At 41.2% G+C, this 959548-nt stretch overlaps 4 protein-coding genes and 4 long non-coding RNA genes across 21 annotated transcripts; 6 read left to right on the forward strand and 2 right to left on the reverse strand.

The window, feature by feature from the left end:
• Nucleotides 1–68346: 68346 nt before the first annotated feature.
• LOC117593296 lies at nucleotides 68347–70526 on the forward strand. The gene is made up of 3 exons (XR_004574739.1): nucleotides 68347–68746; nucleotides 69458–70129; nucleotides 70379–70526. It is a non-coding gene; the product is annotated as an uncharacterized LOC117593296 (long non-coding RNA).
• A 13099-nt stretch (nucleotides 70527–83625) lies between these two features.
• Nucleotides 83626–90851, reverse strand: LOC109616133 (G2/M phase-specific E3 ubiquitin-protein ligase-like). 6 transcript variants are annotated; one of them, XM_034296330.1, is made up of 13 exons: nucleotides 90452–90851; nucleotides 89851–89963; nucleotides 89707–89754; nucleotides 89124–89274; nucleotides 88645–88718; nucleotides 88248–88303; nucleotides 88036–88130; nucleotides 87242–87610; nucleotides 86474–86727; nucleotides 85935–86063; nucleotides 85401–85541; nucleotides 85080–85191; nucleotides 83626–84794 (listed from the first exon to the last, which is right to left on the reverse strand). In XM_034296330.1, exons 5-13 carry the CDS (start codon nucleotides 88657–88659, stop codon nucleotides 84577–84579), a joined length of 1389 nt encoding a protein of 462 aa, XP_034152221.1. In that variant the 5' UTR covers nucleotides 88660–88718; nucleotides 89124–89274; nucleotides 89707–89754; nucleotides 89851–89963; nucleotides 90452–90851; the 3' UTR covers nucleotides 83626–84576. The 6 variants fall into 6 exon arrangements, with proteins under 6 accessions (XP_034152221.1, XP_034152226.1, XP_034152215.1 ...); XM_034296335.1 differs by having other exon boundaries at nucleotides 87242–87328; nucleotides 87413–87610; nucleotides 88222–88718; XM_034296324.1 differs by having other exon boundaries at nucleotides 88222–88303; nucleotides 90452–90848.
• Nucleotides 90852–116045: 25194 nt separating this feature from the next.
• Nucleotides 116046–897330, reverse strand: LOC105031116 (protein kinase C-binding protein NELL1). 6 transcript variants are annotated; one of them, XR_003782803.2, is made up of 21 exons: nucleotides 897205–897330; nucleotides 896379–896507; nucleotides 788399–788549; nucleotides 733165–733335; nucleotides 693686–693782; nucleotides 668043–668115; nucleotides 659235–659317; nucleotides 656901–657035; nucleotides 655729–655831; nucleotides 654605–654678; nucleotides 600380–600479; nucleotides 592271–592399; nucleotides 389512–389637; nucleotides 342749–342871; nucleotides 290209–290304; nucleotides 241802–241942; nucleotides 222549–222742; nucleotides 151447–151623; nucleotides 120193–120417; nucleotides 118906–119668; nucleotides 116046–118469 (listed from the first exon to the last, which is right to left on the reverse strand). XR_003782803.2 is itself a non-coding variant. In XM_029124711.2 (20 exons), exons 1-20 carry the CDS (start codon nucleotides 897251–897253, stop codon nucleotides 119618–119620), a joined length of 2427 nt encoding a protein of 808 aa, XP_028980544.1. In that variant the 5' UTR covers nucleotides 897254–897330; the 3' UTR covers nucleotides 118478–119617. The 6 variants fall into 6 exon arrangements, 4 of the variants coding, with proteins under 4 accessions (XP_028980544.1, XP_028980548.1, XP_028980550.1 ...); XR_004576720.1 differs by lacking the exon at nucleotides 116046–118469 and having other exon boundaries at nucleotides 118478–118989; nucleotides 119129–119668; XM_029124711.2 differs by lacking the exon at nucleotides 116046–118469 and having other exon boundaries at nucleotides 118478–119668.
• On the forward strand, nucleotides 175419–177308 carry LOC114840694. Of its 2 annotated transcripts, XM_034296588.1 has the most exons (6): nucleotides 175419–175441; nucleotides 175527–175678; nucleotides 175779–175972; nucleotides 176118–176265; nucleotides 176426–176630; nucleotides 176741–177308. In XM_034296588.1, exons 2-6 carry the CDS (start codon nucleotides 175595–175597, stop codon nucleotides 177043–177045), a joined length of 936 nt encoding a protein of 311 aa, XP_034152479.1. In that variant the 5' UTR covers nucleotides 175419–175441; nucleotides 175527–175594; the 3' UTR covers nucleotides 177046–177308. The 2 variants fall into 2 exon arrangements, with proteins under 2 accessions (XP_034152479.1, XP_028980558.1); XM_029124725.2 differs by lacking the exon at nucleotides 175419–175441 and having other exon boundaries at nucleotides 175455–175655.
• Nucleotides 230018–231090, forward strand: LOC117595436. Of its 2 annotated transcripts, XR_004576723.1 has the most exons (5): nucleotides 230018–230058; nucleotides 230142–230225; nucleotides 230376–230594; nucleotides 230757–230820; nucleotides 230989–231090. It is a non-coding gene; the product is annotated as an uncharacterized LOC117595436 (long non-coding RNA). The 2 variants fall into 2 exon arrangements; XR_004576722.1 differs by lacking the exon at nucleotides 230757–230820.
• LOC109615328 lies at nucleotides 378354–380930 on the forward strand. The gene is made up of 4 exons (XR_003782806.2): nucleotides 378354–378406; nucleotides 379202–379271; nucleotides 380508–380714; nucleotides 380822–380930. It is a non-coding gene; the product is annotated as an uncharacterized LOC109615328 (long non-coding RNA).
• On the forward strand, nucleotides 503812–504157 carry LOC114840695. The gene is made up of 3 exons (XR_003782805.2): nucleotides 503812–503895; nucleotides 503995–504046; nucleotides 504132–504157. It is a non-coding gene; the product is annotated as an uncharacterized LOC114840695 (long non-coding RNA).
• Nucleotides 551800–555882, forward strand: LOC114840693. Of its 2 annotated transcripts, XM_029124720.2 has the most exons (8): nucleotides 551800–552095; nucleotides 552340–552932; nucleotides 553124–553303; nucleotides 553679–553819; nucleotides 554087–554141; nucleotides 554313–554466; nucleotides 554956–555034; nucleotides 555499–555882. In XM_029124720.2, exons 1-8 carry the CDS (start codon nucleotides 551894–551896, stop codon nucleotides 555538–555540), a joined length of 1446 nt encoding a protein of 481 aa, XP_028980553.2. In that variant the 5' UTR covers nucleotides 551800–551893; the 3' UTR covers nucleotides 555541–555882. The 2 variants fall into 2 exon arrangements, with proteins under 2 accessions (XP_028980553.2, XP_028980554.2); XM_029124721.2 differs by lacking the exon at nucleotides 554956–555034.
• Nucleotides 897331–959548: the final 62218 nt, after the last annotated feature.

The following is a 959548-nucleotide window of genomic DNA, read 5'->3' on the forward strand; positions in this document are numbered from 1 at the left end:
GTGCTAGGGTTGTCACATCACCACATTGTTTCTGGTAGAGAAGTGTTTGAGTAGTGTATGTTAGATAGCCTCTTTCTTTCCTAGAACTGAAGCTACTTTTCTCATTGTGTGGTATAGCTCTGCGGACTACATTCATTATCTCCAATATCTCTTTATTCTTTACATGTTGCAATACATTTCAATATGTGGCTGCGTGCTATGTCCAATCAGAAACACTGAATTAAATATGGAATAGGGGTGTCATTTCAGAAGTGTTCTTTGACATTTTTATCCTTCTCTTTGTCTTCATGAAACAGGGTCTCATGTATACTCCATCTGCCTACTATTGTAAATATAGAATTAACAATAACATTTTAGGTGAGAAAGAAATGACAGTAGGCCCTTCACAAACTTTACCTCTTCACAAACTTTACCTTAATACGAAATTGATAAAAAAAAAGAAAAAAGGAGATTTAAGAAGCCTAAATCCTTCATAATGTGCCTCTTCTCCATTAAAATATCATGAGGAATTACAGTTCACTAGAGCATCAAATAATGTATTGGTCAAATAAGCACTGCTCTGACCAATATGTCTCTTTACTCGATGCACTGGAATTAAATAGTTGGCACACAATTTCCAACAATTTGTTACTTTTAACCAGGACACATACCATATGGAAGTTGGAAGCAGTGCACTATACAAACATTGTTGCCATTTGGGTTGCAGGCAGATTGTGCAGGGGTTCATGTAACAGTAACCTAACGCAGTGGAAAAATAAACCCCTAAACAGAGTCTCATGAAACGAGAAGCATCCGGTTGGAAGGCTTTGCCTCGGCACTACTTTCCAGCTGAAACCAAAATGCTTCCTCTGTCCACCACTGAGCGACAGCTCATGACATCCTGCCAGCCTGTATCTAAAGGGCCAGTATGCGATGTAAGTGTCTAAGTATATTGTTGTTCATAGTACACATCTGCTGTCCAGTTACCAACGTAAGTGGGATGCATTCTTTCAAACACAATTAAAAAGAGCAAAGTGTAATTTCCTTTCCATGTAAATAGGCCTTGATTAAAACAACCAGGTTTTGATGGCTTAGAGGTTTTAATGCTGCAGCAATGTGATTGTTGAGTGGGGTGTAGTGTAGTTCTTTGGAGACTGTAGATTTTAAGAATGTGGTATGAAAAATGTGGTATTGAGTGAGACAAGGCAGAGCCCATGCTCTTTTATTACTGTGAAATTAAAAGCAACATGCAAACATGGGCTGCTAATTGTCTACAAAGTAATGGTTCTCTAAAAAGGAGTTCAAGAGTTATACCACCAAAACAAATATTGCCGAAGTATCTTGCCGGTGATAGTCTAAATATTTTGCTTTGTTCTGAAAGTTCTCTCTCTCTGTGTGTGTGTGTGTGTGAGAGAGAGAAAGAGAGAGAGAGCTTGTTTGTCTGCTCATAGATGTACATTTTACTGACTATATACTATCACCTGTCTGCATGGTCATTTTCTAATCACAGTATGAATTTAATAATATAGGTTTATGTCATGCCAGGATGCTTCCTAAGCCTCTCGTCTCCGCTTAGTTATACCGTGGTTGTAAAAAAAAAAAAAGAATATATTTATATATACCAAAATTCTAAACATTTGTTTGACAGTTACTCGCTTGAGAACCAGGATGATTGAAGGAGCAAGTCAGCTTTTTAAATTATTTATGCAGCCAAGTCATCCTTGCTTTTATATGACCGCATGCTCCTGTATACACATGCTCCACATATTTACCAAGGACAGAGGGAGCGATAGAGTCAGAAAGAGAACAATTTTGGGATGTGATGGATAGTCTGTACTTGGCGATTCATGAAACACTTCGTATAAGTGTTAGTTGGAATAACAAAGTGTCCATCTGTTGTGTAGCCAATTTGAGCTTTTTCATTGAGGAAATGGGGCGTACCATTATGTTTTTTGACAGTTTTGATTGATTGAACATGAAACGAAACATTAGAAAGCTAGCATGTGCTGTTTGTGTTCCTGTGCTTTTGTGTCCATGTGTTCTCTCTCCCTCCTTCTTCCTCCTCTCCTCCCTTCACATCCTCATCCCCCTTGCATGTCTTCTTTAGCGTGCTTTATGTTCCTAAAAGGTCATAGTTTACCCTGGTATTATCCTTCACCAAGAATAACAAAAAATAAGAAATGTTCAGTTGCTATACCTGTGGCTCAACTTTGGGCCGTTGGTAACCAAAGAAGGACAAGACATTATTGTAGGGTTCTGATGAAGAAATAATCTAATTATCAAATATTTATAATAATCTAATTATCAAATATATGTATTATATATAATACATTTAAAAAAGATATTTTCATCTAGGAGATCGAGATACTGCCATTCATATCCCATCTAGTAATCCTTGATGTTTGCCAATATGTTACAAAACAATTTCAGGTAACCATTGGCCTTATATGTGTCCTCGAATGTTATAATATTGTATGTAATTAAAATAACCACTCACAAGTACAGTATTGTCTGTCTCATATCGTACTACCAATATATCCCTATGTATGTTGTGTCTTTTTGGCACTTTATTGTGGACCTATGAATGCATAGGTAAAATTTCCAATTACTTGGGTAATGTCATAATTCTGTGTGTTCTACGTGAGGTACTGCTGCCTATGGATATAGATTTGTGCCTCCTACAACCCATTACATCTTTTTTTGGGAAAATAGAGAATAGATATATAATAGAAATATATGTTTTGAATTCTGTGACAAATATAAAAAGAGATATCATATAAATAAAATATGTGAAATGCATTATTTATTTTGAATGTCATCAACCCTTGAGGCCCTACCTCAGATTTTGTATTTATGCATAGAAATGCCATTGGAAAATAATATCTTTGCCAATAATATTATATCGCTATTATAAGATGAAATGTATAACCTAAAAATAAATAAATGTAATTGTTTTGAACTTGAAGGTTTTTCACTTTTTTTTTATTGACCAACATCTAATATTCATCAATTGTGCAAATGTACATGCATGCCAAAACCTGTTTAAAATCCACAGACATGAACAGACCTGAGGTGTACCTATGAATGAAGATAACTATTGAAGCAGCAGGTGTCTGACCAGTAACTGAAAGTTTGCTAGGTTGAGCTGACAAGGTCAATTCCTCCCAATTCGCTGTTAAATATGGCAGATCCCCGGAGAGTGATATATGCAAAACACTTTTTTTGTCAAATTGACACTTAATTCATGATGTACATGTGTGATATAGAACAAATAGAAGAATTCAACTAATTTTTAAACATGTTGATTACAGTAGCTAGCTACCAACATTCACCTGCTATTTGTACTGATGGCCACATGGTGGCACTATAAACACGTACATTTATTTCTCCCCTTCCTTCTCTCCACCTGTCTTCTACATTCACGCTTAAAATGTTACATATTACATTTGTTTTTGGTTGTGTCAAGACCTGGCATGTATATTTAAAAAATAATATTGGTACAGTGCTCTGGGCCGTCAGCTCCTGCACTCATTCTGCTCCACCAGTATTTGAATCTGATCTACTGCCCTTTTGGCAGGGACTCTATCTATCCACCCTGTCTCTGTCAAATAAAGCCTAGAAATGCTGTTATTGGCTTGGGGTTTTGAATTAGGTTTGTATTTAGGTTTATGCTTAGAATCTGGGTTGAGGTTGAGGGGTTAGGGTTAGGTTAAGATTTTGGGGTTTTAGGGTTTATGATTCAATCAAATTTCAATCAATAAAATGTATTTATAAAGCCCTTTTTACAACAGCAAAGTCCAATTCGAATAATTAATACATTTCTCTGGGCTAAATCCAGAGTCTATTTAAATTTAGACTAGGTCAAAAGTATGACCAGATGGACAAGGACAGGGACAGCAACGGGCCCCCCAAACCAGGTACTCCACAGGTGTGGACCAGGACCTCATGTTTAAAACGGGAGGAGACTGGGAAGTCAGAAAGTGCATTCCTCATATCAACAATGATTTATAGTGGATAAGGAGAACTTAGTGGGGAAGAAGAACTGACCCAATCCCCCAGCACAATAGTATAGCAGCATAAGACCTTGAAACTGAGACGGGGGTGTCCGGCGACACTGTGGCCCTGCCCGGGGGAGGCCCCAGACAGGGCCCAACAGGCAGGAAATCAATCCACCCACATTGCCAGGCATCAACCAAAGGGACACCCACCAACCGCAACCACCCTGAATGAGGGTCAAGTATTGCCAGCAGAGTACAGCCCAATTGCACAAGTGCACAACAGAGAGACAACAACAAGCCAGTGACTCTTCCCCGAAAGGCATTGGAGGGAGGGCATCCCAGTGGCGACGAGAGCCCACCTGGCAAGACAGCAAGGGTGGACAGTATCAAGCCTACTGTTCACCTTCACGCCCCCGGGCCAGGCTACACCTAATTATAAACCGTGCTGTAGAGATGAGGTTTTAGTAGACACTTGAAAGTTTGCACTGAGTTTGCATTTCTAACCTTAATTGGCAGATCATTCCACAGTAGTGGAGCTCTATGAGAAAAGGCCCTGCCTCTGGCTGTTTGTTTAGAAATTCTAGGTACAATTAAAAGGCCTGCATCTTGCGATCTAAGGTTACGTGTAGGTATGTATGGCTGGATCATTTCAGCAAGGTAAGTCCATGTACTGATTTATAGGTTAACAGTAAAACCTTAAAATCAGCCCTAACCCTAACAGGCAGCCAGTGTAAGGACCCTAGCACAGGAGTAATGTGTTCAATTTCTTTTGTTCTAGTTAGGATTCTAGCAGCCGTGTGCAGCACTAATTGAAGTGTATTTAATAATTTGTCTGGGTAACCAGAAAGAAGAGCATTGCAGTAATCTAGTCTAGAAGTAACGAAAGCATGGATAAATTTTTCTGCAACAGTTTTTGATAGAACGTTTCTAATTTTTGCAAAGTTTCGAAGATGAAAATAAGCAACTCTTGAGACATAGTTTATATGTTCTTCAAAGGAGAGGTCAGGGTCAAGGGTAACGCCGAGGTTTTTTACAGTTTTTTGGGATACGACCATGCAGCCGTTGAGGTTCACAGTGAGATTTGCTTACAACGCTCTTTGTTTCTTGGGTCGTAAAACGAGCATTTCTGTTTTCCTTGAGTTTAAGAGCAAGAAATTCTCTGTCATCCACTTCCTAATATCTGAAACACATGCTTCCAAAGTAGCTAATTTTGGGGCTTCTCCATGCTTCATTGAAATATATACTCACCTAAAGGATTATTAGGAACACCATACTAATACTGTGTTTGACCCCCTTTTGCCTTCAGAACTGCCTTAATTCTACGTGGCATTGATTCAACAAGGTGCTGAAAGCATTCTTTAGAAATGTTGGCCCATATTGATAGGATAGCATCTTGCAGTTGATGGAGATTTGTGGGATGCACATGCAGGGCACGAAGCTCCCATTCCACCACATCCCAAAGATGCTCTATTGGGTTGAGATCTGTTGACTGTGGGGGCCATTTCAGTACAGTGAACTCATTGTCATGTTCAAGAAACCAATTTGAAATGATTCGAGCTTTGTGACATTGTGCATTATCCTGCTGGAAGTAGCCATCAGAGGATGGGTACATGGTGGTCATAAAGGGATGGACATGGTCAGAAACAATGCTCAGGTAGCCCGTGGCATTTAAACGATGCACAATTGGCACTAAGGGGCCTAAAGTGTGCCAAGAAAACATCCCCCACACCATTAAACCACCACCAGCCTGCACTGTGGTAACAAAGCATGATGTATCCATGTTCTCATTCTGTTTACGCCAAATTCTGACTCTACCATCTGAATTTCTCAACAGAAATCGAGACTCATCAGACCAGGCAACATTCTTCCAGTCTTCAACTGTTCAATTTTGGTGAGCTTGTGCAAATTGTAGCCTCTTTTTCCTGTTTGTAGTGGAGATGAGTGGTACCTGGTGGGGTCTTCTGCTGTTGTAGCCCATCCGCCTCAATGTTGTGCGTGTTGTGGCTTCACAAATGCTTTGCTGCATACCTCGGTTGTAACGAGTGGTTATTTCAGTCAAAGTTGCTATCAGCTTGAATCAGTCGGCCCATTCTCCTCTGACCTCTAGCATCAACAAGTCATTTTCGCCCACAGGACTGCCGCATACTGGATGTTTTTTCACACCATTCTTTGTAATCCCTAGAAATGGTTGTGCGTGAAAATCCCAGTAACTGAGCAGATTGTGAAATACTCAGACCGGCCCGTCTGGCACCAACAACCATGCCACACTCAAAATTGCTTAAATCACCTTTCTTTCCCATTCTGACATTCAGTTTGGAGTTCAGTAGATTGTCTTGACCAGGACCACACCCCTAAATGCATTGAAGCAACTGCCATGTGATTGGTTGATTAGATAATTGCATTAATGAGAAATTGAACAGGTGTTCCTAATAATCCTTTAGGTGAGTGTATAACTGTGTGTCATCAGCATAACAGTGAAAATTTACATTGTGATTTCGGATGACATCGCCCAGAGGGAGCATATATAGTGAGAACAATAATGGGCTTAAAGATGTCTTAAAGTTCTAGAGTGTTTGTTTACATTTTCTAAAACAGTGATTCAAATCCTGGTCCTCGGGACCCAAAGGGGTGCACGTTTTAGTTTTTGCCCTTGCACTCACACACCTGATCCAAATGAAAGACTTGATGATAGGTTGATTACATCAATCAAGTGTGTAAGCGGTAGGGCAACATTTGAAACAGGAGTGCTAGGGCAAAAACTAAAACATGCACCCCTTTGGGTCCCGGGGACCAGGATTGGGAAAAACTGGTGGAAATGAAAATGCAAAGATGGGCTGCTAATTGTCTGGAAAGACATTGTTCTCTAAAAAGGGATGGGGGGGATATACCACAAAAAAACGATATAATAAAAGGTAAAAAACATAGTTTATCTTAGCTCATGAGTTAATGTCTTTAATAATTCATGCTGAATATTAGTGATGGGTAAGGAGCCATTCATTTGGTTCCATCATTTCGTTATTTTTGCGTTAACACCAATTATTGTCTAATAATTTACAAAACGATTAAATAATGACTGCATATCCCCAATTGCAGAACTAATGAATACTGAGGAAAGCAAATGCATTTTTCTGGTAGAATTACATATATCAGGTAAAAAAAAAACAATTGCAACTGATTTAAAAATTAGGTCAGGTATAGAATTTAATCTATTTGAATGTGCATTTCACAATATAACATAATTCTAGCCAACATTTTTGCCTTTACACTCGTCATTTGCACTTTCTTCCATTGTTCTGGGCCACTTTAAAGATACAGCCCTTCAGGATCAATCATTATACCAATGCCAGTGTGTCCCTTTCATCTCTAAACTAATAAATAGAAGTGCAAAGGTTATACTCTGCGGGAGTGAGACACTGATAGCACAGCTGCACCACACTACATACAACACAGATTTGTTGGTACTTGTGCTCTCTGCCTTCAAATAACAGTCCCTTGAGATTCATACTATCTTCACACCAAACCGAGTGGATGGAATGAAACAAGATGTTGGGATATCTAATGTAGAAAGATCTGGACAGTTAAACCATTTAAGGCATTCATTCAAATGTGACATTTGTGTGCATTGTTCTTCTTATACATGTTCATTCCTGTGCCCACAGACTTCTAATTATGAGTTAAGGCATTAGTTTTAGGGGGCTTGTCCAGGCAGATGTTATGTCTGATATTTTGAACCACTTCTGTTTAACATGATGCTTTAAGACCTTTGAGTTGACAAGTTTAGGTGAAGTCATTGTTAGACACCTCTAAGGCTTCTGTTGTGTTATTCAAAGTTAGCAAGGCTTTATGTAAAGCCCATAATGACCATATGTATGTCATCCTGACTTTTCTTGACTGCCGATAAAAAATGCAATGGATCTTGACTGCCTCCTGTCACGAGACTAACCACCATGAAGTATCAGCTTACTTCCCCAATTAAACTGTCCCACTTTAGCCCCACTTTAGCGTAGCCTCTGCACTAATCACTGGTAATGCGTCTGGGTGGCACTCAGTGTTGTACTCTGTCAGGTGCATGATGGGGTTGAGTACCCTGATGCAATGTCTATTGATCACTGAACTGTGGCTTTTGATAGTTCTTCAAATCCTAAATATCTGCTGCTAAATCATTGGTGAGGTACGTTAAACAGTCGGGGTTGGCTGCACAACTGTCAACAACATTGCTGCAAATGGGAGACACTCGGTGCAGTACGGTGTACCTCACACTGACTTCTATACAGGCCATTTATCTCAAGCTCCTGAAAAGCTGGAGGCACGAGGGGAGAGCGCGCATTGAAAAAGTAGCACCGGACACTGGGCTTTTTGATAGACTTTCTGAAGCCGTTCTATGAAGCACAGCGGGAACTTGAGAACACTTAATAGTGTGTGTCTCTACTATGAGAAACTGAAACGCCACTGTCTGCCCAATCCCCTGGACTCCCCTCAGCAAGCCATCGTACGTAAACCGCACGGATACTGGCTCGCGTGTAAAGTGTGATTACAGGACCTCCACAAGATCGCAACATTCCTCTGGCCAAAATGTAACAAGCTGAGAATGTTGTCACACTCAGACAGGAATGCTGTACATGCTCATGCCCGCACTCATCTGCAAGCCATGGTGCACCAGATGTGGAGATTCGAGACCCAGAGCTCTCCGGAGTCGAAGCCAGTCCTCCGGCAAAAAGGGCAAATTTTGCGGAGTAGGAAAATGTAAAGCAAGCTGACGGGGATGATGAGGAGGTCACTTGCTACATTGAAACAGCTGTCATGGAAAATGAAATGGATGTTCTTGGCTGGTGGAAGACCAACAAACAATCCTACCCAAAACTTGCAAAACTAGCAAGATCAGTACTATGCATCCCAGCCAGTAGCAGCAGCAGCAGTGAAAGGGTGTTCAGTGCTGCTGGACGCACCATCAGTGAGTGCAGGACCGCACTGAAGCCATCAGTGGATTCAAAACTTTTTCTCCACAAAAACATGTTGCCTTATCTTGGTGAGTAAAGGTTTTTCGATTTATAACTAAATATTAATTGACTCTTAAATGCATAATGTAGGCTAATGTGGGCATTATTCTTTGTTTAAATTTCAGCTGTTGTTAACCGTCGCGTTGAGGCCGGATTGTGGAGAGAAGTGGCGAAGCAAATCCCGTTGAGACTTTATCTTAATTTCTTTATTAATACCCATTTTAATTAAGAATTTATGTTGATTTCATTTGTTAAGAAAGAATCCTTTTTATAGGCCCATAGGCCTATTTATAGGCTAAGTGAGTAATTAGTGTGATTGCCTAGGCCTATTTAGAGTACTGAGATGTTACAATGTTGAAGCACTTTTTTTATTTCTTTGTTCCAACTTCCAAGTGGCCTACAGCCTACGTTAATCATGAATAAATTATGTTAAAAATGTATAAATGACTCATTCTGTCACAGGTGTGTCGAGGTGCGTGAATAAGGGAACCAAACGCAGGGAGGTAGTTTCACTCTTTCTTTCTTTCTTATGGGACGCGTAACACAAACAAGAGCGCAAACAGCTTCGCAATTACAAACACCAAACATAGAACAATACCACACAAAGACAGCCGGAAACACAGGAACTTATATATGCGATCTAATGAGGGAATGGACACCAGGTGTGTGCAATAACAAGGCCCACCCCAAAAAATTTTTTTAGAAGCGGCATGTGGGACATGCCGAAATTCTAAATAAAGGCACTATTTGCCGTTGTGTCAGAAGTGAGTTTGGCACTGAAATCCTTGGCACACATCTTTATTACCTTCGCTGGCCACAGAAGAATGTGCCTCATCTAAGAGATTTCTACAAGATTGCAGGTAACATGAATTACAGATTACAAAAACGTGTTACATTACAATAGTCACAGGATATACTCAGACTATTTTGTGTTACAGCTTTCCCTAATGTCATTTGTGCGCTGGACTGCACACAGATCCACATTAAACGCCCCTAAGGGGCCCACGAGGGAGATTGTGTCAACAGAAAATCCTTCCACAGTATCAATATTTCATGTAAAAATTTGCCCAAATGTATTCTGTGCATGACATGTATACTGAATAGGAAACATTGCATTGTTTCAGATGATCTGTAATATTTAGACATGCTTTGGTAAAGATGCTGCCTGCATCTTTACCAATGTGGAGGCAAAGTGGCCTGGATCCGTCCATGACTCCCGAGTTTTAAGGTCCAGTACCATTTCCCAGCGACTATCACAAGGTAGGCCACACACATTTCACTGATAAACACAATTGCGTCAAAGGTTTTACTTGTGTAGTTGTAATGATTACATTTTGTATTCTCAGGTGAATTATCTGCCGTTCTGCCGCACGCGTCTTCTCCATTTCTGAATCTGTGATCGATACCGTGGTCTATTTAAGAACGCCGTGGACGTGCACTTATCTCGACTATCTACACCTGGCTTGACATAGCTTCACCTTCTCATTCTGGCTCGGCAAACGTGCAACCGATTAAGCCGCGATGAGCGGATCAAGCTAAGTCAAGCGACGCTTTTTCAGTTATCCTGGATTTCTTCATTCTACTTTTGTGCAACAGGCCCCAGGTGTGGCCACACAGGGAAAATAAATAGGGCCATAGTCAGGACAGGACGGAAGGTGGCACCTCTAGCCACCTCCGATCCTTTTGGTCTCCCCAATTGGAGGCAGGTGTAAAAGGATCGGAGGTGGCTAGAGGTGCCACCTTCCGTCCTGTCCTGACTATGGCCCTAGCCCAGTGCAGAGATGGCTAGGGGCATAGCCAGGACGTGACAGTACCCGCACCCAAAGGCGCGGGGTTGTTCCCGGTCTTGTGGTTGGGAGCACGAGCAGGACGACGACACCCGAACAGGTAGAAGCTCAGCACCCGGAGCCGCTGGTACAGGCCGGGGAGGCGGAGGGTCAGGAGCCGGCGGAGGGCCAGGAGCCGGCGGAGGGCCAGGAGACAGGAGAGCCGGCGGAGGGTCAGGAGCCGGCGGAGGGTCAAGTGCCATGAGAGCCGGCGGAGGGCCAGGAGAGCCGGCGGAGGGTCAGGAGCCGGGAGAGCCGGCGGAGGGTCAGGTGCCGGGAGAGCCGGCGGAGGGTCAGGTGCCGGGAGAGCCGGCGGAGGGTCAGGTGCCGGGAGAGCCGGCGGAGGGTCAGGGCTTACAACACTAGTAATTACAGAAACATGAATACATGGAGAATGAAACCATCAAGGATGTACAGTACCATTATGCAGTATGACAGGATGCAGCAACACAAACAGACATCAAATCAATGACATTACAGTTACCAAAGAAATAAAAACGTACTCACAACAACAACATTCCTTCAACGCTGTAAGCCAGGTGAAAGCACTGCATCTACTACATCCTTATCCTGAATGGTTGCTAGTTGGGGGTTTGGTCGACCCTTCCTCACAATTTCCATGTTTTCCCAAGCAAATCCGCCACCAAATGCATTTCTTCTCCTCCATTGTGCGTTAAAAAGACAACAGTGCTCAGTACAAATCTGAACAAAATATCTAAGGCATAATAAAGAAAGTTAAACTAATTCTTAGATGTTCCTACATTATTTCCTAACTAGTTTCATCTCAGTTAGGTAGCTGGCTCTCTGATCACACCACCTGAAAAGTTACACGTAGGCAAGCTAGAAGGCTGCTACATACCAAAGGACAGGCTTATTAAGGCAAACTCGAAATCGGATTGGTTGAAGAGTATGACAATCAACAACCTTCTCCGATTTTTGCTTCAACAGAAGATGGGATTAAATGAAAATTATATAGTTCTCAGGATAGCTTTTCACCCGGAGACTGCACATGTGGAAAATCTGATTGGATGAAAGCTCTGATTTATCTGAGCTGCCCTGGAAAAAGCACAGCAGAGGGAGAGAAAAGCAATGAAACTACTTCAGTCGACTGATGGGAACAAACTTTCTAAAATACATCTAGCGTTAGTGAAAATATATATTAAATTATATCACTGATATCACAAGGCCAGCAAAAAAGGCCTCTGGTCAGCAGCAGTTTTGAAAAATATCTTATTGTATACCAAATAATTACTTTATCAAGTCGTCAATTTTGTAATTATTAGTGACATAAATGTTAACTAGCGTGCCATTAATTACCGTCTCTGAAATTTCTGTCTACCTTACTATTTTGTTAAATTGATCAAAAGCATTATTAACACACAAACCATTGTCTGATAGCATATGTTTTATTGATACAAGTGGAGTGATAGTCAGGAAAAAACATCTTAGAAGGTTGCTCAATAAATATTCAAATAAATAGTTTCAAAATATTATTTTAACCAGTTGAAATAAGAATACTGCTTCATATCGAATAAGCATCATGGTGTTTACTAGGCTGCTGTGATGGCAATTTGTATTGTCATAGTATACAAATCTGGAATTGTCAGTGTATACTGGAATAATGGGCTTTAAGAAATAATGTTGAGGAGCCTTCAGTGATATTTTAAAACGTAGTTGTGTAAAGGTTTAAATCTGTCATTTGATGCTGTAGAAGTTACGTTTGAAGTGTTTTTCACAAAACCAGAATTGCTGAAAAATCATTACGCCCGACTTAATGGGTCCTAATTGCATATATGTTCCTTTGGAGGAGACAGATTTTATTTTAAACATGATGTTCTGTTGTTCTTGTTAGTGTATTTAGCTAGGTACATTAGGAGGTAGTTACTGTTAATGTCAATGGTTTTACCTATGGGACCAAGCACAATGTTGCTCTTAGATTACATTTCATAGTGTCTGGTGGCCACCAGATTTAACAAAAACACAGTATTTAGTAGTTATAGCAATGGGACCTCAATAGTATTATGTATTAATTGAGAATAAATCAGCTTTTCAGCGTTTGTGTATGGGATCACAGAAAGCATTACATTCAACTACTATGAGGCAGGTTATGTCCCTGACCCTTGCAGCAATAATGACACAATAGTTCTGGTTTCTGATAAATAAAATATATTGTCTTTAATAATATGTAAGACAGACACAAGTTGCAGGGTATTTAATGCTCACTTGTCTGGGACATAATTGTTTTACTTGGTAGAGACTAATGAGGTCTTGGTAAATTACCTGGTTGTTGTGATGGTACATTCAGTGTGGGACCAATGCTTACTGGTCGTCCTTGGCGGATGCGGATATGTCATGTGGTTGGGGTTGCCGGTTGTCAAAACGTCTTGAGGAATTGTTTGTGTGATTATACGCAAGTCCAGTTTCAGGTCTATTGTGGTGCCGTCGTCCTTCAGGACTGTTAATTGTCCAATGTAACGACTAATGAGCATCTTGGTTTATACTTCATTTTACAGTCTTTACCGAATGTAAACTGTGTTTCAGGGTTGATGTTATCCAGCTGGTGTTTGCTTAATGCAGGTTTTCTTTTTTTCATTGTTTGCTGCCATGACTTCACAACTGATTTCAGTGGCAATATCTGGGAGAGGTGAAGGTGTTTTGCCTTTGGATCGGGTTGGTGTAACTACTGTCTCAGTGGTTGTGTTGATTGAGCCTTCATTAAACGATGTGAAGGAAACAATGATGATGTGACTCCACATGCCTATGTTCACTGTTTGGTTTCCCCATAGCGTCAGGTGTATGCTAGCAGTGTGCTCTGCCGTGGAGTAGTGTGGTATAGTGTCACCTCCATTGGGGTTTTGTGTCTTCATCTGTTCTCGTAGCTCTTGAACAAAAACTGAATAATAACAGGTTATATTATATTAAGAAACACTGATTTTGACATTTATATTTGTCATACTTTTTAACTTTGTAATATAGAATGCTGAATATATGTTAAGAATGTGTATTAGTTGTTGTTGGCAATGCAAGTTTTTACACAGGCTATTAAAACAATGAGGTATGTCATATAGGTTTTACGAAGTATCAGTAAGCCTAGCTGGTAGAGTTAGTTTAAGAAATTATGAATAGTGTGTTGTCAGTAGATTTTAGGTGACTTCATTGTGTCATTTGTGGTTGAAATATATTCATTAGAAATAATGACAGAGGATGAGTGAATGCAAAGGAGGAAAAAATAGCTACTGATTTTACTGTGTTATTACAATAAGTAACTGAAAAAGTTATAGAGTTACAGTGCAGCAGCGAAAGATATGTATGACCTAGTAATGGTGCTACTAAGAATGATTGGTATGACCAATCTTGACAGTGGGAAAAGTGTGTTTGCAACCCTGTTGTAGTAAACCTGTTTTCATGAACCTATAATAAATTTCATGAAATGTTGGTTTGGTTTAGTGCTAATTACTTTCTTTCCTTGCCAGTTTTCTTCTTGGATTTGTTTCAAAGTTGTATAGAAGAAACATATCACTGATAATAATGTAATTTGGTCTGTTAAAATATCAAGTTCCAATAAAGGAATGTTTTAGATGAGAAGTGTACATGTTTTGGTATGCGACATTATAGGTAGTACCTGCAGTTTAACATATAGCTTGAACATATAGCCGCCAGCTCCTCCTGCTACCCAGTGCACCCTCAGTTCCCATCAGTCATGAACACATTCCGGACTTGTTTTGTGTCACATGTCTTTAATCATGCACAACAAGTCCCTATCACATCATTTGTAAGTGTTTAAATGTTTCCCCTCTGCTCCCCGCATTTGTGGATCATTGTTGTGTTTGCTGTCGTTGTGTGTGTTGCTGCTAAGTGTAAGTTTCTTTAGAGCCATTGTGTACAGTTGTTTTTGCTGCTTAAGTCAGCCCTTTTCTTTTCTTGTTCGGTCGTGCTTGATGTTTGTTAATTAAAACCAAAATCGACTGCATTCCGCCTGCACCTGGTTCCTTACTCCCGCAACCCATGACAGAAATGATCCATCAAAATGTAACCAGCAGGCAGTCCCTCCAGGAAGGAGTTATACCTGGAGGGGTGATTGGGGGTCTGACTCCCTCTCCTCGGATGATGAGGAGACGGTTTATGGGAGAGTGGAGGAAGACCCCCTGATGGAGCAAGGAGGGAGATCACCCCAAGAAGAGTTTGTGGGGCATGGGCCAATGGGGAGTGGTCAAGCCCCTCACTAAGGAGCAGGAGGAGCTGGTAAAAGGGCTCCTGCAGGATATGCAGGAGGCAGGGAGGACGGGACATAAGAGAGGAGGCTGAAAAAAGAGGAAGGCAGCACCGCAACGCAGGGCGAGGTGTCCAACGTCTCGTTCGCGGTTCCCTCCTGAACAGAGGCCTCCTTGGGTTACAGAGACCCAGAGGACCCCCCAGGAATTTTTAGGGGGGGGGGGCTGAGTGAGTGCCCAAGGGGGGCCTTGATGGCACCCCCTCTATGTCCAGTGCCTGCGCCACGGCGCCGGCTGTTCCCTGCTGCCTAGGAGTCGCAGCCAGCACCCCCTGCTGCCTTGGAGTCGCAGCCAGCAAGCCCCGCTGCCCAGTGGCTGACGCCGGCAGCTCCTCCCGCTGCCCAGCGGGCCGATGCCGCCAGCTCCTCCCGCTGCCCAGCGGACCGACGCCGCCAGCTCCTCCCGGTGTCCAGCGGACCGACGCCGCCAGCTCCTCCCGCTACCCAGCGGGCCGACGCCGCCAGCTCCTCCCGCTGCCCAGAGGCCGACGCCTCCAGCTCCTCCCGCTGCCCAGCAGACCGACGCCGCCAGCTTCTCCCGCTGCCCAGCGGACCAACGCCGCCAGCTCCTCCCTCTGTCCAGTGTGTTGCCGCTAAGTGTAAGTTTCTTTAGAGCCATTGTGTACAGTTGTTTTTGCTGTTTAAGTCAGCCCCTTTCTTTTGTTGTTCGGTCGTGCTTGATGTTTGTTTATTAAAACCAAAATCGACTGCATTGCGCCTGGTTCCTTACTCCCGCACCCTGTGACAACATGCAGGTGTCAGGAAATATTTATATAAAGAAGTAATTTATGTGAGTCCAGTAGTCTGATGTATGTAAGTTTTAGCTTACCGGTCTTTCTCCACAGTGGTGAAATAAGGGTGATATTTTGGGTTGAAAACCAAAACCTTTCGATTTTTTTGTCTTCCTGCAAAGTAGCTGTAAAGTAAGGAACGTTTTTGTGGCTTAATTTCACTGGAGACACTTTGTGAATATAGTCGGTAAGTTGCACATGGGATGTCTTGTTAGGAGATGCCATCTGTTGAGAAAGAAATTAAGATGTTGAGTTACATCTTATAACAGGGGCATAGAAGAATTGACCGTACTACACACGGGTCAATTTAACCCCCAGCAAAAGTGTGAAAACCCTGGGATAGATTGACCCTGACCCTCCCAATATGCAATAAAAACCAGGTGTCTTATTTCGATGCAAGTATATGTCATACAGATGTTAGACAGCATTTTCCAGTTACTTTTGGTGTTAGCATGATTTACAATGTTTAAATTGGTAAATGTTTGTTCCTGAGTGACTTTAAAGTGGTTGTTTGGGTGGAATAGCAAAGAATATATTTAGTAAATTGTTAGGTCAGCTAGATTTAACATTACGTTCAGAAGAACAACATTATGTTTTCATTCAGGTGTGATGTAATTAGGCCAGTATTCCCTATGGCATATTTTACTTAAAGGAAAAAAGTGAATAGAAAATGAATGTAAGGGAGGCTCTTGGTGATATTACATTTGAGACCATGGGCATAGATAATTATTTAAGGTTAGTTGTGGTAATGTTGTTTGTACTGCTATGAACAAGCCAGATCCAGAAGCAGAATTTTTGGCTAGTATTGCATAACTCATGTACATGTATGGTAGGGATGGGCACGGACAGCCAAAATGGATTTAGTATTCGAGTACTTTGTATTCAATGTGGCTCCCCATGTTGTACATATTTTGTTAGTTGAAAGAAATAGACCTGAATTATATTGTACAAGATAGCCTATTATTAAAAATCTAAATTATTTTATATGAAGATATACCATCCATCCATCCATCTTCTTCCGCTTATCCGGGGCCGGGTCGCGGGGGCAGCAGTCTAAGCAGGGATGCCCAGACTTCCCTCTCCCCAGACACTTCCTCTAGCTCTTCCGGGGGGACACCGAGGCGTTCCCAGGCCAGCCGGGAGACATAGTCCCTCCATCGTGTCCTAGGTCTTCCCCGGGGTCTCCTCCCGGTGGGACGGGACCGGAACACCTTCCCAGGAAGGCGTTCCGGAGGCATCCGAAAAAGATGCCCAAGCCACCTCAGCTGACCCCTCTCGATGTGGAGGAGCAGCGGCTCTACTCTGAGCTCCTCCCGGGTGACCGAGCTTCTCACCCTATCTCTAAGGGATCGCCCGGCCACCCTGCGGAGAAAGCTCATTTCAGCCGCCTGTATCCGGGATCTTGTCCTTTCGGTCATGACCCAAAGCTCATGACCATAGGTGAGAGTAGGAACGTAGATTGACTGGTAAATCGAGAGCTTCGCCTTGCGGCTCAGCTCTTTCTTCACCACGACAGACCGATACATCGACTGCATTACTGCAGAAGCTGCACCGATCCGTCTGTCAATCTCCCGTTCCATCCTTCCCTCACTCGTGAACAAGACCCCTAGATACTTAAACTCCTCCACTTGAGGCAGGCACTCTCCACCAACCTGAAGTGGGCAAGCCACCCTTTTCCGACTGAGGACCATGGCCTCGGATTTGGAGGTACTGATTTTCATCCCCACCGCTTCACATTCGGCTGCAAACCGTCCCAGTGCATGCTGAAGGTCCTGGTTAGAAGGGGCCAACACGACAACATCATCTGCAAAGAGCAGAGACGAAATCGTGTGGTCCCCAAACCTGACACCCTCCGGCCCCTGGCTGCACCTAGAAATTCTGTCCATAAAAATTACAAACAGAACCGGTGACAAAGGGCAGCCCTGCCGGAGTCCAACATGCACTGGGAACAAGTCTGACTTACTGCTGGCAATGCGGACCAAGCTCCTGCTTCGGTTGTATAGGGACCTGACAGCCCTTAGCAAAGGACCCAGGACCCCATATTCCCCAAGCACCCTCCACAAGATGCCGCGAGGGACACAGTCGAATGCCTTCTCCAAATCCACAAAACACATGTGGATTGGTTGGGCAAACTCCCATGAACCCTCCAACACCCCGTAGAGGGTATAGAGCTGGTCCAGTGTTCCACGAAAACCACACTGTTCCTCCTGAATCCGAGGTTCTACCATAATATAAAAAAGATATACCATAATATAAAAAATCACTGTGTTAATAAGATGCGCTTCTTCACACGTGTTGGTTTGTTTGTTGTTTACAATCGTGAATGAAAGCGGTATAGTGTGGAGTGGTGCAGCCAGTCAGAATGATGCAATATTTACCGCATAGCCTAATGTTAGCTAGTGGGTGAAAGTTAGCTAATTCAAGGGAAGATGCAATATACTTATTGAAATAATGTTACCTATGGGAAAATTATTTACCCACAAAAGACTTTTACAGGTCTTTTTGTTACAGGTTGGCTGTGGAATCTAAAGGTAGTTGAGAGTGCAGACAACGGTTACGCAAATTTCATATTTCTGGCTAGCTTAGCTACCTACTTCTCTGGACTCTTCCATTCATCAAACTGAGTGTTATGGGTTGTTAAATATTTTCTCCTAGTTCCGTAGAGTTTAGCGTGTCTACCACAGTTCCTCAATATGCGCGCTCACACTTTTCTCACACCAACAGTCATTGCGCCAATGTTGCGTGAGAACAACACCCTTTCCTGCGCGTGTAATGTATGCATGTTGTAGCTGTGGTTTTTAAAAACATATATTTCAAATAACCGAATCCCATTCGAATAACACATACTATTAGGTAGTAACATCTTGTTCAATTGATATCCCTGTAGTGTAAAGGGAGATTGTTCAATACAAATGAATTCCCAAATAGAAATTGTGTGAAGAACGTTGAAATCTCTAAGAATGTACAGTAAATCTGATCTAATGAGAAGTATTAGTGGAATGTTCATTACAACATAACAAAGTTTAAGAGTTACAGAATTACTATGAGGCTACATCAAGTCTAATAAAGGCCTATAAGCCACATCATTATTAAAACTGATTAAATAGCCTACTTTGAAAACATAACCACTGCTAAATCAAGTAGTAATAAACTCTAAAACTGATTGTAATCATAGCAAGCGATTTTGGGATGTCCAGTAGGACAACAGTGTAGAAGCGAAAATGTTGTGAATTACTTACTGAAGTAGTTGGTCTTCCTGATATGGTAAATTAAGCGAAAGAAGTTCAGTGTAAGAAATTCAGGAAATGTAGAAATTACACTGCAACAGTTTTGCAATGAGTATTACTGGAGAAAGAATCACTGCAGCGTACCAACGTTTTAGTAAATCAAAGAAGATATTTGAGCTAAGATCTAGATGTAGCAGAGACAAAAAAATTCTGTTAAATGGGAGGTAAACACAAGATGCCGCGAGGGGATTTGGAGAAGGCATTCGACTGTGTCCCTCGCGGCATCTTGTGGAGGGTGCTTGGGGAATATGGGGTCCTGGGTCCTTTGCTAAGGGCTGTCAGGTCCCTGTACAACCGAAGCAGGAGCTTGGTCCGCATTGCCGGCAGTAAGTCAGACTTGTTCCCAGTGCATGTTGGACTCCGGCAGGGCTGCCCTTTGTCACCGGTTCTGTTTGTAATTTTTATGGACAGAATTTCTAGGCGCAGCCAGGGGCCGGAGGGTGTCAGGTTTGGGGACCACACAATTTCGTCTCTGCTCTTTGCAGATGATGTTGTCGTGTTGGCCCCTTCTAACCAGGACCTTCAGCATGCGCTGGGACGGTTTGCAGCCGAGTGTGAAGTGGTGGGGATGAAAATCAGTACCTCCAAATCCGAGGCCATGGTCCTCAGTCGGAAAAGGGTGGCTTGCCCACTTCAGGTTGGTGGAGAGTGCCTGCCTCAAGTGGAGGAGTTTAAGTATCTAGGGGTCTTGTTCACGAGTGAGGGAAGGATGGAACGGGAGATTGACAGACGGATCGGTGCAGCTTCTGCAGTAATGCAGTCGATGTATCGGTCTGTCGTGGTGAAGAAAGAGCTGAGTCGCAAGGCGAAGCTCTCGATTTACCAGTCAATCTACGTTCCTACTCTCACCTATGGTCATGAGCTTTGGTTCATGACCGAAAGGACAAGATCCCAGATACAGGCGGCCGAAATGAGCTTTCTCCGCAGGGTGGCCGGGCGATCCCTTAGAGATAGGGTGAGAAGCTCGGTCACCCGGGAGGAGCTCAGAGTAGAGCCGCTGCTCCTCCACATCGAGAGGGGTCAGCTGAGGTGGCTTGGGCATCTTTTTCGGATGCCTCCGGAACGCCTTCCTGGGAAGGTGTTCCGGTCCCGTCCCACCGGGAGGAGACCCCGGGGAAAACCTAGGACACGCTGGAGGGACTATGTCTCCCGGCTGGCCTGGGAACGCCTCGGTGTCCCCCCGGAAGAGCTAGAGGAAGTGTCTGGGGAGAGGGAAGTCTGGGCATCCCTGCTTAGACTGCTGCCCCCGCGACCCGGCCCCGGATAAGCGGAAGAAGATGGTATGGTATGGTATGGTATGGGAGGTAAACACTGAGACCAGATTCTTATATTGCATAATGTGCTTGTGGGTGGGTGCTGCTAGAGTGCCACTCAGTGACGTTAATTTGATTCAGACGTCATGGGAATATTTACCTTCAAAGAGGTGTCAATTCATTCAACAAGTCTAGACTGAGGCATTGGCGGTTGTTCAGAAATCAGACGCCATTTAAATAGGTGCCTCTCTGTGTGTCTTTAGTGATTGTGTCAGACTGGCGATCACTGATGCGTGTTTGAAAATGTCTTACATTTGTTCTGTGGTTTAACCAAGGTGGAGTAATTCAAATATTTGCACCAGTCACAGCGCAGTGGCGAGACATCCGTCTGTGGTTTTTGCTAAGTGTATCGCAGGGTCTTTGTGACTAAATGTGGTCTGATTTGGCAGAATAACTGAAATGGAACCTAAATTGTAAATATTTGCAATAGTTTGCAATAGAAAGAAATATTATGTGAGCATAGTAAAAATATTGATTCTGGTATTGTTGTCTTATTTTAATCTAACATTTGAACCGTGACAAAATAGGCCTACAAAATATGTAATTTCTGGTTGGTAAGTTTGTAATGGAAACTTACCATTGAATGTACTGGGAATGCTTCAAAATCATCTAGGTGAACAGTAGAATTGCGAAAGTTGACCATAATTGGTGTTTGAGTTTCTATTGGAAAGAAATCTGTAATTTTGAATTTTAAAATCACAAGAGAAGCCAGTCTGCTGTTCATGGACAAGCATATTGAAAGATGGAAGAGCAATGACCTGTTTGATATGTACAGTATGTTATGTCAGTTGGGGCTTTCCAAATGACCGAAGTATAGGCGTGAATTATATGATCTACAATGTAACCAAATGAAACTAAATTATATGTTTGTCTAGAGCACTGTTAAAACAACAACATCCTTGAGGAACCTTTGGAGGTTCTTCATTTTTTTAACTGTGGAGGAACCTCTTATGGTGCTTTGAGGAACCTTCAAGAAAAGGTTCTTAGAAGAACCCCTTCATAAGGTTACTTGAGGAACCTTTTGAAGCTCTGTGAGGAACCTTTATAGAAGTTGTGTAGTAGTAGTATTAGTAACAATAATAATAATAACAATAATAATGGTGAAACAGCAGATGTTTTTAAGCATTTTTTTATTTATATATCAGACTTTTGAAAAGTATACAACAATAATGATTCTGGATTGATAATTTCTAATTTGCAAAAATAAATAAATACAAATCTCAATTAATATATTACATGTAATATTACATACATTTATGCCATTTTAATTACCCTTATTGGTACTTTATCATTTGACTTGATACCAGCCACACACTGCATAACAATTTGAATCTTCTTTACATTCTCTGCGTATTTAACTCCAAAGATGATATAGATCCACAGTAGGGCACCAACTCCCATTGAGATGTCCTCTACCTTCGCAATGTCCTTTCCATCTATGTGAAGACAAACTTCAAATTCAGCACTGAAAGGGTTCCCACTCATGAGCAGCACCGGGGTAGGAGCCTTTGCCATCTATTCATTCTCGTGACATGCATCTTGTTGAAGTCTAACACTTCCCCGAGTTGGTTTGTTGGAAAGGAGAATAAAACACCAGGAGTCAGGTCAATTATCATACCGCATATTCCTTTATTACAGAAGCTTCCGGAGACAAGTGACGCCGCACAATGTCTAAGGATCAACAATCAACACATCATTTTACACTTCCACTACGCCCAAAAGATAGAGGCGTTAAGTTACAAAGTGTGTGCCATTGGCCCAATCCCAGTTCTATTCCTTATGAGGATAAATGCAAATATCCCCTTGCCCCCCTTCTGGTTTCTGTGTTGTCTGTCCGACTATGTGTGTGTGTCTCTGACCTGTGACCTGTTTCTCAAAAGACAGACATACTAAATCTTTCTCTCCCCGGCAACCGCTTGAACAGGGTTTCCTATTCTCCTACTTGCTCCTTCAGTTTCAGCTCATATTACAAACAATTAATATTCTGCTTCATTGGTTACAACAGCTTATAACAGTTCACTAATTTATACAATCAATACATCTACAATCTCAACACTATAGCGCTCTTCAGTTCCCTGTAAAATGTACATGACTTATTTAATATAGAGGAAAAGGTAGGATTTGTTTAAAAACAAAAGGTGATTATACATAATTTGAAAACTTACATTGGAGTTGAAGGAGATAGCATCATGGCCAAGAGCATCTCCATCCTTGCCAGCAGGTGTCTATTCAGACAATCTGATCATTAAATTAGAACTAGGGATGTTAATAATGAACCGTTTCACCATCAATAAGAATTTTGACCGATTAATTCTATTAGTTAAAACATTTAGATATTTTTTCTGCCGGCCTATTGTCTATTTATAAGCCTGGTGGTCATGTATGCTTTTGATATACAGTACATTGACCTTAAATTGTTCAACATTTTTCTCAGCTGTAGTGCTAATCATTTTGCCATGGTGGCATCCCATGACTGAATGAATGTTTTTACAGTGGTTTTCTGTAAAATTACAGACATTATCTGTAGATTAACAACCCAACTGTTATTTTAAGTAATATGCCAATAATGACAGATTACATATATTCCGACTTTTTTTACTGAACAATTACTATATAATTTATACAGTATTTTTTCTGTTTTCTGAAATGACTGATAAATGCATGTTTAATGACAATAAATATCTGTAATTAAATATGTAGCACATTATACAAAGGTTTATGTCCATACTAACAATTTAACAATTTACTTTGTCATTTTAAGGTACATTTTATTAGTTTTCTATTTATGTGTAGCCTACTTATACTTTCAAACTCTGTAATTATAGGTATACATTTTGCTAACTTTTTTAATTACATCAAACAATGTATAGTTGTCAAGCCAGTGGTGGGGAAAAGAGTAAAGAATATTAATTATACTTTTGATATTTTGACTAAATGCAGTTAAGTCAAGTACATTTTTTTTATTTAGCACTTTAAACACAACACAGTTTATCCAAAGTGCTTTACAGAGAAAGTGGTAAAGAGAGATGAGAAACATGCACTCATAATTAACATAATTAAAGTATTTGTAATTATGTTATCTGACTAGAATGTGAATGATTTATGTATCTAGTAATATCATGTTCATATCAGTGCTGTCACTGTCTACACTGTCACTGTCTAGATTGAGATGTTCCACATTTTAATTTATATTGTCCCTTATCAGGGATGGCTAATGGCCTAACCACTGCGGTCAGCACCTTGGACCTGGCTAATTCATACACTGCAATGAAAAAACAAATAAAACTAAAACACGCTATTCTTTTCTATATTTTTCAATCGTTGAAAATATTTATATTGGTTGTCTCACTGTTTTACTTTGAGCACGATTGGTTAATCTGACTGTCATCCAAGAATCTGACCAATGACAACTGTGCGCGCCTCTCACCGGTCATTTTTGAAAATGCTTCTGTTCGAGTTTGTATGCTGCTGCTGGGCTAGTCGGTGCAGTAGACTTTGTGATGGCAATTTCTAAAGTCAAAACGATTTACAAAAATGGTGGGTAAGAGGAAAACTCAAATGCACAATAAAGAGTTTATTCTTGCAAGGAGAGAGTACACAGGTTACAAAGTAACAATTAATAATCTCTATAGCGTTGGGAAGTACATTCAATACATATAGAGGAATGGGTGGGGGCTAGGAATCTGCATGGTCGTGCCATAAAACAACATATGTTCCTTATTCATCCTACCCTGTTGTGTATCTTCCTCTATCCTGTACTAAAACCCATTGATCTGCATCTGCCCCCATCCTGCTAAAGATTTACATTTACCTTCGACACCTCATACTTCCTTTCCCACAGCACAACCAACATTCCTTTCCTCATCTAAACATGGGGGCTCAGTCATTTAATCAGTAAGAATACATCAGTTTAAGAAACTTCCATAACAACTTACACAATACAATTAATGGTAAATTAATCAGATGTAATGGGGTAAATTCATTAGAGATACACATTAACACAGTTTTCTAACAGCTGTTGTCATCATGTTATTGACCGATTCAATATGATTGTATCTAGCTTGTAACTAGCTAACTGGCCAGGCTAGCCTATCTTGAGTGGAAAAAATGTGGCTAGCTGATGAAAAGTAACTGTCATACTTTTCTTAAGTTAGTCACTCTGCCAGTAATAACTCCATGTTTTATGGCAGCTTAATAAAAAAAAAAAAACTTTTATCCTTAAACCGTCTGTAGAAAAAGAGATTGCTGCTGTAGCTGCTAGCTGGCCAATTCACTCATTTATCTTAGCTAGGCTATCTAGCTGACAGAAATATCTATTTCAAGTGAGTTAACTAGCTGGATGGCTTAATATTTTGTTGTACATGGAACTTGTTCTAATTACATACATTGTCATTTTGAAATATAGCTGTAGTTTTGATTTACCCTACTTACTTGCTAACGTTATCATGGAAGTCAACTTGCCATTATGAAATTACAGGGATAGGGAGATATTCACAGCTTCTTCACATAAAAAAGCCAAAATATGGTGGTTAATAGTGAGTGTGTATCATAGTTTAATGTTCTTCCTGCAGGACCTTGCCACTGCCTATCCCAACCTGGTCAAATATGATTTATTTTACATCAACACCTGTTCTTTCCATCCAAAATGTAAACCAAGCAACACACCTGTTATACGTTGTAATGAATCAAAATGTAAAGTTCCATGTACTTAAATACCGAATATATACATTAAGTGAAACAAATTCTAATTACAGGGACATGCTCATCAAGGCAAGGTGATGATTTTCAGAGGGGTACAAAAACCATACTCAGAGGATGAATGTGATTGTGAAGGAGACATTTTTAGGAAAAAAAAATGTTTTGTGTGTGTGTTTTCCCCTCATGATCCTGTCGTTTTGGGAATGAGAAGTCTTCAGCCACAAGATCTTCAAATGCAGTGAGTATTCATGTCATCCTGACATAAAGACAGTGAAAGGATACCATGTACACTAGTGGCCATATTATTGCCAGTTCGTCTGTACATGCTAATTTTATTTGTTTTCTCAAGAATTGACAATAACATTTTTGTGGGAGGAAATGTGATCACAGAGGCAGAACATGCACACTCTGCACAGAGGAACCAGTCTGGCTCAAACCCTTCAGACAATATTTTACTAATCTATGCTGTTCTTGAGATATTAGGATTTGTTCAGGATAGAACACTTAGCTGGCTACACAATACCAACTCTCGGTAGATGTGTAACTCCGTGGTGTAGTAGTTGAAGACACGGTTTCGTATGTGGGAACCCACCCGAGTTCAAATCCCGGGTGGGTTTTAAGAAACCTCTATGATTAACCAGTACAGTAGTTTAAATGTTCAATTAATTTAAGGTTTGTACTGTAATTCTACAACACCGGATTCATTATTGTATGTTAGATTGTGCATTTTTAACATTACGTCTAAAAACAATCAATGCAAGTTAAAGTTGGAGATTATTAGAATTTTGTCTTCCAAAACTATTTTACAATCTTCAGCATATGTTAACACTTTATTGAAGGTGTTTCTTGTAATGATTTAGGAAAAATCTGCTAAAATAAGTTTTTCTCATCAAAACCTTTTATGAAAATGTCTCTAAATGTATTGTTTTTGCCCTTTATTTGAATTAGGATATTTTACTTTAATTTTAGGGTATTTGTTTGGCAGCCATAGCTGCCAGTCATTTGACCGTTTTTTATAGTTTATTTTCTTTTTACAGTGTATTAATCTATTTTGTACAGTAGGTTTCTTTTCAAACAAAATTATTTTATCTTGAGCATATGTTAACACAGGTGTTTGTTCGTAATAATTATGAAAAAATCTGTCAAATAAAATTTTTCTCTGCAGAACTTTTAGTGCCGCCCCTTGATTGAAGGTGTTTGATTGTAATCTTTTTGGAAAAACTGTAATCTGTAAAATAACTTACATTTTAGGATATTGGTTTGGCAGCCGTAGCTGCCAGTCATTTGACCGTTTATATTTTTACAGTGTTGGTTTTAATGACATGGTCAAGTGTTACATTTTCCCCAAGTTTACACTGCAGAGCTCTGGCGAGGGACCATGGAAGGGCATGTATGGGTACATCTCAGGTATCTGCAGTGAGCATGAACTTTTTTCCTAAGCAGCTTCTGTTTGCCTGTTCCCAATACTGACGCATCTGATGTCTGCTGGCAAGTGTTTTGGCAATATTCTTACATTTGCAGCTCGCCCGTGCTATAGTTTTTAAATATTGATGCTTGGCCTCAAACCGTACAGCTCAGGGAATCCCATCACTGCTATTAAAAGTCATCCATCTTTTTGAAAATGACTGCAAAAGTTTTGCTTAAACATGCAGTTCTCAAGATCATGCACAGGTGGCTTGACCTGTGGCCTGTCTCAAGTTCTGAATTTTCCCAGTCTCCTCCCGTTTTAAACTTTAGGAGGACATGAGGTACTGGTCCACACCTGCAGAGTACCTGGTTTGGGGGGCCGTTGCTGTCCCTGTCCTTGTCCATCTGGTCATACTTCTGACCTAGTCTAAATTTAAATAGATTTAGCCCACAGGCATTTATTAATTATTCAATTTGGACTCTTAATATCTCACCCGGCACAGCCAGAAGAGGACTGGTCACCCCTCTGAGCCTGGGTCCTCTCTAGGTTTCTTCCTAAAATTCGGCCTTCTTAGGGAGTTTTTTCTAGCCACTGCTAAATTGGATTGATTGATTGATTGATTGAAGTTCACCAACTTTAATAGCACCCTCTATTAATCAGTTTCTATACTCATGGGAATGGCCATTTGTAGGCCACAAGTATCTCTTTTTTGAAAAGAGATGCTTGCAACAAAATTATAGCTGCTATAAACAGGGCATTTTTGCAAGAGGTGGGCCCCTATACATTTTTCAAAATATATTTTTATGTATACGGAATCTCATTTGTCCCACTCATTAATAAGACCTAACACTGAAACATAAAGAAGCACACAGTCCACAAAAATGATCAATTATAATACAAAAATCTGGTTATCTGGCCTGCATAATATTTTTAAGACATGAGAGCAAAGATTTAATTCAATTAGATAAATTCAAGAAATTCCTTCTTTTCTTTTTCTCCAGTTGTCATATATCAGTGAAATCATGTTTAATGAACAGCAATATAAATGTAAAATGTAATGTCTTGGTATGTTGGATATACAAATACAGTAGCCCAAAGATCCTTTAGGAAGCTTAATTCAAATGGGTTCTTTGAGGAACCAGTTTTCATACTGAGGAATTCCAAAAGTTCTTGCAGGCAACTCTAAGAGCATTGAGGAATGTTTGAGTTCTTAGAGGAGCCCCTAGGTTCTTGGAGTAACCAAGAGGTTCTTCAAGGAACTACACATTTTTTGCAGTGTAGGCCAATGAAAAGCAAAATAACTGAAACAGAACCTAAACTGAACATGTCAATATAGTCAATATAGCCTAGTCAAAATGTTGTCACAGGTATTTTTGTCCTAGACCTGTATTCATCTTCCATTGAAATAATGACAAAATACAAAATATTTATGTTATCAGTGGTACAATATAATGCCTGAGTACTGGGAGTGCATCAAAAATTATCTTTTTAGTTGTTGCTAAAACCCAAAAAGTGTATTCATATTCTACATACGCCCCAGTCCCTAGCTGTGTCATTGTTTAGTCAGTTGGCTAACAGTGGAACCGCTAAAAATGACTCCAAATAGCGTTTGGGTTTGCAATAGAAATAAATCTGTAATTTAGAAACTTCCATATTGTTTTCTAAATACAGCTCTGGAAAAAATTAAGAGACCACTGAACTTTTTTTTTCTTTTCTAAAAAGTTGAAAAGGAAGGTTTTGAGTGAGGAACAGAAGGGTTCAAATTAAGAGACCACTGGAAATTGAACGCTTCTGTTCCTCGCTCAAAACCTTCCTTTTCAACTTTTTGGGAAAGGAAAGAAAAAGGTGCAGTGGTCTCTTAATTTTTTCCAGAGCTGTATGTGTATTTCACATCGTTCAGTTTTCAGAACTCTAAAATGCGAAATGGAAAAGTATGCAGAGGCTGTTAATTTTTGTTTGTTACACTACTTCCTTCTTCTGCCAGACTCACAGATCCATTGGCGCATGTGCTCAGGAAGGCATTAATTTCCATGGAATTCCGGACAGTATAACAAACTGAGAGCAATAGTATAATGTCTGCGTTTAGTAAATGTATTATGAAAGGCAGGAAATTATAGAATCTCAACACCATGTGCAATTCAGATAGGCTTACTGTAAATTCAGGACGTGTATTTTTGAATAGCAAACCAAAGGCAACGAATGGAAGCGCTTTCACAAATGTAGATGGTTCAAAATCGTTTCTTAAATCATCTCAGAAATGACAAAAAGGACTTTATAGTCTGTGTCTGACAAGCTGAACTTTGTACATATATTGGTAGCTCATTTGGCTACATTCAGAACGATCATCATTAGCGTAATTGAAAAAAAAAAATCCAATAAAACTTTTATTTTGTTTTGGATCATGTCCTTATTTTAGAGCTTTTTAGGTTAGTAATATGATAGCACACTGTCTTATCTCATCTCTCATCTTCATCCGCTTATCCGAATCGGGTCGCGGGGGCAGCAGCTCCAACAGGGGACCCCAAACTTCCCTTTCCTGGGCCACATTTGCCAGCTCTGACTGGGGGATCCCGAGGCGTTCCCAGGCCAGTGTCGAAATATAATCTCTCCACCTGGTCCTGGGCCTACCCCGAGGTCTCCTCCCAGCTGGACGTGCCTGGAACACCTCCCTAGGGAGACGTACTGGGGGCATCCTTACCAGATGCCCGAACCACCTCAACTGGCTCATTTCGACGCAAAGGAGCAGCGGCTCTACTCCGAGTTCCTCACGGATGGCTGAGCTTCTCATCCTAAGGGAGAAGCCAGCCACCCTTCTGAGAAAACCCATTTCAGCCGCTTGTACTCGCGATCTTGTTCTTTCGGTCATGACCCAGCCTTCCTGACCATAGGTGAGGGTAGGAAGGAAAATTGACCGGTATATTGAGAGCTTTGCTTTTACGGCTCAGCTCTCTTTTCGTCACAACGGTGCGATCACCAACCCTGTCAATCCAATGGTAGTTTCTTGTTGGGTATGCCGTTGGAATCGAGCTGTCTGGGTCAGGGGTTCGGTAGAAGGCTTCAGCGTTGTCATCCCAGGCATCACACAGCCAGTCCTCAGCCTTGGGTTCTTCAATCACCGCTTGGTTGTAATCTTGAGACATGTTTCGTAAATTCTTCCGACTGCTTGAATGTCACCGGCGGTCTGTCGGTTTTTATGCTGTGCTGATGAAGGTGTTGGCTTAAGGCGGGGCTTCGGGGTCTTAGGTCAGTCGATCAGTCCGCAGTCACAAACTAACGCCGATATTTTCCGGAAATAACTCCAATCTGACAGAGTCATACTCTTTCAGCCCCTCGACAACTTTAAACAGTACATCTACTGTATTATGTGGGCCTTGTTTTGGCCCCAAATAAAACACTTTTCGAAAGGTGGCCCATAAACTGACATTAAAAACCATTTGATCAATCACACCAGCCTTAAACACTTGGCCTTCGGGTAATTCATAAAATGCAACCTCCGGTTGCTCTGGGTTGAAGATGTATACCCCGATCCGACCATCGTCCAATTTCCACTCCTGTGCCACCATATCTGGGTGTAATTGATGGATTCGGGTTAAACTCTGCATTGGTTTCTTCGGGGCTGGCATGTTGATTGCATCTCTGCGGTCCATTTGCAATTTCTTACCAAATCGCTGAGCTGCATTTAAGCTGTTAGCTTTCACCGGTGTTTCACCCAAAACATTGATAGCAGCACAATCCTCCATGTTATGTAATGTGTAGGTAAGTTCGCTCAGGCAAGACTGAATGACCAACCCCGATGTTGGCGTGGTTTAAATACACATACCCCCGCCAGTCAACCTATAAAACATGAAAGGTTAACAAACACCGTTTGTATGCCAGCTGTTGCAACACTTGTCAGAAGATAAAACACCAGGGTTTTATATTTGTCGAACACCATTTGCTGTACACCAAACAACTTACCGTTGACACAACACTTATTTACTGCCTGGGAATTTAACATTCCGGAACCCTAAGCCCCATTTGTTAATCATCAAACATAGCCCACCTGTTATAACACTAGTCTGGTTTGCTCATCAGGCGTTGTAAAACATCAAACACTGACACATCAATGTAATCATAAATCACAAAGTCACCGGACATGCATACGTCACTCCTGAAGTCCCACCCTAACATACGTCATACCGGAAGTCCCACCCTAACATACGTCATACCGGAAGTCCCACCCATGCAAACCGGATGTCCCGCCCACCTGTCACATCAATATGGAAGTCCCGCCCCCTAGGGCCATAAATCACCATTCTGACACAATATATACCCTACACTAACTACTGGCCTGGACATGCGCTGGCTTGAGCAGGGGGACCTTGCGTGCGCTGCAGGATTTTAATCCATGATGGCGTAGTGTGTTACTAATGGTTTTCTTTGAGACTGTGGTCCCAGCTCCCAGGTCCACATAGACCAGGTCCTGCCGTGTAGTTCTGGGCTGATCCCTCATCTTCCTCATGATCATTGATGCCCCACGAGGTGAGATCTTGCATGGAGACCCAGACCGAAGGAGATTGACCGTCATCTTGAACTTCTTCCATTTTCTAATAATTGCGCCAACAGTTGTTGCCTTCTCACCAAGCTGCTTGCCTATTGTCCTGTAGCCCATCCCAGCCTTGTGCAGGTCTCTCTGGTCTTGGCCATTGTGGAGAGGTTGGAGTCTGTTTGATTGTGTGTGTGGACAGGTGTCTTTTATAAAGGGAGGTAATGAGTGGAGTACAGGAGGGCTTCTTAAAGAAAAACTAACAGGTCTGTGAGAGCCGGAATTCTTACTGGTTGGTAGGTGATCAAATAGTTATGTCATGCAATAAAATTTAAATTAATTACAAAAAATCATACAATGTGATTTTCTGGATTTTTGTTTTAGATTTTGTCTCTCATATTTGAAGTGTACCTATGATAAAAATTACAGACCTCTACATGCTTTATAAGTAGGAAAACCTGCCAAATCGGCAGTGTATCAAATACTTGTTCTCCCCACAGTATATTGCACTTCCATATCTATTGTTGTATTGAAAATCATCACACATTTTACAATGTGGGTGAATGTTCCATGTATTCACACTGAAAGTGTATGTCAATTTTGTTATCATCGTGGTGATCAGTTGAGTGATATACTCGCTTCTTGTGGGGTCACAGCTGGGCTTCAAGGTAGAAAATCAGGTGATGAGGGGCTGCGTTTGTCTGTCCGTCGACAACGTCGTTTCTGTATACTTTAACGTCATTGGTTCTGCATTGAGCTGTTGGACTTGTGGTACACTATCTTGACATTGCATATTTAACATTTAACATGATTTTGGTCATCAACTTGATTGAGATACCTCGATCCGCTTGGTAGAAATGTTTCCGGTTTTGAGCGCCAAATGAAAGGAGACTGCCGAACTCAGGGTCACATGGCCTACCTTTTTATCTTATTTTTTTATCATTTCAAACGTCACAACTATTCATGAAACATGGAAAACATTTTTTTTATATAATATAGAAAAAGTTTTTTCATTATAATTTGTTTTTTACATCCAAAATATTTGAATACTAACTTAATTTAGAATATCAGGATACTCAATTAACCACGCCCATCCCTAGTGTGGAAAGGGTGTGTGGGGCCTATGGCCACCACATTATATCTATTATCTGTTGTCAAGTGTTAAGAATCAAGGGCCTGTTGTCCCATAAAGACCAAGAGAAGCTCATCCATGTTTTTATCTCTAGTAGGGTTGACTACTGTAATGGCCTCTTACATGGAGCCCCCAAAAAGACTGTAAAACGGCTGCAGCTCATTTAAAATGCTGCTTCTAGAAAGTTAACCAGGACCAAGAGAACAGAGCACAGCACTCCAGTTCTAAAATCATTACACTGGCTTCATGTCAATTACAGAATAGATTTTAAAGTGGTGCTTTTAGTCTATAAATCACTGAATGGTTTTGGCCCCATAATTCTGATATATTGGAAGTTTACAAACTGAGCAGGACTCATATATCCATGATTTCTGGTCAGTTAGTTGAGCCCAAAGACCTAAATAAACACAATGAAGCTGCATTTAGCAGCTGTGCTTCTCAAAACTGGAATAAACTACCAGAAGATCATAGATGTGTCCCAAACGTATACATTTTTAAATCCAGGTTAAAAACACTTCGCCTATGACTGAGCGCTTAAACTTAACAACACTGTTTAGCCTTACAGCTTTTATAGCTTCCTCAATATTTCTATTTTCTTATTTGATGTTTTATTGTTCTGATGTATTTTTATATTTCTCTCTTTCTTTGATTCAATGTTTTATTTCGTTGTTATTCTATTTCTATTTTGCTATTTTACCAATCGTTTTTCTGTAATGCAAGTTCTGGTCCTATCAGAAGAATAAGCTTTGTGTAAATTTAACAATCCGCTGATGACGGATAATGCAAGTTCTTGTGCTGCTGTTTATACATTGATGTAGGGTATTATCTCACAAAAGGACTGACAAGTTTATCCACGCACTGGAGCCCAAGGATTCAGACACCGGTGTGGTTCATTAAACAATAATGGGAACTGTAATTCACTAAGGATGATTATTAAATGCGTCCCCCTGGAGACAGCTGGGTAAGTCATCGATGCTGAGATTATCTCACAAAGGGACTGACGGGTTCATCCTAGCGCTGGAGTGTAAGGATTGAGATACCGGTGTGGAGAGTCCACCTTGAGGCTGGTTAGAGAATTGTAACAACCTGACTGTTTTTAATTCTATTGCATTTTTATTTTTTCTGTTAATTGTAAAGCACATTGAATTGCTTCTATGTATGAATTGTGCTATTTTAATAAACTTGCTCGCTTGAGATTCCTAGAGGCACCCCAGCCAGTACCTGACTATGGCCATAAACACAGGAGAGAGTGCATCAAAACAGTTTATTATAGCTTGTGAGTAGAGAAAGCACAACATCAGATCCTGAATAACCTAATTCATTACAAAACAGGGACAAAAGGGTCCCAAAACAGGGACAAGAAGGTTGAATAAGGAAAAGAGTGCATTATGAAAGAATGAGAGCAGGCCAGCAAATGGACAGGCATTGCTATTTACCTGCGGGGAATACATTGGAATTTTGATTGCCTGTGTTTCTGGAAGATCCAATGAAAATCCATATTCATGATGGCAGAAAATAAGAGCAAGGGGTTCTGGGCCAATGGGATGATTAACTACAGAAGAGAGACTGTAGTGTGGGTACATGCCAATGGGATCAGAAACTATATCGGTATCACCCCTTAATGATCGTGGAGCGCATTTCTTTCCCACACAAGCAATGACATTTAGGTAATTCCCAGGAGTGTAGCAACTGAGAAAGGGCGTATGATGTCAGGGGTTTCTGCTTGTTTTTTGGCGCAGGGATCTGCATCATTACAGAAGGACAGGTACACAATCAGCATTGTTTTCATTTCAGGACCTGGGAAGACCTCTCTTCTCGTCTTTCACTTTTCTTAGCATTCTTTAATGTTCTTTACACCTATTCTGTTCTCTTATCACTCACCCTTAATACACAGACAGACACATCCCTCCCCCCTAAACTTGGAACTAGAATAATTTGCCTGTTCCTCAGAGGTATATGGAGGGCAACTGTGGACCAAATATTATTTTAGCATAGTCAGTGCCATAAAGCGTTCTCACAACTTTTAAATTATTGGGTTAACCCACCCAGGTATGGTTTATTAAGGAGAGATCCCATAATTCCATCGACAACAGCATACGGGGTCAGCTCCTGACTGATCAAACATCCCATTAATGCAAGGTAGAAGGTAGTAAATCTGAATCAATATTATCGGAATTATTAGATTAGATTAGAATCAACTTTATTGTCACTGAACAAGTACATTACAAAGAAATGCAGTTTCCATCTAACCAGATATGAAAAATAGAAGAGGGCAGTATTTAGAAGGCAGTATTTAGAAGTATTCAGTATATGTATATTACAAGTGGGATGTATAGATGTGCAATGCAGTACAAATGGCAATACTAAATGTGCAATAAAGGGAAATGGCATAGTAGTTGTGCAGGTACAAATGGCAGTTCTACGTGGCATTCTATTACAATGGAGGCAAATTGAAGGAGTAAGGTAGCATGTGCAACTGGGATGCAGAGATAGCAGCAATGAGATCCCCTAGATAAAAATGCACGTACGATGGCAATTCTGATGTGCAAATAGGCAAATTGAATGTACATACAACTGAAAACGTCCATTATCAGACTTTGCAAGGCAGTGTCAGAGTAGTACAAAGGGAGTAGTGCAACAAAATCGCTGCGAGGCGGGGGAGGGGAGGGGGGTATGGTTAGTGATGGGTCACCAAGTTCAGTAGGGTTACAGAAGATGGGAAGAAATTGTTCCTGAGCCTGCTGGTGCGGGAATGAAGGAAAAGGCATTCTGCTCTCTTCATGGAAGACCCATGTGCCAAGCCATTACATTGACTATCCTAACTGTTAACCTTGAAAATGTTCTTGCAGAGGATTTAAATGAAAATTTCAGATGAGCTAAATGCCTAATTTGATGCCTTTGCAACTACATCAGCATCAAATGTTATTGCAGCTTGCCAACCTTTACCATGCGAGGGAGCAACTTGAAGCTAACAGTTAAATCCATGGACTGAAGAGGCCCAATCTCAGTGGGGAAGTATTTGCGCCAGTCGCCCAAACATTTGGACTGTGCACAGATGATCCTATCCATGAATAGGTTTCAGCTCACAAACCTTTTCTTTCATCATGAGATTCCCCTATTACCAGAACAAAATAAATGGTTCTCAGAGTTACTCCATCTGTGTCTATATAGACTTCTCCCAAAACCTGTCAGGAGAATGACATGAAAATTGCCAGTGAGCATCAATGAATGTTGTTCTTACCTTGCCAAGAAGGCCAGCCTTGAGCCTGAGGGCTAAAACTCTTTTCCTTCTCAATAAACATAATGCACGCATTGGGCCATTTTGGGGAGAGTTTGCAGGTCGCAGAATCCATCTGTAATTTTGTTTCTGCATATACTTTATTTCAATGAGTTGATCTTTAAATAATGTTAACATCTGCTTAGCCTCACAAGAAACCGTAGCATTGAGATTAAACCACCTGTTCAAGTACCATTCGTTGATTTAAATGTCTAACGATATGCACTTTAACCTATCAGAATAATAATCACTTTATAGGGACATGGAAAGGCTGATTACACAAAACAGGACTGGTAGTGGAGCTGTGTATGTGTCTATGCATTTTTGTATATGTGTGAAATCCTGTCTTTTCAGTAAAAATGGCACAGCCTGATTAAGCAGCTCTGATTGGGTAATGAGTTGGGGTAAGGTATCAGGGAGTGCTGTAGGAGACAAAGAGAGGCCTGTATTGTAATGAAGCATTGTGGAAGAATGAGCCTGAGCCGGGCTGATAACATCCTGTGCTGTCTGATGGAGGACAATGGGCTGTGCAAATGGAATCGCATCCCCTGCACAAGTTCCCCCTAACAGATGGATAGACCTTATTTGCTTCTTCCTGTGTCAGGAAGAAGCAAATAAGGAGGGGCCTCTCTTAAGGCTGATGTGATCGACTGTCTTGTGGTGGCAGTTTATATTTGGCTCTATTTTTCTTCACTTTTGAACCTCTTGATTGCCAAGTTTTCATACTGAGAATTCTACAGTACCTACTTTTTGGTGTGTGACACACCAGTTGGAACTAACCCACATTTGGGAAATATTTTGATAAAAGAATAAATTCCACAAGAGTTAAATTGCTGAGGCTTGGCAATGTTTTGTTCATTTGCACATCCAGTGCATATAATATCCTCTCCTGGATATTTTACTATGCTTCATCTCGGACATCTCTATAATAACAGAGTTATTGAAAGCAGTATGGTCAAACTCCTTGACAGCCTGAAGTCACATTCCCAGTTAACTGCTCTCTCCTGTCCAGTACATTTACATCAGTTATCACAGTGGAGGTAGGAGAGGAAAAACAGGATGCTGGCATTTGCATGTCCAAATAGACCAGGTCAGAAGCATGACAAGATGGACAAGGACAGGGACAACACGGGGGAGGGAGGAGGTGTCAGCACAGTGGAAGCTGAAATCGTCAGGTATCGTTTTGATCTGCAACACAACCAGGAGGACTTTGGACAGGGACAGCAACGGGCCCCCCAAACCAGGTACTCCGCAGGTGTGGACCAGGACCTCATGTCCTCCTAAAGTTTAAAACGGGAGGAGACTGGGAAAATCCAGAAAATGCATTCCTCATTTCAACAATGATTTATAGTGAAGAAGGAGAACTTAGTGGGGAAGGAGAACTGACACTACTCCCCCAGCACAATAATATGGCAGCGTAAGATCTTGGGATGTGCAATGGACCCACATTGCCAATCATCAATCAAATGGACACCCACCAAACACAGAGACTCCCATTACATTCCCACTTTGAGGTTCTGTTATGCAGCTTTTCTACACATATCCCTAATATTTAATAAAGTGATTGGAGACCCTAAGTGACAGGCCACAGAGATTAGGCGTCCTCATTCTGCTCCGCATCTCACTCAATCTGTCCCTCCAGCACCAAGCGCCACCCACGCCATACCTCAACCAAACTTCAATCCCCATAATCTGTGCACAAATTAGAGCCTAATCCTTAGTGTACAACTTTTGACCAATGCTCTGGTTAAAACTAGAGCACTTGATAGGGAAGAGCATCAAATGTAAGTGGAATGTAAAATTCATGACTCAAAGGTGCTCTGTCTATTTGGAGTTTTTTTTCATGCTGCTGAGTTCAGTTTACTACACTGTATTTTGCCCTTTCCTTTGTTATGCCTTTATAGTTGCCAGCAAAAGGACTCAAAGTGGAAAAAAACTGAGATTGGTACCACAATTTTATCCTTGTTCCTAAACTAAATTTGGAGATTCCTGTGAAAACTCAGTGCCACCATGTCAAAAAGGTTTTTGTTGTGATTTTACCCCTCAATTCTATGATTTCCAATTCATGATTAAGGCCATGAATTAAGGCCAGGCATCAACTTCCAGCGGAATCCCAATTCTCAATGTAGAGATATGGAGCCTTGCATAATTATTCTTACCAATTCTTAAATTTTATTGCATTACAAATGGTACACTGAAATTTCAAGTAAAAAGCACACTCAATATTGTTAGGAATATGTTAAGAAAAATGTAATATTGAAATATGTTCCTTGCATATGTTGCAGGATTTAAACAATGTACTGTGGAAGCTCCCAGTTTACACTGATGAAAGTAATTTCCTTAAGACAGAGTTAACTAGCTTGCCATTAACCTCCACCTTTGGGCAGGCTGTGAATCTGTAGGAAATGAAGAATAATGGTGTTACAGATTAAGCAACACATGAATAGATTAGGGAAAAGGTACAAAATATTATTCAAGTAATTTGATGACCTAATCAACAACCATGAAATCAAAGCTGTTTGAATTCATTTAGATCACAGTCTTTAAACATAGAAACGTGTGTAAGAAGTCAAAGAGGCCAACAATCCCTTTTATGGAGTCAGGTCAGTGGCCAGAAGTAATGGTGTAAAAAATCAATCATACAAATAATTCTACATGAGTGGCAAAAAAAAAGTAGTTACTCAAAAGGTCCCTGAAAGTATGTCTGGAGTTTGAGGAGTGAATCATGTGGATTCAAGTCAATATATAAAGAATGCAGACATGAGTAGTACATGTAGGGTATATTGTGTCACTATGGTGTGTTAGGGCGGAACTTCTGGAATGACGTATGCAGTCCCGGTGACTTGGTAATTTATGATTGCATGGTTGTGTCCATGTTTGATGTTTTACAACGACTGATAAGCACCTGGACGAGTGTTATAACGTGGGATATGTTTGATGTTTAACAATGGGGTCTTAGGGGTTCCGGAATGTTAAATTCCCAGGCAATAAATAAGTGTTATAATAGCGGCAAGATGTTTGGTGTTTAACAAAAGGGCACCAGAGTTCAGCAATGCTATAACCCCCAGCATTTTATATTCCGATAAGTGCTACAACAGATGTCCTACCGGTGGGTGTTAACCTTTCATGTTTTATGGGCTGATTGGCGTGGTCTGTGTATTTAAACCACGCAGACCCCAGTGATGGTCATTCAGTATTGCCTGAGTAAACCTACCTACACATTTACAAACCATGGAGAATTGTGCAGCAATCAGCGTTTTAGGTGAAACTCCATTGAAAGCTAACAGCTTAACCTCCATTGAAAGCTAACAGCTTAATCTCTATGAGTCGGCATAGAGATTACAAATGGACAGCAGAGACGCAATCAAGATGCCAGCCGCAAAGAAACCGATTCAGAGTTGAACCCGAATCCATCAACTAAACCAGGATATGTTGGCACGGGAATGGAAGTTGGACTGTTGGTTCGGTTGCAGATCAAGACGATACCTGTCGATTTCAGCTGCCACTGTGCTGACATCTTCCCCTCCCCCATGTTTTCCCTGTCCTTGTCCATCTGGTCATGCTTCCGACCTGGACTGTTTAAAAAGACTCTGTACTCAGCCCACATGCATTTATTATTACAATTTGTACTCTTAATATGTTCACCTGACACAGCCAGAAGAAGACTGGTCACCCCTCTGAGCCTGGGTTCTCTCCTAAATTAAACATCTCTCCTATGCTTCTTCCTAAATTTCGGCCTTCTTAGAAAGTTTTTCATAGCCCCTGAAATTCAACAGTACTGTTGTTTGCTCCTTGGGGTTTAAGACCTGTTTTTTGGTAAAATCACTTTGTGACAACTGCTGATGTAAAAAGGGCATTATAAATACATTTGATTGATTGATTGATTGCACGACGCTCGGATCGTTGATACAATTTCAACCCAGAGATACCGGAGGTTGCATATTATGAATTACACGAAGGCCAAGAGTTTAAGGCTGGTGTGACTGATCAAATGGTTTTTAATGCCAGTTTATGGAACACCTTTCGAAAAGTGTTTTATTTGGGGCCAAAACAGGGCACACATAATACGGTAGATGTACTTTTTAAAGTTGTCGAGGGAATGAAGCAGTATGACTCTGTTAGATTGGAACTATTTCTGGAAAATGTCAGCAGGTTAGATCGAGACTGTGGACTGTTCGACTGACGTAAGACTCTGAAGCACCGCCTTAAGCTAACACAGTCTTCAACACAGCATGAAAACAGACAGACCACCTGTGACTATCAAGCAGTCGGAAGAATTTATGAAACATGTCTCAAGATTACAAACAACCAGAGATTGAAGAACCCAAGGCTGAGGACTGTCTGTGTGACACCTGGGATGACAATGCTGTGAGAGATATTGAGCATTAAAAGTAATTGAATTGAGCTTGACACAATGTATGAGAGTACTAGCTATCTCTATACGAAGGACACTAGGTAGGAAATGTGATGCTCCATTATTGATGGGTCCCAAACACCCTGTCCATACCACCTGCTATGTATGTGGGAGTCATGTATGTGATTGTCATAGGAATCTCTGAATAGACCCTTGGGTCATAGGTTGGAATACGCCATAGAAGGGTATTTTGTAGGATAAACTATTTCTTATAATAGTGTAATGGTTGGCTATGAACACTGACCACCTCCTGTGTGTCCTGGTATAAAATACTGTGTTTACGTTGTAATCATTGGAGAGAAAATTAAAGAACTATGGAAGGTTATCATCATAAACCTCATGCTGAAAAAAGGCTCTCACCTGACTTCCGGTTGCATTAATTTTGTTCATGGATCAAAAATAGACAGCTCGATTCCACCGGCATACCCAAAAAGAAACTACCATTGGCTGGATCGGTTTGGTGATCAGCTAGGACCTCTTAATCTGGCTTACCTTTAAAATGCTAACAAGAGTTATCACAAAATGGACAAACACCTTGCAACAAAAGTTTTAAAGATCATTAAAGCAACATTATGATTCTAGAAAACTTTGTTGCAGCTATTCTCCACAAAGCATGTATCGGATGTGAAGTGGACCACCCGAGCCAGAGAAGACATTCTTGTCTCGATCCGCCTGATAATTCTTTTGACACCCATTATGATGACATCATGGAGACAGTTTTAACACTGTGACTGAAACATGTGCGGATCAAGTCTTTGAACGCATCAGGGTTTCATGCACCGCAGACCGATGGTCACGTAGCCACTGAGAACTTTCTGCATGAGCTCAGGTTGGAGCCGAACATCACTCAGAGTCTGAGAAAGAACAGGGATGAATACATGTATACATTTAATTAGGAAGCTGTATGTGACGCCGTAGCATCTTGGTGTGACAAAAGCAAAGAGTCTGCTGTCTAAGAATGGGTAAATTCAGTTGTTGTGTTCACATGTTTATAAACAAAGCCTATGTGGGTTTAGCAATTAAACAGTTGATGCACAAAGCAATCAAGAGGGGTATTGATGTTTGTAAACTTTTAATAACAAGAGCATGTCGGTATAAAACGTTTTAATAATCTGAACAAGCATATGGAAACGGTCAGGAACACATCTGATGATTGGCTGTAATTGTTGTCAAACGGTGTTGAATCAAAGGCTCTAAACAACTTCATGTATAAACTTCTAACATTTTCAAATGCTGATAAAATTGGGCATCTGTTATGTTTGTTTTTGTATGTAACAGATGTTTGTGTGGTAAAATTGTAGAGTAATGTGGATGTAGAATATATAAGTAGTTAGTGTAGGGTATATTGTGTCAGAATGGTGATTTATGGCCCTGGGGGGCGGGACTTCCATATTGATGTGACAGATGGGCGGGACATCCGGTTTGTAGGGTGGGACTTCCGGTATGACGTATGTTAGGGTGGGACTTCCTGTATGACGTATGTTAGGGTGGGACTTCAGGAGTGACGTATGCATGTCCGGTGACTTTGTGATTTATGATTACATTGATGTGTCAGTGTTTGATGTTTTACAACGCCTGATGAGCAAACCAGACTAGTGTTATAACAGGTGGGCTATGTTTGATGATTAAAAAATGGGGTTTAGGGTTCCAGAATGTTAAATTCCCAGGCAGTAAATAATTGTTGTGTCAGCGGTAAGGTGTTTGGTGTTAAACAAAAGGAGGCCAGGGTTCCAATGCCTTGTGGTACAGATGTAAACTTCCATGTTTTGCAATGTGGTTGTAACATGGTGTTTTTCCACAAACATGGAGTTACACGTGAGAGACATGTTTTTCTGTAAGATATAAAGAAGGGGATGGGACGGGACTTACGAGTTCGGATAGTTTTCAGCCCAATATTCATTTTAACAAGAGATGGGCTTCAAGGTTATATCTGCCCAGTAGTAATGGTCCCTAAATAACCACTAATTCAAACTGTAGTATATGCAGGTTAGAAACCATCCCGTGTCTCACGGTTTGTAGTCCAACACAGAATTACAGCAAATTAACATCGCATGAGCAATGCTTTTATTTTGCAGGAGCACTATGGCCCAGGGCCAACCACACATTTCGCAAAGGTAGATTGTGTCGTGGTTGGGGGTTTTTAAAATATTGTTATAAATAAAAACAAGTGTATGTATGAGCAATGTTGAGTTTTGTAATACAAATTGTTAAGTCAGCATTAACTTCTAAGTTGCATTATATGGCAAAACGTTACAAAGTTACCAGAAAGGTCGCGTATAAATTTGCATGAACAACGGGGAATCGTTGACAGGGAAGGATAGGTTATTTCAGGTAATTAAAACATTCGTAAAGGCGTCTTTTGAAATTGTACAACAGAGATCAACGCAAGATTGTTTTCTACACATTGGTAGAAATGTTTAATAATAGGCAAACGTTGGTTAAAAAAAAATACTATAGTATTTGTGTTAGTATGGGGTTATGCTGTCACTTCCGGGTGAAGATGTGCTGCATTCTCTTAATGAACAACTCGTGAAATCTGATTTTGTATTGCTGCATTATGGTCCTGTGTTTGTTAAATGTTGAACTGAATAATATCGATATGGTGACAATAGCAAGCGTTTATATGTAAGCAGGTGAGTTTATCGTTAATATATACAATTATATGACGTGTGTCACGGCTGAGCCACCAAAATTAACGAGAACGGCTGTTCTACCAGACGTGATATAGCAATATATTTGGTTGCCAAGTGGCTACAAAAATCAGAACTAAATAGTTAAGTTTTATCCTGAATTTGTATCATTGCAGCATGTATAGTTCTAACACAATTTGAATCTAACGTGAAGAACGATGACATGTAACCAATGACAAAGTTAAGAGGCGTGACTTGCTGGAGGAGCCCCGGCTGCGATGTGAAGACAGTAATTAAACCCCGCAGCATCCGCAAAAGACAGCTGGTGTTTCAAGCGTGGAGTATATCGTTTCTGTTGTAAGTACAAGTTATTTTATTTGAAGTAATTTATTTGAATTGTGATGCAACTTTTTAAGAATTTGTAAATCAATTTTACGATTGCGCAATCCATTCATTTTTAGCTGTCTTTCATGTTGCCTGTTTAAATCTCCGGTTTAGGTTGAGCGGATTTGAACACCGACCGTGTTTGGTAAACACATTTTTGGACCTCCAAATCTTGGTAAGTAGACTTTTGACATTATTGTTAATCAGCTTTAATTACCTGTATACACTTGTTAATCCTATTTGTATTTAGTTCAAGTGACCGGCATCTGCGTCAGTTGGACTGGGTGGTCAGACTGTGATCTTACACAACCTGAGCAGATACTTTGTGTAAGTTTAATTATTTACAGACATTTTTAGTCTTGTTCTAAAGTGTTATTAACAATTATGACTATGCATACTGACCCTTGGTACAACATTCTATATTCCAACAGATTGAGGACAGCCGGGTGATGATACAAAGTACATTACCACAATGGGGTCAGTTACGGACACCCTTCCTTGTGGCTGCACAGCGTGAGGGGATTTTTGTTTTCTCTCAGGCTTGAAAGCTGAAGGTAATACAGCCAACTCTTCAAAACTGCGCTGTATGTAAATGTATGTTTGAGTTAGAATATTTAAATCTGAAAAGTGGATTGTTATTTACACGTTAAACCAGAGAAATGGCGAAAGATAATGCTAACGACAGTCCAGACACGGAACAGCCAACAACCTTTACAAATAATCAATCGACCATACCCCAAAATACAAATGAACCAACCGCTACTTTGTTACACAGCGATGCGCACAATAATCCTCAGATACAAGGCTTGTTAACCGAGCTTAGTAGCCCCCATTTTTCACACGATCTAGTTGACACTCCTTCGAGCTCTCTGATGCAAACTCAGTGCAGTGATGGCGATGTTAGAGTTATACAGCGTAATGCGTTTGACAATGTTGAATTACGACAGTTTATAAATTTACAAAATACTGGTGAAGTTGGTGATTTTGGCACATTCTACACAAGTATTATGGCAGGCTTGGATACTTTGATTGTTAGAGCCTCAGACTTTGTACAAGGGCCCGGTGATCGTCTGCAGATTGAGTTGATTGGTGAATCTCTGATAGATCCCGTACATGTGACCATGAGAGCAGATGAATATAATGAACGCACGTTTGGTAATTTACTTGAAAGTGTTATGCAGAGTAATACGGAGCTTATGATTGATGAATCACTAGAACTGGTGGTACAAATTGTCAAAAACCGTGAGGGTGGTGCCCCACGACGTAAAGCTTAAACATTGTTGATAGATCAGATTATCAATAAAAAAAGAAGACATTTATATGTGGCTGAGAATAATGATTCTACGTGTTTTTCTGTTTGTTTGATGGGTATGTTGAACCCGCAGTACACATATCCTGAGGCCCTGGTTAGTGGTCGTGAGCTACATAAGGGGGCTGGTTAGCGTTAGATGAATGTGTGTCATTCACAGATATTGTTCGGTTTGAAGAAATGACAGGGTGTAAAATTGTTGTCTTTCACCGAACACGGGATGGTCACTTTACCAAGTTTCAAAACAGCAAGGAAACCCACCCTAGAACTGTCTTTATGTACTTACACGATAACCATTTCTACGGTATCATGAATCTGAAGGGTTTTCTGGGTGTGTCTTATGTTTGTGACTGGTGCTATACCGGTTTCAACACACGTGGTGATCATGGTTGTAAACATAGCTGTAGTGTCTGTCTTCATGAAGATTGTCATACCCAACCCTGTAACACAAAGCAGTGCCCTGACTGTAAAAGGATATGTTATTCAGATTTTTGTTATAGCCTGCATAAACGTTTGAAGCACCACAAAAGTATGGATCGTTGGGTTAGCAGGTGTGACCAGAAGAAATACTGTGTCGATTGTGGTCGCTATTACAATGTCAGTAATACCAACTATAAAGCACACCGGTGCATTGCTAACATGTGCCCCAATTGTAATGTGGATCTGGCTTTTGAAATGAATCATCAGTGTTTTATAAAACCCTCCAAGCCCGAGGACCCCAGTGAGCGCTACATATTTTATGATTTTGAGACTATTGCCAATCCGGTGAATGGTGTACACACTGCAAATTTTGTGTGTGCAATAAGCTTTGATAACAAGACGTGGTGTTCAGCCGGAGATGGTTGTGTCACTGCTTTTTTTCAAAAGTTTAGGCAACCGAAATATAATGACTACACATTTATAGCACACAACTCTAAAGGTTTCGATGGTTACATCTTGATGCAGTACCTTGCTAACAATGGTATTGGCACGACACTTATTGCTAATGGTAGCAAGCTCATGATTTTTACAGACAGCACATTCAATCAGAGATACATTGATAGTCATTGCTTTCTACCTATGAAGCTGTCAGCCTTGCCACGTGCTATGGGTTTTAAGGATTCGAAAAAAGGCTACTTTCCTTACAAATTTAACATCAAGGAGAATGAGAACTATGTTGGCCCCCATCCGGAACTGCATTACTATGGCGTGAATACCATGATGGCTAAAGAAAAAGATGAGTTTTTGCAATGGTATGCAACTGTTTCCGCAGACCCCTTTGTCATGCAGGATGAAATAAAGGCTTACTGCGTGAATGATGTGGTCATCTTGAGAGAGGGTTGTATGCGCTACAGACTCGAGTTCCTGGAGTGTGGTGGTGTTGACCCATTCCGGTCAATTAGGATTGCTTCGGCTTGCATGAAAGTCTTTTGCAACAGATTCCTCACCAAGGACACCATTGCATTGGTCCCCTCAGACAACTACAACCGTTGTCAGAAGACATTCTCAAACAGCTCAATCCAGTGGCTTGAATATGTGGCCTCCGATAAGAATATATCAATACAGCACGCCCTGAACAGGGGTGAAGTGAAAATCGGTCCCTACTACGTTGATGGTTATGCTGAACGTGATGGTTTTAGCACGGTCTATGAATTTCTAGGTTGTTTCTGGCACGGTCACCCAAAGTGTCATTGTTCAACCAGCATCAATCCAATGACAAAGATTCAGTATGGGTTGATGCACCAGCAATGGTTGACAAAGCTAGAGGCTTTGAAAGAACAACACAACGTACATGTTCAATACATATGGGAGTGTGAGTGGAACCGGCTTAAAAACACATTCGCAGATGTCAAAGCTTTCTTGAAGACCTTTGGTTCTCCAGAGTGCCTTGACCCTCGGGATGCTCTTTTTGGTGGTCGTACTAATGCGATTCATCTGAAGTTTACGGCTCGAGAAGGGGAGACTATTCAGTATAACGATGTCTGTAGTCTTTACCCATTCTGCAACAAGACAAAGACTTATCCGATTGGGCATCCAGACATAATCTTTCGAGATTTCAAACCCCTAGACACTTACTTTGGTATTGTTAAGGCTACAGTGTGTCCACCGTAAGGCCTTTATCACCCCGTTTTACCACACAGGGTTGGCGGTAAGCTGTTCTTTCCATTGTGTAGATTATTTGCAGAGTCTGAAAACCAGGTAACTGATTGTTCACATACTGATTCAGAAAGATATTTAACCGGTACCTGGGTTTCTATTGAGCTGGTTAAAGCTGTTGAGAAAGGTTATCGCATTGTGGAAATATTTGAAATCTGGGATTTCACCAGGACATCAGATGATCTTTTTGCAGATTACATGAGAACATTCCAAAAGCACAAGCAGGAAGCTAGTGGCTTCCCACCATCTGTGGTTGACGATGAGGCTAAAGACCGGTATATCCGTGAATATCATGAAAAGGAGGGTGTGCAGCTTGACAAGGAAAACACTGTTGTAAACAGTGATCTTTAGCTAAATTGGCAATGAATAGTCTTTGGGGTAAGATAGGTGAGTGGACTAACCTTATGAACACAATGTTAATTACAGATCCGGAGGAGTTTAGCCACTACCTTTTTTCCAGTGAAATAGATGTTGGTCATTTCTCGTTCATCTCAGACACTGTTGCGATGGTATACAAAACAGACACCAATCAAATCATGTAACGGCAACATATTTATTGCCGCGTTCACAACCGCTTATGCTAGACTCGAGTTGTATTCACTCTTGGAAAAGTTGGATAGACGTGTACTCTACACAGACACTGATTCCGTGATCTTTGTCACACGTCATGGGGATTGGGTCCCCCCACTGGGCCCGTTCTTGGGTGACTTGACCGATGAGTTACCGGATGGTGACAGCATAGCTCAATTTGTTAGTGGTGGGCCAAAGACATATGGTTACAAAACCGTTAAAGGTCTGACCTGTCTCAAAGCAAAAGGCATTACGCTCAACAGCTACAACACAACCATTGTTAATTTGGAGACGCTGACACGACTGGTTGACAACTTTGTACGGGGTGAGGGCGGTGATGATGATCATGTCCTTGCTAATGCAGACACAATTGCTAGAGATAAAAGAACATTCACGTTGAAAAACCGAGTAGTGTCTAAGCGTTTCAGAGTTGTGTACAACAAGCGTGTACTGCTCCCTGATTACAGCACAATGCCTTATGGGTACTAAACCACAGTCTAGGATGGATAGCGGTTTTGACCCGCGACTACAACACCCGTTCAGCTGTGTCATTAGTGGCCCCAGTAACTCTGGTAAAACATATTTTGTAAAGATGTTGTTGGATAATGCCGAGGTTGTATTCTCCAAAGAAATTCAAAATATCGTCTGGGTTTATTCATGTTGGCAACCGCTGTATGACGAACTGTTGAAAGTAAGAGAGATACATTTTATAGAAGGTCTACCAACATTGCTGTGTGATGACAATCTGCTACCGATTCAGAAAAACAACCTTTTAATTATTGACGATTTAATGAAAAGTGCATCAGAGAGTTTGGAGATGGAGAGAGTTTTCACACAATATTCACACCACCGTAACCTGAGTGCAATTTACCTCGTCCAAAACATGTTTGTTAAAGGCAAATCTAGTAGAACTATTAACTTGAACACAAACTACCTCATCTTGTTTAAAAACCCCCGCGACAATCAGCAGATTAGTATTTTAGGCAGACAGATATACCCTGGTCTTTCTCGATTCTTCATGGAGAGTTTTAAAGATGCAACACATCCGCCTTTTGGTTATTTACTTATTGACTTTAAAGCTACAACACCAGAAGACTACCGTCTGAGAACAGGGTTATTTTCAGGGGATTGGCCTGTCGTGTACATTCCTAAGGAAGTTTGATCATGTCTAAACGCATTCGTAGAAATTTACCACTTTTGAAAATGATATTTAAGGCACCAGCAAGTCAACGAAAAGTTATTTTAGAATCAGCATCCACCGACCTCATTCTATCACTCTGTGAAATAGCGCTTAATCTAAGGCGCGGTAATATACCCTTAACCGAGTCGCAGCTCCGAAAAGTAAAGAGACAAAAAGCCAAAATTATATACATGTCTAGAAAGAACACTTCAGTTGCAAGGAAAAGAAAAACCATCAACCAATCTGGAGGTTTTCTACTGCCGTTACTAAGCGTTGCAGTTCCATTCTTGACCAGTCTAATTGCATCGAGACAGGGTTAAACAACATGGAGCATGCTCAGAAAATGTTTCTGGTGCCACAACATCAGTTAGAAAAACTGCGGGAATCCAAAACGACTAGCACCGATGTAAGACAATCTGTGGAGAATGATTTGGACTCATCGATTCGCAATATACTGTTGAAGCCTGATATGGATTTACATGAGAAAGCTAAAAGATACTCTGCCATTTTACAAAGATTTTTGACTGTTGTGCGCCAGGGGGAGCTTGATACAAACACCCTGACTTTAAGTCTACCCGGGTCTGAGACCGGGTCTGCTGTAGTAAACGTGACTGAGAATAAGCAAACTGTTGACCGAAATGTTGACCTTGTTGATGAAATTTTGGATAATGTGCCTGTAAAGAATAGAAAGAATGTTGAATATATTCTTAATAGAATGCACAGGTCTAAAGATTTGACTTCATGGAATTCAAATGGTGAATTCGTTTTCAAAGGAGAGATATTCAAGGGCTCGCACCTATTGGATCTTGTTAAAAGTGTGACAACTACCAATAAAATTGCTGACGATAGAAGACCGTTGGGGTGGGGTGTGTTTTTAGAGGCCATGGCATGTCTCAACATGCCTTTTACAACTATTCCAAATGCGCATGTAAGACGTAAAATCTATTTGTATAAACAAAAGTCTGGTGACACAATGGATGATTTAGCCACACCACCAGCAACTGGTTTTCAAACATCCAAAGCTTTCTTTGAACCTCATACCACGGACCCCGCAAAATGGCTTCCATTTTAATGTTTTTATTTGATTTGTGATACATTGTATGTTTGTTTTATCTTGAATAAATGTTGTATGAAAAATAATATGTAAACATTGATGTGGTTTTACAAATGTTTTTATTTTTTAATAATAAAGTTGACATACACGTGATTGGCTTTTCTATTTCTTCAACAACCATGGCACAAATTAAACGTTTCACAAGATTGAGCATGTTGTATGCAATTAAACATTTGCTTATCACGCTTACTCTGGTACATCTTAGCTACAAACTTTGAGACTAGGGCATCATTTTCTCGTAAATCATCAGCATAAAAAGACATAAAATCTTTATAACTCAGACCTTTTGTCATTAGAAAGAGAAAGAACAAACAATGCTGTCCACACGTGGTTGAAACCAGGTCCTGTACTTGTTTTGAACTGTATTCCACATTCTCACAGGTTTTCAGAAAGGCCTTGATTGACTTGGGAAAATATGTAAAATCCGGGGGGTTTCCAAAACTGTCATAAAACCTTCCAATGCCATCATCCGTTATGTAAACAGCCAGCCAGTGCTCCCCAGGTTGATTGCTTGGGTGTGTATTAACAATCATCATTGATGCAACATCTCGGACAGGCACCCTAGGTAGTTGGTCACTTGCCAGCACACCATAGAAATGGGTCCTAGATGAAAATTGGTTCACCACACTGGTCAACTCTGCGGTATTCATTTCCACACCGTTCTCCTAATAGTAGTCAACCATGACTTGTCGCCGGTTTGACACTTCGATAATGGAGTCAAAGATTGAATAAACAACTAAATTAATTGTGTGGGGTAGTGGTTGTCTGAACCTCATCTCAAGTCGTACATTCCCTGACTTGATCAAGGATATGTGCTGACCACATTCCTCGTCTGGCGCGCAGTTGAATGCATAAAGGGCATAGCCGTGTAAGAAGTCCGACCTGTCAATAGCCAAGGCTTGGTCCTTTAGGTGTTTTCCTGAAGCTAAGGCCAATTGGTAAAATTCACGCACTGCTGACCCTGTTGTGTAATTTGGTTGGAATGGTTTGCTAGGAAATTGCTGACCATCTACATACATAGCCATAAACTCCAAATTATAATGTTTGAAATTAAATGGATTCTTTGTGTAACTTCCGGTAAAACTGTCATTATCCACCAATCCGATTACAATACATTTTGGCAGAGGTCCTAAAAATAGGTTTTCCTGGTTACAAACACGACCCCCAGCCGGTAAACTAAATGTCTTCATACTCACTCTTTCAATTGGGTACTTGGCATTGGTTGAGAGTAGCGCTTGAGCGTGTCCAAGTTTCACGGCTGGCGAAACAGACACTTTCTTGACAAATAGTGATGCTGATAGTATATGCAAACGATAACGCACATCCCCAACCCCCATAAGGCAAAACTCATCTTTACCGCGCACCATCCTAACCTTTATGTCAACGCCGTTTAACATAAGTTTCTCTTGAAAGAAGATATCGCTATGAACAGGGCCGATCATTTCAAATGTTGTGCTATCCGCCGAATAGGCTGCCCTTTTCGTAAGTCCATCGTTCTCGCCTGCAGGGTCCGTAACATCCATGTGACCTGCGGCATCCTTGTAAAACAACCCTGCTGAAAACTGTGTCTTTAATGTATCACATCCATAATTCAGAATGCTCTCTATAACGGCTCTGCAGGGGTTTTGCAATCATCTTCCCCACTACAAATGAAACCAGTTGGTTTTGATCAGATTTTACTTCAATACAGATCTCATCAAATTGTCTCTTACTAAGAGGTACGTAGTGTGGCTTGTCGTACATCACTGTGACAACTTCATTCTTTCTCCCTGTAATATGTACAGTTCGCAGCAGTGGGACATGACTGTCACCAACACATTGATAATCAATTATATCTGTGTAGATGTATAGGGTGTTAAGCCCCACCAGAATATCTGTGGGGTATGTTCCGTACCATGTGGCGTTTTCGCCCCATGTAAAAGTTTTCCACGTATGCGGGTATTGGAACTCTATCAAATATACTCCCAATCGCCTTTCAAATCTATACCTTTGGCAAATTTAGTGGTATAGCACGAACTCGTGTTGCTTGGATAGACATGTCTCGATGAGTTACTGGGCAGCGTTATGTAGAAGCCACCGTCACCCATGCTGATCGCAGTCAATGTAAATGACGTGATCCTGTAAATCCTGGAGTTTTATCCAGTTTCTAGGTCAACCACTTGTTCCGATGGTATCCAGCTGTTGAATTTCTCATGCCAACCAAGCCACTTCACAAGACACATTTTCCTCCCCTTCTGTACTTTCTCATTCAAAACTGCTTCCACTTTAAAAGTTTTATCCTTGGCCACGATTATTTTCAGCAATTCCTGTTCATAAAAGGTCCCAACTATCACATCACCATCGTAATCTTTTATTCTATATACAGGAGGTACCCGAGGAATGCATTCTGTTATTGTAAAATATTCATCTGTGTACCCTTTTTCATAGCCTTTTGTAAACGCACCTCTCAGCTTTGAGAGTCTCACAGTATCCCCAACCTGGAACTTGTAGCTTTGATTACCATTTCTCGTTAATGTTGTACCATACAGGTTCTTGAGAACTAATCTAACATTTTCTTCACAAACGTCAGCAGGCTTCATCTTAATAGACCGATGGTAGCTATGGTTGTACCCACGAACTAAATCTTGAATAACCTCAACATAGCAGTGAGTGTTGGCTGCTGTCAGATACCTCCACATTCGTGATTTAATTGTTTTATTAAACCTCTCAACGATACTCGCTTTGACATCATTTCCTGTAGCAAAATGTTTTATGTTGTACTTCTTCATCAACTTTTCAAAATGTGAATTAAAAAACTCCTTCCCCTTGTCCGTTTGGACTTTTTGTGGTGTTCTTCCTTCTTTTAATATGTCTTCAAATGCTCGCTTTACCTCTATAGCGCTTTTATTTCTCAGCACGCGAATCCATGCGTATTTGCTTAATACATCTATGCATGTTAACATAAATTTCATGTTATCGTTTTCCACACTGTAAGCACTCATGTCAACCAAATCCAGCTGAAATTGTGAATTTATATCATGAACAATAACTCTATTTCTTTTCAAATGTATAGCTACAGGCCTGTGTAGCGTGTATGTATCCTGGGCAAGCAGCCAGTCATCGGCCTTACCATTTTTGAGGATCTCCCCGGTTTTTTCCAAGTATGCTCTTTTCAAACCCTCTCTACCCACATAAGCACCAGGGTTTGCCGGGTCATAGTAAATACTTTTCATAACCTGTTCAGACATCGTAGAGTGTTCGAGCAATAATGAGAATTAATACATGTTTAACAATGTTTTATTTGAGTTTTCGAAATTACACAACCAATATATTCAGAAAAGTTACACAAACATTCAGATTTCTCATAGTCTTTCTTTATATACATGTTAACATGAGAACTGAAGCTACCCTGGCCTTAGACTACAGACTCTTTGCTTTCATCAAACCATGACCCGCTGCGTCGCATACAACATCCTCCTTAAATTTATCCATGTACTCATCCCTGTTCTCACTCAGTCTCTGTGTGATGTTCGGCTCCAACTTGAGCTCGTGCAGAAAGTTCTCAGCGGCCTCGTGAACAGTCATCGGTGTGTGAAAACCAGATGCATTCAAAGCCTTGACCAACACATGTTTCAGTCGCGGTGTTAAAACTGTCGCCACAATGTCATCATAATGGGCCTCAAAAAAATACTCAGGCGGTTCGAGACATGAATGTCTTGTCTGGCTCGGGTGGTCCACTTCGCATTCTGGAAAACGTTGCTTTGTGTAGAATAGCCCCAACAACGTTTTCCAGAATCATACCCATTGTTGCTTTGATGATCTTTAAAATTTTTGGTGCAAGTTGTTTGTCCATTTTGTGATAACTCTTGTTAGCATTTGAAAGGTATGACAGGTTAAGAGGACCTAGTTGATCACCAACCCTGTCAATCCAATGGTAGTTTTTTGTTGGGTATGCCGGTGGAATTGAGCTGTCTGGGTCGGCGGTTCTGTAGAAGGCTTCAGTGTTGTCATCCCAGGCGTCACACAGCCAGTTCTCAGCCTTGGGTTCTTCAATCACCGCTTGGTTGTAATCTTGAGACATGTTTCGTGAATTCTTCCGACTGCTTGAATGTCACCGGCGGTCTGTCGGTTTTTATGCTGTGCTGATGAAGGTGTTAGCTTAAGGCGGCGCTTCGGGGGTCTTAGGTCAGTCGATCAGTCCGCAGTCACAAACTAACGCCGATATTTTCCGGAAATAACTCCAATCTGACCGAGTCATACTCTTTCAGCCCCTCAACAACTTTAAACAGTACATCTACTGTATTATGTGGGCCTTGTTTTGGCCCCAAATAAAACACTTTTCGAAAGGTGGCCCATAAACTGGCATTAAAAACCATTTGATCAGTCACACCAGCCTTAAACACTTGGCCTTCGGGTAATTCATAAAATGCAACCTCCGGTTGCTCTGGGTTGAAGATGTATCCCCCGATCCAACCATCGTCCAATTTCCACTCCTGTGCCGGGTCATTCTACGAAAATGGTGGCTTTCCTGTCCCGGCCTCAATCAGCAGGAAAAACACTTAAAAGTGTCAGATAATGACACAAAATATATGTTTTTTGTTTTAATTGAAGTGTTTTATTGTTAATAAAACATATGTAAGACAGTTATATTGCAAACTATTTTTTATATATATTGTAGAACACGGTCAGCACCATGAAATTGGTTTGTCCCTCGGGTCAGGAGTCGTGGTTTAGTGACATATTTTGAGTTAAATAATATATTTTGCTCCCCCTTTAAATGTCATAATACAAAGGGAAGTAGTATAGTTATTTAGTGGACTACTTAAAAAACTTAAATATAAACTAAATATTATAAATAATTTACAGGGAATACCTGTCCCTCAATTTCATGTCACTGGTGTTACAATTAAAAAAAAAACACCACTTTGAAAAAAATCAACATCTTTGCCAACTTCTTCCTGGGTCAAAGGCTCATTGTAGGCGTGGCTGTTTTGAAAAGCACATGGTGAGTGTGAACTCTCTCTTCACTTCTTAGCAATTTGATAAATAATTTGATAATTTCATGCGAGGACTTAAGATGTGTCACTGGTGTTCTACAGTTTATAGTAAGGGGAAAGGAAATTGTATAAATATAATTTTTCAAATTGCATGATTAAGTTATTCATTTACAATTTAAGAAGTGTGGTTTGAGCTACTGTGGCCGCCATCTTAGATATGCCATTTTGTCTGCAGATTTGTCACTGGTGTTATCGTCACTGGTGTAACTGTTGCTGCAGGTAACACCAGTGACATGATACCATACCATACCATCTTCTTCCGCTTATCCGGGGCCGGGTCGCGGGGGCAGCAGTCTAAGCAGGGATGCCCAGACTTCCCTCTCCCCAGACACTTCCTCCAGCTCTTCCGGGGGGACACCGAGGCGTTCCCAGGCCAGCCGGGAGACATAGTCCCTCCAGCGTGTCCTAGGTCTTCCCCGGGTTCTCCTCCCGGTGGGACGGGACCGGAACACCTTCCCAGGAAGGCGTTCCGGAGGCATCCGAAAAAGATGCCCAAGCCACCTCAGCTGACCCCTCTCGATGTGGAGGAGCAGCGGCTCTACTCTGAGCTCCTCCCGGGTGACCGAGCTTCTCACCCTATCTCTAAGGGATCGCCCGGCCACCCTGCGGAGAAAGCTCATTTCGGCCGCCTGTATCCGGGATCTTGTCCTTTCGGTCATGACCCAAAGCTCATGACCATAGGTGAGAGTAGGAACGTAGATTGACTGGTAAATCGAGAGCTTCGCCTTGCGGCTCAGCTCTTTCTTCACCACGACAGACCGATACATCGACTGCATTACTGCAGAAGCTGCACCGATCCGTCTGTCAATCTCCCGTTCCATCCTTCCCTCACTCGTGAACAAGACCCCTAGATACTTAAACTCCTCCACTTGAGTGACATGATGATTCATATTAAATTTACAAATTTTATGGAATACGAAATTATTTGTAATGTAAAATATTACTAATAAAGTATCAAATTGTTTGAAATAATCGTATGTTTTGTCATTGGTTTCACTTTGCGTCACTGGTGTTACATTGCGTCACTGGTGTTACCACATGGCATATTGGTTTTCTGGCGTCAGAGTTGCCCAGTTTCATAGAATGTTTTTTGTATCTACCTAACTGTTGCTGCATTCATTAGTAAGCATTTTAAGGATATGATCATTCAATTTTGATCACTCAACCTCAATTATTTTTAATGTTACAACAAAAAACACAATGGTAGAAATAGAAAAATGTCACACAATAGAACTTTACACATGCCTGATTAAAGTAAATTATTAATAATTAAGACAATTTCTTAATATTACATTAACTTTTTCTTTATTTGATTATGTATGCAAATTAAATAGTCAAATTACATTCCGGGAAGCCTGAATTGTCATCTAAAATATAGGTAACACCAGTGACAAAAAAGCAGCACAAGCATTTTTGAATGTAATGTAGTAAAAATATAAAAATACATTAAGCTGTCATTTAAGTTGATTTATAATGTTAAGAGGTTGACTATTATCTGACTATAGGTTTTGGTATAAAAAAAAGAATTACATTTTTAAAAAGTTGTCTGTTCAAAAAGCCACCATTTTCATAGAATGACCCTGCCACCATATCCGGGTGTAATTGATGGATTCGGGTTAAACTCTGCATCGGTTTCTTCGGGGCTGGCATGTTGATTGCATCTCTGCGGTCCATTTGCAATTTCTTACCAAATCACTGAGCTGCGTTTAAGCTGTTAGCTTTCACCGGTGTTTCACCCAAAACATTGATAGCAGCACAATCCTCCATGTTATGTAATGTGTAGGTAAGTTCGCTCAGGCAAGACTGAATGACCAACCCCGATGTTGGCGTGGTTTAAATACACATACCACGCCAGTCAACCCATAAAACATGAAAGGTTAACAAACACCGTTTGTATGCCAGCTGTTGCAACACTTGTCAGAAGATAAAACACCAGGGTTTTATATTTGTCGAACACCATTTGCTGTACACCAAACAACTTACCGCTGACACAACACTTATTTACTGCCTGGGAATTTAACATTCCAGAACCCTAAGCCCCATTTGTTAATCATCAAACATAGCCCACCTGTTATAACACTAGTCTGGTTTGCTCATCAGGCGTTGTAAAACATCAAACACTGACACATCAATGTAATCATAAATCACAAAGTCACCGGACATGCATACGTCACTCCTGAAGTCCCACCCTAACATACGTCATACCGGAAGTCCCACCCTACAAACCGGATGTCCCGCCCACCTGTCACATCAATATGGAAGTCCCGCCCCCCAGGGCCATAAATCACCATTCTGACACAATATACCCTACACTAACTACTACCCTACACTAACTACTACCCTACACTAACTACTAGTATTTCCAAGCTATTATTAATAGAATAACAGTTAAGCACACTGATGAAATGAAAGTAGAATTTTGGTACTAGTTAATGTGCAATATCAAGTAACAGGTATGAAATAGGATTTACAAACTATAATTGAATCATTAAGACGGAATGAAATAAGCCAATACTAAAGTTAAAATACAAAAAAAAACAGGGTGGATTTGGTGAGTGTAGTCTGGCACTTCTGGCTTCTTGATGTTACTGACTGCAGGATAAAGAAAGTGTTCCAGTTCAGTGATGCTGGGGTGTCAGTAGTCAGCCTAGGTTTAAGGGGTCAGCTGTGGGTCCTTCTCAGCTGTGCGGCGCCTTTTTCTGCCTTCACGGTCAGATGCTCCTTTCAGGTAACGCACCTACAGGGGTTCCCAGAATAAAAGAATAAAGTAGTCAGTCCTGGTCCCTCAAATACTAAACTACGACATTTATATCTAGGTCTACTACATGTACAGGTATTAAACTAACATCCACAGGTGTTGTTTGCAAGTTGTATCTGATTGCCCAGTGAGAGCAAACGTCTACAACATTGTCCCTACTTGCCTGCTACAAAATCAAAGGCATATGGTAATTCTGAACCTACATTGCACACAAAAAAGTAAAATTTAAGAAAGAGTGCACATTCTCACCTGCTTGTGCATTGCATTCCCTCAGGGCTTGGTTCTCCTCCCTCAGAGCTTGGATTTCATTCTGGAGTCTCTGGAAATCTACATAAAAAAAACAAAAAAAACCTACTAAAGGCAATATTTTCAATACTGTTAAAACACTGGACAATAAGACATAGGCGTAGAATATACCTTCATAGCTGAAAACTTTGTGCTGTACACGAGATGCCAGGGGCGTCCAAGGGCCAATAACAAAGCAATTACTTTCTACTATTGATAATCATTGATGTAAAAATATGTTTGAAGTAATTGCATACATTTAATGAATTGGACTTAGATGTAAAACTTAGTTTAGCGCAACGTATTACATACCTCCAGCGTTTTCACCCATATGCTGCCAGGGTAAATTTGCTGCTGGTGGTGTAAAGCTTAGTACTTGACAAGCTGGGGGAACAAACATAACAGCTTTAATTTCACTGCAGAGATTGCATATTCAGTAATGAAACAATAATTGAACTGTGCAAAGCTAATGATATGTACAACACACCTCGACACCTTTTATCCAGAAAGTCAAGTGCCCTAATGAAAAACAGATTATGGATAAAATAATTCCTAATCTTAAATAGAAGCAATAGTTTCCAAGACAAAAAACATCACAAATAACATCACTTACTTGTACTCAAACTCTTGGCTCTGTGAAGTCTGGATTACTGGGGAGAAACTGGGGAGAAACCTGGTTCTGAGAAACAGGGAACAGAAATTTTAAAATCTAACAAAGTATATAGTTTAGTTAAATGATCACAAATTAAGCATCACAGCAATACATTTTACATACCAGTTCAGAAGTCTACAGATGGCTCAACATTTTCCTGGTTTTCTGGAATCGATGCAACTTCTGTAGCATGTAGTGATTCAAGTGAATGTCCTGTTTGTCCCTCTCAACTCTTTTCAATATTATTTTCCTTTTGGCCCAGTAACTAGACATTGTGACTAACAATGCATTTACCTTTAAAGCCAAAACGATTGACCAACAGTAGGTCTCTTGGGTGAAGATAACCGGTTATGCTCTGGCCAAGGTATCTGCCAGAAAACGTGAACAAAACCGGATTGTTAACGTTAGGAATATACAGTAGCTATGCTGTGGGGGGGAAACATTATCAGCCAAATGTGGAACAGTGAAATTGTTAAAAATAAAATGTATTCACCGAGTGTTGTGATTCAAGTGAACACAGAATTTTCATCAAACATAAAAAGTACCGCAGTTCAGAGAATTAGAAATCATAATCGCCTTAAATCCTGTACAGTTGCAACACAGCACAAAACTTGTTAGCCACAGTGTGTACTGTAACAAAGGCAAAACAGCATGTACTAGCTAACACTTACTAGCCACTCTAGCTACTGGACTAGCAGCATACTTGTTCAGGCAAACAAAATAATTTAAACAACATATATACATCGTTATTTTTTTAAGAAAACACTAAAAGTTAAACTTAGTCTTTCTAGATGTAAAGCTTTTGCTACCTATTATAGTTCGTTAAAATTCTACATGTACTAGCAACATTGCGTAAACAAGTTTACTTTAGCTAGTTAGGCAAGAACAAAGATGACTACACATTTTAAATATATAAACTAAAAACAATGTAAACATAATATTGCGTTACACAAAAAGTAAACCTGTACTTACTTAAACATTGGTAGTCGATGAATTTGCTAGCTAGCAAACTGCAGGCTGTAACTCGCGATTGAGCGACGAACTGATGCAAATGTGTGTCCAAACCAACATGGCCGGTCGATTTTGAGTGTAGCCTTGTATTTAAAAGCGTCTTGTCGCCTGACGCCCGCGGTCCATTAGACCGAGGCAACCATAGACATCATATATAAAGGCTAGATACCTTGTCCGCGCTAAAGGCTAATGGAGGTTGACGTCCGCACATGGCGGCCATCTTGCCACAGGCCGCTCGCTCACTCGTAACATTGTGTTTTATGGTGCATGTACTTTTAAATAACCATAACTTGCAAATTTTTCTACCGATTTTCAAACGGTTTGGTTTGTTATAAACGTCAGAGATAAAGTTATGACACTGCATACATATGAACCATTAAAACCATGGACTTGCATATGAAAATATCCTTGAACAGAACTAGATAGGTGTAATGAATATACAAACAAGGTATGTATGTTAAATCAATAAATAGGCTACAGAATGGCAACAAGACATATACACTTTTGTACTATTATAATAGAATTACTATTATAAAATAATTTTAATTACATGTTTTTTCTTTATGCCGGATAACAAGCATCTCTGGACTGACCACATTTCAGCCCTCTAGGTCACTTGATATGACTTTAGAAACAACTGAGCCTTAGCACCAGGTCTTGTGAAGCTGTGTGCAAAAGCAGATCAATATGGAATGAAATGTAGTACTTTAGACCATTATTTGCCAAGGTATGGTCATGCGTATTGTAAAATGCCCAATGGAAACTCCCCATAGGACTTTGTCAGACAAAATGCTGACAATAAAATGCTCAAATCAAATCAAATGAAAGGTAACACTGATGTTACTTGTAGACTATTTGGATTCTATGTCAGGGGTTCTGATATAGAATGACTACAAAAAATATGGAATAATTACACAAGTCTCTATTTTTAAACTATTATAAGAGTGACATTTATTTGCACACAAAAAATAGGTACATGATTCCCCTTTACAAATATAAATAAATCATTTATATATACAAATAAATAAATGCTGTAGAGGGCACTACACCACTGTTGAAGTAAAAGAGGACAGTACCTTGAAAACACATACCTTGGGCTAATGCCCTTTGAAAAGGACAGTTTTATTAAGTTTCTGTTGCATGTTGTTGCTCTGTAAGCTGAGGATTGTAATTCTGGCGATGTGGTGCAGCCTTAACTTAAAAAACAGGGACAGAATTATTTTTAACAGCCTATGGTGGTGGATGTCTATCCCATACTGTCTATCCCAACACAAACATCCTCTGAACCGATCCTTTTTCAGACAATATAAACAACCTCAAGCAGTTTGATGGGCTGTGATCGTCTGGTACTGCCTGATGACTGCCGAATGACCCACTCTGCTGCCCTGACGACACTCACGGTTCCCTCTGATGGAATCACCAGACCTCCATTGTTTTTTGTTGTTTGTTTGTTGTTTTTTTAATTCAGCAGGTGGTAGCTCTGGTCCTTGATGGCAGATGCAGCATGTCACCAGGCTGGCACGGCAGACGTCACACGACAGCTTCTTCAGAGCCTGTCGCACAACAAATCCTGAAATTTTAGTTAGTAATATCATAACTAATAATAATCATTAATAAGCATGGGGAAATTAAGGGAACACTTCCCTTTTTGGACAATCGTGAGATTGTTTTTCCCCAGATTGTGACTATTGGCACTTTTGGTTATAGGGAAAATCGACTTTCAGTTAGCCTTCACCTGAAATGTACATGAGAGCGTTGTCCACAAGACCATCGAAGTGGACGGGAAGGTAGCTGTGATCATGTACTAGGGCAGGAATGTCAGCAAACGGGGATGGAAGATCTTCTCCTCCTGCTGCAGAGGACACATCTACAGCTGACAGGCTTGTTGAGGTGTCGATGACAGCTGGTAGGGACTCTGTGTCATCCTGTGCCGTCACATTGCCTCTGCATGGTTTAACAACCCCACACTGGGCCATCAGCTTTACATCCTAAAGATGTACTTGAACTGGCTGGCATTAGGGTTGTTATTCGTTTAAGGAAAAAAAAAGATATACAAGAATAGTAGACAGATATTCAATACATGCTTTAAAATGTTTTATGCTTAAAACATTTTTACAAAAAAAGACTAATTAGAACTAGCCACCCCTGAATGATCTTTCCACATAACATAGGTTGAATGACATTATCATACAATTCAGACTGTATCAGTGATGATAAGTTCTGCAAACAAATAGTCAAACACAGGCATTTTTCTAAATACTCAAAATGGTTTGTGACACTTCCAGGTATTGTGTATGTCTTAGGGTTAGGGTGTATGTCTGCAGAAAACACATGTTACCAAAAGTAAAAAAACATATGGACCGACAAACTGAAAACAATACAAGTCACTTAGTGTTGCGGCTGGTAAATATAAATTATGAACCCTACCAGATGCTCTGATGGAGTTGAAGAGAAGCTCCAAGTGGTCCTGGCTGAACCTGTAGGTCAGGACATATTGCTGTCCTTCAAGCAACAAAGGAACCAACCGGATTGAAAAGCATGTGCAACTTTGCTGGTTAGCAGTTAAACTGTAACGTTTGCTGCCATAGGTCTCACTCAAAGCTTATTGTTATTAGCCAGCAAATAACTACAACCACATCCACAAATATTGTAATTTAGACAAAAGATTAGTTGTCATAAAATCGTTATTGGTGTCAGTAAAACCTCTATAATCGAACAGCTCGTTTGTGATGTCTGCCTTGATAACTTGCGCAAGTAGCCGTGATCCAACTATGCTGCACGATTTAGACGTTTTTAGAATAGAAAAGCTGCAATTTCAACATTTTCAAGCATTCAGAATTATAGCCACGTTAATAACGTTTGTAAGAAACCAAACTGTTTGTAAATCCGTCAAGGTTTCAGCGAGATAAGAGTATTTGTGTTAGTGCTGATCACTCACCTTATATTAGGTACCACAGAGCCCGACAGGAAGCCTGCCTGTGACAAGATGGCCACCGGTGATGCCGGAAGTGAGTGCGCCTTGAGACGTCTAGCCTTTTTAAATTCTATGGAGGCAACCGCCAGAGAAAATGAAGCAGAAAATCTCGCAAGAAATGGGAGTGATGTATTCGGCGGCAAACGTTTCATCCCCGCCAGCAGGACGCACCTATAGCCGACAGCTTAGGGCCGGTGGCAAAAAGAAGCTGTGCGGATATTTTTTGCTATCTGGGTTCCTGTGTTTACCAGCCAGTTTTGTTCTCAATTGCATCAATCCACGTGTTCGTTCGGGAAGAATAAGTGGATACACCACAGCCAACAATAGTTAGTATTCGCTAGATTGAAAGCAAGTTACCAATTTCGTCTTTGATATTTACCTCGGACAGTCAAACTTTATTTTCTTGAGAGAGAAAGGAAAATACATATATATTATGTCTGACTCAGAATACGAGCAGGAAGCAAGCAAGTTTATTCATATAACACAATTCATACATAGAAGCAGTTCAATGTGCTTTACAAAGAAAAAGAGAAATAAAGAAAATCTTTAGGGGGATAGAGCCTTTTTCTAACCGTAACACACAGATGATGAATTGACTGGATAGAAGCTTGGACAGCAGCTAAATAGGGGTGATGTTGAACACGTTAATCCCCAAACCTTGCCCAGAATATCCGGAGGCAATGTGTACTTTGTGTATTATAACATAGCAATCAGAAGTATTCAGAGGTGTAAAAAGTACAAAGTAAAAGTACTCAACTGGGTTCGGCTGTGTTCACCACTTTTGGGAAGTTCCTAAAGAAGGGTTAAATGAACATGTAAACAGAGTTCATAACTCATCAGTGTCCTTAATTGATAATTTACACTCTTCCTTTTTATTTAATTGATCACTAGTTAGTTTTGAACTCCCTTTACCTGGTTATTTAGATCTTAATTAGATACTTCCCAAAAGTGGTGAACACAGCCGAACCCAGTTGAGTACTTTTACTTTGTACTTTTTACACCACTGAATACTTCTGATTGCTATGTGATTCTTCCACAGTATGACTCGGGAGAGAAAGAGGTATTGCCCAATTGGAAAATCGGTAGAATTTCAAATCAAGACCCACAAGCAGTCAAACGAGCAGGCAGAAGTCAACATTGATACAACAAAGGAAACCCGGGAGTTCAAAGTTTTTTATTACATGCACCGAATAACCCAGCATCATCCTGAACAATGAAATGATTGTGACATGGCACACGACATCTACATAATATACGAATTAAGAAATATTTAAAACCTAAACAGAGCAAAACATTTAGCAATAATATAATTAAGTGTAACCTAGCAGCAATTTTTAAAAGTATTATGGGGAATATGAACAATATAGGTAGAAGTATTGAATATTATAGATATAGCAAGTACAGCAATAATATACATAACTATGTATATTAGCAGGCAAAATCCCAAATACAAGTGCATATGTCAAAAAGGCTCTGACGAAGATACAGGCTAGGATAAGCTACATTTTAAACACGGAAGGCATGCTTGGATCAAAGAACGTTAGAAAGCTATCACAAATTCTTGAATGGGCTTTGTATTTCGATAATTAAGAGCTGGGAGGAGTGCTGCGTTTGTTGTGATTGGGATCAGGAGGATCTTGGGATCTGGAGGCTGTATGTTGTCCTGGTGATGAGGTTCAGAGATGGAACTGTGAACAGACCTTTCAGATATGTGTTATGGAAATGTTGAATTAAGGTACATTTGAGAAATATCTGTCTTTCCATTTGGCTGGTATGTAAATATTTACTTTGATTGTGACACACGTCTGTATAATATCAGAGGATTAACAGGTATTTGGGCTATGTCCTCCTGCCTAGACAAAGAAGGGTGTCAGTCTTTTGTTCCTCAAGAATGTGGTCCTTGGGAGGAAGTAAGATCAATTGGATCTTTAGGTAAACTTTATGGCAGGAAGGATAAGGTGGGGGAGGACAGCATTTGACTTGTGTGATAGAACAAAGGGAATGTGTTTTATTGACAGGACAGATGGCAGCATCTTACCACACCCCTTTTTCTATGTAATAAATACGGATTGTGCATGTTTTGAGTCAGAGACTCCTCGGATGATTATGTATGTAAGCGTTTGACGCGTCTCTCATATTTGCAAATATTAATAAAACTGTTAATTGTGCCCAGAGAATTTCGTCTCTGTACTTCCTTCTAAAAAAAGTTCTGATCGATAGAATTACCATCACAATTTGGGGTACAGTCAGCGCTTAAGGAAAAACTGTTAACAGTACGGTGGTTGGACCACTGTGTTAAACACTAGTGTAAGGTATATCTCGCTAAAGGGCTGACGAGCTTATCAACGCATGCTGGGCACGTTGATCGAGGTACTGGTGACTGGTGGCGGTTTGACGACCTCACCATTGTGTTCGCTCTGGATCCGGCGTTTTCGCCATGCTTGGGGTTTGCTGGGTTTAATTATGGGTAATGTGTTCGCGTTTACGCTGGACCGGCAAAAATTATGTCTGACGTTTATGGTGTTTGGACATGTGAACAACTGTATCTTTGGGAACTTTTGGGCTTTCCGTCGAATGGCTGTTTTAGTCAGAGACGGCTGCATGGTTTAAGAATAAACTTGGATGCCTACGAGCGGGGGTCTTTTCAGAAGTTGCTGGCCGGGAGACGGAAGGTGGATTGGAAGGCTTTTGGTATGTGGATGGAAGAGACTGATAGGAGGTGTAGGCAGTGTGTTGGGTTTACTGACGCCTGTTTACTAGCTCTCCCTTCTCAGGTTGTTTCTGGCTGTCCCTCTGACCCGCTTCCACCCTTCAGCGGTGTTCCACCTCGAGCTGTTGCGGCCTTCCCTGCGGCCCTGCCAGCCATGTGGCTTCGGAACTGCTCCCTGCCTCGGCAGTCGGCCTCCGTGGCTCTCCGCCAGTTGCTGTGGGTCCTCGGAGTGCTGCACCGTTCTGTCCTGCGAGGACCGGGACGAAGACATGCCGAAATGGGGTGTGGAGGGGTTGCGGCAGCAACGTCCGTGGCGGACTACCGGCCCGGGGTAAAGGGGGAGGCACTGCTCGGCTCCGCCGTAATAACGCCTGCCTCCGTTGTGGGTCGCCTGGACATTGGGTTCGTGACTGTCCTGTTGTGGACTCGAGGAGGGTTGGCCAGACGGATTGAGGTGGGACCGGACCGCTAGCCGCTTGCGGGAAGGGTGCTGTTGGTCGGAGGTGACGGTTCCGGGGCTTCTGCTGGTGAGCTCTTTCCTTTTTGTTTTCTGACGTGTTTGGAGGATACAGGTGTTACAGCTTTCTTCTGTTTTAGTAACCTATGTGGTTGGGTTCTGTGTTTTGTATGGATTTGTGAAAGTATGGTAACTAGAAGTTATTTTTTTGGTGTATTTTAGTTATAGCACCTGTAGTTAGGGAAATGTCGTTTTTGTTCCGTGTCCTGACACCCATTCCTGTGCAGTTAACCTATTGCGATGCGATTAGTGCTGGATCATAGGCAGTTGTACTGCGTGATGTATAGCGTGCTCCTGTATATAATGGTTTTGGATGTTGAATAGTGAATATTTCTAGTTGTGGTCGACATCTAGTAAAGGCATTTGTCCATTTTGGTATTCCCTGTGCACGAGGGATCCGATTGGCTGCATTGTATATCCCTTGATAGATTATTTGATCTTGTTTACCGAGGTTGGTGTTAACTTGGAAGTTTTGTTATCGCAATGTTTTGTCTTGTTTGGTGTACATTTGGGTGAACGCATTAATTGCGTCGTTGTTGTGGTTCTTTGGGGAGGCCTACTCTTTCGGCTTTTGCCTTTGTGCTGAAATTGTGAAATTGAATTTGCCTTCTAGTGTTGTGCTGGTGGCTGGCACACGTGAAGGTGTTCGCCTGCTACCTTAGGATTGTATACGATAATATTGTCCTAAATTTAATTAGAGGGATAGCTTGGATATTGGTATAATGATGCTTCTCTAATTTGGTAGACTATGGTCTTGTGGTTTCGTAATGAGGGGTTAAAATAGTGTTTTCTCTCTCCCTGTATGGAGTGGGATGCAGACCATAGCGAAAGTTTTTAATATTAAGATAACACGCTGTTTTTCATGAAGACTGGATTCAGCCAATATAGTCATAGCCTGCAAAAGAGGGTAAAATTAACACGGCCTGTTTATTCCCCAAATAAATAACCCATAGGATTAGATGTCCAATTTTAAATGTTCAATTGGATTTGGTTAATTAATGATTTATTTTCACATCGTTTGTATTTACAGTGATACCTGGGGTAAGAGGACTTGCGTTTTCAGACCTGCGCCTTTTGCTCGTTACTGGTGTTTAAATTGTAGCCTGGTGAACTGACCAGTGTTTAGTTTCCTTTGGATTACTTATTGTACCTTGATTTTAGTGACTTCATACACCTGTTTTCTGTCTGGATTGCCATTCTTAAGAGTTTCTTAATTTCCACCCTAATGTTGAGTTTTTGTATAGATAATGATAAGCACATTTTTACAAACTGCGAAAATATTAGATTAAATCTAAAATCTCCAGTTAACAAAGGATGTCGGCTAAATTGATAGGATAGTCTAAGGACCATAAACAAACATTTGGCCTTTTTAATGGCTTACCATAAATGGGTGGAGCTCAGAGTAGCAACCTTTCCCATTACATCAGAGTAGCCTATTACTAAGGGTTAAATTCGAGTGTTTAGACTGTTCTCACCCGTGGTAATTTCCCCTACATTAGTATGTTCAGTTTTGGGATAATCAATCATTAAGTGAAAGCTAAATAAGTTTTCCTCTCAATAGCTTTAATGTTTAACTTTATGATTTCGAAACCTACTTGTAGTAAGGGTGGAGACCTTAAGTCATCCAACATTGTTAATTGCTAGAACAAATTTGATGACTGCCACTATTTGAATGACATGGACTTACATCTAAAGTTGAGTAAATTCTCTAGACTTTAGGAGGTAAATTGAGTCATGATGTTTGTTTGCTCTCAACTTAGTTTGGCCGTTGCCTGTGGAAATGCAAATTTTGATATGCAAATTTGGGAGTTCCTTCACACGAGCGACCGTGTGGTACAATAGTTTTTTTGATTTCCTTTGTGGATGTTTTTATCATTTTCATTTGTTTTGGTTGCATATTCAGTTGGGGACTTTTTCTTGAATGCATGTTAGAATTTTATTTTTCATTTCGGTCCTGTAATGGTTCTGCTTTCACTTTGAGTCATTTTCATTTGACTCTGTCGTGAAAGCAGGGGGGGATTGTATGAAATGATGAAAAAGAGTTTCTATGATGAAAAAGTGTTTAACTTAGAGTTCAAAGCGAATTAAATAGGTATTTAGAGAATTACATGAAGAATTTTAGTTTTTCTGTTTCCATAATTATAGAATTGGAACATCCCTTAAAGTGTCCGTTCACAGTGGTTGTCTAATCCGGTTTTTGAAATGTTTGTTTCATACAGATTCTAACATGGCTATGGTTGAGTGGAATACATCTTACCATTTTGACTTGGTTTGGATAAGAAATAACTAATTTGATGGGAGTGTTACTGTTCAGTTTGTTTAATATTTGATTAGAAGTCATTTTAATCTCATGCATTATGGAATAAGTGGGTAAAAACGTGCAGGGAGCACATTTAGTTATTTCTTACATGTTTACTAAATTTTGCCATGTTTTAATTGATACTGAGAAAGTAATTCTGAGAGGTACAGACCCCCTGGAGCACTCCACTCACTGACACGAAAACCAGTTTTAGATGGGTTTTAACTTGTTTGGACTATGTTTAGAAGAGAAACAGACATTATCAAAATTGGGTATTCTAATTTAATTTCTGTCCTAATAGGCAATCAGTGGAATGTTAATGGTTAACAGATGCTTCTGAGGTGTAAGGTTGCTTGCTATTGTCTGGACTCAAGATAACACCACTCTGTCCTATGAGATTGGATCTGTTCTTAGGTTAATAGACCACCCCCCACTCCAGGGAGAGCCCTGAGGTGATAAGACAAAAAAGGGGGGGGCATGATTTATGACTTTTATGTGCTAGGATTATAAGAAGAGACTTGGAGACATTCACACTGAGTTTCATCTTGTAGAGAAGTTAGGCTAAATGACAGTTATGTTAGCTGACCTTCAAGATGGTCTGAAATGTTTGATTTGAAATAAGGTATTTGATCATTTATGTGAAACAATGGTGAATTTGATTGTAGTTCCGATACAACACAATCAGATGTAAAGTATACAGCAACTGTGATCTGGTTAGATGAAGAACTGAGAATTTATGGAAGTAAATCTGTGCCATCGGATTTTGAATTAGAATTTGTAGCACAGAATTTTCTTACATCGAAATTTGAACACTGAATTTTATTTTACATCTAAATCAGACTTTGAATTTTAAAAGCCATCGAATTTCTAGCACTGAATCTTTTTTGCCTATGACAATGTTTACAAAATGTCAATGTAAAAATAATTTGATGTCTGAAAAAATTCAGTGTAAAAAAATCTACATCTCAAAAGATTCACTGTAAAAAAATTCAGTGTCTCAACAAATTCGGAGTAAAAAAATTCGACATCTCAAAAGATTCAGTGTAAAAAAATTCAATGTCTCAAAAAATTCAGTGTAAAAATAGTCACAGGCAACATCCGGGTAACCAAGGAGAATCAATCGATCCCTGTATCAAATCATCCAACATCTAGCCAATCAAGTTTACGTTCCATTGTTCATGTGACGCCGAAACAGGAAGGCGGTGAAGTTCAGGTGAGCTCTGGTCAGAGCTCGGCATGGCTCAGAACACACATGATGGTGCTTCGGTGAGTGTACACTTTATTTACCTTTTTGTTCGTAAAAGTCATTAATATTTACCGGACACGTTGCACATTAACATAATTTGATTAACAATGTCTACGGGGAACTTTTAATTATGTGGCGTTGGTTCAAAATGTGTTAGCTATTAGTCAGGGTTATGTTAGCTAGCTAGCTAGCTAGCGTTATCTTAGCTATTAGCTAACTTTATATTAGCATGGTTTATGATGTGGCTGGTAAGAAATATCTGACTGACAGTTTGTTTAACAGCTGCCTATTAAGTTACTAGCTATTTCACTTTACCCAAAACATTAAAAGAAGGCGCAAATTATTTCATTAGTGTTAACTGGTAACAGCTTGGGACGTGGTTGCTCGTAAGTTAGTAGCCCCATTCACACTGTCTTTGCAAAGTTACGTTTTTCGCGCTAAATTACATAATCGCCGTCATGAAACTGGACGCTGTCTGACTCCCTCACTCGCGGGACAGAGGCTGTTTTCCGAGGGAAAGTAAGAATCCTGACGTCCACAACAGAAGACATTTATAAATTAGCAATTTTAATATGAAAATAAATGAACTCAGCTCTGAAAACCCACTCAGATATTCATGAGATGTTAACTTACTTGAAACAATAATATTTTTTTTGTATACTTTAAGAATATCATGCTTATCTTTATTTTATCCATAAAATGTGCTCACTATGATTTTGTTTTTCCCCTAGGAACTCCTGCTTAATCAACTTTTAGAAAGACTTCGCTCGATTGGAGCATATCCTGGGACGCATGCCTCTGGATCTGGACTTCTTAGAGTTCACTTGCACACAAGAACTTGTGTTTTTAAATGCTGTATCCAGTCAAGTTACTGTTTGTCCAGCTATTTTAGATTCACTGACACAGCTACACAGTCTTATCAATTTGGAAAAAGACAAAAGGGAGCAACACATTGCAGTTGTGCAGTTTGAGCAAGGACCAGCTGGGCGACAAAGAATGGTCATATCCCCAGAGTACCTTAACAAACTTCTGGAACTTAATTTGTCTGTTCCATGTATAGCTAAACTTTTGGGGATGTCCAGGCGCACAGTATACCGACGCATGGCTGAGTCTGATCTCTCAGTTAAGGCATTATACAGCACTATGACAGATGAAGAGTTAGATCAGTGTGTGAGAGATATTAAGTCGAGGCAGCCTCACTCTGGATATCGAATGATGAAGGCCCTTCTGCAAGCCAGAGGACTGAGGGTGCAGTATAATCGTGTCAGAGCCTCCATGCACCGTGTTGACACCACTGGTGTCATAAGTAGGATGGTTCACGTAGGATGTATTGCTCGACGGACCTACTCGGTTCCAGGACCCCAGTCTTTGATGCACATAGATACAAACCATAAATTGATTCGGTAAATTCTTAAGCAATCTTTTTGACAAAATGCATACATTCAGTGTGTTTGTAAAGTATGTGGTAGTTATCAGTATGCACCATAAGACATTTTTTATACTGCTTTCATGTTACTGTATATGCACCATCACAGTTAACCTCTTAAAATGGTATACATCTAGTCTATTACATTTAGCAACTGTCTGTAGAACACTTTTTCTTACTTGCAGTATGTTATATACAGCTGACAAATTGTTTTTTTCTCTTTCAGCTACAACATTGTTGTCTTTGGTGGTATTGACGGTTTTTCCCGTAAGGTAAGCACAGTTGTTTGGACTAAGAGTACACATTTGTGTAATCATAAAATACTTGAGTGTCTCATAGACGTGTAATTGCATTTGTGCTGCAGATAATGTATCTTGGTGCAGCCACTGTTGTGGAAATTTCTTATACAATGTATTCTGATTGTATAAAGGATGGAGTCCCACTGTTAAGATAGGTACAGGAATGTGTGGGATCTGGTATTTGCATAGGGGACATCTATTGTCTGTCCAGATGGAGATCAATGGGTTTTAGGACAGGATAGGAGAAGATACAGCAAGGGGGCAGTAAGGTCAGTTGGCCCCTTTGGGTAAACACTACAGTATGGCAGGAAGGATAAGGTGGGGGAAGATAGCATTTGATAGAACAAAGGGAAGGTGTTTGATTGACATGAAACAGATGGCAGCATCTTACCACACCCCTTTTTCCTATGTAATAAATACTGTCGAAATGATGTTTTTATTTAGAAACTATCCACCGTTACTTTGTAACCTGTATACTTTCTCCTTGCAAGCAAGATTAAAACCGTTTATTGCGCAATTGATTTCTCCTGTCTTACCTACCATTTTCATAGAACTATTTGGATTTTAGAAATTGCCATCACAATTTGGGGGCACGTCCGGGAGCCTAATCCTGATCGGTTTGAGTCCCTTTCCTAACAGGTTAACCGTGCACGGCCAGAGAAAGCTCTGGAATTCTAGTATCGTCCAGAAAAGGCTTATCCTTTGACGGGCTGAGAAAGAGTGCCTGACGGGAGTTGTGACTCGTGCTTGATCAGTACAGGTTTCCTGCGGAAATTGAATTTGGAGGCAAGAACGCAATACGGTCTAAAGACTTAAAGTTGGACTTTATAGTTTAAAATCTGCAGTAAAAGGTTGGACCTTTTTAAAATCTCATTTGTGGGCTGACGAGCTTGACTTCGCTTTCTGGTTGGTTGAGTATAAATTAGATTTACTGGGTAAATCTGAAACATGGGGACGTGCGACAGTAAATCTTTGGCGGTCTCTCGTGTTTACGCTGGACCGGCAAAAATTATCACTGACGTATATGGTGTTTGGACATGTGAACAATGTTTCTTTGAGTGTGATTAGGTTTTCCGGCGACTGGCGTTTTCATTCGGTGATGGATGCGCGGCCTGTCGGGCTGATTGGAGGTAGATGGCCGTGGTAACGTATGAAAAGTTGTTTGGAAAGCGTAGGCTACGGTGTGTAGACAGTGTGGAGTATATTGATCTGTGTTGTAGTTTTTTTTTTTGCTCAGGTTAGATGGCTCGTTCTCCTCTGATCGCCCGTCACCCCACCCCGCGGAGTTCAGCTGGACCGATAGGTGGGTCTCTTTGGAGGCCCGATCGGGACACTGCATCGTTGGAGTCATAAGCTCTGTGGACCTTTTCGTTGTGAACGTGGAAATGCTGTGGGCCGCTGGAGGCCGTTTTCTGCTCCGCTTTGGAAGTGTTGAGCATGTCTACGAGTTTCAAGAAAAGTTCCAAAAGTGGGGAATTGTACACACCAGGTGTACACACCCGTAATCTCTTTGGCCTTGCCGCGAGTGATTCAACGGGAACACGCAGGAACGCTGAACCGCCTGAGGGAGGGGTGCGGACGGTCAGACAGGGGACCAGAGGGAGCATCAACCGGTGAGATTGTTCCTTAATACAGTTTTCATATGCTTTAGTAAACAATGTGGTTGTTTTTGTAAGTCAGATTTGATGGTTTTGTAGAAATTGATAGATGGATTTGAGTAAGTATGGTGACTAGAAGTTTTTTTGAGTATTGCAGTCAGGGCGGCTGTAGTTAGAAACATGTCGTTTTTGTTCCATGTCCTGACACCAATTCCCGTGCAGCAGTTGGACTGCGTGATGGAGTATAGCGTGCTCCTGTATGTTTGGATGTTGAAGTGTGGTGTTTTGGTTAATAGCGACTGTAGTTAGGCCTGACAACCATTCCTATGCTGCTAACCTATTGCGTTGCGATTAGTGCTGGATTATAAGCGGTTGGACTGCTTGAACATCTGCAATTTAGGTTGGACTTAAATATGCAATTGAGATTGGATCTCATACTTTCAGTGCCTGTAGAAGGCTCCTGTAAATTGCCGCAATTGTTGGTCAGCTTATGGTTTGGATCAGTATGCTACAGAAGTTGTATATGCACGCGCCACTTGTGTTTGTTCTGAATGTGGTTATGGCCCGAGTCAAGGGCATTTGTCATTGTCTGGTTGTGGTCGGTCTAGTAAATGCATTTGTCCATTTTGGTATTCCCTGTGCACGAGGGATCCGATTGGCTGCATTGAGTATTCCTTGATAGAATATTGGATCTCGTTTACCGAGGTTGGTGTTAACTTGGAAGTTTTGTAATAGCAATGTTTCGTCTTGTTTGGAGTGCGTTTGGGCGAACGCTTACATTGCGTTGTTAACATGGTTATTATGCGAGGCCTACTCTTTTGGCCTTTGCCTTTGTGTTGAAATTGAATTTGCCTGATGGCTTGCACACGTGGGAGTGTTAGCCTGCTAACTTAGGAGTTTAAGAAAATAATGGCATAAATATAATTAGAGGGATAGCTTAGAAATTGGTATAATGATGATTCTGTGATTTGGTAAAATGTGGTTTCGTAATGAGGGGTTAAAATAGTGTTTTCTCTCTCCTTGTATGGAGTGGGAAGCAGACGATAGCAAAAGTTTTTAGTATTAAGATAACATGCTGTTTTCCATGAAGACTGGATTCAGCAAATATAGTCATAGCCTGCAAAAGAGGGTAAAATGACTACGGCCCGTTTATTCCCCAAATAGCCAAAGCCAGTTTGTTCCCCGTTTAAATAAACCCGTAAAATTAGACGTCCTATTTTAAATGCTAAATTGAGTTTGGTTAAATAAAAGTGTTTTCTAACGATAACTGGGACAATACTTGTGTTTTTAGAACCAGCGCCTGCTACTTGTTCATGGAATGTATATTCTGGAATGGTACATTAGTGAACAAATAGGGTATTGATGTAAAGGTGTTTAAGGCTACATTGAGTTTCCTTTGGATTTCTCATTGTACCTTGATTATAGTGACGTCATAAATCTGTTTTCTGCCTGGATTGCCATTCTTAAGAGTTTCTTAATTTCCACCATAATGTTGAGTTGTTGTATAGATACTGATAAGCACATTTTTACAAACTGCGAAAATATTAGATAGGTTGGACACTAAATCTAAAATCTTCAGTTAACGAACGATGTAGGCTAAGTTGAGAGGATGGTCTGGGGACCATAAACGAACATTTGGCCTTGCTAATGGCTCACCATATATGTGTGGAGCTCAGAGCTTCAGGAAGGGTGGGCAGGTCCACTGGGATGGCTTCCGCCACCCTTAACATTATATCAAGGTAGCATATTACTAAGGGTTAAATTCGAGTGTTCAGCCTGTTCTCACACGTGGTAATTTTACCAACACAAGCATGTTTAGTTTTGGGATGATAAAACATTATGTGAAAGCTGAATAAGTTTTCCTTTTGGTTGCTTTAATGTTTACATTTATGATTTCGAATCAAATTGTAGTAAGGGTGGAGACCTTAAGTTATCCAACATTGTTCATTGCTGAGAACAAATTTGATGTCTTTGCATGACTTATACATGGAAGTAGTAATTTTGGCAGTCCGCCACTATTTTGAATGACATAGACTTACATCTAAAATTGAGTAAATTCCCTAGAGTTTAGGAGGTAAATTGAGTCATGATGTTTGTTGGTCTCAAATTAGTTTGGCCGTTGCCTGTGGAAATGCAAATTTTGATTAGCTACTTTGGGAGTTCCTTCACACGAGCGACCGTGTATGTGGTACAGTTTTTATTTACTTTGTTTTTCTTATTTTCGGTTGGTTTGGTTGGATATTCAGTTTGCGACATTTACTGGATGTATGTTAGATTCCTCCTAACTATCGATTTTCTTTTTAATTTCGGTCCTGTAATGGTTCTGCTTTCAAGCTTGAAGTCATTTTCTGTCTTGAAAGCAGGGGGGGATTGTATGAAATTATTATCTATAGTGGAAAAGAGTTGAACTTAGAGTTCAAATGAAAAAGAGTTGAACTTAGAGTTCAAAGCAAATTAAATAGGTACTTAAAGAAGTTACGTGAATAATCTAGTTTGTCAAATTGGGTTTTTGAAATGTATGTTTTATGTGAAATCTAACATGGTTATGGTTGAGTGGAATACATCTTGCCATTTTTGAAATGGTTTAGCTAAGCAATACCTAATTTGATGGGTGTGTTACTGTTTAGTTAGTTTAATATTTGATTAGAAGTAATCATATTAATCTCATGCATTATGGAATAAGTGGGTAAAAACGTGCAGGGAGCACATTTTGTTATTCCTTACATGTTTACAAAATGTTGCCATGTTTTAATTGATATTGAGAAAATAATTCTGCATTAAGTTATATTTCTGGAAAACCAAGTTGAGAAGTCTTACATGGTCTAAATTGCATAAAAGGAGGTACAGACCCACTGGAGCACTCCACTCACTGACACAAAAAACAGTTTGAGATGGATTTTTACTTGTTTGGACTCTTTAGAAGAGAAACAGACATTATCAAAATTGGGTATTCTAATTCTAATTTAAGTTCTGTCCTAGTAAACAATCATTGGAATGTTAATGGTTAACAGAGGTTTCTTTGAGGTGAATGATGAGGAAAAAGTTTGTTTTACTATTGTCAATGCCTGGGGTGTTTCAAGATAACAACAGTGTCCCTTAGTGATAAGGTGACAATCCTTCAAGACCAGGGTCCGTTATCCTTAGGTTAGTAAACCACCCCCCACTCCAGGGAGAGCCCTGTGGTGGTAAAGGAGTAAAAAGGGGGGGTCATGATTTATGACAGGATTTCAGAGTGTCTTTGATGTGCTAGGATAATAAGAAGAGATTGAGAAGTTCACACTAAGTTTCATCTTGTAGAGAAATTAGGCTAAATAACAGTTATGTTAGCTGACCTTCAAGATGGTGTGAAATGTTTGATTTGAAATAAGGTATTTGGTCCTTTATGTGAAACAGTGGGTAAATTTGATTGTAGTTCCAATACAACACAATCAGATGTAAATTATATAGGTGAACTGAGAATTGTTCATGAACTGCTCTTAGAGAGTGGAACTTCAATGTAAGCAAACTATCTTAACTGATGAGTTTTTGGAACAGTAATAAGAAATGTGAAATTGTGTTCTTCTGTTCTTTGTGTTGGTTGTTACACCAACTATAGAAAAGAGTGGAATTGTTAGTTTGCTACACTAGCAGAACAGAAGCACCAGAGATGTTAATGTTTTAACGATACTGTTATTGATTTCAACCGTTCTAATCTATTTGGAGAGAAGAAGTAGAGAGATATTGGAAATATAGGGTTTGAGTGTTTGGTAGTGTGTGGTTCAAATGTATCAGCGAGATGCAACAAGCTAACGTGATGGACATATGTGATGATGTACTGTGCAGTTGGAACTAATCTTCTCAAGGATAATTCACACATTCAGATACAGAACACTTGAAAGCGATTCGGCAACAGAGGACTTGCTGGAGCCCAGAGAGAGACTGAGCTTGGCTTAAAAGGACAACTGTGAGGTGGCACACAGACAAACTGTCCTACAGCTGAGAGAGGAGTCGACTCTGGAGCGCTGCACGTCTAGGTGCTGCACGTCTACAGGATGCTGAGTTCCTGTGAGCTGGACTGACTCGAGTCCTGCTGATTCTGCAATGTGATGGAGAAGGCAACCTCCGACCGAGAGGATGGAGGCGTAGGAAAGATCTACTGCACAACATCATGCAACGCTGATTGGGTCCATACCAGGTACATCTCATCTGCTGTCCAGGTAGCTGAGAGAGGAACCTGGGATCGACGACACGCTACAGGAGGATTTCAGTGTTGAAAGGTTAGACACAGTGAATTGAAGTCACTGAGGGAAAAGTGAATTTTCGGGTGCTAGTAACCAGTCACTTTCTACATGGCCTTTAGCTCTAGAACCTTTGGCTAAAACTGGTCATCTTGGAATTCACAAAGGAGAACACACAGTTTCTCCTGGCCTGGCTGAGAAAGCAGCTAGAATGGAGACAACAAGAGCTGTGTCTGCATTTGAGCTGTGAAGGACAACACCTTGGAATATACGTCTGACTTTTTTGTTCTGTTACATCGACCTGTCAAAGAAATGGTTCATAACTGACTGTCTGACGTTTGGAAGAGCAGAACATTTGAGATGACTTTGGAAGAACATCCAAATGGAACCATGGAGAGGACATTTCAGTGAATTGAGCAATTGGCATGAGAGAACATTGTAACAGTGATAAATTGAAGGATGCATTCAGTGATAGGTGTTTATGATGATTTTAACAAAAAAGTTTTGCTGTACTATGTTATAATTCTGTATGATGACAATGTGTGATCTTGGAGTTTATACGGAAGGTAATGATCTAGAAGAATGTAAAGGAGGATCCAGACATTTCAGATTTGCACAGTTCTCTAATCACTAAGGATAATAATATTGACTGGGTCATGTTGTTAAAGAGTACTGTTTTGTTGCAGTCTACATCCTAATGGGTGAACTGTTTAAGGTTTGATACCAAGGTTTGACATGGTATCAAGAGGATGGATTGTTGTGGAAATTTCTTATACAATGTATTCTGATTGTATAAAGGATGGAGTCCCACTGTTAAGATAGGTACAGGAATGTGTGGGATCTGGTATTTGCATAGGGGACATCTATTGTCTGTCCAGATGGAGATCAATGGGTTTTAGGACAGGATAGGAGAAGATACAGCAAGGGGGCAGTAAGGTCAGTTGGCCCCTTTGGGTAAACACTACAGTATGGCAGGAAGGATAAGGTGGGGGAAGATAGCATTTGATAGAACAAAGGGAAGGTGTTTGATTGACATGAAACAGATGGCAGCATCTTACCACACCCCTTTTTCCTATGTAATAAATACTGTCGAAATGATGTTTTTATTTAGAAACTATCCACCGTTACTTTGTAACCTGTATACTTTCTCCTTGCAAGCAAGATTAAAACCGTTTATTGCGCAATTGATTTCTCCTGTCTTACCTACCATTTTCATAGAACTTTGGAATTTTAGAAATTGCCATCACACCACCAACAACCTTGCATCAACCACCCTGGCTTTCTTCCTAGAATCTGTTGAGAAGTTTGGTTTTCCTCTCAGGTAAATGCATGTTTTAAACTGGGAGTTTTTACTCTACAACAGTACAAGCAGTGGCGGAAAGTAACTAAGAACATTTACTCAAGTAATGTACTTAAAGATCACCTTCAGACAGGTTTTAATAAGTATATAACATACTTTACTTTAAATAATATTAATTAAAATGAGATTTTCAACAAACTCATGAACTTTCCACTGTCAGCAGATAAATGTGAAAACAGCCCTTTAGGGTCAAACTCTGAACACGTATCGAATTCTGCACTGTGAAACTCTAACTGGCAACAAGAAGAAACACTATTGTTTGAGTCGAGGGGGACTTTTAAGTACAAATTTGAGGCACTTGTACTGTACAGTAGTTGAGTACTTCCATTCCACTACATCTCAGAGGAAATATTGTTCTTTCTACTCCACTACATTTATCTGACAGCTTTAGTTCCTTTTCAGAAGAAAATTTGACACAATGGATAATATAACAAGCTTTTAAAATACAACACATTGTTAAAAATGAAACCAGTGGTTTCCAACCTTTTTGTTCATCTAATCTTAGATTTTTTTCTGAAATACTGGATAATTTGAACATTTATTGAAATCAAACCATGTGAGAAGTTTGGATAAAAAAATCTAAAAACTGAAAACACATGTGTATTTCTCTGCTGACCCTTTGGGGGTGGGGGCAGCACCAGGTTGGGAACCACTGGACTAAACTAGCTTACTCTTTATAAAGTAGTGTAAAGTAGCTACTGGAGGTGGAGCTAGAACAGTTAACATCCATCCATCCATCTTCTACCGCTTATCCGGGGCCGGGTCGCGGGGGCAGCAGTCTAAGCAGGGATGCCCAGACTTCCCTCTCCCCAGACACTTCCTCTAGCTCTTCCGGGGGGACACCGAGGCGTTCCCAGGCCAGCCGGGAGACATAGTCCCTCCAGCGTGTCCTAGGTCTTCCCCGGGGTCTCCTCCCGGTGGGATGGGACCGGAACACCTTCCCAGGAAGGCGTTCCGGAGGCATCCGAAAAAGATGCCCAAGCCACCTCAGCTGACCCCTCTCGATGTGGAGGAGCAACGGCTCTACTCTGAGCTCCTCCCGGGTGACCGAGCTTCTCACCCTATCTCTAAGGGATCGCCCAGCCACCCTGCGGAGAAAACTCATTTCGGCCGCCTGTATCCGGGATCTTGTCCTTTCGGTCATGACCCAAAGCTCATGACCATAGGTGAGAGTAGGAACGTAGATTGACTGGTAAATCGAGAGCTTCGCCTTGCGGCTCAGCTCTTTCTTCACCACGACAGACCGATACATCGACTGCATTACTGCAGAAGCTGCACCGATCCGTCTGTCAATCTCCCGTTCCATCCTTCCCTCACTCGTGAACAAGACCCCTAGATACTTAAACTCCTCCACTTGAGGCAGGCACTCTCCACCAACCTGAAGTGGGCAAGCCACCCTTTTCCGACTGAGGACCATGGCCTCGGATTTGGAGGTACTGATTTTCATCCCCACCGCTTCACACTCGGCTGCAAACCGTCCCAGTGCATGCTGAAGGTCCTGGTTAGAAGGGGCCAACACGACAACATCATCTGCAAAGAGCAGAGACGAAATCGTGTGGTCCCCAAACCTGACACCCTCCGGCCCCTGGCTGCGCCTAGAAATTCTGTCCATAAAAATTACAAACAGAACCGGTGACAAAGGGCAGCCCTGCCGGAGTCCAACATGCACTGGGAACAAGTCTGACTTACTGCCGGCAATGCGGACCAAGCTCCTGCTTCGGTTGTATAGGGACCTGACAGCCCTTAGCAAAGGACCCAGGACCCCATATTCCCCAAGCACCCTCCACAAGATGCCGCGAGGGACACAGTCGAATGCCTTCTCCAAATCCACAAAACACATGTGGATTGGTTGGGCAAACTCCCATGAACCCTCCAACACCCCGTAGAGGGTATAGAGCTGGTCCAGTGTTCCACGGCCCGGACGAAAACCACACTGTTCCTCCTGAATCCGAGGTTCTACTATCGGCCGTATTCTCCTCTCCAGAACCCTGGCATAGACTTTCCCGGGGAGGCTGAGAAGTGTGATCCCCCTATAGTTGGAACACACCCTCCGGTCCCCCTTCTTAAAAAGAGGGACCACCACCCCGGTCTGCCATCCCAGAGGCACTGTCCCCGACCGCCACGCGATGTTGCACAGGCGTGTCAACCAAGACAGCCCCACAACATCCAGAGACTTGAGGTACTCAGGGCGGATCTCATCCACCCCCGGTGCCTTGCCACCGAGGAGTTTCTTGACCACCTCTGTGACTTCAGCCCGGGTGATGGACGAGTCCACCACTGAGCCCTCATCCTCTGCTTCCTCAATGGAAGACATGTCAGCGGGATTGAGGAGATCCTCGAAGTACTCCTTCCACCGCCCGACGACATCCTCAGTTGAGGTCAACAGCTGCCCACCTCTACTGTAAACAGCGTTGGTAGGGCACTGTTTCCCTCTCCTGAGGCGCCGGATGGTTTGCCAGAATCTCTTCGAGGCCAGCCGATAGTCCTTCTCCATGGCCTCACCGAACTCCTCCCAGGCCCGAGTTTTTGCCTCCACAACCACCCGGGCTGCAGCCCGCTTGGCCTGTCGGTACCCGTCAGCTGCCTCAGGAGTCCCACAAGCCAACCAGGCCTGATAGGACTCCTTCTTCAGCTTGACGGCATCCCTTACTTCCGGTGTCCACCACCGGGTTCGGGGATTGCCGCCTCGACAGGCACCGGAGACCTTACGGCCACAGCTCCGAGCGGCCGCTTCGACAATGGCGGTGGAGAACATGGTCCACTCGGACTCAATATCTCCAACCTCCCTCGGGATCCAGTCGAAGCTCTGCCGGAGGTGGGAGTTAAAGATCTCTCTGACAGGAAACTCGGCCAGACGTTCCCAGCAGACCCTTACAGTACGCTTGGGCCTGCCGAGTCTGTCCAGCTTCCTCCCCCACCATCGGATCCAACTCACCACCAGGTGGTGATCAGTTGACAGCTCCGCCCCTCTCTTCACCCGAGTGTCCAAGACATACGGCCGCAGGTCAGATGAGACGACAACAAAGTCGATCATCGACCTGCGGCCTAGGGTGTCCTGGTGCCACGTGCACTGATGGACACCCTTATGCTTGAACATGGTGTTCGTTATGGACAAACTGTGACTAGCACAGAAGTCCAATAACTGAACACCACTCGGGTTCAGATCAGGGGGGCCGTTCCTCCCAATCACGCCCCTCCAGGTGTCACTGTCGTTGCCCACGTGGGCGTTGAAGTCCCCCAGTAGAACAATAGAGTCCCCAGTCGGAGCACTTTCCAGCACCCCTCCCAGAGACTCCAAGAAGGTCGGGTACTCTGCACTGCGGTTCGGCCCGTAGGCACAAACAACAGTGAGAGACCTATCCCCGACCCGTAGGCGCAGGGAAACGACCCTCTCGTTCACCGGGGTAAACTCCAACACATGGCGGCAGAGCTGGGGAGCTATGAGCAAACCCACACCAGCCCGCCGCCTCTCACCATGGGCAACTCCAGAGTGGTGAAGAGTCCATCCTCTCTCAAGGAGTGTGGTTCCAGAGCCCAAGCCGTGCGTAGAGGTGATCCCGACTACCTCTAATCGGAACCTCTCAACCTCACGCACTAACTCAGGCTCCTTCCCCGCCAGCGAGGTGACATTCCACGTCCCTAGAGCCAGTTTCTGTGTCCAGAGATCGGGTTGTCTAGGCCCCTGCCTTCGACTGCCGCCCGATCCTCTTTGCACCGGCCCCTTATGGTCCCTCCTGTGGGTGGTGAGCCCACGGGAGGGCGGCCCCACGTCACCCGTTCGGGCTGAGCCTGGCCGGGCCCCATGGGGGAAGGCCCGGCCACCAGGCGCTCGCATTCGAGCCCCAACCCCGGGCCTGGCTCCGGGGTGGGGCCCCGGCTGCGCCATACCGGGCGACGTCACGGTAATACCGAGCTAGAACAGTTAACATGCTGCTCTAACACTGATGTTTCACTACTAAAAATCTAATGATGTCATTTATAATATATCATTCAAAGGGAGCAAACTACTACTTTCACTGCAATACTTAACTACATCAATATCACATTAATTGAATAGTACTTCCACCTCTGAGTACAATACAGTGCCCAAAACCATACCACCCCACACAAGTATAATCAGCAAAACTAAAATCTACATATACATTTTAAGAATTTAACCAATTCCTTTGCACTGTGTAAATAAGCAACCAATAAACTTTACCAAAATGATATATATGTGATCTTTGAAAGTGTTGTGTCTACTTTAGGGTTCGTGCTGATCAGGGAGTGGAAAATGTCGACGTTGCACACTTCATGTTTACAGTCCGTGGCACTGGAAAGAGCAGCTTTATATCCGGGAAGAGTGTTCACAACCAAAGGTTTGTTCAATGGAATAGATACTGCTAATTAAAGCTGCCACCTCACTGATGCCATGTAGTGGTAGTATGTTAACACACAACTGCTAGCAGGAATACTTTAATTTGCAACAGGGTAATGACATGCAGTTTAGTACATAACAAGATCTAATTCTAATCTATTTCTAATTTTGTGTTTATGCATAAACACAAAATAAAGAAAAAAATTCAAAGACTTGGTTTTAACAATGAAATCCGTTGGGCATCTTTAAAAAAAGTGCATTTGTGGATAAAAATCTTTTTCATAAATCTTTTCAATTAAACTTTTACAGGATTGAGCGGCTGTGGAGAGACCTGTGGGTAGCTGTAACATGCATCTACTATGATGTTCTCCACTACTTGGAAGAAGAGGGCTTCCTCAGCATAGCCAATGAAACACACCTCTTCTGCTGTCACTTCGTGTTTCTCCCACGCCTGCAGGATGACCTAGATACTTTTCGCAATGGTTGGGACAATCATCCGCTGAGAACAGAAAGCCACATGACCCCTAACCAGCTGTGGGAGCTGGGTCGTACACATTACCCAATTCCAGGACCAGATAATACAGAGGTACATAGAAATATAATGTGATTTGAATGAATAGTGTGGTTCATGTACTTGGAAATTTAATTAGAAGCCAAGATCACATTCTGTAGTATTTGAAAGTGTGCCTACTTTTACTTTATACAACTCAAAATGCTCCATTTGTAGGGCATGGATATTCTTGACATTGAGTGGGAAAACAGCGGACTTCCATTTGATGACCAGTCAAGCATCATTGTTCCAGACACAGCATGCCCCCTGACCGATGGACAAATGACAGCTTTCAGAGATGCAGTTAACCCAAGAGCTGCATCCCAGTCCTTTGGTTGCGATACTTACATTGCTGCTGTTCAATTTTGTGAGCAGTTTCTTGGTTTGTGAAAGAACTGATCAGAATGACTTAAGTTTTGAGTTGAGAGAGACAATGAATAATTTTTTGCATAATTTGAATTATTATTATTATTATTATTGCTTTGGCAAGAGAAATAAAAAGAGGAAGGTGCAGCATAGTAATATTACAAAAATGAAACCAGTCCAGTTCATTTCACTTTAAACACCTTTGGTTTACTTAATGTAACACAAGGAACGTTACAAAAAGAGCTTTCACCCTCTTATAGTTCACGTAACGCCTGCTTCAATGTTATCAATCTATTTATAAAGCACTTTTTACAACAGCAGTTGTCACAAAGTGCTTTACAGAGACACCCGGCCATAAACCCCAAGGAGCAAACAACAGTAGTGTTGAAATTCAGGGGCTAGGAAAAACTCCCTATGAAGGTCGAATTTTAGGAAGAAACCTAGAGAGGACCCAGGCTCAGAGGGGTGACCAGTCCTCTTCTGGCAGTGCCGGGTGAGATTAAGAGTCCAATTGGAATAATAAATTTCTCTGGGCTAAATCCAGAGTATATTTGATTTTAGACTAGGTCAGAAGTATGACCAGGTGGACAAGGACAGGAACAGCAACGGTCCCCCCAAACCAGGTACTCCGCAGGTGTGGACCAGGACCTCATCTCCTTCTAAAATTTAAAACTGGAGGAAACTGAGAAAAGTTAGTAGTACATCCCTCATGTCCCCCAGCACAATAATATAGCAGCGTAACACCTTGGAAACTGAGACGGGGGGGTCCGGTGACACTTATCAGTGCAGAGATGGTTTACAAAGAACATGTTAAACTGCAAAACTTAAGATATATACCAAATTTTACTGGGAAAGCTGACCCTAATTATTACTATTTTCTCAGTAACACTTAAGGGCCCCCTATTTCTCGTATAATCAGCATATAAACAATTTATTACGGATGCAGTTGTAAGGACATTGTGTATTAATGCATTGGTCAACAATTATAACTTCTATAAAGACATTTTATTCTACATGAACACAATTTTGGTTATCACATTTTTCTTCTCACTGGTTTAAGTAGGGTGGTCTGTTTCAAAAAGACCTATGCCTAAATCACAAAATAATTCCATTTATGACAAGTTACGTAAACCTATTAAAATAACATGAATGAAAAGGTATATCAACTGCTTAACAGTCTAGCCATTTTATGATTGATTACTTAACTCAAACAGGTTTTAAGTCTGAAGTTTATAGTGTACTAAATTGTCAAAGAAAAATAAATGGCTGCTCATTTTTATTGCACTTCTCTTTCGCTGTCCGTCCCCCTTACACCGTGTGAAAGCATCATGAACCAGGAAAAAGCAATGCATTATTTTGAACATTGAGGTTTATTCCCAAACCTGAGATGGAAATTGGGGGGGGAAAATATAGCATTTCAGTGGTTATACGAGGGCTTCACAGGAGTTCAGAGTCAAAAGTTTACCTCAATGAACTGACCTTTTATTGCCAAAGGTTACTGCAAAGTACTCTCAGTAACAGTGTGAAAATATATTCAGTATACATTAACAACTTCCTGATTGTTTTCTTTGAGTGTGAGAGTTTACAACAGGTCTTTTAACAGAACTAACAAGCTTAAAAACAAACATTTTAACATCAAATATTGTCTTACAAGGGTAAATACAAGCCAAATGTCACTCACACAAGACCAAATCCTGTATGGCAACTGTCAATACAGGCCAGGATGTCACATTTAAAAGATGTGTAATCCTTGTAATGCCCTGGGATGCGCAAGGTCTCAAAGCAAGTGGAGGCTGTGGGGTATCTGCCCTCGACCACTTCTACAGAGAGACTCGGTGGTATAATCTCCCATCCGGTCCAGAATTTGACCAGTTCGGTCAGTTCAGTTGGTGTTGCTATGTATGGAGTAGATTAAAAGGAATAAAAAATATGTTTTGACTTTAGTCATCAAGATAAATGGCCAACTATGAATGAGACTGGTTGGACTCGTCTCTTGAGTTGAAAACAGCAACATGACTTTCTTGAATTTCTTGAATAAATTAATGTAATGTTGCTGTTTCCAGCTCAATAATGTGTAAAGTTCATGCTGAATATTTAAATAGCTATACAGCTTTTATACTACTTTAACAGGTAACCAAATAATATTTAAATAGCACTTCCAAGTGTCTCTGTACACCTACCATTAGCAATGAACTGTCGAAGATAGCCTGATATGCGGCATTTGGTGTCAACTGAACAATCGTCGTCATCGTCACTATCCTCATGAGGCCATGTGAGTCGCTGAAGTAGTACCTGCGTTGAAAAAAAATAGAAAAATGACTAAAGTCTTTTCCATGCCATCTTAAAATCGCATATAATTTTTTTATCAAATATCAATTGTGGGTTATGTATGTAGGAAAACAAATAAGATTGAAAACAGACAGCTCTACATGCTGACCAGGTATGAACCATAATATTTCCTAGGAAAATTACACCACAAGATCAGAGTAATTAAAATTAACCTCAGGGCTGAAATTTCCTGCTCCCTCTTTCGGAAAAAGCAAGGCCACTGTGTCAGGTCTTTGGGTCACCAGTGTCCACATTGGGGTTTCTTTAAGACCTCGTCTCAGCTGCTTAATTTGCCTTGTGACACGTCCGATTACCTGTTAATAGTAATAAGACAGAGAGGATAGAACACGTAACATTCCTTAGTTAAAAGCTTGAAGAGTAAGATAGAAAGACAATCATTCTATTTGAATACATTTATTATACTTCAATCCACTGGTGAATGAAGAAATACTGTTCTCCTGCATACTGATAAAATTCCTTGCATTTGCAGTATTAAAAGACCACCCACCATCTTCTGTTTCTAGGAAATTAACTTGGTACATAAGTGATGCATTTTAACATTAGGTTTTTTTTTTACCTTGAGAATAAAATAATCAGAAAAAAGTGCAACAATTTAATTTTGTCAGACACTTTGAAGAAACTTAGCAATGTGCATTTATAACCAAAACTTCACTCACAGGATAAAAAAAGAATTGACTTTCACTCACAGCATGGATCAATAGCTTCTCAAAAAGCCATCTCCTGTTTTTCTCAGTTAGGCAAGGGAGGTCCCAGGCATGGGCCAGGTCCTGGACACGCTGTTTATCCTTATCTGACAGTATGGATCCCCCATCAAGCTTCAAGACAGAGGGAAACTGATTAGGAGATTTGTAATGCCAGATACTACAGATGGGGGACAAATTAAAAGAAAAAACAGAAATACTTAATTCGTCCACTGTATGTGCACTTGCAAAAAGTAATAAATATGAATATTAAATAGTGGATCCAAATAAGCACCACCCTCTATTTTATTTACAGATTACTGGCATTTTAGCAGCTCTAATATCAAGATTTTTATATACTACTACATTTACAGTATTACAAAACTAAGTATTACAAATCTCGTTCACTCCCTCATGATTTAAAAAGCTTAAGTAAGCCATATATTAACCTCACTCAATAAGGATAATGGATGCACAATAAAAGGGTGCCCCATTGTACATAATATCTTAGTGAAAGAAAAAACCCTTTTTCAAATCATACATACAAGATCGATTGTTTCTCTGATGTCCAGGTCTGGACAGTCCTGTAGTGTAACAGTTGCAGTTTCAGGACTCCCACCAAGCAGGACATGAACAACAGCAGGGCTGAGCCCCAACAGGCATGGTCCTCCATGAAGAAAGGAGTGGCCTACCATTCTCCCCGCTACCATGAACATATCACTTTCCACAAGAAAGTGAGAGGCTGAGGGGACTAAATGACCAGGCTCTCCTTCAAAAAGCCGTGTAACATTTGAGTTTGCTGTTGAAGACATTAAAAACATGAAATAAGTATTACAATAAAGAGTAATAGGCTTCCGTCCACAGTACAAAGACATGCAGGTTAATATTGCTCCTACAGTCTGTTAGTACTGTCATAGACTGGAAACCGTAGTTCTCAATACAGGCATTATACATTTTGTAGAATCCTCTGAACTTTCATGGTAAAGCAAACCAATTAAAATACGATACATTTCCTATAGACACATATATACATATATACACATACATATACATATATATACATACACATACATATACATACATACATACATACACATACATATACATACATACATACACATACATACACATACATACACATACATACACATACATACACATACATACACATACATACACATACATACACACACATACATACACATACATATACATACATACACATACATACATATACATATATATATATAAAACATAAACAACTTTGAATAAACATAGCATTTAGAAGAATACCATACACATAACATACATACCAAAATTGATGCAAAACCCTGACTTCAGTTTTTCCATGCATTTTGAGAAAAAGAAGCGAGTTACACCCTGTCCAATAGCACAATCTCCTGTAACACAATGTACGGTTTGACAGAATAAAGACAAAGGAAATACTTTATTTTTGGACCACTGTAACTTGTAATTGGAGCTACCTTCAAGTTTGCAATTCAGAGGCCGTCCCCATTCCACATTAGTTCGCTTGTAGAAGGAGATTAAGGCCATGTCCTGTTCAGCAGGACTTTTTCTGATGTCCATGCTGAGAAGTAAGGGGCTCTTCGTTTCATGAATACGGAGAAAACTGTCAGCACACTGAGATATGGCCTTGGTGGGGTCACTGATAGTTAACCAGCCTAATAAGAAAAAAACAAAAATGTAGTTTCATTATTTATGCTTGACTGTCAAGATAACAAAAAACTTTAACATTCAATATTCAAATCACAAGTAAAAGCCATCAAGCCTTCCTCAAACATAAACAAAGCAACTTAATAATCATTGAATGAATATAACATTAATGGGAGAACTGCTCTGAAGATTTAAAAGTATTATACTTCAAAAAAGATTATATCAAATGGCAAAGTACACAGCATAAACACCATTACTTGAGTCAAAATAGAGATATTCCTGGTCAAAGTAATAATATCATTAATGGCAAGGTAATCAATTAATGGTTTACACCTAGAGTAGGCCATGCTTTATAAATGCCAACTTTCCTTCACTATGACAGTTTATCTTCCTTAACTTTCCTATGCCACTGCTAACCCTGAACAGCACCTACCATCTGTAGCAGTTGCACAAGTTCCGGATGGTCCAGGCATTGCTGCTTGCTCTTCCTCAATTACAATGCTTTCATGCATCACCTCTTTTCCTGCCCTACCCAAATACAAATATTTCTGTGTTTAACTGATAGTGTAGGAATTCCTGACAAGAGAAAAAACATTAACAATACAAAGTAAATGGATACCTTTCCACACATGAAGAAGCGTGTACCTCAATAAAGTCAGTAGGAAACATTTTTGTGCAGACAGGACATTCCTGCATATGTGCTGTTGAAGTTACAACCAAGAACAGTGTTAATTTCAAAATAGTTTTTCTGCTGTTTAATAATATACAATATGCTCACAAAAGCTTAAAATTAAGAATTCTTAAATTTTCTGTCTTCAGGCTCACTGCTTTCCACATTAGCCAGGTTATCATCACTGCCAACATACATGACATCACAAGACTTGAGGTGTTCTGTCAGGAGTGGAAGAGGAACTGCAACTCCACACTTCTGACATGTGGCTTTTGGCATGCTACTGAATGCTTCATCAGTTAGTGGTAGGGGATTTGTGCTGAGTTCCTCTTGAATTGGGGCTATGAATAGATTTTTACCCCCACGACTTACAGACTTCAATACCATGCCTGTATAGCCAGTCTCATCAGGAGCCACAAGAGAGAGTTTTCGGCTACCCCATCCACCTATAGTAAAGAGAGGAAAATTAGAACTTTCAACAGTATATTAGATATAGATTATAGCTAGGAGTTAAGTCAAAGCCACTACACTTCTTGTCTGACAACAGACCAGGCTGAAGAAGTCACCTAAAACAAAAGTCCAGCTTTTTTTAATTTATTTTTTTACTTAACTTTTACAAATATAGAAATTACAATCAAGCAATTAGTTGCTGATTTGCAGTTAGGCATGACCTAATAAAGGTTAACAAAATGTCTTAAATTGAACAGGCTTAGTAATAAAAGTTTTATTTAGGTACCATCTGTTCAATTATAAAGTAACAGTGTTGTGCATTGCATAATGTGAAGTTAGCTTCTGCAAATGTACTTCTTTATGATTGAGCAACACTAATACACAAACCTGTGTTGGCCTACCTGCAGATTTGTATAGCAGCCACCCACCAGTCACGGCCCCCAATTTTGGAAATAAAACTTTGAGGGCATCACATAACTCTTGGCAGGAACAAGATTTGCTGCAGGAAAGCACCTCTTCCCTCTGCCCTTGATAAAAACACCTGGAAAGGACCTATAGAAAATAAGAGTGTAAAAACATTAACTACCACATCATCTGTAAAAAAAAATCTAATTAAAGGAGGACGTTATTGCAAAAGGCGTATTTGAACACCGTCTTTCATGACACAGATAAAAATAGAAAACCATGGCACTGTATTGCATACCCTCACCAGTTTCCAATCAAGTGCAATAGGCAATCATTTAGACCTTCAAATCCCATTTTATATTTTTTTCTTTTCATAAACAAATTTCCCATTAGCCTTAATTGAAACAGGCCTTTATATATTTTACTGAAGTCACAAAAAATCTGATTTTTCTTCCAGAGTTTAATAACTTAGATTTGAACGTCTAAGCGGAATTTTGACTGTACAAATCAGCAGGATGTCAAAGTGTGTATAAATAGGGCTTGCATTTAAAATAGCAAACATCTCTCTTAAGTCTTTACCTGGTCATTTCCATTTGAAGTGATGGTCTCTCTGTATGCCTCTGTTCTCTGTAGGATTGTATCCAAAAATATGTATTAATCATCAATATATCTGCAATATATAGGTAACATAAGCCATATGTACATTAAAGTTTAATACTAAACCTCAGAACTTGATTTGTTACTCCACCACTGGCTGCACACCGTTGTCTTTCAGACGAACTGATTAAATGCAGTAAGCGCCTGGCTGACTGCATAATTTCATCAGCCTGACTATCCTATCATCACAAATACAGGACAAAGGACATTACAAACCAGCAGCACAAAAATGATATTTTAAACAGCCAAACGTTACTAGAATTTAATAAGCATTATAGGAGTTTGGTGACACTTATATTATCGGCTGTCCATTTGTACCATTTTTAAAACTGTTTTGAGTAAAGTGAAGCAGCTCGTAACTGACCAGCTGTTAAATGTACTGTAGTCAGACATTTCTTGTCAGTCAGATCATGCTCGCTGCCACAGAACTATGAGTAACGTTACCAACAGTAAACCATGCTAATATAAAGTTAGCTAATAGCTAAGATAACGCTAGCTAGCTAGCTAGCTAACATAACCCTGACTAATAGCTAACACATTTTGAACCAACGCCACATAATTAAAAGTTCCCCGTAGACATTGTTAATCAAATTATGTTAATGTGCAACGTGTCCGGTAAATATTAATGACTTTTACGAACAAAAAGGTAAATAAAGTGTACACTCACCGAAGCACCATCATGTGTGTTCTGAGCCATGCCGAGCTCTGACCAGAGCTCACCTGAACTTCACCGCCTTCCTGTTTCGGCGTCACATGAACAATGGAACGTAAACTTGATTGGCTAGATGTTGGATGATTTGATACAGGGATCGATTGATTCTCCTTGGTTACCCGGATGTTGCCTGTGACTATTTTTACACTGAATTTTTTGAGACATTGAATTTTTTTACACTGAATCTTTTGAGATGTCGAATTTTTTTACTCCGAATTTGTTGAGACACTGAATTTTTTTACAGTGAATCTTTTGAGATGTAGATTTTTTTACACTGAATTTTTTCAGACATCAAATTATTTTTACATTGACATTTTGTAAACATTGTCATAGGCAAAAAAGATTCAGTGCTAGAAATTCGATGGCTTTTAAAATTCAAAGTCTGATTTAGATGTAAAATAAAATTCAGTGTTCAAATTTCGATGTAAGAAAATTCTGTGCTACAAATTCTAATTCAAAATCCGATGGCACAGATTTACTTCCATAGAATTGTTCATGAACTACTCTTAGAGAGTGGTACTTCAATGTAAGCAAACTATCTTAACTGATGAGTTATTGGAACAGTAATGAGAAATGTGAAATTGTGCTCTTCTGTTCTTTGTGTTGGTTGTTACACTAGCAGAACAGAAGCACCAGAAATGTTAATGTTTTAACGATACTGTTACTGATTACAACCGTTCTAATCTATTTGGACAAAAGAAATAGGGAAAGAAATATAGGGTTTGAGTGTTTGATAGTGTGTGATTCTAATGTATCAGCGAGATGCAACAAGCTAATGTAATGGACATATTTGAGATGGTGTACTGTGCAGTTGCAATTAATCTTCTCAAGGATAATTCACACTTCAGATACAGGACACTTGAAAGCGATTTGGCAATAGAGGATTTGTTGGAGCCCAGAGAGAGACTGAGCTTGGCTTAAAAGGACAACTGTGAGGTGGCTGAGATGAGATGGATCTCACAGACTGCCCTACAGCTGAGAGAGGAGTCTACTCTGGGGCGCTGCACATCTTGGTGCCGCACGTCTACAGGATGCTGGGTTCCTGTGAGCTGGATTTATTCGAGTCCTGACGATTCTGAAATGTGATGGAGAAGGCAACCTCCGGCCGAGAGGATGGAGGGGAAGGAAAGCTCCGGTTCGGGACAACGTTTCCGGGGCCGCGAAAGATCTACCGCATGACATAAGGCTACGCTGATTGTGTCCATACCAGGTAACATCTCATCTGCTGTCCAGGTAGCTGAGAGAGGAACCTGGGGTCGACGACCTGGGGAAGGCTCCAGCATTAGAAGATACGGCGAAATAATAGGTAAATTGAAGTTACCTAAGGGCGGCGTGGGTTGTGGTGCTAGTAACTAACAACTCCAACACATCCTGCGACCATGGAGCCAGAGAGACAAGGACCATGGAACTCCTTCAGGAGGTCTGGAGGAATGAGATGCACCATCGGGTGCCTGCTGATTTTTAAGTATTATCATCGTTATACCGATAGTGTGGATTTCTAAACCGAACTGTGATGATCATGGACAGATTGTAAATATGACACCTAATGAAGCAAGGAAAGAGACATTTGTACACCATGAGAAGAGGCCCGAACCACAGATACAGACAGGGTCTGATTTCGAACAGTGACATGATGAGCTGTCCCCCGGATGGGGATTGCTATGTGCTGACAAGCCCAGTGTTGAAAGATAATGAGTGGTATTGGACTCACCTGAATACAGGAGGGAACACTATGTTCCCCTCACACCATTTCCCCAACCATGTGAATAGGTGGAGATGTTATGATAATGTTTATTGTACTGTTAACATTTCCAAACCTCTAGGAGTAATCCAGGATTACTGGTGTTTCAGTACCAATGAGGGTACCAACCCTTGCAGATCACCCGACTTCCCTAAAGGTAGACCCGCTATGATATGTCCCTTAACAGTTGCACATACTACTGTAGCTCCTACTCCTGCACCACGTCGTTCTGAACCATGTAGAGTAAGGAGAGCACTGTTAGAGCCAGACAACATAGCCCTTAGGATAATGGTTGACTATGCAAAACACAAGAACATGACTAATTGTTGGATTTGCCAACACATACCAACATCTTCACTTTCTCCTGTGTTAACCCCTATCCCATTTTCAGTAGCAGACTGGCAGGCATATGGTTGGGAGGATGTGGCAGCACAAATGATGCCGCCAGATAAGGACTGTTATTCCCCGTCAGCCATTCCTGAGCGGCAGAGTGGGGCTAACATGGATTTGGTCTATATGGTAATAGTAGAATTTAATAACCACCGTCGTCCTATGCGGATAAACATCTCCAAATCATTTAGGTTAACCTACACTGAGCAAATAGGAAACGGTGGCTTAATTGTAAGGATACAAATGACCCTGGTGCAGACAGACTGTCGCACTAAGGAGGATAGAATCAGAACAGGTAGGACCTGTACTCCCTTACCCTCAGGTTTCTCGATTCGTATTGATGCAGTGGTTAACTCTATCCCATGGGAAACATACATCAACATAGATTCAATGACCATCAATTTGCATGATTGTTCTACTCCCTTGATACCTGAGAAGCTCAGTTTGCGTGATTGTGCCCAGCCTTGGCCACCAATACCTGTTTATGCATTGCATAATGTCTCGCTCTGTATTACAGATGCTCCAGGAGCCACACAGAGTTTAGTACAAAATGATTGTCCCACCACGACTCAAGCCAACTTCACGGCTCTAGGAGCTTTGCCGGAGCCGATCTATATAGTCTGTGGTGGGAATACATACAGTTGCATCCCTAGAGACGCAGGTGGAGTATGCTACATGGCATACTTGGTCCCTTTGATTAGGCAGGCTGACCACAGGGAAATGACTGCCTTACATCAATCCCAATCTCACCATAAGCGAACACTTACAAGAACTCAACGTATATTCAGTGTGTTGATCCCAGGATATGGCACATACACCTCACAGGAAGAGATAATGGCCCTGTCCAAAGTGTTGGAGAAACACTGAGTGAAACCCGTTCAGTTGCTTTACACAATAGAATGGCACTAGATTTGATTTTGGCTTCCCAGGGCAGTGTCTGTAAGGTGGTGGGATCCGAGTGTTGTACATACATTTCAGATGCATCACAAAAGGTAACTAATTTAGTCCAAAAAACTAATAAAGGAATAGAGGAACTTAATACAGTTCATGGGTGGGACCCATTCTCAGGGTTATCTTCTATGATTGGTCCCTGGGGGATGACAATATACAAGTTATTGACTACTGCCTTAGCCGCTATTGTCCTATTGTCTGTTTGTGGTATATTTTTGTCTTGTTTATTCAAACTATGTGTTTCTAAATTTACTACACAGGTAATGATCCAGGAGCGTGTAAATGAGGAGTCAGACATTTCAGATTTGTTCCGTTCTCTACTTGTTAAGGGTAATAATATTGACTGGGTCATGTTGTTAAAGAGTACTGTTTTGTTGCAGTCTACATCCTAATGAGTGAACTGTTTAAGGATTGATACCAAGGTTTGATTTGGGATCAAGAGGATGGATTGTTATGGAAATGTTGAATTAATGTACATTTGAGAAATGTCTGTCTTTCCATTTGGCTGGTATGTAAATATTTACTTTGATTGTGACACACATGTCTGTATAATTTCAGAGGATTAACAGGTATTTGGGCCATGTCCTCCTGCTTAGACAAAATCAGTCTTTTGTTCCTCAGGAATGTGGTCCTTGGGAGGAAGTAAGATCAATTGGATCTTTAGGTAAACACAGTAAACATTATGGCAGGAAGGATAAGGTGGGGGAGGACAGCATTTGACTTGTGTGATATAACAAAGGGAATGTGTTTTATTGACAGGACAGATGGCAGCATCTTACCACACCCCTTTTTCTATGTTATAAATACTGATTGTGCATGTTTTGAGTCAGAGACTCCTCGGATGATTATAAGCGATTGTAAGCGTTTGACGCGTCTCTCATATTTGCAAATATTAATAAAACTGTTAATTGTGCCCAGAGAATTTCGAACTTAGTAGTTAGTGTAGGGTATAATGTGTCAGAATGGTGATTTATGGCCCTGGAGGGCGGAGCTTCCATATTGATGTGACAGGTGGGCGGGACATCCGGTTTGTAGGGTGGGTACTTCCGGTATGACGTATGTTAGGGTGGGACTTCCTCTATGACGTGTGTACGGGCGGGACTTCAGGAATGACGTATGCATGTCCGGTGACTTTGTGATTAATGATTACATTGATGTGTCCGTGTTTGATGTTTTACAACGACTGATGAGCAAAACAGACTAGTGTTATAACAGGTGGTTATGTTTGATGATTAACAAATGGCCCTCAGGGTTTCGGAATGTTAAATTCCCAGGCAATAAATAATTGTTGTGTCAGCGGTAAGTTGTTTGATTGCAACAAATGGTGTTCGTCAGATCTAAAACCCCCGGTGTTTAATCTTATGACAAATGGTGCAACAGATGGCCTACAACCGGTGGTTGTTAACCTTTCATGTTTTATGGGTTGATGGGCATGGTCTGCGTATTTAAATCACGCAGACATCGGTGATGGTCCTTCAGTCTTGCCTGAGCAAACTTAACTACACAATACAAAACATGGAGGATTGTGCTGCGATCAATGTTTTGAACGCAGCTCAGCGATTTGGTAAGAAATTACAGATGGACGGCAGAGATGCAATCAACATGCCAGCCCCGAAGAAACCGATGCAGAGTTTAACCCGAATCCATCAACTACACCAGGATATGTTGGCACAGGAAAGGGGATTGGATGATGGTTGGGTCGGTGGATACATTTTCAACCCAGAGCTTCCGGAGGTGGCATTTTATGAATTACCCAAAGGCCATGTGTTTGAGGCTGGTGTGACCGATCAAATGGTTTTTAATGCCGGATTATGGGCCACCTTTTGAAAAGTGTTTTATTTGGGGCCAAAACAAGGCCCACATAATACAGTAGATGTACTGTTTAAAGTTGTCGAGGGGCTGAAAGAGTATGACTCTGTTAGATTGGAGTTATTTCCGGAAAATGTCAGCGGGGTAGATTGTGACTGCGGGCGGATCGACTGACGTAAGACCCTGAAGCCCCGCCTTAAGCTAACACCGACCTCAACACAGCATAAAAAAACAGACAGACCGTCTGAGACTATCAAGCAGTCAGAAGAATTTATGAAACATGTCTCAAGAATAATACCAAGCGGTGATTGAAGAACCCAAGGCCAAGGACTGGCTGTGTGACACCTGGGATGACAACGTTTAAGCCTTCTACGGAACCCCTGACGCAGACAGCTCGATTCCACCAGCATACCCTGAAAGAAACTACCACTGGATTGACCGGATTGGTGATCAGCTAGGTCCTCTTAATCTGTCATACATTTAAAATGCTAACAAGAGTTATCACAAAATGGACAAACACCTTGTACCAAAAGTTTTACAGATCATCAAAGCAACAATGGGTATGATTCTGGAAAACGTTGTTGGGGCTATTCTACACAAAGCATGCATCGGATGTGAAGTGGACCACCCGAGCCAGACAAGACATACTCAGGCGGTTTGAGACATGAATGTCTTGTGCATGCATCGGATGTGAAGTGGACCACCCGAGCCAGACAAGACATTCATGTCTCGAACCGCCTGAGTATTTTTTTGAGGCCCATTATGATGACATTGTGACAGTTTTAACAGTTTTAACACCGCGACATTTGTTGGTCAAGGCTTTGAACGCATCTGGTTTTCACACACCGATGACTGATGTTCACGAGGCCGCTGAGAACTTTCTGCACAAGCTCAAGTTGGAGCCGAACATCACACAGAGACTGAGTGAGAACAGGGATGAGTACATGGACAAATTTAATGAGGATGTTGTATGCGACGCAGCGGGGTCATGGTATGATGAAAGCAAAGAGTCTGTTGTCTAAGGCCAGGGTAGCTTCAGTTCTCATGTTAACATGTATATAAACAAAGACTATGAGAAATCTGAATGTTTGTGTAACTTTTCTGAATATATTGGTTGTGTAATTTCGAAAACTCAAATAAAACATTGTTAAACATGTATTAATTCTCATTATTGCTCGAACACTCTACGATGTCTGAACAGGTTATGAAAAGTATTTACTATGACCCGGCAAACCCTGGTGCTTATGTGGGTAGAGAGGGTTTGAAAAGAGCATACTTGGAAAAAACCGGGGAGATCCTCAAAAATGGTGAGGCCGATGACTGGCTGCTCGCCCAGGATGCATACACGCTACACAGGCCTGTAGCTATACATTTGAAAAGAAATAGAGTTATTGTTCATGATATAAATTCACAATTTCAGCTGGATTTGGTTGACATGAGTGCTTACAGCGTGGAAAACAATAACATGAAATTTATGTTAACATGCATAGATGTATTAAGCAAATACGCATGGATTCGCGTGCTGAGAAATAAAAGCGCTATAGAGGTAAAGCGAGCATTTGAAGACATATTAAAAGAAGGAAGAACACCACAAAAAGTCCAAACGGACAAGGGGAAGGAGTTTTTTAATTCACATTTTGAAATGTTGATGAAGAAGTACAACATAAAACATTTTGCTACAGGAAATTATGTCAAAGCGAGTATCGTTGAGAGGTTTAATAAAACAATTAAATCACGAATGTGGAGGTATCTGACAGCAGCCAACACCCACCGCTATGTTGAGGTTATTCAAGATTTAGTTTGTGGGTACAACCATAGCTACCATCGGTCTATTAAGATGAAGCCTGCTGACGTTTGTGAAGAAAATGTTAGATTAGTTCTCAAGAACCTGTATGGCACAACATTAACGAGAAATGGTAATCAAAGCTACAAGTTCCAGGTTGGGGATACTGTGAGACTCTCAAAGCTGAGAGGTGCGTTTAGAAAAGGCTATGAAAAAGGGTACACAGATGAATATTTTACAATAATAGAATGCATTCCTCGGGTACCTCCTGTATATAGAATAAAAGATTACGATGGTGATGTGATAGTTGGGACCTTTTATGAAGAGGAATTGCTGAAAATAATCGTGGCCAAGGATAAAACTTTTGAAGTGGAAGCAGTTTTGAATGAGAAAGTACAGAAAGGGAGGAAAATGTGTCTTGTGAAGTGGCTTGGTTGGCCTGAGAAATTCAACAGATGGATACCATCGGAACAGGTGGTTGACCTAGAAACTGGATAAAACTCCAGGGTTTACAGGATCACGTCATTTACATTGACTGCGATCAGCATGGGTGACGGTGGCTTCTACATAACGCTGCCCAGTAACTCATCGAGACATGTCTATCCAAGCAACACGAGTTCGTGCTATACCACTAAATTTGCCAAAGGTATAGATTTGAAAGGCGATTGGGAGTATATTTGATAGAGTTCCAATACCCGCATACGTGGAAAACTTTTACACATTCTGGTGGGGCTTAACACCCTATACATCTACACAGATATAATTGATTATCAATGTGTTGGTGACAGTCATGTCCCACTGCTGCGAACTGTACATATTACAGGGAGAAAGAATGAAGTTGTCACAGTGATGTACGACAAGCCACACTACGTACCTCTTAGTAAGAGACAATTTGATGAGATCTGTATTGAAGTAAAATCTGATCAAAACCAACTGGTTTCATTTGTAGTGGGGAAGATGATTGCAAAACCCCTGCAGAGCCGTTATAGAGAGCATTCTGAATTATGGATGTGATACATTAAAGACACAGTTTTCAGCAGGGTTGTTTTACAAGGATGCCGCAGGTCACATGGATGTTACGGACCCTGCAGGCGAGAACGATGGACTTACGAAAAGGGCAGCCTATTCGGCGGATAGCACAACATTTGAAATGATCGGCCCTGTTCATAGCGATATCTTCTTTCAAGAGAAACTTATGTTAAACGGCGTTGACATAAAGGTTAGGATGGTGCGCGGTAAAGATGAGTTCTGCCTTATGGGGGTCGGGGATGTGCGTTATCGTTTGCATATACTATCAGCATCACTTTTTGTCAAGAAAGTGTCTGTTTCGCCAGCCGTGAAACTTGGACACGCTCAAGCGCTACTCTCAACCAATGCCAAGTACCCAATTGAAAGAGTGAGTATGAAGACATTTAGTTTACCGGCTGGGGGTCGTGTTTGTAACCAGGAAAACCTATTTTTAGGACCTCTGCCAAAATGTATTGTAATCGGATTGGTGGACAATGACAGTTTTACCGGAAGTTACACAAAGAATCCATTTAATTTCAAACATTATAATTTGGAGTTTATGGCTATGTATGTAGATGGTCAGCAATTTCCTAGCAAACCATTCCAACCAAATTACACAACAGGGTCAGCAGTGCGTGAATTTTACCAATTGGCCTTAGCTTCAGGAAAACACCTAAAGGACCAAGCCTTGGCTATTGACCGGTCGGACTTCTTACACGGCTATGCCCTTTATGCATTCAACTGCGCGCCAGACGAGGAATGTGGTCAGCACATATCCTTGATCAAGTCAGGGAATGTACGACTTGAGATGAGGTTCAGACAACCACTACCCCACACAATTAATTTAGTTGTTTATTCAATCTTTGACTCCATTATCGAAGTGTCAAACCGGCGACAAGTCATGGTTGACTACTATTAGGAGAACGGTGTGGAAATGAATACCGCAGAGTTGACCAGTGTGGTGAACCAATTTTCATCTAGGACCCATTTCTATGGTGTGCTGGCAAGTGACCAACTACCTAGGGTGCCTGTCCGAGATGTTGCATCAATGATGATTGTTAATACACACCCAAGCAATCAACCTGGGGAGCACTGGCTGGCTGTTTACATAACGGATGATGGCATTGGAAGGTTTTATGACAGTTTTGGAAACCCCCCGGATTTTACATATTTTCCCAAGTCAATCAAGGCCTTTCTGAAAACCTGTGAGAATGTGGAATACAGTTCAAAACAAGTACAGGACCTGGTTTCAACCACGTGTGGACAGCATTGTTTGTTCTTTCTCTTTCTAATGACAAAAGGTCTGAGTTATAAAGATTTTATGTCTTTTTATGCTGATGATTTACGAGAAAATGATGCCCTAGTCTCAAAGTTTGTAGCTAAGATGTACCAGAGTAAGCGTGATAAGCAAATGTTTAATTGCATACAACATGCTCAATCTTGTGAAACGTTTAATTTGTGCCATGGTTGTTGAAGAAATAGAAAAGCCAATCACGTGTATGTCTTTATTATTCAAAAATAAAAACATTTGTAAAACCACATCAATGTTTACATATTATTTTTCATACAACATTTATTCAAGATAAAACAAACATACAATGGATCACAAATAAAATAAAAACACATTAAAATGGAAGCCATTTTGCGGGGTCCGTGGTATGAGGTTCAAAGAAAGATTTGGTTGTTTGAAAACCATTTGCTGGTGGTATGGCTAAATCATCCATTGTGTCACCAGACTTTTGTTTATACAAATTGATCTTCTATCGTCAGCAATTTTATTGGTAGCTGTCACACTTTTAACAAGATCCAATAGGTGCGAGCCCTTGATTATCTCTCCTTTGAAAACGAATTCACCATTTGAATTCCATGAAGTCAAATCTTTAGACCTGTGCATTCTATTAAGAATATATTCAACATTCTTTCTATGCTTTACAGGCACATTATCCAAAATTTCATCAACAAGGTCAACATTTCGGTCAACAGTTTGCTTATTCTCAGTCACGTTTACTACAGCAGACCCGGTCTCAGACCCGGGTAGACTTAAAGTCAGGGTGTTTGTATCAAGCTCCCCCTGGCGCACAACAGTCAAAAATCTTTGTAAAATGGCAGAGTATCTTTTAGCTTTCTCATGTAAATCCATATCAGGCTTCAACAGTATATTGCGAATCGATGAGTCCAAATCATTCTCCACAGATTGTCTTACATCGGTGCTAGTCGTTTTGGATTCCCGCAGTTTTTCTAACTGATGTTGTGGCACCAGAAACATTTTCTGAGCATGCTCCATGTTGTTTAACCCTGTCTCGATGCAATTAGACTGGTCAAGAATGGAACTGCAACGCTTAGTAACGGCAGTAGAAAACCTCCAGATTGGTTGATGGTTTTTCTTTTCCTTGCAACTGAAGTGTTCTTTCTAGACATGTATATAATTTTGGCTTTTTGTCTCTTTACTTTTCGGAGCTGCGACTCGGTTAAGGGTATATTACCGCGCCTTAGATTAAGCGCTATTTCACAGAGTGATAGAATGAGGTCGGTGGATGCTGATTCTAAAATAACTTTTCGTTGACTTGCTGGTGCCTTAAATATCATTTTCAAAAGTGGTAAATTTCTACGAATGCGTTTAGACATGATCAAACTTCCTTAGGAATGTACACGACAGGCCAATCCCCTGAAAATAACCCTGTTCTCAGACGGTAGTCTTCTGGTGTTGTAGCTTTAAAGTCAATAAGTAAATAACCAAAAGGCGGATGTGTTGCATCTTTAAAACTCCATGAAGAATCGAGAAAGACCGGGGTATATCTGTCTGCCTAAAATACTAATCTGCTGATTGTCGCGGGGGTTTTTAAACAAGATGAAGTAGTTTGTGTTCAAGTTAATAGTTCTACTAGATTTGCCTTTAACAAACATGTTTTGGACGAGGTAAATTGCACTCAGGTTACGGTGGTGTGAATATTGTGTGAAAACTCTGTCCATCTCCAAACTCTCTGATGCACTTTTCATTCAATCGTCAATAATTAAAAGGTTGTTTTTCTGAATCGGTAGCAGATTGTCATCACACAGCAATGTTGGTAGACCTTCTATAAAATGTATCTCTCTTACTTTCAACAGTTCGTCATACAGCGGTTGCCAACATGAATAAACCCAGACGATATTTTGAATTTCTTTGGAGATTACAACCTCGGCATTATCCAACAACATCTTTACAAAATATGTTTTACCAGAGTTACTGGGGCCACTAATGACACAGCTGAACGGGTGTTGTAGTCGCGGGTCAAAACCGCTATCCATCCTAGACTGTGGCTTAGTACCCATAAGGCCTTGTGCTGTAATCAGGGAGCAGTACACGCTTGTTGTACACAACTCTGAAACGCTTAGACACTACTCGGTTTTTCAACGTGAATGTTCTTTTATCTCTAGCAATTGTGTCTGCATTAGCAAGGACATGATCATCATCACCGCCCTCACCCCGTACAAAGTTGTCAACCAGTCGTGTCAGCGTCTCCAAATTAACAATGGTTGTGTTGTAGCTGTTGAGCGTAATGCCTTTTGCTTTGAGACAGGTCAGACCTTTAACGTTTTTGTAACCATATGTCTTTGGCCCACCACTAACAAATTGAGCTATGCTGTCACCATCCGGTAACTCATCGGTCAAGTCACCCAAGAACGGGCCCAGTGGGGGGACCCAATCCCCATGGCGTGTGACAAAGATCACGGAATCAGTGTCTGTGTAGAGTACACGTCTATCCAACTTCTCCAAGAGTGAATACAACTCGAGTCTAGCATAAGCGGTTGTGAACGCGGCAATAAAAATGTTGCCGTTACATGGTTTGATTGGTGTCTGTTTTGTGTAACGCCACTGTACCATCGCAACAGTGTCTGAGATGGACGAGAAATAACCAACATCTATTTCACTGGAAAAAAGGTTGTGGCTAAACTCCTCCGGATCTGTAATTAACATTGTGTTCATAAGGTTAGTCCGCTCACCCATCTTACCCCAAAGACAATTCATTGCCAATTTAGCTAAAGATCGCCTAGCACTGTTTACAACAATGTTTTCCTTGTTAAGCTGCACACCCTCCTTTTCATGATATTCACGGATATACCGGTCTTTAGCCTCATCGTCAACCACAGATTGTGGGAAGCCACTAGCTTCCTGCTTGTGCTTCAGGAATGTTCTCATGTAATCTGCAAAAAGATCATCTGATGTCCTGGTGAAATCCCAGACTTCAAATATTTCCACAATGCGATAACCTTTCTCAACAGCCTTGACCAGCTCAATAGAAACCCAGGTACCGGTTAAAGATCTTTCTGAATCAGTATGTGAACAATCAGTTACCTGGTTTTCAGACTCTGCACATAATCTACACAATGGAAAGAACAGCTTACCGCCAACCCTGTGTGGTAAAACGGGGTGATAAAGGCCTTTCGGTGGACACACTGTAGCCTTAACAATACCAAAGTAGTTGTCTAGTGGTTTGAAATCTCGAAAGATTATGTCTGGATGCCCAATCGGATAAGTCTTTGTCTTGTTGCAGAATGGGTAAAGACTACAGACATCGTTATACTGAATAGTCTCCCCTTCTCGAGCCGTAAACTTCAGATGAATCGCATTAGTATGACCACCAAAAAGAGCATCCCGAGGGTCAAGGCGCTCTGGAGCACCAAAGGTCTTCAAGAAAGCTTTGACATCTGCGGATGTGTTTTTAAGCCGATTCCACTCACACTCCCATATGTATTGAATATGTACGTTGTGTTGTTCTAGCTTTGTCAACCATTGCTGGTGCATCAACCCATACTGAATCTTTGTCATTGGATTGATGCTGGTTGAACAATGACACTTTGGGTGACCGTGCCAGAAACAACATAGAAATTCATAGACCGTGCTAAAACCATCGCGTTCAGCATATCCATCAACGTAGTAGGCACCGATTTTCACTTCACCCCTGTTCAGGGCGTGCTGTATTGATATATTCTTATCAGAGGCCACATATTCAAGCCACTGGATTGAGCTGTTTGAGAATGTCTTCTGACAACGGTTGTAGTTGTCTGAGGGGACCAATGCAATGGTGTCCTTGGTGAGGAATCTGTTGCAAAAGACTTTCATGCAAGCCGAAGCAATCCTAATTGACCGGAATGGGTCAACACCACCACACTCCAGGAACTCGAGTCTGTAGCGCATACAACCCTCTCTCAAGATGACCACATCATTCACGCAGTAAGCCTTTATTTCATCCTGCATGACAAAGGGGTCTGCGGAAACAGTTGCATACCATTGCAGAAACTCATCTTTTTCTTTAGCCATCATGGTATTCACACCATAGTAATGCGGTTCCAGATGGGGGCCAACATAGTTCTCATTCTCCTTGATGTTAAACTTGTAAGGAAAGTAGCCTTTTTTCGAATCCTTAAAACCCATAGCACGTGGCAAGGCCGACAGCTTCATAGGTAGGAAGCAATGACTATCGATGTATCTCTGATTGAATGTGCTGTCTGTAAAAATCATGAGCTTGCTACCATTAGCAATAAGTGTCGTGCCAATACCATTGTTAGCAAGGTACTGCATCAAGATGTAACCATCGAAACCTTTAGAGTTGTGTGCTATAAATGTGTAGTCATTATATTTCGGTTGCCTAAACTTTTGAAAAAAAGCAGTGACAACCATCTCCGGCTGAACACCACGTCTTGTTATCAAAGCTTATTGCACACACAAAATTTGCATTGTGTACACCATTCACCGGATTGGCAATTGTCTCAAAATCATAAAATATGTAGCGCTCACTGGGGTCCTCGGGCTTGGCTGGTTTTATAAAACACTGATGATTCATTTCAAAAGCCAGATCCACATTACAATTGGGGCACATGTTAGCTCTGCACCTGTGTGCTTTATAGTTGGTAATACTGACATTGTAATAGCGACCACAATCGAAACAGTATTTCTTCTGGTCACACCTGCTAACCCAACGATCCACACTTTTGTGGTGCTTCAAACGTTTATGCTGGCTATAACAAAAATCTGAATAACATATCCGTTTACAGTCAGGGCACTGCTTTGTGTTACGGGGTTGGGTATGACAATCTTCATGAAGACAGACACTACAGCTATGTTTACAACCATGATCACCACGTGTGTTGAAACCGGTATAGCACCAGTCACAAACATAAGACACACCCAGAAAACCCTTCAGATTCATGATACCGTAGAAATGGTTATCGTGTAAGTACATAAAGACAGTTCTAGGGTGGGTTTCCTTGCTGTTTTGAAACTTGGTAAAGTGTCCATCCCGTGTTCAGTGAAAGACAACAATTTTACACCCTGTCATTTCTTCAAACCGAACAATATCTGTGAATGACACACATTCATCTAACGCTAAACCAGCCCCCTTATGTAGCTCACGACCACTAACCAGGGCCTCAGGATGTGTGTACTGTGATGGTAATTCCATGCATCGACACTCGGAGTAAGGGACACAGAGACAAAGTTCTCTTTGTACATCATAACCGTTTTATTAATTATTATGCACAGAGACTATTATGAGAGACGCGTCAACCGCTTAAGCAAACATAATCGTCTGAGGAGCCTCTAACTAATGTAGCTCATTCAACCGTATATATCACATAGGAAAAAGGGGTGTGGTAAGATGCTGCCATCTGTCTAAACACCTTTCCCTTTGTTCTATCACACAAGTCATATGCTATCTTCCCCCACCTTATCCTTCCTGCCATAATGTTTACTGTAGTGTTTACCCAAAGGGACCAACTGACCTTACTGCCCCCTGTTGTATCTTCTCCTATCCTGTCCTAAAACCCATTGATCTGCATCTGGACAGACAAGAGATGCCCCCTATGCAAATACCAGATCCCAAACATTCTCTACCTATCTGAACCATGGGACTCAGTCCTTTACTCAGTTAGAATACAGTGTATATAGAAATTTCCACAACAGTACTGCGGGTTCAACATACCCATCAAACAAACAGAAAAACACGTAGAATCATTATTCACAGCCACATATAAATGTCTTCTTTTTTTATAGATAATCTGATCTATCAACAATGTTTGAGCTTTACGTCGCGGGGCACCACCCTCACAGTTTTTGACAATTTGTACCACCAGTTCTAGTGATTCATCAATCATAATCTCGGCATTACTCTGCATAACACTTTCAAGTAAATTACCAAACGTGTGTTCATTATATTCATCCGCTCTCATGGTCACATGTACGGGGTCTATCAGAGATTCATCAATCAACTCAATCTGCAGACGATCACCAGGCCCGTGTACAAAGTCTGAGGCTCTAACAATCAAAGTATCCAAGCCTGCCATAATACTTGCGTAGAATGTGCCAAAATCACCAACTTCACCAGTATTTTGTAAATGTATCAACTGTCGTATATCAACATTGTCAAACGCATTACGCTGTATAACTCTAACATCGCCATCACTGCACTGAGTTTGCATCAGAGAGCTCGAAGGAGTGTCAACTAGATCGTGTGAAAAATGGGGGCTACTAAGCTCGGTTAACAAGCCTTGTATCTGAGGATTATTGTGCGCATCGTTGTGTAACAAAGTAGCGGTTGGTTCATTTGTATTTTGGGGTGTGGTCGATTGATTATGTGTAGAGGTTGTTGGCTGTTCTGTGTCTGGTCTGTTGTTAGCATTATCTTTCGCAATTTCTCTGGTTTAACGTGTAAATAACAATCCACTTTTCAGATTTAAATATTCTAACTCAAACATACATTCACATACAGCACAGTTTTGAAGAGTTGGCTGTATTACCTTCAGCTTTCAAGCCTGAAAGAAAACAAAAACCCCCTCACGCTGTGCAGCCATAAGGAAGGGTGTCCGTAACTGACCCCATTGTGGTAATGTACTTTGTATCATCACCCGGCTGTCCTCAATCTGTTGGAATATAGAATGTTGTACCAAGGGTCAGTGTGCATAGTCATAATTGTTAATAACACTTTAGAACAAGACTAAAAATGTCTGTAAATAATTAAACTTACACAAAGTATCTGCTCAGTTTGTGTAAGATCACAGTCTGACCACCCAGTCCAACTGAAGCAGATGCCGGTCACTTGAACTAAATACAAATAGGATTAACAAGCGTATACAGGTAATTAAAGCTGATTAACAATAATGTCAAAAGTCTACTTACCAAGATTTGGAGGTCCAAAAATGTGTTTACCAAACACGGTCGGTGTTCAAATCCGCTCAGCCTAAACCGGAGATTTAAACAGGCAATATGAAAGACAGCTAAAAATGAATGGATTGCGCAATCGTAAAATTGATTTACAAATTCTTAAAAAGATGCATCACAATTCAAATAAATTACTTCAAATAAAATAACTTGTACTTACAACAGAAACGATATACTCCACGCTTGAAACAACCGCTGTCTTTTGTGGATGCTGCGGGGTTTAATTACTGTCTTCACATCGCAGCCGGGGCTCCTCCAGCAAGTCACGCCTCTTAACTTTGTCATTGGTTACATGTCATCGTTCTTCACGTTAGATTCAAATTGTGTTAGAATTATACATGCTGCAATGATACAAATTCAGGATAAAACTTAACTATTTAGTTCTGATATTTGTAGCCATTTGGCAACCAAATATATTGCTATATCCTGTCTGGTAGAACAGCCGTTCTCGTTAATTTTCGCGGCTCAGCCGTGACATCACGTCATAGAATTGTATATATTAACGATAAACTCATCTGCTTACATATAAACGCTTGCTATTGTCACCATATCGCCATTAATCAGTTCAACATTTAACAAACACAGGACCATAATACAGCAATACAAAATCAGATTTCACGAGTTGGTCATTAAGAGAATGCAGCACATCTTCACCCGGAAGTGACAGCATAAGCCCATACTAACACAAATACTATAGTTCTTTTTTAACCAATGTTGCCTATTATTAAACATTTCTACCAATGTGTGGTAAAACAATCTTGCGTTGATCTCTGTTGTACAATTTCAAAAGACGGCTTTACGAATGTTTTAATTACCTGAAATAACGTATCCTTACCTGTCAACGATTCGCCGTTGTTCATGCAAATTTATACGAGCCCTTGCTGGTAACTTTGTAATGTTTTGCCATATAATGCAACTTAGAGGTTAATGCTGACTTAACCATTTTTATAACAAAACTCACCATTGCTCATACATACACTTGTTTTTATTTATAACAATATTTTAAAACCCCAACCGCTACACAATCCACCTTTGCGAAATGTGTGGTTGGCCCTGGGCCATGGATGCTCCTTCAAAATAATAGCATTGCTCATGCGATGTTAGTTTGCTGTAATGCTGCGTTGGACTACAAACTGTGAGACACGGGATGGTTTCTAACCTGCATATACTACAGTTTGTATTAGTGGTTATTTAGGGACCATTACTACTGGGCAGATATAACCTTGAAGCCCATCTCTTGTTAAAATGAATGTTGGGCTGAAAACTATCCAAACTCGTAAGTCCCGCCCCATCCCCTTCTTTTTATCTTACAGAAAAACACGTCTCTCACGTGTAACTCCATGTTTGTGGAAAAACACCATGTTACAACCACATTGCAAAACATGCAAGTTTACATCGGTACCACAAGGCATTGGAACCCTGGCCCCCTTTTGTTTAACACCAAACACCTTACCGCTGACACTTATTTACTGCCTGGGAATTTAACATTCCGGAATCCTAAGCCCCATTTGTTAATCATCAAACATAACCCACCTGTTATAACACTAGTCTGGTTTGCTCATCAGGCGTTGTAAAACATCAAACACTGACACATCAATGTAATCATGAATCACAAAATCACCGGACATGCATACGTCACTCCTTAAGTCCCACCCTAACATACGTCATACAGGAAGTCCCACCCTAACATACGTCATACCGGAAGTCCCACCCTAACATACGTCATACCGTGACATACGTCATACATACGTCATACCGTCATACTGCGTGTGGAAACTAAAAAGCACTGTGCTTACACCATAACAGTTAACTTTACTGCATGAAAGGCTAACATGGAGGTGATTACTAGCACCTAAACATTTCCAAGAGTTTTTTTTTTTACTCATACAGACAAGAATAATTACAGCGTAATTACATATTAGGCAGTTTTTCAGTCACAATAATTAGTTTATAAGGTTGTTATTATTAGCCCTTATTACATGGATTGGCTGAATTCCAGTGCAGAATGCGTGTTATTTCTTGATAACAGACCGTTGCCATGAAAAACAGCGCTTTGCTATGGACGCAGGATTCTAACCAGAGACAGAACGGACTATTTTCTTTAGAGGAAGCAATACAATCGTTTTTAAATCAATACATTCCTTTTGAAATCAATATTTTGTGTCAAATCATAGATTTATTTGGTAGGTAGCCATGTAATACGCGGATAAGGTATAGCGAGGCGGTTGTTATAGCGAATACAACCCCTTCAGGCTGATTCGTCCCCCCAAAAAAATTGTACCGCGGAGGAGAAAAATATTTGATTTTGAAATCGAGCTTCTCCATGAACTGCCACCTTAACGTGGTGGAGGGGTTTGAGTACCCGAGTGACCCTAGGAGCTATGTTGTCTGGGGCTATATGCCCCTGGTAGGGTCTCCCAAGGCAAACAGGTCTTAGGCGACGGGTCAGACTAAGAGCGGTTCAAAAACCCCTTAATGATGATTAAAATTATGTGTACCGTGACGTCGCCCGGTATGGCGCAGCCGGGGCCCCACCCTGGAGCCAGGCCCGGGGTTGGGGCTCGTATGCGAGCGCCTGGTGGCCGGGCCTTCCCCCATGGGGCCCGGCCGGGCTCAGCCCGAACGGGCGACGTGGGGCCGCCCTCCCGTGGGCTCACCACCCACAGGAGGGACCATAAGGGGCCGGTGCGAAGAGGATCGGGCGGCAGTCGAAGGCAGGGGCCTAGACAACCCGATCTCTGGACACGGAAACTAGCTCTAGGGACGTGGAATGTCACCTCGCTGGCGGGGAAGGAGCCTGAGTTAGTGCGTGAGGTTGAGAGGTTCCGATTAGAGGTAGTCGGGATCACCTCTACACACGGCTTGGGCTCTGGAACCACACTCCTTGAGAGAGGATGGACTCTTCACCACTCTGGAGTTGCCCATGGTGAGAGGCGGCGGGCTGGTGTGGGTTTGCTTATAGCTCCCCAGCTCTGCCGCCATGTGTTGGAGTTTACCCCGGTGAACGAGAGGGTCGTTTCCCTGCGCCTACGGGTCGGGGATAGGTCTCTCACTGTTGTTTGTGCCTACGGGCCGAACCGCAGTGCAGAGTACCCGACCTTCTTGGAGTCTCTGGGAGGGGTGCTGGAAAGTGCTCCGACTGGGGACTCTATTGTTCTACTGGGGGACTTCAACGCCCACGTGGGCAACGACAGTGACACCTGGAGGGGCGTGATTGGGAGGAACGGCCCCCCTGATCTGAACCCGAGTGGTGTTCAGTTATTGGACTTCTGTGCTAGTCACAGTTTGTCCATAACGAACACCATGTTCAAGCATAAGGGTGTCCATCAGTGCACGTGGCACCAGGACACCCTAGGCCGCAGGTCGATGATCGACTTTGTTGTCGTCTCATCTGGCCTGCGGTCGTATGTCTTGGACACTCGGGTGAAGAGAGGGGCGGAGCTGTCAACTGATCACCACCTGGTGGTGAGTTGGATCCGATGGCGGGGGAAGAAGCTGGACAGACTCGGCAGGCCCAAGCGTACTGTAAGGGTCTGCTGGGAACGTCTGGCCGAGTCTCCTGTCAGAGAGATCTTCAACTCCCACCTCCGGCAGAGCTTCGACTGGATCCCGAGGGAGGCTGGAGATATTGAGCCCGAGTGGACCATGTTCTCCACCGCCATTGTCGAAGCGGCCGCTCGGAGCTGTGGCCGTAAGGTCTCCGGTGCCTGTCGAGGCGGCAATCCCCGAACCCGGTGGTGGACACCGGAAGTAAGGGATGCCGTCAAGCTGAAGAAGGAATCCTATCAGGCCTGGTTGGCTTGTGGGACTCCTGACGCAGCTGACGGGTACCGACAGGCCAAGCGGGCTGCAGCCCGGGTGGTTGTGGAGGCAAAAACTCGGGCCTGGGAGGAGTTCGGTGAGGCCATGGAGAAGGACTATCGGCTGGCCTCGAAGAGATTCTGGCAAACCATCCGGCGCCTCAGGAGAGGGAAACAGTGCCCTACCAACGCTGTTTACAGTAGAGGTGGGCAGCTGTTGACCTCAACTGAGGATGTCGTCGGGCGGTGGAAGGAGTACTTCGAGGATCTCCTCAATCCCGCTGTCACTTCTTCCATTGAGGAAGCAGAGGATGAGGTATCAGAGGTGGACTCGTCCATCACCTGGGCTGAAGTCACTGAGGTGGTCAAGAAACTCCTCGGTGGCAAGGCACCGGGGGTGGATGAGATCCGCCCTGAGTACCTCAAGTCTCTGGATGTTGTGGGGCTGTCTTGGTTGACACGCCTGTGCAACATCGCGTGGTGGTCGGGGACAGTGCCTCTGGGATGGCAGACCGGGGTGGTGGTCCCTCTTTTTAAGAAGGGGGACCGGAGGGTGTGTTCCAACTATAGGGGGATCACACTTCTCAGCCTCCCCGGGAAAGTCTATGCCAGGGTTCTGGAGAGGAGAATACGGCCGATAGTAGAACCTCGGATTCAGGAGGAACAGTGTGGTTTTCGTCCGGGCCGTGGAACACTGGACCAGCTCTATACCCTCTACAGGGTGTTGGAGGGTTCATGGGAGTTTGCCCAACCAATCCACATGTGTTTTGTGGATTTGGAGAAGGCATTCGACTGTGTCCCTCGCGGCATCTTGTGGAGGGTGCTTGGGGAATATGGGGTCCTGGGTCCTTTGCTAAGGGCTGTCAGGTCCCTGTACAACCGAAGCAGGAGCTTGGTCCGCATTGCCGGCAGTAAGTCAGACTTGTTCCCAGTGCATGTTGGACTCCGGCAGGGCTGCCCTTTGTCACCGGTTCTGTTCGTAATTTTTATGGACAGAATTTCTAGGCGCAGCCAGGGGCCGGAGGGTGTCAGGTTTGGGGACCACACGATTTCGTCTCTGCTCTTTGCGGATGATGTTGTTGTGTTGGCCCCTTCAAGCCAGGACCTTCAGCATGCACTTGGACGGTTTGCAGCCGAGTGTGAAGATGTGGGGATGAAAATCAGTACCTCCAAATCCGAGGCCATGGTCCTCAGTCGGAAAAGGGTGGCTTGCCCACTTCAGGTTGGTGGAGAGTGCCTGCCTCAAGTGGAGGAGTTTAAGTATCTAGGGGTCCTGTTCACGAGTGAGGGAAGGATGGAACGGGAGATTGACAGACGGATCGGTGCAGCTTCTTCAGTAATGCAGTCGATGTATCGGTCTGTCATGGTGAAGAAAGAGCTGAGCCGCAAGGCGAAGCTCTCGATTTACCAGTCAATCTACGTTCCTACTCTCACCTATGGTCATGAGCTTTGGGTCATGACTGAAAGGACAAGATCCCGGATACAGGCGGCCGAAATGAGCTTTCTCCGCAGGGTGGCCGGGCGATCCCTTAGAGATAGGGTGAGAAGCTCGGTCACCCGGGAGGAGCTCAGAGTAGAGCCGCTGCTCCTCCACATCGAGAGGGGTCAGCTGAGGTGGCTTGGGCATCTTTTTCGGATGCCTCCGGAACGCCTTCCTGGGAAGGTGTTCCGGTCCCGTCCCACCGGGAGGAGACCCCGGGGAAGACCTAGGACACGCTGGAGGGACTATGTCTCCTGGCTGGCCTGGGAACGCCTCGGTGTCCCCCCGGAAGAGCTGGAGGAAGTGTCTGGGGAGAGGGAAGTCTGGGCATCCCTGCTTAGACTGCTGCCCCCGCGACCCGGCCCCGGATAAGCGGAAGAAGATGGTATGGTATGGTATGGAAATCGAGCTTCACACCGATCGCTCGTCAGAAACAGAGGACACTGTGTTTGTGTGTTCATCTCTTTAGTACTGTGACTTGACTTGAAACTTATAAGGACTCGACTTGACTTGTTTAGGGTGAACCCTTGACTTGACTTGCTTGATTTATCTGAACTGTGACTTGAGACTTGACTCGAGACTTGATGGTTGAGACTTGCTTGGACTTGACCATGTGTGACTTGTCCCCATCTCTGGATCTTAGACACAGAGCTTTACTCTAAATTATTACCACTTTTCCTATTGTTAGAAATGGCTTGAAAATGTGATGTTATACCTCGATTTATTTGGTATCCTGCACATTCTTTGGTACCAAATATCCTCATTACTTGTTATGTTTACTGGTAATTATTTTCATCCCAGAGCTGACCTCTTTATATTATTAACAATTATTGTGTTTGTCTTATAATTTGCTTGTATGGCTGTTTTTTTTTAACCAAAATTTAATTGGAAACCTGCATGTTCTGTAGTGTGTATTTATATGTATATTTATTTTCTGTTATTTATTTCAGTGATCTGACACATCTTGTTTGAATGACAGTTACTGTACTTTGAAATGTGGGATTAAAACACCAAATGGAAATTTGTCTGGTTTGATCAATCATTATTCTCGATAAACTGCATGCTACAAATATTAAATATATATATAAAAGCGGCAGATCGCTCGAAAATAGCGTTTGCTGCAGAAGGTCCGCCTTCTGTGGAACGGCGGTTGGCCCACGGGCCGGCCGCAGAACACAGGCAGTAGGAAGGCGGCTGCTGCTTTTAAAAAGCGGCTGCCGCCGGTGGTGAGCCGGCAAACGTGTTTGCGATTAAGACATTCTGACGCTTCTACTGTCTCTGGAGGACCGCCTCCGGTCCGCCGACTCATTGCTATCTGGGAAGTACCTGTTTATTTGAATTAGAATTTTAGTTATATTGCGAAATTTAAAACTTTATTTATTGAGCACAAAACATTGACACCAGTCAAAGTAAACAACTTAAATATTTATTAACTGAGGAATTTACAGAAAACGCTGGTCACAACACAGTCTTCAAGTCAAAGGACACTCAACCCTTTGTGTACAATTAAATTGGTGAGTTTGGATCAGAAAAGTAACAATGGACAGATCTAGAATATTCTGATGATCCTCTAATAAAAAAGAACAAGCACATTTATGGTCCAAAATGTTATCTTTTTTAAAAGTGAGACATTAAAGGAGAATATATGGGGTTTGTTTCTGTATATATATATATATACACACACACAGTTGCACTCAAAAGTTTGCATACCCAATAATTGGTAATATACAGCTCTGAGGAGACCACTGCAAAATTATCAGTTTCTCTGGTTTTACTATTGACAACATTACTCCCAAATTCCAAATATAAAGATTGTCATTTAGAGTATTTATTTGTAGAAAACAACAACTAGTCAAAATAACTAAAAAAAGATGCATTGTTTTCAGACCTCAAATAATTCTAAGAAAACAAATTCATATTCATTTTTCAACAACAAATTACTTATGTTTTAACTTAGGAAGAGTTCAGAAATCAATATTTCTGCATGCTCTCCGCCAGTCTGTCACATTGCTGTTGGGTGACTTTATGCAACTTCTGACACAAAAATTAAAGTAGCTCAGCTTTGTTTGATGGCTTGTGACCATCCATCTTGGCTTTGTTTTATGGCTTGTGACCATCCATGTTCCTCTTGATCAAATTCCAGAGGTTTTCAATGAGGTTCAAGTCTGGAGATTGGGCTGGCCATGACAGGGTCTTGATCTGGTGGTCCTCCATCCACAAATTGATTGACCTGGCTGTGTGGTATGTCCTGCTGGAAAAAACAATTCTCAGAGTTGGGGAACAGTTGGGAAGGATGTGTTCTTCCAGGATAACCTTGTACAAATCTGCAAGATTCCAGCCTTGCTGAAGCATCCACAGACCATTACCAAATTTCATAGTGAGTGCGAGACACTGTGGCTTGTAGGCCTCTCTAGGTCTCCGTCTAACCATTAGACGACCAGGTGTTGGGAAAAGATGAAAATTTGACTCGTCAGAGAAGATGTCCTTACTCCATTCCTCTACGGTCCAATCATTATGGTCTTTTGCAAAAATTAGCCTGGCTCTTCTTTGCTTCTCATTGATGAAGGGCTTTTTTATAGCTTTGCATGACTTCTGCCCTGCACCTAGTAGCCTGTTTCGAACCGTCCTCACCGTGCACTTCACCACAGCTGCTGTTTGCCATTCTTTTTGTAGGTCACTTGATTTCATCCTACGGTTGTTGAGTGACATTCAAGTCGTTTTGACCTCTGCCAGTCTGTAGCTTTGTTGTCCCCAATGTCTGTTGCTTGACTTTGTTCTTATGAAACGCTGTCTTTCAAATTTTCAGGATGGAAGCAACCTGACGCTCACTGTATCCTTCTGCCAGTAAAGCCAGTATTGAACCCTTCTTTTCCTCACTCAAAGCTTTTCTTTTCAACTCTTTTGTCATGCTGAAGTAATTCTTTAATTCAAATTACCTTTGAGGTACTACTTGCACTGTTTTTGCCATCCAGCTGGTCCTATTGCAAGAAGATAGTGATGACTAAAGTAGTGGTTTTTATACTTTTCCTCGTTAAATTAGAATTGGTTCAGGTAATCACCTAATCAGTACCTCATTAAGTAAAACAAAGTGTGCCTGTGTTGGAATTTAACAGACACTGGAATGTAATCGCTACCATACATGCAGAGATGCTGATTTAAGAAAAAAATATTAGTGGTCTCTTAAATGTTACATACAAATGGTACACACAGAGCTGTATGTACCATTTGAAAAGAAAACATGAGTGAGCAGGCAAAACACATTTTATTTCTTATGGGATTCATATTCAACTGTAGGTCATAACAGAATGGCACAATCATAAAACAAAACATGGCAACAAAGTAAAAAATTAACTGACCCATGTTCAAAAGTCTGCATACCCTTAGTTCTTTACTTCCCCCTTTAGCATCAATGACAGTGTGCAGTCTTTTGTAATAGTTGTCAATGAGGCCCCGAATTCTTGCAGGTGGTATAGCTGCCCATTCGTCTTGGCAAATGCCCCCAGGTCATGCAAAGTCTTTGGTCGTCTTCCATGAACCGCATGTTTGAGATCTCCCCAGATTGGCTCAATGATATTAAGGTCTGGAGACTGTGATGGTCACTGCAGAACCTTCACCTTTTTCTGCTGTAACCATTGGAGGGTCAACTTGCCCTTGTGCTTAGGGTTATTGTCGTGCTGGAAAGTCCAAGAGAGTCCCGTGCGCAGCTTTTGTGAGGAAGAATGCAAATTGTCTGTCAGTATTTTCTTATAACATGCTGCATTCATCTTGCCATCAATTTTCACAAGACTCCCCGTGCCTTTAGAGCTCAAACCCCTCCAAAACATCAGTGAACCTCCACCTTGCATCACAGTGGGCAAGGTATTCTGTTCTGTTCAGGGGCCTTGTTGACTCCTCTCCAAACATAGCGCTTGGTCTCATCAGTGTGCCAGAAGCTGTGAGTCGTGTCAAGGTGTTATTGTAACTACGCTTTTTTGTAGCATTGGCGCAGTAAAGGCTTCTTCCTGGTAATTCGACCATGCAGCTGATTTTTGTTAAAGTATCGTCATATTGTGCTCCTTGAAACAACCACACCGTGGCCTAGCCTGCTCAGTGCATCCACGTGAGACCTAAAAAACTCACTGACTATTTATACACAGACACTAATTGCAATTTTAAAAGCCACAAATGTAGGAAATGTACCTTTATTTGCCATTTTCACTTGTGTGTGTCACCTTGTGTGTCTGTAACAAGGCCAAACATTCAAGGGTATGTAACCTTTTGATCAGGGCCATTTGGGTGATTTCTGCTATCATTATGATTTAAAAAGGAGCCAAACAACTAAATGATAATAAATGGTTTCATATGATCACTATCCTTAGGTTTTTTTGCATGATCAGTCATATTTTCAAAATCAATGCCAAAATGTCACAACTTCTGCCAGGGTATGCAAACTTATGAGCACAACTGTATATATTAGGGATGTGTTTTCATACCGTTCAGTACAGGATGTTCGGTTTGGTACGCATTGTAATCCGAATGAATATAGTCTAGTTATAATCACAGGCGTTACATTTTTGTGTATGAAACTCAGAGTTTTACCCTGGAGACCTTGGAGACATTACTTAGCAACTGAAGTAGCCTGGAACATGTAATGCCGTCTCGTAAATAAATATGGCAAACACAAACGACAAGCCAGACCTTGAGGACCCCCCTGTAGGATTCCAGGTTTTTCAGTAAAAAAAAATCTAGTTTTGTTCCCTATAAACATGTTGTGTAAGCTGATGAAGCCCTCTAAGCATATGTCAATTTCAAATTTATGGAGCCTGTCGCTACTTTCCAGACAATTCCTTTTCACCAATTTTGTTCCATCTCCTTCTCCATTATGGGCTTTCCTTCTTGGTTTATTTTGTGAACACGCATTTTACCGGGATGATATATATAACATAAGTAGGGGAGCAAAGTTTGCTTGCTGTACTGTATAAACTACAATGGCAGCTTGAGACCAGGATGACAAACTGCCAATTCCTCCTTTGTCTACTATAGCATATGCTGTGAAAACTGAAAAGAAGCTAAAGAAAACCATGATACAGTTCTCCGTAGCTAGCAACCAGGAACCCTAAGCTAACGTTATAAAGGTTAACAATAACATGGAACTCTAAGTTAGCACTTTTTTTTGGAACAGGTCATTTTATTTTTTATATTATTATTTGGGCATTGGGGCAGAACCGCTTCCTGACCGGTGAGTAATTGCAAAATGCTGTAATTGTTTATTTTAATTGAAAGAATCCTACTTAGTTCAGCTTTAACTACAAAGGCAATGGGCAAAGTTTTTTTTTTTATGTTTGCCATGTTTTTTTCCGCTGTACTGAACTCGTATCGAACTGTGACTTAACATTTTTGTGACTTTTGCATACCGTTACACCCCTAATATATATATATATATATAGACAGATAAATAGATGGGCGACAAATTTAATGAAAAACCTGAATACAACTAGGAACATAAAGAACTTCCAAACAGGTGTACTCAGCACTTGACTTGGGATTAAATAAGTGCAGGAACTGACAAATCACAAATTAGACCATGTTCATGAAAATGTATGTATTAATAAGGCCTGCCTAAAATTCGAAGTACCGAAACACTGTTCCGGACCATTCCAGCCAAAGTCAAGCACTGAGTATACTACATGATACATATAAGCAATCAAGATCCTATCATGCAATGTGGCATCTATGCTGAGCAAGCTCAGTTGACCTTGATTTTGGATCAAGGTGGAACGAAGAAAGGATCTAAGAGACTTTGAAAGAGGGTTTATTGTTGGGTCTCGTCCAGGATGTCCCATCCACAGGGCATGAGGGGTCACTGAATTGTGGTTTTCCTCAGATCAATGAAAACATTGCGTAGATATGAACATCCCATTTGCATGTTGGTTTAGCATAGTGACTGCTGAGCCGAGAGGAATTTTCATCCTATCGCTGATCTCTGTACAGGTTTCCACTTCCATTGGTTAAGATCAGGTAAGTAAGCTAATCCTAAATCTGTGCCTTTGTACAACTTCTATTTAATGCAAGTTTCCTTGCTGTTAAGGTGATGGGACTTGTACAGACTATGAAATCTACTGAAAAGGGTTAAGGCAATACAAAAACAAAGTTAAAAAACAATATAAATAATCTATAGCTTTCTCACACAGTTGTCTGAAAATGCTCAGGTCCTAAGAAAGTGCAGAGGTGATTTTTCAGCCTTCCTCTTTTTACAGAATCCTGCTTTACATAATATGTACAGCTAAAATTACAGAACAAAATAAATAATAGTAGTCACAAAAACATGGCTGAAGAAGACTATAATGATGGTAGAAAAAAACACTATAATCCTATCATGATATGTAATACCATTTACATACAGACTTGGAAATATGTATAACATTATTCAACAATCCAATGAATCTGAAAATCTTGATTGACATGGATGATGTTGGTATAATTTCTTAGCATATTTCATTGTGTATTCCTTGATGTTCATTTGTACAGCAGTGGATTGATCTGGATTTGTAAGGTGGTCAATACAATTCACAAAGAACCAAATGAAAAAACATTGAAGTCATGTCTGGGTACCATTATGGGAATGCAGAAAAAGAAGATCAACATTAAAAGTTATCACATTACAGTGTGATAGTGATTCCTCCATTGTCATCAAATTCATTTTCAAGTTCTTTCTAAACATCTTTGTTCTGCAACGTTTTTGGCAATTGTTCATTTGTCATGCATTTCCGCTCCCATCTTCTCTGATGCGGGTGCAGGTTTGACATTTTGACAACAACACTCAGGGCTTATCTCAGATCTGAGGTAAAAAACAGAATGTGCTCAATTACGATTATTATTTTAAATCAGTACTGATTTAGAAAAAAGGTTTTTGCAATAAAACATGATAATGACAATAATGATAATTCAATAGTTTGCACTCATGATAGATGAACAGAAATGTAAAAAAAGAGGATGGTTCAATTTATCCACAACAGTCATTTTAATTAAAAAGCAAACAGTAGGAAATTACCGGAAACGCAAAAGGACTACTCAGATTTGCCCAATAAGAAACCATCTTTAATTGCAAATGATGTTTTACAGTGTGTAGTAATGAATACGACCCTGGTAAGGGTGAAAGTTGACCACTTAACAGTAATGTCAGTGATCCTGCCTTACTAATAACATACAGCTCCTGGAGCTATATGTCAAATTCAAACTGGTTGTTTGGTATGCTAATCTGCTCTGTAGCTTACCAGTTTGCAGTACACCAACTGTTCCTACTGATCCTTGTACTGTTTCTTAAGAATATGCCATCTGGGTTCGTGTTCCTAAGGCATCTAACGGAAAAAGCAAACTGAAACTGAAAGGGGCATGACATGTCAAATGAGAAAATTTGATTTTATATTAATATAATGACGATACATGAGGTTGTAACTGGTGAAGTCTCACTGTTTTAATACAACATATCTCACAAACCCCCTTTTCTTTACACAATATGATAAGACAACAGACAACACTGTTGGGTTCGATTCTCATAGTGCCATGTGATGGTAATTCCATTGCTTTGGGTTGAAGCATCTGCTGAATAACCTAGTGAGCGATAGAAAGACAAACAGACGCAGAGAGATTGACACACAAAAACACACACACTGACAAGGTTGCAAGTAGGGGGTGAGTAAGGAAACAGTTGTTTCTGGGTGGCTGTAGTTGTGGGGCAGACACAAACTCAGTCTCTCCATCAGTCAGGACGTAAAGAACCAGTGTGGACAAAACTTCAACCATTGCCCTAATACCCTGGCATAGTGTGTGTGTGTGTGTGTGTGTGTGTGTGTGAGAGAGAGAGAGAGAGAGAGATTGTGTGCATGTGTAGTAACCGGTAGAAAGACTGTGTGAGCATGCCATTTCAGGATTGGAGGAAAGGAGAAACTGGCATGGAGGTGCGGAGGTCTTCCACAAGAGGATTGTTTAGTTGTTCTGAAGGCAATCCAGGTCCACTGAGCAGCACACATTTCCATTCTGAACACAGCAATAATAAGAAAGGAATACAGAAAAGGAAAAAGGCAGTTATGCTCCATTATGGTTGGGCATGTTCCAATACATATGTGATCCTAGGTGAGGTTAGGGCATCATTTAAAATTAATGGTTTTTCTGCTAACCTCTGGAAAAATGCTTTTAAAAGGTACATAATAGTATGCTAGATATTACACAATAATGATAGTAATAATACTAATAATTATTTATTTGTCAAGAACGTTGCAACATTACACAATCATCTGAAAGTGCATAAAACAAATTATTACAAAACAAGTAAACAAATCAGAGAATATAAAAATATAAGTGGAACTTGTTCAGTTCGTTGCACTTGCAGGAAGTTCTTGACATTGACTGGGTGTGCTTGTGTGGGAATGAGTCTGTTTGCATGCTCCTGTGTGTAGCCTTGTCAGTGTGTGTGTTTGTGTATGTTTTGTGTTCTCCTTTGTGTCTTTGTGTTTCTGTATGTTTATGGTGGGTGAAAGATGACAAGGTGTTGTTGTTGTTACCTTGCATTTGCAAGTGGTGCAGGGTGACCCTGGCAGAGGCCATGTGGCACTGCTGAGGCGGGTGATGCCAGCAGGGTCCTGACACGTCTGCCTGATGTCATAGGCAATATTGTCTGCCACACACGGGTCAGCGACGCAGCGCGGGCAGCATTCACCCTTTGCCACTGCAGAGTACTTGCATGTCAACACTGGACATGCCAGGGGCCAGCAGTCCACTTCCCCTTCCTACAGAATGAAAAAATGAAAGAGTAACAGACAGAAAAAGAATTAGAAAGAGAGATGAGAAAAAAAAGGGAAGGGGAGATATTGTGAGTGGAAGAAAAATAAATTAAGAACCATCGTTGGATCAGTTAAATCTAGTTACAAAAAAACAGGTAACTGTTAGACATTGAATGGATGAAGCTAGAAGTTCATAGACAATTGTCTAAGGAGTTCTCTGATCTGAATCAGCAGAAGGCAAAGTGCAATCAGTAATGTGGCTTGGTCTCTGACATGCATACTATCAGTTTGAAATCACAGGCTCATACTCTAGATATTGTTTCTGCCTTGGTTTGAGTCACTTGAAGGTAAGGCCACAGGCTACAGTACACTTTAGGAAAAAGATGCCAGGTAGAAACCCATTTGTCCCTGTAACACATTATGTAATAACCTGACAAAATGTAATAAATTCCCACTTCATTATGTAATAACATCTGCATTTTGTAATAGTCTGCCACATTTTGTTATAAACAGTTTGAACACAAAATGTAATACATTTCCCCACATTTTGTAATAAATTATTACATAATTCGGTGATTAATACAAAAATAAGTAACAAATCACACACCTGAAAATAAATAACCTGGTGCGAGAAAAAATATCAAACGAAATAGAAAAATAATAATCTTGCACATTGAAACTGCTTACAAAAGTAATATTTTAATAGAAAACAGCACCGTTTCGGAAAAACCTTCATCAGATATAAAAAACATGGTGAACAGCAGGTGTTAGTATAGGATCAATTAGCCAATCAAAATGTAAACAGTCATGACATCAAAATGATATAATTACCCTAATCAGATCAAAACAACATTATTCAGATTATTCAACAATTGAATTAACAGATAAACAATATCCAATCAACCAGGACCAATCATGATATAAAGTTACATTAATAAAGCAACAACTAGAAAAGTTTGTGGGCCAATGCTATTATCATAATTCACCACCAGAAATTACTTTTATAGATACCAAAAGTAAAAAAGAGGAAACTTCTACAAAAAGACAAAAGATATACCCTATACCGTCTTTGACTGAAATGTTGCTGTTTTCTATTAAATATAACTTTTGTAAGCAGTTTCAGTGTGTGATTATAATTTTTCGATTACATTTATGTAATAACCAACCAAAATTTATGTTTTCTTCTGTAAAGCTACAATTTTAACAATCAAGCTACAGTTGTGCTCAAAAGTTTGCATACCCTTGGAGAATTGATAATATATGTACCATTTGTAAAGACAACATGAGTGAGCAGGCAAAACACGTCTTTTATTTCTTGTGGGATTCATGTTAAACTGTAGATCATAACAGAATGGCATAATCATAAAACAAAACATGGCAACAAAGAAATGAACTAACCCCTGTTCAAAAGTCTGCATACCCTTAGTTCTTAATATTGTGTATTGGCCCCTTTAGCAATGAAACCATGCAGTCTTTTGTAATAGCTGTCTATGAGGCCCCTAATTCTTGCAAGTGGTGTAGCTGCCCATTCGTCTTGGCAAAATGCCTCCAGATATTAAGGTCAGGGGACTGTGATGGCCACTCCTGAACCTTCACCTTTTTCTGCTGTAACCACTTGGTCAACTTGGCCTTTTGCTTAGAGTCATATTCGTGTTGGATCCATGCACAGCTTTCGTGCAGAAGAATGCAAATTGTCTGCCAGTATTTTCTGATAACATGCCGCATTCATCTTGAATCGTTTGTATGTGTATATATGTTTCCCCTCTGCTCCCCACATTGTGGCTCATTGTTCTTGTCGTGTTTGGATGTCGTGTGTGTTGCCGGTATTTGTAAGTACTTGTTTCATTGTGTATTGTCGTTTTTGCTGCTTTAGTCAGCCCTTTGTTTTTGTGTGTTTTGTGCTCGGTGTTTGTTTATTTCTTATATATTAAAGACTCAACACCGACTACACCTGCCTGCACCTGGTTCCTTGCTCTCGCAACACCGCACTGCACCACCTTTTGTGACAAAACTTATGAGCACAATTGTAAATTAAACTTCCCAAATATGAAATAAGACCTCTATGACCTCTGTGTCCCCTTGGCGTTCACATAGCCACATAAAAGCTTTTTATTTCTAGCAGTGTTGACGAAAGCTTTTGATAAGGCTCCCCAAAAAGACCATCAAAAAGTTCAGCTTATTCAAAATGCAGCTTCTAGATTTCTTACAGGGACCAAAAGGTCAGATCACATCACCCCGAATCTTAAGTCACTACACTGGGTACCTGTCAGCCATAGAGTTGAATACAAAGCAACACTGCGTATGGCGAAACTTGGTGAGTGCCAGGGCTAAACTGGGTGAAGCAACCCATGCTGCCCATCTCTGGACCAGACACCCTGTCTATTTTAAAAAGTTTGAGATCATGACTCAAACCATCACTGTTCATGGATGCTTTAAGTGAGTAAACACTTATAAGCTTATTTTCAATCAAGTTTTTAACTGCACCACTATATATATATTTATTCATTGTTCTTATAAATCAATTACATTTTCTTACAAATAGTCTATTAATGTACAATCCTGTTTCCCAAACATTTGGGACACTGCGTAAAATGCAAACAAAAACAGGATACAATAATGTGCATATAAAGTATCCCTATATCCCCCCGCCAGGGCTACGCTTTGTCACCAATCCTGTTTGTAACTTTTATAGACAGGATATCGAGGCATAGTCGGGGTGGGGAGGGGTTGCAGTTCGGTGGGCTGGGGATCTCATCGCTGCTTTTTGCGGATGATGTGGTCCTGATGGCATCATCGGTCTGTGACCTTCAGCACTCACTGGACCGGTTTGCAGCCGAGTGCGAAGCGGTTGGGATGAGGATTAGCACCTCTAAATCTGAGGCCATGGTTCTCAGCAGGAAACCGATGGAGTGCCTCCTCCGGGTAATTTTCGTTCCTACCCTCACCTATGGTCATGAAGGCTGGGTCATGACCGAAAGAACAAGATTGCGAGTACAAGCGGCTGAAATGGGTTTTCTCAGAAGGGTGGCTGGCTTCTCCCTTAGGGATAGGGTGAGAAGCTCAGCCATCCGTGAGGAACTCAGAGTAGAGCCGCTGCTCCTTTGCGTCGAAAGGAGCCACTTGTGGTGGTTCGGGCATCTGGTAAGGATGCCCTCAGGACGTCTCCCTAGGGAGGTGTTCAAGGCACGTCCAGCTGGGAGGAGACCTCAGGGTAGGCCCAGGACTAGGTGGAGAGATTATATTTCGACACTGACCTGGGTACGCCTCAGGATCCCCCAGTCAGAGCTGGCAAATGTGGCTCGGGAAAGGAAAGTTTGGGGTCCCCTGCTGGAGCTGCTGCCCCCGCAACCCGATACCGGATAAGTGGATGAAGATGAGATGAACTGAGAATTTTAATTGTTTATGGAAAAATACATGCCCATTTTAAATTTGATGCCAGCAACATGTGTCAAAAAATTTGGGACAGGGCCATTGTTACTCTTCTTTTCTTTTAACAACACTCTGTAAGCGTTTGGGAACTTTTCAAAACTGAATGTTTTGAAAGTGGAATGTTGTTCCATTCTTGCTTGATTTAGGATTGCAGCAGATCGGGGTCTCCTTTGCAATATTTGTTATTTCATGATGCGCCAAATGTTTACAATAGGGGACAGATCTGGACAGCAGCCAGGCCAGTTTACCTCCTGGACTCTTTTACTACAGAGCCATGCTTTTGTGGTATGTGAAGAATGCGGTGCATTGTCCTGCTGAAATAAGCAAGGCCTTCCCTGGAAATGACGACATATGCTGGATGGCAGCATACAGTGGGGGGTACAAGTATTTGATACACTGTTGATTTTGCAGGTTTTCCCACTTACAAAGCATGTAGTTTTAATCATAGGTACTCTTCAACTGTGAGTGACAAAATCTAAAACAAAAATCCAGAAAATCGCATTGTATGATATTTAAGTAATTAACCTGAACCCAATAGAAAATCTTTGGAGGAAGCTGAAAGTCCGTATTGCCCAGCGACAGCCCCGAAACCTGAAGGATCTGGAGAAGGTCTGTATGGAGGAGTGGGCCAAAATCCCTGCTGCAGTGTGTGCAAACCTGGTCAAGAACTACAGGAAACGTATGATCTCTGTAATTGCAAACAAAGGTTTCTGTACCAAATATTATATAAGTTCTGCTGTTCTGATGTACCAAATACTTGTGTCATGCAATAAAATGTAAACTTAAAAATCATACAATGTGATTTTCTGGATTTTTGTTTTAAATTCCGTCACTCACAGTTGAAGAGTATCTATGATAAAAATGACAGACTTCTACATGCTTTGTAAGTGGGAAAACCTGCAAAATTGGCAGTGTATCAAAAACTTTCCTTACATTTTCAACAGGGTACTGGCTGCAGACTTGGCCGATGTCTGTTTGAAAGGAGGAAGCACCCTGGTACAGTATGTTGCTGACCTTCTACTTGCCTCACCTTCTGAAGAAGCCTGTATCTAAAATATCATTACCCTTCTGCAAGCATTAGAAAGAAAGGGTTCAAGGTCTCAAGGACGATGGCAAAGTTGGTTTACCAGCAGGCAATGTATTTGGGTTATGTGTTAAGAGGAGGTGAAAAACATCTCTCTAAAAACTGTATATATCTGCCATTTCTGCCTGCCCACAGCCAAGAACACAGATAGAGCTGGCAACGTTCCTGGGCATGACGGGGTACCGTGGGATGTGGATCCCGGAGTACGCCAAGCTGTCTCACACACTTCGAGATCTGGAAGTAGCAGACGCCTCATCTGGCAAGACGACACTCTGAGCGCCTTCACTGAACTGAAACTGGCTCTACAGCAGGCTCCAGCATTGGGTCTGCCCGACTAAACCAAACCCTTTGATCTCTACGCAGCAGAAAAAAAGGGGTTTGCAAACGTAGTCTTGATCCAGAAACACAATGGAGCCAACCGTCCTGGTACAGCCACAGGCTCTGTCCTGTGGAAGGAGGAATGCCCAGTTGTGACCAGGACCTTGCTGCAGCAGGGTTCGCACTGAAAACTTCAGCAGGACTAAACCAGGGGGGTCAAATCACCCACAATGTTGCAGCCTTACTCGAACCAAGAACCCAACACATGACAGCACAAAAACTGTCTGGATAGGAGATTCTCTTAACAGCTCCAAACGTCACTACCAAACGCTGTAGCACGGTCAACCCAGCTGCCTATTTGGCCACCGAAGAAGATGGACAAGAACATTACTCTTGCCTCGACTATGTCGCTAGAGAAACCAAACCCAGGTCTGACCTAAAGGACACTCCTATTCCAGATCCCGAGCTAGAGTTCTTTGTAGATGGCTTGTCCACAAGAATGGCTGACGGGTCTGGACTAGAGATTGCCTGTCGATTTATCTGCTTAGAAAGCTGAACTTGTTGCACTAACTAGAGCATGACCTCTTGCTTCCCAGAAATCAGTGAACATCTATATTGATTCCAGGTATCCCACTGGTGTGGCCAGTGACTTTGGCATCCTCTGGATGCATCAAGGGTTTTTAATTTCCACTGGTGCATATATCAATAACTCCATACAGGTCAGCGATTTGTTACATGTTATTTTGCGGCCCTCCCAGCTTGACATAATCAAATGCCCCGCACACACACGTGCTAACGACAGGGTGTCTGTATGTAACTCAATGGCAGACAAACCAGTGAAGGAGGCTGCACAAATCCCTTTAATTGCTGCTGTGACTCACACACAGTGTGCCACACGGGAAAAGGGGGAGTGATAGCTAACCTAGGTAGGCTCGAGGGCTTTGGAAAGCATGTGAGAAAATTTGAAGGGAACACAACATAGAGAAAACTGGCCCTGTGAAACAAGGTAAAGCCCCCCCACCACATGGTCCATTTGTACACTTATAAATGGAATTCATTGACATGACAGAGAGAGGTGGTGACAAACGCTATTGCTTGGTAATAGTTGACAAGTAGGGTAGAAGCTTTTCCTACATGAAGCAAGAATGCAAAGTCTGTTGTGAAAAGTTTAATGACGGAGGTTGTACCAAAGTTTTGGGTACTAGAAATTCTCTCATCTGACCAAGGGACACATTTAAAAATGTGACTAAAGAACTGTGCCACACACTAGGCATTCAGCAAAAGTACTTGTGTCCATGGCATCCACAAATGGTCGAGAGAACGAACCAATCCCTGAAAAACAAACTGTCTAAATGCTGTGCACAAACAGAAATGAACTGGGTGGAATGTCTACCTCTGGCACTAATGGCACTGCGCTCCTCTACTAGTCAGAAGGCTGGTTTTACTCCACATTAAATAACTGGCAGACCAATGAGGACTCTTTTGGAGCATCCTCCAAACATTGACTTGCATCAAGCATATGCATTCACAGGTCAAGGAGGCACAAGGACCACCTTCCCCGACGCAACCGTGCCACATATACCAGCCTGGGAACTGGGTCTACTTCAAGATCTACAGGAGAACATGGAAGGATCCACGATGGATCAGCCCACACAGGTATTCCTGACAAATCACACAGCACTGCGATTTTCAGGGAAAGATAACTGGGTCCACGCCAGCCACTACCGAACAGACCACAATCCTCCAGCACAGGAGGACATACATCAGGAGTCCAGCCTGGGCTCAAAGAAGGACAAAGCCGGCAGATAAACACAAGAGCAGGAAAGTCAGGTGACCTCCTCCTCTGCTGCCTGGGTATGATAGCTGCAATCCTGGTCAGCCTACTGGTGGGATTTCTGTGGAGTCCAGAATCCACAGGGACCACCAAGGGTGGGCCTGGAAAATATACTCTGACAGCCGAACCAAACGATAAAAAAACATGTCACCACAAGTAAACGCACTTACACTGCACCTCAACACTTCCACCACTCACCAACACACTCCTACAACACATTTTGGGGAAAGCAAATAGGGGAAGACCTAGCAGGGAACTTAGAGCCCATATCAGCAATGTGCAGAGACAGAAATACAACTGAATTACAGTAAGATCCCAGGCAAGAAGGCAGAATATCTAGCCCTGGTTATACAAGGGTTCCCAGAAGGGGCATTGAATTTAGCAGAAACACTTAAAATTACAGCCTGTTACTTGCAGCGTAGTTGCCATGTAACTACGTAGTAACAAGAATTTAAGTATGTGATAAGAATGGATAGTTATGTAGGAACAATGTACAGGTGCTGGTAATAAAATTAGAATATCATCAAAAAGTTTATTTATTTCAGTAATTCCATTCAAAAAGTGAAACATGTATAATGTATACATTAATTCCACAGAGTGATATATTTCAAGTGTTTATTTCTTTTAATTTTGATGATTATAACTGGCAACTAATGAAAACCCCAAATTCATTATCTCAGAAAATTTGAATATTGTGAAAAGGTTCAATATTGAAGACACCATACTCTAATCAGCTAATTAACCCAGAACACCTGCAAAGGCCTTTAAATGGTCTCTCAGTCTAGTTCTTTAGGCAACACAATCATGGGGAAGACTGCTGACTTGACAGCTGTCCAAAAGATGACCATTGACACCTTGCACAAGGAGGGCAAGACACAAAAGGTTGGCTGTTCACAGAGCTCTGTGGAAGGGAAGGAAAAGATGTGGTAGAAAAAGGTGTACAAGCAACAGGGATAACCGCACCCTGGAGAGGATTGTGAAACAAAACCCATTCAAAAATGTGGGGGAGATTCACAAAGAGTGGACTGCAGCTGGAGTCAGTGCTTCAAGAACCACCACGCACAGACGTATGCAAGACATGGGTTTCAGCTGTCGCATTCCTTGTGTCAAGCCACTCTTGAAAAAGACACAGCGTCAGAAGCGGCTCGCCTGGGCTAAAGACAAAAAGTACTGGACTGCTGCTGAGTTATGTTCTCTGATTAAAGTAAATTTTGCATTTCCTTTGGAAATCAAGGTCCCAGAGTCAGGAGGAAGAGAGGAGAGGCACAGAATCCACGTTGCTTGAAGTCCAGTGTAAAGTTTCCACAGTCGGTAATGGTTTGGGGTGCCATGTCATCTGCTGGTGTTGGTCCACTGTGTTTTCTGAGGTCCAAGGTCAACGCAGCCGTCTACCAGGACGTTTTAGAGCACTTCATGCTTCCTGCTGCTGACCAACTTTATGGAGATGCAGATTTCATTTTCCAACAGGACTTGGCATCTGCACACAGAGCTAAAGCTACCAGTACCTGGTTTTTAGGACCATGGTATCCCTGTTCTTAATTGGCCAGCAAACTCGCCTGACCTTAACCCTATAGAAAATCTATGGGGTATTGTGAAGCGGAAGATGCAATACGCCAGACCCAACAATGCAGAAGAGCTGAAGGCCACTATCAGAGCAACCTGGGCTCTCATTACACCTGAGCAGTGCCACAGACAGATCGACTCCATGCCACGCCGCATTGCTGCAGTAATTCAGGCAAAAGGAGCCCCAACTAAGTCTTGAGTGCTGTACATGCTCATACTTTTCATGTTAATACTTTTCAGTTGGCCAACATTTAAAAAAAAAAAAGTTTTCTATTGGTCTTAAGTAATATTCAAATTTTTCCAGATACTGAATTTGGGATTTTCATTAGTTGTCAGTTATAATCACCCTTATTAAAATAAATAAACATTTGAAATATATCAGTCTGTCTGTAATGAATGAATATAATATACAAGTTTCACTTTTTGAATGGAATTACTGAAATAATTAAACTTTTTGATGATATTCAAATTTTATGACCAGCACCTGTAGGTGTTACATGTATTTTATGAACAAAGAACGATACTACTCCAAAACAACTTAGTAAACAGACATGTGATAAAAAAGCCATTTTGAAAGTATATAAGTGTCAGTCTTATTCGTGCTTATGAGTTTACCATTTAAATGTGACTTTACTAATTATTATATTGCAAGTTCGCTTGTGGAATAACGGATTTAAGAGAAAAGAAAGATGATGCACATTTTTCTGCTTTGCGCAACTTTTCACCTAGCCAACACACACTTCGGGAATTTGGTTCTTGCCAAACCAAAAGCCGCGTTGACATCAATCACAAATGTATGAATTGATTATAGATGCATCTTAGGAATCAAGCCACAGAAAACACTTATCTGTTGGGTGTCCTACAGTCCCCACATGAACGTTCATTTCTCCAATATGCCGGATCAAAAGTGCTCCAATGTAGGTTATTATTTTGTTGCGTTAAAAGCAAGAAGCAAATGAAATGGATAGGCTTAACAAATACGAGTTTGTCAAATTTTACTTTTGTTGAAGACAATTAAACTTTAATATTAGAAGGCATACTTTAAAATGTGGATATCCAAAGGTACCTGGCTCACTATGCAAATCTCACAAAATGTTGTGTTGTTTCCAAATGTAGTTACAAATAAGATCCATTCGATTGTGGTGGAAATTGTTATGGAAATCTTGAACTAAGGTATATTTGAGAAATGTTTGTCTTTCCATTGGCAAATCTTTACTTTGATTGTGACACACAGAATCTGTATAATAGCAGAGGATTATTAGGTACTTTTGACCATGTTCTCCTGCCTAGACAAAGAAGGGTGTCAGTCCTTTTGTTCCTCAGGAATGTGGTCCTTGAGGGGGAAGTAGGAGCAATTGGCTTGTTTAGGTAAATGCAACAGTAAACATTATGGCAGGAAGGAAGGTGGGGGGACAGCCCGCCCTTCGGGTAAAACCTATGTGACACGAGACAGATGGGCAACAACTTACCACACCCCTTTTAACTGTAATAAATAAGGACTGTTCATGTATTAAGTTAGAGACTCCTCGGACGATTATGTTTGTAAGCGTTTGACGCATCTCTCTTATTTGCAAATTATAATAAATGGTTAAATTGTGCCAAGATAATTTTGTCTCTGTTCTTACTCCTTCTGAGTTCTGATCAATAAAATTGCCACCACAGAAATATACATTAAAACTAGTCCATTTCGTAATAACACCTGATAAAAATACAATAAATATGTGGTAAATTATCATTTGTTTTCAGTTAATATTCCATTCATCATCGTCGTGTTGTAGCATATTCTTTCCCATAACTTGTGTTCTTTACCTTTACTTACAATGTAATTTCCTAGTATGTCCATCATCTTGTTCTTATACGGTACCAACAACACAGTGTAAGTACTGGGAAAGAGGGCTGTAATTTGAAGTGGTGTCTGTTCTCACATAGTAACGGTATAGTTACAAGGAAAGAGGGCTGTTATTTGAAAAGGAGTCTGTTCTCATGTAGTTACAGTGTAGTTACAAGGAAAGAGGGCTGTTATTTGAGGTGTTGTCTGTTCCCATTTAGTTACACTTTAGTTACAAGGAAAGAGGGCATTAATTTGAACCAGTGTCTGTTCCCACAGAGTTACAGTGTAGTTACAAGGAATGAGGACTGTAATTTGAAGTGGGGTCTTTTTTGCTGGTCCGGTGTGCTGTCCATTTACGGCATTTGCATTTGCAATTCTGTACAACCACACAGCCTCTATCCAGCTTGGTAGAGTGGGAGTCCCAAAGTCTTCCCCCTTGGAAGTGATCTCAACCTGTATAGAGAATTTCAGTAAAAATCGTTGTTGAGTACACAATTACTGGACTTGTCCCTGACAATAATTTGTTCAGTAACAAAAACAACTGTGATCATTACATTTTTTATAATTTACCATTCTTTGTTCAAATTTTACTGAAATCCTATTTTACACATCCCATTATGATGACACCAGTGTGTACAAACAATATTAAAAACTCTTTGTTGAATACATAACAGAAAGGTCTGCTATTAACCCATGTCTTACAGATGTTACTTTACTTGTCTTGAAAAGTTTGTTATCACCCAGAAGAAAAATAATGTGTATAATGTGTTTTGTAGTGTACAAATCTGCAGTAATAATGTTGTTATTAGTATTAACTGACTGAAGGCAGCATACATTATTCATGAATTAAACATTGAATAATAATTGCAAAATTGGGGAGATAAAAACAAACACATAATTCAAGTTAGATTGTTTGCATGGTTTCCAACTTACAGTGGATTTAAAAAGTCTATAGACCCCTGTTAAAATGCTAGGTTCTTGTGATGTAAAAGAATGACATAGATAAATCTTGTCAGAACTTACTCCACCTTTAATGTGACCTATAAAGTGAATAATTCAATTGAAAAACAAACTGAAATTATCCAAACCAATAACCTGGTTGCATAAGTGTGCAAACCCTTAAACTTGTATTTTGTTAAAGCACCTTTTGATTTTATTACAGCACTCATGTGCACAGCCCTTTTCAGATCACCCCACAGATGTTCAATTGGATTCTGGTCTGGCCTCTGGCTGGACCATTCCAAAATATTAACCTTTTTCTGGTGAAGCTGTGGTTTTGTGCCACAATTGCCTGGTATTTGGAACTTTTTGTGCCAAAATTGCCTGGTATTTGGAACTTTTTGTGCCAAAATTGCCTGGTATTTGGAACTTTTCATAATTCCCTCCACCCTGACTAAGGCCCCGGTTCCAGCTGAAGAAAAACCGCCCCAAAGCATGATGCTGCAACCACCATGCTTCACTGTGGCTATGTTGTTTTTTGGGTGATGTGCAGTGTTGTTTTTGTGACAAACATACCTTTTGGAATTATGGCCAAAAAGTTCAACCTTGGTTTCATCAGAGCTTTTGGGGGACTTGATGTTTGTTTTTGTAAACTTCAGCCGGGCTTGGATGTTTTTCTTTGTAAGGAAAAGCTTACGTCTTGCCACCCTACCCCATAACCCATTCATATAAAGAATACGGGAGATTGTTGTCACATGTAGCACACAGCCAGTACTTGCCAGAAATTCCTGCGGTTCCTTTAATGTTGCTGTAGGCCTTTTGGAATCCTCCCTCACCAGTTTTCTTCTCATCTTTTCATACATTTTGGAGGGACGTCCAATTCTTGGTAATGTCTCTGTTGTGCCATATTTTCTCCACTTGATGACTGTCTTCACTGTGTTCCATGATATATCTAATGCTTTGGAAATTCTTTTGTAGACTGATATCTTTCAACAATGAGTTTGTTTTTCAATGCTTTGGAAGCTCTCTGCGGACAATGGCTTTTGCTCTGAGATGCAATTAAGAAAATGTCAGGAAAATCCTACTAGAACAGCTTAACTTTATTTGTGATTAATCAGAGTCTCTTTAAATGTTGGAAGGTGTGTAATGACTTCTATTTAACAAGAGTTTGAATGTGATTGGTCAATTCTGAACACAGCAAAATCCCCAGTTAAAAGAGGGTGTGCCCACTAATGCAACCAAGTTATTGTAAGGTTTTTATTTTCAATTTTTCCCCCTCGAGTTTTTCAATTCAATTGTTCACATTATAGGTCAAAAGTGGAAAATGTTCTGACATGATTTATCTTTGTCTCATTCTTTTACATCACAAGAACCTGCCGTTTTAACAGGGGAGTGTAGACTTTTCATATCCACTGTAACTGTACATACCTCTGCTTTAATGGCAGTAAGGGCAATGGTGGTTTGGTCCACATTGTCCCTCCTGCAGCATTTATTTATGCTCCTGGTTTCCTTGAAGTCTTTCAGAAATTTCTTGGAATTGTGTAATACTTCCTCAGGATTTCTTACTATAACACAGCAAAAGATATGCGTTAGGACATATTATTCATCGGTTAAACATCTACTGAGCATAATGTACCTAATCTATAGCATGTATTTAATCTCCAGTCCTGCAGTATCCTTGGTAATACATAACAGTTGTGTAGCCCAGGAAAAATACAACTATTAAATGGCTTAGTTAGCAGTTCACAAGAATCAATTGTTCTATAATGGTAAGGTCAACAAAAATATTCCAAGTCTGAATCTTAATCAGTATTCAAACAGAAATGGTGTGTGCCTTTGTAAAATACAAATCAGCTTCACGTTAATTGCCTTGAATGCTTATTTAGAGGAATCTTTCACCACAATATCCAATAATATATTTTTGGTGTGTGTGTTTGTCCAGAACTTTTATTCACTCATTTTCTTTTGGATTAAATGTTGGGCGAACAAGCAAACTATTTAATAAAGTTACATGTGAAAACCCTGTGAAATATACCAACCCAAAGTTGTAATATATTACAAACTTGCAAAGCCTTTTAGCAATATGGTTTTGAAAAATATTTTCATGGACTAATCTTGGAATATTGTTTTTGCAACATTTGGACAGCCCTAGTCACTAGCTAGCATCCTTGCAAGCTTCAGTAGCGTGCTTGCTAAAAAAAAAAATATTGGAAAGCTTGGTTCAACATGAATTGCTTGCTTTAAGTACAATTTGGGATCATAATTATGGTACAAAAGGTGTTGGATAGTGAATGCTGTCAGGCCTGCAGTCATCAGTGCAGTCCTAAAACAATGTTAGAGGTGCCTACCGCCACCTACTGTATGCGTGTAGCACGATGTCCCAATTTTTTTTTAAAGAAATTCCCTAAATCCTAACTTAATCACCTGTTATTATAATAATATTTATTATTTTTATATGAATAAACATTGTTTAAAATTAGGATGTATGTTATTTCTATAAAAACTTTATGCCCAACGCATACACCCAGCAACACGCCAGTGGCCCACCAGCTTTTTGATGCTGGGGCCGCCGAACGTTTCTACAAAGCGCCCGGCCAGCCATTTTTTTTATAGCACGCGTCACAGTTGGGCCGCTGGTGGGCCGCTTTCATGACAATGCCTTCTAACAATACCCTGATCAGCAGCTCACCAGTGGCCCGACGGCGGCTAGCCGCTTTTATGCACTAAACCCAGCGGGATGCCTCACGCCCCAATATTAGGTTTTATTTATAATAATCCTTTATAATAATTTTGGTCATATCACAAATGACAATGAACTGAATAAAAACAATTTATTTCATATAGTGCAAGATGCATACAAAATAAACATGCATTATACAGCAAGCATACAAAATAAACATGTGCAAATGAATTTAAATAAAAAATGTACAACATCAAATAGTTCAAGAAAACGTGTCGTTTTGTAAATTTTTTATTTCAATTTTTATTTCAGCAACAGAGAGTAAAATTACAGTATTTGAATGTGAAAGTACAAAATAAACATAATACAATACTAAATAAACATGGGCTAGAATGGCAGTAATATACATAAATATGACCTAGCAGCAATCAATAGTTATTGAATATCATAGATAAATCAGTGCAATAAGCTTATGAATGGTGGCATAACACTAAAACTACAGTCAGAATTAAGAACATTCACACAGAGCTATAAATATATTAAGAGGATAATGCAATCATATATATAACACTGTACAAAGCAGCAGTTAAAAAAAAAAGAAATACAGTACTGCAGCTTAGCAGCAATATTGGTTGTGCTGGAGATGTTATTCATATTCACGGCAGGTCCCTTGTACCGCCGCAACATCTCCCACCTGCACGGTCAGCTGCCCCTTTCTGGTACCTGGGGACCTGGTTCTGGACAGCATCATCAGTGGCATCCCAGTTGGAAAGATTCTTCCTTATGGCTCCTGTAATACAGTAATCAGATATTGTACTTAAATGGTCTGAAATGATTTTGAGAATTGCATGACATTCAAGAAAAATGAAATGTTTCATGAAGACAACATGCTAGCGCAACTATAGTCTTGTTTTTACCTGATTGTAGAGCCAGCTGTGCCCTCGGCTTGATATTATTTTCAGTCAGACGTTTATAAGAAGCTAAAAAGCACAATGACATGTCAATAGCTTAATAGTGAAATAAACAAAATTGCCATATATATGTAATTTCAGAAAGGCTGTACAGTATTGCATTTCAGTAAAGGGCACACATTCAGACAAATGCAGTTTCATTAAGACAAGATGCTAGCTAACTATAGTCTTGTTTTTACCTGATTGTAGAGCCAGCTGTGCCATCAGCTCAACCTTCTCTTCAGTCAGCCACTTGATCTTCTCAGTTAATTATTCAGTCCTAAATATCTGGTTATTTTACAATCAGAACTCAAATCGCAGTGTCTGGCAAAATGATAATTCTTACGTTCATGTGCAGAACTAAAACTTCCCCCTACCTCTGCCTTCTTGCCCTTAAAAAATACATTGAATTGACAAATACAATTGGAAGCAACATGCTTTAATAACAAGTTAAGCATCTGAGTTAAGTGAATGAACCCACACTTACCTATGTAGCCATCCTCTACATGGTGGCGTGGAGTACCTCTCTGGTGCCTTGGAGTATGTGCTTGCGCCATCCTAAAAATAAACATAAAAGTTGGTGAACAGGTAAACATGGTGAAACCAAGTAAACATTGCAGAAATTACAAGATCAACATGTAATTCACATACCTGGCATGGAACTGCTGCCACACAGTCATCTTCCTCCGGGAACAAAACTACAGAAAACAAAATTGCAACAGTAACGGAATTGCAACAGTTTCAGGTTTAGCTAGTCTATCTAAATATAATGCCAAGAGTAACGTTATCCACATGATGGATTTAGCCAACGTCATGTATCAGTTGATAAAAGTTACAAGGAGTAAGAACATATTATAAAATTCTAACTTGTTGATACCCTAAGAAACACGATTTAGACAAGTTAGCTAACAATGTTACTATATCTGTTCAACTGTTGATATGCGAAGAAGCACAAAACATCCGAACTTGAGGATAAACGAAGAAACAAAAAATAGTAAGCAACCAAACTTGTGGACACACGAAGAAACAAGGGTTACTGTAGGTATTTCATCTCAGGCCTACGTTGTTTTTTTCAAGCTCAGTTTCTCTAAACTGCCAATGGTTTAGAACTTGCGTTCAGCTACCAGTAACTTGACTTTTAAGAATTTTTATGTTAATAGAATATTGCAAACAGTCATTGTTTAATACAAAACAGTCATTACGTTCTTACTCAGTAACCTAACAACTCTTAACGCTAGTTATTTATAATAGAACAGAACTCACCATAGATAGAAGTTTTTGCGTTCAACAATTTATTTTGGTCCAAAAAATCCTTGATCTTCGTTTGTTTCGGGAGTTCATCAAATTGTAGTAAAACAATTGTAGTAAACACATATTGTATTGTCCAATTCAGAGCATATAGATTATACCTTATACACTTTGACGAGAGAACCAAGTCGCTAAAATTAACGTTCCTTCTAGTTTTCACGGTACAACAGTATGGGATCCAAATGGCGACTGTCTTGCCTTACACATGTGCAATTCGCTATAGCGCCATTTACTGACACGGCAGTGTTTAAACACAGTTAAGAACTGTCCCTCATGAAGCATTAAAGTCGAGGCTATAGACGAGTTGAGCCGGTACCATGCAGTGGAAAATGCCCATTAGTTTGGGAAAATATTATGGTAAGCAATGGCGAGATGTGTTTACTGTAGATGTCTACACAAATGTCCTTTACACAAGCAATAGTGCAATAGTTAACCCTATTTTAGACCTACTGTTGGTCAATCGTTTTGGCTTTAAAGGTAAATGCATTGTTAGTCACAATGTCTAGTTACTGGGCCAAAAGGAAAATAATATTGAAAAGAGTTGAGAGGGACAAACAGGACATTCACTTGAATCACTACATGCTACAGAAGTTGCATCGATTCCAGAAAACCAGGAAAATGTTGAGCCATCTGTAGACTTCAGAGCTGGTATGTAAAATGTATTGCTGTGATGCTTAATTTGTGATCCTGTAACTAAACTATATACTTTGTTAGATTTTAAAATTTCTGTTCCCTCTTTCTCAGAACCAGGTTTCTCCCCAGTTTCTCCCCAGTAATCCAGACTTCACAGAGCCAAGAGTTTGAGTACAAGTAAGTGATGTTATTTGTGACGTTTTTTGTCTTGGAAACTATTGCTTCTATTTAAGATTAGGAATTATTTTATCCATAATCTGTTTTTCATTAGGGCACTTGACTTTCTGGATAAAAGGTGTCGAGGTGTGTTGTACATATCATTAGCTTTGCACAGTTCAATTATTGTTTCATTACTGAATATGCAATCTCTGCAGTGAAATTAAAGCTGTTATGTTTGTTCCCCCAGCTTGTCAAGAACTAAGCTTTACACCACCAGCAGCAAATTTACCCTGGCAGCATATGGGTGAAAACGCTGGAGGTATGTAATACGTTGCGCTAAACTAAGTTTTACATCTAAGTCCAATTCATTAAATGTATGCAATTACTTCAAACATATTTTTACATCAATGATTATCAATAGGAGAAAGTAATTGCTTTGTTATTGGCCCTTGGACGCCCCTGGCATCTCGTGTACAGCACAAAGTTTTCAGCTATGAAGGTATATTCTAGGCCTATGTCTTATTGTCCAGTGTTTTAACAGTATTGAAAATATTGCCTTTAGTAGTTTTTTTTTGTTTTTTTTATGTAGATTTCCAGAGACTCCAGAATGAAAACCAAGCTCTGAGGGGGGAGAACCAAGCCCTGAGGGAATGCAATGCACAAGCAGGTGAGAATGTGCACTCTTTTTTAAATTTTACTTTTTTGTGTGCAATGTAGGTTCAGAATTACCATATGCCTTTGATTTTGTAGCTTCGGATGACACCGGCTAACTTGAAGAGCAGGCAAGTAGGGACAATGTTGTAGACGTTTGCTCTCACTGGGCAATCAGATACAACTTGCAAACAACACCTGTGGTTGTTAGTTTAATACCTGTACCATGTAGTAGACCTAGATATAAATGTCGTAGTTTAGTATTTGAGGGACCAGGACTGACTACTTTATTCTTTTATTCTGGGAACCCCTGTAGGTGCGTTACCTGAAAGGAGCATCTGACCGTGAAGGCAGAAAAAGGCGCCACACAGCTGAGAAGGACCCACAGCCGACCCCTTAAACCTAGGCTGACTACTGACACCCCAGCATCACTGAACTGGAACACTTTCTTTATCCTGCAGTCAGTAACATCAAGAAGCCAGAAGTGCCAGACTACTCTCACCAAATCCACCCTGTTTGTTTTTGTATTTTAACTTTAGTATTGGCTTATTTCATTCCGTCTTAACGATTCTATTATAGTTTGTAAATCCTATTTCATACCTGTTACTTGATATTGCACATTAACTAGTACCAAAATTCTACTTTCTTTTCATCCATCCATCCATCTTCTCCCGCTTTATCCGGGGCCGGGTCGCGGGGGCAGCAGTCTAAGCAGGGATGCCCAGACTTCCCTCTCCCCAGACACTTCCTCTAGCTCTTCCGGGGGGACACCGAGGCGTTCCCAGGCCAGCCGGGAGACATAGTCCCTCCAGCGTGTCCTAGGTCTTCCCCGGGGTCTCTTCCCGGTGGGACGGGACCGGAACACCTTCCCAGGAAGGCGTTCCGGAGGCATCCGAAAAAGATGCCCAAGCCACCTCAGCTGACCCCTCTCGATGTGGAGGAGCAGCGGCTCTACTCTGAGCTCCTCCCGGGTGACCGAGCTTCTCACCCTATCTCTAAGGGATCGCCCGGCCACCCTGCGGAGAAAGCTCATTTCGGCCGCCTGTATCCGGGATCTTGTCCTTTCGGTCATGACCCAAAGCTCATGACCATAGGTGAGAGTAGGAACGTAGATTGACTGGTAAATCGAGAGCTTCGCCTTGCGGCTCAGCTCTTTCTTCACCACGACAGACCGATACATCGACTGCATTACTGCAGAAGCTGCACCGATCCGTCTGTCAATCTCCCGTTCCATCCTTCCCTCACTCGTGAACAAGACCCCTAGATACTTAAACTCCTCCACTTGAGGCAGGCACTCTCCACCAACCTGAAGTGGGCAAGCCACCCTTTTCCGACTGAGGACCATGGCCTCAGATTTGGAGGTACTGATTTTCATCCCCACCGCTTCACACTCGGCTGCAAACCGTCCCAGTGCATGCTGAAGGTCCTGGTTAGAAGGGGCCAACACGACAACATCATCTGCAAAGAGCAGAGACGAAATTGTGTGGTCCCCAAACCTGACACCCTCCGGCCCCTGGCTGCGCCTAGAAATTCTGTCCATAAAAATTACGAACAGAACCGGTGACAAAGGGCAGCCCTGCCGGAGTCCAACATGCACTGGGAACAAGTCTGACTTACTGCCGGCAATGCGGACCAAGCTCCTGCTTCGGTTGTACAGGGACCTGACAGCCCTTAGCAAAGGACCCAGGACCCCATATTCCCCAAGCACCCTCCACAAGATGCCGCGAGGGACACAGTCGAATGCTTTCTCCAAATCCACAAAACACATGTGGATTGGTTGGGCAAACTCCCATGAACCCTCCAACACCCCGTAGAGGGTATAGAGCTGGTCCAGTGTTCCACGGCCCGGACGAAAACCACACTGTTCCTCCTGAATCCGAGGTTCTACTATCGGCCGTATTCTCCTCTCCAGAACCCTGGCATAGACTTTCCCGGGGAGGCTGAGAAGTGTGATCCCCCTATAGTTGGAACACACCCTCCGGTCCCCCTTCTTATAAAGAGGGACCACCACCCCGGTCTGCCATCCCAGAGGCACTGTCCCCGACCGCCACGCGATGTTGCACAGGCGTGTCAACCAAGACAGCGTTGGTAGGGCACTGTTTCCCTCTCCTGAGGCGCCGGATGGTTTGCCAGAATCTCTTCGAGGCCAGCCGATAGTCCTTCTCCATGGCCTCACCGAACTCCTCCCAGGCCCGAGTTTTTGCCTCCACAACCACCCGGGCTGCAGCCCGCTTGGCCTGTCGGTACCCGTCAGCTGCCTCAGGAGTCCCACAAGCCAACCAGGCCTGATAGGACTCCTTCTTCAGCTTGACGGCATCCCTTACTTCCGGTGTCCACCACCGGGTTCGGGGATTGCCGCCTCGACAGGCACCGGAGACCTTACGGCCACAGCTCCGAGCGGCCGCTTCGACAATGGCGGTGGAGAACATGGTCCACTCGGACTCAATATCTCCAACCTCCCTCGGGATCCAGTCGAAACTCTGCCGGAGGTGGGAGTTAAAGATCTCTCTGACAGGAGACTCGGCCAGACGTTCCCAGCAGACCCTTACAGTACGCTTGGGCCTGCCGAGTCTGTCCAGCTTCCTCCCCCGCCATCGGATCCAACTCACCACCAGGTGGTGATCAGTTGACAGCTCCGCCCCTCTCTTCACCCGAGTGTCCAAGACATACGGCCGCAGGTCAGATGAGACGACAACAAAGTCGATCATCGACCTGCGGCCTAGGGTGTCCTGGTGCCACGTGCACTGATGGACACCCTTATGCTTGAACACGGTGTTCGTTATGGACAAACTGTGACTAGCACAGAAGTCCAATAATTGAACACCACTCGGGTTCAGATCCGGGGGGCCGTTCCTCCCAATCACGCCCCTCCAGGTGTCACTGTCGTTGCCCACGTGGGCGTTGAAGTCCCCCAGTAGAACAATAGAGTCCCCAGTCGGAGCACTTTCCAGCACCCCTCCCAGAGACTCCAAGAAGGTCGGGTACTCTGCACTGCCGTTCGGCCCGTAGGCACAAACAACAGTGAGAGACCTATCCCCGACCCGTAGGCGCAGGGAAACGACCCTCTCGTTCACCGGGGTAAACTCCAACACATGGCGGCAGAGCTGGGGAGCTATGAGCAAACCCACACCAGCCCGCCGCCTCTCACCATGGGCAACTCCAGAGTGGTGAAGAGTCCATCCTCTCTCAAGGAGTGTGGTTCCAGAGCCCAAGCCGTGTGTAGAGGTGATCCCGATTACCTCTAATCGGAACCTCTCAACCTCACGCACCAACTCAGGCTCCTTCCCCGCCAGCGAGGTGACATTCCACGTCCCTAGAGCCAGTTTCCGTGTCCAGAGATCGGGTTGTCTAGGCCCCTGCCTTCGACTGCCGCCCGATCCTCTTCGCACCGGCCCCTTATGGTCCCTCCTGTGGGTGGTGAGCCCACGGGAGGGCGGCCCCACGTCGCCCGTTCGGGCTGAGCCCGGCCGGGCCCCATGGGGGAAGGCCCGGCCACCAGGCGCTCGCATACGAGCCCCAACCCCGGGCCTGGCTCCAGGGTGGGGCCCCGGCTGCGCCATACCGGGCGACGTCACGGTACTCAAAATGTTTTTCTTCATTAAGGGGGTTTTGAACCGCTCTTAGTCTGACCCGTCGCCTAAGACCTGTTTGCCTTGGGAGACCCTACCAGGGGCATATAGCCCCAGACAACATAGCTCCTAGGGTCACTCGGGTACTCAAACCCCTCCACCACGTTAAGGTGGCAGTTCTTGGAGGAGTGTACACTTTCTTTTCATCAGTGTGCTTAACTGTTATTCTATTAATAATAGCTTGGAAATACTATTTCATACCTCTGATACTTGATATTGCACATTGCGCATTTTTCATTCCATCACAGTGCTTAACTGTTATTCTATTGTTAAATATAGCTTGTAAATCCTTGTGCCACAGGTCAGCATTGCAGTTATAATGGTCTGTTCTACTACTGTTTTTACCTCCGTATTTTTATATAAATAGATATGTCAAGTTTTGTTTATCACAGATACAAGAGACACAGATTTTATTGCAGCACGGTGTAAATCTTGTGCTCCAGGTCAGGAATGCCATTATAATGGTCTATTCTACTTTAGAGCTTTACTCTAAATTATTACCACTTTTCCTATTGTTAGAAATGGCTAGAAAATGTGATGTTATACCTCGATTTATTTGGTATCCTGCACATTCTTTGGTACCAAATATCCTCATTACTTGTTATGTTTACTGGTAATTATTTTCATCCCAGAGCTGACCTCTTTATTTTATTAACAATTATTGTGTTTGTGTTATAATTTGCTTTTATGGCTGTTTTTTTTTTAACCAAAATTTAATTGGAAACCTGCATGTTCTGTAGTGTGAATTTATATGTATATTTTTTCTGCCTGTTATTTATTTCAGTGATCTGACACATCTTGTTTGAATGACAGTTACTGTACTTTGAAATGTGGGATTAAAACACCAAATGGAAATTTGTCTGGTTTGATCAATCATTATTCTCGATAAACTGCATGCTACAAATATTAAATATATATATAAAAGCGGCAGATCGCTCGAAAATAGCGTTTGCCGCAGAAGGTCAGCCTTCTGTATAACGGTGGTTGGCCCACGGGCCGGCCGCAGAACACAGGCGGTAGGAAGGCGGCTGCTGCTTTTAAAAAGCGGCTGCCGCCGGCGGTGAGCCGGCAAACGTGTTTGCGATTAAGACATTCTTATGCTTCTACTGTTTTGGAGGACCGCCTCCGGTCTGCCGACTCATTGCTATCTGGGAGTATTTATAAAAGAAAAGTTTAGTTGAAACCTTCATTACAAATTGAGTTGCGTTGCTGTGCATCAATACGTTAGTCAGACTGAAACTTAAACAGGGTACGATAATTATGACTACTGAACTTATTACACAATTCACGTAACACATCAATTAATAATAATGGCATCTGAAAAATTACCTATGCCTGAAACCCAATGGTGCGATCAAACTCTTGCTACCAATGGTAATGTATTGGGTTACACTGACAAGGACTCCATAGTCTTGAGTAGGTCAATTGGTTGAGCACTGTGCCAACAACGCAAATGTTGTGGTTGGGATTCACTTGTGGAAACAGGAGGAGGAGAATTACTAAAATGTAGACAGTTTCAAATTACGTTACTTGTGAATGTCCTTTCAGAACCACAATGCCAAAAGGGTACCATGGTTTTGCAAGATCACTTGGGGTTGTAATAGGATTGCTTAGTATATTTCAGGTGTTCAAATGCAATTTTATTATACAGTTTGCTTGTTCACCCAACATTTCATCCAAAAGAAAATTAGTGAGAAAAAGTTCTGGGCAAACACAAACAACAAGAATACAGTATTAAATGCTGTTTCACATATCCAATACTTGGATATGTGAAAGATTCCTGTAAATACCTATTCAAGGCAATTAACGTGAAGCTAATTTGTAATTTACAAAGGCAGACACCATTTCTGTTTGAATACTGAGAAAGATTCAGACTTAGAATATGTTGTTGACCTTACCATTACAGAACAATTGATTCTTGTGAACTGCTAATTAAGCCTTTTAATAGTTGAGTAAGTTGTATTTTTCCTGGGCTACACAACTGTTATGTACTGCTGGGGATACTGCAGGACTGGAGATGAAATACATGCTATAGATTAGGTACATTATGCACAGTAGATGTTTAACCAATGAATAATATGACCTCACACATATCTTTTGTTGTGTTGTAGTAAGAAATCCTGAAGATGTATTACACAGTTACAAAAAACTTCTGAAAGACTTCAAGAATACAAGGAGCATAAAAGCACAAGTTGGACAACCTCCATTGCCCTTACTGCCATTCGAGCAAAGGTATGCACAGTTAAGTGGAAAACCATGCAAACAATCTAACTTGAATTTGGTATTTGTTTTTGTCTCCCCAAGTGTGCAAATGCACTGCTCAAACAATATACGGGAACACTTAATTATCACATTATAACACCATGTCAATTAAACTTCAGGGATATCTGTTCAGTTAGGAAGCATAAGCAATTGTGAAACAATGTCACATGTTTTGGTGGAAATGAAAGTGACAACAGGTGCACTGGTGAGGCAACAGCAAGACAACCCCCAAAAAGGAAATGGTTTTGCAGGTGGCGGCCACAGACAATTCCTCTCTCATTATCCTTCCTGACTGATTCTTCTCTAGTTTTGCTAGTGTCCTTGATACTAATAGTTGTATGAGGCAGTACCTGCAACCCATTCAAGTTGCACAGGCAGTCCAGCTCCGCCAGGATGGCACATCTACACTCACCTAAAGGATTATTAGGAACACCATACTAATACTGTGTTTGACCCCCTTTCGAATTCAGAACTGCCGTAATTATACGTGGCATTGATTCAACAAGGTGCTGAAAGCATTCTTTAGAAATGTTGGCCCATATTGATAGGATAGCATCTTGCAGTTGATGAAGATTTGTGGGATGCACATCCAGGGCACGAAGCTCCCGTTCCACCAAATCCCAAAGATGCTCTATTGGGTTGAGATCTGGTGACTGTGGGGGCCATTTCAGTACAGTGATCTCATCATAGGCGCATAAATCGTTATGTTTTCCTCCGTGGGTGCTCATAGGCGCACGCCATTTATATATATATATATATATATATATACACACACACCTATATATACACCTATATATACACACCTATATATACCTATATATACATATATAAACGCACTACGCACACCTATTAATTTACTTATTAATAAAGCCGTAAAGTAAATCTTTCAAAATTTACCACTTATCACAAATACAGGATTGGAGATGAAAAGTTTATCTGACACGTAGGCCTAACCGCGATCAGTTCGTGGGAAATTAATGTTTTGCGCTATTATCTAAATATCAATTAAAAAAAACTACACATAGTTTCTGGGAGTTTCTCCCTAATTTCTGCTACAAGTTTTTGATAGTGGCATTTTTTCATCTGAGAAACGCTGTGATTGGTGGATAGGGAGCACCCGGAGCAGGCGACTGGTTATGTCGCTGTCACTAATATCGACATAACCAATCACAGTGTGACAGACGCTTTACATATCACCAACGGCAAGTTTAATTTTAAATGAATGTAGCCTACTGGTGGTCTGGCACACGTGGGTGCTCGTGCTCGGTATTTTCGTGGGTGCTCGCTATTTTCCGTGGGTGCTCGCTATTTTCCGTGGGTGCTCGGGCCCCGGAGCACCCACGGTATCGGCGCCTATGGATCTCATTGTCATGTTCAAGAAACCAATTTTAAATGATTTGAGCTTTGTGACATGGTGCATTATCCTGCTGGAAGTAGCCATCAGAGGATGGATACATGGTGGTCATAAAGGGATGGACATGGTCAGAAACAATGCTCAGGTAGGCCGTGGCATTTAAACGATGCCCAATTGGCACTAAGGGGCCTAAAGTGTGCCAAGAAAACATCCCCCACATCATTACACCACCACCACCAGCCTGCACAGTGGTAACAAGGCATGATGGATCCATGTTCTCATTCTGTTTACGCCAAATTCTGACTCTACCATCTGAATGTCTCAACAGATATTGAGTCTCATCAGACCAGGCAACATTCTCCCAGTCTTCAACTGTCCAATTTTGGTGAGCTGGTGCAAATTGTAGCCTCTTTTTCCTATTTGTAGTGGAGATGAGTGGTACCTGGTGGGGTCTTCTGATGTTGTAGCACATCCGCCTCAAGGTTGTGCATGTTGTGGCTTCACAAATGCTTTGCTGCATACCTCGGTTGTAACGAGTGGTTATTTCAGTCAAAGTTGCTCTTCTATCAGCTTGAATCAGTCGGCCCATTCTCCTCTGACCTCTAGCATCAACAAGGCATTTTCGCCCACAGGACTGCCGCATACTGTAAGTTTTTCCCTTTTCACACCATTCTTTGTAAACCCTAGAAATGGTTGTGTGTGAAAATCCCAGTAACTGAGCAGATTGTGAAATACTCAGACCGGCCTGTCTGGCACCAACACCCATGCCACGCACAAAATTGCTTAAATCACCTTTCTTTCCCATTCTGACATTCAGTTTGGAGTTCAGGAGATTGTCTTGACCAGGACCACACCCATAAATGCATTGAAGCAACTGCCATGTGATTGGTTGATTAGATAATTGCATTAATGAGAAATTTAACAGTTGTTCTTAATAATCCTTTAGGTGAGTGTATACGTGCCTTAGCAAGAGGGTTTGCTGTGTCTCCCAGTACAGTCTCAAGAGCATGGAGGAGATACCAGGCCGTTAAACGAGTAGAGCTGGAGAGGACCGTAGAAGGGCAACATCCTAGCAGCAGGACTGGTATCTGCTCCTTTGTGCGAATAGGTATAGGAAGAGCACTGCCACTGCCATACAAAATGACCGCCAGCAGGCTGATACTGTGCATGTTTCTGACCAAACTGACAGAAACGGACTCCATGAGGGTGGCATGAGGGCACGATGTCCTCAAGTGGGACCTGTGCTCACAGCCCAGCACCGTGCAGCTCGATTGGCATTCATCAGAGAACACCAGAATTGGTAACTCGTCATTGGTGACCTGTTCTCTGCACAGATGAGAGCAGGTTCACACTGAGCACATGTGACAGACATGAAAGAGTCTGGAGACGGCGTGTTGAATGTTATGCAACCTGCAACATCATCCAGCATGACTGGTTTGGTGGGTCAGTGATGGTGGCGAGGCACATGTTCTTGGAGGGTCGCACAGACCTCCACGTGCTAGCCAATGGTACCCTGACTGAAATCCTCAGACCCATCGTCAAACCTCACACTGGTCCAATGGGCCTTGGGTTCCTCCTGGTGCAGGACAATACCCAGCCCCATGTGACCAGAGTATGTAGGCAATTCCTCAATGAAGAAGGCATTGATGCCATTGACTGGCCCTGATGTTCCCCAGACCTGTATCCAATTGTGAAACTTTGAGATGTTTTATATCTGTGCATTTGACACCACCAAGTAGCACCACAGACTATCCAGGAGCTCACTGAAGCCCTGATCCAGGTCTGGGAGGAGATCCCCAGGACACCTTCCGCTGTCTCATCAGGAGCATGCCTAGGCGTTGTCAGGAGAGCATACAGGCACGTGGGGGCCATACATACTCAAGTCACATTCTAAGTTGCAGTGATGAAATTTTTTAAGATATTTTTTCTTCTGCGATATAATGAACTTTTCAGGACAAGGAAAGTACTAAGCTTATCTGTAAGACCAGCACAACATGAGACATTTACAGATTTTTTTGACATTTATTCAACAAGATGTAAAAAGTGTTGAATACATTATATGTACATTATATGTGCTTATACTGGTGTATACAAATTTTTATGCTCACAGTTGTTTTTGTTACTGAATATGCTATTGTCAGTGACAAGTCCAGTAATTGTGTACTAACCTACACTTTTTACTGAAATTCTCTATACAGGGCGAGATCTCTTCCAAGAGGGAAGACTTTGGGAATCCCCTTCTTTACCAAGCTGGATAGAGGCTGTGTGGTTACACAGAATTTCAAATGGCATACATGGACAGCACAACGGTCCTGCAAAACAACCTTTTGGAAATACAAATTAATTTACATACGCTTGTGACACGCATCGTTACCAAGAGCTCCGTCTATTTTGGTCCTTTCACTCTGCAAAATGTTGTCATTTCATTATACCTGCTAAATCTTAGCGAAGTAGTTATTGCAGCTTGCTTTGGATGTAAATCCAGCAAATATGTGGAAAGAATGAAGGTTAACTAATGTTTTTCTCTTTCTTTCCTTATAACTGCCAGAGCCTAACACCATTTGGCGTCATTAGCATACGAATGAGTTTTTGTGTATAATTATTTAGCCTAATAGATTTGTAGAATATTCTTCTTCAGTAAAATAAGCAGAGAGAATTAAAAGAGTGTGAGATCTCCCGTTTTTCCCAGATTCCAGTTATTCACAAACTCACCCCGGACTCATTCATTGTCTTGTCCCCAATCATCACACACACCAGGGTCCCAATCATTCCATTATTATGTGTTTAAATGTTTCTCCTCTGTTCCCCTCACTTGTCGATTATTGTTCCCTGTCTCTGTATGTACACTCAGTGGTGAGTGTTTCGTATTTTACTTTCAAAATAAAGGTCTGTGGTGTGTTTACAATTTGTATTGTGTAGGCTACATGTTCAAAGGCAAAACTATGTGAGGGAAATTATAAATGAAACAAAAGGTCAATGTCAATAATACTTTACATAAGTTGAAGAATCTTATCAGGTGGATTACACTGAGAAATGGTTAGATCTTAAATTAACGTGTAGAACATTATCTAATAAAAAAAAAAATTGTTGTTAATTTGCCTGTGCTCATTAGCTTAGGTGAGGGATTGTTTAATACATCCTACAACATTATATTTTCCATCCCCCCCACTGTAATGTGCAAGGGATACTTTTTGAGGAAAAGCTCTTCAGTATTGCAGTGAATGTATTGTACGAAATACCCAAGAGAGTTTGTTATATTACAAATATAATGTGAAATCATGGGGCACTGTGCTACATCCAGCAAAACAAAATTTTCTAGATCTGCTTTAACCCCCAATGCAACACATTCTACTGTACATGGAATTCATATTGCCTCATTAGTTAGTATCTAGTGGCTTTTATTAGGAGTCTGGTAGGTGATTCATAAACAGTTATAGATAATGGTTAATTGAGAGTGAGCATCACAAAGAAATTGATATCAGTGGAAAGAACTCTCACTGAACCTCACTAAAAAACTTTTGCTTATCTTACAACAAGCAATACCTGAATTTATTAATATACTGTGCACTAAACTTCCATTTAGTTATATTTACCATACAATTCGGCTCTGAGGGGGGTAAATGGGTTTATTACATTCGGACATTTTTTTCACTTCCTAGTTATATTGTATGGGGCTTAAGGTGTTGTACCGCTCTAATAGTGTCAGACCTTTGAAATAGCCATATTTATGTGATGCAGATTCAGTTTCAGCTATTACACAATATATTTTGTTTTTTTTCACTCCGTGATATTACATTTGGTACACATGATCAGGTTTGTGATTTTACTTTGTGTGAATTATGTTTCAAGTTGGCCATACTATAGGAAAGGAAAAACCATAGATGCCGTGTTGCTTGCAACAATGGATATAAGTAAAAAATATTGCATTCTGGATAGTAGTAGCTTCAATGCTGAAACCCGCTAAATGCTGCTTATAGCTTTAATTCTTATTGGAATTGCATTTTGAATGCAACCAGCATTCAGAATCACTGTCAGTGTGGATTTTTTTTTATGGTAAGACTAATTCAATCATCTTAACTGGTACAAACATTTCAGAAACCGGTGCAATAAATCTTGCTACTAACGGATTGATTTTTTCACAAATTGGAACGGATACAATTTATCAAGCAATGTATTTTCTATACATATGGTTCCCTTTTACCAAATAATCCTTCTTACTTTTTCCAAAGAATCATAAAAGAACAATATCTTTCAACAGAAGTTTAAGTTTCTAGGTAGTGCCTTGCCTTAAAAAAAATCATTGTCTTCCAGAAAGGTTCTCAGATCAAAACTGATATTGTAGAATCCCATCATAAAATAAGAAGTATTTTTCAAATGTTTTTTCTACAAATGTATTGACACCTGTGTCCAAGGCCTTTCATTTATGATGTCAGTTACAATATCTCACAAAAGTGAGTACACCCCTCACAGTTTAGCAAATATTTGATTTTATCTTTTCATGTGACAACACTGAAGAAATGACCATTTACTAAAATGTAAAGTAGTGAGTGTACAACTTGTACAATTTGTGTAAATTTGTTGTCCCCTCAAAATAACGTAACACACAGCCATTAATGTCCAAACCCCTGGCAATAAAGTGAGTTCACCCCTAAGTGAACAATTCCTAATTGGACCCAAAGTGTCAATATTTTGTGTTGCCACCATTATTTTCCAGCACTGCCTTAAAACCCTCTTGGGCATGGCTTTCACCAAAGCTTCACTGGTTGCCACTGGAGTCCTCTTCCACTCCTCTATGACGACATCACGGAGCTGGTGGATGTTTGAGACCTTGCGCTCCTCCACCTTCCATTTGAGGATGCCCCACAGATGCTCAATAGGGTTTAGGTCTGAAACATTGCTTGGCCAATCCATCACCTTTACCCTCCGCATCTTTAGCAAGGCAGTGATCGTCTTGGAGGTGTGTTTGGGGTCATTATCATGTTGGAATACTGCCCTGCGGCCCAGTCTCCGAAAGGAGGGGATCTTGCTCTGCCTCAGTATGTCACAGTACATGTTGGCATTCATGGTTCCCTCAATGAACTGTAGCTCCCCAGTGCCGGCAGCACTCATGCAGACCATGACACTCCCACCACCCTGCTTGACTGTAGGCAAGACACACTTGTCTTTGTACTCCTCACTTGGTTGCTGCCACACATGCTTGACACCATCTGAACCAAATTAATGAATCTTGGTCTCATCAGACCACGGGACATGGGTCCAGTAATCCATGTCCTTAGTTGTCTTCAGCAAACTTCATCTTTAGAAGAGGCTTCCTTCTGGGACGACAGCAATGCAGACCAATTTGATGCAGTGTGCGATATATGGTCTGAGCACTGACAGGCTGACCCCCACCCCTTCAACCTTGGCAGTAATGCTGGTAGCACTCATACGTCTACTTCCCAAAGTCAACCTCTGGATATGACGCTGAGCATGTGCACTCAACTTCTTATGTCGACCATGGCGAGGCCTGTTCTGAGTGGAACCTGTCCTGTTAAACCACTGTATGGTCTTGGCCACCGTGCTGCAGCTCAGTTTCAGGGTCTTGGCAATCTTCTTATAACCTAGGCCATCTTTAAGTAGAGCAATAATTATTTTTTTCAGATCTTCAGCGAGTTCTTTGCCATGAGGTGCCATGTTGAACTTCTAGTGACCAGTATGAGGGAGTGTGAGAGTGATAACACCAAATTTAACACAACTGCTCCCCATTCACACCTGAGACCTTGTAACACTAATGAGTCACATGACACAGAGGAGGGAAAATGGCTAATGGGCCCAATTTAGACATTTTCACTTAGGGGTGTACTCACTTTTGTTGCCAGCGGGTTAGACATTAATGGCTATGTCTTGTGTTATTTTGAGGGGACAGCAAATGTACTCTGTTATACAAGCTGTACACCAACTACTTTACATTGTAGCAAAGTGTCATTTCTTCAGTGTTGTCACATGAAAGATATAATCAAATATTTGCAAAAATGTGAGGGGTGTACTCACTTTTGTGAGATACTGTACCTGAATGCTCGCTGGGCCATTTAGAGCTCTTGTTGATGCCATGCTGGCCCTGTTTTTTTGTTTTTGTTTCCACTGCTTGACTAATTGCGCAGCTGTCAGAGCATACTAATGATCAAGTCCATCAGAGAAAGGTGATGCATCTTGCATATTCACACAAACACACGCCACTCATGCAGGTGCACAGACATACACAAACATGTCCGATTTGCATTAATAATTACCTGGGTGCTTCTCATAAAAGAAATGCAATTATGATCAGAGAAGAAACACCATATTCTCTCATGCTGAAAGTGAGAAACAGTGTGTGTGTATTGTAAGCATTTATATGTGCCTGCAAGCATCTGTGTGTGTGTGTATACGCACCAGGCAGTGGCACTGCTGGCAGCTGTATATCCAAGAGTTTCCGCTGCGGTACAGTGTGTGTCCACTCTGATGCAGACACTGGCTGGACTGCCTGGAGTCACACTCGGGACAGCAGAACAGGTCTACGTCATGGCCTGCACAGTCACACTCTCTCCTCTTGCAGAAGATGCGGCCATCCTGAGCACAAGGTAAATACATAGCTAAACAACGGAATGTCTAGGCACTTGAAGGTATGGTCACCTGTACCTCACCTGGTAAGAGCATAGCAACAGGATTGACTGTTTGATTCCCACTGGGAGCCAGTGTGACAAAGTGCATGTATGCATGCACTAACAAGTCACTCTGGATAAAAGCACCTTGTGAAAATACCATCTTTCTCCTACATTCCTCCTTCAGAAAGGCCACAGTTTGTTAAATGAACAGTACAGTACAGTACATATATGGATGCAAATGCAGATAAGCATACATTTTTTAAGACATGCGTTTAGAAAAGAGCATGGCAGAATAAACCTCTGAGGGGGTAAATGGGTTATGGTTTGGTATATGGTAAATGTATGGTCCATGCCATTAGTGTATCTCTTTATTCAGAGGACCCAGTCTCAAAAGCAGTGAAAATGTTAATGTCCATTTTACTGCCAAAACTGAGCCCTTGCTAGCTTGGCAATGGGCTACATATTAGAGGTATAAAAAACCTTCATAAAAAGGCAGTTGCAGAACGTATAGTGGGGCTGTAACGCCGTGCAATAGCACTTCCCATACATGAATTATAACAACACTTTGGATATCAAGCAGTTAACAGCAAGTGCTACAAATGTCAAGTTTGTCATGTACATTTTTTGCATTGCAAACAACCTCAAATTCAATACAGGTTAATACATTGATTTAACCTCCTTAATTCAATTCAAATCTTAATCTGAGTTTTTACCGGTTGGGTTTCGACTGTGTTTCTAGGTTTTTATGCTCATGCCAGCTAATCTGCTAAATGTTTACCCATTTCCCATTAATATTGATAACAAGGAGGTAGAAATATATGCTATGGCAGGTCTACGAAATTGTGGCTAGCCTCCTGAAGTGTCCGTCCAGGGGCAGACTGGGACAAAAATTCAGCCCTGGCACTGTAGCCACACCAGCCCACATTACCACACCTGCACATCCCCACCCATTGACACACACATTTGCTACTTACGTTTGTGTACATATGGTAGAGCTACTAAAAGAATATATAAGCAGTACAGTATATCACAGTTATTTAAACGTTTCATCTGTAAGTGACTTGCAGATGATGCTCGCTACATTTTAAAGAGCACATCTTTATAACAAATGCACACTATGTAAAATAAACAATGGCTATGTATCTGAGTCTGTTGTACCACTGTTGTGTGCAGTCTGTCTATACATTTTGTCTGCTGTCACTGTCCTTACTGTTATTCTACAGTATGTTGTTCTTTGTTGTCACTGCCCGTTTGTTTGGTTCTACTTTTTCAGCTCTGTTGTCATTCTCTATTATCATTGTCTGTCTGATTCTCCTTGTTATGATGTATGGCTAAGTATAAATGTATCTACAAGTAGATATCATTAGGATTATTGTCATGTGTTCCCCGCTACTCTAGACTTAAATACAAACCCAAAGTACATTTGTGTATCACTGATATATATATATATATATCCTGCATCTACCACACTCCTCTGTCTCTACTAGGCCTACATTAGCGTCCTTCCTCACCGCACTGGTACTAGAAGACTCTGGCTGTACTGATTCCCTCAACATTCCAGTTAATGAACACACAAACAATTTTTATATGTAATATGTCTGGTTCATTAGGGTTTCAGCAATTCACTGGTGTTCACTGGTGTTATCAGCCACCCTATTTACGCAAGTGGAGGTCTCCTTGGGTGATTTAATTAGTAAGAGTAGCAACACATACCCCTACAGAGCCGTTATACAGAGCATTCTGAATTATGGATGTGATACATTAAAGACAGATTTCAGCTGGTTTGTTTTACAAGGATGCTGCAGGTCACATGGATGTTACAGACCCGGCAGGCGAGAATGATAGACTATCCTCTGAATAGGGCTGCCTATTCAGAGGATAGTACAACATTTGAAATGATTGGCCTTGTTCATAGCGATATCTTCTTTCAAGAGAAACTCATGTTAAACGGTCCGTGGTAAAGACGAGTTCTTTCTTATGGGGGCAGGGAATGTGCGTTATCGTTTGCATATATTATCTGTGTCACTATGTGTCAAGAAAGTGTCTGTTTCATCAGCCGCTCAAGGGTTACTCTCAACCACTGCCAAGTACCCAATTTAGTTTACCAGCCGGGGGTCATGTTTGCAACCAGGAAAACCTATTTTTAGGACATCTGCCAAAATGTATTGTCGTTGGATTGTTGGACAATGACAATTTTACAGGAAGTGACACAAAAAATCTATTTAATTACAAACATTATAATTTGTAGTTTATGGCGGTGTATGTAGACGGTCAGCAATGTCCTAGCAAACCATTCCAACCAAATTACACAACAGGGTCAGCGGTGCATTCATTTTACTAATTGGCCTTAGCTTCAGGAAAACACCTAAAGGACCAAGCCTTTGCTATTGACAGGTCTGACGTCTTACACGGCTATGCCATTTATGCATTCAACTGCACACCGGATGAGGAATATGGTCAGCACCTATCCTTGATCAAGTCAGGGAATGTACGACTTGAGATGGGGTTCAGACAATCACTACCCCACACAATGAATTTGGTTGTTTATCCATTATTGAAGTGTCAAACCGGCGACAAGTCATGGTTGACTACTATTAAGAAAACGGTGTGGAAATGAATACGGCCGAGTTGACCGTTGTGGTGAACCAATTTTCATCTGGGACTCATTTCTATGTTGTGCTGGCAAGTGACCAACTACCTAGTAGACCAGTCCGAGATGTTGCATCAATGATTATTGTTAATACAAACCCGAGCAATCACCCCAGGGAGTACTGGCTGGCTATTTACATAACAGACAATGGCATTGGAAGGTTTTATGACAGTTTTGAAAACCCCCCAGAATTTACAAATGTTCCCAATTCAAGCCTTTCTGCAAACCTGTGAGAATGTGGAATACAGTTCAAAACAAGTACAGGACATGATTTCCACCACTTGAGGACAACATTGTGGGTTCTTTATCTAATGACAAGAGGTCTGAGTTATAAAGATGCTATGTCTTTTTATATTAGATGATTTAAGAGAAAATGATGCGCTAGTCAAAGTTTGTAACGAAGATGTACCAGAGTAAACGTGATAAGCAAATGTTTAATTGCATACAACATGCACAATCTTGTGAATCTTTTAATGTGTCATGGTTTTTGAAGAAATAGAAAAGTAAATCATGTGTAAATCAGCTTTATTATTCAAAAATAAAAGCATTTGTAAAACCACATCAATGTTTACATAGTATTTTTCATAAAACAATGATTTAAGGTAAAACATACACTTTGACATAAATCACAACAGATAAAAAGATTATTAAATAAAAAAACATTAAAATGGAAGCCGTTGTAGGGGGTACAATGAAATCTTTGGTTGTTTGATAACCAGTTGCTGGGTGAGTGGCTAAATCATTCATTGTGTCCCCAGACGTTTGTTTATACAAATTGATTTTACGCCTTACAAGTTAATTTGGAATAGTTGTAAAATGTATGTTGAGACATGGCCTCTAAAAACACACCCCACTCTAATGGCCTTCTATCGTCAGCAATTTTATTGGTTGCTGTCACACTTTATCCAGATCCAACAGGTGCGACACCATTTGAAGACCATTTGAAGACCAAGACCAAGTCAAATCTTTAGACCTGCTCATTCTGTTCAGAATGTATTCAACATTCTCCCTACAATTAGCAGGCACATTATCCAAAATTTCATCAACAAGGTTAACATTTCAGTCAGCAGTTTGCTTAGTCTCAGTCATGTTTACTACATTAGCCCCAGTCTCAGACCCGGGTAGACTTAAAGTCAGTGTATTTGTATCGAGCTCCCTCTGTCTCACAACAGTCAAAAGTATCTTTAAGCTTTCTCATGTAAATCCATATCAGCCTTCAACAGTATATTACGAATCAATGAGTCCAAATCATTTTCAACAGATTGTCTTACATCGGTGCTAGTCATTTTGGATTCTCGCAGTTTTTCAAACTGATGTTGTGGCACAAGAAAAATGTTTTGAGCATGATCCATGTTGTTTAACCGTATCTCGATACAATTAGACTGGTTTGGAATGGAAATGCATCGCTTAGTAACGGTAGTAGAAAACCTCCAGATTGGTAGATGGTTTTTCTTTTCTTTGTGACTGAAGTGTTCTTTCTAGACATGTATATCATTTTGGCTTTTTATCCCTTTACTTTTCGGAGCTACGATTCTGTTAAGGGTATATTTCCACGCCGTAGATTTAGCGCTATTTCACAGAGTGATAGAATGAGGTTGGTGGAAGTTGATTCTAGAATAACTTTTTGTTGAATTGCCGGTGCCATAAATAACATCTTCAAAAGTGGTAAATGTCTACGAATGCGTTTAGACATGATCAGACTTTCTTAGGAACGTACACGACAGGCCAGTCCCCTGAAAATAAGCCCATTCTCAGACGGTAGTCTTCTGGTGTTGTAGCTTTAAAGTCAATAAGTAAATAACCAAAATGCAGATATGTTGCATCTTTAAAACTCTCCATGAAGAATTGAGAAAGACCGGGGTATATCTGTCTGCCTAAAATACTAATCTGCTGATTGTCACAGGTTTTTTTTTAACAAGATGAGGTAGTTTGTGTTCAAGTTAATATTTCTAATAGATTTGCCTTTAACAAACATGTTTTGGACAAGAAAAATCACACTGAGGTTACTGTGGTGTAAATATTGTGTGAAAACTCTGTCCATCTCCAAACTCTCTGATGCATTTTTCATTAAATAGTTTTTTCTGAATCGGTAGCAGATTGTCATCACACAGCAATGTTGGTAGACCTGCTATAAAAGTAATCTCCCTCACCTGCAACATTTCGTCATACAGCGGTTGCCAACATGAATAAACCCAGACGATATTTTTAATTTCTTTGGAGAAAACAACGTCAGCATTATCCAAAAACAACTTCACAAAATATGTTTTACCTGAGTTACTAATGACACAGCTGAATGGGTGTTGAAGTCGCAGGTCAAAACCACTATCCATCCTAGAATGCGATTTAGTAGGCCTTTTACTGTAATCAGTGAGAAGTACATGCTTGTTGTATACAACTCTGAAACGCTTAGACACTACTCAAAACAGTCATAGCATTTTGGTTTTCACGAACTGCATTGTGGGATTGTTGAGATTGCGGATTGTTGACATGCTGTACGCTGCTTGCTGTTACCTACCTGGCTACCTGCCAAACTTTTTCGAATTTACTCTATATAAACTAATTGGTCAAAATTATATTTTAAGAGTTTTACCAACGCAATATTTTTCTGTTGACCTCTTACCCAACTTTACTACACGGGACTCTTTTTGGACATAATTAACGGAACTACTCACCCCTGAACACCTGAAGCTAAGTATCATTAAAATGGCTTATCACTGTAATTGATGGAGCTACAACACGGAGGAGAACTATCGTCTTCAGTTAAAGATAGCAGAGTTAGAGGCTCGGCTTCTGACGCAAATGTCAGGCAAGGATTATGCTAGTGTAGAAATAGAAAAAACTGCGTCAGTGCCACCAGGAAGAAACAATAGTTTTGTTAGCCCCTCGGCACAGCTCCTGCAGCCGGGCAAGAACTTTCTCTTGGTCACTGGGAAGAAATGCCGTCGACCAGTTAAACCTGAATCGTTGCTAAATCCAACTGAGACTTTCAACAGGTTTTCCCCACTGGAGTCGGAGTCAAGGCCCGAGCCATCTTTGGAGGGGAATGATCGGCAGGCATTTTCAACCAGTGGCCTTGAAAAACTGAAAACTTTAGTCATTGGCGATTCCATTACCTGCAGTATTAGACTAAAGAATCAGCCGGCGATCGTACACTGTTTACCGGGGGTCAGAGCCACCGACGTAGCCGCAAATCTGGGGTTGGTGCTAGCGAAGTCTAAAACTGGCAAGTATAGAGAGTACAGAGATATTGCCTTAACATGAGATAGGGTGCAGGTCAGGCCGCAGGCTGTTAGCCAGCCTGCTAGCATAGTGGAGTCTGTCAATAGCATAGCCAGAGTAGTTAGTACAGCTTTACCTATTGCCACTGTGACTCGTTCCAGGCTGAGAAAAGTTAAACAAGGTAGTTCTAACAAAAACAACCTTATTAAGATAAAGCCTTCCTCCGCCTCGGTTACAAATAAAATAAAAATGACTATCACCTCACATCTCAAAATGGGACGTCTAAATGTTAGATCCCTTACACCAAAGGCAGTTGCCGTAAATGAATTAATCTCTGACCATAAACTAGATGTTATTGGTTTATGTGAAACGTGGCTAAAGCCTAATTAATTCACTGCCTTAAATGAGGCCTCTCCTCCTGGTTATACTAGTGATCATATCTCTCGTGCAATATAAATTTACTCTCAAACATATCACTGAGTTTCATTCTTCTGAAGTTATACTAATGAAAGTTAACCAGGCCGATAAATCGTTTTACATAACTACTATTTATAGGCCCCCCGGGCCATACACAATGTACCTCACTGAGTTTCCAGAATTCTTGTCTAACCTTGTAGTCATGGCAGATGGAATTCAAATTTTTGGCGATTTCAATATTCATATGGAAAAGTCCAATGATCCTCTTCAAAAAGCCTTTGAAGCCATAATTGACTCAATGGGTTTCATCCAACATGTCTCAGGTCCAACACATTGCCAAAATCATTCCTTAGATTTAGTCCTGTCACGAGAAATAGATATTGTAGATCTAATAATTTACCCCTAAAATCCTGGATTATCGGATCACTGTCTTATTACATTTACCATTAAAACAAGAAATCCACTTACCCCCCAAACAATGAGTTTCAAAAGCCGTACTATAAATTCTCGGACTACAAATAAATTCCTTGATATTCTTACAAGTTCGCTCATTAACGACAGAGTAAATAAATCTGTAAACGATCAAATCGAGGATCTAAACTAAACACTGCGAAATACATTAGACATAGTTGCACCACTAAAAACTAAAGAAATACGCAACAAGAAACTTGCTCCCTGGTACACAGACAATACTAGAGCACTTAAGCAAGCTTCCAGAAAATTGCAGTAAAAGTGGCGCTCCACCAAGTTGGAAGTATTGTAGATGTAGTGATTGTATGAGTTAGTGAACTGTTGTAAAGCTGTTGTAACCAATGTAGATGTATTGATTGTATAAGTTTGGGCGTAGTAGAAGTATAAAATGATCTGTTGAATGTTGATCCTTAGACATTGTGCGGCGACACTTGTCTCCAGAAGCTTCTGTAATAAATGGATATACGATATGGTAATTGACCTGACTCCTGGTGTTTTATTGTCCTTTCCAACAAACCAATTCGGGGAAGTGTTAGACTTCAACAATTTTGGGGACTCGTCCGGGATTGGAAAGAGGAGAAGGAATTCGATCTGGTCCAGACAACCTACGCGAGATTCACAGGTTCCGAGCCGGCTCATGATAAAGGTAAGCAGAGCCTGTTATATCTAAATCTGCATATTGGCTGTGAACTAAATTGTGGACCTGTGAAAAACGTAGTGGGACTGGTTTAAATTCAGGGGGTCAGAGGAACGGTCTGTGAGTTAGAGTCTCACTATAAGTCGGGTTAGAGGCCCATTAATAGTGTGTGAGTTAGAGTCTCACTATAAGTCGGGTTAGAGGCCCATTAACAGTGTGTGAGTTAGAGTCTAACTGTAAGTCGGGTTAGAGGCCTGTTAACGGTGTGTGAGTTAGAGTCTCACTGTAAGTCGGGTTAGAGGCCTGTTAATTGTTCTGGGGTTGACTACCCTACGCCACTTGCGAGTTAGAGTCTTGGCAACCAGTCGGGTTAGAGGCCCGAGGAATTAGGGGCACCTCGAAATACTTATTGTGTGTAAAGGTTCAGCTGGGTTAGAGGCCCAGGGAGTTCGGAACTCCCCGAATTTTTATAAGAGAACTGGGTTTAAGTCCCAAAAAGTGTTGGGTCAGGGACCCGTTAATAATTTGGTAATCATTCTGGGACTCACAGTAACGTAAGTCAGGTTGAAATGGATGGGGAGTTTGAGAGAGAAGTTGATGACGATGGGTGGGGTCCAGGCACGGGAAAGTGGAAACAATAGGGGATACAGGTGGCAAATGTAATGACTGTTGTAGGCAGGATGGACCCAATTCAGAAAGAAAAAGAAGGGATAGAAGAGAAATTGCGACAAGTGGTGAGTGAGGCAGGATTAAGGATGGAGGAAAGGAGACCATTACATGTTATTTTGGGGAATAAGGAGAAGGATTGTTCCAAAAATCGAGATAGAGTTAGAGACAAGAAGGAAACAGCAAATTTGGTCAAGAGAGGGAGATATAGAGAAAAGGAGAAGGAATGGGAAAAGCACAGAAAAGAATGGTGTAAATTAGCAGTGTGGTGTCAGGGCGTAGACCATTTGTACAAAGAGAAAAAGGGACAGAAAATTGAGGAGAAAAAGGGAGGAGAGATAGAACCCCCAGCATATGAAGATGACCCGGCGGTGCTTGGTACAGACCGGGCACCATTATATCCAGTGTTACGTTTAGAGAGTGGTATATTGTCTTTGGACACACAAAACAGCAAGCCCATAACTCAAGTCACAGGAAAGCAAGATAAGAGAAAGTTGAGTAGGAAGGCTGAGTCAGAGAGCGAAACAGACACTGAGGGGGAGGTGAAACCGTTCAAGGCAAGGGCAGTGAGAGAGTACGGGATATACGATGAGAGGAGCGAGAAGGGGATACGACTAGGAAAGAATAAACAGGATGAGATTACAGGGGCCATAAAGAGAAGGTCAGGCCGTACTAAAGGCAGGTTAGGTGAGGACTCAAAGTTGGGGTCGGACGATAGTGACACAGTGAGAAGGACCAGAACTAGGCAGAACAAAGGAAATTCACATAGAGGACGGGTGGTACTCACGGGCAATGCAGTAGGGAGATGGACTGACTCAGACGAAGACCCCAACGCAGACAGTAGTGGAGATTGGACCAAGGGAGACGCAGATGTATACCCTCTGCCGCGTACGCCCCCACCAGAACATAAACTACAACATGACGCAGTAGAATCAATTCAAAAGACTCAAAATAAAATGTATACTCGGTCACAAGCAGGGGAAGCTGGTTGTGCTGGGTTTCAGCTGCCTCTCTTTAGAGTGGGAGGCGGCGAACCGCGATATAAACCATTGGGGCTGGGAGACGTACAGGCACTGGTAGGTAAATGACCCCCGATGGGAGAGGGAGGTGGACTGTGGTTGTCACAATTTGATAAACTCACAGCTGGTCAAATGTTGGCACTGGGGGACTGGAGGGCAGTAGCCGCCCGAGCCGTGTCCACCCAGGCTATGACTGAGATAGAAAAAGGGGCCGCCACTAGGCGGAGCCCTGATAACACCCCTTTCAGTCAGGTGGTCGGGCGCATAGCCACGGCCCTGAGGGAACGATTTCCCTTGCCCGCTGGGGCCCCGATGCCCAAGTTACCTTGGGAAAAAGAGCAACACCCTAGACAGTATCTAGAAGTATGTAAAGAAACATGGGCCAGACACACAGGGCACCACCCGGGGAAGGGGGGTCTGCAGCAGGAGTGGTTTAGAAGGGCAGTCTTAGAGGGACTTCCAGAGAAAATAAAAGAGGCAATGATGGCAAATCCTGACTTGCCGGGTAGTGAATCACATGTATGGGAAAGACACATAGTGCATCATTTACAGAGGGCTAAAGATGAGGAGACAGAGAAAGACAAACAGATACAGGGACTGAAAGAGAACCTGTTGCGCTTACAGCTGGGTGAAGCCAAAGGGAGGTTCAATGAAGGGAAAAAGAAACACAGACAGATGGCAGCCCTAGGCTCAGGAGAACCTGACACACCCGATTTATACCCTGTTCCCACATGGGCACCCCAACCTCACAGTGGCCGGGGGTCATTCACCGTGCCCTATTGATCAGGGAGGGGAGGTTATGGTAGGGGGAGGGGTAGAGGCAGAGGGGCTCCAGGAGCCCAAGTCCCATATGGAGTCTGCTTTACGTGTGGTGACCCGAACCACTGGTCCAGAGAGTGCCCACAGAACACTGCAAGGGGCAGAGGATACCCAAACGAAAGGGCAGCTCCAGTTCCCAACCCACACGCCGTCCCACCACCTAGTGCACCTGGACAATACCCACTCTCTTATGAGGGAGGGTGGGACCAGGCATGACGGTCTACAGGGAGGGGAGGGGACAGCAGGGGAAGGAGATACCCTATGCTGTCCCTGAATGTCGACGGGAAGGACTTCCCCTTTCTGGTTGACACAGGTGCCACTTTTTCCACCATCACCGCCCCTCCCGTCACAGGACTACTATCCTCCAAGACAGTGGAAGTTGTGGGGTTTGAAGGAGTGGGACAGACTTTGCCAGTGACATTTCCTCTTAAAACGATACTGGGTAAACAGGCCCTCAGCCATCCGTATGTGGTGTCGACAAACACACCAGTGAACTTATTGGGGAGAGACTTGTTGATAAAACTGGGGGCTAATATCTTATGTTCTCCAGATGGACTAACTGTCACGTTACCAGACGGGACATCGGCGGTGTGCGGACTTGAAACCACACGCAAAGGGCAGTACCTGTTACAACTGGTGAAGGGTGAAATAGCAGAGATATACTGGGGACTATTGACACCGGAAAAGCCGGACAAACAGGGTATTTTGTCCCAGTACTTCAAATGGAGGCCGTGGATCTCCCTCCTCGAGCCGTACTTTCCTCCGCCAGACCCCCACATGTAACCCTATTTTATGATCGGCAGGGCGATGAGGCGTATAGAGAGGGGTTTGGGGATGTAGTGTGTGGGGACACGTGGCAGGTCAGGTCTAAATTCATATATGTAGGCCCTGAAGGGGTAGCGGCAGATGTACAGTTGACAGAGGAGCAGGATCGGTGGTACATGATGGCGGAGGAGTCCGTCCCACATGTGTCACTGGCCCTGCATCCTAAACACCAAGCAAAAGACCTGGGGTCCATGGTTAAAAGGGAGGTCGAATGCACTGATTGGACACTCACTCAGGCGCCAAACGTATGGTACTCACCCAGCTGTAAGACGTATCGGTTAGAGGCACCAGGGACAGATTGGGTATATTTAGAGCGAAGGGAGATAACTCGGGATCATGGGAGGGAAAAGATGGATCACCCTGTAGCCACAGCCAGACTTAATGAGTTACCGGACTCACTGCTGCCCCAATACCCACACAAACCAGAGGCAGAGGAAGGGTTGGATGTGACATTGAATGGTTTGTGGCCCACAGGGGTGCTGGAGGAGTCAGGTTCCGCGTGGAACACGCCTATCCTTCCGGTAGAAAAGAAAGGGACAGGGAAATACCGTATGGCCCATGATCTCAGAGCTATTAACAACATTTTACTCACACCCACTATACCGGTACCTAACCCGTATGTAGCACTCACTAATTTGACCCCGGATCAAAAATGGTTCACCTGCATTGACCTGGCTAACGCTTTTTTCTGTCTCCCACTAGCAGAGGAACTTCAGGATATTTTTTCTTTCACAAATAGGGGTCGGCAATGGCGGTACACGAGACTACCACAGGGGTTCGCGCTTTCCCCTGGTATATTCAACCAGGTACTGAGAGAAGCGCTGCAGGGATGCTGCCTGCCGACAGGGGTAACTTTGGTCCAGTACGTAGACGACCTGCTGCTGGCGGCCCCGACGGTGGCCGCCTGCATCCAAGCTACAATGACGGTCCTCACCAGACTGGCAGAGAAAGGGTTCAAGGTATCAAAAGAAAAGCTACAGCTGGTAAGGACGCAGGTCTCCTTTCTGGGCAGAGTAATCTCGCAGAAGGGAGCAGGGCTTTCCCCAGCTCACCGCACAACCATCCTCCACCATCCTAAACCCACTACTGTACAGGAAATGCTATCATTCCTGGAGCTCACGGGGTACAGCCGCAATTACATCCCTAACTATTCAGGGCTCACAGAGCCACTTAGAGCGCTAGTTAAGGAGCAGGGAATGCGTAAACTTAAAGCCACTCTCAATTGGACTTGCCCGGCCGACCAGGCCTTCATTTTGCTGAAACAACAACTAGCCACTGCAGCTGATCTGGCCATACCTGACTACACAAAACCCTTTTTTCTAGATGTTTCTGAAACAGGACAAGTCATGAACGGGGTCCTGTTTCAGAAAAAAGGGGGAGATAGGAACATCCTTATGTACATAAGCGTAGGATTTGACAAAACCGAAAAAAGGCACCCCACCTGCACACAGCATGCAGCGGGGGTAGCGAGACTCATTCAAAAATGCGCACACAGTGATGGGGCATCACCTTCAGATACTCACAACACACAGTGTAGTGGCGTATGTAAATTCACAGATGTTCACTATGACTTCCCTCAGGCAACAACATCTAAGCAAAATTCTCGGGGCTCCAAATTTGATTTTCACACATGAAGGGATAAATATTGCAGACCGAATGGGGACGGGGCTACCACATGAGTGCGCGCAAGAGGTAGTGAGGGAGAGTAAGACCCAAACCGATCTGGAGGCAGAACCCCTCCCAGGGGCAGAGGACCTCTTCACTGATGGGTGCTGTTTCAGACACGAACAAGACGGGCTGAGGGCGGCCTTTGCGGTAGTGAAACTAACACCAGAGGGTTTAGTCACGCTGAAAGCAGAGAGTAGAAGTGAGAGCACTGATAGAGGCCCTCAGACTGGCCCAGGGAAGGGGAGTAAATATTTACACAGATTCGGCATACGCAGTAGGCGCAGCGCACGTGGAGCTAGGACAGTGGTTAAAAGCGGGGTTTAGAACAGCAGGAGACAAACCGATTAAACACGAGGCAGAGATGAGAGAACTAGCTGAGGCCCTAGACCTGCCCGAAAAGGTAGCCATCATAAAATGCAAAGGACACGATAATTCAAATAGTGTAGTAGCTCAGGGAAATCAAGCGGCAGACACAGCAGCAAAACAGGAAGCAGGGTACACTCCGCGAGTGATGGTGGTAAGAGCAGAAGAGGAAGTGGGGTGGGGAGAAGGCCCTGAGAGAGACGGGCTAGTGAGACATCAAAAGGGGGCTTCCCCACAAGAGAAAACAATTTGGCAACAGAGAGGAGCAACAGAGACGAGCGGGCTCTGGAGAGGGCCAGACGGTAGAGTAATACTTCCACCAGCCATGCGGGGAGATACATTTGCAGAAGCCCACGGGTTGGGCCATGTAGGGCCAGCACAGATGTTGAGGAACTTGTGCCATTGGTGGCACCCATTTATGGTAGACATGGTACGTAACTACACTAGGACATGCACCATCTGCACACACCACAACCCAAAACCGACGATCAAACCTGAGATGGGGGCGTTCCCCATGACGACGAGACCTGGACAAGAGATAGTGATAGACTACACGGACATGGGGGAAACAGTACGTGGGTGCCGCTACATGTTAGTGTGTGTGGACATGTTCACAGGGTGGCCAGAAGCCGGCAAGAAGGGAGGACAGTCAGACAGTGATCAAGTGTTTAATGAACCAGTACATTCCCAGACACGGCTTCCCAGAGAAAATCAGGTCAGACAATGGGACTCACTTTAAGAACAGTGATTTACAGAAGGTAGAGAGCTTATTGGGCCTAAAACATGCTTTTGGCACTGTGTACCATCCACAGTCCCAGGGAAAGGTAGAAAGGATGAACCAAAACTTAAAAAACAAGTTGGCTAAGATATGTGCACAGACTAAATTGAACTGGGTAGATGCACTGCCACTGGCACTCATGACGATTCGATGCTCGTTAAATCAGACCACTGGGTTCAACCCATACGAGCTGTTGACGGGGGGGCAGTTTCCAGGACCAGCCGCGGGGCCTGCGGTCCCGGAAGGGGAAAAGTGGCCCAAAGACCATAAAGTGTATTTTGATGAATTGCGAGCTCTCGTTTCAGAATTCACCAATAGGAGGGACCTGCACCCGCTGGACCAGAACCTGCCCCAGGCGGAGTGGGTGTTGCTGAAGGTCATCAAGCGAAAGTGGTCGGAGCCAAGGTGGACGGGTCCTCATCAGGTGGTGGAAAGAACGAGTCCTGCGGTCCGCCTGAGGGACAAAGGAGAGACGTGGTACCATTGGAGCCAGTGTACACCAGCGCAGGAGCCAGGAAGGTCGTTAACGGACCTCATCCAAACCGGGAAGGAGGAGCTTTCCCCAGCGTGGACGGAAGAAGGACCAACACCAGCCGGACCGGTGCCAGGAGCGGATCCCAGGACACGGCGGGACCATGAGCGAGTGAAGGAGACAGAGGACGGCGTCAGGGGAATAGACTCTTAGGGGAAGGAACTGAAGAATACTGTAACAAAAGGGGGTATAGGACACCGAGTGGCTACCACTCGTACCAAGATGACAGGGTTACAGAGAAAGGTCTGGGGAGATGATAGTAGAATTAAATGGTATATGGGAATTGGTGGAATAATGATATGTGTGTTCTGTGTTGTTACAGGTTTCCCAGGTTGGCATCGGGTCTTCATTCCTTGGCGAATAGGGGTGATCTCCCTGGGGAGAGATCAAAAGGGGGAATTGTAGATGTAGTGATTGTATGAGTTAGTGAACTGTTGTAAGCTGTTGTAACCAATGTAGATGTATTGATTGTATAAGTTAGTGAACTGTTATAAGCTGTTGTAACCAATGAAACAAAATATTAAACGTTTGTAGTATGAGCCGAAACTGAAGGAGCAAGTAGGAGAATAGGAAACCCTGTTCAAGCGGTTGCCGGGGAGAGAAAGATTTAGTATGTCTGTCTTTTGAGAAACAGGACACAGGTTAGAGACACACACACATAGTCTGACAGGCGAGACAGAAACCAGAAGGGGACAAGAAGATGTTTGCGTTTATCCTTATAAGGAATAGAACTGGAACTGGACCAATAGCACACTTGCTTTGTGAATTTAACGACTCTATCTTTTGGGCGTAGTAGAAGTATAAAATGATCTGTTGAATGTTGATCCTTAGACATTGTGCGGCGACACGTGTCTCCAGAAGCTTCTGTAATAAATGGATATACGATACGGTAATTGACCTGACTCCTGGTGTTTTATTCTCCTTTCCAACAAACCAACTCGGGGAAGTGTTAGACTTCAACAGTATTTAGACTAGCCTGGATAGACAGTACACTACAATACAGAAAATTACTATAACGAACCTCCCGTTCCTCTCATAAATCTTAGAAAAATGTGTTTCCTAACAACTGAATGCCTTCCTAAAGACAAATAACATTTATGAAATACTCCAGTCCGGTTTCAGATTCCATCATAGTACTGAGACTGCACACGTGAAGGTAACAAATTACCTTCTAATGGACTCGGACAAAGGTTTCCGCATCCGTGCTGTTGCTTCTTGATCTTAGTGCGGCTTTTGACACTATTGATCACTCCCTTCTCTTAGAGAGACTGGAAACCCATATTGGGCTATGTGGACATGTTCTAGACTGGTTTAAATCTTATTTATCTGAAAGATATCAGTTTGTTAGTGTGGATGGCATATCCTCTGACAAGTCAAAGGTATGCTTTGGTGTTCCTCAAGGCTCGGTTCTGGGCCCATTATTGTTCTCACTATATATGCTCCCTCTGGGCGATATAATCCGAAATCACAATGTAAACTTTCACTGTTACGCTGATTACACACAGTTATATATTTCAATGAAGCATGGAGAAGCCCTTAAATTAGCTACTTTGGAAGCATGCGTTTCAGATATTAGGAAGTTGCCATCCGAGGCCATGGTCCTCAGTCGGAAAAGGGTGGCTTGCCCACTTCAGGTTGGTGGAGAGTGCCTGCCTCAAGTGGAGGAGTTTAAGTATCTAGCGGTCTTGTTCACGAGTGAGGGAAGGATGGAACCGGAGATTGACAGACGGATCGGTGCAGCTTCTGCAGTAATGCAGTCTATGTATCGGTCTGTCGTGGTGAAGAAAGAGCTGAGCCGCAAGGCGAAGCTCTCGATTTACCAGTCAATCTATGTTCCTACTCTCACCTATGGTCATGAGCTTTGGGTCATGACCGAAAGGACAAGATCCCGGATACAGGCGGCCGAAATCAGCTTTCTCCGCAGGGTGGCCAGGCGATCCCTTAGAGATAGGGTGAGAAGCTCGGTCACCCTGGAGGAGCTCAGAGTACAGCCGCTGCTCCTCCACATCTAAGGGGTCAGCTGAGGTAGCTTGGGCATCTGTTTCCCTTCCTGGGAAGGTGTTCCGGTCCCGTCCCACCGGGAGGAGACCCCGGGGAAGACCTAGGACACGCTGGAGGGACTATGTCTCCCGGCTGGCCTGGGAACGCCTCGGTGTCCCCCCGGAAGAGCTAGAGGAAGTGTCTGGGGAGAGGGAAGTCTGGGCATCCCTGCTTAGACTGCTGCCCCCGCGACCCGGCCCCGGATAAGCGGAAGATGATGGATGGATGGATGGATGACAGAGAATTTCTTGCTCTTAAACTCAAGGAAAACAAACATGTTCGTTTTAGAACCCAAGAAACAAAGAGTGTTGTTAGCAGATCTCACTGTGAACCCCGACGGGTGCATGGTCGTATCCCAAAAAACGGTAAAAAACCTTGGCGTTACCCTTGACCCTGACCTCTCCTTTGAAGAACATATAAAATCTGTCTCAAGAGTTGCTTATTTCCATCTTCGAAACATTGCAAAAATGTTAAACTTTCTATCAAAAACTGATGCAGAAAAATGAATCCATGCTTTTGTTACTTCTAGACTAGATTACTCTTCTCTCTGGTTATCCAGACAAATTAATAAATAAACTTCAATTAGTGCTGCACACAGCTGCTAGAATCCTAACTAGATTTTTTTTTAACACATTACTCCTGTCCTAGCGTTCTTACACTGGCTGCCTGTTAGGGTTAGGGCTGATTTTAAGGTTTTACTCTTAACCTATAAATCAATACATGGACTTGCTCCTACTTACCTTGCTGAAATGATCCAGCCATACATACCTACACTTAACCTAAGATCGCAAGATGCAGGCCTTTTAATTGTACCTAGAATTTCTAAACAGCTGGCAGCAGGGCCTTTTCTCATAGAGCTCCACTACTGTGGAATGATCTGCCAATTAAGGATAGAAATGCAAACTCAATGCAAACTTTCAAGTGTCTACTAAAAACTCATCTCTACAGCACCGTTTATAATTAGGTGTAGCCTGGCCCGGGGGTGTGTAGGTGACCAGTAGGCTTGATACTGTCCACCCTTGCTGTCTTGCCAGGTGGGCTCTCATCACCACTGGGATGCCCTCCCTCCAATGCCTTTCGGGGGAAGAGTCACTGGCTTGTTGTTGTCTCTCTGTTGTGCACTTGTGCAATTGGGCTGTACGCTGCTGGCAAAACTCTGCCCTCTTTCAGGGGGGTTGCGGTGGGTTGATGCCTGGCAATGTGGGTCGATTGATTTCCTGCCTGTTGGGCCCTGTGGCCTACCCCGGGTAGGGCCAGAGTGTCGCCGGACCCCCCCGTCTCAGTTCCAAGGTGTTATGCTGCTATATTATTGTGCTGGGGGATATGAGGAATGCACTTTCTAACTTTTCTCAGTCACCTCCAATTTTAAATTTTAGGAGGAGATGTGGTCCTGGTCCAAACCTGCGGAGTACCTGGTTTGGGGGGCCCGTTGCTGTCCCTGTCCACCTGGTCATACTTTTGACCTAGTCTAGAATCAAATAGACTCTGGATTTAGCGCAGAGAAATGTATTTATCATTCTAATTGGACTCTTAATATCTCACCTGGCACAGCCAGAAGAGGACTGGTCACCCCTCTGAGCCTGGGTCCTCTCTAGGTTTCTTCCTAAAATTCGTTCTTCTTAGGGAGTTTTTCCTAGCCACTGAAATCCAACACTACTGTTGTTTGCTCCTTGGGATTTAAGGCCAGATGCCTCTGTAAAGCACTTTGTGACAACTGCTGTTGTAAAAAGGTCTTTATAAAAAAATTTGATTGATTGATTGATACTCGGTTTTTCAATTATTTTTCTCTCTCGCAGTTGTGTCTGAATTAGCAAGGACTTGATCATCATCACCACCCTCGCCCCGTACAAAGTTATCAACCAGTCGTGTTAGCGTCTCCAAGCGTCTCACTCCAATAACTCTGGAAATGGCGGTTCATGCTTTCATCACGTGTCGGCTGGACTATTGCAACTCACTATATTGCGGTATATCAGATTCTCAAATTTCCCATCTTCAGTTAGTCCAAAATGCTGAGGCCAGACTTATCCTTAATTGTCGCAAATATGATCATATCTCTCCTATCCTCAGATCTTTACCCTGGCTACCAGTTCGGCAGAGAATAGATTTTAAAATCCTCCTCTTTGTCTACAAATCTTTACACAACATAGCTCCGGTTTATCTCTCTGAACTTATTCATCCGTACATTCCGTCCAGAACTCTCAGATCCCACGACCAGGCGCTGCTGGTAGTCCCTCGTGTCAGACTAAAGCGTAGAGGGGAGCATGCTTTTGCGGTGGCAGGGCCTCGTCTGTGGAACACCCTCCCTCTAGAGATCAGAACAGCTCCAAACCTCTCTGCTTTTAAGTCTTTGGTTAAAACATACCTGTTCTCTTTAGCATATTGATGATTTTTCTTGGGCTGTTTTTACTATTTTACATTTGTGTTTTTGTTTTAAAGTTAATCTTAGTCTAGATGTTCTCTATATGTTTATGGGTTGTTTTGCTGCTTTTATTTTTTATATGCTTGTTCTGTAAAGCACTTTGGTCTGTCTAGCAGCTGTTTAAATGTGCTATATAAATAAATGAACTTGAACTTGAAGTTAACAATGGTTGTGTTGTAGCTGTTGAGTGTAATGCTTTTTGCTTTGGAACAGGTCAGACTTTTAACGGTTTTGTAACCGTATGTCTTTGGCCCACCACTAGAAAATTGAATGATGCTGTCACCATCTGGCAACTCCTTGGTCAAGTCACCCAAGAATGGCCCCAGTGGGGATACCCAATCCCTGTGGCGTGTGACAAAGATCACTGAATCAGTGTCTGTGTAGAGTACATGTCTATCCAACTTCTCAAAGATTGAATACAACTCAAGTCTAGCATAAGCGGTTGTGAATGCCGCAATAAAAATGCAACTGTGTCTGAGATGAAAGAGAAATAGCCAACCTCTATTTCACTGGAAAAAAGGTAGTGGCTAAACTCCTCCGGATCTGTAATTAGCATTGTGTTCATAAGGTTAGACCGCTCACCCATCTTACCCCAAAGACTATTCATGGCCAGTTTAGCCAAAGATCGCCTAGCACTGTTTACAACAATGTTTTTCTTGTCAAGCTGCACACTCTCCTTTTCATGATATTCACGGATATACCGGTCTTTAGCATCATCGTGAACCACAGATGGTGGGAAGCCGCCAGCTTTCTGCTTATGCTCACGGAATGTTCTCATGTAATCTGCAAAAGGATTATCTGATGTCCCGGTGAAATCCCAGATTTCAAATATTTTAACAATGCGATAACTTTTCTCAACAGCCTTAACCAGCTCAATAGAAACCCAGGTACCAGTTAAAGATCTTTCTGAATCGGTATTTCAACAATCAGTTACCTGGTTTTCAGACTCTGCATATAATGCACACAAGGGAAAGAACAGCTAACCGCCAACCCTGTGCGGCAAAACATGGTGATAAAGGCCTTTCAGTGGACACACCGTAGCCCTAACAATACCAAAGTAGGTATCTAGCGGTTTGAAATCTTGAAAGATTATGTCTGGATGCCTAATCGGATAAGTCTTTGTCTTGTTGCAGAATGGGTAAAGACTATCGACATGTTGTGTTGTTCTTTTAAAGCCTCAAGCTTTGTCAGCCATTGTTGGTGCATCAACCAGTACTGATACTTCGTCACCGGATTGGTGCTTGCTGAAAAATGACACTTTGGGTAACCGTGCCAGAAACAGATAGAAATTCATAGAATGTGCACACCCCAACGCTTTCAGCATATCCATCAACATAGTAGGGACAGATTTTTCACTTCACCCCTGTTCAGGGCGTGCTGTATTGATATATTCTCATCAGAGGCCACATATTCAAGCCATTGGATTGAGCTCTTTGAGAATGTTTTCTGATAACGATGGTGTCCTTGGTGAGGAATCTGTTACAAAAGACTGCAAGCCGAAGCAATCCTAATTGACCGGAATGGGTCAACACCACCACACTCCAGGAACTCGAGTCTGTAGCGCATACAACCCTCTCTCAAGATGACCACATCATTCACGCAGTAAGCCTTAATTTCATCCTGCATGACAAAGGGGTCTGCGGAAACAGTTGCATACCATTGCAAATACTCATCTTTTTGTTTAGTCATCATGGTATTCACACCATAATAATGTGGTTCCAGTTGGGGACCAGCATGTCATTCTCCTTGATGTTAAAATTGTAAGGAAAGTAGCCTTTTTTAAATCCTTAAAACCCATAGCACAAGGCAAGGCTGCCAGCTTCATCGGTAGGAAGCAGTGACTATCAATGTATCTTTGATTGAATGTGCTGTCTGTAAATATCATGAGCTTGCTACCACTAGCAATAAGTGTTGTGCCAATACCATTAACCGTTAACAAGATACTGCATCAAGATGTAACCATCAAAACCTTTAGAATTGTGTGCTATAAATGTGTATTCATTATATTTCGGTTGCCTAAACCTTTGGAAAAAAACAACCACACAACCATCTCCGGCTGAACACCATGTCTTATTGCGCACACAAAGTTTGCTCTGTGTACACCATTTACCGGATTGGCAATCGTCTCAAAATCATGAGAAATGTAACACTCACTTGGGTCCTCGGGCTTAGAGGGTTTTATGAAACACTGATGATTCATTTCAACCACCAGATCCACGTTACAATTGGGACACATGTTAGCCGTGCACTTGTGTGCTTTATAGTTGGTAATACTAACGTTGTAATGACGGCCGCAATCGAGGCAGTATTTCTTCTGGTCACACCTGCTAACTCACCGACCCACACTTCTGTGGTGCCTCAAGCGTTTATGCTGTTTATAACAAAAGTCAGAATAACCTATCCGCTTACAGTCCGGGCACTGCTTTGTGTTATGGGGTTGGGTATGACATGTTCATGACAGACACTATCAGCTATGTTTACAGCCATGATCGCCATGGGTGTTAAAACCTGTATAACACCACTAACAAACATATGACACACCAAGAAAACCCTCCAATTAAAAAATTAAAGCTGTTATTTTTGTTCCCCCAGCTTGTCAAGTACTAAGCTTTACACCACCAGCAGCAAATTTACCCTGGCAGCATATGGGTGAAAACGCTGGAGGTATGTAATACATTGCGCTAAACTAAGTTTTACATTTAAGTCCAATTCATTAAATGTATGCAATTACTTCAAACATATTTTTACATCAATGATTATCAATAGGAGAAAGTCATTGCTTTGTTATTGGCCCTTGGACTCCCCTGGCATCTCGTGTACAGCTTTTTTTCAGCTATGAAGGAATATTCTAGGCCTATGTCTTAATGTGTTTTAACAATATTGAAAATAGTGCCTTTAGTTGTTGTTTTTTTAATTAATTTTATTTTTTAATGTAGATTTCCAGAGACTCCAGAATGAAAACCAAGCTCTTGAGGGAGGAGAAGCAAGCCCTGAGGGAAGGCAATGCATGAGCAGGTGAGAACATGCACTCTTTCTTAAGTTGTAATTTTTGTGTGTAATGTAGTTTCAGAATTACCATATGCCTTTCATTTTGTAGCTTCGGATGACACCGGCTCACCACAAGAGCAGGTGAAGCAAGTTGAGACAATGTTGAAGATGTTTGCTCACACTGGGCAATCAGGTACAACTTGCAAACACCTGTGGTTGTTAGTTAAATTCCCACGGGGGCCACCTGTGCATGTAGTAGACCTAGATATAAATGTCATAGTTTAGTATTTGAGGGACCAGGACTGACTACTTTATTATTTTATTCTGGGATCCCCTGAAGGTGCGTTACGCGTTACCTGAAAGGAGTATCTGATCGTGAAAGCGGAAAAAGGCGCTGCACAGCTGTGAGGGACCCACAGCAGACCACTTAAACCTAGGCTGACTACTGACACCTCAGCATCACTGACAACTGGAACACTTTCTTTATCCTGCAGTCAGTAACATCAAGAAGCCAGAAGTGCCAGACTACACTCACCAAATCCACCCTGTATTTTTTGTATTTTAACTTTAGTATTTGCTTATTTCATTCCGTCAGTGCTTAATGATTCTATTATAGTTTGTAAATCCAATTTCATACCTGTTACTTGATATTGCACATTAACTGGTACCAAATATTCTAATTACTCTGTTTTTAACATGAGATTTTTTCATTCAGTCACAGTGCTTAACTGTTATTCTATTGTTAAATATAGCTTGTAAATCCTTGTGCCTCAGGTCAGCATTACAGTTATAATGGTCTGTTCTACTACAGTATTTACCTCAGTATTTTTATATATATGTCAAGTTTTGTTTATCACAGATACAAGAGACACAGTTCTTATTGCAGCACAGTGTAAATCTTGTGCTCCAGGTCAGCAGTACCAATATAATGGTCTATTCTCCTCCAGAGCTTTACTCTAAACTATTACCAAAATGTAATTGGAAACCTGCATGTTCTGTAGTGTGTGTATTTAAATATTTTTTTCTGACTGTTATTTATATTTCAGTGATCTGACACATCTTGTTTCAATGTTACTGTACTTTAAAATGTGGAATGAATACGCCAAATGGAAATTTGTCTGGTTTGCTCAATCATTATTCTTGATAAACTGCATGCTATAAATATTAAATATATATATATATATATATATATAAAAGCGGCAGATCGCTCGAAAATAGCGTTTGCCACGGAAGGTGAACGAAGGCGGTAGGAAGGCGGCTGCCGCTTTTAAAAAGCGGCTGCAGCTGGCGGTGAGCCGGCAAACGTGTTTGCGATTATGACATTCTGACGCTTCTACTGTCTCTGCAGGACCGCCTCCGGTCCGCCGACTCATTGCTGTCTGGGTACACATTCTTAAACAGTACAAATGTGTTGTTTGTTTGCGTTTGTAATTGCAACACAATTCAAACCAATTACTTCAAATAAAATAACTTGTACTTACAACGCTAACTCCACGCTGGAAACAACAGCTGACTTCTGTGGAAGCCGCGGATTTAATATTGTCTTTACATCGCAGACGGGGCGCCTCCAGCAGGTCAAGCCTCTTAAATTTGTCTTTGGTTACATTTAATCGTTCTTCACCTTGATTCAAATTGGGTATAAAGCATAATCCGTGTATCATTCGTTCTTTTCATATTCAATTGAGATTTCAAAATCGGAAAATGAAAAAATGGTTCCTTATTTCGTTATTCGTTTACGAATCTGATACCAAAAAACGAATAACGAGTCATTTCTCGTACTTTCGATTTAATGCTCAGATCAAAAATAGGAAATTAGGAAACGGGCCACAGGACCGATTTTGATATTTAATTTGTTCGATTTGTGTGAACCGGAAGTTACGGTCTTCTTCGTGTGTTGCACTTGGAAGTTTCCAAGTTTTTTTTATATACTGTCTATGGACGTTTCCCGCAATTTGGAAAACAGTTAGACGAGGCCTGGAAAACATCAATTATGCAGTGATTGTAAGTTAATGACTCAGTATTTCTTAAGTAATTTCGTATTGACACCATGGCCGCACTGGAACCATATGCTGATTTAATTAAAGATTAAAGACTATTTTCGAGCGAAACTGGCAAGACACATGTAGAGATTTCCACAACGCTGCAGCAGATGGGTGTCCAGCGATGTTCTGAAATAAGTGTGAGAAGATTCTGTGTTCAGCACAACCTTAAGCGAAAAAGACATGTATCGGACACAGAACTGGAGAAGGCTGTGGTTGGATCAATATATGAAGTAAGTTTTTTTTTTTAGGTTTTCACATTTTATATCCTGCCCGTCTTTCAAATGTTGTAGCGAATAACTGTATTTTTCTTAACAGACGGGCCCATCTTATGGCCGCAAGTTCATGACTGGATATCTGTCTTCAATGGGAGTGCATGCAGGAGAATGTCGAGTTGGGAAAATCCTCAGAGAGATTCATCAGCCATACCACGAATTCCGACGTCAGGCAAGTTATATGCTAAGAATGAAGTAGGCCTACAGTACATGATGTTGCATGCATATAAGAATTTCTTTGATGTAGAAATGGTTCGTGAATATTCTGGGCTCAAAATATAAAACATGTCTTCAGGGTGCTCGTAATCTAAATCCCATCCCGTATCATGCGGAATATATGGGCCATAAAATTCACATGGACCAAAACGAGAAGCTTGTGATGTTTGGAGTGACACACGTCGTGGCAGTTGATGGCTACAGCGGCAAAATTGTTGCCAATGCCACCATGCCAGTGAAAAACAACCTTGTGATTTATGAGGAAGTTTACAGGTACAGTAAATACATTTAGAACCAATGTTTTTGTCATAATATTTTCTGTGCAATATATATTCTCTTTTCATTGGATGTAATTTTCTTATTGGATCAGTTAAGTTCAGTGCAGCCCTTTGCACATGTACACATTGTTTTATCTCAGATCTGCAGTGGTTAACCATGGGATGTGGGACCAACTCAGGGTCGACCATGGCAGGGAGTTTTACATGTGCTTGTACATGCAAGAGATGCTGTCAAGACATAGACACAACCCTAGCAGGCCACCATACCTTCAAACAACATCAACAAGGGTGAGGTTTTTGTAATACGGACTAACAGTACAACTAATATAATCAAATGCTTTTTTTATTCTAACAAATAAGGAGTGAAAGCATTTAAAATTGGAATTAATTTCCCAAACTAATCTATTACATTTTCATTCCATCTGAAATCGTGTTTTGTGTTCAACAGAATCTTCGAGTGGAAAGGATTTGGCCCGAGGTGAACAATCGCGTTAACTACCCATTGAAACAGGCCCTGGTACACCTGCTGGACCAAGAAGTCCTCAACATGGAGGACAATATGACTAAATTCTGCATTTCAAACCTGACATGTCAATTAAGCCAAATTGGACTAGGCAGAGTGGTGCAATCGTGGAATGCACACAGGATCCCAGGTATGCTAAACTGAATATGTACAACCCTTTGAAGCAGTTATTTTTTCACACGCCAACCACATACAGCATAAATGGCATTGCTTTGTTAGTTATTTGTTTCCTTGTTTTAGGACGTGGGATACCCAATGAACTTGCAGCAGGTGGCTGTCCAGCTAAAATCTCTGAAGAGCTGCTGCCCAATGCCTCTGTTGTGGCAAACATGTATGAGCAAGAGTTTGGATCCTCGCTAACTTGGGTGTCAGTTTTTGGAACTGACCCATTTTCATCTGAGGAGGATAGATGTCATGCAGAACAAGACTTTGCAGAAAACTACCCTGACATCTCTCTTCTTTTTAATCATGTGGTAAATAATGACTATACACCTTTCCAAGATGCCTTGTTGTACCTCATAAATGTCACCCAAAGATATGTCTGAAAACAGTAACTGAAATGCAGTGGTGTTGTTAAGTAGCTAGGAAAACAGACTGTGTATTGCTACAGTGCTGATTCAAAGTTAGTCAGCCCTTTATGCAGTTATAGTTTTTATATAAAATCTTAATTGGCCTCCACACTGTTGGAATCAATTATGGATCGGTCTCAGTGTGCTTTGTTCTTTACTTCATCAAACTAATCAGTCTGCATAGAGCCTCAATTGATACCCTCTTAATTGTTGCACGTTTTACCATATGTTGGATGAGAGCACCCTGGTTAACTCTGCTCTTAAAGAAAAAAAAAAACCTAGGCATACAGATTTATTTAAAAATATTATGTAGCTGCCACTGTACCCACAACTTGTCAGTTGAATAATTTGACAAATAAACCTTTGCTTTCAACTCCGTTGTATTGAACTTTTTGAGGTGAAATAAAATCTTGCATACAATGACAAAGTATTGCACCAGTATTGCCAGAAGGGCAGACTTTTTATGCTTAATTAAACTATGATAACTTCAAAATTCTGAAAAATATAAAACATAAAATAGTGCAAATTTGAGATTGCAACTTAGCGTTCACATTATTGAAATATGGTTATGAAAACTAAAATGACCTTATTATGTACATGCATGAAAGTGCTTTAACTGTAGACTCAACATGTTATTCAGTGAATGAAACTCTCCATGATGGTTTTGAAGGCAATAACTTCCGGTTCACACAAATCGGACAAATTAAATATCCATCCATCCATCTTCTTCCGCTTATCCGGGGCCGGGTCGCGGGGGCAGCAGTCTAAGCAGGGATGCCCAGACCTCCCTCTCCCCAGACACTTCCTCTAGCTCTTCCGGGGGGACACCGAGGCGTTCCCAGGCCAGCCGGGAGACATAGTCCCTCCAGCGTGTCCTAGGTCTTCCCCGGGGTCTCTTCCCGGTGGGACGGGACCGGAACACCTTCCCAGGAAGGCGTTCCAGAGGCATCCGAAACAGATGCCCAAGCCACCTCAGCTGACCCCTCTCGATGTGGAAAATTAAATATCAAAATCTAAATCGGTCCCGTGGCCCGTTATTTCATTCCCTATTTTTGATCTGAGCATTAAATCGAAAGTACGAAAAATGACCCGTTATTCGTTTTTTGGTATCAGATTCGTAAACGAATAACGAAATAACGAACCATTTTTTCGTTTTCCGTTTTGGAATCTCAATTGAATATGAAAAGAACGAATGATACACGGATTTACATGGATTAAGCATAACTAGCTAGTTCAGATAGTTGTTGACGTTTGACAACCCAATATATTGATACTTCCTGTCCCATAGAAACGACGTTCTCATTACTTATCGCAGCTCAGCCATATCACATCATTTAATTTAACGACAAACTCATCCGCTTACATATAAACGCTGGCTATTGTCACTATATCGCCATTACTCTCTTCAACATTTAACAAACAAGACCACGATACAGCAATCAAAAATCGGATTTCACAAGTTGCTTCAAGTCATTATGAGAATGCAGCACATCTTACGGATGTCAGTATCCACCCACACTAACACAGCCCGGTATTCTCAAACTCACAAATACTACAGTTTGTAACCAACGTTGCCTGTTAAACATTTGTACCAATGTGAAGAAATTAAACAATCTCGCGTTGATCCCTGTTGTACAGTTTCATAAGACGCGTTTACAAATGTTTTGTTTAACTGAAATAACATCTTGACCTGTCAACGATTCACTGTTGTTTATGCAAAATATATACGCTACCTTCCGGGTAACGTTTTGCCATATAATGCAAGTTATAAGTTAATGCTGACTTAAAACAAAAAATTTTATTACATAAATCACCATTGCTCACACATACATACATACATACATACATACATACATACATACATATTGTTTTCATTTTTAACAATATTTTAACCCAACCACGACACAATCAACCTAGTCATAGTGTGTGGTTGGTCCAGGGATTGATTGTTCATTCAAAATAATAGTATTGCTCATGTGATGTTTGTTTAATGTAGTGCTTTGTTGGACTACAAACCCTGTGTGAAACGGGATGTTTTTCAACCTGCATACACTCATCTAAAGGATTATTAGGAACACCCAGAGGTGGGGGACTCGAGTCACATGACTTGACTCGAGTCTGACTCGAGTCACAATTTTCAGGACTTGTGACTTGCTTGATTAAAGTATGAAAATGACTTGACTTGACTTTGACTTGAGAACAAGTTACTTGAGACTTGACTTGAAGTGGAAGACTCGACAATGACTTGAACTTATAATAAACAAACAGCAATACAATTATTTTATATGTTGTGACATCAGCACCACTAATCAGCGTATGTGCCTTTAACGCTGCACAATTCAAACCGCGCCAAACATGGCAGACAGTAACGTTAGTCGAGCTCCACAAATAGTATCGTTTGGATACAAGGACTTTGAACTGGACCGTGTGAATAAAAAATTATTTGCCAGATGCAAAATATGCAACAACGTCAAATTTCATTCGTCATTTTAAGAACCACAAGGAAAGGTAAGAAAGTAATCTCTTTATATTCAGTTTCACTAAGATCTATAATGATTAAGTAATGGATTAATCTTTTGTTTGTCATAATTTGGTTGCATATTTTATTTTATTTTTTCTTGTTAGAAATGTGTATCATTACAGAATACATCTGGTAAATAGATGTAAGGGAATTTGACTATAACAGTGGCATAGCCTGAATTTTAATGTTGATGGGCATCTTAAAATGAGCGGGCATGTATATTATTATACGTAGGCCATAATGTCTGTATTAAATGTGCGCATTTTCAAGTGTTTGTGGACTGCGTGTGGAAACTAAAAAGCATTGTGCTTACACCATAACAGTTAACTTTACTGCATGAAAGGCTAACATGGAGGCGCCGATGTGATTACTAGCACCTAAACATTTCGAAGAGTTTATTTTTTTTACTCATACAGACAAGAATAATTACAGCGTAATTACATATTAGGCAGTTTTTCAGTCATAATAATTAGTTTATAAGTTTGTTATTATTAGCCCTTATTACATGGATTGGCTGAATTCCAGTGCAGAATGCGTGTTATTTCTTGATAACAGACCGTTGCCATTAAAAACAGCGCGTTGCTATGGACGCAGCAGGATTCTAACCAGAGACGGAACGGACTATTTTCTTTAGAGGAAGCAATACAATCGTTTTTAAATCAATAAATTCCTTTTGAAATCAATATTTTGTGTCAAATTATAGATTAATTTGGTAGGTAGCCATGTAATAAGCGGGATAAGGTATAGCGAGGCGGTTGTTATAGCAAATACAACCCCTTCAGGCTGATTCAAGATCCCTCCGCTTCGTCCCCCCCAAAAATTGTACCGCGGAGGAGAAAAATATTTGATTTTGAAATCGAGCTTCGCCGTCAGAAACAGAGGACAGTGTGTGTGTGTTCATCTCTTTAGTAACTTGACTTGAAACTTATAAGGACTCGACTTGACTTGCTTAGGGTGAACCCTTGACCTGACTTGACTTGCTTGATTAATCTGAACTGTGACTTGAGACTTGACCAGAGACTTGATGGTTAAGACTTGAGACTTGCTTGGACTTGACCATGTGTGACTTGTCCCCATCTCTGGGAACACCTGTTCAATTTCTCATTAATGCAATTATCTAATCAACCAATCACATGGCAGTTGGGGGTGTGGTCCTGGTCAAGAGAATCTCCTGAACTCCAAACTGAATGTCAGAATGGGAAAGAAAGGTGATTTAAGCAATTTTGAGCGTGGCATGGTTGTTTGTGCCAGACAGGCCGGGCTGAGTATTTCACAATCTGCTCAGTTGCTGGGTTTTTCACGCACAACCATTTCTAGGGTTTACAAAGAATGATGTGAAAAGGGAAAAACATCCAGTATGCGGCAGTCCTGTGGGGGGCGAAAATGCCTTGTTGATGCTAGAGGTCAGAGGAGAATGGGCCGACTGATTCATGCTGTTAGAAGAGCAACTTTGACTGAGATAACCACTCGTTACAACCAAGGTATGCAGCAAAGCATTTGTGAAGCCACAACACGCACAACCTTGAGGCGGATGGGCTACAACAGCAGAAGACCCCACCGGGTACCACTCATCTCCACTACAAATAAGAAAGAGAGGCTACAATTTGCACCAGCTCACCAAAATTGGACAGTTGAAGACTGGGAGAATGTTGCCTGGTCTGATGAGACTCAATTTCTGTTGAGACATTCAGATGGTAGAGTCAGGATTTGGCGTAAACAGAATGAAAACATGGATTCATCATGCCTTGTTACCACTGTGCAGGCTGGTGGTGGTGGTGTAATGGTGTGGGGGATGTTTTCTTGGCACACTTTAGACCCCTTAGTGCCAATTGGGCATCGTTTAAATGCCACGGCCTACCTGAGCATTGTTTCTGACCATGTCCATCCCTTTATGACCACCATGTACCCATCCTCTGATGGCTACTTCCAGCAGGAAAATGCACCATGTTACAAAGCTCGAATCATTTCAAATTGGTTTCTTGAACATGACAATGAGTTCACTGTACTGAAATGGCCCCCACAGTCATAAGATCTCAACCCAATAGAGCATCTTTGGGATGTGGTGGAATGGGAGCTTCGTGCCCTGGATGTTCATCCCACAAATCTCCCATCAACTGCAAGATGCTATCCTATCAATATGGGCCAACATTTCTAAAGAATGCTTTCAGCACCTTGTTGAATCAATGCCACGTAGAATTAAGTCAGTTCTGAAGGCGAAAGGGGGTCAAACACAGTATTAGTATGGTGTTCCTAATAATCCTTTAGGTGAGTGTATACTACAGTTTGTACCGGTAGTTATTTAGGGACTATTATTATGGGCAGATCTGAGCTTAAGGCCCATCTCTTGTTAAAATGAAAAATGGTCTGAAACCCTCCAAATCATAAGTCCCGACCCTTTCTTTATATCTTATAGGAAACTTGCTTTTTTTGTGTAAGAAATAGACTCTGTGCACCAGCGTAGTGACGAACTTCCGCTTTTGTCTAGAAGTCGGTATTGCAGTTTCCGGTTTACTTACTAATACACATTTGTAAACACCTAAACTCACAACAAGATGAGTGATGCTGTTGTACAGAAAAAAAAGAAATATAATGTACGTGACTCATTTAAGTTTCAAGGTACAAGTGGGGCATCATTTTAATCAGGAGAATGTCCTTTTTAATAAAATATGGCTTGCGCTATTCAATGACTTAAAACGCTAGACTAGAAATAGTCATAAAAGGCGATTTTTTTAATATACTTCCACGTAACGCAGGTTTAAGAGCAATTAATACCATATAGGAACAGATGTTTTACTTCCTATGCCAGTTGTTATTTTTAGTTTCGTTGTGAAATGAGGATACAGCAGTAAAATAAAAGAGGAGACCTGTTTTGGTGCTTTTTTGAGGCTATGGAATTTTAAGCTTCATTCAGGTTAGAAGAGGCTGAATGAAGGTTCGTTTCAATTCACTTGCTATGGGGACGCGCTAGCGTTCCAGCTCAGCCAGCGTTCTTTTGCCGTTTTTGAGCATAGGGTGAATTTTTATGTGTTTTATTGTCCTGCCTAATACTACACTACAAAGGAACACGTCGCTAACTAGCTTAGCCGATAGCCGGCCGGGACAACACAGTAAACTACTTACCCTCGTAGTTGTGCAGATAACTCGATACGTAGAGTTTGAATCCCTTGTTCCGCTTGCTTGTTGGAGCAGGGGACCAGGCATCAACAATTTGATGGACATCACTAATGCTTATTTTAGGCAGGTCTTATGGAGGCATCTACTAAAAACTGAAATTTTGGGCGAAGCGGGTGATCGTCTTAAGTAAACCGGAAAATGATATGCCGACATCTGGCTAAAGCGGAAGTTCGTCCATACGCTGATGCACAGAGCCTATTTTGTGCTTGTGGAAAAACTTCAAGCAACTTCCTGGTTACATTGTTTGGTGCTTAAGGTGTTGTACTCTTCTTATAGTGTCAGACTTTTGAAGTATCCATAATTATCTGGTGTAGAACATTTAATAATAATTCCTGAAAACTATTGCAATGTAAAATGCAAGTCAATTCAGTTTGGTCGAACAGTGGCGCCTAAATAACCATAACACAGAATCTGTTGTTCTTTTTCACTCAGTGAGATTGCATTTGGTACACATGATCAGGGTTGTGATTTTACTTTGTGTTATTTATGTTACAAGTTAGCCACATGGGGGCACAATAGGAAAGGAAAAACCATAAATGTCATATTGCTTGCAACTAGGGATATAAGTTGAAGAAAAATTGCAATCTGGCTAGTAGTAGCTTTAAAAAAAAATGTCTTAAAGGTGCCCAGATTTTTATGGTAGTAAATAAAGGGCCAAGGGCTGCAACTTCTGGTGCAGTGGCATGCATGTCGGCCTCATGGTAGCGCTGTCACCAGCCTCCGAAGTCGCACTTTTTGCAAGCTCACCCCACCCACCCCTTGTGACCTGGAGTCTTGGAAATTGGTACATAGGAGTAGCTCCTTGTGATGAACACTTTTGCTATTCGGACCCATAAAGTCAGCTATGATGGATTTTCCCCCATTTTGGAAAATGTTTTTATCAAAAAAATTTACTCCTCTGACACCAAATGTTCGATCTTCACGTAAATTCATATTTGGCATCTAAGGATGCAAACATTTTATGGACTTCAAAATGTATATCAGCCAGACCATTATGTAAAAAAACATGGATGCTATTGACCAATGAACATGTGAGGGGACTTGGTTTTGCACATTGATGTGCACATTCCCTACCTGGATAATGGTATAATAATTCTACTTGGTATATATGTTAACAAGGACGATACGGAAAACAAATATTATTTTATCAACAACATGGTGGCGCTATTGAGGTTTTTCACATTAGCAAGGTCACCATACTTACCCCATTTGAGATATTGCCTTGAAAAGAGGTAGATAAGTCTACCTTATAAGGAGCATATTTGCCATTGGGACTCATCAACTCTGCTTTAAGGGTTTGTTGGCTATTTTGAATTTGTGAAAAACACTTTAAAATAATCTCCTCTGGCAACTAAGGACTGATCTTCATGTACATTCATTTTTTGCATCTATGAACAATGTTCTTCAAAAGTTATATCAATCAGGCCAGTATCTTAAAAAACATGGGCAACATTGACAGATGAACATGGGAAAAGTCCATCTCCTTCAACGAACCTATTTGCAATTGGGAACTATTAAGTCGTGCAAAATATTTTTTCAGCAGTTATGAATTTGTGAGAAATGCTCCAAACGCTACATCTGTGGCATCAATTGACTGATGTTAAGTGTGAGTACATTTGGTACACATGATCAGGGTTGTGAGTTTCCATACCATACCATACCATCTTCTTCCGCTTATCCGGGGCCGGGTCGCGGGGGCAGCAGTCTAAGCAGGGATGCCCAGACTTCCCTCTCCCCAGACACTTCCTCCAGCTCTTCCGGGGGGACACAGAAGCGTTCCCAGGCCAGCCGGGAGACATAGTCCCTCCAGCGTGTCCTAGGTCTTCCCCGGGATCTCCTCCCGGTGGGACGGGACCGGAACACCTTCCCAGGAAGGCGTTCCGGAGTCATCCAAAACAGATGCCCAAGCCACCTCAGCTGACCCCTCTCGATGTGGAGGAGCAGCGGCTCTACTCTGAGCTCCTCCCGGTTGTGAGTTTCGTTTATATAAAATATGTTTCCATTTGGCTACATGGGCACACCAGTTAAAAGAAAAAACATGTGTAATATTGTTTACAGCTATTGACATGAGTTGGATATGTGTCCTATTGGGAAACAATGCAATCTGGCTACTAACAAATTAATGCTGAAACCCGCTAAATGCTGCTTGCAGTTTAATTATTATTATTAGGGTTTCAGCAGTTCACTGGTGAAACCCTTTTGTGTTTGTTCTTGTTCATAAGGGTTTCAGCAGTTCACTGGTGAAATCCTATTGTGTTTGTTTTTCCGGTATAAATTCCTGTGAGATTAAATGACTCTTCTCCTCATGGTGAACACCCATAAAGTCCACCATGATGGATTTTGGATTTAAAAAAAATACTCTTTTGGAATCAAATGTCTGATCTTCATGTACATTCATATTTGGCATCTATGGACGATGGTCTTCAAAAGTTATATAAATCAGGCCAGTATCTTAAAAAACATGTCCGACATTGACAGATGAACATGTGCAGGGCGGGGTTTTTTGTAAAAGCACTTTGTGACAACTGCTGATGTAAAAAGGGCTTCATGAATACATTTGATTGATTGATTAATTTATTTATTTTGCACATATCTCCTACAAGGATAATGGGATAATAATTCTACTAGGTGAATATGTTAACAAGGATGATACAACAATAATGACTGCAAATTTGTTTATCAACCACACGTTGGCGCTATCGAGTTTCCCCACATTTGCAAGCTCACCACGTTCACCATGGTTAGTTGGTTGGTTGGTAGGTAGGTAGGTAGGCAGGCAGACGGACCGCTCTGGTCTGCCATTTGCAACATCAATAAAAATGATGCATACAATGAACCACAAAATAGAAGGCAAACCAGGGTAACCTAAAGAGGATCCACAATCAGAGGCAATAAGAAGCAGCTGTCTCTGATTGGGGATGCTTAAACAGAAGTGCATATAGAGATACCAAGAGGCACCTCTGCAGTCAGGCCCTGACTGTGGCCTCCCTGCACATAGAGATGCCTAGTGTTTCAGAGAATTTGGCAGTACATCCCACCGGCCTCATAACCGCAGACCACGTGTAACCACACCAGCCAGGACCTCCACATCCAGCATCTTCACCTCCAAGCTCGTCTGAGACCAGCCACCTGGACAACTGCTGCAACAATCGGTTTGCAGGACCAAAGAATTTCTGCACAAACTGTCAGAAAACGTCTCAGGGAAGCTCATCTGCATGCTCGTCGTCCTCATCGGGGTCTCAACCTGACTGCAGTTTGTCGTCGTAACCGACTTGAGTGGGCAAATGCTCACATTCGATGGCGTCTGGCACTTTGGAGAGGTGTTCTCTTCACGGATGCATCCCGGTTTTCACTGTACATGGCAGATGGCAGACAGTGTGTATGGCATCGTGTGGGTGAGTGGTTTGCTGATGTCAACGTTGTGGATCGAGTGGCCCATGGTGGCGGTTGGGTTATGGTATGGTTAGGCGTGTGTTATGGACAACGAACACAGGTGCATTTCATTGGTGGCATTTTGAATGCACAGAGATACCGTGATGAGATCCTGAGGCCCATTGTTGTGCCATTCATCCACGACCATCACCTCATGTTGCAGCATGATAATGCACAGCCCCATGTTGCAAGGATCTGTACACAATTCCTGGAAGCTGAAAACATCCCAGTTCTTGCATGGCCAGAATACTCACCAGACATGTCACCCATTGAGCATGTTTGGGATACTCTGGATTGGCTTATACGGCAGCGTGTTCCAGGTCCTGCCAATACCCAGCAACTTCACACAGCCATTGAAGAGGAGTGGACCCTGTGCAATAATCATGCTGTCTAATCAGCATCTTGATATGCCACACCTGTGAGGTGGATGGATTATCTCGGCAAAGGGAAAGTGCTCACTAACACAGATTTAGACAGATTTGTAAACAATATTTGAGATAAATAGGCCTTTTGTGTACATAGAGAAAGTCTTAGATCTTTGAGTTCAGCTCATGATAAATGGGGCAAAAACCAAAGTGTTGCGTTTATAGTTTATAGAAATAGAGTAAAAACAAAATAAAAACATATGAAGCTATAAAAGTTGTCCGGCTAAACAGTTATGTTACGTTTAAGCGCTCGTTCATAAAAAAAGAGGTTATTCCTCTGATAGCACCAGAACTTGCATTAGAGAGAAACGAATGGTAAAACAAAATAAGATATTGCCTAAGAAAATAGAGATATTCCACGAGGAGGCTTTAAAAGCAGTAAGGCAAAATTTTAAGCACTCAGTCATAGGCACGTGAAATGTTTGAAGTGTATTTAACCTGGTTTTTAAAAACTGATACGTTTGGGGCACGTCTAAGATCTGGTAGTTTATTCCATTTTTGAGCAACATAGCTGCTAAACGCAGTTTTGCCATATTTAGTTTGGACTCTGGGCTCTACTAGCTGACCTGAGTTTATGGATCTAAGATATACCCCCGCAGGCGGACAAAATGTGTGCACTGGAAGACCTATATGGAGTAATAAATAGATTAGAGGACGCCCACCTGGAGGCAGATGTCGTCCTGAGGGTCAGTGTAAGGACTTTCCCCAACCAAAAGCCCTGGGTAAATGGTATTGTCCATGCTAATCTCAGAGCACAGTCCTCCGCCTATAGCTCTGGGGACCTGGGGGCTTTGAGGATATCCAGATATGACCTACAGATGGCTATCAGGGATGGAAAAAGAGAATACAGGGATAAGCTGAAGTCTAACTACCACAGCTCTGACCCCAGACGCATGTTGGGAGGACTGCGACACATCACAGAATATGAAGGGAGAAATATCAATGATGCTCGTCCCACCAACTCCCTCCCTGACGAGCTCAACACCTTCTATGCACAGTTTGAGGTGACCAACACAATTCCTTCAGTGAGGCTTGCTGAGGACCACGACGAATACACTCTGTCCCTAACCACAACTGACATTAAAAAGGGAACCCTTGGAAGTCACCAGGGCCAGATGGCATTCCAGGCTGTGTCCTCAGGGGGTGCGCTGAGCAACTAGCAGAGGTTTTTACCCCCATTGTCAACCTCTTCCTGTCTTTGTCTGTAGCCCCCTCCTGCTTCAGAGTACCATCGTCCCTGTACCGAAGAAACCTTCCATCACCTGCCTGAATGACTACCGCCCTGTAGCACTGACCTGCACCATCATGAAGTGCTTCATGTGGCTGGTCAGAACTCACATCTGCTCCACCCTTCCTTGGACCCCTTTCAATTTGCATACCGCCCCAATAGATCTATGGATGATGCCATTGCCCTAACGACATACACCTGGAAAAAGGCAACACATACGCGAGGATGCTGTTTACGGACTACAGCACTGCATTCAACACTATTGTGCCCACCAAGCTTGTTCCTCAGCTCAGGACAGAAGGACTTAACACCTCTCTCTGCAATTGGATCCTGGACTTACTGATGGGCAGACCCCAGGTGGTGAGAAATGAGCACTGGAGCCCCACAGGGCTGTGTATTCAAACCCTTCCTGTACTCCATGATCACACTGATCACACACAAACTTTCCATGTCCTTTCAGGTACTTTTAATGGCCATTAGAGTATTCCTTTGCATGTACCATTCAGAAGCATATTACACTCATATGTATCTATAACACTCAATACTTCTACCATACTGTTCATACTCCCCATCCTAATCTTTCAAAAACTTTCAAAAGCTGGTTTACATTTCTATGTATATTACTGCCCTACTTGCCGTATCTATAATATTCAATACTACTACCAATATTGCCACTAGTTTACAGTACTCTTTTATGTAAAGGGTTATGTATATTATTGCTTTATCTTCCTGCTATATTTTTGCTATGTAGAAATGTTTATTCTTAAATTAAGTAGGCAAACAGATTTGAAAATCATATACAAATACGAATATTATATCGCACCAATGACAATTATTAATTTGATTGAGCATAATAATAAAATAAAAAGCCTAAATTGCAGCTTTCTTGCCGTTTTTAGAAATTCAAATGTTCAAATTGCGAATCCCGATTATTAGAAAAAAGGTTGGAGTCTGGCAAGCGAATGGCACGATCGTGTCAGTCTACACATAGCCTACTTTCAAGCGCTCTTACAACACATTTTCCCCTACCTTTTGCTGTTATAAGACAATAAAGGTTTACAATTCAAATGTCTAGCAGGTGAGGGAAGGAACGGGAGATTGACAGACGGATCGGTGCAGCTTCTGCAGTAATGCGGTCGATGTATCGGTCTGTCGTGGTGAAGAAAGAGCTGAGCCGCAAGGCGAAGCTCTCGATTTACCGGTCAATCTACGTTCCTACTCTCACCTATGGTCATGAGCTTTGGGTCATGACCGAAAGGACAAGATCCCGGATACAGGCGGCCGAAATGAGCTTTCTCCGCAGGGTGGCTGGGCAATCCCTTAGAGATAGGGTGAGATGCTCGGTCACCCGGGAGGAGCTCAGAGTAGAGCTGCTGCTCCTCCACATCGAGAGGGGTCAGCTGAGGTGGCTTGGGCATCTGTTCCGGGGAAGGTGTTCCGGTCCCGTCCCACCGGGAGGAGACCCCGGGGACGACCTAGGACACGCTGGAGGGACTATGTCTCCCGGCTGGCCTAGGAACGCCTCTGTGTCCCCCCGGAAGAGCTGGAGGAAGTGTCTGGGGAGAGGGAAGTCTGGGCATCTCTGCTTAGACTGCTGCCCCCGCGACCCGGCCCCGGATAAGCGGAAGATGATGGATGGATGTCTAGCAGGATGTCTCAAATCAATCGAAAGTAATAGCCACAACCCAATAAACGTAACAACATGTGCAAGTCTGGGAAACGATACCAGTTTTGCTGGTATGCTGTATTGGATTTTCGGCAGACATATCGTTTGGCGTTGAGGCCAAATAATTCAGATTCCTTAGAATCTTCCAGGTGCGTTTTGGCAAAGCTCAGTCGTGACTGCATGTGGCACTCTTGAGGAGTGTCTTTTTTCATGCAACCCTCCCATACAAGCCACATTTGTGGATAATTTGTGATATTGTTGTCACATGCACTGTGACCACTCTTTGTCATGAATTCCTGCAACTGCTTTAGAGTCGCTGTAGGCCTCTTGGTAGCCTCTCTGACCAGTTTCCTCCTGGCTCTTTCATCCAGTTTTGAGCGACGTCCTGAACCTGGGAGGGTCTGTGTTGTAGCAAATACCTTCCACTTCTTAATAATATACTTCACTGTGCTTCTAGGCACTGATAAAGCCTTTGAGATTTTTATCCATCTTCTGACTTGTGCCTGTCCACAACTTTATCCCGGAAATCTTTTGACAATGCCTTGCCACCCATAGTTGATTGTTTTCTTCAGTTGCAATACCAAGGACTGAAATGCCTCAGGAAAAGCTTGTTTCATGCTGAGCTAATCGAAATGACCACAGCTGATCACAGTTGAAAGTCAATTGGCTTTGTGTGCTATTGAGAAGGTGATTAACTACACCTGGTTTGGTTTACAAGTCATTTTTAGGAGGGGGGTGATTATTTTTCCAACTCAGTGATTCTGTTTTTTAATTTGTAATTTATTTTTTGGTAGTTGGTATTATATCTTTCACTTGGATGTTATAAGTTGTAAATACAGCTGAACAAAAACAAAAAATATCCGTTTTCATTTCAGGCTGCAAAGCAACAAAATTTGTATTTTAAAGGGGGGTGATTCTTTTCTATACCCACTTTACATGTGCTGGTCATATAATTAGAATATCATCAAAAAGTTGATTTGTGTCTGTAATTACATTCAAAAAATGAAACTTGTATATTATATTAATTCATTAAACACACACAGACTGATATATTTCAAATGTTTTATTATTTTAATTGTGATGATTATAACTGACAACTAATGAAAATCCCAAATGTAGTATCTCTCCGAAAATTTGAATATTACTTAAGACCAATACAAAAAAAGGATTTTTAGAAATGTTGGCCAACTGAAAAGTATGAACAAGAAAAGTATGAGCATGTACAGCACTCAATATTTAGTTGGGGCTCCTTTTGCCTGAATTACTGCAGCAATGTGGCGTGGCATGGAGTCAATCAGTCTGTTGCACTGTTTAGGTGTTATGAGAGCCCAGGTTGCTCTGATAGTGGCCTTCAGCTCTTCTGCATTGTTGGGTCTGGCGTATCATATCTTCCTCTTCACAATACCCCATAGATTTTCTATAGGATTAAGGTCAGGCGAGTTTGCTTGCCCATTAAGAACAGGGATACCATGGTCCTTAAACCAGGTACTGGTAGCTTTGGCACTGTGTACAGGTGCCAAGTCCTGTTGGAAAATGAAATCTGCATCTCCATAAAGTTGGTCAGGATCAGGAAGCATGAAGTGCTCTAAAACTTCCTGGTAGATGGCTGTGTTGACCTTGGACCTCAGAAAACACAGTGGACCAACACCAGCAGATGACATGGCACCCAAAACCATCACTGACTGTGGAAACTTTACACTGGACTTCAAGCAATGTGGATTCTGTGCCTCTCCTCTCTTCCTCCAGACTCTGGGACCTTGATTTCCAAAGGAAATGCAAAATTTACTTTCATCAGAGAACATAACTTTGGACCACTCAGCAGCAGTCCAGTCCTTTTTGTCTTTAGCCCAGGCGAGATGCTTCTGATGCTGTCTTGTTCAAGAGTGGCGTGACACAAGGAATAGCTGAAACCCATGTCTTGCATATGTCTGTGCGTGGTGGTTCTTGAAGCACTGACTCCAGCTGCAGTCCACTCTTTGTGAATCTCCCCCACATTTTTGAATGGGTTTTGTTTCACAATCCTCTCCAGGGCGCGGTTATCCCTATTGCTTGTACACTTTTTTCTACCATATATTTTCCTTCCCTTTACCTCTCTATTAATGTGCTTTGTGTCTTGCCCTCCTTGTGCAAGGTGTCAATGGTCGTCTTTTGGACAGCTGTCAAGTCAGCAGTCTTCCCCATGATGGTGTAGCCTACAGAACTAGACTGAGAGACCATTTAAAGGCCTTTGCAGGTGTTTTGAGTTAATTAGCTGATTAGAGTGTGGCACCAGGTGTCTTCAATATTGAACCTTTTCACAATTTTCAAATTTTCTGAGATACTGAAATTGGGGTTTTCATTAGTTTTCAGTTATAATCATCACAACTAAAAGAAATAAACACTTGAAATATATCAGTCTGTGTGGAATGAATGTATACATTATACAAGTTTCACTTTTTGAATGGAATTACTGAAATAAATCAACTTTTTGATGATATAAAAATTTTATGACCAGCACCTGTATATTAAAAACAGGTAAGACGGTGGTTATAACCGTTGTTCGAACAACACACAGAATCATAACAAATCCATGAAAAATGTGTGGCAAAGATGTCCCCCCTGGGGGTTGGGTGGGTGCTAAGCCCGGAATGTATTGTTATCCTGGCAAAGCCTCTGGTCAAGGATATCGTTGTAATTTTGTTTATTATTTTGTTAATTAATTATTGTGATACCTTTGATGAATTACAACATTTTCATGGTTCTATAAAATAATTAGCAACATTTCTTATTCAGACAGATTATGTTTCATATTTAGTTCATCTCCTAAAAAATGAATTTAATGAACAAAACGGATTTTGTTGCGCTGCATGTGATCAACTATGTCATCTACATTACACATCATTCTCATTGTTAAGTTAATTCATAGGGAGTGTCATCCTTTATCTACTCTCTGGCCTTCGCAATTCTTACATTGTCTAATCGAAATAATTTGAGCCACATCGCAATTATTTTTATAGAAAATGATTTATTTGCACAATGTTTTGATTTTAAAATCATGTTTCCTATTATAATAACTGATTTTATATTGACTGTACACCTCCATTCATTAATGAAGGTGGTTAAAACGTTTTTCTCATGTGTCTAATAGTTCATTTTAATAATATACATAATATACAGTGTCCCACTTTACCTAACAAAATGTCCCACTCAAAAAAAGAATAGCCTACATAGAAGGATTACTTCTAAGAACACAGGCAATAATACTTCCATAATTTTTTTAGGCCCTAAAAAAATTACTAAATGAAAATTACACAACACAATTATTCAAAATAATAAAATGTAGAATCTTGTTTTAATTTCCATTTCATTTTGATAAGGTAAAATAAGAGACACACTGTCAACCAGTTTGCTACGATCAAAGGATATCAGCATGCATAGCCTAACGAAGGCCTAAAGCAAGGTTGCTTGATAAACAAAATAAATTTGTTAAATAAATAAAGGAAATGATGATTAACAGTAGCCTACACTGTCACAGTGCCACTGGTGATCAAGCCAGCCTCCAGCTGCTGGCACCGCATTCACGGTGCCGCATTCATGGTCACCACTATTAAGCACACCTCTTCCTGATCACATAACCCAGGGCTTCCCATCATTATGCACACCAAATCCTCATTACTAGGCCTACAGCTAAGGAAAACTTTGCACCAGGGTTTATGTTAGCCGGCAAAGGCTTTTCGCCTGTATCAGGTGTGTTCTGCCAGATGAAAATATCAACCGCCAAAATGTCCAGTGGGAAATATGCAAAATGAATAAGTAAACAGATTAATAGCATATTAAATAGCCTAATATTGTGTGACCGGTATGATCTGTTGCCAAGAAAACAGCAAGCCTCCACTCACTCTCACAATAAGACATTAATGAGTCATGTGAGTAAGCTCGGTGCCAGAATCAAAAGCAGCACACTCTGGCACCAGCTCCAGCATGCAACTCCGAAATGGCGAAGGTGAAGCAGACATAACCGGGCCGGTTTGAAAAAAATCTAATGATGGTGCAATTGAGGCCAGCAAACAATGTTCAGTAAATTATCTGAATCAGTAGTATAACTTTCCGCAGAGCCTGTCAAACGTTCTTTTGTACGCGGTTTCCTATGGAAACCGACATCATTTGTGTGGTAGACTATTTTCTGAGACGTTTAAAACATTGTCCTCAAAATCCCTTAGTCAGATTGGAAACATGACTTTGGAATCAAGATATTGTGCAAAAAGATTGGTGTCTACAAACATAATTGCAATCTGGCTCAAATTATTTAGATAAGGCAATTATGTAGTTAATAATTGCGACAGCCCTACAGTTGCTACACAGTATTTAAACTGAGTATATGCTCAGCTCACAAAGATTGTGTACTGCTCATTCTGCTGAATCATTTAGATTAAAAACATTTGTTGGATCACAGAGTTTGTTTTTTATTGCTTTTTAAGTGTATGCTATTATACAGTACGACTATTTAAAACATACACTCACCTAAAGGATTATTAGGAACACCTGTTCAATTTCTCATTAATGCAATTATCTAATCAACCAATCACATGGTTGTAGAAAATATGAATAGGATATACATTATCATACATATCCTTTTCTAATTATAATTTTGTTTATATCCTATGCTAATTGTTAAAGCTTTCCTACTGAAAATGACAAAATAACATTGTTGATCTGCACAATACATGATGCGCACAACATAACGGGGAGCTGTTATAATGAATTATAGATTTATTATAAAGAATGGACACATCTAATAAGCCTATCCTTAGCTAATAAGGCACATTTAATGTGCCCGGAAGTGCATGCACCCACAGGTCAGTAACGGTAAAAAATGAAATCTATTTTCACCCCTGATCCTCAGATAAGTGACTTGAAAAATCTCTTGCCAGTCACCGAAGTGTTCCTGACTACTTGTTTTATTTAACTGGTGGAGTGCATATCTCAATATATATACACTCACCTAAAGGATTATTAGGAACACCTGTTCAATTTCTCATTAATGCAATTATCTAATCAACCAATCACATGGCAGTTGCTTCAATGCATTTAGGGGTGTGGTCCTGGTCAAGACAATCTCCTGAACTCCAAACTGAATGTCAGAATGGGAAAGAAAGGTGATTTAAGCAATTCTGAGCGTGGCATGGTTGTTGGTGCCAGACGGGCCAGTCTGAGTATTTCACCATGTGCTCAGTTACTGGGATTTTCACGCACAACCATTTCTAGGGTTTACAAAGAATGGTGTGAAAAGGAAAAAAACATCCAGTATGCAGCAGTCCTGTGGGCGAAAATGCCTTGTTGATGCTAGAGGTCAGAGGAGAATGGGCCGACTGATTCAAGCTGATAGAAGAGCTATGTTGGTTGAAATAACCACTCGTTACAACCGAGGTATGCAGCAAAGCATTTGTGAAGCCACAACACGCACAACCTTGAGGCAGAAGACCCCTACCGGGTACCACTCATCTCCACTACAAATAGGAAAGAGAGGCTACAATTTGCACCAGCTCACCAAAATTGGACAGTTGAAGAATGGAAGAATGTTGCCTGGTCTGATGAGTCTCGATTTCTGTTGAGACATTCAGATGGTAGAGTCAGAATTTGGTGTAAACAGAATGAGATCATGGATCCAACATGCCTTGTTACCACTGTGCAGGCTGGTGGTGGTGGTGTAATGGTGTGGCGGATGTTTTCTTGGCACACTTTAGGCCCCTTAGTGCCAATTGGGCATCGTTTAAATGCCACAGCCTACCTGTGAATTAAAGAGCAACAACAACATTATCCAAATATTTATTTTATATTACAAATTAGGCCTAGCCTATGTAAGAAGGAATATACACAAAAAGTCCTGTAAAATTAAACGAATCAATGGGCCTAATTATATTAATAAAAATATACAGTAAATTAAGTATTAGGCCAAAATTGGAAACCTGCATGTTCTGTAGTGTGTGTATTTATATATTTTTTTCTGCCTGTTATTTATATTTCAGTGATCTGACACATCTTGTTTCAATGACAGTGGAATTAATACGCCAAATGGAAATTTGTCTGGTTTGCTCAATCATTATTCTTGATAAACTGCATGCTATAAATGTTAAATATATATATATATATAAAAGCGGCAGATCGCTCGAAAATAGCGTTTGCCGCAGGAGGTGAATGAAGGTGGTAGGAAGGCGGCTGCTGCTTTTAAAAAGCGGCTGCGGCTGGCGGTGAGCCGGCAAACGTGTTTGCGATTACGACATTCTGACGCTTCTACTGTCTCTGCAGGACCGCCTCCGGTCCGCCGACTCATTGCTATCTGGGTACAAATTGTATATAAAGCATAAATAACTAGTTCAGATAGTTGTTGACATTTGACAACCAATTTTGTACTGTGGGGGCCATTTCAGTACAGTGAACTCATTGTCATGTTCAAGAAACCAATTTGAAATTATTCGAGCTTTGTGACAGGTGCATTATCCTGCTGGAAGTAGCCATCAGAGGATGGGTACATGGTGGTCATAAAGGGATGGACATGGTCAGAAACAATGCTCAGGTAGGCCGTGGCATTTAAACGATGCCCAATTGGCACTAAGGGGCCTAAAGTGTGCCAAGAAAACATCCCCCACACCATTACACCACCAACCACCACCAGCCTATTGTGTCAGAATGGTGATTTATGGCCCTAGGGGGCGGGACTTCCATATTGATGTGACAGGTGGGCGGGACATCCGGTTTGTAGGGTGGGACTTCCTGTATGATGTATGATGGGGTGGGACTTCCTGTATGACGTATGTTAGGGTGGGACTTCCGGTATGACGTATGTTAGGGTGGGACTTCCGGTATGATGTATGTTAGGGTGGGACTTCAGGAGTGACGTATGCATGTCCGGTGACTTTGTGATTTATGATTACATTGATGTGTCAGTGTTTGATGTTTTACAACGCTTGATGAGTAAACCAGACTAGTGTTATAACAGGTGGGTTATGTTTGATGATTAACAAATGGGGCTTAGGGTTCTGGAATGTTAAATTCCCAGCCAGTAAATAAGTGTTGTGTCAGCGGTAAGGTGTTTGGTGTTAAACAAAAGGGGGCCAGGGTTCCAATGCCTTGTGGTACAGATGTAAACTTCCATGTTTTGCAATGTGGTTGTAACATGGTGTTTTTCCACAAACACAGAGTTACACGTGAGAGACATGTTTTTCTGTAAGATATAAAGAAGGGGGTGGGACGGGACTTACGAGTTTGGATAGTTTTCAGCCCAACATTGATTTTAACAAGAGATGGGCTTCAAGGTTATATCTGCCCAGTAGTAATGGTCCCTAAATAACCACTAATACAAACTGTAGTATATGCAGGTCAGAAACCATCCCGTGTCTCACGGTTTGTAGTCCAACACAGCATTACAGCAAACTAACATCGCATGAGCAATGCTATTATTTTGAAGGAGCAGCCATGGCCCAGGGCCAACCACACACTTCGCAAAGGTGGACTGTGTAGCGGTTGGGTTTTAAAATATTGTTATAAATAAAAACAAGTGTATGTATGAGCAATGGTGAGTTTTGTAATACAAATGGTTAAGTCAGCATTAACTTCTAAGTTGCATTATAAGGCAAAACGTTACAAAGTTACCAGCAAGGTCGCGTATAAATTTGCATGAACAACGGCAAATAGTTGACAGGTAAGGATAGGTTATTTCAGGTAATTAAAACATTCGTAAAGCCGTCTTTTGAAATTGTACAACAGAGATCAACGCAAGATTGTTTTCCACACATTGGTAGAAATGTTTAATAATAGGCAACGTTGGTTAAAAAATACTATAGTATTTGTGTTAGTATGGGGTTATGCTGTCACTTCCGGGTGAAGATGTGCTGCATTCTCTTAATGAACAACTCGTGAAATCTGATTTTGTATTGCTGCATTATGGTCCTGTGTTTGTTAAATGTTGAACTGAATAATATCGATATGGTGACAATAGCAAGCGTTTATATGTAAGCAGATGAGTTTATCGTTAATATATACAATTATATGACGTGATGTCACGGCTGAGCCGCGAAAATTAACGAGAACGGCTTTTCTACCCGTGAGGATATAGCAATATATTTGGTTGCCAAATGGCTACAAAAATCAGAACTAAAAACTGAATCTAACGTGAAGAACGATGATATGTAACCAATGACAAAGTTAAGAGGCGTGACTTGCTGGAGGAGCCCCGGCTGCGATGTGAAGACTGTAATTAAACACAGCAGCATCCACAAAAGACAGCGGTTGTTTCAAGCGTGGAGTATATCATTTCTGTTGTAAGTACAAGTTATTTTATTTTGAAGTAATTTATTTGAATTGTGATGCAACTTTTTAAGAATTTGTAAATCAATTTTACGATTGCGCAATCCATTCATTTTTAGCTGTCTTTCATATTGCCTGTTTAAATCTCCGGTTTAGGTTGAGCGGATTTGAACACCGACCGTGTTTGGTAAACACATTTTTGGACCTCCAAATCTTGGTAAGTAGACTTTTGACATTATTGTTAATCAGCTTTAATTACCTGTATACACTTGTTAATCCTATTTGTATTTAGTTCAAGTGACCGGCATCTGCGTCAGTTGGACCGGGTGGTCAGACTGTGATCTTACACAACCTGAGCAGATACTTTGTGTAAGTTTAATTATTTACAGACATTTTTAGTCCTGTTCTAAAGTGTTATTAACAATTATGACTATGCATACTGACCCTTGGTATAACATTCTATATTCCAACAGATTGAGGACAGCCGGGTGATGATACAAAGTACATTACCACAATGGGGTCAGTTACGGACACCCTTCCTTGTGGCTGCACAGCGTGAGGGGATTTTTGTTTTCTTTCAGGCTGGAAAGCTGAAGGTAATACAGCCAACTCTTCAAAACTGCGCTGTATGTAAATGTATGTTTGAGTTAGAATATTTAAATCTGAAAAGTGGATTGTTATTTACACGTTAAACCAGAGAAATGGCGAAAGATAATGCTAACGACAGTCCAGACACGGAACAGCCAACAACCTCTACAAATAATCAATCGACCATACCCCAAAATACAAATGAACCAACCGCTACTTTGTTACACAGCGATGCGCACAATAATCCTCAGATACATGGCTTGTTAACCGAGCTTAGTAGCCCCCATTTTTCACACGATCTAGTTGACACACCTTCGAGCTCTCTGATGCAAACTCAGTGCAGTGATGGCGATGTTAGAGTTATACAGCGTAATGCGTTTGACAATGTTGAATTACGACAGTTGATAAATTTACAAAATACTGGTGAAGTTGGTGATTTTGGCACATTCTACACAAGTATTATGGCAGGCTTGGATACTTTGATTGTTAGAGCCTCAGACTTTGTACAAGGGCCCGGTGATCGTCTGCAGATTGAGTTGATTGGTGAATCTCTGATAGATCCCGTACATGTGACCATGAGAGCGGATGAATATAATGAACGCACGTTTGGTAATTTACTTGAAAGTGTTATGCAGAGTTATACGGAGCTTATGATTGATGAATCACTAGAACTGGTGGTACAAATTGTCAAAAACCGTGAGGGTGGTGCCCCACGACGTAAAGCTCAAACATTGTTGATAGATCAGATTATCAATAAAAAAAGAAGACATTTATATGTGGCTGTGAATAATGATTCTACGTGTTTTTCTGTTTGTTTGATGGGTATGTTGAACCCGCAGTACACATATCCCGAGGCCCTGGTTAGTGGTCGTGAGCTACATAAGGGGGCTGGTTTAGCGTTAGATGAATGTGTGTCATTCACAGATATTGTTCGGTTTGAAGAAATGACAGGGTGTAAAATTGTTGTCTTTCACCGAACACGGGATGGTCACTTTACCAAGTTTTAAAACAGCAAGGAAACCCACCCTAGAACTGTCTTTATGTACTTACACGATAACCATTTCTACGGTATCATAAATCTGAAGGGTTTTCTGGGTGTGTCTTATGTTTGTGACTGGTGCTATACCGGTTTCAACACACGTGGTGATCATGGTTGTAAACATAGCTGTAGTGTCTGTCTTCATGAAGATTGTCATACCCAACCCCGTAACACAAAGCAGTGCCCTGACTGTAAAAGGATATGTTATTCAGATTTTTGTTATAGCCAGCATAAATGTTTGAAGCACCACAAAAGTGTGGATCGTTGGGTTAGCAGGTGTGACCAGAAGAAATACTGTGACGATTGTGGTCGCTATTACAATGTCAGTATTACCAACTATAAAGCACACCGGTGCATTGCTAACATGTGCCCCAATTGTAATGTGGATCTGGCTTTTGAAATGAATCATCAGTGTTTAATAAAACCCTCCAAGCCCGAGGACCCCAGTGAGCGCTACATATTTTATGATTTTGAGACTATTGCCAATCCGGTGAATGGTGTACACACTGCAAATTTTGTGTGTGCAATAAGCTTTGATAACAAGACGTGGTGTTCAGCCGGAGATGGTTGTGTCACTGCTTTTTTTCAAAAGTTTAGGCAACCGAAATATAATGACCACACATTTATAGCACACAACTCTAAAGGTTTCGATGGTTACATCTTGATGCAGTACCTTGCTAACAATGGTATTGGCACGACACTTATTGCTAATGGTAGCAAGCTCATGATTTTTCCAGACAGCACATTCAATCAGAGATACATTGATAGTCATTGCTTTCTACCTATGAAGCTGTCAGCCTTGCCACATGCTATGGGTTTTAAGGATTCGAAAAAAGGCTACTTTCCTTACAAATTTAACATCAAGGAGTATGAGAACTATGTTGGCCCCCATCCGGAACCGCATTACTATGGTGTGAATACCATGATGGTTAAAGAAAAAGATGAGTTTTTGCAATGGTATGCAACTGTTTCCGCAGACCCCTTACTGCGTGAATGATGTGGTCATATTGAGAGAGGGTTGTATGCACTACAGACTCGAGTTCCTGGAGTGTGGTGGTGTTGACCCATTCCGGTCAATTACGATTGCTTCGGCTTGCATGAAAGTCTTTTGCAACAGATTCCTCACCAAGGACACCATTGCATTGGTCCCCTCAGACAACTACAACCGTTGTCAGAAGACATTCTCAAACAGCTCAATCCAGTGGCTTGAATATGTGGCCTCCGATGAGAATATATCAACACAGCACGCCCTGAACAGGGGTGAAGTGAAAATCGGTGCCTACTATGTTGATGGATATGCTGAACGCGATGGGTTTAGCACGGTCTATGAATTTCTATGTTGTTTCTGGCACGGTCACCCAAAGTGTCATTGTTCAACAAGCATCAATCCAATGACAAAGATTCAGAATGGGTTGATGCACCAGCAATGGTTGCCTAAGCTAGAGTCTTTGAAAGAACAACACAACGTACATGTTCAATACATATGGGAGTGTGAGTGGAACCGGCTTAAAAACACATCCGGAGATGTCAAAGCTTTCTTGAAGACCTTTGGTGCTCCAGAGCGCCTTGACCCTCGGGATGCTCTTTTTGGCGGTCGTACTAATGCGATTCATCTGAAGTTTACGGCTCGAGAAGGGGAGACTATTCAGTATAACGATGTCTGTAGTCTTTACCCATTCTGCAAAAAGACAAAGACTTATCCGATTGGGCATCCAGACATAATCTTTCGAGATTTCAAACAGTGTGTCCACCGAAAGGCCTTTATCACCCCGTTTTACCACACAGGGTTGGCGGTAAGCTGTTCTTTCCATTGTGTAGATTATGTGCAGAGTCTGAAAACCAGGTAACTGATTGTTCACATACTGATTCATAAAAATCTTTAACAGGTACCTGGGTTTCTATTGAGCTGGTTAAGGCTGTTGAGAAAGGTTATCGCATTGTGGAAATATTTGAAGTCTGGGATTTCACCAGGATATCAGATGATCTTTTTGCAGATTACATGAGAACATTCCTGAAGCACAAGCAGGAAGCTAGTGGATTCCCACCATCTGTGGTTGACGATGAGGCTAAAGACCGGTATATCCGTGAATATCATGAAAAGGAGGGTGTGCAGCTTGACAAGGAAAACATTGTTGTAAACAGTGCTAGGCGATCTTTAGCTAAATTGGCAATGAATAGTCTTTGGGGTAAGATGGGTGAGCGGACTAACCTTATGAACACAGTGTTAATTACAGATCCGGAGGAGTTTAGCCACTACCTTTTTTCCAGTGAAATAGATGTATGTTATTTCTCGTTCATCTCAGAAACTGTTGCGATGGTACAGTGGGGTTACACAAAACAGACACCAATCAAACCACGTAACGGCAACATTTTTATTGCCGCGTTCACAACCGCTTATGCTAGACTCGAGTTGTATTCACTCTTGGAGAAGTTGGATAGACGTGTACTCTACACAGACACTGATTCCGTGATCTTTGTCACACGCCATGGGGATTGGGTCCCCCCACTGGGCCAGTTCTTGGGTGACTTGACCGATGAGTTACCGGATGGTGACAGCATAGCACAATTTGTTAGTGGTGGGCCAAAGACATATGGTTACAAAACCGTTAAAGGTCTGACCTGTCTCAATGCAAAAGGCATTACGCTCAACAGCTACAACACAACCATTGTTAATTTGGAGACGCTGACACGACTGGTTGACAACTTTGTACGGGGTGAGGGCGGTGATGATGATCATGTCCTTGCTAATGCAGACACAATTGCTAGAGATAAAAGAACATTCACGTTGAAAAACCGAGTAGTGTCTAAGCGTTTCAGAGTTGTGTACAACAAGCGTGTACTGCTCCCTGATTACAGCACAAGGCCTCATGGGTACTAAACCACAGTCTAGGATGGATAGCGGTTTTGACCCGCGACTACAACACCCGTTCAGCTGTGTCATTAGTGGCCCCAGTAACTCTGGTAAAACATATTTTGTAAAGATGTTGTTGGATAATGCAGATGTTGTATTCTCCAAAGAAATTCAAAATATCGTCTGCGTTTATTCATGTTGGCAACCGCTGTATGACGAACTGTTGAAAGTAAGATGAAAATTGGTTTACCACACTGGTCAACTCTGCGGTATTCATTTCCACACAGTTCTCTTAATAGTAGTCAACCATGACTTGTCGCCGGTTTGACACTTCGATAATGGAGTCAAAGATTGAATAAACAACTAAATTAATTGTGTGGGGTAGTGGTTGTCTGAACCTCATCTCAAGTCGTACATTCCCTGACTTGATCAAGGATATGTGCTGACCACATTCCTCGTCTGGCGCGCAGTTGAATGCATAAAGGGCATAGCCGTGTAAGAAGTCCGACCGGTCAATAGCCAAGGCTTGGTCCTTTAGGTGTTTTCCTGAAGCTAAGGCCAATTGGTAAAATTCACGCACTGCTGACCCTGTTGTGTAATTTGGTTGGAATGGTTTGCTAGGAAATTGCTGACCATCTACATACATAGCCATAAACTCCAAATTATAATGTTTGAAATTAAATGGATTCTTTGTGTAACCGGTAAAACTGTCATTGTCCACCAATCCGATTACAATACATTTTGGCAGAGGTCCTAAAAATAGGTTTTCCTGGTTACAAACACGACCCCCAGCCGGTAAACTAAATGTCTTCATACACACTCTTTCAATTGGGTACTTGGCATTGGTTGAGAGTAGCGCTTGAGCGTGTCCAAGTTTCACGGCTGGCGAAACAGACACTTTCTTGACAAAAAGTGATGCTGATAGTATATGCAAACGATAACGCACATCCCCGACCCCCATAAGGCAGAACTCATCTTTACCGCGCACCATCCTAACCTTTATGTCAACGCCGTTTAACATAAGTTTCTCTTGAAAGAAGATATCGCTATGAACAGGGCCGATCATTTCAAATGTTGTGCTATCCGCCGAATAGGCTGCCCTTTTCGTAAGTCCATCGTTCTCGCCTGCAGGGTCCGTAACATCCATGTGACCTGCGGCATCCTTGTAAAACAAACCAGCTGAAAACTGTGTCTTTAATGTATCACATCCATAATTCAGAATGCTCTCTATAACGGCTCTGTAGGGGTATGTGTTGCTACTCTGGCTAATTAAACGATCACCCAAGGAGACATCCACTTGTGAAAATAGGGTGGCTATCGGATAGTTGATAACCCCAACACGTGCTCCGGCATCAATATTAGTTCCGTCCGGTTTAGTGACTTTTACACGTAGGTACAGCAAAGTATTGTTTAGATCAACGTAGTCTTCGCCATTCCCGGCAATAAAGAACTCCAGAGGGGCTGCGTCAGATATTGCTGATAGGGTCGGTATTTCAATGTATGTATTTTTCTCAATAGATGTCTGTGTGAATGGAACTGTGAATAAATCCAACTCTGTCTTCATACATTCGCCAGACATACGGTGTAGGAGTGCCATCTCTCTAAAATATATTCTTAATCAGATTTGTCGTGTTCCCTTTGAGTGTCCTCCGGGGTGTATGTCCTCTTTTAACCCTGGCTCTTGTTTTTGTCTCATTCTTGCGTTTTTTACTCTTGGGTAGGCTCCGCCTACCAGGTGGTCTCTTTCTAACACCTCGAGACATAACCATTAATCCAGAACCATCCTGCTGTTTTGTTTGTCGTGACATAACACTGTTGACAACATCGCCGACTATATTCCTAGCCGCACTCTTCAGATGTGGTTTTGCTATGGAGAACCCGCGCTTCAACAAAGGTATTGCCATCCGGAAAAGCCCTCGGAAAAGGCCCCCTAGACCTGCCCCATACATTGCTGAGCTACCTTGATACCCTGGTAAACCGTTACCGGCCTGTGTTGTGTAGTATTCAACATACCTTTGAGGATCATCATAGAGCTTCTGCGGCTGCATCTTAAACTCTAAAAGATTGTTTGACGGGTTTGAAGTGTTATTTTGCAATCACCTTCCCCACTACAAATGAAACAAGCTGGTTTTGATCAGATTTTACTTCAATACAGATCTCATCAAATTGTCTCTTACTAAGAGGTACGTAGTGTGGCTTGTCGTACGTCACTGTGACAACTTCATTCTTTCTCCCTGTAATATGTACAGTTCGCAGCAGTGGGACATGACTGTCACCAACACATTGATAATCAATTATATCTGTGTAGATGTATAGGGTGTTAAACCCCGCCAGAATATCTGTGGGGTATGTTCCGTACCATGTGGCGGACCACCACTCGCCTGGTTTTAACCCCAATATCTGTTCCAGTTTTGCGCTAAATTTCAAACTAAACTGGGGCTCACCTTTTAGAAACACTCTATTTTTAAATTAATCGTACCCCACCGATAAACCATGTGTTTTTATATGACTGTTGAGCTCTATCACTAGTTTTAATATGCTGCTGTAATAACCGGTGTCGAGTTCATATTTCCAAGTTTTGTCGTTTTTCAAGTCAAGTAGTTCAAATGCGTTTTCGCCCCGTGTAAAAGTTTTCCACGTATGCGGGTATTGGAACTCTATCAAAGATACTTCCCAATCGCCTTTCAAATTTATACCTTTGGCAAATTTAGTGGTATAGCACGAACTTGTGTTGCTTGGATAGACATGTCTCGATGAGTTACTGGGCAGCGTTATGTAGAAGCCACCGTCACCCATGCTGATAGCAGTCAATGTAAATCCTGGAGTTTTATCCAGTTTCTAGGTCAACCACTTGTTCCGATGGTATCCAGCTGTTGAATTTCTCAGGCCAACCAAGCCACTTCACAAGACACATTTTCCTCCCTTTCTGTACTTTCTCATTCAAAACTGCTTCCACTTTGAAAGTTTTATCCTTAGCCACGATTATTTTCAGCAATTCCTGTTCATAAAAGGTCCCAACTATCACATCACCATCGTAATCTTTTATTCTATATACAGGAGGTACCCGAGGAATGCATTCTGTTATTGTAAAATATTCATCTGTGTACCCTTTTTCATAGCCTTTTCTAAACGCACCTCTCAGCTTTGAGAGTCTCACAGTATCCCCAACCTGGAACGTGTAGCTTTGATTACCATTTCTCGTTAATGTTGTACCATACAGGTTCTTGAGAACTAATCTAACATTTTCTTCACAAACGTCAGCAGGCTTCATCTTAATAGACCGATGGTAGCTATGGTTGTACCCACGAACTTGAATAACCTCAACATAGCGGTGGGTGTTGGCTGCTGTCAGATACCTCCACATTCGTGATTTCATTGTTTTATTAAACCTCTCAACGATACTCGCTTTGACATCATTTCCTGTAGCAAAATGTTTTATGTTGTACTTCTTCATCAACATTTCAAAATGTGAATTAAAAAACTCCTTCCCCTTGTCCGTTTGGACTTTTTGTGGTGTTCTTCCTTCTTTTAATATGTCTTCAAATGCTCGCTTTACCTCTATAGCGCTTTTATTTCTCAGCACGCGAATCCATGCGTATTTGCTTAATACATCTATGCATGTTAACATAAATTTCATGTTATCGTTTTCCACACTGTAAGCACTCATGTCAACCAAATCCAGCTGAAATTGTGAATTTATATCATGAACAATAACTCTATTTCTTTTAAAATGTATAGCTACAGGCCTGTGTAGCGTGTATGCATCCTGGGCGAGCAGCCAGTCATTGGCCTCACCATTTTTGAGGATCTCCCCGGTTTTTTCCAAGTATGCTCTTTTCAAACCCTCTCTACCCACATAAGCACCAGGGTTTGCCGGGTCATAGTAAATACTTTTCATAACCTGTTCAGACATCGTAGAGTGTTCGAGCAATAATGAGAATTAATACATGTTTAACAATGTTTTATTTGAGTTTTCGAAATTACACAACCAATATATTCAGAAAAGTTACACAAACATTCAGATTTCTCATAGTCTTTGTTTATATACATGTTAACATGAGAACTGAAGCTACCCTGGCCTTAGACAACAGACTCTTTGCTTTCATCACACCATGACCCCGCTGCGTCGCATACAACATCCTCATTAAATTTGTCCATGTACTCATCCCTGTTCTCACTCAGTCTCTGTGTGATGTTCGGCTCCAACTTGAGCTCGTGCAGAAAGTTCTCAGCGGCCTCGTGAACATCAGTCATCGGTGTATGAAAACCAGATGCGTTCAAAGCCTTGACCAACACATGTTTCAGTCGCGGTGTTAAAACTGTCACCACAATGTCATCATAATGGGCCTCAAAAAAATACTCAGGCGGTTCGAGACATGAATGTCTTGTCTGGCTCGGGTGGTCCACTTCGCATCCGATGCATGCTTTGTGTAGAATAGCCCCAACAACGTTTTCCAGAATCATACCCATTGTTGCTTTGATGATCTTTAAAATTTTTGGTGCAAGTTGTTTGTCCATTTTGTGATAACTCTTGTTAGCATTTGAAAGGTATGACAGGTTAAGAGGACCTAGTTGATCACCAACCCTGTCAATCCAATGGTAGTTTCTTGTTGGGTATGCCGGTGGAATCGAGCTGTCTGGGTCAGGGGTTCCGTAGAAGGCTTCAGCGTTGTCATCCCAGGCGTCACACAGCCAGTCCTCAGCCTTGGGTTCTTCAATCACCGCTTGGTTGTAATCTTGAGACATGTTTCGTAAAATCTTCCGACTGCTTGAATGTCACCGGCGGTCTGTCGGTTTTTATGCTGTGCTGATGAAGGTGTTGGCTTAAGGCAGGGCTTCGGGGTCTTAGGTCAGTCGATCAGTCCACAGTCACAAACTAACCCGCTGATATTTTACGGAAATAACTCCAATCTGACAGAGTCATACTCTTTCAGCCCCTCGACAACTTTAAACAGTACATCTACTGTGTTATGTGGGCCGTGTTTTGGCCCCAAATAAAACACTTTTCGAAAGGTGGCCCATAAACTGGCATTAAAAACCATTTGATCAGTCACACCAGCCTTAAACACTTGGCCTTCGGGTAATTCATAAAATGCAACCTCCGGTTGCTCTGGGTTGAAGATGTATCCCCCGATCCGACCATCGTCCAATTTCCACTCCTGTGCCACCATATCCGGGTGTAATTGATGGATTCGGGTTAAACTCTGCATCGGTTTCTTCAGGGCTGGCATGTTGATTGCATCTCTGCGGTCCATTTGAAATTTCTTACCAAATCGCTGAGCTGCGTTTAAGCTGTTAGCTTTCACCGGTGTTTCACCCAAAACATTGATAGCAGCACAATCCTCCATGTTATATAATGTGTAGGTAAGTTCGCTCAGGCAAGACTGAATGACCAACCCCGATGTCGGCGTGGTTTAAATACACATACCATGCCAGTCAACCCATAAAACATGAAAGGTTAACAAACACTGTTTGTATGCCAGCTGTTGCAACACTTGTCAGAAGATAAAACACCAGGGTTTTATATTTGTCGAACACCATTTGCTGTTCACCAAACAACTTGCCGCTGACACAACACTTATTTACTGCCTGGGAATTTAACATTCCGGAACCCTAAGCCCCATTTGTTAATCATCAAACATAACCCACCTGTTATAACACCAGTCTGGTTTGCTCATCAAGCGTTGTAAAACATCAAACACTGACACATCAATGTAATCATAAATAACAAAGTCACCGGACATGCATACGTCACTCCTGAAGTCCCACCCTAACATACGTCATACCGGAAGTCCCACCCTAACATACGTCATACCGGAAGTCCCACCCTAACATACGTCATACCGGAAGTCCCACCCATGCAAACCGGATGTCCCGCCCACCTGTCACATCAATATGGAAGTCCCGCCCCCCAGGGCCATAAATCACCATTCTGACACAATATACCCTACACTAACTACTCAGGTGTTCCTAATAATTCTTTAGGTGAGTGTATATCTTGTGGACCCTGGCTTCATGACGGTGGGTGCCTGAATGTAGTGCAGCATCTTGGAATGAGATGGAGACCAGACTTGCCCATTTTTCGCTGTCCACTTACTGCTGGGATGGGCAGGATCCTCAGTGTCCTCTCCACTATCAGAGGAAGGGTCTGAGGCACACACAGAAGTGAAGGACTCCAGTGACCATTCCATGTCAGACTCCTCCTCGAAGTTTGTCTCTTCTTCAAATGAGTCTTGCAGCTCGCTGGCAGATAAAGGCTGCATGACCATCTCTAAAGTATTTTCTGCACTGTAACACCTCTTCAATTTTGCTCCAGGTCTTTCTCCTTCTCTGCTCACTGATGAAATGACCCTTCAGCCAAGGTGCATTTTTATCTTGGCTGTGAAAGCAGCCAGGTGCATACACACACAGTTTTTGTCTACAAAGGCAGGAGGCCATCTTTTTACTCACGCACCTCTTCAAAAACACATGAAAACCATCCCCCAAAACACTGAAATAATCAGTGCATGCTTAGAGATTCTCACACATTTTCTCTCTCTCTCGCCGTGCCACAAGCACATGCATGTGTGCGCACACACACACACAAAAAAACTCTTGAGGCCCCTTGGTAGTCACATGGCTCCATAATATAACTGGCAAAAATACAAGAATTTCATCCTTCGGCCTACAATGGGAAAATTGTTGAATCTCGGTAGAATACAGTAAATATGTCAAATATCAGTACTTTTCTTACAAATGAAATGCTTACATTACAGAATTAATGGTTTTATAATATATTTTTTTTTATGGAAGTCAATGAGACATTTTTGTCCATGAAGGTGTCCAGAGGGAGTATCTGGCACTACATAAAAAATATGAATGCAATCAAATAAATTTGTTTGCTAATCTTTGACATATCCAAGACTCCTCAGAACTCCTTAGAGAAGAAACCGATTTGCAGTTGACATTATCAAAATTGGGTTTTCTAATTTGGCTACACTGAATACTTTATGTTAATTATTCTGGTTAAGATTGGTTACGAACATCAGTTATCTCTCAAACAGCAAATAGGTCGAAAGACAAATTGACACTGGGTTGATACTTTCTTTAAAGTCGAGATTTTTAAGAGAAAATTGTAACTATTACTTTGAGTTTATCTAGTACGGACGAGATTTGAAGAGTACAAAAAGATAGACATTTTATCTGGATTCTTTGTTTCCCTGTGTATAAGTGTAACATATTTATGGATCAAGATTGGGTCACTCATTTTTAATCAAGAACCTCACACCCTGTTTCAGGACAAGGTCTGGGGAGACAGGATCAAAGTGTGGGGGGGTATGATTTATGACAGGATTACTGAGTGTCTTTGAATTGCTAGGATAAATAAGAAGAGACTTGGAGAACATCGCACTGGGTTACATCTTGTAGAGAAATTAGGTTAAATAGCACTCAAATAAAGTTATTTGAGCTTGAAGATGGTAAGAAATGTTTTGATTTGCAATAAGGTTTTTAATAATTTGATTGTAGTTCAGAGAATAAAACAATCAGATGTAATTATATATCAACTGAGATCTGGTTAGATGATGAACTGAGAATTGTTTATGAACTACTCTTTGAGAGTGATACTTCAACATAAGCAAACTATGTTAACTGATGATGAGTAATTGGAACAGTAATAGGAAATTGTTTTCTTCTGTTCTTGTAGGTATGGTTGGTGTTGTGGAAATTCTTGAACTGATGTATACTTGGTCTATACATGTACAAATGGGTTACTAGTTAAAGATGCCGAGCCCCCATGTTTGGAGGAGAAAGGGAATGTAGTTAGAGAAGGATCTGGTGTTTACCTGGGGTGCATCCTTGACCGGCACCAACGGATTAGAGGTTTACTCGTAAATCAGTAAATCTGTACAACCCTTTAGTGTCTATCAGTTGTTTGTCCAGACATTGTGACTCCTCAGGAGTTGGGAAGGTTACCCGTGTGAGGGAGGACAGCCTGTCCCATTGTTTGAAGCCCAGGACATGTGATGGAACAGGGGAAATGTGTTTTATTGACAAGACAGATGGGCAGCAACTTACCACAGCCCTATTTCAACTATAAATACGAATATGAATTAAGTTAGAGAATTATTATGTTTGTAAGCGTTTGAAGCATCTCTCTAATTTGCAAATAAATAAACATAATTGTGCCAAGAGAATTTTGTCTCTGTACTTCCTCCTTTAAGAGCTTTGATCGATAAAATTGCCATCACACTTTGGGAGCTCGTCCAGGATACTTGTAATCAAATCATAGCGGGTAATCCGTGCGCGGCCGGTGACTGGGTCCCGGAGCCCAAATCCTCCCCCGCTCGTGGACTGGTTGCGAAAACGGTGAGCGTCAGGACGTTCTGCTTAAATAATTTTTGGGACTCATCAGTACAGGTACCCGGGCTTACATTTTGAACTCAGGAGGTACGTGCACATTATGGTCGAGCCTTTGGTTAAAACTGTTAACAGTATGGTGGGTGGACCACGGTAAAAGACACCAGTGTAAGCAATATCTCACGAAAGGGCTGATGTGCTTATTAACACATGCTGGGGCATGTTAATCGAGGTACCAGGGTGAAAGGTGGCGGCTTGGTAGCCCCATTTGGGTTCACCCTGGATCTGGCATTTTCGTCTCGCTTAGGTTTAATGGGTAAGTGCGGCAGTAAATCTTTACTGGTCTTTCATCTTTACATTGGACCGGCAAAAATGATGTCTGAAGTTTATGGTGCATGGACGTGTGAACAATTGTGTCTTTGGGAATTTTTAAATTTTCCCTGAATGGCAGTTTTTGCCTAGAACGGTTGTATGATTTGAAAGAGAAGTTTTTATATTGGTATAGTTGGTATTTTCATGGGTTGCATAAGGAGAGACAGAAGGTTGATTGGAAAGCTTATGTTATGTGGCATAAGGAGGCTGATGAAAGATTTCGGCAGTGTGGTGTTGGGTTTACTGATGTCTATGTTTTAGCTTCCCCTTCTCAGGTTGTTTTCGACCTGGGCCATTCCTCTGACCGATCCCCACCCTTCCGCAGTGTTTCTCCTGGAGCAGCCACGGCTTTCCCAGCGGACTTGTGAGCTTGGGCTGGGGTCCTGAAACCCCCCCACTTGACAGCCAGCCTCGGTGGCGCTTCGACGTTGACTTGGGGCCCACGGGGTGTTGCTTCGTCTCCTCTGGCTCGTCGGGACAACTTCGGTGGGGAACGTTTCCTCACAGTTGGCGTAGTCGACCCCGCATGTTGGCTGGATCTCCCTCGGCCCGTTTCTTATTTTTTAAAGGAAAATAGTATTCCAGTTTTGGTAACTGTACTGAATAAAAGGCTGTTGTAGTTCTGAGTCCTGTTAGCACTGGTAACGCCCTCATGCTGTCTTTGCGGGGCGATTCGTGCAGGATTTTAAGCAGCTCTCTGTTGGTGGAATTGGTTTCTGTGCAAATGTCTGTGTGAAATGCGAGTAGGAGGTCTTGTTTGTTTTTCAACAGTAGGGGAATGGTGCCCCAATGTCTCCTCGTATGGCCTGTATGGTAGGTAGGGGAGATTCGGTCCCTGTGGGTTCGCAGTGCGATGTCCTCGGATTGAATTCCAGCAACACGGGGGGAGCGAACTTGTTGCCGACAGCTACCCGGTGCTGTGAGGTTAACCGTTACGTATCCGTGTTGTGGAGCACGACCACTTGTTACACTCAGGGGCCCTCACAGATCTTGTCAAGTTCTATGTCCACCAATTTAAGAGACTGTAGGATGGAGTAGGGATTGCTCCTGTAAAATGCCGAAGTTGTTGGTCAGCTTGTGGTTTAAATTAGTAATTGTACTAATGAAGTTGTATATGCGCACGCGCCTATTGTGCTTGTTCTGTATGAGATTGTGGTCCGAGTCCGGGCATTTGTCATTATCTGGTTTTGGTCGACCTAGTAAATGCATTTGTCCATTTTGGTATTCCCTGTGCACGAGGGTTCCGATTGGCTGCATTGTGTATTCCTTGGTGGAATATTTGATTTCGTTTACCGAGGTTGTTGTTCACTTGGAAGTTTTGTAATCGCAAGGTTGCGTCGTTCTTTTGTGGGGCCCACTCTTTCGGCTTTTGCCTTAGTGCTGAATCCGCAAAATAGAAATTTGCTTTCTAGTGTTGTGCTGGTGGCTGGCACACGTGGAGGTGTTCGCCTGCTACCTTTGGATTATATACGTGAATAATGTCCTATATTTAATTTGAGGGATATATTGGAAATTGGTACAATGCTGCTCCTCTAATTTGGTGAAATATGATCTTGTGGTTATGTTATGAGGGGTTAAAATAGTGTGTTTCTCTCTCCTTGTATGGAGTAGAATGCAGAACATGGCGATAGTCTTTAACATTAAGATAACACGCTGTTTTCCAGGAAGACTGGATTCTCGGCCAATATAGTCATAGCCTGCAAAAGGGTAACATTAGCCAAAACCCGTAAAATTAGACGTCCTATTTTAAATGTTCAATTGGGTTTGGTTAAGTACTGTAGTCTCGCTTTGTTTGTATTTACAATGATAACTGGGATAATACTTGTGTTTTCAGACCTACGCCTGATGCTCATTATTGGCGTTTAAATTCTAGCCTGGTAAACTGACAAATGGGGTAGATCGATGTGACTGTATTTAGAGGTCTAGGATGGACTATCCTGGGGATCACTCCCTGATTGTTCCTTGATTTTAGTGACTTCATGCATCTGTTCTCTGTTAACTTGGCCTTTCTTGAGAGTTTTTTCCCCTACTGTTGCTGTGTTGATAAGATAAGCGTTTTTTTTTTTTGCAAACAGCAACTATATTAGATGGGTAGAGCAATAAATCAGAACTTTTAGCTAACATGGGATATTTGCTTGATGTTGTTGCATGACATATGCATGAAAGTAGCAATTTTGGCTGACTGTTTTGAATAACAGACATGCATCTAAGTTGACAAAAAATCCCTAGACTTCAGGAGGTTAATTGAGTCATGATGTTTGTGTGGTCTCAACTTAGTTTGGCCAGTGCCTGTGGAAATACAAATTTTGATATGCTTACCCAGTTTCACTGGGTAAGACACCTTGGTCTACTATAGGTTTTACGGGTTTTAATTCATTCACACAAGCGACCATGTGGCACAGTATTTTCTATTATTTTTTGGATGTTTTTATAATTTTCATAAATTTTTTGGGGTATTCAGTTTGCGACTTTTTACTGGATGAATGTTAGATTCCTCCCAACTATCGATTTTCTTTTAATGTCTGTCCTGTAATGGTTCTGCTTTCACGCTTGGAGTTATTCTCTGTTGACTCTGTCGTGAAAGCAGGGGGAGAGTTACATGAAGAATTGAATTTTTCCTGTTTCTATAGTTATAGCAGAAAATTGGCATCTGTTAAAATCATCATCCCTTAGTGTTCGTTCACATTATTTGTCTAACTGGGTTTTTGAAAAGTTTTTATACCAATCCTAACATGACTATGGTTGAGTAGAATACATCTTACCATTTTGACTTGTTTGGACTCTTTAGAATGTCACAGAGTTACGGGTGACAATATCAAAATTGGGTATTCTAATTCGCCTACATTGAATACTTGGAACCTGAAGTGTCAATTCCATGTTTATTCACATATTCAATGACTCTTCATTATTTTTATAGACATGTATAACAATGTACTGAATTTCTGTCCTAGTAGGCAATCATTGGAATGATAACAGATGTTTCTTTGAGGTGAATGATGAGACAAAAAGGTTTGTCCCTAATTGATAAGGGGACCATTCTTCAAGACTAGGGTCTGTTATCCTTAGGTTAGTAGACCATCCCCCACTCCAGGGTGAGCCCTGGGGAGATAGGGCATAAAGGGGGGAATCATGATTTATGAAAGGATTACACAGTGTCTTTGATGTACTAGGATAATAAGAAGCGACTTAGAGAAATTCACACTGAGTTTCATCTTGTAGAAAAATTTGGCTAAATAACAGTTATGTTAGCTGACCTTCGAGATGGTGTGACATGTCTTGATTTGCAATAAGGGTATTTGATCATTTATGTGAAACAATGTATACCAACTGATATCTGGTTAGGTGAACTGAGAATTGTTCATGAACTACTCTTTGAGAGTGATACTTCAATATAAGCAAACTATCTTAACTGATGATGAGAAAGTGGAATAGTAATAGGAAATGGAAACTTTTGTTCTTCTGTTCTTTGTGTTTTTTTGTTATTTGTTGTTGTTAAACCAACTATAGAAAAGAGTGGAATTGTTATTTTGCTACACTAGCAGAACAGAAGCACCAGAAATGTTAATGTTTTAACTATACTGTTACTGTTACTGTTTATAACTGTTCTAATCTATTTAGACAAAGGAAGCAGAAAGACATTGGAAATATTGGTTTGAGTGTTTGTTAGGACTGGGTTCTAATGCATTAGCAAGATGCAACAAGCTAATGTAATGGATATATTTGTGATGGTGTACTGTGCAGTTGCAACTAAACTTCTCAAGGAAAATTCACTGACAGGTACAGGACGATTCAGCGATAGAGGACTGGTTGGAGCCCAGAGAGAGGTAGCTGAGAGAAGAACATGGGGTCTACGACAAACGCTACAGGAGGGCCTCTGTGTTTAAAGATTAGGCACAGTGAATTGAAGTTACTGAGGGAAAAATGAATTTTCTGGTGCTAGTAACCATCACTTCTGACCCGGCCTGCAGCTATAGAGCCCTGAGCTAAAAACGGGTCATTTTGGCATTCACAAAGGAGAGCACACAGATTCTCCTGACCTGGCTGATAAAGCAGATAGAATGGAGACAACTAGAGATTTGTTATTGTAACCTGCATTTGCACTATTGGAGGACAACATCTTGGAATATACATCTAACTTTTATGTTCTGTTACATCGGTCTGCCAAAAAATGGTTCATATCTGACTGTCATACATTTGGAGGAGCAGAACATTTGAGATGACTTTGGAAGTACATCTTATTGGAACCATGAGTGGACTTTTCAGTTAATTAAGCAATTGGCATGAGAGGATTTTGTACCAGTAACAAATTGAAGGACGTATTCAGTGATTGGTGTTTACACACCCACATGTCAATGCTACTTACCCCATACTGTCAGTATATATGTGTCACCTGAAATTACTTCCTTTGACCAGTGATTTTAACATAAACGCTTTTGCTGTACTATGTTATAGTTCTGTGGAATGAAAATGTGTGGTCTTGGAGTTGCGACACAGGTAATGGTCTAGAGGCATGTAAATGAGGATCCAAACATTTCAGATTTGATCCATTCTCTAATCATTAGGTTAATGATATCAACAAGGTTATGTTGTTAAAGAGTACTGTTTTGTTGCAGTCTAATATCCCAATGAGTAAATTGTTTGAGGTTTGATACCAAGCGTTGATTTGGTATCAAGAGGATGGATTTTTATGGACATTCTTGAACTAATGTACATTTGAGAAATGTCTGCCTTTCTTTTACCTGGTATGTAACTCTGATCTTTGGTTTTGACACACATGTCTGTATAATATCAGAGCATCACTAGGTACTCTGACCATCTATTCATCTGCGTAGACCAATAAGGGAATCTATCCTTTGTTCCTTAGGAATGTAGGCGAGGGGGATCTGGTATTTGCCTAGGGGGCATCATTGACTGGTATCGGCAGATTATAGGGTTACTCGTAAATCTGGCCATCTGTATAACTCATCAGAGCATCTATTGTCTGTCTTCTTCAGAGTTGAAGAGGTTACTCATGTGGGGAAGGACAGCCTGCCTCTTGTGTGAAGTCTAGGTAGTAATAAAACAAGGGGAATTTGTTCTGTTGAGTTACGTCAGCTGGGCAGCATCTTACCACACCCCTTTTAACTGTAATTAATCCTGACTGTTCATTTATCTACCTCAGAGGATTATTGTGTAAGCTTTTGATGTATCTCTCTATTTGCAAATAAATTGTTAATTGTGCCAAGAGAATTTTGTCTCTGTAGTTACTCCTTTAAGAGTGTCTATTGATGGAATTACCATCACACCTTCTAATTGTACCTATAATTTCTAAACAAACAGCCAGAGCCAGGGCTTTCTCTCATAGAGCTCCACTAATGTGGAATGAACTGCTCAGTACAAACTTTCAAGTGTCAACTGAAGACTCATCTCTTCAGCATGGTCTATGATTAAGTGCAGTATGGCCCGAGGTTGTGACGGTGAATGGAAAGGCTTGATACTGTCCCCCCTTGCTGTCTTGCCAGGTGAGCTTTCACCGCCACTGGGATACCCTCGCTCCAGTGCCATTCGTCACTGGCTTTCCGTTGCAGAGTGAACTCTGCTGGCAATACTCAGCCCTTATTTCAGGGTGGTTGCTGTTGGTTGGTGTCCCTTTGGTTGATGCTTGGCCATGTGGGTGGATTGACTTCCTGCCCTATCCCCTGGATAGGGCCACAGTGTCAAAGGACCCCCGTCTCAGCCCCAAGGTTTTACGTTGCTATATTATTGTGACACGGGAGTAGGGCCAGTTCTTCTCCACTGCAAATCCTTTTAAATCTAAGGAATGCAATCTCTAAATCTTGTCTCCTGCTCCATTTAAACTGAGACATGAGGTCTTGACCCACACCTCCGGAGTACACGGCTCGAAAGACTTGTTGCTATCCCTGTCCAAAGTCCTCCTGGTTGTGTTGCAGATCAAGATGATACCTGAGGATTCCAGCTGCCACTCTGCAGACAATTCCCGCCCGGGTTGTCCCTGTCCGTCTGGTCCTGCTTCTGACCTGGATTAGGTTTTATAGACTCTGGACACAGCCTGCACACATTTATTCATTATTACAACTTGTACTCTTATAATGTTCACCCGGCACAGCCAGAAGAGGACTTGTCACCCCTCTGAGCCTGGTTCCTCTCTAGGTTTCTTCCTAAATTTCGGCCCCTTTTAGGGAGTGTTCCTTTCCACTGTGCTTCAAAACTGTTTTTGCTTGCTCCTAAGGGTTTCAGGCTGGGTGTTTTATAAAAGCACTTTGTGACAACTGCTGATGTAAAAAGGGCTTTATAAATACATTTGATTGATTGACACACATAATGCATGTATTGTACACTATAGCTAGGTGGTCTACAGAAACAACCAACAAGTAATGTTTAGAGTTGCACTATTTAGAATTTGTTTCATTGAAAATAAAATGTTTTGTCTATGTAAACATCGTGTCTAAGTTAAATGAGGCTCTGTGAGAGACGGTTAGCACCACAGAAAGCTCCCCAAACCTGAAATCCCACACCCGGAATCCAGCCAATCTTTAGCCAATCCCCTTTGGCGAGGCAGGGCTTGGCTCTCTTTGTGAATGTATGTGAGTACTGCCTGGTGGTAGAATAAGTCTGGGATTAGAAAATGTTCAGACAGAAGCTACAATGACAGCTAGAGATAACAACAACAACAACAACAACAACATGCCAATTCCTCCATTGCCTACAACAATATACACTTTGAAAACTGCAGACTGAAGAAAGATTTCAGAGAGTAACGCTATTTGTAAAATTAGCTGGATAAAGCAAGGGTTAAAATAAGAATAAATATTGGTTCAGCAGCATTTCCAAGGTGGAAAGTACTAATGGCATTAAAAGTGATCTCCGATTCAGTCCTTATTCACATTTTGCAGATCATCTACAAAGCTCTGTGTGAATTGTAGGCTTGTTATCACCTCCTGGACACCCTTTATTACTCCAAGTCTTTTGTTAGTTCCAACAAAAAGTTGGAGGAATGACATAAAGTTATCGTACTGTTGAAATAGAAGCTTCTTGTAAAAATCCTTCTGCTGCTTTTGCAGAAATTATCGCAAACTCGCGGTAACATCACTCGCGGTGTTTGTTTCCTTTGGAGACATGATGCTGTCTAGTCATCATCATAATTTTCTTCCGCTTATCCGGGGCCGGGTCGAGGGGGCTGCAGTCTAAGCAGAGATTCCCAGACTTCCCTCTCCCTAGACATTTCCTCCAGCTCTTTCGGGGGGACGCCGAGGCGTTCCCAGGCCAGCCGGGAGACATAGTCCCTCCAGCGTGTCCTAGGTATCCGGGATCTTGTCCATTCGGTCATGACCCAAAGCTCATGACCATAGGTGAGAGTAGGAACGTAGATTGACCGGTAAATCGAGAGCTTCGCCTTGCGGCTCAGCTCTTTCTTCACCACGACAGGCCAATACATCGACCGCATTACTGCAGAAGCTGCACCGATCCGTCTGTCAATCTCCCGTTCCATCCTTCCCTCACTCGTGAACAAGACCCCTAGATACTTAAACACCTCCACTTGAGGCAGGCACTCTCCACCAACCTGAAGTGGGCAAGCCACCCTTTTCCAACTGAGGACCATGGCCTCGGATTTGGAGGTACTGATTCTCATCCCCACCACTTCACACTCAGCTGCAAACCGTCCCAGTGCATGCTGAAGGTCCTGGCTTGAAGGGGCTGACTTACTGCCGGCAATGCAGACCAAGCTCCTGCTTCGGTCGTACAGGGACCTGACAGCCCTTAGCAAAGGACCCAGGACCCCATATTCCCGAAGCACTCTCCACAGGATGCTGCGAGGGACACAGTCAAATGCCTTCTCCAAATCCACAAAACACATGTGGATTGGTTGGGCAAACTCCCATGAACCCTCCAGCACCCCGTAGAGGGTATAGAGTTGGTCCAGTGTTCCACGGCCTGGACGAAAACCACATTGTTCCTCCTGAATCCGAGGTTCTACTATTGGCCGTATTCTCCTCTCCAGTACCCTGGCATAGACTTTCCCGGGGAGGCTGAGAAGTGTGATCCCCCTATAGTTGGAACACACCCTCCGGTCCCCCTTCTTAAAAAGAGGGACCACCAACCCGGTCTGCCATCCCAGAGGCACTGTACCCGACCGCCACGCGATGTTGCACAGGCGTGTCAACCAAGACAGCCCCACAACATCCAGAGACTTGAGGTACTCAGGGCGGATCTCATCCACCCCCGGTGCCTTGCCACCGAGGAGTTTCTTGACTACCTCTGTGACTTCAGCCCGGGTGATGGACGCTGTCTAGTCAATATATGTATTCATTCAAACAAGACAAAAAGTAAACAACCAAGTATATTTATGGCTATTGCCTGGGAAGTATAATGGGTTTCATTAGCTTTAACCGCTAATAAAAGAAAGATATGGAAGTGCGCCTGTCTGGAGAAAGGTCTATCATGGCAGGTAACTTCCGCCCAGGGAACCTCCGCCCAGGGAAGCTCCGCCCAGGGAAGATCTGCCCCAAGTAAAACACCCTACCCCTCTTCCAATTGGTTCCTCAAATCTTGCTTTCCAATGGCACCTTGTTTCTCATTATGCTCTGAATTGTTTATTTCCTTGACGATGAAAAACTATTCATGAATATAGCAATATCCCAACTGAAATAGTGAATATCCCATCATGAATGCTTTTTCTTACTGTAAAAACATGGATATAGATTGAGGCTGATTTGATGAAATATGTAAAGAAAAATAGAAAAAACAATAGATAATAAATTGAGTAATCTTTCTCAGTTTTAGAATTCAAACTGGTATGACGCCTTGCAGCAAATGTATATACGTTTTAGTTTTTTGCAATTCAAGTACAGCAAAGTTGATATGATGAAATGTCCTTTGTATTTATAAATGTTTCTCTTGTCTTCTGAAGTTTTTTAGTTGGAGAAGGTAAAATTGGAAAGGTGCACGGTACGGGAAGTGTGAGAGTAACTGTTAATGTAATGACGTTGGGTTACGCTGTTTGCCTAAAATTAGAAGTATCGGTACACTGTTCCAGGCCGTTCTGGCCCAAGTCAAGGCCCAAGGAGATCTGAGAGACCATGTAGTAAGGCACAAATAATGCAATAAATACCAAATCGAAAATTTGATACAAAAAATGGATAACCATTGTATATAGAGCTCCCTAACCATGCAAAGGAAAGCAAATAGTTCAGTAGTATACAGTAGTACTTCATTAGGAAAAATCACTTATATAGGCCAATATAACCCATAGGATATGCAATCTGTGCTGTTGATATACTGTCTAAGCTGACAATGTAAATAAGCAACCCGTACAACTAGAAAGTAGTCCATAGACAATAGAAAGATAAGTGCTGAGGAATCCTAAGGAATGAAGTGGATGAGGGAAAGTGCATATATATGGGCGGAGCTTCCCTGCTACGGGCCACAAGGGAACGAATTGGAAGAGGGCGAGGGTGTTCTATATGGGCGGAGCGTCCCTGGGTGGAGTTTTCTTGCTGCGGGGCGCATATAGACCTTATTGCCTGTCCGGGGAGCCGAATAATTCCTACATTATTGTACGTTTTGTGTAAATGTGCAATATATGGTAAGTTTTAGTAGCCTTCATAACATATCTGACATTTTAGTACTGTTCATAACTTAAAATATGTTTTAGGTCATTTGTAATGTATTATAAGTTATGGTAGCACATTGTAATTTAAGCTAATGTAACATATCACACAAAATCTGGTGTCACAGATTTACATATGTCTCATATTTCCCTGAGACCACATTGAAAATCCTTAATAGGTGCTCAACGTATAACCTTTTCAGACATACAGAATGTGGAGTCTTAAAGGGGTTTCTGATAAGACCGATGTTTTTCCGTAAGTGTATGTAACACCTTTTAATATGCAAACATCAAGTCATCTCTAGAGATTGTTTCAAATCAATGAATAGGCATTTACCATTTCCTAGGTCTGTGAAGAAATTCTCCCTATAAAGCAGGAAAAATCACCTTGTGCTGCATTCATGCACTCTAGCTTGCTTTCTAGCCTGTTTCTTTTTGGAGATACAGTATTTTACATTTACCCCTTCTAACATATGCCTCTACTTTCACTTACTGCTGTCCAAACTTGTAGGATAGATGTCTATTTTTGGTTCAGAACTAAAATCTATGGACATTGGCAAGAAGGGGACAGGAAAAATAAAACAAATATAAAATTCTAACATCCATGAATTGGTGTTTGACAGTACTCACTGGGAAAGCTAGCTAGTAAGTAATATAACGCTAGCATATAAAATAGTTTGTCACAGACTGATATAACATCTTTGCGTTGGAGAATATGTTCATGTAAAGGGCTGGAAAAAGCCAGGTTTTGTTGTCATGTAGGAAGCTGGATTTGGCTACTATTCCTACTTCAAGCAGAGCTCAGATCAGGTGTTGTGGTCATGCAGTAAGCTGGATTTTGGCTACTATAACTACTGTACTACAAGCTGAACTAAAATCAGGTGTTAGTCGGGTAGAGAGCTAAACATATGGCAGTGTCACAGAACCCAGTGAAAACATCAATACAGACACCTGAGCCAGGACAGCAAAAGGAGCCAGGTTACATTTGTAATCATCCCTTTCTTTGGTGTACCTCTCTCTTTTTTCGGTTGTCATACTGTGTGATGTGTACCAGTCTGTCTACTGTTCTTTTGTATTTTTCAGTGTAATGCCATTTTCTACCTCTCCCTCTTTCTCTCTGTCTCTTTGTCAGTTAACTGCCGTCTCATGCTCAGTTGTCACTCTTACTCTTTTCTCTCTCTTTAGTACTGGACAGTTGACAATGCAACCTTTAAAGGGAATTTACTAAAATAAGCAGCATTTTCAATTATAGATCTCCCCAAACTGGAAATTACCATGTGTACTGTCGGTTGTCTAGTGTGCTGCTATATAATACACCTCAAATATATTCAATGTCAGTACATGTAATAACCTTGATATTATTGCCACCATTAGCGCACATATGGCTATATCTAGCCAACTATTCCACATCAGCAATCCAAGGATTAGCTTTTACACCAGGCATCTGCAAACAGTCATCTGACACAATGGATGAAATGTTACATTTGCTAATTGCCTTCATTCTGTACAGGGGAACAAAAGGTTTGTACTATATTTTCTAAAATGTTACTAGTACTTTCAAAAAATATTTTACCTGTATTTAACATGGTTGAACATCACTGATGATTAAAATCCATTTTCCATAAGGGACCTTGCCAAAAATAGTGTTACAGCACGCAGAAGATAATGGTCCAAATATTTGCAGCCCCCCATATCCACCATTTATTCATAGACTTATTATCATTCAATGTCCATGTGATGAGCTTTTTAATATGCTTTGATGGAATCAGATTTTCTGAATTTTTTGAATGTCAGAAATGATATATCTTGTTTTTGTACCTGAATGCATGTCTGTACTATGTGAAAACCTGGGAATGTGAAAAAAATATTGTATGAGCATTGGCAAAAGTAAATATTGTACATTGCAGGATCAGAGGTAGCAGGGTGTGTATCTGTGTTTGTATATATTAGCCCTACCTTGCAGGAGCAAACGGAACAACGGTCCAGGTTGAGGTTCCACTCTTGTCCGTTGTGTTTGAGGCCCTCCTCGTGAGGACAGTCTCCACTGCAGGCTGGTCCAGATGTGCATATACAGTCAAAACTACCTGGAAGGTTCACACACACGCTGTCATTCCAGCAGGTGTGTGTCTGTGTGGCACACTCATCAACATCTGAAACAGAAATGTGTTATCTATTAAACATGTTTGACTTTCCTTGCTAGGCCATTTGCCATTTGCAGTTATTCAAGTGGTTACGCTCATAGTTGGTATTAGGATCCATACAATCTAATAACTTTTTTCATGCAACAGCATTAAATACACAAGAACATAAATATTGTTCTTGTGCATTTAAAAAGTAATTACAATAAAATAATATCAAAGAAGGATTTTAATAATTAACTAATACTCTAATAACATGTAAATCTCTAAATGTATATGGTTGCCAGCTTCATTGACAACACACTGCAGAGGATTTTTAAGGGTATTTAGAATTGCCATTTGTACTGCACTTGCCCTCATTGCACATCTATACATTGCACATCTGTATGTCACATCTGTAACATAGATTATACTTAATACAAGTACATTTTCTGCCCTCTTCTATTCATACGTCTTGTAAGATGCTAACTACATTTTGTTGTACTGTACTTGTACTTGTTCAATGACAAAGTTGAATCTAATCTAAAAAATATATACTCACCTAAAGGATTATTAGGAACACCATACTAATACTGTGTTTGACCCCCTTTTGCCTTCAGAACTGCCTTAATTCTACGTGGCATTGATTCAACAAGGTGCTGAAAGTTGTCATTTCTTTAGAAATGTTGGCCCATATTGATAGGATAGCATCTTGCAGTTGATGGAGATTTGTGGGATGCACATCCAGGGCACGAAGCTCCCGTTCCACCACATCCCAAAGATGCTCTATTGGGTTGAGATCTGGTGACTGTGGGGGCCATTTCAGTACAGTGAACTCATTGTCATTTTCAAGAAACCAATTTGAAATGATTCAAGCTTTGTGACATGGTGCATTATCCTGCTGGAAGTAGCCATCAGAGGATGGGTACATGGTGATCATAAAGGGATGGACATGGTCAGAAACAATGCTCAGGTAGGCCGTGGCATTTAAACGATGCCCATTTGGCACTAAGGGGCCTAAAGTGTGCCAAGAAAACATCCCCCACACCATTACACCACCACCACCAGCCTGCACAGTGGTAACAAGGCATGATGAATCCATGTTTTCATTCTGTTTACGCCAAATCCTGACTCTACCATCTGAATGTCTCAACAGAAATCGAGACTCATCAGACCAGGCAACATTCTTCCAGTCTTTAACTGTCCAATTTTGGTGAGCTCATGCAAATTGTAGCCTCTTTTTCCTATTTGTAGTGGAGATGAGTGGTACCCGGTGGGGTCTTCTGCTGTTGTAGCCCATCCGCCTCAAGGTTATGTGTGTTGTGGCTTCACAAATGCTTTGCTGCATACCTCGGTTGTAAAGAGAGGTTATTTCAGTCAAAGTTGCTCTTCTATCAGCTTGAATCAGTCGGCCCATTCTCCTCTGACCTTTAGCATCAACAAGGTATTTTCGCCCACAGGACTGCCGCATACTGGATGTTTTTCCCTTTTCACACCATTCTTTATAAACCCTAAAAATGGTTGTGCATGAAAATCCCAGTAACTGAGCAGATTGTGAAATACTCAGACCGGCCTGTCTGGCACCAACAACCATGTCACGCTCAAAATTGCTTAAATCACCTTTCTTTCCCATTCTGACATTCAGTTTGGAGTTCAGGAGATTGTCTTGACCAGGACCACACCCCTAAATACATTGAAGCAACTGCCATGTGATTGGTTGATTAGATAATTGCATTAATGAGAAATTGAACAGGTGTTCCTAATAATCCTTTAGGTGAGTGTATACATATGAGCATAAAAAGCTTATGAATGTTAGCATAGCACACTACGGCTGGGTTGCACCAACATGGTATAACTTTTAAACTGGATTAAATCAAGGTTTATCTACTAATCCTGTTGCACCAAACTTTAAACTTAGTTTAAATGTAGTTTACAATGGTTAAATCTAAACCTTTGGCAATCACAGTTTAATTTCCACTTAAACCTAGATTAAATTCAGTTGCACCAGTAATTTCAAACCTAGTTTAACGATGGATTGGCAGTTATATGTAAACCACCCCTGGAGGACTTTTATGTCTGGTTAATTTCAGGCATGACAACATATCTTCGCTGGATTGGAATAGAAGAAAGAGTTCCTCGCAGGAAAATTAGAGACCGATTAATCCCAATAGAATATTATAACAATAGTGAGTTTTCCCATCGGTATAGATTTTACAAAAGAGTCTGTCTTATACCCCAATGGTAAGGTTGAACCAGCTATCAATCATGGAAGTGAGAGGAACTCTGCTGTGCCACCTCTTCTCCAGCTCCTAGTAGCTTTGCGTTTTTATGCTACAGGGTCTTTTCAAATGGTTGATGGGATCTTTTTGGTCCACAGTCTGCAGAATTGTCAGCAGAGTGTCAAAAGCAGTTGGATGTTTAAAAGGTCAGTATATTCGATTTGAACCAAGGAGGGAGAGAACAGCTGGATTCCAATTACTAACCCAGGTGGGGAGAATGGGGAACTTTTTCATAATCGAAAGGGATACTGCTCAATTAATGTCCAAGTTGTGAGTGATGACCAGGCCAAGATCACACACATTGTTGCAAGATGGCCAGGATCCACACATGACAGTCGAAACAGTCAACTTAGTGCACTGCTGGAAGGAGGGGACATCAGTGGATACCTAGTGGGTGACAATGGCTATGCATGTCACTCATACCTAATTACTCCTCTTTTCAACCCTTAGACCCACGCAGAGAAAAATTACAACTACTCTAAAATTAAAACAAGAGGGCTAATTGAGAGAGTGTTTGGGGTGTGGAAGCTGAGATTTTCATGTTTACAGTTGGGACTCTGCACCAAGTTGGACATTACTCTGACCATCATTGTAGCATTAGCTGTGTTATACAACTTTGGGAAGAGAGTAGGAGATGAGCTACCAGAGGAGGATGAGGATCTGGAAGATGCTCAAATATATAATGTTGTAAATGCTGATGGCAACGCTGTCAGGAGAACACTGATTGAAAACCACTTTGCAGCTTAATTAAAGTAATTATTGGCTGAATATATTATATTTTGATTGATATGTATGTGCACTTGTATAACTTAAACCACACTTAATAACTAATATGTTTCTTATTTTCCCATCCATACAGAGAGAAACTCATCTGAAGAGACTTCCATTTTGATTGAAATAAACATTTTACTTGTCACAAATAAATACAATGATATGATTAAGTAATGATTTTCAATAAAGCTTCAAGTGGATCCTGTGGTTGTAGCTTGTTCAAATTCAGTAGCTTTTGCTTTTGATGAATCAGGACCTCTTTTTTTTGTAATAGGACCTCTTTTTGTAGCTTAGCATTTTCAATGTCCAGAATGCATCTTTCCTTCTCAAGTTCAATGATTTCCTGGTGAGAGGAAAGCTTTGCAAGCTTTTCAGAAGGAAGCATGTTGTGCTGCTGCTTCAATGCTATATATAGGCTTAGCTGTCTTGCCAGGTGGGCTCTCGTCGCCACTGGGATGCCCACCCTCCAATGCCTTTCGGGGGAGGAGTCACTGGCTTGTTGTTGACTCTCTGTTGCGCACTTGTGCAATTGGGCTGTACGCCGCTAGCACTACTCGGCCCTCATTCAGGGGGGTTGCGGTTGGTGGGTGTCCCTTTGGTTGATGCCTGGCAATGTGGTTGGATTGATTTCCTGCCTGTTGGGCCCTGTCCGGGGCCCTGTCCGGGGCCTCCCCCGGGAAGGGCCACAGTGTCACCGGACCCCCCTGTCTCAGTTCCAAGGTGTTACGCTGCTATATTATTGTGCTGGGGGATATGAGGGATGTACTACTAACTTTTCTCAGTCTCCGCCAGTTTTACATTTTAGGAGGAGATGAGGTCCTGGTCCACACCTGCGGATTACCTGGTTTGGGGGGCCCGTTGCTGTCCTTGTCCTTGTCCACCTGGTCATACTTTTGACCTAGTCTAAATTCAAATAGACTCTGGATTTAGCCCAGAGAAATGTATTTATTATTCCAATTGGACTCTTTTTTTCCTACTGTTGTTTGCTCCTTGGGGTTTAAAGCCGGGTGTCTCTGTAAAGCACTTTGTGACAACTGCTGTTGTAAAAAGGGCTTTATAAATACATTTGATTGATGGGCTAATATACAGAACATTTTATTTTAATATAAGATACCTTAATTTTAAGTGTATAAAAAAAACTACAAAATACAGTATTTTATTTTGATATATGGTGTTGCTGCTGTAGTTTGTAGTTTAAAAATACTAAAAATACTTTTACAAGGGAGCATGAAATCACTTTGCAAACCTTCCACCTATCGGCCTATTTGATCCATCCCTTCACCAGTACACTGACTCAGTTGATTAAGTAGACAATGTTTGATATCAACAGTCTTGTGATAATTCTGACATATGCAACCAGTTGTATCATATGCAACCAATTGTATCCTAATTTAGTTTGGTGTTTGGTAATTGCATCAGCAACACTGACACAATGACAAACAAGCAATTAATAAGAAGACAACTGATGGCACCTTTATTCATAGCAACTAGTTTCTATGTAATTAATCATTTGATTGTTAATCATAAATATATAAAAAATATATAGTTGCAGTGGATGGTGTGGAAGATTAATTTATTATGTATATATAAATTCCATATTAATGATGCATAAATATTTTGCATAAATTAGCTTTTATTGAATCTGTTAAATATGTAGGTATAGTGAGAAGCAGATATTTATTAAACAATAAAAAAATTAAAACAACAGGAAGTAGGACACCATAAAAACTGTAAAAGAGTACAAATTTGTATGAAACAGAATAAAACACCATGAGGTAGAACACAGTACAAACTGTATGAAAAAGACAAAATCTATGGATGAAACAAAATAAAAACAAAGCAATAAAAATATAGTACATACAATAGAGAAGGTGTTCAAAAAACAAACAGGGAATAGTGTAAGGACTGAATTGGTTTAAACATTTTTTTAAAAACAACAGGAAGTATAAACAGAGCATCTGCAGAGTAACACCCACATTTTAAGTGGATTGCTAACTAGTATATGTAAAATCAATGAACATTTCATAATTTGAACTGGGGAAAGCCTAAACATGTGAACCAAAGTGGGTTCATGTCTGTAGCTTGAACCGTTTCAAAGATATAACATAATAGTTAATAGTTAATTAATGCTAATTATGCAAAATTGCATACGTAAAATCAATAAACATTTCATAATTTGAAGTGGGGATAGTTAAACTGGTGAAAGAAAGTTGGTTTTGTGTAATCAGTTCAAAAGATACAGCCAAATTGTGAATTAACAATAATTACGATAATTAGCATACGTAAAATCAATAAAGGTTTCATTATATGAACTGGGGATAGCCTAAACTGGTGAAACAAGCTCAAACAGTTCAAAAGATACCGCCTACCCAGATAGCAAAAAATATCCGCAAGGCTTCTTTTTGCCGCCGGCCCTCAGCTGTCGGCTATAGGTGCGTCCTGCTGGCGGGGATGAAACGTTTGCCGCCGAATACGTCACTCCCATTTCTTGCGAGATTTTTTGACTGCTTCATTTTCTCTGGCGGTTGCCTGGGTCTAAAAGCCGCGGTCCTTCGGCGGCAAGACGCTTTTAAATAGGCTACTCTCAAAATCGACCGGCCATGTTGGTTTGGACACATTCGCATCAGTTCGTCGCTCAATCGCGAGTTACAGTCTGCTAGCTGGCAAAGTCATCGACTACCATCGTTTAAGTAAGTACATGTTTCCTTTTTGTGTAACGCAATATTATGTTGACATTGTTTTTAGTTTATATATTTAAAATGTGTAGTCATCTTTGTTCTGGCCTAACTAGCTAAAGTAGCCTTGTTAACGCAATGTTGTTAGTACATGTTGAATTTTAACGAGCTATAATAGGTAGCAAAAGCTTTACATCTAGAAAACACTAAAATTTAAACTTAGTCTTTCTTACAAAAATAACGATGTATATATGTTGTTTAAATTATTTTGTTTGCCTGAACAAGTATGCTGCTAGTCCAGTAGCTAGAGTAAGTGTTAGCTAGCACATGCTGTTTTGCCTTTGTTACAGTACACACTGTGGCTAGCATGTTTTGTGCTGTGTTGCTACTGTATTGGATTTAAGGCGATTGTGATTTCACTTGAATCACAACACCCAATGAATACATTTTATTTTTAACAATTTCACTGTTCCACATTTGGCTGATAACGTTTCCCCCCCACAGCATAGCTACTGTATATTCCTAACGTTAACAATCCGGTTTTGTTGCAGATACCTTGGCCAGAGCATAACCGATTATCTTCACCCAAGAGACCTACTGTTGGTCAATCGTTTTGGTTTTAAAGGTAAATACATTGTTAGTCACAATGTTTAGTTACTGGGCCAAAAGGAAAATAATAATGAAAAGAGTTGAGAGGGACAAACAGGACATTCACTTGAATCACTACATTCTACAGAAGTTGCATTGATTCCAGAAAACCAGGAAAATGTTGAGCCATCTGTAGACTTCTGAACTGGTATGTAAAATGTATTGCTGTGATGCTTAATTTGTGATCCTGTAACTAAACTGTACACTTTGTTAGATTTTCAAATTTCTGTTCCCTCTTTCTCAGAACCAGGTTTCTCCCCAGTAATCCAGACTCCACTTCAGAGCCAAGAGTTTGAGTACAAGTAAGTGATGTTATTTGTGATGTTTTTTGTCTTGGAAACTATTCTTCTATTTAAGATTAGGAATCCTTTTATCCATAATCTGTTTTTCTTTAGGGCACTTGACTTTCTGGATAAAAGGTGTGGAGGTGTGTTGTACATATCATTAGCTTTGCACAGTTCAATTATTGTTTCATTACTGAATATGCAATCTCTGCAGTGAAATTAAAGCTGTTATGTTTTTTCCCCCAGTTCGTCAAGTACTAAACTTTACACCCCCAGCAGAAAATGTACCCTGGCAGCAAATGGGTGAAAAGGCTGGAGGTATGTAATACGTTGCGCTAAACTGTTACATTTAAGTCCAATTCATTACATGTATGCAATAACTTCAAACATATTTTTACGTCAATGATTATCAATAGGAGAAAGTCATCGCTACGTTATTGGCCCTTGGACTCCCCTGGCGTCGCATGTACAGCATGAAGTTTTCAGCAATGAAGGTATATTCTAGGCCTATGTCCTAATGTCCAGTTTTTTAACAGTTTTGAAAATAGTGCCTTTAGTTTTCCAGAACGAGAACCAAGCCCTGAGGGAGGAGAACCAAGCCCTGAGGGAGGAGAACCAAGCACTGAGGGAGGAGAACCAAGCCCTGCGGGAGGGGAGCCATGCCCTGAGGGAGGGGAGCCATGCACGAGCAGGTGAGAACATGCACTCTTTCTTTAATTTTACTTTTTTGTGTGTAATGTAGGTTCAGAATGACCATATGCCTTTCATTTTGTAGCTTCGGGTGACAGCAGCTCACTTCAAGAGCAGGTGAAGCTATTTGGGACAATGCTGAAGATGTTTGCTCGCACTGGGCAATCAGGTACAACTTGCAAACAACACCTGTGGTTGTTGATTTAATTCCCACTGGGTCCACATGTACGTGTATTAGACCTAGGTATAAATGTCATTGTTTAGTAATTGAGGGACCAGGACTGACTACTTTATTCTTTTATTCTGGGAACCCCTGTAGGTGCAGATCAGACCCTAGTGCTGCGACGTCTTGGAGAGTTTGGCGATGTTGTGCGTAGCATGGAAAACAAAATGGACACTATGCTGCAACATTTCAGTGCCAATGTGTCTGTTGGAGAGCTATCCCTGCCAGGGGATGTTACTCCCCCTAGACACCCAGGAAGATTTGGTGTTTCTTGACAGCATTTTGAGGGAGGATAAAGAGCTCCAGGAACAATTTGTAAGTGTGTTGCTTTCGTTTATAAGGCCGTAGGGTAATCTAAAGTCAAATTAAGTTTGTACACTGTATATTCTACAGTCTAAATCCACAGCCTGTCACATTTTATATTTATGTATGAGAAGCTTGCGAGAAATGTAATTTAACACATTTTTGGATTTTCAGCTTCGGTTTTTGGCTATCAAATGTGGGAGGGACCTGAAGACAACAGTGTGGAGAATGCTTCAGAGTATTTTCTCTAATAACCTTGCCGTTAATACAACCTGGACTGGCATAGGGGATAAAACCTGTTTTAGAGACCTGTTCCTGAAGACCATTGTTCAAAGTATTTTTTTTAAGTAGATGCCCTTATGCCTTATGCCATTCAAATGTAATGACAGATCTGTATTTTCTACAGGGGCCCTCCGGAAGAACCCGGCAACCCAGGATGCCACTGATGAGGCGGTCCAGGTTAACGTTACACGTTACCTGAAAGGAGCATCAGACTGTGAAGGAGGAAAAAGCCGCCCAGCTGAGAAGGACCCACAGCCAACCCCTTAAACCTAGGCTGACTACTGACACCCCAGCATCCCTGAACTGGAACACTTTCTTTATCCTGCAGTCAGTAACATCAAGAAGCCAGAAGTGCCAGACTACACTCACCAAACCCACCCTGTTTTTTTTGTATTAACTTTAGTATTGGCTTATTTCATTCCATCTTAACGATTCTATTTTAGTTTGTAAATCCTATTTCATACCTGTTACTTGATATTGCGCATTAACTAGTACCAACATTCTACTTTCATTTCATCACTATGCTTAACTGTTATTCAATTAATAATAGCTTGGAAATACTATTTCGTACCTCTGATACTTGATATTGCACAGTACCTGGTACCAAATATTCTACTTACTCTGTTTTTAACATCAGCATTTTTCATTCCATCACAGTGCTTAACTGTTATTCTATTGTTAAATATAGCTTGTAAATCCTTGTGCCACAGGTCAGCATTGCAGTTATAATGGTCTGTTCTACTACTGTTTTTACCTCTGTATTTTTATATATGTATATCAAGTTTTGTTTATCACAGATACAAGAGACACATCTTAATGCAGCATGGTGTAAATATTGTGCTCCAGGTCAGCAATGCCATTATAATGGAATATTCTACTCTAGAGCTTTACTCAATGGCTTGAAAATGTGATGTTCTACCTCGTTTTATTTGGTATCCTGCACATTCTTTGGTACCAAATATCCTCATTACTTGTTATGTTTACTGGTAATTATTTTCATCCCAGAGCTGACCTCTATATTATTAACAATGATTGTGTTTGTGTCATAATTTGCTTGTATGGCTGTTCTTTTTTTTTAACCAACATTTTATTGGAAACCTGCATGTTCTGTGTGTATTTATGCCTATTATTTATTTCAGTGATCTGACACATCTTGTTTGAATGACAGTTACTGTACTTTGAAATGTGGAATTAAAACACCAAATGGAAATTTGTCTGGTTTGATCAATCATTATTCTCGATAAACTGCATGCTATAAATATTAAATATATATATATAAAAGCGGCAGATCGCTCGAAAACCTTTTGTATAACGGCGGTGGAAAGGCTGTTGGACCACGGGCCGGCCGCAGAACACAGGCGGTAGGAGTGCGACTGCCGCTTTTAAAAAGCGTCTGCCGCCGGCGGAAAGCTGGCAAACGTGTTTGCGATTTAGACATTCTGACGCTTCTACTGTCTTTGGAGGACCGCCTCCGGTCCGCCGACTCATTGCTATCTGGGTAGTAGCTAATTAACACTAATTAGCATACGGAAAATGGATTGCTGTTTCATAATTTGCAGTGGGGATAGCTTAAGCATGTGAAACAAAGTTGGTTTCTTGACTGTAACACGAAAGGTTCAAAATATACAGCCTAGTAGTTATTTAACACTAGTTACACTAATTAGCATACGTAAAATAAAAAAAACGTGTCATTACATGAACAGGGAATAGCCTAAACTGGTGAAACAAAGTTGGATTTGTATCTGTAGGTCGAACAGTCCAAAAGATACAGCCTAATGGTTAATTAACTGCAATTACGCTAATTAGCATACGTAAAATCAATAAACGTGTCAATATATGAACAGTGAATAGTCTAAAGTTTTGAAAGAGAGTCAGTTACGTGTCTGTAGCTCGAACGGTTCAAAATATACATCCTAGTAGTTAAGTAACGGTAATGACACTAATTAGCAAAGGTAAAATCGATAACGTTTTCATAATTTACAGTGGTGATTGTCAAAACGAGTGAAACAAAGTTGGTTTTGTGTTTGTAGCATGAACAGTTCATAAGATAACTGTCACTTATTACGTTAATTAGCATACGTAAAATCAATAAAGATTTCCTAATTTCTAGTAGGGATGTCCTAAACTTGCAAAACAAATTCAGTTTCGTGTCTGTAGTTCAAACAGTTCAAAAGATACAGCCTAATAGTTCATTAACGTAATTATGCTAATTAGCATACGTAAAATCAATAAAAATAATCAACGATGTAACTGCCTTTGTCCAGTTTATTTTGTATTAGCACTTTTACTATTTGTTTTTCTTTCTAAATTGAATGTTAATAGTAAGCCGGAATTATTGGTTCCGCCCGGAGGTTTCCGGCCGGGCGCCTTTGAGCGACGCACTGAAGAAAACTTTACCGCGAAAGAGACTGATTATTCCGCTGTTGTCATGTTTAAGTAAACAAGTTGGCAGGAAAATATACAGAAGAAGATTCAGGAGATTTGAAAGGATGTTTAGCACCTCTTTGTGATAATCAGCAATGAGGTTTGTTGACAGCTTTATTTTGCTGTATATGTTTCTGTTTACATATGTTTTTCATGTGCCATGTTTACTGATGTATAACATATAAAGTGGCTAGCTGTATATGGATTTGATTGTAAACAATATATGTGAGACATGCATATAGCATTATTTTGTTAATTTATTTTTCTTTCTTCAAACCAGTTCTCACGGGTTGACCAATATTAAAGCCCTGTGTTCTAACCAAGACCTTTTGCTTCATGCCTGTCACTGGGGGAGCTACAAACGTCTTTCCCACCCGCAACAATTTGCGTAAATATTATTATTTATTTTTTTAGATACATTCCAAATGGATCTGAAGAAAAACAGATCCGTTCTGAAAAGTACCGTAGAAAAAAAAGATCAGAAAGGTCCGTTCAGTACTGACAGTAGAAATAGAAAGAAGCCTCAAAATGGTGCAGCAACCAGCACAGGTAATATTGGCAAAATAAGCTTACAGTTTTAAATGTAAAAAAAAATAACCTACAAGAACACAAAACATTTTTACATTTATTCAATCGCCTAAAACAATGAGTCCAATTATGCTCAGTTGTGTGTATGTGGCATTACATGCTTTGCGGTCCTGACTGCATGCAATCCATATGTAATATACTGTAGGTCTAAGCCTAAACATTCACTCATGCTGCGTTTCCACTGGTGCTTTACCCCAGTACCAGGGCTACACTGGTGATTTATGCTAATGTTGGCTCCAGACTTTTCTGTTTCCACTATACATTTGGTACAAAGGACTTAAGGATGGGCTCACGTGGGGAGGGAGGAGTAAACTATCAACGCAAGTTGGTTTTCCGGTTACAAAAAATGTAAGTTGATATTTTGCTGGTAGAAAAATAAACAATAACGCCATGCTCAGTTTGTTTACAATACAGCATTTTAACTTAAGTAATAAAGTCATTTAAATTAAGTAAAAGTAATTTCTTCCTCAAACTCCTGCGACCATTTCCTTCTCCACCTACACTCGTTACACTGCAACTAAACCAGTTTAATAAGTATTTCATCAAAACAATCTACCTATAATAGGGAGTATTCTGAGGTAATTTTGTGTTGTTAGGTTCTGCAACCTCAGTCTGTCTCAGCACTCAGTTTTTCTATTGAGTCAAAGTCATCGTATCACCTTTGGTCATTCCAACTCTTTCCGAGTCTTTGCTTCCCTGTACTGTTGATCATTTTCTTTATTTCATCAGGGATATGTTTGTTAGATCTGATGAAAACCATTACGAGAAGCCTAAAGCAATCGATACACATCACTATACGAATAGAACAACATGCACCATTTTCAAACCATGTCACGCGTCAATCCGCAAACCCTGCTCTAAGTCCGGGGCTTGACACCAATTGATAGCCGGGCTACTCGGCCATGGACTTTAGGGTAAAACACCAGTGTTTGGCACCAGTGGAAACACGGCATCACTGTATGCAAATCTATAAATACTTACAAAATAAAAATGTAAATGACAAAGAGGAGTGTGGGCCTATAGAGACACATCCTGTCTGCATTTTCCTATATTCAAAACGGATATTAATTTCGATATTCTTGTTGGCATGACAGTTTATACCTACATATTGGCCATGGCCTAAAGGAAGACAACTCGTTCAAAAATAAGTATATTATTTTAGCCTGCAGCCATGGGGAGACGTTTTGATCCGTGGGTGCTGATTGCAGAACAATATCTTAATAGCAATCTGAGCTTGGTTCCCGCAGTCACGAACAAATGCAAGCAGCCGAGAATACAATACCCAAACAGACCATACCTCACTTTCCGCGGCTATATAGGCTACCTGCTGGACCCATACCAGACCGATGGTTCTGTTGGAGATTTGGGGTTAAATGCATTCATACAGTATATGCCTATAGCATAGGTATTTTTACAAATAGATATAAAGAACTTGAACTTGCATATTATGCTGGTGGAATGTTCCCAGGCTATAACGACACTTCTTATTTAGCCTATCCTCATCGGCTACAAGGGCAATAGGCTATATGACATAGGACAGCAGTAAAAGGCTATAATATGTATTATTTTAATAAAGAAGCATTATATTGTTAGATTACAGGTCAACTCTAAGTCATTCTCAAATTAATCAGACTAAGTCTGAGAGGAGTCAGTGTGCAATCAATCAATCAAATTTATTTATAAAGCCCTTTTTACAACAGCAGTTGTCACAAAGTGCTTTACAGAGACACCCGGCCTTAAACCCCAAGGAGCAAACAACAGTAGTGTTAAATTTCAGTGGCTAGGAAAAACTCTAATGTCGAATTTTAGGAAGTAACCTAGAGAGGCTACACCTAATTATAAACCGTGCTGTAGAGATGAGTTTTTAGTAGACACTTGAAAGTTTGCACTGAGTTTGCATTTCTAACCTTAATTGGCAGATCATTCCACAGGAGTGGAGCTCTATGAGAAAAGGCCCTGCCGCCAACTGTTTGTTTAGAAATTCTAGGTACAATTAAAAGGCCTGCATCTTGCGAGCTAAGGTTACGTGTAGGTATGTATGGCTGGATCATTTCAGCCAGGTAAGTAGGAGCAAGTCCATGTATTGATTTATAGGTTAAGAGTAAAACCTTAAAATCAGCCCTAACCCTAACAGGCAGCCATTGTAAGGACGCCAGGACAGGAGTAATGTGTTCAAATTTTTTTGTTTTAGTTAGGATTCTAGCAGCCGTGTGCAGCACTAATTGAAGTTTATTTATTAATTTGTCTGGATAACCAGAGAGAAGAGCATTGCAGTAATCTAATCTAGAAGTAACGAAAGCATGGATACATTTTTCTGCATCAGTTTTTGATAGAAAGTTTCTAATTTTTGCGATGTTTCGAAGATTAAAATAAGCAACTCTTGAGACATATTTTATATGTTCTTCAAAGAAGAGGTCAGGGTCAAGGGTAACGCCAAGGTTTTTTACAGTTTTTTGGGATACGACCATGCAGCCGTCGAGGTTCACAGTGAGATCTGCTAACAACGCTCTTTGTTTTTTGGGTCCTAAAAGGAGCATTTCTGTTTTATTTGAGTTTAAGAGCAAGAAATTCTCTGTCATCCACTTCCTAATATCTGAAACGCATGCTTCCAAAATAGTTAATTTAGGGGCTTCTCCATGCTTCATTGAAATATATAACTGTGTGTCATCAGCATAACAGTGAAAGTTAATATTGTGATTTCGGATTACATCGCCCAGAGGGAGCATGTATAGTGAGAACAATAATGGGCCCAGAACCGAGCCTTGAGGAACTCCAAAGCATACCTTTGACTTGTCAGAGGATATGCCATCCACACTAACAAACTGATATCTTTCAGATAAACAAGATTTAAACCAGGCTAGAACATGTCCACGTAGCCCAATATTGGTTTCCAGTCTCTCTAAGAGAAGGGAGTGATCAATAGTGTCAAAAGCAGCACTAAGATCAAGAAGCAACAGGACGGATGCGGAACCTTTGTCTGAGGCCATTAGAAGGTCATTTGTTACCTTCACGAGTGCAGTCTCAGTACTATGATGGGATCTAAAACCGGACTGGAATATATCATAAATGTTTTTTGTCTTTAGGAAGGCATTCAGTTGTTGGGAAACACATTTTTCTAAGATTTTTGAGAGGAACGGGAGGTTCGATATTGGCCTATAATTGTTTAATATGTCGGGATCTTGATTAGATTTTTTTAGAAGAGGCTTAATTTCCGCAATTTTTAGTGAGTTTGGTACGCATCCGGAGGAAAGGGAGCAATTTATTATGTTCAGCATTGGCTGACCTAGCACAGGAAATAACTCCTTAAGTAATTTTGTAGGAATCGGGTCTAGCTGAGAGTTTGTGGGTTTAGAACTCATTACAAATTTTGTAAATGTGTCGAGCTATACGGTATCAAAAAATTCAAGTGTCCCCATTGACACCTGGTCAGGGAGGTTCAGGAAATATTTTGGACAACTGAGATTTTGAGGACCATAACTATTTAAGGAGTCAGTTATTTGTTTTCTAATGGTGACGATCTTTTCATCAAAGTAGTTCATGTATTCATTACCACTAAAGTGAAGACCCACTTCACTTGCTAAGCTCTGTTTTTTTGTTAACTTTGCAACTGTATCAAAGAGAAATTTTGGATTGTTTTTGTTCGCCTCAATCGGGTTGGAGAAATAAGCTGATCGAGCAGACGTGAGTGATTTTCGGTATTGTAGTGTACTGTCTATCCAGGCTAGTCTAAATACTTCCAACTTGGTGGAGCGCCACTTTCGCTCCAATCTTCTGGAGGCTTGCTTAAGTGCTCTAGTATTGTCGGTGTACCAGGGAGCAAGTTTCTTGTTGCGTATTTCTTTAGTTTTTAGTGGTTCAACTATGTCTAATGTGTTTCGCAGTATTGAGTTTAGATCCTCGATTTGATCGTTTACAGATTTATTTACTCTGTCGTTAATGAGCGAACTTGTAAGAATATCAAGGAATTTATTTGTAGTCCGAGAATTTATAGTACGGCTTTTGAAACTCATTGTTTGGGGGGTAAGTGGATTTCTTGTTTTAACGGTAAATGTAATAAGACAGTGATCCGATAATCCAGGATTTTGGGGGTAAATTATTAGATCTACAATATCTATTTCTCGTGACAGGACTAAATCTAAGGTATGATTTTGGTAATGTGTTGGACCTGAGACATGTTGGATGAAACCCATTGAGTCAATTATGGCTTCAAAGGCTTTTTGAAGAGGATCATTGGAGTTTTCCATATGAATATTGAAATCGCCAAAAATTAGAATACTATCTGCCATGACTACAAGGTTAGACAAGAATTCTGGAAACTCATTGAGGAACAATGTGTATGGCCCGGGGGGCCTATAAATAGTAGCTATGTAAAACGATTTATCGGCCTGGTTAACTTTAATGAGTAAAACTTTGAAAGAATGAAACTCTGTGATATGTTTGAGAGTAAGCTTATATTTACTGTCATAAATATTAGCGACACCCCCTCCTTTTCGGGACGCACGAGGGATATGATCACTAGTATAGCCAGGAGGAGAGGCCTCATTTAAGGCAGTGAATTCATTAGGCTTTAGCCACGTTTCACACAAACCAATAGCATCTAGTTTATGATCAGAGATTAATTCATTTACTGCAACTGCCTTTGGAGCAAGAGATCTAATATTTAGGAGTCCCATTTTGAGATGCGACTACAATTATTTTTATTTTTGACCGAGGTGGAGGAAGGCTTTATCTTAATAAGGTTGTTTTTGTTAGCACTACCTTGTTTAACTTTTCTCAGCCTGGAACGAGTCACAGTGGCAATTGGTAAAGTTGTACTAACTACTCTGGCTATGCTATTGACAGACTCCACTATGCTAGCAGGCTGGCTAACAGCCTGCAGCCTGACCTGCACCCTATCTCATGTTAAAGCTATAGGAGTGAGACTCCTGTCAATGTTCCTAGATAAAAGAAGAGCACCACTCCAGCTAGGATGGAAACCGTCGCTCCTCAGCAGATCAGGCCTGGCCCTATTTCTGGGAGAGTCCCGAAAAGAAGGCCAGTTATCTACAAACTCTACCTCCTGCGACGGGCAGAACTCCGTTTTCAGCCAGCGATTGAGTTGCGCAAGTCTGCTGTAGAGCTCGTCACCACCCCTAGCTGGGAGGGGGCCAGAGACAATTACTCGATGCCGACACATCTTTCTAGCTAATTTACACGCTGATGCTATGTTCTGCTTCGTAACCTCTGACTGTTTCATCCTAACATCGTTGGTGCCAACGTGGGTAACAATATCTCTGTACTCTCTATACTTGCCAGTTTTAGATTTGCGGCTACGTCGGTGGCTCTGCCCCCCGGTAAACAATGTACGATCGCCGGCTGATTCTTTAGTCTAATACTGCGTGTAATGGAATCGCCAATGACTAAAGTTTTCAGTTTTTCAAGGCCACCGGTAGAACATGCCTGCCGATCATTCCCCTCCGAAGACGGCTCGGGCCTTGACTCCGACTCCAGTGGGGAAAACCTGTTCAAAGTCTCAGTTGGTTTTAGCAACGATTCAGGTTTAACTGGTCAACGGCATTTCTTCCCAGTGACCAAGAGAAAGTTATTGCCCGGCTGCAGGAGCCGTGCCGGGGGGCTAACAAAACTATCGTTTCTACCTGGTGGCACTGACGCAGATTTTTCTATTTCTACACTAGCATAATCCTTGCCTGGCATTTGCGTCAGATGCCGAGCCTCTAACTCTGCTATCTTTAACTTAAGACGAACATTCTCCTCCGTGTTGTTGCTACAACAATTACAGTAATAAGGCATTGTAATGATACTTAGCCTCGGGTGTTCAGGGGTGAGTAGTTATGTTAATTATGTCCAAAAAGAGTCCCGGTGTATAAAAGTTGGGTAAGAGGTCAACAGATAAATATTGCGTTGGTAAAACTCTAAAATAGAATTTTGACCAATTAGTTTATGTCGAGTAAATTCGAAAAAGTTTGGCAGGTAGCCATGTAGGTAACAGCAAGCAGAGCACAGCACGTCAACTATCCCACAATGTGTGCACCGCTGCAGTTGACTAATAGGAATATTGCCACACATTTTCAGACATTTGTAAACTTTATTTATGATAAATAATAAGTAAAAAAATCGAATTAACTGGCCTACTGTAGTAATGAATCATTGTAAAACAAAAGGAAAGTGAAAAATTTTCAAAAATACAGGCTTCATATTTTCCAAGAAACTAACTGTTGGCCTGGCTTAATTAGCCAAGGTCCTACTAGAGGGAAAATACGTAACACGATAAGGAAACAAAACAGTGTACTCTTTCTCTTCACAAATGTGAAAAAGCCCTTGCCCTCCATACTACATCAATCAAGAATAGATTATACCGATATATGGCCTCCTTCTCCCTCCAAGAGCATCCTGTCGCACAGAGGTGATCATGTGCTTACGATTTTAGTTTCAGTTGATTGAAAGATTAAAGATAAACTTGCTGTTATCTTACTTAAGGTAACAGCTGCCTTTACATTAGAAATGTGTTATTTAAATGTATTACATAATGGACAGATCCAAATGGTCCAGTCAGTAAATGTTATATTATTGCACATACCCAAGACTCGTCGCAATTACATTACATCTGACCCAGATCCGAGAAATAGGTAAAAATGTTGGACCCAGACCTGCTCAGGTCCCGGGGCCGATCTCAGAATTTCAGGTCTGGTGGACCCGTGAGAAGATCTACAATGAGCACTCTAAAGTTAGCAATACATGAATAGGAATGCATAAATTGTGTTTGCATATCCTTGTGAGCATCACACCACCCAAGCACTGCCAGGAAATGTCTTGGTCAGAACTCAGCGCTCAAACAAGGACACATACGAGACATGCCAGAGAAAAGCCAATAATCATTAGAAGAAGCTACAGAGTTTAGTGACTCAGAGTGGAGTAATGGTGCACCAATCAATAATATTGACAGCTCACCATAAAACTGGCCTGTATTGGAGGGTGGTGAAAAGAATTATACTCAAAAGTATCATCTCATAGCATGAGACTGACACAGCTGCAATATGGGAACAGGTTTTGTGGTCAGATGGGACCAAGACAGAGCATTTAGAGCCAAAACCCAAAGAGCTATATGTGGAGCAAGCATAGCAATGCATATGCCAACACACTATCCATACAGTGTAGTACGGTGGTGGCAGAAGCATCATGCTGTGTGGAGCTTCTCATAAGCAGAGAACTTTAAAAAAGGAGAATGTACGGCTGTTGCCCAGCCAAAGTCTTTATAGAATATCAATTTCATTGAGAATCTGTGGCATTGTTTGAAAATTGCACAAATGTCCACAAATGTGATCCAACCAACCTGAAAAACCTGGAGCAAATCTGACAAGAAGAAATCATTCCGACACTGTGTGCAAAGCTAGTAAATCTTCATGTTAAAAAGGGAATATATATGTGAGAGGAAGGGGTTTGTATGACAACTAGAGTGAAAGAATGACACAAAAAATAATAATAATATGAGTAATGAGTTTTTGGGAAAATTAAGGAGGATTGACCAGAATTAGGTTGCGTTTACAGTTGTGAATCTGTACCATATAATGAAAAATGCAAATATGCAGTTTATATAAAATTCTACACACCCCTGTTAGAATACCATGTTTATGTGATGTAAAAGAATGAGAAAAAGATAAATAATGTCAGAACTTTTTCCACTTATAGGGTAGGGTGGCAAGAAGGAAGCCTTTTCCTGCAAAGAAAAACATCCAAGCCAAAAGCACATTGGAAAATGTGTTATGGTCGGATGAAACCAAGGTTGACCTTTTTGGGCCATAATAAGTCGATTTAGACAGAAGCAGTATATTTTCCAGAACTCATAATGACTGCATTCAACTCAAAATAGTTATGCCAGCAGTAGAAATGGAGAGGACCAAGAGGGGGCCTATAATGACAGAACTAACCGATGCAGGAGCTCCCATCAATCAGGTAGGAGCCATTGTCATGGAAACCGCTCCTGCACTCACAGTGGTACCAGCCGGGCAGGTTGACACAGTGGGAGTGATTGTGGCACAGGATCAGGTGTTCCGCACACTCGTCAATGTCTAGGGCAAACAAAGAAGATCAGAGTACATCATTTCTAACATTTCATGTCCCTTGTTCTGTTGGTGTTTCTCAAATGATGTCACAAAGATCCTATTAATTACTTCACAACACTGAATGCAATACCATCTGTCTCCTGTTTGTTACAATAGATGTGTAATGGATAATCAGTTAATATACTGTGTATACCACCAACAATAGGTTGTTTTATTTTTCGGTAGTCACAATTTTATTTTTTATTACACAAAAGTTGTTGTAGGACTCATATAGTGGTTATGCTAGCTAGACTAAGCTCTGCTTTAAGAGTGTTTGGGGCAGAGACATTCAGACACAAACACACACACCAAGAAACATCTCTGATTCTTGAAGTGTAAGCTCCTTCATCCATTATGTATGGGGCAGACTCTGTTCTCGATCTTTGCTTCTCTTCATTCTAGCTTAAGAGTCGACCTGCACCGACACATACACACATGCTGACACGTCAAACATGGCTTCTGCAAATCAAAGAATGTTCATTCTAATACTAAATACAAAAATGTATAGAATGCCAAATCAAGCGCTTGAACACAGACAGGTGAACACACACGGACGGACAGACAAACTTTAAACGACACTTTTTATGGATATCTTTAAGAAATGGCTTTCTTCTTGCCACTCTTCCATAAAGGCCATATTTGTGCATTATACGACTGATTGTTGTCCTATGGACAGAGTCTCCCACCTCAGCGGTAGATCTCTGCAGTTCATCCAGAGTGATCATGGGCCTCTTGGCTGCATCTCTGATCAGTCTTCTCCTTGTATGAGCTGAAAGTTTAGAGGGACGGCCGGGTCTTCGTAGATTTGCAGTGGTCTGATACTCCTTCCATTTCAATATTATCGCTTGCACAGTGCTCCTTGGGATGTTTAAGGCTTGGGAAATATTTTTGTATCCAAATCCGGCTTTAAACTTCTCGACAACAGTATCTCGGACCTGCCTGGTGTGTTCCCTGTTCTTCATGATGCTCTCTGCGCTTTAAACGGACCTCTGAGACTATCACAGAGCAGGTGCATTTATACGGAGACTTGATTACACACAGGTGGATTCTATTTATCATCATTAGTCATTTAGGTCAACATTGGATCATTCAGAGATCCTCACTGAACTTCTGGAGAGAGTTTGCTGCACTGAAAGTAAAGGGGCTGAATAATTTTGCACGCCCAATCTTTCAGTTTTTTATTTGTTAAAAAGGTTTGAAATATCCAATGAATTTCGTTCCACTTCATAATTGTGTCCCACTTGTTGTTGATACTTCACAGAAAATTACAGTTTTATATCTTTATGTTTGAGGCCTGAAATGTGGCAAAAGGTCGAAAAGTTCAAGGGGGCCGAATACTTTCGCAAGGCACTGTATAATTAAGAATAATAATGACATTGCTAAGCTGGACCACCATTTATCTGAATTCAGATGTGTATTTCCTTCAACAATGTCATATGATTAGGATGTGGGAGAGTATGCTGATTCTGGAAATGTCACTGTTTTAACACTATTGGTAAATTGCATGGCTCTTTATAAAGAGTGGGATTGTTTAAAAGACCATCTATCACAACCCTACTAAAAGCAATTTATTTGCACCCAGAATCAACTCCTTCCAGGCCTCACACAGTCAATAGCGCCCACAGAGCTGGGTTTTGTGAAACTATTTATCCCCTAGTGCATGTGTGTGTGTGAGGTCAACTGGTCCCCTCCACTTCCCCATCTGTCTTTCTCTCTGCATCCATCCCCCCTTTCCCACTCCCCCTCTGCACTCCCTTTCTTCCATATCTCTGTCCTTCCCTGCACACCCTTCTCTTTACATCCCATTCACCCCCTCTGACTCTCTCTCCCGCTAACCTCCATGTCAACCACTTTCTCCTGCTCCCTCTGTAGCCTGTGAGGAAAGCATCAGGTGACCTTCCCCCCGGGCTACTGGCAAGGACACACCCAGCAGCAAACAGACTTTATCACTCACTGTTACTGCTCATTTAGGTATGAGGAAGGAGCCTGATTTCCATTCCTCCTCCATTATATAACCGAGCCGTCCAACAGCGCCACATCCCAATCGGTACCATGTAATGCACAATACGGACCAGAACCTTATGGGCACTGTTAAGGGAAAAGCATGTCTTTTTGAAGGGAGACTCAGAGATCATCATGTCCCATTTGAAAGGACTTCACTTCAAAACTGAGTAATGATATTTCCATTGGGGTTATGATGAGGATAAATGTTCCTGTATTCAGATGAAGACTTGAGTTCACAGTGAAGTTTTTGGGGACAAATATATAAGGGAATGGAATTAGTTGATAGTGGTCTTTATGATTCCTCAGTTCAGGTGTACAATGCAACACAGATTCACTGCTAGCTGGATGAAATAAGACATTCGACCAAACATACTTCAGTCAGTTTGGAAGTAGAGCCGAAAGATAAATCACCCACACAGCTGTTAGCCTACTGGAAAACAACTAATTCCAAATCCCACATAAACACCCGTATCACAATTTAATTCTGTAAGGCTTAAATAACAATAATAATAAGCATCATTATTATTGCAATAATAAATGGAAACATCAGCCCACAACAGCATGCCCTGAACAACTTTGGCATGTAGGTTCATGCAAGCAAAACTGAACACTGCCAGGTGTACAGGTGCTGGTCATAAAATTAGAATATCATCAAAAAGTTGATTTATTTCAGTAATTCCATCCAAAAAGTGAAACTTATATAATGTTCACATTCATTCCACACAGACTGATATATTTCAATTGTTTATTTCTTTTAATTTTGATGATTATAACTGACAACTAATGAAAACCCCAAATTCTGTATCTCAGAAAATTTGAATATTGAAGACACTTGGTGCCACACTCTAATCAGCTAATTTACTCAAAACACCTGCAAAAGCCTTTAAATGGTCTCACAGTCTAGTTCTGTAGGCAACACAATCATGGGGAAGACCGCTGACTTGACAGCTATCCAAAAGACGACCATTGACACTTTGCACAAGGAAGGCAAGACACAAAAGGTAATAGCTAAAGAGGCTGGCTGTTCACAGAGCTCTGTGTCCAAGCACATTAATAGAGAGGTGAGGGGAAGGAAAAGATTTGTGAAACAAAACCCATTTAAAAATGTGGGGGAGATTCACAAAGAGTGGACTGCAGCTGGAGTCAGTGCTTCAAGAACAACCACGCACAGACGTATGCAAGACATGGGTTTCAGGTGTTGCATTCCTTGTGTCACGCCACTCTTGAACAAGACCCAGCGTCAGAAGTGTCTAGCATGGGCTAAAGACTATAAGGACTGGACTGCTGCTGAGTTATGTTCTCTGATGAAAGTACATTTTGTATTTCCTTTGGAAATCAAGGTCCCAGAGTCTGGAGGAAGAGAGGAGAGGCACAGAATCCATGTTGCTTGAAGTCCAGTGTAAAGTTTCCACAGTCAGTGATGGTTTGGGGTGCCATGTCATCTGCTGGTGTTGGTCCACTGTGTTTTCTGAGGTCCAAGGTCAACGCAGCCATCTACCAGGAAGTTTTAGAGCACTTCATGCTTCCTGTTGCTGACTAACTTTATGGAGATGCAGATTTCATTTTCCAACAGTACCAAAGCTATCAGTACCTGGTTTAAGGACCATGGTTTCCCTGTTCTTAATTGGCCAGCAAACTCGCCTGACCTTTGAATGGAATTACTGAAATAAATAAACTTTTTGATGATATTCTAATTATATGACCAGTACCTGTAAGGTAATATTCACAAGAAATCCACCTATCCCAAACCATCACCAGATCAATTGGCAGGAGCTCAAAGTGTGTGATTGTTTGAATATTTGAATGGTAATACTATAGAAGGACAGGCAGGTTTAGCAAGGGGGCCAGCTTGCTAAAAGAGTCCTAGAAAAAAAGCCTTAAAAGTTCTATGAACAATAGCAAGACCTGGTAAGCATTTATACTGGCTAACATAGTATGCAGTATGTGTATAATGTACTGTGGAGAAGAAGTATCCTGCCAAGTACATCTCAATGACCCAGGCAGTCTGATTACCTGAAGTGTATTCAGAGAAGAACATGCCACATCATCCTATACTTCATTTATACTGAGGTAATTTATACCACGTCTCTAACGCGGCTTCATGAAAGACAGAGAGAACTATGCAGTGACTTCACATTCAGGCTCCTTAATTCAGAGAATGGTACCCCATACTGAAAAACGGTGACAAGCAAACAGAGCCAAAATGTACTATATCAATATCTAGAACTGAACAGCACATATAATCACTTCAATCTATATTTTTTCATGTTGTTAACAAGAAACCAGGCAAGCGTAGTTCAGCTGGCCTGCAATAAAAAGCATTGATTGTTGTTGCCCTCCCGAGATTCAAACCCCGGATCTCCCACATGAAAGGCTGTGTCTTTAAGCACTACACCACCAAGCATGTCAGTATAGCTTCTTGACATCATATAATTATGTTACACATTAAAATCACGTCAAGTTTGAATATTTCTTTAGATACCATTAACCATTGTGTTAACTTAATATGAAATGTTACTCAGTTTTTCCTCCACCACAAAAATGCATCTATGAACTGTATGGCTTTTGCCAATGGCTGTTTTAACAGCTTATTAGCCATTCGTGAATTACATTGATACAGTATAAATCAATACAGGTGACGATAACTGACTTTTTCAACAAGTGAAATGATGAGACAATCGTAGAATCCACCAGAAATAGTCGTAATACTGTATAAATGTAAAAAATATTGTTGAGGCTTACTATTGCTACTGAATGTTGTAGCCAGCTATGTTTTTGTGTACCTGACCCAAAAGGCATGCCCGGATGCGTACTTTGAAAATCCACAAGAAATTGTTGCACTCTAACCGTAAACAGTTTTATTGCGGCCCGCAATTACAATTATTAAATGTCATCCTCACTGGATTCAAACTCAGGTCTCTCATGTGAATGGCACTGTAAGGTATTTCATGGCACACAACTTTCATTTTTTCTTTAATTTGTGAATTACATTGATACATAACTATCAATATAGGTGACGATAACATACATTTTCTTCAAGTGAAAAGGCTAGAGAATCGTGGAAACCCCTACTCTTTTACTGCCCAAGGTTTATCTAGCCTATATTACCCCAAAAATCTTGTATGGATGCATACTTTGAAAATCCACCAGAAACAGTTTTATTTTAGACTTACTATAACGTAGCTACTGAAGGTTGTAGCCAGAAACGTTTTTATCCATCCGGAACAAATCCTAATGCATAATTTGCTCTGACTGTAACAAGATTCGCACACGGGACCTATTGGTTGCAGGTCTGCGTCTCTAACCACTACGTTATTTAACAAGGGTCAGTCACTCAGAGACATTCGCTTTTCTTAGCAAAGATTTTCTTAACAAAACGACTGGAACAGGCAACAGCAACAATAACCAACAAGAAACACAGGGGCAACAAGAAATTAAATAGGGACAAACAATGTTTGCCCTTTAAATAGGGGCTACAGAGGGCAAGCTACATTCGAAATCAAAGGACAAAAACCAAATAGAACCGGCCACGTTCAAAACAAAAGCAAAATCTAAACAGAACATAAACAGAACCTAACACCCTGTTCTTGAATTAAACATACATCCTAAATCTCTATCCACTAGATATGTATTGTTGTACACTACAAAACATTAAGATAGGGAAATCTGTTAATGGTTGGCAGAAAGACAAATTGAGAGGGCATACTGTACATTATTTTTAAAATTGCACTCCCGGAATGCCATACATGTATATATCTGAAACTGCAGTGTAGGGAACATAGTAATTATAGTGCTACTGTCAAACCACAGTGGATGCCACATGGATGCCATGTGATCATTTATCATCTCATTATTAATATATCCTTCTAAACATTTACACAATTTCGCAGACACTCAAAACCATAACCATGGCAAAGCAAGGACCATTTCTTCATGTTTGAGCAGTTGATAATATACATTTTTTAAATCATGATTTTTCACAATTTCTCACCATTAAAAGAACCCAATGAAGAGTAAGGCATTAATATTGGCATTATGTTCTTAAATTGCCATTTTGATATTATGTGATCAGTTTACAGTTGGATTTCAATATCAGTGATTTGAGAAGGATGTAACTATTAGTGGAAAAAGTAATTGTTTAGCCTGGTTATTGCCATTGAAGACCTGCAATTTAGGTGGGATTTCCTACTTTATCCTTCCTGTTGGAAGGATAAAGTCCCAGACAGTTCTGATACATTTCTGCATTGTTGACCAACTTGGGAGAGTGTGAGGTGGGTGATGAAAATAATGTTTTTTTTAATTACACACATTTTCTTGATTGTTTGTAAATGTTATATACTTTTTACTACATTTCATATGGGACTCTTCTATATGATGTCATGTACTTTGTTAGGAGAAAATATCTGGACTGATGATCTAACAGCATTGATATAATTATATCTGGAATGAATAAATGTACACAAAATACCTCACATGCTCACTGTAAAACTAAAGTCTTTTTAGAGCCCTGCTGAATTGTGTTGTGCACCTTTAGTTTTAGAGAAGTATCATGTGAGATATGTTGACTGGACAGAAATTAATTTAACTGTACCTACTCTACCTGTAGGTATGAATATACTAATATTTGAGTGCAAAAAATTGTAATGGCATATTAAAATACCTGGTACAAAATATTGTTTCACAAATTACAAATGGGTTACTTTAAATAAATTGCATTTCAGGTTGTATTAATGTAAGATCACTATCTAACAGGTTCCAAATGTAAGTTACCTTGTCAGTACGCCGTCTTAATTAAAAAATAGAACCACCATGTTAATGGGATATGGTTGATGCTGCAAACGACCAGGAGTAAAAGGTTACAGGGAGGCTAGCTACAGTAGCTGTACCTAGGCCAAATGGATTTTGCTTGTGCAAAAATAAGCATTGCATAACCAAATACTGCAAACCTGCCAATGGTCAGCAAATGACGAATAGGCAACCTTAATTACATAACGTTGTCACAACGTACAGGTGACGAAATGATTAAATGTATTTATTAATCAAAATAGGAACTATTTTGTACAAGGAAGCTACATTTATCTACTACCTTGCTTGTTAAAATGAACTATTAGCTGGTTACAGTCCTATCCTGCTTACCAGACAAGTAGATATAGGTCAGTAACCAAAACAAATGTGTTGGACAGGCATTTGATTTCCAAAGTGGGGCAATTTAATGTAACTTCAGCACGATGGATGGAAAGCTAATAATTCGAGCATGTATGGACCGAAGAAAAGTTGGTTTTATATTCAGACATTCAACAGACATTCAGCAGAGATTCAACAGAGATTCGAAGCAAACATTTAAACGTTAAAAACTACTTTCATTCTTCACTGATAACTATGACTTATATAAAGTATTTTATATTAGGTTGGATAACTTTCACAAGCTTTTATTCGATCAAACATAGATTTTATGCACATTCTCAAAAATTCTAAAACGCTATTTTATCGCAATATTTTTTTCTAAAAGTATCACAGAAACTTCATTCCATGTTCTAAATATTCTCCAGTAGGCTGGACAACTATTACAACCTTTAATTTGATCCAAATCTTACACATACATTTTATACAAATTTTCTCACTTTGAAAATTACAGTTTAATCGCAATAACTTTTTAAAGTATTATCATAGAAACCTCTTTCCAATTTCTAAATATTCTAAAGATGGCTGCACATCTTTTACAACCTTTAATTTCATACAAACCTATAAAAAATACAGTTTGATCGCAATAACTTTACAGAAGGGGTTTCATAGAAACTTTATTCCAAGTTCAATATATTGTACAGAAGGCTGCACACATTTTGATGGAAATACTACACTTCAATAAACGCTTTTATATCACAATAACCTTTTTCTAAAAGTATCAGAGAAACTTCTATTCAAGGTCAGAAGATTGTAGTTGTGATTTCTGGATCAAATCAATAGTTGTAAAAGTTATGCAAACGAATAAAGAATATTTAGAATTTGGAATGAAGTATCTATGTAACATTGAAGTTAAGTTATTGCAATAAAACTGAGTTTTTCAGGATTCTAATATTTCTGGATCAAATCAAATATTGTAAAAGTTATGCAGCCGACTGTAGAATATTCTTAACTTGGAAAGAAGTTTATATGATGACAAAGTTATTGCGATTAAACTGTATTTTTCAAAGTTTGAAAATGTGTATAAAATCTAAGTGTACTATTTCCATCAAATTAAAGGTTGTGAAAGTTGTGCAGCCTAACGTAGAATATTTTCAACTTGGAATGTAGTTTCTATGATACTTTGTTAAAACATTTTCAAAGTTAAATTGTTTTGACATTTTCACTTAGTGGTGTACTCCCTTTTGTGGGCAGCGGTTTAGACATTAATGGCTGTTTGTTGAGCTATTTTGAGGAGACAGCAAATTTACACTGTTATACAAGCTGTACACTCACTACTTTACATTGTTAGCAAAGCGTCATTTCTTCAGTGCTGTCACATGAAAAGATATAATCAAATATTTTCAGAAATATGAGGGGTGTACTAGTTTTTCAAGGTTAGAGAATGTGCAGCAAATCTTGGTTTTATTGTTTGACCAAATAAAGGCTTAGTTATTAGTGAAGAATACAAGTAGTTCTATATCGTGAAGCTTTGCCCATAGGGGCTTCACTCCTATTGGTTTACCCATCTGCCAATAAGCAGTCAGCATAGCATAGCATAGCATCATCTTCCGCTTATCCGGGGCCGGGTCGCGGGGGCAGCAGTCTAAGCAGGGATGCCCAGACTTCCCTCTCCCCAGACACTTCCTCAAGCTCTTCCGGGGGGACACCGAGGCGTTCCCAGGCCAGCCGGGAGACATAGTCCCTCCAGTGTGTCCTAGGTCTTCCCCGGGGTCTCTTCCCGGTGGGACGGGACCGGAACACCTTCCCAGGAAGGCGTTCCGGAGGCATCCGAAACAGATGCCCAAGGCACCTCAGCTGACCCCTCTCGATGTGGAGGAGCAGCGGCTCTACTCTGAGCTCCTCCCGGGTGACCGAGCTTCTCACCCTATCTCTAAGGGATCGCCCAGCCACCCTGCGGAGAAAGCTCATTTCGGCCGCCTGTATCCGGGATCTTGTCCTTTCGGTCATGACCCAAAGCTCATGACCATAGGTGAGAGTAGGAACGTAGATTGACCGGTAAATCGAGAGCTTCGCCTTGCGGCTCAGCTCTTTCTTCACCACGACAGACCGATACATCGACCGCATTACTGCAGAAGCTGCACCGATCCGTCTGTCAATCTCCCGTTCCATCCTTCCCTCACTCGTGAACAGGACCCCTAGATACTTAAACTCCTCCACTTGAGGCAGGCACTCTCCACCAACCTGAAGTGGGCAAGCCACCCTTTTCCGACTGAGGACCATGGCCTCGGATTTGGAGGTACTGATTTTCATCCCCACCGCTTCACACTCGGCTGCAAACCGTCCAAGTGCATGCTGAAGGTCCTGGCTTGAAGGGGCCAACACGACAACATCATCCGCAAAGAGCAGAGACGAAATCGTGTGGTCCCCAAACCTGACACCCTCCGGCCCCTGGCTGCGCCTAGAAATTCTGTCCATAAAAATTACGAACAGAACCGGTGACAAAGGGCAGCCCTGCCGGAGTCCAACATGCACAGGGAACAAGTCTGACTTACTGCCGGCAATGCGGACCAAGCTCCTGCTTCGGTCATACAGGGACCTGATAGCCCTTAGCAAAGGTCCCAGGACCCCATATTCCCGAAGCACTCTCCACAGGATGCCGCGAGGGACACAGTCGAATGCCTTCTCCAAATCCACAAAACACATGTGGACTGGTTGGGCAAACTCCCATGAACCCTCCATCACCCTGTAGAGGGTATAGAGCTGGTCCAGTGTTCCACGGCCTGGACGAAAACCACACTGTTCCTCCTGAATCCGAGGTTCTACTATCGGCCGTATTCTCCTCTCCAGAACCCTGGCATAGACTTTCCCGGGGATGCTGAGAAGTGTGATCCCCCTACAGTTTGAACACACCCTCCGGTCCCCCTTCTTATAAAGAGGGACCACCACCCCGGTCTGCCATCCCAGAGGCACTGTCCCCGACTGCCACGCGATGTTGCACAGGCGTGTCAGCCAAGACAGCCCCACAACATCCAGAGACTTGAGGTACTCAGGGCGGATCTCATCCACCCCCGGTGCCTTGCCACCGAGGAGTTTCTTAACCACCTCGGTGACTTCAGCCCGGGTGATGGACGAGTCCACCTCTGAGCCCTCATCCTCTGCTTCCTCAATGGAAGACGTGACGGCGGGATTGAGGAGATCCTCGAAGTACTCCTTCCACCGCCCGACGACATCCCCAGTTGAGGTCAACAGCTGCCCACCTCTACTGTAAACAGCGTTGGTAGGGCACTGTTTCCCTCTCCTGAGGCGCCGGATGGTTTGCCAGAATCTCTTCGAGGCCAGCCGCTCTTAGTCTGACCCGTCGCCTAGGAACTGTTTGCCTTGGGAGACCCTACCAGGGGCATATAGCCCCAGACAACATAGCTCCTAGGGTCACTCGGGTATAAGCAGTCAGTGAAAATGTAAATATGCAAATCACACCTCACATGGCCATCTGCCCCATGGCTATAAAAGTTGTTCAGACTCTTCCTCTTCGAAGGATGAGGTCGCCCCCCTGAAGGACAAGAGCCTCGATCCCCTGACGGTGAAAGATTACTTATTCGCTGCCATCTCCGCTGCTGCCCGGTGCCTGCGCATTCCGATGCCAGTACCTACGCCGGGGGAGGATCTCTTTGAGGCCGCCCGCTGGATGCGGGTTTGCCACCTGACGCCGACTGCGGCGCCGGAGGTCCCTTCTCTGTGCAAGTATGCAGAGGCGTGGGGCGCCCCCTTCATGACCCGGGGCATGGTTAAGTCCCACCTTGCCTTCACCACGGTGGAGGGAAGGCTGGAGACTTTGAGTATAGGCAGCTTGACTTTGAGAAGCAGTACGCCCTGTCGGTTCAGTCCCTGGCAGCCTGCAACAACATGGGCATCTTGGCAGCGGCCGTGACCATGATGACCGAGGGTCGCACCTCGTTGTCTCTGGCTGAGGTGAGTGAGGTGGCGATGGCTTCGGCGGCCATCCTCAGGTCACCCAGGCAAACTCCCTCTCAGCCGGTTGGTGATGGCCAAGTCAGTGGTGCAGGTCAGGCAGCTGAGGCTGGCGCTAACCTCCCTGAAGGAGCCAGAGAAGATGCCGTTCCTCAACACTCCGCTGCAGGAGGAATGCGCTCTTTGGCACTGCGGTCACAGAGGCCCTGGTGCGTCAGAAAAAGGACAGGGAGGAGCGAATCGGATCCACTGCCCACCTCCCCGAGTAGTTAGTGTAGGGTATAATGTGTCAGAAAGGTGATTTATGGCCCTGGGGGGCGGGACTTCCATATTGATGTGACAGGTGGGCGGGACATCCGGTTTGTAGGGTGGGACTTCCGTTATGACGTATTTTAGGGTGGGACTTCCGTTATGACGTATGTTAGGGTGGGACTTCCGTTATGATGTATGTTAGGGTGGAACTTCCTTTATGACGTGTGTTAGGGCGAGACTTCAGGAGTGACGTATGCATGTCCGGTGACTTTGTGATTTATGATTACATTAATGTGTCAGTGTTTGATGTTTTACAACGCCTGATGAGCAAACCAGACTAGTGTTATAACAGGTGGGTTATGTTTGATGATTAACAAATGGGGCTTAGGGTTCCGGAATGTTAATTAACAAATGGGCCTTAGGGTTCCGGGGTGTAAAATTCCCAGGCAATAAATAAGTGTTGTGTCAGCGGTAAGTTGTTTGGTGTTCAACAAAAGGGTGCCAGGGTTCCAATGCCATGTGGTACATATGTAAACTTCCATGTTTTACAATGTGGTTCTAACATGGTGTTTTTCCATAAGCACGGAGTTACACGTTAGAGACATTTTTTTTCTGTAAGATATAAAGAAGGGGGGGTAGGGACTTTGGATTTTGGATAGTTTCAGCCCATCTTTCATTTTAACAAGAGATGGGCCTTAAGGTGATATCCGCCCTGTAATAATGGTCCCTTAATAACCACTAATACAACGCGTAGTATATGCAGGTTAGAAATCATCCTGTGTCTCACAGTTTGTAGTCCAACACAGCACTACAGCAAACTAACATCGCATGAGCAAAGCCATTATTTTTGAAGGAGCATCCATGGCCCGGGCCAACCACACATTACGCATGAGTTGCATTATAGGGCAAAACGTTACAAAGTTACCCGCAAGGTAGCGTATAAATTTGCATGAACAACGGCGAATCGTTGACAGGTAAGGATATGTTATTTCAGGTAATTAAAACATTCGTAAAGGCGTCTTTTGAAATTGTACAACAGAGATCAACGCAAGATTGTTTTCCACACATTGGTAGAAATGTTTAATAATAGGCAACGTTGGTTAAAAAATAAATACTGTAGTATTTGTGTTAGTATGGGCGTATGGTGTCACTTCCGGGTGAAGATGTGCTGCATTCTCTTAATGACCAACTCGTGAAATCTGATTTTTTTATTGCTGTATTATGGTCCTGTGTTTGTTAAATGTTGAACTGATTAATGGCGATATGGTGACAATAGCCAGCGTTTATATGTAAGCAGATGAGTTTATCGTTAATATATACAATTATATGATGTGATGTCACGGCTGAGCCGTGAAAATTAACGAGAACGGCAGTTCTACCAGACAGGATGTATCAATATATTTGGTTGTCAAACAGCAACATAATCAGAACTAAATAGTTAAGTTTTATCCTGAATTTTTATCATTGCAGCCTGTATAGCAATTTGAATCTAACGTGAAGAACATGTAACCAATGACAAAGTTAAGAGGCGTGACTTGCTGGAGGCGCCTCGGCTGCGATGTGAAGACAGTAATTAAACCCCGCAGCATCCACAAAAGACATCTGTTGTTTCAAGCGTGGAGTATATTGTTTCTTTTGTAAGTACAAGTTATTTTATTTGAAGTAATTTATTTGAATTGTGATGAAAATACAAACGAGACATTTGAACTTTTTAAGAATGTTTAAATAAATTTAATTGCGCAATCCATTCATTTTTAGCTGTCTTTCATATTGCCTGTTTAAATCTCCGGTTTAGGTTGAGCGGAATTAAACACAGACCGTGTTTGGTAAACACATTTTTGGACCTCCGCCAACTCTTAAAAACTGCGCTGTATGTAAATGTATGTTTGAGTTAGAATATTTAAACCTGAAAAGTGGATTGTTATTTACACGTTAAACCAGAGAAATGGCGAAAGATAATGCTAACAACAGACCAGACACGGAACAGCCAACAACCTCTACACATAATCAATCAACCACACCCCAAAATACAAATGAACCAACCGTTACTTTGTTACACAGCGATGCACACAATAATCCTCAGGTACAAGGCTTGTTAACCGAGCTTATTAGCCCCCATTTTTCACACAATCTAGTTGACACTCCTTCGAGCTCTCTGATGCAAAGTCAGTGCAGTGATGGTGATGTTAGAGTTATACAACGTAATGCGTTTGACAATGTTGAATTACGACAGTTGATAAATTTACAAAATACTGGTGAAATTGGTGATTTTGGCACATTCTACACAAGTATTATGGCAGGCTTGGATACTTTGATTATTAGCGCTTCAGACTTTGTACACGGGCCTGGTGATCATCTGCAGATTGAGTTGATTGGTGAATCTCTGATAGACCCCGTACATGTGACCATGAGAGCGGATGAACATAATGAACACACGTTTGGTAATTTACTTAAGTGTTATGCAGAGTAATGCCGAGATTATGATTGAGGAATCACAAGAACTGGTGGTACAAATTGTCAAAAACGTGAGGGTGGTGCCCCGCGACGTAAAGCTCAAACATTGTTGATAGATCAGATTATCAATAAAAAAAGAAGACATTTATATGTGGCTGTGAATAATGATTCTACGTGCTTTTCTGTTTGTTTGATGGGTATGTTGAACCCGCAGTACACATATCCTGAGGCCCTGGTTAGTGGTCGTGAGTTACATAAGGGCGCTGGTTTAGCATTAGCTGATTGTGTGGCATTCACAGATATTGTTCGGTTTGAAGAAATGACAGGGTGTAAAATTATTGTCTTTCACCGAACACGGGATGATCACTTTAACAAGTTTCAAAACAGCGAGGACACCCACCCTAGAACTGTCTTTATATACTTACACAATAACCATTTCTATGGCATCATGAATCTGAAGGGTTTTCTGGGTGTGTCTTATGTCTGTGACTGGTGCTATACCGGTTTCAACACAAGTGGTGATTATGGTTGTAAACATAGCTGTAGTGTCTGTCTTCATGAAGATTGTCATACCCAACCCCGTAACCCTGTGTGGATCGTTGGGTTAGCAGGTGTGACCAGAAGAAATACTGTGTCGATTGCGGCCGTTACAATGTTACAATGTTAGTATAACCAACTATAAAGAGCACAGGTGCATGGCTAACATATGTCACAATTGTAACATGGATCTGGCGGTTGAAATGAATCATCAGTATTTTATAAAACCCTCCAAGCCCGAGGACCCCAGTGAGCGCTACATATTTTATGATTTTGAGACAATTGCCAATCCGGTGAATGGTGTACACACTGCAAATTTTGTGTGCGCAATAAGCTTTGATAACAAGATGTGGTGTTCAGCCGGAGATGGTTGTGCCACTGCTTTTTTTCAAAAGTTTAGGCAACCGAAATATAATGACTAAACATTTATAGCACACAACTCTAAAGGTTTCGATGGTTACATCTTGATGCAGTACCTTGCTAACAATGGTATTGGCACGACACTTATTGCTAATGGTAGCAAGCTCATGATTTTTACAGACAGCACATTCAATCAGAGATACATTGATGGTCATTGCTTTCTACTTATGAAGCTGTCAGCCTTGCCACGTGCTATGGGTTTTAAGGATTTGAAAAAAGGCTACTTTCCTTACAAGTTTAACATCAAGGAGAATTAGACCTATGTTGGCCCCCATCCGGAACCGCATTACTATGGTGTGAATACCAGAGATGGGGACAAGTCACACATGGTCAAGTCCAAGCAAGTCTCAAGTCTTAACCATCAAGTCTCGAGTCAAGTCTCAAGTCACAGTTCAGATAAATCAAGCAAGTCAAGTCAAGTCAAGGGTTCACCCTAAGCAGGTCAAGTCGAGTCCTTATAAGTTTCAAGTCAAGTCAAGTCACAGTACTAAAGAGATGAACACACACACACACACTGTCCTCTGTTTCTGACGTGCGCTCGGTGAGAAGCTCGATTTCAAAATCAAATATTTTTCTCCTCCGCGGTACAATTTTTTGGGGGGACGAAGCGGAGGGATCTTGAATCAGCCTGAAGGGGTTGTATTCGCTACAACAACCGCCTCGCTATACCTTATCCCGCTTATTACATGGCTACCTACCAAATAAATCTATGATTTGACACAAAATATTGATTTCAAAAGGAATGTATTGATTTAAAAACGATTGTATTGCTTCCTCTAAAGAAAATAGTCCGTTCCGTCTCTGGTTAGAATCCTGCTGCGTCCATAGCAACGCGCTGTTTTTCATGGCAACGGTCTGTTATCAAGAAATAACACGCATTCTGCACTGGAATTCAGCCAATCCATGTAATAAGGGCTAATAATAACAACCTTATAAACTAATTATTGTGACTGAAAAACTGCCTAATATGTAATTACGCTGTAATTATTCTTGTCTGTATGAATAAAAAAAACTATTCGAAATGTTTAGGTGCTAGTAATCACATCGGCGCCTCCATGTTAGCCTTTCATGCAGTACAGTTAACTGTTATGGTGTAAGCACAATGCTTTTTAGTTTCCACACGCAGTCCACAAACACTTGAAAATGTGCACATTTAATACAGACATTATAGCCTACGTGTAATAATATACATGCCCGCTCATTTTAAGATGCCCATCAACATTAAAATTCAGGCTATGCCACTGTTATAGTCAAATGCCCTTACATCTATTTACCAGACATATTCAGTAATGATAATGGTCACATTTCTAACAAGAAAAAAAATAAAACATAATATGCAACCAAGGCCAAATTATGACAACCAAAAGATTAATTCATTACATTAGTAACTTAATCGTTATAGATCTTAGTGAAACTGAATATAAAGAGATTACTTTCTTACCTTTCCTTGTGGTTCTTAAAATGACGAATGAAATTTGACGTTGCATATTTTGCATCTGGCAAATCTTTTTTTATTCACACGGTCCAGTTCAAAGTCCTTGTATCCAAACGATACTATTTGTGGAGCTCGACTAACTTTACTGTCTGCCATGTTTGGCGCGGTTTGAATTGTGCAGCGTCAGGCATATACGCTGATTAGTGGAGCTGATGTCATAACATAAAATATTTGTATCACTGTTTGTTTATTATAAGTTCAAGTCATTGTCGAGTCTTCCACTTCAAGTCAAGTCAAGTCTCAAGTAACTTGTTCTCAAGTCAAAGTCAAGTCAAGTCATTTTCATACTTTAATCAAGCAAGTCACAAGTCCTGAAAATTGTGACTCGAGTCAAGTCATGTGACTCGAGTCCCCCACCTCTGGTGAATACCATGATGGCTAAAGAAAAAGATGAGTGTTTGCAATGGTATGCAACTGTTTCCGCAGACCCCTTTGTCATGCAGGATGAAATAAAGGCTTACTGCGTGAATGATGTGGTCCTCTTGAGAGAGGGTTGTATGTGCTACAGACTCGAGTTCCTGGAGTGTGGTGGTGTTGACCCATTCCGGTCAATTAGGATTGCTTCGGCTTGCAGTCTTTTACAACAGATTCCTCACCAAGGACACCATTGCATTGGTCCCCTCAGACAACTACAACCGTTGTCAGAAGACATTCTCAAACAGCTCAATCCAGTGGCTTGAATATGTGGCCTCCGATGAGAATATATCAACACAGCACGCCCTGAACAGGGGTGAAGTGAAAATCGGTGCCTACTATGTTGATGGATATGCTGAACGCGATGGGTTTAGCACGGTCTATGAATTTCTATGTTGTTTCTGGCACGGTCACCCAAAGTGTCATTGTTCAACAAGCATCAATCCAATGACAAAGATTCAGAATGGGTTGATGCACCAGCAATGGTTGCCTAAGCTAGAGTCTTTGAAAGAACAACACAACGTACATGTTCAATACATATGGGAGTGTGAGTGGAACCGGCTTAAAAACACATCCGCAGATGTCAAAGCTTTCTTGAAGACCTTTGGTGCTCCAGAGCGCCTTGACCCTCGGGATGCTCTTTTTGGCGGTCGTACTAATGCGATTCATCTGAAGTTTACGGCTCGAGAAGGGGAGACTATTCAGTATAACGATGTCTGTAGTCTTTACCCATTCTGCAAAAAGACAAAGACTTATCCGATTGGGCATCCAGACATAATCTTTCGAGATTTCAAACAGTGTGTCCACCGAAAGGCCTTTATCACCCCGTTTTACCACACAGGGTTGGCGGTAAGCTGTTCTTTCCATTGTGTAGATTATGTGCAGAGTCTGAAAACCAGGTAACTGATTGTTCACATACTGATTCATAAAAATCTTTAACAGGTACCTGGGTTTCTATTGAGCTGGTTAAGGCTGTTGAGAAAGGTTATCGCATTGTGGAAATATTTGAAGTCTGGGATTTCACCAGGACATCAGATGATCTTTTTGCAGATTACATGAGAACGTTCCTTAAGCACAAGCAAGAAGCTAGCGGTTTCCCACCATCTGTGGTTGGCGATGAGGCTAAAGACCAGTATATCCATGAATATCATGAAAAGGAGGGTGTGCAGGTTGACAAGGAAAACATTGTTGTAAACAGTGCTAGGCGATCTTTAGCTAAATTGGCAATGAATAGTCTTTGGGGTAAGAAGGGTGAGCGGACTAACCTTATGAATACAATGTTAATTACAGATCCGGAGGAGTTTAGCCACTACCTTTTTTCCAGTGAAATAGATGTTGGTTATTTCTCGTTCATCTCAGACACTGTTGCGATGGTACAGTGGCGTTACACAAAACAGACACCAATCAAACTACGTAACGGCAAAATCTTTATTGCCGCGTTCACAACCGCTTATGCTAGACTCGAGATGTATTCACTCTTGGAGAAGTTGGATAGACGTGTACTCTACACAGACACTGATTCCGTGATCTTTGTCACATGCCATGGGGATTGGGTGCCCCCACTGGGCCCGTTCTTTGGTGACTTGACCAATGAGTTACCGGATGGTGACAGCATAGCTCAATTTGTTAGTGGTGGGCCAAAGACATACGGTTACAAAACCGTTAAAGGTCTGACCTGTCTCAAAGCAAAAGGCATTACGCTCAACAGCTACAGCACAAGCGTTGTTAATTGGGAGACGCTGACACGACTGGTTGATAACTTTGTACGGGGTGAGGGCGGTGATGATGATCATGTCCTTGCTAATGCAGACACAATTGCTAGAGATAAAAGAACATTCACGTTGAAAAACCGGGTAGTGTCTAAGCGTTTCAGAGTTGTGTACAACAAGCGTGTACTGCTCCCTGATTACAGCACCAGGCCTTACGAGTACTAAACCACAGTCTAGGATGGATAACGGTTTTGACCCACGACTACAACACCCGTTCAGCTGTGTCATTAGTGGCCCCAGTAACTCGGGTAAAACATATTTTGTGAAGATGTTGTTGGATAATGCTGAGGTTGTTTTCTCCAAAGAAATTCAAAATGTCGTCTGGGTTTATTCATGTTGGCAACCACTGTATGACGAAATGTTGAAGGTAAGGGAGATTAATTTTATAGAAGGTCTACCAACATCGCTGTGTGATGGCAATCTGCTACCGATTCAGAAAAACAACCTTTGAATTATTGACGATTTAATAAAAAGTGCATCAGAGTGCTTGGAGATGGAGAGAGTTTTCACACAATATTCACACCACCGTAACCTGAGTGCAATTTACCTTGTCCAAAACATGTTTGTTAAAGGCAAATCTAGTAGAACTATTAACTTGAACACAAATTACCTCATCTTGTTTAAAACCCCCCGCGACAATCAGCAGATTAGCATTTTAGGCAGACAGATATACCCCGGTCTTTCTCGATTCTTCATGGAGTTTTAAAGATGCAACACATCCGCCTTTTGGTTATTTACTTATTGACTTTAAAGCTACAACACCAGAAGACTACCGTCTGAGAACAGGGTTATTTTCAGGGGATTGGCCTGTCGTGTACGTTCCTAAGAAAGTTTGATCATTCGTAGAAATTTACCACTTTTGAAGGGTTATTTTAGAATCAGCATCCACCGACCTCATTCTATCACTCTGTGAAATAGCGGTTAATCTAAGGCGCGGAAATATACCCTTAACCGAGTCGCAGCTCCGAAAAGTAAAGAGACAATAAGCCAAAATGATATACATGTCTAGAAAGAAAACTTCAGTCGCAAGGAAAAGAAAAACCATCAACCAATCTGGAGGTTTTCTACTGCCGTTACTAAGCGTTGCCGTTCTATTCCTAACCAGTCTAATTGCATTGAGACACGGTTAAACAACATGGATCATGCTCAAAAAATTTTTCTGGTGCCACAACATCAGTTAGAAAAACTGCGAGATTTCAAAACGACTAGCACCGACGTAAAACAATCTGTTGAAAATTATTTGGACTCATCGATTCGCAATATACTGTGGAAGCCTGATATGGATTTACATGAGAAAGCTAAAAGATACTCTGCCATTTTACAAAGATTTTTGGCTGTTGTGCGACAGGGGGAGCTTGATACAAACACACTGACTTTATGTCTACCCGGGTCTGAGACAGGGTCTGATGTAGTAAACATGACTGAGACTAAGCAAACTGTTGACCGAAATGTTGACCTTGCTGATGAAATTTTGGATAATGTGCCTGCGAGGCGTAGAATTTTTTTTGAATATATTCTTAATAGAACGCAACGGTCTAAAGATTTGACTTCATGGAATTCAAATGGTGAATTCGTTTTCAAAGGAGAGCTAATTAAGGGCTCGCACCTGTTGGAGTGTGACAGCAACCAATAAAATGGCTGACGATAGAAGACCGTTGGGGTGGGGGGTGTTTTTAGAGGCCATGGCATGTCTCATCATGCCTTTCACAACTATTCCAAATGCGCATGTAAGACGTAAAATCAATTTGTATAAACAAACATCTGGTGACACAATGGATGATTCAGCTTTCTTTGAACCCCCTACCACGGACCCCACAAAATGGCTTCCATTTGAATGTGTTTTTATTTTATGATTTTTGTTTTACCTTGAATAAATGTTGAATGAAAAATACTATGAAACATTGATGTGGTTTTACAAATGGTTTTATTTTTGAATAATAAAGTTGACATACACGTGATTGGCTTTTCTATTTCTTCAACAACCATGAAACAAATTAAACGTTTCACAAGACTGAGCATGTTGTATGCAATTAAACTTTTGCTTATCACGCTTACTCTGGTACATCTTAGCTACAAACTTTGAGACTAGGGCATCATTTTCTCGTAAATCATCAACATAAAAAGACATACAATCTTTATAACTCAAGACCTTTTGTCATTAGAAAGAGAAAGAACACACAATGCTGTCCACACGTGGTTGAAACCATGTCCTGTACTTGTTTTGAACTGTATTCCACATTCTCACAGGGTTTCAGAAAGGCATTGATTGACTTGGGAAAATATGTAAAATCCGGGGGGTTTCCAAAACTGTCATAAAACCTTCCAATGCCATCATCAGTTATGTAAATAGCCAGCCAGTGCTCCCCAGGGTGATTGCTTGGGTGTGTATTAACGATCATCATTGATGCAACATCTCGGACAGGCACCCTAGGTAGTTGGTCTCTTGCCAGCACACCATAGAAATGGGTCCTAGATGAAAATTGGTTCACCACACTGGTCAACTCTGCGGTATTCATTTCCACACAGTTCTCCTAATAGTAGTCAACCATGACTTGTCGCCGGTTTGACACTTCGATAATGGAGTCAAAGATTGAATAAACAACTAAATTAATTGTGTGGGGTAGTGGTTGTCTGAACATCATCTCAAGTCGTACATTCCCTGACTCGATCAAGGATAGGTGCTAACCACATTCCTCGTCTGGCGCGCAGTTCAATGCATAAAGGGCATAGCCGTGTAAGAAGTCCGACCTGTCAATAGCCAAAGCTTGGTCCTTTAGGTGTTTTCTTGACGCTAAGGCCAATTAGTAAAATTCACACACTGCTGACCCTGTTGCGTAATTCGGTTGGAATGGTTTGCTAGGAAATTGCTGACCATCTACATACATAGCCATAAACTCCAAATTATAATGTTTGAAATTAAATTGATTTTTTGTGTAACTTCCAGTAAAACTGTCATTGTCCACCAATCCGATTACAATACATTTTGGCAGAGGTCCTAAAAATAGGTTTTCCTGGTTGCAAACACGACCCCCAGCCGGTAAACTAAATGTCTTCATACACACTCTTTCAATTGGGTACTTGGCATTGGTTGAGAGTAGCGCTTGAGCGTGTCCAAGTTTCACGGCTGGCGAAACAGACACTTTCTTGACAAATAGTGACGCTGATAATATATGCAAACGTTAACGCACATCCCCGACCCCCATAAGGCAGAACTCATCTTTACCGCGCACCATCCTAACCTTTATGTCAACGCCGTTTAACATAAGTTTCTCTTGAAAGAAGATATCGCTATGAAGAGGGCCAATCATTTCAAATGTTGTGCTATCCGCTGAATAGGCTGCCCTTTTCGTAAGTCCATCGTTCTCGCCTGCAGGGTCCGTAACATCCATGTGACCTGCGGCATCCTTGTAAAACAAACCAGCTGAACACGGTCTTTAATGTATCACATCCATAATTCAGAATGCTCCCTATAACGGCCCTGTAGGGGTATGTGTTGTTACTCTGGCTAATTAAACAATCGCCCAAGGAGACATCCACTTGTGAAAATAGGGTGGCTATCGGATAGTTGATAACCCCAACACGTGCTCCGGCATCAATATTAGTTCCGTCCGGTTTAGTGACTTTTACACGTAGGTACAACAAAGTATTGTTTTGATCAACGTAGTCTTCGCCATTCCCGGCAATAAAGAACTCCAGAGGGGCTGCGTCTGATATTGCTGATAGGGTCGGTATTTCAATGTATGTATTTTTCTCAATAGATGTCTGTGTGAAGGGGACTGTGAATAAATCCAACTCTGTCTTCATACATTCGCCAGACATACGGTGTAGGAGTGCCATCTTTCTAAAATATATTCTTAATCAGCTTTGCCGTGTTCCCTTTGAGTGTCCTCAGTGGTGTATGTCCTCTTTTAACCTTGGCTCTTGTTTTTGTCTCATTCTTGCGTTTTTTACTCCTGGGTAGGCTCCGCCTACCAGGTGGTCTCTTTCTAACACCTCGAGGCATAACCATCAATCCAGAACCGTCCTGCTGTTTTGTTTGTCGTGACATAACACTGTTGACAACATCGCCAACTATATTCCTAGTCGCACTCTTCAGATGTGGTTTTGCTATGGAGAACCCGCGCTTCAACAAAGGTATTGCCATCCGGAAAAGCCCTCGGAAAAGGCCCCCTGGACCGGCCCCATACATTGCTGAGCTACCATGATACCCCGGTAAACCGTTACCGGCCTGTGTTGTGTAGTATTCAACATACCTTCGAGGATCATCATAGAGCTTCTGCGGCTGCATCTTAAATTCTAAAAGATTGTTTGACGGGTCTGAAGTGTAATTTTGCAATCACCTTCCCCACTACAAATGAAACCAGCTGGTTTTGATCAGATTTTACTTCAATACAGATCTCATCCAATTGACTCTTACTAAGAGGTATGTAGTGTGGCTTGTCGTACATCACTGTGACAACTTTGTTCTTTCTCCCTGCAAAATGTACAGTTCTCAGCAGTGGGACATGACTGTCACCAACACATTGATAATCAATTATATCTGTGTAAATGTATAGAATATCTGTGGGGTATGTTCCGTACCATGGGGCGTACCACCGCTCGCCTGGTTTTAACCCCAATATCTGTTCCAGTTTTGCACAAAATTTCAAACTAAACTGGGCCTCACCTTTTAGAAACCTTCTATTTTTAAATTCATCGTACCCCACTGATATACCATGTGTTTTTATATAACTGTTGAGCTCTATCACTAGTTTTAATATGCTGTTGTAATAACCATTGTTGAGTTCATATTTCCAAGTTTTGTCGTTATTCAAGTCATGTAGTTCAAATGCGTTTTCACCCCATGTAAAAGTCTTCCACGTATGCGGGTATTGGTAATCTATCAAAGATACTTCCCAATCGCCTTTCAAATCTATACCTTTGGCAAATTTTGTGGTATAGCATGAACTCGTGTTGCTTCGATAGACATGTCTCGATGAGTTACTGGGGAGCGTTATGTAGAAACCACTGTCACCCATGCTGATCGCAGTCAATGTAAATGACGTGATCCTGTAAATCCTGGAGTTTTATCCATTTTCTATATCAACCACTTGTTCCGATTGTATCCAGCTGTTGAAATCCTCAGGCCAACCAAGCCATTTCACAAGACACATTTTCCTCCCTTTCTGTACTTTCTCATTCAAAACTGCTTCCACTTTAAAAGTTTTATCCTTAGCCACGATTATTTTCAGCAATTCCTGTTCATAAATGGTTCCAACTATCACATCACCATCGTAATCTTTTATTCTATATACAGGAGGTACCCGAGGAATACATTCTGTTATTGTAAAATATTCATCTGTGTACCCTTTTTTATAGCCTTTTGTAAACGCACCTCTCAACTTTGAGAGTCTCACAGTATCCCCAACCTGGAACTTGTAGCTTTGATTACCATTTCTCGTTAATGTTGTGCCATACAGGTTCTTGAGAACTAATCTAACATTTTCTTCACAAACGTCAGCAGGCTTCATCTTAATAGACCGATGGTAGCTATGGTTATACCCACGAACTAAAGCTTCTCAGCACGCGAATCCATGCGTATTTGCTTAATACATCTATGCATGTTAACATACATTTCATGTTATCGTTTTCCACACTGTAAGCACTCATGTCAACCAAATCCAGCTGAAATTGCGAATTTATATCATGAACAATAACTCTATTTCTTTTAAAATGTATAGCTACAGGGCTGTGTAGCGTGTATGTATCCTGGGCGAGCAGCCAGTCATTGGCCTCACCATTTTTGAGGATCTCCCCGGTTTTTTCCAAGTATGCTCTTTTCAAACCCTCTCTACCCACATAAGCACCAGGGTTTGCCGGGTCGTAGTAAATACTTTTCATAACCTGTTCAGACATCATGGAGTGTTTGAGCAATAATGAGTATTAATACATGTTTAACAATGTTTTATTTGTGTTTTTGAAATTACACAACCAAGATATTCAGAATAGTTACACAAACATTCAGATTTCTCATAGTCTTTGTGAGAACTGAAGCTACCCTGGCCTTAGATAACAGACTCTTTGCTTTCATCACACCATGACGCCACTGCGTCGCATATAACATCCTCATTAAATTTGTCCATGTATTCATCCCTGTTCTCACTCAGTCTCTGTGTGATGTTCGGCTCCAACTTGAGCTCATGCAGAAAGTTCTCAGCAGCCTCGTGAACATCAGTCATCGGTGCGTGAAAACCAGATGCGTTCAAAGCCTTGACCAACACATGTTTCATGTCATCATAATGGGCCTAAAAAAAATACTCAGGCGGTTCGAGAATGTCTTGTCTGGCTGGGGTGTTCCACTTCACATCCGATGCATGTTTTGTGTAGAATAGCCCCAACAATGTTTTCCACAATCATACCCATTGTTGCTTTGATGATCTTTAACATTTTTGGTGCAAGGTGTTTGTCCATTTTGTGATAACTCTTGTTAGCATTTGAAAGGTATGACAGGTTAAGAGGACCTAGCTGATCACCAACCCTGTCAATCCAGTGGTAGTTTCTTGCGGGGTATGCCGGTGGAATCGAGCTGTCTGGGTCAGGGGTTCCGTAGAAGGCTTCAGCGTTGTCATCCCAGGCATCACACAGCCAGTCCTCAGCCTTGGGTTCTTCAATCACCGCTTGGTTGTAATCTTGAGACATGTTTAGTAAATTCTTCCGACTGCTTGATAGTCACAGGCGGTCTGTCGGTTTTTATGCTGTGCTGAGGACGGTGTTAGCTTAAGGCAGGGCTTCAGGGTCTTAGGTCAGTCGATCCGTCCGCAGTCGCAATCTAACCCGCTGACATTTTCCGGAAATAACTCCAATCTAACAGAGTCATACTCTTTCAGCCCCTCGACAACTTTAAACAGTACATCTACTGTATTATGTGGGCCTTGTTTTGGCCCCAAATAAAACACTTTTCGAAAGGTGACCCATAAACTGGCATTAAAAAACATTTGATCAGTCACACCAGCCTTAAACACATGGCCTTCGGGTAATTCATAAAATGCCACCTCCGGTAGCTCTGGGTTGAAGATGTATCCACCGATCCGACCATCGTCCAATTTCCACTCCTGTGTCAACATATCCTGGTGTAGTTGATGGATTCGTGTTAAACTCTACATCGGTTTCTTCGGGGCGGGTATGTTGATTGCATATCTGCGGTCCATTTGTAATTTCTTACCAAATCGCTGAGCTGCGTTTAAGCTGTTAGCCTTCACCGGTGTTTCACCCAAAACATTGATCGCAGAACAATCCTCCATGTTTTGTAATGTGTAGGTAGGTTCGCTCAGGCAAGACTGAATGACCATCACCGATGTCTGCGTGATTTAAATACACAGAACACACCAATCACCCCATAAAACATGAATGGTTAACAACCACCGGTTGTATGCCAGCTGTTGCACAACTTGTCAGAAGATAAAACACCTGGGTTTTAGATTTGCCAAACACCATTTGTTGATCATCTTACCCCAGACACAACACTTATTTATTGCCTGGGAATTTAACATTCCGGAACCCTAAGCCCCATTTGTTAATCATCAATCATAACCCACCTGTTATAACACTAGTCTGTTTTGCTCATCAGGCGTTGTAAAACATCAAACACTGACACATCAATGTAATCATAAATTACAAAGTCACCGGACATGCATACGTCACTCCTGAAGTCCCACCCTAACATACGTCATAACGGAAGTCCCACCCTACAAACCGAATGCCCCGCCCACCTGTCACATCAATATGGAAGTCCCGCCCCCCAGGGCCATAAATCACCATTCTGACACATTATACCCTACACTAACTACTCCCCCGTTCTCAGGGGTCGCAAAAACTATAATGGTGTCTCCAGTGAAGGTTGCTGCCCCTCCATCTGTTGGCGGTGCAGGTATGGGAATGAGCACAGGTGTACCTGAAGGCTCTGAGGGCCATTCACATTCCCGGAGAGCTCAATGTGGGTGCGGACTTCCTGTCTTGGGGAGGTCCTCGGGACGACGAGTGGAGTCTTCATCCCGACATTGTAGCCGAGGTCTGGCACAGGTGGAAGGCACAGGTGGATCTGTTTGCGTCCCGGGAGGATGCGCTTTGCCCCCTGTGGTTTTCACTTTGTGTGCAAGACAGGCCACAGTTGGGTGTGCACGCGTTGGCTCACTGGCCGTGGCTGTACGCGTTTCCCGCTCTCCAGTGGATTCTCCCTGTCATGTCTTGGGTGTGAAAGGAGGGGCTGTCGCTCATCCTGATCGCCCCTTTTTGCCCAGGTGCCCTGTGGTTTGCGGAGGCGGCCCAGATGGCAGTGGAGATGCCATGGCGATCCCTTTAACTGTTTGACGCGTACGATCACACCAGTGTGATCAGGCTAGAGTGGTCCCTGAAGCGTACGATCACACCAGTGTGATTAGAACGTCATGTTTAGAACGCACCATTAGCATGCCTAGCTACAAGTAACGTAACAATGGCTGGTCAGACCGCGCTGTTATTTACTCACATTTAGCTCAAACAGTGTTTATAACTTTATTTCCTGATTGTAATTGTTTCAAGACCACACTATGATTATAACCAGGTAGAAAGCATTCAAATCGGGACAGGAAGTGTTACTTACGTACCAACAGACAGCCAACACTAGTACACAAAAATCTAATTATATTAGCAACTACTACCGATCAAAACCATTGCAAAAACTTTCTAGAAGTTATGCTACCCGTTGTATGCATTTTATATAGTTTATTAATTTTCACTGCACTGAATAACTGGTCACGATTTGTTAGCTAGCGGGCAGCTGACGTTTGCTAGCGGTTAGCTGACGTTTTCTAGCTAGCTACAGTTATAAATCAACCAACTTTTGCAACTCTTAGAATTGTTTGCAATGCAATGCATGTAGTGTTCCTAACCTAGCAAGGTGACTGTTCAAATGCTGGCGTGAGTTCAAATGCGGGAGAGTACTGAAGTCACGTGCAAAAAAACTCACACTGGGGGGTCGGTAAGGAATATTTGAAACTCACACGTGAAAAGGTTAAGCCACGGGGCATTGATACAGGCGAACGGCTCAATTGGGGCATTCCCTGTGCTGGGCCAGCCACTACGGGCCGGGCTCCTGAGAGGGCCAGTCTGCTGTGGCGAGGACTGCTTGAGGAGGTAATCGCGACCATTCAGGGTGCTAGCCGTTGGAGGATGTTTGCCCACTGGTCAATCAATCAATCAAATGTATTTATAAAGCCCTTTTTACAACAGCAGTTGTCACAAAATGCTTTACAGAGACACCCGGCCTTAAACCCCAAGGAGCAAACAACTGTAGTGTTGAATTTCAGTGGCTAGGAAAAACTCCCTAAGGTCGAATTTTAGGAAGAAACCTAGAGAGGACCCAGGCTCAGAGGGGTGACCAGTTATCTTCTGGCTGTGCCGGGTGAGATATTAAGAGTCCAATTGGAATAATAAATACATTTCTCTGGGCTAAATCCAGAGTCTATTTGATTTTAGACTAGGTCAGAAGTATGACCAGGTGGACAAGGACAGGGACAGCAACGGGCCCCCCAAACCAGGTAATCTGCAGGTGTGGACCAGGACCTCACCTCATCAATGTAAAACTGGAGGAAACTGAGAAAAGTTAGTAGTACATCCCTCATATCCCCCATCACAATAATATAGCAGCGTAACACCTTGGAACTGAGACGGGGGGGTCCGGTGACACTGTGGCCCTACCCGGGGGAGGCCCCGGACAGGGCCCAACAGGCAGGAAATCAATCCAACCACATTGCCAGGCATCAACCAAAGGGACACCCACCAACCGCAACCCCCCTGAATGAGGGCCGAGTATTGCTAGCGGCGTACAGCCCAATTGCACAAGTGCGCAACAAAGAGTCAACAACAAGCCAGTGACTCTTCCCCCGAAAGGCATTGGAGGGAGGGCATCCCAGTGGCGACGAGAGCCCACCTGGCAAGACAGCAAGGGTGGACAGTATCAAGCCTACTGGTCACCTTCACGTCCCCGGGCCAGGCTACACCTAATTATAAACCGTGCTGTAGAGATGAGTTTTTAGTAGACACTTGAAAGTTTGCACTGAGTTTGCATTTCTAACCTTAATTGGCAGATCATTCCACAGGAGTGGAGCTCTATGAGAAAAGGCCCTGCCGCCAACTGTTTGTTTAGAAATTCTAGGTACAATTAAAAGGCCTGCATCTTGCGAGCTAAGGTTACGTGTAGGTATGTATGGCTGGATCATTTCAGCCAGGTAAGTAGGAGCAAGTCCATGTATTGATTTATAGGTTAAGAGTAAAACCTTAAAATCAGCCCTAACCCTAACAGGCAGCCATTGTAAGGACGCCAGGACAGGAGTAATGTGTTCAAATTTTTTTGTTTTAGTTAGGATTCTAGCAGCCGTGTGCAGCACTAATTGAAGTTTATTTATTAATTTGTCTGGATAACCAGAGAGAAGAGCATTGCAGTAATCTAATCTAGAAGTAACGAAAGCATGGATACATTTTTCTGCATCAGTTTTTGATAGAAAGTTTCTAATTTTTGCGATGTTTCGAAGATGAAAATAAGCAACTCTTGAGACATATTTTATATGTTCTTCAAAGGAGAGGTCAGGGTCAAGGGTAACACCAAGGTTTTTTACAGTTTTTTGGGATACGACCATGCAGCCGTCGAAGTTCACAGTGAGATCTGCTAGCAACGCTCTTTGTTTTTTGGGTCTAAAAGGAGCATTTCTGTTTTATTTGAGTTTAAGAGCAAGAAATTCTCTGTCATCCACTTCCTAATATCTGAAACGCATGCTTCCAAAATAGCTAATTTAGGGGCTTCTCCATGCTTCATTGAAATATATAACTGTGTCATCAGCATAACAGTGAAAGTTAATATTGTGATTTCGGATTACATCGCCCAGAGGGAGCATGTATAGTGAGAACAATAATGGGCCCAGAACCGAGCCTTGAGGAACTCCAAAGCATACCTTTGACTTGTCAGAGGATATGCCATCCACACTAACAAACTGATATCTTTCAGATAAATAAGATTTAAACCAGGCTAGAACATGTCCACGTAGCCCAATATTGGTTTCCAGTCTCTCTAAGAGAAGGGAGTGATCAATAGTGTCAAAAGCAGCACTAAGATCAAGAAGCAACAGGACGGATGCGGAACCTTTGTCTGAGGCCATTAGAAGGTCATTTGTTACCTTCACGAGTGCAGTCTCAGTACTATGATGGGATCTAAAACCGGACTGGAATATTTCATAAATGTTTTTTGTCTTTAGGAAGGCATTCAGTTGTTGGGAAACACATTTTTCTAAGATTTTTGAGAGGAACTGGAGGTTCGATATTGGCCTATAATTGTTTAATATGTCGGGATCTAGATTAGATTTTTTCAGAAGATTTTTTCTTAATTTCCGCAATTTTTAGTGAGTTTGGTACGCATCCGGAGGAAAGGGAGCAATTTATTATGTTCAGCATTGGCTGACCTAGCACAGGAAATAACTCCTTAAGTAATTTTGTAGGAATCGGGTCTAGCTGAGAGTTTGTGGGTTTAGAACTCATTACAAATTTTGTAAATGTGTCGAGCGATACGGTATCAAAAAATTCAAGTGTCCGCATTGACACCTGGTCAGGGAGGTTCAGGAAATTTTGGGTCATGAAGGGTTCAAGGGAGTGTCTGTGATCAAGCCTAAGGTGATCAAGTCGTTGTTTCGTTCCATTAAGAAGGTATTGTTGTTGTTTTCTCCCCCTCCCCATGCGGGAGAAAGGGAGGAGAGGTTGCATCGTCTGTGTCCGGTGCATGCTTTGTCACAGTATGTGCAGCGCACATGGTTGACATAGTTCCGTCCGCTGCTCCGGTTGCCTGTGCATGTTGAGTTTTTCGGGCTGGCATCGGACGCTCCAATTCATTTTTTACTGATTGAGGAGGTGCTGGATGGGTTGGTGCCATGTGTGCATTCGTTTGGGGCTGGTTGTCAGAGCACAAATGTATGTGCCTATGGTTGAGCGGGATGGAAGCGGCTCAGCAGCATGGTTTGTGTTCCATTCTTGAGACGTCCTGATGGGCACTTGTCTCGTGGTGAGGTACAGTGGGGCAAAAAAGTATTTTTGTCAGCCACCAATTGTGCAAATTCTCCCACTTAAAAAGATGAGAAAGGCCTGTAATTTTCATCATAGGTACACTTGAACTACGAGAGACAAAATGAGAAAAAATCCAGAAAATCACATTGTACGATTTTTTATGAATTTATTGGTAAATTATGGTGGAAAATAAGTATTTGATCAATAACAAAAGTTAATTTCAATACTTAGTTATATACCCTTTGTTGGCAATGACAGAGGTCAATCGTTTTATGTAAGGCTTCACAAGGTTTTCACACACTGTTACTGGTATTTTGGCCCATTCCTCAATGCAGATCTCCTCTAGAGCAGTGATGTTTTGGGGCTGTCGCTGGGCAACACAGACTTTCAACTCCCTCCAAAGATTTTCTATGGGGTTGAGATCTGGTGACTGGCTAAGCCACTCCAGGACCTTGAAATGCTTCTTACGAAGCCACTCCTTCGTTGCCCGGGCGGTGTGTTTGGGATCATTGTCATGCTGAAAGACCCAGCCACATTTCAACTTCAATGCCCTTGCTGATGGAAGGAGGTTTTCACTCAAAATCTCACGATACATGGCCCCATTCATTCTTTCCTTACACAGGATCAGTTGTCCTGGTCCCTTTGCAGAAAAACAGCCCCAAAGCATGATGTTTCCACCCCCATGCTTCACAGTAGGTATGGTGTTCTTTGGATGCAACTCAGCATTCTTTCTCCTCCAAACATGACGAGTTGAGTTTTTACCAAAAAGTTATATTTTGGTTTCATCTGACCATATGACATTCTCCCAATCCTCTTCTGGACCATCCAAATGCTCTCTAGCAAACCTCAGATGGGCCTGGACATGTACTGGCTTAAGCAGGGGGACACGACTGGCACTGCAAGATTTGAGTCCCTGGCGGCGTAGTGTGTTACTGATGGTAACCTTTGTTACTTTGGTCCCAGCTCTCTGCAGGTCATTCACTAGGTCCCCCTGTGTGGTTCTGGGATTTTTGCTCACCGTTCTTGTGATCATTTTAACCCCATGGGGTGAGATATTGCGTGGAAACCCGGTTCCAGGGAGATTATCAGTGGTCTTGTATGTCTTCCATTTTCTTATAATTGCTCCCACAGTTGATTTCTTCACACCAAGCTGCTTAACTATTGCAGATTCAGTCTTCCCACCCTGGTGCAGGTCTACAATTTGGTTTCTGGTGTCCTTTGACAGCTCTTTGGTCTTGGCTTTAGTGGAGTTTGGAGTGTGACTGTTTGAGGTTGTGGACAGGTGTCTTTTATACTGATAATTAATACAAGTAATGAGTGGAGGACAGAGGAGCCTCTTAAAGAAGAAGTTAAAGGTCTGTGAGAGCCATAAATCTTGCTTGTTTATAGGTGACCAAATACTTATTTTATCAAGGAATTTACCAAGATTCATAAAAATCTTACAATGTGATTTTCTGGATTTTTTTTTCTCATTTTGTCTCTCATAGTTGAAGTGTTCCTATGATGAAAATTACAGGCCTCTCTCGTCTTTTTAAGTGGAAGAACTTGAACAATTGGTGGCTGACTAAATAATTTTTTGCCCCACTGTAGGTGACCGGCAGGGAGTACATCTTGGGCTCGCTTGCTTTGCCCTAAACCAATAAGAGCTAAGCTCTACGGTATTGCACGATTGTTACTTTCGTAACTCCAGTTCTATGAGTGAGCGTTGTCCATAGGGTTCATGCACTGACTGGTTTTCTAACTGCTTTTCTCGTAAAGAAAGGTATGTCGGGAGACTGGGCAGAGTTTGACAATCTCTTTTATAGCCTTGAGGGAGATGGCCAGGTATGATTTGCATATTTACATTTTCAGTGACTGCCTATTGGCAAAGAGTTAAACCAATAGGAGCAAAGCCCCTATGGGCGACGCTCCACTCACAGAACTGGAGTTACGAAAGTAACTATCGTTTTTACGGTCTGTTGAATCTCTAAATATAAAACCACCTTTACCTGGGTTATGTATGGCTGCCTAATCCTATGGACTATTAGGCTATTGTCATTTTACGTAACAATCCAATATTCACAGTGACAGTGGAATAAAGTGATTTACCAAGAGGCTTGCAACACTAACTACAGAAAAATTAATACATGGCAAATGAAACCATCAAGGATGTATGACAGGACCCAGCAACACAAATAGACATCGCAAAGCAAAAATCAATAACATTACAGGTACCAAAGAAATAAGAACGTACTCACAACAACAATGTTACTTCGATGCTGTAAGCCAGGGTTACTTTTCGTATTTTATCGATGTGCCACACAAATCCTTTCCCTGACTGCTAGGTGGGGAGTTGGTTCCTCACAATGTCCAGCTTTTCTTGAAAAAGGCTTTGCCAGTAAATTTGCCACCAAATCCATTTCTTCTTCCCCATTGTGTGGTAAAAAAACAACAGGGCTCAGTACAAATCTGAACAAAAAATCTAAAGTAAAGCACTACATCTAAAAATCTAAACCTCATGAAATTAAGTAAAAATGAATCTTAGATGTTCCTACATTATGTCCTAACTAGATCTACCTCAGTTAGGTAGCTGGCACTATGATCCAGAGATGGGGACAAGTCACACATGGTCAAGTCCTAGCAAGTCTCAAGTCATAACCATCAAGTCTCGAGTCAAGTCTCAAGTCACAGTTCAGATAAATCAAGCAAGTCAAGTCAAGTCAAGGGTTCACCCTAAGCAAGTCAAGTCGAGTCCTTATAAGTTTCAAGTCAAGTCACTAAAGAGAGGAACACACACACTGTCCTCTGTTTCTGATGTGCGCTCGGTGCGAAGCTCGATTTCAAAATCAAATATTTTTCTCCTCCGCGGTACAATTTTTGGGGGGGGGACGAAGCGGAGGGATCTTGAATCAGCCTGAAGGGGTTGTATTCGCTATAACAACCGCCTCGCTATACCTTATCCCGCTTATTACATGGCTACCTACCAAATAAATCTATAATTTGACACAAAATATTGATTTCAAAAGGAATTTATTGATTTAAAAACGATTGTATTGCTTCCTCTAAAGAAAATAGTCCGTTCCGTCTCTGGTTAGAATCCTGCTGCGTCCATAGCAACGCGCGGTTTTTAATGGCAACGGTCTGTTATCAAGAAATAACACGCATTCTGCACTGGAATTCAGCCAATCCATGTAATATGGGCTAATAATAACAACCTTATGAACTAATTATTGTGACTGAAAAACTGCCTAATATGTAATTACGCTGTAATTATTCTTGTCTGTATGAGTAAAAAAAAAAACCTCTTCAAAATGTTTAGGTGCTAGTAATCACATCGGCGCCTCCATGTTAGCCTTTCATGCAGTAAAGTTAACTGTTATGGTGTAAGCACAATGCTTTTTAGTTTCCACACGCAGTCCACAAACACTTGAAAATGCGCACATTTAATACATTATGGCCTATGTGTAATAATATACATGCCCGCTCATTTTAAGATGCCCATCAACATTAAAATGTAGGCTATGCCACTGTTGTAGTCAAATTCCCTTACATCTATTTACCAGATGTATTCTGTAATGATACACATTTCTAACAAGAAAAAATAAAATAAAATATGCAACCAAGGCCAAATTATGACAAACAAAAGATTAATCCATGACTTAATCATTATAGATCTTAGTGAAACATAACATATAAAATAATTTTATTGCTGTTTGTTTATTATAAGTTCAAGTCATTGTCGAGTCTTCCACTTCAAGTCAAGTCTCAAGTAACTTGTTCTCAAGTCAAAGTCAAGTCATTTTCATACTTTAATCAAGCAAGTCACAAGTCCTGAAAATTGTGACTCCAGTCAGACTCGAGTCAAGTCATGTGACTCGAGTCCCCCACCTCTGCTATGATCACACCACTTGAAAAACACACTTGTAAGTGTGGATACATTGGCCCTCATTTATCAAAAGTGCGTACACCAAATTTCCAGCGTACACCTGGCGTACACCCAAAACCACGGTGACTTCGAGATTTATCAATATGGACGTTGGCGTACGGCACTCTCAAATCCTACGCCAGCTCAGGAGGTGGTGTACGCACGTTTTGAGTTAGTGCGGAAATGCGCATGTTGAGTTATATGTTCTCATCATTTATGTTATATTATGTTGTTTAATTATGATACTGACTGTTGTATACCCAAAATTGTGCAAGAGTTAATTGTGCGCATGTGTGAAGAGACAGGACTTTTATTTTGACCTGTCTCAAGTAAAAAATGTGTAGCCGTATACTCAGCCCCTGCTGCAGTTCCCTCGTGCACTGATGTTATGCCAGTGCAGAGATGTAAACTGAAAATAAAACAGTATTAATAGTTATATTTGGAGTGATCTTTGGTGGATGGATGACAACAAAATATTGCACATGGACATGGCGGAGAGAAATGAAACCTTAACAGCGCAGAATAGAAAATCCTAACGCACTGACAAACTAAAAGATGTGATATATTATGACCTACAGTAAAAAAAACAACAACATAATTACAAACTTCAGTGTTTATTTTTGTGCAACATGGACTTCAAGGTTTCATTTGTGTGACTTTACCAAAGCATTTGATTTATATGTATTCCTTCAGATATGAGCCTGTGCGCTTTACATGACGTTTCAGGGTTAGGCCCGGCAGTTGCGCACGGACTTGGTTCAGTAATGAAAGGCTTTTAATGACCAAAATATAATTCAGATTGACAAAATAATAAAAATCACATTCTTCTTCTTTTAAATAATAATAATAATAATAATAATAACGACATTCTTCTTCTAAATAACAATAAACGTCATTAATAATAAATATCATAAAATAATAAGACGAATATTACAAATTGTCATGCAATTATTAATGCTAATGAATGGTACTCCACATCATATCATCATCTTTTATTCCTCTTTTTAAACTGCCAAATAAAACAATTTTATTTCTTTCTACCTCCTTGGTGATCGTCTCAATCTCCACGTGAGAGAAGTTTCTCTTTTTTGCCGTCTTCCGTGTGTCCATGGCGTAAAATGAGGGCATGGGGGAAGCGGAGACTTGAATATATAGGGGCGTGTTATTCTAATGACGATCGTTTTCAGCCGCGGCATTTATCAAGGACAGGTATTGCGTACACCTGGATTTTAAAGGTACGCACAGCTTCATAAATCAGGCGGTGAGAGGAGTGTAAGCAAAATCTTACGCCAACATATACGCCCGTTTCTACGCAAGAATGATAAATGAGGGCCATTGAGTGTATAAGCTGTCAAACTGTTGTCAGCATTGAAGCAAAATATTAAATGTCTGTAGCATATGCTGAAACTGAAAGTTGCAAGTAGAAGAACAGGAAATCTTATTTAGGCTGTTGCTGGGGAGAGAGCCGATTTAGCTTGTGTGTCTCAGAAGAACAGGAAACAGATTAATAACGCACACACATATTCTGGACAGGGCTGAATTAAGAATAGACAAGACAGAAACCACAAAGTGCAAAGATGACGCTTGTACTGCATTTACACATATAAGGTATAGAACATAAACTGGACCAATGGCACACGTGCTTGGCATATTCAACCCCCACTTTTAGGCGTGTTTGAAGTATAAATAATGCAAGTCATGTGACTCGAGTCCCCCACCTCTGCTGACTGCTGACTGAAAACCAAACCAGTAAAGATTTAATGTATCTATGTATTTCTGGATAAGACAGGCGAATGAGTAAATGTACATTAAAGATTTTATCAACATGCTTTAACTGCTTGTTCTAAATCTGGTTGATTTAGGCTTAAATTTCTCAGTGTCAATGGTGTAAAATAATCTGTTTTGCTCTTTGTTTTTATCTGATTTAAAGACATTGAGATGCACATTCTTCCTCTGTGGAGATTGTATTCCTATAAAACTACACCCATCATTACCATGTTTTTAGTATGCAATACTGCACTTCATTTAAGCATACTGTTTATTTAACATTGAGAAATATGGATCCATTTACACACCACCCCAACGTCAGTTGATTCACACAGAAGAAATAGCTGTGCGGTAAATTGAAAACAGTGAAACATACTTTAATTAATGGAGATGCAAGGTAAACAGTTATTGCTTCCAATCCTAACCTATTCTCCTGTATGCTAATTAAAACAAGGTTAATTATTTCATGTAAAGTGTCAGCTTTGCCCAAGAGTGATTCTGATCATAGATTATATACATATATAAATAATTAAATATGATAATATCTGTGACTGAATATAAGCCGATCAAAGTGGATTTAGTTGCACAACACACAGCATTTTAATTAAAATGGAATGGTTGCACTCCTTAGGTTTCACTCTGTCATACAAAATATAAACTAAATCAAAAGGCTGTCTTGTTTTAAGATTTTTAAGTAGTTATTTGAAAGGAATTATGAGTATCTGGGATTCAAATGATTAAATGCTGTTTCTATTCAATACCGTTTCTATCCACAAGTTAAAATACATTTCATATGCACATCTTGTAAATTGTAATATCCTTTCGATTTTAAGGGTATTAATGCTTAATGTGCGCCAAACAGCATACATTCATAGAATAAATTAGCTGATTCATTTTATTGAATGGCTCTGACGTCTTCTACTAAACGTTGGCATTGGTTCAATCAGATGCATTACCTGCATTGTTTTTTTTTGTGTCAACAAAAACAACAAATCTTCGTAATGGCTTTACAAAGTGTAGACTTTATGCATGATAACAATCCTGACAGGCAAATACAGGTGCTGGTCATAAAATTTGAATATCATCAAAAAGTTGATTTATTTCAGTAATTCCATTCAAAAAGTGAAACTTATTTAATGTATACATTCATTACACAAAGACTGATATATTTCAAGTGTTTATTTCTTATAATTTTGATGATTATAACTGACAACTAATGAAAACCCCAAATTCAGTATCTCAGAAAATTTGAATATTGTGAAAAGGTTCAATATTGAAGACACCTGGTGCCACACTCTAATCAGCTAATTAACCCAAAACACCTGCAAAGGCCTTTAAATGGTCTCTCACTCTAGTTCTGTGAGCAACACAATCATGGGGAAGACTGCTGACTTGTGAGCTGTCCAAAAGATGACCATTGACACCTTGCACAAGGAGGGCAAGACACAAAAGGTCATAGCTGTCATAGTGTCCAAGCACTTTAATTGAGAGGCGAAGGGAAGGAAAATATGTGGTAGAAAAAAAGTGTACAAGCAATAGGGATAACCGCATCCTGGACAGGATTGTGAAACAAAACCCATTCAAAAATGTGGGGGAGATTCACAAAGAGTAGACTGCAGCTGGAGTCAGTGCTTCAAGAAATCGAGGTCCCAGAGTCTGGAGGAAGAGATGAGAGGCAAAGAATCCATGTTGCTTGAAGTCCAGTGTAGTTTCCGCAGTCAGTGATGGTTTGTGGTGCCATTTCATCTGCTGGTGTTGGTCCACTGTGTTTTCTGACGTCCAAGGTCAACGCAGCCGTCTGCCAGGAAGTTTTAGAGCACTTCATGCTTCCTGCTGCTGACCAACTTTATGGAGATGCAGATTTCATTTTCCAACAGGACTTGGCATCTGCACACAGTGCCAAAGATACCAGTACCTGGTTTAAGGACCATGGAGAGCTGAAGGCCACTATCAGAGAAACCTGGGCTCTCATAACACCTGAGCAGTGCCACAGACTGATCGACTCCATGCCAACGCCGCATTGCTGCAGTAATTCAGGCAAAAGGAGCCTCAACTAAGTATTGAGTGCTGTACATGCTCATACTTTTCATGTTCATACTTTTCAGTTGGCCAACATTTCTAAAAATCCTTTTTTTATATTGGTCTTAAGTAATATTCAAATTTCTGGAGATACTGAATTTGGGATTTTCATTAGTTGTCAGTTATAATCATCACAATTAAAATAAATAAACATTTGAAATATATCAGTCTGTGTGTATTGAATGAATATAAGATACAAGTTTCACTTTTTTAATGGAATTACTGAAATAAACAACTTTTTGATGATATTCTAATTATACAACCAGCAACTGTACAGTGGGGAGAACAAGTATTTGATACACTGTCGATTTTGCAGGTTTTCCCACTTAAAAAGCATGTAGAAGTCTGTCATTTTTATCATAGGTACTCTTCAACTGTGAGTGACGGAATCTAAAACAAAAATCCAGAAAATCACATTGTATGATTTTTAAGTAATTCATTTGCATTTTATTGCATGACATAAGTATTTCATACATCAGAAAAGCAGAACTTAATATTTGGTACAGAGACCTTTGTTTGCAATTACAAAGATCATACATTTCCTGTAGTTCTTGACCAGGTTTGCACACACTGCAGCAGGGATTTTGGCCCACTCCTCCATACAGACCTTCTCCAGATCCTTCAGGTTTCGGGGCTGTTGCTGGGCAATACAAACTTTCATCTCCCTCCAAAGATTTTCTATTGGGTTCAGGTCTGGAGACTGGCTAAGCCACTCCAGGACCGTGAGATGCTTCTCACGGAGCCACTCCTTAGTTGCCCTGGCTGTGTGTTTCGGGTTGTAGACATGCTGGAAGACCCAGCCACGACCCATCTTCAATGCTCTTACTGAGGGAAGGAGGTTGTTGGCCAAGATCTTGCGATACATGGCCCATTCCATTCCCCCCTCAATATGATGCAGTCGTTCTGTCCCCTTTGCATAAAAGCATCCCCAAAGAATGATGTTTCCACCTCCATGCTTCACGGTTGGGATGGTGTTCTTGGGGTTGTACTCATTCTTCTTCTTCCTCCAAACACGGCGAGTGGAGTTTAGACCAAAAAGCTCAATTTTGGTCTCATCAGACCACATGACCTTCTCCCATTCCTCCTCTGGATCATCCAGATGGTCATTGGCAAACTCCAGACGGGCCTGGACATGCACTGGCTTGAGCAGGGGGATCTTGCGTGCGCTGCAGGATTTTGACGGCGTAGTGTGTTACTAATGGTTTTCTTTGAGACTGTGGTCCCAGCTCTCTTCAGGTCATTGACCAGGTCCTGCCGTGTAGTTCTGGGCTGATCCCTCACCTTTCTCATGATCATTGATACCCCACGAGGTGAGATCTTGCATGGAGCCCCAGACTGAGGGAGATTGACCGTCATCTTGAACTTTTTCAATTTTCTAATAATTGTGCCAACAGTTGTTCCCTTCTCACCAAGCTGCTTGCCTATTGTCCTGTAGCCCAACCCAGCCTTGTGCAGGTCTACAATTTTATCCCTGATGTCCTTACACAGCTCTCTGGTCTTGGTCATTGTGGAGAGGTTGGAGTCTGTTTGATTGAGTGTGTGGACAGGTGTCTTTTTTACAGGTAACGAGTTCAAACAGGTGCATTTAATACAGGTAATGAGTGGAGAACAGGAGGGCTTCCTAAAGAAAAACTAACTGGTCTGTGAGAGCCGGAATTCTTACTGGTTGGTAGGTGATCAAATACTTATTTCATGCAATAAAATGCTAATTAATTATAAAAAAATCATACAATGTTATGTATGAAATCATACAATGTGACCTCTACATTATTTGTAAGTAGGAATACCTGCAAAATATGCAGTGTATCAAATACTTGTTCTCCCCACTGTACTTTTGATAGGGGATGTGGAATCTGAGCATTAACAATTACAATATGAATGTACGTTTCATTAGAAGTTAATGTGTCTAAATAATGAGAACAACAGAAACATCTCTGTTTAGATTATCTCTCTGTAGGTTGTGCTCTAATGACCGTAGACATTTTTATGATGGCCATATGGCATGGGGGCTACTGTCTTGGAAACCTGATCTTTGCTATGTAGAAACACCCTTAATGTATAGGCTAGCTGGTAACCAACATTACAGTGAGAAGAGACTGACTGCGATGAGATTGAGGTTGTGTAAGGAAGACCAGGTCCATAACCTCATGAACAAGACTTTCTAATGCTGCAATAAATAATATAATTTCTCTCTCCCTTGACAAACGGGTATGCTAATTATTACAACCACTATACGAAATGGCCGATTTCTAACAGGGAGTAGAACATAATTCCTTTCCAACTAGTACACATGCCTGTGGCAGACGTCTACAGTATCCTAGATGGGTTATGGCTAAAAGGAATACAGCTAATTTCAAAGTGACATCATACTCTTGCTCAAGACTTTTCACCCAATAGCTAAGCTATTGTTACAATTATTGTTGTAGTATGTTTTCCTGGCTGTTAACCCTGAGTTAGTGGTAAAAATGCCTTTTAACTAACATTAATGCCCCTGGAATGTTAACTTTAATGCCCCAACTGTTTTGCATCAAGGTGCTAAATGACAATGAGTAGCTCCTCACTGCCAAAAACTATTCATGACAGATGTATGACACTGATTGTAACTAACATGGGGAACAAAACTATTCTAAGCTTATTTTGAGTAAGATAGCACCATACAGGAAAAATTACTTTGTACTATCATATACATTATTGGAGTGATCACTTTGCTGCAGCAAGCGACAAAAGTAGGTGACTACAAAGTATCTAATATCAGGGTTACTGCTAAATGACTTGACATTATTCACTGAAACTAAGTTACTATCTAGGCTACATGCTCTGGGGCAAAGCAAAAAATTGATTAAGTCAAAACTGAATGATTCAGAAAATGTTCTTCACTCGCATGTGTGTGATGTCCCTTCTAACTATGACTCGTGAGATGGGGAGACGTTACATGTAGAACATCAAGATGAGGTTGGCTGTGCATGTAGAAGTTTGAATGGAATGTTCACTAGACTGTCATGTGTCGTATGGTGGCACAGCAGTGTCACTGGGTCAGCCATTAATCATGTGCACCTCAAATTAGATAATGTTTCTCTCTAGCGAAGCAGATCTGAATGCAATATAAGAGGAATCTTCACCGACCTGCAGACATTCTATACAGCTCAACCAATTGAACACCTATGGACATTTTTTAATAGACATGTTTGACTGTGCTTTCCAACACCATCACCAAATTGGAGAAAATCTGACGTTACATCTCTCCATTGTTCCAGAGACTCGTATAATCTATTGCCATGGCACACTGATGCTGTTTAGGCGGCTTGCGCTGGCAAACACCTTCCTGAGATACTTTGTTTTTTTCTTCTTTAATTTAGCAAAAGATGGCAGTAGGAAAATAACAGGTTTAGATCATCAGAAAGCATTAAAGGTATTTCAAGCCAATAAAAAGGTCCTGATTGAGTAATGCAAATATGTGAATACTACAGAAATCTTACATTTAGGAACATACCAGTCCTGATCAACTCTCTCACCCTGTTGTGCACACCAACAATATAGAGCTAGCCATAGTGAGATACAGTAATCTAAAATATTTAGCTTGTTGTTGGCTGCTAACATTACACTCCCACTGCAGCCTAGCAACTAACTACTGGCCTGAAGTGAAAACCATTTCCGCTGAAAATCAGGTGAATACTACAGTACACAGACTCTAGCTAGGATTCAATTTAGTTTGCTTATTTTCTTATTACATTTAGTTGTTACTTAGCTGTGTAATTGAACTAGCTATGTACCGCTAGCCTAGTTGAAGTTGCTTTAGTCACAAAAGTAATAATACATTGTTTTTTAAATTTGAACAGTAAAATGTTAAATTGTGACTATGAAAATTGTACTGTCACATTATGATCTGTATTGTAGTATAGCATTCTGTAGCATTGGAGCATTCTTGACATTTTTTTATGTGTTAACACAATGTGCTCTGTTGAAGTATAGGAATGTATGCTTGTTTATGTTAAGATAAACAGATGTTCTTTTGCTCTCTGTACACAGGAAGTCACGTTCATTCAAAGCGTGACAGTAAGTACCCAATGGGATTACAGTAATTCTGTCATTTATGTCTATAAATCTGAGGTACGAACGGAAGTTCTTTGAGATTGCCTTTACGAAGGCACCGTGTATGAAGACCGGGTCTGTAACCTCACGAACAAGACTATCAAATGCTGCAATAAATAATTGAATTACTATCCCTTGACGACCGGATACGCAATCATTATTTCAACCACTTTACGAAACGGCAGATTTCTAATAGCATGCTACCGCGACCTTATGGATAAGTTTTAACGATTCTACTGAAAATAACTGAAAAGTGAGTCGTAAAATTACACCATATAACGAACTGTCAAGTTTGCATGAGCATTTGGTAGTTGAAGAAGACCTGGTTACTCCCTGACTAGGCCACAAATAAAATGGTGCAAAAATCTCCAGGGGTGGATAAATTGGAGAGAAGCGCTAAACGGTATTTTGGTGACAATGCTTATTGTTTTAGGCGATTATACAGTGACTTGTACAAGTAAAATATATTGGCGTCCACTTGTACAAATACGACGGGAGGAGGAGTGCAACCTCTGACGCGCATGGTGCGTTCATGTTTAAATTTAATGGCGTAAATAGGACACCATCGAGAACGAAAAGGATTATTAACAATGATGTCTGGAATCGAAATGGACCGAAAGCTAAACAAGATAGATTCTGAAGAAGGCATGAATGGGTACAGACGAAAAGTAAAGTCAAGATGGCCGAGAAAGGACAACAATCGCAAAGATGGAAAGGAGACATTCAAAACGGACACATTTCTATTTTATTTGACCACCTGGCTGACCGACAGTAGTCACAAGATAGTCTCTTTCATGGGACCCAGCAATCTGGATGATACAAGGAACTGACGTGAACTTTCATAATCATTGAATCAGAGTTCTTAAATGTTTATTTCCTAAAATGTATCGTACCTAACTATTAAATGAAGCTGGAACTTATCAAGGAAATCCGATTACCACGTTAATATTACATGGAGTTTGAAAAGCACTTTGATGATATATAGCATGTTTTAATAGGCATCCGAGAGCCTGTTTTGTTCTGTCATGCTTGAACATGTTTTAATAGGTATTCAAGAAATAGCCTGTTTGTTGTGCTTTGTCCTTTTCACTATGTAATTTGAGACAATGCATTGATTGGTTTGATAATGTTTCAATCCGTAAGGCCTCAAGGGGGGTTTCAGGACAATGTGGTTAGGCCTTTACCAGGCCCACCACATGGTAATTTGCATCCACGTGCTGAGCTGTTTGCTAGCACACATGGGTACATCTAAACCTAGTGAATTAGAAATTGGTACAATGACGACTTTCTAATATGGTAAAATAGCCTCAGGGTTTTCTTACAAAAGGTTAAAATATAGTTTTCTCTCTCCTTGTATATTATATAAGTGATAGAATGAAGAATCCACATGGTGATCATTTTTTAAGTTAAGAAAGACACTGTCCCATGAGGACTGAATTTGAATCCAAAATAGTCATAGCCTATGAAAAGGGTAATACCAGCCAAAGCGAGTTTACTCCCCACAATAAAATTTGATATTGTATCTTAAATACGGAATTGAGTTTGTTGAAATAATATAGTTTCTCTTTTATTTGTATTTACAATGATAACTGGGATAATACTTGTATTTTAAAACTAACGCCTGATACTTGTTAATGGAGTTTAAATTCTAAAATAGTCTTTTTAATGGCTAACTATAAATGGGTGAAGCTAAGGGCTCCAGGAAGGGGGTCAGACCCCATAGGATGGCCCAAACCATTGTTTTCCATTAAATCAGGGCAGCAAGGGTTACATTTGGGTTCAGACTGGTCTCACCTGTGGTAATTTATTCATGAGCTTATTCAGTTTTGGGATAATCAAACATTAAATGAAAGCTAAATATCTTTTTCTCTCAATAGCTTTAATGTTGATATTTATGATTTTTAAATCAAAGTAGAGACCTAAAGTCATCCCCCATTGTTGATGACAAAACAATCTTAATGTCAGTAGAACCACAGATGTGGTGAAAAAAATGCATAAAAGTTATGATTTAGGGTTTGGCTAATCGCCAATATTGGACTAAAAATGAATCAAAGTTTGTGAATTCCGTAAATATAGGAGGTTAATCAAGACAATGTTTGTGTTCGTCATGAGGTAGTTTGGCCATGCCTGTAAAAATGCTACATTTGTGTGCTGTAGATGTGCTAATACAATCGCCCTGGTGGTTACAGCAGGTAAACCACTGCAACATGGGCTGGAGTTGTTCACTCCTACAATTTAGTTGCGCAGCTTATCTCTTAGTAGGCAAACCATTTTGTTGTTGGGCATGTGCCACGGAACTACAGGATTTTATAGATGCATTATAGCCAATTTCCCAGACCTGTGTGATTGTACTGTGGTAAAGTCAAATTGGAGAGCTGTTTAGCTATGAAAGACAATTGTGTCAATGGGTTATATGGTTTATAATTCCTTCGCACAAGTGACTGTGTTGCACACTGATGTCTTTGATGGCCAGTGTGGGTTCAGGATGGCGCCTCTTGTGGCCGTATTTGTCGTCCTGTTTCACTCATGGTGTCACTTTCCATTTACTTAATGACGCAGGAGCAGGAGGGATGTATGTTATGATAATTGATTATGTTCGGACAGAGTTGAGCTTAGGGCTCAAAGCAAATTAAATGGGTACTTATGAGGAGTTACATGAAAGAAATTTTTTTTTTGCAAAGGTACGATTGGCCTCTGTTATTTTTCACATTTTACATTCACAGGATTTGTTTTAATTGGTTAATTTGGAAATGGTTTTGTTTGACGTAAGGTCTAATTGACGTAACATTTTAATGGCTGAATAGAATAGATCTAACTTTTTTTTGGCTAAGCAAAGTCAAATCTAAGATTTTATTCCATTGTTAGTTGCTATCGGGCATAAATATAGCACAAGGAATCAAACATCAACCAACCAGTTCTGGATGGAAAAGGAAATTCGACACAGACTATTATAAAAACTTAACTTGATAGGGTGTAAGCTTCATTCTAATGATGGAACTTCTGAGATCCACAAGTTTTCAGGACTAATCTATTGTCTTCATTGTTGGGAGTTGACGGAACCATACCCAGTGATGAAAGTCCGATGGACTGTTGAACTACTCTAATCATCATTTTGGAGTTATACTTTCAACACATCAGGACATCACAACCCCTTTTCTGATGACACATCACGTCACTGACTGGACACAGACAACTGAGAGTATGAGTACCAGCAACATGTTCAAGAAGGATTTCTACAACCACTGTGGTTGAATCTGTTCCAAATCTTCTACATACATGGCAGAACGATGCCAGGGTCAGATCACTTGGCTTCACGCTCCATTTCTAGATTAATCATCGAAAGCAAGATGAGAGGAGAATCCACCACACTCCTGAAGGACTCCACATGTTATGGGTCAGATTACCACGGGCCAGTTGACTGGAAAGGTCATATGGTCTCAACACAGTGGAAGACTGTTGTGTTAATCTTGAATTGGTGAAGTGTTGGAAACTCACTATTCCACTACAAAACCTGGGTCCACATCACACTGACTGGAATAACTGATATTGGAATTTTACATCACTGATACAAGACAAAGAAAACTGAAAACAAGAACTACAGGACACTTGATTGGAAACCAACTTAATTCCTTACAATCTAAGATTTTCCTAAATTAATTGATATGGTGATATGGTGAAGGTTTGTTTCTCACAAGTCAGGTGGGAAACTGTACGATGACAATCCTGATATTGGACTTTGTATTTTCCTCAATATCCTTAATGATCAACATTATGATGGTATGTTTGTATAGGGAATTGTTCCCTGTTAAAGCTAGACGTTTTACCTATTTAAAGGTAGAATCTTTCACAGTACAACAGGATATGCAAGTCTTTTGTATTATATTGTTGCATGGTTCATGATAACATAAGTGTATGGGCCTTTTCTTTTCATTCCGAATTTAATTGTACTTGTAATGTTTTATCAAACCTAATGTTTTTCTATAAATGTTTGATAGGCGGAGTGTTGAGGTATATGAATGTATGGTTGTTTATGTTTAGATAACAAAAGAACATCTGTTTATCTGTACCCAGGGAGTCAAGTTCATTCAAAGCGTGACAATAAGTCACCAATGGGCTTACAGTCATTCTGACCTCTGTCTATAAAGTTGAGGTATGACTGGAATTTCTTTGAGATTGAGTGAGATGAGATTGAGTTTGTAAGGTATTGTGTATGAAGACCAGGTCTGTAACCTCATGAACAAGACTATCAAATGGTGCATTAAATAATTGAATTACTCTCTCCCTTGACGACCGGGTACGCAATCATTATTTCAACCACTATACGAAACGGCTGATTTCTAACAGCTCTAACAAATTTCCTGTTATTTTTGACCAAATTAAACTTGTTTAGACTATCAAATTGTAACTTTCTCATAATTGAACAATTGCATTGTTTTTGTCAATGCTATTTAATGTGATCTGCACTTTGTAACTAACTACATTTACAGTCAGTTACCTAGTGCACTATGTTAATAATTAGTATAGTAATAAACTAGCTAAGCTAAAGTTGGTTTATTCACTATCTAATTATATTTATTTCTTATCTATCTCATCTACATGGAAAACATAGAAAATTATGTTGTTTTGGGGATTTTTAGGTTTTAAACATTTTGCCTATAGTAGACATTTGGTTAGACTATCAAACTGACTATCAAACCTGGAAAAACATACATTTCAGTCTCCATTTTTCTGTGATGTTTTATTACTATCTCGTTCTCTGTGCTTGTGTAATTTTAAGAACTTGATGGCAAGGTATCCAATAGCCTAATGAGCTTGATAATAACTTGTTCTTAATCTCTTTTGTCTTTTAATTTTACCCACAGACAACAGCAGTTAGATCCAAAAGGCTTAGCTGTTTTCTGTTATTGCTGTTATGAAAAAATATATTACCCATTCAAACCAAATTCAATGTAACATTTATTTTGTAACCTAATGTTAATGTGAAAACACAACCCATACTACATTTTCCTGATGTACAGTATCATGTATACAATACAGCATGAATGTCTAAAAACAGGTAATTTGTGAATTTGACAGCTCTAATGCAGTTCCACCTGCAAGACCAAAAATAAAAATATTTTGCAGATGTGAGCTAGCCCAGATCCAAATTGCAAGTTTTTGACCTGGCTCGTTCCTGAAGTTGCATGCTATCATATAAGGCCAAAACTGCACACAGAGATCATCAAAATATTATGGACAATATTAAGCCTTATGATCACTGGGCCACACTGCCTCCTGTCCCTGTCCCATGTTCCTTACATGCAGTATTTCTGATCAAATTAGTATGAACAAATATATCCTAGTGTCCTCACACACATAACACAAAAAACACACATAACACTTCCACGTCTGTGTCATTAAATGTTATTTGTATGTGTGTAATCATTCCAAACTGGTTAATCGTGCATGTGGGTATGTGGCCAGTTCATTGTCTTTTGATTTGGCCAGAGCAAAGTATGTAAAGCCATGGCAACAGGGCTATGAAAGTGTGCTCTCCATGCCTTGACTTTGGAGGATCACCTCCATCTCAAAGAGGACCCGAGAGAGACCTTGGCTATATTAACACAGCAGTGGAGTACCCAGTGAGTTGTCCCCCTTAAACTCCTTCCCTGGGCTTTGTCTTAGCACCTTTAAAAGAAATGCAAGGAAATTGATGATACCTTGCTTTGATACATAAGGGACACTACTCCAAGAGTAAAAAGCTGTGTGTCTTATAAGAGTCTGAGGACAATTGAAATAATGGTGTATCACAATAGCATTGTGCTGCTTGCCCTTGCCACAGTCATATAGTGTGGAGTTGGTATTGCAAACAGCGGTGTTTTGTAGTTCTGAGTAGTCATACAGTCAGTTGTACCTGTCTCACAGTGGCGTCCTGTAAAGCCTGAGGGGCAGACACAGATGTTGGGTGACACACAGGTACCTCCGCTTCTACAACCCTCCTCACAGAATGCTGGAGAGAGAATAGAAAAAAAATATGTACATAAGAATACAGAGAAACAGAAGCACATAGAACATATACAGCTGTGAATACTGTTCTGCTCTCCTTTTCTTTTTTATAACCTGATAAAAAGGGTGATAAATAGAACTATAGTTTTTTTTAGATAGTCCCCAAAGGCAAACTTTATTTGGTGATAAGAACTCAGTGACAACTGCTGATGTAAAAAGGGCTTCATAAAACAAATTTGATTCATTCGGTTTACAAAGTGTTCTGCTTAGGATCCTGCCTTGTACAATATATGGAAAAGGATTAAAGGAATAACAAATAGATGTACTCCTAAGTATTCCCAAAGTTCACATCTACCTTTTTGTGTTTGGAGATTTTCTTTTTAAAACCAAAAAACACTCACAGGGCAGTCTAGGAATTATAAACAAAAATAAACAGTGTTTGGTTTCTGTTCATAAAAAAAAGAAAAAGTTAAAAGAGATCCCTGACTACCTCTTTCTCCCAGGCACTCCAACCTACCACCACCCTCCCAATTACACTGCCCCTCTCTTGTGATCCACAGTTGGTAAAAGCATGATGCTTGTAACTCCAGGATTATGGGTTTGATTCCCGTGGCGGGCACTAGGAAAAAGTACATACATATTTGCACTCAGTACTAAGTTGCTCGGAATAAGAGTTTCTGCTAAATGACATAAATGTAAATGTATTGCTTAGATGAAGGGGCCACTGTGTTGGTCCCAGCTGGACGGAACTGTTCCGCTCCATGTTTTCTGTGTGTCTTTGGTTTGTCATGTCCTTGTTTGGTCTTTCCTGTTCTCGTTTCAGTTAATTGGTTTATTCCTTTCACCTGTGTTTAGCCCCCACCTGTTTCTGTTCACCTTTAGTCCGTGTATTTAGTTCAGTCATTTTCTTCCTGTCGGTCATTGTTGTATTGTGATGTTCCAGTGTTCCAGTCTGTCTTTTGTTTTCATTTTTTGTTCTCGTTAAAAGCTCCTTCTTTCAACCCTGTGCTTGCCTCTGTCCCTGTGAAAACGTTACAGCCACAAAGCCAAAGGTACATACAAAAAGCTGAGCAAATCAAAGGCACATTCTGAAATATGACAGTGACTTCATTATACCCATATGTCATTTGGTTTTAATCTGCGCAAAACCTTGAACTGTATAAGATTGTCTTAAGTTAATTGAACATGTTTTCATGTACAGCTATCCTCCCAGTCTGTTATTGAAATTTCCGTGCATAGCTGCTACTCCCATTTTGCACTGAGGGTGGACTTGCAGATTTAAATATGTCAAACAAAAGGGATGTTTTGTTGAGGCAGGGCACATTTTCAAGCATCCATTTAACATAGAAGGATGTATTGTTTTTTTGGTAAAGTATACAGGAGCCACACTCAAGTGTGACCAATGTAGTATGTCATTATGGGAACATTTTTACTCCCAAGTTTTCACACTGATGTTTGGCATTAATTACAAGAAAGAAAACAAGAAAGAATCAAAGACAATGAATGTCTTAGATTCAGAAGAGTTCCACATAACATTTCTTGCCTTGTTGGCTCCTGTTTCCCAAAATTATTCTTTAGTTAAAATCCATTTTGAAATAATTTTGCTAAGAACCAGCTTGGAACCATTTCCCTCAACAAATGGTCGCTGTGCATTACCACCTATTTACAGTAAAGCCATTGTCATTTTTATTATCCCTCAATTTCTAATGAACACCATTATCATAGGGAGAAAATATTTGTTTTCATCCATTCTCAGTAGAGGGTGAGGTGAGCTCACAAGGGATATTTTGCATCCTATGGCAAACTAGTGTGATAGTGTAAAGTCTGCTGACCACTGTGCCTCTTTTCTTCTGGGCTGATGTTACACTGAACAGTCACTTACATTCCAACTCTGAGGTTTAAACTTAAAAAGGTGGGATTTGCATTTCAAACTGGTAAATGACACCTACTCGTAGATCAGCTATAGTGCTGGAGGGCTGAAACACTTCAGGGGTTGTTTGCACCTGGAAGATAACCAGGTTAGAATAAGTGTTAGGTTTGAAGATTAGAAACCCAGAATGATTTTGGCCCTCCAGAACAATAGTTGAATAGCCTTGACGTAGACCATGGGTTTCAAATATAAACCAAACAGTTTCACCATTTATCAATCGCTGGTGGTCAAGTTGATTAAGTATAACAAATAACTGGTTTCAAATACCTGGCAAATCTAAGGGATACTGTGACCAGTGCTTTGAATGTACAGGATGTAATTCATCAATTAAAGTGACAGAGAGAAGGTGCGAGTGAGAGAGTGGAAGACAAAGGACTTGTTTATATTATGGGTGGGAGAATAAAATGCTTAATACACTTATCTTGGTCTGCATAATCATTTCCATAGCGTTTGAATTAACACCGGCATGTTTGACACACCACCCGGATAGAGATCGACAATCGCAATAACCAAGCGATATCTGTGCAAACTGCACAGAAACCTGATACATTTCCGTTAGAATTGTTTACACAGTTGCAAAGCTCCAGGGGAGCCCTGTCGAAAATTTGGCACACGCTACCGTGGAAGGTGGCATCTCGAGCTATCAATATATTTAAGTTAACACAAAATAATATACCGTCTCAAGTCTTGCTCAATACGTCTTGGATGTAGCATGTAGCATAACGTGAATGAGCCCAAAGATTGTTAGGAAAGAAGGCAATCTGCAGGAAGGGTGGGGAGGTGAAAGGTAATGGAATTAAGACAGCGAGAAGGAAAGTAAGGAAGGATTCAACCTAAAAAGAGAGTTAATTGAGGACATGTTCATTAACTTTAAATTTAGTATTTCTAGGCTTAATTAATGACAGACATTTAAATGTCTACATGTGTAACAAATACACACACACACTCACACACACACACACATGCACTACCTTTCAAAGGTTTGGGGTCAAATTTCCTTTATTTTTAATTTTTTCTACATAAAATAACATCAAATTGAACAGAATTGCAGTATAGACATTTTTAATGATGTAAATGATCATTGTAGCTGGAAATGGCAGATTTCATAAGGAATATCTAAATAGACATACAAAGGCCCATTATCAGCAACAATCAGTCCTGTGATTCAATGGCACGTTATGTTTGCTAATCCAAGTTTATCACTTTAAAAGGTTAATTGATCATTAGAAAACCTTTTTGCAATTATGTTAGCACAGCTGAAAACTGTTGTGCTGATTAAAGAAGCAATAAAACTCGCCTTCTTTAAACTAGTTGTGTATCTGGAGCATCAGCAATTTTGGGTTTGATTACAGGTGCAAAATGTTCAGAAACAATGAGCTTTCTTCTGAAACTTGTCGGTCTATTCTTGTTCTGAGAAATATGCTATTCCATGCAAGTAATTGCCAAGAAACTGAAGATCTCCTTCAACGCTGTGTACTACTCCATTCACAGAGCAGCACAAAATGGGAGGCCCCGATGCACAACTGAGAGGGAGGACAAATACATTAGAGTTTCTAATTTGAAAAAGAGACGCCTCACAGGTCCTCAAATGGCAGCTTCATTAAGTTGAGCTTCATGTCTAAACATCAACAGTAATGAGGCAACTCCGGGAAACTGGTAATCTAGGCAGAGTTGCCAAGAAAAACAAAAGGGTCTGGCTGCGTGGGGCACTGTCAGGCAGGGCACTGTGGGCTCAATTGAGTTAACTTGTTACAGACACATTACAGTATTAGCTAGTTGCGCTTTGCAGTATTAGCTTTGGGAACCTGTAATAACGTAAAATAAAACAGACGAAAGAATAAAGTACTTAAAAATACAAAGATTCTTCAATTATGTTAGGTAAATAATTAGAATAGAATGAATCATGTTATGGAATTAATTACTATGTTAGCTAAAGTAGACAAAGTCAAAAAGAAGAAAAAGCGGTGGTATTAATCAAATCAATCAATCAAATGTATTTATAAAGCCCTTTTTACAACAGCAGTTTTCACAAAGTGCGTTACAGAGACACCCGACCTTAAACCCCAAGGAGCAAACAGTTGTGTTGGATTTCATGGTAGCCTATATAGCGTAGGCTACAAGTAATTGGGTTGTGTTCATTCTGTTTTAAAGTTTGCTACAAAAAACATGAATGTGTATAAGCTAAGCATTTTGTAACATCTGCTGATGTAAAAAGGGCTCTTTAAAATATTTGACATTTGCAGGTACGCGTTTGCCCATGCCGTTTTAAGTTGCTGTAGCAGTTCAGCAGTAATTATTTTGGTCCAGCAGAGTTTGTAAATTAGTGTCTCGATAGTTGTAGTTAAACAAAGATAATTCTCTAGTGTTTGGTGATGTTGCTGGATGTGTACAATGAAAATCTTGTCACAGACCCATACAATGAGGATAAAACAATACATATATTCAGGCATATGAAAGTACTGAGCAAACATTGTATGTAATTCTATATATAAAATTGGTAACTTTTCAATTAAAAGTACATTTATACATCATAAGACAGTTTATGGTTCTGTGATGATGACCAAGCTGGAAAGTGAATTGTCTATTATGTTTATGTACAGCAAGATAGTGAATTTGGGAGATGGAAAACCCTTTGGGACATGACAAGTTTTTTCATCTCCTAAGATTGTTTAAAACCAGGCCTCACAGTGCCCAACCAGGCCTCACAGAGTCATTGTCATTACTGGTTTTCAATCTCCAAAAGATGAACAATCTTATCTATATACATTGAACTATAAACTAAGCTAGTATGCTGGATAAAGACTTGCAGCTAAATTCATAGCATAGGATTTAATTAAACTACAGAACACCAAAAAGCAGATGGAAGAAGAATGTATGGATATTAAACAATTCTTGATTGTGCTTTATCAACACCAATATACAGTATCTCACAAAGGTGAGTACACCACATTTTTGTAAATATTTGATTATATCTTTTCATGTCACAACACTGAATAAATTACACTTTGCTACGATGTAAGTGTACAGCTTGTATAACAGTGTAAATTAGCTGTCCCCTCAAAATAACACAACACACAGCCATGTCTACACACAGCAAAAGTGAGTACACCCCTAAGTGAAAATGTCCAAATTGGGCCCAGCGTCATATCCAGAGGTTGTCTTTGGGAAATAGACATATGAGCATTGCTGCAGAGGTTGAAGGGGTGGGGGGTCAGCCTGTCAGTGCTCAGACCATACGCCGCACCCTGCATCAAATTGGTCTGCATGGCTGTCGTCCCAGAAAGAAGCCTCTTCTAAAGATGATGCACAAGAAAGCCCACAAACAGTTTCCTGAAAACAAACAGACTAAGGACATGGATTACTGGAACCATGTTCTGTGATCTGATGACACCAAGATAAACTTATTTGGTTTAGATGGTGTCAAGCGTGTGTGGCGGCAACCAGGTGAGGAGTACAAAGACAAGTGTGTCTAGCCTACAGTCAAGCATGATGGTGGGAGTGTCACGGTCTGGGGCTGCATGAGTGCTGCCAGCAGTGGGGAGCTACAGTTCATTGAGGAAACCATGAATGCCAACATGTACTGTGACATACTGAAGCATGATTCCCTCCCTTTGGAGACAGGGCCACAGGGCAATATTCCATCATGATAACGAACCCAAACCACTGCCTTGCTAAAGAAGCTGAGGGTAAATGTGATGGACTGGCAAAGCATGTCTGCAGACCTAAACCCTATTGAGCATCTTTGGGGCATCCTCAAATGGAAGGTGGAGGAGCACAAGGTCTATAACATCAACCAGCTCTGTGATGTCGTCATGGAGGAATGGAAGAGGACTCAAGTGGCAACCTGTGAAGCTCTGGTGAAATCCATGCCCAAGAGGGTTAAGGCAGTGCTGGAAGATAATGGTGGCCACACAAAATATTGATACTTTGGGCCCAATTTGGAAATTTACACTTAGGGGTGTGCTCACTTTTGTTGCCAGCAGTTTAGACATTAATGGCTGTGTGTTGAGTTAAGTGTCATTTCTTCAGTGTTTTCACATGAAAAGATATAATCAAATATTTCCAAAATTGTTTGGTGTGTCCTCACTTTTGTGAGATACTGTATGTGTTATTTTGTCAGAGACCAAAAGTCATTAATAACTTTTATATATACCATTTGCTAAAACAAATATGGTTATTGTTTATAAAAGTAGTAACTTGAAAACACTGAAATAGTTAATTAAAACAGTAGTTGAAGTCCCATTCAAATGATCCACAGAGCCATAGTCCCACCAACCAGCCCACAGTGCCCCTGCTGACTGTGCCCATATGCAAACAGACCCATCTTAAGAAAATGCCATATCTCAGACTGGCCAACAAAAAGAAAAGATTAAGATGGGTGAAAGAACACAGACACTGGATAGAGGAAGATTGTAAAAGTTTTATGGACAGACAAATCTAAGTTTTAGATGTTCCGTTCAGAAAATAAGAACATTTGTGTGACACAGACCAAATGAAAAGATGCTGGAGGAGTGCATGACGCCATCTGATCTGGAGGTGCTTTGGTAGTAGTAAAGTGGGAGATTTGTACAGGGTAAAAGGGAACTTGAACAATGAAGGGTGTCACTCCATTTTGCAATGCCATGCCATACTGTGTGGAGAGCGCTTGATTGGAGCAAATTTCATCATACAACAGGACAAAGACCCAAAGCAGAGCTCTATATTATGCAAGAACTATTTAAGTAAGAAGTAGTCAGCTGGTATTCTGTCTACAGTACAGGTGCTGGTCATAAAATTTGAATATCATCAAAAGGTTGATTTATTTCAGTAATTCCATTCAAAAAGTGAAACTTGTATATTATATTCATTCATTACACACAGACAGATATATTTCAAATGTTTATTTTTTTTTAATTGTGATGATTATAACTGACAACTAATGAAAATCCCAAATTCAGTATCTCTGAAAATTAGAATATTACTTAAGACCAATACAAAAAAATTATTTTTTGAAATGTTGGCCAACTGAAAAGTATGAACATGAAAAGTATGAGCATGTACAGCACTCAATACTTAGTTGGGGCTCCTTTTGCCTGAATTACTGCAGCAATGCGGCATGGCATGGAGTCAATCAGTCTGTGGCACTGCTCAGGTGTTATGAGAGCCCAGGTTGCTCTGATAGTGGCCTTCAGCTCTTCTGCATTGTTGGGTCTGGCGTATCGCATCTTCCTCTTCACAATACCCCATAGATTTTCTATAGGGTTAGGGTCAGGAGAGTTTGCGGGCCGATTAAGAACAAGGATACCATGGTCCTTAAACCAGGTACTGGTAGCTTTGGCACTGTGTGCAGGTGCCAAGTCCTGTTGGAAAATGAAATCTACATCTCCATAAAGTTGGTCAGCAGCAGGAAGCATGAAGTACTCTAAAACTTCCTGGTAGACGGCTGCGTTGACCTTGGACATTGGACCTCAGAAAACACAGTGGACCAACACCAGCAGATGACATGGCACCCCAAACCATCACTGACTGGACTTCAAGCAATGTGGAATCTGTGCCTCTCCTCTCTTCCTCTGGCACCTTGATTTCCAAAGGAAATGCAAAATTTACTTTCATCAGAGAACATAACTCAGCAGCAGTCTTTAGCCCAGACGAGACGCTTCTGACTTGTCTTGTTCAAGAGTGGCTTGACACAAGGAATGCAACAGCTGAAACCCATGTCTTGCATACGTCTGTGCATGGTGGTTCTTGAAGCACTGACTCCAGCTGCAGTCCACTCTTTGTGAATCTCCCCCACATTTTTGAATGGGTTTTGTTTCACAATCCTCTCCAGGGTGCGGTTATCCCTATTGCTTGTACACTTTTTTTCACTTTTTTTCCTTCCCTTCACCTCTCTATTAATGTGCTTGGACAAAGAGCTCTGTGAACAGCCAGCCTCTTTAGCTATGACCCTCCTTGTGCAAGGTGTCAGTGGTCGTCTTTTGGACACCTGTCAAGTCAGCAGTCTTCCCCATGATTGTGTTGCCTACAGAACTAAACTGAGAGACCATTTAAAGGCCTTTGCAGGTGTTTTGAGTTAATTAGCTGATTAGAGTGTGGCACCAGGTGTCTTCAATATTGAACCTTTTCACAATATTCTAATTTTCTGAGATACTGAATTTGGGGTTTTCATTAGTTGTCAGTTATAATCATCAAAATTAAATAAACACTTGAAATATATCAGTCGGTGTGGAATGAATGTATACATTATACAAGTTTCACTTTTTGAATGGAATTACTGAAATAAATCAACTTTTTGTGAAATTAACGTAAGAATGTGCATTCTTCCACGTAAACTTCAGGCCTGGCGTACGTACATTTTTGTGATTTTTGTCCGTTGGCGGCTCATAGAGGCAATAAAGTGAAGTGGCAAACATTACACTACGAACTGTTCTATCGCACCTGTCAGATATTGCTTATAATTTGTAATTGATAAATTATTTGCCATATTATTGTCACACTAGTCTTATTAAAATATTCTATTAATTATGCAATTAAGTAAGAACATATATAAAGGATGTGAAAATTGATACAACCCGTCTAGCAATGGCAGCTTTGGCTTTATTAGAAGACATTTTCAATGGACAAATCCGGAGAGAACGAGTTTTTAGGGACCACAGTGATTTTCTGGCCCACGATGATGACTGGCTTATCAGCCGTTTCAGATTTCCAAGGGCTATACTCTTGGAGCTCTGCGCTGAGTTGGGTCCGAATTTGGAAAGAGAGACAGTGAGGAGCCACGCATTACCCGTTCCTTTACAGGTGCTTACTACACTTGGTTTCCTAGCAACCGGTTCTTTCCAAAGAGAACTGGCAGACCGCTCAGGAATAAGCCAGTCGTGTTTGAGCCGTGCAATGCCACCTGTATGGGACGGCATCATCCGCTTGTCTACCAGGTATATAACGTTCCCATACGATGCAGGTGACCAGCCTGCATCGCTGCGCAATTTGCAGTGATAGCCGGTTTTCCTAATGTAATCGGAACGATCGACTGCACACATATTGCTATAAAGGCGCCATCTGAAGAAGAATTCGCATATGTGAATCAGAAACATTTTCATTCAATAAATGTGCAGATTATATGTGATGCACAAATGCGCCTAACAAATATTGTGGCAAGGTGCCCTGGGTCAACCCATGATTCATATATCCTTACAAACAGCATGGTTGGGATGAGACTCCAAGCTGGCAGGGTGCGCGATGGGTGGCTACTTGGTAAGTTATGCATTTAAATGTATGGTTCTATCTAAAAGTAAAATTTTTGTGTCTGTAATTATTATTACTGCCCATCAGTAGACAGTGGTTATCCACTAAAGACGTGGCTGTTAACCCCCCTCACCAACCCACAAACTGACCGAGAGCGCAGATAAAATTATGCCCATTCTCGCACTCGGTCAGTTGTGGAGCGGGCGATTGGGCAGCTGAAATGTCGGTGGCGCTGCCTTGACAGGACCGGGGGGATGCTGTTATACCACCCTGACAAGGTTTGCCGCATCATACTGGCCTGTGGAGTGCTGCACAATGTCGCGCACAGGCATGGCATACCCCTTGGTGAGGTGGGGGCACCGCCAGATGACCCTGACCCAGGACCAGTAAAAATGTGCAGCACAATCAACAAGCCATTCAGGCCCGTCAACGTGTAATTGCGACAATATAAATGGTACTCAGACACAAACTTCATTTCTTGACCAATTCTTTTAATGAATTGCTTATTTCTGTGAGTGCGTCAGTGACATTTTTAAGGTGACTGTTCATTTCTTCAATGGCCCTAACAATTTGCTGTTGTGACTCCAGAACAGCATGCGTCAAGACACGGCCAGATGGACGGGCTTCAGCACTGGGGGGAACATTAGAGACACGGGAGACGCTGGACTGAATGGGATCTGGCTGCTCAGGTGGTGCGGACTCTGAGTGCGTGCCAGTAGACGTTCCTGCGGTTCCTAAGTCCAAATAAACACAGGCACATCTTAACAGTCATTTGAGTCTGTTCCTTATTAATGGGTACACGCATTTGCAATAAAAGCAGTGGATACGTAAAATCTCTGGTGTACTTTTTGCTATATTGCATGCATTTTAAAATTAAACGGTGGCAGGCTATATATATCAAAGTTAAGGAAATAAATTTGAGTCACCTTGCTGGCAGTCCTGTAGTATATCCAAGTCTCCTAGATCAGCGGATACGATTCCAGAGATTAACGTGTCTCCCACAATAGAGGCAACTCTCTGATCAAAGGGTGCAAGTTCATCGGTCCCTGTACCATCGCCTGTTCTGCCCACACTTTGTCGGTGCGCAGCAGTTCTCCGCTTAACTTCCACCTTTATGTCTGACCATTTCTTCTTCAGTTCATTTACGGTGCGACTCTCAGATCCCACCGCGTTGACGGCATCAGACAAACTCGCCCACTCTTTTTTCTTTCTTTTATTATTAATTCCAGAGGACAGATTTCCTCCACATCGAGAGGGGTCAGCTGAGTTGGCTTGGGCATCTTTTTCGGATGCCTCCGGAACGCCTTCCTGGGAAGGTGTTCCGGTCCCGTCCCACCGGGAGGAGACCCCGGGGAAGACATAGGACACGCTGGAGGGACTATGTCTCCTGGCTGGCCTGGGAACGCCTCGGTGTCCCCCCGGAAGAGCTAGAGGAAGTGTCTGGGGAGAGGGAAGTCTGGGCATCCCTGCTTAGACTGCTGCCCCCGCGACCCGGCCCCGGATAAGCGGAAGAAGATGGATGGAGATTTCCAAATAAAATATTATTTCTTTTTTCTACCTCTGATAGTAGCACCTCTATGTCGTTTTCAGTGAAATGTCATTTCTTGCTTGCTTTAGCCAAGTTCTTGCAGGTTTCTTTTGCCAAATTGGACTAATTACCATATTTAAATTAATTTAATTGAGGGAGGAAACAGGGAGTGGTGTGGTGCTCGTGCATGTGCGCTCAATTTTGCTTTAATTGGGATGTACAAAGAGAATGTATGTGGAATGCTGCGTACGCAGAGATTCATACATCCGATTTTTCTGGTGCGTACGCACATTTATTGCTTTGTCCGTACGCAATGTTTTAGTATGAATTCAACGCAAGTCTTTGTACATGAGGCCCCAGGTCTCTACACTATTGAGCTGTTGTGGGAGCAGCTTGATCATATGCAGGGCCGGCCCTAACATTTGGGGGCCCTCTCTTCTCTATTGGTCCGGGGCTTAATAGCGGACTGGAGCCCCCTAGATGTTGGGGGCCCTAGGCGAGCACCTAGGCCGGCCCTGACAAGTGCCCATCAAGCCAATCCAACTTATGGGAGATGCTTCAGGAAGCATGAGGAGAAAATCTTCAGATTACCTCAACAATATAAATTAAATTCCAAAGTTTTTTTTTTTTACAAAACCAATTAGAAATTTGAAAGACTAAATCATTATTCCTAACCTTGTCAATGAGTATATTTCCCTTATATTTTGCTATATTTCCTTTTCAAACAAATGTTTTTATGAAAAACAAGGACATTCCTTAGTGACTCCAAACTTTTGAATGATGTGAATTTTGTCCCTCAGACCACTCTTGGGAGGTACGCATCACTTCTGACCGGGAGCACCCCACAAACCTTGTCATTTCCGAGATGCTCTGACCCAGTCGTCTGGCCTTCACAATTTGGCCCTTGTCAAAGTCACTCAGGTCTTTTATCCTGCCCATTTCTCTTGCATCCAGCATGTTGAGTTGAGAACTGATTGTTCGCTTAACATCTAATCAACCCAGACCTTGCTCTTGTTAGGAGATGATCATTGTCGAGTGGTCATAATGTTTTGGCTCATCAGTGTATATATACAGTGGGGAGAACAAGTATTTGATACACTGCCGATTTTGCAGGTTTTCCCACTTATGAAGCATGTAGAAGTCTGTAATTTTTATCATAGGTACTTTTCAACTGTGAGCGACAGAGCATTGTTGTCTTAGGTTTTCAAAGCATGTATTATTATACAGTTTTGTATTAAATATGCTTTTTGCAAGCAAGCACATGTAAAAAGGATTCGTTCTGGTGAAAAGCCTGTCCTTTCAGCTTTTATCAAAAGAGTTTTTGTGGTATGAGTATCCCTGTTCAGATTTGTTAACATGCTATGTGAATAACCATCATCTTAGCAAAACGTTGTGATTCGTACACCCCAGTATGTGTCCTACTCCAGGACCGCAAAGTGACATCCCGTAGAGGATAATGTGTAAGAAATGTGGCTGCTGGTTTACTCCTAAGCCAGAGCAAATAAATTCTTATTGTTATATTTTACATAATTTACTTCAATTTGAATTTGAATGAAGAAAAAAATCATGTGTTCTGTGACGTCGCCCGGCATGGCGCAGCCGGGGCCCCACCCTGGAGCCAGGCCCGGGGTTGGGGCTCGTTCGCGAGCGCCTGGTGGCCGGGCCTTTCCCCATGGGGCCCGGCCGGGCCCAGCCCGAACGAGCGACATGGGGCCGCCCTCCCGTGGGCTCACCACCCACAGGAGGGACCATAAGGGGCCGGTGCAGAGAGGATCGGGCGGCAGTCGAAGGCGGGGGCCTAGACAACCCGATCCCCGGACACGGAAACTAGCTCTAGGGACGTGGAATGTCACCTCGCTGGCGGGGAAGGAGCCTGAGTTAGTGCGTGAGGTTGAGAGGTTCCGACTAGAGGTAGTCGGGATCACCTCTATGCACGGCTTGGGCTCTGGAACCACACTCCTTGAGAGAGGATGGACTCTTCACCACTCTGGAGTTGCCCATGGTGAGAGGCGGCGGGCTGGTGTGGGTTTGCTTATAGCTCCCCAGCTCTGCCGCCATGTGTTGGAGTTTACCCCGGTGAACGAGAGGGTCGTTTCCCTGCGCCTACGGGTCGGGGATAGGTCTCTCACTGTTGTTTGTGCCTACGGGCCGAACGGCAGTGCAGAGTACCCGACCTTCTTGGAGTCTCTGGGAGGGGTGCTGGAAAGTGCTCTGACTGGGGACTCTATCGTTCTACTGGGGGACTTCAACGCCCACGTGGGCAACGACAGTGACACCTGGAGGGGCGTGATTGGGAGGAACGGCCCCCCTGATCTGAACCCGAGCGGTGTTCAGTTATTGGACTTCTGTGCTAGTCACAGTTTGTCCATTACGAACACCATGTTCAAGCATAAGGGTGTCCATCAGTGCACGTGGCACCAGGACACCCTAGGCCGCAGGTCGATGATCGACTTTGTTGTCGTTTCATCTGACCTGCGGCCACATGTCTTGGACACTCGGGTGAAGAGAGGGGCGGAGCTGTCAACTGATCACCACCTGGTTGTGAGTTGGATCCGATGGCGGGGGAGGAAGCTGGACAGACTCGGCAGGCCGAAGCGTACTGTAAGGGTCTGCTGGGAACGTCTGGCCGAGTCTCCTGTCAGAGAGATCTTTAACTCCCACCTCCGGCAGAGCTTTGACTGGATCCCGAGGGAGGCTGGAGATATTGAGTCCGAGTGGACCATGTTCTCCACCGCCATTGTCGAAGCGGCCGCTCGGAGCTGTGGCCGTAAGGTCTCCGGTGCCTGTCGAGGCGGCAATCCCCGAACCCGGTGGTGGACACCGGAAGTAAGGGATGCTGTCAAGCTGAAGAAGGAGTCCTATCAGGCCTGGTTGGCTTGTGGGACTCCAGAGGCAGCTGACGGGTACCGACAGGCCAAGCAGACTGCAGCCCGGGTGGTTGTGGAGGCAAAAACTCAGGCCTGGGAGGAGTTCGGTGAGGCCATGGAGAAGGACTATCGGCTGGCCTCGAAGAGATTCTGGCAAACCATCCGGCGCCTCAGGAGAGGGAAACAGTGCCCTACCAACGCTGTTTACAGTAGAGGTGGGCAGCTGTTGACCTCAACTGGGGATGTCGTCGGGCGGTGGAAGGAGTACTTCGAGGATCTCCTCAATCCCGCCGTCACGTCTTCCATTGAGGAAGCAGAGGATGAGGGCTCAGAGGTGGACTCGTCCATCACCCGGGCTGAAGTCAACGAGGTGGTTAAGAAACTCCTCGGTGGCAAGGCACCGGGGGTGGATGAGATCCGCCCTGAGTACCTCAAGTCTCTGGATGTTGTGGGGCTGTCTTGGTTGACACGCCTGTGCAACATCGCGTGGCAGTCGGGGACAGTGCCTCTGGGATGGCAGACCGGGGTGGTGGTCCCTCTTTTTAAGAAGGGGGACCGGAGGGTGTGTTCCAACTATAGGGGGATCACACTTCTCAGCCTCCCCGGGAAAGTCTATGCCAGGGTTCTGGAGAGCAAAATACGGCCGATAGTAGAACCTCGGATTCAGGAGAAACAGTGTGGTTTTCGTCCAGGCCGTGGAACACTGGACCAGCTCTATACCCTCTACAGGGTGATGGAGGGTTCATGGGAGTTTGCCCAACCAGTCCACATGTGTTTTGTGGATTTGGAGAAGGCATTCGACTGCTTCCCATGCGGCATCCTGTGGAGAGTGCTTCGGGAATATGGGGTCCTGGGTCCTTTGCTAAGGGCTGTCAGGTCCCTGTATGACCGAAGCAGGAGCTTGGTCCGCATTGCCGGCAGTAAGTCAGACTTGTTCCCTGTGCATGTTGGACTCCGGCAGGGCTGCCCTTTGTCACCGGTTCTGTTCGTAATTTTTATGGACAGAATTTCTAGGCGCAGCCAGGGGCCGGAGGGTGTCAGGTTTGGGGACCACACGATTTCGTCTCTGCTCTTTGTGGATGATGTTGTCGTGTTGGCCCCTTCAAGCCAGGACCTTCAGCATGCACTTGGACGGTTTGCAGCCGAGTGTGAAGCGGTGGGGATGAAAATCAGTACCTCCAAATCCGAGGCCATGGTCCTCAGTCGGAAAAGGGTGGCTTGCCCACTTCAGGTTGGTGGAGAGTGCCTGCCTCAAGTGGAGGAGTTTAAGTATCTAGGGGTCCTGTTCACGAGTGAGGGAAGGATGGAACGGGAGATTGACAGACGGATCGGTGCAGCTTCTGCAGTAATGCGGTCGATGTATCGGTCTGTCGTGGTGAAGAAAGAGCTGAGCCGCAAGGCGAAGCTCTCGATTTACCGGTCAATCTACGTTCCTACTCTCACCTATGGTCATGAGCTTTGGGTCATGACCGAAAGGACAAGATCCCGGATACAGGCGGCCGAAATGAGCTTTCTCCGCAGGGTGGCTGGGCGATCCCTTAGAGATAGGGTGAGAAGCTCGGTCACCCGGGAGGAGCTCATAGTAGAGCCGCTGCTCCTCCACATCGAGAGGGGTCAGCTGAGGTGGCTTGGGCATCTGTTTCGGATGCCTCCGGAACGCCTTCCTGGGAAGGTGTTCCGGTCCCGTCCCACCGGGAAGAGACCCCGGGGAAGACCTAGGACACGCTGGAGGGACTATGTCTCCCGGCTGGCCTGGGAACGCCTCGGTGTCCCCCCGGAAGAGCTGGAGGAAGTGTCTGGGGAGAGGGAAGTCTGGGCATCCCTGCTTAGACTGCTGCCCCCGCGACCCGGCCCCGGATAAGCGGAAGATGATGCTATGCTATGCTATGCTATGCTACTTCAATTTGGCAGCGTTTAGGCTTGGTCTGAAAGGAGCTATAGAGATGTTTATCTCCTTCACTTCAAATATAGTTGTTGGCTTTAATTTAAACTATAGACCTTAATCTCCCCTGGACAAATAACATAATGCAGTAAAACTGTGTGATCTTATAGTTGGGAGTATTTGATACAGTGCCGATGTCTCGCCGAGTTTTCCCACTTAGAAAGCATGTACTCTTCAACTGTGAGTGACGGAATCTAAAACAAAAATCCAGAAAATCACATTGTATGATTTTTAAATAATGAATTAGCATTTTATTGCATGACATAAGTATTTGATACATCAGAAAAGCAGAACTTAATATTTGGTACAGAAAACTTTGTTTGCAATTACAGAGATCATATGTTTAGTTTAGACCAAAAAGCTCTATTTTTGTCTCATCAGACCACATGACCTTCTCCCATTCCTCCTCTGGATAATCCAGATGGTCATTGGCAAACTTCAGACGGGCCTGGACATGTGCTGGCTTGAGCAGGGGGACCTTGCGTGCGCTGAAGGATTTTAATCCATGATGGCATAGTGTGTTACTAATGGTTTTCTTTGAGACTGTGGTCCCAGCTCTCTTCAGGTCATTGAGCAGTTCCTGCTGTGTAGTTCTGGGCTGATCCCTCACTTCCCTCATGATCATTGATGCCCCACGAGGTGAATTATTGCATGGAGCCCCAGACCGAGGGAGATTGACCGCCATTTTGAACTTCTTCCATTTTCTAATAATTGCTTCATCAGTTGTTGCGTTCTCACCAAGCTGCTTGCCTATTGTCCTGTAGCCCATCCCAGCCTTGTGCAGGTCTACAATTTAATCCCTGATGTCCTTACACAGCTCCCTGGTCTTGGCCATTGTGGAGAGGTTGGAGTCTATTTGATTGAGTGTGTGGACAGGTGTCTTTTATACAGGGAACGAGTTCAAACAGGTGCAGTTAATAGAGGGAATGAGTGGAGAACAGGAGGGCTTCTTAAAGAAAAACTAACAGGTCTGTGAGAGCCAGAAGTTTTACTGGTTGGTAGGTGATCAAATACTTATGTAATGCAATAAAATGCAAGTTAATTATTTAACAATCATACAATGTGATTTTCTGGATTTTTGTTTTAGATTCCGTCTCTCACAGTTGAAATGTTCCTATGATAAAAAAGACCTCTACAATGCTTTTTAAGTAGGAAAACCTGCAAAATCGGCAGTGTATCAAATACTTGTTCTCCCCACTGTATACACTCACCTAAAGGATTATTAGGAACACCATACTAATACTGTGTTTGACCCCCTTTCGCATTCTGAACTGCCTTAATTCTACGTGGCATTGATTCAACAAGGTGCTGAAAGCATTCTTTAGAAATGTTGGCCCATATTGATAGGATAGCATCTTGCAGTTGATGGAGATCCAGGGCACGAAGCTCCCGTTCCACCACATCCCAAAGACGCTCTATTGGGTTGAGATCTGGTGACTGTGGGGGCCATTTCAGTACAGTGAACTCATTGTCATGTTCAAGAAACCAATTTGAAATTATTCGAGCTTTGTGACATGCTGCATTATCCTGCTGGAAGTAACCATCAGAGGATGGGTACATGGTGGTCATAAAGGGATGGACATGTTCAGAAACAATGCTCAGGTAGGCTGTGGCATTTAAACAATGCCCAATTGGCACTAAGGGGCCTAAAGTGTGCCAAGAAAACATCCCCCACACCATTACACCACCACCACCAGCCTGCACAGTGGTAACAAGGCATGATGGATCCATGTTCTCATTCTGTTTACACCAAATTCTGACTCTACCATCTGAAAGTCTCAACAGAAATCGAGACTCATCAGACCAGGCAACATTCTTCCAGTCTTCAACAGTCGGCCCATTCTCCTCTGACTTCTAGCATCAACAAGGCATTTTCGCCCACAGGACTGCTGCATACTGGATGTTTTTCCCTTTTCACACCATTCTTTGTAAACCCTAGAAATCGCTGTGCGCCTGGCACCAATAACCATGCCACGCTCAAAATTGCTTAAATTACCTTTCTTTCCCATTCTGACATTCAGTTTGGAGTTCAGGAGATTGTCTTGACCAGGACCACACCCCTGAATGCATTGAAGCAACTGCCATGTGATTGGTTGATTAGATAATTGCATTAATGAGAAATTGAACAGGTGTTCCTAATAATCCTTTAGGTGAGTGTATATACATACACCGATCAGCCATAACATTATGACCACTGACAGGTGAAGTGAATAACACTCCTTATCATGCCACCTGTCAGTGGGTGGGATATATTAGGCAGCAAGTGAACATTCTGTCCTCAAAGTTGATGTGTTAGAAGCAGGAAAAATGGGCAAGTGTAAGTATCTGAGCGACTTTGACAAGGGCCAAATTGTGATGATTAGACGACTGGTCAGAGCATTTTCAAAACTGCAGCCCTCTGAGGTGTTCCCAGTCTACATTGGTCAGTACTTATCAAAAGTTGGTCCAAGGAAAGAAAAGCGGTGAACCAGTGACAGGGTCACGGGCGGCCAAGGCTCACTGATGCACATGGGGAGCGAAGGCTGGCCCTTGTGGTCCAATCCAACAGAAGAGCTCCTGAAGCTCAAATTGCTGAAAACGTTAATGCTGTTACTGATAGAAAGGTGTCAGACCACAGTGCATCGCAGTTTTTTTGCGTATTGAGATCTGCTGCTAATGTCTTGGTGCCAGAAACCACAGCATACCTTCAGAGGTCTAGTGGAGTCCATGCCTCGATGGGTCAGTGCTGTTTTGACGGCAAAAGGGGGACCTACACAATATTAGGCAGGTGGTCATAATGTTATGGTGGATCAGTGTATATATGAAAATAGAGATCAAAACAGAGGCATGTTTGTGTTAGTCTCTCTGTTTCCTGTGTGTGTGAGAGAGAGACAGAGTTTCCCTGCATGTGTCATGTCTCTGGTCTTTGTGCTGCACTGTAGGATAACACAAACAAAACACAAATAATTCTCATCACTTTGGTTCATGAATCCAATGAACACAAATTTGCTTGCATAAATGATCACCCCAAAAGCATGCTAAATATACAAACCGATACATAAGTGCAATAAATAACCATTAACCACTGGGCCAAAAGCCATTAGTGCTATTCATTTCACTAGATCCCCTTTATATTAGACCACTAATTAAGAGCCTGATTGCCTCTGTACTAATAAACCCTACCCCTAAAGAATTAATTACACTTATATTGACTAAATCTATCTACTTCTCTAATTAGCATTTTACTCCCATCAGCATAAAGCACCAGCCTATCAAGTTAATAGGCTTCCGGAGTGAGTTTGGGTTTTTTGTAGGGGATGAAGTGAAGGGTTGTGTGGTGAGAGAGGGAGAGTGGCTCTAAACCTGTGGATGGATTCACTGACTCCCCCCCACGTGATTTAGGACTGAAACCTTTTCTCAAGGAGGAGGTAGAACTAGAGGCTTGAATGATCATCCCTTCCTTTATTTCCACATCAGCCTCCCAATCTCCTGCGGTGTACTCTGATTGTTCGTGTCAGAATGAGAAATCAACTTCACTTGTGAAATTTCCTCAGGAGAATCCTCAAAAAGCCCAAATAAGGCAAAGCCTCCCATTCCAAAGTCTTCTGTGATTGTCATGCATGACATATGAAGTACTTATTGCTATAACCTCAACCAGTGTTTCTACTTCGCTGCAAATCTACATGACATGTGCATTTGTCAAACAACAGGATCACTTCCTTGGTGCCATGGTTGCTACATTTCTGTGACAAACTAAGGAAACCTGTTCCAATTCCTGCCAGTAGCAAGCTTAACATCAATCAAGCATTAACTTACATCTGAGTCTGTAAATCAATTAAACAAGGGAAGGGGATTAGCTCTTATTTGGATAATGAGAATTCAATCCTTGTCCAAAACATACCCAGCGAAGACTGGGATTACGGGTGAGATTCCTTCCACAGGAGTTCCGATTACCTCTATCTCACTACCTAACCGAGCCTGCTGCTGATTCCCTACTTTTGGAGAGATTTTTATTTCCATAGATTAGCTATTTGACTTTCAATTAGAGTCCCAGATTGCTTTTCAGCACCGGGAAGCATGGAAACCGACTGAATCATTATGGGTCCTTGTTAACTAGCCCATAGCCCATTCATGGTAGCTGAGCATCCATAGAACCATTCAAAATGTGGGAACATTAAAGAAGTAGCAAATTATTGTATTTGCTGTATTTCTGTTTGTTCCTATACCCACCAAAGGAATAATAGTATTAGGATTCCATGGTAAGAAATGTAATTAACTTAATTACAGCCAGGATGACTGTAGCACATCTCCTTAATGTGCAGTATTAAAAGATCGTCAGCCCTCTTCATAACAATCCTCATCGCTAATTGGGAGCGTAAATCTCATTAGGAGGATGGATGGAGAGAGAAAAGCCAAGAAGCACCAGTTCTCTCTGTTCAAACGCAAATGAATGTCACAGAGGAGAACGAAGAGAGCACAGTAGCATGTTATAGAGTGTTCTCCGACACATTATCATAAATACAGTCATTCTAAGTAATGGAGGCGTGTCGTTAGGTCATTTAGATAATAAAAGTTAAGCTCTCTTTTCTCCTGCCTACAAGTCACGACAACTGGCACTCCTCAGTGGTTGTGGAAGACAATCCTCCCCTCAATTTAAGTAATTAAATGTTGACTTTTTGACTTTTTCAAATAAGTAAGTTACATTTACATACAGGATTATTTACCTTTGTCTAAGAAAAACCCTTCACCTGGGCTACATTGTCCAAAGTTAGTGCTCTTCTTGTTTCTGCAAGGACATTGTGACAAGAAGAAGCCAAGCTAGCTGGTATTGTAGCTAGCCTGCTAGCCGAATGATAGAAACAATGCAATATCTTTAACATGGAAATATTTGCATTACTGTGAATCCATCAAAGAAACATTTACATATTTTACCCAAAGAATATTCACAGAAATTACTTGCAGGACTCACGCAAAACACAATTTCTTTGAAAACGTCAGCATACTTGGGTGATTAGTTGATAAAATCTGTCATTTCACCAGCTCTGCCTTCGCCATTAATATGTACACTATTATGGTGTAGTAGTCTCTGCCCAGTTTGTTGTGTGTATTGAACTTAAACATTTTACTTAAAGATCATTTATTTAAAGTATTAGGATCAAACCATAGCATCTGCCTGCCATTTGAAGGTACCCTACATCTACTAAGCTGAAGGACAATAGTCTTCAGTGAAAATCTTTTCCAAGTGTGTAATTTTGTAAAACCACATGTTACTTTCAAACATCAAAGAATCAGAATGTGGACAAAAAAAGAGGTCTTTTGTTTTAGGTTCTTTACTTAATTTTTTTTATGCCCATAATCTGTCTTTCTTTGTTTTATTTACAAATAGCACTCACCTGATTTGCCCTGTTAGTTTTTTAATGTGTCTAGAAGACAATACATCTGAAGCAAGGAAAGGGGGAAATAATTACCACTCAGCTGCCTATCCTTACAGTATCAATTGACACATTAAAGAAACATTACAATAATGCTCAGAATGCTTCCATCCAAATGGACCCACAATCATGTATTCACCGATTCATTCATCTTCTTCCGCTTCATTCGGGACCGGGTCGTGGGGGCAGCAGAGATGCCCAGACTTCCCTCTCCCCAGACACTTCCTCCAGCTCTTCCGGGGGGACACCGAGGCGTTCCCAGGCCAGCCGGGAGACATAGTCCCTCCAGCGTGTCCTAGGTCTTCCCCGGGGTCTCCTCCCGGTGGGACGGGACCGGAACACCTTCCCAGGAAGGCGTTCCGGAGGCATCCAAAACAGATGCCCAAGCCACCTCAGCTGATCCCTCTCGATGTGGAGGAGCAGCGGCTCTACTCTGAGCTCCTCCCGGGTGACCAAGCTTCTCACCCTAACTCTAAGGGATCGCCCAGCCACCCTGGGCGATCTACGTAGGAACGTAGATTGACCGGTAAATCGAGAGCTTCGCCTTGCGGCTCAGCTCTTTCTTCACCACGACAGACCGATACATCGACCGCATTACTGCAGAAGCTGCACCCATCCGTCTGTCAATCTCCCGTTCCATCCTTCCCTCACTCGTGAACAAGACCCCTAGATACTTAAACTCCTCCACTTGAGGCAAGCACTCTCCACCAACCTGAAGTGGGCAAGCCACCCTTTTCCGACTGAGGACCATGGCCCCGGATTTGGAGGTACTGATTCTCATCCCCACCGCTTCACACTCGGCTGCAAACCGTCCCAGCGCATGCTGAAGGTCCTGGTTTGAAGGGGCCAACACGACAACATCATCCGCAAAGAGCAGAGACTAAATCGTGTGGTCCCCAAACCTGACACCCTCCGGCCCCTGGCTGCGCCTAGAAATTCTGTCCATAAAAATTATGACCAGAACCGGCGACAAAGGGCAGCCCTGCCGGAGTCCAACATGCACTGGGAACAAGTCTGACTTACTGCCGGCAATGCGGACCAAGCTCCTGCTTCGGTCGTATAGGGACCTGACAGCCCTTAGCAAAGGACCCAGGACCCCATATTCCCGAAGCACTCTCCACAGGATGCCGCGAGGGACACAGTCGAATGCCTTCTCCAAATCCACAAAACACATGTGGATTGGTTGGGCAAACTCCCATGAACCCTCCAACACCCCGTAGATGGTATAGAGCTGGTCCAGTGTTCCACGGCCCAGACGAAAACCACACTGTTCCTCCTGAATCCGAGGTTCTACTATCGGCCGTATTTTCCTCTCCAGAACCCTGGCATAGACTTTCCCGGGGAGGCTGAGAAGTGTGATCCCCCTATAGTTGGAACACACCCTCTGGTCCCCCTTCTTAAAAAGAGGGACCACCACCCCGGTCTGCCATCCCAAAGGCACTGTCCCCTTTGGTATTCACAGATTCCATATATTTAAATTTCAGTCATTATACACTTATTCAGAGAAACTTACTTTAATGAATGCATATACATTTCCTAATACTGCACAAGAATAAACAATTCCCTTTGCAAATATTGCTTTACAAGTTCATTGAACACCTATTGCCAATACCTTTTAAATACAGTTCCGGAAAGAATTAAGAGACCACTGCAACCTTTTCTTTCCTTTCCAAAAAAGTTGAAAAGGAAAGTTGGGTGAGGAACAGAAGCATTACATTTGCAGTGGTCTCTTAATTTTAACCCTTCTGTTCATCACTCAAAACCTTTTCAACTTTTTAAGAAAGGAAAGAAAAATGTGCAGTTTGGGGTCCCTTAGAAATTTCCTTATTTTTTGTCCATTATAAGAAATACAGTGTAGACATTGTACTGTAAAAGTTGTGAATAACCACTGTAGCTGAAAAAGTTCAAATTTCAATGGGATACAGTAGGCAACTCTGGGATGTTGACCTTCTAGGCAGATTTTCTAGGCACTTTTCTTTTAATTGGCCAGTCTGAGATGGCTTTTTCTTTGCAACTCTGCCTAGATGGCCAGCATCCCGGGGTCACCTCTTCACTGTTGATTTTGGGACTGGTGTTTTGCGTGTACCATTTAATGAAGCTGCCAGTTGAGGACCCATGAGGTGTCTGTTTTTCCAACTTGACACTAATGTATTTCCCCTTTCCTCTTGCTCAGTTGCACATCGGGGCCTCCCACTCCTCTTTCTATTCTGGTTAGAGACAGTTTGCGCTGTTGTGAAGTGAGTAGTACTCATCAGTGCATGACATTTTTAGTTTCTTGGCTATTTCTTGCATGGCATAGCCTTCATTTCTCAGAACAAGAATAGACTGATGTTTCAGAAGAAAGTTATTTGTTTCTGCCCATTTAAAGCCTGTAATTGAACCCACAAACGTTGATGCTTCAGATACTGAATTGGTCTAAAGAAGGCCAGTTTTATTGATTCTTTAATCAGCACAACAGTTTTCAGCTGCACATGATTGCAAAATGATTTTCTAATGATCAATAAGCCTTTTAGATTAGCAAAACAACATGCCATTGGCACGTTAGCAAAACAAACGTAATAATTTGGATTAGCAGAACAACGTACCATTGGAACACAGGACTGATCGTTGCTGATAATGGGCCTTTGTTGGCCTATGCAGATATTCCATAAAAAAATCACCCGTTTCCAGCTAATATAGTCATTTACAACATTAACAATGTCTACCTTTTATTTCTGATCGATATTATGTTATTTTAATGGAAAACAAAATAGCAAAACAAAAATGTCATAAATAAGAACATTTCTAAGTGACCCCAAACTTTTAAACGATAGTGTATGCTAATAGAAAAATACACTTCGTACAAGATTTTCAGTTGTTGGAAAAAGAAAACACGGTTAGAATATATTTCAACTTGTGTTACATTTTGTTACATGTTGAAAGTTTTTTGCCTCATACCCAGCAAATTCTCTAGTACAACATCAAAACTGATATTAGGACTGTATCCACACTGAACCCATTGTTAATTGTAAAAACGAAATGTTTAAATAATGTTTAACTAAGCAAAGTACATGTTTTTAAAATATCTTCAACATACAACAATACTTTGCGTATTTAACTTTATTTTCAAGCATTCAAGTACAGTGCTGGGTCACAGTGTTCAGCAGGGTTACAGTAGCTGGAAATAAACTGTTCCTGAGCCTGCTAGTGTGATAATGCCTTATTTTGAAGGCCTTGTTTCAGCTTAATATTTTAGCAAACTATTTTCTGTCCTTCACTATGTGAGATCCTAGGTTGGTAATATGGTATATACAATGTATACAATGGCCCAAAGCTCACAGTTTACAGGCAGCATCCAGCCTGAAATTCTAATATTACGTTGAATTGGAATGTAACTAGAGTAGGGATATCCCACATTCTAAATTGTATTCAATCATAACCAACAATCAGAATGACCATCATTGTTGGGAATCCAAAATTGGTAAGAATACATTATTTTTTGCCCAGCCAAACTGAGCAATCGATGGAAAAGAATCCAATGGTCACTTTGATAGAGCTCCCGAGTTCCTGAGTGCCTGGAGAACCTACCTGACAACAATCTCTGCAGCTCTCCACAAATAAGGTCTTTATGGTAGAGTGGCCAGAAGGAAGCCACTCCTCAGTAAAAGGCGCATGACGCTTGGAATTTGCCAAAAGGCTCCTTATGGACTCTCTCACTATAAGAAACAAAATTCTCTGGCCTGATGAAACAGAAATTGAACTCTTTTGACAGAATGCCAAGCGTTATGTCTGGAGGAAACCATGCACCACTAATCACCTGCCCAATACATCCTTATGGTGAAGCATGGTGTTAACAGCATAATGCTGTGACACCAAGCATTTATTTTGGTTTAAAGTGCATCCTTCCCAGAAACTGACAGCTTCATAGGTTTAATAGTTTTAACCGGGGCCTGCTCCAGGCATAAGCAACTTAACGGTCGCACAGGACCCCCAACTGCTAGGGGGCATCCAACTGCTAGGCAGCCCCTGACCAATAGAGGAGAAGGGAGCCCAACTTACATTTTGCTTAAGGACCCCAAAAGGCTAGAGCCAAGATAAAGTATTACCATTAGTAGTAAATGTTTTGCCTGAAATAAATTCTCTGTTTATGATAACCAGCCTAATAGGCAAGTCCGCCCGACACTGTTCCCAGGTTGGATTAGAACCTGTGCATACGTAATTTTAACATTCCAAAACTCTTTCTTTGTCTTAGTCGAGTCTGAGGGGTGAAAATAATGCATTATTTTACCGGACATGCCACATCACCAAACTGTCTCTTAAACAGCACCCTACTCCTTATATCAGGGGTGTCAAACCGGTTCCACAGAGGGCCGAGTGTCTGCAGGTTTTTGGTTTTTCCCATAAATTGGTTCCCAGTTCAGACCTACACAACCAGGTGAGTGTAGAAACTAACCAATCAGTGACCTAATTAACCAATCAAGTACAAGGTGAGAGCAAAAACCTGCAGACACTCGGCCCTCCGTGGAACCGGTTTGACACCTGTGCCTTATATAGCACACCACTTTTGACTAAGGCTTGTTGGGTCACATTTAGAGTATCTAACCCTCTGTAGAGGGCCACAAATAAGGCATCAATCATCCACCAGCATTGTGAAGAGAGGATGAGAATGGAGGAGATGCCCTTGGCAGCTGGCTGTGAGGAGCTTTCATCACTGAGGGCAGCGTAGCATGAGCAGAACAACCCCTTCTCTCCAAATCCTTTACTGAGATATTGAGACAGTTATTTATTGTTGTGCAGCAGGAGTGAATAACATGCATTCCCCACTGGATGCGCGCAAGCGTCTGGGTGCGCCATCGTACGCAAGCAATTTTTTCCTCTCCCCACTAGATACGATCAATTTAAATATAAATTATTCTGTGGGCAGGACAATGGGTTTTGCGCCTTTTTCCACCATCGTGCAAGATGAAACTGATTCTGATTTCAACTTCATTTGGGATTATTAACATGGGTAAAACCTACATAAATGTATGTTATACAGTATTAATATTGTTACCAGCAGTAACAATAACAATAATCATTTACACTGAACATTAATTATAAACACAAAACTTTTGATTTTGCCCCAATTTATCATGAGCTGAACTCAAAGATCTAAGACTTTCTTTATGTACACAAAAGGCCTATTTGGATATATGCTCTGGATTGGCATATACAACAGCGTGTTCCAGGTTCTGCTAATGTCCAGCAACTTTGCACAGCCATTGAAGAGGAGTGGACCAGCATTCTACAGGCCACAATCAACAACCTGATCAACTCTATGCGAAGGAGATGTGTTGCACTGCGTGAGGCAAATGGTGGTCACACCAGATACTGACTGGTTTTCGGACCCCCCTGGACCCCCCAATACAGTGAAACTGCACATTTTAGAGTGCCTTTTTATTGTGGCCAGCCTAAGGCACACCTGTGCAATAATCATGCTGTGTAATCAGCATCTTGATATGCCACACCTGTGAGGTGGATGGCTTATCTCGGCAAAGGAGAAGTGCTCACTAACACAGATTTAGACAGATTTGTGAACAATATTTGAGAGAAATAGGCTTTTTGTGTACATAGAGAAAGTCTTAGATCTTTGAGTTCAGCTCATGATACACTCACCTAAAGGATTATTAGGAACACCTGTTCAATTTCTCATTAATGCAATTATCTAATCAACCAATCACATGGCAGTTGCTTCAATGCATTTAGGGGTGTGGTCGTGGTCAAGACAATCTCCTGAACTCCAAACTGAATGTCAGAATGGGAAAGAAAGGTGATTTAAGCAATTTTGAGCGTGGCATGGTTGTTGGGGCCAGACGGGCCGGTCTGAGTATTTCACAATCTGCTCAGTTACTGGGATTTTCACGCACAACCATTTCTGGGGTTTACAAAGTGTAACGACTCGTCGTGGTGTAGTGTTGGAGGAACCAGGCGCAGGCAGTACTCTCGTTCGTGGGTTTTTATTAAAACAACAAACAAACCAAACACGAACGGAAAACGAAACTAACTACTGACTGAATGAAAATAAAGTGCGCGACAACGCGTCTTAACAATCAACATTCAACAGTACATTAACAACACTCACCGGTATACTAACAGACAGCAACAATGATCCACAATGTGGGGAGCAGAGGGGAAACATATATACACATACAAACGAGCTAGATTGGGACCTGGTGTGGAAGATTGGAAACATGTGACAGTCCGGGATGTGTTCGTGAGATATGGGAACTTGTGAAAACATGGCACGGTGGCGCTGCTGCTCACCGCACCATGACACAAAGAATGGTGTGAAAAGGGAAAAACATCCAGTATGCGGCAGTCCTGTGGGTGAAAATGCCTTGTTGATGCTAGAGGTCAGAGGAGAATGGGCCGACTGATTCAAGAGGAGGAAGAGCAACTTTGAGTGAAATAACCACTCATTACAACTGAGGTATGCAGCAAAGCATTTGTGAAGCCACAACACGCACAACTTTGAGGCAGATGTATAGTCAGAATTTGCCGTAAACAGAATGAGAACATGGATCCATCATGCCTTGTTACCACTGTGCAGGCTGGTGGTGGTGGTGTAATGGTGTGGGGGATGTTTTCTTGGCACACTAGGCCCCATAGTGCCAATTGGGCATAGTTTAAATGCCACGGCCTACCTGAGCATTGTTTCTGACCATGTCCATCCCTTTATGACCACCATGTACCCATCCTCTGATGGCGTAAGAGGAGTATGCCACTGACCGCTCTGATGATCCAGCAGGATAATGCAGCATGTCACAAAGCTCAAATCATTTCAAACTGGTTTCTTGAACATGACAATGAGTTCACTGTACTGAAATGGCCCCCACAGTCACCAGATCTCAACCCAATAGAGCATCTTTGGGATGTGGTGGAACGGGAGCTTTATGCCCTGGATGCGCATCCCACAAATCTCCATCAACTGCAAGATGCTATCCTATCAATATTCTAAAGAATGCTTTCAGAACCTTGTTGAATCAATGCCACGTAGAATTAAGGCAGTTCTGAAGGCGAAAGGGGGTCAAGGGGGTCAAACACAGTATTAGTATGGTGTTCCTAATAATGCTTTAGGTGAGTGTATATGGGGGCACAAACAAAAGTGTTGCGTTTATATTTTTGTTCAGTGTACTATGTGCCTGTCATTTCTATGTGCCTAAAGGCCACAGTCATGGCCTGACTGCAGATGTGCCTCTTGGCACCTCTATGTTCATTACTGTTTAATCATCCCCAATCAGAGGCAGCTGCTCCCTATTGGCTCTGATTGGGGATCCTATGTAAGTTGCCCTGTGTGTCCCTTTGCTGTGCTGTGCTGTGCTGTGCTGTGCTGTGCTGTGCTGTGCTGTGCTGTGCTGTGCTGTGCTGTGCTGTGCTGTGCTGTGCTGTGCTGTGCTGTGCTGTGCTGTGCTGTGCTGTGCTGTGCTGTGCTGTGCTGTGCTGTGCTGTGCTGTGCTGTGCTGTGCTGTGCTGTGCTGTGCTGTGCGCCGCTTCTTTGTTTTCTTGTGGAAGTTTGGAAGAAACATTAAAGGTCAAGGATGTTCATTAGCTCTGCGCCTTGTGTCCTGCCTCATCTCAACCATGGCACCTGTGTGAATATACAGCTCTGGAAAAAAATTGGACACCACTGCAAAATTATTAGTTTCTCTGGTTTTACTATTCATAGGTATGTGTTTGAGTAAAATGAACTGTTTTATTCTTTAAACTACTGACAACATTACTCCCAAATTCCAAATAAAAATACTGATAGAGGGTATTATTATATAGAGTATTTTATTCGTAGAAAATAACAACTGGTCAAAATAATGTAAAAAAGATGCATTGTTCTCAGACATTAAATAATGCAAAGAAAAATTAATATTAAAAAAACTCATGCTTTAACTTAGGAAGAGTTCAGAAATCAATATTTGGTGGAATATCCCAGATTTTTTTATCAAAGCTTTCATATGTCTTGTTATGCTCTCCAACAGTCTGTCACATCGCTGTTGGGTGACTTATGCCACTCCTGGCAACAAAATTTCAAGTTGCTCGACTTTGTTTGATGGCTTGTGACCATCCATCTTCCTCTTGATAATATATAATGGTGTATTTCTCAATTTCCAAAATTAAACTTGTCTCGTCCATCTTCAGCACTCAAATTATTATAAAAGAATGTGTTTCTGTACTACAATGATTAAAACACAGATGAAAAGAGAAACCAATATTGTTTCATTGTAAATAACTTTAGCTAATTCCTATTATTTCTTTTAGTGTCCCATGTGGGGTCAACCAATGAGAGTGGGAGTTGCAGTGTGCTGAGCGTCACAAGAACCATTGTAAATATCACTATTTGAGCACCGGACATTGCTGATACGCGCGAGCTGTGTAGATACAATAACTGAAAAACATGGATGTTTATATTTATTTTGCAATGCCCACGCACGCAACGAGCCCTGTGGGGAATGCATGTAAGGAGTTTCAAGAACTGTTGTCTCCCTTTACCATTTTCCAGAATCCGCTCTGTTAGCTCAACTTTATTTTAAATGCAGAAAAGACAGTGTTGATGTTTTTCTTCTTACATAAAACATATTCCTTATAGCTACTATGCAGGAAAATAAAGAAGGCACCCAATGTTTGCTTTAAAGCCCTTACTCGCTTTACTCTATATATATAAGCATGCGTTGGTCATCAGATCCCATTGTACTTTTGTAAGTACGTAGTGGAACAGAGCTGGAAATGATCGCCTGTGCAGACATGACATACTGTGCACAAAGTTTCCTGCCCTTTCGGCTTGGAAGAAGCTTCAAAGTGTCCTGAAAATATACAAGCATGTGCCTTTAAATGATTTCAAGGCTAGGTTAAATAATATGATGGTAAATTAAGTATAGTGCTACCAATATGTTGACCTTGTACAGCATTTTACAAAACCAAATTGATGCTCAATGTGTACTTCAACTTGTAGTGATATGTTTTCTACATTTTAATTATTACCAGAACTTTGTATGCTGGTATTTTTTCGGGGGCAGGTCTCACTTTAAGAGATTGTTCATCTCAATGTGAGCATTCATTCATTCATTCATCTTCTTCCACTTCATCCGGGGCCGGGTCGCGGGGGCAGCAGTCTAAGCAGAGATGCCCAGACTTCCCTCTCCCCAGACACTTCCTCCAGCTCTTCCGGGGGGACACCGAGGCGTTCCCAGGCCAGCCGGGAGACATAGTCCCTCCATCGTGTCCTAGGTCTTCCCCGGGGTCTCCCCCAGTGGGACAGGACCGGAACACCTTCCCAGGAAGGCGTTCCGGAGGCATCCGAAACAGATGCCCAAGCCACCTCAGCTGACCCCTCTCGATGTGGAGGAGCAGCGGCTCTACTCTGAGCTCCTCCCGGGTGACCGAATTTCTCACCCTATCTCTAAGGGATCGCCCAGCCACCCTGCGGAGAAAGCTCATTTCGGCCACCTGTATCCGGGATCTTGTCCTTTCGGTCATGACCCAAAGCTCATGACCATAGGTGAGAGTAGGAACGTAGATTGACCAGTAAATCGAGAGCAATAAGATTAAATAAATGTTGCATTAAATAAATAAAAAGAGGAGTATGCCACTGACCGCCCCACTGTCTTCCACCAATGTTATTTACAGATAAGATTAAGTTCACCACCCAAGCCGCATATGATATTGGCTGAATTATACATCAACTGCCGTCCTGCAGCAATCTATAGAGCAGAGATGGAAGTGAGTGGCAGTGATGGATTTTTTTGCGAGCTCCTATGTGCCTGTAGGTAATGTGGAGCTCCTAAAATGTCATATTCAACTTGAGTTGAAGTTGTTTCAGTTTATAGTGTTACTACAGTATCAGCAATTACAGCTTGTGTTGTGTTTTTTGTTCTGTTGCACATACTCATAAAAGAGCTACATGTACGGTTCCTGTCTTGTAAAGCACAGAAAACTTATTTTAAACAACTTCTTCATACTTCAAAAAACATTGTTTGTGTTTTATGATAACACTGAAGACAGCACATCACAGCATAGTATTCTCAAGGCCTGTTTCCCATACCCCAATTAAGTCTATTCAGTTAGCAAACCGCACTCCCACACTTTTTAATAAAGGTTATCCATTTAGCATGCTTTTAAACATAGACAGGAAGCTCTATTTCATACCAGAAACTGGTTTTCTAAGTCAAATGTCCGCAGCCAAATCAAACACCAGACCTGTGTGTTTTGGTAGAAAATTTGTAATGGGTTTGGAGAAATGTAGCTACTTTCAAATTCACAGACTTGGTTCTCCATTGACTTGATGATGAAAGTCCTAAAAACTGCATAGTTTGAAGCTTTACAGTGATTACATTCACATTGAGTACAAATGTTTGAGTAAAACAACCTTATATTTAAGGTTTTCATAGGGCAATGAGGTAGTAGTTGAGTCCCGGATGTCATGATTTAGACTTCTTATGAGATCATAATGGCCAGGGTAATGATATTAGTGGCACTAACTGCTTACAGCAGTTTAGCAGTGGAATATAAAATCTGCTGGTGAGCAATGAGGAAGTGTGGGTAGAAAGATTCTGCCTTCAATCTTTACACAATGTGCAGGCAAATCTCTTGCTTCCCTGTAACTAACAAGCTACTTGCCTTCTAGTTTGCTACCCTGATTAAGAAAAACAAAATGCTTTACTAAATTAAAACCAATTGCTTTTACTTTAATTGTAGGCCACTGGCGGGACACATTTTACATTCATAAAGCTTATCGTACAGGTAGTTCTAAGATTGTAAAAAATATACATTTCATCAAACAAAACAATATTGGCAAAATAATGTGTATTAATCATATGCAGGTTTGATCGGTGTTTTGCATTGTTGGACTAAATCGTAGACAGGTTAATGTGGAAAATGTATTTTTCAAAATGTGTGAACCACATTTTCTGAATATGTATTAAATATTTTTTTTGTTTCATTGTTTCTCCATTGCACCTTTTAATGCAAATTTTCCTAACAGGCTATGATATTTAATATATTTTGAACACACCAGAATAGTTTATAATTGTCTCATCTGGTAAAGCATTGACGAGATCCGTCCCGAAATGTTGAAAGCTTTGGGTGTGGAGGGGATGTCTTGGATGACATGCCTCTTCAACATTGCGTGGAAGTCGGGGAAAGTGCCTAAGGAGTGGCGGACCGGGGTGGTAGTTCCCCTGTTCAAAAAGGGGGACCAGAGAGTGTGTACCAATTACAGTCAATTACCCACCAGCTCTTTACTCTTGCAAGGATCCTGGAGGGAGCCTGGGAATATGCCCATCCTGTCTACATGTGTTTTGTGTATCTGGAGAAGGCGTATGACCGGGACCCCTGGGAGATACTGTGGGAGGTGCTGCGGGAGTATGGGGTGAGGAGGTACCTTCTGAGGGCTATCCAATCCCTGTATGTCCAAAGTGAGAGCTGTGTTCGGGTTCTCGGTAGTAAGTCGGACTCGTTCCAGGTGGGGGTTGGCCTCCGCCAGGGCTGCGCTTTGTCACCAATCCTGTTTGTAACTTTTATGGACAGGATATCGAGGCGTTGTCGGGGTGGGGAGGAGTTGCAGTTCGGTGGGCTGGGGATCTCATCACTGCTTTTTGCGGATGATGTGGTCCTGATGGCATCAACGGTCTGTGACCTTCAGCACTCACTGGACCGGTTCACAGGCGACTGCGACTAGCACCTCTAAATCTGAGGCCATGGTTCTCAGCAGGAAACCGATGGAGTGCCTTCTCAGGGTAGGGAATGAGGCGTTACCCCAAGTTAAGGAGTTCAAGTATCTCGGGGTCTTGTTCACGAGTGAGGGGACAATGGAGCGGGAGATTGGCCAGAGAATCTGAGCAGCAGGGGCGGTATTGCATTCGCTTTACTGCACCGTTGTGACGAAAAGAGAGCTGAGCCGGAAGGCAAAGCTCTTGATATACTGGTCAATTTTCCTTCCTATCCTCACCCATGGTCATGAAGGCTGAGTTATGACCGAAAGAACAAGATTGCGAGTACAAGTGGCTGAAATGCGTTTTCTCAGAAAGGTGGCTGGCTTCTCCCTTAGGGATAGGGTGAGAAACTCAGCCATCCATCAGGAACTCGGAGTAGAGCCACTGCTCCTTTGCGTCGAAATAAGCCAGTTGAGGTGGTTCTGGCATCTGGTAAGGATGCCCCCAGGACGTCTCACTAGGGAGGTGTTCCAGGCACATCCAGCTGGGAGGAGACCTCGGGTTAAGCCCAGGACCAGGTGGAGAGATTATATTTCGACACTGGCCTGGGAACGCCTCGGGATCCCCCAGTCAGAGCTGGCAAATGTGGCTCGGGAAAGGGATGTTTGTGGTCCCCTGCTGGAGCTGCTGCCCCTGTGACCCGATACGGATAAGGGGATGAAGATGAGATGAGACATCTGGCAAGCTTGCTGTGTTCCTGATCAATGTCCCTATTTAAGTTTTTCCTTTCCTATTGTACTTTGTCGGTATTTGGTATGTTTCGTCCTATGTAAGGTTGTTCTGTTTTTGTCATTTAGTTTCTGTTTCGTTCAATCTTTTTATTACAAGTCCTTCGTTCTCCCTGTGCCTGAGTCCGGCCTCATCCCTGCAACATTACAGTAATCATGATCCATATAATGTAATAATTTGCTAAATTATACTTGCCTTGCTTATAACAGACTGAGAAAATAGGAAATCAAATGGGAAGCGGATTCTCCAATGATTTACCATACACTGCTTTTCAGAGAGTCCATTGATGGGACGTATTTACAAAAAGCAGTGTCTTGGTAGATATAATTTTGCTGTGTTCTTTTTTAAAACAGATTTTAGTGCAACAGACACCTTTGAAAGACTTTCATCTCACTCGGGATGAGCCACCAATAACTGCACACAAAACAGTTTCATACACTTTTCATGCATTGTTGCACTACAGATTGGAGACGAGATGATTTGCCATTCATGGGTTTCTAAAATAATTGGAAAAATAGGCGGCACCCAGGTCAACATTAATGCACTATCAGAAGAATAATATATGAACAGAACATCCTTCCGCACAGTTTGGCGATAATATGCATAAATAGGCTACTGTATGCATGGATTGGTGATTGTGCTAATTTCGTAACAGCATATTTCCCAAGACACATACATGTATTTCATTCTATGGCCTTGTGTTTCCCACATGCTTTAAAGAATGATTTTGAACATATATGGGAAATAATGGGCCTTTTGACATACAAATAACCATCATCGTGCATGTGCACTGAGACTAAGAAGTGCTATTTACAATTATGATTTCCAACAGGAGTGCATAAAACAGCCGTAGGATGATCGTTTTATTTAATCTTTTTTTTTTTCATATGCAACAAAAAATTTAGGATTGTTTCTATACAATAAGGTATACAGAGATAAATACAGCATAGTGAGTACATTTCGAAAACCAGTAAGAGTGCACAACATCTCAGTTTTTATCCCTAAAAATCTGTGCACATACACAGATACTTTGTGTGACTGAATGAAGTGTTGCACCTTGCTCATCTTAATATCTGTGTTGCTGCTCATGGCAACATCATTTTGCTCAGTCTACCTTTAAAAAAAGTAATTATATGGGAGTTGAAAAATCCTCTCTGTGTTTGTCTAATCTCCACTTTGTATCTCTAGACTGAATCACAAAAAGAGATAGCATCAGAAGCCCAGGAGGCAGTAGAATAGGACTGTTTAAATCAGCTCAGCACCCCACCAGCAAAGAAAATGCAACAATCTCTGTTTGTTCCCGCAGTATGCAGCTAACTTTGGTTAGTTCCCCAATGTGCACAGAGAGGTTCTCCTCTCTCTGCTTCTCCCTCACTTGGCAGGGCTCAACTCTAAATGCTCAAGGCCTAAGCAGTGACAGCAGTGCACACCACTAATGATGCATTTCTAATTCACTAAGTGTAATGTCATTCAGCATCTCCACAAAGTACTCATCATTTGACATCAAACCAATCTAAACCAATCAATATGTGAACTGAGCACAAAACCTTTATTCAGTTAGGCTACCTAGATTTAAGCAATGTATTACTTGCTAAAGCAATCATTGATACCAAACGCAGAATTCTGATACAGGAGCTACAGGAGGCAATGGGTGAAATGTCCAACATTGTGAGGATTGTCAAATAATTTGACAAAAGCAAAGTTTGAAGGACACAATCATTATATCCATTATTTATAACCTTGTCAATTACAATATTTCCTATTCATTTTTTTTTTAAATTCAAAATCAATTCATGTATGTTTTCATAGAAAACAAAGATTTTTAACAGCTCATTCCAGATACATAAATTATTCCGCAGAAAAAAATGCCATAGATTAGGTGTAAGTGGTCAATATTGGTCAATAATGTGGTGATAGAAACAAACTTGGCCAAAAATAAATGGAACAGCTAATCCTTCCTATAGTTTGGATTACATAGCTACATACAAATTACTTCAGAGCCGCAGATGTCTGATTTCCATTGAGATTGCTTTTTTACTTAAAGTTTGCCCTTTAAAGTACATACAGCTCTGGAAAAAATTAAGAGACCACTGCAACTTTTTCTTTCCTTTCCAAAAAAGTTGAAAAGGAAGGTTTTGAGTAAGGAACAGAAGGGTTAAAATAAAGAGACCACTGCAAATTGAACACTTCTTTTCCTCACTCAAAACCTTCCTTTTCAACTTTTTTGGAAAGGAAAGAAATAGGTGCAGTGGTCTCTTAATTTTTTCCGGAGATACATATACGTTTTCAAGGTACAATGACATTCGCAAAGACATTTGTTCCCTTTTATGTGGCCAATATCCACATTATATATTTAGGAACTTACATGTACATACAGAACCTCTCCAACATGTTACAAATAAATATATAAAAAGTCCCGATAGACCGTATTGGGACTTTTCACATTTGGATTGCAGTTATCACCTATTATTGTATTTGTTATTGACACAGATATATTGTTTAATTCAGGGTATTTACATGTTAGTTCCAAGGCAAATTATCATTAAAATAGTAGTCTATTACATTTTTATTGTGACAGACATATTGGGTTGCAAATTGAGTCTCAAATAAGGTCACATTTACATTACAGCAATGTAACACTTTAAAAATGATTTAAATCAGACAATGAATGGTCTTGGTGACCTTGTCTATCCATTTGTGTGGTTTTTGGATGGATTACCCATTTAAAGTGTGGGAAATAAAACAAAAACCAACACACAACCATTAGAGCTGGATTTGGTGGCTCAAACTTGATCTCCATTCCCAACGCCAAAGTATGCAGCAAGTAAACCATGTTGCCTGTAGTGGACCATATAGTATCCCCTTTTCATAAAATGTATGCTAGCACCTGCAGAAATGACGCATATTTTTTTTTTACATTTAATTTTATTTAACCTTTAACCAGGTAAAGTAAGCCAATTGAGTACAAATTCTTATTTGGAACGCCGACCTGGCCAAGATAAAGCATAAAACGTGCTGGACAACATACAGTTACGTTGGATACATAAAGTATAAACATAAAAAAATACAATAAAGAGACAATCTATACCAATAATGGTAGGGGGGATAACACTTGAGTATTTGAGCATACCTGAGTAAATGGAATTGCGCAAAAGGGCATAAAACAAATATGACAGCAGTGCAGGTACAGAGAAAACAGAGTAATGGTGTGCAAAACATTGCAGGAATGATGGAATAGAGTTAGTACTTACAGTGATCGGATAATAGCTCAGACAGATGTATTTTGAAGGCAGTGAGGGGAAGGAGAGTTTCAAGTTTGAGGGTTTTTGTAAATCGTTCCAGTCGTTGGCAGCTGAGTGTGGGCTTTTGGGGTGACCAGAGAGATGTATTTCCTTGAGTGCAGGCTGTGTGTAGGTAGAGCTATGGTGATTAATGAGCTTAGATACCTCGGGACTTTGCCTAGCAAGGACTTATAAATGAGTTGGTACCAGTGAGTTAAGTGTCGAATATGAAATGAGGGCCAGCCAACTAAAGCGTAGAGGTTGCAGTGGTGGGTGTTGTATGGGGCTCTAGTAACGGAACGTATGGCAATGTGGTAGACCGCATCCAGTTTTTTAAGGAGAGAGTTTGAGGCAGTTCTGTGGATGACATCACTGAAATCTAGAATTGGTACGATAGTCATTTTCACCATCGCAAATTTGGCAGCGTGAGTGAAAGAGGCCCTGTTGTGGAATAGGAAGCAGAGCCTACACTTAATTTTAGATTGGAAGTGGTTTATGTGGAGCTGAAAAGAGAGAGAACTGTCTAACAGAGGTGGGGGACTCCAGTCACATGACTTGACTCAAGTCTGACTCGAGTCACAATTTTCAGGACTTGTGACTTGCATGATTAAAGTATGAAAATGACTTGACTTGACTTTGACTTGAGAATAAGTTACTTGAGACTTGACTTGACTTGAAGTGGAAGACTCGAAAATGACTTGAACTTATAATAAACAAACAGCAATACAATTATTTCAAATGTTGTGACATCAGCACCACTAATCAGCGTATGTGCCTTTAACGCTGCACAATTCAAACCGCGCCAAACATGGCAGACAGTAACGTTAGTCGAGCTCCACAAATAGTATCGTTTGGATACAAGGACTTTGAACTGGACCGTGTGAATAAAAAAATATTTGCCAGATGCAAAATATGCAACAACGTCAAATTTCATTCGTCATTTTAAGAACCACAAGGAAAGGTAAGAAAATAATATCTTTATATTTAGTTTCACTAAGATCTATAACGATTAAGTAATGGATTCATCTTTTGTTTGTCATAATTTGGCCTTGGTTGCATATTATTTTATTTTTTTTCTTGTTAGAAATGTGTATCATTACAGAATACATCTGGTAAATAGATGTAAGGGAATTTGGCTATAACAGTGGCATAGCCTGAATTTTAATGTTGATGGGCATCTTAAAATGAGCGGGCTTGTATATTATTACACGTAGGCTATAATGTCTGTATTAAATGTGCGCATTTTCAAGTGTTTGTGGACTGCGTGTGGAAACTAAAAAGCATTGTGCTTACACCATAACAGTTAACTTTACTGCATGAAAGGCTAACATGGAGGCGCCGATGTGATTACTAGCACCTAAACATTTCGAAGAGTTTTTTTTTTTTTACTCATACAGACAAGAATAATTACAGCGTAATTACATATTAGGCAGTTTTTCAGTTCCAATAATTAGTTTATAAGGTTGTTATTATTAGCCCTTATTACATGTATTGGCTGAATTCCAGTGCAGAATGCGTGTTATTTCTTGATAAGACCGTTGCCATGAAAAACAGCGCGTTGCTATGGACGCAGCAGGATTCTAACCAGAGACGGAACGGACTATTTTATTTAGAGGAAGCAATACAATCGTTTTTAAATCAATAAATTCCTTTTGAAATCTATATTTTGATCAAATTTTTTGATTTATTTGGTAGGTAGCCATGTAATAAGCGGGATAAGGTATAGCGAGGCGGTTGTTATAGCGAATACAACCCCTTCAGGCTGGTTAGGGTTAGGGTTAGGGGTTTGTGTTAGATCCCTCGGAGGATAAAAATATTTGAATTTGAAATGGAGCTTCGCACCAAGCGCACATCAGAAACAGAGGACAGTGTGTGTGTTCATCTCTTTAGTACTGAGACTTGACTTGACTTGAAACTTATAAGGACTCGACTTGACTTGCTTAGGGTGAACCCTTTACTTGACTTGACTTGCTTGATTTATCTGAACTGTGACTTGAGACTTGACTCGAGACTTGATGGTTAAGACTTGAGACTTGCTTGGACTTGACCATGTGTGACTTGTCCCCATCTCTGCTGTCTAACCAGACACCTAAGTATTTGTATTTGTATGTTTCCAGAGTTTAGGTGTAGTTGAAGGTTCCGGAAAGAGTGCTGAATGGCATCAAACTCTTCTGGGTGTTTGATAGCACAGTATCCAAGGGCCAGATGCGTACAGAATGGTGTCATCTCATAGAGGTGGATCTGGGAGACCCCAGCGGCAAGAGCAACATCATTGATATACGGAGAGAACAGAGTCAGCCCTAGAATCGAACCCTGTGGCACCCCCATAGAAACAGCCAGTGGTCCAGACTGCAGGCTCCCCGATTTAACAAGTTGGACCCTATCAGAAAAATTATTAGTGAACAAGGCGAGGCAGACATCTGAGAAACCAAGGCTGTTGAGTCTGCCGATAAGAATGCAATGATTGACAGAGTGAAAAGCCTTGGACAGATCAATGTAGACGGATGCACAGTAGTGTTTTTATCAGTGGCGGCTATGATGTCATTTAAGACCTAGAGTGTGGCCGTGGAGCAGCCATGACCAGCACAGAAGCCAGATTGCATAGCATAAAGGGTACAGTGGGATTCGAAGATGGTTGGTAATCTGTTTGTTTACCAGGCTTTTTGGAAATTTTGAAAGACAGATGGTTATAGGTCTGTAACAGTTTAGATCAAGGGTATCACCCCCTTTGAAGAGGGGAATGACCGCAGCGGCTTTCCAATCTCTAGGGATTTCTGATGATGAGAGATAAAAGGCTGGTGATGATTTGTACGGATCCAGAATTTACAACTCTTCCAAGACATCAGCTGTCTGGATTGGGGTGAAGGAGAAGCTCGGGGGGCATGTTTACTTAACTATGGGGGTTGTAGAGCAGTTGGCTGGGGGTCGGGTAGCCAGGTGGAAAGCATGACCAGCTTCAGTGTAGTGCTTATTGAAGTTCTCTAGTATCGTAAACTTATCGGTAGTGATAGTTTCCTAATTGTAGAGCAATGGGCGGTTGGGAGGAGGTACTCTTGTTCTCCACAGATTTTACAGTGTCCCAGAACATTTTAGAGTTGGTGCTAAATGATGCAAATTTCTGTTTGGCCTACTGAGTATACCAGTTCCTAGCTTCTTTAAAGAGTTGCATGTTATGGGGGTTGTTTGAGGCTAATGCAGTACGCCACAGGATGTTTTTATGCTGGTCTTGGTTCTAATCTTTTTAAAAGGGGCATGCTGATTTAGGACAGAGAGAAAGTCACTATTGGAAAAAAAACAGGCATCTTATACTGTCGGAATAAGGTTAATATACTCCCAAGTTATCAGGTTCAGGTTATTTAAAAAAGACTGTTCACTGAAGTGGACAGAAATGAGGGGTGGTCGTTTGACCCATTACAGATGCAGGCAATCAGGCAGTGATCGCTGAGATCCTGGTTGAAGACAGCGGAGGTGTATTTAAAGGGAAAGTTGGTCAGGATGACATCTATGAGGATGCCCTTGTTTACAGAATAAAGATTGTACATAGTAGGTTACTTTATAATTTGTGTAAGGTTAAGTGCATCAAGCTTGGAAAGAAGAGTGGCTGGGGTGTTAAGCATATCCCAGTTTAAGTCTCCTAGCAGTAAGAACTCTGAGGAGTTAGCGCGCTGCGTCGGCACCAGACAGAAAGTTGGCCTTGGTCAAAGCTAAATGGTGCTACCTGCACAATAGTGGTACTTAACCACAGTCATCAAATAGGTTACAGCTAGCTGATTGTGGTGTTCCAGTGATGGTATGGATCACAGTAGTCCAGAAAAGTCAGATGGTGTAGAAAAGAAAAACCAGTAACCGCTGAGTCAGTGAAGCGCTACGTAGACTAGGCACGTTATCCAGGGTATATGCTATACTATCCGCCTGGACGTACGAAGGAAGCAACCGTTAGAGGTGTATAGTTAGCTGGTTGGCTGTTAGAGAGTCCAGGGATGTATATAAAAAAGCAGATTGCTGCAATTAAGTTGTGAGGTTCCGGTAAATTGTGAGAGTGACCATAAACCCAAGAAGACAGTCGGTAGTGCAATGAAGAAATCCAGTATGCGCTGAGATGGTGGTATGCTGCATAGGCAGGACGGTTTTGTCCTGCTAGCCGTCTCATAAACAATGGAACTAGCTGCTAGCAGTAGCTAGATAGGTAGCTGTCGGTCGGAGGAGCCTGGAATGTGCAATGGAGCCAAAAATATGTTCCACAGTGGATGGGAAAAGTTTCACAAAGAATGCATAGCACATAAAGAACAGATTAGAAAAATAAAGATGAGCATAGATGAGAGGAACAGAACAAAACAAAAACTATGTAACGAGGACTCGTGTGGGAGATGAACGCCCTCCCCCCTGGCGTGATGTTCGGCGTGCGTCATCACCGGCCTTCTAGTCACGCCGCTCCTCCTCCCACGGCACTGTCATGTCTTGTTATTGCACACACCTGGTGTCCATTCCCTCATTAGGTTGCCTATATTCGTTTCTGGGCGTCTTTGTGAGGTATTGTTCTATGTTTGGTGTTGTCCTGGAGAAAACTTATGCACGCTTGTTTTGCGCTTGTGCGCTTTTGTTTATTGTGTGCCATTTAAAAAGTATAATACAAAGCTACATTTACCACCTCCATGCGTTTGGCTATTTTTATTCATCACACACCACCACGACACCGTTGTGAGAAACGAATTACACCGGACAGTACAAAATCACGTCAGCAAGTTTACGCTTCTGTAATCTTTTTATTATGATTATCCCCTCTTTTTTTTTCCCCAATTTTTTTTATATACATATCGTAAGTATGGCCTTGCTTCACAACAACAGATGCCAAAAATGGACTGAGGAAAGTTAAAGATAGGGACTTGCCCACCAAAGCATATCCAGTCAAAGCTGTACTGCTGTTCATCATACTTCTCACTCAACCAGTAAGTCAGTTGGATTCTAAGCAGTTGGAGGAAATTATTGATCCCGCTATGAACCACAATTAGCATACAGGTGTCTGACTCACCCTAATGAGTTGCTACTACCTTGTGGATTTTCATCTTTTGTAATGTGGGGACAAATAATGTAGCATTATTCTTATATATAAGAGCATAACAACCAGTTGTGTGTGTGTGTGTGTGTGCATGCTTGCAAATAGAACTCTGGATAAACGCATCTGCTAGAACCTCTTGGATGTAACTACCCCATATATGGGATAGTTACATCCAAGGTATTTATTAAATTGATTAAAACTTCCGAACGTTTTCACTTATCCTTTTTTCCATGGTAGTATCTAAACGCTGCAAATCTCCCGTTTCTGGCAGAGCACAAAATCTCTGGTCTAGGTCTTACTACCTTATATGGGCATAAAAAGGTTTATGACCCACCCAGGGGGTGACCACAAGATGGCTGCAACCAGTGCCAGTGCTGAACAATTGAGCTTTCCAACGAGTCAAATGTTTGATTCACAATGAAGCCAGATACTTCACTGATCATAAGGACATATATTTTGACTGCCTGTGGCCTACCTTTATCGATGCAGACATTTAAGAGGCAACATCTTTATTGGAAAATATATTTTCGTTTAATACCGTTCCTCTTACAAGGTAAGCTCTGGTTTGTTCCGTGCTTGAGATAAAACCTCAAGTTTGATACCAAATTAATTGTTTGGTTCTTAGGACCTTAACCAGCCTATTGGCAATGTTATCCAATCATGCACGACTGATAAAACATTAAATGTCCGCAGAGTGAGTGTGTACTCTGTTTGCTCATGAATCCGTTCCCAGTGGGTTGGATTGACGTGTATAGCCAATTATATTTGCCTTTCCATGGTATGCAGATTTCCTAGGCAGGGGAAAGCCTCTCTATGGAACATCATTGTGCAATTCTAACCAAGGTCGAAGGTCCCCTGGATAGCCAATGGGACCCGAATGTTTGTGTTTTTATTGTAGAAATTGTTTTTCTATACAAAAACAAATAGTATTAAAACATTACAGATTATACATCAAACAGTGGAATGATGTAATTTACTGACTTGAGGTTGAGGGACACTTGGAAATGGCTCTTGACACCACTTAATAAAACATCTTCCAAGGTCTAACTCCTATATCTATCAGTCCTGAATTATTTTCTGATAATGGTGATGTATTTGGAAAACCATATGATGTGTTTCTATCACTAAATATTAATATATTAGTTTCAGCATGTCCATGAAAAAATTGAAAAAGTAAAAATGTTTTTCTTTTGGTGGGTGTTTTTACTTTTCTTCCGATCTATATTCTGATTAATTCCTCATAATCTCCCAGGTATATTTTATACAGAATACCTTCACAGTGCATGTCCTGACAACATAAGTGCACATACATTCAGTTGTAATGGGGAATGGCAGTACAGAATGGCAGAAATCTCAAGTTCTTCAGTTAGTCAACTACATAACTAAATCTAAATGTAGCACAATGGCTTTTTGTGATTTGGTTTTGCTAATTATTTTATCTCTGTTCTTTGTGCCCTGTGACCTATTTTGAAAAAGTTGAAAGGTAACTGGAGAGAATAGGCAAATAGATTGATGTTCATGTTGTTTAAATGGTGTTCTCCACTAGCTCGTTATCAAGCAAATTATGTTTATCAATGTGAATCCTAAGACAAATGTGGAAAAATATTCACCCCAAAAATGTGTTAGCTGTTCAAAACATTTTATTAATAAAAACATATGTTTCTCAAAGTGGGTGTGGCAAATTTCTAAACATTCCATATTAGGACACACATAAGTATCCTTGATGAAAATGTACTATCGGGAAAGGGAGGAAACTCTTCCACTAGTCTAATAACAAAATGACAACTTCTTGAGCACTCAACCAATCCCACATCAGTTTGCAGTAGAAAGGTCAGAGGACTGAGGATTACCTTTCATAAAATGAGGAAATTCAAATGTAAAAAGTCTAGGCTGACCCTTTTGGGTTTTTCTTTCAGCTAACTGTTGCCTGAGATTAGTTTGTGGTTCAGAACAGCAGCAAAAATAACTTTGGTCATTGACCTATTTCATTATACTTTTGTATAAAATGATTTTTTGTTTTATGATGGTTCACAGTATGACGGTTGACAGTGTGCTTGGCAATTATTTTTACATTTACATTTTATATATTATGTAGTCACATAACCAGTGTTACCTTTACTGTGAAAGTTGTTTGATGTCTTGCAAATGTATTTAGAATACTTTTTTTTAAAACTATCATCAGTTTGTAATTAAAAATGTTTTTAGCATGTTTGAATGCATAGTGTAATTTATCAAATAATCATACTCACTCTGGTTGGAGATCACCATTGGTAAATAAAAATAATTTGGGCATGTAATTATGTTATCTGATTCCCTTTGTGTCTATCTATGAATAATCCATATTCATAGATAGTACCTTATTATAAACTGTTACCAGGTTTGTACAAACCATTATCTTTCATACATCATTGTTGATTGGGATCGCTTGTTCATCATATAGACCATCAGATTGGTTAATGTTTGTTTAAAAGACCGTTCCGAGATTGCCTCAGAAGTCCTCAACTGTCAGCTTCATTAATTAGCTACAAAACACCAGACTCAATGTCAACAGTGAATAGGCGACTCCAGGATGCTGGCCCTCTACATAGAGTTGCAAAGAAAATGCCATGTCTCAGATTGGCCAAGAAAGAGAAAGGATTAAGATGGGCAACATAACACAGACACTGCAGACAAATCTAAGTTTGAGGTGTTCAGATCACAAAGAACATTTGTGACATGCACACCAAATGAAAATTTGCTGGAGGCAATGTGATGGTCTGAGGGTGCTTTGGTGGTGCTAAAGTGGGAGATTTGTACAGATTAAAAAGGGTTTGTGAAGAAGGATGGCTATCACACCATTTTGCAATGTCATGCCATACCCAGAGATGGCACTTGATTGGAGACAATTTCCTCTTACAACAAGACAATGACCCAAAGCAAAGCTTTAAACTATGCAAGAAATATTTAGGGGAGTCAGTTAGTACTCTGTCGATACTGGAGTGGACAGCACAAGCACCGGATCTCAACCCTGTTGAGCTGTTGTTGGAGAAGCTTGACTGTAAGAAGTACTCATGAAGCCAATCCAATTTGTAGGAGCATTTCGGTTGGCTTTACATGCATATATGCCGGGGTGGGTGCGCAATGATTAGACATGCCCCTCATTTATACAAAATGCACCCTCAGTCATGTCATCCTGGTGCCGGCCCTGCAATGCCAAACCCCATTCTGCACATTTTACAACAGCATGGCTCTGTAGTAAAAGTGTCTGGGTGCTAAACTGGCCTGCTGGCAGTCCAGACCAGTCACCCATTGAAAACATGTTACATTATGAAATAAAATATATGACGAAGGAGACCCCAAAATGTTGGGAAGCTGAAATCCTATATCAAGCAAGAACGGGAAAACATTTCACTCTCAAAACTACAGTACTTGGTCTTAACAATTGTCAAGTGCTTACAGCGTATTGTTAAAAGAACAGGTGATGCAACATAGTGGTTAACATGCCCCTGTCCCAAATATCTTTAAACATGTTGCTGGCATCAAATTCGAAATGGGCATTTATTTTTCCAAAAACAATAACATTTCTCAGTTTCAACATTTAACGTTGTCGTTATACTTATTTCAATTAAACACAGAGATTAATGATTTGCACATCACTGCACACTGTTTTATTTGAATTTTAGAACTTTTTTGGAAACAGAGTTTCACTATATATTTTGGAAACGGTGTACACTATTGTTCAAAGGTTTGGGATCGCTTAGAAATCTCCTTGTTTTTTAAATAACATCAAATTGATCAGAAATACAGTGTAGACATTGTTAAATTTATAAATGACTATTGTATCTGAAAACGGCTGATTACAGCAACTCATGAGTATGCTATATAATCTTTTTTCAAATAATAAATGTTTTACTATATAGTAACAAATCATTTATTCTCAAGACACACATTTTTCTGTGGTAAAAGATCTATAGTACAGTACTACTTGAAAAAATACTTGCTAGCTAAAATTGCATTTCTTCGCAAGCTTGCATCTTCAACTCAAACCAACATTGAAAAACCTTGAAGGATGTGATTTAATCAATAGAAATAGCCAAGAAACATGAAATCTATGACATAGCTAACAGTATTTTCAGGCACAAATTGCCTCCCATCGGGCAATCTGCTGATGTTCTACAAAACTGTAAGCAAAGGTGCGAAGCCTGTGACTCCCACTGTGCACATTGTTTAATAAAATTTGAAGAAGTTGGGAGTCAAGTTAGGAAGCTAAAGTAATACCTTTAAAAAAAAATGTATAGGCATACTTGACTTTTTATTTTTACATCAAATCCAAATACATAGCCACTTTGGACAAATTTAATACATTTTTTGAGATGGTATTACGGCGACACACAAGGACATCAACAGCCATGGCCATGAATATCCATCCCTGTTGTTCACAAATCATAGTTTTAAGTTTGTGCCAATTTTGGCAAATAAAAATCTTGTTCTCATCTGACCACGTAATCTTTTTCCATATTGTACTGTAGCTGGGCCACTCATGTTTAAAGATGGTTCTTTCTGAGTAATTGCCTATTACTTTCCACCCTCCAATACAGACATGTTTTCTGCATTGCTTTCTAACAGAATGCAACATATTTTATTTCCTAAAAATATTTCCAATGTAAGCTTAAATAAATCAGTGTAAATGTTTTAATTCAGGAAAATAAGAGTGTTGGTCAAAATTATAAATTGTTTGCAGGGCATTGTTTTTAAAGAGTATATTAATAGTGTTAGGTGTATTATTTTTTTTTGGTTACATAACCTGACCAGTGACCAACATTTTTTGTAAGACAGTTTAAAAAAGTTATCTACTGTTAAACAATGCCATTGATGAATACATGGTCATCTGGAAAGTGCAACTTCTCATTTTCAGTTTTTATAAAGTAAGCTAACTATTAACTATTAGGCTGTACACTCACCTAAATGATTATCAGGAACACCATACTAATACTGTGTTTGACCCCCTTTCGCCTTCAGAACTGCCTTAATTCTACGTGGCATTGATTCAACAAGGTGCTGAAAGCATTCTTTAGAAATGTTGGCCCATATTGATAGGTTAGCATCTTGCAGTTGATGGAGATTTGTGGGATGCACATCCAGGGCACGAAGCTCCCATTCCACCACATCCCAAAGATGCTCTATTGGGTTGAGATCTGGTGACTGTGGGGGCCATTTCAGTACAGTGAACTCATTGTCATGTTCAAGAAACCAATTTGAAATGATTCGAGCTTTGTGACATGATGCATTATCCTGCTGGAAGTAGCCATCAGAGGATGGGTACATGGTGGTCATAAAGGGATGGACATGCTCAGAAACAATGCTCAGGTAGGCCGTGGCATTTAAACTATGCCCAATTGGCACTATGGGGCCTAGTGTGCCAAGAAAACATCCCCCACACCATTACACCACCACCAGCAGCCTGCACAGTGGTAACAAGGCATGATGGATCCATGTTCTCATTCTGTTTACGGCAAATTCTGACTCTACCAACTGAATGACTCATCAGAAATCGAGACTCATCAGACCAGGCAACATTCTTCCAGTCTTCAACTGTCCAATTTTGGTGAGCTCGTGCAAATTGTAGCTTCTTTTTCCTGTTTGTAGTGGAGATGAGTGGTACCCGGTGGGGTCTTCTGCTGTTGTAGCCCATCCACCTCAAGGTTGTGCGTGTTGTGGCTTCACAAATGCTTTGCTGCATACCTCGGTTGTAACGAGTGGTTATTTCAGTCAAAGTTGCTCTTCTATCCGCTTGAATCAGTCGGCCCATTCTCCTCTGACCTCTAGCACCAACAAAGCATTTTCGCCCACAGGACTGCTGCATACTGGATGTTTTTCCCTTTTCACACCATTCTTTGTAAACCCTAGAAATGGTTGTGCGTGAAAATCCCAGTAACTGAGCAGATTGTGAAATACTCAGACTGGCCCGTCTGGCACCAACAACCATGCCACGCTCAAAATTGACTTTCTTTCCCATTCTGACATTCAGTTTGGAGTTCAGGAGATTGTCTTGACCACGACCTCACCCCTAAATGCATTGAAGCAACTGCCATGTGATTGGTTGATTAGATAATTGCATTAATGAGAAATTGAACAGGTGTTCCCAATAATCCTTTAGGTGAGTGTATATATATATGTTAATTTTTTATTTTTTATTAAATCATCCTCTTAAAACTTCTGTCTCAAACGATAAATATTTGAAAAATATTAAGCTCACTCCACAAAGGACAACACAACACACACCAATATAAGCGCAGTGTATTAAAGCTCCCCAGTTAGTCAAAACCATGGATAGCAACATTCATTAACCATTTATCGCCAGAAGTGCCTAAAGCATCTGTTAAGCACACAAATAGGCCTAGATTCATAGACAAAGCAGTCTACCACTGCAAAACAGGCACAGCATAAGAAACAGTTTAAACGCAATACAAAACATAGGCAACACGATCTGCAATACATGCTGAGAGGTCATGATCAAGAGGTCCTGTAATAATATAAACTTTTTTTCTTATTTAATTGGCTTTGTCAATGTCATGCTAAACAAAGCAAAGTGAGGTTGGATAGTTAGGCCTCATCTATGCATGCACGTAAATAGCTCTTCATGGGTTGCAAGCAGCTGAAACGTTGCTCAGCACTGGCAATGCTGATGGGGATGGTTTCATATATTCTATGTAGAATCGTAAGTAAAAAAAGTCGTAATACAATTACACTTCCTTCGTTCCTTACGTTTCAGGTCGCGTGATATGTATTTTCTATCCACTGTTTTACAAATAAAACTTAACTATAGTTAGTTAGCTAGTTACTATAGTCAAAACCAGACATACAGCTTGCCAACTGATAGGCTAGACTACATGTCAATCAAATATTAAAACAGCCCCGGTCATAATTTTATTGAAAAAAGAAAGAAGACAAGAATTGTTTTATGCTGTTTTGGTACAATATGATGTAACCAAAAGTATTTACCAAAAGTATTTTTAATCAAATTACTAAATAAATGTATAATGAATTTGAAGATCATGGTCCCGCCCCACTAGCAGCACAGGTGCACGTACCAGGCCAATGGGCCCCACAAGGGGGTACAAAGAAAGACTCTAGATTTCTTTATATAATACTTCATACAATATGCAGTAATAACAGCTCAGATCAATACCAGGATCTACTGAAACCAAACAGTATAGCTTATGATATTGCATACACATTTTGACATAGTATAAATAATATTTAGTCTTTGGTTTATAATTGTAAAAAAATAAATATGCGGTGGAAAGTGAATCCCATTGCTGCTGCCTATGCCCCATCGCCCCTGTGCTATTTCCGCTTCTTGGGTTGAGTGAAGCATGAACACGCATGTTATACATGGCCTCTGAACAAACATGGGTTGTGATTAGGTCAAGATATTGTAGTTAGTGTTAGTTATTAAGGCTGGGGGTTAAGGTTAGGGTTACACGTATACCAAATTGGACACATTGTGTGCATAAGCATTTCAAAATAACTGTACTTCAGGATGTTCAATAATTTTAACTGAACAGTGTCAAGAAGCATACGCATTGCCAGGCACACAAATATACGTTTTTGGAGTTGGGGTTACTGCTCTTCGCCATGCAAGTCCCACCTCCCTTCTTTTCCTTGGTCTGAACAAGCATTTAAAATCATGCAGGTCATTTAAAAATTAACAAGGAGGGATTCAAAATATAATCTTTTATAACAAGTTTGTTATTCCTTTCAACTGTTGATTGGCCTCAGAGTGGAAGACATAAATCATTTTGTAATGACTCCCAGGACTATTTGCATTGAGTATGAAACTACAATTCAATATATAGTTTCAGGTAAAATATCAATGAATGTCTTGTGCATGTTTCTACCTGTCCCTCAAAGTAAATATTTGTTTATATTTGTTTTTGGTATTCTAACTGCATGTTATGGTTGCATCTGGTGGAGATAGAGAAAATAAATGTGCACATGACATTTCTGGACGATTTAGTCACAGTGTTAGGGTAACGTATTACTTCGTAGTGTTGAGGGTAAGGTTTAGGAGAGGCTAAAAGGACAAAATGTACAGTACTATGTACAGTCTGAAACTTTCAGCATTTTTAAAGATTGTTGTATAACGTTAATCTGGTGTTATCACCCTGGCTGGATGGGTTTGCTACCATTTTATGCCAAGAGTTAATACATTTCTATCTTTACAAACATTCACAGGGACACTGTGCTAGCTACAAGCCTTACAGCAAACTATGTCTACAATAGAATTAGCCTGCTTACAATGTCTACATTAGGATCTGTCTCTGTTCAATTCTGGGCTTGATCCAGGAACCCACTTAAAACATACATGAATAAGCATAAAGTCATGAAATAAAAGCTGTGGCTCTTGCAGAACAAAAATAGGAAGCTACAAGCACACTGTTGAAAGGAAAATAATAAAAATAATGTTACTATTACAACGTTAACTAGCAAACCATTTCACATGTGCTATGCAGACTAAAGCAAAGACTGGGGACCTGGCCCAGTTCTCTGACTAATCTCTTCATATCTAAGTTCAGTAAAGATATATGGTTGGATGCCATCACACATTAATAATCTCCCGAAGGCAATAGAGAAAATGGGGAATAAATCTACCAACTCAGAATACAAATTGGCGGTGGAATTAATTAAAATGTTGTGATAATATCATTATGTACAACACAGTGCCATTTGAAACATATTTCACATGGTTTAGTGTAAATATAAACCCAGATTTGATCAGTTAATGGGATACTGAGGTTGGAACACGTTTGCTGAGCTCATGGGAGGGCATTCCATATTCAAGTCATTGTTTGATGCATTTATTCTGCAGCAACAAACCATATTCCCCCAGTTGGATCATTTGCATATTACCTATGACTTCCAGAATGAAAAATGTGGAGATGGCAGTAAATTTGTCTGAAGGCTCTTTTTTCGCTTTTTTCCAGAGGCTGCCATGCGCCTGGTGTTGGTGGGGTTGGAGACAATCCACCTCAGAAATTGTCTGGAAGGCACTTCGCAAATTGCATTGATCTCTTCCTAGACCTCCTTTCTACCTGCCTTCCATTCTAATGCCTCTCTATTAAAGGGGAGGTGGTGTTGAGATAAAAGCAGTGATTCATGCATGCGCACAAACACTCACATTCACGTGCCTGTCAGACTACCAAATAAACAGAGTTCGGCCATTTCTGCAGCTCTAATTATAAACTAATTTGTCGACACAGGGGACAGACAGCGAGACAGAACTAGAGCAATAGAGCGAGCGATGAGAGGAAATGGAGAATGTTTGCATTTCTTTTCCTGAGAGACAGAACAAGACCATTGAAATGAGGAGAGAAGTGTTAGGAAAAAAGTTGTAAAGGACACTGATGAGAGCACAGTGGCAATGTTTTCCTTGGCAGAGACTGGTGGTGGACAGTCTATAAAAAAACATGAATGCACTAAGCTGTGCAATTTCGGCTCTACATCAACTTGAGCCCTGGGCTTGTACCACAGGGCCCAGGGCTTGTTCCACAGTAGGCATGGGTCCCTGTGGGGAAGAAGTGGCCCGGCACTATCCTCTATCAGTCTGGCTGTCTCCTAATGAGTCTCCCCAGAGTGGGCCTGACAAAATTATTAGGACTACATGCAGTTATTGACTGTTAATAACTGGTTTACTTCCTGTCTTCTGAACTACAAATGACCGTTGCACTGCTGCAACCACCATTCACTGTGGTCTTTTGAATACCCTGAACACATAAGGGAGAGTTGGTGTGGGAGTGTGGAAAATAGCTCCTGAGGAGTGACGATTTCCTCCAAAATCAATTCTCATCATCTTTCTAGCAGCTGGTGCCACGGGTGAGGAGATACAAATTGGTAGGGAAAGGGGGGTTGACTAGGGAAGGAGGGTCACGAGGAGGCTAATCTTTACCTTGACAGCTGGTGAGAAGGAAGGTAAAGGGGGAGACAAACAAGGGGAGAGGGTGAGAGAAATGCAAAGGGATATATTTAGATTGTATGTTTGCTCTAAATATTTAGCTGTGTTTAGACCTTAATGTAAAATAAATCGATATATATATATATACATATTTATTCTGATTGGAAAGTGAAATTAAAAAAAACAGGAGTGGGTGAGAGACACACTACCCATCCTAAGTAGGCACTAGGATGGGTAGGGTTAATGTCAGATTAGGCTGCCTAGACTTGTCTCTCTGGTGACTCCTTGTTGTGGGTCAGGGCACCTGTAAGCTCAGCCATGGTCAAAGGGTAAAGTGAATAGGTTTTGGTAAAATACTTCTGGTTGAACAAGCATTGTAATAATAAACAGAATGGCTGGGCGACATCAGAGGGACACGTCTCAATCGCCTCTGCAGAACCAATTAGAATTTGCTGTGATGAGATAAGGGAATAAGGGGCTGAGGAAAAAAATGGTATGCAGGTAACCATCCATTCAACAAGTGAAAACTCACATGAAAGTGATTATGGACCTACATAGTTGCTCACTCCATCCATCTAGCCAACAGCTATCTAAAACAAAAGCTACATAATCAAGGGAGCATAATCATTCCAAAATCAATGGATGGATAACAAAATCTTAGCTCCTTTTTTGGTTGATGAAATATGATACATTTTAAATGCAACCTGACAGACCTTAGTGAAGACTTAGGGTAAAGGGTTAAAGTGTCAGGGTTTTCGTAAAGCAATTGTGTATTCAATAAAAATATTTGAACGCAAAGGTAAAGAGGGTAAAGAGGAGTGAAAGGTCTTACCTCTGCAGATTGTGCCGTTCCCCACGTAGCCAGGTTTACAGGTGCACAGGTGGCCTCTGATTGTATTAGTGCAGATGGCACTGTCATCACAGGAGCTCTGCCCATTGGCACACTGGTCATGTTCTGAAAGACGGAAACAGAAGGGTCAGTCTTTGTGTGTGTGTGTGTGAGAGACAGAGAGAGTGTGCGTAGACAGCTCAGCCGTTCAAGTGTATGGCAGGTGAAAAGGGACTTTAATAAGTTATTTATACGACCTAAAGTCTATACCACAGCGTATGCTATGAAACGCCCAAGGGGTTCACTTCGTCTTATTCTGAACGGGCGTTTTGCTTTTATGCCTTTGAAAATGAGTGTTTGGGTGTCATTTACAAGCTGTATTTAAGCCTGTTTTTCCTCTAAACAGGCGTTGAAAATTTTAATATTGCCACTGAAAACGTCTATAGTGCATTTTCTGGTGAAGAAAACGCTTGTTATGGCCGTTTTTCATGCGCTTTTTACATGCGTAAAGTATACCACCAAACATGCATTCAGAATGCTTGTAATTACACATCAAACATGTGTCCAGAACGCCTGTAATGACACATCAAACACGCTTTAAGAACACCTGTAATGGACACCCAAACGCACATCCTTTAATTGTGGCAAAATACAGCGACTTGAAAGTATTGTTTCAACTCCCTATATTTCATTCAATTACGCTCATTGGTGTCAATAAGGATTGCATTTATGAATGTGCATTTCATTTTTTAAATGTACATTGCATAATAAGGATTTAGATTTCTATAAAATGTAAATTGGTTAGACTGGCCCATGCAATGCATTGATCCTATTTTGAGTGAATTTGGAGCATGTTGGGGGCTGAGTGTTCTCAGAATGATTTAGAAAATATTATTTAATATAAAAAAATGACAGCAGCAAAAACAAACTTTTATACGGCACAAATCATCACAAACAGAGCACAAACTTTTGAGGCTGTTTTGCCTAAGTTTTGCGTTGTGTAGGGGGGCAACTTCAAGCAAGTAGAGCATCTTGTTGTTGTGGCTTTCAACTGACTTCAAGGATCGAACATTTCCTTTAAGCAAAATGTCAATATACAGATTGGATGTCAGTGCCGTTTTCTTGTACCATATGAGGGGAAATTATAGTTCAATCTATCAGCACTGTTTTCCCGGGTCTGTGAAGGAGTTACTCAGTGTGTCAGTGTCATTTTGGTAATTAGCGTTGTAGGCCAATCAAAAGATATTACAATGATTTTAGTTTTGTAAAAATACAGATAAATGCAGATATAATTGTAGAAAATTACATGAATATACCAGCCACGTTCGGTTCTCCAGGGCAGTGCGTTTTATGTTTGCTATTTCGAGTTTGCTCGTCATTACTGTACCTCTTAAACAAAACTTATTTTGAAGACGACTGTGGTGTGTGTGTGTGTGTATAAACACATGGCATCCTCCATTTCGTTCGGGTTAACAAAAATCGATGAGATGTAACTTAACTGAACGCAGTTGAAGCTATGGGACCATCTACAAGTGCAATCGGCAGAACTTAAACTTTAGAGATATTTTTCTTCATAATTATACCATGATACATCTTTTGTGCCAACTTGTATTTTTACACCAAATTTGAAATCTGAAATCTTTATATAATTTCTAAGTACAAATATGAGTTTAGAAATTATTTTACAGGTCCAAATGACAATTATTATACAGATCCAAATTGTACATAATCCAAATGACATGTACCTCTACAACTAGACATTTGTCACTTCCTTGTCCAGAGATCATCAGTTAAATTTGCAATTTAAAATGTAATCATCAGTTTAATTTCCAGGATTTTATAATAATCTACCCTTTTATAAAGCTATTTCTTAACTTCTCACTATCCAATGAGCTATAAATCTACAGACAAATGTGGTGGGTTCCTTAACCTTTCTTTTACAGGTTCATCTGAATATTTAATTTTTTTTACTAACTCACTTTCATTTTTGTGTAATTTCACAAATTTTATATGAATGTTTGATTAGTCACATACAACCAACCGCAGAAAATGTCACTAGTCAAACTACCGGGACTGGACTACAAGATGCAAAAATACAAGTTAGCATAAAAAACTACTTAAAAAGTTCTTAAGAGACTGGATTATTCTGGAGAGAGGTATTGTAGACTGACGATAGATTTTAATTTGTAACAGAATTATGAAAAGAGGAAAAAAAAGAACTACCATACCGCTGTCTTTTTTTGACTTGATTGACTTGTTCATTTTGTGAAATATGGTGGAGGAGAGGTGTTATGTTTCAGGCATGTATGGCTATACTGGAGCTGGCTCACTTGTCTTTATTGATGCTGTAAGTCAAGAACCTTTCAAATGTTGGCCCTGAAGAACTCCTGGGTAGCTATGGGTGGGTGTTGGGGTCATTGTCCTAGCTGCATTATGTACCATCCAATGCGTTTAGAGGATTTTTTTTGTCTGATCTGAAAAGTTCATTTCCGAATTCATTACATTGCTAAACTCAGCAGTTACATCATCAGTAAAGACAACTAAGCAAGTTCCAGTATGCCAATAAATGCCTGAAACATAACCCCCCCTTCTCCAACATATTTCACAAGATGCACAAGTCAATCACCCAATCTGAATCCAATTAATCATGCACTTCATATGCTATATAGAAACCCCTGAAGAAATATGGTGTTCTTTCATATTATTGTTATTAGGATATTACAACAGTATTAAAAAGTCTAAACAAATTATTGCAATAAAATATGGAAATACTAATATATGTTCTCTGGACCAAGAACGTCAGTAATCAAAGTACAAGTGGTTGTAATATTAAACATAATCTGGATAGGATAGTTAATTGGATACTAAACTATTGTAAAACAGTCCTTGACAGCTGAAGTTAAATACAAATATGTCAAATAAAAACAGTATTCCCAAAAACAGGTATTTTTAGGTAAACTGCTTGGCATCTAGTGTTCCACAAACACAAATATATTAAGTTCAAACAATTTGCCACATGCCAAATGTTACTTTATTTGAGTGTAAAGACTTATGGTGGATGTTCTCATCACTGACTGTAAATGTTTCCAATGTTTTTAAAGCCTGTTCATCATGAACCAATATGTACATTATTGCACACCAAGACGTGTAATATTACAACACAGTTTGGGACAATAACATGTACATATAAACAGAATGCAATGATGTGCATTCTTACATTCAATAGAAAATAGTACAAAGTCAACATATCAAATGTTGAAACTGAGAAATGTTATTATTCCTTGAAAAATACATGGCCACTTTGAAATTGAAGCCAGCAACACATTTCAAAAAAGCTGGGACAGGGGAAACAAAAGACTGGAAAAGTTGTGTAATGCTAAAAAATAAAATTGTGGTACCTCTTACAACTAATTAGGTTGGTTAATTGGCAACAGGTCAGTAACATGATTGGGTATAAATACAGAATCCCAGAGAGGATGAGTCTTTCAGAAGTAAAGATGGAGAGGGATTCACCATTCTGTGAAGTACTGCACAGGCAAATAATGCAATAATTTAAGAATAACGCTTTTCAATGTAAAATTGCAAAGAGTTTGGGGATCTCATTATCTACGGTACATAATACCATTAAAATACTCAGATAATCTGGAGAAATCTCTGTACGCAAGGGACAAGGCCGAAAACCAACATTGGATAGCCGTGATCTTTGGGCCCTCAGGTGGCACTGCATTAAAAACAGAAACGTTTCTGTAGTGGAAATCACTGCATGGGCTCAGGAACACTTCCAAAAACCATTGTCACTGTATCCACAAATGCAAGTAAAAACTGTACCATGCTAAGAAACTATATATTTACAAGATCGATAAATGCCAACACCTTCTCTTGGCCCATGCTCATTTAAGATGGGCTGAGATGAAGAGGAAAACTGTCCGGTGATCGGATGAATCAAAATTGGAAATAATTTTTGGAAATCATGGATGCTGCGTCCTCCAGGCTAAAGAGAAGAGCGACCATCTGGTTTGTTATCAGCGCACAGTTCAAAAGCCAGCAACCGTGATGGTATGGGGGTGCATTAGTGCACATGGCATGGGTGCCTTGCACTTCTGTGAAGGAACCATTAATGCTGAACAACATATACAGGATTTGGAGCAAGAAATGCTGCAATCCAGATTATGTCTTTTTCAGGGAAGACCTTGATTATTTCAGCAGTACAATGGCAAACCACATTCTATATGTATACAACAGCATGGCTCTGTAGTAAAAGAGTCCGGGTGAAAAACTGGCCTGCCTGCCATCCAGACCTGTCACCCATTGAAACTAAGAATAAGACAAGGAGACCCCGAACAGTTGAACAGCTGAAATCCTATAACAAGCAAGAATTGGAAAACATTTTATTTTCAAAACAGAAATTGGCCTCCTCAGTTCCCGAATGCTTAGAGTGTTGTTAAAAGAAGATGAGATGCAACATAGTGATAAACATTCCCCTGTCCCAACTTTTTTGAAACGTGTGGCATCAAATTCTAAATAGGCATATATTTTTCCAAAAACAATAGAGTTTCTCAGTTTCAACATTTGATGTGTTGTCTTTGTACTATTATCAATTAAAAATAAGGAGTAAATGATTTGCACATCATTATATTCTGTTTTTTTTTTACATTTTAGGCAGCATTCCAAATTTTTTGGAAAAAGATTGTAATATGTGTCCTTTTCTTTCAAACAAACACATATATTACCTTATGTAAAATTATTTCAAATTCTACAAATATTGAGGTACCCACATTCATCTGAAAACAAAGCCACGCAGCAAGTTAGAGAGAACTTTCATTTAATTTTCAATTTCATGCATATATTACATATGTAGCATGTAACTAATCTTTTTAAGTGTTTGGCTATATTTATAAATTATTGTTCATAACTACCAGCCCATAAGTAGATATTTGTTGTTACATGAGAAACTTTTTGAACACAAATGAGGTAAGACGTTAAAATATTTAAACCAGTTTTTTTGGACAGAAATGCTTTTTTTGTTGGGGTAATACAGGGACCAAAAGTACAAGTTATTTTAGAGATGTGTGTCATGTGGATAGGAATCTATTGAAAATACCTTCTTCAGGTGAATTAAGTGGCCAAGCTATAATAGGAAAATATTTGTATAAATATAACAAAAGAATAGGTTTGTAGATCTCTAGCTCATATGGACAGTGAGATATTAAAACATGATTCATAAAAGGGTACATTCACTTGAAATCAGTGGGATTTTTGTTTTCTAATGGATCTACTTTGGCCAATGTTGGTCAGCCAACAATTAAATAACTGTATTGGAATCAATTGAAAAAAAATATATATATATTGAGACATCAGATTAAAAAACAATTAACAGCTTTAACACATCTAAAAGATTATATTTGTTTCATAAAATTAACTGTCTGTACACCTGTCCACCTCATTTGCAGGGAAAGGTATTCACTGTTTGAACATTTTCGCTCATGCAATCATCTGAATTCCACATTTCCGACGGTCCCCGAACTATGGATGCGTTAATAGCGCCTTTTGGCCTCCACTGAAGTAAATGTTAAATTGTCAATTGCTGAAAATTTTACGTTAATCTACATTTATTACGGTTTCAAAGACATGTCCTGGTGATGTACAATACCTTATGTAAAATCACATCCAGTTGTTTAAAAAAAGAAAAAACGCAGTCACAATTAAATTGTTAAACCTTTTTTTGTATTCATTTCTGATCGTAGGATTTACACAAATTTCCCGCAAAAATCCTGCACTACCACCAAATAAACAAATGCAATGAAATAAGGAGACCAGTATTCATAATATTAATGATCTCCTTTTTTTTTTTTAAGTATACACCTAATTAAATAATTTTTCTGGCCTTATCCGAAATCGGGAAGAAGAAGTAATTTCAAGTAGGCCCAGTTAAATAATTTAAATAAAGTTTTTTAGTGTTGACATGACATTCATTCATTATTAGAGAAATATTTGACTTAATTTTAACATGCAACCACACATAGACTTAATGTTAATGTTAGCACGTGACCAAACATTGAAAACCTTTGGGTTACAGCACTAAAACAAATGACTAAGGTGCCATTAAAGAAAACTGCATAGAATTGGAGAAATAATAAGATAAAATACACAGAGGTAACAGTATGCAGAGGTGTCTGTGTATCCACATTGTTCTTAACTAGCCTATGTGTGTCTTATGCTGCCATTTTTTAAAACTTATCTTCTAAACATTGCTTTCAGCTGATGACGTTTTCTGTAGTTTTGTTCCCGGAGGAGGATGACTGTGTGGCAGCAGTTCCACACCAGGTATGTGAATTGATCTCGTAATTTCTGCAATGTTTACTTGGTTTCACCATATTTACCTGTTCACCAATTTTTGTTTATTTTTAGGATTGAGCAAGCACAGTACTCCAAGGCACCAGAGAGGTACTCCACGCCACCATGTAGAGGATGGTTACATAGGTAAGTGTGGGTTCATTCACTTAACCCAGATGCTTAACTTGTTATTAAAGCATCCCACTGGGTTTATTGCATAAAAGCGGCTAGCCGCAGTCAGGCCGCTGGTGAGCCGCTGATCATGGTATTGTTAGAAGGCATTGTCATGAAAGCGGCCCACCGGCGGCCCGACTGCGACGAGCTATAAAAAAAGCGGCTCTGGGCCACTGGCGTGTTGCTTGCTGGGTAGTAGCATAGTAGTACTGATTGAGGGAGAAACGTTTGGACATGGCTGAACAGTTTTATTACGTAGGTGACCCTGACTTTTAAAAGTGAGTGAAGTTCCATAGATGTGTTAGAAAAAATATCTAACAATATTCAAAAGCAACATAACCTGAACACCTTCTGGGTTAAGCAACTACATAATATTCCATAGAAAAATACATCCTGCATGAAGTTGGCCCAACACCCAAAGCAAAATAGGCTCAATCGTTTGTTCTTCGTTTATGCTGTTAAAATTTTTGTTTGTGCTGCCATCATTTTATAGATATAAAATATGTCACTCAATCCCCCAACATGCTCTAAATTCAACCAAAATGGTCCCGTCTGTTGGTGCTCGGTTTCTGCCGGTTTGTGCTATTAAACATTTCATGTGTGCTGCATCAGTGTTTTTAATATTAGAAATGTAATTATAGGTGATGACATCACTCATCCCCAAAACATGCTCCAAACTGACTCAAAATAGGCTTAATCATTTGTCCCGCTAAAAGTTTTGTTTGGGCAGCTACAGTGTTTGATATATATTTCCTACCGGATATCTCACTGGCTTTACACGTTCCACTATTGCTCTGTCATTATTGGTAATAAAGGCAGTTGCAAAAACAAACCTTTATCGACACAAAGGGAGCACAAATGATTGGCCCTATTTTGAGTGAATGTGACATAAAATATTCTTTAAAATCTAAAAGAAATACCAATAAGCGTAATTGAATGAAATATAGGGAGTTGAAACAATATTCGTTCAAGTCGCTGTATTGTGCCACAATTAAAGAACGTGCGGTTGGGTGGCCATTACAGGCGTTCAGAACGCGTGTTTGATGTGCCATTACAGGCGTTCTGAACGTTTGGTGGTATACTTTACGCATGTAAAAAGCATGTGAAAAACAGCCATAACAAGCGTTTTCTTTGCCAGAGAATGCACTATAGACGTTTTCAGTGACAATTTACAGGTTTTCAACACCTGTTTAGAGGCTTGTAAATGACACCCAAACACTTGTTTTCAAAGGCATAAAAGCAAAATGCCCGTTCAGAATAAGACGATGTGAACCCTTTGGCATTCCATAGCATACGCGGTGGTATACACGTTTGGTCATTTATATAGCTTATTAAAGTCCCTTTTCACCTGTCATAGCAAGTGAGTATTTGCAATCACAAATGCATGTGTGTGTTTGTGTGCCACACATGCGTCCCTGTAAGGTCAAGATAAGATGTTTTTACATCCCTCTCGGATCTGAGCTGCTGTACTGAGTAGAAGGTCTGGGACACTTCAGTCTCAGGGAAAAGGGAGTGGGTTAACACCACAGGCAGTGTATGATCAAACGCCATCTGTAGCTGCTCATTACTGCAAAAAAACAGCATCTCATTTACTCTGCTACTTCTGGTAATTCATGACAGATTGTGCAATGCAAACACTGCCAAGTGTTATCAAAATGAAGTTGACGATTCAAAATGCTCCACACACTCGCTCTTAGGCCATGCGCAAATTAACTCTGGTAAACTGTACGCCATCGGGTGGAAGTGTATTATTTTAATGGTAGGCAAATCCATACCACTGTGACTTATTTGCTGGACTAGGCAGTGTTGCATCAATTAGATTTTATTTTACAACGTGTGTACCTTGTGGTCCAGGATTTAGAAGTAGATAAAACATTAAAAACGTTGCACATATTTCACAGCATTCAACTTTGTTAATAGGATAGCAAGAATAAAGGACACTTCTTAATAAATAAAACATTTTACACAATTCTTCTTGTTTACCAATTTCAGGGAGTCAAATACATGGAGCAACTCTCAACAGGCTGAGGAGAATTGTAAATCGAGAAGTTTCCTTTAAAACACATCTTGCTATGCTGTTATTCTAATTTTTTACTGTCACTCTTAGCTAGGCACCAACATGATTTGAGGAGACTCCATTCCAAAAACTACAGCTGGACTAGCAGGAACCCAACCCTCCACAAGAGTGCAAATTCAGAGTGTGGAAAGGCTATTTGTTTTATGTCATCATGATGGGTGGTTCTCCTCTGTCTCTCACTCCACCATCCACACTGATAACAACACACAGCCTCTAGACATTACTGAAATGAATAGAGCAGGGAAGAACCAAGCAAAACTGAACTGTTTTGGTTACACATCCAACACATTTGCGGTACAACTGAAGACAAAGTTCAGATTAGAGATACAAGCCATATAAAGTCAGATACGTAACATACTGTTTATAAGAGCATCACGCACAAACAGAATAAGCGTTGACCAAAGTGCAACACTGAAAAGGTGTGCACTGAGAGGGCAAATTGATAGTGTTGTACCTGTATTAAAGCAAAAGTGCTACCACACTATGCTTGAGGTGTTACTGTACATGTTCTCCCAAAAGGCCAAATATCCCTTCTGGGAATAAAAATAAAATTGAGTCTGTGATCTAATTTGCTGCTGGTTAAGAATAATGAAAAAAGAGGAAATTAGTAGCATTAATATTTCATACAATATAAAAAAATCATCCCACGTCCTTCTGCGGATGAAACAAATATGCAGTATTAATGATCTCTTACAGTTCTTATAGTGAGGTCTAAAGGTATCTGTATAATGACAGGTTGTTGTCTTGTCTAAGGGAAAACCTAGTAAGCTACCTATCTATTAGTCTGTCCAGTGCCACCAGTCTCAGACATGTATAGAAAACATGTTTGTTTGCTTGGTTACAGTTATAAAATAGGATAAGCTATAAACATGTGAATTCCAAACCACACATATAACATAAAATACAACATACAATGTTAGCTAGATCTAGATTCCTAAACACATGGTTTCTCTTATTGACCTTGTATACACTTTCCTTTAATTCAAAAAGATTGTCACACACCTTACCTCACAGGAAAATCTGTCAATGTCAAATCAAATAAGTGATGAGTATTTTTCTAATAAATGTGTAATTGGGGCCTGACTCTGCTAATGCAGTATATTCACATCTTCGAGGACCTCTCCTGGGGTCTCACGTATCAATTGTGCGTACGCACAAATAAGTGCGTAAACCATGAGTACACCAGTTTTGACACAAATGTTGACATTGATCAATGTTGAACTTGATGGGAAAGTGTGTGTATCCCTATGCAAATGTAAACCCATGTGTATGCACAGCCTAGCGGTTGAATTGTAAAACATAGCCCTTTCAATGGGGATATCCATACAGTTTGAAATCAAGACAAACAATAGCCCCATGTGCATGTGTTTAAAGCAACACATTCAACATTGCATATTTTACCACACACTACAATATGCCGATTTATTTAAAGATGCTCACTTTTACGACCTACAGTAGAGGTTCTTTGTGTTTTTCAATGAGCCACAGCGTTATCACACGTGTTGGCTTACAATTTGTAATTTGACTAAATTGAAAATACATTTCAGCAATAAAAATACAAATAAAATTCTCATGGAAATTAATAGAACATAAAATACATCTGCTTATTCACCATAAATCGAATAAAACAGCCAATAGGCTTACTCAAAATAAAACTTATATATACAGTTGTGCTCATAAGTTTGCATACCCTGGCAGAAATTGTGATATTTTGGCATTGATATTGAAAATTTGACTGATCAAGCCAACATTTTTTATTTCATTTAAGGATAGTCATCATATGAAGCCATTTATTATCACAGAGTTGTTTGGCTCTTTTTTAAATCATAATGAAAATGAAAACGGTTAGGGAAAGCTGCCTATTAGAAGCCTATTACGAGCACAGCCCCTGTGATCACCATGATATGGCAAGAAACATGGGTGGAGAACAAATAGTTTGTGGCCTGGATGTGAAGGGTCCCTGTTGATGCTGCATGTCCTGCACAGACACCGCTTGCGCTAAAGGTCTATGATAGCTAGTAGCTGGGTACCTGTGATGTGCTGGGTGGTTTTCACCATCCATTGCAGTGCCTTTCGGTCGCCTATGGAGCAACCGCCAAACCACACTGTGGTGCAGTTAGAATGATCTTGATTGGGCCGCTGTAAAAGTTCACAAGGATCTTGGAAGACAGGCGGGCCTTCTTCAGCCTCTTCAAGAAGTACAGGTGCTGCCGTGCTTTTTTGACCAGGGCTGAGGTGTTGAGGGACCCTGGGCCTCATTTATCAATCTTGTGTATGTTTCTAACTAAATTCTGGCATACAGTTGTGCTCAACAATTTGGTAATATATGTACCATTTGTAAAGAAATTCACATTCAACTGTAGGTCATAACAGAATGGCACAATCATAAAACAAAACATGGCAACAAAGAAAAAAATTAAATGACTCCTGTTCAAAAGTCTGCATACCCCTAGTTCTTAATACAAATTGTCTGCCAGTATCTTCTGATAACATGCTGCATTCATCTTGCCATCAATTTCACAAGATTCCCTGTGCCTTTAGAGTTAACACCCCTGCAAAACATCAGTGAGCCACCACCAAGCCTCACAGTGGGGATGGTATTCTGTTCACTATAGGCCTTGTTGACCCCTCTCCAAACATAGCACTTATGGTTCTGACCATAATGCTCTATTTTGGTCTTGTCAGTGTGCCAGAAGCTGTGAGGCGTGTCATGGTGTTGCCGGGCATATTGTAACCAGACTTTTTTGGGCATTTGTGCAGTAAAGGCTTCATTCTGGCAACTCGACCATGCAACTGATTTCTGTTCGAGTATCGTCGTATTGTGCTCCTTGGAACAACCACACTGTCTTTTTCTAGAGCAGCCTGTATTTCTCCTGAGGTTACCTGTGAGTTTTTCTTTCTATCCTGAACAATTCTTCTGGCAGTTTTGGCTGAAATCTTTCTTGGTCTACCTGACCTTGGCTTGGTATCAAGAGATGCCCGAATGTAGCACTTCCTAATAAGTGATTGAACAGTTCTGACTGGCATTTGCTTTGGATATCTTTTTATATCCTTTTCCATCTTTATAAAGTTCCATTACCTTGTTACGCAGGTCTTTTGACAGTTCTTTTCCACATGGCTCAGTATCTAGCCTGCTCAGTGCCTCCATGTGAGAGCTAACAAACTCATTGACTATTTGTACACAGACACTAATTGCAATTTAAAAAGCCACAGGAGGGAGAAATTCACCTTTAATTGCCATTTTCACCTGTGTGTGTCACCTTCTGTGTCTGTAACAAGGCCAAACATTCAAGGGTATGAAAACTTTTGATCAGGGCCATTTGGGTGATTTCTGTTATCATTATGATTTAAAAAGTAGCCAAACAACTATAAATGGCTTCATATGATCACGATCCTTAAATAAAATATGATTTTGTGCATATTTTCAAAATCACTGCCAAAATGTTTTTTATGGACAGAATTTCTAGGCGCAGCCAGGGGCCGGAGGGTGTCAGGTTTGGGGACCACACAATTTCGTCTCTGCTCTTTGCAGATGATGTTGTCGTGTTGGCCCCTTCTAACCAGGACCTTCAGCATGCGCTGGGACGGTTTGCAGCCGAGTGTGAAGCGGTGGGGATGAAAATCAGTACCTCCAAATCCGAGGCCATGGTCCTCAGTCGGAAAAGGGTGGCTTGCCCACTTCAGGTTGGTGGAGAGTGCCTGCCTCAAGTGGAGGAGTTTAAGTATCTAGGGGTCTTGTTCACGAGTGAGGGAAGGATGGAATGGGAGATTGACAGACGGATCGGTGCAGCTTCTGCAGTAATGCAGTCGATGTATCGGTCTGTCGTGGTGAAGAAAGAGCTGAGCCGCAAGGCGAAGCTCTCGATTTACCAGTCAATCTACGTTCCTACTCTCACCTATGGTCATGAGCTTTGGGTCATGACCGAAAGGACAAGATCCCGGATACAGGCGGCTGAAATGAGCTTTCTCCGCAGGGTGGCCGGGCGATCCCTTAGAGATAGGGTGAGAAGCTCGGTCACCCGGGAGGAGCTCAGAGTAGAGCCGCTGCTCCTCCACATCGAGAGGGGTCAGCTGAGGTGGCTTGGGCATCTTTTTCGGATGCCTCCGGAACGCCTTCCTGGGAAGGTGTTCCGGTCCCGTCCCACCGGGAGGAGACCCCGGGGAAGACCTAGGACACGATGGAGGGACTATGTCTCCCGGCTGGCCTGGGAACGCCTCGGTGTCCCCCCGGAAGAGCTAGAGGAAGTGTCTGGGGAGAGGGAAGTCTGGGCATCCCTGCTTAGACTGCTGCCCCCGCGACCCGGCCCCGGATAAGCGGAAGAAGATGGTATGGTATGGTACTGCCAAAATGTCACAATTTCTGCTGGGGTATGCAAACTTATGAGCACAAGTGTATGAAGAAATACTAATATATAATAATATATTATTTATGTCATATATTGTATATTAAATGTCTGTTAGAATACCTGATACTTTTTGAGCCATATCCCGAACGGTATTTTGAACATTTAGGTTAGAATTATTTGCTAAGAGTAATATATTCATTTTGCATCAGTCATGTCCTTGACTAAACCAATAAAATGCAATTTAATTACTTAAAAATCATACAATGTGATTTTCTGGATTTTTGTTTTAGATTCCGCCACTCACAGTTGAAGAGTACCTATGATAAAAATGACAGACCTCTACATGCTTTGTAAGTGGGAAAACCTGCAAAATCGGCAGTGTATCAAATACTTCTTCTGCCCACTGTACATACATTTTTATTACCGCAATCTGATTCATACATTATTTCCGCCTGCATGACTCTGTTCATTGTATTTTCATGCATGTACAATAGTCCTAAGAAAGTATTCTCTATCAGGAATAGACTAGAGAATAATGAGAGCTTTGTGTTTTCAGCTTGTAAATCAAATGCCTTTTATGATCACCTTTTGATCATAAAAGGCATTTGGTTTGCCTAGCCTATTGGGTCACAGTCACTGGCATTTTTTTTCCTTTCTGCCTCTGTCCTATCCAGTAAAAAATATGCATTTCTTGTATCTGGACGATATAAAGCACTACATTTGACCAGATTCCATAGGGATTTGCTAAAAACTTTTGCACTAGATTGAGACTAAGGGTGCCATTTGGGATGACGCCCCAGTGAAAAATGTAGCTAATTTACCATCCAATGAAAAGCATAGGCACAGGCAGTTTGGGAAGATGTGCTTGGAAGGCTGTTCGCATTAATGAAAGCACAATCATTAATCGTGCCTGTCAGTTTACAGCATGGCCACAATGCACATTTGTTTTCTCTATGTATTAAGGCAGAGTGAGAGAGAGGCTATGCATCAAAAAGCAGCATATACTGTACTGTAGCAGCAACAAGTACTCAAACACACACATGCTCATATAGACACAACGGAAATAACACATACATGCATATGTACACACACAAACATGCATAAAGCCGAATATCTTTAGGATAAGCAGTATAATACCAGGATAGGCATCACTTCTGGTGGAAGTATGCCTCAGTGGTGATAAAATGCCAGACACTATGGAGATGATTCATACATGACATTTTTATAATTAAGCTAAATATAAACTATATTCTCAAAGCCAATTACAGATGGATGAGATCTGCGCTGCGCTAGCTCAGAGAGAAACTCAGAGCGTCTACTGAACTTTCTATCTCATATTGTGTTTAATAGGTCTTTCTAAATTGGTTTGTAACGATACAGCCAGACGGTGTGACCCCCATTTTCAAGAGTTAATGTATACAGGTGGGGTTTGCCAAGATTCTCACTCTCGTCACACCTGAGCTCTACATTCATTAATTGGAATTAGATTTGATAACATTTTCATTATACATATAATGTATCTGGGGGACAAATACTGTTTTCCATCTCTAGACATTCTGAAAAATAAACGCACCAACTGTTGCATGAAATTAATCTTGCGGTGGATTCTACAAGTAGCATATTGTCAAGCTACCATTGAGCGATACCAGCATATTGCAAATCAATAACTAAATAAGAAAATAACCCCCCAAGCAGTTGGACATAGTGGATTGGTTTTGTGAGTAGTAGTTTGGGCCCGACATGTGCATCAGTAAATCATCCCAGGTGAAATGTGAGAGACCAATCTGTAAGCCAGTTACGGGAGTACCCATTCATACACAATTAAATAGTTAACAAATCGATTTAATAGTCAATAGAGGTAAGGTTGTAGTATAATTTGTAGGCAATTGTGTGAGATGTTAGGACTAAGACTACAAGATACTATAGAAATACTACTAGTATTCAGCACAGAATTACCGAACTGGAATGGCCACAGGACCATTTGTGAAAAAAAAAAATTCTCTAGAAAATGACCAGTAATTGCCTTAAAATGAGTACCTTGAGGGAATGAATTGGCCTTGTGGGGGGGGGCTCAATCAGAAAACATTTGACCGGTCCCAGTCCTTTCCTACAGCTGTCCAGTACATCTTAACCATACACCATCCCCCATTCTACTGTATACAGCTTCAACATAGGTGAATGAAATCGGTCTCATACCGTTTTAAAATCCGATTAAAGATAAAGTATTTATCGACTTTACTAGAAAGATTCTGTGCTTTTGAGTAAAAAAGGAAATGGCTGTCCTATAATTACTTGAATAATTCAATATAATTTGTAATTGGAGATCGCCTAGTCCTATTTTGAACAGGAGCTGAAACCATTATGTGGGCATAAAAACAGAATAAAAAAGACATTACAATGATTATGAGAAACAATAAATGACAAATTTCATAAACTTTTTAATAGCTGGATATGTTTGGATCCCATGTTTGTGCTTTGTTTTTTATGTTTGCATTTCATGTATTGTGTTATGGATGTGTATAAAGATCCAGCTGATAAACAATTATTCAATTAAAATCAATACAACTCTGCTCACTAAAAAGTTGGACGTAACACCTTAAACATTCTTAAACGGAAGATGGAATCTGGAATCACCAACACTCTTCCTAGAGGTGGCTGCCCAGCCAAACTGAGCAATCATGAGAGAAGGGCTTTGGTCAGGGAGGTGACCTCTGATAGAGCTCTAGATTGCTTAATGTGGCTAAATGTGGAGATGGGAAAACCTGCCAGAAGGACATGCATCTCTACAGCGCGCCACCTAAACAAAACAGACCTTGTAAAAGCAAATAATGTAAAACACCTGCTAATAATATAACTTCTAGTATTTATTATGTAATAACAACTAATTGTGTAATAACCTTCCAATAATGTCATAAAATTGCTTAACGAGTAGTGTAACAACTTTTGAAAATCATTTAATACATTGTCACTTTATTCACTGGTTATTTCATTATTAACTGGGTAAAGAAAGAATCTAAATGGTTAATAACTTGTAATAATAACTACAAACAATGTAATAATATACTCAGATCACTGCATTTATGTTTTATATATTGGCAATTAAGTGTCATAGTTCTAAAACACTTCCCCTTACTGTCGGTTTATCAATTGAAAAGATCTGACTCCTGAGTCTTGGAAAATTTGACAATTTCTTTCTTGCATTTTTTGGTGGTGAGACTTTTCACCAAGTCAACATACCTGCCTTACATGCTATCAAAGTTTTGGCAGTTTGAATACCTAATGTGTAATGACAAATAGTATGTGTTTCAACATGTTGTGTTCTCTGATTCATATGGATAAATACCAGCATTTCTTTAATGAAGCATATTTAAAAAAAACTAAAAACTAAACTGGCAGTATTACATGGGTGTGGGTGGTTGTGTGAGCAGTGTGCCATGAAGAGTAGCTGGGAGCAAAATAGTGACTGTGGCTGCTTCAATGTCTTCCTTTTCTTTAGCTTCCTTGGCTTTGGCTCTGTCTTTTCCGGTGAGTTGCTATGCAGGGGGCTTCATATACCTACCGTAACAAGGTCCTGGTGGGAGCGAGCTGTGCAGGAGTGGGACTGGCCCTGCTGGGTGCTCCCAGAAAGTTCTGGAAATTGACAGCTTTCTCCCCTTGGGGCATTGGTGCGATGCTAATACAAGGGGGTGTTCTCACACTACAAAACTTATAGCAACTGTGGTGTCTATATACTATGTAAAACATGTATCCCCCTGATTATCAGGATCAATTCATAATCATGGCCATGTTTCATTGTGGGCTTGGAAGAGTAAAGAATCATGACATGTGTACTCTGAAGAACATCCACCAGGCTGTTTTGCAAAAAGAAATTACTGTGCGATGAATTACTAAAGTATTGAGCAGGGCTCAACATTAAAAAACAGTGGGTTTGAAATTTACTGGCCTGTAATTATAAAAATTAATAAAAAGATGAGTCAAAAAGCATTTCACTTTCAAACAAAACATAGACTTTCAAATAAAACACTAACTCATTCACCCCAAGGAACAAGGCGACTGGCTGGTCCCGTGAGTTAATATATGGGGTTATGTCGTGCAATCACCCAATCGGCATCTGCATTTAAATTAAACCAAGGGCCCTGAAGATGGATTGTCAGTCACCCGATTGCCTGTCATGCTGACCAGGTGCTGTTTGCTATTGGCATGGCTGGTGTGATGGTAGTTCCATCGATAGACACTCTTAAAGGAGTCAGTACAGAGACAAAATTATCTTGGCACAATTAGCAGTTTATTTGCAAATAGAGAGATATGTCAAAAGTTTACAGAATAATTCTATTGACGTCGAATCAGGTAAATTATATTTTGCGCTGTAAAAATGTAAAGATTTTAGCTTTCGATTGAGCTCGTAGTTATCCTTGCAAGGCAGTTTTGTGCGTGTGCCAGATTATGAAACTGGAGGATGTTGAGTTTAATGCGATTATTATTTTACAATCTCAAATATTTTTGCGGTGGCCCAATTGAGTGTGCACGAATTGGTACATTTTGACATAATAAATACTTTTCAGATATCCTTTTTGTTTCGACAGCACCATTTTTACAAACAGTGTCAAAAAACGTCTGTGAATCTTTAAAAACTAAATGTTTATCAGCATGACTCATGATGACGTACCAGTGCAGTTAAAAACACGATTTTCCTTTTATTGGACTTCAACTATATGAGAGTAACATGACACTGAAATTGATCATACTGTATATAGACTGGTTTCCTAACATCCCCAAGCTGAGACCAAGCATTTCAAGTGACAACAGAGGGAAATAAATGACAAAACATTTTGGGAAATAAATGACAAAAATATTTAGTTATTCAAGTTAAATACAAACACAAAGTGAATTATTAGAGCTACAGTGATTTTTTAAAATAATAAAAAATACAGCATTGGGGCTTTTAATGCTCCGTTCAGAGGACTTAGCAGTTCTGGACCAGTTCCAACCAACTATTTTCATTCGTCTGTGAACAGTGCAACATCCATTCCTTTTACAACCCAAGGACACTCTTTTTGTCCCAATACAGGTCACCATCATTAGCTGCTATGCAGTATGTGAAATCTGACACATCATTTGCTTACACGGTGGTGCATCACCTTTTCTTCATAGCCAGACAATGGATTGATTTCTGCAGTGGACCACAGAGCCTGCTGGAAATAGCATATGGAGGAGAGGTGAAACTGCTAAAGAAATCTTACTGCTATCATATGGAAAGCATCTTACAACAACGAACTGGAAGGCTAATTATGTCATTTAGAAAATGTAATCTATTAGAAAAAGGTTGGAATCATAAAAAGTTAATTTAATGCATTTTAATATCTGTTATGTTGAATTATTTGTAATTTTTTGGAGTTCATTTAAAAAAGAAAATGAATACACATAACATAAAACATTCCCTCTCAACTGATTCAAACACAAATGTTTATGGGTGGAGAGGGGAATAGGTTGGAAACATTTTCTCATTGTTTTGGCCTCTGTGTCTGTGTTCAATTTGAAATTTTACAAAGGCTGGGTTTTAAGTGTAAGACATTCAGCTTGAAATATATGCTACAGAATGACTACCTATCTCTGATTATATCCATCCAATTCCTTCAGATCTACTCAATGTATCTGGATAGAGGGGTACCAACCCACAAACACACTCACACTGATCAGTAGTCTCAACTGCAATCCACTGCATACAGCACAGGGCAATGAGGATTTACAGCAAACTAAAAAGCCTTGGACTACCCACTCCCAGTTCTCTGTCGGTCTCACACCTTCACCTCTAACAAAGCAGTAAACCCTTATCTGCAACTGCTAAACACTGAAGCATTTCACAAACCCAAAGATGATGAGATAACAGTCTAATAGCTATTCCCCAATGGCCCTGGCACCAATTACCCATGACAAGTAGTACAGCTGATATTCACCCAAATACAATGGCAAGAACTTAATGAACTTGCTCGAATAAAACATGCCCTTATTTGATAGTTTGTACAGTAATGGTTCCATGTGCCAAATGGCATCCTATTCTAATATAGTGCACAACTTTGGATCTGGACACAGGTCTCTGCTAAAAAGCACTATGTAGGGGATATAATGGCATTTGCAAAACCACTTCTGAAATTCTCGGTGTGTTTGGTTGTAATAGTTCTAGAATCTCTTTGTTTAATTGGCAATTAAAATAGTAAACGTTCTGAAACACACCACCAACTGGCATTGAATTATTGACATTATGTGGATGTCATAATGACAACCATATGAGGTGATAATAATCATCCTTATGCTTATGATATCAACAGGAACCAATTCAAACAATGAGCTAGAATTAAAAACATCATGGTAGGCAAGTGGAAACATCATGCTTCCTGTTACTCCATTCAATCCCTCCCTCCATCCCTTGTTTCCTCTGAACAGACTACATTTGAGAGGAAATCAAGCAGAACTGCAATTGCAGCAGCCTCCAATTGTTAACAGGGAGAATGGTAGTCAGGAGAAGCTATGACCCAAATTGCACCACATTCTCTATTTTTTGCACTATATTTAGAGCCATGTCAAAACTACTGCACAGAGTAGGGAATAGGGTGCCATTTGGGATACCTTAGGATTGGCAGAGAAGGATAAAAACACATTAGTGGCAGACTCATCTGTGGTAGGCTGTGAGGTCTGTCCAATAAAATTCACCCTCTGTAGTATTTTGTAGATTACTAACAGAAGGGCAAAGATACATCTTACAACTGTCATACTTGCGTACATCTTAAGGTATCCTTAGTCGACATTGATAAGATCTCAGAACCAAGCACACAGAATTTTCAAACACAGCATTTTTCATAATTCTCCATTTAATGTAATGCAGATTAATTAATAAGCACTGTGGGTGCTAATAAGCACTGTGGGTGCTCTGGCATGTTTATTTTCTGCACACAGCCATTTCCTCATATTGTTTGATACTGCACCTAATGTTTTAAATACAAAAAATGACCTGAATGAAATTGCAGTTAACTTGGCCTTTAAATGCAATTAATTGAATTTGGGCTAATAACTGCATGAACAATAATGATAAAGTTGGAGAGGCAGTTTGTTGGTTCCAGACACAGAGTTTCTTGAGGAGGGTATATCTGCAGACCGCAACTTAACTTAATATGGGGGTTTATATATGGCCATTGACGGTTTCCTTTGGTGTGGTGTTTTTGATTTAGAGCATGCATTTATGAAGGAAGAATTACAGGGTCAAGTGCTTCCACATGACAACCTCATGCTATATATTTAGGGATAGTTAACGTGTTTACTAAGATCCCTTATCTACTACATTCTTTGAATCTGAGATTTGAATAGCTTGCCAATGACAGAACACAGAAAACACGACTACCCTTATAGCTACGCTTAAAGATAGCTAGCTACACGATGAGGTTAGGCACCTGTCACTATATGCAAAAAAAGGTTTGCTTCATATACACAATGTTGTCAAAGAAGAAATGTAAACAAAATAATAATTTGTCCTGGCCATCTAATTAGTCATGGCCATCACTATGCAGTGATGTTTGGCTGTGTTCATCAGTTTGGGAAGTTGCTAAGGATGAGTTAAACTAACCAATTACCTTAATTGATAATTTACACTCTTCCTTTTTATTTTATTGATCCCTGGTTAGTTTTGAATTCCCTTTACGTGGTTACTTAGATCTTAATTAGATACTTCCCCTAAAGTGGTGAACACAGCTGAACCTAGTTGAGTACTTTTACTTTGTACTTTGTACACCTCTACTTCTATTTGATTGTTTTTATCTTTCATTTCAATTTCCAAGATGCGTTGTTGACCTGGGGGATGCTGTTGCCAGGGTAAATGCCATCACGGGCATCTTCTGAGACCGGGTACAAGTCCTCAACTCTGAATGATGAGGAAATACAGGGTGTTGTTTAGATGCTCAGATAGGCATCAACTCTAGATGAAGAACAAGAAGCTCTCTCCCCATTCATATTTTTGTTTTATAATTTTGAAGACACTGAAACATTCTTGAATGAAATAGACAAAAGAGGACTTAGTGATCATTTTGAGTTTCTCTGTTCATAATTTTTGTTGATGAGGATGCCAATTAGCTGTCTTTAAACCATCAGCTAATGCTGGTTTCCACACAACAAAAATTACAAGATCCAGAAAACACAATATAGTTTGATGAGACAAAGAGACAAGAAACATCAGTGTTTTAGCAAGAGTAAACTGGACAGTGTTTTGGAAGTGTTCACCTGGCCACATGATATAATGAAACCAAAGCCTACCAAATTTTGGCAAAGCTGAATACCGTATATAAAGAAACAGTTTAGTTTTGTAAGTGTTGGAATGTAATGTTTTGAATATTTGATTAAATGTTTAATTGTCTAACTGGCATATAATTTATGCTCTTTTGGACCTGTTCTACTTTATGCTATTGAATCAACCTTTAGGATAAGGGTTAAATTGGACCTCAGATAATCAATACCAAGACATGTAACACTTACAGTGAGGGAACAAAAATATTTGATCCCCTGTTGATTTTGTAGGTTTGCCCACTGACAAAGAAATTATCAGTCTATAATTTTAATGGACAGAACAAAAAAATACAGAAAAGGCATGTCAAAAATGTTATAAATTGATTTGCATTTTAATGAGGGAAATAAGTATTTCATCCCCTCTCACTCAGAAAGATTTCTGGCTCCCAGGTGTCTTTTATTCACGTAACAAACTGAGATTAGGAGCACACTCTTAAAGGGAGTGCTCCTAATCTCAGCTTGTTAGCTGTATTAAAGACACCTGTCCACAGATGCAATCAATCAATCAGATTCCAAACTCTCCACCATGGCCAAGACCAAAGAGCTGTCCAAGGATGTCAGGGACAAGATTTTTTCTCTCACTGTATATTCCTCCCAACAATGTTTAAGTCCATAACCACATCATTACACTAGAATAAAAAAATGTTCTTGTTCCCGGGCACCCCTGGAAAAAAATATATTATATGTTGACCTGACCTCTAATGATGCAAATTGAAACTTGCCACCTTTCTGCAACAGGCTATAGAAAATTCAACACTTCCAGTTACCAACTTTCTAGAACAATGCTGTTAAGTTGAAGAGTGCAAGTCAAAGGAAAGAGAAACCATTACAATGATTTGTATGAAAACTGGTCAGATCTACACAGCAGAACCCACAGGTCTCGGCAAAGGACCTTTAGAACAGTTTAGCTGACACTGAAGTTATTGCTCACAGGTCCACCACACAATGTACCTTACACAGAATGTTCACATTTGTGTAATATGTTGAATCTATGGAAAATGCATAAATGGTAATACTGTATAAACTTGTGCAAAAGAGAGGCCTGTTTCACTTTGTAACATATAGAGCTCAGATCAACTATATTGTAAATGCAATAAGCAGCATTCTCAACCATCAACCTCGTAATGATGGCCCTCTACTGTATCACATATAACCAAGCAATGGCTATTCAAAGAAAAACTGACCATGGCATGCAGAGTATGACTGTGCATGTGTATGTATGCATGTGTCTGTATTATAACTGCACTAAGCAGCTTTCTAAACCACCAGTGTCTCATTCTTGACTGTAACCAAAACATTTTAAATGTCAGTCTTCAAATTAATATATTTCAGTTGTATGTTATCAAATAATTTTAATCCTGAAACAAAATACAATTAAATGGTATTGGAAAATAATGCTCTCTATGGTTGCTCCATAGCCGACCAGAAGGCCCTGCAACGGGCGGTGAAAACCACCAAGAACATCACTTGTACCCAGCTTCCTGTCATCTCATACCACCAGCGCAAGCAATGTCTGCGCAGGGTGCACGGGATCATCAGGGACCCTTCACACCAATCTTGGAGGACAGGCGGGCTTTCATCAGCCTCCTTAAAAAGTAGAGGCACAGCTGAGCTGAAGCAGAAGTTTATGAATAGCATCCTCGCATAGGTGTTGGTTTAATCCAGGTGGGTCAGGGCAGAGCGTAAAGTCGTGGAAATGGCGTCCTCTGTAGACCTGTTTGACCAGTAGGCAAATTGGTAGGGACTTAAGGTGGGCCAGAACTAGTCTTTCAAAGCACTTCATGACTGTGGGGGTGAGTGCAACAGGTCGAAAGTCATTCAGGCTAGATACAGTCGTATGCTTCGGCACTGGCACAAAGGTTGTGGTGTTGAAGCATGTTGGGACAACCGCCTGGGCCAGTGAAAGGTTGAAAATGTCAGTTAAGACCTCGGTCAGCAGGACCAGCAGCCTTGTGTGCATTCACCCTAATCATTGCAGACACCACTTCTACGGAGGACAGTCGGATGGGAGGGGATGTCTCTTTGTTGTCCCTGCCAAAGCGTGCGTAGAACCTGTTTAACTCATCTGTGAAGGAGACGTTGCTCGCTGTGGGGATAGGATTCTTTGGTCGGTAGTCTGAGTTGTAGGCCTCCACATTGCCAGATCTGAAAGCAGCGTTGCATGCCTTTAGCAGTTGTCAGACCTCTCTGTAAATACACAGATTCTGGTTTACCTTCACCATGCATGGTGAAGGTAATGTGATGATCTGGTGATGCTTTGCTGGTGGTTAAGTGGGAGATTTGTACAGGGTAAAAGGGATCTCTCTCCATTTTGCAATCCCTTCCCATACCGTGCAGTCGCCGCTTGCTTGGACCCAGTTTCTTCTGCAACAGGACAATGACCCAAAGACCCAACACCAAACTATGCAAGAACTATTTAGGGAAGAAGCACTCAGCTGGTATTCTGTCTATAATAGAGTGGCCAGCACAGTCACAGGATCTCAACCCTACTGAGATGTTGTGGGAGATTGTTGTGGTGACCCCATACTTTTGAACGGTAGTGTACATGCAGAGCATAAAGAAAAAGAAGCACTATTCCACATTCAAAATAATCTTAAATATAGATGCACTCTACATCCACACTGTTTCAAAATCCCCCACAATTACCCACAAGGCTCTAATCAAAAGTAATTCCTTAGGTAAATAGTAGGTAATTTGGGATGGATTCCCAAATGACCTACTGGATCCAGCTTGGCTCTGGATCCATAGCTTAATCAGGTGGAAAGAAATCAGAGGTGAGATGCAAGGGGTAAAATGACCGAAGAGGAACAATGACAAGTTAGAGAGTGAATTATTGAAAATAGAACAAAAAGGCAAAGGAATGAGGTAGGTTAATGGAAATAGTGGGAGAGGGGAGCTAGAGCTGCTGCACCAGAGAATAATCACAACATTCATAAGATATTTTTTATGCTGTTTGCAACTTCAATATAACACAGGTAAGATTAGTCAAACAGTAAATTAAATTAACTTGCTTCCAATCACATTAAGTAACATTTGGAATAATTTAGGACATGTTTTATTAAACACTGAAACATTTAAAATGGTGTTTGTTTTTATTTTGGACCTATGCGATTGTGCATGAAACACCTTGACATATACAGGGTCATATTTCCAAACTTGTTTTTCTAATATGTGAATTAACTGATGTTTAAGCAATCAGGCACACAACAAGGTGCTTGCTTATCTAACAGGGCAGCCTGTACTGGCAAAAAGCTCTTAACAACGAAGTGGCACAAAATTGCACCATGGACTGTGTCCAGTAAACTTACATGATAGTAAACAGGCTACCAAGAGGCCTACAGCAACTCTGAAGCAGTTGCAGCATTTCATGACAAAGAGTGGTCATTGTGTGCATGTGACAACAATCTCCACAAATATGACTTGTATGGGAGGGTTGCAAGAAAAAAGCCACTCCTCAAGAAAGGCCACATGCATTCACGACTGAGCTTTGCCAAAATGTACCTGGAAGATTCTAAGGCCACGTGGAAAAAGGTGTTATGGTCAGATGAGACTAAAATTTAATTATTTGGCCTCAACGCCAAACGATATGTCTGGCGAAAATACAATGCAGCTCACCAAATAACACCATTCCTACAGTAAAGCATGGAGGTGGTAATATCATGTTATGGGGTTGTTTCTCTGCAGCAGGGACTGGAGCACTTGTCAGGATAGAAGAAATTGATGGGGCAAAATACTGTCAAATTCTTGAGGAAAATCTGCTGTTCCCTGCCAGAAAGTAGTCAATGGGAAGAAGATTTACCTTCCAACATGACAATGACCCAAAGCACACAGCAAAACTGACCACACTGTGGTTGAAGGAGAAAAAGGTGAATGTCCTTGCATGGCCTAGTCAGAGCCCGGACTTAAACCCCATTGAAAATGTGTGGAATGACTTGAAGACAGAAGTCCACAAACGGTCACCATCAAATTTAACTGAACTTGAGCAGTTCTGCACAGAAGAGTGGTCAAATATTGCAACGTCTAAATGTGCAAAGTAAGTAGAAACATATACCAACAGACTAAAGGCTGTAATTAAAGCTAAAGGTGGTTCAACAAAATACTGACACAAGGGGGTGATCCTTTTTCCAACTCAGTGATTGTTTTTTTATTTTTTATTTTTTTCTGACATGTTGGTGTTGTATCTTTCACTTGGATGTTATAAGTTGCACTGAGAAAATACAGCTGAATGAAACAAAAACTGTATCTGTCTTCATTTCAGGCTGCAAAGCAACAAAATGTGATTATTTTAAAGGGGGGTGAGTCTTGTCTATACCCACTGTAGGTTTCTATGCAAACCAGCACTTACCAAAATCACAAAATTAAGAAAAAAAATGTAATAAATAAAGCCATGCCAGCATAGTAGTACATCCCCATTTCCAAAGGCCTTTGTACAGTTCAATTACAGAACAACATGAAAAGCTATATGCTACCAAGAAAACAATATCCACAGAATCATGTAACATTTAGCTTGGAGCTTGGATAACAAGAAACCAGGCAAGCCTAGTTCAGCCGGCGTGCAATAGGAAGGGTTGGTTGTGGCTACCCTCTCCCGATTCGACCCTGGGTGACCCACATGAAAAGCTGTGTCATTAACCACTACGTCACAGAGCTGACCATTTACCATTTATTTATCAGTATAGCCTCTTGACATTATATAATTTTGTCATGCATTAACATCACATCAAGTTTGAAAATTTTGTTAGACACCATTAACCATTGTGTTAAACTGAGTAACGTTTCCTAAGTATAGTATCTATGAACTGTAGGACATTTACCACTGGCCGTTTTAAAAGCTTATTAGCCAGTAATGTGTCACTAGACACAAACAATCCTAAAAGGGCTTCTGCCGGCAATCCACCTCATAATCAAGAAACATTTATTGATATTGAGCTTTAGGCAAGGTGTTGCTTTAATCGCGACAGTTTTATGACCATAGTAGAGCTAGTCAAGGTTGCTGTCACTTCACCACAAACAGAAACAACTCAAAATAACATTGGTGATCAAGGTTGTGACAACTCTATGCTACGTGGCCACAGGGAAAATATAGCTATGCAGCACAAATTAACTACATACAGGTGTTGGTCATATAATTAGAATATCATCAAAAAGTTGATTTATGTCAGTAATTCCATTCAAAAAGTGAAACTTGCATAATGTATACATTCATTCCACACAGACTGATATATTTCAAGTGTTTATTTAATTTTGATGATTATAACTGACAACTAATGAAAACCCCAAATTCAGTATCTCAGAAAATTAGAATATTGTGAAAAGGTTCAATATTGAAGACACCTGGTGCCACACTCTAACCAGCTAATTAACTCAAAACACCTGCAAAGGCCTTTAAATGGTCTCTCAGTTTAGTTCTGTAGGCAACACAATCATGGGGAAGACTGCTGACTTGACAGGTGTCCAAAAGACGACCATTGACACCTTGCACAAGGAGGGTCATAGCTAAAGAGGCTGGCTGTTCACAGAGCTCTTTGTCCAAGCACATTAATAGAGAGGTGAAGGGAAGGAAAAGATGTGGTAGAAAAAAGTGTTCAAGCAATAGGGATAACCGCACCCTGGAGAGGATTGTGAAACAAAACCCATTCAAAAACGTGGGGGAGATTCACAAAGAGTGGACTGCAGCTGGAGTCATTGCTTCAAGAACCACGCACAGACGTATGCAAGACATGGGTTTCAGCTGTCGCATTCCTTGTGCCAAGCCACTCTTGAACAAGACACCGTGTCAGAAGCGTCTCGCCTGGGCTAAAGACAAAAAGGACTGGACTGCTACTGAGTTATGTTCTCTGATGAAAGTACATTTGGCATTTCCTTTGGAAATCAAGGTGCCAGAGTCTGGAGGAAGAGAGGAGAGGCACAGAATCCACGTTGCTTGAAGTCCAGTGTAAAGTTTCCACAGTCAGTGATGGTTTGGGGTGCCATGTCATCTGCTGGTGTTGGTCCACTGTGTTTTCTGATGTCCAAGGTCAACGCAGCCGTCTACCAGGAAGTTTTAAAGTGCTTCCTGATGCTGACCAACTTTATGGAGATGCAGATTTTATTTTCCAACAAGGACTTGGCACCTGCACACAGTGCCAAAGCTACCAGTACCTGGTTTTAAGTATCTCTGTTCTTAATTGGCCAGCAAACTCACATGACCTTAACCCTATGGGGGTATTGTGAAGAGGAAGATGCGATACGCCACACCCACCAATGCAGAAGAGCAGAAGGCCACTATCAGAGCAACCTGGGCCCTCATAACACCTGAGCAGTGCCACAGACTGTTCGACTTCGCCACGCCGCATTGCTGCAATAATTCAGGCAAAAGGAGCCCCTACTAAGTATTGACTGCTGTACATGCTCATACTTTTCATGTTCATACTTTTCAGTTGGCCAACATTTCTAAAAATCCTTTTTTTGTATTGGTCTTAAGTAATATTCTAATTTTCTGAGATTTTGAATTTGGGATTTTCATTAGTTGTCAGTAATAATCATCAAAATTAAAACAAAAAAACACTTGAAATATATCACTGTGTGGAATGAATGTATACATTATACAAGTTTCACTTTTTTAATGGAATTACTGAAATGAATCAACTTTCTGATGATATTCTAATTTTATGAACAGCACCTGTGTATATATATGGCTCTCGAACCGTATGACAACAGCTCAATAGACTCTATGTGTCACTGTATAGAGCACATAAATACCTGGATGACCCAAAATTGTCTACAATTAATCCAAGATAAAACTGAGATTATTGTGTTTGGCAACAAAAATAAGTATTAGTAAAGAGCTGGATTCTCTGGCTCTTAAAACCAGGGATCAAGTGCGTAATCTTGGTGTTCTGATAGACTCAGTCATATTAAAGCGGTCACCAGCATTCTATCATCTAAAATATATAGACAGAATAAAAGGCTTGGTGTCCCAAAAAGACCAAGAGAAGTTCATCCATGCTTATATTTCTAGTAGGGTTGACTACTGTAATGGCCTCTTAACTGGATTCTTGTAAAAATACTGTAAAACAACTGCAGCTCATTCAGAATGCTGCTGCTAGAATGTTAACCACATCACTCTGGTTATTAAATCTCTGCATTGGATTCCAGTCAGTTACAGAATAGATTTCAAAGTGGTGCTTTTAATTTATAAATCTCTGAATTTTATGTTTGAAGAATATAAACCGAGCAGGGCTCTTAGATCCATGAACACAGGTCAGCTAATAGATTCCAAACTAAACATGGAGAAGCTGCATTTAGCAGTTATGCTGTACACAACTGGAATAAACTACCAGAAGTTCTTAGACGTGCCCCAAACGTATAATTTTTTTAATCCAGGTTTAAAACACTTCTCATGTCAGATGCCTATGACTGAGCACTTAAATGAGCACTGTTTAGCCTTATAACTTCCTATGTTTTTATCCCATTTTTTATCTATATATGTTTTCTTATTGTATTTTTTATTATTATGATGTATTAATTTGTTTTTATGTTATTGTACTTTCATATATTTTTCTTTGCAAAGCACATTGAATTGCTTCGATGTATGAATTGTGCTATATAAATAAACTTGCTTGCTAAAACAGGACACTTTGATTTTATTCAACTAGCTAACCTGCAGATCCAGGAATGTCTATCTCGAACCTTAAAGCAATGCCTTTGTGTGCATAAAAGTTTGCCCGACTGGAACATTAATCTATTTCATAGCTAGAATGAGTGGAAGTTTATAAGATTGTGTAAAACATTGATTGAAGTCTATCATTTGAGATTATATCTCAAAATAATTGTATTTGCTGGCTATAATAGTTCTGGCTTGGTTTCTTTAGGCATGCAGTGGATGGGGCGGATTTTCAATGGAGCCATGGCGAGTGGAATTCTACCTAGGCAGAGATGTCAGTGACCGTGAACCCTGCTCGCCAAACTGGAAAAATAGGTCAATGTTCTGAAGGAGAAAAATTATGGACAAGCTAATCGGTAAAAACAATATCACAAATTATAATGAATTAAATGAAATACACATTTCTACTTATACTTGTGCATTTGTGGTGAACTTCCTTCCACAGCGAACAGTTAAGACAAAATGCAAATAGAACCACATCAGCTGGTTTGCTTTGTTTACTGTGTTTAGCTGCTGATGCTTGTAGCCAGTTTAATCTTGAGACTAATCTTTCCTCAGTTAGTCTCAACCCAGATTTTAATACCCATTCTCCTGATGGGCAGTCTATCTGTAGCCACTACACTTTTCAAGAATATTTAGTCAGTCATAGGCATTTGTTGTTCCTTGTGCGGCCCAGAAAAAAGAAAGTGAAGGCAACTGTTAACACAGTCATGGGTGGTCATTTAAAGTGTGTCTAATCTTTAGGCATCCTCAGATATATGCAAATACATACCAATATTTGCAAACATCCCAGTGTGTCTTTAGTCTGAACATTATAATTGTCTAAAGGGATAAAAATGTCTAAAGGGAAAAAAAAAATAAGTTTGTTGTGGAACACAATTTATTAACAATACAACTAGTACGTTTATGTTTTATATATATATATATATATATATATATATATATATTAATTTTTTTACAAAACAACAACAAAAGTGGGTGTGGCTATTGGAGAGAGGAGGACACTTTTCCACTAACTGAAATGATATCTCCTATACCACTCAATCAATTATTGGTATCTGAGCCTGAGGACAAAGGAGAGTATTCAGGATGATGCTTTATGAACTGAGAAAATACCATCATCACCAAACACCTGAATGGAACATAATCTTCTTGTAATCTGCCTGTATACCATGCATAACAAAATGGGATATGCGTGCAAGGGGCTGTATGCCTTTAGGCAGTTCAATTGTTCACTGGCCACTACTCTAGTTGGCCTAAGGATGCAGCCAAAACAGTTTACAAGCAACATAAAGAACTGATTGTTCATAGACACCTATTCCTGCTCTGCTGCCATCTTGCAGCTAATTAAACAGTTCTTATTCCCATGTGTGACCTCAATGACCCAATGCAATTCCAGACCCAAGACATCCTGTATGGAATTATATGTATATGAGACCGTATGCCACTGGTACTTTTTACCACCTTAAGTGCATTATTAACTGGTTTATAATAGAAAAAAAAAGCCTTGAGGGGTTTTGTTGTGTACTGCCAATATATCACAGCTAAGCAATGAGATGCCCTAGAACAGCTTTTAGCTGTGGTATGTTCAGTACATACACCATATACATGAGATATTTCAGACCTTTATATCTAATAAATTGGCACAAATGTCTAAAAAGTAGTTTTTTCTTTGTCATTATAGGGGAAATTGTGTAAATTGATGGCCAAAAAAGAGTGATCTAACCAATTATAAATTAAGTCTATAACAAAACACTGACGTTTCTGTTTCCCAGTCTGCAATCTCTGTATGCTGCTGAAGCTTAAGATGTTAATCTAGTAAAATAAAAATAAACAGCCAATGAATTGGATAAACACAGCTAGCTATTCATTTGGAAACTTTGCAAACAGAACATTAGAGCTACTGTATCCAGCATCCACATAACTGTTTAGGGCATAAAAGATCTATTAAGATAAGAACAAGATCTTCAGTTTCTTGGCAATTCCTCTTATGCAATAGCCTTCATTCCTCCGAACAAGAATAGACTGACTTCAGAAGAAAGTTGTTTCTGGCCAGTTTGAGCCTGTTATCAAACCCACAATTGCTGATGATACTGAATTAAAGGAGGAAAGTTTTATTGTTTCTTTAATTAGCGCTACAGTTTTCCGCTGTGATAGCAATTCAAAAGGATTTTCTAATAATCAGTTAGCCTTTTAAAATGATGAATTTTGATTAGCAAACACAATATGCCATTGGAACACAGGACTGATCGCTGCCAATAATGGGCCTCTGTACGCCTATGTAAATACAGTTGTGCTCAAAAGTTTGCATACCCTTGGAGAATTGATAATATATGTACCATTTGTAAAGAAAACATGACTGAGCAGAAAAAACACATCTTTTATTTCTTATGGGATTCACATTCAACTGTAGGTCATAACAGAAAGGCACAATCATAAAACAAAACATGTCAACAAAGAAAATAATGAACTGACCCCTGTTCAAAAGTCTGCATACCCTTAGTTCTTAATACTGTGTATTGCCCCCTTTAGCATCAATGACAGTGTGCAGTAATAGTTGTCTTTGAGGCACCAGATTCTTGCAGTTGGTATAGATGCCCATTCGTCTTGGCAAAATGCCTCCAGGTCATGCACAGTCTTTGGTCGTCTTGCATGAATCGCACATTTTAGATCTCCTCAGAGTGGCTCAATGATATTAAGGTCAGGAGACTGTGATGGCCACTCCAGAACCTTCACCTTTTTCTGCTGTAACCACTGGAGGGTCAACTTGGCCTTGTGCTTAAGGTCATTGTCATGCAGGAAAGTCCAAAAGCGTCCCACCCGCAGATTTCATGCAGAAGATTGCCAATTGTCTGCCAATATTTTCTGATAACATGCTGCATTCATCTGGCCATCAATTTTCACAAGATTCCCTGTGCCTTTAGAGCTCACACACATAGATCTATTTTTGTCTCGTCACTCCAAATAACAGTGTGCCAGAAGCTGTAAGGCGTGTCAAGGTGTTGTCGGGCATATTGTAACCAGGCTTTTTTTGTGGCATTGAAACAACCACACTGTCTTTTTGCAGAGCAGCCTGTAATTCTCCAGAGGTTTACCTGTGGGTTTTTCTTTGTATCCCAAACAATTATTCGTGCAATTTTGGCTGAAATCTTCCTTGGTCTACCTGACCTTGGCTTGGTATCAAGAGATCTCAGAATTTTCCACTTCTTAATAAGGGATTGAACAGTACTGACTGGCATTTGCAAAGCTTTGTATATCTTTTTTAAATCCTTTTACATCTTCACAAAGTTCCATTACCTTGTTACGTAGGTCTTTTGACAGTTTCTTTTCTGCACCCCATGGCTCAGTATCTAGCCTTCTCAGTGGATCCATGTGAGAGCTAACAAACTCATTGACTATTTATACACAAACACTAATTGAAATTCACATTTAATTGCCATTTTTATCTGTTTGTGTCACCTTGTGTGTCTGTGACAGGGCCAAACATTCAAGGGTATGTAAACTTTTGAACAGGGCCATTTGGGTGTTTTCTGTTATCATTATGATTTAAAAAGGAGCCACACAATTATGTGATAATAAATGGCGTCATATGATCACTATCCTTAAATAAAATTACAAGTCATATTTTCAAAATCAATGCCAACATTTTACAATTTCTGCCATGGTATGCAAACTTATGAGCACAACTGTATTCTACTTAAAAACGTCCACTTCCCGCTACAATAGTGAATTATAACATTAACAATGTCTACACTTTTTTAAATATTTTCCCTCTTCCCAAAAAATTATGATTAAAAATAATGAAAACCCGGGTCCATCTGCAGATACACCTACCATCCAAAACCTCGGACCCTCACATTTATACAGTAACATATTACATGACTTATCTGACCATCCTTTTATGTTAATACCTTGGGCGTGTGACACCTTTGTTTCTCAACTTTCTGTGATCCACCCTTCAACCCAACTTCATTAAACATTGGTGGTGCAAGTTCTTGACATTTTACAAAGAAATTAGGGCCCTTAACTTTAAGGCACATGATGGTACTTGGCTTATACATTCATGATTAATTCAGTAGAAGACTTATAAATTGTATATTGATGAATATACTGTTTACCATACTGATTGTCTGTGTATGTGATTAACATACAGATACATTAAGTGTGAGAATATAATGGATTCTTATGACAATCCCTCTAACACATTAAAGATCAATTTGATGTTATTTTAATGGACAATTTTTTTTCAAATTGTTTATTTTATTTCTGTGTGACCCCATACTTTTGCACGGTAGTGTATATAGCTGTTTACAGACTATTACAAAATATTAGTATCTATGGCAGCATTATAAAGCAACTTTACGTTAATGCTTGGTTGGCTGTTAATAACAAACATTATACCTGTTCACTAAGTAACTCTTTTAAGTTTCTTGATGTAGATGGAGAAAATATATCTTAGCCATTGTTTACTTCAATTAATCTTAATTAACATTTTTGTTATCATTGGATGATGGGGTAAAAACACAGGTTTTCGACAGTTTACTCCTCTCTCCTACTTGTGCCAGCCTACACATCTCTGGAGCTGACATTTGCATAAAATACTGGTGTCACACTACCGGGGGTAAGGAACCTGTGCAAATGCGGCATTAGGAAGTTTTCCTAGCCACTTACTTTATATGTTACTTTATGGTATCCTAGCTATTTACTTTATAATGGTTAGTTTATGCCAGCAGAGGGCGCTCTGATGTTGTGTAAATGACAAAACGCTTAGTGTTGCAAGTCATGAAAATATAATCTCAGATTTAGAAAATAGTAATTAAACATGGTGAATGTTATACTGTTGTGTGAGTAAATCATTTGATATACAACAATTTCAAATCCACACATTTGATTAGCAATTAAAATAAAGTTTACATTTTTGGAAAGGACACAGTTCCATAATGCAGGTTTTAACTGAATTCAGTTGGGCTTCTCTTGTGTGTCAGCAGCCCCTTTATGGAATTCCCTGTGTAGTCCACTATGTAGTGAAATGGATGCCAATTGGGACTCAGCAATGTTAAACCTTAAACATGAGATGAAAACTACACTGTTAAAAATTGCTGTTGTTTTTACAGTAAAAATTTACACTAAACTACTGTGTTTTAAAATTTACAGCATTACTGTATTTTGCCATGTGGGAGCATGCATAATTGCTGTGAATTTTAGAGGTCCAATAAGATACTGTCTTTTTTAAAAAGGTCTACACTGATCTACACTGTTGCATGTTCCTATAACATCTGGAAACATGATTATGCAGTAAATAGCCTAATACTGGATACCATTTTAATAATTTTTTTAATATATTTTTTTAAGAAGAATAAAAAACAGTTGCAAAACTTTTCGTCATCTTCAGTGGACATCTTGGGAGTTGGGACTTTCCATTGCTTGATTTTTATGTTTATTTATATTTGTATAAATTATAAAGGCAAACAACTTGATCCTTATTCCATTCCAGTTGGTGGCGGTAATGCACCAATAAGCTAGGTTGCCAACCGCCAATGAACACCAAAAATAAGAATTCGGGACTTTCGCGGTCTTTCCACGAGGGTCATCATCACCAGCACTCAATTTTCTTGCTCACCTCGTGCTCTACGGTTACCGGAGGAAGAGGACATCTAATAAGAGCGAGTCGAGGTGTGTTACATCTACAATATGGAATCCTTTTACATCCACGTTGCAAAATAGATAATCTAGATTATTTGTCCAATTTTATGATAAATCGTCACAGATTAACGATTAGCTGTCTATATTTTCTTCATCATTAAAGTGTGCCCGGGCTGTCATATTACTATTTATTTTTTGATAACGGCTCGGTATAAAATTATTTTACATTGTTGTTTGGTAGTAGACATGTAAGTTTTTAAAAGTTTTAAGCTTTTAACTTGATTGTGTAGGTTTTATGAAGTTAAATAGTGTTTCACTTGACTACCAAGCCATTAACGTTAACTAATGGCACGTTTTTGTTCGATTTAAGATGGTATAACGTTAATTAAATATTTTTTGCTGATAACTGTTTGGTATGAAATTGATTTACATTGTTTTTGGTAGTAGATGTAAGCTTTTAAACGTTTTAAGCTTTTAACTTGATTGTGTAGGTTTTAAAATTGTTTTATGCAGTAAAATAGTGTTTAACCTTGACTGCCAAGCCAACGTTAATAGCACGTTTTTGTTCAATTTAAGATGATGTAACGTTAATGAAGTTTTTTTTGTCTTAGTTTTATGGTAATATTACTTGTAAGGGTGCTTAGTTTTCATATTTGTAATTTAGTTAAATAGAAAGTACATTTTCAGTGCACATGCTTTTTTGCTGTGCATTTATTAGCTTGTGAAGTTTAGATTTTTTTTTAAAGTTTAACATGTTTATCTGTCACTTTTGTAATAATGAGAGCAGTACAATCCTGAGTTTTGTGCAGCATGTGAAATTGCATAGAAATGTGCCTAAATCAGGTTTTAAATGTGCTGTACCTGATTGCCCACATATTTTCACCCAGTTTTCTTCATTGAAGTCCCACATATACAGAAATCACAGAGAACATCACCAGTCTGCTGCTAAAGAGCATCAGGCACAGATGTGTGATAATGATAAAACATTTAAATGCCATGTAGACTTTTGTGATGTTCAATGTGGGACCCTAACACAGCTTTTGTCTCATTTAAAGAGCCATATTCAGTCCGGGCTGGAGATCCGGTGCCCATTTGGTTGCAACAGGACATTTAAGGTGAGATCTACATTTGCATCACATGTATCACAGACACATAAAATGTCCTCTGTAAACCATCTGATAGAGCCTGCTATGACCATGGAAATCCCAGTTTCAGATGTCGTGTCTGAGAGCGAGAGATCAGAAGTTGCAGAGCAAAATTTGTCTGAAGTTGTGGATGAATCTCTTTTTTTTTTTTATTTAACCCTCTTCTATCTGAAACTGCAAGCTAAATTGTTATTGCCTGAGTCTACCATTCAAGGCATTGTTGAATAATTTCAAAACATCCATGACATTGGGCAGTCCCTATTTTATTAGGAGTCAGTGAAAGAAATGGGAAAGAGTGCTTTGCTCAATATGTCCCAGTTAAACAGACCATCAGTGCTCTGTTTAAGTGCCAGTCTGTGAAGGACCAATATGAACAGATGCACTCACAAACAGCTGAAAATGATCTGTTTCGGGATGTAAAGGATGGTAAGAATTTTTCTGAAAATTCTCTCTTTCAAACTGATCCATCATCTCTGGGTTTGATCATTTACCAGGATTCGTTTGAAGTGGTAAATCCTTTAGGCTCAGCTAGAAAAAAACACAAATTACTGGCAGTTTATCTTACCTTGTCTGATATTTTACCTCACAACAGGTCAAACATAGACCACATGCAACTTGTTCTTTTGTGTAATGAGCAAGATTTTAAGCACTTTGGACCAGCTCATGTTTTTAGATCACTAATTGAAGATCTCAAAGATCTTGAGGAGAATGGTGTTGTGGTGAATGATGGCAAAACTTTGAAAGCTTCTTTGTGTTCCATCGTAGGTGACAACCTGGGATCCCACATGATTGGTGGTTTTGTCGAGAATTTTAGCCGAAGCCTACATTTCTGCAGGTATTGCATCATTTAGAGAGACTCATTCCATGCCACACCTTTAGAACCTGCTATGAAGCGAACTGTGGAGTCTTACGAAAGAAACATTCAGAAACTTGCTACCTTAGGGGATAATGTAGTTGATGGAGTTAAATTTAACTCCTTTTAATCAGCTGAATTCCTTTCATGTTTGTCAGCCTGGCTTGCCACCCTGCCTTGGACATGACCTCTTTGAGGGTGTTGTGGCATCTGATCTTAAGTTGTACATTGATTACTTGGTAAATCAAGAGATAATATTTACTTTCACGGAGCTTAATTGCTATATTAAACAGTTTAAGTACACAGGAAATGATGCTGCCAATAAACCAGCTGAGGTTAACTCGGGGAGTGAGAAGCTTTGTGGTCACGCTGTTCAGAACTGGTGTCTTCTTAGACTTTTACCAGTTATTGTTGGACACCGAATTAAGGATCCAGAATCAAAAGTGTGGCAGCTTGTTCTTCTACTCAGACAAATTGTAGATCTAATTTGTGCCCCAGCAATACTGGCAGATCAGGTTGCTTATCTGAAAGGGCTCATTGAGGAGTACATTCATTTTAGGTATGTGACTTTCCCTTCTAAGCCTCTCAAGCCTAAACATCACTACTTGTGCCATTACCCGGAGCTTATAAAACAATTTGGGCCACTCATTCGCTTATGGACTATGCGGTTTGAGAGCAAACATACCAATTTTAAACAATGTGCAAGAAAATTGCACAACTTCAAAAATTTATGTGCAACACTTGCAGAAAGGCACCAGCTTCTCCAAGCCTATTTAAGTGCTGGAAACCTCTTTCAGCTTTCTGTGCAAGTTGAAAAAGGTTCTGAATTTTATTCTTGTGATTTTAACGAAGCATTCAGGGAATCAGTTGATCATTTTGATTTTCAGCCAGGCAATACATTAGTAGCTACTGAAATCACTTTGAAAGGAACAAAGTACAGGAAAGGCATGGTCGTTCTTTTGGCCAGTAATGATACGGGTTTGGAGGTTGGCAGAATTAAACTAATTCTTGTTCACCAGAATTCATTGGTTTACTTTGTATCTGAGAAACGGTGTGCTGTGCGGTTGGTGGATTTGGGTGTATACTGCATAACAGATTAGGACCCAAGACATGTCTGTGTACTTCAAGAGAAGCTATTAGATTATTACCCTCTCCAGGAGTATAACACATCTGGCTTGTCTGTGATTGTGTTACACCACTCTTTTCCATCTTTTTAAGGTATGTCCAACTTAGAGGAAATAAAACTTGCCATCTCCTCTTCGTTACCTGGTCTCTCTGATGAAACGCTTAAAAAATTTATCCATGGACTTTCTGCTATTGGTGTTGAGACAAAAGATGACCTCCAGTATGTCAAAGAAGAAGACCTCATGGAGGTCCTCAGGCCTATACAATGCCGCAAACTACTGAATGCATGGAAAAATGAAGGTATGTTTTATTTGATTGATGTAAAATGTCTAATCTCCATTTGTCTAATATTGTAAAATGTTTCATGTTCAAATTTCTTTTTTTAATTTTTTTTTTATTTGTGTTAGAACAATCCAGCTGCACAAGTCCCCAACGCTCATTGCGTCATGTTCTTTCGGATATATCAAGCCCAGGATCAGAGAGTTCAAGTTCTACAACATCTAGTTCTACTGCTTGCTTTTCAGCAGAAAATTTCAGAAGAAAGTTATTTGTTTCTGGCCAATTTGAGCCTATAATCAAACCCACAATGGCTGATGCTCCAGATACTCAACTATTCTAAAGAAGGAAAGTTGTATTGCTTCTTTAATTAGCACAACACATTTCAGCTATGCTCACATAATTGCGAAAGGGTTTTCTAGTGATCAATTAGCCTTTTAAAATTATAATCTTGGATTAGCAAACACAACGTGCCAATGGAACACAAGACTGATGGTTGCTGATAATGGGCCTCTGTTTCCAGCTACAATAGTCATTTACAATATTAAATTGTATTATTGATCAATTTGATGTTAATTTCATGGACAAGAAATGTGCTTTTCTTTCGATAAGGACATTTCTAAGTGAACCCAAAACTATTCAGCGGTAGTGTATCTAACAAGTTAATTTACACATCAGCAGAATGTATTAAAACTCCAGTGATATACACTTACCTAAAGAATTATTAGGAACACCATACTAATACTGTGTTTGACCCCCTTTCGCCATCAGAACTGCCTTAATTCTACATGGCATTGATTCAACAAGGTGCTGAAAGCATTCTTTAGAAATGTTAGCCCATATTGATAGGACAGCATCTTGCAATTGATGGAGATTTGTGGGATGCACATCCAGGGCACGAAGCTCCCGTTCCACCACATCCCAAAGATGCTCTATTGGGTTGAGATCTGGTGACTGTGGGGGCCATTTCAGTACAGTGAACTCATTGTCATGTTCAAGAAACCATTTGAAATGATTCGAGCTTTGTGACATTGTGCATTATCCTGCTGGAAGTAGCCATCAGAGGATGGGTACATGGTGGTCATAAAGGGATGGACCTGGTCAGAAACTGCTCAAGCCACCCTGAAACAATGCTCAGGTAGGCCGTGGAATTTAAACAATGCCCAATTGTCACTAAGGGCCCTAAAGTGTGCCAAGAAAACATCCCCCACACCATTACACCACCACCACCACCAGCCTGCACAGTGGTAACAAGGCATGAAGGATCCATGTTCTCATTCTGTTTACGCCAAATTCTGACTCTACCATCTGAATGTCTCAACAGAAATCGAGACTCATCAGACCAGGCAACATTCTTCCAGTCTTCAACTGTCCAATTTTGGTGAGCTCGTTCAAATTGTAGCCTCTTTTCCTATTTGTAGTGGAGATGAGTGGTACTCTGTGGGGTCTTCTGCTATTGTAGCCCATCTGCCTCAAGGTTGTGCGTGTTGTGGCTTCACAAATGCTTTGCTGCATACCTCGGTTGTAACGAGTGGTTATTTCACGAGTTGCTCTTCTATCCGCTTGAATCAGTCGGCCCATTCTCCTCTGACCTCTAGCATCAACAAGGCATTTTCGCCCACAGGACTGCCGCATACTGGATGTTTTTTCCCTTTTCACACCATTCTTTGTAAACCCTAGAAATGGTTGTGCGTGAAATCCCAGTAACTGAGCAGATTGTGAAATACTCAGACCGGCCCGTCTGGCACCAACAACCATGCCACGCTCAAAATTGCCTTTCTTTCCCATTCTGACATTCAGTTTGGAGTTCAGGAGATTGTCTTGACCACACCCCTAAATGCATTGAAGCAACTGCCATGTGATTGGTTGATTAGATAATTGCATTAAAGAGAAATTGAACAGGTGTTCCTAATAATCCTTTAGGTGAGTGTATGATTGGCATCTGTGGCAAAAGGGTTGCAAGTTACCTTTGAATGTTTTAAGGAACAATTTCGATTTTTAGGTTATTAAAAGTATGTTTTTAAAACAAATATTGCAGAGGTTCATCTTGTAAAAATAATGGTTAATCTTAATTAAACTCTCCCCAAGTGGTGTGCTGGCTTTGATTTTTTGTTTTGTTATCAGGACTGGCATTAATATATTTGTTTATTAATCTGATGTAAGGCTAGCATCAACAATAAGCAGCATTTGGAAAAATGTCATGCTCTGTTCCCTTCCACCAACCTTTGTAAACAATCTCTTGACCTGACACCCCAGCTTGACTGCCATTCAGTCTGACTACCGTGTACCCTTTCCAGCTGGATGACAGTGTGTGTGGCCCCAGAATATACTCTGGGTTAAATGTCTCTTTCAACCACTCATAGTACTCTAAGAGACAGAGAGAAAAAACTGCTCATGCCACCCTGAGCTACAATGTGTCGCTCCTCTCAAACCGCAAAAGTATGTATCAAGCTTCATGTAAGATCAGTTTCCCCCGTGTACACACAATGAAGGGTCATTCTAATGTATCTTAAATTTAATATGTTTTATGCCATTATACTGTATGACATCAAGTTACAGTTGACAAACTCATTCAGTGGTCCCCAATTCTCTCCTCAGGGACCCCCAGCTGTTTAATCTCTGTGTTTACCAAGACACAATGATAAATAATCTTCAAGAAATTTTACACAATGGTGTGGAAAAATAGGACGTGTGTATGTGTGTGCATGTTGGCCTACCTGTATGTTCAATATGTAGGTGTGTGTTTGTATCTGTGTGCAGAGATGGATATATTAATTTACCAAGATGCAATGTTGGCAGTATTGTCTAAACATGCATTTCAAAAAACACAAGTTCATTATTATTACTGTAAATTGCGCTAGGTATGAGCATGCCCTAAATTACAACAATTGACAGTAAACATCCCAGTGTGCTTTGCACATGCCTAAGCTATTTGGTCTAGGAACCTTATCAATTACAATGTTGTTGTTTTTTCATACACTACATTTTTTCAGAGACTTGTTTGGTTGTGTAAACTTGCTGATATCAAAATCTCAAAATGGCACTTTCAGTGCTGTGTGTGCAACATTTTTAATAAAGCCAGAGTTTTGTAACAAAAAAGTTATGACAATTCTGTTGGAATTGTATCAAGTTTTTGTGCTGTCCTCACAGATATCATTTAATCTTGCTCGCAGTTGATGGCAAGAATCTAGGGTGGTATGTCACGAAAATGCTGGTGTAAATTGAAGTGCTATGGAAATTATTATACAAACCAAGATAAGTCTATGTAGCATTTTATACTTTCTTTTGTAATGTAAACAAGCCTTTAGATGCTTTAACTGTTATGCTATCTGCCTCCCTCCGAGGAGCATTTCTAAATAAGCCTTTAACAGTGTATGTACTCGAACTAGCTGACCTGTTGTTATTGTTTGCTTTGTAACTCTAAATATTTGGTCCTTGTATGCACACAGATGGTTATTTTTTCCTGTATGTAACCCCAACTTTTCAACTGTTGAAATGCAATTATGGAGCAATGTTAAAATATTCCCCATTTAATGTAAATTATGTGCAAACATGGCTGCTATGGAAATTGCTTTTGTTGTGAATCTATGGGCCAACCTTTTTACTGAACCTGGCTCTGGTCAACGCAATCAGAAATTGGGACAGCGTTTATTTTCCATTTTGAAAGCTTTTCATCAGATCTAAGTGTGTTTGTGTGTGCATTTGTGTTTCACTATCTTAGTGAGGTCAGAAAATATATAGCAAAACAAGTAAAACCATGGAAAGTTAGTACATTTGGCCGGTCCTCTTTTCATCAAGAAGCTTCATTTGACTTGGGTTTAAGTTTTGCATTAGAATTAGGGGTTACATTTAGGCATTTAGGAAGGTAAGACAGAGATCAAAATGCTCTTAAACACAATTACAGTTCATTATATAATATTTGTAAATTTTGACAGAAAGACACTAACACAAGATCAGTGAGAGTCTGTCTGAAGAACATGTAAGGTAAGAAAGTGTTACAACATGACATTTCATCAATACATGTTAATCTGGTCTAAACCAGTTTGGTTTATTCCACCGCTCTCCACACAAGGTTTCACCCAAATGCAGGTTGCCCACCTGCATTTTACAAATACAATGAGGGAAAAAGTTATTTGATCCCCTACTGATTTTGTATATTTGCCCACTGACAAAGGAATGATAAGTCTATAATTTTAATGGTAGGTTTATTTGAACAGTGCCAACAAAAACGCATGTCAAACATTTTATAAATTGATTTGCATTTTAATGACAGAAATAAGTATTCGACCCCTCTGCAAAACTTGACTTGGTGGCAAAACCCTTGTTGGCAATCACAGAGGTCAGATGTTTCTTGTAGTTGTCCACCAGGTTTGCACACATCCCAGGAGGGATTTTGTCCCACTCCTCTTTGCAGATCTTCTCCAAGTCATTAAGGTTTTGAGGCTGACGTTTGGCATTTCGAACCTTCAGCTCCCTCTACAGGTTTTCTATGGGATTAAGGTCTGTAAACTGGCTAGGCCACTCCAGGACCTTAATGTGCTTCTTCTTGAGCCACTTTTGGGTCATTGTCATACCCATCCACAATCCATTTTCAATATCCTGGCTGAGGGATGGAGGTTCTCACCCAAGATTTGACAGTACATGGCCCTTAGCAGAAAAACATCCCAAAGGTATTATGTTTCCACCTCCATGTTTGATGGTGGGGATGGTGTTTTTGGGGTCATAGGTAGCAATTCCTCCTCCTCCAAACACGACAAGTTGAGTTGATGCCAAAGAGCTTGATTTTGGTCTCATCTGACCACAAAACTTTCACCCAGTTCTCCTCTGAATCATTCAGATGTTCATTGGCAAACTTCAGACGGGCCTGTACATTTAATCCTTCACGGCATAGTGTGTTACCAATTGTTTTTTTGGTGACTATTGTCTCAGCTGCCTTGAGATCATTGACAAGATCCTCCCGTGTAGTTCTGGGCTGATTCCTCACAGTTCTCATAATCATTGCAACTCCACAAAGTGAGATCTAGCATGGTGCCCCAGACCGAGGGAGATTGACAGTTATTTTGTGTTTCTTCCATTTGTGTATGATCACACCAACTGTTGTCACCTTCTCACAAAGCTGCTTGGCGATGGTCTTGTAGCCCATTCCAGCCTTGTGTAGGTCTACAATCTTTTCCCTGACATCCTCGGACAGCTCTTTGGTCTTGGCCATGGTGGAGAGTTTGGAATCTGATTTATTGATTGCTTATGTGGACAGGTGTCTTTTATACAGGTAAACTGAGATAATGAGCACTTCCTTTAGGAATGTGCTCCTAATCTCAGCTCATTACCTGTATAAGACACCTGGGAGCTAGAAATCTTTCTGTTTGTGTGACAACTGCGCCCTCTGCTGCTTTACCTCCCCCTGCAGCGGACGGGCTCCGGCGTTCGACGTCACCGGCCTTCTGACACCATCGCCCATCTCATCATGCTTGTCACCTGTGTCCTGTTTAGCGCACCTGTTCCTCATCCTCATCATTTCCCCCCAGTATATATTTCCCTCTGCTCCCCCTGTCTTTGTGTGTAATTGTCTCTGTATGAAATAAGAGCAGTGTACGCTTTGGTTCGAATGCATTTTTGAGTTCTCGTTATAGCATTAAAAACTAATCTATCACGCCATTCTCCTGCTCCTCCTTTATCCGCCCCCCGAAGACGTGACAGAATTACACACCGGCAAATTCTCTAAAGGAAATGGTGCCACAAGGAGCCACAGGCGAGGCCGGTGTTGCGGAGGCGGTGAAGATACATTCTACAATGCTGGCCAGCCTAGGCGCCGCAATGGACAATGTGTTAAAAGCGGTACAGCGCCTAGAGCTGAGCCAGCAGAACCCCGCAGCACTGGCCGTCTCTCCGCCTCCCCAAGCTGCGCTGCCCAACATAGGGCCGATGCACCTTCCCCTACCCCGGGACTACGTCGGGCGGGGGACCGCTGCCAGGGTTTCCTGTTACAGCTGGACATCGCGCTCCAGGTGATGCACCCTGCGCCGACCGTGGCCCAGAAGATCACCTCGCTCGTCTCCTGCCTGTCGGGAAAAGCCCTGGAGTGGGCAACCGCCGTCTGGAAGAGGCCCGCCTGTTCCACCCTGCCAACCAGACACCGCCGTCCCCATGGACCTGGGGGCGGCTGCACTGCCGGGCAGACGTCGGGGAGGACAGGTGCGGAGTGCCTCCAAGAGGAGGCGAGGCCGTACAACCGCACCACACCGCACCTCCCTCCCCGAGTCGAGAGGCGACAGGCATGGCACTTCCGCGTCACCCCAGGTAGCACATAGTCCGGCCACTATGAGTATTTAGTGATGCCGTACAGGTTGATGAATGCTCCTTCAGTCTTTCAGTCCTTCATCAACAACGTATTTCGGGACATGTTGTGCGAGGGCGTGGTGGTGTATATCGATGACATCTTGATTTACACTGCCACCCGCACCGAACATGTCTCGTTAGTGCGCAGGGTGCTTGTTAGACTGCTGGAGCATGACCTATACGTGAAAGCCGAGAAGTGTCTGTTTTTCCAGTCGTCTGTGTCCTTCCTGGGATATTGCTTTTCCAGCACAGGTGTGGCTATGGAGGAGCCTCACATTGACGCCGTGCGTAATTGGCCGACCCCAACCACGGTAAAGGACGTGCAACGTTTCTTAGGCTTCTCAAATTAGTACAGGAGGTTTATCCGGGGCTTCAGCCAGGTCGCGGCTCCGATCCCCTCCCTTCTGAAGGGGGGGGCGACCCGGAGGCGGAGCAGGCGTTTGTGGAACTGAAACACTGTTTCACCGCCGCTCCGGTCCTGGCCCATCCCGACCCGTCGCTCCAGTTCATTGTAGAGGTGGACGCGTCCGACTGTGGGCTCGGTGCCATCCTCTCCCAACGGACGGGGAGTCGTAACACGCTCCGTCCCTGTGCCTTCTTCTCCCAGAAGCTCAGTGCGGCGGAGCGGAACTACGACATAGGTGATCGTGAGCTGCTGGCCGTAGTTCGAGCCTTGTCGGCGTGGCGGCACTGGTTAGAGGGGGCTAAACACCCTTTCCTCGTCTGGACGGACCACCGGAACCTGGAGTACATGCGGGCAGCGAGGAGGCTGACCCCTCGTCAGGCAAGGTGGGCTATGTTCTTCACCCGGTTTGTTTTTTCTCTTACTTACAGGCCGGGGAGTAAGAACGTCGGGGCCGACGCACTGTCCCGCCAGCATGACACGGAGGAGAGGCCAGTGGATGACGCTCCCGTGCTCCCGGAGTCGTGCATCGTGGTACCGGTGGTATGGGAACTGGACGCGGACATCGCTAGAGCGCAGCGTGACGAGCCCTCTCTGCCCACATGCCCTGAGGGCCGTACGTATGTGCCGGTGTCTGTATGCGACCGCCTCATCTACTGGGCGCATACATCTCCCTCTTCCAGTCATCCTGGCATCGGGCCAACGGTGCGTGCCCTGGCCGGTAAGTACTGGTGGCCCACTTTAGCTAAGGATGTGAGGGTGTACGTCTCTTCCTGCTCGGTGTGCGCCCAGAGTAAGGCACCCCGGCACCTACCTGTGGGCAAGTTGCACCCCTTGCCCATTCCACAACGACCATGGTCCCACCTGTCTGTTGATTTCTTAACTGATCTCCCCCCTTCCCAGGGCCAAACCACCATCCTGGTCGTTGTGGATCGGTTCTCCAAGTCCTGCCGCCTCTTGCCTCTGCCCGGCCTTCCTACTGCCCTACAGACTGCGGAGGCCCTATTTACACACGTCTTCCGGCACTATGGGGTGCCCGAGGACATTGTGTCTGACCGGGGTCCCCAGTTCACGTCCAGGGTATGGAAAGCTTTCATGCAGCACCTGGGGATCTCGGTCAGCCTGACCTCGGGCTACCATCCCCAGTCCAACAGGCAGGTGGAACGGGTAAACCAGGAAGTGGGTAGGGTCCTCCGGTCCTACTGCCAGGACCGGCCGGGGGAGTGGGCAGAGTTTCTGCCTTGGGCTGAGTATGCGCTCAATTTTTTGCACCACTCCTCCACAGGCGTGTCACCGTTCCAGTGTGTACTGGGTTACCAGCCGGTCCTGGTGCCCTGGACGCCGAGCCAGACCGGTACCCCTGCAGTGGATGACTGGTTCCGGCGGGCAGCGGGCACATGGGAGGCGGTGCAAGCCCGCCTCCGGCTCGCTGTCTGCCGCCAAAAGGTCTCTGCGGAACGCCACCGCGGGGAGGCCCCGGTGTATCGGCCGGGCGACCGGGTCTGGCTCTCGTCCAGGGACCTGCCCCTGTCTTTGTGTGTAATTGTCTCTGTATGAAATAAGAGCAGGGTACGCTTCGGTTCGAATGCATTTTTGAGTTCTCGTTATAGCATTAAAACTAATCTATCACGCCATTCTCCTGCTCCTCCTTTATCCGCCCCCCGAAGACGTGACAGTTTGAGTGGGGATTAAATACTTAATTCCCTCATTAAAATGCAAATCAATTTATAAAATTTTTGACATGCATTTTTCTGGATATAATTGTTATTCTTTCACTGTTCAAATAAACCTACCATTGAAATTATAGACCGATAATTTCTTTGTCAGTGGGCAAACGTACAAAATCAGCAGCATAATCAGCATAATTTTTTCCTTCACTGTACTTCTTGACTTCAAATGTCCACCCATGTCTTGTCCCCCTTACTTATGACACCATTAACATACCTTGCATTTTTCCTACTTGGCAAAATACAGGATTGGTGCCTTTCTAATTAACCCAATATATACTCCGCTAAACATCTGTAAAAGGCACAAACACATTAGTTCAACAACTTTCTGTATCAGTCTTCATATTTTTCCTACCTGTGCATGAGTAGTCGTCCACTCTGATGAAACCAAGTAGACAGTCACAGCGGTGGGTGCCGGGTAGATTTACACACACTGTGTTGGCCTGGCAGTAGTGCATCTGTGTGGCACATTCATCGATATCTGAAGAAAGAAAAGAAGCACACAGATATATTATATACAGGGGCAGACTAGGACATTAATTCAGCCCGGTCACTTTAATCACATCAGCCCACATCGTTGCAACCACTCATCTACAACTCCCCGTCCCCCACAAGCACACGCATGCTTGCGATTTACACACAACTGATTTATTGCCAGAAGCATTTCTAGAGTTAAAGACACTTGGAGTTAAGACTTGTTAAGGTTGTGATATTAGACCAATGAGAGATTTTTGATCTTATTTACTTATATTATTTTTCCATTAATTTACATTACCGGTCAAAAGTTTGGGGTCACTTAGAAATGTCCTTGTAATCAGAAGAAAAGCAAAACATTTTCTCAGTTAATATACAGTGGAGAGAACAAGTATTTCATACACTGCCGATTTTGCAGGTTTTCCTACTTACAAAGCATTTAGAGGTCTGTAATGTTTATCATAGGTACATTTCAACTGTGGGAGACTGAATCTAAAACAAAAATCCAATAATTAATTTGCATTTTATTGCATGACATAAGTATTTGATCACCTACCAACCAAGAAGTATTCCGGCTCTCACAGACCTGTTAGTTTTTCTTTAAGAAGCCCTCCTGTTCTCCACTCATTACCTGTATTAACTACACTTGTTTGAACTTTTCACCTGCATAAAAGACACCTGTCCACACATTCAATCAAACAGACTCCAACCTCTCCACAATAGCCAAGACCAGAGAGCTGTGTAAGGACATCAGGGATGGGCTAGGATGGGCTACAGGACAATACGCAAGCAGCTTGGTGAGAAGGCAACAACTGTTGGCGCAATTATTAGAAAATGGAAGAAGTTCAAGATTATGGTCAATCTCCCTCAGTCTGGGGATCCATGCAAGATCTCACCCTGTGGGGCATCAATGATCACGAGGAAGGTGAAGGATCAACCCAGAACTACATGGCAGGACCTGGTCAATGACCTGAAGAGAGCTGGGACCACAGTCTCAAAGAAAACCATTAGTAACACACTACGCCGTCATGGATTAAAATCCTGCAGCGCACCCAAGGTCCCTCTGCTCAAGCCAGCGCATGTCCAGGCCCGTCTGAAGTTTGCCAATGACCATCTGGATGATCCAGAGGAAGAATGGGAGAAGGTCATGTGGTCTGATGAGACAAAAATTGAGCTTTTTGGTCTAAACTCCACTCGCCGTGTTTGGAGGAAGAAGAAGGAGTACAACCCCAAGAACACCATCCCAACCGTGAAGCATGGAGGTGGAAACATCATTCTTTGGGGATGCTTTTCTGCAAAGGGGACAGGACGACTGCACCATATTGAGGGGAGGATGGATGGGGCGTTACACGTTACCTGAAAGGAGCATCAGACTGTGAAGGAGGAAAAAGCCGCCCAGCTGAGAAGGACCCACAGCCAACCCCTTAAACCTAGGCTGACTACTGACACCCCAGCATCCCTGAACTGGAACACTTTCTTTATCCTGCAGTCAGTAACATCAAGTAGCCAGAAGTGCCAGACTACACTCACCAAACCCACCCTGTTTTTTTTGTATTAACTTTAGTATTGGCTTATTTCATTCCATCTTAACGATTCTATTTTAGTTTGTAAATCCTATTTCATACCTGTTACTTGATATTGCGCATTAACTAGTACCAACATTCTACTTTCATTTCATCACTATGCTTAACTGTTATTCAATTAATAATAGCTTGGAAATACTATTTCGTACCTCTGATACTTGATATTGCACAGTACCTGGTACCAAATATTCTACTTACTCTGTTTTTAACATCAGCATTTTTCATTCCATCACAGTGCTTAACTGTTATTCTATTGTTAAATATAGCTTGTAAATCCTTGTGCCACAGGTCAGCATTGCAGTTATAATGGTCTGTTCTACTACTGTTTTTACCTCTGTATTTTTATATATGTATATCAAGTTTTGTTTATCACAGATACAAGAGACACATCTTAATGCAGCATGGTGTAAATATTGTGCTCCAGGTCAGCAATGCCATTATAATGGAATATTCTACTCTAGAGCTTTACTCAATGGCTTGAAAATGTGATGTTCTACCTCGTTTTATTTGGTATCCTGCACATTCTTTGGTACCAAATATCCTCATTACTTGTTATGTTTACTGGTAATTATTTTCATCCCAGAGCTGACCTCTATATTATTAACAATGATTGTGTTTTTGTCATAATTTGCTTGTATGGCTGTTCTTTTTTTTTAACCAACATTTTATTGGAAACCTGCATGTTCTGTGTGTATTTATGCCTATTATTTATTTCAGTGATCTGACACATCTTGTTTGAATGACAGTTACTGTACTTTGAAATGTGGAATTAAAACACCAAATGGAAATTTGTCTGGTTTGATCAATCATTATTCTCGATAAACTGCATGCTATAAATATTAAATATATATATATATATATAAAAGCGGCAGATCGCTCGAAAACCTTTTGTATAACGGCGGTGGAAAGGCTGTTGGACCACGGGCCGGCCGCAGAACACAGGCGGTAGGAGTGCGACTGCCGCTTTTAAAAAGCGTCTGCCGCCGGCGGAAAGCTGGCAAACGTGTTTGCGATTTAGACATTCTGACGCTTCTACTGTCCGCCGACTCATTGCTATCTGGGTTGTGACTTGCTTGATTAAAGTATGAAAATGACTTGACTTGACTTTGACTTGGGAACAAGTTACTTGAGACTTGACTTGAAGTGGAAGACTCGACAATGACTTGAACTTATAATAAACTTACAGCAATAAAATTATTTTATATGTTGTGACATCAGCACCACTAATCAGCGTATGTGCCTTTAACGCTGCACAATTCAAACCGCGCCAAACATGGCAGACAGTAACGTTAGTCGAGCTCCACAAATAGTATCGTTTGGATACAAGGACTCTGAACTGGACCGTGTGAATAAAAAAAGATTTGCCAGATGCAAAATATGCAACAACGTCAAATTTCATTCGTCATTTTAAGAACCACAAGGGAAGGTAAAAAAGTAATCTCTTTATATTCAGTTTCACTAAGATCTATAACGATTAAGTTACTAATGTAATGAAATAATCTTTTGTTTGTCAGAATTTGGCCTTGGTTGCATTTTATGTTGTTTTTTTTTCTTGTTAGAAATGTGACCATTATCATTACTGAATACGTCTGGTAAATAGATGTAAGGGAATTTGACTATAACAGTGGCATAGCCTGAATTTTAATGTTGATGGGCATCTTAAAATGAGCGGGCATGTATATTATTAGGCTATAATGTCTGTATTAAATGTGCGCATTTTCAAGTGTTTGTGGACTGCGCGTGGAAACTAAAAAGCATTGTGCATACGCCATAACAGTTAACTTTACTGCATGAAAGTCTAACATGGAGGCGCCGATGTGATTACTAGCACCTAAACATTTCGAAGAGGTTTTTTTTTTTACTCATACAGACAAGAATAATTACAGCGTAATTACATATTAGGCAGTTTTTCAGTCACAATAATTAGTTTATAAGGTTGTTATTATTAGCCCTTATTACATGGATTGGCTGAATTCCAGTGCAGAATGCGTGTTATTTCTTGATAACAGACCGTTGCCATGAAAAACAGCGCGTTGCTATGGACGCAGCAGGATTCTAACCAGAGACGGAACAGACTATTTTCTTTAGAGGAAGCAATACAATCGTTTTTAAATCAATACATTCCTTTTGAAATCAATATTTTGTGTCAAATTATTGAATTATTTGGTAGGTAGCCATGTAATAAGCAGGATAAGGTATAGCGAGGCGGTTGTTATAGCAAATACAACCCCTTCAGGCTGATTCAAGATCCCTCCGCTTCGTCCCCCCCAAAAATTGTACCGCGGATGAGAGAAATATTTGATTTTGAAATCGAGCTTCGCACCGAGCGCACGTCAGAAACAGAGGACAGTGTGTGTGTGTGTTCATCTCTTTAGTACTGTGACTTGACTTGACTTGAAACTTATAAGGACTCGACTTGACTTGCTTAGGGTGAACCCTTGACTTGACTTGCTTGATTTATCTGAACTGTGACTCGAGACTTGATGGTTAAGACTTGAGACTTGCTTGGACTTGTGACTTGTCCCCACTTGTGTTACTTGTCCCCATCTCTGGTTTCTGTACCAAATATTAAGTTCTGCTTTTCTGATTAAAAGCATAAAATGCAAATTAATTACTTAAAAATCATACAATGTGATTTTCTGGATTTTTGTTTTAGATTACGTCACTCACAGTTGAAGAGTACCTATGATAAAAATGACAGACTTCTACATGCTTTGTAAGTGGGAAAACCTGCAAAATCGGCAGTGTATCAAATACTTGTTTTCCCAACAGTATATATTTGGGTAATGTTCCCATTAAATGAATAAATGTATGCATTGACAGATTAATAGATTGATAATGATGATGATTGATTACTCCATTTTGTTAAAAGCGATAAAAACCATGTGAATTGCAATCTCCACTCATGCATGCCTCTTATCTGATGACGTGACCATATACACCTGACCCACCAGCAGACCAGTAAACCCATTGAAACTGCCTTCCACCCTATGAGAAGTTACAGCCCAAACAAACATAAACAAACATTCAAGAACATAAATTATATCAATATAGCTCCAGCAAACAGTTTGGAGCATAGAGAGGGGAACAAATAACTATAAAGTCACTGGATTAATTCCTTGCGCCAAGAAGGTGACAAATCTGTTCTGCAGCACTCAATCAAATTTAATTCAATCAATCAATCAAATGTATTTATAAAGCCCTTTTTACAACAGCAGTTGTCAGAAAGTGCTTTTACAGAATCACCCGGCCTTAAACCCCAAGGAGCAAACAACAGTAGTGTTGAATTTCAGTGGCTTTGAAAAACTCCCTAAAAAGGCCGAAATTTAGGAAGAAACCTAGAGAGGACCTAGGCTCAGAGGGGCCATTATCAGCCACAATAATGTCTGATAATGGCTTCACCCCATTTTCCAAGATCTTTCAATTTCCTTTTCACACAATCATATAATAATACACCTTGTGCATCTAATAATGAGGGGAACTACAAGCAAATGTATTGTTAGTAACAATTTTGACATTTATCAGACAGACACTCCTATCCAGAGCGACAGACACAAATAGGGTTAAGTGATTTATTTAATGGGGACATTGACAAGAGTTTATTTTACCTGGTCAGCCTGGAAATTCTAAACATCTTTGTTAACTGGCCCAAAAATTGTAACCCACTATACAATCATCCATGCTTAGATACAAAGGGGGACAGAGTATGAACTGAGGAAGAATTCAAAGGTCTGTCACCAGCATTTGTGGTTTAAAGTCTGCAGTGCTACTGTAGAGTATTGACTACACATTCATGTCAGACATCAATAACATTGTCCAGACACCCTTTTTGCTGTCTAGATGCGATAGGAAGTGTCAGCATGAATCACGCTTCCCCAATCTCTTCTTCCATCTACTTCAGAAAAGTGTCTGGCTTGAACCAAATGGCACCAGATGGCACATTATAGACTGAGAGCCAGCATGATTCTGATGAAGACTGAGGATGACTCAAGGAGCATCTCCTTTAGAAAAACATCAGATTGCCCATCAAGTGCCTCAAAAATGTCAAAAAATATAATGGAAACAGACCAAAAGTGACATGGTTACATTTGTAGAATGAGTGTATAATAAAACATGAAGTTAACATGCCTTCCACTCACTTGACTGGTACCCTTGCAAACACACAATCTTCATAGAAGTTGTGGCACTTTGTGATAGCGCAGACCACACCCTCTCTTAGGTGTGGACAACTGATTAGGCTGCAATGGTCACAGAACAACAGCAGGCAAGAAATGGGTGACGTAAGCCCCAAGAACCCTTCTTTTACCTGAGCAAATCACAGCTCCCCTGATACATTCTTGTTCCAGGACTATACAACTCTGGAAAAAAGTATTATTTTCAAACTTGACAGGAAACACAATATCCTGTTATGACCATCAGGCTGTAATATTAAAAAGCTTAGACATGCAGTTACACAGGATTGAAACATGTCAAGATGGGACAATTAGGTGCTTACCAATAACCCTGCACCTGACGATCACCACAAACCTGTGACAGGGATTCTCCCTAGAGACGTAGCGAGGTAGTAAGTCATCACTACAGACATTAAATGCTGTCTGCTTTCAAGAGACAATAAGAGTTGGCAGAGGTGGGGGACTCGAGTCACATGACTTGACTCAAGTCTGACTCGAGTCACAATTTTCAGGACTTGTGACTTGCTTGATTAAAGTATGAAAATGACTTGACTTGACTTTGACTTGGGAACAAGTTGCTTGAGACTTGACTTGACTTGAAGTGGAAGACTCGACAATGACTTGAACTTATAATAAACAAACAGCAATAAAATAATTCTATATGTTGTGACATCAGCACTACTAATCAGCGTATGTGCCTTTAACGCTGCACAATTCAAACCGCGCCAAACATGGCAGACAGTAACGTTAGTCGAGCTCCACAAATAGTACCATTTGGATACAAGGACTTTAAACTGGACCGTGTGAATAAAAAAATATTTGCCAGATGCAAAATATGCAACAACGTCAAATTTCATTCGTCATTTTAAGAACCACAAGGAAAGGTAAAAAAGTAATCTCTTTATATTCAGTTTCACTAAGATCTATAACGATTAAGTTACTAATGTAATGAATTAATCTTTTGTTTGTCAGAATTTGGCCTGGGTTGCATTTTATGTTGTTTTTTTTTTCTTGTTAGAAATGTGACCATTATCATTACTGAATACGTCTGGTAAATAGATGTAAGGGAATTTGACTATAACAGTGGCATAGCCTGAATTTTAATGTTGATGGGCATCTTAAAATGAGCGGGCATGTATATTATTACACGTAGGCTATAATGTCTGTATTAAATGTGCGCATTTTCAAGTGTTTGTGGACTGCGTGTGGAAACTTAAAAGCATTGTGCTTACACCATAACAGTTAACTTTACTGCATGAAAGGCTAACATGGAGGCGCCGATGTGATACTAGCACCTAAACATTTCGAAGAGTTTTTTTTTTTACTCATACAGACAAGAATAATTACAGCGTAATTACATATTAGGCAGTTTTTCAATCACAATAATTAGTTTATAAGGTTGTTATTATTAGTCCTTATTACATGGATTGGCTGAATTCCAGTGCAGAATGCGTGTTATTTCTTGATAACAGACCGTTGCCATGAAAAACAGCGCGTTGCTATGGACGCAGCAGGATTCTAATATTTTGTGCTAATTATTGATTTATTTGGTAGGTAGCCATGTAATAAGCAGGATAAGGTATAGCGAGGTGGTTGTTATAGCGAATACAACCCCTTCAGGCTGATTCAAGATCCCTCCGCTTCGTCCACCCAAAAAATTGTACAGCGGAAGAGAAAAATATTTGATTTTGAAATCGAGGTTCGCACCGAGCGCACGTCAGAAACAGAGTACAGTGTGTGTGTTCATCTCTTTAGTACTGTGACTTGACTTGATTTGAAACTTATAAGGACTCGACTTGACTTGCTTAGGGTGAACCCTTGACTTGACTTGACTTGCTTGATTTATCTGGACTGTGACTTGAGACTTGACTCGAGACTCGATGGTTAAGACTTGAGACTTGCTTGGACTTGACCATGTGTGACTTGTCCCCATCTCTGAGAGTTGGAAAGGAGTTGGTAAGAATGTGGTTGTAGGAGTTGGAAAGAATGTATGTTGGGTGTGGCCCCATATAGTTATGGTAAAAATATTTACTATTTAAATAATAATTTCCCATTTTATCAGAATTGAGTAGAATCATTATGTTTATTGTTCTTACTGAACCTTAAATGTTTTATTTTACTTTGGAAAAGAAATATGATATTTGGTTACATATTCTTTTGTAGTCCAATATGCAGTTAATTAGTTCTTCTTAAGACATTCCTGAGTGTTTTTATAGAGTTTTTGGGGCAGATGTTCTCCTGGAATACCAAGAACCTTTGATGGGAGCCCAGTATCTGGAAAATAGGTTGAACATTGCGATCCAAAGAACCTTAATAATCAGCCGAGTTCATGATGCTTTTCACATATTCAAGTGGACCAGTACCATATGCAGCAATCCCACAGCAATATCAAACGTTGTTTCATTTGGTTGTTTGCCAAGGTGCTAGTCCACAGGACATTTTTGGATTCACGCTTGTTGGATGCGTCTTTGGAAAATTTCTGGTGTCAACACTTTCTGGTGTCTTGTTTCAGCAGGGGGGTCTTCCTAGGCTTCCAAGCATAAAAAACTCTGGTGTCTTCAGTTTTGCAAAGGATGGTGTGAGCTGTAACTTTTCTTTAAGTATTTCATAAACTAATAACACATAGCTTTTCCCCCTTTAATAATTATTTTATGAAATGGGAAAATATTGAAATCTAGAGCAAGATTGTGAATATTCTTGTCCCCAACTGCATGTATAAATGTACATTAATGTCTTAAAGTAGCTAAAGGTGAATTTATTCAATATACGCACAAGGGGTGTGGTATATGGCCAATATACTGTGCCACTACTAAGGGCTGTTCCTAGTCACAACACAATGTGGAGTGCCTGTATACAGCTTATCACAACCCTTGAGCTGCCTTATTGATATCATACATGTTTCCAATATAATAAGGACTTCTGTGTTATTTGTCATACCCATGTAATACTGTCTGATATATCAAGACTTTCAGCCAATCAGCATCTAAAAGGGGCCAAGCTATCCAGATCCAAAAAACACTTGAGGTGCTATCTTACACTGCTATCTTACCAAAGGTTTTTTCAAGAGTAAAAATGTATTATTTCTTCATACGAATGACATTCAGGGCTCGAACCATCCGGTTTATAATGTGCGATATATCCTACATAGGGACCAGATACAGTACTGAATGAGTAGTGTAATTATTTTAAACAATGAGGGCCATTCCACTGAATCGGTGCCATTTGCATGTTGTAAATTTCCAAAACGTAAATCTTTTTTCATGTTTGACTATTTAAAATGTGTTAAGGTCAATCTCATGAAATTGAAAAGGTTTCTTAATGGAAGATGGTTGCATTTTTCTCAGTCCTGTTACCAAAACTGAAATACAGGCTGCTTTGGAAAAAGACGGTGTGGTTGTTTCAAGTAGCATAATGTGACAATACTTGAACAAAAATGAGCTGCAGGGTCAGGTTGCCAGAAAGAAGGCTTTACTGTGCCAATGCCACAAAAAAGCCTAGTTACAATATGCCCGACAACACCTTGACACGCCTCACAGCCTCTGGAACACCGTAATTTGGAGTGACGAGACCAAGATAGAGCTTTATGGTCAGAACCATAAGCGCTATGTTTGGAGAGGGGTCAACAAGGCCTAAAATGAACAGAATACCATCCCCACTGTGAAGCATGGTGGTGGCTCACTGATGTTTTGGGGGTGTGTGAGCTCTAAAGGCACGGGGAATCTTGTGAAAATTGATGGCAAGATGAATGTAGCATGTTATCAGAAAATACTTGCAGACAATTTGCATTCTTCTGCGTGAAAGCTGCGCATGGGACACTTTTGGACTGACAAGCATGACAATGACCCTAAGCACAAGGCCAAGTTGACCCTCCAGTGGTTACAGCAGAAAAACTTGAAGGTTCTGGAGTGGACATCACAGTCTCCTGACCTTAATATCATCGAGCCACTCTGGGGAGATCTCAAAGGTCTGGTTCATACAAGACGACCAAGACTTTGCATGACCTGGAGGCATTTTGCCAAGACGAAACTGCAGCTATTCCACCTGCAAGAATTCGGGGCCTCATAGACAAATATTACAAAAGACTGCCTGCTGTCATTGATGCTAAAGGGGGCAATACACAGTATTGAGAACTAAGAGTATGCAGACTTATGAACAGGGTTCAGTTCATTATTTTCTTTGTTGACATGTTTTTAATTGTGCCATTCTGTTATGACTTACACTCACCTAAAGGATTATTAGGAACACCATACTAATACTGTGGTTGACCCCCTTTCGCCTTCAGAACTGCCTTAATTCTACGTGGCATTGATTCAACAAGGTGCTGAAAGCATTCTTTAGAAATGTTGGCCCATATTGATAGGATAGCATCTTGCAGTTGATGGAGATTTGTGGGATGCACATCCAGGGCACGAAGCTCCCGTTCCACCACATCCCAAAGATGCTCTATTGGGTTGAGATCTGGTGACTATGGGGGCCATTTCAGTACAGTGAACTCATTGTCATGTTCAAGAAACCAAATCGAAATGATTCGAGCTTTGTGACATGGTGCATTATCCTGCTGGAATTAGCCATCAGAGGATGGGTACATGGTGGTCATAAAGGGATGGACATGGTCAGAAACAATGCTCAGGTAGGCCGTGGCATTTAAACGATGCCCAATTGGCACTAAGGGGCCTAAAGTGTGCCAAGAAAACATCCCCCACACCATTACAGCACCACCACCAGCCTGCACAGTGGTAACAAGGCATGATGGATCCATGTTCTCATTCTGTTTACGCCAAATTCTGACTCTACCATCTGAATGTCTCAACAGAAATCGAGACTCATCAGACCAGGCAACATTCTTCCATTCTTCAACTGTCCAATTTTGGTGAGCTCGTGCAAATTGTAGCCTCTTTTTCCTATTTGTGGAGATGAGTGGTACCCGGTGGGGTCTTCTGCTGTTGTAGCCCATCCGCCTCAAGGTTGTGCGTGTTGTGGCTTCACAAATGCTTTGCTGCATACCTCGGTTGTAACGAGTGGTTATTTCAGTCAAAGTTGCTATCAGCTTGAATCAGTCGGCCCATTCTCCTCTGACCTCTAGCATCAACAAGGCATTTTCGCCCACAGGACTGCCGCATACTGGATGTTTTTCCCTTTTCACACCATTCTTTGTAAACCCTAGAAATGGTTGTGCGTGAAACTCCCAGTAACTGAGCGGGTTGTGAAATAGTCAGACCGGCCCGTCTGGCACCAACAACCATGCCACGCACAAAATTGCTTAAATAACCTTTCTTTCCCATTCTGACATTCAGTTTGGAGTTCAGGAGATTGTCTTACCACGACCACACCCTTAAATGCATTGAAACAACTTTAATCCATGACGGCGTAGTGTGTTACTAATGATTTTCTTTGAGACTGCGATCCCAGCTCTCTTCAGGTCATTGACCAGGTCCTGCTGTGTAGTTCTGGGCTGATCCCTCACCTTCTTCATGATCATTGAGACACCACGAGGTGAAATCTTGCATGGAGCCTCAGACCGAAGGAAATTGACCGTCATCTTGAACTTCTTCCATTCTAATAATTGCGCCAATAATTGCGCCAACTGTTGTTGCCTTCTCACCAAGCTGCTTGCTTATTGTCCTGTAGCCCATCCCAGCCTTGTGCAGGTCTACAATTTTATCCCTGATGTTCTTACACAGCTCTCTGGTCTTGGCCATTGTGGAGAGGTTGGAGTCTGTTTGATTGAGTGTGTGGACAGGTGTCTTTGATACAGGTAATGAGTTCAAACAGGTGCAGTTAATACAGGTAATGAGTGGAGAACAGGAGGGCTTCTTAAAGAAAAACTAACAAGTCTGTGTGAGATGGAATTCTTACTGGTTGGTAGGTGATCAAATACTTATGTTATGCAATAAAATGCAAATTAATTATTTAAATATCATACAATGTGATTTTCTTCATTTTTGTATTAAATTCCGTCTTTCACAGTTGAATTGTACCTATGATAAAAATGACAGACCTCTACATGATTTGTAAGTAGGAAAACTTGCTAAATCAGCAGTGTATCAAATACCTGTTCTCCCCACTGTATGTCTACCTGGGGGACCTCATCCCTGCCATCTCTGCATCCCACAATTTCCCTCGATGGCACATTTAGAATGCCATTTAGAATTGCCATTTCTACCCGCACAACTATTTATTCCACTTGTAACAACACTTTACTTAATACTTCTCTCATATATGCCTTAATTGCACATTTATTATTGCTATTTGTATTGCATTAGCTTCATTGCACATCTATACATTCCACTTGTAATATACATATATTTAATAATTGTACATTTTCTGCCCTCTTCTATTTGCACTTCTGGTTAGAGGGTAATTTTGTTGTACTGTAGTTGTACTTCAATGACAATAAAACTGAATCTAATCTAACATCACAACGGGGCATGTGCTCTGCACAGGTTGAGCCTTCCCTCTCCACGTGGCTGGTTTGTAACATAGCTTATGTTTTAGTAGCGCTCGTACAGATGTTATTCATCAAATTACAGCGTTTTCTTACCACGGTAAGATCAGATATATTGCGTCAGCATGCGGTAGATTGCGTCAAACTGTGATTAAACTGTGAATGCTGAAAATGAAATTAGTTCTCGAAAATCATTTTCTGAAGTTAGTTGCAGACAATATTTACAATGTTCGTAACATTACAGCTCCTAACCGAGCAGGTTTAATTTAAAAGCAAAATGTTTCCAGTTGCCTCTTCATCGCTGCAATAATTATGCTTCAATTATCTTAATAAATAATATAATAAAATGCACAGCCATTTGCTCAGATCATGGTTTTGAAGTAGAGTATGGTAGAAGAACACATCCTTTGACAATTTGCTAAGTGACTTTAAAACCGGCAGTAGGCTATACTGTATACTCTCCTAATTGTTGAGACGAACATTCAATTTCACTTCCTGTTTTTTTGTTTTACAAGCCTAAATAAAGCTTAGAAATGAGAGTTCAGTTGTTTGAGAAACAAAATGATTATATCATTATTATGACTGGCTTTTCTCTGTTGACTTTGGCAAACTATAAAACCAAGCACAAAGTATAAAACCAAAAATATGATACTGTATTATCTGCATCAAAACAAACTATATTTTACAAAAAATTATTTTAACATATAACCAAATATAGGATTTACACTATAATTCTCCCTTAGGGATAGGGTGAGAAGCTCAGCCATCCGTGAGGAACTCGGAGCCGCTGCTCCTTTGCGTCGAAAGGAGCCAGTTGAGGTGGTTCGGGCATCTGGTAAGGATGCCCCCAGGACGTCTCCCTAGGGAGGTGTTCCAGGCACGTCCAGCTGGGAGGAGACCTCGGGGTAGGCCCAGGACTAGGTGGAGAGATTATATTTCGACACTGGCCTGGGAACGCCTCGGGATCCCCCAGTCAGAGCTGGCAAATGTGGCTCGGGAAGGGAAGTTTGGGGCCCTCTGCTGGATCTGCTGCCCCCCCGGTTCTTCATACCATACAAAAACAATTTCGCTCTCTCCCATTTTCTCTCCTCCTCTCCACCATCTCAACCACTCCTTAAATCCTCCGTAAGTCCCGCATGACACGGTCAACGACTCGGCGCAACAGCTGCGGCAGATCACGGTTGATTACCCCGCGGAACATAAGTCAACAGGCGGAGTAAGAAAAAAAAGAAACACCTACAGCCGCCACACGTTCAACACGAAAAATAATATTATGAAACAAAAGAAGCTACTGGGACACGTAACACGCCCCCCCCAAAAAGAAAACAACACAACAAGTGTTTGTTTTTCATAAATGAAACAAAGTATAACGTGGACCTCAGATTCTCAAAGCTCCTCCCATGATCGGGATAGGGCATCAGCTACCACATTGTCACTTCCTTTGACGCGACAGATCTGGATGTTGTAGCTCTGCACCAACAATGCCCACCTCATGAGTCGGCGATTTTTGTTGTACATCCTGTGAAGGAAAACTAACGGGTTGTGGTCCGTATATACAGAAACTGGCAGCGTACTGGAACCGACATAGACCTCAAAGAACTGAAGTGCCAATAACAAAGCAAGAGTCTCCTGCTCTATGGTGGAGTACCGTGCCTGGCACGCGGTGAACTTCCGAGAAAAATAACACACTGGGCGGTCAATTCCCGCCGCATCCTCTTGTAAAAGGACCGCACCGGCACCCATAAGACTTGCGTCTGTTTCCATTTTAAAAGGTTTACTAAAATCGGGAGCCGCAAGCACCGGAGCAGAACATAACAAAAGCTTCGCGGACTCGAACGCTTGTTGGCACTCAGGACTCCATGTGAAGGTCACCTTGGGGCTCACCAACGCGGTGAGGGGTGCCAACACTGTCGAAAGATTTCGACAAAAGGATCTATAATATCCTACCATCCCCAAAAACCGCCGTAACTGACGACGAGTAAGAGGCACAGGGTACTCAGTGATAGCCTCTACCTTCTTCTGTATGGGACGCACCTGTCCTCGTCCAACTTCTTTACCCAAGTAAGTAACGGTCGCTTTACCAAATTCACATTTGGCCAAGTTCAATGTGAGAGACGCGGCCTGCAACCTCTCGAACACCACCTTTAAAGTGGCCATATGTTCAACCCAAGTAGGTGAATAAACGACCAAATCGTCTAAATATGCCGTGCAATTTCTGACACCAACCAGCACCTTATTAATAAGTCTCTGAAATGTAGCCGGCGCATTTCGCATTCCAAAAGCCATAACAGTATACTCCAAGAATTCATCTGGTGTAACAAACGCCGAAACGGTAGCAGCACGATCTGTCAAGGGTACTTGCCAGTAACCTTTCAGCATGTCTAACTTGCTCACGTATTTTGCAGCACCAATAGTGTCAACACAATCATCCATACGTGGCATAGGATAAGCGTCAGGGACCGTAACCGTATTAATCTTTCGGTAGTCTGTGCACAACCGAACGGTGCCATCTGGTTTTGGTACCAAAATGCACGGGGAACTCCACGGGCTACAACTAGGTTTTGCCATACCGTGCTCAGTTAAATACTCTGTTTCCTTTCGTAGGAGTTCCCGTTTCGTGGCGTTCACGCGATAAGGATGCTGGCGGATAGGATTACTGCTACCAATATCAATGTCATGCTCCAAAACGGTTGTTCGCCCCGGTACGTCCTGAAAAACAGTAGGAAACGTCCTAATTAGGGTGGTGACATCCTCCTGTTTTTTATCATTAAGGTGTGGCATCAGTGTCTGTAATCTTGTTAACAATACTGAATTGCATAACCTTTCTCCGTTTAGGTGGTTAACCCGAAACGCCAACCCATCATCTGTGTCAGGGTGATGATCATCGTTTCCTACAGAGACAACCATGGAGACTGGTATTACTGTTGTCGATGTATCTTCAGTTAGATCGGACTTCATAGAAACATTGGTTCGCTCGTGGTACTTTTTCAGCATGTTAACATGACACAGACGAGACGAACGTCTACGCTTGGGTGTTTTCACAATGTAATCTGTGTTACTGACCTTTTCCTTGATTACGTATGGACCAGAATAACGGGCAGACAATGATGAACCCTGCACGGGCAACAGAACAAGAACGAGATCTCCCTTCTGGAACTGACGGCTTTCAGACTTTGTATCATACTGTTGCTTCATCCTTTTCTGTGCTCTGGACAGACTTTTCTGGGATAACCTCCACGCTTCCTGCATACGAGTACGCATTTGTCCAACATAAACACTAACCGTACGGGGTAATGTTTTAGGGAATTCCGCGCACAGAACATTTTCCTGTACAAGTGCTAATGGACCTCGAGGTGTGCGACCGAACACCAACTCGGCCGGACTATAGCCCAGTGACTCCTGCACTACCTCTCTAATAGCAAATAACACGTAAGGTACACCTTCATCCCAGTCATTCTCCTCACTAAAACAATACTTTTTGAGCATTGACTTAAGCGTTTGATGCCATCGCTCTAACGCACCTTGACTCTCCGGGTGGTATGGACTAGATACCCGGTGTCGAATAGAAAAAGACTGTAAAACCTGTGCTAGGAGAGCTTGGACATAAAATTACTGCCCTGGTCCGTCTGAATCTCCTTTGGAAGCCCGAATGTCGTAAAAAACTTTATTAAGGATTTCATAACGGTTCTGGCAGTGATGTTCCGTAGAGGCACGCCCTCGGGATACCGAGACGCACAGCACATAATTGTTAAAAGGTATTGGTTACCAGCACACGTTCGGGGTAGAGGACCCACACAATCTATAACCACTCGTTCAAAAGGTTCCCCCATCACCGGAATCGGCTGAAGAGGAGCACGGGGTATTGTCTGATTCGGTTTCCCAACAACCTGACATACATGACAGGTATTACAGTAGTCCACTACATCCTTTTTCAACCCAGGCCAAAAGAAGTACTGCAACACCCTATGGTAGGTTTTATTCACGCCCAAATGTCCAGCCCATTCATGATCGTGGGCGATCGACAACACTTTAGGACGAAACTTAACAGGTAACACAATCTGTGTCACAACCGCCCAGGCTGCATCCGGAGCATACGCGGACCATTTACGCATTAATATACCTTTTTCCATTTCTTCTTACCTGCAGCTTCTTTACTCGACACTACCTCTTCAAAACTCCTAGCAAGACTATCATCCACTTCCTGTGCTTTTCGCACCTTCATCGTCATCTCGTCGTCATCTCAGACAGTACTTCGCTCAAGTCCGATGTCTTCCTTTTTTCCTTATCATTTACAACAGGTACTTTCTTCATTGTCGGCTCACTGTGTTTTTCAATTATTGAGTCAGCCAGGTTAATCACGTCACCCAACCTCTTTCTTTCTGCACGGGTTGCCACACAGGCTGGGAACACAACGACATCTTTGGCAATTTCCTTTTCGGTGCTTTGTGGGAACACGGGACTGTCTACGACCTCCAGTACAGGCCTGACTGCACCTCCTGCAATGTCATTCCCTAAGATGAGAGACACCCCATCTATCGGTAAACTATTTACAACTCCCACTCGGAAATATCCGTTCGCAAATTCGGAGTTTACATACACTCTGTGTAACGGAACTGACATGATTCCCATTTCGATTCCACGTAACAGCACTTGGGATCCTTCGGAAGTTTCCTCCGACCACGGTAAAACACTGGCTAAAATCAGCGACTGTGCAGCCCCCGTGTCACGTAAGATGTCAACTGTACATTTCATGCCGGGGTCGTTAGGCAACGACACCCAACCAACAGACACAAAAGGAGCGTAGCAGGGGTCAGGAGATTCATTCACTTGGTCCTTCTTCCTTACTGGATCCACTAACCCTACCCCTGTAGGATTTCTAGGCGGGGAGTATTGTTTATTCGGTCTATTCTTTAGTTTAGGACAATCCGCAGCTATGTGTCCAAGTCGGTGACAAAAATAACATTCTCTATTTCTATGAAGCTGTGCAGGGTCCTCTGATGGAACTGTTTGGTTTCTCTTAAAGTCTTGCCTCTCCTCCTGACGTCGAACAGAGAAAACTGTCTTGTGGGTGAGGGCATATTTATCTGCTAAAACGGCCGCTTGGGCAACTGATGACACTCTCTGTTCATTTAAATGAACCACAATCTGATCAGGTAAGTGGTTTTTAAACTCCTCCAACAAGAGTAGTTCTCTTACTTCTGCTAAGGTTTTGGCCTTACTGGCAGTACACCACTTATCAAAAAGGTACTCCTTATCTCTCGCAAACTCGACAAACGTTTTGTTCATGCCCTTAGTGTGTTGCCTGAAATGTTGTCGGTATGCTTCGGGTACTAGTTCGTAAGCACGTAGTACGGTTTGCTTCATTGTTTCGTAATTCAAACTGTCTTCTAATGACAAGGCAGCCACTACCTCTTGTGCTTTCCCAGATAACCGGCACTGTACTAACAAAGGCCACACATCCTCTGGCCACTTCAGTGCAGCTGCCACTCTTTCAAAGGCGAGGAAGTAACTGTCAATCTCGGCTTCACGGAACGGGGGTACCATAGCGACGTGTTTACTGACGTCGAAATAACTCGAGGTACTGCTGGGTGAGGTAGGTCTTTGAAATCCGGCTTCTAACTCCAGTTTTCGGATCCGGACCTGTGTGTCCACTTCTATTTGTTTTGATTTCAACTCAAACTCATATTTGCGCTCTATTTCTTTATCTCTCAGGTCAGCCTCTAATCGTGAAACTTTCATCCTCATCCTATATATCCCCTCCGGCTCGGCAGACGCCGGCGACAGCGGAGTATATTTGGGAAGCGTCTGAGGAAGAGGACTCCTCACTTCGCCTACCAACGTGGGCGACCGAGCAGAAACGGGAGCATCTGCTACGACTTCGTCCTCCTCATCACTGTCATTTTTTAAAGTGTAGACACCAGCAGCTGAGAGCAACAATAAATGTTCCTTTACCGCTCTAAAAATGTCTGCTTTACGTGCTTGTTTACTAATCAACACGTTATAATCACCCGCTACAGTAATCAAATCAGGCTTACGTAGTTTCATCAATAAACATAGAGACGGATCCTTATGAAACTGCTCAATAGCTGACTCTGCCATCTTAACAAGCTACCATGCGCAAAAACGCACACAACAAAATACATAGGTCAGGAGTACAGTAATACTGGCAAGATTCACACAATCTACTTACGTAACCTCACAGGCCACTAGGGGCGCCAGATCCCGGACGAGCCCCCATGTTACGGCTTGTGATACCTAGAGGTGGCGCCCCAGGTGCCGAAGCACCTTTGGTGAGTCTGTGAGGTCGTAAGTGCAGAAGATACCGAACCAACACAGATCACGAGTACGTGTCAGCGGATTTTATTCGTTCCCGATGACAATGAGCAAATAATAAATGATAACAGAAACATAGCCTATAAAAAAAAACCACCAACCTGTCTCCAACCGACCCGCATGGAAAAAAAAAGGGGAAAAGGGGTCCGACCATAACCAAAACAAAGAACTAAGCAAAAGATGTATTCTTCCTGACTAACAAAAGGTTCCCTAACTGGCACTCTAATAAGGCGCCCTTTACAAAACATACAGTGGTTGGTTCGTTCGATACTTCCTAGTGTGTTTAGACATATAGTTACCTACGGACAAGTATACCCGCGGGCAGCTCTGACTATACACCTTCCCCTCCTCCCCTACGGAGAGACAGGTGGTTAACACAAATTCCAAAATAAACCAAACACTTAAACTACAATTATAACACGGTTCTTCATACCATACAAAAACAATTTCGCTCTCTCCCATTTTCTCTCCTCCTCTCCACCATCTCAACCACTCCTTAAATCCTCCGTAAGTCCCGCATGACACGGTCAACGACTCGGCGCAACAGCTGCGGCAGATCACGGTTGATTACCCCGCGGAACATAAGTCAACAGGCGGAGTAAGAAAAAAAAGAAACACCTACAGCCGCCTCAGTTCAACACGAAAAATAATATTATGAAACAAAAGAAGCTACTGGGACACGTAACAGACAGGACAAGGAAAGAAAAAGGACAGAAAAATATACAAATCTGACAACTGTATTTACCTTTGATTTGTAAATATGGTGAAAATACAAACATCTTAAACACATCTAAAGTAGATCAAAAATGCTGGCCAGATATTATCCAGGCAGACGTCTATCATACTTAACGAGCGATACCCCCAGATAAAGGGCAATGCTCCTTGTGGTTGAATGCAAATTCACATAACAATGAGAATTAAGTGTAATGTTGATGACAAAGTTGATCAATGTTGATCACATGTAGCGGGACAAAATCAGTTTTACCTCTAAACTTAGTATTGCAATCTTCCTTTTTTATTAGGACAGAAACAAAATGTGAAACATATACAGGTGCTGGTCATAAAATTAGAATATCATCAAAAAGTTAATTTATTTCAGTATTTCCATTCAAAAAGTGAAACTTGTATAATGTATACATTCATTCCACACAGACTGATATATTTCAATTGTTTATTTCTTTTAATTTTGATGATTATAACTGACAACTAATGAAAACCCCAAATTCTGTATCTCAGATAATTTTAATATTGTGAAAAGGTTCAATATTGAAGACACCTGGTGCCTGTCAGGGAAATTTCTTTAATAATGTATTCTAACTGATTAAACGACTGAGCAACTGTTAAGTTGAGAAAAGGAATGTTGGTTGTGCTGTGGGAAAGGAAGTATGAGGTGTTGAGGTAAACATATAGCTCCAGCAGGACGGGGGTAGATACAGATCAATGGGTTTTAGGACAGGATAGGGGAAGATACACAACAGGGGGTAGGAAGGATAAGGAACATAGGTGGTTTTATGGTGCGACCATATGGATTCCTAACCCCACCCATTTCTCTATAAGTATTGAATGTATTTCCCAATGCTTTAGAGACTCCTCGGACGATTATGTTGGTAAGTCTCTCATATTTTCAAATATTAATAAAACTGTTATTAATAAAACTGTTAATTGTGCCAAGAGTATTTCGTCTCTGTACTTCCTTTTTAAAGAGTTCTGATCGATAAAATTACCATCACATGCCACACTCTAATCAGCTAATTAACCCCAAACACCTGCAAAGGCCTTTAAAAGGTCTCTCGGTCTAGTTCTGTAGGCAACACAATCATGGGAAAGACTGCTGACTTGACAGCTGTCCAAAAGACGACCATTGACACCTTGCACAAGGAGGTCAAGACACAAAAGTTAATTGCTAAAGAGGCTGGCTGTTCACAGAGCTCTGTGTCCAAGCACATTAAAAGAGAGGCAAAGGGAAGGAAAATATGTGGTAGAAAAAAGTGTACAATCAATAGGGATAACTGCACCCTGGAGAGGATTGTGAAACCAAACCCATTCAAAAATGTGGGGAAGATTCACAAAGAGTGGACTGCAGCTGGAGTCAGTGCTTCAAGAACCACAACGCACAGATGTATGTAAGACATGGGTTTCAGCTGTCGCATTCCTTGTGTCAAGCCACTCTTGAACAAGACACCGCGTCAGAAGCGTCTCGCCTGGGCTAAAGACAAAAAGGACTGGACTGCTGCTGAGTTATGTTCTCTGATGAAAGTAAATTTAGCATTTCCTTTGGAAATCAAGGTCCCAGAGTCTGGAGGAAGAGAGGAGAGGCACAGAATCCATGTTGCTTGAAGTCCAGTGTAAAGTTTCCACAGTCAGTGATGGTTTGGGGTGCCATGTCATCTGCTGGTGTTGGTCCACTGTGTTTTCTGAGGTCCAAGGTCTACGCAGCCGTCTACCAGGAGGTTTTAGAGCACTTCATGATTCCTGCGGCTGACCAACTTTATGGAGATGCAGATTTCATTTTCCAACAGGACTTGGCACCTGCACACAGTGCCAAAACTACCAGTACCTTGTTTAAGGACCATGGTATCCCTCTTCTTAATTGACCAGCAAACTCGCCTGACCTTAACCCTATAGAAAATCTATGAGGTATTGTGAAGAGGAAGATGCGATACGCCAAATCCAACAATGCATAAGAACTGAAGGCCACTATCAGAGTTCTTATAACACCTGAGCAGTGCCACAGACTGATCGACTCCATGCCAAGCCGCATTGCTGCAGTAATTCAGGCAAAAGGAGCCCCAACTAAGTATTGAGTGCTGTACATGCTCATACTTTTCATGTTCATACTTTTCAGTTGGCCAACATTTCTAAAAATATTTTTTTTGTATTGGTCTTAAGTAATATTCTAATTTTCATTAGTCGTCAGTTATAATCATCACAATTAAAAGAAATAAACATTTGAAATATATCGGTCTGTGTGTAATGAATGAATATAATATACAAGTTTCACTTTTTGAATGGAATTACTGAAATAAATAAACTTTTTGATGATATTAAAATTTTATGACCAGCACCTGTAATGTCTGAATAGGCAGATTATATGAAAATTAACTTATTATTTTATAGAACAATAAAGATGATCCAGCTTCCTATGTAATTCATCAAAGGTATCACTAATTAAAATAAAAACGATATCTTTTGATATTAGGTTAGCTTCATGCAAATCGTTTTACCTGTATGGGCCTAGTAATCCCAAATTCTAATGGATTTTTCAATCAAGAATTTAAATATCATGGACTTTCATTTTATAGATGTTTAGAGCCTTATTAACAAACAAAAATACCTGCGTTCTATGAAATAGTCATTTTTTTCTTATTCTTATGTTTCATAAGACCTCCAACTGTTGTGGAAATTCTTGAACTGATGTATTCTTGGTCATCCTATACATGTATGAATGAGTTACTAGTTAAAGATCCCGAGAGGGGTCTGGTGTTTGCCTGGGGAGGCATCCTTGACCAGCATCCTTGACCGGCACCAGTGGATTAGATGGTTACTCGTAAATCAGTAAATCTGTATAAGCCTTTATTGTCTCTGTTGATTATCCAGACATTGTGTCTCCTCAGGAGTTGAGAAGGATAAGGTGGGTGGACAGCCCGCTCTTTGGGTAAATGTTACACAAGACAGATGGGCAACAACTTACCACACCCTTTTCTGTATGTGATATATACTGTTGACAGAGCTGTATTGAGTTAGAGACTCCTTGGACGATTATGTTTGTAAGTGGTTGACGCGTCTCTCTTAGTTGCAAATAAATAATTAATAAACTGTTAATTCTGCCGAGAGTATTTCGTCTCTGTACTTCCTTCTTAAAGAGTTCTGATCGATAAAATTACCATCACACAACAAAAACAAACAAATTTCTTCATATAATTCACCTTATATGAAGCCTCGCAACAGGCGCTTTGTCTCACCTGGCTCTTCTTTGGTTGATGTGTAGTAATTAACAGTAATTCGTCGACTTCAGTCCATCGTAAATAAACAGATTACATGTTTTGTTCAAACAGGAAAAAAATATAACTATATTTAGATATCTATAGAACTATATTTTAGTTTGGTCTACTGTGGCATATTGTACTTTATCAAAGACATGTGGTGGGAACAAACATTCTACTATGCTACTTTACAAAAAATCCAACATCTAAATTATAATGTGTTCATGTCCGAGGTTGCGGTTGCGTGCCAGTTGGCAGTTTATGGAATCAAACACAGTAATATAGCAATATATGAATAGGATTATAGTAGACAATATTCCGCCAATTTGAATGTTTTATTATGGCCATATAACAACTGACACAGTCTTGAATTAAACACAGTAAACACTTCAATAACAGCAGTTTCATGAGCGACATCTGTAAAATACAATACATTTTAGGTCATTCGTATTATTATAGGTTTGGTAGCGCATTGTAATGTAAGCTTATGTAACGTAACATATAATACGAAATCACATATAATACGAAATCACAGATTTACATATAATGTTTCATATTCCCCTGAGACCACACTGAGAAAACAGAGGGTAACAAGATAAGTCCGATTAATTTTGTCAGTTGTGAAATATATTGATATGTCCATTATTAGAAGTCAATACAACAGACTTTGATAGTGTTTGATACACTAGTATTTTGTAGACCAAATACTAAATAACTAAATACAATCTTTCAGGTACAAAGAAATCTATAACAATGTTCTGGAAGACATCTGTTGACTCCCTGAAGTGTCAGAACTATCAACAACTGAACAGCTGCAGGCTCAAGACTATGGAGGAGAGGTAGGTTTCAAATAAACTAATGTTGTAAAGCATCTAATGTCAATATGGATTCAAAAACTGCAAGAACACTGCTGGCTCTAATCATCGGTTAGAGTATTATTAAGGACATGGCCTAAAATACAGCTTCAAGGAGACAACATCACACAACACTGGATGCCCATCTGGCAGTTAACAAGCCTCTGAAAGCAGGTGGATTTGAGCTCTCCATTCAGATTTGGGGACAGTTGTTAAGATGAGGGACTACAACCAAATATGTGAATCACAAGAAAATAAATCACAAGGCAGCTAAAGTTTGTTTTTAGTTTTCATATTTGCCATATAGACATAATGATTGTACTGTTTTTATAACAGCCAAGAGGAACCCTATGTCACTAAGACCAATCACAAATGATCCTAAAATGACTGCTGCTGGCAATCCGCCTCATAATCAGGTCAACATTTTTAGAAACATTTAATGATACTGAGCTTTAAAAAGGTAGCGCCTTAATCGCAAGAGTATTATGATCATAGAAGAGCTAGTCAGGGGTGCAGTCACTTCACCAAGAAACAACCCAATAACACCGGAGATCAAGTTTATGACAACTTTACACCACTTGCAGCTACAGTTAGGAATGCTGACGAATTACGTATATCTCAGTCATCTGTCAATAGAATATTACATCAAGCAATAAATGCTCTCTCCAGACCCCACATCATCCGACAATTAATTTGGTTTCCTCTTGATGTTCGCCAGCTACAAAGAAACAAAGCTGACTTCATGGCCATAGCTGGACCACCCAGTGTAGTTGGTGCTATAGATGGGATACATTACTGCCCAATTTATTGCACCATCAGAAGATGAACACGCATTTGTTTACATGCTGCCAGACATGTAACAGGCTGACAATTAGTTCAACTCAATACTTAGACTAGTCAGTATATCATTATTTGTTTCATGTTTAATCAGTGACACCTACATTTGTATTTGAATATCTTTATTTCAATATGGCAACATGACACATCCTTCTTCAGTATTGCTATGATTAATTTACTAACATTCACCTATCAGGCAACCACTCTTCAAAACATGGAATTTTACAGGGGAAAAAAATGAAAATAGAAAAGTTTGGAATATACGGAATTGTACATTTTGCATGTATAAGGTTCTGCATAAAGATGAATATCACACGTCTATACTCAATAAGCTATACAATATCTTGACAATGTTATTAGCAAATTAAGCACAGTTTTTAATAAGAAATTAAATGCAGTATTTTTTGACATAACAATGTAATGTGTTGTGTATGATTAGAGTAGCTTACATCAAATTGCTATTTTACTACCCCTCATCTATCTACTTTATATTAGGGATCTCTGTTTTTAAGGCACTTGACCATCTCAAGAAGGTACCTATACTTGCACATATTACACAAAACATGGTTTAAAATAGTTACCTGGCAGTTCTTATCAATCTAGCTAGTCTAACTTGGCCCATCATACCAAAAAGAAGCAGTTTTAAAAAGAAACGTCAGAATTAATTGTCTTACTCTTTTTCTGCAAGCAGCCATCAACCAAGTTAGGTTGTTCAATACTGGCAATGCTATGCTATGTAATGTTACCACGAGGAGAACATCACAGAAATTATTGTTGCTAGCTGAACTTATAAATATAATATAGCCTAATGTTAGCCTAATGCAATTCAAACGTTCTGGCTAATAATACACAAACAACATATGAAAATGGAAATGGTTAACAATCTTTCAAATGTACCTGTTCTCAAGACATTGTAAATTCGAGTCAATATATCCGTTACTCAAACTTCAACAAAGCTAGCTAGAAGTTCCACTGATTTCAGGCAGCACCCTCAAAGTGGATCTAGCGATTCACATCATTCCCAACCGACCACCTATGAGTCCGGAGACTGGAAAATTGTGGTCAACTTTAGAAAAACACGTTCTAGACAAACAGGTCTCTCTTTTTAAGTTAAACAGTGCTGTTTTATGGGTTAAAATAGAAGGAAGAGGCCAATGAATAGGGAAGGAAAGGAAAAAGGTAAAAAAAAAAAAAAAAAAGTGGAAAGGCTTACAGCATGCCCTGAAGTGCTTTTAGACACACACAAGTAATATCATGGAGTCAACCAGTACATGGAGAGAATTGTTCCTCTGCTAACATACTTTTATAATTCATCTTAATAAACATTAAAACATGGATTGAGTGAAGGGAGAGCAGAGGAGTTGGATGACTAGTGATTAAATGTGATTGGACAGTCATGGCGGACAGGTGTCATACAGCTGTGTTTGTGTGTGTCTTACCGCCGTTTATGAGCACTAGTACTTTCCATTTCAGGATGACAGCCTTCATACTATATTGAAGGGACTCCATAATCCTCAAGTCTATTTCCATATCTTATTCCCCACTCTAAAGAATACATTGTGATTTCAGGTTGCGTCTCGCACCATTCTCAAGACTATCACTGCAAATTGTTTCCCCCAAAAGTAGGAATTTCCCCAAAAATGCCTAGAGGTTTCAAACGGTGCATCTTCTTTTTTCCCCGGTAGTTAATATGTGCATTATGCGCAGGTTGAAACATTTAAAAAATGAATGATGGGAGGCGGGGTTGTACATTCAAACATATAGGATGCAATGAGGTAATAGCAATTAGATCAAAACACAATTTCCCTCCCACCTCTGAGGCCACAAGCCAAAGGAACCTGCATCCAATTCTTATTTACTACCTGGTGCCATACTCATTGCTGTCATCCTAAATGGCCCACTTTTCCTCTATACAGCACACTACTTTTGACCAAAGGCTGTAGTGCTTTTGTCATAAGTACTGCATGTCCAATAAGGGTGATATTTAGGACACAGAAAGTACTCCCTCCACCCTGGAAGGCAGCTGTCTGATGATGCTTGGTATGTGGTGGGGAAGTGCTCCCAGCGAAGCACTGCGCTCAGCAGGGTTTGATTATGGCTATCCAGTCCGGCCGGGCTATGATGTGTCTGAGACATGCTGTGAATAATTCACATGGCTGCAAATATGCCCCCCGATCCCTCTGTTCTGTCAGGTTCTGTCAGGAGTCAAAGAGGCATCTCTTCTGTCTAAACTATGCCTCTAAAGGCTATAATGTCTTTCTGTCTCTTTTTTGCTTTCACACTATTTCCCTTCAACTCCCCTTACTCCCCAAAATGCTCCTAAACTCCCTTCACTTCCTTGACCATTTCTCTTTTATTCTCTCTAACCATACCCATTTTCTCCATCTTGGTGTTTCTCTTTTTCACCAAGTTACTGTTACTTGTGTTATTTTTGCATTTATTCCTTATTCCTTGTTATTGCTATTAATATTCCTGTGTATATACAGTATTCCCTTTGTCACTGTTTTATGTCTTTCCTTTTTTTCTATCTGCTTTTTTAGTGCACAAACGTAAGCTTTTCACTGTGTGTCTAGGGATGTGCATTTGACCATATTTTACTATATAATGCGCAAAGGACAGGGTGTTGTTCTCATGTAACATCGGCTCAATGACCGTTCGTGTGACAAAAACAAGACTGCGTGTATGGAGGAAGCTGTGTGGTGACACGCAAAACTACCGAACTAGAAGACAATATTAATCAACACACAACATTGAGACTATTGGACGGAAGAGTCTAGAGAAGCTATTAGCTAAGCTAGCCAGCTATATGCTATTTAACTCACCGTTTTCTGCACTCTCAAACGCCTTTCAATTCCACAGCTGAACTTTACGTAGCGTTTTGTGGCCAAATACTTTTTCCGGAGGTAACATTATTTCAGTAAACATATTCAATTTCCCTTGAATTAGTTGACTTTCATCCACCTGCTAACAGTAGGCTAAGAAGTATATATTGCGTCATTCTGACTGACTGGGCCCGACCCACACCACTGTCGCTTTGATTGAGGAACGTAAGCAACAAACACGTGTTAAGAAGCGCATGTTATAAAAACGACTTAAAACGTTATACTGTTTTTTAAATGTCATCGTACGACACGTTGCATGCTTGATTTCGTTTTTAAATGTTTTAAAAACATTGTTATTTAAATCAAAATAAGAATTGCGCGCATCAGTTGCGCCCATAACCAGATTAGTTACGATGAAGCGCTAGTTTAATTTTCTCCGGTTTTGTTTGGTTGGATGGCTGATTAAAAACAGAGTACATTATATCTACGATAATATTAGCCGATCCATATAAAATGTGATTTAGTTATCTATTATCAAACATTTCTGAGAACAATGATGGGTGACAAGTTTTTTTCAAGGTTTATTTGACAAATGCTCCGAACAACACAGCCAGAAAGAGTAGCACTGAACAACTCAGACAGGAATTGTTTAGAAGATTGGGCAACTATTTTTAGATACCTGTAACATGACGCTGCCTTCAAGATAAAACATTATATGGAATTTAACACTGTATTTGAAGAGAAAAGGTGTGTTGGGAACCCGGTGGTGGACACCGGAAGTAAGGGATGCCGTCAAGCTGAAGAAGGAGTCCTATCAGGCCTGGTTGGCTTGTGGGACTCCTGAGGCAGCTGACGGGTACCGACAGGCCAAGCGGACTGCAGCCCGGGTGGTTGTGGAGGCAAAAACTCGGGCCTGGGAGGAGTTCGGTGAGGCCATGGAAAAGGACTATCGGCTGGCCTCGAAGAGATTCTGGCAAACCATCCGGCGCCTCAGGAGAGGGAAACAGTGCCCTACCAACGCTGTTTACAGTAGAGGTGGGCAGCTGTTGACCTCAACTGGGGATGTCGTCGGGCGGTGGAAGGAGTACTTCGAGGATCTCCTCAATTCTGCCGTCACGTCTTCCATTGAGGAAGCAGAGGATGAGGGCTCAGAGGTGGACTCGTCCATCACCCGGGCTGAAGTCACAGAGGTGGTTAAGAAACTCCTCGGTGGCAAGGCACCGGGGGTGGATGAGATCCGCCCTGAGTACCTCAAGTCTCTGGATGTGGTGGGGCTGTCTTGGCTGACACGCCTGTGCAACATCGCGTGGCAGTCGGGGACAGTGCCCCTGGGATGGCAGACCGGGGTGGTGGTCCCTCTTTTTAAGAAGGGGGACCGGAGGGTGTGTTCCAACTATAGGGGGATCACACTTCTCAGCCTACCCGGGAAAGTCTATGCCAGGGTTCTGGAGAGGAGAATACGGCGGATAGTAGAACCTCGGATTCAGGAGGAACAGTGTGGTTTTCGTCCCGGCCGTGGAACACTGGACCAGCTCTATACCCTCTACAGGGTGATGGAGGGTTCATGGGAGTTTTCCCAACCAATCCACATGTGTTTTGTGGATTTGGAGAAGGCATTCGACTGTGTCCCTCGCGGCATCCTGTGGAGGGTGCTTCGGGAATATGGGGTCCTGGGTCCCTTGCTAAGGGCTGTCAGGTCCCTGTACGACCGAAGCAGGAGCTTGGTCCGCATTGCCGGCAGTAAGTCAGACTTGTTCCCTGTGCATGTTGGACTCCGGCAGGGCTGCCCTTTGTCACCGGTTCTGTTCGTAATTTTTATGGACAGAATTTCTAGGCGCAGCCAGGGGCCGGAGGGTGTCAGGTTTGGGGACCACACGATTTCGTCTCTGCTCTTTGCGGATGATGTTGTTGTGTTGGCCCCTTCAAGCCAGGACCTTCAGCATGCACTTGGACGGTTTGCAGCCGAGTGTGAAGATGTGGGGATGAAAATCAGTACCTCCAAATCCGAGGCCATGGTCCTCAGTCGGAAAAGGGTGGCTTGCCCACTTCAGGTTGGTGGAGAGTGCCTGCCTCAAGTGGAGGAGTTTAAGTATCTAGGGGTCCTGTTCATGAGTGAGGGAAGGAAGGAACGGGAGATTGACAGACGGATCGGTGCAGCTTCTGCAGTAATGCGGTTGATGTATCGGTCTGTCGTGGTGAAGAAAGAGCTGAGCCGCAAGGCGAAGCTCTCGATTTACCGGTCAATCTACGTTCCTACTCTCACCTATGGTCATGAGCTTTGGGTCATGACCGAAAGGACAAGATCCCGGATACAGGCGGCCGAAATGAGCTTTCTCCGCAGGGTGGCTGGGCGATCCCTTAGAGATAGGGTGAGAAGCTCGGTCACCCGGGAGGAGCTCAGAGTAGAGCCGCTGCTCCTCCACATCGAGAGGGGTCAGCTGAGGTGGCTTGGGCATCTGTTTCGGATGCCTCCGGAACGCCTTCCTGGGAAGGTGTTTCGGTCCCTGCCCTCCGGGAGGAGACCCCGGGGAAGACCTAGGACACGCTGGAGGGACTATGTCTCCCGGCTGGCCTGGGAACGCCTCGGTGTCCCCCCGGAAGAGCTGGAGGAAGTGTCTGGGGAGAGGGAAGTCTGGGCATCCCTGCTTAGACTGCTGCCCCCGCGACCCGGCCCCGGATAAGCGGAAGAAGATGGTATGGTATGGTATGGTACGTTCGTGCGAGTAAAACGTATGTGTGCGGGTGTTCATAATTCCAAATGTGGGTTTCTGCAATGTTTTGACAATTTTGGTGATTGTGGAGCAAAACATTGTACTGTAGATTTAGTGTCTGCGCGAAAAGTTACGGATATCTTGATTTTCCTATACAATAATGTCTAACTGTCTCTGAGATCCTGAAAAAGGATGTTTCTATGCTACTGGAGAAAATAAGCAACTTTCAACTACAACATGTTTTCATCTCAGGCCCCATTCCAACCGTGGGGAAAGAAATGTAATCTTTTAACAGACTCCTTGGGCTGAATACGTGGCTGACATCGGCATGCCTCACCCACAAGATTTAGTTTATTGACAATTTCAGTATATTTTGGAACTATAAAGATCGCTTTAGACCTGATAGGGTTCATCATGGGATGCCGGCTGCTTGGTGCCAACATATGTCACGCCCTTGGAATGCTTTTTCCAAACAAGATAAGCATGAAGGACAGTACTCATAGGCAGAGTGTTTAACCCCCTCACCTGACCCTCTGATTAAAATCACCCAATATTTCCAGAAGTTGTCCTTGTCCCAAGTGGGGGTGCAACAACCCCACCCCCCCTTCACCAAACTCTCCCTCTCCCTCTCACCGGCATCTCTATTCCTGTCTTGATTAGAAATAGAAGGAATCGAGTGCATGCAACTTATCAAGTAAACCTGTCTAATCTGTTAACTGTAATACATTAACCTACTAGTTCAGGAACCCCTATAATATCTATTTAAGCTGGCTTTACTTAATATCAGATCTCTTGCCAACAAATCATTCTTGGTAAATGACATTATAATATCCTACAACCTAGATTTAATGTTTCTCACTGAAACGTGGCTAACCAAAGATTGTAGTGCTACTGTTGATACAACTTTTAAATGATATACAGCTGAATACTGATTCCAATAAAATAACAGTTCTGGTTCTATTAGATCTCAGTGTAGCATTTGACACTGTAGATCATAGAACACTTCTAGATAGGCTGTAGGACTCTCCGGGACAGTCCTTAATTGGTTCAGATCTAGTTGGCCGGAGTTACTTTGTCACCATTGGTAATCATGAGTCTGATAGGGTGGCTATGACATGCAGAGTTCCCCAGGAATAATTTCTGGGACCGCTTCTATTAAATCTCTTTATGCTACCTCTTGGCCAAATTTTACAGAACAACAACATTGAATACTATACCTATGCAGATGATACTTAAATATATATATGGCTCTCGAACCGTATGACAACAGCTCAATAGACTCACTGTGTCTCTGTATAGAGCACATAAATACCTGGATTAAACAAAATTGTCTACAATTAAACCAAGATAAAACAGAGATTATTGTGTTTGGCAGCAAGAATTAAATAAGTATTAGTAAAGAGCTTTTACCTCTGGCCCTCAAAACCAGGAACCAAGTGCGTAATCTTGGTGTTCTGATAGACTCAGACCTCACATTTAAGTCATATCACCAAAACAGCATTCTATCTTCTTAATAATATAACCAGAATCAAGGGCTTAGTGTCCAAAAAGAAACTCATCCATGCTTTCATCTCTAGTAGGGTTGACTACTGTAATGGACTCTCAACTGGACTCCCCAAAAAGAGTGTAAAACAGCTGCAGCTCATTCAGAATGATGCTGCTATAATGTTAACCAGGACCAAGAGAATAGAGCACATCATTATTTGCACTGGCTTCCAGTCAGTTACAGAATAGATTTTAAAATAGTACTTTTAGTTTTAAATCTCTGAATGGTTTAGGACCCCAAATACATTTCTGATATGTTTGAAGAATATAAACCGCAGGGCTCTTAGATCCATGAACACAGGTCAGCAAATAGAGGCCAGAGCTCAAACTAAACATGGCCAAGCTGCATTTAGCACACAACTGGAATAAACTACCAGAAGATCTTGGACGTGCCCCGAACGTTTACATGTTTAAATCCAGGTTAAAAACACATGCCTTGTCATGCAACTATGACTGAGCGCTTAAACATAACTTAACCGCACTGTTTAGCCTTACTTTTAAAGCTATGTTTTTATCCCATCTTTATTCTATTTATATTTTCTTTCTATGTTATATTATTATCACGTTTTTTTGATGTTTTCATTTGAGTTTTTGGTTTTATGCTATTGTATTTTTATATTTTTCCTTTTTCTTTTGCGAAGCACATTGAATTACTTCTATGTATAAATTGTGCTATATAAATAAACTTGCTTGCTTGCTAAAATATTCAGAGAATCCAGAGAAATCTCTGTATGCAAGGAACAAGTCCGAAAACCTAAATTGGATGGCTGTGATATTTGAACCCTCAGTCAGCACTGCATTAAAAACTTCTGTTTTCTATAGTGGAAATCACTGCATGGGCTCAGGAACTCTTCTGAAAACCATAGAATGTTGCTGCATCCACAAATGCAAGTTAAAACCATGCAAAGAAGAAACCATATACCTTCTCTGGGTCCAAGCTCATTTAAGATGGACTGAGGTGAAGTGGAAAACTGTTCTGTGGTCTGATGAATAAACTTTAGAAATTATTTTGGGGAAACATGGACACTGCGTCCTCGGGACTTAAAAGTTCAAAAGTCAGCATCTGTGATGGTATGGGGGTGCATTTGTGCACATGGCATGGTTAACATCTGTGAAGGTACCATTAATGCTGAACAATTTATACAGGTTTTGGAACAACATATGCTGCCATCCAGACAACATATTTTTCAGGGAAGGCCTTGCTTATTTCAGCAGGACAATGCCAAACCTCATTCTGCACATATTACAGCATGGCTCCATAGTAAAATAATCTGGGTGCTAAACTGTCCTGCCTGGAGTCCAGACCAATCACCCTTTGAAAAAAATTTTTGCATAATGAACTGAAAAATACAACAAAGGAGACCCCGACCTGTGGAGCAGCTGAAATCCTATATCAAGCAAGAATGGGAAAACATTTCAGTTTCAAAACTACAGCAATATCGGTCTCCTCAGTTCCCAAACACAGAGTATTGTTAAAAGAAGAGGTAATGCAACACAGTGCCACCAACACAGTGCCCCTTTACCAACTTTTTAAAAACCATGGATTAGTTCCCTTTGACACAAAAACATATTTTAGGGTATGGACTATCTAACATTAAATTGAAAAATAGTGAAATACTGAGGTGAAACAACTTCATAGTGAAAGTGGAAATTACGTTTGAATGTTAGCATTTGCACAGGCACATTGATTTGATCGATATCCATTATTAAGAAATAAATGCATTGAAACACTGAAAATGTCTTGCTGCAAACAGTGTGTTTGTTTAGTGTACTATCAATTCACCCTGACTACATTCACCCTGACTATATGGCAGAGTAGTGTTTGATTTGTTAGAAGGCCTTTAGGGTTATGTGAGGAAAGGATTATGATGCTGAGTGATATGCAGAACCTGAAACTTGAGTATGACAAGCTGCAGCCCAGATGAATTCAACCCCAGGTCTTTAATCTGAGATGTTTGTTTCTGTGCGTTTCATCTTGAGGGTGTTGTGGAGATGACTGAATGCTGTGACTAAATCCACTCACTTATCTAATAATATTCCAGACGCGCACGCACACTCATCCACCACAGCAGCTCTTGTTTGATGCTCCAGCTTTCCCTTTCACAGTCCTGTACAAACGATGAATAACAGAATAAGCAAAAACCAGTGGGGCATTTAGTTATGAGGATTTAGACAGCATTCCCCCCCTCTTATCTCCTTCTTCCTCCTCTGAGGGAAAGCCACAGGGCTGCAAATGTCCTCCGTGTTGAGATTAGGGGACTTTGAAAGGGAATGCAGGCTATTTTCTCTGAAATGACTAACAGGACTGAGTCCCAAATGACAACCTACTCCCTATATAGTGCCCTACAGGAAATATATAGTGCCCTACATTTGGGATATAGCCCATGACTAGAGAGAATAATAGAGAGCCATTCTACAATTATTTGTCAGAAACAAACAGCAGAGCTGTCATGGCCAAACAACATTGAAAGTGTTTGAAGCGCATTGCATGGAATTCCAATCTACCTGGTGCTAAGCTAAGAGTACTTTGTCCTATTTTCTATGCACAGACTGATGAGCAGTGGAAGATGTAAACCTGACAGATGTGCAAAAAAAAGGTCCCCATGAGTCAAATGTCAATGGTATAGAAAGAGTTAAAGCGCGCGCGCACCCGCACACCCCCGCACACACCCGCACACCCCCGCACACACACACACATACAGTAGTACTTTCCTGGGTACATAAAACATGTTTCCCTTTTTATGATCCAGGTATTTTTCAGTACTCACAAGCACAGTCAAATAAGAACACACATCGAGACATTTACTTCTTTAATACTCGTATTCAGCACAAGTCAGCATGATGCATGTCTATCAACACAATCCATAGGATTACCTTGCTGTCTCGAGCCAAACTGTTGAAACATCTTCTTAGTAAAAGTCTCAATGCAAATTGAATTCACTCAATCAAAGGTGGCTTGATGCAAATCACACGGGCAGGACACAACACAATCCACTGCGACAGACAGTAACATTAAATTATATCTCACGGACAAAGTCCACCTGCAAAATGACTCTACAGGGAGGCAAAGAAACAGAAAAAGAAACAAAAATTTATTTTCAAAACCCTGTTAATCGATTTATATCATATTGGCTACATGATTTTCTGAGACCTCTACATTTTCAAGCAATCATCTGTGAAAACGTTTGCCCAGGAAATGTAAACCTGTGTATTAACCGCTGTGGATGAAAATATATATATTTTACCTTGAAGGTCAAGTACTATATGCGTCCTTCGTTAATCCCCCAATAATAAATTAATCATCAATTCAACGTACATAGCAAGAAATTCAAAGAAGATGCTCTGACTAGATCCTATTTGTGTCACCTTGCAGTGGAAATCGGCACAGACACAAGCTAGCATTTATACTTAAAACCAGAACGTCCCAATGTTACTCAATCCACAGAAGGTTGTTTGTTAAATGTATTTTTTGCACATCCCACTTTCCCTAAAACAACGTCAGAGAGTGGGGTCACGGCCAGGGATCAGCCATTATTGACACCTACGATGGAGTATCAAAAGGTATAACAGTTCCCCTTTTGGGATATACATACATCATTAAGGAACTAGCACTCCTTTATTTGCCAATGAAGCTACAAAATCTCTACCATAACAAAACACAGAAGACATTAACATGAGTTACATTCACTCTAAAGTGTGGACAAATAAGATCTGAAGTCCTTACATTGACACGCCTCCAATCCAGGGTTCCTTCAATCCATTTTTACATTAAGAGTTTGTGATGGATGGTTGGGTGCCCTGAGTGAGCATATTTTGAACATTTCAGATCATTCCAATGAGCCTTAATGTAAGTCTCCACTCATCTGGTGCACCAGGGACATGCAAAACAAACTGGCTAATTAACACATGACAGGTTATTGCAAAACCCCTTGAACTAACATAAATAGTTCCAATAAAATCCCCAGGGGTTCCTTCAGGGTCTCAAGGGTTCAAGTTATTACTTATTCTAAAAATGAACAGAGTATGTGAAATCACACAATTTAGATTGTAAACTCAAACCGCATTGAATGAATTCAACAATGTTATTCCATGGCCACTACTAAACCTGTAATGAAATATAAATAATACAATATAATTCTCCTTTATTGTCTGAATTGGAGGAGTAGAAACTAAATGTTCTCTTATGCTTCTGTACACCCTACAGTACAAACTAATGAAGTCTTTATGTACATTATGGAAAAGTATCATATACAGTGGCTCTCAAGTATTCATACTCATTTGACTTTTCCACATTTAATTGTTTCAGCATGAGATCAAAATTTATTTAATTATGTATTAATTATGTTTTAATACATAATTAAACACAAACAATTACATCCTGTCAAACACAAACCGTTCCATCCGGTCAAAGTGAAAATTGTTGTAAATTAATTAAATGAAAAACTGAAAATGACTGATTAGTATTCAACCCCTTTGCTACGACAACCTGAATGAGCTGTGGTGCAAACATTGTCTTTACAAAGACTGATAATGGAAGTTTTCAGTAGTAAAAGTTTGCCTCAATTGCCTACATTTTTAGAATGCCATTTAGAATTTGCAGTTGTACCCGCACAACTATTTATATCACTTGGTGGTACTGGATTTGCCTTCATTGCACATCTATACATTCCAATTTTAATATACAGTGGGGAGAACAAATATTTGATACACCGCCGATTTTGCAGGTTTTCCCACATACAAAGCATGTAGAGGTCTGTGAATTTTATCATAGGTACATTTCAACTGTCAGAGACGGAATCTAAAACAAAAATCCAGAAAATCACATTGTATGATTTTTAAATAATTAATTAGCATTTTATTGCATGACATAAGTATTTGATCACCTACCATCCAGTAAGAATTCCGGCTCTCACAGACCTCCTTCCTGAAAATGGAAGAAGTTCAAGATGACGTCAATCTCCCTCGGTCTGGGGCTCCATACAAGATCTCACCTCGTGGGGCATCAATGATCATGAGGAAGGTGAGGGATCAGCCCAGAACTACATGGCAGGACCTGGTCAATGACCTGAAGAGAGCTGGGACCACAGTCTCCAGACCTGAACCCAATAGAACTGCAGACCTGACCTGGACTGCAGTGTGTGCAAACCTGGTCAAGAATTACAGGAAACGTTTGATCTCTGTAATTGCAAACAAAGGTTTCTGTACCAGATATTAAGTTCTGCTTTTCTGATGTATCAAAAACTTATGTCATGCAATAAAATGCAAATGAATTACTTATAAATCATACAATGTGATTTTCTGGATTTTTGTTTTAGACTGCCGATTTTGCAGTTTTTCCCCCCTTACAAAGCATGTAGAAGTCTGTCATTTTTATCATAGGTATCTAAAACCAAATGTAAAACCAAAATCCAGAAAATCACATTGTATGATTTATTTTTTTGTAATTAATTTGCATTTTATTGCATGACATAAGTATTTGATACATCAAATACAGGTTTGCACACACTACAGCAGGGATTTTGGCCCACTCCTCCATACAGACTCCAGATCCTTCAGGTTTCGGGGCAGTCGCTGGGCAATACAGACTTTCAGCTCCCTCCAAAGATTTTCTATTGGGTTCTGATCTGGAGACTGACTAGGCCACTCTAGGACCTTGAGATGTTTCTTACGGAGCCACTCCTTAGTTGCCCTGGCTGTGTGTTTCGGGTCGTTGTCATGCTGGAAGACCCAGCCACGACCCATCTTCAATGCTCTTACTGAGGGAAGGAGGTTGTTGGCCAAGATCTCACGATACATCCTCCCCTCAATACGGTGCAGTCGTCCTGTCCCCTTTGCAGAAAAGCATCCCCAAAGAATGATGTTTCCACCTCCATGCTCCACGGTTGGGATGGTGTTCTTGGGGTTGTACTCATCCTTCTTCTTCCACCAAACACGGCGAGTGGAGTTTAGACCAAAAAGCTCATCAGACCACATGACCTTCTCCCATTCCTCCTCTGGATCATCCAGATGGTCATTGGCAAACTTCAGACGGGCCTGGACATGCGCTGGCTTGAGCAGGGGGACCTTGCGTGCGCTGCAGGATTTTAATCCATGATGGTGTAGTGAGTTACTAAGGGTTTCTTTGAGATTGTGGTCCCTGCTCTCTTCAGGTCATTGACCTGGTCCTGCTGTGTAGTTCTGGGCTGATCCCTCACCTTCCTCATGATCATTGATGCCCCACGAGGTGAGATCTTGCATGGAGCCCCAGACCGAGAGAGATTGACAATCATCTTGAATCATCCATTTTCTAATAATTGCCCCAACAGTTGTTGCCTTCTCACCAAGCTGCTTGCTTATTGTCCTGTAGCCCATCCCAGCCTTGTGTAGGTCTACAATTTCATCCCTGATGTCCTTACACAGCTCTCTGGTCTTGGCCATTGTGGAGAGGTTGGAGACTGTTTGATTGAGTGTGTGGACAGGTGTCTTTTATACAGATAACGAGTTCAAACAGGTGCAGTTAATACAGGTAATGAGTGGAGAACAGGAGGGCTTCTTAAAGAAAAACTAACATGTCTGTGAGAGCCGGAATTCTCACTGGTTGGTAGGTGATCAAATACTTTTGTCATGCAATAAAATGCAAATAAATTATTTAAAAATCTTACAATGTGATTTTCTGGATTTTTTTAGATTCTGTCTCTCGCAGTTGAAGTGTACCTATGATAAAAATGACAGACCTCTACAAGCTTTGTAAGTAGGAAAACCTGCAAAATCGGCAGGGTATCAAAAACTTGTTCTCCCCACTCTCTCTCTCTATATATATATACATATTATATTTAAGATTTTCATACTGTCCATATATCCATTTCTACATTCTCTGGAATTGCTGCTAGTCTCTACTGTTATGTAATTTTCTTTTGCCGGACCGCTTAAGCAGAGCCGGCCAAGAAGAGTAAATGTTTCTTAATGAGTCCATCCCTGATTGACCAACACTTGTTAAATAGTGTAGTGGTTAGAGATGCGGGCTCTGAAACAACAGGTCCCACATTCGCTTCCCATAACAGTCTACAGCATTATGCCTGAGGTTCAGGACAGAAAAAACTTCGCTGGCTACAACTTTATGTAGCTACGTAATAGGAAGCCTAAAATAAAACAGTTCTGGTGGATATTGGGATATGTTCAGGATAGACAAACACTTCGCAGGCTTCACAATTCTCTTGTCTTTTCACTTGAAAAAAAGTCAGTTATCGTTAGTGATGCCCATTCGAGGCTTCATTACCGTTCTTCTAGCAGCAGGATATTATGCTAGCAGTGCTAAATCAGATTTTCTTTTTCAAAATAAAAGCCATCATTGAACTATTTAAGTTTATATAGTTAACAATCTTGTTAATATAGTTAACAACATAATGTCCTGCTGCTAAAATAACGCTAATGAAGCCTCAAAATGCCATCACTAGTTATCGTCACCTAAATTGATACTGTATCTATGTCATTCACAAATGGCTATTCAGCTGTTAAAATGGCCAGTGGCAAAAGAGGATTTGTTCAGGATAGACAAAAACCTTTCTGGCTGCAACTTTGAGTACGTTATGGGAAGCCTAAAATGAAACTGTTTACTATATTGCAACTATTTCTGGTGGATTTTCGAATTATGTCTCATAATTGTTCAGGATAGACAAACACTTTGCTGGCTACACGATTCTCTCGTCTTTTCACTTGACGAACAAGTCCTTTATCGTCACCTATATTGATACAGTAGTTATTGTATCAATGTCATTCACGAATGGCTAATAAGTTGTTAAGACGGCCAGTGGCAAAAGCCATAAAGTTCATGCTATTTGTGGTGGAGGTAAACTTAATAAGAAACGTTACAAAGTTTAACACAATATAATAGAGTCTAGCAACATTTTACTTGCTAATAAGCTTTTAAAACGGCCAGTGACAAAAGTAATTCAGTTCATAGATACTATTTGTGGTGGAGGTAAACTTAATAAGAAACATTACTCAGTTTAACGCTAGTTAATAGTATCTAACAAAATATTCAATTTTGGCGTGATGTTAATGAGTGAAAATAATATAATGGAAAGAGGCTATACTAAAGCCCAGCATGGGTGCAGTTTGGTGGCGTAGTGATTAACGACAATGCCTTTCATGTGGGCGACCTGGGTTTGATTCTTGAGAGGGCAGCTGTGATTAACACATTTTATTGCGGGCCGGCTGAACTAGGCTTGCCTGGTTTTTAGCCATTTTAGCTTTTTATATTACTTAATGCCTACTGTGTAGATATTGCTTGCCATGTCACAATAATTTCATTGTTCAGAATGACACTATGTTATTCGGTGCATTTGATAAATAAATGACTTTCCCTTGACTTTGACAATGACCCTAAACATACTGCCAAAACAAAAAGGTTAATGTTCTGGAGTGGCCCAATCAAAGCCCAGCCCTCAATCCAATTGAGAATATCTGGAAAGAGTTGCCATGTGCAGGGATTTTTAAGTAGGTATGTTCATGTGTCCGTCTGGTTTTTCATGATAAAGCCTATTATGAGTAACCTTAAGAATTCATGGCATGTGTGTATGTCACAAATACATTGTTTGCTTATATTAGTTCAAACAAACACCTACACACACTCTGAAAACAAACAAGTATGTACACATGCTCGCATGCTATATATATATATATATATATATATATATATATATATATATATACATACAGTTGTATAAACTACAAACTATATCTGGTACATCACACATACAAAGCTTTCTGTCAATGTGAGGAAGACATGGCCTGGGAAGCAGTGTTGATTATCAGGCTGCATATAGAGTTGTGACAGCATAAAAAGACAATTGTGACAGCTACAATGTCATCTGATCACACAAACATTCACATACACACACACAGTTATGACAATGTCACTTTGCCCATGGAACACCTGCTACTGTTTAAATGCAGATGTACTCCATAAACAGATTGCTGTAAAACTTGTCTTAAACATAAAGTAAAAAACATACAAATCAATTACAACTGTTCAGCACCACAGAAAATCAAATCAACATTAGCAATTTACAATATTAATTCAAATGTGCTTTTGATCTTCTGAGTAATGAGATGTCTTGCATATTCAATTAACAATGGGCAACACACAAATAACAACATTCCTGAAGGGTTATTCTCTGTTTACATTTGACTTCATTTTGTTAGGTGTCGTATTTACTGAAGCCAAAATGTGTCCAAACGACATACACTGTTTTTCTTTGGTACAAGTTGCTCAGTTGACTCAGCGTTTGAGTTCTCCTCCATGTTGGTTACATGCCGCTGACAGGATGGAGTAGAGTCACGTCACTACACACGCGGTAGTGGGTTTTTAAGGGGAAAATATTAACAGGAAAAACACGAAATAACTGACATGAGAAAATTCCGTCGGTTAGAGGATCTCATTAACCTTCGGTTTACGTTCTGGTTTTGGATCAGTCAAGATGATGTTATGTTGATGCTAATATTATCAAATTAGCTGATGCTAATATTATCTGAATATAGCCAGTCAGACATCCAGCTTGCTAATAAATATAGGCCTATACTATGTGTGAGTGATAATTGTAGGCAAGGTTGGTAAACCAAGGAGTGCAGTGTAGCAAGTTGCCTTCCATATGTTTTAAACTTCAGTCTAAAGTAGGAATGGACTCATCAACTGAATGTTCTTATTTAATCTCCATCTCATCTTCATCTGCTTATCCGTATCGGGTCGCGGGGCCAGCAGCTCCAGCAGGCGACCCCAAACTTCCCTTTCCTGAGCCACATTTGCCAGCTCTGACTGGGGGATCCCGAGGCGTTCCCAGGCCAGTGTCGAAATATAATCTCTCCACCTAGTCCTGGGCCTACCTCGAGGTCTCCCTCCCAGCTGGACGTGCCTGGGACACCTCCCTAGGGAGACGTCCTGGGGGCATCCTTACCAGATGCCCGAACCACCTCAACTGGCTCCTTTCGACGCAAAGGAGCAGCGGCTCCGAGTTCCTCACGGATGGCTGAGCTTCTCACCCTGTTCTTATTTCATATTTAACACAAAATGTAAAAAATCTTTACCATTGAAATCTACAAAAAGCCAGTACCTGTAAAGATTTATTTCAGGACAATCTGGATTCATTTTTCTTTACCGGCAGTTTGACAGAAAAATTGCTGCAGTGAGTGAGGGAGAGCATTACAGGCAGAGACAAGTGAATATTTCTGAGGAAAAGTAGCTTGCATGTTAAATTCATACTCAGCTCAGAAAATGCTTCAGTTATTTTAACTGAATTGACTTCCAGAACTTTCTCCAATAAGTGGTGATTTTCTAGGTGTTCCAGAACTGAAATATGAGTACTTTGAGTACTTCAAGGACCTAGTGGGAACCCTGCTATCACAGTGACTCAGGGTACTCATTCAGTCTGCTGGTCGCCTTAGCATGCATTTGCTAGACTTAGGAATTGTCTTGAGATTATCGTTTCTTGTCCATGTTCTGGAACCTATTCTGAATCATTAGGCCAGGGTTGCTATCACTGGCGTTTTCATAATTTTTATTTGATATTAGCCAATGTCAAGGATTTTGGAAGTTACATGCGTGGGGAGTCTCCGGTGTTTGCGGAGACTGAGACCAAAGAAGATTACCCGGGGTTGAGAGACGGCTACACGGGAACACGCAGGAACGCTGAACCGCCTGAGGGAGGGGTGCGGACGGTCAGACAGGAGACGGATCAGAGGGAGCAGATTTGATGGGATTGTGGAAGTTGATAGATGGATTTGAGAAAGTATGTTAAATGGAAGTTATTTTTGAGGTGTTTTGGTTATAGCGCCTGTAGTTAGGAAAATGTTGTTCTGTTCCATGTCCTGACAACCATTCCCATACAGCTAACCTATTGCTGGGTGATTCATACAGGATTTTAAATAGCTCTCTGTTGGTGGAATTGGTTTCTGTGCAACTGTCTGTGCGGAATGTGAGAAGGGTGTCTCGTTTGTTTTTCGACTATAGGGGAATTGTGCTCCTATGTCTCCCCGTGCAACCTGTGTTGTGGGTAGGGGAGACTCGATCCTATGGGCTAGCAGTGAGCAGGCCTCGGGTTGGTTTCCAACCACGTAGCTAGGGCACTGATGGCTTAGGGGCTATATCTGTTGCGCGTCTATGTGCCAAGAGAAATTTGTCTCTGTTTCTTACTCCTTTAAGCGTGTCGATCGATGGAATTACCATGACACATCCCTAATAACCTGTAGTTTAGGCATTTTTTTAGAAGGCAGATGTGCAATGATAGGGTGGGCCTTTGTTTTTGTGATGTTATTGTGGGTTCTTCCACCACTCTGGAGTTACACAGAGCTCTCTGCTGGTTTGGGGCCGGTTTACAAGTAGTGGTTTTCTGGTATTTTATGGTCTACGGAATTGCTATCTTCTCAGGTTGTTTACTGTTTCTTCTTTTCCAAATGTCTCAGCAGGATGAAGTGTATTGAATATATCTTCTAAAGGGAATGCACCTTCCAGGTTTGTGTAATGCACACTTTAATTTCTGGAGTTCAGTTTGCCCAGGATTGGAATAGATTCTACCTAAAAAACATTGGATTCAGCTTGCAGTACATGAGAAGTGATTGCTAAATCAGCATTATACTATAATTTACTGGTCTGTTTTCTTCTGCATGCCATTCTATTATTCTGCATTTCCTGTTTGTTATTGCTTGAAATAATAATGCTTTGTTCTTTTAACTGCATGACTCTAAAATTAACTACAATCACGACCGAGGGCCACACCTGGCTATGATCTTGCTCGGTAAGATGTTGGGCACTTATTATATAATTTGCCTTAATGAATTTGTCTAAAGGCTAAAAACATTGTAACAAGTACTTACAGCAAAGAAATTTAGTTACTTTAAAAATAAGTAGTATATTTCTCTAAGGGTACCTGAATGTTGTTAGACACAATAATTTAGAAGAGAGGAAATGAATGTACGGTATGAATTACATTACAGCATTTATTGTAGGTTATACACAACAAACAATATGAGTAGTTAGTGTAGGGTATAATGTGTCTGAATTGTGATTTATGGCCCAGGAGGGCGGGGCTTCCATATTGATATGACAGATGGGCGGGACATCCGGTTTGTAGGGTGGGACTTCCTATATGACGTATGTTAGGGTGGGACTTCCTGTATGACGTGTGTACGGGCGGGACTTCAGGAGTGACGTATGCATGTCCAGTGACTTTGTAATTTATGATTAGATTGATGTATCAGTGTTTGATGTTTTACAACACCTGATAAGCAAAACAGACTAGTTTTATAACAGGTGGGTTATGTTTGATGATTAACAAATGGGCCTTAGGGTTCCGGAATGTTAATTAACAAATGGGCCTTAGGGTTCCGTTTTTTGTGTAAGATATAAAGAAGGGGGGTAGGGATTTGGAGAGTTTCAGCCCATTTTTCATTTTAAAAAGAGATGGGCCTTAAGATGATATCTACCCTGTAGTAATGGTCCCTTAATAACCACTATTACGAACTGTGGTATACGCAGGTTGAAAATCATCCCGTGTTCCACGGTTTGTAGTCCAACACAATACTACAGCAAAATAACATCGCATGAGCAATGCTATTATTTTGAAGGAAGAGTCATGGCCAGGGCCAACCACACATTATGCAAAGGTCGATTGTGTCGCAGTATGGGTTTTAAAATATTGTTACAAATAAAAACATGGATTTAGGCACGTGTGTATGTATGAGCAATGCTGAGTTTTGTAATAAAAATTGTTGTTTTAAATAAGCATTAACTTTTAAGGTGCATTATATGGCAAAACGTTACAAAGTTACCCCCCAGGTAGCGTATACATTTGCATGAACAACGGCGAATCGTTGACAGGTAAGGATATGTTATTTCAGGTAATTAAAACATTCGTAAAGGCGTCTTTTGAAATTGTACAACGGGGATCAACACAAGATTGTTTTCCACACATTGGTAGAAATGTTTAATAATAGGCAACGTTGGTTAAAAAAAATAGTCTGTAGTATCTGCATTCTCGTAATGACCAACTCTTGAAATCTGGTTTTTGATTGCTGTATTACGGTCTTGTGTTTGTTAAATGTTGAACAGATTAATGGCGATATGGTGACAATCGCCAGCGTTTATACATAAGATTAGTACATGCAGATTAGTTTATCGTTAATATATACGTGATGTCACGGCTGAGCCACAAAAAACTAACGAGAACGGCGATTCTACCAGACAGGAAGTATCAATATATTTGGTTGTCAAACTCAACAAGCATCAGAACTAAATAGTTAAGTTGGACTGGGCGGTTGTGTTCTTACACAACCTGAGCAGATACTTTTTGTGTAAGTTTAATTATTTAAAGACATTTTTAGTCTTCTTCTAAAGTGTTATTAACAATTATGACAATATGCATACTGAACCTTGGTACAACATTCTTTATTCCAACAGATTCAGGACAGCCCGGTAATGATGCAAAGTACATTACCACAATGGATTCAGTTATGGACACTAAAAGGCCTACCTTGTGGCTGCACGGCGTGAGGGTTTTTTTGTTTCATTGTTTTCTTTCATGCTTGAAAGCTGAAGGTAATACAGCCAACTCTTCGAAACTGCGCTGTATGTAAATGTATGTTTGAGTTAGAATATTTAAACCTGAAAAGTGGATTTACATGTTACGTCAGAGAAATGGTGAAAGATAATGCTAACAACAGACCAGACAGGGAACAGCCAACAACCTCTACACAATCAATCGACCACACCCCAAAATACAAATGAACCAACCATTACTTTGTTACACAGCGACGCACGCAATAACCCCCAAGGCTTGTTAACCGAGCCCCCATTAGTAGCCCCCATTTCTTACACGATCTTCGACTCTCCTTCGAACTCTCTGATGCCATCTCAGTGCAGTGATGGCGATGTTAGAGTTATACAACGTAATGCTTTTGACAATGTTGAATTACGACAGTTGATACATTTACAAAATACTGGTGAAGTTGGTGATTTTGGCACATTCAATGCAAGTATTATGGCAGGCTTGGATACTTTGATTGTTAGAGCTTCAGACTTTGTACACGGGCCTGGTGATCGTCTGCAGATTGAGTTGATTGGTGAATCTCTGATAGACCCCGTACATGTGACGATGAGAGCGGATGTATATAATGAACGCACATTTGGTAATTTACTTGAAAGTGTTATGCAGAGTAATGCTGAGATTATGATTGAGGAATCACTAGAACTGGTGGTACAAATTGTCAAAAACCGTGAGGTTGGTGCCCCGTGACGTAAAGCTCAAACACTGTTGATAGATCAGATTATCAATAAAAAAAGAAGACATTTACACTCACCTAAAGGATTATTAGGAACACCTGTTCAATTTCTCATTAATGCAATTATCTAATCAACCAATCACATGGCAGTTGCTTCAATGCATTTAGGGGTGTGGTCCTGGTCAAAACAATCTCCTGAACTCCAAACTGAATGTAAGAATGGGAAAGAAAGGTGATTTAAGCAATTTTCAGCATGGCATGGTTGTTGGTGCCAGACGGGCCGGTCTTAGTATTTCACAACCCGCTCAGTTACTGGGATTTTCACGCACAACCATTTCTAGGGTTTACAAAGAATGGTGTGAAAAGAGAAAAACATCCAGAAAATGCCTTGTTGATGCTAGAGGTCAGAGGAGAATGGGCCGACTGATTCAAGCTGATAGAAGAGCAACTTTGACTGAAATAACCACTCGTTACAACCGAGGTATGCAGCAAAGCATTTGTGAAGCCACAACAAGTACAGCCTTGAGGCGGATGGGCTACAACAGCAGAAGACCCCACCGGGTACCACTCATCTCCACTACAAATAGGAAAAAGGGGTTACAATTTGCACGAGCTCACCAAAATTGGACAGTTGAAGACTGAAAGAATGTTGCCTGGTCTGATGAGTCTCGATTTCTGTTGAGACATTCAGATGGTAGAGTCAGAATTTGGCGTAAACAGAATGAGAACATGGATCCATCATGCCTTGTTACCACTGTGCAGGCTGGTGGTGTTGGTGTAATGGTGTGGGGGATGTTTTCTTGGCACACTCTAGGCCCCTTAGTGCCAATTGGGCATAGTTTAAATGCCACGGCCTACCTGAGCATTGTTTCTGACCATGTCCATCCCTTTATGACCACCATGTACCCATCCTCTGATGGCTACTTCCAGCAGGATAATGCCCCATGTCAAGCTCGAATCATTTCAAATTGGTTTCTTGAACATGACAATGAGTTCACTGTACTGAAATGGCCCCCACAGTCACCAGATCTCAACCCAATAGAGCATCTTTGGGATGTGGTGGAACGGGAGCTTCGTGCCCTGGATGTGCATCCCACAAATCTCCATCAACTGCAAGATGCTAACCTATCAATATGGGCCAACATTTCTAAAGAATGCTTTCAGCACCTTGTTGAATCGATGCCACGTAGAATTAAGGCAGTTCTGAAGGCGAAAGGGGGTCAAACACAGTATTAGTATGGTGTTCCTAATAATCCTTTAGGTGAGTATATAAGTGGCTGTGAATAATGATTCTACATGTTTTTCTGTTTGTTTGATGGGTATGTTGAACCCGCAGTACACATATCCTGAGGCCCTGGTTAGTGGTCGTGAGTTACATATGGGCGCTGGTTTACCATTTGCTGATTGTGTGGCATTCACAGATATTGTTCGGTTTGAAGAAATGACAGGGTGTAAAATTGTTGTCTTTCACCGAACACGGGATGGTCACTTTACCAAGTTTCAACCGGAGGTGTTCAGCCAGAGATGGTTGTGTAGCTGCTTTTTTCCAAAAGTTTAGGCAACCGAAATATAATGGCCGCATTTATAGCACACAACTCTAAAGGTTTCGATGGTTACATCTTGATGCAATTCCTTGCTAACAATGGTATTGTCACGACACTTATGGTAGCAAGCTCATGATATTTACAGACAGCACATTCAATCAGAGATTGATAGCCATTGCATTGATAGCCATTGCTTCCTACCTATGAAGCTGTCGGCCTTGCCACGTGCTATGGGTTTTAAGGATTCGAAAAAAGGCTACTTTCCTTACAAGTTTAACATCAAGGAGAATGAGAACTATGTTGGCCCCCATCCGGAACCGCATTACTATGGTGTGAATATCATTATGGCTGAAGAAAAAGATGAGTTTTTGCAATGGTATGCAACTAGTTCCGCAGACCCCTTTGTCATGCACGATGAAATAAAGGCTTACTGCGTGAATGATGTGGTCATCTTGAGAGAGGGTTGTATGCGCTACAGACTTGAGTTCCTGGAGTGTGGTGGTGTTGACCCATTCCGGTCAATTAGGATTGCTTCGGCTTGCAGTCTTTTGCAACAGATTCCTCACCAAGGACACCATTGCATTGGTCCCCTCAGACAACTACAACCATTGTCAGAAGACATTCTCAAATACCTCAATCCAGTGGCTTGAATATGTGGCCTCCGATGAGAATATATCAATACAGCACACTCTGAACAAGGGTCAAGTGAAAATTGGTGCCTACTGTGTTGATGGATATGCTGACCGCGATGGGTTGAGCACGGTCTATGAATTTCTATGTTGTTTCTGGCATGGTCACCCAAAGTGTCATTGTTCAACAAGCATCAATCCAGTGACAAAGATTCAGTACAGGATGATGCACCAGCAATGGTTGACAAAGCTAGAGGCTTTGAAAGAACAACAAAACGTATGTTCAATTCATATGGGAGTGTGAGTGGAATCAGCTTAAAAACACATCCGCATATGTCAAAGCTTTCTTGAAGACCTTTGATGCTCCAGATCGCCTTGACCCTCGAGATGCTCATTTTGGCGGTCGTACTAATGCGATTCATCTGAAGTTTACGGCTCAAGAAGGGGAGACTATTCAGTATAATGATGTCTGTAGTCTTTACCCATTCTGCAACAAGACAAAGATGTATCCGATTGAGCATCCAGACATAATCTTTTGAGATTTCAAACCACTAGACACCTACTTTGGTATTGTTAAGGCTATTGTGTGTCCACCGAAAGGCCTTTATCACCCCGTTTTACCGCACAGGATCGGCGGTAAGCTGTTCTTTCCCTTTTGTAGATTATGTGAAGAGTCTGAAAATCAGGTAACTGTTCACATACTGATTCAGAAAGATCTTTAACTGGTACCTGGGTTTCTATTGAGCTGGTTAACAGAGATGGGGACAAGTCACACATGGTCAAGTCCAAGCAAGTCTCAAGTCTTAACCATCAAGTCTCGAGTCAAGTCTCAAGTCACAGTTCAGATAAATCAAGAAAGTCAAGTCAAGGGTTCACCCTAAGCAAGTCAAGTCGAGTCCTTATAAGTTTCAAGTCAAGTCACTAAAGAGATGAACACACACACACACTGTCCTCTGTTTCTGACATGCGCTCGGTGCGAAGCTCGATTTCAAAATCAAATATTTTTCTCCTCCGCGGTACAATTTTTTGGGGGGACGAAGCGGAGGGATCTTGAATCAGCCTGAAGGGGTTGTATTCGCTATAACAACCGCCTCGCTATACCTTATCCTGCTTATTACATGGCTACCTACCAAATAAATCTATAATTTGACACAAAATATTGATTTCAAAAGGAATTTATTGATTTAAAAACGATTGTATTGCTTCCTCTAAAGAAAATAGTCTGTTCCGTCTCTGGTTAGAATCCTGCTGCGTCCATAGCAACACGTTGTTTTTCATGGCAACGGTCTGTTACCAAGAAATAACACACATTCTGCACTGGAATTCAGCCAATCCATGTAATAAGGGCTAATAATAACAACCTTATAAACTAATTATTGTGACTGAAAAACCTAAACCTAACCTAATATGTAATTACGCTGTAATTATTCTTGTCTGTATGAGTAAAAAAAAATACCTCTTCGAAATGTTTAGGTGCTAGTAATCACATCGGCGCCTCCATGTTAGCCTTTCATGCAGTAAAGTTATTTGTTATGGTGTAAGCACAATGCTTTTTAGTTTCCACGCGCAGTCCACAAACACTTGTAAATGCGCACATTTAATACAGACATTATAGCCTACGTGTAATAATATACATGCCCGCTCATTTTAAGATGCCCATCAACATTAAAATTCAGGCTATGCCACTGTTATAGTCAAATTCCCTTACATCTATTTACCAGACATATTCAGTAATGATAATGGTCATATTTCTAACAAGAAAAAAAAAAAACATAATATGCAACCAAGGCCAAATTATGACAAACAAAAGATTAATTAATTACATTTGTAACTTAATCGTTATAGATCTTAGTGAAACTGAATATAAAGAGATTACTTTCTTACCTTTCCTTGTGGTTCTTAAAATAACGAATTAAATTTGACGTTGTTGCATATTTTGCCTCTCCTTGAACTGCCACCTTAACGTGGTGGAGGGGTTTGAGTACCCGAGTGACCCTAGGAGCTATGTTGTCTGGGGCTATATGCCCCTGGTAGGGTCTCCCAAGGCAAACAGGTCCTAGGCGATGGGTCAGACTAAGAGCGGTTCAAAAACCCCTTAATGAAGAAGAAAATTGTGTGTCCTGTGACGTCGCCCGGCATGGCGCAGCCGGGGCCCCACCCTGGAGCCAGGCCCGGGGTTGGGGCTCGTTCGCGAGCGCCTGGTGGCCGGGCCTTTCCCCATGGGGCCCGGCCGGGCCAAGCCCGAACGAGCGACATGGGGCCGCCCTCCCGTGGGCTCACCACCCACAGGAGGGACCATAAGGGGCCGGTGCAGAGAGGATCGGGCGGCAGTCGAAGGCGGGGGCCTAGACAACCCGATCCCCGGACACGGAAACTAGCTCTAGGGACGTGGAATGTCACCTCGCTGGCGGGGAAGGAGCCTGAGATGGTGCGTGAGGTTGAGAGGTTCCGACTAGAGGTAGTCGGGATCACCTCTACGCACGGCTTGGGCTCTGGAACCACACTCCTTGAGAGAGGATGGACTCTTCACCACTCTGGAGTTGCCCATGGTGAGAGGCGGCGGGCTGGTGTGGGTTTGCTTATTGCTCCCCAGCTCTGCCACCATGTGTTGGAGTTTACCCCGGTGAACGAGAGGGTCGTTTCCCTGCGCCTACGGGTCGGGGATAGGTCTCTCACTGTTGTTTGTGCCTACGGGCCGAACGGCAGTGCAGAGTACCCGACCTTCTTGGAGTCTCTGGGAGGGGTGCTGGAAAGTGCTCCGACTGGAGACTCTATCGTTCTACTGGGGGACTTCAACGCCCACGTGGGCAACGACAGTGACACCTGGAGGGGCGTGATTGGGAGGAACGGCCCCCCTGATCTGAACCCGAGCGGTGTTCAGTTATTGGACTTCTGTGCTAGTCACAGTTTGTCCATAACGAACACCATGTTCAAGCATAAGGGTGTCCATCAGTGCACGTGGCACCAGGACACCCTAGGCCGCAGGTCGATGATCGACTTTGTTGTCGTTTCATCTGACCTGCGGCCATATGTCTTGGACACTCGGGTGAAGAGAGGGGCGGAGCTGTCAACTGATCACCACCTGGTTGTGAGTTGGATCCGATGGCGGGGGAGGAAGCTGGACAGACTCGGCAGGCCCAAGCGTACTGTAAGGGTCTGCTGGGAACGTCTGGCCGAGTCTCCTGTCAGAGAGATCTTTAACTCCCACCTCCGGCAGAGCTTTGACTGGATCCCGAGGGAGGTTGGAGATATTGAGTCCGAGTGGACCATGTTCTCCACCGCCATTGTTGAAGCGGCCGCTCGGAGCTGTGGCCGTAAGGTCTCCGGTGCCTGTCGAGGCGGCAATCCCCGAACCCGGTGGTGGACACCGGAAGTAAGGGATGCTGTCAAGCTGAAGAAGGAGTCCTATCAGGCCTGGTTGGCATGTGGGACTCCAGAGGCAGCTGACGGGTACCGACAGGCCAAGCGGACTGCAGCCCGGGTGGTTGTGGAGGCAAAAACTCGGGCCTGGGAGGAGTTCGGTGAGGCCATGGAGAAGGACTATCGGCTGGCCTCGAAGAGATTCTGGCAAACCATCCGGCGCCTCAGGAGAGGGAAACAGTGCCCTACCAACGCTGTTTACAGTAGAGGTGGGCAGCTGTTGACCTCAACTGGGGATGTCGTCGGGCGGTGGAAGGAGTACTTCGAGGATCTCCTCAATCCCGCCGTCACGTCTTCCATTGAGGAAGCAGAGGATGAGGGCTCAGAGGTGGACTCGTCCATCACCCGGGCTGAAGTCACCGAGGTGGTTAAGAAACTCCTCGGTGGCAAGGCACCGGGGGTGGATGAGATCCGCCCTGAGTACCTCAAGTCTCTGGATGTTGTGGGGCTGTCTTGGCTGACACGCCTGTGCAACATCGCGTGGCAGTCGGGGACAGTGCCTCTGGGATGGCAGACCGGGGTGGTGGTCCCTCTTTATAAGAAGGGGGACCGGAGGGTGTGTTCCAACTATAGGGGGATCACACTTCTCAGCCTCCCCGGGAAAGTCTATGCCAGGGTTCTGGAGAGGAGAATACGGCCGATAGTAGAACCTCGGATTCAGGAGGAACAGTGTGGTTTTCGTCCAGGCAGCTCTATACCCTCTACAGGGTGATGGAGGGTTCATGGGAGTTTGCCCAACCAGTCCACATGTGTTTTGTGGATTTGGAGAAGGCATTCGACTGTGTCCCTCGCGGCATCCTGTGGAGAGTGCTTCGGGAATATGGGGTCCTGGGTCCTTTGCTAAGGGCTGTCAGGTCCCTGTACGACCGAAGCAGGAGCTTGGTCCGCATTGCCGGCAGTAAGTCAGACTTGTTCCCTGTGCATGTTGGACTCCGGCAGGGCTGCCCTTTGTCACCGGTTCTGTTCGTAATTTTTATGGACAGAATTTCTAGGCGCAGCCAGGGGCCGGAGGGTGTCAGGTTTGGGGACCACACGATTTCGTCTCTGCTCTTTGCGGATGATGTTGTCGTGTTGGCCCCTTCAAGCCAGGACCTTCAGCATGCACTTGGACGGTTTGCAGCCGAGTGTGAAGCGGTGGGGATGAAAATCAGTACCTCCAAATCCGAGGCCATGGTCCTCAGTCGGAAAAGGGTGGCTTGCCCACTTCAGGTTGGTGGAGAGTGCCTGCCTCAAGTGGAGGAGTTTAAGTATCTAGGGGTCCTGTTCACGAGTGAGGGAAGGATGGAACGGGAGATTGACAGACGGATCGGTGCAGCTTCTGCAGTAATGCGGTCGATGTATCGGTCTGTCGTGGTGAAGAAAGAGCTGAGCCGCAAGGCGAAGCTCTCGATTTACCGGTCAATCTACGTTCCTACTCTCACCTATGGTCATGAGCTTTGGGTCATGACCGAAAGGACAAGATCCCGGATACAGGCGGCCGAAATGAGCTTTCTCCGCAGGGTGGCTGGGCGATCCCTTAGAGATAGGGTGAGAAGCTCGGTCACCCGGGAGGAGCTCAGAGTAGAGCCGCTGCTCCTCCACATCGAGAGGGGTCAGCTGAGGTGGCTTGGGCATCTGTTTCGGATGCCTCCGGAACGCCTTCCTGGGAAGGTGTTCCGGTCCCGTCCCACCGGGAAGAGACCCTGGGGAAGACCTAGGACACGCTGGAGGGACTATGTCTCCCGGCTGGCCTGGGAACGCCTCGGTGCCCCCTCGGAAGAGCTGGAGGAAGTGTCTGGGGAGAGGGAAGTCTGGGCATCCCTGCTTAGACTGCTGCCCCCGCGACCCGGCCCCGGATAAGCGGAAGATGATGCAATGCAATATTTTGCATCTGGCAAATCTTTTTTTATTCACACGGTCCAGTTCAAAGTCCTTGTTTCCAAACGATACTATTTGTGGAGCTCGACTAACGTTACTTTCTTCCATGTTTGGCGCGGTCTGAATTGTGCAGCGTTAAAGGCACTTACGCTGATTAGTGGTGCTGATGTTACAACATATAAAATAATTTTATTGCTGTTTGTTTATTATAAGTTCAAGTCATTTTCGAGTCTTCCACTTCAAGTCAAGTCAAGTTTCAAGTAACTTGTTCTCAAGTCAAAGTCAAGTCAAGTCATTTTCATACTTTAATCATGCAAGTCACAAGTCCTGAAAATTGTGACTCCAGTCAGACTCGAGTCAAGTCATGTGACTCGAGTCCCCCCCCACCTCTGCTGGTTAAGGCTGTTGAGAAAGGTTATCGCATTGTGGAAATATTTGAAGTCTGGGATTTCACCAGGATATCAGATGATCTTTTTGCAGATTACATGAGAACGTTCCTGAAGCACAAGCAGGAAGCTAGCGGCTTACCGCCATCTGTGGTTGACGATGAGGCTAAAGACCAGTATATCCGTGAATATAAAGAAAAGGAGGGTGTGCAGCTTGACAAGGAAAACGTTGTTGTAAACCATGCAAGGCGATCTTTAGCTAAATTGGCAATGAATAGTCTTTAGGGTAAGATGGGTGAGCGGACTAACCTTATGAACACAATGTTAATGCCAATCTGGAAAAGCCCTCGGAAAAGGCCCCCTAGACCAGCCCCATACATTGCAGCGCTACCATGATACCCCGGTAAACCGTTACCGGCCTGTGTTGTGTAGTATTCAACATACCTTCGAGGATCATGTAGAATCTCTGAGGCTGCATCTTAAATTCTAAAAGATTGTCTGACGGGTCTGAATTGTAATTTTGCTATCACCTTTCCCACTACAAATGAAACCAGCTGGTTTTGATCAGAATTTATTTCAATACAGATCTCATCAAATTGACTCTTACTAAGAGGTACGTAGTGTGGCTTGTCGTACGTCACTGTGACAACTTCGTTCTTTTTCCCAGCAATATGTACAGTTCGCAGCAGTGGGACATGACTGTCACCAACACGTTGATAATCAATTATATCTGTGTAGATGTATAGGTTGTTAAACACAGCCAGAATATCTGTGGGGAATGGTCCGTACCCTGGGGCTTACCACCGCTCGCCTGGTTTTAAACCCAATATCTGTTCCAGTTTTGCACTAAATTTCAAACTAAATTGGGGCTCACCTTTTAGAAACATTCTATTTTTAAATTAATCGTACCCCGCCCATACACCATGTGGTTTTATATAACACTTGATCTCTGTCACTAGTTTTAATATGCTGCTTTAATAACCAGTGTTGAGTTCATATTTCCAAGTTTTGTCGTTATTCAAGTCATGTAGTTCAAATGCGTTTTCACCCCATGTAAAAGTCTTCCACGTATGCAGGTATTGGTAATCTATCAAAGATACTTCCCAATCACCTTTCAAATCTATACCAAATTTAGTGGTATAGCACAAACTCGTATTGCTTGGATAGGCATGTCTTGATGAGTTACTGGGCAGCGTTATGTAGAAGCCACCGTCACCCATGCTGATCGCAGTCAATGTAAATGACGTGATCCTGAAAATCCTGGAGTTTTATCCAGTTTCTAGGTCAACCACTTGTTCTGATGGTATCCAGCTGTTGGACTTCTCAGGCCAACCAAGCCATTTCACAAGACACATTTTCTTCCCTTTCTGTACTTTCTCGTTCAAAACTGCTTCCACAGTTCCACTTTAAAAGTTTTGTCCTTAGCCACGATTATTTTCAGCAATTCCTGTTCATAAATGGTCCCAACTATCACCTCACCATCATAATCTTTTATTCTATATACAGGAGATACCCATGGGATGCATTCTATTATTGTAAAATATTAATCTGTGTACCCATAGCTTTTTGTAAACGCACCTCTCAGCTTTGAGAGTCTCACAGTATCCCCAACCTGGAACTTGTAGCTTTGATTACCATTTCTTGTTAATGTTGTACCATACAGGTTCTTGAGAACTAATCTAACATTTACTTTACAAACGTCAGCAGGCTTCATCTTAATAGACCGATGGTAACTATGGTTGTATCCATGAACTAAATCTTGAATAACTTCAACATAGCGATGAGTGTTGGCAGCTGTCAGATACCTCCACATTCGTGATTTAATTGTTTTATAAAATCTCTCAACGATACTCGCTTTGACATCATTTCCTGTAGCAAAATGTTTTATGTTGTACTTCTTCATCAACATTTCAAAATATTAATTACAAAACTCCTTCCCCTTGTTTGCATTTGGACTTTTTGCGGTGTTCTTCCTTCTTTTAATATGTCTTCAAATGCTTGCGTTACCTCAATAGCACTTTTATTTCTCAGCACGCGAATCCATGCGTATTTGCTTAATACATCTATGCATGTTAACATAAATTTCATGTTTTCGTTTTCCACACTGTAAGCACCCATGTCAACCAAATCCAGCTGAAATTGTGAATTAATATCATGAACAATAACTCTTTCTTTTAAAATGTATAGCTACAGGCCTGTGTAGCATGTACGCATCCTGGGCGAACAGCCAGTCATCGGCCTCACAATTTTTGAGGATCTCCCTGTTTTTTTCCAAGTATGCTCTTTTCAAACACTCTCTACCCACATAAGCACCAGGGTTTGCCGAGTCGTAGTAAATACTTTTCATAACCTGTTCAGACATTGTAGAGTGTTCGAGCAATAATGAGAATTAATACGTTTAACACCGTTTTATTTGAGTTTTCGAAATTACACAACCAAGATATTCAGAAAAGTTACACAGACATTCAGATTTCTCATAGTCTTTGTTTATATACATGTTAGCATGAGAACTGAAGTTACCCTGGCCTTAGACAACAGACTCTTTGCTGTTGTCTAGGGCCACTCCATCGCATACAGCATCCTCATTAAATTTGTCCATGTATTCATCCCTGTTCTCACTCAGTCTCTGTGTGATGTTCGGCTCCAACTTGAGCTCATGCATAACGTTCTCAACAGCCATGTGAACATCAGTCATCGGTGCGTGAAAACCTGATGCGTTCAAAGCCTTGACCAACACAAGTTTCAGTCGCCACAATGTCATCATAATGGGCCTCAAAAAAATACTCAGGCGGTTCGAGACATGAATGTCTTGTCTGGCTTGGGTGGTCCACTTCACATCCGATGCATGCTTTAAGTAGAATAGCCCCAACAACGTTTTCCAGAGTCATACCCATTGTTGCTTTGATGATCTTTAAAACTTTTGGTTTGTCCATTTTGTGATAACTCTTGTTAGCATTTGAAATGTATGACAGATTAAGAGGACCTAGCTGATCACCAATCCGGTCAATCCAGTGGTAGTTTCTTGCTGGGTATGCTGGTGGAATCGAGCTGTCTGGGTCAGGGGTTCCCGTAGAAGGCTTCAGCGTTGTCATCCCAGGTGTCACACAGCCAGTCCTCGGCCTTGGGTTCTTCAATCACCGCTTGATTGTAATCTTGAGACATGTTTAGTAAATTCTTCCGACTGCTTAATAGTCTCAGGCCGTCTGTCTGTTTTTATGCTGTGTTGAGGTCGGTGTTAGCTTAAGGTGGGGCTTCAGGGTCTTACGTTTGTAACCCCGCATTTTCCGGAAATAGCTCCAATCTAACAGAGTCATACTCTTTCAGCCCCTCGACAACTTTAAACAATATATCTACTGTATTATATGGGCCTTGTTTTGGTCCCAAATAAAATACTTTTCGAAAGGTGGCCCATAATCCAGCATTAAAAACCATTTGATCGGTCACACCAGCCTTAAACACATGGCCTTCGGGTAATTCATAAAATGCCACCTCCAGTAGCTCTGGGTTGAAAATGTATCCATCGATCCGACCATCATCCAATCCCCATTCCTGTGCCAACATATCCTGGTGTAGTTGATGTATTCGGGTTAAACTCTGCATCGGTTTCTTCGGGGCTGGCATATTGATTGCATCTCTGCGGTCCATTCTTACCAAATCGCTGAGCTGTGTTTAAGATGTTAGCTTTTACCGGTGTTTCACCCAAAACATTGATCGCCGCACAATCCTCTACGTTTTGTGTAGGTAAGTTTGCTCAGGCAAGGCTGAATGACCATCACCGATGTCTGTGTGATTTAAATACGCAGACCATGCCAATCAACCCATAAAACATGAAAGGTTAACAACCACCGGTTGTAGGCCATTTGTTGCACCACTTGTCAGAAGATTAAACACTGGGGGTTTTAGATCTGATGAACACCATTTGTTGAACATCAAACAGCTTACCGCTGACACAACACCTATTTATTGCCTGGGAATTTAACATTCCGGAACCCTAAGCCCCATTTGTTAATCATCAAACATAACCCACCTGTTATAACACCAGTCTGTTTTGCTCATCAGGCGTTGTAAAACATCAAACACTGACACAAGTCACTGGACATTCATAAGTCACTCCTGAAGTCCCGCCCGTTCACATGTCATACAGGAAGTCCCACTCTAACATGCGTCATACAGGATGTTCCACCCTACAAACCGGATGTCCCGCCCACCTGTCACATCAATATGGAAGCCCCACCCTCCAGGTCCATAAATCACCATTCTGACACATTATACCCTACACTAACTACTAATATGTGTTATTTCAAATTCATAAACTGCTCACCAGATGTTCCCAATGTCATGAAAAACTATTTTGCCAAATCATATTTTACTCGTGATACAACACCAGGGGGTGTATTAAATTTTTTTTTATCTTACCACTAAGAGGCCTCCCAAACAGCAGTAAAAGTATCTAGCTACGTTTCCTCTAAAAACCTATTCACAAAGCTGCTGAGACCAACTTTTACTAAGGAATGGGGAGAAATCCTAAGCTAAGATAAAGGATGGGGTTGACCCCATTGCTATGGATGATATCATGTTCCATGAACAAGCTAAGTCACTATGCCCACGGTAACTGGCTGATAGTGGAGTGGTCTGTCAGTGAATTCATCATATCAATACTGTAATAGGATGTGTCATGTTGCCTTATTAAAACAAAAATATTCAAATAAAAATTGTCAATAATTAAACCAACAATGACATACTGATTAGTCAAGTATGAGTTCAGCTAATTGTTAGCCTCTTACATGTCTGGCAGCTCGTAAACAAATGTGTGTTCCTCTTTTGATGGTGGAATAATTCGGACAATAATGTGTCCCATTTATAGCACCAACTACACTGGGTTATCCAGCTATGCCCATGAAGTCGGCTTTGTTTCTTTGTAGTTGGCAAAAATCGAGAAGAAACCAAATGAATTGTGGGACAATGTTGGGTCTATAGAGACCATTTATTGTTTGATGTAATGTTCTACTGACTGAGAAATACGTAGTTCATCTGTCCCACATAGCTGCATTTTCCCTGTGGCCAAATAGCGTAGAGTTGTCACAACCTTGATCTCTAAGGTAATTGGGTTGTTTCTGTTTGGTGGTGAAGTGACAGCATCCCTGACTATGATCATAATACCCTTGCAATTAAGGTGGTACCTTGTTAAAAGCTCAGTATCAATAAATGTTTCTAAAACATCTACCTGATTATGAGGCGGATTTCCAGCAGCAGACAATTTAGGATCATTTTGTGATTTGGTCTTAGTGACTTAGGAGTCCTCCTGACTATCCCTAGGAGCTGGTTTTAGCACTAAAACGATTAGTGAAATACTCTTAGACCAACAATGTAGGAGTCCTAATAATTAGGACCGACACGCCCATTGTTTTTAAGAGTTTCTCCTAAATCAAGTTGGGGGCTACACTCAACCTTAAGATGTTTTGTGAATGCATCACAAGGCCAAACATCATGATAACGAGTAGCATTAGGATACTACAGGGAATATGTCCGCTGCGCTTTATGGTGCAAGCATTATTTTCATGCTTTTTTTTGTTTACCACCCCAAAACACTGGTGTGGTGGTAAACAACAATGATTGCCATGTCATTGTGGCAGTAAGTAGAAAAAGATCTATATAAATGTGACAGTTTTTTTGTGGAGCAAGTCAAAAATGTGCAACACATGCTCAAACACACCCTCTCCTAGTTGGTCTTTTTGCCGAACCGCGTAAGCGGAGCCTGCCAAAAGAGTGATTGTCTCTTACTGACTGACTGACTGAGTGAGTGACAAACTGACTGACTACCCCTTGTTAAATAGCATAGTGGTTGGAGATGGGAACCTGCAACTAATAGGTCTCGCGTTCGAATCTCGTCACAGTCAAAGCAAATGATGCATTAGGCTTTGTTCCGGATAGATATAACTTGGCTGGCTACAACCTTCAGTAGCTGCGTTATAGTAAGCCTAAAATAAAACTGTTCACGGTTATGTTGTGCCTATTTCTGGTGGAAGTATTTGGGGTAATATAGGTTAGATAAAAACCCCTTGGGCAGTAAAAGAGTAGGGGTTTCCACAATTCTCACTTGACGAAAGTCAGTTATCGTCACCTATATTTATAGACAATAGCACCAACTTTGGCTGTACAATAACTTTACTATACTGTAGCTATACTTTGTAGCTAACTTTAAACTATAACTAGCTATCTCCATTCTCTTCAGTAAAGTTGACAGGTCGGGGTGGTTCTTCAGCAAGTGCTTCATTAAATTACTTCTGTTTTTCCCCTTGGGTAGCATACATTTCCTGCATTTCTTACAGATTGGTCTTTCATCATGATTTGCTTTTCCATCTTTTTCTAGTATTCCCAGACCTGAATTTTTGAGTTGGGCTTCTTCAAGACAAGTAACATTAAAGTAAGCAGCAGAGGGCTGAGCTTCTTCTGAACTTCTTCTGCCCCACTAGCTATCACAGCACATTTGCTTGCTAGCTAATGTCCCTGCAGATGGTTGACTTGACAGGTGGGGCCTAGGGGACGTTGTCATAATGATGTGGCTGGCTGTCTGATGTCAGGGAAATTTCTTTAATAATGTATTCTAACTGATTAAACGACTGAGCAACTGTCGTTTGAAGTCCAGTGTAAAGTTTCCACAGTCAGTGATGGTTTGGGGTGCCATGTCATCTGCTGGTGTTGGTCCACTGTGTTTTCTGAGGTCCAAGGTCCAAGGTCAACGCAGCCGTCTACCAGGAAGTTTTAGAGTACTTCATGCTTCCTGCTGCTGACCAACTTTATGGAGATGCAGATTTCATTTTCCAACAGGACTTCCCCTATCCCTTAGGACAGGATAGGGGAAGATACACAACAGGGGGTAGGAAGGATAAGGAACATAGGTGGTTTTGTGGTGCGACCATGTGGATTCCTAACCCCACCCATTTCTCTATAAGTATTGAATGTATTTCCCAATGCTTTAGAGACTCCTCGGACGATTATGTTGGTAAGCATTTGACGCGTCTGTCATATTTGCAAATATTAATAAATAAACTGTTAATTTGTGCCAAGAGTATTTCGTCTCTGTACTTCCTTCTTAAAGAGTTCTGATCGATAAAATTACCATCACACTGATCACAGCATAAAGAGATCACTGGGTAGCTTCTGGATTATTTTTTATTTTACCAGTAGGGTGGAACAAAACAGTATTCTAAAATGTTGGTATCATCAGTATCATAAAGTTTTGGTGCCGTGATATGACTTCGGTACCATACATGATATACCATGCAACGCTGATTTAATGTGCAGGCTATGTCGGGTTGGTACTCTGTAACGGAAGATTTTCAAAAAAGTAGGTAAGTATAACATGCAGTTAATATTTAAAATGTTTTTTTCTACATAATTGCAAGTGCCTGAGATATTTCTCCTTTTAAAATGTCTCACTGGTCCCTCTACCAGTAAAGTTAGTACTATACCGGTCTCATTCAGCAAAGAAAGAAGGAGGAGACAAGTCACATGAGGCAGGATTATTGTTTAGAGGCAGTATTCTACCCAGTGCCCCTTTAAGTAAAAGTAGAATTATACAAATTGACTTAAAATATACTCTAAAATGTAGACGTTCACAGAAAATCAGTAACAAGAGTATTGTTATTTGTTACTTCCACCCCTGGAATCTAATATATTCTGAAGAAGCATTTATTAGGCTATACAAAAAAACTGCCTGGTTTGAAATGTTGCCAAATTAAAAATATTTATTTTCTCTCCCTCTACTCATACAGGGTATTCCAACCAAATTCAAGAGGTCAGAAGAGCAGGAGCAAGAGAAATACCAAATGCAATATCAGTGTTTTTGCGCCACCATGTGATGGCAAGAAGAAAGTGTGAAGAAAAATAGATTCTCAGCATACCACCTCATATGTAAAATCCGGTGGAGATGATGTCATGGCTTGGGCATATACAGTATGCTGCCAACTATCCTGTTTAACTTTCTCTTCATTGATAATGTAAATACAGACAGAAACATGCAGCAGCTGAAGTTTACAGAAACATATGTTATTTGCTAAAGTGAAAATAAAATGCCTCCAAATTAATTTAGATGGTGCTCAATTACACTGCCATAGCAGCTAGGAGCAAATGTGACTGGCCAAGTTAATCTCCAGATTGATATCCTATTGTAAATGCTGACAAGGGAATTTAAGCAAAAACCAAACAAAACATATAACTGGTGTACAAGCAAATCATCAACCAGCATAGGATTGGATGAAGCCAATTTGTGATGGCCAGACGACTGAGTCAGAGCGTCTCCAAAACTGCAGCCCTTGTGGGGTGTTCCCAGTCTGCAGTGGTCAGTACCTATGAAAAGTGGTCCAAGGAAGGAAAAGCAGTGAACCGTGGACAGGATCATGGGCGGCCAAGGCTCATTGATGCATGTGGGGAGCGAATGCTAGCCCGTGTGGACCGATACAACAGACGAGCTATTGTAGCTCAGATTGCTGAAAAAGTTAATGCTGGTACTGATAAAAAAAGGTGTCCAAACACACAGTGCAGCACAGTTTGTTGCGAATGGGGCTGCATAACCGCAGACCAGTCAGGGTGCCCATGCTGACCCCTGTCCACCGCCGAAAGCACATACAATGGGTAAATGTGCATCAGAACTGGACCACAGAGCAATGGAAGACGGTGGCCTGGTCTGATGAATCACTTTTTTTCTAGTTCACATAGATGGCCGGGTGCATGTGTGTAATTTACCTGGAGAACACATGGCACCAGGATGCACTATGGGAAGAAGGCAAGCCGGCGAATGTAGTGTGATGCTTTGGGCAATGTTTCTGCTGGGATACTTTGGGTCCTGCCATTCATTTGGATGTTACTTTGACATGTACCACCTACCTGAGCATTGATGCAGACCATGTGTACCCTTTCATGGCAACAGTATTCCCTTTCCTCTCAGCAGGATAATGCGCCCTGCCACAAAGCAAAAATGGTTCAGAAATGTTTTGAGGAACACAACAATTTCAAGGTGTTGACTTGGCCTCCAAATTCCCCAGATCTCAATTTAATCAAGGATCTGTTGCTAACACATTAAATGATCTGCTGCTAACATCTTGGTGCCAGATACCACAGAACACCTTCAGAGGTCTAGTGGAGTCCAGGCCTTGATGTGTCAGGACTGTTTTGGCGGCAAAAGGGGGACCTGCACAATATTAGGGTCATAATGTTATTGTGGATCAATGTGCAGTATATGAAAGTGTTGTAATTTCTTAATGTTGCCAATTCACAGTTTATATTACACCTAGGATTAATTTGAAACCAGTGGGTTTGCAGAAACAAAGGATTTCTGAGCAAACTGTCAGAAACCGTTTCAGGGATGCTCATCTGTGTTCTCATCATACTCACCAGGGTGACATCAGTATGTAAACTATCACATTCAACAGCCATAGGCAAGCTGAATTAATCCCATTTTCAGCAGTACCGGACAGATGTCAGACAGTGTGTATGGCCTTGTGTAGGCTAGCGGCAAGGTTATGACAGGCATAAGCTATGGACAACAGACACTATTGCATTTCATAATTGGTAATTTAAAGCACAGAGATACTCTGACAAGATCCTGAGGCTTATATGATTCATCCACCACCATCACCTACTATGATACGACAGCATGTTCCAGTTCGCGCCAATATCCATTACATTTGCACAGACAAGAGTAGTGGGACCACATTCCATCATCAACAGCCTGATCAATTCTAAGCATAGATGTCAAACTGAATAAGGCCAATAGTGGTCACACCAAAAAGTGACTTGTTTGCTGATCCACACACCAAATGTATTTCAGTTGACTGATGTCTTCATATGATCTGTAACTCAGTGAATATAGCATAATTTTTTTCTTCAATGTATAATGAGGATAAAAATCACTGAGTTCCTCTGCACTGGGGTAGCTCCTCTGCATTAGGGTGAATTATCCTTTCTGTGCTATTATGACTGCACATGGCATGATGTGGTTGGATGTCAAATATCCAACAGGTACCTTGGCACTATTTGTTTACAGCCCACTGTTCCATTTGTTTTCACAAATCGGTTAACAGCAACTGTATCTGTCTGAAAACTGTTTCTTCACAAACACAGTCTATAGGTGCTGGTCATAACATTTGAATATCATCAAAAAGTTTATTTATTTCAGTAATTCCTTTCAAAAGGTGAAATTTGTATAATATATACATTCATTCAACACAGACTGATATATTTCAAGTGTTTATTTCTTTTAATTTAATTTAAATATAACTGACAACTAATGAAAACTCCAAAATCAGTATCTCTGAAAATTTGAATAATGTGAAAAGGTTCAATATTGAAGACACCTGGTGCCACACTCTAATCAGTTAATTAACCCAAAACACCTGCAAAGGCCTTTAAATGATCTCTCAGTCTAGTTCTGTAGGCAACACAATCATGGGGAAGACTGCTGACTTGACAGGTGTCCAAAAGACGACCATTGACACCTTGCACAAGGAGGGTCATAGCTAAAGAGGCTGGCTGTTCACAGAGCTCTGTGTCCAAGCACATTAATAGAGAGGTGACTTGACAGCTATCCAAAAGACGACCATTGACACCTTACACAAAAGGTCATAGCTAAAGAGGCTGGCTGTTCACAGAGCTCTGTGTCCAAGCACATTAATAGAGAGGCGAAGGGAAGAAAAGGATGTGGTAGAAAAAAGTGTACAAGCAATAGGGATAACCGCACCCTGGAGAGGATTGTGAAAACCCAAAACCCATTCAAAAATGTGGGGGAGATTCACAAAGAGTGGACTGCAGCTGGAGTCAATGCTTCAAGAACCACCATGCACAGACGTATGCAAGACATGGGTTTCAGCTGTCGCATTCCTTGTGTCAAGCCACTTTTGAACAAGATACAGCATCAGAAGCGTCTCGTCTGGGCTAAAGACAAAAAGAACTGGACTGCTGCTGAGTTATGTTCTCTGATGAAAGTAAATTTTGCATTTCCTTTGGAAATCAAGGTCCCAGAGTCTGGAGGAAGAGAGGAGAGGCACAGAATCCACGTTGCTTGAAGTCCAGTGTAAAGTTTCCACAGTCAGTGATGGTTTGGGGTGCCATGTCATCTGCTGGTGTTGGTCCACTGTGTTTTCTGAGGTCCAAGGTCCAAGGTCAACGCAGCCGTCTACCAGGAAGTTTTAGAGTACTTCATGCTTCCTGCTGCTGACCAACTTTATGGAGATGCAGATTTCATTTTCCAACAGGACTTGGCACCTGCACACAGTGCCAAAGCTACCAGTACCTGGTTTAAGGACCATGGTATCCCTGTTCTTAATTGGCCCGCAAACTCGCCTGACCCTAACCCTATAGAAAATCTATGGGGTATTGTGAAGAGGAAGATGCGATAAGCCAGACCCAACAATGCAGAAGAGCTGAAGGCCACTATCAGAGCAACCTGGGCTCTCATAACACCTGAGCAGTGCCACAGACTGATCGACTCCATGCCACGCCGCATTGCTGCAGTAATTCAGGCAAAAGGATCCCCAACTAAGTATTGAGTGCTGTACATGCTCATACTTTTCATGTTCATACTTTTCAGTTGGCCAACATTTCTAAAAATACTTTTTTTGTATTGGTCTTAAGTAATATTCAAATTTTCTGTGATACTGAATTTGGGATTTTCATTAGTTGTCATTATTAATCATCACAATTAAAATAAATAAACATTTGAAATACATCAGTCTGTGTGTAAGGAATGAATATAATATACAAGTTTCACTTTTTGAATGGAATTACTGAAATAAATCAACTTTTTGATGATATTCAAATTTTATGACCAGCACCTGTACTGTATCATCAAAGCACATCTGGTGTCCCACAGTTAACAGTTGACAAACCTGTTCCAGTTATTGCATTTCTTCATTTCCTTTGTCAGTTTTTTTGTGAAGATACTGTAGGATATATATTTAATATATCCTCAATTTGAAAATTACATAAAAACTATGTCAATCATATTACTCCTCACCTCTGGACCTACAACAAATTCTCTTAGGTTTCTTACTTGCTACATCCTATTATAGGGCACAAATAATATAAATCATGATCTGTCCCTCATGCCATATACCACATTTATCTCTGTCTCTCTGAAACTCTTTCCTGAAAGGCCAGAACATGTAAACTGACCCACCCTGTGCAAATCCCTACACTTAATCATAGCAGCTAGTTGACTCATAGAGGAATAATTCTTGTTCAGTTTACAGTGCGTCCTGTAGACAGTTCTGTCGGTTTTTGACATTGTTGTTCTCTGTGCGGTTTGGATAAATACCTTATATATTTTACATGGAAGTTGCAACCATAAATTAGTCACGACAAAATAAATTCAAATAAAATTCAAATTCTGCTTTTTGTGGCCAATTACATTTTTTCAAAACTCAACTTAGAAATGACCTCAACACTGCTAATCAGCACTGGTTTTAATGAACATGGCATCCTTGCCATGCCGGCCCAGTCCAACTTCCCTAGTCATGCCGCGGAGGCAGATTGCTCCTCGGCACTTATGTCCTGCTCTGTTCCGAGGCAGGAATTTCTGTTTGCCATCACACCCTGTCCTGCTCCATATGCGGAGCCGCTGCCTACATCGGTGCCCTCCCTCCCCTTTGGACTTTTGCTGTGCGTCTGTGTGTCCGCACCTTGGAATATACTGTGCGTCTGTGTGTCCGCACCTTGGAATATACTGTAAGGTTCTGTTTTGTTCTGTTTGGTTTGTGCCTTTTGTTTCTGAATGTATCCTGTCCTTTTTGCTCTGATTGCTTTCTCCTGTTTGTAATGTGCCCTTATTAGCTCCCTATTTAGTCTGCCCAGTTCTGTTCAGCCTTTGTCGAGTTATTGTGTGTCTTGCCTGTTGTCGTCTGTGTTTTTGTGGTCCTGTTGTTTTTTGCCTATCCAAGTTTTTTTATTAAATCCGCAATTGTCCTATAGCTTTGCATGTGGCATCCTGTCCCAAAATCATTACAGGAAGGCCTCAATTAAATGTCCATGCAAAAACATGTTGCATTTAATTTTAGTCCTTTTGAGTAATGCTTACTTTTTTTTACTGGTTATCCAAGGGGGTGCTACAGAGTACGCGTTGTGCTGTTACCGTTTTCTGTAACAAGCTCTAACTCTGTCACTCTCAACGTACAACAAGACACTCAAACAGAACAGCAACTGTCCCCTGCTCAATTATATATTAAAAAGTATATATTTTAGTTATTAATCTTCTCCTGTCTCCGTTTGGACGATTAATTTCGCCAGGTAACCGTGATGATGCCTCGCAGACAACCACCTTCAGGGTCTGATTGACACTCAGTAAGTCATTGCTCACCCACCCCAAAACAGGGATTTTCTGGAGGTTGACGCAATGCTGCAATCAACCTGACAAAGTCAAATTGGCTCCCAGCAGCTTAATTACAGAAAACAACACCAAAACTGTAGCGAGGGTTTAGCCCTTCTAGACCATTGCACTAAGATAAAAGCCAATGGGTCCGGAAGGGAGACAGAGACGGAGAGAGATACAGAAGAAGACCATGACAGACAGGGAGGAAGAAAGAGAGAAGAGACCTACTCATTGAGGAGTAGCATTACAGGAGAATCCCCCCAGAATGTCCATTATTGAAAGTCATTTTGCACTGTATGTTTTTCCAAACTGCCCTTATATTTATTTTGCCTGAACTTTAAGTCGGAAGACTGAATTTTTTTTATTTTTGGCACAAATATGCGGACTCCAAAGTATATGTTGTTCTTTTGGCTATATATTCCAATATTAATATAATTAGTATTGTGATAAATTATACATCCACAGTCTATATTTGAGGATATTTTTGTATTGTTTTTACCATTAAAAGATGTAAACAAAAGGACCGTCATGTTACATAGTCCCCTTATTTAATTGGGCCAAAATATTGGGAAAATTGTATTGGCAGATATTTCAGATTAGACAGGTGCATTCCTTTGCATAATTTGTGCAGACATTAGAGTGGTCAATTTGTATTCTTGATTCAATAATTTGCACTTGCCTTTGCAGTCTGCTATTGCAGTCTAAGACCAAAGATGTGTTAATTAAAATATGTTGATAAAAAGTACTTCAATAAGTCGGTTGAACTCGATACTACTAAGTTGTGTGGTTTTTCCAACTAGCTAATTTTCACACATAAAAATGTGAAAAAAATCACAGCCAAAATATCCAGCTTAACAAATCTGGTTGGGACACATTAAAATGAAGGAAAGCACAGGTGAACCTGCAATCGCAAAGTGTCTGGTTTTGCAAGGAATATCAGATACAGTTGAGGACAAAAGAATGCTCACCATAATGATGAAAAAAAAAAATATATATATATGGGTGTTTATGGCTTGGTGATATATTGCTGCCGCTGGAACTGGCTCATCTGTCTTTACTATTGTCGAAATTACTAATGGCACAAGCAGAATAAATGTGAATATGTGTACATAAACCCTTGTCGTCTCAGGTACAGGCAAATAGACCCAAATCCCTACTTATTGGACAGTAAGTCAGCATACAGGAAGAAAATGACCACAAACATTTCAGGGCAAAAGGTGGAATGTCGATAGTTAATTTTTCTTTAATTTGCTGAAGATAAAACAAAAAGACCACTAAAGAAACAAACATCTGAAGATGGATGCATTACAGGCCTTGCAGAGAATCACCAAAGAAACCCAATATCTGGTTGGGTCTATGGAAACAAATACTAAAACAGAAATGTTTAAAACATCATTAATCTGTTCCAAACATTTGATGAACTGAAATAGGGTTACTGTGTATAACATTTATTGTAATTTCTAAATCTATATGTACACGAATATTCTAAAATAAAAGCTAGGAATCTATGCTTTTACTTCATAGTAATTGTCTATAGAGCAAAAAAAGGAGGAAATGCTTCACTGCTCTAACATTCACGAAAGGTTATAAAGTTATAATAATATTTTGAACAAAAGTTTAGCAAGAGCGCGTCAGATATTCCAGACATAAGAAACTACCACAGGTGCACTTGGAGTGGAGATGATAGACGAAAAGCAAGGATAAATGTACACTCACCTAAAGGATTATTAGGAACACCATACTAATACTGTGTTTGCCCCCCTTTCACCTTCAGAACTGCCTTAATTCTACGTGGCATTGATTCAACAAGGTGCTGAAAGCATTCTTTAGAAATGTTGGCCCATATTGATAGGATAGCATCTTGCAGTTGATGAGATTTGTGGGATGCACATCCAGGGCACGAAGCTCCCGTTCCACCACATCCCAAAGATGCTCTATTGGGTTGAGATCTGGTGACTGTGGGGGCCATTTCAGTACAGTGAACTCATTGTCATGTTCAAGAAACCTATTTGAAATGATTTGAGCTTTGTGACATTATCCTGCTGGAAGTAGCCATCAGAGGATGGGTACATGGTGGTCATAAAGGGATGGACATGGTCAGAAACAATGCTCAGGTAGGCCGTGGCATTTAAAGGATGCCCAATTGGCACTAAGGGGCCTAAAGTGTGCCAAGAAAACATCCCCCACACCATTACACCAACACCACCAGCCTGCACAGTGGTAACAAGGCATGATGGATCCATGTTCTCATTCTGTTTACACCAAATTCTGACTCTACCATCTGAATGTCTCAACAGAAATCGAGACTCATCAGACCAGGCCACATTCTTCCAGTCTTCAACTGTCCAATTTTGGTGAGCTTGTGCAAATTGTAGCCTCTTTTTCATGTTTGTAGTGGAGATGAGTGGTACCCGGTGGGGTCTTCTGATGTTGTAGCCCTTCAGCCTCAAGGTTGTGCATGTTGTGGCTTCACAAATGCTTTGCAGCATACCTCGGTTGTAACGAGTGGTTATTTCAGTCAAAGTTGCTCTTCTATCAGCTTGAATCAGTCGGCCCATTCTCCTCTGACCTCCAGCATCAACAAGGCACTTTCGCCCACAGGACTGCCGCATACTGGATGTTTTTCCCTTTTCACACCATTCTTTGTAAACCCTAGAAAATCCCAGTAACTGAGCAGATTGTGAAATACTCAGACCAGCCCGTCTGGCACCAACAACCATGCCACGCTCAAAATTGCTTAAATCACCTTTCTTTCCCATTCTGACATTCAGTTTGGAGTTCAGGAGATTGGAAATGTTTATTTTAACAACACCTGATTTGTGGAGGCACTTGTTGCCGGGCGCTTGTCAGTCTCTTTCTTTTTTGAGCTATGCTCTGTTCATATTCGGTAATGTGGATTGTGCTCCAAATGTTGAAATAGATTGGTGGTATTACCTTTGGTCGCTGAAAGTGTTTTTCTGTGTTTACATTTGAATTATTTTGTCAGGTGTCATCTTTACTGAAGCCAAAATATGTCCAAACAATGTACACAGCGTTTTTCTTTTGTAGAAGTTGCTTAGTTGACTCAGTGTTTGAGTTCCCCATGTTGCTTCCATGCCGCTGACTGGACAGGGCGGAGTCATGTGACTACACACGCGGTAGTGGGTTTTTAAGGGGAAAGTATTAACAGGACAAAAAAGAATTACGTTGGTTAGAGGATCTCATTAACCTTTGGTTTATGTTCTACTTGTTCAACAGTTGTTTGATAAATTGATATTAAACACATTCGGAGAAGATTTAATTAAAATGGTATTTTAAAAATGTAATTCTTATAATTTTAGCCCTGGTGATTTTCTTTTGGCACTCGCTAAAACCTCTTTTTGGGGCGCCAAAAATTATTATATGCAGGAAAAACCCTGCACTAGGGTATAAAGAATCCATATAAATACTTAGTGCCACAATGCCTGACCATGTCTGACCTTTCCAGCTTGTAACTGGCAAACTATTTCATTCTCCTTGCTGTATAGGAGAACTCCGTCCCATTGTCACTTGCAACTATATTTATATAAATGTTTCCCCTTGAAACTGCTGAATAACTCAAAAAGTCCCTGGTAGAAATTGTTTTAGACGTCGGATTCACATGCCTTTTGGCGTACAGGTGTCTCATACATGCGTCCTTAGAATTATTTTGGGAATAAGAGATATCTTGCAAGATAATGGATAAAATGGCTGATTACTGTCCAAAATACAGCTCTGGAAAAAGCTTAAGAGACCACTTCTATTTTTTCTTAAATCAAATGTATGGCTGCCATTCCATTCCGGTGTCGGTTAATTTTCCAACACCGGTACACCTCATTTTACTTAATAAGGTACTAATAAGGTGATTACCTGAACCAAATCTAATTAAAGCTGCAAGCAGCGTTTCAGGGAGCCAAGCAGGGCACAGGAAGCATCTCACTGTATGCTCTCACTAGAGAAATGTTTTGCTATTTAAAAATGCCCAATGCCGCTAGTAGTCAGGATGTCCAATCGAAGAAGAGAAAATCAAAACAAAACAAAAAGACCTTGAAACCAGAAAAGGAACCAGGCAATCCTAGTTCAGCCGATTAGGAGGGATGAATATTGTTGTCGCTGGCAGGTTTCAATCCCTGGTTTTCTATGTGTCAGACTTTCTTTAATCATTATGCTATTTAAAAAGCAGAATGCTACTTTTATTTTTGCTCAAATAACGTGAACAAAATAACAAACGGAACTAAAGAGTAGTCTTGCACAAAGACTATATAGCTAATAGCTATACATCCTACTTATAATGAAAACAATGACTCCAATCACTCCATGGCTGATTTGTGTCTTTGGAAAACAATAACAGTATAAAAGGGTCACATAAAACAATTCTTCACCTAAACATATGAGAAGCATGATATTACAGAGGGTATATATAGTGTTGTGTGAAGGGTGAAAAGTACAGAGTGGATATACTTTTCTGAAATGCAATTTGGAACAGCTCAGAGGGGAATTGAACCAGGGTCAGAATATTGAAGAACAGGGATGTCCCCACTACACCACAGGGACTACTGGTTGTCCCTTCAACCCCTTTATCTTCTCCAAATGTAAATTTTACCCCATCCATTACAATTTTGCTGACATAAAGTGGGCAACAAATGTTTGTTAACGGAACTAAAGTGTACTGTTGTACAAAGACTAATATAGATGACTAGCTAATAGCTATAGAGCCTACTTATAACGAAATCAATGACTCCAATCACTCCATGGCTGGTTCCTTTCTTTGGAAAGCAATAACAGTATAAAAGGGTCACGTAATACAATTATTCTCTCAAATACAATGAACAAAATTATAAACGCAACGCTTTTGTTTTTGCCCCCATTTATTATGAGCTGAACAAAGATCTAAGACTTTCTCTATGTACACAAAAGGCCTATTTCTCTCAAATATTGTTCACAAATCTGTGTTAGTGAGCACTTCTTCTTGGCCGAGATAATCCATCCACCTCACAGGTGTGGCAAATCAAGATGTTGATTAGACAGCATGATTTTTGCACAGGTGTGCCTTAGGCTGGCCACAATAAAAGGCCACTCTAAAATGTGCAGTTTCACTGTATTGGGGGGTCCGGGGGGGGTCCATAAACCAGTCAGTATCTGGTGTGACCACTATTTGTCTCACGCAGTGCAACACATCTATTTCACTAACGAAATCAATGACTCCAATCACTCCATGGCTGGTTCCTTTCTTTGGAAAACAATAACAGTATAAAAGGAAAATCATGGTATTTCAGATATGTATTGTTGTGTGAAGGCTGAAAAGCACCTAGTGGATAAACATTTATGAGATACAGAATGTCTGAGAAGGGAATCGAACTGGGGTCACAATATTGAAGGACCGGGATGTTCCCATTACATCACAGGGCCTGCTGGCAGTCTGAATAGTCTCAACGGATTGTGATCTATAATACCCTAAATAGCACACAGATGCATATTTTGAAAATACACCAGAAACATTCACAATATAACCGTAAACCGTTTTGTTTTAGGCATACTATAATACAGCTACTGAAGGTTGCAGCCAGCAAAGTTTTTGTCTATTCTGAACAAATCCTAATATGTAATTTGTTTTGTCTGCAGTGAGCCTGGAATAGTACGCTTTTTAACAAGGGATAGCATATCACTCCCTCACTTACTCAGTAAGAGACAATTCACTCTTCTTGGCCAGCTTTGCTTACGCGGTCTGGCAAAAACCATGTGTGTATAGAGTGGAGAATGTGTGTATGTGTTATGTGTAGAGATATGGGACATTGTGCTTGTGGGGGAGGAGTCGGGTTTCTTGGATGAAAATAGGAATGTCTGTATGCTAAGTGACAGGAGAATGTGTGTGTCATTTTATGTGGACATATAACAGTGTGTGTAAAGAGAGACGAGAGAAAATGTATTTGGAGGAAGGGAGTAGAGGGTAGGATAGGAATATGTGTGTGGAGCAAAGAATGTGTCTTGGTGAGGAGTGGGGGGAGGAGAGTGTGGATTGTGTGTGAAGAGAGAATATAATGTGTGTGTGATAGTGTGGAGGGAGGAGTGTATATATTAGCCATCTTGTGTTAGCCACCCTGCGTTAGCCACACAGCTGAGTGACAGATAAAATCCTTTTCCTCTAACGTCACATGCACATGCAGTGGCCAAAATGATATGTCACCCTGGTTGAATTCCTAATACCATTGACTTTGAATGGGAAAGGGTTTTGCTTGTTAAGCTGAGGAATGTTTGGCTAAGTTACCTCATTTAGTGATTAACATCTCCAGAAAGTTATGCCTCTGACATATTTGGCAGATATTTGATGAATTTCTTAAAATCAGTGAGGTTTGTTGCACCACCATGAGAGCTAGCTATTCATACCTTTCAGGGTTTATTCCTGGCCTTGGTGTTTTTCTTGTATAATCGTTTTAGGATTTATAGCCTTATATAAAATTTGCGGCCACATTGTTTTAGTTATCAACTTTTTCGTTTGGTAGCTGTCGGATATTCCCATGTGGATTTATGGCCTTATATAGTCATAGACCCGCCCACATCAATTTCAGTTGCTGATTTCAGCCATATTGTTTGAGATATCAACTTTCCTTATATAACTTGAAAAGATAATGGTTCAAAGGTCCATCACACACAATAGCATGCAAATCTGTTCAACAGTCTCAGAGGAGATGTCATTAATCACAGATGTCAAAATGGAGGCCATATTGTTTGAGATATCAACTTTTCTTATAACTTTCAAAGACAATGGTCCAGTGGTCCTTCACATCAATTGTTATCCAAATCCATTCAGCTGTTTCGGAGGAGATGCCGTTTAAGTGTGTTTATATCAACGGCAAAATCGTGAGAAACACCTGTGATGTTTATAGCAGAGGTGGGGGACTCGAGTCACATGACTTGACTCGAGTCTGACTGGAGTCACAATTTTCAGGACTTGTGACTTGCTTGATTAAAGTATGAAAATGACTTGACTTGACTTTTAATTGAGAACAAGTTACTTGAGACTTGACTTGACTTGAAGTGGAAGACTCGACAATGACTTGAACTTATAATAAACAAACAGCAATACAATTATTTTATATGTTGTGACATCAGCACCAATAATCAGCGTATTTGCCTTTAACGCTGCACAATTCAAACCGCGCCAAACATGGCAGACAGTAACGTTAGTCGAGCTCCACAAATAGTATCGTTTGATACAAGGACTTTGAACTGGACCGTGTGAATAAAAAAAGATTTGCCAGATGCAAAATATGCAACAACCTCAAATTTAATTCGTTATTTTAAGAACCACAAGGAAAGGTAAGAAAGTAATCTCTTTATATTCAGTTTCACTAAGATCTATAACGATTAAGTTACTAATGTAAAGTTTGGAGCGTTTTGAACCAGAGGGGACCGAGCTATGGACCTCTGAAAATGGCCCTGGAGAATAATAATAAAACGTACAAACAAAAGAGGGTTCCAGCAACTTTATTTAACAACGAAAAGTATAAAAACCACTGCTGTGGTCATCACTATCCTCTTGCAATAGGACCAGCGGAATGGCAGAAACAGTAGGACCACAAAGGTAATTAAAATAAATATATACAGTGGGGAGAACATGTATTTGATACACTGCTGATTTTGCCGGTTTTCCCACTTACAAAGCATGTAGAAGTCTGTCATTTTATCATAGGTACTCTTCAACTGTGAGTGACAGAATCTAAAACAAAAATCCAGAAAATCACATTGTATGATTTTTAAGTAATTCATTTGCATTTTATTGCATGACATAAGTATTTGACACATCAGAAAAGCAGAACTTAATATTTGGTACCGAAACTTTTGTTTGCAATTACAGAGATCATACGTTTCCTGTTGTTCTTGACCAGGTTTGCACACACTACAGCAGGGATTTTGGCCCACTCCTCCATACAGAACGTCTCCAGATCCTTCAGGTTTCAGGGCTGTCGCTGGGCAATACAGACTTTCAGCTCCCTCAAAAGATTTTCTATTGGGTTCAGGTCTGGAGACTGGCTAGGCCACTCCAGGACCTTGAGATGTTTCTTACGAAGCCCCTCCTTAGTTGCCCTGGCTGTGTGTTTTGGGTCATTATTATTCTGGAAGACCCAGCCATGACCCATCTTCACTGCTCTTACTGAGGGAAGGAGGTTGTTGGCCAAAATCTTGCTATACAGGGCCCCATCCATCCTCCCCTCAATACGGTGCAGTCGTCCTGTCCTCTTTACAGAAAAGCATCCCCAAAGAATGATGTTTCCACCTCCATGCTTCACGGTTGGAATGGTGTTCTTGGGGTTGTTCTCATCCTTCTTCTTCCACCAAACACGGCTAGTGGAGTTTAGGACCAAAAAGCTCATTAGACAAGATGACCTTCTACCATTCCTCCTATGGATCATTCAGATGGTCATTGGCAAACTTCAGATGGGCCTGGACATGCGCTGGCTTGAGCAGGGGGACTTTGCGTGTGCTGCAGGATTTTATTCCATGACGGCGTAGTGTGTTACTAATGGTTTTCTTTGAGACTGTGGTCCCAGCTCTCTTCGGGTCATTGACCAGGTCCTGCCGTGTAGTTCTGGGCTGATCCCTCACCTTCCGTCATCTTGAACTTCTTCCATTTTCTTATAATTGCGTCCACAGTTGTTGCCTTCTCACCAAGCTGCTTGCCTATTGTCCTGTAGCCCATCCCAGCCTTGTGCAGGTCTACAATTCTATCCCTGATGTCCTTACACAGCTCTCTGGTCTTGGCCATTGTGGAGAGGTTGGAGTCTGTTTGATTGAGTGTGTGGACATGTGTCTTTTATACAGGTAAGGAGTTCAAACAGGTGCAGTTAATACAGGGAATGAGTGGAGAACAGGAGGGCTTCTTAAAGAAAAACGAACAGGTCTGTGAGAGCCGGAATTCTTACTGGTTGGTAGGTGAACATATACTTATGTCATGCACTAAAATGCAAATTAATTATTTAAAAATCATACAATGAGATTTTCTGGATTTTTGTTTTAGATTCCATCACAGTTGAAGTGTACCTATGATCAAAATTACAGACCTCTACATGCTTTTTAAGTAGGAAAACCAGCAAAATCGGCAGTGTATCAAATACTTGTTCTCCCCACTGTATATATATATATATATTCAGCATGCAAAAAAAAGTTTAAAGAAAAGCTTTGAGTGAGGAAAAGAAGGGTTCGATTAAGTTTTTTTAATATTTTGACCAGTTGTTGTTTTCTACAAAAATATGTTTATTTAGAATTTGGGAGTAATATTGTCAGTAGTTTATAGAATGTAACAAAAAAATTCATTTTACTCAAACATATACTTATGAAAAGTAAAACCAGAGAAATTGATAATTTTTCTGTGGTCTCTTAATTTTTTCCTGAGCTGTAGACCATGAGTACCTATCACACAGACACCTGCCCCGATTCCTCCACCAGGAGGAACATGACTCAATTTGCTAATTTCAAAATGATAGCATTTCCACCCCGTTTGACCAATCCGGCATAGACATGGCTATGGAGGGTTCAATCAATCAATGTATTTGATTGTAAGAGTGAAATGTTTTGGAACGCTTTTGATGGGCTTGCCACATGGTGTCATGAAGGCTCAATTTGTAATGTCTTATTTGTATGTTGTTCATCTTTATGTTTAGTAATACAATTTGAGGTGACATAGTGAATGCAACACAACATCTGTTTTATTACTGTAAGTTTTTGCATAAAAATGTATCGTCAGTTTTGAAAGGCCTCTGTATAATATAAACATCATGGCTACAGGTATGTAACACCTTAATATGTGAATATTGCTGTATAAACCGTTTGGCAAATACCATTTACCAGATGTCTGTTGTATTTAGAATTTTTTTTTTTAAACAAGCTGACTTTAAGTGGTGAAACAAGGTAACTATATCGTTTTATAACACAAACACCTTAAAGTTCAACATTCACTATTAATGTTGGAATACTGGCTACAACATAAGGCATATAATAAGATGGACCGTGAATTTCGACTTTACAGAACACTCAGGCCCTAACGATGTGCTTGGTGGCGTTCCTGTACGCACACAGATACCTACTGATCGAACCAGCACTCCTGTGAAAAAGAGTAGATTTGATTTCATGCGAGTATGATTTATGTAAAGTTGTTTGAGATTAGATTAAATATGTCATCTGACTTAGTGTAAATGTTTTACTAAAATGTGTAAAAATTATTACTTTCAGCTGATTCTTTGGACGATCTCTATTAACCACCCCGATCACCTCCATTGAGACAGCGGAGCCCGTCACCCATTAGACAAGTGGCTATTGTGTACCCCTGTGTCGACCCAGACCGACCCAAGGGTTTTAACCCTGTTACGGATCAGATCAACAATGTGCAACCTCAATACATTTGCAAGACTACAACGGTCTGGTAAACGATGATGTTAACGATGATGTTGATTTAAACCATCTGTACGACGTGCTTAACAATCACGTTAGAGATTAACCAAATGGTTAGAATCAAAGATGTTGTTCAGAACAGGTTTGATGGTGTGGAATTAATTGTTAATGGTTTTAGATACAAAGTAGATACATATTTACAAGGGCTGAGATATGAAGGTTTCTACAATCACACGTGAAAATAGTGAACCAAACACTTATTTTAAGACGTGAATTAGCTGAGATCGCTAGGTCTGGGTGTTGATGCTGTTGAAATTATCAACACGGTGGTTAGTAAACGCTTTTATCATCATTGTGTGTGTGTGTGTGTGTTTACAATGTTGTTTTTACATACGGTTGTGCACAAGTTTCAGATGTGATGTAATAGATTTACGTGTTATTTTGTAAGTAATTGGGCGCTTTTATCTAAACATAAGCGCTGCACTTGCTATTCGGTACTATATTTTAATCGAAAACATGGATCCTATAAAGTCGAATAGGCTTTCTTTGACCAAAAAACATAGAGCCAGAGAAATGGCAAGAAATAATGCTAATAACCTATAAGCTGCGGAACAGCCATCAACTACTAAACATATTCAACAGACTACGCATAACACAACACCGATACACACTCATATTATATATGTTACAGTGACACATCCAACGACAAAAGTGATGTCTAACACAGCAAGTTCAAACCATATACCCCCGATATTATATGTTACAAACAGTGGCACATCCAACCACAATAGTAATGTTACACTGAAAAGACCCGGTGTGTCAACACCGACAAGATCACACCCTAAAAAACCCAATAGACTTTCTTTAAACAAAAAATGTAGGGCTAGAGAATTGGCTAGAAATATCGCTAACAACAGACCAGACACTGAATAACCAATAACCATATGGGGGATGTTGATGATTTTGGTGCATTTTATACACACATTATTGAAGGTTTGGATACTTTGATTGTTAGAGCTTCAGACTTTGTACAAGGAACCACTGATCATCTACAGATAGAGTTGTTTGGTGAATCTCTGATCTCCGTATATGGGACCATGAGAGCTGATTAATATAATGAACACACGTTTGGGGGATTACTCGAAAGTGTTATGCAGAGTATTGCAGAGTTTTTGGTCAATGAATCCCTAGAGCTAGTTGTGCAAATTGTCAACAACCGTGAGGAGAGGGGGGGGTGGTTGCCAGACGTAAGGCTCAAACGCTATTGCTAGATTAGATTATCACCAAAAAAAAGAACAATATGTTGTGTTGAATAAAGATTCTACGTGTTTTTCAATTTGTTTGATGGGTATGTTGAACCCACAGTACATGTATTATGAGGCAGTGGCTAGTGGTTGTGAGGTACATACAAATGTTGGTTTAGCCTTAGATGATTGTGTGGCATTCACAGATAACGTCCGGTTTGAACAAATTACAGGGTGTAACATTTTTGTCTTTCACACAATTGCATTGGTCCCCTCAGACAACTACAATCGTTGTCAGAAGACATTCTCAAACAGCTCAATCCAATGGCTTGAATATCTGGCCTCTGAACGGCACGCCCTGAACCGAGGAGAAATTAAAATCAGGGCATACTATGTTGATGGATATGCGGAACGCAATGGTGGGCGCACAGCCTATGAATTTCTAGGTAGTTTCTGGCACGGACCCCCAAAGTGTCTATTGTTCAACAATTACCAACCCGGTGACAAAGATTCAGTATGGGTTGATGCACCAGCAATGGCTGACAAAGCTTGAAGCTTTAAAAGAACCACACAACGTACATGTTCAATACATGTGGGAGTGCGAATGGAATCAGCTTAAAAACACATTCAAAGATGTCAAAGCTTTCTGAAGACCTTTGATGCTCCAGAGCGCCTGGACCCACGGGATACCAATGCAATTCATTTGAGGTTTAAGGCTCAAGAGGAGATTAATCAATGTAACAATGTCTGTAGTCTTTACCCATTCTGCAACAAAACCTATCTGATCAGGCATCCAGACATTATCTTTCAAGATTTCAAACCGATAGACACCTAGTTTGGTATTGTTAAGGCTACTGTGTGTCCGCAGAAATGCCTTTATTGACAAGGTACAACGGCGGACTCAAATGCACGACTCAGAGGGGTGTCACAAGTAACAGTCTTTATTGTTCCAAGAACAAAATGCAGGCAGAGGTACAAAAACGGCAGGCAAAAAATCGTAGTAGAGAACCGAAGCAAGAGGTCTAGAAACACGGGAAACCAAACACTGGAGGAAAACGCAGGCGAGAGTGACATAAGTACAACTACAATCTGGCACTGGGAAGTGGGACGGGTGAGTATTTATGAATGGGGAAGCTGAAAACAAACAGGTGAAACACATTAGGGGCGGGGACAGTAATCAAACAGGCGGGAAAGCAAACGAGGGGAGGAAGACAAGTGACCTGGGATAAGAGCGACTAATGATGTCAAAATAAAACAGGAAGTGCAAATTAACAAAACAACACACAAAAAGCAGGAACATGACATTTGTCACCCCATTTTTACTGCACAGGGTTGGTGGAAAGCAGTTTTCCCCTTGTTTCTCCCCTCATGTGCAGAGTCTGAAAAGCAGGTGACTGATGGTTCACACACTGATTCAGAAAGAGCTTTAACTGGCACATGGGTTTCTATTGAGGTGGTTAAGGCTGATCGCATTGTGAAAATGTTCTAGGTCTGGTTGAGGCTGTTGAGAAATGTTGAAGTCTGGGATTTCACCAGGACATCAGATAATCTTTTTGCAGATTACATGAAAACATTCCTGAAGCACAAGCAGGAAGCTAGTGGCTTCCCGCCATCAGTGGTTGATGATGATGCTAAAGAGCAATATATTCGTGAATATCACGAAAAGGAGGGTGTGCAGCTAGACAAGGAGAACATTGTTGTAAATAGTGCAAGCAATCTTTTTTTTTTAACAATTTGTTTATTGTTTTGATAATATAAGACAGGTAAAAGAAAAACACTTTTCCATTTCGTCAGTCATTTCCCACCCCAATAAGAGAACACATCACTCTCCTCTCCTATATAGAAATACTCAAATGTCTCAGAAGAGAATCAATCTAGATACAAAACGGATATTGCAAGGTACCCAAAGTTATGATAGATTAAGAGGCCCTAGCTGAGCACCAAGCCGGTCGAGCCAATGGTAGTTTCTTGGTGGGTGTAATGGTGGAATCGAGGTGTCAGGGTCTGGGATACCATAGCAGGTTTCAGCCTTGTCATCCAAGACATCACACAGCCAGTCGTCAGCCTTGGGTTCTTCAATACCCGTTGGTTGCATTCTTGAGACATATTTCATAAAATCTGCCGGCTGCTTGATAGTAAAAGGCGGTCTGGCGGTTTTTATGCTGTGTTACGGAATGTGTTAGCTTATGGCTGGTCTTCAGGGTTTTACGTCACTCGTACAGTGCGCAGTCGCAGTCACACTGTAACAAGCTGACATTTCCCAGGAAATAGCTCCAATCTAACAGTGTCAAACTGCTTCATATCTTCGATGACTTTAAACAACACATCCATCATATTATGTGTGCCCTGTTTTGGTCCCAAGTAAAACATCTTTCGAAAGGTGTTCCATAAACTAGCACTAAAGGTCATTTGATCAGTCAAACCCTGGCTTCGGACAATTCATAAAATGCGACTTCTGGTATCTTGGGGGTTGAAAATGTATCCACCTGTCTTCCAACTCCCACTCCTGTGTAAACCTTCACCGGTGTTTCAAACCCAATATTGATCGCTGTGGAATCCGCCATGTTTTGTAATGCACACATAGGTTTCCTCAGGCTGGTCTGAATGACCAACACCTGGGGTCTGTGTGGTTAAATACACTGACCATGCCAGCCACCTATGATGTTGGAAAAACATGGAAAAGGTACCACCCACTGGTTATAGATCATTTGTTGTACAAACTTGTCCGACTGCCTGTGGGATTAAACATTCCAGAACCCTGGCGCCCTGTTGTTGAACAGCAAACATCACACTACATATCGTAACATCTTATGCCTTGCGAGTTTAACATTCCCAAACCCTGGCGCCCTATTGTTAAACATCGGACTCATTGTAACATTGAATGTCTGGTGAATTTAACATCCCCAGAACCCTGCAGCCCTTTTGTTAAACATCAAAGCCACCATAAATTACATACCACACACACCATATACCATATTTCACCCCGGACATGCATACATCATACAGGAAGTTACAACCCCTAACATACTCACACAGGATGTAACACCCCGGAACATAGGTCACACTGGAAGTCCCACCCCGGAACATAGGTCACACCGGAAGTCCCACCCCGAACATACGTCACACCGGAAGTCCCACCTTCCAAACCGGAAGTCCCGCCCCCAAACTGGAAGTCCTGCCTACTGTCAATCAAATCATCCAAAAGTGACAGAAGCCATTCTATATTAACTACTAACATCTATACCTTCGACATATACACCCGATCCGTGACAGGGGGTGCCACTTGCCACACCTTAATGCATTTCCTCCACAATGAAGACATTTCCACCCCAATTGACCTATAATCCTGATTCTTTGTGAACATGCCGAGGTACAAAATTGACTCAACAACCTATCATGTCTGCCATCTTGGATTGTTGGGTGTTAAAAGATAAGTGAAAAATACAAGGTGGCGTAGAAGGTGCTGTATGCATTACACTATGGCACAATGAAAAAATAGACCATGTATACCTTCCACATAGACACTGGACCCGATTCCTCTAACGGGGGCACCAAGGGCCGTGCCCTAATATAATTTTTTTACAATGACATTATTTCCACCCCGATTGACCTAGAATTATGATTTTCTTTGTGTACATGCCTCATTGCCGAGGATGTAACTAATTGCATCAAGGATCAATCACGAATGCCATTTTGGGTATTTAGTACAGCGAAAATTTCATGAAACATTAATATCTACATAAAATCAACAATATTTCTGTTTGACCTGGCAATCGGCATACCTGTCTCTTATACAAGTCTCCCTATAGGGAGGTAAAGGTTAAGAATATTACAGGATGGCGGATAAAATGACCAGTGTAAAACTTTTGGATGTATACATTTCATGTGTGCATTACATTATGGCATTACAATGAAAATGCAGGCTAAGTATATTATTCATACAATCCGATTTCTCCACGAGGGGTGCCACAGGCCAATTCTTTATTGGAACCATAACCCATACACTTCATATTCATTGTTGCTCCAGATACCACCCCCATATAAGACCATGTGCATTTGTTTGACCATGTGCATCTCAAAAGATGGCAAAATGGCAGCTGACAGAATTCTGTCAATTTTGAACACAATCCAATGCTAATGCAAATCAATGCCTTTAAAACTCTTTCTCCTGAACCGTACATCGGATTTACTCGCCAGTATATTTCCAGACTCTAGGCCATACTTCAGAACAGAGCTTACAATGAAACTAGTTGCTAAGTCAATGTATGTTTAGAACCATTTGAGCTACAGACAGGAAACCAACTTTGTTTCACCCGTTTAGTTATCCCCAGTTCATATGATGAAACTTTTATTGATTTTACATATGCTTCTTAGCGTAAATAGTGTTGATTAACTATTAGACTGCATCTTTTGAACCGTTTGTGCCACATACACGAAACCAACTTTGTTTCACACGTTTATGCTATCCCCACTATGGCAATACTTTTACATATTCAATATGCTTCTATGCTGTCTTTCTCTTTGACACATACACAGGCAGACACACATCTTAGACAGTGGACAGTTGAGTCAGAGGTCTATATGACTATAAAAAGATATACAGTGTGAGTGTACCCTACCAGACCATTTTCCTATACTCACCATATTGGAGGACCTCAACCATTGTTGCTATGCAACTATATTTTAAACACGTTCTCTCTATTACCATATTATATGTGAATTCTTAGTTGTTGGATTTTTTTTTCCTTCAGGGTATTCTTTTAGAATCAAGTTGTAATGTCTGACAGAATAGATTAACTACAATTGAATGTAGTCCAGGTTTGATTCTTTGTTGTCTATTGTCAATATTGCGTGACTGGTACTTTGCCGTACCGTACTGGACAAATGTTATAGCTAGTAATTGTTAGACAGATGTTTCAATGCTATATAATTGCTTCTTCTCGACTTTGCAATTGACACCCTGATGAAGGCATAAGCCAAAACACATTGTGATTTTTTTTATGATCATCTAGCTAGCACATTTAGGCTTTTTAACTTTAAATCCACATGAGTGCCTGGAATTGAATTGTTTATACTACACTTTATATATTTTTCTTTGCTTTTTATAATACTATTTATTTAAGTGTTCTGAATGCCCAACCCGCTGATATGAGTAAAAATATTTGGCACACAACTTATGGACAAACATGTTCACTTTGAAAATGTAAAGTTGTAAGCCCTTAATGTATACTTGCATCGTACTTGCATTTATCAGCTGTTACATTTATATGTCTGCCTCAGAACCTCATTGCTGATATCTCTGCACAAGCTACCTTACACCTTCAATTTGCTTCAATTGCATTTAGAATGCCATTTAGAATTGCCATTTGTACCCGCACAGCTATTTATACCACTTGGTACATAAACTATACTTAATACATTTTCTGCCCTCCTCAATTTGCCTTAACTGCACATTCAGTATTGCCGTTTTTACTGCATTTGCGTTCTTTGCATATCTATACATCCCACTTGTAATACACTATACTTGCACTTTTTCTGCCCTCTTCTATTTGGACTTCTGGTTAGAGGCTAACGCCATCTCATTGTACTTGTTCAATGACAATAAAGTTGAATCTAATTAAATCTAATCTAATGTATACAGTATACTAGGCTATGAGCAGCATTTCAAATACCTGTTTTCAAATTAATACAGTTTTCTGTGTAAACTCAAAACACAGTGGTGTTAATGTGACGACTGCGCCCTCTGCTGCCTCTCCTCCCCCTGCAGCGGGCAGGCTCCAGCAGTCGATGTCACCAGCCTTCTGACACCACTGCCCATCTCATCAGTTCATCTCACCTATTGTCTTGTTTAGCGCACCTGGTTCTCATTTAAGCATGTAGATGTCTGTAATTTTTATATCTAAAACAAAAACCCAGAAAATCACATTGTATGATTTTTAAATAATTAATTTGCATTTTAGTGCATGACATAAGTATTTGATCACCTACCAACCAGTAAGAATTCCGTCTTTCACAGATCTGTTAGTTTTTCTTTAAGAAGCCCTCGTGTTCTCCACTTATTACCTGTATTAAGTGCACCAGTTTGAACTTGTTACCTGTATAAAAGACACATGTCCACACACTCAATCAAACAGACTCCAACCTCTCCACAATGGCCAAGACCAGAGAGCTGTGTAAGGACATCAGGGATAGAATTGTAGACCTGCACAAGGCTGGGATGGGCTACAGGACAATAGGCAAGCAGCTTGGTGAGAAGGCAACAACTGTGGACGCAATTATAAGAAAATGGAAGAAGTTCAAGATGATGGTCAATCTCTCTCAGTCTGGGGCTCCATGCAAGATCTCACCTCGTGGGGCATCAATGATTATGAGGAAGTCTCAAAGAAAACCATTAGTAACATACTACGTCGTCATGGACAAAAATTCTGGAGCGCACGCAAGGTCCCCCTGCTCAAGCCAGCGTGATCAAATACTTATGTCATGCAATAAAATGCAAATGAATTACTTAAAAATCATACAATGTGATTTTCAGGATTTTTGTTTTAGATTCCACCAAGCACAGTTGAAGAGTACCTATGATAAAAATGACAGACTTCTACATGCTTTGTAAGTGGGAAAACCTGAAAAATCGTTCTCCCCACTGTATATGTTCCCTCTACTCACCTGGTCTTCATGTGTTATTGTCTTGCCTTTGGGAGCATTGTTGGTCTACGCCGTTTTGGAAGTTTATTAAAGAACAGTTACCTGCGCGACTCCACGTTCTCTGCTCCTCATTTCCTTCGAAGCCTGACAGTTAATTACAATCGCAGAAGATCTATGTGTTATAATTACATAACTCTTTTTATTTTAACCATATAAACGAATCCCATCTGAATAGGGATAAAAAGGGGGTCATTGCAATTTATATGCATGGTGAAAACAACAAACTGAAGAGACCCGATTCATTTCAATTAGTTGACCATTTTGCTCATAGTATTTCCATACCCTTAGGAGTGTTGTGCTATTTTGGCAATTTTTGAGTACTTATGATTTTGCCTTTATATACTACATTAAAAAAAAATCACCATACCAATGTTTGGAATCTTATTTTGTCTGCAGAGCATCACCTATATGACCTGACAATCAGTTTTTCACTTTGAAATACTGTAAAAACTTACTTGACCCCAAAACACCCCAAAACACCAAATCTGATTTGAAAAATGATTAACTTTTCAGCCATTTTTCTCAGTTTCATTTTATGACAAAAAAGATTAATATTTTAAAATATGTTCCATCCCATCTTGCATTAATTTACGCATGCGTAAATAAGATTTTTATATAAAATGTAAATTATCCTATCTCCGTCTATCTTGTCTATCAACATAAAACAAAAACTAGAATGGAGTTTCAAGCCAGCGCTTTTCACAGAAGTGGATGGCAGTGCTCAAAGTGACTTCGTATATATGCTTCCAACATTTTAAACTGGTCATGTGATTTGACTCCTAAGGGCTAAACCTATCTAATATTTAAAATCCAGTTAAACAACATTTTGTTGAATCTGGCCTCATAGGACCAAAATAAGACAATGCCATGAGGAAAAGTAAAATGCCTGAGAATGTCTTCAAAAGCACATGAAAAGGTTCACAGTATCATTCTAGGAATGTACTGGCAACAACATAAATGTCCTTCAGAGAACGTTCCTTTTGGACATCCCATCTCATTGAATGTTCCATGGATAACATCTTGTCCTTTAAGGGGAAATTTTGTAATGTCTTTGGACTTTTCCGTATTTGTGTGGTAGTAATAGAGCTGAGCCATGTGTAAGACTATTTATTTTATTTTTTTACACATTTGCACATACACACAAACACCTTGTACATTTGTGTGTATGTGTATTTGTGTGTGGGTGTGGGGGAGATAGGGAACAAGCAGCAGATGGTTGGCCTGGCTAAAGGACTCAGGTTGCTTTAAAGTAGGAGTGCACCATGTCGTTTCCAACCCTACACAAGGGTCCTTCTGGGGGAGGTGAGTGTACATTCTGTCCATATTCGTTTGTCAATGAAGTAGTAATTTTAAACTGTAGAAAATGTATGTATTATTATATCCTTACTTTTTCTCATTTCTGTTAGAAAGCCTTTGTATTCTTTATGCTTGAAACATTACCTATGCTCATCAAACTTGTCAGCAATTCATGATGTCTGTGTTCAGGGGCAGTAATGAAAAGAAGTCTCCCTTTTGGGGGTGTCATAATGGTTGCAGTAGGGCCCCTGCTCCTTGTATTATAGAGGTGAACAGGACTCTATTCCTTATGGGGAGAGATGAGTTAGTAAAACCACCAATAGTAACATGCCCCTGCTTTCATGTGTGAGCTTTCACCAAGTTGTCTGGGCAACCGACATTCTATGATTACCTATGTTTCCTGGATCTGTGTTTGTATGCAACATCATGGCAACAACAATTCTTTGTATATACATTTGTGCAAGTGCTGATGTCGACAACTCTACTGTTAGAAGAGAATATAAGCTTAAACCTGAAATGCCATAATGAGAACAAAAATACTCTGTGTTGGTCTCTGTACTTGTACTCTTCCTTTCATGATGTTTGTTCCCGTATATACGATTAAACCTGAAAAAATTAACTGTTATGGTAATGACTGAAGGAGTCTTTACTTGATAAATTGCGAAAATTTTCTATCTTCCACAAAACCAATGCCTGCCATTATTGTGACAAACCCACTGTAATATTTTGGCTTTTCTGCTAAAATGAATCTTATCAGATATCTGAGGTAAATGGGACATACACCAAGGATCTCTTACTCACATTTCACATTTAAATACAGTGCGAGGACAAACAAATCAAATAAACCTACACTGCACACACAATTCCTAAGACAGCCATTTTTATTTCTGTCTACAACTAAACAAAATCAAGCTTGTATCATTTATAGCACCAAATAATCAGTTTAGCTTAACATGACACAAGTTAAATTGACACCACGTAGTGACTGCCAGTACGTCTGTCACCAGGAATACAGAAAACATTTGTACATAAAAAATAAGCCTTATTTTTTTGATGAGCAAAGGAACATCTCCTGCTATCAAAATGTCCCTGTTGTTATTTGTGTCTGTTTTAGACCATTTCCAGATAAGATGGTGACAGATATGGAGACAAATATTCTGTCATCTCACATCAGTTAGTCAGAGGAAAGCTATAAGTCTGGGTCCTGAGTTCTAATGATGTATTTGGATAGCCGTCTTTTGCTAGCTGGTATTTACTCAAAAAAAAACACTTCCTAGAAATTACAGGCTTTCATAATCCTTATCATCATTGGTTCCAAGCTGGTACATCCACTTTTCCAGGAGACCTGGGGTGTGAATCAAGTTTGGTTTAGGTCTAGATGGAAAGGTTGGATTTATCTACATTTGAAAATAGGGGCTACAGTGAGGAGTTTGTGGTGTATATGAATGTTTCTACCACACTTATTTGACATCAAAGTTATTGGCAACCATGATTTTTTAAGTCATTAGGAGCTCTTGAGTGGTCACCCATGACTTCCTGTTTCATTAGTGTACAAACATCAGGTGACACACATCGTAAACTCTGTTAGTCGTCTATCAACATGAAAAGGTCAGAGAACAAACAAATTAAATGAGACAAAAGTTGTTGAAATTGATAATGCTATGGGTGTAAAAATAAATTGTGAAATGCCTGAAAATACCCATCTCCACTATTACACAAATAATTAAGATCTGTAAAACAACTGGAACTGCATAGCAAGGATAGTTGGACAGGTACAACTGCTATTTGTATCACTAGTGAAATGGTTGAGCGCCTGGAGTTAGCCTATTATTTCTTCGATTTATCTCATATTTTCAAGCTGTTGAACAACAATTATTATTAGGGAGCCAGTAAATCTGGAGGACACTATGTTCTGTTTCATGTGGCCTTTTTGAAGGGCGAGTTACACCCCGAAAATGTGTCGTTATGAAATTGAGTTTACAGGCCACATTCGGTCTGCAAGTCACATTATCTATTGATACCGTATCGCTCAACACATTTACAAAATTTGTAATGAGTTCTAAACCCACAAACTCTCTGCTAGATCCGATTCTAACAAAATTACTTAAGGAGCTATTTCCTGTACTAGGTCAGCCAATGCTGAACATAATCAATTGCTCCCTTTCCTCCGGAGGCGTACCAAACTCACTAAAAATAGCGGAAATTAAGCCTCTTCTAAAAAAATCAAATCTGGATCCTGACATATTAAACAATTATAGGCCAATATCGAACCTCCCGTTCCTCTCAAAAATCGTAGAAAAATTTGTTTCCCAACAACTGAATGCCTTCCTAAAGACAAATAGCATTTATGAAATACTCCAGTCCGGTTTCAGATCCCATCATAGTACTGAGACTGCACTCGTGAAGGTAACAAATGACCTTCTAATGGCCTCAGACAAAGGTTCCGCATCCGTCCTGTTGCTTCTTGATCTTAGCGCTGCTTTTGACACTATTGATCACTCCCTTCTCTTAGAGAGACTGGAAACCCATATTGGGCTACATGGACATGTTCTACCCTGGTTTAAATCATATTCATCTGAAAGATATCAGTTTGTTAGTGTGGATGGCATATCCTCTGACAAGAAAATGGTATGCTTTGGAGTTCCTCAAGGCTCGGTTCTGGGCCCATTATTGTTCTCACTATATATGCTCCCTCCGGGCGATGTAATCCGAAATCACAATATTAACTGTTATGCTGATGACACACAGTTTTATATTTCAATGAAGCATGGAGAAGCCCCTAAATTAGTTACTTTGGAAGCATGCGTTTTAGATATTAGGAAGTGGATGACAGAGAATTTCTTGCTCTTAAACTCAAAGAAAACAGAAATGCTTGTTTTAGGACCCAAAAAACAAAGAGCGTTGTTAGCAGATCTCACTGTGAACTTCGACGGCTGCATGGTCGTATCCGCAAAAACTGTAAAAAACCTTGGCGTTACCCTTGACCCTGACCTCTCCTTTGAAGAACATATATAAATATGTCTCAAGAGTTGCTTATTTTCATCTTCGAAACATGGCAAAAATTAGAAACTTTCTGTCAAAAACTGATGCAGAAAAATTAATCCATGCTTTTGTTACTTCTAGACTAGATTACTGCAATGCTCTTCTCTCTGGTTATCCAGACAAATTAATAAATAAACTTCAATTAGTGCTGCACACGGCTGCTAGAATCCTAACTAGAACAACAAATTTTGAACACATTACTCCTGTCCTAGCGTCCTTACACTGGCTGCCTGTTAGGGTTAGGGCAGATTTTAAGGTTTTCCTCTTAACCTATAAATCAATACATGGACTTGCTCCTGTGGAATGATCTGCCAATTAAGGTTAGAAATGCAAACTCAGTGCAAACTTTCAAGTGTCTACTAAAAACTACGGGTGTAACGATTCATTTTAACCACGATTCGATTCGTATCACGATTCGTGGTTGTCGATACGATTCAAGGCCGATAATGGTTCATTTAGAACGATACGATCCAAAACGATTCAGTGACTTGAAATCGATTCAGTATCTTTTCAGCCAAAAATTCAACCCGTTTGACTGAAATAAATACCTGGATACTCTACAGTGCAGGTGACGTTTCCTAGATTCCTGTTGTTTATTGTAAGGGAATCAGGTATCAATTAATTATGGATATAAACAAACAAGTAAACAACAATTAATGGCAAATGCATTCACATTTTATTTGAATAAAGTGCAACCAACACTTTAGGTTGAATTAACAGGAAGTTAAAATGTTCTGCTCTCAATATTCAATACATTTTCAATAAAAGTACAGTAGGTTTACCTGCTACTTGTGCTTTTGTTTTTCAACATAAAAATACTACTATATTACCATCAAAAATAAAGTGCAACCAACATCTCTTCAGGTTGAATTAACAGTAGGTTTACGTGCTACTTTTGCTGTTGTTTTTCAACATAGAAATAATACAAATACAGTATTAATATCAAAAATGAAATGCAACCAGCACTTTCCACACACTGGACCGCAATGGTGGCTTGATAATTTCTTGCTCGTCGGCTTCTCCTCTGCCATCTGCCATGCTATGTTTTGTTGTCTTTGCGCTGCTGCTGGCCCGGGGCGATGACGTCACGGATAGGCAGACTGAATCGAGTAACGTTTATCGCCTTTATCATTAAAAGTGCTAAGAAAAAACATTCCTATAAAGTCTGACATGCTTAAATTCAATGGGTTATTTCCTAGTATTGATACAATCAATTGATTACATTTTAAAACGATTTTAGATCGATATATGTCGCCCGGAAGGTCAACTTGCTGAGCACAGATCGATGTAGTTGGATCATAGGAATATAAATCGATACATCGATGTAGTAGATGGATCGTTACACCCTTACTAAAAACACATCTCTACAGCACGGTTTATAATTAGGTGTAGCCTGGCCCGGGGGCATGAAGGTGACCAGTAGGCTTGATACTGTCCACCCTTGCTGTCTTGGCAGGTGGGCTCTCGTCGCCACTGGGATGCCCTCCCTCCAATGCCTTTCGGGGGATGAGTCACTGGCTTGTTGTTGACTCTCTGTTGCGCACTTGTGCAATTGGGATGTACGCTGCTAGCAATATTCGGCCATCATTCAGGGGGGTTGCGGTTGGTGGGTGTCCCTTTGGTTGATGCCTGGCAATGTGGGTGGATTGATTTCCTGCCTGTTGGGCCCTGTCCGGGGCCTCCCCCGGGTAGGGCCACAGTGTCACCGAACCCCCACCCATCTCAGTTCCAAGGTGTTACGCTGCTATATTATTGTGATGGGGGATATGAGGAATGTACTACTAACTTTTTTTCAGTCTCCTCCAGTTTTAAATTTCAGGAGGAGATGAGGTCCTGGTCCACAACTGCGGATTACCTGGTTTGGGGGGCCCATTGCTGTCCCTGTCCTTGTCCACCTGGTCATACTTCTGACCTAGTCTAAAATCAAATAGACTCTGGATTTAGCCCAGAGAAATGTATTTATTATTCCAATAGGACTCTTAATATCTCACCCGGCACAGCCAGAAGAGGACTGGTCACCCCTCTGAGCCTGGGTCCTCTCTAGGTTTCTTCCTAAAATTCGACCTTCTTAGGGAGTTTTTCCTAGCCACTGAAATTCAACACTACTGTTGTTTGCTCCTTGGGGTTTAAGGCCAGGTGTCTCTGTAAAGCATTTTGTGACAACTGCTGTTGTAAAAAGGACTTTATAAATAAATTTGATTGATTATAGCTGCTTGCAAAGAGATTTCTATTTGCAAACTATCTAAATTTAGAATATCCAACTAGATTTTCTATTGTTTATGTTCTCAGTGAAACTGGAATAAAGCTCTAGAGACAATTTAAATATATTGATCACTTTCAAGCAATGAGGTGATATGGTCCTTAAAATTGGGTTTTTGACTATATTTCTTCTCCAGGTAAGCTTTGCATGAGTTGCCAGCTAGCTATCTAGTATTAGTAATTTACCCATAATATATATCTGTCTGGCACCTTACCACCCTGGGAAAAGTATACACAAAAGCATTTGTTTCCTTGGTTGTAACATGGGCAGGAAAGTAGGAACTCTGAACCACACGTTGTAGCTACATAGTTGTTATATAGTTCACTGCTAAGAATACTTAGAGTTGTGTTGGAGCCAATTGGTGGATTAGTGTTTTATAATGTTTTATTATTATGTTCAACATTATTGTATTAATAATAATATATTGGATAATGGGTTGATTAATATGTTGGATAATGGTTCTTCCCTTCGCCGTGCCCCAGCCACTCCCTGTACACCTGGCACTACTAATTTAGTTCCGTTCACCACTGGTTTTAAATCGGAAAAAAGGCCATACAGTTTTTTGACCGCTCTTTTCACTTTAAACTGAATTTTTACACCATTTTAGTTTCTTTGGTATTACAATCATGTATGCAATTTGACCAAATATTTTTTTATACCTTTTTTCCCCCAATATCTGGTGCTATAATTTTTTTCTACAATTACACAATGTCAAGTTAAGGAGCACGTCAAAACAATCCACCAAAATAAAGATAAAAAGCCCATACAAGTTGTAAATATAATGTCCTTCTAGTCTCAACCTCTCTGCCTTCATACTCCAACCCTATCCACATAGATACCAACAGCCCCTGATAAACTGTGACAGGGTGAACCATACTTATAATTGATACAAAGTCCTTATGCTGCAAGCATCTGACATTGAGAGCAGTTTGAAGGACAGCTAGGGAAATGAGAAGGATATAATGGAATGTGCCGGAAGCCAAAACAGGAGGCACTCTTGTAATGTGATCAGCTCGTATGCTTCAATATTAAGAGCAATTAAATAAGAGTGGCAGTGACCGTGTAACACACCACATGCCTGATGACAACACAACCTGCACAAATGGAGAGATCAGATCTACCAGGTCTTGGCTGGTAGCAATCTGGAGACCACACAACAAGAATTCCCAGTTCTCAGTCATAACAGCTCCAGCATCTATCCCCAGCCCTGATCCTTCCTTGTGCCATTCACCCCTCACCCAAACCTTGCTCCAGTAATTCATGATCCATATTATAATAAACAAGTAGAGAAGTATACAAGCAGTCCTGATACACCCAACCATAGCAACAGTAGTCTTGTGCCCCAGCCTGCCTCCTTAAAACAGAGGTGAGCCGAAGGTGTCCCTTGTGAGACAGCTGCCTGTGGGAATGGCTTGGGGGTGAGGTGGGGGAGACAATCATCTCATCTTTTTTCATGGTCTACTTGGTGCACTCTCCACTGCAGGATAGAGAGTGTACGCTGGATCCATTCTGAGCAGGTGTGAATGTAAAGCAGGTGTTACAGTAAGAAACAGGGAGGGAGGGAGGATGTGCCACTGCTTTGTACCTTGGTGTACCTCAGTACAAGGACATAGAGCTCAGTAGAACTGATAGATTGATGAGAGCGACGACAACTCACAATTACTACAGGGGAAGGGAGAGACAGAGATACAGAGAGAGGGAGAACAAATTGAAAAAGAAGAAGAGCAAGACAATGGAGAAAGAGAATGGAGAGAAAGACAGAGGAAAGCAAGGCCATGCACAGACCTTTCAGAGGCAGGTGCTCAAAATGCTTGCTTACAAGCAGTTTAATTGACCCATTCTTTGTCCTTAACAGAAACATGTAAGATCCAACTTAAAAGCAAAATCCCGTAATGAATAGGGTTAGTTCGTAACTGATTTCATGTGGTTGCATGTAATAATTTACATGTCATCTATGAATTGTTTTTAACTGTAATCAGTTACATTACCAGCTAAGATATTTTCATCAGATTACAATGTCGACAACTTAGTTTACATTGAAATGCAAAAAGGCTGCATAAAACACAGGTGGTGTTCTACATTGTAATTTTCAAACATGGAATATATATAACTTCATTAATGATTCATGGGAATATAAAAACTACAGATTGCTCAAATTCTAAATGTATTTCCCCCTCCCAAAACCAAATTATTGGCAGCCTTGTTTTCGTCACTTTTCGATTCAAACCTCAGTTTTTTTATGTGATTCAATCCAGACACTGCATAATGGACAAAGCATAATGTAGATTTTTTTGGGCGATCAATGAACTATTTTCTTAGCAGGTTTGCAGATTTGTTTAGAGTCATTGTCTTACTGGAAAATCTATTTGTAGCCAAGTTTCAGCTTCCTGGCAGAGGAACTAGTATTTGGCAAAATGTCCTATTACTTGGTAGGATTTATGGTGCTGTTCACCTTAACACAGGACTAGTGGCAGCTAAACAGCCACCATGTTTAATCCCCAAATCACAACTTGCGTTTGTGATAAGGGAGAGAAATTTTTATTTCATGTGACCATACCACCCATTTCCAATGCAAGTGCCAATGACACATTTTTGTAAACTTCAGTAGGGTTGTATAGCACCCACCCTATCCAAGCTAAGCAACAGAAAAGTGAAAACAGGCTACTAAAATAATTTCAGTCTCAATTAAAATGCAGAAGCAGTTCAGCAACATGAAAGGGCTGGCTTTGCGACCAAGTGGGCAGATACAGTGGGGAGAACAAGTATTTGATACACTGCCGATTTTGCAGGTTTTCCTACTTACAAAGTATGTAGAGGTCACATTGTATGATTTTTTTATAATTAATTTGCATTTTATTGCATGACATAAGTATTTGATCACCTACCAACCAGTAAGAATTCCGGCTCTCACAGACCTGTTAGTTTTTCTTTAAGATGCCCTCCTGTTCTCCACTCATTACCTGTATTCACTGCACCTGTTTTAACTTGTTACCTGTATAAAAGACAACTGTCCACACACTCAATCAAACAGACCCCAACCTCTCCTCAATGGCCAAGACCAGAGAGCTGTGTAAGGACATCAGGGATAAAATTGTAGACCTGCACAAGGCTGGTGATGGGCTACAGGACAATAGGAAAGCAGCTTGGTGAGAAGGCAACAACTGTTGGCGCAATTATTAGAAAATGGAAGAAGTTCAAGTTGACGATTAATCTCCCTCGGTCTGGGGCTCCATGCAAGATCTCACCTCGTGGGGCATCAGTGATCATGAGGAAGGTGAGGGATCAGCCTAAAACTACACGGCAGGACCTGGTCAATGACCTGAAGAGAGCTGGGACCACAGTTTCAAAGAAAACCAATAGTAACATACTACGCCGTCATGGATTAAAATCCTGCAGCGCAAGCAAGGTCCCCCTGCTCAAGCCAGCGCATGTCCAGGCCCGTCTGAAGTTTGCCAATGACCATCTGGATGATCCAGAGGAGAAATGGGAGAAGGTCATGTGGTCTGATGAGAGCTTTTTGGTCTAGACTCCACTCGCCGTGTTTGGAGGAAGAAGGATGAGCACAACCCCAAGAACACCATTCCAACCGTGAAGGATGGAGGTGGAAACATAATTCTTTGGGGAGGCTTTTCTGCAAAGGGGACAGGACGACTGCACCGTATTGCGGGGAGGATGGATGGGGCCATGTATTGCGAGATCTTGTCCAACAACCTCCTTCTCTCAGTAAGGGCACTGAAGATGGGTCATGGGTGGGTCTTCCAGCATGACAACGACCCGAAACACACAGCCAGGGCAACTAAGGAGTGGCTCCGTAAGAAGCATCTCAAGGTCCTGGAGTGGCCTAGCGAGTCTCCAGACCTGAACCCAATAGAAAATCTTTGGAGGGAACCGAAAGACCGTATTGCCCAGCGAAAACCCCGAAACCTGAAGGATCTGGAGAAGGTCTGTATGGAGGAGTGGGCCAAAATCCCTGCTGCAGTGTGTGCAAACCTGGTCAAGAACTACAGGAAACATGATCTCTGTAATTGCAAACCAAGGTTTCTGTATTAAGTTGCTTTTCTGATCAAATACTTGTCATGCAATTAAATCCAAATTCATTACTTAAAAATCATACAATGTGATTTTCTGGATTTTTGTTTTAGATTCCGTCACTCACATTTGAAGAGTACCTATGATAAAATGCTTTGTAAGTGGGAAAACCTGCAAAATCGGCAGTGTATCAAATACTTGTTCTCCCCATTGTACATAACGGAATTGAAGACTATGGAGATAATTGACGATATTAGGTATTGTCAATTATGAAGTCAAGTGTGGCAAGAGGGGGTGAACCTTTAGATATATAATCAAATTGCTAGTTAAGTTGTCACAAAGAATCCAGCTTTTTATATACAGATTGTGTAATAATTGTCATCATAATTGATTGTAAAGAAAGGTCCCCTTATTTCTTTATGACAGCTAGACTAGAAAGTGGGAGATGTAAGAAGGTATAGGGATCATGCTGCCAATAAAATTTTTGAGAAAATAAATATACATATCAACAGTGCCCGGGTCCCCCGGGAGATACTGTGGGAGGTGTTGCGGGAGTATGGGGTGAGGAGGTCCCTTCTGAGGGCTATCCAATCCCCATACGTCTAAACTGAGAGCTGTATTCGGGTTCTCTGTAGTAAGTGGGACTCGTTCCAGGTGGGGGTTGGCTTCCGCCAGGGCTGCACTTTGTCACCAATCCTGTTTGTAACTTTTATGGACAGGATATCGAGTCGTAGTCGGGGTGGGGAGGGGTTGCAGTTCGGTGGGCTGGGGATCTCGTCACTGCTTTTTGCGGATGATGTGGTCCTGATGGCATCATCGGTCTGTGACCTTCAGCACTCACTGGACCTGTTCACAGCCGAGTGCAAAGCGGTTGGAATGAGGATTAGCACCTATAAATCTGAGGCCATGGTTCTCAGCAGGAAACCGATGGAGTGCCTCCTCCGGGTAGGGAATGAGGCATTACCCTAAATAAAGGAGTTCAAGTATATCGAGGTCTTGTTTGCGAGTGAGGGGACAATGGAGCGGGAGATTGGCCGGAGAAACGGAGCAGTGGGGGTGGTATTGCATTCACTTTACCGCACCGTTGTGACGAAAAGAGAGCTGAGCCGGAAGGCAAAGCTCTTGATATACCGGTCAATTTTCGTTCCTACCCTCACCTATGGTCATGAAGGCTGGGTCATGACTGAAAGAACTAGATCGCGAGTACAAGCGGCTGAAATGGGTTTTCTCAGAAGGGTGGCTGGCTTCTCCCTTAGGGATAGGTTGAGAAGCTCGGCCATTCGTGATGATCTAGGAGTAGAGCCGCTGCTCCTTTGCATCGAAAGGAACCAGTTGAGGTGATTCAGGCATCTGGTAAGGTGCCCCCAGGATTACCTTTCTACCTGTGAAAAATTTAAATCTTGTTATGGGCCCCTCATTCCAGAATACTGATTCTAAATTGTGCATAAAGCTGGCTTCACTTGCTGCTATTTTCTGCTTCCAATCCCTCCTGTCTGCGCTCGGAAATATTTCCAAGGAAGAGAGAGCAACTTAAGAATCATCATTATCTCCCTTTCCCAACAACAGCAGAGCGATAGAGAGAAGTAGAAAAAAAACACCTTCGGTTAAAAACGTTGATTATCCAATTGGGCAAATTACCCACAATGCACTGACAACTGCATGGATAGCTGGGGGGGTCTTCTTTAATCCTTACTGACATCTCTCTTGATAAACTGCATTTTATCAGAGAGATAAAAAGCTCATGACCATAGGTGAGAGTAGGAACGTAGATTGACCGGTAAATCGAGAGCTTCGCCTTGCGGCTCAGCTCTTTCTTCACCACGACAGACCGATACATCAACCGCATTACTGCAGAAGCTGCACCGATCCGTCTGTCAATCTCCCGTTCCATCCTTCCCTCACTCGTGAACAGGACCCCTAGATACTTAAACTCCTCCACTTGAGGCAGGCACTCTCCACCAACCTCAAGTGGGCAAGCCACCCTTTTCCGACTGAGGACCATAGCCTCGGATTTGGAGGTACTGATTTTCATCCCCACCGCTTCACACTCGGCTGTGTGAAGCGGTCAATTATAATGACTTATGGGATAATTGCTCTATTGCAAAGAGGCTATCTTTGTTACACTTGTGGGTGGAGAATTCTGAACCAACTACTACTAAGTGATTTAAGAGCCCCATCACTTTAAGTAAAGGGGACAGATTGGAGTGGCATCAAGAGAAACTAGAAGAACTCACTCAGCAGCATTACTTGTGTTCTTGGTGACTCATTGAGCAATTGGGCACACCTCAATGCTAGGGTTGCTTTGGAGTTTGTTTGTTGATGAAACTGTATTGAAGTACTCAGGTCCAGGACTGGGTGTTCAGAAACATGTTGTAAACAAGTTCTCATAAGCTTTCTGGTTAGCTACCCTTTGCCTGGTTGAGTAATGCTTTACAAAATTAAAACCATTGACATTGAGTTAAAACAACAGGCTACAACAAAGGTCACTCCAAAATTGCCTTTTCCACAATCTCATTGCCAAGTATCACCAAAAACATCTTGATTCTAACCCTTAGTGTTCAAAAATATGTTTTATCACTGCTATGTTTTTTCTTTCCGGCGGGCATTGTCGGGCAACTAAATACATCAGTTTTGTTTAGTTTAACCAAGTGTTATGCAACAGAAACATTTTGTTTGGTGGAATGAGTAACTTCACCAATGCCAATATAAAAAAATGAATTGGTGAATTGGTTAAGATGGTTGAGGAAGAGCAGTTACATCTTATGATACAAAAGAGAGAATACCAACAGTTTAAGCCCAATGTGGGGCATTTGAACAGTGAAGGTTGAGGATCCGTTAAATATGCATCAATCATGAAATTACAGTAAAATACTTTGTAATTCAAACTTCATCTCTCAATGAATTGGGTTAATTCATCTATCCATAATTTTTTTTACACTGTAATATGGCATTGTACACATTACAGGAGGTGTTTTTAAGTTACAATCAACGTAACCCCCTTAAGGTTTGGCAATGGTTTGTTAAAAATGTCCAGGGTACCGAGTCTAACACCAAGTGTAAGGGTGTAAACAGACACAAACAATCCTCAGCTTCAGCACGCACTCATGTGTTGTGTTCAATGTCAGGAGAGTGAAAGTCCTTCACTGGGTGGTTGGAAGCTTACTGTGATGACAAACACATTATATATGATTAATAATTTAGCCTAATCCAGAATGAGAGAAATCTCATGGCTCCCTGTTCCCTATGTAATAAATGACTTTCAACCTGGGGCACAGCATGTAGAATAGAATGCAATTTAAGACACTGTAACCTGCCAGGGCATGAGAATAGCTTGGAGGATAGTATGAAAGCCATGGAAGTCATTTCACGGTAATATGACATGACAACATTCACCTCGGATGATAGAGAGTGGAAGAAAAACTATCAAAATGCTTATAAATATATTATGAAGCCACCAACATGGCTAGGAGTAGGGGAATAGGGGAAGGAATAATGAGGGCAGGATGTGTGTACTGTATATTGTGAGTATGTTGTTAACGGTTGAATGCCGTTAAGTGATTACAGTTCTGTTGAAGGGGCTAATATCATGCCACTCATATGTACTATTTTTTGGTTTGTTTGTGTGCATGTCTGTGTGGAAAACATTTTATAACTAGGGCTGTATCAGTACACACCTTTGAACGGAACTCTTCGGTGTGACCCCTCTCAGTTCAATACATGGTACGGCATGAAATGAACCAAATTTATATTTGTGTTAGGGCAAAAGGTGACATATTTTGAAATAAAAAGGTTGTATATAAAGCACCGGAACAAATTAAGAGACCACTGCACCATTTTCTTTCCTTTCCAAAAAAGTTGAAAAGTAAAGTTTTGAGTGAGGAACAGAAGCGTTACATTTTCATCCATACATCCATCTTCTTCCGCTTATCTGGGGCCGGGTCGCGGGGGCAGCAGTCTAAGCAGAGATGCCCAGACTTCCCTCTCCCTAGACACTTTCTCCAGCTCTTCCGGGGGGACACTGAGGCGTTCCCAGGCCAGCCGGAAGTCCCTCCAGCATGTCCTAGGTCTTCCCGGGGTCTCCTCCCGGTGGGATGGGCCCGGAACACCTTCCCGGGAAGGCGTTCAGGAGGCATCCGGAACAGTTGCCCAAGCCACCTCAGCTGACCCCTCTCGATGTGGAGGAGCAGCGGCTCTACTCTGAGCTCCTCCCGGGTGACCGAGCTTTTCAACCTCTCTAAGGGATCGCCCAGCCACCCTGCGGAGAAAACTCATTTCGGCCGCCTGTATCCGGGATCTTGTCCTTTCGGTCATGACCCAAAGCTCATGACCATAGGTGAGAGTAGGAACGTAGATTGACCGGTGAATAGAGAGCTTCGCCTTGTGGCTCAGCTCTTTCTTCACCACGACAGACCGATACATCGACCGCATTACTGCAGAAGCTGCACAGATCGGTCTGTCAATCTCCCGTTCCATCCTTCCCTCACTCGTGAAACAAGACCCCTAGATACTTAAACTCCTCCACTTGAGGCAGGCACTCTCCACCAACCTGAAGTGGGCAAGCCACACTTTTCCGACTGAGGACCATGGCCTCGGATTTGGAGGTACTGATTTTCATCCCCACCGCTTCACACTCGGCTGCAAACTGTCCCAGTGCATGCTGAAGGTCCTGGTTAGAAGGGGCCAACACGACAACATCATCTGCAAAGAGCAGAGACGAAATCGTGTGGTCCCCAAACCTGACACCCTCTAGCCCTTGGCTGCGCCTAGAAATTCTATCCATAAAAAATACCAACAGAACCGGCAACAAAGGGCAGCCCTGGAGTCCAACATGCACTGGGAACAAGTCTGACTTACTGCCGGCAATGCGGACCACGCTACTGCTTCGGTCGTACAGGGACCTGACAGCCCTTAGCAACGGACCCAGGACCCCATATTCCCGAAGCACCCTCCACAGGATGCCGTGAGGGACACAGTCGAATGCCTTCTCCAAAAAACCACAAAGCACATGTGGATTGGTTGGGCAAACTCCCATGAACCCTCCAACACCCCGTAGAGGGTATAGAGCTGGTCCAGTGTTCCACGGCCCAGATGAAAACCACACTGTTCCTCCTGAATCCGAGGTCCTACTATCAGCCATATTCTCCTCTCCAGTACCCTGGCATAGACTTTCCCGGAGAGGCTGAGAAGTGTGATCCCCCTGTAGTTGGAACACACCCTCCGGTCACCCTTCTTAAAAAGAGGAACCACCACCCCGGTCTGCCATCCCAGAGGCACTGTCCCCGACCGCCACGCGATGTTGCACAGGCGTGTCAACCAAGACAGCCCCACAACATCCAGAGACTTGAGGTACTCAGAGCGGATCTCATCCACCCCCGGTGCCTTGCCACCGAGGAGTTTCTTGACTACCTCTGTGACTTCAGCCCGGGTGATGGATGAGTCCACCTCTGAGCCCTCATCCTCTGCTTCCTCAATGGAAGACGTGACGGCGGGATTGAGCGAAGGACTCCTTCCACACCCCGACGACATCTCTAGTTGAGGTCAACAGCTGCCCACCTCTACTGTAAACAGCTTTGGTAGGGCACTGTTTCCCTCTCCTGAGGCGCCGGACGGTTTGCCAGAATCTCTTCGAGGTCAGCTGATAGTCCTTCTCCATGGCCTCACCATTTTCAGTGGTTTCTTAATTTTAACCCTTCTGTTCCTCACTCAAAACTTTCCTTTTTGACTTTTTTGGAAAGGAAAGAAAAAGGTGCCGTTTTTTTCCAGAGCTGTATATTGTAGCATATTAGTGATTTTTTGTAAGGCATGGGCACATTTTACATTGAAAATCAATTCAAAATACAACCGCATCGTCAACTAAAGCTAGTACATGTTGAAGCAGAAAGCAATTGCAAAATGGGAAATGTGTGGAAAGATTTTGGCTGGGACAAATATAAAACAAGTGATAGGTGTAATCCTGGTTTTGGATATGCGCCTGTTTTCAATGGTGTCAATATAAACACTTAATATGCATGAAGAAATCCGAACTAGCCATGCTGGCACAGCGATACCTGTCCTTACCAATGATCTCTGTTCCAAGTGAGAGTGTTCTCAACAGCAGGGGAAATTGTGACAGCAAACAGATCTGCCCTAACACATAGAAATTTAGACAAATCAATCTAATAGTGAGGGGAGTGCTGTTACTGTTTGTTTTGCTGCTACTGTTCATAATGAGCAAATGGGATTGCACTGTTTTCATTTTTTTGTAAGCGACTTGAGAGCCAGTGAAAAATGCTTGTTTATCTAAGAAGAACATTTTAATGATTTTGATTAAAAACAACAATAATAAAATGTTTACATTTTTGTTTGATTTGTCATCTTTCATTATGCTGTTCCCGAAAAACTAAAATACTAACCTTGAATGCAGGTATGTACCGAACCATTAATTTACTGTACGGTACACCCCTAGTATTAACCCATAGCAAGGCTGTTTTAGGGATAAAACTAGGGTTAGAGGTTAAAGGTTAAGGCTTAAGTTTTTGGGTTTAAAGTTAGTTTTAGGGTTAGGGAAAATGTTTTTTATGTAAACACATTTTAGTCTCAGGAAAGTCTTCATAAGCATGGTAAAACACGTGACTGTGTGTGTGTGTGTGTGTACATCCATCCTCAGATTCACAGAGAGATGATGATGACAGTGGTGGTCTCAGACCACTGACCTGGACAAAACTGTTGGCTGCTGGTTGGCAGCTGCTGCCATATGAGATAAGAAGGAGCACTAAGCGAGGGTATCAGACACCAGCTTTGTGTGGTTGTGTGGGCTGTGTGTGCATGTGTCACTGTGTAAGTGGGTAGTTTGTGACTGTGTGCTGGTCTCTGTATACTGTATGTGTGTGTGTGTGTGCGCGCATATGCATCTGTGTTTGTGTGCTGCAACAGCTGAGTGACATTGTGACTGAGAAAGAGGACTTGGTGACTAAGCAGGCTACAACACTGAGCAGCAGTATCAATGAGCAAAGACAAATGCAGACTTCCCAGGCTGTGAGGGGCAGGGGGAATGAAAAGCAATGCATTACACAACTGTTTTGTTATTAAAGGTTCCATGACATGCTACTTTTTGTAGGCTTTAATATAGGCCATAGTGGTCCCTAGTACTGTATCTGAAATCTTTTTTCAAAAATTCAGCCTTGCTGCAGAATTATAGCCACTACAATACAGTCACAGAATGAGCTTCCTTCAAACGGCCCGTATTGGTGTCTGTGACTTTAAATTTTAATGAGGATGAAAAAGGCGGGGCAAGGTGGTGGGTGGGCGGGGCATGGTGGTGGGTGGGCGTGGCCTTTACTATCTTGCAACGTGCATGTTTACCGGTATGTCTGGATCATATTGCAATGGCACGAAGACACATTGAAGCATTTCAGTTTGACCCAGAATCCGATCCAGATGGAGAAGCAACGGATGAAGAAGTTGCAACTTCTTCATCCGTTGCAAGTTTCCGAATGGTTAGTTAAAAATATTATGTCTATATGATACTTTGTTAGGATGTCTGATTATCATGTAAGTTAAAGCTAAAGCTAATCTGCTTTTGCCTTTTCATGTTTCTCTGATTTGTGATGATTTTAAAGCTGTGTTAGCATCTATATCAGTAAATATTCTAGTTTAGAGAAGAGGGTTTTTTTAAATGTAAAAATTCTCCCTTCATATCATGAAGTCACGTTACACAAGATATATAAAGCCTATATATTTATGTGCGCGCAGGAGTAAATAATTTTGTTGTGTAACATTATGTACATAGTCGTCAGTGAAATGTTTGCCACAGACATGCAAAACTTTGGGAAGCTGTGTCGGCGCTTTTCCGGAGAAAATGAAATCATTCCACTGGTTCTTCTGTGGCATGTACGAAGGAAGTAAAAAAAGGCTTCGTTGCTCATCTCTACATCCTATTACTGAGCAATTATTGTGTTTCCTTCGCTCAAAAGCCATGATGCCCCTCCTCGTCGCGTAGACAAATTGAAGTCACGCTCACACACATGTGTGCCTCACACCTGGCTCTATTTAAATTCTTTCTCTGGGCGGGCAAAGCAGAAAAAGGGGAGTTACCATGGGAGTTAACAATTTCTCCTTGCGACGTCACAAAGAGACGGGTCCAGATCAGCCTGTTTGATTCTCCGTTTTCTCCAAATCAGAGAAAGATGCTCAATTTACACCGAAAGGAATTTTTAGAAAATTTGGGACCATATATAGGCTAGGTGAACTCATATTAATGTTAAAAAACCTCACAAAATGAAAATTTCATGTCAGGGGACCTTTAACATGATTGCTACAATGATTATTACGGAACACTGTAGAACGTCATTCCGAGTTGGTAGGAATTTAGGAGGACACCAATTGTAATATATTAATTTTGCTTTTGGAAGGCAAAGTCTCTGTTTGCCAGATGGTGGGGTTGATCCACAGTTCTCTGCTTCTATGTGGTTCTGGATATGGGGTTCTAGCAATGTTAATCTAACTAAGAGGGTTCTCTGTTTCTATGTAGTTCTGATTAGACCAAGATAAACGTATTTGGTTCAGATGGTGTCAAGCGTGTGTGGCGGCAACCAGATGAGGAGTGCAAAGACAAGGGTGTCTTGTCTACAGTCAAGGATGGTGGTGGGAGTGTCATGGTCTGGGGCTGCATCAGTGCTGCTGGCACTGGGGAGCTACAGTTCAATGAGTGAACCATGATGCCAGCATGTACTGTGACTTACTGAAGCAGAGCATGATCCCCCCCCCAGGAGTGGAAGAGGACTCCAGTGGGAACCTGTAAAGCTCTGGTGAACTCCATGCCCAAGAGGGTTCTCTGTTTCTATGTAGTTCTGGATATGGGGTTCTAGCAATGTTAATCTAACTATGTGTATCCAGCTGTATGGCCCAGGGACAGAGTCTGGAGATTGGTTGAGCACAAGAGAACTGTGGATCAGCCCAACCATCTGGCAAACAGAGACTCTAGGCCTCCTTCTTGCCAGCCACTCCAGGGTGCCAGCCTTACCCCTCTCTCACTGCCCGAACACTGTACACTGAAGAGACTCTGGAAGAGGATCTGGGTACAGTCTGACACAAAGAGGCCATGGAGGGACTCTGCACTAGGAGAGCCATGTGATGGCAATGGGAGGATTACGATTCAGACTGCTGCACCTGGAATGGTTCATATGCTCTCCAGACAACAAGCTGACAGTGTAATGTCAATGTCAATTTTGATAATATTTTACAAAAGTAAATTCCACTTAGAAATTAAACCAACCATTCTAAATTATGGTATGTACAGTATCTCACAAAAGTGAGTACACCCCTCACATATATGCAATTATTTGATTATATCTTTTCATGTGACAACATTGAAGAAATGTCCCTTTGCTACAATGTAAAGTAGTGACTGTACAGCTTGTATAACAGTGTACATTTGCTGTCCCCTCAAAATAACTCAACACAGCCATTAATTTCTAAACTGCTGTCAACAAAAGTGAGTAGACCCCTATGTGAAAATATTCATATTGGGCCCAATTAGCAAGTTTTCCTCCCCGGTGTCATGTGACTCGTTAGTGTTACGAGGTCTCAGGTGTGAATGGGGAGCAGGTGTGTTAGATTTGGTGTTATCGCTCTCACACTCCCTCATGCTGGTCACTGGAAGTTCAACATGGCACCTCATGGCAATGAACTCTCTGAAGATCTGAAAAAAAGAATTGTTGCTCTACATATAAATGGCCCAGGCTATAAGAAGATTGCCAAGACCCTGAAACTGAGCTGCAGCATGGTGGCCAAGACCATACAGCGGTTTAACAGGAACAGGCATCGCAATGGTCAACCAAAGAAGTTGAGTGCAAATGCTCAGCGTGATATCCAGAGGTTGTCTTTGGGAAATAGACGTATGAGCCTTGCTGCAGAGGTTGAAGGGGTGGGGGGTCAGCCTGTCAGTGCTCAGACCATACGCCGCACCCTCCATCAAATTGGTCTGCATGGCTGTTGTCCCAGAAGGAAGCCTCTTCTAAAGATGATGCACAAGAAAGCCCGCAAACAGTTTGCTGAAGACAAGCAGACTAAGGACATGGATTACTAGAACCATGTCCTGTGGTCTGATTAGACCAAGATAAACGTATTTGGTTCAGATGGTGTCAAGCGTGTGTGGCGGCAACCAGATGAGGAGTGCAAAGACAAGTGTGTCTTGTCTACAGTCAAGGATGGTGGTGGGAGTGTCATGGTCTGGGGCTGCATCAGTGCTGCTGGCACTGGGGAGCTACAGTTCAATGAGTGAACCATGAATGCCAGCATGTACTGTGACTTACTGAAGCAGAGCATGATCCCCCCCCCAGGAGTGGAAGAGGACTCCAGTGGGAACCTGTAATGCTCTGGTGAACTCCATGCCCAAGAGGGTTAAGGCGGTGCTGGAAAATAATGGTGGCCACACCAAATATTGACACTTTGTGCCCAATTTGGACATTTTCACTTAGGGGTGTACTCACTTTTGTTGCCAGCGGTTTAGACATTGATGGCTGCGTGTTGTGTTATTTTGTGGGGACAGCAAATTTACACTGTTATACAAGCTGTACATTCAGTACTTTACATTGTAGCAAAGTGTCATTTCTTCAGTGTTCTCATATGAAAAGATATAATCAAATATTTACCAAAATGTGAGGGGTGTACTCACTTTTGTGAGATACTGTATGTGTCATTTTTGTTTTTCAAATCAAGATTCCTTGGATGTTGTCCACAGATACCAGTCATAGAAAATCGTATCATTACACAGTATAATCCCAAATATATTTAGCCAATGACAAATGATCTTCCGATAAATTTTCATGAGAGCTGTCATTGTATAATCTTGATTCTAGGCTTCACATTTTCATTTGGTGTTTGTTGCTGATGTTTGACAAGAAGAGGATGGTTGGACATTTTCACTAAAATATGTTTGTGCCTGTATAACATGGGATCTCCACATCTAGATTTGAAGCAGAAAGGAAGCTAGGTTGAAGATAATGTATCAAAGTTGATAGACAAATGAAGATAGTTTACTCAGGCCATTTACCACAAAAACAAATAAAATAATAAAAACTGCTATGGTCTATTTAACAGGGGTGTCACTCCATTAGACACCAGTGTAATGGTAGCAAGGTTTGGACTCTCTATCAAGTTGCCATGTTCAGTCAGCATTAATCCTGGTGATTTCTGCTAGTAGTCTCCTGGATTAATAGCCTTTCTTTCAGCTATAGAACATTCCACAGATTAAATGTCTCTCAGGGGACTTCAGCTCCTGTGCATAAAAATCATTCCCATAACAGGGGCCAAGATGTCTGGGCAAATTATTGATCCCAGGAGGATCTCACCTCGGCTTGCTTCGTTATTCAGACCCCTTCCAATGTTTGTAGATTAAACGCATAACCGCAATCTCCCATGGATTGAAGCTGGGGAAAACAGATGTTCTACTGACTCTACCGACTACACACAAGCTCAGAAACACAGGCATGCAGACTGGCAAGCAGACCTGTTTTGTCCATGTTCACCAGCATGAAACATAGCTATAGCTTAACCAATAATGTAAGATGACCGATCACTTCAAGAAAAGCAATGAAGAAGGCTATATTTATGAATTATTTTTTTAATGGTTTGATAGGGATAGTGGAGATAAAATTTTTTCTGAAAGAACATTTGAACCTATATGCTGCAGAAATACATGTAAGGTGGAGGCAGAGGCTTAGACTGCTGGACCAACCTAGGCCACAGAAGGCTATATTTCTAAAGTACGTGAACAGGTCCCTTTTCTGTTTGAATTCTTCTCATCTTACTGTGAAATAAAAAAAATCTTCAAAGCAAGTGTGCCACAATTATTGGCACCCCTAAAATATTGTTAACAATTCTTATCAGGAAACGGCAATATAAAATTGTTCAATGGTTGAAAAACCCCATTTCCTCTATCATGGCAACAATTAAGAAGTTTAAAGCAACAGGAGATGTTAACAATCAGCCTGGAGGAGGACGTTTGGTGTACATTGATCCAACACAAAGTAAGGAGGATGATTCAAGTGGCCAAAGAATCAGACAACACCTGCATTACAAAGTCAAAGCCTTCATTTGTCAAGTGTACCAAATAACATGTGTTATTCTAAATGATTTCATTATTGTGACATGGCATGTGACATCTACGTAGTAATTAAGAAATATATCAAGTAAAAATAATAACAGAATATACAAAATATACATAACAGTAGTGATCTAGAAGCCATTGAACACAGAAGGTGACTAGAGCATAAGTGTACATGTGATCAATAGATCAGTGTTGCTGGTTGAGGAGCTTTATGGTCTGGGGGTATAAACTGTTTGTGAGCCTGGAAGTGTGTGTCCTGTTGCTCCAGCCCAGTAAAATCTACCATACGGTATCAGTGTGAACAGACCATAACCTGGGTGGCTGTAGTCTTTTATGATGTTCCTTGCTTTCCTAAGGCGCTGTGTATGGTAGATGCCTTGCACAGAAGAAGGATGGCAGCCAATGATGCACTCCGTTGACTTCACCACACTCTGGAGGGCCGTGTGGTTAGCAGCGGTAATGCAGCCTAAGAGGATGCTCTCAATGGTGCACCTGTAAAGGTTTGCAGAGTTTTATGGAATTTGAGAGTTTTGCACACATGCCAAACTTCTTGATTCTCCTCAGGCAGTACAGGCGCTTTTGTGCAGTTTTTACCACCAAGTCTACTTGCCTGGACCAGGTGAGGTCATCTTTGATGAACACTCAGAGAAACTTGAATTTAGATACTCTCTCTACTTCAGCTCCATCGATGTGTATGGGGTGTGATCCCCCCTCTGTCACTTCCTGATATCCATGATCATCTCCTTAGTCTTGCAGATGTTGCGAGAGAGGTTGTTGTCCTAAGTCACTTACTTCCTCTCTGTATTCAGAATAATCGTTGTTGGAGATGAGACCCCTGATGGTGGTGTCATCCGCAAACTTAAGTATGACATTGGAGCTGTGTGTGGCCACACAGTCATGTGTGAACAGGGAGTACATTACGGGACTGAGTATGCAGCCCTGAGGTGTGTACAGTCAGGACAATGGCATCGTCCGTAGTTCTGTTGGGGTGGTATGCAAACTGAAGGAGTTCCAAGGTGTCAGGAAGTGTGGAGCAGATGTAGGTTCTGACCAGCTGCTCGAAGCACTTCATGAAGATGGAGGTCAGTGCTCCAGGGCGGAAGTCATTCAGGCAGGAGATGGAAGGTTTCTTCAATACAGGGACAATGTTGGTCAGCTTGAAGCAGGTGGGGACTGCTGACTGAGTCAGGGAGAGGTTGAATATAGGGGTGAAAACCTCTGCTAGCTGGTCAGTGCACCCACTGGGTACACGGCCTGGAATGCCATCTGGCCCTGGTGACTTCCAAAGGTTCATTCTTTTAAAAGTTATCATGTCAGCCATGGCTAGGGACAAAGTGCAGTCCAGAGGTGGGACCAAGTCATTGTTTTTCAAGTCACATTTGGCTGCAACAATAAGACTTTCCATGTTGCCTTCAAAATAAAGGTCTGCAGATTGTCTATAGTTTTAGTTTGTATTGTGTAGGCTACATTTTCAAAGGTGAAAACTATGTGGGGGAAATTATGAGGAAAATGTTCTATTTCAATAATACTTTATATAAGTAAAAAAATATTATAAGGTGGAGCACATTGAGAAATGGTTAGAGCTTGAGGTAATGTAGAAAACATTACCTAATATCAAAAATCCTATTTTGATGTTATTGTTGTTAATTTCCTTGTGCTCATTATCTTTGGAGAAGGATTATGTAATACATCCAACCACACTACATTTTCCATCCCCCCACTGTAATGTAACGTAAGAGATACTTTTTGTGGAAAAACACTTTTGTGGAAACCCCTAGATGGGTGTCCAGATAGCCCCCCCAATGGGTTTGAATGTCGAATGAATGGTTTTGTTCATGTCTTGCAGGCTCGTCAGTGACAGTGATGAGGTTTCCACAAAAGTGTTTTTCCACAAAAAGATTAAAGTTGCTGTCATGTTTTTTGGAGGAAAAACCCACCGTTAAATGATCATTGGTCAGGCTGAAAACCTGAAGGAAAATGATGCCCCAACAGCATTCTACAGATGTTAGAGATGAAGTAATACAAATCCAAAGATAAGTGGCATGTACACAATAATCCAGTGTTTAATTCAAGTGTTTGCATTTTCCAGTGAGCATATTCATATCAATAATAGGGAAGTGGATGCTGCATAACACCAGCCAGGCATTGCCAAGAAAAGACTGTGTCTCAAAATTCTGTGCTAGAATAAGGAGACTTTTGGGAGAACCCACAAAGAGCCCAACAATCCCTTTGGAGGAGCTACAGAGTTCAGTGTCTGGGAGTAGGGTTACAGTGCACTAAAGAATCACATGAAGAGCTCTGCATAAAACTGGCCTGTATTGGAGGGTGGCGAGAAAGAAGTCGTTACTCGAATAGTACCATCTGAAAGCATGATGACCCAGCTGCAATGTGGAAACGGGTTTTGTGGGCAGATGAGACCAAACCTGACATTGCCTATGTTTCAACACACATCATGAATAACACAGTGTCTCATGAATAAAAAGGTAAATGTCCTTAAAATATCAAACAGAACGAAATGTCAATGAATGATTTGTAGTTAAGTGATATTGGAGAATTTGTCACTGTATGAACTGTGATTTTGTAGTGTAATGAGAGAAGTCTGTTGAGGAAGAGTGGAAGGGTATTCGATGAAGAGGTGCATCTGGCCCCACCAAGTCTCTAACATACACTTAGTGATATTATTCAGGGGTCCTGCATAACACGTTGTGTTGTAGTCATATTCAGGAGTCTATCATTGACAGAAGCTCCTAGCATACCTTCTTGTTATAGTGTCTTAAATACTGATTAGTAGACTTTTAGGCTCTGTAGTTGAATTTTGTTGGTATGTAACTATGTTTTGTATAGTAACTTTATGACATGATTGGAATAAATTGTTACTTTGGAATATATATTACTACGGCATTCCTCGTTCATCTCCATACTCAAGCTCGTAGGGCTACTGGTAATTACACACACCTAAGTCTAAGCGACCAGATTTGGAGTCCCTGAGACCTGGAATTCTCAAAGCAGTTTGGTTAGGCCCAGGAACATATGATCTTCGAGTCATCTCTGAGTCATTGGGCATAATTAACTTTCTGTTAGACCCAGGAACACGGGTCTAACAGAAAGTATGTTTACAAACAATATAGAGTCAGATTATTAGACATACATTTATCACGTAGGTCAGAGATTCTCATTTTCTGCAATAATCTTCCTTGCCAGTCCACTCAGTAGCATTAGAAGGGTTTTACTTTATTACCTCATGCCACAGTTTTGCTGAACCTGCTAGCAGGATTGGTCAAGGTTATGCTACCCGGTGGCTGGTTAGTGCAGCCCCTGAATATGGAACAAGACTGAGTTAGCTAAAACATTTTTTGTGATTAAATGGAGAGGGCTAACCCTGATGGTAGAATGAGGTTGGTAGCTGGCCTCCCAGCAGGATCAGCCCTGTGGAATCTGAGCATTAACAATTACCATATGAATGTACGTTTCATTGAAAGTGCATGTGCCTAGATAATGAGAACAACAGAAACCTCTCTGTTTAGATTATCTCTCTGTAACAGAAACCTCTCTGTTTATCTCTGTAGGAATGTTTACGATGGTCATATGGCATGGGGGGTTGACTTCTAAAGACATGGTCTTAGTTAGAAAAGGCCTTAATGTATATGGTAGCTGGTAACCAACATTACAGTGAGAAGGAAATGGAACATTCACCGAATGACATCTGTGCTACAATTTTCCAATAAACGTGAGCGAACTTCTCCCTCGATTTGATACGGGTTCTACATTATTTGACCACTATACGAAACCGCCGATTTCTAACAGCCCCCATTCATGAATTGAGATTGCACTAAGCCTGATGTAGGTTAAATACTATGTAGGATATGCAGTTGGATCCAGATGAGTGAGGCCAATTTGTGGTTAAATAAAGTTTGACTTATGTAGCTTTATGACCACTTGCTAATGGCTACATTTTAAAATACAGTGGGGCTCGAAAGTTTGGGCACCCCAGATAATTGTTTTTATTAATGTGCATAAAGAAGCCAAGACAAGATGGAAAACCTACGGGACAGTGGCTCTCCAGGAACAGGGTTGGCCAGCCCCGGCATAGAGGGATATGTGGAATGGGAGGAGGGAAAGAGGGCTGAGGATAATGATAATGAGGCAGTTGGGGAGAGAGGGATGGGCGTGAAGGAGGAAAGAGAAATATAAAAAAAAGAGGGAGAAGCGAGAGAGACTTAAGAGAGGGAATGAGAGTGAGGGATGCGGGAGGAAAATGCATGATAGAGAGGGACTGCAGAGAGATGGAAATGTGGCAGGGAAGAACAATGAGAGGGATGTGGCATCCACCTCACTCAAACAGAGATATGTTTCTCACTATCATATTTAGAGGAGAGTGGAGTGCATGTAAGAAAAGGTACATTTTGGGCCCTGGAGTTGAAGTCAGGTGTTAGAATTGTGGTTGTGCTATAACGACAAGTCTAGCAATCCAGCAGAGCGCAGCACAAATAGTCACAATGTTGTCCGGGGTGCACGGGTGAATGTCATAGCACTCCAGCGACTCCACAGGGCAGTTGTTTACCTGGGTGATCAATTGTGGTTCTTTGCCAGAAAATGCTTTTACTTGCAGAGCACGTGTACTGGGGAAATGTTCCTGGCTTAGTGTGCAGAGTGATAAAAAGTAGAATGGCTTACAGAGTTGCATTGGAGGACAAATTTACGTTTGATTTATTTTCTGAATGGAGAGGGGGAAAATTGGGAGAAAATGTTATTAAAGGTACAGTACAAGTCAAACGTTTGGATACCAACTCATTCAAAGGAATTTCTTTATTGCTAAAGTGTTAACCAAATAAAAATACATCACACATGGTAGATTCTATAAAGTAGCCACCCTTTGCCTTGATGACAGCTTTACACACTCCGCCATTTCTCAACCAGCTTCATGATGTAGTCATTTCAATTAACAGGTGTACCTTGTTAAAAGTTAATTTGTGGAATTTCTTTCCTTCGTCATGCGTTTTAGCTAATCCGTTGTGGTGTGACAAGGTAAGGTTGGGATACAGAAGATAATCATTATGACTGTACTGTAGTGGTCGATGTTAGACCCGCAAAAGTAACAACATCCCACAAACGTAATAAACCACCAATGTAATACAAATCTGTAGCTTTTATTGTAATCAGTGTATGCAACCAATAAAATCCAATCATATTTATTCTAGATTTCTTCATGTTTTACTAGAAAGACAAGTGCAAAAATACACAGCATGGGCAAAAACATTGTTATGTCACTTTTGTACTGAAGGGTTTACAACCAATCGTAGTAAAACTATACTAAAGCTTCAGTAAGAATTTGTATAACAATTAAAGGATTTAAAAGTAAACAATGCAAAGAATGCAAAAAATAACAAAGAGGTCAGTAACAACTCGATATTTTTCATCCTCACTAAACACAAATATTTCAAAGAATGAAAGACTACACTGTAAAAAATGAATCATGGGTCTTGTAATTTTCATTAAAAAAAATAACGTGATAATTAAATATAATGGGTACATTTCATTATTGAAATTGTGGTTTTGTGTTTGATAGAATATATTAAGAAGATTTCACTAATAAAACCAAGAGATACGTTTTCCTCTTTTATTTAAGAAAATGTGTGCAATTTTTAGGCTTAATTTGAGCAAAATAAACTAATAAAATTAAGAAAATTTTTACCGATTTATTTTAAGAGAATTGGTTCAATTATGCGGTTAGAGACACCATTTGAAAGTGAACGGCAGTGATCAGAAGAAATTTTTGGCGGAGGGGTCGAACGTCAATCACATAAGAGGTAAGCTTAGTTATAACTATGCTTTTCATTATTTCTTAAAGCTCTTTCATAGACCAGTTATGTTCACTCTTGTTCAGTAGCATCGCTGAGTTCGCATATTTCAGTTGTCTCATGCCGATGCCTATAAGGCAAAATAGATGAGATGAGTTGTCTTAAATCAACGAAAACAAATTATATGACTTGCGAAACTGTGAACGATTGTCTTATCTCCAGTGTGTACAACACCACCACATGCTTGTGCTGTGGCTAGAATATTGATTGCTAAAATAAAATCGTCGTCAATGTGCTAACGTTATATTCTCCATAGACCATCGGTAAGCTTGATATTGGGAAGATTAATAGATGTAACTTTTTAAAACTTCAAATTACGTCTTTCGAAATATACTAATGTATGACAATTTAAAATTAATCTTCTAGAAAAGAGTAATAATAATTAAAAAAAATATAATAATACAAATGGCACGATGTAATATTGCGTTCATACTCGAAGCCAGATGGTGCCCTCTCTTGCAGTAGCCTGTACGCGATGTCCCAACTCGTTCATAGAAGTAGACTCTCCCGCAAATATCCTCAACCTCGTGTAGAGATTCTCTGGCTAAAACGCTAAAACCATGACTAAAACATGCAGCAGTCGTGACCATGATCGTGAAGATATTATCTTGTTCTGCAAACCATCTCGGGTATGTTTATAAGAATATAGTGTATTTTTAATGTAATGTTAAATTATGTAGTATATCATACCAGATTACTCCTAAACTTTTGGCCATATTCACTTGCAGAGGAGGACTACTAGGCCGGACTTTAAAGGAGAAAATTGAACCCATGATGCAGGTACTTTCATAACATCAATTATTATTATTATTAAAAAAAAGAAAAAAATTGGGTGACGCTAATTTACAAACCTTTGTCACATCAGAATCCTGATAAAAACATCGACATGATAAGAGACGTTGTCCTCCGTTGCTTGAATTGTTATCTGGGTGAAAAAGCGGATGACCTAATCCAAGAGTACAATGTAAGTGACTACAATTATTCTATATATTTATGGTGTTTTGAGAAATGTATTTGTACATTGTTTTTATTTAAAAAAAAAAATAGAAATGCAACTTAAACAATCTTTTTTTTTTTTCAATTAAATTATATAAAGCTAATGTGAAAATATTTAACACAAAATAGATTTTTTGTCAGCCACTATATGAAAAAGGTAACACTTTATTTTGATGGTCCACTTTAGACATTCTACTGACTATAAGTAACTGCAACTACATGTTAACTAATCTATTAACCCTAACCTAGCTGTCTACTAATACTCTGAGTTAGTTGACATGTAGTTACTTACAGGTAGTAGAATGTCTATAGTGGACCATCAAAATGTAACCCTCCCCCTACAATAGTGTCACCAAATGTAATTTTTATTAATTTTTTTCTTCCTGAATACACCCTCTGTCATTGCTGAAACTGTACTTATGTTATTGTGACAGTCTTTGTGGTCCACTGAAACACAATATTTTTATGTGTCAGTGATTACAAAGAAAATAAACTATAATGGTTTGCTTGTAGTTGTCTTTTTAAGCTGTTATAAGATTTTTTTATTTTTTGAAAGTGTTTGTTTTACAACGTACACAAATCAACTTTATAATTATGGACAGACTTATAATGAGATGGACAAGATAAGAATACTTATTTAATGTTTATTTTACAGTGTGACAATGGAGATACCACAATGGAGAACTGCCACCTTAACGTGGTGGAGGGGTTTGAGTACCCGAGTGACCCTAGGAGCTATGTTGTCTGGGGCTATATGCCCCTGGTAGGGTCTCCCAAGGCAAACAGGTCTTAGGCGACGGGTCAGACTAAGAGCGGTTCAAAACCCCTTAATGAAGAATAAAATGTTGAGTACCGTGACGTCGCCCGGTATGGCGCAGCCGGGGCCCCACCCCGGAGCCAGGCCCGGGGTTGGGGCTCGAATGCGAGCGCCTGGTGGCCGGGCCTTCCCCCATGGGGCCCGGCCAGGCTCAGCCCGAACGGGTGACGTGGGGCCGCCCTCCCGTGGGCTCACCACCCACAGGAGGGACCATAAGGGGCCGGTGCAAAGAGGATCGGGCGGCAGTCGAAGGCAGGGGCCTAGACAACCCGATCTCTGGACACGGAAACTGGCTCTAGGGACGTGGAATGTCACCTCGCTGGCGGGGAAGGAGCCTGAGTTAGTGCGTGAGGTTGAGAGGTTCCGATTAGAGGTAGTCGGGATCACCTCTACGCACGGCTTGGGCTCTGGAACCACACTCCTTGAGAGAGGATGGACTCTTCACCACTCTGGAGTTGCCCATGGTGAGAGGCGGCGGGCTGGTGTGGGTTTGCTCATAGCTCCCCAGCTCTGCCGCCATGTGTTAGAGTTTACCCCGGTGAACGAGAGGGTCGTTTCCCTGCGCCTACGGGTCGGGGATAGGTCTCTCACTGTTGTTTGTGCCTACGGGCCGAACGGCAGTGCAGAGTACCCGACCTTCTTGGAGTCTCTGGGAGGGGTGCTGGAAAGTGCTCCGACTGGGGACTCTATTGTTCTACTGGGGGACTTCAACGCCCACGTGGGCAACGACAGTGACACCTGGAGGGGCGTGATTGGGAGGAACGGCCCCCCTGATCTGAACCTGAGTGGTGTTCAGTTATTGGACTTCTGTGCTAGTCACAGTTTGTCCATAACGAACACCATGTTCAAGCTTAAGGGTGTCCATCAGTGCACGTGGCACCAGGACACCCTAGGCCGTAGGTCGATGATTGACTTTGTTGTCGTCTCATCTGACCTGCGGCCGTATGTCTTGGACACTCGGGTGAAGAGAGGGGTGGAGCTGTCAACTGATCACCACCTGGTGGTGAGTTGGATCCGATGGCGGGGGAGGAAGCTGGACAGACTCGGCAGGCCCAAGCGTACTGTAAGGGTCTGCTGGGAACGTCTGGCCGAGTCTCCTGTCAGAGAGATCTTTAACTCCCACCTCCGGCAGAGCTTCGACTGGATCCCGAGGGAGGTTGGACATATTGAGTCCGAGTGGACCATGTTCTCCACCGCCATTGTCGAAGCGGCCGCTCGGAGCTGTGGCTGTAAGGTCTCCGGTGCCTGTCGAGGCGGCAATCCCCGAACCCGGTGGTGGACACCGGAAGTAAGGGATGCCGTCAAGCTGAAGAAGGAGTCCTATCAGGCCTGGTTGGCTTGTGGGACTCCTGAGGCAGCTGACGGGTACCGACAGGCCAAGCGGGCTGCAGCCCGGGTGGTTGTGGAGGCAAAAACTCGGGCCTGGGAGGAGTTCGGTGAGGCCATGGAGAAGGACTATCGGCTGGCCTCGAAGAGATTCTGGCAAACCATCCGGCGCCTCAGGAGAGGGAAACAGTGCCCTACCAACGCTGTTTACAGTAGAGGTGGGTAGCTGTTGACCTCAACTGAGGATGTCGTTGGGCGGTGGAAGGAGTACTTCGAGGATCTCCTCAATCCCGCTGACATGTCTTCCATTGAGGAAGCAGAGGATGAGGGCTCAGAGGTGGACTCGTCCATCACCCGGGCTGAAGTCACAGAGGTGGTCAAGAAACTCCTCGGTGGCAAGGCACCGGGGGTGGATGAGATCCGCCCTGAGTACCTCAAGTCTCTGGATGTTGTGGGGCTGTCTTGGTTGACACGCCTGTGCAACATCGCGTGGCGGTCGGGGACAGTGCCTCTGGGATGGCAGACCGGGGTGGTGGTCCCTCTTTTTAAGAAGGGGGACCGGAGGGTGTGTTCCAACTATAGGGGGATCACACTTCTCAGCCTGCCCGGGAAAGTCTATGCCAGGGTTCTGGAGAGGAGAATACGGCCGATAGTAGAACCTCGGATTCAGGAGGAACAGTGTGGTTTTCGTCCGGGCCGTGGAACACTGGACCAGCTCTATACCCTCTACAGGGTGTTGGAGGGTTCATGGGAGTTTGCCCAACCAATCCACATGTGTTTTGTGGATTTGGAGAAGGCATTCGACTGTGTACCTCGCGGCATCTTGTGGAGGGTGCTTGGGGAATATGGGGTCCTGGGTCCTTTGCTAAGGGCTGTCAGGTCCCTATACAACCGAAGCAGGAGCTTGGTCCGCATTGCCGGCAGTAAGTCAGACTTGTTCCCAGTGCATGTTGGACTCCGGCAGGGCTGCCCTTTGTCACCGGTTCTGTTTGTAATTTTTATGGACAGAATTTCTAGGCGCAGCCAGGGGCCGGAGGGTGTCAGGTTTGGGGACCACACGATTTCGTCTCTGCTCTTTGCAGATGATGTTGTCGTGTTGGTCCCTTCTAACCAGGACCTTCAGCATGCACTGGAACGGTTTGCAGCCGAGTGTGAAGCGGTGGGGATGAAAATCAGTACCTCCAAATCCAAGGCCATGGTCCTCAGTCGGAAAAGGGTGGCTTGCCCACTTCAGGTTGGTGGAGAGTGCCTGCCTCAAGTGGAGGAGTTTAAGTATCTAGGGGTCTTGTTCACGAGTGAGGGAAGGATGGAACGGGAGATTGACAGACGGATCGGTGCAGCTTCTGCAGTAATGCAGTCGATGTATCGGTCTGTCGTGGTGAAGAAAGAGCTGAGCCGTAAGGCGAAGCTCTCGATTTACCGGTCAATCTACGTTCCTACTCTCACCTATGGTCATGAGCTTTGGGTCATGACCGAAAGGACAAGATCCCGGATACAGGCGGCCGAAATGAGTTTTCTCCGCAGGGTGGCTGGGCGATCCCTTAGAGATAGGGTGAGAAGCTCGGTCACCCGGGAGGAGCTCAGAGTAGAGCCACTGCTCCTCCACATTGAGAGGGGTCAGCTGAGGTGGCTTGGGCATCTTTTTCGGATGCCTCCGGAACGCCTTCCTGGGAAGGTGTTCCGGTCCCGTCCCACCGGGAGGAGACCCCGGGGAAGACCTAGGACACGCTGGAGGGACTATGTCTCCCGGCTGGCCTGGGAACGCCTCAGTGTCCCCCCGGAAGAGCTAGAGGAAGTGTCTGGGGAGAGGGAAGTCTGGGCATCCCTGCTTAGACTGCTGCCCCCGCGACCCGGCCCCGGATAAGCGGAAGAAGATGGATGGATGGACAATGGAGATATCCTGCAGCACATAATGAAAATTGCCATCTGCAAGAGGGATTATCAGGAGGATTTCAGCATCATCTTGGAGAAGGTGCAAGTCATGGCTGGCTTGGAAAATCTGGCAAGAGCCTGTGCTGTTCTTCTTGGACTCACATATGCACTAAACCTCACCTACCCGAAAGAACTGAGGCACACTTTTGAGGCCTTTCAGAAGCTCTTCTTGGAACTGGATGTTTGCAAGTTTTCACCCAAAATACTAACACTTAAAAACAAACTCATGACTTAGATTGAGACAATGCATTATTACCAAGTTCTGGTGAAAAGTAAACTGCATTGATTGATGAACGTTTAATATTGTTCTACATACAAGCTTTCAGCAAGTACAAATGTTTTACAAAGTCTTGCTACAAGTTATTCTCAAGTTTTAGTCCATAATGTGACTTTTCTAACAGAAATATGTTGCATACAAATTTGTATGCACAAGTTGTTTAACAAAATGATCTTTCTCATGGAAAATGTTGGCATTTTTAAATTTTATTTTCATATCTTAAACCTGCTGACTTACATTTTATACAGATTTGTTTTATTTGTGCAAAAAAAAAAGAGATTAAAAGCATGTTTGATAACAAAAAGTGCATTATGTATTCATTATTATCTTAACCTGAAAAAAGCAGTAAATGTTATAATTAAGTAAATTTCATTCATACAAATGAGTAAATTCTGCTTGATTTATTTGTGAGACAACTTAAATTAAAAAAGCACATTCCACTAATAATATTAAATTCATCATGTGCCATAGACTAAATAATTTAGGAATTTTTACTTAATTTATTTGGGTAAATTTCACAAAAAAAAACAACCTTAAAATCTACTCAAATATAATACGTGTAATATTGTTACCATCATTTTTTTAAGCAGATAGCATGTAATATTTTTTACAGTGTACTCTTTTGGACCCATTAAACTCATCCAGTTTTTAGAATCTAAATATTATAGATAATTATTAGCAAAAAGTTAGGATGTATCTTTATAAAGAAAAAATAAGATTTTCAAAAACTGTCTCCAAACAGGAATGAGTATCCTGTTAAAGAGGATAAATAACAACCAGCTGTTACTGAAAATCAATACTTCACATTATTTACTTGCGCATAGTTTAATTAAATCTTTAATTGCTAGTGTGACATGATACTGTCTTTGCCACTCCTGAGATTTTTTACTTGGCTTTGAAAAGCAACCTGGAATGAATCTGGAATAAATATGATGGGGTTGTACTACAACAACACTTGATCAGTCTAAACAGGCAAGAACCTACAGGACAAGAATATGTGGGGAAAAAATGTATTGGGTGTTGAAGACATTTAGAATTAGCAACTTGAATAAAATGCAGATTTTGATTATATTAGTGATTTATTACATTTGTGGGATGTTATTACAATTTTGAACGCAGAAGATTTTCACCTTCCCACCAACGTAACAAATCCCTGCAAATGTATTAGTTATGAAGTATTACATCTGTGGTAGGCAACTGCTATTACGTTTGTGGGAAACCTATTAAATGAGTGGGAATATTACATGAAGAGCTACAGATTTGTATTACGTTCGTGGTTTAATACTTTTGTGGGATGTTGTTACATTTGCGAGTGTAACAGTCCATATTATGGACTGTTATACTCAAGAGTAACATCTATCACTAATTTAAAACATGAAGGTCAGTAAATAGAGAACACTTCAAGAACTTAGCAGTCACAAAAAACATCCTGCACGATGATGAAACTGGCATTCATGAGGACTGCCACAGGAAAGGAACACCCACAGTTACCTCTGCTGCAAAGTTAATTACAGTTACCAGCCCTAAAAATCGGTAGGGAACATCACCTTGGATTGCAGCCCAAATAAGTGCTTCACAAACGTCAAGTAACCAACACATCATGTACACCAATCAGCCATAACATTATGACCACTGACAGGTGAAGTGAATAACACTGATAATCTCGTTATCATGGCACCTGTCAGTGGGTGGGATATATTAGGCAGCAAGTGAACATTCTGTCCTCAAAGTTGATGTGTTAGAAAAATGCGCAAGCTTAAATGCCACACCGCATTGCTGCAGTAATTCAGGCAAAATAAGCCCCAGCTAAGTATTGAGTGCTGTACATGTTCATACTTTTCAGTTGGCCAACATTTTAAAAAATCCGAATTTTTTTGTATTGGTCTTAAGTAATATTCTAATTTTCTGAGATACTGAATTTGGGGTTTTCATTAGTTGTCAGTTATAATCATCAAAATTAAAAGAAATAAACACTTGAAATATATCAGTCTGTGTGGAATGAATGTGTAACTTTCTGAATGGAATTACTGAAATAAATCAACTTTTTGATGATATTCTAATTATATGACCAGCACCTGTATAGGGGAGTCCATGCCTCGACAGGTCAGGGCTGTTTTGGCAACAGAAGTGGGACCTACACAATATTAGTCAGGTGGTTATGGCTGATCTGTGTATATATATTGTTCAAAAAAATTAAGGGAACAATTAAATTACACATTGGATCTCGATTAACCAAATATATTAAAGATCAAAATCACCAACCAACTCAGGGCTGGATTCAAACACCGAAAATCTAAGTAAACAATTGAAATCACAGGCTGTTTCATCACAGCAACGCATAATGTGACTCAGTAGTGTGTATGGCCCCCACGTGCCTGTATGCACCTCTGACAACATTTGGGCATGCTCTTGATAAGACGACAGCTGGTGTCCTGGGGGATCGCATCCAAGACCTGGATCAGGGCATCAGTGAGCTCCTGAACACTCTGTGGCGCTACCTGGCGTCGTTGGATGCACCGATACATAACATCCCAGAGGTTCTCAATTGGATTCAGGTCTGGGGAACGTGAAGACCAGTCAATGGCATCAATGCCTTCTTCATCCAAGAACTGCCATGTGGAAGTCTGTGCAACCCTGCAAGGATATGCATACCTAGACCATCACTGACCCACCGCCAAACCAGTCATGCTGGATGATGTTGCAGGCATATCATTCACCATGGCGTTCAGACTCTTTCAGGTCTGTCACATGTGCTCAGTGTGAACCTGCTCTCATCTGTGAAGAGAACAGGCACCAATGGTGGACCTGCCAATTCTGCTGTTCTCAAATCGAGCTGCATGGTGCTGGGCTGAAAGCACATGTTCCACTAGAGGACATCGGGCCCTCATGTCACCCCCATGGAGTCACAGTTTGGTCAGAAACATGCACAAAGTAGCCCGCTGGAGGGCATTTTGTAGGGCTCTTGCAGTGCTCCTCCTGTTCCTCCTCGCACAAAGGAGCATGGTGCTGGGTTGATGCCCTTCTATGGCCCTGTCCAGTTCTCTTTGTGTAACGGCCCATTTCCTGGTATCTTCTTCATCCTCTTGAGACTGTACTGGGAGACACAGCAAACCTTTTTGTGCTGGCACGTATGGATGTGCCATCCTGGAGGAGCTGGATTATCTGTGCAACATGATTGGGCTGCTGGTACTGCCTCATGCTAGTAGTTCAAGACCAATAGCAAAACACAAAACTAGCAAAGAACCAGTCATCAGTTCAAGAATTTCCACAACAAAGCATTAGGAGAGAGCAATAATCTGTGGCCACCACCTTCAAAACCCTTCCCTTTTTGGGGTTGTCTTGCTGTTGCCTCTCCAATGCACCTGCTGTCACTATCATTTGTACCAAAACAGATAGTGCTTCCTGACTGTAAAGATTGATATCTGTGAATGTTATTTGACTTGGTGTTATACTGTGATGATTTTTTGAGCAGTGTAGAATGCAAAAGGTCTGCAAGGCTGTAATTGCTGCAAATGGAGGATTCTTTAACGAAAGCTAAGTTTGAAGGACACAATTATTATTTTAATAGACTGTATTGTCAACGACTGTATTTCCTATTCATTTGGATATATTTGATATTCAAACTTATTTCATATATGTTTTCATGGAAAGCAAAGTATTCCTATTTAACCCCATACTTTTGAAAAGTATTTTATATTATATATATATATATATATATATATATATATAAATAATCCTGAAAGAGAGACAGAGAGGAGAGGTGAGACTGGGTGACTAGAATAAGCATCCATTCCAACAGAGATAGACCGAGCTGAGTGTGAAGAACGTAAGAGAGAGAGAGGGAGCAACGAAGTGATGAGACGAGCAACAAGATGGCAGGGAAACTGAGAGATGAACAGTTTGACTGTCTGAAAGACCAAATGAAAAAAAAAACGAAGGGAATGATAAAAGATGAATGTGAAATAGCAGAACACCATAATGAGAGGAAAGGAAAAGCAAAAAAAGAGACTGAGAGAGTAGAAAACCGACAGATTGAGATCGTTCTTGTTCAGGAGTGAAGCAGATTGAAAGAGCAAAAAGAAGAGAGAAGCCTGGGAACAGTAGCAGTATAGTTTTTGCTGCTGCAACTGTGAGTGAATAATTCATTTTTTTTAAATTTAATAGCCTCTGTAACCAAGTAACCGTTTGCCGGGTGTGCTAATGCCAGTACTGTGTCAGAGGCCTGTTACAACTGACTGTGGATGGCACTGAGGGCATGCACATACATGCAGAAACACATGCTCACTAGACATTGAAAGACATCAATCACATATGCAGGCACAGAGATACACAGACACACGTGCACACAGCTCCAGACCTGAACGTCTGAGAGCATTTTCAGAAGCCTGGTAGGAAGTGCACACTACCATAAATAAGGTTAAAGATTTCCTTTCAGATGATTACAAAGCAGTTGAAAACCATAGAGGCAAAGCATCCCATACGATGCAACACCATACAGGATTTCCATTTTTCATCTAAGGAAAATGAATAAAATTCAAAAGCGTAAAATTTCTGTGGCATGGTTCAGATCTTCTCTGTGGGGCTCAAATCATTATCCAAGGCTCGACAATAATGATGGCCCTGACCAAAAAGAAGTAAAGTTGGGACTAATCAAACTTTTTTGGCTTCTTTTTATAAATTTTTATCATTAGAAATGTTATGAAAGAAATAAAAAAATATTTGGTTTTATAAATCCAGAATGCATTTCATAAATGATGAATCATGTTAAGTAACAAAGTATTTGGTTCTTTGTTGTAACACTGATCATTTATCAGTGGGACAGTAAAAATGTTTTTTGGGCTAGTAAGTTTCATATCCAAATATTTTTACTGTAGAGCCCTGCTATCACATTATTTTGCAGTACATTTCTCTCTGTGCCTTCTACTGATATTTAATTTGCTCTCATTCTCTCTCTCCCTCCTTTCCCTCTCTACTAGGCTGTTCTCATTTGTACTGAATTTGATGTCTTGTTATATAACCGAAGGCTCCACGGCACTTCAATGTGTATATATGTTTAATTAAATGAAGTCCTGGAAATAGAATGATTTGCCTGCACAACAAATTAGTAATATTGATCAAAAGATTGTGTATAACATATATGGAGCTCCGGAAAAAATTAAGAGGCCACTCCACCTTTTTCTTTCCTTTCCAAAAAAGTCAAAAAGGAAGGTTTTGAGTGAGGAACAGAAGCGTTCAATTTGCAGTGGTCTCCTTCTGTTCCTCACACAAAACAACTTTTTTGGAAAGGAAAAAAAAGGTGCAGTGCTATCTTAATTTTTTCTGGAGCTGTAAGTAGTTCATGTAGGGTATAATGTGTCAGAATGGTGATTTATTGCCCTGGAGGGCGGGGCTTCCATATTGATGTGACAGGTGGGTGGGACATCCGGTTTGTAGGGTGGAACTTCCTGTAAGACATATGTTAGGGTGGGACTTCCTGTATGACGTGTTTACAGGCGGGACTTCAGGAGTGACGTATGCATGTCCGGTGACTTTGTGATTTATGATTACATTGATGTGTCCATGTTTGATGTTTTACAACCTTCCGGAATGTTAATTAACAAATGGGCCTTAGGGTTCCGGAATGTTAAATTCCCAGGCAATAAATAAGTGTTGTGTCAGCGGTAAGTTGTTTGGTGTCCAACAAAAGGGCGCCAGGGTTCCACTGCCATGTGGTACAACAGATGTAAACTTCCATGTTTTACAATGTGCATGTAACATGGTATTTTTCCACAAGCACAGAGTTACACATGAGAGACATGCATTTTGTGTAAGATATAAAGAAGGGTGGGTAGGGACTTACAATTTGGAGAGTTTCAGCCCATTATTCATTTTAACAAGAGATGGGCCTTAAGATGATATCTGCCCTGTAGTAATGGTCCCTAAATAACCACTATTACAAACTGTAGTATATGCAGGTCGAAAATCATCCCGTGTTTCACGGTTTATAGTCCAACACAGCACTACAGCAAACTAACATCGCATGAGCAATGCTATTATTTTGAAGGAATAGTCATGGCCAGGGCCAACCAAGGTTATAAATAAAAACATGGATTTAGGCACATGTGTATGTATGAGCAATGCTGAGTTTTGTAATAAAAATTTTGTTTTAAGTAAGCATTAACTTTTAAGTTGCATTATATGGCAAAACGTTACAAAGTTACCCCCCAGGTAGCATATAAATTTGCATGAACAACGGCGAATCGTTGACAGGTCAGAATATGTTATTTCAGGTAATTAAAACATTCGTAAAGGCGTCTTTTGAAATTGTACAATGGGGATCAACGCGAGATTGTTTTCCACACATTGGTAGAAATTTTTAATAATAGGCAACGTTGGTTAAAAAAAAATACTGTAGTATCTGCATTCTCGTAATGACCAACTCTTGAAATCTGATTTTTGATTGCTGTATTACGATGGCGATATGGTGACAATCGCCAGCGTTTATATATAAGCGGATTAGTTTATCGTTCATATATAAAACTATGTGACGCGATGTCATGGCTGAGCCGCGAAAATTTACGAGAATGGTGTTTCCACCAGACAGGAAGTATCAACATATTTGGTTGTCAAACGTCAACAATCAACAGAAATAGTTACGTTTTATCCAGAATTTGTATCATTGCAGCCTGTATAGTTCTAACACAATTTTTATCTAACGTGTAGAACGATGACATGTAACCAATGACAAAGTTAAGAGGCGTGACTTGCTGGAGGCGTCCTGGCTGCGATGTAAAGACAGTAATTAAACCTGCAGCATCCACAGAAGTCAGCTGTTGTTTCATGCGCGGAGTATATCGTTTCTGTTGTAAGTGCAAGTTATTTTATATGAAGTAATTTATTTGATCTGTGCTGCAATTACAAACGCTAACAAACGAGACGTTTGAACTTTTTAAGAATGTGTAAATCAATTTTACGATTGCGCATCCATGCATTTTTAGCTGCCTTTCATATTGCCTGTTTAAATCTCCGTTTTAGGTTGAGTGGAATTAAACACCAGCAGTGTTTGGTAAACACATTTTTGGGCCTTCAAATCTTGGTAAGTAGACTTTTGACATTCATTTTAATCAGCTTTAATTACCTGTATATGCTTGTTAATCCTATTTGTATTTAGACCAAGTGAACAGCATCTGTGTCAGTTGGGACTGTGCAGTTGGGATCTTACACAACCTGAGCAGATACTTTTTGTGTATTTGTGTAATATTTACAGAAATGTTTAGGCTTGTTCTAAAGTGTTATTAACAATTCTGACTATGCATACAGCTGAACCTTGGTACAACATTCTTTATTCCAACAGACGGAGGACAGCCCGGTGATGATACAAAGTACATTACCACAATGCAGTGGTTCCCAACTACGGTCCCAACAGTACACATTTTCATTGTAGCCCCAGCCAAGCACAGCTGATTCAACTTGTCAACTAATTATCAGGCTCTCATTGAGTTGAATTGGGTGTGCTTGTCCAAGGCTACAACAAAAATGTGTACTGTTGGGGGTACTCGAGGACCGGCGTTGGGAACCATTGCCACAATGGATTCAGTTATGGACACCCTACCTTGTGGCTGCACAGCGTGAGGGGGTTTTTGTTTCATTGTTTTCTTTCATGCTTGAACGCTGAAGGTAATACCGTCAACTGTGATGGCAATTTCTAAAATCCAAATAGTTGTATGAAAATGGTAGGTGATGAATTGAAGGATGCATTCAGTGATAGGTGTTTATGATGATTTTAACATAAAGGTTGTTGTACTATGTTATGATTCTGTATGATGACAATGTGTGATCTTGGTGTTTATACGGAAGGTAATGATCTAGAAGAATGTAAAGGAGGATCCATGTAAAGGGTAATAATATTGAATGGGTCATGTTGTTAAAGAGTACTGTTTTGTTGCAGTCTACATCCTAATGAGTGTACTGTTTGAGGTTTGATACCAAGGTTTGACATGGTATCAAGAGGATGGATTGTTGTGGAAATTTCTTTATACAATGTATTCTCACTGAGTAAAGGACTGAGTCCCACTGTTAAGATAGGTAGAGAATGTGGGGGATCTGGTATTTGCATAGGGGGCATCTATTGTCTGTCCAGATGCAGATCAATGGGTTTTAGGACAGGATATGAGAAGATACACAACAGGGGGAGTAAGGTCAGTTGGCCCCTTTGGGTAAACACTACAGTAAACATTATGGCAGGAAGGATAAGGTGGGGGAAGATAGCATTTGACTTGTGTGATAGAACAAAGGGAATGTGTTTGATTGACAGAGACAGATGGCAGCATCTTACCACACCCCTTTTTCCTATGTGATATATACAGTTGAATTAGCTATGTTGAGTTAGAAACTATTCACTGTTACCTTGTAACCTGCATACTTTCTCCTTGCAAGCAAGATGTATCTTCTCCTATCCTGTCCTAAAACCCATTGATCTGCATCTGGACAGACAATAGATGCCCCCTATGCAAATACCAGATCCCACACATTCTCTACCTATCTTAACAGTGGGACTCAGTCCTTTACTCAGTGAGAATACATTGTATAAAGAAATTTCCACAACACAACCCATCAAAAACTGCGCTGTATGTAAATTTATGTTTGAGTTAGAATATTTTAATCTGGATAGTGTATAGTTGTTTACACGATAAGCTAGAGAAATGGCGAAAGATAATGCTAACAACAGACCAGACATGGCACAGCCCACAACCTCTACACATAATCAATCGATCACACCCCAAAACACAAATGAACCAACCATTACTTTGTTTCACAGCGATGCACACAATAATCCTCAAATACAAGGCTTGTTAACCGAGCTTAGTAGCCCCCATTTTTCACAAGATCTAGTTGACGCTCCTTCGAGCTCTCTGATGCAAACTCAATGTAATGATGGTGATGTTAGAGTTATACAACGTAATGCGTTTGACAATGTTGAATTACGACAGTTGATACATTTACAAAACACTGGTGAAGTTGGTGATTTTGGCACATTCTATGCAAGTATTATGGCAGGCTTGGATACTTTGATTGTTAGAGCTTCAGACTTTGTACACGGGCCTGGTGATCGTCTGCAGATTGAGTTGATTGGTGAATCTCTGATAGACCCCGTACATGTGACCATGAGAGCGGATGAACATAATGAACACACGTTTGGTAATTTACTTAAGTGTTATGCAGAGTAATGCCGAGATTATGATTGAGGAATCACAAGAACTGGTGGTACAAATTGTCAAAAACCGTGAGGGTGGTGCCCCGCGACGTAAAGCTCAAACACTGTTGACAGAGCAGATTATCAATAAAAAAAAAGGCATTTATATGTGGCTGTGAATAATGATTCTACATGTTTTTCTGCTTTTTTGATGGGTATATTGAACCCGCAGTACACATATCCCGAGGCCCTGGTTAGTGGTCGTGAGTTACATACGGGCGCTGGTTTAGCTTTAAATGATTGTGTGGCATTCGCAGATATTGTTCGGTTTCAAGAAATGACAGGGTGTAAAATTGTCTTTCACCGAACACGGGATGGTCACTTTACCAAGTTTCAAAACAGCGAGGACACCCACCCTAGAACCGTCTTTATGTACTTACACGATAGCCACTTCTATGGCATCATGAATCTGAAGGGTTTTCTGGGTGTGTCTTATGTCTGTGATTGGTGCTATACCAGTTTCAACACCCGTGGTGTAGTGTCTGTCTTCATGAAGATTGTCATACCCAACCCTGTAACACAAAGCAGTGCCCTGACTGTAAACAGATATGTTATTCAGATTTTTGTTATAGCCAGCATAAACGCTTGAAGCACCACAAAAGTGTGGATCGTTGGGTTAGCAGGTGTGACCAGAAGAAATATTGTGTCGATTGCAGCCGTTATTACAATGTTAGTATTACCAACTATAAAGCGCACAGGTGCATGGCTAACATGTGCCCCAATTGTAACGTGGATCTGACGGTTGAAATGAATCATCTGTGTTTTATAAAACCCTCCAAGACCGAGGACCCCAGTGAGTGCTACATATTTTATGATTTTGAGACAATTGCCAATCCAGTGAATGGTGTACACACTGCAAATTTTGTGTGTGCAATAAGCTTTGATAACGAGACGTGGTGTTCAGTCGGAGATCGTTGTGTCGCTGCTTTTTTCCAAAAGTTTAGGCAACCGAAATATAATGACTACACATTTATAGCACACAAGTCTAAAGGTTTTGATGGTTACATCTTGATACAATACTTTGCTAACAATGGTATTGGCACGACACTTATTGCTAATGGTAGCAAGCTCATGATTTTTACAGACAGCACATTCAATCAGAGATACACTGATAGTCATTGCTTCCTACCTATGAAGCTGTCAGCCTTGCCACGTGCTATGGGTTTTAAGGATTTGACAAAAGGAGAATGAGAACGATGTTGGCCCCCATCTTGAGAGAGGGTTGTATGCGCTACAGACTCGAGTTCCTGGAGTGTGGTGGTGTTGTTTTCTCCAAATAAATCCAAAATATCGTCTGGGTTTATTCCTGTTGGCAACCGCTGTATGACGAAATGTTGAAGGTGAGGGAGATTACTTTTATAGGTCTACCAACATCACTGTGTGATGACAATCTGCTACCGATTCAGAAAAACAACCTTTTAATTATTAACGATTTAATGAAAAGTGCATCAGAGAGTTTGGAGATGTTGAGAGTTTTCACACAATATTCACACCACCGTAACCTGAGTGCAATTTACCTTGTCCAAATCATGTTTGTTAAAGGCAAATCTAGTAGAACTATTAATTTGAACCCAAACTACCTCATCTTGTTTAAAAACCCCTGCGACAATCAGCAGATTAGCATTTTAGGCAGACAGATATACCCTGGTCTTTCTCGATTCTTGATGGAGAGTTTTAAAGATGCAACACATCCGCCTTTTGGTTATTTACTTATTGACTTTAAAGCTACAACACCAGAAGACTGTCTGAGAACAGGGTTATTTTCAGGGGATTGGCCTGTCGTGTACGTTCCTAAGAAAGTTTGAACACGTATAAATGCATTCGTAGAAATGTACCACTTTTGAAGATGATATTTTAGGCACCGGCAAGTCAACGAATAGTTAATTTAGAATCAGCATCCACCGACCTCATTCTATCACTCTGTGAAATAGCGCTTAATCTAAGGCGCGGAAATATACCCTTAATAGAATCGCAGCTCCGAAAAGTAAAGAGACAAGAAGACAAAATTATATACATATCTAAAAAGAACACTTCAGTCGCAAGGAAAAGAAAAACCCATCAACCAATCGATTCGCAATATTCTGTTGAAGCCTGATATGGATTTACATGAGAAAGCTAAAAGATACTCTGACATTTTACAAAGATTTTTGACTGTTGTGCGACAGGGGGAGCTTGATACAAAAACACTGACTTTAAGTCTACCCGGGTCTGAGACTGGGTCTGATGTATTAAACATGACTGAGACTAAGCAAACTGTTGACCGAAATGTTGACCTTGTTGATGAAATTTTGGATAATGTGCCTGCGAGGCATAGAAAGAATGTTGAATATATTCTTAATAGAATGCATCGGTCTAAAGATTTGACTTCATGGAATTCAAATGGTGAATTTGTTTTCAAAGGAGAGATTATCAGGGGCTCCCATCTGGGGCTCTTGTTAAAAGAATGACAGCAACCAATAAAATTGCTGACGATAGAAGACCTTTGGGGTGGGGGTGTTTTTAGAGGCCATGGCATGTCTCAACATGCCTTTTACAACTATTCCAAATGCGCTTGTAAGACAAAATCAATTTGTATAAACAAACGTCTGGTGACACAATGGATGGTTTAGCCACACACCCAGCAACTGTTTTTCAACCAACCAAAGCATTCTTTGAATCCCCTACCCCGGACCCCACAAAATGGTTTCCTTTTTAATGTGTTTTTATATCATGCTTTTTTATCATTTGTGATCCATTGTCAAAATGTATGTTTTACCCTGAATAAATGTTTTATCAAAAATACTATGTAAACATTGATGTGGTTTTACAAATGGTTTTATTTTTGAATAATAAAGTTGACAAATACGTGATATGCTTTTCTATTTCTTCAACAACCATGGCACAAATTAAACGATTCACAAGATTGTGCATGTTGTATGAAATTAAACATTTGCTTATCACGCTTACTCTGGTACATCTTAGCTAAAAACTTTGTGATTAGGGCATCATTTTCTCGTAAATCATCAACATAAAAAGAAATAACATCTTTATAACTCAGACCTTTTGTCATTAGATAGAGAAAGAACACACAATGTTGTCCACACGTGGTTGATACCAGGTCCTGTACTTGTTTTGAACTGTATTCCACATTCTCACAGGTTTTCAGAAAGGTATTAATTGACTTGGGAAAATATGTAAAATCCGGGGGGTTTCCAAAACAGTCATAAAACCTTCCAATGCCATCATCCGTTATGTAAATAGCCAGCCAGTGCTCCCCGGGTGATTGCTTGGGTGTGTATTAACAATCCTCATTGATGCAACATCTTGGACTGGCCCCCTAGGTAGTTGTTCGCTTGCCAGCACACCATAGAAATGGGTCCTAGATGAAAATTGGTTCACCACACTAGTCAACTCAGCGGTGTTCATTTTCCACACAGTTTTCCTAATAGTAGTCAACCATGACTTGTCGCCGGTTTGACACTTCGATAATGGAGTCAAAGATTGAATAAACAACCAAATTAATTGTGTGGGGTAGTGGTTGTCTGAACCTCATCTCAAGTCGTACATTCCCTGACTTGATCAAGGATAGGTGCTGACCATAAAGGGCATAGCCGTGTAAGAAATCCGAACCTGTCAATAGCCTGGAATGGTTTGCTAGGAAATTGCTGACCATCCACATACATAGCCATAAACTCCAAATTATAATGTTTGAAATTAAATGGATTTTTTGTGTACTTTCGGTAAAACTGTCATTGTCCACCAATCTGATTACAATACATTTTGGTAGGGGTCCTAAAAATAGGTTTTCCTGGTTGCAAACTGGTAAACTGGTAAACTAAATGTCTTCATACACACTCTTTCAATTGGGTACTTGGCATTGGTTGAGAGTAACGCTTGAGCATGTCCAAGTTTCACGGCTGGCGAAACAGACACTTTCTTGACAAATAGTGACGCTGATAATATATGCAAACGATAACGCACATCCCCGACCCCCATAAGGCAGAACTCATCTTTACCACGTACCATTCTAACCTTTATATCAACGCCATTTAACATGAGTTTCTCTTGAAAGAAGATATCAATAAGAACAGGGCGAAGCATTTCAAATGTTGTACTATCCGCTGAATAGGCAGCCCTTTTCGTAAGTCCATCGTTCTCGCCTGCAGGGTCCGTAACATCCATGTGACCTGCGGCATCCTTGTAAAACAAACCAGCTGAAAACTGTGTCTTCAATGTATCACATCCATAATTCAGAATGCTGTCTGTAACTGCCCTGTAGGGGTATGTGTTGCTACTCTGACTAATTAAACTATCACCCAAGGAGACATCCACTTGTGAAAATAGGGTGGCTATCGGATAGTTGATAACCCCAACACGTGCTCCGGCATCAATATTAGTTCCTTCCGGTTTAGTGACTTTTACACGTAGGTACAACAAAGTATTGTTAAGATCAACGTAGTCTTCGCCCATTCCCGGCAATAAAGAACTCCAGAGGGGCTGTGTCTGATATTGCTGATAGGGTCTGTATTTCAATGTATGTTTTTTTCTCAATAGATGTCTGTGTGAAGGGAACTGTGAATAAATCCAACTCTGTTTTCATACATTCACCAGACATACGGTGTAGGAGTGCCATCTTTCTAAAATATATTCTTAATCAGCTTTGCCGTGTTCCCTTTGAGTGTCCTCCAGGGTGTATGTCCTGCGTTTTTTACTCTTGGGTAGGCTCCTCCTACCAGGTGGTCTCTTTCTAACACCTCGAGTCATAACCATCAATCCAGAACCATCCTGCGGTTTTGTTTGTCGTGACATAACACTGTTGACAACATCGCCAACTATATTCCTAGCCACATTCTTCAGATGTGGTTTTGCTTTTGAGAACCCTCGCTTCAACAAAGGTATCGCCATCCGGAAAAGCCCTCGGAAGAGGCCCCCTAGACCAGCCCCTTACATAGCAGCGCTACCATGATACCCCGGTAAACCGTTACCGGCCTGTGTTGTGTAGTATTCAACATACCTTCGAGGATCATCGTAGAGTTTCTGAGGCTGCATCTTAAATTCTAAAAATTGTCTGACGGGTCTGAAGTGTAATTTTGCAATCACCTTTCCCACTCAAAATGAAACCAGCTTGTTTTGATCAGATTTTACTTCAATACAGATCTCATCAAATTGACTCATACTAAGAGGTACGTAGTGTGGCTTGTTGTACGTCACTGTTACAACTTCGTTCTTTTTCCCAGCAATATGTACAGTTCGCAGCAGTGGGACATGACTGTCACCAACACGTTGATAATCAATTATATCTGTGTATAGGGTGTAAAACCCAGCCAGAATATCTGTGGGGAATGTCCCGTACCATGGGGCGTACCACCGCTCGCCTGGTTTTAAGCCCAATATCTGTTCCAGTTTTACACAAAATGTCAAACTAAACTGGGACTCACCTTTTAGAAACATTCTATTTTTAAATTAATCGTACCCCACCCATACACCATGTGGTTTTATATAACTGTTGATCTCTGTCACTAGTTTTAATATGCTGCTGTAATAACCGGTGTTGAGTTCATATTTCCAAGTTTTGTTGTTATTTGAGTCATGTATTTCAAATGCGTTTTCAACCCATGTAAAAGTCTTCCACGTATGTGGGTTTTGGAATTCTATCAAAGATATTTCACAGTGACCTTTCAAATCTATACCTTTGGCAAATTTTGTGGTATAGCACGAACTTGGGCAGCGTTATGTAGAAGCCACCGTCACCCATGCTGATCGCAATCAATGTAAATGACGTGATCCTGAAAATCCTGGAGTTTTATCCAGTTTCTAGGTCAACCACTTGCTCCGATGGTATCCAGCTGTTGAATTTCTCAGGCTAACCAAGCCATTTCACAAGACACATTTTCTTCCCTTTCTGTACTTCCTCGTTCAAAACTGCTTCCACTTTAAAAGTTTTATCCTTAGCCACGATTATTTTCAGCAATTCCTGTTTATGAAAGGTCCCAACTATCACATCACCATTGTAATCTTTTATTCTATATACAGGAGGTACCCGTGGAATGCATTCTGTTATTGTAAAATATTCATCTGTGTACCCTTTTTCATAGCCTTTTGTAAACGCACCTCTCAGCTGTGAAAGTCTCACAGTATCCCCAACCTGGAACTTGTAGTTTTGATTACCATTTCTCATTAATGTTGTACCATACAGGTTCTTGAGAACTAATCTAACATTTTCTTCACAAACGTCAGCAGGCTTCATCTTAATAGACCGATGGTAGCTATGGTTGTATCCGTGAACTAAATCTTGAATAACTTCAACATAGCAATGAGTGTTGGCAGCTGTGAGATACCCCCACATTCGTGATTTAATTGTATTATTAAATCTCTCAACGATACTTGCTTTGACATCATTTTCTGTAGCAAAATGTTTTATGTTGTACTTCTTCATCAACATTTAAAAAACTCCTTCCCCTTGTCCATGTTCTTCCTTGTTTTAATGTCTTCAAATGCTTGCGTTACCTCGATAGCACTTTTATTTCTCAGCACGCGAATCCATGCATATTTGCTTAATACATCTATGCATGTTAACATACATGTCATGTTTTCGTTTTCCACACTGTAAGCACTTATGTCAACCAAATCAAGCTGAAATTGTGAATTTATATCATGAACAATAACTCTATTTCTTTTAAAATGTATAGCTACAGGCCTGTGTAGCGTGTATGCATCCTGGTCATCGGCCTCACCATTTTTTAGGATCTCCCCGGTTTTTTCCAAGTATGCTCTTTTCAAACCTGGGTCGTAGTAAATACTTTTCATAACCTGTTGAGACATCGTAGAGTGTTTGAGCAATAATGGGAATTAATATATGTTTAACATTGTTTTATTTGAGTTTTCGAAATTACACAACCAAGATATTCAGAAAGGTTACACAAACATTCTGATTTCTCATAGTCTTTGTTTATATACATGTTAACATGAGAACTGAAGCTACCCTGGCCTTAGACAACAGACTCTTTGCTTTCATCACACCATGACGCCGTTGCGTCGCATACAACATCCTCATTACATTTTTCCATGTATTCATGCCTGTTCTCATTCAGTCTCTGTGTGATGTTCGGCTCCAACTTGAGCTCATGCAGAAAGTTCTTAGCGGCCTCGTAAACATCAGTCATGGATGCGTGAAAACCCGATGCGTTCAAAGCCTTGACCAACACAAGTTTCAGTCGCCACAATGTCATCATAATGAAATTTTCCGGAAATAGCTCCAATCTAACAGAGTCATACTCTTTCAGCCCCTCGACTTTAAACTTTAAACAGTACATCTACTGTATTATGTGGGCCTTGTTATGGCCCCAAATAAAATATTTTTCGAAAGGTGGCCCATAATCCGGCATTAAAAACCATTTGATCGATCACACCAGCCTTAAACACATGGCCTTCGGGTAATTCATAAAATGCCACCTCCGGTAGCTCTGGGTTGAAAATGTATCCACTGATCCGACCATCATCCAATCCCCATTCCTGTGCCAACATATCCTGGTGTAGTTGATGGATTTGGGTTAAACTCTGCATCGGTTTCTTCGGGGCTGGCATGTTCATTGCATCTCTGCGGGTCCATCTGTAATTTCTTACCAAATCGCTGAGCTGTGTTTAAGATGTTAGCTTTCACCAGTGTTTCACCCAAAACAGTGATCGCCGCACAATCCTCCATGTTTTGTATTGTGTAGGTAAGTTTGCTCAGGCAGGACTGAATGACCATCACCGATGTCTGCGTGATTTAAATACGCAGACCACGCCAATCAACCCATAAAACATGAAAAGTTAACAACCACCGGTTGAAGGCCATCTGTTGCACCACTTGTCAGAAGATTAAACACCGGGGGTTTTAGATCTGACGAACACCATTTGTTGAACATCAAACAGCTTAACGCTGACACTTGTTTATTGCCTGTGAATTTAACATTCCGGAACACTATGACCCATTTGTTAATCATCAAACATAACCCTCCTGTTATAACACCAGTCTGTTTTGCTCATCAGGTGTTGTAAAACATCAAACACTGACACGTCAATGTAATCATAAATTACAGTCACCGGTCATGCGCATGTCACTCCTGAAGCCCGCCCGTACACACGTCATACAGGAAGTTTCACCCTAACATACGTCATACCGGAAGTCCCACCCTACAAACCGGATGTCCCGCCCACCTGTCACATCAAAATGGAAGCCCCGCCCTCCAGGGCCATAAATCACCATTCTGACACATTATACCCTACATTAACTACTCATGTTACTGACCTGTAGTCAATAAACCTAATTAGTTGTGAAATGTTCCACAAGTTTGTTTTTGCATTATTCAACTTTTCCAGTCTGTTGTTGCCCCTGTCCCAGTTTTTCTGAAGCGTGTTGCTGGTATTAAATTCAAAATGGGCAAATAAAGCTTTTGAAATGTTGTCTTGTTACTATTTTGTATTGAATATAGGGTTTAAATGTTTTGCAGATCATTGCATTCTGTTTTTCTTAACATTTACACAGTGTCACAACCTTTTTTGAAAAGTGGTTGTAATTAAATGGGGTGGGGTAACCGTTTTAAATGGTTCAGTGTTATAACCAGCCCTATTTTACATTATATTCACATTAGTTATACCCAGCCCTATTGTACATTAGATTCACATTAGTTGCACCCACCCTTATTTAACATTAGATGCACTCCTCTCTCAGAGAAACAAAAACAAATCCCTCAAACCCAGCAATGAACATTCAGTGTGTTAAATTTGATCAGATTTATTACAAGAAATACTCTTAACACATCTATATATATTTTTCGCTTAAAAGTATTGTTTGCCTATTCTTTTGTACATAGAGACTTGATTGACGCTACGGAGTACTGTGTTGAAACTTTTTCAATACGAAATGGTTCTCATTTGAATTAAAGAAAGAAAAAAAAATGTCAACATTTGTCTCTCTTTTTTCTGTCTCTGCCCACTGTCAACAAGCATGCTGTGTGCCATTTCTATAAATTGCAAATTAATTACTTAAAAATCATACAATGTGATTTTTTATTTTAGATTCCGTCTCTCACAGTTGAAGTGTACCTATGATAAAATGACAGACCTCTACATGCTTTGTAAGTAGGAAAACCTGCAGTGTATCAAATACTTGTTCTCCCCACTGTACGTCTTGCCGATGTTGGTATAAGATCGGAAGATCAAATTTACAGTTACTCTCCCACTGTGTTGAGGAGAGGCAAAGTAGTGGTATTCCGATGGTCTTGCATGGTGGCCCCCTTATGTTGACTAAGCCAGAATTTTAAACACATGATGGAAGCAATACCCAGCACGAGTACTCTTTGAAACAGGTAATATTCTGTGTACAGCCATATTTATTTTTCGAATGTATGTATTTGTAATACTATACATATTCTTATTACCTTCATTAACCTGTGCATGGTCATTGTCATCTGTTACAGAATATTTTCACAAGATTGCAGAGCGGTGGGAGAAGTCATGTGTGACCTCAGACCTCAACACTGACTAGGAACAAGAATTTCAAAGAGGCCGACAACATATCAAGTGAAAAAATATTAGTTTTTTATAACTTTAGCCTGATGTAGAAAAGTAGGTCTGGAACTTGGATGGCATTGTAAATAAAATTACTGGATGATTACTTTAGTCAATATATTTTACTAGCGTAATTGTCTATTTGGATATATTATTCTCACTTGATACTTTGCAATTGTATCATTCAAAGCGTGTGCATAGAGAGCCCCAAGAAATTCTGTCACTGTCCAAATACTTGAGAAGTTGTAATTGTTGTGACTGAAAATGTTATTGTAAAAATAAAAAAAACGTTTGATGCTGATATGCTATGGCTTCTTTCTTAAAATATGCCAGAGCAACCGTTTGGTGACACAGCATAGGTGTGTTTACAACTTTACTGGTCTGGGGACATAACTCACCAACACAACGAGTATAATACACTGCAGGAAAGAGTTGTGAACATCCTTTGTGGATTTTCACATCTACACACACAGACAAACAAACAAAAATCTTCAACCCGGTGCACTTTTGAAATCACAAATGTATGTGTAATATGAAAAAGAACAGAATGGAGTGAGAATTTCATAATTGTTTAGAAGTGACAATTCACTTCTAGTGAATGAAGTAAAGATGATCTTTCTGGTCTGTGTTTTATAGTACAACAGGGTCAGGTTGTTAGGTTGTTTTTACTACATAATAAAATTAATGATACTAATAGAACTTTTCTTTTCAACAAGTTGTACTGGACAGAATGTCCTCAGAACTATTGAGGTTTGGAGGAGGCTTTGCAAAGAGAATTCTGGTATCCCAGTTTGACGAGAGAGGAGAAAAGAGAGAGACAAAGGTTCAGACACCAAACATATCTCGGTATAATCTTGTTAATGTATTTTAGATGAGGTGTTAATGCATGTAGTGCTCTCAGAATTAAGAGACAGTTTGGCAGTCATCTAGTCCTCTCTCTCAGCACTAAAAGGCTTGCAAAAGGATTAAAACACATCAGCCATGTTTATGTATATCATGCATTCACTGGAATCAGACTGTTTTTCACCTTCCAATGCTGTTTGAGAAAAAACTACCAGTAACAAAGATGGCTTTTCCCGAAAAGCCGGATCAGTTAGTCAACTATCCTACATATTATAAAATAAATGTAGGTTGTTAAAGAAATAGTGGGGTTGAAATGGACACAGTAAATTGGATAGACAGTATTTCAATACACATTTATTTCTTAATCAAAGAGTTAATCTGTCAAAAATATTAGGATTGTTAAACATTGTGAGCAAGAAATACTTAGTAGCACAAATAATGAACTCAAGAAAGTATAACATTGTATATACTAATACTGATGTAATGAAAAATAAAAGTATTTGTTTATTTTGATCCCAATTAGCTGACACCGTGGCAACAGCTACCTTTCTTCGGGTCAGAGAGAAATAAAAATTATTTCACAATCAAGACAACCTACATTCAAAGGGATGTAGGGATGTGTTGGTGTTAGTTATCTAGATTTTGGTAGATGGTGTTTATATCCTGGTTGTGTCATACCAACAGTACCAAGGGTACAGCAGGGGGTTGTGTAAATTGGCTCAGCAGCACCAGGGGTAGATGGTTGGATGTCAGACAGGGCTGACTTATCTGGTTGCACTCTGGTGACTCTTTATTGAAGGTTGGCAGTCAATGAACTGGATCATGGTAAGTGCTAGGGAATGCGTTCTCCCCAAACATGTATGTGTCAACAAATAATTTAAGGATGAGCAAGCATGTTGATAAAAAGAACGAGCCACAATGTCTCCATTTCTGACTAGAAAAACCATTCTGTGGAGTTGTTCCAAACGGGGAAACAGCCATTATCATGGATTAGACATCATTAAATCTATGTTACAATGTAATCTGACTCTCTGGAGAAGGCAGTTTCTAAGTGCATGCAAAGGATATCAAGAATCTCATGCAAAAAATATCAAGAGATTTTGTATGGCCGATTGAGTTCAATTCCTTTCAATATATGCAACTAAAATAAACATTTTAGAATAGTATCTCAGGTGGGGCAGCAGTTTAACATAAGCAGTTAATCTAGGCTGATTTCGGTTACTTTTGTGGTTCATGGCCCTGGTGGGCGTGTCGCATTAGATGATTAGTCACAAAGGTGGAACTTCCGGTATGGTAGGGTTGGTTTTCCTGTGAAATGTACAGTGAGGGAAAAAAGTATTTGATCCCCTACTGATTTTGTATGTTTGCTCACTGACAAAGAACAGTGAGAGACAGAATAACAACAACAAAAAATTGTAGAAAAACGCATAAAAATTTGTATACATTTATTTGCATTTTAAGTGAGTGAAACACATATTCGTACTTGGAGGCAAAACCCTTGTTGGCAATCACAAGGGTCAGTTCTTGCAGTTGGCCTCCAGGTTTACACACATCTCAGGAGGAGATCTTCTCCAAGTCATTAAGGTTTTGAGGTGGACGTTTGGCAACTCAAACCTTCATCTCCCTCCACAGATTTCCTATGGGATTAAGGTCCTGGAGACTGGCTAGGCCACTCCAGGACTTTAATGTGCTTCTTCGTGAGCCAATCCTTTGTAGCCTTTGCCATGTGTTTTGGGTCATTGTCATGCTGGAATACCCATCCACGACCCATTTTCAATGCCCTGGGTGAGGGAAGGAGGTTCTCACCCAAGATTTGACGGTACATGGCCCGTCCATCGTCCCTTTGATGCAGTGAAGTTGTCCTGTCCCTTTAGCAGAAAAACACCCCCAAAACATAATGTTTCCACCTCCATGTTTGACGGTGGGGATGGTGTTCTTGGGGTCATAAGCAACATTCTTCTTCCTCCAAACACGGCGAGTTAAGTTCAGGCCAAAGAACTCGATTTTGGTTTCATCTGACCACAACACTTTCACCCAGTTCTCTGAATCATTCAGATGTTCATTGGCAAACTTCAGACGGGCCTGTTGTGCTGTCTTGCTGTCTTGAGCAGGGGGACCTTGCGGGCACTGCAGGATTTGTCTTTCACGGCGTAGTGTGTTACCATTTGTTTTCTTGGTGACTATGGTCCCAGCTGTTTGAGATAATTGAGAAGATCTTCCCATGTAGTTCTGGGCTTATTCCTTACTGTTCTCATGATCATTGCAACTCCACGAAGTGAGATCTAGCATGGTGCCCCAAACCAAGGGAGATGGACAGTTCTTTTGTGTTTCTTCCATTTGCGAATGATCGTTGGTTGGCGATGGTCTTGTAGCCCATTCCAGCCTTGTGTAGGTCTACAATCTTGTCCCTGACATCCTTGAACAGCTCTTTGGTCTTGGCCATGGTGGAGAGTTTGGATCTGATTGATTGCTTCTGTGGACAGGTGTCTTTTATACAGCTAACAAGCTGTGATTAGGAGCACTCACTTTAAGAGTGTGCTCCTAATCTCAGCTCATTACCTGTATAAAAGACACCTGGAAGCCAGACATCTTTCTGATTGTGAGTGGTCGAATACTTATTTCACTCAATAAAATGCAAATCAATTTATAACATTTTTGACATGCGTTTTTCTGGATATTTTTGTTGTTATTCTGTCTCTCAGTGTTCAAATGAACCTACCATTACAATTATAGACTGATAATTTCTTTGTCAGTGGGCAAACGTGCAAAATCAGCAGGGGATCAAATAATTAAAATAAAAAGGCACCCAAAAAGAAAAAAAATCCCAAAATGTACATTAAGAGCAACCTTAGTTCAATCTGAGATTTAGTGACAGCACAATACGTGCCTCACACATACACAATGATACCGCAAGCTAAGGAAAAATATTATGATAATTACTGTATATTACATTGAATGTTGTGGCGCATTAGTAATCACTTCATCTGTCTATGCATACAAAATTGGTGCCACCCTACAGGTGTTAAATTATGGAGGAAAAATTGTCCCACAAACAGCAATTTGCATTTAAGCCATTTATCAGACACTGTTTTGCAGAGTGACAAAGTAGTGAATGGATACACACAGTTTGACCATAGTTTGTGTGTTGACCCCTGATTGCACCAAATTAAGATGTAAAGATGTATGTACGACCACATCACAGACACATAACATTTTCCAGAGATCACCACAAAGAATTACCATATCTGTTAGGCAGGATACAGCAATGTGTAATCTCAGTAGCAAGATGGGTGATGCATTGCTGTGACAATATTTACTAACATTTGCACATCAGTAAAACAACACACCTAGCGGATATTATAACAATGGAAATTATTTTAGCCTTAGAAACTAGTTTGTGAATTTTTTACTCAAAATATATTATAATTTAGTGGATATGCCAGAAGTGTTCAAATTACCAAAGTGAATTTGATAAGAAACTATTTAACCTTTTGCCAGAGACTGACACCCTTATTTGGTATTCGACTGAACCTAAAATTAGAGGGAATTCAGGAAAGAGAGTTGTTCTAAATGGAATATTCTTCTTCATAATGCCAAGGTTTCAGTGAATCAGCAAGGTGCACTTCGGTTCAATATGACATGGAATTAATATGCGGTGGCTAAGTGCCAACAAGACTGTCGGAGACAGATTTAATTACTAAAGAATGCTGTCGATAGTGTTGATACTACATTTCTTATCCAGTCTTGTTCTTGGAGATGAAGTAGAATGTAGAATTGGATTTTTAATTGTTTTCCTATCTTGTATAATATGACTCTGAAAGAAAATAATTTTGACATTAAGCAAATGGAAAATGTTGTAATACCAATGTGTTGCTGTATTTGCACAGGGATTTGCACTTGATTGCATAAAAATGTATCTCACACATATGATCACTGCTAGTAGATATAAAACAATGTAATTCATACATTTTGAGAATCCTGCTTAACATGGTACTGTAAACACCTTTTGAAAATGATTTCTCACATACTTTCCTGAAGAAATTGTAAAATAATCTGACAACCAGCACTGATGTTATTATCCAAGCAAAAGAGATATAGACATGACATAAAACATTTATAACTTGATCATCCATAATGTTCTTACCATAAAACAGAGAAAATAAATATACAGAAACGAATTATCTTCTCCTGTTTTTCTCTTCTGAAAGACGCTTTTACCTGGTGTAATGCAAACCTATAACAAAATTGAGGATTCTATACAATGACCTACAACTACACAGTTGGACAAAACATATTTACTGAATGTACAGTTGTGCTCATAAGTTTGCATACCCTGGCAGAAATTGCAAAATTATGGCATTGATTTTGAAAATATGACTGATCATGCAAATATGAAAGGATAGTGATCATATGAAGCCATTTATTATCACATAGTTGTTTGGCTCCTTTTTTGCTGAGCGCCATTTGGGTGATTTCTGTTATCATTATGTAAATCATAATGATAACATAATGATAACAGAAATCACCCAAATGGCGCTCAGCAAAAGTTTACATACCCTGGAATGTTTGGCCTTGTTACAGACACACAACGTGACACACAGATTATAATTGGTAATTAAAGGTTAATTTTCCACACCTGTGGCTTTTTAAAATACAATTAGTGTCTGTGTATAAATAGTCAAAGAGTTTGTTAGCGCTCACGTGGATGCACTCAGCAGGCTACAAACTGAGCGTTGGGGAGCAGAAAAGAGCTGTCAAAAGACCTGCGTAACAGTAAGTAATGGAACTTTTTAAAGATGGAAAAGGATATAAAAAGATATCCAAAGCCTTGCAAATGCCAGTCAGTACTATTCATCACTTATTAAGAAGTGGAAAATTTGGGGATCTCTTGACAACGATCCAAAGCCAAAACTGCCAGAACAATTGTTCGGGATACAAAGAAAAACCCACAGGTATCCTCAGGAGAAATACAGGCTGCTCTGGAAAAAGACGGTGTGGTTGTTTCAAGGAGCAGTGGTCCTCCAGTGGTCCTGACCTCTCTGGGGAGATCTCAAATGTGCGGTTCATCCAAGATGACCAAAGACTTTGAATAACCTGGAGACATTTTGCAAAGTCGAATGGACAGCTATACCACCTGCAAGAATTCGGGGCCTCATAGACAACAATTACAAAAGACTGCACACTGTCATTGATGCTAAAGGGGGCAATACACAGTATTAAGAACTAAAGGTGTGCAGACTTTTGAACAGGGGTCAGTTCATCTTTTTCTTCGTTGCCATTTTTTGTTTTATGATTGTGCCATTCTGTTATGACCTACAGTTGAATATGAATCCCAAAAGAAATAAAAGACATATTTCTCCTGCTCACTCATATTTTCCTTGCAAATGGTACATATATTACCAATTGTCCAAGGGTATGCAAACTTTTGAGTACAACTGAATACTTTCCCTAAATCCTTAAATTATGAATGATAACAGTGCTTCTGTCACTGCTTTGATAATATAAACCAAGGATAAATCGATGGGCTCCTGCATGAGAGCGTGTGCTAGGAGGCTGGATGCTGCTGCTTTGACAGATCTGAAGTGTACTGTAATTCTCCATGCAGTCTAGAGGCTGGAAATTTGGCTGGGTTTGGCATTGTGAATCTGAGGCTGGGTCCATAGGTATGAGGCTGTGAGTTAATGCAATGCAAGTTTGTTGTGACAGCGAGCACCTGGTCAGAAAGCACACATCAGTTGAGATGTGCACTAAGTCTCGCTGCAATGCCATTGAATGGGTATGTAAGATAATAAAAGTGAGAAGCCTTGCTCATCTATGAAGGAATGTCTTTATAATGTGGAACTTCAGTTGCCATATGCATTTTTCCCCTCTTTCCAGTACCTGGCTCAGGATTGTGAAACCTGGTAAACTACAGGTCCAATTCTGTGGGTTTGAGGCTGGCAGTACTGGGTTGGGGCTGAGGTTAAGGGCCTTGTAGTCTCAATCAGTAAACTTTTCACTCACCCACAGATATATCATGCACACAATTCTCAAGTGCAACTCTCAGACTGTTTTCAAGGATCTTTGCTAAGCTAAGCATTCAATCATAAGTTGATTCACACACACATGCGCACACACACACACACGTGTTTACACACACTAGGCTTCAGTTCAGAACACAGCCTTTGGCAAATATAGACAAGTCTGCACAACCTTCTACTTCTGAGACAAGTATGCATTTCAAACTGAGTCCTACCGCTCCAGTCTGTCATCCACTTACACACAGTGCTCTTCTCTCTGAACTATGCATCTGCATCTCTTGCTCTCTCTTTCTCTCTATCTCTTTCAGTGAATGTGTGTGTGTTTGTGTGAATCAGAATGAGAGGCTGTATGTGTGAGCGGTTTCACATGTGTGTGCAGGGCTCAAAGTTATTTTCTTTTGCCACTGGTCTGGTGAGACCAGTGGGTTTGAAACTTACTGGCCCAAATTTTTTTTTACGGCCCCTCCTTCCAAAAGTAGTAATTTATCAGTGTTACAACATAGAACTAAATAATTTTGTTACTTAACATGATTCATCATTTATGAAATGCATTCTGGATATATAAAAAAATATATATTTCTTTCATAAAATTTCAAAAAGATTAGTCAAAAAAGCATTTGACTTTCAAACAAAACACTGACTTTCAAACAAAACACTGACTTTCAAACAAAACACTAACTCATTTACCCCAGGGAACAAGGAGACCGGGTGGTTCGTCAGTTACTAGGTATGTGGTTGTTATGTCGTGCAATCACCCAATGGGCATCTGCATTTCAATTCCTGATACAACCAAGGGCCCTGAAGTCAGCCACCCGCTTGGCTGTCATGCGGACCAGGTGTTGTTTGCTATTGGCATGGCTGGTCAGGGATTGTTTGCGTTGTCAATGCCTTTGTAAAAATACCCACATTTGTTTCAAATACAGCTATGCGTCATGTCACTGCTCAACTCTTGACAGGTCAACAACGCGTGAAAGGAGCTGCAAGGTAGTTTTGTGTGTGTGCCAGATTACGAAACAGTTGGAGGATGTCAAGTTAATAGTGCGATTATTATTTTACAATCTCTAATTTATTTGGGATGGCCCGATCGGGACAGTGACTTGCTAGTTTGATTAGTCCTGATTTTTTACTGGCCATTGGACCATCGTTATTTTTGAGCCCTGGTGTGTGTTTTGTGTGTATGCAGGGGTGTGTGTATGTGGAATGTTCTGTTGGGCTGCTCCCCTGTCCTGTTCAGTTAATCCACAGCCAGACTGTCACTGGACAGAATCTTAAGACACTCCTGGACCTCAACCAATAACAAATGTATTTTATGACTGTAAATTTAAATGCACATACGCACACACACACACACACACACATTGAACACACACAGAAATAGTATATAACATTGCTATCAAAATATTATTATATTAATTATAATACAAACCCTAACCAAACTTCAACCGAACTTTAATACTAAAGCTAACTACTAATCCTACAGTATACTTCACACATAATGCTTAATCCTAATTCTAAACTCAACCCCAATTGGACCTTTTCCCTAAAACACTTAAGACAAAACATTTACTTGTCAATGTACTTATCAAAATGGGGATAGGAAAAAACTTCTTATAAGTTGATTTATTGTGATATAACCACAGTTTAGGGGCACTTTGCCCCAGTTTATATTGTAAAACATGTTTACACATGCGTAACTACACGCACATTAAAGTTAATGTTCACTTTAAATTGAAAGGTGTATTGGCACGGTGGGCACTGTGATTTACAGTAACATGGCCATGCATTATTGTAACGCCAACATTTTTCTTGGTTTACGCACATTAAATTAAGCCTACACTAGTCAAAATGAAAGGTTATTGGCAGGTTTAATTGTCAACAGTAAAATATGGCATTAATATAAGACAGCAATTAATCATAAAGCATTCTGTTCTTTCTGGCCTTTATGGAGGATCTTACTGGGATAAGACGAGGCATCACAAATCAATGCCTAGTAAGCAGAACAATCTAGGATAATAGTAGGTATCGACACCGGAATTACACATCAGTTGTTCAACCAGACAGATTGGGGGTTGGATATTGCAGTTCAGACAGGGGAGTCAAACATTTTGCCCTCCACCTTATGTCATTTAGATGGAATGGTGAATAATAGTTTTACTCAATACATCAATCTTCCTCCAACTATGCAAATTCCATATTTTCCCCCAAAATGCCTCCCTTTTCTTCACTTCTGTAACTTTCTTTGATGGAGTCATTTGGTTTAATAAAGCTGTCTTTGCAGACTGTTATTACCTTTGCAATGCTGCTGCTGTGTGTGTGTGTGTGTATCATGTGTCTATGTAAGTGTCATTATGTCTGCCTGCGCATGTGCCCGTACGGGCCAAGCCAAGGGCAGTGGATGGCTATGTGGAAATGACGGATGTCCCCAATGGCTCTCTCATTACCCACCCAGTGGAACAAGATCATTATTCCATGAAATCGTTTGAGTAATTAACAGTTTGCAGAGAGCGCAAGTAGTGTACTACACAGGAAATATCTTGCCATTTGGGATAAGAATAAGATTTCCTTGGAAGGCTTGTGTGATCTTGTCTGGTGTTCAGCTTGTTCAGGATCAAAATAATATTTTCATTATGTCAGCATGGGATGTTGCTTTGGTTTCTGATCATATTCTGTAATTTCTAGAGTACATGATGCCCCAAAGAACCCCATGATAATCAAATTAAAATATAGCATGTAGAAATCAACACAAGAACATTTACACAGCTTCCTGCCGGTAATCAGGTTCACTACCACCCAAAATCTTTTTTTCCACTTCACTGGTCCCGCTCTAATTGATACCTTCAATTAAAGCCTTGTAAATAAAAAATAAAAAAGGTAAATATGCTGTCTGTCCACTTAAAAGAAGAAAGAAATTATGGATGCAAAAGGACACATGTACATTAAGACATTATAAGTCATGAAAAGGATCTGGCACACACATAAGGAAGCAATGTAAAAGGAAATAAAGGATTCAGTACAGGAACACAGTACCTAAACAAGTGGGAACCAGTGCTGAAGGAAGCAGTGGGACATGACACTGAAAGCAGCTCTTCTTAGCAGCATTCCATTCTCTGATCTTTAAATCAGCAGAGAATGGATAATCAGTTCTCGCAAAAGTATGAGTATCAGAGATACATTCCAAAAGGCACCCTAGTCCCCAAATAGGCCAAAATTGAGACTGTGTACAATGGCTTTTGTTAGCATCGGTCCAATTTTGATCCATGAAGAGAATCTTTAAACAAACAAGTCTGGGGAGAATCTTTCTTTATTTTCAAGAGTCAAAAATGTTGATCTTCCATAGATCTTACATGTTATACAATGATTACAAAGTTAACAGTCTTTTATGCCAGGACACATAGAAGGAGGTCAGTGGTCATAGACAACATATAGACAGACTTTTATAAGAAAGGTATATCCTACAAAATAACATGGTATGATATATTCCAACCTATCACCCAAGGGTCTATTCAGAGAGTCCTATGAGAGTCACATACACAGTTCCTAGCAGGTGGTATGGGCAGGATGTTTGGGACACACCAGTAATATGGCATCACATTTCCTATCTAGTGTCCTTCGTACAGAGATAGTTAGTACTCTCATACAGTGTGTCAAGCTCAATTCAATTACTTTTCATGCCCATTATCTCTCATTATCCCTAAAAAGGTCCTGGTCAATACAGTGGGGAGAACAAGTATTTGATACACTGTCGATTTTGCAGGTTTTCCCACTTACAAAGCATGTAGAAGTCTGTCATTTTATCATAGGTATTCTTCAACTGTGAGTGACGGAATCTAAAACAAAAATCCAGAAAATCACATTGTATGATTTTTAAGTAATTAATTTGCATTTTATTGCATGACATAAGTATTTGATACATCAGAAAAGCAGAACTTAATATTTGGTACAGAAACCTTTGTTTGCAATTACAGAGATCATACATTTCCTGTAGTTCTTGACCAGGTTTGCACACACTGCAGCAGGGATTTTGGCCCACTCCTCCATACAGACCTTCCCCAGATCCTTCAGGTTTCAGGGCTGTTATGGACTTTCAGCTCCCTCCAAAGATGTTTTATTGGGTTCAGGTCTGGAGACTGGCTAGGCCACTCCAGGACCTTGAGATGCTTCTTACGGAGCCACTCCTTAGTTTCCCTGCCCTGGCAAAAGAATGCTTCACGGTTTGGATGGTGTTCTTGGGGTTGTACTCAATCTTCTTCTTCCTCCAAAAAGTGGTGGCGAGTGGAGTTTAGACCAAAACGCTCTATTTTTGTCTCATTAGACCACATGACCTTCTCACATTCCTCCTCTGGATCATCCAGATGGTCATTGGCAAACTTCAGACGGGCCTGGACATGTGCTGGCTTGCATTATTTTAATGCCGGCGTAGTGTGTTACTAATGGTTTTCTTTGAGACTGTGGTCCCAGCTCTCTTCAGGTCATTGACCAGGTCCTGCCATGTACTTCTGGGCTGATCCCTCACCTTCCTCATGATCATTGATGCCCCACGAGGTGAGATCTTGCATGGAGCCCAAGACTGAGGGAGACTGACCGTCATCTTGAATTTCTTCCATTTTCTAATATTCTAATTGAGTGTGTGGACAGGTCTTTGATACAGGTAACACGTTCAAACAGGTGCAGTTAATACAGGTAATGAGTGGAGAAGAGGAGGGCTTCTTAAAGAAAAATGAACAGGTCTGTGAGAGCCGGAATTCGTACTGGTTGGTAGGTGATCAAATACTTATGTCATGCAATAAAATGCAAATTATTTATTTAAAAATCATAATGTGATTTTCTGGATTTTTTTTTTAGATTCCGTCTCTCACAGTTGAAGTGATAAAAATTACAGACTTCTACATGCTTTGTAAGTAGGAAAACCTGCAAAATCGGCAGTGTATCAAATACTTGTTCTCCCCACTGTATTAGCGCACAACATAGGTAACAGTACCATTTTGGACTCAGAGAGGTATTGTCCCTCCACCACTGTCAACAGCCCCTGTGGGAGAGAATGAGGGGGCCAAATATCTGCAGGAGATACAGAGGCATTTAGCATCCAGCCCACATCATTACTTAATGCCCACCCCTACTTTTCTTTCTCCCGCTCTCTTGCTTAAAGTCTGCTGCTCTCTTCCCCATTCATGCAACAAATAGATGCACATGAACACACACATACACACTAGAAATGCCTAAAGCATTCAAACAAATCACAGATCTACAGTACACATTACCTACTCAGAAAAATTTCTAGCACATATTTGTTAAATCCCCAATGTTGTACAATGTACAGGCTGCCTGATACCTTTAAACCAACAACAAGCAAATATGTTACACTTGTTTTATCTACTACCCTATGTTGTACAGGGCCTGCGGCTGCAGCAGTAGGCTTATCCAAAAGCTCATTGATTCATAGTGCAAACACAACCAATTACACTTAATGCCTGGAAGTGAGAGCCAAATTACCCAACTGTCTTCTCTCCTGTGTCCCACCAGAAGTAAACAACAACACTCTACTGAACATCATCGCAGCATGTGGAAGAGGGAATTAGCTATGTGGGCCCCTTGTCAACACTTCATCAGATGAAAACAGGCTAACTACATACTAATACTCAATAAAGCCTGTTGCAGATGAACAGTGCTGAAATGAAATGTATTGAAAAGGACTAGAAACAGACCAAAACAATTTAAAATGATTATTAGACTAAAACGATTGTCTGTGAATGGGTAATTGACCATAATCCAACTACTCACTAGTTGCCTTCACTTTACCTTTTGCATGTGCATGTCATTATCAAACGTGTTGTGAATAGGAGAATCCCCTATTCAATAGGAGTTTTTCTCAGTTTATTTTTTACAGGAATTTGATCCATGTGAGCAAACTGTTGGCAGATCAAATTTGTTTTGATTCCAGATCAGTGTGTCAGTTCTCTGAGGAAACAAATGAAATCCTTGCCCTATACCAGATGGACTGCAAGGGTTTGCTGTTGAGATTGTGTCCCTCAGCATTCTGGTCTCTTGATTAGCCAGGAGACTCCCGCTGAGACTGCATCTATCTAACCACACGTGGGCAGGAGCGTGGACTAGCTTCTTTTTTTTTATAGCTGCTATATACTTGCTATGTGTGTTTCAGCTTAATATGCATCACCATCGCCGCGCTTGCTCCTTTCTTGACTTTATGTCACCTCAAGTGCTTCTCCTACACAATGGTCGTAATGTCATCAGCTGATTATGTTTTATTATACTTAGCCCAACACTATTGTGTGTGTGTGTGTCGATTAAAATGCATATACAGAACATATTAAGGTTTACGACTTAATGTAGCTGTGACAACTGCGACCTCTGCTGGTTCACCTCCCCCTGCAGCGGGCGGGCTCCAGCGGTCAACGTCACCGGCCTTCTGATACCACCGTCTCATCATCCATTTCACCTGTGTCCTGTTTAGTGCACCTGTTCCTCATCATCGCTATTACCCCCGGTATATATGTTCCCTCTGCTCCCCCTGTCTTTGTGTGTGATTGTCTCAAACTGTTGAAAGAGCTGTGCTACGCTTCGTGAAGCATATACTGTATATTTCGTTTGGATACTATTAAATATCCTTCCACCACACCTTCTCTTGCTCCTCTAACCCCGAAGCCGTGACAGTAGCACCTAAAGATGAAACCTGCAGCTCCTGGAGTTCAGCATTAAAACAATATTTCCATAGATCTTTATACATTATCATACGGCACCACTCAGCAATGTTTTTTAACGATTATCGCTTTTGTTGCCTCATTCAAAGTTCAAATGACGTATGAACCATGATATCAAACACAATTTGGTTATATCTCAGTGTTTTGTGTGAGCCTGTGCATACAAACGTGTGTGTGTGTGTGTGTGTGGACATGTTTGTTTCACTATACTTGGCCTTTTCCATCAAACAAAACACAAGAGGTTATGGTTAGGCTAAGAGTTAGAGTTGAGGTTAGTTGTTAGGTTTAGGGTTAGGATTAAAGGTTACGTTTAGATTTAGAGATTAGGAAATAAGGAACATTTATATTTTGTTTATTGTAATCAATCGTTGGTCTTCACAATTTTAACATGTGTATGTATAGATCTAAACCTGAGTGGGGTAGATTGCTTCTGCGTTGTTTACAGGGCACAGATGACCCAAGGATCAAGGTTGGTCTTATTGTGTTTAGAAGAAAATAAACTATTCACATCCATGAAATGGTTCCTAATTATGCAAACTTCTCTCTTCCACATGAATAGTTAATATAGGACATATTGTGTCACTTTTGGATAACTGATTGACAGTATGTGGGAATTGCAGTTTGTGGGCGGGACTTCCGGTTTGGTAGGTGGGACTTCCTGTATGACGTATTCATGGGTGGGACTTCCGATGTGATGTATGTTCTGGGTTGTGTTCTGGGGTGGGAATTCCGGCGTGACGTGTGTTCCGGGTTGTAACTTCCTGTACGACATATGCATGTCCGGGGGATAAAATATGGTATGGGGGTGTGTGGTATGTAATTTATGGTAGCTTTGATGTTTAACACTAGGGCTTCAGAGTTCTGGGGATGTTAAATTCATCAGACATAAGATGTTACGATATGTAGTGTCATGTTTGCTGTTCAACAAAAGGGCACCAGGGTTCAATATTTTTATTGCTGCTTTCCAGGGGCAACTGGTCATTAGAGGCAGGTGGGGCACAGCCCCAAAGAACTGCAACAAAATTGTTATTTTTATTTCTCTAAGATTACTTTCTATAATTTATTATCTATGAATATAGCATCTTCCTAAATTGCATATCATTTGTGTTAGGATTTATTTCATGTTCATTGGTCCCTGCCTTGCTGCTTCAGACTGCGTTCTGCCGATTCGAGTTCACAGTAGCATGCCATAGGATAAGCGTGAATGTGGGGCTAACCCCTCTCTCACAATGCAATGTACATTGTATGTATGAAAATATTAATAGCAATGCTCAGAATTTTAGTGTGATCAATGTAGATCACACAAATTTGATGCCAAGTGGGGCTGACAGCCGGTAGCCCAACTACAGCGTAATTTCGTATTTCAGACCTGATTGGCTGTCTGTCTGTCTGTCTTGGCGCCAACATTAGTCAGCAAGAAGAGCGAGGAGGATAGATTGTCTAAACTAGCTTGTTAGCATCACAAACGCCAGATGACTTGAGAAAATGAATAAAGTGTATTTCATACTCGAGCACCGGTTTGAAACCCTAAACTTTGGAGGAGAAACTTGAAGTAAAGGGACTTGGTGCCCATCAGCCACGGGATATTGTCATCACTCAAACTGCTGGTAAAAGTAAACCTTCACTCGCAATACCATGGGACAGCCGCGACTCAACGCATTGGCCATGTTGTCCATCAAAAGCCAGCTGATTCAGCAGCTACATGACTTCATTCCCAAAGTCATCGAAAAGTTTGCCCAGAGGAAGAACAGCCGTGCCACCTTTCTCTTCAAGTGAGCCCTCAGCCTTGGTGAGTGAAAGCATATTTTATCCTGCCTTTGTGGTGGTGGTCTGTGCATTGGTCATACAGGTGCTGGTCATAAAATTAGACTATCATAAAAAATTTGATTTATTTCAGTAATTCCATTCAGAAAGTTAAACTTGTATATTATATTCATTCATTACACACAGACTGATATATTTCAAATGTTTATTTATTTTAATTGTCATGATTTTAACTGAAAACTAATGAAAATCCCAAATTAAGACCAATACAAAAAAAATATTTTTAGAAATGTTGGCCAACTGAAAAGTATGAACATGAAAAGTATGAGCATGTACAGCAAACCTTTTGCCTGAATTACTGCAGCAATGCGGCGTGGCATGGAATCGATCAGTCTGTGGCACTGTTCAGGTGTTATGAGAGCCCAGGTTGTTCTTATAGTGGGCTTCAGCTCTTCTACATTGTTGGGTCTGGCGTATCGCATCTTCCTCTTCACAATACCCCATAGATTTTCTATAGGTATAAGGTCAGGCGAGTTTGCTGGCCAATTAAGAACAGGGATACCATGGTCCTTAAACCAGGTACTGGTAGCTTTGGCACTGTGTGCAGGTGTCAAGTCCTGTTGGAAAATGAAATCTGCATCTCCATAAAGTTGGTCAGCAGCAGGAAGCATGAAGTGCTCTAAAACTTCCTGGTAGATGACTGCATTGACCTTGGACCTCAGAAAATACAGTGGACCAACACCAGCAGATGACATGGCACCCCAAACCATCACTGACTGTGGAAACTTTACACTGGACTTCAAGCAATGTGGATTCTGTGCCTCTCCTCTCTTCTTCCAGACTCTGGGACCTTGATTTCCAAAGGAAATGCAAAATTTACATAACTCAGAAGCAGTCCAGTCCTTTTTGTCTTTAGCCCAGGCGAGACGCTTCTGACGCTGTGTCTTGTTCAAGAGTGGCTTGACATAAGGAATGCGACAGCTGAAACCCATGTCTTGCATATGTCTGTGCGTGGTGGTTCTTGAAGCACTGACTCCAGCTGCAGTCCACTCTTTGTGAATCTCCCCCACATTTTGAATGGGTTTTGTTTCACAATCCTCTCCAGGGTGCGGTTATCCCTATTGCTTGTACACCTTTTTCTACCACATCTTTTCCTTTCCTTCGCCTCTCTATTAATGTGCTTGGACACAGAGCTCTGTGAACAGCCAGCCTCTTTAGCTATGACCTTTTGTGTTTTGCCCTTCTTGTGCAAGGTGTCAATGGTCGTCTTTTGGACAGCTGTCAAGTCAGCAGTGTTCCCCATGATTGTGTAGCTTACAGAACTAGACTGAGAGACCATTTAAAGGCCTTTGCAGGTGTTTTGGGTTAATTAGCTGATTAGAGTGTGGCACCAGGTGTCTTCAATATTGAACATTTTCACAATATTCAAATTTTCTGAGATACAGAATTTGGGGTTTTCATTAGTTGTCAGTTATAATCATCAAAATTAAAAGAAATAAACAATTGAAATATATCAGTCTGAGTGGAATGAATGTGTACATTATATAAGTTTCACTTTTTGAATGGAATTACTGAAATTTCAACTTTTTGATGATATTCTAATTATATGACCAGCTTGTGTCAATGAAATAATGGGATTTACAGAACCAATAGAAAATATAGACTATAGTCTTAGACTAACCAATTTTCCCACTCGCAGCCAGGCATCATGTAAGGTGACATACACTTGCAAACGGTCATAATACATTTCAACATCACTTATCCTTACATGAAATATTGTCCTTTCCTAATTATGCAAACTATTCTGTAAAATATGGATGTGAATAATCAGGCTAACCCAATGATGACATGTGAAGTAGGTTGTATAGTCGCTAGCAATCATGTACAGAAATATGACTAATTTAAACTTGTATGTTAATATAATTGTGTGAAACCATGGTATTGCATTTAAACCTAATATAAATGTATTAAGATTTATGATTGATAGGGAATTTCACGGCACAATATCTTAATAACTGCCTACCTTTTCCTCAAGGAGATTAGAAAGGGAAGAGCTAAGGGGGGCAGGGGATATTTATGAGGGGGGAAAACAAGAAAAATTACTGTGCAACATTATAAGGGACATGATTCAGTGATGAAATGCGCACTGAAATGAACCACGGGAACCAATACAATATTGTGTAATTATAAACAATGAATTGTAACACTTGTCACACACTTTTTGCCCTCCACTTCATAGCTCCCATTGTTCCCATGGTTCCGTTGCCTGAATTCAGTCAAAATGCATGCTTCACTTGCTCCGATGGGCACACGTTGTCAGCCGGTGGGATAGGCATTGCACAAGCTGTTCTTTTCGCTGTATAAAATAAATTCCAGGGTGGACCTCTTCTTAATTTTAGGCACATTCCCAACAGAATGTCTGTGCATGGCTTTGTGTGTGAGTAACGTTCATGTGTTGTGCCTAAAATTAGCTCTGTTGTTCAGATGCCCAGTGATTGCTACTATTATGTAAGCAAAGTATCCTTGTTGAATTGTTGGGAGTGAGTCAGTGATCATTAATCAGAGACTGAGACAATCTTTATCCCTTCATCTCTCTCCTTCTCTGTCTCTGTCTGTCCCTTCCCCTCTTTCCCTTGGGTAGTCGCAAAACAAGGATCATCATCTTCCCATTGATTCCCCTGAGGGCCACCTCTCAGCTTACATGCTAATAAGGATATATTCTGCTAACCTTGCAACCTGCTAACCTTACATTTCATATCGTCTTTTGATATTTTGATCATCACATTTGAATCGTCAGTGTACACACATTGCGCTTCCCTGTGAGAGTATTACATTTATGACTTGAGTGTTTACTGTTGATCTACTCCCGCAGGCTGCCTGTTTTGGCGGGTGCTGGAAACATATTCCACATGGTATGTGCCCTTGTGGCGTCGGTCCTGTTTGCCAAGATTTCTACAGCTAATAATAGTGCACAACTAATAGTGACCCATATCCAACACACTGGGAAGATGAATTAGGTTGTCTGGCAATAATTTGATGAATGTTTTTCATCTGCTTCGTACACTCCATGGCTCGCTGGGGTTACAAACTGTTATCATGGGTTTGCAGATGAGGTTGGTTGTGTTGCATTAGGCCATGTGGCATTTCGGTTGGATAGGCAGTTGGTTCTCTGTGAGTTTGAGGCTTGGGTCTCCAGCTGAGTTGAGATTGAAAATAACCAATCAGGGTCACTGTGTGTTTGTGTGTGTGTGTTTTTGTGGGTCTGTTTGTGTGGGTCTCTGCTACTGCAGTCAAATGTTTTTGGTAGAGTGGTCTGCAAGACTTTCCTCTAAGCAGCCAGTGGTTTTTGAGATAATATACATGATGTACAACCCTGTTTCCAAAAAAGTTGGGAGGCTATGTAAAATGTAAAGAAAAACAGAATGCAATGATGTGCAAATCATTCAAACCCTATATTCAATAGAAATACAGGTTTTGGAGCAACACATGCTGCCATCCAGGGTACATATTTTTCAGGGAAGGCCTTGCTTATTTAAGCCAGACAATGCAAAACCACATTCTGCACATATTACAACAGCATGGCTCCATAGTAAAATAGTCAGAGTGCTTAAGTGGCCTGCCTGCAATCGACACCTGTCACCAATTGAAAACATCTGGCACATTATGAAACAAAAAATACAACAAAGGAGACCCTGAACTGTTGAGCAGCTGAAATCCTATATCAAGCAAGAATGGGAAAACAATTCACTTTCAAAACTACAGCAACTGGTCTTCTCAGAACCCAAACAATTAAAGAATATTGGCAAAGGAATAAGTGATGCAACACAATGGTAAACATGCCCCTGTCCCAACTTTGTTGCTGGCATCAAATTCAAAATTTTCCAAAAACAATAACATTTCTCAGTTTCAACATTGGATAAGTTGTCTTTGTATTATCAATTAACTATAGGGATATATTATTTGCACATCGTTGCATTCTGTATTTAGGCTCAGAGGGGTGACCAGTCCTCTTCTGGCTGTGCCGGGTGAACATATTAAGATTGCAATTGTAATAATTTATAAATGCATGTGGGCTGAGTCTAGAGTCTATTTAAACTTAGTCCAGGCCGGAAGCATGACCAGCAATGGGTCTTTCAAGCCAGGTACTCCACAGGTGTGGGCCAGGACCTCATGTCCTCCTAAGTTCAAAACGTGAGGAAACTGGGAAAATTCAGAAAATGCATTCCTCATATCAACAAGGATTTATAGTGGAGAATGAGAACTCAGTGGAGAATCTGTCACACCCTGATGTGTTTCACCTGTTGTCTTCTCCCGCCCCTCACCAGGTGTTCCCGGTTCCCTATTAGCCCTGTGTATTTAAACCCTGTTCTCTGTTCGGCAGTTGCCAGATCGTCTTGTCTTGTACAGTCGTTTCCAGCATTCTATGTGTGCATCCTCCATTCTACCTGTCCTTCCATTCCCTGGATTACGACCCTTGCCTGTTTTTCGGATTACGAGCCTGCCTGCCCTCTCCTGTACCTTCAACCATCTGACTGCCCGACAACGAACACTGCCTGTCCCCCACTACGAGCCTGCCGGCCCTCCCCTGTACCGTCGACCATCGGATCTTCCAATAACGACCCCTGCCTGTCCACCACTACGAGCCTGCCCACTCCCTGTTTGTTCATTAAACACTTCGGACTGCCCTCCTCTGCCTCTGTGTCCGCATTTGGGTCCCCACTCGTTCATCGTCGTGTCAAAATCAGCCCTAACCCTAAAAGGTAGCAAGTGTAAAGAAGCTAGTACAGGAGTAGTAGTTGGGATTCTAGCAGCTGTGTGCAGTACTAATTGAAGATTATTTACAGTGGGGAGAAGTATTTGATACACTGCCGATTTTGCAGGTTTTCCAACTTACAAAGCATGTAGAGGTCTGTAATTTTTATCATAGGTACACTTCAACTGTGAGAGACGGAATCAAAAATCCCGAAAATCACATTGTATGATTTTTTAAAAATTAATTTGCATTTTATTACAAGACATAAGTATTTGATCACCTACCAACCAGTAAGAATTCCGGCTCTCACAGACCTGTTCGTTTTTCTTTAAGAAGCCCTCCTGTTCTCCACTCATTACTTGTTCTGTTTGACTGCATCTTTTTGAACTCGTTACCTGTATAAAAGACACCTGTCCACACACTCAATCAAACAGACTCCAACCTCTCCACAATGGCCAAGACCAGAGAGCTGTGTAAAGACATCAGGGATAAAATTGTAGCCCTGTACAAGGCTGGGATGGGCTACAGGACAATAGGCAAGCAGCTTGGTGAGAAGGCAACAACGGCAATTATTAGAAAATGGAAGAAGTTCTAGATGACGATCAATCTCCCTCGGTCTGGGTCTCCATGCAAGATCTCACCTCGCGGGTCATCAATGATCATGAGGAAGGTAAGGGATCCGCACAGAATTACACAGCAGGACCTGGTCAATGACCTGAAGAGAGCTGGGACCACACTGTTAAAAAAATCCGTAAATTTAGGGGTCCCTTTACCGTGAATTTGCTACGGATTCTCTCCGTTTTGCAAAATACGGAAAGTTTGCTGTTGCGCAAGGCAGTATGGGTAGAATTTTCTCCCTCAGCCAGAATTTTCCGACGCCATTACACTCAGTGCGGGCAGTGCCAGCCTGAAGTTCTGCGAGTCACATGGAAAGTTGGAAACAGGTTGGTTGTGTGTAATGAGAATAGGAATGGAGTACCACCTCTCAAACAATATATATTGAGTTAAACATGTTAAGCACGTTTTCTGTTCATTTACGTCTGCATGGCGGGCGTTCTGTTCTGGCACCCCTCGTCAGACAGTCGCCTTTCCCCAATGAAATGTAGGACAAATTATTAGTTGGTTAATTTTGTCTCGAAGGTTTCTAGGTTTTTAGCAGCATTCCAACCGGAGCTATATAGGGTAGTGTGGCTCGCAGCTGAGCACGGGACCTTTGCTGCTAGCTGCGTTAGCATTGGCATGTCGGCTGCGCTTCCTAAGTACCGGTACGTCAAAAGCCCATTTTTTGTTCCCCCTCATACATTAAATTGGTCTCGATAGGCAGTTGGTAGTCGTGTGTGTTTCATGTCGATATCTGAATGTGTGCGTTTCGCGTAATTTTAAAGCGTGAGTGGACGTTTGCTGCTAGCTGCGCTAGCATTAGCCCGCCGCCTGCGCTCCATAAGTACGTCAAAAGCCATTTTTTTGCTGCGTGTGTGTGTAAATTAGCCACGTGTGTGTATTGTTATAGCTCGCTGTGTTACGTTACCATACAACTGAAAATTGCAATAATTAAAAGGGGTGATGATTAAGTAGAATCAGATTTCCCCTGTGCATTATACGACTTTCCATTCCCTAAAGTGAAAACATTGCAGCCCAAAGAGTGGCCCATGCAGCCCAAAGCAGATTGCTTATTTGAAGGTATCTGAAAAGTGAATGTGCTTCACTGTGCTGATCTGAATTTGAAGAGTTCAGATGCAAAAGCCTCTAAGTGCAAATTCAATCTCTTAAACATGTTGACTTGTAACATTTGTGGCTTTAACGCCCGGTCTTCGACTAATTACTTGAAACACTGCCGAACACACAGAAATAATAATAATGTATTTTTTTTATGTGGCCATAGGGATTGCAGAAGCTTAACACATACAGTAGCCTTGCTGTGCATATGTCACGAGCACATGTAGACAGTAGGAGCACACAAACATGGAACCGCAATGTGTCTGTACAGTTAAAGTGCTCGTTTAATTTTTGCAGCAGTGAGTATGCTGATCTTAAAAAGTTAAAGTGTCATTTGAGTGGTCACATAGATGAGGGTTTGACTGTAACATGTCCCTTTGATGGATGTTCTAAGACATTCAATGTAAAGTCATCATTTTTAACGCATATTTCCAGATACCATAAAGGGTGGGATGTTACCAAGATAGCCCCAGTTCATATATGTGAACTAACAGAACGGTCTTTCCAAGGTGAAGGATCACATGTAGAACCTGTAGAACTTGAAGAACCTGAAAGTTTTAACATTGATGCAGAACAAAGTGATAATTTCTGCAGTGATCAAGTGAAAGACAACTTCACAGAGAGTCTTGCTCAGTTTTACTTGGGTTTACAGGCAAAATATTTGGTCCCAGCCTCCACAATAACAGATATAGCAAATGAAATGAGAACTATAAGTGATATTCAACAGGAATATACTGTGGATGCACTAGCCCGTGAACTGGGGCAGTATGGTGTTCCAAAGGAGACTGTAACATCTCTTGGGAATAGTGTATATGAGCAGAGCCCTATGCACAAGGCATTACATGAAAAGGGTCATTTAACTACGCAACACAAGAGGCTGAAATATTACAAGTCACACTATGACTATGTTGAACCTGTTGAAGTCTTTCTTGGACGCAATCGCAGTGGCCAGAAGAGGCACTATCATTACATCCCAATACTGGAAACCCTCAAAGTAATTCTGAAACAGCAAGGTTTAGATCAGCACAGTCCTAGTTCAAATTCTGAAGATGATGTACTCTGTGATGTCACTGATGGGTGGGCCATCAAATCCAATGCCATGTTTTCCTCAGACCCAGACAGTTTAAAGGTAATGCTCTTTCAGGATGCTTTTGAGGTGGCTAATCCACTCGGATCTGCCAAGACAAAGCATAAAGTGTTGGCTGTCTACTTCACACTTGGAAATTTTCATCCACACCAACGATCAACTGTTGATCAGATACAGTTGGCATTACTCTTTGTAGAGAAAGATTGCAAATACTTTGGAATGGATAAGATTTTCAATAAGCTAGTGTCAGACTTGTGTGAGCTGGAGGAAAGGGGCATATCTTTCAATGGAAAGATATATAAAGGCACTGTTGCGTGCATAATGGGAGATAATCTGGGCTCCCACATGATTGGTGGCTTTACAGAAAATTTCAGCACAGCTCAATATTTCTGCAGATACTGTTTGGCAACAAAAAGTGAATTTCAGTCGAACCCTCTCACAGTTTTCACTCATAGAAATCCAGCTGATCATAATGAGACTGTGCGGTTTCTGGAAAGTAACGATGAAGTACACACTCATCACGGTGTGAAATGTGACAGTGTTTTCAACAAACTGTCCAACTTTCATGTTTGTCAGCCAGGCTTACCAGCTTGTTTAGCTCATGATCTGTTTGAGGGGGTAGTAGATTATGATTTGGCATTGTTTTTGCAGTTCTTAATCAGAACACAAAAGTGGTTCAGTTATGAGGTTCTTAATGAAAGAATCAAATCATTTCCTGGTGAAAGCAGCGACAAGCTAAACACTATTCCCACTACAGGAGCAAGGCTTGGAGGGCAGGCAGCCCAAAATAGGTGGCTTTTGAGATTTTTGCCTGTTTTGGTGCATGACGCAATTGAAGATGCTGATAATGAAGTATGGGGACTGGTACTACTTCTTAGGGAGCTTGTTGAATTTGTCTGTGCACCTCGGCTCTCAGAGTCGCAGATTGCTTTCATGAAGGGACTGATTGAACTGTATGTGGAATTGAGGCAAGAGTTATTTCCAAGAGTTCAACTTAGACCGAAACACCACTATCTGCTTCACTATGCACACCTGACTTTACAATTTGGCCCACTCATATATACTTGGACAATGCGCTTTGAATCAAAACATTCTTATTTTAAAAGGTGCATTAGGGCAAGTAAGAACTTCATAAATGTAACCAAGTCTCTGGCTGAACGGCACCAGTTGCTTCAGGCTTATCAGTCTTGTGGTACCTTGTTTAGTCCCCAGGTTCATGTCTCAGACTCAACACGGTTCTATCCAGAGCTCTATGACCAGAACATAAAGACAGTGGTTGAAGAATTTGATTTGAACTCAAGTAACTCAGTTGTCACAGAGAGAGTGCAGGTTAAAGGCACTACATATGCAAATGGAATGCTAGTCTTACTGAGCTATGCCAAAGGCCAACTGCAGTTAGGACAAATAGCAAGCATTTTTGTAAAAAATGAAAGTACTGTCCTACTTTTGCTTCGGGGGAAAACTGCCAGCTGGGTACCTGAGCTTGGACTCTGAAATTGATGAAAATGCTTCTGACCTGTTCAGTTGCCATGATTTGAACAAAATTGATGATTATCATCCACTTTATTCTTACCAGAGAGGTACTCGGTGGCTCATTCCTCTTAAACACACACCAACATGGAACTTGTGAAAAACTATGTCAAGAAAGCAATGCCATCGCTCAGTAGCGATCAGATGGATACACTAATGGCTAAACTGGAGGAATTAGGAGTTCTCTCTGTAGATGACCTGAGCCTTGTGGACCCGGAGGACATTAAAGACACTCTGCCATTCATTCAGTGCAAAAGATTCGTCAGAGCTGTCAAAGCATTGGAAGCAGGTGAGTTTTTTCCCCTCTTTTTTAATGCAAGTTTTCTGAGACTAAAAAGGTTTATTCAAAAAATGCAAAAAAAAGTTTGCCATCAGCTGTACATGGCAATAACTACCCTATAATTGGTTTTCGTAATTAGGTCCATTTGTATTCCTGGTGGACCCAAACTGGACATTGAGGACCAATGTATTAATTGATTCGTAACAATCGTGATGTGTTTAATTTATGGAGATGTGTGTCATGTCATCCATAGATTCACAAGCTCCACCGCAGTTTACCAGGCCTGGCCCCTCATCAACACCTGAGCCACAGAGGTTACAGCTGCCCTCAACACCACCTGAGACAGCCGACTCCCCATCCCAAGACACATATTCTGTTCCATGGCACAAATTTGCCTCAAAAGTCATGGATGACTTGCGTGAAAAGAAGTACATGACTTGCGGGAAAGACAGACGAGAGATGGTTCGGATCGTCGCTGAAGATTACCTCCACAAACACCCAGGAAGACCTGGTAGACAAAAGCTGAGGGAACTCGCCAGTATGATTGTAGGACAATATCCTGCCTCCTTCAAGCTGACAGAGCCATTTGGAAACGAACCTTTTGCAAAAGATGGTTCTGAAACTGTCTTTCGTCAGCTGGAACACAGAATTGAAAATATGAAGAGGCCACAAAGCTCACTGAGGAGGCGAGCAGGGGGTGAAAATTCAACAAAGAAAAGGCCCAGGAATTCAGATCTGTATGGATGTGTGGCGTGGGATCCAATCATTGAGGGGACTGTGTGTAGAGAAGACCTGCTGTCTAAACGAGATGACTTGAAACGTGCCTTTCAAACCCGGGATCTTCAGGTGGGTCTGCAATCATCCATTATTTTCTTGTGTTGTAAGGACACGTGAAATTGTAGGACACATTGTGAAATTGTAGATCGTGGGACATCACTACGCCCATAGTCTATGGAAATTGATACCCTGTTTTATTATTTTAATTGGTTAGTTTGACTAACTGTTCGACTGTTTGACTAACTGCCTCATATCTTTAGGAGTCATCTGTTCGAAAATTGATGACTGAAACATATCCCATTCAGCGTGAAATCCTCAACGATGCTGATACCCCTATTGGCGTTGTAAAGGACGAGTGGCCGTTCCTGTTTGAAGTTCCTCACCTGTTTGATCATGCATCTAAACTTCTTGGCTTCTCTGTACAAAACAAGCTGGCACAGGTGTGTTGTTACTGTTATTATTATGATTGTGCTGTGCTGCTCCATATGGAGAGAATTTTGTCTTTATTAATCAATAAAAAAAAGATTTGCAACCAAAAAGAGTTGAGACTAAAAAAGATAAACTGGCAACCAATCAAATAGAATAAATTTGATGAACAATCAAATAAAATAGATTTGAGACCAAAAATCAGGAAGTGGCAACCAAAAAAGCAGAACATTTGAGATCAAAACAGAACAGGTTGCAAATGAAAATGAAATAATTAAAATTTTGTTTTTTTCAAAATTCTCTCCATAGCTGCATTTTTTGGAGGCCAAACGAAAATGAGTGTTCGTCTTATGTACCTGTACAAAATTAACACCTTGAACCTTGAACAGGAACTTTCCAAAAAAGAAAAGGGGATCAATGACTTCCTTGACTCCAAAGGGATGAAGATGGGCGAAGGTCCAATACAGCTCATCTGTGGCATTGCAAAATACTTCAAGGAAGACTCTTATAAACTCTTCGACAAAAAAGAGGTAGATGTTTTAAATTTTAAACTGTGTGCAAGATACTTATTTGCATCCAGTGGTGAACCAAGTAACCAATCATAGTATGAAGTATAGATTCCCCTAATTGTGCTGCTGATATTCTCTATAAACTCTCTCTCTATAAACTATTTACATTAATGTCTGTGCTTAATGGCTACCTCTGTCTGATGAAGACACTAGCAGATAGTCAATTTAACAGCAGGTTTGTGTGCACTGGAAACATTAATTAATTTGTCATGTCTGTCACCAAAACAGATCTCTGCAGATCCTGAAGTCGAACTCCCAGTGACCCCATGCATCCTAGTCAGAGGTTTGTAGTTAAATATTTTTTGTATCTCAGCGAGCTGTTTTATAAGCTGTTGTTTTGTCGTATTTATTAAAGAAATGTTTTGCATGCCTTAAAATATAGGATTTTTTTTTGTACATGGTGCTCAGAATTGTTTTTTTTTTTCTTTATCTTTTTTTTTTATATGTGTTTAAGGTGACCAGCAATTCAAGATTGCTCTTGATGGGTTACTTGTCAATGACCACATCACCTCTCCCATTGTGGCCTTGAGCTACGTCTTCTCCATGTTTTATGTCTGCAACATCCAATACCCACCGGAGATGGCTTTTACTCTCGAATTCATGCAGAGGTAAGCACTCATTGTTTGGAAATACTTTGAATGTCACAGTTGCTCCACTCCATGTTTGAGTAACCCCCAGGACAGTCCGTGTTGAAATGTGCTGTTACACCTTTTGATAGGACGATGTCAACTGTGTTTTTTATCCCCTTCTGTGTTCTGTGCATTTATAATATCCCTGCACACATGTTGAGGATGCATGCTGTCATGTGTTGATGATAAGCAGACTTCTCGCCCTTGCAAACATTTCTGTATATGCGCAGTGTGAATGCATGTGTCTTGAAAAGACAAAGGAATAGATAAGCTTAGCCACTGGCACCAGCACCACAACAACATTGGGTACTAGACAGATGGTCAACTAGAATGATAGAGAGGTTCACACACAGGGGCATATTGAAGAAAACAAATGTATGATTTTATTGAACTGCTCCACTCCTGTCAAGCCACACTACATGTGCAAACTTTGTCTGCATCTCACAATTATTATTATTTTTTTCTCAGAGTTTTCTTTGGGATCAATCCTGAGCGAGGCTCCAAGGCAGAGAAGAAGGGGAAGAAACGGCACTTCATTCCTCCACAGGTGTGCAAGCTGGTTTCTCAGCTGAAGGAATTTGAATGCAAGCAGAAGGAATCTGAGTGGGCCATTTGAGCTGTTCTCAAAGCTCAGAAAATACCTTTTTGGACTGAATGTACACACACACACACACACACACACACACACACACACATACACACACAGGCAAATCCAGTATTATGTGAGTTCAGATGTTTTAACTAAATGCCCACAACACACATGCTGCAGTTTCAAATCCCCCATGTTAAGGGAGAGGGAAAGTGGGCGATATTTGTCATTCCAAGTAGAGCTTTGCCTGTCAATGTGGAGTTGGAGGTGTAAGTTTTAAGTTTTATTTTTTTTGCAGAAATCTCTTTATGGCATGTTGCACAGAGTCATCCTTCTAATGCCATGGTTGTTATTGCTGCACTGATGTTTTATAGAAAAATTGTATAATGTAATACTTCTAATGTTCTATTTGGTTTTTGTAGAAAGGTCAGACACTGGTTGCAGAGCTCTGCCTGTCGGTGTGATATGTGGAGTTGGAGGTGTAGGTTTCTGCATCCTCCTGGAGGGGGCTCCTCATTTTGCACTGACAGGTGAGACAGCAACAGCAATGCTGGCAGTTTTATTGTCTTATTTTGTCAATGTCTTTAACAAATACAATTGTTATTAATGCCTGTCAGCCTGTGGGTGCTAAAAAGTTGCTAGATTTGGCAGCTCCCTGTTAAAGGACATGGCTGTAGTTCTTTGAGAGAACAGCTGGTTTATGTATGTAAAATTGCTCTGAATGTGAAGGTGATGTTCTGAATGTTTTAATGGTTGTAATGTAAATATTGCAATTCATTCACCACAAAAAGTGCAATCACTTTAAAGCACTGGCAGCTGTTAAAGGAAATAAATAATTATTGTGATTCTACATTTGTGCTTTATTGATGATAAATGGTATAGAGAACTGTACGGAATTTACCTTTTTGGGATGACTGAAGTGTCCGTAAATGGTACGGATTGAGTACTTTAATAATACGAAATATTCCATTTTAGGTTTGATGGAAGTGTCCGTAATTGGTAAAGGAAAAAGTCAGGTAAATCTACGTAAATATCTGTTATAGGGTTTACGGAATTGTCCGTACAATAACGCAAACATTTACGGAAAATACAGAATTTTCCATTTTAGGTTTGACGGAAGTGTCCGTCAATGGTACAGAAAAACTCAGGTAAATCTACGGAAATATCCGTTTTAAGGTTTACGGAAGTGCCCGTACAATAACGCTTTTTCCGTTTTTTAACTGAACTTTTTTTAACAGTGCACAGTCTCAAAAAAACCATTAGTAACACACAACACCGTCATGGATTAAAATCCTGCAGCGCATGCAAGGTCCCCCTGCTCAAGCCAGTTCATGTCCAGGCCTGTCTGAAGTTTGCCAATGACCATCTGGATGATCCAGAGGAGGAATGGGAAAAGGTCATGTGGTCTGATGAGACAAAAATAGAGCTTTTTGGTCTAAACTCCACTCGCCGTGTTTGGTGGAAGAAGGATGAGTACAACCCCAAGAACACCATCCCAACCATGAAGCATGGAAGTGTAAACATTAGGGGTGTAACGATCCATCTACTACATCGATGTATCGATTTATATTCCTATGATCCAACTACATCGATCTGCGCTCAGCAAGTTGGCCTTCCGGACGACATATATCGATCTAACATCGTTTTAAAATGTAATCAATCGATTGTATCAATACTAGGAAATAACCCATTGGATTTAAGCACGTCAGACTTTATAGGAATTTTTTTTCTTAGCACTTTTAATGATAAAGGCGATAAACGTAACTCGATTCAGTCTGCCTATCCGTGACGTCATCGCCCCGGGCCAGCAGCAGCGCAAAGACAATAAAACATAAAATGGCAGATGGCAGAGGAGAAGCCGACGAGCGAGAAATTATCAAGCCACCATTGCGGTCCAGTGTGTGGAAAGTGTTGGTTGCACTTCATTTTTGATATCAATACTGTATTTGTATTATTTCTATGTTGAAAAACAACAGCAAAAGTATCGGCCTTGAGTCGTATCGACAACCACGAATCGTGATGCGAATCGAATCGTGGTTAAAATGAATCGTTACACCCCTAGTAAACATGATTCTTTGGGGATGCTTTTCTGCAAAGGGGACAGGATGACTGCACCGTATTGAGGGGAGGATGGATGGGGCCATGTATCACAAGATATTGGCCAACAACCTCCTTCCCTCAGTAAGAGCATTGAAGATGGGTCGTGGCTGGGTCTTTCAGCATGAAAACGACCCGAAACACACAGCCAGGGCAACTGAGGAGTGGCTCCGTAAGAAGCATCTCAAGGTCCTGGAGTGGCCTAGCCAGTCTCCAGACCTGAACCCAATAGAAAATCTTTGGAGGGAGCTGAAAGTCCATAACAGCCCCGAAACCTGAAGGATCTGGGGAAGGCCTGTACGGAGGAGTGGGCCAAAATCCCTGCTGCAGTGTGTGCAAACCTGGTCAAGACTTACAGGAAATGTATGATCTCTGTAATTGCAAACAAAGGTTTTTGTACCAAATATTAAGTTCTGCTTTTCTGATGTATCAAATACTTATGTCATGCAATAAAATGCAAATTAATTACTTAAAATCATACAATGTGATTTTCTGGATTTGTGTTATAGATTCTGTCACTCACAGTTGAAGAGAACCTATGATAAAAATTACAGACTTCTACAAGCTTTATAAGTGGAAAAACCTGCAAAATCGGCACTGTATCAAATACTTGTTCTCCCCACTGTATTAATTTGTCAGGGTAACCAGAAAGAAGAGCATTGCAGGGATCCAGTCTAGTAGTAACAAAAGCATGGATTCGTTTTTCTGCATTAGTTTTGATAGAAAGTTTCAGATTTTTGCAATGCCTCGAAGATGAAAATAAGCAACTCTTGAGACATATTTTATATGTTCAACAAAGGAGAGGTAAGGGTCAAGGGTAAGACCGAGGTTTCCTACAGTTGTTTGTGATACGACCATGCAGCCGTCGAGGTTCACAGTGAGATCTGCTAAGAAGTTCTCTGTCATCCACTTTCTAATATCTGAAACGCATGCTTCCAAAATAGTTAATTTTGGGGATTCTCAATGCTTCATTTAAATATATAACTGTGTGTCATCAGCATAACAGTGAAAGTTGACATTGTGATTCCGGATTACATAACCCAGAGGCAGCATATATAGTGAGAACAATAATGGGCCCAGAACCAATCCTTGAGGAACACCAAAACATACCTTTGACTTGTCAGAGGATATGCCATCCACACTAACAAACTGATATCTTTCAGATAAATAAGATTTAAACCAGGCTAGAACATGTCCACGTAGCCCAATATGGGTTTCCAGTGTCTCTAAGAGAAGGGAGTGTTCAATATTGTCAAAAGCAGCACTAAGATCAAGAAGCAACAGAACGGATGCGGAACCTTTGTCTGAGGCCAGTAGAATGTAATTTGTTACCTTCACGAGTGCAGTCTCAGTACTATGATGGGGTCTGAAACCGGACTGGAGCATTTCATAAATGTTATTTGTCTTCAGGAAGGCATTCAGTGGTTGGGAAACACATTTTTCAAAGATTTTTGAGAGGAATGGGAGGTTTGATTTTGGCCTCTAATTGTTTAATATGTCAGGAAGCAGATTAGATTTTTTTGGAAGAGGCTTCATTTCCTCTATTTATAGTGAGTTTGATACACATCCGGAGGAAAGTGAGCAATTTATTACGTACATTTTGTTGGAATCGGGTCTCGCTGACAATTTGTGGGTTTAGAATTAATTGCAAATTTAGTGAACGTGTAGAGAGATACAGTATCAAAAAATTCAAGTGTCCCCACTGACTCCTGGTCAGGGAGGTTCAGGACATTCTCAGGACAACTGAGATTCTGGGGACTAACTATTTAAGGAGGAATCGTTATTTGTTTTATAATGGTGATGATCTTTTCATCAAAGTAGTTCATGTACCCACACCTCCCGTGGGCTCACCACCCATAGAGGGACCATAAGGGGCCGGTGCGAAGAGGATCGGGCGGCAGTCGAAGGCAGGGGCCTAGACAACCCGATCTCTGGACACGGAAACTAGCTCTAGGGACGTGGAATGTCACCTCGCTGGCGGGGAAGGAGCCTGAGTTAGTGCGTGAGGTTGAGAGGTTCCGATTAGAGGTAGTCGGGATCACCTCTACGCACGGCTTGGGCTCTGGAACCACACTCCTTGAGAGAGGATGGACTCTTCACCACTCTGGAGTTGCCCATGGTGAGAGGCGGCGGGCTGGTGTGGGTTTGCTTATAGCTCCCCAGCTCTGCCGCCATGTGTTGGAGTTTACCCCGGTGAACGAGAGGGTCGTTTCCCTGCGCCTACGGGTCAGGGATAGGTCTCTCACTGTTGTTTGTGCCTACGGGCCGAACGGCAGTGCAGAGTACCCGACCTTCTTGGAGTCTCTGGGAGGGGTGCTGGAAAGTGCTCCGACTGGGGACTCTATTGTTCTACTGGGGGACTTCAACGCCCACGTGGGCAACGACAGTGACACCTGGAGGGGCGTGATTGGGAGGAACGGCCCCCCTGATCTGAACCAGAGTGGTGTTCAGTTATTGGACTTCTGTGCTAGTCACAGTTTGTCCATAACGAACACCATGTTCAAGCATAAGGGTGTCCATCAGTGCACGTGGCACCAGGACACCCTAGGCCGCAGGTCGATGATCGACTTTGTTGTCGTCTCATCTGACCTGCGGCCACATGTCTTGGACACTCGGGTGAAGAGAGGGGCGGAGCTGTCAACTGATCACCACCTGGTGGTGAGTTGGATCCGATGGCGGGGGAAGAAGCTGGACAGACTCGGCAGGCCCAAGCGTACTGTAAGGGTCTGCTGGGAACGTCTGGCCGAGTCTCCTGTCAGAGAGATCTTCAACTCCCACCTCCGGCAGAGCTTCGACTGGATCCCGAGGGAGGCTGGAGATATTGAGTCCGAGTGGACCATGTTCTCCACCGCCATTGTCGAAGCGGCCGCTCGGAGCTGTGGCCGTAAGGTCTCCGGTGCCTGTCGAGGCGGCAATCCCCGAACCCGGTGGTGGACACCGGAAGTAAGGGATGCCGTCAAGCTGAAGAAGGAATCCTATCAGGCCTGGTTGGCTTGTGGGACTCCTGACGCAGCTGACGGGTACCGACAGGCCAAGCGGGCTGCAGCCCGGGTGGTTGTGGAGGCAAAAACTCGGGCCTGGGAGGAGTTCGGTGAGGCCATGGAGAAGGACTATCGGCTGGCCTCGAAGAGGGAAACAGTGCCCTACCAACGCTGTTTACAGTAGAGGTGGGCAGCTGTTGACCTCAACTGAGGATGTCGTCGGGCATTGGAAGGAGTACTTCGAGGATCTCCTCAATCCCGTTGTCACTTCTTCCATTGAGGAAGCAGAGGATGAGGTATCAGAGGTGGACTCGTCCATCACCCGGGCTGAAGTCACTGAGGTGGTCAAGAAACTCCTCGGTGGCAAGGCACCGGGGGTGGATGAGATCCGCCCTGAGTACCTCAAGTCTCTGGATGTTGTGGGGCTGTCTTGGTTGACACGCCTGTGCAACATCGCGTGGCGGTCGGGGACAGTGCCTCTGGGATGGCAGACCGGGGTGGTGGTCCCTCTTTTTAAGAAGGGGGACCGGAGGGTGTGTTCCAACTATAGGGGGAACACACTTCTCAGCCTCCCCGGGAAAGTCTATGCCAGGGTTCTGGAGAGGAGAATACGGCCGATAGTAGAACCTCGGATTCAGGAGGAACAGTGTGGTTTTCGTCCGGGCCGTGGAACACTGGACCAGCTCTATACCCTCTACAGGGTGTTGGAGGGTTCATGGGAGTTTGCCCAACCAATCCACATGTGTTTTGTGGATTTGGAGAAGGCATTCGACTGTGTCCCTCGCGGCATCTTGTGGAGGGTGCTTGGGGAATATGGGGTCCTGGGTCCTTTGCTAAGGGCTGTCAGGTCCCTGTACAACCAAAGCAGGAGCTTGGTCCGCATTGCCGGCAGTAAGTCAGACTTGTTCCCAGTGCATGTTGGACTCCGGCAGGGCTGCCCTTTGTCACCGGTTCTGTTCGTAATTTTTATGGACAGAATTTCTAGGCGCAGCCAGGGGCCGGAGGGTGTCAGGTTTGGGGACCACACAATTTCGTCTCTGCTCTTTGCAGATGATGTTGTCGTGTTGGCCCCTTCTAACCAGGACCTTCAGCATGCGCTGGGACGGTTTGCAGCCGAGTGTGAAGCGGTGGGGATGAAAATCAGTACCTCCAAATCCGAGGCCATGGTCCTCAGTCGGAAAAGGGTGGCTTGCCCACTTCAGGTTGGTGGAGAGTGCCTGCCTCAAGTGGAGGAGTTTAAGTATCTAGGGGTCTTGTTCACAAGTGAGGGAAGGATGGAACGGGAGATTGACAGACGGATCGGTGCAGCTTCTGCAGTAATGCAGTCGATGTATCGGTCTGTCGTGGTGAAGAAAGAGCTGAGCCGCAAGGCAAAGCTCTCGATTTACCAGTCAATCTACGTTCCTACTCTCACCTATGGTCATGAGCTTTGGGTCATGACCGAAAGGACAAGATCCCGGATACAGGCGGCCGAAATGAGCTTTCTCCGCAGGGTGGCCGGGCGATCCCTTAGAGATAGGGTGAGAAGCTCGGTCACCCGGGAGGAGCTCAGAGTAGAGCCGCTGCTCCTCCACATCGAGAGGGGTCAGCTGAGGTGGCTTGGGCATCTTTTTCGGATGCCTCCGGAATGCCTTCCTGGGAAGGTGTTCCGGTCCCGTCCCACCGGGAGGAGACCCCGGGGAAGACCTAGGACACGCTGGAGGGACTATGTCTCCCGGCTGGCCTGGGAACGCCTCGGTGTCCCCCCGGAAGAGCTAGAGGAAGTGTCTGGGGAGAGGGAAGTCTGGGCATCCCTGCTTAGACTGCTGCCCCCGCGACCCGGCCCCGGATAAGCGGAAGAAGATGGTATGGTATGGTAGTTCATGTATTCATTACAGCTAAAGTGAAGACCCACTTCACTTGTTGAGCATTGCTTTTTTGTTAACTTTGCAACTGTATCGAAGATAAATTTTGGATTGTTTTTGTTCACCTCAATCAGGTCGCAAGTTTCTTGTTGCGTATTTCTTTTGTTTTCAGTGGTGCAACCGTATCTCACGTATGTCACTGTGTTGAGTTTAGATCCTCGATTTGGTTGTTTTCGGATTTATTTACTCTCTCATTGATGAGCGAACTTGTAAGAATATCAAGGAATATATTTGTAGTCTGGGAATTTATAGTATGGCTTTTGAAACTCATTGTTTGCAGAGCAAGTGGATTTCTTGTTTTAACGGTAAATGTAATAAGACAGTGATCCGATAATCCAGGTTTTTGGAGGGAAAATATTAGATCTACAATATCTATTTCTCATGACAGGACTAAATCTAAGGTGTGATTGTGGCAGTTTGTTGGACCTGAGACATGTTGGATTAAACCCATTAAGTCAATTATGGCTTCAAAGGCTTTTTGAGAAGGATCATAGGACTTTTCCATATCCATCCATCTTCTACCGCTTATCCGGGGCCGGGTCGCGGGGGCAGCAGTCTAAGCAGGGATGCCCAGACTTCCCTCTCCCCAGACACTTCCTCTAGCTCTTCCGGGGGGACACCGAGGCGTTCCCAGGCCAGCCGGGAGACATAGTCCCTCCAGCGTGTCCTAGGTCTTCCCCGGGGTCTCCTCCCGGTGGGATGGGACCGGAACACCTTCCCAGGAAGGCGTTCCGGAGGCATCCGAAAAAGATGCCCAAGCCACCTCAGCTGACCCCTCTCGATGTGGAGGAGCAACGGCTCTACTCTGAGCTCCTCCCGGGTGACCGAGCTTCTCACCCTATCTCTAAGGGATCGCCCAGCCACCCTGCGGAGAAAACTCATTTCGGCCGCCTGTATCCGGGATCTTGTCCTTTCGGTCATGACCCAAAGCTCATGACCATAGGTGAGAGTAGGAACGTAGATTGACTGGTAAATCGAGAGCTTCGCCTTGCGGCTCAGCTCTTTCTTCACCACGACAGACCGATACATCGACTGCATTACTGCAGAAGCTGCACCGATCCGTCTGTCAATCTCCCGTTCCATCCTTCCCTCACTCGTGAACAAGACCCCTAGATACTTAAACTCCTCCACTTGAGGCAGGCACTCTCCACCAACCTGAAGTGGGCAAGCCACCCTTTTCCGACTGAGGACCATGGCCTCGGATTTGGAGGTACTGATTTTCATCCCCACCGCTTCACACTCGGCTGCAAACCGTCCCAGTGCATGCTGAAGGTCCTGGTTAGAAGGGGCCAACACGACAACATCATCTGCAAAGAGCAGAGACGAAATCGTGTGGTCCCCAAACCTGACACCCTCCGGCCCCTGGCTGCGCCTAGAAATTCTGTCCATAAAAATTACAAACAGAACCGGTGACAAAGGGCAGCCCTGCCGGAGTCCAACATGCACTGGGAACAAGTCTGACTTACTGCCGGCAATGCGGACCAAGCTCCTGCTTTGGTCGTATAGGGACCTGACAGCCCTTAGCAAAGGACCCAGGACCCCATATTCCCCAAGCACCCTCCACAAGATGCCGCGAGGGACACAGTCGAATGCCTTCTCCAAATCCACAAAACACATGTGGATTGGTTGGGCAAACTCCCATGAACCCTCCAACACCCCGTAGAGGGTATAGAGCTGGTCCAGTGTTCCACGGCCCGGACGAAAACCACACTGTTCCTCCTGAATCCGAGGTTCTACTATCGGCCGTATTCTCCTCTCCAGAACCCTGGCATAGACTTTCCCGGGGAGGCTGAGAAGTGTGATCCCCCTATAGTTGGAACACACCCTCCGGTCCCCCTTCTTAAAAAGAGGGACCACCACCCCGGTCTGCCATCCCAGAGGCACTGTCCCCGACCGCCACGCGATGTTGCACAGGCGTGTCAACCAAGACAGCCCCACAACATCCAGAGACTTGAGGTACTCAGGGCGGATCTCATCCACCCCCGGTGCCTTGCCACCGAGGAGTTTCTTGACCACCTCTGTGACTTCAGCCCGGGTGATGGACGAGTCCACCACTGAGCCCTCATCCTCTGCTTCCTCAATGGAAGACATGTCAGCGGGATTGAGGAGATCCTCGAAGTACTCCTTCCACCGCCCGACGACATCCTCAGTTGAGGTCAACAGCTGCCCACCTCTACTGTAAACAGCGTTGGTAGGGCACTGTTTCCCTCTCCTGAGGCGCCGGATGGTTTGCCAGAATCTCTTCGAGGCCAGCCGATAGTCCTTCTCCATGGCCTCACCGAACTCCTCCCAGGCCCGAGTTTTTGCCTCCACAACCACCCGGGCTGCAGCCCGCTTGGCCTGTCGGTACCCGTCAGCTGCCTCAGGAGTCCCACAAGCCAACCAGGCCTGATAGGACTCCTTCTTCAGCTTGACGGCATCCCTTACTTCCGGTGTCCACCACCGGGTTCGGGGATTGCCGCCTCGACAGGCACCGGAGACCTTACGGCCACAGCTCCGAGCGGCCGCTTCGACAATGGCGGTGGAGAACATGGTCCACTCGGACTCAATATCTCCAACCTCCCTCGGGATCCAGTCGAAGCTCTGCCGGAGGTGGGAGTTAAAGATCTCTCTGACAGGAGACTCGGCCAGACGTTCCCAGCAGACCCTTACAGTACGCTTGGGCCTGCCGAGTCTGTCCAGCTTCCTCCCCCACCATCGGATCCAACTCACCACCAGGTGGTGATCAGTTGACAGCTCCGCCCCTCTCTTCACCCGAGTGTCCAAGACATACGGCCGCAGGTCAGATGAGACGACAACAAAGTCGATCATCGACCTGCGGCCTAGGGTGTCCTGGTGCCACGTGCACTGATGGACACCCTTATGCTTGAACATGGTGTTCGTTATGGACAAACTGTGACTAGCACAGAAGTCCAATAACTGAACACCACTCGGGTTCAGATCAGGGGGGCCGTTCCTCCCAATCACGCCCCTCCAGGTGTCACTGTCGTTGCCCACGTGGGCGTTGAAGTCCCCCAGTAGAACAATAGAGTCCCCAGTCGGAGCACTTTCCAGCACCCCTCCCAGAGACTCCAAGAAGGTCGGGTACTCTGCACTGCGGTTCGGCCCGTAGGCACAAACAACAGTGAGAGACCTATCCCCGACCCGTAGGCGCAGGGAAACGACCCTCTCGTTCACCGGGGTAAACTCCAACACATGGCGGCAGAGCTGGGGAGCTATGAGCAAACCCACACCAGCCCGCCGCCTCTCACCATGGGCAACTCCAGAGTGGTGAAGAGTCCATCCTCTCTCAAGGAGTGTGGTTCCAGAGCCCAAGCCGTGCGTAGAGGTGATCCCGACTACCTCTAATCGGAACCTCTCAACCTCACGCACTAACTCAGGCTCCTTCCCCGCCAGCGAGGTGACATTCCACGTCCCTAGAGCCAGTTTCTGTGTCCAGAGATCGGGTTGTCTAGGCCCCTGCCTTCGACTGCCGCCCGATCCTCTTTGCACCGGCCCCTTATGGTCCCTCCTGTGGGTGGTGAGCCCACGGGAGGGCGGCCCCACGTCACCCGTTCGGGCTGAGCCCGGCCGGGCCCCATGGGGGAAGGCCCGGCCACCAGGCGCTCGCATTCGAGCCCCAACCCCGGGCCTGGCTCCGGGGTGGGGCCCCGGCTGCGCCATACCGGGCGACGTCACGGTACTCAAAATGTTATTCTTCATTAAGGGGTTTTGAACCGCTCTTAGTCTGACCCGTCGCCTAAGACCTGTTTGCCTTGGGAGACCCTACCAGGGGCATATAGCCCCAGACAACATAGCTCCTAGGGTCACTCGGGTACTCAAACCCCTCCACCACGTTAAGGTGGCAGTTCTTTTCCATATGAATATTGAAATCGCCAAGAATTAGAATACTATGTGCCATGACTACAAGGTTAGATAAGAATTTGGGAAACTCATTGAAGAAACTTGTGTATGGCCCAGGGGGCCTGTAAATAGTAGCTATGTAAAACGATTAATCAGCCTGGTTAATTTTAATGAGTAAAACATCAAAAGAATGAAAATCAGTGATGTGTTTGAGAGTACATTCATATTTACTGTCATAAATATTAGCAACACCCCCTCCTTTTCGGGATGCACGGGGGATATGATCACTAATGTGGCCAGGAGGAGAGGCCTCATTTAGGGCAGTGAATTCTTCAGGCTTTACCCGCTTTTCACACAAGCCAATAACATCTAGTTTATGATCAGAGATTAATTCATTCACTGCAACTGCCTTTGGAGCAAGGGATCTAACATTTAGGAATCCCATTTTGAGAAGCGAGGTGATACAGTCATTTATAATTGTGACCGAGGTGGAGGAAGGCTTTATCTTAATAAGGTTGCTATTGTTAGCACTGCCTTGTTTAACTTTTATCAGCCTGGAACAAGTCACAGTGGCAATAGGTAAGACTTGTCAGGGAAATTTCTTACACTGATGTGTTCTTACTGATTAAAGGACTGAGTCCCCATGTTTGGATAAGTAAAGGAATGTAGGTAGAGTGGGGTCTGGTGTTTGTCTCAGGGAGACATCCTTGAACATCATCCTTGACCGGCACTAGTGGATTAGTTACTCGTAAATGAGTTAATCTGTATAACACTTTTAGGGTCTATCCTTGGGTGTCCAGACATTGTGACTCCTAAAAGGTTGAAAAGGATTACCATGTGAATATGTTTTATTGACATACATATTACCACTCCCCTTTTTACCCTCCTTTAAATGATGATGCTTGTCCTGTTTTACTTTAGAGATTATTCATTGTTACTTTGTAACCTGTGTATTCTCTTCTTGCAAGAATAAACTGATTATTGTGAAAATGGAGTTTTCCTCTGTCTTACCTACCATTTTCGTAAATAGTTTGGACTTTAGAAATTGCCATCACAATTTGGGGTGCTCGTCCGGGATCCTAATCCTGCTCGGTTTGAGTCCTTTTTCCAAACAGGTTAACCGTGCACGGCCAGAAAGAGATTTTCTGGAACTTCCATTATCCCCCTAAAAAGGCTATCCTTTGTGGGGTTGAGAAGGAGTGCCTGGCTGGAACTGAGACTCGTGCATGATCAGTACAGGTTGCCCATGGAAACTGAATTTGGAGGTAAGAGCACAATACAGTCGGGAAAAGGCCATTGGATATGTGTTAGGGCACATTTTAAATCTGCAGTTATATTATCTCACTTACGGGCCGACGGGTCTATTAACAGGTGTTAGGAACACGTTAATTGAGATAAGAGTGTTAGGGCACTTCAGCGTTAGGGCGCGAGTATACTAAGAGTTAGGACTCCTTTTTTGCGCTAGGACGCAAGTATATGTGTTAGAGCACACTATTTAGACTAAAATAGATCTTGCATTTCGCCACGTTAATTTGCCAGGTTTTCTGAACATGGGTAAGTCCGGCAGTAAACCATTAAACGTCCCTCGTAGTTACGTTGGGCCAGCAGAGATAATGAAAGAGAAGTATGGTGTTTGGACTTGTGAACAATTGAATCTCTGGGAAGTTTTGGGTTTTCCCGAAAAATGGCAGCTTTAGCCAAAGACAGTTGCATGGATTGAAAGAGAAGTTGGAGGAATACGAGCAGGGGAAAATTAAAAAAATACAGACAGGGAAACGAAAAGTTGATTGGAAAGCTTATGGTATGTGGAAAGAAGAGACTGATAAAAGATTTAGACAGAGTAGTGTAGGGACTACTGATTAATGTGTTCTGGCTTCTCCTACTAGAGTGGATGTGGACCTGGACTGCCCTCCCCGACGACCTCCTCCTTATAACACTGTGCAAAGTCTGCAGCTGTTCCTGAATCAACGGCGGAAAAGCCACCGAAGCTGTCTCAAAACAGTCCCCCTCCTGCCCGGAAGTTTTATCCTTAGCTCGTGGCCGACCTTGGTGCGACATCCCCAATTACAGATGGCCCAACTAGGTTTTTACAGCGGTTACGACCAAAGAGGCTGAGGACGGGGCAGAGCGGGAGGACGAACACAGACTAGAGGCAGAGGACGAGGGTCTGCTAACCGAAACAACTATGAAAAAGGTTGCCATCGGTGTGGCTCGTTTGAACATTGGGTACGCGATTGTCCTGAAAAAGACACAAGGGAAGATGGACAAAACAATAGAGACAATTTTAATTCCAGTGGATTTACAGTGAACAATCCAAGGGGAACTCGGAGAAACGAAGGCTACCAGGAGGAGGGGTTTTGACGCTCGGAGGGGGCAGGACAGGACCCATCTACCGGTGAGATCAATCCATTACATGACCCCGCATATATTGATGTTATGCAGACACTTAATGTACAAGCATTTAGAGAACACGTAGAGTACCAAGTTAAACCCACAATGTTTCTTACAATTAATGGTAAAGTGATTGAATTTTTGGTTGATTCTGGAGCTGGATATTCTGTCCTTAGAGCCCAGGAATGGGATCCGCTTCCGAAATTGAGTGGTAGAACTATAATTACGGTAGGGGCTAGTGGAGGACAGACTACGGAGCGATTTACAACCCCTCTGTCGGTTGTAGACGACGAGGGCCAGCGTTATCCGAGACATTCATTTTTGTTTTCCAATTGTTGTCCAGTTAATTTGTTAGCTAGGGACTTGATGACACAGTTAGGGATCACATTAGAATGTTCAGACAAAGGCATGCGAATTAAACGTACTGTTTTGCAAGCAGTTCAAAATGGTGCGCATTCTGTTGATTATTGTTATTCGTGGGATTTAGAAAGTACCGGTCCTAGAGCTGTTTCACATGAGTTGGTAAATAAGGCGATGAATAGAGTAGAGATGGGTTCAGCTCTGTTTATGGAAATGGGCGACTTGCGTTGCTCAGCGAAAGTTTCAGAAAGTCAGGATGTTGGTTTTGAGGATGTGTGGTTTGGTGATGGTAAATGTGATTTTTTGACGGGTGAATATGTATACTGGTCTTCGGAAGGGTTTTGTGCATGGTCTGTGCGGAATGTGAGAGAGGTGTCTCGCTTTTTTGATGTGGAGGGTTCAGACCCCCATGTCCCGCTTGCTAAACCTGTGTTTGGCACGTGGGCAAGCTTGGGTCCTTGGGTGAAGGGGTGCAAGGAAGTGTTGGACTGGGTCCCTTGTCACATGGTGGGAGTGGAATTTTCCGTGGCAGCCCAGGCCTATAGAGAGAGGTTTGGGTGCACCGTTTTGGGTAAACGGGAAGTACATCTTGTGCCGCATGACGACTGGGTCCGTCAGGTCTGTGCAGTCCAGGTGGCTGCTACAGATCCTAGGTTAGCGGAAGTTCCACCCTCCTTGTGGTCACAGCATAAATATGACGTTGGGTTGATTAACAATGCACAGCCTCTTGTAGTTACACCTAGAGGACCCCATAGACCATGCCAGGCTCAATACCCATTGAAAGCGGAGGCTATTGAAGGGATAGCTCCCGTGTTTAAAGCATTGTTAGAAAAAGGTATAATTGTTCCATGTCCAAACAGCCCCTGTCGCACTCCTATTTTCCCAGTAAAGAAAGCCAAAGTGATTGGACAACCTGTGTCTTGGCGATTTGTACAAGATCTTAAAAAAGTTAATGAGGCTGTATATGCGCATGCACCGATTGTACCTGATCCATATACAATCATGACTCAAGTTCCAAGTAATAGTCAATTTTTCTCAGTGGTCGATTTAGCCAACGCATTTTTTCAGCATTCCTGTGCACAAGGACTCGCAATTTTGGTTTGCATTTGAATTTTCCAGCCAATTGTACACATGGACAAGATTGCCTCAAGGCTATTGTGAATCTCCTGCCGTGTTTGCATCCGCGCTAAAAGATAACTTGGAAGGGTTCCAATTTCAACATGGCAGCACCCTTATTCAGTACGTGGATGATCTTCTTGTCTGTTCTCCAGATAAAGATGCATGTGAAAAGGACACTGTACTGTTGCTACAGTACTTGGCCTCGCAAGGTCATAAAGCCAGTTTACATAAGCTACAGCTAGTCCAGAAAGACGTTATTTTTCTGGGCCATAAACTAACACCAGAGGGTAAAAGTCTCAGTGCAGACAGAATAGAAGCCATTGTTGGCATCCCAAAACCTCACACTAAAACTCAACTTCTGTCTTTTCTGGGCATGACAGGTTTCTGTAGACAATGGGTTCCTGAGTATGCTCGTTTGGTATGGCCCTTACAGGACATGGCCCATGGCCAGAAGCTCGCGTCACATGATAGGGTAGTGTGGACCCCTGAGGGAGATGCTTCTTTTAGGTCCTTAAAACAGGCCTTGGCTACTTCTCCCACTTTAGGGCTCCCTGATCCTAAGAAGAAGTTTGTTCAAGCAGTTTGTGAAAAGAATGGTTATATGTCCTCAGTCTTAATGCAGAAACATGGTGATAAGTTGAGGCCAATTGCATACTTTTCTTCTAGACTGGATGCTGTAGCACAAGGCCTTCCCTACTGTCTGAAGGCTGTGGCAGCGGCAGCAGATGCTGTTTTGCGGTCTCGGCCTCTGGTGTGTTATCACCCACTTGAGCTACAAGTTCCTCACTCTGTTGCCTCTATTTTGTTGGAACACAAGACTAGTCATTTGTCAGGTGCTAGGTTTCTGCATTATCATAACGTTTTACTGTCTTTACCCCACGTCACTATTGTAAGGAGTCCTGTTTTGAACCCGGCCACTTTCCTCCCCACAGAGGTGGATGGTGAGCCGCATGACTGCTTCTCTGTTATTAACCAACAGTGTACTCCTCGTGATGATTTGTCTGATGAACCTCTACCGAATTGTGATCTTGTTTTTTATGTTGATGGTTCTGCTAGTAAATCTCCTATTTCTGCTGTCAATAATGTGGGTTATGCCATTGTCACTGATCATGATGTGATTGAGGGTCACAGACTGCCACACCATCTCTCCGCTCAGGCTGCGGAGCTGTTTGCTCTCACTCGAGCTTGCATCCTTGCTGAGGGTCAAAGTGTTACCATTTACACTGACAGTAGATATGCTTTTGGTGTTGTACATGACTTTGGTACATTGTGGAAAATGAGGGGGTTTATTACTTCTTCTGGTACACGGATTCAACATGGCCACCTTATTCGTAACCTTTTGGAAGCTGTTTTGTTACCTAAGGAAGTAGCCATTTGTAAATGTGAGGTCCATACTACAGGCAGAGATGTTGTTTCTCTTGGGAATCGCAGGGCAGATGCAGCTGCTAAAGCCGCTGCTCAGACCCCCCCTCATTCTGCTTTGCAGATGACCCATCTGACCCCCACAGTTTCCCTCTCTGATCTTGTTGAAGCGCAATCTCAGGCTTCGCCTAAAGAGAGAACCGCTTGGAAGAAAGCTGGGGCATCCTATGTGAATACTGTTTGGATAGGTCCTAATGGCAACCCCTGCTTACCAAAATGTCTGTTTCATTTCTATGCGGTGCTCTCTCATGGTAAAGATCACGCTTCAAAAGGGGGGATGGTGAATATTGTAAATAAGTATTGGTACACACAGGGCTTTACGAATTATGCTCAACATTTTTGTTCAAAATGCCTGGTGTGTTTGAGGTTTAATATAGGGTGGGGACAAGCAGTCCCCCAGTCCAGCCATCCTACTCCTGATGGTCCTTTTGACCATGTAATGATGGATTTTATTGAGTTAAACCCCTGCGAGGGAAAGAAATACTGTGTTGTGTTTGTTGATATGTTTTCCAAATGGGTTGAGGCTTTCCCGGCTGGGAAGGCTGATGCAACGGCGGTTGCTAAGGCATTATTGACTGAAATCATACCCAGATGGGGTATTCCTAAGAAACTGTCAAGTGACAATGGATCACATTTTGTGAACGGAGCTATTCAGAAGATGTCTGAGTACCTAGGAGTTGATCTAAAGACTCACTGTGCCTACCACCCGCAGAGTGGAGGGGCAGTGGAAAGAGAAAATGGGACAATTAAAATGAAACTCTCAAAGTTGGGTGAGGAGACAGGGTTGACCTGGGTTAAAGCACTCCCCCTTGTGCTTACATACATGAGAGGGAGGCCCAGGGTGAAAACAGGCCTCTCCCCTCATGAGGTCATCACTGGAAGGCCAATGAACACAGGCCTAGGCGCCCCTACTCACACAGACCTCACCACAGAACATGTGAATGATACAATGTTAACTTACTGCACTAATCTGTCAAAGGTTCTGAACAACATCCACAGGAGTTTAAAAGCTGCTCTACCAACTCCCATTGACGGCCCGCTGCACGACATCGAGCCTGGGGATTGGGTAGTCATCAAGGACTGCAAGAGAAAGCACTGGAGCAAGCCACGCTGGTTGGGTCCATACCAAGTTCAACTGGTCACTCAGTCTGCTGTCAAGGTTGCTGAACGAGGAACCTGGGTCCACGCCACGCACTGTAAGAAGGCTCCAGTGTTAGAAGATACGGCGAAAGAATAGGTAAATTGAAGTTACCTAAGGGCGGCGTGGGTTGTGGTGCTAGTAACCATCAACTCCAACACATCCTTCGACCATGGAGCCAGAGAGACAAGGACCATGGAACCCCTTCAGGAGATCTGGAGGAATGAGATGCACCATCGGGTGCCTGCTGATTTTGAGTATTATCATCACCATACCGATAGTGTGGATTTCCAAACCGCACTGTGATGATTCTGGACAGATTGTAAATATGACACCTAATGAAGCAAGGAAAGAGACATTTGTACTCCATAAGAAAAGGTCAGAACGAGAGATAGGGCCTGATTTTGAACGGACTAGGTTAATCTCTTGTGACATGATGAACTGCCCCCCGGATGGGGATTGCTATGTACTGACAAGCCCAGTGTTGAAGGATAATAAGTGGTATTGGACTCACCTATATACAGGAGGGAACACTATGTTCCCCTCATACTATTTGCCCAACCACGTGAATAGGTGGAGATGTTATGATGATGATTATTGTACTGTTAACATTTCCAAACCTCTAGGAGTAATCCAGGATTACTGGTGTTTCAGTACCGATGAGGATGACACCCCTTGCAGATCACCTGACTTCCCTAAAGGTAGACCCGCTATGATATGTCCCTTAACAGTTGCACGTACTACTGTAGTTCCTACTCCTGCACCACGACGTCCTGAACCAAGTAGAGTAAGGAGAGCACTGTTAGAGCCAGACAACATAGCCCTTAGGATAATAGTTGACTATGCAAAGCACAAGAACATGACTGATTGTTGGATCTGTCAACACATACCTACATCTTCACGTTCACCTATGTTAACTCCTATCCCATTTTCAGTAGCAGACTGGCAGGCACACGGTTGGACCGAGGTGGCAGCACAAATGACACCAACAGATAAGGACTGTTATACCCAGTCTGCCATTCCTGACCACCCGGGTGGGGCTAACTTAGATTTGGTCTATATGGTTATAGTAGAATTTAACAATCACCGTCGTCCTGTGGGAGTGAATATATCCAAATTATTTAGACTAACCTACACCGAGCGAGTAGGAGCACGTGGCTTCATTGTAAGGATGCAAATGATCCTGGTGCAGACAGACTGTCGCACTGAGGAGGATAAAGTCAGATCAGGTATGACCTGTAATCCCTTACCCTCAGGTTTCTCAATTCGTATTGATGCGGTGGTTAACTATATCCCATGGGAGAGAGATATGAATTTAGATTCAATGACCATCAATTTACATAATTGTTCTATTCCAGCTATACCTGAGAAACTCAGGTTGCGTGATTGTGCCCAGATTTGGTCACCAATACCTGTTTATGAATTGCATAATGTCTCACTCTGTATTACAGATGCTTCAGGAGCCACACAGAGTTTAGGACAAAGTGATTGCTCCACCACAACTCAAACCAACTTCACGACTCTAGGGGCTTTGCCAGAGCAGGTCTATATAGTCTGTGGAGGGAAAGCATACAGTTGCATTCCTAGAGACGCAGGTGGAGTATGCTATATGGCGTACTTGGTCCCTTTGATTAGGCGAGCAGATCACAGGGAAATGGCAGCCTTATATCAGTCCCAATTTCGCCATAAGCGAACACTTACCAGAACTCAGCGTATATTTAGTGTTCTGATCCCAGGATATGGCACATATACCTCACAGGAAGAGATAATGGCTCTGTCCAAAGTGTTGGAGAGAAACATGAATTTGACAACTGACACAATTGCGGCAATAGGCACGGAGCTGAGTGAAACCCGTTCAGTTGCTCTGCAGAACAGAATGGCCCTAGATATGATTTTGGCTTCTCAGGGCGGTGTCTGTAAGGTGGTGGGATCTGAATGTTGTACATACATTTCAGATGCATCACAAAAGATAATTAATTTAGTCCAAGAAACTAATAAAGGAATAGAAGAGCTTCATACAGTTCATGGGTGGGACCCATTCTCAGGACTTTCCTCTATGGTTGGTCCCTGGGGGATGACAATATACAAGTTATTGACTACTGCTTTAGCCGCCATTGCCTTTTTGTTTGTTTGTGGTATATTTTTGTCTTGTTTAATAAAAGTGTGTGTTTCTAAGTTTGCAACTCAGGTAATGGTCCAGCAGCATGTAAATGAGGATTCCGATGTTTCAGAGATGTTCCAGTTCCCAAATTACTGGGATGATGATGATATCATAAAAGATCATGTTGTTCAGGAGCATTGTTTGTAGTAGTCTGAAGCTTAATGAATAGATGTAAATGGTCTGATTGGTTAAACGTTGCATGTTTGTATTACATGACATTTTATGATATAGGGCGGATTGTCAGGGAAATTTCTTACACTGATGTGTTCTTACTGATTAAAGGACTGAGTCCCCATGTTTGGATAAGTAAAGGAATGTAGGTAGAGTGGGGTCTGGTGTTTGTCTCAGGGAGACATCCTTGAACATCATCCTTGACCGGCACTAGTGGATTAGTTACTCGTAAATGAGTTAATCTGTATAACACTTTTAGGGTCTATCCTTGGGTGTCCAGACATTGTGACTCCTAAAAGGTTGAAAAGGATTACCATGTGAATATGTTTTATTGACATACATATTACCACTCCCCTTTTTACCCTCCTTTAAATGATGATGCTTGTCCTGTTTTACTTTAGAGATTATTCATTGTTACTTTGTAACCTGTGTATTCTCTCCTTGCAAGAATAAACTGATTATTGTGCAAATTGAGTTTTCCTCTGTCTTACCTACCATTTTCGTAAATAGTTTGGACTTTAGAAATTGCCATCACAGACTGTAGTAACTACTCTGGCTATGCTATCGACAGACTCCATTATGCTAGCAGGCTGGCTAAGCCTGACCTCCACCCTATCTCATAGTGAGGCTATAGGAGTGAGACTCCTTTCAAAGAAGAGTACCACTCCAGCTAGGATGGAGTCCGTCGCTCCTCAGGAGATCAGGCCTGGCCCTATTTCTGGGGGAGTCCCAAAAAGAGAGCCAGTTATCTACAAACTCTACCTCCTGCGACGGGTAGAACTCCGTTTTCAGTCAGCAATTGAGGTGCGCAAGTCTGCTGTAGAGCTCGTCACTACCCCTAGCTGGGAGGGGGTCAGACACAATTACTCGATGCCGACACATCTTTCTAGGTAGTTTACACGCTGATGCTATGTTCTGCTTTGTTACCTCTGACACTTTCATCCTAATGTCGTTGGTGCCAACGTGAATAACGATATCTCTGTACTCTCTATACTTGCCAGTTTTTTCTCTAGCACCAACCCCAGATTTGCGGCAATGTCGGTGGCTCTGCCCCCCGGTAAACAATGTACGATCGCCAGCTGATTCTTTAGTCTAATACTGCGAGTAATGGAATCGCAAATGACTAAAGTTTTCTGTTTTTCCAGGCAGAATATGCCTGCTGATCATTCCCCTCCGAAGATGACTCGGGCCTTGACTCCAACTCCAGTGGGGAAAACCTGTTGAAAATTTAATTTGGCCCTAGCAACGACACAGGTTTAACTGGTCGACAGCATTTCTTCCCAGTAACCAAGGGGAAAGTTCGTGCCCGGCTGCAGGAGCTGTGCCAGGGGGGCTAACAACACTATTGTTTCTTCCTCGTGGCACAGACGCAGTTTTTCTCATTTCTACACTAAAATAATCCTTGCCTGACATTTGCGTCTGACTCTGCTATCTTTACCTGAAGACAATAGTTGTCCTCCGTGTTGTAGCTACAACAAGTACAGTGATATGGCATTTTAATTATACTTAGCGTCAGGTGTTCAGGGGTGAGTAGTTCCATCAATTATGTCCAAAAAGAGTGTAGAAAAGTTGGGTAAAAGGTCAATAAATAAAACATATTGCGTTTGTAAAACTCATGAAGTAGAACTTGACCAATTTGTTTATATAGAGTACATTCGAAAAAGTGTGGAAGGTAGCCAGGTAGGTAACAGCAGGCAGCGTACAGCACGTCAACAATCCCACAATGCAATGCAAATCTACCATACACCCTTGCAAACTACAACTACACAGTGTCCCAACTTTTTGGAAACCAGTGTTGTACATAGAGATGGAGACAGATCCTTAGTCCTCTTTCCACCAACATCGAGGGGGATTAAACTATGTAGATGGTGTTTTTGTCCAAAGTAGTGGTAAAGCATGTACCAACTCAGCTATGTATACTGTCGCAGCTAAGTTAACCATGACAGGCTGAATTAAGGAAGTAACAGCCAGTAAAAGACACTGTTAAGAGTTAACACTTAACAATACTGCACAAAAGTCTGAAGCCAAATGAAAAAAGTATTTAAAGCCATTTATCTCAGCGGTATTTGTTTGAAAAACTGCATTACTATGAAGTGTATTCTATACATTCACCTTTGGTGATGAATACCCCATCAGATTATGTAATGTAGATTAAGATTTGAAATACTGGTCCCATGTGGTTGTTTAAGACCTTAATTAAATACTTCCTCACAGAGGAGTATAAGCTTTCCCTCTTTCGCATTATTTGTTTGATTTTGTATTTACTATATAATGTGTTCTGGGCACAGTTAGGAAAAAAAAAAACATCTGTACAGTATCTCTATGACATTTTAACTTGCATGAGTATTTTCAGGTTAAGTATCACCACTTATCCCAGGATGCAACATCTTTAGATACACCCATTCAAAGCTGCAATAACACATTAACTCAACAGCATTATATTTCAGTGATTCTGCCTGACATGATTTTCTAAGCTAAGAAAGCAGAATGGGAAACTACAGGATTCTGGTCTCAGACACAGGCTTGTGTGTTGCTCTTGTCCATGTTGTTTTTCTGGAGGATGGAACTGTTTAAGGGATAAGGATGGGGGATTGCTTGGAAAAAGACATGAGCCCCTCTCTTATCGATGAATACTGTGATCTAGGGGAAAAGGTACAATAGTGGTCATGACTTGTCTGCCTTAATACACCTTTACAGGCTTTTGGCAAGGTTTAGCTGTCTAGCCTTGTCCTAGCCTATGCCTTGTCAGGAGCCTTTGAAGTGCTGGGAATGTGAAGTGTTGACAAACAACAACCAATCAGGTGCTGCTGCAGCGATCTCCTAGGCTTTTCCCTGGGATTAGGATGTGGCTCAGAGGACGCCGTGAAGACAGCACTCCTCTCTACTCTAATAATGAGTTGCTAGAAGGGGTGCTTCCGACTGGGCCTCTTTTCATAAAATAGCTAATACACCCAGGAACCCCAGCCTTATATCAATACTGCACACTACTGTAGTAAATAAACACAGAGGCCTTGTTAGGTCGGATGGAGATTTAAGGCTGTGAACCAACTAGCACGAGCTGTACCTCATTAATGTGTGTGTGTGTGTGTGTGTGTGTGAGAGAGAGAGCCTGCATATGTGTATGTGTGTGCTTCTCAGTTAAACATGCCTGTCTTTCTGCAAACACACAATTTCCTGTGTCTGCATTTTTCTGGATTAGGCAGATTGGTATGAACATTAATAGCTAAACTGCAGACTCGGTTTCTTTAAGATTTCACTTGCTAAAACCAGAAATACTTGCTCAGAATAGCATATCATATTAATGGCCAAACAACTTGTATGTTTAAATATTATACGCAAAGTATTCAAATTCATAAGCAAAATATTCAATTTGTCACAACATTGTTTGTCAACACTGATTTATCCATTGTATATTAATCGGTCAATAAAATGACTCCCAACGTTTTGCATCCGGCACAGGGATCGTACAAGCAGGGTTAGTCCCTGGAAGGGTACATTACCTTGCACAGGGGGCCGTCTTTCAGATGATATGTTGAATGTTAATCTAAATGACTAAAACATAATAGTGATCCACATATCCCTCTGCTTGATAGAACCCTCGCCTTCACAAAATTGCAAATAACCAATTCGCAACCGTCTAACTACACAAACCAAAGAATCAGAGGCCTCCACCTTCCTATATGTAGCTTATTTTATGCCATAACTAGTTGCCCTAGAAGATTACATTAAAAACCTGATCACCAAATCCATAGAAAGAATGCGTCAATGTAGTTGACCATTTTCTCTTTCAACTGCTATACTTGCAAACATCTACAATGCAATTACAAAAAACCCAGGATAAGATTGTCCATGCAAAATATGTAGTTTCAACTGTGTTATAAATCTCAAGATATATAGTTGTGCCAAGTACACTTCCTTTCAAAAGTTTGGGGTCGCATTTTTTGTCCATTAAACTAACATCTGAAAGATCAGAAATGTAGTGTAGACATTGTTAATGTTGTAAATTGTAGCAGGAAATTGATGATTTTAATGGAATATCTACATAGGCATAAAGAGGCATGTAGAGAGGTTTATCATTTTAAAAGGCTAAATTATCATTAGAAAACCCTTTTGCAATTATTTAGCACAGCTGAAAACTGTTGCGCTGATAGAAAAAGCAATAAAACTGTCATTCTTCAAACTTTTTCAGTATCTGGAGCATTAGCGATTATGCATTTGATTACAGGCTCAAAATGGCCAGAAACAAAGAACCTTCTTTTGAAACAACATTTTTGAGAAGGAAAGGCTATTCCATGAGAGAAATTGCCAAGAAACTAAAGATCTGATATAACCCTGTGCACTACTCCCTTCACAGAACAGCGCGACCAGAATAGAAAGAGGAGTGGGACTTCTCGGAGCACAACTGAGCAAGAAGACAAAGGTATTAGCGTTTCTAGCTTGAGGAAAATAGACCTCACTGGTCCTCCACTGGCAGCACAAATAGCACCTGCAAAATACCAGTCTCAATATCAACAGTGAAGAGATGACTCCCTGATGCTGGCCTTCTAGGCAGAGTTGCAAAAAATCTCAGACTAGCCAATAAAAAAGAAAAGATTAAGATAGGCAAAAGAACAAAGACACTGGGCAGAGGAAGATTGGAAAAAGGTGTTATTAACAGACAAATCAAACTGTTCGATTCACAAAGACAACATTGATGAGACACATACCAAATGAAAAGATGCTGGAGGAGTGGTTGACACCATCTGACAAGCATGGGGGAGGCAATGTTATGGTATGGGAGTGCTTTGGTGGTGGTAAAGTGAAAGAATTTCACAGGATTAAAGGGATCTTGAAATGTTGCAGTGCCATTCCGTACCCTATGGACAGCGCTTGATTGGAATCAATTTCCTCCAGCAACAGGACAAGGCCTCAAAGCACAGCTCCAAACTATGCAAGAAATATGCCCATCAAGCCAATCCTACTTGTGAGAGGTTCTTCAGAATACCTCAACAAATTGACAACTAGAATGCCCAAGTTCTGTAAGGCTGCAATTTCTGAAGGAAAATTTGAAGGACATAATCTCATCTCATCTTTATACGCTTATCCGGTATCGGGTCGCGGGGGCAGCAGCTCTAGCAGGGGTCCCCAAACGTCCCTTTCCCAAGCCACATTTGCCAGCTCTGACTGGGGGATCCCGAGGCATTCCCAGGCCAGTGTCGAAATATAATCTCTCCACCTAGTCCTGGGCCTACCCCGAGGTCTCCTCCCAGCTGGACGTGCCTGGAACACCTCCCTAGGGAGACGTCCTGGGGGCATCCTTACCAGATGCCCGAACCACCTCAACTGAGTCCGACATACTACCGAGAACCCGAACACAGCTCTCACTTTGGACGTACAGGGATTGGATAGCCCCCAAAAGGGACCTCCTCACCCCATACTCCCGCAACACCTCCCACAGTATCTCCCGGGGGACCCGGTCATACGCCTTCTCCAAATCCACAAAACACATGTAGACAGGATAGGCATATTCCCAGGCCCCCTCCAGGATCCTTGCAAGAGTAAAGAGCTGGACGGAATCCGCTTTGTTCCTCTTCAATCTGATGTTCGACTATCTGCTGAACCCTCCTTTCCAGTACCTTTGAGTAGACTTTCCCAGGGAGGCTGAGAAGTGTGATACCCCTGTAATTGGCACACACCCTCTGGTCCCCCTCTTTGAACAGGAGAACCACCACCCCGGTCCGCCACACCTTAGGCACTTTCCCCGACTTCCACGCAATGTTGAAGAGGCGTGTCATCCAAGACATCCCCTCCACACCCAAAGCTTTCAACATTTCTGGACGGATCTCGTCAATCCCCGGAGCTTTGCCACTGTGGAGTTGTTTGACTACCTCAGTGACTTCTGCCATGGAGATTGACGATGCTTCCCCATCAGCCTCCAGCTCTGCCTCCACTATAGAGGGTGTGTTAGTGGGATTTAGGAGTTCCTCAAAGTGTTCCTTCCATCGCCCAATTAGTGGGATTTAGGAGTTCCTCAAAGTGTTCCTTCCATCGCCTGGCTCCAGACGGGAGCCCCGGGCTTCCTCCGGGCAGGGTAACTCCTCCCCTTCCTCGTTTGTGCATAGGTTTTTTTAAATCATTATTTCAATAAAAAATCATTATTTCTAAACTTGTTAATTACTAGATTTCCTATTCCTATTGCTACATTTCCTATTCAAACAAATGTATTGTATTTTTTCATGGAAAACAGGGACAGTGACCCCAAACTTCTGGATGGTAGTGTACATGTAGTATATCATATATATATTATAGCTTAAGCTCAGTTATTAACAGTGCACATTTTGTCTTTCAATAATGCTTAATATCATCATGCTTTAGAATAAAGCTTTAGGTAGTTAGAACACCTTAGCTTGCTTCCTTGACTAGCTAGCTACTGTACCTTAAATCACTGTACTCTAGAGAGTCAGACATTTGCTTATTTCAACAGGTTTTACTGATATTGTACTGATTTATTAGTGCACATTTCAAGAGATTTTGTTCTGGCTTGGAGGCATTTCATTGGTTGACATATTATAAGCTTTTATTATGTATATAAAATATTACATCACACCTACACATTATCTCAAGATAACAACTGGTAGATATTTGGTTTTATATGTATAGATAGGCCTAGAGTATGGACATATGCACTTAGGCATATACATGAATAAAAAAATAAAAAAGCATGTAGCCTACAGAATTATACATTTATGGATCTGTTAATTGATTTTTTTTCTTGACTGCTGACCATCTATTTGTCACGATTTCACAGGGATGGAGGCAAGCACAGGGTTGAAGGAACTTTTAATAAAATCAAGTGCCGTGCACACATAAGAAATTGACTTAACATAGGTGAAAGGAATAAACCGATTAAGTGAAACAACAACATGAGAAACCAAGGACAAACAGAAAACACGGAGCGGAGCAGTCCTGTCCGGCTGGGACCGTCTCATTATTGTTCATTTTTTCTGACGGCTGACCATCTATTCTTCCACACAATATGCCGACCCACTATCTTTCCACACAATACGTCTTGATCCTAATCCTGCCCATATCCACAGTCTGCAGGTTGAGAGTCGACCCATGCAACTAGTGCTGAAAGTCTAACACACAAAGTATTTTTCAAGCCACAAGGGACTGTAAGCAACCACTGCCACAATATACATTTCTCCAGCACCCTTTTATCTATACCCTCTACATTCTGAACTGTCAAAATGAAGAAATAAATACAGAAGGCAAATCTTTGTTTTCCGTGTTTATCAATACAACTCCAAAGCTTTGGATTTATCTAGTTCTATGTACTATGCTGCATATGTTCAGACTTGTTTACAGGCGTCCCTAATGATGCAATGCCATGTACACCTGGAGAAGAACGTTAGAAAACATTAGATGAACCAGTAATGTAGTGGAAGGAAGGGTGAGCACTTACTATGTCAACTCAGAGGTGCTTCATTCTGCACTCAACCAAATTAAAAACATATTAAAATGACTAAGTGGAAGCATATACGCTACCCCAAAGGCACGATTTATTTTCATAAGCAATTACTTCGAGATTTTTTTTTCTATTTCTCAGAGCATTAGCCGAGCCTAGGAGGGACGGATGTCTGGAAAAGAGTTTCTCTTTAACAATTGATTAGGAAAGAAGATCTAGGAGAAAGCGAGAATAAAATTAGAAGGAAGACTGCAAAGGTGGGAAAATCTGTTAGTCTTTAAAGCACTTTGTGACAAATGTAGATATAAAAAGGTAAATATAACTTGGGAGTAGTTACACATCCTTACTTTTAAACCTATATTACACTGTCCTTTACAGTATTCATAAATAAATTAATAAATAGTGAAATACAACAATCACAGTAAAAACAAGCACACATTTAAAAGATTATCTAAAAAAACATCTTCTGTCAGGTGGGCATCAGAGGCCACCTTGTGTGAAGAAGTCAATAATCCCATCTCTAATCAGTCATCGTTGCATCAAAACATTATGTGATGGATGTTAGTTTACAATTTCCCACCCTCAGGTATTAGCAGTGGTTTTTTTTTTTTTTTGGTGAGCTCGTGCAAATTGTAGCCTCTTTTTCCTATTTGTAGTGGAGATGAGTGGTACCCGGTGGGGTCTTCTGCTGTTGTAGACCATCAGCCTCAAGGTTGTGCGTGTTGTGGCTTCACAAATGTTTTGCTGCATACCTCGGTTGTAACGAGTGGTTATTTCAGTCAAAGTTGCTCTTCTATCAGCTTGAATCAGTCGGCCCATTCTACTCTGACCTCTAGCATCAACAAGGCATTTTCGCCCACAGGACTGCCACAGACTGGATGTTTTTCCCTTTTCACACCATTCTTTGAAAACCCTAGAAATGGTTGTGAGTGAAAATCCCAGTAACTGAGCAGATGTAAAATACTCAGACCGGCCCGTCTGGCACCAACAACCATGCCACGCTCAAAATTGCTTAAATCACCTTTCTTTCCCATTCTGACATTCAGTTTGGAGTTCAGGAGATTGTCTTGACCAGGACCGCACCCCTAAATGCATTGAAGCAACTGCCATGTGTTTGGTTGATTAGATAATTGCATTAATGAGAAATTGAACAGGTGTTCCTAATAATCCTTTAGGTGAGTGTATATAAATTCCATATTAATGATGCATAAATATATTCTATTTTGCATAAATTAGGGTAAATTAAATATGTGTTAAATATGTAGGTTTATGTATAGGTTATACAGTACATACTGGATGCTCTGTCTAGGAGTTGGGGTTAGGACATACCTTGTTCCCCTCTCCGTCAGAACTCTTGCCAGCAATACCTTGTTCTCCATTTGGCCCCAGGCCCATATAAGGTTGTTGTTTAGCTTATGTCTCCTGTGTTCCTAGGACCTGCTGCATTAAGATTAAGGGGCCTCTCAAAAATGTGTTCTGTGTCATACAAGGAACGTGCTCGAGTGTACTTTGTATGTGTATCACCTACAAGCTTGTAATAAACTATTTATAATTAAAGTATTGGTTTCCTGAAGTACTTATATTTAAGAAATTTGAATCAAGTGAACTCAACCCTCAAACCTGAGAAGTGGAGAATAATTATTTGCAACAGTATGTACATTTCTGAACCACTGGAATTGTGAAATAGTGATAAATAATCATCACAAACAAAATGCTTCATTTTGTTGGGATTGTATTTATTTTCAATAAATTAGCCTGATAATGAATGAATTACTATATTGTTTTAAATGTATATCTTGCCAACTTAGATGAGCAAAGAGCAGGGCCACCCTATTTTATTCCTGTACTGTGTAGATGTCATGAAAAATGACAGAAACTACAGAAAAAGTCAAACCGGACAAAATCTCAGCTAATCCTTCACTGAGGTTTGCAGCTGTATCCTCACATTGCTGTAGTTTTGTAGTCAGCCTCTCTCTCAATCTTATGATTGTTGGTTTTGGATATTTTTGATAGGAAAGGTGATTTGTGCAGATCTGACAAAACCAGAGATATAAAAAGGAGTGGGAAGTAGGGAATGTAAAAAAGAGGGAAAGTGATATGGAAAAATAAAGAAAGAAGAGAGAGCCAAAAACAGAGAGACAGAGAGAGCATGAAAAAGGTGAGGTGGTTCAGAGGGACAGACAGAAGAGGCATAACGATTACACAGCTCTTTGTGTGCTGGGATGGCTGTGGCTCTGACCCAAAGAAACACGTCTGCAGCACTAAGCAGTACCAGGGCCAACCACAATTCCCAGGTCCAGCCAAGCAGCGTCTATAAGCCCCTCAATCAAATGAGGCCATTAACGCTTGTGGCCACTGAGGGACCCAGAGGCCATGGCACTCCAGCAAGCCATAAACACACTATGTTGCCCATAATTTTCTAGCCATGAGCCGACTGAATAGGCACCAAGCTCTAGCTTCTACCCCATAAAACTACTTAAAAAGGCCATCATTGTCCAAGGCTCCACACCAACAGGCTCATTCTAAGGGCACTCTTTCTGTAGCCATAGGTCCATAGAATCAATCCAGTATCATATAATAATCATAGCCATCTGATAATAATCAAAAGCCTTATGTCTGCTATGCCAACCAGCCCCTCAGTGTTCAACCCAATAAGCCCAACAAAAGGCCAAGGGTCTCATACCCCATTATCCATGAAAACAAAGACAGCCCAGAAACGCCATTACTCAAAAGCCCACTCAACTGGCCCTCGATGGTGTACAGTGTCCTCACAGACACAGTGAACCTATTGTTGAGACTTAACCCACAAGCCCTACAACTATTGTAGTCATTAAGCCAGAGGAGGCTGGTAGATGGAGATACAGTAAGTGGGGTTCATGATAATAGTTGGAGTGGAATAGATACCATGTGGTGGATGTGTCTGATTCCCAGAACCCCAGGGTTTTATATTTATTTTATTGAAGATTTATTTAAATAGGGGGATCAAGCTTAGACTCTTTTACAGTTGATCCCTGTATTACAGAAAGTACATAAAAAATAAAACAATGTATCATATGGATAGGAAGCAGACACATTAACAAAAGCAATCACAGTTCACAGTGAAAAGGTCTTTTTTCAGACTTTTGCATTAACCAAAACTCAACCTTTATCATAACTTTAACCCTTAACCAAAACCTAATTCTAAACCTAACCCTAATCTTACCAAGCAGTTGTATATTTACAGACAGTTTGTTGAAAGTGTTTTGATAGTATTACTATCTATATAACATATACAGATGGAAATTAGAACTCTCAAAATGAAGTGTAACCAAATTGCTTTAACTCACATTTACTACGGGGCATGGAAGTTGAAAGCAGTTTTACCTAACACAGACTAAGCCCTCTGTATCTATAATACTAGCAAGTCTTGTGATTGCATCTATGTCAACTGCTGTTTATTAGGGGACCAAGTACCGTAGGTACGGTCCCCTATTGTTTTTGTTGGTTTTATTACTATTATTATTAATAGGAGGCCAAGCAACGAAGTTGCTGGAACCCTTTTATGTTTGTACTTTTTATTATTATTATTCTTCTCCATGGCCATTTTCAGAGGTCCATAGCTCGGTCCCCTCTGGTTCAAAACGCTCCAAACTTTGCCTGATTGTAGACAGCCCGAAGGACCTTGGCCATCATGGTACCCATACTCCTCATGGTGGCGCTGTAGCACTCACAGATGTTTCTCACGATTTTGCCGTCAATGTAAACACACTTAAACGACATCTCCTCCGAAACTACTCAACAGATTTGGTTGACAATTGGTGTAAAGGACCACTGGATCATTGTCTTTAAAAGTTGTATAAGAAAAGTTGATATCTCAAACATTATGGCCTCCATTTTGACTTCTGTGAAAAACTCGTTAACAACATCTCCTCCGAGACTGCGGAACAGATTTGCATGCCGTTTGGTGTGAAGGACCTTTGAACCATTATCTTTAAAAGTTATATAAAGAAAGTTGATATCTCAAATAGTATGGCCGAAATCAGCGAATGAAATTGAGCTGGGTTTGTCTATGACTTTAGACGTCCATTAATCCCAAATGGAACATAAAACAGCTACGAAACAAAACATTCTAGTACATGTGTCTCTCAAGAATGGAAAGAAAAAGTCCCATACAGAAATACCTCTTGGGGGCGCTATAAACATCACCGATGTTATTGTTTATGTTGGTTTTATTACTATTATTATTATTAGGGGGCCAAGCAACACCGTTCGCTGAGATGGACCCTGGGGCAAGTATCTTCAATTTGATGCACGCGTATTAGGCAAATTACTTTTACATGGGTGTGGCACTTTGTCAGGCTATATATCCTGTCAGGAATATCCGAGACTTACCCCCTTTAATATAGCACTAAACATCAAGTCCATGGATGGACCTGTGCAGTCTTGACCAAATTGACCTTAAGGGGATGCTACAACAACACTGACAACTTTGAGCATTTATGAATTATAAAATACACACTCTAAGGACATCTCTTCGGAGACCACTGAACGGATTTGCATGCTGTTCGCTGAGAAGGACCCTGGGACCAGTAACTTTAATTAAATTATTTGGAATTTTGATATCTCAATCGATTTGACCGCAATAAGTGAATGAAGTTAAATCACCTAAACACCACATACTCTGATATCATTGAACGGATTGGCATGCTGTTTGCTTGTGAAGGTTCTTTGGACAATGATATTTAAATGTTTTGTATGAAAAATGTATATCTCAAACAATATGGCAGCATTCAGTACCCAAAGTTTTGTGTTATTCTCTTTCTCTATTTTGGACTATTATTTTGAAGGAACTCTGATTTTGAAGGAAGAGCTGATGTAATGAGTGTGTGAATCCGCTAGAAGAGTTGGAGTTGGTGGTTCTATCAGCAGTTACGGAGGGATATTTCTGAAGCTATGGGAGGAGCCATGGCAGTGCCTGTGAGTCAATGCGGAATGGGTGGGGCATGGCAGCATTCAGTTAACTTTTATAACGTTTATATTGGACTATTTTGAAGGAACTCTTATTTTAGGAAAAGCAAATGTTAATTGTTTGTAAATCTCCTTGAACAGTAATTTGGTCTTGGCAGTTGAAATTGCTGCTGCCATAAGCTAGATTCCAGTGTAAACCATCTTCAGGTTTAGGCTATGGATGATAAATGTCTGTAAATTCTAACCCTATTGAAATTATTATTCAAAATAAGTACATTTTTACATTTTATTTTCCCCTTGTAAAGAAGACCTTTATTTTAATATTCGTCCAATTTTTGTTAAAAAAATTATAATAATATTTGAGGGTATTCCGGGTAATATGTTTGACTAAAAGCATTTGTTTCTGTTTAAAAAAAAAGTCTGTGTCCAGTGAGGTTAGTTTCTTGTTAAATGTTACACAAATTATATATTATTGTACACATAGAAATATGTTTTTAGCAGATATTTTTTCTAATTTCCCTTGGTAAGACTTCGCTTTTGCAGCCAGTCAGGTTTTTTGCAATGTGACTTCCTGTCAATGATAATCAATGACCTTGTCACGTCCAATCCCATTGACAGCTTAAATTGTTCGTTAGGTCACACCTGCTCCCTTTTACAAGGTGGTAGTATTTCGTAAGATTATGAGCTTTCCAAGAGTACAGAACACTGTGTATTCAAATCGTAAGTAGGCCTGTTGGATTTGTAGGTAAGTTTAAAATGAAGCTTGTAATGGGGATATTAGCTTATTTGGTAAATTGTTATATATTTTGGAAACGTTTATAAATATAATAGACTAAATTGTTCCAATATTTCCTGTCAAAAGTGATATAATGTAGCCTGTACACTGGAAATGGAAGCTGTTAAACAAGCTATTGGAAAGCAACATTTTTGAAAATGGTATCTTACGAAGGCGGACATTTCACTAGGGACTTGTCCCCTCCACATTTTGATATTGCATTATTGTCCGCCTCTTCCAAATTAGGACGACGTGCTTCAGCACCTGGCAGTCATTTCAGAGTGGCAGGCAGGCCAAGACAACAAAAAAAATACTCAAAGCCATAGGGTATTAAACTCTGACATCTAGCATCTTTGTTTCATAATCGTTTCTGGTACTGGTATATGCAGCTAGACTTCTTTGCAACAGAAGCTGCTTGCGTGTGAGTTTTTCCTGAAGCGAAGGATTATATTGCATAGTAAGGTGAGTTTGATTGAGCAAGTTAGCAACCTAATTTCTCACAATGTTGTGCATAAGCAGGTAAAGCATACATTGCCCGCTCTCTCAATGATATAGCGAGCTCGTTCCCTTTTCAAACAAGGTTGAGGGCAGATAACGACCAAATATCTTACAACTATTTTGTATGAATTATTGTAGCTAGCTAATTTACTAATTGAGCTACATGAAGTTCGCTAGCTAGTTGATTAGTGCTGTGCTGGAGAGCTACGCTATAGACATCTAACAAAGCTGTTTTAAGACCGGCTATAGATCACTCATCTAGCATCAGTAAAGATGAAATAAGAGATTTACGACCGATATTAGGGGAGTTATCTACCAAATTCTTTAATATTAAAACATTCTGTCACGCTGTAATGACGTTCTACATGTTTAACTGTCATGGTAATTCAGCCTATATTACTTGGTGCACCATGTCTCAGCAGGGTATTCAGTTGTGTACAATTTTAGAATTCAGGAGCTTTACAAAAATGTTTCACCCTCACTTAAAAAAAAAAAAAAAAGTTCCAATCCTGTATTTTACTAACTTTAATGTAAAAGTTGATTGGCTAGATTTAAAATATTTTTTAACATTATCTATGCAATAGTGTTTTCCTTTTTCAGTGTGTACATTTGCTAGGTGAATTCTGAAACACACTTATGGATGTTTTTATAACACCTCATCCTTAAATAATTCTAAAATGCTTGTTTGGTATTATCATTTCTTTTTTCATTATATTAAACCAGCTGTAAACTGTTTGATTTATATCAATTAAACTTAACGTTATCTGTTATTGAGTTGTCACAGTATGTAATGCACTGGCATGTGTTAAGGTAGGTATTAGGTTACAAATGGCAGTAAAGAATTAAATGAAGCTGAGGACGTGAGGCGTCTATTTCTGAAATCAGACATTCTGATGTACTTAGTCTTTTGTTTAGTTGTACATTTGCTCCTTCCACATCTTTCATTCCTCTAAACATTGATTGACTGGCTGGTTTCTACAGTGAGCAATTTATTTTTTGCACTTTTTGACCTTATATTGACCTCAACACATACCAGTCTACTGCAGACTTTGGCAACACACAAACACAAAGACCATATAAAGCTTTAGTTTATCAAAGAAAATAGCTTTTAGCTGTTTGATATAATTAAGTGATGTTCTAGTGCCACATTAGCAATTTGGCATGATCACTCAAGAATAAGGTGTTGGAGTAATGGTTGTTGGAAATGAGGCCTGTGTAGATTTAATCAAAAATACTTAAATAGTCATGTTTTTTGCATCATTAATATCCCGACTATACTTTGATCAGTTGAATACCACATTGGTGAAGAGAAGTAAAAATGTCCTTTCAAAACAGCAACATTTGTAAATTATTTCAAACTTTTGGCCCGCAGTCTATAACTTCTATTGTCCTGTTAGATTTTAGATCAGTTCCATGGCTAAAATAAAGGTTTCCATAAAATGTATTTCAAATTGACTATTTGTTTTATAGATGCCACGCAAACCTGGATTTATGCTGAGTGTTTTGTGCATGTCTTTGGGTGTGGAGCCTGTCCTTGTTTGTGTTTCAAGTGGCTCTATAGTTTGAGTGAAGTTTGTAATTAAGTTCTGTTTGATTCCCAATTGAGCCAAATGTTGTGTCCTAGGGCAAGGTACTCCCCCTTAATTTATTCCAGCAAAATGTGCCTGTACTTATTGTAAGTTGCTCTGGATAAGAGCATCTACTGAATGACTGAAATGTATACTTGTGCATATTTTTTATATTAATGCATTTGATTTGTGTGTAAACACTATCTACAATCTTCAAAGTGGAGTAAAACAAAAATGGAAATTGATTCTCTATAAGAAACTTGCCAAATTGTACATAACTACTCAATTCTGGTAATGGTGATTGTTATCAATGTACAGAAGTAACATCTCTAAATTATTACCTATATTATCTAGCTCGGCTAGTTTTAATATTATTTTTAACTTTACTTTTCAAATGGTAATTTCTATTTTCAGTGTGTAGCTTAGAAAAAATAAGCTTTCACTATGTTAGATTTGAGTGTGACATTCATTTACTATCTTTTATTACACTGATGCTGAGAATGTTTTGTTGTAATAATCTAAGCTATTCCGCAATCAAAGTCAATTGACAATGTGTGTCATTAGGGTTTCAACAGTATGCCAAAATCCATATTATGTTTGTTCCAGTTCACTATTATTCCTCTGGCAAAAAACTGAGTTAAAATGGTGTAAAGGTACCCAAATTAATATAGTATAGCGTCAAGAAACACAACTTCTGGTGCAGTGGACATGCCAATCAGCCTCATGGTGGCACAAGCCTGTGTAGTTGGACTTTTTGAAAGTTCACCACACCCATCCCTTGTGACTTGGTCTTGGAAATCAGTCCATAGGTGTATCTTCTCACTATGAAATGTTTTGCCCCTGAGACCCAAAAATCACCATCATGGATTTTCAGCCATCTTAGTTATTTTGAAAAACACTTAAAACACTACTCATATGGCAGCAAATTACCAATCTTGATGTAGTTTGACATTTGGTATCTATGTACGAAGATCTTCAAGGGTTGTATAAACCAGACCAGTATGTAAAAAACTACATGGGGTCACCATTGGACAGGAAAAAACATCCAACATTGGGTTAATGTTTGTACGTGTGCAGTTTCTTTTACATACCATATTGCATCATTTTCATGCTAACTAAATGCTAAAACCCACTAAATGCTGCTTGCAGCTTTAATTGAAGTTGCAAATGTAAAGACAATTGCTTAGTTACAGTAACATATACATTCCAAGGGTCTTCAAAGTTTCCTTTTGTCATTACTTGGTCCCCTTAATCGCTGCTTACAGCTATATTTCAATTAATGTTTGTGATGAGATTGTTAGGACTAAAAGTCAGGGAGTCGCAGACAATTGAAGTATATAAGAGACAATGAAGTGTGCAAAGGCTTGCACCAGTAATAAAGCGCAAAGTTGCATGATAGACTGAATCTTGAGGTTTCAATACTGATGCATAAGCATGCATATATAACATAGGTCTTCAACCCTCTCCTGTGGACCCCCCAGCCATCTGTTTAGGTTTTGCCCTGGAATAGCTCACCTGATTCAACAGGTAAGGGCTTGTTAACTAGTTAAAAAGTTGATTCAGGTGTGCTAGCTCTAGGATGCATCTAATAAATGGAATGGCTGTGGGTATAGAGCATATGATATATAGCATATCACCATAAACAAACACTGACACGTCTTGCACAACTTCATTTTGACAGACGTGATTTGTTTCTATTAAAGAAAACAATTCCAACCTTTAACTTCTTTACCAGTTCTGAAATGCATTTTAAAACGACTAATCAGATTCCAATGTATTTGTAAAATGGAAATGTTCTATAACCTAAGTCATTTCTTTGTGGGTCAAAAGTTTTGATTTTGCAGTGACAACTCTGGCAGTTTGCACAAAGAAAATACAATTTGTCAAAACAAATGAGTGGGGAATATTTTGTTGACATGTTACTTGATAGAACCAGTTTTTGTGATGCCATTTCAAGTGCAGTGATTGGTCCAGTTTTAAAGCCATTGCATAATATGTGCCAATTGTTGATTTTGCAAACCCAGTCCTCCTATTTAGGAGGTACTTAAGAATCTCTTCAATCTAATATAGCTCCCATAGATATCTACTGCATCTCATATAGCCACATGCCCATGTATCCATTGAGATCCCATAATTCAGAAATCTAGGTAAAGATCTAGAAACAGCTTCTCCTGCCCCAATCTTATAACCCACAGTGTGGGACATATAAAGCAGATCAGTGTCCTAGACCAACTTTTTCTGTGCCCTCATAAACAATTAGGAAAAACTATTTACACATACAAACAAACAAGCTTTAAGTCAGCCTATCATATACCCAGCCATATCAGCGTGATCTACTCAAAGACTCAACCAAATAGTTCACAGCCTCCTACCTTCACAGTATGTGGAGTCCCCATGGATGGAGGCAAATCCGCTCTTGCACTCGCACTCTGCTCTGGTATTCCGGTTTTTACACTCCGAGTTTTCCCCACAAATGAGTCCCTCTGCACAAAAGTCATAGCCTGAGAGAAAAGGGAACAAAGTTCTGACTCAACTTAGAACACACAGGGTGCTGACAGTGGCGCTGGATTAAGGTAGAAAATGTGCAAGCATTCAGGAAAAGCCTTGTATCCCATCCATCATCTTCCGCTTATCCGGGGCCGGGTTGCGGGGGCAGCAGTCTAAGCAGGGATGCCCAGACTTCCCTCTCCCCAGACACTTCCTCCAGCTCTTCCGGGGGGACACCGAGGCGTTCCCAGGCCAGCCGGGAGACATAGTCCCTCCAGCGTGTCCTAGGTCTTCCCCGGGGTCTCCTCCCGGTGGGACGGGACCGGAACACCTTCCCAGGAAGGCGTTCCGGAGGCATCCGAAACAGATGCCCAAGCCACCTCAGCTGACCCCTCTCGATGTGGAGGAGCAGCGGCTCTACTCTGAGCTCCTCCCGGGTGACCGAGCTTCTCATCCTATCTCTAAGGGATCTCCCAGCCACCCTGCGGAGAAAGCTCATTTCGGCCGCCTGTAACCGGGATCTTGTCCTTTCGGTCATGACCCAAAGCTCATGACCATAGGTGAGAGTAGGAACGTAGATTGACGGGTAAATCGAGAGCTTCGCCTTGCGGCTCAGCTCTTTCTTCACCACGACAGACCAATACATCGACCGCATTACTGCAGAAGCTGCACCGATCCGTCTGTCAATCTCCCGTTCCATCCTTCCCTCACTCGTGAACAGGACCCCTAGATACTTAAACTCCTCCACTTGAGGCAGGCACTCTCCACCAACCTGAAGTGGGCAAGCCACCCTTTTCCGACTGAGGACCATGGCCTCAGATTTGGAGGTACTGATTTTCATTCCCAACGCTTCACACTCGGCTGCAAACCGTCCCAGTGCATGCTGAAGGTCCTGGCTTGAAGGGGCCAACACGACAACATCTGCAAAGAGCAGAGACAAAATCGTGTGGTCCCCAAACCTGACACCCTCCGGCCCCTGGCTGCGCCTAGAAATTCTGTCCATAAAAATTACGAACAGAACCGGTGACAAAGGGCAGCCCTGCCGGAGTCCAACATGCACTGGGAACAAGTCTGACTTACTGCCGGCAATGCGGACCAAGCTCCTGCTTTGGTCGTACAGGGACCTGACAGCCCTTAGCAAAGGACCCAGGACCCCATATTCCTGAAGCACTCTCCACAAGATGCCGCGAGGGACACAGTCGAATGCCTTCTCCAAATCCACAAAACACATGTGGATTGGTTGGGCAAACTCCCATGAACCCTCCAACACCCTGTAGAGGGTATAGAGCTGGTCCAGTGTTCCACGCCCCGGACGAAAACCACACTGTTCCTCCTGAATCCGAGGTTCTACTATCGGCCGTATTCTCCTCTCCAGAACCCTGGCATAGACTTTCCCGGGGAGGCTGAGAAGTGTGATCCCCCTATAGTTGGAACACACCCTCTGGTCCCCCTTCTTAAAAAGAGGGACCACCACCCGACGACATCCCCAGTTGAGGTCAACAGCTGCCCACCTCTACTGTAAACAGCGTTGTTAGGGCACTGTTTCCCTCTCCTGAGGCGCCGGATGGTTTGCCAGAATCTCTTCGAGGCCAGCCGATAGTCCTTCTCCATGGCCTCACTGAACTCCTCCCAGGCCCAAGTTTTTGCCTCCTTAACCACCGGGCTGCAGTCCGCTTGGCCTGTCGGTACCTGTCAGCTGCCTCAGGAGTCCCACAAGCCAACCAGGCCTGATAGGACTCCTTCAGCTTGACGGCATCCCTTACTTCCGGTAACCACCACCGGGTTCGGGGATTGCCACCTTGACAGTCACCGGAGACCTTACGGCCACAGCTCCGAGCGGCCGCTTCGACAATGGCGGTGGAGAACATGGTCCACTCGGACTCAGTATCTCCAGCCTCCCTCGGGATCCAGTCGAAGCTCTGCCGGAGGTGGGAGTTGAAGATCTCTCTGACAGGAGACTCGGCCAGACATTCCCAGCAGCCCCTTACAGTACTCTTGGGCCTGCCGAGTCTGTCCAGCTTCCTCTCCTGCCATCGGATCCAACTCACCCGAGTGTCCAAGACATACGGCCGCAGGTCAGATGAAACGACAACAAAGTCGATCATCGACCTGCGGCCTAGGGAGTCCTGGTGCCACGTGCACTGATGGACACCCTTATGCTTGAACATGGTGTTCGTTATGGACAAACTGTGACTAGCACAGAAGTCCAATAACTGAACACCGCTTGGGTTCAGATCAGGGGTCCGTTCCTCCCAATCACACCCCTCCAGGTGTCACTGTCGTTGCCCACGTGGGCGTTGAAGTCCCCCAGTAGAACGATAGAGTCCCCAGTCGGAGCACTTTCCAGCACCCCTCCCAGAGACTCCAAGAAGGTCGGGTACTCTGCACTACCGTTCGGCCCGTAGGCACAGACAACAGTGAGAGACCTATCCCCAACCCGTAGGCGCAGGGAAACGACCCTCTCGTTCACCGGGGTAAACTCCAACACATGGCGGCAGAGCTGGGGAGCTATAAGCAAACCCACACCAGCCCGCCGCCTCTCACCATGGGCAACTCCAGAGTGGTGAAGAATCCATCCTCTCTCAAGGATTGTGGTTCCAGAGCCCAAGCCGTGCATAGAGGTGATCCCGACTCCCTCTAGTCGGAACCTCTCAACCTCACGCACGATCTCAGGCTCCTTCCCCGCCAGCGAGGTGACGTTCCACGTCCCTAGAGCTAGTTTCCGTGTCCAGGGATCGGGTTGTCTAGGCCCCCGCCTTCGACTGCCGCCCGATCCTCTCCGCACCGGCCCCTTATGGTCCCTCCTGTGGGTGGTGAGCCCACGGGAAGGCTGCCCCATGTCGCTCCTTCGGGCTGAGCCCGGCCGGGGCGCTCGCGTACGAGCCCCAACCCCGGGGCCTTGTATCCCCAAAACCTACATTTTACAGAAATATGAAGATTTGTTGTTGTTGATCTACTGTCATACTAATCGAAATGTGCAATGTGTTTTTTGTGGGACACATTTGGTTATGAAAGTTATACAGAGAAAGGAATTACTGCTTTCAGTTTGTGAGAAAAAAATGTGAGGTACAAGGTTAATCTTGGATGGTGGCAAGGTTATTATAGTTTTGCTTTTTTTTATTAGTTTTTATTTCATTTAGACTTTTTGTTTTCAAATTCAGTTTAGTTTTAATTTGTTTTTAAAGTGGGTTTGCTAGTTCAGTTTTTGATTTTTTTTTTTAAATGTTTAGTTTTTATTTCTTTTTATTGTTCGTTTTAGTCTTTTGTAATATGGGCTATTTGCCAGGGGCAAGAAAAATTTGACGGTCAGAAAAAGTGTAATAATAACTCAACAAAAACTGTTGTTTAGGGGCAAAGTGTTATGATATGTATATTTGGAGCAAGGAACAGATTCACAGATGTTAGCACTCAAAACCTGTGATAACCATGAATCATCATACATTTATATGTCTAGCAATAATTTTGTTATGACCTTTGCCAAGAGCATAAATAGATAATCTGCATTTTGAGTTAAGTTTTTAGCCATCTGATCGCTATTTAGTAGATTTGCTTTAATGTTTTGAAAAAAGTATCTGAAAGGGATAGTTAAAATAATTCCTTCGTTAATAATGTTACACAGAACTTTATTATATTAAATATACGGTTCACGCCTTCAGAAAATATACACATTTAACACCCTAGAGGCCTACCAAATTCACACCCCATGGAAAATCCTTTAACGTTAACGTTACCTCTTACAAAATCCACACGCTGTACCAAAAATCTAATGTTACACATATTCTAAACAGAATTCACACTCTATACAAATACCACAGCTGTACAATTTTCACACCCTATTCTAAATTTATACAATAGCCTTCTGCCTACTCATCTGGATTGAAGCCACAAACATTCAGTGTAAAAGTAACAATGACATAACATTATTTAATATTTGAATCACAGCTTCTAGTGTTTTGACATCGACAACCCAAGTGCATTTTACCTCAAACTTGGGACTAGTTAACTTTCTAAAGAAGGCACAATCACTTTTCGGGTAGAGTTTAACACACTGACAAAATTATATTCAGAATTTTAAATATTTTATACCACTTTTAAATGTGTGATTGTGTAAAGGTGTTCACGAGATGCGAACTTGCTTCAACGTCGAACACTCGTTCTCGTGTGTGTGTGTGTGTGTGTGCATATTTCTCAATGTCAAGGAAGGATCCTTCGAAGCCATAATTTGGAGGATGCTACATCATCGACGTTCGTTGAAGGACCGTTCCAATGTCGAGGATCCTCCGAATCCCACCAAGGACTGAGTCCTTCGTTCTGAGAATTTCCCATAGACTGCAAAGGATGCATATGTGTATCCTTCGCGCTCCTATATTACCCACAATCCTATGCACACGGCTTTGCCAGCTCATTAAAAGAAATGGCGGACCTAAGCGGAGTGACGGGGCAATATGCTTTTAAATGTAAGTATCTTTAGTTTAGTGTTTAACGTTACCGTACCTTTGTTAAAATGGTAGTACATAAAAATAAAGTTTAACGTTTAAATGCTAGTACAAATTGCTATTGATAATTAGCTAGATACCTCACGAGCTAACGGTAGGTTAGCTAACTGAACCGAACCGGACCGGTCATATTAGCTAACAGTTGTTAGCTTGGTTGCCGTCACCGGCATTTCTTTTATAAATGACTAGATAAGTTTTACAGACGGGACAAAGGCGGGACGAAGGCGGGCCTTTTCACTGACGTAATGACGCAATGACGTGCACTTGGTAGCCTGTTCCATTGTACGTGTTCTTCGAATGCTAAGGAGGAGCCTGGCTTAGCCTCTGAAGGATCCTTTCTTGGAAGGACTAGTCCTACCAAGGAAGGATCCTTGACATTGAGAAACAGTGTAGGGAGAGCAGAGAGCGAATACTCTGCGTGTTTTAAAAAATCGTTAAAGGAAAGACAAACTAAGAACATTTACTCTATAATTATATTTTAGTTGAGTTAGTTTTGTCAACCACACATTACAGTTTTAGTTAGTTATCGTTTTTTTGTAATGCCTTGTTTTTATTTTTATTTCAGTTAACAACTTTTTTTTTCCCACCTAGTTTTCGTTTTTTCGTTCGTTTTCGTTAACGATTATAAACTTGGATGGTGGTCATGTCAATAACGTGTGTGGACATCCACACAAACACACACAGTCTGCAAATATATCATACCAAGGAATGGGGAATGGAAAGTTTTAAGATTACTGTACATTTGGTGAAATATTCGTTTTTAGCGTGCCCCCAAAAAACACACTCACACAAATAATAAATATTTTTTAGGTAAAATGCCTACCAAAAAGAGCCAGACAGGCAGTGAGACAGAGGCCTGCATGTACAATTGAGGACTCAGTCGTCTCCTCTCTGGATTTGAACCCATTCTCAGTAATAAGTACCACCATCCCACTCTCTTCACCACAATGTATTACTGCAGAGAACAGTTTCTGCGTATTCTTTCTCTGAAGTGTTTTTCTTTACGTCCTCCCTTCTTTGTCAATATTCTCTTTCTTCTTTCCTTCCATTTCCTCTATCTTACAAGAGGTCTTACAAGTACAAAGACAGAAAACAAGAGAGCTGAAGGTGGGTGCGTCTGTCTGTTGCATTCATCAGACACCAGGAGGGAAAGAAAAGGGAAGTGCAGTTGAATGCAATTGACCTACAGCATCCACACTCATACACACATCCCCCAATCCCTTTGCAGATAACTTAAAACTTTCATTTCAGCACAATGGAAAAGGAAGAATATGCAGATTTAATGACTAGTGGGAAATAACCAATTTAACAGGCCTCAGCCAGCCCACAAGGAGATAATGGCATTTTATGAACAACATGTAGGAATTTCTGAAAGCGAAAGAGTTGGAGGGGGCAGGCGAATAGGTAAATGCTCTGAAAGTAATGAAAGACCCTTTGTGAGCGTGTGTATGTGAGTTCACATTTGCAGGCATGTGCCAGGAGAAGATTACCATAAGGCTAATTACAGTTGCAGTCTTCAGCCCTCTCCCAAATACTGATTTGTGTAAATGGCCACGTACATAGTCCAAATAAGAAAGGCGTGCATTAACAAATCTGTTTGAGTTAAATGGACCACATTTATATTCAAGGTTAAAATATTCTACATGTATGATATATTGTTTTCCACATGCATTTTCCCAGTAGTTACAGTTGCCCGACTAATGTTTTATGTACACTCACCTAAAGGATTATTAGGAACACCATACTAAAACTGTGTTTGACCGCCTTGAGAACTGCCTTAATTCTATGTGGCATTGATTCAACGAGGTGCTGAAAGCATTCTTAAGAAATGTTGGCCCATATTGATAGGATAGCATCTTGCAGTTGATGGAGATTTGTGGGATGCACATCCAGGGCACGAAGCTCCCGTTCCACCACATCCCAAAGATGCTCTATTGGGTTGAGATCTGGTGACTGTGGGGGCCATTTCAATACAGTGAACTCTCTGTCATGTTCAAGAAACCAATTTGAAATGATTCGAGCTTTGTGACATGGTGCATTATCCTGCTGGAAGTAGCCATCAGAGGAGGGGTACATGGTGGTCATAAAGGGATGGACATGGTCAGAAACAATGCTCAGGTAGGCCGTGGCATTTAAACGATGCCCAATTGGCACTAAGGGGCCTAAAGTGTGCCAAGAAAACATCCCCCACACCATTACAGCACCACCACCAGCCTGCACAGTGGTAACAAGGCATGATGGATCCATGTTCTCATTCTGTTTACGCCAAATTCTGACTCTACCATCTGAATGTCTCAACAGAAATTGAGACTCATCAGACCAGGCAACATTCTTCCAGTCTTCAACTGTCCAATTTTGGTGAGCTGGTGCAAATTGTAGCCTCTTTTTCCTATTTGTAGTGGAGATGAGTGGTACCCGGTGGGGTCTTCTGCTGTTGTAGCCCATCCGCCTCAAGGTTGTGCGTGTTGTGGCTTCACAAATGCTTTGCTGCATACCTCTGTTGTAACAAGTGGTTATTTCAGTCAAAGTTGCTCTTCTATCCGCTTGAATCAGTCGGCCCATTCTCCTCTGACCTCTAGCATCAACAAGGCATTTTCGCCCCCCACAAGACTGCCGCATACTTGATGTTTTTCCCTTTTCACACCATTCTTTTTAAACCCTAGAAAAGGTTGTGCGTGAAAATCCCAGTAACTGAGTAGATTGTGAAATACTCAGACCGGCCCGTCTGGCACCAACAACCATGTCACGCTCAAAATTGCTTAAATCACCTTTCTTTCCCATTCTGACATTCAGTTTGGAGTTGAGGAGATTGTCCTGAGCAGGACCACACCCCTAAATGCATTGAAGCAACTGCCATTTGATTGGTTGATTAGATAATTGCATTAATGAGAAATTGAACAGGTGTTCCTAATAATCCTGAGTGTATATTTAATCTATTAAGACATTTAAGCCAATACATACCTGCCAAAATGTTATGAATGATGCAAATTAGCATAGCGACAGCATCTCTGAAGCCGGCAGACCAATCTGCTCTGAACTTCAGCCAACAATGGATGAAACATTCATGCAGGATTTAAAAAGGAAAAATAGAGCCATTTCAAAAATCTGGGTCCCAAATGCCACCTTGTTCCATACAACCACAGTGCACAGATATAGTCCACTTGACCAAAGCCTGTTTGATTTGGTGGAAAGTAGTGCACAAACTAGAGAACAGAACATTTGGGATGCTGGCTCCAATAAAATGAGCAGCAGGCAGTGATTGGGTCTTTTAGCTCCTTGCTGCTCACACAATTGGCTCTGGGATCGGTTGATCACTAGCCTGGTCCAACAGAGAAAAGCAGTTTGTAAGGCTGGGACTAAGGATTGACGAAGATGGGGGAAAATGAAGACTCTGTGAATGTGAGGCAACTAAAGATAATGGCTCTGACAAAAAGAGAAGGCAGGGGCGAGGGACTGAGAGCTGAGCCAAGAGCAAGAGACGTTACTGGTGGTACCCACCTTTGCAAACGTTGCAACATCTGTTGTCAGGTAAGATCTGTTCCCTTAGGGTGCAGTTGAGAGCTGAACAGTTCTCTGTTACTTTCACCATCACTCCATTCTGGAAGCATAGCCCAAACACAAACATTGTGTTAATTCAATACAACTTTAAATATTCCTTAAAGGGCACAAAAACATTGGATTAGTATTAGCACAATAGCGATAGGTTTCTCCAAGGTTGTTTCCAGTCATTACAAAAACCCTAACCATAAAAATGATTGACCATTTCAAAAAAGAGAATCACATTACATAACTTAGCCACACTACTGACACCTGAAACAAGAAAATGGGATATACATAGAATCTAAAATAAAGAGCGAGAACTCAGGCTCTCCTCTGTATAAAACAATTGATCTCCCTTGATCTTTTGAAAAACAAATACCCACACGTACAATTACATGTGTCAACCTGTCTCAGCTTAAGCTCTCAGTGCACCACTCAAGGTCTGAGCCTCAAACCCCTAAGACCCCTCTCTCTTCTTCAAAGTCACCCCCTTTCCAAGCTTGGTTTGCATCTCAAATAAAAAAAACCTGGGCACTATGTAAGGAAATAAGGTGCCATTTGGGAAGCATTAACACTTCAGTCATTTAGCAGACTATTATCCACTAGGACTGTATGGAAGCAAACTAGCTCTTTGTCATCATTAAATAATATACATCATAGTGTATCCGCAGCTTCCACTAAACCAGCAGGGTTGTATAGCCCAATGGTTGCCAGCCTTTTTCAGTCACCATACAACCCCGGCCAGACTACTCCTGTAGTACCTTGAGATGTGCATTTCACCAGTCCGCTATTCTTGAGTCTTCTGAAACACCCTTGTGGACGGTCCAAGTACCCCCCGGGGATCTGAGTCCCTCTGATTGGAAAAATATCTGTTTCTCAGTTTATACTATTCATAGGTATCTGTTTGAGTAAAAATAAGTTTTGTTTTATTCTATAAACCACTGACAAATTCCAAATAAAAATATTGTAATTTAGATTATTTTGTTGGTCACTGGTCAATATAACCCAAAAAATATGAATTGTTTTCAGACCTCCAAAGAAAACTAATTAATATACATTTTTCAACAACAAAATATTAATGTTTTAACTTAGGAAGAGAAATCAATATTTGATGGAATTACCCAGATTTTTTATCACAGCTTCCATGCATGCATCTTGGCCTGCTCTCCACCAGTCTGTCACATTATTGTTGGGTGACCAAAATTCACATAGCTCGGCTTTGTTTGATGGCTTGATCAAATTCCAGAGGTTTTCAATGGGGCTTAGGTCTGGATATTGGGCTGGCCATGACAGGGTCTTGATCTGGTGGTCCTCCATCCACACATTGATTGAACTGGCTGTGTGGCAAGGAGCATTGTCCTGCTGGAAAAACCAATCCTCAGAGTTGGGAAACATTGTCAGAGCAGAAGGAAGCAGGTATTCTTCCAGGATAACCTTGTACATGGCTTGATTCATGTGTCTTTCACAAATCCAAATCTGCCCGATTCCAGCCTTGCTGAAGCAAACCAAGATCATCACCAATCCTCCACCAAATTTCACAGTAGGTGTTGTTATGGTAATTTTGAACTAAGGTACATTTGAGAAATGTCTGTCTTTACATTTGGCTGATATGTAGATCTTTACTTTGATTGTGACACACATTAACAGGTATTTGGGCCATGTCCTCCTGCCTAGAAAACTGCAATTTAGGTTGGACTTAAATATGCAGTTGAGATTGAATCTCATACTTTCAGTGCCTGTAGAAGGGAGTAGGGATTGCTCCTGTAAATTGCCGCAATTGTTGGTCAGCTTATGGTTTGGATCAGTAGTTATGCTACAGAAGATGTATATGCACATGTGGGAGTGTTAGCCTGCTAACTTAGGTGTTTAAGCAAATAATGGCCTAAGTTTACTTAGAGGGATAGCTTGGAAATTGGTACATTGATGATTCTCTGGTTTGGTAAAATATGGTTACGTAATGATAGGTTAAAATAGTGTTTTCTCTCTCCGTGTATGGAGTAGAATGGCTGAAGTAGTTAGTGTAAAGATAACATGCTGTTTTCCATGAAGACTGGATTCAGCCAATATAGTCATAGCCTGCAAAAGAGGGTAAGATGACCACGGCCTGTTTATTCCCCGTTTAAAAAAAACCCGTAAAATTATACGTGCTATTTTAAATGTTCAATTGGATTTGGTTAATTAATTATTTACTTTCCCTTCGTTTGTATTTACGATTATATTTTCTTTTCATTTCGGTCCTGTAATGGTTTGGCTTTCAAGCTTGGAGTCATTTTCTGTTGACTCTGTCGTGAAAGCAGGGGGGGATTGTATGAAATGATTATCTATAGTGGAAAAGAGTTAAACTTAGAGTTCAAATGAAAAAGAGTTGAACTTAGAGTTCAAAGCAAGTTAAATTGGTACATAAAGAAATTACGTGAATAATCTAGTTTGTCTAATTGGGTTTTTGAAAAGTATGTTTTATGCGAAATCTAACATGGTTATGTTTGAGTGGAATACATCTTAACATTTTGAAATGGTTTCGCTAAGCAATAACTAATCTGATGGGTGTGTTTGTTTGATATTTGATTAGAAGTAATCATTTTAATCTCATGCATTATGGAATAAGTGGGAAAAAAACGTGCAGGGAGCACATTTTGTTATTCCTTACGTGTTTACTAAATTTTGCCATGTTTTAATTGATACTGAGAAAGTTATTCTGAGAGGTACAGACCCCCTGGAGCACTGACACAAAAAAACAGTTTGAGATGCGTTTTAACTTGTTTGGACTCTTTAGAAGAGATCAAAATTGGGTATTCTAATTCTAATTTCTGTCCTAGTAGGCAATCCTTGGAATGTTAATGGTTAACAGATGCTTCTGAGGTGTAAGGTTGCTTGCTATTGTCTGGTTTCAAGATAACACCACTCTGTTCTTAGGTTATTAGACCACCCCCCACTCCAGTGTGAGCCCTGGGGGACAGGGAGTAAAAAGGGGGGGTCATGATTTATGACAGGATTTCAGAGTGTCTTTGATGTGCTAGGATAATAAGAAGAGACTTGGAGAATTCACACTGAGTTTCATCTTGTAGAGAAATTTGGCTAAATAACAGTTATGTTAGCTGATCTTCAAGATGGTGTGAAATGTTTTGATTTGAAATAAGGTATTTGATCCTTTATGTGAAACAAGGGTGAATTTGATTGTATTTCCGATACAACACAATCAGATGTAAATTATATAGGTGAACTGAGAATTGTTCATGAACTACTCTTAGAGAGTGGTACTTCAATGTAAGCAAACTATCTTAACTGATGAGTTTTTGCACTCAAAAAAATAAATCAAGGGATTTGTAAATGTAAGAGTTAAAAAAAGATATTCTTGCTTAAAAAAAATACTGACCTTCATTATGATGAGCATTTGGGTTAACTGTATCAAAATCCATGAGTTTATCCCAAACAGCAATCTTTGTGTAAAATATACATGTAGTAAGTAAGTTTATTTAATAAAAAGAAATTATGACTTGACTCACAGATTGTTTGGATATTTGTAATAATTAACAACAATGTTTTAACAACATTTTTAAGAATACACTATGAATAGCAATCAGTTTTAAAAACTACAATTATTAGACAACTCAACTTAATATATTTGGAAACTTTACTAAACAACTTAAAAGAACGAGTAAGCGGGTAGGAAGTGACGTCATTAACGGTTCTGGCTCAGAGAGACAACACCACCAGGGATGTAACGTGGCGGGCACAGCTACTCTACGGTCTGACTGGATTCCACCGACAAGACCACAAGTAATTAACATTTAACACAATAATAAGTTACATATATCTCAGTTACAGAAGCAGCACCTGAGCATGAAATATCAGTCGACCAACATTACTGTCACGTCGAAGTCATTCCTTGCCAAAGCTAATTTGACTTATTAGCACACTTTAGCTAGCTAGCTAGTTTAGTCTGCACGTGCTATGCGTTTTCTTCAGAAGGCTACAACTAAGCTCACATTAGCCACATTGATATTACTTACAGTTTAACATTACGTCTCTAACTTGTATAACTACAACACTTTTGCAACTTGTAGGCCTACGTTAAGTTGGAGGCAGGTCTGAAAATAAAATATTTTTAACTTGCTCAAGTAAGTTATGTTAACGTTACAATATGTGACGTTAGGCCCTAGCTAATTAACAAAAATATTCAGGTATTTAAGGTTAATGTTTATTTTTCTTTTACTTTAATATATACCACAAAGGCAGTGAAAATGTGTTAGTTAAGTCTGCGTTCAGCCACGGGGGAGGGGAGCTCACAGGGGAGGTCACTCCCTGGCGGTCGAAAGATTAGCGGGGAGTGGGGCGCGATAATTGCCGGCGTGGCTACTGCCGAACGGCAAATGTGGCCGCGGACTATGACGGTTCGGGCAGCATCGGTAGTTAAGGTGGGAGGCTTCACTGCTGGAAATCCTGACGTAAATGTAGTGTTAATGAATTACATCGATGGTGGCGGAGTCGGGCGATTGTCACTCATACATTTTTTTCGTCTCCATGCACAATAAAAGCGCAACCTATTAAGCTCTACCATGAAGCTCCGTGTCACAGGCTGCTGCGCACCGACCCCCCACTCCTAAACCGCCGCAACTGCTCTCTCTGTCTCCCACTTCTTCTCAATTTTTAATTAAATATGCTTTATTGCTATGGATGTCAGGTTAACTTTTCCAAAGTTTCAAGAATACAATAAAAAAGTTAAACAAAATAATAATAATAATAATAATAATAGAAGAGCAAGAAGAAAAAGAAGAAACATTTGAATTTCAATAGGGCCTTCTTTGGCCCTAAAAAGAACAGAACAGTTATGTTTTTGCATTTTTGGGGTCTTTCTGAAGGTCAGGCTGGGCTCTGTCCTAATTAACATGCCATGTTGATCTTTTAATCTCATGCATTGCTCTAGCAGAACGGAGCATATTCATTAATTGCAATTCATGACTTGTGTGGAAGGTTGTTCTTAAAGTTCATATCCTAAGTTCAAGAGTTGTTTTAATTCTTGCTAAATATTTTTAAAAATATATATTTTTCAGATGGAAAACAGTTGATCAAGAAAATTTGAGGTAAGTTACTATTTGTTAATTTTTTTTTGTGGAAAAATTGTCTTTAGTCTATCAACTTTTATGGCAATAAAGCCGCCGGACATGACATGGAGGCGTGGCAGTATCGATGATTACATGTTTTTATTCGATATTCAAGATTGTGACTTAATTTTGATCGTAACACCCTTACGACTTACTATACAATCTTTGTACGACTGATTGATTTAGTTGTTTTGGTAATTGATTTTATTCTATTTTGGTGACATCCTGCCTGCCTGTTCTAACCAGTTGCCTTTTACAATGTCTGCAGAATGTTGATTCAGCTGTCAATGTGGAAGAGCTGGCAGCACAGGTGATGGCTGTGTACCTGGTCCGGAATGAAAGTGGACAGGTCGATGATGTTGGGATCGTCATTGAAGGTTCCACTGTACTCAACCATCTTGGGGATCTCAGCAGAGTCTGTTGCTACCTGCTAGGACTGACCTATGCTTTAGATCTGAAATACCCCAAAACTCTTAAATACATTTTTGAGGTCTTTCAAAAGATGCTTGTGGAAGTGGATTCCGGAAACCTTTCAGCAAAGGTGCAAAGACTGAGAAACAATATAGTCATGTAGTTGATGAGAGGCAGCTATTCAGATGAGAAAATATGTGACTCGTACCCAATTGAGCCATGTGTGGAATGCCAGAAATTACTGTTATTATTGAGGTTCTGGACGGAAACTTGGACAATCTAAAGCTCCATTTAATCAGATGATCTCCAGGTGTGGTCAGGCTCACAGTATTGGACATATTTCAATTTGTTTAGATTCTACATTTACATCTTGTATTAATAAGCCTTTTCTCTTTTTAATTTTTTTGTTTTCATTTATAAGCCATTAAGCATCTGATTTTGCATTATTTCATGGATTGTGATTTTTAAGCAGTAATCTTAATTTTAATGTAATGTTACTCAAAAGGGTAATAATTCCAGAATTTTGGAACCTTGTCTTTATTTTTTCATGTCTTTGGGTGCAAACACATTTACAACACAAGTTCCATATCACTTAGCCATTTAGTTGTTTATCCATTTTAAAAGATTGCTTTGGGTTGTCCTTTTATCATATTTTATTCAAAGTAGATGTCTATACAAATCAGTTTCACCCTGTCTGCAGACGGTGCCCTGTTGTGTAACGGTAAAAAAACAGTATTTTTTGAGTGTAAATGATTGAAATGGCTGGAGTGATGTTTTTGCATTTAACAGGTTCAGATTATTTTAAGTGTCTAGCAACATTGTGAATACCTTAAATGGTAAGACATTTGTTAACAGGTTAAATGACGATGGTTGTTGATGGTTCAAGATAAAAAAGCGCAATTGGTTGAATGGTTCAGTTGGCTCCAGTTCTTAAAAGTGGCCGATTTCTCAGGTATTGCAAAAATGTCTTGTTGTAATGAATTGTTCGCTTATTTGCACTATACTGTCAGTGATGTTGCTGCTGTTTCACATGTGCATGAGGAGCTTAAAAAAGCCAAAAAATGTATTTCTGGCAAATGCAGTCAAATAAAATGTTCACGTTTTGTGAGATCTTGGTCATACTTAATTTTTTTTAGGTTAACATTTATTGACATCAAGTACAAAACACATAATACAATGTAATAAATTGAGTAAAAGAAATAAATCCGTACAACACATATTTAAAATAAATCATAGGGAAGTAGTCACATCATACTAATGTTTTCAGTTTTATCCACTCATTTTCTTCTGTGCCTTGTGCTAATGTTTTCTATATGGTTTACACAGTCTTTCAATTACATTTACTTAATTATATTTGGTAATTATACTAAATCAATTCATTCAGAAATGATTACAAATATTACTAAAATCTACAAATTATTTATGGTTTGTTTTACTTGATTTCCAAGCTTTGTAATATACTCAATATTTTTGAGTGTAAAAATGTTTCACTAATTAAATTAAGTAAAGTGCAGTATTTGTTTTTAGAGTGTGGAACAGTAATGGAAAATGTGAAATTGTGTTCTTCTATTCTTTGTGTTGGTTGTTAAACCAACTATAGAAAAGAGTGGAATTATTTTGCTACACTAACAGAACAGTAGCACCAGAGATGTTAATTTTTTAACGATACTGTTACTGATTACAACTGTTCTAATCTATTTGGACAAAAGAAGTAGAGGGATATTGGAACTATAGGGTTGGAGTGTTTGATTGTGTGTGGTTCTAATGTATCAACGATATGCAACAAGCTAATGTACTGGACATATTCGTGATGGTGTACTGTGCAGTTGCAATTAATCTTCTCAAGGATAATTCACACTTCAGATACAGGACACTTGGAAGCGTTTCAACAAGAGAGGACTTGTTGGAGCCCAGAGAGAGACTGAGCTTGGCTTAAAAGGACAACTGTGAGGTGGCTGAGGTGAGATGGATCTCACAGACACACAGACAGACTATCGTACAGCTGAGAGAGGAGTCGACTCTGGCTCGCTGCACGTCTAGGTGCCGCACGTCTACAGGATGCTGGGTTCCTGTGAGCTGGACTGACTCGAGTCCTGATGATTCTGCAATGTGATGGAGAAGGCAACCTCCAACCGAGAGGATGGAGGAAAAGGGAAGCTCTGGACAACGTTTACTGGGGCGGAAAGATCTACTGCACAACATCATGCTACGCTGATTGTGTCCATACTGGGTACACTCATCTGCTGTCCAGGTAGCTGAGAGAGAGCCTGGGGTCGACGACACACGCTACAGGAGGGCTTCATTGTTTAAAGGTTAGACACAGTGAATTGAAGTCACTGAGGGAAAAGTTAATTTTCTGGTGCTAGTAACCAGTCACTTTCTACATGGCCTTTTGCTCTACAGCCTTTAGCTAAAACTGGTCATCTTGGCGTTCGCAAGGGAGAACACAGATTCTCCTGGCCTGGCTGATAAAGCAGCTAGAATGAAGGACAACACCTTGGAATATACATCTGACTTTTTCGTTCTGTTGCACCGACCTGTCAAAGAAATGGTTCATAACTGACTGTCTGACGTTTGGAGGAGGAGAACATTTGTGATGACTTTGGAAGTACATCTAATTGGGATGAGAGGACTTTGTAACAGTGATGAATTGAAGGATGCATTCAGTGATAGGTGTTTATGATGATTTTAACATAAAAGTTTGCTGTACTATGTTATTATTCTGTATGATGACAATGTGTGATCTTGGAGTTTATACGTAGGTAATGATCTAGAAGAATGTAAAGGAGGATCCAGACATTTCAGATTTGTTCCGTTCTCTAATCATTAAGGGTAATAATATTGACTGCGTCATGTTAAAGAGTACTGTTTTGTTGCAGTCTACATCCTAATGAGTGAACTGTTTAAGGATTGATACCAAGGTTTAACATGGTATCAAGAGGATGGAGTGTTATGGTAATTTTGAACTAAGGTACATTTGAGAAATGTCTGTCTTTCCATTTGGCTGATATGTAGATCTTTACTTTGATTGTGACACACATTAACAGATTAACAGGTATTTGGGCCATGTCCTCCTGCCTAGAAGAAGGGTATCAGTCTTTTGTTCCTCAGGAATGTGGGGGAGCTGGTATTTATCTATTGTCTGTCCGGATGCTTTAAGAACTCTTAGAATTGAAGAAGTTACTTATGGCGGGAAGGAGAGCTGTCCTTTGTGTGAAGCTTAGGTAAACACAACAGTAAACATTATGGCAGGAAGGATAAGGTGGGGGAAGATAGCATTTGACTTGTGTGATAGAACAAAGGGAATGTGTTTGATTGACATGAGACAGATGGCAGCATCTTACCACACCCCTTTTTCTATCTGATATATACGGTTGAATGAGCTATATTGAGTCAGAAAACTCCTCAGACGATTATGTGTGTGTAAGCGGTTGACGCGTCTCTCATATGTGCATAATAGTTAATAAAGTGCCAAGAGAACTTTGTCTCTGTGTCCCTAACTCAGAGTGTCGATACATGGAATTTCCATCACAGTATGAGACACTGTGGCTTGTAGGCCTCTCCAGGTCTCAGTCTAACCATTAGACAACAGGCAAAGCTGAAAATTTAACTCGTCAGAGAAGATGAACTTACTCCATTCCTCTACGGTCAAAATCGTATGGTCTTTTGCAAACTTTAGCCTGGCTCTTCTTTGCTTCTCATTGATGAAGGGCTTTTTTCTAGCTTTGCACGACTTCAGCCCTGCCCCTAGGAGCCTGTTTCGAACTATCCTCATCGTGCACTTGACCCCAGCTGCTGTTTACCATTATTTCTGTAAGTCACTTGATGTCATCCTACAGTTGTTGAGTGACATTTGAATGAGTTGACTTCCTCTGAGTTGACGCCCTCTGCCAGTCTGTAGCTTTGTTGTCCCCAATGTCTGCTGCTTGACATTGTTCTATGAACCCCCATCTTTGAAATGTTCAGGATGGAAGTAACCTGATGGTCACTGTATCCCGCTGCCAGTATCGTCATTATTTAACCCTTTTTTTCCTCACTCAAAGCTTTTCTTTTCCACTTTTTTGTCATGCTGAATAATTATTTTTTCATTCAAATTACCTTTGAGGTACTACTTGCACTGTTTTTGCCAACCAGATGGCCTTATTGCAAGAGGATAGTGATGACCACAGCAGTGATTTTTATACTTTTCCTTGTTAAATTAGATTGGTTCAGGTAATCACCTAATCAGTACCTCATTAAGTAAAATGAGGTGTGCCTGTGTTGGAATTTAACAGAAACTGGAATGGAATGGCTGCCATACATGTAGAGATGCTGATTTTTAAAAAATAGGAGTGGTCTCTTAATTTTTTTCTGGAGCTATATATATATTTAAAGGAAACGCCCTCTGTCTGACCTTTATCATACACAATTTCCACCCAGGGCTCTAGAGACTGTTTCATTTGCAGCAAATCTCCAAGTGGCACTTCCATAGAGACACATGTATGTGCGTTAACACAAAGACACACTCCGACACAAACTTCTGTCTCCTCTCCTGCCCCATACGTTCATGCATACATTGAATTGTAGCTCTGTGATGCATACACTAAGGTCTAGGTGGTGTTTTATTGAAGATTAAAGCTGTCCCTTTGCTCTGATTCAATCCTGCCTTTCAGCTGGAATAGTTGAGAGGAGAGCGAAAGGATTGCAAACGGCATCCTATGTCCCCTAGTCCAAAGTAGACCACTATAAGGGGACTAGGCTGCCATTTGTGAAACAGCCATAAGCTCTGAGGAGAGAGGGAAGGTCGGAACAGTAATCAGCAGTCAGGAGACAGATCCCACTTCCCTGACACAAGCACACATGAACAGACACACACACACACACACACACACACACACACATGCAGGATAAAGTGATCCGGGTGCTGTTATCCTCAAAAACCTTACAGTACAAAAACAACAAACTGCTGCCAAGTGAAACTATAATCCACGGTTTACAGCCACTGCAGACTTCAGCCAACTTAAGCAACCACCAAATATTGAGGAAAGTGATAAATCTGAGCAATTTTCTAAATGTCATGTCCAAAGTTCTCCTTTAAGAGCGCTGATTGCTGTCATTTCTAGAAAGGGAAATCTGTCTCTCCCAATATATACACTGAACAAAATTATAAATGCAACACTTTTGCTTTTGCCTCCATTTATCATGAGCTGAACTCAAAGATCTAAGACTCTCTATGTACACAAAAGGCCTATTTCTCTCAAATATTGTTCACAAATCTGTCTAAATCTGTGTTATTGAGAACTTCAGTACTTCAGCCCTGCCACAAGGAGTCTGTTTTGAACCGTCCTCGCCATGCACTTCACTCCAGCTGCTGTCACTTGATGTCATCCTATGGTTGTTGAGTGACATTCGAATGAGTTGACGGTCATTGCGGTCAGTGGACAGTCGTTTTCGCCCTCTGCCAGTCTGTAGCTTTGTTGTCCGCAATGTCTGTTGCTTGACCTTGTTCTTATGAACCGCCGTCTTTGAAATTTTCAGGATGGAAGCAATCTGAGGTTGACTTTATCCCTCTGCCAGGATAGCCAGAATCGATCCCTTCTTTTCCTCACTCAAATCTTTTCTTTTAAACTCTTTTGTCATGCTGAATAGTATTTTTTTAATTCAAATTACCTGTTTCTGCAATCCAGCTGTTCCTATTGCAAGAGGATAGTGATGACCACAGCAGTGATTTTTAAACTTAAATTAGATTTGGTTCATATATATATTAGGGATGGGCACGGATAGTCAAATATTCGAATACCTGAAAATAATTTGGTATTCGAGGACTTGTGTGTGTAATTCAATTAAACCCACCATATTATTTTACTTATGTATTTTTTGGGTTGAAATAAATTGACCTGAATATTATTTTTCAAAATACTATTAAAAATAAAATCAACAATATTTACCTTGACATTTATAAAAGTCATTTTAATGACATGCGCAAAGGCACACGTATTTGTTGTTTACAAACATCAGCAAGAGCGATTGTACTGTAGTGTGGTTGGGTCTAGAATGACGCAAATGTTAGCAAGTGGATGAAAGTTAACTAATCCAAGGGAAGAATATATTTACTGAATGAATGTTACCTACGGGAGAAAAAAAAACGCTACGTAAAGCTCGGCTGTGGAATCGAAAGGCGTTTTAAGAGTGCAGAAAATGGTGAGTTAAGCAAATAGCATAAACCTTGCTAGCTTAGCTAAATAGCTTCTCTACAATTCCATCCAATTAACTCAATGTTATGTGTTGATAAATATTGTCGGTAACATTTTACTTGAAGTGTAATGTCATAACTCTGTCAATCATGTCATAAGATATCATGTCAGCTGACAATAACATATCATACCCTGTCATAACATGGTCACGACACTGTAATGACACATATTTTGAAATAATATGACATATATTGTGTTTTTTCATAACTGGTTGTGACACCTACACAAGTCTATCAAAACATAACAAACCATTCTGTAACACCAGTCTTTTTATAAACAGTATTTGTATATTACATTTCATTAAAAATGCTATATATCAATACAATTATGCATGAAGTGATATCAGATATGTACCTTCCCCAATGCAACGTTTCTCATGACTATGATGCCAGCAGTAGATTTCAGGAGCAGGACTTGACATTTTCTTTGAGACTAACATAATGACCAACATAATGGCATGTACAGCTAGGGGATAGGCCTATCTGTTTCCAACGATTATGGTCGTAATGCTTCTTTTGTATTGTCATAAACTGTATTTTATCAGTTCAAGTAAAGTGACACAGGATGTTCATAATGCAATTATGACATTATCAAAAACTATAGAGGGTGGGGGCGAAAATGACTGTCCACTGATCGAGATGACCGTCAACTCATTTGAATGTCACTCAAGAAACTTAGGAGGACTTTAAGTGATCTACAAAAAGAATGGCAAACAGCAGCTGGGGTCAAGTGCACGGCGAGGAAGAAGGCTCAAAACAGGCTGCTAGGGGCAGGGCTGAAGTCATGCAAAGATAGAAAAAAGCCCTTCATCAATGAGAATCAAAGAAGAGCCAGGCTGAAGTTTGCAAAAGACCATAAGGATTGGACCGTAGAGGAATGGAGTAAGGTCATCTTCTCTGTGAAATTTGGTACAGGATCGGTGATAATATGGGGATGCTTCAGCAAGGCTGGAATCTGGCAGATTTGTTTTTGTGAAGGACGCATGAATCAAGCCAAGTACAAGGAAGAACTGGAAGAACACCAGCTTTATTCTGCTGTGACAATGTTCCCCAACTCTGAGAATAGTTTTTCCAACAGGACAATGCTCCATGACACACAGCATGGAGCACAGCCAGGTGTGGATGGAGGACCACCAGGTCAAGACCCTGTCATGGCCAGCCCAATCTCCAGACCTGAACCCCATTGAAAACCTATGGAATTTGATCAAGAGGAAGATGGATGGTCACAAGCCATCAAACAAAGCTGAGCTACTTAAATTATTGAGCCAGGAGTGGCATAAAGTCACCCAACAGCAATTTGACAGACTGGTGGAGAGCATGTGTTGTGGAAATTTCTATGCACAATGTATTCTAACTGATTAAAGAACTAAGTCCTACTGTTAAGATAGGTACAGGAATGTGTGGGACCTGGTATTTGCATAGGGGACATCTATTGTCTGTCCAGATGGAGATCAATGGGTTTTAGGACAAGATAGGAGAAGATACAACAGGGGGCAGTAAGGTCAGTTGGCCCCTTTGGGTAAACACTACAGAAAACATTATGGCAGGAAGGATAAGGTGGGGGAAGATAGCATTTGACGTGTGTGATAGAACAAAGGGAAAGGTGTTTGATTGACATGAAACAGATGGCAACATCTTACCACACCCCTTTTTCCTATGTGATATATACGGTTGAATGAGCTATATTAGTTAGAGGCTCCTCAGACGATTATGTTTGCGTAAGCGGTTGACGCGTCTCTCATAATAGTCTCTGTGCATAATAATTAATAAAACGGTTATGATGTACAAAGAGAACTTTGTCTCTGTGTCCCTTACTCCGAGTGTCGATACATGGAATTACCATCACAATTTGGGGGCTCGTCCTCGGTTACTGATCCTGTGGTCTCCTACTTTTTGGGATTCCTCAGTACAGGTACCCGGACTTAAATTTCGAACTCGGGAGGTAAGGACACTTTCTTTTTGCGTTAGGGCGCGTGTATACTTGGGGTTAGGGCTCCTTTTTGCGTTAGGGCGCGAGTATACTTGGGGTTAGGGCTCCTTTTTGCGTTAGGGCGCGTGTATACTTGGGGTTAGGGCTCCTTTTTGCGTTAGGGCGCGAGTATACTTGGGGTTAGGGCTCCTTTTTGCGTTAGGGCGCAAGTGTATGTGTTAGGGCACATTTGAATTCTGCAGACAAGGTTAGGGCCTTGAACATCTCACTTATGGGCCGACGGGTCTATCGACGATGTTAGGGCACGTTGATTGAGATGACAGCGTTAGGGCGCTGGTATTTGTGTTGGACACATTAGGTTTGGATGGTTATGGGATTTGTTATTAGAATAGAGTTTGTTTCACAGCGTTTGTTTTTTTTGCTGCTTTTGATGTTGGGTAAGTGTTGTGGTAAGTTTTCGGCAACGGTGTTTCTGTTTATGGTATTTGGACATGTGGACAATTGTTCTTTCAGTGTTATTAGGTTTTTCGCGACTGGCTTTTTCGTTCGGTGATGGATGCGCGGCCTGTCGGGCTGCTTGGAGGTGGATGGACGTGGTAACGTATGGGAGTTGCAGGTGGAAGGCGTAGGCTGCGGTGTGTAGACAGTGTGGAGTGATGGAAAGCTTTGGGAAAGTTTGTGTGGAGTTTATTGATCTGTGTTGTAGTTTTTTTTTTGCTCAGGTTCGATGGCTCGATCCCCGCTGATCGCCTGTCACCCCCCCCGCTAGGCCTCCTTGGAGGTTTGCGTAGTCCCGCCGTTTCCCTGCAATCGTAGCCAACCCCGCTGGAGGCTATGCTCTATGGCCCTTTTCGTTGTTTGAGTCAAGAAAAGTTCCATAAGTGGGGAGTTGTACACACCCGGTGTACATACCCGTAATCTCCGGTGTTTGCGGCTGAGACCAAAGAAGACTACAGACCCGGGGTTGAGGAAGAAACTTTGCTAACCGCTACGTTTAAAGTTATGAAGCTACCACTGGACATTCGACTGGACATTGGATTTGGGAAGATGCCTGTGCGAATCAAGACAACGGCTCTACAGATGTATTGTTCCCTCAAGAATTGAGACAGTTTCGGTTTCTCTTTGGCCTCGCCATGAGCGATCCAACGGGAACACGCAGGTACGCTGAACCGCCTGAGGGAGGGGTGCGGACGGTCAGACAGGGGACCAGAGGGAGCATCAACCGGTGAGATTGTTCCTTAATACAGTTTTCATATGCTTTAGTAAACAATGTGATTGGGTTTTGTAAGTCAGATTTGATGGTTTTGTGGAAGTTGATAGATGGATTTGAGTAAGTATGGTGACTAGAAGTTTTTTTTGAGTATTGCAGTCAGGGCGGCTGTAGTTAGAAACATGTCGTTTTTGTTCCGTGTCCTGACACCCATTCCCGTGCAGCAGTTGGACTGCGTGATGGAGTATAGCGTGCTCCTGTATATAATGGTTTTTGGATGTTGAAGTGTGGTGTTTTGGTTATTAGCGACTGTAGTTAGGCCTGACAACCATTCCTATGCAGCTAACCTATTGCGTTGCGATTAGTGCTGGATTATAAGCGGTTGGACTGCTTGAACATCTGCAATTTAGGTTGGACTTAAATATGCAATTGAGATTGGATCTCATACTTTCAGTGCCTGTAGAAGGCTCCTGTAAATTGCCGCAATTGTTGGTCAGCTTATGGTTTGGATCAGTATGCTACAGAAGTTGTATATGCACGCGCCACTTGTGTTTGTTGTGTATGTGGTTGTGGCCCGAGTCACGGTCATTTGTCATTATCTGTTTGTGGTCATCATCTAGTAAATGCATTTGTCCATTTTGGAAATCCCTGTGCACGGGGGTTCCGATTGGCTGCATTGTATGTTCCTTGGTGGGATATGTGTATTTGTTCAAGGTTGTTGTTACCTTGGAAGTTTTGAAATCGCAAGGTTTTGCTTTGTTTGGTGTCCACTGGGGTGTATGCGAAAGTACTGTCTTAAATTTAATAAATGGGATAGATTGGTAATTGGTATAATGCTGCTTCTCTAATTTGGTCCACTATGGGAACGACAGTAGTCTCAAGATGGGGTCTCTGGAATCATGGACGATACTAGACAGTGAGGTGTGCTTTCATAATCATTGATTTTCTTAAATGTTTATTTCCTAAAATGTATCGTGCCTAACCATTAAATGAAGCTGGAACTTATCAAGGAAACCTGATCACCTTCCTCGGTAATAGCCAAGCTTATTTAATTGAATATTACATGTAGTTTGTGAAGCACTTGAATGTTATATAGCATGTTTTAATAGGCATTCGAAATAGCCTGGTTTGTTCTGTCATGCTTGACCATGTTTTAATAGGTATTCAGGAAATAACCTGTTTTGTTGTGCTTTGTCAAGTGTACGTATGTAATTTTGAGTCAAACGTATTTCTTGCGTTGATGATAATGTTTAAAGCCATAAGGCCTCAAGGGGGGTCTGACGACGATGTAGGTAGGCCTTAAGGAAGGCTCACCGTGTGGTAGCCGACTGTTGTGTGCTGAGCTGTTCGCTAGCACGAGTGGGTAGTCTGAAACCTAGTGATGAATTAGAATTGGGTACAGTGATTTTCTAATCTGGTAAAATAGTTTCATGGTTGTCTTACGAAAGGTTATCATATTGTGTTTTCGCTCTCCTTATATATTGTATAAGTGGTAGAATGAAGAATCCACCTGGTGATAGACTTGAACGTTAAGGAGACACGCTGTGTTCCATGAGGGCCGCATATGAATCCAATATAGTCATGGCCTATGGAGAGGGTTACACAGCCAAAGCAAGTTTACTCCCCACAAAATTAGATGACCTATTTTTTAAATGCTAAATTGAGTTTGGTTAAATAATGGAGTTCTCTTAAGTGTTTTCTAACGATAACTGGGATAATTCTTGTGTTTTTAAAACCAACGCATGATACTCGTTCATGGAATTTGAATTCTGGAATGGTACATTAGTGAACAAATAGGGTATTGATGTAAAGGTGTTTAAGGCTACATTGAATTTCCTTTGGATTACTTATTGTACCTTGATTATAGTGACGTCATAAATCTGTTTTCTGCCTGGATCGCCATTCTTAATTTCCACCATAATGTTGAGTTTCTGTATAGATAATGATAAGCACATTTTTACAAACTGCGAAAATATTAGATAGGTTGGACACTAAATCTAAAATCTTCAGTTAACGAACGATGTAGGCTAAGTTGAGAGGATGGTCTGGGGACCATAAACGAACATTTGGCCTTGCTAATGGCTCACCATATATGTGTGGAGCTCAGAGCTTCAGGAAGGGTGGGCAGGTCCACTGGGATGGCTTCCGCCACCCTTAACATTATATCAAGGTAGCATATTACTAAGGGTTAAATTCGAGTGTTCAGCCTGTTCTCACACGTGGTAATTTTACCAACATAAGCATATTCAGTTTTGGGTTAATCAAACATTAAGTGAAAGCTGAATAAGTTTTCCTTTTGGTTGCTTTAATGTTTACATTTATGATTTCGAATCAAATTGTAGTAAGGGTGGAGACCTTGAGTCATCCAACATTGTTAATTGCTAGAACAAATTCGATGTCTTTGCATGAGATATGCATGGAAGTAGCGATTTTGGCTGACCGCCACTATTTTGAATGACGTAGACTTACATCTAAAATTGAGAAAATTCCCTAGAGTTTAGGAGGTAAATTGAGTCATGATGTTTGTTGGTCTCAAATTAGTTTGGCCATTGCCTGTGTAGATGCACATTTTGATGTGCTAATTTGGGAGTTCCTTCACACGAGCGACCGTGTGTGTGTGGTACAGTTTTTATTTCCTTTGTTTTTCTTATTTTCGGTTGTTTTGGTTGGATATTCAGTTTGCGACGTTTACTGGATGTATGTTAGATTCCTCCCAACTATCGATTTTCTTTTTAATTTCGGTCCTGTAATGGTTCTGCTTTCAAGCTTGAAGTCATTTTCTGTCTTGAAAGCAGGGGGGGATTGTATGAAATGATTATCTAGAGTTCAAATGAAAAAGAGTTGAACTTAGAGTTCAAAGCAAATTAAATAGGTACTTAAAGAAGTTGTGTGAATAATCTAGTTTGTCAAATTGGGTTTTTGAAATGTATGTTTTATGTGAAATCTAACATGGTTATGGTTGAGTGGAATACATCTTGCCATTTTTGAAATGGTTTGGCTAAGCAATAACTAATTTGATGGGTGTGTTACTTTTCAGTTAGTTTAATATTTGATTAGAAGTAATCCTATTAATCTTATGCATTATGGAATAAGTGGGTAAAAACGTGCAGGGAGCACATTGTGTTATTCCTTACATGTTTACAAAATGTTGCCATGTTTTAATTTGATATTGAGAAAATAATTCTGCATCAATTTATATTTCGGGAAAACCAAGTTGAGAAGTCTTACATAGTCAAAATTGTAAAGAGAGGTACAGACCCACTGGAGCACTCCACTCACTGACACAAAAAACAGTTTGAGATGGATTTTAACTTGTTTGGACTCTTTAGAAGAGAACCAGACGTTATCAAAATTGGGTATTCTGATTCTAATTTAAGTTCTGTCCTAGTAAGCAATCATTGTAAAGTTAATGGTTAACAGAGGTTTCTTTGAGGTGAATGATGAGGAAAAAAGGTTGTTTTACTATTGTCAATGCCTGGGTTGTTTCTCAAGATAACATTGATATTATTGATAAGGTGACCCTTCTTCAAGACCAGGGTCTGGTCTTAGGTTAATAGACCAACCCCCCACTCCAGGGAGAGCCCTGTGGTGGTAAAGGAGTAAAAAGGGGGGGTCATGATTTATGACAGGATTTCAGAGTGTTTTTGATGTGCTAGGATAATAAGAAGAAACTTGGAGAATTCACACTGAGTTCATCTTGTAGAGAAATTAGGCTAAATAACAGTTATGTTAGCTGACCTTCAAGATGGTGTGAAATGTTTGATTTGAAATAAGGTATTTGGTCCTTTATGTGAAACAATGGGTGAATTTGATTGTAGTTCCAATACAACACAATCAGATGTAAATTATATAGGTGAACTGAGAATTGTTCATGAACTGCTCTTAAGAGAGTGGTACTTCAATGTAAGTTAACTATCTTAACTGATGAGTTTTTGGAACAGTAATGAGATATGTGAAATTGTGTTCTTCTGTTCTTTGTGTTGGTTGTTACACCAACTATAGAAAAGAGTGGAATTGTTATTTTGCTACACTAGCAGAACAGAAGCACCAGAGATGTTAATGTTTAACGATACTGTTATTAATTTCAACTGTTCTAATCTATTTGGAGAAAAGAAGTAGAGAGATATTGGAAATTTAGGGTTTGAGTGTTTGATAGTATGTGGTTCTAATGTATCAGCGAGATGCAACAAGCTAACGTAATGGACATATGTGATGATGTACTGTGCAGTTGGAACTAATCTTCTCAAGGATAATTCACACATTCAGATACAGAACACTTGAAAGCGATTCAACAATAGAGGACTTGCTGGAGCCCAGAGAGAGACTGAGCTTGGCTTAAAAGGACAACTGTGAGGTGGCTGAGGTGAGATGGATCTCACAGACACACAGACAGACTGTCCTACTACTCTGGAGCGCTGCACGTCTAGGTGCCGCACGTCTACAGGATGCTGAGTTCCTGTGAGCTGAACTGATTTGAGTCCTGCTGGTTCTGCAATGTGATGGAAAAGGCAACCTCCGACCGAGAGGATGGAGGCGTAGGAAAGATCTACTGCACAACATCATGCAACGCTGATTGGGTCCATATCAGGTACATCTCATCTGCTGTCCAGGTAGCTGAGAGAGGAACCTGGGGTCGATGACACGCTACAGGAGAATGTCAGTGTTTAAAGGGTTAGACGCAGTGAATTGAAGTCACTGAGGGAAAAGTTAATTTTCTGGTGCTCGTAACCAGTCACTTTCTACATGGCCTTTAGCTCTAGAACCTTTGGCTAAAACTGGTCATCTTGGAATTCACAAAGGAGAACACACAGATTCTCCTGGCCTGGCTGATAAAGCAGCTAGAATGGAGACAACAAGTGCTGTGTCTGCATTTGAGCTGTGAAGGACAACACCTTGGAATATACGTCTGACTTTTTCGTTCTGTTACACCGACCTGCCAAAGAAATGGTTGGAACCATGGAGAGGACTTTTCAGTGAATCGAGCAGTTGGCATGAGAGGACTTTGTAACAGTGATGAATTGAAGGATGCATTCAGTGATAGGTGTTTATGATGATTTTAACAAAAGGTTTGCTGTACTATGTTATGATTTTGTATGATGACAATGTGTGATCTTGGATTTTGTACGGAAGGTAATGATCTAGAAGAATGTAAATGAGGATTCAGACATTTCAGATTTGTTCCGTTCTCTAATCACTAAGGGTAATAATATTGACTGGGTCATGTTGTTAAAGAGTACTGTTTTGTTGCAGTCTACATCCTAATGAGTGAACTGTTTAAGGTTTGATACCAAGGTTTGACATGGTATCAAGAGGATGGATTGTTGTGGAAATTTCTATGCACAATGTATTCTAACTGATTAAAGAACTAAGTCCCACTGTTAAGATAGGTACAGGAATGTGTGGGACCTGGTATTTGCATAGGGGACATCTATTGTCTGTCCAGATGGAGATCAATGGGTTTTAGGACAAGATAGGAGAAGATACAACAGGGGGCAGTAAGGTCAGTTGGCCCCTTTGGGTAAACACTACAGAAAACATTATGGCAGGAAGGATAAGGTGGGGGAAGATAGCATTTGACGTGTGTGATAGAACAAAGGGAAAGGTGTTTGATTGACATGAAACAGATGGCAACATCTTACCACACCCCTTTTTCCTATGTGATATATACGGTTGAATGAGCTATATTAGTTAGAGGCTCCTCAGACGATTATGTTTGCGTAAGCGGTTGACGCGTCTCTCATAATAGTCTCTGTGCATAATAATTAATAAAACGGTTATGATGTACAAAGAGAACTTTGTCTCTGTGTCCCTTACTCCGAGTGTCGATACATGGAATTACCATCACACATGCCAAGACACAAGAAAGCTGTGATTACAAATCTGTTACGACCCCTCCTCCATGAGGTGTGTTTTTTCTGTGAGTCTCGTTTGTGAGTGTTTCTGTCTTGTGCATTGGCGTGCTTGTGTGTCCTCTTGTCTTCTCTATGTTTCTGTCTCCCGGGCTACAGGGAACAGGGCATGATGTCAGAACGGAGCTGGTTCCTGTGCCCAGCTGATCCCTCTCACTCATCACACACCTGAACCCGCCGTGCCAATCACCAGCAGCATTTAGGAGCAGCCCTGATGTCTCTCCCCTGCTGGATTGTTAGTCACGTTTGGATGTGTCAAACTTGCCAGCTACCTACCTAGATTATTTTCGTTCACATGTACCAGTGTGTGTTTTCGTCCCCCTTTCCCATCCAATAACTCAGCTCTGCATCTCATGTTAGGAACACCCTCACGATACAGACTAGAGCCCAAACAATAAGGAATTTTTAAGGCCGATATCGATATAAATATTTGGTGATTTAAAAATCTGATATGTTTGCCGATATATATTTAAAAAATCCAGAAACGCCTAACAAAACATAAACAGATTTCCCTAACATTAGTTATTTGTAGTTATTTATGAGTCCTCACTAAAATATTATGATAAAGCAGTTTAAAAATAAACTTGTTTGTTTTATTAACACAACAGAACAGAGGAACATCAAAATATATTAAAGTTCTGATAAATAGAATTTATGAAAATACAAATTAAGATATGAAATTTAAAGTGCTTTGAACAAAAACACAACAACACAAAAAAATCTAAGACACCAGTATTATTGTGTTATGTTCTATAAGTTATGATAAATAACAACAACAGCAAAATATAAACTATATACAGTATATGAGGTAGTGTACTGAATCAGTCAGTCCTCAATAACTCCAGTCCAGCAGAGGTAGGTTGTAGTACAAGAAGCAAAGTTTCTCTGCATTCTCTCCTTTCAAAGAGCTTTGCCTATCCTTATAAATATTCCCTATGGTGCTGAACACTCGGTTGGTGTTGTGTTTCCACCAATCATATGGATTTCCACTCTTTCTGTCAATGACAGGTTCTCTGAAGTACCGTTCGAGCTCTTTGATGATCCACTCTGGTTCCACTGCCTCACTGGTGGATGGAAGGAACACAGTGTCATAAAGCGAATCTAAGAGACTGGGTACTTGGTCCTCTGTTCTCTGCCTTTTGGAATCGCTCCCCTCAGATGGAATTTCAGTGGCAGAATCTGGTGGATTGGTCTCCATAGCCTCTTTCAGCCAGGTTTTCACTTTTGTTAGAATTTCTGGTACCAAAGGACGCACTTTGTGTCGTGGGGCAAGCACCACCTCTTTACAGTCCTTAACTTTTGCAAACCATTTTTGCAAGCTATCCAGCATGATTTTTCTCATGGTTTGAATACCCCTGGTGGATGGTCCCTCTGACTCAAGTAAACGACGTAACACTGCTGTGCATGGTAAAATGCCGGATGTGGATGAGTCTGCTCTACTGAATTCCAGTGTCACCTCCTCCAGTGGTCCAAGGGTCTATGTCAGGTTCGACACAATGGACCATTCTGCTGCTGACAGATATGAGAAATGTCCATGGTCGCTAGCATATGCAGTGATGGCTCTTTTTTGTTCGATCATCCTCACCAACATATGTAGTGTATAATTCCACCTCGTCTGTACTGCTTGTATGATAGAATGCTGTGGGACACCTAGCTCCTCCTGAATTTTAGACAGGCGTTGCAGTGCCGTAACAGAGTGGTTGAAGAGTGTAGCAATTTTCTTGAGCTTTGCCAGAATGTCCACCACCAGTCTCTGGGAACTAAGGCCATCATTTACAGTGGGGATAATAAGTATTTGATACACTGCTGATTTTGCAAGTTTTCCCACTTACAAAGCATGTAGAAGTCTGTTTATTTTTATTTAATTTTTATCATAGGTACTCTTCAACTGTGAGTGACGGAATCTAAAAAATAATTCCAGAAAATCACATTGTATGATTTTTAAGTATTTCACTTCTGGGACATTTTGGGTCCTAGATTCATTTCTGTAACAGATACAACCTATTATGATGTATCCTGGTAATACCAACCCCTCTGGCTACAATAAAAACACATAAAAACAGACTTCTGGGTCACTATTTATAAAACTCATCTGTTTGAAAGGCAAAAAAATTGTTTTCGGAAAACATTTCTGCCATTCAGCATCAAGAATTTTTTTTTAAAGCATTATGAGATTTTGTGTCAATGGTATTTCCTCATACTTTCATGCCTTTACTATCAAATTACACTGTAATTGGGTTGAAAATAATGAAATAATTATATAATAGAAGGTAAAAAATATAGGCACCCCCAAAAAATGTGGTTCTTCAACCTAGAAATGAAACACTATAACATGAAAGATAATAACCCAATATAACGGTTCCTTTAGGTTTAATGACACAAAACGGCCAGCAGGTGGCAGCACTAGATCGCTAGTTACGTTTGGACTTATATATTTTATAAACTCAGAAAAATTACCAACTTCTTCCCAAAAACTCAAGAACATCCCCATACTATTTTGACTAAATATTAATTTTTATATCTTATATATAATACAAACGATGTATTATGGTTCAAAACATCATATATAGTGATGTACACCCTTGTAATATCTATCCTTGTCTACAGATGAGCCTTTCTAAGATGCATTGGCAATGTCGTTGCCTGGTGAAAAGTTCTCATAGCAACCCAAACTATACAACTATACAACCCATATTATACACGGACAACCCCAATTATACACGGAACGCTTCACGAAAGTGGCTACAAATAATATACCATTGGAATCGGACGATTATGGCGAATCTATTTTTCGAAATATTTATGCAAATGAGCACTGTCCGCGATATCGCGGATGTCGACTTAGAAGCGACACCCAAGGCAGGATGTCAGTGGCTATCATTTGTTTGTACATTTCTTCTGTTCTTGGATCATTTAGCGTCCATTTTGTGGTTTTCTCTAGCACTTGTTTTAGGGTTAGCTGTGTCAGTGATATGGTTGGAACTTGAGGCTGCGCATCTTTTTGCGCCTTCTCGTAGATGTCTTTGTGTTTTGATTTAAGGTGTGCCCACGAGTTGGATGTATTTTTAAATTTGAGGCTGCCAGATCACTGGCTCACAGAGGCTGCACTGATGTTGCATGTGACGGTACCTGATGGGACTTTTGTGAACTTCCCATACTTGACTTCTTCCACCATTTGCCATCTGTCAAAATATAAAGTAAACAAGCCAGGTGAGTGTTGTGGGAATTCTGAAACCTGATGCATTCTTACTTTTTAAAGGACTGAGTCCCATTGTTTGGATGTGAATATGAGTGTGTTAGAGAGGGATCTGGTGTTTGTCCTTGGGGGGCATTCTTGATTGGTAACAGTAGATTATAGGGTTAATCCTAAACCTACTGTCTGTAGGTTGTCCAGATGAAGTCCCCCTCAAGGGAGGAGAAAGTTAACCAGATGGGGGAGGACAACATGTGACTTGTTTGAAACCTAGGACATGTGATAGAACAGAGGGAATGTGTTTTATTGACATAGGACAGATGGGCAGCATCTTACCACACTCCTTTTTCTATGTAATATATACGGATTGTGCATGTATTCAGTTAGAGACTCCTCGGACGATAATGTTGGTAAGCGTTTGACGCGTCTCTCTTATTTGCAAATAATTAATAAACTGTTAATTGTGCCAAGAGTATTTCGTCTCTGTACTTCCTTTTTAAAGAGTTCTGATCAATAAAATTGCCATCACAGTGCGACATAAAAAATGACTGCTGCTACAGCCACAACTATTACTACTACTATTATTATTGACAGTAATATTTAAAAAGAAAATCAATGATAATGATACTATTATTATTATCATCATTATTTATATTATTAAACAAGACAAAGGTCACTCCTAATGGTTTTTTTTGTGTGTAATAGTTCCTATTGCCTTATAAGCTACCTTATAATTACAATGTCAATGCTTATTCCTTTACCTGCACTCTTAATTCTATCCATCAAACTACAACAATCATCATTTGCTGCCTGCCTTCTAAAATCTACTACTTAGTGATGCACTAAATCCATTATGTGACTTGTTAATGCTGCGGCTGAACGACAGTCAGCAACTCACACTTGTGTCATTGGATTTCACACACGTGTAAAAAAAAAAAGTGAACTTGTATGCACAAGCTATGTTTGATACTTTTTCTCTAAAACTAAATGTTCAATCCTCACATGCCTAACTTAGGTTTTAAATTCCAGGGACTGTAACTACAGATATGCTAGTTATAAATACAGTAATAATTACTTTATTTAGGCAGAATAGGTTTGTTGTGGTTTCCAAGCTCATTAATGTTAGCGGTCTTCCACTGATAGTCATGTCATTAGCTAGCTTTGTGGTTAGCTAAAGTCTATGATAAGCCATCATTTAGAAATGGATAACGTCACATTGCAAATTATTGTAAAACATTCTTTTCAAAATAACGGGCCGGGCAGAGATGATACATCTCATTGCTTCTGTCACTCTACTAAAGAAATACATCATCAGTCACATTGTCAAGAGTTAAACCGACAGTCAGTCAACTATACTGTAACACGTAACATAATTACTAGCTAATACCATTTCACTCTCGGATGGTAATCACAAATTTTGTCATGCTTATTTGAGTTAAGAGAACTGATGGGGATGTTCTTTTAATTGTTCCTCAAGCAATGTATGTCTCGTGACAGTTACCAACTTACCATGAACACACTTCACTGATGATCTCAGTCGTGGATAACTCGTTCACTCTGCCTGAATCTGGCTGGATCAACTGGTTGTAGGGTTTGTGGCGTTCTAAACACAAGTGTTGGGTTACTCGTGTTTAATCTGGGTTACTCCACAAAATATTGATTCCTGAGCTCATCCGAAGTTAAGACATTTGTATTTGGTTGTTTATATTGTGCACTGGGACCAGTATCTTCAATGAATTTTGATATCTCAAACTTGCGTAATAGGTGAATTACTTTTACATGGGTGTGGCACTATGATGGACCTGTGCAGTATCAACCAAATAGACCGTAAGGGGGCGCTACAATGACACTGACAACTTGCATTTATGAACTGTAAAATAAACTCTTTAAGAACTTCTCTTCAGAGACCACTGAACGGATTTGCACGCTGTTTGCTGAGAAGGACCCTGAGACCAGTATCTTCAATTGAATTATTTGGAATTTTTATACCTGAAACGATTTGACCCGCAATAAGTGAATTAAGTAAAATCACCTAAACGCCATCTACTCTGATATCATTGAACGGATTGGCATGCTTGTGAAGTATCTTTGGACCATGATATTTAAATGTTCTATATGAAAAAATTTATATCTAAAAAAATATGGTAGTATTTAGCCCCCAAAGCTTTGTGTTATTCTATTTCTCTATTTAGGACTATAATTTGGAAGGAACTCTTATTCTGAAGGAAGAGCTGATGTAACGAGTGAGTGAATTTGCTAGAATGTTGAGTTGGATTTGGTGGTTCTATCAGCAGTTACGGAGGGCTATGGGAGGAGCCATGGCAGTGCCTGTGAGTCAACGGGGAATGGGTGGGGTGTTGTGAGCATGGCAGAATTCAGTCCTCGATGTTTTGCGTTATTCTTTTTATTTATATTATATAACCCTATAGAAATTATTATTCAAAATAAGTCAAATTTATCGTTTTATTTTCCCCTTGTAAAGAAGACCTTTATTTTAATATTCGTCACATTTCTTGTAAAAAAACACTAACATTTGAGGGTATTCCGGGTAATATATGTTTGACTGAAGTATGTGTCCGGTGAGGTTAGTTTCTTGTTAAATGTTACACAAATCATATATTGTTGTACACATAGATATATGTTTTTAGCAGATATTTTTTCTAATATCTCTTGGTAAGACTTTACTTTTGCAGCTGGTGAGGGTTTTTGCCATGTGATTTACTGTCAGTTAATAATCAATGACTTTGTCACGTTCAATCCCATCGACAGATTAAATTGTTCGTTAGATGACACCTGCTCCCTTTTACAAGGTGGTAGTATTTTGTTTTTAAGACCGGCTATAGAGCACTCTTCTAGCATCAGTCTAGATGAAATAATGTAAGAGATTGACAACCGATATTAAAACATTTAAGGGTCTATAAGTTTTCTACCAAATTCTTTATTAAAACATTCTGTCACGCTGTAATGACGTTCTACATGTTTCACTATCATGGTATTTCAGCCTACATGACTTGGTGCACCATGTCTCAGCAGGATATTCAGTTGTGTACAATTTGAGAATTCAGGAGCTTTACAAAAATGTTTCACCCCCACTTAAAAAAACCAAAGTTCCAATACTGTATTTTACTAACTTTAATGTCAAAGTTGCTTGGCTAGTTTTAAAATAATTTTTAACTATCTTTGCAGTAGTGTTTTCCATTTTCAGTGAGTACATTTGCTAGGTGAATTCTGAAAGACACTAAGGGAAGTTTTTACAACACCTCATCCTTAAATAATTCTAACATGCTTGTTTGGAACTAGAAAATAATTTTCCATTATATTAAACCCAGCTGAAACATGTTTGGTTTATTTAAATTAAACTTAACATTGTCTGTGTTATTGAGTTGCCACAGTATGTAATGCACTGGCATGTGTTAAGGTTGGTATTAGGTTACAAATGGCAGAATGGAATGAAATGAAGTGGAGGACGTGAAGTGTCCATTTCTGAAATTTGACACAAAGACCATATAAAGCTTAATTTATCAAACCAAATAGCTTTTAGCTGTTTTTGAGATAATTAAGTGATGTTGAAGTACCACATTAGCTATTTGGCATGATCACTTAAGGATAAGGTGTTGGAGTAATGGTTGTTGGAAATGAGGCCTGTTGAGATTTAATTAAAAACACCTAAATAGTAATGTTTTTACATCATTGATGTCCTGACTATACTTTGATCAGTTGAATACCACGTTGGTAAATAAGAGTAAATTGTTTTTCAAAACAGCAACATTTGTAAATCATTCCAAACTTTTGGCCCACAGTATATAACTTTTATTGTCCTGTTAGATTTCAGATCAATTCCATGGCTAAAACAAAGGTCTCCATGAAATAAATGTCAAATTGACTAACAATATTATTTGTTTTGTATATGCCACACCAACCTGGATTTATGCTGAGTGTTTTGTGTGTGTCTGTGCGTGTGTTCAAGTGACTCTATAGTTAAGAGTGAAATTTGTATAGTTCTGTTTGATTCCCTATTGAGCCAAATGTTTTTGTGTCCTAGGTCAAGGCACTCTACCTTAATTTACTCCAGGAAAATGTACCTGTACTTATTGTAAGTCGCTCTGGATAAGAGCATCGGCTAAATGACTAAAATGTATACATATTTTTTATATTAATATATTTGATTTGTGTGTAAACACTATTTACAATCTTCAAAGTGGAGTAAAACAAAAATGGAAATGTATTCCTTTATTATAAACATCCTAAATTAGCAATAAAAATTATTTGACATAATTCTGGTAATGGTGTGATTGTTATTAATGTACAGAAGTAACTTCTCTAATTTATAAAAAATAATAATGAATTCCGATTCTTGCATATTTATTATTGGACAAATATGATGAGTGAAAAACACCTTAATGAAGGTTATGTTGAGCTTGTTTGGCTAATTACTGTTCACCTGCGGAGCCATTTTTGCTTTCATTCCACAGAATTCTGGGACCAATGGTCTCTGCGATCAAAGATGGTTGAACAAGACGATTCACCAATCTGACCGGAAGTTTAAATCTTGATTACGTTCCTGTCTCTGAGTCACTCATCTTGTCACCTGTATCTGACTTTGTTTGATAAACAATCTTTAGCAGACAAGTTGCAAAACGTGAAATACCACATGTGCGACAGACCAGACATCATGTAATGTTAAGTTGATCAGTCTTTTACTTTTACCGGAAGGCAAGTAAGGTTGGTAAAACTCTCTATTTTGTAATTTGCAACATCAATAAAAACGAAATATAATGCAATTGTACAAAATAGTAAGGTAGATGATAATTGGGAACGCAGTTGTATTTTTTAACTATGTCGGAAATTTCTGAAATGGTAATTAACGACATGCTATTTAACATTTTATGTCGCTAATAATTACAAAACATTGATGACTTCATAAAGTTATTTGGTATACAAGAAGATATTTTGACCAGGGGCCTTTTACTGGCCTAGTAATGACATAATCCGAAAATTATATTTTTATAATTTAATATGTATTTTCATTAACGCTAGATGTATTTTACAAAGTTCGTTCTCATCGGTTTACTGACATTGTTTCATTATTTTTCTCTCCCTCGGTTGTGCTGTTTCCAGTGCTGCTCAGATAAATCAGAGCTTTTATCCAATCAGATTTTCCACATGTTGTCTCCACATGAAAATATATCCTGAGACCTATAGAATTTCGAGTGAATCCCATCTTCTGTTGAAGCAAATGGGGAGGAGGTTGCTGATTGTCATATTCTTCAACCAATCCGATTTCGAGTTGGCCATAATGAGCCTGTTCTTTGGCACATAGCAGCTTTCTAGCAAAGCCTATTTTGAGAAAAGCTGGAAATTGCGAGGAACCAACCCCCAACCTAGCAGCACTATCCCAAGACAAGGAAAGGATTTGTGTGGCACTTTCAATCTATCAAGTACAAAAAGTACACCTGGCTTACAACGTCGAGGGAACATAGTTTTTGTGAGTACGTTCTTGTTTCTTTGGTACCTGTAATGTCATTCATTTGGGCTTTGCAATGTATATTTGTGTTGCTGCTTCCTGTCATACTGCATAATGGTACTGTACATCCTTGATGGTTTCATTTACCATGTTTCTGTAATTTGTGTTGTAAGCCTCTTGTTAAATCGCTTTATTCCACTGTGACTATGAATGTGGGATGGTTACGTTGAATGTCAATAGCCTAATAGCCCATAGCATTAGGCAACCATACATGCTAGAATCATTAGCTTTCCAACCATCGTGCTGAAGTTACTAATCATTATTGGTACGTAGAAAAAAGTGCCCCACTTTGGAAATTAAATTGCCCGTCCAACACGTTTGTTTTGGTTACTGACCTGTACCTACTTGAAAGGTAAGAAGGTTAGGACTGTAACCAGGTAATAGTTTTTAACCAGCAAGGTAGTAGATAAATGTAGCTACCATTTAGATGTACAGAAGTTGGTCAGGGGCTAATGACTTTCAAGAGGGGATGAATACTTTGTCATTTAATCTACAATATATGGACTTAGAAAATACACTATCTAGTTAAAATAGGATATAGTGGTGTACCAATTTTGATTCTAGTTCAAAAGTGTGTAAGTTAGATTTGGAACTGTGAAATTTAAAAGGAGTTTGCGATTCTGTGATTAAGTAACTGCACGTCATTGTGGCCAGCGATTACCACCTCCACATTATCCATGCAACTGAATGTGTACGGTTCATGTAAAGCGTTTGGAATTAAATGAATTGCACTCACAAAACAGTTAAAAACAACTATACTGCTCTATACTTGCAGGCTTTTTTTAAATGTAACTTATTTAACAAAAAGACATATATTTTTATTTCAAAATAAAAGTCTGCTGTGAAACTTTATATACATTTGGCACCAACAATAAGACTTCAGATTTTCATATGTTGTCTTCAAAATAAAGGTCTGCAGTGTGTCTATATTTGGATTGTGTAGGCTACATTTTCAAAGGGAAAACTATGTGGGGGATATTATAAACAAAACAAAATTACTATTTCAATAATACTTTACATAAGTTTGAAAATATTATAAAGTGGAGCACTCTGAGAAATTGTTAGAGCTTAAAAGAATGTAGAAAACATTATCTAATGTAAAGAAATCCTATTTTGATGTTTGTGTTGTTAATTTGCTTGTGCTCATTAGCTTTGGAGAGGGATTGAGTAATACATCCAACCACACTATATTTTCCATCTCCCCACTGTAATGTACAAAGGATATTTTTTGAAGAAAATCTCTTCAGTACCGCAGTGAATTTATTATACAAAATACTAAGGAGACTTTGTAAAATTACAAGTATACTGAGACTGCACTCGTGAAGGTAACAAATGACCTTCTAATGGCCTCAGACAAAGGTTCCGCATCCGTCCTGTTGCTTCTTGATCTTAGTGCTGCTTTTGAAACTATTGATCACTCCGTTCTCTTAAAGAGACTGGAAACCCATATTGGGCTACGTGGACATGTTCTAGCCTGGTTTAAATCTTATTTATCTGAAAGATATCAGTTCGTTAGTGTGGATGGCATATCCTCTGACAAGTCAAAGGTATGCTTTGGAGTTCCTCAAGGCTCGGTTCTGGGCCCATTATTGTTCTCACTATATATGCTCCCTCTGGGCGATGTAATCCGAAATCACAATATTAACTTTCACTGTTATGCTGATGACACAGTTATATATTTCAATGAAGCATGGAGAAGCCCCTAAATTAGCTATTTTGGAAGCATGCGTTTCAGATATTAGGAAGTGGATGACAGAGAATTTCTTGCTCTTAAACTCAAATAAAACAGAAATGCTCGTTTTAGGACCCAAAAAACAAAGAGCGTTGTTAGCAGATCTCACTGTGAACCTCGACGGCTGCATGGTCGTATCCCAAAAAACCTTGGTGTTACCCTTGACCCTGACCTCCCCTTTGAAGAATCCATGCTTTCGTTACTTCTAGACTAGATTACTGCAATGCTCTTCTCTCTGTTTATCCAGACAAATTAATAAATAAACTTCAATTAGTGCTGCACACGGCTGCTAGAATCCTAACTAGAACAAATAAATTTGAACACATTACTCCTGTCCTGGCGTCCTTACACTGGCTGCCTGTTAGGGTTAGGGCTGATTTTAAGGTTTTACTCTTAACCTATAAATCAATGAATGGACTTGCTCCTACTTACCTTGCTGAAATGATTCAGCCATACATACCTACATGCAACCTACCTTTTAATTGTACCTAGAATTTCTAAACAAACAGCTGGCGGCAGGGCCTTTTCTCATAGAGCTCCACTCCTATGGAATGATCTGCCAATTAAGGTTAGAAATGCAAACTCAGTGCAAACTTTCAAGTGTCTACTAAAAACTCATCTCTACAGCACAGTTTATAATTAGGTGTATCCTGGCCCGGGGGCGTGAAGGTGACCAGTAGACTTGATACTGTCCACCCTTGCTGTCTTGCCAGGTGGGCTCTCGTCGCCACTGGGATGCCCTCCCTCCAATGCCTTTCGGGGGAAGATTCACTGGCTTGTTGTTGACTCTCTGTTGCGCACTTGTACAATTGGGCTGTACGCTGCTAGCAATACTCGGCCCTCATTCAGGGGGGTTGTGGTTGGTGGGTGTCCCTTTGGTTGATGCCTGGCAATGTGGGTGGATTGATTTCCTGCCACTTGTCCATCTGGTCATATTTCTGACCTAGTCTAAAATCAAATACACTCTGGATTTAGCCCAGAGAAATGTATTTATTATTCCAATTGGACTCTTAATATCTCACCTGGCACAGCGAGAAGAGGACTGGTCACCCCTCTGAGCCTAGGTCCTCTCTAGGTTTCTTCCTAAAATTCGACCTTAGGGAGTTTTTCCTAGCCACTGAAATTCAACACTATTGTTGTTTGCTCCTTGGGGTTTAGGGCCGGGTGTCTCTGTTAGGCACTTTGTGACAACTGCTGTTGTAAAAAGGGCTTTATTAATACATTTGATTGATTGATTGAAATCATGGGGTACTATATTTTCTGCTCCCTCTTTAACCACAAATGCAACACACTACTCTGCATGGAATTAATATTGCCTCATTAGTTAGTAGCTAGTGGTTTTTATTAGGGGTCTGGTAAGTGATTCATGAACAGTTTTAGATAATGGTTGAGAGTGAGCATCACAAAAATATTGATTTAAGTGGAAAGAAAACAATCACTCAACCAACTATCCCAGCTACATTTATAGCCAAACTACCAATAAACTCAACTTGTGCCAAAGAAATAACAAATGCAATAGCAAAGTTTATGGCAATGGATCTGTAGCCTTGCCAAGTGTAAATAGTTATATTACCAATTGTTCTTTACATTATTATTGTTGTAAGTGTTCTTTTTGTTAGTGGTTCAAGTAAATGTACATGTTCTATATTTTTGTTATTTTTACATTGTATTTAAATAAGCTAGCTAGTTACTCCATCTGATATTATTGTGACGACATGAACAATATAACAAACAATTATACTATTAATAATTTGCCTTTTACATATGGTGTCATGTTTTCCTGCCTCAGTAACAGTAATATCTCTTGTTTTCATTTGTTTCTACAGTTCCACCTCTGAGGGCTAAACTTCTCATGTTTTACCTTTAAATTGTAGACATGGAGTTAGATTAATATGAAATCTGAGTTGTAATTCAACAGTAACACATGGGTACATAGGCTATGTCCCCATGCCCTACCAAAGTCAACATATTTTTACAGTAAGAACAGGGAGGGTATTTTCCAAAAAGAAAGAAAATCTGGAAAGGTATTGGCATTATGGTTGCCACCTGTAATAATCTTTTGATCATCAAAATTAGACAATTCTAAGAGAAATAGTTTCCAGTGTTAATTCACATACTGAATTAAACATACCTTTTGAAAATGATAATGACTATCTCTTCTGACCCCATCGTTATCTTACAACAAGCTGATAGTTGAATTCATTAATATGCTCTGTGCTTGGGAAGACTAATTACAATTGTAGTATGATACCATTGGAGGTAAATGTTACATTGCAATAGTTTTCAGGACATGCAGGTACATAAAGTTTGGACAAACAGTGGTGGTATAATAGCTATAACACTATTAATTAATCTTTGTCACTCAGTGAGATTACATTTGGTATACATGATCAGGGTTGTGATTTTACTTTGTGATAATGATGTTTCAAGTTGGCCACACTATAGGAAAGGAAAAAACATAAATGTCATATTGCTTGCAACTATGGATATAAATTGAAAGAAATTTGCAATCTGGCTAGTAGTAGCTTAAATGCTGCTTGCAGCTAAATATAATTATTATTAATTTGCGGTTTTAAGGTGTTTTTTGCAGATTCCCAAGAGATATAATGGCGCAAATAATCCCAAATTTGCACAGTAGTACAGACCCATGACCCACAACTTCTGATGCAATGCCATGCAAATCGGCCTCATGGTGGCGCTGTCATAAGCCTCCAAAGTTGCACTTTTTGCAAGCTCACCATGCCCACTCCATGTGAGCTAGAGTCTTGAAAATTGAAATCTCCTCACTATGAAAATATTTTCCAATGTGACCCATGAAGTCCGCCATGATGGATTTTCTGCCATTTTGGATTTTGAGAAAAACACATAAAACGTTACTCCTATGGCACGAAATTATCGATCTTCACGTAAATTAATATTTGGCATCTATGGACAAAGGCCGTCAAACGCTATATAAGCCAGGCCATTAGGTTAAAAAACATGGCTGCTATTGACCAATAAACATGTGCTAGCTCACCACACTCCTCTTATGGAACATACTTGCAATTGGGATCCATTAACTTTTCTGTTATGTTCTTTCTGCCATTTTGAATTTGTGAAAAATACTTTAAATGATTCTCCTATGGCACCAAATGAGCGATATTCATGCAATTTTGTATATGGCATCTATGAACTAAGGTCTATAAAATCTATAGTAAGCAGACTAGTTTGTCAAAAAAAAACATGGCCGCTATTAACCAATGAACTTGACCAATAGGCTTGGTTTTGCATATATAGGTACAAAACTCCAACAGTTATAATGGTATTATAATGGTTGCGATTTTGGGATTTTTACATTTGCCAGCTCACCACCCTCACCTCATTTGAGTTACAGCCCTGAATAGAGGATGTTAAGTCCATCACCAAAAGAAAGGGAACATATGTGCAATTGGGATCCATTAACCTTTCCCTTAAGGTTTTTTGGCCATTTTGAATTTGTGGAAAACACTTAAAACAGTTCTCCTATTGCACCAAATGACCGATATTCACTTGAATTAATATGTGGCATCTATGGTCAAAGGTCTTCAAAATGTATATATACCAGGTGAGTAAGACAAAAAACATGGCCGCTGTTGACCTATGAACTTGTATAGATGTATGGTTCTGCACATATAGGCACAGAATTCCTACAAGCTTAATCAGAATTTATTTTTACTTCACAATCTTTAGACAATGTGTTTAATTCTTGTCTAATTGTTGTGCCAGTGTGGCTCTATTGATTTTTTTTGACATATGCAACTTTACGACGCTCACCCCGCTTGAATTAGAGGCCTGAATAGGCTCTGTGCACCAGCGTAGTGTTTCCGGTTTACTTACTAATACTCATCCACATTAGTAAACACCTAAACTCATAACACGATGAGTGATGCTGTTGTACAGAAAAAAAAGAAATATAATGTACGTGACTCATTTAAGTTTCAAGGTACAAGTGGGGCATACTTTTAATCAGGAGAATGTCCTCTTTTTAATCAAATATGGCTTGCGCCATTCAATTACTTCAAACGCTAGACTAGAAATAGTCAGAAACAGCGATTTATTTTTATATACTTCCACATAACGCAGGTTTAAGTGCAATTAATACCATATAGGACCAGATGTTTACTTCCTATGCCAGTTGTTATTTTTCAGTTTCATGTGAAATTAGGTTACATTAGTAAAATAAAAGAGGAGACTTGTTTTGGTGCTTTTTTGAGGCTATGGAATTTTAAGCTTCATTTAGGTTAGAAGAGGCTGAACAAAGATTTGTTTCAATTCACTTGCTATGGGGATGCGCTAGCGTTCCAGCTCAACCAGCATTCTTTTGCTGTTTTTGAGGCTATGGTGAATTTTTATGCGTTATATTGTCCTGCCTAATACTACACTAAAAAGGAATACGTCGCTAACTAGCTTAGCCGATAGCCGGCCGGCATACCACAGTAAACTACTTACCCTCGTAGTTGTGCAGATAACTCGATACATAGAGTTTTAATCCCTTGTTCCGCTTGCTTGTTGGAGCAGGGGACCAGGCATCAACAATTCGATGGACATCACTAATGCTTATTTTAGGCAGGTCTTGGAAACATCTACTAAAAACTGAAATTTTGGGCGACGTGAGTGATTGCCTTAAGTAAACTGGAAACTGATATGCCGACATCTGGCAAAAAGCGGAAGTTCGTCCATACGCTTGTGCACAGAGCCTATAGAGGTTGTCCTTACATAGACCGTATTTGCCAATGGAACCCATCAACTCCATCATTTTTAATATGTAAAAATGCTCGAACTCAATTCCTCTAGCCCCAAATGATCGATCTTAATTTTACTTCATATTTTGCTTGTACCTATGAATATCTTTACATTTACATTAATTAAATCTGTTTGTTAAAGAACCTCGTCACTGTTGATCAACGAACATGTGCAGCGCCTTGTTGTTCACATATTAGCAAACAACTTGTACCCCCAAAATAATATTATAATCCAACTTGGTAGGTTTGTTTACAATCATGAAACGATCAAATGGGACCAAGCAATTTCCAATTAACCACAAGGTGGCGCTATTCAGTTGGCCACATTTGCAAGCTCACATTGCTCACTGTGTGAGTAAAAGTCTGAAAAGTGGTATGTAAGGTAATCTCACAAATAAAATGTTTGCCATTGGAGGCCTTAAAGTTCACCATGATGGACAGTTTGAACAAATAATCCATAACACCGGCCTACCCGGTGTTACCAAAACATTTTTTTTTTTTCATAAACCATAAAACAACTTGATATTTCGATTTTTCTCACATGGGTGGAGCTAACGTGGAATGTCTGTCATTGGCCAAAATCAAAGCTAGCACTTCCTTGCCTTTGAAAATAGCAGCACACCTTACTAAGTTACATTCATTTCAGGGTTATAAACTGGCCATCCCAATTCCATGTTTACAAACTGGAAATCAACAGATGAATAGTTTGGTAAATTATATATGCTAGCTACTTGGGTAAGCAATAGCAAGCTAATTTAATGAAGGCATACAACCAAAACAACAGAAGTTGTAGCCTATTAATTATGGTTGCCCATTTAATGCTTTAAAGAAATACTTTGATGATACCATTTTTTTTTTATCAAAGTATTCACAACACTCCAAACCACCAAGCAAGCCTTGTTACAGAAACTTATTAGATTGCGTATCTCCATTTAAATCGTTGTAAATGGGCTACTCGAACCTTGAAAAACTGCCAATTCAGTCAATGTTCAGTTCAGTAGGAGCTGCAACAGGACATGCGGAAAAGAGAGATGAAAGCCAATATACGCCTAGAACGCAAATCGTAGCAAATGTTAATCATATGATAGTTATTATTATTATCATTATCACAATCTTTTTTTCTTGTAATATTAATTCGGATAGTGTCGGTATTTCACATATCACACCAATCCGAGATTTGTGGCCGTCATGCTTAATGCGATTCGGGTCTATTACAGATTTGTATAAAAGCCTGTTAGATTTCAGTTAATAATCCAACGAAACTTAATAACATTTCAAATTATTGATCTGACTGTATTTTATTTTGGAGACTGGGGAGAACAGGTTTTTACGTACCCTTGCCGAAGTGTTTCCATGGTAACCAAATGTAAACCGAAAGTTAGCTGTTTCTCATTGTCAAGGATCCTTCCTTGGTAGGACTAGTCCTTCCAAGGAAGGATCCTTCAGAGGCTAGGCCAGGCTCCTCCTTAGCATTCGAAGAACACGTACAATGGAACAGGCTACCAAGTGCACGTCATTACGTCAGTGAAAAGGCCCGCCTTCGTCTGGTAGTGATTTATAAAAGAAATGCCGGTTACGGCAACCAAGCTAACAACTGTTAGCTAATATGACCGGTCCGGTTCGGTTCAGTTAGCTAACCTACCGTTAGCTTGTGAGGTCCATCCATCCATCTTCTTCCGCTTATCCGGGGCCGGGTCGCGGGGGCAGCAGTCTAAGCAGGGATGCCCAGACTTCCCTCTCCCCAGACACTTCCTCTAGCTCTTCCGGGGGGACACCGAGGCGTTCCCAGGCCAGCCGGGAGACATAGTCCCTCCAGCGTGTCCTAGGTCTTCCCCGGGGTCTCCTCCCGGTGGGACGGGACCGGAACACCTTCCCAGGAAGGCGTTCCGGAGGCATCCGGAAAAGATGCCCAAGCCACCTCAGCTGACCCCTCTCGATGTGGAGGAGCAGCGGCTCTACTCTGAGCTCCTCACGGGTGACCGAGCTTCTCACCCTATCTCTAAGGGATCGCCCGGCCACCCTGCGGAGAAAGCTCATTTCGGCCGCCTGTATCCGGGATCTTGTCCTTTCGGTCATGACCCAAAGCTCATGACCATAGGTGAGAGTAGGAACGTAGATTGACTGGTAAATCAAGAGCTTCGCCTTGCGGCTCAGCTCTTTCTTCACCACGACAGACCGATACATCGACTGCATTACTGCAGAAGCTGCACCGATCCGTCTGTCAATCTCCCGTTCCATCCTTCCCTCACTCGTGAACAAGACCCCTAGATACTTAAACTCCTCCACTTGAGGCAGGCACTCTCCACCAACCTGAAGTGGGCAAGCCACCCTTTTCCGACTGAGGACCATGGCCTTGGATTTGGAGGTACTGATTTTCATCCCCACCGCTTCACACTCGGCTGCAAACCGTCCCAGTGCATGCTGAAGGTCCTGGTTAGAAGGGGCCAACACAACAACATCATCTGCAAAGAGCAGAGACGAAATTGTGTGGTCCCCAAACCTGACACCCTCCGGCCCCTGGCTGCGCCTAGAAATTCTGTCCATAAAAATTACGAACAAAACCGGTGACAAAGGGCAGCCCTGCCGGAGTCCAACATGCACAGGGAACAAGTCTGACTTACTGCCGGCAATGCGGACCAAGCTCCTGCTTCGGTCGTACAGGGACCTGACAGCCCTTAACAAAGGACCCAGGACCCCATATTCCCGAAGCACACTCCACTGGATGCCGCGAGGGACACAGTCGAATGCTTTCACCAAATCCACAAAACACATGTGGATTGGTTGGGCAAACTCCCATGAACCCTCCAACACCCTGTAGAGGGTATAGAGCTGGTCCAGTGTTCCACGGCCCGGACGAAAACCACACTGTTCCTCCTGAATCCGAGGTTCTACTATCGGCCGTATTCTCCTCTCCAGAACCCTGGCATAGACTTTCCCGGGGAGGCTGAGAAGTGTGATCCCCCTATAGTTGGAACACACCCTCCGGTCCCCCTTCTTAAAAAGAGGGACCACCACCCCGGTCTGCCATCCCAGAGGCACTGTCCCCGACCGCCACGCGATGTTGCACAGGCGTGTCAACCAAGACAGCCCCACAACATCCAGAGACTTGAGGTACTCAGGGCGGATCTCATCCACCCCCGGTGCCTTGCCACCGAGGAGTTTCTTGACCACCTCTGTGACTTCAGCCCGGGTGATGGACGAGTCCACCTCTGAGCCCTCATCCTCTGCTTCCTCAATGGAAGACGTGTCAGCGGGATTGAGGAGATCCTCGAAGTACTCCTTCCACCGCCCGACGACATCCTCAGTTGAGGTCAACAGCTGCCCACCTCTACTGTAAACAGCGTTGGTAGGGCACCGTTTCCCTCTCCTGAGGCGCCGGATGGTTTGCCAGAATCTCTTCGAGGCCAGCCGATAGTCCTTCTCCATGGCCTCACCGAACTCCTCCCAGGCCCGAGTTTTTGCCTCCACAACCACCCGGGCTGCAGCCCGCTTGGCCTGTCGGTACCCGTCAGCTGCCTCAGGAGTCCCACAAGCCAACCAGGCCTGATAGGACTCCTTCTTCAGCTTGACGGCATCCCTTACTTCCGGTGTCCACCACCGGGTTCGGGGATTGCCGCCTTGACAGGCACCGGAGACCTTACGGCCACAGCTCCGAGCGGCCGCTTCGACAATGGCGGTGGAGAACATGGTCCACTCGGACTCAATATCTCCAACCTCCCTCGGGATCCAGTCGAAACTCTGCCGGAGGTGGGAGTTAAAGATCTCTCTGACAGGAGACTCGGCCAGACGTTCCCAGCAGACCCTTACAGTACGCTTGGGCCTGCCGAGTCTGTCCAGCTTCCTCCCCCGCCATCGGATCCAACTCACCACCAGGTGGTGATCAGTTGACAGCTCCGCCCCTCTCTTCACCCGAGTGTCCAAGACATACGGCCGCAGGTCAGATGAGACGACAACAGAGTCCCCAGTCTGAGCACTTTCCAGCACCCCTCCCAGAGACTCCAAGAAGGTCGGGTACTCTGCACTGCCGTTCGGCCCGTAGGCACAAACAACAGTGAGAGACCTATCCCCGACCCGTAGGCGCAGGGAAACGACCCTCTCGTTCACCGGGGTAAACTCCAACACATGGCGGCAGAGCTGGGGAGCTATAAGCAAACCCACACCAGCCCGCCGCCTCTCACCATGGGCATCTCCAGAGTGGTGAAGAGTCCATCCTCTCTCAAGGAGTGTGGTTCCAGAGCCCAAGCCATGCGTAGAGGTGATCCCGATTACCTCTAATCGGAACCTCTCAACCTCACGCACCAACTCAGGCTCCTTCCCCGCCAGCGAGGTGACATTCCACGTCCCTAGAGCCAGTTTCCGTGTCCAGAGATCGGGTTGTCTAGGCCCCTGCCTTCGACTGCCGCCCGATCCTCTTCGCACCGGCCCCTTATGGTCCCTCCTGTGGGTGGTGAGCCCACGGGAGGGCGGCCCCACGTCGCCCGTTCGGGCTGAGCCCGGCCGGGCCCCATGGGGGAAGGCCCAGCTACCAGGCGCTCGCATACGAGCCCCAACCCCGGGCCTGGCTCCAGGGTGGGGCCCCGGCTGCGCCATACCGGGCGACGTCACGGTACTCAAAATGTTTTTCTTCATTAAGGGGGTTTTGAACCGCTCTTAGTCTGACCCGTCGCCTAAGACCTGTTTGCCTTGGGAGACCCTACCAGGGGCATATAGCCACAGACAACATAGCTCCTAGGGTCACTCGGGTACTCAAACCCCTCCACCACGTTAAGGTGGCAGTTCTTGGAGGGGAGCTTGTGAGGTATCTAGCTAATTATCAATAGCAATTTATACCAGTATTTAAACGTTAAACTTTATTTTTATGTACTACCGTTTTAACAAAGTTACGGTAACGTTAAACACTAAACTAAAGATACTTACATTTAAAAGCATATTGCCCTGTCACACTTTTTTTTTTACGAGCTGGCAAAGCCATGCGCATAGGATTGTGGGTAATATAGGAGTGCGAAGGATACACATATGCATCCTTTGCAGTCTATGGGAAATTCTCAGAACGAAGGACTCAGTCCTTGGTGGGATTCGGAGGATCCTCGACATTGGAACGGTCCTTCAACGGACGTCGATGACGTAGCATCCTCCAAATTCTGGCTTCGAAGGATCCTTCCTTGACATTGAGAAACAGCTACGGTTGTAAGTTCTCAGCTGGCTGCAAGATTCCCTTGCATGGATACGTGCGGTTTAGCTTGAGAATATTTCTGGCATTACTATAATATGTAGCAACTTATTGAGAAAAAAATTAAAACTATAAAAATGCATATTGTCAGCTTTCTTCCTTACCATTTGCCTTATGTGAATGCTAGTATGTGATTGCTGAGAAGGATTTTGCCATTTCATTATGTTGTTATTATTTTACACTGCATTATTATAGAGATTTCAGGCATTTCTACTACTTTAGGACTTCACCCTCGCAATATTTAATTTATATTTCTTTATGTAAGATTATTAACAGTTGCTTTGAATTCTGAATGCTGATTGGCTGATAATCATGGTATATGATCCTGTTGTGTTGATACATAATAGTAATAAGGTCTCTCAATGATTTGTGGAATATTGCCAGTATACCACAGCTAAGCCCTGTATCCAGGCATTTCGGACTGGTAGATCTCAAATCTGGTTGAGATGGTTCGTTTTCCACAGACTAATGTGCTCTCACTACACTCTTGCTGATGGCCTCTCAGCATGGTGTATTTTACATTGAACTGTAAGAATAACAACAAAACCGACCATGTGTCTCTGAGTACTGTCTAAACTCTTTCCTACAGATCCCTCCTTTGATTGGTTCATATGGTACCCAATTATTTACCCACCTGATATACTTACAGACTTGATTTAATCAATGCAAATTGGGGTTCACTCATTTTTGAACCTGCACTAATTCCTTTTTAAAAATGTATTTTTCTACTACATGCATGATTTCCTGTAAACCAAAATATGGAATAACTGTAAACTTTGTCAGATTAAAATGACTGGTCCTGATTAAATATCTATATCATGGTGAATATGTAATTGTACAAGGGGTTAACATACTTTGAAGCAGAACTGTATGTCCAGTGAATCAACTGGACTTGATCGTAGTGAAAATGTTGTTCGATGGTGATTAAAGCTGACCTACCAACTTGCAAAATAATCACGTTGAACATGTATGATTTTTGGAAGTCAGTTAAATTCTGTTTTGCTATATACCGTTTAAATTTGAAAACTCTTTAAAATTCCAGTAGTGAAATACACCAGAATTATTTATGTCACACACACCACAATGTAATCAATGAGTTTGGGCATGCACTGTACATACACTGCTCAAAAAAGAATAATAATAAGGGAAAAACTTAAATCTCACATTGGGTCTTGATGAAGGAAATTTATTAAAGATCAAAATCTTTACTGTACTTTGTGTAATTCATTGAGAATAAAATTATGTAACAACGATCAATGAAAACCAACATCACCAACCAATTGACGGCTGGATTCAAAAACACACCGAAAATCAATTGAAATCACAGGAAGTTCCAGCTTGAATTTCATCATGGCAACTCATAAGTAGTGGAGGCCTGTGTGACCCTCCAAGGATATGCCTCCCCAGAACATCACTGACCCATCGCCAAACCGGTCACGGTGGATGGCAGCATAACGTACACCACGGTGTCTCCCGACTCTATCACGTCTGTCACATGTGACCAGTGTGAACATCCTCCCATCTGTGAAGAGAATGGGGCGCCAATGGCGGACCTGTCAGTTCTGGTGTTCTCTGGCGAATGCCAATCAGCCTGCACGGGGCTATGAGCACAGGTCCCACAAGAAGACTTCGGGCCCTCATGCATCCCTCATTGAGTCTGTTTCTGATACCTTGGTCAGAAACATGCACACAAGTAGCCTGCTGGAGGTCATTTTGTAGGGCTCTGGCAGTGCTCCTCCTGTTCCTCCCCACACAAAGGAGCAGATAACGGTCCTGCTGCTGGGTTGATGCCCTTCTACAGCCCTGTCCAGCTCTCCTTGTGTAACGGCCCATCTCCTAGTATCTCCTCCATGCTCCTGACACTGTACTGTGAGACACAGCAAACCTTCTTGTGACAGCACATAGGTATGTGCCATCCTGGTGAAGCTGGACTGCCTGTGCAACCTGAATGGGCTGTAGGTACCACATCATGCGACCAGTAGTGACAAGTACACTAACAAAACACAAAACTAGAGAATAATTTTTCAGAAAGGATAAAGAGAGAGCAATTGTCTGTGGCCAGCATCTGCAAAACCATTCCCTTTTTTGGGGTTGTTTTGCTGTTGCCTTTCCAGTGCACCTGTTGTCACTTTTGTTTGCACTATAACAGGTGACACTGATTCACAATCGCTTATGCTTCCTAATTGGACAGATTGATATCCCTGCCGTTTAAATGACTTGGTGTTATACTATGATGATAACATGTTCCCTTAAATTTTTTTGTGCAGTGTATTTGAAAAAGATTCTAAGAAACAAGCATTGTTTCCCAAACTTCCCAAAGGAAACAAAAAATTACAGCTTCAAGTGTTTGTGTGTGCTAGTTAGTTGTGCAACCACTCACTAACTGCAGCTAAGGCCATATGGAGTGAAACCTACACAAAGGGAGCTCTCCAGGAAAAGGATTGGTGACCACTGGGACTCAAAGGAATAAAAAGGTAAATATCCTTGAATGGTCCTGTAAGAGCCTCAACCTAAATCCAATTGAATATGTGTGGAATTACTTGAAGACTGCTCTACTTTGACACTACCCATTGAACTTGACAGAGATATTATATATTTAATGTAATGTTTATTGTTTTTTTCCACTTAAAAGTTCCCCTTAAATGTGTGGGCGATGGTGTGTAGGTGAGTGGGAAAAACATATTTTGATACATGCAATTCTGTGGTACTGACACAGCATGATGTGAAAGAATTTCAAGGGGGTGTTGAATCTATAAGCCCTATCAGTTAGCTAACCATTTACAGCAACACCACTACACCAACAGGACATCTTATAATATTACTAATACTAATATAAATTGAAAAACATTACAGCATTTTTGCATTAACATATTCAAAGATATCAGTAGATCAATTATTAAAAAGTAGATTAATGAAGTTAGAAGGGTGAACTCCTAACTTCACCCTTTTCTTGATAGGTCAATAAAATGTAATTGATAGATAATATTTTAATCAAATTAAGAAGGGGGAAACTGCTACTTTGAAAGAACAGTTAGTGCTGACTATACATTTGGCCAGTGACAGGCATTTTACATTTCACTCCACCCACTTGAGAAAAACATCAAGTCGTTTTATGGTTTATGTGTAAAAAAGAAGATAATAAAATAAGTCAAAACACAAACGTGTTTCTTGATTCTGCTTGTTTCTTTTTGACGGGACAAAGGGGGGGGTTTACCACAAGCTTATTTGCTTTCCTTCAATTACTTACTGCCAGTCAGGAGCAAAAAAATATATTAATTGACTGGACAAGCTATTTATGGTAAATACAAATTGACATAGGCTACAGGTCTACACAAACTCTGAGCTTATGATTGGTCAATAAACATGTCCTTCAATTGGCAGTTGAAATGAAATTGAGTTAACCCTAAAATACCTGGAAAAGTTTAATTTGTTTAGGACTGGTCAATAAAACAGCTTTGAAAATAACCCAACTGCATTTATTCCCACAAGTGCTAGTCAGACATTTCTGTTTCTATAGGGGTGCACGTTTAAATGTTTGCCCTAGCAATTTAAAACCTGATTAAAATTGTACCATACACACTTGATTAACGTAAAAAACTGATAATCAGAAACAGAAAACCAAGACCAGGATTGGGAAACACTGTGCTAGGCCAAGTGCATTGTTACTAAAAAGAAAGTTAGTATAACCATATAGGGTTCCTCTATTTGTTCTCTAAATGGAACCTTGTTTAAATAACTCTTTGCAGAGGTTTCAATATAGACTTCTTAAAATAAATCCCTATATATGGTTCTAACTAGAACACTATGTAAAGAGTTCTACCAAGAACCATTTTTTAATTTAAAGTTGCATCAATCTGCATTAACCTTTTAGATCAGGAGCATGGTCATTGCACTGTACCCACTTGAACCAAATCATACAGTTTTCCTTACCAAGTAAGCCAAGGTCCCTGTTCTGGTTCACACAAAAAAGGAAAGCCTACGTTATATAAAAAGTACATAATTATATAAAAATAGGAAATATATTAATGAGATTATATAATATAATTGTATTTTTTAAATTGAAAGTAAATTCATTTTTATTAAAAAAAAACGACATCAACTTTCATATCCAGAAATCTAGAACCGTGAAAGGTGTTCACTGTTGTGCTGATTGATCCCGGTAATTGATGGGTACAGATCAGATGTATCAAATAAAGCTGTCTGAATTTTGGCCGTGTAGGGTTCATCTTAGCTATTTGTCACAGGAGAAGCATCATTACTATAATCATACAAACCAGATAGGCCTATCACCTGGCTGTACATGGCCTTATGTTGGTAATTTTTCACAAAGAGGATGTCATGTCCTGCTCCTAAAATCTACTAGTGCAGGCATCCTATTAATGAGAAACAAAGCATTATGGAAGGTGACAAACCACAGTTTATGAAAATGTCATGACAGCATTATGACCATCCTGTATGTAATATAGTAGAACATAATGAACCAAAACTGAATCGTAGGAGTTTAACTACAAGCTATGTAGAAATTGGACGTAAGAAACCTCAGTGCTGCTTACCTGAGATGCTCGTAGGTACAAGTTCAATACTGATCAGCCTTCCTTTCCTACGAAAAGGGAGTCTTGGGACACCTACCTATGAACTTGTACCTACGAGCATCTCAGGTAAGCAGCACTGAGGTTTCTTAAGTCCAATTTCTACATAGCTTGTTGTTAAACTCCTACGATTCAGTTTTGGTTCATTATGTTCTAGTATATTACATACATTCCATAGAAGACAATAAGATTAAATGTATATACAGCTCTGGAAAAAAATCAAGAGACCACTGCAAAATTATCAGTTTCTCTGGTTTTACTATTCATACGTATGTGTTTGAGTAAAATTAAAATTTTTGTTTTATTATATAAACTACTGTCAACATTACACCCATATTATAATTTTTTTTTGTCAATTAGAGTATTTATTTATAGAAAATAACAACTGGTCAAAATAATAATAATAACCTTGATTTTTAATCACAGCTTTCATGTGTCATGGTAAGCCCTCCACAGTCTGTCACATTGCTGTTGGATGACTTTATGCCACTCCTGGCACAAAAATTCAAGCAGCTTGGCTTTGTTTGTTGGCTTGTGACTATCCATCTTCCTCTTGATCAAATTCCAGAGGTTTTCAATGGGGTTCAGGTCTGGAGATTGCGCTGGCTATGACAGGGTTTTGATCTGGGGGTCCTCCATCCACACCTTGATTGACCTGGCTGTGTGGCAAGGACCATTGTCCTGCTGGAAAAACCAATTCTCAGAGTTGGGGAACATTGTCAGAGCAGAAGGAAGCAGGTGTTGTTCCAGGATAAACTTGTAATTGGCTTGATTCATGCGTCCTTCACAAAGACAAATCTGCCCGATTCCAGCCTTGCTGAAGCAAACCCAGATCATCACCGATCCTCCACCAAATGTCTCATTGGGTGCGAGGCACTGTGGCTTGTAGGCCTCTCCAGGTCTCTTTCTAACCATTAGATGACCAGGTGTTGGGCAAAGCTGAAAATTTGACTTGTCAGAGAAGATGACCTTACTCCATTCCGCTACGGTCCAATCCTTATGGTCTTTTGCAAACTTCAGCTTGGCTCTTCTTTGCTTCTCATTGATCAAGGGCTTTTTTTCTAGCTTTGCACGACTTCAGCCCTGCCCCTAGGAGCCTGTTTTGAAGTGTCCTCGCCATGCACTCTACCCCAGCTGCTGTTTGCCATCCTTTTTGTAAGTCACTTGATGTCATCCTACAGTTGTTGAGTGACATTCGAATGAGTTGACGGTCATCTCGGTCAGCGCACAGTCATTCTCGCCCTCTGCCGGTCTGTAGCATTGTTGTCCCCAATGTCTGTTGCTAGTTATGAACCGCCATCTTTGAAATTTTCAGGATGGAAGTAACCTGACGTGCACTGTATCCCTCTGCCAGTAAAGCCAGAATTGAACCCTTCTTTTCCTCACTCAAAGCTTTTCTTTTTCAACTCTTTTGTCATGCTGAATAGTTATTTTTTCATTCAAATTACCTTTGAGGTACTACTTGCACTGTTTTTGCCATCCAGCTGGCCCTATTGCAAGAGGATAGTGATGGACACAGCAGTGGTTTTTATACTTTTCCTTGTTAAATTTGATTTGGTCCAGGTAATCACCTAATTAGTGCCTCATTAAGTAAAATGAGGTGTGCCTGTGTTGGAATTTAACAGACTGGACTGGAATTGCTGCCATAGATGCTGGTTTAAGAAAAAATAGTAGTGGTCTCTTAATTGTTTCCAGAGTTGTATATAGAACTGGTCAGTTCTCCACTCCAAAAGCCATGGTGGCAGAGGATGAAGACTGTAATCACTCTCTAAAGGAAAGCTAGCTACAGGCAGCATATAATGTAAATCTTTAAAGTCCAAAAGGGGCTCATCATTTTGAACCTTAACATCTTTTGCCTGTCTGCCTGCCTAATCTCATTGTAACCAATTACACCAGTAAAATCCAATTTTCTTTCTCTTAAAAGTGCCTTTTAAGATGAACGGTAGCACATAGTGAAGAGAGTCCTCTTTTCCCTCTTAGGAATAATGACTTTAATTATAGTCAACCACTCTGCAAGGCAGCCCCTGTGCTGCCGGATCCGTAGATGTAGTACTAGTCCCAACCGGAAACCTATTCCCTACACAGGGCACTTATTTGGAGCAGGGCCCGTAGGATCCTCTAGTGGCATCATTTTAGCTACATGAGGTGTAAGGAATGGGTTGCAATTTAGGAATATTACCTTAGAATTACCCCTCTGTCACTTCAAACAGCCATTTCTATGTTCATGAATGACCCTCAATTATCATTGCCCATGGAAGAGAAGGAAAGATTCAACAGATTGTGTCTGGGCTCTGAGAACTAATAATGCCGGTTGAGTAATTAAATAATACAGAGATCTACAAAACCAACTTGAAGCCACAATCACAACACTAGGTTTCTAGATTATTCAGGACAAACAAAAACAGTAAACAGACCAATGTCTTTGAAAACATGTGAAAGTGTGTGGTATTGCTTGAGATATAGTCATAATGTGACTCAGGTTGACAAATAAGTATATTTCTTTCTTTCCAACATTAGGAAAGTCACTTACATGTTTTGTTTACAACCCTGTTTTCTAAAAAGTTTGGATGCTGTGTAAAATGCAAATACAATCAATATGCAATCATGTGCAAATAATTTATTCCTAGATTCTGAAAATATTACAAAGACAACATATCAAATGTTGAAATTGAGAAATGTTTTTGTTTTTGTAAAAATACATGACCATTTTGAATTTGATGCCAGCAACACGTTTCAAAAAAGTTGGGACAGGGGCATGTTTACCACTGTGTTGCATCTCCTCTTCTTTTAACAATACTCTGAAAACATTTGGGAACTGAGGAGACCAATTGCTGTAGTTCTGATAGTGAAATGTATTCCTACTTTTGCTTGATATAGGATTTCAGCTGCTCAACAGTTCGGGGTCTCCTTTTTCGTTTCATAATACACCAAATGTTTTCAATGGGTGACAGGTCTGGACTGGAGGCAGACCAGTTTAGCGCCCAGATTCTATTACTAAGAAGCCATGCTGTTGTTTATACACTCACCTAAAGGATTATTGGTAACACCATACTAATACTGTGTTTGACCCTCTTTTGCCTTCAGAACTGCCTTAATTCTACGTGGCATTGATTCAACAAGGTGCTGAAAGCATTCTCTAGACATGTTGGCCCACTTTGATAGGATAGCATCTTGCAGTTGATGGAGATTTGTGGGATGCACATCCAGGGCACGAAGCTCCCGTTCCACCACATCCCAAAGATGCTCTATTGGATTGAGATCTGGTGACTGTGGGGGCCATTTCAGTACAGTGAACTCATTGTCATGTTCAAGAAACCAATTTGAAATGATTCGAGCTTTGTGACATGGTGCATTATCCTGCTGGAAGTAGCCATCAGAGGAGGGGTACATGGTGGTCATAAAGGGATGGACATGGTCAGAAACAATGCTCAGGTAGGCCGTGGCATTTAAACGATGCCCAATTGGCACTAAGGGGCCTAAAGTGTGCCAAGAAAACATCCCCCACACCATTACACCACCACCACCAGCCTGCACTGTGGTAACAAGGCATGATGGATCCATGTTCTCATTCTGTTTACGCCAAATTCTGACTACCATCTGAATGTCTCAACAGAAATTGAGACTCATCAGACCAGGCAACATTCTTCCAGTCTTCAACTGTCCAATTTTGGTGAGCTGGTGCAAATTGTAGCCTCTTTTTCCTATTTGTAGTGGAGATGAGTGGTACCCGGTGGGGTCTTCTGCTGTTGTAGCCCATCCGCCTCAAGGTTGTGTGTGTTTTGGCTTCACAAATGCTTTGCTGCATACCTCGGTTGTAACGAGTGGTTATTTCAGTCAAAGTTGCTCTTCTATCCGCTTGAATCAGTCGGCCCATTCTCCTCTGACCTCTAGCATCAACAAGGCATTTTCGCCCCCCACAGGACTGCCGCATACTGGATGTTTTTCCCTTTTCACACCATTCTTTGTAAACCCTAGAAATGGTTGTGCGTGAAAATCCCAGTAACTGAGCGGGTTGTGAAATACTCAGACCAGCCTGTTTGGCACCAACAACCATGCCACGGTCAAAATTGCTTAAATCACCTTTCTTTCCCATTCTGACATTCAGTTTGGAGTTCAGGAGATTGTCTTGACCAGGACCGCACCCCTAAATGCATTGAAGCAACTGCCATGTGATTGGTTGATTAGATTATTGCATTAATGAGAAATTGCACAGGTGTTCCTAATAATCCTTTAGGTGAGTGTACGTGCAGAATGTGGTTTGGCATTATCTTGCTGCCTTAAAAGGACATTGTCTGGGTGGCAGCATATGTTACGCCAAAACCTGTATTTATTGTTCAGCATTAATGGGAACTTCACAGATGTGCAAGTCACCCATGCCATGTGCACTAATGCACCCCCATACCATCATGGATGCTGGCTTTTGAACTGGATGGTCCCTCTTCTCTTTAGTCCAGAGGGAGCAGGATCCATGAATACCCCCCCCCCCCAAAAAACAGATTTTGATTTGTCAGACCATAGGACAGTATCCCACTTCGCCTCAGTCCATTGTAAACCCTGATCCAAGGATATGCAGCCTCTTGCATTGTTCTACAAAGGCATAGGCTCGTGTATTTGGCAACACAGCCTTCTCTTCAAGTAAAAACATTGCAGTGCATTATTCAATGAATTTGATAAATAAGAATAGTCATTTGTTGATGGTTTTGGGCGATGTGGGCTATAAACACCGACACATATATCTTTCTGCCCCACAGTCAGTACACAGCTTCAGGGGTTTGTATTGAAGGTCTTATCATACGAAGCGATTGCGTGGTATGGACTCTCGATCAGAACAAAATGACTTCACATCCATAACAATTAATTTGTTGAATAGTCAAGAATATTGTTGGTATTTCGTTTCGCAAATAGTTATAGGTGTAAGGTCATTCAAAGTCATCCAAGGCTCTGATCATTCATCTGGGAGTATCACCCAGTTTCTGGGGTGATAAGCGCCTGGGTATTATTAGCAGCTGAATCTTGATTATACAGGTACTCTGTCATATAATTAGAATATCATCAAAAAGTTGATTTATGTCAGTAATTCCATTCAAAAAGTGAAACTTGTATATTATTTTCATTCATTCCACACAGACTGATATATTTCAAATGTTTATTTCTTTAATTGTGATGATTATAACTGACAACTAATGAAAATCCCAAATTCAGTATCTCAGAAAATTTGAATATTACTTATTTTTTTTGTTTTTTTTAAATGTTGGCCAACTAAAAATTATGAACATGAAACATGTACAGTACTCAATACTTAGTTGGAGCTCCTTTTGCCTGTATTACTGCAGCAATGCGGCGTGGCTTGGAGTCGATCAGTCTGTGGCACTGCTCAGGTGTTATGAGAGCCCAGGTTGCTCTGATAGTGGCCTTCAGCTCTTCTGCATTGTTGGGTCTGGCATATCGCATCATCCTCTTCACAATACCCCATAGATTTTCTATAGGGTTAAAGTCAGGTGAGTTTGCTGGCCAATTAAGAACAGGGATACCATGGTCCTTAAACCAGGTACTGGTAGCTTTGGCACTGTGTGCAGGTGCCAAGTCCTGTTGGAAAATGAAATCTGCATCTCCATAAAGTTGGTAAGCAGCAGGAAGCATGAAGTGCTCTAAAACTTCCTGGTAGACGGCTGCGTTGACCTTGGACCTCAGAAAACACAGTGGACCAATATCAGCAGATGGCATGGCACCCCAAACCATCACTGACTGTGGAAACTACACTGGACTTCAAGCAACATGGATTCTGTGCCTCTCCTCTCTTCCTCCAGACTCTGGGACCTTGATTTCCAAAGGAAATGTTAAATTTACTTTCATCAGAGTACATAACTTTGGACCACTCAGCAGCAGTCCAGTCCTTTTTGTCTTTAGCTCAGGCGAGACGCTTCTGACGCTGTGTCTTGTTCAAGAGTGGCTTGACACAAGGAATGCGACAGCTAAAACCCATGTCTTGCATACGTCTGTGCATGGTGGTTCTTGAAGCACTGATTCCAGCTGCAGTCCACTCTTTGTGAATCTCCCCCACATTTTTGAATGGGTTTTGTTTCACAATCCTCTCCAGGGTGCGGTTATCCCTATTGATTGTACACTTTTTTCACTTTTTTTTTCTTCCCTTCGCCTCTCTATTAATGTGCTTGGACTTTGTGAACAGGTAGTCTCTTTAGCAATTACCTTTTGTGTCTTGCCATCCATGTGCAAGGTGTCAATGGTCGTCTTTTGGACAGCTGTCAAGTCAGCAGTGTTCCCCATGATTGTGTAGCCTACAGAACTAGACTGAGAGACCATTTAAAGGCCTTTGCAGGTGTTTTTAATTAATTAGCTGATTAGAGTGTGGCACCAGGTGTCTTCAATATTGAACCTTTTCACAATATTCTAATTTTCTGAGATACTGAATTTGGGGTTTTCTTTAGTTGTCAGTTATAATCATCAAAATTAAAAGAAATAAACACTTGAAATATATCAGTCTGTGTGGAATGAATGTATACATTATACAAGTTTGACTTTTTGAATGCATAGCATAGCATAGCATCATCTTCCGCTTATCCGGGGCCGGGTCGCGGGGGCAGCAGTCTAAGCAGGGATGCCCAGACTTCCCTCTCCCCAGACACTTCCTCCAGCTCTTCCGGGGGGACACCGAGGCGTTCCCAGGCCAGCCGGGAGACATAGTCCCTCCAGCGTGTCCTAGGTCTTCCCCGGGGTCTCTTCCCAGTGGGACGGGACCGGAACACCTTCCCAGGAAGGCGTTCCGGAGGCATCCGAAACAGATGCCCAAGCCACCTCAGCTGACCCCTCTCGATGTGGAGGAGCAGCGGCTCTACTCTGAGCTCCTCCCGGGTGACCGAGCTTCTCACCCTATCTCTAAGGGATCGCCCAGCCACCCTGCGGAGAAAGCTCATTTCGGCCGCCTGTATCCGGGATCTTGTCCTTTCGGTCATGACCCAAAGCTCATGACCATAGGTGAGAGTAGGAACGTAGATTGACCGGTAAATCGAGAGCTTCGCCTTGCGGCTCAGCTCTTTCTTCACCACGACAGACCGATACATCGACCGCATTACTGCAGAAGCTGCACCGATCCGTCTGTCAATCTCCCGTTCCATCCTTCCCTCACTCGTGAACAGGACCCCTAGAAACTTAAACTCCTCCACTTGAGGCAGGCACTCTCCACCAACCTGAAGTGGGCAAGCCACCCTTTTCCGACTGAGGACCATGGCCTCGGATTTGGAGGTACTGATTTTCATCCCCACCGCTTCACACTCGGCTGCAAACCGTCCAAGTGCATGCTGAAGGTCCTGGCTTGAAGGGGCCAACACGACAACATCATCCGCAAAGAGCAGAGACGAAATCGTGTGGTCCCCAAACCTGACACCCTCCGGCCCCTGGCTGCGCCTAGAAATTCTGTCCATAAAAATTACGAACAGAACCGGTGACAAAGGGCAGCCCTGCCGGAGTCCAACATGCACAGGGAACAAGTCTGACTTACTGCCGGCAATGCGGACCAAGCTCCTGCTTCGGTCGTACAGGGACCTGACAGCCCTTAACAAAGGACCCAGGACCCCATATTCCCGAAGCACTCTCCACTGGATGCCGCGAGGGACACAGTCGAATGCCTTCTCCAAATCCACAAAACACATGTGGACTGGTTGGACAAACTCCCATGAACCCTCCATCACCCTGTAGAGGGTATAGAGCTGGTCCAGTGTTCCACGGCCTGGACGAAAACCACACTGTTCCTCCTGAATCCGAGGTTCTACTATCGGCCGTATTCTCCTCTCCAGAACCCTGGCATTTCTTAACCACCTCGGTGACTTCAGCCCGGGTGATGGACGAGTCCACCTCTGAGCCCTCATCCTCTGCTTCCTCAATGGAAGACGTGACGGCGGGATTGAGGAGATCCTCGAAGTACTCCTTCCACCGCCCGACGACATCCCCAGTTGAGGTCAACAGCTGCCCACCTCTACTGTAAACAGCGTTGGTAGGGCACTGTTTCCCTCTCCTGAGGCGCCGGATGGTTGACTTTTTGAATGGAATTACTGAAATAAATCAACTTTTTGATGATATTCTAATTATATGACCAGCACCTTCCTTCTGTGTATAACAACACAGGTATTATGACAAACCTTTACAACTCTATTGGTCAGAGGGTTTCAAGGACTATTTCAAGTTGATTCCATAACGAAGACAGCTTAGTGGTCTAAACGTTGATAAAAATTATTGCATCAGAGCCCCTAGAGTGTGTATCTTTTGCTTTCCTTTTCAACTAATTTGGAATTAAAAATGTTTTTAAGAAAAGGGTCACAAGATTTCAAACAATGATTCCCTTGTCACCTTGCACTCTCTGCATCTCTTCGCTAGCAGACGCTGGCCCTCTGACAAACTCTGGTCCATATAGGTGCATTTGGCTATGGGGAAAAAGGAAAGGGCATTATCATTACTGGTACTGGTACATATATACAATGGGAAATAATTTCTGTTTAATATCTCCTGACCTTAGGAATATTCCAACTGGGATTTCTTGGCCATTATGGAAAGTTACCATAATTTTACTACCCCAGGTTATCTGCTAATTAGGTAGACTTATGTATGTTCAGATTATATGTATGTAAATGTAAGTTGATTCCTTGTAATTTCATGGTAACTTATAGGGTGCAAATAGTAGTGAAAAAAGTTTTTGAGGTGTAATTTCTAAATAGTTAATTGTGTAGGAAGAAAATAAAATTGGCAAATGTGAGTGAGTGAAGCTGGGGCGTATAGAAACATCCCATTAAAGAGATGAGACATTTATGCATATTCCTTATGTAAAAGGACGGAAATAGAAATGGAGGCATATGTCCTGCTTTCTAACTCTCCAGAGTATAGGACTGTGACGCTATCTCTCCCACTTTTTCTCTCACACCTTTTTCTCTCTCACTTTCCCTCTCCCAATTCACAATTTGGAGCGTGTCACTTCTCTTCTGAGCCGTAACTCAGATGGAAAAAACGAGGGATGGGGTTGGAGTTGGAGGGTAGGTAATGGGAGGAATGGTGGGCGCTATGGCATATATAACAAAGACTCCTAAGAGAGGCAAAGTTTGTACGTTTTTAGCACAGGGAGAATTTGAGTAGTACTACTAGTACACAGTCCTGATTTTAATATCCTGTTCAATTGGATTGGATGGAAAACCAAAGAACCTAAACTTTGAGGAAACATACTCAGTCCAACATGGCTCAGTAGTTACATGGATAATCAATGTTTTTTTTCACGCCAATTTGTGTGTATACTAGTGTAGTTGATTGTGTACCGCGCCACACTCTAGTGGATGGGAGAAGGTGAAGATTTTTAAAGCAATAACAAACGCCCCTGGATACGCCATCACTAGTCTTTGAGGATATACAGCCTGGAACCATGTGAGCTCAGGGCTCCAGTAAATTGTCTCCTCACTCTGTGGCCGAGGATTAATGACAGTACTCACGTCTGCATTTCTTGCAGCAGGTGCCTTCCACATGAACAGGTAGGGAGTCCTCTGAGCAGTTGGCAGGGGGACAGAATATTCTACGACATTCCGCCACACCATTCTGTGGAGACAGGAGATTTACCTAAACAACACAGATACTGAAGTATTATGGAGAGCTCTCTGACAGCTCTCTCTCCAGTGTGCTTGCGCGTGTCCCTGGATAGGCCACAGAGATAAATGTAAAACATAAAAGATGAAACTACACTGCATGTGTCTATCCATAGTCCCTCACCTATCTGTTATTTTTGCAAAAAGACATAATAAAATAATTTTATTAAATCATGAAAAACGGTCTCCAGGTGTGATTGATTCATAGAAAGTCATGGTGACCCTGCATTTTGATTTGTAATATATCTATTTCTCTCTCTCGCTCCCAATTTCTCTGTCTCTCAGTCTGTGTGAGGGGCTCTCTTCCTCTCTCTACCTCTCACTCACTCCATGGACCAATTAAATTCATGAGTCATCTAAAATGTTCTCCCTCAAGGGGCTGGTGGATATCAGTTAATAGCATGATGTCCGGAGGAGAGAATAACAGTCGTAAAACCCCATCTTGGTCCTGATGTGCAGAGATGCAGTAAATCTAATTCACAGGGGTCTGCGATTGGCCTGTTTGGAGTTCAACATGCATGTGAGGAGCAGGAAGTTATATAACTTGAGGTCTTATTTGGTTGGAAATGCTTGGAAATAATTTATGGAAGGAGGGAAAGAGAGAATTAGATAGAAAGAAAGAGGATGAGAAAGTTGCTTTTATTTGGGTAGGAACACTTGGTTGGTAGATAGTGTTAGAAAGACAGAGGATAGTGATGGTGAGAAAGAGAACTAGAGAGAATGGAGTGGCAATTAAAAGCAATTGAAATTATAACATTATCTCATTAACTATCACATTGTATTGTCCCCTTTTTGTGAACCCCTTAAGTCCATTAGCTTTGGTAAGAAACAGAGAATGAACAAAAGGTAATTAAGGGTAAGTAAAGGTAAGAGACAAACTATTTATATTGTATGAAATACTGACCATCTTAATTATTGTGTTTTTGTGTGTGTTTAGAAGCAACACAGGTCCTGAATTGAACCAACATCTTTTTAAATGATCTGTGCAAAGTCATGGTCTCTGTGAAGTGTGGTGTGCCCACCTTGCAACCACAGTTCCTGCAGTTCTCTGGCTCCAGCCACAACTCCTTGTCTCTGTAGACCACCCCATTGGCACTGCACGTCCTCTCACAGTGGCAGCCCTCCAACTGGGTCAGCCTGGACTCAGCGTAGTTAAGCTGAACACACACACACAACCCTCCATTGGTTGCAGTACTATAATCTATTTCAACTATTATGGAAAGCAAGACCAACCAATGACACATAAATGGACACAGGTGTTAGTTTTAGCCCCAAATGTTTAAGAATATTTTATTCCTTTCTTGCTCTACTACTTTTGATCTACCCGCAGGATTTCGAGCACACTCTCAGTTCTTAAAAAAAGATTTGATTTAGAATGGGTCTACAAAATGAGCCCCCAGCTGTTGTTAAGGGGTTGTAGGGATGGTCAGGAGTGTTCGTTGGGTTATGTCACATTGCACTACATCAAACACACACCAGGTCCTGCCACACACACACACATCTCGGCTGTCCATCAATGTCAATGATAATGAATGCTCCTCTTTGTGGGTAGGGGTGAAGATTTTTGCGCGTGTGCCACTTTGTTTGGCTGTGGAGGCTGATGTGAAAACTGCATACCGTGCAGAAGGTGTTTGAAGTCAGATGTTGTTATCCTAGCTGCAATGCTGTTATATGGCATTGTGTGATGTCAAAGAGCTCTTATTGACCTGAGAGGATACAGGTCTTATATATAACTCAGGACATGATTATACACCCTAATATGACTCCAGAAAGGCACAGCGGTAGTCGCTGCCTCTCAGTTTAGCTGCATAACTGTGGCCAGGAGCTCAAATTCCTACACAACGCGCTACTTTTGACAAAGGCCAATAGGCTTTGGGCGTCAAAGGTTGTGCACACGTATTCAATCGGGACATGACTCTGTAAACTGCAACAAAGTTCAAGGATACAGAGAGGCTAGCTAGAGGGCAATGGAGCACAGCAGTGGTGGAGTATAAAGCTAGCCGTAAAATAACAGAGCTCTCTGTGTTAAATTGGAAATGCTGGGTGTCATCGCCATATGATGTTCTGATGGATCAGTAATATGAGCCTTGAGCACTGGAGACAGGAGCTGTCAAATAGCTAAACAAAATACAGTTGAAATGGAATTGGAGTATGGTACGGCTTAAAGGGATAGTACTGTTTTTGTGTGCCTGCATATACAGTATATACCATGGAAAATATTTATTATCCCCAAAAATACATTAATTTTCTCATTAACAAAGAAATAAGTAGGATATTTTGGATACTTTTTACATACATATTGTCCTTGTCCATTGAAAGGTTCTGAATCCATTTACTGGTTTCCTATTTACTGGTTTCAATACAAGTAACTGAAAAAATACAATCGGTCATTGACAATAAACTACAATTGCAAGATATGCTGTGACTTTATTGCAATGTATGTGTGTTTATTTGTAAGTCATTCATTTAATTCAGAGCAAAATATGCAAATAGGATTTAATGCGTATGTGCAACCTTTTCTATCTAATACTGTCCTCATAAAGTCCACATAAATCCAGGCTAAGTTCATTTGCACAGGCAAAGCAGTGAGGCACGAATAAGGTGTAACCATCAAATGCACACATACAAAACACAGCTAGTCCCTGCTCACTCTCCTTAACACTGCGTATTATACAGCCAGCCGGGGACCAAGAGGTTAGCAATTATTCATCCACCACCTCCATCAGCCTTTTCTCTCACATCCCTCAATACCACCCTCCAACCCTCGTTCAGTTCCACACAGGGGGGAAGGCGACACTTCTCCTTGCTGCTTTGCCATATAAGCAGGGAGGTCACAGTCTGTTTCCAAAATGGCACCTGATTTCTAGTTCAGTAGTCCTGACCAAAAAACACAGTCAAAATAGGGGAGTATATATGGAATAGGATGATTTTTGGGATAAGCCTCAGTGAGAGCACGGGGTCTATTAAAATGAAGAAGGCGATGGCACAGCAGTGGATAATGTTCTTCCCATCAACATTATTTAAAGTGGGATGACTCCAAGCCCAAGGCTAGCTTGTGGGCTGTCCCTGCTACACAGACACAACACACACATGCAAACCCACCCCTCAACATGACACTGAACATACCTATCAAGTGTGAGAGCGCGTGGTTTGTCATATTCTCAGACTGAGCTCTCTAAGATGTTTTACTGCTTAATAACTGCTTTTTCCCAACTAATTTTTGAGGTCACAGTAGATAGGACGTTTCTGCATAACACCCTTATATAAAAACCTTAACCAATGGCTCGTCCTTCTAGATGTCAGGTAGCTTCAGCCAACTGAACTATTAAAAAACTGTAAAACAAAATCACACTCACCTTCAGGGTCATTTTGGCCAGCAGCTCCTGAAGGTCCATGATACCTTGCACCAGGCTAAGGAAATCACTACATGTCGGACAGGCTCAACAGGAGAAAAGCAGGGACAAAGAAATTCAGGAAGAGAAGAGAGAATGAAAGAAAGAAGGAAGAAATGCGATTAAGAAGAAAGCAAAAGTAAAAATGAAGAGGAAAAGGTGTTAAAGAAAATAAATAACAGACAGGTGAAAAAAGAAGTGGAAGGAGAAGAGGGATAAGCAGGGAAAAGAAAGAGAGATGAGTCCAACAGTTCTGCAGGTTAGAGTAGTTGAACGAAAGACAAGCAGATCATGGCCTGGTTATCATCAATAATATTATCATTAAATAGAAGTTGAGCTCTTCAAAACGGCTCAAAGCAAACGGTCTGGCTGACACCCAAATTGCCATTACATTTGGCCCCATTACTAGTACTGGTGAAATGTAGTGCACTATAGTGAATAATTACATTCCCATGGGCTGTACTGGGACCCAATGTGTCTCCTATGTATAAGATCAGCTTCCCATCCCCCTAATCCTGTTGAATGCAATAATGACCCAAGATCAGGGTCTATTCACAACTTTACCCGACATCTCCTAATAGCGTATCGTTTTGTGTCATTGCACTCCCCCTCGCCCTGCATCTAATGGAGTGAATGGAGTGAATAGGGTTCTTCGTGCAGTGTGGGTGCTGGTTCAAGCGAGTATCGATGAGGGGAGCAACAGTCTGTGATTACATGCCTTATTGATCAGCGACAGAGACTGTGGCGCCACAAGAGCATAAAACAAGCCATTTATCTTCATTAAGTTTGACAGTTAACAGGAGGGAGGAAAGGAATGAGAGAGGCAGAGTGGGACTGAGGGAGGGAGGGAGGAAAGTTCTTACAGAGTACATTATGACAGAGATATAGGGATATATATAAAAAAATGTTTGGATGTATAGGTGTGAGACAGAGAGAAAGAAAGAAAAATATTGAGAGTAAGGAGAGAGTGAGCAAAGGGAGGGAATGAAAAATGTAATGACAGTAGTAGAATCAATTATCCCTTTCGCACAGCCCCAAACGCCGGCAGTTTGACCATACTGTGAAATATACAATGTTTTAGCAGCTGATTTAGCAGAGAACGTTTAGGTTTAAATGGGAAGGCACAGCAAAATCTGCACTTTATTTCAATGTAATCAGCATATGAACTATTTGAATGTGTAATGCACAACCTGTCATTCCTCGATTCAGCAAGCAACTGATCAAGTGGTTAGCTTAGCCGAGCCACCGTGACTACTAAGTCTACCATTTGAAGAGCACAATTTGCAGACGAGCGCTTTCAGAACATGATGCAAAAACAAATAGGGTATGTAAAGAATCTTGTGATGAAGTCTGATGCAGTTCAAACACTTGAGTTGCCACAGCAAGCGAGGTTCACCATTTAGCATTGTTAGGATATGCAATGTTTTGTTACGATTTTAAATGGATATTCTGTGTAAATGCTGGTCTAGCTAGCTATACAGCTCCGGGGGAAAATTTAGAGACTCCTAATTTTTCTTAAATCACCATCTCTTACAAGTATGGCAGCCATTCCATTCCAGTGTCTGTTAAAATTCCAACACAGGTACACCTCATTTTACTTAATGAGGTACTGATTAGGGGATTACCTGAACCAAATCTAATTTAACAAGGAAAAGTATAAAAACCACTGCTGTTGTCATCCCTATCTTCTTGCAATAGGACCAACTGAATGGCAAAAACAGCATGACAAAAGAGTTGAAAAGAAAAGCTTTGAGTGAGGAAAAGAAGGATTAAATTCTGGCTTTACTGGCAGAGGGATACAGTGAACATCAGGTTACTTCCATCCTGAAAATTTCAAAGACGGCTGTTCCCAAGAAGAAGGTCAAGCAACAGACTACAGACTGGCAGAGGGTGAAAACAACTGTCCATTGTCCGAGATGACCGTCAACTCATCTGAATGTTACTCAACAACCGTAGGATGACATCAAGTGACCTATAAAAAGAATGGCAAACTGCAGCTGGGGTGAAGCTCACGGCGAGGATGGTTCGAAACTGTTTCCTAGGGGCAGGGCTGAAGCCGTGAAAAGCTAGAAAAAAGCCCTTCTTCAATGAGAAGCAAAGAAGAGCCAGGTTGAAGTTGGCAAAAGACCATAAGGATTGCACCGTAGAGGAATGGAGTAAAGACATCATCTCTGACAAGTCAAATTTTCAGCTTTGCCCAACACCTGGTCGTCTAATGGTTAGGCCTACAAGCCATAGTATCTCGCACCCACTGAGAAATTTGGTGGAGGATCGTTGATAATATGGGGATGCGTCAGCAAGGCTGGAATTAGGCAGATTTGTCTTTGTGATGGACGCATGAATCAAGCCCAGTACAAAGTTATCCTGGAAGAACACCTGCTCTGACAATGTTCCCCAACTCTGAGAACTGGTTTTTCCAGCAGGACAATGCTCCATGCCACACAGCCAGGTCAATCAAGGTGTGGATGGAGGACCCCCAGATCAAAACCCTGTCATAGCCAGCCCAATCTCCAGACCTGAACCCCACTGAAAACCTCTGGAATTTGATCAAGAGGAAGATGGATGGTCACAAACAATCAAACAAAGCCAAGCTACTTGAATTTTTGTGCCACGAATGACATAAAGTCACCCAACAGCAATGTGACAGACTGGTGGAGAGCATACCAAAACACATAAAAGCTGTGATTAAAAATCAGGGTTATTCCACCATATATTGATTTCTGAACTCTTCCTAACTTAAAACATTAGTACTTTTCTGTTATTTGAGGTCTGAAAACACTGCATCTTTTTTTGGTTATTTTGACCAGTTGTTATTTTCTACAAATAAACACTCAAATTACAATATTTTTATTTGGAATTTGGGAGTAATGATGTCAGTAGTTTATAGAATAAAACCAATTTGTTCAATTTACTCAAACACATATCTATGTAAAACCGAGAAAATATATTTATTTAGTTAAAAAAATTCTAGAGCTGTATGTATGATGTATCAGAATAAGAACTGATGTTATCCCCACACCCATTACATTCAGGCACTGTGTTTCGGGGAGAGATTCTGCCATCAGCAAAATGTGTTTTTAACATACTTGACAATATGTAACAGCTTAATGATACTTAAGGATCATTGTTAACTGAACCCATGTGAAACTAAAATGACTATGCAAACACTTTAATATATACTATTATGATGGCACCAGATTTGAGCCCAATCACATATTCTCACATATTTCCATGCAATACAAAAGGTCCAATAACTTATATATTTTGGGTGTAGGCTGATTAATTTATATAAGAGTTTTGAATTGAGCCTGTGATATGTTATAACATTTGCTAAAAGAGTATTGAAGGAGCAATTGTGCTTTAGTGAACACCCTCATACAGTAAAGGAATGCAGCCACACTCTAATGTGAAGAAGAGTTACACCGGCAAATTGTTCTTTATTCTGCACGTTGGAACCTAAAAATGCTTTAAAAATATATTTAACCTACATTTAAAAAATACTGGGGCAAATGCTGTCTTGTTACCCAGCCCTTTGGTTAGGTAACCCGTAATCTCATTCCCTGACAAATTCACCATATTCACGAAAGGTCTGGTGCAGGTTGGTTTCATTACATGTCCTTCATAGCCTATAGGAACACTGCCAAAGATGAGTTACTTGCCATTGGCTCAATGTGCACATTTAAACAACTTTTCCCACTACACCCTCCCCCCTTTGTGTCTGGTACACCGCAGTATATTCCTTCTGTATCACTGACATTTCAGAAGATTTTAAATGCAGTTTTGTCACAAGTGTGCAAACTGCATGTGGTAAAAGCAATAAAGGCTTCAAAGCAATTTTTTGGGGTGAGAAACCTGGTAATTTATGGATTGCACCCCTGTCACTTGGGGTGTCACGATATATCGGTATTGACGATAACCATGATATTAAAAAATATATATATTGATATCATGTTAATAATACACATAATAATATCGTATTCACTAGGCATGACTGAAGTTGTACTTTTCCAAAAAAGTCTATTAGCCTGGGTAGGTGGGTAGGAGTCTATTAGCCTGGCACATCTTGACATGGCAATATTTGCCCACTCTTCTTTTCCAAAGCGCTCTAAATCTGTCAGATTGCAAGGACATCTCCTGTGCACAGCCCTCTTCAGATCACCCCACAGATGTTCAATTGGATTCAGGTCTGGGCTCTGACTGGGCCATTCCAAAACTTTAATCTTCTTCTGGTGAAGCCATGCTTTTGTGGATTTGTGCTTTGGGTCGTTGTCGTGCTGAAAGGTGAACTTCCTCTTCAGCTTTCGAACGGACACCTGAAGGTTTTGTGCCAAAATTGCCTGGTATTTGGAAGTGTTCATAAAGGCCCCGGTTCCAGCTGAAGAAAAACCGCCCCAAAGCATGAAGCTGCCACCACCATGCTTCACTGTGGGTATGGTGTTCTTTGGGTGATGTGCAGTGTTGTTTTTGCACCAAACATACTTTTTAGAATTATTCAAAAAGTCAAAAAAAAAGTTAAACCTTGGTTTCATCAGACCACAACACATTTTCCCACATGCTTTTGGGGACTTGAAGTTTGTTTTTCGTTGTAAGAAAAGGCTTCCGTCTGCCACCCTACCCCATAGCCCAATCATATGAAGAATACGGGAGATTGTTGTCATGTGTAGCACACATCCGAAAAGACGCATTGTTTTTGCCTGTTCAGGTTTTAAGGACGTTGTTTTATTTCAAAAACTCCTCTCGGTTTTTCCGTAGCTTATTCATGGACAACTGATGCATTTGCTTAACCTACAAGTCTGGACCTATACACTGGACCTATACACTAGTGTTTGAATTAACACCTTTTCATAGCCTATTCACTTCAAAAACTCCTGTCGGTGTTAGGCCTTGAGGATCTTTTTATCAGTTCATCTGGTTGCCTTTTCTCTATCCATTAAGTGTAATTGTTCTTTTTGCACAGTTTTATTTTTGTGTTTGTGCAGTTATGGGACTCTCTGTACCTCCATACACTATTATTTTTAGTGTAATTCATTCGCCAAAAAAAAGAAAATAACATATTAAACAAAGTTGAAGATGATTTTGACTGAGAGCATATTTTTTTCTTCAAATTTTCTATAGATACAGCGATAATATTGTTACCGTGAATTATTTTGGCAACGATAATCGTGTATTGAAAATCAAGAGACACATCTAACTCCATACATGTGCCCCATATCAATACATTTGCCTAGTATCAATCGTTCCTACGTACAAACGTGCGTAAACCTTGAGTTACACCAGTTTTGACGCAAAGGTTGGCATTTATCAATGTTGAACTTGAGGGGAAAGCGTGCATACGCAAATTTCAACCCATGCCTATGCACAGCCTAGCAGTTGAATTGGAAATACCAAGCTATTTTGGAAAAGATGGTAGTGGAATGTAAACTGAAACACTTCAATTGAAATATGAATTGCCTACAGGAATGCACAAAATGTTTCCTGCAACATCGTAGGCCTATGAGCTATGGATGTAGCAATTGTCAAAACTCTACAGCCTGTAGCTGATCCAAAAACTGTTAGCACTAATAGGTTGTAAAACGTTAGGCTTTCAATGGGCATATCCATACAGTTTGAAAACAAGATGAACAATTGCCCCATGTGCATGGGCATTCGACATTGCATATTTTACCATATTTTACTAGGGTACAGTATGCCAATTGATTTAAATAAGCTCTCTTTTTTAACCCTTGGTAGCCTATGGGGCTTTCGGCCGGATTTCACTAGTGGGACATTTTGGGTCCTAGATTCATTTCTGTAACAGATACAACCTATTATGATGTATCCTTTTAATAGCAACCCCTCTGGCTACAATAAAAACACATAAAAACAGACTTCTGGGTCAATATTTATAAAACTCATCTGTTTGACAGGCAAAAAAATTTTTTTCGGAAAACATTTCTGCCATTCAGCATCAAGATTTTTTTTTTAAAGCATTATTAGATTTTGTGTCAATGGTATTTCCTCATACTTTCATGCCTTTACTATCAAATTACACTGTAATTGGGTTGAAAATAATGAAAAATAATATAATAGAAGGTAAAAAATATAGGCACCCCCAAAAAATGTGGTTCTTCTACCTAGAAATAAAACATTATGAAATAAATAAGATTGAATGTAAAATCCCATGTAATAGGTGTAATGACTCAAAACGGCCAGCAGATGGCAGCACTAGATCGCTAGTTACGTTTGGACTTATATATTTTATAAACTCAGAAAAATTACCAACTTCTTCCCAAAAACTCAAGAACATCCCCATACTATTTTGACTAAATATTAATTTTTATATCTTATATATAATACAAACGATGTATTATGGTTAAAAACATCATATATAGTGATGTACACGCTTGTAATATTTATACTGATGTACAAATGAGCCTTTCTAAGATGAATAGGCAATGTCGTTGCCTGGTGAAAAGTTCTCATAGCAACCCAAACTATACAACCCATATTATACACGGAAAACCCCAATTATACACGGAACGCTTCAGGAAAGTGGCTACAAATAATATACCATTGGAATCGGACGATTATGGAGAATCTATTTTTCGAAATATTTATGCAAATTAGCACTGTCCGCGGGATCGCGGACGTCGACCATGATTAAGTGGTTCTTTGTGTTTTTGAATGAGCTACAGCATTATTACACATGTTGGCTTACTATTTGCAATTTGACATAATTGACAATATATTTCAGAAAGGACTTTTATAAAAAATGCTCACAGAATGAATAGAACATTAAATTGGTACCCTTATTCACCACAAATCGAATAAAACTGATGTATTGATTAATTATACCATTGTATACGAGAGCAAAACATCACTAGTTACCTCTGTGCTGATACTAAAGTACTGAGTCCGTATATTTAGACAGTAGGAAAATGCAAGACATTTTAACTGAGCTAAACTTATCAAAGGAACAAGACCAGTCTAAATGTGACCATAGTCATGTGTTGTTCAAAGTTCAGTTATTTTGTGAGATTTTATGCCACCTTCTTGCCCATACAAAAGGGTGTGTTTCTGAACTGTACAACAGACAGACTGTCACTGATCTTGAGTTAATGTATTTCTGTCTCTATTTGGAAATATTAATAAACTGTACTTGTGTTAAAGAGCATTTTTATCTCTGTCTTAACTGCCTTAAATTGTTTTGACTTTAGACTTCCATGACAGGGCCTACTCAAAAGAAAAGTTATAGGCTATGCAGCACAAAGCAGAAAATGCTCTTAATTAAAATGGACCACCATTGTTTTAACACAAGTTATTTTCAAGAGTCATTGACCTTCTATAGCACTTCTGAAATGTTATAAACTTTCTTGGTCACATTCCCTAGGCTACTGTTTCTTTTCAACAGTTAATGTACCGTATAATGGCTAAGTCCTAGGCCCAACTGACTTGAACTGGGCTTGACCAATTCACTTTGATTTTATGTCTGTATTGATATGTTTCTTGAATGTGACCTTGAAATGTTATGATTATGCTAATTTCAACAGCAGCCACATCTTGCAATGCAGAATATTTATGACTGGTTGTCGGGCTACTTGATACGTTTCGAAAAATGAAATGTTTTTAGATTCTATATCAGATAATATTATGTGAATTTCACATTATGGGAGATTTTTTGGCTTCTAAGTTTTTTCTGACCGGTCTCCAACTTGCTTTGTCTATCAACTGAAATTACATATTCAATAATTTTGTGAGCACGCAAATCATAGGATTTCCACTTACTGCAGAATTTAGAGGCCCCTAGAACTTGGGAAAGATTCAACTTCCAGCAGGAAAATGACCCCAAACATACAGCCAAAGCCAAACCAGAGTGACTTAAAAAGTAAATGTAGTGGTGCAGTCATGGCCTGGACCTCAGCTCAACTGAGAATGGAGACCAAATCAATCAATCAAATTTATTTATAAAGCCCTTTTTACAACAGCAGTTGTCACAAAGTTCTTTACAGAGACACCCGGCCTTAAACCCCAAGGAGCAGACAACAGTAGTGTTGAATTTCAGTGGCTAGGAAAAACTCCCTAAGGTCGAATTTTAGGAAGAAACCTAGAGAGGACCCAGGCTCAGAGGGGTGACCAGTCCTCTTCTGGCTGTGCCGGGTGAGATATTAAGAGTCCAATTGGAATAATAAATAAATTTCTCTGGGCTAAATCCAGAGTCTATTTGATTTTAGACTAGGTCAGAAGTATGACCAGGTGGACAAGGACAGGGACAGCATGGGCCCCCCAAACCAGGTAATCCGCAGGTGTGGACCAGGACCTCATCTCCTTCTAAAATTTAAAACTAGAGGAAACTGAGAAAAGTTAGTAGTACATCCCTCATATCCCCCAGCACAATAATATAGCAGCGTAACACCTTGGAACTGAGACACATTGCATTGTCCAGATGTGCAAAGCTGGTAGAGATTTATCCAACAAAACTCATAGCTCTAATTCTTGCCGAAGTCGCTTCTACCAAGAGGGTGGATACTTTGTTTTGTATTTGTGATAAATTTAGAAAAATCTGTAGATTTTATTTGGCACTTTGACATTATGGACTTGTTTTGTGTTGATCAGTGTCAAAATGTAATTCATTTTGACTTCTTGTTGAAACCAGGAGCAAATAATTCCGAGCCTGTAATTGTACAATTGCCTCCGAGTGTGAGTGCTAATCAAAGGTTAATCTTATTATCAAAAATAAAAAACTGATCCTGAATCAGCACCTGTACTGTTATAAAGGATAATTATTCTACTTACTGCGATTGAGGTTGGGACATTGTGTGATGTAGCCGTTTGGAGCAAAAATTAATTTGACATCCTGAATGGTACCCTATAGGAAAAGAAAAAAGAGAAAGAAGTGAGAGAGGGAGAGAAGAGAGGAAAAAACATTAAAGAGATGATGATGGCCAACATTCTACTGTATGGTTTATGACAGCCTGTGTCTAACTGGGAGTGACAGTGGTTCAGTGCACCCATCAGTGGAGTGTCAATCAGTCTCTAGGCGGATGAGGGTTGTTTGCGTGCGCATATGTGTGTGTAGGTGTGACTGTGAGCATTTCGTTGTGTGGGCAGGCGTTTGTGTCAGTCACTGAGACAACCAGACTTACCCAGAGCATCATGTCATTGAATAACAGGAGAACATAATTTGGAGTAACTGAAGTCTGTTCCTTATGACCACAGAGAAGAGAGTTTGTTGGGACAACCCTTAAAATAAAATACTCTTATAGGATATTTCTGTTAGAAGATGGCACAGTTGTAAAATCATAGCTTTACATTAAAGCTGTGTCATTGTGCCCAGGAGTATGAATGCTGGTTTTGAGCATAATTTGGCGATGCAAAATGGTACAGCACTGAGTGAGGTTGGTGTTGGATAAGACTTGCCTCGCCTTGTTGCGCTAAAGCAACTCTTTACAATAGGTCGGGAGCCTGCAAGCTTAGTCGTCAGTATTGGCCAGTGGATGTGTTCTCCTCCAAGCATGTAGGTACTGGTGAGTATACCCTTTACTGAGTAAGCAGTAAAATAAGATGAAATAACTTGTCAAGATGTGCTTCAGAGGACATCTTGATCTACATCTCTGCCGAGCAAACCTCAAGCTTCATCACATTAACATTAAAAATAATTTATTTTGAATAAGAAATACTTATATTATAATTATAGTATAACATATACACTGAACAAAATTATTTATCATGTGCTGAACTCAAAGATCTAAGACTTTCTCTATATACACAAAAGGCCTATTTCTCTCAAATAATGTTCACAAATCTGTCTAAATCTGAGTTAGTGAGCATTTCTCCTTTGCCCCCTCACAGGTGTGGCATATCAAGATGCTGATTAGACAGCATGATTATTGCACAGGGGTGCATTAGACTGGCCACAATAAAAGGCCACTCTAAAATGTGCAGTTCCATCACACAGCGCAATGCCACAGATGTCGCAAGTTTTGAGGGAGCGTGCAGTTGGCATGCTGACTGCAGGAATGTCCACAAGAGCTGTTGCCAATGAATTGAATGTTCATTTCTCTACCATAAGCTTTCAAAAGCGTTTCAGAGAATTTCTCAGTACATCCAACCGGCCTCACAACTGCAGACCATGAGTAACCACACCAGCCCAGGACCTCCACATCCAGCATCTTCACCTCCAAGATCATCTGAGACCAGCATCCTGGACAGCTGCTGCAACAATCGGTTTGCATAACCAAAGAATTTCTGCACAAACTGTCAGAAACCGTCTCAGGGAAGTTCATTTGCATACTTGTCATCCTCATCGGGGTCTCGACCTGACTGCAGTTTGTCGTTGTATCCGACTTGAGTGGGCAAATGCTCACATTTGATGGCATCTGGCACTTTGGAGAGGTGTTCTCTTCACGGATGAATCCCAGTTTTCACTGTACAGGGCAGATGGCAGACATGTGGGTGAGCGGTTTGCTGATGTCATCGTTGTGGATCGAGTGGCCCATGGTGGCGGTGGGGTTATTGTATGGGCAGTCATGTGTTATGGACAACAAATACAGGTGCATTTTATTGATGGCATTTTGAATGCACATAGATACTGTGACGATATCCTGAGGCCCATTGTTGTGCCATACATCCACGACCATCACCTCTTTGCAGCATGATAATGCATGGCCCCATGTTGCAAGGATCTGTACACAATTCCTGGAATCTGAAAATATTCCAGTTCTTGCATGGCCAGCATACTCACTGGACATGTAACCCATTGAGCATGTTTGGGATGCTCTGGATCAGCGTATATGACAGCGTGTTCCAGGTCCTGCCAATATCCAGCAACTTCACACAGCCATTGAAGAGGAGTGGACCAACATTCCACAGGCCACAATCAACAACCTGATCAACTCTATGTGAAGGAGGCTTGTTGCACTGCGTGAGGCAAATGGTGGTCACACCAGGTACTGACTGGTTTTCTGACCCTCCCGGACCCACCCAATACAGTAAAACTGCACATTTTAGGGTGGCCTTTTATTGTGGCCAGGCAAAGGCACACCTGTGCAATAATCATGCTGTCTAATTAGCATCTTGATATGCCAAACCTGTGAGGTAGATGGATTATCTCAGCAAAGGAGAAGTGCTCACTAACACAGATTTAAAAACAGATTTGTGAACAATATTTGAGAGAAATAGTCCTTGTGTGTACATAGTGAGTCTTAGATCTTTGAGTTCTGCTCATGATAAATGGGGGCAAAAACAAAAGTGTTTCGTTTATAATTTTGTTCAGTGTAGATAGCTAGAATGAAGCTTGAGATATACTATCTATTTCCATATCACTGTATTTGTGGTATTCATTTACAATGCATTCATTCAGCTAAGATGAAAACAACACCTGTGTCACTTTAAATACAAAGCCAAGAAATACAAGAGATGAGAAACTGAATCAATCACAAACACAAATACATGCACGCACGCGCACACACACTACCTGCCAAGCTCATCTCTGGCTTTGCTCTGCTGGTCAACACAAAATACTAAGAAACTATAGGCAAACACACTTTAATTTAACATTACCGGCTGTCAGGTGCATGGGAATGTGAGATTTTGGGCATGAAAAGTAATTGAATTAAGCTTGACACAATGTATGAAGATAACAACTGTAAGTGCAACAGGGTATCACAGGATTTCATGACATCTACACAAATTCTGTATTACAAAAATGCACACATAAAAGGCATGGATGGAAATACCCCAGCAAGCAACACGCGAGTGGCCCACCGGCGGCCCACTAACTTTTTGCCGCTGCGGCCGCCGAGCGTTTCTGCAAAGCGTCCGGCCAGCGGCAGACTCTGTTTTTATATAGCGCGCATCGCAGTCGGGCCACCAGTGGGCCGCTTTCATGACAATGCCTTCTAACAATACCCTGATCAGCGGCCCGACGGCGGCTTGCCGCTTTTATGCACTAAACACAGCGGGATGCCTCACGCCCCATTATTAGGTTTTTATTTATAATAATCCTTTATAATAATTTTGGTCATGTTACAAATGACAATGAACTGAATAAGATCTAAACAATTTATTTCAAATAGTGCAAGATGCATACAAAAAAACATGCATTATACAGCAAGCATACAAAATAAACATGTGCAAATGAATTGAACTAAAAAAAATACAAAATCAAGAAAATGTGTCCAGCAACAGATATAGTAGAATTACAGTATTTGAATGTGAAAGTACAAAATAAAAATAATCCAATACAAAATAAACAAATGCTATAATGGAAGTAATATATTATAATTATACAATATAAACTAGTATGACCTAGCAGCAATCGATAGTTATTGAGTATCATACATACATCAGTGCAATACGCTTATGAATGGTGGCATAACACTACATCTACAGTCAGAATTAAGAACATTCACTCAGAGCTCTAAATATAAATTTATTAAGAGGATAATGCAATCATATATATAACACTGTACATAGCAGCAGTAAAAAAAAAAAAAAAGAAATACAGTACTGCAGCTTAGCAGCAATATTGGTTGTGCTGGATATGTCATTCATATTCACGGCAGTTCCCTTGTACCGCCGCGACATCTCCCACCTGCACGGTCAGCTGCCCCTTTCTGGTACCTGGGGACCTGGTTCTGGACAGCCTCGTCAGTGGCATCCCAGTTGGAAGGATTCTTCCTTATGGCTCCTGTAATACAGTAATCAGATAGTGTACTTAAATGGTCTGACATGATTTTGAGAATGGCTTGACATTCAAGACAAATGAAATGTTTCATAAAGACAACATGCTAGTGCAACTATAGTCTTGTTTTTACCTGATTTTAGAACCAGCTGTGCCCTCGGCTTGACATTCTTTTCAGTCAGACGTTTATCAGAAGCTACAAAGCACAATGAAATGTCAATACCTTAACAGTGAAATAAACCAAACTGCCATATACATGTAATTTCAGAAAGGTTGTAAACATAAACGTTGGTGAACAGGTAAATATGGTGAAACCAATTAAACATTGCAGCAATTACGAGATCAACATGTAATTCACATACCTCCAGGGCTGCAATCCACAGGGTGTTGTGGTGTAGATGTGCGTCATTGGGGTGGTAGGGGCCCACGCTGGAACGATTTTCACTCCTCTGGCGATACACACATCCAGTCTCTCACATGTCTAGGAAAAGTTTAGGTTTTGTAAGCATTTTCCCTGCAAAACATTTTCATTCCAAGTTTCAAATTGTTATTATGTTTTCAAATGCACCTGCATGCTTGATGAGCTTATAAGGGACAGCCTCCCAGGTGTCTTCAGGTGGTGAACAAGTTCTGGCAAACTTGTCTTGGATGATGGTGATGCTGTGTGGTGGCCAGTAGCAAAGTCCTCCTTTGAGACACAGGTGTGGAACTACTGCCACACAGTCATCTTCCTCAAGGAACAAAACTACAGAAAACGACATCACCTGAAAGCAATGTTTAGAAAAGAGGTTTAAAAAACCAGCAGCTTAAGACACACACAGGCTAGCTATGAACAATGTGGATACACACACCTCAGTAACAGAATTGTAACTAGTGCAGGTATAGCTAGTCTGTCTAAATTTACTGCCAAGAGTAACGCATGTGGATAACGTTACTCTTGGCAGTAAATTTAGACAGACTAGCTAAACCTGCACTAGCTACAATTCCGTTAATGAGGTGTCTTTGTGTAACTAACAAAAATGGTGTCAAAATTGTGTCATGTTACACAAAGAAACACGATTTAGCTAACGGTACGTATCAGTTGATAAAAGTTACAAGGAGTAAGCACATATTATAACATAACTTATTGATATCCTAGAAACACGATTTAGACAAGTTGGCTAATGATGTTACCATACCTGTTCAACTGTTGATATGCGAAGCAGCACAAAACATCCGAACTTGAGGATAAACTAAGAAACAAAAAATATAAAGCAACCAAACTTGTGGACACACGAAGAAACAATGGTTACTGTAGGTATTTAATCTCATGTCAACGCTGTTTTTTTCAAGCTCAGTTTCTATAACTTGTTTTCCCGCCAATGGTTTATAACTTGGGTTCAGCTACCAGTAACTTGACTAAAGAATTTGAATGTTAATAGAATATTGCAAACATTCATTGTTTAATTCAAAACAGTCATTATGTTCTTACTCAGTAACATAACACTTAAAGCTAGTTATTTATAATAGAACAGAACTCACCATAGCTATGTAGGTGACTCCGCGTTCAACAATTTTCAGCCCGATGTCCAAACAATCCTTGATCTTCACGTGTTTCGGGAGTTCATCAAATTTTAGTAAAACCATGTCATAATCCACATGTTGTATTGTCCAATTCAGAGCATATAGTTTATACCTTACACACTTTGAACAAGAGTTGACGAAAAAAACTAGTTACTAAAATGAATGACCACGGTACTACAGCGTGGGATTCCAATTGGCGATTGTCTTGCGTTACACATGTGAAATTGTGCAAAAATTGTGTCATGTACATGAAGTGGTTGCCTACGGTATGCGGTTTGCCATAGGAAGAAAATCGTGTTCTACACACAAAATGCTACACACAAAATCCGGGGCCGGGTCGCGGGGGCAGCAGTCTAAGCAGGGATGCCCAGACTTCCCTCTCCCCAGACACTTCCTCTAGCTCTTCCGGGGGGACACCGAGGCGTTCCCAGGCCAGCCGGGAGACATAGTCCCTCCAGCGTGTCCTAGGTCTTCCCCGGGGTCTCCTCCCGGTGGGACGGGACCGGAACACCTTCCCAGGAAGGCGTTCCGGAGGCATCCGAAAAAGATGCCCAAGCCACCTCAGCTGACCCCTCTCGATGTGGAGGAGCAGCGGCTCTACTCTGAGCTCCTCCCGGGTGACCGAGCTTCTCACCCTATCTCTAAGGGATCGCCCGGCCACCCTGCGGAGAAAGCTCATTTCGGCCGCCTGTATCCGGGATCTTGTCCTTTCAGTCATGACCCAAAGCTCATGACCATAGGTGAGAGTAGGAACGTAGATTGACTGGTAAATCGAGAGCTTCGCCTTGCGGCTCAGCTCTTTCTTCACCACGACAGACTGATACATCGACTGCATTACTGCAGAAGCTGCACCGATCCGTCTGTCAATCTCCCGTTCCATCCTTCCCTCACTCGTGAACAAGACCCCTAGATACTTAAACTCCTCCACTTGAGGCAGGCACTCTCCACCAACCTGAAGTGGGCAAGCCACCCTTTTCCGACTGAGGACCATGGCCTCGGATTTGGAGGTACGGATTTTCATCCCCACCGCTTCACACTCGGCTGCAAACCGTCCCAGCGCATGCTGAAGGTCCTGGTTAGAAGGGGCCAACACGACAACATCATCTGCAAAGAGCAGAGACGAAATTGTGTGGTCCCCAAACCTGACACCCTCCGGCCTCTGGCTGCGCCTAGAAATTCTGTCCATAACAATTACGTCATATACAAATATTTTATTCACCAAAAAAAAATTGGTGCTTAAACCCCTTTGGCAACACACACATAATCAGAGGACATCAGGGAATACTGCAGAATGAATGTGAAAGTGTGGCTGTCTGTCTCAAGGGATTTGGTAAAGTCTTGACCGTGCATTGCCTCTATTGATCAGCAGGTAATACTGCTGAAGGCAGGAGAGCGAGGGGAAGAGAGGGATGGCAGAAACTTACAGGTCCTATCTAGCTTATAGTGGTGTAGCACAAGTCTAGCAACAATAGGGTTGTGTTTTTTTTTTATTTAACACATTTTACCAGGTAATAATGCTAACAAAAGATTATTATGTACAGCACCGAGATGAGAGCAATTCGGGTTAATAGTCTTGCTTGCAAAATAAACTTCAGGCACAAAATAAAAAGATGGGGCCTATATGAAAATGGATACACAACACGGTAAATAACTCTGGATGAGATTGTCAGCCAAATTACTACGATTTAAAACATTTAAAACGAAGAAGGCAGAGAAAAGGGACATATTTTCAGAAGACACACTGAGGGAGAGATGGAAAGCAAATTGCCCCAGTTTGACTTGAAAACCAAAAGACAGCTCAGCACAGGGCCAATCCCTTAAAAAGTCCATTTCAATTAGTTTAGTAACCATGGGCATTATTAGATTATGATGCCTCGTCTGAGCAATAGTAGGGCCCTGCCATATACAATCAACATTTCATACAACATGATTGATTCATGTAGAATGCAAAGGTTAATGCAATCACTACATGAAGGCCTGAATCTGAGGTCTGTGTATGTGCCTTAGTGCAAATACATGTTTGTGGTTGTGGTTTTGTGGATGTTAGGAGGGGTTGTTTTTGCAATGACAGTAATAAGTATTATTACTGTTACTGGCCAGCACTCCACTCTAACAGCTGGGATACCTATCTGCGCTGTGTGTGTGTGTGTGTGTGTGTGTGTTCAAGCAAGCGAGCATCATTGTTTGCATGCTTTTGAACATCTTGTGCTTCCACATCAGGAATTCCTACGGTGTTCCCAAAGACTCACAAGATTGTTTCCCACAACTGCACACAGATTGCCAGCACTCAACAACAAAACTTTCACTTCTCAGATTGACATTGACTATTGTTCTGAAATACGTAATGAAATAACATGGTTAGTGTCGATCGTCTATTGCCGTTTTCATTACCTTGATCCTGTTATACATGACATAGCTTTATTATACTACAGAACCAGGTAACACCCCACCTGGGCCTAGATCTTCTGAAGGTATCACTCTGCACACACTAATTAGACAGCCACTGCATGATCTGACTGTGACTGAGAGAAAGAGGCGTGTTTAAATTAAAAAGAAACCAGGCAAGCCTAGTTCAGCCGGCCCACAATAGAAAGAGTTGATCTTGGCTGCCCTGGATTTGAACCCAGGTCGTCCACATGAAAGGCTGTGTCATTAACTACTAAACCACAGAGATGTACATCTGTTGAGAGTTGCTATAGCAGTTCAGCATTGTATCATTAACATCACGCAGAGTTTCAAAATGTCTTTAGACACCATTAGGCATTGTGTTAAACTAAGTAACATTTCTTATTAAGTTTACCTCCACCACAAATAGCATCTATGAACTGTATGGCTTTTGCCACTGGCCATTTTAACAGCTTATTAGCCATTTGTGAATGACATTGATACAATAACTACTGAAGGTTATAGCCAGCAAAGTTTTTGTCTATCCTCAACAGCTAATTAGCCATTCGTGAATGACATTGAAAAAACGAGAGAATCGTGTAGCCGGTGAAATATTTGTCTATCCTGAACAAATCCTAACAAATCCTTATTTTAGGCTTCCTATTACGTAGCTACATAAGGAATTTTTTGTCTGTCCTGAACTTCAGGCATAATGTGTTTTGACTGTTATGGAAGTCGAACGCAGGACCTGTTGTTCCGTAGCCCGCTTCTCTAACAAAGATGCTATTAAACAAGAGCCAAGCAAGCAGCTAGGCAAGCAGCCAGGCGGTATGAGACATTCCCTCTTCTAGGCCGGCTCCGCTTAAGCCGTCCGGCAAAAAGAGAGAATAGTGAAAAATAGAGATGGGGGAAAAGGATGGAACAACGAGAGAGAGAAGTTGAATTGAAGATGAAGGACAGAGAAAGAACAGTGAGTCAATAGAAGCGATGAACGAAAAGAAAGTTAGTTATTGAGGTGGTAGAGTAGAATGTGGTAGAGAGTAGAATGTGGTAGAGAGTAGAAGAAAAGGCTGATGGACAGATTGATGAAGATATATATATTTTTTATCCTTTAATAAGACAACTACTTCACATTAAGAGAAATCCCGCCCCCCACCCCCACCACACACACCCAATCGCATCAATATAAACAGTGTGCTGCTTCTTTATACTTTATACCTACATCTACCACTATATACAAATATAAATATACACTTCAACATGAATTACAATCGGATATCAAACCCCTCATGTCACACCACACAGACAGCTCCTCCAAGTCCCAAAAACCCTCTCGAACAAGTCAACACAGTATCATTTTATAAAACTCAAACTCAACCCTAAGGCGCGCAGGCACCATCCCCCTATATAATAACACAGGGTCTGTATCCCCAAACTCCCTGCCCAGTTCCTCCTTGTCAACCAAACAGACAATTTAGCTTAGGCAAAAAAACATTCAGGAACACACATCTATCCTTCTCCCTCGAATACCTGGGCCCCATCACAAACCTATCCAAACAAAAAGTCACCCCCAACTTCACACACACATATTGCAACGACAGCAACGGCATCAACCTGGTACATATAGAAAATACATGCTAGACAGTCTCAGTCATTGAACAAATGGAACAAGAACAATTACCAATCTGCCAATGGAACAAGAACAATTACACGATATTCAAGGCATACTTTCTAAAAACAAGCAGTATAATCTAGCTTGTTAAGAAAAATATACCACATTAAGGATGGAATGGTTTTTAACCTGAAAATAAGATTTTGTTGCAGTGCACATTTAGCCCCTGCAATCTTATCAGGAAGAACTGTAGATCCACCCCAGACCACCAGTCCTCCACAGCAGTGCGAGAGCCGGTTCTCTCCAACAGACACCTGTGTGGTATAATATTCTCTGTGCTGCTTTGCGACGAAAAAGCCACCACCCAGCTCTCAAGGTCCACAAGGCCTTGACCGCCCTCCCAAACTGGTAAAAACAGCACTGCCGCCCTCAGCCAGTGTTGACCAAACCAGAAAAAGTCCACCAGCCTACGCTGTAAGTCGGCCAGCAGCCCAGCTGGGGGGTTAAGAACAGCAACTTGATTCCATAGGGAGGATGCCACCAGGTTGGTGATAATCAGCACCTGTCCTCTGTACGACACCTGGGAGAGAAGCCACCTCCCCTTTGTCAGCTTAGCCACCACCACTTGAGCCACCCCGTCACAATTCTTCATGACCCACCCCTACAAATCCAGATCTTAGAATTCTGAGCCCCTTACTGCCCTATTCCAATTCTCTAGGAAGCCTGGACTATGGAGTCCAGGTGGGATTTAAGCCTATTAGCGAGTACCTTTGCAAAGAACTTATAATCCGCACAAAGCAAAGCCAGTTCTTCAAGGTCGCTCAAGTCCCCTTTTTTGGGAGGAGAATCAAAACTTCTCTCCAGCAGCTCAATGGTAACTCCCCAACCCTGATGCACTCACACAAGATACAACACAAATCTTGACCCAAGAATTTCTTATAGAATTCAATTGGCAATCCATCTGATCCTCGCATGCGGCCGTGTTCATCTGGGTGACAGCGGTCTCGAGTTCGCTCAGTGTCAGAGGAGTGTGCATGACATCCCTCTGCGACAGCGACAGTGTGTGAATGTCCATAAGCAATACCTGGGAACATGCAGGATCGCACACTTTTGCCGCATACAAATTAGAATAAAACTCCCCAGCTTGCTCCCGCATCTCCCCCACAACAGAAGACACCCGACCATCAGTCATACGTAAATAGTGCTTATGCTTCCTTTCACCACTTTGTTTTTCCAAGCCAAAAAAAAAGAGCTAGGATCATCAATCACATTCATCATAGAAAACCTAGCTCTTACAAGTGCCGATTTTGCTTTCAATTGAAAAAAATTCAGCCCCACAACATGCGTGCAACATCGCGTGGCAGTCGGGGACACTGCCTCTAAGGTTGGCAGACCGGGGTGGTGGTCCCTCTTTTTAAGAAGGGGGACCGGAGGGTGTGTCCCAACTATAGGGGGATCACACTTCTCAGCCTCCCCGGGAAAGTCTATGCCAGGGTTCTGGAGAGGAGAATACGGCCGATAGTAAAACCTCGGATTCAGGAGGAACAGTGTGGTTTTCGTCCAGGCCGTGGAACACTGGACCAGCTCTATACCCCCTACAGGGTGATGGAGGGTTCATGGGAGTTTGCCCAACCAATCCACATGTGTTTTGTGGATTTGGAGAAGGCATTCGACTGTGTCCCTCGCGGCATCCTGTGGAGAGTGCTTCGGGAATATGGGGTCCTGGGTCCTTTGCTAAGGGCTGTCAGGTCCCTGTACGACCGAAGCAGGAGCTTGGTCCGCATTGCCGGCAGTAAGTCAGACTTGTTCCCTGTGCATGTTGGACTCCGGCAGGGCTGCCCTTTGTTGCCGGTTCTGTTCGTAATTTCTATGGACAGAATTTCTAGGCGCAGCCAAGGGCCGGAGGGTGTCAGGTTTGGGGACCACACGATTTCGTCTCTGCTATTTGCGGATTATGTTGTCGTGTTGGCCCCTTCAAGCCAGGACCTTCAGCATGCACTTGGACGGTTTGCAGCCGAGTGTGATGCGGTGGGGACGAAATCAGTACCTCCAAATCCGAAGCCATGGTCCTCAGTCGGAAAAGGGTGGCTTGCCCACTTCAGGTTGGTGGAGAGTGCCTGCCTCAAGTGGAGGAGTTTAAGTATCTAGGGGTCCTGTTCATGAGTGAGGGAAGGATGGAACAGGAGATTGACAGACGGATCGGTGCAGCTTCTGCAGTAATGCGGTCGATGTATCGGTCTGTCGTGGTGAAGAAAGAGCTGAGCCGCAAGGTGAAGCTCTCGATTTACCGGTGAATCTACGTTCCTACTCTCACCTATGGTCATGAGCTTTGGTTCATGACCGAAAGGACAAGATCCTGGATACAGGCGGCCGAAATGAGCTTTCTCCGCAGGGTGGCTGTGCGATCCCTTAGAGATAGGGTGAGAAGCTCGGTCACCTGCAGAGACTGGATGTGTCCTTGGTAAAATAAATTGTGCAGTTCCAATCTCCCCCTAAAACTAGCACCTCAGCCTGATCTATCAGTGCCAGCTCTTTACTTAAGCATCCAAAAAAGACACCCTGCTCCCGCCCTGTACAAGGTGCATTAACATTTATAAAAACAAACAGCACATTGTCAATCTCAGCCTCTACAACCAACAACCTGCTGCCACACACCTCCCTTGAACACGTAATAGTAATGCCCAGACCAAGGGAGAAAAACACCCCTGCTCTGGTGTTGGTACTGGCTCAGCACCTGTGCACCCTTCCACCAGGGCCCCCATTCCACCTAATTTTCAACATCAGAATGGGTCTCCTGCAAAAACAGCACACCTACAGCTCTGGAAAAAATTAAGAGAAATGTTTTCTTAAATTTCTCTACATGTATGACAACCCAGGCACACCTCATTTTAAAAAAGGAGTTGAAAAGAAAAGCTTTGAGTGAGGAAAAGAAGGGTTCAATGCTGGCTTTACTGGCAGAGGGATACAGTGAGTCTCAGGTTGCAAGACGGCGGTTCATAAGAACAGGATCAAGCAACAGACAAGCTACAGACTGGCAGAGGGTTAAAACGACTGTCCACTGACCGAGATGACCATCAACTAATTTGAATGTCACTCAACTGTAGGATGACATGTAGGATGACATCAAGTGACCTACAAGAAGAATGGCAAACAGCAGCTTGGGTGCCCCCGCGACCCGGCCCCGGATAAGCGGAAGAAGATGGTATGGTAGGAATGGAGTAAGGTCATCTTCTCTGATGAGTCAAAATGTCAGCCTGGTCATCTAATGGTTAGATGGAGACCTAGAGAGGCCTACAAGCCACAGTGTCTCACACCCACTGTGAAATTTGGTGGAGGATCGGTGATAATCTGGGGATGCTTCAGCAAGGCTGGAATCGGGCATGAATCAAGCCAAGTACAAGGTTACCCTGTCATGGCCAGCCCAATCTCCAGACCTGAACCCCATTGAAAACCTCTGGAATTTGATCAAAAGGAAGATGGACGATCACAAGCCATCAAACAAAGCTGAGCTACTTGAATTTTTGTGCCAGGAGTGGCATAAAGTCACCCTAACAGCAATGTGACAGACTGGTGGAGAGATGTGCCAAAGACGCATTGAAAGCTGTGATTAAAAATCAAGGTTATTCCACCAAATTTAGATTTGTGAACTCTTCTAGAGTTAAAATATTAGTATTTTGTTGTTGAAAAATGAATATGAATTTGTTTTCTTTGCATTATTTGAGGTCTGAAAACAATGCATATTTATTTGGGTTATTTTGACCAGTTGTTGTTTTCTACAAATATACTGATAATATATGATAATATTTTTATTTGGAATTTGGGAGTAATGTCAGTAGTTTATAGAATAAAATAAAACGTTGTTTTCCTCAAACACCTACCTATGAATAATAAAACCAGAGAAACTGAATTTCCAAGTGATCTCTTATTTTTTTCCAGAGCTGTATACAGTGGATATAAAAGGTCTACACATCCCTGTTAAAATGCCAGGTTCTTGTGATGTAAAAGAATGAGACAAAGATAAATCATGTCAGAATGTTTTCCTCCTTTAAATTGACCTATAACGTGAACAATTCAATTGAAAAACATACTGAAATCTTTGAGGGGAAAAAGAAAAAACTCACAATAACCTGGTTGCATAATCGTGCACACCCTTAAACTAATACTTTGTTGAGGCACCTTTTGATTTTATTACAGCACTCAGTCTTTTTCAGTAGGAGTTTATTAGTATGGCACATCTTGACGTGGCAATATTTGCTCACTCTTCTTTGCAAAAGCGCTCCAAATCTTTCCTGTGTACAGCCCTCTTAAGATCACCCCACATATGTTAAATTAGATTCAGGTCTGGGCTCTGGCTGGGCCATTCCAAAATGTTAATCTGCTTCTGTTGAAGCCATGCTTTTGTGGATTTGGATGTGTGCTTTAGGTTGATGTCGTGCTGAAAGGTGAACATCTTATTTCTAACAGACGCCTGAAGGTTTTGTGCCAAAATTGCCTGGTATTTGGAACTGTTCATAATTCCCTCCACCCTGACTAAGGCCACAGTTCCAGCTGAAGAAAAACAGCCCCAAAACATGATCCTGCCACCACCATGCTTCACCTTGGGTATGGTGTTCTTTGGGTGATGTGCAGTGTTGTTTTTACGCCAAACATACCTTTTGGAATTATGGCCAAAAAGTTCAACCTTGGTTTCATCAGACCACAACACATTTTCCCAAGTGCTTTTGGGAGACTTGATGTTTGTTTTTGCAAACTTCAGCCATGCTTGGATGTTTTTCTTTGTAAGAAAAGGCTTCCATCTTGCCACCCTACCCCATGGTCGGTTCATATGAAGAATACAGGAGATTGTTGTCACATGTAGCACACAGCCAATACTTCCCAGAAATTCCTGCAGTTCCTACCGGTTAACGCAGGCTGCCCGTTAATTCTCTGAGACGTCCTGCCGCCGGGACACCAAACGTTTATGCCACAAAGTGTGCAAAGTGTTGTAAATACATATTTTTTGTAATAGGCATATTATATATGTCTTCAGATTTCTTAACTTGATGGTCCCAGAGATTTAGCCAAGCATTGTTTTGTTTGATGAATCGTTTTGGATTATAAAAACAGAATTTATGTTCTCCACAGCGTTGTACAACAAAATCCAACTCGGAGCAAAACCATTCATGATATTCAAACCTTCCTAAGTTTTAACACCAAAATAATTGGTATTCCTGAAAAGAACAGTCTCTAGCATTTAACAAGACATAGTTTATCCCTCTGCGTTGCCTATATGCTTTGCACCGCGTAAGCAAAGACATGCAGTCTGGCACCGGTTACGCGCGAGCGCATGTCTTTGGTAGCATGTAACTCCCTCAAATGAGGACCAATGGATTTGAAACTCTCTAGGTTTGGCGCACACGAACCACACTTTACGGCAAATTTTGAACGATCACCGTCAGACGCGCACACAGGACACACCAACAGTGCGCACCACCCCCACAAATCTTCAAACAAACTTGTCTATTGCGCAAGACGCATAGCTGTTGCTGCTCACGAAACTATACTCAGCATTTAAGATTTAAATGGATACTCCTAAGTGGAAAAGCAACATAGGAGACCAATTTGGACTAGATTTTTGGAAGAAATCATGGACAGTGAGTCAAGCAACTTGGTGAGTACAATAAGATGGATTACCTAAGACATAGAGTGTATTACTATTAGCATATTAGGCTATGTTATGTCATATAGTTTGAGCATTTACTGCCAATTGGGTCACGTCACCATAGTAGATTTCAGTTCATAATGTTCTTATATGTTTCTTATGGCCTATTCATCCCCATATTTCTCCCTGAATAACCAACAGTGATTCAGGAGGTCCCTCTGGCTCTTGACCCCCACTGTGACGCCATCATCTGACTGGCCATTTCAGAAATTTCTCAGAAGTCGATAAGTCTCCCCCTTCTTTCTCCTATTCCCTTCTACTCTTTTCTACTCCTGCCAACTGTTTGCTTACCATCTATGTGTGTAAGGAGGCATAGATACCATATGTGATCTAACATCATATGTGGTGATCTAACATATGATACAAACACCACATATGATGGCAGATCACCACATACTATGCAAACACCACATATGTTAGATCAAATATGATGCAAAAACCACCTATGTTAGATCACTACATGATGCAAACACCACACGTTAGATCATTGGACCAGCCTCCTTGTGGCGCCTCCTGTTAGTACCTTTATGAAGGAAAGCACATTTTTCATCATGTGTAACATTCCTGGGAGTGTGTAACCCTTATATTAATCCCTTTTTCACTGTTGAATGTTCTGTCTATGTATGAATTTGAAAATTCATAATGTGTCCAATTTGGCACAAAGTCACTCGTTTTTGGTTTGTTTTATCTTCTGCCAAATCTATTGTGTTATACTTTCCTGCATTAATAATTTATAATATAATTTATAATTCCTGCAAACTACAGAGTGTCTCCTTTCAAATGGTACCAAAAAAAAAGAAAGTTTCTACTATATTCAGGTCATGAGCTACAAGCATTTAGATTTGTGTAAATTTTTTGGGCCTTATCCCTGACAGGTTAATGTTGCTGTAGGCCTCTTGGAAGCCTCCCTGTAAATTTTGGAGGGACATCCAGTTCTTGGTAATGTCTCTGTTGTGTCATATTTTTTCCACTTGATGATGACTGTCTTCACTGTGTTCCATGGTACATGCAATGCTTTGGAAATGTTGCACTCTTCTCCTGACTGATATCTTTCAACAATGAGATACCTCTGATGCTTTGGAAGCTCTCCGCGGACCATGGCGTTTACTCTGAGATACAACTTAGAAACTGTCAAGAAAATCCTTCTAGAACAGCTGAACTTTATTTGTGATTAATCAGAGTCACTTTAAATGATGGCAGGTGTGCAATAACTTCTATTTAACATGAGTTGAATCTGATTGGTTAATTCTGAAAACAGTCACATCCCCAGTTAAAAGAGGGTATGCACACTTATGAAAAATCAAACAATAACCTGGTTGCATTTTTCCCTTTCAAAGATTTCAGTTTGTTTTTCAATTGTTCACATTAAATAGGTCACATTAAAAGTGGAAAAAGTTCTGACATGATTTCTTTGTCTCATTCTTTTATATCACAGAAACCTGGCATTTTCACATGGGTGTGTAGACTTTTTATATCCACTGTATGTTTCTGTTTGACATATTCCCCCAACAGACTCCTCTTCCCCAGTCTCTGGCACCATTCATATCAAGAGAGCCAACCCGTTGAGCCTCCATGAGCAGTCAGAGGGAAAACAACAGGAAACCACCCCGGCAGTGAGACCCCCCCACAAAAAAATTACATGGAAGAAACCTAGACATGCAAATTGTATCAGAAGGCAAGCCCTTTCGCACCACTTTAACCTATTTCTTCATTCTGAAATGTTTCTTAGGCGAGAGGACACTCAGGCCCTCAGTCCTCATGGCCTTTTGAACCGATCTCACAGAGTCAGAAAAATGGGACTCCAGCACAACCTTCTTCTTACCCAAAAACCTGACTAGCCAGCAACACCGAACTCAGAGAGCAGTCAGAGGAGGACATCTCCTCACACTCCTCTTCACCAGATTCCCCTACCCCTCTTCTTCCTGCCCCAACACCGCACTGACCTGTACTCCCTTCAAACTCAAGCCCTACTCCCCAACACTAGGCATAATATCCTGGGACGTCAACCCCTCCTTCACCACACCAACCAACCACACTGTTCTTCACACCCCTTTTCTTCTTTGTTAAGTCCCTCCATACTCACACCTCCCACTAACGTAGCATTAGTGACCACACCAATCCCTTCATTCCTAACAATCCTCATTGTTGAATCTCCCTCCACAACCGACCCCACTGCAAGAGCACTACTCACTGACACCACAACCTCTGTATCATCAACATCACCAGCTGCTCAACATCACTTAACCCAGCTACACTCTTCCGGGTACTATGACCCCTCCCAATATTCTGCACAAAACTGGAGCTACTACTGGCCAGAACAGGGAGCTCCCCTTCCCTGACATCCAGTTGGATACTATGTCCTGCACTTTCAAGCGGCTGCTCTCTGAGTCCCGGTGCAGGCATGCAAACTTCTTATGATCCAGGTCACTGTACTAGCAAAGCTTGCATACACACCATCCCCATGACGGATCTTAAAATTGACATTAAGCTGCTGATCTGAATTGTTAAGAAACAAACACCGATCTACTAAAGGAGACAACATGCTTCAACGATTCTGCCCAAAATCCAGCCAACAGGACCCGAAAACTGCTAGCTATTTTTCTCTCGGAACTAACTCTCGGATCTGCTCATCCGTAATGAATGGCGGTAAATTAGCCACAACTACCCTAGTTGATCGCGTAGAAAGAGGCAAAACTACCAACAACTCATTTCTAACAATAAGCCGACTAGCAACCAGCATACCTACCAAGGTCGCTTTCTTCATGAACACAACTGCTTTGTTCATTCTAGAAGCTGAGCAAATATGTTCAGCACCTATCTGTTCACCCAATGACCAGCAACACTTCCTCAACTCTAACTCCATCCACCGGTACACACCTGAACTCGTGCCTCAGTGACAACGCCTCCTCCCCGGTTAGCAAAGCAGCCATAATTGCCATACTGCCAAGACCCAAACTACCCGCTAATTTGGTATAAAGAACCAAAGAAACCCAATTTAAGCAGAGGAGAACTAAAAATCAGGTAAAAACTTAAAGAAAAATTAAAACAGGCCCTTTCACCAAACCACCTCCAAAACTCCTCACACCCCAAACTCCCAGCATGCAACACACACGAGAAAGAGAGACAGAGGGAGAGATTGAACACTTGCTTACATCTTCCCACAAATATATATTCCTCCACTCTTTTTCACTGTCCTTTGACATACTTCAGATCATCCTTAATCATTAATCTAATCCTTTAAACTTGACACAATGTTATACTTAATTACACTCAATCTCAATTTCTTTGTGCATTGAGTGACATTTCAGAAGATATTGCCAAAGCACAATGTTACAAAATAAATAAAATAATTCACAAAGTAATATAATAAATGCTTTAAGGTCAAGTAACAATTGATAAACAGAATGCAGTTTAGGGCTCACATATTGTGGCATGCCAGTTAGGTCCGGAAATATTTGGACACGGTCACAATTCTCATAATTTTGGCTCTGTACTCCACCACAATGGATTTGAAATGAAACAACAGATGCCATTGAAGTGCAGACTTCCAGCTTTAATTCAAGTGGTTCAACAAAAATATCATATGAAATGTTTAGTGTAGCGATACCAGACGGAGACAGGTGTTGTGGCTCCAGTTGCGGTGTGCGCCGCTCTGATTGACAACGGGAAACAGTAAAAACGTGGTCAGACGTACAGGCTGGGGTCATACACAGAAGGGACCGATACAAACTGAGGTACAATAGGACTAAGCAGGTCTCCATGTCACAGGCAGGCAGAAGGTCAATGTACTGTAATCCAACAGACAGGCAAAAGTACAGATAGGGACTAGACTGGGAATCAGAGTCAAAAGGCAGATTGAGCAGGAGCAGGTCAGTACACAAAATCCAAAACTGTAGCAATCCAAAAGAGGGCTTAGTAAAGATGCAGCAAACTAACAATCAATACCTCACAGTCAGAAGGCTGGGAGTGGAAGAGCTAAATACTAGGAGAAAACAAACGAAACAGGTAAGTGACACAGGTGATCAGTATTCTGGTGATTGTGAGGCGGGAAGAGTGATGCGTTCATGTGGAGTGGAAGGTTGCGGTCTAGGTGTGCCGGTTCCCGGTGAGGAATGACGTGAACAGGGCACAGACCTTACATTTAGGAATTGCAATTTCATTCACAGTCCCCTTATTGCAGGGGCTCAAATTTATTTAGACCAATTAACAGAATCCTAAATAAAATGTGAATTTTTTAAATACTTTGATGAGAATCCTTTGCAGACAATAAGGCAAAGAAGTGGAATATTCTGCAATGGCCGAGTCAATCACCTCATCTCAACCCCTTTCGAGCATGCATTTCACTGGCTGAAGACACACTTAAAACAGAAAGACCCACAAACATCCCCTGGTGCTAGTCTACCCCTGGCTCTGCCTACACGATCCGCTCATTTCCTGAAAGAAAGGGGAACTGCTTACCTGGGGTCTGTTGAGATAAATGAAGTTTAAATAATGCTGATTTAATAACCATGTATTCTTATGTTTTTGTTTTATTAAATTGTATGCTGCAGCCAGGATAGGGAAATATGATTGAATACAATAACCATAAAAAGTTTAGAACTCCATACATTCAACTCAGCCACACTCACTCAGACTTTACACCTGGCTCAGATAGAGAGACAGGATTGAAACCCGACAATTAACATACAAATGAAACTGCCCCCTATACAGCACAAAGAGACCTTCTGTCTCCAGCCCCCTGATGTTCTAGTCTAGGTTAGGACAATAGAATGTAAATTACTGTAACCTGGTTAAGATTTCACACCTGTATGCAAAGAACCTGTTGATCGAGAGTTAGAGCATGTCCTTCTTCATTGGATAGCGAAAACAAAGAGATTCGTCCAACATGTCACCATGCCAACGAAGAGCCAATAAGGATGGGTTTTACTCACGAGAGTGAAAAGTAACCGCCCCTGTGGCGGGAGTATCAAAAGCAATGTTCGATCTTGATTCGGGGCGAATATTTTGTGGAAGCTCGAGGGTTGAGCAAATATTTGACCGCTGCAGTGTATTTCATGTATTTTGACTTATCAATTCATATTAATAAATCTTTGTGCTAAATTTCCATTTGGACCGGAGCCTCGTCCTTCTTCAGAAATTCTGATACACGTAAAATTCTTAACAGGTCCCACCTGTTCTGCTAATTGCTTCAGCCTACCGATTCGAGCCACTTCCGTCAAGGAGGCTACATCCACTCAGCCCGCTCCCATTCCTCCTGAATACCATGACTACCTGTCTGTCTTCAGTAAGGAGAAAGCATCCACTCTACCTCCCCATCGGCCCTGGGACTGCGCAATCGACCTTTTCCCTGGTGCCTCACCTCCGAGGGGGCGCATATATCCTCTCTCCCCGCCTGAGACGGAAGCTATGAACAACTACATTTATGAGGCTCTCCAGTCGGGTTCCATACATCCGTCAACCTCTCCAGCAACATCAAGCTTTTTCTTTTTGGGGAAGAAAGACGGCGGTCTCTGCCCAGAATAGCTAGCTACTAGTCTAAACTTGTCCTGGTTATGTTTTCCGATTATAGCACAACCAGCTGGGCTAGTAAACAAAGCAAACAGCATGAACAGAGGGCAGCTCGCCACTTTATCCACAGACAGTTAGCTAATTAACCAAATTGGCCAATCATTTTTGCCATTGTCATTGCTTGCAAGCTGAGGTTATTAGAAGCTGGTGGTAGTAGTAGCAAATCCTGTGATCAATGTTTGCTGGATAGATGTACAGTCAGTAACTATAGCCATGTCTGCTTTGTCTGTATAGCTAGCCACATTAACACAAATAGGGCAATTACTAACCTCAGTGTGAGGTTAGCAAAGTTAGCATTTTAGCTAACTTTACTTACTTATTTAACAGAAGAATTGCCACATCAGCACCGAAGTTTAATGAATTTTGCTCCATGAGTTCCATCCATAGGCAGCTGCACCAATGTTCACTCTGAATGGTGTCTATCTGCCTCTCTTTTACCGGATTTGCTTTCTTTGATCTAAACCATATTTTAACTTCTAAACTGTACAGTTAACGTCTTCCTTTTTTTTTTTTTTTTTTTGGCTAGTGTCTCTTGCTGCTTGATCCACAAAAGGAGAGTAGCCATTTCATTCTTTTGTACTGCCTCAGCTCTTTTTTTGATAAGTCAAAAGCATCTCTTCCTGTGTGCAGGATAGGATTTCCCGACCACTTTTTTCCGTAGGAGCATACCGTATACAGAGGTTTTTCAGATGCAGGCCTGGGACCACCTGATATGGTACGAATTCATCCACGATCCAGATTAATGTGTTAATGCTTTTAGCTCCTTCATAGTGCAAGGATCACACAGCCCTTCCTCCACGGGGAGCTAGGATTTCCTCTGTATACCCTTCTTAATGTTGAGGCTGTGCACACTGAATTTTAAGTTTGTCCAGATTTTGTCAGGTGTTGATTTGTCTCCATGAGCAATTTGTCCAGAAAGCATTGCGCTAGTGTTTTGTTCCCCAAAGGTGATAAAGTATTTTTTATTTTTTTTTACCGTGTTGTAATTTGGTGTATTCTGATTGATTTGATGCTCAGGTCCTAAGGCTCTAGAAGGTTAGTAGAACAGGTTTGTGAACTCAACCCTAAAACCAGCTGGATAAGGCTGTTTTCTTAGGTCCGATCTTGTCATTGCATTTTATAGTGGAAGAGGATGCTCTTCATATATTCTCTCTCTGTTCATTCCTTGCCTAGCTTATACGTTCAGTTGGGCATTTTTTTTTTATAACCAAGTAATTGTATTGTATGCAGTGCTCTCTTTGTTTTGTACAATAACAATTTTGTTTTGATTCACTAAGATCTGTATCAGCTATGGAAAATCATGTTTTATACTGTATGTTTAGCTCTCTCTTGTTCATTCTCATCAGTTAAATATCAAACTTTCTAACATTTAACCTTCTCCCAGTCACACACATACACTAGCTGGATTAAGTACCGTATAATGTTATTGCAGTATGCTACAGAGTATTTTCCATGTCTTACAAAATGCCAGTTTCCAAACAGCCTTTGAGTATTTCCCCACCCATGGATTCAAAATCAAGATAATTTTGCTCCACTTGATTAATATTGAAGGCCTCCTGGAGGAAGAGCCAACAATGATATCAGCCTATAAATTGTGCACTATGCAAACATCGGGTGTCATTTGGAAAACATCCTCTGAGAGAGCTCGATATGTTTTAAGGTTTGTCATTATCTCAATTTCACTGAGCCACTCTACTTCCCTCAATTTGAGAAATTACCACATAGTATATTCTATCTGCTATCTATCTCCTTTTTCTTCTTGCACCCTTTCTTCAGTTTCATAGTACAGTCTTTTAATTTTTTCTGACTTTTCCAAAATCTCTCTGTCTTTATCTTAGCTTCTCGCTCACACTTTCATCTGTCCTGTAGGAGGGGACTATAGAGGATGTTTTTGTCCTTTTTTATTAGAGGCAGAGGAGAGAATGGCAGTACAGGATATGCGAGAATGACAGCAGAGGAGAAGAGGGAATGGAGTGATTAGGAGAGTCAAAAAACAATAGGAGGCAGACAAGCACCTGGAAAACCATCACAGCTCTGCAGTTTACCTGAGGCTACCACTCTAAAAACAACAGCAAATATCCCTGATGAAATCAGGCTAACATAAATGCATCAATGTTTACAGTAACAGCCATGCTTCAAAATTTAGTAAATGCATTTTGGTCACAAAAACCATCAACATTATCAGTCACCCACAGTAACTACTGCATTTGCAATGGGCCGGATATATGAAACAATACAGTGGCTTTGGGAATAATTTTGCTGGCATCTCCTGCTGGGACAGACTGAGTCTAGACATTGACATTTCTAAAAACATGGGGCATTGATTTCCTTGACCAATAATAATAATGCCCAATAATAATGATGATTCTGTGATTCTTGCATTTGTCCAACTGCTCTATGAGCCAATCTGTTTCTGAGTGATTGCAATGGTTTATAGACATCAGCCAATCTTATAAAGCACCAAGTTAATATTATTGTAACAGTAAAAGCTGACATGTGTCAGAACCTAATTGTACTGTGTACACTGTAAGAAATATAGACATTTTAGAAATGTTTATAAAAACAAATTAAAAATCATTTTCATTAAGTAAAGCCATGTTAATCCATTTTAGAGACAGCTGTGAGTAATGGATTGGGAATGCTTACAATGGCCTTTATGCTCATGGACTAATGAGCTGTGAATAAGTGTTTGCAATACAGTATATCTATAGGTGTGTTTGAATTTCTTGAACATTTCCTCCTCCCTCATCCACAGTCATATACACCACCTGTCTCTGCTCTGTGTTCCTTCTAGTCAACTCTTACTCTGCAGAACATAAACTTTCAACCAGCACAAACAGCTGACACCAATAGCTAGCAGTCTCTAAGGGAGTTTTTCTCCTTCAGCAAAAAATTAGTTATGTGGGGCCAATACAAGAAAGCATTACAGGGACAGGTACAACAAATACTGTGAAGAATAGAAAAGCATTCGTACACTATGGCCGTATGGGACTGTTAGTTTACTATATAGAAAAGTGGTGCACTATATCATTTTTTTTTTACTGTTTGGGATGCATTAACTGACTGACTGCAGCTTGCTAGATCAGCCGGCAAGGTTTTCTCCATGAGCAAGTTAACCCTAATTGCTACCTAGATCATTGCTTTAAAATAATATTTGTTCTCTATCAACATGTCTCTGTGATGCATTGTACTTTGTACTAAAAACAGCAATTGGCCTTGGTATATTGGCTAAATACTACCCCCCCCCCCCTTTCCTTACTGCTTAAGTATACATACATTATAATGGTAGGGAAGTTTTACCTGGCAGTCACTAGCTGATCATGCTACAAATAATACATGTAGCTGCATTGTCAAAGTTGGTTAGATTGCACATAACCAGTTTGTTCAAAATGTAGGTTTAGGTTATATACAGTGGGGGGAACAAGTATTTGATTCACTGCCGATTTTGCAGGTTTTCCCACTTACAATGCATGTAGAAGTCATTTTTATCATAGGTATTCTTCAACTGTGAGTTCTGTAGTTTCCTGTAGTTCTTGACCAGGTTTGCACACACTGCAGCAGGGATTTTGGCCCACTCTTCCTTACAGACCTTCTCCAGATCCTTCAGGTTTCGGGAATGTCGCTGGGCAATAAAGACTTTCAGCTCCCTCCAAAGATTTTATATTGGGTATAGGTCTGGAGACTGGCTAGGCCACTCCAGGACCTTGAGCTGCTTCTTACAGAGCCACTCCTTAGTTACCCTGGCTGTGTGTTTCGGGTCGTTGTCATGCTGGAAGACCCAGCCACGACCCATCTTCAATGCTCTTACTGAGGGAAAGAGGTTGTTGGCCAATATCTCGTGATACATGGCCCCATCCATCCTCCCATCAATACGGTGCAGTCGTCCTGTCCCCTTTGCAGAAAAGCATCCCCAAAGAATGATGTTTCCACGCTTCCTCCATGCTTCACGGTTGGGATGGTGTTCTTGGGGTTGTACTCATCCTTCTTCTTCCTCCAAACACGGCGAGTGGAGTTAAGACCAAAAAGCTCTATTTTTGTCTCATCAAACCACATGACCTTCTCCCATTCATCCTCTGGATCATCCACGGGCTTGAGCAGGGGGACCTTGCGTGGGCTGCAGGATTTTAATCCATGACGGAGTAGTGTGTTACTAATGATTTTCTTTGAGACTGCGATCCCAGCTCTCTTCAGGTCATTGACCAGGTCCTGCCGTGTAGTTCTGGGCTGATCCCTCACCTTCTTCATGATCATTGATGCACCACGAGGTGAAATCTTGCATGGAGCCTCAGACCGAAGGAGATTGACCGTCATCTTGAACTTCTTCCATTCTAATAATTGCGCCAATATTTGCGCCAACTGTTGTTGCCTTCTCACCAAGCTGCTTGCTTATTGTCCAGTAGCCCATCCCAGCCTTGTGCAGGTCTACAATTTTATCCCTGATGTCCTTACACAGCTCTCTGGTCTTGGCCATTGTGGAGAGGTTGGAGTCTGTTTGATTGAGTGTGTGGACAGGTGTCTTTTACATACGTAACAAGTGGAGAACAGGAGGGCTTCTTAAAGAAAAACTAACAGGTCTGTGAGAGCCGGAATTCTTACTGGTTGGTAGGTGATCAAATACTTATGTCATGCAATAAAATGCAAATTAATTATTAAAAAAATATTTTATTTTAGATTCCGTCTCTCACAGTTAAAATGTACCAATGATAAAAATTAAAGACCTATACATGCTTAGTAATTAGGAAAACCTGCAAAATCGGCTATGTATCAAATACTTGTTATCCCCACTGTATATTTATTTAGATAACATCCTTCTGTCCATAAAATGAATATATAGTGATAACTGTTTAGCCTTGAAGAAGTCAGGCATGGTTGAGGTTAAGGTTACAGTGATTGTATGTATAGTCATGAAAGTCTGTTTCTTTTACCTTGAAGAGGCCATGCTTGTGGCTATGTTGCCCCAGCCACACTCCACTGCTTGGGGTTAGATCCATCTGTGGTGGGTCTATCACTCGCTCGTAAATTCTGCCAACAACAAATAAACAACAAAGCGTTTGTCAGATTCTGAAATGCACACATGCATACATGGTGTCCACTACACACATAAAGGCCTGCATACACATCGACACACAAATTTGAAGCGTGAGCCTTCTCTGGTGTGGGCATGAACACTGATCCAATAAGGGGGAAAAACACTGAACAAATCCAATAGTGAAGAGGAGAGACTGTGTATGTTGGCTCCCTCCTCTCCCTCCAGGGGAAATGGAATATGGAGCAGAGCAGCCTTCCTCAAGCATGACAGCCAGTCTCATCCCACATCTTCCTAACACACACTATTGATATCTGTACCATAGCTCTGGACTGAATTACTGCTCTATCTGCTGACTGGAGACACAAACTGAGTTTGGCATTGTCAAGTCAAACATCCAAAGAGCCATTCAGCTCCATGTTACTCTCCCAGTCACCTGGAGGTTGTTAACTAGAGCTGGGAGCTGCTTGACAGCCACATATTCTCTTTTTGGCTAAAAGGAGCAGTCCAGCGTGTTTCACATTAAAAAGGTACACCATGGAGACTGAATATTGTGTTACAGAAAATACTTGATGGTCTATTCAGTTATGTCAGGGACCCGTCAGCTAAATCATATATTTCTGAATCTGGATACAATAAAGGATTTTCAGCAAGTATGGCTTGTCAATGTTTGATTTGGTAATAGAAAGTCTGGGCTAGTTCTTTTCCATTCATGTGCTTTATTCTTTGAAATTTAGGGACATGTTCCAAGTGTAAAAATGACCAGGTGGAATCTGTAATACACAGGGCAAACCCCTTCATTTTACTCAGTCAGAAATTTCAGGTGTGTGTATATAAGTGAGTGCCACAGCAGCAGCTCAATGCTGCTGATTGCTGCTTCATGTTTAGGTCTCCTGAGAGCCCATTCGCTGTTACTGTGAAAGCGAATGTAGAGGTCATAAAATGGGATTCTCCTCTATATTCCCCCCTTTCTCTCCTTAACTTCCCACTCCTGCGGACTCCCACCTCCAATCATCAGCAGCCAGGCAGCCCAATGTCTGCAACCCAAATGGCAAATGCACTATATAACGAATAAGAAGCTTGGGAAGCAGCAAAGGTGTCTGAGCGGCAGAGAGAACGTGGAGGACCGAGGTGCCAATTTGATTTGTAATGTGGTCATGGTGACATTTACGTGACTCATGCCAAGGCCCTGGCCATCAAGAGAGAATATTTCTCGAAATAGCCACTGTTGCGCTCCAAAAAAAACACCGGAAGCACTCACTGGGAACATGGATATGCCCGTCCCCAGGCTAGAAATGGTTTTGTTTTGCAAATCAGATAATTACTTGTGATGTAGTATAGGCTTGTTGACATTTTAGGACTTTTTGTAACCATTTACTGAATGTAGACAAATGAAATATTCAAGCAAGTAGTAATAGTAGTAGTAATATTAGTTCATATTAGTTTGCATTAAGAAATGGTATAGGTTCAAATCAACCTAGAATAGATTCAAAAAAATGACAAAACACATGCAGACATGTACAAAACAATCCTTGCACAACAATAGCAATCATGTCTTCCTGGTGGACACAATCCATTTGCTAATAGACTAGATAGATAATAATGATAGATCAAGAGATGATAGAGATATATTATATAGATAGATGTTGGCTAGAGATAGAGACAAAAGACAGAGAGACAGAGAACACACAGGGCTTATGTATTATAATCAAATTCCTAGCATGTATTGTAGCATTAGAGAAAAGCAATGAGAAACAACAAACATTTTGTTCTGGTAGCAGGGGATATACAGTTACAGCCAAAGGTTTGGTCACACCTCATTAAAGGGTATTTCTTTAGTTTTAGTATTTTCCACATTGTAGAATAATAGCGACGACATAAACAGTTGTGTTGTGACAAAGTAGGTTTGGTACACAGAAGACCGTTAATATGTCTGTACTGTAGTAGTCCATATTACAGCAAGAACACCTAAGAGAAATGTATATCATTAATTTAAAACATTAAGCTCAGTAAATCCGCAACATTTGTGCTGTTGCAAAAAACATCCAGTATCATGATGAAACTGGCTCATATGAGGACCACCACAGGAAAGAAATGACACAGAGATAACTCTGCTGCGGAGGAAAAGTTAAATACAGTGACCAGTCTTAAAAATCGTCAATTAACTCTACCTCAGACTGCAGCCCAAATAAATGCTTCACAGAGTTCAAGTAACAGACACATCTCAACATCAACTGTTCAGAGGAAACTTTTGTGAATCAGGCCTTTTTGGTTGAATTGTTGCAAAGAAACCAATGCTGAAGGACACCAATAAGAAAAATAAACTTTCTTTGACCGAGACACATGAGAAATGGACCGGTGGAAATCTGTTCTTTGGTCTGATGAGTCCAAATGTAAGATTTTCTGGTTCCAACCGCTGTGTCTTTGAGAGACGCAGAGTGGGTGAAGGGATGATCTCCACATGTGTGGTTCCCACCATATAGCATGGAGGAGGATGTGTGATGGTTCTTTGCTGGTGACACTGTCAGATATTTTAGTATTAAAAGGCACACTCAACCAGCATGGCTACCACAGCTTTCTGCAGTGATACACCATCTAATCTGGTTTTCGCTTAGTGGGACTATCCATTGTTTTTCAACAGGACTATGACCCAAAACACACCTCCAAGCAGTGTAAGGGCTATTTGACCAAGACGGAGAGTGATGGAGTGGTACATCAGAGGACCTGGCCTCCACAATCAACTGACATCAACACAACTGAGATGGATTGTGATTAATTGGACCGCAGAGTAAAGGAAAACCAGCCAACAAGTGCTCAGCATATGTGGGAACTCCTTCAAGATTGTTGAAAAAACATTCCAGGTGACTACCTCATGAAGCTGGTTGAGAGAATACCAAGAGTGTGCATAGATGTTATCAAAGCAAAGGTGCCTACTTTGAAGAATCTAATATTTCAATGTATTTTCATGTTTAACACTTTTTTGGTTACTATACGATTCCATATGTGTTATTTCATAGTTGTGATGTCTTCACTATTATTCTACCATGGTAAAAATAGTAAAAATAAAGTAATACTCTTGAATGAGTGTGTCCAAAGTATTGACTGGTGCAGTACCTATAGTGTCTTACATGGCTCTTTATTCAGTGCTCTGGTCAAATGGAGGGCAATACATACAGAGTGCTATTTAGGATTCAACCTACAATATATACCAGGTAAGACTAGATGATGGCCCTCTCCTGATCTCCTCATCTATAACAAGTTAAATTGGGCCACATTGTTTTATTTTCACATTGTTCCCTTTGTAACCTTTAATTGAGAATTGCTTATCTCTAGACCCAGATTCAGGATGTATAGTGTGGATGACTATCAGTTTTTAAAATTGAGGGGCCACAGCACAGGGTGGGTGTACAACAATGAGAAAGCCACAATGCATTATGTATGGTCGTAACTGTGTTTGTAAATAAATAACATGATAATCAGTAAGAATAATAATAATATCAACATAATTATTAAGAGCTTTCAGTAGAATGTTAAAGTGCTTTTAATGCTGGAAATAAAGGAAAAATAGACAGAGGAGAGAAGAGAGAGGGAGAAAGGGAAAGAGTAACAAATAATAAACATCCCAACAAATCTTTCATCTGAAAGAGTATGAAAAAACCAAATATTATCTCTGCATTCCGAGTTAAGCTCTATTCTTTATAACAATGGAACCCGATTCCGATCAAAAATACATTTAACCGAGCACATTTTTGTTGCAGCCCCCTAAAATCATACATAATTCAACACATACTGCAGATCTGATGATTAGATGACAAGTTGAATCAGGTATAGATGTTACTGCATTATAAAGTGCAAAATATGTTCACTAGAGCCCTATGGGAAATCAGAATCGCCTACAATCTCTACACAAACTAAGTATTTAACTTGCTGAAAAAGGTCAAAAGAAGTCCACAAGATAGGGTGCAATTTATCTATCTTGATAATTAAATGACTTTCATAGTGCCCATACAGTTCTGGTCAAAAGCAATGAACAATGTTGAGATTAAGGGCATTTGGGACTGCTCTTATTTGGGAGCTTTCTTAAAATTTCCTTCAAAGGAGCAGATCTCAATCATGGCCTTGATTGCTCATTCAAGCCATGTCTGTCTGTCGACCACCGACCGTGGAAAAACCAACCGACTACCAATTTTCCAGTAGTTGAGTTCCATATAGTCTCGGTCATGTCTGCCATGAATGTGAGGTGAGAAAATTATGACTGTAGGAGACTGTCTCATCCCAAATGGCATCCCATCACTCTTTGTAGTCCATTAGTCCTTTTGAACACAGCACTACAGGGAATCTTTATCGGACCAACATAAAAAGCAGTACTCTGTTATACTGTTTTTGGGAATAGGGTGCTGTTTGGGACGCAGATACTATCTGGCAATGAAGAGACCTTGGCTGTATAATTACAGAGAGAAGGACCATCCAATCACTCATTCACACTGTGTCAAATCCTCATCACACCGTCAGCTTCACAGACCGAAAGGGTCAAAGGAAATCAACTGTTTCACTGGAGCAGATGATAGGCCGTGACGTAGACCGCTGACTGTATACTATACTCTTTCTATTGATATGCTCATACTTCATATTTATATAATAAACACACACAAGTTTGGGGTCACTTAGAAATGTCCTTGTTTTTTAAATAAAATGGCTCAAAAATACAGACTATGGAAAAGACAGATTTTTTACGGAATATCAACATAGGCGTATCAAATGTATTTATAAAGCCCTTTCTACAACAGCAATTGTCACAAAGTGCGTTTACAGAGACACCCGGCCTTAAAACCCAAAGAGCAAACAACAGTACTGTTGAATTTCAGTGACTAGGAAAAACTCCCTAAGAAGGCAGAATTTTAGGAAGAAACCTAGAGAGGACCCAGGCTCAGAGGGGTAACCAGTCCTCTTCTGGCTCTGCCAGGTGAGATATTAAGAGTCCAATTGGAATCATTAATACATTTATCTGGGCTAAATCCAGAGTCTATTTAAAATTAGACTAGGTCAGAAGTATGACCAGATGGACAAGGACAGGGACAGCATGGACCCCCCAAACAAGGTACTCCGCAGGCGTGGACCAGGACCTCATGTCCTCCTAAAGTTTAAAACGGCAGAAGACAGGGAAAATTCAGAAAATGCATTCATCATATCAACAACGATTTATAGTGGAGAAGGAGAACTTTGTGGGGAAGGAGAACTGACCCAATCCCCAGCACAATAGTATAGCAGCGAAAGACCTAGGAACTGAGACCCATTATCAGCAACCATCACCCCTGTGTTTGTTAATCCAAGTTGATCATTTTAAAAGACAAACTTGATCATATCAAGCTGTCAAGGTGAAGCACAGGCAGGACACGAGGTGCAGAGCAGTGGAAGGCAGTCATTCCTTTTATTGATACTCAACTTGAACCAAAACAACAAACGGAGAGGTACACCGTTAACTTACGCAAGCACACAAACAATGATCCAAAAGGGCAACTTAAATAGGGTCCCCAGTTAGAAGCAACGTGGGACAGCTGCCTCACAGGAGACACTGGAGGCTTTGGGCGGGGGACTGCCACTGCAGGCACCGGGTGGGGGGCCGGCAATGGAGGCTCTGGGAAGGGGGTCAGCACTGAAATCAGTGGGCATGGACAGGATGCCAGGTTGGGTATTGCCTCCTTGCCCGCTGACGAGTCCGGATACTTCTTTATCATAGGGCCTCAGGCATTCCCTTCACATCTGCCTGTGGCACTCAAAAGCCTCTTCGTCCTCCTCCACTGCCGCAGTGACTCCCTGGTTGTGGGGTCTCAGCGCCAGCCAAGCCCTCCACCACCTGGTTTCCCCCTCCAGAGGCCGGATGAAGAAGCCCTCTGGTGGCCGCTCGATCCTCCAAAGTTTGGGGCTCCTCAAAGAGCCCCCACATGAAGGAAGACCATGCCAGAGAGGTGCGCCTCCTTGGAAAGGGGTTCCTTCTGTTATGGAATTTCTTTAACTAATGCACATTTTGAAATGTCTGTTTTTCTATTCCCTGGTATGTAACTCTGAATTATATCAGTGGAATATTGGATCCTCTGACCATCTGTTAATCTGCCTAAAGCAAGAGGGGATTTGGGTAACACCCAGGACAGGAGAGAGGAAGGGATAAGGGAACAAATGTTGTCCTTAGAGAATGAATGAGCAGTCTTACCACACCCCTTTTACCTGTATAAATACAGTGACTGTTCTATGTTTTCCTCAGAGAATCCTCACAGGTTTATTCTGTAAGCTTTTGACACGCCTCTCCTTGCAAGTTAATTAAACCTCTTATAGATGGTATTACCATAACACATCCCTCCGAGGAGTTCCACCATAGGCCAGCTCCGCTTGGTCCTTGTTCAGTGGTCCCTTCAGTCAAGGTGAAGGGCAGAAAGGACAAGAGGTGCAGAGCAGTGGACGGTTGTAATTCCTTTTATTGATAGTTAATGCTGGTACTGATAGAAGGGTGTCAGAACACACAGTGCATCGCAGTTTGTTGCGTATGGGGCTGCGTAGCCGGAGACCAGTCAGGGTGCCCATGCTGAACCCTGTCCACTGCCGAAACCTCCTACAATGGACATGTGAGCACCAGGACTGGACCACAGAGCAATGGAAGAAGGTGGCCTGTTCTGACAAATGATGTTTTCTTTTACATCACGTGGATGTCCGGGTGCACGTGCGTCTCTTACCTGGAGAACACATGGCACCAGGATGCACTATGGGAAGAAGGCAAGCTGGCAGAGGCAGTGCGATGATTTGGGCAATGTCCTGCTGGGAATCCTTGGGTCCTGCCATACATGTGGATGTAACTTTGACACATAGCACCTACCTAAGCATTGTTGCAGACCATGTGCACCCTTTCTTGTCAACGGTATTCCCTGTTGGCACTGGCCTTTTTCAGGAGGGTAATGCACCCTGCCATAAACAAAAATGGTTCAGGAATGGTTTGAGGTACACAACAACGAGTCCAAGGTGTTGACTTGGCCTCCAAATTCCCCAGATCCCAATCCAATCGAGCATCTGTGGGATGTGCTGAACAAACAGATCTGATCCATGGAGGCCCCACCTCGCAACTTACAGGACTTAAAGGATCTGCTGCTAACGTCTTGGTGCCAGATACCACAACACACCTTCAGAGGTTTTCAGAGGTCCACGGGTGAGGGCTGTTATGGCTGATCGGTGTAGTTACTTGGCATCATGTTCTAACGACTATCTAACAGCACTATCAATGTCCCAAAACATCTCAAAGCTACAGACAAAGATATAGTCCAAACTTGGCTTTCTTTTTTATGTCATTCTGTTGCCTAAGAGTTCGCCCTGTGACTAAATAGTTGTCACCTGATGCTGATGTGCCTGTCTGTTATCTCCTTGTGTGTATCTTATGTCATAAACTTTATTTTACAGACCATTTCTCCATTTCCCCTCAAGGGACTTTTGTCACTTGCCAGGCCCCAACCTAAATATGAATTTGTTGTTAAAGAGTAACTTTCACCCTTCATTTCAATAATAGCATACTCCTTCAAACATAAAAAACTACTGTTTGTTGCTCATAAATATTCATGGATACACGTTTTTTATACCCCATTTCTGTTGCTGAAATCTCAGTCAGTGTCTAGCTGGCTCCACTGATTGGGTAAAAGAGGGAGAATGACAGCAAGTCCCTACAATCAAATAACTTTTGCTACTAAATGTGAAGTTGAGGATGACTTCCCACTAGAATCCCCCAGTTCAACAGATGGCCAAGACCGAGCCGGCTCAGAACCTGATACCGCTGGAGTCGAGGCTGAAGCCATTTCCGAGTAAGTAAAGAGCACTTGTCATATGGTGACATAGAATTTTACCGAAAGTCATTAAGGGCCATAGCACTGGGATATGTTCTTCTGACATTGTAAATAGTTTAACCTAACTTTAACCCCTGATTTGGCCTGAAAACCATGAATATTTGAAAGTAAAACTAGGCTGAAAGGGGTAATCTTCTTCATATTGACAAAGTCTATTTGGCAAGTGTAGTCCTGTAAATATGGCCTATGTGTTGTATATGGGTCCACACTTTCATTGCCAAATAAACAGTTTTCAATCAAAATGGGAGAAGATCACTGTTACATGGTGTTTGGAAAAGAGGCATAAATTCAATAAGCTTAAATAACTAAATTTGTCTTAGCTTAAGACAAGGACTGGCGGGAGTGAACGCTGGCACGGTTGGCTGCCCCTACTCTCCGAGGCCTCCTCTTATTTAAAAAAAATCATCTGACTATGATCTCTCGCTTCCTCTACTAACCTTTGCAAGGTTGTAATCTGATCTGGCAATTTTTGGCTAACGATTTGACTATCTGGTGTGTATGCTTGGACTAGCTTATCTGTTACGTACCGCCGGGCTCCCGTTCCTCACTGGGCTGTTTTCCCTGCCCGGAGCCCTCATTTGGCTCAACATCATCTCCGGCAACAATGTGGATTAACAAGTTATTTGTATGGTTCCTGCTCACCTGGACTGCCCTGTCTTTCATACTCAATCCAACAACAGCGGTACTCCAATACACAGCTGCTGAGCTCCTGCAACTAGGTTTCCACCTTTCTGTTCCACCATTGGCATTACATCGTTGTCTGGACATTGTTTGTCATTCCCGTTTGAAGTATATCCATCTTGGTATATACCCAACAAAATTATCACATCGACGACTCCAAACCAATACAGGTCTTCAACTCATGATTTTAGAAACAAATTCAGCACTTTTCTTACCCATGTTTGCTCACTTTCCCCTAACATAATATTGTTGGGGGATTTTAATATACATAGGGATAATATCAATAATGCTTATACAAGGGATTTTACATCTTGCCTTGAGAGTTTTGGATTGGAGCAACATATCAACTTTCCCACTCACGCCAAAGGTCATGTTATGGACTTGATATTCTGCTCTGGTGTTACTCCAACTGGTTGTACTGCAGATTATCTTCCCATCTCTGATCACATGTTAATATCTTTTAATATTACCTTAACACTGTCCAAAATAAAACTGCCACATGTCATCTCATTCCGTAACATTAAGGACATTAACTTAAACGTCCTCTCTCGTCATAACGACTGCCTCCCCAGTATAAACTCTTTATCCACCCCTGATGAACTGGTTTCTCACTACAATGATGGACTACATAATATTTGTAATACTCTGGCCCCTTTAAAGACCCGGACTGTTTTCTTTACCCATTCTGCCCCATGGTTTACATCTGAACTACGCCAGATCAAAGTAAAAGGTTGTCGCTTGGAACACCTTTACAAGAAAACTGGACTCATTGTGCAAAAAGAAATGTATAAGGACCACATTTTAAATTACAAGGACGCTCTTTCAAAAGTCAACTCCACTTATTATGCAGGTTTAATTAGTTCAGGTGAAGGAAACGCCAGAGCCCTGTTCTCCATGGTCAACAACATTTTACGACCACCAGACTCTCTATGCCTATTGCACCTCTCTAATGTCATTTTTTAACGCCAAAGTTCATAAGATCCACCAGCTACTGACAAATACTACCTTCCACAATCTGTCTCTCTCAGGTCTCTCAGCCCCTCTTTCGCGTGCATTTTCAAGTTTCATGGTTCCTTCTGCTGCTGAAACATCTGACCTTATTCAAAAGTCAAAGCCAACTACCTGTTCTCTAGACCCTCTACCTACCACCCTGGTAAAAGCCTGCTTACCCTCTCTCTCCTCCCTAATAACTACCATTATACATTCTTCTCTCATCTCTGGCACTGCTCCTTCACATCTAAAATCTGCTGCAATAACTCCTATACTTAAGAAACCTGGTGCAGATCCCAACAATTTCAATAACCTCCGTCATATTTCTAACCTGCCTTTTCTATCTAAAATCCTCAAAAAACAGGTGCATCTCAGGTTCATGCACACTTGTCTGACAATAACCTCTATGAAGAATTCCAATCTGGCTTCCGCCCCTGCCATAGCACTGAAACAGCACTGGTAAAAATCACGAATGATCTTCTCATGGCAGCTGACTCTGGACTATTAACCATTCTCATCCTCCTTGATACCATCTCTCATAACATCCTCCTTGACAGACTACTCTCTATTGGTATAACTGACACACCTTTGCACTAGTTTAAATCCTATCTCTCTGGCCGCACTCAATTCATCCAATTCAGAAGTTTCAAATCACATCCATCTCCTGTCATAACCGGTGTTCCCCAGGGCTCTCTCCTGGAGCCCCTTCTGTTTATCATCTATCTACTTCTTCTTGGTCATATCTTTTGTAAATTCAATATCCATTTCCACTGCTGTGTGGATGACACCCAGCTATACGTGTCAACTAAACCTAACTCCACCCTCCAACCCACCTCGCTCTCTGATTGCTTAACGGAAATCAAATCCTAGTTTTCCTGCAACTTCCTCAAACTTAACAATGACAAAACTGAGGTTGGCAACCAGATCCACTCTGACAAAACATGACAGTTTCTCGCTTTCCATTGATAACACCTCAGTTTCTCCCTCCCCTCAGGTTAACAGTCTGGGTGTCATCCTCGACAGCACACTCATTTCAAGCTCAGATTAATAATGTCACCCGGTCTGCATACTTCCATTTATGTAACATCAATCGTCTAAGTCCATCTCTCACACCCACTAGTACAGCCATTCTCGTTTACACCCTGGTTACATCCCGTATCGATTACTGTAACTCTGTTCTCTTCGGTCTTCCTCTCAAACTTATACAAAAACCTCAACTGGTTCAGAACTCTGCCACTCGTATCATCACCAGAACATCTTCTATTAATCCACTCCAGTTCTTCAGCAGTTACTTTAGATCCCAGTAAAATACTGCATTGATTTTAAGATTCTGCTCCTCACCTTCAAGACAATTCACAACCTCGCTCCTCTGTACCTCACTGACCTCCTACTCTCAGGACTTTTTCTATTCACCTCACTGTACGTCCTGCTATGGGGTTTAGAGCCTTCAGCCGCTCTGCCCCTCGTCTCTGGAATTCTCTTCCAACAGACATCCATAACATGAACTCACTTTGCATTTTCAAATCCCTTCTGAAAACTAAACTTTTCACACTGCCATATCTAACATGATCACTTTCCATCAGCACGATTCATCTGTTTTTAGCATTGTTCTGTTTGTTTTTTCTTAATTGTGATTTGTGTTTTGTACATTGACTTTGAGTGCTTAGAAAGGCGCCAAAAAATAAAATGTATTATTATTCATTATTATTATTAAATGGAAAGCATCTTTCACCAAGACAGTAACTTTCTTCAACTTTGATTTGGGGTTTAATAAATCTATACAATAACAGATAAGCCTTAACCACAGAGAAACAGGACTGGTGGAATTCAATAAAGGGTATTTGTTTTCTTTGGTAAAAATCTATTTCCCTTTTGTAACGGCCGATCACGGCCAGTGCTGTGCCAGTCGTTGTAAATCTATGTTCTGTGTGTTTCTGTTCGGGTGTATCTGTTTCTATGTTCTGTTTAGCTTCCCTTAGTTTATTGGTTTTACATGTATTATCCACCCACCACCCATCCCTCATAAGGTTCTGTTATTTGTTTAGCTCCTAGTTAGTGATTTTTTGTGATTTTGTTAATTCAATTAAATGTATCCTTTAAATGTTCATGGATTGTCTCTATGTGCATCTGTAGTGTAAAGTACATACTGTTGAAAAATGAAAGGGAAAACCAAAATAATGGGTGTGTGGGCCACCACAAGCTGCCAGAACAGATTAATTGTGCCTTGGCATATATTCAGGCATGTATCAGTCTCTGAAACTCAACTGGAGGGATAGAACACAATTTTTTCCAAAGATATTCTCCCATTTGGGTTTTGATAATGGTGAAGACACCTTGGTTCAAAATCTGCATTGGAGTTCAATTGGGTCAAGATCAGGGGCCTTGTGTATCAATCTTGCGTACGTTGTCATTCTAAAGAGACAAGTAAACCCATTCCATGCCAGGAACCCCCCCCCCCACCAATAGCACAAAAGCCTCATTTATCCAGGTTTTGTGTTTTAATTTGTCATCATTCTGCACCTCAATCTGTAAACCTCAGAACATACACCAATCAGCCATAACATTATGACCATCAGGGAATACTGTTGCCATGAAAGGGTCTGCAACAATGCTTAGGTTGGTGGTACGCGTCACAGTAACATCAACATGAATGGCAGGAGCCAAGGTTTCCCAGCAGAACATTCCCCAAAGCATCACGCTGCTTCCGCCGGCTTGCCTTCTTCCCATAGTGCATCCTGGTTCCATGTGTTCTCCAGGAAGAGAGACGCATACGCACCCGGCCATCCACATGATATAAAAGAAAACATGATTCATCAGACCAGGCTACCTTCTTCCATTGCTCCATGATCCAGTTCTGATGCCCATTGTAGGAGGTTTCGGCAGTGGACAGGGTTCAGCATGGGCACCCTGACTGGTCTGCGGCTACGCAGTCCGAAACACAACAAACTGCAATGCAATGTGTGTTCTGACTCCTTTCCATCAGCAGCCAGCATTCATTTTTTCAGTAATCTGAGCTACAGTAGCTCGTCTGTAAGATCGGACCACACGGCCAGCTGTCGCTCCCCACCTGCATCAATGAGCCTTGGCCGTCCATGACCCTGTCACCAGTTCACCGCTTTTCCTTCCTTAGACCACTTTTGATAGATACAGACCACTGCAGACTGGGGGCACCCGACAAGGGCTGTAGCTTTGAAGATGCTCTGACCCAGTCATCTAGCCATCACAATTTGGCCCTTGTGAAAGTCGCTCAGATCCTTACGCTTGCCCATTTTTCCTGCTTCTACCACATCAACTTTGAGGACAGAATTTTCACTTGCTGGCTAATATATCCCACCCACTGACAGGTGCCATGATAACGACATTATCAGTGTTATTCACTACACCTGTCAGTGGTCATAATATTATGGGGTATAACTACATATATTGTTAGATATCAAGTGGAAATGTACTTGAGGCCAGTAGGGTTGAATTTACACTGACATTTTAATCATTAAGGTGACACCTATACAGAGTGACTTACACAAAATGGATTTCAGGCATTTAGTACCTACAGTCCCACACAAAAATTATGTTACAGATGGTCGAGCGGATGAAGAACCCAATTGTAAGATGATTGGGGATGATTAGGTAGCCGTGATTATGTGAGGGCGAGAATAAAGTTCTGCTGGACATCTTTTCTGCCTGGTATTCATGTGATTTATTCCTGTCACTGATTAGCCAGAGTTGATTCATAGATGGTGTGCCAGATTTGAATCAGTGTCTGATTAAGAGGAAAAAACTGGACAAACCCTCAAACTATGTTGGCCCTGGTATTGAATAGCCCTGCTTGGGGCATGGAGCTGTTTTCTATTTCTGCCAAACCAATAGGATCTGAATTCTGTGTTGGATGTAAAAAAGGAGTAAAAATGGCCACCTGAGGACAGTTTATTTTATATATATTACCCTAAATCTAGAGCGGTTCCTATTATAATGACATAGGTATCATTTTTAATGTATAACATGACCCAAATTCCTCCCCCTTTCTCCTTCTCCTCAATATCTATCTCTACATAGGAGACAGATTTGGTTTTAGCCATGTAGATCGAGATACAGTATAATGTGGCTTTGTCAACGCACTCCTGTGGGACCTTGAAGCCCTGCTTCTGCTGTCAGACCCATCTTTAATTACTTTGCCTGAATAATGACCTTATCTGCTGATATAAGCTCCTATCCTGGTAACTGGGTGATATCTGCTTTGCCCTAGCTACTACATCTGCAAATATATGCTGTGATGGAGAGGCTGGTGTGTGTCTCTATGTCTGTGTTTGTGCAGATGCATGTAAATCCAACATCACTGTGATATAAACAGCTTTGCTACCTTTACTGTCTCTGGCCTATTACTGGGCTCCAGCCAGTGGTCCTCTGATCGCAAACACGTAACCTAGTTAGCTATGTAGTGAGCTTACAATTTTTTTCCAATATATTATTTCAGCTGCTTGACAGTTTGAGGTCTCCTTTTTCGTATTTTTCATTTCAGAACGCGCCATATGTTTTCAGCCCATATGGAAAATAAATATATTTTTGTAATGCAAAATGTATGTAGAATGTATGCTGAATATATGTCAAATACATTTAACTTCATTCAAAATACATTTCCGGTATCAAAATGTATTTCACCTTTTATTCTGAAATGTATTTAAAAAAGTATACATACATTTATCTTTATTCAAAATACATTTCAGGTATCAAAATATATTTCATCTTTTATTCTAAAATGTATTTAAAAATTTATACATACATTTATCTTTATTCAAAATACATTTCAGGTATCAAAATACATTTCATCTTTTATTCTAAAATTTATTTAAAAATGTATACATACATTTATCTTTATTCAAAATACATTTCAGGTATCAAAATACATTTCAGCTTTTATTTCGAAATATATTTGAAAATGTATAAATACATTTCAGTTTTGTCCAAATGTATTTCACCGTCAACAATGCTCTCATTACAATTGTAATGTATTATAGAAACTACATTACAAAATGTATTTTGAAGCCCATATAAAAATGCATTTTTACATGAAATGTAATTACCGATGTATTGATTATATCACATTTAGGTGTTCAAACACATTTTATAGATGTGTACATTACCAAAATACATTTCATCTTAGTCACAATATAGTGTAATGTACTAAGGTAAACTTGGTAATACCACTACTTGCCTCTTCTATAGACCTAATCCTGTTTGGAGTAGTGGTTAGTGTGCCTTACTGTGGAACATAAGGTAGCAGGTTTGAAAAACTGATTTGTCAATTGTCCTGTATATATAGACATGCATGTTAAAAATGCATAAAATATTTTTTACAAATATATTTAAGTGACCAATTTCAAAAAAATTTACATATATTTACCAAATCTATTCAGGAATATATTTTCCAAATGTGTTGGGAAATATATTTTCCAAATGTATTCAAAAATATATTTAAAATACATTTATTTTCCGTATGGGAGTGGTTGACAGGTCTACTCTGGTTTCCAGATAGGCCAGTTTAGCACATGGGACCCTTTTGTTACGGAGCCATGCTGTTGTAATACGTGCAGAATGTGATTTGGCATTGTCTTGCTGAAATAAGCAAGGCCTTTCCAGAAAAAGACATTGTCTGGATGGCAGCATATGTTACTCCAAAACCTGTACATATTGTTCAGCATAAATGTTGCCTTCACAATGCAAGTGACCCATGCCATGTGCACCTCCATACTATCATGGATGTTAGCTTTTGAACTGTGCACTGAAAACAAGCCGGGTGGTCCCTCTCCTCTTTAGCCTGGAGGATGCGGTGGTTCACAAATATTATTTCAAATATTGATTTCTCAGACCACAGTCCACTTTGCCTCAGTCCATCTTAAATGAGTTCGGGCCCAGAGAAGGCAGTGGCATTTCTGGATCTTGTTTATATATGGTTTTGTTTTAACTTGCATTTGTGGATGCAGCTACATTCTGTGTTCTCAGACAATGGTTTTTGGAAGTGTTCCTGAGCCTATGCAGTGATGTCTCCTACAGAATCTGTTTTTAATAGCATGCCATCTGAGGGCCCAGGAGATCTGTACCAGGGCTACACGGGTGATTTATGCTAATATTGGCTCTAGACTTTACTGTTTCAACTATACTTTTGGTAATAAGGACATAAGGAGGGGCTCAGGTGGGGAGGGAGGAGTAAAATATCAACGCGATTAGGTTGTGAAAAATAAAAGGCGATATTTTTCTGCCAGTAAAATAAACGATAATGCCATGCTCAATTTGTTTAGAAAGAAAAACTCCAACTACACTTGTGAGCCACGACACTGAAACTGTAAGCCAGTGTATTCATTGTTTAATAAGTATTTTGTCAAAACTATCTTCCTTTAATAGAAGGATTTGGGAGAATCCTGAGGTAATTTTGTGTTATCATCAGTTCTGCAGGCAACATCTTGGTCTCAGCGCACCTTTTGTCTATTGAGTCAATGGCATCGTACCACCTTCAGTCGTTCCAACTCTATTCGTTGTGAGTCTTTGCTTGCCTGTACTGTTGCTTTATTTTCTTAATTTTATCAGGGATCTGTTTGTTAGATCGGTTGAAAACCATTATGGGAAGCCTAAGACTAAGCAAATGATACACATCGCTATTCAAATTGCAGCACAAAACACGTCAACCTGAAAACCTTGCCCAAAGTCCTAAGGTCCGGGGGCTTGGCACCAAGTAAGAGCTGGGCTACTCGGCAATGGTCCGTCTGTGGAAACAGAAACATTTCTGGACTTTAGGGTAAGACACCAGTGTTTGGCACCAGTGGAAATGAGGCGTAAAATGTCTCAGTTTCAACATTAATACAGTGGGGCAAAAAAGCATTTAGTCAGCCACCAATTGTGCAAGTTCTCCCACTTAAAAAGATGAGAGAGGCCTGTCATTTTCATCATAGGTACACTTCAACTATGAGAGACAAAATGAGAAAATAAAATCCAGAAAATCACAATGTAGGATATTTAATGAATTTATTGGTAAATTATGGTGGAAAATAAGTATTTGGTCAATAACAAAAGTTCATCTCAATACTGTTATATACCCTTTGTTGGCAATGACAGAGGTCAAACATTTTCTGTAAGTCTTCACAAGGTTTTCACTGTTGCTGGTATTTTGGCCCATTCCTCCATGCAGATCTCCTCTAGAGCAGTGATGTTTTTTTGTGGCTCTCACTGGGAAACACAGACTTTCAACTCCCTCCAAATATTTTCTATGGAGTTGAGATCTGGTGACTAGCTAGGCCACTCCAGGACCTTGAAATGCTTCTTACGAAGCCACTCCTTCGTTGCCCGGGCGGTGTGTTTGGGATCATTGTCAGTAAGTAAGTATTTGGTCACCTACAAACAAGCAAGATTTCTGGCTCTCACAGACCTGTAACTTCTTCTTTAAGAGGCTCCTCGGTCCTCCACTCGTTACCTGTATTAATGCCACCTGTTTGAACCTGTCATCAATATAAAAGACACCTGTCCACAACCTCAAACAGTCACACTCCAAACTCCACTATGGCCAAGACCAAAGAGCTGTCAAAGGATTTTATTTTCTCATTTTGTCTCTCATAATTGAAGTGTACCTATGATGAAAATTATAGGGCTCTCTCATTTTTTAAGTGGGAGAACTTGCACAAATGGTGGCTGACTAAATACTTTTTTGCCCCACTGTATGTTGTCTTTGTATTATTTTCTATTGAATAAAGGGTTTAAAGTTTTTGGGAAACAGGGTTGTAATTACATTACACATGACCACACACACTGACCTCATCTCTGCTATTCCCAGACCCCAGAGTTCTTTTTCCTTTCTCCCAAACCTCATCTCTCTCTCCTCTCCCCTACTAGAAACTTATCCATCTCTATTGTCCTCCAGGACACTCCTAAAAAACACAATCCCTCTTTCATCTCCTCCTTCAAGATCTAATCTCGCTCTCCTCCTAACCAGGGAGTCAGGCCAGCTGGTACTGCAGACTGCAGGGTGTGGGAGGCTCTTTTAATGACACACTCCATCACACCTGGCACAGCTAGACATAAAGGAGACTAGACACAAGGCCATAAAGGAATGATCATGGCTTGGTTTGACCGGCACTACCCTCTAGGAATCCAACGTCAGGTGTATATTTTGAAACTGAGTCCAGAACATATGCAAATCAACCCTAACATCATGCTGACCTGAAAAGGCATGTACTGTACTTTACAAATAAAAAATTATGAAATTCCTTGAAACTATTTAGTTTTTGGAATAACACACTGGTGTAAACCAGATCAAATACTGTGAAATCTGGTTTTCCACAATGTAGCAGGGATATGTCATTGGGATTAGGCAAAATATAACAATTTATTACTGGACATACTGGATAAAAACAGAAAATGAATAATATGCTGTGTTTATTAAAGATATGAGGTTTGGATGACAAACCTGTTTGGGAAAAGTTTTAAGATAACCAAAGGATTAATGTAAACAAGATAAAAGATTCCACTCTGAAAATCAATATTAAGGTTGCCTCTAAACTCATGACATCTTTGATCAATGACATATCAATGACATAAAATCTGATCATTTCAATGGGTATGAGAATCAACTAGAGCATCAATACAATGGTTTAGTGCTACATGATGTAATCTATGTGACAAAGTGATTAGGGGGGCAGTAGCCCCCTTGTATATGGCAGGGGGAGGAGTCATTAGTTGACAGATTGCTAGTGCAGGAGGAACACTTATTGATCTTTTTGGACTTGTTCTACTGCAGTTGATCATTGATTCCAGACCTGAGGGGGCCACATGTAATTATTATTATTGTGCTTTCTGTCAAACGAGAGCTTAACAATGGATTATGGGTAACCCAGCGAAATAAGTAGATCTCCAAAATTGGGCCTTTATCAATTTAGCGTGCAAAGAACAGTTCCCTGTGGAACTCCCCTTATTGGGTTCTCAAGGACAACTGGTTACAGATGATCATTTTGTAATTCATTATGTTTGATCTCATTATTATTATTCATGGTGTGCACCTATATTATGTGACCCATCCAGTGCATTGATGCTGTAGAAATAAAGTAATGAAGCATGCTTGCTGCTTTAAAGAACATAACTGTGACTGTCCTTCACAGGAAATAAATCCCCACACCTTGTCTACCACCAGTCACACTGCAATCACATGCCACATTACAGTAACGTGTGTCCATTATGTGCATGCACAAGCCCATGAACCCACTGCCTGTGTCACAGATGGTGTGGCTTTCATTCATACAATACACCTTTATCCCATGTAATGCCTCTGCTCTCATCCAAGCAAAGCAGAGCCCTGTTCCTCTCAGATGAGCTGGTTAGCAGGTGAAGATAAAGCACCACATAGGCCTCTTTAAACCCCAATGATTTCTTTAATGAACCCAAATGCCATTCTGTGCCTGCTTGAGGCAAAAGCTTAATGTCTATCATATTACAACCATTATGGAATCTTTCAGGTGGGGAATGTTCCAGTGTGTTCTCCAATGTCTTCTATCCCTCATTAACTTAATGCTTGTAAAAACAGACAATGCTTTACCACCTAAGTAGAATTGTGCACAAATATGCAGATGGATGATGAGAGTCACTTATATGGCCTTGCTGTTATCCTCTTCACTCCTGTCCAATCCATAGCTGGCAAGCTATTTCTACACAGCGTAAAACTCAGTAAACTTCAGCAGATTTCAGATCAGTCAAACTGCTTCAGTTTAGCTAAGTATGCCTCAACCCATTCTGGTTTAATCAGGCCTAGCCCAATTTACATCACAACCATTGAATAGCACAATCAGCAGCAGCCACATTTTCAGCAAGCTAATATGAGTTCAGTGCAGCTCACAGCAGGCTAGCATGTAGATGTGCTGATGTGATGCTGCCTGCATCCCTGAAGGCTGTTATGTTTGTGGGTGTGTGGGTGTATGCGAGTAATGAATGGGAATTCAGTGTGATAAAAGGCTTCCCCATTCATTCCACAGTGCTTGCACAAAGCATATTTCCCCGTGTTCAATAATCAATGATAGGTATACAGTTTACCAATGGTCAGGGGTTTACTCATTTCATTCCCGGACATGTCCACTCAAATTTACATGAAAAATCTAAAATATTAAAAATATTCCCAAAATAAATAGTGCAGCAAAACTTTCATCCAGGGTACTGATGTTCACAACAACTAACACATTTCAATGCATGAATTTTGGTCTGTATGTATAAGCTGCTTTTTTGTAATTGTCACATCCATCAGTCCTTCAAAAGTTCAACCAATATGAGCATTGTGTCCATTAAAAAAAAACAGTCATGTACTGGATAGGCTCTGATAAACATCTTTATTATCAGTCAACAACTCCCATTGATAAAATCAAACCACTTACCCTCCACAGATGAGAGCTGACACTCTCACACTCAACACTGGTTGTTAACATCAACAATTAAGTTACAATACCACACTGAGTGTTAATTTCTCTCTTTCTAAAACAGGGGTTGAGAGAGTGGTGAGAGAAAAGCAGAAAAAAATAATAAGCAACAAGAAAGAGATTTTGTGGGACAAAAATAAAAAAGAGAACAGAACAAAGCGCTTGAGGAGTTAAGAGGCACCACCTTGGTTCGGGCCCCACAGCTTCACACGTGCAGAGGAGACGGGAGCTCCTTTCAACTCAGAACCTTGCTTGAAGGAAAGGTCTTCATGTTACAGTTGTAGATTGCACCACACTCTCTCTGTAGGAGGCAAGGAGGAGTACGTCCTGCATTTTAAATGGAACTCGGTCAATGGAAAAACACCAGGAAATGTGATTATGTAAATAGCCATGAGCAAATGCTAATTTGAGCCAATAGATAAGATATAAACTTGTGCTTATTATTTTTATTTCTTTACATAACATTTATTCAGTGAGGAAGTAATATTGAGACAGATAAATATATCACTAGAACTGCCAAATGCTTACGCCAATTGGCATTTGAGTTTGTAATAAAAATAAAACTGCCATTTTAAAAGCTACACCTCCTCTTTCTATGAATTTTCTTAATAGGTGTATATTATTGTTCTGTTGTCAAAATTCTAAACTGAAAAACAGAAAACTATTTAGAGACTATTTACCTGTTTTTTTTACCCTGTTTTCCGACTTAATCCACCAACAGAACACGCCACTTAGTGTTGGTACCAAAATGGTACCCAGGCGCTAATAACCCCTCACTGAATATATGACGTCAATGGATGAATGCCCGATACTCCTAGTTGAGATGAATGATCAGACCTAGGTTGAATTTGAATGAACTTACAAATGAAATACAAGATTTCCATTACCATTCAAAAGCTTAATTAGGGTCTTATTGAATCATTATACAAATGATATAGGCTACATTACCATTTTTCAAAGAAGATTCAGCTTATTGTGTAGGCTAAATCATCAAATGTAAATCTACAAATGTATTATTGTGTAGGCTAAATCATGAAATGTAAATCTACAAATGTATTATGCTGGAATTATGCTAATTCCAACAATATCGCTTTGGACCACATCTTTTTCTATTAACGCTTCCCGGTTTTTGATAACTTGTTCATGTCAGCTATAGACAAATCTTATATGCCAGTAATCTAGGAGACTGGATCTATGCATTGGCCTTGAAATCAATAGCCCCACTACAACCCCCAGGAGAAACCTGCAAAGATGCACCGTTCATATAGTCAATTCTCTGTTCATTTTACTGAAGGTTACGATTCTACAAAAGTATTAGGCTAAATAGTTATTCACTAAACGAAATACCAAGACATTGTTTACCAGTCACCAATTACCAATTCAACAAAGGTATTCCAAGTTACTGTTTTATTTTAGGAGGAGAAACTAAATCGCACACACATCCTATTGTCACTCTTTGAATTTTCTCTGCTTATATGTTACTGAAGATTCTAGAAATGCATTAGGCTACATAATTATTCACGAAACGAAATACCAAATATGTTATTTTTTTGACTATTCTATATACACTAAACAAAATTATAAACACAACACTTTAATTTTTGCCCCCATTTATCATGAGCTGAACTCAAAAGATCTAAGACTTTCTCTTTGTACACAAAACTCTCTGAAACGCCTTTGGAGTCAGCTTATGGTAGAGAAATTAACATTCAATTCATGGGCAACAGCTCTGGTGGAGATTCCTGCAGTCAGCATGCCAATTGCACGCTCCCTCAAAACCTGCGACATCTGTGGCATTGTGCTGTGTGATGGAACTGCACATTTTAGACTGGCCTTTTATTGTGGCCAGCCTAAGGCACACCTTTGCAATAATCATGCTGTCTAATAAGAATCTTGATATGCCACACCTTTGAAGTGGATGGATTATCTCGACATAGGAGAAGTGCTCACTAACACAGATTTAGACAGATTTGTGAACAATATTTGAGAGAAATAGGCCTTTTGTGTACATAGAGAAAGTCTTAGATGTTTGAGTTCACCTCATAATAAATGGGGGTAAAAACAAAAGTGTTGCGTTTATAATTTTGTTCAGTGTAGTTTAATGACGACCCAGTAGATGAACTGATGTTCTGGCTGGATGCTGATGCTACGGAGGACAATGTCCATGCTAATAGGGATGATTTGTATGCTAATGACACCAAACAACGTTCGGCTCTGGCACATACTGGGGGTCTGAAAGGCTTGGCGGTTCTAGTGATATTTTGCTAGAGAGACCTGAATCAGAAGAGCAGCCACCAATTGGCAGGGGTGGATAGTAAAGTGCTACAAGTACTTAAGTACATGTACTTAAGAAAATTATTTTAGGAAAAAGCATTTTTACAGTTACTTTCTGTGGTCTGTAGGCGTACTTTTAATAGCTAGCTACAGTAGTAGAGATGAAATGGTTCACCAAACTCACAGTTCTGTACGATACGACTTGTATTTAGATTTTCCACTTAATATAATAGTAAACATAGGTGCTTTGAATTCCCAGGAGCATATGGAAACAAAGGGACAAAAAAAAAAGCCCAGCAGTGCCTGCCTTATAAAATGAAATAAAATAGTAATTTTAAACAACTTCAACAAGAGTGCATAGCCCAGCAGCATATATCAATATTAAGTCACACATCAGTGCCTTACAACAAAATATGACCACTTGAAACACTTCCAAAGAAGAAAAAAAATTATTGGTACACATGAAAATACATTGTCTATTTTCCATGTATTACAATAAATAAATGTGTAATCATGTTACTCGTATTGCCATCCAAATAAATTATAGTCAATTAACTGAGCCTGTTGTATGTTATGTTGTAGAAGTTATATCCACCACTCGTTGGCAATCCCTGTTATAAGTTACAGTGAAACATAAATGATCCCGGACGGCAGACCTTAATTCTATTGGGGCTTATTCTAGTTCTGACTCGCCAATGCTTGCCATGTTGCTCTTTTGCATTTAGCTACCTGCTAATTCCTTCATAAGCTAATTGCTGCTACGACGGTCTCTTAGCTCTGTTCTCACTGGAGTGAAGTAACTAACGTGTGAGGCATACAACTACGAGATGAAACAACGTTCGTTTTTAAAAATATTTTCCCAGGTTGTTTCATACACCATTGCTCTATGCAAATTACAGTTCGATTTTTTAGAATTTAATTCCTAGCCATAATCCGAGCATACCGAACAGTGCACCACTGACCTTGTACCAAATGGTTCAATACAATTCACGTACCGTTTTACCCCTACTAGCTAGCATTAGATAATTTCAAAAAATTATTGAGGAAGCTTTGTAATTTAATTACACCCTTACATTAAGCTAGTTAGCAAGACTGAATTTAAATAATAACACAAATTTGTCCTCCTTGTCTTTCCTTACCGAACTAGACTAAAATAGTATCAGCTATTTTAGTGTAGGGTTTAGTCCAGGGTGGTTTAGGATAGAAAGTAATGCAACTGTCTAAAGCAAGTATGTGAAGAATAGAAGTCAATGCAAATAGACTGACCAGTTAGAAAGATTAAATGGGGAATAGCTCCGTGACTGAACATTTTTGGAGAAAAATTCTATTTGAAACATTGACTTAAAACATTAACTGCAGATCCCTCATTCTCATGAAACAATTAAAATACATTGGCAGTAATGATTTTAAATACAAAACTAATTTAGTAATATAACAAAATATATTAATAAATATAAGATAATATACACAAAGATAGGAATTAATAATTTTTGCAATTTATGCTGATATTCTCATTACCGTAATGTGTCCAGCTCTGTCTGGATGTATGTTATGTTGAAATTTAAACAGAGAAAAATGGAAATATTATGAATGAAAATAAATAGATGTTCTACTAGATATTTTCAAATGACAGAAAAATTATTAACTGAATATTCATGTATAATAATAATGAAACATTTTGGAAAAATTAGGTGTCACCGACTGATGTTATCATCCTCCGCAACATTTCTGAAGCACTGTTTCCACACACAGAGAATTTTTTATAAAGTTTGATTTTGAAGGAAGCAACACCTCTGCCAGTACATTCAATATGGCTACCAGGTCAGCAGATTTCTGTTCAGTTAGAAGTTGTACATTCTCTTGTCAGACTATGTACGCGAGAGTACTGATATTCATTACCGATACTGGTATTTTTCGGCTTTTAGAAAAATGTTGCTATGAAAATGTGCTTCATTATTGTCTAATCATGTACATTAAGTAAAAATGTGCTTAGTCATCATGGCTTCTCTATTGTTAGTGAAATAAGTTAGTTAACTGTTGATCATTTGCTTTATGTTCTGTTTAAATGCAGACAGTAAACAAGTGACATAAAGAAAGCTTTAGTGAAGGCAAAATTCTGAGAAATTTACATCAGCCCAGAACTGCTGGAAGAGTACAGAAGGAAGAGAGAGGTTAGGGGTTGGACAGGTCACAGCAAAAGTAATTAGCATATATGTATATAGTCTATAGGGAAAGTTATTTGTGTCTGGCCATTTTAAGCTTGTAATCGAACCCACAAAAGCTGATGCTGAAGATACTGACTAGTCGAAAGGCCAGTTTTTTGCTTCTTTAATCTGCACAACAGTTTTCAGCTTTCACAACAGTTTTCAAACAGAATACTATCACAGGCAAATCATATAAACCATATATTCAATCGAAAATTGTGCGAAGACAACATATCAAATGTTGAAGTTGGGAAATGTCTTTCTTGAAAAATAAATGCCCATTTTGTGTTTCTCCAAAAACAGTAACATTTCTCAGTTTCAATGTGTGCCTGTCCTATATCAAGCAAGAACGGGGAAAGAAATACTACAAAGGAGACCTTGAACTGTTGAGCAGCTGAAATTGTTGAGATAAATGAAGTTTAAATAATGCTGATTTAATAACCATGTATTCTTATGTTTTTGTTTTATTAAATTGTATGCTGCAGCCAGGATAGGGAAATATGATTGAATACAATAACCATAAAAAGTTTAGAACTCCATACATTACACTCAGCCACACTCACTCAGACTTTACACCTGGCCCAGATAGAGAGACAGGATTAAAACCCCACAATTAACATACAAATGAAACTGCCCCCTGTACAGCACAAAGAGACCTTCTGTCTCCAGCCCCCTGATGATCTAGTCTAGGTTAGGACAATAGAATGTAAATTACTGTAAACTGGTTAAGATTTCACACCTGTATGCAAAGAACCTGTTGATCTATGACCGAGAGTTGGAGCATGTCCTCCTTCATGGGATAGCGAAAACAAAGAGATTCGTCCAACATGTCACCATGCCAACGAAGAGCCAATAAGGATGGGTTTTACTCACGAGAGTGAAAAGTAACCGCCCCTGTGGCGGGAGTATTAAAACCAATGTTCGATCTTGATTCGGGGCGAATATCTTGTGGAAGCTCGAGGGTTGAGCAAATATTTGACCGCTGCAGTGTATTTCATGTATTTTGACTTATCAATTCATATTAATAAATCTTTCCATTTCCATTTGTACCGGAGCCTCGTCCTTCTTCAGAAATTCTGGTACACGTAAAATTCTCAACAAAATCCTATATGAAGTAAGAATGGGGAAACATTTCACTTTCAAATCTACAGCAACTGGTCTCCTCAGTTCGCAAATACTTAAAGATTATTGTTATAAGAAGAAATTAACAACTGGTTGTTATGATATGTAATAAACGAGTCACCTATTGCCACCCTGCTAAATGTAATGTTGGGGTCATGGGGCGTGTTCAAAGGCAGATAAAAAAAAGACATGGCTGAAACCTACAACAGGTCTCGTGTCTCCTCATTAAAACACATCATAACATGGTGTCAGAAGTAAAGTACTAACCAAAATATAGCGAAATAAGTGTTACGAAAATGGAAGGACTAAAGCCACCTGCAGGACTTGATCTACTGCACGGTAATTTGTCGAAAAACTGGAGGAGATTTCGGTTTTGAGCTGTATCTAGACGCGACGGGAGGCGCTAGCAAACCAGCCAAGGAAACGTCCTCACTATTTCTGCATGTAGCCGGTGAAGAAGCGGTTGAAGTGTACAATACCTTCACGTTTGAAGAAGACGCTGATAAACATAATCTGTCAAACATAATGGAGAAATTCAAAGATTACTGTAACCCGAAAAAGAATATAACCTACAAGAGGTATACGTTTTTCACGTGTGTGCAAGGGGACATGCCCATTAGCCAATACATTACAGAACTAAAACTAAAGGCAAAGTCATGCGAGTTTGGACTGTTGCAAGAATCTCTTATGAGAGATCGAGTTGTCTGTGGAATCATGTCAGAGGCAATGAGAGAGAGACTTTTAAGAGAAGTTGACATTAGTCTCGAAAATGCTACTCAGCTGTGTATCGCGTCAGAAGTGACAAAAGCTCAGATGAAGCAAATGCATGACGAGGATCACAACGCACACGCCTCTGCACGTGAAAGCAAGCATGTTGATGCAGTGAAACATAAGCAGACACGCAAAAACGAGCAACAAACTAAATACAAACCGAATGAAAAAGACAAAGCAAACATTTTTAATTGCAAAAGATGTGGAACAGAGCATGCATCACGCAATTGCCCCGCCTATGGCAAACAGCACAAGAACTGTGATAAAATGAACCACTTTGCAAAGATGTCGAAGAAAATGCATGCGGTTGATGATGACGTAACAGATCAGAGACCTAGTCTGTTCGTTGGTGCAGTACAAACGCAGACAGGGACAGATGAATGGACAGTTGACTTGAAATTGGAGCGCAATTATGTCATATTTAAACTAGATACTGGTGCGCAAGATAATGTAATCCTGTACATCCTGCTGCAAAGAATTGGAAAGAAGAACATCCTAAAACCCACAAATGTGAAATGGTTCCGAGAGTTCATCCACCTAGGAAAATTCTAGTGACCCTAAGAGAGAACTTGAAAACAGAACTGAGCAGAATGGAAAAAATGAAAGTAATAGCGAATATCGAAGAGCCCACGCAGTGGGTCAACCCCATTGTGATTGTGGAAAAGTCTAATGGGAAATTAAGAATATGTTTAGATCCTCGAGATCTCAACACAGCCATAAAGAGACAACACTACCAGCTTCCAACAGTAGAGGAAATAACGAGCAGACTCTCAAACGCCAAATACTTTACAGTGTTGGATGCAAGTTCAGGTTTTTGGCAACTCAAATTAGATGAAGCCAGGTCTCGCCTTTGCACATTCAATACTCCTTTTGGCCGCTTCAGATTCCTCCGACTCCCCTTTGGGGTAAACTCAGCTCCAGAGGTTTTTCACAGGACGGTGAAGCAACCTTTTGAGGGAATTGAAGGTGTTGAGACATACATCGATGATCTTTTGATCTGGGAGAAACAAAAGCGCAGCATGATTACAGACTGAGGCAAGAGTTAGAGAGAGCAAGGGTCAAGAACTTTAGCTGAATGAAGAGAAATGCACGATCGGCTTAGAGGAAATCAAATATCTTGGTCACATCTTCTCAAAGGATGGTTTGAAACCAGATCAGACCAAAATAGAGGCTGTCAGAAAAATGCCCACATCTGAATGCAAAAAGGATGTGGAGAGATTTCTAGGTATGGTCACTTACCTCGCAAAGTTCATTCCAAACATGTCACAACATACAGAGCCATTGCGTGTACTTACCAGAGATGACGTTGCCTGGCAGTGGGAGGAGGAACATCAGCGTGCATTCAACAAATTGAAAACAATGCTCACTGAGGCCCCCTTGCTCAGATATTATGATGTCAGGTTACCAGTAACACTTTATGTTGATGCATCTAAAGGTGGACTGGGTGCTGTTCTACTTCAAGAAGACAAGCCAGTGGCGTATGCATCGCGTGCATTGACTGAAACAGAACAGCGCTACGCGCAAATAGAAAAGGAGATGTTAGCAATCGTTTTTGGAGCAGAGCGTTTTCATCAATATGTTTATGGAAGAGAGATAGACGTACAATCTGACCACAAACCCCTTGAAGCGATAATGAAAAAGCTGTTGAGCAGTGCTCCAGCCAGAATACAGAGACTGTTAATGAGATAACAAAAATATCAAGTGAACGTGAAGTACAAGCCAGGTAAGGAGATGTATATAGCAGATGCATTATCCAGAGCGTACCTACCAGAGACCGGCTCTCCTGATAAAGAAGTAGAAGCTCAGGTGCATATGGTAATGTCAAACCTACCTTTATCAAATGAGAAACTAGATGAATTCAAGAAGGAAACAAAAAAATATGTTATTCTGACAAAACTCACAGAGACAGTGCTAAATGGATGGCCTGAAAGGAAGAGCCAAGCAGCAAAAGAAATACAAGGATACTGGAACTACAGAGAGGAAATCTCAGTTGTGGATGGAGTTTTGTTCAAAGGAGAACGGCTCATAGTTCCAGCATCGATGAGAGCAGAAATGCTAAAGCAAATTCATCACAGTCACCTAGGCATAGAAAGCTGCAGAAGGAGAGCGAGAGAGGTGCTCTTTTGGCCTGGAATGTCACAAAGCATAACAGAGATGGTAAACAACTGTGATGTATGCAGCGCACACCAGAAACGGCAAACCAAAGAGCCATTACATCCACACAGTGTTCCTGAAAGACCCTGGCAGAAAATAGGTGTTGACTTGTTTACTTTTGACCAACACGAGTATCTACTCTTAGTGGATTATCACTCCAAATTCATTGAAGTGGAGTGGCTGAGATCAGATACAAGAGATACAACAGTCATTACCCATCTGAAGTCACAATTCGCCAGACATGGAATTCCTGAAACAGTAATTTCAGACAATGGGCCACAGTTTAGCTCACTTGAATTTCAAGCTTTTGCGAAAGAGTGGGAATTCACTCAGAACAGTTCAAGCCCCCACCACGCACAATCGAATGGAATGGCGGAAAGAGGAGTGCAGACTGTTAAACATATGCTGAAGAAGGCAAAGGCTGATGGAAAAGTTGTTACGTCAGAGTTGTTGAAGCCTTGCATGGTAAATAACCCGGTACAGCAGTTGTTAGAAAGCAGACAAAAGAAGCAGAAGGAATTTTCGATCAAAGATCCAGACCTCTTCAGAAACTTCAGGATGGCGACAATGTAAGAATATGGCAAGATGGCACATGGAATCCAGCTGAAGTTACTGGACTTTATGAGCAGTCAAGATCTTATGTTGTCCAGACACCTGAGGGGAAGGTGTACAGAAGGAACAGAAAGTTTTTAATGAAAACAAAAGAACAAAGGGATACACCAAGGAAGGACGCGGAGAATCAAAATGTGACTCAACAAAATGCGTGTGATGACACAGAGGAAAAACCTGAAACGGACACTCAAACATGGAAAAAATGTCAGTCCCACCGAGCTTTCAAGTCTGCCTGTGAAAACTGCAAGTGGACGAGTAGTGACAAAACCAAGAAGGCTTATTGAAGAGTAATTTTTTATTTATTTTTCCTTAAGTTTAAGCAAGGTCACAGTTCAAAGGACAGTGTTATGTTAGGCAGTGCAGTGATACACATTTGTTTTGTGATGTTGGGGTATATACGAGGAGAACTGAAGTTCTTCTGCAGTATGTTTAAAAAAAATAATAATAATTAGAAAAAAAAAGGGGGGAGATGTTATGATATGTAATAAATGAGCCACCTATTGCCACCCTGCTAAATGTAATGTTGGGGTCATGGGGTGTGTTCAAAGGCAGATAAAAAAAAGACATGGCTGAAACCTACAAAAGGTCTCATTAAACACATCATAACACTGGTAAACATTTCTGTCCCAACTGGCTGGCATCAAATTCAAAATGGGCATTTTTTTTGTGTATTTTGTCATCGTTAAAGAGACCTCCCAACATGTTGTGTTGTAGTCATATTTAGGAGTCTATCATTGACAGAAGCTCCTAGCACACCTTCGTGCTATAGTGTGTCTTACAGTATACTTAGTGTGCTTTTGGACTAATTGGGAGGACATTGAATCTTGCTGATATTTAACTATGTTTTGTATTGTAACTTTATTACTTGATTGGCATAAATTGTAATAGTTTGGAATATTAATTACTATGGCACTCCTCGTTCATCTTCACACTCAAGCTCGTAGGGCTACTGATAATCACACACACATACGTAAGTCCAAGTGACCAGACTTGACATCCCTGAGTTCTGGGTCTCTGAACAGTCTTGGTGGTCCCAGGGACACATGCATCCCTGGTATTGAGACGAACTGCATTGTGGGATTGTTGACGTACTGTACTCTGCCTGCTGTTACCTACCTGGCTACCTGCCAACATTTTCAGAATTTACTCTATATAAACTAATTGGTCAAAATTCTATTTTATGAGTTTTACCAACGCAATATTTATCGGTTGACCTCTTACTCAACTTTTCTACACCGGGACTCTTTTTGGACATAATTAATGGAACTACTCACCCCTGAACACCCGAGGCTAAGTATCATTACAATGCCTTATCACTGTAATTGTTGTAGCAACAACACGGAGGAGAATGTTTGTCTTCAGTTAAAGATAGCAGAGTTAGAGGCTCGGCTTCTGACGCAAATGTCAGGCAAGGATTATGCTAGTGTAGAAATAGAAAAATCTGCGTCAGTGCCACCAGGTAGAAACAATAGTTTTGTAACCCCCCCGGCACAGCTCCTGCAGACGGGCAATAACTTTCTCTTGGTCACTGGGAAGAAATGCCGTCGACCAGTTAAACCTGAATCGTTAAATCCAACTGAGACTTTGAACAGGTTTTCCCCACTGGAGTCGGAGTCAAGGCCCGAGCCGTCTTCGGAGGGGAATGATCGGCAGGCATGTTCTACCGGTGGCCTTGAAAAACTAAAAACCTTAGTCATCGGCGATTCCATTACACGCAGTATTAAACTAAAGAATCAACTGGCGATCGTACATTGTTTACCGGGGGCAGAGCCACCGACGTAGCCGCAAATCTGGGGTTGGTGCTAGCGAAGTCTAAAACTGGCAAGTACAGAGAGTACAGAGATATTGTTATTCACGTTAGCACCAACGACGTTAGGATGAAACAGTCAGAGGTTACGAAGCAGAACATAGCATCAGCGTGTAAACTAGCTAGAAAGATGTGTCGGCATCAAGTAATTGTCTCTGGCCCCCTCCCAGCTAGGGGTGGTGACGAGGGCTACAGCAGACTTGCGCAACTCAATCACTGGCTGAAAACGAGTTCTGCCCGTCGCAGGAGGTAGAGTTTGTAGATAACTGGCCTTCTTTTTGGGATCCTCCCAGAAATAGGGCCAGGCCTGATCTGCTGAGGAGCGATGGACTCCATCCTAGCTGGAGTGGTGCTCTTCTTTTATCTAGGAACATTGACAGGAGTCTCACTCCTATAGCTTTAACATGAGATAGGGTGCAGGTCAGGCTGCAGGCTGTTAGCCAGCCTGCTAGAATAGTGGAGTCTGTCAATAGCATAGCCAGAGTAGTTAGTACAGCTTTACCTATTGCCACTGTGACTCGTTCCAGGCTGAGAAAAATTAAACAAGGTAGTGCTAACAAAAACAACCTTATTAAGATAAAGCCTTCCTCCACCTCGGTCAAAAATAAAAATGATTGTATCACTTCGCATCTCAAAATGGGACTCCTAAATGTTAGATCCCTTGCTCCAAAGGCAGTTGCAGTAAATGAATTAATCTCTGATCATAAACTAGATGCTATTGGTTTATGTGAAACGTGGCTAAAGCCTAATGAATTAATTGCCTTAAATGAGGCCTCTCCTCCTGGTTATACTAGTGATCATATCCCTCATGCGTCCCGAAAAGGAGGGGGTGTTGCTAATATTTATGACAGTAAATATAAATTTACTCTCAAACATATCACTGAGTTTCATTCTTTCAAAGTTTTACTCATGAAAGTTAACCAGGCCGATAAATCGTTTTACATAGCTACTATTTATAAGCCTGTAAGGTCTCTGTAAGGCACTTTGTGACAACTGCTTTTGTAAAAAGGGCTTTATAAATAAATTTGATTGATTGATTGATGCCATTGTGGGCATCCCTGAGTTCTGGGTTTCTGACCAATCTGGGTGGATCCAAAAACACATGTCATTTTAATGTTAGGCTGGTGATGAAAGGAATAGCTAAACTTTACTGAGGACTTCCAACATATGGTCATTTACGATAACATTTACTTACTTACAATATGGAGTCAGATTATATATTTATTTACCACTAAGGTTATGTTCCTTGCGCTCATTTCCCTAGCTGTTCCCAGATAACCTTTTAAATGGTAAACCTTTCGAACGACTCTCACTACAGAACCAATGCTGAATTGTGTAAATGGACATTGTTCCAAACCATTGTTCTTCAACTGTGAGTGACAGAATCTAAAACAAAAATCCAGAAAATCACATTGTATGATTTTTAAGTAATTAAGTAGCATTTTATATCATGACATAACTATACATCTGAAAAGCAGAACTTTATATTTGGTACAGAAACCTTCGTTTGCAATTACAGAGATCATATGTTTCCTGTAATTCTTGACCAGGTTTGCACACAATGCAGCAGGGATTTAGGCCCACTCCTCCATACAGACCTTCTCCAGATCCTTCAGGTTTCGGGCTGTCGCTGGGCAATATGGATTTCAGCTCCCTACTAACAATTTCTATTGGGTTCAGGTCCAGGACCTTGAGATGCTTCTTACGGAGCCACTCCTTAGTTGCCCTGGCTGTGTGTTTCGGGTCTTTGTCATGCTGCAAGACCACATGAGCTTTAGACCAAAAAGCTAAAAATAATTCTCAATAGACCACATGAGCTTCTCCCATTCCTCCTCTGGATCATCCAGATGGTCATTGGCAAACTTCAGATGGGCCTGGACATGCGCTGGCTTGATCAGGGGGACATTACATGCGCTGCAGGATTTTAATCCATGACGGCGTAGTGTGTTACTAATGGTTTTCTTTGAGACTGTGGTCCCAGCTCTCTTCAGGTCATTGATCAGGTCCTGCCATGTAGTTCTGGGCTGATCCCTCACCTTCCTCATGATCATTGATGCCCCACAAGGTGAGATCTTGCATGGAGCCCCAGACCGAGGGAGATTGACCGTCATCTTGAACTTCTTCCATTTTCTAATAATTGCGCCAACAGTTGTTGCCTTCTCACCAAGCTGCTTGCCTATTGTCCTGTAGCCCATCCCAGCCTTGTGCAGGTCTACAATTTTATCCCTGATGTCCTTACACAGCTCTCTGGTCTTGGCCATTGTGGAGAGGTTGGAGTCTGTTTGATTGAGTGTGTGGACAGGTGTCTTTTATACACGTCACAAGTTCAAACAGTTGCAGTTAATACAGGGAATGAGTGGAGAACAGGAGGGCTTCTTAAAAAAAAACAGGTAGGCTTGGGTATCGAGTATTGATTGGAACCGGAACTAGCTTTGCGATTTTCAAAAGTTCAGATTCCTAGTTTAGATTCACAGTCCGCCGACCTGAAGAAGAAACCGCTGAACACCAACGAAAATGTGTCCACCGGAAGTGTTGGCATAACCGAGCGAGTCGAACATGCATAGCGTGCGTCGGCGGTCCAAAGTGTGGCTTCAACAGAACAAAATCTCGGCAAAATGCAACATTTGCGACAAGATTGTTTTGTGTGTAGGAGGGTCGAACATGATAAAGCACATCCGAATTCATGGAGTAGAAATAAATGTGTGCCCCGTCTTTGACGCGCTGCGCCGACCATCCTCCGCTGCCTCTGGCTCTGGCCCCGACCACCAGCCTGGCACCGCAGTGACTGCACTGTAGTCCGAATCCGGTAAGTAAAACAATACATAAACAAGAAATAATATGTCTTGCGCCAACATTGAGGCAGCTAACAAATTAGCCCACCTATTTCTTTATAGACAATTTACGATCTGAGATTGCCAGGCTGGTGACTCCACGACTCCGCGATGTGCTGAGCCTACTCCGTTCACCATAGCGGCAAGGGGGAAGATGTCGGTGCAACAAAACGAAGAGTGCCACAGAAAGGTTACTGCACACATCGTGAAAAGGCTGCATCCCTTTTCAGAGGTGGAATCACCAACATTTAGGTTAGTTAAGCAATAACGATAGAGCTAAGCTAATTGATACTGAGCTAGGGTGCATTTCCCAAAAGCATAGTTGCTAACCTTTCAGCAACTTAGTTGGTTGGAAATGGGAAATTGCATTGCAACCAACAAAGTTGCTAACTTAGTTAGCAACTATGGTTTTGGGAAACGCTCCCCTAAACATTAACAGCAACATTACATGTTTGTTAATGTTTGCAGGAACATGGCGAAAACTCTAAACCCCAAATACACACCACCTTCCAGGGATTACCTGTCAAACAGCCCTGTAAGAAATTCATAGTAAAGTTCATAAAAAGTTCATAGAATTAAAATTGATGTAGAAGGTCAGACTATTTCCTTCAGAAAGACCATTGGTTAGCTAGCTCATTTCAAATATCCTAAACTTTTTTGACCCTGCCTCTTAAAAGAATTGGAATCGAGAATCGTTAGGAACCAGAATCGAAACAAGGAATCGGAAATCGTTCAAATTCAAACGATACCCAACCCTACTAACAGGTCTGTGAGAGACGGAATTCCAATTGGTTGTTAGGTGATCAAATACTTATGTCATGCAATAAAAATTCAAATTTTTGTCTAATGGTTAGACGGAGACCTGGAGAGGCCAACAAGCCACAGTGTCTCACACCCACTGTGAAATTTGGTGGAGGATCGGGGCTGGAATCAAGCAGATTTGTCTTTGTGAAGGACAAATGAATCAACCCAAGTACAAGGTTATCCTGGAAGAACACCTGCTTCCTTCTACTCTGACAATGTTCCCCAACACTGAGAATTGGTTTTTCCAGCAGGACAATGCTCCATGCCACACAGCCAGGTCAATCAAGGTGTGGATGGAGGACCACCAGATCAAGACCCTGTCATATCCAGCCCCATCTCCAGACCTGAACCCCACTGAAAACCTCTGGAATTTGATCAAGAGGAAGATGGATGGTCACAAGCCATCAAACAAAGCAGAGCTACTTGAATTTTTGTGCCAGGAGTAGCATAAAGTCACCCAACAGCAATGTAACAGACAGGTGGAGAGCATGCCAAGACGCATGAAAGCTGTTATTAAAAATCTGGGTTATTACATAAAATATTGATTTCTGAACTCTTCCTAGGGCTGTATGGAGGAAGCCAAATACTTATGAATTTCTGGTTGATGCTGAACCATTAGCTTATCCAAACACCACGGTGAAAGCTGATTATGTCCCAAACCACAACATAGACAGAATGCGCAGCCTGCTGATGATCCCGCTGCTAACCCGAAGATCACACAGGAATGTAAGGAGATGTTCAGTGTTATATGGCCCCAGGGTTGCATGACGGTGGAGAACCCCACGATTACTTATGGCTGCACCAAGGGTGACATTGCCACCACCCTTGCCAGGGACTTCCACAATGGCTAATTATGTTCCTGCCTCTCCTTCTCCTCTTCCCCAGATTTACATACCCTACAATATAATGCAGTTTACAGTAACAGTTGTTTGGTAGCATAGAATTGTACTGTAAGCATCAGAGCTGAGTGTGTCTGAGTGTTCATTTACTTGCACATACTGAAATTGTAGTTATTTGACCATTTCTGAGTTGTGCTGAAATGGTACTTTGTACACATGCTTCATGCGTGCCCTGTTGCGTTGGAGGACACTGTCAATGAAAGGCTGACACTGTTGATTCCCTCAAAGTTTACATTGTTTTCAACAACTACATGCAGTCGGATGGCATTGTTTTGAAGGACCATATCAACAATTACAGCCTCTTGCTGTTGAGAGAACATAGCAGTCCTTCCACCCTCATGTGGTAATCTTGCAATTCTGAAAGAAGGGAAAATGCACTTACAAACATATGAATACAGTAAAAATAGAATGGACATTACTTCTATGTAAAATGTTGTATGGTAAGAGGTTATTTTCCCCCAGTCCTTTTTCTGTTGACAAAGTGATGACTCAAATGTATAAAGTACATTTTCAATTACCAAAATCAAAAGAAACAATTACCCGTTCTCTTCTCTGAATGTCCTGATGATGGTGGCCACGGAGAATCTGCTCAAATTGGGTTGTACTCTTTGTCCTGCTTCCCTCATTGTCATTCCATGAACAAGAACATGGTCTATCACATTTGCCCGAATTTCATCTGACACTACTGTTCTTGGCCTTCCTTGTCCTCGTCTTCTTCCTCCTCATCCACAACTTCTTACACGTATTCGTCGTCTGCCACTCAGATTGTTTCCTTCCATTGTTGGTATCAACATTCAACACACCTGTGCCACCTGTGTACTCTGAACTGGCTTATATTCTGTGCAATTGGTTTGATCACATTAGAAACAAGTGTGTTCAGTTGAGTCATTGTGTGTTAACAATGACAACTGTGTTGTAGTTGGGTTTACCGTTTCCCACCTGTGTTTACCATTTTGCAACACAAGTCCATCACAGTACGAAATGTGTTTTAGTGAGTGAGAATGTGTTTTGAGTTTTGAAAACGGTGTCTAACTACATACATTTGTTTAAGGTTTTGCCAAAAGAGTGAGTGATTTGACAAATGGGTTTAGGCTACTGAGGATTTGGTTCAGAGAATGGGGTTTAGTGTTTTGGCAATTCAGAAAAACTGTAATATCTGGTTTCTCCTATGCATGGTGGAGTTTTAACTTGCTTTGTGGATGCAGCAAAAAACTGTTCACAGGCAATGGATTTCGGAAGTGTTCCTGAGCCCATGCACTGATTTCCATTACAGGATCGTGTCTACTTTTAATGCAGTACCGCCTGAGGTCCCAAAGACCATGGCTATCCAGTATTGCTTCTCAGCCTTGTCCCTTGCATACAAAGATTTCTCCTGATTCTCTGAATCTGAATCTAATTATGTTCCCAAACATTTTGAAATTTTATGTTGAGAAATGTTATTCTTAAATTGTTAGCCCATAGATACTTCACAGAATGGTGAACTGCTCCCCATCTTCACTTCTGGAAGACTCCTCTCTGGGATTCTCTTTTTATATCCAATTATGTAACTGATCTGTTACCAATTAACCTAATTAGTTGTGAGATGTTATTTTTGGTTATTTTTTGTATTACACAACATTTCCAGTCCTTTTCTGCCCATGTCCCAGCTTTTTTGTTGCTTGCATCAAATTCGAAGTGGGCATATATTTTTCAAAGAACAATCAAAAAATTCAGTTTATATGTTGTACAATGTTCTGTTGAATATAGTGTTTAAATGATTTGCACACCTTGCATTCTGTTTTTATTTCCATTTTACACAGCTCCCAACTTTTTAGGATCAGGATTGTATGTTAATTTGAATGTATTTTGTTCATTCAATGTACATTAGGTAAACACAGCTATTTAGACTATTGCCTCAGGGTAATTTTTATTATTCATTTGGAGTTGAGATTGTTCATTTTTATATGATTTCATAATTTTATAATATTTTACTGTATTGTTAGTAGCCAACATTTCCCTACAACAGCTACAGTGGATATAAAAAGTCTACACACTCCTGTGAAAATTCCAGGTTTTTGTGATTTTTTTGTGAAGAATGAGACAAAGATAAATCATGTCAGAACTTTTTCCAGTCATTACACACCTGCCATCATTTAAAGTGACTCTGATTAATCACAAATAAAGTTCAGCTGTTCTAGTAGGATTTTCCTGACATTTTTGTAGTTGCATCTCAGAGCAAAAGCCATGGTCTGCAGAGAGCTTCCAAAGCATCAGAGGGTTCACATTGTTGAAAAATATCAGTCAGGGCAATGGTACAAAATAATTTCCAATGCATTAGATATACCATGGAAGACAGTGAAGACAGTCATCGTCAAGTGGAGAAAATATGGCACAACAAAGATATTAACAAGAACTGGACGTCCCTCCAAAATTTTGGAAAAGATGAGAAGAAAACTGATCAGGGAGGCTTCCAAGAGCCCTATAGCAACATTAAAGGAACAACAGGAATTTCTGGCAAGTACTGGCTGTGTGCTACATGTGACAACAATCTCCCGTATTCTTCATATGAATGGGCTATGGGGTAGGGTGGCAAGACGGAAGCCTTTTCTTACAATGAAAAAATTCCAAGCCCGGCTGAAGTTTGCAAAAACATACAGTAAGTCCCCCAAAAGCACATGGGAAAATGTGTTATGGTCTGAAGAAACCAAGGTTGAACTTTTTGGCCATTATTCCAAAAGGTATGTTTGCCGCAACACTGCACATCACCCAAAGAACACCATACCCACAGTGAAGCATGGTGGTGGCAGCATCATCCTTTGGGGCTGTTTTTCTTCAGCTGGAACCGGGCCTTAGTCAGGGTGGAGGGAATTATGTTAGAAAGATGAAGAGGAAGTTCACCTTTCAGCACGACAACAACACAAAGCACCCAACCAGAGCCCAAACATGAATCCAATTGAACATCTGTGGGGTGATCTGAAGAGAGCTGAGCACAGGAGATGTCCTCGCAATCTGACAGATTTGGAGCGCTTTTGCAAAGAAGAGTGGGCTAATATTTCCACGTCAAGACTTGCCATGCTAATAGACCCCTACCCAAAAAGATTGAGTGCTGTAATAAAATCTAAAGGTGCTTCAACAAAGTATTAGTTTAAGGATGTGCACACTTATGCAACCAGGTAAAAAAAAATTCCCCCTTAAAGATTTGTTTGTTTTTCAATTGAATTGTTCAGGTTATAGGTCACATTAAATGTGGAAACATTTCTGACATGATTTATCTTTGTCTCATTCGTTTACATCACAAGAACCTGGCATTTTAACCGGGGTGTGTAGACTTTTTATATCCACTGTATTACCTATGTTAACATGGTATATATGACCAATGCACTTTGATTACATTTCTAGATATGTGACAAAATAAATATTTCTGCTGTCTACATCTTGTCTCAGTTCCCATACTGTCTGCAGCCTGTACCAGTGCAACAATAGGTGTTAACAATTATTCACCTTGAAGAAGACTCTGAGCATATCAGCTGTGTCACTTCTTTTGGAGACTTGTGACAACTGCTGAATGCTTAAATGGAATGTGGCAACGGAACAGCGGACAGCTAGAAATATCACAGCCACTCAACAAGCTCATGTGTGTATGTGAGGGTGTGTGTGTATGCAGGACTGCATTATTATATGTACACATGCGCTACTACAGTCTCCACAGTAGACAATGTTATACCATAGCAGCTGGCAACATCTCCCTAACAAAGATTACCTTTGAGGCGGAAGGTGATATGTGTCACTAGTTATAGAAACATCTGTTTCTGACACAACCATTGCTTGCCTTTCAGTCTGTATTACTGCTTGTAGTTGAGGTGATGGTACATGTTGTACTTCTAGCACTGATAGAGATGGGCAGATTGTGTTACCAAGTAAGCATTTCAATTACCTGTTGCAGTCGACATGCAGCTGGAGGTGTGTAGCGCTGATGGAGAGGGCTATCTTGTGCCACTGGCCATCGGCTAGCCGGTAGGGGAAAGACTCGGAGCGAGGCTTGCCCTTGTAGCGGTAGTGGTAGCGGATCTCCTCTCTCAGTCCACTGCTTTCCAACTCAAAGTAACTGAAGTGGAGGAGAGGGTAAATGTTAAAGTTAGTGTTTAGAGGCCACTAAAGCGCTCAGCTAAATATAAAATGATTTAGTAGGGGCTATGAGATAATTTGATAGGGGAATTTGGTGTGTTAATATTTAACATACAATACATTAATTCAACATACTGCAATTTGATTGGATGAGGAACTTTTTAGCCCAAGTGTTGGTCTTTCAAGAGTCCTTAAGACATTTTTTAAATCAGATAAACATCAACCTAGCAAGGTAAAAAGTACACCCATACAAAAATACACTAAAACAGATCCACTTTCCTGTAACTGTGATTGTTTGGATTGCCTGGCGAGTTTGGTACCGTGCGAACAACCCTAGCTTGTTTAGTGAGTACGGGCAGAGAACAACCTGTTTCCCTTGATTGTGCTTGTTACGCTACACATAAAACAAGGCCAGGCTGGGCAGTTTGAGGATGTCATATAAGGAGCTCAGGGAGGCCATTTGGCAGTACGGAAGCCCCCTCCTGATAACAAGGAGCCAACAGCATAACCAAAGACTGGCTCTACTAATTACCCAAGAAAACCACTGACAAGCATTGTAGCAGTGCTGACTTCCAACTCTATTGACGACTCCGTCACCTATGCTTGACATAACTAAAGTAAGACTTTATACATCAGAATCAGAGCATCCTGTGTAAAGATGGTATTATGGTATTATTGTGTACGGTATTATTGTGCATGATTTGGGAGACCTAGAACTGTGCTGTAATGTTTTTGAAATAGAAAATGTTACATAAATAAAACAAAGAAACTTGAATCTCTTTTGTTGCTTTATTGCCACCTCGTTTTGTGTCCACTACCGGCTGAGTCAACCGTGCACTGCCAGGGACTGGGTCCATCGAGGTCTTGCCCCTCCTGGAGAGGGCTAGCCTTAAATGGATTGATTTGGCAAGTAGTGGTAGCTGGTGAAGGCTTTTGGGAAGTTTGTGTGTGGTTTACTGATCTATGTGTTCTAGCTTTCCTCACTCAGGTTGTTGCAGATCTGGACAGACCCTCTGACCGACCCCCACCCTACCGCGGTGTTCTGCCAGGCCGATTGCTGGGAGACCTTGGAGTTTTGCATCGCCCCACCCCACCAGGTAACACTGAGTCGGTGGAGAACAGTTCCTCACAATCAATGTCGCCAACCCCACTGGAGACCGATATGATCCTCGACTCGTTTTACCCTGAGGCCCGAACTCTTGTGTTGGACGTGGTGATGCTGATGGCCGATTGGAAGACGTTTTTCTCCATTTTATAAATGTTGGGTCAGTCTACTCGGGTCATGAAAAGGAAAAAAGGGGGGGAGAAGGATACACCAGATACATAACTTCTGTTGGCCCAGTCTGTGTTTACAGTGGCTACGACCAAAGAAACCGACAGACCCAGGGTTTAGGAAGTGGCTGTGCATACCGCTACATTTAAGATGATGGCTGCAACCCCTGTGGTTCGAGTGAACATTAGATTTGGGAAGATACCCATGGGCAATGAGGCAACGGCTGTTTCCGATATGGTGCTACAGATCATTGGCCTCATAATTGCTAAAGTAGGTGATTGGTTTCAGTATGTCAGGATTTATGGATTTGTGGACGCAGCTTGCTGGTTTTGTGAAAGTACGGTTTGTAGATTGCAAGAGTGATTTTTTGATGGGCGACTATGTATAGCCTACTGTTGTTTAGATGGGTATTGAACATATAGAAACCATAGTTTGAGCGGTCAAATATAGTGAACAGCCTGTAAACTACTATTCATGGGCAGATGTAATGGTAGGGTTGTTCAGGTGCGGTCTGATTGCTTGTCTGATGGATATTTCTCCCCCGTGAACACAGAGGTTATTCAGTCTGACTCCCATGTTTAGTAAGAGGCATCACTGTTCCATGTCCACATAGCCCCTGTCGTGCTATTTTCCCAGTCCTCGGAGGACATACAGTGGATATAAATAGTCTACACACCCTTGTTAAAATGCCAGGTTTTTGTGATGAAAAAGAACGAGACAAAGATAAATCATGTCAGAACGTTTTCTACTTTTAATGTGACCTATAATGTGAACAATTCAATTGGAAAACCAACTGAAATCTTTGAGGGGGGAAAATGAAAAATAAAAGCCTTACAATAACTTGGTTGGAATATGTGTGCACACCCTCTTATAACTGAGGATGTGGCTTTGTTCAGAATTAACCAATCACATTCAAACTCATGTTAAATAGAAGTCATTACACACCTGCCATCATTTAAAGTGACTCTGATTAATCACAAATAAAGTTCAGCTGTTCTAGTAGGATTTTCCTGACATTTTCTTAGTTGCATCTCAGAGCAAAAGCCATCATCCACAGAGCGCTTCCAAAGCATCAGAGGGATCTCACTGTTGAAAGATATCAGTCAGGAGAAGCGTACAAAATAATTTCCAAAGCATTAGATATACCAAGGAACACAGTGAAGACAGTCATCATCAAGTGAAGAAAATATGGCACAACAGAGACATTATCAAGAACTGGACATCCCTCCAAAATGTATGAAAAGACAAGAAGAAAACTGGTCAAGGAGGCTTCCAAGAGGCCTACAGCAACATTAAAAGAACTGCATAAATGTATGGCAAGTACTGGCTGTTTGCTACATGTGACAACAATCTCCCATATTCTTCATATGAATGGGCTATGGGGTAGGTTGGCAAGACAGAAGCCTTTTCTTACAATGAAAAAATTCCAAGCCCGGCTAAAAACATACAGTAAGTCCCCCAAAAGCACATGGGAAAATGTGTTATGGTCTGAAGAAACTTTTTGGCCATTTTTCCAAAAGGTATGTTTGCCGCAACACTGCACATCACCCAAAGAACACCATACCGACAGTGAAGCATGGTGGTGGCAGCATCATCCTTTGGGGCTGTTGGTGGAGGGAATTATGTTAGAAAGCTGAAGATGAAGAGGAAGTTCACCTTTCAGCACGACAACAACCCAAAGCACCCAACCAGAGCCCAGACATGAATCCAAATGAACATCTGTGGGGTGATCTGAAGAGAGCTAAGCACAGGAGATGTCCTCGCAATCTGACAGATTTGGAGCGCTTTTGCAAAGAAGAGTGGGCTAATATTTCCACGTCAAGATTTGCCATGCTAATAGACCCCTACCCAAAAAGATTGAGTGCTGTAATAAAATCAAAAGGTGCTTCAACAAAGTATTAGTTTAAGGGTGTGCACACAACCAGGTTATTGAGAGTTTTTATTTTTTCCCCCTCAGAGATTTCAGTTTGTTTTTCAATTGAATTGTTTACATTATAGGTCACATTAAAGGTGGAAAAAGTTCTGACATGATTTATCTTAGTCAAATTTTTTACATCACAAGAACCTGGAATTTTAACAGGGGTGTGTAGACTTTTTATATCCACTGTAGGCTAATCGGATTTATCATGACCCTAGTCCAGGGCAAAGATTAATCTTTTTTAGTGATCGACCTAGTAAAATGCATTTTTTATTTTGGTATTCTCTTTGGTGTGCATGAAGATTCCAATTAGTTGCATTTGTATTCTCCAGTCAGATGTATATTTGGTCATGTTAACGAAGTTTTTTTATTCACCAGTTTTTGATATGCTTTGTTTGATGTACACTTGAGCCGGATTATCGTGTTTTCTCTTTCTGGAAAGGATAAGTGGTAGAATAGAGGATCCACATCATCATAGTCTTTACCGGTAAGAAAAACACGCTGCGTCCTATGATGTCTGAATCTGATATAATCCTAGCCTGTGAAACAGAAAGAGGGTTAAATAGCAAGCTTATTCCCCATGATCACATATGCTATTTTTCTTTAAATTATCTTTAGCTGTCTACAATGTTTTTAGTTAGTTTTTGTTTTCTATTTTGGCTAAGGTGATATCTGTGTTGTTATATGTTTTCTGTGTTAACCTTAATTTGGTGTAAGCACTATGTCCGCCTTATTGTCTGGATGTTAGATCCACGCTTGATCTCCCATGTAAGTAACTAGATATTGATATTATTTGCTTTTGTTTTTAGAATATTACCTTACTTTTGATGTTACTTTATATCTAGCTAGGAAGTTAAGAATATGTAAAGTGGGGAGAATAAGTATTTGATACACTGCTGATTTTGCAGGTTTTCCCACTTACAAAGCATGTAGAAGTCTGCCTTTTTTATCATAGGTACTATTCTACTGTGAGTGATGGAATCTAAAACAAAAATCCAGAAAATCACATTATGATTTTTAAGTAATTAATTTGCATTTTATCGCATGACATAAATATTTGATACATCAGAAAAGCAGAACTTAATATTTGGTACAGAATCCTTTGTTTGCAATTACAGAGATCATATGTTTCCTGTAGTTATTGACCAGGTTTGCACACACTGCAGCAGGGATTTTGGCAAATAATATCAATATCTAGTTACTTACATGGGAGATAGTAGACTTTTTTATGTCAAATTTCAGCTGTAGCTAATTAAGGCAATATGGCTCGATTGGCATGTAGTGTGAAAGGCATTGATACTTCAAGCATTAACACTCTTGTCATAGATATTGTGGCTCAAACTTGGCAAGCTAGCGATTTGCATGCAAGTCGGTAGTTAACGTTTGATTGGTAAATAGTAGTAATGGGAACAGCAAAGTAGCTAGCTAACTGTGTTTTGTGCAAATGAGCATTGTGTGATTGGCGTCAGCCAAGGGTAAGAAAAAACATTTTATCATCATTGTTTAGTCTTAAGTAGAATCTTGTCAAGACTTGGGTTTAACAATATGGGCACCTCAATGCCCTTTACCAAAGCTGATGGATATCACACAAGCTCTTGTGCAGTTACTGACGTTTGGAGCAGTCAAATATATCAAAATTGATGTTCCATCCTGAGTTGTGATATATAGGCAAGTGTGTTAGTGTGTACAGATGTAGCTGATTGTAGGCAATATGTACATTTTGGTCCTGAGTGTGTCAGAGTGTTGCACACAGCTGAAGCCCGTCAACGCTGCTTGCAGCTTTAATTATTGTTATACTCCAGCCATTTTAAGGCCTTTTTTGGAAATTCCTGTGATATAAAAAAGCACAAAAAGGCCCAATTATACATGGCAGTAAAGGCTCAAAGGCCACAACTTCTGATGCAATCCAATTCCAAATCGGCCTTAAGGTGGCGCAGTCGCAAGCCTCCAAAGTGGCCAACTTTGAAACCTCACCACACCTGCCCCATGTGATGTAGAGTCTTGGAAATTAGTATGAATGTCCAGCTCCTCACATATTTTTCTAATTGGGACTTAAAGTCCGCCATATTGGATTTTCCGACATTTTGGATTTTGTGAAATTAGCCTAAAATGCTACTCCTATAGCACCTGTGGTCCAATCTTCACGTTGTTTGACATTTGGAATCTATGGACCATGGTCTTCAAATGTTCTATAAGCCAGGCAAGTGTGTCAAAAAACATGGCTGCAATTTGCCAGTGAACATGTACTTGGGTGTGCTTTTGAGCATATTTGCACACTACTACCACAAGGATAATGGCATTCAAATTGGCATTTTTATCAACCACACGGGGGCTATGTTGAAACAAACAAATTTGCAAGCTCATTTTACTCAATCCATTTGAAATTTTTTCCATCAGATTACTATGACGAAGAAGACAACTTTGTCCTTCAGCTGTCACAGAGTTTGCAGGCACGCTCAACACCATTTCTTACAAGGATCCCGTTCACTGTTTCAGTTCAAATTAACACATTCTACTAGGTAACCTATTTACAAAACAATACAGTGATGTTACCTTATGTTAGCTATTTAGTTAGCATTAGCTGACATTATATTAGCAATAGTATACATGTTGCTAAAACGTTTAGCTGGTAATGATATAAGTGTTAACTAATACTAGGTAGTTGATGGGAAGTATCATTACTGTTTGTAATACCTCCTGTAGCAGAGCGTTGAGACACTAAATAGGAACATTGTTACTAATTAGTACAGTAGAACCAAGCCGCACGACTAGGACATGCAGTTGGCTGGTGGCCCTGGAGCTGAAGATGGAGAAATTGCAGAGTGGCTAGGTACAATGTGGCTTAGTATACTTGATAATTGCATGATAGCAAGTCAATAGTCGAAATGTTTAGTTGATGCTCCCACTTCCTTTGTACTGCACATAGTAACAAAAAAAGTGTTAAACTGCTCAAAATACACTCACCTAAAGGATTATTAGGAACACCTGTTCAATTTCTCATTAATGCAACTATCTAATCAACCAATCACATGGCAGTTGCTTCAATGCATTTAGGGGTGTGGTCCTGGTCAAGACAATCTCCTGAACTCCAAACTGAATGTCAGAATGGGAAAGAAAGGTGATTTAAGCAATTTTGAGCGTGGCATGGTTGTTGGTGCCAGACGGGCCTGTCTGAGTATTTCACAATCTGCTCAGATACTGGGATTTTCACGCACAACCATTTCTAGGGTTTACAAAGAATGGTGTGAAAAGGGAAAAACATCCAGTATACGGCAGTCCTGTGGGCGAAAATGCCTTTTTGATTCTAAAGGTGAGAAGAGAATGGGCCGACTGATTCAAGCTGATAGAAGAGCAACTTTGACTGAAATAACCACTCGTTACAACCGAGGTATGCAGCAAAGCATTTGTGAAGCCACAACACGCACAACCTTGAGGCGGATGGGCTACAACAGCAGAAGACCCCACCGGGTACCATTCATCTCCACTACAAATAGGAAAAAGAGGCTACAATTTGCACCAGCTCACCAAAATTGGACAGTTGAAGACTGGAAGAATGTTGCCTGGTCTGATGAGTCTCAATTTCTGTTGAGACATTCAGATGGTAGAGTCAGCATTTGGGCGTAAACAGAATGAGAATATGGATCCATCATGCCTTGTTACCACTGTGCAGGCTGGTGGTGTTGGTGTAATGGTGTGGGGGATGTTTTCTTGGCACACTTTAGGCCCCTTAGTGCCAATTGGGCATCGTTTAAATGCCACGGCCTACCTGAGCATTGTTTCTGAGCATGTCCATCCCTTTATGACCACCATGTACCCATCCTCTGATGGTTACTTCCAGCAGGATAATGCACCATGTCACAAAGCTTGAATCATTTCAAATTGGTTTCTTGAACATGACAATGAGTTCACTGTACTGAAATGGCCCCCACAGTCACCAGATCTCAACCCAATAGAGCATCTTTGGGATGTGGTGGAACGGGAGCTTTGTGCCCTGGATGTGCATCCCACAAATCTCCATCAACTGCAAGATGCTATCCTATCAATATGGGCCAACATTTCTAAAGAATGCTTTCAGCACCTTGTTGAATCAATGCCACGTAGAATTAAGGCAGTTCTGAAGGCGAAAGGGGGTCAAACACAGTATTAGTATGGTGTTCCTAATAATCCTTTAGGTGAGTGTACATATGTTTAAAGTAGCCACCCTTTGCCTTGATGACAGCATTGCAAATTATTTGCATTCTCTCCACAAGCTTAATGAGGTAGTCACCCGGAATGCATTTTAATTAAAAGGTGTGAAGGTTAGAAGTTAATTTGTGGAATTATTTTTCCTTCATATAGCATTTGAGCCAATCAGTTGTTTTGTGTCAAGGTAGGTTTGGTATGCATTTGGTAATCCATACCATGGCGAGAACAGCTGAAATAAGCAAAGAGAAACTACAGTAAAATGTTACTTTTAGCCATGAAGTTCAGGTAATCTGGAAGATTTCCAGAACTTTCTTCTATTGCAGTATCAAGTGCTAGGATGAAACTGTCACCACAGGAAAGGTAGACTCAGAGTTACCTCTGCTGCAGAGGATACATTCATTTGAGTTAGCATTCTCAGAAATTGGCAATTAACTGCACCTCAGATTGCAGCCCAAATAAAAGCTTCACAGTGGGAAAGTAACAGACACATCTCAACATTACCTGTTTCAAGGAGACTGTGTATCAACCTATTTGACCAAGAAGGAGAGTGGTGCTGTTGCATCAGATAACCTGGCCTCCACAGTCACAAGACATCTAACCAATTGAGATGTTTTGGGATGAGTTGGACCACAGAGTGAAGGAAATGGAGCCAACAAGTGCTTAGCATATGCGGGAACTCCTTCAAGACTGTTGGAAAGCATTCCAGGTGGTAGAAAGAATGCAGAGAGTGTACAAAGCTACCATCACGGCAAAGTGTGGCTACTTTGACGATTCAAAAAATATAAGTGTTTTGATTTTGTTTAACACGTCATAGGTTACTACATGATTCCATATGTGATATTTGTTTTGATGTCTTGATTTTCATTCTAGAATGAGGAAAATAGTAAAGATAAAGAAATAACCTTGAATGAGTCGGTGTGTACAGATGTTTCACTAGTACTGTACATTTGTTGTCCCAGTGACCTCTTGACTGGTTACTGTCTTTGTTTCAGTATTTTCACAGATCGGGAGATGAAGCAATTAAGTTTAGCCTATAATCTTGTTGCTTAGCCTACAGCTCAGTAGTGATGTATCTTGTCATATGGTGCATACAGTTGAAGTCTGACATTTACATACACCTTAGCAACTCTGTTGCTCACAATTGCTGACAAGTAAAAACTCCCTGTCGTAGGTCAGTTAGGATCACCTCTTGTTTTTTAAATGTGAAATGTCCGAATTATAGTAGAGAGAATCATTTATTTGTACTTTTGTTTCTTTCATCACATTCCCAATGAGTCTGAAATTGACATTCACTGAATTAGTATTTGGTAGCGTTGCCTTTAAATTGTTTGACTTGGGTCAAATGTTTTCGGCTTGCCTTCCACGAGCTTCCCACAATAAGTTGGGTGAATGTAAGACACACGCCCATGCACTGTGTCTTAGATTTGTGAAACTTGTTCCATAAATCCGTCTCCACACAAGGAACATTTTTGCTAATGGGACTCAAAGTTTGCCATATTATATTTTCACCCATTTTGGATTTTGTGAAAAACACTTTAAACAAAACTCATATAGCACCAAATATCTCATATTCATGTCCTTTGATATTTGGCTTATATAAACCAAGTTCTGTAAAACGTATAAGCCAAACCTGTATGTCAAAAAAGGTGTTCGCTATTGACCAATAAACTTTCAAGTGTGTGTGGTTTTACACATATGCATATAAATCAGACACAGTTGATGTGATAAAATCATCATGTCCACTACATTATTACAATGCAACATAGGCAAGTACAATGCAACATAGGCAATGCAACACAAGGTAAAATCTCTGTCTGTATCACTGAGTGTGATTAACTTTTGGCACACATAATTAGGGTAATCCATCTAGCTGATGTATGAACTATAGCTCAATTTGGCCACATTGGAGAAGAAACATTTTTTCGAGAATTTATGAATAGATGGTTCACATGGATCTCTCAAGGCACAAGTGTGAAATAAGGCCAATAGCAGATGAATGCTGAAACAAGCTCAATGCTGCTTGCAACTTTAATTATTATTAATATTCTGGTGTTTTTCAGTCCTTTTTGCAAATTCCCATGAGATAAAATGGCCCAAAAAGGCCCATCTTTGTGTGCAAATACAGACCCTAGGGCCACAACTTCTGGTGCAATGATATGCAAATCAGACTCATTGTGGTGCTGTTATGTCTCCAAAATGGCCAAATTCAAAACCCCACCATGCCAACTTTGCAAGCTCACGCAACTCACTTCGTTTGACATAGACAAATGCAATGGTGGATAAGTCCAATTTCTCACAAGGAACATATTTGCCAATGGGACCCATTAGCTCCACCTTGATGGATCGTCGGCCATCTTGAATATGTGGAAAACACTTCAAAAGCTACTCCCATAGAACCAAATGTCCGATCTTCACGTGACTTGATATTTGTTATCTATGGATCAAGGTAATTTATCAATGCATACCCCATAACAGTACAAATAATAATATTGACCAATCAAACTTGAAGACAGTGAGTTTTTACAAATATATACATATAAATCAGACACAGTTCTATAAAATCATTTGATGTACAGTTATGCTCAAAAGTTTGCATACCCTTGGAGAATTGGTAATATACAGCTCTGGAAAAAATGAAGAGACCATAAATCAGCATCTCTACATGTATGGCAGGCATTCTCAAAACTTGAAACACAGATCCAAATCTTCAAACTACATTCACAAAACCTTTGACTTTGCTGTCAAAATCAAACACTTGCCTCCAAAACCATTTAATCTGTTCTCAAAATCAAACAATGCTTTCAGATCATACACACAGCCATTCAATATACAGCTCTGGAAAAAATTAAGAGGCCACTCCTATTTTTTTAAAATCAGCATCTCTACATGTATGGCAGCCATTCCATTCCAGTGTCTGTTAAATTCCAACACAGGCACACCTCATTTTACTTAATGAGGTACTGATTAGGTGATTACCTGAACCAGTCTAATTTAATGAGGAAAAGAAAAAAACACTGCTGTGGTCATCACTATCCTCTTGAAATAGGACCAGCTGGATGGCAAAAACTGTGCAAGTAGTACCTGCAAGTAGTATCAAAAGGTAATTTGAATAAAACAATAACTTTTCAGCAAGCTTTGAGTGAGGAAAAGAAGGGTTCAATTTTGGCTTTACTGGCAGAGGGATACAGTGAGCATCAGGTTGCTTCCATCCTGAAAATGTCTAAGATGGCGGTTCATAAGAACAAAGTCAAGCAACAGACATTGGTGTCAAAAAAGCTACAGACTGGCAGAGGACGAAAACTACTGTCCACTGACCGAGATGACCTTCAACTCATTTGAATGTCACTCAACAACCTAAGTCACACTAAGTGACCTACAAATAGAATGGGGCTGAAGTCGTGCAAAGTTAGAAAAAAGCCCTTCATCAATGAGAATTAAAGAAGAGCCAGGCTGAAGTTTGCAAAAGACTACAAGGATTGGACCGAAGAGGAATGGAGTAAGGAGAGGCCTACGCAGCCACTGTTAAATTTGGTGGAGGATCAGGGATGATCTGGGGATGCTTCAGCAAGGCTGGGATCGGGCACATTTGTCTTTGTGAAGGACGCATGAATCAAGCGTTGTACAAGGTTATCATAGAAGAACACCTGCTTCCTTCTGCTCTGACAATGTTCCCCAACTGAGAATTGTTTTCCCCAGAAGGACAATGCTCCATGCCACACAACAAGGGCAATCAAGCTGTGGATGGAGGACCACCAGATCAAGACCCTGTCATAGCCAGCCCAATCTCCAGACCTGAACCCATTGAAATATTTTTTTTGAATATTATCAAGAGGAAGATGGATGGTCACAAGCCATCAAACAAAGCAGAGCTACTTGAATTTTTTTGCCAGGAGTGGCATAAGTCACTGAACAGCAATGTGACAGACAGGTGGAGAGCATGCCAGGATGCATGAAAGCTGTGATAAGAAATCTGGATTATTCCACCAAATATTGATTTCTGAACTCTTCCCAAGTTACAACATTAGTATTTTGCTGTTGAAAAATGAATATAAATATGTTTTCTTTGCATTATTGGAGGTCTGAAAAGTATTATTTTTGGTTATTTTGACCAGTTGTTTCCTACAAATAAATAATCTAAATGAAAATATTTGTATTTGGAATTTGGGAATAATATTGTCAGTAGAGTACAGAATAAAACAAAACTGCTTTACCTAAACACATACCTATGAATAGTAAAACCAGAGAAACTGATACTTTTGCAGTGGTCTCTTCATTATTTTATTTTAAAATATTTTATTTCTTATGGTATTCGCATTCAACTGTAGGTCATAACAGAAAGGCACAATCATAAAACAAAACATGGCAATAAAGAAAAAAATAACTGACCCCTGTTCAAAAGTCTGCATACCCTAAGTTCTTAATACAGTGTATTGCTCCCTTTAGCATCAATGATAGCGTGCAGTCTTATGTAATAGTTGTCTATGAGGCCCTGAATTCTTGCAGGTGGTATATAGCTGCCCATTCATCTTGGCAAAATGCCTCCAGATCATGCAAAGTCTTTGGTCGTCTTGCATGAACCGCACATTTGAGATCTCCCTATAGTGGCTCGATGATATTAAGGTCAGGAGACTGTGATAGCCTCTCCAGAACCTTCACCTTTTTCTGCTGTAACCACTTGAGGGTTAACTTGGCCTTGTGCTTAGGGTCATTGTCGTGCTAGAAAGTCCAAGAGTGTCTTATGCGCTGCTTTCGTGCAGAATAATGGAAATTGTCTGCCAGTATTTTCTGATAACATGCTGCCATACATTTTCACAAGATTCCCCATGCCTTTATAGCTAACACCCCCAAAAAATCAGTGAGCCACCACTCTGTTTCACAGTGGGGATGGTATCCTGTTCACTATAAGCCTTGTTGACCCCTCTCCAAACATTTTCCAGTTCTGAATAAGTGATTGTACAGTACTGACTGGCATTTGCAAGACTTTGGAAAGCTTTTTATACCTTTTTCTAATTATATAAAGTTCCATTACCTTGTTATGCAGGTCTTTAGACAGTTCCTTTCTGCTCCCCATGGCTCAGTATCTAGCCAGCTCAGTGCATCCACATAAGAGCTAACAAACACATTGACTATTTATACACAGACATTCATTGCAATTTAAAAAGCCACAGGTGTGGGAAATGTATCTAAAATTGCCATTTTAACCTGTATGTGTCACCTTATGTGTCTGTGACAATGCCAAACATTCAAGGGTATGTAAACTTTTGATCAGGGCCATTTGGGTGATTTCTGTTACCATTATGATTTAAAAAGGAGCCAAACAACTATGTGATAATAAATGGCTTCATATGATAACTATACTTAAATAAAATAAATTTTCTTTGCATGATCAGTCATATTTTTCTAAATCTGTGCCAAAATGTAACAATTTATGCCAGGGCAGGCTATTACTTAGTCATCTGACATTTTAGTTTTTAAAAGTAAAGTAATCCATTTAAATAGTGTACCTCGTTAGGCCCCTCCTTGAACTGCCACCTTAACGTGGTGGAGGGGTTTGAGTACCCGAGTGACCCTAGGAGCTATGTTGTCTGGGGCTATATGCCCCTGGTAGGGTCTCCCAAGGCAAACAGGTCCTAGGCGACGGGTCAGACTAAGAGCGGTTCAAAACCCCCTTAATGATCAAAAACATTTTGTGTTCTGTGACGTCGCCCGGTATGGCGCAGCCGGGGCCCCACCCTGGAGCCAGGCCCGGGGTTGGGGCTCGTTCGCGAGCGCCTGGTGGCCGGGCCTTTCCCCATGGGGCCCGGCCAGGCTCAGACCGAACGAGGGACATGGGGCCGCCTTCCCATGGGCTCACCACCCACAGGAGGGACCATAAGGGGCCGGTGCGGAGAGGATTGGGCGAAAGTCGAAGGCGGGGGCCTAGACAACCCGATCCCTGGACACGGAAACTAGCTCTAGGGATGTGGAACGTCACCTCGCTGGCGGGGAAGGAGCCTGAGATCGTGCGTGCGGTCGGGATCACCTCTACGCACGGCTTGGGCTCTGGAACCACACTCCTTGAGAGAGGATGGACTCTTCACCACTCTGGAGTTGCCCATGGTGAGAGGCGGCGGGCTGGTGTGGGTTTGCTTATAGCTCCCCAGCTCTGCCGCCATGTGTTGGAGTTTACCCCGGTGAACGAGAGGGTCGTTTCCCTGCGACTACGGGTCGGGGATAGGTCTCTCACTGTTGTTTGTGCCTACGGGCCAAACGGCAGTGCAGAGTACCCGACCTTCTTGGAGTCTCTGGGAGGGGTGCTGGAAAGTGCTCCAACTGGGGACTCTATCGTTCTACTGGGGGACTTCAACGCCCACGTGGGCAACGACAGTGACACCTGGAGGGGCGTGATTGGGAGGAACGGCCCCCCTGATCTGAACCTGAGCGGTGTTCAGTTATTGGACTTCTGTGCTAGTCACAGTTTGTCCATAACGAACACCATGTTCAAGCATAAGGGTGTCCATCAGTGCAGGCGGTTCTGTTCGTAATTTTTATGGACAGAATTTCTAGGCGCAGCCAGGGGCCGGAGGGTGTCAGGTTTGGGGACCACACGATTTCATCTCTGCTCTTTGCGGATGATGTTGTTGTGTTGGCCCCTTCAAGCCAGGACCTTCAGCATGCACTTGGACGGTTTGCAGCCGAGTGTGATGCGGTGGGGACGAAATCAGTACCTCCAAATCCGAGGCCATGGTCCTCAGTCGGAAAAGGGTGGCTTGCCCACTTCAGGTTGGTGGAGAGTGCCTGCCTCAAGTGGAGGAATTTAAGTATCTAGGGGTCTTGTTCACGAGTGAGGGAAGGATGGAACGGGAGATTGACAGACGGATCGGTGCAGCTTCTGCAGTAATGCGGTCGATGTATCGGTCTGTCGTGGTCGATGTACCAGTCAATCTACGTTCCTAATCTCACCTATGGTCATGAGCTTTGGGTCATGACCGAAAGGACAAGATCCCGGATACAGGCGGCCGAAATAAGCTTTCTCCGCAGGGTGGCTGGGCGATCCCTTAGAGATAGGGTGAGAAGCTCGGTCACCCGGGAGGAGCTCAGAGTAGAGCCGCTGCTCCTCCACATCGAGAGGGGTCAGCTGAGGTGGCTTGGGCATCTGTTTCGGATGCCTCCGGAACGCCTTCCTGGGAAGGTGTTCCGGTCCCGTCCCACCGGGAGGAGACCCCGGGGAAGACCTAGGACACGCTGGAGGGACTATGTCTCCCGGCTGGCCTGGGAACGCCTCGGTGTCCCCCCGGAAGAGCTGGAGGAATTGTCTGGGGAGAGGGAAGTCTGGGCATCCCTGCTTAGACTGCTGCCCCCGCGATCCGGCCCCGGATAAGATGAAGATGATGGATGGATACCTCATTAGGCTATATTTGCGTTTGGTCAATGGGGAATAAATGAATGGAGCTCAGTTTAGAATGAATAGGAGTCAGTGGTGATTCAATGGTGAGTCTATGGGAAACGCATAAAGGTGAGTTGGAAATGAATGGAGGTCAATGGGGAATGAATTGAGTTCAATGGAGAATTAATGGGTGTCAATGGGAGTCTATGGGGAAGGCATAGAAGTCTATGTGGAATGAATGGAGGTCAATGGAAATAGAATGGAGGTCAATGGTGATTCAGTGGAAGTCTATGGGGAATGAATGGAGGTCAATGGTGATTCAGTGGAAGTCTATGGGGAAAGAATGGAGGTCAATGGTGATTCAGTGGAAGTCTACGGAGAATGAACTGAGGTCAATGGGGAATAAATTGAGGTCAATGGGTAATAAATGTGGGTCAATGGGGAATTAATGTGACTCAGGAGAATTAATGAATGTCAATAGGGAATGCATGGGGTTCAATGAGAAATACATGGTAGTCTGTGAGGAATGAAGAGGAGTCAAAGGGTAATGTATGGGGAGTCTATATGGAATAAATGGGAGTCACTGGGGAAAGGAATGACAATGAATTAAGAATAAAGCGGGGACCATGGTGGTTCTGGAAGGAAAGGACCCCACCATTTCCGTTTGCTGAGATTTAATTTTGAATTTGGTTTTGTTTGTACTTTGCAATCTTTCTGAGCAATCAAATGTCAATCATTTGTTTTGCAGAGGTGTGAAATGGCTGTTGACCAAGAGAGACAGTTGTCTGATAATACACTAAACCTCTACATAGAATGAAAAATGCTTTCTGTTGATAAGATACAGACAGCTGACAAATTAAAGGAAAAACCTGAATAAATGGCAGAACATAACAAAAGCAGAAGCTTCCATACAGGTGCACTTCATGACACAGTTATGCAACTAACATTGTGTCATGCTCTATGGCTTCTATAAAAATGAGCAGGCTCAGTTGACCTTGATTTTGGATCAAGATGGCAATAGGAAAGAATCCAAGTGACTTTGAAAGAGGGTTCATTATTTTATTGGGTCTCTTCCTTGAATGCCGCCGTCCACAGGAAATGAGGGGTCACGGAATGGTTTGATAAGTATGAAAATCATACTTGGCCTTTGCAGTCACTGGGTCTAAACTCAATTGAACACAGATGGAATATTGTGGACCAACGTGATAGACAGAGCTCTCCTCCACCATCAGCAAATACAATATTCACTAGAAGAATAAGTCTTTGGAACAATATCAAACAGAGTTCCAAATAATTGTAGAATCAATGTTAAGGCACATTAAAGCTGTTCTGGTAGCTTGTAATGGCCTAAAACCTTACTGAGACGCTGAATATTCACACTGTGTTCAATAAAGACATGAAAACATATAATTGTTTGTGTGGTATTAGATTAAGCAGAATGCTTACGTAGAATGTGTTTGTTTATTGTTTTGATTTCAGATCAAAGTTTATGGCCAATTTACACAGAAATCCAGGTATACATACTTTTTCCTGACTCTGTAGTCTTCTTTGCCAATACAATTTGTCATGTTGCATATTCAGTCGTGATTTTTGAGAACGTTCCCCTTGACACACTGAATAACTTGTAGTGTTTGCGATCGGCGCACCTTCAATTCAGGCAACAACTGTTTGTGCTCTTTGTAACTCTGTTAGTTGCCTTATAGTCTTTGAAAAATGAAATATCAAAGTGCTAATATTCAGAACTCTTTTATTGCTGACATTGGTATTGCTTATTGGCTTTCAAAGAGCCTTGCAGCTGCTTTTGTAAATGTGGTTTAGTGACTTCAATGTAATACTTTTCCATGTGGTTTTTCTGTTATTTTGTCCACCCCCATATTTGTGAAGACAACAAGGATTTGATGAAACAGAATGGCAGTGTGATTAAGTGAAATCCAACAATTTAGTTGGATTTAGTTGCATCTAAGTAGACAAGATGTTTCTGCACACTTCAGAAGTCATCCTACTTCTGCTGTGAGCAATCACATAATCAAGAGCCATACTTGCCCAAGCCATAACACTAGATATACATAACACAGGTAAGGTGGTATACTTTAAATCATGCAAAGTTCCTTAATTTCTCCAGGTTTTACTATTTCCATTAATCTGGTATATAGTTATGTGTCTCATTTGTCCTTAAGAGATCATTCCGAATATCTGTAGGCACATATAATCGCCCAGCACATCACTGCCATCGCAGACCTCCAGCGGAAGCAGTGTCTACGCAGGGCACGCAGGATCATCAGGGTCCCTTCACACCCATGCCCCCAACTGTTTGCCAACCTTCTGTCAGGCAGGCGGTACAGGTCTCTTCGATGCCGTACCAGCAGGTTCAGGAACAGTTTTTTCCCCATCTACCGTAACCCTGCTTAACTCTGTGATCCAGAGAACTCTGAGACCCATCACTTACTTGACTTACTTGACTTGGACTCGAGCTCAAAGACTTGAGACTCGAATTAGACTTCCAAAAAATGACTTGTGAACATCTCTGCTGCTATCTCTGCACATGCTACCTTAATACATCATTCCTTCATTTGCCTCAATGCACATCTTGAATGCCATTTTAAAATTGCCATTTGTACCCGAACAACTATTATCCCACATGTAACATACACTATACCTAATACTGTAAAATGTCTGCCCTCCTCTATTTGCCTTATTGCACATTTACTATTGCCATTTGTACTGTATTTGCTCATTGCACATCTACACATTCCACGGGTAATGTACATATACTTAATTAATACTTGTACATTTTCTGCCCTCTTCTATTTGCACTTCTGGTTAGATGTTAACTGCATTTCGTTTTACTGTACTTGTACGGTTCAATGACAATAAAGTTGAATTAATCAAAATAGTTACTTTATAGAAAATTGCAATCTGTCTTATAACTGGTTTGGATCTTGTGCTGTACCTGCTGAATTTCCTCTGGTGTACTCTGCATATGCTACCTCTTAGTGAGTGAAACCAGGAAAATCATTCTTAGTTCTTCCTTGGTCTACTAGGTTATTTGTCATTGCTGAGCACATCCGTACTTTCTTTACTTTTTCTTAATGTACTCAAAACAGTTGATTTTGGCACACCTAACGTTTTAATGTTTTTATTCAGCAACGTACTTCATATGCAAATGAAAAAGCTAGAATCAAGGTGAGATATTGACAGTTTTCTTGTGCATGCACCTATAATGCAAGAAAACACACCTGCCTAATAAGAAACAGCTGTGAAGCCAATTGTTTTGATACACAAAATGAGGGGACCAAGCTGTCATGGCTAGTTATGTTCGATCTTCGGGGACTATATTCTCATAGAATAAAACAAAAGTGTGACTACCCCAAATCATTATTTTTCTAATAAAATATGCAATTTATAAAAGCAATTGTGTACTCAAGTTTGCAGTAAAATACTTAGCATAGCTGTGCCGGTCTTGACAAAAGGCCTCTACTTCTGACCACAGTACTACTGTGCACATTTTTACCACTCTCATGTACAATTCCTTATTTTTCCAAAATAGCCAGAAAGAGAATGAGCCTAACAAGGGGGACACAACAATCGAATCAGGAGGTGAGTTGAGCAGAAAACCAAAGAAACCCAAAATATCTGAAGGGTACTGAAGAAGAGTTTGCTGCCTGTCTAAATTGTAAAAATAAATCAAATAGGAAAGTAATAGATGTGCAAAGGCGAAGTGGAAGAGAGAGAGTGAGCAGTACAAGCAGTGTGTCTCTAAAGCCGTCTGTCTCTAAGCCTTTCCAGCACTGTACAAACAGGGAGGAGCAGCACCATAAACGTTTAATGGGGCGTAATGACCAAGGCCAAATATTCTTCCTACCCCTTGCAGCCCCTACATCCCCTGCCCTCCAAGCATGGCTCTGATCAGCCATGCTAAATTAAGAGCCAGATGGCCACAGCCAGCACCCAGGGAGCCATAGTCAGCCAGCCATTGCATTTTAGCCCCTTGAAACAATTTCCAACCCCCAGACTTAACCTCACACGCACGCCCAAGCGCATGCATGTGCATCCATATGCGCGCACACACCAGCCAAACAGGCCTCATCCATATTTATGCTCATCGAGGGTACAACCAACCCACTCCTTGGAATACCAAGTGGGGTTCCATTCTGGGAAGCTAGATTTATCCCTTTCCACATTTTCAGTTCACTGAGAAACTGAGAGTGGCTTGTGGTAACTCTGTCAAACAGCACTGGTATGCAACTTTTGGAACTAAAAAGTATATGTCTGTGGTTTTAATGGGTATCAATTAGTTTGATCATATCAATTGGTTTGATCCTTCTAGATGGCATAAATTAAATGGTTGTGAAGGTGTAATAGAGTGAGCTTGGGCCTTATTTGTTCTTCAACTGCACAAAATGAAAGAGGGTGTCCTTTAGTATGTAAGCCAAGTGTGACTAGGATGAGTCGGTTTCTGTTGCAATGTTCCAGAGCGGTTCCAGCAGTATTGTGATGTGAAGAGGGTGAAGATTCATTGAGAAAGAGAGCGAGCAGGACAAGAACAGACTAAGTGACGGTGAAAGAGACAAGCAGAAATACAGACAAGAGCCTACATCTTTAAAATCCACTTATCATTATTGCCTCTGTTATTAAACCAATCCATTTGCAACCATACAAATTGTGATACAACACATGCCAGCAGACCACCGACCAACACCTGTTCATCAGTGTTTAAAACCCACAGTTAAATCAACACATGTACCCCGGCCTTCGCTACTGCCAACTCTAAGTGATCACCAACCTTGTTGCTGGGCTTTACAACAACCACTGGCATGCATCCAAGTCTGCCTGCATTTTAATGTGGATTTACTTTGTAATTGATGTGGATTTACAATGTCATTAATAAACCCTCCATAATATACATGTTAATTCAGGGCAGGCATCTGAAAGGATTAATCAGACCCAGAACCTCCCTAATCCAGGTTTCCATTGTCCCTGTCTACAATGTGAGTTGTTTGTAAATAGATATAGTAATAGATGAATAAATCAATACACAGACGTGGGCATAAGTATTTCTGGTTTACTGGAGGCTTCAGCACGTCCTATTTAAGATATCAAGTTTGTTCACGCTACACACCTGCTACAGAATCTTCTAGTGTAAGCAGGGCATAGGAGTAGGGGAGACCGGGAGGCTCCCAAATGTTAGAAGCAGATAAACTCCCCACCACATTTTTTATATATTTGCAAATATTTTAAATGAGTCCACCCCAGTCTGAAACTCACTCCTACGCCCTTCAGTTTAAGCCAGTTGCATATAAAATAGAAATGTTTGCCATATTGTCAGAACCTAGGTCCTTGGACACAAAATGTGACCCAGATCCAAGGGCAAACTAAAATCATGTGGACTCACTTGATTTGCGCATAATCGTGTTCAAGTGTGACGGCTCTGCGTGCTCTCTCCCTCTCCAGCGCTCCACCTCTACGGTGTACTAACTGCCAGCTGTAGCAGATGGCAGCAGCGCACCAAACATACCCTCACACCTGTTTTCAGTTAGCCATTATGATGCTATTTAGGTTCCTTGTTTTCACCCACAGCTAACAGGTTATTGTGTCTATGTTTGTTTGAGTGTACTTCCATGAGCTTTTTCTATAAAGTCAAGAAATGTCATTCTTTGTGGTACGAACTACCTTTGTTAATAATGAAAGTGATACAGCCCTCAAACTGATCGAAGACCGTTGAGAAAGTAGAGGGAGTAGAAGGGTCTAGGGCGGAGGCAGTCTGTAATTTTTTTAGAGCAGCAATCTTTCTAATATATATATTTTTTAAATCCTCACACAGTTTGGCTGATGGAACAATACAACCCACCCTACTGGGGTTTATCAGAGAGTTAAGAGAGTTGAAGAGAACCTGAAGCCTATGATTATTGTTGGAAACAAGGTTTCATATAAATTGTGCTTTTGCAGCTTTAACAGCTTGAACGGCTGATAGTTAGTACAGCAGTCACGTAGCATTCCTAGGGAAACCTGGAGTTTATCCTTCTTCCATTTTCTTTCAGCTTGTCTAAGTGTATGTCTGAGAGTGCGGGTATTGTCGTTCAGCCAAGGTTCTAAGGATGGCTTTGCGCATTTAGATTTGAACAGCGCAACAGAGTCTAAAATATCAGTGCACGTGGAATGCATGAGAGTAGTAAAATCATCTGCGCTACGAGTACAGCTGTCATCGGGATAACACAACATAAGCCACCGCAGGAACTATACCCAGTAACTAGGAACTTTTCCAGGAACTCGCTGCGTTTCCACTGCAGGAACCAGGGTCTAGAACCAGGAACTGCATTTTACCCGCAAAACAGTCCCTCTCCCAGAGTACCGGAACTTTTGGGGTGGGAATTGCAGTGGTGAACATTTCAGATTGGTCCAGTAGTAGTAGTAGAGTTTACTTGCAGACGTTTTCAAGCCATTTTTAAATGTCCTCAGTTATTAAAGGAGTTTATTTTGCTTACAAAAAGCCCAGACCAGACATCATCACGTAGGCTGTTATCAGTGATCTGACTTTTTTCCCTTCTTCACCAGAAGGCATGAAAGGTAGCTAAAACTTTCTAGTAAACGCGTAATTGAAACTGTGATCAGGCATTTGTAACACAAATAGGAAATGAAACGTTATTGGACAAATTAGTAAGGTGGCTGATAATAGGGGTCGTATTTTTTAGCCACATTGCTAACCAACTAGCCGAAAATGGTAACATTTCCACTGGAATTTCAGAAATTATAATTAATGACATGATAGTTAACATTTGTATTTATCTAATAATCCCTAAAAATTAACAACTTGATCAAATGGTTAGTCGGTACAAGATATTTTTCAAAACTGCCGTTGGCTATGCCGACTGTGTTTGTGTATTATAAATTGATTGTGGTGTGTTTGTGTTTATTTTTCTTCTTAGGAAAGAGGCAGACTTCCTTGACACACTGAGGGACATGGACAACGCTAACCGGACCGTCCTGCAGTGAGGACAGGAGCAGCTGGACCAGTATATGCAGCTGCTATACAGAGGAAAGAGTCATGTTGAGGAGAGCCGCATAAAGAGCGATAAGGAGGCGAGAGTTGGCATTCCTCAAGTCCCTGGCGGAAGAAACTGTGCTATGTGAATTAACCATGTAGTGTTATGTATATTATTGCTCTATGTAGTTGAAGTGTGCTATATTACCATTCAGAAGCATATTACACTCATGTATAATATTCAATAACACTACCAGTTGCTGCTGGTTTACTTTTGTTACTGCCATATCTAAATGTTCAATAATACTACCCAGATTGCTGCTGGTTTACAGTAATCTTTGTATTTTGCACCTACATTTTTGCAGTTTAAATCGTTTTTGAACCAAATACGTGTGGCTGTTTGTGTAAATCTGAAAACCGAAGAACTGCCACACTGTCTGGCTCAATGCAGAAATATTTATTAAATCTCAAGATTTGCAGAAATAGTGTACAGTGACACAAGGTAGGTAATGCCGACTCTAAATGAGAAATGATCCTGTACCGAGTTGGTTGCAGGTTTCCACAGGGCAATGGCGATCCTTTTTTTTTCATCGGTACATGACAGCGATGTCATGTCACCCCAGTTATGGTTGCAATCGACGGTACAGGTACAGAAACATTCTCATTTTCTGTGCACTATGAAGCAAATCTGTCATCTCATGGTCTATCTCCGTGATAACTCGTAAAATCTGTTCAATTTATTTGTATTCGACTAGCATTTCAGGGATTTTGAATCCGCTTTGCTACTACTGCTCGTCTCTTTTCCACCGTTGACTCAATGACCACATTTGCAAACCAATAAATCATGACCAACACAACTTGAATCTCCTCCCTGGTTGCTGTGGTGTTGCAGTGTCGCATAAATCATAAAGATGCCTGTCTGTTGCTTTATATAACGTATGATGTATACGTCAGGACTAATTTGACTCATCTTCGCGGGTCTTTATACCGCGTTGGAAACGCACATAACAATGGGCTGAAGGAACCCTGAGGCTCCACCACTCCAACGAACACGGGCCAGCAGAGGCGGCGTGGATCACAGGAATCTTCGTCCTCTGAACCGTGCCGCTTTTCCACCAAAAGTACCCAGAACTTCGAGTCCCAGGAACTGCAATTCAAGGAACTCAAAGTTCTGGGTACCTTTTGGTGGAAAAGCGGCACGTTTCAGAGGACGAAGATTCCCGTGATCCACGCCGCCTCTGCTGGCCCGTGTTCTTCGGAGTGGTGGAGCCTCAGCCAGTAGACATAGAACAGTAGGTCGGATCCAGCAATGTCTGGAATCCGGTAGACACCTGCCTGCAGGAATACGGTACCATCCACCACCAGGAACAGTCGCATATGAGGGCATCAGGTAAGCTTTTAGTCTCACCAGGACACCTCCCCACTTTCCCCGTCTTTTCAGGCGTTTCTTAAAACGATTTTTGCAAGAGTAAGCACAGGGTAGGTGACTCAGGTCTACAGGTAATTTAGATGAGAAGGGAGGGAGATCTGTAATTTGCTCAAGTTGTGCTTTGGCAGCACTAATTCAACTGTGTCTCGCATGCTAAAAAGAGCTTGGCGATCACAAACGAATAACAGACATTACAACAACAAATACATAAAAACAAAGTAACAGCAAACAGAATACTGAGCAGACAATTTGCCGCCAACACTGGCGCCATCTTTGCTAGGCCATCTATGCTCTTTCAAAATGTAAATGTTAAAATCAGCTCAATCAATCAGTGCAATGTATTTTATTCATTACTATTTGTCAGCATTGCAAGTACAGTAAAACCCAAAAGATGATGCAAATTTGATGCTGCTCCAGTGCTGTAAAATGGCCTTTAACTGGCCATGTCAATTCAGAGGACTAATTTTATTGCAGACCTAGCAAGAGAGGAATGTAAATGTGTAAACAGAATGTGTTTGGCTTAACATTCTTCTGTACTGAAAATGTGATTCTAGACTTAGCCAGGTATGTTTACTCTTCCGTATACATTTAATTAAGAGGGTTTTCACAAAATACTTTTTGTCTTAGCCACAAGATGGTTATTATTAGCATTGCTAATTGGCAAAACAATGCTGTTGCATCTTCAGCAAGTTGCTGATGCATAAATGGTGCATTATTTACCTTTCTTGTAAGAACCTTGTGAAAATCAATAAATGTTAAGGTGAAATTATTAATCAAAGGTAGACACTTTTTTGAAATATATGTAATTTGTGTTTTTATTAATGATTCATGTCATTTGGGCTGAATTGCAGTGGGGTAAAAAAAAAAATAGCCTAGGTATTTACATGAATTATTATGCATAAGGACTATAACCATATTTTTGAGAAAATCATTGTATTTAACATTTTATTTTCTACTTTTAAGATGGACGGTCACATAGTCATAATAGGCCACAAAAGATATACTAGTCTGCTCATAATGCTTTAAGATTAACAAAGTTCACACAACCAATTGCTTCTCAGAAATGAGAACTGTTGAACAATTTTGTAACAGACCTGGCTTCCAGTCAGTTACAGAAGACATTTAAAAGTGGTGCTTTTAGTCTATAATTGACTGAATGGTTTAGGCCCGAAAACATTTCTGATATGTTTCAAGATTATAAACGGAGCAGGGGTCTTAAATCCATGAACTCAAGGCAGCTAGTAGAGCCCAGAGTCCAAACTAAACATGGCAAAGCTGCATTCAGCATTTGTGCTGCATACAACTGTAATAAACTACCAGTAGATTTTAGACATGCCCCCAAAGTATAAATTTTTAAGTCCATGTTAAAAACACTTCTTTTAACGTGCTTATGACTGAGCGCTTAAACTTAATCACAATGTTAGTCTTACAGCTTTTATAGCTTCCTCATGGAATTTACTATGTAATCTACCAGTTATGTTTTTTATTTTTACTATTTGTTTTTATTCTATTGTATTTTTTATTTTTATTTGTAAAGCACATAGAAGCAGTTCAATGTATGAATTGTGCAATATAAATAAACCTGCTTTATATAATGGCGACCTGCTGTCCATATTTGAAAGAAGATTTAACTAGAAAAACATTTGTTTTTGTTAGAGTAATGCTGCCTAAAGTAATGTTACTAAAGGTAGAATATGAGGAAACTAGAGGAAATTAAGGAATGAAGGCTTGAGGAGATAACCTTAAGTTTGAACCCAGAATACACACTATGATCAGTCCCCTTGAGCCCAATCCAGTTCAATGCAATGCACTCACTTTAAATCCTGTTGTCACCAAAGAATGAATGACCCCTGTTTCTCTTTATTTGTTTCCATAGCAACCCCGGCACCCTTCTGTGATATGGTTAGAGCAAATTAACAAGCATTACTGGGGATTGTTTCTTTTCTAGGAAACAAAATTGCATTTAAATGCATCGAAGATGGGGTTTCTGATTCAATCGTTAGGATTTTCTGAATATGTGCTAGGCCAGTGTAGTAAATGAGGTGCCCTCCAGAATCATTGGCACCCTGATGAAATATGAACATACATATGAAGAATTTTTATAGATTATTTTTTATCAGCTATTAAACGAAAATTTTTATGTAGAAATTATTATTGTAAAAAAACATGCACACCACAATTATTGTCACCCCTGTACTTAGTACTTTGTGCACTCTCCCTTTGCCAAGCTCTGAGTCATCTCTGATGAGGTGGGAGAACACGGGATTTGATTTTAATAAATTTTTCCATAAAGTAACACTACAGATCCTTCAGAGTCCTTGGTCCTCATTTGTGGACTCCCCTCGTCAGCTCATCCCACAGGTTTTGAACGGGATAAGTCAGGGGACTGTGATGGCCATTGCAAAACCTTGACTCTATGGTCAGTGAACAATTTTCATGTGGATTTGGAGGTTTGCTTTGGATCGTTGTCCTACTGAAAGATCAAACGACAACCTAGTTTTAGCTTCCAGGCAGAGATAAATTGGGTTTTGGCCTAAAATTCCCCGGTACATGATGGACTCTATTTTGCCATGTATCCTAAAAAGGTTCCCAGGGCCATTGGAAATAAAATGTCTGACAACATCCCGGATCCTCCACCATTCATCCCAATGGGGATTTGTTTTTTTGCCGTGTGACCAAGGCACTTTTGATCCCAAACCCACCTCTGGAGTTTGTCACGATAAAGCTTAATTTTAGTCTTATCACAACATACAGCCTCCAATCAAAGTTCCAATGATATTCAGCCAACTCACGTCACTTATGTTTGTGATGAGGATGTGTATATGCAATAAAATGCAAATTAATTACTTAATCATGCAATGTGATTTTCTGGATTTTTGTTTTAGATTCCGTCACTCACAGTTGAAGAATACCTATGATAAAAATGACATGCTTTGTAAGTGGGAAACACTGCCAATTTTGCAGGTTATAAAATACTTGTTCTCCCCACTGTACAAAGGCCCATTATCAGCAACCATCAGACCTGTGTTCCAAGTTAATAATTTTAAAGGCAAACTGATCATTACAAAACCATTTTGGAATTACAACCACATTTCCAAAAAAGCTGGAACTAAAAACAGAATGCAATGATGTGCAAATCATGTATCCCTGTATTTAATAAAAAATAGTACAAAGACAACATATCAAATGTTGAAACTGAGAAATAGTATAAAGTTTTAGAGTGCCAGTGTGTCTTTAATACCAAACACTCCCTCACACATCATTGTACCTATTCACCAGGAATCACATATAGCTCAGCAAGTTTCTTTCAAAACAGCAATGCTGTTCAGGTACAGGAGGGAGAGATGTAGTGAAGGAAGGAGGGGAAGAAAGACATGGGAATGGTGACAGAGACCAAGGCTCCGTTCCAATTTTATTTTCTTTGATCAGAGCCTTATTGTTCTGAGTGAACAGTTAAGGGAATAGAGTGCTATTTAAGAGTCAGTCCTGTCCGAGCTCCACAGCTAAGATGAGAGATGAAGTGAAGGACTGGGGCTGCACCCTAACTAAACTGTGGAAGTGATGGGGCAAGAGAAGCACTGGAGAAGGTTTTGAGTTTGTTCATCACACATTCAGACAGATCAACCGATGCCTCCACTGCTTTAAAATGGGTCCCTCTCTGCTTGGGGACCTTGGGAAAACAGCTGTCCCTTTGTTCTATTTTATAGCTTGCTAGAACAGTAATAATAAAAAAACATGCCATCTGCAAGTCCCTGATGCAGAATATAAATAAAAAAAGGCTTGGCCCTTGGAGCGGTGCACTTAGAAAGTTGTCCATTTGGCAATAGAATTTAGATTAGATTCAACTTTATGCTCAGGTCATTAAAGTTGTTGAATGCCAAGGGCTGCATAGCTATGAGGGGCCACTGAGGAAAGAGGAAGAGGGAAAGAAAAATGTAGTGCTGCGCTAGTCCCAAACACTTCCTAAGCTCAGAGCTAATATTAAACTCACTTGTCTAAAGTGGCATCTTTGCTCACTCAACCTTATAATTGCAATGTAAATGATGAGGTACGTTGCTGAGAATTATTTAAAATCTCTTTTATTAAGAAGTGTAGATTAATAGGACAGTAGGATGTACAATAGTTCCAAAAGAAGATTTTTTAAGATCAGGGTTTTGAATAAAATGCCCCAAAATACTATTTTGAACCTCTAAGTAAATGTAATAAACTGTGCAGATTGCATTTTTAAAGAAAAAACTCTGTAATGTGCGATACAGTGCTACGACTCTGTAGGAAGACTCTGCCAGTTAGCTCAGTGTTGTCTGAGAGATGTCTGTAGAGAGGCCTGTTGTTTACCAAGAAAGCCCTGAAACAATGAGCAAAGCAGTGGGGTGATGGTCAGGGTTACTTTTGGAGATCAGCACATCACTCAAACACACCCTCCATCGTAAATGATTCCCATACATGGACAGGATGCATGACGCGCAAGCGCATGCACAAGGATCTATACAGACACAGTAAAACAGGCAAAATAAACAATGTCACTCACACATCACACAGACAAAATTGCATCTTACACATAAACGCACAAGCACCCCGCACACACACACATTCAAACACAGCAGCAAAAGTCACAGCTGGATTCTTGGAAATCAAATATCTGACTGTTAGCTCCTATAACAGTGTATTAATTGCCCTCTGTCTAGAGACTCAGCACATGCACTCCCACGCTCACTCTGCCTGGGCACTTCACGCAATTGAAAGCTTTTACCTTCCTAAAGTCGGGTGGAAATCTATATTTTCCTGCCCTTTAAAAACAATTAATTAAAAAGGCAGTGCTCAGGGGTTCTGTGGTGGACTGCTTACAGCCTCTCGCTGATTACTTGTGTCAAGAAACATGGCATTTCTATACTGCATTACCAAAAACTGTGCAGTTCATACTGTACATATTTGTACAGTGACACAAGTTGTGTTTTTGGGTTTGTATTCCAGCATTTTTGTATTTGGAGTTAGTTGTGGGTGTCTGACAATACAAGGACCAAAAATGTCAATGCAAAGCCAGATGGCCATTATGATGAAGAAAAGTCAAAATAAATCAATCACAGACATAGCCAAAATAACTGACATCAACTTTTTTGCTCACCAGGCACTGTGACTATTGGTTTTCCAAAGTTACTAGCCACTCAGCATTTTCACTAACCACCATTTTGTTGTTGGGAAATGGACTATGGTGTGTTATATCTTCTTCATGCTGTTGGTCACTGGTGCGCAAGGCTACAGGCCTAACACAAATGGACCAGAATCAAATACTGTATGCAGGTAGTGCTCAAGGGAGTTTTAGGGACAGAGCTCGTAGTGTCATTCTCATTGCAATGAGACTACAAAAAATGTGTATATTTATTGATATTAATATTTTATATCTCACAAAAGTGAGTATACCCCTCAAATTTTTGTAAATATTTGATTATATCTTTTCATGTGTCAACACTGAAGAAATGACACTTTGCTACAATCTAAAGTAGTGAATGTTCAGCTTGTATAACAGTGTAAATTTGCTGTCCCCTCAAAATAACTCAACACAGCCATTAATGTCTAAACCGCTGGCAACAAAAGTGAGTACACCCCTAAGTGAAAATGTACTGTGACATATTGAAGCAGAGCATGATCCCCTCCCTTTGGAGACTGGGCCGAAGGGCAGTATTCCAACATGGTAACGACCCCAAACACACCTCCAAGACGACCATTTCCCATATACAGGGGTTTTCCTGGCTCAAAATTAGGCAAAGGTGGTACCCAACCCTGGCACTGTACCAGATGCCCCTCTGTGACATATACTTTATATAATGTGGCCACACACTTGAAAAATACAACTATTATATTGTTAAATCTGCCCTGGTGTCCATGTCCACTTGAGGAGCTAATGCACGCTACAATGTCATTCCTTCTATAAACCAAAATATACTAGCAATATATTTATTCTTAACATGTTATTTAAAAATAAATATGAAATCACTGTCAATATTATTGTTATCTATTTTCTTTGTTATGCTATGTTCTTGATAATAGAGACTTGCATAAAGAACGGAACAGACCTGCATGTATTATAGACTTGTCTCTTTATTCTTTCCTCATACTTGCCTTGACGCCACATCTCCCTCTCTAGACTTCCTTCAGCTGTAATAGGCTCTGCTGCTGCTGATCCAGTGACTTCACGTTCATATATTTATATTGTTAGTGACTTTATTATGTTTATTACATTTCTTTACACTGTATATTGCATATATAGCCTAATGTTTATAGTGACAGCACATTCCCTTAGCTCAGTGGCTCCCAACCTTTTTCAGTTACTGTACCCCCAAAAAGATTTTGCACTGCTTGGAGTACCCCTGAAGTACCCCCTCATGGTCCTAGTACCCCTGGTTGGGAACCACTGCCTTAGCTGATGGTCTTTTCACCAGTCATCTTTGTTTGTCTCGTGATCTCCCTTTAAATTAATCTGTAATTCTAGACTACTAGAAACCACCTGAAAGGTTAAAGAAATGTTATGTGAATTGGATGTAGTTTGAGGTTATTAAGTTTTAATGAAATATTTTGACATGGATGTAAAAGAACTAGGATCCACTTGTTTTTCCAACGTTGCCAAAAGTTCTGAAGGTTGACAGATTTCATTGACCGTAAACTGGTATTCTCCCGTAGACACCAGAAATAACGACCCACCTGGCAACACTGTCAATGTGGAAAAATCTTCCTCCTACCGTCACATTAGCTGCAGTGTTTCTCAGGTATTTTATATATGAGTGCAAAATCATATTTTACTATGCCAACACACAGAGGCATTGCAACATTTTGGGAAAGCTGTCACCTTTGAGTTTTGAATGCAGGACAAAACCCTGTGTATAGATATATAGAATGCCACCTAGCAAGAGGTGGCTAGTAAGAGGAACTGCGTTACACGCCACAGCAAAAGTCTAGCCCTGCTGACATGCCAAAGACAACTGTTCAGTACAACCCTGTTTCAAAGAAAGTTGGGACGCTGTGTAAAATGGAAATAAAAACAAAATGCAATGATGTGCAAATCATTTATTTCTAAATGTAATTTAAAATATGTAGAATTGTATGAATGTATGTTTTTTATATTTAGATTACAACAGGACATCCGTTTATCAGTACACAGGAAGTCACGTATAGTCAAAGCACAACAGTAATCAGCCAATGGGCTTACAGTAACGTGTAGTGTATTCTGGATTGCGATGTCTATAAATTAGAGGACGACCGGAAGTTTCTTTGAGATTGTGTTTGTAAGACTGAGTCTGACATCATGAACAATAGACTATCAAATGCTGCAATAAATAATTGAATTACTCTTTCCCTTGATGACCAGGTATGCAATCATTATTTCACCACTATACGAACGGCTGATTTGTCGCAAATAGTACAAAGGATCCAGCTTGGCGCATGCGCGAGCGGCGACACAGTCTTCTGCACGCTCTGTGAGCTGTGTTTTGTTTGTTTTAATAATTGTTGACAATCCGTCGGAATATCGACGATTAAATTACGTTTTTAGACAGATGAGGGTTTAGGGTTCAGAATGAAACTGAAAACTGCCATCCTGCTGGTGATTTTGATCACTTTTTTAACCAATCATGCCAAACTGTCGGCTACAATTACCTGGAAGCACAAATCACCTACACAAGAGACTTTCTGTTAAGTCTTAAACCCCCTGCACCGCGTTTTCATCCCAACGACACATCATTGCTTCCACCTGAATGTGTCAGGGGCAACAACCCCAAAGTAAGGAAACGCGGCAGGAAAGGAGGAATCCGGGAAAGAGTGAAAAGACAACCCTACAGACAATCACTCCCATCTGTTATGCTCGGCAATGTCCAAAGCCTAAGGAATAAGGCGGAGGAGTTGCGGGCCTGCACACAGCACCTCACTGACTACCGGCAATCCTGCCTTATTTGCTTGACAGACAGTTGGCTCAATGGGGGGGATCCTGACTCGCTGGTCGACCTAGAGGGCTACACGCTGGTGAGGATGGATCGTAACCTGAACTCCGGGAAAAGAAAAGGTGGAGGCATGTGTGCATTTATCAACAATAAATATTGTAATCCTGGTCATATTACGACGAAGCATCAGATCTGCACGAAGGATATTGAACTACTAGCGCTCTGCCTAAGGCCTTATCATCTGCCTAGGGAAATACACCAAATCAGACTGTTTGTTGTGTATATTGCGCCCTCAGCGGACACATTGGCTGCTGCCACTATGATTCAGGAACTTGTAGCTAATGCGGAGGAAGAGGCCCCTGACGCAGCCAATTTTGTGATGGGTGACTTTAATTTATGCAGCCTAAAGGAACATTTACCTACGTACCAACAATATGTCACCTGTTCTACGCGTAATGAAGCTTGCCTAGACCATTGCTATGGAAACATCCAGGACGCCTTTTATTCTAAGGCTTTGCCTGGTTTAGGGAACTCGGACCATAATATGATTAAGCTGATGCCTTCCTATGTGTCCCGACTACGGAGTGAGAAAGTGGAAAAGGTGGAGGTTAAATGCTGGTCTGCTGCTGCAATGGAGACTCTTCAGGACTGCCTGGAGTGCACAGACTGGAATGTAGTTACTGACGGGACTGATAACGTCAATGATGCAGCGTTCGCTATTTCGGGGTATGTACAATTCTGTGAGGATATGATCATCCCCCGAAAGACTATTATGATGTTTCCTAATAATAAGCCCTGGGTCACTCCAGAGTTAAAGCAACTAGACTAGACAGACACATCCTTGTAATGTTTTATAAAAGTATTCTCCAGAGTGTTCTGACATGCATGTTAAGGACCAAGGTACAATAAATCATTTGTGCCTACAGCGATCAGACTGTATAATGACCAAGCACATCGCAAGTACTTTGATCCCGCACTGGCATTTAACTGGATGGTAGACCCAAATTTCCTTTTTTGACATCTACTCCTAGTTATTTTTATATACTTATTTTTATTTTTAGCTACCTTAATGTTTCGTAAACGTTAGATGTCGGATTGTCTTTGTCATTTCTGTAGTATTGTTTATTTTTGTATTGTGATTGTTGACTTTTGTTATTGTTATTCCCATTGTACTGTTACTTTTTTGTTATATACGTTTATTGGTTTGTCTGTGGTGTCTATATGTTTAGAGAATATGTTGCGACAAGAGTGCAAAATGAATGACTACATGAATTTCCCCTTGTGGGATAATAAAGTTTACCTTGATCTTGACCTTGATATCAAATATTGATACTGAGAAAGTGTATTGTTTTTGGAAAAATACATGCCCATTTTGAATTTGTTTACAGCAGCATGTTAAAAAAAATTTAAGTCAGGGGCATGTTTACCACTGTGATGCATCACCTATTCTTTTTACAATATACTGTAAAGCATTTGGGAACTGGGGATAATTGTTAAAAAAAATTATGTGAAATATAATCCCATTCTTGGTTGATATAGGATACTGTGTTTCATAATGCGACAAATGTTTTCAATGGGTGACAGGTCAGTACTGCAGGCAGGCAAGTTTAGCACACGGACTCTTTAACTATGGAGCCATGCTGTTGTAATACGTGCAGAATGTGGTTCGACACTGTCTTGCTAAATAAGCAAGGCCTTCCCTGAAAAAGACAATCTGGATGTCTGCATATGCTGCTCCAAAACCTGTATATGTTGTTCAGCATTAATGGTGCCTTCACAGATGCACAAGTCACCCATGCCATATGCACTTATGCAACCCCTTACCATCACGGATATTAGCTTTTGAACTGTGCACTGAAAACAAGTCGAATGGTCCCTTTCCCCTTTAGTCCATGATTCCATAAAATTACTTCAATTTGTCAGACCACAGGACAGCAGTTTTCCATATCACCTCAGTCCATCATAAATGAGCATGAGCCCAGAGAATTTAGCTGCGTTTCTGGATCTTGTTTATATATGGTTTTGTTTATGCATGGTAGAGTTTTAACATTTGTGGATGCAGCGACATACTGTGTTCACAGACAATGGTTTTTGGAAGTGTTCCTGAACCCATGTAGTGATTTCCATTACAGGATTGTGTCTGTTTTTAATGCATTGCCGCCTGAGGGCCTGAAGATCATGGCCATCCAGTATTGGTTTTTGCAACTTGTATATATTTAGTTAAATTATGCTTATTGGTGTCAATAAGGAATGTATTTGTGAATGTGCATTTCAGTTTTGAAATTAACATTGCACAATAAGGATCTAGCTTTTTTTTACATTTCTATTGGTTAGACCGGCCCATCCAAAGCATTAATAGATGTGCCTGGACTGTTATTCATACCTAGGTTATTTTACCTGTGTGAAGTTGGCCCCCTACCCAACGCAAAACCTCGCCGAAATAAGCTCAATCGTTTGTGCTCTGTTTGTGCTGGTTGAACATTTTCGTTTGTGCTGCTATCATTTTATAGATATAAAATAATATTTTATAGGTAATTCTGAGGTCACTCTGCCCCTCCAACATGCCCCAAATTCAACCAAAATAGTCTTGTTTGTGCTTCCTTTGTGCTGGTTTGTGCCATTAACACTATTCATTATTAGACTTTTATAGGTGATGATGTCATTCACCATGCTCCAAATTCAACCAAAATAATCCTGTTTGTTTGTGCTCCGTTTGTGCCGTTAAAAGTTTTGTTTGTGCATCGTTGTTTTTAATATTAGATATTTAATTATTTGCGAGGATGTCACTCAGCTCCCAACAAGCTCCAAATTCAACCAAAATATTATTGTTTGTTTGTGCCATTAAATGTTGCATTTGTGCTGCATCTGTGTTATATTCATTAGACATTTGATTACAAGTGAACCTAACATGCACAATCGTTTGTGTCTGTCCTGCTAAAATTTTTGTTTGTGCTGCTATTATTTTGTAAATATTAAAGAACATTTCATTCAGAGGTCACTCAGTCCCCCCTTACTCCAGATTCACCCGAAATAGTCTCCCCTGTTTGTTATTTGTTTGTGCCGTTACATGTTTTGTTTGTACTGCTACATAACCTACTTTTCTTCTGGATAGCGCATTGGCTTTACTCTCTTCCACTATAGCTATGTCAGTACTTCTTTAACTGTGTCAAGAAAGACAGTCACAAAAACCAAACTGCCACAAATGGATCACAAATGATTGAGCCTATTCTGAGTGAACTTGAAGTATGTTGGGGGGCTGATTGACCATGGGATGATCTATAAAATATTCTTTAGGACTAATATCTAAAAAATAACAGCAACACAAATGCACCACAAGCGATTATAAGTATTTTACCTGCATAAAGATGGTCCCCCATCCAACTCAAAACTACAAAATAGGCTTAATTGTATGTGCTGGTTTGTGTCGATAAAGGTTTGTTTTTGCAACTGCCTTTATTACCGATAATGACAAAGCAAAAGTGGAATGTGTAAAGCCAATGCGATATCCAGTAGGAATTATATATCAAAAACTGTAGCTGCCCAAACAAAATATTTTATGGCACAAACGATTGAGCCTATTTTGAGTAAGTTTCTAACCCAGAAGATTTTCCAGTTACGTTGCTTTTGAATATTGTTAGATATTATTTCTAACACATCTATGGAACTTTACTCACTTTTAAAAGTCACACAGTAAAAAATGGGCTTCTAATATTTCAGAGTAAAGTTATTTTAACCCAGATAGAGTATTTTCAACATTTTGGAGTGTCAGTGGAGTTAGAAGTGAGTGCAAAAATCTCCAGAAATGCAGTGACAATTTCAACTCTACAGCAGTAATAAATACCTGCCACTCTGCTGTGCTGAGGAAGATTGTGAAGGAGTAGGTCACTGATATTGCTAGGTAAGTGACATCCCTGTGTTGTCAAAACCAAACCGGTATTTTTTTACTTTACATAATTTTAGAGTTGTGCTGATGTTAGTTGAGGTCATATTAAGAGTACCCTTCTCTACATAAATGTTATTGTTATGTTGTCGAGTTCCATATGGTGGTCCCCCTTGCAGTGAGTTCGTCATCAGCAAGCAAAATTAGCTTGTCAGTTCAGATGTTTGACAGCAATTATGTAGTCAATTGTACTGCAGACATACCTAACTTATATAATATACCCATGGAATATGTTGGATATTTTTGTGAATGGGTTGCTTTTTCATATGGCTAAAAATAGGTAACATTAACTGAATGAGTACATTTGAAGGACAGGAAAGTTTGGCTTGAAGGCAGATTGTGCTTGTCATGGGGTAGTTAATACTACTAATAGTTAGCTAGCAATCCTTATCGGTAACTGTCTTTATGTGTTGCAATAATATGTCAGAATGGTAAATGCGTAAAATAACATTTATGCAGTTACCCAGCAAGCAACACGCATAGCGCACGTTGCGGTCAGGCCAACGGTGGGCCGCTTTCATTACAATACCTTCTAACAATACCCTGATCAGCAGCTCACCAGCGGCCTGACGGCGGCTAGCCGCTTTTATGCACTAAACCCAGCGCGATGCCTCACACCCCAATATTAGGTTTTATTTATAATAATGTTGGTCATATCACAAATGACAATGAACTGAATTAAATCTTAACAATTTATTTCAAATACTGCAAGACAATAGTGCATACAAAAAACCATGCATTATACAGCAAGCATACAAAATAAACATGTGCAAATCATGTGCAAATAGTGCAAGAAAATGTGTCCAGTAAACAGTATTTGAATGTGAAAAAGTACAAAATAAACATAATACAATACAAAAAAGGGCTAGAATGGCAGTAATATACATAAGTATGACCTAGCAGCAATCAATAGTTATTGAATCATAGATACATCAGTGCAATAAGCTTATGAATGGTGGCAAAACACTACAGCTAGTCAGAATTAAGAACATTCACACAGAGCTATGCATATATTAAGAGGATAATGCAATCATATACTTTATATAACACTGTACATAGCAGCAGTTAAATAATAAAAAAAAAAAGTTTGTAGCTTAGCAGCAATATTGGTTGTGCAACATCTCCCACCTGCACGGTCAGCTGCCCCTTCTGCTACCTGGGGACCTGGTTCTGGAAAGCCTTGTCAGTGGCATCCCGGTTGGAAGGATTCTTCCTTATGGCTCCTGTAATACAGTAATCAGATTGTTGTACTTAAATGGTCTGACATGATTTTGAGAATTGCATTACATTCAAGACAAAGGAAATGTTTCATGAAGACAACATGCTAGCGCAACTATAGTCTTGTTTTTACCTGATTGTAGAGCCAGCTGTGCCCTCAGCTTGACATTCTCTTCAGTAAGGCCGCTTGATCTTCTCCAAATGTTCTGAAAGTAAAGGACAGTTAATTATTCAGTCCTAAATATCGGGTTATTTTACAATCAGAACTCAAATCGCAGTGTCTGCCAAAATGTCCATTCTTACTATGTGCAGAGCAAAAATTTTCCCTACCTCTGCCTTGTTGCACTAAAAATAAATTGAAATTGACAAATAAAATTGGAAGCAACATGCTTTAATAATAAGTTAAGCATCTGGGTTAAATGAATGAACCCACACATGATGTGGATAACGTTACACAAAGAAACACGATTTAGCTAACGTTACGTATCAGTTGATAAAAGTTACAAAGAATAAGCCCATATTATAACATTGTAACTTGTTGATACACTAAGAAACACAATTTAGACAAGTTAGCTAACGATGTTAACATACCTGTTCAACTGTTGATATGTGAAAAAGCACAAAACATCCGAACTTGAGGATAAACGAAAGAAATAAAATAGTAAGCAACTAAACTTGTGGACAAACTAAGAAACAAGGATTACTGTAGGTATTTAATCTCAGGCCAACGCTGTTTTTTTCAAGCTCAGTTTCTATAACTTGTTTTCCCGCCAATGGTTTAGAACTTGCGTTCAGCTACCAGTGAGTTTGACTAAAGAATTCAAATGTTAATATAATATTGCTAACAGTCCTTGTTTAATACAAAACAGTCACTACGTTCTTACTCAGTAACCTAACAAACTTAACGCTAGTTATTTATAATAGCGCAGAACAGAACTCACCATAGCTATGTAGGTGACTCGGCGTTCAAACATTTTCAGTCCGATGTCCAAAAAATCTTGATCTTCGTTTGTTTCGGGGGTTCATCAAATTGTAGTAAAACAATGTCATAATCCACTTGTTGTATTGTCCAATTCAGAGCATATAACTTATACCTTACACACTTTGAACAAAAATTGTTCCTGTTCCTGAACGAAAGAACCAAGTCACTAAAATGATCCTACTAGTTTTCATGGTACTACAGCGTGGGATTCCCGGCTTTCAAAATGGCAATTGTCTTGCCTTACGTGCAATTCACATTCGCTAAAGTGCCATCTATGGACACTCGGTTTAAACACAGTAAAGAACTGTCCCCCATGAAGCATTAAAGTCGAGGCTAAAGGCAAGTAGTTGAGCCGGTACCCTGCAGTGGAAAATGGCCATTAGTTCGGGAAGATATTATGGTAAGCAATGGCAAGAGACGGCTCTTTCTGTGTGTTTACTGTACATATCTACACAAAGGTCCTTTACACAAGCAAAAGTCAGTCTATTTTATTTATAAACTACCAATGTTGACCAAAATTCTGTACACTAATTTTAACAATATTAAGATAAAGTTAATACAAATAATTAGTACAAGAATAAAAGGGGTACAATTGCATCTCTACTGGAAGAAAATGGCAACACAAGCACATACAGCTAATCACAGTGCACGCCCTCTCTTCGGCGGCTAGCCACCAGCGTAATGCAGTCGGGCCGCTGGTGAAAAGCCGCCTGAGATGCAAATTAGCTTATGCAAATTGAGATCAGGGGAAAAGTGGCAAAAGCTGGTGGCCCGCAGGTTTTAGGACATTATAGCCTCCTGCGGCCCGCCACCGAGCCGCTATCGATTGCTCACTGGCTAGTAGCTAATGTTATTGATAGCTTCCCTCCACTAACGTTAATCTGTTTTATATATATATATATATATACTGGTAATGTAAGCATGCTTCTGATAGTTAATGTTGGTGTTATAAAACAATAACTTAGATCACTGATTGCATGATGGGTTTGTTTAACATTGCTTATGTACGTGGCACTGTAGTACAGGTTGCTGGTAATAATTTGGGTTTGCATAGTTTGTTTGGTCTGGTGGAGTCTTTCAGTGCAAGGTACTGTTGCAGGTTCTGTTTAGCGGAAAAGGAGGACTTTAAGACAGAACTCTCTGAAGATTCTTCCAAAATTGTTTTGCACACCAAAGATATACACACTGCTCACTGTCAAGAAATGGCATCCTTTCCATACATTTTTGGTGTGAAAAGGTCATGCATATTAAATTCATTGAAGTATTTTCACATAACTGAGAACTTCTCAGTTGATGTGATGCATGATGTGTTAGAAGGGGTGGGCCAGTATGAATTTAAGTTATTATTTTTTTATTTGAAGGAAAAATGTTACATCAGGAGAAATATATTCAAGAATACAAAGTTTTGATTATGGTTTCATGGAGAGAAACACTAGACCTGTGGCTGTTAATTTAGGTGAAGGATCTAATGATCTAGGACTGAATGCAGTTCAGTCCTGGTGCTTACTTAGGAATGTTTCTCTTATCTTTGGAGATTTGGTAACTTCTACTGACCAACACTGGGGCTTGCTTCTTTTATTACTTCAAATAATTAACATTATATTCTCGCCCATGTTATCTCAAGGTCTATGTGTATATTTAAAACACTTAATTGTAGATCACCATACACTGTTTAAGAAGTTGTATCCTCAGAAAAACCATTTACCAAAGCACCATTTTCTTATCCACTATCCCCGCTGCATCCAGAAAATTGGGCCTGTACTTCATAGTTGGTGTATGAGGTATGAAAGTAAGAATTTGTATTTCTTTTTTAATGGCTTAAATTGTTTAAAAAATATTACAAAAACGCTAGCAAAAAAGCATCAGAGTCATATTGCATATAGTTGGCAAAGTTCAACAACTTTTAGTCGGTTAGACATTGGTCCAGGAAAAATGTTGTCTTTAATTATGATAAAAGGAGGTTCTGGAACTACTATGGCAATGCAAGTGCCCAGTAGCATTCTGGTTATGAAGGTGTTATGGTAATTTTGAACTAAGGTACATTTGAGAAATGTCTGTCTTTCCATTTGGCTGATATGTAGATCTTTACTTTGATTGTGACACACGTCTTTATAATATCAGAGGATTAACAAGTATTTGGGCCATGTCCTCCTGCCTAGAAGAAGGGTGTCAGTCTTTTGTTCCTCAGGAATGTGGTCCTTGGGGGTAGTAATGTCAGTTGGTCCCTTTGGGTAAACACAACAGTAAACATTATGGCAGGAAGGATAAGGTGGGGGAAGATAGCATTTGACTTGTGTGATAGAACAAAGGGAATGTGTTTGATTGACATGAGACAGATGGCAGCATCCTACCACACCCCTTTTTCCTATGTGATATATACGGTTGAATGAGCTATATTGAGTTAGAGACTCCTCAGACGATTATGTGTGTGTAAGCGGTTGACGGTCTCTCATATGTGCATAATGGTTAATAAAACGGTTATAATGTACAAAGAGAACTTTGTCTCAGTGTCCCTTACTCCGAATGTCGATACATGGAATTTCCATCACAGAAGGTTAATTGGGCTAAACATAATGGGTTTGTTTATCACCCATACTTGGTTATCTGTGGCAAAGTTGAATTTGACGTGCCTTTATTTTATCAGATTGAGTAAGTCCTCATAATGTGTAAAAAACTGTTTCTACTCGCAGTGGCTTTAGTTACAGTAACTTTTCAAGAACATTTCCATGCATATGAGGTGATCAGATCAAAGCATGATTTTTTTTTTTTTTCATGTCGACAACCTGCATTACCCTAGGCCTTTTGACATACAAATGTCGTATGGAGGGAATTACACAGCTCTCCTTGTCGTGCCATATTGCTTTCTCTGGTGAACATTTTTATGATGTTATGAATGTATTTGTCTGTCACAGACAAGGCAATGGGTTTCCATTGTAAATTCACTGACATTGAAATGCCTTATTTGATTTTTTTTTTACAATAAATGTGGGTGCTGCATCTTGTGTTATTGTGCTTGTTTTCATTTGATAGTAGTTGATAGTTCTATAATTCAGTAACACTGCATTATATGATTTATTTATTTTTTAAACACTGTAGAGAAATGAAAAGTAAATGTATTACACTTTAAATTAATTAAATTAAATTTGTAGTTAAATTAACCCTATACAGTGTAATCAAATTACTCTTAACAGTGTGATTAAACTGCAGTGTTAAATACTTTTACACATTTCATTGTTATTTTTTACACAATATTGAGTACTACTACTACTGCATACTGTAAGCCTATGGATGAGTTATACCGTGTACTTTATCTCATTATTTCTCCAATTCTGTGCCATTTTCGTTAAAAGGGAAATGGGAATTCTCACCTTAATCATTTGTTTTAATGCTGCAGCCCAAAGGTTTTCAAAAAACATTTTAAAAAGTAATTTAGTAGCAAGAAAATGGCACTCGTTCACCATTAAACATTTCTATGCATACCAAAGTTAAAATTTTATGTTTTTGCAAATCATCAAAATGATCATACAAAGACAACGTGCAAAAATGTATAGGATACTCTAGGTCAGTAATAGCCAACAGCTTGTAGTCTTAATGAAGGAGTGTCTCAGTAAATGTACCTGTTGGATTGATAACACAACCAATACTGAAGTTGTCTTGGACCGCAATGTAAAAGTCAAGAGATATGCAATACAATATGTAAGATGCTTGTGTATAGAACATAGGTTACTGTAGCCTTATAACCAAAGGTGGTAAAAGTACTTCCCCATGTTTCACCAGAGTACTTGACTTTGTTCACTGCTTTTTACTATGACTAGGCTAAGAAGTGTAAGGGTTGTTACTCCACTGGATCTGCCTTGACTACATCCCCAGGCTGTGTGGCAAAAGATGCTCCTGCAGTCACATGTACTGCTGAGGCATGGGTTTGAACTTTGAACCTGTCCCATTTCTCTTTGAGCAAAAAAATAACTTTGACCAATTTTCTGTTTAATAAAGCATAATGATGGGGTCATAACAGTAAATGTAGTTCAGGAACTGTAATTAAAAAGCAAAAACATGTTTCAAGAAGATTTTCTATTTCTGAAGTACACTGATGATTTAACTAAGGTACTGTATTAAAATGAGATTAACCCCAGCCCTGGTGCGTATGTATTTCCTGAGAATGGGGAAGATGTTAAACAGGATGATGTGACAGACACCAGGAACTCCTTTTTCAGCACTGTGACCCCTGTTGATACACTACAGAAAAAGAGGAGTAATGGTAATGGAGTAATAGGTAAAGTGAAGAGACAAGCTAATGTCTTCTGAAGACCAAGATAGTGACACAATTACGGGTATTGCAAATAAATTAGTGAGCAGATCATGTATTTCTAAAAAGCATTGTATGCAGGACAGGTTGCACCGAGGGATATTTTAACATGCTGGATTAATGGGCTCAATCCAGTCAAACTTGGATTGCAGTGTTTACCAGTACTTTCAGTGGATAATTATCTCACAAGCTGATTTTGGGTACTGGATACAAAGTCACACTATCAAGGTGCCCCTGGCCAAAAGTATACTTACCTTTACTATTTAGAAACAATGTCCTTAAGTACACTAAACGTGTATAAACATTGTATTAAAGTACCATTTAAATAGCAATATTATACTTTTGTTAAAATAGACCCACTTATTACATTGGAAATAGAATTTTAGCACAATGTATTTTCCTAATTTATTTCAAATACATTAATGATAAAATGTGAAAATGTCATTAAAATTTGAAACGATTTGGCTTTAAGACACATGCTTTTTAAATTTTTTGAATTAAAGACTCTTGGATCAAGATTATTATTTGAAATAGATAGTTGTTATTAATATGCTTAAGCTTAATACACATATACAATGCACTTAGGGAACTTGTTGCTATGAATCTCTTGGTTAGTTCTAATCAAACAGACCTCCAAGTGGAGCAACAAGCGCCGTCATTTACAGGGTCTTCAATCCCTCTTGTCACCGTTCAAAACGGCGTTTTTGCTGTTGTACAACGGCGTTAAAGACACCGTCCAAGTGCTGCATTAGCGCCGTCATTTACGGCGTCTTCTATCACTCATGTAGCCGTCCAGAACGGCGTTTTCGCTGTTGTAAGACGGCGAGTGTTTCTCAATGTCAAGGAAGGATTCTTCGAAGCCAGAATTTGGAGGATGCTACGTCATCAACGTCCGTCGAAGGACCATTCCAATGTCGAGGATCCTCCGAATCCCACCAAGGACTGAGTCCTTCGTGGGAGGGGCTCAAGATGGCATCGGTGTAGGTCACTTTTTCTGGGCTCTTTCTTGAATTTTGTGCAAAACTTGATTTTTCCTCCCCTTTAAAGACTATTTTGTCCTCTATGCACTGATTTTAATTTTGTTCACGATCCCCATACAACAGAGATACTCAGTTTTGCTAATTCCTAATTTTTTTCCCCTCTACGACCATTAACGGCTGCACTACACGTGGATTTGAGCTCTCCTGTGTGGCGTCATGATGGAGGTGAACGATATACCGAAATCTGAAAGTGTTAAACGTATGCATAATTATTCCAAATCTGCCCAGGATCTGGACTCATTGGATGAGTGTTTACCTGAGTCTCCAGCGGCAAGCCCTTTACCGAAAATGCGACGCCCGGCCTCAGATCCTTCAAATGCCGTTTTGCTGGAAGCAATAGAGAGACAGGGTAAGAAGCAGGATGACTTTATGGAGAAACTTCTGGAGGTCGAGAAGTCGGCTACATCCAATTCCACTCTCATCTCCGATCTCACAACACGGGTTGACGCCGTTGAGAAAAAACAGAGAATACAGCTGTTAAATCTGGTAAAATGGACTCCCAGCTGTCTTCGCTGGCTGCAGAAAACAAACGCTTATGGGATAAAGTGGATGAGCTGGATGCCTACAAGAAGCGTTGGAATCTGAGGATTTCGGGTGTGCTGGAGGAAGATGGGGAGAATGTCAAGATGGTGATAATGGACATCTTTCTTCAGGTATCACCAGGCTTAGCAGATGTTCTGCAGTCTTCGATTGATGTTGTGCACAGGCTTGGCCCTAAATTGGGCAATGCACGCCCTCGCACGATAATTGTACAATTTCTCTCTCGGTCTCACCGCGATCGTATCTGGGCTGATGCAAGAAGATCAGAAGTGCTCAAACAGAAGAAGATTAGGATCTCCGAGGACCTGACGCAGAGGACAAAGGAAACACGGAACAAGCTGTGGCCTTTGGTGGAGAAAGCTCGAAAGGAGGGTCGTCGTGCTGGCTTCAGGGGCCCAAATGCTATCGTGGATGGAAAGAGGATTTCTGCGGATGATGTCTGATTGTTTTCAAAGCTGGAGGTTGAAAGTAATATGCCAGGGAAGCTCAATGCCGTTTTGACTGAAGAACTTTTGATTGGCGAAATAATTTTTGACATTCAAAAAATCTGTCAAATATGGACCCATTATTAATATGTTAAGGTAAGCAAAGGGACATAACAGATGGCCTTAACCGTAATTGAGGGGTATGGATACGTTTCAAGTTTTGCACTTTAATTGGTTTCTGTATTACATTTAATAACTTATGATAGTAATGTAGTAGACTACTAGTACTTTCTAGTTTATTTTTCTTGTTTTGTTAACGTACTGCCGGTTAAACTTTCTTGTTTTTCTCTTAATGTACGGGGGATTCGTGATTTATCTAAATGCAAGGCTTTATTTTTATTTTGTACGTCAAAGAAAAGGAATGTTTATTTTTTTAAAGAAACACATTCTTTTTATGAAGATGAAACCTTTTGGCGCACTCAGTGAGGAACTGAGGTTTTATTTTGTCATGATACTAATCACTCCGCTGGAGTTTTGATTTTATTTGACCGTAATTTTAGAGCCTCGATTCTGCATTCTTTTTCTTCTGACGAGGGTAGATGGATAATTGCTGTCATTCTTCTTGGGGATTTTTTCTTTATCTTGGTTAATGTTTATGGTTTTAATAATCACACACAAAATAGCTTATTTTTTCAGGATCGGCCTTCTAATATTCTTGATTTAAAAAATAAATACCCATCTGCTGCAGTAATAGTTGGAGGACATTTTAATGACGCTCCTGACCTATGTCTGGATAGATTTCCCCCAAAACGAGAGTCATGCAGATGTAACACTATCATTAATGATTTCTGTAGTAACCTTTCTCTTTTGGATGCTTACAGGTTTATGCATGATAAAGATTGTTCATATACTTGGTTTAGTAAAGATCTCTCAAGAAAATTGCGTATAGATTACTGGCTTACATCAGACTTTGTCTTCTTCTATTAGGTCCAGTAGTATATGTCCTGCTCCCCTCACAGATCATTCTTTTATCGATCTTATTTTATTTGATTCTGGTACTGGTTGTCACAGAAACCCTGGATATTGGAAACTAAATTGTTCTCTAATACAGATCCCCTCTTATTATTTAGGTATTAAGAACATCATTGAAGAATTTACAACAAAACCTGGTGTTTCAGTATCTTCTAATTGGGAAATGTTTAAATACGAGTGTAGAAAATTCTCTATTCGATTTAGTAAACAGTTAGCAAAGGCAAAATCTTGAAAGTATACCTCTATATTAAATGAAATTAATCAAATTTTAGGCAAGCAACAGACGAGTGAAGATGATAAAGTAAAACTGCACAACCTTAAAGAAGAATTAAATAATGTGTATGCAGAAAAGGCTAAATTCCGCATATTTTTTTAATTTAAAAAAGAAAAGAGGGACATCTAAGAAAATATCTTGTCTAATTATTGAGGGCAATTTGGTCGCAGATGAAGCTAGAGTTTCTAATTTTGTTTCCAATTTTTATTCACAGCTTTATTCTTCTTCATTTAATCCTCAGTTTGCTGATAGTTTTTTTTGAGAGAGTTCAAGCATTCACACCTATTATAAGTGATGGAAATCGGTCGTCTTGTGAGATGGATTTGACTATGGTAGAGTTGGATATGATTATCCAGAAAGCCCCCCTCAATAAAAGCCCTGGTCCAGATGGACTGCCTTTTGAATTTTATAGGACCTTTTGGCAAGACATAAAAAAATCTTGTTTTGGAAGTTTTTAAAGACTGTATAAAGAAAGGTGAATTAACTGAGTCCATGAAGCAGGGCTTGATCACTTTAATCCCAAAGCCTAACAAAGATTCTTCATATTTAGACAATTGGCGCCCAATTACTTTACTTAATTCAGATTATAAATTGTTAGCTTCCCTTTATGCAAATAGATTGAAACCATGCTTAGAAGAACTTGTCTCAGTTTCCCAATATGGCTTCATTTAAGGTAGGCATATAGCAAATAACATTCGACTTGTTTTAGATATTTTAGATTATAATAACTTGATAAACAATAGTGCAATCATTTTATTTTTAGACTTTTATAAGGCCTTTGACACGGTTTAGCATGAGTTTATGTTTGAATCTTTGCGCAAATTTGGTTTTGGCTCTTCCTTTATTAGAATAGTTCAGACTTTGTACAAGAATATTAACAGCAATGTATCTTTGATGAATGGTGTTTCTCCCCGGTTTACGATTTTCAGGGGCATCAGACAAGGGTGTCCTTTTTCTCCATTTTTGTTTTTATTAGTTACAGAGTTTCTTAATATTTTTATTACTCGCTGTGTAGATGTTCAGGGTATTGTTGTAGCTGAACACACTTTTCTAATTAGTCAATTGGCGGATGACACCTGTCTTTTTTTAAAAGATGAGAAACAGGTTCCTGTTATTTTGGAAGCTTTAAAAACATTTTCTAATGCTTCAGGACTCACTGTTAATCGTTATAAAAGTGAAATTCTACCTATTCACAGTCTTGAAAAAGGTTATATAGAAGGTATTGAGGTCAAAAATTCTGTAAGATATTTAGGCAAAAAATTTAAGGATGTCTTCAATTGCTGGCTATTTAACTATCTATGGTCGTGTCTTGATCTCTATATTATTTAAATTTTTGTGGAAAAATAAAACTGAGTATGTTAAAAGGAAGACTTTGGAGGGAGGTGTGAATGCTTTGGACTTCAGTACTCTCAATCAGGTTTTTAATATCGGCTGGATTAAACGCTGCCTGAATGATGATTCTAATTTGTTATGGTTTCACATACCTAAATTCATCTTTGAAAAATGTGGGGGGTTACGTTTTTTATTGTCTTGCGATTGTAAATGCAACAAACTTCTGTTCAAGCTTGCTAATTTTCACAAGCAAGCCTTGGAGGCCTGTAAGCTTGCCTTTTGCCACACTTTTTCCCCTCATAGGAGTATTATATGGAACAATCAGAATGTGCTGCATGGAAAAAATTCTATCTTTATTAAGGATTGGGTTGACAAAGGTGTTATTTTTATTTTGGATATGTTAAAGAAGGATGGCAGCTTTTATTCCTACAATGAATTTATCAACCTTTTTGGAGTGGTTTCCCCACCTAAAGTTTATAACTCGGTTATTAATTCTTTTTCTCCTAATCTTTTGCATATGGTTTGGTCATACTGTAGTTACAGAGTATCTGTTTGTGAAATGTCCCAATTGTCTATTGGAGGTTTGGAGCTTTCCAATGTCAAATTAAACAATGTTTGGATTAGAATTTTTTTCATTGGGAAAGTCAGATGTCATCCCAAAGCTTTTTTCAAATGGAAATTAAATTATCCTTCTCTTTCTACTGTTAACATATGGTCTGGTATTAATAAGTTTCTGTTACCTAACAAGTGGAAAAAGCTTCAATTTAAAATTCTACATAATTACTATCCCTGTAATTATTTTCTTTCTAAGTTTAAATTAGACATCTCTCTCTGCACTTTTTGTAACTCTAATCTTGAAACAATACCACATTTGTTTTTTGAATGTGACAATTCAAGGGAGTTCTGGAGGAAGGTAGCTTGGCTTATTTTTTCTGCTTATTACAAACTCTTTACTTTTGAAGTTGTGAATGTGATGTTTTTGTTTTGGGACTCCGGGTCAAGGGAGATAGATGACAGTTTAAAACTACTTACTTTATATGGCAAATGTAATCTTCATAAGTGTAAAGTAACTGATTCTAAGCCCAATTTTTTCTCTGTTGATTTAAAATTATTTTGTGACTCTCTTTGTTTATCAGCTAATAAGAAAGCTGCTAAAACCTCTTCATTGCTCCAAGAAATTATGGTTTCATTATAAATTACCTCCTGATTATTATTATTTTTTATTATTATTATTGTATTTCCAATGTACTTGTATTTTTTTTCTTTTTTTCTTTTTTTTCTTTGGATATGTAGTCTCTGTGATTGTTTTAGTAGATTATCCCCTTTATGCCTTGCTTACTTTGAGTTTTCTGTCTTACTGTTATTTTTATTTTATTTTGTGTGATTGATACTTGTATCCCCTGTGCTCTTTGTTCAATACAAAATAAAAAATAAATAGAAAAATATTTTTTTTTAAAAAAAGGTGAGTCCTTCGTTCGGGAAAATTTCCCATAGACGGCAAAGGATGCATATGTAGATCCTTCGCGCTCCTATATTACCCACAATCCTATGCGAACGGCTTTGCCACCTCGTAAAAAAAAAATGGCGGACCTAAGCAGAGTGACGGGGCAATATGCTTTTAAATGTAAGTATCTTTAGTTTAGTGTTTAACGTTACCGTACCTTTGTTAAAATGGTAGTACATAAAAATAAAGTTTAACGTTTAAATGCAAATTGCTATTGATAATTAGCTAGATACCTCACGAGCTAACGGTAGGTTAGCTAACTGAACCGAACCGGACCTGTTAGCTTGGTTGCCGTCACCGGCATTTCTTTTATAAATCACCAGATAAGTTGTACAGACGGGACAAAGGCGGGATGAAGGCGGGCCTTTTCACTGACGTAATGATGCAATGACGTGCACTTGGTAGCCTGTTCCATTGTACGTGTTCTTCGAATGCTAAGGAGGAGCCTGGCCTAGCCTCTGAAGGATCCTTCCTTGGAAGGACTAGTCCTACCAAGGAAGGATCCTTGACATTGCGTTTGTGATGTCGTTCACCCACCAGGAAACGCCTACATACATGCTTGTCACGATTACATTTAAAAAAAATACTTGTTTTTAGATGGTATATGTGCTGTATTTTATTAGCTATATATTGTATATAAAATATATAATTATAATTACAATGTAATTTTTTTAAATTGTAAATGCCCCCCATACCCCCCAGCAACATGGACTGCAGTTTGAAAATATACTTCCCAATCTAGATGAAAGTATACAATGACCATAGAATCAAGCATTTAGCATGGTCTATTAAAAAACCTGTGGGGTGGGCTGAAAAGGAAAGTCCACAAGCGAGAACCAAACTCTCAGAAGGATCATAATAGTTATTTGTGTAGAGAAATGGTCAAAAATCACTTCCTGTGTTCACTCACCTAATCAAACATTATAGGAAATGACTCAGAGCTGTTATCTTGTCAAATTAAGGTGGCACAAAAGACTAAATACAGGGTTGACAATAATTTCTCTTTGTAGATTACAAATGTTTCTTTCAAACATTTTTAACCCAATTAAACTTTATCCAGAGTAAGATCAAGCTGATCATTTTTTACACATATATTTCCCTAGGGTGCCAATAATTCTTCACAGCACTGTAGCCTATTTTATATCAGTGTTTTAAGATGTGATTACATCAGAATTTAAACCATAATATTGATTAAAGGTGAAACAGAAAAAAGAATTCCTTCCAATATACTACCCCTGACTTAAAACTAGTAGTGAAATCCCATAATGTCTGAAGTAGAAGTATTCTCTATTTTATGAGTATATTAAAATACATTGTTAATTTTATACAATTCACTAATTCCATAGAGATTCGTGATCAGTGCACTTTGTGTTCCATATTGACTGCAGTGTAGATTCTAATAGGGCTCACTGTCCATTGTTCTGCCTCCTTTCTTTCACCAGTTTCTTGTTTAATACTGCGTAAAAATACATAGCTAATAAAATACAGCACACATATCATCTAAATACATTTAATGGGATTATTTTTATTTTTTTAATGAAATCGTGACAAAGAAGTATGTAGGCGTTTCCTGATTGGTGAACGGCGACACAAACGCCGTCTTACAACAATGATGGAAGACGCCGTAAATGACGGCGCTTATGCAGCAATAACAGCGTTTTGAACGCCGACAAGAGTGATTGAAGACACCGTAAATGACGGTGCTTATGCTTGAGCATATAAATAGCAACTATCTATTTCAAATAATAATCTTGGTCCAAGAGTCTTTAATTCAGAAAATGTAAAAAGCATGTGACTTAAGGCCAAATCGTTTCAAATGATAATGAAATGTTTAAAGAGTTATTTAGTTAAATATTTCATAAATCATTAATGTATTTGAAATATGTTATACTAAAATTATATTTCCAATGGGATGCTGTTAAAACAATATTCTGTAAGGAATGGATATTATTGCTGTTGTATGTTGTTGAGTCCTTACTCATTAAAAGGAACACACTCTCTGGATTTGTACCTTGATTGAGGTCACAGACACCCAAGCTGCCTATTTACTAACTCCCAAACCCTGGACGATGTTGGCCAGTTGCACAGACCTCCGCCTCAGACCTCCGCTAAGCCAAGAGCTGGATTTTTGAATGACACTTAAAATGACACTGGTAATGTCCTCATATAAATTATTTTGATATAACAATGATATTCCATCTTGCTCTAAACAATGTCAAACTATTCAATTACCACAACTATTCCTGTGAAGTGCTATTATCACAGTGTCCATGCCAAGCTAATGGCCCAAAGCAACAGTTATGGACGATCCAGAATACAATGGAATCTACTTTTAATACCACAAACAATCCTTGTAAATATTTTACTATGAAATATAAGTACACATTTAGTGTACTTAAGGACATTGTTTCTAAATAGTAAATGTATGTATACTTTTGGCCAGGGGCACCCTGATAGTGTGACTTTGTATCCAGCACCCAAAATCAGCATATGAGAAAATTAACCACTGAAGTTGCTGGTAAACACTGCAATCCAAGTTTGACTGGATTGAGCCCATTAATCCAGCATGTTAAAATATCCCTCGGTGCAACCTGTCCTACATACAATGCTTTTTAGAAATACATGATCTGCTCACTAACTTATTTGCAATACCCGTAATTGTGTCATTATCTTGGTCTTCAGAAGACATTACCTTGTTTCTTTATTTTACCTATTACTCCATTACCATTATTCCTCTTTTTCTGTAGTGTATCCACAGTGCTGTAAAAAGGAGTTCCTGGTGTCAGTCACATCATCATATTTAACATCTTCCCCATTCTCAGGAAATACATACGCACCAGGGCTGGGGTTAATCTCATTTTAATACAGTACCTTAGTTAAATCATCAGTGTACTTCAGAAATAGACAATCTTCTTGAAACATGTTTTTGCTTTTAAATTACAGTTCCTGAACTAAATTTACTGTTATGAAACCATCATTATGCTTTATTAAACAGAAAATTGGTCAAAGTTATTTTTTTGCTCAAAGAGTAATGGGACAGGTTCAAAGTTCAAACCCATGCCTCAGCAGTACATGTGCACTGGAGTAAGTGGCCTAAACTGCAGGAGCATCTTTGGCCACACAACTTGGGGAGGTAGCCAAGGCAGATCCAGTGGAGTAACAACCCTTACACTTCTTAACCTAGTGAGCAGTGAACAGAGTCAAGTACTCTGAAACATGGGGAAGTACTTTTACCACTTTTGGTTAAAAGGTTACAGTAACCTGTGTTCTATACAAAAGCATCTTATTGTACTGCATATCTCTTGACTTTTACATAGCGGTCCGAGACAACTTTGGTATTGGTTTTGTTTGTGTTCTTTTTTTGTGTGTTATCAATCCAACAGGTACATTTACTGAGACACCCCTTCGTTAAGAATACAAGCTGTTGGCTATCACTGACCCAAAGTATCTTATAAATGTTTGCACGTTGTCTTTTTTATGATCATTTTGATGATGGCAAAAACATAACATTTTAACTTTGGTATGTATAGAAATGTTTAATGGTGAACACGTGCCATTTCCCTGCCACTAAATTACTTCAAATGTTTTTTATTCAGATTTAGAGAGAACATGTACCACCTTGCCATGAAGACCCTCTTTTCCCTTATCTGAAGATGTGCAGCAGACAGAATTAAGTCTCAGGATAAAGATGCCAAAAGGTTGTTCCTACATATCATCACATGGGACTGCTTCTATTGTGTTCAATATTCAGGGGCAATGCATAGTGAGAGCTGGCCCCTAGTTCAGGAATACTTTATTCTGGAACTGTTTACTTGACAACATTAAGAATTGTATTAACATCTCTAAACAGAATAACAACAAGACACTGCATTGACAATTTACATCATAGACCCCCCCATGCCTCTTAGTTGATTCCAATGATTTAAGTTCCAAAGCCCATAGTTGTGACTGTGTTGATTCTGTGTGGCCAATGCATCCTGCTAAAAATCTGAAGTATTTGTGTGTGTCATTAAATACACCATCATGAGATTTAAGTGAGCAGTTTAGAAAGGATTGGGGAATGGAAGAGGTTCTCTGGTTCAATGTCACTGAGCAGAAAGTTTTTGTTCACCATGCATAGGGCCAATGACTCAAACATGTACAATGGGGAGAACAAGTATTTGATACACTGCCGATTTTGCAGGTTTACAAAGCATGTAGAGGTCTGTCATTTTTATCATAACTGTGAGAGTGTCCATAACTGTGTCCACACACTCAATCAAACAGACTCCAACCTCTCTACAATGGCCAAGACCAGAGAGCTGTGTAAGGACATCAGGGATAAAATTGTAGACCTGCACAAGGCTGGGATGGGCTACAGGACAATAGGCAAGCAACTTGGTGAGAAGGCAACAACTGCAATTATTAGAAAATGTAAGAAGTTCTAGATGACGATCAATCTCCCTCGGTCTGGGGCTCTATGCAAGATCTCACCTCGCGGGGCATCAATGATCATGAGGAAGGTGAGGGATCCGCACAGAACTACACGGCAGGACCTGGTCAATGACCTGAAGAGAGCTGGGACCACAGTCTCAAAGAAAACCATTAGTAACACACAACACCGTCATGGATTAAAATCCTGCAGCGCACGCAAGGTCCCCCTGCTCAAGCCAGTGCATGTCCAGGCCCATCTGAAGTTTGCCAATGACCATCTGGATGATCCAGAGGAGGAATTGGAGAAGGTCTTGTGGTCGGATGAGACAAAAATAGAGCTTTTTGGTCTAAACTCCACTCGCCGTGTTTGGTGGAAGAAGGATGAGTATAACCCCAAGAACACCATCCCAACCGTGAAGCATGGAGGTGGAAACATCATTCTTTGGGGATGCTTTTCTGCAAAGGGGACAGGACGACTGCACCATATTGAGGGGAGGATGGATGGGGCCATGTATCGCAAGATCTTGGCCAACAACTTCCTTCCCTCAGTAAGAGCATTGAAGATGGGTTGTGGCTGGGTCTTCCAGCATGACAACGACTCGAAACACACAGCCATGGCAACTAAGGAGTGGCTCCGTGAGAAGCATCTCAAGGTCCTGGAGTGGCTTAGCCAGTCTCCAGACCTGAACACAATATAAAATCTTTGGAAGGAGCTGAAAGTCTGTATTTCCCAGCAACAGCCCCAAAACCTGAAGGATCTGGAGAAGGTCTCTATGGAGGAGTGGGCCAAAATCCCTGCTGCAGTGTGTGCAAACCTGGTCAAGAACTACAGGAAACGTATGATCTCTGTAATTCCAAACTAAGGTTTCTGTACCAAATATTAAGTTCTGCTTTTCTGATGTATCAAATACTTATGTAATGCAAATGAATTACTTAAAAGTCATACAATGTGATTTTCGGGATTTTTGTTTTAGATTCTGTCTCTTACATGAAGAGTAGCTATGATAAAAATTACAGACTTCTACATGCTTTGTAAGTGTCAAAACCTGCAAAATCGGTAGTGTATCAAATACTTGTTCTCTCCACTGTATGTATCACACTGTTTTTCAATAGGAGATTCAGCATTCTTGTGTAGGCTAATTCATGAAATGTGCGTGGTGGTTCTTGAAGCACTGACTCCAGCTGCAGTCCACTCTTTGTGAATCTCGCCCACATTTTTGAATGGGTTTTGTTTCACAATCCTCTCCAGGGTGCGGTTATCCCTATTGATTGTACACTTTTTTCTACCACATTTTCCTTCCCTTCGCCTCTCTATTAATGTGCTTGGACACAGAGCTCTGTGAACAGCCAGCTTCTTTAGTTTTGTGTAAGGTGTCAATAGTCAATGGTCGTATTTTGGACAGCTGTCAAATCAGCAGTCTTCCCCATGATTGTGTTGCATACAGAACTAGACTGAGAGACCATTTAAAGGCCTTTGCAGGTGTTTTGGGTTAATCAGCTGATTAGAGTGTGGCACCAGGTGTCTTTAATATTGAACCTTTTCACAATAATCTAATTTTCTGAGATACTGATTTTTGGGGTTTTCATTAGTTGTCAGTTATAATCATCAAAATTAAAAGAAAAAAACACTTGAAATATATTAGTCTGTGTGGAATGAATGTATACATTATACAAGTTTCACTTTTTGAATGCAATTACTGAAACTTTTTGATGATATTCTAATTTTATGACCAGCACCTGTAGTTAAATGACCCAGTAGATGAACTGATGCTCTGGATGGATGGTGATGTGGCAGAGGAGAATATGTATGCTAATAGGGCCGATTCGTATGCTAATGACGAGAAACAGCGTTCTGCTCTGTCTGTTAGTGTTAGTCTGAAATGCTTGGCGGTTCTAGTGTTAATTAGAATTCCGTATTAATTAAACACTTTGGGATGGTATATTCACTTTTCTGCAGTACAAAAACCTTGTAGTATAATTCAAAATCGACATTTGAGTTACAGTTTTTTTATTTAAATCTTCTTAACTATGCATGGAAATCAAAAAAAAAAATTCTAGCAACAACAACAACAAATTCAAAAGCTTGAGTTATTTTATTTTAAAATATAACTCTAGTTGCACATATTGTAGATGTTAAAGACTTGGCCCAAAAACATTCACAGCTGTACATTCTAGGGTCAGTAAGGGTATTCATAGCGCTATATTGAAACTAAATATAGTTTGCTATTGTGTTATGTTCTGGAATGGTGGGCAGACAGTAACGGTGGGTGATGGTTTCAAGTTTGATGCTTTTCATGGGAGAGAGTTGATATTATTCTGTTTTTTTAACCATCACCTAACATTCTAACCCTTACCTCAATACTCTGCTGCCTTACCTTAATCTAACCCTAAAACCTGTACTGTGATGCATAGCCTTAATCCTAAATCAACCTTAACCATAAACTTTAAATGTCATTCATAATGAGACATAATGAGTGTAATTGCGTTTTACACAATAGTTGTATGCTAACGTAATTATTGAGATGCAGGGTTTAAAACTAAATTTAAAAATGTAACCTTAACCCTAGCCCCAGAAACTTAACAAATAACCTTCAATCTAAACCTAGCCTTAACTCCTAATCCCTAACCCCAATTCTAAACCCAATTGAAAATGTGCACTAGTATGATAGGAAAACCAGAGGACAACTATTTTTTCTGAGTCAATCATGCTAAATGAAAAGCAGGCATTCCTTAAGCTTATAAATATGCTACTCCTTTCCTTGCATTACTCGCATAAGCAGTGTAATCTGAAATTGATCTTTTGAACAGGCTGATCGAAAAAATGCTAAGGGTATAAAAGCGACAAGAAATCATCTGTGGGCTCAATTCAAACAGGGTCCATTCAGAGTCATGGCTGGGAACGTAAGTTGGAGATAGTGTTGGCAAATAGTGCCTGCTGAAAAATAAAAAGATGTATTACCTGTGTTCAGATTCATGAATGGAAAAGATGACTCCCGACGTGGAGGACTTCTGCTGGATGGAGGCCAGGAAGGTGAATTCACTTTTACTTCTAAAAAGCTGCACCACCTTTTCATTGATGTGGTCTGGTGCATGGACTGCTCTACCTGCATCTGCAGGATTACAGAGAGAGATAAAGATTAGAGAACAGTGTATTGGGAACTTCCATAGTCAACAAGTGGATGTCCTGTCTGTACATGGTACTATGTTTAACCACTGTGCATAAAGGCCATTTAGGATACACACAGACGATGTCTGATGTGCCGCCTAAAACTGCAGACTTCAAACACCAGTAAGGTTCTGGGTTTTAGTAACTTATTTAATGACACAGAAAGCCAAGCATCTGTATGTATTTCTCAACATACATTATTGAACAATTTCCATTTTCTGAATTAAGCAATTAATATGCATTAAGTATGAATGTGTCATCCCATCTGTATGACGCACACATTTTTGTAACATTTGGATGATGTCTTCACAGACAAACTCAAACTTGTTCTGCAACTACACAACCATCAGCTCAATCAGATCAGCAATCAGTCCTTATTCATGTGTAAAAGAGGTCACCTTTGGGTTGTTATTTGCAAGCATGGACAAGGCAAGGGTAAAGGAAGAAGGTTTCAGATGCGTGGTGGTGGAGTAGCTCAATGTTGAACAGAACTATAGTTTTAGAGAAAATTTGTGTCATTACTATTGACCATGTTGTCAATCCTGAGAAAGGCTGTGTAACAGGTCCATCCCAATTTCAGCAGAAAAACTGTGGCATCAATAGCAAGAATATAAAAACAATGACGATACAGTTGGTAAGCTACAATACTATATACAGGTGCTGGTCATAAAATTAGAATATCATCAAAAAGTTGATTTATTTCAGTAATTCCATTCAAAAAGTGAAACTTGTATAATGTATACATTAATTCCACACAGACTGATATATTTCAATTGTTTATTTATTTTAATTTTGATGATTATAACTGACAACTAACGAAAACCCCAAATTCAGTATCTCAGAAAATGTGAATATTGTGAAAAGGTTCAATATTGAAGACACCTGGTGCCACACTCTAATCAGCTAATTAACCCAAAACACCTGCAAATGCCTTTAAATGGTCCCTCAGTCTAGTTCTGTAGGCAACACAATCATGGGGAAGACTGCTGACTTGCTGTCCAAAATACGACCATTGACACCTTGCACAAGGAGGGCAAGACACAAAAGGTCATAGCTAAAGAAGCTAGCTGTTCACAGAGCTTGGTGTCCAAGCACATTAATAGAGAGGCGAAGGGAAGGAAAAGATGTGGTAGAAAAGTGTACAAGCAATAGGGATAACCGCACCCTGGAGAGGATTGTGAAACAAAACCCATTCAAAAATGTGGGCGAGATTCACAAAGAGTGGACTGCAGAGTCAGTGCTTCAAGAACCACAACGCACAGACGTATGCAAGACATGGCTTTCAGCTGTCGCATTCCTTGTGTCAAGCCACTCTTGAACAAGACACGGCGTCAGAAGCGTCTTGCCTGGGCTAAAGACAAAAAGGACTGGACTGCTGCTGAGTTCTGTTCTCTGATGAAAGTACATTTTGTATTTCCTTTGGAAATCAAGGTCCCAGAGTCTGGAGGAAGAAAGGAGAGGCACAGAATCCACGTTGCTTGAAGTCCAGTGTAAAGTTTCCACAGTCAGTGATGGTTTGGGGTGCCATGTCATCTGCTGGTGTTGGTCCACTGTGTTTTCTGAGGTCCAAGGTCAACGCAGCCGTCTACCAGGAAGTTTTAGAGCACTTCATGCTGCTGACCAACTTTATGGAGATGCAGATTTCATTTTCCAACAGGACTTGGCACTTGCACACAGTGCCAAAGCTACCAGTACCTGGTTTAAGGACCAAGGTATCCCTGTTCTTAATTGACCAGCAAACTCGCCTGACCTTAACCCTATAGAAAATCTATGGGGTATTGTGAAGAGGAAGTTGCAATACGCCAGATCCAACAATGCAGTAGAGCTGAAGGCCACTATCAGAGCAACCTGGGCTCTCATAACACCTGAGCAGTGCCACAGACTGATCGAGTCCATGCCACGCCGCATTGCTGCAATAATTCAGATAAAAGGAGCCCCAACTAAATATTGAGTGCTGTACATGCTCATACTTTTCTTGTTCATACTTTTCAGTTGGCCAACATTTCTAAAAATTCTTTTTTTGTATTTGTCTTAAGTAATATTCAAACTTTCTGAGGTACTGAATTTGGGATTTTCATTAGTTGTCAGTTATAATCATCACAATTAAAAGAAATAAACATTTGAAATATATCAGTCTGTGTTTAATGAATGAATATAATATACAAGTTTCACTTTTTGAATGGACTTACTGAAATAAAACTAATTTTATGACCAGTACCTGTAGAGTACAACATCTGTGTAACTAAATTCTGTTTACTAAGCCTTGTGTGTTCTATTCTCTGGATAAAACACACAAAGCATTTGTAAAAAAAAAAAAATGGAAAAGAGTTAAAAGAAAAAACTGCTAATATTTGCTTTCTTTTCTTGGGACATAGTGTAATAGTTGATTGGCATAACGTTTCATGAGATGACAAGTTGTATCTTTTAAATCAAGTACTTGATTGTGTCATGTATTTACTGTTTTTAGTGTCTTCTTGACAACATCTTTTTTTGTTTGGACCAGTGTGTTGACATGAAAACATCCTGTGTGGACAAATGTTCTCAAACAATCAAAAACAAATTTAAACATATATATACAGTTGGGAGAACAAGAATTTGATACACTGCCGATTTTGCAGGTTTTCCCACTTACAAAGCATGTAGAAGTCTGTAAATTTTATCATAGGTACTCTTCAAATGTGAGTGACGGAATCTAAAACAAAAATCCCGAAAATCACATTGTATGACTTTTAAGTAATTCCTTTGCATTACATGAGTATTTTGATCAGAAAAGCAGAACTTAATATTTTGTACAGAAACCTTAGTTTGGAATTACAGAGATAATTTGTTTCCTGTAGTTCTTGACCAGGTTGGCCCACTCCTCCATACAGACCTTCTCCAGATCCTTCAGGTTTCGGGCTGTTGCTGGGCAATACAGACTTTCAGCTCCCTCCAAAGATTTTCTATTGGGTTCAGGTCTGGAGAGTGGCTAAGGCACTCTAGGACCTTGAGATGCTTCTCACTGAGCCACTCCTTAGTTGCCCTGGCTGTGTGTTTCGGGTCGTTGTCATGCTGGAAGACCCAGCCACAACCCATCTTCAATGCTCTTACTGAGGGAAGGAAGTTGTTGGCCAAGATCTTGCGATACATGGCCCCATCCATCCTCCCCTTAATACGGTGCAGTCGTCCTGTCCCCTTTGCAGAAAAGCATCCCCAAAGAATGATGTTTCCACCTCCATCTTTCACGGTTGGGATGGTGTTCTTGAGGTTGTACCCATACTTCTTCTTCCTCAAAACATGGCAAGTGGAGTTTAGACCAAAAAGCTCTATTTTTGTATCATGAGTCCAAATGACCTTCTCCCATTCCTCCTCTGGATCATCCAGATGGTCATTGGCAAACTTCAGACGCGCCTGGACATGCGCTGGCTTGAGCAGGGGGACCTTGCGTGTGCTGCAGGATTATAATCCATGACGGCATAGTGTGTTACTAATCGTTTTCTTTGAGACTGTGGTCCCAGCTCTCTTCAGGTCATTGACCAGGTCCTGCCGTGTAGTTCTGGGCTGATCCCTCACCTTCCTCATGATCATTGATGCCCCACGAGGTGAGATCTTGCATAGAGCCCCAGACCGAGGGAGATTGACCGTCATCTTGAACTTCTTCTATTTTCTAATGATTGTGCCAACAGTTGTTGCCTTCTCACCAAGCTGCTTGCCTATAGTCCTATAGCCCATCCCAGCCTTGTGCAGGTCTAAAATTTTATCCCTGATGTCCTTACACAGCTCTCTGGTCTTGGCCATTGTGGAGAGCTTGGAGTCTGTTTGATTGTGTGGACAGGTGTCTTTTATACAGGTAACGAGTTCAAACAGGTGCAGTTAATACAGGTAATGAGTGGAGAACAGGAGGGCTTCTTAAAGAAAAACATACAGGTCTGTGAGAGCCGGAATTCTTACTGGTTGATTCTGATAAAATAACAGTTCAGGTTCTATTAGATCTCAGTGCAGCATTTGACACTGTAGATCATAGAACACTTATAGATAGGCAGGAAAATTGGGTAGGACTCTCCGGGACAGTCCTTGATTGGTTCAGATCTTATCTAGATGGCCGGAGTTACTTTTCCACCATTGGTAATCATGAAAGAAATAGGGTGGCTGTGACATGGAGAGTTCCACAGGGATCAGTTCTCGGATCGCTTCTGTTCAATCTCTATATGCTACCTCTGGGACAAATTCTACAAAACAACAAAATTAACTACCCAGCTATGACGATGATACTCAAATATATATGGCTCTAAAACCATATGACAACAGCTCAATATACTCTGGGTCACTGTATAGAGCACATAAATACCTGGATAAACCAAAATTGTCTACAATTAAACAAAGATAAAACTGAAATGATTGTGTTTGGCAACAAAAATAAAATAACAAGTATTGGTAAAGAGCTGGATTCTCAGGCCCTTAAAACCAGGGATCAAGTGCGTAATCTTGGTGTTCAGACCTCACATCTAACAGTCATATCAAAGCGGTCAACAAAACAGCGTTCGATCATCTAAAAAATATAGCCAGAATCAAAGGCTTTGTGTCCCAAAAAGACCAAGAGAAGCTCATCCATGCATTTATCTCTTGTAGGGTTGACTACTGTAGTGGCCTCTTAACTGGACCGAAAAAGACTGTAAAACAACTGCAGCTCATTCAGAATGCTGCTGCTAGAATGTTAACCAGGACCAAGAGAACAGAGCACATCACTCCGGTTCTTAAATCTTTGCATTGGCTTCCAGTCTGTTACAGAATAAATTTCAAAGTGGTGCTTTTAGTTTATAAATCTCTGAATGGTTTAGGACCCGAATACATTTCTGATATGTTTGCAGAATATAAACCGAGCAGGGCTCTTAGATCCATGAACACAGGTCAGCTAGAAGAGCCCAGAGTCCAAACTAAACATGGAGAAGCTGCGTTTAGCACTTATGCTGTACAAAACTGGAATAAACTACCAGAAAATCTTAGACGTGCCCCAAACATATCCATTTTTAAATCCAGGTTAAAAACACTTCTCTTCTCACGTGCCTATGAGTAAATAGACTCTAAATAGTTTTCCATTTGTTTAGAATTCTGACAACAGAACAATGTAATACACTCACCTCATGCCAACGTGCCACCATTCAGCTCATTGCTCACTATTCTGACTAAATGCTTTGGATTTCAAAGGTAGCCTTGCTTTAGGGTTTCAAATAATTATGAATGAAAAATTATAGGCCCATCAATGGACTGAATCAAAGAATGTTGAGCTGTAGCAACCATTACATGGCCTTGGAATGCTGCTGCATAATGAATTTGGCCCAAGACATACTGATGATTATCTCGTTTGAATGACTTAGTATTTTATTTGAATGACTTAATATCTTGTTTGAATGACTTGGCAAAAAAACAATTATTAGGGGAAAAAACTCTGCTCACAATAATGGGCCCTCATTTCAGGGTGATTGCGGTTGATTGGTGTCTCTTTGGTTGATGCTTGAAAATGTGGGTGGATTTACTTCCTGCCTGTTGGGCCCTGTCCGGATCCTTCCCTGGATAGGTCTACAATTTTTATCCCTGTCCTTACACAGCTTTCTGGTCTTGGCCATTGTGGAAAGTTGGAGTCTGTTTGATTGAGTGTGTGGACAGGTGTCTTTTATACAGGTAACGAGTTCAAACAGGTGCAGTTAATACAGGTAATGAGTGAAGAACAGGAGGGCTTCTTAAAGAAAAACGTCTGTGAGAGCCAGAATTCTTACTGGTTGGTAGATGATCAAATACTTACGTCATGCAGTAAAATGCAAATTAACTCTAAAGTTTTGGAATGCTATTACCTCCTGCCATTTCTGTCTGGACTACCAACATTAGACACTTAATATTACACATTTTAAGTGGGAAATCATTGCTATTTGGAAGATTCTAACCCCGTTCCTATGAATTCACTTTGCTCTTCTCTGTTGTTTAAATCCCTGGTAGAAATAAGGTCTGAAAGGAGAATGTTAGGGTGAATGTTGCTTGTTAAATAACTTGTCTTCTGTTCTGCGGCCAGTATATGGAATCTTTAAAAGACTCTGAAAGCCTCATTCTCTATCCAAGCCAAACTTGTATCATCCTCTCCCTGAAGAGCTAACCTCTTTTCTACTGCTCCAGGCAAGCCTACCGTGGAGGGCTACTGTGGAGGGGTAATAGCTGGATGATGGGACTAGAAGTGCATTAGGGCTCTGGTTGGAGCTTGAGAAGATGCTGGGGATAGAGAAGTGATGGGAAAGTGGCCAGGGACAGGGACATGTGTGGCTGGGGTGGATAATTGTACTAGAGCTGCGGAGGGAGTTAGGAAAAGAATCTGGGAAAGGGAATAGTGAAGGAGCTGTCTGAAAACTGGGAAGCTATGCGTTGTGTCTAGTGAAGGTGCTGGCGCAGGACGTCGGGATGGGACTAGGTTGAGGGAAGGGCTTAGGCCAAGGCTGCCTAGGGATAGGCGTGGAGCAAGATTAGATATTTACAATACAGGGGCAGAGGCTTGCAGTGTGGCAGAGATTGAGGCTGGAGGTGAAGACATACAGGGCTAGGATTCAGACAAGAGTAATTCATGTGATATACGTTTGGCTGTACAAATTGTTTCAATCCATGCCCAAAAATCATATACTGTATACAATTAATACATTTCAGGGCTTTCAAAACAAAATAAATCTTTATTTTTGCAGTAATTCACATGTCCATGAATAAGAACAGTACAGGTACAAATGGTTGCGCCTAACCATGATCATTTAAAAGTTACACCTAGGGCTACAGTGCACTCCATAAGTATAGCAAATGTTTTTTAGGGATCTATATGCCTATCCGCACCTATCCTTGGGCTGAATATGTGGCTGACATCGGGATTACGTTTATTGACATTATTATTAAGATCGCATTAGACCTGATGGGCTTCATCCAAAAATCATGGGATGCCGGCTGCTTGGTGTCAACATACGTCACGCTCTTGGAATGCCATTTCCAAACAAGATAAGCATGAAGGACAGTACTCATAGGCGGAGTATCCACACCCTCTCCTGACTCTCTAACTAAAATCTCCCTAAAAACTCCCATCTACCCTTTCCTCCTCCATCGCTTCGGGTCCCTGCTATTATGAAAATAGCAATGCCGACTGTTTTGAGTACTAGCTAGGACCCGGTATCTCTATTCCTGTGTTTATTAGAAATAGAAGGAATCGAGTGCATACAATTTATATAGGAAGTAAATCTAGGGTATAATGTGTCAGAATGATGATTTACATTTTTCAGGTGCTGTCTTGTTAAAAATAGTAGTACTACAATCTTCTGTTAGCCACATTTTCAGTGAGAAACATAAAATCTAGGTTGTAGGATATAATGTAATTTACCAAGAATGATTGGTTGGCAAGAGATTTTGATATAAAAGCCAGATTAATATATGTAATAGGGGTAATTGCACTAGTAGGTTGGCGTGTTACAGTTAACAGATTAGACAGGTTTCCTATATAAGTAGTAAATGTAGGGTGTAATGTGTCAGGATGGTGATTTATGACCCTGTCGGGCGGGACTTCTGGAGTGACGTATGCATGTCCGGTGACTTTGTAATTTATAATTGCATTGATGTGTCCATGTTTGACGTTTTACAATGCCTGATGAGCAAACCAGACTAGTGTTATAACAGGTGTGTTATGTTTGATGATTAACAAATGGGCCTTAGGGTTCCGGAATGATAAATTCCCAGGCAATAAATAAGTGTTGTGTCAGCGGTAAGATGTTTGGTGTTCAACAAAAGGGTGCCAGGGTTCCACTGCCATGTGGTACAACATATGTAAACTTCCATGTTTTACAATGTGCGTGTAGCATCGTGTTTTTCCACAAGCACAGAATTGCATGCGGGGGACATGCTTTTTGTGAGATATAAAGAAGGGCCCGGGTCTTACGATTTGGAGAGTTTCAGCCCATTTTTTCATTTTAACAAGAGATGGGCCTTAAGATCACATCTGCCCTGTAGTAATGGTCCCTTAATAAACACTATTACAAACTGTAGTATATGCAGCCCATATTTCACGGTTTGTAGTCCAACACAGCACTACAGTAAACAAACATTGCATGAGCAATGCTATTATTTTGAAGGAACAGCCAACCACACATTACGCATAACTAATGAGAATGGCATTTCTACCAGACAGGAAGTATCAATATATTTGTTTGTCAAACGTCAACAATCATCAGAACTAAATAGTTAAGTTTTATCCAGAATTGTTATCATTGATGCGTGTATAGTTCTAACACAATTTTTATCTAACATGAAGAACACTGACATGTAACCAATGACAAAGTTAAGAGGCGTGACCTGCTGGAGGTGCCCTGGCTGTGATGTAAAGACAGTATTTAACCCTGCATCATCCACAGATGTCAGCTGTTGTTTCAAGCGTGGAGTACATCGTTTCTGTTGTAAGTACAAGTAATTTTATTTGAAGTCATTGATTTGAGTTGTGTTGCAATTACAAACGCTAACAAACAACACATTTTACGATTGCGAAATCCATGCATTTTTAGCTGTCTTTCATATTGCCTGTTTAAATCTCCGGTTTAGGTTGAGCGGAATTAAACACCAGCTGTGTTTTGTAAACACATTTTAGGGCCTTCAAATATTGGTAAGTAGACTTTTGATATTATTGGTAATCAGCTTTATTTACCTGTACACGCTTGTTAATCCTCTTTGTATTTAGACCAAGTGACCAGCATCTGTGTCAGTTGGACTGGGCAATTGTGATCTTACACAACCTGAGCAGATACTTTTTGTGTACGTTTAATTATTTACAGAAATGTTTTGTCTTGTACTAAAGTGTTATTAACAATTACGACAATATGCATACAGCTGAACCTTGGTACTCCATTTACCAACTAACGGACTGAGGACAGCCCGGTGATGATACAAAGTACATTACCATAATGGATTCAGTTACGGACACCCTACCATGTGGCTGCACAGCGTGAGGGGATTTGAGGGGATTTTGTTTCATTGTTTTCTTTCAGGCTTTAAAGCCGAAGGTAATACCGTCAACTCATCAAAACTGTGACGTATGTGTGTTTGAGTTAGAATATTTTAACCTGAAAAGTGGATTGTTATTTACACGTTAAGCTGGAAAAATGGCAAAAGATAATGCAAACAACAGACCAGACACGGAACAGCCAACAACCTCTACACATAATCAACCGACCACACCCCAAAATACAAATGAACCAACCATTACTTTGTTACACAGCGATGCACACAATAATCCTCAGATACAAGGCTTGTTAACCGAGCTTAGTAGCCCCCATTTTTCACACGATCTAGTTGATTCTCCTTTGAGCTCTCTGATGCAACTCAGTGCAGTGATGGCGATGTTAGAGTTATACAACGTAATGCGTTTGACAATGTTAAATTACGACAGTTGATACATTTACAAAATACTGGTGAAGTTGGTGATTTTGGCACATTCTATGCCAGTATTATGGCGCCCTTGGATACTTTGATTGTTAGAGCTTCAGACTTTGTACATGTCGGTGATTGTCTGCAGATTGAGTTGATTCGTGAATCTCTGATAGACCCCGTACATGTGACCATGAGAGCAGATGAATATAATGAACGCATGTTTGGTTATATTTACTTGAAAGTGTTATGCAGAGTAATGCTGAGATTATGATTGATGAATCACGAGAGCTGGTGGTACAAATTGTCAAAAACGCGAGGGTGGTGCCCCACAACGTAACACTGTTGATAGAGCTGTTGATAAAAGGCATTTATATGTGGCTGTGAATAATGATTCGACATGTTTTTCTGTTTGTTTGATGGGTATGTTGAACCCGCAGTACACATGCTGAGGCCCTGCTTAGTGGTCGTGAGTTACATATAAGGGCGCTGGTTTAGCGTTAGATGTTTGTGTGGCATTCACAGAAATTGTTCGGTTTGATGAAATAACAGGGTGTAAAATTGTTGTCTTTCATAGAACACGGGATGGTGTTCTATAAAACAGTGAGGACACTCACCCTAAAACCATCTTTATGTACTTACACGATAACCATTTCTATGGCATCATGAATCTGAAGGGTTTTCTGGGTGTGTCTTATCTCTGTGACTGGTGTTATACCGGGTTTAACACCGGTGGTGATCATGGTTGTAAACATAGCTGCAGTGTCTGTCTTCATGAAGATTGTCATACACAACCCTGTAACACAAAGCATTGCCCTGACTGTAAACGGATATGTTATTCAGACTTTTGTTATAGACAGCATAAACGCTTGAAGCACCACAAAAGGTGTGACCAGAAGAAATACTGTGTCGATTGCGGTCTCTTATTACAATGTTAGTATTACCAACTATAAAGAGCACAAGTGCACGGCTAACATGTGTCCCAAATGTAACATGGATCTGGTGGTTGAAATGAATCATCAGTGTTTTATAAAACCCTCCAAAATTTTGTGTGCGCAATAAGCTTTGATAACGAGAAGTGGTGTTCAGCCGGAGATGATTGTGTCGCTGCTTTTTTCCAAAAGTTTAGGCAACCGAACTATAATGACTACACATTTATAGCACACAACTGTAAAGGTTTTGATGGTTGCATCTTGATACAGTACCTTGCTAACAATGGCATAGGCACGGCACTTATTGCTAATGGTAGCAAGCTCATAATTTTTACAGACAGCACATTCAATCAGAGATACATTGATAGTCATTGCTTCCTACCGATGAAGCTATTGGCCTTGCCACGTGCTAAGGGTTTTAAGGATTCGAAAAAAGGCTACTTCCTTTTTTAACATCAAGGAGAATGAGAACTATGTTGGCCCCCACCCGCATTACTACGGTGTGAATACCATGGTGGCTAAAGAAAAATAATAATTTTTGCAATGGTATGCAACTGTTTCCGCAGACCCCTTTGTCATGTAGGATGAAATAAAGGCTTACTGCGTGAATGATGTGGTCATCTTGAGAGAGGGTTGTATGCGCTACAGACTTGAGTTCCTGGAGTGTGGTGGTGTTGACTTAATAATAAATTACGATTGCTTCGGCTTGCATGAAAGTCTTTTGCAACAGATTCCTCACCAAGGACACCATTGCATTGGTCCCCTCAGACAACTATGACCTGTCAGAAGACATTCTCAATCCAGTGGCTTGAATATGTGGCCTCTGATGAGAATATATCGATACAGCATGCCCTGAACAGGGGTGAAGTGAAAATCGGTGTCTACTACATTGATGGATATGCTGATCGCGATGGTTTGAGCACAGTCTATGAATTTCTAAGAATTTCTAGGTTCTAGGTTTCTGGCATGGTCACCCAAAGTGTCATTGTTCAGCAAGCATCAATCCAGTGACAGACTGTACGGGTTGATGCACCAGCAATGGTTGACAAAGCTAGAGGCTTTGAAAGAACAACACAATGTACATGTTCAATACATATGGGAGTGTGAGTGGAATCAGCTTAAAAACACATCCGCAGATGTCAAAGCTTTCTTGAAGACCTTTGATGCGCCAGAGTGCCTTGATCATCGGGATGCTCTTTTTGGCGGTCGTACCAACGCAATTAATTTGAGGTTTACGGCTCAAGAAGGGGAGACTATTCAGTAAAAAGACCAGTATATTCCGTGAATATCATGAAAAGGAGGGTATGCAGCTTTACAAGGAAAACATTGTTGTAAACAGTGCTAGGCAATCTTTGGCAAAATTGGCAATGAATATTCTTTGGGGTAAGATGGGTGAGCAGACTAACCTTATGAACACAATGCTAATTACAGATCTGGAAGAGTTTAGCCACTACTTTTTTCCCAGTGAAATAGAAGTTGGTTATTTCTCTTTCATATCAGACACAGTTGCGATGGTATAGTGGCGTTACAAAAAACAGACACCAATCAAACCATTTAACGGCAACATTTTTATTGACGCGTTCACAACTGCTGATTCAGTGATCTTTGTGCCCCCACTGGGGTCATTCTTGGGTGACTTGACTGATGAGTTACCGGATGGTGACAGTATAGCTCAATTTGTTAGTGGCGGGCCAAAGACATACGGTTACAAAACCATTAAAGGTCTGACCTGTCTCAAAGCAAAAGGCATTACGCTCAACAGCTACAACACAACCATTGTTAACTTGGAGACGTTTACACGACATGATAACTTTGTACGGGGTGAGGGTGGTGATGATGATCACGTCCTTGCTAAAGCAGACACAATTGCAAGAGATAAAATAACAATCACATTGAAAAACCGAGTAGTGTCTAAGCGTTTCAGAGTTGTGTACAACAAGCGTACTGCTCCTTGATTACAGCACAAGGCCTTACGGGTACTAAACCACATTCTAGGATGTATTTGTGAAGATGTTGTTGGATAATGCTGACATTGTTTTCTCCAAAGAAATAAAAATATTGTCTGGATTTATTTGTGTTGGCAATCGCTGTATGACGAAATGTTGAAGGTGAAGGAGATTACTTTTATAGAAGGTCTACCAACACCGCTGTGTGATGACAATCTGCTACAGATTCAGAAAAACAACCTTTTCATTATTGACGATTTAATGAAAAGTGCATCAGAGTTTTCACACAATATTCACACCACCGTAATCTGAGTGCAATTTACCTTGTCCGAAACATGTTTGTTAAAGGCAAATCTAGTAGAACTATTAACTTGAACACAAACTACCTAATCTTGTTTAAAAAAAACACACGACAATCAGCAGATTAGTATTTTAGGCAGACAGATCTTTCTCGATTCCCGGTCTTTCTCGATTCTTCTTGGAGAGTTTTAAAGATGCAACACATCCGTCTTTTGGTTATTTACTTATTGACTTTAAAGCTACAACACCAGAAGACTACAGTCTGAGAAAAGGGTTACTTTCAGGGGATTGGCCTGTTGTGTACGTTCCTAAGAAAGTTTGTTCACGTCTAAATGAATTTGTAGAAATGTACCACTTTGGAAGATGATATTTAAGGCACCGGCAAGTCAACGAAAAGGTATTATAGAATCAGCCTCCACCGACCTCATTCTATCACTCTGTGAAATAACGCTTAATCTAAACAGAATCGCAGCTCCGAAAAGTAAAGAGACAAAAAGCCAAAATTATATACGTCTAGAAAGAACACTTCAGTCGCTAGGAAAAGAAAAACCATCAACCAATCTGGAGGTTTTCTACTACCGTTACTATGCGTTGCAGTTCCATTCCTAACCAGTCTAATTGCATCGAGACAGGGTTAAACAACATGGATCATGCTCAGAAAATGTTTCTGGTGCCACAACATCAGATAGAAAATCTGCAAGAATGCAAAACGACTAGCAACGATGTAAGACAGTCTGTTGAAAAAGATTTGGACTCATCGATTCGCAGTATACTGTTGAAGCCTGATATGGATTTACATGAGAAAGCTAAAAGATACTCTGCCATTTTACAAAGAGTTTTGACTGTTGTGAGACAGGGGAGCTTGATACAAATACACTGACTTTAAGTCTACCTGGGTCTGAGACTGGGTCTGATGTAGTAAACGTGACTGAGACTAAGCAAACTGTTGATTGAAATGTTAACCTTGTTGATGAAATCTTGGATAATGTGCCTGCGAGGCGTAGGAAGAATGTTGAATATATTCTTAAAAAAATGCACTGGTCTAAAGATTTGACTTAATAGAATTCAAATGGTGAATTCATTTTCAAAGGAGAGATAATCAAGGGCTCGCATCTGGTTAAAAGTGTGACAGCAACCAATAAAATTGCTGACGATAGAAAGCTGTTGGGGTTTAGGGTGTTTTTAGAGGCCAACTATTCCAAATGCGCTTGTAAGGTGTAAAATCAATTTGTATAAACAAACGCCTGGTGACACAATGGATGATTTAGCCACTCCCCCAGCAACTGGTTTTCAACCAACCAAAGCTTTCTTTGTACCCCCTACCGCGGACCCCACAAAATGGCTTCCATTTTTATGTGTTTTTCTTTTATGCTTTTTAATCATTTGTGATTCATTGTCAAAGTGTATGTTTTACCTTGAATAAATGTTGTATGAAAAATAATATGTAAACATTGATGTGGTTTTACAAATGGTTTTATTTTTGAATAATAAAGTTGACATACACATCATTTGCTTTTCTATTTCTTCAACAACCATGACACACATTAAATTATTCACAAGATTGAGCATGTTGTATGCAATTCAACATTTGTTTATCACGCTTACTCTGGTACATCTTAGCTACAAACTTTGAGATCATTTTCTTGTAAATCATCAACATAAAAAGACATAGCATCTTTATAACTCATACCTTTTGTCATTAGATAGAGAAAGAACACACAATGTTGTCCACACGTGGTTGAAACCATGTCCTGTACTTGGTTTGAACTGTATTCCACATTCTCACAGGTTTGCAGAAATGCACTGATTGACTTGGGAAAATATGTAAAATCCGGGGGGTTTCCAAAACTGTCATAAAACCTTCCAATGCCATCGTCTGTATGTAAATAGCCAGCCAGTGCTCCCCAGGGTGATTGCTCAGGTGTGTATTAACAATCATCATTGATGCAACATCTCGGACGGGTCCCCTAGGTCAGAGGTGTCAAACCGGTTCCACGGAGGGCCGAGTGTCTGCAGGTTTTTGCTCTCTCCTTGTACTTGATTGGTTAATTAGGTCACTGATTGGTTAGTTTCTACCCTCACCTGGTTGTGTAGGTATGAACTAGGAACCAATTTATAGGAAAAACCAAAAACCTGCAGACACTCGGCCCTTTGTGGAACCGGTTTGACACCTGTGCCCTAGGTAGTTGGTCACATGACAGCACAGCATAGAAATTAGTCCGAGATGAAAATTGGTTCACCACTGTCACGATGCACGTGTAGTGGAGTATGTAGAAAAACTTTGAGCCAAACGCAGGGAGGTGATAACAAAAATGTATTCTTAAATTAATCAAACTCAAAGGCACGCTATAACACGGTGCACAAACGCTCAAACGAACGTGCCTCTCTCCACAATAGAAAGACATAGAACAATACCACACAAAGACACCCAGAAACACAGGAACTAATATAGGCAACCTAATGAGGGAATGGACACCAGGTGTGTGCAATAACAAGACATGACAGTGCCGTGGGAGGAGGAGCGGTGTGACTAGAAAGCCGGCGATGACGTGCGCCGAATACCACGTTGGGGGGGATGGCGCGCGTCCTTGTTACAACCACACCGTTCAACTTTGCGGTATTCATTTCCACACCATTTTCCTAATAGTAGTCAACCATGACTTGTCGCCAGTTTGACCCTTCAAAAATGGAGTCAAAGATTGAATAAACAACCAAATTAATTGTGTGGGGTAGTGGTTGTCTGAACCTCATCTCAAGTCGTACATTCCCTGACTTGATCAAGGATAGGTGCTGACCACATTCCTCGTCCGGCGCGCAGTTGAATGCATAAAGGGCATAGCCGTGTAAGAAGTCCGACCTGTCAATAGCCAAGGCTTGGTCCTTTAGGTGTTTTCCTGAAGCTAAGGCCAATTGGTAAAATTCACGCACTGATGACCCTGTTGTGTAATTTGGTTGGAATGGTTTGCTAGGAAATTGCTGACCACCCAAATACATAGCCATGAACTCCAAATTATAAAAATAATAAAAAATCAAAATATTTTTTTGTGTAACTTCATGTAAAACTGTCATTGTCCACCAATCCGATGACAATACATTTTGGCAGAGGTCCTAAAAATAGGTTTTCCTGGTTGCAAACGCGACCCCCAGCCGGTAAACTAAATGTCTTCATACACACTCTTTCAATTGGGTACTTGGCAGTGGTTGAGAGTAGCGCTTGAGCGTGTCCAAGTTTCACGGCGGGCAAAACAGACACTTTCTTGACAAATAGTGACGCAGATAATACATGCAAACGATAATGCACATCCCCAGCCCCCATAAGGCAGAACTCATCATTACCACGGACCATCCTAACCTTTATGTCAACGCCGTTTAACATAAGTTTATCTTGAAAGAAGATATCGCTATGAACAGGGGCAATCATTTCAAATGCTGTACTATCCGCTGAATAGACAGCCCTTTTCATGAGTCCACTGTTCTCGCCTGCAGGGTCCGTAACATCCATGTGACCTGCGGTGTCCAAACCAGCTGAAATGTATCACATCCATAATTCAGAATGCTCTCTTTAATGGCTCTGTAAGGGTATGTGTTGCTACTCTGACTAATTAAACTATCACCCAAGGAGACATCCACTTGTGAAAATAGGGTGGCTATCAGGTAGTTGATAACCCCAACACTTGCTCCGGCATAAATATTAGTTCCGTCCGGTTTGCGGTGTTCCCTTTGAGTGTCCTCCGAGCTGTATGTCTTCTTTTAACCATGGCTCTTGTTTTTGTCTCATTCTTGCGTTTTTTACTATTGGGTAGGCTCCTCCTACCAGGTGGTCTCTTTCTAACACCTCAATTCATAACCATCAATCCTGAACCATCTTGCAGTTTTGTTTGTCGTGACATAACACTGTTGACAACATCGCCAAATATATTCCAAGCCACATTCTTCTGATGTGGTTTTGCTATTGAGAACCCACGCTTCAACAAAGGTACGGCCATCTGGAAAAGTCCTCGGAAAAGACCCTTTAGACCAGCCCCATACATTGCAGCGCTACCATGATACCCCGGTAAACCATAACCGGCCTGTGTTGTGTAGTATTCAACATACCTTTGAGGATCATCGTAGAGTTTCCGAGGCTGCATCTTATAATCTAAAAGATTGTTTGACGGGTCTGAAGTGTAATTTTGCAATCACCTTCCCCACTATGAATGAAACCTGCTAATTCTGATCAGATTTTAATTCAATACAGATCTCATCAAACAGATTCTTACTAAGAGGTACATAGTGTGGCTTGTCGTACGTCACTGTGACACCTTTGTTCTTTTTCCTTGCAATATGTACAGTTCGCAACAGCGGGAAATGACTGTCACCAACACGTTGATAATCAATTATGTCTGTGTAGATTTATAGGGTGTTAAACCCAGCCAGAATATCTGTGGGGAATGTTCCGTACCATGGGGCATACCACCGCTCGCCTGGTTTTAAGCCCAATATCTGCTCCAGTTTTGTACTAAATTTCAAACTAAAATGGGGCTCACCTTTTAGAAACATTCTATTTTTAAATTCATCATACCCCGCCCATACACCATGTTGTTTTATATAACTGTTGAGCTCTGCCACTAGTTCTACTATGCCATTGTAATAACCGGTGTTGAGTTCATATTTCCAAGTTTTGTCGTTATTCGAGTCATGTAGTTCAAATGCGTTTTCACCCCATGTAAAATTCCTCCACATATGCGGGTATTGGAATTCTATCAAAGATACTTCCCAATCACCTTTCAAATCTATACCTTTGGCAATTTTTGTGGTATAGCTCGAACTCGAATTGTTTGGATAGACATGTCTCAATGAGACACTGGGCAGCGTTATGTAGAAGCTACCGTCACCCATGCTGATCGCAGTCAATGTAAATGACGTGATCCTGAAAATCCTGGAGTTTTATCCAGTTTCTAGGTCAACCACTTGTTCCGATGGTATCCAGCTGTTGAATTTCTCAGGCCAACCAAGCCATTTCACAAGACTCTTTTTCTTCCCTTTCTGTACTTTCTCATCCAAAACTGCTTCCACTAAAAGTTTTATCCTTAGCCACGATTATTTTCAGTAATACATAAATGGTCCCAACTATCACATCACAATCATAGTCTTTTATTCTATATACAGGGGGTAACCGCGGAATGCATTCTGTTATTCTAAAATATTCATCTGTGTACCCTTTTTCATAGCCTTTTGTAAACGCTCCTCTCAGCTTTGAGAGTCTCACAGTATCCCCAACCTGGAACTTGTAGCATTGTTTACCATTTCTCATTATTGTTGTACCATACAGGTTCTTGAGAACTAATCTAACATTTTCTTCCCAAATGTGAGCAGGCTTCATCTTAACAGACCGATGGTAGCTATGGTTGTATCCATGAACTAAATCTTGATTTACCTCAACATAGCGATAAGTGTTGGCAATTCGTAATTTAATTGTTTTATTAAATCTCTCAACGATACTCACTTTGACATCATTTCCTGTAGCAAAATGTTTTATGTTGTACTTCTTCATTAACATTTCAAAATGTGAATTAAAAAACTCCTTCCCCTTGTCTGTTGGACTTTTTGTGGTGTTCTTCCTTCTTTTAACGTCTTCAAATGTTTGCTTTACCTCGATAGCACTTTTATTTCTCAGCACACAAATCCATGCGTATTTCCTTAATACATCTATGCATATTAACATACATTTCATGTTATCGTTTTCCACACTGTAAGCACTCATGTCAACTAAATCCTGCTGAAATTGTGAATTTATATCATGAACAATAAGTACGCTCTATTTCTTTGAAAATGTATAGCTACAGGCCTGTAGCTTGTATGTATCCTGGGCGAGCAGCCAGTCGTCGGCCTCACCATTTTTGAGGATCTCCCCGGTTTTCTTTAAGTACGCTCTTTTCAAACCATCTGTAACCATATAAGCACCAGGGTTTGCCAGGTCATAGTAAATACTTTTCATAATCTGTTCAGACATCGTAGAGCATTTGAGCAATAATGAGAAGTAATACATGTTTAACATAGTTTCATTTGAGTTTTCGAAATTACATACCCAAGATATTCAGAAAAGTTACTCAAACATTCAGATTTCTCATATACATGTTAACACTAGAAATGAAGTTACCCATCCTTAGACAACAGACTCTTTGGTTTCGTCGCACCATGACGCCACTGTGTCGCATACAGCGTCCTCATTAAATTTGTCCATGTATTCATCCCGGTTCTCACTTCGGCTCCAACTTGAGCTCATGCAGAAAGTTCTCAGCGGCCGCATGAACATCAGTCATTGGTGCGTGAGAGCCTGATGCGTTCAAAGCCTTGACCAACACGTTTCAGTCGCTGTGTTAAAACCACAATGTCACCATAATGGGTCTCAAAAAATTATAGAGACAAGAATGTCTTGTCTGGCTCGGTTTGTCCACTTCACATCTGATGCATGCTTTGTGGAGAATAGCCACAACAACGTTTTCCAGAATCGTACCCAATGTTGCTTTGATGAACTTAAAAACTTTTGGTGCAAGGTTTGTCCATTTTGTGATAATTCTTGTTAGCATTTAAAAGGTATGACAGATTAAGAGGACCTAGCTGATCACCAATCCGGTTAATCCAGTGGTAGTTTCTTGCTGGGTATGCAGGTGGAATCGAGCTGTCGGGTCAGGGGTTCCGTAAAAGGCTTCAGCGTTGTCATCCCAGGCGTCACACAGCCAGTCCTCAGCCTTGGGTTCTTCAATATCTGCTTGGTTGTAATCTTGAGACATGTTTTGTAAATTCTTCCGACTGCTTGATAGTCACAGCCACTCTGTCTGTTTTTATGCTGTGTTGAGGACAGTGTTAGCGTAAGGTAGGGCTTTAGGTCCTTATTTCAGTCGTGCAGTCCGCAGTCACAGTCACAATTTAACGCGCTGACATTTTCCGGAAATAGTTCCAATCTAACAGACTCATACTCTTTTATCCCCTCAACAACTTTAAACAGTACATATTCCGACCTTGTTTTGCCCCCAAATAAAACACTTTTCCAAAGGCGCCCCATGAACTGGCATTAAAAACCATTTGATCAGTCACACCAGCCTTAAACTCATGGCCTTCGGGTAATTCATAAAATGCAACGTCCGCTAGCTCTGGGTTGAAGATTTATCCACCGATTTCATACCAAATCGCTGAGCTGCGTTTAAGATGTTAGCTTTCACCGGTGTTTCACCCAAAACATTGATCGCCGCACAATCCGCCTTGTTTTGTATTGTGAAGGTAAGTTTACTCAGGCAAGACTGAATGACCATCACCGATGTCAGCATGGTTTAAATACACAGACCACGCCAATAATCCCATAAAACAAGAAAGGTTAACAACCACCGGTTGTAGACCATCTGTTGCACCACTTGTCGGTAGATCCCGGGGGGTTTATAGGATTGCCAAACACCATTTGTTAAACACCAAACATCTTACCGCTGACACAACACTTATTTATTGCCTGGGAATTTGACATTCCAGAACCCTAAGACAAATTAGTTAAACATCAAACATAACCCAACTGTTATAACACTAGTCTGGTTTGCTCATCAGACATTGTAAAACGTCAAATCAATACCATACCATACCATCTTCTTCCGCTTATCCGGGGCCGGGTCACGGGGGCAGCAGTCTAAGCAGGGATGCCCAGACTTCCCTCTCCCCAGACACTTCCTCTAGCTCTTCTGTGGGGACACCGAGGCGTTCCCAGGCCAGCCGGGAGACATAGTCCCTCCAGCGTGTCCTAGGTCTTCCCCAGGGTCTCCTCCCGGTGGGACGGGACCGGAACACCTTCCCAGGAAGGCGTTCCGGAGGCATCCGAAAAAGATGCCCAAGCCACCTCAGCTGACCCCTCTCGATGTGGAGGAGCAGCGGCTCTACTCTGAGCTCCTCCCGGGTGACCGAGCTTCTCACCCTCTCTAAGAGATCGCCCGGCCACCCTGCGGAGAAAGCTCATTTCGGCCGCCTGTATCCGGGATCTTGTCCTTTCGGTCATGACCCAAAGCTCATGACCATAGGTGAGAGTAGGAACGTAGATTGACTGGTAAATCGAGAGCTTCGCCTTGCGGCTCAGCTCTTTCTTCACCACGACAGACCGATACATCGACTGCATTACTGCAGATGCTGCACCGATCCGTCTGTCAATCTCCCGTTCCATCCTTCCCTCACTCGTGAACAAGACCCCTAGATACTTAAACTCCTCCACTTGAGGCAGGCCCTCTCCACCAACCTGAAGTGGGCAAGCCACCCTTTTCCGACTAAGGACCATGGCTTCGGATTTGGAGGTACTGATTTTCATCCCCACCACTTCACACTCGGCTGCAAACCGTCCAAGTGCATGCTGAAGGTCCTGGCTTGAAGGGGCCAACACGACAACACAATCCGCAAATAGCAGAGACGAAATCGTGTGGTCCCCAAACCTGACACCCTCCGGCCCCTGGCTGCGCCTAGAAATTCTGTCCATAGAAATTACGAACAGAACCGGCGACAAAGGGCAGCCCTGCCGGAGTCCAACATGCACAGGGAACAAGTCTGACTTACTGCTGGCAATGCGGACCAAGCTCCTGCTTCGGTCGTACAGGGACCTGACAGCCCTTAGCAAAGGACCCAGGACCCCATATTCCCGAAGCACTCTCCACAGGATGCCGCGAGGGACACAGTCGAATGCCTTCTCCAAATCCTCAAAACACATGTGGATTGGTTGGGCAAACTCCCATGAACCCTCCAACACCCCGTAGAGGGTATAGAGCTGGTCCAGTGTTCCACGGCCCGGACGAAAACCACACTGTTCCTCCTGAATCCGAGGTTCTACTATCGGCCATATTCTCCTCTCCAGAACCCTGGCATAGACTTTCCCGGGGAGGCTGAGAAGTGTGATCCCCCTATAGTTGGAACACACCCTCCGGTCCCCCTTCTTAAAAAGAGGGACCACCACCCCTGTCTGCCATCCCAGAGGCACTGTCCCCGACCGCCACGCGATGTTGCACAGGCGTGTCAACCAAGACAGCCCCACAACATCCAGAGACTTGAGGTACTCAGGGCGGATCTCATCCACCCCCGGTGCCTTGCCACCGAGGAGTTTCTTGACCACCTCAGTGACTTCAGCCAGGGTGATGGACGAGTCCACCTCTGAGCCCTCATCCTCTGCTTCCTCAATGGAAGAAGTGACAGCGGGATTGAGGAGATCCTCGAAGTACTCCTTCCACCGCCCGACGACATCCTCAGTTGAGGTCAACAGCTGCCCACCTCTACTGTAAACAGCGTTGGTAGGGCACTGTTTCCCTCTCCTGAGGCGCCGGATGGTTTGCCAGAATCTCTTCGAGGCCAGCCGATAGTCCTTCTCCATGGCCTCACCGAACTCCTCCCAGGCCCGAGTTTTTGCCTCCACAACCACCCGGGCTGCAGCCCGCTTGGCCTGTCGGTACCCGTCAGCTGCGTCAGGAGTCCCACAAGCCAACCAGGCCTGATAGGACTCCTTCTTCAGCTTGACGGCATCCCTTACTTCCGGTGTCCACCACCGGGTTCGGGGATTGCTGCCTCGACAGGCACCGGAGACCTTACGGCCACAGCTCAGAGCGGCCGCTTCGAACATGGTCCACTCGGACTCAATATCTCCAGCCTCCCTCGGGATCCAGTCGAAGCTCTGCCGGAGGTGGGAGTTAAAGATCTCTCTGACAGGAGACTCGGCCAGACGTTCCCAGCAGACCCTTACAGTACGCTTGGGCCTGCCGAGTCTGTCCAGCTTCCTCCCCCGCCATCGGATCCAACTCACCACCAGGTGGTGATCAGTTGACAGCTCCGCCCCTCTCTTCACCCGAGTGTCCAAGACATACGACCGCAGGTCAGATGAGACGACAACAAAGTCGATCATCGACCTGCGGCCTAGGGTGTCCTGGTGCCACGTGCACTGATGGACACCCTTATGCTTGAACATGGTGTTCGTTATGGACAAACTGTGACTAGCACAGAAGTCCAATAACTGAACACCACTCGGGTTCATATCAGGGGGGCCGTTCCTCCCAATCACGCCCCTCCAGGTGTCACTGTCGTTGCCCACGTGGGCGTTGAAGTCCCCCAGTAGAACGATAGAGTCCCCAGTCGGAGCACTTTCCAGCACCCCTCCCAGAGACTCCAAGAAGGTCGGGTACTCTGCACTGCAGTTCGGCCCGTAGGCACAAACAACAGTGAGAGACCTATCCCCGACCCGTAGGCGCAGGGAAACGACCCTCTCGTTCACCGGGGTAAACTCCAACACATGGCGGCAGAGCTGGGGAGCTATAAGCAAACCCACACCAGCCCGCCGCCTCTCACCATGGGCAACTCCAGAGTGGTGAAGAGTCCATCCTCTCTCAAGGAGTGTGGTTCCAGAGCCCAAGCCGTGCGTAGAGGTGATCCTGACTACCTCTAATCGGAACCTCTCAACCTCACGCACTAACTCAGGCTCCTTCCCCGCCAGCGAGGTGACATTCCACGTCCCTAGAGCTAGTTTCCGTGTCCAGAGATCGGGTTGTCTAGGCCCCTGCCTTCGACTGCCGCCCGATCCTCTTCGCACCGGCCCCTTATGGTCCCTCCTGTGGGTGGTGAGCCCACGGGAGGGCGGCCCCACGTCGCCCGTTCGGGCTGAGCCCGGCCGGGCCCCATGGGGAAGGCCCGGCCACCAGGCGCTCGCATACGAGCCCCAACCCCGGGCCTGGCTCCAGGGTGGGGCCCCGGCTGCGCCATACCGGGCGACGTCACGGTACTCATAATTTTCGCCTAAGACCTGTTTGCCTTGGGAGACCCTACCAGGGGCATATAGCCCCAGACAACATAGCTCCTAGGGTCACTCGGGTACTCAAACCCCTCCACCACGTTAAGGTGGCAGTTCTTGGAGGGGGTCAAATCATAATCATAATCTAATCATAAATTACAAAGTCACCGGACATGCATACGTCACTCCAGAAGTTCCGCCCGAACACACGTCATACAGGAAGTCCATACATTACAACGGAAGTCCCACCCTACAAACCAGATGTCCCGCCCACCCGTCACATCAATCTGGAAGTCCTGCCCTACAGGGTCATAAATCACCATTACACCCTACATTTACTACTTATATAGTAAACCTGTCTAATTTGTTAACTGTAACACGTCAACCTACTAGTCCAGGTAACCCTATTACATATATTAATCTGGCTTTAATATCAGATCTCTCGCCAACAAATCATTCTTGGTAAATTACATTATATCCAACAACCTAGATTTTATGTTTCTCACTGAAAACGTGGCTAACAGAAGATTGTAGTGCTACTGTTTTTTACAAGACAGCACCTGAAAAATGTGATTATATGAATACGTGTCAAAATGGTAGGAAAAGAGGAGGAGTGGCTGCCCTATTCAAAGATACATTCCAGTACAAAGAAAATACACTTGGTAATTGTATTTCTTTTGAATACCTCTGTTTTATATTGAACCGTACCCCCAACATTTAGTTTTTAACCATTTACAAACTTTCATGAGATTCTTTTAATTGTATTAATGATTTTGCTAAACTACTCTTTATTATATCAGTTGATAATAATTTGTTTAATATTACAGGGAATTTTTACATCCACGTAGATATTAATATGGACAATAATGCCAAATAACTTTTTGCACTACTTGACACTTTTGATCTCACTCAACATGTGAAAGAGCATATACACACTCAAGGCCACATTCTAGATCTGGTTCTCTTAAGGTCTCGATATTTCCTCTGTCATGGTTAAAGACTTGGCCCTGTCTGATCATTTGTGTCTTTTTTGAATCACTGATCATTCTGTTAAGAAAAGGTACATTAATGAAAGTACCAATGTTCATTTCATGGAAGCCATAGCTATCTCTCCAGAAATACGTGCTGAGCCAGTTGATGTACTCCTGGATCATTTTAATGCCAAAATATTCAATGTCATGTTTCGTGTTACACCAGTAAAGGTAAAGAAAACTATGAGCCAACAGAAAGAGAACCACCATGATGGTAAGCACCCTGAAAAGAGAATGTAAACGTAAGTGGAGGAAAACTAAACTTCAAATCCACTATGACATCTATAAACAAAGCTTTGGAAGCTTCAACAATGAGTTATGCAGGGTCAGACAGCAACACTTATTGGGAATGATCAACAAGAATATCAACAATACCCACACTCTATTTGCCATGGTCAACAAGCTTACAAACCCAATAAAGCAGATAGCATCAGAACTCATGTCCACTAGATGAATTTGTGTGTTTCTTTAGTGAGGAAAATTCAAGTATTAGACCATTAGAACTACACAGTCTAACAAGAACATGTTACCGTCACTTTGACTACCAAGACATAACCTAATTATTATGTCGCAATTTAATACAATTGATCAAAAATCCCTAGAAGAAACAGTTCGACATCTTAAAACTTCCACGTTGTCGCGACACACTGCCATGAGACTATTAAAAAATATGTATACATTCTATAACAATGGATCTACAGCAAATAGTTAATAGCTCTCTGCAATCAGGCATTTTCCCAACGTCTCTTAAAACAGCTGCCATTAAGACCCTATTAAAAAGAGACCACTGGATGCATCTATAATGAACAACTATAGACCTGTATCAAATCTCCCTTTTATAGCCAGAATCATTGAGAAGGTTGTCTTCAATCAACCCAGAAATGTTTTGAACTCAAACTGTCTATTAGACAAATTTCAGTCAGGCTTCTGACCTCACCACAGTACTGAAACGGCCCTGATAAAAATATATATGACTGAATACTGATTCCAATAAAATAACAGTTGTGGTTTTATTAGATCTCAGTGCAGCATTTGACACTGTAGATCATTGAACACGTCTAGACAGGCTGGAAAATTGGGTAGGACTTTCCGGGACAGTCCTTAATTGGTTCAGATCTTATCTAGATGGCCAGAGAATCTGATAGGGTGGCTATGACATGCGGATTTCCCAGGGATCAGTTCTCGGACCGCTTCTGTTCAATCTCTAAATGCTATAGCTGGGCTAAATTCTACAGAACAACAACATTAACTACCATAGCAATGCCGATGATATTCAAATATATATAGCTCTCGAACCGCTCAATATACTCACTGTGTCACTGAATAGAGCACCTGGATGAACCAAAATTGTCTACAATTAAACCAAGATGAAACAGTGTTTCAACAGATGATTGTGTCATCGCCTAATACTGAGCACTTAAATTTAACTGAACTGTTTAGCCTTACAGCTTTCATAGCTTCCTACGTTTTAATCCCGTTTTTATTTTATTTCAATTTTCTAATTCTATGTTTTATTATTATGATGTTGTTTTGATGTTTTCATTTGAGTATTTTTTTTATGCTATTGTATTTTTATATATACAGCTCCAGAAAGAATGAAAAGACCACTGCACATTTTTCTCTCCTTTCCAAAAAAGTTGAAAAGGAAGGTTTTGAGTGAGGAACAGAAGCATTCAATTTGCAGTTGTCTCTTAATTTGGACCCTTCTGTTCCTCACTCAAAACCTTCCTTTTTGACTTTTTTGGAAAGGAAAGAAAAAGGTGCAGGGGACTCTTAATTTTTTCCGGAGCTGTATATTAAAGATCAAAATATTTACTGTACATTGTGTGTTTCGTTAAGAACAAAATGATGTAACAACGGTAAATGGAAACCAAAATCACCAAAAGATTGAGGGCTGGATTCAAACTCACACCGAAAATCTAAGTAAACAATTGAAATCACAGGCTGTTCCAACTTGTGTGAATTTCATCATAGCAACTCATAATGTGACTCAGTAGTGTGTATGGCCCCCATATGTGCCTGAACACACTCCCGTCTGAGCATGCTTCTGATGAGATGCTAGATGGTGTTCTGGGGAATCTCCTCCCAGACCTGGATCAGGACAGTCTGTGTTGCTACATGGCGGCGTCAGATGCACAGATACATGACATCCCAGAGGTTCTGAATTGGATTCAGGTCTGGTGAACGTGAGGGCCAGTCACTGACCCACTGCCAGTGATGTCGCAGGCAGCATTTACCATGGTGTCTCCAGACTCTTTCACATCTGTCACATGCTCAGTGTAAACCTGCTCTCATCTGCTTTTGTGTTCTTTGGCAAAAGCCAATCAAACTGCATGGTGCTGTGCTGTGAAGACAGGTCCCACTAGAAGACATCGGGCCCTCATACCACCCTCTGCTGGGTTGATGCCCTTCTACAACTCGGTCCAGCTCCCCTTGTGTAACGGCTTGTCTCATGGTATCTCCTCCATGCTCTTGAGACTGTACTGGGAGACACAGCAAACCTGTGCCATCCTGGAGGAGCTGGACTGCCTGTGCAAAATGAATGGGCTGTATGTACTGCCTCATGTTACCTGTAGTGACAAGGACACTAGCAAAACACAAAACTAGAGAAGAATCAGTCAGGAAGAATAAGGAGAGAGCAATTGTTTCGGGCCACCATCTGCAAAACCATTGCCTTTTTTGGGGTTGTCTTGCTCTTGTCTCTCCAGTGCACCTGTTGTCACTTTAATTTGCGCCAAAACAGGTGGCACTGATTCACAATCGCTTAGTTTAATTGACTTGGTGTTATACTGTGATGATTATGTTCCCTTAATTCTTTTTTTGAACAGTGTATTATGGCTACATACAGGTACTGGTCATAAAATTAGAATATCATCAAAAAGATAATTTATTTCAGTATTTCCATTCAAAAAGTGAAACTTTATACATTCATTCCACACAGACTGATATATTTCAAGTGTTTATTTCTTTTAATTTTGATGATTATAACTGACAACTAATGAAAACCCCAAATTCAGTATCTCAGAAAACTTGAATATTGTGAAAAGATTCAATATTGAAGACACCTGGTGCCACACTCTAATCAGCTAATTAACCAAAAACACCTGCAAAGGCCTTTAAATGGTCTCTCGGTATAGTTTTGTAGGCAACACAATCATGGGGAAGACTGCTGACTTGACAGCTGTCCAAAAGACGACCATTGACACCTTGCACAAAGAGAGCAAGACACAAAAGATCATAACTAAAGAGGCTGGCATTGCATTTTAAATAAATGTCTTCCTGGGTTTTTTAGCAGAATAAATAAAACATTTATGTATGTATGAATCAAGTTTAATTTTGATATATTTACAGTTGTGAGAAAGGAAGGTACACCCTTTGGACACAATGGGAAGAGGGCTCTTCATACACCTTTAAAAGTGGACCCCGAACCCAGATATTTTGTTTGTTAGATTATACTAATTTTGTTGGTGCATCACCTGCGATTCACTACAATGCAAAATGAAAATGTATGAAAGAATTCTATGAAACTCTTCAAACATTACATCTTTATCACATTCTGAATAATGGAGGGTGGGGTGCCAGGGGGAGAATGACCTACAACATGCCCAGAAATAAGGCAACATGCCTTCCCCCTAAACATAATCCTAGGGAGGAATAAGGGGGGACATGACTTGCTAGAGTGAGGGTAATGGAAGATCAAAACCATTCTGTTGATAGCTTTTTCTTTTGTTAATCTTTAAAAAAATAATCCCACTTGTTTTTATTTCCCCGTTAACATAATATTAATAATACATAATCATAAAATTCCCATCCAATCCCATTGATATCATAATTACAATCATCATCTACTTCAATGTGCCAAGGTTCCCACTGATGTGGCATGGCTGTGTTGACTGCTCTGGAAACTGTTGTGCTTGCGGATATCAAAAAGTATAATATGGGTGCATTTCTGTTCTATAATCTTGTTAAAGAACACAACACCAAGGAATGTTGCCACAGAGTGCCCATGATGACCCCTGTCCACCTTTTAAAGAGCCAACAATGGGCATGTGAGTGTCGTAATTGGACCTTTGGGCAGTGGAAGTAAGTTGCCTTGTCTGATGAGTCACGTTTCTGGTACCAAAATTATATTGTACTAAATATTTTTCAGTGGGATAAAATGTATACAACATTTTAAAATAACTGGGTTATTTTACTCTATGACCTGTTCCTATACTACTTTTTGTCCAGAAGTACAACATTTTAAATATACTGCTTTTTAAATGTAGGTTGCCTGCTGAGTGTAAATTGTTGAAATTAGAATGAGAACAAAAGACAAGTGATAAGAACTAATTTGAATGTGCAAAGTTTGAGGAGTTTCCAGAAATGTCAAGAGCTGACATATTACGACTGGTTAAAATCGTTTTATATAGTGACTTCTCTGTACTGGCCTTTTACCTGTCACCATTACAAAGATCTTTACTTGTATGGTGACACTCCGAAACAGGCCTTTTCATGCAGTGTAACTCTGAACCGTGAAGGAAATACCGTGATTTGACTCTCCTAGTAGATACACACCCAATGTGAAAGTTAACAGCTGTTTTATTTTTTATGTCCTAAGGCAGTGTTTAAAGTGCCACCCAATGAACACAGCTCACAAGTGTTTTATCATCTGAACATAATTTCCTATCTCGCCCATGCAGGAAGTCTCAAACCAAGTCCTTCATTAATATTGATTCTTCCTATGAATATTTTTTTTTATAGTTAATTTCAAAACATAAACCCATGCAGCTAGACTAGGAGAGGCTTACATGACTAAATAATCTAACTGGTTGTCTCTGTGGGTGTTACCATCAATACTGTTGACACTATTTCCTTCAGGTATTTCTTTTTTACAGTTTAATATTTGTAACCCTAGCTAGTTTCTCAGTAAATACCTACTTGCTGTACATTTTTGCAATATATCAGTATATAAAGCATGTTGTGTTCTTTATATTACCTGTCACCTTTATTTCCGATATGAAGCATACCAGTAGAACCCAGTCACCAGATGTGGGTAGTAATGCCCCGCATGTAGAACATGTAAAGCATTTATGAAGGAACTAATAGTATTCTAATTACTCTTTGTGTGTTTTAGTTTTACTCATTCATTTAATGTCTGACATTTGACAAACTCATAAAATGATAAAAGTTTGGTGAGCCATAAACATGGGGGGGGGGGGGGGGTAGGAAAAAGAATGAGGGGATAAGGCTGGGGGTTGAAAAGTGTCTTTACTGGTGGACAAGTCAAGGTCTGGAATTATGGCCAGTCACAATCTGTTCTCCATTGATATGTTAATACCTCACAGCAGGGGGTGGGGTTGTGACAATGGAGAGGTTTGTGTGTCGCGATATGTCCTAATGCCCAGTGGTGGGGTTTCCTTAAAAGTAGGGAAGAGGGCAATTCCATGCAAATGTCAACCTTGCTGTGAAAAATTAAAGTTATCATAAAAAAATCAAAACCCTTTCTAAGTTGTCCATTTGGATCTGTATTTTATTGTATTGATGTGCTGTCATGTAAATTTTAAGGACATTTCTGTTTATTCAACTCAGATAAGGTGTGCACAGATCCTAAAATTGCTTTTTTAATACAAACCTATTTCATGCTTTAAAAAGAGGGATCAAAGACTCCTTTAATTTTACTTTATGTTGATAGTAAGGATTTTGCAGAAAGATGGGGGCATGACTGAGATATAAATACACTCACTTTGTTATAACTGCATTTCCCTTTAAATTTATAAAGGCTATATTTAGGAAGTCACGACGCTTAAGTGCTGTGTCACGTCCGTAACGATTTAAAGAATAGGTTTAGATTGTATAATCATTATTATTACAATTAATTTGAAATTTTATGTACAAAGCCAAAATATGTACATTCTAGTTATGATTGACAAATCATCTCACTTAATTGCTCTAAACAACCTAATTATGCGCGTGACCGTTACGGACGCTTCACGTTAAATCATGCATGATTTGACCAGCGCATATTTGTTTAATTAATTAATTCATTTATTTATTTCAAGCAATATAATGACACATAACAAAGGCAATCAAGAAGCATTCTGATTAAATCAATATGAAAAGATAAATTAATCAACTTTACAATATAAATCGATCTATTGTTTGAAATGGAGTGGAAAGAAGTCAAACTTATTTAAACTCACCTTGGTCTTTCATCATTTTACTGTTAAAAACCCCCCACACATATATTAAATTGATCTCTATTACTGTACATGAGAACTTTTTAGAAATCAATTAATACTAGTACCATGGAGTGTGCGTGCGTGTGTGAGAGAGAGAGAAATATGAGACGCGCCTTCTGTGAGGACTCACTTTCTTTCCCGCGCTCGCCCTCTGTGGTCAAAGGCAGTTATTTCTGTGGTGATTGTAGATCTGCGATTTCTGGACAAAATCTCTACTTTATTTGCAGCAATTGGTAAGTATTTTGGGCGTCTCTTTCACACAGATCGTCTTGATCCTCCTGACATCCAAACCAATATAAACGTGGCAAAAACCCATCGGGCCTAATGAAATGAAGTAATCATTGTGATTTTGACTTAAGACAATAACATTTCAATTATTATTTCAATGCATTGGCTAATTTTGCAATAATGTGGCTATTTTAAAGCACGATTGCGCATTCAACAACGCAAAACGGGCATAAACATTGCGATTAGTTTGACACAAAACATAATATTGCAATTTTGCATGCAAAAAAAAAAAACGCTCTCCAGACTGTTTGTTCTATATAGACACAGGCCAACACACTGTTACAATCAGACAGCGTTTAAATTCACTGACGGGACTGAGGGGAAACCGGTGCTCTTAACTCCAGAGAATATTGATATGATAAACCGCATATATAATGATTATGTATCTTAGCATTATCAATTCCGTATCTTTCGGGTCTAAAGTAAACACCTTGATGATAAAAACACATTATCAAGCAAGCAATATCATGCCCGAATTGAGTTTTGAACATGCTCACGTACCGGTTACAGTTTAGCAGCATGAGAGATATGCGTGAACTAATCTATAACACGGTGATTTCAGTTTAAATTTGATTAATTGTGCAGACTTACCTTACTGATGTCTCAGATGTTTGTTGTTTCAAATAAAAAGAGACACAAAAAGGTCTCTGTTCAAGTTTTCCAGCGTCAGCCAAGTGATGATTTCGGAACGGTCACGTCCATAACGGAAAGAAGTAACGTCCGTAACGTCCGTTTTTCCTCATAAATGGATTTTTTTTAAACTAAAATAAAATAAATAATGTATGTTCTATAGAGAGCCGACACTCATCCATTCGGCTGGTATTATTTATTTTGGCTTGTGCATTTTAATTCACAGAATTTCAACAAAGTATATTGTCTCCCACAAACTCACGTCTTTTTTTTGTCACGTCCATAACCCATGTGTATTTCCCTCATATTAAATATAAAACGCATGTGTAGATTGATATTTTTCTAATGTCTGTACTCCTTTATTAAGGGAGTATGGACATATAAACAGACATTTAAATATATTGGTATTAAATGCATTTTCTGAGAATTTATATTTTATGTTTTGACTGCAAATGTCACGTCCATAACGCTGGAATTGCCCAAGAGTAGAAGAATGTCCCATGCTGGAGCTGTTGCCAGTCAGGATTCTAACTGTTCTTGTCTATTGATAGTTTCTTTGCGGTTCCTCGTGAAAATTTGAGACATAAACCGGCTTTGGAGTGTTGAGTAATTAAAGACTATTTCTCACGACTGGCCTGGAATTGGCAACATTCGTAAGAGGTGTCAAGATAACTAGGACTACGAAACAGGGGTATTTGGCGCAGTGTTAATTGCTCTCTCTGTTATAGTACACAAAATTAAATACATTGCACTATATCATTCTCTGTTATCCTCTCACGGAGCCACACCAGTGAATATACCCGCGTGTACCAAATTACATTCTATTCACCATGTAGTGGACACATTTTGTCCAGGGCCCTGGGTCATAGTCAAAAGTAGAGCATAACTGTATGTTGGGGTTGGTTACAATTTAGGACACAGCCTGTCTTGCGCCAGTCTGCTTTCATGTGGATATATGAGACAGGCCTACAGGGCAATAAGAGAGGTATAAGTTCCTTTATAAAGTCCCACTGTTCAGGCCTAATGGAAAATTCTGGAGGATCATTCAGATCATATATCGATTATGTGTGATTTCCTATGTGAATTCAAGCAGGCAACCCATGCGGCACAGTGAGATTTGCATCAGTACATTTTTTACAGTACATTTGAATTGTACACACAGAAACACACACGCAGAAATGCACTGTTCTGTTAAAACAGAAGCAAAAGTAGAGGAAGTAGTATGAACATATGCATGTAATGTCATGCATGCTTGGACGTTACCAACTTTCAAGGCTGGGATCCCATCCACACTCTTGGGGTGGTGGAGGCAAGGTGTCTGTGTGTGTGTGTGTGAGGAGGGGGAGCATAATTCACCCTGACCATTCACCTTGGTGGGCTCTGTACCACTTCATAGGTGAGCAAACGCACTCTCAGAAACCCACATGCTCGCGCAAAAACTCACTATCTCGGTCTTGTACATACAAACACACACACAGGGGGAAATAGCTCCATGCAGTTGAGATGAGAAGTGAATTTGCTGAAGCACTGAGTGGCCTCTCATAGGCCTACCAGTAAGAGCTTTACCCAGTTACTGGGAACCCCACTCTAACAGAGCTCTCTCACATGCACATACACAATGGCGCTCCAAAAGGGAATTCCAGTAAAGCTCCACAACACTTAATTACCCACTTTACCTCTGCTATCTTACTCCTAATTCAGACATACCAAAGAGGATATGCCTAATCAGAGAGAAACATGTCTCATAGGGCTCTGGTCAAAATTAGTGTACTATATTGCGATACATTGTCTAAGTGACATGCACAAACAAGGACAATTTCCCCTCATGTCATTATACATATCTACTATGGAGGTTCAATGTGTGAGATATTTCCAGCAGCTATTGATTATCTTTCAAGGGGGATTTATATAGCCGTAAATATGCTGTGGGCAAGTCTGACTATGCGTCTGCATGTGATACCATCTTGGTGTATGTTTGAGTGTGTGTGCGTGTTTGTGAAAAACAGTTTAATTACCATTTCCATGATCTGTCCATGGTAGAACATCAAACCAGGGTTTGTATTGTGAAAAACCTGGCATGCCTTCCTCAGAGTTTTACTTTGCCTATAAGCTCTTTAGTTACACTATAAGGATGTCACTGCTTTTCATAGTTTACAATAGCAATCTCCGCTGACATAAACTTTGACTGCAAAATGATCAGTTTCTCTGGTTTTACTATTCATACAGTGAGGGAAAAAGTATTTGATCCCCTGCTGATTTTGTACATTTGCCCATTGTCAAACAAATGATCAGTCTATAATTTTAATGGTAGGTTTATTTGAACAGTGAGAGACAGAATAACAACCAAAAAATCTATACTTATTTCACTCATTAAAATGCAAATCAATTTATACCATTCTTGACATGCGTTTTTCTGCATTATTTTTATGTTATTCTCTCACTGTTCAAATAAACCTACTAATAAACTGACTGATAATTTCTTTGGCAGTGGGCAAATGTACAAAATCAGCAGGGGATCAAATATATTTTCCCCCTCACTGTAGGTATGTGTTTGAGTAAAATGAAAATGTTTTATTCTATAAACTATTGAGAACATTACACCCAAATTCCAAATAAAAATATTGTCATTTGGAATATTTATTTGTAGAAAACAATAACTGGTCAAAATAACCCAAAAAATATGCATTGTTGTCAGACCTCAAATAATGCAAAGAAAACAAATTCATATTCATTTTTCAACAATAAAATACTAATGTTTTAATAGGAAGAGTTCAAAAATCAATATTGGTGAAATAACCCTGATTTTTAATCAGGCATGCTCTCCACCAGTCTGTCACATTGCTGTTGGGTGACTTTATGCCACTCCTGCCACAAAAATTCAAGTAGCTTGGCTTTGTTTGATGGCCTGTGACCATCCATCTTCCTCTTGATCAAATTCCAGAGGTTTTCAATGGGGTTCAGGTCAGGAGATTGGGCTGGCCATGACAGGGTCTTGATCTGGTGGTCCTCCATCCACACCTTGATTGACCTGGCTGTGTGGCACGGAGCATTGTCCTGCTGGAAAAATCTATTCTCAGAGTTGGGGAACATTGTCAGAGCAGAAGGAAGCAGGTGTTCTTCCAGGATAACCTTGTACTTGGCTTGATTCATGCGTCCTTCACATAGACAAATCTGCCCGATTCCAGCCCCGATCCTCCACAAAAGTTCACAGTGGGCGTGAGACACTGTGGCTTGTAGGCCTCTTCAGGTCTCCATCTAACCATTAGACCACCAGGTGTTGGGCAAAGCTAAAAATGTTACTCGTTAGAGAAGATGACCTAACTCCATTCCTCTACGGTCCAATCCTTACAGTCTTTTGCAAATTTCAGCCTGGCTCTTCTTTGCTTCTCATTGATGAAGGGCTTTTTTCTAGCTTTGCACAACTTCAGCCCTGCCCCTAGGAACCTGTTAAGAACCATCCTCGCCAAGCACTTCAACCAAGCTGCTGTTTGCCATTCTTTTTGTAGGTAATTTAATGTCATCCTACGGTTGTTGAGTGACATTCGAATGAGTTATCGTTTTCACCCTCTGCCAGTCTGTAGCTTTGTTGTCCCCAATGTCTGTTGCTTGACCTTGTTCTTATGAACCACCGTCTTTGAAATTTTCAGGATTGAAGCAACCTGATGCTCACTGTATCCCTCTGCCAGTAAAGCCAGAATTTAACCCTTGTTTTCCTCACTCAAAGCTTCTTTTCAACTCTTTTGTCATGCTGTATAGTTATTTTTTATTCAAATTACCTTTGAGCTACTACTATTTGCACAGTTTTTGCCATCCAGCTGGTCCTATTGCAAGAGGATAGTGATGACCACAGCAGTGTTTTTTTTATATACTTTTCCTAATTAAACTAGATTTTGTTCAGGTAATCACCTAATCAGTACCTCATTAAGTAAAATGAGGTGTGCCTGTGTTGGAATTCAACAGACAGTGGAATGATATGGCTGCTATACAGTGGGGTTAAAATGTATTTAGTTAGCCACCAATTGTGCAAGTTCTCCCACTAGATGAGAGAGGCCTGTCATTTTCATCATAGGTACACTTCAACTATGAGAGACAAAAAGAGAAAAAATAAATCCAGAAAATCACATTGTAGGATTTTTAATGAATTTATTGGTAAATTATTGGTAAATTATGGTGGAAAATAAGTATTTGGTCAATAACAAAAGTTCATCTCAATACTTTCTTATATACCCTTTGTTGGCAATGACAGAGGTCAAACATTTTCTGTAAGTCTTCACAAGGTTTTCACACACTGTTGCTGGTATTTTGGCCCATTCCTCCATGCAGATCTCCTCTAGAGCAGTGATGGGAATGTCGCTGGGCAACACAGACTTTCAACTCCCTCCAAAGATTTTCTATGGGGTTGACATCTGGTGACTGGCTAGGCCACTCCAGGACCTTGAAATGATTCTTACGAAGCCACTCCTTCATTGCCCGGGCGGTGTGTTTGGGATCATTGTCATGCTGAAAGACCCAGCCATGTTTCATCTTTAATGCCCTTGCTGATGGTTTTCACTCAAAATCTCACAATACATGGCCCCATTCATTCTTTCCTTTACACGGATCAGTCGTCCTGGTCCCTTTGCAGAAAAACAGCCCCAAAGCCTGATGTTTCCACCCCCATGCTTCACAGTAGGTATGGTGTTCTTTGGATGCAACTCAGCATTCTTTCTCCTCCAAACACGACGAGTTGAGTTTTTACCAAAAAGTTATATTTTGGTTTCATCTGACCATATGACATTCTCCCAATCCTCTTCTGGACCATCCAAATGCTCTCTAGCAAACCTCAGACGGGCCTGGAAATGTACTGGCTTAAACAGGGGGACACGTCTGGCACTGCAGGATTTGAGTCCCTGGCGGCGTAGTGTGTTACTTTGGTCCCAGCTCTCTGCAGGTCATTCACTAGGTCCCCCTGTGTGGTTCTGGGATTTTTGCTCACCGTTCTTGCGATCATTTTGACCCCACGGGGTGAGATCTTGCGTGGAGACCCGGATCCAGGGAGATTATCAGTGGTCTTGTATGTCTTCCATTTTCTTATAATTACTCCCACAGTTGATTTCTTCACACCAAGCTGCTTAACTATTGCAGATTCAGTCTTCCCAGCCTGGTGCAGGTCTACAATTTTGTTTCTGGTGTCCTTTGACAGCTCTTTGGTCTTGGCTATAATGGAGTTTGGAGTGTGACTGTTTGAGGTTGTGGACAGGTGTCTTTTATACTGATAACAAGTTCAAACAGGTGCCATTAATACAGGTAAAGAGTGGAGGACAGAGGAGCCTCTTAATGAAGTTACAGGTCTGTGAGAGCCAGAAATCTTGCCTGTTTATAGGTGACCAAATACTTATTTTACAGAGGAATTTACCAATGAATTCATAAAAAATCCTACAATGTGATTTTCTGGATTTCTTTTTCTCATTTTGTCCTTTATAGTTGAAGTGTACCTATGATGAAAGTTGCAGTCCTCTCTCATCATTTTAAGTGGGAGAACTTGCACAATTGGTGGCTAACTAAATAAATTGTTGCCCCACTGTTCATGTAGAGATGCTGATTTAAGATTTTTTTCCAGAACTGTAAATTGACTGCCTATGTCCACAACAGCACCTTATTCCCTACACTGCGCATTACTTTTAACAGTGTTATATGCATTACAAATTATTTACAGTGTACATTTCTCCTCCTACTAAATTTACAGGATTTATGCATAAGAAAAAAGAAGAGAAAAAAGACACTCTTTACGATTATGATCAGGACCAGTTAGAGGTAGTTGTAGTTGTGTGTTAACTGCACTGTGATTTTCAAACCCTGTTCTCTCATTCCACTAATGGGAAACCCTTTTTACCTTTTTCTTGACCATTTACAACCCTCTTTCTTTCGCTCTTCTATTATTCAGGACCAGGATTAAGAAAACTGTTCTATGTAGATTAATCACATTACCTACATAACCTCTGCTTGGCAACTGGATCTGTGATCCAACTCTAAACACAGTGATTATATTTCAATGACTGTTGGTGTACCTGTCTGCTTTCCTTAACTACCACTAGCAGGTAGGTTAAACATTGCTGCACTACTTGGAACACTGTTAGAGTTTCAGGGAACGTAACAGTGACATGATTTCTGTTTTTCAGGTGATATGGTGACAATTCTAAGAATGCTTTTTGTTTCATTAGGTGTTTTAGTTGGTGCTGAAAGTGACACCAATAAATCAGTCTGTTAGCTTTATAATCTCTCCTTTTATTTATTTGTATTGGTCACAACTCCTCTTCTTTCCCTCACCTTTTATTTTCTGTCCTAATCTACATTGTTGTTTATCCCCAAAATGTAAATAACCCCAACCTACCTCCAGCCCTCTGCTTTCAAAGATTAACTTATTTTACCCATATATTGGCAGGACACCAGTGCAGGGAGAATAGTGGAATTTTAATAAATAACTAAAATATAACAATATTTAAAGTAACACACAAAAACAGAAAAACATTACAAAAGGATGGAACTAAACAACTGAATACAAGAGCTCCTTGGGGTTAAAAGCACTTTGTGACAACTGCTGATGTAAAAATGGCTTTATAAATAAATGTGATTGATTGATTGAAAAAGGACCTTAAATAGGGACAATGCTCAGGAAAACAGGTGAAGACAAAAACATACAGGTGTCTGTGCTGGAAATGAAGTGGCCAATGCCATGGTATTGGAGTGTAAAATATATGTTCCTATCTGACATGACTTGTAAACATCACTGCTGTGGCCAGGTTTAACACCACAGACTCAGATCCAAATGCTTGAGAGTTCATATCACTGGAGGTGCGCCTATCTTTTTACTAACCTTAACCACAATGCATGCGTTATCTAACCTTAACTTTTTATGTTGTCAAACTTTACCCCTAACCTTCATCCTAACCTTAAAAACACTGGAATCATAATCAAACCTTAACTGTTTTTGTTGTCTAACCTCATCCCTAACCTTAATTCTAAACTTAACAACACTGGAAGCATTATCTAACCTTAACTGTTTTCCTTGTTTAATTGTGCATTTTTCCTTAAAACACTACCTTATAAGAACATTAACATGCAAGCTTATATTAGCTGAGGTCATTTGGAATAATTTGATGCCAAATACACAATGATTTACATTACATATTGTTTATAAGCCCAAATATAAAAGTAGTGACACCCAAAAATTTTAAGCATAGTACTCAAAGGGTTAAGTATTTTTCTATGTTAAGTATTATTTGTAGTGCAATGCTAGACGAGTATTTATATATTTGATGTATTTGATATTTTTCAAGACAGAAAACTCCATCTCCTTTCCAGGACTGTCCAATAAAAATAGAAATTAAACAAACAATAATTAATAACTAAAAAGATCTGTCAACTTCATATCTAATAATAAAAAAAATATATATATATCCAAAGAAACCAAATAATAGTATATTACCCAAACAGTTTTTATATACAGTATCTCACAAAAGTGAGTACACCCCTCACATATTTGATTATATCTTTTCATGTGACAACACTGAAGAAATTACACTTTGCTACAATGTAAAGTAGTGAGTGTACAGCTTGTATAACAGTGTAAAGTTGCTGTCCCCTCAAAACAACACAACACATAGCCATTAATGTCTAAACCACTGGCAGCAAAAGTGAGTACACCCCTGAAAATGTCCAAATTGGGCCCAATTAGTGAATAGTTATTCACACCTGAGATGAGGTCTCGGGTATGAATGGGGAGCAGGTGTGTTAAATTTGGTTCTCAAACTCCCTCATACTGATCACTGGAAGTTCAACATGGCACCTCATGGCAAAGAACTCTCTGAGGATCTGAAAAAAAGAATTGTTGCTCTACATAAAGATGGCCTAGTATATAAGAAGATTGCCAAGACCCTGAAACTGAGCTGCAGCACGGTGGCCAAGACCATACAGCGGTTTAAAAGGACAGGTTACACTCAGAACAGGTCAACCAAAAAAGTTGAGTGCACATGCTCAGCATCATATCCAGAGATTGTCTTTGGGAAATAGCCGTATGAGAGCTGCCAGCATGGTTGAAGGGGTGGGGGGTCAGTACTCAGACCATACGCCGCACACTGCACCAAATTGGTCTGCATGGCTGTCGTCCCAAAAGGAAGCCTCTTCTAAAGATGATGCACAAGAAATCCCACAAACAGTCATGGAGGAGTGGAAGAGGACTCCAGTGGCAACCTCTGAAGCTCTGGTGAACTCCATGCCCAAGAGGGTTAAGGCACTGCTGGAAAATAATGGTGGCCACACAAAATATTGACACTTTGGGCCCAATTTCTCACTTTTGTTGTCAGCGGTTTAGACATGAATGGCTGTGTGTTGAGTTATTTTGAGGGGACAGCAAATGTACACTGTTATACAAGCTGTACACTCACTACTTTACATTGCAGCAAAGTGTAATTTCTTCAGTGTTGTCACATGAAAATATATAATAAAAAATGTGAGGGGTGTAAAACTTTTGTAGAATACTGTACATCCATATATCTCCAGTATTGTATTTTTCTCCAGTATTGTATTTTAGCGGATGCCACTAAAATGATAATCTGATCGCATTTTATCTACTTTTATCTACTTTTGGCCCTAATGAGAATGACAAAAGAATGTAATCAAGATGACTAACTTGATTAAGCCTCCTCCATGTATAGCTCACCAGATCTGGATGTTTTAACCTATACATATCAGAAGATAAAGGTATAAGGTGCCCCGCATCAAGAGTGATTTATTGCTTTTTGCCTTTGACCTTTGGCACCTATGACTGCGGTGAAAGGTCAAAATGGATGGTATTTATGACCAGATGTTCATGTCCAGTGAGGTACTGTAATTTTTTGACAGTTTCAGGGGGTTCATTCGGGGGGTGTTGTTTATAGTTAATAGAAGTGTCATATGGCTATATGTAATAGGTCTTCTAAGTAAGTCTTGAGATTAAAGATGGAGACGAGTAGAGCATGGGTGGGGGGTTGAGCAGGTGGTCCCAGGGCTTCATTCTCTGGAAGGAGAGGGTGAGCAGACGTGTTGGGTTCTTGAGATGCTACCTTAGAGTGAGGAGCTGTTTTTCAGAGTCCCAAATAAATAAGAGGTAGGCTTCCTCCTGGTCTGGAGTTTAATTCGTTTTTTTAATCCAAGATCTGTATAAGAATCAATAATGCTGTTTGTGCTTAGTGATACACCGGTGGCAGCCCTGACTTATGAAATAAGTTGCAGAATGGAGGATCGGATAAAATATGTTCTAGAAGCGTTGTCCTAATTTGTATAGAACTCAAATACGGGAGGTTAAGCTGCTGATGGATCAACATGACATGCCAAACGGAAAAAGTTGTGTTTGATTACCTAGCTTCTAAAGTGAAGGTGTACACTTTATCCATAGGTGCTGTCTTTCCAAGGTGTAACATTGTCCATGGATATGTTTAAACAGATGTTGACTAGGAAAGATGTTACCTCAACAGTGGTCCCACAGATTGTATGTTGTGAATAAATAAAACTCATGGGTGCTGTCTTCCCCCCAGAGTGTAAGATGATCCCATGACAGATGTAGTGATCAGGGTTGATCAATGGTAGTTCCTGAGATTGTAAATTATAAACAAATTATTACCACTACTCAGTACTGCAATACCATTCATCATCAGCCTTATAGCATCCAAGAGTGGGGGCTATATTATGTGTAATAAAATGTATTTAGTGTCTCAAAATCAGCTGGGTAAACTTAAGCAACAAGGCCTTGAAAATATTAGACAAACAGCTGAAAGGGATCTGGATACGGAAATGAAGGATTTATTGAACATGAAAGGAATTAACCCTTATGATAAGGCATAGAAATACTTGCAATTCTTACAAAAGTATTTGTTTTTGTTGAAACAAGAGGAAAATAACACGGGACATTTGAACCTCTCCCTACCAGAAAGCTAGGATACAGAGCCTTTTGTTCCAGGGAGCTTACAGGATTATGCTATAGATGAAGATGTTATGAGTGACATGCTCAAGCATACTCAATCACTTAACCAAATTGTTTTTATATACCTTGTGAATAAAATGAAGGAATAAAAAGTAAGAGCTGGCTGGAATGACAAGGGTGAATTAATAAGTAATGGTAAACTTTAAGAGACTTTAATATGATAGACTTGATCAAAAATGTAACTGCCTCACACAAGATATCCAAAGACAGAAGACCTCTAGGATGGGCCCATTTCCTTGAAACCATGGCTGTGGCTAATTATAAACTTAATCAACAGATACAACATTTTAAATTGAATCAGCTGGGTTCCCTACAAACAACAATCCTTTTCAAGATACCCAACACTCATTTGAATGGGAAAATACAGAAGACTGGTTAATATTTTCTCAATAAAATGTGCACTCAATAATTGTAATGTAATGACATTTTACTTCAATAAAAATACATTTGACAAAACTATTTTTTTAAATGTTTGTCTTGAAAATGCACATTGAGTATAAGGTTTTAAAGCATGGAGTCGATTAGTCTGTGGCACTGCTCAGGTGTTATGAGAGCCCAGGTTGCTCTGATAGTGGCCTTCAGCTCTTCTGCATTGTTGGGTCTGGTGTATCGTATCTTCCTCTTCACAATAACCCACAGATTTTCTATAGGGTTAAGGTCAGTCCAGTTTGCTGGCCAATTAAGAACAGGGATACCATGGTCCTTAAACCAGGTACTGGTAGCTTTGGCACTGTGTGCAGGTGCCAAATCCTGTAAGAAAATGAAATCTGTATCTCCATAAATTTGGTCAGCAGCAGGAAGAATGAAGTGCTCCAAAACTTCCTGGTAGATGGTTGCGTTGACCTTGGACCTCAGAAAACACAGTGGACCAACACCAGCAGATGACATGGTAACCCAAACCATCACTGACTGTGGAAACTTTACACTGGACTTCAAGCAACTTGGATTCTGTGCCTTTCCTCTTTTCCTCCAGACTCTGGGACCTTGATTTCCAAATGAAAATGCCAAATTTACTTTCATCAGAGAACATAACTCAGCAGCAGTCCAGTCCTTTTTGTCTTTAGCCCAGGCGAGACACTTCTGACGCTGTGTCTTGTTCAAGAGTGGCTTGACACAAGGAATTCGACAGCTGAAACCCATGTCTTGCATACGTCTGTGCATGGTGGTTCTTGAAGCACTGACTCCAGCTGCATTCCACTCTTTGTGAATCCCCCTCACATTTTTTAATGGGTTTTGTTTCACAATCCTCTCCAGGGTGCGGTTATCCCTATTGCTTGTACACTTTTTTTCTACATCTTTTACTTCCCTTCGCCTCTCTATTAATGTGCTTGGACACAGAGCTCTGTGAACAGCCAGCCTCTTTCGCTATGACCTTTTGTGTCTTGCTCTCTTTGTGCAAGGTGTCAATGGTCGTCTTTTGGACAGCTGTCAAGTCAGCAGTCTTCCCCATGATTGTGTTGCCTACAGAACTAGACCGAGAGACCATTTAAAGGCCTTTGCAGGTGTTTTTGGTTAATTAGCTGATTAGAATGTGGCACCAGGTGTCTTTAATATTGAACCTTTTCAGCATATTGAACCTTTTTGAGCGTGGCATGGTTGTTGGTGCCAGACGGGCCGGTCTGAGTATTTCACAATCTGCTCAGTTACTGGGATTTTCACGCACAACCATTTCTAGGGTTTACAAAGAATGGTGTGAAAATGGAAAAACATCCAGTATGCGGCAGTCCTGTGGGGGGCGAAAATGCCTTGTTGATGCTAGAGGTCAGAGGAGAATGGGCCGACTGATTCAAGCTGATAGAAGAGCAACTTTGACTGAAATAACCACTCGTTACAACCGAGGTATGCAGCAAAGCATATTCAGATGGTAGAGTCAGAATTTGGCGTAAACAGAATGAGAACATGGATCCATCATGCCTTGTTACCACTGTGCAGGCTGGTGGTGGTGGTGTAATGGTGTGGGGGATTTTTTTCTTGGCACACTTTAGGCCCCTTAGTGCCAATTGGGCATTGTTTAAATGCCACGGCCTACCTGAACATTGTTTCTGACCATGGCCATCCCTTTATGACCACCATGTACCCATCCTCTGATGGCTACGTCCAGCAGGATAATGCACCATGTCACAAAGCTCGAATCATTTCAAATTGGTTTCTTGAACATGACAATGAGTTCACTGTACAGAAATGGCCCCCCCAGTCACCAGATCTCAACCCAATAGAGCATCTTTGGGATGTGGTGGAACGGGAGCTTCGTGCCCTGGATGTGCATCCCACAAATCTCCATCAATTACAAGATGCTATCCTTTCAATATGGGCCAACATTTCTAAAGAATGCTTTCAGAATCTTGTTGAATCAATGCCATGTCGAATTAAGGCGAAAGGGGGTCAAACACAGTATTAGTATGGTGTTCCTAATAATCCTTTAGGTGAGTATATGTAGTGTTCCTTACCTGGCTAGGTGACTGTTCAAATTCTGGAACTCTGAGTGAGTACAGAACTCACATGCAAAAAAACTCACACTGGGGGGCTGTTAAGGAATATTTAAAACTCACGCGTGAAAAGGTTAATAATCAACTATAAATATATTAAGTGTGGTTCATCAGTATTAGTACCATATACAGTTTTGGGTCATTTAGATTTTTTTTCTCCAAAAAGAAGCAAATTGATCAGAAATACAGTGTAGGCATTGTTAATGACCATTGTAGCTGGAAATGGCAGATGTTCTATGGAATATCTACATTGGAGTCCAGAGGCCCATTATCAGCAATCATCAATCCTGTGTTCCAATGGCACGTTGTGTTTGCTTATCCATGTTTATTATTTTAAAAAGGCTAATTCATCATTAGAAATCCCTTTTGCAATTATATTAGCACAGCTGAAAACTGTTGTGCTGATTAAAGAAGCAATACAACTTCTTTAGACTAATTCAGTATCAACAGCATCAACAATTGTGTTTTCGATTACAGGATAAAAATGGCCAGAAAAATTATATTCTTGTTCAGAGAAATTAAGGCTGTTCCATGTGAGAAACTACCAAGAAACTGAAGGTCTCATACAAAGCTGTGCACTACTCCCTTCACTGAACAGCTCAATAGAATTGGAAAAGGAGTGGAAGGCCCACAACTGAGCAAGAGGACAAATACACTAGTTTGAGAAACAGATGCCTCACAGGTCCTTAACTATTATATCTCAAAACAATAGTTATATGCTATATTTTATTGAATTTTGAGAAGTCTGACCGTAAGGTGGACTTGAGAAAATCTGAAAAAGTAAATCAATCACAAGTTTTCTTGTCATGGTCGTTGGGCAGAACAGTCTCAACAGCGACTCTCTGTGACGATTGATTTACATGCATGGTATTCAGTAGTCCCACCCAGCTGTCAAATCAATCTGGAAGCCCCACCCACCAGAGTCCTAAATCACCAAAGCAGGGGTGATAGTAGAAAAAAATCCTGAGCCTGAACTTTTTTTCCCTGGGAGGTAAGCGGGCCTCTAAGCCAAGATATATGCCCTGATCAACATAATTGTCAAGCGGGATCCAGGGGTGTGCTCCCCTGGAAGAACATTCTATATCATAATAAAGATCAGAGCAAAAATCTTCTACATCTGAGCCAAACGGTCTCATGAGGGCCTTAGCAGTATTGGACACCATGTGAACAGTGTCTCCTGATATATCTAGGAGATTAGGGTTCTCCTTCCTTGCTAACGTTTCAAGCCCAGATTTCTTTCCCCTCATCACAGCACAATTGTCCAGAAGAATGCTAGTGACTTGTCTCCACTCCAGCCTATATGATTGCAGGACATCTTTTAGTTGCAGCATCAGTGCTGAGGCATTTGCAACATTAACCTTTTTGCTGGCAAGATGCTGTGTTTTCACACTGCCTGCATCCTCGTCATAAAATCGGACCAGTACATTTAGAATCTTATCCATGCTTTTGTCCGTGGCCTCATCAATGTTAAGTGAAAACATGTTATTCTTAAGCTTGTCGGACAGATTTCTTTTAAATTCTGGCGAGATGCCGTGTGTAATAAGATAGCCCGCATGCTGCCTCGAGACAGACAGATGCGTGAGAGCGAGTTTATCCTCCGCTAATTTCTGACAGAAAGTGACGAGTGGACGAGCGATTGTAAACGACAGATCAAACTCGGCAATGAAGGAGCACAAGCGAATTTTTAAATCAGCCACGCGATCGGTCATCGAGGCTCGGATATCTGCTGTGGCTGTTGCCCCCGGCAAACGTGAGGTGTGTTGAATTGCTCGGACAGCTGCTTGATGACTAGGGTCTAACTCGTGCCGTGGCAGCACTTTTTTCCCGCTAGTACCATATAATATTTTCCTTGCGCACAAAGTGCAGAAACATGCTCCTGCTTGCCGGAGTTTTTGACACCAGCTTCCAAAGGGCTTTTCGTCTCTACCCACCTCCTCTATCCAAGACCAGCGCCATTTATTCTTTATGCCTTTATCGACGAGTTTGGTGTCTTCCCCTGGCTTCATAAAGTTGCGCTCCATGACTTTTCGCGTTTCGCGCTGCCAGTGTGGGAAACAAAACAAATTCGCACGTGGAGTGACAGCTGAATCATTCTGATTGGCCAAAACCCAAGACCAGCCCCTACCCTATTACCGATTGGCTGAAGTAGGCTTACTGGTGTGGTTTAGTGAAAGCGCCACTCAGATCTTGGGAATTGTCAGATCACGCGAACGCGAAACTGATTTATTTATTTTTTTCGCAGACACATCTGTACGCCGGAAATCCGGCGTGGCGCCGGAGCGCTATCAGCCATGCCAAAGTCACAGAATATACCCTACATAAACTACTTACCCTGGCTTGAACTCTGTGCAAACCCAAGGCCATTACCGGCGCACCATCATCTCAGAATTTCTTTCTTTTGTCTCACTTGTGTGCCATAGTCTCTGTTCTCTGTTGCTCAAATTTTTAATTGCCGAATGTTTTCAGGTTCACAGTGGCACGCAGATGTCCAGCTGTTTCACAGCTGCATTTGTTAAACAGTAAAGGTTGCAGAAACCAGTGCTGGACCAGGGCCATTTATCCGAGTTTAAAAGCATTCCAACTTATTGGTTTTCGGACTGCCTGTTAACCACGAGATGCAATCATAGGGATTTTTAAGCAAGCAGCTATGATAGCTCTTGCTAGTTTGCACTCAAAATGCCAATACTGGTGGTAGTCATCCTTTTTCCAATATGTTGAAGCCTCTGTTGAAAAGACCTTCTAGAAAATGTTGATGCCCCATCTCCAGCTTTTGTCAAAATATGATTGGCTAATTCAACAGACACATCAAATATCTCCCCCATTCAGTTGAATGTGGAAGGTATTTGCTACGGTTACTGAATGGCCTGCATGTAAATCAATCGTCACAGAGAGTCGCTGTTGAGACTGTTCTGCCCAACGACCATGACCAGAAAACTTGTGATTGATTTACAGATTTTCTCAAGTCCACCTTATGGTCAGACTTCACAAAATTGAATAAAACATAGCATATAACTATTGTTTTGAGATATAACTCAAAATATTTTTATTGATTTTTTAAGTAATAAATGATAATTCAATAATTATATGAATTATGCTAAATTTTTCTTAGGCCTTCACTGAATACCTTGAAGGCCCAGAGGATTCCCCTGTGAAAGGATGTTTCCCGTTACTTGCTCTGCGCCTCATGTCCTCTGTGCCCCAACCGTGACAGTCGGTGTTCTTTTGCACATCTTAATCTTTTCTTTTTATTGACCAGTCTGAGATATGAGATAAGTCTTCTTCTTTGCAGCTCTACCTTGAAGGCCAGCATCCCGGAGTTGCCTCTTCATTTTTATCGTTGAGACGGGTGTTTTGCAGGTACCATTTAATGAAGCTGCGAGTTAAGGACCTGTTTCTCAAACTAGTGTATTTGTACTCTTGCTCATGTCACGAAGCAGGTGTAGCGGAGTGTGTCGAAAGAACTTGGAGCCAAACGCAGGGAGGCGATAACAAAACTGTATTCTCAAAATAATCAAACAACAAAGGCACGCTATCACACGGCAATCAAAACGCTCAAACGAACGTGCCTCTCTCCACAATAGAAAGACATAGAACAATACCACACAAAGACACCCAGAAACACAGGAACTAATATAGGCAACCTAATGAGGGAATGGACACCAGGTGTGTGCAATAACAAGACATGACAGTGCCGTGGGAGGAGGAGCGGCGTGGCTAGAAGACCGGCGACGACACGCGCCGAATACCATGTCGGGGGGGGGTGGCGCGCGTCCTCGTTACAGTACCCCCCCGAGGTCAACCCGGAGGACGCCGCGCAGGACGATCAGGGCGCCGACGATGGACGTCGGTGAGGAGCTCAGGATCAAGAATGTCCACCGCCGGCACCCAGCAACGCTCCTCCGGGCCGTACCCCTCCCACTCCACCAGGTACTGCAGGCCCCTCCCCCGGCGCCTCGAGTCGAGGATGGAACGGACAGAGTACGCCGGGCCCCCCTCGATGTCTAGAGGGGGCGGAGGGACCTCCCGCACCTCAGACTGCTGGAGGGGACCAGCCACCACCGGCCTGAGGAGAGACACATGGAACGAGGCATTAATCCTGTAATCAGTGGGAAGTTGCAATTTATAGGTTACCTCGTTCACTCTCCCCAGGACTTTGAACGGCCCTACAAACCGCGGGCCCACCTTCCGGCAGGGCAGGCGGAGAGGGAGGTTCCCGGGCCGAGAGCCAGACCCGGTCGCCCACAGCGTAGACCGGGGTGTCGTTACGCCGGCGGTCAGCAGCGGAACCAGTCGTCCACCCACCGGCGGAAATCCGAAACCCGAGGAAAGAGACGGCCTGCTGGAAGAACGCGCACTTCTCTGCTTTAACGTACAGGCCATGCTCCAACAGCCGCTTCAGCACCCTGCGAACGAGAGACCCATGCTCAGCACGCGTAGTGGAATACACGAGGATGTCGTCAATGTAAACCACAACTCCGCGCCCCAGCATGTCCCTAAACACATCGTTCACAAAGGACTGAAACACTGCCGGGGCATTCATCAACCCAGGTATTCATAGTGACCCGTGGTGGTGCTGAAGGCCGTTTTCCACTCGTCTCCCTCTCGGATTCTCACCAAATTGTACGCACTCCGGAGGTCCAGTTTCGTGAAGAAGCGCGCCCCATGCATTGACTCAATATATTGGGAAATCAGGGGGATAGGATATGAGTACCGGATCGTCAGTTCGTTTAACGCCCTGTAGTCAATGCACGGACGCAAACCCCCATCCTTCTTCCTCACAAAAAAGAAACTTGAGGAGGCGGGCGAGGTGGAACGGCGGATCTGCCCCTGCCGCAGGGATTCGGCCACATAGGTCTCCATCGCTGCGGTTTCTGCCTGCGACAGGGGATAGACATGACAATAAGGCGGCACAGCATCTCCCTTTAGGTTTATAATCCCCGGACCGATGTGGTGGCAAACGACTAGCCATGGTCTTCGAAAAGACCAGTGCTAAATCGGCATATTCCGGGGGAATTTGCACTGCGGAGACACTGTCTGGACTTTCCACCGAGGTCGCACCAACGGAAACACCTAGACACCTCTCCTGACACCCCTGAGACCACCCTGTCAACACTCTCTGCGACCAGGAAATAGTTGGGTTGTGTCCCGACAACCACGGAAGACCCAGCACCACAGGGAAAGCAGGAGAGTGAATAACATGAAACTCAATATGTTTGGTATGGGCGTGCTGTACGGTCATCGTGATAGGGACTGTGACGTGCTCAACGAGACCAGTGCCTAGTGGTTTGCTGTCTAAGCCCGTAATGGATCTAGGTTGAGACAATGGCACCAGCGGAATGCGCAGTTTCTGTGCGTAACCGCTGTCCATTAAATTCCCAGCTGCGCCTGAGTCTACGAGCGCCTTACACTGAGAGTTAGTAGGAAAATCAGGGAAGGCCACCAAAAGTGTCATGTGCTTCGCAGAGAGCCCTGACAGTGTGTGTGGTCTACTCACCTGACTCGGTGTAGTGGTGTCAGGCTTCCTCCGCTCGACCCTCTCTCGCTGGAAACAGTGGGAGGCAGAGTGTCCCTTCCTCACACAAAAGGAACACTCCCTAGACCGCACCGTCTCCCTTCGTGCGGCACCTCCCACTTCCATGGGTTCAGGTCCGGCGACGGGGTGTACCGGAGGGGGCTGATCATTCCCGGTGCGTCCGCGGGTGGCTAGCAGATTGTCCAGCCGGATCGCCATGTCGACGAGCTGGTCGAATGTCAACATAGCGTCCCGGCATGCCAGCTCCCTACGGACGTCGGACCGTAAGTGGCACCGGAAATGATCGATAAGTGCCCTGTTGTTCCAGCCCGACCCCGCCGCCAGGGTCCTGAACTCCAGGGCGAAGGCCTGTACGCTCCTTGTCCCCTGCCTCAGGTGCACGAGACGCTCGCCGACCTCCCTGACGTCGGGCGGGTGATCGAACACGGCCCGGAAGAGGCCGACGAACACCTCGTAATGGACCAACTCCGGCCCGTTAGCGGACCAAATGGAGTTGGCCCAGTCCAACGCCTTGCCCCTCAGGCAGGAGACAAGGGCCGAGACCTTCTCCCTATCCCCCGGGTGAGGGCTGAGGGAGGTGAAATACAGCTCCAACTGGAGCAAAAACCCAGAGCACTGGGCTGCGTCTCCGCTGAATCCCTGAGGAAGGCTCAGTTGAATGGTCCTCCTCTGCGACGGTGGAGACGATGGCAGGGGCACTTCGGCCGGGTTGAGTATGGGTGGTTGCTGCTCAGGTGGCAGCCTCGCCTCCAACCGCCGCATAGCCTGGACCATCTCGGTCATGGCCTCCCCCAGGGACGCAATCATGTTGCCATGTTGGTGGAGTAGGTCACTCCCCGCTGACTCCATTCTGGTGTGGTATTCTGTCACGAAGCAGGTGTAGTGGAGTGTGTCGAAAGAACTTGGAGCCAAACGCAGGGAGGCGATAACAAAACTGTATTCTTAAAATAATCAAACAACAAAGGCACGCTATCACACGGCGATCAAAACGCTCAAACGAATGTGCCTCTCTCCACAATAGAAAGACATAGAACAATACCACACAAAGACACCCAGAAACACAGGAACTAATATAGGCAACCTAATGAGGGAATGGACACCAGGTGTGTGCAATAACAAGACATGACAGTGCCGTGGGAGGAGGAGCGGTGTGGCTAGAAGACCGGCGATGACGCGCGCCGAATACCACGTCGGGGGGGATGGCGCGCGTCCTCGTTACAGCTCAGTTGTGGGCCTTCCACTCCTTTTCCAATTATATTGAGCTGTTCAGTGAAGGGAGTAGTGCACAGCTTTGTATGAGACCTTCAGTTCCTTGGTAGTTTCTCACATGGAACAGCCTTAATTTCTCTGAACAAGAATAGACTAACGACTTTCAGAAGATAGTTTGTTTCTGGCCATTTTTAGCCTGTAATCGAACACACAATTGTTGATGCTGTTGATACTGAATTAGTCTAAAGAAGTTGTATTGCTTCTTTAATCAGCACAACAGTTTTCAGCTGTGCTAACATACTTGCAAAACGGTTTTCTAATGATGAATTAGCCTTTTAAAATAATAAACGTGGATAAGCAAACAACAGCTGACATATGGACTTCCTGTATGAAGTGTGTTAGAGCGGGAATTCCGGAATTACGTATGCATGTCCGGTGACTTTGTAATCTATGATTGCATTGATGTGTTTAAGTTTGATAGTCTACAACGATTAATAAACACCCTGGACAAGTGTTATAACAGGTGTGATATGTTTGGTGTTTAACAAATGGGTTTTAGGGTTCTGGAATGTTAAATTGGTGTTTAACAAAAGGGCACCAGGGTTCAGCAATGCTATAACCCACTGCATTTTATGTTCCAATAAGTGCTACAACAGATGTCCTACAACCGGTGGGTGTTAACCTTCAATGTTTTACATGGAAGCATGGTGTTCTTCCACAAGCACAGAATTATGTGTGGGAAACTTTCTTTTTCGTGTAAGATATAAAGAAGGGGTCGGGACTTACGATTTTGGAGAGTTTCTGCACTTTTTTTATTTTCAAGAGATCTGCCCATAGTAATGATCCCTAAATAAACAAAAGTACAAACTGTAGTACATGCAGGTTGAAAAACATCCCGTGTTTCACACAAGGTTTGTAGTCCACCAAAGCACTTTCATTTTGAAACAAAAATGGGTGTTTTAAGTCAGCATTAACTTTTAACATTATATGGCAAAATGTTACAAAGTTACCCAGAAGTTAAAGTATAAATATGCAAGAACAAAGGTGATTCGTTGACAGGTCAAGATATGTTATATCAGGTAAACAAAAAGGCTTATGAAATTGTAAAATGGAGATTTACGCAAGATTGTTTTCTTCACATTGGTAGAAATGTTTAATTCTTGAATTTGTTTTGTTTTTGTTGTAGGCATATGTGCAGAAAGCTTAAAATCTCGTTAATCTAACTGCAGTATACAATTTAACGTAGCTATTACGGTGACTAACTCCTACGCAAGTCTTCAAGTATAGTCAACATCCACAAAAATGGCACCAGGGTCACTAATGTGGTGTCTGATTGTAGATTGTGTACTTGTGTACAAAGAGCCATCTTCTTCTGATTTCTTATCTTGATGGTCCCATAGATAGAGCCAAGCATCGTTTTGTTTGATAAAATCAGTTTTAAAATTGACAACGATTCATGTTCTTCACAGCGAAATCCAACTCGATCAACTCAGCGCAAAACTATTCATAATATTCAAAACCCTTACTAGGTTTAAACACAGCATAATTGGTATTTCTGAAAAGAAGAGTCTCTAGCATTTAACCAGATATAGTTTATCCTTCTACGTGTTTCACACGACGTCAACAAAGACATGCAGTCTGGCACTGATTACGCACAGACTTTTGTGTTTGGTAGCATGTATCTTCCTCAAGCGACGACTAATGGATTTGAAACTTGCTAGGTTGAGAGCACACGAGCCACACTTTACGGCAATTGTTGAACGATCACCGTCAGGCGCACAGACAGGACACACCAACCGTGCACACCACCCCCACAAATCTTCAACCAAACTTGACTATTGCGTAAGACGCATAGCTGTTGCTGCTCACAAAACTATACTCGACATTTAAAATTTAAATGGCTACTCCTAAGTGGAAAAGCAACATAGGAGACCAATTTGGACTAGATTTTTGGAAGAAATCATGGACTGTGAGTCAAGCAACTTGTTGAGTACAATAAGATATATTACCCAAGACATACAATATATTAGCATTAGCACATTAGGCTATGTTATGCTATGTTAGGCTATGTCATATAGTTTCTGAGCATTTACTCCCTATTGGGTCACGTCATTATAGTAGATTTCAGTTCATAATGTCCTTATATGTAACCAATTGTCTGTGATTTGGCTATGACATTTTGTGGCTGTTTCTTATGGCCTATTCATCACTATATTTCTCCCTGAATAACCAACAGTGATTCAGGAGGTCCCTCTGGCTCTTGACCCCCACTGTGATCATCTGGCTGGCCATTTCAGAGCTTTCCCAGAAGTCGCAAGTTTCCCCCTTCTTTCTCTTATTCCCTTCTAATATTTTCCTTTCTACTCCTGCCAACTGTTTGCTTACAATCTATGTGTGTAAGGAGGCATAAATACCATATATGATCTAAAATCAGCAAACACCACATAAGATGTTAGATCACCACATAATATGCAAACACCACATATGATGTTAGATCACATAGGATGCAATAACCACATATGTTAGATCACCACATATGATGCAAACACCAATTATGATGTTAAATCACCACATATGATGCAAACACCACACGTCCAAAGTGTCCAATTCGGCACAAAGTGGCCAATCTGTAAAGGACACTTTGGCCTTGCTTTACAAATGAGTAAGTAGATCACAGAATTGTACATCAAATGGCCATGAAACTTTACCCAGATCCTGCTGACATCTTGTGGATCAAGTGGAAAGTTCTTCCAGGTTCATAATCCATGTTTGGCCTTCCCCACGGCAACTCAAACATGATGAGGAATTTAGTTTTTTACAAAAAACACATGTTTTAGGTTTGTTTTATCTTCTGCCAAATCTATTGTGTTATACTTTCCAGCATTAATTAATAATTCCTACAAACTACAGAATGTCTCCTTTCAAATGGAACCAAGCATTTAGATTTGGGTACATCATTTTAGGCGGAAATTGACATTTTTGCCCCCTTGTCGGAACAGGTTAACAGGCAATGATGGTTATCTCACTTATGGGCCGACAGGTCTATTAATGGTGTTAGGGCCATTAATTGAGATAAAAGTGTTAGGGCACTTTTGTTTGCCTTAGGGCGCACGTATAAGAATGTTAGAGCACCTTTTTGTGTGAGGGCGCAGGTATATGTGTTAGGGCACATTATTTAGACTAAAACAGATCTTGCTTTTCGCCACTTAAATTCTTTTTAGCAGGTTTTTTACTCCAAAAGTCTGCAGCAGTTCCTGAACCACAGCCAGAAATACCGGCGAAGCTGTCTCAAGATATTCCCCCTCCTGCCCGGAAGAGTTACCCTTCGCTCGCGGCCACCCTTGGTGCGAAATCCCCAATTGCTGGCTTGTTTGGGCAGCCTGAAGGTTGGTTCCCGATGGTAGAAGTTGCGAATCCGGTGGCAGGAGGTGATGACTACGCGCCCTCAACTATTTTCGTCTACAACCCATGGTCGCCTGCCGACCTGAAAGACGTGGCTGTTTTGCTACCCAACCCGGAAAAAGAAGGACAGGAATTAAATAGTGTATTTCTCCAGATGCTTGAACAATATAAACCAAATATAGTTGAAGTGGAAATGGTAATGATGAAAGCACTACAGCTAAGACGGGGAAGGGTGAAAGAGAGACTGGTCCGTGCAGAATGCCCCGTATAATTGGGACGTTGGATCACAATACAGGTTAACAATCAAGGCGCTGTGTGGACGGTTAAGTGTTTTTTTCCCAAGACTGATGAACTGGGAGAACATTTCTGACTGCAAACATAAACAGGGGGAAAGAGTCACAGACTATCGTAATAGACTTGAGAGAAATGTGATATTCACAGCGGGATGGGCCGCAAACCAGATGGGGCTAATGGTTCTCCCTGGGAACAACAGTGTAAGATGAGACTGGTTGCAGGTCTGCTCCCAGATTTACAGAAACATGTAAAAGGAGCACTGTGTGGCCGAGGGCCGCATGGAAATCGTTTGGCCGTATATCAAGCACGCTGAGTCTACGAGGGCCAAGAAGATAAGAAAAAAGACGATAAAGGGAAAAGTGAAACGAAAATACAGATGGCCCAACTAGGTTTCTACAGCGGTTACAACCAAAGAGGCAAAGGACGTGGTAGAGCTAGAGGACGAACAAAGACTCGAGGCAGAGGACGAGGTTATGCTAACTGCTAAAACTATGACAATGGTTGCCATCGTTGTGATTCGATTGAACATTGGGTTCACGATTTTCCTGAAAAGGACACAAGAGAAGATGGACAAAGGAATAGAGACAATTTTAATTCTGGTGGATTTACAGTGAATAATCCAAGAGGAACACGTAATAACGAGAACAAAAAAAAGGAGGGGTTTAGACGGTCAGAGGGGGCAGGAAAGGACACATCTACCGGTGAGATCAATCCATTACATGAACCTGCATGTATTGATGTTATGCAAACACTTAATGTACAAGCATTTAGAGAATACGTAGAGTACCAAGTTAAACCCACAATGTTTCTTACAATTAATTGTAAACAAACTGAATTTCTGGTTGATTCTGGAGCGGGATATTCTGTCCTTAGAGCCAAGGAATGGGACCCGCTTCCGAAATAGAGTGGTAGAACTATAAATACAGTAGGGGCTACTGGAGGACAGACCACTGAACGATTTACTACCCCTCTGTTGGTTGTAGACGACGAGGGCCCAAAACATTAATTTCTGTTTTCCAATTGTTGTCCAGTTAATTTATCAGCCAGGGATTTGTTGACACAGTTAGGGATCACGCTAGTGTGTTCAGACAAAGGCATGCAAATTAAGCATACTGTTATGCAAGCAGTTCAAACAGTGTGCAGCCTGTTAATTATTGTTATTTATGGGATTTAGACATACGACTTGCATTGCTCGGCGAAGGTTTCAGAAAGTCAGGATGTTGGTTTGGAGAAAGTGTGGTTTGAAGGTGAATATGTATACTGGTCTTCGGAAGATTTTTGTGCATGGTCTGTGCGAAATGTGAGAGAGGTGTCTCGCTTTTTCGAAGTGGAGGGGTCGGACTCCCATGACCCCCTTGCTAAACCTGTGTTTAGTACATGGGAAAGCTTGGGTCCTTGGGTGAGGAAGCGCAATGAAGTAGGAGACTGGGTCCCTTGTCACATGGTAGGAGTGGAATTTTCCATAGCAGCCCAAGCATATAGAGAAAGGTTTGGGTGCACCGTTTTGTGTAAACAAGGAGTACATTATTTGCCGCATGACGACTGGGTCTGTCAGGTCTGTGCTGACCAGGTGGCTGCTACAGATCCTAGGTTAGCGGATGTTTCACCCTCCTTGTGGAGGTCAATTGCATACTTCTCTTCTAAACTGGATGCTGTAGCACAAGGCCTTCCCTATTGTATGAAGGCAGTGGCAGCAGATGTTGTTTTACGATCACAGCCTCTGGTGTGTTATCAGCCGCTTGAGCTACGAGTTCTTCACTCTGCTGCCTCCATTTTGTTAGAACACAAAACTAGTCATCTGTCAGGTGCTAGGTTTCTGCATTACCATAACGTTTTACTGTAATTACCCCATGTCACTGTTGTACGAAGTCCTGTTTTGAATCCAGCCACTTTCCTCCCCACGGAGGTAGATGGTGAGCGGCATGACTGCCTTTCTGTTATTAACCAGCAGTGTACCCCTCGTGATGACTTGTCTGATGAACCTCTACCCAATAGTGATTTTTGTTTTTATGTTGATGGGTCAGCTGGTAAATCTCCTACTTCCACTCTCAATAATGTAGGTTATGCCATTTTCACTGATCAAGATGTGGTTGAGGGACACAGACTGCCACACCATCTCTCCGCTCAGGCTGCGGAGCTGTTTGCTCTCACTCGTGCATGACTTTGGTACATTGTGGAAAATGCGGGGGTTCATTACTTCTTCTGGTACACAGAACCAACATGGCCAACTTATTCGTAACCTGTTGGAAGCTGTCTTGTTACCCAAGGAAGTGGCCATATGTAAATGTGAGGCCCATACTACAGGCAGAGATGTTGTTTCCCTTGGTAATCGCATGACCCATCTGACCCCTACGGTCACCCTCTCTGACCTTGTTGAAGCGCAATCTCAGGCTTCACCTCAAGAGAGAACTGCCTGGAAAAAAGCAGGGTTATCCTATGTGAATACGGTTTGGATAGGCCCTAAAGGTAACCCTTGTTTACCAACATTTCTGTTTCATTTCTATGCGGTGCTCTCACATGGTAAAGATCACGCTTCAAAAGGAGGGATGGTAGGTCCAGGTATCGTTCATTAATTTGTTTGTTCGTTTACTTTGGACAACAAAATAATGAGCAAACGACTCCTTTCTTCATTTCTTCAGAAAAAACATTAAATATTTTTTAAGGCACAAACCAGCACGAACGATTAAGCCTATTTTGCCGTAGTTGTGCTGCTGTCATTTTTTAGATAACTCAGAGGTCACTCACCCAACCCAAATACTCCAAATTCACCCATAAAAGTATTTGTTTGTGCTTCGTTTATGCTGGATAGTGCCGTTACAAGTTTCGTTTGGGCTGATTCGGTTTTTTAAATATTAGACATTTAATTATAGGGTCACCTCAAGTCATAACCTTCAATCCAGATCAATCCTGCTGTTTTGTTTGGCGTGCCATAACATTGCTGCCAACATCAACTATATTCCTCGCGGCATTTCTCAAATGTGGTTTTGCTATTGAGACCCCACGCTTCAAGAAAGGTATTCCCATCTGAAAAAGCCCTTGTAAAAAAGGCCCCCAAGACCCGCCCCATACATTGCAGTGCTGCTATGATACACCAGTAAACCGTTACTGGCCTGTGTTGTGTAGTATTCAACATACCTTTGAGGATCATCGTCAAGTTTCTGAGGCTGCATCTTAAAAGATTGTTTGACGGTTCTGAAGTGTAATTTTGCAATCAACTATCCCACTACGAATAAAACCAGCTGATTCTGATCAGATTTACTTGAATACAGATCTCATCAAACTGACTCGTACTAAGAGGTACTCAGTGTGGCTTGTCGTATGTCACTTTGACAACTTTGTTCTTTTTCCCTGCAACATGTACAGTTCTCAACAGCGGGACATGACTGTCTCCAACTCGTTGATAATCAATTATATCTGTGTAGATATCTGTGGGGGAATGGGCTGTACCATGGGGCGCACCACCAATCACCTGGTTTTAAGCCTAATATCTCTTCCAATTTTGCACTAAATCTAACTAAAATGTGGCTAGAAACCGCTCTCACCCATGCTGATCTTTCGATCAGTCTTTCGAATCCTAGAGTTTTATCCAGTTTCTAGGTCAAGGACTTGTTCTGATGCTATCTAGCTGTTGAATTTCTCAGGCCAAACAAGCCATTTCACAACACTAATTTTCTTCCCTTTTTGTACTTTCTCATCCAGAACTGCTTCCACTTTAAAGGTTTTATCCTTAGCCACAATTATTTTCAGTAATTCCTGTTCATGAAAGGTCCCAACTATCACATCACCATCGTAATCTTTTATTCTATATACAGGAGGTTGTTAGGGACATTTTGAACTAAGGCACATTTGAGAAATGTCTGCTTTTCTATTGCCTGGTATGTAACTATTTATCATTGTTGTACCATGCAGGTTCTTGAGAACTAGTCTAACATTTTCTTCACAAACGTCAGCAGGCTTAATCTTAATAGACCGATGGTTGTAACCATGAACTAAATCTTGAATTACCTCAACATACCTCAACATGGCAGCTGTGAGATACCTCCACATTCGTGATTTAATTGTTTTATTAAATCTCTCAATGATACTTGCTTTGACATAATTTCCTGTAGCAAAATGTTTTATGTTGTACTTCTTCATTAACATTTCAAAACGTGAATTAAAAACTCCTTCCCCTTGATTGGACTTTTTGTGGTGTTCTTCCTTCTTTTTATGTCTTCAAATGCTCGCTTTACCTCAATAGTGCTTTTATTTATCAGCACACGAATCCATGCCTATTTGCTTAATAAATCTATGCATGTTAACAAAAATGCCATGTTACTGTTTTTCACAAAATACGCACTCATGTCAACCAAATCCAGCTGAGATTGTGAATTAATATTGTGAACAATAACAATTTCTTTGAAAATGTATAGCTACAGGCCTGTGTAGCGTGTATGTATCCTGGGTGAGTAGCCAGTAATTTGCCTCGTCATTTTTGTGGATCTCCCTGGTTTTCTCCAAGTAGACTCTTTTTCAAACCCTCTCTACCCACATAAGCACCAGTGTTTGCTGGGTCATAGTAAATACTTTTCATAACCTGTTCAGACATCATAGAGCATTCGGTCAATAATGAGAAGTAATACATGTTTAACATCATTTTATTTGAGTTTTTGGAATTACAAGTCATCCAAGAATTTCTAAAAAGTTACACAAACATTCAGTTTTCTGCTGATTAGAAAATCTGTAAAGATTTTAGAAATACAATCTACATCCACAGATGTCAATCTCAACAATGCAAATGAATTACTTAAAAATGTGATTTTCTGGATTTTTGCTTCACAGTTGAAGAGTCCCTATGATAAAAATGACAGACTTCTACATGCTTTGTAAATCGGAAAACCTGCAAAATCGGCAGTGTATCAAATACTTGTTCTCCCCACTGTAAGATTTGTTTATATACATGTAAACAAGACAACTGAAGTTACCTATCTTAAGACAGCAGTCTCTTTAGTTTAATCGCACCAAGACGCTACTGTGTCGCATACAGCTTCCCCATTAAATTTATTGATGTATCCCTGTAGTCACTCAGTCTCTATGTGATGTTCGGCTTCCAACGTAAGCTCATGCAGAAAGTTCTCAGTGGCCATGTGAACATCGTTCAGCAGTGCATGAAACCCTGATGCATTCAAAGCTTTGACCAACACATTTCAGTTGCGGTGTTAAAACTGTCACAATGTCACCATAAAGGGTCTCAAAAAAATTATCATGTGGGTCGAGACAACAAATGTCTTCTCTGGCTCGGGTGGTCCACTTCACATCCGATGCATGCTTTGTGGAGAATAGCCACAACAAAGTTTTCCAGAATCATACCCAATGTTGCTTTGATGATCTTTAAAACTTGTGGTGCAAGGCATTTGTCCATTTTGTCCATTTTCCAACTCTTGTCAGCATTTGAAAGGTATGACAGATTAAGAGGTCCTAGTTGATCACCAAACCGGTCAAGCCAATTGTAGTTTCTTGTTGTGTATACCGGTGGAATCGTGCTGTCGGGGGCCGGGGTACTGTAGAAGTCTACAGCGTTGTCAGCCAAGGCGTCACACAGCCAGGCCTCAGCCTTGGGTTCATCAAACTCTGGTTGGTTGTATTCTTGAGACATGTTTCGTAAATTCTTCCGACTGCTTGATAGTCACAGACGATCTGTCTGTTTTTATGCTGTGATGAGGACTGTGTAAGCTTAAGGCAGGGCTTCAGGGTCTTACATTAGTCGAACAATCCGCAGTCGCAGTCACACTCTAACCTGCTGAAATTTTCCAGAAATAGCTCCAATCTAAGAGTCATACTGCTTCATTCCTTCGACGACTTTAAACAGTACATATACCGACCTTGTTTAGCCCCCAAATAAAACACTTTTCCAAAGGTGCCCCATGAACTGGCATTAAAAACCATTTGATCAGTCACACCAGCCTTAAACTCAAGGCCTTCGGGTAATTCATAAAATGCAACCTCCGCTAGCTCTGGGTTAAAGATTTATCCACCGATTTCTTACCAAATCGCTGAGCTGCGTTTAAGATGTTAGCTTTCACCGGTGTTTCACCCAAAACATTGATCACCGTATTATGTGTGCCCTGTCTTGGGCCCATATAAAACACTTTTCGAAAGGTGTTCTATAAACTGGCATTAAAAACCATTTGATCAGTCACACCGTCCTTAAACTCTTGGCCTTCGAGTAATTCATAAAATGCAACCGGCATCTCTGGGTTGAAAATGTATCCACCGATCCACCCAGCGTCCAACTTCCACTCCTGTGCCAACATATCCCAATGTAGTTAATGGATTTGGGTTAAACTTGGCATCAATTAATTTGGGGCTGGCATGTTGATTGCATCTCTGTTATCCATTTGGCATCTCTTGCCGACTTGCTGAGCAGCGGTTAAGCTGTTAGCTTCAATGGTGTTTCACCCAAAAAGTTGATCGCTGCACAATCCGCCATTTTAAATGTTTGCGTGGTTTAAATACATAGACCACGCCAATCATTCCAAAAAACATGAAAAGTTAACACCCAACGGTTGTAGGACATCTGTTGTAGCACTTATTGGAGCATGAAGTGCCAGGGGTTATAGCATTGCTGAACCCTGGCAACCTTTTGTTAAACACCAAACATCTTGCCACTGATATAACATTTATTGCCTGGGAATTTAACATTCTGGAACCCTAAGACCCATTTGTTAAACATCAAACATATCGCACCAGTTATTACCAGGGCAATCATAAATTACAAATCACCGGACATACATACCTCATTCCGGAAGCCCCGCCCTAACACATGTCATACAGGACGTCCATTAGTCACACCGGAAGTCCCACCCAGCAACCGGATGTCCCGCCCACCTGTCAAATCAATCTGGAAGCACCACCCACCAGGGTTATAAATCACTAAAGTGACAGAATATACCCTACATAAACTACTAGGGTAGAATAACTAATTCCTCACATGCTATTTGTCCATTGTTATGCACACACTTTGAATTTGGTAATGTCACAGGGAGCTGAAAAGATCAAGGAATAGAAGATATTTTTCTTCAATGGCCTAGTTCTTTTCTAGATCACCAAAACGCACACAACTTTTGGATGAAATATGTCTTTTGGATGAAATATGATCCGGTGACTGTGCTGGCCACACCATTATACCAGCTGACTGCTTCTTCCCTAAATAGTGATTGCGTAGTTTGGAGCTGTGCTTTGGGTCATTGTCCTCTCCTGGAAATTGGCTCCAATTAAGTAAAGGTATGGCATGGGGTTGCAAAATGGAGTGATATCCTTCCTTCAAAAATCGGTCAAGAATGGTGGAGGCAATGTGATGGTCTGGGGTTGCTTCAGTTGTGGTGAAGTGGGAGATTTGTACAGGGATTTTGAAGAAAGGATATCACTCCATTTTGCAACACCATGCCATACCTTTGCTTGATGTGGGTAAAGATTTTTTTATTCTGATGACTGAGGAATTTTCCCCTGCTTTTGAGAAAAGAAGGCTACTTCTTGAGGCCTTTACATACAGTGGATATAAGAAGTCTACACACCCCTGTTACAATGCCAGGTTTTTGTGATGTAAAAGAATAAGACTAAGATAAATCATGTCACAACTTTTTCTAATTTTTATGTGACCTATAATGTGAACAATTAAACTGAAAAACTAACTGAATTCTTCAAGGGGGAAAAATGTAAAATAAAAACCTTACAAAAACCTGGTTGCATAAGTGTGCACACTGTTATGGAAATTTTGAACTAAGGTACATTTGAGAAATGTCTGTCTTTCCATTGGCTGATATGTAAATCTGTACTTTGATTGTGACACACATGTCTGTATAATATCAGAGGAGTATTAGGTATTTGGGCCATGTCCTCCTGCCTAGAAGAAGGATGTATTCTTTGTCATCCTATACATGTATGAATGAGTTACTAGTTAAAGATGCCGAGAGGGGTCTGGTGTTTGAATAGGAGACATCCTTGACCGGCACAGGTGGATTAGAGGGGTACTCGTAGTGTCTCTGTTGACTATCCAGACATTGTGTCTCCTCAGGAGTTGAGAAGGATAAGGTGGGGGGACAGCCCGCCCTTTGGGTGAACTCTTGTGACAAGACAGATGGCAACATCTTACCACACCCTTTTTTCTATGTAATAAATACGGATTGTTCATTTATGGAGTTAGAGACTCCTCGGATGATTATGTATGTAAGCTTTTGACGGGTCTCTCATATTTGTATAACAGTTAATAAAACTGTTAGAATGTGCCAAGAGAACTTTGTCTCTGTTTCTTACTCCTTTAAGCGTGTCGATACATGGAATTTCCATCACAACACCCTTAAACTAATACTTTGTTGAAGCACCTTTTGATTTTATTACAGCGCTCAATCTTTTTGGGTAGGAGTCTATTAGCATGGCACATCTTGACGTGGCAATATTTGCCCACCCTTCTTTGCAAAAGCTCTCTAAATCTGACACATTGCGAGGACCTCTCCTGTGCACACCCCTCTTCAGATCACTCCACAGATGTTCAATTGGATTCAGGTCTGTGCTATGGATGGGCCATTCCAAAACGTTGTCGTGCTGAAAGGTGAACTTTCTCTTCATCTTCAGCTTTTCTAACGGACGCCTGAAGGTCAAACATTTTGTTAAAAAATCATCTTTCATAGCGTTGGTAAATATCATAAGTTTTTCTGGCGTTCGTATGTTATTTTACGTTTTAATAGCGCTCGTAACATTTGATACGTTGTAATACCGTTCGTAATAACGTAATATGTTACGTTTTAATAATTTCGTTACGTGTCATACATTTTCATGGCGCTTTGTAATGTAACCTAACCTAAGGTCACATATCATACAAAATCGGGTGCCATGCACAGCAGGTATTAGCCAAGGAACTTAAGACACCAAACAAGGAAAAAGTAATGTATCTGGCTCCCCTGCTTTCTGAAACCACTGTTCTCCACAGCTCCCTGCCGGCGCTGATTACTAATGCCCAACACCTGTGTACCACAGATATAATGACCCGCAGCAGTCCAGGACGCTGTGGGTTATTGTTTCTCTATGGACAAACGATTCGACGGCCGACGGAAACGCTACGTCCTCCCCGTCGTGGTTTCATTGGACTCTTATATGCTGTGCGCTGTTGTTTTAGTTAATCTGGACTTTGTCCTCTGTTCTGTTTCCACGGCATTGTAAGTGCTTGCTTTTCGTCTAGTTGAGTAATAAAAGATCGAAAAGCACCCTCCTGCATTCGACTCCTTCACCTACCCGTCACAGAATAACCCACCCACATGGAGTCGGCAGGATCTCCCGAGCTCTCGGGCATCGTGGGGGGACGCGCCCTGGAGTGGGCAAACGCGGTCTGGAGGGACGACCACCCTGCGCTGGACGACTACGAGGCGTTCACCCGACTGTTCTCCTCTGTCTTCGACCACCACCCGGAGGGGAAGGACATCGGGGAACACCTCTTCCATCTCCGTCAGGACACCCGATCTGCGAGGGAATTCGCCCTGGAGTTTCGAACCCTGGCCGCGGGGTCGGGATGGAATGAGCGAGCTAAAATCGATCACTTCCGGTGCAGCCTGCGGGAGGATGTCCAGCGGGAATTGGCCTGCCGTGACGCCATGCTGGGATTTGACCAGCTGGTCGACATGGCAATTAAGCTGGACAGCCTCCTGCAGGCAAGAGGACGCACCGGAGGGCGTTCAGCTCTTCCGTCCGGACCCGTGGCTGGGTCTGGGTCAGGGGTAACACCCATGGAATTGGGGCAGACAGGTCTCAGGAACGGAGGAAGGGGTCCTGGGAGGCGTCAGGAGCTGTGCCGTCTCTGTGGTAGGAGAGGGCATATTGCCGCGTCTTGCAGCCTACGCACCCCAGGTCCTGGAGACGACAGCACGGGCGCGCGCACACCAACCCCGGTAGAGTATGGTTTTTCCTTGTGTCATACCCAGTTGAAGGTAGACATAGATTTCCCCAAGCACCCTACTGATATTCAGCTTCAGGCTCTAGTGGATTCCGGAGCAGCTGATAATTTCCTGGATAGGGAGTTGGCCAGTGTGTTACAGATACCTGTGGTAATGCTAAAACGACCTATAACAGTACATGCCTTAGATAACCGACCCCTAGGGTCAGGGATAGTCAAAGAGAAGACGACCACTGTTACCATGAGATGTCAGGGAGGGCATACGGAGCGTCTGTCCTTTTACATCATCGACGCCCCAAACAGCCCCATAGTATTAGGTTACCCCTGGTTAGCTAAGCATAACCCTGTCATTTCCTGGTCTCGTAGGTCCATTACTGGTTGGTCGTGTGCATGCCCGGGAAGGTGCCTACCGGTTTCGCTTAGAGCTACCACGGTGGAGAGTCCAGCTGGTGCCTCCAACACTCCTATTCCCAATGAATATTCGGACTTGGCCCCAGTGTTCTCTATACAGCGGGCAGCTAAATTACCTCCCCATCGGTCATCGGATTGTGCCATTGACCTCCTACCGGGAGCTGTACTGCCCAGGGGTCATATCTATCCCTTGTCGTACGCTGAGACCGAGGCTATGGACACATATGTCTCGGAATCACTACGACAGGGATACATCCGCCCTTCCACGTCACCTGCATCTTCGAGTTTCTTTTTCGTAAAGAAGAAAGACGGGGGTCTGCGTCCGTGCATAGACTACAGGGCTCTAAATAAGATAACGGTACGCTTCTCCTACCCTCTGCCGCTTATCTCTCCCACCCTCGAGACTATGCACGGCGCGCGCTTCTTTACGAAATTGGATCTCCGAAGTGCCTATCACCTCGTTCGCATCCGGGAAAGAGATGAATACAAAACCGCGTTCAGCACTACAACCGGTCATTATGAATATGCGGTTATGCCATACGGTCTCATGAATGCTCCTGCGGTCTTCCAGTCCTTTGTGAACGAGATCTTCAGGGACGTGATTGGCCGCGGCGTGGTAGTGTACATCGATGACATTCTGGTGTACACTGCCACCCGGGAACAACACGTCTCCCTTGTTCGCAAGGTACTGAAGAGGCTGCTGGAGCATGACTTGTATGTGAAAGCGGAGAAATGCTTGTTTTTCCAACACTTTCCGATACTCCTTCCTGGGGTATCGCATTTCCTCGACTGGGGTGAAAATGGAGGTGGATCGCATTGGCGCCGTGCGTAATTGGCCGACCCCGACCACGGTAAAAGCAGTACAGCGGTTCCTAGGGTTCGCTAATTATTATCGGAGGTTCATCCGTGGCTTTGGCCAGGTCGCGGCTCCGATCTCATCCCTGTTAAAGGGGGGTCCAACCAGGTTGCGGTGGACGCCGGAGGCGGAACGGGCCTTCACCTCCCTGAAGGCTCTGTTCACATCCGCACCAGTGTTGGCACACCCCGACCCGACGTTACAGTTCGTGGTGGAGGTGGACGCTTCCGAGAGCGGAATCAGGGCGGTGCTGTCGCAGAGGTCTGGTACCCCTGCCCGGCTCCGTCCCTGTGCGTTCTACTCAAAGAAGTTTACACCCGCCGAACGTAACTATGACGTTGGTGATCGTGAGCTGTTGGCTGTCATCAAAGCCCTTATGGCGTGGAGGCACTGGTTGGAGGGGGCTAAGCACCCCTTCCTCATCTGGACTGACCACCGAAACCTAGAGTACATCCGGGCAGCGAGGAGACTGAACACCCGGCAGGCACGGTGGGCGCAATACCTGTCTAGATTCCAATATACGCTCACGTACATCCCAGGCAGCAAAAATGGGAAGGCCGATGCCTTGTCTCGTTTACATGACACAGAGGAAAGGACGGTGGATAACAGACACATAGTGCCGTCCAAGCGTATAGTCGCGCCTATCCGTTGGGCACTCGATGTTGAAATTGAAAGCGCGTTACGCACTGAACCCGCGCCAGCACGCTGTCCTGCCGAGCGACAGTATGTGCCACAGGCGGTGCGTGACAAGCTGATCACGTGGGCCCACACGTCTCTTTCTTCTGGTCACCCAGGCATAGGTCGTACCATTAGCTGTCTGACGAGTAAGTATTGGTGGCCCTCCTTAGCTAGGGATGTTAGACGTTATGTCTCCTCCTGCTCGGTGTGCGCTAGGAGTAAGGCGTCAAGGCACCTTCCTGCAGGGAAACTAATGCCTCTCCCTGTTCCACGGCATCCATGGTCGCGTTTGTCTATTGACTACCTAACCGATTTACCACCCTCGGGAGGGAACACTGCGATCATGGTGGTTGTGGACAGGTTCTCCAAGGCTTGTCGTCTCCTTCCTCTACCTGGAGTACCCACGGCCCTACAAACCGCTGAGGCCCTGTTTACCCATGTCTTCCGGCATTATGGCATCCCGGAGGACATAGTGTCTGACCGTGGACCCCAGTTCACCTCACGAGTTTGGAGGGCCTTTATGGAGAAGCTGGGGGTCACGGTAAGCCTTACCTCCGGGTTCCATCCTGAAGCCAACGGACAGGTGGAGCGGGTGAATCAAGAGGTAGGCAGGTTTTTACGGTCCTATTGCCAGGACCGGCCGGGGGAATGGTCGGACTGTTTGCCGTGGGCAGAATATGCACAAAACTCTCTCCGCCATTCCTCCACCCAACTGACACCTTTTCAATGTGTTCTAGGGTACCAGCCGGTCCTGGCCCCTTGGCATCCGAGCCAGACCCAGGCCCCCGCGGTGGACGACTGGTTCCGTCGAGCCAAGGCAATGTGGACCGCCGCACCCGTGTTCCAGCCGGGTGATCGGGTCTGGCTCTCCACACGTAACCTGCCCCTCCACCTGCCCTGCCGGAAGCTGGCATCGCGGTTTGTGGGGCCGTATAAAGTCCTGGGGAGGGTCAACGAGGTGACATACAAGTTGCTGTTGCCATCTACCATGCGTATTCACCCCGTTTTCCATGTGTCTCTCCTCAGGCCGGTGGTGGAGGGCCCACTCCAGGAGGCCGGGGTGCAGGAGACCCCCCCCCTTCCTCTGGAGATCGAGGGCGAGCCTGCCTACGCAGTCCGTGCCATCCTCGATTCGAGGAGGCGGCGGGGTGGCCTCCAGTACCTCGTGGACTGGGAGGGGTACGGTCCCGAGGAGCAGTGCTGGGTTCCGGCCAGGGATGTGTTGAGCCCCGATCTCCTGCGTGATTTCCATCTGCGCCGGCCGGATCGCCCAGCGCCGCGTCCTCGGGGACGTCCCCTGGGCAGTGGGAGCCGCGCCGGAGGACCTGCGTGTCAGAGGGGGGGTACTGTGATGGTTTCTGGGCCTGGGGCGCCCTCTACTGACGTGCGGGGGACCCGCCGGTCTGGCTCCCCTGCTTTCTGAAACCACTGTTCTCCACAGCTCCCTGCCGGCGCTGATTACTAATGCCCAACACCTGTGTACCACAGATATAATGACCCGCAGCAGTCCAGGACGCTGTGGGTTATTGTTTCTCTATGGACAAACGATTCGACGGCCGACGGAAACCCTACGTCCTCCCTGTCGTGGTTTCATTGGAGCTGTTGTTTTAGTTAATCTGGACTTTGTCCTCTGTTCTGTTTCCACGGCATTGTAAGTGCTTGCTTTTCGTCTAGTTGAGTAATAAAAGATCGAAAAGCACCCTCCTGCATTCGACTCCTTCACCTACCCGTCACAGTATCAAAAACTTTTCTATTAAAAAACTGATGCAGAAAAATGTATCCATGCTTTCGTTACTTCTAGACTAGATCACTGCAATGCTCTACTCTCTGGTTATCCAGACAAACTAATAAATAAACTTCAATAGTGCTGCACACGGCTGCTAGAATCCTAACTAGAACAAAAAAATGAACACATTACTCCTGTAATAGTAAATACATTTCTCTGGGCTAAATCCAGAGTCTATTTGAATCTAGACTAGGTCAAAAGTATGACCAGATGGACAAGGACAGGGACAGCAACGGGCCCCACAAACCAGGTACTCCACAGGTGTGGACCAGGACCTCATGTCCTCCTAAAGTTAAAAACAGGAGGAGACTGTGAAAATTCAGAAAATGCATTCCTCATATCAACAACGATTTATAGTGGAGAAGGAGAACTTAGCGGGGAAGGAGAACTGACCTAGTCCCCCAGCACAGTATAGTATATAGTATAGCAGCGTAAGACCTGCTATACTATATATGCCCTACCCCTGGGTAGGGCGACACTGTGGCCCTACCCGGGGGAGGCCCCGGACAGGGCCCAATAGGCAGGAAATCAATCCACCCACATTGCCAGGCATCAAACAAAGGGACACCCACCAACCGCAACCCCCCTGAATGAGGGCCGAGTATTGCCAGCAGAGTACAGCCCAATTGCACAAGTGCGCTACAGAGAGACAACAACAAGCCAGTGACTCTTCCCCCGAAAGACATTGGAGGGAGGGCATCCCAGTGGCGATGAGAGCCCACCTGGCAAGACAGCAAGGGTGGACAGTATCAAGCCTTCTGGTCACCTTCACGCCCCGGGCCAGGCTACACCTAATTATAAACCGTGCTGTAAAGATGAGTTTTTAGTAGACACTTGAAAGTTTGCACTGAGTTTGCATTTCTAACCTTAATTGGCAGATCATTCCACAGTAGTGGAGCTCTATGAGAAAAGGCCCTGCCTCCGGCTGTTTGTTTAGAAATTCTAGGTACAATTAAAAGGCCTGCATCTTGCGATCGTAGGTTACCTGTAGGTATGTATGGCTGGATCATTTCAGCAAGGTAAGTAGGAGCAAGTCCATGTATTGATTTATAGGTTAAGAGTAAAACCTTAAAATCAGCCCTAATCCTAACAGGCAGCCAGTTTAAGGACGCTAGGACAGGAGAAATGTGTTCACATTTATTTGTTCTAGTTAGGATTCTAGCAGCCGTATGCAGCACTAATTGAAGTTTATTTATTGATTTGTCAGGCTAACCGGAAAGAAGAGCCTTGCAGTAATCTAGTCTAGAAGTAACGAAAGCATGGATTTGTTTTTCTGCATCAGTTGTGGACAAAAAGTTTCTGATATTTGCAATGTTTCAAATATGAAAACAAGCAACTCTTGAGACATATTTTATAGATTCATCAAAGCAGAGGTCAGGGTCAAGGGTAACGCAGAGGTTTCTTACAGTTTTTTGGGAAACGACCATGAAGTCGTTGAGGTTCACAGTGAGATCTGCTTACAACGCTCTTTGTTTCTTGGGTCCTAAAACGAACATTTCTGTTTTTCTTGAATTTAAGAGAAAAATAAGTTCTCTGTCATCCACTTCCTAATATCTGAAACACATGCCTCCAAGGTAGCTAATTTTGGGGTTTCTCCATGCTTCATTGAAATATATAACTGTGTGTCATCAGTATAACATTGAGAATTTACATTGTGATTTCGGATTACATCGCCCAGAGGCAGCATATACAGGTGCTGGTCATAAAATTAGAATATCATCAAAAAGTAGATTTATTTCAGTAATTCCATTAAAAAAGTATAACTTGTATAATGTATACATTCATTCCACACAGATTGATATATTTCAAGTGTTTATTTATTTTAATTTTGATGATTATAACTGACAACTAATGAAAACCCCAAATTCAGTATCTCAGAAAATTAGAATATTGTGAAAAGGTACAATATTGAAGACACCTGGTGCCACACTCTAATCAGCTAATTAACCCAAAACACCTGCAAAGGCCTTTAAATGGTCTCTCAGTGTAGTTCTGTAGGCAACACAATCATGGGGAAGACTGCTGACTTGACAGCTGTCCAAAAGACGACCATTGACACCTTGCACAAGGAGGGCAAGACACAAAAGGTCATAGCTAAAGAGGCTGGCTGTTCACAGAGCTCTGTGTCCAAGCACATTAACAGAGAGGCGAAGGGAAGGAAAACATGTGGTAGAAAAAAGTGTACAAGCAATAGGGATAATCGCACCCTGGAGAGGATTGTGAAACAAAACCCATTCAAAAACGTGAGGGAGATTCACAAAGAGTGGACTGCAGCTGGAGTCAGTGCTTCAAGAACACAGACGTATGCAGGACATGGGTTTCAGCTGTCGCATTCCTTGTGTCAAGCCACTCTTGAACAAGACACAGCGTCAGAAGCGTCTCACCTGGGCTAAAGACAAAAAGGACTGGACTGCTGCTGAGTTATGTTCTCTGATGAAAGTAAATTTTGCATTTCCTTTGGAAATCAAGGTCCCAGAGTCTGGAGGAAGAGAGGAGAGGCACAGCATCCACGTTGTTTGAAGTCTAGTGTAAAGTTTCCACAGTCAGTGATGGTTTGGGGTGCCATGTCATCTGCTGGTGTTGGTCCACTGTGTTTTCTGAGGTCCAAGTTCAACGCAGCCGTCTACTAGGAAGTTTTAGAGCACTTCATGCTTCCTGCTGCTGACCAACTTTATGGAGATGCAGATTTCATTTTCCAACAGGACTTGGTACCTGCACACAGTGCCAAAGCTTCCAGTACCTTGTTTAAGGACCATGGTATCCCTGTTCTTAATTGGCCAGAAAACTCACCTGACCTTAACCCCATAGAAAATCTATGGGGTATTGTGAAGAGGAAGATGGGATATGCCAGACCCAACAATGCAGAAGAGCTGAAGGCCACTATCACAGCAAACTGGGCTCTCATAATACCTGACCAGTGCCACAGACCGATCGACTCCATGCCACGCCGCATTGCTGCAGTAATTCAGGCAAAAGGAGCCCCAACTAAGTATTGAGTGCTGTACATGCTCAAACTTTTCATGTTCATACTTTTCAGTTGGCCAACATTTCTAAAAATCCTTTTTTTGTATTGGTCTTAAGTAATATTCAAATTTTCTGAGATAATAAATTTGGGATTTTCATTAGTTGTCAGTTGTAATCATCACAATTAAAAGAAATAAACATTTGAAATATATCAGTCTGTGTGCAATGAATGAATATAATACACAAGTTTCACTTTTTGAATAGAATTACTGAAATAAATAAACTTTTTGATGATATTCTAATTTGATGACCAGCACCTGTATATAGTGAAAACAATAATGGGCCCAGAACCGAGCCTTGAGGAACACCAAAGCATACCTTTGACTTGTCAGAGGATATGCCATCCACACTAACAAACTGATATCTTTCAGATAAATAATATTTAAACCAGGCTAGAACATGTCCACGTAGCCCAATATGGGTTTCCAGTCTCTCTAAGAGCAGAGATTGATCAATAGTGTCAAAAGCAGCACTAAGATCAAGAAGCAACAGGACGGGTGCAGAACCTTTGTCTGAGGCAATTAGAAGGTCATTTGTTCCCTTCACGAGTGCAGTCTCAGTACTATGATGGGATCTGAAACCAGAATGGAACATTTCATAAATGTTATTTGTCTTCAGAAGGCATTCAGTTGTTGGGAAACACATTTTTCTAAGATTTTTGGGAGGAACGGGAGGTTCAATATTGGCCTATAATTGTTTAATATGTCGGGATCCAGATTCGATTTGTTTAGAACAGGCTTAATTTCTGCAATTTTTTTTGAGTTTGGTACACATCTGGAGGAAAGGGAGCAATTTATTATGTTCAAAATTGGCTGACCTAGCACAGAAAATAGCTCCTTGTGTAATTTTGTTGGAATCGGGTCTAGCTGACAGTTTGTGGGTTTAGAACTCACTACAAATTTTGTGAATGTGTCGAGCGATACGGTATAAAAAAATTCAAGTGTCCCCATTGACACCTGGTCAGGTAGGTTCAGAACATTTTTAGGACAACTAAGATATGGAGGACCATAATTATTTAAGGAGGAGTCAGTTATTTGTTTTCTAATGGTGATGATCGTTTCATCTTTTCAACTAAAGATCTTTTCAACTAAAGTGAAGACCCACTTCACTTGCTAAGCTTTGCTTTTTTGTTAACTTTGCAACTGTATCAAAGAGAAATTTTGGATTGTTTTTGTTCACCTCAATCAGATTGGAGAAATAAGCTGATCGAGCAGACGTGAGTGATTTTCGGTATTGAAGTGTACTGTTTATCCAGGCTAGTCTGAATACTTCCAACTTGGTGGAGCGCCACTTTCGCTCCAATTTTCTGGAGGCTTGCTTAAGTGCTCTAGTATTGTCTGTGTACCAGGGAGCAAGTTTCTTGTTGCGTATTTCTTTTGTTTTTAGTGGTGCAACCGTGTCTAATGTATTTCGCAGAGTTGAGTTTAGATCCTCGATTTGATCGTTTACAGGTTTATTTACTCTGTCGTTAATGAGCAAACTTGTAAGAATATCAAGGAATTAATTTTTAGTCCGAGAATTTATAGTACAGCTTTTGAAAGTCATTGTTTGCGGAGCAAGTGAATTTCTTGTTTTAACAGTAAATGTAATAAAACAGTGATCCGATAATCCAGGATTTTGGGGGGAAATTATTAGATCTACAATATCTATTTCTCGTGACAGGACTAAATCTAAGGTGTGATTGTGGCAATGTGGCAATGTGTTGGATCTGAGACATGTTGGATAAAACCCATTGAGTCATTTATGGCTTCAAAGGCTTTTTGAAGAGGATCATTGGACTTTTCCTTATGAATATTGAAATCGCCAAAAATGTTAATACTATCTGCCATGACTACAAGGTTAGATAAGAATTCTGGAAACTCATTGAGGAACATTGAGTATGGCCTGGGGGGGCCTATAAATAGACCTGCGGGAAGTTGCCCCCCCCCCCCCCCCTCCCCGCCCAACGCAAAACGTCGTCAAACAATGCTCAATCGTTTGTGCGGTAAAAAGTTTTGTTTGTGCTGCTTCGGTTTTTTAGATATAAACATAATATTTATAGGTCAATCTGAGGTCACTCAGCCCCCCCACATGCTCCAAATTCACCCAAAATAGGTGCAGTTGTGTGTGCTCCGTTTGTGCTGTAAAAAGTTTTGTTTGTGCTGCGTTGGGTTTTAAAATATTAGACATTAAATTATTCTTGATGACGTCACCAGCCCCCACACGCTCCAAATTCTCGTTTGTGCTCCGTTTGTGCACAACTAACTGAATGGGAAAGACACTGAATGAGAGAGAATTATAGACAGTGCACCAGCCCACTTTTTTTTAACAGTAGGCTAGTTGAAGTAACAAGGTAAGACCTAAAGAGTCGGCAAACCAAATCACAACATTCACTTATAGGTTGCTGTTATCCTGTGCGTTTTCAACTTTTAACGAACTGATGCGGATAACAGGATGTGTGGATGCAACATAAACTTCAAGGTAAGTGTTTTTACTTACTGTATGCTGTGTTTTGTTAATAATATAAAAATTGTCACAAATACACGCACCATAATCAGTTTGCTGTGTTTATATACGTGTGTATTGTAAAGGCTATAGGCCTATATGTCTCTTAAGCTCACTATGGCTTTTTATTTTTTATTTAACATACTGATATTGTGAAATATTATTACAAGCTGTTTGCTATTTTGTAGCTATTTTCGGTTATATATTATATTATATGTAAAATTACAATGTCATTTATTCCTGTGATGTAAAAGCAGAATTTTCTGTATCATTAGACCTACTCCAGTTTTCAATTTCACATGATTCATTAGAAATCATAGTAAAATGTTGATTGTATGCTCAATTATTATTGTTGCTCAGTTAAGAAAGGTTCTTAATTTTGATCAATGTTGATCAACCTTTTATTAATTTATTACGTCCTTGCTAAATAATATATATATATATATATATATATTTTATATAGGCTACATCACTTAACCAAAATCTTTGAATTGTTGGATATATTGGTTTTCAGAAGAAGAAAATAACAACTCTTTTCAAAATTGATGTTTCTTGTGCATCAAATTGATAACATCAGTAGGCTAGCTATTTTAGAATGTTTTCTGAAGGATCATGTGACACTGAACTAATGATGTTAAAAATCAGCTTTGATTACAGGAATGAATTACACTTTACTATATATTCACATATAAAGCTGCAGTATTATTGGAATAATATTTCACAATATTACTGTATTTTTTATAAAATAAATATAGCCTTAGTGAGCATAAGAGAACATTTTAAACTTTGAGAAACACTTTTTTAAACTTTTCACTGGTAGGCTACAGTGTGTATTTATGTTTCTGTGTGTATATATAATTTAATTACTACTACTACTACTACTACTACTACTATTATTATTATGTATGTGGAAACTCATGACTCAATTAAGTCAAAATGATTTAACTTTTCAAATTTAATTATGTACTATCGAAAATTCCATTAACCACAAAAAAATACCTTAAAAAACTTAAAAACACTTAATACTGACAAGTTACAATCAGTCTTCAAAAGATACCACACAAAATAATAGACTTGAGTGCAAACTTCCATAAAATAGCACACTACTTCTCCAATACAATCAGGAGACACTGAAGTGAAGATAATGGTTTAGTCAACAAATTATGTGATGACAGAACGTCTTCGTCAATTCGACTTTAAAAGTGTACTCACCTCGAGGATAGTTTAGCTGTTTTCTTGCCCAAAATTCTGAAGTTACATTTAAACTACAAATTGATGGCACACGCGCACAAATCCATTTTGCTCAGAGAGAGAGAGTGGCAGAAAAAAAAGAAGAGTGACATAGGCCTAATATCCGAACAACATGACGTTTTTATTAAACACTACAGGACTACAAAAAACACTGATAAGAAGTTGCATGATGTTCTATTAAATCATCTTTATTAGCATCTAACATTTTAGAGATTGAATAGACAAAGCCGAAATAAAATGCTCATAGGCTATAGGCTACTGACTAACTTCACACAAAAATACAGAGCTGTCTATAACTATTTTTGATCTTGTGACCATTGATTTATCTATTTTATTCAGTTAGCCTTATTTGTAGCCTATAGGTCTAATAAAAATTAACATTAATTTGATTTAATTTCTGATATTTTAAAACCCAACGCAGCACAAACGAAACTTTTACCGGCACAAACCAGCACAAACGAAGCACAAACGAAGCACAAACGAACAAGACAATTTTGGGTGAATTTGGAGGCTGAGTGACCTCAGATTGACCTAAAAATATTATGTTAATATCTAAAAAATCGAAGCAGCACAAACACAACTTTTTACAGCACAAACGGAGCACAAACGAACGAGAATATTTTGGGTCAATTTGGACCATGTGGGGGAGGCTGGTGACGTCATCGTCTATAATTCAATGTCTAATATTTTAAAACCCAACGCAGCACAAACAAAACTTTTACCGGCACAAACTAGAACAAACGAAGCACAAACGAACAAGACTATTTTGGGTGAATTTGGAGCAATATTATGTTAATATCTAAAAAACCGAAGCAGCACAAACAAAACTTTTTACAGCACAAACCAGCACAAACGGAGCACAAACGATTGAGCATAGTTTGACAGCGTTTTGTGTTGGGGGGGGCCCAACTTCACGCAGGTTATAAATAGTAGCTGTGTAAAACGGTTTATCGGTATGGTTAACTTTCATGAGTAAAACTTTAAAAGAATGAAAATGAAAAACGTGAATAACAATATCTCTGTACTCTCTATACTTGCCAGTTTTAGACTTCGCAAGCACCAGCCCCAGATTTGCGGTTACGTCGGTGGCTCTGCCCCTGGTAAACAGTGTACGATCGCCGGCTGATTCTTTAGTCTAATACTGCGGCTATTGGAAGAACATGCCGGTAGAACATGCCTGCCGATCATTCCCCTCTAAAGACGGCTCGGGCCTTGACTCCGACTCCAGTGGGTAAAACCTGTTGAAAGTCTCATTTGGATTTAGCAACAATTCAGGTTTAACTGGTCGACTGCATTTCTTCCCAGTGACCAAGAGAAAGTTCTTGCCCGGCTGCAGGAGCTGTGCCAGGTGGGCAAACAATACTATCGTTTCTTCTTGGTGGCACTGACGCAGTTTTTTCTATTTCTACACTAACATAATCCTTGCCTGAAATTTGCGTCAGAAGCTGAGCCTCTAACTCTGCTATCTTTACCTGAAGACCATAGTTCTCCATGTTGTAGCTACTACAATTACAGTGATAAGGCATTTTAATGATACTTAGCGTCGGGTGTTCAGGGGTGAGTTCTGTTAATTTGTCCAAAAAGAGTCCCGGTGTAGTAAAGTTGGGTAAGAGGTCAACAGATGAAAAATATGGCGTTGGTCAAATTCAACTTTAAGAGTTTACCAATTAATTTATATAGAGTAAATTCGAAAAAAGTTAGCTAGGTAGCCAGGTATGTAACAGCAGGCAGCGTACAGCACGTCAACGGTCCCACAATGCAATTGGTCAGCTGATTCACTGATTCCCAATCTCCTCTTCCCTTTGGTCCAAATATCAAATCCTACTGCCCAAAGGCTGTAAAGTAGACCTTTTTTACTGAGTAAAAGGTACAGTCCTTCAGATGTGATGTTAAACAGGTGCCCTCACCCTCTCTGGAAACTGAAGATCAAATGGCATTTATTGTAAAGTAGGGAATTTTTAAATGTCCTACATTTCTAATCTGGCCCTCAGATCACCATTGCTACCCAATCACCCCAGCTCCCGATTGGTTCATTCTTCCCCTATCCTCCCCTATAACATAAAACAAATGTGTAATGTACTAGATGTATTCAATCAATAATGTATGTACGTAGCTGTGCATAACAACATCTGCTAATTTACTAAAATGAAATAATCTCTGGATTTCCTGTACAGTATATGGTGCTTCAATTTATATTTCTCCTGCGACAGACTCACAAAGAAATACAGAAAAAAACATCAAGGTGACAGATATATCACACCAGCTTCTCTCCTCCCTTGTTGGAGCAAATGTAGCATGGATTTACTGAGGCAAAACCCAAAGAAAGAATAACAAGAACAATGTTGCACAAAAAGCATTGGATATGCAAAGTAGTTGCGGTACGCAGGGCAATATCTAGATCGCCTCCAGAAAACACACATGGGACTGAATTTGGAGGGTAAAAGCTACAGTTTGGTGATTCATTTGTTGTCTGCATAGTTGATTATGATGTCTGTGGATGAATTATGAAAATAAATGGCATGCACATTTGTATGTATAGAGTACATTTATTTTTGTAGCAATGTGTTACATGTAAACAGAAAATTCACATTTGCATGTCCATTTTTACATATTTCTTACGTGAAGTAATTTATAGTGAGCTGAAAATTTGTCACAAAAACCTAGTTTATTTGGAAACACTTAAAGGTATTTGGTATTGTATTTTAAAATACATTTTGATGTATATTTGCCCATCTCTGCTTCTAATGGCTTAAGACAAAGGTTCCACATCCGTTCTGTTGCTTCTTGATCTTGGTGCTGCTTTTGCCACTATTGATCACTCCCTTTTCTTAGAGAGACTGGAAACATGTGGACATGTTCTAGCCTGATTTAAATCTTATTTATCTGAAGGATATTAGTTTGTGTAAGGTCTGTGCCCTGTTCACGTTATTCCTCACCGGGAACCGGCGCACCTCCTAGACCGCAACCTTCCACTCCACATGAACGCATCACTCTTCCCGCCTCACAATCACCAGAATACTGATCACCTGTGTCACTCACCTGTTTCGTTTGTTTCCTCCCAGTATTTAGTTCTTCCACTCCCAGCCTTCAGATTGTGAGGTATTGATTGTTAGTTTGCTGCATCTTTACTAAGCCCTTGTTTGGATTGCTACAGTTTTGGATTTTGTGTACCGACCTGTTTCTGCCCGATCTACCTTTTGACTCTGATTCCCAGTCTAGTCCCTATCTGTGCTTTTGCCCGTCCGTTGGATTACAGTTATTTGACCTTCTGCCTGCCTGGGACCTGGAGACCTGCCTAGCCCTCTTGTACCTCAGTTCGTATCGGTGCCTTCTGTGTATGACCCCAGCCTGTACATCTCACCACGTTTCTACTGTTCCCCGTTGTCAATCAGAGTGGCGCACACCGCGACTGGAGCCACAACACCTGCCTCCGTCTGGTATCTTTACAGTTCGTTAGTGTGGATGGCACATCCTCTGACAAGTCAAAGTGGGGCAAAAAAGTATTTAGTCAGCCACCAATTGTGCAAGTTCTCCCACTTAAAAAGTTGAGAGAGGCCTGTAATTTTCATCATAGGTACACTTCAACTATGAGAGACAAAATGAGAATCAAGAGAATCACATTGTAGGATTTTTAATGAATTTATGTACCTGCTTAAGCCAGTACCCGTCTGGCCAGTATGTCCAGGCCCGTCTGAGGTTTGCTAGAGAGCATTTGGATGGTCCAGAAGAGGATTGGGAGAATGTCATATGGTCAGATGAAACCAAAATAGAAGTTTTTGGTAAAAATTATTTCACTGTTATGCTGATGACACAGAGTTATATATTTCAATGAAGCATTGAGAAGCCCCAAAACTAGCTACTTTGTAAGCATGCGTTTCAGATATTAGAAGTGGATGACCGAGAACTTCTTGCTTTCAAACTCAAGAAAAACAGAAATGCTCGTTTTAGGACCCAAGAAACAAAGAGCTTTGTTAGCAGATCACACTGTGAACCTCGACAGCTGCATGATTGTATCCCAAAAAACTTGAAGAAACCTTGGCGTTACCCTTGACCCTGACCTCTCCTTTGATGAACATATAAAATGTCTCAAGAGTTGCTTATTTTCATCTTCGAAACATTGCAAAAATCTGAAACTTTCTATCAAAAACTGATGCAGAAAAACTAATCCATGCTTTTGTTACTTCTAGACTAGATTACTGCAATGCTATACTCTCCGGTTACCCTGACAAATCAATAAATAAAATTCAATTAGTACTGCACACGGCTGCTAGAATCCTAACTAGAACAAACAATATTGGAACACATTATTCCAGTACTAGCCTCTTTACACTGGCTGCCTGTTAGGGTTAGGGCTGATTTTAAGTTTTTATTGTTAACTTATAAATCAATACATGGATTTGCTCTTGCTTACCTCGCTGAAATAATCCAGCCATACATACCTATTCCTAATTTACGATCGCAAGATGCAGGCCTTTTAATTGTACCTAGAATTTCTAAACAAACAGCCGGAGGCAGGGCCTTTTCTCATAGAGCTCCACTACTATGGAATTATTTGCCAATTAAGGTTAGAAATGCAAACTCAGTGCAAACTTTCAAGTGTCTATTAAAGACTCATCTCTACAGCACGGTCTATGATTAGGTGTAGCCTGGCCCAGGCGTGATGGTGATCAGAAAGGCTTGATACTGTCCACCCATGCGGTCTTCCCAGTTGGGCTTTCATCGCCACTGGGATGCCCTCCCTCCAATGCCTCTCGGGGGTGGAGTCACTGGCTTGTTGTTGTCTCTCTGTAGCACACTTGTGCAATTGGGCTGTACTCTGCCCTCATTCAGAGTGGTTGCGTTTGGAGGGTGTCCCTTTGGTTGGTGCTTGGCAATGTGGGTGGATTGATTTCCTGCCTGTTGGGCCCTGTCCAGGGCCTCCCTGTGCTGACACCTCTTCCCTCCCCTGTGTTGTCCCTTTCCTTGTCCATCTGGTCATGCTTCCAACTTGGACTACGTTTAAATAGACACTAGACTCAGCCCACATGCATTAATTAATAATTACAATTGTAATCTTAATATGTTCACCCGGCACAGCCAGAAGAGGACTGGTCACCCCTCTGAACCTGGGTCCTCCCTATGTTTCTTCCTACATTTTTGCATTCTTAGGGAGTTTTTCCTAGCCACTGAAATTCAACAGTACTGTTGTTTGCTCCTTGGGGTTTAAGGCCAGGTTTTTTGTAAAAACACTGTGACAACTGCTGATGTAAAAAGGGCTTTATAAATAAATTTGATTGATTGATACCTGAAACGGGGTGAGCATGGTGACCTTGCTAATGTGAAAAACCTCAATAGCGTCACCGTATGGTCCTTGTCAATGTACGTACCAAGTAAAATTATTATATCATTATCCTTATAGGAGATGTGTGTGTGTGTGTGTGTGTGTGTGTGTGTGTGTGTGTGTGTGTGTGTGTATATATGTGCAAAACCACACCCCTGCTCATCTGTCAATGGCGACCATGTTTTTCAACAGACTGGCCTCATTGATATAAATCAATGTTTTTTGACAAAATGGTCTGGCTGATCAACATTTTGAAGATCATGGTCCCTAGATGCCAAATATCAGTAGATCAAGATCGGACATTTAGTGCCAGAGGAGTAAACTTTTTTGTATTTTACAAAAATCCAAAATGGCGGAAAATCCATCATGGCGGACTTTGTGTCCCAATGGCAAACATTTTCATCATGAGGAGATACACCAATGTACCAATTTTCAAGACACTAGGTCACAAGGGGTGGGCGTGGTGAGCTTGCAAAAAGTGCAACTTTGGAGGCTTATGACAGCGCCACCATGAGGCCAACATGCATGCCACTGCAATTTGGGCACCTTTAAGCCATTTAATCTCACGGAATTAGCAAAAAACACCCTTTTTTGCCGGAATAATAATAATAATAATTAAAGCTGCAAGCAGCATTTAGCGGGTTTCGGCATTTAGCGTTTCTTTTCAACTTATATCCATTGTTGCAGGCAATACTACATCTATGCTTTTTCCTTTCCTATAATGCCCCCATCTGGCCAACTTTAAACATCATTCACACAAAGTGAAATCACAACCTTGATCATGTTTACCAAATTTAATCTCACTGAGTGACAAAGAACAACAGATATTGTGTTATGGCTATAATGCCGCCACTATTTTACCAAACTGAATGTACTTGCATGTTATATTGCAATAGTTTTCATTTACCACAAATGGTATTATAATACAATATTTTGCATCAGATAAATATGGCTACAAATTATTAGCTCGTTACAGTCCTGATTAACCTGCTTACCTGTCGAGTAGGTACAGACCTGACCAGAACAAACGTGTTGGACAGGCACTTTATCCTACAGTGGGGATAACAAGTATTTGATACACTGTCGATTTTGCAGGTTTTCACTCTTACAAAGCCTTTAGAAGTCTAATTTTTATCATAGTTACTCTTCAACTGTGAGTGATGGAATCTAAAACAAAAATCCAGAAAATCACATTGAATGATTTTCAAGTATTTGATACATCAGAAAAGCAGAACTTAATATTTAGTACAGAAACCTTTGTTTGCAATTACAGAGAACATACGTTTCCTGTAGTTCATGACCAGGTTTGCACACACTGCAGCAGGGATTTTGGCTCACTCCGCCATACAGACCTTCTCCAGATCCTTCAGGTTTCGGGGCTGTCGCTAGGCAATACGGACTTTCAACTCCCTCCAAAGATTTTCTATTGGGTTCAGGTCTGGAGACTGGCTAGGCCACTCCAGGACCTTGGGATGCTTCTTACGGAGCCACTCCTTAGTTGCCCAGCTGTGTGTTTCGGGTCGTTGTCATGATGGAAGACCCAGCTACGACCCATCTTCAATGCTCTTACAAAGGGAAGGAGGTTGTTGGCCAAGATCTCGCGATACATGGCCCCATCCATCCTCCTCTCAATACGGTGCAGTCGTCCCGTCCCCTTTGCAGAAAAGAGTGGAGAACAGGTGGGCTTCTTAAAGAAAAACTAATAGGTCTGTGAGAGCCGGAATTCTTACTGGTTGGTAGGTGATCAAATACTTATGTCATGCAATAGATAGCAAATTAATTATTAAAAAAATCATACAATGTGATTTTCTGGATTTTTGTAGCGTACCCATGATAAAAATGACAGACCTCTACATGCTTTGTAAGTAGGAAAACCTGAAAAATCGGCAGTGTATCAAATATTTGTTTTCCCCACTGTAATTGTTATCCCCACTGTATGTGGTCAAGCCTCAGTTTGTAATCCATTCTCAGTAGTTAAGTAATTTCTCAGTTTTCATTTGTTTCTACAATTCCACTTCTGAGGGCTAAACTTGTCAATAGCACCTTTAAATTGTAGATGTGGCAGTTAAATTAAAACGAAATCTCAGTTGTAATTTAACAACAACACATGAGTAGGCTATATGCCCATGCCCTACCAAAGTGCCCTACATATGCCCTACATATTTTTACAGTAAGAATAGGGAGGGTATTTTCCAAATAAATAAAAATCTGCCCCAGTTCTTCCACAAGGCGTGCTACATTACATGATTCAATTTGCTAATTAGAAAATGATGGCATTTTCTACCCCGTTTGACCTATAGTGCTGCATCTTTGAGTACATGCCTCATTTCTCATTAGGAACAAAAAAGCCTCATGAACCCATAAAATCCACCATGTTGGATTTCTCTGTACAGTGAAAATTTGCCAAAATCTACTAAATAGAAATAAGTCGGATTCATCTGCCCTTTGACATACAAGTGTCTCATACATGCCTCCCTAGATTGCTTTCGGGAATAAGCGATATCTTGTAAGATGGCGGAAAAATATTCTGATTACTGTACAAAATGTTTGCTAAATGTTAATAACTGCTTTGCTCTATGGAACAATAACTTATAAACTTGTGCCTTCTGATACCACCCCATATAACACCATGTGCATTTGTCTGTTGATATCTTAAAGAACGGCGAAACGGCAGCCGACCAAATTCTGACAATTTTCAACAAAATCTAATGCCAATGCAATTGAATGCTTTTAAAACTTTTATTATCCTGAACCGTAAATCGGATTTACTTGCCAGTAAATTTCCAGGCCATTCTTCTAAACAGGGATGATAATGAAACTAGTCGCTGTTTGAAAAGACGACTGAACTATTCACAAAGTTAGCCCTTTATGCTAACTAACTATAAACATTTAGTAGTGAGATGGACCTGAATGTTGGTGTATTGGTGTCTCATATGTGCCTCCCTATAGGGTTGTAAGGAATAAGAGAGAAATTCCAAGATGGCAATTTATCAAACACACACACAGACACTCAGTGAAAAATTCTAAATGCATACTTGTAATGTCCTACCAGTGCGTTTTCCATTGCCAGTGTTTTGTCGATGGCCTTACTGTTGGGTCTGTTGGGTCAGAAGTCTGTTTGACCATACACATACAGACACAAATGTCCCCTTCCAGACTATTTTCCTGTGCTATTGAACAACTTCACGCTGACTGTCTCAAAGTATATTACACCAGCTGCACTTTCTTAGCCACTCACTCCATTGCCTCCAGTGCAAGACTCTACACCTGAATTTGGCCTATACAAATTGCTTTATAACATAAAACTAGATGTTGTGAGGTGGAACATGGCTTTTGAGAATTACTCACTAGTGTATAAAGAATCCATTTAAGTGTCAGTGTCTGACCTTGTCTGACCTTTCCAGCTTATAAATTGTGACCTATTTCACTATCCTTGTCATATAGGAGGACCCCATTCTAGCAACTACATGTATTTGTATTAAATAGTAATGAAAATATACATTCATCAATTAATTTGAGGAAACATATAGATCAATTAAATTATATTATTCATGTATCTATTTACTTACTATTTATGCACATGATTGTGTTGCCGAGTTGTATAACTTAGTATATTTGTTGTGGTCAACTACCTTGCAGCCATATGAGGTTTTTATTTATTTATATTGGTTCACCATATTGCAAACATTTGTTTGTTTACTCATATAATCATTTATTTGGGAAAGCAACAAATGAATTACTTTGGATTTGCAAATGTAATGCCTATAAATGCAATATAGGCATTATTAAGTTTATCTTCATCTTTATGTATTTTCATCAACGCTTTACATTTTTGTTGCTCTTGTATGCTAGATAATTTGTACTATTCCTGGATAAAACATGAAAAGAACAAGCAGCACAAATCATCCAGTTTTGTGGCCAAATGTTTTTTCCGAAGGTAACATTAATTCAGTAAATATATTCCATCTTCCCTTAAATTAGTTGACTTTCATCCATTTGCTAACAACAGGTTAAGAAGTATATATTGCGAGACCACTCTAGCCTGATCACACTGGTGTGACTGTACGCGTCAAACGGTTAACCTGTGGAAAATACAGGACATTTCCATCCATTGGCTGAGATAATGAAGGGGCTGGACATGTGGACATACTGAGTTCTGATTGGTCTATCATGTAAATAGTTTTTGTCATAACACAGCAGCTTGGTCAATAAATCATTGTGATCCCGGGATTTAAAAAATGGACAACTGTGAATCACATTACTGCCCTGATTTTTGCTGGTGTAATCAACAAATTGATGAGATATTACTTTGTGGATTACAATGATGCTATGACTCAGAAGATGAATCGGACGACGATGAGGAAATCCCAGACTTTGATACCGTTCAAAACTTTCAGGCAAAAATGAGGCATTTCATTGCAGTGCCAATGGTGGAAAGAAAACGCTATCTCCTCTTGTATAAAACATCTGTCCATGGATTACTTTTACAAGAAAAGGACAATCATAGCAGTTCTGATAGCGACAATGAAAGATGCATGGGTTATTGGAGAATTAAATGCCTTGAGTGTGAACAGCAGTGAAAAGACACGTTGTAAACAACTTCAACAGACTAAACGCAAACAACAAAATACTTTGTATATAATCAGAGGGTATATAGAGGTGCTGGTCATAAAATTTGAATATCATCAATAAGTTTATTTATTTCCGTAATTCCATTCAAAAAGGGAAACTTGTATAATGTATACATTCATTCCACACAGACTGATATATTTCAAGTGTTTATTTCTTTTAATTTTGATGATTATAACTGACAACTAATGAAAAACCCAAATTAAGTATCTCAGAAAATTTTAATATTGTGAAAAGGTCCAATATTGAAGAAACCTGGTGCCACATTCTAATCAGCTAATTAACCCAAAACACCTGCAAAGGCCTTTAAATGGTCTCTCAGTCTAGTTCTTTAGGCAACACAATCATGGGGAAGACTGCTGACTTGACAGCTGTCTAAAAGACGACCATTGACACCTTGCATAAGGAGGGCAAGACACAAAAGGTCACAGCTAAAGAGGCTGGCTGTTCACAGAGCTCTGTGTCCAAGCACATTAATAGAGAGGCGAAGGGAAGGAAAAGATGTGGTAGAAAAAAAGTGTACAAGCAATAGGGATAACCGCACCCTGGAGAGGATTGTGAAACAAAACCCATTCAAAAATGTAGGGGAGATTCACAAAGAGTGGACTGTATCTGGAGTCAGTGCTTCAAGAACCTCCACGCACAGACATATGCAAGACATGGATTTCAGCTGTCGCATTCCTTGTGTCAAGCCACTCTTGAACAAGACAGCGTCAGAAGCGTCTCGCCTCGGCTAAAGACAAAAAGGACTGGACTGCTGCTGAGTGGTCCAAAGTTATTTTCTCTGATGAAAGTAAATTTGGCATTTCCTTTCCTGGATATCAAAGGTCCCAGAGTCTGGAGAAAGAGAGGAGAGGCACAGAATCCACGTTGCTTGAAGTCCAGTGTAAAGTTTCCACAGTCAGTGATGGTTTGGGGTGCCATGTCATCTGCTTGTGTTGGTCCACTGTTTTTTCTGAGGTCCAAGGTCAACGCAGCCGTCTACCAGAAGGTTTTAGAGCACTTTATGCTTCCTGCTGCTGACCAACTTTATGGAGATGCAGATTTCATTTTCCAACAGGACTTGACACCTGCACACAGTGCCAAAGCTACCAGTACCTGGTTTAAGGACCATGGTATCCCTGTTCTTAATTGGCCAGCAAACGAGCCTGACCTTAACCCTATAGAAAATCTATGGGGTATTGTGAAGAGGATGCGATATGCCAGACCCAACAATGCAGAAGAGCTGAAGGCCACTATCAGAGCAACCTGGGCTCTCATAACCCCTGAGCAGTGCCACAGACTGATCGACTCCATGCCACGCCGCATTGCTGCAGTAATTCAGGCAAAAGGAGTCCCAGGTAAGTATTGAGTGCTGTACATGTTCATACTTTTCAGATGGCCAACATTTCTAAAAATGTTTTTTTTGTGTTGGTCTTAAGTAATATTCTAATTTTCTGAGATACTGAATGTGGGATTTTCATTAGTTGTCAGTTATAATCATCCCATTTAAAAAATATAAACATTTGAAATATATCAGTCTGTGTGTAATGAATGAATATAATATAAAAGTTTCACTTTTTGAATGGAATTACTGAAATAAATCAACTTTTTGATGATATTCTTATTTTATGACCAGCACCTGTATAATTGTTTCAGTCTGCCACAAAACCTTCCTACATGTATACGGGTAAGTGTAAAGTTTGCTAAATAGCTACAGATAATTTCCTTTCAGAAGTTCTCCAAGTTGTTTGTATTGCTAGTTAACCATCTATAGCTACTGTACTGACATTACTGTTAACGTTAGCTGGCTAGGTAACCACATTAACTTACCAGCTAGCTAACATTTCCTGGTTTCTAGCTTGTGTGTGATTATGCTTAGCTATTAAGTTTGCATAGTCTACACAAAAGTCACTTAGCGTGATAATAAGCTATCTGATTGACCGGTCACTCAACCAGGTGTGCGTGATTATGCCTAATCTATAACTCTATGGCTCAGTGGTTATCCACCTGCACTCAAGCTATCTGCACTTACATTGCTGCTACTGTTTATTACGAATCCTAAGCTACTTTACCTTTCACTGTACTGTCTATATGTGATGTATCAAGTCCATGTGAAGAAAACGTTTAATTGCATTACATTTTATTTGGTTTGATATAGTATGTGTTTATTAGAGACCAACCAGACCAGTTTAGCACAATGCCAGTGTCCCCATTTGAATACTTAAATAGCAGGGTGGGGTTAAGGCCTAAGAGGATGTGAACAACACTGAATGGGTGTAAACAAAGACCAGCTCTCTGGAAAGTGTGAATCTTTCAAGCTTCTTTTCTCAGAACGAAGGATAGCAGATCATCAAGCATCTTTCCCATAACTTTATCAAACAGTATTGTTTTTTTATACCATTTCAAAGCTCTGAATCTGGACCTTTATAAAATGCGATAAAAAGCAACCAAAAAAATGCGATAACCCCATTTCCCGAATTCTGTCACAATTAGAGACAGCTGCGTCTCATTGTCTCTAATTGGGGACCCTATTTAAGTTATTCTGTTTGCCTTTACATTTGCTGGTCATTGTTTTGAGTTGGCTTTCTGTGTTGCTGCACTTCAGTTCCGGTTTGTACCTTTCTTTTTGTTGTTTACTGTTTTTACAATTAAAAGGATGATTTCCTTTAGTTCTGTGCCCCGTGTCCTGCCTCTGAACCGTGACAGAATGACCAACCCCACCAGGACCAAGTGGAGTTGGACCATGGGGTAACTCCTTGGAGACAAGGAGCTAGTCTCTGATAAGGAGTACTTAGGGGATCTAGCAATCATTGCAGCACAAACGGAGAACAAACGATTAAGCCTATTTTGCCAAAGTTTTTTCTTAGGTGGATACTTCATGCAGGTCTGTTACTGCAAGTACATTGTTCTTCAGTAAAATAGTTATCAGCAATCCGTGCAAGGATAGTATATAAATGAAGAAAACTGTAGATCAGAGGTAGCAGACATCTCTCTGTAAGTTGTCTAAAAAATCATAGCTGTCAGAACCCTGTTTTGTCAATCAATCAAGTTTATTTCTAAAGCCCTTTTTACAATATCAGTTGTCACAAAGTGTTTTTACAAAACACCCAGCCTGAAACACAGAGGAGCAAACCACAACAGTTTTGAATTTCAGTGGCTAGCAAAAACTCCTTAAGAAGGCCGAAATTTAGGAAGAAGCCTAGAGAGGAACAAGGCTCAGAGTGGTGAACAGTCCTCTTCTGGCTGTGCCGGGTGAATCTTTTAAAAGTACAAGTTGTAATAATTAATAAATGCATGCAGTCCAGACTCCATTATACCTATTTTTGCAGTCTCTTTTCTTTTTGTGCTTCTTCACGAGCTCATCCACTTGTGCCAAAAAGGGGAGGTATTAAATGTAAAATTCTTTATTAACTATAAATGTTGTCAAAAAAATGCAGAGTATCTCCCATCAATTAGCACAGAGATATGTATGCATTGCATATAACATTAGCCAACATAAGTCTTTGTGTCAATGTTTTCTGGTCATAACAGCAAAATACAAAATGCTTTAGATCACCTAGCCAGCTACTTCATACAGTCCACTAAAACATTACTTTTCAAATGAAACTACACTAAATATTTAGACTACCAGTCTACAGTTATGATACAGTGTATGTTAAATCTAATAAACCTAGATGCTTTTCGAGTTCTAGAAAAACAAATCCTAGGCAGGTTGCTTAATATAAATAAATTACATAAAATGATTAAATGAAAAGACCCATCTAGCTTTAGCAATCAAGCATCTATAGATGCAAGAATTTAACAAAAGCATAACAAATTATTAGGCAATTTCCATGTAATTACGATCACTAATAAGAATGGACAACACCCCAATGAGCAATCGCTGGCGCGCCGCCGGCGTCTATAATGCCGTACAGCCAGCGGGCCACCAGCTTTTGCCGCTTTTCTCCTGATCTAAATTTGCATAAGCTAATTTGCATCTCAGGTGGCTTTCCACCAGTGGCCCGACTGCGTTACGCTGGCGGCTAGCTGCCGAAAAGAGGGCGTGCACTTTAGTCTGCTGTATCTGCTTGTGTTGCCATTTTTTCCAGCAGAGATGCTATTGTACCACTTTTATTCTCGTACTGATTATTTGATTTATTTTAATATTGTAAAATCTTAGTGTACAGAATTTTGGTCAACATTGATAGTTTATAAATTAAATAGACTTTGACTATTTTATTTTTTGAACGCTGAGTCACCTACATTGCTATGGTGAGTTCTGTTCTGCGATATTATATATTAAGTGTTGTTAGGTTACTGAGTAAGAACGAAATGACTGTTTTGTATTAAACAATGACTGTTTGCAATATTCTATTAACATTTGAATTCTTTAGTCAAGTTACTGGTAGCTGAACGCAAGTTCTAAACCATTGGCAGGAAAACAAGTTATAGAAACTGAGCTTGAAAAAAAAAAGCGTTGTCCTGATATTAAATACCTACAGTAACCTTTGTTTCTTTGTGTCCACAAGTTTAGTTGCTTACTATTTTATTGTTTCTTCGTTTATCCTCAAGTACGGATGTTTTGTGCTTCTTCGCCTATCAACAGTTGAACAGGTATGGTAACATCGTTAGCTAACATGTCTAAATAGTGTTTCTTAAGGTATCAACAAGTTCGAATTTTATAATATATGCTTACTCCTTGTAACTTTTATCAACTGATACGTAACGTTGGCTGAATCGTGTTTCTTTGTGTAACATTATCCACATCATGTGGATAACGTTACTCTTGGCAGTAAATTTAGATAGACTAGCTCAACCTGTTGCAATTCCGTCTGTGTATCCACATTGTTCTTAGCAAGCCTGTGTGTGTCTTATGCTGCCGGTTTTTTAAACTTATTTTCTAAACATTGCTTTCAGGTTTAGAAAACTACATTTTCTGTAGTTTTGTTCCCGGAGGAGGATGACTGTGTGGCAGCAGTTCCACGCCAGGTATGTGAATTACATGTTGATCTCGTAATTGCTGCAATGTTTACTTGGTTTCACCATATTTACCTGTTCACCAACTTATGTTTATTTTTAGGATGGAGCAAGCACAGTACTCCAAGGCACCATGTAGAGGATGGTTACATAGGTAAGTGTGGGTTCATTCACTTAACCCAGATGCTTAACTTGTTATTAAAGAATGTTGCTTCCAATTTTATTTGTCAATTTCAATTTATTTTTAAGGGCAAGAAGGCAGAGGTAGGGGGAGGTATTAGCTCTGCACATGAATGTAAGAATGAAAATTTTGGTGGACACTGCGATTTGAGTTCTGATTGTAAAATAACCAGATATTTAGGACTGAATAATTAACTGTCTGTCTTTACTTTCAGAACATTTGGAGAAGATCAAGTGGCTGACTGAAGAGAAGGTCGAGCTGAGAGCCACAGCTGGCTCTACTATCAGGTAAAAACAAGACTATAGTTGCGCTGTCTTAATAAAACTGCATTTGTCTGAACGTGAGCCCTTTACTGAAATGCAATACTGTACAGCCTTTCTGAAATTACATGTATATGGCAGTTTTGTTTATTTCATTATTAAGCTATTTGTACCATTGTGCTTTTTAGCTTCTGATAAACGTCTGACTGAAAAGAATGTCAAGCCGAGGGCACAACTGGCTCTACAATCAGGTAAAAACAAGACTATAGTTGCGCTAGCATGTTGTCTTGAATGTCATGCAATTCTCAAAATCATGTCAGACCATTTAAGTACAATATCTGATTACTGTATTACAGGAGCCATAAGGAAGAATCGTTCCAACCGGAATGCCACTGATGAGGCCGTCCAAAACCAGGTCCCTAGGTACCAGAAAGGGGCAGCTGACCGTGCAGGTGGGAGATGTCGCGGCAGTACAAGGGGCCTGCCGTGAATATGAATGACATCTCCAGCACAACCAATATTGCTACTAAGCTGCAGTACTGTATTTCTTTTTACTGCTGCTATGTACATTGTTATATATATGATTGCATTATCCTCTTAATATATTTAAATCTGTGTGAAAGTTCTTAATTCTGACTGTAGTTGTAGTGTTATGCCACCATTCATAAGCTTATTGCACTGATGTATATGATATTCAATAACTATTGATTGCTGCTAGGTCATACTTATGTATATTACTGCCATTCTAGCCCTTGTTTATTTTTTTATTGTACTATGTTTATTTTGTACTTTCACATTCAAATACTGTAATTTTACTATCTGTTACTGGACACATTTTCTTGCACTATATGATTTTGTAAAATTGTTTATTTTGTATCCTTGCTGCTTATTTTGTATGCTTGCTGTATAATGCATGTTTTTTTTTGTATGCATCTTGGACTATCTGAAATAAATCTAGATTGTATTCAGTTCATTGTCATTTGTGATATGACAAATTATTATAAAGGATTATTATAAATAAAACCTTATATTGGGACATGAGGCATCCCGCTGGGTTTATTGCATAAAAGCGGCTAGCCGCCGGTGGCAAAAAGCTAGTGGGCCGCCGGTGGGCCACTGGCGTGTTGCTTCCTGGGACAAAGGTTATAGCTACAGTTCAATTTTTACTCACCTCGACATCATTATCGCCTTCAAAGAGCAAGGGCATTTCTAACCTCTATCACCAAAACAACTAAGAAACAATATCATCTAACATAATGATACGTGGCTGCTTTGGCACTATCATTTTGAGGAAATTATCATCATCTTCTGCTTATCCGGGGCTGGGTCGCGGGGGCAGCAGTTTAAGCAGAGATGCCCAGACTTCCCTCTCCCTAGACACTTCCTCCAGCTCTTCCGGGGGGACACCAAGGCGTTCCCAGGCCAGCCGGGAGACATAGTCCCTCCAACGTGTCCTAGGTCTTCCCCGGGGTCTCCTCCCGGTGGGACGGGACCGGAAGGAAGGTGTTCCGGAGGCATCCGAAACAGATGCCCAAGCCACCTCAGCTGACCCCTCTCGATGTGGAGGAGCAGCGGCTCTACTCTGAGCTCCACTCTCCACCAACCTGAAGTGGGCAAGCCACCCTTTTCCAATTGAGGACCATGGCCTCGGATTTGGAGGTACTGATTCTCATCCACACTGCTTCACACTCGGCTGCAAACTGTCCCAGTGCATGCTGAAGGTCCTGGTTTGAAGGGGCCAACACGACAACATCATCCGCAAAGAGCAGAGACAAAATCGTGTGGTCCCCAAACCTGACATCCTCCAGCCCCTGGCTGCGCCTAGAAATTCTGTCCATAAAAATTACGAACAGAACCGGCAACAAAGGGCAGCCCTGCCGGAGTCCAACATGCACTGGGAACAAGTCTGACTTACTGCCGGCAATGCGGACCAAGCTCCTGCTTCGGTCGTACAGGGACCTGACAGCCCTTAGCAAAGGACCCAGGACCCCATATTCCCGAAGCACTCTCCACAGGATGCCGTGAGGGACACAGTCGAATGCCTCCTCCAAATCCACAAAACACATGTGGATTGTTTGGGAAAACTCCCATGAACCCTCCAACACCCTGTAGAGGGTATAGAGCTGGTCCAGTGTTCCACGGCCTGGACGAAAACCACACTGTTCCTCCTGAATCCGAGGTTCTACTATCGGCCGTATTCTCCTCTCCAGAACCCTGGCATATACTTTCCCGGTGAGGCTGAGAAGTGTGATCCCCCTATAGTTGGAACACACCCTCCGGTCCCCCTTCTTAAAAAGAGGGACCACCACCCCGGTCTGCCATCCCAGAGGCACTGTCCCCGACCGCCACGCGATGTTGCACAGGCGTGTCAACCAAGACAGCCCCACAACATCCAGAGACTTGAGGTACTCAGGGTGGATCTCACCCACCCCCGGTGCCTTGCCACCGAGGAGTTTCTTGACTACCTCTGTGACTTCACCTCTCAACCTCACACACAATCTCAGGCTCCTTCCCCGCCAGCGAGGTGACGTTCCCTAGAGCTAGTTTCCGTGTCTAGGCCCCGCCTTCGACTGCCGCCGTATCCTCTCCGCACCGGGCCCTTATGGTCCCTCCTGTGGGTGGTGAGCCCACAGGAAGGCGGCCCCACGTCGCTCCATCGGGCTTTGCCCGAAATGAATAAAACAAAAAAGAAAGTCAAATGACAACATACCCTTTTTGGGTTTCTTATAGTAATGATGACATCCATGGGAATACAGTAACAGACTTTTATCAGGTCGATTGCGTGATATACAGCTCCAGGAAAAATTAAGAGACCACTGCACCTTTTTCTTTCCATTTCAAAAAAGGGTTGGTGAATACATTGCAAAACCACTAGAACAAAATTAAGTGACTTTGTGTATTTTTATGTACACTTCAGCATGATCTCAAGAGAATTTACACTCTATAATATCATACAAAGTGCAAAACCCCTTGACGGAATTCAGGATACAGCTGTGCTAACAGTCCAAATACCTAAGATGTGGAGACTATGTGCAAAATGTGCTGTTATATCTAAATTGTTCATCCAATATATTCCTACACAGGAATTTTCATGTTTTCCCTAGTGCATTTAGTTTATTTGGCAAAAGATGCAACACTAATCCAGGAAAAATATATAATATATATATAATGCCTGATTCACAATCTAAATTTAAAGTAGTGAAATATTTAAACATGGCACAATGACTGTTTTACTATTGCTGTATGTACTACTTGTTTGCTGAAATAGGTAGGAGGGACAATTGTAACGTGGCTACAGCACATAAGGTGCTGAAACCCTCTATTCTCAACCACAGTAGCCTATGGGTGCATATCCGCGGCTATATACACACCCATTGCTCTTGTCTTTTCTTTAGTTTATGTCATACCATTGGGAACAAAACATTTGGCTAAAATGTTTTGCTTTACCCAACCTGGGTACAAATGTTTTCTTTAAAACCTCTTAGAAGTGTTTCATTGGGTTTGACTTGTGCAATTGAATCACTATAATAATGTCCAGCAGCATTTAGATCTGTCAAACCTAATTGAATGAAAATGTATATTATACCAGGTATGCTTTCTTTGCTGCTTCATACACCTGTCAACAGACCAATGCCACACTCCATCTTTATCTTCAATATTAAAACCATGAACAGAGGACACATTGAAAACTGTAAAATTTATTAGATGTGTAGCCAGGCTAACATGATTTTGTGGTACAACACTCAAGCTTTAATTGTTTTTCTAAAAAATAAAAAAATAATCTAAGAGGTTGTCACCCCTGATAAATTCAAGGTGCATAGAACCACTCGCCCACTCTTTCAGGACAGCCATGGAGAACTCATACATAAAAGATTAAAGGTTTGATGTTATGCATCAATTCCAGTGACAGGGAGCACACAGCTGTAGGCTTTAATGTCCTATTGTTATATTGCTTTGTTTTGCCATGTATGGCTTAGCCTTGAGATGTCTACTGATGACCCAGTCTCCAAAACTAGCATGGGTCTTCCTCTGTCAAATGCATGCCATTTGCAGCCGTGGCTTGCTTTACTTTGTAGTCTTAGGGGGCGCGATATAAATAGCATGAACATGAATGCTCGAGAATGAGCACTGGAAGTTCCTGCCTGCTATTTACTAATGGCAGGAGAGTTGTGCAGACAGCTTTCGCCTCAGAATCCTCATTTAAGCCAGATTCTGTAGGTGGTGAAACTGTCCTTACAATTCCCTGCTTCTTCATGACAATTTAAATGAGATATTGAAGTGAACTTGTATGTTGTTTCCAATATTTCTTTCCAATTCAGCTTATATTATTAAGGGCCTACTGGATGCATAACTCAGAGCAATTGGTTTCTCAGGACACTACATTTACTGTTATATGAACACATGGCCGTGTAGTTGAAATGTTTTGAATTAATTTCTCAAGTGGTGAATGTTCCCCAAATGATTTAGCCACTAGGATAGTGTCATGTGTTTTTATGATACAGCCAATGTGTTTCAGTGCAGGTGTGGATAATGTCTGGATGTTTTTTTGTTGTGCCCACTACATTTGTGAAATTCATTGATCAGTGTACAAGTGGCATATGTATATAACATGAAAAAACATAAAATGTGCTGCTGAAAGACAATTCAGTCATTCGCCATTATATCATATTTTGTTAAAATATATTTTTTTTACATGTATTTTGCATTGACCTGGGTCAGGTTTGGTAGAAACTGTTTACATATATGTGGTTATTTTTTATACATAAAACACAACAGACAAATACTTTTCAAAACGCTAATGACTTTGAGTACAACACACTGTAATGTCTGCTCTGCGTGGCACTGTGGCTCCCCTTGCTCTCCGGCGCTCCACCGCGCCGGTGTACTAACCACCGGCAGGAGAGTGATGGCAGAAGCGCATCCTGAAGACACACCTGTTTCCAATCACTGTTTAGTTTTGTTTATATTCTGTTGTTCACCCACTGCACCTCACATATTATTATTTGTCTGTCGTTAACCATGTTGGTGCGCTTTGTAAACGCTTTTGAAAAATATGTTTTGTTTCTTTTCCCTTTCTGCCTCTCTTTGCGCACACACAAGATCAAAAGTCAGTGCCAAGTCTAGAAACCTGTTTCAAATTGAAATACATAATTTAGTATTTGAGGGATAGTCTTCTCTCTTGATAAAATACCTTTGAATATCACTAATTGTAATGTTTTTTATCATCACCATTGACATCACCAAACCCGTTATTTCATCTTTTGATGTGTTTTACCAAGCCTTAACTGCAGAGATTTTGAGCTGTTGCTTGGTTTGCAGATATTCTGACTTTGGTCTCCTCTTCTGTAGGAAAAATACATGTTCAGTCAGATTTAAATCAGGAGATTTACTTCCCAAGTCTCAAACATTCCACTTTTTACCCAGCGTTGTGACATTTACAACCCAGCGTTCTGGGGATTGTTGTTTCTTCTGACTCTTCTTGTTTTTTTCATAGCTCTTCAAATTTTTCTGTCACCAACTGCTGTTGTTTTTCTTTGGCTGACCTGATTGTTGCCTATTGCTGAAGACACCAGTGGTATCTTTCTTTTTCCAAGGCATTCCAATCTGTTTACTGTGGTTCTAACTCAGTTCCTATTTTCTTTTAGCATTCAAATCGCTTGGTTTTCTGTCATAGACTTGCATTTCATAGACTTGCTTGTCTACTGACACCAAACACAGACTCCAAAAACAAAATTAAAGGAAAGTCCCATAAAATAACAGTACATGATTACCATCCATAATTACCTCTCTCATTTACGGGTTTTTCTTTGTTTTTACTGTCTTCCACATTGTAGAATATAGTGAAGACATCAAAACTATGAAATAACGCATGTAATCATGTAGTAACATGAAAAGTGTAAAAATAATCAAAATCCATTTATATATACCATTCTTCAACTAGCCACTATTTGCTTGATGCCAGCTTTGCACACTCTTGGCATTCTCTCAACCAGTTTCATGAGGTAGTCACCTGGAATTCATAAAAAATTTCAAAAAGGGCCTTCTCTTCCTGGACAGGGACACCCAGCTTTGTATTTTATATCCACTAATCTGCGTTATACGTGCCCGTTAGCCAAAATGATGTGTGACAATCTCGAGCACAGATGGTCAATGCATGCCCATCAAACTGACTACCCACACGCATCAGTGGAGGACAGAATCTAGTCAGGTGGTGGTGAGTCAGTGGAAGATGCAGCACCCCGAGCACACCTACTTCCCACAGCTATGCTGATGCCAATGCTCTTGAACTGAAGATAGTAAACTACTACCTATCATATTAGTTTGAATGATATGCCTAGTCAACTCATTACTTAGATCCAATTTAAAGAATTGAATAAACTGCATTAGATTAGTCAAGGATCATTTACCAGCAAGTAAATCCAATAAAATACTGGGATATGGCAAACATCCAGAAGAGACAAGGCAAGCCGATCAACTGAACTGATTGGCTTACTCCACCGCAGCGATGCTCGTCTCCATTGCCTAGAGTAGCAAGTTAAACTCATTCTGGTCAAAATCCTTTGCAAATACTGTATGCCACTGTAGCTGCAACCAACCGACCAAGCAATTTAACTTTCATAAACTTTCAAGATTCATAACATCTTGAAAATATAACATTTTGACAAAACGCAATCAAATTCGCATGCTATTTGCTTTACATTGTTTTACCAGATTTCTAGTGTGACATTTTCCATATTTGTCACACATGCTTTGCAAGGCTGCCAAGTGGGGTGGCAGCACAGAGAATTGTTTTAGGGCTGCCAAAGCCATCAATAGGAGCACGCTCACCTGTTTATTGCTATTGCCCCATCTGGGTTCCTTGCCACTGTCCCTATTTAAGTTGTTTCTGTTTTCGTGTCTTAGTTTCAGTTTTGTTATATCCTAGTTCTTTTATTAAAAGTTATCCCTGTGCCTTTGTCCTGCCTCTAAACTGCAATGTAATAGAATATGAAAAATTCTCACTGGAGGAACAATGTATATTAGAAAGTAGGCTCATTCTGGTCTAAAATATGTAATTATTTTAAGCAAAAAAAATTACTGATACAACCAAGGGATTTGATTCATGGCCACCAATAACATAGTGTCTTAAAAATCTGAAATATGTATATACTTGACAATATAAACAAATAACCAACTATACACTGATTTCAAACATTTTGTCACATCCAAATTATAAAGACAAAGAGCCTTTTTATACAATACCACATGGCTGGCAACTTATTTTAGTTTGGCTGGCTACATATAACCTGCATCTGAAATGCACTGTAGGAAATTTTTCATGTTAAGTTTATATGGGAGCCTCTTCTAACTGAGGTCAGTAATGCATGAAGATCTCCACAAACTGAATGCTAATTTGTGATGTTTGTACACTGCTAAAAAAAATGTACGGAGCACATAATCATAATATAACAGCAAGTCAGTTAAACTTCATGAATATCAATCTTACCGGTTAGGAAGCATAAGCAATTCGGAATCATTGTCACCTGTTTTGGTGCAAATGAAAGTGTGCACTGGAGTGGAAAAAGCCCCAGAAAAGGGAAAGGTTTTGCAGGTGGTGGCACAATTGTTCTCTCCTATCCTTCCTGACTGATTCTTCTCTAGTTTTGCATTTCGCTAGTGTCCTTGTCACTACTGGTAGCATGAGGCAGTACCTGCAGCCCATTCAGGTTGCACAGGTAGTCCAGCTCCTCCAGGATGGCACATCCATATGTGCTGTCACAAGAAGGTTTGCTGTGTCTCCCAGTACAGTTTCAAGAGCATGGAAAAGATACCAGGAGACCATTACAGGCGGATTCAGCAGCAGGACCAGCATCTGCTCCTTTTTGCAACGAGGAACAGTATGAGCACTGCCAGAGCCCTACAAAATGACCTCCAGCAGGCTACTGGTGTGCATGTTTCTGACCAAACTGACAGAAACAGACTCCATGAGGGTGGCATGAGGGCCAGATGTCCTCTACGGGGACCTGGGCTCACAGCCCAGTACCGTCCAGCTCGATTGCCATTTGTCAGAGAACATCAGAATTGGCAGGTCCGCCATTGGTGCCATGTTGTCTTTACAGATTAAAGCAGGTTCACAGTGAGCACATGTGGCAGACGTGAAAGAGTCTGGAGATGCAGTGGTGAATGTTATGCTGCCTGCAACATCATCCAACATGACCAGTTTGGCGGTGGGTCAGTGATGGTCTGGGGAGGAATATCCTTTGAGGGTCGCACAGACCTCCATGTGCTAGCCAACGATATCATGAATGCTGTTACGTACCGGGATTAAATCTTCAGACCCATCCTCAGACCTTACCCTGGTGAAAGTTGAAAACTTTCCTTTTCAACTTTTTTGGAAATGAAAGAAAAAGGTGCAGTGGTCTCAATTATTTCCAGAGCTGTATGTACCATTTGTAAAGAAAATATGAGTGAGCAGGCAAAACACGTCTTTTATTTGTTATGGGATTCACATTCAACAGTAGGTCATATCAGAATGGCACAATCATAGAACAAAACATGGCAACAAAGAAAAAAATTAACTGACCCCTGTTCAAAAGTCTGCATACCCTTAGTTCTTAAAAAAAAAATGCCCCATTTAGCATCAATGGTGGTCTTGCATGAACCGCACATTTGAGATCTCCCCAGAGTGGCTTGTCTATATTGAGGTCAGGAGACTGTGATGGCCACTCCAGAACCTTCATCTTTTTCTGCTGTAACCACTGGAGGTTCAACTTGGCCTTGTGCTTAGGGACATTGTCGTGCTGGAAAATCCAAGAGATGCCCATGCGCAGCTTTCGTGCAAACAATTGCTAATTATCTGCCAGTATTTTCTCATAACATGCTGCATTCATCTTGCCATCAATTTTCAAAAGATTCCCGTGCCGTTAGAGCATAAAATGCTAATTAATTATTTAAAAATCAAACAATGTGATTTTCTGGATTTTTTTACAGACCTCTACATGCTTTGTAGGTAAGAAAACCTGCACAATCGGCAGTGTATCAAATACTTGTTCTCCCCATTGTAGTCTTGGAGGGTCACATGCTAGCCAAAGGTACCCTGACTGCTGTTGGGTACCTCACGCTGGTGCAGTGGGACTTGGGACATTTTCACTTAGGGGTGTACTCACTTTTGTTGCCAGCGGTTTAGACAATAATGGCTGTGTGTTGTGTTATTTTGAGGGGACAGCAAATTTGCACTGTTAAACAAGTTGTAGACTCACTACTTTACATTGTAGTAAAAGTGTTATTTCTTCAGTGTCACATGAAAAGCTATAATCAAATATTTACAAAAATGTGAGGGGTGTATTCACTTCTGTGAGATACTATATATATATATATATATATATATATATATATATATATATATATATATATATAAACTCACCTAAAGGATTATTAGGAACGCCTGTTCAATTTCTCATTAATGCAATTTTCTAATCAACCAATCACATGGCAGTTGCTTCAATGCATTTAGGGGTGTGGTCCTGGTCAAGACAATCTCCTGAACTCCAAACTGAATGTCAAGATGGGAAAGAAAGGTGATTTAAGCAATTTTGAGCGTGGCATGGTTGTTGGTGCAAGACGGGCCGGTCTGAGTATTTCACAATCTGCTCAGTAACTGGGATTTTCATGCACAACCATTTCTAGGGTTTACAAAGAATGGTGTGAAAAGGGAAAAACATCCAGTATGCGGCAGTCCTGTGGGGGGCGAAAATGCCTTGTTGATGCTAGAGGTCAGAGGAGAATGGGCCGACTGATTCAAGCTGATAGAAGGGCAACTTTGACTGAAATAACTACTCGTTACAACCAAGGTATTCAGCAAAGCATTTGTGAAGCCACAACACGCACAACCATGTGGCGGATGGGCTACAACAGCAGAAGACCCCACCGGGTACCACTCATCTCCACTACAAATAGGAAAAAGAGGCTACAATTTGCACCAACTCACCAAAATTGGACAGTTGAAGACCGGAAGAATGTTGCCTGGTCTGATGAGTCCCCTTAGTGCCAATTGGGCATCGTTTAAATGCCACAGCCTACCTGAGCATTGTTTCTGACCATGTCCATCCCTTTATGACCACCATGTACCCATCCTCTGATGGCTACTTCCAGCAGGATAATGCACCATGTCACAAAGCTCGAATCATTTCAAATTGGTTTCTTGAACATTACAATGAGTTCACTGTACTGAAATGGCCCCCACAGTCACCAGATCTCAACCCAATAGAGTATATTTGGGATGTGGTGGAACGGGCGCTTCGTACCCTGGATGTGCATCCTGCAATAAAATAATTAGTCAAGTCACATTTAAATGGTAAATGCATAAGCACAAATAAGAATGAGAATAATATACTTTACATTTTTTATCACGTCTGTTTACTAAGTTGTTTTGGAGTAGTATTGTTCTTTGTTCATATAAGTACATGTAACACCTACATTGTTCCTACATAACTACGCGTTCTTACCACTTACTTACATTCTTGTTACTACTTAGTTACATGTAAGTAATGGGCTGTAATTTGAAGGGTTACCACAGTTTTTTCTTGATTTGACGGTTGTGCTGGTTTTGAGATTGCCATTAATTGCTCAGTAAAAACAGCTGATCTAAATGGAACTCAAGTAATTTAACTGATGTCGCTCAATTAATTGCTTGAAACAAAATGTTGTTAATTACTCAGAACAATTCTATTTAATTCTAATAACTATGAAATGTCCCTATTCACAGCCATTTTACTGAGCATATTAGAGTTTGATGTGGCAAATGTTTACATATCTCCCAGCTCTTATGCTAATATCAATACAAGCTCTCTCATTATTTTCCTACCTGCAACTTAGCCAACTGCGCCTGAATAGGAAAAAATAACTATATATATCTCAGAACAGAAGGAGAGAAAAACAGCATGCGTAAGCATTTCTCTCTCTCCGTTCGCATTCCTCCCAAAGGCATCAGGTGCGATAAGATAGGACAGATCTAGATGAAGACCTTTGTGTGGAGGTCCCGTTGATCTCACTGCTTTAAATTGGCTTCTCTTATCAGGGAGCACCAGGGGTGGCACATTTTCCTGCAGCGCATAATGTAGGGTCATAAAAACCTACCTTTCCAGGCCAACAAGGGACATCTGTTGTTCATGAATCACTGGCTAACGCTAGCGACCAGGGACTAGGGGTGAGACTATTTTTACTGTCATTAAAAAGGAAAACAGCACAGCAGCCACCAGATCTCTCTTTCTTTCTGCACTGATCATAGCAGTATAATTTATGTAATCCAGTATTTAAACAAATCAAAACATGTATAAATCATCGAAACCATCAATAGTTGACAGGTTAAAGTTCCTGTGTCATATTGTCTCTTTAACTTAGCAGCCAGGCATTGCAAGCTCATAATTTTTGGAAATGGCAAACTTGCTCATCTTATTGAGTATGAGTGCCCTAAAGAACTGAGGGCTTGTAGGGATGAGTGCTCTTTGAAAAAGGGGAAGAGGTAAAACAATATTAACACCAACACTATGTAGTGTGAGAATAAAGGCCTGTATTTAAAATGTCTTAAATCGTGGGCAGGGCACTGAATTAGGGTATGTTTCAGACAATACCCTAAGGCACAGAGGGATCTGATCCTAGACCACTACTCTTTCTATATAGGAATACAAACCTACTCTGAAGCTAGTTCTTACAGTTTAATTCTACATTTACTGATACAGGTCAGTCAGTTGAACAGGCTCAGATTTTCAAATGACCTGTAATGTCAGGCTGCAGCTTTGCTAGGCTAGGAGGAAGCCTAGGAGAGCAGCTGAAAGGCTATGGGGATTACTCCAGTGTAGCTGTATCAGTAATGAGAGAGATCAGATCCTCTGACCTGGCCCTGAGCCCTAGGCTGCTTCCCCCACGGAGTTAGCACAGCAACCTGGCAGCCCGGTTTTACACAGTTAGTAGCAGCATGGGCAAGACCACGCAGATGTACACACACACACACTGCCTTCTAACCCCACAAAAACACAATCCTATTTATGAACACACACACACACACACCTACACACACCCACACACAGCCATCCAGGCCCCACATAAACACATAATCCTATTTATGAACATACACACACACTCACAAACATACACAAACAGTCAGCCAAGAGCAGAGCATGGACATGGGCTAATCAATCTAAATTAGAAAAGCAAAAATCAAACAGGATATTCCTGTTATGGACCTGCATTCCATCCAGGAATAAACTGTTTTTATTTAATTTCTTTCAACCCAATTAACATAAAATACACTCTGGACATCCACAGAAAATGTTCTACTTTATGACTGAGCATTCAACTTCAGAAATTAAATCAATTGTAGAGCAGCCTTTTTAATCTATGCTGTGTTCAGTAAAGTACAGAGGCCTCTGTAACTTCATAGTACATAAAACAAGCACTTGGAGAGTGAGATACTGGGCCCTCAACACAGGTGCAGGACAAAAATGAATTCTCTGACTATTTGGAATCCATTATAACACTTCAATTCCCACAAATATATTACATTAAACACTCTGACCACCCACAAGTTCTTCAGTCAGCAAAAATGTGCCCTAAATAAAATGAGGTACAGATAAGGAAGGCATTACATGTCATGGAACACTGTGAAGACCATTGTTAACAACTTAGGACATCCCTCCAAAATGTGATGACAGAGCAAGGAGAAATCCCATCAGGGAGGGTACCAAGAGGCCAACGGCAACCTTAAAGGAGCTACCTGAATTTCTGTCCGAAACTGAGAGCTCCCATGCAATATACAGCCATTGTGCATACACCCAAAGTGCACAGTACCTACTGTCAAGCGTGGTGGTGGCAGCATCATAGATAGAAGGTACACTTAATACCTCAAAATATCAATCTAGTTAGGATCGGCTTTCAAAAATAAATATTGATATCATAGAACGTCCCAGTCAACCCAATGAACAATCTGTGGACTGATCTGAAGAGGGGTGTGCACAGTAGATCGCTTGGCAATTTCATTGTGCTTGAACGGTTCAGCAAAGTTGGATAATTTGCTTAATTATGCTGTACTACAGGAGATCCAACCAAACTGTTGTAATCCAATGAACTGTTGGAATCCATGCAAAAGCTACTTCTAAGAAGTATAAGTTGTGGGATGTGCACACTTCTGCAATCAAGGTACAGTTTTAACAGTTTTTGAATTCTTATTCTTCTATGAAATGATACATTTAAAATAATGCAAAATACCATCATTAAGTGTTTTGCACAATAACAACAATAGAATCATTGTGAAAGTGCAAACTATACTATAGTTTACTCTCAAGCAAATTGCAGAAGTACAGTATTTTCACTCTTTCAGAGAGTATTTGAACCCAGGTCTGCTGAACCACAGTGAATCAGGTATACAGCCTGGGATAAATTAAATGAGGAGCAACAATCAGAAAAATGCTCTAGTTCTAATACCTTGGATAACGCAATGACACACAAGGTGTGATCCAGCTGGCACAAACACTAATCCACATCATATTTCTTCAGATCTTTTTTTTTTTTGTTCTTCATGACCAAACAGACATCCCTGTTTTTCTACAGATCAGTGATGCATTCTAAACACTGCATGAAAATCCATGCCCATTACAGTTATAACAAAAGTTGCTCCCCTCTGAAATAACTAGACATACTTTAATTAAATCTGTTTATATTTTGACCTAAAGATTTTATTTTGACAATTTCAAAAGCCTTTCATTGTAGTCTAAGATGATCAAACATGTACCGCTGCATCATGGGTTTGAATTGCATTGAGTACAAACTGCAGTGACATTCTGTGGACAAAACACACATGCACAAAATGTGTTCATAGGGCAGAAGGAATGTTTCAAAAGTCAGAAGGAATGACATATTATTGTGGCACAAAAATAACCAGTCAGGTTTTTCATTGATTTTCAAACAAATCATTTGACATGACTAGGTTACCTTTGTAGGTCCATTATTAACTAAAGCATTCCAAACTGGAACAGTTCCAAATTTTTCTAAATATTCAATATATTTGAACAAGTCTATTTATTAACTTGGCCCATTTCCCAAGTAATGTAGTTGTTTGTTTGACCTGCTGGCCGCCATTAATTCTGCAAAAGGAAAAATACGGCAATGGCACCATAGCCTGGCTTAAACCCGCAATTGTATGAGAAAGCATAAGCATAGACAAAAAACATGTATACGATAGAAGCAAAAATCCAGTAACTAATTATTTAATGTCATCAATGGACACCACTTTGTAGAAACAAAATAGTTTGGTCATGTCTGTGCTTAACAGTTGAACATGAAAATAAATCGGTTGTGGCTGATGCTGCTGTAAGTAAGGTAGCCAGCTACTTATAAATATTTTTTTAAACCCTGAAATAATTGTTTATGTTTTCTTTCATATTTACTACTATAGACAAAGACCACTGCATTTTGGAGGGATTACATGACCATAATAAAGTGGTTTATTTGAATCTTATAAACTGATTGGCTGGAAGGTATTACATATCCAATCGTATAAGCCGAGTGGATTGAAACCTGATTGGCTGGTAGCAATGGTATTTGTAAGCAATATGGCACAAGAGGGTGCAGTGTATGGCCATCGCGGAGTGCCTGGACACAGCTCTAAGCCATAGTATATTGGCAATATATCACAAACCCCTGAGATGCCTTATTGCTCTTACTGCTTTTGGAGGTCAATCCCTTATCCAAACAAACAAGGTAGTGTCTCTGTGCATATAACATGTACCTAGATTTCTGTGGGGAGTTCAGAGTGAATGAGAACAAATGAGGATAAAAGAAGCTGTGTCTGTATGCTCCAAGACAATACATAAATCTCACTCTCCTCAACAGTGTTGACGGTGGGTTATTTTATTGGTTAAGTGCAAAGCACACTTTTCTGCAAAATCTTAACACTACAGAGAAACAAGAGGACAAGATTCTCCTCCTTACCTTCGAGCAAAACTCAAACCCTACAACCCTACCCAGGCTCTGTGTTCAGCCACTTACGGGGTTTTGGCTTTCCCTCCCCTTTCGGGGCAGCTCCCAATCCACACAGCCAAAACTATTCCCTGTCCTGGCACCTCAATGGTAGAACCAGCTTCCCTTGGACGCTAGGATAGCAGAGTCTCTACCAATCTTCAAAAAACATATGAAAACTCACCTTTTCATTGAGTACTTAAAATAGTTCCTCTGTTACCACTCTGTTTTATATTTTATGTTTATTATTTGTATGGTCTTCTTTCCAGTACTGATCTCTGTCCATAACTAATTGATTAGAATGCACTTACTACCAAACTTTGAGTTTTTTTCTCCTAGCTCTTTTAAAATGTATAAACTTACGGTTTGTTACTCTGCATAAGAGCATCTGCTAAATTACTTAAATGTAATGTTATAAACTGGTTACCAACGCAATTAGAACAGTTGCAAAACTGAAGTGAATTGAATATAAATAAGATAACACAAACGAACAATAATAACACTATAGAAAAAAACATGCATCAATAATAATAACTATACAACCGTAGTGCAATGTAAAAAGGACATGTGTACATGATATGATTGGCAGATGAGCATGATATAAAGTGACAGGTGTGTATGGGACTATGGTAGCCATTAGTAGCCATATCAACTGCCAGACAACCATGAAATGTTGTCTCTGATCTCCCCATTACAATTTAGTGTGGGAAGCTTAGTAGCTAGCTAGTTACTAAAGGCTAGCAAGAAAATTGATGTCCAATGCTACGGCAAAGCTCCTTGTTCTATACATTTGTGGCAGAGTTGTCAGACTAAATAATTTCAGTAGTTTAGTTCCAGTTGAATGAAGTGAGAAGGGCTGGCTTGGAGGGGAAGGGTTGGATGGGTACTGGTGGGGTTCCTTGTTTTTCTTTTCTTTCCTTTTTATTATTAATTTATTTTTCGCTCCATTTCTTTGACTCATAAATATTTATGTACACAAGTTACTTTTTTCTTATGCGTTAACTACAAGTGCCGTTTCCCAGCCAAGAACCACAAGTGCTACTCCCAGACGGGTGGGACATTCAGCTGCTGCCTCCACCGGAGTGGCTCAAAGAGTGGTCACTGCCACCACCACTTTGGGAGTAGTTTGGAGAGGGGCCCCTGCTATGACCTCCGGAGGGGTGGTTCGACGACCCCCTACTGCCGCCACCTCCTCTCTCATTATCTGCTGCCATGTCCTGCTTCTGTGAGCTTCCATCTGCTATGTCACAACATTCTGCCTCGGGGGCGGAGTCTCCACCTGCTCTGTTACCCCATCCTGCCTCAGGGCTGGGGCCTCCTCCTGTCCGGTGTCACGGCCATCCAATATTGGTTTTTGGCCTTGTCCCTTGCATACAGATTTCTCCGGATTCACTGAATCTTTTAATGATATTATGCACTGTAAATGATGAGATCCCCAAATTCTGGTGAACCCATCCTCAGTTCTGACAGACCCGTCATCTCTGGGATGCTCTTTTTACACCCAGTCATGTTACTGACCTGTTGCCACTTGACCCAATTAGTTGTGATATTGTACCAGGTTTAGTTTTTCACAAAAATGTTCCAGTCTTTTGTTGCTTCTGTCACAATCTTTTTGAAACTTGTTGCTGGCATCATATTCAAAGTGGGCATATATTTTTCCAAGAAACAATAAAATGTCTCAGGTTCAACATTTGATATATTGTCTTTCTACTATTTTCTATTGAACATAGGGTTTATTTGAAATACATGCATGCATATGTTTTGGAAATGTGTTTGCATGAAGGTTATTATTCCTCCCAATTAAGTGTTTTTAGTAAATTCTGTTTCATTTGATGAATAACTAAACATCTGAATTGGAGGCTTGAAATAATCCATATTGAAATGAATAGGCATTGCCAAACTAGAAGGGACAGGGTTTATGTTTTTTGTGTGGTTGTAGAGCAGACCCTATCATATAATACCAATATATCATTATTACTTTTAACTACTACTGGTTCTAAAACTACTAACATGCCATTTAGTATGTATATTATGACCATTAAGAGGCAACCACCATTTCTATTCAAATCGCTGTCCTAAAAGGTAAACACCCACGCAGTGTGCCGATGGATTACCTCACTTCATGGAAATTGTAACTTGCTTCATAAAGCAAGGACCACTACACCTAAAAGGGGAAGCACGTTCCAACGCCTTTCAACCCTGTCACAGGTCCGACCATACATTCCGATGGCCTCATCACAGTTTGCCCACCTCTGAAACCCAAGTAGCATAAAACCTTTTTACAGGGTAATAGCCAGTCAGCCTTTGCAGTAAACCAGTAGCGTATGGTACCAAGCCCGTTTTTAAGGAATTGCTACAATACATTGATGATCTAATAATGGTAATTACGAGATTACGAGATTTATCAACTCTTAACAACATATTTCCCAAAGTTATTGTAGAAAAATCGTACAACAATGTGTCCAAGCTTGGGTAGATTACATCATACAAATTATTGAGGATTCCCTGCCACATGTTCGCAAATCACCGATTAACAGAACAAGCGATTTATCAATCAACGAATAAACGAAAAAAGCAAAGGAAGTATACATTACCTCGAAATAAGAAGGCTTTGCTATTGTTGTGAAGCCCTGCCACTTGGGTAATTCCATATGTAGCATTCGCAAAGTCAAGTTCATTGATGATATCTATCTGGTAATCGGGATCTATTCCAAAACCGAGAACTGTAGGGGAAAATAAATAGTCAAACACTGGGTGCGCAGTTGGGCTATTATACATCCACCGACATATATGATGTTTATAAATCCATGAGCAACTTCTAGTGCTTGAGTTTCAGTAAAGAACTTCAGCATCTGAATGATTCTCCTGTATCGACCTATAACACCTGCTGAAATGTTTGGCGATTGAATCCACGCAATTCTGAAGCACCTTCACGAAGGTAACATTTGGAATCATAAACAAACCCCGTAAATTGCACAGCAAGACATAAGATAAAATAGCCATTGGCACATAATTTGATGTAAAATTAGGCTACATAAATATTATTGTTACGGGGACAAATATTACTGCTGCGTCAACCTGTGCGACACCTGTCATTTCTATAGGGAGTTGAGCGCGTGCTACAGATGTGGTCTGGCATAAAAACATACCCTGCGTTTGATGATGTGAAAACTATGTTGTTCACCTGTACTACAAAATTATGATAATACAAAATATTAGTTTTTAACTAAAATAAACTATCAGCTAGGATACTGTGGTGCAAACGCCTAAACAAATCCAGTCGACAAGATTGTGTACAAGGTGTGAATTACAGAGAACGAAAGGATGCACACTTAGCTCAATCCGCAATAGCGTTTTAATGAATTATATCTGATCATAGGAAGTAAAAACAAACTGCATATTTCCTCGTGTGACACCTACCTGGTTTGGCAATAATCAATAAGGATAACAAAGCGACGTAAGTATCCATTTGTGTTAAGTTGCACTGTACAGTTTCCTCAGAAATATCCGACGCCGAGCGCTTCACTAGAAATCCCAAATTGACCTGCTCGGGTCTCTCTAGCAAACTGCGCTCCTCTCACCGGTGCTGGATGTGGAGGCTCGGAGCGTTCCACATCATGGACATAGGGGTTACTTTTTTTGTTGCGTACGTACATTTTCTTGAATTTACTTTCTGTATGCGGTATTGCTATCTGTTCAATACAACACAATTATTCACTAACACTGACAAAATTCACGTAAGTCATCCTCCTTAAATAAAATATATCTAAAGAAGATATTTTTTTCTCGGCAAAAAGCAACCTCCCCCACGTCGGTAAAGATACAGTTCAAAATGTGTAGCTGAGAAAATATTTTTCGAAAAAAAAGTGGGATTGGGACCTACCTGATAATACGATTTTGGGTTCTGAAAATTCTGTTGTAAATTACCGACTTAAAATCTGAATTGGTAAGTTGTTTCCCAAAGTTACTGTAGAAAAATAGGAATCATTACGTTTACCCCATAACGTTTTGGGAAGTTAATCAATACAACATAATATGGTGATAAGGATACAATTAATTGAATTAAGCAGATTTCCTTAACCACCCCTTAAAAAACACGTGATATTTCCATTTTCACATATATTTTTAATTGTTGAGTTCAGTCTATCCCTTGTGGAAACAAAAATGTGCAACTTTATTCTCACATGTGAAATATATTTTTCACATTTAGCTAGGTAAATAATGTGAAAGCTAAAATTGCAGATGTGAAAACAAGTGTTTAGTATTTTCACATGTTCATTTAGAATGTTCTACAAAAGTAAAATAGGTACCCAATGTATAATCAAGTGTCCACATGTGATTTTCACATACTGCTCAATTTTATCACATGTGAAAGTAAACATAGCACATACAGTATGAATACTACAGATGGCAGGTGTGAATTATCTAATGTAATTTTTTTCACATTTATCATGGTCCAAATCAATTTATATTTATACACCTGTGTTTATGTGCAATAGTAAATATTTCTTAATGTATTTAATAGATATTACTGTTGGACCTTATGTAACTCGATTTACTATGGTCTGAATTCATGAGGGATGAATGTAACAAAGTAAATCAATATATATAGTATAAGTATACATTTGCAACAGAGAATGAATAAGCACCTACCCTTGCACTACTAAAATAGTGCTTTATTTATAGCTAAATAGTTGTCACTAGTGCTGGACAGCAGGTGAGGTTGTAGGTTTAAAGTGATGGTTCGGATGCAACATGTTGTATGTTTTTGACAGCCCCAGTTGACATTTGAAACACCTATACTGTTTATCAGCATTGTGATAGACTCATCATGTACTGAACACATTTAGATACCGGTTTAAAATAATTTATTTTGTCCATCAAGATGTGACCAAGGTATATTACACTTGCAGTAAACTCAATAATCTGTGAAGATTATGTATTATTTTCATAATAGACATGTCAAAGTAAAATGGGCAACTATCAAAATAGTACTGTATATCCAATTAACATGTATACAAGTTCTCAAATAACAAATTATCCATTCCATGAATTACATTACACGTATCACACACATGGTCAGTGGTGGCTGTTTCTCCCCCAAAAAAATACTTTGGGAGAAAAACACAAACTTTCTAACAAGAAACATTTCAAGAAGAACAATGCTGTTAATCTCGTTCAAAGCTGTTTGGTAACAGATAGATAATATGCTCGGATTCTGCCTTACATACAATTAATTTATCTTTCAGGTCTTTGACCATTACTGCCACAATGCTTGTCGTTTCAAAGTTTTCAACAACAAGAATGTGTTTCATAACTGAAGTAGGACTCGAACTGGCAGGACGTTTAATGGACCTTAATCTTGATGTCTGTATTATATTGAGACAAACTGTGTGCCGATCTTCATTCACTGTTTTGACAAAAACTAATGATTGTATCTGTCCTGCTCCACCACTGCTGGCCCCATAAAACTGTAAAAAAGCTCTTCACTCCGAGGCCTTCCAAAATGCTTGATGACATAAAGATCTAGGTGTCCTAGTCACCTGTTAGCCTGTTATCAATTTGTTTCATCTTTGTCCCCATATACCATGATTTTTCATGATGACAACTGTCAAACCAGAATGTAGCTAGTTGCAGCAAAACTCCAAGATCCAGGCAGTGCATACAATCAACAATGAAGCCATTCACAAGATTGAAGTGATGGATTAGCATGAGTGGAGAAGGTCCTTTAACTCCAAAGATGTCTGGTTCTCCAACACTAGCTCTTCTTGCAAGATTTATCATGTCATTGAGTTCACGGACCAGAACTGTCTTGTTTTGGATATACTTGGAGTAGTCCTTTACATTTCTCCACTCTTCTCCCAGGGTGTAGGCACCAATTGCACCCATACTTCCAATTAAACTGTTTGATGTTCTGCAGCATCTCTCTAGCTACACTGTGTCAGCAACAAATGAAAAAATACACATATGAGAGGATGGTATTTTGTCCATTTTAACACCAGTGAAAACCTGATTCTTCAAGAAGTTTCAATTCCTTTGTAAACATTTTGAGGAAAGAGGACATGTTGAGCTTCTTATGACCAAACCACAACCCAGAGGTGTGTTTCTTTCTGTTGGGGGGAGTCATTGATGAATGAAGAATTGGCCATATAACGAAGGATGAGGACTACATTGGGACGTCATCTGAATTAATTGATAAACTGACAAACTCCTGTTTCAGGTTGGTTTATTCACAGTTCACTTTATTTACCTTAGCATCAAAAATGTCATCGATACTTGTATGTGGTGTATGATTATGGCAGTAATGTAGGTGTTTTCATAGTTTCATTGTTTCTAGCACATGCTTCAGTTGGGGGATGAGGGGTAGTGTTAAAAAGAAACTTCAATTTTTGTTGAGCTGACCTGGGCACCATAATACCACATCCTGCACATACATTATTGACCAAAATATGAACACAATTGTGCCAGTAATGGTTCAAAACAAACATTCTGTGAGAGAAGGACTTCCTAAAAAAATATTAAGGTGGGGATAGCAGAGACTCTTCTGGTAAAAGAAAAACAAGCATTTGTAGCAGATGGCTAAGAGTTTCTTGGGCAAGTCCAGTTGTAGCAACATATGCCATGATCAAAAGAATGGCCCGTCCAAGGGACACTATTGCTCCATGGTATGTACAATGGATTTTTCCAGTTCTTGAAGGTATTCTGTAAAGATAAAAATTACAAGACAACTATCATGTGGGTGCTACACTATACTACTATATATTGTATGGTGAGATGCCCACCTGGGGCCCGGCCGGGCGACGTGGGGCCGCCTTCCCGTGGGCTCACCACCCACGGGAGGGACCATAAGGGGCCGGTGCGAAGAGGATCGGGCGGCAGTCGAAGGCAGGGGCCTAGACAACCTGATCTCTGGACACGGAAACTAGCTCTAGGGACGTGGAATGTCACCTCGCTGGCGGGGAAGGAGCCTGAGATCGTGCTTGAGGTTGAGAGGTTCCGATTAGAGGTAGTCGGGATCACCTCTACGCACGGCTTGGGCTCTGGAACCACACTCCTTGAGAGAGGATGCACTCTGGAGTTGCCCATGGTGAGAGGCGGCGGGCTGGCGTGGGTTTGCTTATAGCTCCCCAGCTCTGCTGCCATGTGTTGGAGTTTACCCCGGTGAACGAGAGGGTTGTTTCCCTGCGCCTACGGGTCGGGGATAGGTCTCTCACTGTTGTTTGTGCCTACGGGCCGAACGGCAGTGCAGAGTACCCGACCTTCTTGGAGTCTCTGGGAGGGGTGCTGGAAAGTGCTCCGACTGGGGACTCTATCGTTCTACTGGGGGACTTCAACACCCACGTGGGCAACGACAGTGACACCTGGAGGGGCGTGATTGGGAGGAACGGCCCCCCTGATCTGAACCCGAGTGGGGTTCAGTTATTGGACTTCTGTGCTAGTCACAGTTTGTCCATAACGAACACCATGGTCATGCATAAGGGTGTCCATCAGTGCACGTGGCACCAGGACACCCTAGGCCGCAGGTCGATGATCGACTTTGTTGTCGTTTCATCTGACCTGCGGCCGTATGTCTTGGACACTCGGGTGAAGAGAGGGGCGGAGCTGTCAACTGATCACCACCTGGTGGTGAGTTGGATCCGATGGCGGGGGAGGAAGCTGGACAGACTCGGCAGGCCCAAGCGTACTGTAAGGGTCTGCTGGGAACGTTTGGCCGAGTCTCCTGTCAGAGAGATCTTTAACTCCCACCTCCGGCAGAGCTTCGACTGGATCCCGAGGGAGGCTGGAGATATTGAGTCCGAGTGGACCATGTTCTCCACCGCCATTGTCGAAGTGGCCGCTCTGAGCTGTGGCCGTAAGGTCTCCGGTGCCTGTCGAGGCGGCTATCCCCGAACCCGGTGGTGGACACCGGAAGTAAGGGATGCCGTCAAGCTGAAAAAGGAGTCCTATCACACCTGGTTGGCTTGTGGGACTCCTGAGGCAGCTGACGGGTACCGACAGGCCAAGCGGACTGCAGCCCGGGTGGTTGTGGAGGCAAAAACTCGGGCCTGGGAGGAGTTCGGTGAGGCCATGGAGAAGGACTATCGGCTGGCCTCGAAGAGATTCTGGCAAATCGTCCGCCACCTCAGGAGAGGGAAACAGTGCCCTACCAACGCTGTTTACAGTAGAGGTGGGCAGCTGTTGACCTCAACTGGGGATGTCGTCGGGCGGTGGAAGGAGTACTTCGAGGATCTCCTCAATCCCGCCGTCACATCTCCCATTGAGGAAGCAGAGGATGAGGGCTCAGAGGTGGACTCGTCCATCACCCGGGCTGAAGTCACAGAGGTGGTCAATAAACTGAGTACCTCAAGTCTCTGGATGTTGTGGGGCTGTCTTGGTTGACACGCCTGTGCAACATCGCGTGGCGGTCGGGGACAGTGCCTCTGGGATGGCAGACCGGGGTGGTGGTCCCTCTTTTTAAGAGTTGTTCCAACTATAGGGCGATCACACTTCTCAGCCTCCCCGGGAAAGGCTATGCCAAGGTTCTGGAGAAGAGAATACGGCCGATAGTAGAACCTGGGATTCAGGAGGAACAGTGTGGTTTTCGTCCGGGCCGTGGAACACTGGACCAGCTCTATATCCTCTACGGGGTGTTGGAGGGTTCATGGGAGTTTGCCCAACCAATCCACAAGTGTTTTATGGATTTGGAGAAGGCATTCGACTGTGTCCCTCGCGGCATCCTGTGGAGGGTGCATCGGGAATATGGGGTCCTGGGTCCTTTGCTAAGGGCTGTCAGGTCCCTGTATGACCGAAACAGGAGCTTGGTCCGCATTGCCGGCAGTAAGTCAGACTTGTTCCCAGTGCATGTTGGACTCCGGCAGGGCTGCCCTTTGTCACCGGTTCTGTTCTTAATTTTTATGGACAGAATTTCTAGGCGCAGCCAGGGGCCGGAGGGTGTCAGGTTTGGGGACCACACGATTTCGTCTCTGCTCTTTGCGGATTATGTTGTCGTGTTGGCCCCTTCAAACCAGGACCTTCAGCATGCACTTGGACGGTTTGCAGCCGAGTGTGAAGCGGTGGGGATGAGAATCAGTACCTCCAAATCCGAGGCCATGGTCCTCAGTCGGAAAAGGGTGGCTTGCCCACTTCAGGTTGGTGGAGAGTGCCTGCCTCAAGTGGAGGATTTTAAGTATCTAGGGGTCTTGTTCACGAGTGAGGGAAGGATGGAACGGGAGATTGACAGACGGATCGGTGCAGCTTCTGCAGTAATGCAGTCGATGTATCGGTCTGTTGTGGAGAAGAAAGAGCTGAGCCGCAAGGCAAAGCTCTCGATTTACCAGTCAATCTACGTTCTGTAGATATATTGATTGTATAAGTTAGTGAACTGTTGTAAGCAATGAAGCAAAATATTAAGTGTTTGTGACATGAGCTAAAACTGAAGGTGCAAGTAGGAGAACAGGAAACCCTGTTCAAGCGGTTGCCGGGGAGAGAAAGATTTAGCATGTCTGTCTTTTGAGAAACAGGAAACAGGTTAAAGACACACACACATAGTCTGACAGACAAGACAGAAACCACAAGGGGGCAAGAAGATGTTTGCATTTATCCTTATAAGGTATAGAATAGAAATTGGACCAATGGCACACTTGCTTTGCTAACTTAACGCCTCTATCATTTGGGCGTAGTTGAAGTATAAAATGCTGTTTTGACTGTTGATCCTTGGACATTGTGCGGCGACACTTGTCTCCGGAAGCTTCTGTAATAAATGGATATACGATACGATAATTGACCTGACTCCTGATGTTTTATTCTCCGTTCCAACAAACCAACTCGGGGAAGTGTTGACTTCAACAATTTTGGGGGCTCGGTCCGGGATTGGAAAAAGGAGAAGGAATTTGACCCGGTCCAGACAACCTACATGAGATTCACAGGTTCCTGAGCCGGCTCATGATAAAGGTAAGCAGAGCCTGTTATATCTAAATCTGCATATTGGCTGTGAACTAAATTGTGAACCTGTGGAGAACGTAGTGGTACTGGTTTAAATTCAGGAGGGCGAGGCAATTGGTATTTGTTCTCGGGTTGACTACCCCAGACCACTTCCCGACGGGGACGGTGGAGATTGTAAGCAGGAGACTTGCCAATCAGTCGGGTGAACGGTCTGAGGAGATAGGGACACCTCGAACATAACGGGTGAGATAGAATCTCACATGTAGATAAACACTAGTAAGGAGATGGACATGGAGTATGAGAGAGAAGTAGATGACGATGGGTGGGGTCCAGGTACGGGAAAGTGGAAACAATTGGGGATACAGGTGGCAAATGTAAGCAGGATGGACCCAATTCAGCAAGAAAAAGAAGAGATAGAAGAGAAATTGCGTCAAGTGGTGAGTGAGGCAGGATTATGGATGGAGGAAAGGAGACCATTACATGTTATTTTGTGGAATAAGGAGAAGGATTGTGCCAAAAATCGAGATAGAGTTAGAGACAAGAAGGAAACAGCAAATTTGGTCAAGAGAGGGAGATATAGAGAACAGGAGAAGGAATGGGAAAAGCACAGAAAAAAATGGTGTAAATTAGCAGTGTGGTGTCAGGGTGTAGAACATTTGAACAAAGAGAAAAAGGAACAGAAAATTAAGGAGGAGAAAAAGGGAGGAGAGATAGAACCCCCAGCATATGAAGATGACCCGGTGTTGCCTAGTACACCGCGTGTACCACTGTATCCAGTGTTACGTTTAGAAAGTGGGATATTGTCTTTAGACCCCCAGAACAGCGAGCCCGTACATCAATTCACAGGAAAGCAAGATAAGAGAAAGTTGAGTGGGAAGGCGGAGTCAGAGAGCGAGACAGACACTGAGGGGGAGGTGAAACCGTTCAAGGCAAGGGCAGAGAGAGAGTACGGGAGGTACGAGGAGAGGAGCGAGAAGGGGAGACAACTAGGAGAGAAAAAACAGGATGAGATTAAAGGGGCCAGAAAGAAAAAGTCAGGTAGTACTAAAGGTAGGTTAGGGGAGGACACAAGGTCGGGGTCGGAAGATAGTGACACAGTGAGAAGGACAAAAAATAGGCAGAAAAAAGGAAATTCACATAGAGGACGGGTGTTACTCACGGGGCAAGCAGTAGGGAGATGGACTGACTCAGACAAAGACCCCGACGCAGACAGTAGTGGAGATGGGACTAAGGGAGACATAGATGTATACCCTCTGCCGCGTTCGCCCCCACCAGAACAAGAACTACACCATGACGCATTAGAATCGGTTCAAAGGACTAAAAATGGTTGTGCTGGGTTTCAGCTGCCTCTCTTTAGAGTGGGAGGCGGCAAACCGCAATATAGACCATTGGGGCTGGGAGACGTACAGGCACTGGTAGATAAATTACCCCCGATGGGAGAGGGAGGTGGACTACGGTTGGCACAATTTGATAAACTCACAGCCAGTCAAATGTTGGCACTGGGGGACTGGAGGGCAGTAGCCGCCCGAGCCGTGTCCGCCCAGGCTATGACTGAGATAGAAAAAGGGGCCGCCACTAGGCAGACCCCTGACGACACCCCTTTCAGTCAGGTGGTCGGGCGCATAGCCACGGCCATGAGGGAACGATTTCCCTTGCCCGCTGGGGCCCCAATGCCCAAGTTACCTTGGGAAAAAGAGCAACACCCTAGACAGTATCTAGAAGCATGTAAAGAAACATGGACCAAACACACAGGGCACCACCCGGGGAAGGGAGGTCTGCAGCAGGAGTCCCTCTAAGGGCAGTCTTAGAGGGACTTCCAGAGAAAATAAAAGAGGCAATGATGGCAAATCCTGACTTGCCGGGTAGTGAATCACACGTATGGGAAAGACATGTAGTGCATCATTTACAGAGGGCTAAAGACGAGGAGACAGAGAAAGACAAACAGATACAGGGACTGAAAGAGAACCTGTTGCGCTTACAGCTGGGTGAAGCCAAAGTGAGGTTCAATGAAGGGAAAAAGAAACACAGACAGATGGCAGCCCTAGGCTTGGGAGAACCTGACACACCCAACTTATACCCTGTTCCCACATGGGCACCCCAACCTCATGGTGGCCGGAGGGCATTCACCGCGCCCTATCGACCAGGGACTCCGAGGGGAGGTTATGGTAGGGGGAGGGGGCGGGGTAGAGGCAGAGGGGCTCCAGGAGCCCAAGTCCCATACGGAGCCTGCTTTACGTGTGGTGACCCGAACCACTGGTCCAGAGAGTGCCCACAGAACACTGCAAGGGGCAGAGGATACCCAAACCAAGGGGCAGCTCCAGTTCCCAACCCACACGCCGTCCCACCACCTAGTGCACCTGGACAATACCCACTCTCTTATGAGGGAGGGTGGGACCAGGCATGACGGTCTACAGCAGAGGTGTCAAACCGGTTCCACGGAAGGCCGAGTGTCTGCAGGTTTTCACTCTCTCCTTGTACTTGATTGGTTAATTAGGTCACGGATTGGTTAGTTTCTACCCTCACCTGGTTGTGTAGGTATGAACTAGGAACCAATTTATAGGAAAAACCAAAAACCTGCAGACACTCGGCCCTTTGTGGAACCGGTTCGACACCTGTGGTCTACAGGGAGGGGAGGGGACAGCAGGGGAAAGGCAGACCCTATGCTGTCCCTGAATGTCGACGCGAAGGACTTCCCCTTTCTGGTAGACACAGGTGCCACTTTTTCCACCATCACTGCCCCTCCCGTCACAGGACTACTATCCTCAAAGACAGTGGAAGTTGTGGGGTTTGAAGGAGTGGGACAGACTTTGCCAGTGACATTTCCTCTTAAAACAGTACTGGGTAAACAGGCCCTCAGCCATCCGTATGTGGTGTCGGCAAACACACCAGTGAACTTATTGGGGAGAGACTTGTTGATAAAACTGGGGGCTAATATCTTATGTTCTCCAGATGGACTAACTGTCAGATTACCAGACGGGACGTCGGCGGTGTGCGGACCTGAAACCACACGCAAAGGGCAGTACCTGGTACAACCGGTGAAGGGTGAAATAACGGAGATATACTGTGGACTATTGATACCGGAAAAGCCGGACAAACAGGGTATTTTGTCCCAGTACTTCAAGTGGAGGCCGTGGATCTCCCTCCTCGAGCAGTACTTTCCTCCGCCAGACCCCCCACATGTAACCCTATTTTATGATCGGCAGGGCGATGAGGTGTATAGAGAGGGGTTTGGGGATGTAGTGTGTGGGGACACGTGGAAGGTCGGGTCTAAATTAATATATGTAGGCCCTGAAGGGGTAGCGGCAGATGTACAGTTGACAGAGGAGCAGGATCAGTGGTACATGATGGCGGAGGAGTCCGTCCTGCATGTGTCACTGGCCCTGCATCCTAAACACCAAGCAAAAGACCTGGGGCCCATGGTTAAAAGGGCGGTCGAATGCACTGATTGGACACTCACTCAGGCGCAAAACATATGGTACTCACCCAGCTGTAAGACGTATCGGTTAGAGGCACCAGGGACGGATTGGGTATATTTAGAGCGAATGGAGATAACTCGGGATCATGGGAGGGAAAAGATGGATCACCCTGTAGCCACGGCAAGACTTAATGAGTTGAACAGGGTCATGAACGGTGTCCTGTTTCAGAAAAAAGGGGGAGATAGGAACATCCTTATGTACATAAGCGTAGGATTTGACAAAACCGAAAAAAGGCACCCCACCTGCACACAGCATGCAGTGGGGGTGGCGAGACTCATTCAAAAATGCGCACACATAGTAATGGGACATCAACTTCAGATACTTACAACACACAGTGTAGTGGCGTATGTAAATTCACAGATGTTCACTATGACTTCCCTCAGGCAACAATACCTAAGCAAAATTCTCGGGGCTCCAAATTTGACATTCACACACGAGGGGAAAAATATGGCAGACCGGATGGGGATGGGGCTACCACATGAGTGCGCGCAAGAGGTAGTGAGGGAGAGTAAGACACGAACCAATCTGGAGGCAGAGGACCTCTTCACTGATGGGTGTTGTTTCAGACACAAACAAGATGGGCTGAGGGCGGCCTTTGCGGTAGTGAAACTAACACCAGAGGGTCTAGTCACGGTCAAAGCAGAGAGACTTCAAGGGCTGCAGCCCAGAGAGCAGAAGTGAGAGCAGTGATAGAGGCACTCAGGAAGGCCAAGGGGAAGAGAGTAAACATTTACACAGATTCAGCATACACGGTAGGTGCAGCGCACGTTGAGCTAGGGCAGTGGTTAAAAGCTGGGTTTAGAACAGCAGGGGACAAACCGATTAAACATGAGGCGGAGATGAGAGAACTAGCCTAGGCCCTGGACCTGCCCGAAAAGGTAGCAATCATAAAATGCAAAGGACACGATAGCTCAAATAGTGCAGTAGCTCAGGGAAATCAAGCGGCAGACACAGCAGCGAAACAGGCAGCAGGGTGCACTCCACGAGTAATGATGGTAAGAGCAGAAGAGGAAGTGGGGTGGGGAGAAGGCCCTGAGAGAGACGAGCTAGTGAGACATCAAAAGGGGGCGTTCCCCATGACGACAAGACCTGGACAAGAGATAGTGATAGACTACACAGACATGGGGGAAACAGTACGGGGGTGCTGTTACATGTTAGTGTGTGTGGACAAGTTCCCAGGGTGGCCAGAAGCCTGGCCCGCAAGAAGGGAGGACAGTCAGTGATCAAGTGTTTAGTGAACCAGTACATTCCCAGACACAGCTTCCCAGAGAAAATCAGGTCAGACAACGGGACTCACTTTAAGAACAGTGATTTACAGAAGGTAGAGAGCTTATTGGGCCTAAAACATGCTTTTGGCACTGTATACCACCCACAGTCCCAGGGAAAGGTAGAAAGGATGAACCAAAACTTAAAAAACAAGTTGGCTAAGATATGTGCACAGACTAAATTGAACTGGGTAGATGCACTGCCAGTGGCACTCATGACTATTCGATGCTCGTTAAATCAGACCACTGGGTTCACCCCATACGAGCTGCTGACAAGGAGACAGTTTCCAGGACCAGCCGCGGGGCCTGCGGTCCTGGAAGGGGAAAAGTGGCCCAAAGATCACAGAGTGTATTTTGATAAATTGCGAGCTCTCGTTTCAGAATTCACCAACAGAGTCGGAGAACGGAGGAACCTGCACCCGCTGGACCAGAACCTGCCCCAGGCGGAGTGGGTGCTGCTGAAGGTCATCAAACGCAAGTGGTCGGAGCCAAGGTGGACAGGTCCTCATCAGGTGGTGGAGAGAACGAGCCATGCGATCCGCCTGAGGGACAAAGGAGAGACGTGGTACCATTGGAGCCAGTGTACACCAGCGCAGGAGCCAGGGAGATCACTGATGGACCTCATCCAAACTGGGAAGGTGGAGCTTGCCCCAGTGTGCACGGAAAGAGGACCAAAACCAGCCGGACTGGTGCCCGGAGCGGACCATAGGATACTGCGGGACTACGAGCGAGAGAAGGAGACAAAGGACGGCGCCAGGGGAATAGACTTTTAGGGGAAGGAACCGAAAGAATACTGTAACAAAATAGGGTTTAGGACACCGAGTGGCTCCTACCACTCGTACCAAGATGACAGGGTTACAGAGAAAGGTCTGGGGAGATGATGATGATAGAATGAAGTGGTACATGGACATTGGTGGAATAATGATGTGTGTTGTATGTTGCTTCAGGTTTCCCAGGTTGGCATCGGGTCTTCATTCCCCCAGCGAAGAGGTTCGCCACCCCACCTGAGGACACCTGCTTGAGGAAATTTGGGGGCATTGAATTGGACTATGTCAAGGGGTCGCATACTAGCATTCTGGGGTAGATAATCCGCTGGAGGAATGGATGACCTCGATGTTTGGCCAGTGGAAAGGTTTGATAATGTCTGTTCTTTTATCACTTGCTACATTTTGTGCTATAATGATTACTTGTGGGTGTTGTTGTATCCCATGCATAAGAGGGCTCGCTATGAGAGTGATCTCTACAGCCATTGAGAAGGCTCCAGGACCGCCACCGGGGATGCTGATGCCTCTACTGGAACAGCACGACCCGGGAGAACTGGAGCTGGGCAAATAGGGGTGATCTCTCTGGGGAGAGATCAAAAGGGGGAATTGTGGATATATTGAATGTATAAGCTGTTAAACTTGTGAGCATTAAGGCCAAATGTTGAATGTCTGCTGAAAGTTGCAAGTAGAAAAACAGGAAATCTTATTTAGGCAGTTGCTAGGAAGAGGAAGTAGATTTAGCTTGTGTGACTCAGACACACAGGGAACAGGACACAGATTGACAACGCACACACATACTGAGGAACTTCAAGCTGAAGACATAAAGCCCAAATATGACGCTTGTGCTGCATGTACACATATAAGGTATAGAACATAAATTGGACCAATGGCACACTGCTTGGCTACCTGAACGCCCCCACTTTTTAGGCGTGTTTGAAATATAAATATTGCTGTTATGAAAGTTCATGTTGAGACATTGTGCGGCGACACTTGTCTCCAAAAGCTTTTGTAATAAACGGAATATACAGTACGGTAATTGACCTGACTCCTGGTGTTTTATTCTCCTTTCCAACAAACCAACTCGGGGAAGTGTTAGACTTCAACAGCATCTGTTCCGGATGCCTCCTGAACGCCTTCCCAGGAAGGTGTCCCGGGCCCGTCCCACCGGGAGGAGACCCCGGGGAAGACCTAGGACACTTTTAGAAGAGAAACAGACTTACTGGTGACATTATCAAAATTGGGTATTCTAATTCTAATTTCTGTCCTAGTAGGCATCATTGGAATGTTAATGGTTAACAGATGCTTCTTCGAGGTGTATGTTGAGGTGTAAGGTCTGGCCTCAAGATAACACCACTCTGTCCTATGAGATTGGACTTATCCTTAGGTTAGTAGACCCCCTGTAACGAGGACGCGCGCCATCCCCCCTGACGTGGTATTCGGCGTGCGTCATCGCCAGCCTTCTAGTCACGCCGCTCCTCCTCCCACGGCACTGTCATGTCTTGTTATTGCACACACCTGGTGTCCATACCCTCATTAGGTTGCCTCTATTAGTTCCTGAGTTACTGGGTGTCTTTGTGTGGTATTGTTCTATGTCTGACACGTTTGTTTTAACGCTTGTGCGCAGTTTTATAGCGTGCCTTGGATTTTTATATATTGCAATACAAGTTCAAGATGGTTTTGATGTTTTGATTTACAATAAGGTATTTGATAATTTATGTGACACAATGGTGACTTTGATTGTAGCTCCAATGTAAATTATATAGCAACTGTGATCTGGTTAGATGGTGAACTGAGAATTGTTCATGAAATACTCTTTGAGAGTGATACTTCAATGTAAGCAAACTATCTTAAATGATGAGTAATTGAAACAGTAAGTGGAAATGGGAAATTGTGTTCTTCTGTTCTTTGTGTTGGTTGTTAAACCAACTATAGAAAAGAGTGGAATTGTTATTTTGCTACACTAGCAGAAAAGAAGCACCAGAAATGTTAATGTTTTAACGATACTGTTACTGATTACAACTGTTCTAATCTATTTAGACAAAGGAAGTAGAAAGACATTGGAAATATAGGTTTTGAGTGTTTGGTAGGACTGGGTTCTAATGCATCAGCAAGATGCAACAAGCTAATGTAATTGACATATTTGTGATGGTGTACTGTGCAGTTGCAACTAATCTTCTCAAGGAAAATTCACTGACAGGTACAGGACACTTGAAAGCAATTCAGCGATAGAGGACTGGTTGGAGCCCAGAGAGAGACTACTGTGAGGTGGGCTGAGAAGATGGATCACACACACACACACAGACTGTCCTAGAGCTACAAGCGGACTCTACCCTGGGGTGCTGCACATCTACAGTGATGACTGGTTCCTGAGCTGGACTAATTCTAGTCCTGATGATTCTGCCATGAGATGGAGAAGCCAACCTCCAACTGAGAGGATGGAGGCGAAGCCAAACCTTTTTGAATTTACTCTATATAAACGAATTGGTAAAAATTCTACTTGAAGAGTTTTACCAATGCAATATTTTTTATCTGTTGACCTCTTACCCAACTTTACTACACCGGGACTCTTTTTAACGGAACTACTCACCCCTGAACACCCGAGGCTAAGTATCATTAAAATGCCCTATCACTGTAATTGTTGTAGCAACAACACGGAGGAGAACTATCGTCTTCAGTTAAAGATAGCCGAGTTAGAGGCTCGGCTTCTGACGCAAATGTCAGGCAAGGATTATGCTAGTGTAGAAATAGAAAAAACTGCATCACTGCCACCAGGAAGAAACGATAGTCTTGTTAGCCCCCCGGCACAGCTCCTGCAGCCGGGCAAGAACTTTCTCTTGGTCACTGGGAAGAAATGCCGTCGACCAGTTAAACCTGAATCGTTGCTAAATCCAACTGAGCCTTTCAACAGGTTTTCCCCACTGGAGTCGGAGTCAAGGCCCGAGCCGTCTTCAGAGGGGAATGATCAGCAGGCATGTTCTACCGGTGGCCTTGAAAAACTAAAAACTTTAGTCATCGGCGATTCCATTACACGCAGTATTAGACTAAAGAATCAGCCGGCGATCGTACACTGTTTACCGGGGGGCAGAGCCACCGACGTAGCCGCAAATCTGGGGTTGTTGCTAGCGAAGTCTAACTGGCAAGCATAGAGAGTACAGAGATATTGTTATTCACGTTGGCGCCAACGACGTCAGGATGAAACAGTCAGAGGTTACGAAGCAGAACATGGCATCAGCATGTAAACTAGCTAGAAAGATGTGTTGGCATCAAGTAATTGTCTCTGGCCCCTCCCAGATAAAGGTAGTGACAAGCACTACAGCAGACCTGTGCAACTTAATTGCTGGCTGAAAACGGAGTTCTGCCCGTCGCCCGTTGAGTTTGTAGATAATTGGCTCTCTTTTTGGGACTCTCCCAGAAATAGGTCCAGGCCTGATCTGCTGAGGAGCGACGGACTCCATCCTCGCTGGAGTGGTGCTCTTCTTTTATCTAGGAACATTGACAGGAGTCTCACTCCTATAGCCTCACCATGAAATAGGGTGCAGGTCAGGCCGTAGGCTGTTAGCCAGCTGGCTAGCATAGTGGAGTCTGTCAATAGCATAGCCAGAGTAGTTAGTACAGCTTTACCTATTACCACTGTGACTTGTTCCAGGCTGAGAAAAGTTAAACAAGGTAGTGCTAACCAAAACAACCTTATTAAGATAAAGCTTTCCTCCACCTCAGTCACAAATAAAAATTAATGTATCACCTCGCATCTCAAAATGGGACTCCTAAATGTTAGGTCCCTTGCTCCAAAGGCAGTTGCAGTAAATGAATTAATCTCTGATCAAAAACTAGATGTTATTGGTTTATGTGAAAGGTGGCTAAAGCCTAATGAATTCATTGCCTTAAATGAGGCCTCTCCTCCTGGTTATACTAGTGATCATATCCCTCGTGCATCCAGAAAAGGAGGCGTTGTTGCTAATATTTATGACAGTAAATATAAATTTACTCTCAAGCATATCAGAGTTTCATTCTTTTGAAGTTTTACTCATGAAAGTTAACCAGGCAGATAAATCGTTTTACATAGCTACTATTTATAGGCCCCCCAGGCCATACACAATATTCCTCAATGAGTTTCCAGAATTCTTATCTAACCTTGTAGTCATGGCAGATAGTATTAAAATCTTTGGCGATTTCAATATTCATATGGAAAAGTCCAATGATCCTCTTCAAAAAGCCTTTGAAGCCATAATTGACTCAATGGGTTTTATCCAACAAGTCTCAGGTCCAACACATTGCCACAATCACACCTTAGATTTAGTCCTGTCACGAGAAATAGATATTGTAGATCTAATAATTTACCCCCAAAATCCTGGATTATCGGATCACTGTCTTATTACATTTACTGTTAAAACAAGAAATCCACTTGCTCCGCAAAAACAATGAGTTTCAAAAGCCGCACTATAAATTCTCGTACTACAAATAAATTCCTTGATATTCTTACTCATTAGTTCACTCATTAACGACAGAGTAAATAAATCTGTAAACGATCAAATTGGCCCGGGGGCGTGAAGTAGGCTTGATACTGTCCACCCTTGTTGTCTTGCCAGGTGGGCTCTCGTCGCCACTGGGATGCCCTCCCTCCAATGCCTTTCGGGGGAAGAGTCACTGGCTTGTTGTTGTCTCTCTGTTGCGCACTTGTGCAATTTGGCTGTACGCTGCTGGCGATACTCGGCCCTCATTCAGGGGGGTTGCGGTTGGTGGGTGTCCATTTGGTTGATGCCAGGCAATGTGGGTGGATTGATTTCCTGCCTATTGGGCCCTGTCCGGGGCCTCCCCCGGGTAGGGCCACAGTGTCGCCGGACCCCCCTGTCTCAGTTCCAAGGTCTTACGCTGCTATACTATTGTGCTGGGGGATATTAGGAATGCACTTTCTAACTTTTCTCAGTCTCCTCCAGTTTTAAACTTTAGGAGGACATGAGGTCCTGGTCCACACCTGCGGAGTACCTGGTTTGGGGGGCCCGTTGCTGTCCCTGTCGTTGTCCACCTGGTCATACTTTTGACCTAGTCTAAAATCAAATAGTCTCTGGATAAATGTATAAATTATTCCAATTGGACTTAATATCTCACCCGGCACAACCAGAAGAGGACTGGTCACCCCTCTGAGCCTGGGTCCTCTCTAGGTTTCTTCCTAAAATTCGGCCATAGGGAGTTTTTCCTAGCCACTAAATTCAACACTACTGTTGTTTGCTCCTTGGGGTTTAAGGCCGGGTGTCTCTGTAAAGCACTTTGTGACAACTGCTGTTGTAAACAGGGCTTTATAAATACATTTTATTGATTGATTGATCACTTCTGACCCGGCCTGCAGCTATAGAGCTTTTAGCTAAAACTGGTCATCTTGGCATTCACAAGGGAGAACACACAGATTCTCCTGACCTGGCTGATAAAGCAGCTAGAATGAAGACAACTAGAGCTGTGTCATGATAACCTGCATTTGAGCTATGAAGGACAACACCTTGGAATATACATTTGACTTTTACGTTCTGTTACACCGACCTGCCAAGAAATGGTTTATAACTCACTGTTTGACGTTTGGAGGAGCAGAACATTTATGATGACTTTGGAAGTACATCTAATTGGAACCATGGAGAGGACTTTTCAGTGAATCAAGTAATTAGCATGAGAGGACTTTGTAACAGTGACAAATTGAAGGATGTATTCAGTGATAGGTGTTTACACACCCACGTGTCAATGATACATATCCCATACTGTCAATATATGTGTGACTTGCACTCATTTCCTTTGACCAATGATTTTAACATAAAAGGTTTTGCTGAACTGTTACGATTCTGTATAATGAAAATCTGTGATCTTGGAGTTAATACGAAGGTAATGGTCTACAAGCATTTAAATGAGGATCCAGACATTTTGGATTCGTTCCGTTCCCTAATCATTAGGGTAATCATATCGACAGGGTCATGTTGTTAAAGAGTACTGTTTTGTTGCAGTCTACATCCTAATGAGTAAACTGTTTAAGGATTGATACCAAGGTTTGATTTGGAATCAAGAGGATGGATTGTTGTGGAAATTCTTGCACTGATGTATACTTGGTCATCCTATACATGTATAAATGAGTTACTAGCTAAAGATGCCGAGAGGGATCTGGTGTTTGCCTAGGGGACATCCTTGACTGGCACCAGCGGATTAGAGGGTTACTCCTTTAGTGTCTAGCTGTTGATTGTCCAGACATTGTGACTCCTCAGGAGTTGAGAAGGATAAGGTGGGGGGACAACCCGCCCTTTGGTTAAAAACCTATGTGACACAAGATAGATGGGCAGCATCTTACCACACCCCTTTTAACTGTAATAAATACGGACTGTTCATGTGTTAAGTCAGAGACTCCTCGGACGATTATGTTTGTAAGCGTTTGACGCGGCTCTCTTATTTGCAAATAATTAATAAAACTGTTAAATTGTGCCAAGAGAATTTCATCTCTGTTTCTTACTCCTTTAAGAGTGTCGATCGATGGAATTGCCATCACATTACTTAAGCTGTTTATCTCAAACACACAATCACTGGTTCCTGGCAAATATAAAAATGTTTAGGCCCTAGTTACAGGTTGATTGATTAATATTTGCCCATAGGCTTGGAATATGCATTTCATTATAGAACACAAAAACAAGTTATATAACAGGAGGGAAAAGATTTGGCTCCAGATATAATAAATAAAAATACAGTAGAAGTTCATCACTCAAATTATTTTGGAGAATAATATTTTTTCCAAGATTTAAACAAGAACTCAGCTGTTTGGAAACACAATATTCAGGGACTCCCACATCTGGTTAAAATAAGCCAGTTATGTTCAGGGAACACTGAATCTGTTGAGCCACAATTAGCGGAATTTATCTCAAGACTGGCCTTTTCATACACCTGTGGTGTTAACTAATGTAAAAAATATAATTTTGTCAAACTTACTTTGGGCTCTTACTCCGGAGTCAAATGAGAGCTCTGCTATTTTCAGGCGACGGTACTCTATTTATGAACATTCACTAACACCATCAAAGACATCAATGTGCAACACAATCGCTTGTTTGAAGGAATTATAAACCATTTAACCTATTGACAAATTTTACAACATAGCTAAACAGCTCTCAAATTTGACTTTACCACAGTACCACCACACAGGTCTGTGAAATGTGCTATCAAGCATTTATAATATCCTGTAGTTTCTTGGCACATGCCTAACTAAATTATTTGGCCCCCGAGGGGATAAGCTGCACAACTAAATTGTAGGAGTGAAAAACCCCAGCCCATGTGGAGTGTTTTGCCTGTTGCTACCACCAGGGCAATTGTATTAGCATAGCTACAGAATACAAATTTAAATTTAACATTACAGGCAATGGCAAACTACCTCATGAAAAACACAAAGTGTCTTGATTAACCTCCTACATTTTACGGAATTCACAAACTTAGATTCATTTTTATTCCAAATAGTGGCTGTCAGCCTTAACCCTAAATCACAACTTTATGATTTTTCTTTGTTCTATCATCAGCAATGGGGGATGACTTTAGGTCTCTACCCTCACTTCAGTTGGTTTCAAAATCAAAAATTTCAACATTAAAGTTATTGAGAGGAAAATATATTTAGCTTCCACTTAATGTTTGTTTATTCCAAAACTGAATATGCTTGTGTTGGTAAAATTACCACAGATGAGACCAGACTGAACACTCAAATGTAACCTTTAGTAACCACTACTTTGATTTAATGGGAAAGGTTGGTAGGGCCCATCCCAGTGGGTCTGCCCCACTTCCTGAAGCTCTGAGCTCCACCCATTTATGGTGAGCCATTAAAAAGGCCAAATGTTTGTTTATGGTCCACAGACTATCCTATCAATTTAGCCGACATTGTTCGTTAACTGAATATTTAGATTTAGTGTCCAACCCATCTAATATTTTTGCAGTTTGTAAAAATGTGCTTATCATTATCTACACAACAACTCAACATTAGGGTGGAAATGAAGAAAACTCTTAAGAATGGCAATGTAGACAGAAAACAGATGTATGACGTCACTAAAATCAAGGTACAATAAGTAATCCAAAGGAAACTCAATGTAGGCCCTAAACACTGTTACATCAATACCCTATTTGTTCATTAGTCAATTTACCATTTTAGAATTTAAACTCCATTAATCAGAATCAGGCGTCTGTTTTAAAACAAAAGTATTATCAAACTCAATTCAGCATTTAAAATACATAACATTTTTATTGTGGGGAGTAAACTCGCTTTAGCTGTATTACCCTTTTTTTAGGCTATGACTATTTTAAATTCAAATTCAGTCCTCATGGGCACAGCGTGTGTTCTTAACGTTAAAGATTATCACCATGTGGATATTTCATTCTGCCACTTATACAATATATAAGGAGAGCGAAAACACAATACGTTAACCTTTTGTAAGACAACCATGAGACTATTTTACCAGATTAGAAAATCATTGTACCAAATTCTAATTCATCACTAGGTTTCAGATGTACCCACTTGTGCTAGCAAACAGATCAGCATGTAACAGTCGGGTACCACGTGGTGGGCCTTGGTTAAGGCCTACCTACATTGTCCTGAGACCCCTCTTGAGGCCTTATGGTTTTAAATATTATCATCAACACAATAAATACGTTTGACTCAAAATACCGTAAGTACACATGACAAAGCACAACAAAACAGGTTATTTCTTAAATACCTATTAAAACATGTTAATGCATGACAGAAAACAAAACAGGCTATTTCGAATGCCTATTAAAACATGCTATATAACATTCAAGTGCTTCTCAAAATACATGTAATATTCAATAAATAAGCTTGGCTATTACCGAGGAAGGTGATCAGGTTTTCTTGATAAGTTCCAGCTTCATTTAATGGTTAGGTACGATACATTTTAGGAAATAAACATTTAAGAACTCTGAATCAATGATTATGAAAGCTCACGTCAGTTCCTAGTATCGTCCATGATTCCAGGATCCCAAAAGAGGGACTCCATCTTGAGACTACTCAAGACGGCCAGGTGGTCAAACAGAATGAATGTTCGTCCATTTCGATTTTCTCCTTTCCCGCCTTTCGACTGTTGTCCTTTCTCGGCCATCTTAACTTTCCTTTGTCTTCTCTCTTCGTCTGTACCACACTCTTCATCTGTCCTTATACAACTTCATCAGAATCCATATTGTTTAGCCGGAAAAACTTTTTTTTCTTTCTGTCCATTTCGACTACGGGCATCGTTGTTAATTATCCTTTTCATTTTTGATGGTGTCCTATTCGCGCCATGCTACAGTTGGGAGAACAAGTATTTGATACACTGCCGATTTTGCAGGTTTTCCTACTTACATAGCAGGTTGAGGTCTGTAATTTTTATCATAGGTACACTTCAACTGTGTGAGACGGAATCTAAAACAAAAATCCAGAAAATCACATTGTATGATTTTTAAATAATGAATTTGCATTTTATTGCATGACATAAGTATTTGATCACCTACCAACCAGTAAGAATTCCGGCTATCACAGACCTGTACGTTTTTCTTTAAGAAGCCCTCCTGTTCTCCACTCATTACCTGTATTAACTGCACCTGTTTGAACTCGTTACCTGTATAAAAGACACCTGTCCACACAATCAAACAGACTCCAAGCTCTCCACAATGGCCAAGACCAGAGAGCTGTGTAAGGACATCAGGGATAAAATTGTAGTCCTGCACAAGGCTGGGATGGGCTACAGGACAATAGGCAAGCAGCTTGGTGAAAAGGCAACAACTGTTGGCGCAATTATTAGAACATTTTAAAAGTTCAAGATGAAGGTCAATCTCCCTCAGTCTGGGGCTCCATACAAGATCTCACCTCGTGGGGCATTAATGATCATGAGGAAGGTGAGGGATCATTCCAGAACTACACGGCAAGGCCTGGTCAATGACCTGAAGAGAGCTGGGACCACAGTCTAAAGAAAACCATTAGTAACACACTATGCCGTCATGGATTAAAATCCTGCAGCGCATGCAAGGTCCCCCTGCTCAAGCCAGCGCATGTCCAGGCCCATCTGAAGTTTGCCATTGACCATCTGTAAATCCAGAGGAGGAATGGGAGAAGGTGATGTGGTCTGATGAGACAAAAATAGAGTTTTTTGGTCTAAACTGCACTCGCCGTGTTTGGAGGAAGAAGAAGGATGAGTACAACCCAAGAACACCATCCCAACCGTGAAGGATGGAGGTGGAGAAATCATTCTTTGGGGATGCTTTTCTGCAAAGGGGACAGGATGACTGCACCGTATTGAGGGAAGGATGGATGGGGCCATGTATCGCGAGATTTTGGCCAACAACCTCCTTCCCTTTGTAAGAGCATTGAAGATGGGTCGTGGCTTGGTCTTCCAGCATGACAACCACCCGAAACTCACAAGACAGGGCAACTAAGGATTGGCTCCGTAAGAAGCATCTCAAGGTCCAGGAGTGGCCTAGCCAGTCTCCCGACCTGAACCCAATAGAAATTGTTAGGAGGGAGCTGAAATCCTGTATTGCCCAGCGACAATCCCGAAACCTGAAGGATCTGGAGAAGGTCTGTATGGAGGAGTGGGCCAAAATCCCTGATGCAGTGTGTGCAAACCTGGTCAAGAACTCTGTTATTGCAAACAAAGGTTTCTGTACCAAATATTAAGTTCTGCTTTTCTGATGTATCAAATACTTATGTCATGCAATTAAATGCTAATTAATTATTTAAAAATCATAGAATGTTGTTTTCTGGATTTATGTTTTAGATTTCCGTCACTCACTGTTGAAGAGTACCTATGAAAAAAATGACAGACTTCTACATGCTTTGTAAATGGGAATACCTGCAAAATCGGCAATGTATCAAATACTTGTTCTCCCACTGTATATTTGATGCAAATCCAGTCTTCATGGGAAGACTGGATTTGTCTTTAACGTTTAACGTTTTCTTAACAAGGAGAGAGAAACACAATATGTTAACCCCTCATAACGAAAACCACAAGATCATATGTTACCAATATAGAAAAGCATCATTGTACCAATTTCCAATCTGTCTCTCTAATAAAAATGTTGACAATATCTCGTGTACAATCCTAAGTTATCAGGCGAATACCTCCACGTGTGCCAGTCACCAGCACAACAACATTTCAATTTCACGGAGTTCGCACTAAGGCAAAAGCCAAAAGAGTCGGCCCTGCCAAACAATCATAACAACGATGCAATGAGTGAATCACAACAACAACGACCAAGTGTACACCAAACAAAGCAAAACCTTGCAAATTCAAAACATCCATGTTAACAACAATCTCGGTAGACGAGATCAAATATTCCACCAAGGAATACACAATGCAGCCAAGGGAATACCAAAATGGACAAATGCAATTACTAGGTCGACCGTAACCAGATATCCTCAATTCAATATCCAAAAACCATTATATATAGGAGTACTCTGTACCCCATTTCACAGTCTAACTGCCGCAGTCCAACTGCTTAAAATTCTGCACGAATCGCCCCACAATAGATTAAGAGCATGGGAGTGTTACTTGTGCTATCAGGACACGGAACAATGGCGGTTACTTAAGTAGCTATAACTGAAACACCCTGAAAACTTCGATTAACCATACTTTCTCAAACCCATCAATCCTGACATACCGAAACCATCCACCTAGTTTACTAAACCCTATGAAATGGTATAAAGCCTGCATACTCTAAATATGTCAGAGAAAAAAACAGTGCTGTGTTAAGCAAATTATGCTCTCTGGGCCGTCTCCTCTGACCCTCAGCACCCCTCCCTCAGGCGGTTTAGCATTCCTGCGTGTTCCTGTTGGATTGCTCGCGGCGAGGCCAAAGAGGCAGCTGGAACTGTCTTTATTCTTGCGGGAACAATACATCTAAACAGCTGGTGTCTTGATCCCCACTGGTATCTTCCCAAATCCAATGTCCAGTCGAATGTCTAGCGGTAGCTTCATAAATTTAAACGTAGCGGTTAGCATAGTCTCTTCCTCAATCCCGGGTCTGTAGTCTTCTTCGGTCTCAGTTGCTGCAAACACTGGACATTATGGATCTGGTGTGTACTACTCCCCCCTTTTGGTCCTTTTCTTGACCCGCGTAGACACTCTCAACACTTCCAAAGATGAGCAAAATGGCCTCCAGACGGCCTACTGCATCACCACATTCACAACGAAAAGGTTCAAAGAGCTAAACGAGTTGAAGGCAATCTCAGCCATCGGCGGGGTTGGCTATGTTGATTGTAGGGAAATGTCCTCCACCAATGCAGTTTCGGAACACCGCGGGAGGGTGGGGGCAACAGAGGGACGATCCATCCAACCTGAGCAAGAAGAACTACAACACAGAGATCAAAATACCCCACACAAACTTCCCTAAAGTTTCCAGATTTTCTACATAACATAGCCTACGCCTTCCAAACAACTTCATATTATACCTTCTGCAACATCCATACGTCACCCCGGTCACACTTGTAGCTATAAAGAATATGAGACGACAACAGCTCCGTACAACCAAAATTAAGGGATTTTTCATTGGTCAAATTAGACTTTTGAAATTCATGGATAATTTAAGTTAGGATTAATGGGTAAACTCAATGCATCCCTTAACACTAGAACCGCCAGGCCTTTTTTACCCCCATAACCACCAGAGCCGAACGCCGTTTGGCATCATTAGCATACTATTTAGCATGGACATTTTCCTCCGCAGCATCACCATCCAGCCATAGCATCCGTTCATCTTATGAGTCGTCATCAAACTATATAGAAGTATAAAAAATAATGAATTACAGAATTTGTTTGTTCTAAATGCTAAATTAATTTGAAAAATACAAGAATGTGTTTGTATTTAAGGTTTTGTCATATGGAAAAAAACGAAAAAAAGAATCCAAAGAACGATTATTTTTAAGAACACAGGCTATAGAATTTTAATAAGTTTATTAGGCCCTACAAATGTAAAGAAAATTAATTAACACATCAGTTCAAAGGTAAATCCTTAAGTATTAATTTTCATTTTGATGATGTACTAGGTAAAATAAGAGATATTAGTGACTAGTTTGCGACAGTCAAAGGATATGCGCATTAAATAGTGTACATAGGCCTAAAGCACGGTTGCTTGATAAACACGATCAAATTTCAAAGAATTTATAACACATAGGGTACAGCTTATTTGTAGAAATAAAATATTAATAAAAGTTGATAAAATGTATTTTACCCAAATCATGCCGTCTCTCCTCCAGTCTCGCATTGCATTTGGGGTCACCGCTGGTCAATTTTTTTTATGAGGAGGCTCAGGCTTTGCTGGGGGCAGTTCAATATCTGAATTGGATGAAGACCCAGCATCTAACTCGTCGATTTCGGGATCTATTTCTGATCTTCCATCTGACATCTCATCTAAATCTTGCAGCATCTGCAATGCTGTCAGGGCGTAAAATCGTCAGGTTTCGTTAGCCTTGCTATAAAAACAGTACCTTTGTTGAATTGGTGACTGCTAAAAAATATCCTTGGTATTTCTTTTAGTGAATACTTTTTTGTATATACTTTTTTGTATATTTACATTTGATGAATTAGCCTACATAGTAAGCTGAATCTCCTATTGAAAAACGGTAATGTGTCATTTGTATTATGTTTCAATAATAGCCTAATTAAGCCATTTGTAAGTTTTCAAATTCAACCAAGGTCTGATCATCCTTCTAGGAGTATTGCGCATTCATCCATTGACGTCAGGCATTCAGTGAGGGGTGATTAGCGCCTGGGTACCATTTGTTTACCAACGCTAAGTGGCGAATTATCAATTACAAGGAATTGTGTAACCAAGGTAAGTGCATGTAAAAAACAAATGTACAGGTTAAATAATTACGTGAAGTCATATTTACGTTGATAAATACATCTTTATTAACACAGTGTTAACAAAGTGCCTGTGCATATGGGTCTGTCAATTTTTACTTTACAGGTGTAGCAGTCCCAATCTTGACCTGATAATGAACAGCAATACTCCAAAACTATTGTACAAAATGCTCACACATTGTGCTCCTGAAGCATTGTATTTATTTAAAGAAGCAATATGTAGCATTGTAAACGTAGTATTAGAACATGTGCATAATATTAGTAGTGGAATGATAGTGTTTAAAGAAGCCCTGACTGACATCCTACATAGGGTAGCGTTGAGCAAATTTGCACCATCCTCCATGGAACAACAGAACTGTCACTATGGCACAACCAGTATTTGAAATTCTAGCTGCAATAACAGTGACAGTGTTTGTGTCTCGGTTCTGTAGAAAATTAGAAATGTTCCTGCTGTGATTGGAACAAGTCATTGAGAGTCTACATTCTCCTGCTGGAATCTCTCACACACAGATCTGAAAAGTGTCAGGCAAAGCTGAGACGGCATCCCACAATATCTGGGCCAGAGCATGTTTTGATAGGACCCCTATTGGGTTCAGATATTCTATATTTCATTGCGAAAATATAATTTAAATAAAGGTTACACTTTATTTACAGAGTTCCAATTGCCATTTTGCAGAGAGCATAAAGGATAAAGGTTAGTATATTGTTAAATTGTTCCTGATCGTCAGTAGATAATTTGTAGGGGATCTTCAGACACACTTTTGTTACCTAAATTAAAATGTATCTCTATGCATTTGGCTAAAACCATTTTTTTAAATAATGAAACAAACATGAAACAGAAATGAACAAATCCTATTGTTTCACAAGACGTGAAATCTAAAAATAAAATGATTTTAGGAGGTATACAGTATGTGTCAAGTGTGAAAATGGAAAGGTGCATGTGAACTTGCTAGTTGAGAACAGTACTTAACCATCATCCCTTTTACCAACTGATACCAGAGATATACACTCACCTAAAGGATTACTAGGAACACCTGTTCAATTTCTCATTAATGCAATTATCTAATCAAACAATCACATGGCAGTTGCTTCAATGCATTTAGGTGTGCGGTCCTGGTCAAGACAATCTCCTGAACTCCAAACTGAATGTCAGAATGGGAAAGAAAGGTGATTTAAGCAATTATGAGCGTGGCATGGTTGTTGGTGCCAGACGGGCCGGTCTGAGTATTTCACAATCTGCTCAGTTACTGGGATTTTCACGCACAACCATTTCTAGGGTTTACAAAGAATGGTGTGAGAAGGGAAAAACATCCAGTATGCGGCAGTCCTGTGGGGGGCGAAAATGCCTTGTTGATGCTAGAGGTCAGAGGAGAATGGGCCGACTGATTCAAGCTGATAGAAGAGCAACTTTGACTGAAATAACCACTCGTTACAACCGAGGTATGCAGCAAAGCATTTGTGAAGCCACAACACGCACAACCTTGAGGCGGCTGTGCTACAACAGCAGAAGACCCCACCGGGTACCACTCATCTCCACTACAAATAGGAAAAAAAGGCTACAATTTACACCAGCTCACCAAAATTGGACAGTTGAAGACTGGAAGAATGTTGCCTGGTCTGATGAGTCTCGATTTCTGTTGAGACATTCAGATGGTAGAGTCAGAATTTGGCGTAAACAGAATGAGAATATGGATCCATCATGCCTTGTTACCACTGTGCAGGCTGGTGGTGGTGGTGTAATGGTGTGGGGGATGTTTTCTTGACACACTTTAGGCCCCTTAGTGCCAATTGGGCATTGTTTAAATGCCACGGCCTACCTGAGCATTGTTTCTGACCATGTCCATCCCTTTATGACCACCATGTACCCATCCTCTGATGGCTACTTCCAGCAGGATAATGCACCATGTCACAAAGCTTGAATCATTTCAAATTGGTTTCTTGAACATGACAATGAGTTCACTGTACTGAAATGGCCCCCACAGTCACCAGATCTCAACCTAATAGAGCATCTTTGGAATGTGGTGGAACGGGAGCTTTGTGCCCTGGATGTGCATCCCACAAATCTCCATCAACTGCAAGATGCTATCCTATCAATATGGGCCAACATTTCTAAAGAATGCTTTCAGCACCTTGTTGAATCAATGCCACATAGAATTAAGGCAGTTCTGAAGGCGAAAGGGGGTCAAACACAGTATTAGTATGGTGTTCCTAATAATCCTTTAGGTGAGTGTATTCAGTCTAGCAACCATGTTTACCTCACAATGAAAAAAATTTAAGCAAAACTGGGTCATGCTGTAGATACGTGCTGCTTTGTTTATCAAATAAAATGAAACCAACAGCTGAGGTGCCAACTCATACTTCAGAATGACAAAATGAATTAAGGTACATGATAAGGAACATGCTGCAGAAATCCACTAAGGCCCATTGTGCCACTTCCCTCATCATTCATAGTTTGTTTAGCTGTCACAGCATGTTTCCATTTTCAAACACCGCTTAAAATAATAAGGGAACATGTAATCATCACAGTATAACACCAAGTAAATTAAGCTTCAGGGATATCAATCCAGTTAGGAAGCATAAGCGATTGTGAATCATTGTCACCTGGTTTGGTGCAAATGAAAGTGACAATAGGTGGACTAGAGAGGCAACAGCAAGACAACCCCCAAACAGGGAATGGTTTTTCAGGTGGTGGCCACAGACAATTGCTCTCTCCTTTTTCTTCCTGACTAATTCTTCTCTAGTTTTGCGTTTTGCTAGTCTCTGGCTAGTGTCACTACTGGTATTATGAGAAGGTACCATGAGGGCCCAACATCTTCTAGTGGGACCTGTGCTCACAGCCCAACACCGTGCAGCTTGATTGGCATTCACCAGAGAACACCATCATATCAATCATTAAGCAACATCACAAGAAAATGTCCAATATTGGGAGTCAATGTACAGAGTATTCCACCGGTCTTGCGGGAAACAAACCTTCATACATATGAAATCACCATATCAATCTATTTAGGAAAATTGTTGATCATAAGGAATGAAGCTAGTATCCAAGCAAGTGCCCTGTAGTTCTTGTCTTCAGTCTTCTCAGTTTTGCATCAGTAATGTAAAGTTTCCAATGTCAGTTACTGCAGTCAGGTATGTGGACCCAGCAAATTGCCTGGTTGCCATAACAAGTCAGTGTATATGTGTAGTGGAATAGTGAACACTACAACAAGTGTTTTCCACTGTGTTGGGACTATGTGACTTTTCCCGTCAACTGGCCTGTGGTACTCTGACCTGTAGTATGTGGAGCCCTTCAGAGTAGTTAGTGTAGGGTATAATGTGTCAGAATGGTGATTTATGGCCCTGGGGGGCGGGACTTCCATATTGATGTGACAGGTGGGCGGGACATCCGGTTTGTAGGGTGGGACTTCCGGTATGACGTATGTTAGGGTGGGACTTCAGGAGTGACGTATGCATTTCCGGTGACTTTGTGATTTATGATTACATTGATGTGTCATGTTAATTAACAAATGGGGCTTAGGGTTCCGGAATGTTAAATTCCCAGGCAGTAAATAAGTATTGTGTCAGCGGTAAGTTGTTTGGTGTTAAACAAAAGGGTGCCAGGGTTCCAATGCCATGTGGTACAGATGTAAACTTCCATGTTTTACAATGTGGTTGTAACATGGTGTTTTTCCACAAGCACGGAGTTACACGTGAGAGACATGTTTTTTCTGTAAGATATAAAGAAGAGGATGGGGAGGGACTTACGATTTTGGATAGTTTTCAGCCCAACATTCATTTTAACAAGAGATGGGCTTCAAGGTTATATCTGCCCAGTAGCAATGGTCCTTAATAACCACTAATACAAACTGTAATATATGCAGGTTGAAATCATCCCGTGTCTCACGGTTTGTAGTCCAACACAGCATTATAGCAAACTAACATCGCATGAGCAATGCTATTATTTTGAAGGAGTATCCATGGCCCAGGGCCAACCACACATTTCGCAAAGGTGGATTGTGTCGCGGTTGGGGTTTTAAAGTGTATGTATGAGCAATGGTGAGTTTTGTAATAAAAATGGTTGTTTAAGTCAGCATTAACTTCTAAGTTGCATTATAAGGCAAAACGTTACAAAGTTACCAGCAAGGTCGCGTATAAATTTGCATGAACAACGGCGAATCGTTGACAGGTAAGGATAGGTTATTTCAGGTAATTAAAACATTCGTAAAGGCGTCTTTTGAAATTGTACAACAGAGATCAACGCAAGATTATTTTCCACACATTGGTAGAAATGTTTAATAATAGGCAACGTTGGTTAAAAAAAAATATTATAGTATTTGTGTTAGTATGGGGTTATGCTGTCACTTCCCGGGTGAAGATGTGCTGCATTCTCTTAATGAACAACTCGTGAAATCTGATTTTCTATTGCTGCATTATGGTCCGGTGTTTGTTAAATGTTGAACTGATTAATGTCGATATGGTGATAATAGCAAGCGTTTAAATGTACGCAGATGAGTTTATCGTTAATATATACAATTATATGACGTGATGTCACGGCTGAGCCGCGAAAATTAACGAGAACGGTGGTTCTACCAGACAGGGTGTATCAATATATTTGGTTGCCAAACGGCTACAATAATCAGGACTAAATAGTCACGTTTTATCCTGAATTTGTATCATTGCAGCATGAATAGTTCTAACACAATTTGAATCTAACGTGAAGAACGATGACATGTAACCAATGACAAAGTTAAGAGGCGTGACTTGGTGGAGGCGCCCCGGCTGCGATGTGAAGACTGAAATTAAACCCCGCAGCATCCACAAAAGTCAGCTGTTGTTTATATAATTTCTGTTGTAAGTACAAGTTATTTTATTTGAAGTAATTTATTTGAATTGTGATGCAACTTTTTAAGAATTTGTAAATCAATTTTACGATTGCGCAATCCATTCATTTTTAGCTGTCTTTCATATTGCCTGTTTAAATCTCCGGTTTTGGTTGAGCGGAATTAAACACCAACCGTGTTTGGTAAACAAATTTTTGGACCTCCAAATCTTGGTAAGTAGACTTTTGACATTATTGTTAATCAGCTTTAATTACCTGTATACGCTTGTTAATCCTATTTGTATTTAGTTCAAGTGACCGGCATCTGCGTCAGTTGGACTGGGCGGTCAGACTGTGATCTTACACAACCTGAGCAGATACTTTGTGTAAGTTTAATTATTTACAGACATTTTTAGTCTTGTTCTAAAGTGTAATTAACAATTATGATTATGCATACTGACCCTTGGTACAACATTCTATATTCCAACAGATTGAGGACAGCTGGGGTGATGATACAAAGTACATTACCACAATGGGGTCAGTTACGGACACCCTACCTTGTGGCTGCACAGCGTGAGGGGATTTTTGTTTTCTTTCAGGCTTGAAAGCTGAAGGTAATACAGCCAACTCTTCAAAACTGCGCTGTATGTGAATGTATGTTTGAGTTAGAATATTGAAATCTGAAAAGTGGATTGTTATTTACACGTTAAACCAGAGAAATGGCGAAAGATAATGCTAACAACAGACCAGACACGGAACAGCCAACAACCTCTACACATAATCAATCGACCACACCCCAAAATACAAATGAACCAACCGTTACTTTGTTACACAGCGATGCGCACAATAATCCTCAGATACAAGGCTTGTTAACCGAGCTTAGTAGCTCGGTTAACACAATCTAGTTGACCCTCCTTCGAGCTCTCTGATGCAGTGATGGCGATGTTAGAGTTATACAGCGTAATGCGTTTGACAATGTTGAATTACGACAGTTTATAAATTTACAAAATACTGGTGAAGTTGGTGATTTTGGCACATTCTACGCAAGTATTATGGCAGGCTTGGATACTTTGATTGTTAGAGCCTCAGACTTTGTACACGGGCCTGGTGATCGTCTGCATATTGAGTTGATTGGTGAATCTCTGATAGACCCCGTACATGTGACCATGAGAGCGGATGAATATAATGAACGCACGTTTGGTAATTTACTTGAAAGTGTTATGCAGAGTAATGCAGAGATTATGATTGATGAATCACTAGAACTGGTGGTACAAATTGTCAAAAACCGTGAGGGTGGTGCCCCGCGACGTAAAGCTCAAACATTGTTGATAGATCAGATTATCAATAAAAAAAGAAGAAATTTATATGTGGCTGTGAATAATGATTCTACGTGCTTTTCTGTTTGTTTGATGGGTATGTTGAACCCGCAGTACACATATCCTGAGGCCCTGGTTAGAGGTCGTGAGCTACATAAGGGGGCTGGTTTAGCGTTAGATGAATGTGTGTCATTCACAGATATCGTTAGGTTTGAAGAAATGACAGGGTGTAAAATTGTTGTCTTTCATCGAACAAGGGATGGTCACTTTACCAATTTTCAAAACAGCGAGAACTGTCTTTATGCACTTACATGGTAACCATTTCTACGGTATCACAAATCTGAAGGGTTTTCTGGGTGTGTCTTATGTTTGTGACTGGTGCTATACCGGTTTCAACACACGTGGTGATCATGGTTGTAAACATAGCTGTAGTGTCTGTCTTCATGAAGATTGTCATACCCAACCCTGTAACACAAAGCAGTGCCCTGACTGTAAACGGATATGTTATTCTGATTTTTGTTATAGCCAGCATAAACGCTTGAAGCACTACAAAAGTGCGGGTCGTTGGGTTAGCAGGTGTGACCAGAAGAAATACTGTGTCGACTGTGGTCGCTATTACAATGTCAGTATTGCCAACTATAAAGCACACAGGTGCATTGCTAACAGGTGCCCCAATTGTAACGTGAATCTGGCGGTTGAAATGAATCATCAGTGTTTTATAAAACCAGCCAAGCCCGAGGACCCCAGTGAGCGCTACATATTTCATGATTTTGAGACTATTGCCAATCCGGTGAATGGTGTACACACTGCAAATTTTGTGTGTGCAATAAGCTTTGATAACAAGACGTGGTGTTCAGCCGGAGATGGTTGTGTCACTGCTTTTTTTCAAAAGGCAACCGAAATATAATGACTACACATTTATAGCACACAACTCTAAAGGTTTCGATGGTTACATCTTGATGCAGTACCTTGCTAACAATGGTATTGGCATGACACTTATTGCTAATGGTAGCAAGCTCATGATTTTTACAGACAGCACATTCAATCAGAGATACATTGATAGTCATTGCTTTCTACCTATGAAGCTGTCAGCCTTGCCACGTGCTATGGGTTTTAAGGATTCGAAAAAAGGCTACTTTCCTTACAAATTTAACATCAAGGAGAATGAGAACTATGTTGGCCCCCATCCGGAACCGCATTACTATGGTGTGAATACCATGATGGCTAAAGAAAAAGATGAGTTTTTGCAATGGTATGCAACTGTTTCCGCAGACCCCTTTGTCATGCAGGATGAAATAAAGGCTTACTGCGTGAATGATGTGGTCATCTTGAGAGAGGGTTGTATGCGCTACAGACTCGAGTTCCTGGAGTGTGGTGGTGTTGACCCATTCCGGTCAATTAGGATTGCTTCGGCTTGCATGAAAGTCTTTTGCAACAGATTCCTCACCAAGGACACCATTGCATTGGTCCCCTCAGACAACTACAACCGTTGTCAGAAGACATTCTCAAACAGCTCAATCCAGTGGCTTGAATATGTGGCCTCTGATAAGAATATATCAATACAGCACGCCCTGAACAGGGGTGAAGTGAAAATCGGTGCCTACTACGTTGATGGATATGCTGAACGCGATGGTTTTAGCACGGTCTATGAATTTCTATGTTGTTTCTGGCACGGTCACCCAAAGTGTCATTGTTCAACAAGTATTAATCCAATGACAAAGATTCAGTATGGGTTGATGCACCAGCAATGGTTGACAAAGCTAGAGGCTTTGAAAGAACAACACAACGTACATGTTCAATACATATGGGAGTGTGAGTGGAACCGGCTTAAAAACACATCCGCAGATGTCAAAGCTTTCTTGAAGACCTTTGGTGCTCCAGAGTGCCTTGACCCTCGGGATGCTCTTTTTGGTGGTCGTACTAATGCGATTCATCTGAAGTTTACGGCTCGAGAAGGGGAGACTATTCAGTATAACGATGTCTGTAGTCTTTACCCATTCTGCAACAAGACAAAGACTTGGGCATCCAGACATAATCTTTCGAGATTTCAAACCATTAGACAACTACTTTGGTATTGTTAAGGCTACAGTGTGTCCACCGAAAGGCCTTTATCACCCCGTTTTACCACACAGGGTTGGCGGTAAGCTGTTCTTTCCATTGTGTAGATAATGTGCAGAGTCTGAAAACCAGGTAACTGATTGTTTACATACTGATTCAGAAAGATCTTTAACCGGTACCTGGGTTTCTATTGAGCTGGTTAAGGCTGTTGAGAAAGGTTATCGCATTGTGAAAATATTTTAAGTCTGGGATTTGAAGCTAATGGCTTCCCACCATCTGTGGTTGACGATGAGGCTAAAGACCGGTATATCCGTGAATATCATGAAAAGGAGGGTGTGCAGCTTGACAAGGAAAACATTGTTGTAAACAGTGCTAGGCGATCTTTAGCTAAATTGGCAATGAATAGTCTTTGGGGTAAGATGGGTGAGCGTACTAACCTTATGAACACAATGTTAATTACAGATCCGGAGGAGTTTAGCCACTACCTTTTTTCCAGTGAAATGTTGGTTATTTCTCGTTCATCTCAGACACTGTTGCGATGGTACAGTGGCGTTACACAAAACAGACACCAATCAAACCATGTAACGGCAACATTTTTATTGCCACGTTCACATGCTAGACTCGAGTTGTATTCACTCTTGGAGAAGTTGGATAGAAGTGTACTCTACACAGACACTGATTCCGTGATCTTTTTCACACGCCATGGGGATTGGGTGCCCCCACTGGGCCCGTTCTTTGGTGACTTGACCGATGAGTTACTGGATGGTGACAACATAGCTCAATTTGTTAGTGGTGGGCCAAAGACATATGGTTACAAAACCGTTAAAGGTCTGACCTGTCTCAAAGCAAAAGGCATTACGCTCAACAGCTACAACACAACCATTGTTAATTTGGAGACGCTGACACGACTGGTTGACAACTTTGTACGGGGTGAGGGCGGTGATGATGATCATGTCCTTGCTAATGCAGACACAATTGCTAGAGATAAAAGAACATTCACGTGGAAAAACCGAGTAGTGTCTAAGCGTTTCAGAGTTGTGTACAACAAGCGTGTACTGCTCCCTGATTACAGCACAAGGCCTTATAGGTACTAAACCACAGTCTAGGATGGATAGCGGTTTTGACCCGCGACTACAACACCCGTTCAGCTGTGTCATTAGTGGCCCCAGTAACTCTGGTAAAACATATTTTGTGAAGATGTTGTTGGATAATGCAGAGTTTGTATTCTCCAAAGAAATTCAAAATATCGTCTGGGTTTATTCATGTTGGCAACCGCTGTATGACGAACTGTTGAAAGTAAGGGAGATACATTTTATAGAAAGTCTACCAACATCGCTGTGTGATGACAATCTGCTACCGATTCAGAAAAACAACCTTTTAATTATTGACGATTTAATGAAAAGTGCATCAGAGTGTTTGGAGATGGAGAGAGTTTTCACACAATATTCACACCACCGTAACCTGAGTGCAATTTACCTCGTCCAAAACATGTTTGTTAAAGGCAAATCTAGTAGAACTATTAACTTGAACACAAACTACCTCATCTTGTTTAAAAACCCCTGCGACAATCAGCAGATTAGTATTTTAGGCAGACAGATATACCCAGGTCTTTCTCGATTCTTCATGGAGAGTTTTAAAGATGCAACACATCCGCCTTTTGGTTATTTACTTATTGACTTTAAAGCTACAACACCAGAAGACTACCGTCTGAGAACAGGGTTATTTTCAGGGGATTGGCCTGTCGTGTACATTCCTAAGAAAGTTTGATCATGTCTAAACGCATTCGTAGAAATTTACCACTTTTGAAGATGATATTTAAGGCACCGGCAAGTCAACGAAAAGTTATTTTAGAATCAGCATCCACCAACCTCATTCTATCACTCTGTGAAATAGCGCTTAATCTAAGGCGCGGAAATATACCCTTAACCGAGTCGCAGCTCCGAAAAGTAAAGAGACAAAAAGCCAAAATTATATACATGTCTAGAAAGAAGCACGGAAAAGAAAAACCATCAACCAATCTGGAGGTTTTCTTCTGCCGTTGCAGAAGAAAAGCGTTGCAGTTCCATTCTTAACCAGTGTAATTGCATCGAGACAGGGTTAAACAACATGGAGCATGCTCAGAAAATGTTTCTGGTGCCACAACATCAGTTAGAAAAACTGCGAGAATCCAAAACGACTAGCACCGATGTAAGACAGTCTGTTGAAAATGATTTGGACTCATCGATTCGCAGTATACTGTTGAAGCCTGATATGGATTTACATGAGAAAGCTAAAAGATACTCTGCCATTTTACAAAGATTTTTGACTGGGTGAGCTTGATACAAACACACTGACTTTTAGTCTACCCGGGTCTGAGACAGGGTCTGATGTAGTAAACGTGACTGAAAATAAGCAAACTGTTGACCGAAATGTTGACCTTGTTGATTAAATTTTGGATAATGTGCCTGTGAAGCGTAGAAAGAATGTTGAATATATTCTTAATAGAATGCACAGGTCTAAAGAATTGACTTCATGGAATTCAAATGGTGAACTCGTTTTCAAAGGTGAGATAATCAAGGGCTCGCACCTATTGGATCTTGTTAAAAGTGTGACAGCTACCAATAAAATTGCTGACGATAGAAGACCGTTGGGGTTGGGTGTGTTTTTAGAGGCCATGGCATGTCTCAACATGCCTTTTACAACTATTCCAAATGCGCACGTAAAATCAATTTGTATAAACAAAAGTCTGGTGACACAATGGATGATTTAGCCACACTATCAGCAACTGGTTTTCAACCAACCTAAGCTTTCTTTGAACCTCATACCACGGACCCCACAAAATGGCTTCCATTTTAACGTGTTTTTATTTTATTTGTGATACATTGTATGTTTGTTTTATCTTGAATAAATGTTGTATGAAAAATAATATGTAAACATTGATGTGGTTTTACAAATGGTTTTATTTTTGAATAATAAAGTTGACATACACGTGATTGGCTTTTCTATTTCTTCAACAACCATGGCACAAATTAAACGTTTCATAAGATTGAGCATGTTGTATGCAATTAAACATTTGCTTATCACGCTTACTCTGGTACATCTTAGCTACAAACTTTGAGACTAGGGCATCATTTTCTCGTAAATCATCAGCATAAAAAGACAAAATCTTTATAACTCAGACCTTTTGTCATTAGAAAGAGAAAGAACACACAATGCTGTCCACACGTGGTTGAAACCAGGTCCTGTACTTGTTTTGAACTGTATTCCACATTCTCACAGGTTTTCAGAAAGGCATTGATTGACTTGGGAAAATATGTAAAATCCGGGGGGTTTCCAAAACTGTCATAAAACCTTCCAATGCCATCATCCGTTATGTAAATAGCCAGCCAGTGCTCCCCAGGGTGATTGCTTGGGTGCGTATTAACAATCATCATTGATGCAACATCTCGGACAGGCACCCTAGGTAGTTGGTCACTTGCCAGCACACCATAGAAATGGGTCCTAGATGAAAATTGGTTCACCACACTGGTCAACTCTGCGGTATTCATTTCCACACAGTTCTCCTAATAGTAGTCAACCATGACTTGTCGCCGGTTTGACACTTCGATAATGGAGTCAAAGATTGAATAAACAACTAAATTAATTGTGTGGGGTAGTGGTTGTCTGAACCTCATCTCAAGTCGTACATTCCCTGACTTGATCAAGGGTATGTGCTGACCACATTCCTCGTCTGGCGCGCAGTTGAATGCATAAAGGGCATAGCCGTGTAAGAAGTCCGACCTGTCAATAGCCAAGGCTTGGTCCTTTAGGTGTTTTCCTGAAGCTAAGGCCAATTGGTAAAATTCACGCACTGCTGACCCTGTTGTGTAATTTGGTTGGAATGGTTTGCTGACCATCTACATACATAGCCATAAACTCCAAATTATAATGTTTGAAATTCAATGGATTCTTTGTGTAACTTCCGGTAAAACTGTCATTGTCCACCAATCCGATTACAATACATTTTGGCAGAGGTCCTAAAAATAGGTTTTCCTGGTTACAAACACGACCCCCAGCCGGTACACTAAATGTCTTCATACACACTCTTTCAATTGGGTACTTGGCATTGGTTGAGAGTAGCGCTTGAGCGTGTCCAAGTTTCACGGCTGGCGAAACAGACACTTTCTTGACAAATAGTGATGCTGATAGTATATGCAAACGATAACGCACATCCCCGACCCCCATAAGGCAGAACTCATCTTTACCGCGCACCATCCTAACCTTTACGTCAACGCCGTTTAACATAAGTTTCTCTTGAAAGAAGATATCGCTATGAACAGGCCGATCATTTCAAATGTTGTGCTATCCGCCGAATAGGCTGCCCTTTTCGTAAGTCCATCTTTCTCGCCTGCAGGATCTGTAACATCCATGTGACCTGCGGCATCCTTGTAAAACAACCCAGCTGAAAACTGTGTCTTTAATGTATCACATCCATAATTCAGAATGCTCTCTATAACGGCTCTATAGGGGTATGTGTTGCTACTCTGGCTAATTAAACGATCACCCAAGGAGACATCCACTTGTGAAAATAGGGTGGCTATCGGATAGTTGAAAACCTCAACACGTGCTCCGGCATCAATATTAGTTCCGTCCGGTTTAGTGACTTTTACACGTAGGTACAACAAAGTATTGTTTAGATCAACGTAGTCTTCGCCATTCCCGGCAATAAAGAACTCCAGAGGGGCTGCGTCTGATATTGCTGATTGGGTCGGTATTTCAATGTATGTATTTTTCTCAATAGATGTCTGTGTGAATGGAACTGTGAATAAATCCAACTCTGTCTTCATACATTTGCCAGACATACGGTGTAGGAGTGCCATCTCTCTAAAATATATTCTTAATCAGCTTTGTCGTGTTCCCTTTGTATGTCCTCTTTTAACCTTGGCTCTTGTTTTTGTCTCATTCTTGCATTTTTTACTCTTGGGTAGGCTCCGCCTACCAGGTGGTCTCTTTCTAACACCTCGAGACATAGCCATCAATCCAGAACCATCCTGCTGTTTTGTTTGTCGTGACATAACACTGTTGACAACATCGCCGACTATATTCCTAGCCGCACTCTTCAGATGTGGTTTTGCTATGGAGAACCCGCGCTTCAACAAAGGTATTGCCATCCGGAAAAGCCCTTGGAAAAGGCCCCCTAGACCGGCCCCATACATTGCTGAGCTACCATGATACCCTGGTAAACTGTTACCGGCCTGTGTTGTGTAGTATTCAACATACCTTTGAGGATCATCATAGAGCTTCTGCGGCTGCATCTTAAACTCTAAAAGATTGTTTGACGGGTCTGAAGTGTAATTTTGCAATCACCTTCCCCACTACAAATGAAACCAGCTGGTTTTGATCAGATTTTACTTCAATACAGATCTCATCAAATTGTCTCTTACTAAGAGGTACGTAGTGTGGCTTGTCGTACGTCACAGTGACAACTTTGTTCTTTCTCCCTGTAATATGTACAGTTCGCAGCAGTGGGACATGACTGTCACCAACACATTGATAATCTGTGTAGATGTATAGGGTGTTGAACCTCGCCAGAATATCTGTGGGGTATGCTCCGTACCATGTGGCGGACCACCGCTCGCCTGGTTTTAACCCCAATATCTGTTCCAGTTTTGCGCTAAATTTCAAACTAAACTGGGGCTCACCTTTTAGAAACACTCTATTTTTAAATTCATCGTACCCCACCGATAAACCATGTGTTTTTATATGACTGTTGAGCTCTATCACTAGTTTTAATATGCTGCTGTAATAACCGGTGTCAAGTTCATATTTCCAAGTTTTGTCGTTTTTCAAGTCAAGTAGTTCAAATGCGTATTCGCCCCGTGTAAAAGTTTTCCACGTATGCGGGTATTGGAACTCTATCAAAGATACTTCCCAATCTCCTTTCAAATCTATACCTTTGGCAAATTTTGTGGTATAGCACGAACTCGTGTTGCTTGGATAGACATGTCTCGATGAGTTACTGGGCAGCGTTATGTAGAAGCCACCGTCACCCATGCTGATCGCAGTCAATGTAAATGACGTGATCCTGTAAATCCTGGAGTTTTATCCAGTTTCTAGGTCAAGCACTTGTTCCGATAGTATCCAGCTGTTGAATTTCTCAGGCCAACCAAGCCACTTCACAAGACACATTTTCCTCCCTTTCTGTACTTTCTCATTCAAAACTGCTTCCTTTATCCTTAGCCACGATTATTTTCAGCAATTCCTGTTCATAAAAGGTCCCGACTATCACATCACCATCGTAATCTTTTATTCTATATACAGGAGGTACCCGAGGAATGCATTCTGTTATTGTAAAATATTCATCTGTGTACCCTTTTTCATAGCCTTTTGTAAACGCACCTCTCAGCTTTGAGAGTCTCACAGTATCCCCAACCTGGAACTTGTAGCTTTAATTACCATTTCTCGTTAATGTTGTGCCATACAGGTTCTTGAGAACTAATCTAACATTTTCTTCACAAACGTCAGCAGGCTTCATCTTAATAGACCGATGGTAGCTATGGTTGTACCCACGACCTAAATCTTGAATAACCTCAACATAGCGGTGAGTGTTGGCTGCTGTCAGATACCTCCACATTCGTTATTTAATTGTTTTATTAAACCTCTCAACGATACTCGCTTTGACATCATTTCCTGTAGCAAAATGTTTTATGTTGTACTTCTTCATCAACATTTCAAAATGTGAATTAAAAAACTTCCCCTTGTCCGTTTGGACTTTTTGTGGTGTTCTTCCTTCTTTTAATATGTCTTCAAATGCTCGCTTTACCTCTATAGCGCTTTTATTTCTCAGCACGCGAATGCGTATTTGCTTAATACATCTATGCATGTTAACATACATTTCATGTTATTGTTTTCCACACTGTAAGCACTCATGTCAACCAAATCCAGCTGAAATTGTGAATTTATATCATGAACAATAACTCTATTTCTTTTAAAATGTATAGCTACAGGCCTGTGTAGCGTGTATGTATCCTGGGCGAGCAGCCAGTCATCGGCCTCATCATTTTTGAGGATCTCCCCGGTTTTTTCCAAGTATGCTCTTTTCAAACCCTCTCTACCCACATAAGCACCAGGGTTTGCCGGGTCATAGTAAATACTTTTCATAACCTGTTCAGACATCGTAGAGTGTTCGAGCAATAATGAGAATTAATACATGTTTAACAATGTTTAATTTGAGTTTTCGAAATTACACAACCAAATATTCAGAAAAGTTACACAAACATTCAGATTTCTCATAGTCTTTGTTTATATACATGTTAACATGAGAACTGAAGCTACCCTGGCCTTAGACAACAGACTCTTTGCTTTCATCACACCATGACCCCGCTGCGTCGCATACAACATCCTCATTAAATTTGTCCATGTACTCATCCCTGTTCTCACTCAGTCTCTGTGTGATGTTCGGCTCCAACTTGAGCTTGTGCAGAAAGTTCTCAGCGGCCTCGTGAACATCAGTCATCGGTGTGTGAAAACCAGATGCGTTTAAAGCCTTGACCAACACATGTTTCAGTCGCGGTGTTAAAACTGTCGCCACAATGTCATCATAATGGGCCTCAAAAAAATACTCAGGCGGTTCGAGACATGAATGTCTTGTCTGGCTCGGGTGGTCCACTTCGCATCCGATGCATGCTTTGTGTAGAATAGCCCCAACAACGTTTTCCAGAATCATACCCATTGTTGCTTTGATGATTTTTTGGTGCAAGTTGTTTGTCCATTTTGTGATAACTCTTGTTAGCATTTGAAAGGTATGACAGGTTAAGAGGACCTAGTTGATCACCAACCCTGTCAATCCAATGGTAGTTTCTTGTTGGGTATGCCGGTGGAATCGAGCTGTCTGGGTCAGGGGTTCTGTAGAAGGCTTCAGCGTTGTCATCCCAGGCGTCACACAGCCAGTCCTCAGCCTTGGGTTCTCCAATCACCACTTGGTTGTAATCTTGAGACATGTTTCGTAAATTCTTCCGACTGCTTGAATGTCACCGGCGGTCTGTCAGTTTTTATGCTGTGCTGATGAAGGTGTTGGCTTAAGGCGGGGCTTCAGGGTCTTAGGTCAGTCGATCAGTCCGCAGTAACAAACTAACATGCTGATATTTTCCGGAAATAACTCCAATCTGACAGAGTCATACTCTTTCAGCCCCTCGACAACTTTAAACAGTATATCTACTGTATTATGTGGGCCTTGTTTTGGCCCCAAATAAAACACTTTTCGAAAGGTGACCCATAAACTGGAATTAAAAACAATTTGATCGGTCACACCAGCCTTAAACACTTGGCCTTCGGGTAATTCATAAAATGCAACCTCCGGTAGCTCTGGGTTGAAGATGTATCCCCCGATCCGACCATCGTCCAATTTCCACTCCTGTGTCAACATAACCTGGTGTAGTTGATGGATTCGGGTTAAACTCTGCATCGGTTTCTTCGGGGCTGGCATGTTGATTGCATCTCTGCGGTCCATTTGCAATTTCTTACCAAATCGCTGAGCTGCGTTTAAGCTGTTAGCTTTCACCGGTGTTTCACCCGAAACATTGATAGCAGCACAATCCTCCATGTTTTGTAATGTGTAGGTAAGTTCGCTCAGGCAAGACTGACTGACCATCACCGATGTCTGCTTGGTTTAAATACACATTCCACGCCAGTCAACCCATAAAACATGAAAGGTTAACAACCACCGTTTGTATGCCAGCTGTTGCACCACTTGTCAGAAGATAAAACACTGGGGTTTTATATTTGTCGAACACCATTTGCTGTACACCAAACACCTTACCGCTGACACAACGCTTATTTACTGCCTGGGAATTTAACATTCCGGAACCCTAAGCCCCATTTGTTAATCCATCCATCCATCTTCTTCCGCTTATCCGGAGCCGGGTCGCGGGGGCAGCAGTCTAAGCAGGGATGCCCAGACTTCCCTCTCCCCAGACACTTCCTCTAGCTCTTCCGGGGGGACACCGAGGCGTTCCCAGGCCAGCCGGGAGACATAGTCCCTCCAGCGTGTCCTAGGTCTCCTCCCGGTGGGACGGGACCGGAACACCTTCCCAGGAAGGCGTTCCGGAGGCATCCGAAAAAGATGCCCAAGCCACCTCAGCTGACCCCTCTCGATGTGGAGGAGCAGCGGCTCTACTCTGAGCTCCTCCCTGGTGACCAAGCTTCTCACCCTATCTCTAAGGGATCGCCCGGCCGCCTGTATCCGGGATCTTATCCTTTCGGTCATGACCCAAAGCTCATGACCATAGGTGAGAGTAGGAACGTAGATTGACTGGTAAATCGAGAGCTTCGCCTTGCGGCTCAGCTCTTTCTTCACCACGACAGACCGATACATCGACTGCATTACTGCAGAAGCTGCACCGATCCGTCTGTCAATCTCCCGTTCCATCCTTCACTCACTCGTGAACAAGACCCCTAGATACTTAAACTCCTCCACTTGAGGCAGGCACTCTCCACCAACCTGAAGTGGGCAAGCCACCCTTTTCTGACTGAGGACCATGGCCTCGGATTTGGAGGTACTGATTTTCATCCCCACCGCTTCACACACAAACCGTCCCAGTGCATGCTGAAGGTCCTGGTTAGAAGGGGCCAACACGACAACATCATCTGCAAAGAGCAGAGACGAAATCGTGTGGTCCCCAAACCTGACACCCTCCGGCCCCTGGCTGCGCCTAGAAATTCTGTCCATAAAAATTATGAACAGAACCGGTGACAAAGGGCAGCCCTGCCGGAGTCCATTTGTTAATCATCAAACATAACCCACCTGTTATAACACTAGTCTGGTTTGCTCATCAGGCGTTGTAAAACATCAAACACTGACACATCAATGTAATCATAAATCACAAAGTCACCGGACATGCATACGTCACTCCTGAAGTCCCATCCTAACACACGTCATACCGGAAGTCCCACCCTAACATACATCATACAGGAAGTCCCACCCTAACATACGTCATACCGGAAGCCCCACCCACCTGTCACATCAATATGGAAGTCCCGCCCCCCAGGGCCATAAATCACCATTCTGACACATTATACCCTACACTAACTACTCTTCAGGATTGAGTTGGATTCTCCTCTCAACTCACTGTTGATGATTCATCAAGAAATGTAGGAAATGGAGTGTGAAGGCAAGTGATCTAACCCTGACATCATTCTGCCATGATGAAGATTTCGTTGTAATAATCCTTCTTGAACATGTTGCTGTACTCCCACTCAGGTGTCTTTGTCCAGTGGGTAACGTGATGTATCATCAGAAAAGGGGTTGTGAAATCCCTATCTGTTGAACTGCAAAACAATGATTAGTATAGTACAACAGTCTATCAGACTATCATCCACTGGGTATTGTTCTGTCAACTCCCTACAATGAAGACAATAGATCAGTCTTGGAAACTTGTATATCTCAGAAGTTCCAACAATTGAGTGAAGCTTATACCCTACTATGGCAAGTTTCCATAATAGTCAATGTCAAATTTTATTTTCCAGCCCGAACTTGCTTGGTTGATGTTCATTATGCTATATTTATGCCCAATAGCAACTAGCAGTGGAATAATATTTTGTCAGACTTGACTTTACTTAGCCAAATAAAAAAACAGATTTGAGTCATATTAGATTCAACCACTTGTGCTGAAGGTCCACGATGGCTGGGAGCTAGGCACCAGTGTTGTGCTGGAAGGTTTTCACCAACTGTTGTCGGGCCTTCCGGTCAGCCACAGAGCATCTGCCAAACCACACTGTGGTTCAATTCCGATCCTGGAGGGCTGAAACTTTCTGGCTTTATCCTCTACTAATAATATGGGACTGCTTCAGAACTGAGATGCCAGGTGAAGGCAATGAACTAGTGTAGTAGTAAAAGGAAAAAGGGATTTTTTTTTAAATGCTAACGAATGTTTATATATGTTGCCAGAGTCTTTTTGAAATATACAGTATTTTTTGTGAACTTGTTGAACAACTATATGCCTTTATCAGTTACAGTATGGGATTGACTAATTAGGTCTGGCACAATCAGAGGGTAGAGGGGGTGCCAAACTTTAGTCATTACAACCGTTGACACAAGAAAAGCAGCACCGTGTCCTCTTGTAATTTATTCACTATTATCCCCCTCTTCAGGTATACAAATTGTTAATTACCAAAAGTGCTATCATTTGTAACAAAGCATTGTTATTGCAAGTTAACCTTAGGTTGAGTTATTTAATTTGAAAAGTAATGTTAAAATAAATAAAAAAAGTTTGATCTCTAAATATCACTAATGAATCCATGTAACTCTGTATACTGTGTATATACAGTGGATATAAAAAGTCTACACACCATTGTTAAAATGCCAGGTTCTTGTGATGTAAAAGAACGAGACAAAGGCAAATCATGTCAGAACATTTTCCACCTTTCATGTGACCTATAACGTGAACAATTCAATTGAAAAACAAACTGAAATCTTTGAGAAAAATAACAAAAAAACTCACAACTTGATGCATAAGTGTGCACACCCTTTGTTGAAGCACCTTTTGATTTTATTACAACATTCAGGCTTTTTGGGTAGCAGTCTTTTAGCATGTTGATTTTGTCAATATTTTCCCACTCTTCTTTGCAAAATTGCTCCAAATCTGTCAGAATGCGAGGACATCTCCTGTGCACAGCCCTCTTCAGATCACCCCACAAATGTTCAATTGGATTCAGGTCTGGGGTCTGGCTGGGCCATTCCAAAACGTTAATCTTCTTCTGGTGAAGCCATACCTTTTGGAATTATGGCTAAAAAGTTCAACCTTGGTTTCATTAGACCATAATAAATTTTCCCACATGCTTTTGGGAGACTTGATGTTTGTTTTTGCAAACTTCAGCCGGGCTTGAATGTTTTTCTTTGTAAGAAAAGGCTTCGGTCTAGCCACCCTACCCTATAGCCCATTCATATGAAGAATACAGGAGATTGTTGTCATATGTAGCACACAGCCAGTGCTTGCCAGAACTTCCTGCAGTTCCTTTAATGTTGCTGTAGGCCTCTTGGAAGCCTCCCTCACATAAATGTTGGAGGGACGTCCAGTTCTTGGTAATGTCTCAGTTGTGCCATATTTTCTCCTCTTGATGATGACTGTCTTCACTGTGTTCCATGGAATATCTAATGCCTTGGAAATTATTTTGTACCCTTCTCCTGACTGATATCTTTCAACAATGAGACTCCTCTGATGCTTTGGAAGCTCTCTGCAGACCATGGCTTTTGCTCTGAGATGCAATTAAGGAAAGTCAGGAAAATCCTACTAGAACCGCTGAACTTTATTTGTTATTAATCAGAGTCACTTTTAACATGAGTTTGAATGTGATTGGTTAATTCTGAACACACCCACATCCCCAGTTATAAAAGGGTGTGCACACTTATGCAACCAGGTTATTGTAAGATTTTTTCCCCCTCGAAGATTTCAGTTTGTTTTTCAATGGAATGTTCACATTATAGGTCACATTAAAAGTGGAAAAAGTTCTGACATGATTTATCTTTGTTTTGGCCCTCCAGGACCGGATTTCAATAGCCCTGCTGTAGTGAAAATGCTGCTTGACTAAATTGATGGGGAAAAACTCCAGCCCATGTTACAGTGGTTTACCTGCTGTAAACTCCAGGGCAATTGCATATCTACAACACCCAAACATTTTCACAGGCATTGGCCAAACTACCTTGTGACAAACACAAACAATGACTTGATTGACCTAAATTTTAGGGAAGCTATAAAAGCTCTAAGGCTAAACAGTGCAGTTATGTTTAAGTGCTCAGTCATAGGCGCGTGAAAAGAGAAGTGTTTTTAACCTGGATTTAAAGTTGCATTATGCAGCATTTAACATATAAAATATCAGATATTAACCGTTACATACCATCAGTTAACGTTAAAAAACTGTCTCTGGCAGAGTGTCAGGACTGACCCTACCCCCAGTGCCACGGTTGCAAATAAAACGTAGAAGGCCAGTAGTTTGTAGGTGTGTACTTCCTTGAAGGTGTGTGAGGTGAAGGCCAATGACAAGCTTTGTTTGGGTTCAGGTAGCCTACACTGAACGCTTCAGAAACAAAAATATACGGAAGAAACAAGAGCATAAGACAAAAAAGGGTACATTTTGCATTTGATGGTGAGAGCTGACATTTTTGTGAACAGTGATGCAGATTTGGCTACTTGAAAATTTTGTTTACATTGCCTCATTTAGCTAGTTCGCTAGATAGTCAAGGAAATCTGTGTGTTAGTTACTTGATGATGACGGTGAAACAATAATACTATTACGAAAATCATTCAATGTTCTTGTTTGTATTTTATTTGTATGTGCAGATACATTTTGGGAAAGTTTCTCCAAAGATTTTGGTTTAGACAATAAGCTAACGAGCGAAGTTGTGTCCGAGCAGACACTCCTTGATTCCTTAAAATAGTGTTACAACCTGGTGTTATCTGCAAAATGTAAAAAAAGAAAACTTGCATTGTGGGTTGTTTGATTAAACATTGTGCATAAGCGAATATTGCTCGGAAGAAGCAATTATTTTGCCATTAAAGCTAGATTTAGGCTTGTGCAAACTGTGCACATTATTCTTCCAGCTAGTGCTAACCAGCAGAGTTATGATTTCATGTTCGTTAGATAGTAACGCAATAGATAGCCCAGATTATGTTTTCATTGGTTTACCTGTTTACTTTGTTAATTCTGTGTTCCGTAGTTATGGAAAAGGCCCATCAATTTTACTCCATTTGAAACGAAAGTCTCTGTTAATTGTTCCAGCATCGATGGTTGGAAGTAATGCTTAAATGCTGTATATAAATATAGTTATGCATGAAGTGAAGTCAGATATTCATCTTCCCCAATGCAAAGTTTCTCATAACTATGATGCCGGCAGTAGATTTCAGGAGCAGGGCATGTACAGCTAGGTGATAGGCCTATCTGGTTCCAATGATTGTGGTATTAATGCTTCTTTTGTACTGTCAATAGTTTATGTAGGGTATATTCTGATAGGCCTATCACCTAACTGTACATGGCCTTATGTTGGTCATTAGTCACATAGAGGATGTCTTATGTTGATCATTGATCACAAAGAGGATATCATGTCATACTCCTAAAATCTACTAGTGCTCAGGCATCCTATTCATGAGAAACATGAGAAGCATTGGGGAAGGTGACAAAATAAAATGTTATGATAGCATTATGACCATCCTGTGCCAATGTCCTTGAACTGATGCAATACAGAATATGACAATAGTAGCTTAGGTATGGTGGGCAGGGCTTCCAGATTGATTTGACAGGTGGGCGGGACATCCGGTTTGCTGGGAGGGACTTCTAGTGTGACTTATGGACTTCCTGTATGTCGTGTGTTAGGGCGGGACTTCCAGAATGACGTATGCATGTCCTGTGACTTTGTAATTTATGATTGCATTGATGTGTCCATGTTTGATGTTTTACAATGATTGAAAAACACCCAGGCAATAAAAGCTATATCAGCAGCAAGATGTTTGGTGTTTAACAAAAGGGCGCTAGGGTTCAGCAATGCTATAACTCTGACAAGTGCTACAACAGATGTCCTACAACAGGTGGGTTTGATGCTTTCATGTTTTATGGGATGATTGGCATGGTCTTTGTATTTAAACCACAAAGACATTTAAAATGGCGGATTGTGCAGTGATCAACGTTTTGGGTGAAACACCATTGAAAGCTAACAGCTTAACCGCTGCTCAGCAAGTCGGCAAGAGATAACAAATGGGCAACAGAGACGCAATCTCTGTCGCAATGCCAGCCCGAAGAAATCGATGCAGAGTTTAACCCGAATACATCAACTACATCGGGACATGTTGGACGCCAGGTGGATTGGTGGATACATTTTCAACCCAGAGATACCGGAGGTTGCATTTTATGAATGAACTGAAGGCCAAGAGTTTAAGGCCGGTGTGACTGATCAAATGGTTTTTAATGCCAGTTTATAGAACACCTTTAGAAAAGTGTTTTATTTGAACCCAAAACAGGGCACACAATACATTAGATGTACTGTTTAAAGTGGTTGAAGGAATGAAGCAGTATGATTCTGTTAGATTGGCGCTATTTCTAGAAAATGTCAGCAGGTAAGAGTGTGACTGCGTCTGCGGTCTGTTCGACTGACGTAAGACCCTGAAGCCTCGCCTTAAGCTTACACAGTCCTCAACAAAGCATAAACACAGACATACTGCCTGTGACTATCAAGCAGTCAGAAGAATTTATGAAATATGTCTTAAGAATACAACCAACCAGAGTTTGATGAACCCAAGGCTGAGGCCTGGCTGTGTGATACCATGGCTGACAACGCTGTAGACTTCTACAGTACACCGGACCCCAAAAGCACGATTCCACCAGTATACACAACAAGAAACTACAATTGGCTTGACCGGTTTGATGATCAACTAGGACCTCTTAATCTGTCATACCATTCAAATGCTGACATGAGTTATCACAAAATGGACAAATGCCTTGCACCAAAAGTTTTAAAGATCATAAAAGCAACATTGGGTATGATTCTGGAAAACGTTGTTGCGACTATTCTCCACAAAGCATACATCAGATGTGAAGTGGACCACCCAAGCCAGAGAAGACATTTGTTGTCTCGATCCACCTGATAATTTTTTGGGACCCATTATGATGACATTGTGGAGACAGTTTTAACACCACGACTGAAACGTGTTGGTCAAGGCTTTGAATGCATTGGGGTTTCATGCACCGCTAACCGAAGTTCACGTGGCCGCCGAGAACTTTCTGTATGAGCTTAAGTTGGAGCTGAACATCACAGGGATGAATACATGGATACATTTTATGAGGAAGCTGTATGCGATGCAGTAGCGTATTGGTACAACGAAAGCAAAGAGACTGCTGTCTAAGGATGGGTAACTTCAGTTGTCGTGTTTATATGTATCTAAACAAATCCTGTGTGGCTTTAGCGTTTAAACAGTTGATGCACAAAGCTATCAAGGGTGGAATTGATGGTTGTAGACCTTGTAATAACCAAGACCATGTCAATAAAAAGTGTTTTAATAATCTGAACAAGCATATTGAAACGGTCAGGAATCTGAATGTTTTTGTAACTTTTCTGAAATTCTTGAACAAAACGATGTTAAACATGTCTTACTTCTCATTATTGACAGAATGCTCTACGATAACTGAACAGGTTATGAAAAGTATTTACTACGACCCGGCAAACCCTGGTGCTTGTGTGTGTAGAGAGGATTTGAAAAAGAGCGTACTTGGAGAAAACCGGGGGGATCCTCAAAAATAGCGAGGCAGATGACTGGCTACTCACCCAGGATACATATACGCTACACAGATCTGTAGCTATATATTTTCAAAGAAAGAGTTATTGTTCATAATACGAATTCACAATTTCAGCTGGATTTGGTTGACATGAGTGCTTGCAGTGTGGAAAACGATAACATGAAATGTATGTTAACATGCATAGATGTATTAAGCAAATATGCATGGATTCGTGTGCTAAGAAATAAAAGCACTATTGAGTCTTGTGGAAATTTGTCTAACCAATGTATTCTCACTGATTGAAGGACTGAGAGCCCCTTATTCAAATTAGAAAAGGAATGTGGGGGACCAGGTATTTGCCTAGGGGGCATCATTGACTGGTATCAGCAGATTAAATGGTTACTCTTTATCTGCGCATCTGTATAACTCATCAGGGCATCTGTTGTCTGAACCCCTTATTTTCATATGTCTAAAAGGGGAAAGAGTTTTTTAATTCACATTTTGAAATGTTAATGAAGAAGTACAACATAAACTATTTTGCTACATGAAATTATTATCGTTGAGAGATTTAATAAAACAATTAAATCACGAATGTGGAGGTATCTCACAGCTGCCAACACTCATCGGTATGTTGAGGTTATTCAAGATTTAGTTCATGGTTACTAACTGAAGCCTGCTGACGTTTGTGAAGAAAATGTTAGACTAGTTCTCAAGAACCTGTATGGTACAACAATGTTGAGAAATGGCAAACAATGTTACAAGTTCCCGGTTGGGGATATTGTGAGACACTCAAAGTTGAGAGGGGTGTTTACCAAAGGCTATGAAAATGGCTACACAGATGAATATTTTACAATAACAGAATGCATTCCGCGGGTACCTTGAAATGTTATCGATCAAAACTCTTAAAGGAGGAAGTATAGAGACAAAAATATATTGGCATAATTAACAGTTTATTTGCAAATAGAGATACCCGTCAAACGCTTACAAACATAATCGTCCGAGGAGTCTCTAACTAAATACACAAACAGTCCGTATTTATTACAGTTAAAAGGGGTGTGGTAAGTTGTTGCCCATCTGTATCGTGTCACATAGGTTTTTACCCAAAGGGCGGGCTTTCCCCACCTTATCCTTCCTGCCATAATGTGTACTGTTGTGTTTACCTAAAGGGGCCAACTGACCACATTCATAAGGAACATAAAGAGCTGACACCCTTCTTTGTCTAGGCAGGAGAACATGGCCCAAATACCTAATAATCCTCTGATTTTATACAGACGTGTGTCACAATCAAAGTAAATATTTGCATACTAGCCAATGGAAAGACAGACATTTCTCAAATGTACCTTAGTTCAAAATGTCCATAACAATCCATCCTCTTGATACCAAAGCAACCCTTGGTATCAATCCTTAAACAGTTTACTCATTAGGATGTAGACTGCAACAAAATAGTACTCTTTAACAACAGGACCCAGTCTATATCATTACCCTAATGATTAGAGAACGGAACAGATCTGAAATGTCTGGATCCACATTTACATGCTTCTAGAACATTACCTTCATATTAACTCCAAGATCACACATTTTCATTATACAGAATCATAACATAGTACAGCAAAATCTTTTATGTTAAAATCATTAGTCAAAGGAAATGAATTCAAGTGACACATACATTGACAGTATGGGGTATGTAGCATCGACACAATATTTTCACAATATTCAAATTTTCAGAGATACTGAATTTGGGATTTTCATTAGTTGTCAGTTATAATCATCACAATTAAAATAAATAAACATGGCTGGTCACATGACCCATACGCACGATGGTCGAAGGACTCTGATGCTCCGTCCAAACCTCCTTCCTTTTTCTAAATAACAATATATAGAACCGACAGCCAGCTAACTTTTTCCTCTGTATAGTGTCAGTACAATGTACGGAAACAAAAAACAGGACTCCTCGTCGTCCACAACTCCCTCTGGGAAGAAAAAGATGAAGCTAGCGAGCACTGAGGCTAATCTGACATACGCCATTGCAGAAGCGCTTTCAAAACAACAAGTCGCGCTTGAAACTACGCTCTAATTCTGAAGAGAGCAGATGTTCAGAGATTACAGAATACATTTTATAACGTTGTAGCCTTTTCTACTGATAACACAAACTAAAGGTACACTTGTTTTGATTGCGCGCAACTGTAACCTTAAGATTGACAGGGAAAGTCTAGATCAATCTGGCAGGCTTGCATATTTTTGTATAAACATTAAGGGGAAGAAAATAGCATTTGTATCAATCTATGCTCCTACAATATTTGAGGCAAATTTTTTCTCACATGTAACTAGTCATTTACTTTCATTGGTAGACTATTCTCTGATTATTGGAGGGGATATGAATGCGGTGATTAACCCTGTATTGGATAGATCTTCTTCCTGTAGTCAAGTTCAGCTCAATTCCTCGGCGGCGCTTAATGATCTTGTTAAAGCGCTGAATTTGGTCGACGTTTGGAGATCGGAGAACCCCTCGAGTAGAAATTACACCTTTTTCTCGGCACGACATCTCACTTATTCAAGAATAGACTATCTACTGTGCTCCAAAGAACTTTTGAATTCCTTTGACCAGACAATGATACTACCAGCTATTCTTGCAGATCACAATTCTTTAATGGCAGAATTTGAATGTACTACATTTGTTGAAAGATCTCCGCAGTGGCGTTTTAACATCTCTCTTTTTCAGAACAACCAGTTCAATGTAGACTTCAAAGCCGGTCTGTCTGAATTCCTTTCATTTAATATTGGTTCGTTTAAAGACCCTATTTTTGTCTGGGAAGCTACGAAAGGTTTTATAAAAGATTTCTTTATAGCCTTTGCTACTAACGTAAAAAAAGCACAGAATCATAGAATTGGCCGTTTAGAAATATAATTATCACTAAAATCTTCTTTCTCTCATTCAAATTTTAGGATGCTTCAGACCCTTAAAGCAGAATTGAATGATCATATGAGAAGGAAAGCAGAATTCATGATTCACAGAACCAGACAGTCCTATTACTTCAGTGGTGCCAGACCTAGCAAGCTTTTAGTCTTAAGACTGAAGCAAAATCAGGCGAAAGCCTACATTGAAAAAATTAAGCACCCTTCTAAAGGACTGGTTGGGAATAGCAAAGAAATGAACTCCTCATTTTCTGATTTATTTTCTAAACTCGTTTAAAAAATGTTTTGGCAAAAACTCAATGCTAAAATTCACAAATTCATCTGGAATGGTAAGCAACCCAGATTGAAATTTGAAACACTGCAACGTGCAAAACATAATGGAGGTTTAGCGCTTCCAAACTTCAAATTGTATCACAGGGCCTCTCAAATCAAGTTCATCAAGGATTGACTCGACCCGCTTTCTAAGGTTCCGTGGAGAGAGATAGAGGAGAGCCTAGCAGGCAAATACAGGATACAAGATATACTGTTTTCTGGGCTAAACAATAAGCAATGTTCGCAAGCTTTTGGTCCAATCATGGCCTACACAGTTGTCTATTTTAAACTTATGGAAAAATGTATACATTTTTTGCATATTTGGCACACCCATACACCTATTTGGTATAATAATAATAATATTTATTCGGGAGTTATACCTTTTTTCTCTAGAGACTGGATCCAGAAGGGCATTTATATATTGAAAGATATTGCTGGTCCTAAACGCTTGTTAAGCTTTCAAGAATGTGTGAGCTGTATGGAACACAACCCTCTTCTTTGTTTTTATATCTGCGCTTAAGGTCGGCCATGAAAGCCTATGGGGTGCCCTGGGGGGGAAACACTTCCCACACACCCGATCATTGCTTGGTTTGAGGTGTCCTCTTCTAGTCACTTCACTTCCTGGATGTATGGGAAGGCCTTGGAGGCTACAGCAAATCGCCTAGCTATAATGCGTGCATGGGAAAGAGATTGTGAACAGGAGGAGGATGTCACTGACTGGGGAAGAGTATGGCAAAACATTTTTGCTTCATCTAGGAATCCTAACCACCAACTGATTCATTATAACTTCTGTCACAGAACTTATTGGACCCCACTCAAAAGACATCGTATTGACTCCTCCTTCGGTCCTTTTTGTGATAACTGTCCTGACCAAAAACGTGGTTACTTTTTCCATATGATGTGGGAATGTGGAAAGGTTAAAACATTTTGGACTGAGGTATGTGCTATCTTAGTCTCAGTTTGACTTCTCTAAACTGCAAAAATGTGGCCGGTTTAACGTCTGCAAAAAAACTTATAGCTCAACACTGGCTCCCTCCACATACCTTGGATATATTCAAGTGGTTGTTTCAAGTTCGGGACATTATAATGTTAGAATTATCCACAGCTCGGGTGAACTTGGCACAAATCTCAACATTGAAAATATGGACTATAGCTGCTGAGAAGATCTCCAAATATATTGGGCAAAGCAATGAACAGGATTGAACAGCTCTACACTTTATCCCACTTTTGTTTGTTTGTTCTTTCATTTATATTATTATTATTATTTTAATGGTTTATCTTTCCTGTGACTGTTTTTAAGTTGACTTATTTGTCCATTATGTACCCCATTGTAAAGACACCACGGTGTGGGGTGGGAGGGATTGGTAGGTAGTTTGTTGGTTGCCTTGTTTTCATGTTTTCACGCTGGCATGTTTACTGTAATAATTGAAAATCTATTTAAAAAAATAAATAATAATAAATAAAAAATAAATAAACATTTGAAATACACTCACCTAAAGGATATTTAGGAACACCATACTAATACTGTGTTTGACCCCCTTTCGCCTTAATTCGACATGGCATTGATTCAACAAGATTCTGAAAGCATTCTTTAGAAATGTTGGCCCATATTGATAGGATAGCATCTTGCAGTTGATGGAGATTTGTGGGATGCACATCCAGGGCACGAAGCTCCCGTTCCACCACATCCCAAAGATTCTCTATTGGGTTGAGATATGGTGACTGTGGGGGCCATTTCAGTACAGTGAACTCATTGTCATGTTCAAGAAACCAATTTGAAATGATTCGAGCTTTGTGACATGGTGCATTATCCTGCTGGAAGTAGCCATCAGAGGATGGGTACATGGTGGTCATAAAGGGATGGACATGGTCAGAAACAATGCTCAGGTAGGCCGTGGCATTTAAACAATGCCCAATTGGCACTAAGGGGCCTAAAGTGTGTCAAGAAAACATCCCCCACACCATTACACCACCACCACCAGCCTGCACAGTGGTAACAAGGCATGATGGATCCATATTCTCATTCTGTTTACGCCAAATTCTGACTCTACCATCTGAATGTCTCAACAGAAATCGAGACTCATCAGACCAGGCAACATTCTTCCAGTCTTCAACTGTCCAATTTTGGTGAGCTGGTGTAAATTGTAGCCTTTTTTTCCTATTTGTAGTGGAGATGAGTGGTACCCGGTGGGGTCTTCTGCTGTTGTAGCACATCCGCCTCAAGGTTGTGCGTGTTGTGGTTTCACAAATGCTTTGTTGCATACCTCGGTTGTAACGAGTGGTTATTTCAGTCAAAGTTGCTCTTCTATCAGCTAGAATCAGTCGACCCATTCTCCTCTGACCTCTAGCATCAACAAGGCATTTTCGCTCCCCACAAGACTGCCGCATACTGGATGTTTTTCCCTTTTCACACCATTCTTTGTAAACCCTAGAAATGGTTGTGCGTGAAAATCCCAGTAACTGAGCAGATTGTGAAATACTCAGACCGGCCCGTCTGGCACCAACAACCATGTCACGCTCAAAATTGCTTAAATCACCTTTCTTTCCCCTTCTGACATTCATTTTGGAGTTCAGGAGATTGTCTTGACCAGGACCACACCCCTAAATGCATTGAAGCAACTGCCATGTGATTGGTTGATTAGATAATTGCATTAATGAGAAATGGAACAGGTGTTCCTAATAATCCTTTAGGTGAGTGTAATTCAACAAAATAGCATGGTGCCCAATAATAGGGGACGGTGGCCGATAATAGGGGGTCATTCTAGCGACAACATTAACCAACTACTGAAAATATTAATTTCCCATTAATGACATGCTGGCTAACGTTTGTATGTCACTAATAATCATAAGAAACAAAGTTGCAAAACTGTGCGTGTTTCACAGATTCATGTTTGTTTGGGTTTGAAGTTAACCTATTGCAACATATTGTGTTCAGAGGAAAGGAGATCCGGTTGTTTAATGTTTCTTTTCTTTTATTATGATCATTTTTTATGACTTTATTCTTTTCGAAACAGAATATACTATGAACAATTCATTTATTATAAACTCTAGTTGACAAAAGTACTTTGACTACATAGAACAGCCGTTTTTGTGACTTGTGTTGGATGGCTGAAGAGTGGACTTTCATTTCTTTATTTAGATAGAATTTAAGTCATATAAGATCAGTGTCTAACACATATTATGAAAAGGGTATACTTTTAGCCAATCTTGACCAAAAATAACCTTATTTTGATATATTTTACACCCATTATTACTCTAAAGATACATGATGAAGATATGTTTTGGGGAGTATGCCCAGACTCCCCAAAATGTGGCTTAGCGCCCCCATCCATGCCACATGAACTAATGCACCCCCATAACGTCACGGATGCTGGCTTTTGAACTATGCGCTGATAACTCTTTTAATAATATTTTTATTTTGTCAGACTACAGGACAGTTTTCCACTTTGCCTCAGTTCATTTAAAATGAGCTTGAGCTCAGAGGAGCCACTGGTGTTTTTGGATGTTGTTTATTGCAAGGTATCTTCTTTGCATGGTAGAGTTTTACATTTTTGCTGCATTTGTGGTTTTCGGAAGTGTTCCTGAGCCCATGTAGTGTTGTCCACTACAGAATCGTGTCTGTTTTTAATGGAGTGCCAACTGAGTGCCCAAAGATCACGGCCAACCAGTATTGGTTTCTGTCCTTGTCCCTTGCGTCCAGAGATTACTCCAGATTCTCTGAATCTTTTCATGATATTGTGTACCGCAGATTATGGGACCCCAAACCTTTTACAATTTTACATTGTGATACAGTGGATATAAAAAGTCTACACACCCCTGTTAAATTCCAGGTTCTTGTGATGTAAAAGAATGAGACAAAGATAAATCATGTCAGAACTTTTTCCAACTTTAATGTGACCTATAACGTAAACAATTAAATTGAAAAACAAAGTGAAATCTCTGAGGGGGAAAAATAAAAAATAAAAAACTCACAATAACCTGGTTGCATAAGTGTGCACACCCTTAAACTAATACTTTGTTCAAGCACCTTTTGATTTTATTACAGCACTGAGTCTTTTTGGGTAGGAGTCTATAAGCATGGCACATCTTGACATGGCAATATTTTCCCACTCTTCTATGCAAAAGCGCTCCAAATCTGTCAGATTACGAGGACATCTCCTGTGCACAACCCGCTTCAGATTCAGGTTTAGGCTCTGGCTGGGCAATTCCAAAACGTTAATCATCTTCTGGTGAAGCCATGCTTTTGTGGATTTGGATGTGTGCTTTGGGTCATTTCGGGCTGAAAGATGAACTTCTTCATCTTCAGCTTTCTAACAGATGCCTTAAGGTTTTGTGCCAAAATTGCCTGGTATTTGGAACTGCCTGGTAAAATTGCCTGGTATTTGGATTCCTCCCACCCTGACTAAAGCCCCAGTTCTAGCTGAAGAAAAACAGCCCCAAAGCATGATGCTGCCACCACCATGCTTCACTGTGGGTATGGTGTTCAGTGTTGTTTTTGCGCCAAACTTACCTTTTGGAATTATGGCCAAAAAGTTCATCCATAACACAATTTCCCTCATGCTTTTGATGTTTGTTTTTGCAAACTTCAGCCAGGCTTGGATGTTTTTCTTTGTAAGAAAAGGCCATCCATTCATATGAAGAATATGGGAAATTGTTGTCACATTTAGCACACAGCCAGTTCTTGCCAGAAATTCCTGCAGTTCCTTTAATGTTGCTGTAGGCCTATTTGAAGCCTCCCTGACCAGTTTTCTTCATGTCTTTTCATACATTTTGGAAGGATGTCCAGTTCTTGGTAATGTCTCTGTTGTGCCATATTTTTCCACTTGATGATGACTGTCTTCACTGTGTTTCATGATATATCTAATGCTTTGGACATTCTTTTGTACCCTTCTCCTGATTGATATCTTTCAAAAGTGATATCCCTCTGATGCTTTAGAAGCTCTCTGCGGACCATGGCTTTTGCTCTGAAATGCAACTAAGAAAATGTCAGGAAAATCCTACTAGAACAGCTGAACTTTATTTGTCACTTTATATTATGGCAGGTGTGTAATGACTATTTAACATGAGTTTGAATGTGATTGGTAATTCTGAACACAGCCACATTCCCAGTTATAAGAGGGTGTGTACACTTATGCAACCAGGTTATTGTAAGGTTTCTATTTTTCATTTTTCCCCTTCGAAGATTTCAGTTTTTCAATTGAATTGTTCACATTATAGGTCACATTAAAAGTGGAAAATGTTCTGACATGATTGATCTTTGTCTCATTCTTTTACATAAAAGAAAATGGCATTTTAACAGGGGTGTGTAGACTTTTTATATACACTGTATGTTATTCTTGAATTGTGGCACTATTCGCCTGCAAATTTTTTCAGAGTGGTGAACCCCCATCTTTACATCTCAAAGACTAATCTTCTCTGGGATGCTTTTTTTTATACTCTTTTTATATAACCTAATTAGTTGTGAGGTGTTCCACCTGGTTTAATTTTTTTTGCATTACACAACTTTTCCATTGTTTTGTTGCCCCTGTCCCAGCTTTTTAAAATGTGTTGCTGGCATCAAATTGGCATCAAGTGAACATACATTTCTCAAGAAACAATAAGATTTCTCAGTTTCAACGTAGAATATTTTGTATTTGTACTATTTCCTATTGAATATGTTTAAATTATTTGCACATCATTGCATTGTTTTTTTTTTTTACACACCATCCCAACTTTTTTAAAAATGGGGTTGTAGTTAGTCTATGTATTTATATGCTAAATACAGTATGTCCTGTTGTGGATTATAGGAAGTTGCCGTTGTAAATGGTTGCCACTGCTAATCGCAGTTATTGCTAGTTACTTTAGTTTCAAAGCACAGATTCTGATGATGTTTCTCTAGGTACTTGACAAAGTCTGTTATGCTACTTATCCTAATATGGTTCCCAGGGCCTTTGGAAGCAAACAGTTCCACAAGAACACAAATACACCACCATAGTTCATAATGGGAACTAGTCAATTACATACTGATTAGGTATTAAAAAATAAAAGGTGTCAGTTTTCATTTAAACGCTTAATGTCACATCTGTGTTATCTTTTGTTAAAGAGCACATTAAAGATGGCTGGTGTACAGCCTGTTCTTGTTTTATTAAACAGAACTGAAGGCTACCGGATAACAAAAACAGAAACTGAAAAGGTCCAAACAATGGGGTTAACTCAGGGGATATTGGCGGCTGCAGAATTGTATGAGGCTCAGTGCCTGATGAGAAGCGGCGTCCAAGGCAAAAGCAGTCTGTGGGAGAAACTGGAGCAGACAGAATAAACTGCAAAGTTCTGTAGTGTCCTCTTGTTACCTGCCTTCCTGCAGCATGCTCGCCTTCTCTCTTACAGCCTACCCTTCCATGCACTTTCCTGGAGTGTGGCTTCCATGGCTCTGAACCTCGGAGGCTGGAGTGTCCTTGCCCTCTAGTGGTGAGAAGCGCAAAGTACCATGGTGTCACACCTTATTGCTAAATTAGCCCTATTCTTGTTAATCGGGGGGGAACATGCAATCACTTCAGCCTGTCATATATGAGAGGACAGAAAAAAACCCAAACAGAACACTGGCAGTAAGTATGCGAACATAGACAATAAGATTGTGACGTAATATTCCAGGCTCTTACAAACAATATTCCATAAACACCAGTAAAAATGTATGGCCTATGTTATTAGTTTCACAAAGCAGACAAATAAAGACAATTTGTTTAAAGTTACATACATACTGTATTTCTGTTCTTTAGGTGTCTTTCTGCTGGAAGACACATGACCCTGGATGGAGAACCCAGCTTCCTGACACTGGGTTCGAATTTGCACTCCAAAATGCCTTGCTATTCTCTTGATGTCATAACGCAAAACAGATGTTCATTTCACCCAGTGCCAGAGGCAGCCCTAAAATATAACTGGACGTCCTCCTTGTTTGACTATAAGGAAGGTTCTTTTCTCACTTTAGTTCTCTGTAAACCTAGAGATGATGTGCTTTAACATTAATCCTTACATTTGTTTTTAATACAAGAGAACGGTCTGTTTACAGTTACTGGATTACCCAGGAACACCTATAGGCCTACTGAACACAATCTATTCAGTTAATAACAATGGCACAGATCCAAATAAATGTTATAACACAACAGACCTGCAGCCAGCCACATATACCAAGCATGTTGCTCCTCATAACAGGACACATCATAGCATTGTCATTGTTCCAACGGGTTATTTCTTCAGAGCCAGACTATTTGTCTGGATAAATGCAGGGAAGCTATGTTCTGTGTTGGCTCGTGTGCTGCCAATCTCACACCCGGAACAAATGCAAAAAAACCGTTAATGGGCATTGTTTTAACCTTACTACATGCGGCTATCACAAACCAACACAGTGGCCAAAACTGTATCCTGTTCCTAAATGTGGGCTTGTTAAAGGAAACATTAACAAGACCCTTTTGCATGATGTAAATCTAGTTATGGTCCATGTGTTCTAGGACCTATCCAACGTACTGTCAGCATTCCAGGCCCATTGCAGCAAGGATGACAGAACCTAGACATGATTGCAGACACATAGTGGATCTGATTTCAGATTATAAAGGCAGATTAGCTGTCTGAGCTAAGCACACCCGCACAAGGCGTGGTTTAATTTCAGATGTGACTGGCCAATTTGGGGCTAGTAACTCCTTGTCCAATACAAATCACAGTGGCCCTCATTTATCAAAAGTGCGTACACCAAATTTCCAGCGTACACCTGGCGTACACACAAAACCACGGTGACTTTGAGATTTATCAATATGGACGTTGGCGTACGGCACTCTCAAATCCTACGCCAGCTCAGGAGGTGGTGTACGCACGTTTTGAGTTAGTGCGGAAATGCGCAGGAAAAAAAAATACTAACGTACTGACAAACTAAAAGATATGATATATCTTTTTTACCCACTGTAAAAAAACAACAACAACATAATTACAAACTTCAGTGTTTATTTTTGTGCAACATGGACTTCAAGGTTTAATTTGTGTGACTTTCCAAAGCATTTGATTTATATGTATTCCTTCAGATGCGAGCCTGTGCGCTTTACATGACGTTTCAGGGTTAGGCCCGGCAGTTGCGCACGGACTGGGTTCCGTAATAAAAGGCTTTTAATGACCAAAATATAATTCAGACTGACAAAATAATAAAAATGACATTCTTCTTTTAAATAATAATAGAAATAATAATAATAACGACATTCTTCTTCTAAATAACAATAAACGTCATTAATAATAAATATCATGAAATAATAAGACGAATATTACAAATTGTCATGCAATTATTAATGTGAATGAATGGTACTCCACATCACATCATCATCTTTTATTCCGCTTTTTAAACTGCAAAATGAAACAATTTTATTTATTTCTACCTCCCTGGTGATCGTCTCAATCTCCACGTCAGAGAAGTTTCTCTTTTTTGCCGTCTTCCGTGTGTCCATGGCGTAAAATGAGGGCGTGGGGGAGGCGGAGACTTGAATATATAGGGGTGTGTTATTCTAATGACGATCGTTTTCAGCCGTGGCATTTATCAAGGGCAGGTATTGCGTACACCTGGATTTTAAAGGTACGCACAGATTCATAAATCAGGCGGTGAGAGTAGTGTAAGCAAAATCTTACGCCAACATATACGCCCGTTTCTACGCAAGAATGATAAATGAGGGCCAGTATGTGGCTTGGATTTCAAACCAAGTGGCTACTGGTTTACAGCTTCTGACATTGGGTAATGACAACATCATAAAGGCAGTTCAGGCAGAAGCAGAGACATTTTTAAGACTTAGCCAAATGGTTTTTAATCAAACACACACAGAAGAACAGGATTTGGCTTGTTGAACCTATGTACAGGACTTGATCACAGCGGCACG

This window comes from Esox lucius, chromosome 2 (genome assembly GCF_011004845.1).
Source record: "Esox lucius isolate fEsoLuc1 chromosome 2, fEsoLuc1.pri, whole genome shotgun sequence".
Lineage (NCBI taxonomy): Eukaryota > Metazoa > Chordata > Actinopteri > Esociformes > Esocidae > Esox > Esox lucius.

Excerpts from the sequence above, each read along its gene's own strand:
- LOC109616133 (XM_034296324.1), bottom strand. The coding sequence starts at position 88,298 with ATGCAGGAATGTCCTGTCTGCACAAAAATGTTTCCTACTGACTTTATT. Across the intron at positions 88,131-88,221 it reads GCTTCTTCATGTGTGGAAAG|GGCAGGAAAAGAGGTGATGC; the intron begins GTATCCATTTAC and ends GTATTTGGGTAG. Across the intron at positions 85,192-85,400 it reads CAGGAAATTTCAGCCCTGAG|GTACTACTTCAGCGACTCAC; the intron begins GTTAATTTTAAT and ends TTTTCAACGCAG.
- LOC114840694 (XM_029124725.2), top strand. The coding sequence starts at position 175,554 with ATGACTGGATATCTGTCTTCAATGGGAGTGCATGCAGGAGAATGTCGA. Across the intron at positions 175,973-176,117 it reads ATTTATGAGGAAGTTTACAG|ATCTGCAGTGGTTAACCATG; the intron begins GTACAGTAAATA and ends GTTTTATCTCAG. Across the intron at positions 176,631-176,740 it reads GAATGCACACAGGATCCCAG|GACGTGGGATACCCAATGAA; the intron begins GTATGCTAAACT and ends TCCTTGTTTTAG.
- LOC114840693 (XM_029124720.2), top strand. The coding sequence starts at position 551,894 with ATGGAACTTGTGAAAAACTATGTCAAGAAAGCAATGCCATCGCTCAGT. Across the intron at positions 553,304-553,678 it reads TACAAAACAAGCTGGCACAG|GAACTTTCCAAAAAAGAAAA; the intron begins GTGTGTTGTTAC and ends AACCTTGAACAG. Across the intron at positions 553,820-554,086 it reads AACTCTTCGACAAAAAAGAG|ATCTCTGCAGATCCTGAAGT; the intron begins GTAGATGTTTTA and ends TCACCAAAACAG.
- LOC105031116 (XM_029124711.2), bottom strand. The coding sequence starts at position 897,253 with ATGGATACTTACGTCGCTTTGTTATCCTTATTGATTATTGCCAAACCA. Across the intron at positions 600,480-654,604 it reads AGAGATGCAGAGAGTGCAAG|AATGGAGTGATGGTGAAAGT; the intron begins GTGACAAGGGAA and ends CTATGCTTCCAG. Across the intron at positions 120,418-151,446 it reads GCCAGCAGTGCCACTGCCTG|GAAGGGGAAGTGGACTGCTG; the intron begins GTGCGTATACAC and ends TTCATTCTGTAG.